The sequence below is a fragment of the Zalophus californianus genome, chromosome 6 (genome assembly GCF_009762305.2).
Source record: "Zalophus californianus isolate mZalCal1 chromosome 6, mZalCal1.pri.v2, whole genome shotgun sequence".
Classification (NCBI taxonomy): domain Eukaryota; kingdom Metazoa; phylum Chordata; class Mammalia; order Carnivora; family Otariidae; genus Zalophus; species Zalophus californianus.
This window is the reverse complement of record NC_045600.1, coordinates 63,185,829-64,083,577: the sequence shown is the minus strand read 5'-3', so window position 1 is coordinate 64,083,577 and position 897,749 is coordinate 63,185,829. Positions and strand designations below refer to the sequence as shown.

The 897,749-nt window shown below is 38.8% G+C and overlaps 5 protein-coding genes, 4 non-coding genes and 1 pseudogene across 19 annotated transcripts in view; 8 read left to right on the top strand and 2 right to left on the bottom strand.

Moving 5' to 3' along the window:
- The first annotated feature begins 56,790 nt into the window (after positions 1 to 56,790).
- LOC118357108 (importin subunit alpha-1) lies at positions 56,791 to 58,741 on the top strand. The gene has a single exon (XM_035728261.1). It carries the CDS (start codon positions 56,908 to 56,910, stop codon positions 58,495 to 58,497), a length of 1,590 nt encoding a protein of 529 aa, XP_035584154.1. The 5' UTR covers positions 56,791 to 56,907; the 3' UTR covers positions 58,498 to 58,741.
- A 12,857-nt stretch (positions 58,742 to 71,598) lies between these two features.
- ARHGAP5 (Rho GTPase activating protein 5) lies at positions 71,599 to 176,877 on the top strand. 7 transcript variants are annotated; one of them, XM_027568974.2, is made up of 7 exons: positions 71,599 to 71,722; positions 115,225 to 119,112; positions 142,192 to 142,339; positions 165,296 to 165,373; positions 167,734 to 167,865; positions 168,594 to 168,699; positions 172,684 to 176,877. In XM_027568974.2, exons 2-7 carry the CDS (start codon positions 115,393 to 115,395, stop codon positions 173,009 to 173,011), a joined length of 4,512 nt encoding a protein of 1,503 aa, XP_027424775.1. In that variant the 5' UTR covers positions 71,599 to 71,722; positions 115,225 to 115,392; the 3' UTR covers positions 173,012 to 176,877. The 7 variants fall into 7 exon arrangements, 6 of the variants coding, with proteins under 6 accessions (XP_027424775.1, XP_027424774.1, XP_027424776.1 ...); XM_027568973.2 differs by lacking the exon at positions 71,599 to 71,722 and adding an exon at positions 102,181 to 102,318; XM_027568975.2 differs by lacking the exon at positions 71,599 to 71,722 and adding an exon at positions 102,566 to 102,700 and having other exon boundaries at positions 142,195 to 142,339.
- A 14,987-nt stretch (positions 176,878 to 191,864) lies between these two features.
- Positions 191,865 to 192,004, top strand: LOC113910790. The gene has a single exon (XR_003516276.1). It is a non-coding gene; the product is annotated as a small nucleolar RNA SNORA7 (small nucleolar RNA).
- Positions 192,005 to 217,416: 25,412 nt separating this feature from the next.
- On the top strand, positions 217,417 to 217,523 carry LOC113910593. Its single transcript, XR_003516106.1, has one exon. It is a non-coding gene; the product is annotated as a U6 spliceosomal RNA (small nuclear RNA).
- Positions 217,524 to 218,609: 1,086 nt separating this feature from the next.
- On the bottom strand, positions 218,610 to 218,716 carry LOC118357117. Its single transcript, XR_004820163.1, has one exon. It is a non-coding gene; the product is annotated as a U6 spliceosomal RNA (small nuclear RNA).
- A 74,753-nt stretch (positions 218,717 to 293,469) lies between these two features.
- On the top strand, positions 293,470 to 797,383 carry AKAP6 (A-kinase anchoring protein 6). Of its 5 annotated transcripts, XM_027570977.2 has the most exons (16): positions 293,470 to 293,609; positions 308,360 to 308,552; positions 407,893 to 407,971; positions 412,604 to 412,961; positions 496,634 to 496,885; positions 506,784 to 508,550; positions 544,917 to 545,039; positions 563,123 to 563,219; positions 564,365 to 564,531; positions 653,469 to 653,617; positions 671,500 to 671,620; positions 705,397 to 705,543; positions 708,626 to 708,850; positions 734,878 to 735,093; positions 783,624 to 787,024; positions 792,236 to 797,383. In XM_027570977.2, exons 4-15 carry the CDS (start codon positions 412,638 to 412,640, stop codon positions 786,981 to 786,983), a joined length of 6,948 nt encoding a protein of 2,315 aa, XP_027426778.1. In that variant the 5' UTR covers positions 293,470 to 293,609; positions 308,360 to 308,552; positions 407,893 to 407,971; positions 412,604 to 412,637; the 3' UTR covers positions 786,984 to 787,024; positions 792,236 to 797,383. The 5 variants fall into 5 exon arrangements, with proteins under 5 accessions (XP_027426778.1, XP_027426776.1, XP_027426781.1 ...); XM_027570975.2 differs by lacking the exon at positions 407,893 to 407,971; XM_027570980.2 differs by lacking the exon at positions 407,893 to 407,971 and having other exon boundaries at positions 564,368 to 564,531; positions 792,236 to 797,382.
- LOC113909616 (40S ribosomal protein S29-like) lies at positions 601,689 to 602,004 on the top strand. The gene has a single exon (XM_035728095.1). It carries the CDS (start codon positions 601,723 to 601,725, stop codon positions 601,891 to 601,893), a length of 171 nt encoding a protein of 56 aa, XP_035583988.1. The 5' UTR covers positions 601,689 to 601,722; the 3' UTR covers positions 601,894 to 602,004.
- Positions 631,861 to 631,978, bottom strand: LOC113910836 (annotated as a pseudogene).
- On the top strand, positions 681,452 to 681,558 carry LOC113910603. The gene has a single exon (XR_003516116.1). It is a non-coding gene; the product is annotated as a U6 spliceosomal RNA (small nuclear RNA).
- Positions 797,384 to 868,995: 71,612 nt separating the features above from the next.
- The window catches only part of NPAS3 (neuronal PAS domain protein 3), an 841,130-nt gene continuing 812,376 nt past the window's right edge, over positions 868,996 to 897,749 (top strand). Inside the window, 1 exon segment of the mRNA XM_035728203.1 lies at positions 868,996 to 869,448. Coding sequence (XP_035584096.1) covers positions 869,291 to 869,448 — 158 coding nt within the window. The 5' untranslated portion in view covers positions 868,996 to 869,290.

Sequence of the window (897,749 nt, the reverse complement as noted above, 5' to 3'; positions counted from 1 at the left end):
AGGCAACATACTTCCTAATGGAGACTAATGAAGCTGGAACTCGGAGAGAGAATGAACTGAAACAGGATTCCTCTCTGAATTGAAGGAGCTGGTTGTAATGAATGCAGTTGTCTCTCTTGAGCCTGGAAGCTCCACTCGGCATGGAATTTTGTGAAATGAGGCCCTCCTTGTTGAACAACAGATTGTGAGGAGAAGAATCTATGTTTAAATTGCTGTTACACGGAGCTAAGAAAGTTAGGCAATAGCCTTCCACCCCAACAGATCGATCCTGCAAGCTAGGTGCTCAGACATCTCAGAGAGGCTTGAAGTCTTCCCAAGTCCTCCAGCAACCTCTGAAAGGAAACAGGTACAAAAATCTTTCTGCCATGTAGGGGCTTAAGCATCTCAAGGGCAACCTAAGAATTGTCCAAGGTTGTTTTTCTGAATGGAAAGTCATCCTCAAATTGGAAGTTTGTGTTATTATGAGGAGAACAAAAGCAGACAGAACCCTCAGGTGCAAGCACTCTGGAAATCTAGAGAGATGTTTTCCTGGGCTGGGGAGTATCAGCAAAATATCCTAGACTCTGGAGCACATTAAAAGAAGGAACTGAAGGAATATTTATCCTATAACAATGTTGGATAATGAGTCTATTGATCCTGAACTTCCAATATAATTCCCAATATCATTAACATTTCTACTGTACTGAATGGAAAAAAGCAGGATCTGGACTTGAGATATTTTACTCTTAAGGTAAGATATTTTATTGATGTTTAAACTGATAGTGATCTGTATAGTATTTGATATTTGCATTGTCATTGACAAATTTTTAACTCATGCCCTACATGACTGCCAATATAGTCTGCACTTCAGAAAAGTTTGTGTAAATTAAATTTTTGGAAATCAATCAATTTTGGTGACTTAAGGAGATAACACCATCCATCTATAAATCGTCTCTGCAGTTTACAAAGTATGTTAGTACATATGGTATCAATTTTCACAATCTCTTTATCAGGAAGTACCGTCATCTCCATTTTCCAGAAGGGGAATTAAGACTGATGCGGATGAAGGGATATGTTCAAGCTTCTGCTGCTTCCTAGCTTGTGTTCAGAAGTCTGTTCTCCCAACTATAAATCTTACATTCTTTTTTCTTTATATTTGGTATTCATTCATTAAATCAATCCCTTCACTGAATAAATGCTCATTCTGAAAGGTTAATTCTTCTGTTTTATATGTATGTCAAAAATACTTTTATTTATTAAATTATTGTTAAATTGGGGTGAAGCCATAGTGGGTCAACACTGAATGGGTGTCAACTAGGAGTGAAATAACAATGAGGTTAAGTGAATTTCCTAAATTCTTGTTGAAATTATGGTATCGGTACTGAGTAGTTCAAGCCTCTGGTTAGCCTATAAAACACCCCTGTATTTTCATTTCTTGCTTTGATAGCCTGGTTATTTGCAATACCCATAAGAACACTTTCAGTGGAAGCATAATACGTGAGCTTACCCAAGACCCAAGGGCAGATCCATGTATCTGTGCGTTGAAGTTTACACAATTTGGCAGAACAGTTTTAAGAAAAAGAATACACAATTAGTGAAGGACTCTGAAGATTAAACTCCATCGGCTTCATGGTAAATCTACTTCTGTCAATAGCTGGCTCCTTCCAGACTCTCACCACGCTCCCCATCCCAGAATTACACTACCCCAATGGGCAGGAATGAGTTGGTTTTTCATCTTCCTTCATCAGCAAGGATACATCCTGGAGAGGTGGGGCGAAGCCCTGGTTGGGGACAAACATATTGAGAGTAGCTGGTCATTTGAAATACATTCAAGTTTGTGAGAACAGATAAATTACTTTCCAGGGAACAAAAATAATTTAAAGATATGCTTGAGGAACAAGTTTTAACAATCTTTGAACAAGGAATGAATATCCACAGATCAGAGGGAGAAGGTTTACCCCACATTTCAGAGGTGGATTCTGGAAACTTCTGACTGGTTAACGTTAACCACCAACAAATTTTTAAGATGCATTATCTAACAAATAGTTTGTTAAAATGTAGAAAGGGGGGGAAGACATGATTACCAGATTCTCACGTGGATTCACTAAAAAGAAATAACACAAATGAAATCCATTTCCATGTGTGTGTGTTTTTTTTTTAAGATTTTATTTGAGAAAGAATGAGTGAAAGAAAGCACAAGCCAGGGGAGAGGCAGAGGAACAGGCAGAGGGAGAAGCAGACTCCCCACTGAGCAGAAAGCCTGATGCGGGACTCGATCCCAGAACCCTGGGATCATGACCTGAGCTGAAGGCAGATGCTTAACCGACTGAGCCACCCAGGTAACCCCATTTCCATGTTTTAAATTGAAGTATTAAACCCAAAGACCAGGGGCATACATTTGGGTTTTAGAAGGCTTCTTGACAGGATCTTTCATGATATCTTTTCAAACAAGTTGGAGAAGTGTGGATTGAACTACGGAAGAGCTAAATAGATTGTTCTGGTTGACTGATAGAGTGAGATGAATTAGTGCTGAAGGGACAGCTAGAAGAGGTGCCCCTTTCTTTTCAACTCTTGCTTGTCAGCGACAATGGAGATGCAAAGATAAATATGACAGGGCTCCTGCCTTCAAGAGTTCGGCAGGAAAAAACAATATAACGTATAAACAACTAGCTATGATCATTCTGGGGAGGGCTGCACTGGGGTACATAAGGGAAATGGGATGACTGAAGTAGAACCCCTGGGGTCAGGGGTGGGAGATCTTTATGGCAGTTGGTGATGTCTGGCTGTTTCGCAAAGCTGTCTTAGAAAGCAGTGAGGATTTCAACTACAGGGGAAATGACTGGTGGAGAAGGACATCAAAACAAATGACTTTCAGGTTCTGTTCAAATGCTGAAGTCCTGAGTTGGCTCATGGTTAAATCCCCGCAGCTGGTCTTGGCACAGCCAAGTCTGCTCCCAAGTTCTGAGGATGCATCTCCACAGCCAGGCTCTGGGTGGGTGTGTCAGGGGACAGAACCGCTGAGATGGGTGACAGAGTCAGCTTGGAGACCACGATCATACTAGGAAGGAAGTTAGCCTGTTAGTAGGGTCCTCGTGAAAGGAAATATGCTTGGCTGTTCAAAAAATTACAAGCTAAAGGGCCCAGGAATTAGAGGAAACTTACGGTCTGGCAAAGGGAAGCTGGCAATATGAGTGGGAGACCCTCCACTCAGAGAGATTGTATTTATATCTACAGAGTGCTAAAAACCTCCATATTCTCCTCATTGCAGTGCTTTTTCATGCCATCAAAAAGACTGATTCTGCTTTTCCAAAGAACAGTGTGGGTTATTTATTATCATTTGTAAGAAATATTTCTGCAATGCTACCTCAGGGTTTGAAACTAGCCTGGCTGGAAGAGGCATATCTAAAGTCTGAAAATCCTAATAATGTCAGCCTTGTTTCCTGTACAGAGCATGGTTTAAAGTGAAAAATTAAGTTATTGAGTCATTTAAGTACCTGGAAACAACTCATATAGACTGGGAAGAATTTATTAGAAAACTACACCTCATTCCCCCAACACAGGAGCCCACAGCTCACTGTGCACAGTTGCCAACAGCCAGATTCCATTAGATTCTATCCCTGGCAAGCATCCTGGCCTAAATCTGAATTCTGACTGGAGATCTCCTCCCCACCTGAAAGTCACCGTAACAAGATAACCAGCCACACATCCTCAAAATTCTTCACCAATGTATCTCCCTAGAGGCTCACCCTTTCTCAGATTAACACCCTCTTCTGAGGACAAAAACTGGGCATGTGGTACGAGTGAAGCCCTTTTCACCAGGCCGGCTAATTACACCCAGCCTTTCTCCAGCCGACTCGGCGTCAAAGACCCGCAAGACAATGAACTCAGGCTGCAGGGCTCCGGATAATACTGGCCATTTAATGTGCTTGAATATCACAGCAAGAGCCTTCCTGTTTCCAAGCCAGTCGATAGAGTTGCAGGGTCCTGGGTGTGTTCCTCAGCCTTTCACCGTAGACAACAAAGAGGAGTTTGAGGTTTGTGCCCTGAATACTTAGCATGAGATGCTGAGGTCCAGCCATTGCTCCACATAGCAACCAAAGGCGGTGGTACTTGGGACAAATGAGGGTAGAGCTCGGTGAGCTAGACGACACCATGCCTCTGTGCTCATAGGTCCCCAGCTAGGATGGTCTCATCGTGACTGGGAGAATATTCGGTCACAAAATATTATCTCTTCTCCTGCATAAACACCCAGCCCTCACACTTCAATTCCTTCAGGAACTTAAAAATATTAGTTGGATTTAACCATTCATTTTTGCACCCTGGAATCCCATGTTTTATTTGTAAAACCACTTGTGTTCTTTAAAATTTAATGAGACAATATTAAATAAGTCATCCAGAAGTGGCATAATAAAATGCCAGTACATCCAGGCTGTGACTCTGTTCTGCGAAATGGGTGATGCGTAAATTTGCTGCCTTTCTGTCCAAGGAACTACCCTGCTGATCTAAACATGTGAAAATGCAGCTGGGATGGGCCTTCGCCCTTTGGATCTCAGTAATAGAAAGGGAATACAGCTTTGTACATAGGCAGTCTCTTCATTTTATCCATAATAGCTTGGCAGTCAGATTATTCCCATGTTTTGGTTGAAAAAGAAATGCTATGAATAGCAATAGGGTGTGTGAGTCCATTCCATCCCTCCTTCCTCCCCCTTCTTCCCCACCCTCTATTTGTAAGCAACTCTATTCCAAACATCTCAGGCAGCTAAGAATGAAAATCTAGAGATGCTATAAAAAACATATCCTCATACTCCCACCTAGACCATGTCTAGCAAGTACTCAGGACTTGTGTACACTTGGCTAAGAATACAGTGGGTGGGTGGATGGATGAATAGATTTAGATCATTACATTATCATTTAATAATTTTTTGGCCTAACGTTCCTTTAAGTAAATAGAGGAAAACCAAGGTATCGAAAATGATCAAGCTACTTTAAATCTTTCAGTTTTTTTAAACTAATCTCCCATTCTCTTTAACACCCTTCACCAGCTAACTCGAGGTCTTATTTTAAGAAACACCAGCCCTGGGAAGCCTTCTGTGATTTCCCAAGACTAGGTTAGTTGGCCTCATTCAGTACCCCCATAGCATGCTATTTGTTCCTATCAGAGCATCATCATGCTAGTCTGTATCATAACTGCTTGTTTAACTGTCTGTCTTTTCCACTCTTCTATAAGTTCCCCTAGGACCATGCCTGTCTTTTTCACATTTTGATCTTCAGCATGACTGTGACACATAGTAGCTATTTGATGGGCATTTATTGAATGAATGAATGACCTCACTGTAATTCAAGGTCACCCCGGACTTTGTAGCGCCAACAAGCATGAATTGTGAACCTCTTATATGTGAACATCGTGGTCTGTTTGGTTCTGTAGGTTCCCACTGAAGGATACAAGCAGTGGCCCTGCTCTCAAATCCCTTGCGCACTAGCTAGACAAATGAGACAATCAGAATCTCATCAAGAGTCACATTGACCCACTGACTTCAGCGGAAATTCAGAGGAGCAGAGATCACGGGGGCCTAAGAAGTCCTGAAGGGCAAGGAATAAATGAAACTGCAGCTGGGTTTGAAGGAGGGGTAGAATTTGATTAGGCAGAGAGGGTGAGGAGGGCACAGCAGGCGGGGGGAATAAGAAATGGGGGCGAGGGCGAGTCTGGCGTGAACGTGGACCAGGGAGGAGCCCAGCTTCACTGGAATGGAAAGGCCAGATTCCCCATGAGCTGTAGAAGCTGGGGCTAGATTATGGAGGGTTTGGAGAGCCAGACAGAGGGGTCTGAGCACCAGACACTGCATCCCGGGATATCAGCATAATATGTAGGGAATTTCATGATTCAAAGTCTTCTGAATAGGAAGAAAGTCTTACGGCCATGGCAAGGAAGACTCGGAAGGGAGATAGCTGTGCCAAGAAGGCCGCCGAGGAGCCGTGGCAGTTATCCCAGAGACACATGACACAGCCTGGGCTAGAAGTGATGTGAGAATGAAGAGAGGAAAAGGAAAACCAGGAAGACATTTTGGAGAAAGAAATGGCAGACTCGCCTCAGGTGGAGATACCCCAGGTTCTTTCAAGGTCTAAGAAGTCTGGTTCCTCCGAAGGTACATGTAGCCGCTCCCTGGGAACCTGCAACCAGGGGCTGCATGGCTCGCGAGGAGGAAGGAGATGGCTTCGGAGGTCTTCGTGCTGTGCTGACTCCCCTCATCCCCGTTTCAGGCCAACCTTCCCTTCCCTGGGGCTGTGTTCCTGTGGAGCCTCTGCTCACGCCCTGAGCACGGCCCGGAGGGTCACCTTCCGGTCACCTCCCGGCACCACAGTTCTGAGTCCCAGCCAGGGCCGGGGCTTCCAGGGACCTATCCCCTTGCTGCCTTGCAAGAGTTTTGAGTCTCTCAGGACAAAGCACCCACAAGGCTGTGCAAGAGGCTTCCCAGAAGGCACGACTACCAGTGGTTGCTAGGGAAGAATGATTTTTTTTTAAACATGTCAGCCTTTGACTGCCTTCTCCAGGGCCTCCCCAGTCCTGCTTTCCTGCTTTGCAGCAATGGCTTTTCATTGCAGTCTGAACAACCATCATGTGAATGTATTTAAAAGAAAGGGTGCCGCTTTTCCAGAATGTGCTCAGGAGGAGTAGCCACCACTCCGGGTTAAGTTCCTGGTCTGGAGAACTTGGGGACTTGTTGCCCTGATTTATCATTCTGGTGTCATTCCCAGACAGTCAGCCTGCTCCCCCAGTTCAGCTTTTCATCATCATTTCAGGGCTGTTTGCTCAGCCTTCACTATTGCTGTTGCAATTGTGTTTTGGACCTGACCTCCTGGCAGGCTGTGGGCTTGGCTGAGGAAGCTGGCAGATGCTGAGCGCCGCAGAGGAAAGCAGACCCGACCCCGTGAGGAAGGGGAGGAGATTGGGAAAGGACTCTGAGATGTGCTCCTGCTGTCTTAACCTGGGAAGGGGATCCGTGGAGCCACTAGCTGAGGTGCCCTTTTGGAGCATCCCCTGGTGACTGGGGTCGCCGTTGAGGTATTGTTCGCTGCTTCAGCTCTCCTTAATTCCGACTCCCCCCTCAGACTTTCTTGCCGTTGTCACCTCCCAACAAAATGATTCTAATTCTCTCCAAATTGTGCTTCATTTGAGATGAACCCAAAAGCTGCCCCAAGGGCAGCACACAGCTGCCTGCCTCTACTTAGGAGCCAGGGCCCCGGAGGCTGCAGGGTCCACTGGGCCCGCTAAGCTGCCGGGTACCTTGTCCCCAATGTCCCCTTCAGCCCCAGCCTGAGCCTGCAGGCTGGTGAGACAGCCTGGAAAGAGCTGGAAATCCAGGGGTCCAGAATCCGCTCGAACGCTGACTTTTCCTGTGCTGCCTACTTTATAGGAGCTGGAAACACCAGCCTCCATCTTTGCCTGGGAGGGATGGATTTAGCATTATTGACCATTTATTATGTGTCACTCTATCTCCATACGCTCTTAATCCTCAGTCCAGCCCTTGAGAAGTGATTAGTTGTGTCCTAAAGGTACAGTTGCTCAGAGAGTAAAAGTAATAACTCAAGGCTGCAGAGCTAGGAAGCGCTCACGCTGGAATCTTAAGTCTTCCTGACCTACTCCGCAGCGCCTCTGAGAAAGGGTGGGCCAGCCCGCACACTTATCCACAGCCAAACAGACAGATTAGAAGGATATTCTCAACATCAAAAACTGTGTATTGAGTCCCTTCCACATAAGGCCAGAAAATGTGTCTACCTTCTCAGGAAAAAGGCTGAAAACTCAGACTAGGTACCTAGCCATTCCTCCCGCCGACCTCTCTTGGGGGTCATTTGATTACCTTAGGATGGGAGCCGTAGGGCATCAGGCCTTCTCTCCTTTCAGCCTACAGGAGTCAGCGCTGCTCAGTGGGAAATGTGGTCTCGAACAAGACCCTAAAGGCTGATCCCAGCTGCCTCGCTGGATGTCATAGACCTCATCATGTAGCCTGTCTGGGGTTTCATTGCTCTGCCTCAAAAGAGGAACTGAAGGCCATGCGCTACAGAGCTAGGCAATGAAGAGAGGCGAAGCATGCCAAACAAAAGGCCATGCTCGAGGTAGTTGTCTCTTGTCCCGTCCTGGGAAAACAGAAGAAAACAGCCATCCTCTAACCGGCTGCCTGGGACTCAGCACCCCTTCACTTCTGAAACAAGTCCTTCCTTCCTTGTTTTCCTGTCACCCCCCAACACGGGCAGATACACTCTGCTCCCTCCAACTGGATAACATTGGGATTTTCCACCCAGACAGGGGAGCTTGGGGTCCAGGCACCCTGTAGCTGAGGCATGTCTCCTGGGCAGGCTCAGTTATTCCCTCAGCCTGGTGCAGAATTCAGTTACTTCAACCCCCTCCTCCAGTAAACTGTTTGCTTCTCTAGACTCAGGCCTGGGGTAACAGACTTTGCCAAGTCACCTCACTTCTTAGCTTAGCTTCTTGGGTTTCTTGGAAAACAGGACCTTTTTTTTCTGTCTGGGTTTCAGACCCAGCCTCAGGGCATTCCTTGAGTTCGGCTGAGACTGTTCGCAGGCACCCACCAACCTGCAGAGAAGGCTTGAGCCAGACCAAGGACCTCTGCTGCCCACTGGGGCTCCGCCCAGGTCCCCTTCTTGTCTTCTGTAAATGACCTCACACTCTTTCACAGCCCTGTCCTTCCTGTGTTCTAGTTCAGCCAGGACTAATGGCTTGTATTATGTCTATCAACACCAACCACCCAGTAATGACTGTATGAAATACAGTGTTGGCAAGAATTCTAAAGTTAAACCTCAGTTTGGTGGGAAAGAATAGCCTAGCCTTGATTAGCACTGTCTGCCACGGGCATGGGAGGAAAAGGGTCAACACACAGGCAAGGTATCTGCCGTCTCTCCATCAGCATTAAGAGCTCGTTTCTCTGGCTTCACATCAAATGTTGTGTTGTGTTGTGGTTTTTTTTTTTTTTAATCTTTATTCAGCTCACATATCTTCCTCTTGGATGCGCTGTAGCATTTTTTCTCCTGATAAGAGTAGCATATTTTAAAAGCACACATTTACATTTTATCATAATTTTCCCTGCCCAATACAGTGATTTTTGGAGGAAAGGTACTACTTTTGCCAGTGAATTCTGGGGAAAATCTTACACAGTTATTTCCCTCCTATCTCTTTGAGAAGTTAGAAAAAAGAAACAGCATATCTTTTTTTGGAGACAGGTACTAGAAATTTATTTACTCACTAAATAAATCTTTATTGAGTGGTTATAATGTGCCAGACACTGCTAGGCACTTGGGACAGAAAATGAAAATGACGTGGACAACCCCTACAAGAACCTCACATTCTAGCCTGAAAAAGCCATGTTAACCACCGACCGTAGAGAGAATACAGTCTCACCACTTTCTCTAAGGGAAGCTGCCATGATGTTCTTAGAACTGGAGAACTGTTTTCACCAACTTTCATTTTCTAAAGAGGCTAAGCTGTTGAAGGAAGACCAAACTTCCTCCACATTGTTATCCATCAATGATTCTCAGTTCCCAGTGTCAAAGAACCTGTGGTGCCCTTAAAATGCTCCCAGGCAAAAACTGCTGAACTGGGCTAATAAATCTGACTGAGGTAGCAACAAGGTATTTGGCAACAGTCCTTGGAACCACCCTGTTGAGCCTCTACAGATTCCTGTGTTCAGTACTTGGCCGCCCCTCCTAGCTCCTGGACCAAGTCTGCCTTGGGCTTGATCTTCAGGCTAAGCCCCCTGCTCCCAGTGCAAGTTCACATCCCTGGACTTCAGGTTTGAGGCTTCATCCTAAGACAGCACTTGGTGCCTCCTCGTGTGAATTCCCATGGCTGACTCCATTGTCCACCTTCAGTGCTATCTTTTCAGACCAGGCCTGACCTCTCATCACTGACCTGGCATGTTCTTTTCAGACCAGGCCTGACCTCTCATCACTGACCTGGCATGTTCTTTTCACACCAGGCCTGACCTCTCATCACTGACCTGGCATGTCCCAGATTCCATTTTTGCTAAGAGTTAGTGCACAAGAGTGGGTCACCCATGTAGTGGCTAAATGGTGCTAAAGCACGGGGACATGCCTGAATTACTTTGGCGATGTCCAGGTATTTCACATTTGCTTTCATTGTGATTCTGGGCTGAATTTCAGTGCTCATCAACATGTTTGGCAATACAGAGACTCAGCCTTGGCCTGGAGGAGGCTGAAGCCATCTGTTCTTTTAAGTGATAGAAAGAATGAGACTGGATTAGCTAGAACCAGGATAGCACAAGGAATGCTTTCTGAAGAGCATGACCCGGGTAGAAATTTTGCTTTGTGTGCTTATGCAGAGGTCCATAAATCTGTTGAATGCACTGGTCAGAAATCTGTGGTCAGAGACAGACTGTAACTTAGTGGTTGCCAGGGGCTAAGGCATCGGGGATAGTGAATGATGGCTACTGGGTACAGAGTCTTTGAGAGAAGTGATAAAAATGTTATAAAATTAGATAGTAGTGATCATTGCACAACTCTGTGAATAGACTAAAGCCCACTGAATTATATACTTTAAAAGGGTGAATTTCATGGTATATGATGTATATCCCAATAAAGCTATTATTTAAAAAAAAAGAAATCTATGATCTATAGCCCCCAAAAGCCCCCAAAGCAAAAAACAACCTGGTGTACATTTAACAAACACTTCTTCAGCATCTACTATGTCCTGGGCTTTGCTGTCTCAGAAATGAGACAGACAAGGAGTCTGTAGCTCAAAGTAGCCCATAGATGCAACTGAAATTCCTCCTCGCCCACATCTAGGGCTCACCCGGAGTGTTTGTCAGCCTAGAGCCAGGTATAGACACCCACCCAGCCGCAGTTGTTACCTTTGGACTTCCTACCAGGGAAAGACTGCCTATCTTGGCAACCTTGAAGCCCTTTCATCTCCAGGGAGTGTTTCGCTGATGAGCTGGCTTATCTCACGTGTTAGTAATCACAGGAACAGAACAGGTTGCAATGAATCTTTCTTTTTCCCTCTACTTGTGGGAGTCATCCAGGACTTTCTCTGGGTCTCCCTAACCATGAGAGCTCTAATACAAGATGTTCTGAGTGGGTGGCCCTCCTGCAAGGTGGGATTGCCTGGCAGTTTCAAGCTTCTTGGTAGACCATAGCACTCAATTTTTGTCTTCACCTCGAGAGGCTAAGTCCATGGAGTGGCAGTCATGATCTGGACACAGATGAGGCTCCTACCTCCACTTCGTCTTTGGGAGACCATATCTGCTTTGGCAAAAGCAGTATGTTATTTATATGAAATTGTTCTCAGCCATGGTACCAAACCACACCTCCATCTATAACCAAAATTCAAAGAGGTTGGAATCAATCTTCTGTCCTCCACAGGCTACGTTTTCTAACATCCCCAAATGCCCAACATCCAACCCTCAACCTTCCCTCCTAACCAGAGCAAGGCCAGGCCCTAACTGACTCCACTAAATACAACCCATCGTCCAACACCCACCTCTCTCCCATAGAACAGAATGAATTGTAACCAGATGAGAAAATCCATATGCACCAAATGAGCCCTCAGCCAGGAAGAACAAAGGGACAGTGTTGGAAAGATGTCATTCAGCATGGAGACAGGCAGGAGTTCATATCCTGGGAGCCCAAGGGCTGTAAACTGAGCCTAGATTTCTGTTCTGAGATACACGTGTATGTCCCTCGGGGAAGTGAAAGCTGTGCAGATCAGCACAACTCTGGTGATGTATGAAGAGACCCCAGGAGCAGTGAGCAGGGGCATGTTGGAGGACAGAAGGACTCAGGGCATCTAGAAACCATCCACTTCCAATTTAGAGGCTGTCTGGGGAGTCAGGTGGGGCTCATGATGCCTTTTGTGAAGACTTGGGCTAGGTGGGGGAGCTTGCTTGGCAGCGGTATGATGGAAATAAGAGTTCATTTTTATTTGCAATGAAGTGAAACTTCAGCTTAAAAAAATTCCATTGTGACCGGAGCCCATGTCGCAGATGAACACAGAAAAGCACTGTTGGCTGTTGCCATCTCCTCTCAGAAACTGGGCCTTCAAAATCACAGTAAGTGGCAGTTTGAAGGTCATGATCAGGTCCTGTCCAGCTTTCTCACAGGAGAAAACAGGCAAGCAGAAGGGGAAGAGTTTAAAATAACAAGGGGGCTCTTTAAATAGAGCTATAAAACTGGGTGGCAAACCTAGTCCAAGGGTTAAAAGCAAGCTTTTCCTCCAAAGTTTCTATGGCAACTAGATAAAATCTACAGCAAGAGTGTAGTTAATGAAATATTTCTTCTAGACCAACATGAAGCAGTAAGTAATGAAGGCTGACTTTGTGTAAAGATCCAGCATAGGTTACATTTTTAGCTGCTGCTTTTTTTTTTTCCTGGCAAGAATTGGCATGGAGTTTGGTGAGATTCCATATATTATACGCCCTGATTTCTCTTCCTCATGGCATAGAGTCTAGAAGACTGGGGCAGAAACGCTGGTGTTGATCCAAAATACTTGGAGTGGAATGATACCTTCTCCCTCCCTCTTTCTGCCCCCGCCCCTCAACAGTTTGGATTCATTTGACACACACTTGCAGTGTTAATTTGGACATTTAGAATAAATGCTTTTGACTAACTAATTTTATCTGTACACAAAGAATAAATACAATCTGGTGAGGTTAGTTCGGAGCTTAGTCTTGTACGTGACTAAGAAGCTCTCAGAATGCTGGGACTTGGAGGCTTTGAAAAGATATTTTAACTTGGTCAGTTACTAGCAGTGGGTCTTTGGGCCCATTATTTGATCTTTCTGTGTCTCAGTTTCCCATAAAATTGGCCTGAGGGTAGTACCCACCCAAAAGTTAGTTTAAGGATTAGAGGAGATTAAAATACATAAATGTGCCTAGCAGTGACTGGTATAGAGTATTATAGGTATTCAATAACTACTTATTGAATCTGATTAAATTTCTTTGGCTACGTATCACTTCAGCATTCTAGAGAAGCTCTGCTATGTTTCTCACCAAGAAGACTGAATCCCAAATCCTTTCTTTTAAGGTGGCTTCTTAGAGAACAATTTAAAAATATGGGATTATTCTTAGTGTGGAACATATAATTAAATGATAATAAAAGTAGATAATGCTATCGACACTTATTTTGTGTCAGGCAATGTTCTAAGCACTTTATATGCATTTGCTCTGTAATCCTCACAGAACCCTTTGTGGTAGGCTATAGTATTATCCATTTAACAGATGAGGAAATGGAGCATAGAGGAGTTAAAACTCTGGATAAACTCGATTGTTTAAGTTACTACCACTATCATCATCAACGCTAATATCTCATGAGCCTGACATGGTGCTAAACACTTTACATGTATTATTTCATCTCATCCTTATACTTGGTATCACCATCTTACAGATGGGGACAATAAGGTTTGTTATACTAAGTAATTAGCCCAAGATCACAAAGCTATTACCACAAAGCAAGTGGTAGAGTCACCATTCAACATAAACAATCATGCCATCTGTAAATAGAGTTGTACTTTTTCTTACAGATCTTTATGTTTGTCATTTCCTTTTCTTGCTTTATTGCACTGGTTATGACCTCTGTGTGCAGTGATGACTGGAAGTGTTAAAAATGGATATTCTTGCCTTATTCCCATTCTTAGGGAGAATGTAGTCAATATTTCACTACTAACAAATTTACTGTCGGTTTTTATAGATGCTCTTTATCACACTCTGGAAAGTTCCCTTGTAGTTCTCATTTACCACAGATGAATGTGGAATGTGGTCATTTTTACCACGGATGAATGTGGAATGTCAAATGCTTTTGCTGCTCCATTAAGATGGTGATATGGCTTTATTCTTTTATTCTGTTAAAGTGATAAAGTTCAGTGATCAATTTTCTAATATTATGCCAACTTTCATTTGGGAATAACCTCTACTTGGTCATGATGTATTGTAATAATTTTTATATTGCTGCATTTGATTTGTTAGCATTCTATTATGAATTTTTGTGTCTGTAATTCTTGAACAGTATCGGTGTATAATTTTCTTTTCTTATATGTTATTGTCAAGTATTGGTATCAGTGTTCTTCTGGATTCAGAAAAGGAGTTGAGCAGTGTATCCATTAGAATTCCACCACGAAAAGACCTAGTTAGATAAATATATGTGTATATACATATAGGAATGTGTGTGTGTGTGTGTGTGTGTGTGTGTGTGGTGATATTGCAAGGTATTGGCTTATAAAATTGTGGGTGCTGGCTGGTCAAGTCCAAAATCTGTACAATAGGTCATCAAGAAGGACAGGTTGGCATTTAGGGGTGCCTGGGTGGTTCAGTTGGCTGAATGGCCGACACGTGGTTTTGGCTCAGGTCATGATCTCAGGGTCATGAGATGGAGCCCTACACTGGGCTCTGTGCTCAGGTGTGGAGCCTGCTAGTTCCTCTCCCTTCCCCAGTCATGCTGTCTGTCTGTCTGTCTCTAAAGTAAAATAAATAAAATCTTTTTTTTTTTTTTTTTTTTTAAATAAAAGGACAGGTTGGAAACATTCAGTCAGGAGTTGAAGCTTTCATTCACAGGCAGAATTTTTTCTTCGGGGAAACCTCAGTTTTGCTCATAAAGTCTTCTAGCTGATTAGGCCAGACCCACCCAGATTATTGAGGATAATCTCCTTTACTACAGTCAGCTGATTGTAGATGTTAATCACATCTACAAAATACCTTCAGAGAAACACCTAGGATTAGTGCTTGATTGAGTAACTGGGGACTATTGCCTAGTAGAATTGACATAAAATTGATGTCACAATCTATCTCTTGACAACTTGGCACCCATACACATTTCCAGAAGTCATACTTAATCTCCAAATAAAGACAATACCAAAGCCATACTGTTGCCTAACATGACACAACTATCCTGTACATAACCAAAAACACACTGACCCATTCTCCAGAAGAGGATGCAAAGGTCTTAAGTAATGTTCACTCCTCTTCTTGATATCCTATAACTTAGATATGATGATATAAAGTTAACTGTTATTAATACATCTTATGTTGGATGATATGGAGATAAGAGGGAAAAAACAAAAATATCAAATTATTAGATTATATATACATAAACATGTTTATATAACACAAGAAGTAAGAAATATAACAGTTACAGTCCTCATGTGTGCAACTGGTCACATGGTCATAGCTGGTATTTATAACTACCTTTTAACATCATTTAAACTACTATTTCCATATTCCTTTGCCTAAAGCAAGCATCCCAGCTTGTTTTGGTTCTTTGCCTGGTGGGGTGACTCAAGCCATCATCCCTGAAGGGTCTGGGACTTTAGCAGTTCAGCTTCAATTGAGTTGCTACAGTTTTCCACTGACTTTAATCACAGGGCGTGGTAGTACTTAGAGACACCCTAAAAGATTCCTGTATTCCAGACCTTACATACATTGTATGTAACTTATATACTTCCTTACATACATTGTATAGTAACAGCCCAGTTTCTCCTTGATAATTAGGATAAAAAAACTCTAGCCTGTACAGACCCTCTTCTTGCCTGTTGACTCAGAGACATGAGCCCAAAGTGGCTGGATCGCAGTCATAACTTCCGGTTCAGTGAAATCATTGTTGTGTCTCCTGGTGGACGCATTCCTCTCTTTGGAACTAAGATCAATAGAGAAGCAAAGTGTAAGGTCAGAGAGATCAAAGCAAAAATTTTACTGGTGGATCAATAGATGTAATAGTGAGTAGTGCTACTCCTATTTCCACCCCTTGATTCTGAGATTCATGAATTCTAGCTGTGGGAGAAACAGTGCCATATATTACATGCTGATATAAAACATACATGACTTCTTGGAGGACATTGCCGCAGCCCTTCAAGGTATTGTCACCTAGATGGCACTGTGACTAAGTTTTTTTAAAAGGCCATTCCACCATTCTTTCAAGGTAGCGGCTTTAGGATGATGAGGGACAGAGTGAGACTAGTGAAATCCATGTGCCTGGGCCCATTGCCACATAGCCCATTGCTGTGAGGTAAGTCCCTTAATCAGAAGCTGTATGGAATACCATGATGATGGATAAGGCATTCTGTAAGTCCATGGATGGTAGTTTTGGCAGAAGCATTGCATTCAGGGAAAGCAAATCTGTATCCAGAGTATTTATTGCTGTAAGAACAAAGCACTGCCCCTTCCATGATAGATGTTGTTCATTGTAATCAACTTGCCACCAGATAGCTGGCTATTCAGCCCAGGGAATGGTGCCATATCAAGGACTCAGTGTTGGTTTCTGCTGCTGGCAGATAGGGTACTCAACAGTAACTGTATCCAGATTGGCCTTGGTGAGTGGAAGTTCATGTTGCTGATCCCGTGCATAATCTCTTTCACTGCTGCCATAGCCACTTTATTCATGACTCTTTGGGAAATGGCAAGAGTGCCTGGGGAAAGAGGCTGACCTGTATCCACAGAAAGCATTATCCTATCTACTTGATTGTTAAAGTCCTCCTCTGCTGGGGTCACTCTTTGCTGAGCATTTACATGGGACACAGATATCTTCGTTTTCTTGCCCATCCAGAGATGTCTATCCATATACCTCTTCCGACTTCCTTGTCATTGATTTTCCACTCATGGTACTTCCAAGTCTGTGCCCATCCAGCCAAACCATTGGCCATAGCACATGAATCACAATAGAGTCATACCTCTGACCATGTTTCCTTCCAAGCAAAATGAGCAACAAGGTGTGTTGCTTGAAGTTTTGCCCACTGGAAGGGTTTCCCTTCACTGCTATCTTTCAGTGATATCCTAGGAAGGGGCTATGGTGCTGCATCTGTCCGCTTTTGGATGGTGTCTGCATATAGTGCAGAGCCATCTATAAACCAGGCACAAGTTTTCTCTTCCTCAGTGAATGTATTGTACGGAACTCCCCATGATGCCTTATCTATGATAGTATTTTTTATTTTGAAGATATCAATAAACCATAGCAATTTTTTTGTGCTTACTGTTTACATGTGCTTACTGTTACATTTTTTGTGCTTACTATTTACATAAAGTTTACATTACTTTAAGCTAATTCTGTCTTTATGTTTCAAGTGGATCTCTTATAGACAGTATTTAGTTGCATTCTTTCTTAATCCCTCCCTTTAATTGGAATATTTAGTTCATTTGCATTTAATATTATTAGTTTTAAGTCTCCCATCTCATTTTTTTTCTAGTTGCCTTTTATGTTTTTATTCCTTTCTTTTTTGACTAATTTTGGGTTAATGGAAGACTTTGTAATATGTTACCTAACATGATTATCCCATAGATTACTGAGATTTGTTCATTTTTTTAACCTATCTCTTATCTCCAGATTGGATAATTTTTATTTATTTTTCTTCAAGTTTACTAATCATTTTTATTTCAGATACTGTACTTCCCAGTTTTAGAATTTTTATCTCTTCTTATCTATATTTTCTATTTCTCTGCTGAGATTTTCCATCTGTGTGCTTATTTGACCATCTTTTACTTTATATCCTTTAACATGTTTATAGTAGCTCCTTCAAAGTACTTATCTAATAATTTCAGCATCTGGAACATCTATTTTTTCTTTATTTCTTTAGCTTGGGTAGTATTTATCTTTTTTCTTTGTACACCTAGTAAATTTTTACTGTAGCCTGGACATTATGGATGATTCATTAAAGAGACCCTGGATTAGGTGTTGAAAGTTGAGTTTAAAGAGTATTGAGTTTCAGGGCACCTGGGTGGCTCAGTCATTAAGCATCTACCTTCGGTTCAGGTTGATCCCAGGGTCCTGGGATCAAGCCCTGCATTGGGCTCCCTGCTCGGCGGGAAGCCTGCTTCTCCCTCTCCCACTCCCCCTGCTTGTGTTCTCTCTCTCACTGTGTCTCTCTCTGTCAAATAAATAAATAAAATCTTTAAAAAAAAATAAAGAGTGTTGAGTTTCATTCTTGTGGGCAATTAAATCATGGGTATAGATTCTTTTTGGTTCTGTTGGGCTCAGTTTTGTTCTTCACTAGGCCTATTTTGGTGTTGAGGTTAGTCTTCGTTGTAGCCTTTACTTTGTGATATGGTCCTTATTCCTGAGGTTCTTATTTCCAAAGTAGGAACTATATTCCTAAAGCAGTCTTTTTTGGGTCTCAACTGGATTCTAGACCAGAACTCCAATATCTGCCAGTGATTATATAACCTCTGACATTACCATTGGTAGTACCATTCAGCTCTCAGCCCTGCAGCAATCAATCTGCTGGGCTTCATGGAGTCTTGCCCTGTGCCGTGCAGCTCCATCCACCCTTGCTCAGGATCCATGGTGAATCCCCACACCGACTTTTGGGAGCTCTTCTCTGCACAGGTTCTTCTCTACTGCCTGATCTCACATACTCCAACTGTTTAAGCAGCCCCAAACCATGTCTGCTTTATCTCCTCACTCTGCTTTGTCTCCATCTCCCTGTTAGGACAGGAATGTGCCCAAGGCAGTTGTGGGCTCATCTCATGCTTCCCTTCTCTCAGGAATTACAGTCCTATGCTGCCTGTTCTTTGCCTGAAAGCAGTTGCCTCATGTGTTTTGTTCCTTGTAATAGTTTATTTCGGTAGGAAGACAAGTCAGGTATCAGTTACTCTGTCATTATGAGACAGTGAAGTCTCTGAATATGTCATCTTAAAACCATCTTGAAATATAGTAAAGAACAAATGCTTGCATGTGATAGTTGCCAATGAGGAGATCAAGCTTCTGTAAAGAAAAATATGACAATTTTCTGTCTTCTTTAATGAATGTTTAACAGATACTGCAATCAGAACATATACCATTATTAATTCACTTATCAAATAGCTAAGAAGTATTTACATTTTGTGCTTAGTATCTACTAAAAAATGATAGAATCAGTTCAACCAATATTTTGATAATTTTCAAGGCCCTGAAAGAGGCAGAAAGAAAATAAAGGAAAGTCCTAATGCCAAGAAGATTTTACTGTACCAGGAAAGGCAAGTCTTATAATAGAAAACAAGTTAAATAGGCAAGGCAGAATACAATTACATGTTAAGACTTGTGGGAACAAATAGATGAGACAAGCCTGACTTAACTTCCCCTTCTAGCTGCAGGAGAACCTCTGCCTCACACATGAGCCATCCCCCACATCCAAGTCACAAAAGTTGGACCAGGATTGGACATCTGACGTAAAGGGTACCAATCTATACATAGGGCTTAGCCAGTGACATTTCCCTCTCAGAATTTGAATTAAAAGACTCAGAGATTGCAGTTCTGATCATAGTGGACGTTTGGTAAGTAAAGTCATATGGAGTTGGCAATGGAGGTGGCACTAAGGCAAGTCACACTCATGGCCAAGTTGTGGATCTGGAGAAGTAAGAACCATTGGTGAACAGTCTTCAGAGAGATGCAAGAGAGAGAAATAGAAATATTCCAGAGGCTGGGAGAAAAATAGATTCCTACCCAACAATTTTCTAGCTAAGTCCTTTTTTGTGATTCTCATATTTAATTTCTATAATAGTCCACTGTATACTTTGAAGAGCTCTCTTTTTTCTTGAGATGGTTTTAGTGGTTGTTTTTCCCCCCCTTACAATGACATATGCTCTAACTAGAACCATGGTTTAGGTGAAAAGTGCTGTAGGAGGTCAGCCAAGATAGAAATTACTCTGAGCTATAGCAATCAAAGATGACTTCATGGAGAAGATGAAATTTAAGTTTCATCTCAAAGGAAAAACTGTATTTGAATGGAGTAGAGCATGGGTGGTCTTCACATGCCTCAAAATTTTCCTTTGTAGTTCACACTATACAATCTTTAAAAATAAACCAGTAGCTTCAACCTTGCACTGTGTTTCCTTTGGTTACCGATGGTTTCTTCTCTACTTGCTTTCTGTGTCAAAGGATAAACCACTTTGTGCGGTCTCAAGGTTCCAATCTCTTGCCTTATTCTCCTTTGGTTTTATATGTTCTACTCTTGGCAAAGAGCCACAGTCAAAAGTTACAGAAATGCTATTAAAACTTTATGGAATTATTTCTATTTTTACTCCATACTTGCTGATACTCATTTATTTATTTTTTGTATTTTGTTTATTTTGTGCCGTAAGATGTAGAATCATTTATAGCAGCACTAGCACCAAATGAGAATCAGAACACTAGCTTTTAATTCCAGCTTAGCTAATTCCCTTATGGCCTCCCAGCACCTTGCTCACTTTCCCTGTCTGTAAAGAGAATGTGTATTGAAGGTCTTGATCGTTGTTTCATATCAGAGTATTATTATGGGAATTAATGAGATCATGTTTATAAGAGGATTTAATATCTACATTGTGGTAAAACATCAGAGATTGCAAATCTGCCCAGCAATTGCTGCCATAATGATTATAGTAAGCAATAGAGAATCTAATGAGAGGTTTTTCTGTAATTGTGAAGATTGCAAAGTGAGAAGGAGGGGGTAGAGACACAAAAGCCAGGTTCTCTTGGACTTAGATGGCATTTGACTTTCCCTTGGAAGTACATGAAGATAAGAATCTCAGAAGGAAGATAGGCATTTCCTGATCCTTTGCTCTGCATCACCAAAGCCTTCTCACTGTCCCCTTTGAGAGAGCACCAGTGAAACCAGCTCTGTCCTTAACTAATGCTTTCCTATTTGTTGGGATAAATGGTGACATTTGGTGTAATGGCAGTGCAGGTCAGGTTGAATAATTGCTTTGCTGTAAAGGGATCCTGGAGTAGAAGACAGAGCTGTAAGTAACACAGACAGGAATAGTATTAAATTTGCATGGTCAGTGAAATAAGGGCCTCATTTTGCATGTTTTGGATGGGTAATGTGCAGGCAGTATTCTGACATGCATTGGCAGAAATATCAGGCAAGACTGCATGAGTGATAATGTTCCCCTTGAAGAGAAAAACTAGGGGCCAGAAGGCAACCAACTATCATAAAAGTAATTAATTGTTTTACTTTTTAATGGTCTGGCAAGATTGCTTTTTTAAAAAAATGAATCATACAAATGGGACTATGATGTCAGACAGACTGTCCATTGAGACTTAAGAGACTAGTTCCTGCTATAAATTATGATAATGAGGTAGTTTTAAAAATGTTTTATGAGGTTGAGAAGAGCAATGTCAAATTATTTTTCTTCCATCTCTCATTGCTTTGAATGCCTCTCAGGATACAGAGGGTAACATTTCCTTTCAAAAATTCCTTCCAAGTTGGCTATTAGATTTACCAATCAGGTCTTTCTCCAAGGATGGTTTTAGTGCATGATTTTCATGACTCAGCTTAAAATGAACAAGACCCCATTGTTGGCTTTCTTGTTTTTGCACCAGCATTATTGACAAGATCTGCATAACTCTTGGGAAAAGGTCTGTTGTCTAACCAAGCTACTATGGAAACCTGATCCAGGCCATTTAGAAGCCTAATGTCTTTTCCTCTTGAATTTGTGAAGAATTTTGAGGCTGGTCAAACTTCACTCAGAAAACATTTACCAGAGCAGAGGGGTACAGCTTGTTCACTACATTTCGTTTTTCATTTTAAATCAGCTTTGCAAATAGACTCACTGGCCCAGGGTGAAGGACAGGTGGTGTTACCCAAGGGGTCATTATAAAGCACATGGATTTCATTTATTTTATCCCTTACTTTCTGACTGGGCAGGAGCAGAGAGAAGCAAGGCTTGACTTCTTTTTTTAAAAAATAAAGCATACCCACAAAATTGATAGTTGGAAAAAAAATTGTAGACATCTATTCTACATTAGCGGATGGCTTTGTGTTCAAGAGAGGAGTTGAAACTATACCTCAAGCCTCCGGGTTCTAAAGAAGAGCTCAGAGATGTAGTCTATACTCTGGTCTCCCATGAGAATTTTCTTCCTCCCACGCCTTTCCTTGAGATATCGACTTGATAATCGAAATAACACTCCTGGAAGGTGAAGTTAGAATCCGTGCTTCACACCGGGAGCCAACACCAAGCGTGCCCCAGACTGTGTGGCTGGTCAAGAACTTTCCTCAATAAATTCTTCAGGGTATTTCCTTTCTTTGTTTATTGCTAAGTATCCTGAGGCCTTAAAAGGGTAGAGGAAGGCTTCATTGCCATTATCTTTAGGTATAAATCTCAGCCCTGTGAAACAAGCGTTGCAGAATTTATAATGTGGTTATTCATCATTATTTATGATTCATATATACCTAAACTTTATGATGACTCTGACCACAGTCATCTCTCCTGGAGCATGGGCCAAAGAGATGGGGCCTTGGGGACATTGACAGGATTCCTTAGTATGCAACAGCTGGGAACTGGGTATCTGTGAGTTGAACGGTCTTCTTCCAGGGGTTTGATATGCAGGATACGCCTGTGGTATGCAGGCAGGGTACAGAAACTGAGCAGATCATAGCCTTTTCATATTCTTCTTTCATCCTCCTCAGAGGTGATGATATAATTGTATCATTATCTGAGATAATTGGGATAACTCAATACACCAACTCTATCCTTAATTCTTGCCAATATTTCAAACTCTTTTCCTGCCAGATCTTTTATGCAAGTTGGAAAACCAGTGTTATTAAGATTTATGTCTCCCCCCACCCCTATGCTCAAGTTATGTAGATTTTGCCAATAATTATGATGCAAAAACAAAGCAAGGGAAAGGAAAAGCAAGAGTTTGAACAGTCTGATGCTGGATTATCTGCCCTCAGAGAGGTCATTCTTGGCCCAGAGCATACAACTGAAGTTGGGGTGTGGTTTGGGCTCCCTCAGATTCCCCTGGGGAGAGGGCAGTTTCTCCCACAGTTTTCTTTATAAAGTCTAACATACCGGCACAGAGGCTTCAGGGATGTGGTCAGATTCCTGGCAGATGCAGTAAGAGGTAGATTCTGAAACTGAGGGAAAGACTATTGGATTAGAAAATATTAGATTATCAGTTGGCTTGGGGCACCTGCGTAGCTCAGTGGGTTGGGTGTCTGACCCTAGATTTCAGCTCGATCAGGGTCTCTGGGTCATGGGATTGAGCCCTGCCCCACCTCGGGCTCTGCAGGGAGTCTGGGATTCTTTCCCTCTGCCCCCACCCCACCTTGCATGTACACGTGTGCTAGCTAGTGTACTCTCTCTCTCTCTCTCAAATGAACAAATAAATCTTTTTTTAAAAAAGAGTATTAATTGGCTCAATCAACAAATTTTACTGAGTACCTGCTATGACCCAGGCACTATTCTAGGTGCTTGGAATACATCACTGAACAAAAAGGACGAAAGTTCCTACCCTGATGAAGCTTACATTCTAGTGGAATTAAAACTAATCAAAATAGAACCAGTAAGTTCATGGTAAAGGTAAGGGGGATTGGGAGTGTTAAAAGTGTGCAGTTCTGATTTTAGACAGTAGTGATGAACCGGGTGCCCAGGATAGATCTCACTGGGAAGTGAGATTTGAGGAAAGAATTGAAGGAGATGAGGGAGTGCGACTTGGGGGTATATAGGAGAAGAGCATCCAGGTGGAAGGCGACATGGAACAAAGGCCCTTCGGCAGGAGGGTGTTGGTGCACTTAAGGACAGCAAAAGGCCCTGTAGCTGGAGCAGAGTGGGGGCGGGGGGGTGCGGGAAGGAATAGGAGAGTAGGTAAAAGGTAACGGGGGTGGACAGAGCAGATAGAGAGTTGTAGGCCGTTGTAAGGACTTTGGCTTTCCCTCTGCATGAGATGGACAGCCCCTGAGCAGAGGAGTGACACGACCTGGCCGACTGAATGCATTCCTGGGCTTCTGTAAGGGTCATTTCCCCATCACTCATGGCTGCCTGCCTTCAGCAGGATGTGGTGGGCAATAATCTCCCAGGCACAGCGTCAGGGTCCATGTTGGGCCTCTGGTCTCCTTGGCTTAGTTAGGGCTCTTAATGGTAAAATCATGAAACGAGAAAGGAAAAGAAAGCCCGGGCTCAAGAGGATACTTAAACAGGACATGTAGAGGGGTTAATCACATACTTGTCACGAGCCTTAGTTTCCAGCATCTGAGCCACACAAAATAATCGTCTCCTGTCAGTCCCTTTGTTTTGAGTTTAGCCATCTCAACATATTCCCTTCCCCAAGCTCGAGCCATTCTCCGACTGACTGGTAAGAGGAGCAAACCCCCTAGATACAGTGTTTCTGGTCAGTTGTGTCTGTGACGGCTTCTCTGCCCAGGAATGGTGCAGGACCTGCCACACCAGCTACAGTTGTCAGATTCCTTCTAGAATCTGCCTCTGACACCCAAAACAAAAAGAATGTTCGTGTGATTTCTGGTTCCACGTGAAGTGTGAGACGTTAAACTAATACATGTCATAATCTTTAAGATGATTTTGGATTAAACTAATTGATTAAAAATGTCAATCAAACAAATAAAAGATGCAATTCACCTCCTGTTGTCTTTAAAAGGTAGGAGATGAAAGAGCATTCTTGGAGAAGGAGGAGGAGAGTATTTGGGAGGTCAATGGCCTGATCTGCATTTGTCCCTTGAGTGACTTCTATTGAATGGGGAGCAGATCACACAGGTTGCCTGTGTCCCATCATAGGTGAGCAGACCTGGGGAGGACACTGGCCCAACTGGTCAAAAAGCTAGAGACTCAGGAAATATTGGCCTGGCTTTAAAGGATGATCTGAGACCATCGCACTCCTCTGTGGGTCGTCTGAGACTGAGAGCTGATGGAGGTGAGCAGTAAGCTCAAAACTGGAGCTGTCAGCACAGTACTCTTGGATATTTTGAGGGCATCTGGAATCCGGGAGAGCAGGAGGGAAGTGTGATAATGATGGAGTGCTGGAGTCATGGTCTTCCCAACCTTGCCATTGCAGTCATGGTGGCTCCCTCTAGTTCTCACCTGTCGGATACCTGCCTTGCCAAGGAACCCTAACACTCCTGTTTTTAGATTTCTGTGCCATTCCTTCTTATTAAGGTAAAGCCCCTTTACTTGAGATGGCATGAGCAAGTGTCTATTCCTATCAGCTAGAGGAGTGCTAACAGAAAAATCTGTTCATTCACTCAATCAATGTTTCTATCTCTGAGGAACCAGCAATGAACAAGACAAAGCCTCTGTTCCTGTGGGGTCCCATGCAAGTGAGGGATCAGGATGACAAATAAGTTATATAAATATAACTTACACACTTTATACGCTGTATCAGATTCTAGTAAGTAGAATGGAAGAATGTGGGGAATAGGGTGGTGGTGGGAGAACTGACAGAAGTCCTCACTGATAAGGCGGCGCTCTTAGAAGGTGTGGGAGCCAGTCCCACAAATACATGGGGGAAGTATTCTAGGCCAAGAGTACAGGAAATGCAGAAGGAGGCAGGTGCTTGGTATGTCTAAGTATTGGCCAGGGACCCGAGTGGCTAGGCTGAATGAGTGAGAGTGCAAACAGCAGAGGATGCATCAGAGAGGCTGTAAGAAGTTTCAGATTATTATCTTTCATTCATTATAATCATCTTTATCGAACTCTACTAAGTGCCAAGTTTCCTGAAAGTCCTGGAATCAAAACTTAGGATACGAGTGTCTTCTGTCTTTAAAGGTGCCAAATTTCAGTTCAGCCATCTCACACTAGAATGATCTGCAGCTTGTATTTTCCATACTTGGAAAATGAAACTAACGTATTAAGAGAGGAAGTGATTGCTTACTTCTTAGGGCCAGTGTATCACCTGGGAAAAGATGCAGAATTGCAGGATTGAAATGAGACTTGAAAGTGGTGTTTATCTGCTTCAGCCCCTGCCTCCATGAGGGAGTACCCCCAAGATGTCCCAGAAATGCAGCCCTCTTTGCTGTGCTTTGAGGAGGTACAAATGCAGAATTTTCACAGCTTTCTTTGGAAATGCCTTCTACAAACCCAACACTGAAAGTGTGCAATTCTGCGTGAAAGCATCAAGGTGTTCCCACCCGCACCCCCACCCCAATATACTGCTACTACCAAAAATGTCACCAGGTGACCCAATTCCTTCATTCAAATGTTATTTTTAGTGAATGTCAGATAAAGAAAGAGTATCATTATGAAGCTGAGCTGGGAACAAATCCCCTGCATACGCCTCCTCTTTTCATCAGCACCACCCATGGAGGACCAGAGTGACACTTGGCCAGTCTCTCTCTCTCTGTGTCTCTCTAGAAGACGATATCTGACTATATCCCAAAATAGTCATGGTTCAGCCAAAAGATGAGTCTGCCTTTTCTCTTCCAAAGAAAATAAAAACTGTCCCCAAATTAAGTTCCTAAATGCATAATAACTCTGCTAATAATGGACTTGAATGTAATTTATCATTCCTCCAGAGACAGAAATAACATTAATAACTATAATTTGGATACAACTGCTCCTCAGATTTACAATCAGTTTAAGAGACTGTATTTGTTTCTGTGCCTTCTGTGAAATCTAAATGTTGACCCGTGATTCTTTAAAGAAAGTGCATGAAAATGAAGTATTATCAAATCTCCCACTCTGCTCTCATAATAGACAAATCACTGGTCACTCTCTCTGCTGTTCTGTTGGTTGCTCTGTGTGTGTGTGTGTGTGTGTGTGTGTGTGTGTGTGTGTGTGTGTCTGTGGGTCTGTGTAGAGTTTGTTTAACATTAGAAATCTGCCTTCTGCTTGTCCCAGTGAGCTTTTATTTTCTATTCCTTTCTTGTTGCAAGCCAGGGGAGGTAAAAAGAAAGTTTGCTCAACTGTCAGAAACTCAGATTCTTGCCATCTGTTTACTAGGCTACAAAAAATAAATTGCTCAAGATAACACTTGGGATTTGATGAGGGCAGTTGGTTTCTTTGGATGGAGTTCGGTGCTTATGTGACCAAGGCACAGATTCAATCCCTTGTAGGCCACCTAGAGTTGTACAGAGATGTGCTCGGACTCCATAGTATTTCTACCACCTGAACCTGGACCAACTGTCCTTTCAGTGTTTGCTGTTAGCCACATTTAGGAAGCCACATGAAGTGAGTCTGGATCCATGAAAATTACTATAGATGAAATGTCTTAAAGGGCTGGCCCTCCCCATGGTAAATACCATCTCTGTGACATAATGACTATTGACAGGATATTGTCAGCACTGGGTACTTATATAAATACAAAGAATTCAACATCTGTACACAGATGTGTGTTTTTCAGGATGACTGGTCTCTCTATATACCTAGTAGAGCCTAGTGGTTAAGCTCTTGAGCGCCAGAGTCAGAGAATTTTTGACTCAAAATCCCACTTCATCTCTTACTTGCTGTGTCAACTTGGACAAATTAACGAACCTCTCTAAACCACGACTTCCAAACTCTTAAATAGAAGTTTCATAGGACCCAGCTCATTGCTACAAGGATTATGAAGATTATATGAGATGATACATGTAAAGCACTTGGTATAATATCCCCCATGGTAAGCATTCAATAACTGTTAACTGTTATTATTCAGTATGATTTGTTTCTACGCATAATAATAGTGCCCACTGTATCAGGTGGTGGCAAGCATTAAATGAGATAATCCAGTAAAAATCGTAGCACAATGCCTAACTCATAGTTAAAGGCTCAGTAAATGCTGGTCATGATAATAGTGATAATAACAATGACCAGAAAGGTGAAGTAACGGTCCCAAATTTACACAGCTGGCTAATGTGTGACTGGGAAATAGAACCTGAATATAATGTCACTTCTATACTGTGCCTCTATATTAAAGGGTGAGCTAAGAACTGTTAATGAAAATTATTCTTTCTGAATCTTAATGTCTTGCATTTGACACCAGCAGACAACTTAGTATTTGAAAAGGTTGCATACTTTGAGAAACTCAGGTTCTTCTAGAACCACACTTCAAACAGAAGTCTGTTCCTTCACATCGTGAATTAACAACCTTTTCAATCTTCAATAAACACATTGGTTATTTTTCATAGAGAAAGAGTTTATCACTTCTAGAAAGCTATTGAGTACCAGAGCGGTAGAGAACAACAAAGCCACATTAAGATGAAGTTCAAAATGACACATTTCTTTTTTTTTTAAGATTTTATTTATTTATTTATTTGAGAGAGTGAGAATGGAGAGAGAGCACATGAGAGGGGGGAGGGTCAGAGGGAGAAGCAGATTCCCCGCTGAGCAGGGAGCCCGATGCGGGACTCGATCCCGGGACTCCAGGATCATGACCTGAACCGAAGGCAGTGGCTTAACCAACTGAGCCACCCAGGTGCCCCCAAAATGACACATTTCTATGCATCGTAGAATTCCACAGTTTCTTACAAATAGCAGAAATCGCAGATTGTAATATGCCAGTGTGAATTTCTCATATGCCAAGTGTCTGCCCTCCCTCATTCATCTCCCAGGATATTGTTCTAGGAGAAATCTTTGGAGAATTTGGGGAAAAGCCCCAAACAATTTTAGAGACCATTAACATTAAGCCATCTCTTGGTATGCAAATTTCCTACAAGTTCAAATTCAATCAAATGTATTTCTTTTGGGGCGCCTGAGTGGCTCAGTTGGTTAAGCGACTGCCTTCGGCTCAGGTCATGATCCTGGAGTCCCGGAATCGAGTCCCGCATCGGGCTCCCTGCTCAGCGGGGAGTCTGCTTCTCCCTCTGACCCTCTCCCCTCTCATGCTCTCTCTCTATCTCATTCTCTCTCAAATAATTAAATAAAATCTTTAAAAAAATGTATTTCTTTTAAGTTTGAATGAAGAAATATGATAAAGGACACCTATTATGATAGTCACCGGTAGAGACAGAGTTACTGTTTTAATCTTGGTAATCCATCATGGTGGTTGAGATGGTTAGAGATGGAAAAGGACATTTCCTTGGTGACATGAAAGATTGTTTTTAACAAATCGCATTTGGAGTTTTAGATTTTATCATAATTTCCTATATTCACTGATTACTTATCACTTTGGATTCAAGATAACAAGCATTTTCCAAAAGCCACTTTACCTATACTAAGCTGGGTCTTACTGAGGGCAATAATAGGTCTCATGGGTGATAATTCCTTGCCCAAATATCTCTGAGACGTAATGGGAATAAACATATTTCTCATTTTGTTGCTTCTTTTCCTCTTCTTAGCAGAACGGTTCTCTCATATTTCATGATAGTGAAAATTATTCAAGGCATCGTAAAAACTGGGAGAGGAAGATAATGGGAAGGGTTGAAAGAAAACAACAGGTCTTGAGCAATATGCAGTACCAATCAAGTAGGTAGCCCAGTGGTGGTTCTTTATCATGTTTAGATGTCACTGGAGATCAAAATGAAACCCATCCTTCATGTGCACCCGTGCACTCAACAAATCCAAGCTCTCCTGGAATTTAGGGAAGGGGAAGAAGGAAGAGGTGGCACCTCTGGCTCTTGATTCCTGTTTCTGGTGAAATGGTGTCTCGATCATCTGACCAGCCATGTGTGCGGTCCCTGCTCACTTGGTACTTTCCCACACATGACACTCAGCACTGTTCACTGATTGCCGCAAAGCAGGTAAAAAAAAATTAAAACCGAGACCTCTGTGTATATAGTGGACTTTATGTAAGTATGTGCAGATGGAGGGATTTTATAACCCTGAAACATAACTTAAAACTGACTTTATTTTTTTTAAGATTTTTTTTATTTTTAAGTAATCTCTACACCCAATGTGGGGCTCAAACTCACAACCTGGAGATCAAGAACCACATGTTCCCCTGGCTGAGCCAGCCAGGTGCCCCAGACTGACTTTAATACACCCTTGAGCTTCAGTATCTTCTGCTCCTGCCTCCTGAACCATTGTTCCACCCTCGCACCGCCCTTTCCCTTACCTCTTAAAAGCCAGTTGCTTCCATTTTCTTCGGCATAACCCTTTGGTTTTTCCTTTGTTCTGCCTTGTCCTTCCAGGTGCTATATTAAGTCTATCTAAATGGTTCATCAGTACGTTTTATCTGTATTCTTTTTCTTTCAACGAATATTTATTGAGCACCTATCCTGTGCCCACCACTGAGCTGGTATTCAAAGAGGAGTGAAAGAGATCCAGTCCCTAACCTGATGGAACTGAGCAGTCAATTCTCTTCACAAAAGAAATTCTGGTAGCAACAATTATGAGATTCTTTCTAAACCTCACTGCATCATAAATTGGCATCTGAACTTCTTAATTCATCATGGCATCTAATATTCTGTCATCATGATAATAATTTTCAAATGTCTTAACCCCCCATGGGACTATAGCAGTGAGCTGTTCATGTCTTAAGTAAGTTTCTGCACAAAAATCCACAGAGGGAGAACCAAATCCAGAGAGAGAGTTAAGATGCTAAATCCAGAGGCGATTATTACCCACACTCCCTGAAGGCCTGGACGTGGGCATAGCTGACCTCAGAGCCACCCGAATGGAGGAGGAGGAGATGGAGCCCCGTTATCACGGCCGGACCGCCTTCTTTGGAAAAGAAAAGTACAAGGGAAGTGCCCAGCATGTTCCTAGGAGTATGGGTCAAAATCAACAGTGCATTGTGCGTGCGTGAAAACAGCATTCTTTAAACATGTTTCCACCTCAAATTAGAGATTCCCCAGGACACACAAGAGTGGAACAAGTGTGAGGGCCAGGGATGTGAATTAGTTCAAAGGGAGCCCTTTCTCTTCTCTTACAAGTGCCATGCAGGTGCGACTGAAAAGCATTCAATCGGGGACAGCTAGAGACATGCAAAATAAGACTCTAAGCCGGGAGACTGTGGGACTTGGGACTGGAAAGAAGGCCAGCAGTCAATGGGCAAATTGTGCTGGCTGCTTATCAGGCCTCACGGGCTAAATAGTACAGGACTTGTCCAATATGCAGATGGGGAAAGAGCAGATTCTTGTTTTTACTAATGGCCTCATAACTACCGTCAAGTGAGAAGCGATAGCAATGAGTAGACAGTGGGGGTTTATTTACAGCAAGAGGAAAGAAATGGCTCATTTGGGCTCTGGCCACGCGCTACCAGCCTGCACAGCAGTGTGCCTGGGTCAGCCCTTTCCAACAGAACGTCTGCTGTGGGCCAGCCTTGGGCCCCTGATGCGGCAGGTAGTCTTTTCTTTGTTAGATACAGCAGGATGTGCTTCCCAAATGATTCTGCCTGGGCACCCTACCTGCAGGAGCAAGGAAATACAACTCCCTGGAAATCCGGCATTTAGCTGAACACTCACAGAAGTTGGAAAAGTTGGTTGCACTCTCTCCCCTTTTATGTAAAAAATACATTAGAATATTATACTCTATGATATATTGCTATTTTACTATTAAATTAAATTACTCATTAAATTGTTTTATATGGGGGTGCCTGGATGGCTCAGTCGGTCCAGTGTCTGCCTTTGGCTCAGGTTGTGATCCTGGGATCCCAGGATCAAGCCCTGCATTGGGCTCCCTGCTCGGCGGTGGGGAGTCTGCTTCTCCCTCTGCCCCTCACCCTGCTCGTGCTCTCTCTCACTCTCTCTCTCTTTCTCAAATAGTCTTTAAAAAATTTGTTTTGTATGTCCTAATCCCCCAAAATAAATAGTCTTTAAAAAATTTGTTTTGTATGTCCTAATCCCCAAATCTTTGGAGAAAAATTCATATTCCAAGAAGTTGGACTTTTTTATCCTCTGTCTACCAGAACTGGGTACATGGCTCCTTATTTCCTGGGATGGAGGAGGTGTGTGTGTTCTGGTTTGAGAAGTAGAACATAATGGAAATGTGTAGCAATACCAGCAGAAACATGACATATGCTGCAAGAGGGGTGAAATTGTTTAATAAGTCATCATTTTGGCACTGCCACCACCGCCCTCTCCTCTTTTCCTTCCTGTGTCATTTGAATGTCAGCTCCTGCCAATTCTCAGTCATTTAAGTATGATAAACACATAGCTACCTCCTTAAGAGATTGAAAAGCTGTGCATTACTTAAACCCACTTGTCTTAGTCTTTCACAGAATCAACACAGCCTCTGTCCGCTCTCGATGGACCTAGAAGGAATGGTCTGAGACAAAAATGATCAAAAATGTTTGGTCATTGAGGTGCCTGAGTGGTTCAGTTGGTTACACATCCAACTCTTGCTTTCGGCTCAGATCATGATCTCAGGGTTGTGAGATCAAGCCCTGAGTCAGGCTCTGAGCTCCCTGTGGAATCTGCTTGAGGTTCCCTCTCTCCCTCTTGCTCTGCCCCCCGCCCTCTGCTCATGCTCACTCTTTCTCTCTCAAATAAGATCTTAAAAAAAAAAAGTTTGGTCATTAACTTCTTCCTTTTTCATTTTGGGCATAAAATGCACATAAAAGAAGATGTATAACTTCTACCTTTCTAAAATAGGATAGAAACCGAGACAAAATTGAAGGAAAAGAACCAAAAATCTAATTCCTGCCCAACTTCATATTACCACATTGGTGCATGTAATCCAGGGGCGAGATGTGTGAGAATCCAGTTTTATCTAAGAAGACAGATCTCCAAAGTAAAACAGAATGTGGAGACAAGTATCTAGGTAGAATTCTAGCCTGTCCCTAAATTAACCTAGATGATTCAGACACAAGTGAGATTTTGCCTGAATGGCCCAGATAATTACCTGATGTCCCACGGCAGTTGAGATGGTGAGAGCTTGCCCCAAATGAGGAATGTGAATACAAGTGTTTGAGACATACCCTGGACAGAAAAATAATTGGCCAATTCCTTGCAAAACTTGGTTGCAGGAGAGCAGAATCATGAGTGTGTTTCTCAATCCGTTATTGTTAAGGGATTAATAATAAATTAATAATACATAATTATATTATTTATTGGATGCAATAATAAGAAGTTAATCTCCCCTTTAGTTGGAAATGTCATTTGAGCCACTTGGCAAAATCTGGGAGGCATTCCACCAAAAGACAGAGGATACATTTCCACGTGGGGGATGTCAGGGAAATCACAACGCCAGGCAAAGCAGAGGAAAACTGGCTGTCCTTTAATCTAGAGGTTTCCTGCAGGCTGAGTGCTGGGAGACTTGCTCTTGGAAATGAAGCGAGAGATCTCATGGCTAGGAATGGGATTACTTTGGTTTAAAATATGCACTAGCAAGGGTGGGGGCTAGCTAATGAAAATGCTGTCATGGACAGCTAGCTTGCCAGGACCTATAGAAAATGAGAATGGGGTGATTAAATTTGAAATCAGTTCTGAAATTCTAGCCTTAAAACCAAGAAAAGAGACATATTTTAGAAGTTGCCAGTGGGACACTGTATGATCAGGAATCTGGGGCTATAAAGGACGCTCCTAGCCCATGCAGCCTGTCCAGGACAGAATGGGTAGGGCCCTCCTAACATTTAACAGGGTAAAGGTAGATTTACCCATACTCACCCAAAATGTAGCTGGGCAGGTATCAACCTTTTTTTCTTTGCTCTTTTTTCTTTTTCTTTTATTTTAAAGATTTTATTTATTCACTTGAGAGAGAGAGAGAGAGAGAGAGCATAAGTATGGGGAGAGGCAGAGGGACAGGGAGAAGCAGACTCTCTGTGGAGCAGGGAGCCCAATGCAGGGCTCGATCCCAGGACCCTGGGATCATGACCTGGCCCGAAGGCAGAAGCTTAACCGACTGAGTCACCCAGGCGCCCCTCTTTGTTCTTTTTTAAAACCAAGCCTTTACTCTCAGAATTGCCAAGGCACCAAAGCCGAGGCTCTGTTGACCTATTTTGACACTAGACCCCAAAAAACTCTGAGCTGAAAACCTAGGGCTCTGGGTCAAGATGGTGAGGTGTGCATTCTAAGAGCAGCAGAGTTCTGAGTGTGTGTGGAAGGTGTGCAAGTCCAGTAAGCCAGGGAGCGGAAACAAGGCATGGAATCTGCCAAACCACTGGCTGGACCAAGGAGAGAAGACTGGGCTGCCCGCTCCCTCTCCTTGCATGGCTCCAGCTTACATATTCTTCCACAGGGCGTGAGCAGTGTTGGGAATGGAGTCGGTTGGCACACCTGGGAACCTCTGCAGTCTCCAGCCCCCCCAGTGAACAAACTCCCACTGGCCTGTTAATGATTCAGTGTGTGGTTTGTGGTCTTCTCCCAGGGGACAAGGGCGCCAATGGAATTTCATAGATTCTCTTGGGCCTGGGAGGGAGTGTTGCCTGGGGATAGGGCCTTTTCATCTCCCCTCCGTCCCCACCACCTTTTCTGACGGCCTTCATGAGAAGCCTGCCCATACTCTTGGTTCCACACTTTCTGCTCTAACATGGGGTTGGCCATCTGCTTCCCTGACCCCAGAGGAAGCCAGCCTTGCCTGGTGCATTTCTGTCCAGTGTGAGGAAAAAGGAATGTGGTGCCTTTTCTGCAGCCACCTGCATGTCCTGGAGCTTAGGGAGTCTGTGCAAAGGTAAACAGTTACATAAGGAAAGACAGGCTCACTGTAGGCCTGGATCTTGTTATGTGGGGCCTGCAAGACCACGTGGGGTATTAAAAAATAATGTGGGGATTAATGGTATCTCTTCGCTGTTTGTTCTTCTGAGTCATGCTCCAGTTTAAGCAGCAAGAAAGATGATGACCTTTCTCTTCACTTGAACTTAAAGAGCAGCTGATGCCTAATGGAAAATTTTGAGAAAGTTATTGTCATGAACCACCTCAGTGGCCAGAGGAGTTCCTGTAAGGCTTTTCTCTGGAGAAAGGGAATCTCAGGGTGAGAAGTCTGGGTGCTGGGGGTGAGTGAATCAGGAGGCCCAGGGAAGAGTTAGAACAACAGGGAGACTGGAAACTAATTCCTGTTCGTGGCTGAGGTTTTCAGAATTTCTTGATATTTTTCTGGACTTTTAACTTGGAGACAAGAAGGACTTTTTAGGCGGTGAGCAAGGCAGGAAAGCTCAAATGCAGACATTGGAGGGTTTCCGAGCTGCGTTGATAACCAGCAGGGAAAAGGCACATTCCAGTTTCTTCCCTCATGTGGACGTGATAATTCCTGGTCTTCATGAATCTTATAAAAATGCTTGGAAGATTAAGTGGTTAATCTTTGTATGATACTTTGGGTAAATGTTAAAGAAATGTGCAGTTAATTCCCAGTCTGAAATGGTTTTATTGTGATTCTCTTCCCCGTGGCTGGTTCATGATACCGGGCACTAGGATGTGTTAGGAAAAGGCAGACAGCAGAATCAGGTCTCATCATCTATTCAGTTATTTTTCAAAGCCTTCCTTGGGGGGGAGATGGCTAATGAATGACCTAACAGTAAAGCGTATGAAGGAATGTTCTGTACAGAACATACACACTAGTTAATCTCGTCTGTTGAGTCTGAACAGAGAAGAAAAAAGGAACTTGTGTTAAAGCAAGAGAGAGAGAAGTTAGACGTAGTGAAGAACTTGTTGATAACGAAGCATTTTAAGTTGCTGAGCAGGGCACATAAAACTGTCATCTGGGCCTTGGCTGATATAGAAAGTGGTAAAATGAGCCAAATTTCTAACAAGGAGAGAAAGAATCTGTACTATCTGAATTAGTTAGCTCTGCTTTCTGGCATAAGCAGGCTCAATTTTCCCACAACCAGCACTCTGACCTGTGAGCCTGACAACTTTAGGATCTCTCTCGAGAAAAGTCTCTTTTGGAAACTAAAGCCTTTCTTATCACTGTGAAAGTGAAGGTTCTAGGGAGACTATAGATTTTTTAAATTGGAGGGCTTCCTTCCTTCCTTCCTGACTCCCTGCCTCCCTGCCTCCCCCGACCTGTCTCTCTCTCTCTCTCTCTCTCTCTCTCTCTCCTTCTTTTAACCTGTTTTATTCAGTCTGTTAAACCATCACAAACCCAGATTCTTCCCAGGGGGCTATTTCTGCCTCCCATTTACTGAGACTACCAGGTCATATCACTTGTTTTCGATTAGCCCCTGGCTATCCAAAGCTGCTATTAGGCCATTAAGTGCCTTACTAGACGCTTGCTCACCCACCTCCCTCCTTTTCCTGCAGCCTGTTACCCTCCATCACCCTCCCTCTCTCCTGTGTTTTCCTCTGTCCCTCCTGCTTCCCCACCCCCCTTTTCTTTCCCTTTTCCCTCACCTTCTCCTGATAGCTCCCCTTCCTTCCTTCCTTTCTTCCTTTTCCTTCTTTCTCCTTCTAAGCCATGGTTGGAAAAGTTACATAATGTCTTGGAGTCTACAATAGAAAGCTTAGCTGAAAAATCACTCCTAGGAGGTCCAGGAAAGACAGAAGAGGCGCTCATATTTGTTTATTCATTCAACAAATATTTACTGAGCAGCTACTATGTGCCAGGCCCCTGAAATTAAACTATTGGCAGTCTTTAAACTGAGAAAAAGATGGTCTTGCCCATCTGACATATAGGCGTAATTGGAGATTAGAGGATGGGCAAAAAGACCTTGTAATTCCCCAGCCCTGTGTTCATAATTGGTGATTATTGCTACAAAAAAAATGAAGCCACAGATCTTTTACAAACACCCCAATAGCCATAGTGGGTTGCCTTAGAATATCAGTAGGATTATGTGTGATAATTAGTTTCCTTTTTTCCTAGCCAAAGACCTCTGCAGCATGGTAGTGTCTGACCCTTTCAAATTCCTTCTGAGCAACTGGTTTCTAGATCATTGTAATCAATTGTTTCCTATGGGCAAACCCTTCTTGATAATGAGCTCATCATTCTATCAGGTGAAAATACAGCAGCACAGTTAATATTTGGGGATGAAAATAAAGTACTGTTTTCAGAATAATGAGCCCCAAGTCCTGTTTTAGAGCTAAATATGCAGAGCAAGACCAAAATTTAATTATTTTCATGAGAACCGATGGACTTTACTTCAAACCAACTACACTTCATTAAAACTCTGATAAGAGTCTGCAAAGCAGCCCAGAAATATTGCAGCTGTGGGCTCTGGGAGAGAAGGAAAGAATCCTTATATTGTTCAAGTATGACACAATGAGTTTGTAATGGAGTAACTCCATTCCAGATATATTCAGATTCAATGCATTTATTCTCCTCGCCTGCCACCCGGGTTCACTTAATGGTGAAAGGGAGGCAGCAACCAACTCTCTTACTTGCTTTAGACTGTACAGGAATTGAGCAAGTGAACTGGGGTGGGGAGGGGGGCAGAATCATAAGAAGGATATACTCCCTCTGAATAAGAGGCTGGTACTGGGACCAACGAGAGTTTGGGCAAGTCATGTTCAGCCAAGATGTGGAGGATGGAAAAGTGGGTGGAAATTCGACAAGCCTCCACAGAGGTGGAGATGGTGCCCATCCTTTGTGACTGCATTAGCTACTCTGTCTTTGGACTACAGATTGCAGATTCTGAGGCCACTCAGAGAACATCTTCTCCGGGAAGCTTTCTGTAATGCCTCAGACTAAGTTAGGTGACTTCTCTGTGCTCCCTAGGTAGCTTATACATCCTCCTTAATATTCTTACCACCTTCTGCTGAAATTGTCTACTTTTTCACAGTGGTTGCATCATGGCCTTTCATTTGACTCTGTCACTAATTAACTGTGTGGCCTTGGGCAAGTTACTTAACCTCTCTGAACCTCAGCTTCCTCATGAATAAAGATTGGAGATAATAATACTTAATAGGGTTGATGTGGGAATGAAGTGAGTCAGCAAAGGGTCTGGCATATACTAATCATTGTCACCATCATCATTAGTGATATCCTCTTTCTCGATCGTAAGTTTCTCATGTGCTTGGTCTATATTACCAAGAGCTCAGTAGATAGGGTGTTCTCAGTAAAAGTCTGTTCAATGGATTTCATAGCATTTGCTGCCAGCATCGAGTAAGAGGCTAGATGTGCCTCTCGTGGGATAATGATTGAGCCTGGAGAAAGCTAAGGGTCAACAGAGATACTGAGGGGGTCATCTTTTCTTCCACTGCCTCTTTGCGTTAGTCAATGAAAAGTAATAGGAACGCCTCTGCTCTGAAGGGTCAGATTTCCTTTTTTTTTTTTTAAGATTTGATTTATTTGCAAGAGAGCGAGAGCGATAGAGCACGAGTGGGGTGAAGGGCTGAGGGAGAAGCAGACTCCCTATAGGGAGCCTGATGCGGGGCTCGATCCCTAGACTCCGGGATCACGACCTGAGCCAAAGGCAGAGACGCTTAACCGACTGAGCCACCCAGGCACCCCAAGGATAAATTTCTCGATAAGGAGATGGTATGATGAATCCAGAGAATCTTGCAGCACATACAAGCTCCCTGCCGTGCCTCAAGTGTGTCCATTTGGAAGAGGTGGCTATTGGGGCATGTATCCCAGAAAAAGCTCCCTGATAAAGAGCCCAGCATAATGCATGTAGAAAATGAAGCTGTGGGTCCCTTTGTAGCCTTCTCTGTCTGCACTGTGGGCCTCCAGGGGCAGTGGGGCTTCTCTGGTTCCTTTGACTCACACACACAGTGCTTGGTGGTGGTGGGTACTTATGTAGGGTTCACTCTTAGTGAGACTTACTAGAAACTGAAGGGCAATTTTGAAGGAAGAGTGCTCTGTACAGTCAACTCTGCTTGTATCTAGGATGCCAGGTTGTGGTCATGTCCAAGAAGAACAATCTAGGTAACTTCTTAAGCTCCTTTGCAGCCTATTGAGTGCAGGAAATAATAGTTGTTGGGGGTTGTGTGTGTGTGTGTGTGAGAGAGAGAGAGAGAGAGAGAGGGATGAGGGTAAGAGGAAGAGAAGCAAAAATTATGGCATTTCTAACCAAATTGTTTCCATAATTTTGTCTTTCTTAAAATTAGCATAGCTAGTGAAATGAAGAGGTGGAGGCTGATTTAGAAACATTTCAGACAGCAGTGTTTCTATCAATTCATCAGAGATGTCACTAAGAAAGAGAATGACTAAAATCTGGTGGTCTAAATACTGTTTTCAGCAGCCTTTCTCAAGGAGCGAGGCTGGATCACCTCAGGCACAGTAGATTTCAAAATTAAAGAGGGAGACGTTCATGTAACATGGTAGTAAAAGGACACCTAAAGGAGAAGGCCTCGTTACCGAGCAGGGCATAGAGGGGGAAATGCCTGCCCAACGGGCATTAGGAATCTGACTGGAGTGCAGGACCTGCTACTAAGTAGTGTGTAGCCTTGGACTACTCACTTTATTTCCTCAGGCCTCAGTTTTAAATCTGCTAGTCGTAGATAGGACTGGTCCTGGTTGTCCTCGGGAACCTCCTGGATAAAGAATTTGAACTGAGTGCTCCAGTGAACTGGAGGAAAGGGATTTGGAAGAGAAAGATGTAGCAAACATGAAAGTCCAAGGTCTGTGCAGCCCCCAGTAGAACACTTATCCTCAGGGAAAGAGAAATTCTGGCCCAGCAAGCTGGGCTTGGCCATAGGACTTCAGGGTCAAAAGGAGTAATGGCGCTTGGTTCTGCATGGAGGCGTGATTTGCAGCCACCCTGGCCCAGCTCTCTGGGTGTTACCCTAGAGAGAAGACCAAAGAAGCCTGGAAAAGCAGTGCCACCACACTTGGTAACACCACAGAGCCCAAGCAACCCCACTGTGGATGAGGCCTCTCCCGCAACAGAGCATAATGCTGGGGCGAACACCATGTCCTTTCTGTGTGGCAATGCACTGGGTGGTCAAGGCAAGGCTCTGCCTTCAGAGCAGAGCAGGGCCATCAGCCTGCAGGGGCAGAGCCTGTCAGCGCTGGGGAGGGGGTGCATGTAGAGATGCACGGTGAGCACAGACCCAGAAGGAGTCTCAAGAACCCTTGAGACATCACCCCAGGGCTCCCGAGAATACCCCCAGGGTGAGAGACTGTTGAGAGAGAGTGATGCAGATGGAGTCCTACAATCCAATAAAACTCTATATTAAGGACAAAATTGCTTCATTGATTCCTAGAGCCTGGAGACAGCTGGGTCACATTTCTTTGGAAATATGCTTTCAAAGGGTGTATCAAACACTTATGCTCTACTTTGGTTATTCTCAGCCTTACCTGTCTTGTTCCAACCGCTGTAACACTTGCAAGTTCCACACGGGCTCTCATGGACTTCCAGTGGCTGACACTGTCTAGCCTCATGACTGCACTGCAAGCCATTCACTTTCTTCCCCGGGGCTTCCCTGTTGACACTCGGGTATATGACCCAACAAGGTGTCCCTGCATGAGCAACAACCTAGAGATATAAGGTAGTCAATCCCGTGGTTAAAACCTTCAACCATTAGGAAACCAGAGTTCCCCCTCAGTGGGGGAGCAATTGGTCCATCTTTCTCTCCCATCCCAATACAATGTACAATCTCCAAGATGTAGTTTATACAGTTTCTTGGAAGATGGTTTCATCATATGGAGCAAGGATGTATAGAGAAGAGACAAGTAGCTTGACCTATGGGACTGGGCATCCAGTGTGCAGATCTCTGTGTCTTCTAGTAATGATCACCGAAGAGCATCCACAACAGAGGAGGATTTTAGCAACCAGGGGAGCAGATGATTTATCCCACAGATGTAAGCCAGTGTCTCTCCCGAGCTGTGTTCATGCAGTGATCCCATAAATAGAGTGACCAAGGTAGCAAGGAGGTGTCTTATGCACGGGCCCAGGAGTATGGGCTCTCCCTTACCAAAGCTGCTCTATCTACTAGCACTGTCAGAAGCAGAGATGGACACCAGTTCCTTGATATGACATCCTTCTTCAGTGAGACCAGCCAGCCACTTCATGGCAGGCCAGTTAAATTGGTCCCTTTTACCCCGGCATGCAGTAATTCATTTTTGCTGCAATTGATACTTACTCTGCGTATGGGCTTGTTTTCCCTTCCTAAAGTGCCTTCACCAGCATAACCATCCGAGGCCTTTCAGACGTATTGATGTGGTAGCTCTCACAACATTACCTAAGACCAAGAGACCCATTTTATGGCAACAACAAAAGAAGTGTGACAATAGGATCTACCATGTGCCTGCTCATCAAGCAGCAGCAAGGCTAATGGAATGGGAGAATGGGCTCTTAAAGCCTCAGCTAAGTCACCATCTTGGGGAAAATACCCTGCAGAACTGAAGCACTCCCCTCTGGGCATGCAATATATGTGCTGAACCATCAGCCAATATATGGCGTTATGTTCCTAATAGTTACAACATGAGAGTGGGTTAGGGAAGGAGCATGGCCTCTCTCATCATCCCTCCCAGCAATCTCCTTATGGAATTTGTATTTTCCATCCCTGCAAACAGGATTTTCCAGGTTGAGAGGCCTTGGTGCCCAGAGGTCACAGTAAGGTTTCCACTGAACTTGAAACTGCAACTGCTACCAAGTTACTTTGGGTTTCTTTGGCTGGTGGATCAGCAAGCAAAGAAAGAGTTGCTGTACTGAAGGCCATGAGGAGCTGTAGTTGCTTTGTGCAATGTGAGCAGAGAAGAGTACCTCTGAAATGCACAGGATTCACGAGGATGTATTTTGGTGCATCTAGAGAAAATGGGTAATGATAGCAATCACAGCCCAAAGGCAAAGCAATAAGGACCTCAGTCCCCTTGGGGACACAGTTCTCAATTATACTACGAGGCAAATGCCATGCCCATCGGTGGCAAACTGCTGGCCAAAGTGATAGAAATCTAAAGTGGGAGGTGGAAGAGGAAGCTGGTGAATGGCAATTATGGCCTTAGGACCCGCTACAACTGGGGGACTGCACTTTATTTCACTAACCCTTCTGCCTTGGATCTTTTTGGAAATTTCAACTGCTACCACCTTGAGGGAGGCTCTGTGATTGACTAGATTCAGATCAGGGAAGACTTGGAAGACTCAGACTTAGACTCAATCCTTCAAGGAAAAAGTGAGGGCCTCTTGTTTTTAGGAAAACAGAGGCTCCAGAGTATATTAAGTGAGCCAGATGACAGAGGGCACAAGCAAGCTGCTTGGTACCAGGGTGGACTGCATTAGACCATTCTTTTTTTTTTTTTTTTAAGACTTATTTATTTTAGAGAGAGCATGTGAGAGAATGAACACGTGGGGAAGGGGGCTGGGGAGACAGAGGGAGAGGGAGAGAGGAACTTAAGCAGACCCCGTGCAGAGCATGGGGCTTGATCTCAAGACCCTGAGATCAGGGACCCGAGCCAAAACCAAGAATTGGATGCTTAACCAACTGTGCCACCCAGACACCCCTGTGTCAGACCATTCTTAGCCACCACTTTCGATCTCTTGGCTTCACTTGTCTATTGCTATGGCTCTTACTACAGCAAGCAGCTTCACAAAGGCATAGCCTAACAGTGCTTTGCCTCACGCCCATGCTGTGCAAAGCTCACCTGTTACTCTGGGACTTCTTTGATACCAAGACATAGGCATAGAATTTCACAGCAACCTTTACACATGCACACCTAGGTGTGCACGAAAATTACTCTATAGAGTGAACTTTTGACCAATGAGATATGGGAGCAAGCGATAAATTCTTCCCCTTTTCTCCCCCAAAGGGACATTCCTGAGACATTGTTTATATGGCTCCATGGAATATGGTCCTGTGATACCAAATAATTAGTTGTATTACATGGTGACCAGCTCAAAACACTTTCTTGCATTGGTTCTATCTCCTTTTCTGTCTCACTTCCCTTGTCCTTCACTCCTGATTCTTGGTGAACCTTTCCTAACAAAATTGTAGCACATGAACCCTTGGCTCAGGTTCTGCTTTCTGAGGAATCCAGGCTAAGAAAAGTGTGTCTCTGATGATAGAAAATAGGCATACAAAAATGAAAATATTCCCCTCCACAAAAAAAAAAAAAAGACAAGTCAAAGTTTAAGCCTAACCATAGATAAACAGTCCATGACTCCAAATGTTCACTATAGGGGTAGGGTTTGCACTTGAGTCTTTGGTGTCAGGTAGTAAGAGCTGTGGAAGAGTAGTTTATAAGCCTTTTTAAATTGCCACAGGGTATCTCCATTGGAGTTCCAGAAAATTTTTATTTAGAATTCAAGAGCAGCAAACACTACTATAAGGATATTTGTTGGCCCAGGGCAGCCTGGTAAGAAGGTGAGGTAGATCTTTAATGCCTCTGCAGACCCTCTTTCAGCATCTTGCACTCTTCCCCTAAAACATTCAGTGTTATGTTCTCTTTTCTGTGTCCTTTATCCAATCTTTTTGGCTACAAGTTATTTGGAAATGGTCACTTAAGATTTGCATTTGAGTATTAATGACTAGTGGAGCCTAATCTGGGAGTCCTCCAAGAACCCCAGGAGTTTTTTATGGAATAACCCCTTAACTCAAAAGACTGTGTTTCTAATGGGGGCATTTCTGACATCAACAGTTGGCTGGTAGAGATAGATTTGAGGGTTCCTTTTAAAAACTCACATATATAATTTTTATTTCTCATTCATTTCTAGAACTTAGTCTAAGCTACTTTTTCTATGTCCTTTCAGATTATGATCTTTAACTATTAGATGAAAGTGTGTGTCTATGTGGTGGGGTAACCTCAGTTTTCCCCCACCATATTATTGTAAAAGTTAAAATAATTTTATGTGAGCAGGCTTATACTTACCACTTAGATTTTTTTCATTACTATTTTATTAGACTTGCTTTCTCACATATCTACATATCTATCCATCCCTGTATCCACCCAGCAATCCATCTTGTTTTTTGAAGCATTTCAAAGTAAATTGCAGGCATCAGTACTCTTTTCCCTAAATACTCCCCTGGCTAGATTTTCCTCCTAGGTAGTCTACATGTCAGGAAAAGGCAAAAAAGAATTCACCTACTGCTACGTAAAAACTCATTCATTACTTTGGGAATCCAGACAAAGCGAAATCCATGGATGGAATAAATGCAGTTCCCTCCTATTGTCTCTCTAGCAAGAAGGTGACTAAAACCATGAACATACGTTTCCTGGAAATGGAAGTCCTAACTCATTAATATCTGTAGGAAGAAGAAGCCATCAAACATTAGTTCCTACGTAGCCACATGCTACGTAGCTAGTAAAACCAGCTCTCAGTTTTGTTCTAAATACTCAAATCATTTTGCAGTATCTTTGTGTTTACTGTCTGAAGCTATAAATCATATCTTAAACTAAGTACGAAGTTTGAGCCAGACCCACGTAAGTTGTCTGATTGCATTCCTGAACCACACAGATAGCCTTTGTGGATAAAAACAAGTTTCTGTATCTTAATCTTTTCTAAATTTATGTTCTCCCTGACAGAGCCCCAGCCATGAGTTTGCAGCCTCTCTCCCAAGTGCCCTTGACATCTTCAGTCCCAGTGCTCTCTCAGGTCCAGCTGACCCCCCACTATCTACACAACCATGCAGTCAAGCCCTTAACTGTTTATTTATTTTGCATAGAATGGTCTTGTCTCCCTCCTGGTGTCTAAGTTCTCGGAACATAAGAACACTTGGCACAGTACGAGGCATACGCCTAAGACTCCACATATCCCAAAGCTTTCTTATATTCTCTCATTTAAAGTTAACGCATAATAATAGTAGACTGCTTGGCCTTCCTGCTTCCAAACCACCGGCTCTGGGTACTTTCAAAGTGTTTCTCCCCAGATACGTGATCATGACAGTTAATATCAGCCGGAATACTTTCCAGTAAGTCCGCAGGCAGTCATCATGAGCGGGGACTTAGAGACAGGGCTTTTCTGTCTCAGAGCCAGAATTCAGAAATGCTCTGCTTTTCTTGGGTAAAAAAGACCCAGGGTTTTTCTTTGCAACACCCATTTTGCACTGACCTCTTTTTCTGGCTTCTCAGTAAAAGGATTAAGGACTCAGGAAGCACTGGGGGGGGGGGGGGACGGCTTGTTTAGCTGGAGAGGGGGCTTGGGCAAGTCGGACATGGTGGGGGTGGAAATGCCATGAAGGAGCTTCTATTGCTCTGTTTCTGGCAGTTCTAGGCACCGAGGTCCCTGGTGAGCCCTGGGCCATCCCCCAGCGATGTGCATGGCAGTATGTCTGTTATGTACATTGAATAAGCACGGCCTGAGAGTTAGTAGGACACAGGGTGCTGAAGAGCTGGGACAATTCATTAATTCATTCACCAACACCTTAATAACCCAAATCATTTATCTTGACTTCCAGAGGGTCCAATCTCTTCTGAGAATGTAGCCCATGGCCATGTGTCGATCCTTACATGTATGTGACACCTTGTGGGTGTTTAGATAAATAATAAATACACCGATGTGCTTAAAAAATGAAAACAGACCCAGGAAATAGATAAATGTGCCTTTCTTTCTTCTAAATTTCCCCAGAGAAACTCCCTCCTCGTTCTGAATTTTATATGACAGAAAAACCATCTACAAACGCACTGGAAATATTGAAAATAATTTCACTGAGGTCTAATGGTCGGTGACAGCAACTGGGTCCCAATGGCTTTTTTCTGACCCGAGCTGGATTTAATTCTAGAACCCAGGTGGGGTACAAAGTAACCTTCTTTTCATTATTCTTGTTTTTACTGTGATTTTACAGTGGTTTCAGTGAAGAACAGACTGGGAGAAATCCTTAGGAGCTTATCATCAAAGTTGGGTATAGAAACATGGATGTAAGGCACCCGGCAAGAAGCCAATTGTCTAGAGAAGAGTGAGTCCCAGAGCTGCTGTTTTCGTGTTTCTTCCTTCCTCTGCCATTCTATAAGATCATTGCCTTCAATATTTTTCAGATCAGTCTTCTCAGGAGTGGTCTGGAAAATGAAAGAGCAGGGAGAACAAACTTTGCTAGAAGAAATTTAAGTGCACTGGGGGAGCAGAGCTGGGGCAGCTCTACCATGATCTTGGCGAAGAAGCATCATGTGATATTCAAGGCACCACTCAATTCTCCTGTCCACATCTATATGTGCCGTGGCCTTGGATTCCCATCAGAACCCACATGCTATGATGCCTGGAGATTGAGGAGATCCCCTACAGCCACCTCAGAGACAGCCTGTAGGTTGCCAGATTGGGACCCCAGCGACTCATGAAAATATTTACAGGCAGGGGCCAGCCCTACAGGAGCAAGGAGGACCTACCTATTTTACAGTTAGATCCTGCTCAGAAGTAGGATGAGGAGTTAATAACTCCCTTGTCCCTCCTTAAACCCTGATTCTCACGCAGGAGGCTGTTATCAAACCCACAGTCTATTTAAGAGAGTTCCCAGAGCAGATTAAAGAAAATCCATTACATACTGTTAGGAGGGAACATCCTAAAAGATTTTCACCAGAGGAGGAAGCGGTACAGGGTAAGCAAAGCCAAGAGAACAGCTGGAGGCCAAGACGGCAGGGCTTAAATGTTGAGTTAATAGTGACAGTATTAGATGGGATTATTCTGCAGATAGCAGCAGAATATCCACTGTTAAGAATATCTATTGTTTACTGAAGAAAACCTTGAGCTAGGCAGGTTTGGGTCAGCATCTTCACAATGAAAGGATAGAATCAGTCTGTGATTCTCTTGATCTTCCCCTCATGGTCACAAAATTGTTGCCATGACTCCAGGCATCATGACCTCATAAAGCCATTTTCAAAGGCAGCTAGCAAAAATATTTATCATAAGCCTTCTACTTTTTATTAATTATAATTGTAACTAAAGTTTTTGAGCATTTACAGTATGTCAGGGGCTACCCTAAGTACTTTATATATGTTGACTCATTTAATTCTACAGCAGATAAGAAAAACCAAAGCCCAGAGAGTATAATTAACTTTATCAGGGATTCACAGACAAGAACTGGAAGAGCTGGGACTCAAACTCTGGCATTTTGCCTCCAGAGCCCTTGCAGTGCCATACCACCTCTCAAATAGAGAAGAAGCGATTTCCCAGAAGCCCCCCACCCCCACCCCCCAACAGACTTTGCCTTAGGCTTTATAGTTTAAACCTGGGTTATGTGACCACTCTGGCTGCAAGGGAGCAGGGAATAGGAACATCTGCCTATTTCAACCTATAGAAAGATGGGGGCTGTGAAGGTCAGTTGAGTAGCCAACCCACAGTGTCTGCCACAGTTACAAAAGAAACAATGGCCTTTGCCATAGGGGAAGGTTCTGGGGCACTAAGGGCTTAGATGAAAGTCTGGGGTCACAGGGCTTTTTGGCTTACTGCCACGGGGTGGAGTGGTGCGGGGGGGGGGGGGGGGGGGGGGGAAGCTTCCGCTCAAGAACAGCCAGAAATAGCGAAAACACCAGCAGCCAACAATCTTCTCTCTCAGCCACTCACTGGAGTGTCTGTGCATAAGCAGTTCTTAATAAATTATTCATCCTAATTTAATGGGGAAGAAATCACATGCAACAGGTGTGGTTCTTCCTGTTTGTTGAATGGCTTTAAAACAAGCTTTCAGACGCTGGTCACCTCGGGGCTAGTAGCAGGAGGACAAATCAGCTAGATTTTAAGCTAATTACCCAAATGCTACAATACCTGTCAAATGGGGACATTTTGTTCCAGGATCAGTGCTCATAGACTAGAACTCTGGAAAGGAGAGGAGAGTATTACATAAGCAATTTGCTTTACATATACACTGAAAAAGCTTCTCGGAAGCAAGACATGGTCACATTCCAAATGTTATTGTACCTATTGTAGAATCTCAGTTTAATAAGCTTGAAGAGACTTCCAAATTGCTACATTAGATCCAAATCTCATTAAACTTGAAGCCTATTGTTACAATATACTAAAATATACTGTATTGTTTCCTGGGTTTAAAATTCACTTGTACAAAGCAAATGTTAGGTGCACAATTTATTTGTAAATGACATGTGTGGGAGGGAGGAAGGGGTGGGTGCCAAAGGATGGGCCTGCCTTGTGCCAACGCATTAGGGCCAGAGAAGGTAAATGATGCTGCATCCTTCTGCAATGACTGTAGTTGAATGTAGCACAATATCTTAATGAAATATGACATGTTTTTCAAATTTGATGTTGCGAAGTTCTGAAATTCTATGATTCTACACACCCTTGATCAGGATTTAACACAATCCCCAAATCTGATAAATATCACTAAGTCACAACCGACACGCTTTCCTTATGCTGTTAAGAATATGTAACAAAGCAGACAAAACACTATATGAAAAGGAAATATCTTCATCCAAAAAAATAGATGATTAAAAGGATAAATATTTCTCAGTGCTTTGTCTGTCTAAGATTTTGTTCTTCCACATCATTTCTACACTGACAATGTTAATATGTAAAGCTCTCTCAAGGCATGGAAATAGCCTTGTTCACTTGGATGTTAAAATGGCATTTTCCCTACATTATGCTTTATGAATGGAAGGTTAATGAAATTGTGCATGTTTCAGTTTTCACTCTGCAGGTTATTTTGTAATAGGGATGAGACTGTTCTGCCTTTAGTTTGGTGTTTTATTAAATTAAATGTATTTCAAAGGAAGGGCCATTTTATTCCATTATTCTGCCTTATATTCACAAGCAAGAGGGCATGCTAACTGCTTCTCTCGTGGATGCTTTTAGAAGTCTCCTGTTTCCAGTGAATGTGATATAAGCCCATATTTTATGCACAGAATAAAAACTGAATTTTCTTTAAATCAAAAGTCTTTAAACTAAGTCAGGAGCTTCCTTTTGGATTCCTATGGTTTGCTCTCATCTCATCTTAAAAACAAAAAAAAAGGCTTCAAGCATATCAATAGTTAACTCAATGGTTTTCAACTAGGGGGCTTAACATATCCCTTAACTCAGTGGTCTCAACTGGAGGTTATTGGCATTGGATGGGACAATGTTCGGTTTCATGACCGACCCATGCATTGCAAGGTGTTTAACATTCGTGGCTCCCACCCACTAAATGCCGAGCACCCTCTGGTCGTCTGACCACTGTGACACATACCAGCCCCACACACGTTTCCAAATGCCAACTTCTCCACAAGAGTCCGAAGTGCAAGTGTCCCTCCGCAAAAAAAAAAAAAAAAAAGGTCTAGTAATAAGAAATTAGTTTTCAAAAACTCAAAGAGGGTCTGTGTCCACATGTGGAGAAACGTGGCTTTTTCCTGTCTTCAGTTAACATACCTTGGTGGCTTCATTACTCCCCTGATGATGACACTTATATTAAGAGAAAACATGTAAGAAAGGACGTTTGAGGATCACATGACTTTTAAAAATAATCTGCTTTTCCTAGATTTTAAATAAGAATGGAAGCTTTCATTAGGTGACTTTATAGAAAACATAGATTTACTTCTCTTTCGTACTATATAGAATAGACTAAGTGTGGTCCACCATAAAATGACCCTTGAGAAGTAAAGATCCTGTGTAAAAGGAAATACACAGGAGAGTGAGTACATTTTGTTTTCATGCTCCAGATTCCTCTGCGGTATCAGGGTTTTGAATTCCAATAGAATTCAACAAACAGGCATTGAGTGCTAAATGAGACAGATGTTCTCTTGGGCCCTGGGAATGTAAAAGATGAGTAAGACATGTTCTCTGCTTTTGAGGCTCACAGCTATGTGCCTGGGAGACGAACTCTTGGATAACCAGGATGTAAAATAATAAACATCACCACAGAGGTATGTTTACATGCTACAGGAATCAGGTAAAGAGATAGCTGGTTTCACCTAGGCCTAGGAGGGTAGGGGGTAGGGAGGAGACAGATGGAGACTGGAGGATCCAGAAAAACACCTTGGAGAGAAGTTGGACCTTGAAGGATAAATCAGTATTTGCTAGGTGCTAACGGGGTAGGGAACGAAATTCTTAGCAGAGAACAGCATATACATGGTCCAAAAGTGTGAAAGAGAATGGAGAAAATCCAGTGTGGTGGGTCACTGGCAGAAGGGTAGTAGAGGGGAAGGTAGAAGATAAGTCATGAGTGGCAGTGTCTAGAGGGCCTGGTATGCCAGGTGAAGAAGTTGGAGCTTACTTACAGATAGAAAGGAATCCATTTAGATTTTTAAGCAGGCAAAGTAGAATAATCAGATTTATATGGGGACAGGAACCCTGATGGCAGTATTGGAGATGGGTAAATGTAGACAAACTTCAACCAGGGATACCAGTTAAGTGAACTGACCTTAAAATGTCGCTTTTAAGCACTCATTTAGGGGCGCCTGGGTGGCTCAGTCAGTTAAGTGTCTGCCTTCAGCTCAGGTCATGATCCTAGAGTCTGAGAATCGAGCCTCGAATCAGGCTCTCTGCTCAACGGGGAGTCTGCTTCTCCTTCTCCCTCTACTCCTCCCCCACTTGTGCTTGCTCTCGCTCTCTCTCTCTCTCTCTCTCGCCCACTCTCTCAAATAAATAAATTTTAAAAATGTCTTTAAGCACTCCTTCATAAGATTTGGGGAGCCAAGTTAATCCATAGCAAATTAAAGGCAGATAATATGTTTGAGGATTTTCACCAGGGGAAAAAAAAATTAATTGAAGTATAATAAAAAAAAAAGTAAAAAAAAAATTCATTTCAGGTAAACAGTGTAATGATTTAACAATTCCACATATTACTCAATGCTGATCACAATAAGTGTATGCTCTTAATCCCCTTCATCTATTTCACTCATCCTCTCACCCATCTCCCCTCTGACAACCACCAGTTTGTTCTCTGTATTTTTGTTTGTCTCTTTTTTCTTTGTTTGTTCATTCTTTTTTTGTTTCTTAAATTCCACATATGAGTGAAATCATATGATATTTGTCCTTCTCTGTCTGATTTATTTCACTTAGCATTATACTCTTTAGGTCCACCGATGTTGTTGCAAATGGCAAGATCGCATTCCTTTTTTATGGCTGAGTAATATTCCATTGTGTATAAGTACCACTTCTTTATCCATTCATCTATGAATGGACACTTGGGCTGCTTCCATGTTCTGGCTATTCTAAATAATACTGCAATAAACATAGAGGCACGTGTGTATTTTCAAATTAATGTCTTCATTTTCTTTGGGTAAATACCCAGTAGTGCAATTGCTGGATTGTAGGGTAGTTCTATTTTTAACTTTTTGAGGAACATCCATACTGTTTTCCAGACTGGCTGCACCAGTTTGCTTTCCCACCAACAGTGTATGAGGGTTCTCCTTTATCCATATCCTCGCCAACACCTGTTGCTTCTTGTGTTGTTGATTTTAGCCATTCTGACAGGTATGAGGTGATATCTTACTGTGATTTGGATTTGCATTTCCCTGATGATGAGTGATGTTGAGCATCTTTTCGTGTATCTGTTGGCCATCTGGATGTCTTCTTTGGAGAAATGTCTATTCGTGTCTTGTGCCCATTTTTAAATTAGGTTATTTGTTTTTTGGTTGTTGAGTTGTATAAGTTCCTTATATATTTTGGGTACTGATCCTTTATTGGATATATCATTTGCAAATATCTGCTTCCATTGCATAGGTTGTCTTTTTGTTTTCTTGATGGCTTCCTTCACTGTGCAAAAGCTTTTTATTTTGGTGTCGTCTCAATAGATTAATTTTGCTTTTGTTTCCCTTGCCTGGAGAGAAATATCTAGAAAATGTTTCTAGGCTGATGTCAAAGAAATTACTATTCACCACTGTAAATTTTAATGCTTTTCCCTATTCCTGATATTCTGAGTGCCAGCTCCAACTACTATTCCTTTCTAAACAAGGAAGCATGAAACATTTTTTTGTACCAGATCACCATGTTTGTATGATATATTCCTACTACCAGAGGCACAGTTGATTGAGCCAGAGATTCACAGTAGGCACAAAATCAGCCATCAAAAGCCTAGGTGGATTGGCTCTGGGTTGTGGCCAGTGACAGGTGCCCTTTATTGGATAAGGACTATCTAACAATCGGATCCTCTCAGGGTGTCTGAGCACAAGACATAGACAGAGACTTACAGAAAATATAATGGCAAAGAAGCCATGATACACAGAGAAAAGCTCAGAGAAGAAACAAGGAGGGGCTGAGATGGGCAGAGTGGTCAGACAGAGCGGCAGAAAAAGAGATGATGAACCAACAAAGAGCTGACTCCTGTGGGTGGGGCAGCCAGTGTTCGTCTTGAGCGGTACTCCTAAGCTTCCAGGTCTATTGTTCCACAAGTGAAGCCCTTCTCTTCACATGTGCAATGTTCCCATGCTAAGAAGCTGGCTGTGTGGTTGCTCAGATTTTTTCCTGCCTTTTTTTATGCCCTGTATCTCTTAGAAAATAAATTCAAATTAAGTGAGATAACTTTTATATGTTTCTGTTTCTTGCAAACTATAGAAAACTCACTGAGTGAGATGGTGGCATTTCTTCATAGTTAATGATAAAAACACCATTTGCTGAGTGCTCATTATGTGCCGGGCACAGTCATTAAGAGTTGTATATACATGATCTCAGTTCAATCCCATGGCGACTCTGAGAGACAGATTCTTCCATTATCCTCATTTTACAGATGAGGAAGAGGTCTCAGAGAAGTGAAATAACATGCCCACATGCACAGCTAGCTAGTGGCAGAACCAGGGTCTGGATCCAGACTCATTGGACCCTAGAACTGGCATTCTTGACAATTGTACTGATGTGGTAGAGATGGCCAGTTGCTCTGCCCAACTCATGCTCCACCTTCCATAGAACAGTTGTTGCTGAGAAGTCACTGCCCTAGTTGGTCACTACATTTCCCAACCTCCTTGCTTCTAGGGGAAGCCATGGGACCAATTTTTGCCAGTGGAATATGAGCTTTGGTTTTCCGTGAGCAGGGTCCCCTCTCCATACTCTTCTTCTGCCAGCTGAATGCAGATGACAGGGACAAGGCTTCAGGGAACAAGAGAGCTACAACGTGGAAGAGCCCATGTCCCTGAGTCATAACACAGAAGAAAATTAATTGCTGAAGAGAACACCTGCACTGTATTATTACATGAGCGGGAAATAAACTGAGATGCTTGGGTCTTTGTTTCCACAGTCTAATACAGCTGTGTTGCCGCCCTATCTTGCCTTGGATATAAAGAGCAGAATGAGAAGCTTAAAGCTTGAACCTCTCATGCCCTGGTAGGTTACCCAATGTTGTTAAAGGACTGTGGTAACTATCTCAATTTCACTCTTTCCCCACACCAACTATAGCTCCCTTGTTTTATTCAGCATAACAGAAAAACCAGAAGGTGTCACAAACACAGAATATGTTTGTAAACACATTGTTCTCATGCCTTCTCAAAATTCTTGAAAATTCAGGAGGAAAAAAACAGCAGAGCTTTGAGCCTAGTAGCACCTCTCATCTGCTAGCGGCCTCCATTCTAGTCCAACTTCTGTTTAGATTTCACTTCCTATTTTACGCCTCCACCTGCTGAATCACAGCCACCTTTGGTGTGAAACCCAGCACCTGTTTAATGGGCTCGTGAGAGATGACACAGCTGTTTTCAGTAGTAAGCAAAAGCGTAACACACCTGGGAAAAGACAGACCGTAAAGGACAAAAGCTAGGAATTTGAAGAGTTGCCTATACTGCTACTCACTTGTGGACTATGCCACTGATGTGGGCAACTGGGGTCCATCCCACAGGGCCCCTAAAGGGAGACACATAGAATGCACCTGGAATTATCTGCCTTAGGGACAGAAGGAGAAAGCATTTACCCAAGAATAACCATTCCTATTGGTCAAGAGTTACCCTGTGGGTGGGTAAGACCCCTACACTTCCAGGTTTCGCATTCATAAGGACCAGTTCTAGGAGGTATACCATGCTCAGGTATCAAAGAGGCCCCATTAAAAGGAGGAGAGGATAGGAGAAGGGGTTCCAGCAGTGTCTGATAGAGACCTCAATGCTGGGAAATGCAGGTGGGTCTTGAATCCATATCTTCTGGTACAATGTCACTGCCCACATGCCCCTGCTCACTTGGCCTGGGGGAAAGAATGCAGGCCTGAGATTTGGAATATTTCCCTCTAATTCTGGAATTGCTGCTACTGGCTACTTGACCCAGGCAAATCATTTAATATCTGGACCTCAGTTTCCTTATTTCTAACATAGGCATACCAGACTAACTCATTATTTCCCGACATGTGTCCATTGGTAATGTTGCAGAATGTTATTTAACAGGTAGAGCTGGGAAGAAAAGGTTTTCTGCTCAAACAAGATGGTAAATGGAACTAATGAAGTTATACAGGTTTCTTCACTAATGGCTATCTCAGAGTCTTTATAATATATATTACACAAGATCCTTTATTTGAAAAAAATATCTCACAGAAGTAGGTTTTTATTCTAATATCTATTGAGCACTTACTGTCTGCCAGGAATCATGCCAAGAATTCATCATGTTTTTTAAAATTCATTTATTTTTTGGAATATTTTATTTATTTGAGAGAGAGAGAGCACAAGCGGCAGGGGGAGGGTGGGCAGAGGGAGAGGGAGAAGTAGGGTCCCAGCTGAGCAACGAGCCCGGTGCAGGACTCAATCCCAAGACCCGACTCAGATCATGACCTGAGCCGAAGGCAGACGCCCAACCGACTAAGCCACCCAGGTGCCCAAAATTCATTCATTCATTTATTTTTTTAAAAGATTTTATTTATTTATTTGACAGAGAGAGACACAGCGAGAGAGGGAACACAAGCAGGGGGAGTGGGAGAGGGAGAAGCAGGCTTCCTCAGGAGCAGGGAGCCTGACGTGGGGCTCGATCCCAGGACCCTGGGATCATGACCTGAGCCGAAGGCAGACGCTTAACGACTGAGCCACCCAGGCGCCCCCATTTATTTTGTAAAAACATTTGTTGAGCTCCTGCTATGTGTACTACATGGTTCCTGGCGCTGGATATACCTCCATGAATAAGACAAAGTCCTGATTTTTACTTGGAGGTAAGACAGAAGAAAGGCAATAAACAAATACATGAACAAAAAAATTGACATGCATCATTTCATCTTATTCTCACAACCACCAGTGAGACAGGAACTTGTAAAAGTATGCCTATCTTATAAATAATAAGACTGAGGATTTGCGAGGGTAACATTTAAAATCATAGAGGTAGAAAGGACAGAACTAGGACTGTATCTGCATTAAAATCTGCTTGAACTATGTTGACATCAGGTGCACAGCATTGAAATACTCGGTGTCCTGGGACTCTTACCTACTTTGCCATGGGTCCATGTTCAGCTCATGCCCATAACTGCTATGATCTCAACCACTCTGCTCTATTGTCTCTTCCACCATCCTGAAGGTCAGTGCCCTGCAAAACACCAGTTTGAGAGACAACACACCAGATAGTCTGGAGGAAGGATCTTCCAGCCCTAATGAGACAAGCGCCAGCAAAAGATTTTGCTCAAACACACGGCAGAGATTCTGAATTCAAATGATTGAGAAGTGACAGTATTGCAAAGTACTGCATAAAGTATTGGGAGTTATGCCTTTCAACAACTCTGAATAGGCTTGCATTATTCTCTTACCATAATAATTAAATTTTTTCTCTATAAAAAGTAAATGATGTTGTGAAAGTTCTTGCAACTTTAATAATCTAAGGAGTGACTTATCAGTGATAAGCTGATTTAAAAAGCATATACTTTATTTTGACAACTTCCTTTGAAGAAAATAAAAAATCCAGGGCCTGATTTTAATGATCCTACGGTCTGTGATATCACTATCAGAAATAATAAAGTAGGGAAAGGAGGATTATACTTTCTGTGTATGGCCTATTGAAATGGTCAGAATGGTTGAATATTAGAAATAAGAAATATCCTTTGAAAGTATGAACTATTTGTATGTAGATAACATTTTCTTAAGTGCTTTGCTATTTTTACCATTGAAAGACTTCTCTTAAAACTTCATCTAGATCTAATCTGACTAAAACTTCCCAGTCGAAAGGAATTTGAGTTACAGTTCACATAAAATCTCCACAGTAGATGGATACATCTCTCTCTCTCTCTCTCTCTCTCTCTCACACACACACACACACACAAGCGCAGACAACAAAGTAATGGGATTTGAAAAATGGAAAAAAACAAAAACAAAACAGATTGCTTTTTTGGTAAATTTTCACAGTAAAGGGTCACAAACAATTACAACAACACAAGGTAATCTTAAAAAGGTGGGATCTCAATCATCTGAAGCCTTTAGAACCACATCCCCACTGGCGTTGGGATCTAGGAAAAAATATCAGAAAATTATAGCAGAATAGTGCCTTTTACTTCCACTGACATTCAGTGGGGTCGTGCTCTTTAGGTGTACACTAGAGAAAGGAAAGAGTAGAGAAAAAGGAGCAAGAGTGTCAATGTGTTGACCATTCACCATAGACCATGTGTTGTTATTGTTTTTAATATGTCCCTTAATAGGGCTGAAGCAAGAATCATGTATCTTTGATTTCTGACTGAGATGCAAGTAAAGGTGACTTGAAATGTGTTGGAAGCTGTGCTAGGATAATATTAAAAGCCCTAACACTTATAGGACTCATCATTAACCCCTAAGGCAAGCCTCAAAAACTTCTCTACAAGAAAATATGGTCACCTGTGAACAACCTCTTTTCAATAACCAAGGTTTCATCAAACATGGAATAATTTTATAATATTCAAGTAGATGATCAAGGGAAATGCATTCTCTGTTCTAAACAAGTCATAACGGAAAACTAATTGCAGATGATTGTAAAAAGAAAAGGGCAGGGCATGTGGATAGTGGGATATAGAAAAACACATTATGAAGCAAAGGCCATCTCATTAGGTCTTTGAAATTATTGATTCAGGATTCCTGGGCCCTGGTTAAGAGGAAGTAAATATTAAGCTATAATTCTCATCGTGCACAAGGAGGAGGCCATTTGCTACCTATACAAGAATTCTTTGGATACTCATGTAAAGGTGGAAGGGAGAGAACAAACGCTTGCAAGAGAAACTTTTCCTGTCCTAGTAGAATAAAATCAGAACTGTAGCTGCTTTTTAGCAATTACTGGCATAGTAAAGGTCTGGTGTTCTATTTCAGAGGGGATTTGGTGCAATTACACCCCCTACACTTTGATCACTTTTATCCTTTCTACCTTGCTGTCACCAAGTTTAGCCCCCACCCCCGCCCCAGGGTCAAAAGCCTACCCCTAGTCTGAGATAGCCTACTCTTTCATCAGGATGACACAAACAGAACACCTCCCACTCTACAAGCCTATAAAGGTGATCATTAAAAGGAACTACCCATAATAGGTACAGGTGGCTAATTTTTCCCTTTATTAATCCATCAAACATATTGAGGAATTCTCATGTCTTTACCAGGCCTTGGGAACACCAAAGTGAATTATACCTTGTCTTCTTTGTAGAGCTTTCAGTCTAAGTAAGTGACAGATAAAATCAGAGTAAACCACAATATGGTAGTTAATGGGGCAGATACAAAGTCAGGGAGCACAGAGAATCGATGTTTAAGAAGACCTTGGGAAGGCACACCGTCTTTGGGGTGATCCGTGGTGGACGTTTTGAGGGCAGCTGTCCTGCGGCTTGCGCGCCCCGGACCGCCTCCTGTGGAAGCCTGAGCCGGCTGTGTAGCTTTCTCCCTTTGTCTCATAACCATGTCCACCAATGAGAATGCTAATTCACCAGCTGCTCGCCTTAACAGATTCAAGAACAAGGGGAAAGACAGTACAGAAATGAGGCGGCGCCGAATAGAAGTTAATGTGGAGCTAAGGAAAGCTAAGAAGGATGACCAGATGCTGAAAAGGAGAAACGTAAGCTCGTTTCCTGATGATGCTACCTCTCCACTACAGGAAAACCGCAACAACCAGGGCACTGTAAATTGGTCTGTTGATGACATTGTCAAAGGCATAAATAGCAACAATTTGGAAAGCCAGCTCCAGGCTACTCAAGCTGCTAGGAAACTGCTTTCTAGGGAAAAACAGCCCCCCATAGACAACATAATCCGGGCTGGTTTGATTCCAAAATTTGTGTCCTTCTTGGGCAGAACTGATTGTAGTCCCATTCAGTTTGAATCTGCTTGGGCTCTCACTAACATTGCTTCTGGGACGTCAGAACAGACCAAGGCTGTGGTAGATGGAGGTGCTATCCCAGCATTCATTTCTCTGTTGGCATCTTCCCATGCCCACATCAGTGAACAAGCTGTATGGGCTCTAGGAAACATTGCAGGTGATGGTTCAGTTTTTCGAGACTTGGTTATCAAGTATGGTGCAGTTGACCCACTATTGGCTCTCCTTGCAGTTCCTGATATGTCATCTTTAGCATGTGGTTACTTACGTAACCTTACTTGGACACTTTCAAACCTTTGTCGCAACAAGAATCCTGCACCCCCATTAGATGCTGTTGAGCAGATTCTTCCTACCTTAGTTCGTCTCCTGCATCATGATGATCCAGAAGTATTGGCAGATACCTGCTGGGCCATTTCCTACCTTACTGATGGTCCAAATGAACGGATTGAAATGGTTGTGAAAACAGGAGTTGTGCCCCAGCTTGTGAAGCTTCTAGGAGCTACTGAATTGCCCATTGTGACTCCTGCACTAAGAGCCATAGGAAATATCGTTACTGGGACGGATGAACAGACTCAGGTTGTAATAGATGCAGGAGCACTTGCTGTTTTTCCCAGCCTCCTAACGAACCCCAAAACTAATATTCAGAAGGAAGCTACGTGGACAATGTCAAACATTACAGCTGGTCGCCAGGACCAGATACAGCAAGTTGTGAATCATGGATTAGTCCCATTCCTCGTTGGTGTTCTCTCTAAGGCAGACTTTAAGACACAAAAGGAAGCTGTCTGGGCTGTGACCAACTATACAAGTGGTGGGACCGTTGAACAGATTGTATACCTCGTTCATTGTGGCATAATAGAACCATTGATGAACCTCTTAACTGCAAAAGACACCAAAATTATTCTGGTTATTCTGGATGCCATTTCAAACATCTTTCAGGCTGCTGAGAAACTAGGTGAAACTGAGAAACTTAGTATAATGATTGAAGAATGTGGAGGTTTGGACAAAATTGAAGCTCTACAAAACCATGAAAATGAGTCTGTGTACAAAGCTTCATTAAACTTGATTGAGAAGTATTTCTCTGTAGAGGAAGAGGAAGATCAGAATGTTGTGCCAGAAACTACCTCTGAAGGCTATACGTTCCAAGTTCAGGATGGCACTCCCGGGACTTTTAACTTTTAGATTGTACAGCTGAGGCAGAAAGTTGTTTGTTGTGTACTCTGTTTGGTAGAAGTTTGTCTTACTGTTTCTCTACTAAGAACTCTTTTTAAATGTGTTTTGTTATTGTAGCACTTTTTACAACAAAACTCTACTTGACCAGTTCCAAACTGTACAACCTGTATGAAGCTCTTCCTCAGTGGGTTTCTTATTTCTATGTAGAATCTCCTCTCTTGCAGTGTCCTGTAAATAAAGATTAAATTCCACTCTTTTCTTTAAAAAAAAAAAAAAAAAAAAAAAAAAAAAAAAGAAGACCTTGGGAAGTCTGAAAGTTTCCCCAAGTTGCCAAGCAATAATGACTATGAAAAGATTTAAGTAAAAAAAATTTTTTTATGTACCTTGTTCTCTTGGTGTCCAAACATACAGATCTCCTTTTGGAAGTCTACTATACTTCTTTTTCCTGAATGCTGCCAGCTCTTGTGGTGGGTTGGATGACTGGCCCTGAGGACCTATATATTGGTGGCTTATTATGGAATGAATGTTTGTGTCTCCTCAAAATTCATATGTTGGAGCCACACCCCACGTTGTGATGGTATTAGGAGGTGGGGCCTTTGGAAGGTTATTTGGTTTAGATGAGGTCATAAGGCTGGAGCCTACAGAAATGGGGTTAGTGCCCTTATATGAGTCACAAGAGAGATTATTTCCTCTCTTAAGTTTTCTGCCATGTGAGGATACCACGAGAAATTAGCAGTCTGCAACACAGAAGAGAGCTTTCAACCGAACCTGCCCATGCTGGCACCTTGATAATTGACTTGCAGCTTCAGAACTATGAGAAATAAATTTCAGTTTTTTACCAGCCAGCCAGTCTATGGTATTTTGTTTTAGGAGCCCGATCTAAGACACGGCCTCTTGCTTACCTTCACTTAGTCTTACAGGTCACATTGGTTACATGCTGTCTGAATCTTTTTCCAGGCTTGTTACAAAGGCACTGCTGGGCACAGATCCAACTGAGGAGCTTGGCCTTCGTTATTGTCTTTTAACCAAAGCACAATGTCAGCTTTGTCTCTTTTATTATGCTGATAGCCAGCACTAATCAAATTTAACATTTTTGTCTTTCTATTCATTTTCTATAGTTATCATTCCTCTGATACTTCATTACCTACTTCCTCAGAAGAAATAGTTTTTATTCAAGGTGGCAGGGGTGGTGGTGGAGAAGAAGCTGATTGCAAAAGATTTATCCAAGCAGAAATTCACAAAAAATCAGTTAATATCAATTCAACAAAAACTGAAGTGTCTATTTTGTGCCAAGTAGAGGCAGTTTAAATTTGGGGTGTATAGGGCGCCTGGGTGGCTCAGTCGGTTAAGCGATTGCCTTCGGCTCAGGTCATGATCCTGGAGTCCCGGGATCAAGTCCCACATCAGGCTCCCTGCTCGGCGGGGAGCCTGCTTCTCCTTCTGACCCTCCCCCCTCTCATGCTCTCTCTCATTCTCTCTCTCAAATAAATAAATAAAATCTTAAAAAAAAATTGGGGGTGTATAAACTGATATATGCAAATAAATGAGTGGATGCAACGCAATCTACAGATTTAATGCAATCCCTATCAAAATGCCAACAGCATTTTTCACAGAACTAGAACAATCCTAAAATTTGTATGAGACCACAAAAGACCCTGAATATCCAAAGCAATCTTGAAAAAGAAAAAACTGAAAGTATCACAATTCCAGACCTCAAGTTATATTACAGAGCTGTAGTAATCAAAACAGTATGGTACCGGCACAAAAATAGACACATAGATCAATGGAATAGAATAGAAAACCCAGAAATAAACCCATGATTATATGGTCAGTTAATCTTTGACAAAGGAGGAAAGAACATACAATGGGAAAAAGTCTCTTGAACAAACGGTGTTGGAAAGATTGGACTGGAACATGCAAAAGAATGAAACTGGACCACTTTCTTACACCACACACAAAAATAAACTCAAAATGGATTAAAGACATAAATGTGAGACCTGAAACCATAAAAATCCTAGAACAGAGCACAGGCAATAATGTTCTGACATCAGCCGTAACAACTATTTTCCTAGATGTGTCTCCTGAGGCAAGGGAAACAAAGACTAAATAACAAACTATTGGGACTACATCAAAATAAAAAGTTTCTGCACAGTGAAGGAAACAAACTTCTCCCTTACAGTAAGATACAACTTACTGTATGGGAGAAGATATTTGCAAATGATATTTCCGATAGTATCCAAAATATATAAAAAACTGATACAACTCAACACTAAAAAAACAAATAATCTGATTAAAAATGGGCAGAAGACATGAACAGATATTTCTCCAAAGAAGACATATAGATGGCCAACAGATTCATGAATAGATGCTCAACGTCACCATCATCGGGGAGATGCAAATCAAAATCACAATGAGGTATCTCACCTCCCACCTGTCAGAATGGCTAAAAATCAACAACACAAGAAGCAACAGGTGTTGGCGAGGATGTGGAGAAAGGGGAACCCTCATACACTGTTGGTGGGAAAGCAAACTGGTGCAGCCACTCTGGAAAACAGTATGGAAGTTCCTCAAAAAGTTAAAAATAGAACCACCCTACAATCCAGCAATCACACTACTAGGTATTTACCCCCAAAATACAAAAATACCAATTCAAAAGGATACATGCACCCCTGTGTTTACAGCAGCATTATTTACAATTGCCAAATTCTGGGGAAGCAGCTCAAGTGTCTATGGATAGATGAATGGATAAAGAAGATGTGGTGTGTGTATGTATATATATATATATATATATATATAATGGATTATTATTCAGCCATAAAAAAGTGAAATCTTGCTATTTGCAACAACATGGATGGAGCTAGAGAGTATAACACTAAGCGAAATAAGTCAGAGAAAGATAAGTATCATATGATTTCACTCATATGTGGAATTTAAGAAACAGAACAAATGAGCAAAGAAAAAAGGGGAGATAAACTAAGAAATAGACTCTTGTTTGTTTGTTTAGAAACACATGAGTTGGGTGAGGAAGATGAGCAGAGGGAGAGGGAGAGAGAGAATCTTAAGCAGGCTCCACTCCCAGCACAGAGCCCCATGCAGGGCCTGATCTCCTGACCCTGAGATCATGACCTGAACCAGAGACTTAACTGACTGAGCCACCCAGATACCTACCCTAGACTCTTAACTACAGAGAAGATTTTCCTTATCATGATGAGCACTGAGTAATGTATAAACTGTTGAATCTGTGAAACTAATATAATACTGTATGTTATATTATACACCTGAGACTAACACTGTACGTTAACTGTGCTGGAATTAGAATTTAAAAGTTAATTAAAATAAAGAAATAAAATAAAGGAATGGAGGGTCAGATGGATGGATGGCTATGGATGGGAGAACAGTCAAACAGATTCGGCAGGAGCCTCTGCCCTCTAGAATCTCACCAATAGGAAAACAGTTCACACCCCTAGTCGGATATATATGCCATAACTACAGTTGCCATGTTGTCTAAACCAAGACTGCCAAGTACTGCCATGCTTATGCGGATAAACTGAGAGAATATTTGAAACTGAGACTGCCGGAGAGCTAGGACTGAAGTTCACTTTGCCTGTAACACAAAATAAAATCATAAAAGAACAAACTAATTCTGACCAGGAAAAGAGGGATGCCTACACAAAGGAATTGGTATGTAGGAGGTCTGTGAACAGTGAGCGGGATTGGTCCATCAAGCAACCAAGAAGGACAAAGGTTTGGGACAGAAAGAATACTGTGAGCAAGGGCACAGAGCTGGTAAGCCCATTATCTAGCTGGAGGGTTGGGATTCTGCCCTGAGGTGCTGGGAGATGAGACTCAAGAGAGGGATCGGGGCTGACAGTGAGGGAGTTTTTGCTCCATAGAAAACGAGGAGCCATAGATGAAGAAGTACTTTAAACCTGACAGGGGAAGGAGGGCGAGGGAGTCTGACAACACATCTTAAGCTCCAGAAGACCGAAAACCATGTCTTCCGGTTCAACTCAGTTCCACAAATAAACGTTAGAGCTTGAAGGAAGATTAGAAGTGATCTAGTGTCTAGTCCAACATCCCTCAGTCCAAATGAGAAAAATTAATGACTTAAATGACTCACGTAACTACTCAAATGACTCATGCACTACTTAGTGATAAAAGCAAATTCTTGCTTTGCCACTTACTATCTCTGGTTTTAGGCAAATTATTAACCTTTCCAACTCTTAGTTTCCTCATCTGTAAGAGGATGGTTGTTATGATGATTCAGTGATAATATACGTAAAATGTTTAGTAACATGCCTGTTATGTAGGAAGAACTCAATATTAACAAAAATTATGGTTAACAACAAAAATAATAACTACGTTATTATCAAAGTTCCCTCATTCTGTCCAAAGCTCTTTTATATATGCCCATAGTGCCCAATCCTGACCAGTCATCTGAATCACCCAGGGGGTTTTAGACAGTTATAAATTTCCTGGCCTACCCCAAACCTCCTGAACGTGAATCTTGAGGTGGTTAGGGAATCTGAACTTTGGAAAAGCTTTCTAGACATTCCTGACAATAAGAACTAGGATTAAAAACAAATGGCCCTATTTACTGCTTTTCAAAGTTTATTTGCTTAGTCTTTGGATAAGAACATGGAATTACTTCCCATGTTTCAGTCCCTTAACTGTAGGAGCTGGGGTTGGGGGAAAGGGTATTGCATATAATGCTGGGATCCCAGGAGGTTAGAAACACACATCTGTGCTCAAAAGAAAGGAGGGGTTGGACGGCAAGATTGGAGATAGGATATCCATCACCGGTGGAAATGATTAATTATGCCCGTTTTGCACATACATTTGCATGCCTCTTAATATAACATATGCAAATACATCTTTAATAGCATGACTTGTTTGCCAATGTTGAATGCTAACTGTAAATAATTTCCTTTTTTTGTAGTGTTTAGGAAACTTCAATATGGCACTTGCTGGCAGACAGTTGCTATCTCCTGGATTTAGCAACATATTAAGTAATCATTTCAGAAACATTTTTCACTTACTACTAACAAAAGATGTCTAGACAATAATTTGTGGGATAGGTAGAGCAGGAATAATTTAAATTTGTGGAAAATTGAAGAAATGTAACCTATAGTTTCCATTTTTTTCTTACTAAGTGTTTGCTAATACAGAGCAAAAATAAGTCATTAGATGTTTTACCCCTTCTTTTAAGATCCCAGTTACTTTTTCTGATGATGTCACCAACAGCCAACAAAATATGGGCAATAGAATAAAGGAGAGAAAATAGCTATGGGCCCTGGCAATCAGTACCTGGAAATACCAATCACTGCATACCCCCTGTTGACATCCCCCTCTCCCTGCCCTCCTTTCCCCCACCCCCAGCCCTCGGTCTATTGTTTTCAGTCTGTAGAAGTTAGCAGAAACACTTGTTCAACCTGCAGATTCCTGGACAGAGTTTCTTCCGAGACACAGCATATTTGGGGTGGGCCCAGAACTCCGCACTAAGGGCAATAACTTCTCTCCCCAGTCAAACCTGAGATTTTGATATGGACGGTCCTCAGGATTCACTTTGAAACACAGTGCCCTGGGTAATGTAGAAATCAGTGTGGCTCCTGGACCAGCGGCACCAGCATCACCTGGGAATTTATCAGAAATGCAGAATCTCAAAACCCTCCAGCCTACTCAGTCAGAATGTGGATTTTTAACAAGACCCCAAGGTGATTCATAGGCACACTCAAGTTTATTTTTTTTATTTTTATTTTTTAAAGATTTTATTTATTTATTTGACAGAGAGACACAGCGAGAGCAAGAACACAAGCAGGGGGAGTGGGGGAGGGAGAAGCAGGCTTCCCGCTGAGCAGGGAGCCCGATGTGGGACTCGATCCCAGGACCCTGGGATCACAACCTGAGCCGAAGGCAGACGCTTAACAACTGAGCCACCCAGGCGCCCATGGCACAAGTTTAAACAGCACTGGTCTAGAGGAGGCATCCTCTTACCTCTTTGTATATGGGAACCTATTTGTTTCCCCCACAGCCTTAGCCTCCTAAATTACCTGGGATTGCTGAGTTCTTTTTTTTTTTTTAAGATTTTTTTAATTTATTTATTTGAGAGAGAGAGAATGAGAGCCAGAGAGCACGAGAGGGAAGAGGGTCAGAGGGAGAAGCAGACTCCCCGCTGAGCAGGGAGCCCGATGTGGGATTCGATCCCGGGACTCCAGGATCATGACCTGAGCCGAAGGCAGTTGCTTAACAACTGAGCCACCCAGGCGCCCTGGGATTGCTGAGTTCTCAAGGTGGGTCCCCAGATGAGTCAGAAACTCTGGGAGGAGGGCCCACCGGTGTGTGTTCTAACAAGCCCTTTCATCCAGGTAATTCTGATACATACTAGAGTTTGAGAACCACCAGCATAGTTAATGTTACTGGCCTGCATTTATAAATGAAGTTCACTGGAATACTCAGCGTCTTCTCCTGTGTGTAACAAATAGGCCAATGTCATGTGATACAAGGCAAAACACACAGACTCTTGCTTCATGTTGTCAATCCTCCAGAATCAGTCAATCCTATAATATCTCCTACCTCCTACTTCACTGGTGAAGAGGATGTTTTGACAAATACAAGTGTCAGAGGTGATCTTCTCTGGTAGTAATTAATGAAATGCCAGGATCTGAGAAGAACCTGAGTAGCTGTGTTGTATAATGGTATCAGGGGATAAGTGGCTCAGACAGTTGAGTTTCAAATGAAAAATAACTTCCTGATCCCAAAACCTTGGAGGTTACAAATTAGTATTCTCTGCTTTCCATCAACTGATCCAACTGGTACAGCCTGAGTGAAAATACCAAGGTTGGATAATGCTCAAAAGAGAGCTCCTGAACATGAACTGGGGTGCAATGTGGTGGAAAGGTCAGGGAAATTATGACTGTGACACTGAGCAAGTCCATTTAAGCTGAGTGCATCCACCTTTGTTTCACTCTTGTTTGGACTTTCCAATAGATTGTTAAACTCAATGCCTAACCTAATACCAACTAGCTCTAACTTAGAGGTTTTTGTTTCCATCTTGCCCTGTTCTCCATGTCATCGGTCTTGGGCTCTCTCTGTCTCTCTGTCTCTGTGTCTCTCTCCCTCCCTGTCTCTGGTCTCTTCCTCTCGATATCTCTTCCTCACACTCTGTGTCCTCTGCCTTTGACTGTCCCTAGCTTCCCATCCCAATCTCTTTAATGAAAAGATTCAGGATACCTCCCAGGGGATGGGGGCAGGGGGAGGAGTGGATTGCAATATGGACGAAGGCAGAGAGGCTGCCAATAAGGTTTTTGTTGGTACTATTGATTACTTTTTCTGCTGTTGGAGACTTGCGTGTTATCCTGTTATCTCTGCTCCCCCCCCCCCGCTTTTTTTTAATTTGTGAGTGTTTGCCATAGATCATTATCATGATAGTTCTCGATGGGACTGGAGTACTAGTTTATCAAAATGTCAGCATAAAGACCAAAAGTCAAGCAAATTTGCTGCAATAAGGAGAGGCTGTAAATTTGCTGTCAGTTAGGAAATCCTCTTGAATTCAAAGTGCAAGCTTAGCTGAAAGCATTTTTTAATAATTGTGACTGAATGAGTGTGAGATTAACCCAGTGTGCGTGCACTTTGATCTTGTGCCTTGTTAAATTTCTCAGTTTTAATAATTGGGGCCATTATTTATGCTATGATTTCAGGAGCTAGGCTATCAGGGACTGCCTAAAATATAAAATCAGTTTCATTTTGCTAATTTCATTTGTTGAAACTCACACTATCCCCCTTTTATTCTTTTCGAATGTTAATGATGATGTACCCTGGAATAACTTTCTTCTTCAAGTCTTAATTATAGTTTGGTTGAAATACTGAACCATTTTAACATTGAAAATATTTGACAAATAAGCCTGATAAGAGAAATTTTACGAAAGTCCTCATTGTGTTTTGGATATAAGCACAAAGAGAAGAAGCATGTGGAGAAAGACCTTTATCTCCTTGGAATTTTATGTCTTTCTGCAATACACAAAACAGTGGAGTCACAGCAGACAAAAAAAAAAAAAAGAAAGAAAGAAAGAGAAAAATTTCCTCAAATCTAATTATCAAAAAGCAATTCATCTTGCTTGAGTATTTCAATCAACCCATCCCTGAAGCCACTTTCTCAATTTGCCTTCCTGTCTGATGTATGGATTTTTGTGCGTGTGTTATCATTTGGAGAAACCTCTTAGCATATGGTGGAAAAAATGCTGTTTTGCTAATTTTATGTTTTATTTCTTAATGACCTACTTCTCTGCAGCAGCTTTAGTGGAATGGTTTAAGCTCAGGCTGACTTTTTTGAGAGTCCTTTACTCTGTGGCAGTGACTCAGCTGGGATAGAGCCAAGATGTTTACATGACTGTGGTGGGGGAAGGGGGTGGTTACATCGCCTCAACTTTTGCCACTTTTGAAGAGAGCTTACAAATTGTAGGCACTCAGAATAAGTGGCATCATAAGTGGGCGTAAAATGCCCTAAAGATATGGAGTGATTTAGAACTCTAGGATTCGGTGAAGAGAGGAAGATAGGGGCTCAGTTGTCTCAGGGAACTGGATCCAATAGTAGTGCTCAACTGTGACCTTGGGTAAATCACTTGACCTTAATTCTTTACCTTTAAATAAGGTGAATATATGCATTTTACTTTTATTGAAATACTGCAAGTTATCAGGACAGTATTGGCCAAACACAAAGAAATCTTTTTACTTTAAGACAATTATTTTAGGTGATGTTTTGCAAAAGACTGCTTAAAACAGGCAGCTTCAACTTAAGATTCTGTGCAAATTGAAGGTGCTGTAAAGGACATTAGCTCCTAACTGAAGGGGTCATTGACAGAATAATTATTTCATTTCCCTATAAAGGAAGATGGGCTGGGCTCTTCGTAAATGTGGTCTTTTGAAACTAAAGTTGAAATTGTATGCATAATTTAATCAGTCAGTATTTTGTAGCCTAGATCAAATGCTCTTGCTTACATTAATTTCCATCAAATGTGAATACTCTTGGTGAATCAATAAAGCAAAACATAAGTACTCAATTGAGTTCTTCCTATGTAATCACTATGTTATGCATGGCTGGGTTTCCAGAACTTTGTGCTCCAAACGTTTATATTTTATTACTTTTTTTAAAGATTTATTTATTTGTTTATTTGACAGAGAGAGAGAGAGACAGCGAGAGAGGGGACACAAGCAGGGGGAGTGGGAGAGGGAGAAGCAGGCTTCCCATGGAGCAGGGAGCCTGATGCAGGGCTCCATCCTAGGACCCCGGGATCATGACCCAAGCCAAAGGCAGACGCTTAACAACTGAGCCACCCAGGCGCCCTGGATGACCATTTTAATAGAAGACAAAAACCAATGCCCATAAAACCATTAGTGACCACCCATAAGGAGGTATATAAAGAAATGTTATCTTGGACAAAGGAGACCTTGAGCTGAACCTATAGGCTAGAGTAAGGCAGAGAGTGGAAGAGAAGAGATGTTCTGGGCTGAGGGAGTAATAAACCAATGACATGAAGGCAAGAAGAGCCTGCTGCTATGTTTGAACAGTTAGGAGATCACCTTGATGGGTGCTGAAGATTCCTGCTAGAGCTGAAGGGGAAAAAAGACTGGCGGTGAGGGAAGGAGGGTGGGGTGAAGGGGAACAGCTATCATGTACCAGGTACTTCACATGTACAATATGACTTAATCCTCACAACCAACTGATGTACGGTTACTATTGTTATCCTTCTTTTGTGTCCAGGAAACAGATTCAGGGAAGTTATGTAATTTCTCCCAAGGCTGTAACCTTGAAAATAGTGAGCCAAGCTTTAGAACCCAGGTAACTTTCCTCCAGATGCCATGGTTCTTAACCATATCACTCCATTGCAGTGGTCAAGAATGCAGATTCTGGTATCATTGCTCTTCTGTCTCTGTTGGCTTATAACTATAGGCATCTATAAATTGAGGACAAGAAAAGTACATCATTTAAGATCATTGTGCTAGGATTATATAAGCTATTGCATGTGGAGCACCTAGCAGTGCCTGGTACATAATAAGGGCTCACTAAATCTTTGCCTAATGTTATTATATCAGAAACAGGCTCAAAAGGCAGCCAAGTAGGTAGGGGTTGCTTGAGTTATATAATAATTGCATTAGGCAATTATTGCAGCTTCTTGAACTGGACATTCTTTTATAAAGGACAAAGAACAGGGGTGCCTGACTGGCTCAGTCTAAAGAGCAGGTGACTCTTGATCTCATGGTCATGAGTTCAAGCCTCACATTGGGTGTAGAGATTACTTAAATAAATATTTTTTTAATTTTTTAAAAAATAAAGGACAAAGGACAGAAGGGGAAAAAGGAAGGAAGACTGGAATCAAGGAGGCCTCCACAAAGCAGACATTCAACAGATGACAAAGTGAGATCTTATTTTTCCCCTAGACACAAAAGTATTAAATATTGATTGGGGATAATTTTTAAATTTCAAAAGAGGACAAGGAAGAAAATGAAAATCTCCCATAATACCATATCTAAGAGATAATCACCATCAGTATTTTGGTATATATCCATACAGGTTTTTATGTTTTGTGTTTGTGTGTGTTAATTCACATTTTGAATTTATCATATTTACCTACAGTAAAAGTCACACATTTGGTGTACTGGTCTATGAATTTTGGCTAACACACACTGTTGTGTGATAACCAGTACAATTAAGGTATAGAACAATTCCATCACCCTACAAATTTCCTTTTGCTGCCCGTACTCCTCCTACTGCCAACCATAGCTCCTGGTGACCACTAATCTGTTTTCTATTCCTATCATTTTGTCTTTTCTGGAATGTCATATAGTAGAATTATACAGGATTTAGCCGCTTGAGTCTGCCTTTCCTCATATTTTAGAAAATGCAATCTAGTTACTCTTCACATCCTCATAAAGAAAACAGCATAAGGCATTTCAGATTTATCCATGTGTGTATAAGTAGTTCATTTCTTTTTATTGCTGAGTAATATTTCACTCTATAGATGTACCAGAGTGTATTTTCATTCACCAAAAGGACATTTGCATTGTCTCCAGTTTTTAGCAATTTGAAGAAAATCGCTGGAAAATAAGTTCATTTCTCTTAGGTAATACCTAGAAATGGGTTTGCTGGATTATATGTTAAGTAAATGTTAACAGGAAAATGCCAAACTCTTTTTCAGAGTGGCTGTATCACATTTGCATGTCCACTAGCAAGTATAAGCGTTCTAGTTGCTCCACATCCTGACCAGCACTCTGATCAGTATGAGGTTTTTTTAAGCCACCTAATAGGTATGTAGTGCTATATAATGGTGGTTTAAATTTCATTTCCTTATACTAATGTTGAGTATCTATAGATGTGTTTTTTTATCTTTCAATAGAGAAAATGCTATTTCTCCTTTTCCAAATATATACATTTTATTTCTTTTTATTGACTTATTGCATTGGCTAGGACCTTAAGTATGATGTTGAATAGGAGTGGTGAGAACAGATGTCCTTACCTCGGTCCTGTTCTTAGGGAGAAAGTATTCATTCTTTTGCCATTGGGTATGATGTTAGCTGTAGGTTTTTTTGTAGATGCCCTTTATTAGTTTAAGGAATTTTCCTTCATTTTCTAACTTGCTAAAAGTATCATGAATAGATGTAGAATTTTTTCAGATGCTTTTTTGTCAACATTGAGAATATCATATGATTTTTCTTCTTTAGTCTATTGACTGATTTTCTAATGTTGAACCAGCCTTGCATTCCCAGGATAAATCCCACCTGGCCATAATATACTATCATATGTTACATATGTTGTATGTAATTTACTTGTGTGCATATGTATGTTTTTGAAAACAAAAACAGAATGGCACCATATATACTCATTTGTAGTCTCTTTCTGAAAACTCTTATTTTCTTTAAATGTAGAGGAAATGTACATGTTTGCAAAGTTCTTTCTGTTTACTTCGAGACGTTCATTTTTTTTCTATTTTCTCTTGGTAGAGGAATAAATAGTTTTTATGTGTATTATCTTTCAGTTTCATTAAATTCAAAACCTGGAATGAGAAATTTCCAACCCACACAAACCAACTCTTAGCTGATAAACTTTGAAAAGAACTATTCACATCTTGACAAAATATGAAGAGAAAACTGCTCTAAGTTTGGAAGGCCATTATAAATGGTGAGAGCAAAGGGATGAACATAGACCCCTGAAATGCAGCTACTCATCAGGGATCTAGGGAGTCCAAAATTTCTGTCGTATTACAGTTACCTTAAATAACCTGAATATACAACTGACAGCTCTGATGTTCCTGAAGTAAGTTATTTTTCTTTTATTAAATAACACTTGTGTAGGTAGGTAGAGATGTAGATATACCTATGCATATACATAGGCTTGAAGAGAGCATCAACAACTTTTTGACAAATTGTATTCTGAAGTGTTTTTGTTTTTGTTTTATTTTGTTTGAGGTATTTCTTCCCTGGACAAATAAGTTTTTAGATTTTTTTAAAAAATAGAAATGTGAATGTTTTCTACTCCAGGAAAAAATGCTTTCAAGACTGATATGCTCTAGGAACCCACTTTAGGCCTACTTTTAGAACTCCAAATCTGGGTTTTTTCCAAGTTTTCTTTTAGAAAATGCAATTTAGTTACTCTTCACATCCTCATAAAGAAAATGGCATTGCTTTATTTTATATGTGAGACAGAGTTCAAGATAATGGTAAATCTTGCCAAAGGCCTCAAGGACACTAAGCATGAACTTTGGGAGGAGCTATTTTTGGGTCTTGTTTTGTTTTAGCGTCTCTCATTCTCAATCTGGGTTAAGATGGGTCTGGGTCTCTCAAAATGTTTGCACGAGAGGATGAACTTCAATGTTTGCATCGTTTCCCCTGTTTTACACTCTCCTCGCATAGACCACAGCTGAGACTTTTAGAGAAAAGGCGCTTTGGGCAAGTGCAAAGTGGTATTGTCATGTTGCTACTGGAGCTGTCTGTGAGAGCCAAGAAAATAGGACAGAATAAAAAGGAAGTAAAATAAGTCAGAGTGAAACTTTCTCCCTCAGAGGAAGGAAAGCAAACATTGAAATATTGCTTTTTCCTGGCTGCTTATTAAAGGGGAAATTTGTCTACTGTGCTGGAAGAGTCTTCTATTCATCGTTTTGTTCATGCAGAGCATCCAAGTCGAGGTTTGTTTTTGTATGCATCACCCATTCTGTTTCTTAAGGTGAACTCTACTGATATGATAGTAAGTATTGAACAGATTCAGCATTTCTCTGGTTGCAAAAGATGTTGATTTGTTTTAATCATTCAACAATTTATACAGACCAATTCCCCTAAACAGTCTAATTTGAACATGTTTTGCTGCAAAGTCTTCCCAGATTTCTGAAATATATGAAGTCATTGTTTATATGAGAGTGGAAGTTTTATTTTTGATATGTGTCAGTTTGTTTGAAGTAAGATACTATTTGGATATTTTATGGAGCTGACATAATTTTGTCACCTTCAGAAATGTTTAGGTACAGGATATTATAAATTAATTAACTAATATGAAAACCTTGAATTTATAGGTATAGAATTGTAGTGCTACATTATGCAATTAAATACCCCACATTCTATTTTCACAAGTATAAGGTCATTGGCCTAAATTGCAATTATATAATTTCTGTTATGATTGTTGGTGATTGGTATAATTTTACTAATTATTGCCTAAACAATGGAAGTTGGCTGGGACTCAAATTGCAACAAATGCTTTTTTATATGAGAAGAGCAAGGAAACTGAATGCTTTTTTTCTTTTGTCATTCATTATGATGGGGCTGCAATTAATCATAAATATTACACTGGGAGGTGTAGAAAGCTTTCTTTACTTTCCAGGATCATCTTTCTTGAACGGGATAGAAGGAAACCCTCCAGAGAAAAATAAATGATCATGTTTAGAGAAACATCACATTGACTGACTAATTGGAAGGATAGTGGAAAAATCCCACAGGAAATAGTCCAGAGCCTGTGACTTTTATAGTCAATACTCTTCTTAGAGCAAACATTCCTTTTAATGGCATAAAAATCCATTTAAATTGAAAGTACCATCTGCCCAACCTTCTTATCTGACCACAAGGTCAGAAATAACCATTGTCAGATAAGGAAATAATAAAAACGTTTTGTAAAACATAGGATAAACTTGTGTCTAAACAGTAAGAGTGCAATTACAAATTTGGACGTGCTGCCTTTTGAAAAGGCACTTGTACTTTTAGGCAACTAAATACTACATAATTTACTAAAACCTTCTTAGACTTTCCAACTTTTTCCAGTAATTTCTTTGTCTGTTTCAACCACAAGCTTTGAATAAATTGGTGATAAGAGAACTTGATTGATCATTGTCATTCCAAAGGCATGAAGAGCTGTGTGAGTGCAGATAACACAGAACCCTACAATTCAAAATAGAAAGTTAGGGAAGAGAATAATGTGCACTATTCAGCTGTACACCCTAACTCATTGAGATTGCACAGGTTCTTAGGATTTCTTAGCATCTCTACTGGGGCTGAGGAACTCACCAGCCCCTAGAGGTGAGTGGGGATGTGTAAAGATCCATTGCCAAGGTGCTGCTGGGACATCCCAGGCTTAGAGTGGTCAACAAGTTCCTTCCAAGGAACTCCTCTAAGCAGTGAGGTTTTCCCAGTCACAGTGACGGGAGTGAGAATTCAATCTCTCTTATGGCCAAATTCTAGCTAAAGAGTTGCCCCATCTTCTCCAACGCCTTGCAAGGAGACTTGTCACTTGGAGTGTGTTCAAAGAAGCCATGCTTCCATGTCCCTAAATGTACTCTCAGTGCCAGTGACATTCCTATTGAAAGAATAACAGATTGTACAGGGCAAGTCTTCCATGCTAGTATCACATTCCCAAATTAATAGTATGGTTTCTGAAGTATTGAATGAAATAAATTCCCTTTAGTACTGCACAATGTAGCATAAATAAAAAGGTAAGTTCCTCATTTAAATCTCATTTGAACATTTTACACTGCTTACCTTAGAGATTGTCTCATTACCTTGGCGACTAATAACAAGTAGGCAGAAATAAGCTAAGCATTATAGAGCTGGACCTTGTGGAAACAAAAGAGGCCTTCTGGGAGGTGGTATATCATATTGTTTAAACATGTCAGATCTGAAACTCTGCTGCCTGGTTAAATTCTTAGCCCGCCATTACCAGCTATGAATCCTTAAGCAAGTTGCTTAACTTCTTTGGACTTCAGTTTCCTCGTTTGTAAAATGAAATATATAATTGTACACACCTCAAAGGATTATTATGAAGATTAACTGAGATCGTTCGTGTCAAATTCTTGATAAATTTTAGCGGCCAGTAAGTATTTATCTACTTTGATATTCCTTCTTCTGGCCTTTCAGACACTGGGATTATTCGGAATTATTATTAGTTGGAAATATTATTGAAAATTATTTAGCCTACCCAGATTCTGAATGCCTAAACAATTCTAGAAAAAACTGTTTACTCCTTAGGTACAAAAGAGACACAGTTCCAGTAAAGGCCTATCTTTGTTTCTGTCAGCATTGACAGGATATTCTTACACCATAATTATACCCAAAGTTACTGATGTAGGCCCAGAGCCTCTAAGAAATTAGGTAAATGCAAACTTTGCAGGCCAACTAGCATTCTGACAATTTCTGAAAATCATGATTGTAGCCATCCCTAGCCCAATAGGGACATACATACTCTTCTCATTTGTCTTGGTAGAGAGAGCTTTGGAGTTCCACTGGTCCCATTCAGGCTCACAGAACTGTTTTCTTCATTTTAGAAGATGTATTGTATGGTGACTAACATAACATAATACAATTTTTAAAAAATTAAAAAAAAAAGAAGAAGTTGTAGTAAAATGTGAAGGGGGAAGATTCTTGAGCACCTACAATAGCCTTGTGCCCACCCGGACTTTGATGGGTTGTCAGTGGTTTGGTTCTAGAGTTCATATTTTGAGTTATGTGTGGATTAGAGGTTATTGGCTGGCACTTTTTTAAAGCCAGGACAAAAAAAGTTACTTTGGTTTTTTTAGGTCATAACATTTATGAATATTATTAAAGATTAGTATGGAATATAAAAAAAAATTGTTTTCCTTAGAATTCTTGACCTAAAAAAGTAACCTTTTCATTTTAACTCCTGAGTTTACCTTACAATACAAGTAAATAGACTGTAGCAATATTATACTCCTTAGCTGCAGTAGAAAACATTCTATCTTTCTTGGATGCTACAAAATCATAAACTGGAGAAGTCAAAGTCAATTTATGAACTCTCCAAGATCTTGCTAAAGAAATAGCTAGAAAATACATAGAAAAGGAGTATTTATCCTTATGATACATGCAAAATAATCTCAGAACACTTCCCTAAGTGACCCTACTATGCTATATAGGCTATGTGAGATTATGAATGCAGTGAGTTTACTTAATATGATGCTTTTGGGAATGTGGTATCATTGAAAGCTTTGGAGATAAAACTAGCATCAATCGAGTTGAAAAGTTCCTTTTTAAAATAAGAGCTGTTAAATTATACTGCAAAATGCTGGGGAAAATATTACACACTATCTAAATGTGAAATTAATGTCTTCCTCAATATTGCTATAAGTAGTGCATCTCAACTTAGTTCATAATTGAACAAATTGTTTCTTTTGTTTCTGGTGATTCAGATTTTTCCTATAATAATATACCTTTTCCTTATCTCTCTGTAATCAAGTTCTGTCACTAGACTAGGCTGAGCTAGCAAATTAATGCCTCCCAGGAAGGTGTTAATAAGTCATGGAACAAGGAGGTAAATATCTACGTGATTTTCTGAAAGTGCCGCAAATTTGTGTCATGATTTTCCTTGGTGAGTTAGAACCATAGCCATTTCACTGGTGCTCCTCTTTCTCTTTTGTAACTTGTGTCTTCATTCATGTGACTCATTTCACTTGTTGAGCTTGTCTCCATGGACACCAACTATCCAATAAGCCACACTTTGGGCATTTTAGAGAGAGAGGGCACATGAGTGGCAGGGGAAGGACAGAAGGAGAGGGAGAGAGAATCTTAAGCAGGCTCCATGCCCAGCGCCAAGCCCCAGTGCGGGGCTCAATCTCACGATCCTGAGATCATGATCTGAGCCGAAATCAAGAGTTGGTCACTTAACTGACTGAGCCCCCCAGGTGCCCCCACGTCTGGGCATTTTAAAACAAGATATAAATCAGCAATTCTCAACCTGTATTTTCAATATCCGCAGGTGTATTGATGTAAATCAAGGGGTGTCTTTAGTTCTTTAAAAATAAGCCCAAAATAGCTCTGAAGTTCAAGATGCTACTGAAAATTAGAATGAATAATGATTGTGTAACAACTTGCTTTCTAAGATTGGAAACACTATATAGTTGAGGAATTCTTAGTACAGATGCAACTGCCTGATTGAAGAAATTGGTTGCTAAGCAAACAACTGAATTGTCTTAAAAACATAAGTAATAGCTGCTTTCATTTTTGGATTCCATTCCCTTCCCCCAAACCCATGATATTTGGAGACACTGTGTTGATACTATAAAATTTATAAAGAAAGTAGACTCTGCTTCTTTCATTTCACCATTGAAATGTTTAGGCTCTATAGATCATTATCATTTTAAAAATTGGCTTCCTTCATCCAAATGAAATCAGAGATGTGTGATTTTAGAAACTCTTCCTTTTACAAATAAGGAAAAGGAGTCCCACAACATTTAAAGGCATTGTTTGAGTTTACCCAACTCGTTAGCAACAGAGTTTTCCACCAAGGCCTCTCTCACCGGTATTGTTTTTGTTTTTGTTTTTTCCCCCCACTATACCAGACGACGACTACTATGGCATGGCTGAATCGATCTTATTTTTTTTTTTAAGATTTTATTTATCTTTTTGACAGAGAGATAGAGAGCCCAAGTAGGCAGAGTGGCAGACAGAGGGAGGGGGAGAAGTGGGCTCCTTGCTAAGCAGAGAACCCGATGTGGGTCTCGATGTGGGGCTCAATCCCAGGACCCTGGGATCATGACCTGAGCCGAAGGCAGACGCTTAACCAACTGAGCCACCCAGGTGCCCCTCCATCTATCTTAGAATAAAGCACGTGACAAGGCAAGGGAATAGTAAACTGAGACTTGGCAATTTGGGGTAAGATTGATGATGTTTCTTAAAGTGTGGTCTAAGGACCACTTGTATTAATTACCTAGTTGCCTGTTAAAAATGCAGACTCTACCCAGGCCTATTGAAAGTCCATCTTCTGGGGATGGGACCCAGGAATATGCGGTTTAAGCAAGCTCTCTAGGTAATGTTTCTGTACGCTTCAAGTTGCATTCCATGCACCAATGATACCCTACATGTTTCACTAGAATCTTATTTAATATGTTTTAATTTGTCATAATAACATAATATATTCCCATGTGAGAAAGGTGGAATGTTTTGCAGTGGATTCTAAGGTGTAGTGCAGAGTCGTGTGGTGAAAGGGAAGAGCTTTGAGTTTAGTTTCCAATCCAGGCTCTACCACCTTGCTGTGTGTCTCTGGGCCAGTTACTTAACTCTCTGAGCCTCCAGTTTTTCCTCTTTCAATAAGAATAATGCAGCCCTCACAGGATTGCTGAGAGATAATGGATATAAAATGCTTGGCAGGCACTGGGCCTAGTGTTTTCCACGCCTCTTCCCTCACCTTGCAAAGTGGCAATATGCTAAATTCTACCTTGTTTCGGACCTAGCTACCATTGTTGATTGTTCCTGTCCTCTGCCCCTCCCCCTCTCCTCTGTGGCTTCCCACCTACCTTCTGGCTGTTTCATTGTTCATTAGTCACCTCCACCAGGAAGAAAGGGAAAATAAGAAATTTGACTGAAAGCATCCATTTTCCTCAGATGTTATTACTTTTAGTAAAAGGTTTGGTTTGAGGGAAAGAGACTGAATCACTGGCCAAAAGAACATTTTTTGGTTTTCCGAGTTTAATTTACCTATTTTTTAGATCGTTTCGGTTCCTGCTCTCATAATGGATAACTTTACATGTCCTCATTAGGAAAAGTGATTTTAATCAACACTGCATGATAAAAGGACATTTCTACATGAATCATTTTGATTTGTTTTTTTAGGGTAACTGAGAAGATTTGGTTTAACAAAACTCATTAAGATCCTACCAAGAGGGAGCCAGAGTGTGAAGTAGGTCAGATTCCATCTTCCTGGTCATGCCCTTCAGGCATTGCTGACAAGAGTTTCTAGCTTGACAGAAGTGGACTGTGTATCAATGGATTCCTAGTTTGCAGAGCTCCTTGGTACAGGCTCGGACCTAACGGTAAGGTGCCTGGCAGAGCCTGTGGCTGGGAGTCTTGATTTTCATGTAAAATACCCTCAGTTTTTTAACTTGTTTAGAGTTTTCCTCATGAAAGGCTCTGTATTGGTGCTTGGTGTTAGGTGCTTAGTATTAAGTGTTAGGTGCTTGGTATTAGGCATCCCCTAGTTGGAAAGGAGAGCATGGCCTCAGCTGTGGGAACTGAGATTCCAGAGCTGGTGACCACCCAGAGCATCACACAAAAGTGAATGTAGCAATAAAGAAAATTTTTCTTAACCATGTTGGTATGTAGTCAGACTCCAGCAGGAGAGAGGGGTGAGGGGCAGGGTGGGGGGAGGGGGGAGTGTCAACTGTCTGGAGGCCTGGTGTTTTCGTCTCCCCATATATATATATATATATATAAAATTTACTTATTTATTTGAGAGAGACAGAGATAGTGAGAGAGAGTACAAGCGGGAAGGAGCGGCAGAAGCAGACTCCCCACTGAGCAGGGAGCCCGATGTGGGGCTCGATCCCACAAAGTTGTATTTTTAGGGTCTACCCCTGGGATCATGACCCAAGCCGAAGGCAGACGCTTAACCATCTGAGCCACCCAGGGGCCCTCATCTCCCCATTCTTTACCCGTTGCCGGGCTTGGGTCCTGACAGGACATCTGATATTGAACCCTGGCTGACAGATGATCTGGTTGAGACGTGTGGCCTGATGGAGCCACTACCATGGCGTCTTCTGGCGGGCAGTATTTTTGTCTGCTTTATCCACTGCTCTAATCCCACACCTGAAACCAGGTCTGGCACAGAGTAGGCACTCAGTATATATTTATTGAATAAATGGATGAATTAATTATGAGGGTTAATAAATGGTTGTTGAAGAAAAGAAAGAAGAAGGGGGGGAAATGGGAGAGGGAACTGGTAAGAGGATGATGGGTTGGTTGAGTCAATCTGATTATCTGAAGAGTACCTTTTTCAGATAAAAGAAGATACTTCTTTGGTCAAAGGTGTATGAGATTCCTACTACTGGCAGACCCTCCAAATAGTTTTAGGGTCTACCCCAGATAGTACTAATGCTGGTGACTGGTTGGGTTGGGAAAATAATAAAAATGATGATGGATAACAACAGCAGTAGCAACTAACATTTATATAGCACTTGCACCATGTGGATTATCTTTTCCAATCTGTTTGTAAAACTTGATGAATGATAAAACAAGTCTAATGGCACTTTGCCACAATGGTGTAAATATTATATAACACATTTTGATATTATATGATAGCAAGGCCATTTAGTCACTGGAGTGTGATGTTACAAACGGGGCCTAAGGGCAGCAGGCAAGTCTGGGTTTTCTAAAAAGATACTCTGTGTGTGTGTGTGTGTGTGTGTACATCTAAATGCCTAAAGCCTACTAAAAGTCATTTTAGTAATAACCTCAGTTCTGGAAGTTGGGTTGCTAGGTAAAGCTAAGTGTCATTTTTACCTTAATACCACATCCTTTTATTCTGATCATAGATTTCTGGGAAGTTTCCAAACCACAAATGCAAATGACACATGCATCTTTAGAAAATTCCCTTTTAGGAGAATGGCAGTATGCCAACAAAGGTGAAGTATATTAAAAAGAGCCCCAACCAGGCTGTATTTTATAGATTTGCTGTGTGACCCTTATTTTGTACTCTCTGCTGCTTTAATACTTTGGCTCTTGAAGGCACTTTATTTAAATTCAGTGAAGGCAAACTGAATGAATGGAACCATTAAATAAATTGTAGTGTCCTTGAGTGTGTCCTCTGTGAAGGGCCATGGGCTTTGGAGGAAGACAAACCTGATTGGTGTGAATTCCACCTCTGCCAGTGATCATCTGTATGACCTTTGATAACTTTCTTAGCAACCAGAATTCTCCACAAAATAAAGAAAGAAATAACTTCTGAGGGTGGTTGTAAGGATCAAGTGGTTAATATACGTAAAAATGCATAGCATATTAACATGGCATATACTTCTCTTATTACCTGGTCTCATTAACCCCCTCAGCATCCTGCACAGTACAGACAGTTTGAATACCTGCACAGCCCAGAACTAGAGAAAATTAAGGGAAAAAATCAGTTGTTCCTTCTGTGTCTTTCTCCTTTACTTTCACACAGAACACTTCACTTCTGATACTCTGGTCACCAAATGTTTGGGTTTTTTTCCCCTACAACAAGCAGTTCTCTGGGACATCAGCTGGGTGTCCTACAATTTAACTCAGTTCTGACACAATCTACTTGGAGACAATATATAGATCCCACAGGTTAAGGGATAACTCCCACAGGACAGCTCCCACTTCAGAAACCAGTCTCAAGTAGTAGGTCCCCAGGTTACCCAAAACTTCTGTCTGACTTGTTTTCAAGTTGGAGCTTCCCACTACCCCCTCCTCGGGTTCAATTAATTTGCTAGAGCAGCTCACAGAACTCAAGGAAACTAATATTTACCACTTTATTAAAGGATATGATAACAGATACGGATGAACGGGGCACTTGGGTGGCTCAGTGGGTTAGGTGCCCAACTCTTGGTTTTGGCTCGGGTCATTGGTTGTGCCCTCAGCTCAGAGTCTGCTTGGGATTCTCTCCCTCTCCATCTGCCCCTCCCTCAGCTCTCTCGCTCCCTCTCTCTCAAATAAAATAAATAAATAGAATCTTCAAAAAAATAAAGGATACAGATGAACAGTCAGGGGAAGAGATACTTAGGGTGAAGTCTGAGAGGATCCCAAATACAGGAGTTTCTGTCACTGTGGACGTGGGGCCCATCACCCTCCTGATGTGGATATGTTCACCATCCTGGAAGCTATTTGAACCCCATACTATTGGGATTGTATGGAGGTTTCCTCATATAGGCATGATCAAATATTAACTCCATTTCCCACCTCTCTCCCCTCTCTAGAGAAGTGGGGGTGGGGAGGGCTGAAACTTCCAAGCTTCTTTTTTTTTTTAAAAGATTTTATTTATTTATTTGACACAGAGAGAGAGAGAGTACAAGCAGGGGGGAGCGTCAGGCAGAGGTAGAGGGAGAAGCAGGCTCCCTGTGAAGCAGAGAGCCTGATGTGGGGCTCAATCCCAGGACCTGGAATCATGACCTGAGCCGAAGGCAGACGCTTAACCAACCGAGCCACCCAGGTGCCCTAACTTCTAAGCTTCTAATCCTGGCTTAGTCTTTCTGGGGATAAGCCCCCAACCAGGAGCCATCTAGGAGCCCACCCAGAGTCACCTCATTAGAACAAGAGATGCTCTCAGTGCACCTGTCACTTAGGAATTTACAGAGGTTTTAGGAGCCCTGTGTCACAAGCCTCAGGGCAGCCCATTCTTTCTCCCATACACTGTTGCAGTTACAGGTAGACATTGTACTCCAGCCTACTCTATGACAAAAGCATTATCTTAAACACACACACACACACACACAATTTTTTATTCCACTCCCTTCTTAGCTTTCTGCTGCCTACAGGATAAAGCCTAAGCTCCTTGTTCATGGATGTGAAACTTCCTCTCTAGCTCTAGGTCTATTGACTCACTTCTTGCTGATCCTGATCTGTTTCTTCAACCTTGCCATGCCCTTTTATACCTCCATGCCTTTGCATATTTTGTTTTTGTTTTTGTTTTTTTTCCAGCCTAGAATGCCCTTCTAGAATGCGTTCTTCTCCACCCAGGGAATATCCACTATTCCTTCTTTCAAGGTAAAGTTCACATGATATCTTCTCTATAAATCATCTCTGGACTGCTTGAAGCCTTGTCATTCACTTCCCTTTATGCCTTCCTGGCTCCCATAGCTCTTTGTTTATATCTCTATTATAACAATGTCATGTAGTAATTAAAAATCAAAGACACATAACAATGCCACTTTCTGGTTGTGTGACCTTGGGCAAGTACTTAACCTCTATTAGCCTTGTTGTCTTCATTTGCAAAATGGAGATATTAGTGCCACCTGATGGAATTATTTCAGATATTAAATGAGATAATCTATGTAAAGCACAGAATACAGTGCCTGGAACATGGTCTTTGTCTTTGTTAGACTGTGAGCCACTTCATTTTTATATCCCCACTACCTAGAACAAAACCTGAAACATAGTAGGTATTTAATGTATGTTTGTTAGAAGAAAAGAAGGAAACAAGCTACCATTCATCCATTAACAAAGAAAACAATGTTAAACTGTATTTATGAAGAAGGCTCATTAACTGTCTTTTCTTTCATACTTTAGTTAATATTGTTGTATCCTGAAATCTTCAGTTTTACCAGCTATAAAATGCATGCTCTCTCCCCTCCCAAAAAAGTTTACTAGATGTAATATATAAAAATGACACAGCCTTGGGGCGCCTGGGTGGCTCAGATGGTTAAGCGTCTGCCTTCGGTTCAGGTCATGATCGCAAGGTCCTGGGATCTAGCTCCGCATCGGACTCCCTGCTTGGCGGGGAACGTGCTTCTCCCTCACCCTCTACTGTTCCCCCAGCTTGTGCTCTCTTGCTCTCTCCATCAGATAAATAAAATCTTTAAAAAAAAGAAAAAAGACACAGCCTTAAGTCCTCTAGGTATTTCTTAGCTATAGAAACTGAGCCAATACTGTCCCCAAAAAGAGAAGAAAAATTATCTCCTATTTTAAGAATACAAATAAACTGAAATTAAAGAAACTTGGTAAAATGGAGGTCAGATAGGCCATTCAATAGCAGTTCTAGAATCTTCCATTTCTGTATATAGTGTCAACACTTTTATTTCCAGGAAAATTCACTTGCCCAATTATCAGTTCTTTTCTAATTAATTGTTAATCAATAATACTATAGTCATCTACTTAAAATTCAATACCCAATTACTAAAAATGAACACTGTGTTTTACTGCAATGATCTATTTCAGCCCACTTCTTTCTGTTCACTTAAAAGTTGAGCTTTGGCAATGGGAAGCAAGATTTTTGAGTTCTGGTGCAGGAGCAGGTATTGACAAATCAATTAATCCAACCAAGTTTATAATTTACCATCTTCATAGCACTGCTGATTATTTCTCAGAAGCTTTGAAATTTTTTAACACTATTTTTTCTGCAATTTGAGTTCCTCATTTGCAAAAGAGAAGGTATAAATACTTATGTGAGAGTATGATTAAATTTGAAGGCTAGATGAAAAATGTATATAAAACATCTAATATGGTGATTTGCATGTAGTAGACACCCAGTAAGTGTTAGTTCTTTCTCATCAGGATTTTGTTTACAACACCATGTTTTTATTCAGATTATCCTGTTTGCATATGGGTCTACCTTACTCTACTATAAACCCAACCAAGGCAGGAATTATGTCATACTGCTCTTTGGATCCTTAACACCCAACACACTGACCCGTTACAGGTGTTTAATACATAATTATGGAAGGCAGAAAGAAAGGATGGGAGGAAGAAAAACAAGAAGAAAGGGAAGAGAAAGGAACTAAATGCCACAAGTACCATGGGACAAAATCCCTGTATAATTATTCAAATTATTGTGTTTTAAGTATTTATGTTTTACTATATTAATTCTAATAACTCTAAATTACCAGCATTATAAAAAGTATAGTTGAATACTCTTTCATACTTTTGAAATGAAAAAGACTGATATATGTCTCCTTTTGTTTTATGCCATTTCATATGAACAAACATTCCTGAATGAAAATTGCTTGTCAAAAATGTGGCAAATGTGAGATGGGGCTGTGATTTTGATGGCATGTGTCATTTATGCCAGCAAAATGAGGAGTGTCACCATGTTTCAGGGCTCTTATGTGGCACTTAGAAAACCCCGCAGTCTGCAATCTACTAGTTCTGTGACCTAGTCAAGGTGATTTATCACAGGTAAAAAGCATATGTTTCATGCCTTTTTAGTGACATGCTTGACACATATTACGAAATGATACAATCTGTATGGTATAAAGTCACAGTGCATACCAATCAGAGATGTTATGCTTTGGGGTTACATAATTCACTGTTTGAAAATACCTTATCTGATATCAAGAAAAGAACAAGAAGCCACTACCAAGATAGTTTTCAGTCTGCTCAAATAGACTTCTAGTACCCTTTCTCTGATGTGTGCTGGGGCTCTTAACGTTCTTCACTTTAGGCTTTTTGTTGCATTGCTGTTCTTTTCTCTTGGTTAGCAGTTGGTGAATAGTGTTCTCTTTTCAATTTTTAAAAAAGTTTTAATCATACCAGGGTCAACAAGAGAAAAGCATAAGTAACAAATTCCTCTTTGCCATCTCCTTACCCCCTTTCCACTCATTCTATCTGCTTTCCTTCGCCGATGGGCATCCTTCCCAAACTTTCCTATGTATCAAATGTGTAGATACAGGTACCTGTACATACACGTACATTTTTGCACCTGAATGGGATCCAGCTATATACATATGCTTTATTAAGTAACATGCTTTTTTCACTTAATTTGTCTTGGAGATCTTTTCATGTTAGTACACGTAAATAGATCTTATTCTTTCTAATAGTTGCATAGTATTCCATACCATTGTTCTAACACAATTGATTTATCCATTCCTCTTTTAATCAGAATAACATTGTTTTCCCTTTTTTATAACATAAATAATACAGCCATGGACGTTCTTGTCTATTTATCTCTCTACAGGACAAGTCCTAGAAGTAGAATTGCCCTGTTAAAGAGCACACTCTTTTTTGAATGCCACTGAGAGCAATCTACTACAACAGTTAGTAACCATTGCTATTTTTTATTCTTCTCTGTTTTACAGGAGGTTGGAATTCTACCCTTTAACTGATCCTTCAAATATATTGAGATGTCAACACAAAGAAGATTTAGTTTCTTAAACAAGGAGGGAAAGAAAAGACTGTGCCACTAATGTTAATTTAATGAGGGAGCTTTAATGATGTGATATTTGGGTTTTCACCATAACAAGATTCATTTTAAAGTTAAATTCAGTTTTAGTTTTTTTAAAAGATTTTATTTATTTATTTGAGAGAGAGAGAGAGAGTGCACAAGCGGGGGTGAGGAGAGAGCGAGGGAGGGGGAGAAGCAGACTCCCCACTGAGCAGGGAGCCCTACACAGGGCTTGATCCCAGGACCCCGAGATCATGACCTGAGCCAAGGCAGATGCTTAGCCTGCTGAGCCACCCAGGCACCCCTCAGCTTAAGGTTTATATTGATTTTATCTTGTGCCACATCTAGGGAGATTTTTAACTATTTGAATGGGTAGTCATGTAAAAAAAATTATCTCACGTCATAGATTTGAGGGGTGGGGCAGACAAATATGGGATGAAGTGCTTCTCAGCATATTAGACAATTGCAATCCATTTCTACTGAAGCCCTACAAAATGATTTCTGCTAAATTTAATGTACATTTTCTGTTTTGTTTTATTTCTTTGTGATGACCCAAATGTTTCCATTATTTCCGTTGAATTGAAGAAAGGGAAGCACCTAAGAATTCTGAACTTTTAAGTGTTAAGAATGAGGAATGTAGGCTACAATTATATGGGTCATGTTTTGAGCTAACTTTTAAAAAGGTAATGGAGATTTCTATGAATGGGGATATATCACAGCCTCTCAAATGGGAGGTTATGAATAATGTTTAAAGAGAATTGAGGAGCTAGGGCTATATTGGATGATGGTTTTTATGGGTTGTTTGACGATGCCTCTTGGACTCCCCCTGTTTTCTCCCAATTCCCTTCCATACCTATCCTGACTGCTATAGTCACAAGCAGAAGTTGACCTTTCTTATCACTTTATTGTTAAGTGTGTGTTGCAGCTTCAAAAATCAGAAACTTTTAAGTGGAAAAGGAGTCCTTGGCCATTGATTCCTTTCTCTTGTCCTGAAGCAATAAAATTCTGAGCTGTAATCTAGTGTAAACACATGTCATCTGTCTTTCCAAAAGATTCCTGCTGAGTTTCTTTCACCTTTTTTCGTAATTAAGAAAAGATGGTTGCTGAGAATGGATTGATCAAATCAAACTCTTCCCTCTCTATGCCCTTTGCACATGTGCCCATTCCTTGGTCCTTTCTGACTCTACCCACCACTGTAGCTCCTTCTCCTCTTTCAAGCTCTGGTTGAAAGCTTTCCTTGCTACATCCTCACTCCAGGGGGGGGCATTCTTCTATCATGCTTATCACTATAATTTGAGAGGGTTCTGTTTGTCTCTCCTATTAACGTGAGAATAGGGGATTTGTCTTTTTCTTCATATCTCTAGTACCAAACATAATATCCAGCACTCAATAAACATCTAGGAGTGAATGAATGAACAAGTGACTGAATAAACCAGCTGGGAAAATAGCCTGTCCTTAGATGTCATAAATGTATTTCGATCTAGAGGAAGAAAGATGGGTTAGCAGTCCCACTCAAGTTTCTTCAGTCCATGTTAAAACAATAATCATCTTACTTAGGATCTTTAAAGTCTTTGTGTAGTGGTGATAACCACTTACTTTGGAAAATGACTACTACATGATTTGGTGTTCGTTAATGTGTCAGAAGCCATCATGACAGCATTTGTCCATCCATCATTTGGTAATCTCCTGGATTATTACTTAGCCAATGGAAGTGATTCCAGAGGTTTGTTGTAGAGACCTCTGATCATTTAGACGGGGCCAAACTAATTTATAAAAATTTTAATTTTCAGGGGCATTTGTACCAATAAATATTCCAAAATTTGTGTGTGATTGTGTTTAGGTTTGATTGTCTTTTTTTTTTTTTAATTTGTAAGTTGAGGGCAAGAATGACAAGACCTGTATCAAAACAAAATATGTTGTGAAAACTGCTAAACAGTGGCGTTTGGTAAACATGGTATGTGCTTTTGTAAAAGTGATTAAACTGAAACAGGATTAGCAAAAATTTAGGGTTCAAGATTAGCATAGAAATTAATTTCTGAACAAGCAGTCGGCCTTGTTTCATTTAATTGCTTCCTGTGTGATTATGTAAAGCTGAAATTAATTTCTGAACTTTTTTTTAGGCTTGAAACTATAGTCGTGTCTCTCAACTTTTTGTCTGTGTCTAGATTCCCGTTTTGTGTCCTCCCATCATCCAGGGGCGAATCAAGAGCCTATTTTTAAAAACCCTTGTGAGTTTCTTTCTTTTTTTTTTTTAAGATTTTATTTACTTAGAGAGATATCAAGAGAGAGAGCTTGAGCAGGGGTAAGGGCAGGAACAGGGCAGAAGGAGAAAGAGAAGCAGACTCCCCACTGAGCAGGGAGCCCTACCCAGGGCTCCATCCGAGGGCCCTGGGATCACGACTTGAGCAACATGAGCAGAAGGCAGCCACTTACCCGACTGAGCTATCCAGGTGCCCCACCCTTTTGCCCTTATTTATCTCCTGCAGCACTTTCCAGACTGTATCTGAACCATTCCTTAATCAGTATATTTTTGAGGAAGATCTTTACCCTGCCAAGCAATCCTGGGAAAGTTTTATGAAGAGACTGCTCAGCAGCCTTGAATTCGCAAGTGCTGAATCAAGAGTGCAAAGCTGGCTCCAGCTTGCAGAGTCAATTTCCCTAAATGCATCCAAATCCACCCAGCAGAGTGACTCTGAATGTGGCCAACCCCTTCAGGGGCCTGCAATGTGGCCCTGTCATTCTACTCCATTCAGGATGAGGAGGAAAAAAGAAGGAAGGGTAGAGCTGACAGAAGTCTCAGGGCTACACTCCCTGGCTCTACAGAAGTTTTCTGGGTTTTAGTTCCTTGTGATTTAGGCTCTACTTTTATCCTTTCCACCTGACAGCTAAACCCCTGCCTCTTTATCATGTTTGTCTTGATGTGACCTCTTAGATTCTTACTCAGAATTTTTTATACCTGGGTGAAATGTAAACATAGTAAACCCTTGTTAGACTGGTACTGGTTTGTTCTGGACGGAGTTCTCTTGCTCCAAATTGAAAGCTACTCTTCTTCCAAGTCCATTAGGTGCTCAGTTGTGCTTAAAACATTGGCTACCCCAAGTTTTTTGAAGGAGAAATCTCTATTTCTAGACTTCTAGTATTCTAAAACAAAATGTTTTCCAGTAATGAAGATTTAAAATGATGGTGCAATTACAAATAAAGTTATTCCTGTGGCTACCTAAAATATCCACTGAGAGTTCTAAGTGATCAAGAAGAGGAAGAGATATGTGCATGGCACTTATATGTGCATGCTTGTATATAAGGGTGTATTAGTTTTGTATACAAACTCACTTCAGGAAAAACATAGAAGGGTAAAATAAATGCTAAAAATAACACTAGAATCATACTACTGAAGAAAAGTAAACATATCGAATAGGTATATAAACACTAAAATGTGACTTGAAAAAAATACATATATTTTAAAAAGTTGGGGGGGGATGCCTTGGTGGCTCAGTCAGTTAAGCATCTGCCTTGGGCTTGGATCATGATCCCAGGGTCCTGGGATAGAGTCCCACATCGGGCTCCTTGCTCGGCAGCGGGGGATCTACTTCTCCCTCTGCCTGCCACTCCCCCTGCTTGTGCTCGAGTTCTCTCTCTCTCTCTGGCAAATAAATAAATAAAATCTGTAAATATATATATATATATATATAAATGTGACTTGATATTTTAAAATTTAAAAGTATATTTATTGAAATTTACTAAGGACGGCTCCTAATAGAATTCCACTAACTCACTCACTCTCAAAATTTTCCTGAAAATGCTATTTACAGAAGCAATAATATTAATATTAATTATTTTAAGGGAGAGTTTAGCTTCAACATTTAAGAAACATATAAACCCAGATATAGCCGTATTATAATCTTTTAATCAATTCCAATCAAATAGCATAAACTAGAAAAATACTGAGTTAATAGTCATCAGTAATTGAGACAGTGATAATTTTGGAGAAGAAAATCACCTACAGTCATTATTTCAATAACTTATTACTGTGAGGGAGCATAAACAGATTCTTTTTGCATTCTTTGCAGAAATAATCTCCTAATGACACCTCCATTGTAAACTATGTCATTGACTTACTAGTGATGCTTTGGACAGACTTCATTGTTTCCATCTATAATATAAGGATAAACATGTTGAAACCTAGTTTTGAAGATCTATTGACTAAATGAAATATGAAAAATAAAGCAGTATTTAAGAATAGGCAAGCTGGATATTTATAATGGGTTCACTAAACATAAACACATAGGAATATTAATAAAGTTTTTATAAGAACAACTTCCCTAGCATGAAAAGCATATTAATAGTGCCACACATTGACATTTACATCCACGTGTGACGTTTAAATCCAGTTGCATATGGTTGTTAAATAAAGGACCTGATATAATCAAGGAAGTTTTAGAGCTCAAAGGATTCTTAAAGAGCAGTTAGTCCAACCTCCTTATTTTATGGATAAGAAAATTAAGTTTCAAAAAAGAGAAGACATTTACTCATGTGTTCAAGGAGGTACTGCAGATCCAGATCTCCTTGGCTAGGGTTGAGTAGTTATTTCTCTTAGAGTCCTTTGAATATGTATGCCAAACATTGTCTGGAAACTTAACACATAGTGTCCCATAGGTACAATTTTTCAAATGTATATATGCCACTGGGATTAACAAAATACATTCATTCAAAAAAATGATAAAGGGTACCTGGGTGGCTCAGTCGTTGGGCGTCTGCCTTCGGCTCAGGTCATGATCCCAGGGTCCTGGGATCGAGCCCCGCATCAGGCTCCCTGCTTGGTGGGAAGCCTGCTTCTCTTTCTCCCACTCTCCCTGCTTGTGTTCCCTCTCTACGTCAAATAAATAAATAAAATCTTTTAAAAAATGATAAAAAAAAATTGATGGTAGTTTTTTTTTTTGGTTGTCATTTTGTATTTGTCTCATCAACAGATTCTCAAAATACAAAATATCACACTGAAATCATTGAAAATTTTTGAAGTGAATATGAAGTTTGGGAACCATGACACAACATCCCTTCTCCTCTCTATTAAAACTTGTAATGATTCAAAATGTCACAAAAATTGGAAAGGGATAATGATTTCTTTATTTGTTACTATTATTAATATGAACTGAGGGAACAGAGGACCAGTAGTACTGATGAAAACATGAGTCTGAGACTAATGAAACAATAGAAGACAATAGTAACTCTGATACTGTTATGTACCCCATGCCACTGGAGCATTAGTTACTATATGCTCATGTCAAGTGAAAGGTAATCTCCTTGTTTTACACACATGTTAAGATACATGGAACATTTTATTTTAATGGCATTTTTACTTGAGAAGAGTAGTATCATAGGAAGATCTACCTAGCCCTTCATCCTGACTTACCAGTGGCACCCCTGACTCTCTCTGTTGTTTTGTTTTTAAAGATTTATTTATTTATTTGAGAGAGAGAGAGAGAGAGAGAATGCATGTGAGTGGGAGCAGGGAAAGGGAGAGAGAGAATCCCCAAGCAGACTCCACTGAGCGTGGAGCCCAACCCAGGGCTTGATCCCACGACCCATGAGATCATGACCTGAGTCGAAACCAAGAGTCAGAAAGTCAACCAACTGAGCCACCCAGGCACCCCCTACTCTCTCTGGTTTTTAAACATCTCTAGAGAAACCCGGAAAACCCTATGAGTACCTAATTTTGACAATCAGCACTGTCAGGTCTTCCTTCTTTTTAACCTTATGGCTGTGTAAGCTCATTTCCTTTTGTTCACTCTTCACTGAATTCTTTATATGCTTCAGAGTAGTTTTCCTTTTCTCAAGCTAAAGAATCCAAGTTACTTCAACTCTTATGGAGCCTATTTCCCACAAAGTAGCACATTCTAAAGTATTTGTATTGAATTGTGCTCTGCGAGTAGACTGTGAGCAGCACATCCCTAGAACAAAACACTCTGCCATGAGTCTGCACAAAGGCAGGGTTTGAGAAAATATGCCAAGCCTTTCCCAGATGAAATGAGGACCCGGAACACAGCCCTTATTACAATTCAACAAACCAACTGCTCATTCACAGTCAGAATGTTCTCAAAGTCTCCTCTGCTATTATATTCTGTGGGTTCCATGCTCGCCTTGATGTATGCGCCTCATCCCCATTAACTTTAATGAGTTTTACCCGCACATCAAAAGAGACTGACCCACGTATATGGGGAGCTGCCTTACGCTTTATTTCTCAGGAAACAAGATGCCACAGGGGTAATCTTACATGGGATAATAGCCAAGGTCTTACTTAAGGTCTCCTTCCCATAGCAGATTCTGTTCCTATTTCTCTTTGCATTTGAAGTGCTTGGAGTCCAAATAAACTTTTGCATTTAAAAGAAAAACTAAGATTTTTAGGCTAAAAATTTGGCAACCCAGGAAAACGTAGTTTTTATTTAAACAATTTGAGAAAAATACACATTGCTAAAGAATTGTGCCTATTATTTGTATTGAATCAACTAATACATGTACAAAATGGCATTTTTAACTCTTGGATTTTCTAGATGTGTTTAAAAGGGTTGGTGTTTTAAGTGTTTATATTATAATTATTTTTCTATACTACTATTACTACTGGTCCTCCTGTTGCTACTATTAATATACTACCAAAAGGATTTGCTGAGTAAGAATTCTGCTTTGCTTATCTTAAAACACCCCCCTTTCTCAAAAAAAAACCCAAAAAACAAAACAAAACAAAACAAAAAACCTCCGTTTCTCACTTTTTTGGGAATGTCCTGCTAAAAGTTTAGTTACATTGAAGGAAATGGAAACAGTATATGAAGGAGGGATGGCTTTTAAGAAATGGAATTTGTGGAATGCCCTTATTTTGGATGAGTTGCAGACTTCCAAATTCCACAGAAACCCAAATAAAAACAGTTATATGCCAGTTAAAACAAGACTTCACTCAGTCTTGGAACAGCCTGTATGTCATTTGGTGGTATGGCACTAACCTAAAGACTGTAAAAAACAAAGCCGCAAGACTACAAAATTGACATTAGAAGAGAAAAATGAGTTGATTCAAAGTGCCTCTAACATTCAGAATGTAAGTCTGAAAAATCCTACACAAAAGTAATTTGAGCAGGTTAGTTAGTTAACTTGATTAAGAAGAAATTATTGCCCATTCAAATTTGTCATTCTGCAGCAGTTTACCTATGTGTTTATCTACCCACATACCCACTTACCTACGTACCTAGCTGTCTATGCTTGTCATGTTTAAAATGAGAAATTGCAAATGACGAAGCTATTATAGAATAATAGAGACTGAAAAACTTATTTGCTCTTTGTTAGAAGATGCAAACTATGGGCCTACTTCTAGGGCATGATACAATCCTGACATGAAAATGAGCTCATTGCAAATAGGAACTATGCCTTTCATGTTTGTATTTCTGATATGAACAATCTTTGGCACATAGTGGGTACAAATTGATGGTTGTTGAATGAGGGGATATATCAAAATAGTATTTCAGAGAGATAGTCTCCCTAAGTTTCAGAACGCCCATTCATTGTATTCTGCCAGTCAGTATAATTTTAAGAAATGTTGTGAATGAGAAGGTATAACTAGTATGTGCAGCATTAAAAAAAAATCCTCTATTTTAAATTCTAAGAAAGTATATAGATATATGAGAAAGTATATATGAGGAAGTATATAGGATGAACATATAAAAAAGTATATATGATGAAAATATTTCTCAGAAAATTACTCAGAGGTAGCTACTGTTAATATTTTTATATATTTTTCCACAGGCTTAATACTTAATACTTAAATATATTCATATGTTTTTTATATTTGAACAAATTTGGGATAATATTGAATCTTCAGAATACATCAAACTCCAAATATATTTCATATACAAAATAATAGGGAATAAACTAAAAATACCCTATAACAAACTTATACTTAATATAATATCACTTTCAAATAATAAGAGTTCTTAGCAAAATTAAACTAAAAGCTAAAACCAAATAAGATTTGGATCAGTGACATAGGGCCAATGAGACTAAGGAGGTTCCTGGATCTCTAGATTGTCAGCATTCTTTGTATGAAGACTCTTCTATTTTTCAAGGAGGACATTTCATCTCAGTAACTTAGGGTATTTATTCTCTATGATTTAGGAGAGGTTGATAGGCAAGTCTTCCCTCTACCCTGCAGGTGTATGTGGTAGCATCTGATCTAAAAGTATCCTTGCAAATACCTATTATTGTGATGATTTAGCTAAAAATACTTACCTGAATGGTGGGCTGTGACAGCAGATCACAGCGACTTAACTGATGAGACGACTGGGGAAGGTGAAGAGTTTTACCCTAAGGTAAATTCAAAGAATTGTCAGCAGCCTGTTCCAATACAAGGTGAACATACAGAACACTGTCAAAGCCAGGGCTCTTTTATTAGAATTAGGATGACATTTGGGATGCGTACCACAATAACATGAACCCACAGGCCATACCGTGGATGTTCACATAGTAAATCAGAAGGCATGATTGGAACTGTAGTAGCCTCTTTTCTTTCTAATCCCTAAATCACTGTGGCACATGATTTCTTTGGGGCCAAGAAGTTGCCTTGCACTGCAAAATATTAAAAGGCATGGCAGTATTTTGAGGTATCAAATGAAAAGTTCACTTTGAAGTGCTCTAAAATTATACTCCTTTGGCTTAAAAGAGTTAACTCACTTTCAAAAATACTTATAACTGAAAATGAATTAGGCATCAAGGAGAAGATTCGTTGTAGTTACTCACTTTTGATTGGAATGACTCAAAAGTCCTGCTCAAGGCTCATGTTATTGAGATCCTAATTGCTCTGGATCAGGAAGCTCACTGTTTAATAATTCTTCACCCAGTTTTTCTGATAGAATGAATATTCTGTTTCTAACGACAAAATCAAATAGGATAACTGGCATGAAGCTATCCTGTTTGAATAAGGAGAAATTGGGAAAGAAAGCCTGAAAAACAATGTATTGCCAAATAAATAAACTGGCTGTAAGAATGCCCTAGAAAAAGTATTTTACTCAATGACATTTTATCTTTTCCAACTTTTTGCAAGTTGGGAAAAAGAAGTATTACGATCATGTAAGGAAGTGATTCTTGGGAAGTATTGGGAAATATTAAAATAAAGTCATCATTGCATTAAGAAAAAAATCTTAAAGATTGTTTTTGGAAAATTCAATCCAAGAATTTAAGATCCAATGAGGCTCAACTCAATTATAAGGCTAAGAGCCTAATTAAAAAATGGGCAAGAGCTGAATAGATATCTTATCAAAGAAGAGATACCAAGGGATAATAAGCACATAAGAAATGCTCCACATCATTTGTCATCAGGGAAATGTGAATTCAAACTATAATAAGACATTACTTTGTACCGACTAGAATGGCTATAAAAAAAAACCAGACAATAACAAGTATTGACAATCTAAATGTCAAGATAACTGATGAATGAATAAACAAAATGTGATATATCCGTATAATCGAATACTAGTCAGTAATGAAAAAAGAAGGAATTATTGATGTATGCTAATATATGGATGTGCCTCAAAAATGTAGTAGCATGTAAAAGAAGCCAGATGCACAAGACCACATTGTGTATGATTCCATTTATATTAAATGTCCAGAATAGGCAAATCCTGAGAGAAAGAAGATTAGTTGTTGTCTGGGGCTGAAGATGGAAATAGGATTGACTAAATGGACACAAGGGAGAAAAGACATAGATTGTTGGGACCCAGTACTGGCTACTTGGATGCTCTGGATTATACTGCTTGGGGGGTATGCAAAGTGATGAATACATTGTGGGAGTATAAAGAACTGTGGTCTTAGAAATCACAGGGTGACATTTTGACAAAGAAGGTTAAGAGAAGATGACCTTATAACAAGGATGGGGCAAGTATGCTCTGGGAAATCCAGAGGTTCAAAGCTAATAAAATAGATTTTAGGAAGGAGTTTTAGATGAATGTAAATTAACTTAGTTTCATCAAGATGAAGGTTTTTTTGTTTTTGTTTTTGTTTTTTCTCTTTGTAGGGAGAGACAAAGTAATGGCCCTAGACAGAACCGATAGGGAAGCTGAGAAGTAACAGCTTTGTCCTGGGTGTGATAGTGGGTATGGGTGGGTGTTAAATTAAGTGTGAACCAGGAAAAAGTGAAGCCTGGTTCCTGGGCTAACCCTACAAAATAATTTCAAACTTAATAATGTCGGAGTGGCAAAGGGACAATTTTGTGGATGCAGAAATTTCAGCTCAGGGAGCTTCAATGACTTCTGAAGGTCACAAAATAAGCAAAACCTGAGATACAAATTCAGGTGTCTTGACTCTCAGTTTGGTGGGCTTTCTACTGCAGATGAATTTGTGCCCCAGCATTCCTTTGCACTGTAGTAAGACCATTTGGGCCTCTTCTTTAAACTGGTAATTGATTGTACTGTTTTGAGGAGGATGTAGTGAAGAAGAGTGCTACAAGATAAATGCCCAGACTTAAAACAGCAACCTTCAGTTCCCTGGGGTGACGGAAGCCAAAGGTAACCTAAGTATCAGCAAATCCACATGGGAAACCAACCAAATGGAATACATTTTATCATAATCCTTGTGGTCCAAAGGGAAATACCAGAGCATGTGGAAAGATCAGATCAGCATCATCAGCATTAGAGATACTATCTATTGTCTATACCCGAAAGCTTTTGAACAGAGTCTTAGTGTAGAAACAGGTTAAAAATAGAATCTGTGCCATGAGATCACCAGCAACATAGGCAATACTATTGGCAGATTTACATAATTAAAAATAAAGTCATTAAATATAACAAAATGTATGTTCTTTGATATGTTTTGGTCTGTAAGACCTTAAAAAAAAAAGTCATCAAAGACAGGCTACAATCCAGTGATGGCAATAATATGTTTACCTAGACCATTTCGTTCCATTACATCAGAGATTGCTCAGATGGAACCAGTCAATGCCCAAGGTGGCCTGTAAAAGGCCCAAGAGATAATTAAGAGAGAAGGAAAAGCAGATAGAGATTCAAAAAGTAAAAAAGGAAGAAAGAAGAAACAATCTAAAGTAGGAGTAAGAGGGGAAAAAAGAGAGAAGAAAGGAAATAATAAAAGAGAAAAAAATAGATTTATGTGATAGGCACTTGCTTCCAGACAGTTTACCTCATCCCTGCTTTAAATATTGTATCTCTCCATTTTCAACACCACTATACTCCAAATTTTTATTGCACAAGAAATAATGTTTGTTGTAAAAAATTAGAAAATACAGAAAAGCAAAAGGGAGAAAGTTAATATTAGCTATAATCCGGCCATCTGGCTTAAATCTCTGTTAACATGTTGGTCAGTAATATTGTCATCTTGTTTTCAATACATTTTCTTTCTACAAAAATGGAATCATACTACCTTTATTTCTTTGTAGCCTGATTTTTTTCCCCACAGAAATCAATATATTTTTCTATCTCAAAAATCTATACTTTTAAAATATTTTAAATATTTGCCTGCATTTAAATGTAATTTTACAAGAATTTGATCTATAGGACACATTATGAATTTTTGCTGCTTTACCTTTACTTTATTACCATGTTTGTAAAATCTCAGAATTTCTAATGTAAATACTTTTTGAGGAGAAAATAGAATTACCTGTGGGTACTAAAGCTAGAAATAAATGAAGCATATGCTATAGTCCTGTGCTAGACTGTGCTGAAGAGAGATTGGAAGCCTATTTGGGGAAAGAAGAATATTAATTTTTTAAAATTTTTTTTATTAACATACAATGTATTATTTGTTTCAGGGGTACAGGTCAGTGATTCATCAGTCTTACACAATTTACAGCCCTCACCATAACACATACCCTCCCCAATGTCCATCACCCAACACTCCACCCCCTCCCACGCCCCTCCACTCCAGCAACCCTCAGTTTTTTTCCAGAGATTAAGAGTCTCTTATGGTTTGTCTCCCTCTCCGGTTTCATCTTGTTTCATTTTTCCCTCCCTTCCCCTATGATCCTCTGTCTTGTTTCTCAATATCCTCATATCAGTGAGGTCATATGATACTTGTCTTGTTCTGATTGACTTATTTCGCTTAGCATAATACCCTCTAGTTCCATCCATGTCATTGCAAATGGCAAGATTTCATTTTTTTGATGGCTGCATAATATTTCATAGTATATATATACCAAATAGAAACAAGAGTATTATTATCCATCACTATGTAATAGATATGTTTGAAAGATGTGTGTCCAATTAGAAAAACCACTTTATTATTTGAGAGGCTTTTTGAAGAAAATGCAGAAGCATGGATTGGCAAAGCAAACATTTATCATCTATTGCAGCTTGTAATAATAGGGAAAAATAACAAAGCCTTAATTGTGAAGTGATTAGACAGCTTCTCATTGATTTCAGAAACTCTTAATCTGCACCAGTTCTTTACAATGTTCCCTGATGTTTCAGATCCACAGTTATTTTTGCTAGTCACTCATGTTTACCTTTTAGAGAGATGTGACGTGGAGAACTGTGGGTTGCGCTCAGGGAAGGACATCTAACTTTACTTTCACAGGAGAATTCAGCGATTTCTTCAACTGATTTGTATTTTCCAAAGTGATTATCTCAGCTAGTATTTCAAAATATAATCTAAAGCCTTCTGTTAGTAATATATCCACAGAAATCCATAAAACCTAGAGTGTTTCATATTATTATTATCATCATTCATTGAACTTTCTACTAACCATGTTCTAGTTATTGTATAGGGCCAAACATTCATTTGCAATTCTTACCTAGCAGGGCTCACAATCCAAATGTGGCCTAAAGAGAGCAGGAATGAGGGGTATTCAAAAAATTATGTTCTTGTGGTTAAATAGTCAAGCAATACGAGTTCCTGTTTCCCATTGTAATGATTTACAAATGACAGTGGTAACAATCTCAAAGAGAGAATTCAGTTAGCAACCTCTGCAATTATTTTTTAGCTTTGTGGGGTTAACCTTATTGGGGTTGATTAAATTCAAGCTGTGGTATCTCATAAAAACTCAATGGAAGGTCCAGATGGCCCAATAATACCTCCTTTTGTGAGAGAAAATAACTAAGATTTTTGTCTAACGAAAGTATTTGTGCTAGTGGGACCTGAATGAATTGTTATCCCTTTAAAAGGAGACTGCATTACAAATAATCTTTATAAAATACTAATTATTCAAAAATAGAGTTCTTCTTTCATTATTTCAGTTATGTCCTAGGACCAGAATGGCAAGAACATGACATTTTGAAGCTAGACTCTGATACCATCTTTGGGATTTCAGTCTGAAAATACAATTCTGGAAAATCAACAGAACAAGGCTCTGTGGAACAAAATGCCAGGAAGGTCAATGCATTACTTTCCTACTGTTCCAGTCCCATGCTCACAATTACCTTAAATCTGGTCAAAATATTTTCTACAGTAACAGCCAAAACATAATTAGCACCTTTTCTTCATGCTGAAAATATCATTGGTAGCCATAAAACAAATTTGGAGAAAGTCTTTCAGCACCAAACTCAGTGAGTGGTTACTGGGGTTATTGGGTGTATCACCATTTGCCTACTTGCGGGAATAGCACCCCATCTTACTCCGCCTTCTGTCTACCTGATAGTCCTCACTGTATCAGACAGGGAGAAAGAGAGAATTCTAGGCAGGAGGTGGGGGTTAGGTGGGAGGTAGAAATGAGTTGTGAAATTCAATAGGAAATTACACAATAAACAACTGTTCAGTGCTTGGTTATTTAGCTAATTTGCCTTTGTTATTCTCCAACTTCTTTGTGTATTTTGTCTGTAATCAGGTGACATTCTGAAGTAGTTTGTTGTCCAGAAGCTGTCTTGTATCAGACAGGCAAAAAGTATTGGTCAATTTTATTACGAATGCAAAGGCCCTTTGTTTGGCTTTTCATTTGTTCTTGACTGAGGCTATAAAAGCCAAAGTAGTATCTGTACTTCTGAAACAAATAATGCAATATATGTTAAGAAAAAAAAAAGAAGAAGAAGATAGCAGGAGGGGAAGAATGAAGGGGAGTAAGTCGGAGGGGGAGACAAACCATTAGAGACGATGGACTCTGAAAAACAAACTGAGGGTTCTAGAGGGGAGGGGGGTGGGGGGATGGGTTAGCCTGGTGATGGGTATTAAAGAGGGCACATTCTGCGTGGAGCACTGGGTGTTAGGCACAAACAATGAATCATGGAACACTACATCAAAAACTAATGATGTAATGTATGGTGTTTAACATAACAATAAAAAATTATTAAAAAAAAGAAAAAATAAAATCACACACAAACACAAAAAAGCCAAAGTAGTTATGATTAGAGATTTCCAGCAGGGGGTGCACCTGCTTCTAGAGGGTAAATTCTTCTGAAGCCCAATCGCATCCAACATCTGAAATATTGTAGTGTTATCACTGATGATAGAGCTGGAATTTTGATAACATTTATGGCTGTCATCTCTTTTGATCCTAGAAAGTCCATGCATATTAATACTTTATTAGGATATGTTAAAGAACTAGAAATTTGTGGAGAATATTTAAATTAAAAACTTAAAATGCCTGACCAAAATCTTATTCTGCTAATTTTTTCAAAGTAAATGAGGAACAAAGCTTCGGGTAATTTTAATTACCCAGTGCAGCAGAACAAGTGCTTAAATTTTTTATTTTAGATAAGAAGAGTAGATGATCTGAGAGAGCTTAGTAATAGTTACTCCATCCCTCTCTCTTTCTCTCTCGTGTGTGCGTGTGCATGTGTGTGTGTAAAGAATACATTACTTATTTTTTCAAGATTTCTCCTTTTTGGTGGGGAGGGTGGGTGTTTAAAGCCATTTTTTTTTAATTTTATTTGACACACAGAGAGAGAGAGACAGTGGGAGAGAGAACACAAGCAGGGAGAGTGGGAGAAGGAGAAGCAGGCTTCCCACGGAGCAGGGAGCCCTATGTGGGACTAGATTCCAAGACCCTGGGATCATGACCTGAGCCGAAGGCAGATGCTTAATGACTGAGCCACCCAGGTGCCCCCCATGTTTAAAGCCATTTCTTTGAAGGCATGGTTCCTGATCAACTTTAAAAGATGCCATCTTATTCTTTGGTTTTTGTTTTATTTTTTCCTCTTTACTGCCTTTTATTTGTAGATATCTGAGCATTTTCAAGCACAGGACTTTGGCTCCCGAATCCCATGTTCACATTTTTATTTGTACATAAAAGTGTATGTTTTATTTTTTGAGAAGAGCAAGTAATATAAAAACAATAAAAATCTGTTAATTTTTCTCATACTGGTCAGCAGCTTTAGACTATTAGTATTGATAAGGAGCAAAGTTTTAAAGTTCCAGACCCCTTAAATCAAGATGGATGATGTAGGAGGACTAACAGTAATGTCAGCTACGAAAATTATCCTTTGAAAATCATGGCTTTGTTTGTTACATTTTCTGGGTCTTCATTATGAGAACATGACATTTCAAGTCTTGTTTTTCCTCCAGAATCATGTCTTGCTTCTTTAATATCATGTCCTCTTTTAAAGGAAGCATCATCGTATAAAGCAGGTGTAATTTTCACCTTCTTTATATGATGATGCCTCCTTTAAACGTTACCTAATTTATTTGACTTGGGTTTATGTTGATACATGTCCATGGTTATGAAATTTCTGATTATTTAGGAAGTAATTTTTAAAGTATCTTTAGGGTGGACACTCTATAACACTTAACATTTCAAAGTTGTGACACTAAATCAGCTTACTGTATTTTTAAAGACTCTTAGTACAAAGGTCAAGAAATGCATTTAAATGCATGAGCTTTCCAACCTGCACAGGGGGTATGGGTACTTATGGCATTAGTACCTCACATTTATGGTTCCACTCCCTTTCCCCAATTTCTTCCTCTCCTTTTCTTCCTTCCTCTCTATATTTACTTTGAGTGAAACTTTTCTTTTGCATCCTTCCCTTGCCTATGGGTTGTAACTGAAAGAAAGAAGTGCCTACAGACCTTAACTACTTAACCTATTTGGTACCATTCAGATGCAAGAAAGTGGCTGGAGCAAGGAATTTCAGTGATGCCTTTTTGAAATTAGGGAGGAGTAAGAGACATAAAGAAATTAAACATGTCTCTTCTGCTTTGTCTATTAAGTTTACCTTTGAGAAATATGGACGGTAGAGGGGCAGGAGTGTGGAACAAACTTCTGCTGGAATATTGTGATAGATTTACTGACATATTTTCTGATTTTTACCAAAAGGCAGTTTTTGTTTTTTCTAGTTTACCAACAGACCATAAATGTACTTCTGGTTGGCAGCAGCTGCATCATTATAACACAAAAAAAGCAACCTTGGCTAACTTCAGTACCTTATGTAACATAGAAATAAAGAATAACTGGAACTTAAAAGATTTTTCATATATTAACTTTACTGATGATGAACTGTTTTCAAGGTAATAAACAAATCTTTCCCCAGATTCTCCCCGAAATTGCTTCTTTCTTTTAGACTTAACAAGTTGGGGTAGACTTGTTTCTGCTCATTCTTTTATCTGCTGGCAACTAATTTTAAGACCTCTCTGTAAGACAGATTCTGATGACCTTGGGAAAGTCACAAGTCATCAGTTTCTTCAATGGTAAAAGGAAAGGCATTTTTCTACCGTCCGTCTTTTCTCCACCTTTCAACACCAATGCTCGGAAAAGAAATACACCGAAAGCCCAGTGTACCCCCAAACTTGTAAAATTTCCATGTCTCAAAAAATACTGAATATACTTAAGGTAGGATAATAAAAGCCTGGTTCCTAAGGTTGGGCTGGTGTGAGCCGGCGTCTTTGGGGCCACCCTAAGCCCCTAAATCTTGGTATCTCGCTTAACTTCCATAAGAACAAAATAAACCACGGGCCTGTTAGCAACCGTGCGATGTGGACGGAGAAAGGGATTCTTGCTCCCTTGGAGTTTTGCCTTCTGGGTGAGCATGGCACCAGGTCCCGGGAGGGTGATGTCTGTAGTTGGCGAGCGATCCCCAGGCGGAAAACTGGCTGCATACGTAGGAGTAGACATGAGAGCATGTCCCCGCGAACAAGCTAGGGCAAATATTTTTCTCCCTTGAATTCTTTAATGCTCAGAGACCGTAGGGGGATTTATCGAGAATCTTTCGGTGCCCGTGCGTTGTTGTGCAACGGCTAACACAATACCAGGTTCCTTTGCAGTATTGTGGTTTGCTCTCAGTTTCACCCAGAAACCGGAACAGAAGGAAAGGGAGAAAGCAGGGAAGGTTCGCAAACGACCGCGCTCAGGGTTGCACGGTCTGCAGCTTCTAAAGCGTGGAGGATGGGACGGAGGAGGAGAATACGTAGAAAGGGGAAAGCTGGGGAAAAATACTCACGCCAATGGGTAAAAGGGAAAAGGTGAGAAGGAATGGAGCAGGAGAGGGAACCAATGGGTGGGAGAGGCGGAGGAAGAAGGGGGAGGGGCAGAAGCCAATCGAGGAGCCCGGACGCGAGCGAGGACGCGGCCCCGCGCTTGCTCCCCTCCCTCCGGCTCGAGCGCTCGCGCCTTCCCAGGCTCCCCGGAGACGAGGGCAGGGGCGGGGCCCAGCCGGGTGCGCGGCGCGGGAGGAGTCGCGAGGTGAGGGCGGCGGGGGCGGGGAATTGTGGGGAGGGCGGTGCGGGTGCGCGTGCGCGCGTGCGCGCGCCCCGTCGAGGCTGCGCCGCCGCTCCGCCCCCGGTCGGGTGTGTGGCTGCGCGCGCGCGCGTGCGTTCCGGCGGTGCGCGCCGGGAGAGATGCTGAGGTAAAGTTCGGGAGAGAGGGAGAGAGATCCGTCAGCGCGAGGGAGCCCGAGTGGCCGCCATTACTGAGCCCGGCGCGGCGGCGGGCACAGGGGAAGGGGGGAGGGACGGGGCCGCCGCTGGTGGCGGGAGGGAGGGTGGGAGGGTGGGTTACCCGGCTGCGGGAGCTGTAGGGCTTAAGGTTTCGGGGCGTGTGTGTTGGGGAGGGCGGGCGGAGGTGGCTGAAGGGACGCGGCGCTTGGTGAGCGCGCCGGGGAAGAGAGGCGAGCAGAGAGTGGAGGAGGAGGCGGCGGCGGCGGGAGCGCTCCCCAGGAATGTCGCTGCCGCCGCCACCGCCGGCGCCGCTGCCGTTGAGGAGGAGACGGAGGAGACCGACGGTGTTAGGTAGGACCTTGTGATCCCCGCTCTTCTGGGCCTGCCCGCTCTCCCCCTCCCCGACCGGGACCCTCCCGCCACCGGCTGCCCCGCTCGGTAGCCGCCGCCGGTTGTAACCAGTTCAAGGCGCTGGGGCCCCGCAGCCACGGAGGGGAGCCTGGCGCCGCGCTCCGTCCGCGCAGGCCGAGCGGGGAGCGGCTGGCGCGGGGTGTATACGGTCGGCGTGAAGGGCAGGGAGGCCGGGGGAGGGGGCGCTTTCTCCACAGGTGACGCGGCCGGGGTCGGCGGAGGCCTGGTGGTGGCCGGGGATCGCGCCGGCCCCGCCAGGCGTCCGCTCTCGCCCGCCGCCCTCACTTGCCCTGCTCTCCGATGGTACGTGGGGAGGGAAGGTGGCGGTGTCTATTGGCTGGGTTGCTGCTGTTAACGAGTTCCACCTGGAAGGGGGAGGGGGGTGGGCGCATATTCGCGGAAACACAATCTTCGTTGCAAACTTAAGCGCCTTTCAGGGGGATCGGCCCTTTCACTTTTTCCCGATCTCCCCCACTCCCGCTTGGGTTCTCTTCAATTTCCCATCTGCTGCGAAAGCTCGGGGTAGGGTGTGAGAAGTTGCACTGCGCAACCAAAACCCGGAGTCTTATCGGTTGACTGCGGCTGGTTTGAGGCTTTGATACTGAGTTTTTGCGAGAATAACCTTTAGATTCTCCCTCTGTTCCTACTAAAGAAAAGTATCGGGGTGGGGGTGGGGTACCGCGCGGGAGCGCGCGCGCACTTATCCACACATAAATACTCCCTCACACCCTCCCTCTTCAGGGTTATTAGAAATGCGAGTGAGGTGGAGACTGTGGGTGTAGCTGGCGCCGAAAGGTGCTCGGAAGTAAAGGCAAACTATTAGGACGTTTGGTAAAATTCCGAGAAAGTTGTAGGGAGACGCTTACACTTTTGCCATATGATAGAAATCCAGTTTTGGCTCATGCTTAATAAATGGGAATTTTAAGTGTTTTAAACCTAGACCAAAATAGGCATACATATTGTGTGTACGCCCATTTTTAAGTTTAAATTCCTACCGAAAATTTGCTTTTTTTCCCCCTCTGTGATAGGAAACAATACCATTTTTTAAAATACTCAAGTGTAAAACGGTGGAATACGTCGTATTTACTGATCTTTGCCTTTGCTGCCTTCTACAGGTGTTGGGGAGGGGTGTGGAGGGGAGGGTTTTGCCGTCTTCATTTTAAACATCCAAAACCAATACTCAATTTCAAAGTGGGGGGGGTTATTTGCATTCAGTGCATTTGCATTCACTTCAGGAAGTATTTCTCAAAATCTCCATTTAAAATGGTTCTTTTAGCAAAAATTTGATCCAGATGCAACTGTTTGGAAAAATATTTGGTTAAGATGCGTTAGTAAAATGTGTTTTGGAGATGTTTTACTGTCAATTCCAGTTTATTTGACTTCAGTATGATAAAACCGTATTCTTAATGAGTAGTTTTAGATATACATATTGTATAGGTAACCTACTGGACAGTTTGCAGATTAAGGTTTTATTTCCATTTTAAATTGCTTTCTCACTTTTGGCCTTTTTATCTGTCCTTTTCAAATTGACTCTCGTTTCCCGTATCTGTGGTAGAGCAGAGGAAAAGAGTGTTAAGTATGGATCACCAAAAACTTGCATAGGTCTTAGAGCACTTTATGAATAAACATACATGATTGAAAAGCTGGGTATACCTGGGTATTTAACTCTCAAGAAAGGTGCTATTGGGCTGTTGATCTGATTGACTTAAAGTAGACTAGTTAGAAGGACACAGATGACTAGTTAACAATTGATTTGGTTGTCCTGTGCAGGCTACTTTTTTTTAACCCTCCTCAGCATGTGTTGTTATTTTACCATTCTTTGTGTACGTTCCTTACAAAGGCTTTGGGGAATGGGTGGGTTACACTTCACTATAAGGAAGAATTGTCACAGAAACCTGATTATCTTTGTCATTTTTAAGCACCCCACCCCATTTAAATTACTTTAGCAATTTAAAAAATGTATTGCAAAATTAGTATCTTAAATTCACATCTCCAAAATGCTTTGAAATCCCTCCACACACATACACTTTTTTTCTGTTTGAAAAGCATATTCAGTGCACTTACTCTTTTGGAGAAAATAATTATTTTGACTTTGAAAGTTAAGCTTTTTTTTAAAGGAATAAAATATTGTATTTCCTTTTTTAGAATTGAAGTTGTGGTTAGAAAACAGTTTTGTAACTCAGTTTTTTAATACTGAAGGAAAAGTTCTGTCTCAGAATTCTCCTAAACTTTTTTCAACATTAGCAGGCCTTAAGGTAAGTGTTACCTTATGGTAATGGCATAATAGAAATAGGTTACCTTATGAAATGGCATAATAGAAAATTTCTTGGTGGCTACAGAGTAAGTTTTAAACTAGTTTCTATACAAATTATTATAAAAACTCTGTAGAGCTGTAAGACCGCTGATTTTTTTCTTTGCACACCAAGAAGGTATGCAGGTAACATAATTTACTCAAGAAGTGTTGTATGGTGTTAGGTTTTAATAATATCTGTGTACCTAAAAAATGTTTGTAAAATACATTTCAAGTACACCAGGGGAGCTTGGTTTTCTATAATGAATGGTGAAGAAACCTTGATAAAGTGATCCATCATTTGGTGACTTGAGTAATCAAGCTCCTGTTTGTTTAAATGAAGGCTGTAGTTAATCATTTTTCTCAAACCAGGAACAACTATATTAGAAATTAAGAAAAATAGTTCAGTGCTAAGAATTTTTAAGTGTGAACTTTAATTTAATTGGTTTTAAAACTCTGTTGCTTCAACCACTTACGGATTTTTCCTGGATGGCTTGAGACTTCCTCTGACAACCCAGCAGCTCCTTTTTTGTTTGTTAAATGTGTTGTACTTAAATATAAGAATTCCTTTGAAAAAAGAAATCTGTGCATAAAGGAAACCTAAAGCCTCTGCTTTGTAATTCATTAATTCGTATTACCTTTATTTAGCATTTACTGTGTGCCTGGCTGTGGGGATACCAAGATAAATTAGAGATTGTGTAGCTTGAGCTTTAGTTGAAGAGGTAGTAACTAAAGGAGTGAATAAGTACATACAAGTACTAAAAAATGCAGAAAAATAACTATTTCTATCAGGTGCCCTTTGGGAATTATTTACAGAATAATCATTTGAATTTGGATGTATTAACTGCAAATAGGAGTTTGAATATAAGAGAGATGGTAATCAAGGTTGGTCTTTTTTTTCCACTGTATTTTGGAGGTTGACGGTCCACAATACCTTAGATTTGCAGTAAAAATAGATGTTAATATTTGGTCATGTCTTTGTGTTTGACTCCTTAGAACTATTACTTGGGAATAAGAGTTATGTATAACTTCATAATTTTAGGGTTAAAATATGATGTGTGTGTGTCACTTGGTTAGATTCTCAAGCTTTTTTCATCATGAAGAATTAATGGTAAAAGTAAATTTTCATTTTTCTAGCTTCATACTAGATTTAGCCTATTTTGTTTCTGAACAGTATTTTATTGAGCAGCTAGGGCACTGTGAATAATACAAGGAAATATAAAATATTACTCCCTTAGAAGAGCTTATAGCTTTGGTGGGGAAAGAGTTTGACAATTTAGGAATGGTTAGATGCCAGCTCAAGATAGAGTGGAAGAGCCATATAGAAGGCAGGACATATGATTTTTTAAAATCTGTGTAAAGGAATTTAGATAAAGGAGATAAGATTTAGAAGTTGGGGAAGATTGGGATGAGTAAGAAGAAAGACAAGTGAATGACACTGTGGACCAAAAGCACAGGGAAGTGAAGATAGATTGACTGGTGAGGGGAAAATATAAGGTAAAAATTTAAGAGCATCAGTTTGTACCTTTTGAGTGAAATTGAAAGATTTAGGGAAAAGTATTAACACAAGGTTAATAGAAGGAGTGTTGGTGAAATAAACAATTCTTGTGTTACTCTTTATCTTCTTTGCTGTATTTGGCATTACTAGCAACCTTGGAAAAACTTGTACATTGGTTCTGTTATAGTTTGTTAATTTTCTTCCTGTTGATCATGTATTCTTCCTGATCCAAAATTTTGTTTTCCATACTTACCTTTTCTTACCTTTTCAGAACCAAATAATAATTCTTTTTATTTACTTATTTTTATTTTGGTTGCTTAGAGAACTAGTGGAAAATTAACATTTCTATGATCTGGGGAATTGAAAGATCCAGATTTCTTCTTTATTAAGTAAGTATTCAGATGTTTCTTAAAAGAGTATTAAATGGTCTCTTAAATAATTTTAAGTTTATGATCTTGAAATTTAGGTTACTGATTTTGATGTTGCCTCATTTCATTTCTCTATTTTCATTTTTCTTTAGAAATACTGCCACCTGAAACTCAAGTGACACCACCATCTGTTGCTGAAACTGATTAGTTTTTCGTTAAGAAACATTGATTCATTTGTCTTTATTTCTTAAAATTAGCAGCCAGTCACCAAATTCTTTTTCTTGGATTGTTCTTTTCATTCTGTGGTAGTTCAGGTGCTGTTAAGTCTCCAGGATTTGTCCATCTTTCGGGCTTTGTGCCTCAGCAAATCTAATTTTGTATTCCATTTCTAGCTAATAATGATTTCTTACTGCTTATTATAAGGTCTAACTCCTGCTTGCCCTTGAAGACTTTCTATAGTCATACCTTATATCTTCAGAAATAAACAAAATAGTAAGTCTACTTTTCAGCATGGCAACTGTGCTCAACCATTCCACCCTAATCAAACACCTGGAACGACTTTTTGAAATTCAAATCCTTTCTTCTCACTGAAGCTTAATCTATTCCGGGGGTCTGCAGGTTATGGTCCTTGGACCAGATTAGCCTTCTGTCCTGTTTCTTTATAATGGCTTTTTAGATTTTGAAATGGTTGAGGATACAATTGAAAGAATAATATTTTGCAATATGTTAAAATTATATGAAATTCAAATTTGTGTTCATAAACACAACCATGGTCATTCATTAAGTATCGTGTATGGCTGTTTTTGTGCTGTGACGGCAGAGTTGAATAGTTACTAACATACTGTATGGGATGCAAAGCCTAAAATATTTACTGTTTGGCCATTTTACAGAAAAAGTTTTCCCAAACCCTGATCTATTCCAACTTGCACTGATCTTTCATGTTTTTGAATTCCTATTGCATTTATCAGTTCCATGGTATAGCACATTGCCTTTGTCTTCTCAGTTATGGTGCCATAAAGTTTCTTTAAAAATTTTGGAATTTATTTTGAGCCTTTTTTTTTTTTTCAATCTGTACCTTCTTTTTAGTCTATATGTGTTCCTGAGATTCTTATCCAACCTCTAATGTTCCCGTCATTAAGAAAATTGTTAAGCCTTACCTAATGTATTTTGTATAATGAAAATAATGATTTTCCTCTGTTACAGCATTATAATCTTGAATGTCAAATCATGACATTCCCCTCACTTCTCTGTTCTCCAGTGAAAAGACTTCAAGATTCTGGAAGGGGGGGTGAACATATTCATAGCGCTAGCTTAGTGGACTTCCCTATACTATACCTTTGTACCCTCAAAACCTCTGACATAAAGCTCAGATAGTAGCTAAGCAGAGTAAATACTTAGTGGGTTGTTTACATAGGTTGATATAAATGAAATGACCTTTGGTTCTTCTGTTTTCACCACAGAGTGAGGACATGGTCTAGAGAGTTGAGAATAACTTGGTACCAAGGCTTTGGACATAACATGTTAGAAGAAAGTGTTCATTAAATAATAGGGTAGTTATCTGTTTGGAAATAATTTAGGTCATTGGTTTTCAAATATTTTATGCAGTGAAACTTTTTTTCAAACAATAAATACTTGAAATATCAAAAGATAAAAATGAATAAAAGCAGAATTGTCTTTGTTGAGTAGGGCTTGGGGTGCTCCCAAAGTACTGCCTACTTGGACCCTCCTGGAAGTACTTCCATTGAGCCTTAAGGCTTAACTAATTTGTCTTGACAAGAAGACTTTTGGTCTTGAAAAAAAAACTGGACTTTTATATTAGAATATACTGCTGTACTAATAGTCTTTGGGCCCATAGCATTGTTGTAATTTTTGTTAATTTTGATTACAAATACGACTTCAAGATTACCTAGTGGTTTAGGATCTGAGTATGGAGATTGACCCATTTAGTCGTCAAATATTTGAGTACCCACTGTGTGTCAGGCACTGTTCAGGGTGTTGGTAATATGGTAAAACAAATAAACAACTACAACCAAAAAACAGAACAAAATCTCCATCCTAACATAGTTTAATCCTGAATCCTACCAAGATATGCTTCCAGGTTATTTAGTCACTATGTAAGTTGAAATTTTTAATAGATTCTCTTTTCATTCATTTGATTATAATTTTGTGTAAAGACCAGTTCATAGGAATGATGTCTTTAGCATTCCATTCAACCTTAAGATTATGTGCTTATGTGGTAGAAAACTTGGTCAAAGACAATATAATGGAATATAATTGACTTTTCTACAGGTGTTACATTGTTTTACTCAGTTACTTAGTTATCATGTATGTTAAAATGGCTTTCCTCTTCTAATTTTTCATAGCATTGATGAATTTGTTATTGAGAATGAACAGCATTCAGAAAAGTAATACTATATCAACATTGTACCATATTCATCTTTAGTAATTCAGTTGATACTTTCATTAAGCCAGTCTAGATTGCCTGAAACTGTGAAATATGTGAAATCTTCAGGCTTGGATCTATCTTTTCTCAAATATTTGTTTATATAAGGGATATTTTATTTGACTTAAAGAAGATGGAACGTAACTACAAAGATCCTTCTGTGTAACTAGGTCTTGAAAATGTAATTTCTTATAATTTGTGGTTCTAAAAACTGTTTCAAAAACAAAAACTAGATGGTTATTCTGGCTGAATATATTATAGATCATAGTCTTCATTCTGATGCTTAATTTTTGACTTTTTGGGACCTTGAAATACATGTACATTTCCTCCATTAATAGTTTTTTAAATTTATTTATTTTAGTGAGAGCATGAAGGGGGGTGGGCAGAAGGAGGAAGAGAGAATCTTAAGCATACTCTGTGCTGAGCGCAGAGCCTGACTTGGGGGCTTGATCTCAGTGACCTGAAGTCACTATCTGAGCTGAAACCAGTACGCTCAGCTGACTTGAGTCACCTGCACGCCCTTCCATTAATAGTTTCAGAAAATCTTTTAGATTAATATAGTACAGTGCTTATTTAGAAAACATGATGTGATTTCCTCTTTTTTTTTGGCCAAAGAACTAAGAACATTTTGATTTTAATATTTATTAAGATTCATGCATTTATTGAGTAGCTAGTATATAGGAAGCACTCATGGAGGCTTTTGAAATACATTGGTGAAATAAAGATTTGTGCCTTTGTGGATCTTTATTAAATATGGTCTGGGGTGGGGAGAAGGAAAGAGTTAATGACAAGTAATAAATAAGTTGTATAGTAACTTAGGAATTAAGAGGCAAGGAGGATTTTGGGGGTTATTAGGAAAAGTAAGTGTAAAGGCAGAGACATGCCGAGGAACAGTGTTCCTCAGTGTGACTGGAGCAGAATGAGAATGGGAGAATATATGAGAGTAGGTCAGAGAGCAAGATAGGGTTGGAGAAGATAGATGTTATAGTATCCCATAGAAAGGGTTTGACTTTGACTTTTACGAGCTCCTGGAAGGTTTTGGGCCTAAGAATGGGAAGCTCTGACTTAATGTTTAAAAGAAACTCTGGCTGCTCTGGTAGTAATAGACAGGGGAAGAGGAGCAGGAATGGAAGCAGGGAAACTAGTCTGGAAGCCTTTGGAATAATCTGGGGCCAGATATGATGGTGGATGCGGTCAGAATTAGAGCAATAAATGTAATGAGAAGTGATAAATTCTCCATATATTTTGAAGATGGGACCAACAGGAATTTCCTGACAAAGTATAATAACTTTATAGAATCTTAAAATTAATACCTTTTATTTATGAACGTAAGCTTTGTGAGAAGGTACAAATTTTGGTTTTAAGTCCAGAATTACTAAGAATTGATTCTTCCTAGATTCCCTGTAGAACTTGAAAAATTTTCTTGCAGAAAGTCACTTCATGTTACTAAAACTCCGTTAAAAGGAGCATGTTGTGTTTGAATGGCTTAGTCACATATCTTAGAAAACTCAGTCGTATAGATGTCCTTATTTTTAAGACAATTTTAGGGACCACGGAACAGAATATTGGGCAGATAGTTGCCCTCTCCCTCCAACTCTCATCAACTGTAGTTCTACTCAAATTATACATTGTTGTTAATTTCTGGGAAGGTACTTAATCTAAACATTTCCTTGAAGTGGTTGTAAGATAAACTTAAAGGTAGAATGAGAAACTGCATTGCTGGGGCACCTGGGTGGTTCAGTTGGTTGAGAGTCAGCCTTTGGCTCAGGTCGTGATCCCTGGGGTCCTGGGATTGAGCCCCATATCAGGCTCCCTGCTCGGTGGGAGTTGGCTTCTCCCTCTAGCCCTGTCTCCCCCACTCCTCTCTCTCTACCAAATAAATAAATAAAATCTTAAAAAGAAAAAAAAAACCACATTGCAAACTGTTGAAAAGCAGTACTACTGCTTAAGAAAATAAAGATTGGTTATCCAGAGACTCCTTTTAACTGGATAGCTTTGAATAGATCATTGCTACTTTTGTCATGGTTTCTTCAAGGGTAAAAATAGGAGAAAATGAGAACAAGTTACATAAAAGTAAAGTCACATCAAAAATCGGAAAGTTGTATGGATCAACATAATCAAATATTATCATTAAACAAATTTGAAAGGAATTTTCAAATAAATCGAATAGCCTGCATATAGATATTGGCCATTAGTTTACTACTAGGAGCACACACAAAAAAGAGGGGATTCTTTTTTTTTTATCAGTGCAGAAGGAAAACTAGCTTGGTTAGTTAATGGACAGTAATTTTGACCTGGATGTTGAGGGCCAGTGGATAATTCATGTATGTATAAACTGTCCAGGTGACTGAAATTAAATGCCCTGTTACAGCCAAACTCATGAAAGCTCTCTTTCTCCCATGAGGTGGTAATACCAGACTCACCCAAACAAATAGCAAAATGTTTTTGAGGACAGGTGATGACGGTTTTTTTCCTAGTCTGTTGGTTTCTCAAATTTTTTTAAACTCTGAAAACTTTTTTTTTTTTTAAATACTAAAGCTTTCGGAAAAAATTTTTAAAAGATCTTTGGAGTTAAGTAAACTTGTAAATCAGATAAAGCATGTAGTGCTTTGATGATCAAGTTGGAGGGAGAGAGCAACTATTTGTCCAGTGTTCTTTTTTACCACCTGTAGGTGAAAGAATTTTCCACCACCTTTTGAAAATCACTTTGTAGTGACTCATGACATAAGCTCTGGAGCTGATTTCAAAATAACCAGCAGGTAGCCTTCCTGAAAGAAGAACATGGATGTTCCTCAGTGTCTAATTGGTAGTTTATTGTGAATTTGGTGTGAAAACCATAAATGTCACACAGAGTTACCTCATTTTTAATTTAAAGTTTAATATTCATGATTCAGAACCTGCCACTATCAAATTTATTAGGATGTATGTTGAAACCTCAGTATTAAAATTTATCCTCAATATAATAATTTTATTTCTCATTAGATAAAAAGCCTTCCAGAAAGGGTAATAACTTCATGCCTCCACTCATCTTCATTTAATTTTAAGGCCCTTTTCTTTCTCTAACTTTTAAAATACATTTTATAATAAGAGTGTTTTCATTTCTGCTTATACCCTATAACTTAAAATATTCTGAGGTATATGCTGTAGGAGAGCAGGAATGTTTCTTTTAATGTGTTTGGAATAAGCATATATGAGAAATGAATAAAGAAGTGACTGTTAAGGCAAGGGATTAGGTCTGTAGTTGAGAATTTTCTGTAACACTCAGGTTCATAGGACTTTGTACTGTTAAGCTTTCTATTAACTTCGTGTCTCTTAAACTGGAAGGCAGGGGACAGTCTTATATGTCTTTGAATTGCTTTTAGTTTTCAGAATAGATTTGTGTTTAATAAAGAGCCATATGTAGTGCTAGTGTTTATACTGTTTAACATGAAAATTCCCCAGAGTAATCACTAGGTATGTTTTCTTTTGATGTACATCTTAAAGCTTATTGTCTGCAGTTTTCTGCTTTTCTAGTAAGGAAGGGTAGACCTTGTATTTTACTGTGTTTTCAGTTTTTTTCTTAATTGTAGAATCATTGTGCTGTTTTCATGAACTAATTTCGTTTTGCCTTTTTATCACTGTGTATGATTTTATTATCCAGTTCGTTCACTTTGTTTTCTTATCAGTAAATACAAATATTCTTCCATGCAGTTTAGGTAAAGAAAGTTAAACATGGTGCTAGGTGCAATTACCCAATTTAACCAGATTAAGATTTTTTAGAAGTTCTACTAATGAAAAAGAGTTAATAGGATTGGATGGGACTGCCCTAATTTCTTTTACTTCTGATTATTGTGTATATTGCTGCCAGATAAATATTTTTAAGTCACAAGTCTGATCACGTCATTTTTTACAAAAAAAAGTCGTGACAGCGGGGCACTTGGGTGGCTCAGATGGTTAAGTGTCTGCCTTCAGCTCCTGTCATGATCTCCAGGTCCTGGGATCGAGCCCCACATCCAGCTCTCAGTTCAGCCGGGAGCCTGCTTCTCCCTCTCCTTCTGCCTCTCCCCCTGTTTGTGCTTCCTCTGTCTCTATCTCAAATGAATAAAATCTTAAAAAAAAAATCTTTTGACAGCTTCACTGGTTCTAAGAATCAAACTAATACAGAACTCTAATACTTGTTAAACTCTTTTTGTTTGCTAGGCACCTAACATTTAAAAAGGTGATTCAGTTCTTAAATTTGTATAGATAAGCAGCCCCATTTTATAGATGGGGAAACCATGACACAAGTGGTTTAAATTTTACTGTTGTCAAAAACTCATAAATAATAGATTTGAGATCAGTTCTTTTTATTCATGGTTTTCTACTTGTGTTGCTCCTTCAACATAGGATTATTTTGTTGTGAAAGTGAATCTAATAAATGCTTTGTTTGAATATCATATGGCAGGTATTACTAATATTTGTAGTTGATGCTAATAGAATACACTTCAGAAATACAAAAGTAAATCTGAAATTTTAATTTTTAATATTTTACCAGAAATAATAGTCATAATTTTAAATTATAATAGTTTTTTTAATCATTAGTTGTTAGTATAGTAAATGGATAGTATAATTTGAATAGGTGTTTACTTGCAATTGAGGTCAGTGTAGAAGCCAGGTATTTGGGGGCAAATGATGCTTCCTTTCTTACATCTTTATTTTTTTTTTCTATGTTCTTTATTTTGTCTGGATTGAAGATAATTTTCACATATGTTGATGTACACGACTGGATATTTTCCCTGTCTTGTGAAACTTCGACGTGGTAGAAATGATGAATTACTTTTAATTCAACCTCAAAAGAGTGTGAAGAATCTACAAATAAAAACTTCTATAAAAGACTGATTCATTGCTTCCATGTAAATAACCTAAATTAAATTACATGCAACTCTTCAAGGTTATTTCATGTTGCTGGTATATCAAATAATTCTAAAAGATTGTCTCAAATATACAATCTCAAAATTCTTTAGCTTGGTGCTACTCAAAATGTGGTCCATGAGCTTTTTGTAATTATTCTTTGAGAGGAAATGAATATAGAAATCAAGGACATTTAGAAATAATTGGACAGTAATTTTATGTCTCTTGAATCTAATTGGGGTTTAGATTTTTTAAAAAAAATTTCATTTATTGGGTCTTGCAAATTTGGACTTGCAGATATGAAATAAAAATTGATCCTCCACCTTGATAGTTTGAGAAACATTGGTCTAGTTAAATAGTCTCAGTATTTGTATTAACTGTCCATTTCTGTTTTCCTGTTAAAGTATATGAATATTTTAAATTTGTTTTGGGGCATAAAATGTGATAGATTTCACAGGAGCGTGTTGAAACTTTATGAAAAATTTTATTTAATTGTAAAATCTTCCTAAATTTATATGAGATTCCATTTTAGGGAACAAGCTTTAAGGAACAGTGTAATAGAAAGGTTGTTTTTGAAAGTTGTGAGGGAGTTGTTACGGCAACTAGTACATTTGATTATCACCAACATAGTCTAGTCACAGAAGGCAGGAAAATTGAGGGAGGGGGAAAGACTAGTTTTTTCTTCAGACTTTTCTTCAGACTTTCTTCAGGGAAGGAGTAGAGACAAAATGTACATTTGGTTAGTTGGGGCTTATTTTAAATTTTTTGAGACATTACCTTAAATTATGTGGGTAGTTATTTTAATTGTTAGATTTGTTTAAATTTTGAAGTCATCTTGTGTTTATAACAGTAAATCATGAACAGTCTTTATGGTGGTTTCCTAAAATACATGTAATATTTGTTGTTAATGTCCATAGTTCTTTGTTATGAATATCTTTAGTGTAGTGTAAAGTGTAATTCATGATTAAGTTTTGTCCTTTTTTCTCCTCTTTCTAGGAAGATGATCCATATGATCTTGAAGACCTTTCTGCACAGAAATGAGGGAAATACAAAGAACCAAATATAGTTCTGAACTTTGGGATCTGTATTTTGAGATGATTTTATTTTCAGAATGAGAAGTATATCTGGCTTTCTTTATGAATGTAGAGACATGAGAAGAGAGTTATGATGGCAAAAAACAAAGAGCCTCGCCCCCCATCCTATACTATCAGTGTAGTTGGACTCTCTGGGACTGAAAAAGACAAAGGTAACTGTGGAGTTGGAAAGTCTTGTTTGTGCAATAGATTTGTACGCTCAAAAGCAGATGAATATTACCCAGAGCATACTTCTGTGCTTAGCACCATTGACTTTGGAGGACGAGTAGTAAACAATGATCACTTTTTGTACTGGGGTGACATAACACAAAATGGCGAAGATGGAGTAGAATGCAAAATTCATGTCATTGAACAAACAGAGTTCATTGATGACCAGACTTTCTTGCCTCATCGGAGTACGAATTTGCAACCATATATAAAACGTGCAGCTGCCTCTAAATTGCAGTCAGCAGAAAAACTAATGTACATTTGCACTGATCAGCTGGGCTTGGAGCAAGACTTTGAACAGAAGCAAATGCCTGAAGGGAAGCTCAATGTAGACGGATTTTTACTGTGCATTGATGTGAGTCAGGGATGCAATAGGAAGTTTGATGATCAACTTAAATTTGTGAATAATCTTTTTGTCCAACTATCAAAATCAAAAAAACCTGTAATAATAGCAGCAACTAAATGTGATGAATGCGTGGATCATTATCTTAGAGAAGTTCAGGCATTTGCTTCAAACAAAAAGAACCTTCTCGTAGTGGAAACATCAGCACGATTTAATGTCAACATTGAGACATGTTTCACTGCACTGGTACAAATGTTGGATAAAACTCGTGGCAAGCCTAAAATTATTCCCTATCTGGATGCTTATAAAACACAGCGACAACTTGTTGTCACAGCAACAGATAAGTTTGAAAAACTTGTGCAGACTGTGAGAGATTATCATGCAACTTGGAAAACTGTTAGTAATAAATTAAAAAATCATCCTGATTATGAAGAATACATCAACTTAGAGGGAACAAGAAAGGCCAGAAATACATTTTCAAAACATATAGAACAACTTAAACAGGAACATATAAGAAAAAGGAGAGAAGAATATATAAATACTTTACCAAGAGCTTTTAACACTCTTTTGCCAAACCTAGAAGAGATTGAACATTTGAATTGGTCAGAAGCTTTGAAGTTAATGGAAAAGAGAGCAGATTTTCAGTTATGTTTTGTGGTGCTAGAAAAAACACCTTGGGATGAAACTGACCATATAGATAAAATTAATGATAGACGAATCCCATTTGACCTCCTGAGCACTTTAGAAGCTGAAAAAGTTTATCAGAACCATGTACAACATCTAATATCAGAGAAGAGAAGGGTAGAAATGAAGGAAAAATTCAAAAAGACTTTGGAAAAAATTCAGTTCATTTCACCTGGGCAGCCGTGGGAAGAAGTTATGTGCTTTGTTATGGAGGATGAAGCCTTCAAATATATCACTGAGGCTGATAGCAAAGAGGTGTATGGTAGGCATCAGCGAGAAATTGTTGAAAAAGCCAAAGAAGAGTTTCAGGAAATGCTTTTTGAGCACTCTGAACTTTTTTATGATTTAGATCTTAATGCAACACCTAGTTCAGATAAAATGAGTGAAATTCATACAGTTTTGAGTGAAGAACCTAGATATAAAGCTTTACAGAAACTTGCACCTGATAGGGAATCTCTTCTACTTAAGCACATAGGGTTTGTTTATCATCCCACTAAAGAAACCTGTCTTAGTGGCCAAAATTGTACAGACATTAAAGTGGAGCAGTTACTTGCTAGTAGTCTTTTGCAGTTGGATCATGGCCGCTTACGGTTGTATCATGATAGTACCAGTATAGATAAAGTTAACCTTTTCATTTTAGGGAAGGATGGCCTTGCTCAAGAACTAGCAAATGAGATAAGAACACAATCCACTGATGATGAGTATGCCTTAGATGGAAAAATTTATGAACTTGATCTTCGGCCAGTTGATGCCAAGTCGCCTTACTTCTTAAGTCAATTGTGGACTGCCGCCTTTAAACCACATGGGTGCTTCTGTGTATTTAATTCCATTGAGTCATTGAATTTTATTGGGGAATTTATTGGAAAAATAAGAACTGAAGCTTCTCAGATCAGAAAAGATAAGTACATGGCTAATCTTCCATTTACTTTAATTCTGGCTAATCAGAGAGATTCTATGAGTAAGAATCTACCAATTCTCAGGCACCAAGGGCAACAGTTGGCAAACAAGTTACAATGCCCTTTTGTAGATGTACCTCCTGGTACATATCCTCGTAAATTTAATGAAACCCAAATAAAGCAAGCTCTCAGAGGAGTATTAGAATCAGTTAAGCATAATTTAGATGTGGTGAGTCCAGTTCCCATCAGTAAGGATGTATCAGAAGCTGACCTGAGAATTGTCATGTGTGCCATGTGTGGTGATCCCTTTAGTGTGGATCTTATTCTTTCACCCTTCCTTGATTCTCATTCTTGTAGTGCTGCTCAAGCTGGACAGAATAATTCCCTAATGCTTGATAAAATCATTGGTGAAAAAAGGAGGCGAATACAGATCACAATATTATCATACCATTCTTCAATTGGAGTAAGGAAAGATGAGCTGGTTCATGGGTATATATTAGTTTATTCTGCCAAACGGAAAGCATCAATGGGAATGCTTCGAGCATTTCTATCAGAAGTTCAGGACACCATTCCTGTACAGCTGGTGGCAGTTACTGACAGCCAAGCAGATTTTTTTGAAAATGAGGCTATCAAGGAATTAATGACTGAAGGAGAACACATTGCAACTGAGATCACTGCTAAATTTACAGCCCTGTATTCTTTATCTCAGTATCATCGGCAAACTGAGGTCTTTACACTGTTTTTCAGTGATGTTCTAGAGAAAAAAAATATGATAGAAAATTCCTATTTATCTGATAATACAAGGGAATCAGCCCATCAAAGTGAGGATGTTTTTCTACCATCTCCCAGAGACTGTTTTCCATATAACAACTACCCTGATTCAGATGATGATACAGAAGCACCGCCTCCTTATAGCCCGATTGGAGATGATGTACAGTTGCTTCCAACACCTAGTGACCGTTCTAGATATAGATTAGATTTAGAAGGAAATGAATATCCTATTCATAGCACCCCAAACTGTCATGACCATGAACGCAACCATAAAGTGCCTCCACCTATTAAACCTAAACCAGTTGTACCTAAGACAAATGTGAAAAAACTGGATCCAAACCTTGTAAAAACAATTGAAGCTGGTATTGGTAAAAATCCAAGAAAACAGACTTCCCGGGTGCCTTTGGCACATCCTGAAGATATGGATCCTTCAGATAACTATGCGGAACCCATTGACACAATTTTCAAACAGAAGGGCTATTCTGAAGAGGTATATGTTGTCCCAGATGATAGTCAGACTCGCATTATTAAAATTCGAAACTCATTTGTAAATAACACCCAAGGAGATGAAGAAAATGGATTTTCTGATAGAATGTCGAAAAGTCATGGGGAAAGGAGGCCTTCAAAATACAAATATAAATCTAAAACCCTGTTTAGTAAAGCCAAGTCATACTATAGAAGAACACATTCAGATGCAAGTGATGATGAGGCTTTTACCACGTCTAAAACAAAAAGAAAAGGAAGACATCGTGGAAGTGAAGAAGATCCACTTCTTTCTCCTGTTGAAACTTGGAAAGGTGGTATTGATAATCCTGCAATCACTTCAGACCAGGAGTTAGATGATAAGAAAATGAAGAAGAAAACCCATAAAGTAAAAGAAGATAAAAAGGTAAGTGATGTTTATAAAGATGTTTGTTTTTGCCTTTTAAAATACGTATTTTTTTAAGATAATGAATTTGACATCATTGAGAACTTAGGATACCTTTGTCATTCATTAAATGTAATTAGCAACTCTTTAATTTTCTGAATATTTTGTGAGGGTGAATTATTTTCATCACTTTTTAAATTGCCTTTTTGCTTGTGCCTTATTTAGTGTAGAAGTTTGAATTCATATTCTTCAGTATAATCATTCTAGGTGAATGCTTATTTTCCTAATAGAAACCCAGATATAGAGTGATTTTGCTCTTTTTTGTTTGTAAGCATCCGTTTATCTTTTTGCCTTCTTTGACCTGTCAGTTTTGCAAAATTAATTTGATATACCTGTCTCATTCAAGGATATTAACAATATAGTCAAACTAATAATTTGTAATATTGGAAATTTACTAATAGTTCTAGGAATCTCTTGTGGATGGTGGTGTTTTGCCTAAAGACATGTAGAAAAGTTTCTGAAGTTTGAGTTGTAGCATTCTGACTAAATAGCAATATCTGTTTTCAGTAGATAGTAATTTACCTGATGGTATTAAGCACTAAAAACTTAAATATGTATGCCAAGTTGTGTTTAATAATTTTCATTAGATCTTTATCACAGTGGTACTTTAGCACCTTCACTTCTCGTACTCTGACTTGAGTGTGCGCAAACTTTGTTCCAGATTTTTATGGTTTTAAGATGGCTTTCAGCAGACTTTTATTCTCCATATTGATAGTTTCTTTGTCAGTTATGTTTGTAGTCTTAATACATATTTACTACAGGTACTCTCAACACACATGCTGCTAGCTAAATATCTTTGGCATCTTTCATACTCAACGTATTATCGCTAGTCCTCCCTACACGTTTTATCACTGCCAAAAAATTTTCAGCATTTTTTCTCAGTTTGCTTGTGTTAATACTACTTAATGCTTATTAACAAAGATAAAGCATTGACAGTCATTCCATTTTAAATTGCTTTTGTGTATGTTTTACTTTTCCATTTTTGATTATAAGTCTGCTTAATTGTTTTGGTAACTTTTTGTTAAAATTTCAACTTAGAGAATAGTTGGAGGAAGAGTAAAAGGAGCTTTTGTATACCCTTTACTGAGATTTACCAGCTCTTTACATTTTGACCTTCTTGATCTATTTGGTGTGGGTATTTATTGGGGTTTATTCATTTTGGGCCCTGTGAGATTAAGTTGGAGATGTTGGACTCTTTTTACTGTTAAATACTTTATTTCCTAAGAATAAGAACATTATCTGAAATAGCAACAGTACAGGTACCAAAATCAGGAAATTTGATGATACGATATTATTATTTAATATACAATCTGTGATCAAAATCAGATTTTGAACATGTTGAACATCCTTCTCATTAGTTTTCTTTGTATCTTTTCCCATTTTTTCCTAATTTTTATTTAGTTTGGACAATAGTGTGTGCATATTTTTTATTTTTTCACTTAGTTGTCTTTTTCCATATTGCTCCATAGTATTTTGATTATACTTTTTAGTCATTACATTTTCCATTTAGCAAGTTGTATTAAAACTGGGTGGTTAGGCTTCCAGGTTTTAAATTTTGCTATCATTTTTTTATTGCAGTGGCCAATTTGTGTAAAAGTTTGTTCCTTTTCAGTCATTTCTTTAGGATAAATGTATAGCAATAGAATCACTGGATTGAAGACATGAGTATTCCGATGACTTGGTATTTATTACTTTCCTTCTTTTAGTGTTAATTTCTTAACTAAGAGCACTGTGCAGGAAAGGAATAAGCCAAATTTGTATTTCTATTCTGAAATTTTAGCACAGCCTCTGATTCCGGTTTATTAATAATGTTCCTTGAATTGAACTAAATTTTCTCATACCTGATTTGTCTTATGCAGTCACTTAACTATGCACATGGTTCCTGACTTAGGATTTTTCAACTTTATGATGGTGCAAAAGCAATAACACATTCAGTAGAAACCATACTTAGAATTTTGAATTTTTATCTTTTCCTGGGCTAGGGAGATGTAGTATAATACTCTCTTGTGATGCAGGGCAATGGTGGTAAGCTGTAGCCCCAGTCATCCAGATGATCACAAGGGTAAACAACCATTTTGTTTTTCACTTTCAGTACAGTATTCAGTAAATTATAAGATACTCAATACTTGATTAATAGCATAGGCTCGTGTTAGATGATTTTGTGCACGTGTAGGCTAATGTGTTTTGAGCGCATTTAAGGTAGGCTAGGCTAAAGTGTGATCAGAATGTTAGGTGTATTAAGTGCTTTTTTTATTTAATATTTTCAATTTACAATGGGTTTATTGGGATGTAACCCTGTCATAAGCTCAGGAAGGTAAGTATTTTATTGATTCTAAAATTCAGCAGGTGTTTTTTGCTTTTTTTTTTTTTATTTTATAGCTCCTAAATCTGGATATGTCTAGTAATTGATGACATATCTTAACACGTGATTTTATTCTTTCCTTTTTTTAGAGGTACATAAAGTAATGGTGGTATTTACAATCACCTCATCTTAAAGTTATTGACAAAACAATTTGTCTTTAATTTTTATTACTATTCCACAGAGAAAAATGGGCCTAGATTCTCTTCCTCCACACTTGGAAATGGTTCATATATTTGATTCCACTCAATCTTTTGTTTAAATGTACCTCTTTTCATTTGGTGTCCATCTTTTCCTCACTTCTATCGAAGTGGTGAGTCGGCTTTGAATTGTATTTATAATCTTTCAGTTGCCTTAACTCAGTAGTTTCAGTTGTCTTTTAGAGCTATTTTAGAATTTCCTTGCACTTCTGTATAACATTGCTTTAATTTTTAGATTCATGTATTATATTTGAATTTTAAGAAAATTAGAGAAATTGTATTTTAGAAGCTTTTACATCTGTAATTTTTAAATCGGGTGTCACTTAAGTGTTTGGTTTCTGTACCTGTGGTCTTAAAAAGACATAGGTTACAGTGAAATTTCATAGATACTTACAGTGAAATTTCATAGATACAGTTTTGTGTCACAGTTATATTTTATGGCTTTGTATATATATGTACAGTGAAATGCTTTAGCTCATTCCAAGACTAACTTTATTATTTTAAGTTTTATTTTATTTAAATTAAATTTTTACTTAAATTCATTTAATTTAACATATAGTGTATTATTAGTTTCACAGGTAGAGTTCATTGATTCATCAGTTGTATATAACACCCAGTGCTCATTACATCATGTGCCCTCCTTAATTCCCATCACCCAGTTACCCCATCCCCCCACCCCACCCCTCCAGCAACCCTCAGTTTGTTTCTGTGGTTAAGAGTCTCTTATGGTTTGTCTCCCTCACTGATTTTTGTCTTGTTTTATTTTTATTATATCAGTTACCCATGGTAGTTTTTCTTTTTCTTTTTTTTTTTTTTTTAAAGATTTTATTCATTTGACAGAGACATAGCGAGAGAGGGAACACAAGCAGGGGGAGTGGGAGAGAGAGAAGCAGGCTTCCCGCAGAGCGGGGAGCCCGATGCGGGGCTCGATTCCAGGACACTGGGATCATGACCTGAGCCAAAGGCAGACGCTTAACGACTGAGCCACCCAGGCGCCTCCACCCATGGTAGTTTTTCTTAAGCATTACAGAAAGGCTGGAGCACTTTAGTGCAGCTTAGTTTGCCTAAAACTTATTTTCATTGTGTCATCTGGACTTAAGTAATTGTCATCTCGTGTTTCAGTTCAGTAAGCATTCATTAAAAACCTGCTAAACACTTAAAAGTCTGTACATAAAGCTGTTGAAGGATATGAAAAGTTGAAGACATGCATTCCTTAAAGAGCTTAAATGGTAGTTTGAGAGATCATACCTTGTGCTTGGGGCAGTGTTAAGAAAGTACTACTAGATCAATTTAAGGAAGCATAGTGTAATTGTTAAGACACATGGTCTAGAGCTAGACTTCTAGGATTTGAATTGAGGCTCTGCCAGTTACTAAGTGTTAAGTGCATAACCTCTCTGCACTTCCAACTAGGAAGATAGAGATAATCATACTTCTTAGGACTTCTTTGAGAAATCAGTTCATATTTATTTACAGCAGTGCTTGACACATTGGTAAGTTTGTTAAATAAAAAAGTATATACACTTGTGCAATAGTATTGTTTACATACGAATATTAAAAGACTTTAGACAGATTGCCATAGAGTCTGTAGAGTTAATTTCACAAAACTTCATGAAGAGAAATGTGTAAATCACCACTTTTGGATATTTTAATTGGCTTTGAAGAAGGAGAAAAGATATTTTAGGTCGGGAGAATCATTTGTACAGGGGCATAAAATTGTGACTAAAGTAAGGTGAGAGATGATACGAAACTGCCCTTATTTGGGTATTGAGAAATAGCATTGCATTTATAAAAATCTACTAAACTGAAGAGCTATTTTAAATACAAAAGCAGTTAAGCAAGGCCAGAGGAGCAAGGAAAGTTGTGTTGGACTTCAGGTTGAAGGTAGGGAAGAGATTGGTATCACATTGTCTAGGTGGGAAGCTGATGTACATACACAGGGGTTTTTTTTTTTTTTAATTTTTTTTAAGTGGGCTCCATGCTGAAAACCAAGCTCAGTGTGAGGCTTGAACTCACAACCCTGAGATCAAGACCTGAGCTGAGATCAAGAGTTGGACACTTAACTGACTGAGCCACCCAGGCACCCCCAGTTTATTTTTATTTATTTAAGAATTTATTTTAAAGTAATCTCTATACTATACCCAGTGTGAAGCTCGAACTTAGAACCCCAAAATCAAGAGTCACATGTTCTACCAACCGAGCCAGGTACCCCTACATATTCAGTTTTAAAGTTATAGGGGTACAGGGACCAAATGAGAAATCAGTAAAGCTATAGGTTGATTCTTTACGAAGACTAGAAAAATAGATAAATATCTTGCAAGATTGATCAGAAAAAAAAACATAAATACTGAGAATGAAAAAAGGAACATAATTACAGATCAGATTAAAAAGAATAGAATACTGTCAACAATTTAATGTCAAGACATTAGAAAGTATAAACAAAATTAACTCCTAAAAATATGTAATTTACCTAGACAAGAAAGCTTTGAATAATCTTGTAACTATTAAATAGGTTGCAGTAGTTTTGTCTTGCACAAAAATACCATGCCCAGATCATTTTCCAGAAGACTTTTCAAGGAACAGGTCATTTCAGTTCTACAAACTGTTTCAGCAAACAGAAGGCAGGAGAATACATTCTTTAATTCATTCTCTGAAGTCCTCTAGTCTTAATTTCAGAACCAGACAAGGATGGTATAAGAAAGGAAAATTATAGTCCTGTTTTACTTAGAAGTGTATATGGAAGAATCCTAAATAAAATACAGATCCACAGACTGTTGACTGCAATTTTGAAATCCAACAACTTACAGAAAGCAAGTTGTTTTTGTTTTAACTTTGCAGCATAATCTGATTTGACCTGTTCTTGATGGCAGAATATGATTTGAGGCTATTTTTAATCATTATCTTATATAGAGTAAATATCTGTACAGTTCACTGCAAAAATATTAGTGTATTTAAATACAGGGTACTGACCCACAATTTAATGGGGTTACCTAATTGACATTTTTTATACTGTACGTTATGACTAATATCTAAAAATTTCCAAATTCTAAAACCTGTTTTCCTCAAGGGATTTAGGTAAGGGATTTTGGCCATGTAATAGCAAAAAACTTGCAACAACAATATATGAAAGGCACTTTATAATATAACAGATTAATAGAAAACTATGTTGTGAACAGATGAGAACCTTAACTTGAAAAAAGGTATCTACAAATAAACAAGTGAAATCTGCAACAAATATCCTAAGTGGGGAAATGGATTCCTTTTTCAACCTGGAACGAGATAATGTACACACTGTCACCACTTTATTCAGTATTATGTGGAGATCCTACTCAAAGCAATAAGATAGGAAAAAATTAAAAGCATGAATATTGGAATAGAGGAAACAAAATTGGCCAATGTGATAGTTTATGTAAAAGCTGGAAAGGATCTACAAATAAATTATTAGTAGATAGAAGAGTTAGCAAAATAGCTTGATATATAACAGTAACCAAAAGTCAATTGCATGTCTATATATCAGCAATAAACTAGTAAAAATAGAGAAGGTATCACTTGAAAAAGCATGGTAAATTATCCAGTTCCTGGGGTATTTTAACATGTGCAAACCACTATGTAGAAGGGTAATAAAAGTATTGAAAGACAGTGGAAAAAGATCTGAATAAATGGGGAACTCTAGTGCCTTCCTATCCATGAATATAGTGTGTGATGTAGAAGTCACTGCTCTTCAGACTGATCTCTGGATTCAGTGTTTCATTCAAAGTGTCAGGTTTTCAGGTAATTTCACAACTGATTCTAACCCATATGTGGAAGAGTAAAGAGCCTAGAATAGAACACTGAAGAAAGGCAGAGGTGCAGTGGTGGTGATGGGTATATTTGCTTATTTTATCAGGTAATGTAAACCTTTGGCATGTAAGACTGGTATTGCCACAGAGATAGGCACATTGACCAATGGAATTGAATAGAGCACCTCAAAACATACAATCTTCTGGCTTGGAGCTCTTATTCCAACATGGTACCCATATGGGGGCTATTGGAGTGTGGCTAATCTGAATTGGGATACGCTGGTCTAGAGAGTAAGGAATGGCCTCCCTGAGAAGTATCATTTTAAGTCAGATCTGATGGGTTAATTATACTTAACTAGGGCATAGTTGGGTGGATGGAAGAATATTTAGTGCTGAATGAATAGTGTTCATGTTGTAAAAGGGAATGTGATAATGTTCTTTAAAGAGGCCACTCTGGGTGGTCATTAATCTAATGAAGGTGCTGGCATACTTTCTGTAATGAGCCAGGTAGTAAGTATTTTAGGCTTTGCAGGTAATACAGCCTCTGTTATAACTGCTCATGTCTGCTCTTGTAGTACCAAAGAAGCCATTGACAATATGTAAACAGATGAGTATGGCTGTTTTCAACAACAGGCAGCAGGCTGGATTGGGTCCCTGGGCATAGTTTGTTGATACTTGTTCTGTGGGAGAGAGTAGTTCAAGGAGAGACTTAAGAGTTGGGACTAGACTTGGACCTTTTTAGCACTGTTAGACATTTTTGTTATTTAGCTTTAGTTTGCAACTAGACAGTGGATGGATTTGAAATCACTTCGTTTCAGTGTAGAGAATGGGTTGAGTGATGGAAGACTAATTGGCATACTAGAGTAGTCTAAATAAACCGTGATGAAGGCTTTGAGTAGTTGTAGTGGGAGGGAGAATGGTGGCAGTGGAGAAGATGAGATGGATTTGAGAGTACTTAAAATCCCTAAGACTTGATGATGTATTGTGTGGGGGAAGAGTGAGGATGGTGAATGAGATATGAAATATACCTTCTTGGTTTTAGCTTAGGCAGCTTCAACAGTGATGATGTTGTATATGATGTAGACCATTAGAAATTTACCAGATTTGGATTTGGGGAGTGGGAATTAAAACTTGGGCTTTAGAGTTCAAGTGGAGATGTCAGTGTGGCAGTTAGATACACCATTCCTCACAGGAGAGGTCTGAGTTGGAGATACATATTTAGGAGACAATGAAGTAGAGACGGCAATAGATGAAATTGACTTGGTGGAAGAGTACAGAGGAGTGCCTGCGAGCCTTGAACTGCCAGTGTTTAATGGCCATGTAGTAGAGATGATCCTTGAGAACAGTAGGTAAAGAGTAATAGTAACACGTAACTCATTCTGAGCTGATGTCTTCACTTGTAAATGAGTGATTATAGTATTTGAAATTGTGGTAGAAATCAGAACTGTGTTTCAAATGCTTGGCATGTAAGCAGTACTTAATAAATGCTACTACTATAGTATGTATCAGGCCTGAAATATCCCTGTATACTCTGGCTGTATTTCACAACTGTCCTTTGTCCCATTATGCTGGATTAGTTTCTGGACTTATTTTTAAATTAAATACTCTTAAGAATTCTGAACCTGACTTTATGCATTTTCTTCGCTGAGAGGAAAGGTCATTCTGTTTACCTTCATTCTTTGATTCGAAGATGGGAGCTATAGTCTGGGAATCTTTACTCAGATTTCTTAATACCTGGAAAATCTTAACTTTGGGGCCCTAGTGGCATCCAACGAAGGAATGCTCAGAGATCTGTTTCTCTTAAACTGGGCTTGTCATTCAAAGAAGGCTTTACACTTGATTGTCCTTTATATTTCAAAATGAGTTTAGTGTTAGTTATGAGATCCAAACCTCGTATGACATTTCTTGATTGCAACCATAGGAATTGTTTTAAACCATACACATAAATATTTCTGCACAAATGAGATCTCAAAAAATAATACTTGCTGCTACTGTATATGTTATTGATGTTCTAGTCCATTACAGTGAAATGAGGGGATGCTGGTTGTGACCTGCTGAATTGATTTCATAACCTACAGGTGTTTGAAAGTGCTTTAAGAGGAAGAACTGAATGAGAAATTTGAGTTGTATTGATAAAATTGCCGGTTTTTAACACACATTCGATGAAATGAGGTATAAATGTGTTTAATCCAGTTTGGTTTCTCTTCCAGTATCTATTTCAGTGCTCTTAGCTTGATTCAGACAGGAAATAGTAAAATACCTGGTGAATTTTATGGTGCATTAGAGTAAATTGGTATTATGATGATTTTTCATTTTTAGCTTCTTTTAAAATTGTTTTCCTATCTTCTAGGTCCTGAATCTTTTCATTCTCTTATTTATATTCGTGACTACCAATTCCTATTTTATTTTCAAACGTTGCTTCCAGTCCATATTCTTTTCTCTGTTTTACTGCTTCCTTCTTACTAAACCTGACTCTCAGATAATGTCTTAGAAGATTCTACTGCTGTAGCCATTGTAACAGGGCTTGGGGAAAAATACCAAAATAGGTGTGTTACCTTCAAAACAAACCGTGTAGAGATAGATGTCTGTATGTATATATTGAGTCACAAAATGTTAATTTGATATTAGTAAATAGTGAATTGATACCCTAATATTATGGTAGATCATTTAGAATGTCATAAATCTTAGGTTTAGAATTATTTGACTTCTGACTTCTAGAATCTTAGTCTTTATTAAGTAAAATACCTTTTAAAAAATCCTTACCAAAGAGTGGTGACCAAAATTTTCTCTTGATTGTTCATTCCAGATATAAAAGTAATGAGATATGTGTCTGTATTGAACTGTTGTTTGTCTGTATCAGAATGCATAAGTTACAGGGTAAGTTTGGTTTTCATTTTTAGCGTATATCATTTAACCTCTTGACAGTTATTTGATGGACTGTCAGTGTTCACATCTGAGAGAAAATCTTTATAATTAAGGCTAAATAAAAGTTGGATGTTAAAAAGCTTACTGTAGAAAGAACAATACTTGCAGATCAGATACAAATAGGGGATAAAGGTAGACTTTGTTTAGTGAGCAAGGTCATTAAAGAGTCTTGAACTGCTTGAAAGTTTCAGATTTTCTGTTTTTTACCTATTCTGGGAGAGTACCTTGGTTATATTTCTTGTCAGTTGACAGAGTATCCATTAGATCCATCATTGTCTTGCAGAATTTCCTTGGGGAAGAGTGTGGGTCACTCTTGTAAAAGCAGTATGTTCAGAAGAATGAGAAGGTTGCTTTCCCATGCTCCTCAATCAGCATCTTTCCCAGCCTATTTACCTTGAGTTGGGTCCTGTATCCATTCTTAACCAGTAAACTCTGGCCAGGGGAGTAGAATTTATGATACTGAATGTAGACCTGAACCTTTATCCCTAGAGCTCTGGGTGAAGTTGCCTTTCCCCCAAATTGGGGTACTTTCTAAGGGATGAAAACCATTATATCTGTTACAAGCAAGATTTATAATTAATCTTTATGGCCTGGTACATTATGTTGACTGTTGTCAGTTGAAGTCAGTATGAGTATGTAGCTTTTGTTGTGGTGACAAAAGAACCGTTTATGTGGGTGGTTTTGTTTGTTTGTTTGTTTTTAGGAATTACCATTTATTTTAACTTAAGGAAACTATCATTTTATTCAGCGAGCATCTTACTGAATGTCTGCTATGCCTGAGCACTGTTTGAAGCTAAGAATACAGAAATGAATTGGTTGTGGGCTCTGCTCTCAAGGAATTCAATCTAGTAAAATACGATTTTGTTGAAAATTAAACATTTTATATTTTCAACAAGATTTAGCAAAACTGGTTCTTTCATATCTTTAATCTCATTTGGAAAGCATTTGGTGAGGTGTTTAGTAACCATTTCACTTGCTTTCTTACTAATTGGCTAAATTGGTCTATGCCTGATTGATTAGTTACAGCGTTCCTAAAATTTCTCATAAAGTTGGTGACATTTCTGATGTTGGGTACATGAATTTACGGTGTTATATGGGTGTGGATGTATAAGGTAAGTATTTCTGTTTATATTTTATTATTTCTTTGAACTTGTTCCGTGCTGTCCATTTGACCATGATTTAGTACTTTTCAAATTCAGATTGAAATGTAACTAGATGGTCAGTTTTTAAAGTATATTTATTTTACTCCTTTGTTCTAATGGGGCTTAATTTAAATGGTGTGCTTGTTTTCACTAACTTAAAAGCAAATGTAAATTTTTTCGGTATGGCTTTCTATTCACACTTTTTTTCTTAGCTTTCATAGCAGCATAGTTTAGCAAAAACTGACATACCACAAATATTGAAATTACTCTTCTGCAGCACATTAATTATAATTGTTAGAATATATTAATATATCAAGGAGTCACTATCCTGTAACTTAGAATATTCTTATTATAATTTTATATCAATGGACAATTGTTACTATTCCAAGACTTACGGGTAATTTTATAGGGTTGTCAATTTTATGTACTCCAAAATTTGGCATACTACAAATTGTCCCACTTAGTCCTAGAAGAGTTATTTCTACAATAGGTATAGTTTTATGATTTCTAACTCCATAATGTTTTCTTGTCATCTCAGCTGATGTTGTAAAAGAGTCCTCAAGTAAATAGGGCTTAATCTATGACTGTGAAAAGAGAAACCCCAAAAGTACTGCTTTTTAAAAGTAGTAATTTTGGTTATTTCCAATTTTTAGAACAAAATATAAGTGTGTGACAAAAGTGATCTTGTGATTGTATCTAACTTTGTCCAAATGGAAGGTACACCTTGAATATTTTGTACAAAGTAATTGTTTTGAGCTTCAGGGGAAGTGTACTTAGCCTTTGAAAATTTGAAGAAAGGTTCGGGTATTTTCCCTGGAAAAATGCACATGCACAAAATTTTACTGGAGTTTTAAGGGTTTCATATACTTGCTAAAGCTGTGGACTCTGTCTTAAGAATCTCTGTTGATAATGAGGAAGGAGGAAGAGACGCTGAAAATTTTTTTCTTTCTCTTGATCCTTTGATTGGCAATCATTAGAGTAACAGAAAGTACTTAACAGATTAGTTGTGAAGCAAAGGGAAGATCAGTGGTTTTAAGAATGAAGTGCTGGGTGTAATAGAAAAGCCATTTTCATGTTGAATATACTTAAAAATATATATCTGGGGAGACTGGGAGTAAATCCACCCATTATTCATTTCAATAGCTAGATGTTTTGCTAGAACCCTCTCTAGATGATTACATGTTTATTTTTTGGTTGGTGAAGTTGATAATGACGTTAATAAAATACCTGTCAGGTAGATAATTTATGTTGAAACGCTTTATAGGGAGATGGCATCTTAGAGATGAATCAGTGCTAGAACCAGTTTGTCTGTTAGTATTTACAAGAACCCAGACCACATTTATTTACCCTCAGTTACTGTCTCTTTCCTCTTTTCACCTAGTGTTAGCTTAAAGGGCGTGAAAACCTTCATAACATCCCTGATTTCCAAAGTGTGGAGTCTCAGTCAGTACCTGTAGCTTTTATAGACTTTTTATGGAGTCCTGGCTCCCATTAAAGGCTTCTTTCTTATACAGATATAAGTGTGTGCTCTGATGTAATACTTACTCCTCTCATCTAAAGTAATTGCTTTGTAGTAGTTTTATCACTTTGTAGTTTAATAAGTTTTTTCTTACTACACTATTAGGTTTTTGAGGGCAGTTAAAATTATCATTCATCTTTGTGTTCCCTACAGTAATGTTTCTCAGTCTTGAGTTATGTATTGACGTTTTTTAAAGTTAAAATTATCAGACTTCCCAGAAATCTATCTGTAGCTATCTCCCAAACTTGAGTTCTTTATCCTTGTTTTTATTAGCCTAGCACAATCGTTCTCAACCAGGGTCAATTTTGCCCTCCAGGGAACATCTGGCAATGTCTGGAAACATTTTTGGCTGTCACAACTGGGGTAGGAAGTAGCTACTGGTAGCTCTTGGGTAGAAGCCAGGGTTTCTGCTAAACATCTTAGCAATTCATAGGTGATCTCCCACAACAAAGGCTTATACAGCCCAAAATGTCAATAATACTGAAGTTGAGAAACCCTGTGTAACAGAATGTGGTCTTTAGGGAAATTCCTGTGAGATTCTAGAAGTCAATCATATAAGACATGTTTGTACCTGCTCATTATGAAAGACAGGATTTTCCTCATAGGTCATAGAATTTACTTCCCTCTCCTTATCATGATTGGATGAGAATGTATTTTCAGGAAGGAACTACTGTGGGCCAAAGCTACATGCTATTGCTGTTTATCTTACTTGGCTGATCTTTATTCTGCTCTAAAATACGTTGATACATTTCATTGTCACAGTCTTTAGTTAAAGTTGTCATAACTTCTTACTTGGATTATTGTGATGATTTTTTAAATTTATTTATTTATTTTTAAAAAGATTTTATTTATTTGAGAGAGAGAATGAGATAGGATAGAGCGAGAGGGGGGAGTCAGAGGGAGGAGCAGACTCCCTGCTGAGCAGGGAGCCCAATGCGGGACTCGATCCCGGGACTCCAGGATCATGACCTGAGCCGAAGGCAGTTGCTTAACCAACTGAGCCACCCAGGCTCCCTGTGATGATTTTTTTTAAATAGTAATTTTAATATGAGATAATTGTAGATTGACGTGCTCTTGTCAAATAATGCGAAAAGATCCCATATGCCCTTTGCCCGGTTACCCACAAATGTAACATCTTGCAAAACTGTAGTACAATATCATAACCAGGGTATTGACATTAACACGATTCACAGATCTAACTTAGATTTCCCCAGTTTTACGTGTGTGTGTGTGTGTGTGTGTGTGTGTGTGTGTAGTTCTATGCAGTTAATCACATGGGTAGGTTTGTGTATTGACCACTACAAGATGCAAAACAGTTCTGACTAACATAGCTCTTCTGTTGTCTTTATAACCACACCCTCCCCTTTCTTACTATTATTCATAACCCCTGGCAACCACTAACTTGTTTTCCATTTTGTCATTTCATAATTTTGCCAGTTCTAGAATGTGATATAAATGGGATCATACCATACGCAACTTTGAGATTGACTTTTTTTCCCCCAGCACAATTTCCTTGAGATTCAATCAAGTTATTGCCATAAATCATTAGTTTGTCCCCTGTTTTTGCTGAGTAATATTTCATGGTGTGGATATACCACAGTTATTTAACCTGTTGAAGGGCATCTGTTGTTTCTAGTTTGGGGCTATTATGAATGAAGTAGCTCTGAACCATAAAGTACATATTTTTATATAAATACAAGTTTTCATTTCTCTGGAATAAATGCTCAAGAGTGCAATTACTGGGTCATTTGGTATTTGCATATTTAGTGTTATGAGAAACTGCCAAACTGTTTTCCAGAGTGTGTATACCATTTTAGATTCCCACTAGGAATGTGTGATGGGTCGTTTCTCCACAGCTTCACTAGCATAGGTGGTGCAATAACTTAAGTTTTTGTGTCTCCTGTTTACCCTTGCTTCATACTATTCTTTTATGTTGCTTTCTGAGGGATACTAAAATAAAGTGCCTAATCTCTGTTCCTGTAAAATATATTTTGTAGCCCCTGTATAGAGTTCAAATTTCTTAGGGACCTACCCTAACCCATTGGCAATATGGCCTTTACATACCTCTCTACCCACATTATTAATTCCTGTACATTACAGGTATATGGAAATAGATATAAAATAGATGCAGAATAGTAGCAGTCTCAGAACTGTTGTGACAGTTAAGATTTACACATAATATTACCAAGTACCTAATATACAGTAAGCAGTAAATGCAGTTTCTAGTGATTTCTGAGTGCTTATGCTGTCATATGGTAGGCACCTAAATGTTTAGATACAGACCAGATTCTTTCTAAATTCTGAAATATCCCTGACCTCCTCTCTTCGTTTTTAAGTTCTAACTTTTGAAGTCTGGATTTAAGCCTCGCATCCAATTATTTTGACACTTAATCACGTACTATTTTTATATGTGCTGTTAATTCAATGACAGGTAGTTTTTTTCCTCCATAGTATATTTGAGAACATTAACGTTACTTCCACTGATTTTTGATCATGCACAATACCTAGCATGATGCTATGCACAATACCTAGCATGATGCTATGCACATAGTGCACTCCTACAGGAGTAGGAGACCTTAGTTTCGTCTGGTACCAGGAATTCAGCTAGATAGCTATCAAATCATTCTGAACACAACCAGAGACCTAAGAAAAGAATAACTGCAACTCTACAAGAAAAATGACCACTTAATGTAAGAATGACAAGACGGAAAAACTCAAAGAGAACAAGAGGCAGTACTGACTGCCAGGGACGTAATCAGTATGGATGTAAGTAAGATGTCAGAACTAGAGTTCAGAGTAACAATTATAAAGATACTAGCTGGGCTTGAAAAAAGCGGAGAAGACATTGGAGAATCCCTTTCTGGAGAAATAAAAGAACTGAAATCTAATCAAGTCGAAATAAAAAAGGCGATTAATGAGATACAGTAAAAAATGGAGGCTCTAACTGCTAGGATAAATGAGACAGAAGAGAGAATTAGTGATACAGAAGACAAAACGATGGACAATAAAGAAGCTGAGAAAAAGATAACTACTAGATCACAGGAGGAGAATTCAAGAGATAAGTGATACTATAAGGTGAAACATGATTAGAATAATTGGGATCCCAGAAGAAGAGGAAAGAGAGAGGGGGGTCAGAAGGTAGTTGGAGCAAATTATAGCAGAGAACTTACCTAGTCTAGGGAAGGAAACAGGCATTTAAGTCCAGGAGGCAGAGAGAACCCCCCCCAAATCAATAAAAATAGGTCAACACTGACATAGACATTATATTATAGTGAATCTTGCAAATCCCAGAGACAAAGAAAATCCTGAGAGCAGCTCGGGACAAGAGGTCCATAACCTACAAGGGTAGAAACATTAGACTGGCAGAAGACCTATCCACAGAGACCTGGCAGGCCAGAAGGGACTGGCATAATATAATCAGAGTGCTAAATGAGAATATGCAGCCAAGAATACTATATCCAGCTAGGATGTCATTCAAAATAGGAGAGTTCAAAAGCTTCTGGGACAAACAGAAACTAAAAGAATTTGTGATCATTAAACCAGCCCTGTAAGAAATACTAAAAAGGGATCCTTTAAGCAAAGAGAGAGCCCAAAAGTAACATAGACCAAAAAGAAACAGAGACAAAATACAGAAACAGTCACTTTACAGGTAATACAATGGCACTAAATTCATATCTTTCAATAATTACTCTGAATGTAAATGGGCTAAATGCCCCAATCAAAGACACACGGTATCATATTGGACAGAAAAGCAAGATATGCTGTCTCCCAAGAGACTCATTTTAGAACCAAAGACACCTCCAGATTGAAAGTGATGGGGGTGGAAAACCATTTATTGTGCCAGTGGACGTCAAAAGAAAGCTGGCGCCTGGGTGGCTCGGTTGAGCGACTGCCTTCAGCTCAGTTCATGATCCTGCAGTCCGGGATCGAGTCCCACATCGGGCTCCCTGCTCAGTGGGGAGTCTGCTTCTCCTTCTGACCCTCTTCCCTCTCGTGCTCTCTCTCTCTCTCATTCTCTCTCTCTCTCAAATAAATAAGTAAAATCTGAAAAAAAAACTGGGGTGGCGATCCTTATATCAGACAAACTAGATTTTAAATCAAAAACACTAATAAGAGATGAAGAAGGACACTATATCATAATTAAAGGGTCTTTCCAACAAGAAGATCTAACAGGTGTAAATATTTATTCCCCTAGCAGCCAATTACATAAGCCAATTAATAACAAAATTAAACACATCAATAATAATACAGTACTAGTAGGGGACTATAACACTCCCCTCACTGCAATGGACAGATCATCTAAACAGAAGATCGACAAGGAAACAAGGGCTTTGAATGACACACTAGACCAGATGGACTTCACAGATGTATTCACAACATTCCATCCCAAAGCAACAGAATACACATTCTTCTCTAGTGCCCATGGAACATTCTCCAGAATGGATCACATCCTGGGTCACAAATTAGGTCTCAGCCAGTACCAAAAGATTGGGGTCATTCCCTGCATATTTTCGGGCCACAGTGCTTTGAAACTAGAACTCACTCACAAGAGGAAAGTTGGAAAGAACTCAAATACATGGATGCTAAAGAGCATCCTCCTAAAGAATGAGTGGGTCAACCAGGAAATTAAAGAAGAATTTTAAAAATTTATGGAAACAAATGAAAATGAAAGCAAAACTGTTCAAAATCTTTGGGATGCAGCAAAGGCAGTCCTAAGAGGAAAGTATGTAGCAACAGAAGCCTTTCTCAAGAAACAAGAAAGGTCTCAAATACACAACCTAACCTTATACCTAAAGAGGCTGGAGAAAGAACAGCAAATAAAACCTAAACCCAGCAGGAGAACAGAGATAAGATTAGAGCAGAAATCAGTGAAATACATGGAAGAAATACAAACAATAATAACATATTATGAGCAACTATATGCCAACAAATTAGGCAATCTGGAAGAAACGGATGCATTCCTAGAAACGTATAAACTACCAAAACTGAAACAGAAATAGAAAACCTGAACAGACCCATGACCAGCAAGGAAATTGAAGCAGTAATCAAAAATCTCCCAACAAACGAGTCCAGGGCCAGATGGTTTCCCAGGGGAATTCTACCAAACATTTAAAGAATTAATACCTATTCTTCTAAAGCTTTTTCAAAAAAATCAAAATGGAAGGAAAACTTATAAACTCTTTCTATGAGGCCAGCATTACCTTGATCCCAAAACCAAAGACCCCACCAAAAAGAATTACAGACCAATATCCCCGATGAACATGGATTCAAAAATTCTCACCAAGATACTAGCCAATAGGATCCAACAGTACATGAAAAGGATTATTCACCATGACCAAGTGGAATTTATTTCTGGCCTGTAAGAGTGGTTCAACATCCACAAATCTATCAATATGATATCCTACTTTAATAAAAGAAAGGACAAGAACAACACAATCCTCTCAATAGATGCAGAAAAAGCATTTGACAAAGTACTGCATCCTTTTCTGATTAGAACTCTTCACAGTGTAAGGATAGAGGGAACATACCTTAATATCATAAAAGCCATATACAAAAGCCCAGAGCGAATATCATACTCAATGGGGAAAAACAGAGATTTTCTCCAGGAACATGGCAGGGATGTCCACTCTCACCACTGTTCTTCAACATAGTACTAGAAGTCCTAGCCTCAGCAATCAGACAACAAAAAGAAAGAAATAAAAGGCATCTGAATCGGCAAAGACGAGGTTAAACTCTTTACTCTTTGCAGATGACATGATACTCTGTGGAAAACCCAAAAGACTCCACCCCAAAATTGCTAGAACTCATACAGGAATTCAGCAAAGTGGCAGGATGCACAGAAACCAATGCACAGAAATCAGTTGCATTTCTATACACTAACAATGAGACAGAAGAAAGAATATGAGGGGTTGATCCCATGTACAATTGCACCCAAAACCATAAGATACCTAGGAGAAGTAAACCTAACCAAAGAGGCAAAAGATCTGTACTCAGAAAACTATAGAACATTCATGAAAGAAATTGAGGAAGACACAAATGGAAAAACGTTCCATGCTGATGGATCGGAAGAAAAAATAGTGTTATAATGTCTATGCTACCTAGAGCAATCTATATATTCAGTGCAATCCCTATCAAAATACCATCAACTTTTTTCAGAGCCAGAACAAATAATACTAAAATTTGTATAGAACCAGAAAAGACCCCAAATAGCCAAAGGAATGTTGAAAAAGAAAACCAAAGCTGGTGGCATCACAGTTACACACTTCAAGCTCTATTACAAAGCTGTAATCATCAAGATAGTATGGTACTGGCACAAAAACAGACACATAGATCAGTGGCACAGAATAGAGAGCCCAGAAGTGGACCCTTAACTCTATGGTCAACTAATCTTGGACAAAGCAGGAGAAAATACCCAGTGGAAAAAAAGACAGTCTCTTCAACAAATGGTGTTGGGAAAATTGGACAGCCACATGCAGAAGAATGAAACTGGACCATTTCCTTACACCATACACAAAAATAGACTCAAAATGGTTGAAAGACCTAAATGTGAGATAGGAATCCATCAGAGTCCTAGAGGAGAACACAGTCAGCAACCTGACCTTGGCTGCAACAACTTCTTTTTTTTTTTTTTTTAAAGATTTTATTTATTTGAGAGAGAATGAGAGATAGAGAGCATGAGAGGGAAGAGGGTCAGAGGGAGAAGCAGACTCCCCGCTGAGCAGGGAACCCAATGCAGGACTCGATCCCGGGACTCCAGGATCATGACCTGAGCCGAAGGCAGTAGCTCAACCAACTGAGCCACCCAGGCGCCCGGCTGCAACAACTTCTTGCTAGACACATCTCCAGAGGCAAGGGAAACAGGCAAAAATGAACTATTGGGACTTCATAAAGATAAAAGGCTTTTGCACAGCAGAGAAAACAGTCGACAAAACCAAGACAGCCGACAGAATGGGAGAATATCTCTATAGATGAATCTTCTGACTTTCCAGTTTTCCTGAGAACTTTAAAGCTACCCTGATACTTTCCCTCTACTGTTTGTTCTTGATTTCTTCTGCCTGGATGCTTCTAAGATTGTTTGAAGCTTACTGAGTTGAATATGATAGGTCTGTAACTTGATGGTTCATTCCTGTTCGTTATCTTTTCTAGTACATGAGATCATTTAATCTACATATTGGCGTTCGTTATTTCAAGAGACCTCAAATACTTTTGTTCTTTGCTCTTTTTTACAGGCAGTGTTCCAGATCTTTGGCATATGTTGATGAACAAAGCAGATAAAAATCCCTGCCCTTGTGTGGAGCTTAAATTGTAGTAGGAGACACCAAGTAATAATAACAAAAATAATAATAATAATACATAAGTAAAGAATGTGGTGTTGTAGGTAGAAACAGCAGTAAAAGGTATTGGGAATACTGGACAGGAGCTAGAAGACAGGGATTAAGATTACAGTTGTTAACAGGGTAGTGATCTTTTTCACTTTATTCTGATCTTTACAGTTATATGGAATCTTACTGAAGAGATTTTGATTTCTTTAATGGATTTTTTTCCTCCAGTTTCTTTACATTTTGCTTCTTGTTGTCTCATTTCTTTGAGAGAATACCAAATTTTCTTGTTTCCTGGATTGGCTCTTTGAAAGTCTCCTTAACTGCTCTTTTTCTTCAATTTGTTCGATACGAAAGAAGCAGTTGAGGTATGTTTTTTCAGTGTTACTGATTACAGTATTTTATTTGAGGATGTTGCTTAGATGCCCTCCCTTGTATTGCTGATATTACTGGATTGGGAGGGCAGTTTCTAGAAAGCTATTTACATACCTTTTCCTGATCCTGTTTTCTTATACTAATAGTAGTTTTTTAATGTCTGCTGAACACTTAAGTGATAACACTGTATACATTATTTGTGAACGGGATGCTTATTTTACTGTGGATATTCATTTGCAGCTGACATGACATGAGATTTGCCTGAACAGCCAGAAAAATAAGACTGGGCATTTGCATTTAAGCAGAAATAAAGATAGTGTGACTGAAGTATGAATCAAAAGTTGGGTTATCATAAATCAGATGTTGTCCTGCTGGCATAATTATTTAATTGGGGGCTGTCATTTCTGACAATGCTTCTTCAAAAGTTATGGAAATAATTACCAAATAACCATACTCCTCATCCTTTCTTGCATTTCAGAGGATCTTGATGGTATTTTATAGCAGTTGTAATCATCTAATCTTAGTTTAACTTAAAAAATTCATTTTGAATTGGTATAAATGTATAGCTATAGACCAGCAACTCCTAAATAAGGGATGTATATCAGAATTATGTAGAGTTTTTCAAAAATCCACATATTTTAAAAGAACTCCCTGAATTCTGATGATTAAGAACTGTCACTATTAGAAAAAAGAGATTATATACATTTTATTCATCATAAAAGCTAATACAGGAATGTCTAATCCAAAACTTCCTCTGCATAGAATATTCTTTTATAGGGGCACCTGGGTGGCTCAGTTAAGTGTCTGCCTTTGGCTCAGGTCATGATCCTTGGGTCCTGGGATAGAGCCCCACACCGGGCTCCCTGCTCCTCAGGAAGCCTGCTTCTCCCTATCCACTCCTCTTGCTTGTGTTCCCTCTCTTGTTGTCTCTGTCAAATAAATAAATAAAATCTTTAAAAAAAAAATATTCTTTCATATCAGTGCCAGTTAGTAGAAAAATTAATAAAATCACAGAACTTTTTTTTTTCTCCTCCAAATATATATGAATTATAACTTGAGCTTTCAGGGCAGTTCTTGGTTAGTAAATTATCCCTTTAGAGTTTGCCAGAAATTCCATACTACAAGGCACTTAGCCTTTCATTACCTTAGATTGCTAGCCCTGAATCTTGGTATAACCACAGAATTAAATAATTTGCCCTTGTAATTTTATAGACCTTGGGAGATGTTCCCTGAGCATAAGCCAGAGAATCTTTCTTATTTTATTTCCTTGTCTTCACCCTCCCAATTTTAGTCAGGTATTCAGTGCTTACTAGATAAAAGGTTACACATCTTTTTTTCCTCTTTCCTATGATCCCAAGGATAAGGGTGGGATGTTTTCAGAGTCATCTGAGAGTTTAGATTGATTCCTAAAAGGCAGTATTAAAAAAACATTTCTTAAGAGTTAAAAGAAGATAGTAGGAAGGGAAAAATGAAGGGAGGGTGGGAATCGGAGGGGGAGACGAACCATGAGAGACTGTGGACTCTGAGGAACAAACTGAGGGTTCTAGAGGGGAGGGGTTCGCCTGGTGATGGGTTTTAAAGAGGGCACGGATTGAATGGAACACTGGGTGTTATGCGCAAACAATGAATCATGGAACACTACATCAAAAACTAATGATGTATGGTGATTAACATAACATAATAAAATAAAATTTTAAAAAAGTTGACTGGAACATTTAGGACCAGCTAGCTTACTTTTCTTGTAACTATGTTCTTTAGGTGGCAAAGATCTATTAAGATCTTTTTATCATTTCATTCCTGTTGCTTCTTCTGTCATAGGCCAGGCATTGCTCTTTTCATTAATCTATCTAAGTGTAATCTTTTTCATTGCTGTATTATCTCTTTAACAAAACAACATCCATCTTTGCCTCAGTTTTCAGTTTTCTAATCAAATTTTGCAGCTGGTAGTTTGCAGGCTAGAAAGCACCTTAATGTTCCTGAGAAAGAGGACTCAGCCACTATCCTACCTAAGTGTCTTCATTTCCACTTCCTTGCATATTCCGGTTTGGTGGTGGTGGTGGTGGTAGTGGAAGGATTATTTAAGGAGTAAGGATCCACACTACTTGACTTGGTGGGTTTAGGTCTTGAGCCAGATCAAACATTCTAGTGCTTTGTTGGCAACGTTCCAGAGACCTAGTTGTGTTATATGTGATCTGTACATATCAGGGTTGTATATAATCCATATCATTGAGAGCATTTAGAAGTTGGATTTCATGAGCTCTGGAAGTTTGCTAGGTGGAGCATCCTGAAATTGAAATGAAGAAAGGATTTAGTTAATTATTCAAGATAGCCGAGACTTGGAAGAATACATTGGGGGATCTATCCAAAGGAGAGACTCCTCCAGAAAGAATGGGAAATTAAGATGAGTATTACTTTAGGCATAGGAAGCTCTCCTGTCCTCCCTCTCCTATTCCCCCCCTTTTCTGAAAAGAAATGGTATACTTTTATCCTATTTACAAGTCAGTAATGATACTCAGTGACAAATTTGAATAACTTTGTGATTTATCAGAGAAAATAAATTTGTAGATAAACTGAAAAGGGAACAATAAAAATGCTTAACATCTTTGAATTTTTGAATATTTACTCATCTTCCTATATTGCAGAGATTCTCAACTAGGAATGCATAATAGAATTATCTTTGGAAATGCTTAAAATATCCTACTCCAGAAAAATTGACTCAGAATCTCCTCAGCAGTTGAATTCAGTACCTCCTTAGGTTTTTGAGATGTTCACTCCCTGGTTAAGAACCCATTTTCTCCCAGTGCTAGATTGAAGTTAAACTCTGAAAATTAGTATTTCATTTTGTTTTTACTGTTGTGAAACTGTTTTATCTATTACATAAGAAACCTATCTTAACATTTAAGGAATAGAGTCAGTAGATAGGAAGAAATTGGGAAAATAAGGGACAAATGATGGGACTGAATTCGTGAAGTTACATAGTTTCATTGTATAATCAATAATTAAAGCTATATTATGTTCTTATAAATATAGCTGTGCACAAAAACCTCACTTGGACCTGCCCCAAAGACCAAATAGAATTAGTAGACTACACATAAACTGAATTGAGCATTGCTTACTCCCAGCTTTTCCTTTGAGTTGGCATTGAAAAATGATCTTTTCTACTTCCCCTATCTATCTAGTTTCCTATTATTTTCCAAAAGGAACATTTTAGTCCGTTTTTTTCTCTGTTCACAGTTTGTTTCTTTCCATTGCTCAAGTTGTTGTTTCTAGCAGAATTTAATGGGATTCCCATATTGGTGGTCATTTAGGTTGGATGTGGCTTTTAAATACTTCTTTTGATGCAAAATATGTGTATTTACATTGCTGAGTACTAATGTTATTCTGAAGAAAATTAATAGTTTTAACTTGAATATGTTTTCTTATAGCAGAAAAAGAAAACTAAGAACTTCAATCCACCAACACGTAGAAATTGGGAAAGTAATTACTTTGGGATGCCCCTCCAGGATCTGGTTACAGCTGAGAAGCCCATACCACTATTTGTTGAAAAATGTGTGGAATTTATTGAAGATACAGGTAGGATAGAAGTATTATTGCAAGAGATTTAATTTAAAAGTTCACTTTTGCTATACCAACAGTTTGTCAAATGTTCATGATTCATAAAAGCTAAGTTTTGAAAGAGGTGTATAGTTCTCCTTAGGATTGATTGTCTTGAGTATTAACTCTAGACATAACTATCAGATATTTGATAAGCTTTGTTGTTAGCCATTAATGCTTTTGTTGGACTTCTCTTTGATAAATGGATATGTCGAATGCTAAAATGTTACTTCCTTTATTCTGGAATTAGAATAACTTGATTATTAAATTATGCTACTATTTAACCATAGCTATGATTTTAAATAGATAATTTGAAAGTTTTCAATTTTTTAAGTCTAGTACCTTTTTATTACCCATTTTACGCATGAATTTTTAAATTCCATAGCAGTATTTATAAATGTATGAAAGGCTGCTTGTTTGAGATGTTACTGTTTATTCAGCAGCACTATCTTGATGTGTTTTATATGGTTTGAGTTGTATTTTTAAGGAGTGTGCAGATAGCCTCATTATTTTGAAAACCAGCCTATGTTATGTTTACTTTGTCCAATGTAAACTATTATCTGAGGGCTGGACTAGTAAAAATTGAGGAATAAAGGTAGAATATTATCATGTTTATGTGCATTTAAAAACATGAGTTAATCATGAAACCTCAGTAATTGAATGGACTACAAAATGTAATGGTTTGAAAACATGAACTAATTCCATCTTAACTTTATTTGTTCATGATCTTCTGTGGTAAATAAACATTGTTTAAAAGACAAAACTAGGATATCTGTCCTCTCTAAAATGTCTAGCTCACTTTTACTTGGATGTACAGTTCTATACCTATTGGGTTGTCTTTTTGGTGAGAAGTACCGACTTTAAATTTTAATAAAGGAGTAGAATATGGGACAATTAACTATTATCCACTAGTATTATAGTTGAAATAGCCTATATCTTCCCTGTTCTGTTAATAAGTGTTGATTTATAGAGCCTACATTTGGATATACTCTTCTTTTTTTTTTTTTAAGATTTTATTTATTTGCCAGAGAGAGACACAGTGAGAGAGGGAACGCAAGCAGAGGGAGTGAGTGGGTGAGGGAGAAGCAGGCTTCCCGCCGAGCAGGGAGCCTGATGTGGGGCCCGATGCCAGGACCCTGGGATCGTGACCTGAGCTGAAGGCAGACACTTAACGACTGAGCCACCCAGGCACCTCTGGATATACTCTTAATCGTTTGTTTTTTTCCTTCAGGAAAGTGTGTTTTAGCCAGATTTCTTGTCTATATTTCTATCCGTCTTTAGCATAGAAGTGCAAAGGTCCTTAAAATATTACCTTTCTGCTTTGAGCTTAAAGAATTCTCATTTGCTTTAGTAAAATAATTTGGCTTTATGGATATGACTGAGAAATCAGGAAGTATTTTTCTTTAGTTATTAGAAAATAATAAAGTAATGTGTTTTGTACATTTATTTTTATAATTAAAATTCCCATTTCCTGAATATTTTCATGTTGAGTGATTTAGTATGAGGAAAATGAATTCCAAGTGTAAGGTAAAATGAAATTCTACCCCAATTCTTAGCATAATTTGAATTAATTCAGTTAACTGACAGGTAATTTATACATTTAAGTGCTTTGTTAGAAGTGTACTGAGGTACCATAAGACCATAAGAACATACAGAAGATTAAAGCCCAGTTCTTTTGTGGTGGTAGTGGTAGTGTATTTGATTTTACTCATTAATGCTGATGAGTTTTAGCAGAAAATTCTCAGTTGCTTGAGTTCAGTATTGAATTCTCAATATACACTAGTAGCACAACCATCTTTTGAAGGTTTTACTTATAATGTAAATATATATCAGATACTTACTATCTAAGAGTCATACTTTGTTGTTTCGAGATCCATAGACATAGTGGTGTAAATGAACAGTACTTTTACTGTTATAATCAGTCAACAGGCCTTAAAGGACTAAACTTTTTAAACAACCTTGAAGAAGCCATTATGGTAGTTTTAAAATTCAACTTCATTGATGATTTACATAAAGTGAAACTCACCAATTTTAATTGTGCAGTGAGTTTTGATAACTAGTCATTTAAACACCACCACAGTCAAGATAACATTTTCATCACCCAAAAAGCATCCAGTGTTTCATCATGAAGTATAATGATAGCTAGCTGTTGGGGGTTTTTGTAGATGCTGTTTATCAGGTTGAGAAATTCCCTTCTATTCTTGTTTCCTTGTATCCAAAATGGATGTCAGTTTTGTCATGTGATTTTTTTCTTCATCTGTTGAGGTGATCATATGGTTCTTTTTAAAGTCTGTTTATATAGTAAATTAATTGATCTTCAAATGTTAAACTAAACTTGCATCCCTGTGATAAATACCACTTGGGCATAATGTTTTGTCTTTTTTATATATTGCTGCATTCAGTTTATTGAAATGTTAAGGATTTCTGCTTCCTGAGGGATATTGGTCTATAGTTTTCTTTCCTTGCAGTGTCTCTGTCTGGTTTTGGTATCAGTAAAACTGGCATCACAGACTTGAGTCTATTTTCTAAAAAGTTTGTACAGAATTGGTAATATTTCTTTTCTTGAATTTTAGTACAATTCACCAGTGAAACTGTTTGGACCTGGAGTTTTATTTATGAGGAGGTTTTTAACTATGGATTAAAAATTTTTAAGTAGATACAGGGCTTTACAGATTTTTTATTTCTTGAGTAAGCATTGGTTTTTTGTGTGTCTTTCAAGGAGTTTATCCATTTCATCCAAGGTGGCATAAGCTTGTTTATAAAATTCCTTATCAGTGTTTTAATGCCTATAGCATCTGTAGTGATGTCTTCTCTTTTGATTGTGTATCACTAATTTGTGTCTTTTTTTTCCCTCTCATGAGATATTTATCAATATTATTGATCTTCTCAAAGAACCAACTTTTGGTTTTATTGATTTTTGTTTCCTATATTTTGTCTGATTTTTAATTCACTGAATTCTTTTAATTCCCTTTTTTTCCTGCTTCATTTGGCTTTATAGTGTCTTAAAGTAGAAGCCTAGGTTAATGATTTTGACCAATCTTTACTATAACATTTAATGTTAACTATTTTCCCTTAAGAATTGTTCTAGCTGTATACCACAGATTTTGATATGTTTACATTTGCATTCAGTTTGGAATACTTTGTAATTTCCCTTTTGATTTCTTTTTAATTTAACCCCATTGGTTATTTTAGAAGTATTTTATTTATTTATTTGACAGAGAGAGACAGTGAGAGAGGGAGCACAAGCAAGGGGAGAGGGAGAAGCTGGTTTCCCACAGAGCAGGGAGCCCGATGTGGGGGCTCAATCCCAGGACCCTGGGATCATGACCTGAGCCAAAGGCAGACGCTTAACGACTGAGGCACCCAGGCGCCTCTTTTATTTCTTTTTTTTTTTTAAAGATTTTATTTATTATTTATTAGAGAGCACAAGCAGGGGGAGCAGTAGGCAGAGGGAGAGGAAGAAGCAGGCTCCCCACCAAGCAAGGAGCCCGATGTGGGGCTCGATGACCTGAGCTGAAGGCAGACAGTTCACTGACTGAGCCACAGAGGCTTCCCAGAAGTATTTTATTTCTAAATATTTTCCAGATATCTTTCTGTTAGTCATTTCTAGTTTAATTCTATAGCAGTTGGAAAACAAGCAGTTTGATTTCACTGTAAGTTTATTTAGATTGTTTTATAGCCCAGAATATACTCTGTTTTGAAGAATGTTCCATGGGACCTTGAACAAAATGTTTTATTAAGCTGTTGGGTGAAGGGTTCTGTAAATGGGAGTTAGGTCACATGACATTCTTTAAGAGGTCTCAGATCCTTCCTGATTTTTTTTTGTTGACCTTTTTTTTAAATTACTTATAGAATACTTTTGATATCTGCCATCATGATTATATATGTCTTTCTCCTTTTCAATTCTGTTATGTTTTGCTTCATGTGTTTTGAAATTCTTTTAGTTGCATGTACATTTAGGATTATGTCTGCTTTATAAACTGAGCTATAATTATAAAGCATTCTCTTTATGCTTTATAGTATTCCTTCTTAAGTCTAATTTGTGTAATATTAGCATAGCCAATGGTATTTTCCTTGAGTAATGTTTGTGTGGTATATCTTTTCCATCCTTATAACCTATTTGTATCTTTATATTTAATTTAGCTTCTTGTAAGCAGCATATCATTGGGTTTGATAATTCATTTCTGTTCATTGGAGTGTTTATTAGATCACTGGATTTTTTTTTAAAGATTTTTTTTATTCATTTATTTGACAGAGCACAAGTAGGCAGAGTGGCAGGCAGAGGGAGAGAGAGAAGCAGGCTCTCCACTGAGCAGGGAGCCCAATGCGGGGCTTGATCCCAGGACTCTGGGATCATGACCTGAGCTGAAGTCAGACGTTTAACTGACTGAGCCACCCAGGCACCCCTTAGATCATTGGTTTTTAATTATCAATATGGTAGGTTTTAAATTTCCCATCTTGTTTTTGTTTTTGTCCATGTGATTATTACTCCGTTTTTCTTCTTTTCCTGCCATCTTTTGGATTAATTGAATATTTAAAAAATTATGTTTTAACCCAAATTTGGGTTATCAGTTATATCTGTCTTAGGTCTTTTTAGTGATATGCTAGTATTTGAAATACATATCTTTAATCACAGCTCATTGTCAAATATTACACCACTATAATCTATAATTTAGAACCTAGTAACAGTATATTTAACCTTCCATCCCTTGTTCTGTTGTTGTACATTTTAATACTGCAATTTTTAAAAAATTTCAGTATAGTTAACATACAGCGTTATATTAGTTTCAGGTGTACGATATAGTGATTCAGCCATTCCATACATCACCCAGTGCTCTTCAGGACGAGTGCTGTACTACTTAATCCCCATCACTTATTTTACCCATCCCCCCACCTACCTCCCCTCTGGTAACCATCAATTTGTTTTCTATAGTGAAGAGTTTGTTTCTTGGTTTGTCTCTCTCCCTTTTTTTTTCCCCCTTTGCTCATTTGTTTCTTAAATTCCACATATAAGTGAAATCATATGCTATTTGTCTTTCTCTGACTTATTTTGCCTAACATTTAACTCTGTCCATGTGTTGCATATGGCAAAATTTCATTCTTTTTTATGGCTGAATAATATTCCATTTTACATCTGTATCACTACTTCTTTATGTCAGTGGACGCTTGGGCTGCTTCCATAATTTGGCTATTATAAATAATGCTGCAGTAAGTGTTGGGGTCATGTACCCCTTTGAATTTGTGTTTTTGTATTTTTTGGGTACCCAGTAGTACAGTTGAGGATTATAGGGTAGTAGTACTATTTTTAACTTTTTGAGGAACCTCCATACTGTTCCAGGGTGGCTGTACCAGTTATCATTCCCACCAACAGTGCACATGGGTTCCTTTTTCTCCACATCCTCATGAATACTTTTTGTTTCTTGTGTTTTTGATTTTAGCCATTCTAACAGATACAAGGTAATACCTCATTATAGTTCTGATTTGCATTTCCCTGGTGATTAGTGATGATGAACATCTTTTTGTGTGCCTGTTGGCCATCTGTATGTCTTCTTTAGAGAAATGTCTGTTTATGTCCTCTGCCCATTTTTTAACTGGATTATTTGTTTTTTGGGGTGTTGAGTTGTGTAAGTTCTTTATATATTTTAAATACTAAGCCTTTATCAGATATGTCATTTGCAAATATTTTCTCATATTCTGTAGCTTGCCTTTCAGAACAATTTTGCTGCTGTTTCCTTTACTGTGCAGAAACTTTATTTTTATTTCATTTTATTTATTTATTTTTAAATATTTTATTTATTTATTTGACAGAGAGGCACAGGGAGAGAGGGAACACAAGCAGGGGGAGTGGGAGAGGGAGAAGCAGGCTTCCCGTGGAGCAGGGAGCCCAATGCAGGGCTTGATCCCAGGACCCCGGGATCATGACCTGAGCCGAAGGCAGACGCTTAACGACTGAGCCACCCAGGCGCCCCAGAAACTTTTTATTTTGATGAAGTCCCACTAGTTTATTTTTGCTTTTATTTCCCTTGCCTGAGGAGACATATCTAGAAAAAAGTTGCTACAGCCGATGTCAGAGACATTATTATTACCTGTGCTCTCTCCTAGAATTTTCATGGTTTCAGGTTTCACATTTAGATCTTTAATCCATTTCAAGTTTATTTTTGAATGTGGTATAAGAAAGTGGTCCGGTTTCATTCTTTTGCATGTAGCTGATCAGTTTTTCCAGCACCATTTGAAGAGACTGTTTTTCCCATTTGATATTCCTTCCTGCTTTGTTGAAGTTAAATTGACCATATGATTGTGGGTTTATTTCTGGGTGTTTTGTTCTGTTCCATTGACTTATAATTCTACAGTATGCTTTAAACATCATAATACATGTTTATAATTTTTGCTTTAAACAGATAATTATTTTTGAGAGAGAATTTCTTTCAAAAGAAAGATTTATAAATCTTTTTATATAATGGCTTTACTAAAATATAATTCACATATTCTACAATTCACCAATTTAAAATGTACAATCCAGTGGTGTTTAGTATCTTCACAGAGTTGTGCAGCCATCAGTACAACCTATTTTTGGAGTGTTTTCATTAACCTCAAAGGGACCCCATACTCCTTAAGCTGTCACTTCCTATTACCCACACCCACCCACCCTTAACTCTCTGTCTCTATTGAGTTAACTGTACTGGTATTCTGTGACTGGCTTCTTTAATGTAACATTTTCAAAGCTCATTCATATTATAGCATCTATCAGTACTTCATTTTTATTGCTGAGTAATTTTCCATTGGTGAACACTTGTGTCATTTATACTTTTTGACTATTGTGACTATTGCTTCTGTGAATTCTTGTATAAGTTTTTGTGTGGACGTGTTTTTCACTTGAGTATGTACCTAGGTATGGATTTGATAGATCATATGGTAGACTATGTTTAAATTCTTTAGAAACCACCAGACTGTTGTCCAAAGTACCTGTACCATTTTACATTCCCACCAGCAATATATAGGAGTTCCAGTTTCTCCATATCTTTGCTAATACTTTCCTTTTTTTTTTTTATTATAACCACCCTAGTGGATGTGGAATGATAGCTCATATGGCTTTGATTTCATTTCCTTGAAGACAAATGATGTTACGCATATTTTCCTCAAGCAGACTCCCCACTGAAGATAGACCGCTCGTAGGGCACGATCACAGGACCGATCCCAGGACCGTGAGATCATGACCTGAGCTGAAGTCAGACACGTAACTGACTTAGCGATCCAGGGGCCCCTGCCCATTTTTAAATAGTTATTTATCTTACTGTTAAGTTTAAAGGCTCTTTATATATTCTGAATACAAGTTAAATTTAAGTATGATTTGCAGAAATTTTTTCCTAAAAAACATTCCTTGATGTTTTGTGCTTTTGAAGCACAAAAGTTGGAAATTTTGATGATGCCCAGTTTTTTAAGATTTTTTTTCACTGTGTTCATAGTATCATGTCTAAGAAGGTTTTGCCCAATCCAAGGTCACAAAGATTTATTCCTGTATATTCTTCTAAGAATTTCATGGTCCTAGTGCTCTTACATTTAGGTCTGTGATCCATTTGAGTTTTTTTGTCTGTGGTGCAAGAAAAGGTTACAGCTTGATTCTTTTGCATGTAGCTCTCCATTGTCTAAGCACGATTTATTTATCCTCTGTATGTGATATGTTCTCCTTTCTCCCTCAACTCCCAGATGCTTTTAAAGTTATTCTGTTTTTTAGCAGTTTTGTTTAAAATGTTCCTTAGTGTGTGCTTTTAAAAAAAAAAATGCTTGTGCTTGAGGTTGCTGGAGCTTCTTGCATCTTTTTGGTTTATAATTTTCAAATTTGTAAAATTTGGGGCCATTATTTCTTGAAATATCTTCCCCCCCCCCCCCCTTACTCACCGTACTTCTGCTTGTAGGCTCCAACTACATGTGTGTTAGACATCTTGAATTTATCCCACAGCTCACTAAGGCTGTGTGGTTTGTTAAGCCTTTTTTTTGTGTGTGTACCATTTAGATTACACTGTATATCTATTACTGTATCTTCTATTTCACTGATTTTTTTTTCTATACCATCAAATCCAGAAGTTCCATTTAAGTCTCTTTTATTTGTGTGTCATTTTTCTACGCATAATTTGGTATTTTCCTTTACATCTGTGAGTATACTTAAAAAATTGTAATAACTGTTCTAAAGTCCTTTTTTACTATTCTGCCATATTTCATTTCTAGATCTATTTCTGTTGATCTCCTAATTATGAGTAACTTTTCTGCTTTTTTGATGGTTTTGATTTGATGTCAGACATTTTCAATTTTACATTAGTAGGTGGTGAGTTTTCTAGTGTTCTTTTAAAGAGTGTTCAATTTGTTTTGTCATGTATTAATTATTTGTGAATCACTTTGCTACTTTCTAGGCCTGTATGTAAGTTTGTTTTGGTGGATCCAGAGCAGCTTTTATTCTAAAAGATTTTATTTATTTGACAGAGAGAGATAGAGCAGGAACACAAACAGGGGGAGTGGGAGAGGGAGAAGCAGACTTCCCGTGGAGAAGGGAGCCCGATGCGGGGCCCGATCCCAGGACCCCAGGATCATGACCTGAGCCGAAGGCAGATGGCTCAACGACTGAGCCACCCAGGTGCCCCAGAGCAGCTTTTATTTTATTGTTTATGTAGTACGGACTTGACCCAAAGCCCTGTTATTAAAAGGTCTTTGAGAATAGAATTTGAACTATTCTCTGCCCTGGACCGAGGAAATTTCCTCTCATACACGTGGAGTATTCAACCAAAGATTTCAGGGACGTTTCTGCACATCTCTGAGGCTCTTTTCTCTGTGTAACACTCCCTCCTTTTTGGTATTCCGCCCCACAAATTTTGACCTCATCCTTTCTGAACTCCTATCTCCTACCTTCTCTACTCTGGTAGACCATTGTGCTCTCTTGTGATTCCACCTCTCTGCACTACTGTCTAAAAACTGTTTCCAGGCACTAAATTCTGTAATTCAGACAGTTTAACTTAATTTGCTTCTTTTCCCCCATAGATCACTGTTGTTCAGTGTCTGAAAACTTTTTTATATAATTACTCCAGTTTTTAGTTTTTTACTATAGGAGGGCAGTTTCCATAGCAGTTAAGGCCTTCATGGTGGAATCAGATGTCCGAATAGCAATTTGTATAATAGTACTGTATAATAGTTGTGCTAAGGTAAAGTTGGGAAATGAACCTTCAAGTATTAGTATAAGTTTAAGGTAGGCAAAAAGAGGCAATGTGGAGGAGAGACATTGAAAAGAAGGGGAATGATAGGCTTCTCTCAGGAATTAGTCTGATAAACCTGATAGATAATGAGGTTGAAGGAGGACTCGAAAATGCCCCTCATATTGCTGGTAGGGTAAATGTAGGTATACCATTAATGAAAACAGAAATTGAAGTATGAAAAGCAGAAATGGCATTTTGATAATGGATTCATATTATGTATATGTTAAATCTTTAGGTGCCTGTGGATTATCCATACAAAAGCCCCAAGACTTCATTGAATGTATGGCTATGGATCTTTGGAAAATGGTTAATCTTAAGATTTGGTAATTGTCATTATATAGATATTAATGTAAGCTATGTGTTGATGAAATTGAGGGTGAATATACAGAGTGAGAAGAAAAGTTCAGTGCAAATAGGCTATACAAAAGAGTAGGCTCAAAAACACCAGAGAGGAGAAAAATTTTAATAAGGAAGCATCATTATCAGCACTGAATATGAAGTCAGGTGACTTAGAATGATACTTCTAAAAACATTTTTGTTGAGATAAAATTCATATGATGTAAAATTTAGCCATGTGAAAATGTACAGTTCAGTGACATGTAGTGCATGTACAGTGTTGTGCAACCACCACCTTATCTAGTTCCAAAGATTTTTATCACCGTAAAGGAAACTATACCCATTAAGTAGTTAGTCCTTTCCCTTTTCCTGCCTTGGCCCAAGACTCTGGCAACCACCAGCCTGCTTTTTGTCTCTGTGTATTTACTTATCCTGAATACTTCATATATATGGAATCATACAATACGTAACCTTTTGTCTGGCATCTGTCACTTTGCATAGTGTTCATCTGTGTTGTACCATGTGTAATTGTATGGATTTACAACATTTTGTTTATTCATTGATAAATTGGTGGACATTTAGTTTGTTCCCACCCTTTGGCAGTTGTAAACACTGCTGCTGTGAACATTCATATCCAAACATTTGTTTTGAATACCTGTTTTCAGTTCTTTGGTGTACATACCCAGGAGTTGAATGTTGAGTCGTGTGGTAATTCTGTTTATCTTTTTTTGCGGAGCTGTCAAATTATTTTCTACAGTGGATTCACCATTTCATATTTCCACCAGCAGTGTACAAAAGTTCAAATTTGTCCACATCATTGGCAAATTGGAAGAGCAAAATAAGATTATCAGCAGCAGGAGGTGCACTGCCCACAAAGCAGGAAATTGAAAAACTATAAAATATAGGGGAAAAAATTGCAGAGACTCTAACCCAGGAATGCCTAGATAGATTCTGAAGATAGCACACCTTCAAAACCAGAGAAACCAGGAATTATGAGTTAGTCTCCTAAAGAATTTCTTTAATTTAGTATGTTGTGTCTAGCAGAAATTCCTTGAGGTTTTCTGGTATATTAATAATACTTTTTATGGTTTCTGGCTCTGAAATGTATTTTTATCTGTTAGCAGGAACATTATCTTCTTTAAGTAGCTAGTCATTCAGTCTTAAGTAATGCTTTTTTGTTATTGTTGTCGTCATTTGTTTTTACATCATTGCCTTAGATATAATCTTCATGAGAGTAGGACCCCTAGGTCCTAAAATCCATGGCTGTAGTAAGTCCTTACTTAATAAATGTTTAAACAGTTTTTTCATAATAACTGAATATTTGTCCGTGTGACATTAGTTATACATGAATAATATTTCAGTCTTTATTTTCCAAACTACAGTTAACATTTATTCTTTTTCATACAAACACAAAGACTGCATGATAATTGCAAAAGATGAGAAAACGGAGTCATATGTGCTCCAGTGAGACTTATAATTTAAATGTTTAGCAACTGAATAATTTGCATTATGCTTAGCCGCACTAAGTTATAATATCATAAAAACACAGGTTTTGCATTTTAATAATAATGGATGAAGGTGATACACAATGTGTAAGATGATCTCTGGTTAAGTTAAATTGAAACATGAAACTGTCATTTTTGTGGTTGACAGCCAGATGATGTGTACATAGATCTCTTGTTTAATGATGAAATTCCTGCAGGAAAATAAATGTGCAAGTCTGAAGAGACCCTGGCCCTTAATCTTTTTATTCCTCAGGTGAAATAATATACTTTGCTAATATAATAATCAGCTTTTATGGAATATTTACTATTTGTACAATAATTTTTAGTATAATATAACTTGTATATTCATGTAATTTTCACACCTGTATGAGTTGTATGTACAATTACTGTATCTGTTTTACAGAAGTAGAAACAGGCTCAGAGAAATTAAGTAACAGATCTGAGGTCACACAATTGGATTCTAGCTCCACTTACCATTACTGCTTAGAGGTGACGTTTGATGAGAGTTGTTTTATTGTTGTTAAGGAAAGGAATTGTCTCTTTCATTATAGAAAGAAGAAAGGCGCAAATAAGTCCATAAGAGGTAGAATGAAAAATCAGTTGTGATTTTATTATGATCAAGAGTTAAGGTTTTCTTTTTGTATATATATTTTACTATATATAATACACCTTTAAACATACATAGCTTTTTCAAAAGGGGATAATTAAAAATGGTTTTATAATAATTTTAGTATATGAGCAACATCATTCCATGCAATAAGATAGTTGTCTTTGGAATTACCTTTTATGACTTACCATATTCTAACATCATTATAGTTGTGGTTTATTCGGTTATCTTGTATTTCTGAACATAAGTCTCCAAACATTCAATACTGGCAGTTATCCTTTTATATGTACATTTTTATATGGTTGTATTTTTATTTTTTCAGAAAAGTGTTTAGACGTGAATTTTCTATGCCCAACCCGAAGTGGTAGAACGTATGTACCATAATACAAATAGGCATTGTTGAATGTGACAAACTAATTACCCTAGCTTATTCAATGTGTGACCTTGAGAAAGTCATTTCACTTTTCAAAGCTTGTTTATCTTTTACGTGAGGCCTCTCATCAGTTATTTTGAACATGATGTATGAAAATGATGTATGTAATATGTTTTTATGAACTTCATTTTTTTTATTTATTAAGTAATCTCTATGTCCAACGTGAGGCTCGAACTCATGACCCTGAGATCGAGTCACATGCTGTACCAATTGAGACAGCCAGGCACCCCTTCTTTATGAACTTTTAATCATTATAGTAAGGAAAGTAACAAAATGAAAGATTGGAGAGCTATTGTTCTCTTTCTCAAATATTAAAGATTTTGTGGCTGGGAAATACAGTGACATGTTTTATTTTTATTTTTTTTAAGATTATATTCATTTGAGAGAGAGAGCACAAGCTGGAGGAGGGGCAAAGGGAGAGGGAGAAGCACACTCCTGGCTGAGCAGGGAGCCCGACTTCAGGGCTCTATCTCAGGACCCTGGGATCGTGACCTGAGCCAAAGGCAGCCGCTTAACCGATTGAGCCACCCAGGTGCCCTAGTGACATGTTTTAATTCAGTAAATTTGAATTGTAATAATAACCATTAATCTTTTCCACCCCCAATGAAATTTTAAGATACTGTTTTGATTAAGAAAATACTGAAAATAGAAAAGAAAACACTGCCTTTATCTTTATTATTCCTGTAATAACCTTTGCCTAAAATGTTATTTAACACTGCCAGAAGATTCTTACTGCACTGATGTTAATTCATCCTTTTTTTTTTTTAAAGATCTTATTTATTTGTCAGAGAAAGAGAGATATAGAGCACAGGCAGGGGGAGCGGCAGGCAGAGGGAAAAGTAGGCTCCCCACTGAGCAAGGAGCCGATGCAGAACTTGATCCCAGGATTCTGGGATCATGACCTGAGCTGAAGGCAGACGCTTAACAGACTGAGCCACCCAGGCGTCCCAATGTTAGTTCATCCTTATAAGCTTGATATATAGATAGATTAATTTTTTTAGAGCAATTTTAGGTTTATAACAAAATTGAGAGGAAGGTATATATTCCTTGCTCCCACATTTGAACCCCACCCCCACCCCACATTACCAGCATCACTCACCAGAACACTGCGTTTTTTACCAAAGTTCAGCCTACATTAATGTATCAAAATCACCCAAAGTCCCTAGTGTACTTTAGACTTCACTCTTGGTTTTATACATTCTATGGGTTTGGACAAATGTGTAATGACATATCCATATTATGATAACATACCGGAGTATTTTCACTGCCCTAAAAATTCTCTGTGTTCTGCCTATTCATCTCTCCCCACTCTCCCTTCCTCTACCCCAGCTGATCTTTTTATTCTCCATCTTTTTGCCTTTCCATGGTATCATATAGTTGGAATTATAGAGTTATGTAGGCTTTCCAGATTGGCTTCTTTCACTTAGTAATATGCATTTTAAGATTCTTCCATGTCTTTTCGTGGCTTGGTAACTTACTTCTTTTTGGCACTTAATAACATTCTGTGTTTGGATGTGCTACAGTTTGTTTATCCATACACCTAGTGAAGGACATCTGGGTTGCTTCCAACTTTTAGCAATTATGAATTAAAATGTTATGAACATAGTCTGCAGATTGTTGTGTGGATTAAGTTTTCAACTCATTTGGGTAAATAACAAGGAATACAATTGCTGGATGGTATGGTAAGAATGTGTTTTGTAAGAAACTGCCAAACTGTCTTCCAAAGTGTCTACCATTTTGCATTCTCACCAACAGTGAATGAGAGTTACTGTTTTTCCACATCCTTGCTAGCAGTTGAGTTCGTTAGTGTTATTTTAATAGGTATGTAGTGGTATCTTACTGTTTTAATTTGCAGTTTTCTAGTAACATACTACGTAGAACATATTTTCATACTCTTATTTGCCACCAGTATTATCTTCCTTTATGGTGTCTGTTACGGTCTTTGGCCTGTTTTGTAATGGAGTTGTTTTCTTCTTATTGAGTTTTAAGCATTCTGTGTATATTTTGAATAACAGTCCTTTATCAGATATGTCTTTTGTAAATACTTTGTCCCAGTCTGTGACTTGTCTTCTAATTCTCAAAATACTGTTTTTCACAGAACAGAAATTTTTAGTTTTGATGAAGTCCAGTTTATCAGTATTTCCTTCATGGATTATATCTTGAGTGTTGTATCTAAAAAGGCATCACCATACCCAAGGTTATCTAGGTTTTCTACTGCTATCTTCTACGCATTTTATAGTTCTGTTTTAGATTTTGAGTCATTTAGGTTTTAGATTTATATTCCATTTTGAGTTCATTTTTGTCAAGGGTGTAAGGTTTATATCTAGATTTTTTTTTTTTTAAATGCAGATACATAGCATTTCACCATTTGTTGAAAAGATTATCTTGTATTTATTGCCTTTGCTCCTTGGTTAAAGATTAGTTGACTTTATAGGTGTCTGTTACTAGGTTCTCTATTCTCTTCCCTTGATCTATTTCCCTATGTTTTCCTTAATACCACATCGTCTTGTTTACTGTAGCTCTATAGTAAGTCTTAAAAGTTGGGTAAGTGTCAGTCCTCCAGCTTTGTTCTTCTCTCCGAATATTGTATTTGCTTTGAGTCTTGGCCTTTCTCTATAAAATTTAGAATCAGTTTGTTGATATTTATAATAAAATCATTTGCTGAGAATTTGGATTGCATTGAATCTGTAAGTCAAGTTGGGAAGAACTGACAATGTTGACAATATATTGTGTCTTCCTATCTGTGAACATGGAATATCTCTTCACTTCTTTGATTTGAGTTTTATTCATCAGTTTTGTGGTTTTCCTCATGCAGATCGTATACATGTTTGTTGAATTTATACTTAAGTATTTCATTTTGGGGAGTGCTAATGTAAATGGTATTACGTTTTTAATTTCAAATTCCACTTCTTCACTGGTATATAAGGAAAGTAACTGACTTTCATATGTTAACCTTGTATCCTGCAACCTTGCTATAATCACTTATTAGTTCCAGATTTTTCACCTGTTGATTTTCTACATAGATGACTGTGTGATTTGTTAAAAAAAAAAAAAAATAGTTTTTCTTCCTAATCTTTATGCTTTTGATTTCCTTTTCTTTATTGCTTTGGCAAGGATTTATAGTATACTGTCAAAAGTCATGATTAGATGGGACAACCTTGCCTTGTACCTGATTCAAGTTTCTTACTGTTAAGTATGTTTGCTGTAGGTTTTTTTTTATAGATAGTCTTTATCATATTAAGGAAGTTCCCCTCTATTCCTAGTTTGCTGAGAGTTTTTATCATAAATGAGTGTTGGATTTTGTCAGATGCTTTTTCTGCATATTGGTATGACTGTGTAATTTTTCTTTTTTAGTCTAATGATTTAATGGATTGTTTAATTGGTTTTTGAATATTGGACCAGCCTTGCATACCTCGGATAAATCCCACTTGGTCATAGTATATCATCTTTTTTATACATTTTTTTAATTCACTTTGCTCATACTTTGTTGAGGATTTTTGCATCTGTGTTCATAATAGATACTGGTCTGCACTTTTATTTTCTTATAGTATTTTTGTCTGGATTTATAAGCTTTTACCATATGAAAAATCGCACTATACTCAGCTTGAGATTGATGGACATGTTACTGCATCCATTGTTTCAAGACTCAAAATAACTGGCCTCTTGAACTGCATACTGCTTCATATCAGGGACAGTACATTTTACATCTTTTATCACATGCATATTCTAATACACAGCACATAGTAGGTGTTGTATTAAGAAATATTAAATCCTTCAAATCAAAACACATCATAGTACATCTCCATATGTTCATATCTTTTCTGCATTTGTGAATAAGTACAGTTTTAATTTCAGTAAGATATAGCTGCCTCATTTAGTGTTCATCTTATTTATGCATATAATCTGTTACACATTTTGTTTTAGGTTTGGGACATCACATCTAAGAGAATGACTCCTGGATCTCTTTCTCACACCCCAGTGTTTTCCTTTATTCCTGACTGCCTATTGAACTTTTCTATTTGGATGTGGTATCTTGGGATTTAAGATTAAAATTCAGTTCATTTTCCCCCAAGCTACTTCTCTTGATTTCCTTTTTTCTGATAGTGCCAGTTCCTTTTTCCCAGTTAACCTGGGCAAAGGTATTTCATTAATCTGACTCCTCTTTCACCCTTTGTGCCCACACACCATTAATTCCTAAGCCTTACCCTTTCTTAGTAGTATTTTTCTTCTGTTTTCCAGTGTCACTACCATATCAAGATCTTTTTAAATCACATTTACACTGTTACTGCTTCTAATCCAGTTGTCTCCCTACCCCCAAATGTCTTCTACTTAAAAATATTGAGTGCTTAGAAGAAAAAAAAAATGAATTCCATAGCCTAGGAATTAAGGCTTTTAAAATCTAACTAATTTTGGGGGCGTCTGGGTGGCTCAGTCGTTAAGCGTCTGCCTTCGACTCAGGTCATGATCCCAGGGTCCGGGGACCGAGCCCCGCATCGGGCTCCCTGCTCTGCGGGAGGCCTGCCTCTCCCTCTCCCACTCCCCCTGCTTGTGTTCCCTCTCTCACTGTGTCTCTGTCAGATAAATAAAAAAATCTTTAAAAAAAAAATTAAGTAATTTTGGTTGCAAGAAACCACATGCAAAAAATACGCTTAATTGAAAGGAAAATTATCTCTGGAAGCCAAGAGCATCTGTCCCCGGTGGACTAGAATCCAGGTAGTAGTATTATCTGTTTTTCTGTGTCCTTTTCTCTCTCTGCATTTACCTTGTCTATTTACACATCCTATATTTTTATGTCTTAGTTTGAATTACATGCTGAGCCTAACCAAATATCTTTGAGTCCCCAGTTCCAAATTCTCAGAGAATCTGATGAGTATAACACAGCATACTGTACTGACCAGTTTGTTGATTTAGCATTTCCAAATAATCCAATTTAATTTTTAAATAACTGATTAATATAGAATGTTTTATTTTGTCTAAATGTATATTGCATTGTGCAGTTTTCTTGAAATATGATTTTGCCTTAATACTACTACTTACCCATGTACCTCCCCATGGTTTTTACCTTTCTGTCAAGCAATAAGAATATTTTTAAGATTTTATTTATTTATTTTAGAGAGAAAGAGCGTGTGTAAGTGGGGGAAGGGGCAGAGGGAGTGAGACCATCTCAACCAAACTCTGTGCTGAGTGTGGAGTCCACTTCAGGGCTTGATCTCATGACCCTGATGAGATTGTGACCTGAGCCGAAAGCAAGAGTCCAGACACTAAACCAACTGAGCCACCCACGTGCCCCAATAATGCATTTTTAATTGTGTAACATCTACCTTGAATAAGTTTATATACTACCACCAATTTTGAATTTTTTCCCCACATGACCTTTTGAATTTTTTTGAGGTAAAAATCACATAACCTATAACTTAACCACTTAAAAGTATACAATTCAGTAGCATTTAGTATATTCATAATGTGTAAACCTCACCTCTAATTAATTCCAAAATATTTATCTCTCCAAAGGAAATCCTGTACCCATGATGCAGGCAGTCACTCCTCATATACCACATTTTGTTTGTCCATTCATCCAGTGATGGCTATATGGGTTATTTACATTTTGTGTCTCTTGTGAATAGTGCTTTTATGAAGATTTATATACAAGTATTTCTTTGAAAAGCTCCCGGCATGGAGCCCAATCCGGGTCTGGATCTCACAACCCTGACATCATGACCTGATCCCAAATCAAAAGCTGGACCCTCAACCTACTGAGCCACCCAGGCACCCCTTGGTCGTTATTTCTTCAAATATTTTCCTTTCCGTCTAGGAAAGCCCTTGTGCATATGTTGGTAAACTTGACGGTGCCCCAGAAATCTCTTAGGTTTTGTCCCATTTTTCTGCATTCTCTCAAAATAGATAATCTCAACCCACCAGTCTTTAAGTTCACTATTTCTTCTACCTGAAGATAAAATCTGTTCTTAAACCTCTCTTGTGAATTTTTTTAGGATTGATTGATTTGTGAGAGCACACATGTGCGTGCAGGGAGGGGCAGTGGAGAGAATCTTCAAGCAGACTCCCTGCTGATCAGGACTCAGTGCCATGACCCATGAGATCACGACCTGAGCCAAAACCAAGAGTGAGACGCTCAACTGACTGAGTCACCCAGACGCCCCTCTGTAGTGTATTTTTCATTTTCTTTATTCTAATTTTGAGATCCAGAATTTCTCTCTAGTTCTTTTTGTAATTTTTATCTGTTTATTGATACTCACTATTTTTTGTGATTGTTCTCCTGGTTCCTTTCAGTTCTTTGTTAATACATTTTTCTAAACAGTTGATTTAAAGTTTTTGTGTGATGCAAAGACTGGGTTTCCTCAGGGACAGTTTCTGTTTATTTCTCTTGTTTCTTGAGTGTACCATATTGTTTTGTTTGTTTCTATGTCTCTTAAAATGTTGAAAACATATTTTGGGGTTTTGAATATTGTGGTATCTCTGGAAATCAGATTCTCCTCCTCAGCAGGGTTTCTGTTGTTTATTGGCTATGTTTGCTAGTTTGGTGACTTTCCTTAAAATACTGTTGTAAAGTGTGTATTTTTTGTCATTTGTGGCCACTGACGTCTGTACTCCATTAGATTAGTGGTTAGCTAGTGTTTTGACAGTTTGTTTAAATGCCTGAAAGTCATTGGAAAAAACCCTTTCCAAGTCTTTGCAGATTTTATTGGGGCACTCTTTCAACATTTACCCAAGCCATTTATAACTCTGCCTGAGCCTTCACTTCCAGCTTGAGCAGAGCCTGTGGTCAGCCTAGAGATCAAAGTTTCTAATCTTGTCAGGCATTTTCTGAGGATGTATCTAGCCCTGGGCATGCATGTGGACTTCTTGATTCCCCAGTATTACGTTGAAGCTTTTTAAAAGCTGTAATTCTGCCACTGTCTCCCTTGCCAACATCTTCCATCACAGGCTTTCCCTCCCATTGCTTGTCCTGACTGTTGTCTCTTGCTCCAAATTGCTACAGCCAATACTTGTGCCTTTAAATGCCAGTGAAACCACCTCACCCCTGGGGACATTTCAAGTTGAGTGAAACACAAGCAAGCCCTTGTGCTGTTCATCTGGGAGACTGGTGAAAATGTATCACCACATTTCTTTGAGAATAAGATCTCTATTGCTCCCTCTGGCACTTGCAACCTTTGCCCAGAGCACAGGCTGCATAATAATGGTTGTTGCCAATCTGAAGTGTAGAGGTATGGTAGATGGACAGTTAGAAGCTGCTTTCTTCACCAAGCCTTCTAGATGATAATAAAAAATCATCTTGTGATGATTTTTTTTTTTTTTTACTAGATTTCAGAGTTCTGCAAAAATTGATTCTGATACTTTTTGACAGCTCATTAGTTGCTTTTCTGGGGGAACTAAGCCCTGAAATTCCCATCTTCATCTCTTACTGATGCCATTCCCCATGGACATATTTTTCTAATTTATGAGTTATCTACACTCCTTACTTTGTAATCTCTTTTATGATTTAGGATTATTTCAACCTGAAGGTGTACAGAAACAGTCTGTGAAACTCTTTGTTTTATATCCTGTATTAGCAATTCAGATAGACCATTTTCAGATCCCAAGAACTTTGTACAGCACAAGGGTTAGGTACTTTTCTAATAAAAGGAAAAAAAGAGGATACTTGGTTAAAAGTTATCATTCAAAATTTCTAAACTTCTATATTTAGTTTTGGAATTTTGGAATAGATTTCTAATGCCTTTATTGTTTGAAGGCCCATGATAGATACTTCGGGTGATTTAAGTCCAAGTGAAACTTTGATAATTCACATCTAGATAAGTGAGTTAGGGATGTTTTTTGTTTATTTATTTTACATCATTTAGTTATTAGTGAATGGAAGGCAAGATTTTTAGCATGTATGATTAAATACCTTAAAATTTTTATTTAGTGAGAAATATTAAATGCTTTGCACTATGTCAGTGGTTGTCAACCTCAGCATTATTGACATTTTGGGCCATTTAACTCTATGAGAGGGGCAGTCTAGGATATAATTTAATTTAGGTGCATTGCATTTAGTGTTCTTTTAGTCTTTTAAAACCCCTTTAATTCAAAAGAATTTTTGGAAATTATCATCAGACTCTTAGCCACTAGTTTTAGTCTTCATTGATTTTTAATTTTTTTTTAATTTTTTAAAAAGATTTTATTTATTTATTTGAGAGAGAGAGAAAAAAAGCATGAGAGGGTCAGAGGGAGAAGCAGACTCCCCCCCGAGTCAGGATCCCAATGAGGGACTCGATCCTGGGACTCTGGGATCATGACCTGAGCCGAAGGCAGCTGCTTAACCAACTGAGCCACCAAGTCACCCTTCATTGATTTTTTAAATCTCTATCATTTCTCCTGTGGTTATTGGTTGACATTTCACTATACAAATGAACTACTCTCTCTTCCTCAATTTGAGTTTGTGTGATGTTTCCCATTATTAGATTTGAATTACCCTTTTTTATTAGAAATACCAACAGGGTGATACGTCTTTTTAAGTACATCATATCTGTTCAGACAAAATGTCAGTTTGCCCCAATATAGGTGTTATTAATTTTGATTATTTGGTGCTATATCTACCAGACTTCATCACTGAAGTTAAAACTTTAATTTATTAACTTTTTTTATATTGATATGGATTCATTCATTCTTAATATAGTCAATGGTTTATAATCCATTAATGTTTTTATATATTTTGATATTCAGATCATTGTAACTTAGTCTCCTTCATGGCTTCTGTGTCCTTTTAAGATATGTCCCCATAATTCTTTAAGTACTTTTTCAGTTTTCTGGCACAAGATGTACCAGGCTTGGCTTATACTTTTTCTGATTCAACTTTGGCATCATCAGGCTTTGCTCCAGATTGCTCTGGTTTGTTTTGGTAGAGAATGGTATTTAGAAACCAACATTGGGGCTGTTTATGGACCATCTTAGCAGAAAAGGCTAGGAAAGCTAAGAAATATATGTATGTATGTATCTGTACTTATTTCTGTAGCAGTCTATTAAAAACCATGAGTTTTTGCTGTTACCTTCAATTTCAGTCTAATGCCACAAAGTACATTTAATTCTATACCCTCTTTTCTTAGTAGTAATTTCCTTCTCCAACAGTGGGAATCCTTGCTCCTTCTATTCTCTGCATATTTACTAATTTGCTCAAGTCTGGAATGTGCAAAAGTATACATTACACCCTAGATTTGAAACCTACTAAGTAGAGTTCAGTAAGTGGCTCCCAGTTTGTTTTTTTTTAAGGTCCAGTTACATAGAGTGAAGTGCACCAAACTTAAGGGTACACTTAGATTGAGTTGAGACAAATGCATACCCCTGTTTCATCCACATACCTGTCAAGAGACAGAACATTTTTATCATCCTTTATGTCTCTTCCCAAATTAGTTTTCCAACCACCCAAGATAACCTCTTATCAAATTGAGTTTCTTTTAGAATTGGTTTGAGGAACTTCCTGTTGAACATAGAGAATAGCTATAGACTTTTGGCCAGTGACATATAAATGTTAGATCTTTTGTTATTGTCTACAAGTCCCTGAGGCTTTTCTTTTTTTTCTTTCTTTCTTTCTTTCTTTTGTTTTTTCTTCTCCAGTATAATTTCTTTATGTTGTTTAGACTCTGTAATTTCTGTTGATTTATCTTCAAGGTCTGGTTCTGTTATTTCTTAGTTCTAAAATATCCAGTTCTTACTGTATTTCTGTTTTTTTGCTGAAACTTTCTATTTTTTGTTCCTAGTGTATTTATAATTGCTTGTTGAATTATTTTATGATAGCTGCTTTAAAATCCTTGTCAGATTATTCCACACCTGATGCCTTTGTGTTGGTGTCTGTTAATTGTCTTTTCTTATTCATGTTAAGATTTTCTTCATTTGTGGTATGATAAATGATTTTAGCTTTATTGTAGTATGCCAGGCATTTTGGATAGTATGCTATGAGATTTTGGATCTTCTGTTTTAGCAGGCCTCTTCTGACACTGCATGAGCAGGGAAGGAGAGCTGCTTCATTACTTCAAGTTGGGGATGGAAGTCCAGATGCCTTACTTGGTCTCCATAGGGTTCTACTGACACTGCCATGGTGGGGAGGGTAGTTTCCCTCTTTTGTCAGGATCTAGTCTCCATTCACCTCTAGTGACATTCCAGGGAGGGGAAGGGGTGCATTTCTTACTGCTGGGCAGAAGTGGAATTCTAATCTCCCTACATGTGAGGAGTGGGTTTCATGGTCTTTGGCTAGAGGAGGGCAGTTAAAAAATGTTTTGTTTTACTTGTTTGTTTTGTTTTGTTTTGTTTTGCTTTCTAAGGCCACACCTTTCACTAGAGAAAGCAGGTTTTTCTTGTTGTGGTTGGTTTTCTCTTACTCTTTTTCTTTTTTGCCTGTGCTTAGTGAGTGGTGGTATTTCTGGGTTGCAGGCTTCTGTTGTCCAATCCAGTATATATGAGGCAAAAAGAAAACCCAGAGAACTCACTGTCTTATTGTTCTTCAAGTTCCAGGGTCCTTAGATAGCTCACTTTCTCTCCACTAGTCTTTTGACTTTCTATATATTGTGCTCAGGAATTTTAGCTGTATTTGGTGGGAGAAATAGGGAGAAACTTGTCTTCTTATTTTGCATGGAACCTGGGTGTCCTAAATGATTAAACAGAAAAAGTAGTCCATTGAGAATTTAAAAAGAAATGCTCAAAAAAATTAAATTCTTAACACCTTACCACCATGTTTTTGTAAGTCACTAAGATGTACATAAGCTTAAGTATATTTTTTGTTGTAGATAAGTATGTATTATAAAAGCTTGTATATTTCTTTTCTTTTAGGATTATGTACTGAAGGACTCTATCGTGTTAGTGGGAACAAAACTGATCAAGACAATATTCAAAAGCAGTTTGATCAAGGTATGGCATATAAAATAAAATCATTTTAAAATTATTTTCCTTATTGATATTTCATGGTGGGAAGATTGATTTTCTAAGGATATGGGATTTTGAGGGGAAGGAGTTTTGAAACAGGATTAGAAGTATGTGATAGAATAAATACCACAGTAGGAAATAGAAAACCTATAAATCCATTGCCAGAATTAGAAAAGCAATAATAAATTGACTTATGACATACCAGCATCTTTGTATAGCAGAGATAGTACTTATTTAAAGATGCATTTAAAATTTTATTTCATGCTGTAGGGTCAACTAACCATTAGGAATAAAAACAAAACAGTTCCCTACTCAAAGTAAATTCTGTAAGAAATCAAAGTTTTAAATACGAAAAATGAAAACTGAGCATTATGGAGAAAAAGGAGTGAATATTTTTATAATCTTAGAGTACGGAAAGGCCTAAATTTTATATGAAACCTAGAAAGCATAGACAAGATAATAAATTGGACTACCTAAAAAGGTAAAAATTCTGTGTGAGATAGTGGATAAAATGTAAAATCAGGAGACAAACTATAAACTTGAGGAAGTTATGGAATATTATCTAAGCTAGATTAAGCAATTCACGTCAGAAGAAAGTGACCAAGTTTATGAAAATATGCTCTGTCTCTATGACTTGTAGATAAAAAATTAAAGCAAAAATATTTGGTTTTGTTGTGTTTATTATCAGTGAAAAAGATTGTTGATAGAGTATAGACAAGCCAGGTATGTTGCCTTTTGAGAGGCAATTCATGTATATTTATTAAAATTCAGATATCTTTGCTAGAGAAATTCCACTTACAAATATTTATGTTACAAAAGTCTTAGTGTAAGCTTACCAAGATATACTTGAAAGGGTAATCATTGCAGCATTGTCTGAAATTTTTTAAAAAGGAGGAGGGGGCCTACCCACTGTGCTTATGAGCAGAATACTAGATAACCATGTAAAATAATGTAGATTTGTGTGTGTTGAAATGGTAAAATGTCAGTTGTTGAGTGGTGTGTGTGTTTTCCTTGCTTTAAAAGTATATTGTATATATAGTACTTAATTTTTTAAAAATATTTTGTTGGATAAACTGGAACTTTATAATATCAAATTTGTGCAATTTCACTTAAAATAAGGAACGGGTAGTGGTCAGTACTAGGGCCTCTTTAATTAGACTGCCTGGTTTTATTTTCTGGTCTGCCACTTACTGTCTTTGTGCTGTAGGGAAGTTAGTTTTTCTTAATCCTAACTTTTTCATATTTAATGGGAGTGATTAGAGGAACTATGATGAATAATGAGATAATGAAGAGTTTTCTGTATGACCATATTAAATATTCTTCAGAGAGCTATTGTTACAAGGAATGTAGCCTAAGAAAATAAGCTTTAGTATATAAAAGTGTTTATCATAGTATCTTTAATGTTTTTAAATGAAATCCAAATGTTCAGTAATAAAATATTATGTATATTGTTAAATCTGGGGGAATATTTTGTGGTCATTAAAACTATTTAGGGCAAAAGGTTAATAATGGGTTAAGGATATATGTAGGTTCTTAGTACTATTCTTTTAGCTTTTCAGTTATTACAATTAAATGTTATCTAGCACACAGAAAAGTTTTTAAAAAGTTGTTTGTGAAATTTTAATAATCTTAGGTAATGCCTTGAAAATGAAATCCAGTATAAAATGTATTTATGATTTGTATGATTATTTTATTTTTTTAATAAGTGGAAAAGGGCTGAAAGGAAATATGCTAAAATAAAGTATAAACAGTGATTGTCTCTAGGTATAGGGGTAATTTTTTTCTCTTGTTGGTCTGTGTTTGTCCATTTTCCATCATAAGTATCCATTGTACTTGTAACAGGAAAATATTGATTCTTTTAATAGCAAATTAACCTTATGATACATCTTTAGTATTTTCCATTCTTGTTATTTGTCAGAATTTCACTGATAAATGTTGAAATTAAAAGTATTTCATACAAAAAATGAAGCATAAACTAGAAGGTGTAACTCAGATTTATGTGCTTAATTCCTGTCTTTTGTCTGTTTTCTTACTGCCTTTTTAAATAGCTTGTATAAACAAAATATTTTAAAAGATAGATGTTAGTGAAAGCTAATGTTCTTCAGCATACTAATAAGCCTGACAGCATTTTTTGTTGTAATAGAAGATGCTTCTTTCTTGGTTCTCCCTTTCCTTATGTCAGGCAAACTTAAAACAGTGGGGGAGGGATGTATCAGCCTGTAAAGAAACATGGCTGATGAGAAGATTCTAAAACTTTGGATCTACAAGTACCTGTTGAGCTTACTTCTCTTACAATAAATCAGAATTTTATTTTATAAATTTAAATTTAAATTTTTGTCTTGTAGATCATAATATCAGTCTAGTATCAATGGAAGTAACAGTAAATGCTGTAGCTGGAGCTCTTAAAGCTTTCTTTGCAGATCTGCCAGACCCTTTAATTCCATATTCTCTTCATCCAGAGTTATTGGAAGCAGCAAGTAAGTTACAAGCCTCCTTTTTTGGAGAGGGATGATGATGGTGGGTTTTATATCCTGATTGTTATGTGTTAAAATCAGTCTTGCACTAGAACATGTAGCTAATAAAAATTTAGCTTATAAGACTCTTTCTTAAACATATTTTCCTTCAAGTAAACAAAATCAGAATCTGGGGGGTGTTCCCCAGGAATACTTAGTTTTAGCTGGTCTCTCAGGTGACTCAGTGCTTCTGGAAGTTTGAAGATCACTGTACTAGAAATTTGAGATTTGCATTTTTGATCAAACTCAAAGGCTTTTTAAGAAAATTAAATGAGAAATAAAATAAAATTAAATCAAATCAATGTATCTGTAATGTATTTCAGTAAAATATTAACCTGTTTGTGGTATGTACACATGTGTATTTAAATTTTTTAAAGTCAAAATAACTTTGGCCTCGTGTCTTCATTTTTTGAAAAAGGTAGGAAAATAAGTACTTACTCAGTTTTTTTGGTTTTTTTTTTTTTTTACTGTCTCCGAGTCACTTAGACCTCTGATTAGCTTTATTTGCAGAAAGGCTGTTGTAATAGATGATAATGTATTTAGCAGGTTCTTTAGAATATTTTGTTTTTGTTTACCTATCCTAATGTGCTTCAAAAAGATTTTTCATTGTCTTTTACAATAAGTAAAGCAGGAAGCTTTATCGAATATTTTTAAATGTATGAATTTTAACAGATTTCTATCTAATTTTACAGAAATCCCAGATAAAACAGAACGTCTTCATGCATTGAAAGAAATTGTTAAGAAATTTCATCCTGTAAACTATGATGTATTTAGATATGTAATAACACATCTAAACAGGTATTTTTATTTTTTGTTTTTGCAAATGCACTATAAATTTCATTCAAACTTCAGACTTGATAAATTCTGAGAGAAAAGGAGGCAAACTAATTTAAACATACAGTTCAATTTTGGTTCTATTTTTTTCCGGATTTTTAAAATAGATATTTCAACTTGTTTAAAGAAAGGTGTTGTATGGCTCTTTTAGTACATTTAATGATTACATGAATAGTATAATAGGTACAACCCCCCTGTTTTTTATTATTCTTTAATAGTTCTCTTCTGTAAAATCTTGAAATTATAGGTATGAAATAACTCTTAAATAATTAACCAAATCAACCTATTTGAAGTTGGAAAAATTGAGGTTTAAAGAGGGAAATTATATGCTCAGTGTCACATAATAAGTAACATCTTAAAGTAGAACCTAAGTCTTATTTTAAGATGTTTCATTTGCTTTTTGTATCACACTGTGTTACTTTTGTATATCTTGCCTGTTTTGTTTGGATATAGCCCACACAGTGAAATTTTTATCAGAAACTTAAATTCATCTTATTATCTACACTGTTAACCTGAAATGCAAGACATTAATCCTGTATTAAAAGCCCTAAGTATATTAAGCTTGAAGTTTATTCTTTTTTCTAAAATGATAACTACTCACAATGCCATTTCTTAAGTGAAAGTATTGTATAAGAGCTTAAAGCTCAGACTGTTGAGTCAAACAGGCTTGGTTTTGAAACATTTTTATTCTGTGACTGTAGGCAGATTAGTTACTCTTGCTTTTAAGTCTTCATTTTCTCAACTGTTAAAAATGAGAAAAATAACACCTCAGGGGTGCCTGGGTGGCTCAGTTGGTTAAGCGACTGCCTTCGGCTCAGGTCATGATCCTGGAGTCCCGGGATTGAGTCCCGCGTCGGGCTCCCTGCTCAGCAGGGAGTCTGCTTCTCCCTCTGACCCTCCCCCCTCTCATGCTCTCTCTATCTCATTCTTTCTCTCAAATAAATAAATAAAATCTTTAAAAAAAAAAAAAACACCTCACAGAGTTGTTCTTGGGACTAAACAATTATTAGTATTTGTGCTTATTTTTTCAAAAGTCTCTTCATAGTATTTTTTAGTGACACTTTAATGAACTGAAGTTTGTTGTTTTTTTTTAACTACACCAATGCTAAAACCCAAGTATATTTCAGTTTTTACCTCTTAAAAGAGAATATTAACCAATGTTTAAAGTTTTATTGTTGCACTCAGTGTAGTATAAAATTATATTAACATTTCTAGTAACCGTTCTCTGAAGTCTCCCTCTTTGGGAAAATACCAGCATACTGATATTAACATATAATTAGTGGAATATCATCTTTTGAAAATTACCATACAAGTGGTTTTTGATATGATAACAGATGTGTACATGGTACTATCAGACCTTACCCAATACGGAGTGTAAGGATGGTTTGTGAACATATTATTGTCTGGCCAGATTAAAGTGCTGAAGTAAGAATTGTATTTCATTTAAAAGAATAGGGAAAAAAGACAAAGGCACGTTCAAAGAAACACAGTGCTAGCCCACAATCAGTATTATTTTAGACACTTTCATGCTTGGCTTCAGTAATAACAGCCACGCAACAGAAGCATATATGATGTGTTAGGAATAGCCGAGGACTTCGTGATTCCAGTAGAGAGAAGGATAGACAGGGTTAAGAGGTAAGGTCAGAAAGGGAAGAGACCATGCGAGGTCATATAGGACAGTATTAACACAGAGTGTAGGCTTAACTAGCTTTAATCCTCAAAATGTTTTACTGGTAAGGAAGTTGCTTTATGGGTGTAGGTCACTAAGCACATTGTTGACTTCAACTGACATTTATGGGGATATGGGGAATGACACTTGGTCTCAATGAAAATAGCATTGCATGCCAGTTACTCTTAATGGTAGATGGACCACTGGAGAGTAGAGCAGAGAAATAACATCATCAGACCTAAATTTTAAAAGGACTGTAGTAGGACTCTAATAAGTATAGACTGTAGTGGGAACTCTGTGTGCCAGATATTCTTACAAATCCTAGGGACATAGCATGTGAATAAAGCAGACACTCATTCCATGGAACTTAAATTCTAGTATAGGAAATAAATGACAAATAAATATATAATGGATGATTGACAAATTGCAAAAACTCATCCATAGAGTTACTCTTTTGTTATATTCTCTTTCACCTTCCATATTCAGTGAGTTACTGTGTCAAATCCATTTTTTCCTCATTAATTTTCCTTTTTGTTCCTCTGCCATGGCTTTAGTTTAGCCATTATCATTTCTCATTTAGTTAACTCTAGTTTCTTTGTAATTAAGCTCTCTCCATGCCAGTTTTCCTCTTGATCCTCCTCTGATTGATGTCAGAATGATCTTTCTATAAATATCTCTTCCTGATTGAATAACATCCTATATTCTAAAGAAAAAACTGTTTAAGTAGTCTGGTTCTAACTTCTTCAGTTATACCTTCTTTCCAATTCCCCCAAGCACACATCAGGTAACTGTATTAAACTAATAGCACTTAACCAAAAGTATCAATTTGTGCCTGTCTGTCATTACGTCTTAATGTGGACTGCCTCAGTTCTCAAAATGCAGTCCTCAAACCAGCAGCAGCATCACCTCAGAACTTGTTAGGAATGCAAATTATCAGGTCCCACCCCAGACGTAATTACCACTGTGTTTTAACAAGCCCTCCAGGAGGTTCTGATATACACTGAAGTTGAGAACCACTAGTTTTGACTGAATTACCCTTCCTTCCTACCGTTTTACCAAATGCCCATCACTCTTAACTCATACATCAAACATTACCTCTTCAAAGAACCCTTCCCTGGCCACCCTCATCTCTTATTTGGTACCTTTCTTTTACAATTTTTGACCCAGCAATTAGACCTGATGCCCATACTCTCATGTCTTTCAACTTTTAAGGTTTTTTTTCTTTTCTCAGAATCTATACTTGCTTACTGCATAGAAACACCTGACTAGGCCCACTATATTTTAACAAAAGATTAATTTTATTCTGAATATACTAATTTTGACTCTTAACAGTAATAACTTTTACCATAGAACACATATATTTAAGGCACATATTTTATGTCTGATGAGTAATTCCTATGGTTGGCCAAATTTAATTATGAGATTTTCCCACTACCTTGCATACTGGGCTGTTTCTCTATGTGTGGAATAAGAGGGTCAGATAAAAATACTAAGATTCTTTCCCAATTTAATAATTTTGAGTTATAATTCAAGATTTGCCTCTATGTTTCTTGTTTCTTACAGATAATGATAGAAGTGCTTGCTCACATATTTAAAGAACTATATGTAAATCTGTTAATAACGTATGATTGATCATTTGTAAATTATTAAATCCTAAGAATTTTAAGGTGGAACGTGTTTCTGTGAACTTTTGTCTTTCAAATTAAATTTGGAGCAAGGTACAAATACTTAATGATTGAAAAAATTAGTTTTTGCAGTACTAGAAATTAATGTTTTTGTAAGCTGAAAAGCCTCTTGGTTGGAGCATTATGATAGAGTAATTTTTCTAGTTTGGTTTTTCCAAGGTTCAGAGAGATGGCATACCATAGTTGTCTCTTCATCTCATAATAGTCAAGGAATTTGTATATGCAATTAGAATTTTCTGTTACCAGAAACTCATTAAAATTTGTCACATGTTCTCTTTACTCTGAGAAAAAGGTGTTTTTTTTTTTTCCCCACACACAAATTAAGGAGGCTTCTATAAGTAAATTATAAAACCCCTGGGTACAACAATTTTTTTTTTTTTAAAGACTATCTTTGATTCTCATAAGAAATGGATTTTACTGCTGTCTCCTGTTACTGGAATGTAGTTGAACATCTTAGAATGTATAAGAAGAAAAATGTTTTAAATTTGAAGTTAAGATAAAAGGTTTTAAAACTAAATCATCTGAGATCTAGGATACTTAAATTGTCATGAATTTTGATTGGTTTCTAACTGTTTTTTCCTATCATAATTTCAGGGTTAGTCAGCAGAATAAAATCAACCTAATGACAGCAGACAACTTGTCCATCTGCTTTTGGCCAACTTTGATGAGACCCGATTTTGAAAATCGAGAGTTTCTGTCTACCACTAAGATTCATCAGTCTGTTGTTGAAACGTTCATTCAGCAGTGTCAGTTTTTCTTTTATAATGGAGAAATTGTAGAAACTGTGAACACTGTGGCTCCTCCACCACCTTCAAACCCAGGACAGTTGGTGGAACCAATGGTACCGCTTCAGTTGCCACCACCCTTGCAACCTCAGTTGATTCAACCACAGTTACAGACAGATCCTCTTGGTATTATATAAGTAGGAATTGATTGCAGACAGCCTGAAATTGACAAAAAGCAAATCTAGGCATGCATGTTTCAGGGTTCAGTAGTATACTTGATTTTTCTTACAGGTAATTCACATTAAAAATGATGAAACATTTTCTCTTTGAACTATATGGTGTTCCTTACATTACAAATCTAAGACCATGTGATAAGCATGACTGGAGAGGTTTAATTTTTATAAACAAAAATAGCTATAAAATGCAAAGCTGCTGTTGCATGCAACCTTATTGCAATCAGTATATCATTCCTGTGGCATTTTCTGTCACATTATATTGTGAATAAAATTTTTCTATAGAAATTAAATGATTTAAAAACTCACATATATGAAACATTTAATGCTTTTCAGCCTGCTTTATGGCTGATTTTGTTATTTGATGTGCTAATTTGGGCAACTTAATTTACATTTTAGCAATCTGTGTAGATAACTAAAAGCCCAGTTAAGTATTTTATAATTTCAGGCTACTTATGCCGTGCTTGGGATGTTGTTTGAAAGAAAGAAAAATACACCTAACATTTCTGCACCTTCATCTTCTAAGTAAACCTGTGGATGATTTGATGAGGGGTAAACAAACATATTTCTTGTACACACGTACCAAGGACATACTTGTGGCAAAAGTGAGTTGATAATGTTGTGCAAAGGATAGTTGTCACCAACTCATTTCTTTATGGTCCATAATGAAATAAACATCTTGTATACTGTTAATTCTGTAAACAGATGCATGTTCAAAAGATCTATGATGGTCTTGTAATCTTAATCTAATATATTTTAGATATTTTAATTTTTTCCCTCTTGGGAAATACATTTAGTATAGTGTAGAAAATACTTCATGACATTTTCATATAAGGTTATATAACTTTTCGTACATAAACATGGAATTTGTTGTAGAAAATTCTTTAAACCAAACATTTTAATCTAGGACTTCAATTTAATCTGTTCCTTGAATCTATTTTTATGTGGCCCTTAAAAACATATCCAAAAATCCATTGCTAATATAGCAATAAAAATACTTTGGGTACTGACAGCCTCTTTGGAGTGTGTATATATAAAATTGCAAACTTGTATTCATATTCTTTTCTGCGATATGTTGTACTAAAATCAAAATGCTTTTGCACCATTTTTTAAAACAGTTTTTTCTTCTGACGTTGGTACCAGATTTGCTGTAAATGACTGCTGCTTTGGAGGTTAAACATTTGGTTAGTGAAGATAAAACCAGAACACTAAATTATGGATAAAAATTTCAGAATAGGTGGCATAGGGTAAATATTTTTAGGCTTCATTCAAAATTCGTTTATTATCAAACCATGCCATTTTTTTCTAGAAAGAAAAAAAATGGTGTGTTTTTCATTGTTAGGTTACATTTTTCTGTAGGAAGAGGAAATTCTTTGGTCCATGTTGTAATCCTCATTCATATTGCAATTTTAAGGTTGTCTTATGTGTATTATAGTAAATAGATGATTTTGAGATTTGAGGCTCCTAAGAGTTTGATTTGCTCATTTTTCCCTAAAATAAATACTGTCTTTCCCAACTGTTATGTCCTAGGTATTGTACTTCTAATTTTAACTTCAGAATCAAGATGTCAACATGAACCAGGCTGCTGTTTTGAAGTACATGTATATTATAAATTATCTTACTTGTGTTATACTCTTATGTGTTATTATCTTTTCTAAGAAAACAAAGTCCCTATTATTCCTATTGCAAAGCACACAGGAATTAAGAAAGTACAGTAATTTTTAAAAAGAAAAATCCGGTAAATGTAGTATTCTTAACTTGTTCTATATTACTTAATAACCTATTGTCTATATAGCTTTAATTTATAGCTGTCAGTTTAACATTGGCATGTCTGGCAAAGAAAATTAAACTTTAAGAGTTTTATAAACTGTTTCTAGGTTGCTAAAGAATTTATTTTTCTACTATATATGGTATAGACAAAGCTCAAAACTATGTACAGGAAAAAAGCCTGACTATTTCTTTTGGAAGTAGGCTGAAAAGAGAATTTTCAGAACTGTTCTTGTCTTCAGTTCATTCGGTCATGACTTTGCTATTGTAATATGTGAATCCCAGTTTATTTAAGCTATTCTCTTTTATACTATGTTAATTTAACTTTCATGTACATTTAGTACCATTTTGTTTAGCATTTACCATTTTCCACATTAACTACCTTACACCTTCCCCAAAACTTACCTCCACTTTTCTATGCATTCTATAATTGATTTGAAAACCTTCATAGGGGTCATTTAAAATTCTACATTTGGTTCAATTAACCTGTAGGTTACAGTTAATTGAAAATTAAAGTACAGTTTAAAGCTCAGTCTGTTACACTGAATTGATTGCGTTTGTTTTTGCCAAGGGTTTAGATATGTTTTTAATTATTAGAAAAATAATTCTAAGAACAGAATAATATAAATAAACTTTTTCTCTGGTAAGTTACTGGAAGGTTTCACTGTTTAGGGACATATTATATAATGAGACTTAAAGGATGAAAAGAATATTAGATAGTCTCATAATTATGGGTAAATATTAAGGCATTATATTTTACAATTTTAAATAAAATTCCATCTACACACATGTTGCCATTGTTTCATTTAAGCTTCAGTGCTTATAGTTATTACAGTGTTGTACTTAATAGTGTCTAGATTAGCAATATAAAGAAGCATAGTGGTACTCCTTTTCAAATTTTTAGTAGATTTATTGGAAGACAAATTCTATTCAACAGACAGACACTAGGATACACAATTAATTTTAGAACAAAATTGTAGGCATAATACATTTCCATTTGAAATAGTATTTGTTGAGTAGTGCTCTTCCCCCCCTAAAATTTACACTGTATATACTGTAGGTAACAGCAATCTAACTTAGCCAAAAAGCATCTTTTATTTTCCATACTGTCTGTAAATAATGTAGACCTTTTTTTTGAGGTACTGAAATTTAATTTCTAAAATTTCTTAGATATAAACAAAAGGGAACAATTGGAATAAGAATTTAGGCCTTAGCTTCCATGGTGATTTTTAGTTTTTTATACGGTAATGTGATGCTATTTGTCAACTGGATATAAATATATATATATAGTTTTAAAAAGTCAGAAGTGCTTTGTTTCTTTGTTTATAATTAATGTAATTTTGTGCTTCACCCACAGGATGCTGCAGTAAATTAAATATCAGTGAAGCTTCTGTATAAAGAATGCTATGAATAAAACATTAAGAAGCTATGTAATTTTAAGTTCTAGTTGCCTCTAATTTTACCATTTCATTGGTAAAAGCCTTTTTTCTTGGCGTAAAATAGGAAAATAAAAATAAATTTGTCAATATGATGAAAGTTTTATTAGGGAGGTATATTATTGAGCTTTATTATACCACGAGAGGAGATCCAAAATTCGTTTTGAATGCATACATACTGGTGGAGATTCAGTTTTTAAATGTTCAGGAAAAGATGGATTGCTCAGATATCTGACTCAGCTGTTACCTGAACCTGAATTTTGAACTGTGGCTAGACATTCTTTTGAGCCCCTGGAAAGATTTTGAAGCCTATTCCAGTTTATTAGCAGAGCTGCTGACGTTGAAGAATATACTTTTGTTTTCTCTTCATGGATTATGGATATTAAGCCCAACTTTATGGATGTATGTTCTCGGAATCTATAGATCTGGTAAAGTTTGTTTGACTTTAATCTTTTTGTTTATCTTGAATTCAATCATTTTAATTAATTTTTAGGCTGAACAATTTCTGATTTGTTTCAATGCTTTATAGGTCTTTATTTTTTATTGTATTTGAACTCTTGGAATTCTCAGCAGCCTTTTCAATTTATCTGGAATCAGATACATCTGGAAATAAAATTTTCCAGGATTTAATAGGGGAAGGAATTACTCTTCAAAATTGATTTCTTATGGTAACATCTGTGTGTAGTTGAGCAAACTGTACAGGCATTGATAGCTGATGCCCAGTATCCAGCCATTAGATAGCCAGGTACCATGATCTCTTTAAAGTAGTTAAAATCTAATTAATGAACTTTGGACAAAACATTAACTGTTCAGTGGAACCTTGTCATCATCCTATGAGCGTGATTCCATTTATCCCCCTCACCCCATATTTTATTTCTTTGTAGGTAGGTGGGTCTAGGTGGGGGGAATTCACAGTTCTCGTATCACTTAAATCTTTTAAGTATTTAATATTTGTCTTACAGAAATCTTTCAGGCAATAGGAATGATTTTGAAAAACTAATAGTCAAAGTTAAGATTTCGGTCATTACTAAGTTTAATACATAAAACTATAAAAATGCAGTGCTAGCAGTTTAGGTTTAGTCACTTTACAAATTAGTCTAAGACCTGCAGTATACACACTGAGTAGTTGTCATGGAATTTGTGGGAATAACATTTGTATGTTCCCACAGAGTAGATTTTCTATTCAATTTTATTTGCCTCACATGGTGAAAATGATGAACAACTTAATGGCTCTCCTGAAAGTTTGCCTAATTTTTAGTTAAGATTCTGTTAGTGTTGTGACCTATTTTTTCAGATTTATTTTTATTCTGTATTAAATCTTAACTCCAATACAAGTGATGTAGGGCTTAACAATTGACCTCTTTATTCATTGCTTCACTAAATCATCCAAGTTACTTGTAATTAGGTATCTACTCACAAGATCATTTTTTGTGACCTTGAACTGAATGTTTTGTCCTAATCATTTAATATGTTTTAGGTGCTTGCCAGTTTTTAAAAGATCTTACCCATTTTAAATTTGGAGCTCTCAGTTTTTTTTCCCTTTTCTCTAGATTTTTGGTGTTTCATTTTATCCAAATAAATGTCTTTGTAGTTGTTCAGTGAAGCCACCTTATATTTATTACTCTAAAATGATAAGTAAAATTAGAAGCACTCCATACTATCCTTGCTGTTATTATTAGCATAGGACTTAGGTTATTTTAAATGTGCAGGTGAAAAGATTTTAAAAACAAAATCCCAAGCTATCTGAAAGAACATAACCTTTGGATACCCTCTCAAATTTACTTCTTGGAAATTTCATTTTCAGCTTTTTCATCTTTGTTCGTGCTCAAAGGTACAGTTGCTAAATGTTTTTGGTATGAGAAACCATTACCAGTGATGCCTTTTTCAAGTACAAACTAAAATGCTTTATCCAATTCTTTACAAAATGACAGTTGTGGGGCACCAGTCTGGATTAGTCGGTGAAGCATGCGACTCTTGATCTTAGGGTTGTGAGTTCAAGCCCCACATTGGGTGTAGAAATCACTTAATAAAATCTTTTTTAAAAAATGGCAGTTGTAAATTACTTAAAATCCATTTAAATAATTATTTTCATGGTGTAAATCAAGGTGAGCAAATTTTTTCTGTCAAAGGACAGATGGTAGATATCTTAGACTTAGCAGTCCATATGATCTCAATTCATCGTTGTAGTGCAGAAAGAGCCATAAACAATATAGAAATAAATGAACATGACTGTTCCAGTAAAAGTGTGTCTACAGAAAAGATGCAGCTGACTAGATGATCCCTGGCATAGATTGTTAGTAAAATTCAATCTTCCAAGTTTCCAATTATGTTAAATAATTATGATAGATTAACTCCAAATAATATAGGTCGAAGTAATATTTTACAGAGGGTGATGATAATTGTCCTCTGTTTTAGCACCCTTTTTTCCCAAAGGGTATTACCTTTTTTAGTTGTAATAAAGTAAATGAGCTATGTGGAATAGTTCTTTAAAAGAGAAGTTATTAAAACATTACATCCAGTGTGTAAGTAAGACTGGTGATAATAATTGTATATATCAGAATTGAATTTCACAGCTTTGCTGCTTTTTTTTGAGACTGAGAGCATGAGTAGGGGAGGGGCAGAGGGAGAGAATCCTAAGCGGGCTCCATGCCCAGTGCAGAGCCGGATGCAAGGCTCAGTCCCATGACTCAGATCATGAGCCAAAACCAAGAGTTAAGGGGGAAAAGACATTTTAAGCGGACACTTAAGCAACTGAACCACCCAGGCATGCCCCATCTTCTATTTTTTTTTAATTTTATTTTTTAAATTTTATTTGAGAGAAAGCATGAGAGGGGGGAGGGTCAGAGGGAGAAGCAGACTCCCCGCTCAGCAGGGAGCCCGATGAGGGACTCGATCCTGAGACTCCAGGATCACCTGAGCCGAAGGCAGTGGCCTAATCAACTGAGCCACCCGGGCACCCCCCACCTTCTATTCTTAAAGATGACTTGAAGTAATATATTTTTTAAAAATTTATTTATCTTTAGACAGTGTGAGCAGGGAGAGTGGCATAGGGAGAGGAAGAGTCTCAAGCAGACTCCCTGCTGAGCACAGAACCACAGGGCTCAATCCTATAACCCTGAGATCATGAACTGAAATCAAGAGCTGGAAGCCTAACCAACTGAGCACCCAGGTGCCCCTTACAGTAATATTTTTAGTGGTGGTCATTGCATCTCTACACACTATACATTAATCGTGAGCATATGTTAAATGCTTCAGTAAATTTTGACATTACTGAAATGATTAATATTTTTACTAACCCTAAAATACAAAAATCATGTCTATAATAGATCTGGGAGTATGCAACCACTATTTAATGGATACTCTTCAAAATATAAGTTTCTGCTTCTGAAATCTTTTTGGCTGTTTTTAGTCTATTTAAGTGCCATATGAGGTGTATAGGCAGCAAATCTTAATTCAGACAAATTCAAGTTTCTTCAACTAAGAACCTTAGAAGTTTTAAGAATGTGCTGGCTTTTGAGTATTTTTCTCTTTAAAGCCATGATTTCCAAATACCAGAATCACTAGTGGGAACTAGTTAAGCTACCCAGAAGCCATCCAACTATACAAATCTCTGAGGTGCAAGATTAAGAGATTTATTCCCAGTTATGTGTGTATATATTCCATCTGGGGAAGACAAAATGGAGTTCTGGGAAAAAAAGTTCATATGAGAAGGGTTCATTAAATAGAAAAAGCCTTGACATTCAAATTTAAACTTTGTATCAATATGTAGACTTGATAGTTACTGAGCAATTCTATGACCATAAATTGTAATAAACCAGTCAAAACTAAATATTTTAATGGCAAAGATCTGGGCATATTATTACTAAGGAAGCTTTTACTGTTATTTCTTAGAAAATTCAACTGTTTATTTTTTTAATCTATTTTGGGGGGGTAGTGAGAGCGTAAGAGGGGAGAGGGTCAGAGGGAGAAGCAGACTCCCCACCGAGCAGGGAGCCTGACACGGGACTCGATCCCAGAATTCCGGGATCGAGACCCGAGCTGAAGGCAGTCACCTAACCAACTGAGCTTACCAGGCGCCCTAAATTCAACTGTAGAATGTCTTCTCCCCCTTAACTCTTTGTGAATTTAAAAGGTTCTATCAAAGAAATTGGAAACTGATGATAAAAGGAATTGGAGGATATAGAGTGATTTGCATTGCAGAATGTGTTCAGTGTTGTAAATTTATATATTCCAAGTTTTCCGAAAGTCACCATTTTTTCTACCACTTTTAATTATTTGCATTACCAACACTGTAGAGGTTCAGTTTTTCATATGAGAGGATATAGTTCACTTCAGGTCAATAACAACCATCTAACACCCTATTAGGCAGGATAATTTTCCAAAAGCCGTATTTTTAAAGGCAACAATGTGATGTGGAAAGGAGGTGTACACTAGACAATCCTGTATGGAGGGGAGAAGTCTTCAGAGCTTAGTGGAAGATCACAAACTCTTACACTCCAGGCTTAGTCTGGGCATCTGGATTTGGCCCAGGTAGAGGGCCATGTTAGGGAAGGAGAAATCAGCTATGCTTTTACTGATTGCATAGGGCTGGAGTGGTTGGTTGAGAAACTGGGTGGACCTTTGTTTCTTCAGCCTTGAAAGATTGCAAGGGATTCAGTTTTGCCTTTCAGAAATTTTCAGTTTAGCTTTTTTGCCCAAATTTCGACATTTAACAAATAGAACGTAGAAAAACTGGCTATTCTTTTAAGGCTTTCAAACCTCCCATTTTGTAGGTATGTGAAGCAATGAAATTATATAACAGGTAAGAGGGAGAAATGTATGATGGAATCCAAATTACCTAGATTGTGTAAAACTATGACTTTTTAAATGTGATTTAATGTGAAAGAAAATGGAGAGGGTTGACATGAAATAGTGAAGTTTTTCATCAAGGAATGATTTTTGTTTGAAAGGACCTCTAGAACTGAAAAAAATTAAGAACTTCCTAGGTGAGGGGCCCCTGGGTGGCTCAGTCCGTTAAGCGTCAGCCTCTTGATCTTGGTTTGGGTCTTGATCTCAGGGCTGTGGGTTCAGGCACCTCACTGGGCTCCATGCTGGGTGTGGAGCCTACTTAAGGGGGGAGAGAACTCTGTTTGAGGAGGTAACTGTGCACCAGAAGAAAAGATTAGTGAACCAGAAGACAAGATTTTCACTGGATATTATCAGGATATGTTCAAAATGTCTGACATGTACTTTGGAGTCATGGGTTGGGGGAGAGTGATTAGGGCAGAAACAATGCTTGAGGTTGTGGCTAGCAAGCAGTTTTGCAAAACTGATGAAAACCACAGATTAAAGTTCAGCCAATACCAGTTAAACAGCCAGATATTTGAAACTGCCTAGATACCCATGGCAAAGTGCTGAAAATCCAAGACGGGCCTTATTTTTAAAGCAGCTAGAGAAAAGACACTTTCATTACGTTTAGTGGAGCACCAATAAGACTGACAGTTGATATCTCAATAGAAATCAACAAGGACAGAAGGCAGTGGAATGACATCTTTAAAATGCTGGCAGTATGGGGATGAGGTGGAGCAGTATCTGCCAAAGAAAAGGTCCTTCTGGAGTAAAGATGGATCTAGACAAAAGGTAAGGTACTTCATCACCAGTAGGCCTTCAATAAATAAAAACCGAGGAAAGCAGAAGTAGTCCTTAGTTTACTGTTGTCATTGAGATTTCCAACTGTAGTTCCTGAGAGACTCTGATCAATGAATCAAGTTCCCTCTAAAACTCACAAGGTTTGTAGGTTTTGGTGTCTCAGATAAAAACAAATAGAGCCTGAGAGCTCAGTCCTGAGACTAACCCACCTCTAATAGCAACTCTGATCGGAACTTAAAGACAGCCCAACCTCTTTGAGGCTCCTGTGGAAAATAGAGTTGAGGATATAGGCCAAAATGAAATAAAGTAGGAAAGACCTTGCCCACCAATCAGTATTTAGGTTCCTTTGAAGAATTCATATATAAGAATTACGTGTACAGAATGTGAGCAGGTCTTCATTCGGAAGCCATTTGAACATCAGACCATTCGTACTGGAAAGAAACATGGTAACTGGGAAATTCAAGTCACACAATGGTTGAATATTTGTAACCATTCAGAACAAAAATCAATACATGCATTAAATATGTAGAGACATTTACCAGAAGACATATCTGAGCACTAATGCTCACCCTGGAGAGAAATCCATGAACGTACTGAAATTTGAAAAGGCCTCACCTGTTAAGTCTTGGTTGCACTTCAGAAAATCCACACTGGCAGGAAGCCATTTGAATGCAATGACTGTGAAAAAGCCTTCACTAGAAGTCACAACACTTGTGTACATCAGAATTTCATACTGGAGAGAGACTGTATTAGGTACTGCATTTGAAAGTCCATCAGCCTCAAGTCAAACTGGCTTATTGAGTGATAGCCAGCTCCCGAGATGGCCCCTGATGCCCTGGCTTCTGGTGTTCATGTCTTTGTATGGTCCCCTACATTCTACCAAGATTGGTCTTGTGTGACCAGTCGCAAACAGCAGAAGTGATGGTATGTTATGTCCAAGGCTAGATTATAAAGGACTATGGCTTCCCTTCTTGGGCACCCACTCTGTAATGATGAATGAGCTTGGAAGCTGCTGCTTCTGCCCCCAGCTGACACCTTGAATGAAACCTCACAAGATAACCAGAGCTAGATCTATGCAACCCAGATTCTTGACCCTCAGAAATGTAGTTAAGTGTTTTAAGCTGCTGAGTTTGGGGGGTAATTTACACAGCAAAAGATAACTAATACAATTGCACATTGAAGTTCATACCGGGGAGCTATCTTATGAATGCATGGTGCATTTTCTTTATTTCCAAGTCACAACGCCAAGTGTATCAGAAAATTCAGAGTGAAACCATATATATGCAGTGAGTAGGAAGACACTAAATGCTAGATTAAATTTCAGTATCAGAAAACTGGAGTGGAGAAACTTTCTATGAAATAAGAACACCTTCATGGAGAAAACTTGTTTTAAATACATGTCAGAGAATGTACTGACTATATAGTAACTTCTCTAGAAAATACCACAGCAGCATCAGCAGACTGACAAAGGAGAAAAAGTGCGTGTGTATGTGTGCATAAGGCCTTCCCCAACAGATTGATAGGACCATAGTACCTGAGTCACTGTTGGTGCATTTAGTGGGGGAGAGGCCTTGGCATTAGTTTGCAGTATATATCAGAATTCATAAATGAAAGGAAATCTATATTTAAAGTGAGAAAGCTCACAGAATCCAATGAAATTGCACATTATAGATTTTATGCATCTCAGAAATTATATGGGTATATTTGTGAGAAAAATTCTGAGGAGAACATATGAGAATGTTGAGGAAAGGGCATCTTACTGCACTTTTCTTAAGGAATAATTCATAGGAAAAACTTGCCAGTTTGATTAGGATGTGGACTGGAAAACTATTTTATAAAGGGTCAGATGGTAAATATATTTTTTACTGAAATATAGTTGACAAACAGTGTTACATTAGGAGATGGTAAATATTTTATGCTTTGTAGCCCAGGAGGCTAAAAGCAAGGATATTCCGTAGACATGAAAAAACAAAATTTTCTATTGACAAAAATTTTAAATGTCATTATGGTACAAATTAACAATTTCCAATTAAAGGTTGTGTGGAAATTCTACAATCACATGGTTAAATAGACTTTAAAATTAATTTCCTTTGCAAGTCCATCAAGGTCCAAAAACTGCTAAAATTATAGTGTGAGCTTGGAAAGTAGTACAAATTTGGAATTGAAATTTTTTTTTCATTTTAATTTCTGATAGTACAGAAAATGTATAAAGCAACTTGAGATTTACTTGTGATTCAATGTTATGAAATGACCACTGCAGCACAGATTTTACATGTTATCTATTTGCCTTGTAATTTTAGGTTGAATTCATTGAGAAACATCAAGTCAGCAACAATAAGCTAATTTTGAAAACAATTCAGTGTTCAGTAATGGTGGTTGGGGTGGGTCCTCTAATTCAGAAAAATTTCAAATCCTGGCCCTGACAAATTCATGAAATTTATAATAGATAAGTATAAAAATTGATGAAGTCCACCATTGATACTGCTCATTTAATAACACATGATAGGTTCAAATATTTTCTGTAAAGGGACCTGCTGTTAAATAATACAGTGAATAACCATGAATTTGAAGGCTTTACATTGCAAGAGCTTGATAAATTTGTCCAACAAAGCTTCTTTCTGTTCTATACCTATATTTTACCACCATCAGTTGTAAGAACAGATTCTATTTAAGGTTGTATTGAACATTTTCTCAATTTTCTTTGGCTGTTTCACAAAATATCCATAGAGGTTGTTTAATCAGTTCCAAACTCAGCATTGATTGAGTAGATAGTAACTGAGCAGTATTGGTAAGATCTACGACTCAAGGAAAACCATTTGGAATTCTTTGCATTGTTTTTAAATGGATGTTACCTAGTGTTCTAAACTAAGCAATTGTTCTCACCAAAAAGCTAATAGTCTTCAACGTTTCCTCTGCACACATTCCTTTGGCTGCTGTAAACATGATTTCATTAACTCACCGCATGTTGTTTCTACTGTCTCTTCAAGGAAATTGAAGAGGAGCATTGTGTCATCTAATTCTATAATGCCAGTGTTACTCGAGGGATACCAAAACTATAAAAGAATATTAGAAGAAAACTACAGACCAATATATCTCCTGAATATAGATTAAAAAAAATTCTTACCAACAATTTAGCAAGTTGAAACAAGCAATATACAAAAAGGATAATATGCTATGACCAAAGATTGCAGGATTGCTTTACCATTCGAAAATGAATTATAAAATATTAGTGAAATTGGCACAGTAGATAACTCCAAGGGCCATCCCTCCAAAAAAGAAAGACAAATCAAGCATTTTATGTGAATATAACACATGAAATTTGAAAGGAAAGGAGCCAAACTTAGTTATACAAGTTTATTTTTTTTCCACAGTTCCCACCCTTATGCTACATTTGCCTTACAGAAAGTCAAAATCCTATACAGTTAGAATGCAAGTGGGATTTCATGATAACAAGAAGGGATTTCCGTTTATAATAATGCCAGGTAATATCATTTGGACCAATCCTTTAGCTGAGGACACCTAGGGAAAAAATGGACAAATTTGCTTCAAAACATCAATATGAAGGCCATCAGAAAAACAAACAAGATCAGCATTCCTGGCTGGCTCAGTCAGTAGAGTGTGCAACTCCGGATCTCAGGGTTCTGAGTTTAAGCCCCACATTAGTTGTAGAGGTTACTTAAAAAAAAAAAAAAAAAAAAAAAAGCTAACAAGATAGCGAAGGATTATAGCCAGCAATAGGGGGAGAAAAAAAATGGCAACGTAGATAAACCTGCTTTTGGCCTCCAATTATTTAGGAGGTAACTGAGAATCTGAATAATGCTTTGATGGCCTTGTATAGTTATAGATGGACAGGAATTAGATTTCAAGACCTCAAACTGTTTCTACAGTTTTGCAAATTTGATGTCTTACACAAAATAAGTTGTGTACAGACAGCATGAATTAAAACTAACAACACAGACTATATGCTAAGCCCAAGGAAATAAATGTCAAGAATTTCAGCAGATGACTACAAAAGCCCAGAAAAATACCAAGTGGAAGTTAAAGAACCCAGAAATATATTAGCTGAATTTAAGGACTCAAAGGATTGGCTTACAGATTAGACACAACTGAAAATATAATTCATGAATTCCAGGTGGTTAATAGAAAATATAATAAAAGATTGACAACAGAAAATACTAAAGTATAGTAAGAGGAAAGTTTTTTTTTTTTTTTTTTTTGGAAAGATCTTATTTACTTATTTAACAGAGAGAGACACAGCGAGAGAGGGAACACAAGCAGGGGGAGTGGGAGAGGGAGAAGCAGGCTTCCCGCGAAGTAGGGAGCCTGATGCGGGGCTTGATCCCAGGACCCTGGGATCATGACCTGAGCCGAAGGCAGACGCTTAACGACTGAGCCGCCCAGGTGCCCCAAGATGAAAGTCTTATCATAAATTTAATTGAACTTTCCAGAAAGAGCAGAGACAGTAAGAAGCAATACATGACTAGATAACAGCTGAGATCTTTCCACAACAATCAAGACCACAAACAATTGATTAAAGGGCTGTGAATCAATGGAAAGCAGGAAAATACATACCAAAGCAGATAAAAATAAAACTAAAATTAGACTGAGAATTAGATAAAAGCAACAAGAGAAAAAGGATTGAAAGCGTACCACTTGGACTACAAGTGGCTTTCTCAATCAAAATATTAGAAGCCAAACAACGTGAAATATCTCCCTAAAATTCAATAGCAAAAAAAAAATAGCCTTTAAGAATAAAAGTAAAAGACATTTTCAGATGAAGTAGAAAATGCTCTTAAAGTGAAATACTGAAGACTGTTTTTCAGGCAGAATGAAACTATCCCCCGGTGGAATGTTGATATGTAGGAAAGAATGAAAAGCAACAGCAATGGTAAATATGTGGGTAAATCTAATGTTAAGTAAAAAGTGTAACATTGAAGCCAATGGAAAGGGGGAAAAATGGAATAATAAATGCTTAAAAAGAGAAAAGGAAACAAATAGGACAAAATATATTATGATACATTTAGATCCAAACGTATTAAGTACATTGAATTTGAAAAATTAATGTTCTAAATAAGTGATATGGGAAGTCAGACTGGATTCAGAAAATGACAAAATCACATTTACAAGGGCCACACCAAAAATCATAAGGATGGGGTGCCTGGGTGGCTCAGTCAGTTAAGTGCCTGCCTTCGGCTCAGGTCATGATCCTGGGGTCTTGGGATCAAGCCCCACGTCCAGCTCCCTGCTCAGTGGAGAGCCTGCTTCTCCCTCTCCATCTGCCTGCCACTCTGCCTACTTGTGCTCTCTCTCTCTGTCAAATAAATAAATTAAAAAATCTTAAAAAAAAATCATAAGGATACAGAAAGATTAAAAGGAAAAAGATGGTATTATAAACAAATGAATGTCAATATATTTGAAACTTTGAGTGAAATAGAAAAATTCCCCCAAAGTACAACATATTAAAACTTACATGAAAGGAGTAGGAATCACTAATAGTTTGATATCTACTAAAATGAATTTATAACTTCAAAGTTTACATGCATTCATAGGCCCATATAGTTTTGCTGGTGAATTTTGCTAAATAAGGAAGAAATAGCACAAAATTTTTAGAATGTCTTTAGTAGAATTGAAAAAGGAAACACTTGAATTGATTTTATGGGGCTAACATAATCTTGATAAGTAAATTCAACAATGACATAATTATAGGGCGCTATTATGTATATAAGTGAAAAATCTAAAAATATGTTTAGCAAGATGTTAAAAGGAAAATACAGAATTGGTTTAACTTTCAAAAATCAGTCACTGTAATGTGCATTTATAGAATAAGAGAAAAAGTATATGACTATGTCAATAGATAAGTATAAAGCACTTTATAAAAAAGATATATCATGCAAATACAAAGAGCTGATGTTGCCATACTATTGCCAGACAGTAAAATGTAAGGTAAAAAGCATTACTAAAGATAGAGAACACTTACTAATGATAAAGGTTTAATTCAGCAGGAAGAGATAGCAATTCTAAATTTGTAAGCACCGAGCAGCATAGCATTGAAATACATAAAGCCAGAACAAATGTTAGAAATACAAGGAGCGCTAGATCTCCACCATCCAAGTAGATTAACACATGGAATAAGCAAATTAAATAACAGTAAAGGTATCAAAGATTCAACATGATAAGCAAACATGACATAAAGGGCCCATATTAGATACTGCACCCAATAACTGTAAATAATTATGTGAAACTACTACAAAATTGAATATATGCTGAATCACAAAGGAAATCTCAAATTTCAAAGATCAAAATCATATAGAGTTTGTTCTCTGGTTATATTAAAATTAAGATAAAAGTTAACAGCAAGATAAGAAAATCCCTGAATGTTTGGAAATTAAGCATATACTTGTAAAAAAAGTTCGTGGGTGAAAAAGAAAATAAAAAATGGAAATATTTTGAACTAAAAGATAATGAAAACATCAAATCTTGTGGTATGTTGAATTGTGGAGATTTATGGCTTTGCATACATATAAACAGAATCCATAGTTTGAATTCATGTATTAGGAAGCCTAAATTATCAGCAGGGAGAAAAAAATAAAAACTAATGAAGTAGAAGAAAAATGCACAGGGTAAATCTTTAAGAAGATATGAGTTGTGAGGAGCTTTGAAAAGAAATAAGCAGTTGCCTATATTTTTAGAAAGGCCCTTATGACAGTACATTCAATGGTACTGGAGGAATCCGTGATGGGAAAAGACAACGTGGAGTTTATGGAATTCCCCAACAGGAGAATTGCAACACAGACTCAGGGTTTTGGAGCAATCCACACCGTCTCCTATAGAGTATTATATACAATTCAAGAAGTCCTTTGTATGCTTCTGCACCCTGGAAAAGAGCATGACCATGACTATCAAGTAAACCACGTGGCCAGAACTATCTAAGATGAGTTACGTTCTGTCAGATGGACCCAGCAGCAATCTATCACAAGACGGAAGGGGTACATCTGTGATTGGGCATTAGTGCCAGAGGATCCAATTAAGTTGCACAAGCAAGTAGTCCTCATCCCTCCTATGTCATCAACTACTGTTGCCCTAGTGCCTTTCTCAGTTAAAAATCATGTCCATATGGCAGCCATGGAAGTGCACTGCTCCAATCTTTCAAGAATTGGGGCGCCTGGGTGGCTCAGTCAGTTAAGCAGCTGCCTTGGGCTCAGGTCATGATCCCAGGGTCCTGGGATCGAGCCCCACGTCTGGCTCCCTGCTCAGCAGGGAGCCTGCTGCTTCCCTCCCTCTGCCTTGCCACTCTATTTGTGTTCTCCCTCTATCTCTCTGTCAAATAAATAAAATCTTAAAAAATCAAGAATTGCCTCTAGGATTGCAGTCAACTGATCATTCTCAGCTGATGCACTCCCAGAATTCACTACATTTAAACCCAAGACATACTATTCTTGGGCACCTATAGCCAATGATCAAGTAGTGAGTGGGCATGGACAGATATTAGGAGCCAGACATTTCTGTATTCACCAAGAAAGACCCTGTGGCCTTGCATTTTCTAAGAATGAGGGATGTTTTGTTTGTTTGTGTTTTTTAGATTTTATTTATTAGAGAGAGAGAGAGAGCTGGGAGTACAGAGGGGGAGGGAGAGGGAGAAGGAATCTGAAGCTGACTCCGTGCTAAGGGCTTCAGATCCCACGACCAACCGCGAGATCATGACCTGAGCTGAAAACAAGAGTCAGAGCCCCAACTGACTGAGCCACCCAGGTGCCCCTTGACTGTCGGGAATGTTTTTATGAGAGGGACACCAGTATTACAGGGTGTTTATTGATGGTTCTTCTCATCCACAGGCTGGGAATGATAGTAGGAGAGATGGTCACAGAATTGAGCTCATTCATAGCAATAGGAATAATGGCATCTCAAAGCAGGTAGCACACTCAACTGCCAGAAGCCACAGAGCCCTACTTACCATAATGACCTGCAAGGTTGGAGAGATAGCCATAAGGGCTTAACCAGGAAATTGTGGAGATAGGTAAAGAACATGGCAACCCTCCGGGCAAAAGAGATGAACATTCAATGATGGTGCTACTTAACATCTAAAATACTCTTAAAGAGCAAGTGTGGAGAAGCAAGAGGCCAAGAGCAACCTCTCCAATAAAAGTTAAAATCCCTTGTTCAGTTCCCTGAACTGAGCCAGTATTCAGACCCAGAACCAACTGACTAACAGGTGAACAGATCACTAGGAGGAAAGACCCTACAATATCCCAGCAAGTAAATATTAGAAGATCTCCCTTATAATTTCCTAAAATGGCCTAGGCTATTTAGGTAGGTGATTGACTGTACACTGGGGAAAATGGAGGATCTCACATTTTGAGGAATATTAGACACAAGGTCTGAGTTGATGTTTGATGCCTTAAGACCCCTTTGTTAGGATGGGGGGTACATAGGGGCCAAGTAACAAGAGGAACTCTGTCCAAAGTCCAGCTTATAGCGGATCCACTGTTTCAACAGACCCCCACAGTGGTTATTTGACTGATCCTAAGTGTGTAATTAGGATTGACATACTTTGTGGTTGGACTAACCCTCATGTGGTCCTTGGCTTGTGGAGTAAGATTTCTCATATAGTGAGAAAGCCAAGATATGATCCTATCTTCAACCTTTAGTGAAGATAGTAAAGAAAATACATTATCTCATTCTAGAAATGGGAGTGGCAGGGATTAGTGCCACCTTTAAAAATGCAAAGTGTGGTAGTCTCTATCAAACCTCTATTTAATTCACTAGTCTGGCTCCTGAAAAAACCAGGTGGATCCTGAAGAATGTAGACTTACTAAGCTCAACCAAGTAGTAGCCCTAATAACAGCTTTTATGTTAGACATGATATCATTGTAGAGCAGATTAATAAGTCTTGTGATACATATTATGTGGGCATTGATTTGGCAAGAATGAGACTATATCCAGTTAAGAAAGAGAATCAGAAATATTTTGCATTCATGTACAGCAGACAGTACTCATTTACAGTTCTACTTTAAAACAATGTCAATTCTCTTAACATCTGCTATAATGCATTTTGAAGAGATCTGAGTATCTGGACATCATATGGAACATCACTTTGATCCATTCTATTGATGTCATGCTGTTCGGGCAGGATAACTGAAAGATAGCTAGTATGCTGGAGTCTTTGATAAGATAATATACTCCAGAGGAAAGAGATAAACCCAATAAGGATCAGGGAATTCTCATTTCAGTAGAGTTTTTAGGAGTCTAGTGGTCAGGCTAGATATTCCCTGCAAAATAAGAGAATATTGCTGCATCTTGTATCCCATGGAAGCACAGCACCTGGTAGGCTGCATGCTCTGAAGGCAACGTATTTTACACCAAATTTTCTCAATTTTGGCACTACTGGACCAAATAATTCTTTAGGAGTTGTATTGTGCATTGCAGAATGTTTGGCAGTATTCTTGGCCTCTACCTAAATTGATGCCAGTAGTACTCCTCCTACTCTAGTCATGAAAATAAAAAATTGCTTCATACTGCCAAATGTCCACTGGGGAGCAAAATCATTCCTGGTTTAGAACCATTGTTATATACCTAGAAATTTTGCTTTGACCCACATACCAAGTGATAGGGAAAACTGCCAGATTTCAGAGTGGTCCAAATAGCAAAGAGTTCCATAGAAGGTACAGGCTTTGGTATACACAACTCTGCTACTTGGGCCATACTATCCAGTAGACCCTGTGGTGTTGGAGGTATCAATAATGGGAAAGATACAATGTAGAGTTTATAGAAAAGTCTTAAAGGGATGATTAGAATTCAGGTCCCTGGATTTCTGGAGCAAAGCTATGTCATCTGGAATATAAATTACTATGTCTTTTGAAAAATAGCTCCCAGCATGTTCCTGGGCTCTTGTAGAGAAAGGAACACTCAACCATGGACACCAAGTGACCATGCATCTGGGACTGCCCATAATGAGTGGGTTCTGTCAGACCCTTAATTCATAAACATGGGACCTCCCAGGATCGCGTCTGGAGAGTGGTTAGTATTCTGCCAGCTTCGGAGTCGGGAGGGAAAGCAAGCCTGGCAGAGGTACCCATTCCATTCCCAGTTTGTTCAGTAGCTGGTGATTGGAAGACACTCTGCAACAATTTTCAAAAAAAAAAACAACAAAAAAACAAAATCAAAAAAATCAAAAAAACAAAACAAACAAAATTCATAAAGATGGGCAGGCCCAGCACCAATCTACTGTAAGAGAGAAATACTATATTTGGGATCATACCCGAGCAACTAGAAAGCACAAGTAAGGTTTTAAGCAAGTAGTTCGGATCCTTGTATTACCCATCACAGCTCACATCTGTGGCTGAATTAGGGGCCTCCTATGACCAGCTGAAGGAGAAGAAAAAAAATACACAAGCATGGTTTACAAATGGGATACTTCAGTAAGTGGATACAAATTGATAATAGATGTAGCTATAATATAACCACCCTTGGGAGTGGTCTTGAAAGACAGTGGTATAAGAAAATGTTCCAAATGGGTAGAACTATGAGTGGTGCTCCTGGTCATTCACTTTTTGTAGGAGAAGTAATCTGAAGTGAGAAAATCTATGGACATACAGGCAGTGGTGAATAGCCTGGCAAGCTGCTCAAGGGGCCCTAAAGAGGAAGGACTAGAAAATCAGAGATATGGAGGTCCAGGGTTGATGCATATAGCTGGGATTATGGGATTGGGTATGAAATATGAGTATTTTTTTTGTACTCCATAATAATGCCCATCAGAAAGCATTAACCATGGAAGAAGACTGAACAACCAAATGGATGAAATGACTTGGCCAGTTGACATTAGCCAGCCTTTGTCATCCATTACCCCAGTGGCACAGTGAGCTCATGAGTAGAGTGGTCACTGTGAAGACGTGGGCACAATAGCGTAGCTCCCATTTAAAGCTGAACTGGCTATTGATTCAGCTGACTCAGCTATTCTGAATATCCAATTCGTCAGCGAGAGATAGTAAGGCTGAGCCTCCAGTATGGCACTATTTCTTGAGGAGATAAATCAGCGACTTGGTAGTATATTGATTACATTGGCTCCTTATATACTTATGGTCCTCTGGAAGGGCCCAGCAGTTGATTCTCACAAGAATAGACAGCAATTCCAGGTATGGGTTTTCCTTTTCCTATCCCCAGAACCTACTTAGCATCACAATCTGGGGATTTATAGAGTGCTTGGTCAAGAGTCATGAAATTCCACATAATATAGCATCCAATGCAGAGATTTACTTCACAGTAAAAGAGGTGCAGGAGTGGGCCCATGACCATGGAATACACTAGTTCTATCTAGAAGCTACTGGTCTGACAGGCTTTCTCTGCTTATTCTGGCTCCCTCTTTTTCTCTTTCACAGGATTTACCTCCAATAAATATCTTGCATTTCCAACTCTGTCTTGGTGTCTGCTTCCCCAAGACCCCAAACTAATACAGCCTCTGTAGGAGGGTCACTTATGATCAGCTGATGGAGGAGAAAAAAATCTGGGCTTCTTTCATAAGTGGATAGTCTTGGAATGTGGCTACAAACCAAAAATGGCCTATACCTTACCTCAGCTTCACTTGGGCATGGCCTTAACAAACAGTGATGAGAGGATATCCTCCTGGTGAGCAGAGAGATTCAGTGGTATACCTGATCATCCACTTTCATAGAAAGAGAAGGAACTCAGTCTGCATACATACAGACTCATGGGCAGTGGCACATGATCAGAAGGGAAAGAAGAGAAGATAAAGACTGGACTTTCAGGAATAAGGATGTCTGGGGGAGAGACATTTGGATGGACTTCCTGGAGTGGGCATAAGATGTGAAGATCTTTGTATTGGAGGTTAATTCTCACCAGAGAGCACATACCATGGGAGAGGCACTAAACAACCAATTAGCCAGAATGACTTAACTGGCTAACATCAGCCAGGCTCTATCATCAGCTATCCAATGCTGGCACAATGAGTATACAAACAGAGTTACCAAGATGGTAGGGTGGAGGTTATGCACAGGCCTAACAACATAAGCTCCCACTTCCCAAGTCTGATCTAACTACACCACTTCCAAAAGTCCAACCTGTCCAGATTTCCAGCAACAGAGATCAACAGTGAGTCCCCAGTACCGTCTCTAAAGGAGACAAATCAGCCCCTTGGTGGCATGTTGACTATTTTGCACTCACTTCCGCTCTGGAAGAGGAAGTGACTTATTTTGATTGGAAAAGATACATTTTCTTTTTTTAAAGAAAGAACTTTTTTTTTTTTTAAAGATTTTATTTATTTGTCAGAGAGAAAGCGAGAGAGCAAACACAAGCAGGGGGAGTGGCAGGCAGAGGGAGAAGCAGGCTCCTTGTTGAGCAAGGAGCCCAATGTGGGACTCAATCCCACAACCCTGGGATCATGAGCTGAGCAGAAGGCAGACACTTAACCAACTGAGCCACCCAGGCACCCTGAAGGTGGGCAAATTTTAATTTCATCATCTTTGTTCTTATCCTTGTCTTGTAAACTTCTCAGCTCCTTGCTAACAGAACATTTCAAGTCTTGATGCCTGGCACTTTGATTTGTATTTTCTCAGTCCAGAATGGCAACGTTAGTTAAATACAAGTAAAATTTTAAAATATCACTACCCAAAAGTATTTTATAATATGGCCAAATTGATGATTCTACATATTAGGCAATAGTTTCTTGAGTCAGAAATGTATTTTATATTGGTAATAAAAAAAAAACAACTCAGGATTTTTGTGGGAGAGCAAAGAGTGAAGAGTACTAACTAATGAGAGTAGATATAGGAAGAAACTCATTGCTAATGCCATTGACAACAGTGAAAATGTGCTTCATTTTGAATCTGGGCCATGTTTCAAGAGAAAGCCCTTACAACAGCATTCTCTGTATTAAGCTCTAGTCCCATAAGGACTAAATGATGGCATTCTGTAATCATATAATGGGGTAAGATTAGATTATAAACTGATTTACAACTTGGTAGAAAATAGTAAAGAAAATGTTTAATTAAAATTAGGTTTCTATAAATAGCTATTTATAAAAGCGTTTTATGTATATTTATGATATTAAAGTCTATCCAGTTCAACACAGCGTTTGGCTGCCTTTTATTTGAAGGGCACCATGATAGACCTACAAGGGTAAGGGTAAGCTCCTAAATGAGTATCACTTAGTCCCTGTCCTTAAAGACCTTATTATAAAGTAGACAACAGGTGAAATTGATCCTCAAGCCTGATTCTCCATCCCTTTAAAGGGAATTGGGATTCATTGTTTAACAGATGCAGACTTGATGAAATAAATGTTGTAAGAAGATTAATTTGGTAATGGAACTTTGCTGGAACTTTAGGTGGTAGTGTAGGCATGGGAGTTGTCTAGGTTGCGACCATTACAAAGAATGTGCCCTCCTTCATTACCATATCAACAGCCCACCAGCCCCACTACACCCATCTGGGACTTGCTACCAGCTTTTTATAGGTACTTTTTAGGTACTTGAAGCTTCTTCTTATTCCACATCCTTTTCCTCCTCCAGCATGTATCTTTGATGTGCAATGTCAACCAAATATGCCACCAACAAATGATTTTTCAGACATGTATATAAATGTGATAAGAAAAATAATGGTTTATTATTTATAATTTCTGAAGAGAGTGATTCATGATGACAGGAGCAGTTTATTTGCTTTTTCACTGAGGATGATGTCAAGTGATATAGGTTTAAGTTAATAAAATTGGAGGAACTAAAATGCTTTGTCTCAGAAAAGGAGAGTGGTGAAGAGAGACCCTGGAGAGGTAAAGGCGGCCTTAATGGAGACCAGCGAGGAGAAGGAGACCAAGTGGCCGGTGGTCTTGGTGAAGCTTTCAGAGAACCTGGAAGTCTGCTGGGGACTTTTGTCCTACCAGTAATATGCGCACTGTGAGGTAAACCTCTTTACTTCGCTCCCTCATCTCCCTCACTGAGACCAATAAAAATCTCTGTTGCTCACTGGTGCTTGTGGAGAGGCTGAGTTTGTTTGCTTTTGTTTGTTTTATTTTGTTTGAGGGTGTGGAATGGAGACGACAAATACTCAGTCCTTTGAAAATAGAGGCTGCCATAGAGACCCTCCCCAGCACTGCAGCTAGGATCCTTCCTTCCCTTTCCTGTTTCCACCAAGTCCTCCTTCTACTGCAAGGTTGTCATGGCCCAGACACAGGGGGTGGGGGTGGGGTAGTCCTGAAGGAGGAAAGAGCTGGGGAGGCATCAAGGGCCAGGCCCTGGAGGGATTCCCCTGCAAGCAGGATTCTCCAGCTCCCCTCAGTTCTGCTGGGACAGGCCTCCCCCCGTCCCCCTCTTCCTTCTTTTTTGCTCTTCCCCTCCACCAAGCCCCTTCTCTCACTACAGGGTCACAGCTTGAGCAGAGTTAGGGTGTTGGAGAGCAAAGGTCCATCTCCATAACCTGGCAGGTGGAGAAGAAGAGAAGTAAAGAAGGAAACATTGAGTATTTTATTAGGTGCTTTTACATTTAATCCTTTAGAGATGAAAGTTATTATTTATATTTTACAGATGAGGGAATGGAGGCCAAGAGGGATTTGGTGACATGCTCAATGTCATAGAGCCAGAGACTGGGTAGGTTATTCTTACTGTGAATTTTGTGCTATTCCCTCCACCCACAACTGTTCTGCTGTAGAGACGAAGGTGGGACACTAAGGAAAGTACTGGATCTTCATACTGCAGAGCAAGAAGAAGCCTTAAAGATCCTCCACATTTCACCCCTGTCACAGCTGAATCCAGAGATATAACTACTTTACTCAAAGTCATCATCAGGTTTGTGGCAACCAAGTTAGGTCTCTTTTACTCCATGTGAGTAAGTATCTTTCTTCATAAAATGAAAAGGATTGCATCGTTACACACAATTCTAGGGGTGTTTAGTATACCATGACTGTAGTTATGTACATTACCGGTTAAAGATTTTTCTTTTTTTTTTTTGTTAGGTTTAGAAGGTGCTTTTTTAAAAAAAATATGTTATGTTAATGATTTTCTAGGCTGGTTTGATAAGTCTTTCTCTTACACGATGCATTCTGAGTCCTCAAAAACTGACTTACAAAACAAACTCGAACACTAGGAACTGCCTATTGTGTGGGTATGTGTGTGAGGTATGCCATGCGGTCTCAGATTTTAGAACCAGGAGAGACTCTTACCCTCTGCTCCTGCCCCATATCTTTCTACCAGTTCACATGGGACAGCAGCCTTCATTCTCATTTTGACCAAGATCCAGAGTAAGAAATACTCTTGACAACATGACCCACTGTGTGTGTGTACATCCACACTCACACATTTAACACAGATGTGAAAGTTTCCTAAATATCCCTTACTGTACATAATGCTCTCTAACATTTTCTATATATTTTTTCAGTATTGATCATAACAAATCATCACTGCAGTCCTCCAGAGCAGGTGATTTCACAACACAGTAATAGGTTAGGTCCAAAAATTTAAAAGGAACCAAAATATCGATGCTGAGAAATACCATCCAAGAAATTCTAGACTCTAAATATAGCTTCATATCAATATATAGTCAAAGATTAATTTGTCAAATATGAATATTGGACGTCAGTTGTTTGCATGGAAAATACATTTCCCACTAGGGGAATATATCTCTAAAGGTATAAAGCAAGCCAGTTCACAAAAGTTTATTTTCATATATTTATACACACGAGCAAGACACTAGTAGGGCAGCATATTCAGGTGGGCAGCCAACCACTTCACTATTGACCTTATGTCTTCTGTTGTCTTCTTCCACAGCCATTTCAAAGAAAGATATTTTCTTTTATAATACTAACCCAGACTTTTAAAATGCTAATCAGCCCCCCTGGAAACTATGATAAGTCAAAAATGCAAAATTTCTCAAAACGAACATTTTGGTCCAAACAAAAAGTTTAGGGTGTTTAAAACTTCCTAAGCCACATCCTAGGAGAAGCATTTTCAATGTATATGAGCTATATCCACTGAGAAATTATGTTTTGGGGAGCTTGGGTGGCTCAATTGCTTAAGTGTCTGACTTCAGCTCAGGTCATGATCTCGGGGTCCTGGGATTGAGCCCTGAGTTGGGCTCCCTGCTCAGTGGGGAGTCTGCTTCTCCCTCTCCCTCTGCCCCTCCCCTCCCTCATGCATGCACGCATGCCCTCTCTCTCTCTCTCTCCTCTCTCACTCAAATAAATAAATAAAATCTAAAAAAAAAAAGGAAAAAGAAATATTTTTTGCCCACCAACACTGAGAAGGGGTCCGAGATAAGAACTATATTACAGAGTACCTACAGACTCTGCAGTAAACACTCTCTATAAAAATACTTCCTGTACTGGGCTGAGTACATCTATAAAAAAATCCCACATTTATTTTGCAGATGAGGAAAATGAGATGCAGATATATTAAATGTAATTTTCTTAAGATCATCCTAACTCTGTGGTGGATTTGAACCCTGGTTGTTCTAACTTCAGAGCCCGTGGTTTTGCACAGTCTCATCTGTCCTCAGTCATTTGATTTGTTAATTGGGCAAAGGTGATGGAAACTCTCAATCACCTGAAGTCCATAGTGTTATTAGCTCTTTTTTTTTTAAAGATTTTATTTATTTATTCATGAGAGACAGAGAGAGAGAGAGAGAGAGAGAGAGAGGCAGAGGGAGAAGCAGGCTCCCAAGGAGCAGGGAGCCCGATGCAGGACTCGATCCCAAGACCCTGGGATCATGACCTGAGCCGAAGGCAGACACTTAGCCATCTGAGCCACCCAGGCGCCCAGTGTTATTAGTTCTTACTGAACCAGGGAGCCTGCAACGCTGCTATTACTCCAGTTTTGATCAAGTTGGGAAAAACTCCAACTCCAAAATTAATGCTGTATCACCAGACACTTGAATTTCTGATGCACAAAATAATAAACAAAAATGAGTAGTAGGAGCACTCTTTTAATAAGAACTAATATAATTCCACACTTCATATTACCTTCCACGGTTGCTAGGGTGCTGATATTTAGCCTTTCGCACCCCATTCTCACCTTATTTAAATAATATTTAATTTGTCTTTCACCATACCATCCCAGGCTTAGCATGAAATTCGAGAATTTAGACAATCCCTTTTCTGGTCAGGAGGTATCCAAACAATCTTGGAAGGATCATCTAAAAAAAATCACCCCTGATTGGTATGAACCTGAATTTTCTTAGTGAATTTCCAATTTATACCATTCTGTAATCATATCAGTCTGATGTGACTGATATTTTCCTGAGTTTTTCTTTTCATCTAAACTTTCAAGTCTATCGACACAGTTATTCATATTTTTTAATTGTTATTTTATTTCCTGCTTTATCTGTAATGTCCCTCACTCTCCATTCCAAACATGGCTTGTTTATGCCTCTTCTCTTTATGTCTTGATGAGTCTTGCCTAAAGCTTATCAATTTTATCAGTATTTTCAAAGAAATCAACTTTTTGCTTTACTGGTTCTTTTATGATGTCTTTGTCTTCTATTTCATTTTCTACTTTTAATCTCTATTATTTCCTTCTACTTTCTTTAGGCTTACTGTATTATTTTTCTCATTTCTCCAGTTGGTTGCCTAAATCATTCATTTTCAGTTTTTCTCTTTTCTTTAATATGCATTTAAAGTCACAAGTTTCTCTGTGTGTAGCACATTGCCTGTACTCTACACATTTTGTAATAAACAGAAGCATTTTAAATATTTTATATACAGAATATTTATAGTTATGTTTTTCTATTATTTATAATTTAATTAAATTTTTTAGAGATCATAGTCTCTCTAATAACACTAATGTGAAATTAGTTGAGATCTGTTTTATGGACAGTATGAGTTTTCTTTCTATAGGCATTTGGAAAGAATGGGGAGTCTCTAATTCTTGGGTACAATTCATATTCTATACATATCCATTATACTAAACTGATAAAATTGTGGTTCTTCAATCTTTAATACTTTTACCAATTTTAGGGGGATCTATTGCTCTCAAATACTAAAATAAGTGTGTTAAAATCTTCCATATGACATGGAATTTGGCAGTGTTTCCTTAAAGTTCTATTTTTACTTTACATAATTTAAAGTTCCTTTATTAGGTGCATAAAAGTTCGTAATTGTTAAACTTTCTTCGTGGATAGTGTTATCATCTTATAATGTCTCTCATCTCTTAAATTAAATATTAAATAAATATTAAATTACATTTAATATATCTGCATCTCTTTTTGCCTTAACATCTATTTTATTTATTAATACAGATGTGCTGCTCTCTTTTGGTTAGGATCTACTGGGTATCTCTCTCTCCTTTTTTAAATCTTTTACTGTTTTGGGTTTTTTTTTAAAGATTTTCTTTTAAATAATCTCTATACCCAACGTGGGGCTTGAACTTAAAACCCTGAGACCAAGAGTCACATGTTCTACTGACTGAGCCAGCCAGTCGCTCCTTTAATTTTTTACTTTTAACCTTTGTGTTGAAACTTTATCTCAGACTGTAGATATTTATCATGTAAATGGCATAGAGATGGATTTCTTTTTATCCTAGAGCAGCAGTTTTTGTATTTCAGTTGGAATGTTCTACCATATTTTTTGTAACCATTTATATGTTTGAATTTCTTTTTATCATGTTATTTTGTGTTTTCCATTTGTTCCACTTTCTCTCTCTTTCTCTTTGTCTCTCTTTGTTTCTTGCCTTCTTTTGGCTTTGAGTTTTTTGTTTTATTTCTCCTGCTCTACTAATTGGAAAATTTTGTCTATTTCTATTTTTTCAGTGTTATTCTCAAAATTTTCACATGCTTTTTAAACAAATTCTAAAGTTAACCAATGCAGTTGTCCTTTCCTGGATCGTCACAGGAGCTTATAGAATGTTTGCTTTATAACTCTGATCAGCCCCACCCTACCTATATGTTATTGTTTTCCAGTATTTTGTTTTTAATATATAGCCCTATAGATTAACTCCCAGTATTATTTCATACAGCAAACATTTGGTTTTATTTACCCACATAATTTCTATTTCCTTTGCTTACCATTCCTTCTTTCATCTCAGACCTTTCTGGGTTCATTTTCATTCTTCTGGAATATATTCTGTATGACTTCTTTTTTTTTTTAAGATTTTATTTATTTATGTGTCAGAGAGAGAGAGAGAGAACAAGCAGGGGGAGCCGCAGGCAGAGGGAGAAGCAGGGAGCCCGATGCAGGGCTCCATCCCAGGACCCTGGGATCATGACCTAAGCCAAAGGCAGACATTTAACTGATCATTGAGCCACCCAGCCATCCCTGTATGACTTCTTTTAGTGAGAATTCTCAGTCTTAGTTTTTCAGAAAATATCTTTATTTTGTATTTATTATTTTTAAAAAGATTTCACTAAATATACATTGCTAAGTTCACAGTTGATTTTAAAGATATCATTCCGTTATCTTTCTATGTCATTGATGCTGAGAAATCAGCTGTCAGTTTAATAGAAGTTCCTTTGTAGATGATCTTCTCTATCCACCCTTAACATTATTTTTGCCTTTGGTATTCTGTAGCTTTAGTATGATGTATGAAGCATGTATTCTTGTCATTTATGCTGCTTTGGATTTTTTAAGATTACTGAACATTTGTTCTAAAAGTTCTCAATCATCATGTCTTTGAATATTCTCTTCCCCCTTCCATCTAGTCTTGCCTACTTTTATGGACTACTGTTATGGACTGAATTGTGTCCCACCAACATTCATACATTAAAGCCCTAGTCCCCCGTATGTTTATATTTGGATATAGGGCCTTTGTAGAGGTAATTAAGGTTAAATGAGGTCAAAAGTGTGAGGCCCTAATCCAATAGGACTGGTGTCCTTATAAGAAAAGGAAAAGAGACCGGAACTCACTCTCTCTCTCTGTGCACATAAACAGAGCAAAGGCAGCTATATACAAGCCAGGAAGAGAGACCCCACCAGAAACCAACAGCACCTTCACCTTGGATTTCTAGCCTCCAGAACTTTACATAAGTTTTAATATCTGTATTCATCAGCATTCCAGAGAAACAGAATCAATAAGACCTATCTATCCATCTCTCTATATATAACCAATAAGATACACTTATATCTATATCTATACTGATCAAGAGAGACAATGAGAGAGAAAGAAGAGATTTATTATGAAGAATTGGCTCACGTGACTATGGAGACTGAGAAGTCCCACAGTCTGCCATCTGCAAGCTGGAGATCCAGGAGAGCTGGTGGTGTAATTCTAGTCTGAGTCCAAAGGTCTAAGAACCAGGAGAGTCAATGGTGTAAATCCCAGTTTAAGGGCAGGAGATAATCAATGTCCCATCTCAAAGAGGCAAGCAAGAAGGGGACAAATCCTACCTCTTCAGCTTTTTGTTCTATTCAAGCCCTTACCTGCTTGCGTGATGCCCACACATGTGGGGAGGGCAATCTACTTTACTGAGTCCATTGATTCAAATGCTAATCTCATCCCAAAACACCCTCACAGACACACCCAGAAATAATGTTTAACCTGGATACTCCGTAGCCGAGTCAAATTAACCATTACCATTACTTTGTGCTATATTCTGTGTGATTTTTAATTTTATCTTCCATTTTAGTAATTTTTTCTTTAATTATGGTCAATCTGACATTTAACCTAATTATTGAATTTCTTATCTTAATTACACTTTTCATTTTTACATGTTGCCTTTGGTTTTTTTTTTTTTTTTTTTTTCCCAGATCAGCCTGATGATTTTTTTTCAGCCTCTGGATCTTGTTTTTTAGTCTCTTGTTCTTTGGGCATACTCTTGATAACTTTTTAAACAAGTCACTACAATCTGGCATCACTTTAAACTATAATTTTAGTTTATCTAATGTGAATTCTGGCTTGTACCCAGATGATGGTAGATGTGTGATTAGGAGAAACCTCAAGAGAATGTTTTCCCCACTGTGCTCAGAAATAAAGCTGACACTGGCAAGTTTCCTAATTATCTCCCTTTATGTGGAGGGGTATTGCCCCAAGTTCATCCTTCCAATAGAATGACACTTTTCAGAGTCTGAACTATATGCCAATATCTTTTTTTGATTTGCCACTTTACATAAACCCTCAGTTTTGTCTCCTGTCTCTTGCATGCAGTCAGTTAATGCCAAGAGCTCTACACCACCAGGGACTGTCAGATGCTTCAGGCAGCTATCATCCCCAGTGCTCATTATCTGGAGGTAACTTTCTTGCCAGCTCAGCTCTGCATTGATGGAGACTTAAATGAGATTTAGCCATCTCTCTCTCTCTCTCTCGCTCTCTGTGCATGTGTGTGCGTGAATATGTTTGAAACACTGAGACAGTTCCTCAGGGTATCTGGTTTTCATATTACCAGGAATCATATTATACAATTAATAGTCAATACTCTCTCGTGTTTTGCTTCCAGGATATTCAGTTTAATTGTACTATCAAACTTCTCTCCACAAATTCAGATCTGTGCGTTAATAGTTAATCTCCAGGCATGGCTAAATATTATCAATGAAGCCTTATTTAAGTCGGTAATGTGTATGACAGATTGAGTCAGAAATTAATTCTTTTATTCAAATATGCAATTCTACTATATGTCAGTTTTGTTCAGGTGCTGTGCTAGGAACTAGAGATGAAAAAACGAAAAGAAAAAGACTAAGACACGATCCCCAAAGTTTTCATGATCTAGAGAGGAAGACAGATCAGTAAAGAGACAATTACAGCTTAGTGTTATAAGAACTTTGAAGACAATTTCCCCAGGGAATGTGGGGGCTCAAAAAAGGGCACCTACCCCAGTAAAAGGAGGGAGGACTCCTAGAAAGCAAGATTTGTGCCAAAAAATGGTTGCATGGTTAACAAAACTGAATTTGATCAACCGACTGGGATGAGTTGTTTTTGAGGCCAAACATAAATTCCTTCTTGCAGAAGCTTCTTAACTTATCCCAGCCCTGATCACATTGCCTATAAATGTATGGGCCTAGGCAAGAGGGAGTGAATGGATCCATCAAACTTCTACCTTTACTAGAATAAAAGAGCTTAGAGCAGATGTCTCACAGCTGCCTTATAGATAGAAACATCTTTTAAAATGAAGGATAAAGGGTGTTTATTCTAGTGAACAGAAACTATGGCTTCTCAGTAGAGCATTTGAAGGTAAATTCAATATGCTGACAATTAAAAAATTATTTTGCTGTTGCCTCTGGATTCTGTACATGGACAAACTATATCCATATATTGCACAGCTTTCCTGCCTGGGATACCTCTCCTGCCCTCCACTGCCTCTCAAAAAGTATACATTTTTAATTAAGACCGTGTGGTACTGGCACAAAGGATCAACAGAACCAAAAGAGAGACCCACAACTGTAAGGTCAAAGGCATACACAAAGGTAGCACTGAAGGTCAATAGGAAAGAATGATCTGTTTAATAAATAACGTTGGGTGGATTGTGTGTCTCTGTGTGGAAAACAAATCTTGACTTCTGCCTCATGCCATACACTAAAAAATCATTTTCTGTAGAATGTATATCCAAATATGCAAAGTGAGATAATAAAGTTTCTAGAGAATATCTTAGTGACATTGAGGCGTGGGAAATTTTCTAAAACAGGACCCAAACAGGTATCTTTTTCTGGTAAGGAAAAGACTGACTCCATTAAAATAAGGTATTTATGTTCATCCAAAAAATAAAATCACCATAAAGAAAAGGATGAACAGTCCAACAGAAAAATGGGAAAGATTAGTGAATTCTGTTTGTTTTCTTTTTTTTTGAAGGAATTCTTTTTTTTTTAAAGATTTTATTTATTTATTTGACACACAGAGAGAGCGAGAGCGAGAGCGAGAGAGGGAGAGAGCACAAGCAGGGGGAGCGGCAGGCAGAGGGAGAAGCAGGCTTCCTGCATGAGCAGGGAGCCCGATGTGGGGCTCGATCTCAGGACCCTGGGATCATGGCCTGAGCTGAAGGCAGCGGTTTAACCAACTGAGGCACCCAGGCGCCCCTCTGTTTGTTTTGTTGACACACACACACACATAATCTCATTTTAAACCTTTTCCATCAAAATATGACACATGTATATAAAAGTGCATAGAACCTTAATGTATAGTTTTGTTATCATAAAGTCACACCAGGTAGCCACTACCCTGATCCAGAACACTGCCAGCTCCCAGGAAACCCCTGGGTGCTCTCTACCCTCCAGATATGGTAGTCACTTCTTTGCTTTCTTTTTCAAGGTAGTATTTTCAAGGTAATGTTCTTGATGAAAATTACTGTGAAAACAGTATTTTGAGTCAAAGATCTTTGGAATGTCTGTGGACTCCGAGAGAAGGAGACTGGGGTACTCCTTCCTGCATTGTGTCCTCTCTCCTGAAGGGGAAACCCAGGTTTAGGTTGTGCCTCAGACGGCAACACCAGGCTGCCCAGCTGTGACCACTTCAGCGTATCCTGTGCGGCAGACACTAAGCTGGGCACTGTGTATACTTAGCTCACTTAATCCTCAAAACAGCCCCATGGTCTTGGTCAAAGGGTGAAAGAGAAGAATAAAGGAAAGTTGCCCTTAATTCACAATATTCAAGGACTGTTAATTTACTTACACTTTTTCCCCAAGGTAAAGTGTACAAGGCACGGCCCCGTGTGACTAATTGGAATTTCCCTCTTTAAAGTATTTGTATAATTGGCATTTACTTTATCTGTGGAGAACTTGAAAAAATAAATTTCCTTGGATCAAAGCATTTTTTAAAAGATTTTATTTATTTGACAGAGAGAAAGAGAACACAAGTAGGTAGAGGGAGAGGGAGAAGCAGGCTCCCCGCTGAACAGGGGGGACTCCATCCCAGGGACTTGATCCCAGGATCCTGGGATCATAACCTGAGACCTGAGCCAAAGGAGGACGTTTAACTGACTGAGCCACCCAGGCGCCCCTGGATCAAAGCATTTTTAAAAAACTATTTATTTATTTGATTGAGAGAGAATGAGAAAGAGAGAGCCCAAGATGGGGGAGGGTCAGAGGGAGAAGCAGACTCCCTGCTGAGCAGGGAGACCGGTGCGGGACTCCAGGATCATGACCTGAGCCACAGTCGGTCGCTTAACCAACTGAGCCACCCAGGTGCCCGGATCAAAGCATTTTGAACATGTTTAGGGCGCACTAAAATTCTTATGAGTCATATTAAAAATGTAATATATATTATATATGTTTTATATATTATATATATGTGGCCAGTTGTACTGTACATTGCAGCTATTGGATGTTCAGTTGACAAAAAGTAGAATAGTTTGGTGGATTTATTCCTTGGGCTCGTCCTGTTTCACTGGAAAACTCATCTAACCGGACATGTCACAGACTAATTCAGGACAAAAGCAAAGCCTCAGCTGAATGGTGAAAACAGCCCACCCAACCTAGGAAGACTCTGTCTACCTGAAGTAAAAGGCCATCAGTCTAAGTGAATGCTCCAGAAAGACACATCTAAAAATAAAAGCAGCCAGCCTACTAGAGAGAAGAAACAGCACTAGGCATTTTGACTATGGTTTTATTTCATTAAATTGCTGAGTGTCTGCTGAATTACAGGAAGTGAAATTGAATATATAGTTTCCAAGTGCCTACTCTGTTTAAGGCATTATGTGGTGGGCTCTAGGCGACTCAAAGATGAATGACAGGCCATCCTCCCTAAATAAGGATGTTACAGTCCAAGGAGAGGTAAACAATAAGACATATACAGATAACTGATTATATGAACCATGCGTGATAGGACCTAGGGAAAGAAGCAGAGGAGAAATGAACCAGTAATTATTTGAGTACCTTTCATTAGCCACGCATACTTCATATATCTTTTTTTTTTTCCTCACGACCCTGAGATCATGACCTGAGCTGAGATCAAGAGTTGGATGCTTAACCAACTGAGCCACCCAGGGACCCCTCATATATCATTTCATAATCTTACAATAACATGATGAGGTTGGTATTATTTCCAGTTCAAGGAACTGGGTAAGTTCAACCAAAGAACTAACCCAGGATCACACTAGTAAATGGCACAGCTAAAGTTGAAATCCAGATATGCCTGCCCGGAAGCACGTGTTCCTAACAACCTCACATGTTAAGAGCCATGTGGTCTATAGAAAAGAGGTCCTTACTGACCATGTGCCTCAAATGATGAAAAAGGAACCAGGAGGATGAATCATTTTAGGATGATGTCACATACCATTACATACGCCATCCAAAGGTGATTTGGAATTATTTTCTTAGCCTAGAGTGTAAAACACTTCAACTGGAAGGCATGGTGCAAGATTTAATTAGCAGGCATTCTCCTGTCTCTGCCATCAACCTCAAACCCTGCCTTTAAAAGATAAAATTAATTGAGTTTTATTGTTCCCGTGAGTACCAATGCTGTGCATATATCTTCATAAAACAGAAAAAAACCTCAATTTTTTAAAAAATTTTATTTATTTATTTGAGAGAGAGAGAATGAGAGAGAGCACGAGAGGGAAGAGGGTCAGAGGGAGAAGCAGACTCCCCGCTGAGCAGGGAGCCCGAATAAAACTCAATTTTATTGTATAAATTGTAGGGGTCCATTTTCACTCATTAATATTACGATTTATATAAATGATTATTTTGATTCTTAATTATTCTTTGTTCAGGTGACTATGCAGCCCCAGCTGTCTTTCTCTTTAGTTGCTTGCCTTCACTGGAATACTTGTTCCATGGTTTCTCAAGAGCTGTCATCACTGTTACCATCGTTATTTTGCAAGGTGAATGAACATAAATATAGATTTTCATCATGTGTAAACTCAGCTGACAATCAGAAAAGGTTTTTCTTCCATTTGAATTGTGTGGTAACGAGGGGATGCTAGAAGATTAGCCCAAATGAACAATTCAGCACTCTCTGCTCTGATTTCGGGTCTGCCAGTAAGGTACTGTGCAGAGCACGCTGCCTCCTAGCATGGTCCCTGACTCTAAGCAGGTGACGACTAACGATGCTTGTCACCTGTTGTTTTTCCTAAAGTGCCGAGAGGGTTTGTTTGCTAATGAAAGATAACACCATTTCTCAAAATCGTATAAACCACTGCAGAAACTAGAAGATAGGAAATAGTCTCACCCACATTTTGACTTGCACAGGTCTACCTGGATTTGTGAAAGGTGGCTTTATGACAAGGATTGATCTGCCATAGTTGAGACTATTACAGTTTTAGCTTTTCATCAATGTCAGACAAAGCTAAAACACTAATGGTTAGCATCTCTTTCTGTTCCTCCATTTATGAGAACCAGAATAACTTTAAAAGATCAAAACTACAATACTATTGTATGGTAACATGCTTAAACCAGTGAAATCCTGTAGCTCAACTGCATGACTCTCAAACAATTCCAAGGTACTAGATGCAAATAGACCTTTAGAGTCTTAAACTTTTAGTCTCTTTACCATGCTTGGTGTGATGAATGAGCAGTTGGTATGTAGTCTGATTTTCATGGGTCACTTCAAGCTAGTATGTTAAAAAAAAATTCCAGTTAGGGGCGCCTGGGTGGCTCAGTCATTAAGCATCTGCCTTCAGCTCAGGTTGTGATCCTAGGGTCCTGGGATCAAGCCCTGCATTGGGCTCCCCGCTCTGCAGGAGGCCTGCTTCTCCTACTCCCCCTGCTTGTATTCCTGCTCTTGCTGTGTTTCTGTCAAATAAATAAATAAAATCTTAAAAAAAGTCCCAGTTACTTATTAGTATAATTCCTTAAATATTAAGGCTTTGAGGAAAAAGGGAGTTCCCAGTGAAATTATGATGGTGGATCTTAACAGTGTGGAGTACTTTACTTAAATGCACAGTCCATATGCTCTATTATTTGTGTGTAATGATCTGGTGAATTGTCAATCTGTCCTTTTTAAAAGAGTGTGTGAGGGGGCACCTGGGTGGCTCAGTCGTTAAGCGTCTGCCTTCGGCTCCGGTCGTGATCCCAGGGTCCTGGGATAGAGCCCTGCACCGGGCTTCCTGCTCAGCCAGGAGCCTGCTTCTCCCTCTCCCGCTCCCCCTGCTTGTGTTCCCTCTCTAGCTCTCTCTCTCTCTCTGTGTCAAATAAATAAATAAATAAATCTTTAAAAAAAAAAAAGAGTGTGTGAGAAAATTAAAATGTACATAAATGTACATGGCTGAAATAGGGCTTCATGTTCTCATGTTTGGAAAATGTGTTATCATCACATAGTGGGAACAAAAACATTCAGGAATTGATCTTTGAAATCATACTGGAGCTGAACATGACATGTAATTTGACATGTAAATACGTAATTCACACACGATTTCTCAGAAATGAATGCAATGTGGCCGAATATTTCATTTTCTTCATTGCATTTATCACCACCTGAAGTCACTTCATTTACTTACTTGTGTACTTTGTCATTGTCTGTCTCTTCCACACTCAAGTGAAACTCCATGAAGCAAGGGGTGTAGTGACTTGGATACGATTGTACCCCTGGAGCCCATAACATTGCCTAGAACGTAATAGGTGCTCAATAAATATTTATTGCATGAAGGAATTAATATAAATTGAAAAATATTCAGTGCACTGAAGTGTCGTGAAATATACTGAAGTATATTTATGTATTTCTGAAATCAACTTGATGAAGTCTCCACGGCGGCAACACCCATCAGCTTTACTAAATGCCCTGTTATTAGATGGAATTGATACGTTTAGTAAAGGAGTATAGCTAGAGTGTAAAGTTCCAGGAACCACACTACACTGGTTAGAAGCAGCAAGCCCCTGTACTTCTGAAACAAATAACGCAACATATTTTAAGAAAAAAGAAAAAGAAGAAGATAGCAGGAGAGGAAGAATGAAGGGGAGTAAGTCAGAGGGGGAGATGAACCAGGAGAGATGATGGACTCTGAAAAACAAACAGGTTTCTGGAGGGGAGGAGGGTGGGGGGATGGGTTAGCCTGGTGATGGGTATTGAGGAGGGCACATTCTGCATGGAGCACTGGGTGTTATGAACAAACAATGAATCATGGAACAGTACACCAAAACAAATTATGTAATATATGGTGATTAACATAACAATAAAAAATTTAAAAAAAAAGAAATTCTATGTCAATTTTAGGAATTTTTTTCATTTCTGTAAAAAATGCCACTGGCATTTTGATAGGGATTGCACTGAATCTGTAGATTGCTTTGGGTAATAAGGACATTTTAACAATATTAAATCTTCCCAATTATAAAAAAAAAAAGAAGAAGCAGCAAGCCCATCAGTGTGAGATTTCAGCAACAGTTCTTCTGTTACTGATGCTTTCTTCTTTTTCACTGAAGCATGCTGTCTTGTTGCAGTATACTTTATAAGGGAGATATGCACACATCTCAAGTGTATACTTGATATGTTTTGATAAATGCATATACCTATGTAACCCACACACTGATCAAGATAATAGAACTTTACATCATTCCAGAAAGTTCTTCTATACCATCTTTTAGTCAATCCCCCTTTCCCCTTTCCCCTAAGCAACTTCTGTTCTGATTTCCATCACTATTAAGTTAGCTTTGCTTGTTCTTGAACATCATATGAATGAAATCATTCAATATGTACACTTTCATGTTTGGCTTCTTTTGTACAGTATGCGTGTGAAATGCATCAAGGTTGTTGTGCTTTTTAGTAATGTGTTCTTTTTTTATTGCTGAGTAGTATTCATTTGAAATTTGTAAAATTCATCCATTTTCCTGTTGATGGACATTTGGAATATTTCTAGTTTGGAACTATTATGAATAAAGCAGTTGTAAACTTTCTCAGATGAATCTTTGCGGACACATGCCTTACTTTCTCCTGGACAAATATGTAGAAGTGGAAGTGATGAGTCATAGTGTAAGTGTATGTCTATCTTTGTGAGAAGCTGCCAAACAATTATCTGAAAGTTAAACAAGTTTACACTCGCACCAACAATGTATGAGTTCCAGTTGCTCCACATAATGGCCAGTATTTGGTATTGTCAATCTTTTAAATTTTAGCCATTCTAATAGGTGTGAAATAGTAATAATTGTGTGTTAACTACCAGTTCTCTGATGATTAATGACATTGTGCATCTTTCTATTTGCCTATTAACCATTTATATTTGTGTGTGTGAAGTGTCTGTTCAAGTCTTTTGCCCATATTTTATTTGGGTTTTTGTTCTTTTTATTGTCAAGGTATAAGAGTTCCTGATTTATTAGAGATATACATCCTTTTCCTGATATTTGATTGTGAAATTTTCCTGAGTATTTTCTCCCAGTCTCTGGATTGCCCATTTTTTTTTAAACCTGTATTTTGATGACCAGAAGTTTTCAATTTTGAAGAAGTCCAGTTATCAATTTTTTGATGGCTTCTGCTTTCTGTGTCCTGTCTTTGAAATCTTTGCTAATCCCATAGTTGCAAAATGTTTTCCTGTTTTCTTTTAGAATCTCCATCTCTAAATAGATTTTTTCACATTCTTAAAAAACAACATTCAAGTTTTACCTACCTTTTTAGGAGCTCTCAGAAATGCTAGAACTCTGTGTAACTGCTGGGATTCTTTATTGAAAATTATTTGGCCAATTTTGGTTGATAAAAGATGCATTCAAATAATGAATTATTATTTATTTTTTCCAATTATATTTCAAGAACTACATTTTATTATTTTATTTTATCAGAGAAATGAACACTAAAGACAATTCTGAATCATTTGTTTTAATGGAGGACAACATGGGCACAGAAGCCCTGTCTTGGGTCATTTTATTATTATTATTTTTATGGTTGCAGGTCTTTTTTCCTGTTTTTATTTTCCGATTATAACAATTGTACTACTTTTTATTTCATTAGTAAGCTTTACTAGTCTAAAACAGGTAGCCCACAAGCATTTTGGAAGATGGAAGTGAGCTGGTCTGAGATTGAATTTTTTTCCTTCATAATCTAGGAACAGTAAACCTAGAGCTGACTGAAATATTTCATCTTCTCATGTTCTGTTGTGTTGATTGCCCAAGAATTTCAAAAGAGTTCATAAAGGTTTTCCTGGTTAAAGCTATATTAGGATATCTCTAATGTTAAATCAAATCACAGAATAATAGAAGCAGCATGGATTTGGATTCTGAGGATCCTGAGTTTGAATGCTCTCTCCCCCAATCTATTATTACCCGTATGAATTTAAGCAAGGCACGTAATTCCTTTGAGCATTATTTTCCGCTACAGAATGGGATAATCCTTACCTGTCAGAATAATTTTTAAAAATATTTTATTTATTTATTTGAGAGAGAGAGCATGAGCAGGGGGAGAGGCAGAGGGAGAGAGAGAGGGATAAGTAGCCTCCCCACTGAGCAGGGAGCCTGTTGTGGGGCTAGATCCTAGGATCCTGGGATCATGACCTGAGCCAAAGGCAGATACTTAACCAGCTGAACCACCCAGGGATCCCTCTCAGAATAACTGGAAATATGAAATGTAATCTTTTATGTTTAATGACTGTCAAGTAGTTGGTGTTCAGTAAATATTACTCCCCTCCCACCTTTTCTAATTCTTTTTTTAAACTTCATTTTAATTTCAGTGTAGCTAACATACTGTGTTATATTCATTTCAGGTGTACAATACAGTGACTCAACAATTTCATATATTACTCAGTGCTCATCGAGTAAAGTGTATTTTTAATCCCCTTCACCTACTTCACCCATCTCCTCATCCACCTCTCTTCTAGTAATCATCAGTTTGTTCTCTATAGTTAAGAGTCTATTTTTTGGTTTGTCTCTCTCTTTTTCCCCTTTGCTCGTTTGTTTTGTTTCTTAAATTCCACATATGAGTGAAATCATATGGTGTTTGTCTCTCTCTGACTTATTTCACTTAATGTTATACTCTAGATTTGTTCATGTTGCAAATGGCAAAATCCCATTCTTTTTTATGGCTGAATAATATTCCATTGTGTGTGTGTGTGTATTTTTATATATCTCACATCTTTATACATTCGTCTATTGATGGACACTTGGGCTGCTCCCATAATTTGGCTATTGTAAATTATGCTGCAATGAACATAGGAGTGCATGTATCGTTTGAATTGGGGTGTGTGTGTGTGTGTGTGTGTGTGTGTGTGTGTCTTTAAATAGGCTCCACACCCAGGATAGAGACCAACGCCGGGCCTCAGCTCATGACCCTGAGATCAACACCCAAGTTGAGAATAAGAGTCACACACCCAACCAACTGAGCCACCCAGGCCTCTCTGAGTTAGTGTCTTTATATTTTTTAGGTAAATACCCAGTATTGCAATTGCTGGATCATAGGGAGGTCTATTTTTAACTTTTTGAGGAACCTCCATACTGTCTTCCAGAACAGCTTCACCAGTTTGCATTTCCACCAACAGTGCATGAGGGTTCCTATTTCTCCACATCTTTGCCAACACTTGCTATTTCTTGTGTTTTTGATTTTAGCCATTCTGAGATGTATGAGGCGATATCTCATGGTGGTTTTGATTTGCATTTCCCTGATGATGAGTGATATTGAGCATCTTTTCATGTGTCTGTTGGTCATCTGCATGTTTTCTTGGGAAAAATGTTTATTTATGTCCTCTGCTCATTTTTAAAAAAGATTTTATTTATTTGAGAGAGAGAGAGTGAGTGAGCACACGAGTCGGGGAAGGGACAGAGGGAGAGAGGGAGAAGGAGAAGCAGAATCCCGGCTGAGCATGGAGCCAGATATAGGACTCAATCCTAGAACCCTGAGATCATGACCTGAGCCAAAGTCAGACACTTAACCAACTGAGCAACCCAGGCACCCCCTGCTCATTTTTAAATCAGATTATTTGGGTTTTTTTTAGTGTCGATTTGCATAAGTTCTTTATATACTAACCCTTTATTAGATATGTCATTTGCAAGTATCTTTTCTCATTCAGTAGGTTGTCTTTTAGTTTGTTGGAATCTCTTGGAGTCTCCAGAGAGATTCTTAAGGGTCAAAGGATTTTCTACAGGATTTTTAAAAGAAACATTTTTGGGGGGATAATTGTCTTAAAATATTGAAATAAGCAGAATCTGACACATTGGAATAAGTTGCCATGAGATTCCAAAGTGAATTTGCATTTACATTTGCCATTTCATCTTACTGAGCTAAGGGACCATCAATGTGACAGTGTATATAACTGGCTGGTATTTGGTTGTTGTGTCTTGCTAGTTAAGTGATAGCAACGGCCAGTGCCTGCCACTAGACTTATGTTGTCTATGAAGGCAAAGTTTCTGTTTCCTAGTGATAATATGAATAGCATTTTCAATGACCAAGATTTTAGTTTATGTTTTTAACAAATCAATACTTTGATTTCACATCATGAAAATGACATGCCACTGAGTAATGTACTATTTTGTAGAGGCTAATGGGAAATGAACAGAGGCAGACTAAATAATATAAATGATGTATTTGTACCAAGTGAAAGCCAAAAGCTTTCAGGACATTCTATACAAATAAAGATTTAATGGTAATTTGAATATTCTAAATTGAAAACAGAGTGGAAGCAATAATAATAAAATCTGATTTATGATCAATTTTGAAATGATGTAAATGAGATACTAATTGCCTCTGTGAAACTCTGCATTCTCAAGCCTCATTCATGGCAAACATAGTGCTGAGCCTGTTTGAAAAACCACAAGGCCTGTGATGTCTGTGTCAGACTTGTTTTGTAGGAACCTGTATGCCTTGTTTTGGGGGTGAGAGGGCATTTCTGATTATACAGATTCTCTGTTAATTCTTTTCTATCTTGCCAACAATTGTTGAAATATTAGCCAATATAGTCCCAAGCACATAGACAATAAAACACTATGAGAGGCCTAGTTCTGTCTTTATCTTCAACAGCCTATGAGCTCAGGACTGAAGTAAAACAAACAAAAATGTTAAAAAATATTTCTAAGAATTTAAAACTAACTTTGGATATTCTTTTCTTGTTTCAAATTTCAGCAAAATTTGATTATACATTTCATGCTGATTTCAATTATATTATTATGCTAACTCCATTTATTGAAATAAATAATACAGCTTTAGATTCATCAAGTAACATACTGACATTCAAGGATTTCTCACTAGCAGAGTGTTAAGTGTGAGGGCTGATTTTCTTGAACTGAACCTTATTTCTTAGGCTGTCAGTGCCCATCTCTACTGTATACTGTGTCCTCATTCCATAGATGTTAAAATAAGAAAAAAATGTATGTTCCAGTTTCTGTAAAATTTGTATAATCTGTGTAATTTGGTTGCAAACAAAGGTTGTTTTTTTCAGAGCTTACTTAACATGAATTAGTATTCTCTGCAATTGTCACCACACAGAAAGACTATAGAACTGAACCTGAGGCTACATCTTTCCCCTATCAAAACCAACAATGGTGATTTAGTTTCAGCCAAACACATCATCTACTGCAATAAATTAATGTTTATTTGGCTTGCATTGATTTGTAGTTTTGTATTTAATTTGAAAATTTGCTTTGGTTTTAGAGTTTATAACAGTTGTAAGAGTAAGGAGTTTATGCCCAGTTTTATGTTTATACATATTTAAACAACAACAAAAATAGAATTTCAGCAATACTAGGGGTCTAAAGAGAATTTATTGCTATAAAAGGGGTCAAACATAAGTCGCCTGAGAAATTCTGTTCTAGCTCTTTAATAGCACATTGTTCAGTAGTGCCATGACATCTGATAATTCAAAGCCGTTATAAAGATTTTTTTCTCCCAAAAGATTTGATCTCTTGTGAAGATACAACTTTTTGTTCTGTATATGTCAACACTTTTTTCTTTTTTTAGAATATAAAGTGTTTAAATGTGGTCATCCTGCAGTGTAGCCTGACTGAAGGAGCTTACAACTGGTAGAGACCTCAAGTTCATGACCCTAGAACTCTGACCATCCTTCCAATTATAGATTCCTGTAACCATGTAACCGTTAATAAACTGTTTGGTTGTAAGGTTTCTAAAGAGAGCAAGAACATGAAAGAGTTTTTATATATTTCTTCAAATCTTACAACTGAACATCAATTTACTATTTTTTAATAGCTTTGAAATCAGAACTGGCTTATTGGAGAAAAGCCATTAGAAAAAATATATCAAGCATATTTTATTTGTAATTGAACAATTTAACTCAACAGGCATCTTGTTTCTGCCTAGTTTTTTTTTTTTGAGGAGGAGAAGAACGTAGTGTTTTTATTACTTTCAAAAGCTGTGAAAGAAAAGGACTATAATAAACAAAGGGAAAGATAGGTTTACCAATAATCTCTATAGGCTGTTTCTTCTCTATTTTTGTCTCAGCAATACCAGAAACTTTCACAGCGTTTCACACTACTTTCTTGTAATACATCATAAAATTGGGTACCAATTTAAAAACTTCTCAATATTACTGATCTTTCTCAGGTTTTTATTTCAAAATATTGTGTCATATTTTCGGAGAAAGGGTAGGACGACCACAGACTGAAGAAAAAAGCGAAACTCCATTTATTATACGTAAATATACCATATTACTTATTAAGGATGCCATTTTAACACAATGCCGGCAAACCTATGTCCTTCATTTTATTTCAGTATATAGAGTACTGTAACCACTTCAATATCAGAGGCTTTTACCTGTGGCCGTCATTTCACAATACACAAGGCTGTGACTTGAGCAGTATGGTCTCTGCAGTAGTTAAAATCAAATATTTAACACTAACATTCCAGTATTCCCTGCAAGTAGGTCTGTCCTGCGTGTTTGTGTCGTAACAGAGCTAGGGTTAGGGTGCGGGAAGTGTAAGGAAGTACAAGAATGATTCTCCAGTCCAACTCTCATAGCGTAATTCCTCGAATCCACCTTTCAGGTCAAACAGGTGCGCTTAACCGCGTTCTTCAGTGTTCTAGCGGGTTGCAGGCCGGGTTCCAAGACGGCCTTACAGGAAGACACCTGTGAAGGGCGTGGCCACCCATCCGGGCTCCTCTGCACGCCCTTCCCGGTTCCCTGTGGCGCCTGCGCAGAATGGACTCAGGCACGAGACACGTGCAGGTGCTCACTGAGCCCGGGGCAATCTAAAGGGTGGCGCTCCGTGTTCCGAAAGGAGTGGTCAGATTGTTGGCAGGCATCTCCCGGAGGGTTGGACGCAGAGCTTATTTCAACGAAGTCTTCTGGAACTGGCATAAGGCCCCTGGGTCACGGCTGAAATATCGGTGACGCTACATACCTACTTTGCTTGGAGGACCCGTGCCCGACCCCGCGCCCCGGTGTCTCAGCAAGTCAACCGATTCACAAGCCCTCAGGGAGACTTCAGTCGCGCCAGCCTGTGCCCTCTTCGCACCACGGCGGCCTGACGGCCCCCTCGTCCGCTGCTTGCCCGGCCCTTGAGGCGCCCCGCTCACTGAGGCTTCCGCCGTGCTCGCCACTCCCGGCATGCTCCGCGGGCCCACAGTCCCAGGCCTGGGTCCCGCGAACGGCCCCTTACCCAAGGTGCTCCGGGCGCGGCGCTCATTTGCATATGCCACCCGACAGGGAAACTCGGCAGGCCGTCGCGGCCCAGCCAGCGTAGCGCCAAACATGCGAGCCTCGTGGGTGGCTCCGTGTCACCACAGTTCCCCCAAACATTCCGTGGTCACCGGGGAGGCGCACGCTTCGGTCACCCTAACTAAGAAAGGTGAGAAGCTGCCGTGCCTTATATAGGTGTTGGGCGGGTATAGTAGCGTGCTCGCTTCGGCAGCACATATACTAAAATTGGAACGATACAGAGAAGATTAGCATGGCCCCTGCGCAAGGATGACACGCAAATTCGTGAAGCGTTCCATATTTTATGCAGCTCCCCAGCGAACTGCCAGTCTACGGATTAAGCACCAGAATGGGATTTGGAAAAGTTCTGGCGGTCTGTTTCGACTTTCACTAAGCATTTCCGCTAGCAGCTACTAGCCCAGCACACCTGGGAGGTTCTCCGGGGTTTCCGGGGAATCCTATGTCCTTGGAGATGAGACTTGACCTCCACGGCCCCCGGGCATCTTCATGGCTGCCCGTCACGTCACTATTACTAAGTGACCTAGGCAATCCTAGTATCTGCATCGAACGCTCGTTCTCATTGGTTAAAATCTGTTTTGGGTTTGGGCAATCAACTTTCCTCTTAGTCAAATTTTCCATCACAGAATCCGTCTGATTTAGGCAAACCAGCATTTCTGGGTGCTCCTTAAATGCCAGGTGAAAACAGGCATACAAAAGCGGTCTCAGAAGGACTCGCGAAAGCACATCCGAATGGGCTTGACGCTTCTAGCCAGTTCACTTAGTCCTGGAACTCTAGGATCCACAGGCCACCGCCAACATTGATCTCATCCGGTGTAACCGCTACTCCTTGGTAAAAGTCCCTGCTTTAATGCAACTCGCAGTGACACAGAGCGTTTACACTCAGGTCTAAAACGACCAAAGAATGTCACATCGTAGGCGCAAGAAATGTGCACTAATGTTGCTTCCTTCCTTTAACAAGGATTCATTAATTTAGCCATAATTTAGCAATTTAATAATTTAGAAGTGATTTTGTAAGGATTCATGGACCAATTCATGCGCTAGTGTTCTACTACCCAACAGAGCCAATACTCTTGGCGCCTCGAGTTTATGTTGTTGAGGGAGACGAGATCATACGTTAAGTCTATTTCAGAATTCCTAAATTCTGTAAGGAAACACAAGTTGACATTTTCTCATCTCCGAGATATGTACAAACGACACGTTTGCACATATTTTGCCAGGTGCAATTCAGCTTCTTTCACAGGCCATAGACTGCTCTACAGCAGTATTTTTCTAGTGAAATGTGACAATTTCATTATTCAAGTACTTTAACTGGTACCGACCATTTCCTCAGAGCTACTCGGCGAAGAGAGGCAGTTTACTGGGGAGCTGCATAAAATATGGAACGCTTCACGAATTTGCGTGTCATCCTTGCGCAGGGGCCATGCTAATCTTCTCTGTATCGTTCCAATTTTAGTATATGTGCTGCCGAAGCGAGCACGCTACTATACCCGCCCAACACCTATATAAGGCACGGCAGCTTCTCACCTTTCTTAGTTAGGGTGACCGAAACGTGCGCCTCCCCGGTGACCACGGAATGTTTGGGGGAACTGTGGTGACACGGAGCCACCCACGAGGCTCGCATGTTTGGCGCTACGCTGGCTGGGCCGCGACGGCCTGCCGAGTTTCCCTGTCGGGTGGCATATGCAAATGAGCGCCGCGCCCGGAGCACCTTGGGTAAGGGGCCGTTCGCGGGACCCAGGCCTGGGACTGTGGGCCCTGTGGCCGTCGCACTGGGCCCGCGGAGCATGCCGGGAGTGGCGAACGCGGCGGAAGCGCCAGTGCGCGGGGCGCCTCGAGGGCCGGGCTAGCGGGGTGCGAGCAGGCGGTGAGGCAGCTCTGGTGCGAAGAGGGGCCTGGCCGGGCGGTGCCGCGCTTTTAGAGCACGTTTCCCATTTAAACTATCCCGAGGAATACTTAAAAAAAATAAAGTAATCACCCGCTATTATCACACCTCGAAAAGTTAAGGTAATTCCTTAATATCACCTAATATTCACTCTCCGTTCAAATTTCTGATTGTTTCGAAATTACACTTTGTTGATTTGTCATATGTACCTACAGGAGACCCCGTCCCACATTGTATTTGATCGCGATATCGCTAGGTCTCTGTCATCCTCTTAATAACGCCCATTTCTCTTCATGCCATGGACTCATTGGCGAAACGGGGTATTTTACCCCGTGGACCGTAACAATACTTGCATTTGGCTCATTTCTTACCGATGTTGTTTAACTCGTGTCTCTTTCCTTCGTGTTTCTTGAAAATTTAGTTAGCTACAAAGGCCTAATTAGATCCTGGTCCCATTTTGTTTCGGCATGCGGGCTCTATGGGTAGGTTGTGTTACTTCTTACTGCATCTCAGCGTAAGGCGTGTAACGTCTGGCAGAAGCAGTGGCTTCGGGGGAGGTCATCAGCCTGAGCCCCCGTTAGAGTTTCCCAGAAATCTTTCACTGGATCATTTTAGTGTACAGTGATGAACGTTGTCTGGGTAGAGGGTCTGGCAGTTCGCTTGTGGGGTTGTCTTTCATCCATCGCTCATGAGCTGTAAGGACCTAAACCCAAGGCCCCTCGTGTCCCAAGTTCTGTGCCCCAAGGAAGAAAATTGAGAGAATAACACCGGGACAAGAAATGACTGAAGAGGGTGGATGTTGTTTGAATCTTCGGATCACTCTATCTTTTCCATAATTTAAAGTGCGCTAACAAATTACTTTTAGGCCAGACTGACGTTGTGTTTTTGTTTCCTGACTGCTGAGAGGCTCTTCCGGAGCCATTTAATGTTGTCCTGTGTGCTGGGTCTCCAGGTCCCACCTCCCTCACCACATAACCCTCAGCCACACTTTCTTGTGTACAATCAGTTGGATAAGAAAAATAGCTCCACCCAGCCTCATCCCTGTTTGAAGGTAGACTGATGTGGGTGGGTGTGTGTGTGTGTGTGTGTGTGTGTGTGTGTTTCTGGATATTTCCTGAATGTTGTTTTCTGTCAGGCTATCCCTTTATTGAAAGCCTCATCCGGTAGGACAGTGTGTTAGAGACATTCAAATTTTTAACATCTTAGATTTCCTTACTCTAGTCTTGTTTGTGTCACACAGTTGCCCTTTTCTCCAAACTCTTGTGTTCCCCTACAGTCTTGTTGCTCCTGTTTGTTCTTCCCCTGTACCTCCTCCCATCTACAGTTGGATATGTCGCTAACTGAACAGTTAGCCAGTTCACATACGCATTTATAATTACTCTCATGTCTTCACAGTACAAATTTGCAACATTAACACTATTCTTTTAAGCTAAAAACACTTCTGCTAAGCTAAAAAATTCTTTAAGATCCCATATTTACATTTTGACAAAAGCAATTCTTGCTCTTATCACTGGTTAGGCATATGTAGATCTCCAGTCACTTTCTTGCGGGGAGATAGAATTGTTCATCACATCTTTGGAAGTCATACAGAAAAGTTAAAAAGGAGGTGGTTTTTTATTTAGATAATCTTTTATTTAGATAATCTTTTGTGTCTTCAGTTAAGATTTGACTCTAAAAAAAAGTCTCAGTAGGGATTGTTAATAAATTGACTTTAGGAGAGATTGATTTAAAAGTTTTTACTTTATAAAAACAAATTAAAATATCACTTTGGGTGGCCAGTCAGTGAAGCCTCTGACTCTTGGTTTCAGCTCAAGTCCTGATCTCAGGATCGTGAGAGCGAGCCCTGTATTGGGCTCTGTACTCGGTGGGAGTTTGCTTGAGATTCTGTTTCCCTCTCCCTTTGCACCTCCTGCTTATGCTCTTACCCTCTCTCTATCTAAAATAAATCAATAACTCTTTAAAAAAATAAAAAAATAAAATATAACCGCATCTCCCTTTTGGGGAGATGCATTAGACTATAATAAAATACTTATTTGTTGAGAAAAAGGAAAAGATTTTTCTCACCTCATTGAATTTTTTAATAAGAAAAAAATGAGTTTTATTTTTATATTTTGGAACATTTGAACTTTATTACCAAAAATCTTGTCATAATAATTCCAACCATTTACATTAGCAGGGGAATAAAATAATATCTGTCCTTCTTTAGTGCTATGTAAAACTATGGTGTATCTTACATTCAGTGGAATTTTAGATCCAAAGAGATGTAGTATCTCATTTTTCAAAGAAGGAAACTGAGGCTGAAATAAGTGTGTCATGATTTCCCTGGGCAATACTGTCAGTGGCTCTGTCATCTTCTGAGGCCAAACCCATTGCTCTTTCCACTGTACCACTTGTAGTATTAGTAATAGGTTACAAAAAAAGAGTAAAGACTTTAAGCCTGCTATTTTTACAACCACATTTTTGAATTCTCTTTTGACTGCAACAGTAGTACACACTGATAAGTGGAAAGTCTACCTATTCTTTTTCTCCACAGAAAGTGATATGACACAATTGAAAGAGGCAAAAACCACAAGTCATTTTCTCTTCAGGAATTTTGTTCTAATAAAAAAGAAGAAATTCGACCAAAATCTTCACATTCTCTTGAGTAGGGAACAGATGAATCACTTAGAACCACAGCATCAATGATAGGCTTTACTTGGTGAACTCCAGCTGGGGAACAGTGGTTATCAACGTAGGCTGCAGGTTGTAATCTCCACAAGAATTTATTAAATACCAGTGCCAGGGATGCCGAAGTGGCTTGGTTAATGGTCTGCTTTTGGCTCAGGTCATGATCCCAGGGGATCAAGTCCCGCCTTGGGCTTCTTGCTCAGCGGGGAGCCTGCTTCTCCCTCTGCCTGCAGCTCCCCCTGCTTGCGCTCTTTCTCCAATAGATAAATAAATAATCTTAAAAATATATATATAGTGCCAGAGCCCTCCCCTGAAAGTTCTGATTTAATTGTCCTCTGTTTCTTTCGTCTTTCTCTACTGTGAGCTCTCAGCCTTCACAGATCTGCCTCAGGCTTATCATCTGCCTTCTTTCTTGCTCTTGTCTACTTTCTTTTCCATTGGACACACTGTGCATCAGGTGAAGCTTGTGTGAGTTCCCCACCAGACCCCTTCCTTTGCTACTCCCTTCCTTTTATGCTCTTCCTCCTTCCCTCATGTTGCACTCATTGAGTACCCAGTACTTCTTAGTACTTCTAAATGTCTCACCTAGAAAGAACTCCAAGGATCTTTCAACACTCACCAGTCCTGGGTTTTATTTCTTCAGGGCTCTGCTAGTGAACCCCATAAAGTAAAATACGCTAGCGCCCTGTTTCACAAACTTGCCTAGTGATAGATTCCTAAACCTAACTTCTTACAGTGTCCAGAGGATTAGCCTGTGCCAAGGCATTAAAAGGATGATCCAGCGTATCTCCCAGATGACGTATCTGTGTTTTACAGGCTTTAAATGAAATGAGCAAGTCACTGTGGTAAGGCTGATGTGAGATATTTTTATGCATGGATTCGTTTCACAGCAACCACTTCCTTTAATTTGTAGCAGACAACCTCATGTTCTTTTTCACTGAAGGGAAAGAAAAAAAGACCAGGAGAGACTATCAGAGATGAGTTTCCTTAATTTCTTGTCCTTACTACAAATTTACGTAAGTACACATGCTTCTCTCTTTCCTGTCTTCTGGTTTCAGGGGAGAGGTATCCCTTGTATGGGAAAAACTTGTGCCCAGGTGGACAGCTCCATTGCCTAGACTCCAGAGAATACCCTCCAGGGTTTTCTGATTCCTGTTTGGTGGAAACTCTGTAAATTGTAGATAACTGATAGCAGTGCAAAATAATTCTTGTTAATAGACATGCAAAATTTGTCCAAACATTCATTTGAACATTCCTTTACTTCATACAGATTTGTGATTTGTTATTTCTCCTTTGAGGTGGTTACAACATCTACCTTCATTGATTAATACATTCAATAAAACCTTTAATCCATGTTCATTTTATATCTGTATGAAAGGCATGATTTTTACCTTCCTTTTAAAAAATTGCCTTTCCCACCCTTTTCCTTTTTCCCAGCTGTAATTTCTGGATGCAGTTCTGTGCTCCAGGTATTTTAAGAACCAGTTACCTCAGACCTCATTTTGAACAGTGTCACCCTTTGGGTCCTCTCAATACTGCAGGCTTGTAAAATACGTACCAGGCAGGAACCCTGCCAAGTATAGGCACTTTCTTTGTTTTAAAGTTAAACTCTTCATAAGGACTGAAAAAGGGGCTTCTGGCAAACTCTTCACCATACCGTGGTGGGGTGAGTCTAGAGTGTCATCTGAACAGTGCTTCCTGGGTTCCTCTTTGAATTCTGCCATTTTCAGTATTCTTTTGTCTGAATAGGCCAAGTGATTAAATTGGCTGGTCTTACACACAAATTAGTTACAAAGATGAGCTATTTGTAACACATTTCCAATCATTAAAACTCAGACATAGAACATTCCTTTAAATGGCAGGATTAGAAAACCCACCGTCCACATTATGCACTTTGGGAAGATGTCTATAGTATATGGTGTTGTGAAATTCGGCCTTGCTGGATATCGCTGTTTGTTATTTTGATCTATTTTGAATAAATGTATGTTATATGTATATATGTATATATATTTTTAAATTGTCTTTTAACAGTTTGTACGTCTTCTACTGAGATGCCCAATGGCTTCACCTAACAAAGGTATACTTTTCACCATGTAAGTACAGCTTTGTGGGGTACTTAAAAACTGAGATACATCTTTTTTGGGCTCTCAAAATGACAGTAGAACTTTGCCGAGTCTCCCTTTTTTCCAATTTTAATATTGTTCTCTATTATTTTTTTGGTTTATCTTTGTTTTGCTTACAGCAATAAATCATGGCCCACTGTTGGTAATAGTGGTTGGGAATTTAGTGTTATAGTCTGACCTTTTGGTGAGCTCTCTGTATGGATTAAGGATTTGTAGAGATCTAGTCTCTGTTGATGAGAGACAACAGAGAAACTAGTTTGTTAGTTTTGTTTTCCTATTTATCTGTTTGGGCTCAAATCAGTTAAGAATGTTGTGTTCCACCAGGAAGGGAAAGAGCTCTCTGATAATCTGAACCAGTGAATTTTTTTGTGCTTCTGTGTTTACTTTTGACTGATAACTGGAATTTTGGAATTAAAGCTATAAACTCTGAATCTTTGTGAATGTCATATCTGGTAATTCAGAAAGGTCTTTCCCTCATTGTATGAGTGTGTAATGTTTTCCTAAATCTAGGTGGTATTAATAAATTAGTTTATAAAATCTCCTAAATTAAAGGAGCCCTGTTCTGATTGGCTTGCCAGATAAGTGCTTATGTAAATATATTTCTATAATTCTCAGAAAATAAGGAAATGGAACTTAAAAAGTGCTAAATTTAAAAAGTATTTTAAAAGAAACCAGCTCAGAAAATTTTAAGAATTTAAGTTCGTATAATTTAGGTAAATCTTTGGCAAACTAGTTTAATAATTTGATTTAATAAAAACCATTTTTTTGTGACTTGTCAATGTTATATGTAATGCAAGTGTACATTTTTATTATACTTGGGTATGTTTTTCTAAACATATACATGTTTACTGATCAAATAACATAGTGTTACTTCTACCTAATGCTTATGAAAAATGTAAATTTCCGTTTGACCAAACTGATCCTTATTCTGATTAACTTTATTTCATTAGTAATTATGTTCTGTAGTGTGTCAACCTGAAGATAAATTTCTAAGATCTAAGTAACCTAAAATCTTGAATTGGTACTAAATTGGGTTAATTAATGGAAAATCACTGGATAGCTACATCATTTCTAAATAAGATTTAATACTAAAGTGGTGGGGGGTGGGAGGGATGGAATGGCTGGGTGATAGACATTGGGGAGGGTATGTGCTATGGTGAGAGCTGTGAATTGTGTAAGACTGTTAAATCACAGACCTGTACCTCTGAAACAAATAATACATTATATGTTAAAAAAAAAAAAGGAAGATAGCAGGAGGGGAAAAATGAAGGGGGGGGAATCGGAGGGGGAGACGAACCATGAGAGACTATGGACTCTGAGAAACAAACTGAGGGTTCTAGAGGGGAGGGGGGTGGGGGGATGGGTTAGCCTGGTGATGGGTATTAAGGAGGGCACGTTCTGCATGGAGCACTGGGTGTTATATGCAAACAATGAATCATGGAACACTACATCAAAAACTAATGATGTAATGTATGGTGATTAACATAACATAATAAAAAAAGTTAAAAAAAGTATTAATTATTAAGCATAATTTTAAATTTATATTCCTGAGTGGCTCAGTGGTTAAGTGTCTGCCTTTGGCTCAGGTCATGACCCAGGAGTCCCGGAATTAAGCCCTGCATCGGGCACCCTGCTCAGCGGGTCGTCTGCTTCTCCCTCTGACCCTCCCCCGTCTCATGCTCTCTCTCTCTCTCAAATAAATAAATAAAATCTAAATTTTCATATACCTTTATTATTTCTATATACTATAGAAAGTTGATGTCTTTGGGTCATGTTCATGAGCATGTTCATTTTTGCCACATTTAGAAGTTGTGTAGGGGATATTAGCGATTGTAGAAAGTTGTATTATATGAATTCATGAACTCTGGTAGTCTGATAAAATACTGGGCTGTGACAATTCACATTTTATACCACACTCTCAGTTTTCTCTGCAAAATGGAATTACTTTGGTTGAAAGTTATAATTATTACAAATGGTGTAGACTCAGACTACTCAGACTGACTCCCTCTCAGACTACACTGAGAGGGAACTATTTCAGAGAAATATAACTGTATGTGCTTGTATTTTTCCAAGAAAAATATTAGTTTTGTCCTAAAGGAGCTGCATAAAGTGTTTTATAATATTACCTTATTTTTCTTTTAATCTCTCTAGTATCTGTAATGAGGTCTCCTCTTTCATTCCTGATGTTGATAATTGTGTTTTCAGTCTTATTTTCTTGATCTGTCTGGTTAGAATTTTATCAATTTTATTGTTATTTTATAAAAAACCACAGTTTTAGGTTTCATTTTTTTTTCTATTGCTTGTTCATTTCTATGTCATTGATTTTTGCTCTTTGTTATTTCCTTCCTTCTATTTACTTTAGGTGTAATTTGCTCTTCTTTCCCTAGTTTTTTTTTGTGGAAATTTGGATTATTAACTTTAAACTTTTCTTATTTTCCAATAGAAGCTTAAAGTCATAAATTTGTCTCTAGGCAATGCTAGCTGCTTTAGCTGTACCTCACAAATTTTAATGTGATATTTAATATAAACACGTTTTCAAATATAGTTCAGAATATTTACTTTCCCTTTTACTTTTTTGTCACATGAATTATTTAGATGTTTATTTTTTAGTTTCCAAATATTTGGATTTTCTAGGTATCTCTGTGCTCTTTTTCGGATTCTCTTGTGGTATGATTTCAATTATTTTAAATTTATTAAGACTTGTTTTATAGCCCTAGTGAATGTTCCGTGTGCATAGAAAAAGAATGTGCAGTTGTTGGCTGGAGCGTTCTATAAATGTTAATAGGTCAAGTTAGTTGGTAATGTTCAAATCATGTGTATCTTTACTGACTCTCTGTTCTTCTTCCATCATTTGTTGAGAGAGGACTGATGAAATCTCCAGCTGTAATTGTGGAGTTCTCTCTTTGGCCTTTCGCAGTTCCAACGGGTTTTGCTTCATGTATTGTAAAACTCTGTTGTTAGATATGTATACTTTTAGGACTGTTATGTCTTCTTGAGGAATTGGTGCCGTTATCATTATGAAGTGTTCCTCTACTATCACAACTACTAAAATTAATCAAATGGACTTTTGATGATTTATAAAAACATTTAAAAAAAGAAGCACAACTTGTGTTTCTCCAAAGCCACATCCCCTTTCTCCTGCTTTGATTTTTCCCATGGCAACTGTCTCCACCACACAATTTATTTGTTTTCTATCTTCTCCCACTAGGATAAAACTTCTAAAGAGTAAGAAGACTTAATTTGTTTTGTTCACTGCTGTTTCCCAACTACCTGTCATAACATGTGATCTCAATAAATACTTTCTGAATGAATTAATGTACAAAAAAGCTGCAACAACTGTAAGAACACAGTATTTCCCGACTCTACTCCATTTGCTCCACGGTAAATGGCTTCTGCTCACACAGGGGCTATTTCAGAAATAACTTCTACATCTTTAGCCCAACTAGTGCCACAAAGCAGTGTTGCCTTGGGTTCGCAGGGTCTCAGGAAGATGTTAGTGAGATAATTCTTTGTTTTAACTTTCTCTTTGTATCTCATCCACTTCTGGCTATTCTGAATCATCCCAGAATAGTGAATCTGAAGGACAGACACCCAGACCCTGGCCCCTCACCCTGGACTCCTGTTAGGAGCCTTCACCCCTTCAGGAGGCTCTTTAAGGCCCTCATATACGATGGACTCTTTGGGCCAGCCTCGCTGCTTCTAGGAATGGTTTTTATATCCCTGGATTGTAAGGTGAGTAGGAGCTTGGTTCTGATACCAAGACCCCAGCTACATGAAGCATTTATATTTCCCATGTCCTTATCCACACTGTGGTTTCGTTCCCCCAACCAGTTCTGTTTATTCACACAAGCCAAAGGCTATTATTGTCCCAGGAAATTTAAGCTTCAATTCGACCAGAAAAACTGAGGCTAACTCATTGTAATATTTGACAATGTAAACTGCAAGCAGAACATTTATAAATCAAATTTTCCTCACAGATTTATTTCTAAGGAGGGAAAAAAATATCTTTTTAATTGCTTGTATGTTTAGGATATCACGGAAAGATCCCTGGGTCTGATGGTCAGAGTTAAAATCCCAGCTCCACCCCTTGGACGACCCACACCCTCTGTGAAGCAGATAATAGTAATGTCTGTCCTGCTTGCTTCTGTGGATCAACAGAAGGATCTGTGAGAAATGCTCAGGAAAGTGCCTTGTGTATTGCAAAGCTCTACAAGTGGGTAAACTGCTGTTGTCACCATGAGAAGTTTTTCCAACTTTAAGGTTTGCAGTGATTGTACATTTTTAGTCATTAATTCAAGAAGAGCATTTGGGTATTTGTTGCCTCAGAGGCCTTCACTCATCCTGAGGAGTACCTGCCTACAACTCTTAAACTGGAAGAAATAAAACCCAATATCCATTGCCTGTTACTTTGGAAACTAGGAGCATTTCAAAATACTGGTATGGAGGCAGGAGTCTCTCCTCTGCTCTCTTACCTGCCGCTCCCCTGCAGTGTATTCAGTAAACTCCCATCTCCTTTAAAAACAAAACAAAACAATAATAAAATACTGGAAAGGAAACAATGTAACTGGGAGGAAAAGCACCACTTGGGACCAATCACCCTTCCCCCCCCCCCCCCCCGCAAAGCTTAAAATACTAGGCACCTGTTTAAATATTTCCTAATCAATTTTTTAAACCTAAAAGTTGGATATATTTCAGTTGTGTCTGTTAAATACATGATGAAGATGAGAAAGGTAAGATCTGTTTTCACTTTGGGGAAGTTAATGATAATCATGAGTGATGTTGAGCAATTTTCATGTGCCTGCTGGCTATCTGTATGTCTTCTTTGGAAAAATGTCTATTCAGATCCTTTGCCCATTTTTAAACTGGGGATTGTTTTGTTTTTTTGCTGTTATATTTATGAGTTCTTTATATATTTTGGATATTAACCCCTTATTGGATATATGATTTGCAAGTATTTTCTCTCATTCAGTAGGTCGTCTTTTCATTTTTGTTGATGGTTTCCTTTGCTTTGCAGAAGCTTTTAAGTTTGATGTAGTCACACTTGTTTATTTTTGCCTTTGTTGCCTTTGCTTTTGGAGTCAGATCCAAAAATTCGTCTCTGAGACTGATGTCACGTAGTTTATTGCCTGTGTTTTCTAAGTTTTATGGTTTTGGGTCTTATATTCTAGTCTTTAATCCATTTGAGTTAACTTTTGTATATGGGGTAAGACAGTGGTCTAGTTTCAGTCTTTTGCATGTAGCTGTCCTGTTTTCCCAACACCATTTATTTATTGAAGAGACCGTCCTTTCCTCACTCTACATTCTTGCCTCCTTTGTTGTAAATTAATTGATCATTTATTTCTGGGTTTTCTCTTCTGTTCTATTGATCTATGTGTCTATTTTATGCCAATATCATACTGTTTTGATTACTATACTGTGTAATATAGTTTGAAATGAGGGAGCATGATGCCTCTGAATTTGTTCTTTTCTTTCAAGATTGCTTTGGTAGAATTCACCAGTGAAGTTGTCTGGTCCTATACTTTTGTTTGTTGGGAGGTTTTTGATTACTGACCCAATCTCCTTACTAGTAATTGGTCTGTTCAGATTTTCTGTTTCTTCCCGATTAAGTGTTCGAAGATTATACAATTCTAAGAATGTATGTATTTCTTCTAGGTTGTCCAATTTGTTGACATATAATTGTTCATAATAGTCTCTTCTGATCCTTTGTGTTTCTGTGGTATCAGTTGTAACTTTTATTTCTGATTTTGTTTATTTGAGTCTTCTCTCTTTTTTCTTGCTGAGTCTAGTTAAAGGTCTGTCAATTTTGTTTATCTTTCCAAAGAACTAGCTCTTAGTTTCATTGATCTTTTCTATTGTCTTTTTAATCTTCATTTCATTATTTCTGTTCTGATCTTTATTATTTCCTTCCTTTTACTACCTGTGGGCTTCATTTGTTCTTTTTCTAGTTTCTTTAGGCGTAGAGTTTGGTTATTCATTCGAGATTTTTCTTTTTTTCTTGACATAGGCCTGTATCACTATGCACTTTCCTCTTAAGAACTGCTTTTGTTACATCCCATAGATTTTGCTATGGTATTTTCATTTTTTTCTAGGTATTTTCTTATTTCTCTTTTGATTTTTTCATTGACCCAGTAATTCTTCAGTGGCATGTTGTTTAATCTCCACATATTTGTGATTTTTTTCAGGTTTCTTTTTGTAATTCAAGTTTCATACCACTGTGGTTGGAAAAGATGCTTGATATGATTTCAGTCTTGTTTTATTGAGATTTCTATGGTGGCTTAACATGTGATCTATCCTGGAGAATGTTGCATGTGCACTTGAGAAGAATGTGTATTTTGATGCTTTTGAATGGACTGTTCTGTATATATTAAATCCATCTGATCTAATGTGTCCTTTAAGGCCAATGTTTCCTTATTGGTTTTCTGTCTGGATAATCTATCCATGGATGTGAGTGGAATGCTAAACTCCCTCTACTATTATTGTATTGCTGTCAGTTCTTCCTTTAGGTCTGTTAATGTTTGCTTTGTATATTTTGGTGCTCCTATGTTGGAAGCATATATATTTACAAATGTTTTATCTTCTTGTTAGAATGACTCTCTTACCATTATGTATTGCCCTTCATCTTTTATTACAGTCTTTGTTTTAAAGTCTGTTTTATCTAATTTGAGTATAGCTGCCCAGCTTTCCTTTCATTTCCATTTACATGGAATATCTTTTTCTGTCCCTTCACTTTCCGTCTATGTGTATCCTTACATCTGAAGTGAGTCTCTTGTAGGCAGCATATAGATGGGTCTTATTTTTTATGCATTCAGCCATTCTTTGTCTTTTGATTGGAGCATTTAGTCCATTTACATTTAAAGTAATTATTGATAGGTATGTATTAATTGCCATTTTATTAATTATTTTCTAGCTGTTTTTGTAGTTACTCTATTTTCCTTTTTTTCTTACTCTCTTCCCTTGTGGTTTGATGACTTTCCTTAGTGTTATTTTTAGATTCCTTTCTCATTTTCTTTTTTGTAACCACTGTAGGTTTTCGCTTCATTGTTACCATGAGGTTCACATATAACATCCTATGTATGTAACATTTTATTTTAAGTGGCTGACCACTTAAATTTGAACTCATTCCAAAACTGCATTTTTACTTACCACTCCACATTTTATATTTTTGATGTCACATTTTATATCTTTTTACTCTATGTATCCCTTAACTAATTATTGTAGTGTTAGATAATTTTATTACTTTCGTCTTTTAACTTCATTCTAGCTTTACAAGTGATTAATATACTGTCTTTACTGCATATGTACCTTTGCCAGTGAGATTTTTACTTTCATATACTTTCTTGTTATTAATCAGTGCCACTTCTTTTCAGCTTAGAAATGTCCTTTTAACATTTCTTGTAAGGCCAGTTTAGGGGTGATAAACCCCTTTAGCTTTTGCTTGTCTGGAAAACTCTTTATCTCTCTTTCAATGCTGAATGATAGCATTGACTGGTAAAGTATTCTTGGTTGGAAGATTTTCCTTTCAGCTCTTTGAATATATCATGTGACTTCTCCTCACCTGCGAAGTTTCTGCTGAAAAATCTGCCAATAATCTTAGAGGGGTTCCCTTATATGTAACAAGTTGTTTTTCTCTTGCTGCTTTTAAGATTATTTCTATAACTTTTGACATTTTAATTATACGTGTCTTGGTGTGGCTCTCTTTGGGTTCATCGTATTTGGAATTCTCTGTGCTTCTGGGACCTGGATGTCTGTTTCCTTCTCTAGGTTAGGGAAGTTTTCAGCCATTATTTCTTCAAATACATCTTCTGTCCCTTTCTCTCTGTCTTTTCTTTCTGGAACCCCTATAATGTGAATGTTATTCTCTTTGATGTCATATAGGTCCCTTGAGCTATCTTCACTTTTTTAAAATTTCTTTTTTTCTTGTTGCTGCTATGTTAGGGTGAGTTCCATTGCCCTGTCTTCCAGATTGTTGATATTTTCTTCTGTTTTTGATCTTTTCTAGTCTGCTTTTGACCCCTCTAGTATATTTTCCAGTTCAGTTATTATGTTCTTCAGCTCTGGGACTTCTATTTGGTAGTTTCTTATATTTTCTCTTTGTTGAAGTTCTCATTGTGTTCCTTTATTCTTCTCCTGAGTTAGGTAAGCATTTTTATGACCTTTACTTTGAATTCTTTATCAGGTAGATTACTTATCTCTGTTTCATTAAGGTCTTTTCTGAGGTTTTATTTTATTTTATTTTTTTTATTTGGAACATAATTCTTTTATTTCCTCATTTTGCTTGACTCTCTGTGTTTGTTTCTATGTATTTAGGCAAAACTGCTACCTCTTCCAGTCTTGAAGGAGTGGCCTTGTGTAGGTGATGAAACTTATCGTTCAACCTTGACCTAGCACATGGTTGTCTCTCAAACCTTTGTGACTCTCTGTGTAGCCTGATATATTCTGAATAGGTTCCTGATGTTGAGGGTGGGCCAAGACTTGTCAGGGATCTGAAGGAAGGATCTTATTTAGCACCTAATTTAGCACCTAGTTTGGGGCTGATTGGAAGCCAGACACTCAAGCAGCAACTTTTAAAGTATAAAAATATATGCAGTCCTGTGGAGTCACAATCTTAAACCCTGCTGGCCTTCAGACCAGGAGACCTAGAGGTGTCCCTGGTGACAGTTGTGAAAATCAGGGCTCCAGATGAGTGTATAAGCTCCTTTCTGGGAGGTATCATTGAGCCATGGCGAGGCCAAGGAAGTACACAAGGATGGTGTCTGCCAGAGCACATCTGTAGCCTCTAGATGTGTGGCAAATCTGAAGTCTGTCCCTCAGGCTGAAGCTCTAAGACAAGTAAATAGGCCTTTTTCACAGGGCAGGTTTTTAATCTGTTGTCTCTGAAGTGCCCTGGAGGTAGCAGTCTGCCAAGAACTGTCTTTCTGATTGTTACAGTGCTGTGGAGCCCAGAAATGCAAGCGCCATCAGGGCTAAGCAATCGAGAGGCATCCTCTGTGTGGATTGCAGGTGTCTGCCAGTTTTAGTGAGGCAACTAGAGAGTGTAGGGGGTGAAGCACACTCACTGACTTCAGCAAGGCAGTGGGAAAATGCCTTGACTGCATGTGCAAGCAGCTTCAGTTATAGAATGGGAGAATACTTTGTCTATGTGTACCTGCCAGCTCTAGCGAGGGAGTGGGAGAATGCCCAGCACACTTGCATTGGTTGGCCCTAGCCAGGAAGCAAGGGTGTGTTGCAACACCCTTGGCTTGCCAGCTTTAGTAAGGGAGCATGACAATGCTGTGACTGCTTATGCTTGCCAGCCCCAGCCAGGGAACAGGGAACAGGAGTGCTGAAACCTCTTACCCCAGTGGACTTAGCAAGGCAGTGGGATGGTGCTGCATCTGTATGCACCTACTGTGCTAGGAGGATAGAGAGTACAAAAATGGCATCTACCGGAGAGTCCCAGTTGTCTCCTGTCCCTCCAGCAGATGCCTTAAGATTTGCAAATGAATCTCCTCACATGTGGTCAGGCACTATTCAAACTACTGCTTTTATAGTGAGTCCTGGGGTAAGACTGCATGCAAGTCATTCATTCATTCATTCATTCATTCATTCATTCATTCATTTTTAAGTAGGCTCCATACCCAGTGTGGAGCCCATTGTGGGGCCTTAACTCACAACCCTGAGATCAAGACCCTGAGATCAAGACCTGAACTGATATCAAGAGTTAGACCCTTGACTGACTGAACCACCTAGGCACCCCTGCATGCAAGTCCTTTAAAAGAAGAATCTCAGTTACCTATAGTCCTTTTGGTCCCTTAAATGAAAGCCCTGACAGATTCTTTGGGGGATTGGCTCTCTGGTGTAGGTCCCATGGGTACCTGATGTGGACACAAACCAGCTCTGTATTTTTGAGACCTCTCCCCATCGTGGCTTGCTGCAGAGAAGGTAGGGGTTTTGGCAAGACTGCATCTCTGCTTCTCCCACCCCACTTGATTGGTCCTTTTATCATTTGTTGTGGAGGAGCTGTTCAGCTAGTTTTCAGTTCTTTTTCAGAAGGACTTGTTTCATATGTAGTTGTAGATTTGGTGTGTCTATGGAAGGAGATGAGTTCAGAATCTTCCTACACTACTGTCTTGGACTGCCCCCACCCCCAACTCATTTAATCCAGATTCCTGGATTGTGATTCAGTAGGTCTGGAGAGGAGCCCTAGAACCTGCATTTTAATAGGCACCTAAGGGATTATGATGCAGGGTTCTGTGGGCTACTGGGAATCCCTCTGTCTTCCAACTGCTGACCTGATTTTTCTCTTTTATCTTAGGTTCAATGAGCCTTAAACTAACCTTCCATGAATAGATAGAGATTTCTCTTCCCTGTCATCATTCCCAGACCAGTTTTATAAATGTAATCATTGTCGGGGCCCCTGGGTGGCTGTTGGTTAGGTGTCTGCCTTCAGTTTGGGTCATGGTCTCAGGGTCCTGGGATCAAGCCCAGCATTTGGCTCCCTGCTCAGTGGGGAGTCTGCTTGTCCCTCTCCCTCTGTCCCTCACCCCCACTCATGCACATGCTCGCTCTCTCTCTCGCTCTCTCTCACTCTGCTCTCTCTCAAATAAAATCTTTTAAAATGTAATCATTGTCATCTTTGTTCTTCCATCTTTCTTCTCTTTCCTTCTTCTTCTTCCTCCTCCTTCCTTCTTTTTCTTCTCTCTTATCTAGTCATTCATTAAGTCCTATTGTCTCCTTCTCAGTCTTCATTTATGTCACATTTCATCGTTATGGCCCCTCCTCCAAAACCCCCACCCTCACCAACTCACACCTGGACTATCCAAAAGGCTTCTAGCTTCTCTCTTCCTTCTTTAATCCTTCTTTTACATAGTAGACTATTATCTTGTACAAACATCATTTTTATCATGCCACTCACCTACTCAAGAGTAAGTAGTGATTTTCTGTCTTCCTTATCAGAACTGAACTTCTCTCCCTAAATTTTTTTTTTTTTAAGGGGAGGGGAGGGGAAAAAGGAGATGGACAGAGAGAATCTTAAGCAGACTCCACACCCAGCATGGAGCCCAACGCGGGGCTCGATCTCACAAACCTGAGATCATGATTTGAGCCGAAATCAAGAGTCAGACGCTTAACTGACGAGCCACTCTGGTGCCTCTCCCTAATATTTTATATTATTTATCAACTACATTCCTCACTATTCCAAAATTATGTATTTTTAGTCTCTGAAATAGTGCCTGTAGTCCACAATTTTTTTACTCTTGCCTTTGAGTATATATTCTCCAAATATATTTATTATAAACTTCCACGGACAGAGAACCACTTTGTTGAAGGGGACTGTTGATATATTGACTACATTATTATCAATCCCTTCCCAGAGAGAAGGGCTGGGGAGGAAACCAAGTGGACTAATGGACTGATTGGATGAGGACTCTACACATTGTATTTTATCACAGATATAAACTTCCCTTTGGTGGTTGCCCCTTGCTCAGTGAACTTTTAGAGGAGGTAGAGTACCTTTTAATATACTACCTACTGGTGAAAGACCCCTAAAGCTAAATGGCCAAAATTTTAAGTCAATATATAGATTGTTTTGAACACCTTAAAAATATTTCCTGTTTTGAGCAGTTTGTATATTTAGTGAAACTGAATCTACTAAGGCAAAGTTTTGACATGTTTTAATATTAGAAACCATGATCTAGAAATTCTGGAGGGATAGCTGGTCACTCTCATAACAGATCTTTTGCTCTTTGTATTCCGGTCCTTTGGTGTCTCTTGTAGCCATAGAGAAGCTCATGTTAGAGATGGTTTAAGTACTTGACAAGTCAACATATGTTTCTTTTCAGAGCATGTATCACTGAGGTTGGCCCCTGTCATTCCCCTTGAGAAAGACTTACAGTTCTCAACTTCTTTTCACCATAGCATTACACCCCTAAGGGAGACCCCTCTTTCTGACAGTAACAGAGATGTACTAAATCAGTTCTCAAAATAGCTCTCCCTTTTCTCCTCTCTGGGTAGATGGTATTATTTGAAAAAGTTCCTCAGGTGGTTCTGAAACCCCCACCCATTCTCCATTGGGAATCACAGCTTTTATATATCCTTATTGCACCTTCCTTAATATACAAAAATTTATTGGCTTGATCTATCAGTTTCTGAAAGATTTGTGGTACAATTTACCTCTGTATGTATAGTTCTGAAAAAGTATTCTTTGTATTCTGTCACTTGTTTTATATAATTATGTGCTTATGAGTTCAAGATTGTTACATCTTTTCAGGATGGTATTTTTAATCCTTATGTAGTATACTTCTTTATCTCTCTTAATGCCGCTGCATTAATTTTTATATTGTGTGATATTAATATTGCTAAGTATGCTTTCTTTTGGTTAATATGCTTTCTTTTGGCATATCTTTATCTCTTCATTTTCATATGTTTGATGTGATTTTTTTTAAATTACGTTTTTTGGGGGCGCCTGGGTGGCTCAGATGGTTAAGCATCTGCCTTCGGCTCAGGTCATGATCCCAGGGTCCTGGGATCGAGCCCCGCCTCAGGCTCCTGGCTCAGTGAGGAGCCTGCTTCTCCCTCTCCCTCTGCCTCTCTCCCTGCTCATGCTCTCTCTCTCTCTCTGTCTCTGTATCTCTGTCTCGGATGAATAAACAAAATCTTTAAAAAAATTAAAATTATGTTTTCTTATAAATAGCATTATTTGGATCTTAAAAAACTGATCTACACTCTTATCCCATTTTCTAATAAGTGGTTTTAATCCAGGGATTGGTAACATTTTACTATAAAAGACCAGATAGTAAATACTTTTGGCTGTGTGGGCCATATATATATATCTCTGTTATAACTACTCAAAAATAGTCACTGACAGGACATAAATGAATGCACATGGCTGTAATTGGCCTGCTAGGCATAGTTTGCCAGGCTCTGGGCTTAGTCCATTTACAGTTTTGTGATTGATAATATATCTGGACTTCTTTCTGTCATCTTATTTTGTGTTTTTTGTTTGCCATCTATTTATTACCTAGGGCAGTGCTACCTGAGGTTACAGATGAACCAAAAATAATTCTTATTTTTATGGTTAAGGATTAAGTATAACCTTATTATATTTTTGTCAGTTTCTATATTTGTTGTCCTGGATTCTTTCTTGCTGAAGTGCATTCTTTAGTTTTTTGTTTGTTTGTTTTTTCAGTGAGAGTCTCTGGGTGGTAAGCTCCCTTAGTCTATTATACCTAAATAGCTCGGTATAGAATTCAAGGTAGGTAATTATTTTCTCTTAGTATGTGGAAGATATTACTCCATATTCTTCTGGGATTGATTATTGCTGATGATACATCAGCAATTTTAAAACTGTGGGCTTTTTTCTTGAGTTCCCCAAAATTATTAGCCAGTAACCATTTGAATATTGCTTGTCTCCCATTAACTCTCTGCTCTTGTAGAACTGACTAGATGTATTTTAAAACTTCTCAATGTATTCTCCAGGTCTCCTAACTACCCTTTCATAATCTTTTTCTCTTTCTCTGTGGTTTGTTCCCAGTGCAATTTTTCAATTTCCTAATCCTCTTTTGAATGTGTACAGACTTGAGGTGATCTCATCTATTAAGTTTTTCAGTTCCTTTATTTTTCATTTATTATATGTTTCCTCCACCTCCTCTAATTTCATTTGTGCCTATTTTTGTTTGAGTTTTTAAATGAATGTTATTCCTTCCTTTATCTCTGAGGATTCTGAAAATACATAAACACTTTTTAGATTGTTCTGTTATTTTCGTTTGCAGTGTTGGCTGACTTTCATTAGTTGTCTTTTTTTATTGAGAGATTCTCGCTTTGTCTTTCCCTATTTCTTCACTCATCCCTCCCTGAATGGTTGTCTCTACCCCAAATCCCTTGGGACCCCTGTTCAGAACCAGGTTTGGTATGGGTGGTTGGAGAGTTCTGCCCTGTGTGCTACCGAATCGGTCACAGGTCCAGTCCCTGCATTCATGGGCAACCTTGGTCAGGTCCTCACTCACGTCAGCTTGATTTCAGGATTGTGCTGGCTTCCTCCTATCTCCTTAGGTTTGTAGCTTTGAGGGAGGCTTAACCTCAGGCAGCAGCTGCAGAACCTCTCCTGTCATGGGTAGGGGGGGCGGGGGACACTGGTCCAGCCCTGATTTCCCACAGTGAGCCTGGCTCAGGGCACCTGCATTGTGCGGAGCATCTCTAGTCATCCTGAATCCCCAAGAACTAAAATCAGTTGGGTCCAAGGAGATCATTATCTTGCTTCAGAGCACACCTTTTAAATATCTTCTTTTTACATTTTACCTATTTATATTTGGAGCAGTGGTAGGAGTGGTATGGTTCCATTCCTTTTCTTTTAGGAACCATTCCACCCTGATCTGAGAGCTTTCTCCTATTCCTTTTGATTCTTTCATTGGTGACCGTACTGCTCAGCCCATTTTTCACACCTCATATCATTGTTGAATCCTCACACTCCTCTTGCACTCAGAGGAAGTAAGCATGAATTGTTCTTGGTAATTTTTCTCAGAGACAGATGGTGATGACTGAGCCTGCTAATAGGAGTGAGTTGGGTCTCAGGGGCTGTGTCTAAGTGAGGGTAGGACATGACTGGCTTGAGTGTGAATTCTGGCAGGGCTACCATGTTCCTTCCACCCTTGCTCCTCCCAACATCTCTGTCCTCAGCTAGCCTGGCACAGACTGATGTCCCAGTACACAGAGGGGTGTGAGAAGGCTGTCTTTGGTTTGGGCTGACCCAGACTTGATACCTGCCACCTTTTCTGACACTCTATCTTGAACCTAATTAGTTTTAGCCCCTGAGCTATTGCGATGGGGAAGCTTTGTATGGCTATGTGTGGTGCACTATGCCTGAGCACAGGAAGCGGTGGGGGCAGAAATCATGCCCACATTCCAGCCAAGCTGTGCATCCACAGGGCTGCATTCACTCAGAGTGAGGGCCTTCCAATTTATACATAGACGGTGCTGGCCATACATGGATGCATCTGTAGGTTTCTCATCACCTTGGATAAGATGGTCATGCTGTAAACCCCTTGATTGCCACCCTTTTACACAGAGTGTTGTTGAACCCCATACTGGGGATCCTTTTCCACCGGGCATGATGAAGGGAGGGTTAGGGCCTGGTGCCAGGTTGTTGTACCACCCAACTGGCTGCTGGAAGAAGCTCCACAGGCTGGACTTCCTTATTTCAGTGTAGAGCTGGCAGATGAGGCACCAGGCTTCCCCTTTTATATGGGTTAGGCCTCAGATATTTTCTCCAACTAGTGACACCCTCAAACTGCCAAGTGGCCAGAGCAGGTCCCAGCCTTTCTTCCCTCCATGGGCCAGCTTTTTGTGCACAGTGCCACTGACACCTTGGGCATGGATCTAATTCCCCCCTCCCCACCCTGCCATCTTGCCAAGTTATGCAGCTATTTCTGGCCATAAAGCTATAAGATGTTGGCCCCAGGAAAGGAGTTGCTGGAAATCCAGCCCTCGGTATGGGAAAGTCATGGTAAATGTCACCTTGCTGTGCTGCCGATATACTCAATATTAAGTAATCTTATAGCTTGACTCCTCAAGGGACACTTCTGCGCTGGTGCCTAAGATGGCATAGAAGCAGTGGTTTCTAGAACCAAATGCATATTTCCTTTAGTTTCTTAATTTTTTTTTTGTTTGCTTGTTTGTTTGATTTTGTTTGACTGATCTTCAGCATCCTTTTTACTTTTTATAATTGCCAAAACTTGCCAGAGAATTCCTTCAGAGAAGCTTAGGAGATGACAGAAGGAAGCTCATCTGTAATAGGAAGAAAAGCAGCAATGATGGAAAGGATGGAGGAAGTGAGAGAAAGAAAACCAAGGAAAAGAGACTGGGAACAAGTTCAGTCCAAGGGTTTCATATGTTTGGTAGATTTGGGTTAGAAGTCACATTCTCAAGAATGTCTTGTGCTAGCCACTGTCTCTTTTTTTTTTTTTTTTTTTTTTTTTTTTTTTAAATTTTATTTTATTTATTTATTCATGAGAGTCAGAGAGAGAGGCAGAGGCAGAGGTTCGAAGCAGGCTCCCCGCTGAGCAGGGAGCCCGATGCGGGACTCGACCCCAGGACTCTGGGATCATGACCTGAGCCGAAGGCAGACGCTTAACCATCTGAGCCACCCAGGCGCCCTAGCCACTGTCTCTGAACCCAGTTAGTAGGGACAAGGGGATGAGATTCAGGAACCATTAGGAATCTGTCTTATAGCCGGGGTTTGGGAGTCAGGGAGTCAGCCTAGCAAAGCTAAGACTTAGAATTGTGGAGGCTTTTGATGAACTGCTCTCCTAGGAAGCATTTTACTAGGCAAGGCAGTTTACCAATGTGGGGGGGTTTGGGGGGTGGGCAGGAGGGCAGCATTGATGTTTGGAACAGGGCAGTTCTTCCTTGTGTGGGAAGCTCTTTTCATGTAGGCACTGAGAGCATTTGGAAGTCTGTATATGCCTTCATGATTGCTATGAAAAAATATCAACCATGGGCCCTTGGACATGGTAGAGCAGCAGTAGACAAAATTCCTAGAGAATTAAAGGGGTATGGATTCCAACATCATGAAACTTATCAAATTATCTATAAAATAGAATCTCTGGTGGCCGTTTCCACTCAGACCAGAGAAATCAAATGCAGGGATATGACTGTCATTGGCACCATGGGAGAGATGTAGGAATTACACTTAAAAACGAGGGAGCAGAGAGTATGCTCTTATGATTGCAGCATTCAGAGAGCAGGAGCGGAAGTCTGTAGGTGGATTATGTACTGTGTAATGAGGATGGAACTTGAGACCCACCAGAAAAGCAGGTTTCCATGAGTGTGGCCATTTGGGATGCTGGGAAACCAGGGTCTGGGAGAACTTTCCTACATTGTGCCCCTGGTTTATTACACATCTGTTTCACTTTTTCTGTTTACTTGTGCATCCACTCCTCCTCTCTTACCCCTACCATTTTACCACTTACAGTAATCCTTCCCTCTATCATCTTGCAATGCTGCTTGCTCTGAGGTATTTTTCTCACCCATTGGAAAAAAAACAGAGTTCCTATCATGTTGTGGGCTTTGTGCATTTCACATGTATCATCTCATTTCCTGGTTCCAGCAGTTCCATGAGGTAATTATGAGGGAGCTTTCAGGAGATATCCAAATGGGGTTTAAGGTCCCTGGATCTGACTATGTAAGGGTGTTTTCATTTCATAGGAACAGAGGGTACTGGTGAATTGTGACCACTATTTTTTTTTTTAAAGATTTCATTTATTTAGGGCGCCTGGGTGGCTCAGTCGTTAAGCGTCTGCCTTCGGCTCAGGTCATGATCCCAGGGTCCTGGGATCGAGCCCTGCATCGGGCGCCCTGCTCCACGGGAAGCCTGCTTCTCCCTCTCCCACTCCCCCTGCTTGTGTTCCCTGTCTTGCTGTGTCTCTCTCTGTCAAATAAATAAAATCTTAAAAAAAAATTTATTTATTTGAGAGAGAGAGTATGAGCAGGGGGAGGGGCAAAAGGAGAGGGAGAGGGACAAGCAGACTCCCTGTTGACTGGGAAGCCCGACACGGGGCCTGATCCCAGGACCCTGAGATCATGACCTGAGCTGAAGTCAGACACTCAAACCGACTGAGCCACCCAGGCGCCCCGTGGCCACTATTTTTAAATGATTTTGACAAGGGTCACTACAAGAAGATCCTGCAAACTCTTCTTTCAATAAGGGAAAATAACTAACAGATGCTTTGTTTAGGTTCTTTTAAGTAAGCAAACATGTCTGGAGTCAGGTTTGAATCAGTGAGTATCAGTAGCAAGTCAGGGAATGTTGGTACCTTTCTAGGCAGGTGTAATGAAATAACATTCTTTGCCAAGGAGGATCAAGGGTTGAAATTGTTGTATTGTTGAATCCCCGGAACCCACCCTGGTTCAGGAGAGACATGGAAGGCTGAGTAATTTATTTTTCAGTGGTGACCCTCAGCTGGCCAAGTTGTAGCAAACTTAGTTATTCATATTCTATTTTCCAGCTAAAGACAGATGGATCCTTTGATCTGAGATATTTTGCTGTGGTCAGGGAGCTCACAGTCAAAGCACAGCCATGTACCGTGAGCAGAGGCAGTCTTTTGTTTGCCAGAAATCCCCCCGATGAAGTTATGTAATCCAGAGCATCTGATTCAGTGAAAGATGGGAGCAGTGAGGTAGCATAGCGATCCAAGGGGCTTCTGTTTGGGGTGTTAGAAGATAAGTAGTGGGACATGGGAATAGGAGAGAGATTGAACGTTTGATACCATTCATGTGGGGCTGATGGGAGAAAGAAATTCTCCCTGACCACATGATCAAATCATAGAGTTTGAGGGAGAGGTAGAACTTAAACACATGAGCCCCTCATTGTACGGAGAAACTGAGGCCCCAAGAGATTTTCCAAGGCCATACAGCTGGGAATGGTTAGAACGGGATTCCAATCTGTGTCTTCAGACTCTAACTTCACACTATGTGGAGTTGAGTTTATTTTTATAAGGGTCCTAATTTAGTCCCGCATCTGATATGGCCAAATGAGTCTCTTGTTTCCTTTTACGAAGACACAGGCTATAGATATGCTATTATTTCCTTATTAGTAATGGTGCCTGAAGCTCATAAGTTTACACACCAGGTAATAAACCCCCACTCATGGTCTGAGAGAAAGGTTGAAAAAAATTTACATAAAAAATATCAGGATCCCAAACTCATTAATGGATCCAATTCTTACTAACATTCCTTTTTCCTCCTACTTGTCTTCATTTTTGTGATGGTTTTGGGCTTCCTGAAGTGAATGATGATTTATCTTGAAAAAAATAGAATTTGTTCTTGAATCCTGCTGGAGTAAGCACCATGTAAAATTAAAAGAAGTAGATACAAGTCCCAGGAATAAATCAGATGCCTTGCTTAAAAAGCAAGCACATAGTTCAGTTATTTCTTTCTGGAAGACAAGAAAAATCCACAAGGCTAAGAGTCCATCTCCTTTGCCCATGTGTAGGACCTCATTCAAGTTATTTGTTGATTTATTTATTTGTAGTAAGATAGGGTTTTTTTTCCTCCCTTGCTTCCTTCTCTTCATTATCACTCATTCTTAGAGGGGTCTCTGGTAAGTCAGGAAAAAAGAGACTTTGTCAGCACCAAAGTATATTAAAGTCAGGCTATGAAAGGTGGTGAATATTAGCAAGGAAAGGTGCATTAGAAGTGATGGCCCTCTGAGACTCTGAAGGAATTAAAATAATCAGGATTCACAGGACACAGAGAGGCTGATTCACCAAAACCCCCCATCCCCCTGCCCCCGGGGTTTAGACAGGACTTGAGGGAAACAGAGGGATGGAAGAATAATGGAGACATAGGCAGAGAGATAGAAAGGGAGACTAGAGAGAAAAGGGCCTCACGGAGTCCCACAAGGATAGGTTCTGCAAGGACTGAGGAGTTACTTGATGGAAAAAGTGAGAGGCCCCCTGTGTGTTCGGGATCATCTAATCAGTGGAAAACATTCATTTTGGTGATAGACTGTATACCTAAGGTAAAATATAATTTGCTGTCCAAACTGATACCTTTTTGCAAGTGAAAGGGGCAGTATGGATTATGCTGATCCAAGGGTAGACTGGGACTATCTGGCAAATCTGGACATACATAATCACCTAATGCAGCTATAACCCCTCTAGACTCATGGATATAACTAAGAGGTTAGACTCAATCAAAGCACAGTTATTAAGCACTGATCTGTCCAGCACTGTGCTTGGCATGGAGGATACAAAACTGAGCTCTTCTGTTTCTATCCCAGATAAGTTGTTGTTTCTGTGGCCAAGACTTTCATGACATTAAAGAGCAAGGCAAAACCTTCACAGTCCAGTTCCCCAATTATGACGCTTCTTAGCAGCGATCGTGTCTATGGCTTCCTCCTGGTCTCGCCTGCATGGTGGTGGCTGCACACCCTGAAGCAGGATGAGTCAGAGTGGTGTCACTTTGTTCTGCTTCTGCCCCACATATGCTGGTTTTAATCAAATGAACGCCTAATCCTGTAGTGAATTTTATTAAGCCCTTTGCCCTTCCCCATTCCATCTGTTACAAGTCTCATTCTCTATGCTCCAATGGAATAAGCCGTATTTTTTCTCAGACTTTTTCCCCTCCGTGTTTGATGTCTTTCAGAACTAGGCCTGGAGTCAAGAATTATAATCAAGCTGAAGTGGGTCTGACTGAGGATTTGCAGTCTCCTGAGTTACTTTGTCTAATGCAACACTTCTCTTATTAGCAAAATCTTCAGTTTTGATGGTGTTTGATGCAGTGTGCTGGGGAGCTCTGCAGTTGGTTTCACAGACCTTCGTGGTAGGCCTGCAATTACTGTCTCCCCAGGCTGTAAAAGGCCCTAGGGACACATGGTTCTGGGGCATCCACTTGGATCAGCAGCTCTATGCTGCAGAGCCCAGATACCTGCCGGTGGATGCATCATAATCTTGCCTCAGTGGGCCTTCCTAATTCTTTTGATTTATTTGGGTATTTTACTGTCTTATTGGCCATATCTTCGTACACATCAAAACTCAGCTCACCTTGAAAATAGGCTTCAGGGCCTGTGTCTTGGGAATAGCAAAAGAATATAAACAAATCTTCCCCCAAGGAGCATATTTCTGTTTATTATAGTTTCTCTCCTTGGCAGGTATGATAAGGTTTTTGTCTAGAGGAATGAAAAACATTTAAGAGGTGTTGATGGTATGGCCAGTTACACATTTCGTTCTCTTTGAGCAAGCATAACCCTAGATACCTGGGTTCTGCCCCTCTTTTGTATTATTTATTTCATGTCTGTGTCATTTTCCCCATTTTAAAGTTCCTGTGAGGGGAAGCTTCCTGTGCCTCTCCTCTTTCAAGCTGTTCTTCACCCTATCCTACCACACCCTAATGCTAAACCCATTGTTTCCCACAGAGAAGGTAATTTATAAATGCTTCCAAACTCAATAAATATCTTTGGCTGGTTTACAAACCAGTAATTCCCTTATTTGATGCTGTCTGAAAGACTCACTGACAGATTCTTAGAGGGAATGCAGGGGTTAATGTCCTTTGAGGAACAAGGCCATGCCAAAGGTGTGGAAGATATGAAGGTCACTCCATGTACAGTCCTGTGGGGAGGTTTTGCTACTACAGCGGCTGACTCTTCAGGCCTCTAGGGATGTTGGTGAAGCAGGGTTGATACCACGTCCAATCTTTTAACTCTGTTGCTTACTACTGTTGCTCTTTGACATATACTCACAAACCTCCTTTGTGATAGGGGGAGGAAAGGTGTCATAAACCCGGGAACACTCAGCTAAACTAAAGCCCAGGGCATGCCTTGAAAGAAGCACCCAGAATCCTCAGTTGCTTCCCAAACCAGATTCAAGTAGGATGTGCCCTACCTTGAAATAGACAGGAATCAAACCAGCCTAAAAAACCAGGAGGAGGAAGACATAGGAGAAATGGCCACTTGATTCTCTACATCCTGTTCCTTATGTTTTTAGTGTTTCAACCCAGCTGTAGCATGCTCTCTACCCTATTTGACACTTTCATGTTGCTTCTCTCTATTGGTAGTCAGTGGGCTTCTCTGGTCAGCTGGGGATGATAATGCTTTATTACTACTTCTGGGTAAAACTCTGATTGCCAGGAATTCTATCTGTGTGTGAGAATAATCCAAATTTCTGCCTCATTGAGGGTGGGGTAGGTGGGTCAGGATTGGCTATTATGGACAGATGGTGAAAGTTCGAGGCGTTAGGAAACCTCACACGAGTTTCCAATAGAGAGGAAGTATGCAAAGTATATTATAATAACTTTCTCTGTTTGGAAAGTAGATGCCCTCTTGTTCAGGGCTAAGTGGTGAGAAGCATGAGAAATTGTCTTCCATTTATGTTGTGATAGCCATGACTTTAGAAGGCATTGAGGTGTCCACAGGGCCAACTATATGGGGACATGCAGCACATGCTCTGTACAAAGTCTGCCTCCAGTTAGGAGGAAGGGGTGATGTTTGGTCATTTGTCTGCCCAGAGGGGATACCTTTCTGTAATTCTAGTAATATGAAGCCTTATAGTCATCTTCCTACCAAGAAGAGGGAAAACTATCACTGAGATCATGTCTCCATCATCAAATCACATTCCTAACTCAGCAAAGACATAGAATATAGTCTTTTGATTCTAGATAGGTGTTCTTTGCCTAGCTCCATCATTTTGCTGTGTGTGTGACCAGGGGCAATCAGAAATGCTGGGTATTTTTTTTTCCAAGATTTTATTTATTTATTTGACAGAGAAATAGAGAGCACAAGTAGGCAGAGAGACAGGCAGAGGGAGAGGGAGAAGCAGGCTCTCCGCCGAGCCAGGAGCCTGATGCAGGACTCGATCCCAGGACCCTGAGATCATGACCTGAGCCAAAGGCAGCCACTTAACTGACTGAGCCACCCAGGCGCCCCAAAATGCTGGGTATTAAATTTCTTCAGGATGGCTCTTCCCCCTACTCCTTTTCTGAACCCCAGTCTTTTAAACTTAAAAATCTAATACCCCACATAGCTACTAAATGCAGGGTTTCTGGCTCCTGGGAATACTGGGTGATCAATACCAGTTGGAGTGACTTAAGCAACAGCTGAAAAAGCCAACAGAAACTTAGAGTTTTGTAATCTAGGCATTAACAACCAGTTGGGACTTCTGTGAAGTGTAGAGATAGGGAGAAGATATGTTGGCCCTGGCTTGGTAGAGAAGAGGGTGAAACATTCTGGTGAAAGTGAATACAGGCACAAGCCAAGTGTGTTGGCGTCAGATAGTTTCTTTGTGTGGCTTGAACTTAAGTTTGAGGAAAGGAACTAAAGTTCAGAGACTTGACCTTTTAAACTCAGGTCTAAGAGAAGCAACGATATTGCAAGCTCCAAAGGCATGGAATATGTCTTATACATTGTGTCTTTGCAGCTGGCAAGGTAGTGTTTTTCCTTTGGTGGGCACTCAATAAATGTTCACTGAATTGGATTGAATTTCCCAAAGATAAGGATGAAGTTGGTGGAAAGCCCTGATTTGGGTATTTTTCAGTCTGTTTTGTCTATATAATTTTGTGATTCCAGGAAGGCTAGGAGGCAGGAGAGAAAAACATCAGGTTTGAAGATCAAAGAGATTCACTGTGGCTGGAACATGAAACATGAAGGAATTCTGGTGAGAGATGAGGCTGGAAAGGTATATGGAAGCCAAGTCATGCAGAGTCTCCTCAGTTGGTTAAGGCATTTGGACTTCACCCTAAAAGCAGAGTGGAGCCACAGAAGGATTTTAGTGAGAGGTATGACATGCTTAGATATAAATATTAGAAAGCTCACTGGGTATATCATAAAAAATGAATTAGAAGCACTCAAGTAGGAACAGGAGAACCAGTTGGTAGATATCTCAAATTTGGGAAATGATGATTTTAACCTGTACTAGGCTAATAGCAGTGAGAGTGGAGAAAAGTGGTTGGATTCAAGAGAGGGAATTGACAGTTCTTGAAATTGATTGGATGTGAGGGACCTTGGGTGAGGAGGAGCAAAGAGTGAAGGAGGATTCCAAGGTCTCCGATTGGGCAATGATAGAAGGTTGTGCCTTCAACAAGACAGAGAACAGAGCAGAAGAACAGGGTATGGGGAGGTGATAGAGAAGATGATGAGTTCAATTTTTTACATGTTGAGTCTGAGGAGCTTGTGGGACATCCTAGAGATGTGTAGTTGGCAGTTGGATGAATGGTCTGATGTTTTTTGTTTTGTTTTGTTTTGTTTTTTTTGAGGGAGAGCGAGTGAGCGAGTGAGCGAGCAAGCACACATGAGTGGTAGGGGCAGAGGGAGAGGGAGAAGCAGACTCCCTGTTGAGCAGGGAGCCTGATGCAGGGCTCAATTCCAGGACCCCTAGATCACCACCTGAGCTGAAAGCAGACACTTAAACCGACTGAGCCACCCAGGCTCTCTGGGTCTGAAGTTCTGAAGAGATATCAGTTGAAGTACAGATTTGAGAATGATGTAGACATGGGAGTAGATGAATTTGTTCAAGGAAATACCAACATGTAAGGGCTTGCCAGAGTTAGAAGGGTGCATAAAGAAACCTAACCATGAGTGGTTAGAGGGATAGGAGGCAAACACAGAGGTGTGCTTGGGGAAAGAGAGAATTTAAAAAAAGAAGGAATGGTCCAACTTCTTCACCTTTAAGTCATCCAATCTCTAGATTCCTAATACTTCACATTTCTTTGGTCAATAAATCCTAGATTGGGGGGGGAAGCATATCCAACCACGGCTGTGTAAATGATATAGCCCAAGGTCGTTTGTCTGTTTTATTTAAACATGTCTAGGTTCTGCTCCCTCTAAGGATTTTACTTATACCAGAGAGAATGAGAAGAAATCCTCTTTACACACTGTACAGCTGCACTAAAAGTAGCCAGCAGGGAAAGTGACCTATAAATACTATGAGCACATTAAGGTAAGTACATTTTTAAAAAGTTATGTCTTTTGGCTATGGTCTAATGTGATGATTGGTGGAAATGGAACTGAAGAGTGACAGGGAAATATTAATGGAAGGTAACACGCAGGCCTTTGGCCTTAGAAAGAGCAATGGGCTATATCTGTTCCCAGAGGGAAAGTTTGATGAATAATGATCTTGATATACATTTTAAACATTCTGACAGTGATGTAATGGGTGCTACTTTTACTCTTTGGATAGCAGTTTCTCTTTTGCTCTGGTTAGGTCTACTACTTCAAGGCTGGGTAGAGGGCCACCTAAGGGAAAAATGGCAGAAGCATCACGACTCCTCTGTTCCGATTATAGGCTGTGGGCGCTGTAAAAGGCATGCTGTAAGAAGCGGTAGGTGGGTGCTATAACATCAGGGCCTGCTTTTCCTGCAGAGGAAAGAGAGCAAATCCAAGGTCTCAAGAAGGCGTACTTTCCCAAAACATCGCACTCCCCAGGTTGCTGAGTAAGAGCTGATGATTCACATTTAGATGCCCCTCCACCCGTACCCCCATCCTAACAACACAAAAGTTGAGTCAAGCTTGAACTTTGCTAAGAAAACAGTTTTGCTCTTTTTAGTCTTAGCAGCACCGGCATCTAAAGACAGACTCTGTGGGAAGGCAGAACCCTAGTTACCTCCTCTCCAAGCTGTTGCAGGAATTTCCAACCTCCACTTGCCAAAGCACTTTTATGGAGCTTGGGGTTTTTCTGTTTTGTTTTGTTGTTTTGTTTGTGGTGGGGTGAGGGAATGCCTTTAGCCACTCCCTCCCCTTCCTTCTCTGGGTCTCCATTTTTTTCCCTCCTAACTGTTGGGTCTGAATTAGGGGATCCTTGAGGTCCCCCAGGCCTAGTTTGTGTCTCCACCAGGGGGCCCCAACAGCAGAGAGCTTGTCCTTAGCCAGGCCCTTCCCTGGCGAGCTCAGCTGGCTCTAGAGGCCTGCTCTATATTTGGAGAAGGCAAGTCATGATATGTCAGTCTATAGAAAGGGAGCTTGTTTGGAGTGGGAACACACAGGAAGATGCTTCGACACTGAAAAAGCACATACCCCCCGGGGGCTGGGAGGAAGATAAAGAGACCCAGTTGCTCTATGTGGTCTAGAAATCAGAATGGTTAGATGCTGCCTGGCCCTGCTGGTGCTTTGCCTGATTCCTTGGCCTTATAAGTTCGTGTTCACCTGTGTGAAGTGGCTCCTGGTTTAGAGAAGGGGTATCGGAAGCAGAGAAACCTAGCTCTGTTCGTTGGCCGATGTGTGACTGAGTGAGTTGTTGGACTCTCTACACCTCATTTTCTTTATCTGTTAAATGAGGATGTCTTATGGGCCTGCCATGAGGGTTAAATGAGAAAATGAATACATAAAACAGCGGTAGAGAGTCTGGCTTTGTGTGTGGGGGGGTCCTTCCCTTCTGCCCAGTCCTCCTCCTTATTTTTACCTTTGCTCACATTATTCCCCCTTCCTGGATCATTCTCTCCACCTCTAAATTCAACTCACTTGCAGTGCTCAGGTCTTCCTGCCTGTCATAGTGCTCCAGTCCTTTTGCTGTCCCAAGCAGGCAATACCTGGCTTCACATTCTGGTAATGACCTTTCTTAACATTGTTTTGCTGATTCTGCCCACATAGACTGCTGCCCTCTGAGGAAAGGAAACTGTCAAATACTGGTTCTCTTTCTGTGATACCTGGCAAGATGTCAAGTGCATAAAAGAGGCCTAAGTAACATTTGAATGAATGAATGCAGAAAGTTACAGGGAAAATGAGGGGGTGGTGTGTGCTGTGGTTAAGGCCTGAATGCTTACTAGCCTGCCTGGATTTGAATCCTGGTGCTACTAATTATGAACTTTGAAACTTTAAGAATTGTTGAATCTCACTGTTCTTCAGTTTTCTCATCTGCATAATAATGGCAGTGGTAAAAATAGTACCTCTCTCCTAGGTTTGTTGTGAGGATTAAATAAGTTAGTTTTGAAGAGTGTTTAGATCAGTGTTTAGATCAGTGTTTAGATCAATGTAAGGACCCCTCCATTATTATTTTAAAGAACATGAGTTTAGGATTAGACAAACCTGAGTTCAGAGCCTGCTCTACTGCTTACTAATTGTGTGACCTTGGACAGAAGTTATTGTTTCTTTGTGCTCTCATTTCCTCATCTGTAAGATAGGGATAATACATCTGCCTTATAAATTGTTGTGAAGACGAAATTGAGATAAGAGCCTAGAACACAGTATGTGCTTGATAACTGGTTGGTTACTAGAAGCCTGCTTCAGTCTTCCAGAAGCAAGAATTTGAGATGACTGCGTGAAAAATCATTGTGGTGGCCCAGGACCCATTTAGGAAACTGAAAACTGGGGTTTGCCCTGACTGGAAGGGTTGAGAAAAGAGTGGAAACAGGGGTTGTGGGTGTATTGCAGGAAGGGCTAGAGAAGTTACTTTGTGCCGGTTGCTAAGCTGTATCACCAAAATCCTGACCTAATTAGGTCATTAAAAATACATTTGGAAGGAGCTAGAGACTTTTGCCGGTGTGGAATTCCAACACAGGTCCATGCAAGTCACCTGTGTGTCTTTGATTATGTAAGGTGTTTCTTATGTTTTGTCCTTACGTAGCCAGCTGTGTTACTGTCATGATGACGCTGTAGGTGTGAATGGAGACGTGCCATCCTCTGCCAGCCAAGCGGGTCTGTGGTTCTCAGTTTCCGAGAAGGTGAAATTTGCAAGCTCAGAACTTGTGTATCTGAAGGGGGCCACTTGGCCTCTTCTTCTGAAACCAAGTTGGGACTGAGAGAGTCCTAATTTCTAGGGTTTAATGTATTGATTCTCTACCAGGATCTCGTTTGGTGCTGAGTGATGTTTTAGGCCGCACCAGGATCTACATGCCCTTATAACCTCTGCCAGCACTGAGGGGCTGTCTGCTCTCTACTGTTCAGGGCAGAGGGGATCTGAGTGGTTTCGGTCAGGAGCCTCACTAGGTCCATTGGCTGTGCAGGGAGGAGTGGGGCTGGCCCTGGGGGAAGCGAAGGAGAGGCAGGCAGGGTGGCCTTGACACTGATTACTTCTTTCACAGGTGTCTTTGCTTTGTTTGAACCACAGGACTAGGGATTTAAACCTCTCCTCTACCATCTGGATCTGCATTTAGATTTCATGATGTAACCTCACATCCCTTCTTGTCTCTGTCTCTCTGCTGCCTCTTCATTTGAATTTAATGCTAACTTCTGCAATGCAATAAATTCTTTGGAAAAGAGATGTAATATAAATCTACCTCAAATTATAAATTTGTTGCATATTTGGAGTATCATCCCACCACCTCATCAACATCTTGGGGCTTTGTCAGCGGTGCCAACAATTGGTTTCAAATATCAAGATCAAAGGACCTACTTTCTTTTTTCATTACCAAAAAGTTCTTTATGATTCTAGCTTTATTTTCCCTTTATTCAGATGGGAGAACTCTTGATTAACTTCATTTTGCAGAATAAAATTCAGATATGGGAAAGTTCAAAGAAGGCAGTGAATTACATTCCGGTGGTGGGCCTGGCTACAGCAGTTCAGTGGTATCAACCTGGCTCTACACCTGAGGAATTTAAAGAAGTATGATGCCCAGGTCTCACCCGAGCCAATGAAAAACGGCAGTCCATTAAAGAGGTGTTAAGGCAAGGACATTTCAGTCTTTTCAGGTGAATCTTATGGGCAAACATGGTTGAAATCACTGCTGAATTTACTAAGAAGGCAAGATGTCATTTTCACAGTTGGCATTAGGAAATCACGGGAATGATGGTAAAACACAGTTCAAAAAAATGTAACTGATAATGTTAAATGAAAACTTGCTTCATGCTATTACTTTTCAAACCAACTAGCATTTTGTTTATGAAAGTTTTTGGATAGCAACAGGTAAAAGGGTTTGTCTTTGTGTTTTTCATTTTAAAGAATAAAACTTCAGGGGATTAGGACCAGAAATGCTCAACCATTGTTTCTCAGGACCTTACTGAATGTATTGGTGTGTCTCATGCTGACCTGCCCTCCTTGTGTGCTGTCATCTGGCATATAACTGTGCTAACCTTGGTGATTTCCAATGAGGTGGAGCAGAGTGCCCCGAGGGGACAATTCAGAGTGGCTTTCTCAGAGTAAGGCTTTTTCAAACTCTATCCCATATCACATCCCCCAACCTCCCCATTCTGATCTGTTCCTTAAGGGTCCTAGTTAAGTAATACTGCAGTAGTCAGCCTTGGTAATTGATGGGAGTGTGTCTTTTGGCTACATGAGAGCAGAAATTAGGTTGAGAGCCACTTTTCTTAAAAGTTTCCCTGAAATGTCAGGCTAGTTGTTGCAAAAATCTGGGATTAGAAATTTTTTGCATTTTGTCTGAAAGTCTGATGCATCTGTAGTTGGGATTCTGTCCCTTTTAGGAATAGAGTTCAGAGCAAAAAGGAAACCATTCTGTTTGCTCTAAATTGGTACCTCAGACTGGCTGAATCCCTCTTGAACCACTTTGGGATTCTTCAAGTTTCTAGCTTGGCTGGGTTGTTTTTGGAGCCAAAGAGAGTTCTAGTCATTAGCATTGGTGAGTTGTTGCTCATTAGCATTTGTGTGAACCAACAAAGGGTGTGAAACCCTAGTTTGGGGTGGGGGGAGGGTGAGACGGATTGTTTCTCCTTGGATTAATACCAGAGTTATTTCCCTTGGTGCAGATCCATTCTTCTCTGTGTGGGAATGTTTAATGTTCATACTGTTAGGTGTGAGTCTCATTCAGAGAACTTCTTTCAAATATACATTTTTCTCATTTATAAAAATACATTTATATTAAAAAACCCACAAACCCTGCAAAATACTCTTTATCATGATGGTTTGCTCAGAAGTTTGAAAAGGCATTCTGCTGAGAGAGTTTTTCCTGCAGTGCAGGTCCGCCGTCATTCAAGCAAAGAGTTAACTGAGGCCAGAGAAGCTTCTCTGGCAGCCTGCAAGCTTTGTGCAAGAGCCAAGCTGGGGGCTGGGAGAGGCTGATATTCATTTGTTTGTGTATGAAGCTTTCATTCCCAAAGTCTTAGACATCACATACCAGGAAGGATGATTGTGAAAAGCAGGGACAAACTCAAGTGTTTCCCGGCTGTTCTGGTTGCCTCTGATACATTAAATTCTGCCTGACAGTGTTTGCCACTTGGTTGTCTAAACAGAATTTTCCTCTCCAGTGGTAAGTGAGGGTTAATTATGAGTGTCCAGCAGTTGTCATAAATACTGTTATGTGAGCCTGTGTGTTAAATGAGTCATAGAGTAAAACCTTTAGTTTGGACATCTTCAGCCCTCCCTTTCTATCGTACCATGTGTAAGCTTTACCCTGGAATTATGTAGCTCAAGGGGGTATAATGGTCTTTGATTCTGAGGAACTTTGCAGAAGGGCCGTTCAAGAGGCCCAGCTAGAAATGTCTCCCAGGACCCTGAAAGCTCTGTCACTTCCTTCTCCTTGTTTCAAGCTCCTGGGATCTGTGTATAGCAACAGCACCCCCTAGTGTGTGACAGGGTGGGGCGGGGCTCCTGGTTAATGCACTGAAGTGTTCTGTCTTCACAGAGTGAGCTGTGGGAAACAGGCGGCTTGCATTTATTTAACAGTACCGCTGAGCCTAAATATGCAACAGCAGCGTGTCTTCTAGGTTTTGATAGCTGAGCAAGGAAGAGAGGGGTTTAGATTATATTACGAAGATGTGAAAGCTAAGGGGAGCCACAGGAGTGTATCAGGTCACTAGGGAAGGGAGCTGTTCCTATGAATAATATGCCGTTCTTGGAAAGAATTCAAAGCTTGGCCTCCTGCGTGGAGAGGAGGATGGATGGGGCCTGGCCACAAAGGCTTTCCATTGCTGACTGAGCCTGGGCCTGCAGAGGGGCCAAAGCCTTCTTTTAGAGTAAAACTGAAATTCCAAACACTCCAAGCAGCAGCTTAAAGGCTACTAGCATATGAATGATTGATAGGTATTACCTGACAACAGAGTTTTGATCAAAGAAACTAGACTTAAGTACAACAGGGAGCAAAAGCAGGGTAGAGATGGACTACAGAGAGAAGGGAGGAAGGATGCTTCCTTCCTTCATTTTGTTCATCTAACAAATATTTATTGTTGAGCTATGTTCAGTGCCAGTTTCTGTTTCAGGTTTTAGGGATACAGATGTGAATAAAACAGAGTCCCTGCCCTTGTGAAGCTTACCTGCTTTACATTTGCCAAGGGTCAGGTCACCACAGCTCAGTTCTCTATGTTTACATTTTAAAGTGTGATTTATTTCCAGGCAGAATGTGACTTGAGGATGTGGAAAGTACCTACTGCTCAAAACTGTGTCTGCCCCAACCAGTCGTTTCTGAAGTTTCTAAACTCGAACCCCTCGTTCATTAAAGATGTGCTTTCTGAGAGAACTAATAACGAAGCCAGCTGCTGTGGTCCCATGCTTATTGTCTGGTGAAAATGAACAACGTAACAAGACTTCAAGGGACGAGGCTATTGGGGGGTAGAGTTGTAAGTCTGGCACTGGCAAGGCGTGGTCTTGGGGAGTCCATTTGTCAGGGCTGAGGTTTCCTCATCTGTACGCACAGCCGTATTAATGCCTCTGTCAGATCCTTTGTGACTCGAACATCCTATTTTGCATGGCAGATAGCATCCAGGAGGAGCATGAAGCACCCCTGAGAACACTGGATAATTATTTGGGGGTGGGAGCAGGACCAGATTAGACACGGAAAAAAGAGAGGGAGCGTGGAGAAGGAGTGTGGTTTGACAACCAAATCTGGGCTATTTAAAGAGTGTTTCTGGGGCATTTATTCCTGGGTCCAGTTTCTGACTAGAAAATGCCTAAAAGGGAGGGTGGTGGTGTGGATGTGGTTGTTGCAGATTTTGGGGGAAGCACGATTCCTTATACTTTCATAGGTCAGTTAAGTTTTGAAAATTATCTACGGAACTCCTGGTCATAGATCATACACTTGAGCTGCAGCTGCTGCTGTAAAGAGCTTTGTGGGTTGGATTTTCTTGTTTTGTAGTGTTTTCCCTTTGACTCTCCTGTTCAGGATAGAATTGGAGTTCCACGGGCTGATATTCTTTGAATCCTAGAGAGCAAGTGACCTACTTACTATTGTGCCTGAAATATTCAGTTAGAGTGCATTTTAGGAAATACTTTTTCAGCTTGAAATATGATTTTGCTTTTGTGAAAACACACTGCAGTAGAGAGATACCCTTTTGGTTTTCTTGGCTGTTCTGACCTACTGTATAATACCTTTGGGTCACTTACGTGACTTCTGTCCTTGGAACAAGGCAATATAAAAGCCATTGGCGTATTTAGAAAAGATAATTCATAACTATTATCTACCTGTGTAAACACATGTGATGATGAATGAAAACTTTGATTGGGTTTAGGAATTTTAAAAAATGCATGAGTTGTATGCAGGGCTCTCTAACAGCTAGAACATGTTGATCCTGATATTTGCAGTTTATTGGTCAGGCTTTCTTGACTTTGTGGTCCTTGTCTTTGCAAAGAGTTCCAGCCTCTCCATGAAGAGCAGAGCCCTGTGTAAACAGGATTCAGGGATGGAATGTGGGTGGGGCTTTTTATCTGCAAAATTTCTTCTCATTTATGGCCAGCTTTTAAAGAAATAAGACCGAGAACCAAATAAGAGGCAGAAACCTTGGGTGGCTTTGGAGTTTTCTATGTGTGTGTTCTGCCATCTGCTGGAAAAGGATCACCAAGCTTGGAAAGCTGACTGGCAAAACCGAGGCGTGCGTGCATTCCTGGCTCCTCCAGGCTCTCTCCCAGGGCTGGGCAGAGAACAGCAAAGCTCATAAATTGCCGTGATGCACTTGGATTTCTGTTGGATAACCTTAATTCACAACTAGAGTTGTCCCACAGGGATTTCCCCACCAGTTGCTGAGCTCAGGGCCAGTTGCCTCAGACTCAGGCTGCTTTGGGAGCCCGTATCTGAGCATCCTCTGGCCTCATTCCTCTGGATACCCCGTGTGTTGACTAGGATTGCCTTGAAGTACTTTTCCCTGGTTAAGTGGAAACAAAACAAAATTTTAAATTCAAAATAGGGACCAGGGTGGCTCATTTCATTGTGATGTCGGTACAAGAGGGCCAGCTGACCTACTGAGGAAAGGAATGCCCTTTTTTCCTGAGATTATAATCTCTTTACTTTCTGGTGTTTTACAAAATGATGGTAATAGTTGAGAGTTATCACTTTAAACATATATTTGCTTGGCAAAAGAAAAAGCAACTATAGGTCAGTTCCCTAATTCTTTAAAAACATTTTCTTGTCTATGAAATCCCAATGTCTGGGCAAATGTGGTTTTGTTACTCCCTGTGGTCTCACCTTTCCCTTCATGTGACAGTTTGAGTGGAAAAGTGGGGTCAACAATCCTCAATTATAACTTCCATATTTTCCCTGGCAAATTCCCTGTGGATTTTTCTGTGCTATGACCCACATAGAAACGCAAAAAATAATAGTGTGGTAGAATGAGGATAATGTCTCTTCATTAACTGGGTCGCTACTTTATAGATGGATTTTCGTCTGTAGTGAATGTTTGGCCTGGTTTCGCACCCCTTTGGATCATTTTCTTCCTCTGGAGTTCTGAGTGGAATGTGACCTTCCTGGCTGGATATGTATGTGGCACTCCCATGGGGAAGACTTAGATTTTTGGCAGTCAGACCCTCCAGGCAACTGGGACAGGATGTGGAGGTCTCGCCTCCCTGTTTCTTACAGTTTCTCAGAGGCAATATAATACTTATGAAGGATTTTTAAATGGGAATATGACATTTTAAATCTATGATTACTTAAAAGATTCTAGTAACTGAAGTAATGGAAATTTCTTCTTCATTAAAGGTTATAATTACAGAAAAGTAAATTATTTTCCCAAAGTGTTTTAAAGTTTTAATTCAAATAAAATAATAAAGCTTAAAGAAAACAATAAAAGTGGAGCTACTCTGATTGAGGTGGGCTTGGTACTTGACTCCATGGAACCTGAACTGAAAATTGCTAGTGTACAAAAACTGAATTGAAATTTATTTCTGAGAAGATATTTTGTTAAGAGGGCAGATAGTTGAGATCTGATTAAGTAGAGGCTGAGAAAATAAGTTTGTGCTGAAGCCAGAACACGTGGTGTCTTCATTGGAAAGAGATATTCCCAGAGAATAAACTTTCTGGATATTTATCTGTTGATAACAGCTGCTTCTGAATGAGCAAGGACATTCAGGATTGCAGGGTGTGAGTTTCATTTGGATACACACAGAGGCTTATGAACTAAAGGCCATGCGAAGAAGGTGGAAAAATCCTCCCCGGTTAAATTATCATGGGCCAGATTGTTAGAAATATGTCCAAGAAGTGATTTCAGAAAACTTTGGAAACTTGGCTGAAAACACTGGTAGATCTTTATCATCTGGTAAATATTTAGGACTTTGTGTATATTATCTTCAAGGAAAAGCAATACACTGTAGAAATTATTTTTTTCAACAAAAACAACAAAACACTGCAAGATTGTTAGCTTTTTAATGAGAATTTTGATAAGAGAGTAAGTTTTTTCAGGGGGGATGAGATCTTATTTCTGATAAAATTAGATTGAAGGTGACTAGATTGAAGTTTGCTATGATTTTGCTTGTTAGCAAGGTCTGGACATATGGTAGCTTCATTTTTCATCACCTGGTAGGTTTTTTTTGTTTTGTTTTTTAAAAATTTTCTTGACTAAAAGAGCTTATGAGATTTCATCATTACCTGCATCTTAAAATGTCAGTATGTAATTGAATGGTGGTTGAAAATGTGAATTCTCTGATGTCTTAGGAGACTTGGAAAGCAAAAAGGTAGAGTTAAAGGAATAATACTCCCAAAAGGGAGCAATCAAATGTCAAGGCCATAACCTGGTTTCCTCAAGTCATAGCCTTCTCTCTCTCTCTCTTTTTTTTAAAGGTGATTTTTTTTTTTTTAAGATTTTATTTATTTGTCAGAGAGAGAGCACGAGCACAAGCAGGGGGAGAGGCAGAGGTAGAGGAAGCAGGCTCCCCACTGAGCAAGGAGCCCAACGTGGGACTTGATCCCTGGACCCTGGGATCATGACCTGAGCCGAAGGCAGATGCTTAACCAACTGAGCCATCCAGGCACCCCTCATAGGCCTCTCTTAATGATACTATATTGAGGCGCCTGGGTGGCTCAGTAGGTTAAGCATCTGATTCTTGATTTCAGCTCAGATCATGATCTCAGGGTCATGAGTTTGAGCCCCTCGTTGGGCTGGGTGTGAAGCCTGCTTGAGATTCTCTCTCTTCCTCTCCCTCTGCCCTTCCCTGCCCCACCCACCTCTCTTTCTCTCTCCCTTCTCTAAAATAAATAAATAAATTGTGTGTGTGTGTGTGTGTGTGTGTGTGTGTGTGTGTGTATAAAATGTCTTTTTTTTTAAAGATTTTATTTATTTATTTGACAGAGAGAGACAGTGAGAACAGGAACACAAGCAGGGGGAGTGGGAGAGGGAGAAGCAGGCTTCCTGCTGAGCAGGGAGCCCGATGTGGGACTTGATCCCAGGACTCCGGGATCATGACCTGAGCCGAAGGCAGACGCTTAACGACTGAGCCACCCAGGCGCCCTATATAAAATGTCTTGTATTTCATTCCCAATGGGGTTCACACCTGTCATCTCATTTGTCTTTCAAATATGCATTAAGGTAAATGGATATAGTAATCATGCACCTGTGATACAACTTGGGAAACAGAATCATAGATGAGGAGTTACCTTCCTGCCTCCCTTTTCTGCAATTCATTGTTCTGTTGGTAATAAGGATAATACAGATGTCAACCACTAACTATATGCCGAGCACTTTACATATATCATCTCATTTCTTTTTTGTTTTTTAAAGATTTTATTTATTTATTTGACAGAAACACAGCGAGAGAGGGAACATAAGCAGAGGGAGTAGGAGAGGGAGAAGCAGGCTTCCCGCGGAGCAGGGAGCGCAATGCGGGGCTCGATCCCAGGACCCTGGGATAATGACCTGAGCCGAAGGCAGATGCTTAACGACTGAGCCACCCAGGTGCTCCTATCATCTCATTTCTTGTGAGGTACATATTTCCCTATTTTTTTTCAGATGAGGAAATGGTGGCTTATAGAGATTAAAAAACTTGCTGGAATTTATATAGCTAGTAAGTGGCAGAACTGGAACTGACCCAGCTCTGACTTCATGACCCGGGTCTGAAACCATTACACCGTACTACCTCTCCAGTAATATGCTACTGAGAAAGCTGCTTCTGCAAGCCATTTGAACCCAGCTGTCTATGCCTGGGCTCCCAGCCCAGTTACCCTCCTTGATGTCCAGCATACAGAGAAGTGAAGGAGTTGATTTAGACCTCCCAGGAAAGCGTTCTGCAACAGGGTCCTGCTCTATAGCTAGGGTCTACTGTCCCTGGTAAGACCCTCTCTAAGATTTTTTTTTTTTAAGATTTTATTTATTTATTTGAGAGAGAGAATGAGATAGAGAGAGAGAGAGAGCATGAGATGGGGGAGAGTCCGAGGGAGAAGCAGACTCATCGCTGAGCAGGGAGCCCGATGCGGGACTCGATCCCGGGACTCCAGGATCATGACCTGAGCCGAAGGCAGTCGCTTAACCAACTGAGCCACCCAGGCACCCTCTAAGATGTTTTAAAACAATATGACAGAGACACTGTACGTGAATATGTGGTCTTTGTAAAGCCCCAATAAACAGTAACTCAGTAATGGCTCAAAGTCTAAACAGGCAAGCCAGAGGCCTCAAACTGGACATGCCTACCCAGTGTGTAGGCAGGCATCATCTCAGTCTTTATTCCCATCCCGGCCTCTTCCCCTTTCTGTTGACTTGGGCAGAGTCCCAACTTCTTACAAAAGATCAAAACTAAGACTTCTTGGCTGCCCAAATCAGATCGTCACTAAGGTTTGGCCGTCTCTCAGAAAAGACAGGCGGGGCTGGGCTGAACTTTCCTCCCTTGTATTTCAGGAAATTAAAACTCCACTGAAGGACCTTAAAACCAACAGCTGTCTCCTTCATACCATACTTATGGCTTTGACTTAAAAACTGAATGTACCTGATTGCCAAGTAAATGGCAACTTTGGGGGTACTGTCCAGACTCCCCAGCTTTGAAAGCATTTATCTTTAAAAACCTAATCCTTCTCTTTCCGACCCTAAGCCTATGTAAATGAAATTGTTTGGGGTACAGTTTATGCTAAAATAACTTTTTGGATTGCTATTGTTTGTTCCCCCCCAATTTTTATTTAAATTCTAGTTAGTTAACATATAGTGTAATATTAGTTTTAGTAGAATTTAGTGGTTCATCACTTACATATAACATCCAGTGCTCATCAAAACAAGTGCCCTCCTTAATGCCCATTACCCATTTCGCCCATCCCTGTGCCCACCTCCTTCCATCAACCCTTAGTTTTTGTTCTCTTTCATTAGAAGTCTCTTATGGTTTGCTTCCCTCTCTCTCTCTCCTCTCCACCCCCCAACCCCTGACTGCTACTGTTTTTAAATCCTTTGTTATTTTTGTTATTTTGTTGATTATGAATTTTCCAGAAGAAATGTTTCTGTAGAACACATGTACTTTGGATCGTGTTTGTGTGAAATTTACTTTAAGGAAGGTGCCTTAAATGCCTGACTGTACTATTGCTTTGGAAGGAGAAAAGATATCTAAGCTCTTCATTTCTCTTTCTTTTTGGTTCTGTGAGCTAGTGAGAATTAACTTTAATTTCTCCTATTCCTCAAAAATTCAAGTATTTCAGCTACCCAGCACAACAAACTATCACAGAATTTTAGAGGAGAAAGGGTGTGGTCAGAATCCTGTCTTCTTTCTCCTAAACACAGTCAAACAGCATTTATTTACTTTATAATTCACCACAGAAAAAGTGACCTTCATTTTAGCCACTGCGTATTAACAATATGATTTCTGATATTCCATTCATTACAGCAAACAGTCATTATTTTAAATGTCTAGTCTCCAATGTTCATTATTGTGCCGTTTCCTCTTCTCTTTCCCAAGAGGGAAGTAGTGTCACTCACATCTGGCAAATGGGGAAGAGTTAAATAGATAAACTATGACTCATTAACCAACTCAGCCCTAGCCCCAGGCAGCAGGTGGTTCTTTTGATCTCTCCCTTACCTGGGAGTTTTACAGAAAGACTGTAAAAAGTTTTACAGTTTTACTTCCTTGAGGAAGGCAGTTTAAGTGATTTGGTAATTTTGTAAGCAGCATACAGGTAAACCATAGGATAATCCTTTTGCATCCCAAGACCTTATTAAGTAGTGCTGGGACCACATGTACAGGGGACCCCAAGCATGCAATTTCTGTAATGCACATTGTCCATTCATGAGCCATAGAAGTGTAGTTGGTGATGTCCTATGTCTTAAATCCCAAACTAAAAGAGAATGGTGGACTCTGCACTTCGCAGGTTTTCATATAATATCAAAAAAGCTGTGTCCCTTGGCAGAATGCACTTCCTTTTGGAACAGGACTTCTAACCCTGCAGAGCCTAGAGTAATGACCCCCTGGGGGGGAGGGTCATTGGAAATGATAGTAAGTGGGGCCACTCCTGCTTTTGCTTCTTGGTTCCCAGACTCATGAATTCTTCCAACTGAAATACAGCGCCATATGGATTTATTACCTATATTGCGTCTTGGACGATGGCACCCCATCCTTGCAGAGAATTGCTTCCAAGCTGGTATTTCAGCTGTACCTTCAACCAGGACATTCCAATGCTCTATCAGGCCAGTGGCTTCTGGCTGGTGCAGTATGTGATATAACCAGTGTATTCCATGGTCATGGATCAACACCACATGTCCTTCATTTTGAAATGCATTCCTGGGGGCGCCTGGGTGGCTCAGTCATTGGGCGTCTGCCTTTGGCTGGGGTCGTGATCCCGGGGTCCTGGGATGGAGCCCCACATTGGGCTCCCTGCTCCGCGGGAAGCCTGCTTCTCCCTCTCCCACTCCCCCTGCTTGTGTTCCCTCTCTCGCTGTGTCTCTCTTGTTGTATCTTTTCCTTCTAGTCCCTGACCGGCCAACTGCCCCTCTAGCCTTTCCAGTCGTTGTAGTAATTTTGTTCTTCCAGCTTCTGTGCTGCCACCTGTTCTCTAGGTGAGGACCCATCAGCCCTATCACTATCAATAAGCCAAGTCTTGTGACTGCCTCTGGTACCCTAGGCTCTGACCTCCAGAGGAGAGCCAGCACTAAAGTTCTTAGTGATGCTGGTTCCTTTCCCACTAGCAAATCCCTGCCAGCCTTTGTAAATGAAGTGTCCTCTTGGCTGCTCCATGAAAGAGAATCCTCTGGTGGGCCATTTGGCATCAGAGAATGCCAAATGTGATGCTGAGATGACCTAGTGCTCCTTGTTAGGAGCAGGCACATCTGCCATGCAGGGAGATGCTACAGAGGGTCTCTCTGCCATAGGTAGCCAAGGCCACCTTCAGGAGTCGTGCTGCTTCCCTCCAGTATGCCTGCTTCCCTTAGCCTCTGTATCCCACCTTCTGTTGCCTGCTGTGGTAACTCATGCATTTCTGCTTGCCTTGGCATAGGCTAAAGTTTTCTTCCCAGGCTTCTGAGGCCTAATAGCAAGTTTGCTCTTCCCTGGGGTCCTTGCCGGAGTGTTAAATCTCATGTCCCAGGAGAGTGCCCCCAAGTCAATTTATTCTTGCTTATACAGTCTCCTATTCCTCCTCCCTTGATCAAGCACCCTCAAAATCCAGCCATAGAGGTTCTCTTCTGGGCTGTCAGGATATGCTGGCTAATTCTTACAGCATATCTCTGACCAGTCCTAGCTTGTCACCACCGATCATGCAGGAATTTATCCCTGGTTATCCGTTTGGCAGCCAGGGGACAAGGTGGGGCCACTCGTGCAGGTGGCCTGTGCTGCCTGTGGCAGAGAGGCCTCTGCAGAATCTGCGTGGGGCATGTGCTCACTCCTAACGCGGGCAGTGGGCCATCTCTGTAGGGGAGTCTGGAGAGCCATAATCCTCAGGGGCTGTAACCCAGCTGTCCCCATATGGGTCCCAGGTTTTTCCAGCTAGAACTTTTGCATAATAGACCCATCGTAACTAAGCATTTAATTGTTTTTGAGGTTTTGCAACTATTTAGTCCTCGGTTTTCTCCTCAGTTGTATCTGCCCTTCTAGTTTGGGAGAAAAGGGCCTCTTTGTAAACCACCAAAAAGATTTTCTGATTTTTATATTTAATCTTTAACTATTATTGGGTGCTGTCAGGTTGTTCATTATCCCCCTGCAGGGCAGTGCAACTTAATAATAACCAACCAACTCTACGTCCTTTTTATGCATTGTTCCCTCCTTACCTTTCACATGTCTCAGTCTTACTGACAAGGGCATTCCCCTCCATTGGGATGTGTTCCCATATCACTACCAGTAAACTCTTTAGTAGCTTTTCCGCCACCTTGTGCCAGGGACTATCCATGCCCCACAACCACTCGGGATGTGTTCTTCTTTGTCAGATGAGAAGTGGATGGTGCAGTTCAAAAATCCTATCTTACTGCCTGCCTTCTCAGCCCATTCTTGCTACTGATTATGTCAGTTCATGTTCTCTGGATGTAAGATACCAAGAAGGAATTGGGAGTGCAAAGGACTTAAAGGGAGAGATACTTGTGAAGGATAAAGGGTAGTGAGAGCAGGAGTAGAAGGGAGAGCCTTTGGATGGCACCATCAATCTGAAACCTGTGAAAAGAGAGGAGGAAGAAAGGAGGGAAGGGTAGGAAGAGCCTGAGACTCAGCATAGCTCTAAGAAGATCTCAGTAGGCAGATAAGGAACCAGAGTAAAGATTGCCCTTAGAGGCGTCCTGCCCTAGCAGGAATGTCCCCACTCTGGAACCCCTGCTGTGCACAGTCACCGGCTGAGCATGGTGCTGGGAGCTCATGGCCTTGGCCTGAATGATGTCTCGAAGCCTGGAGGTGTGTCTGCTGGAGACTGGCAGCTAACTACAGGCTGTGCAGCAGGGAGATCTGAGTGGCACCTCTCCGTGGCTGCCACCCTACTTCTCTGTCACTAGTCTTCCCTATCTTAATGGCAGCAACTCCTATTCTTAGGTCAAAATCATGGACTCCTTGTTTATTCTTTTCTTGTTTATGCTCCCCATATTCAATCTGTCAGCATAGCCTGTGGCCAAACCTTCAAATTCTATCTAGAATCGGACTACATCTCTTTACTTTCACCACTTTCCTTGATGTGAAGAGACACAGGGGAAGATGGCCATGTCCGAGTCCTAGAACACCTGAAGCTACTAGAAGCCAAGAGAGAGACCTAGAACAGACCCCTGCCTAGGGCCTTCAGAGGGAGCATGGCCCTGCTGACCCCTTGATCCCAGACCTCTGGCCTCCAGAACGATGAGACAATAAGTTCCTTTTAGTTAAGCCATCCAGTTTGTGGTTTCTTGTTACGGCAGCCCTAGCAAATGAATACAGATATCATCTCTCACTTGGATTACTACAGGAGCCTCCCTGTTGATCTGTTTGCTTCAGCCTCTTTCAACAGAGCAGGAAGAAGGATCTTGTTTAATGTGAGTCAGATTATGTCACTCCTCGGATCAAAAGTCATCCAGAGGATTTCTATTTTAGAGTAAAAGCCAGAGCATTTACATAGGCCCAGATGACACGTGTTCCAACCCCTACCCCTTCCTCTGACCTCCTTTCCTCTTGTGCATCCTGCTCTAGCTGCCTACCTTTAATTCTCAAGCAGCCAGCCTCCTGCCCCAAAGGGCCTTTGCATAAGCTGTTGCCTTCGACTACCCTTCCTCCAAATGCCCACCTAGCTCATTCTCTCACTTTTCTCAAGTCTTTGTTTGGGTGTTACCTTCTTAAGGAAGCCTATTCTGACCACCCTGCTTAAAATCACAGTCATTTCCCCCCGTGTACCTGATTCCTTTTAACCTACTCTATTTTGTTCTTTTCCATAGTACTTATTACTTGCTATAGGATATGGATTATTATAATTATTTCTTATTATCTGTCTCCTTCCACTAGACTGTTAGGCTGTGAGGGAAGGGATTTTTGTTTTACTCTCTGATGTATCTCAAGAAATATAACAGTGCTGGGGTCCTAGAAGATGCTTAGTGTTTGCTGGGTGAAGGAATTGGCTTTCCAGGATAGGAAACAGAATAGAATATTAAACTCCGTAGCCTGGTAGCACAATAAATCCCTCCACAATTTAATATCTGGTTTGAATCTTGTACCCACAACTACCAATCTTCATTCACTTAAGAAATATCAAAAACATTCTGTGTCAGGCACCGTATCAAAGAGGAATCATGTTTGGTCTCTGCCTTCAAGGACTCTGAGTCTTGTGGCTAGAGGCAGACAAATTCATGTCATAGATTATCTTCTTTTTCATCCTTCCCCCCCTTTTTTATATAGAAGTAAAGCAAGGGGTGCTTGGGGGTGGTGACAGGGCCAGGTACATTTATTGTGCTTCATTTAATCTAAGCAGGCTTTTTTTGAGGGGAAGTTGAACCCTATGTCAGGTATCATATGTAGATTTAAAATCTTCCCTCCCCTGCCTTGTATCTAATCAAACAATATAGACTTCTCATGAAAAAGATGTCATTATCTGGAATATAATGACTAACTTATTTTAAAATGCAGTGATGTTTCTATTAATGAAAAATTAGGGTCATTATGCATGTTTCTGACTAATCCTAACTACCTCCAGGCCAATTTCATGAAAACTTGTAAATAAAAAGTGCTGCTGGCAGATTTATGCAAAAAGAAGCCTTTAAATAGGATTCATCTAAGGCTGGTGAATGCAGTGAAAAAAAAACTAAATTAGTAGTAACCTATTCATAGTCTTACGAAGTAAGATAATAGGTATTTGTAGTTTTATTTAACTTAATTCTCTGAAGTTTCTTTTATGATCTGTCAAAAGATGTAACATTTAAAAGTAGATCTGTGACTGAGAGGCTTTGAGTTTTATTTAATTGAGTATTTAAAAAATAGTTCTTGCTTTTTTATCTTTGTTGTGATCTAGAAATCTTGAGTGCTGTCTCAAGAGAAAAACAGTATTTTGGGCGCATGTCTGTATTTCTATTGTCATTTCCTCATTTATTCAATGTTTTTGAGTGTCTACTGCATACTAGTCTAGATTGTGAAGATGAGTATTCTCTCCATTTTATGGAGATCACAGTTCTCAGATATCTCCTGAATAGGACAGAAATATAAGGAATTGTCTACCTTGTATTAATTGCAGTGACTTTGAGGGAAATTGTTTTATACCTCTTTTGGCTAAAAATTCTTCTGCAAGAGGGGAAAAAGCCTTGTACATAATTGAATGAGGAAAAGAATAAACATTGTCAAGAGTTCAGGGTTTAAGAAAAACACCTATATTTCCAGCTGTAAATGACAAATATTACTTGCTTTAAAGTATCAGTTTCTCCATTTTAATTAATTTCTATTTTTTTCCTCAAAAGAACTGCTACTTTCTTCCTTAATGTGATGATTTCATTGATATTCTTTCCCTCTCTTCTCCAAGATAATCTTTTAAAATGTTTTCTTCATATGATATTTCCTTCTGTTATCATTTTGTGAAATTTCCAGATTTATTTTCTATTTTCTAACTAGATGTTATTTAATTTTTAAAAGAGTTTATTTATTTGTCAGAGAGAGAAAGAGCACAAGCAGGGGGAGTGGCAGGCAGAGGGAGAAGCAGGTTCCTTGCTGAGCAAGAAGCTTGGTGCAGGACTTGATCCCAGGACCCTGGGATCATGACCTACGCACACCGAAGACAGATGCTTAACCAACTGAGCCACCCAGGCATCCCTCTAACTAGCTTTTAAAAAGCACTAAAAGCTCACCTCAACATTTCTTTGAGTAAATCAAGTTTTTCTCAGATTATACACCAATTCCCTAGGCTTTTTTCTTTTCTTTGGCCTTTCTCTTCAAAGATATCATCATGTTACTTTTCTTTCTTCTCTCTGAAATACAGTTAACTTACCTCTTTTTAAAGATTTTTTGTGGTCTCATTGATTTTCTGTATTTGAGAAATCTTTCAATAGATTTCAAAGAGCTGTTCAGTTCATATTATATTCCTCAGGAGGATTCTTTATTCAGAAAACTTCTTTCACATTTCTGGATATTTATTTCAGTTCTATCTTGTTCTCCTTTGACCTTTTTGTCTTCTTCCTGGAAGACACAAAACGTTTTTTTCCTTCTTTGTTTTTTTTTGTTTAAGATTTATTTATTTATTTGAGAGAGAGGAAGAGAGCTTGTATGGGGGGAGGGGCAGAGAGAGAGGGAGAGAGACTCTCAAGCAGACTCCACGCTGAGCATGGAGCCCGATGTGGAGCTCAATCCCAGCACCCATGAGATCATGACCTGAGCCGAAATCACAAGTCGGAGGCTTAACCGACTGAGACACCCAGGTGACCCCAAACCTTCTTCTTTCTGAATTATCATTGGTGTATTAATAGAGTGATTCCAAGCAGAATGTCAGAGATTTTTCCTTTTGCTCTAGGAGGATGCTCCCAATATCCTTTCTCTCAGGGCCTCTAGTAGGTTCATTTTTGTAAGTTCTATTTTCTAATTTTCCTTCGAGAGTATATAAACACTTACTTCTGTGATTTTCCAATGTTTGCTTCCTCTTTTGGGGGGCTCTAGATGGCTTAGTCCATATTCTCATGTTAGACAGACAGCCTCACTTATTTAAGTACCACATTCATGGGGTACCTGGCTGACTTGGTTGATAGAGCATGTGACTCGATCTTGGGGTCATGAGCTCAAGCCCACAATGGGCATAGAGATTACTTAAAAATTAAGTACCCCATTCTGGATGAAACTAGAGTGTATTATGCTAAGCAAAATAAGTTAGTAAGAAAAAGACAAATACCATATGATTTCACTCATATATGGAATTTAAGAAACAAAACATGAACATAGGGGAAGAGAAGGAAAAATAAAATAAGATAAAAACAGAGAGGGAGGAAACCATAAGAGACTCTATAGTTAAGAAAACAAACTAATGGTTGAGGGGAGGTGGGTGGGGGGGATGGGCTAAATGGGTGATGGGCATTAAGGAGGGCACTTGTTGTGATGAGCACTGGGTGTTATATGTAAGTGATGAATCACTAAATTCTATGCCTGAAACTAATGCTACACTGTATGTTAACTAACTTGAATTTAAATAAAAACTTGGAAGAAAAAATAATAAAAACCCCCAAAACAACAACAACAAAACTCCATAGAACTATCCAATAAAAATTCTTTTTTTTCCTATCCAATAAAAATTCTTAATTTGAAAAAAAAATTAAGTACCACATTCAAAATGTTAAAATCAGGTGGTCTTGGGTTGTTTACTTTTGTTCCATTTATTTATCTGAATTAGACAACTTACCTCTTCCAGTTAAACTCAATCTCTTAGGCTTTCCCAAATTTTAATATTTTTTAAGTTTTTATTCAAACCCAGTTAGTTAACATATAGTGTAATATTAGTTTTAAGTGTACAATATAGTGATTCAGCACTTCCGTACATCACCTGGTGCTCAATACAACAAGTGCCCTCCTTAATCCCCATCACCTGTTTCACCCATCCTCCCACCCACCTCCCCTCTGGTAACCATCAGATTGTTCTCTATAATTAAGAGTCTGTTTCTTGGTTTGTGTCTCTTTTTTTACCCTTTGCTCATTTGTTTTTTCTTAAGTTCCGTAGATGAGTGAAATCATATGGCATTTATCTTTATCTGACTGACTGATTTCACTTTGGATAATACTCTCTGGCTCTATCCACGTCATTGCAAATGGCAAGGTTTCATTCTTTTTTATGGTTGAATAATATTCCATTGTATGTATACACCACATCTTCCTTATCCATTCATCAGTTGATGGACACTTGGTTTGTTTCCATAATGTAGCTACTGGTGATAATGCTACTATAAACATCGGGGTGCATGTATCTCTTTGATTTAGTATTTTTGTATTCTTTGGGTAAATACTTAGTAGTGCAATAGCTGGATTGTAGGGTAGTTCTATTTTTAACATTTTGAGTAACCTCAAACCTATTGTTTTTCCAAATGTTTAATTAAAAATTTCTCTCCAGATCCTTTTATCCTTTTCCAATTTTTTAGCATACCAAGACATTACAATTATGTCTTTAGAATGCCCTTCTCTAGCCAAGTTGAGGGTTTGGGTGGTGTCTCCTTTCCATGATAGGCTAGTCAGTTTCAATTCTAATAAAAAATGTTTCAAAACACAAATTCCATCTTCCTTCCTCCATTCTTTTTTTTTTTTATTGGTTGGTTAAATTCAGGAGTTTTCTGCTCATTCTGACATGGTCTAGTTGAAAAAACAGTTCCTGGGACTAAAAGGTTTTATTCAACATAATGCTTAGTGTCAAATTATCAGTCAAAATATGACCAAAAAATATAACTGCCCCATCTTCTTATGCTCTTTGCCTTTTCTTTATAGGATTTATCTTTAATATGCTTTTTATTCCTGAAAACTGGCTTGACTGTCCCCTCACAAAAAAGCATCCATCTTACTGTTTTCTGAAGTATAAACAACTGGTCCTCATTTCAAAAGGATCTTCTCTCCCTACTTTGAGCAATAAAGGTTCAGTAAAAATGATTTCTCTGGACACTAAAAAGTCATCTTTAGATATGTAAATCAAAACCACAGTGAGATATAACTTCATACGCCCTGAAATGGCTAGCATAAAAAAGACAGATATTAACAAGTATTAGTGTGGATAGGGAGAAATTGTAATTCTGCACCCTGCGGGTAGGAATGTAAAATGGTGCAGCCATTTGGAAAAACAGTCTCCTAGTTCCTCAAAAGTTTAAACATAGTTTTCATATAATCCAGCAGTTCCACACTTAGGCATATACCCAAGAGAAGAGAAAACATATAACCATGCAGATGTTCATAGCAACACTATTCATAAGAACCAAAAGGTAGAAACAGTGCCAATGCCTGTCAGTTGATGAATAGATAAATAAAATGTGTTATATCTATAAATGGAATATTATTTGGCAATAAAAGGAATAACGTACTGACAATCATGGATGAACCATGAAAGAAAACGGTGAAAGAAACCAGACACAGAAGAGCATATATTGTATCATTCCATTTATAGTAAATGTTCACAATAGGTAAATCCAGAGAACAGAAAGCAGATTAGTGGTTGCCTGGAGTGGGGGTGGCAGGAGGGTTGGCATGCAGATGGGCAATAACTGCTAATGGGTACAGAACTTCTTTGTGGGGTGATGAGAATGTTTTAAAAACTGACTGTGATAATAGTTGAACATGTTTGAATACACTAAAAACCAATGAATTGTGCGTTTTAAATGGGTGAATTGTGTGGTATGTGAATTATATCTCAAACCTGTTATTAAAATAAAAATAATTTTATAAAAACGCATTTACTTTCCAGTGATCAATACCATTTCATGAAATGTTTATTTATAAGAAACATTCTTGTGTCCTCGTAACCTACAGGTTTTCCCTTCTCAGAACTTAGGCTTATTTCTCTAACTGATAATTGCATTTTATCATGATAGATTCTGTTCTGTTTCCTATAAGTTTCAAAATAAATCCAGATTGTGCTTCCTCCTTATGAGGGATAAAGCGAAACCTTTATCATTTTTGAAACAGTAAACCTTGTATGTTTAGGTGGTTATGTTTTATAGTACACAGTTAAATTTATGATTTTTAACTACATGTTTCAAATATATGCAAAAAATAGTTTAATGAAGTCGGCATTCTCATCACCTAGCTTCAATAATTATCAACTCATGGACAATCTTGTTTCACATAGACCCTACCTATTTCCATCCCTACCCTCTCAGTAATTATTTTGAAGCAAATCTTTCTCTTTCTTTCTTTCTTTCTTTCTTTCTTTTTCTTTCTTTCTTCCTTTCTTCCTTTCTTCCTTTCTTCCTTTCTTCCTTTCTTCCTTTCTTCCTTTCTTCCTTTCTTCCTTTCTTCCTTTCTTCCTTTCTTCCTTTCTTCCTTTCTTCCTTTCTTCCTTCCTTCCTTCCTTCCTTCCTTCCTTCCTTCCTTCCTTCCTTCCTTCCTTCCTTTCTTTTTCCTCCCTCCCTCCCTCCCTCCCTCCCTCCCTCCTTCCTTTCTTTCTTTCTTTCTTTCTTTCTTTCTTTCTTTCTTTCTTTCTTTCTTTCTTTCTTTCTTTCTTTCTTTCTCTCTTTCTCTCTTTCTCTCTTTCTCTCTTTCTCTCTTTCTCTCTTTCTCTCTTTCTCTCTTTCTCTCTTTCTCTCTTTCTCTCTTTCTCTCTTTCTCTCTTTCTCTCTTTCTCTCTTTCTCTCTTTCTCTCTTTCTCTCTTTCTCTCTTTCTCTCTTTCTCTCTCTCTTTCTCTCTCTCTTTCTCTCTCTCTTTCTCTCTCTCTTTCTCTCTCTCTTTCTCTCTCTCTTTCTCTCTCTCTTTCTCTCTCTCTTTCTCTCTCTCTTTCTCTCTCTCTTTCTCTCTCTCTTTCTCTCTCTCTTTCTCTCTCTCTTTCTCTCTCTCTTTCTCTCTCTCTTTCTCTCTCTCTTTCTCTCTCTCTCTCTCTCTCTCTTTCTTTCTTTCTTTCTTTCTTTCTTTCTTTCACACAGAGAGGAGAGAATACAAGCAGGGGAAGTGGTAGAGGGAGAGGGAGAAGCAGGCTCTGCACTGAGCAGGGAGTCTGACTGGGGCTGGATCCCAGGACCCTGGGGTCATGACCTGAGCTTAAGGCAGACAGATGCTTAACCGACTGAGCCACTCAGGCGTCCCATTGAAGCAAATGTTAAATACGCATTTCATCTGTAAAGACATGTTAAGCTTTCCTCTTTTTAAATAAATGTAACGCCAGTATCACCAGAGCCTAAAAATTAATTATATTAATAATTAAACAATAAGACTAAAAATAGTAGTCAATACCATCTAATATCTCACGTTTACACATTTCCTTGACTGGTTATATATAGCACTGTGTTAGAATCAGGATCCAAATAAGGTGTTTGTTTTTTTTTTAAGATTTTATTTATTTATTTGAGAGAGAGATAGTGAGAGCAGGAACACAAACAGGGGGAATGGGAGAGGGAGAAGCAGGCTTCCCGCCGAGCAGGGAGCCCAATGTGGGGCTCGATCCCAGGACCCCGGGATCATGACCTGAGCTGAAGGCAGATGCTTAATGACTGAGCCACCCAGGCGCCCCGTTTTTTTTTTTTAAGATTTTATTTATTTTGTGTGTGAGAGAGAGTGAGCACGTGAGCTGGGGGAGGGGCAGAGGGAGAGGGAAAGAGACTCTCAAGCAGGTTCCATGCCCAGCATGGAGCCAAATGCGGGGCTTGACCTCACAACTGGGAGATCATGACCCAGGCTGAAATCAAGAGTTGGATGCTCAATTGACTGAGACACCCAGGCACCCCCCCAAATAAATAAGGTTTAATTACTGCAGCTACATTTCTTAAATTTCCCTTTTAATCTATGGCTTCACTTCCAACTTTTCTTTTTCCCTTGCAGTCTCTTTTTTGTTGTTGAAGTAATCAGGAGTTTCCCACAGTCTTTATTTTGCTGATTGCCTTTTCATGGTGTTGATGAGTGTGCCTCTCTGCACTCTGTTATTCCTATAAATTTGGGGTTAAATTTAGTGGTTGATCAGATTAAATACTTGATAAGTTGTTGTGTTGGGTACTCCGGTAGGAGCTACATAATGGCTGGTATTTTCCCTTTGGTGAGGTTAGCAACCACTGACAATTATTTTCCAGATACATTTATTCATAAAGCATTCCAAAGGGGGATATTCTATTTTTACTTCTTCCTTTATTAGCTGGAATACTTCCAGCTTACAGAAACTCTTCCCCTCAGCAACCACTAGGGTTCTCTGAGGTATGGTTCATAAAGGAAAGGCAGGAAAGGTGCTTGATTTTTTTTTTCCCCTTTATTTATCAGTTTTAAAGATAGGAAGTGGTTCCCTAGCATGCTCCAGTGATGACTCGTGCTTTTTAGTATCATTGTGAACTTACGGATTTAAACACGTGATATATTTAATCCATTGCAGGTATTATCCTTATGGCACCTAAATTTTCCCATTATTTGGCCAGTGGGAGCATTCAGGCTGGCTCTTTGGTCCTCTAGATGCAACTCTAGTAGTGTTTGACTTCTTTTTGGTGTTAACAAATTGTTCTGGGCTCATCTTTTGCATTTCCTGCTCCAGAACTGAATCTGCCATTTCTCCAAGCAGCCTTGAGGTATTTTAGAGATAACTACCAGAGTACTACAGGTGCAGATCATTTCCACTTTGGTCATTATTTCTAGATCTTTTCAGTGGACAGAATAGGAAATATTTAAGATAAATGATGAATCCATACTGATACTTCAAATTCCAAAAAAATTGTTTTTTTTATTTAATTTCATTGATCTTCCATCCATGTCTCCTTTCTCCTACATTGAGATTTCTGTCCTTAACACCAGTTTAATGACTCTTTTTCCTTATTCCATATTAAACACATACTAAAAAATATTTAGTTGAAAAAGGTAAAAAGTGTTTGCCATTCTTTTTATAAGGAGGGCATATTGCCAAAAGAAAGACCAGGTGCATTACTGTGTTTTAAAGTCACTTGGAATGATTTGTTGTGGTGGTTAGACCCTCAACTGGACCATACAGTCAAGTGTTTTGGTTTTTTATTATTAAGGATTTTTAAAAATATTTCTTTTTATTAAAGTATAATTTACATACCATAAAGTTCATTCTTTTTTAAAAAATGTATAGTTCTGCAAGTTTTGACAAAAGCATAAAATCATGTACTCTGCATTAAAACAGAGAACAGTTCCATCACACCCCACAATTGCCCTGAGCCCCTGTGTAGTCAGCCCCCACTCCAGTTGCTAGCAACCACAGATTTGTTTTCTGTCTTTGTAGTTTTGCTTTTATCCAGAATGGCATATAAATGGAATCATACAGTATACAGCTTTTTGAGTAGGGATTCTTAGCTTAAAAGGATTGCTTTTTAAAATGTAATTTTGTTTTATAATGATATAAAATATTTACATGATTCTACAGTCAAATCAATAAGATATATGAAAAGAAATCTAGCTTTTATCTTTGTCCTCTCCACATTATTCCTTTCCTCCCTCTATAGGTAGCTGTTTTCTATTTTTTTTTAAGATTTTATTTTTAAGTAATCTCTACACCCAATGTGGGCTTGAACTCACAACCCTGAGATCAAGAGTCACATGCTTCACCGACTGAACCAGCCAGATGCTCCCCACCTTGATATCTATCTACCTATCTCATATCTTCCTTTCCCTTTTTTTTAAGAATTTTTTATTTATTCATTTGAGAGAGAGCAGGAACAGTGGGTAGAGGAAGAGGGAGAAGCAGACTCCCTGCTGAGCAGGGAGCCCCACGTGGAGCCCAATCCCAGGACCTGGAGATCATGACCTGAGCCAAAGGCAGATGCTTAGCCATCTGAGCCACCCAGGCGCCCCCCTTTCTCCCCCTTTTTTAAAAATTTTATTTATGTGACAGAGCACAAGCAGGGGAAGTGGCAGGCAGAAGGAGAAGCAGGCTCCCTGCTGAGTAGGGAGCCCAGTGTGGGACTCCATCTCAGGACCCTGAGATCAGGACCTGAGCTGAAGGCAGATGCTTAACCGACTGAGCCACCCAGGTGCCCTCTTCTGTTCCCTTCTTAAACAGTTAACATACTATGCATACTTTCTCAGGTGGTACATTTTAGTTTTTTGTTTTTTTTTTTAAAGATTTTATTTATTTATTCATGAGAGACAGAGGGAGATAGAGAGAGAGAGAGAGAGAGAGAAGCAGAGGGAGAAGCAGGCTCCCAAGGAGCAGGGAGCCCGATGCAGGACTCGATCCCAGGACCCTGGGATCACGACCTGAGCCGAAGGCAGACGCTTAACCATCTGAGCCACCCAGGCGCCCCTGGTGGTACATTTTAGTTTAAATTACTTTCAGGAACTCAGAATTAAAAGGGCTTAAGTATAATATATTTGATTAACCTATAGTTTTAAATTGTAACTGTAGGTTTGATAAACAGGAGTAAGTCACCCCCCTTCTTTTTCTTCCCTCCCTTTCTTATTCTCCAATGTTGTTATGAATCAATGGCAGCAGTGTGTCCACTGTTAAGGACTTGCAGGGTGGTGTTTATCCTGCAGTTTAGGGTTGGCTAGGATTTCCTGAGTCCTCAGTGTCACAGTGGACCTCATGCAAGTTTATGTTGCAAAGAACAGCGATTATCATCCAGTAACTACTTGTCCTGGGCATATGCGAGATATGGGGGAGAAGACTGGGAACAAGTCAGACACTTCCCCTGACCTCACAATCTTGTAGTTCTCTGAGAAAGGAAGAGAAAAGGGTGAGGAATGTCTGCTGTGTGTAAGAGATGGGAGAAGGTGGAGTTTCCTATTTCCTGGTGCAGCGGCCAAAGATTTCTGCAAGAGTAGCCAGACGAGGCAGCCACTTACATTAAGGCCCCCTTGACCTTAAAATTTCTTCTTCCCAAGCCTGATCTGAGGACTGAAGTGTTCATTTCTGCAAAATTCATTCCTTTGGGCTACCATTGTTTTCAGACATACTTGTTTAAATGTATAGGGTAGGGGCAGCACATTAATATATTAGATCTCATTCCATTCTTACCCAATGCCTTTAATAGATTTCTAGAAGATAGAAGGGCCCCAAGGAGTATTATGAAAAAAGGTATGGGAAGGACAGCCAGGGGTCTGATTGTAGCTACAATGAAGCTTAGGTAGCCAATGTACAGAATGACAGATAATCAAAGTGATCTCCACAGGTTCGGAAGATGGGCCTGTTATCACCAGGATGAAATAATATATGGATAAAAGTAATGTTTAGAATTCTTCATCACAGAACTAAACACACACATCTGGCCCAGGAGTTGGAGAAGCGAAAAGGAAGATCCAGGGGAAGGTAGAGCAAGTTTTAGGCTTAGCCGCTGCTTAATGATAATGGGGTGAGCCAGCAAAGATAAACAGCAGCCTGTGGGAGCTACAGATTGCTGCTGCATCATTTCTGCCCACCAAATCTCCCACAGGAATCTTTCTTATGGCCAGTTATCATCAGAAATATACAGGAAAGCAAATTCTAGAAAATGTAGTTCAGCTTAGCCAAGTTGACACATTAAAATAGTACACCGGTGTGTACTATTGTGATTCTTTGGTGGCAAGTAAGATTCCAATTAAAATTAGCTAAGGAGGGGTGCCTGGGTGGCTCTGTCGGTTAAGCGTCTGACTCTTGATTGCAGCTTGGGTCATGATCTCAGGATTGTGAGATCAAGCCCTGTGTAGGGGGTTCCTTGCTAGGCACAGAGCTTGCTTAAGATTCTCTCTTTCCCTCTCCCCTTCCCCCTTCACCCCCTCTGTCCAGCTCTCTCTAAAAAAACAAAACAAAACAAAACAAAACTAAGGAAAAGGGCACCTGGGTGGCTCACTCAGCTGAGCATCTGCCTTCAGCCCAGGTCATGATCCCAGGGTCCTGGAATCAAGTCTTACCTCGGACTTCCTGCTCAACAGGAGTCTGCTTCTCCCTTTCCCTCTGCCCTCCCCCACTGCTCGTGTACGTGCACGCTCTCTCTCTCTCTTTCAAATAAATAAATAAAATCTTAAAAAAAAAAAGCTAGGGAAAAAATAACTTTCAAGATAACATGGGTTACTCAAGTAACTTGGAGCAAGAGTGTAGCCAGGCCTCTAGAGGGCCTATAATCAGTCATGGCAAACCATCCTGACACTTTCATTGCTGCCCCTTGGCAGCATGGCTGCTTCATTCTGTCCATAGGCCTATTTCCTCTGCCCCTTTGATCTACATGGCAAGTACAAGATGGCCAGCCCACATGTCCAAAGTTTGTATTCATTGTAACTGGATGTGGCATCCCAAGAGACTAAGCCATTCTGTCTTTCCCTTCTTCCTTTGTCACTATTTCAGTTCAGATATTAGCAAATGAACTCTAATTGGTCCAGCTTAGCCCTCGTGTCTGTTCTTGGTTCAATCAGGGGAACAGAGTCACACTGTGTAGAATGGTTCTGGGACCAAGACCTGCCAGTATGAGGGAAGCCAACAGCTAAGGAGAGTTCATTCATTGAATTCCTAGAATTTGTTCATTAGCTAAATTTGTTCTAAAGTTTGTTCCTCAGCAAGCTGTGACACCACAGGAGATGCCTTGAGCTCCCTGTGGTTCTCAATAGTGCAGGGTGTCTTTGTTTTCCTACTTTTCAGTCTTTTCTCCATTTCTCCTTGCGGTGCTCAGAGCTCTGATGCCCCAGTACCTCCAAGCCGCGGTGCTCAGAGCTCTGATGCCCCAGTACCTCCAAGCCTCAGGAAAGTGGTCCATGTATGACCTCTTCACCCCTGCTCTGAACTAGACTATCTGCATTTTTAAAGAAAAATAGGAAAGTACAATGTAGTATTTAATCTAAGGGAGTTAAGGGTAATGTCTGAACCCAAAACAACAACAACAAAACCCAGCCAACCAATGAACCAACCCCCGGAAGCCTTTGTTGTAAGTAACTACTTATTTTGATTCTGAGTCAGACAAGCCTTGGATTTTAGAGAAACCAAAAGGGCATAACAAGCTTGGAGACTGAGCCAGCCAAGAAACCAGCATTGTCATTTGGTTTAGGCCAGATGGCAGTCTTGAAAAGGTTCCTAACATTGGGGAAAATACAAAGATACTATTCAACCTCATCACCACCAAGGACTACTTGTTAGGCAACTCATTGTTTTGTCTCAGAGGTTTGCACAGAATGAATAGCTAGAAGTGATGTACCACTGGTCTGAAACCACCTGAGGAGTAACAAAATAAATTCTGTTGCTTTCTGTAGGTTGTGGAAAGACTAGAGTGAGAAGAATTCATTGTATTGCCTGGATATTAAGTATTTATTAGTGATAATTGGGCTGATAGTGTTTTCAGGCCTGTTTCTAAAGGCCAGAAATACCTACCAAAGCATCATCAACATAGGGAAGCTGTGAAGTGGATGAATTTTGCAGTCTGTGACCTATGCCTCCAAGCCCACCTCACTCAACCATTCAACAAATATTTATTGAGTGCCTACTATATGGTAGGCACCATGCTACTCTCCAAAAAACTCTCACTTAAAAAATCAACAGAGCCTTAGATGGGATTTTAGAAAAGAATTGAGACCCACCCTATCTACGAATGCCTTTCAGTGACATCAAGTGCTCTACATTCAAAGGCCGCACCCTCCAACAGTTTTCATCTCTCAATGACAAAAACTCTTCCATATATTGTAATGAAACTTCATTCCTCTATTTCTCCCGATGGGTATAATCTGTCCCATGGAGAACACAGTCTAGTGTGATGTCAGAGGGTGTGCTATCAAAGGCTTATGAGTGATTTGCAAACAAACTCCTGAGACATTTGTTTCTCTTCAATAAACAGGAGCCGTATATTATCCTGTAATAATCCTACTTGCCGTCCATTTTAGGTTTGGCATTGCTTTTTGGTTACTATATTTAATTTTTTTTTTTTTTTTTATAAAGTCTCCCACCACCATGGGGCTTGAACTCACAACCCTGAGATCCAGAGTCACATGCTGTACTGACTGAGCCAGCCAGGTGCCGCTTTGGTCACTAGACTGGAAGCTTATAGTTAGGATATCAAAACTCCTTCTGTCTAAATTCTCTTGGTTGATAAATGCCAGTTACAGTGTTTAAGGCTAAGTGGCTATATCCTTAACTCAGATTGATGGTCTCATAAGACAAATATTAGCAAAAAATGTTTAAATTATACTTTTGGGCATTATTAACTGTAGTCATTTGTTTATTAACAGTACCATGAATAGCTTAGAAGCATTTTTGCATAGATCACTCATGTTCGAATTAAAAGGAAGGGAATCAAATTTACTGAATGCCTAAGATTTGTCTGTTGCACGCTAGGTATCCTCATCTCACTAATTGACATTATAACCCCATGGGGAGTAGCTTTCCAGTTTACAGTGGAGAAAAACATGCCTTAGAGTGGTCACTCATTTGTCTTCTGAACTACAAATGGTGGAGCCAGGATTTGAACATGGTTCTGTGTGGTTCCAAAGCCCATTTTTTTGGGTTGCTATTTAATTAAAAAAAAAATTAAGACAGATTCTAGTAAGTTTGGGTTTCCTTGGTAGTGTTTAGTAGTGTTTGTTATAGATCTATAAGATAATGTGCTTTAGTATATTGATTTGAAATGAAATAAGATGGTAGGGTGTGTTTGTGTGTATATGCACATGCACACCCACACTCACACATTTTCCTCTTAGGGAGAGGGATTATCTAATCTGACTCTACGTTAAAAATATTAATTCTACATTAAAAGGGCATGTTGATAGAACAGTACCTTTTTCTTTTTGTTTTTCTTTTATTTTAAAGCGAATTATTGGTAAGGTGTGTATTTATATACATAAACTATAATATTAGCATTTTTATGCTAATATTGATGTCTGTTGATGACATTCAAAATACCCTTCTCTTTATTAATCCCCATATTAAACTTAGCTATTTCAACAAACCACGATTATCGGAATTCTTATATTATTCTTATATCACCTCCAAGAAGTTACTTAATTCTTTGTATCGTATTTCTAATTTGAAAATGAAGAAAAGAAATGACTCCCCAAATAATCTTATTCAAAACCAGTCTACCCACTCTTGGAAGTTTCCTTTCCTTCTCCTTCTCTTTGACTCTTTGTTCTATTATTTTCAATTAATACAGAGCTTTAATATATTTAGACATCATTAATTTTGAACCACACTTAAAAAAATTTAACTTGTGAGTAGAAGTAAATATTTAAGGCTACATAAATTCCTGTTGCTGTTTTCCACACATGTTCATAAAACATTTCCCTATTCTGTTGCCCTGTTGTTCAAACACCAGCTACCACTTTTTATGGTCTACAAAGACTGAAACATGCTTGGATGAGAATGAACACAATGATTTCTTCTTCCATGTTGACACTTGTCAAAAGCTACCATGCCAACCTCTGCTACCCACACATACCAGTTTAGAATTGGTTCCAGGCTAACGTATATGGGGGAATGGAACTCAATAGGAATGTGAGGATAGAGACCTGTTCCATTGCTTATGGAGTGAGGGAAGTTGGGGAGGGAAGAAGAGTTGAACTTTGTGTGAGTTGCAGAATTTTGGCCCCTAGAAGCAACAGCTCTGGGTTTCTCTTTTTCGTATGTTTCATGCAAGGACAGAGACACTGCTGACACCCCTGTCCAGTGCCCAGGGCAGAGACATCTAGTATCTGCATAAGAGAAGTGTTGTCAGGGCAGGGACCTTCCTCATTCCCACCAGTTCATGCTATGAAGACTGTGGCACTGAATATTAGCTTCTTTCTGTATAGATTCTGTTCCATTTCTAGTTTCTGAATCACCTACGACTGAATTTCTTATAGAAACATGGAGAGAAAGGATTTTTACTTTAAAAGAAGTTAGTATTTTGTTAATTGTGAAGAATTTCCAGGATTAGAAATTGAATGTAAAATTGTGCAAATGATTTGTCTGTTCATGGCTTTTTCTCTTTTTGGGTGGATTCTTGGCTTATGGTCATGCCTGCTATTTCCATAGCCACATACCACATACCTAGATTTTGAAAACAGTTAACTTACCTAGCCAGAAACTTCTATAGTGGTTTTATTTCATGGCCAAATCATTCAAATAACTTGCCCTAAATTTGTTTTGGAAGCATATTGGTTAAATAAAAGCATAAACTTACAATGATATACTATTTAGCTATTAAAGTGAATGAGATCAATCACTAGAGCAACTAGGAAGAAGCAAGTGGCAAAAGAGTATATAATAAGTTTTTGTCTTAAATATCTACATATATGTACAAATAACACATAGAGATCTCTTTGTATGTCTGTTAAAAAAAAAGCTAAATAAAAACACTGAATTCCTATCTTCTGGAGACGTAGGTTTATGGGGGCATGTTTTCTTTCTCTGTTAATGTACTTCAAAAATGTCTCAGTTTTTAATAATTATCATGTGTTTGTTTTGAAATAAAAGACATGCTCTAAAAATACCCTATTCTTTTCCTCTTTGCTCCTTCAAAACAATAAAGTCAAGAGGCCCAATCAGGGCAACTATTGGTTTTGAGATCCTGAGGGATATGAAGAATTGAGCATAGGGCATCCCTCCTCGGTATGATATTTTATCTGAAAAGGCTTATCCTGACCAAACCATCAAGCCTAATTAAAAATGGAAAATTCGGGGAAGGAGAGGCCTCTGCATGCCCCAGGGGAGCCATTCTTTCCTGGCTCCCTCCTGGTTCTTCCAGTTCATTAGCTAAAAAGGAGTTAGAGTAGTTGTCTCTGGCCACAGCTGCTGCCTTCTCGAGTGTCGCTCTGATCTGGTCAGCAAAACCCCTGGTGGAAAGCAGCAGTCTCAGTGTTCTGCCAGCCCTGTCTGCTGGCTGTCTCTAAAACAGGCCTGCTGGCTGGGTTCGCCCTCCCGCAGTCTCCCTCTCTTCCTTCTCCAAGCCATTGTGCTATGGATAATCATTAGGAAACATGAGAATTGAAGGGCTTTATTCTTCAGGACAAGCTGTGCCAGGAGTGAGGCATTCAGAACTTGGGGCCTTACTAGGGATATCCCAGACCTGAGATCTTAGAGATGACCAGGGCCAGTGACCTTATTTGGGTGAGGAACATCATGTACCCCCTGGCAACTGTGCTCTATACTCTGGGGTGTTTAGATTGTAAAAGAGACTGCTCTTCTTTGCTGTGAACCTCAGCCCCTCTTTGTGGTGATGCTTGCCCTCACCATAGCACATGGGAAGCCCAAGGAAGGACACAAGATTGAGAACAAGGATCTTACTCTTTTGACAATGGCAGTTAGAGTATGGTCACATAACAATCCCATAATGTACACATGGATCAGGTTCTGCTTTGGTGGCAGTGTGCCTGAGAATAGGAATGGAGGAGGAGGATTGGGAGAGTCCAGCAAAAGACAGAAAGTTTAGCTTTTCAAAAGGGTCCTTCTTGCTCCTTAACTCCAGAACTGTGCTCCCATAGATCACATTCCAACAGTTAGAAAATTGCAGTTTACTTTGGTGATTTCTTGAGCACTACACTAGAGTTTCTGCAGTCTTGATTCTCTGGCCTTCACAGAGAGGAAGGCCAGAGAATCAAGCCTTTTACCGATCTGATTATATTGAAGGGCTGCCCCAAAAGACACGGGGCAGGCAAAACCAAACTCGTTTTGTGAAAATCGCCCCTTTCTTCATTTAAGGCCTAATCATTCAACTTCCTTTATATCCTAGTAAAATCTTTAGCTTTCCTTCTTAATAAACAAATCTTGCATGTCTGGATTACTAAGATAATTTTAGTGCTCTTCTTGTGTTATTGTAAAACGAAGTATTTTATTTTTTTAGAGAGGGAATATATGCGTGCACGAGCAGTGGGTGGGTGGTGGGTGGCGTGCTTGCATGTACTTGACTGGGGGGAGCAGAGGGAGAGGGAGAGAGAGAAACTTAAGCAGGCTCCATGCCCAGCATGGAGCCCAATGCAGGGCTCAGTCCCACGATCCTGAGATCATTACCTGAGCTGAAATCATGCTTAACCGACTGAGCCACCCAAGTTCCTCTAAAACAAAGTATTTAAAAAAAACACACTGGGGGTAGCTAATTTAAGTAGGGTAATCTCTGTATTTAGGTAGAAGTAAATTTCACTAAAGAAGTTAATCTCAGATTTCTCTTTCTTTCAAGTCAAGGAATTTGCTGCTTGTGGTAGAGGCCACTGGAGGCCCAAAACCAGACCTTATTTTTCAGCTTCTCTTGCAGCTAGGTGTGGCCTTCCTTACCTGAGGGATATGAATGAAAGTGACTACTCCTCTTCCAGGCCTGACCTGTAAACGTCTCCCATGGGCAAGCCCCATTCTCTTCTCCGTTTTTCTGCTAAATGGAGAGATTCAAAGACTTGAAAGAGATCAGAGTTACAAGGTAAAGAAACCTGAGTCCTGAATAACTTTGTGGAGCAGAGTCCTTCTCATGACCCTCATTGGACTGTGATGTGAACAAGAAGAAAACTTTTAATGTACTAAGCCCCTGAAACTTGTGGATTTTTAGCTATAGCAGTGAGTCTCTCCTAATTTAAATGAGCTACTCTAAGTTCAAAGGTGGTTTGTTTGTACTTTAATTCTTTTCAGTCATAGAAAATACTATGGAAATATTAATGTTCTATAGTTAGGTCTTCATTTAGAGAGAGAGCTAGTTCATGGCATCAATAACTCTTTAAGGCAAGCTCTTTTCTTAAATAGCAATATCTTGTGGAATATTTATGGGCAAACCCTCAGAGACTGTTTACACTAGAGTGCTGTTACTATCAAGGGCAAAAAATTGACTCTCCATGTAGCAAGACTAAGCACAAATTAAAATGCTCACTTTCTTTTTTTTTTTTTAAAGATTTTATTTATTTATTTGAGACAGAGAATGAGGAGAGAGAGAGAGAGAGAGAGAGCACATGAGAAGCGGGAGGGTCAGAGGGAGAAGCAGACTCCCCGCCAAGCAGGGAGCCCGACGCGGGACTCGATCCAGGGATTCCAGGATCATGACCTGAGCCGAAGGCAGTTGCTTAACCAACTGAGCCACCCAGGCGCCCTAAAATGCTCACTTTCTTCACTTGCAATGCGATGGTCAGGGGTAAAGGAACATTGTTACTAGATCATTTCTAAGATGCCTTCCAGATACACTGTTCTGAACCTGTAAGTTTGCTTGTAACAGAAGCTGACTATTATGAAAAGAAAAAAAAAAAGTTTACTGAATAGATCTGTGTAGTTCACACAGTAACAGGAAATAAGTTCTCACAAGTATAGAAGCTATGGTAGCTCCAGGCATCTCAGTCCGAGGAGCTCGTGAAAGTCTCTTTAGCTTCCATCAGAATGACTCAGCTCCACTTATTTTCAATCTGTTCCTCTCTTGCCCAATATTCCATCTCCTGGGGGAGAGGGTCAGATGTAGACTGTTGACGTGCCTACCCTTCGGCCAGGATAGGGTGTCAAAGCTGAGAGACCCAGGAGTGCCATAAGGAGGTAAAAAGAGAATATTCCCAACAGAAAGGCAGGATTCTAAAACATGCCTTTGAAAACACAGAAGGTGGTAGCAGGAAAAGGAGAAGCAAAGTTATATATATGGTTGTCACTCTCTTGTTCAGTTGTGTCCTCTGAAGGATCTGTGTCCTCTTTTCAGTCCAATAAATGTCTGAAATGATTAAGGTAGGTCAACACATAGAACTTATATATTGAAAGGCTTCATTTATAACTAAATGTGTTGCAATTATTAGAATAGAAGTAGGCATTATCATCAAAAGCTTAAAATATTTTACTATTTCAGTTTCTCATAATATGTATGAGATTTCTGGGCATATATTCCAAAGAGGTAAGCTGTAATTATTATAAGAATGTGGCATTGTGGGTAATTGCAGTTTTTAATATTGTTGAAATTAACAACCTTAACAGGTTTAGCTGAGAAGGATCTTTGGATCAACAGCAATTTTTAAAGTCATTAGTTCATTTTAGTAAGAAGCAATGTTTAGACTCATTAGCATCTGAGGTGAAAAGGACAGTGAGTAAATCATATGAAGCCTGTTTATTGATCCTTGAGTCACTGGATATACACTTCACCCAGCTTCCTCTAATGTTAACATTTTATGTATGCACAGTTACAATCATTTTTTAGTGGTTGAACATGAACACAGTCATTTAGACTTAAGAGATACAGACTGATGCATTTAAAACAATGGGGTTTTGGATTCTGACAAACTTGGATTCAGGTACTATATTCCAGCCCTCCAATGCTGGCATTTTCTTATGCTGGGGGAGGAGATGGCCTTCTTGACCTCAGTACAAAATGTTTCCATATCACAAGCAAGGACATGGAGAAAAATGAATGAAAAAAATGAAACCAACTATAGGTTGCAAAATATGAGTGGGTGTGTGTGTAGGGGTATAATCAGATAAAAATACGAACTATGAATAACAACTCAAGCTCCCCTGTACTTTAGCCTTGGAAAGGATTCCTAGTACATAAAGTTCAACTTTAACCTTGGAAGGGATTCCTAGTACATAAAGTTCAGGACTCTGGATCCAAATAATCTGTTTTAACCAGGTGGGACTCAGATCCTTGATGGGTTAATCTACTCTCATAATTTATTCTGATGAATGTATACCCATGGGGAAGGGTAACAGTACAATACTGGCACCATTTCACCTCTCAACAAAAATCTGCTTAAAACCAGATGCCTGGTAGCCATATGACAGACGCTCCACCCAGAAGAGGGGGCTCCCCTCAGGGATCCAGGAGAGGCATGGATGATTATGCTGCATGCCTGCTTCTAAGCCTAATGGGCAGGCTGGGAGGGAGAGATGGAGCCCTGAACATCTTGGAGGTGACACCCTCTGGGCGATAAGTGCTCCAAACAGGATTTAGCTTCAGCTTAGCAGCTGTCCCATGGCAGCAGACCTTTTTGCCATATGGGGGAGCCATATTTTGGCATAGAATTGGGATTCTCAGGCTGGTAGAAACCCCATCCACATGAGAGTGTGGGTCAGAGACCTAATTTGGGAGTCAGGGAGAGAGAGAGATGAGAAAAGACACTGTCAGTCTCCAATTGCCTCTTTTTAAAAATTATTTTATGTTAATTCAAGGACTGTTATTCTGGTCTCCAAGCCACAGTAGGAGCAGGGAATGAGTGTTTGTCACCATCAGAAGCTGTAATAAGGAGAAGACGATAATCAGGTTTGGGCTGGTAAAGAGTTTTACCAAGAGGAAATGCTTGCCCACGGTAAGTTTATTTGGAAGTCCATCAGTGGTCACTGGAAGTGTCACAAAGTGAAAACATGACCATTCAGTAAAGATGTAAGACAAGTGGCATTTCGATAACTGCTATACACCCAGGTTTATAATGGGGCAGGAAGCACAGAGGCTGAGGCCTGGCAGTGTTCTTGCTTTGGTGGCTATAGTGGGACACAGGACCAGAGGGCGCCTTCTTTGCCTGAGTGATGTGGGAGGGGTGGGCAGAAGAGGGATGATCAGGGACTTAATTTGTTATGGTTAAAGACTGAGTCATTAGCATTAAAACATATTGGATATTTGAGCTCAACAGAGGTAACAGAAATATAATCATTTTGACTAAGCTTAGTTTAGGAATATTCATGTTTGTGGAGATATTATATGTAGTCTTATTTTATTTTACTTATTTATTTATTTATTTTAAACATTTTATTTATTAGAGAGAGAGAGAGAGAGCATGAATGGGGAGGGGCAGAGGGAAAGGGACAAGCAGACTCACCACTGAGTGCAGGGCCCAGCATGGGGCTCGATCCCAGGGCCCTGAGACCATGACCTGAGCCAAAGTCTGACACTTAACTGACTGAGTCACCCAGGCGCCCCTGTAGTCCCTTATTTTAGAAGAGAAGTGTTGACATGTCGTATCAATACCAGTATATGATCTAGTGGAGAAATGGTTGAGGAAGAAGGAACTTGATAGATAACATAGGTTCTTTGACTATTTACCTCAGTTTCTTTTTTCTTTATTTTTTGTCTCAGTTTCTTCTTCTTCTTTTTTTTAAAGATTTAATTTATTTATTTGATAGAGACAGACACAGCGAGAGAGGGAACACAAGCAGGGGGAGTGGGAGAGGGAGAAGCAGGCTCCCCGCCGAGCAGGGAGCCCGATGTGGGGCTCGATCCCAGGACCCTGGGATCATGACCTGAGCCGAAGGCAGATGCTTAACGACTGAGCCAGCCAAGGCGCCTCTCTCAGTTTCTTCTTTATTTTTAAAGATTTTATTTATTCATTTGATAGAGAGAGAGAGAGAGAGAGAGAGAGAGAAAGTGCATAAGCAGGGGGAGCAGCAGAGGGAGAGGACAAAGCAGGACCCAAGCAGAAGGCAGATGCTTGACCAACTGAGCCACCCAGGTGCCTCTTGCCTCAGTTTCTTTATTCATCAATGCGAATGAGAATAATAGTTAACACTTCATTACTGTTAGCCTTATGCTAGGTACTTTCTGTGTAGAGGTACTATTATCAACCTTTTCATTCTATAATGGAGGAGCTGAGACCTGGGTTCAGTAATTTACTGAATGTCAGGGCTAGTAAATGACAGAGCTACCATTTGACCTTAGGTTGCCTGACTCCAGAGCCTATATATTCAACTCCCACATGATACTGTCTATTCTGTTTTTGTTTTTGTTTTTTAAGTAGGCTCCATGCCTGGCGTGGAGCCCAACACAGGGCTTGAACTCAGGACCCTGAGATCAAGACCTGACCTGAAATCAAGAGTTAGATGCTTAACTGACTGAGCCACCCAGGTGTCCCGAGGCTACTCTATTTACTCACAGGCTGTGGCAAAGATGAAATTAGGTAATAAAAAGGAACAGACTGGTGTTGAGATGGCAGTTAGAATGAAAAGAGCCTACTCCCCTTTGGAGCCTGACAAAGGTGGATTTGAATTCTCCTGTCACCTTATAACTAGCTGCAAATTACTTGTTCTTATAATTTTGGCTTCTATCATTTTAAATAGGAACGGTAATGCCTCTTTTGCTGGTTGCTAGAAGATTAGAGATGATGTATCTAAAGTGTTCAATTTGTACTAGGAACTGAAAGATTGGTAGCTATCATTGCTTGCTCCTTCTTTCATTTATTAGTCTTGAGGACCAGAGCCATGCATATATTTTTGTATCCTGCTTTAGTTGTAATAATACTGAGCACAAAGTTGTCACTCAGCTATTAATAACAATGGTTAGCATTTACTGGCTTACCATGGGCTGTGTGCTGTTCTAGGTTCTTTATATATATGAACTCATTTAACCACCATAAGTTGAACAAGACACTCTTAGTGCCCTTATTTTACAGATGAGGAAGTAACCTGTTCACAGTCACACAGTTTGTGACAGAGCTGGGATTTGAAACAAATAGCCTGGTTCCTAATTATTATCTATTAGTCATAGATTCATGAGATCATAAAGTTGGAAGAAGAAATAGAAGTTGTATAGCTCAACCTTATGCCCCACAATGAGAATTACTTGTTTGATATTTCTTTTTTTTTTCTTTTTAAGATTTTATTTATTTATTTGACAGAGAGAGAGAGAGCACAAGCAGGGGGAGCAGCAGGCAGAGGGAGAAGGAGAAGCAGGCTCGCTGCGGAGCCCAATGTGGGGCTCTATCTTAGGACCCTGGGATCATGACCCGAGCTGAAGGCAGACGCTTAACCGACTGAGCCACCCAGGTGCCCCTTGTTTGATAATTCCAAGAGATGCTTATTCAGCTTCTGCTTGTCTAGCTTCAATAATAAGGTGCTTGATGGCACAATGAGGCAACCCTTTCAATTGTTGGGTGACCCTTTGTGGGAGCTTTCGAATATTAACCTGAAACCAGCTTTACCTTTTCCTTCTCCATTGATCTTCTAGTTTTTGAGGTAATCGGAACAAGGTTAGCTTGATCTTCAGCATTGCACCTGTTTGCTTTTGAAAACCACTATTTCCTCTTTTCTAAGCAAGCAACTTTACTTTCCCTCAGCAGTGACTCATCATCCTGGTTGGCCCTCAGACTATCTCTTTTTACATGGGGTAGAGTAAGACAGGACAGTTATTGTCCATCATCAGTCCCATTGGATTAGGACCACCCTATGACCTCACTTAACCTTTATTACCTTCTTTTAGGCCCTGTTTCCTAATACAGTCAAATTGGGGATTAGGGTTTCAATATATTAATTTTGGAGGACATGATTCAGCTCAGAGCATCCTAAGGCCATAGGTTTGTGGCTGGGTGCTGGAGATTTGTGATGGGAAACCAAAGCAAAGAGCCATGGCTGCCAAATCTTGGGCTGCAGGGCAGTGTGGGAAGAGTCAGAACTGCCCCTCTGCCCTATCTCTATAATCCCACCGAGCTCCTGAGGTTCCCCATTCTTGGTTTTGAGTAGCTGTTACACTGATGAGATGGGGACAAAAAGGGACACAGCTGAAATATGTTATTGCATCAATAACTCTGAGCTTCACACCAGGGATTTTCCTATCTATCTCACATTGGGCATTTTGCCTTCCTGCCGTAGAAACAGATGCAGGGAGGGCAGGTTGTAAGCTGCAGCCCTTAATCATAAGGGCAAAGGGAACTCTCCCAGGACCTTCACTGCTGCCAGGATGACTGGGGCGACCTGCCAGAGAAACCCCAGCAGCCTTTGTGGAGAAGCTTAAGGTGAGGAGACCCACTGGTCCTGTGACCCAATCTGCTGCAGCCCAGAAGAGAGTTAGGACAGGGAAAGCAGGGCATCTGTCCATTGGGATTCTCTAGATTACAAGTGCTAGTAAAAACAAACTAAAGTGCCTTCAGTAAGATGGGAATGTCCTGATTCACATATAGTCCACAGGCAGGCTGAGCTTCCAGTGTGGTTGGGTCCAGTGCTCAAATATTGTCACAGGGATCTGTCTCCAGCCTTTCTTTGTCTGGGTGTCAGCTTTACCAGCTCACTTTGTGGGTTCATATCCTCACACTATTAACTCCAGAGGTAGAGTGAACATGTTTTCTTGGCTTTGACTAGTTTATGTGCCATTCTGGAACTAATCGGTGTAGCCACACGGATGGGATACGTTGTTATTCTAAGCCAATTAGGACCCCCTCCCCTGCCCCGGCACTAGGGTTGGAGTCAATCCCATGGAAACCACATGACTGGAGAATAGTGGAGGGTGGTTTCCCAAAGGAAATTTTGGATCCTCTTTCTCAAAGGAAACTTTGGATCTCTTGGAACTTTTGGAAATGGCTGTTGGACAAAAACAACAGATATTTATTACAGAGCATTTCTGACATGGTCCCCAAAACAAATGTTTAGTCACTGTTCCTAGAATGTCTTTGAGAATTGTAATAATGTGTCACTTTCTCTTCTTTTTTTTAATATTTTATTTATTTGTCAGAGAGAGAGAGAGAGAGAGAGAGAGCACAAGCAGGGGGAGGGGCAGGTAGAGGGAGAAGCTTCCTTGCTCAGCAAGGAGCCCCATGTGGGACTCGATCCCAGGACACTGGGATCACGATCTGAGCTGAAGGCAGACGCTTAACCGACTGAGCCACCCAGGCGTCCCCGTGTCACTTTCTATTTATACTCTTATTACAACAATATGTTTATATACTGGAGTATAGAACTGTAGTCCACTGAGATTATCCCCCTATTTGTTTCTGAGATTTCCCCTATGGTCTTGTCACTTGTGTCCATCCATCCAAAAACAAATACTAATTAAGTGTCTCCTGTGTACCAAGGTATGCTAGATTCTGGGGATGTTGCTGCAAACAAGAGAGAGATGGTCACTCCCCTCATGGGACTTTGAGTCTAGTGTTCCAGTCTCCTTAGCAAGCTTCTGTGCTAGTGCTTGTCCCATCTTGTCACGTGGCTCAGGCATCTCTGGTCTTTCTCAGGCTATGGCTGTCCCCATTACCACACTGATCTTGGTCTGTTCTGTAGTACGCTGTGCCACTTGGAGAGCAGGATCTCCCTTTAGTTCTGCACAGCATGGCAGAGACTGCCTTATGCTCTCATATATGCAAGATAGAGCTTGTCACAACTGTCATGAATTTTCCATAGTTATTTGTTTATTGTCTTTCTCTCTAGACCACTCATAAGGGTAGTGACTATGTCTATCTTATTCATCATTGTTTTCCTTTGCCTAGCACAGTGCCTGGAGTATACTAGGCATTCAAATACTAGAAAGATCTGCTAGACTGTCAGGCTTAACAGGACTATTTCAGGTAGAAGAATAATGAAAGAAAAATGCAATGCCAGAAGAATGCTGAAATAGTTACTATCTGTGTATCTTGGTTGACTCAGACTGCCATAATCAAATACCATAGATTAGGTGGCTTAAACAACAGATTTATTTTCTCACCGTTCTGGAGGCTGGGAAGTCCAAGATTAAGGTGCTGACCAATTGTGTTCCTGGTGAGAGCTCTCTTCCTGATTTACACATAGCTTCCTTCTTGTATGTACTCACGTGGGTGAGAGAGAGCAAGCAAGCTTTCTGGTATTTCTTCTTATGAGTACATTAATCCTGTCCAATAAGCACTCCCCCCGATTTCTTTTAACCTTAATTACCTCCTTATAGGCTCTATTTCCAAATATAGTCACATTGAGGATTATGGCTTCAATATATGAATTGTGGGGGGACACAATTCAGTCCACAGCAGTGTTGCTAACTTCAGAATCTGTAGCTCTGTGGTACCTTCAGGGGCCTTTCTATTGTCCATCTTCCTAGTTTCCTGCATACTTCTGTATGGCAGAGGCCAGCTAACCATACCCTAAAGTGCTCAGAGTATGTCTACTCATAAGAATCTAAGCATACCTCCCCCAAGACCTGGAAAGCGAATGAAATTCCTCTGCTCCCAGTCTAAGGCTTTCTCAGTCCCTATTTTTTTTTTTTTTTTTTTGTCCAAGTCTCTGTCTCATCCAAGGATTGGGACTATCCACTCCCTTTAGGGGAACCTTATCCTTAGATAGCTCCTGTCTGAAAAAAAAGATAAAAGTGTTTCTAAAGACTATTTCAAGCTCAACCCAAAATGAAAATCTTCTCCACCAAACAGATACTTATATTTTAAATTTGAAAGATTTACATCATTTCACATTATTCTTCAAAAAAAGTTGGTAGGTGTAACCAAGGATGCATTTGGATTTTTTTTTTTTTTTTCAAAACAAAGGATCTGCCGGTACCCCGAAGGGAATTCAATTCCTTGTATCTGGGCAGATAGAATTGCTTTCAGCACTTAAATGGCAGCCTCCCTCCCACTATCCCCTCCCTTCAGATTTTACCCATCAAGGCTTGGAAAATCTTAGGAATGGCCAGAACTCACCTTATACTTACACCGCCTGAGTCTGGTACTGAATCACATACTGCAATACTTTTAGTCTCTGAGGCTAGACCTCTGTATTTATGAACCATGATGGTTAAAGGAATAAAGGAAAAAACTAAAAGTATCCTAAAACTGCCAGAAATGTGTTTTCTGTGTACGTATGAGTGGAAGCAGGAATAATATTTGGAGGATAGTTTTTCTTTGTTCAGATAGCCCTCCAGGTCATATAGCTGTAATGAAAAAACTGACTCCTAGTTGCTTGGAATAGCCTTGAATATTGGTAAAGTCAGCCAAATATAAATACCTCAAGCTGGGTGGTAATTGTTTTCTTTAGTAATGGAAAGTATGTTTCTTGAAGAGAAAGACAAATTTTTATGTGTTTTTTTCTCCTGCCATCCTCTTTTATTGATTGGTCTAGAATTTCTATGGAGAATATTTGACATGACTAATAAGTGTTTTAAAGTTCAATGAAGAAACTGCCTGGACCATTAATAGCTTAAAAACAACAAATAAGAGTAAAATATAATTTCCAAATGGTTGAGTCTGGGTATTATCTTTTTGGTAATAATAGTAAAGATAACAAGGAACATTTATATAGTGTTTCAGAATGTTTGGTGGGTTACCATTAGGTCTGTTTTAGGGGTGAGCACTCTGCTGGAGCCCAAGCTAGTAAGTAACTGCAAATCTCATCATTCAGATAACTAGTGGATATTCGTGGTGGGGGTGGGGCAGTGTTCTCCCTCTTCCCACCCACTGTGTTGCTTCTGCTTCCGCTTCTGCTAGGTTCCTCCATTTTGTCTGCCCTGCCACTACCTGCCCCCAGCATTTCTGGGGGCTTCTGCTGCCTTTGAGACCAAAGGGATGAGGAAGTCTCTGCCACCAATGAAGCTGACTGACATGTTAGTAGATCGAACACAAAACTACTAACTCAGATTCTTATACTTATGTATTCATTCTGGCTCACCCTCAGCCCCATTTGATGGATATTTGCTAGTACACAACCTTTGGATGTCACCAGATTCTGTATTTTTCCATTACCTAGCTGAGGCCCCCTGTTGGCAAATACTGAACTTGGTGAAGTTAGGAATCTAGAATCAGGAAATCCGTTCCTGGAGGAGCCCAGGGAAGTTTTAAGACCTGTGAGTCCTGACTGACCTTGGGGACCTGGTAACGAGATAATGATGACAGAGTTTGCTTTGAGGACACTTTCTTCCAGCACCATTCCCAAGATCCCTACCCATGTGTGTTGCCTGCAGAGTGGGAGAGACCCAAGCTTTCTAGCCATTGTCTTGTCTGCTCAGAGAGCTCTGAGTAGAACTGCTCCTCCCCTTGAGGTTCAGCCAAATGGAACCTTCTTTGTGACCTCTGAATTCCTATTGCTGAGGAAAGAGGAAAACGCTGGGTTGTGGGGAGCTCATCGGGCCTGTACAGAAGACAGGATTTCTGACTGTTCTCAGAGGGCAGATTTTTGTCCCTCATCTGCACATTAATAAAAATACTATCCAGTTGTGGTAAGTCAGAGTCTTCTTTATTATATCTTATTTTAATTCCTTTAAGTTATTCCATTAGGATGTTTACTTTACTGTGTGTTGTCATTTTGGTGTGCTGTGTTTCTTTGGCTGTTCTGAGTTTTGTATGTATGTTATTTGGATGGGGGTGGTAGTATTTTCATACATATATTTGCTAACTAGTGGATATGTCTTTCTCCTTTGGAACTGCTCTTATTGAGAGAATGTTTCTTTATGTGTGGTTCATGGTTAAGCTTTACCCATGTTTGGCTCTATGTGATTGTTTTCTTTTTAAACATATACCCATGTACATATTATTAAATGAACTTTCTACTCCATGTTCCCCAAGAGAAGCCATGCACAAAAAAAGGAATGTAGTAGAAGAGGAAATTCCAGCCCATCTGTGCTCTTGGTTACTTTCTCAGACAAAGGTTAAAATCTTTACCACAGAAAGAAACTCTTGCTTGTGAGGATGGGTAGAGGAACCCATCAGGTGTTTTAAGTTTATTTTCTTGGCTTCCCTCTGGTCACTCTCCCAATCTCAGGGTACCCAAGACCAATGTGGACCTCTCTTCCAGCTAGTTATCTGGGCCTTTGTGTTCTCTGCCTGACTCCTGAAGCATGACATTGAAACTGGAGGATTGTAATCTCTTAAGATTTGGGAGTTTTGAGGGGCAGAGAAGAAAGTTCTGACCTAGGTTAAAGTTTGAGATCATAAGTGCCCAGAATTCTTTTCTTTTCAAGTACTGAATGAATCAGTGTCACTGCTCTGTTCAAACTTCTACTAGCTTCTTTCGTTAGTATCTTCTCCTTTTGATAGTGTCATAAAGCTGCTGCATCTAATACCAATGGAGATGACCACTTACAGGGCTAGTATGGAGAAACGAGTATGGAGAATTTAACATCCCTTAGCATTTGAGCTTCCTCAGCTAGCAGGGTTTGCTCAATTTCTTACTGACCCAATGCCTATAGAGCAGTGCTTATTTGCATGGGAGACTTTATCTTCTTGGTAGAGGGATGGGTAATCCATAATACAAGAAACAACAGGTGAGGAAAGCATTGAACTTGTCGCTGCTGTTATTGCTGCTGCCCTCCTCCCCCTTCTCCTCCTCCCCTGCCTTCATCTCCCCCTCCTCTTCCCCTCCTCCTCCTCCTCCTCCCCCATCTTTATCTCCCCTTCCTCCTCCTCCCCCTCCCCCTCCCCGTTCTCCTCCTCCTCCCCTTCCCCTCCTCCTCCTCTCCTGCCTTCATCTGCCCCTCCTCTTCCCCCTCCTCTTCCCCTCCCCCTCCCCCATACTTCTTCTTTTCTTCTTCTGTTGCTGTTATTGTTGCCCGCTACCTGATGCTCTGACAGTAATTGCCACTGATGCTGCTGTGGCCGGTCCTGCTCCTAGTACTAGTACTTGTGTTGCTGTTGCTAGTCACCATTCACATGGTCAGTTCTTGTGTTAGATGCTGTAGGAATTAAAAAAAAATCATTGTCAAAGACTTCAAGATGTTTCTAATTTATATAAGACTACCCTGAGAAATAATGGCTGGGAAGCAAGCACAATAATTACCATTTATTTAGCACCAATATGTGCCAGATGCTTTACATAATTAGCTCATTTAGTTATCTGACCATCTTAAGAGACAGGGCTTACTATTAACCCTTTTCAGTAGATCTAGAAACTATGTTCAGGGAGGGCAAGTACTGTGCCCGTGATCACACAGCTAGTGAGTGACAGAACTGGGATTTAAACTTAGGTCTGTCAGGCTCTAAAACTTACACTGTTTTCACTAGGCTGTCCTGTAGTCTTTATTATTTTGGGACGATTTTATTTATTTATTTATTTATTTTAAGATTTTATTTATTTATTTGAGAGAGAGAGAATGAGAGATAGAGAGCACGAGAGGGAAGAGGGTCAGAGGGAGAAGCAGACTCCCCGCTGAGCAGGGAGCCCGATGTGGGACTCGATCCCGGGACTCCAGGATCATGACCTGAGCCGAAGACAGTCGCTTAACCAACTGAGCCACCCAGGCGCCCTTTGGGACGATTTTATAACAGTGTCCGGAAACAGCAGGGCCTGTGTCATGAGAAAACTGAAACACAGAGACTGTGAATGACCATCAGAGCTAGTTACCAGGACTGAGACTCAGGACTCCCAATTCCCAGGCAATGTTCTGCTTCCCTATGGGAGCAACAGTGTTTTACTGATTCTGTATTTATAAAGCAACCATGCAAATTACCACAGGCCCAGAGACTGAAAATTAGGCCAGGGGGACAGGAGGTCTAGCAATTATGAAGATTGTGTACTTCCTTGTATACTTGCCATGCCATGTACTTTGTGCAGCTGTATTCACTTTGATCAGCAGCATTGTCTTCATAGCACCTTTGCCCCCTGAGCAGCATTGGCGTCGTAGTACGGAAATAAATGTCAGGTCTGGTGGCTGAATAGTTGGGAGATGTATGTATTGCTTTGTTCAATGAGAATTTATTGAAAATTTAGTCTGTGCCCACCAGTGTCAGATTGTACCAAGTTTTCTTAGGCAAGGTGTTTGTAGTTGGTGGCCTCTAAACTGCAAGGAGTTGTTAGAAGCTCTTCAAGGCACAGTTTCTTCTCCATGATCTGTACGTGGCTCACATATTGTGGATTATTGGAGTGAGCACTTCCTCTTTTTTCCTTTGCTGGCTGAATTCTGGGCTGCTACTGGGGAACCAAAGTGGCAAAGGTAGGATGCCTGAAAAGGTGTGTTAATGAGGGAGGGTCTGTGTTCCAGATGTAAATATAAACATTTTGAGGATTATATGTTATGCCTTGGAGGTTAAGAGTATAGGCTCTGTAGTGAGTCTGCGTACTTAGGTTTGAATCCTGGCTCTGCCACTTAAAGCAGCAAGATCTTAGGCAACTCTGGGTACCTCTGTTCCTTATCTGTAAAATGAGAATGAGTACTTGTCTCCCAGGATTCCTTTTTTTTTCCCTCCCAGTGTTCTTTAAAGATTAAATGAGTTAATACATATTCCAACAGTGCCTGTCACATAATTAGCTATTATAAGCGTAATTATTTTACTTTTTTCCTCATTTCTCAAAAGTAGCTCACATTTGACTAAAATATTTGAATGCCTTACTCTATGTACCTTTTCTGTATATGCCTCCTTAGTAATTTAGGTTGAGACTGTATTTTTATTTTTATTTTTATTTTTTAAAGATTTATTTATTTATTTTAGAGAGAGAGAGAGAGAGCATGTGCGTACAAGTTGGGGGGACGGACAGAGGGAGAGAAGCTTCGGGCAGATGCCCCACTGAGTCTGGAACCCAATGCGGGGCTCAATGTGGGGCTCAATGCAGGGCTCAATCTCACTACCCATGAGACTTGACCTGAGCCCAAACCAAGAGTGGGCTATTTAACTGACTGAGCCACCCAGGCGCCCCTTAGGCTGAGAGTGTATTTTTAAAAGGTAGCTTTTAGATACAATGAAAAATGGGAGAAATATAAAAATTTATAGATTAATAGAAGAGCTTGGCTTCTAGGAAGCCAAAAAAGAAGGAAATATTTGGAAACTCTGTTAGAAGACTAGCACTTAGAGTATGCCTTTTCCTAGTTTAAATTCTGAGTGGCTCCATATCCCTCTTCCTTCCCAGACGGAGACTTCTTTAAGGCACATTCAAGATCCTTTCCTTCTGTTTCCCTGTCCAGCCTTATCTTGCACACTCCCCTCACCTTTTGGAGGTCAAGTGAACAAGGAGAGTGTAAATCACTACAAATATGTCATTCTTAGTAGAAAAACCTCAAAAGTTCCTCTTTTAGCCATAGCAAGTTTGTAGTGATTTTCGATGTACATTTATATACACTTATACTTCACATAGTGCAAAAAAATTTACTCTCCATTATCACATGTGAATTATTTAGTTCAATGGTTCTCAATTCTGACTGATCACTAGAATAATTTGGGAGGCTTTGAAAAATAAATGTAATAGTTCAGATATTATGGTGGCTTATTTCTTTTCATTTAATAGTCCACTGTGGATATTTCTGGCTGAAGAGCAATTCTCTTCCACTGATGATGCAGGGTTGTCTACCTTGGGGACTTAGGGATTCCGTCTCTGTCTTCTGGGTATCGTCTGGTTTGCTAGGCCTTTCTTCCCTTCCCCTTCAGAGTTTACTTCTTCCAGGAAGTGACAACATAGATGGACCTTGAAGGTGTTATGCTAAGTGAAATAAGTCAGAGAAAGACAAATATTGTATGATCTCACATGTATGTGGAATCTTAAAAAATAAACAAATGAAACTCTTAGATACAGAGGACAGATTGGTGATTGCCGGAGGTGGGGGGAGAGAGGTGGACAAAGAAGTGAAGGGGGTCAAAAGGAAACTTGGATAAATGCTTTGCTCAAGGACATACGCTGAGGTGAGTGCAGAGCCTACAGAGGAATTTAGGCTCCAGAGCATTCATTCTTTTACAACTTCATACCTTTGCTCTTGCACCTTTCCTTCTCTCTGCTTCTCCCCTTCTGCTTTCCCTCCTTTTCTTTCCAATTTTTCCCTCCTCCCTTCCTTTTCCCTGCCTTTTTTTCTCTCCCTCTTTCTCCTATCCCTTACTCCCCTTTCCCCCACTTTTTCCTCTTTTCTTTTCGCTTCCTTCTTTTTCCTTCTCCCTTCCCCTTTATGCATTCCTCCTTTCCCTCTTAAGGCACTTACAAATGTGGCATTTTACTTCTTAGACACTCATAACGGTATTAGGTAAGCAGAACAGTTATTCCTCATTTTGCAGATGAGGAACCTGAGAGACGTTAAGTGACTTGGCCAATTTCTCATGGCTAGATCATGTTTGGGCTTCAATCTAATTGTCTTGCCACTAGTCTGATTAGTGCCTGTCTCACAGCGGGCACCACCTCGCAGGTATCAATGGTTGCTGATGGCAGATGGTGATACTTCTCCTCCAAAACATTCATTAGCTTCCAGCTGAGTGGAGTGAATCCTGAGGTAATTTAGGAACCAGAGCATGTTTGTGAGGGAGACCATGGGGCAGGTGGGACTTGGATTCTCCTCAAATTCCACCATCTGAGTAACATATACTCATCAAGCTGTCTCCTGCAAAAGAGGACTCCAAATGGATTTCAGAACCCACCAATGCCTGGGAGCCCTACCCAGCGATCAGAAGCAGCACCTCAGAGTGGAGCTTCTTTTGCGGGTGGGTGAGTGTTGGTATTTACCTTTTTCAAAATCACCACTTGAAGTCCCACATAGATAAATGGTGCTGGCTCATTTTTCCTTGGGGCATCATCTTTTTCTTCAGTGTCACTCATCTGGTGTAGCGTATTCGTGGCATTCTACAGCAAGTGACTAACAATTCAAAACGTTAACCACACATTATTATAGTGCTGACTGACCACAGCGGTCACTGTCTACAGTTACACCACACTTCTTGGGTGTTTAAAACATTGAGCCAAGAGCCAACACAGCAAGTAAAACAGGACTTGAAGTATTTTCATTTTATATTAGTTAGGAAAAAGGTTTATTTCTTGGCCAAATTCCATACAAGATCTGGATGTCTTTTTGTTGTTGTCATTACTGTTTTCTTTTCTCCCTCCAGTTTTACTGAGGTATAACTGACAACATTGTAAGATATGGAAGTATACAATGTGATGATTTGATGTATGTATACTTGGTGAAATGATTACCACAGTCAAGTTAATTAACACACCTATTACCTCACATAAATTACTTTTGTGTGTGTGTGTGTGTGTGTGAGAGAATGCTTAAGATCTGCACTCTTAGCAGATTTCAAGTGTACAGTACTGAAAATTTTTACTCTTTGAGTAAGATCTCCCTCCAAGTCCTGGGCAACTGCCATTCCACTCTCTGTTTCTTTGAGTTTGGCTTTTTTTTTTTTTTTTAGATTCCACATATAAGGGATACCATACAGTATTTTTCTTTGGCTTTTTCTACTTATCATAACCTTCTAGGTCCATCCATGTTGTCACAAATGGCAGGATTTCTTTCTCTTTTATGGCTGAATAATAATAATAATAATGATAATGATAATAAAATATGCACACACACATATATATGTATATGTATATCTCCCACATTTCTTTATGCCTTCATCTGTTAATGGACATTTAGGTTGTTTCCGTATCTTGGCTATTGTGAATATTGCTGCAGTGATCATGAGAGTGCAGCTATCTTTGAGAGACTGATTTAATTTCCTTTGGATATATACCCAGTAGTGGGGTTCCTGCACCATATGGTAACTCTATTTTAATTTTTTGAGGAACCTCCATACTGCTTTCCATAATGGTCGTACCAGTTTACATTCCCACCAACAGTGTATAAGAGTATAAGGATTCCTTTTTCTCCACATCCTCACCATTTTTTCTCTCTCATTTTTTTTGATAATAGACATCCTAACAGGTAGGAGGTGATATCTCTTTGTGGTTTTTTTTGTTTATTTCAAAGATTTATTAATTTACGTGTGTGTGTGTGTGTGTGTGAGAGAGAGAGAGAGAGAGAGAGAGAGAGAGAGAGAAGGCTGGGGGGAGGGGCAGAGGGTGAGAGAGAGAATCTCAAGCACTCTGTGCTGAACTTGGAGCCTTATGTGGGGCTCAATCCCAAGACCGTGAGATCACCTGAGCTAAAACCAAGAGTCAGATGCTTAACTGACCGTACCACCCAGGTGCCCCTCATTGTGGTTTTGATTTGCATTTCCCTGATTAATGATATTGAATATCTTTTTATATTTTGCTATTTGCTATATGTATATCTTCTTTGGAAAAATGTCTATTCAGGTCCTTTGCCCATTTAAGAATCTGATTATTTTTTTGCTATTGAGTTGTAAGAGTTGCTTATATATTTGGGATATTAACCCTTTATTGGATATATGTCTTGCAAACATTTTCTCCTTTATTATTTCCGTTGCTGTGCAGAAACTTTAGTTTGGTGTAGTCCTACTTGCTTATTTTTGCTTTTGTTGCCCATGCTTTGGTGTCATATAAAAAAACATTGACAAGAACAATATCAAGGAAATTTTCCCCTATATTTTCTTCTAAGACTTTTATGGTTTTAGGTCTTAATTCTTAAGTCTTCAATCCATTTTGAGTTAATTTTTGTAAATGGTGTAAGATAAGGGCCCAGTTTCATTCTATTAAATGTTGATATCCAGTTTTCCCAACACCATTTATTGAAGAGGTTATTTTTCCCCATTTTGTATTCTTGGTGACCTTGTTGCAAATTAGTTGACCATATATGCATGGGTTTATTTCTCTATTCTGTTCCATTGATCTATGTGTCTATTTTTAAGACAACACCATACTGTTCTGATTACTATATTAAGATAGTTTGAAATCAGGAAGTGTTATGCCTCTTTTTGCTTTGCACTTCTTGCTCAAGATTGCTTTAGCTATTTGTAGTATTTTGTGGTTCCATGAAAATTTTAGTATTGTTTTTTCTATTTCTGTAAATACATTGGAGTTTTGATAAGAGTTGAATTGTATCTGAAGATTACTTTGTGTAATGGACATTTTAACAATATTAATTATTCTAATCCATAAACATGGGCTGTCTTTCTATTTATTAGTGTCTTCTCTAATTTCTCTCATCAGTGTTTTGTAGTTTTCAGTGTATAAGCCTCTCACCTCCTTGGTTAAATTTATTTCTAAGTATTTTATTCTTTTGGATGCTATTGTGAATGGGATTGTTTTCTACTTTCTTTTTGGGGTACTTTGTTGTTAGTATATAGAAACATAACTGATTTTTGAAGAGCTGGGTATCTTAATCTGTTTGGGCTACCGAACAGAAATACCATAGACTGGGTAACTTATTAACAACAGACAGTGATTTCTCATAGTTGTGGAGTCTGGGAAGTCCAAGATCAAGGGGCTGGTAGATTCAATGTGCGGTGAGAATCCATTCTTAGACAGGTTCTTCATTCATGAATGCAAAATGGACAAGATTAAGACCTATGAAAAAATTAAATTCTAAAACAAGAAAGCCCCAGAAATACAATGCTTCATATGTTGCTCCCTAATGTTTTCCTTTCCCTACATAAAGCGGCACAACTGTGCTTCCGCCCACATATTAAAGCCATTTGGTTTCATGTCAAAGGTTTGTGTTTGGAGTTAAATCTAAGTGAAGCAGCAAACCATACTAACTCTGTAAGTCAGGCAAGATAAAATCTTAAATTCAGAAGGATGGCAGGGAAATCTCTGAACTGGTTGGGGCCAGTTTCTTTGGACAAAATCACCCCAAGGTCTCCAAATCTAGATGTTCATTTGGGATCTAATTTACCTTCCCTGGGCTTTTTAAAAAACTTGTTATTCATTTATTTTGAGAGGGGAGGAGCAGAGGGAAAGGGAGAGAGAATCTCAAGTAGACTAGACACTGAGCATAGAGCCCGACACGGGACTTGATGGCCACGACTGTGAGATCACGACCTGGGCCAAAATGAAGAGTCGACTGCCCAACCAACTGAGCCACCCAGGCGCCCACTTTCCCTGGACTTTATGAGGCTTTTTGGCCTTTACCAATGGAAATTTTCCCTGGGAAAGGACAGAGGAATGGGGCTCAGGCTGACTGAGGTGTGAGATCACTGTCGTAAACCTGGGAATGTCCAGGAGATAAGATAATGCTTTGCATCTTCCTTGTGGTGAGATCTTGCCAGTTCAGGCCCTGATCCTACCACTTTTAGGGGTCTCATTGCTAAGGTTCAACACTTTAGAACACAACCTTTTCTTTCCCTTCCAAGGAAGCTGCATGCTAATGGCGCCAACTTGCACCTTCCACAGCGTCTCTAATGGCTCTGCAGATCAGTTAGGTCTCTCTGTTATTGTGACTGATATCCCAAAAGTTACTGGCTAAAGCAGAAAAGTGGACCTTTTGGCTCTTACAATCTACAGAGCCAGAGTAGGGCTGATTTCTGGCTCAAACAGTCTCACCAACTCAACTCAGCTCAGCTCTGCTCTTTGTCTTGTTGGCTTTATTCTTAGACAGGTTCTTCATTCATGAATGCAAAATGGGCAAGCAGCTTCAAATTTGACATCCTTTTACTTTCAGACCAGGAGCCAACAGTAATTTTTATTAATACGTCTCATTGCATCTCATCGGCTTCAGTGGGGTCCCATACTCTAACTAATGTCTGTAGGTCAAGGGAATGTAACAAACTGGTTGGCTTAAGACTGAGTCACATGCTCCATTCCTTTAATTGGATTCCCACCTAAAGCGTATAACCTAGTATGTGGAAGAGGTGATGTCTGGAAATAATAAATCCAGACTTCAGGTAACAACAATAATAACTGAGCTTCTATATCATTATTATGTAAGCAAGTTCTCTTCTGAACACCAATGATTAATAATCTTTAGATAAGAATTTTTGCTTTGCCTGGTTATCTAAAGAAAGTAGAAGCTATGCTGAGCCTCCAACAATAAGAGCCACAAATGTCCACTGTAGTTTGGTGTCCAAATATTTTTGGCCTCCAGATAGAAAGTATATAAAATATAGTGATTGAAGCAGCATCCACAGGCAGCATGGGTGTATGGTCATATAAGCATGTGGTTGCAGTGTTTGAATACTTGTATGTTTTGGGAACGAAGGTCAGTTCTGAAGTAGAATTGAGCATTTTTAGTAGAGGATTAGCCAAACACTTTATCTTTGTGAGAGAATTTGGCCTTTGGTTAACTCTGTAGCTCTGTTCCCCTGGAAACCTGAAAATGATAAAATGTCAATAATATTTCTAGGCAACATTGCTTAGGGTAAAAATGGCCCTTGCTTAGTAAAAATGACTACCTGAGGTAGGAGAATTTCCCTGGTCTGGCCCTGACTGTGCTCTCTAAGAGGGGCTATTTGTCCATTCTGCCTATGACCCTAGCTCTGGGGGATCTCTAAGAGGTCCCCTCCCCACCATCCATTGTATCCTCCAGCTACCTCTAAAGTGAGTGATCAGGGTAAGCCCTTGTTGGTCTGGATTGAGATAACTATAGATCCTGAGAGGAAGCCATCATTTGGGGCTCTTCTGAGCGCAGTGACTCTTATAATTGGGCATAACTTTTGGGGGAACCCTGGGAATTACATTGTGAAATTGTTACAAAGATACAGGCTCCTGTGAGGAATAATGCTTTTAAGGCTGGTTGCTCTTGAACTTGCTTGTGTTCTACACATTGTTCTTGAGCTGTCACCTCGGGGCCAGATATAATAGCTCCTGGATACTGTGTGGATTGCCACAAGATTCCGACAGAAGAGTAGTACCTGATGCTGCCCTGATGACAAACTCTGAGCTGACCAGTTGGCTGTGATAGTCTTGTGTGTCTGGATGTTCACTGGGACTTAAGAATATCCATGGGTGGTATTGCAGACACATACGTAAAATGCAGCCTGAAATGAGGCTCATGATATGGCAGAGATTGGATAACTGTTTATTATGCATTTCCTTTTCTTCCTGGGCACAAAGCTAGATTCCATTTCCCAGTCTCTCTTGCAGCATGTGTGGTCATTTGAGTTCTAACCAATGGAATGTGGATTGAAGTGAAGAAGCATACTTCCAGATCTGGCCCATAATAACTTTACCTGTGCCATCTCTGTCTGCCCAATGAATGCCCAGGTCTCTAAGGCTCTAGAGGAAGGTGAAACCTCAAGACAGAGACACTGAATCACCACACAGAAGGTCACCTGCCATCGGGCACATCCATTTAGACTACAAAAGAAACACACCGTTATTATATTTAGCCAGGGTAATTCAGAGGCTCACCTGTGAAATCAACTAGTAGTTCCCCAGTTAACAGTTGCTAACTAACAACTAACAGTCCTCAGATCCAGAAATGTTAACATGATACATTAAGGGATGCAGGCTTGCCACATTTCCAGGAATAGCTTTAGGGTTTTTTAAACCCCTAAAATACAAACACAAGATGTATGTTTACATCATGAGCTGATAGTTTGGAAATAAGATTCATTTACTACTCCTGAAATGGTAAGACTTTGGGACACAACTCCTAATTATAAGTAGGGGAAAATGGCTAGGAGGAAACATTTGTATAAATGTTGCTCTCTCTGTAATACCACCACCAATCTCTGCCTTGCCAGTTCAGAATGGCAGAGAAAGACTACAAATAGACTGTTGTACTGGAGATGAGAGAAGTTTCACTTTTTCCTCTTCTGTAGCCTCCAGACTAAATCAGGGGTTAAGGGGGGTTCTAGCCCATTGTTGTTTACAGTCCTGTTTCCTATACTATGGATGGACAGCCAGTGGAACTTTTGTCCATGAAAAAAGGATTCTATGGCCAAATAAGTTAGGGAAATAGTACATAGAATATTTTCCCCATGAGAGGATCTCAGTGCATATCAGCATATTAAAGGCTCTGAGAAGCTCTGTAATAAGGAAACGTATTTTTAACATTGTAAGTTTATAATCAATAACAATATATAATGTTATAATTTTAATATATTTTATGAAATTATTTAATTTCTATTTTATTAAATTGATACAATTAAAAAAATTTATTTTAAGTAGGCTCCCTGCCCAACATGGGGCTTGAACTCAGGACCCTGAGATCAAGAGTTGCATGCTTTACCGACTGAGCCAGCCAGGAGCCCCTAAATTGTTATATATTTATTTATAAATAGATAATTCGTGTGTAGTAAACGACCCCCAAATCTCTTTACTATAGTAAAAGTTTATTTCTCACTCATTGCAGTTCCATGTGGGTCAGTGGGTGGTTGGGAGAGCATGGTTCTACCCCATTGTCATTCAGGGACCTAGGCCCCATCCACTGCGTGGGGCTTCAGAATTTTCCACTAGATACTTTGCATCCAGCTAGCAGGGAGGGAAGTATGGCGAAGGCACACATGCTCTTAACTACCTTTGGAGGTGTTTCTTTTCACTTCTACTCACATTCCATTGGTAAGAACCAATCCCAAGGTCCACCTACAGGTAAGGGCACTGGGGATGTACCTAGGAGGAAGAGGAAAAACATGGATATTGGTGAGCAATCACAGTAGCTGTCACAAGTTGTTCTGCTGAATCCCAAATATTTATTTTCTCCCTTTTGCCCTACAGCAAACATGTATTCACATCCCAAGGAAGCTACCTAAAGTCCCACATAGTCACTATATCAGTTGAAAATCCAGGATTTTTCAGTGATGCAGAGTCGTTTCTGTCAGAGGCAAGACGGGAGACACATGGTAGTCCCTAACCCACAGCAGTTCTGAAATCCTTCTAGTCATTCAGGTCTGAAGCTCCCTGACTCATTTCACTGTTCTGGCCTTGATTCTGCTCTCCAGGAGAAACTCATTTGTTCTTTGTTGCCTGTGGCCCTGGCTCTGTCCACTGAGAGTATCCCTGGTCCATTACCTTTCCTGATCTCATCTGAAGTGAGTGGTGAGGAGTAAGCCCTCCTTGGTAGCTGTGTAGACTTTGTAAGCCATTTCCTAACCATCTTAGTCCACAGTGCAGAATCTGGCTGGATGTGCAGTTGAGCCTTCATTGATTGGGGTGAGTGGGCTAGTAATGACAACAGTAACAAGGTTTGACATTTCTATGGTGCTTCTGGTTTCCAAATGCTTTTATATACATTATTGCATGCAATCCTCAAAACAACCCGTGATGTGGGGATATGTAACAGTGAAAAAAAAAACACTGGGAAGTCTAAAGTGAACTATTATAGGTCCATTCAGAAGGCAAGAAAACACTTTATGATTTGCTTCTGCTTTATGGGTCCCCCCCCCCTTTTTTTAACCTGATCTGGGCCATTTTGTGGGCTAATGATTCAACCTGTTCAGGTTGTTAAAAGTCTGGTCTGGCCTCAGATTTGATGAGCCATCCATCTCTTCCCAGCAAACAAATGATTTGCTTTTGGTGAAGGAGACTGACAAGATTCTTCGCATTCTGAGAAACTGTATTCAAGTCTGAAATACCTGATTCCACCCTGCTCTCTCCTCTTTACAGAATCATGGGATTTCAGCTCTGGAAAGGCCAGTAATATTGTTCTAGACCCATGACTCATTCCATCTTTCTCAGAGGCTGAGGGGTTCTTCAGAGGTACCTTCCTGGGTCAGTTCAGAGCAGATGACGTAAGGGGTGGGGGTTGAGAAGAGTTCACCAGTTTTGGCTCTGGGCTTCTTATCACCCCTCAATCAGGGCAGCCTGGCTTTGGACTATATCATTAGAATAAGGGGTTCAACCACTAACAAAACTTGCAAACCATGGTTATTAAATACGTTCTCTCTCCATATGAAAAACTTGTCCAGAGAGGTTAATTGACTAGCCTGAATGCACACAGATGCTTACTGGAGGAACTGGCATTAACACTGTGTTCCCTGGAATGGTTGCCTGTTACTTCTCTTGGTGTAGCATGTGGTCTAAGATAAAGGGTGGATGTCAGTGACTGAGAGCATGGGTAACTTGGGCAGGCAGCTTCAACCTCTTGCACTTGGTCTCCCAAGTCCTCATTAGGTGAAACAGGAACAGTCCTAGCTTCCTTTCCAGGGTAGGGTTGCTCTGTGAATGGCTGATGGTGCACCCTGCTAGGATCTTGGCACCTCTCAGGCAATTTCTTCAGCCCCTATTTACCAGGGCACTGCCTGAATTCCTTCTGCCATTCTATCTCCTCGTCCCGCATGCAGTTAGCTAACAGTGCCGTTTAAAATCTCAGGTTGGCGAGGACAACATAATTGCCATGTTAGATTTTGGGCTTTTAGAATGTTGTTCTTCCCCAGAATTTGAAGATAGAGTGAGTGGAGTTCAGCTTGATTCTATCTCAATCCATGGTCTAAGAGTATTAAATATGCAAGAAATGGCTGCTCTGTCCATCTCCACCCCCCACCCCCAGCTCCATTCTTACCACATAATATTTGTTTCTGCACAGGACTAGAAAAAGAGTGATTGCTTTAAATTCACTTTTCTTTTATCCATTGGGGAAATACCTCACTGTGTCTTGTTTAAATGTGGCTTTTCACACAGTTGCAGCTTTTGTGGGGGAGGGGTGTGAGGAATTTCCTCCTGTGTGTCTTATTGCCCTGAAGGGAGGAAAACAGAGCCCCAGTGTTCGGAATGTCAGTGTCTTCAGAAGTTCTAGCAGGTTGGTTACTTGTTCCAGCCACCAGGTTTGGTCCCCCCAAAGACTTGCATTTTGGCTATGAGTAGGAGAGGTTCTCTGCAGGCCAAGGGATGGGCCCCTGGAAATTGAGAGTGGTGTGGTGTGTGCCCTAGATCCTCCTTGCATGCGCCCATCCGTGCTCAAGTGAGAGCTGGTGTTCTGCTGCACAAGAAAGGTCCTGTGGGTCAGTGTCCATCAGGGGAAATGATCACGGCAGACTTTATTGGTGGGAGTTTGCCCATGTTTTCAGAATTAAAGCTTATTTACTTTAGAGTTAGAGTCACTTTCTTAGCTGTTTATATTCCATTTTTAATTCTTTTCCTGCCCACTGCTTTGTTCTTTCGGTTTTTGACAAGTGAACAAAAATTCTTTTTATTAACTTTTAAAAAGCTATCATAATGCTGTCCAGAGAGGAAGAAGTGATCAAATTGCCCAACAGAAAAACATTATGCATTTGTTTTTTTTTTGCTCAGTACTAAATCTCTATCTCCCCCCCCACCCCCACCAACCTTATTCTCTCCTAAATGTGTAACAACAAAGTAGGAGGTAATTTTTATTTTTCCCCCGTATGCCTTCAGGAAAATCCCTTTTTAAATCTATGGATTTTAGTCCAATGAGGGATCCTCTTCCTTTGGTCTACATTTTGCATATCGTCTGTTTCTTACAAGGCTTCCGTATTGTCTCAGGCTCCACTGGAAATGCAGCAAGGATTCCTAGCACATCCCAGTTGCCATAGCAACAGCAGTCTTTCCCATAATGAGCTGCATCATCTGAACTGATGTCACAGCATCATGCAGCAGGTCAAACAAGGCATCTCCTAGTATTGCATCCTACAGATGTGCTGTAAACATCAAAAGGAGACGGTGGGAGCAGGAGATGGTGAGTGTTGAATGTCCGGGCCTTAATTGCATGGCTGTTTTTTTGGTTAGTCGGTGTCTGCTAAGGCAGAGATGGGGGGGATGTTGTCTGCTTAAAATGGACTAGAGAAAAGGCTGTTTTACCTAAATCTGTTTTTCAGGCTGCTGGGTTAAGACAAAGGCCTGTAAGAGTCATAGAGGAATCATAATACATAGAATTATTCTTGCTCTATCTCTGCCTGTTATTTTTGGTGTTCTCATAGAATTTTTCATAAACATAAGATAATTTTCTATTGCAAAATCCCAAGTAGGCTCTAAAATGAGTAGCTCATGGTATTTCAGCATTGTAAAGATAGAGATTTCTTTTTTTATGGGACAGAGCTAATTGGTCCCCTATTTGCTCTTGTGATTTTTGAAATATTTAGTGATTTACAGTATGAAATTTAGTATTTACCTCATTTGGGTTTCAGTTTCTTCATGGCAAGGAACAAATGCTGAATAAGCATTTGACATAACCCTGATGTGAAAGGGGATCTCTTGCATGTTTAACACAGAATTTATTAAAAGCACGAAGACCCAAACCAAATGAAATTACTTGAGCCTTTTGATTTATATGATAGTCCTTCAACCCATGTCCTTCATAGTTAGTTGAAAGCCTGCCACGATATTTTCCCATCTCCACCTAGTCTCTAAAATAGCCGGAGTTGTTTGCAGGTGGACTTGTAACAAGTCTGCTCTCTGCGGCAGTTGCAGTGAAGGGTAACGCTGAGGAGAGCCCCTGGAAGTGCCCGTGGTGCTGCTCTTAACTTTAGCCAGAATCCGGTAAGATGAATAAATAACAGGGTTCTCAGTGACTGGGGGGAATACAGATCTCTGGGCTTAGTCATAACCTCAACTCAATTCTGAAACTCCAGATAAACATGTATCATGTTCATTTCAACTCTTAGCTATTTCTTCGTCATCTCCGTTTTGTGTGTGTGTGTGTGTGTGTGTGTGTGTATTTTTCCCCCTAAAAACTGTGGCCTGACAGTGTCAGATAAGAAGCGGTGTGTTGCCTTTTGTTTTGGGAAATGAAATGGATTTTCCTGGTGCAGCTGATTGCTACAGAGAGAGAGGAGGAGGCACATGTCAGTTCAGTTGATCAATATGTCCACTTGGAATCAGGGAGTGGTCTTTTGGCTCACTGCTGCTGAGTTGATAGTTTTTATTTGAGAAGTCTTATAGGAAAGAATGGAAACCCCCAAGTTCCTCTTCTTTTAGGCTGTTTATTGAGCCTAAAAGAGATGTATCCTAGAAGCAGGGAGAGCAATACCTCTCGCCAGCTTGGAGTGATTCTTTTTTTTTTTTTTTTTGATCATATTGGTCCCATTAGGCACTAGCTGGAATGAGAGACGTTAGATTTTAATTAGTTTGTTTATACACATCACATATATACTACTCTCGGTCCTTTAAGCTTATGTGACTGACATGCAGCCATTTGGGATGGGAGAGGTCAGCTCAGCCTGTTTTATTGCAAGCACTTAGGAGCATGAATTGTTCATTGCCTGCTTTTTTGTTGTATAATGTGAACAGAAAGCTTTGCTGGGACTGCTGGGTGTGAACGCCGCTAAGTCAGAAGCTCTAAGGTGACAGGGAGGAGTCCTAGATGGAGATGGGGGAGGGGGAAGTGTTCTAGTTGCTGGATTATGAGTCTGGAGAAAATCACTCAGTGCCCATTAGAATTCTTTTAAAGTATTACTTCCAAGGAAGAGCAACGAAGAAAGACTTGTTTGGTAACATGAATTGTTAGGAGCAAAAATAACCAAAGGCAGCATTTTAATGAGTTTTCTATTTGCTTAATTTTTGTTTCTTTTGTCTAACAGTATGTTTAGCTGCCTCATCATGGGTGATTTGTACAATTACTGGAAGTCGCAGAAGCCAGATTCCTTAAGGGCAGTGTTAGAAAAAGTGGAGTCATGCTTTGAGGGTGGGGAAGGCGCTGGTGGGTGTGGGCTGACGCAGTTATCTGGTGGACTATCCTCTCTGTTTGGAGGAACCTGTGACTCCCCCCTAACCCCCTGCAACTATTCCAAATGCAGTTACAGTTCTCCAACTTTATGCTTTTGTGCGCTTTTTGCTCCAGGAGAACAAAGCCCTAGTAATGGGAGCTGTCATCCTGGTGCTCGGTTTCTTTGCATAGGGCCACAGCCCGTGCTGCTCTCTGATTAGCCGTGTGTCTTAATTACTGGCTAAGGCTATTCACTTGCCTTAGTTTTAATATATCCCCAAGGGTTGGATGGGGGAGGGGTGTATGGGGGAAGGGAGAGATTGCTCTATGGCTGCATTTAGTGGTGTTTCACTGAAAGTTTCTAGAATTTAGAGAATTTTGTTTCTCAGTGATGAGTGAAAGATCATCAAGACCATATTTACTATGTGGCCAAGTTTCCACCATGGAAACCTCACAAAGAGTTAACCTCCTCCATGCTTTTGGTTATGGCTTTTTTTTTTTTTCCCCCTGAATTACAGAGTTGCAAAGGAGTTATTTGTGGGAGTGATAAAAATAGTAATCAAAATAACAGTCACAGCTATCATTTATTTAGTTCTTATTATGTATCAGGCACTGGACCTAACATTGTGTATATATCTTATTTAGCCCTTATAATGACACTATGAGATAGAGAATGATAATTTCACTTTACAAGATTAAGTGATACTCATGTTTCGCAGAAACCAAGTCTCTGCCAGGTTAACAAATTTGGCTAAGGTCATATAGTTAATAAGTGATTGGATCAGGATTCCAAACCAATGTGATTTGACTGTGATGTCCACATGCTTACTCACACACGTCTTAGTTTTACTACATCTTAACTGTGTATACCATACAAATCAGTCATCTTTACTCTATCACACTCACCCCACCCTTCTCATTCTAATTGGAAAATCAGATTTCACATTTTCTCATGTGGAATGAAATCCCATTTATGACACCAACTACAATTTTACTGCAGGGAAGAGCTTGAATTTTGATGAGGTCCTTGTCTGATCCTAGAGATTTAAGTAATGCAGAATTGATGCTCAGAACTTTTGCCACTACCCTTGCTCGACACATCTTTCTAGCAGAATCTGCATATGGGAAATGCTACATGAATGAGTGTGAACATGATGGAATTGTACTAAAAGCAGGTTTTACCTAGGTCAGTAATGAATCAAGTTTGTTGTACCTGTCTTATCAGCTACATATATAGTACACTGCTAACTTTAAGACATTTGCATTCCCTGGTAATACCAGGTGAGGAATAGAAGAGTTCTCTCACAGCCAGGAGGTGTACTCCAAATCCATCTCTTGGGTCAAGAAGATCAAAAGAGAGTTATTTTACTGAAGATCTCAGTGACTGAATCCAAATGCTGCCTATCTCTGACAAAGTACCAGAATGGCGGGATTGTGCAACATCCTGGAAGCCTTGTGTTTGAGGAGAGCTGATACAGTCATCTCTGCATCATCTTGCCCATCCCCAGCTCTCCATGCCCAGCATCATTAGTGGGCTCTGAGGGCTGTTCTTTGTTTGACTATGGGGCTAATGCATACACTGACAGCACATTGATATTGATTCTGGTATGGTGAATACTTAGAAATATCATTCCACGGAGCTCATTAGACTTTTCTAGATTCTGGGAAGAACTTAACCTTTGTCCCAGCTTGCTCCAAGGAGGGCCAAGCTTGTGTCTGCATGAGCTAGAGAAATGAGAGGCTGATATGAAAGCAGTAGAGTTACTGGCTACAGTGACTACATGAGTTAGATTATTAATTAGGGAATAAAAAAGCCAGTGGAAGTTAGGGAAGTTGAAGACCTGCTACGTGTGTCTGATTTCCTCCTATTTCCATTTCTAGAATCAGTGAATTATAATTTGTTTTGATCCTATGGATTCAGTTCAATTCAACAAGTATAATTGAGTATCTACTATGTGTCAGGCAGTGTCAGGGAACATAGCAGTAAATAAGACAGATGCAAATCTCTTCCCCCATTACATTCTAGAAGGGGAGACAAAGATAAACAATAAATTTATACTGGAATAATTTATTCTCTCTGATACTATAATACTACTATTTCTATTTAGTTCTAATAGAACTTTTATCTATCTTCCTAATAGATAAACCCATTATTTCTACACATATGTATAGGTGTATATGCATATATGGTCTACATGTAGAGGTGAAATCACTGCATCAAATAATAACTTTTTTTTTCCTGTTTGGGTTTGGATTGGAATAGTGCTGGGTATAGACAAAACATGTATGGCAATTGGCATTTTGTTGGTATAAGCTGTTTTGGGAAGTATAATTGTAATCAACCAAAAAATACATGTATCTCTCAATTGACATAAACCTGACATATGGAAATATGAAATGTATATGACAGATCAGTTAAGGAGAGATTTTTTTTATTTTTATAAAAGATACTTCTCACTTTTTTAAAAAAAAGTTTTGTTTATTTAGAGAAAGAGTACATGCAGGGGGCAGGGCAAAGGGAGAGGAAGAGAGAGAATCTCAAGCGGACTCCCCCTGAGCGTGGAGCCCGATGCAAGGCTCAGTCTTACGACCCTGAGATCATGACCTGAGCTAAAATCATGAGTGGGACGCTTAACCAACTGAGCCACCCAGGCGCCCCTAAAAGATATTTCTCACTTTTAAACACTGTCCAGAGAGCCCTCTAAATTGAATGTTTTAGGCTGCGTGCCAGTGGAGGTATGTGCACATGGGCACAAGCACCAGTCACCTCTTGCCATGAGCAGCCTGTCCATGCCTCCTAGAATGCCTTACAAACATCACTTTAAATGGGAAACATTTCTTTAAACAATTATACTATCTCATGTATTTAAAACTATGATTGTGATTTCATAAACCTTCCTGAAAATTTTCAGGTGCATATTCATACATATATAAGGTGTGTCTGATTTGTGACCATCACTTGGAGATTGACTACTATTGTTTGATGGCAATTGCAGATACTAACTCTGTAAGTGGGCCATGAGTGGGAAGGCTTTTCAGGGGAATATCACTTTTTTTACAGGACTTTGGTCATTGCAATAGACTTTTAGGTATTTTTGGATACATAAGGAAAAATATTTTTTCTCTGTAAGCATATACCTATCAGTAGGTGGATCCCCCAGCTGGTTTTAAGGCTTGGTGAGGACAAAGGAGAGCCTTTGTTTCCCTCGTAAGCCATCAGCAATGTTTTTGTCTGTTTTTCAGCAAGAGGTCATGCCTCAAACTCTTCCAGCCATCTTGAAGCTGGGTGCTTTGAGTCACAAAAAGAAATGGGGAGAGAACGTGGAATCTTTAGAACAGGGTCTTAAGCTGGATAATTCATGGGCAGAATGTGGCTTGCAGCTTGTTTTGTATACTTCCAAGTCAGGCTTCCTGGCCTTGCAACCTGTGCTTACATAGGGCCTGTGCTAAGAAGGGTCCATACTCGATTTAATGTTCTGCTGTCATCATCTTGAAATTCTTTTCTTTTTTTTTCTTTTTTTTGGGGGGAGGGGCATCTTGAAATCCTTTTTTTTTTAAATATTTTTTAATCTTTTTTTTAAGATTTATTTATTTATTAGAGAGAGAGAGAGAATCCTCAAGCAGACTCCCCTACGAGCATGACGCCTGACAAGGGGCTCAATCCCAGAATCCAAAGATCATGACCTGAGCCAAAATCAAGAGTTGGCTGCTTAACCAACTGAGCTACCTAGGTGCCCCCTTAATAATTTTTGAGCAAGGGGTTCTGTGTTTTCAGTTTACACTGGACCCTGAAAATTATGTAGCCAGTCCTGTATGGCCATTCTGATATAAAAAAATTGACATACAAATTTGAATTTCAAGCTTCTCTTTAAGAATTAGGTGATGTGGCTCACTTGGCAAGTGTTGATGTAGCAGTATTCTCCTGTTCATCAGGGTCTGCCCACCATTTACCTCCAGTTGCTACTGCCTGAGCCCTGGGGATACTTGAGTTTGAGACCTCTGCTCTGGAATAATTCAAACAGAAATTGTAGAGCTTAAAATAACTAAAGTACCATTGTCAAAACAACCCAGAGCAAAGACCCCATACATTGTAACTTAGAGGCATCCATGGTAAATTCAGTGCCATGCACAGTAATTCAGTGGCGTTTCTTTTATAGGCAGTGGGGGACATATTACATTATACCTGAAGATATTTGGTAGGTCAGGCTTATTTGTCATTACCATTGCTTTCAAGGGAGAAATCAAATCTTCAAAGCAAGCTAATTAACCATGCTGTGGTTCATTGTTTATATTTATTCTCTCGCCCTTTGTTTACTCCTTGATTACTTTTATCACTTCTTTGTTTAACTCTTATTTGAATTACACAACATTTTTATACTGGCTGGGTTTTTTTTTTTTTAACATTATCCTTTTTTAATGTTCCCTCTCCAGGAGACTGGGGGCCCATAATTTGAGGTTATACTACTGCAGGAAGAGTTCACATTTTTTTTTTAATTAAAAAGGGAATTACAGTCAATATTTATAATGAACCCTTCCCTAACAAGGCAGTTCTAGCCATGCTAATGTTTGTAAGTCTAGATCCACCATTACTTCGTAATAATGAGATGCTGGTGACAGACTCTTGAACCTTATAGTATGTGAAGCCTTCTGACCCTTCATGTTATGGTGCGAAGTGGCTGCATTAATCTACAGATGTGCAGAGAATTGTTAGAGAATTAATACGAATGAAGGATGGCACTTGCTGCACAGGAAAAGGATAACTTTCTTTCTTTTTTTTTTTTTTTTTTTTTGGCTGGAGGAGAGTAAATTAGAACCTGACAGATACATAAGGGGCTCTTGCCTTTGCTTAGAGGACTGGGGGTGTTGGAGTCTTCTCTAAGGATCAAGCCCCAAGGACTCATGGCCTTACCATGTACCCTGTAACAATCCTAGCTGTTAGATAATTTCGCTCTTCAGCTATCAACAAACACATCAGATATCTACCCTGCATAAGATCATGTGCTGAAATTAGGACAACCAAAGGCATGCACGTGTCTATTACTTGGAGAGCTTGTTATAGATTTTTTTTTTTTAAAGATTTTATTTATTTATTTGAGAGAGAGAGAGAACGAGAGATAGAAAGCACGAGAGGGAAGAGGGTCAGAGGGAGAAGCAGACTCCCTGCTGAGCAGGAAGCCCGATGTGGGACTCGATCCTGGGACTCCAGGATCATGACCTGAGCCGAAGGCAGTCGCCTAACCAACTGAGCCACCCAGGCGCCCTTTTTCTTTTCTTTTTTTTTTTTTTTTAAAGATTTTATTTATTTATTTGAGAGAGAGAGAGAGAACGAGAGATAGAAAGCACGAGAGGGAAGAGGGGAGAGCTTGTTATAGATTTAACATCCTGTTGTCAGGGCTCTGCTTGCAGACACTCCTGACTAGTTCTTCCCTTGTGTGGGAGGTACCCTGAGATGGAGCTCCAGGGATGTCCGAGGCTGCCCTCATTTTTTGTTCTTTTCATTCAATTCCTTGATTTAATTTTTTTCTTTTTCTTTTTAAGACTTTATTTATTTATTAGAGAGAGAGAGAGCAGGTGCTCAGTGTGTGCACACAACTTGGGGGAGGGGCAGAGGGAGAGGGAGAAGCAGACTGCCCGCTGAGCAGGGAGCTCGAGGCCGGCCTCCATCCCAGGACTCTGAGATCGTGAACTCAGCCGAAGGCAGACGCTTAACCGACTGAGCCACCCAGGTGCCCTTAAATGTTTTTTCTTAAATAACTCCTTACTTTAGCCCACTCAAAATCATTGTTTTGTACCTCTCTCAGCTCTTTCAATTCTTTTTTTTCTTTACTTTTTCATTTTAATTCAGCTCTTTCAATTCTTAGTGCTCATAGTTTGTTTCTATCCCACCAGTCTCTCTCACCACTGTCACCTTCTGGGATAGCTCTGGACCCACCATAATCCTCTCTACCAGCAGCCCCCCCCAGGCTGTAGCTCCCTGCCACAGCGTATTCCCATTACATTAGCATAAAAATAGCCCTTCTAACATCAAGTGACACTGCAGCTCCCCTTGTGAGGTAATCTGCTTACATTTAGCTTTAGTAGTTAATTCACATATTGCACTCCATTTAACCTGTTTTTTGTTTTTTGTGTGTGTGTGAAGTAAAAGGGAATGACTCTTTAAAATTTATATTAGCCACCCTTGTAGGCAGTCTGTGTGGCATCAACGGGAAATAGCCGAAATAGCAGGCCCTTGTGTCGTAGAAGACTATATGCAAAAATGAAAACAGGTGTGCAGATGTAGTTTTAAAAACATTTGTTCGTTAGTGTTATTCTTACATTGCATTTTCGATTGAAAATAAAGGAAAATAAGGAGGGAGGGGCTGGTGAGAAAGAAGGCGGACACCACAGCAAGTTCCCACAGCAATGCATCTTTTCTCGGCCTCGACCTGGAGGGGCATATAGCTTCTCGGACACTCTAGGGGAAGACCTGTCTCAGTGGAGCACCTGCTTGAAGAGAAAGGACAGATCTGAAAATACAGGCAACAAATAAAAACAACCTCTAAAAATGGCTCAGAGAAGTAATGATTGCTTCGAGAACTAACAAAGAATTAGATTGGTAAATTAAGGTATATGGTTTTCACTAACTTAGTAATAAATAATTGATAATATGGCTTGTAAACATTTGAATTTTGGCTAATTAACCTGAAAAGGAAATAGGCTAAAAGGGAGAGGACCAAGAAAAAGGTAACATAACCAGCTTAAGAAGAGACATGTTTCACCATGTTATTTGTTATTTAGAGGGTTTTTCCATTTGTTCTTTGCTCTGGTTAATATTATTAGGCTTACTGTGAATAAGCCCGCATTTTATTTTCATTTTTTTTATTATTCTTTAAGAATATGACAAAAATCATGATCTTTGGTTTGCTGTTTTTCTCTGGTTCTTACATGTTAGATTTAACACCATCCTTTTGTAAACACCACATAGGATTAAAAAACCTAAACAAGTAGTAAAATGAGTGCTGTCAACCAGCTTGAGGAGAAAACAAAATGTTCCCTTTCAAAGATAGTCTAGAACTTCAGATGGTGATGGAAATGTCATATTACCAAACCTAAAGTGATTTTTTACAATAATTTGCACCAAATGAGGGTTTCCATTTTGGGTTTTGGAATCCGAAAATCCGATAATTTACACATATATATATAGACTGATACTCTCTGTGCAGGAGATTAGTGGTAGGGGAGGTGGACAGGGGCAGTTGGTCCCATGGAAGCAATAGCCAGGTCTCCCTTCTTGAATCATGCTATCTGCTGACACCCTAAACCTAATCACTAAATGAGAACAGAGCCCAGGAGGGTGGATTTTGGAGCTAGGTGTATTTACCTTTGAATTTTAGCTCTAACATAAAATTATTAGACCTGTGATCTTGAGTTTTCTAGAGTGTCATTTTCCCCATATATAAAATGGGGAGAATATCCATTTTATAGGATGAAATGAAGTACTTTTATGTAATGTTATTGGCACAAAGTATTTGATAAGTGAAATTTATTATTTAACTTCTCAGGAGTAGTGGGATAAGATTAATATTCTCCCAAGAAATATAATTTCTCAACTCCAATCCTGAAACCAAGGAAATAATTTTCAGAGCTTTCATAAATGGAAAGGAAAACCCTTTAATATACTTTAAATGCTTATACTGTGCTATGCACATATATTATTTCACTTAATTTCCTTTCCCTGCTTAATTTTTCTCCATAGCACTTATTACCATCTGCAAATATTTTTCTCGTTATTTCCCCTTAGTATAAAGCAAGTTACAAAAGAGCAGAGATTTTTGTCTGTTTTGTTCATTGATGTTTCCTTAGCTCCTAGAATAGTGCCTGGCATATGGTAGGTGCTCAATAAATATTTGTTTCAGGAATGAATGAATCTGGGGTGCCTGGGTGGCTCAGTCCGTTAAGTGGCTGCCTTTGGCTGGGGTCATGATCCCAGGGTGCTGGGATCAAGCCCCATGTTGGTCTCCTTGCTCAGTGGGGAGTCTGCTTCTCCCTCTGCCCCTCCCCCTGTTTGTTCTCTCTTTTTCTCAATCTCTCTCATAAATAAATAAAAAAAAAAAAAAAGAGTGAATGAGTCTACATAACCCTATGAGGGAGGCAATATGATTGTACTGGATAGGTGGTAAATCAATTATCTTTTGCAGTGATGCTTTTCAAGGTTCTAAACCTCCTTGAGTGATTCTTACTATTCTAGCTCCGCATGCCAAGAAGCCCTTGTGGCTGATTGTTAGGCCATTATGCACCATCCAATTATTCTAAATTTTCCATTGAAAGCACAGATATTGCCTAGGCAGTTCTTATGGGCTCCTCCACTTTACAGGTTTCTACAAGGGACCCAGGGTTTCATAGGTCATTTGAAAGATGCATCGATTCTTCTATTGGTGGTTGTTTCTGTCTATCTCTCTTTAGTGAACTCGAGTCTCCTTCAGAAACAGTTATTTATTCTTCTTTAAACCATGAATCCTTAGCTATAAATCTCAGATTGATGGATTGGTGGATATTGAAAGAATCGCCAGGGAAAAGACCAGAAAGGGGGAATGATAAGCCATAGCAGTCAGTCCTTCCCTTTTGCTTTTTAAAATACTCTAATGAGGGCGCCTAAGTGGCTCAGTCATTGGGCGTCTGCCTTCAGCTCAGGTCATGATCCCAGGGTTCTGGTATCGAGGCCCGCATCAGGCTCCCTGCTCCGTGGGGGGCCTGCTTCTCCCTCTCCCACTCCCCTTGCTTGTGTTCCCTCTCTCGCTGTGTCTCTCTCTGTAAAATGAATAAAAAATAAAAAATCTTAAAAAAAAAAAAATAAAATGCTCTAATGAGAAGTAAAGCAAAGCACAGGCACATAGCAATATAGTTGTTAGGCCAGAACATACAGCCTCATAAATGAAGGGAATAATTAAGATAGCTGATTTCTGCCATTTATGTTGAATTAGAAACAAACTGTCTTTTAGCAGTGGATATCTATAGCTGAATTTTATACTAAAAACATAGTCTAAATGTCATGCTTTTGAACTGAGTATTTCTCAGAGAGCAGGTGTGAGATTTTTTTTTTTTCTTGAAATTCAAACCATTTTGACAGCATCCTATTTTTAGAATGCCTTTCTCTGTAAAAAGGCAAAACAATATCCAAAAGTAATTAGAAAAACATCCTGGGAGAAGGCTGTGTTCTGGTTGTACCATAATAATAACAGGCAGAATAAGAAAATGTAATGCTGTTAAAATTTAAAACTCATAGTGTTTTTATTTTATGGTTATGAAACAGATTGAATATGTTTACTTTAGCAACCTCATCAAGCTACAGGATAAAAATTATACCTCACGAAAATATTTTTCATCTGCAATACATGCCATGGCCAGTTGAAATACAACAAGGATATTATTGTGTTCAAATAGAATCTTATTCTGACCTATTTTTAAGAGCCCTGGGCTGGAAATAAGGAACTCGAATTTTAGTATCTGCTGACATAATCTTCCTAAACATTAGTTTCCTCTACAATCAAACAAAAGGATTAAATTTAAATTATTTTTTGTTTTCTTTTAGCTCTAATATTTTATGCCTCACTGACAGGGTTCTCCATACCTTTCAATTGTTCAGTCGTGTGATTTTTCCAAAACAGTGTTCATAGAATATTTTAAATTTGCTTAGTGCCCTCATGTAGGTGAAAATATATTTTAATTTATACACTATTTAAATTTCACACTTGTGTATTTCATTAGCTTGTGTTTCACAGTAGTCTTGGTGGTTAATCTGTGGTCAATGCATACGTTTTCACTTACATAAGCAAATTATTGTCTTTTACTACCCACTTCTTAACAGTTTCCTTATCTTACAAATAATGTATTTTATATTTGTTCTTTCTCTTGTTTGCCATAACATGTATTTTCTGTTACTGAGATGAGTGAAATGTTTGGTTCTCCTCTACCCCTCCTACTGGATGTGGAATCTTTTTAGAAAGTCACACTGCTGTACCAGACATTCATAAAAAATACCAGTGTTTGTGCTTTTATAAGGTCAAATCATACGGAATTTCCATTTTTGTAAGTCAAAAATGGCCAAACATTGGTAGTTTCATGTGGTTCAACCCACTAACCTGTTAATTATCATAGCAGTGTACGTCTTTACTATTTTTATAATTCAGTAACCAAAGTTAGTCCTTAAGTGAGTAAGTGAAATAGTGCAAAGAATACACAGAGGTTTTGGTGAAAGACCGATCTGGGATCGAATTTTGCTTTTCTGCCGCTAGAATGTTCCTTGGGCAAGTTGCTCAACCTCGCTGAGTTTCAATTTCTTTGTAAAATGGAATTGCTGACACCTGCCTCATAGACTTACTGAGAATGTCCATGAGTCTCAGAATGATGCCTGTTACATGCTTTCTACTTAGTCATTGGTTATGATACTGTTACAGTGTAACCATCATAGTACTCCTTCAATCATAAATATCTAAATGTTCAGCTATTAAAACAAACAAGTGGACCTAAAGAGACTAAGTGAGAAATGGTCACAAGAAGGGGCAAATTTCTGGAATCTTATCCTCTAGGACAGTGTAGGCTTTTGACAAGGTTACTAAGGGACATTTTGAGGGAGAACAGGAAAGCTGTCTTTCATGTCATCCTCAGATGACTATCTCTGGAGTAATAATTCCATAATTTATCTGGCATCTGCAAATTTACTTCAACTGTTTTCCTTTTTATGTTTTGTTTTTTTGAGAGGAACAGTAATAAACTGCTTTTTTTTTTTTAAAGATTTTATTTATTTATTTTGAGAGAGAGAATGAGAGAGAGCACATGGGGGGGGGGCGGTCAGAGGGAGAAGCAGACTCCCTGCCGAGCAGGGAACCCGATGCGGGACTCGATCCAGGGACTCCAGGATCATGACCTGAGCCGAAGGCAGCCGCCCAACCAACTGAGACATTCAGGCGCCCCAATATAGCAAATAGATTTTAAATTTCACTCTGTAAAATTGTTTGAGCTAAAAAAAATGTCATAGAGATTAAATGTTCACAAGTGCTCTATATGTTTAATGCCTACTACATAAATAAGTTAAATATTTTACTTAGTCTAAAGTGACTCCCATGAGACCTGAGTCTAGACCTAGACTGGAAGGGACAAATCTTTAGCTCTCCTCCTTTTCTCTGGATGCTCCTGTGCTTGTTGATCCTGTAGCTATGTACTGATGACTCATGAATTCAGATTTTTAGGCTTGGTTATTTTTTTGTCTGAGATTCAGACTTCTATTTCTCCTGCCTCCTGTATGTCTTCTCCTGAATCTTCCACGAGCACTCTCACTCTGCATACCTACAGTGATCTCAGCCTCTTCCCCATTCCAAACTCGTTCCTCTTTCTGAACTCTCTGTCGGGAATAAAGCCTTGGCTGCAATCTGTCCCTCAGGTAGAGACGGGGCATCATCCTCAGCTTCCTGTTCCATCTCTCTTCTCCCAGACCCAAGTCCTGTAGGATTTCTAATTCTTTGGGCTTTGGTGAAAATGGGCTTAGAGGAAACCCCAAATAATTGTTTTATTTTGTGATAGGTTTAGGTCATGCTCCCTGACCACTTGGCTTCCCCCCCACCTTTTTTTTTAAAGATTTTATTTATTTTTTGACAGAGAGACAGTGAGAGAGGAAATACAAGCAGGGGGAGTGGGAGAGGGAGAAGCAGGCTTCCCGCGGAGCAGGGAGCTCGATGTGGGGCTTGATCCCAGGACCCTGGGACCATGATCCAAGTGGAAGGCAGATGCTTAATGACTGAGCCACCCAGGCGCCCCGGCTTTCCCTTTTTTTAAACCAGAGACCTGATATTATTAGACATTCTGTCATGGAAGCCCCTTCCATCCCCATGATCTTTCTAACTGTGCTCTGAACTTTCTGAGCTCTGTTGAAACCTGTGTCCAGGGCAACCTCAGGTATCCCTTATGGCTGGTGTACTGTGGTGAAGAGGGGAGAAGATGCACCGTGGATAGGGACTCTAATAAACAACAGTGTTATTCTAGATGGAAAGAGTTTGCTATTTTTTTTTCACTTTGAAATTAAAGTTTATCTGATCAGAGACCTCCAAAAGTTGATATATAAAGTTACTACATCCTGACTCAAGAGGATTACATACTGCTGACTTCAGCATCAGAATTTCTTTTTTGCAGGCATGATTCTCATTTGTCTTCTGAATTAATTCCAATGGACAGGAGCCAGTTTTAACTCTGTGACCTACGACACTGGCATTGTTTACAGTAATGTTCACATGAGAACAAAGCAGCGACCTTTTTTTTTTTTTTCCCCTTGAAAGATTCAGACAACTAGTTCCCATGAGGAAGGCAGGTGGCATGTTGGTGAACTAGGCTTGGGGTCTGTTAGAACTTCTGAGTTCAGATCTCAGTTACATACTAGCTCTGTGCTTAGGGAAAGTTTCCTAGCCTTTCGGGGGTCTGCTTTTTTCATAGTACCTGCCTTGTCAAGTATTGTGTAGTTTAGATGTGTGTACAGAGCACCTAGCGCAGGGCCTAGGATACAGGAAATTCTGAGGAGTGGTAAGTAGAGGCTACGGCTCTTCTTAATGCAAGGGGAGGAGGACTAACTGATGAGCAGCCTCACTGCCAGGACTTGTTACAGGAGAATTTATGTTCCTGGGATTTCAGTGGTCAAATACGTCTGCTACCAGAATCTTGTCCCAACAACGCTATTTCTCCCCTAAATTGGACAGGAGCAGTCACGTTACATGACCAATATTTATATATCAAATTTTATTTTCCTTGTGCTTCTTTAATTTGTGGAGACTGTTCTATACAAAAATGTTTTGGGGCCCCATGAAATAATAAAATTTACCATTAAAACTCTTAATCTCGTTAGGGGAAATTCCACATTTTAAGTGTGCATTTACTTCTCTAATACAGATTCAATTCACACAGTCTGCTACATACTCATTATTAAAATACTCTATACAGTTAATTTCCACATTTTCCCCACAGATGTTGAATATGCCAAGCAGACACAAGGTTTATGCATCCTCTGTCAGGGAACAAAATTGCCTAGAGGGGTTTTCTGGGTACAGGTAAAGCTTTGCCTTGGAAATGATTATGTGATTTAGCAACAAAGGGTTAATATTCCTTACCCTGTCAGCTGTGGTATAGCCTGGAGCCTCTCCACTTGAATTGCCTCCATCATTGCATTCCAGATAGGTCTGTGTATGTCCATGGAATGTCTGGCCTATGTCTGTGATGAGTTGATAGTTTGCCATATCAGTGAGCAGACTATATTGGCACCGAAGTCAGAAGAGATTTCTGAAGAGAATTCATCCTAGGAGAGGAGGAGTCCCCTACAACAAGCTTTACTCACCAGAAGGTGGAGTGATTCTGAGCCCAGTTTGATGTGGGTCATGAGGTATATCCTTTCTCCATCACTCCCTGGACAGGGCTGAGTCCTATAAAGACTGAGGAGGAGCAAGTGGGCTGGACATAAATGCTATTTCACTAGAGAATGTGCACCTCATTTGAGCATAAGACCACTGCTTCAGCAGCCTTCAGCAAAATACATAGTGCAAGAGGCAGAAAGGTGTGTTCCTCTCTTTTCATGGATGCTCTAACGGGAGGTTTCTAAATTCTTTTGATCAACATCCATATCTATTAAAAAATATCTAAGCCCTCTCATATTAATATAGCATATATTTTATGAAACATACACAAAAGTGAAAATTAAAAAGGATGAAACAAAAATTGAACAGAAAACCCAATATTTTCTTCACACTCCTAAAGGTCTGCCTTGTGTGTTCCATGGAGTGAGCCCCTGTCCTTGCAGACCGCTGTTCAGAGCATCAGTGGGAAAGGCCTGTTGATATAGCTCTTCCTGGCAAAGGTGCCCATGCTATAATGAGTGTGCACACATGTGAGACCTGTTGCTAAAACTTCATGAAATTCTACATATACTGAGTAAAATTTTACTGCATCATTTAGTAAGTATCATGCAGTCAGAAATTCTTTTAAACCAATGGTTATGGCCAAGGACACATTAGGGATTGAACCTCGGACAGCATTAAAGGGGTGTACCCGAGGATTCTTATCCTTTCTCTTTGCAAGTGTTTCTGCAGTATTTTAGCTAATTTGTATGCCTTGAATACCCTTCATTTCACTAAGGAAAATCTACTTCTAACTTTCAACTTGCTAAATGGTAAGACTGGTTATTGAGGTAGTACTGAGGCTATCCCCTTTCTGATATAATGCTGGCTGGCACATACCCCTGGACTGTATATTCCAGATACCACTTTAGCTGACTACACCTAGAAATGAAGCTTAAATTGTCATACAATTATACTGAAGTGCATTAAAGTACATGACAGATCTTGTAACATTGTGTTACCATTTTACACTGAAGCTTATGGTCTTTGATTTGCTCCAAAGTCTCTTAGTTGGTGAGGGGTGGATCAAACACTGAACTCAGGTGTAAATGACTTTCAATCCCATGTTCCCTTTGTAACACCAGTGCACTGGCTACATGTACTTCTGGTGCTGACCTCCTGGGATTGAAGCCCTTTGCCCCTTGGCCACTTTTTAATAAAGTCTAAAATTTAGTTAATAGTAATATACCAATAGTAGAAAATAAGGAATCCACCTCTTCTGCTGACCTGGTCCTTCCTATAACTCTTTTAGGAAAGACAATCCCTACCAGAATTTTGAGGTTTTGCTTACATTCCCAAAAGGTGGCTTTGTTTGCTTTGACCCTTACAACTCTTTGCCTCAAGGAAATTGGGAATATGTTTTTCCAGGGCCTGGAGGACATTTGTGTGAAGCCTCCTGGCCTCTGAGGGCCATGACCCAAAGGCAAGGGCTGGTCTGGACAACAAGGTGGAGTTGAAGGGCTAGAGGATACGCCTGGGTGGGACAGTGCCAACAGCAGAAGTGAGGAGTTCAGGGGCACCTGGGGGGCTCAGTCATTAAGCATCGGCCTTTGGCTCAGGTCATGATCCTGGGGTCCTGGGATCAAGCCCCACATTGGGCTTCCCCCCTCCACTGGAAGCCTCTTCTGCTCCCCCTGCTTGTGTTCCCCTCTCTCGCTGTGTCTCTTCTGTCAAATAAATAATAAAATCTTTAAAAAAAAAGTGAGGAGTTCAAGGTGGTCCAGACCAGAAATAGGCTAGACAGGCACTAGGGGATTTTAGATGGTGCAGCCTATGGTAGGGGTCAACTAGCCTTGGCCAGAAGAACATAGGCCTGGGACAGAGAAAGAATAACCCAAAATGAAAAAACAGTTATCCAAAACCAAATAGAAACCCAGACTGTTTAATAAGAAGAACGTGGATACTGAAAAACTTTTGTTTGTCAGATTGGGGAATTTCTGCTTCCTTTTATCTCCTAGCATTGCTACTGCAGTGCTTTTCCCCTGGAGACCCTATGAAGCTTCTGATATGTCCTAAACCAGAGTGAGTTTTCCACAGTGTTCCCCACCTAGCAACTCTGTAGGGCCCAGGTAATTCCAGAAAGGTATGAATGGCTCCATGTCTTTTGCTATTCTTGTGTACTCATGTCCTGAGCTTACTCACTGATCCCAGGGTCCTCCTCACAGACCCTCCCAGGACATTTCTCTGATTCTCACACCCCGAGGGTTGCTGGGGGCCACTCTGGCCAGAGTACTTGAGGTAGAGGTCCCCTTTAAGGCACCGCCTTTGAACCCTTGCTATTGGTTATCTGGTTCATAAAAGGAACTCTCTCATACCTATTACTCAATAAGAACAATGTCATTGGTATTTGACAGAACAGGAATTGTTTGAAGGGGCTTTTACAGATCTATCGGACAATAGCCATTTCCATACCGATGACATTGCAATATTTCAAAACAAGAGCTATTTTGGGCAGGACTTCAAAATTGTACTCAACAGATCCAAAGTGAGTTTTACTTGTATATGGGACTTGTATATGTATATGTATTTGACTTATATATGATTGTTTCTTAAATGCCCTTGAAAGGTTTCATTTAACTTAAAAACTTAAAAATCAAGGGTTATCTTTTTCCACAGAAGTCCTTTGATTTTATGGCTCTGTGTAGATTCTAGGAAAGGAAGAAAAATGTTTTATGGCCAGAAGATGCCAAATCCTGGGCCAGGGGTGGAGGAGTGTCTATTTCTTGGCCTTATATAGTCCTGAGCCTCAGAAATATAGAAAGATCTGTGGGCCTATTAGGGCTTTATATAATGACTTAAAGGGATACAATTTTGGTTTAGGAGTTAGAAGTTCCAAATTTATTAGAAATGTGCATCAATCATCATCACTGTCCTCATTATTATAACAATAGTAATGGTTTTTATATTCCAATTTTGAGTGCTTTCTTCTCCGTGTCAGCCTCCATGTTAAGAAGTGCTTCACTACAGTAACTTATTTAATCCTCTGTAAATTTATTAAAAGGGAGTGGAGGACATACTCAGTGCCCAGATCTTGGTTTCTAAACACCCTTCCTCAACAGAAGTATTCAGAACTCTTTGGAGACATGGCTAATGCTAGGGTTAGGGCAGAGAAAAATTTAAGATGAGTGTGAACATCGTGTGATGTGAGAAAGTAAGGAAGTGCCCCAAAAGCAAAAGGGTGGGGTATGTCAAAGGAGCCAAGCCAAAAGAACACCTAAAGGCCAGATTTGGAATACTGAGCGATAAAGTAAATAATGTAGTATTGAGTTATAATCCAACATATAAAATAAATATACATGAATGCATATTAATATAAATAAATAATTTAATAAATTAATAAACAGTGAAGAAGAGACACATTTTCCTTACAGAAGAATTCCAAATAATGTGTGTAAGTACTCCTATGTCTAGGAGTAAGAGCTTAACCCACTCCTCCACCCCACTTAGGGTGGGCTAGGCTTAGTGACTCACTTCCAAGGAACAGAGAATGGAAAGAGAACAATAGTAATTTACAGGGGAGGAATCTGGCAAATACCACCTTAGGCAAGTGATGAAGGTGACCATTATTTAGTGATATTGTGCCAGTGTCACCCGTCCCTTATATGATGTGATGATAAGAGATCTTCATCTCCAGGGTACTCTTTCCCAAAACCCACAAGCTCATTCTAATTTTGGTAGGAACATGAGAGAAACATCAGATAAGCCCAGATTGGGGGTCTACAGAGTAGCCAGCCTCTCTTCCTCAGGACTGTCAAGGTCCTAAGGAAAAGCCTAAGAAACTGTTACAGGCCAGAGGAGACCAAGGAGGTATGTCAACTGAATGCAATGTGGCACCCTAGATTGGGTCCTGGAACAAAAGAGGACATTAATGGAAAAACTGGCAAAATCCAAATAAAGTGTGGATTTTAATTAATAGTTGTGTGCCAAGATCAACTTTATGGGTTTATTTTTTTTAAGATTTATTTATTTATTTGAGAGAGAGAGAGCAAACAAGCAGGGGGAGGGGCAGAAGGAAAGGAAGAGAGAGAATCTCAAGCAGACTCCCCTCTGAGCAGGGTTCCATGTGGAATTCAGTTCCACAACCCATGAGGTCATGACCTGAGCCAAACCCAGGAGTGGGACGTTCAACCAACTGAGCTACCCAGGTGCCCCATCAGTTTTATAGTTTTACACATGCACTTTTATAATATGAGACATTAAAACAGTGGAGGAAGCGAGGTTATTATGGGACACTCTGTACTATCTTTGCAGCTTTTCTGTGAATCTAAAATTATTTCATATTTCAAAATAAAAAGTTTATTGAAATAGATAAATGAATAAGTAAACAAAATAGTTGAAAAAAATTTAAAAAGTAATACAGACTTATTTTTAAAAAATCAGAGTATTGTAGAAAATGAAAAGCAAAAGTTCCTTTCTTCTCTAAGTAGGAACTCCAAACCCACCGCATTCCAATCCCAGAAGTGAATATAGTTTAATAATTTTGGCATAACTTTTCCCTGATATTTTCTATGATCTATACATACATGCTTTAAAAATGTATAACTGGAATCTTGCTTTTCATCCTATCCTGTGACTTATTTCTTCTCTACTAAATACTAAATCATGGACTTGGTTTCAAGACAGAATGTAATGATTTTCCAGGTGCTTTTTTAAATGTTCATGAGAGTATTGCTTCCATAGAGGCATTAACTATCAAGTCTATCTTATTTTATTTTTATGTATTTATTTTTAAATATTTTATTTATTGATTAGAGAGAGAAGGAGAATGCACAAGTGGGAGGAGGGGCAGAGGGAGAGGGAGAAGCAGGCTCCCCCACTTGAGCAGGAAGCCCGATGTGGGGCTTGATCCCAGGACCCTGAGTTCATGACCTGAGCCGAAGGCAGATGCTTAACCAACTGAGTCACCCAGTTGCCCCTCTTATTTTTAAGCCTTTTAGATGTATCCTCTAGATCAGTCTTAGGCATTTCTAAATTTTTGTCATATTACCCAAGATTATTACCTGCTCTGCTCTAAAAAATAGTATTTGGTAATCATGGATTTTTAAGAAACAAAGATCAAGAAAATAAAGCTGTTCATCATTAAAAAAAATAGAAGTAAGAAAGCTGTTGCTCGTTGATCACATTTAGGTCATAACTTTGTAGGTGGATTAGCATCTATAACTGAAGCTGTCAGTGTATGTGTATGTATCTGTGTCTGTTTGTCTGTGTGTGTGTATGTATATATGTACACATATGGAAAATTTAAAAGCATTATTTTACTGCTGGCTCAGGTAGGGTGAAATAGTAACCTGATTATCTGAGCTTGGAGCCAGAGAAATTACTAATTTGAATAAGGTTTTCTTTATTTTCACCCCTCTTGTAACACAATCCAAGTTGGGACTTCACTGTGGTTCTGTCGTAAGCGTCATGATGCAGTGCCTCCTACCCATGCCGGATAGCCCTGCTGTAGAAGCTGAAGAGAGTTACACATCCGTGGGCACTGTTCCCTGTGCAGCCCTGGGGGACTGTGTGCATGTTTGAGTGTGTGGGGGTCTGCAGCGTGCTGCTCAGGCCTTTTCTCCCACCCTATTTCTCTCCCATTCTCAGCCCATGTTTTAATGGTCCTTCACTGGTCAGACTCACTGTGCCATTCCTAACCTCCTGTTTCTCCACCAATGGCTGGCATCTCCTGCAGAGAAAAGCGAAGCTAAATGTTAGGAATTATTCCCATGTCCTACCTCCCTGACACAAATCTACAAGCTGATATACTCCCCCTTAACCTACTTTCTCTGGGTTTTATAGGAAAAGGCATAATACTATTCAAAGCATGGGTTTTGGAATCAGGAAGAAATGTACCTGTTTCGTGTTCTGCCACTGTAGCTTGTGTGACCTTGAACAATGTACTTAAAATCTAATTTTCAATTCCCCAGTCTGCTGAGTGTGCATGATTATAGTACCTACCTGGTAGTATTAGAAGATAATGCAGGGTCTGTCAGCTTAGCGTGGTATCTGGTACAGTAAGTGCCTGACATGCTGAGTGACCATAGTTACTTCTTTTTGTTCCAGATTAAATCCACCCTCTGGGTCTCACTCAGCTAGTAAACTTTTCCTATTGCTTTGGCTTTGTCTTCTGTCTATAAATTGCTCACATCTCCTCTGGGTTAAAAGTAAATAAGAACCAAAAAACCCTCCCTTGATTCTACTTTATTTCCTACTGATGTTCCATTTCTCTTTTCTCATAGTCAAGCTCTTTAACAGGGTACGGTATCCTGCTTCACTTCACATTAGCTCTTAGCCTAAAGCAATCTGGATTCCATGCCTCTGACACCAAAACTGTTCTTGCTCAGGTTGCCAGAGAGACCCCCCCCCCCCCGCCCCCAAAGCAGACATCTGCTTTTTGCTTACCTCTCATCCTTTCCCCTTCTTGGGAGCTGCCCTTCCTCTGTGGATCTTGATGTAAATGTCAGTTCAGGTGCCCTGCTCTGGAGTTCAGCCCCAGGAGTGGACACAGAATCCCAAGTCAGGCCAAGCAAACAAGCAAGTCAGGGGAGTGGCAGATGGTGGCATTATCTTCCTGCTACCCTGACCCCCCTGGACATTCTCTTTTCCTCTCTTTTCTGGGGGTGAATTCTTCAGTTTTTCCTTGGAGTGTGTGATCTGCCTCATATTCCTTCAATGTAGTTCTTTTTGCTTATGTGGGACAATTGGTTCTGTTGCTTACAGCAAAAGGACCCAAACTGATACAAATTCTTGGAAGCTTCTTTGATGCCTCACATATAGTTGACCCCTCCCTCCTCCTTTCATCCTTGAACCTAGTATATGTCTCTAGTTCTATGTCTGTTCTATGTCTCTGTCAACTGTACTAGTTCATAATGCATGAATTATAATCATGTATCCATATATTTCTTTTTTCCACTAAAATGTGAATTTTTTGAGGAAAAGGACCATATTTTATTCATTTATGTATTTCTAGCTCCTAGCATATAGGAGTAGGAGCTCTTACCATATAGTAATTGTTCCCAACAAATATTTGTTGACATATTTAGTGTTACTAAAAAACCCCAGAACACTACCATGCGATTCACACAGAGAATGTTTGTCTTAGGGTATGTTTAATGAGTCTCTTCCATTATAAATTTAGGACAAAATTTTAGCCTCACTGTGTAACATAATTGGACCTTTTTAGTGGAGAAACTAGGTCAAGGAACTGGTGTAGTGCAGGGAAAGCAAAACTGTAGACATTTTAAAAGCTAGTGTGAGTTTCTGTATATAAAAGCTCAGTCAACATGTCTGTTTGAGGAACTGTTTTAGATAGATATATTACGATTTTATATGAACCTGTTCTTGTCCCCCCCATATTTACAAGTGTTTGTCTGAATTCAGGTTAGATTTACTGCAAGTGGAAATTCATAGATAAATAGCCAAAAAGTCAGGAATATTTGTGGGTTCTTATTTGTGGACTGACATTTAAGAGTTTAGACAGGATTACTGAATGGAAAGCAGTCCTACAGCATGCAGTAAGATCATGGCCGCTGCTCGTCCATATGGCATGTATATGCAATTTAGGACAAGACATCCCTTCCTTAAAACACTTTACTTCCACCTTTAGGAAATTGTCAACATAGACTGATTTTATTAGAACAGGGTGCTTTCCTGCCATCTTCTGGAAAACTGCACTAATAGATATCCACACCTAGGAAATCTGTGATGTGCTCACCCCAACCCCACCCTCTGGCCCAGAAGTGGCATCCTTGTTCAGTGGACAGCCTGCATTGTGGTGTATGTGGCAGCCTGAGCTATAGGATTGTATTTAGCATTCTCTTCTGGTATGTGGATTTGCTACCAATTACCAATTACCCAAGTGATTCTCAGGCCACATCCAGACCATTGTCTTCTATAGAATTGAAATAGGATACCCAAAGTGCTGAGTTTAGGCTGTTGCCTACCTTCCTTGAAAAGTATAACCTCAAGGATTCTGAAGCACTAACTGTGGCTTCACAAGGATCCACCTTCTGTTCCCACCTTCCTTCTGGGACAAGATTTCTAAGTACAAATTTTAGGTTTATGGTAAAGTACCAAAAGCTATGGCCAGTATTTCACCTTTGTCATTTTTTACACTTCCTTAGTCTAGAATTTGAAATCCCTGTTCCCGTACAAATCCTGTTGTTGATGCTTAACATATGTAGCCAGGAAACTGTTTTGTTCCCTGAATACAAATGAACCTGTGCTTATTTTCTCATAAATAATGAAGTTTTGGATCTCAAAGAATTTGGATATAGTTTGTTTCCCTTGTTTTTTCCCTCTAGGTTTGCTCTCTGACCTGTGTGTTCGGTGGGGGCCTGGTATGCAGTGAGCCAGAGCAATTTACTCTAGGCATATTTTAGTTTTTAACCTTTCGGGAGGACCAGCATGGCAGGAGAGCTATGATCCCAGTAAAGTTGGGAGGTGAGTAGAACATTCTGAGGATAGGTACAGGCTGTAGGGGAACTTGTTTACTTCAGAGCTGGAGTGGCGAATGGGGTTCCCCAGGGGGCAGTGGAAAGGGAGAGAAGCTGTGAGGTATAAGTTAGATGGGAAGATGCCTGGGCCAGTACAAAACGAGCACTAGGTAAGGATCGATGATCATACAGGGTGTATTTTCAGTAGTGACCAGGATGGTAGAGATTTACATTGTCCTGCTACTGATTGGTCTGAGAGTTCTGGTAACATTGCATCAGAACAGACACCTCCTGAGGCCCCAGGTGCAGAGGAGTTCTGGAGAAACAGCTGCTGGCAGGCTGGTCTCTAAGCTACAGTTGGCTCAGGAACTGGCCTTGGATGGATGGAGGCTTCTGGCCATGACAGTAACTCAGCTGACACTCATTGGATTTTAAGTGTTCGGTGGAATTAAAAGGCCTCTTGCCTCCTTAGAGCTGCCAAAAAGAGACACATTAACAACTATAAAATAAAATAGGATGAACTGAGTGCTACAACAGAGTTTCAGAATGAATAAAATCCTGCGGGAGTGCAACAGAAGGAGCATTTTACCATCTTGAAAGGAGCCTTTTCCAAGAAGGTGGTCTTTAGAAATGAATGTGTTTCTGTGTGTTCTTGATTTTTTTAAGGAAAACATCATTACTTTAGAAAAATGGAAGCTATAGAATATATGTAAGAATCAGAAAAAAGCATACTTTTAAAATGTTTTTATTTTGAAATAATTATAGATTTGTAAAAGAGTTGCAGAGATAATACAGAATGTCCCCATATGCCTTTTGCCCAGCTTCCTCTAATGTTAACATCTAAACTAACCACGGTAATTTATCAAAAATTAAGACATTAGGCATGGGTACACTAGTATTAACTAAACTATAGACTTTTTCTCCCTGGATTTTTCTATCTGTTCCCTTAGTGCCCCTTTTCTGTTCCAGAATCTAGTCGAAGATCCCACATTGTGTTTAGTCCTCATCTTTTTAGTCTGCTCTGGTCTGTGACAGTTCATAGTTTCACTGTCTTTCCTTGTCTTTTATGACCTGGATACTTTTGAGGAGTAGGGGTCAGGTATTTTCTTAAAATTTGTCGCTCAATTTGAGTCTGTCTTGTGTTTTCTCCTGCATTACAGATTATGGATTTTGGGGGAGGATACCGCAAAAGTGATGTGCCCTTCTCATTACATAAATTAGAGGGCTCATATATCCACACAGCTGATTCCTGGTGATTTTAACCTTGCTCACATGGTTAAGGTGGTGGTTGCCAGTAAAGTTATTGTTTTTCTCTTCCCATACTCTATTCCTTAGAAGCAAGTCACTGAGTTCAGCCGCGCTCAAGGTGAGGGGACTTGAGCTTCACCTCTTGGAGGGAGGTCTATCACAAAAATCTGTGGGCATATGTTAAAAGGATCACAGTCATTAGTAAATTTGGGAGATGGCATTTTGAAGCCATGCAAATATCCTCCTTCTCCTGAACATTTTCCACATTGATTTCAGTGTTTATCAATGAATCTTGCCTGTAGCAATTATTACTATGGTGTCATAATGATGATTTCCTATTTCCCTCATTCCTATACATTTATTAATTGGAATTAATAATTGAATTCCTTTTGATAAGGAATGTCACTCTTACATTTATCTATTTGTTCAGTCGTTTGTTTACATCAGTATAACTCATGGATGTTTATTTTATGCTTTAGGTTATAACTCAGCATTGTAGTTATTTATTACATTGATCAAATTGTTTCAGCCTTGGCCACTGAATATATATTTTTGAGAAGCTGGAGAAGGTCATCATAGGCTGAGAACACAGGCTGAGTAATGGTCTGGTAGGGGAGGAACCCGTTGGGATCAGGGACTCCAGGGTGGGTCTTGCTCTAAAGGGCTGAGGATGAAGGGACTGGGGTGACAGGCACTGGCCAGGACGCCAGCGAGGCCAGCACTGAAGAGAAAGCAGCAAAACAGCTGAGTTGGCAGCTGTTTCAAAGCACAGTAACTAATGAATCACTGGACCATTTACAGGGACGCCATCTAGAGTTTTGTTTTGGATTCTGCTGAGTAAAGTGTGATGTGAGGGACTAATTAGAGTTTTCCTCATTGGCTCTGAGATTTTTTTCCTTCCAGTAGGGGATATTTCCAGCTACAGTTTTTAATAAGGATTGAATTCTTACTGGTTTTTATTAAGCTTTACACTTTATATGGCTCAATCTCAACAGAGACCAGAGCTCGCTTGACTACTGGGAAAATCATTTGGTTTCTGTCGTTTATGTATTATCCTTTGATTGCTCTTTCCCGCTCACTGGGGCCAGTGGGGTGTTGCTATGCTTCAGTGCTTAAAGAAGGCTCACTTCCGGTTGTGCAGACTTATCTTTGAATTGCACACCAGAAGGGGTCCCTGCTGCTGGCTGACTGGCAACAGGAACTTGGGTAAGTCTTTTCTCCTCTCTGAGCTTCTCTTTCTCCAGCACTGGAAAGGAGATAATTTGCCTGCCTTACAGGTCTGTTGTGAGAAATAAATAAGATGAATGATTTAAAAGATCACCTAACACAGTGCTTGGCCTATTGTACTCAATAAACGCTGTGAGAATCTGACTAGAACGGAGAGCATCCTTAACAGATTATCCAGTCTATTCCTCTGTCTGTGGACCAGAGAGCGCCCCCAACATTCAGGCTAAATGTTTTGTATTTTTTTTCTAATGTTTCCAAACATGTGGACTCCATAGTCATCTTCAGCAATGATGAAAACATTTATTTAGAACCTTTTATATCTTGGCATTATATGGCTGTGTGTATTACAAAGATAAATAAAATATGTCTTGGGTTCCAACAAGTTTACAATATTGTAGGGGACACAGTTACATAGACGGAATTAAAATACAGTACATTAAGTGCTATAACTGGGGGTATGAGCATAGTAATATGAATGCAGTATGAGAAATAAATGAATTTTTCCAGACTCAGGAAAACTTCAGAGAGAAGTTGACATTTGAGCTGGGCTTTTATCCCAAATCAGAATTTGCTAGGAAAAGGTTGTGAGTGTGTGTGTGTGTGTGTTTGGGGAGGAGAGGGAACATACTGGTGTTGGTGGCATTCCAGGTAGGGTGACCAGCACATGCAAAAGCTTGGAAACTGGAACAAGCATGGCATGTACCAGTTTTATGTGACTTGAGTGTCAAGTACGTAGATGGCTAGTTGGGGCAGGTAAGTCCACGGGACTGGAGAAGTGAGTTGGAGCCATGCTAAGGAGTTAAGACTTTATCCTAGTAAATAGAGAAGTCACATAATTAGACCTGTGTTTTAGAAAATCACTTTTGTAACAACTTGAAAGATCAGTCAGTAGTGGGAGGGCTGAAAGTGGTGAGCAGGTTATTGTCATAGGCCAAGTAAGAAAAGACGAAGGCTGGCATGAAGCTATGACAGTGGGATTGGAGAGCGGGAAAGAGAGTCAGTAATTTGGAGGTATGTATGTCAAGACTTTGATGGAGTCAGGGAAGAGAAAAGGATAAACCAAAGATGCCTCTGAGGTTTGTAGTGTGAATGACTGAAGGGATGGAATGTTATTAGCTGAGATATAGACTAGATAGAACTCTTTTTTTTAGTTTGCTGTTGGATGCCATGCTTTTCTGGGCACTGGAGCTACAGAGAGAAAACACATCATCTCCTCTCTCAAAGAATTTACCATCTTAGTGAATAGACAGAAGCACAAAACTTGACCAATGAACCAACCAACCAAACCCCTGTCAATAACACATTGATTATATACTAAATGCTATAGGAACATGGGAAAACAAGCATTTAAGTCCAACCAGTACAGTAGAGAAAGGTTTCACAGAGGAGGTACCATCTGAGCTTCTACTGAAAAGATGGATGGTTACTAGGGAGATAAGAGGGCAGTGGCTAGTCCATGGTGAGGAAGTAACCTTTGATAGGTTAAAAAAAAGAATGAAAGAGGAGGAATTGTAAGTGAAATGGCTGGTTAGCCCATTCGATTGTAAGTGGGGTGAGGGCAGGGTCCATGTCTCTTTTGCTCAGCATCGTATCTCTGGGGTGAGTGGTAGGAGAAAGAACAGGAGAAGCGGGAAGTGTGGTAGTGGGAAACTGCTCTACACTGGGGTGAGGATATAGAGATAATAAATCTGAATTGTTTTTTATAAAAGTTGAGTAGGAAAAGGAAAGTGTGAGAACATGGCAGGTTTTGAGGGAAATAAACTGATAAAGAGAAATGAAGTGGCTCAGTAGTCTCAAAGATTCTTCTAGAAGTGGATGCAGAGAGGTCTCCATCGAAGCCCTCCCTTTATATTTTAACACAAGTAGAGCCCTTGGAAATTCTGGCTGGGCTGTAGACTGTAGAGTCTGCCTGGTGGGCAAGCAGAGTGGTTTACCCAACTTTATGTCTGTAACTGTAAAATCAGTGCCCCTCCATGACCCTTCCCCCATCTATTGAAGGGTGATGGTGGTGATGGTAGGGGAGAGTGGGATTATTTAAGCAAATGTCTAAGTAACTACTTATCCCATTGGCTAAGGTGAATAGCCATAATTGCTTTCAATCTTTCACACTGGCAGTATTTCAAACCTTTTATTTATTTGGACCCTACTCCCCTCTCCACTCTAATACTCCCCATTTCTATCTCTCCCCAATCCCCCATTGAAGTATTGATATTTCAAGGGAAAAGAGATAAGATTTTCATTCCAAAGGAAAAGTGAAGAGGGGGCTCTTTGAATCATTTCCCACAATTTATATTCTGGAAGTCCCAACTGCGAAAAGTACTTTTTGAGATGATAATACAATAAGCAAATCATGACAGTCGCACTGGGGACCCAATCAGAATGTTTTTGTTTTGTTCGTTGCTAAGTGGTAAATTTAGTTTGCCAGAGATGGTTGGACTCTGGAATCAGGCATTTAAGTTATAAATAGAATTAACGTTGGGGGCGCCTGGGTGGTGCAGTTAGTTAAGTGTCCGACTCTTGGTTTCGGGTCAGGTCATGATCTCAGGATCATGGGATCAAGCCCCTTGTCAGGTTCCATGCTCAGCAGGGAGTCTGCTTGAGTTTCTCTCCCTCTGCCCCCTCCCATGTCGCCCCCACCCCCCGCTCACGTGTGTGCACAGTCTCTCAAATAAGTAAATAAATCTTTGAAAAATTAAAGTGAAATTATAAAGAATGATAGAATCAGGGAACAGCTTAGAAAATCATCTCGATTCTAGGGCAAATGCCATACTTCACAAATGCGGAAGTTGCTCCTCAAAGAGTCTAAATCATATGCCCAGGTTAGCACAGGGAACCAAGCTAGGCTTATTCCCAGTGCCCGGGCCTGTCTCTCTGACTGACTGGCATTAGGCTGTGCTACTGATGACAGGACACAGCACCACACTCCCATTCCATAATTGCTTCTGGCCTGCTTTTATCTCTCTCAATTGCATAAGTTATATGGTGGCCGTACCTGTGTCAAGTGAATCATCTCCGGACAATGAAGTTACTTATCTAATGGTAAAGTAATGGGACAGTAGGGAGAGAGATTCTCTAGGCAGAAGTTTTCTGCAGCTCAATAGTCATTTCCATGCTGCTTCTTGATGCTGGGACTTAGCTCACTCTTTCTTTTGCAGAGCACTCATGGGGGCACCTGCCATTAAGAGTGTCTGAGGTCTCACCAGAACTTACTGACAATCCTAGGATCCATCGAGCCTTCCTTTGGAACTGACCATATAATGTATGCCTTTTATGGTCAGTTAACCCTCTTGACTACTGATTCCAATCCTTTACCTGAACAGCTTCCTCCAGCTTCTCTGGCTCTCAGAGACCCCACTCTCTCCTGTGATCTCCTGTGGGTGCTACTCCAAGAGCACCTGTACCCAGGCTGAGTGTCAGGAGGGACTCTGGCCCATCTGGCAGTCTTGCGGGGCAGCCTTTCCCCTGTCTTCTCAGCAGCCAGTCCACACTTTTACCTCAAGCCCCTCTTTGCTACCTTACCTCCTCATTCTCAGGGGAATACCATGCCCCTGCCTTCACCAAGACACTGTTGATCATAGACTAGGAACTCCTCAGCTTTCCATACCACCATTTGCACTCATAGTTTCCTCCTTCCGTAGGGGAGAGGTGTCCCGGTCTTGTCCTCAGTAAGTCTATCCCACTTGCCCTTCCTGGGGCCTTTGCCCACTAGTCAGCCCCTCTCTATTCCCTGTATCTTTAAACCTCTCTTTCTTCACTGACTCTTCTCCTCACATATAAACACCCTCAGAATCCCCCCCATGAAAATAGGTAAATGTAAAGAAAACCACACACATCAAACAGCCATGTGTTGGTCCTGGTCTTTCCCTGTCAACTTAAGCTTCCTTGTTTGCCCCTCTCCACGAAGAGCCACCTCTGCTCAGTCTCATGTCATCACTCCCAGTTCTGCTCCTGCCCGTTTGCAGTGGCCTGATGTTTGATCTCCAGCCTTCATTCTTTTGTTTGCTAACAAGTCTTCTTTCACTTAGAAAGTAGCACTTGAACTAAACTTGATGCCAGGGACCCCCCCAGGAGTTAATTCTTTGTGGGGCAGCGCCTTCTGAGGTCACAGTTGCCTCTGAATGCTGATAGCCTCTCTCCCACACCACAGTGACTGTGGGTGGGGTGGGGGAATGGCTGTGATCCTTGGCACATACTCTCTGACTTCAGTCCAAGATCTTTAGAAAACCACTGTGAGATCAAGACAGTGTGTCCTGACAACCAAGCCCTTTCACTTTCAGAATGTTGACTTTAACTGTCATTGCATATTTTATCTCTTGCTGTGTTTCTTTTCTAACTAGAGAGTGACATCTTCTGCTCTCTACATTTGGATTAGAAGATGCTGTGTGAAATAATGAATCATTGAACATTATATCAGAAACTAATGATGTACTATACATTGGCTAATTGAATTTAAATAAAATAAAATTAAAAAAATGTGTGTGTGTGTGTGTGTGTATGTGTGTGTGTTTGGGGAGTAGTGGTGGAAAAGTGGTGTTGGTCATCAAAGCTGCAACAAGCATTTCCATCTCTGTGTGGTCTGTTTAATCAAAATGTTAATTATGAAAATTGAGGTGTTCAAATCTCAAATTTGTCCCCTAAGAGAAACAACGGTTTGTGTGAGGTCGTAGCGCAGCTCAGAGGAGGCTGGGGGAAAGAAGTTCCAAGACACACCACACTGGGCTGCTTTACAAACAAGCCTGACCTCCCTCTTGACGAAGCTCCCAGAGTAGGTTCTTGAAAGGAGCCTGCATGGTGGCCAAACATAAGGGCATTCTAAAATTCCCTGCAGTGGGCTGCTCCAATCAAACCATGAATTATTCAGAAGATCTTTTGGAAGCCCTCCTAGGAACAGTGGCCCCACTCCTCTGGGACGGGCTCTTTTGAACCAGAGTCCCAGCTACTTCTTCAGACTTTTTGGCAGGAATTTCTTCCCTGCCCCACTAAGTCTGCAAAACAACAGGGCCTTCTAAACAGAGATCAATGTTACCAGTTTGTCACCTGGAATCTTAACTCAGAGCCTGATAAGACATGCGCTTTCATACCAGTAACCAGAAGCTTGGGTTAAGAATATGAAATTGTCAGTAGTGTTCACATTGATGGAATTAAGTGGTCAAAAACTCCATCTCTTTGCTGGTTGTTTTTAAAACTATTAATTGCTCAGGAGTTAAGATTATGAAAAGTGTTATAGATATTTATTATGAAAAAGATCAGGTCTCTCTTTCTTTTCATCTTGGATTAAAGTGAACAGATTTTTCTTTTTGTTTGTTTTTATTAAAAGTTGACTAGTGATTCCAGTATTTGTATGTATTATTTATTTTATTTTATTTTTAAAAGATTTTATCTATTCGACAGAGAGAGAGACAGTGAGAGAGGGAACACAAGCAGGGGGAGCGGGAGAGGGAGAAGCAGGCTTCCCGCAGAGCAGGGAGCCCGATGAGGGGCTCGATCCCAGGACCCTGGGATCATGACCTGAGCCGAAGGCAGGCGCTTAACGACTGAGCCACCCAGGCGCCCCTATTTATTGTAAACAGGAAGGGATTGCCATCAACCATATTTTTATGATTTTAACTTTCTCCTCAGCGGTTGTATGACCATTAGTATCCTGCTCATCTTCCTTCTTGTCCCACCTGACCAAGCCTATTTTTCTTCACAGGCATGATGCGTGGGGACAGGGATGAATTCCCAGCTAGCTCAGTGAGGTCTGCATAGGAGTCTTTTCTGGACTTGCCTTCTAATTTGACCAAGCTGCTTAACTGCTTCAATTTCTACTCTTTTTCTTCTTTGCTACTTCTGACTCAAAATAATGTAGCCCAACTTCATATCCCCACCAGGTCACAATCTCCCTATCATGGAATGCTGCTGGAGACAGGAAACTCACTGCCTCACAGACAGCACATTTATTTTCAGGTAGCTCTGACTGCTAAAAAGCCCAAATCTGTTGCCCTCTAACTTCCTCTCTCTGATCTCACCAGGGCCCTCGGAAACATGTTTAATCTTCTAGAAATTTGAAGGCACTTCTCACGTCCTTTGTTTCCTCCTTCCCTGCCTCCCTCCATGTCTCTTTTCTAGGCTGAACTACCTCAGTTTCCATTTTACCGTCTATTAACCCTCCTGATCATTTTTCCCTGAGCAGACAGGGACTTTGCTTCCATTAGTATATGGTACACGGGCCTGAACATAATCCGCTGCAGGACTGTCATACCGTTTCATCTTTATACTGTACCTTTAAGATCACATTCACATTAGTTTATCTTAACTAATTAAACCGTAATTTATTAATTGCTTCCCAGGCACTAGGAATTGTAGTAGGTGCCTGGGTGCTGGGACTATGTGTAAGTGCTGTCATGGAACAAACAGGCTAGGAAATTGGAAGAGAGAAAGTGAGCGAGCGAGTGAGTGTAAAAATAGTTAAGTGGAAAGTATGAGGAGGATTAGCCTGGGAAAAGCATGAGTGGTGTGTACACAAATAGTTGGGGGATATTTCTTAGCAGGCTGGGGAAGGCCTCCCAGAGGAAGTGACTTTAAAGCTGGACTTCACAGGAATTGGGTGGGAGATGATGGGGTTGAGAGATGTTGAGGTGGTTGAAGGAGGAGAATGTACCAGGCAGAAGGAAGAATATTTGCAAAGGCCTAGAGGTAAGAAAGGAACTGAAAGTAGGAAAATCCAACTGAAGATTAGCCTGTGAAGAAAAGGCAGAGATGCATGCAGTAGGAGACAGAGGCACTGCCCAGACTGTGGGCCCATTAAAAGCTTTCAACATTCAAAACATTCAACACACGTTTGAGCATCTGCTATGTGCCAGCCACTGTTCTGGGTTATGGCAGTTAATGAAATAGACAACAACAACAAAAAATCCCCACTTTCATGGTACTTATAGTTTAGTGGGTATTAAGAAGTCAAAAAGCCTGGTTGAAGAAGTGTGGGCTTTACCCTAAGGGCAAGGGGAAGCCACTGTGAACGAGTTAATCAAGGGAGTGATGTAGTTAGAAGTATACTGTTCAAAGTTAGGTATATGATTTCACCCATTGGGATGGGCACTCTTGAGAATCAAAGTATTAATAATAATCATGCTGGAACAATAGGTGTAAATGGGCAAAATAGAAAAGATGGGCACTCTTTTAAAATGTGGGAAAAAGACTGGAGGGGAGAAAGAATGGAGGCAGATGTTGGCCATTGCAGGGACCTGGGTGGGAGATAGCCAGGACTGGTGCCAAGGTGTGGAGTGAGGTAGAAGGAAGTGGATGGATCTGAGAAACACTTAGATGGACAGATCTGTTGTCCAAACAGGCAAGGGACAGTGAATGCAGTATGGTGCCAAAAACCTTCTTCCAGACTGATAAGGACCCAGAAGCCAGGAATTGTTAGACAAAGTCATTAGATCTGTTACTGATTGCCTATTGTCCTATTACCTCATCCACATGATGACCAACTTAGTCAAAATTCTTGATGGAATCTAAATAAGTGTATACATCTATTAAATTTTTCTGAACTGCTTGTCCAGTAAACACATGTAAAAACAAAAAAGTGGGGGGACGTTTGTCGGATAAGACTTCTTCATAATAAATGTCATCTTGATCCTGAGATTGTTGTTTCCTTTCCTTTCAAGTGCTGGCTTATGGTTATTGTACTATGTTAGGGTTTTCCAGAGAAAAAGAACTGGATATGTGTAAATAAAAATGTGGATATGTGTAAATAAAAATATGCATATTTAGAAAGAGAGAGAGAGAGAGAGAAATTTCTTATAGGAATTGGCTCACACAGTTATAGAAGCTGAAAACTCACACAATCTGCTGTCTCCAAGCTGGAGAACCAGGAAAGCTGAGGGTATAATTCAGTGCAAGTTTGAAGGCCTGAGAATCGGGGCGCTGAGGGTATAGGTGCCAGTCTGAGTTAAAATGTCCCGAAGCAGCAGCACTGATGTTTGAGGGCAGGAGAAGATGGATATTCCAGCTCAGGTAGAGCGTGAATCTGCCCTTCCTCCACCTTTTTGTTCTATTCAGGCCCTCAGCAAATTGGCTGATGCCCACCTGTATTGGCAAGGGCAATCTTTTTTTTGTTGTTCGGTCTAATTCAGATGCTGATATCTTCCATAGATACCCTGACAGCCACACCCAGAATAATGTTTTACCAGCTCTCTCTGGGCATCTCTTAGCTCAGTCAAGTTGACACATAAAATTAACCATCACCTGCACAATATGTGTATTGAATTTTGAATTAAAGAATCTTTTCTTGCATAAGTAAAGGAGAGAACAATCCATTTTAAGCATTGACTTACTCCGAATATAAATAACAATTCTTTGTTGTTTTCACTGTTTTTTTTTTTTTTCTTTTTCGTTAAGTAAGTTCCCCTTAAATCATAACCCCCTAGAGCGGCTTACCCTCAGGCCATTGCATGACCATTATTTTTAAGCCAGTATGTTTTGTTCTACTTTGGCCACAGAACATATGATACATGGCATATTCAATATTCAGGACAGGGTCAGAGATTCTGAAATATCTGCTATCCATCAAGAGGGGACCTAGTAAAAGACTGAAAGACTGTGGACAAATCAGCACAAACCAGAAACTGCTGTTGGAGAAACAACTTGGTGCTTGCCCTCAGAGGAGGGGCATTGCCTCCACATGGAAGGGGAAGACTTTCTTGGGCCCTGGCCACCATCATTTTTTGTTATAAAGATGATGCTGTTGATCTGATGGTGTTGTTCCAGGTTCTTATGAGGAATGCTTAAAAAATCGTTGCTGAACATGCTAGATATGCAAAGTGCTGTTTAATTGTGTAATTACCAGAAGTGAACCCAAATAATGACTGAGTTTGATTTCCTGCAGAGTAGAATTGTTCCTGATGCATGACATTAGCAGAGTTCTGCAGTGTCTCTAATTGCACAGTCTGGAGGCTTAGCCATAAATAACTTACTGATTGATCAGGGAGGAAACCAGTGGCTCTATTAATGCTGGTGAAATGGAAGAAGGACTGAGTAACTTGCATAAAATAAATCTTTTACTTCACTGTTAAATGATGGGGGAAAGGGAAGATAATCTCTTAAAGCTAAATATATTTATATCTTAAATATATTACTCTTATAAAGGCTCTCAAACTATAAACGGATGAGTAAGTGGTTAGGGATATGTTTGGGGTTTGTATTTTCTGGGTTAACTGGCATGAAGATACTTGGGCAAGTTTGTTTTAGTACTGGAGGGGATTTGCCTCATTCTTCATGTCTTCTATTCTGTGATGTTCCATGATAGCATCCTCTTTCCTTGTGTAAGGAAGGAAAGTGTAAGGAAGGAGTGACTCATGATGACTCCTGGTTTGAGTTTCAGTCAACTCCTGAAGGTGCAAAACTGAGTCAACAAATCATCTTATTTAAACTCACTCTGGTTGATTTCTTTTGAGGGGAGCTATTTGCTAGTTTAAACAGTAATATTGAGAAGTCGAAGATTATATATTAAACGATAGCAAGGGAACTTCAGAAACATGGAAATTAACTACTGAATTCCTAAAAATAAATGCTGATCTTGTTTTCTGTGACCTAAAAGACATGATAAGCAGTAAAAAAAGCTATAACCCCTACCTCTTCTTCCTTCCTTTCTTCCTTCTTTCCTTTTGTACCTGCTTTGTTCCTGGCACTGTACTATCTCCTGGGGATATAGAATTGCTGCCACCCCCACTGTTGAAGAGGGGATAAACAGACAGATTGCCACACAGAAGGATCCATGTGGTTCTGAGGAGGCTAGCATGCCAAGGGAGTGGCTAACAGGCCAAGAGCCAGGGAACACTTGCTATACAAATGAAAACTGTAACCATTTTATAAATGTTGTTAACATTTTTCTTTTACTTTTGATGGGTCCTTTGTGGATTTCTGTGACTGTAGAGGAATTCTGAGTCACTACTGAAGATTTTTGTAAAGACATACACCATTGGCAGACAGAGGAGGGGATGTTTTAGTCCACTGAACCGTGGACCAATGCAAATTTAGTGGATCAGATGTAGTGTTTGTAATAGATAAGAAATATTAGTCATCCGAATGAAATGCCATCACAGTGAACCTGGATATAGTCATATCTTTTTTCACGATAGTAAAACTTCTTTTAATAAATGCAGTTGTTAAAAATCACATTTTTGGTTTTTGGATGCTAGAGACAAAGTAAAGGGAATGAATGGCAAGTCTCAGGGTTTTGGAATTAAGCATTGACTCACTAACTGACAATAATTTTTCTGAACACAGTGGAAGGAGGGATTAGGAACTCCAAAAGCGAGATTTTTTTGTGGTTTGGAGACTGTTTCTTATGAGAACACAGAATGATTAGGGAAGTGAAGTAAGAGGTTGAAGTGGTGTTGCTAATCATTGCCTGTCAAGTTTTAGGGAAAGATGAGAAGGTTAGATACAAACTTGAGTAAAAATTCTGAGGAACTTCTTAATCTTTCAGAGTCTGATGGTTCTGGTTCTTTATGACATAAAATTCCATTTCAAAACTTATTTTGTGTGTGTGTGTGTGTGTGTGTGTGTGTGTGTGTGTGTGTAAGGTCATGGTTAGCCCTTCTAGGAATAGGCCAAGTATCAACTAGTTTTAAGTGAGCTTTCCCTCACTTATATATTGATGTAAAAGTCTTTAAAGAAGAAATAATTACTACATAATTATAGAAAATAGACTTGAAATGTGTGCATCCCATTTGGATTAAAATATAGCAGCTGTACATCCTGATGACCATAGTTATCTCTGGTTAGAGATGAGGGGTAATGAGGATAACTGTTATATGGAACAGAGGACAAAGAAATCGCTACTGAGTGAAGGAAAAGGCCAGAGACAGCAACTGACAACTTTGTATATAAGAAATAGCACACTTCTTAGTCTGGTATTCAGTTTAATTCAGAGACATGTTTTGAGGGCCTAGAATGTGTTGGGGACTATGCTGGGTATCATATATATAAGACTGAGACATAGTCTATCAAGAAGCTTTTAGTGCATTTCAGAAAAATACATACATGACCACCAACCACAGCTTGACAATAACTGATAGATATATCAGTAAGTTAATTTTTTCTAAGACGTCATCCCAGAGGAGATGCTGCTGTTAAGAACACTTACACATTTGCCAGATAGTGAAATAAAGGAAGGGTCTTCCATTGACAAAGAAAAAAGGATGACAAAGGTAACGAAGGATGACAAAGCCTTGGCCACAGGAGAGTATATAAGACATTAGGAGATGCTGATTCATTCCATTTGGCTAGAACATAGGATGCAAATTGCAGGGAGAATGAGAGGCTGGTGTGGTTGCTTGGAGCCAGATTGTGAAGGGCCCACCTAAGATGTTTGGATGCTATCCTCTAGATGATAGGGAGACTTCATAGTTCCTCCCACCAACGTTTTATTATGAACAGTTTTTAAACATATAGCAAAGTTGAGTGGATAGAATTAGAGGGTATTATGCTAAGCGAAATAAGTCAATCAGAGAAAGACAAGTATCATATGATCTCACTGATATGAGGATTTTGAGAAACAAGACAGAGGATCATAGGGGAAGGGGGGAAAACGAAACAAGATGAAACCAGAGAGGGAGACAAACCATAAGAGACTCTTAATCTCAGGAAACAAACTGAGGGTTGCTGGAGTGGAGGGGGGTGGGGGAGATGGGGGGGCTGGGTGATGGACATTGGGGAGGGTATGTGCTATGGTGAGTGCTGTGAATTGTGCAAGACTGATGAATCACAGACCTGTACCCCTGAAACAAATAATACATTATATGTTAATAAAAAAATTTTAAAAAAACATAGCAAAGTCAAAATAATTCTATAATGAGTGCTTGAATAACTAACCATCAGATTATACTATTAACATTTTACTGTCCTTTTTTTTTTTAAAGATTTTATTTATTTATTTGAGAGAGAGAGAGAATGAGAGATAGAGAGCACAAGAGGGAAGAGGGTCAGAGGGAGAAGCAGACTCCCTGCTGAGCAGGGAACCCGATGTGGGACTTGATCCCGGGACTCCAGGATCATGACCTGAGCTGAAGGCAGTTGCTTAACCAACTGAGCCACCCAGGCGCCCCTTTACTGTCCTTTTTGATCACCTATGTGGTACCATGAGAGATGGTAAGAATGTGATGAGAGCCTGAGTGATGAGAGGTACCGATTAATTCAGGAGATTATCCAGAAATGGAATCAGTGGATCAGTTGACCAACTGAATATAGGGAGGGGAAGAGTGGAGAGCAAAGGCAGGGTTGGGAGAGTATAAAAAGTGAAAAAAATGACCACAAAAGACCCCCAATAGCCAAAGCAATCTTGAAAAAGAAAAGCAGAGCTGGAGGCATCACAATTCTGGACTTCAAGTTATATTACAAAGCTATAGTAATCAAAACAGTATGGATTGGCACAAAAATAGACACATAGATCTATGGAATAGAATAGAAAATCCAGAAATAAAACCCACAATTATATGGTTGGTTAATCTTCGACAAAGCAGGAAAGAATATCCAATAGGAAAAAGACAGTCTCTTCAAATGGGATTGGGAAGACTGCATAGCTGCATGCAAAAGAGAGAAACTGGATGATTTTCTTGCACTATACACAAAAATAAACTCAAAATGGAGTAAAGATCTAAACATGAGAACTGAAATCATAAAAATCCAAGAAGGGAACACAGGCGTAACTTCTTTGATATCAACTGTAGCAACTTTTTTTCTAGATAGGTCCCACGAGGCAAGGGACACTATTTAGACTACATCAAAATAAAAATCTTTGGCACCATGAAGGAAACAATCAACAAAACTTAAAGGCATCCTATAGAATGGGAGAAGGTATTTGCAAATGACATATCCCATAACAGGTTAGTGTCCAAAATATATAAAGAACTTACACAACTCGACACCCCAAAATAATCCAATTAAAAAATAGGCAGAAGTTATGAACAGACATTTCTCTAAAGAAGACATCCAGATGGCCAACAGACACATGAAAAAATGCTCATCATCACTTATCATCAGGGAAATGCAAATCAAAACTACAGTGAAATATCATCACACACCTGTCAGAATGGCCAAAATCAACAACACAAGAAACAGCAGGTGTTGTCAAGGATGTGGAGGAAGGGGAACCCTCTTACACTGTTGGTGGGAATGCACATCATTATTCATGCCCTGCACCCCTCCCATGGCTCGAGAGAATGGAGCCCATAACAATTTTATTTTGAGGTTTTACGTGGGACCTACCGCAGTGCCTCTCATACAGTAATTATTCTGTCAGAGTCTATTTGTGGATAAATAAAATGTACAAAATACAGAGGAACTTAGTACTGTTTCTTTTTAAATGAAAGTTTTCTATTATATGGACTTATCTGTTCCAACAAAACATGAATGCAAATAGACTCAAACCAAACTTTTATTTGAGAATAAGGAGAATGTGTATTTTCAGTTTTTGTTTTTATTTTAACTGTTTGCTTTTGGGTTTAGTTGAGTAAACTGAGGAAGGTAACATTTTTGGTTATTCCTCTCCTAACTGCCTATGGGATATACCATGAGATCTTGGAAATATCACTTTTCTTGAGCAGTGTCTGGTCTTATAATTTAAAGTCAGACTTGGATTTCTTAGCTAGATCAGTGTATACCTATGTCCTTTGAACTTCCTTACTGGTTTGATACAATTATTTCTTTTGCTCATTCTGACTTACTGTTGACAGTAGTCCCACTGGTTTTGTTATTTCATTTGTGAGTCCTTATATGGACTTTAATCAAATGTGATGTTGTGTCTCATCTTTCTCTCCTTTGAATTATATAGCACATTCAGCTATGTCATCCCCTGTGTTCCCTATGAGACCAGAGTAGAGATTTCTCTGACTCCCTCCCACACTCTTTTCTGCATCATGTGGCTCACAACTCCCACATGTGGTTAAATCATATAGAAGTGTGTGTGTGTGTGTGTGTGTGTGTGTGTGCTCTAGAGAGAGAGAGAGAGAGAGAGAGAAAGAATGTGTCTACAAGTCATGGTGAGTCATACTGAGCGACACAGGCGTGGTTAAATCATATACGTGTGTGTGTGTGTGTGTGTGTGTGTGTGTGTGTGTGTGTGTGTGTTTGAGAGAGAGAGAGAATGTGTCTACAAGTCATGGTGAGTCATACTGAGGGAACAGGCCGGTCATGAGCACAGGCAGTCACAGGAGCCTGGAGATACCTAGCAAAGACCTGAGCGTTTGGGTGAAATGGCCACTTTCCTCCTACATATTAATTCCGGCTGCATTCAAGTTTTGTTTGTTTTTTAGCTGGCTGTCCTACCTCTGGAGCAGAACACCAGAATCCTTGTGAGTTTAGAGGGCTCTGTAGGAGTTTTATTAGCTCACAATACTTGTTTAAGAGACCCTGATTAATCATAATTATTGTTTCAGAATGAATCTCAGATTTTTTTATGGAGAAAGCAAACCCTACTTGGTATATTTTTTATTTTCAGAGTCTCTTCAATGCCATGAAGAGTGAATTATTTTAATTTGCATATGTTAATGTGGTGGTAGGATATTAATAATCATCATTCAGAGAGACAGCAGCCCTGGTGGCCACTTATATATAAAGTTCTAAATTTAGTCTATTAAATGATTTGCAATTTGGGAGGGAGGAGAGACCCAAGAATCAGATCTGGCTGTGTATAATAAAAAAGCATTATGCTATCAAGAATAGTTCTCATCATTTTCCATAGTAACATTATGGTATACAATTAAAATGACAATATTGTATTGTGACAAAATTGTATTGTCATGGCCACCATATCATATAGGGAGAAAACATTATCATCCCTGTAATAATACTGAAATATTGGGGCACCTGGTGACTCTGTCAGTTAAGCATCTGCCTTTGGCTCAGGTCATGATCCCAGGGTCCTGGGATCGAGCCCCGCATCAGGCTCCCTGCTCAGTGGGGAGCCTGCTTCTCCCCCTCCCTCTCTCTCTCCTCCTGCTCATGCTTTCTCTCTCTCTCTTACTCACTCTTTCTCTCAAATAAATAAATTTGCTGGGAATCTTTTAAAAAATACTGAAATATTTAGAGCAAGCATTAGATTTTTTTTTTTTTTTTTTTTAGAGTGAACAACTATTGTGATGTCATCAAATTGGAAAGTGTTGCAAAGGGCAGAAAACACACTTTTGGCTGAATGTACAGGGAATGCTGATGGTATTCATTAAGCATGAAATAGTAAGAGGAACAAAATTTCCATCCCCGTCCCCTCCCCTATGAAATATCTTGTGTTTTCATCGCTCCTTTTGAAGTCAATATATGATCTTTGCTTTAATCCATTTTTAAAGCTTCCTTTGAAGTCAGTGGGAGCTCGTGCCTGGAAGAGAGGAAAGTGGCTGAGGATTGGGCGCCTGCTGGGGAAGAGGGACCAGCCTAACCATCACCAAAAAAGAGTATTTATCGGTTGTCCTCCTATACATGGTCTGTTAGGCTCCATAACAATGTGATTTTTTAAAATGGTTTGATTCATTTTCTAGTATTATAAAGATATTAAGATGACCCAAACCAGTTCCTTTTTTTTTAAGATGGTGTTTTCATTTAACATGATTGGAGAAAAATGAATATTTATAAATGAAAATAATTCTTTTATCTTGATACTCTCACAAACGCTGTTTTACCTAAGTGAATTTTCCAGTTAACAAAACTAATAATTATCTAATCGAGTAATTCCTTCAAGGACAATTGAAGAGTGAAGGATTATTTTCTCCTGTATGAAATTACTTCAAACTGCTTAGCTTTTTTTTTTTCCTCCTATCATTAAATACTTTGGAGCAAGATAGGGAAGTAATTGATTAGTCATTCTTCCTGTCTCTTCCTTGCTGCTTCCCATTGTCCTCTGAGAAGCAGATCATGTGTTCTGTTTCTATTCTGCTCTCCTATTTTACACATAGTTACTTGAGGAAGATTGGGGAGGCCTGAGGTAGGTTTATGCCTTTCCTACGGGGTAAAACGCAAAGACTGCCCCTTTTCTCATGTCCCTGTTCTCTCCCCTCATCTTGTCCTGTTCCTCACTTCCTGTGTCTCCTCTCCTCAGCCTGCTTCTTTTCTTTTCCCCTGTCTGTGGCCCCCTCTGACAATGCCAGCCCCTCCTAGGAGCAGCGGGCGCCTGCGTCGATGACTTGGGTGCAGGCTTGAGCTCTGCATCTCTGATTGGATCTTGACCTGGACCCCTCTCTGGGCCTCAGACTCAACACCTCAAAGCTGAGCTCAGCAACTCCCACCAAGATTTTTATTTTTAATCTCTGTGAGTGGCATCTAGTGGTATCTAGTCTGAAAATCTGTGAATTGCCCTTGACAATGTCTCCTCCTTGTCACTCTGCCTTTAATCATTTAACAAATCCTGTCCTGTCCACCTTGGAAATCCATGATCTGCCTACCTTCTTCACTCCTCTCTGCCACCGTCTGGTCTAGTCCTTATTACATCTTGCTGATGACTACAGCTGCCTCCTCTCTGGTCGCTTCCTGTACAAACTTGTCTTCACACTGTTGCAAGTTATCTTCCTAGAATTTGATGCTGACCCGTCATTCTCAGACTTAAGAACCTCCCCCGTTTTCCTCAACTGAGCATCTAAAGCCTTTTATAATCTGAGCTGCCTCTCCAGCTCCTTTTCTATGCAGTAAATCCATCGCTCCTGCTACTGAAAATGCTGCTTGATTCACTTGGCAAATGCCTATGTATCCTTCCAGATTAGGTGGAGTGTCTTTTCCGTGAAGCCTTCCTTACTGTCTTCAGGCAGTCACCTGCCCCTTGTCTGGGTCCCACCCTCTGTTCTTTCCTCACTTACAGTGCTTGGCGGGGTGACCTGCAATGATCTCTTTTTATGTGTGTCTCCCTGCACGAGTATGAATGTTCTTGGAGGGTGCAGTTTATAGTTTATTTCTCTCTCCAGCTGCATCCCAATGCCTGCCTGACATCAGGTACAGATCAGTAAACATCTGGTAAAGGAATGAAGGAATGAAGATTTTGAGAGGTCTTTTTCACTTACATTTGGGCTTGAAGTTGTTTTATGTTATTGAAAATGCTGGTTCAGACATTAAAATAATAAAACATTTTAACAGATTCTCCCTTCAAGAGGCATACAGTTAGAAAAGGTATACAATTTTTTTTCACTTATAAGGGAAAACAGTGCCTGCAAACCAAGGATGATCTAGCAGGAGGACAGAAAGTTCTGGTCCTTAGTGATGTCCTCAAACCCTTGCATCACCCCCAGAATCATCTGCTGCTAGAGTCCTTGGTACATAAGAAAAGTAACTCCTGATCATTATAACCACTTTTAGGGGGTACAGAGAGCAGACCCTGCTCTCAGACCCTCCACTTCTCAAGATTTCTGGGAGGATCTCAGTTAAGAGCCTCCTACAGAAGAGTTTTTCTTAGTGTTTTTGGCAGGACCTATAAATCAAACAAACAAATCCCCAAAGTTTTAGTTTAAAAAATAATAATAGGGTGGAAGAAACATGCAGCCAAAATACCTAATCTATGATAGGAATGAGAAACCTTTTTTCTTTTAAAGAAATGTAGAAAATGTCAATGAGATATACTTACTTACAAAGAGAAACTTGGTTTTAATTTTAGTGATGTTTCTGGGCAATGATAGAGATAGAAAATTATCCATTTAACTAATTTAAAAATTGAGTGACAGCATCTGACTATATTCAATAAATATATATAAAAAAAAGGTATGCTTCAGGTGCACCTGGGTGGCTCAGTCATTAAACGTCAGCCTTCGGCTCAGGTCATGATCCCAGGGTCCTGGAATCAAGCCCTGCATAAGCGTCTACCTTTGGCTCAGGTTGTGATGCCAGGGTCCTGGGATTGAGCCCCGTATCGGGCTCCCTGCTCCGCAGGAAGTCTGCTTCTCCCTCTCCCACTCCCCCTGCTTGTGTTCCCTCTCTCGCTGTGTCTCTCTCTCTGTCAAATAAAGAAATAAAATCTTTAAAAAATAAAATAAAAGTATGCTTCAGTTCCATTGGTTGAACAATTAAAGGAGAAGAAAAAAAAAGACAGATCTGGAGGCAGAGCAATGGGGGAAGTAGAAGGCAGAGCACAGTTTGCTTTAGAGGGAAGGCTGGGGAGGTAGAGCTTCATTGTCCCTCCCTCCTTTCCTTTCTAACTTACCTCATCTGGCCCAAACCATCCTCCAGTGGTGTGTCTACCCAAGCGACTTCAAGTTCTTCTCTCAGTTTTTAATCATTCTGCATCCCCAGACTCTGCCCCCAGATCCTCACTTGTGCAGGGCCCAAAATGCCATGAGCTGTGGGGTCTTATCTCTTCCCTTTCCCCAGATGGGTGAAGCTCCTACCTGCTCATCTGCAGCTCAGTGGGGTCCTAACTAACCTTTCGTTTTTAACCCTCTGGACCTTAGTGTCTTTGTATGTGAAAAGAGGATTTGTAATACACACCCCACAAGGCTGGGAGTCACCCAGCAGGTCCTCCACAAACATTTGTTTCCTTTCTCTCTGCTTTTTGCTACTGTTCCAGTTGCCTCACTTCTGCTGATACCAACGCTCTCAAGTCCTCCCCCCAGCTACGTCATTGGCTGGGAATTTGCTTCTGCAGTTCTGTGACACCAGGCTCTAGCCCAAGAGTCTACCCCTGTGTCCGAGGGTGGGGTTTCATGGGGAGGTTTTGAGGTGAGGACATCTTTGCACCTGCTGCAGAGTCAAACATCAAAGCTTAGGTCCTAGTTCTATCATGTCCTTGCTGTGAGAACTTTGGACAGGTTACATTTTCCTTTTGGTGGTCTCATTTCCACTTCGGTAATTTGGGGATAATAGTTATTTCAACTTCTAGGATTGTAGGAAGGATTACATGAGTTACTTCATGCTTTAGAAAGATCATGTGCCACTCCGAGATAGAATTTTGAGATTCTACACAGGAGAGCAGGGTTTTACATTTTTCTTTTCTCAGTGAAGAGTAGCCAGAGAAGCTGAAGATAAAACTCCTTTCAAGGATCGGCAAAATATTTGGGTGTGCTGAAAAAAAGAATTGTCCTAAACCAACTTTAAAAGGATATCTGTTATTGAACTGTTTGTCAAAAATACTATTATCTAGCATTCTGGCCACAGGACTGGAGTACTTTTTAATAGGAAACAAGAGTTTGTGTGTCTGAGTGTGTCAGTGTACATCGAGGTACTATGTCATTTCTTATTCTAGACTGAAAAAATGAATGAGTTATCTTTCAAGGGCCTGTATCATTTTCGAGAATGACTGTAGTTTCTGAAACCTATCATTTATCACATATTCTGAGGCAGTGACAGACTATCTGAATTTGGCCAGTCCCAGAAAATCCAGTGTGCCTGCCTGGTGACAGTATAGAGTGGATTTACATCATGTGTAATTTAACGTATGCAAATTCAACCCAGAGCATTTGGAAAGAAATTTAAATATTGTGACTCATTCTACATTCTAATTCACTCAATAAGCTTCGGCCTGCTGGAGAGCTCTCTTGAGATGGGAGACGTGCTTTTCTTTTCCTCAGTTGATCTCAGCTCCCTCATTCCCCCCAGGGTGGAGCATCTCCCTGACCTAAGGGCAATTCTGGGTTTAAACCCCACTCCTGAATGCAAGCCAACTTTTTCATCTCTTGCATAACCCAACAAAAAGAACTCTTCCAACCATGGAGAAAAACAGTGTTATTGAGTGGCCAAGTATCATTCTGTAATGTGGTGCCTTCCTAATGGATTTTCAAGAATGATTTTCAAAATGAGTATCTTTCGCTGTATCTGCTGCCTTGAGAATTGGAGCTCTGCTGAAATGCAGCTCCTCACCCCACCACCAGTTGCCTGTCTCATTTGCCATTCCACACCTCCCCCACCTCATGTTCTCTTCCTTTACCATTGTGCATATAAGTGACCAGCGGTAGGCTGTAGAGGGGCTAGTTCATGACCAGCAAGCGGCCACCAGTACTGTGTTCAGTGCTGGAATTAGGAGCATCTGAATCGCAGCTAGCACCCTGCAAACTAAAGGCTTAGGTTTGGAGAAACGCTACGGAGGAGCAAAATCCCTTAACTTGTGACACCAGGCTCTAGCCCAGAGGAATCTAGTCATTGTGTTCATTCTTGCTAGAATAAAGAGAGGAGGACTTTCTTTCTAGACTATGTTAATTCTCACAATACCAGAGCAATAGGTAGAGTCTCTAGGGTACAGATTCTGTGTCTTGCATTGCCCTCATCTGCAGAGTATTTAGGATATTTTTAACACCTCTAGACGAATCCTCATGGGGGAGTGGGAAGGAAAACTGAGAAATTCTAAGGTTGTCACCTCACGTTTTGTTACTGTTGCTTAGTGATATGGGGAGGAGAGAAGCAAGGAGTAGCTGATAATGCCTACCTATAAGAAGTCATAGAATCATAGGATTTTTGGTAATGGAGAGAATCTCAACCCCACTTCTTGAATTTTAGAGGGGTGAAATGATTTGTTTGAGGTCAAAATATGTGATAGAACTAGGAGCAGGACCTCTGTTTCCTGGCCCCAGGCTGGTGTTCCTTATGCTATTAACAATACATCTGATGAACTGGTTTAATAAGAACTGGTTTAGCTTGTTTTGTGGTTGTATAACCCTACCCTTTAATGAGCTCCCTGAAAGGGGAGAACAAAGTTCACATTATTCTTACTTGTTTGGGTTTTAGGGTGCATGATTGTCACTGGCAAAGTGCCACATGTGCCTAAACTCTAAAAACTTTTGATTGTATATGCAGGGAGTGGGGATGGATGAGAACGGGTGGGTTAGGATGGGTGAAGGGGTATGGTTTATGCTAATAATGAAAGTCACAATTGCAAAAATGGATTCCACTTATAGTAATGGATGCTTATGGAATTAATGGGGGTTTTATGAATATTTCATGCTGTGGTTTATTTGGCATTAGGCAAGGAGTAAGTTTGAAATGAGAAATAGCTTTGGACTACTTTCTTGGAACTTCACCTGTCATGGGGCTCACTAGGACTTCATCTTCAATAAGAAATCCCCTGTATCCTCCTGATACCGGGGAAAGAAGGTGGGGCCTGAGAAACTGCAGGGCAAAAGCAGCCATTATGCAGATTGAAGACATTTACTTAAATGTTTACTCTGAATCAAGCTTTGAAGCCCAGGATGTCAGGTCATGTGACCATAGAAGGAAAGGAATTCTTTTTGACCTTTATGTTTTGATGGCATTGGTTTGAATGGAACTTCCATTTCACTAAGATTATTATTATTCTTTTACCTGGTACTAGTGGCCTCTATCTTTTTATTTATTATTTATTTTTTTCATCAATCTCATACCATTTATTTATTTATTTATTAGCATATGTATTATTTGTTTCAGGGGTACAGGTCTGTGATTCATCAGTCTTACACAATTCACAGCGATCACCATAACACATACCCTCCCCAAGGTCCATCACCCAGCCACCCCATCCCTCCCACCCCCCTCCAGTCCAGCAACCCTCAGTTTGTTTCCTGAGATTAAGAGTCTCTTATGGTTTGTCTCCCTCTCTGGTTTCATCTTGTTTCATTTTTCCCTCCTTTCCCCTATGATCCTCTGTCTTGTTTCTCAAATTCCTCGTATCAGTGAGATCATATGATACTTGTCTTTCTCTGATTGACTTGTTTCACTTAGCATAATACCCTCTAGTTCCATCCACGTCAAATGGCAAGATTTATTTTTCTGATGGCTGCATAATATTCCATTGTGTGTGTATATATATACACATACATACACACCACATCTTCTTTATCCATTCATCTGTTGATGGACATGTGGGCTCCTTCCATAGTTTGGCTATTGTGGACATTGTTGCTATAAACATTGGGGTGCATGTGCCCCTTCGGATCACTACATTTATATCTCTGGGGTAAATACCCAGTAGAGCAATTGTTGGGTCATAGGGTAGCTCTATTTTCAACTTTTTGAGGAACCTCCACACTGTTTTCCAGAGTGGCTACACCAGTTTGCATTCCTACCAACAGTGTAGGAGGGTTCCCCTTTTTCCACATCCTCGCCAACATCTGTCATTTCCTGACTTGTTAATTTTAGCCATTCTGACTGGTGTGAGGTGGTATCTCATTGAGGTTTTGATTTGGATTTCCCTGATGCCAAGTGATGTTGAGACCTTTTTCATGTGTCTGTTGGCCATCTGGAAGTCTTCTTAGCAGAAATGTCTGTTCATGTCTTCTGCCCATTTCTTGATTGGATTATTTGTTCTCTGGGTGTTGAGTTTGATAAGTTCTTTATAGATTTTTGGATACTAGCCCTTTATCTGATATGTCATTTGCAAATATCTTCTCCCATTCTGTCGGTTTTTTCTTGGTTTTGTTGACTGTTTCCTTTGCTGTGCAAGAGCTTTTTATTTTGATGAAGTCCCAATAGTTCATTTTTGCCCTTGCTTCCCTTGATTTTAGTGATGTTTCTAGGAAGAAGTTGCTGCAGCTGAGGTCAAAGAGGTTGCTGCCTGTGTTCTCCTCAAGGATTTTGATGGATTCCTGTCTCACATTTAGGTCTTTCATCCATTTTGAGTGTATTTTTGTGTGTGATGTAAGGAAATGGTCCAGTTTCATTCTTCTGCATGTGGCTATCCAATTTTCCCAACACCATTTGTTGAAGAGACTGTCTTTTTTCCATTGGACATTCTTTCCTGCTTTGTTGAAGATCAGTTGACCATAGAGTTGAGGGTCAATTTCTGGGCTCTCTATTCTCTTCCATTGATCTATGTGTCTGTTTTTGTGCCAGTACATACTGTCTTGATGAATTACAGCTTTGTAATAGAGCTTTGAACTCTGGAATTGTGATGCCACTGGCTTTGCTTTTATTTTTCAATATTCCTTTGGCTATTCGGGGTCTTTTCCAGTTCCATACAAATTTTAGGATTATTTGTTCCATTTCTTTGAAAAAAGTTGATGGTAATTTGATAAGGATTGCCTTAAATGTGTAGATTGCTCTAGGTAGCATAGACGTTTTCACAATATGGCCTCTATCTTTTTAAACATTGCATTTTCTGCAGTACAGAACGTGTCACACCCAGCAGAGACTAGATCTTATGTAGTACCAGTGTAGAAGGGGTTGCTTCTTTGCACTATGGGTCTAGGTTCTACAGTTGTTCTCTGGGACCAACTCTACCCAGATATCTTTCCTCAATGACACATGACCAGGCTCTTTCCTGGGAACTTTGTGAAAGCAGCTAAGGGATTAAGTGCAAAGGACTTCAGATTGCTAACTGTTAATTTAAAGCAAATGACAATATGAGCCATCATTCTCATAGTCGATTTCCACTGCCTCCTGATTAGGAAGTTGGCACAACTCCTTGACTCAAGTATCTCTGCTCTTGTCTTAGTCAGATCTTCTCTGATGTCTTGCTCTTGGGTCTATAGCTTTTCTTTCTCTGAATTGGAGAGTTTATTTCCTTCTTCCTAGGCTTTTATTACCAAGTGGGAAAAACTTGCAGGGTCTTTACCAGCAGTGGTTGGAAGTTTATATATATATATGGTGTGTGTGTGTGTGTGTGTGTGTGTGTGTGTGTGTTGTGTATATAGTGTGTGTGTATATACATATATATATATATACATACATATATATGCTCTAGGTATTTCTGTTCCTACAGGTTTCTGTACAAATATGTGAAAAATCTAGCTTAGTAAGAGGTTTGCTTTCTTCCAAAGCATGTTCTTTGGAACCAGTTTCTCTCTGACCTTTGCGTAGGTGAGACAGAGGTTGTCTGATCCACCTGGACTCTGGGAAGAAAGCAACTTCTCAGTGGATTCTGATCTAAAGCTTCCTCCTCTACAAAGAAGTCACTGACTCTGTATGACACCCCTGGGCCTACACCCACAAGTGTCCACATGGGGATTGCTCTTAACTCAATTCTGAGTGAGCTAAATCAGCATAAATTAGTATTCATGCATGAATGACTTTGTCATGAATCTTATATGCAAGTATATCTCAGCAAGTTTACTAGCTTTCTGATCGTTGGCTGTGCTACTCTACTCATGCTGTCTATGAGTGAGAAAAGAGAGACGGAGAGAGGGAGGAAGAGGTAGACAGAAGGAAAAGCATGGGGGTGGGCAGAATGAGGGCAAGGGGATGGGCATAGGAGAGATTGAGAGAAACAGAATTTATTGGAAGGCTTCACCTTCTGCTGGATTACGTTAATTTCTGATTTGAGAATTGGCCCCATTATTCAACAGTGTCCCTGAAAGTGAAGAGGATACATTTCAACTGCATTTTAAAGACAGAAATATATATATACTATATTTTAGGATATGCCACAGGAGGAATTTGGCTGTATTCCAGAATGTCATGAAAGAGCAGAAAATAAGTCTAGAATTCTAGCATAGAGCTGGAAAAGATCCCAATTTAGCTTTTCATTTCCCAGAATCAGAAACTGAAGTACAGTGATGCTAATAAGTAACTTTGCCAGAGCTCACCAGCTGATCAGTGGCAAAAAAGGGATGGGACACAGTTTCTTCTGCCTTATATTCTGTGGGTTTGCTACTGAACCCGGGACATGTGTGCATACATCACATATGCCAGAAAACTGACAATATCTGAGAGACTCCAGAAGAAAGGGCTTGGTTGAAATTGAATTTGAAGGTGAAGGCCAGGAGAGGCTGACCTGTTCTGCAGTGGGAACAAGGTTGAGGTAAAGATTTTGAGGAAGGTGGTTTCCTCAGGCCGTCTGTGATGGGACAGGATGGGGTCCTAGTCCTGGAAGAGAATTCTGGTGAGAAGAGACACTGTCATCTGCAGCAATAGACCTTTAGTCTGGACTTTTGCTTGTGGTGACCAAAGGAATAAGTTTATATGGCTGGTATCTTTCATGTCTTGACTCATCTGGCTAAGAGAAGAGAGCGAGCAGGAGAGCGCAAGGCATCTTGATGAAGGCAGTTGAGAACTGCAGAGAGAGGCAACGTTGATAGTGTCTGAGATTTATCATATTGACTCTCCAGTCTTATCTAGTGTTGGTCTTTTGCCTGTCAGCTGTGTGCAGATAAGTAGATTTTTAGGACAAGTATATTGGTAGGGCAGCCGTTCCCATACAGAGACCTTCATAGGGATGTTGTCATTGACTGACACTAACAAAAGTCTAATTTGCAATTCACCCCTGTTTTAGACCTGAGGAAAAACCATTTAAATATTTGGGGAACTTCCTTCTTAGCATCTGTCTGGGCATATTTACATGTGAATGCACACACGTTTATTTTTATACGAATGTGATCACACTATACATCTTATTTTGTAGTCTGCTTTAAGTTTTAAATCACTTTTATTGAATCCAAGAATTGAAGAGGCAGGTAGCAACTTAATCATACCTCCAACTTAAGCTTTTCTTTTTTTAAAAAAAAAATCAACTTTATTGGAGTATAATTTAGCTAAATAAAATACACCTATTTTAAATGTACAGTTCAATGAGTTTTGGAAAATATAAAGAACTCTTAACAATTCAGGAATAAGAAAAAAATTACCCAATAAAAATGGGCAAAAGATTTGAAAAGACTCTATGAAAGAAGGTATTTCTCCATTTGGTTCCATCAGTTTTTGCTTCTTGTATTTTGAAACTGTTAGGAGTTTGAAAATCTGTAGGATTGTTACATCCTTTTGATGAATTGACTCCTTTATTATTATCATATGTCCATTTTACTCTTTGATGTTATTCCTTGTTCTGAAGTTCACTTTGTTTGATGTTGAAATAGATCCTTTAGATTTCTCATGGTATATCTTTTTCCATTCTTATAATTTTAAACTATCTTTGTCTCTGTATTTAAAGAGAATTTCTTGTAGACAGCATGAAGTTGGGTCTTAGTTTTTAATCCCTGCCTTTTATTTTATTTATTATGTTTAGATTTTTCTAAATTTATTCTAGAGAGACAGAGAGAAAGCACGAGAGGAGGGAGGGTCAGAGGGAGAAGCAGACTCCTTGTTGAGCAGGGAGCCCTATGTGGGTCTTCGTCTCAGGACCTGGAGATCATGGAGATCATGACCTGAGCCAATGGCAGACATTTAACTGACTGAGCCACCCAGGTGCCCCTTTGCTCTGACTACTTTTAAGATTATTCTTTAACTTTTTTTTTTTTTTGCAATTTGATTATGGTTTTCTTTGTTTTTATTCTGCTTAGAGGTATTGACTATCTGGGATTTGTAGGTGTATATTTTCTGTAAGAGAGAAAATTTTCTGTTACTATTTTTGATTAGATGCCAGCCAGTGAGTTTTACGTTGTGTGTGTTGGATTTTGTCATATTTCTTTAAAGTTTTCAGGCTTTCTCTAGAAGCAGTTAGATGGTTTGCAAACCATTTCAACGTTTTAGAGTTTTATTTATAAGCTATAGTACTAGTCTGGAGCAGTCTACTGTTACTTTATGGGTACAATTACTTTGTGGGTATTTTAGCCATACTATTAGGGTATGACTCTTCTGGAGTCTCTATGAATGCCCTATATATTGAAGGAATTTCTCTACTGTGCCTAGTGGGAGGCAGAATGATTCCCAATTCGGTGTGAGCTTTAGGAATTGTTCAGCTTGCAACTCTCTTTAATTGTTATTTCCTAGGAAGTTGGCTGGCCTTGCAGGGTTTTATCCTGTGCATGCCAGATTATATTCAGCCAAAAACTCAAGGAGATTTCTGTTCTTTTCTGGAGCTCTTTCTCTTTCTAGCTTCCTCTTTTCTGTATTCTTTCTTGTCAATTTAAGGTACTGTGCCCTCTCCAAACTCCAGTTTCTGTCTCCTTAACTCAGTGAGACCACCAGCTCTTTTAGGGTTTCTTCTCCCTGCAATATGGTCTGGAATATGACTCCAGGCAGAAATGTGGGCCTACTATAGTGTTGATTTCATTTAACTTCCTTTTTCCAGGAATCATAGTCATGCTGCTGTCTGTGGTCCAATGGCTAAAAAACAGGGCTTTGACCAGGTTTAGAAGAGGTACCAAAGGCACGAAATTTAAGAGGCACTCACTCTCAGGCTCATGCAAGTGTTCGACTGGACTTTAAAAAGGAGTGCCTTCTTAAATTTTGCACCCTAAGCACCTGTCTGGCCTCACCTTAGTCCCAGCCCTGTTGAAAACAATTGTCATATATTTTATCCAGTTTTCTTATTGTTTATGGTGGGAAGGTAATTCTGGATTCTGCTAATCCCTCATTGCCCAAAGTGCAAGTCTCTTGTCATCTGCATATTTAACTCAACAATATGTCATAGACATTATTCTACATCAGAGAATTTAGATAATTTACTACCATATAAAATGATTGCTTTGTATTTCATTGTGTGGAATGGATCTGAGGAATTATAGAAAGTAAAACTCATTTCTTAAAAAGTCTCCTCATTCTCAGATGTGACATTAATGTATGGTTGAAAATGAAATATGTGGATGTTAAACATTTCATTTAGAAATATGCTTTGTACTGAGTGTGTTAACTAAGAAGCAATGCTTATTCTTGGCAGATGGTTTTTTAGTACACTTCTTGATTTGTTACCTGGATGTGTTTATTAATCCAGAATAGTGGCCTGGGAATAAAACTTGTCATTGTGGCAGTATTCAGCATTACATTCTGGAGCATGGGGTAACCTTAGTGATGAATCAAAACCAAGTTTTGAAAGAGTGACAAAGCACATAAAAATTACTATCTTTGGAATGTTACTCAGCTGTTTTTCTTTCTCACTTAAGATTTTTTCAATAGAGGTAAAGGTGAAATAAGAACATTAAGATCTATTTAGTGTTTAAAACAAATCTAAGTGGAGAGTAGATTGACATAAGTTGTCCAATTTTTCAGTTTAACAACAAACTAGGTATCTAAAAAGCATAGTCTGTTATAATGATACTTTTTTTAAACTTTTTATTTATTTATTTAAGTAATCTCTACACCCAATGTGGGACTCAAACTCCACCCCGAAATCAAGAGTTGTATGTTCTTCTGACTGAGCCAGCCAGGTGCCCCAGCAATACATACCACATGATCATATCAGTAGATGCAGACAAAATACAACACTGATTCATGATAAAGATTCTCAGCAAACTAGGAATAGAGGAGAACTTCCTCAGTTTGATAAAGAACATCTACAAAAAAATAAATCCCTATACCCACATCATGCTTAATGGTGATAAACTAGAAACTTTCTCAATAAGATCAGGAACAGGCAAAGATGTTCGCCTCTTACCACTCCTTTTCAACATTGTACTGGTAGTCCTAGCTAATGCAATCATATAAGAAAAGGATATGAGAGGTAGGCTGAATGGGAAGGAAGAAATAAAACTGTCTTTGTGTATAATATTATTATCTTCTGTTTATGTAGAAAATCCCAAATAGAGTCTTGGAGCTAATAGGTGATTGTAGCAAGGTTGCAAAATACAGGGTTAGTATACAAATTCAGTAAATTTTCTATATACCAGCAATGAATAATCTGAAACTAGGAAAGCAATACTATTTACATTAAGCATACCCAAAATGAAATACTTACATATAAATCTAACAAAATATGTACAAGATCTATAAGAGAAAAAGTACAAAATTCTGATGAAAGAAACCAAAAAAGAGTTAAACAAATGGAGAGGTATTCCATGTTCATGAATAGGAAGACCCGATATTGTCAACACGTCAGTTCTTTCCAACTTCACCTGTAGATTAAATCCAGTTACAGTCAAAATCCCAGCAAGTTGTTTTGTAGATGTTGATAAACTGAATCTTAAGTTTATATGGAGAGGAAAAAGATGCAGAATAGCCAAAACAATATTGAAGGAGAAGAACAAAAGAGGACTGACACTGAGGAATTGATAGAAGAATAGACAAATCAATGGAATAGAATAGAGAGTCCAGAAATAGACCTACACAAGTATATTCAACTGATCTTTGGCAAAGGAGCGCAGGCAATACAATGGAGCAAAGACATTCTTTTCAACAAATGATGGTGAAATGACTGGATATCCACATGAAAAACAAAAAAGAATCTAGACACAGACCTTATACTCTTGACAAACATTAACTCAAAATGGATCATAGACCTAAATGTAAAATGCAAAACTATAAAACTCCTAGAAGATAACATAAGAGAAAACCTAGATGACCTTGAGTATGTGGTGATTAATTAGATACAACACCAAAGGCACAATTCATGAAAGAAAGCACTGATGAGCTGGGCTTTATTAAAACTTCTGCTCTGCAAAAGACACTTTTAAGACAATAACACTGGGAGAAATATTTGCAAAGACATATCTGATAAAGGACTATTATCTGAAGTATACAGAGAACTCTTAAAACTCAACAATAAGAAAATAAACAACCTAATTAAAAAATGGACCAAAAAATAAGCAGACGCATCATGAAAGAAGATATACAGATGGCAAATAAGTATATGAAAAAATGCCAAACTTCATATGTAACTAGGGATTTGTAAACTAAAACAACAATGAGATACTACTACTTACCTATTAGAATGACCAGACTCCAGAATACTGACAACATTAAATGCTGATGAGGTTGTAGAGCAATAGGAACTCTTATTATTTACTGCTGGTGTGAATGCAAAATGTACAACCACTTTGGCAGACAGTTTGGCAGTTTGTTACAAAGCTAAATATACTCTTACCATATGATCCAGCAATTGCACTCCTTAGTATTTACTTAAACAAACTGAAAACTTATGTCTACACAAAACCTGCACATGGATGTATATAGCAGCTTTATTCATAAGTGCCCAAACTTGGAAGCAAGATGGTTTTTAGTAGGTAAATGGAAAAACCATGATACAACCAGCAGGGAAATATTGTTCCATGCTAAAAAGAAAGGAGCTATCAAGCCATGGAAAGATAAAAGGATATTACTGAGTAAAAGAAGTCAATCTGAGGTGGCTACATCCTATATGATTCCAATTATATGACATTCTGGAAAAGGCAAAACTATAGAGACAATAAAAGGAACTGTGGTTGCCGTGGGTTATTGGGGAGGGAAGGATGCATAGGTGGAACATAGAGGATTTTTAGTATTGTAAAACTGTACTGTATAATACATGTCATTATACATTTGTCAAAGCCCACAGAGTATGTCACATCAAGAGTGAACCCTAATGGAAACTATGGATTTTGGGTGATAATTATGTGACAGTGTAGATTCACTGATGATAATAAATGTACCACTCTGGTGTAAGATTTTGTTAGTGGGAGAGATTGGGCATATGGGGGACAGGGAGTAGATGGGAAATTTCTGTACCTTTAGCTCAGTTTTGCTCTGAACCTAAACTGCTCCAAAATAAAGTCTATTTAAAAAAATTCAATGTAACACTGAATAAAAATACTAAATATAAGAGTCTTTGCTTAGTTTCTCTAGAAAGCAGAGCCCAAGATAAGAATTCAGGTGCTTTACTTGAAGGTGAAAACCCAGGTAGTGAGGACAGAGTAAAAGGGAAATGAAGCAAGGAAAAATGCCAAGTTATGTGATGCAAAGCATTATTGTACTGACTAGCACTTGACAATGAGGAACCAGCAGGCACATGTCCTTAGAGACTCCTCCAGAAGAATTGCAAGAAAGACCTGATCCTTCAGGTATTTCATAGAATCTGAAAGTGGAGGAGCAACCCAGTCCAGTCGGATACTAACCAGAGAAAGAAAAAAGGAGGTGATGAGGGGAATATCAAGATATGCAGGTTTTGTGTACTATGTATTAAGGAAGAAAGAATGAGGAGAATGTAGGAAGAAATGGCATTAGAAAGTAAAAAAAGGCAGTAGGTGACTATGTCAAGGTCCTGGACTCATGATGTTCTAGAACAAGAAGTTATATACCTGGGGATCTAAATCCATGTTCCATAATGTAGCTGTGTGTGACCCTAGGGGAGGTTAAGTTACCTTTCTAAGCCATATTTTCCTCATCTCTGAAAATGCAGTGAAATATAATTTCACTGGTAGGGAAGTTTTGAGAAATAAATATATGAGCTTAATGAAATTGCTTGGCATTTAATGAACATGGCTTCTCTCTGTTCCAATTCTGTTCTTATTTTAATTTCACAAATCCTATCATGCCAGTTCTTCCTCAGCATTTGTTTCTAGGGAGATGGGAACAGTAGGAAGGGAAAGGCTCAGTGTTGTTCCCCAACTTTATTGGGAAATGACCCCCCAAATTTGAATTCCCCATAGCTTTTTCTATACTCAGGCTGGCTGAGTATAGAAATCTCTTAATTTTACCATTTCATAGAAAAAGACCAACATGCCTCCTCTTGAAAAGTGAGTTCTTCATTCTCAGATTACTTTCTGTAGGTCCAATCTTAAAATATCTGGCAAAAGGTTTTTTTGTTTTGTCTTGTTTGTTAACTTTTCTCTGATAGTAAGGCTATGAGTAACATAGCTAAATATGATTCAAAGCTGGAACATTTGGTATTTTTTTGCCCTTGGAAAGTGCAACTGCAGTTTTATCATTAGTGAAGATAGTTTTCTTTAATAGTTGAGCATGGGTTTGGCTGGGTGGCTCAGTCGGTTAAGTGTCTGCCTTTGGCTCAGGGCATGATCCCAGGGTTCTGGGATTGAGTCCTGCATCAGGCTCCCTGCTCAGTGGGGAGTCTGCTTCTCCCTCTGCCTGCCGCTCCCCTGGCTTGTGCGTGCTCTCTTTGTGACAAATAAATAAAATCTTAAAAAAAAAAAGTTGAGCATGATGTTTAGCATTATCAAAGACAGCTAACTTTCCTAGGTAGCCATTTCCAACTGCTATGGAGTCTTATTAATTCATAAAAGGTATTCTTGTTTATTCTTGATTTATTCTTGAATTATAGTTTATTCATTATTTTCAGTGGTTAGCTATTTGTGTTCCTTTTACTTTTCCTTATTTGTCGTTCAGCATTTTGACACTCATTTCATTCTCATGTCTTTTCATTTTGAAGATGGAAAGCCTTTATTTATTTATTTATTTATAAGATTTATTTTTTTGAGAGAGAGAGAGAGAAGCATGAGTGGGAGGAAGGACAGAAGGAGAGGGAGAGACGGAGAGAATCTCAAGCAGATTCCCTGCTGAGCAGGGAGCCCGATATGGGGCTCGATCTCACCACCCTGAGATCATGACCTGAGCCGAAATCAAGAGTCAGATGCTTAACCAGCTGAGCCACCCAGACGCCCCAAGGAGATGCAAAGCTTTTAAACAGGAAAATGGCATCACGGAGAATATCTGGAGTCTACATTCTCAAAAGGAGCAGGTGAAATGGGTGAAAATTGGTTCTTGTGGGGTAAGAAAAAAAAATACAAATATACATATAGTACATGTAGAGTACATCTGTGATGGTAAAATTTTGTGAGGTGCGGCAACAAAAATAGGTCTAAAACAGCACTTGAGGGGCACTGATATGTAAAAAAGTTTGATAAACACTGGTTGAGAGCCAAGAAAGATAATTTCTAAAAGATAACATTGTGATAGGGACTGAGGGATTCAGGATAACTGCCTCTGTGAACAATGTGTTGTCTATGTTAATGATCATCAGGCCACAGAAAGTGCTGACTATGTGGAAGTCAAATTGTCATTTATGTCCTTTCGTTTGCTTTCCAGCAATGTTTCTGTTTCTTTTGTTTTTGTTTTCTTTGTAGTTTGTTGGTTCTTGGGGCTCTTTTTCACAGTTTTCTAGTGATGATGAAATTATATATTGACAAGATCAGAGTCAGGGTTGTTAGAATAGAGTTAGGACTTTAGAATCATCTGTTATGTTAAATTCCACCACAAATAAGTGCTTTCTCCTTTTACCTTATTTCTCAGGTCTATACTTCATTAGCCAAAAAAAAAAAAAAAAAAAAAAAATCAGAACCATTGGTTCAATAATAAACAAAATTTTCTGATGTCTGTAATCATTTCATTGGATAGGACTCTGTCCTTTTGAATTTCCAGGGCATTTTTTACACTACCTTCCTGTCATGTAGCCTTGCTTTATAATCTCTTCCTTAGTTCTGTTTTACTATATTCCTTTTTTTAAAAAATGTTCAGTTAGCCAACGTATAGTACATCATTAGTTTTTGAGGAAGTGTTCAATAATTCATTAGTTGTTTATAACACCCAGTGCTCATCACGACATGTGCCCTCCTTATTTACTGTATTCCTTATCTTTCTACCTACAGAGTGTCTTAGCTCCATAGTTACTGGCATTCAGAAGGTGCTCAATAAATACTCATTAATATTTAATATAGTGTAAATATAGCACAAAAGAGAGAGACCAGAAATGGTTAAAGTAATTTAAAATCTTTGTGGAGTATTTTTCTAGCTAAGATGCTGTCCTGTAGATGAGTGAGGAGCTGTTTGTACAATCAAGGTGGAATCCTGCCAGGCTTAGGCATGCTTGTCTGTGAAACAGGTGTTTTTAGAAACATTGTTCTCCAGGAAATATTGTTGAAATATTCCAGAATTTGAACAAGCTGTCATATCATTTTCCTCCATCCTTCTGGAGAAAATTTCATCCCCCAAACAAAAGACTTAAAGATAAATTATAATCTCTATGAACTGACATGGAATGATTTCATTGGTATATTATTAAGTGAAAAAACCTAAATGTAAATGATTATAGTATGGTACATTTTGTGTATGAAAGACAGGCAAATAAGAAAAGATTCATTTGTGATAAAAGAAATACAGGAAGGATAAACCAGAAACAAGTGAGATTGGTTATGTGGAGAAGGCAGGAGGGAAAAATGTGTGTGTGTGTGTGTGTGTGTGTGTGTGTGAGGGGGCAGAATAGAAATGGAATAAAAGAGATGAAGGGAGATATATATATATATATATATATATATATATATATATATATATATATTTGTATAGTTCTGACTTTTAGAACCATGTTAATGCTTCACTTACTCAAAAAAAATCATCCCTGATGTGGAGAAACACCAAACAGAATACAGTGGTAACAAATGAACCTAACTGTTACACATGAATAACTTAACCACAGTAAATGGGATGGAGAAGGAAAGAATTAACCTAAGTAACTTTGGGAAACAGTTTTTGACTTTATATTACAAGGCCAAAAACCAGAAGAACTACACACAAATAATGTTCTCTGGTTAATAGCTTATTTTTTCACAGGGATGTGGGTTAGCAATTTTGAAATGATTTCATGTGTATTCTAGAGCAAATAAATAAACACATTGTAGATAATGAAAACCAAGTCTCTTGCTGTCAGAGAAAGGAAATGTAAATAGAGGGAGGGAATGACCCTGTGATGAATTGGAATTGGATGTATCAATATGAACCCATGTTTTGTGGGTTTTTTTAAGACGTATTTCTTTATTTTGGTGAGGGTGGGGCAAGGGCAGAGGGAGAGGGAGAGAGAATATCTCAAGCAGAGTCCCCGCTGAGTGTGGAGCCTGATGAGGGGGTGGATCTCAGGACTCTGAGATCATGACCTGAGCAGAAATCAAGAGTTGGACACTTAACCGACTGAGCCACCCAGGTGCCCTGTGAACACGTGGTTTTTAATATATACATGAAGATATATAGAAATAGCTATAATTTTGTATGCATGGCCTAGTATATGTATATTTCCTAGTTCTGTCCACTGAAAGGGCCTAGAAGCAATAAAAACCTAGTGGCCATGAGCACTACCAGCCTGGACCTTGGTTTCTAAATACCTTTCTCAAATAAAGGGAACTTCAGTTCCTCAGAGACATGGCTGATTCAAGGCTGAGGCAGAGAAAATACAAGATGAGCCTAGAGCATCCTACTATGTCAGAAAATAAAGACATGCTCAAGAAATGATTGGGACATGACAAGAGGGTATAGGAACCAACTTGAAGGAGCTACCACTAGCCAAATAGAAAACAATTTGGGAGCAACAAGTAATTGATAATAGTAGTGGATTATAATTCATAGAATAAAGTAAATATCCATGATTTTATCGTATTAAATTTAATAAATAAATGGGGAGAAGGGAAATCTCTTTTTATGGTAGAATTCTAATTAATAAATATAAAAGAAATAATGGAAATAGAAAAACTATCATTTGTTAAATACTACAATAATCACTATAAGCAAGAATCATCAATGGATGTTAAAACTAGTAGACAGAAGTATTTGCATAGTCTCAAAGTATCTCTCCATGAAATACTTACTAATTTCAATAGGAAAATACTAACTTTACAATGGAGAAAGCTATTAGATACTTCTTTTTTTTAAATAATTTTTTATTGTTATGTTAATCACCATACATTACATCATTAGTTTTTGATGCTATTAGATACTTCTTAACCTAATGATCAAAGTTAACATCATCAGTAATTAGACATATTAACATCATGTGTCTCCTGCTGGGGTACACTGAGAAAGGTGCAATATCAGTTCTGTGGTATTCTTGTCATAAATGCATAAACTGACTTTAATAATGAGCAAACATCAAACAAATCCAAATTGAGGGACATTCTACAAAACAACAGGCCAATAGTCTTCAAAATTGTCATAGTCATAAAAGACAAAGAAAGACTTAAGAACTGTCTGTCCCGGATTGGAGGAGACCAAGGAGACATGACAAATCAATGCATTGTGTAATTCTGAACTGGACCCCAGACTGGACATTAGTGGGACAAATGGCAAAATTTGAATCAGGTTTATAGCTTAGTTAATAGTATTGTATCAATATTTATTTTCTGGCTTTGACAATTGTACTGTGGTTGTATAAGAGGTTAACATTTGGGGAAGGTAGGTGAAGAGTGTACTGGAATTCCTTGTACTACTTTGCACCTCTTTTGTAAATTAAAATGAAAAGTTAAAATCGTTTTGAAATTGAAATTTAAAAAAACTGAAAAGAAGAATTGTAGCAGGGGGAGATTTAAGGACAAATATGGTTTCTAGTCCTCTTCTTGGCTATTATTTCTGGATATGACTGATAATGATAAAAAAGGAAGAAAGTGCTCTTTCTCTAAAGAAATAGATATATTCATAAACACTTGAGATTTGTCATGTATTTTAAGTTCTTTGTTTTAACTGTAACTCACAAAATTGAATGTATGAGTGAATAATAGGATAGGAGTGTGGAAATCAAGTGGGTGGGAAGGAAAGAAAATTTTTTAAAGAGAAAAGAAATCATGTAGAAAATATCTACCTTCAATTGGGTTCCCCAGGCTTCAATTACTACATATTTAAAATCAATAATGACCATCAAGTACTCTCATCTACAGAGTCATGTTAAATGATTATACTTAACACAGGTGCATGAATTTTGGTTTTTCAAGTATGGAATTGACAACTAGTAGTATAACATTCATTAAGATGATCTTTGAGCAGTAAATAAAATTGAGAGCCATTTGATATTTCAAGAGGAATTTTTCTGATGCTCCTCCAAGGTCATTTTCTACTTTCTTGACTGAGCATTCATCATGTGTTGAGTGTCACCCACAGGGGATATACTCTCTGCTTGCTTGAGGCAAATGTTTTAAAATTCCAAAGATTTAGGATTCCAAAGGAGTCTGTCAAGTATGTGTTATACCATTAGGGAGATAAAGGTCCAAAAACTAGGACCATGGGCAGGGGAATAGATAGAGTATGACCTTTGGTCTTGTACTTCTACAGGATGAGATGGAACATCAGAGTCAGAGTCTGGAAAAGGGTAAAATAAAAAATCTTGGAGCACAGCAAATGTGGGTCATAAGCATGTTGGCAAACAGAGCAAACAGCAACCAAGTTCACCTACTCTTCGAGAAATTTATATTCACGTCACATACTAGTTCTCTCTCCCTCTCTCTTCTCTGCATCTGAATGCAAAAGCACATACGCAGAGATCGCTGGACTCGGCTGCACCACATTTATTTATTGCATGTGTCTTTTTTGGGGTTGGCCTTTGGTTCTTTTCCTAGTCAACTGAAACATAGTTGGTTTTTTTTTTTTTTTTTAATTTGGATTCTGTCATTTAGTCAGAGAAGCAGTTCCTGACCTGTAGACACAGTTTTATTTTGTATTAAAGGTTTTGTATTTGCCATTCTTAGAAACTAAAGGAAAAGGAGAAAAAAGACCATAGTCTCTGGAAAATTGTGGGGCAAAACAAATTTTCATGCAAAAAATCAAGTGTCTGATAAATAGCATCATTCATTATAGAGTAGATCCTTGTGCAAGTCATGGTCACCTTGGTTTCCTTTCCAGGGGCCTTCTTACCACAAGTTAGGAGTTGACCTCAGAAATTAACAGCATTAACCTAGAGTCATTTTCCTCACCTTTTCCCACCAGGCACTCAGAACAGATCCTGTTCATGCCCACTATAGACAATCATGGGAATCTCAGGGATGCATCCTATCCCAGCAGGCTAAATATAAACTCTATCCTCTTTCTCCTCCACTTCTGAAAGCACATGAGAATGCAGATGATAGTAATAGGAGTATAGTGATAACCTTGAACCTGCTTTCACTTATTAAGTAGTAAGTTATTTGCATAGTCTGGTACTTTATTATTAATAGCAAGTTACTTTCAAGATATCTCAAAAACAGATAGATACAGCCCTTGAACCCCCCACTGAAGTGGAACTTTCTATCCAGGAAGAGGTCTGCTGCTTTGTTATACATAGGAAATGCTCTGTTATGCTGTGTTATCTGTGTTGACTTCTGAAGATTGTCCAGAAGCTTGTACTTCTCCCCCTATTTATCTTTCAAAACCTTCCCAGGGTATCACCTCCATCCCTCATATCTCAGATGGAGTTCATTGCTTTGGTGTCTCTAGTACATTTATAGTGTGGGCATACGTCTGTTACTGCCCACTGCACCTGTATTGTGTTCATTTGTTCACTTGTCTGTCCGTTTCACTGTGGGTTCTAGAAATGAGGATCCACTCTTATTTATCATTGTACCCCCTTTGCTTAACACTGTGCCTGGCTTAGAGTTGCTGTTCTAATTGATGTCTGGTAAGCCATGGAAATAGCTCCAGGATACATTATTTGTGAGTGAAATATGTCATTCATTATCTATAATGGGTATTCATAGCACTGGGGAAATGGCCAAAGATCTCACTATTCAATAGATAATTATTATATTTTGGGGGATGGAAGAAGAGGGAAAATGATGGGAGAAGAAACAAAAAGGAAATAGTTTTCTTTTTTTACTTAACTCCTGAGTTTGCCCGTGAGATTTGATAAATTTCATTCCAGACTAATTGCCATCCAATGCGAAGGGGTGGAGTTTATGGTTTTGGCTTGCCAGCTTCATGATGTTTCGCTTTAACTGCCATGTCAAGAACAGATGATTTTCCTTCCTAACAGCATGTTCTTGGAAATGAGCTGACTTGGAGTGGTCTACCTATCAATCATTTTTCCTTTCTTCCTCCCTAGCTGAAGCCTGATTTCCTTTTGGCATCCACCCTCCCTCTTCATGGCCAGATGTCTGGGCAAGGGGTGGTTGGCAGGGAAGCTGACTCCACCTCAGCTACAGGAATAGGCTTGATTGGTCAGTCCCATCCTTCTGCCAGTAACTGGTTCAGGAATGACTCCGTATTAATTGGACCCATGATAAAAGAGGAAAGGTGTGCTAATGATTTCTGGGAAGGTTTTCCTTCATTCTTTGGTGAGAGTTTCCAGAACTGAGCTCTCTCTCTTGCACTAGACGCTTTTGTGGGCAGCTGTGAGGTTGAAGTGCTCCTGTCCTCTCCTTGGCAGCCCGAAGATGACATTCACCCTTAGAGGATGGCAGAATAATAGCATTCTGGGGAAACCAAGCCAGGGATGGTGGATTAGGTCAACTATGGAACCTGCCCTCATGCTACTTTTCCAGTTACATGGGCCAATAAATGTTCTCATTGTTTAAGCTAGTTGATAAATGTCTGTTGTGATTCAGTGAAAGTGTCATAACGCGTTAAAACAACAAAACTTAACCCAGTGTTGAATAGGTGGAAAGTGGAAACAATGCAAGATAGTTTGGAAGGTAGGAGAGTCTTTAAAAAGTAGTTCCCTTAGACCAGTACTTCTCAGTCTTGAGCATACATTAGAATCGTCTGAAGAACTTGTTAAAACACAAACTGCTGAGACTTAGTCCCAGAGCTTCTGGTTCTGAAGCTCTGGGTGGAACCTGAGAATTTGCATGTTTAATAAGTTCCCTGATGGTGTTGATGCTGCTGGCCCCAGGGACCACACTTTGAGAACCACTACTTCAGACTTCCAAGCTTTTGCTTTTTCTGCCAGGATAGTCAAGGGAGGTAGGCAAGACCATGGTGCCAGAAAAGGTGCTTTATCTGTTCCTGGGGCAGCCACTGAGCTCTTCAAAACAGGTTGGCCAGATAAACCCACAAAATGGGACAAGTGATTAAAACATGATTTTTTTTTTAAGATTTTATTTATTTATTTGACAGAGAGAGAGAGACACAGCGAGAGAGGGAACACAAGCAGAAGGAGTGGAAGAGGGAGAAGCAGGCTTCCTGCTGAGCAGGGAGCCTGATGCGGAGCTCCATCCCAGGACCCTGGAATCATGACCTGAGCCGAAGGCAGACCCTTAACGACTGAGCCACCCAGGCGCCCAAACATGATTTTCTTCTTAAACAAACTGTATACTTCATGAAGAGGTTATCTATGACATAAATATCTTTGTTCCCTGTAGGATTTAACACACAGATCTAAGCACACTGTAGGCACTCAATAACACTGGATTAAGTTACCAGAAGGAAAGTGCTACCTGCCAGGCTCTTTTGGTTGGATGTTTTAAGGCAAGTGTAGTATGATATAGATGAGGAAGTCTAAAGCTAACCCAGGAAGGTGATCACGTAAATAAGAGCTCCCCTAGGTGCTAGGAAAATCCAGCAACGTGTTCTTTAGGGAAATGGCAGCACTGAGGTCTTTGCTTTGAAGCTTCAGGCTTGTGAATAGGAAAACTATAATCAACTATCACCTTCTACTTTTCATACTAGCCACAAAATAAATCTTTGATGCTGCTTGTTGCTTTTGCCCTCAAGTATTTACTCCCTCTGTAGATAACATCAACTCCAGGTTTATAATAAAGCAGACCTATGTGTTACAGACAGGTAACACTCTCACCTTCTAAGAGAAGAGAACTTTTCTACCCTTTAGGTAGCTTGCAATCAGATAAGTAACTGTTTCTTAAGGCAGGAACATAATTAATGTTGATGCACGGGCTGGGAGTGCGTCCACCTGGTGGTCCCAAATGCAGTGAGGCTCTGCCTCTGAAATGTGATGGAAGGTAATCGGCAGTCAGCAGACATGAGGCCTTCTCCCTGGCAGGCAGTTGCTACTTCCTCCAAGCCTTTGTTCAAACCAGGTGTTTGTTTACCCTGAGGCACGCACGATCAGGCAAGGGCTTCTTGGCTTAGATAGTCCTTTGCGTTTCTTTTGGCGGCAAGTTTTGCCAAGTGATTCACACATGCTGGAAATGTGGAGAGGAACCTGAAGGAGTAGCCAGGAATGGATTAAGACAGGAACGTCAAATTTGATGAGCAATCCCTGTGCTTTTCAACCATCCATGGATGGATGCAGGCCTCTCCCATGGTTTTGGGCTTCTGCTGGGTCTAGCCAGAAGAAGGAGTGGGGTAGTCTCTGTGAATAAGTAAATTTGTGATGATTACCAAACTTGCAGGCCTTCACAGTGACATTTTTCCAACACTGGAATTGAATTTTTATTTGGTGCAAATTGATGGTACTCTGCACATTTGTATTCTTCCCTTTGTACTTCCACAAGTTACTAGAAATAAAATTTCAAGGAAATACTCATTTAGGGAGTCAGAGCAAAAAGCTGGAATAAGTTTGACAGAGAAGACTCACTTAGATAATTAGAGGTTTGAGTTTAATCTAGTATTTTCTGCAATGTTGGCCTTTGTTGGGAAATAACCATAAAATATAAATATTAAGCCCCCAAAGTTAAAATATGATAAAGCAGTTCTACAGGGCAAGGATTTTACAAAGCTTTTCATCAAATGTTCCCTCATTCTCAAAAATATCCTCGCCAGTCATTTAACTGTTGTCCGATTTTCACCGTGTTGTATCAGGGGACAGGGACAAATCTCTCCATGTCATGGTAGGGGTGGGCATTGAATACCATTTAAAGTTGGACATTTTGGGAACTCCCTGCTTAGATACCCAAATTACAAAATGCTTTATGGAGCAATAAGCTTCCATAGCTCCTTTGTTCCACCCGAGGCTGATTTCTCAGTGAGGTCATACATTTCTTGTTGAGAACGACAGAAGTTGGAAATTTCCCTGTTGTGTCTTTTTCAAAACTTCTTGGTTCTTTTTTTTTTTTATATTCCTTTTTCATATTTTTATTCCTTCTTTTACTTTTAAAAATAATTTAAAACCTACTTGTCTTCTAGCCTGTTCTGATAATCCTGTTATGTGAAGTTCATACTTGTTGTTTCTGCTGACTCTTGGCCATGGTGACACGTTTGTTCAGGTATTGTGCTTTAGGGTTGTGAGCTCTTGTTACCTGTGAGAACCCCTCAAGGCCTGAGTTGTAAATATGTCTTTACAAAGAGACTTCCTGTTTGTTCCTTCAGCCAGGACCTCAGGGACTGTGACATCTGGAAACAATTTTGATGTTAATTTCTCTGAGATTTACCTGCCCTTGTAAGTAATGTAAATGTGTATTTCAGACCCAGATGAAGGCAGGCCTGGGCTTACAAATTACCAGGGGAGGTTTGTTTTTCCCTCAGAGTTCAGCCTGAGATAGAGAAGATCCCTTGTTTCCTTCCTCTGTGGGTAGATTTTTTTTCTGGTTTACCTGTCCTCCTAGAATAAAGTCCTTCAAGGGTCCTGGTTCAACACAAGAATCTCAGTTCTATTGCCCCACCTTGTTGGTCACCTTTGTGTTATTTACACAGAAGGCCCTTTGTTACTGAGAGTGGCAATGACCTCTGGAGTAACAGAAACTTGAGTACCTGTTTTTCAGATTTCTCTTTGTTTGAGCCATTTTGGGGTTTCCCTTCCATTCCTGAGAAAGAAAAAAGTCTCTGTTGTATTTCTGGACCATTTCTTGAGGCCTTGTTGACTCTGGACCCTAAGGAGCAAGGAGGCCTCACAACCTGGAATTTCCTTAAAATTCCAGGACCCAAAAAAGACTGTAGACTTGAGGATAGTTCTCTAGTCATTCTTTATTTAAATATGAATATCAAGGAATTTAGAACCACTCTAAAATACGGATATAGGCTGGGGTAACATATACCTGTGAGTTCTGGCATAATAGAATGAAAACTAGATTGACAATCAGAAGACCTAAGTTCAGATCTTGACTTTGCTATGTAAAATTGGACAAGTTAAATTATCTGGGCTTCCATTTCCTCATTAGTAAAATGGAGACAAAAATACCTGACAGAATTGCTGTGGAAAGTGAAAGATATAGTGTGGGTTAAAAAAAAAAAAAAAATTAGAATGGAGCAAGCATTCAAAAAATGCTAGTTGAATATAACTTTTCAGTCATCTTAATGGTTATGATCTGCCTCATTTGCTGATTCTGGTGTCCTGGTCATGGTGGCTGATAATCCAGTACTCTTTCTACGCTAAACCAGTGATTTACAAACTTGAGTGTATCCTAATCACTTGGAATTCTTGTGAAACACAGATGCTGTGTCTGAACTCTGGAGATTTTGATTCAGGAAGTTTGGAGCTGGTCTTAATAGTTTGCATTGTTCCCAGGTACTGCTGATAGTCTGGGGACCACACGTTGACAACTAGTCATGGTAATCCTATTCTTCCCACTGGTAATTGGTTTAGGAATGGGCGTGTGATCTAAATCTGAGATGTGAGGGGAAGTCAGCTGAGAGCTTTTAGAAGAGGTTAATATCAATCCTGAGGAAAGACAGGAAAAGCTGGTCATGCTTTTCCTTTGGACATTGCATCAGGTCATGATGCCTAGAACTGCCACAGGCATCTTGCCTTCATCCTGGGGATGAAGCAGAACCAAGAGACTCCCAGGGCAGTAGAGCTGGAATCCTGATTGCTCCTCCTTGGCTAGGTACTGCTCTACCTCTGTTATTTCATGATATGAGACATTGTGTAAATGCAAAAATTAAAAAAAAAAAACAACTTTTAAATACAGTTTGAGTCAGAGTTTCCTCATTATTGATGGCTCCAAATATTCTAAGTGATGCAACTATCACATGGGTATGTTGTCTTATTCTCTGCCATACCCAGCTATAGCATGCTAAAGTGTTTGAGTTCATTTTAAATTATGCCTTCATTTCTTTTCTTGAATTATTAATTTTCTGTGAAACTTTCTTCTCCACTTTACTCACCCCCCCCCACCACCTAGTCCTCTGGGGATGTGCTGTAACACTGTCCAAATTGTGAATCCCTCAAAAGGAGATGACTGCTCCAAACTTGCCTCTCATTTGCACATGTGGGACTGCAGGATCCATTTCTGGTTGAATGCATGATGACAGTTTTACTGGATGTCTACTTGCTTGTGTTCTATTTCTATACATTTTTATTTTCTGGAAACCTTAGCTAGTTAGGAACTTAATCTGTCTTCTTTGAGGCTTTAATTCCAGTTTCTAGAATTTCTCAATCAAGTCCACATTGATTCTACCAGAATTTCAAATACACCCTGTCCTTCTGCGTTGCGTTTTTGCTGGAAAGAATTGTAGCAGGAATCAAGGCCGCATGATGCAAGTGCCTGAATCCTGAATCGTGACCAGCATTATAAAGAAAATAATAAGAGAGCTCTCTAGAGAGTTGAGCCAGCTCAGCACCTCCACATGGAGTCTGAAAAAAGGAACAGTGATTCCCACCCCCCCACCTTTAATCCCAGTTTCAGCAGCTTCTTTATTCAGAACATCAAGGACTGTTGACAGTTGGATGAAAAGAGTAGGGGCTCACGGGATTGCTAATGAGATACAAAGCCACCTTGGAATCAAAATAAATTTTTATCTTTTGGCTCCCCTTGCCACAGGGAAATGAGTTGAAAGCCTCAAGCTAATTTCTATTGACAGGTATCCTTATCACAGTTAACAGTGTGATGCACGTCCTGGTTGGCTTCTGAGCTGGAAGGCCAAGGATTTCCACTTGTGGGCTTCCTTCCCAGCAGAGAGCTGGGCCGAGGTGAGCAAATTGGTACTGATGTGGCATGAAACACACTATCTGGTAGGAAAATAAGGTTCTTCATAATTATAGCTAATATATGATACTTCACGTTAAATTACATTTTTAAGCCCACAGATCTAGGCAGGTGTTAAAATGGAGAATTCTCATTTCCTGATTGAAATGCCTTTCCATTTCCTCTCCAACTGTAATCATGTCTGTAGGCTAGATCATATGCCAAGTCTTCTTTTGAAGCCTGGCCTAACAACCCAAGCAAGAAGTAATATTTCTTTCTTCTGAGCACTCAGAGAAGTTAATCACCCCACTCTTATCCTATCTTGCTTTGCAAACTCTGCAGCTCTTTGAAGGCAGGGACTGTGTAATTTCTTTTCTTACACTCTCCACACAAGATTCGGCACCATGTTTTTCATGTAGTAGACACTCAATAAGTATTAGTTCATTGGTTGATTTTTTTTTCTTATGAAATATACAGCACTGTAGACTCAGAAATCATCCAAGAAGAGAGTTTTCTCACAGAGGGCTTGTGGATGGGCATTAGGGCTTCTGCAGACTCCCTGAAATTAAATGCAAAGTAAATATTTTCTGAGGCGAGAGATCAAAGTTGTCCAGATTCACAAAGAAGTTTTTGACTTCCTCCTAAATGATGAGAATTACTGAATTTATTTACTCATTTTCTTCTCTTCCTGGTCCTAGGTCCTAATGCCATGTCCATGACCTCACAGATGCCTAGGAGTTCTCTTGGGATGCCTCAGTTCCCAGTTTTAGTTGTTCCTGAAAGAGAAGCAGAGATTAAATGGAAGTCATGTGCTGTGATAAGCTGATTGTATTTTTTTTTAATTGCATAACACTGAAAGGACTGTGTCCCTAAGTTCTAGTAGAGAGTGTTTATCTTGGTGGTTAGATGTAAGGGCTCTAAGCCAGGTGGCCTGCACTTGAATCCCAGTTCTGTCATTTACTCGTTGTGTGACCTTGGGCAAATTATTGAAACTCTCTGAATCTCAGTTTCTTTATCTGTAAAATGGGAATAGTAATAGTGATCTCATATGTGGGGGGTTCCCTGAGGATTAAATGAGTCAATGCCTATAAAGTATTTAAAACAGTACCTTGCACACATACTAAGCATGATGTCTTCACTATTATTATAGCTCTTATTGTTCAACTTTACCTCATCGTCATCAGTACAGATAAGCCATGGTAATTGTGTCTTCTTCCGTGGCCCTTTCCACCACCAAATTCTCTCCAGGGAATCACTTTAGGATCAGAACAGAATGATGAATTGCTTTGCAGAAATTATGTAGTTTTACTCTGTGCCAGGTATAATTCTGTGTTTTCTTGCTGGAGTTTGCCTGGCACTCTGAGGTCCAGTTCTCACACTATGAAAGTATTTCGGCCATTTTAAACATTAAGGGGGGAGAATATCAAGATCCTTTGAGATTTATAAATATGCCTTCCCCTCCATAAAATATTAACAAAATATTAACAAAAATATTCTTCATTCTAAGAAAAACTTTTAGTAGTGTCTTTTCCATCATTTTAGTTGCTGTTAACTGGGAAATAGATAAAATGAAGGGCAAAGGATGCAGACAGATTGAAATCAGTACTGCCTGGAATTAATCCTTTCTATTAGCTTTAAGGTTAACCTTTTTAAAATGATAAAAGGTTTTGATTAATCCCAGAATATATACATTTAGTTGTAGAGATTGTATGACTGGTGAGTTCTTAGTTACCATTTTTGAGAGAAGCAGAAAAATAATGAAGTGATTTTTGTGGAGATAGGGGTTGTACTAAATGAGACAGTTTTCCAGTGTTATTTTTATGAGGTGACTAGTAAACATTTGAGAAGGAAGGGCTATATAGAGGCTGTGCTGCAGAGATTCCTCAGCTTAGTGCCCATTCTGTGATATTTCCCCTACTATTCCCTGAACTCTGAAACTGTAATTAAACAACTAATATCAACTACTCCATTCCTAGGATCCTGGGAGCAGGTGGAATTAGAATATGCATATTTAAGGAGGAGAAAACTTTCCATTTGAGGTCTAGGATAATGATGGAAATGGGGGTTATGAGGAGTAAGAATATATATTAGTCAGGGTCTTAGCAGGAAATAGTTGATACATACAAATTGGGTAACTTCAGAATTTAAAACTAAATTTATAAAGGTGTCGACAGGATATAGAGAAATGACAAGAGATAGTGCAATATCCTTAGGCTACTGAGGGGTGAGGGTGGTGCCTGTCTACCCCTGGGTGTGAACTGGGAAAAGGAATAAGCAGTAATGTAATCTAGAAACAGAGAGGGAGTGGGAGAGGAATAGGGAGAGGGACAGGGACAGGGAGAGAACGTTGAGGACCAGCTTTGTAGAAAGAGTTTCTGATAGGAGCTCTGAAATCTGGCCATAGTCAGAGGATGGTGAGAATGTAAAATGGTACAGCCATTCTGGAGAACAGTATGGAGATTCCTCAAGAAAACTAAAAAATAGAACCGATGTTCTATTTGATCAAGAAATCCCACTTCTGGGTATATCCAAAGGAAACAACATCACTATCTTGTAGAGATATATACACTGCATGTTCACGGCAGCCTTATTCACAGTAGCCAAGTTATGGAAGCAAGCTAAATGTCCATCTACAGATAAATGGATAAAGAAAATGTGATATGGCAAAATAATATACAGTGGAAAATTATTCAGCCATAAAAAAAAAGGAAATCCAGTCATTTGCAACTTGGATGGTCCCAGAAGACATTATGCTAATTAAAATAAGCCAGACAAAGACAAATACTATACAACCTTGCTTATATGTGGAATCTAAAAAAACTGAACTCATTGAAAAAGAGAGTCGAGCAATGGTTGCCAGAGGCAAGGAGGTAGGGGAAATGGGGAGATATTGGTCAAAGGGTAAAAAGTTTCAGTAATATACATGGCAACTGTAGTTAATAATACTGGATTATATACTTGAAAGTTGCTAGGAGAATAGATCTTAAGTGTTCTTAGCACACACATACAAAAAAAGGTAAATATATGTGGTGATGGATAGGTTAATTAGCCTGATTGAGGGAATCATTTCACAATGTATATATATATATATCAAAACATCACATATACGATGTTTGTCAATCATACCTCAATTAATCTGGGGAAAAAAGTCAAAGGATAGTGCCAGACTGGGGCAAGCCTACAAGGAAGGAAGACATGAACACCCCAATCTGGTTCTTCTTTCCTGATTTACACTAGTGGTCCTTTGTGAACCCGATTGGAAGCCAGAGGGCACCTCTGTGTGCTCCATAGACGTAATGGCATACCTAGCATTTTAGACACCTGGAACAGATAATTTTTAATACTCCTTCTCCTCCCATATAGGACAGAATTATTTTTAATAATAATCATGTAAATAATCCATCATAATCATTGTTTTCTTGATTTCATTCTTAAGCTTTATAAGAAATATAATTAACAGTTAAAAAGAGCAATGTGTACAATGTTATTAATTGTTATAAAGTTATTCAAATTCAGTAAAATATTTTGTGTATGCTTCTGGACCCTTAGAACTTGGTCTGGAAAGGAATGTCTATAGCTAGGTCTCCGTGTGTCAGGGCTGACAGTATAACTGGAAACTTTTTGAATGAACTTCCATGTAGAAAATAATGTTAATTAAAAGTAAAAGAGATAGAGAATGAGAATTTGAGGCCTACCCACATATTATTAAAACTGCAGCAATTCTTCATTTTAGAAGTTAGCCATAGTGTTAATATAAAGCAGATTGACTTTTGGTTGGTTCATTATTATTTTCAAATTATCCACGAATAATTCCCCCCTGATTGCCTATGCCAGGGGTTGGGTAGGGAATGGATCCTGAGGGACAAGCACAAGGCATCTTGCCTGGGTCATTCAGGGATGGATTGAGAGTTTTCTAAGCCAGAGGTGGTGAGCTCCTACATCCTTGCTGTTTCCTTCCCATTGTTTTTCTACTCTTTGTTTGTCTGCATGAGGTTGTCAGGAACATTAGCCTCCTATTACAGATTTTGCAACAGCTGTGTACTTGACATGAGTGGCTGAGTGGAGTGATGATAACAAAATGGAAGGGACCCATAATTCTTTTTTTAAATTTAATTTTATTATATTATGTTAATCACCATACATTACATCATTAGTTTTTGATGTAGTGTTCCATGATTCATTGTTTGCGTATAACACCCAGTGCTCCATTCAGTACATGCCCTCTTTAATACCCATCACCAGGCTAACCCATCCACCTGCCCCCTCCCCTCTAGAACCCTCAGTTTGTTTTTCAGAGTCCATCGTCTCTCATGGTTTGTCTCCCCCTCCGATTTCCCATAATTCTATATAACAAATGAAAGCCTTAGAAGCTCTTCTCTTGCCACAAGACTGCTTCCTAGAGCTTTCAGGAAATGCCATTTGGGGGATAATTTTGTACCTATATGCATATTCTCCTTTTTTTGGGAGTCTCCACATACCGAAGTGCCCCTCATTTATCTGCTTTCCTCTTCTTCCTGCTTCCACATGTCTTGAGGATCTGCTGGCTCATTTTGCTCTCTTGGTTTTCTTCTCCCCAACCCCCTTCTTGGCTACTTCTGTTTCCTTCTTTCTTCACTGGACCAGACATGAATTTGTTCTGGGAACTTTTAGTAATCTATGGAAAAGGTTGTTAAAGGCTTCATGTCAGATGTTCAGTTGCTTGGTAACTCAAAGAACCTCCTGCCAAGTTTATGTTCAGAGAATTAGAAAAACGGTTCAGTCCCCACTGTTTTCAGGTCTGGGCAGCATCAGTTCACCAGCTCTGCTGTGTCTAAGGAGATCCCCACACAGACACAGAGAAGAGCCTCAGCCTTCACAGAGCCTCGAGGGTGAGGACAGCAGCAGTGCCCACCTGGCCAGGCCTGAGGAAGCACCTGGGGAGGCTGACATGCACAGAGGAGTGCGTCCTTTTGCAGAGCAACAAAAACTGACTAGTCACTGTATGTTGGTGAGGTGGTTTGAGATTCTCTCAGTTTTTCTACTTCTTGATGATTTCTCTCACATTCTCATTTCACTTCCTAGTATCTTTCAGGAAACCCAGAATTTGAGACTTAAAGACTCTAACAAATGCTACCAGGTAACCTCAGAGCAATGGCACAGAACCCACTCTTGTTGCCAACCTCCACAAACAAACAAAACCAAACACAATCCCCTAGGATTATGGATTGGGAGATACCAACCTGGAGGAGAGGAGGCTTCCATAGTGGTAGGTAGGATGAATCTGGGTAAAATATTTGGTTTTAATGCCGGTTAATTGCCAAGGTACCAGAAGCAGCCCAAGGTCCTGCAAAGAGTTCCTCGCTGGCCTGTAGATGATATTTACTGCCTGATGGTGTGCAGAAAAGTGCCAGAGGAGTAGGCTCCTTCTGAATGGTATCAGGATCCTCTATTACTTGCACAAATCATTGGCCTTGTAACCCCCTTAAACTGTAACACAGAGGAGGTAGAAAAACTAAGAAGAAAGGAACTGCCGCAGCATGAATAAAAATTAGTGTTTGGCACACCCTGGTTAGGGATGGGGAGTAGGAGGGGGAGCAGGATCTTCTCCAAGACGGGCTGACTGGGAGCCAGGATTATTCAAGTGGAAATGAATAGGGAAGGAAGGGGAAAGAACAGAGGTCTATTGAAGGGTACAACAAACATTTTAGTGAGTCTTCAAATGTTGCATTGTCTTGTAAACGTAGTCATTGTATCAGTTGCAAATTAACTTTGAAATGATTGAATTGAATTGGGATAAAAACCTAAAAATGATTACAAGAAAGGAAAGGATCTCAAATATTAGCAATAATATTTATACTAAAAAGTTTTCAGTGTTCAGAGTAATAGATTTTGGTGATGGTTTTAACTGTTGGGAACTCATTTGATTTTCATTTGAATGGACGAGGAGCGTGTCTAAAAATAAGAATGAGAACTAGGGCATCTGCTGCGGTTTTTCCTGAGAATACAAGTAAATTGAGTATAACTTGATTTTAGCCTCTTTTCATAATTAGGGCTATTAATTGGGGCACCTGGGTGGCTCAGTCGTTAAGCATCTGCCTTAGGCTCAGGTCATGATCCCAGGGTCTTGGGAGTGAGCCCCGCATCGGGCTCCCTGCTCAGTGGGAAGCCTGCTTCTCCTTCTCCCACTCCCCCCTGCTTGTGTTCTCTCTCTCGCTCTGTCTCTCTCTGTCAAATAAATAAATAAAACTCTTAAAAAAAAAAAGACTTCTCTTTGGAAAATGCTAACTACCTAGATGACTCTGGGTGTGTTTGAAAAGAGTTAGGAAAAGTAGGAAGGTTTTTGGTGGCATGGATGCTCTGTCAGATGGCTTAGGAAGCTTGTTCTGCTTCCTCATTTCTTGATGTTGCTGAGGTTTAGGAATATTTTGGGGGTGCAAGGCTACATGGATAAGGGAGAAACCCAGAAATCTTGAGCCAAAAATGATGGATTAGAGAGAAAAATACTTTTTTTTCTTTAAACGCTAGACCAATGTGTCAAAGTTATAAAAGTAACTTGGATAGCTTTCTAGTTGATTCAAAACTGAACCATCTTTTTCAAAAAATAGCAGCCCTTTATCCTTGAACATGTGGCAGGAACCTCGAAGTGCTGATTTCTTCCTTGGATGGGAGGTTGACAGATGGCTCCTGAGGTTCCTTTCTACTGAGAAATTGTTTGGTTCTCATAAAAAGGTTTTATATGCAAAATGTACTTCACATATTGACACAGCATAATAACAAAGGTTTTCTTCCTCCTCTGATTTGAAACTGACATTAAAACTAGTAAATAGTATGAAAGGTAATAAAATTCTAATGTTCAAACTGATGTTAGATGCTCATCTCTTATAAGAAGACCAGAACTTTAGAGATATCCTCAGGAGAATCTACCTGACTTACTTCTCTTGATCAGGTATGGTGAGATTTTCAAAAGGTGATGATGGTGATGATGATTATGGTAATAAATGTTCCTTGAGTGAGAAAGAGGAAACTATTTAGAATTTTGGGAAGTAAAGCCCAATTCATTTCTCATAGGTAGACAATGTTAATAGTTCCTTGTTTTACTTTTTCATTCTTTTAGGATACTTTTAACTTTAGACGGTGTTTTTTAGGAAGTTTTGTTTAAAGTTTATTATTTTTTAAAGATTTTATTTATTTGAGAGAGAGAGAGAGGGAGTGAATGCTCAAATGAGCAGGGGGAGGATCAGAAGAGGAGGGAGAGGGAGAGAATCCCAAGCAGATTCCACACTGAGTGCAGATCATGACCCTGAGATCATGACATGAGCCAAAGTCAAGAGTCAGACATTTAACCAACAACTGAGCCACCCAGGAGCCCCAGTTTTGTTTAAAGTTTAGATATTTAAAGAATAAAATAATTTTAGTTGAGAAGAGCTAAACCATACTAAATTATTAGATAATTTAATCATAAATTACGAGTGTATCTATATTCATCCATACGTAATTTCATGTAATATTAAGAAGCTGATTTGAAGCCCTGAGTATGTGGGAGGGGCATGTCAAATGTTAGCCTCATTGTAAGGCCGTGGTTCTCAACCAGAAGTGATTTTGCCACAACACTCCCCCCCCCCACCAACCCTGGGGACATTTATCAATATCTGAAGACATTTCTGATTGTCACAACTGGAAAGGTGGGAGTACTATTGGTATCTAGTGGGTAGAGGCCACAGATGTTGCTACACATCCTGTAATACACAGGGCAGCTTCTTACAACAAAGAATTATCAGGCCCAAAATGTCAATAATCCTGCTATGGGTGTGATATGGGCTGTTTACTGATAGAATACCACCTCCCAACAATATCTGTAGGGCTTTCCTTCAGATCTAATCAGGTTCCAACCTCTTGACTAGAGGGTTAAGGTCATGCTGAGTGGGACCTGAGTGGAAGAACAGATGAGATCTAAATATTCTATAGGTATATGTTGACTTAATTCCTCAGTTTAGGGTAAGGTACCCTTGCCTTCAATTGTATTTGGTATCTTCTAGTCTAGAGACTCCATTTTACTCTCTCCAGAGAGGCAGACTTCCAAGGGAGGGTATCTGGGATTCTAGCAGCTTTTTAAATTGGCTTTCAGGCAAATATCCTGTTTTGAGGCCCATCACACCCCACTGCCAGGGGAATGAGATATCATCAATTCTGGGACATTTTGGGGGCTCCACATATAAATTGGGTTGACCCTGTTTCCCCACTGCCAGGTTTCGCTTTTTCAGATCTGGTGAATCAGTTACTTTTTTCCCAGTTTTCTGGTTTCTAAAATTCTTTGTCATTATTATCGCTCTCACTCTCTTTGTTTTGAAAAAATTCCTTTAGTGATATTTTTGCAGGATTTTAAGAGGGAACAGAGGCTAATGAGAGCATGTGACTTTCTGTCTTTACCAGAAGTATAAAATCATTTTTCTTCTCCAATATGTTTTCTGTAGTACTGGCTTCTCCATTTGTCTGCTAATACCAGGAAATGGGCCCCCCCCCCAGCCACTAGTAAGAGAAGGGGTTTACTGAGTATTGGTTTTTGTGAGATAAGGTCCAGATTGAGTGCTACCTCAATAGTTGCCCTGTTACTAAAAACAAAACAAAATAAAACATTTCTCAGTATTACTTTTAGCCTTTCTAGATTTTTTTGTCTTTATTTCAGAGCCCCTTATTTTTATTTATTTATTTATTTTAAAGATTTTATTTATTTGAGAGAGAGAGCAGAGAAAGAGAGAGCACACGAGAGGTGGGGAGAGGCAAGCAGAATCTGACTCCCCGCTGAGCAGGGAGCCCAATGCAGGGCTCGATTCCAGGACCCTGAGATCATGACAAGAGCCGAAGGCAGATGCTTAACCGACTGAGCCACCCAGGAACCTGCCACTTACTTAATATGTAGCATACAATTGTCTACCAGCTTATTCATATAAAGCCTTTATTTTCCCACTAATTGAATCCTTCATGCACTCACACTCACTCACTCCTTGACCCATATATTCAGTACGTGTTTATCAGGTGCCTGCTATGCAGAAGGGTCTGAGTAAGACAATACGTAGGATGCAAAATTGTGTCCCATAGTTCCTGCTTTTAAGGAGTTTATAATCTTCTTTGCATCTTTTTAGAAGTAAATTAAATGACACGGCATATTTCCTTGACAATGTGACATACATACCTCATAGTTTTTATACATAGTATTGACACACTACCATTCTCCCCTGTCATATCATCAACTTGGAAGGGCATCTTTGGGTAAGGCTATGTCTGCATAAATATGGGTTATAAATATGCAGGGACTCCACTTTTATCAGATGTCATAACCAAAGGAAAATTACTCTTCACTTCCCTTTGTGTCTCTAATGAGTCCTTAGGAGGTGAAGCTAAAAACTCATTGCTCAGTATTCCAAAGGAGCTTCCAGTAGTCATTCTTCAAGTCACCAGGAAATGATCTCCCTAAAATGAATTAATATATGCCAAAGTGCTCAGGTGCATGATAGATTGTCAGGGATACATGCCAGGGATGATGGTGTTTGTAACCTGCCTTGGTCTAGTCCTACATTTCTTAACATTTTAAATACAAATGCCTTTGAATAAAGAAATGGTAGGATGGCTGAGAGTAGGTGTAGATGATGCACTTTTATTTGTCCTAATCTTGACTTTGGAGGTTTTCCTTGTAAATAGGGCAATCAGTCCTATACTTGCCATTTTATGTGCACTGTCTCCTGGATTCCTACTGAGCAGGCTATCTAGAGGTCCTTAAGAGTAGATATACTGCTTTAAATTGCCTATCTTTCTTTTTAACAGCTTCTTGCCCTGATCACCCAAAAATACCATATAAGGATATCATTAAACAAGTAAGAGATAGTCACAGGGACCAAAGAAAATGTTTTCAAGGCAAATCATTTTTAAATCCTTGTAATATACAGCCATGGGATGGGGGAAGCTCACAGTTATTCAACCACCAATTTCCCCCTTGCTTTCTGCTCCAACTCATCCCTGAAACATAACTCAAAGTGAAGTGCCCTGTCATTGTGCTTTCTCCTGCCATCACCACAGCTTTTAGCACTGTGTCTTTTTTTTTTTTTTTAAAAGATTTTATTTATTTATTTGACAGAGAGAGAGACAGCGAAAGAGGGAACACAAGCAGGGGGAGTGGGAGAGGGAGAAGCAGGCTTCCCGCAGAGCAGGGAGCCCGATGTGGGGCTTGATCCCAGGACCCTGGGACCATGACCTGAGCTGAAGGCAGATGCTCAACGACTGAGCCAGCCAGGCACCCCTTAGCACTGTGTCTTGATGAGAGAAGCAGCTCTTCAGGTTTTTCTTCATTGACCAATGGGTGAATCCAAGCTGCAAGAAACAGTGTTGGATTTCTATTTCTCTATGGAGCACATCCTCATCCTCCCAGTTTGGGGTTTGCCTTTAATGATTTTGTCACAGGCAGAAGGATGAAGGATGAGCCCAAAGTAGAGACCTAAATTGACAGCCTATGCAGAAGATCAAAAGGAAAACCTGGACACTGAGCACAGGCGATGCCAGTGTCAGAAGTTAATCATAGATTTAGCTAGCCAGAATCTAGAATGCCAGATGAAGGGTTCCAGTGTGAAAATGGGAACCTCCTGAAAGGGATATAAGCTTAACGAAGGACAAATGAGAGATTCAGAGTTGAGATTAAAAGGTAAATAAAATGGGAAGCTAAGTATGACTTCCACTTTTTTCCTCCTTTTAATACTGGTAGATTGAGGTTGGGTCTGCCTGGGCACAGAAGAGCAGGGACTGTGGAAGTCAGAGGGCCAGGAGGCAGGGAAGGAAAGCCTTCTTGCTTTTGACTCCCTAAAGTCTGGAATCCATACTCTTTTTGTATACAAATGATACTTGGAGTTTTCTAGAGCAGAATTCCCCAAAGTGTTCTCAAAGGAGCACTAGTTCTGTTAATGCAGAAAAATATTTGGATAACACTGAATTAAACAAAATTAAGAAATTTCTTTCTGAAGATTCCTAGGAGCAAATGTGTGCTGTGTATCTCCCAGAGGAGCAGTAGGTAAATAGTGTTTCCCAGATGTGTTCAACCTCCAAACCTTTTCTCATAAGAACTTCACAGGACCAGTATTATGGGGACCACATTTTGGGAAATGATGTTCTGGCTGCTATCTGGATGTGCATGTGGAATTTTCATGTCTTCTACTCAGAACATTTTGTTCTGCTGACTGTCAGAGCTCACCTTGTGAAATTGTGCAGCTGAATGAATATTGATGTATTTTTATCCTTATTTTCAAGGAACTGTTTATTAAGATGACATAATGAATTGAGGAAAAACTTGAAGCCTTTTCACTTTACAGCCACTTTACAAAGAAAGAATGACCACAGTAAAACTTCTGGGCAGTTCAGATCTCTAATTTAGTCTTACCCTAGGGAGAAAATGACCTGGAATAACTTACCAGATTAATCCATTTACTGAGCTGAACTTGCCTTTGTTCAGATAACTAAATTTGGATGTATGTTTAGTGTGAAGCAGAAGTAATTATTTCATGTATTTTTTAAACTCCTCCTCTCAGTTCAGTTTTAAATAGAAGATGGCTTCTTGGCCTTTTGGCTAAGATCAAGGATAGTTTCAAATAGAGGTGATTGATTCAATTATAACCTAAGAATAAGATTTTGGATATTTTTCTCCTTAAATATTTCATAGACACAGAAATAACCAGTGATACTGGAAAAAGTAAAAGACAAGAAGAAGAGGTCTTCTATGATCATCTTCTATGACCATCACCTATGATGGTGATGAATTCTTTCAGAGGTATAATGTAGTATATGGGTATAGAAGACCCTCTGTTAGCCGTTGGATGATTTCATCCTACAGTGTTATTGTATGTAATACCCATGCATTTCTGGAGGTTTTTAGGATAATGATTTGTGTGTGTGTGTGTGTGTGTGTGTGCCTATCTCAGTCCCTTAACTGAGCATAAACTCAGTAACTATCTAAGAATTGCCTTTGTTATTTTAAGACTTTTGGCTACTTTTTGAATAATAAAAACCAGTGTTATTTAATTCAAGTGACTGCTTCATAGTCTCACCCAAGATACTATTTTAAAATGTTTTGCCCTTATAAAGATAAATATTTTAAATTCTGTAGTAAAAGTACATTGTTTTACTTGGGTTTTCCTGGACACTGAGATCCTGTTGTAATATAAACCTTGTTATATTTAAGTGTGTGTGTGTGTGTGTGTATGGTTTAATATATAAATGTGAATGTACGGTTGTAAGAACCCTGTGAAGTGATAGCCAGATACCTTTCTTTTTTGTAATGTAGACTGATAAATGTGGTTTAAAGTATAGAGACTTGACCCAGCAGGAGATACTCCCATCTTGCCCCTAGAGATCCTGAAAAGGCCTTATACCAGGCATTAACCACTTGCTAGCCACAATCTGTTGGCACAGGGACCGGAAAGGAGAAACTCTTATCTGTATCCCCAGAGACCCTCAGAGGGCCCTGTTATACATGGCTCCAGCTTCCTCATAGCCATAGACTGCCAGTCTTCCACAGTCTGGGGGCCAGGGTCCCAGTAGGAGACACTCCTGTCTATATCCTGGGAGATCCTGAAAGGACCCTGTATTCCAGCCCCCCTCACAGACTCAGTATGTCAGTAGTTCTGATGGCACAGAAACCAGGAGCAGATTCTTTTGTACACTTTCAAAGTATCCTGAAAGGGCCCTAAACTTGGCTCTAGGCGCTTCTAGGTACAATCTTTGAGTAGTCCAGCTGGCACTGGGACAGGTGGGAGAGCCCCATGTCTGCCTCTCAGGAGATCCTGAAAAGGCATTGCACTTGGCTCTAGCTCCTCTAGTTAGTCAGAGGCCAATCCAGCCTACTCAGGGACCTGGTGGGAGTCATACCTATTTATGCTTCCAGAGGAAGGGGCAGACCTCAATCTTAGCTGTGGAACCTGAAACAGCCCTGTGGATTGAGTTTCAGCCATGATCTAGAGCCAGTCCTGTCCACTCAGGACTCATCCAGTGACCAGGCAGTAGTCTTCCCAGGGTCCTGGCAGGAGCCACAACTGCCACAGACATGGGAATACACCCCCTCTCAGGACCCAAATGTGAACCTTGAAGTGGACATTTGTCCTAGCACCACCTTACTGAACAAGATACTAGAGGCAGTCCCATCTGCCCAGGGACCAGGCACAATACACACCTACCCAAGACTCTGGTAACAAGCCTAACAACCATGGATCTTACTGCATACCCGGTCACAGCCTCATAACCAGTTCTAATCCAGCACAACTGTGATTCTGGAAGTAATCTCATCAACCCAAGGAGCAAACAACAGAAGGTGTTTACTTGCTAAAACCAGTCTGTAATGACCAGAAAAAGTTGTTGGTTCTTTCAAATGCACATACGTCTGTGTGGGACTATATGGATCATAAAGAATCACGTAAATATGACACCACCAAAGGAAGCTAATAAAGCTGTAGTAACTAACCCCAAAGAAGTGGCTATCTACAAGTTGCCTGACAAAGAATTAAAAAAAATCATCTTGAATGAAATGCAAGAGAATACAGATAGACAACTAAATGAAATCATGGAAACAATGCAGGAACAAAATGAGTTTAATAAGTAAATAGACACGATAAAAAAGAACCAAACAGAAATCCTGGAGCTGAAGAATACAATGATAGAACTGAAAAATTTAAGATTGTGTCTCAACAACAGACTTGGTCATGCAGAAGAAAAAAAAATCAGTGACCTCAAAGACAGATCTTTAGAAATTAGCCAGTGAGAGGAACAAAAAGAAAAAAGAAAGAGAGTGAAGAAAGCCTATATGAGTTATGGGCACCATCAAGCAAATAAACATTATATCATGGGAGTCCCAGAAAGAGAAGAAAGAGAAAGGAGCAGAAATATTATAGAAAGAAATAATAGCTGATAATTCTGCAAATCTTGGAAGAGATATGGACATTCAGTTACAGGAAGCTCAGAGGACCCCAGGCAAGATCAACCCAAAGATTACTCTGAGACACATTATAATCAAATGTTAAAAGTCAAAGAAAGGAGAGAATTTTGAAAGCAGCAAGTAGAAAATGACTTATCACATGCAAGGTAAACCGCAAAAGGCCATCAGTGGAGTTCTCTGCAGAAATCTTACAGGTCAGAAAGGCATGGGATGATATATTCAAAGTGGTGAAAGAAAAACTATCAACCAAGAATACTGTACCCTTATGCCGTGAAGCAAAACTGTCCTTCAGAAATGAAAAAGAGAAAAACATTCCCAAACAAAAGCTAAAGTGGTTCATTACCACTAGACCTGCCTTACAAGAAATGCTAAAGGGAGTACTTCAAGTTGAAATGAAAAGACACTAAGTAACAACATGAAAACCTAAAATTCACTGGTAAAGGTAAACATATAGTTGAATTTAGTATACTCAAATATTGTGATGCTGGTGTGTAAGTCACTTTTATCTCTAGAATAAAAGTGAGTTTTATTTATTTATTTTAGGATGGCCTGATTCAATTTTATTTATTTATTTATATTGGGAGGGTTGCTGTTTTTTTTTCGTTTTTCTTTTTTAAAATTTAAATTCAATTAGTCAATGTATAGTACATCATTAGTTTTTGATATAATATTCAATGATTCATTATTTGCATATAACACCCAATGTCTAGAATAAAAGTTAAAAAAATAATATTAAAAATAGCTATAGATACAATAATTTGGTAATGGATATACAGTATAAAAGATGTAAAGTGTGACATCAAGAGCATAAAATATCGGGGGAGAAGTGAAAGTGTAGCTTTTTGATGAGGTTGAAGGTAAGTGGTTATCAGCTTAAAATAGACTGTTATATTTATAAGATGTTTTATGTAACCCTCATGGTAACCACAAAGAAAAAAAACCTTTAGTAGTTACATAAAAGACAAAGAAAAAGGAAATAAAGCATAGCACTGCAAAAAAAATCATAAAGGAAGACAGAGGAGAAGAAAGGAACAAAGGAACTAAAAAATGGTCAGAAAATAATCAATGACAATATTAAGGCTTTACTTACTAATAATTATATATAAATAGACTAAATTCTCCTATCAAAAGGCACAGAGTGTTTGAATGGATAAAAAAATAAGATCAGCAATATGCTGCATACAAGAGCCTCACTTTAGCTTTAAGTACAAATGTAGGTAGAAAGTGAAGACTTGGAGAAAGATACTCCATGCAAATGGTAACCAAAATGGAGTAGGAGTGGCTATACTTATATCAGATAATAGGGACTTTCAGTCAAAATCTGTCACAGGAGATAAAGATGGTCACTCTATAGTGATAAAGGACTCAATTCATCAAGAAGATATAACAATTATAAATATATATGTACCTAACATTGGAATGCCTAAATATTTAAAGTAAATATTAATCAAATTGAAGGGAGAAATAGATAGCAAACAATACAGTAATAGTAGGGGACTGCAATATTCCACTTTCAACATTGGATCTAGACAGAAAATTAGTAAGGAATCAACAGACCTGAATAACACTATGGACCAAAGGAGCTTAATAGACATATACAGACCATTCCATATAATAGCACTAGAATACACATCCTTCTCAAATGCATACAGAACATTCTCCAGGATGGATCATACAATGGACTGCAAACCAAGCCTTAACAAATTTGAGAAAATAGAATTGTATCTAGTATCTTTTCTAACCGCAGTGGTATAAAAATAGAAATCATTAGCAGGAGGAAAACTGAGAAATTCACAAAATATGTGGAAATTAAACACATTCCTGAACAACCAGTGGATCAAATTTCAGAAATCAAAAAGGAAATCAAGAAAGTATCTTGAGACAAATGAAAATGTTTGGGATGCAACAAAAACAGTTCTAAGAGGAAAGTTTATAGTGATAAATGACTACATTGAGAAAAAAGATCTCAAAAAAATAGCTTAACTTTATACCTCAAGGAATTAGAAAAAGAACAAATGAAGCCCCAAATTAGCAGAAGGAAGGAAATAATAAAGATTAAAGCAGAAATAAATGAAATAGAGACTAGAAAGACAATAGAAAAAATCGATGAAACTAAAAGTCAGTTTTTGAAAAATTAACAAAATTGGCAAACCTTTAGCTAGACTAAATTAAAGAGAAAGAGCAAGAGAGGGTACTCAAAATTAGAAATGGAAGAGGAGACATTGCAGCTAATGCTACAGGAAAAAAAAGTATCATGAGGCTACTATGGGACTATTATGCGAATGAATTGGATAACCTAGAGGAAATGGATAAATTCCTAGAAACATACAACCTACCAAGACTGAATCAGGAAAGAGAAAATTTGAGACCAATAATGACTTAGGAGATTGAAGCAATAGTCAAAAAATTCTCAGCAAAGAAAAGTCCAGGACCAGATGGCTTTAATGGTGAATTCTACTAAACATTTAAAGAAGAATTAACATCAATCCTCAAATGCTTCTAAAAAAAAAAAAAAAGGAAGACGAAGGAACACTTCCAAATTCATTTAATGAGGCCAGCATTACCCTGATACTAATGCCAGATAAGGACACTACAAGAAAAGAAAACTTAAGGCCAATATTCCTGATGAGTGTAGATGCAAAAACAGACACATAAACTATGTGGAATAGAATAGAGTGCTCAGAAATAAAACCATGCAGGGCACCTGGGTGGGTCAGTCGGTTAAGTGACTGCCTTCGGCTCAGGTCATGATCCTGGAGTCCCTGGATCGAGTCCCGCATTGGGCTCCCTGCTCAGCGGGGAGCCTGCTTCTCCCTCTAACCCTCTCCCCTCTCATTGTACTTTTTCTCTCTCATTCTCACTCTCTCAAAATAAATAAATAAATCTTAAAAAAAAAATAAAACCATGCATATATAGTCAACTAATATTTGACCAGAAATCCAAGAATATTCCGTGGGGAAAAGGTAGTCTTTGCAACGTATGGTTTGGGAGAAAATATTTGCAAACTATGTATCAAATAAGGAGTTAATATTCAAAATCTGTAAGGAACTCCTACAACTGAGCAGTAAGCAAACAAACAAATAATCCAATTGGAAATGGGCAGAGGACTTGACTATACATTTTTTCCAAAGAAGATAGGGTGCCTGGGTGGCTTAGTCGGTTGAGCAATAGGTCTCTTGATTTTGGCTCAGGTCATGATCTCAGGGTCATGAGATCAAGCCTCACGTCAGGCTTGCTGTTCAGTGTGGAGTCTGCTTATCCCTCCCCCTCTGCTCCTCTTGTGCTCTCTCTCTCTCTCAAATAAATAAATGAATAAAAAAAAAAAGGGGATTTCATTTCCTTTGGATATGTACCCAGAAGTGGGATTGCTGGGTCATATGGTAGTTTTATTTTTAAATTTTTTTAAAAGTTTTTATTTATTTGTTAAGTAATCTCTACACCCAATGTGGGGCTCAAACTCACAACACCAAGATCAAGAGTCACATGCTCCTCTGACTAAGACAGCCAGGTACCTCTATTTTTAATTTTGAGGAACCTCCATACTGTTTTCAATAGTGGCTGCACCAATTTACATTCCTGCCAACAGTGCACATGAGTTCTGAAAAATCACTATCTTGAGGATATGTCTGAACCCCCATGTTTGTTGCAGTATTATTCACAGTAGCCACAACATGGAAAAACCTAAGTGTTCATCAACAGATGAATGGATAAGGAAAATGTGATATGCATATAATACATCCATAAAAAGGAAGGAAATTCTGCCATTTGTGACGACATGGATGCACCTTATAGTTTAAGTGAAATGAGTCAGACGGAGAAGACAATTACCATATGGTATCACTCATATATGGAATCTAAAATAAAGCCAAATTCATAGAAACAAAGTAGAATGGTGGTTGCCATGGGCTAAGGCTAGGGAAAATAAGGAGATGTTGGTCAGAGGGTACAAACTTCTAGTTACAAGATGAATAAGCTCTGGGGAGCTAATGTACAGCATAGTGACTACAGTTAACAATATTGTACATTTAAAAGTTGCTAAGAGAGTAAATATTAAATGTTCTCACCACATACAAAAAATTGTAATTACATAAGCTGATGGATATGTCAACTAACCTTATTGTGGTAATCATTTCATAATATATATGTGTGTCAGATCAGCATGTACACCTTAATCATACAAAATGTCGCATGTCAATTATATCTCAGTGGAGCTGGGGAAACGAAAAAAAATGGAAAAAAAAAGTATAGAGACTTACTCTTTGTAGTCAAGATCAACTTTCTCCAGCCTATTTCTCCTTATAGTTCAATTAAGAATTAAGTACACATAGAAGCTGCTAGTTCTTCCTTTCTTGGACCTGAAGTTCCTGGAGGGGAAAGGGTCAGCAAGTGTTGACTAACTTGTTTTCCAGCCTACCCAGGAAAGTGTCAAACAAAGTGAGATGCTCATTAAATACATTTTTTTCCCTTAAACTGTAGTGTACATAAAACTGTCAGGCTAATATATTCTTCTAACTCCTTATAAATCTGTCTAAATCTCTTTTCTTTTAAATTTGCATATTATTTTGCACATTATGGTAGAAGAAGAAAACCATATTCTGTCAGCTGTTTCTGTTTTTACATTATGTTAAAAAAATGAAATAAAACAAAACTCACCTTTCAGACTGCAGCTGAATTAAAGGGCCATTCTAAATGCTCTTATTTTAAAAATTGAGTCAGCTGCATGTTAATAAAATATTCTGGATTGTTCATTTTCAGGCATAAGTAACATTTCTTACTGAAGAAACTCATTCAAAGGACCTTGAGTATCCAAATCAGTGTTTGAATCATATAGAACTATTAACAATGACAGGATCAGGGCAAAGGCCACAGTGAATAGAAGCTATGACAAGCAGAATTTGTCTGAGATTCATTTGTATTTGGTTGCAGATGACTAAGTAAGACCAAAAGTAGCTGTGTCATGTGATGTATGATATGATTCTGAGGCATTAATTGAAAAATTATAAATGGATGATTTCTAGAGCCTATTGGAGAAGGACCAGTGGTTTCTGTCACATCAGTTGTAACTGTTGCTAACAAAGGATATAAAAAATAAGAATAAAAAGCCGAGGAGACAGCTTTTAAGCGTCCGAATCACTCTTGGATGAAAGCAAGGTGCTCATGCGCGTGGATTATAGAGCTTATTGAAGACTCATCTAAGTAGGGCCAGAAGTGAAAGGCTCGAAAATGATGACGTGTCTGGGAACCTGCTCCTCCTTTTCTTCCGCACCACTGCTAGACTTGGTTAGTGGTGAGTGATAAAATCAAATGGCCGGAGGGTTTAGCTTTTAGCTTAGACTTTAGCACTCTCATGGCAGAGAGGCGAGTGTATGGGTTAGTCTGTTAACAATGTTCGGCATTTTGGGCTTTGTACTCCTGTGGTTTAGAGGGGTGCCTAAATTAAAAAAAAAACAAACACTTTTTTTCTGTCTTTGCTGAAAGGAAGATCTGGCAAGGCATCTAGCAATATTTAGTTTATAACTAATTTTCTAGAGTTGATGAAGGATCTGCTGGGTTCTTTTTAGAGGCCTTTAAGTCATTAACCCTTACTTAGCATTTTCTGTTATTGCTATTTATTTCATTAAGCAAGAGAATAAATAATTTATTAGGAAAAAGACAAAAATTCAATGAAGGTGAATTTATGCTTAAGCTAGTCTGTGCCCTATCCTTTTATCATCTACCAGAATACACAGCACAAAAATATTTATGAGCTTATACTCTTACTTTTCACTAGAAAATATGTATTTTTTTCTTTGAAAGTCCATGATATGTAACTTTTATTCTAGGGATTATTTTTCAAAACACTAATTCATGTCAGAGCAAGTTGTATTTTATCAGTCACTCACTTTCAATTTAGATGGCTGGTTGGGGAGAAATGTTTGCCAGTACTTAATGAATGTGATGCATTTTAAGCAAAACTATTGTAATATATTTAAAGAAAATAAGATTCTGCCTGCTGAAAGTGTTTCTTTGAAAAGCAGACATGGTGCCAGACCTTTAATTATTCTTTCTGTAATAAAGGACATTCAGAAGGAAGATCTCTGATCACGTCAGATCTTTGGGTATGAAGAGTCTTTGCCATCCCCCATTAGTATTTTTTAATCTGACATCAGAATTTTGTAAAGAAAATCCCTTTTGCATGTCTGGGAGGTTAGGGTGAGTAGGAAATAATAGTGAATAGGAAATAATGCTTTTGAAAATCCTGGTCTTTATGAGAGTTCATCACCCGTAAAATGCCTTCTGTTTATGGAAGAACAGCAGTATGGGTAGTTATTTGATGTGTTCTCATGTTGCAGCACGAACAGCAAAAACAAATGTAATATTAGTTGAAAGATTTGGCTTAAGTCGTTATTTGGTATTTCACTCTGATTCAGTTGTCTTCAAAAATAAAAGTCATTCACTTCAGAGTATATCTACTTGTGGAACAAATAATAAAATAATCTCACCTTCAACTTGATCACTTAATCACCTATGGCTTTTATCCTGAGATCAGATTTCGTTCATAGGAAGCAGCTCTTTCTTAAAGGGATTATTTGAATGAAAACCTATTGAACTGAGTCACAGTAAGCACTTTGGATTAAAAACTATGGTGTTTTAGGAGATGGGTAGGCACAATTTTAAACTTAGTATTTTGATCAAGTGCCCCCCCCAATCTTGTGACATTCTCTACCAAAATAGAAAAAATAATAATTTTCCTACTCAAATGAGTTTGGGAGTTAATGCACCCCTATGTAGAGATGCTCAGTGTATTTGAAAGTATTAAAGCCTCGTCCTGCAATTAAGAAACTGTTTTATTTTTTAATCTAGATATTTTTAAGTGTTATATTTGTAAACAAATATTTAAGAGTCTAGTAATTCAGAGGTTTAAGACAAACAGCAGTCTCCAGACCCTCTTATTTTCCATGTCCTGTTCTCCAGAGGCAACCACTTTTCATCTTTTAACTGTTTTTTGGTATCGACCTCTGTCTCCAAACAATAGAATGGTATGGCTACTTCCTGAGTATTTTCTTTTTTATATGCAAGCATAGTTAACATACAGTGTTATATTAGTTTCAGATGTACAATATAATGATTCAACAATTCTGTTCATTTCTCAGTGCTCGCAAGGTAAGTGTACTCTCAATCCCCTTTATCTATTTCACCCATCCCCCCACCCACCTCCTCTCTGTTTGTTCTCTGTATTTAAGAGTCTGCTTTTAGGGATGCCTGAGTGGCTCAGTCAGCTAAGCGTCTCACTCTTGGTTTTGGCTCAGGTCATGATCTCAGGGTTGAGACTGAGCCTGGAGTCAGGCTCCATGCTGGGGGTGGAAACTGCTTAAGATTGTCTCTCTCCCTCCCTCTCCCTCTGCTTCTCCCTCCCCCTCTCTCTAAAAAAAAAAAAAAAAAGAGTCTGCTTTTTTGTTTTTGTTTCCTCGTTTGTTTTGTTTCTTAAATTCCACATATGAGTGAAATCATATGGTACTTTTCTTTCTCTGACTTTTTCATGTAGCATTATACCCTCTAGGTCCATCCATGTTGTTGCAAATGGCAACATTTCATTTTTTTTTATGGCTGAGTAATATTCTATTATATACACAGGCACATGTGTGCGCGCACACACGCACATACCCCACTTCTTTATCCATTCATCCATGGTTGGAGACTTGGGTTTGGGTTGCTTTTATATCTTGACTATTGTAAATAATGCTGCAATGAACAGGGGGTGCATCTTTTTGAATTAATGTTTTTGTTTTCTTTGGGTTACTGCTCAGTAGTGGAATTACATGGATCATATGATAATTCTGTTTTTTAATTTAACCTCCATACTGTTTTCCACAGTGGCTGCACCAGTTTGCATTTGCAGCAACAGTGCATGAAGGTTCCTTTTTCTCTACATCCTCACCAACAGTTGTTATTTCTTGTGTTTTTTATTTTGGCCATTGTAACAGGTGTGAGGTAATATCTCATTGTGGTTTTAATTTGCATTTCCTTAATGATTAGTGATGTTGAGCATCTGTGTCTTCTTTGCAAAAATGTCCGTTCAGGTCCTCTGCCGAGTTTTTAATTGGATTATTTGGGTTTTTTTGGTGTTGAGTTGTATAAGTTCTTAATATGTTTTGGATATTAACTCCTTATCAGATATATCATTTGCAAATATAGTCTCCTATTCTTTAGGTCACCTTTTTTTGTTGATGGTTTCCTTTGATGTACAAAACCTTTTTATTTCAGTGTAGTCCCAGTAGTTTCCTAGAGCTAGTCACAGAATGTAGGAAGACAGTTTATTTACGAGATTACCAGCTTAATACAAAAAGATATTAAAGGAGGGGCACCTGGGTGGCTCAGTCAGTTAAGCATCTGCCTTCAGCTCAGATCATGATCCCAGAGTCCTGGGATTGAGTCCCAGGATCGAGCCCTGAGTTGGGCTCCCTGCTCAGCAGGGAGTCTGCTTCTCCCTCTATCCCTCACCCTGCTCATGCTCTCTCTCAAATAAATAAATAAAATCTTAAAAAATAATAATAAAAAAAGAATTATAGGATATGAATGAATAGCCAGATGAAGAGATACATAGGGCGACGTCCCCAAGGGTCCTGAGTACAGGAGCTTCTGTCCCTGTGGATGTGTTTTTGTTCACCAATCTGGAGGCTCTCTGAACCCCATCCTTTTGGGTTTTTATGGAGCCTTCATACCTGGAATAATTGATTAAATTACTGATCATTAGTGGTTGATTCAACTTCCAGCCCATATCTTCTTTCCTGAAATTGAGAGCTGGGACTGAAAGTTCAAACCCTTTAATCATGGTTGATTCCTCTGGCAAGCAGCCCCATCCTTAAGGGCTTGCTAGAAGTCACCTCATTAACATAAACTCAGGTGTGGTTGAAAGGGTTGTTATGAACAGTGCACTCTTTTCACCTTTATGGCTCTGGTGCTATTTTGGGAACCAAAGACAAAAGGCCAAATGCTATAACAAAAGATGCTCCTGTTGCTTTATGCTTAGGAAATTCCAAGTCTTAGGAGTTCTCTGCCAGAAATGAGGACATAGACCAAAAATATATTTCTTATTATAAATCACAATATCAGAGTTGCTGTTGAGAAATCCAAAGCAATATAATTTATGATTCTTTGTATATGCCTCTACCTTTAACCCAAATTTCATTTTCCCTAATATTCTGAGATTCCAAATAAAGTGCCTTAGTGTTTGTCTATTTTCATACACTAGGTCGGTCTTTTTAATCTAGAAACTCATGTCCTTCTATTTCTTAAAAGATTTCATTGATGATTATTTTCCTTTCTCTTTCCTTTTGCATTCAGGAACTCCTGTTCTCCAAATGTTGGGCCTCCTACATTGGTTGCTAATTATCTTACCTTTTCTTTCCTAATTTCTGTCTATTTATCTTTTTGCTTTACTTTCTGTGAGATTTTCTCAACTTTATTTTCAGCGATCATATTGAGATTTCCCTTTTGCTATCATGTTTTTATTTTTCCAAAGTTCTTTTTTGTTCCAAAAATATTTCTTTTAAAAATAACATTCTATTCTTGTTTTATGGATACAGTATCTTATCTCTGATAATTTTTTAAACATTTTTATTTTTTTTAAAGATTTTATTTATTTATTTGAGAGAGAAAGAGCACAGAGGGAGAGGGAGAAGTAGACTCTCTGCTGAGCAGGGAGCCCGACGTGGGGCTCCATCCCAGGACCCTGGGATCATGACCTGAGCCGAAGGCAGATGCTTAACTGACTGAAACACCCAGGCACCCCTTATCTCTGATAATCTTTCTTTTTCAGTCAAGTCATCTTCAGCTTGCATAACCTATTTCCTCCAGGTTGAGGTTTTTTGTTGCTTACTTTGGGCTTGTTATCCATATTAGACCTTTCCCTAAATCTGTGCTAATCCTTGAGTGTCTGATCATATTTAGAAGTAGGAGACTAGGATACTGAATGAATGCTCTGAATATGTGGACAGGACTTTTGACTGTGAATGTCACTGTAGGGTGATCTGGATGTGCTAATTTTATTATCTTGTCTTCTTGGACTGATCAGATATCTTGGAAGGGGTATCTCTAGTCCCTTGACTGGAGGGTAAAGGCTTTGGAGAATCAAGTTAGGAGAGAGGACTGGCAGGAAGGGGGGTATTGGCACTCAGAATGGTATGTTAACTCACTCCACCATTTTCAAGGTACTTCTGTCTTCAACTGATCACTGTCCCCAAGTCCACAGACCTTTTGATTGATCCTTTTTGGAGAATAAACCTCCAGTCTTCTTCCAGAATTGGGCGTGGGAGCAACCACCCAGCAACACAAAGTAAGGAAAGATTTAGAGTTCTAACTTATTTTTAAACATTGTTCAATCAAAATTAATCTCAATGTGTTATTGCCTCTTTACCCAGAGTTAGGCTAAACTCAAGGTAAAGGGCACAGTCCTCCAAGGCTGCCAAGTATGCCCAAGACTTCTGATACCAGCTGCAAGTTCAGGGGTCCTCAGGGCTATCCTTACTTCAGACCAGCTGGTTATAAATTTGGAGGGCCTCATAGACTCCTTCAGATTTGATAATTTGATAGATCAACTCACAGAACTCAGGAAAGCACTATACTTGTGATTTCAGTTTAATATAGCAGAAGAATACAAATCAGAACCAGCCAAAGGAGGAAACATATAGGGTGGAATCTGGGACTGAGAAGATTCCAACCACAAAATGTCCACATCCTCAGGGATGCATTGCCCTCTTGTCATTGATGTGTGACAATACTCGTGGAGTATTGCCAACTTGGGAAGTTTGCTTGAGTTTCAGTGTCCATAGTTTTTACTGGGGCTTCCTTACTTAGGTATGATTGATAAATGATTGTGCTGGTGGTTGCTTAAAGCCCAAGCCCTCTAATTACATGGTTGGTCTTTCTGTCTGGCTAGTCTCCATCCTGAGTAACCTTGTTAGCATAAACTGTCAGGAGTGGTCTGAGGGGCCCACAATAAATAACAAAAAAATACTCCTGCCATTCTGGAAATTCTAAGATATAGAGATTACCTCCTTGGAGTTGGGACAAAGGTCAGACTTTTCTTTTTGTAAATTTAATTCTTCACTCTACAGTCTTCCATCTCCATTTCCAGAGGTACCTGATTCTACCAATTCCAAAATGCTTAAAGGATTCTGAAGTAAAAGCAGGTTGGTTCTTTGTTCTCTGCTCTGCTGGTTTAGGATTTATTTATTTATTTTTTCCTTCTTAAAGATTTTATTCATTTGAGAGAGAGAAAGAGCAGGAGCTGGGGCAGGGGGGCAAAGGGAGAGGGGGAGAAGCAGACTCCCCACTTAGCAGGGGCTCGATCCCAGGACCCCAAGATCATGACCTGAGCTGAAGGCAGCCGCTTAACCGACTGAGCCACCCAGGTGCCCCTGGATTTAGCTTTCTTGAGTCAGCTAAGGCATTTATCATTTGTTCATCTAATTTTCAGTTTCCAAAACTGTTTTTTCTCCCATTTTGGAGTGTTTATATAAAAATAAGAAAAAATCCCACATAAAAAAACCCTCTTCAGTGGTGTTAGTGGGATTTCTAGAGGAAGCAAAATTAGATACATATATTCAGTTTGCTATCTCTACCAGAAATCACACAACACTCTCAATTTATTTGTCAGTAGCAACTTCTTGTAGAATACCTATTAGCACCAGGTAAATAAATACCGAGTTAGCAAACACTTATATACTGCTGCATTAATACAGACCATCTAATTTAGGCTTCAGAATCTTTAAAGATAAACAGTGCTTGGGCTCATTTCCTTTCTACTTTACATAATGAGGTCACAAAAGAAAAATAGCCTCTTATCACTTATTGACTGGGGTTGAAAATATAGGAATAGAAGAGAACCTTTTAACTTCAACGTTACCTATTTTTACAATGTTTGAATTAATATGCATTAGTTTTTAATTAATTTAAAAATAATTTTAGAACAGGAGAAAAGTAACAACATTGCATAAAATAATCCCTAAAAATTTTCCACTTCAAATTTATGATACTAGGGTTAATGGAGAACTAAAAATGGAGAATTCCTTTTATATTTAATGGAGTAGGTAGGACAGAGCACAGAACTCCTTTAATCACTCTGATCTGAAAGTCAGATTTGTAGGCTCCCTGTCCCTCTATCTCTTTCCTTCTCTTCTCTTTTTTTTTTTTTTGGTCTAGAAAGAGGTTTTTAAGGTTACATTTTATATTAATGAAATCTACTTGGAAAAGAGGATGTTGATCCTTTCCTAATGCTGATTTCTCCTTTCGTTTTCTTGGTAAATAAGAGTACGGGCATTGATTTTCTTGTTCCATTTTATTTTATTTTTATTTTTTTTTTAAGATTTTATTTATTTATTTGAGAGAGAGAGAATGAGAGATAGAGAGCACGAGAGGGAAGAGGGTCAGAGGGAGAAGCAGACTCCCTGCTGAGCAGGGAGCCCGATGCGGGACTCGATCCCGGGACTCTAGGATCATGACCTGAGCCGAAGGCAGTCGCTTAACCAACTGAGCCACCCAGGCACCCTTCCTGTTCCATTTTAGAATACAACTGTCATCCTATATCTCTTCATTTACATTCTTTTTGGAGTTTCTGCTCCTTGTGAGGTTCATTCCAAACTCCATAGTATGGTCTTCGCAGTACTCTTATGTCCACAACTTACCTTGGAGCATTATCTGTTTCTGGTCCCCAGCAAGCTCTCATTTCCTCTCATTGCTGAATTATTTGATGATTCTTCCAACTTCTTGGTGTTGAGATGTCCCCCCCAGGCTGGAATTCTTTACCCATTTCCCTTTTATCCCTGCCCATCTAAATCATACCTGTTTTTACAAGCCTATCTCAAATGTTACTGTATCAGAAAATATTCCTCCTTATCTTTCCTTCATTCAGGATGAACCCCAATCCACTGGAGCCTCACAGGGCTTTTTTGGCTCATATCCTGCTTGTGTAATAGGTATGAGTGGGTGAGTGTGTGTGCCTGCGTGCATGCGGGGGCGAGGGGAGTTGGAGGGAGGGAAACTGTCCCTATTATAATTTCCTTGAGGGCAAACATAATGAGTCATATATACCCATAACACCTTATATAAAATTGATTCTCAGTAATGTCAGTTGATTTGAAGTGAATCTTGTTTCATTTTCTTTGTGTTAATAGCATTGACAAGAGCAACAATTGTGTAGGTTATGGATTAGAGTTTTACAGTCCATTTCCTCTCAAGACATTTTCTTGAATAACAGAAAGGTAGTTGCCTAATGCTTAAAGATGATCATTAGCAACTTGGGGTGGGAGTAAGAAATATGAACACTCATCATTGAATCCAGGTCTGCATGCTCATGACCATGGGTACCATTTGCAGCTGACTGGTTGATGTAGCCAAATGAATCTCTGAGTGACAGGAACCGACTGCTGTGGTGGGGGAAAGAAAACATGGGAGGTATGGTGACTAGAGGAGTCAATCTGGGTGTCTGTGCCACAGGAGAAGGATTTAAATAATCCGGGATGGGGGTGGGGTGGGGGGAAGGAGGAGAGGCTGAGGAAGGAAGATGATTGATGAAGTGTGTTACGGCTGACAGAAGACCCTATGCTCTGGATGAGGGAGTTAGCGATGATTGAAGGGAGACTGGGAGAGGTCTCTGTGTGATTAGCAGGATATAATCAACCATCTGCCTGGGGACACAGCCATGCACAAAGGACATATTAAAGGGGAAAAAAGAGAGAGAGGAAACATCAGTGATAACACCAAGAAAATCTTTTTAATTGCAGAAATCTGTCAGGGCCCCACTATTTATATGTTGGCCCCTCCCCACCACCCCATCACTTGAAGTCCTTCTCATGAAAATCTGCTTGCAGGCTGCTCTGTTGTGGCAGGAGGATTAGAAAGTGAGACTAATCTGGGGTTATGGCAGTGATCTCGCTAAACCTTGTTACTCCAGGTGAATGCTGGAGGCCTTGGGGCCAGGAGTAGAGGGCTGAGGAGAAGGAGGAATCAGACAGTGTTTATGGAAACTTCCTTAGGAGCATCTTACAAAAAACCACTCTCTCTTCCCCCTCCAAGTAAAAATCTAACAACACTTGGCAGGAACTCTTGGGCTCCCCTCTTTTAAAAAGCTTAGAGCTATTTAAAGTTTCCCAATGTTTGACCTTGCAAGAGACCAGGGAGATACACAGGCCGCAAGATTTAAAACCAGATGATGAATTAGAGCCTCATTCATCTAGGTAGGCCATGACATTTAATTCAGCAATTTATTAGACTTGTTTTTATGTTTTCTTTGCAGAGCCCAATTCTAGAATGCTGGAATCAGATACAGGGTACACCTCTTAAGTTTATTTATTTTTTCTTAATGCAGTCAAAGCATGGGAGCTAACCTTAGACAAAAATGAAAACATTCCAGTGGAACTTTTTTTCCCTTTCAGAATTCATTGTCTCTATGAATAGGTTCTGTGAATAATGATTATGAGAATATAAAAGAAATGAAGATGGAGGAAAAAAGGACACTTAGTGATGCCTAACAATTTTCTCTATCTCAGTTTTGTAACATGTGCTTTGTAGCAAGCAGATCTGTTAACTTGGCTAGAATTATGCTTTAGTCTCTCACTTGTTTTTTGGGGAGTAAGCAGAGCATAGAAAGATTGAGAGTAAGTACTTAGGTTTGGGGTTATTTAACATGGTTGGTAAAACTGCCTCTCAAACTATACACATGATGATGTTCTTACTTGGAAAGAACAGTTTCTTCCTAAGAAAGGAGAGGGAACTTGAACCTATTTCCTTCAGATTGGCTTTGTCAGCTGGTTATGTTAATGTAGTGCTATTTGTTTATTTATAAATTTATTAATTTATTCTGTTTTAGGATTGCTCTGTTTTTTAGATACATAGTCTTGGTTCTTCTGGACCGTGACTGGATGTGCTCTGTCCACCCAGACACTCTTTTCCATAGTGATCCTTGTCTTGGCAACTGTCTCCTTTTTCTCTGCTCACTTATCGCGGCTTGTTTGCAAAAGACCTAACTATTAACTGCACAGGCCTGGAGCTTATACATAAGCTTCCAAATAGGGACAGCAGAGTAGCCTTCTCTGTGTAAGAGATTTAGGCTCCGGAGGGCATAGGAAGCCGGTGCCCTACAGACTCGCCCGTGTCCTGCTGGAGTGGAGCAGCCCTGATACCAGCCTTTATCTTATTTGGCCACAGGAAGAGAACCCGAGGGGGGTGGAGAAGGAGGAGGCAGACGCTTAATCCTGAAGGACCTTTAGGGACAAGAGCATTTACAGTGAGTACATGCGGCAGAGTTCCGGCTTTTCTATTCTTTTATTTAAGAGGGAAAAACGACAAGAGAAGGGAAAAAGAGGTCGCAGCTTTGATGGGTGTGTAGCTGCATGTTTTGTCTCCTAGCTTGGTCAAAGAACACTCTCTGATTTAAATGTGACTTAGTCAAATGCGTTCTGCTCACATCAGGTTTCAACTAAAAATCTGTGGACTGTCAGGAAGATAGCAGAACCAATCCTTGTTAGTAAGCAATTCATGGTATGTTTCTTCTGTTTGTATAGGATGAGAAATAGAGTATTCTGGGAAAAGCCCTCCCACAAATTAAAAAAAAAAGCTTTAAAATCTTTACTGCTTGCATGTTTTGTACTTTAAATGTTGAATCTTCTTTGGATTTGTGGAAAGGAAAGGATTTGACTTATGTATTTTTAACAGCCGCTGGGATAAAGGTGGTATTATCTCTAATGCTGGAGAGGTGGCCACAGCTAAGCGTTTGATGGGGGAGGGGAAGGGGAGGTCACTGGGTTCCAAAAAGCTGGTTGATCACCCCTGTCACACACCTTTGGAACCTGAGGAAGTGGTTGGGCACCTGTATACATCTGGGTCACTGCTTTCATTTGCATCATCAGAAGTTGTCTGCTGGCTTTAAAAGAAAGTTTCGCTCTGACTGGGAAGGAATCTTTTCGCAAGATGCCTTATAAAGGAAGAATACAAAACTTAATGGTATTTAGAAGAACATATAATAGACTTGTGTTGAATTTCCTGCTATTTGCATTCAAATGGAGTAATTAATTTGATGGGAAAGCAAGCTTGAGTAGTCCTTATAGGGGCAGGAACATATACACAAAGATTGTTACTATAGGTCTCTAAAATATGAAGCAGTTTTCCTTTAAATTATAAATTTATCTCTGACATCAGATGTGATTTTGTGAAAATCAAAAATAGAGATTGGTTATCCATGGATGGTACATTAAATGTGTGCTACTAGAATTGAAAATTAAATGTTTATAGTAATTACTTTCCATGAAAATAGATAATTAACCAATTTTATGCCACTTTCCAGGCTTGCTACGCTGTTATGACACATATGATATTCCTTTCCCAGTGGCAAAGGTCTACTAGAGGGAAAATAGACAGAAATTGAAGTAAAACCTCAGTAGGGCACTGCTTTGCTTTACTTCTCTGAGATACGGGAATTCTCTTGTTTCCAGTCTGGTCAGTTAAATATGGAAACCTCATGTTCATGTTGAAATTTTATAGATGCAGGAAAATTTTGCTTTGCAGCTTGATTGTAAGTTTTCCTTACCCTTTACTCATGTGTGATGAACCCCAGCTACATTTTTAATATTTTTATCTTGTTCTGTGTGTCCTCTACATATATAACCACATCTCTATCATCAGTCTTTAATTTCAAACTATAAGGGGAGAAGATCTCATGTATTTGTTTCTCTGGGAGGAATTAGCAACACATAACATGTAAATAATAATTGACAAAAGGCATTTGCATGGTACTACTTTATTTCCATTAAGTAGGATAAATCTATTGATAACGTTCATGTGCTTTGGTAAAATGGAAGGCCAGCACTTAGTGTCTGCACAGTTCTCAGTATAGGCAGGATGCTTCCAATGGCTTTGAAATCTCTGGATAAATAACCCTAGGTAATCACAGATTCTTACGGTCAGATGGGATCTCACTCATCATCTAGTCCAGTTTTGTCATTTTACCTATGGGGAAACTGAGACCCCAAAATGTGGAGCCTCTTGCCCCACACAGAACTGCCCTGTGCCTGTTTAGTGCACAGCCTGATGGTATATATGGAAATGTTGTATGTTGGGACATAAATTGCTTTGAGCCAATTTTTTAGTATGTTCTTTAGTTTACAGTAGGATGTATATTCCAGAGAAGGCCCTATGCTGATTTAGGAGTTTCAGAGAAAACATAATGACCAAGCATCATTTTTCAGTTGTGCAGGGAGCTTGGGAGGGATCTGGGGTTGGGTGTCTGAGTGGGTGAGTGGTTTTGGCTGAAACAGTTCACTGTACATTACCCTGGCATTTAGTTTTCTGACTTTGGGTGAGTCTGGTTTCTTAGAAGAGGTAACCACTGTGACACCAGCGTCATCTTCATTTATCACCAATTCTATGACCTTCTGCGGGAAACCTTTATTAACCTTTGTGTATCAGATTCCTTCTCTGGGATTGTGATTCTAAACAGATCCCCCAGAGAGCAGCGGATTGATTAAAACTTTAAAAGCGCTTTGGGAAATCAGAACCAGAGCCTGTCTGAGGCTAGGGTATGAATAAATAGTGTGGTAGCTCACTCTTCTTGGAGTTTTATCGCTCCTGGAGTTCTGATCTCTTAACGGGTTTTTTTTTTTTTTTAAATGGCCAGGTTTAGTATTATTTAAAAAAACTGTATGGAAGTGTCGTTAAAAATGTGGGGTATGGGCGCCTGGGTGGCTCAGTTGGTTAAGCGACTGCCTTCGGCTCAGGTCATGATCCTGGAGTCCCAGGATCGAGTCCCGCATCGGGCTCCCTGCTCAGCGGGGAGTCTGCTTCTCCCTCTGACCCTCTTCCCTCTCGTGCTCTCTATCTCTCATTCTCTCTCTCTCAAATAAATAAATAAAATCTTTAAAAAAAAATGTGGGGTATGGATTTGTCCCTCTTGCAATCAGGTGGAGAAAGCTGTTGAGTTGAAGCCTAAAACCATTCTCTAAGGCAGGTACCAAAGTGATAAACCTACTTTATGACATTTTAGTTTTGCAAATAACTTTGCTTTCAAAAATTCGTCCATAAAGCTGCTTATCATTTAATTTAAAAATTAAATGTACAAGAAATCAGGAGGGGGCAGTACACTGCAGCATTGGAAGGCTTCTGAAATAATATATCATAGGAATAACTTATTCTTAAGGTTTTTGTCAATTCAGTAAGTCTTTTTATTCTCTGTACCCATTTCTGTATGGAAAGTTACATGTTCCTGGTAAAATTAGGAGCTTCCCCCAATCTCTATTTTTGTAGGTAAAATAATTTTGCTATTGTTACTAAGTGAATATTAAGAATCTCAAGAAATACAGGCTACTTTCTGATAATCACATTTAATTTCATATTTTGTTCAGTCACCTTTCATCTTTGGGGAAGGGAGCTAGAATGTGTAGAACCAGAAAAATCTAATAAAAGAAAAAGAAACCCATTACCTCGAGTAGAAGAACCTGCTCCTGAAACTAAAAATAATGTTTCTATAAAATGTTTAAAGTACAAGATCCTAAAAGTTGTTATTTTATATTAAACTGTTCTAGAAGAAAGATAAATTATATAGCTTAGATCATTACATTAGTAAATGAGCTTACTCTTAAGCTTACCAACTTTATTATTACTTACACTTATGTTGTTTTAAATATATTTAATTAACATTTTATTTACTAGATTTCATTTATGTATTTGAGAGAGAGAGCACAAGTGGGGGAAGGGGGGGCAGAAGGAGAGGGAGAAGCAGACTCCCCACTGAGCAGGGAGCCCGCCTGGGGCTGCCTCGTGGATCCTAGGACTGTGGGATCATGACCTAAGCCCTGAGCCAAAGGCAGCTGCTTAACCAACTGAGCCACCCAGGTGCCTCTTAGTTAACATTTTAATGTTACATGTTTCACAGCAATTTATTACTCTTGAAATCCCAGAAGCCCCTCAAAATTTCAACATAACCAAATAATGTAATTTAAGTTAAGAGTTAATTAGATATACTGTATATACTAACCCACATGATTTATACTTTTTGGCAAACTTTATGTTTGGAATTACTACATGATATATATTTACATAACATATCGTAGAAAGGAGCAACCTCCCCTGAATTCAGCTCAGTGTTTTTGTTAATTAGAACATGTTCCCTCTCTGCTTATCCCATGTATTCAATATATTAGTTATAATGGCCAAAATGATGCTTAGGTGCTTGTAGTAGAAAAGCCCTAAGTAATAGTGGCTATAACCAGATATTGTTTTTCTCTCAATAAAAGAAGTTCAGGGCAGAGGCTAGGACTGATACAATAGCTCCTTGTTATCCTGTGGGATCCATGTTCCCACCACCTTGCTCTACCTTCCTCTACTAGCATACCCCAGAGCATCTCCTGGTCCAAGATAGCAACTGGAGCTCTAGCCATCAAGCCCACATTACAGGCTAGAAGAAGGGGGGGCACAGAAGGGCAGAAAGAAGGCACCTCCTTAATTAAGTCAGCTCCCTTTATGCAGCTCTACAAGCATTCTGTACAAAAGTTCCACTTACATCCCCTTGGTCAGAAATTAGTCACATGGCCATACCTGGAAGCCATGGAGATAGGAAATATAGTTTTAAATTCTTGGCAGAAATATGCACAGCTGAAAATCGGGATTTTATTAGTAAGGAATGAGGAGAGAATGGATGGTGAGGTAGGCAATACCACATGGTTTTGCATTCCTATTATATGCTGGGTCTTGGGGCTACTATGTAGAAACTCACAACACCTCCTTCTGTTTTTGCTATGAGCTATGGTTTCTTAATTTAGAAATCTGGCTTAATTTAGAAATCCTGTTTCTTCTGCGAAGTATCATTTCTTTATTTGGCAATCTTGTCTGACTCTTTCCTGCTTTCTTCTTTCCTCTTGCCTTTCAGCTGTTTTGGAAAGAAGTGAGGTTTAGACTTCTCCATGTTAACCATGAGCGTGACACTTTCCCCACTGAGGTCACAGGACCTGGATCCCATGGCTACTGATGCTTCACCCATGGCCATCAACTTGACACCCACTGTGGAGGAGGGTGAGGGAGGAGAGGCAATGAAGGACATGGATTCTGACCAGCAGTATGAAAAGCCCCCTCCACTGCATACCGGGGCTGACTGGAAGATTGTCCTCCACTTACCTGAAATCGAGACCTGGCTCCGGATGACCTCCGAGAGGGTCCGGGACCTAACCTATTCAGTCCAGCAGGACTCAGACAGCAAGCATGTGGATGTGCATCTAGTTCAACTAAAGGTAAGGAAGGTCTCTGGACTTAGGTCCATGCTAGACAGAAGTCTGAAAAAGGTTGTAGCACCTGGAGCCTGCATTCTGTAACTTGCAATGAGGAAACCTCCAGGAAGGAAAACAGAATAGGAGATTTGATACACAGGGACAGAATTCATTCTTTCCTGATTTTACTTCATGGGTTGATCATCTAGAATCAAATTGACCTTAGGGGATAATGTGGAGAAGTGGGGAAAGAGAAGGGCATTTTGGTGCAGTGTCATAGAAATCAGTTTTGAGAATAAAGTATTATAAAAAGGCTTAATGAAAAGACTCTCATATCATACTGAGCTGTGATTGTGAGTATGGTGTATGATTATTATCTTCTGTTGCAGTTGATGCCGCCTTTGTGGCAAAGAGTGGATTCTGGCATGATGGGGGAAGGGCGGTGTTCTCCTTTTAGAATGAGTCCTTTCATCCAGGTATAATGCATCATGCAGAACAAAGGTGCTTTTCTAACAACTCATTCAGAGTTCAGATGTAAAAAAATATCTGTGGCTTCTAGAGCCCTTGAAAAGCCTGACTTTTGTTAATAGTGAAATGGAGGTGCTAGTAAAGAGTGCTATTACTAAAGATTTTGGCCTAGGGACCCCAAAGTACAGTGAATCTTGTTCTGTAGTAGTCATTCCTCTCTTCCAGGTCCCTGAGGCAAACACACACTCAGGTTAATGACCAGCAAAGCAAGGCAGATTTATAGCCAGTCTGGGCATTGGCCCCAAACCCTAAGGGGAATTTCTAGTGAGTTAGATGAGATCCTAAGGAGAATTCTTTTACCTAAGCTCATTCATCCTAAATGATCTGAAACCAAAGACCAAACAGATTCTTGGATCTTAACACTTAAATGGTTTGTAGTCTGCAGCCATCAGTGTGAGAAGAGAGGATGGGCAGTTAAGGCAAGAGAGCATGTTCCCCAAAGCCTAGAGCATGGCTGGCTCAGCCTTCTCAGGCTGGTTCAACAGGTCCTGAGCCCAGCTGCCGCATTGGAGAGAGTGTCCAAGAGAGGGAAAGAGGGAATTGGGGGAGAGAGAGAGAAAACAAAAAAAGCCAGAATGGCAAGGTGGTTGGGCTTCTCCCAGCTTAAGCAGGCCTGTGTGGTCTTTCCACAGGATCTTGGGAAGAAGTTGCAAAATGGTAACAGAGAGATGGCTAGGAACCAGCTTCAGTGCAAGCTGAGCTGTTTCTTCACTGTGGCAACAGGAAATGGTGTGTCTCAGTCCTTGATATAGGGTTCCTTTAATCGAAGGAGCAGCTCTCCCACTCCCCGAGGCTGGAGTGAAATGGAAGTAAGGGTGCTCCACCTCACCACTCCTTTCCTCTGTTCCCTCTAAGTGCACTTACATGTCAATAAGTAAGTAAGTAAATACAGGGTTTGGGGTTGTAAGGAAAGTTGACTATTGCTCCCCCAAATCTTACCAGAAAAGATGGTAAAAGATTAAAGGAGAATTTGGGGGGCAGGAAATGGAAATATCTTGAGAAGACTCCACTAAAAATGCTGCTAAGGGCTCCTAAAAACATGAATGTGTCTGTTAATTTAATCACATCAGTAATACATGCAAATTTAAATTTAAATTTCAAACTGGCATGTAAAGTTTTGATATCATTAACCAGGGTTATGTTTAGTGTTTGAGAAATCACCTCTAGGGTGATTTGCTTGTCTTTTTCTCCTTGGAACTGTCTGTCATCCTCTCTCCTTAGTCCAAAAGCATTTTGCCCCTGCCTCCATCCTGCCCTGTTCCACAGTGTGGTCTGTCTCCCCTGCTGAAAGAGGAGCCCCAGAAGGGCAGGAATTCACCATAGTAATCACATAATAGTTCATTAATGGCTGCTAAGGGGATGAATTGAAATTGTTTTATGTTAATTTCATTTTAGGGATTCTATCATTACTTTTTTTTTTTTGCAATTTATTTCATCAAATGACTTAACCAGCGTTTTCCATTATGTTCTCAAATATTCTGTAATAATTGAGCTCTTCCGCATTGAGCCCAAAGTCAATGAACTCTGGTCAGTGAACTGAGGCCTAATCTATACAAGGATTTAGTTTTGGTCTCCTAATCTGCTTGGTTTAATTTCCCCCTTTTTTTGTGTAATATTTCTTTATTCAATCAAGCACCTCGATGCATTTAAAAGATTTTTAAATAGATGTCAGTTTCTTAGATCTCCACATTGATCCACAAAATAGAAGGGGAACTTGGGCATAATGTTTTATATGTGAAAACACAACAAAACAACTGTGTAGAAGCTGCTCTCAATTAAGGGATGTGGCAAAGCAGAGGGGAAGGCCCAGCCTGGGCAAGGCCAGCCATCTGCTATGGGGTATCCCACCTTGGCTCCTACCGCCTTGGTGCATAACTCAGTTTATTAATTTCCATGAAAAGTAACCATCACAGGGATGGGAATGCCATGGCTTTAAGGACCAATACAGGTACGGATAATTCCTAAATTTATATATCTATCCCAGTGTTCTCCCAGGAACCCCAGCTGCCTAACTGACATCTCTAATTGTGTCTTTAAGTGAGCATCTCAAACCAAATATGCCTATTGAAAAGCTCTTAATTCCTCCTGCCCCCATATCTTTCTAATTTCAGTGGAAGGCACGGCACCTTGCCAAGCCCAAATATGACTCCCCAGCCCACGCATATGTCTATCCAGAAGTCCTGTGGCTCCATCTCCAAAATATGACCTAAAGCCATTCACTTCTCCCCAGCGCTACTGCTGTCACCCTAGACAGGCCACGTGACTGCTTGCCTGGGTTACTTTTAGAGCCTCCTCTACCACCCTGCACTTTATTCTCCACACAGGAGCCAAAGGAATCTTTTAAAATTTAAATCAGGTCATGTTACTCCCTTGCTTCCTATTGGCCATAACAAACCCCAAATCTCTTCCTGTGGCTCTGCACCTGTTTGGTTCTCTGGCCATATCTCCTGTTGTTTCCTTCTTGTTCATAAAGCTCCAGGCACATTGGAAGTTCCAAAGGAATGTTAGGCTAGTTCTTGGCCTCAGCGCTTTTCCTGTTCCCTCTGCCTAGCAACTTTCTTCCTCTATCTTTGCCTGGCAGAGTCTGAATCATCATCAAGCAGTCAGGCAGAGGCGCAGCCAAGTTCTAACATCTGGAGGTGCAAGCCTAGGAGAGAGTTGGGCAGGGGTTGTGCTGTGTTTGGTGAAGGGCAAACATACAAAAAAAGGAGCTACCTGCACCTAACTTGTCTTTGTGCCTCACACTCCCTTTCACATTGCTTGCTCTATGTCTTGTCATTGTGGTTTTCTCTATCATCGTGTGGACATAGAACTTAAAAAATCAGTTGACCCCAAAGATACAAATGTAGTGATCCGAAGGGGCACCTGTACCCCAATGTTTATAGCAACAATGTCCACAATAGCCAAACTGTGGAAAGAGCCAAGATGTCCACCGACAGATGAAATGTTAAAGAAGATGCGGTGTAAACACACACATACACACACACACACACACACACACACACACACACACAGAGTGGAATATTATGCAGCCATCAAAAAATAAATCTTGCTATTTGCAATGACGTGGTTGGAACTAGAGGGTATTATGCTAAGTGAAACAAGTCAATCAGAGAAAGACAAGTATCATATGATCTCACTGATATGAGGAATTTGAGAAACAAGACAGAGGATCATAGGGGAAGGGAGGGAAAAATGAAACAAGATGAAACCAGAGAGGGAGACAAACCATAAGAGACTCTTAATCTCAGGAAACAAACTGAGGGTTGCTGGAGTGGAGGGGGGTGGGAGGGATGGGGTGGCTGGGTGATGGACATTGGGGAAGGTATGTGCTATGGTGAGTGCGGTGAATTGTGTAAGACTGTACCTCTGAAACAAATATATATTATATTTTAATAAAAAAATAAAAATAAACATAAGGTTAGATCCTTAAAAAAAAAAAATCAGTTGAAAAGTGCTTTTGAAAAATGCTCAGGACAGGCTCAGCCTCTGTTTTCGTTTGTTTGCTTGTTTGTTTTTTAGATTCAACATATAAGTGAAATCATATGGTATTTGTCTTTCTTTATCTGACTTATTTTGCTCAGCATAATGCCTTCTGGGTCCATCCATGTTGTCACAAATGGCAAGATTTCATTCTTTTTTATGGCTGAGTAATATTCCATTGTGTATATATACCACATCTTCTTTATCCATTCATCTATGGATGGATACTTGGATTTCTTCTCTATCTTGGCTATTGTGTATAATGCTGCAGTAAACATAGGGATATATATACCTTTTGAATTAGTGTTTTTGTTTTCTTTGGGTAAAGACCCAAAGAATAGAAATGGCATTTCTATTTTTAATTTTTTAAGGAACCTTCATACTGTTTTCTACAGTATGTTCCCACCATCAGTGCATGACAGATTCCTTTTATCCTTATCAACATTTGTTATTTCTTATGTTTTTGATATTAGCCATTCTGACAGATGTAAGGTGGTATCTCATTGTGGTTTTGATTTGCATTTCCCTGATGATTAGTGATGTTGAGCATCTTTTCATGTGTCTGTTGGCTATCTGTAGGTCTTCTTTGGAAAAATGTCTATTCAGATCCTTTGCCCATTTTTAATTGTATTATTATTATTATTATTATTATTGGAGTTGAGTTGTATATATTCTTTATATATTTTGGATACAAACCCCTTATCAGATAGATAATTTGCAAATATCTTCTCCTGTTCAGTAAGTTGCCTTTTTGTTTTGTTGAAGTCCTGTGGCTCCATCTCCAAAATATGACCTAAAGCCATTCACTTCTCCCCAGCGCTACTGCTGTCACCCTAGACAGGCCACGTGACTGCTTGCCTGGGTTACTTTTAAAGCCTCCTCTACCACCCTGCACTTTATTCTCCACACAGGAGCCAAAGGAATCTTTTAAAATTTAAATCAGGTCATGTTACTCCCTTGCTTCTTATTGGCCATAATAAACCCGAAATCTCTTCCTGTGGCTCTGCACCTGTTTGGTTCTCTGGCCATATCTCCTGTTGTTTTCTTCTTGTTCATAAAGCTCCAGGCACATTGGAAGTTCCAAAGGAATTTAGGCTCTGCTGTGCAAGAGCTTTTTATTTTGGTGTAGTTCAAATACCTTAATTTTGCTTTTCTTTCCCTTGTCTGAGGAGACATATCCATAAATATGTTGCTAAGGCTGATGTGCAGAGATTACTGCCTATGTTTTCTTTTAGGAGTTTTATGGTTTCAGATCTCACATTTAGGTCATTAATCCATTTTGAGTTTATTTTTTGTAAGGTATAAGAAAGTGGTCCAGTTTTATCCTTTTGCATGTAGCTGTCCAGTTTTCCTAACACCATTTATTGAAAAGACTGTCTTTTTCCCACTGCATAATCTTGTCTCCTTAGTTGTGGATTAATTGACCATATAAGCATGGGTTTATTTCTGGGCTCTCTAGTATGTTCCATTGAGCTATGTGTCTGTTTTTGTGCCAGAACCATACCGTTTGATTACTATAGCTTTGTGGTATATCCTGAAGTCTGCATTATGATACCACCAACCATGTTCTTCTTTCTCAAGATTGCTTTGGCTCTTTGGGATCTTTTGTGGTTCCATACAAATTTTAGGATTATTTGTTCTAATTCTGTAAAAAATACTACTGGTATTTTGATAGGGATTGCATTGAATCTCTAGATTCCTTCAGGTAATAGGGACATTTTAACAATTACATTAAATGTCACTTTCTCAAAGAAGCTATTCCTGACCCCTGTTCTTGAAATACCCATCCCCTTTCCCAGCAATTATCTAGTTCATTATTCAGTTAATTAATTAGTTAATTAATCGTTCTTATAACTATGAGTATCTTATTTATTTGTTTACTAGACAGTGTTAGCCCAGTGACCTCAAATGTCTAATTCTCCACTCTATCCCTGTTGCCCAAGACAAGAGCCAGGCATTTGATAGGGGCTCAGTTCACATTTGTGGTTAAGTCCAAGTCTGTATGGTCAGTGCCTTCTCTCCTCATAGATGGGCTTACACTGGAAGTCACATAAGGAAGGCTGCTTGTTGGGGATTGAATTAGGACAGAGGCATTGGATGAATCAAGGCCCAAGTACTTTTGGGGTGTTACTTTCTCATCAGGGAGAATCTGAGCAGCTCAGCAATCTTGGAGATCTTGCGTAGGAGAATCTGCATGGGGTGGGGACTGGGGGGTCTAGGTGACTTCTTTCTGTAGGTGGCTGTGCCTGGTCCTCCTCCTCCTCCCCACTTTTCTGTCTGACTCCTTCTTTGGTAATGATTTTCTTCAGTATGCATATGCTTAGGTCTTTGAGACTCGAAGCCACTCTTTTTCTTTAAAGGTAATTTTGCTTATCTTCTGGTCATTGTGTTGATCTTAAAGTTTATTCATCAGAGACTACACTTACTAACCTTATTTCCAGGTTCTTAGGGGAAGTTTATTGTAACCCCCAGGATGAACTACAAAGCACTATTATTAAAGTTCCCATGCTGGGGGGTGGAGAAGTGATTGTTCTAGAGAGTGAATAAAAACATTTAACCTTAAGATTAAAATATGGAAATGATGCAATGTATTATACTATGTAGTTTTCCCATTTAAAAAAAATATTTTATTTATTTATTTGACAGAGAGAGAGAGACAGCAAGAGAGGGAACACAAGCAGGGGGAGTGGGAGAGGGAGAAGCAGGCTTCCCGCAGAGCAGGGAACCTGATGCGGGGCTCGATCCCAGGACCCTGGGATCACGACCTGAGCCGAAGGCAGATGCTTAACGACTGAGCCACCCAGGCGTGCCTCCAATTTGTTTTTAAGCTGAAAATGTCATCCACATATTTTACTTCTTAGTCTCCAGATATTCTTTAGTAAGAACTATGAGAAGCCAGCTGAACCATTTTTAGAAACTCCCCCTCTCCTCCTCCTCTTTTGGATTCAGAAGCTGTGCTGTGTATGAAAACCAGACTGAAAACCTTACAAGATTTTGACTTTAACTGAGACTTCTCGTCTGGATAAATTCATTTGGATACTAAATAGGCAAATTTGGCACCTCTGCTTCCTGATTAACAGTCTTCTTAGAATATTATTTGTGTTCCTGGAAACATGACAGGGAAGAGGCAAGGCTTAGACTAACTAGCATAGGCTAAATTATATGGCTACATGACAAATAGAAGTTTTAATGTGACTTAGCTGGAATCAGCTCCCCAAATAACCCACTTTAGATAAATTGTACTCTCAGCCACCTCCAGAAAAAGTTTGTGTCTGTTTCTTCAATTTGGGCCTGGTTCTCAAAGTTAGAACATTAAACAGAGACTTTGTTTACAAGATGTTCCGACTGGGCTGTATCCAGACTGAGATGTGCCTGACATCTGGAGTGGATCCAGATACCCAGTGACTTACATGGGGTCTGCAGGGCTTGCTGGAAAAACGGCTTGAATCCTCTCTATAGCTGAGGCTGGCATATCAGATGGGCCTGATGGACTGAAAGTGATGGGAGTCCTGGGATGATGGGGCTCTTGGGAGAGAATTCACCCTCATCATGGGGCAAGGAGTTTGTCCCAGTGCAGGAGGGAGAATGGGTGAGGAGGGGCGTGGTAGTTTGTGGTAAAGTGTGTTTCTGGCCCCGGAGCCCATCCTGAGCAGCCAGCCAGGCAGCATGGGGACTCAGTGAGGGGAGGAGGTTGTGAGTGTGACTTGGAGCACCCATCTTAGTTGACTCTCTGCCTGGAGTTCTTCCCTCCCCTTGTACAGCAGATTTAGAGGAAAGAGTGTTTCTTCTTCCACTGCTGGAGCATAACTAGCTGAGCTCTGCTTGAGGTGGCAGAGGTCTACCAAAGTGGCAGCTGTGGAGTCCGGGGATTGCTGGCCAGGACAGTGAGCAACAGCCAGAGTTGATTCTTGGGCACATCTAAAATATGCCCGAGGATTCTCAGAAAATCTCGATAAAGGGAACTCTGAATGAAACTAAAATTCTGACATCAACAGTTTGGAGCTTGGAGGATTCTGGTCTTAATATGACCAAGGGCTACAGCCTAAAACACTCAATTTTACCATCTTTGGGCAGTTTCTGATTTCTAACACATCTTAAGTTAAAGTTAAGTGAGTACCAATTTAAGATTGAAGGCCAAATATCTTTCTTTGGGAGGAAGAGTAGATATTTTTTTCTTTTTGCCCTTTAGACCGCTGTTTTCCAAGAACAGCACTGTTTTCTCAATTCATTAGTATGTTGTAAAATCAATTTAAGGAATTAAAGAGCTAAAACAATGAAATAAAATTACTTGAAGTAAGGATAAATACTGTTTGTGCAACTTGGTTAGGTATATACATATATTACATATATATGTTGGATCATGGGATAAAATTTATGTCTTTCTCCAAATCAAGGCCAGGACAGGGTGGTAGTTACTGCTTTAGACCACTGTCAACTTTTCTCAGTATCTTTGATATATTTTAATTTTGGAATATACCATGCAAGTAAATGTAACCTGGTACTAATTTTTCCATCATTTTTTTTGTACTTATATGGGAACAGAACTCACATGAAATGCCCATTAAATTGGCAACCCCAAAGCATGTTCCAAATCCCAGGAAACTGGAAAATAAAGCTTAGTTTTCTGTTGATAGATATGAAGATGTTAATTTGTTTTTATTTTCCCAAAGCCCAGATTTGTAACTGGAATCTCTTTTTTGGTTGATGTGAATTCTTTAGAGGGTATTTTCTCAGGGAAACTGGATGCTCATTGTCAAGTGTTTTGGGAGTGTGGCTTCAGTATGGTGCTTATTGGTGAAAAAGTTTTTTCACCAAAAAGTGTGCTAAATAAATACTTTTTGATTGTTGAATGGTTAATATATTTTCATCATGATTTTGGGAGGTGATCTAAAAGTCTCAGATCTAGCACATGTTTTATGCATGTGAATACTCATGGTTAAGACATGGGAAAATTAACCTTGGTAGCTTCTGACACATATTACTATGGAAAATCTTTGGGTATGCATGTATCTTAGCTACATGCACTGATGTATTTAGAGCTCAGGATGGGCACATTAACTGTCAATGTATCCCAATAAGTCTATCAGATTGCCCAGCTGTGTAATCTTTTTTTTTTAAGAGTGGAAGAGTGGGAAGGGGCAGAGAGAGAGAGAGAGAATTTTAAACAGACTTCATACCCAACATGGAGCTGGATGCAGGGCTGTATCTCACAATCCTGAGATCATGACCTGAGCCGAAATTAAGAGTCAGATGCTCAACTGACTGAGCCACCTGGGCACCCCATCTATATAATTTTTAATTAGCAATAGTAGCTTGGAAAATGAGGATTATCATAGACTTCACAATTTGAAAGAAACCATGAAAACAGAGTTTAGAGAGATGTAATAAATATCATAAAAGATTTGAAAGTGAGTCTAGTGAGAAAAGTCTGAAGAAATGCATTATTTTGATTAGAGAAGTCTGACTGAGATTTGTTACTTAAAAAAATGGGTTTAATGTCAGCATGGTATAGTCTAGTTATGGAAAGAGTAAGTCATGGGGATGAAAGGTATGGCATAGTGAATATAGTCAATGGTATTGTAATAGCATTGTATGGTGACAGATGGTAGCTACACTTGTGGTGAGCAGAGCATAGCACATAGAGATGTGGAATCACTGTGTCATACACTTGAAACTAATATAACATTGTGTGTCAACCATACTTCAATTAAAAAAAATAAAATAATGTCAGCATGAACTATCAGTGAGCAACAATTGTCATCAGTTTCCGTGGTCTCAAGAGGTTAGATGTATGTAGGAGCAGTCCACCAGAGGCAGGACGCAAGTTAATTCTCTTCCCTTGCCTAGAGAGTTTTCAGTTCTGTAGCATTCCCTGAATGGCTGATATGTACCAGGAGTTTTTATTTACAATATGGTATTTAATCCTTACCATAATTCACTATCATAGATGAGGAAGTTGAGTCTTAGGTTAATAGCTGATCAGCTTGGGAGTCAAACCATGCTTTTTGAGTCTTAAGTTGAATATTTTTTCTATTTCAGTGCAGTGGACTCACGCCCTTCTAGAGGTGTGAGAAATTTTGGTGGCTATAAGGTATAAGACAATAAGTTCTGGTTTTCTTGTGTTAGATGTTTAAAATGAATGGATTTGAGGGTGGGGGCTCATTGTTTTTTTCTTTTTTTTTTTTCTTTTAATTAAGAAGAAGATCCAACCTATGTGTATTTAAATTCATCACCAGTAGGAATGTGAGAGTTTTGAAATCCTGGGGTCCCCTTTTCATAGCTATTCTGAACTAGGGAGAGAACTTGTTTTGTTTTTGTTTTTTTGTTTTTTGTTTCTCTTCATTATTTGCTCCTATCTTGCCCCTTCAAAATTTTATATCTCAAAGAGGGAAACATGTAATCTCACTAAAGTGAAATGATATCAAGGTGTGAATTGCTAGTATCCTAACATGGAAGTGGGTGGAACAAGAGATGGACATCTTTAATAAGAAATGTTGGGGGTGCCTGGGTGGCTCAGTCGTTAAGCATCTGCCTTCGGCTCAGGTCATGATCCCAGGGTCCTGGGATCAAATTCCGTGTTGGGCTCCCTGCTAGGCCAGGGGCCTGCTTCGCCCTCTCTCGCTCCCCACTGCTTGTGCTAGCGTTCTCTCTCTCTCTGTCAAATAAATAAATGAAATCTTAAAAAAAAAAAAAGGAAATGTTAAGAAATCAAATGATTTCTAGGTATGGCATGTATAGAGATAGTGGTTCTTATGCTTGGCTGCACAGTAGAATCTCCTTGAAAGCTTTAAAAAAATCCACTTCCCAGGCCCTGTTCTAGACAGCTACATTAGAATCTGGGTTTAGACCTAGGCATCAGTCATTTTAAAGATTCCTCAGGTGATTCCAATGCAGGCTAGAGCTGACAACCCCTGGAAGATGATTTTGAGCAAAGGGTTTTTGGATACATTTCACTCGGTCAATGCATTCCTCCCATTCCTCCCAAAAAGACAGCCAGAGATTTAAAGTAACTGATTTAGGAGCAAAGACTCCTACATGACTTTTTTGAACTTTTTCAGTTTCTCAAGTGACCTCATAAAGTTAGTAAAAACAGTGAGAGGGAAGGGAATACATCCATACCAGATACCAGCCCGTATGTTTTAAATGTATCAATGTTACTCTCTTAAATTTTTTATAAACAAAAGAAAACTGAATACAGATAAAGTAAATGTTTCTCTCTCATGTAATTCATACAGCTTTTTGAATTAGAAATTATTTTACAGAGAAGTCTAGGCACAGGGCTGCCCACCTATAATTGTGCTGCCCACCTATAAATGTCACCTTTTGAAGTTGTGCTGTGCACCACCTACACAACTTTCCGTGGTTGCCTTGTATAGGCACAGGAGATAGCTTGAGCAAAGGTTGCTTTGAATATGAAAGACAGAGGGCTTCTTTCCCTGGAGCCAAGGAATGATGAATGATATATATTATTGGAGTTAGTGGAGACACATTTTGAAGGACCATAAATACTTCGAATGCCTCAGAGGAGTCTGGGCTTGGTTCAGTGGTCATAAAGACATCTACAAAGAAATAACATGGTAAAAACTTGTGTCTTAGGATGAGTTTGCGGTATGTGCCTGGTGGTCTGGGAAGGGGAGAGATGGGAGACAGCTATGAGGCCATTTGGTAAATGACAAATGGTGGCTGGCTTGGGTGGTAGAAGGTGGAAACAAGAAAAAGTCCATCAGACCAGGTGGCTGATGCAAGGCCAGAGAGGCCGTGGGGGGAGTTAGAGGTGACTGGGATTCTGTGGCTGAATCTGCCCTTATCAGACTCAAATTGAACTGCTGTGTCTATTATCACTTTGTGTTAGGGCTAAGGGCTGTATTTCTTTGTATAAATGTGAATAGAATAAAAAGGAACAATAGAAATCTCTCCTCTGTTCATTTTAGCCGTGTGGCTGTTATTAGTGGGTTTTTTTGTGTAGCTGCTTCCATTGTTCTGTGATAACTTAATGCACCAATTTTCTTCATTATTTGAATGAGGCAGATTTGCCAAATACATCATTAAATGGAAAAGAAATGTATGAAATGGAAGTGGAAAGTGATCTGCTCTTCTCCTGAGGAGGAGGGAAGGGTTATAACAATTACTGGAGAATTGGTTCACAAGGAGGGAAACTGACCTTAGGCAAATTGTGAAGAAAGTCGTTAGTGCTTTCTTGCAGTTTCCCCTCTTCCAGAAACCTACTTTCTATTAAAAGACCCTATAAAGTAATAAACCACAGTATTAACAGTGACTACAGCTCAGACTTTTGCTTCTGCAAAGGAATATTATCACACTGGCCAAAGGCATCCATCGCTGTAATTGTTGGAGTCAGGTGTTAGTGACAAGGCGGGGAGAGATTTCTTCAAATAACACCACATAGAAGACTACCTCCTTTATGCGTGCTCTGGGCCCCCAACCTGGAAATAACTAGGATTGAAATGTTTGAAAAAATATGTTAAGTGCAGTATTTACCTCCCTTAGCTTTCAGCTGCCCTCCCAGATAAAGTCCAAATGCCTGGGCATCACTTATAGTTGCTTCCAAGTCTGGACCCAGCTGGCCTATTGTGTCTTCTGACGTTTCCTTTCCAGCACCTCTAAAAAGCCAGGCCCTTTCAGAAATCCATGAATGGAACATGGTTTCTTTCTTCCTGGGAAATCACCTCACTCTTTACCCCAAAATTCTGTGTCTGGGAAAATAGTTGCATATCCTTTGAATCTCAGCTAAAAGGTTACCTATGTGGTGAAACCATTTTGAAGGTCAATCTGATCAATCCTTCTGTAGATTCTCCCCATATTTTCATATGGTGCCCACTGTAGCATGGTGGTAGACACGGTCTTCAATTTGAGTTATGAGGAATCCTGTTTTCTCTACTTGTCCAAGCTTAATATATAGCTTATGTTAGCATGAAATACATTTCCTTTGATTATTTTGTTGATCTAATGGAAATCAATTTACTTAGACCTGTGAATAATTAGCAGATCTTACTGAGGGAGAGTTAGTTCCCACATCTATGATGGAAATCTGAGGGCATGCATGTTTTCATTTTGTTTGACCTTTGACAGAACATCCCAGACACTTTGCACTTTAGGGATATAACTTAGGGGAAAGAGCCTCACCTCAAAACACTATTTGCAATTCTAAAAGTCATGCATCAATGAACATTTAGAGGTAAATCACGTTGGTAATGAAAACTTGATATCATTAAAGAATAGTTACTGCAAGGAGACATTCAAAGTTGAGATATTTTAGCTTCTTTGGGGGTTTTTTTCTACTGTATTTTGTAGACAAATGTAGGATTTATCTAAGTGGGTTATCTTGTCACTGTTACAGCAAAAAACTATTAAACAGCTGTGTAGACTTGATGATTTGCTGGGTTCTTCTTTAAATGTGTTAACTCAAGTAGTTCTCCCTGGGGTATATATACCTATCTGTTGGATTCTGGTGTTCTACAATGAGTAATGAGCTAGATAAACCAAAATGAATCTAAACTCTGCATGATCAATACAGTAACTGGCATTGATTATGTGCTTTCCTTTCCTTTTTCTTTTTTCTGCTTCTTGTGATTTATATGTATCTCTTCTTAATTAGTTATAAACCTTAGGTATCTATATTTTTTTAAATAGTATTTCTTTTTAAACTTTTATAAATTAAGTTGTGGGTATGTAAAATGTATTATATTAGAAAAACCAGTGAATTTTCTTCTCAGAACTGGTGGATCTTTGTTTTGTTTAAAACCTAAAATAATTTTAGGTTTTAAATTTATTTTAGGTTTTAAAATAATTGGACTTAGTTTTTCCTACAGATCTACAAGCAATTATAATTTTTGTCTGCCACTGGACCATAAATAAGAACGAATATTTCAGAACTGTTTAATGTGGTTATTCTAAAATTCAGTACATATTTTAAAATGCAGTCCCATAAATGTGTTGCCGGTTTCCAGAACAAATTTTCTAATTGCTTAAGGCACAAGGCTTTATAGAGACTGTGCATTTATTTACTATAATTTTATGGTCTCCACTTTTATTTTAAAAAGTGAATGTAGTATATTTTATTTCTCATTAAATTTAAGTTATTTTGTTTCACTTGGTCTGTTATTGATACTTTTGTAGATTTATTAGTCAAAGATAGTAAAAAAAATCAGGTGATTGTGTTTCCCTTAGATCATGACCCCAGCTGGACATTGCCACACAAATTCTAGACTCACAGCCATTCTCCTCCACATCAAACTTAAAATCAGTGATCCAAGGCCTAGCACACAACTCTTCTCTCCACTGTAAAGCCTTTCTGGGTGCTCTCAGTCCATGCTGCTCAGAATTTATTCCCTTGATCCATAATTTAGCGCCAGTGTTTGTTATCTTGCTTTTTTATTTGCTTTTTCATATTTTGTTTTCTAATTTCCTCAAACAAGTCTAGAAGTTTTTTAAGGGAAGATTCTCCCATTTCCTTTGTGTAAAATTGAAGGCATTTTTGGTCAGCCAACTGACTGAATCCTCACATTATCATTTTTAACTTTCCTTTCTGCTCTAAGTGGCATTAGCATGCCAGGGAAATCATAACCTCCCAAGGATATTTCAGTGAAATAATAAAATGTATTCATAAGCATTTTTAAGTTAGTATAATTATTCAGAGAAATTTTGGGGTTAAGGCTTGGTCAAAACAAGCAGAATTTTGCCGGAATTAACTCAGGGAAGAATTTGACGTTTTTCCTAATAAGAATGAAGTGATGAGTAACCTTAATTAAGTTCCTTCAAAGACAAGACACTCTAGTTAATATAACCCAAAGTTTGGGCCAAATTAAATCTTTGAGTCCTATGCAAGTCTTTTATCAGTTCAATTCTAATAAATCTCCAGTGTAACACATATTCATGTTTGAGAGGAAGTGGCATTATGAATCTCTCCATCTCAGACTACTTGTCGAAGCTTAATCTACAGCTTAATATTCATTCACCTCCATTCTCTGTCCACGTAAGAGCTGGTATGGGAGTGTGCTTCCTCATGACATTCACTTTAATACCTCCTAGAATGGGAGTCTTGGTTTCAGAGGTTAAAACAGGTACACTGACATAAATCAGTCCGATATCTACTCATACCCTGCTTTTCCTGTAGTAAGGAGAGCACAGGGGGAGGAACTAGAAATGAAATACACGGACATCTTGATTTATGACGCCTAGGACCAAAGGTCCTCTTGCAAGGGAGGTAAAGTGCCTATAAATCAGGCTAGGCTGAATGGCTTTTGTTTGTAGTGGGATAACAACCATGCCTCAGTGGCAGCTTCTCTTTGTTTTCACCTGCCTGGACTAGACCCCAAATCTGGTGCCCACGTTCTGTCACTAACCTTATGCTGTGACAGTGCTTGCCTTTTGGGGTCTCAGCTTCCTCATGTGTAAAAGGAGGGAACTACAGGGCTTCTTCCAGTCCTAACATTTTGTACACCCAAAGCAAGCTGTAAATTCTGCCAAGTTTGTGGGTCTGCTCCTCCATTCTTCTCTTGCAATATCTGGACAGGGACTCTTGTTTGCTCTTGAAGCTCCTCAAGTCCTTTACTCTGCTAATAATAATACTAATCAGCCACCTGGCATTTATGCTTTGCTTTCCTCAGAGTGCTTTGCATACATTATCTCAGTTCATCTTTACAATAGCACCTAGACCTCTGGTGAAGACCTGAGGCACAGAGAGTTTAATTGACTTGCCTAAGGTGGCAATGCTTGAAAATGGTAAAGCTAGGAATAAAAATTAAATCTTTATAACCCTGAAGTCTGTTAACCCATTTTTAGATTAGCCATTTCTTTCAAAACGATAAAAACTGTAAACTGTCTTCTCAAGACATTGCACACACATGCCCATCATATTCTGCATACTATTTCAAGAGACCCTTTGAAACCCATTCATGGGCACTCCAAGTTAACTCCTGTAGTATATATCATACTGCTTTTTCAGTTCACTCTTCCTTGATTTCAGAATGGGAAGATTCAGAGGGAGAAGGAAAGATGGAAAACACATAATTGATTCCACAGTCATAGTTAGTAGAAAATAGCCTCCTGGATTCTTGTTTGCTTAGTTTTTTTTTTTCACATGCATGAACATCAAGGGCTTTAGGGGAACCTCCCAGTCCCAGAAAGATGGTGGGATGGCAGGAAAGATCTTTACCTGGAAAAATTTACTTCCCAGCCTGCTCTGTAATAACTGAATTTGCCCACCACAAACGCTTTCTTTCCATAATTACAGATAAAGCATTAAATATAAGTGTCAGTGGGATAAGAAATGTATTGGTTTACATTTGCATCGAGAACACATACCAGAGGCTTTCTCAGAAAATGGTTTTTGGTGGAGGAAAAGGCTCTGGGTTCATAAAAGACTAGAGGGAAGGGAAAGACTTCAGACAGAGACCTTGCTGGTGAATGGACAATCTTTACCTTGAGTCATATGGCTTCAGGGTTACTAATCTCATCCAAGCAGAAGCAGCTAGATTCTAAGCACATGGGTAGTAACTGCTTAGACAGTTGAAGGTATTCTGAAAACTGGGTTGAGGCTATCTTCTAGAATTTAGAGGGCAAATTGGGATATGCTGGTCCCTTTTTTTGATGGTGGCCCATTTAGTTCAAGCTGCCTCAGAGATTTCAGAAGCACACTGGAAACAATGAACACTTATTGCCTCATTAGTATCAACCAGCTGACTAATGCTGGGATGGGACTTTCTCAAATCCGTGACAATCACTTGTCACCGCGGCCCTCATGCCTTCCCCCTTCCTGCTGGCCCAGTGCTGAGAGTGAGGCAGAGTGGAAAGCCCCCAGAGTTTGGAGATGGCAGGCCTGGTTCTGCTCCTATCTCTGCGACCCTCTAGAAGTTAGATTCCAAGAAATTCAGTGATTTCTACGAGCCTTAATTTCCTTAACCTGTAAATACCTACCTCTGAAGGCTATTGTAAAAATCAAGTAAGATCATTCTTTGGAAGAACTTGGAGGTCCCTCAGGTGCTACTTAAATGTCAGTAGTTCCAGTTATGATTATTCCCCAGTCCAAACACTGCTTGCTGCATTTGTGACTCTGGCAGGGGGGGTTGGCAAAAGTGTATATGTTTCTGTGTGTTAGAGTTGTGGGAACTGTATATACTTCCAATTATAATACACTTTTCTATAATTTGCTTTTGGCCATTAAAACACAATAAAATATAGCTTTAATAAACAAGGGGCAGGACATATTTCATTTAACATTTTTAGTTAACAGAATGAAATAAAAAACAAATTTGATTTTATATTATGCTAAAAAATGTTCTATGGTATATTAGCATGCTTCCTTCCCAAATTTCAAGTGTGTAATACAGAACATTACCTAAATCTTTTTCAGGATTAAAGATATTGCAGCTTTTGAGGTTATCACTTGGAACATCATTTTTATAAAGTAATGTAGTTTTAGATGTAGTAAGAGATTTATGCTTAAGTTTTCTTCTTCCTTCAATGTCCTTTTTGGGGATTTTTCTTCTCCTAAAATGTGGAATATGGGGAGGATCCAGTTAATTGAGGACCTAGGTTAATTATAGTTTTACTATTAAGACTGCTACAATTTGGGGTGCCTGGGTGACTCAGTTGGTTAAGTGCCCAGCTGTTGATTTTGGCTCAGGTCATGATCTCAGGGTTGTGAGATCGAGCCCCGAGTCGGGCTCCACACTCCGTGGGCGTCTGCTTGGGATTCTCTTTCTCCCTCTCCTTCTGCCCCTCCCACCTGCGCTCTTGTGCTCGCATGAGCTTTCTCTCTCTCTCTCTGGAATAAATAAATCAATCTTAAAAAAGAATGCTACAGTCTGGGCCAGTTTGGTCTTTTAGAAGGCATCTTTAAATTCCAAATACAGGGAAAAAAGCCTTCTATATAAATATGTTTACATATCTTGTTTATAATAGCACGGTGTTAAGAAAAACACAAATGAGGAAAGTGATGTTTTATGTGTCTCATAATCCAGGAGTGGAAAAAAAATAGTTGACTCGGGGAAAAATGTTGCTTTAGATTTGCAAATAGATTGGAGTCTGGAAATACCTGTGAACTAACAAACAAGCATCCCTTCTTTAGCCTTTAGCTAGTTTGCCTGATATATCTAAGACTAAATTTTATACTGGCTGGTATATAAAAAAATAAGGTATTTTGTTGCTGCAGTACATATTGATGTAATCAATATTCATAAGTAGAAAACATGAACTTCCTAATCACTACAAATCCATTCAATTAGTTGAATAATTTATCATCCTTTCAAAAAAATCTGGCGCAGCTTTCAATGCTCCAGCTTCTATTTTCTGCTTCCTTCCATTTATCACTCTTTCTTTCTGGTCTGTTCTACAGGACCAGCACAAAGGGCATAGCATTCTTGGCATAAAGCTCTTTATTTGCTCATATGTGAACCACTATCTAGGAAACTTGCCAAATTAGCAGAATCATGCTCAGGTATGGAAAACACGCATATAAAACACAGACTGTGCTCTCATGCTGCAGGCACAGCAGCTCCTGAGATAAACCTGTTGTGGAGTAATTTACTCCTGTGTCTTCTAATTGTCTTCTAGGTGCAGGTTTGGTGTTTAAACACAAGATTTTCTATTTTTTTTTTCTGGTTATAAAGTAACACATAGTCATAAATTAAACATCGCTGTCTACAGTGCTGTCCAACATGGTAGCATTAGCCACAGTGGCTATTTAAACTTAGTTAAAATTAAATGAAACTTAAAAAAAAAATTCAGTTCCTTAGCCTCACTAGCCACATCTTAAGTGTGGTTAGTGGCAACTATATTTGACAGCACAGAACATTTCCATAATCACAGAAGTTCTATTGGACAGTGCTGATTGATGTTTTAGCCTGTACTTTCTTCACCCCTTTTTCTTAATTTAAGGGTAAGTTGTGGCCATATTTCCATTTAATTAACTGTAGCTACATGCTATCATTTTTAATGCTGCCTAGTAATCTACTGCCTGGATGTAAATGAATTGATTTGTCTAGTCTCTTAATGATGGATGTATAGCTTGCTTCTTTTTTTTCTCCATAACAGAAAGTGTTGTGTTTATTATCCTTGAGCATGTATCTTTCTGTACTTGTCTAAAACATTTAAAATTTGAATTGCTTGTTTAAGGCTCTTCCTGTTTTATATTTTGGTACATATTGCAGAAACTGCCCAGCAGACGCTATATCAGTAAACATTCTCTTGGGTGATTGTGAGGGAGACATTCAGATCTACTCGGGCAAGTCACTTAACCTAAGTCACATTAATTTTTCTATTCACAGTAGAAAGAATAATAACACTTGTCTTACTGAGTAGTTACTAGGAATGAAATAATGTGTGAATACTTTAAACAAATAAAAGGAAAGTGCTACTGTATGATATTTACATTATTAAATTACCTGTTGACTGTAAAGATGGAAGTCAGCGACCCTTAATCCTCTGCAATCTAGTTTAATGCCCCAAATAAGGAATAATGGTGGTGGTAACAGTTGAGAGAACATGCCTTTGAAGACCACATCATGGGAAAGGGACCTCTGGCCTCAGAAACATCATTTATTATTGTACATATAAGTATATCAGTATAAAGGTAGGATTTTCCCTACAGAGACATTTAGAGAAGTGAGATAATTTTTGTTAATGTTAGAGTGGGGTGAAACCTGAGAGATCATCCTACACCACTCCTCATTCTACAAATGAGAAAGGAGAGGCCTAGAGAAGTTAAATGAGTTCTCGGATTCACACAGCTAACGATGGCAGAATCTAGGTTAGACTCCAGTCTTCTGATCCTCCATGCAGAGTCCTTTCCCCTACAGCCTGCAGGTCTAAATGATATAGGCAGGAGGCAGCAGGATTTGTGCTGTCCCTCAGATGAAGTGTTAAGTCAGTTGCAATCTAGTTTGATAACGAATATTTATCTAGAAATTTATTCTTGAAATAAATGCTTGTATAGGCGAACTGGGCTATTTGAGAGTCAGGCTGCCAAATGCTTATTAGCTATTTGAAAAATAAAAAAGCTATTGAAATTAATTTAGTTGATAATAGAATTTTTCCAACAGACTCAGTAAGCCAAATTACAAATCAAATCTGTCTCATGAATGGCATCTAAGTTAGACAGCATTTCTTAGAAACAAATTGTTTGAGGAAGCTCTCAGAGTCTCTGTCTTTGCTCATCTCTGAAATTTAAACTGAATACCTTCATTTACTTTATGACTTCACATAAGAAACCATAAGTACAGAGAGCTTCAAGTTATGTGGAAGATTTTGATCAGCCTGCAAAACCAGCCATATGGCCGGTGCTCCCCACACTGTCTAAACATGCCTTCTGAGTCCTTTCCCTCAGTGTGTATGCCTGGTTGCCTCCCTCAGCATTTCTCTTCTGACATTTTTTTGACTGTCCCGTAGCTGCTAGCAATAAATAACAGAGAAATTAAGGTTGATGGCTCTCTTCCTATTTGTATCTGGGTCTTCTAAGAAACAGTAAGAACTCTTAAATTTAGAAAGGGCAGACCCCGCTCAGTGAGTCCTGTGCTGGGTTGCAACTCAGTGAGAATGCTTGTCCTTCTGCAGGAACCAAAGACTGGCAAGTTTTCTGGGCAAAGCATGCCTTCTCATGTGGCCATGCCTGACTCCCACATTGCAGGGCTTTCCATACAAGCCAATACTTGGTCTTGTGCTTGCTAATATAAAGCAGGAGAAGATGAGATGACACAGTGCAACAACTAATGGTTTGCTGGAACAGACCAATAGGGAGATAAAGTACAGTGAAAACTTGATTTTTTTACATGAGATGAAAAGATGCAGATAATACACATTTTTAGGTACTTAAAGAGCTGTTTTTATTTTACATTTCTTTTTGCTATAGTTAAAAAGGCCTATAATTATAGATCTGGAATGGATTAGGTTATTTTTCCCAACATAAATGCTTCCTTATGTTCAATTACTTTCCTTTTTTTTCCATTTAAATGTTTGTGTTTTTCTTGAATATAGAGCAAGTGAATAGTGTTTTTCTTGAACATGCAGCAATTGAATGATGTGGATACGAGAATTATCCATTGGAATAATGTCTCGGTGTACTTGCCAAGTAGTCATCAAACATGGTTTACTAAAATTCCCAGGAAGTTTTCTTGAAAATAAATTTGCTTGCCCTCTCCTTTTTATTGAAGCAAAACTGGTTCACTCCAAAATTTTCCTTTGTGATGTTGATACTAGGGAAAAGCAGGATGAGCTTTATAATCTCTGTTCCCTTTATCTCCTTCAAGAGACTCTGATCTGTTTTTGTCAGGGCTGTCCTATTTTTTAATTACATAACATTTGTAACCTGTCCCAACCTACTTTGGAAATACTTGAAGTATAAATCCCAAACAAATGATTGAGTTTGCTGACTGTCCATCTACCTACATAAAATGGATGGTGGGGGAGGGTGATGAGTGAAAGCAGGACATTCTGGAGTGGCTCATTTCGTGAGAGTAAGGGACAGAGGAAGGGATTTTACCTCATCATTTTTTTTTAAAGATTATTTATTTTAGAGAGAGAGAGAGAGTGCAGGGGGAGGGGCAGATGGAGAGGGAGGGAAAGAATCTCAAGCAGACTTCTCACTGAACGGGGAGCTGGGCTCAACCTCATGACCCTGAGATCATGACCTGAGCCGAAACCAAGAGTTGGACGCTCAACTGACTGAGCTACCCAGACACCTCTACCTCATCATTTTTTAAGGGTAAAACTTTGGGGTTTTTTGTTTTGTTTTGTTTCCACTTTTTTAGTGGTGGAGAAGCATATGTAGAGAAGAGTGATATACATGAATTTCAAAAATTTAAAAGTGATTAAGGATTAACTTTTTTTATGATGTGATAAATGAATGAGAATATTTTACTATAAAATAGATACAATAATATAAAGTAGATATAAAGTAACTAAAACTGTTGGGATCTGTGGAAATTGGTCTAAATATTTATCATAGTGCTTTATACGAAAAGCCATATTCACCATGGTTTAATTTTAATGATGAGCAGTCTTTGATGCCATATAGTGCCATAGTATTTAATTTGGCAAATCCTTGAAAATGAAGAACAAAATGGAAATATTGTCTTTACTTCCCAGAAATGTAGTTCAATTTTAACTTTAAAAAGAACAAAAAGTAGAGATTAAAATTCTTCTTTTTTTACAAAAACCAAAAACCAAAATACAGAGTAAAAAGCTATAATATATAATATTATGTAAAAAAAAAAATCAGCAAATACAACTTTTTTCAGAAGTAAACATGCAAGATTTTTTTTGTTTTAATATCAAATAACAAAAATACAGAGCTGATAGCAGCCTTTCAAAATGAATTATGTTCTCATATTGAAACAAATAACATCGGTGGCTATGAAATCTAAATTAACCAAGCTTATATTGTGGTTTAATAATGTTTGTAAATGGCTGGGTCAGCCTATCTGTTCAAAAATAAGTACCTCAAATTGTCACGTGTCTGTAGGTGGCAAACAGGGCTGGTCATGACAAGAGTCAGAGAATTGGATCATGTCCATGGACCTCAAGTATAACTCTTTAATGGACTTGCTACTTCCTTAGTGCTGATAGTTATATGCATTTTAATCAAAGATATCTTATCGAAGAGAAGGGAGTAACACATTAAGAGAAATAATTTTAATATGAAGAAAATCAGTGATCTTCAACCTGTGATTTCCAAATAAATGATACTCTTTAAACTACTTGGAAAACTTCAAAAAGCCTAATGGAAATTGTACATTTATATATAGTTGTACATTATATGGTTTTACAGACTGACATTTGTTATTGCCTTCTATCTAAAATGTTATCAAGCCAATGAGGTAACAAACACGTTTTATCTCATTTTGGTCAGGGAGCTCTGAGAAGCAGTTGTATTTGTCATTGAGTGAATGGAAAAATGGAAAATAATAATTTCTAAATATAGTTAGCTTGTCCAACAAGCACAGTCTTTCAAAACATGGGGTTTATGGTGGGAAAGGATAAGATATAATGAGAGTTAACAAGAGAGGTTTCTTGATGAAGATAAGGTTGAAGAACCACTGAATTAATCTACTGAGTAGGGCTTGAGGAAATTCCCTATGGAAGAGATAGGTATTGATCAAGTGGGGGAGGGGAAGGAATGAAGTTCCCCTGGTAATGGGCATTTTTAGCAGTATCAGGTGAGGTCATGAGGATTCTGAACCCTATTTTACCTGCTTCTTGGTTTGGCCCTCAAATGGCCCCTGTGTGGAGTGAAGGCCGCTCAGAACTAGAAACTTGCCATGGCTAATTGAAAATTTTCTATATAGCACATATGGTGAGAACACCTCCCTCCCCCTCACTCTCAGCACTGGGTTGGGGCAGGCAAAATTCAGAAATCCCAAGCTTCCTGTTAATCTAGGATCAACTTCAGGATCTCAACACAGTGGTAGACAAGAGAGTGAAACTAAACGGAGAGATATTTGTGTGATGACCACACTGGAAATTGTTCCCTGTGTGCTGCTGGGGCTGACATTCTGATAAAGTTCAGGTGTCTGGTGAAGCTGCACAGAGAGAGCCTGGTCTCAAGACCACATGCTTCTTACCTACGTCATAAACATGAAATTTCGGAATTATTCCCTGTTGGCATTTTCTTCTCTGTTCAGAGGCCACAGTCCTTAATTACATAATCGGGACCCAAGTTATGCCAAAATAGAAAATTAAAGCTTTTCTCTTCCATTCATTTGCCTGAAACCTCCCCCCCCCGCCCCTCCCCCCAGGCAACTTTGCAAGGCTGACCTGGTCATCATTTTAGCAACTCACAAATATTTACTTTGTGATTTAGGGATTCCACCAGTTTTGCTACAGATATTCTCTAGTGATCAAAGTCACATCTTCTTCGATTTGCCTGCTTGATAGCAAGTGTAGTGTGAATGAAAAGCCTTGACAATACGTGGAAGTATATAAAAGAAAGTTAACTTATTCAAGATGGTAATTCTTTTCCTACCCAAAAGCTGTATTACCAATCAGAAATATATCAAATTTGCTTTCATTTTTTAAAGAAACCCTAAGCAGAGAAAAATCTACCTAGAAAAAGCCAATTCTTCAGGGTAGAATAATGAATTTTCATTCTAACTATGTATATCTTCTTATATAGTCTGGTAATTAGGAGCCTAGAATTATAATATTGCCCTACCATTAACGTGAACCTTTTAAATTTCTGCTGTATCAGTTTCTTCTTGAGTAAAATAAGGATAAATACTGACTTTATAAACTTCAAGGACAGTAATAATGCTACCTACATTCCACAGAAAACAAAAGCTGTATAAATTATATGTTGATGCTATACTTCGTTTATATATTCTTTTCTAAGTAAGTTTTCTTATATTACTTGTGATTGCAAATGTCTTTAAAAGTATTATTATCAGCAATAATAGTAATACAGAAAATGAACAACAGAGAAGATTGATTACTATGCAAAATTACTATTTTTTAAAAAGAGTAAGGAGCAGAATAACATCTTTACAGACAAAGCATGCCAGAAAGAAATATCCACAAAATATATGAAGATGATACTTAATATTTCCAGTTGAGCCAAAAGCAATTGACTAAAATAAGAGCATAAAATATAAGCATGGATCATAATTAGAAAACCAGTGGAACAGAACCAATATTAACATCTCTACTTCATGAAAGCTTTCTAGAAATAAATTTTTAAATGATTTAAAATTGCGTGTTGGAAAGGCACTATGCATATGAGAAAAAAATCAACTCAGAAAACTAAAAACTACTGGAGGGAAAAAATGAAAGAAGAAAAAAAATCCTATGGTCAGTCAGGCTAAACAACCAAGTCATTGATAAGGGAAAGAATATCAGATTGTCACTAGATTTTTGTCAGCTGATTTTTTTTTTTTTTTTTGCCAGAGGACAATGGAGTAACATATTTAGGATACTTGGGAAAGAAAATGAGAACTAAGTATTTAGCCAAATAGCACTTCAAGTGTAAAGGTCACAGACAAACTTGTAAGAACCCAGGATATGTTGTTTCCTGAGTGGTTACTGAGGAATCTACTGGAGAATGTGTTAGTTTATCAGAATAACGTGAGAAACATCTGTGTGAGGACTGCTGGCCGTGATTTTCATTAGCTGATAAAAATCACAGAACGAAAGACAACCATATGCAACTCTTGACGAAACTGTAGAATACCATCCATGAGTTAGTCTTGCCAAGAAAAAAAAAAAAGAAAAAGCCTGGAATCTGATCAAGATTAATTAACTATTAATTTCCAAGAAACATACAGGGTAGCGGGAAGTGTTAAATAATACCATGAGGCTGCAATCAGCAAAACCCAGACTGTGTGAAATGTCAAACTCAACAGGACAACTCTGCTTCTACAACGAAGTTTCCAAGTGGAAGAGAGGGGGGCGGGGAAGAGAAAACATATAGACTGAAGGACCTATTAGAGTCATACTAACCAATCATTGTGTGGACCTTGTTTGGATCCTGATTCAAAATGCAAGCTATTCAAACAGGATGTTTATAGGACAACTGAGGAAATACGGACACTGGATATTTGATAATATCAAGGAATTACATTTTGTAGGGGTATAATAATGGTATCGTGGTTGTGTTTAACAAAAGGAGTCTTTGTCTTTTGGCAATATGTACTTGAAATCTTATTTAGATGAAATGACAGCATGTCTAGGATTTGCTTCAAAATAACGTGAGATCAGCAGGAGTAGGTGGGAATGTAGGTGAAACAAGATTGGCCAGGGTTGGTAACTGTTATTGCTGGGTGATGGGTACATGGGGGGATTCATTATCCTGTTTTCTCTCCTTTTGAATGTCTGAAAATGTCCATAGTTAAGTTTAAAATATAGAATGAGGAACATTTCTGTAAGATTTTTCACAGACCTGTAGCAGAAGCGTTATCATTCTCTAGGAGAAGAAACGGAGACAAAGGGGTGATCATTTCGCCCAGGATGTGTGACTAGAGTGTCAGAATCAGGAATCCAATCCTGATCCTCTGACACCGCGACTTGTCTCTGCTCCTCTAAACCATGCTGTCTTAAGAGCAGAGGTGGCTCTTTTGTTTGGTTATTTGGGCTACTCTGGCCAGCACTCTGATCTGAAGTGAGGGAGAGGTGAGAATCCCAAGAAGTTGGTCTGTGATTCCTGCAATGTCACACTTTTTACTTCTCGGTGAGAACTCCAGTCTTTCCTCAGCTTCCCTTCAGGCACTGCACCTTTGTGTTGGGTTCACCGCTCCATTTCTTTCCTTCTCTCATTACGTGTGAAATTTTCTCTGTTTTATTTGCTTCCAGTTTCTATTTTCTTTTCCTTTTTTTTCTTCTGCTGTTTTCTAACCCCCCCCCGCCCCGCCCCGAGTCTTTCTCCGTCAGGTGACTTTTCAGCCGCTGATTGCAGTCCTTTTCTTCCTGGCTCTGCTGTCAATATTATTCTTTCTTCCTCATTCTCACCCTAATGATCACCTACCTCCCTTTCAAAGAGTTTTCAGGTGAGTTTGAGAAACTGAACCACAAAAGGAGCTCTCATAACACAGTCCTCAGGAGATAAGAACCTAAAAGATAGCATTTAGAATCTAGAAAGACTTAATGATTTTTCTCTTCAAATATTACTAAGAGAGGAAACCTGGCACCTTGAACAAAGTAGATGCCCCATTAATATTTACGGATGACATCAATGAAGAGGAAATGAAATGACATACTTAGAAGAGCTAGTTTCATGAGAAAAATATTCCTTACTCTATGCCGTTTGACTTTTTGGGCTCCGTTTTCATCCCTGTATGCCTTGCTTTCTATATCCAGGAAATGAATACACCATAGCCTTGTGGGACGATGTGTTGCCCTTTCATGGAGTGAAAGTCAGCCCACCTGGTCAGTGGAGCCCAGAAACACTTGAGGGCAGGGACCTCGTCCATTCAAGTTCACATCTCTGTGCATAGGCACCCTGTAATTGTGGGATGTGCAGGATGTCATCTCTTGTCCATTTCAAGTGTTAGGAAGGGTCTCTGCTAAGGCTGTCATGGGCTGTCATGACCAAAGGTAAAACTGTGAAACAGGACTTTCATTTATGATAGAGTTTACTGTCCTCCCATTTCCCATCTTTATCTCCCCCTTCTTTCTCCCTGATACTCCACACCCTCATGTTTTCTCTTGATCAAAACTCTCCTCCCACCACAACAAAGTCCAGAGACTTGCCAAACACCAAATGTCCTGTATTCTAATTGGACTTGCCCCCTTTGTCCTAACAATCTTATCCCACCTTTATCAACATCATTATTTCTGAAGTACTGCTCTAAGAGCATTTGTTTAAAGTGTTTCTTTCTTTCTTTCTTTTTTTTTTTTAAAGATTTTATTTATTTATTTGACAGAGAGACACAGCCAGAGAGGGAACACAAGCAGGGGGAGTGGGAGAGGGAGAAGCAGGCTTCCCTGCCGAGCAGGGAGCCCGATGCGGGGCTCTATCCCAGGACCCTGGGATCATGACCTAAGCCGAAGGCAGACGCTTAACGACTGAGCCACCCAGGCGCCTCTGAAGTGTTTCTTAATAAGATATGAATAATAGGTTTAGTCCAAATTAATCTTTGCTTAGGGGAATGTGTAAAACAGATTGTCCAAAACTTATAGTGATGCTTTTGGAAGAGGCATTCCAACTAGAAAACTTGCTGAGCCTTCCTCTGCTTTGTCACTCCTCCCTGACTCATGGGATTTGCAGTGAGTACTCATGCAGCTTTGGGGAAGTGCTTTCCTGTCCTGCCAGGAGACCTTGTGCCAGGAAATAATTTCTAGGCATTGTTTGATGAAGTTCAACAACTTGCTTCAGCAGCCTTATGAAACTAATCCAGGAAATCAATAGAGGGTTTTGTGTTGCTATTAAAGATCTCCAAGGAAAGAGATTTTCACAACCTTCTTTGTATGCCAATATATCACAAACTTTGTGACCATTAAGATCCTCCTGTGTAACTTAAGAACTGGAAAATACATGCACACAAATGTTCATACATTGAAAAAACTATTAGGTTCTGTGACATATTAAGCTTCCAGTAGATTCCTAGAGCATTTCCTAGAAGCAGAAAACTTTTAAAACATGTCCAGTCGTCTGTAGAATCAACTGAAGATCAATTTTAACCTTAATCTGTAAGAAAGTAGACAAGGTTGAGTGATCAAGTCATTAAGAGTTGTATCCTGGCAAGGGAAGAGTTTGGCGCTACATTTACTGTTTACTTGTACTTTAGCGCCACCTAGTGTTGATAGAGAAACAGACTCTTTCCAGCTTTCCTAGCTTCTTGCCTGGCTAGAGAAACAGAAACCCAAAGCATCCTCTTAGCCTGAGAGCCAAAGAAGTGCTGCTCAGAGATGTTTCTAAGTTATGGAATACAGATTATGTTTTGTTTTCAAAATGAAGGATCATACCTTCAGTTACCTAAAGATCAGAGTGACATTTATTGACAGGCATATTTGACATATTTTGTCATTTTTAAGCCTAATAGTGTCTATTCCTCTTTTTACTTCCTAATGAAATAGCCTGTAGATGTTGGGAAATTACTGATTTGCTTTAATGTCAGTTGCTCTTTGAACAAACAAATCTTTAAGTGGTGAAACATCAATTCCTTCAAATATAGTGATGCCATATTAGGTTCATCACTCTCACCACTGACAGGGAATCTTCATGCTAAAAAAGCCACAAAATGTCAGTGGCGGTATTGACCTTTAGAATTTTGTTACTCACAGTGTGCTCTATGGACTGGAAACTTAGGCAGCACCTGGGAACCTGTTAGGAATGCAGGATCCCCACCCCCGCCCCAGACCTACAGAGTTGGAGCCTGTAGCTTAACGAGGTCCCCAGGTGATTCATGTGCCATTAAAATTTGAGAAGCACTGTTTCAGAAACACCCCCCTCACCAAAGACTGAATGGCTATCAAACCAAGACTAAGGACTTTAATTATAATTTTGTATTTATAATATTTTATTCTTGGAAAAAGTTATGTGATTGTCTTGCCTGACTTATGACTTATTTCAAATAAATTGTATCCCTGCTGTTGTGACTCACATCAGGTGGCACAGTCCTTTCCTACCAGATCCATCAGCTTCATCTCTTGGGAAACGGAAGCAGGGAGCCATTTCAAGCAGCTGAGAGGAAAACTGCCAACTCTGAAATTTTAGAGCATGAAATGCTAACAAAATATTTAAATTAAAGTTTGCTGTGCTCGAAAGATTCATAGTCTGAACAGACACCAAGGGGGTGAGGCTTAAATAATTCCTGACAATTGAGGTAGGAAGAAACACTTAAGAATTGTATTATTATTAGAGTGGAAAATTTTAAAGCTTGATTTTTCTTAAGCATGAATTTACTTTCTCTTTCTTCTATTGATACATCTAGTAAATTTAGTATAAAAACAAGAGCAGTCACTGCCATTTGTTTTTTGATAATGTTCAGTTAGCTCATAAGCTTAACAAATTAGTGTCATTCACAAATTTAGTTACATTCCTAAAACATTTTAACTTTTCTAATAATCTCAAACACCTTAGATGAATTGGATAGACCTAGAAACCTAACTAATTTTTCTATCATGTAGACAAATTAGAAAATGTAATAAACCAAACTTACAACTATGATAAAGTAGATTCTTTTATATTAAAAATTTAATCAAATTTTTATTAAAATCACATCTGATATCTATTAAACATTTCAAATTAATATTTCAAGGCAGGGGCACCTGGCTGGCTCAGTTGGTGGAGCATGTGACTCTTGATCCCAGGGTTGTGAGTTCAAACCCATTAGGTGTAGAGATTACTTTAAAAAAAAAAACAAAAAAACTTCAAGGCCATATTATATTTCAGATTCTTTAAAACATTTCAAAAACTTTAAATAATAAACACAGATTACCTCTGTAATTACAAAATTTACTACTGAATTTAGCCCAAAGTATCATGGCTTATGCCATCATCTGTATACTTATTTCTACGTTTCCTAGTATTTTATGTTCATTTACATAACTAAAGAAAGCAGAAGTTATTTGATTCTTGACCAGTTCTTTAATCCAGTTATGGACTGGTGTAGTAAGACACTGTGGACCAGGATGGAAGACCTGGGTGCTACTTCTGAAACTGTAGATTACCATGCTGAACCTTTTTACATATAGTCGAAGTCTTCCCTGCCAGTGGGACAATCCAAGTCTCTGGCTATTAGCTGGGACTTGGTTTCACAACCCAGTGCATTACTTGTGTCCAGGATGTATTCTACCTTTATTCAGTTTTTATTGTAAGCTCTTTCAACATTCTCTCACCCAGTTTGAGTAGATGAAATTCTGTACCCCCTAACGGGGCTGCAGCTAATATCTTCATTGCACAATTTGCATTGATTGAAACCTGCACCCCCATCCAGGGTATAAACTGTCTTTATTCATCTACCTCATTTTACAGTCATTCTTTTGACTTTGCCCCCTGACTGGGGTTTGGCTGAGAATGAAACACTGGACATTGTGTCACTGGACTCCTCTGAGTTAGCACAGATATTGCAGTGTCTCAGTCATCCTGGGTTACAACTTCCGTGCTGGTGCAATTATTGTGTGTAAGCCAGGAAAAATAGTCCTTATGAGATTTCGTTCAGATTTCAATATATAGAAGCCTATTAGACTGTTCCTTAAAAGAAACTGGAGGTTTGATAATGTACTTGTCATCAGTTGCATTCCTAGGAAGCAGATTCTGAGGCTCTGGCATGTTTGATAGAACACCTGTGAGAGGTGTGGGGCAGCAGATCAAGCACGGGGAGGAATTGAACCCCAGGGCAGCTGTGATACAGACCTCCGTCATTCCGTCTGGGAGACTCCATGGAGCGGTGTCCCTACCCCTTCCCTGCTAGGCTTTATACTCCCCCCCTCCCCCCCAAGCAGGTATTGGCTATAAGGAAAACTGCCAGGGAAGGACATGACCTTGGGTGAGGCAGCTGAGGGCAGTTCCCAGAGAGAGCAGTAAGCAACCAACACTCCTGGAAGTTGGGAGAATAAGTACCTCCATCAGAAGTGTTGGGGGAGTATAAATGCTTCCCATGGCATTCACTAGAGTGTTTTCTCTATTAATGTTGTTGTTATATTATTATTATTGTTTGTTATTGTTATTGAAGGGCTTGGTTCAGAAAAGATCATGGTCTTTAGCCATGGAGCTGAACTCCAGCAGAGGCAGTGTAATAGCAGACAGACCCCTGCGATGCAAATGCAAATGCCTCTCTGCTGAGGGCCCTTGTGGAGAAGGCATGAAAACATGGCAGTAAGGTTGGCAGGGAGATGGCAGTGAGGTTCTCTGAACCAACTGTCTCCTGCAGCTGTGTGAAAAGACACACAGCCTGGCTGCCAACTGCCGGGCTCATTGTGCTTCGGCTGAATTTAGTTCTCTCTTATGTCAACTTGCAATTCTGTGTTGAACAAAATTGGTCTGGTCTGCCACCATCTCCATCTCCTAGCAACTGAGAGAGATTGAAACAACAGCTGGGTAATTTGATATTGGGAATTTGAAGGTCGTGAAAATGGAATATAATGGCTATTTGTATTAAAGGGGGAAAAAAAGAGAGAGAAAATGATGTAACTCTAATGCTTAGAAATGTTTGGAATGCTGCATGGGTTACAGAGTGAAGAGCTAGTTTAAACTGGTTGGACTATTCCTCTCTCGAATGATTAAAGTTGAGGCCAGAAGCACTCTCAAACACATGTTTTTGCCTAAATATAAATTCCTGTGGAACATTGGAATTGTAACATAGGAAATAGTTTCTATCTTCTGCATTTATTTTCTCTAAGATTAACCGACTGCTTATTAGTACAAGTTTTGTAACAATAATTCCAATATAATATAGATGACAGCTTAGAATGGTATTTTATTTTGCTTCTGGTGGCCAGTGGGCATGGGGAGCAGAGGTGAAGATGGGAGGAAATGAGGGGTGGTCCTCAGAGGCAGTGATGTTCTGGGAGCCTGCTTTATAGGCTGCTCACACTGTCTCTAGGGTGCACGTGCCATAGGTAGCAATGGGATTGCGTGTTTGAAAATTAGAAAATGGAAAGCCAAGTGAAATTGTTGATAACAAGTTGTTTTCCCTCTTCCCTGGGGCCAGTAAAGAGGCCATCTGGTTTTCAAATTAGGAAAGCCAGAAAATAGAGTGTTTGCTCTCAGAATGAGTCAAATGTCATACTCTCCTGAAAATTCCAAGGCAGCCAGAAAGAAGGCAAGAAAGAGGAGGGTGGGGGAAGGAGAGCTTGAAATGCTTAATCAGTGGGGTGAGCAGCTTGCTGCTTGTGTTCCTGTAGGATCGTAATGCAGGCATTTTGCAACTGTTTAGTAAGCCTGCCTGGACAAGGTTCATTTGAAGGGATGTGGATTACAGGGGAGGGGACTGGAAATCTAGGTGCTTTACATGGTGGGTAGCTGCCTGATCTTGTTTCTCAGAACAGCTGGTTCATCCGCCACATAGGCAGCTTTCATCCCAGCACAGTGGGCAGGAAGCTGTTGTTTTCTTAGCATCCTTAGTGATGCACTTCCTTGCCACCTTCTCACACGGTTGGGCGATGGGTCTACTGCAGCAGTCCATGTTGAGCTTCTCTGTCATTTTTCATTAATGGTAAGAGAACCCACACAAAGTAGTGCCAGTTCCTCAACAAAGTGTTTGGGCTGATGACACAGCAACTTTCAAGAGGTGAAGTCAAAATTAATTGAGAAATATCTTGCTTCTTCTTACCCCTCTACTTTCTTACCTCCCAACTCCCCCAAGACAACATCCATGCCATCTGGGACAACTGAAATGGAGCTGTATAAAATTGCGTTTTTTGTAGGTCAGAGGCAGTTAAAAATAGGTAATTTCACACGATTCGACTTCTGCATATATACACAAGTTTTCTGATTTAAAACAAACAACCTAGTGCTTTGGAGTGATTCTAAGGACAACTGTCCTTGGAATTCTCTGAGGAGAGAGAAAAGCTTTCAAGGTAAACAAACTGACAGACATACTTATTTGTAACCAAACTAAATTCCAGATGGGGCTAACTTAATGGTTTACATACAGAAAAGAAATAGGGATTGCATCTTGCAGGAAACTAGCACTTCTTCCTGAGGGAGATGAGGATTTAAGTTTTCTTTGTGGAAAATGTTTCCAGCTTACTTGGTCATAGACTTCTCTTAAAAATTCTGTTTAATATTTGTAGTTCACTCATTTTCCAAATTTTTGTTCTGATTCCAGATCTCTGTGTTACATTAGAAAAATTTGTTTTTATGCTCCTTGCTTTAGGAAGTATATTAACTTTTTAATTTTTTTTAAGATTTTATTTATTTATTTGGCAGAGAGAGCGAGAGAGTACAAGAAGGGGGAACAGCAGAGGGAGAGGGAGAAGCAGGCTCCCCAGTGAGCAGGGAGGCTCCATCCCAGGACCCCGGGATCATGACCTGAGCCGAAGGCAGACGCTTAACCATCTGAGCCACCCAGGTGCCCCATATATTAACTTTTTAGATAAAAACTCTGTTTCCATTCATTTGGGAAAGAAGTATGCATTTGTTCACTTCCTCAGCTCTAGAACATTTATTCTCAATTTTATGTTTTTGAGACATAGGAAGTATTATGTTTGTTTACATTATCTCTCTGAGAATGAACCCAGAGCTACAACCTGATGACCATAATACAAAGGAATGGAAATCTTAGTATAGTACTGTTTTCTATTTTATTTTTAGTGGTTTATGAATGTATAATGACCATAGTGAACCTTTATCCAACACTTACTACGTGTCAGGCACTATGCATGTACTATCACATTTAACCCTCATCCTGTGCCATCGGTCCTTGTCCTAACTCACTTAACAAATGAGGAAATTGAGGCACAAAGATTGCTTCTCTTCCAAGGAATCAAAGTTGTTAACAGCAGTGCTGAGACTAACTTTCAGGCTGTCTCCAGACTCGCTCTTTTAATTTCCTACATCATTCTGCCTTCATACTGACTGTAACCAATTGAGACATTCCCCCAATTTATCATTTTTAGTGAATGTTTTGTTATCAGTTCTTATTTGGAAGGTGGCATTTGGGCAAGGTGTCTTGAAGGACTGAAGGCAGGTATGCTGACTATTCTATGAAGAGTGAAACTTCAAAAGAAGCATCCTAATGAATTTTCTGCATGAGGAGATGCAAGCCCAACCAGCTGTGTTTTGCAGCACTAGCATGCAACCAGCCTGCTCCCCCGAATCCTTGCATTTTAATCCGGTGAGTCAAGTCTGCAGCCAGAAATTGTTATTAGCTCTTTGCACGCCCCATAAAAATGTTTTAAGCCCACATGTAACTATGCAACAGTATAATTATTAGCTACCTAGTGCTTTCCCTGTTTATGTGCTGAAACAGAAGTTCAATATATTGTTTTTGAACATATTTATATGCTATATTTTCTAGTATCTTATGTGATATTATCAGTTCAGCAAATATTTATTGAGAGCCTGCCATTTGTCAGACATTCTTCTTAGCATAGCAGTGAACAAAACTGGCAAAAATTCTGACCTCGAGCACTTAACATTCTTGTAGTGATTAGTTTTTAAAGGGTTATCAACAGAAGGCCAGGGAAGGAGGGTGGATCTAGAGAAGCAACTCCTTAGAAATGATTGAGAGGCCTGGGGCGGTGGGGGGTGGGGGGGGAATGTGTGGTGCCCCCCCCCTTTTTTAAGATTTTATTTGTGAGAGAGAGAGAGCACAAATTGGGGGTGGGGATCAGAGGGAGAGGGAAAAGCAGACTCCCCAGTGAGCAGGGAACCCGATGATGACAACTTGGGGCTCAATCCCAGGACCTTGAGATCATGACCCGAGCCAAAGGCAGACACTCAACCAACTGAGCCACCAGGCGCCCCTGTGGGGTGCCGTCTTATTCAGGAGGACCCAGAGCTGGCTCACACTCTACTCACATAAGAGCAAACAGCAAAATGGGGGCTGTAAGAGGTTTCAGTTGAGCTTTGCTTATGTGAATCACTTCAAAAATATATTGTATTAAGATATTTGTATAACAATGTAGGTCTCATCCTGGATGTTAGCCTTATTTCTCATAGACAGAATTTTTTCTAGCCATATTTTAATTGTGTCGCATGAAGGTGAAACCCTTAGATGTGGGGCAACGAGTTGAGGATCTTTCTGAATCCCAGAGTTAAAAATAATGGAGAGAAAAATTCCCTAAGTAGAAGCAGCTGAAGAGGGAAGCTGAGGGTGGGGTTAACAGTTCTCCCAAGGAGTGGCTGAGGCTGGCTGGTCGGAGCTCAGCTCCGAGGCAACTTGGCTTCCATTTGTGTTAAATGTCTGTCCTGACAAACTAATTTAGCGCCACAATTCCAACACTAGTATGTATCACAGACTTGCAGAAATACCTTGTGGTATATTTACTACTTTGGTCACCCAAATCAATTGAGCCAGATCTTTTCAGTAACAAAGCAGTTTTATTTATAGAGATTTTGCTACAAATGAGAGGCAATTTAGAGTAGTGGCTAAGGAATTTGATTCTTGGAGCCCAACTGTCGGGGTCCAGATTCCAGCCCCGCCTCTTACATGGCTACGCAAAGCAGCTCACTGCGTCTCATCTTCCTTTTCTGTAAAATGATGGCCATAATAATAGCATCTATCTCATAGGATTGTAATGAGCATTAAATTCAGTAGTATCTGTGAAATGCTTAGAATGATGCCTAGCCATAGTAAGCACTATATAAATGTACCTCATATGAGAGTCTTAGATTCTCCTAAGCCATTGCCTGGTTGGGATTTAGCATCCACAGTGAATCTTTGACATAGCTTGCAGACCTACTGGGCATCACCCCTAAATGCCAAAAGCAAACTCTAAGACTAGTTAGGAGTGAAGGCGTATCTTGACCATAGCCATGTATGAGTTTTGAGATTTCATTCAATGACTAAGAGCCAACATCAGTGAATGTTGTTGCCAAGGAGCACTGCACGCACGCACCCACGCACACACGAGTGTATGTGCAACCTCAAGTCAAGTCCCTGTGTGATTGCCATCAAGAAGACATCACACTCAGATCTATGAAATCAAGGGATAGATGTCAGGGAGATGAAGGTCCTTCTGCTAACCAGATGACTGAAAGATAAGTCAACAGTGAGGAGGAAAATTCCAAGCTCCAACTGGAGTCAAGATGTGAGACAGCAACAGCTAAGCTACCAGGCTGTGGTGACGAGGATTAACCGAATGTTGCAGGGTGAAAGCCAAATGAGATAGACACATCAGAGGAGATCTCTGCCATCAAAAAACACAAAAATGTAATTTGATGCCATGAAGAGATAATTAGCATGTGGAAAACTAGATTTAGCCTGAGCTATGTTTGCTGAAGGTGCAGGTCAGGGAAAGAAGTTGAACACCAGGGTACATTTTATGGGGAGCTCCCAGAACACACACACTACATTGTGATGACTCTATATGAAGAAAGATGACTTTGGCTTTTAGGCAGGAGATGGGGATGTATAGAGCCTGGCCACACAGGTTAGAGGAGAGAGAATGGTTGGATTAAGGTAGGAAATAGAAGAGAAGCATAAACAAGCCTCCTTAGTGTAATGGAATTCACCATTCACCACAAGAATTCCTGATTTCTACTATGTTGCTCTCTTTGGCTCAGAATAAAATTAGTTTCTAGGAAGAAGGAGCTAGGCTCAAGTTAGAAGGGGTTGAGGAAAATATATTGGGAGAAGAGAGGGGAGAATGGAGCTGCTCAATCCTAATTCTATGAGAATTTGATATGTTAAAGGACCTCCAGGGATATGGGGAGAATGCTTCCTGAGAAAGAATTCCATCTGGTTTAGACTTAGGAACATGTGACTTACACCAAGTAAACACCTACTTCTCATTTTCATTGATTTTTATCATTGCATACAATTGCTTTTACAAATAACTTCTATTATTTCCCCCAAGATTATATGGATAATATATATTCTTATAAAAATGAGGAGCAAATAAAAATAATCTATGGCCCACTAGAGATAGGCATTATTACCATTTTTGATGTATTTCCTTTTTCCAGTTTTTATTTACATGTGTAAAAAATTGGACTCAGACTCCATCACAATTTTATACTGTTTCTTTTGTTTTAAAGATTTATTTATTTATTTTAGAGAGGGGGAGGGGCAGAGGGAGAGAGAGAATCTCAAGCAGACTCCTTGCGAAGTGCAGAGCAAACATGGGCTTAATCCCATGACCCTGAGATTTGACCTGAGCCGGAACCAAGAGTCCATGCTTAACTAGCTGAGCCACCCAGGTGCCCCTATACTGTTTCTTTTTTTAAAATTCAATTTATTTAAACTAAAAAGAAAAAATAGAAAAAGTTCATCCATCCCCTCATCCCCTGCCTCTGGCAACCACCAATCTATTCTCTGTAACTATGAGCTTAGTTATATATATGTATATATATTTTTATGTATATATGTGTCTATACAATATATTTATGTATATATGTATATATATGATTCCACACATAAGAAAGATCATATGATATTTGTCTTACTATGTCTAACTTATTGCACTTAGCGTAATGCCCTTGAAATCCACCCATGTTGTTGCAAATGGCAAGATTTCATTCTTTTTCATAGTTGAATAATACTTTGTTGTGTGTGTGTATATACATATATATATACACCACGATTTCTTTATCTATCCCTATATCCATGGAACCTTAGGTTGTTTCCATGTCTTGGTTATTGTAAATAATGTTGAAATGAACATGAGGCTGTGTATGTCTTTTTGAATTAGTGTCTTCATTTTCTTTGGATAAATGCCTGGAAGTGGAATTGCTGTATCACATGGTTTTATTTTTAATTTTTTGAAGAACCTCCATACTGTTTTCCATAGTGGCTGCAAAATTTTACATTCACATGAACAGTGCACAAGGGTTCTTTTTTCTCCACATCCTCACCAACATTTGTTATTTCTAGTCTTTTTATTAATAGCTAATCTGACAGGTGTCAGGCAATATTTCATTGTGGCTTTGGTTTGCATTTCTGTGATGATTAATGATGTAGAGCATCTTTTCATATACCTATTGGCCATCTGTTTGTCTTCTTTGGAAAAATGTCTATTCAGATCTTCTCATTTTTTTATTGGATTATTTTTTTGTTTTTGCTATTGAATTGGTGTTTTTTGTTTTTGCTATTGTTCTTTATATATTTTGAATAGTAGCCCCTTATCAGATATGATTTGCAAATATATTCTCCCATTCAGTAGGTTGCCTTTTCATTTTGGTGATAGTTTCCTTTGCTGTGCAGAAGCTTTTTAGTTTGATGTAATCCCATTTGTTTATTTTTGCTTTTGGTGTCAGCTTCAAAAAATTATCACCAAGATCTGTGTCAATGAGCTTACCACTTACGAATTCTTCTAGGTGTATTATGGTGTCAGTTCTTACATTCAAGTCTTTAAATCCATTTTGAGCTAGTTTTTGTGTATGATGTAGGGTAGTGGTCCAGTTTCATTGTTTTGCATGTGACTGTTCCATTTTCCAAACATCATTTATTGAAGAGACTGTTCTTTCCCCATTGTATATTCTTAGCACCTTTGTTGTAAATTAATTGACTATACACTTATTTATTTCTGGGCCCTCTACTCTCTTTCATTGATCTGTGTGTCTGTTTTTGTGCCAAAACCATACTGTTTTAATTACTATAGCTTTTATATATAGTTTGAAATGAGGGAGCATGATGCCTCTAGCTTTGTTCTTTCTTAAGATTGCTTTGGCTACTTGGTGTCTTTTATGGTTCCATACAAATTTTAGGATTTTTGTCCTATTTCTGTGAAAAATACAGTTGAAATTTTGGTAGGGATTGCATTGAATTAGTATATTGTTTTGGGTAGTATGGACATTGTAATAATATTAATTCTTCTAATTCATGAGCAAGGACTATCTTTCCCTTTATTTGTGTCTTCTTCAATTTCTTTCATTAATGTCTTATAGATATACAGGTATTTTCCCTCCTTGGTTAAATTTATTCCTAATGATGTAAATGTAAATGGAATTGTTTCCTTAATTTCTCTTTCAATAATTTATTATTAGTGTATAGAGATACAACAGATTTTTGTGTATTTATTTTTTTAGATTTTATTTATTTATTTGACAGAGAAAGACACAGCGAGAGAGGACACAAGTAGGGGGAGTGGGAGAGGGAGAAGCAGTCTTCCCATGGAGCAGGGAGCCCGATGTGGAGCTTGATCCCAGGACCTGGGATCATGACCTGAGCTGAAGGCAGACGCTTAACGACTGAGCCACCCAAGCGCCCCTGTGTATTGATTTTTGTATCCTGAAACGTTACTGAATTTGTTTATTAGTTCTAAAAGTTTTTTGATGGATAGGTTTTTTATATGTATCACCCGCAAATTGTGACAGTTTTACTTCTTCCTGTCCAGTTTGGATGTCTTTTACTTCTTTCTCTTGACTAATTGCTCTGGCTAGGACTTACTGTACTATGTTGAATAAAAAGTGGTGAGAATAGACATTTGTCTTGTTCCTGATTTTAGAGGGAAAGTTTCCAGCTTTTTACCATTAAGTATGATGTTAGCTGTGGGCTTGTCATGCATGGCCTTTATTATGTTGAAATACATTGCTTCTATACCCATTTGTTTGTATTATGAATGGATATTGAATTTCATCAAATGATTTTTTTGCATCTAGTAAGATGATTTTTATATTTCATTTTGTTACTGTGATGTATCACATTGATTGACTGGCAGATGTTGAACCATCCTGCATCCTGGAATAAGTCTCAGTTGATCATGGTGTATGATCCTTTTAATGTATTGTTGAATTTGGTTTGCTAATATTTTGTTGAGGATTGTTGAATCTATGTTTATCAGGCATATTGGCCTATAATTTTCTTTTCTTGTGGTATCCTTGTCTGGTTTCAGTTTCAGGGTAATCAAGGTATGCATTGTTTCTTTAACTTAGTATTGTATCCTAAACATTTTTCTGTATTATATAGATGGGATCATATATTTATCTTTTCTCACAACTCTTGTGCTTTGGAAATCTCTAGTAAGTTAATTACTAAGAGGTTTGTAGAGTTCTTTACCTACCTTATGCTGGTACTGTGATGGTTTATGCTTTGTGAGGCCAATTTGGGATTTGCAGGTTTCCTTGAACTGTGAGAGGAAAAACACAGTGTTTCTGCAAATGTAAGAGAATTGGAGCTTAGTGTTGGAGTTTGTCTCTCTCTCTTTTTTAAAAAGATTTTATTTATTTATTTGACAGAGAGCACAAGCAGGGAGAACAGCAGAGGGAGAGGGATAAGCAGGCTCTCCGCGGAGCAGGGAGCCTCGAGGGGATCCATCCCAGGACACTGGGATCATGACCTGAGCCGAAGGCAGACACTTAACCGACTGAGTCACCCAGCACCCCCCCCCCCCCCCCGGAGTTTGTCTCTTAATAGTCTTTCTTTGAGGAGTGCATTGTGAATAAATTTGCATTTCTTTTTTTTTTTTTAAAGATTTTATTTATTTATTTGAGAGAGAATGAGAGATAGAGAGCACGAGAGGGAAGAGGGTCAGAGGGAGAAGCAGACTCCCTGCTGAGCAGGGAGCCCGATGTGCGACTCGATCCCGGGACTCCAGGATCATGACCTGAGCCGAAGGCAGTTGCTTAACCAACTGAGCCACCCAGGCGCCCTAAATTTGCATTTCTTAATTCAAACAAATGATAGGCAGCTGCTTGGATGAGAGAGAAAGAATGGCTACTCTGTTAGATATTTAGAAGAAAGAAGGAGTTGAACTATATTCTTCCAGGTTGAGTGAAAAAAAATCATAGCTCCAAAGCAAGAGAATGTTGGAGTCATCTTTGAAGATGAAGAAATTCACAATTGACCTAAATAGTGAATTCTCTTATGTGGCTCTTGCATTAATGAAAGATCTGTGTTAAGCCCTGACATCTTATGATTGAAATAATAGTACTATTTGCAGTATTCAAAGGGCTTTCTTCTTAAACATTTGTATCCTATTCATAGTCAAGGTGCCCATTCATAGTCAGTCATACTTTCTGATGTTGGATTTCTTTCCATGATTCGTACTTATTTGTGTAAAGTGACTCACATAGCTATTTTGAAGGAAGGAAGAAACGGTTTTGTGATTTAGTATAAACTAGCGTGGAGCCCGAAGATTTTTAAAAATCTATTTTCATTTACCATTTGTTTGAATTTTCATGTCAGTAATAGTAGGTAAGGTTTGGTATGTAAAGCAATGCCAGACATATTCTCAGGAACCAGAGTTCAATACACTTTTACTTGATCAGCCCAGGTCTGATTCTTCTTCTTCTTCTTCAGCCCCCGCCCCCATCTGCTTATGCCTGAAGATCCCAGGGGCCCAAGAAAATATTTAGTTGATTTCCTGGTTGCTTTAACACAAAGAGAATTAGTTCATCTTTACAGATTCATGTAGAGTAAAAGTACTTTTAAAATATGATATATATATATTTTTTTTCTGATATACAAGATTGTTGTAAAAAAATCAGACAGACAAGTGAAAATTCTCCTTTTATATTTTTAGAGATTACCCCTGTTGACAACTTGACATATATTCTTCTAGACTTTTAGTCTGTATTTATATTCATATTTATGTAACTTTAAAAACATCTTGGTTACTGTTATTTAACCAACTCTCTTACTTCACATTACATTTTAGGATCCCTTTCTGTGTCACTGTGCTAAAGATCTGCTTTATCTGTCCCACTTGGTTGATTGACTGTGATTAGAGAATGCATGCAAAGATACAAAATGGTGAACACTAAAAAGGACGTCTCTCTCCTGCCCTTATTCTCTTGCCTCTCAGTTCCCCTCTCCAGAGGCAATCATTGCTCCCAATTTCACATAAATACTTCCAGAACAAATACAAGCCTCACCATTCCCTTCAGTACACAGACAAGCTGTACAACCTCCCAGTCTGAGGAAGAACTCTTCCTCAAGTTGTATATTCCCTTCCAGCTACCACCTCATTTCTCTGCTCGCCTTACAGCAGCGATCCTTAGAAAATTGTCTCTGATTATGGTTTCCAATTCCTCTTCTCCCACCTTTTGATGAACTCACAGCAATCTTGATTTTTAGGGTCTATTTAGGAACTTATTGTGGGGCTATAATGCTCTGGCTTGCTTATTCTTACATGGGGCAGTCTGAAGAGCAGTCTCTGTTTCAGAATTCCGCGTGAGGTAGGCTGATACATTCTTTGAAACTGCATTGTGCTCAGCTTTCCCCAACCCTGCTTGTGTCCTTCGTCTTCCTCAAGAGTTCATCCCTGGGGCGCCTGGGTGGCTCAGTCAGTTAAGCTTCTGCCTTCGGCTCAGGTCATTATCTCAGGGTCCTGGAATTGAGCCCTGCATTGGGCTCCCTGCTCAGTGGAGCATCTGCTTCCTCCTCTCCCTCTGCCCCTCCCCCTGCTCATGCTCACTCTCTCTGTCTCAAATGAATAAATAAAATCTTAAAAAAAAAAGGGTTCATCCCAAGAGCAGTCCCCGAGAAACTTCCTGCACACTAATCTGCACTCTAGAGTCTGCTTCCCTGGAAGCCATAGTGACATCCTCTAGTGGTTTCCCATCTCAGAATAAAAGCCTGAAGTCTTGCAATGGCTTTCTGTGTCCCTCCTTCTCCCACTGCCAACTTTTCTGGCTACATCTCCTACACTCTCCCCTTTCTTCATTTCTATTTAATGGTTCCTTAAGTACACTAAGCATGCTCCCACTCCTGAGATTTTGCGCTGGCTCTTTGGACTTCCTGGGGTGTACTTCCCCCAGATACCCTCCTGTCTCAGTCCTCATTTCTTTGAAATCTCTGTTCAAATATCACTTTAATCAGAGATTCTTTCTTGACCACTCTGTATAAAGCAGCATCCCCACTATCACCCTAGCATTCTTTAGTCCCCTTATTCTGCTTTTCAATTTCTTCATAGCACCTACTATTATCTCACATATGCTATATTTTATTTACTTATCTGTCTTTTTTTCTCTTTTGTTCTCTGCTGTATCCCAAAGGCCTAGAAAAGTAGTTGCCATAGAAAATATACTCAGGTTCTATTTATGGATGAATGATTATTCATTTTTCTTTTTCATGCAAATGTTGCAGACTTTATATAAGTGCATTACATATTGTTGGGTTTTTTTTCCATTTAATAATGTCTCTTGGAGAACATTCCATATCAGAATTTAAGAACTGTCTTACTCTTTTTTAACAGCTGTATAGTTTTCCACTATACATATAATTTATTTAATTGGTCCTCTATTAATGGGCATTTATGTCATTTCTAATACTGCAATGAATAATTTTGTCTTCTATTGTCTTCTATTATATGAGTATACCTGCAGGAGAAGAATTTTTAAAATCATAATTTGCTGCTCAAAGGGTATATGACTTATATGGGTAATTTTGATAGATATCGCCAAATTGTTTTCCATAAATCTTGTACTAACTTACATTCTCACCAGCAAGATATGAGTATGCCTCTTTCAACATGAATACTCACTAATTCTTTGTTATTGCTAATCTGATAAATAAAAATGGTGTTTCAATGTAGTTTTAATTTTCAATTCTCTTATTCTGAGTGAGGTTGAATTATGAGTACTTGCATTAGGGATATGGCTGCTGGCTGGCCTGAGTAGAGAGCTGAGTCATCCAAGAAATGTTCCATTGGTGAGGGAGGAGGTGCCAGGAGAGGTGGAGCATTCCTTGTACTTCTGGCAGCAGTGGATAGTCACAGAAGGAGTTGGGGAGCAGTGTGAGTAAGTTCTGGGGCAGCCCCTTTCTTATTCCTTTATGCCCCTCTCCTCCTCCATGGCCTATTTCTAAAGTTGCCTTTTCTGTCAGATGAACCTTAAAACTTTTAATTTTGTTTGAGATTTTTGTTTTGTTTTGTTTTGCTTTGCTTTTAAGAGGAGAATTGAACAATATTTGAATTGACTTTATATTTTATATAAATAACTTCACTGTAACAAAGTTGTGTTAGTCAAACATTTGGAACTGTTATAGTTGGGGACTCTTTTCCCCATGGCAGTTTTCCCCTGGTATAAAATGTACTAGATTGATTTTATTGTTGAAGGTGAGGTGGATGGGGGAGTGAAATCTCCATGTTCCTGCTTTGTGTTCCTCTCCCAGGTCCATCTCTTTCCCTAGGGACCAGGCACTCTTAAGGTGAGGTGGAGTCCTAGCCTCAGTTTGAAGAAGTTGGTGCTCAAGGAGGGCTAGGGGGAGAGCATGATCGAGGGTGCCATTTCTCATGTTTCTTTCCTCATCTTCACTGCCTCTTGGGCTAGGTGGATTTTCTCTTCTTGACAAATGAATATTCAATAGGGAAGGCAGGTTGAAAAATGATAAAACCCACTCTTTCCCCCTTTGTTTCCCCTTCCTCCATTGGTCTGGTTACAGGAAGAAACCACACTATCAACACCAACAAGTTTCAGTGTTCCTCGTACAACAAAAGGGACTTGACTTTTTTTTTAAGATTTTATTTATTTATTTATTTGAGAGAGAGAGTGAGAGAGAGCATGAGAGGGGAGAGGGTCAGAGGGAGAAGCAGACTCCCTGCTGAGCAGGGAACACAATGTGGGACTTGATCCCAGAACTCTGCGATTATGACCTGAGCCTAACTAAGGCAGTCGCTTAACCAACTGGGCCACCCAGGCACCCAACTTGACTTTTTATATAACCAAATGTGTTTCAGTGACTTTTTGATAATGTACAGTTTTTTGTTGTTTTTTTTGTGTGTGTATGAATTTTAATTTCTTTCCTTTTATATTTTTAGGACCAATCTCATTTTTAATAAGGTTTAAAAAAGAAAAAAAAGGTCTAGAGAAAAAAACTGTTTTTGCCACATGATGTTCTACAGGTGCAACTGTAGAAAAGTGCTTATCAGTTGAATAAAAACCACATTTGATAGAGGAAAAAAAGACAATTGTATTCCCTTTTATATAATCTTTACTAATACCTTTTTAATAAACTTCGTTGGGGTCATTGCTCTTTTATTTACAGAAAATACTGTAAATATTTGAATACTTTTTTAATCTGCCTTTTATATTTTTAATTTTGTTTATATTTTATTTTTCATTGAGAAGTATAATTTTTTTGCAGTGGAGTTTATCAATTTTTTCTCTATAGGTTTTGTGTCATGCTTTAGTCTTCCTCAATTTGAGATTATAAATATTTTTATGTATTTTCCTCCAGTACTTTTAAGTTTTGATTTTTTTACATTTTAAATCTTTTTTCTTGGAGAATTTATCCTGATGTACATCTTAAAAACATGGGCATGTAAGTTTTTTTTATAAATCAAAGATTAAAGTGTCTTTAAGCATCTGTTGGATAAATCGTCTTTTCCCTACTGATGCCAATTCCATCACATTTCTATTTCTAGTTTTATATTCTATTCCATTTGTCTATTTATTCATGTATAAGTACCACTGGCTTTATATATTATAGTTTTATAATATGTTTCATTAGTTATCTGATTGGTTTTATAACTACCCCCAACTAAAAGTTCTGAAAATAATGATATTTGCAAATTTTTCTGCCTTTATGGCTTATTTTTCCACTTAAATTTTATAATCAACTTGTCTAGTACCAAATAAAATTCTGTTGGGTTGTTTTAGGGTTTTGTTGTATTTAGAGAAGAATTTAGGAAAAACTAACATCTTCATAACCTTGAGTCTTCTTATCTAAGAACATAGTATTTTTCTTTATCTGTTCAAGTCTTCCTGTATTCCTATCGGTATATATTTCCTTTTTCATGTTTTTAAATTGTTGTGAGTGTGCTTTTATTCTGAATGTACTGAGATCATCATATGATTTTTAAAAATTTCTTTTTCAAACTCTAAACCAACATTTCTTTCCTGGGATGAATCCAACTTGTCATGATTATTATCCTTTTCTATGTATTGCTGTCTTCATCTGTGAGGACTGGTCCATTTCTGGTTTACCTGTACTCCTCTGGAGTGGTCCTCTAGAAGTCCTCCCTGAAAGACTGGATTTTTACCAGTGCTCCTTCTCTTTAGTAGATTCTGAGCTCCAGTTTTTGTCTCTCTAGCACTGAAAGCTGCTAAAGTTCAGCTCAGCTTTCAACTTCTTAGCTCTGCTTACAAATCTGCAAAGGCCTTGAGGGGGAAGATGGTGCCAACTATCATCATTGCTTTGAACTTCCATTCTCTGTGGGATGTTAGACTCTCAAATCCTGGCTGCCATGGTAAATCTGTGATGCCTTCAAACTGATTCTTTCTTGTTCAGTGTGTCTAGTTGTTCTCAGTGACATGGTTTTTCTGCATAGGCTCATCTGCCATAACCAGAAATGGAAATCAAGAAATGATATAAAAGAGAAGTTTAAGGTACTATTAAAATATAGTGGTATTAGGGATTATAATTTGGGTCCAGGCCTCAGGGAGCAACAAAGGTAGCACAAACTACCTCAAATACCAAGAATGTCATTTAGCACCCCATGGGATGTACAGGTGATCTGGCTGTGACATCTGTCACTCCACGGACCTCAGGTTAATTCTGCTCATCTCAAGGCCAGGTGGCATCTCCTTTCTCCACAAACACTTCATGTGCATCCCACCATACACCTCCTCCAGGATTCTCAGTTACCCATACCTGGAAATGAGGAGTTACTCATGCTCAGCATCTCTGTTTCTTCACCCACCATGTCCATCTGGTTACCAGATCATGTTTGTTATATCCCCCTATTATTTCTACAATATGTTCACTCTTTTCCATCCCCACTGCCTTTGCGTAGCTCCAACTGTCATCATTCTTTTTTCTGAGTTATTCCCACTCTCCTATCAAAACAAGGAATGATCCTTCTAAAATACAAATTTCACTCAAGCTTTTGCTGGTGTGCTTCAAATCCAGCAATAGCTCCCTATAGGCCATAGGATAAAATTGTAAGTTGTATGTATTATACTTATCTGCCCTGTCCTCCCCCACCAGCAAACGCTAAGAGCAGGCACCATGTGCTATAGGATACTCAGAGGGCTCTGTCCTTGTACAGGGGCTGTCCCTTCCTAGCACATGACTGGAGCAAATGACAAGCTCTCTGCACCTATGTTTCCTCCTCTACAATAAGAGGAAATTGAACCAGAAGATTTCCAACTCCTACGACTTCGTGATTCTGAATCATTGCCTTAAGATGTGTCATGTTTCCCTTTCAAAATGAAGCTTATGTTTAAATAACATCTATATTTCCATTGTGAATACTACTTGGAGAGTAATATCAAACATTAATTATGTAATTTTTTTGTGACAACAATTGATTTTATCCACATGGATTCATGACTCAAATGGGAAGCGAAATCATGACTTAATTCAGTTGTTTTCATTTCGGTCCTCTACCACTGAAGGCCCACAGAAGCACCTTAGGATTAAGGTGTACTGTAAACTACGATCCTAGCCATCCTTTCCTGTGGGCTGGCTTGAAGTATGATGTGCTATCTTATTTTCTGGTTCCATTTCTTGCCTCTCTGCTCACTCTCTCCCTTGCATGCTGGGTTCTTCTTGTGCTGAGGTGTGTTCAGCTCCCTCATCAAAACTGCCTCATACTCTCCAGCTTCCAGGTCCTCCCTGGAATGCTTTTCTCTCAAATCCAGGTCCGCCTCTCCTTTGCTTGTTCATAGAATTCGGTTTTGCCTCCCCTCCTCTGACTAGCTTTCTTATTCTGAATGAGGTACCCCTCCTCTCCTTCCTGTTTTCATGATACCCTTTGCAGATACCATCACTGTGCTTCTCAAACAACACTGTGATTATTTACTTTTTATTATCTGTCTAGATTGTAAGATCCTTGAGAACAGGGGCCATGTGTTGTTTTGTTTTTTGTTTTTTTTTTAATTTTTAAAATTCTAAGAGCTGAGCACAGAACTTAATATATAATGGATATTTAACAACACACTAATTTATATTTAAATAAATAAATACGTTTCACAATGAGAGCCATTAACAAAATACATTTCCCTTATAGGAATCTTAGAAGAATCCCTCTTACAGCTAACTTTGTCAAATGCTTCTCTGCCTGTATTCTTGTCTGCATGTACAAGAATCAGTCTGAAGGCATCAGAGATTTACCAAGGCATGTCTATATACACATACATATTTATACATATAAACTTTTGGTGTGTGGCAGACTTATGGAAAATTATGTTTAAATGCTTCTTAAATTCTCTGAAGAACATGTAAATTTTCACAAAAACATAGCTTTCCAGACTGTTAATACTTGGTTCTGATCAGAAAAACCTTGATTTTATCATCTTTCTTCTTTTGTGCTGGCAAGAGCTGACAGCTAGTTAAATGAGAATTAAAAATAGGACCCTGTGAAGTACATGTTTCTTTTTTTTTTTTCCTGCCAAGATATAACTGACCACAGAACTAGGGTTATGTAGATCTCTCTCTTTAAAAAAAAAAAAAAAAAATTGCCACAAGTTATACTATCAAATTCTAGATAAAAACCAGTAGTGAAAATACTAACTCCTAAGACATATTCTAGTGGTCTAAATAACTTTCATCACTTCTAGTAGGAAATATGCTTTTTTCCTTATTCTGAAAGATGTTCAAAGAATTTAAAGGTTCAGTGCCACCAATTTGTAGCCATAGTCTGTGATTTCTCCATATTGTGAGTTGGCTTGAACTGCTGGATGTGTCTTCCCTTAAAGGGGGAAGGTTCCCCCTTTCCCATAAAGGAAAGAACCTCAGCTGCAAGGAAGTGGGAGCAAGGGTGTTAGAGAAATAGAGTAATGGCATGTCTGAGAGGGAACTGTGTGAAAGCCTTTTGCCTTTGGGAAGGTGGATTCTCACTTCTCATTGGAACTGACTGACTCCAGCAGGCCTGGCTTAAGTTTGGAGCTGGCAATGGACTCTAAGTACATTCTTACCAAGGATTTGACATGCAGCTCTTCATTCATTTGCTCCCTCATCAGTCGCTGAGTTTTCTAATGAAGAAGTCTCTATGACGTCCATTGTGCCAACTTTGAACTACTGGTCATCCTGACTTAACAGTATCTCAGGAGAGTGGGAGTAGGGCAGGAGGAGCCTGTTGAACCCAGCAGCAGGCCTTGGGTATTCCAGTGATTCTGTAACATCCCAGAATTCATTTATTGAGCAAATATTCATTGCCTCTGGTAAGGGCCCAGTGGTGTTTCAAGCCAGCTCTGCAAAGATGTGCCTGAGGCAATAGCCGCCAACTAGAGTTCCCCGTTTGAGGACCCAGGAAGGAGGGAATGAGACCATTAAGATATTAGGCAGTAGCAGAGCCTGGGAGCATGGGGGAGGGGGCATGAAGCCAGCTAAGGGGAGTCATGAGACTTCTGGAGGTAACCACTGAGCCGGCTGTCAGGAAGTTAAGAGAGTGGTAGCGAAGGCAAGAGGAGAGACTCAGACTTCATCTGATCTGGTGCTCTCTTTAGGGAGACTGTGGCTAACCCTTCCTCATAGATTTATCAACCCTTTTACTTAAGCTTCTCTCAGAATGAAGTTTGGCGAATTCGATCTCTAAGTGATTCTCAGCAGATCTCGAACCCAGGAAATTCTTTCTGTTATCTAATTTTTATCCACCCTCCTCCTGGGAATTCAAGCCCTCTCCTTTAGTTCTGACTTTTGTGGAAACGATGAGAAGGGTGCTGATGAGGAAGTTGAAAGTTTTGTGAGTTTATCCCATGTAGCCTCTGGGAGTCAGAATGCTCAGAGCTTCATGGAGGAACTCACCGGTAAGGAAGCACAATGCAATTTCCTTCTACCGTTTCTTTTTTGGTTATTTCTCCCATGAGATATGTGTCTACAGGACAGTCATATTAACCAGTAGGTGGAGTAGTTTATTAGAAATACAAGGCCTTAGTAGATCTGTATCAGTTTCTAAAGGGGAACTAACTTTCGTAGTTATGAAAAATGTTCAGAGCATTTTTGTATTTATAGCTTTCGTTATGTGAGCCTGGAAGGGAATGAATAATCTTGATAAGATTCTGGGCAGTTAGTTTACTTTTATTGGGGCTTCTTGTGGACCGGTGTACTATGTGACTAGATACTGCCAGTCAGAACTTATGTTTTCTAAAACTGCCCAAGTCACTTGCATGCTTCTATTGAATTATCATTGTTCATGATGGGCCTAAGCTCTCTGTGGGTATTAAAAGATAGATGTATCATTTCTGTGTTTCTCCTTTGCTAAAGTAAAAACCTGTGTGGTGGGATATCAAGGAAGTGCTGCACACAGATTGTAAGCCTCTCGAATGAGCTTTCTGTTACAACCAAGCAACTGACACATTAGACACCCCTTTGCCATCAGCTTACATTCTCTGAGAACTTAGGTCAGTGCCTAAAATAACCCTGCTAATTGTGAGGGGGCACATGTGGACTGGAATTCCAGTTAGCAGTCTGGGAACTAAGGGACTGAGGATTTGAAACCTTACTATAATTATACAGTTCATAACTTCCAGGCAGTTAGGCCTAAAGCCTGTCAGTGTTCAGGTTAAGGAAAGAAAGTTCTATTTTGTGTTTTATGTTCTCTGTCCATAAAGCTGGTTTACCAGGGACAGCTGGTTACAAACCAAATCTGCTTGAGTTACAAGATCTGGACTATCTGTGCTCTGCTTTAACCTGCCGGTGGGTTATGGAGTAACTGACAGCAGTGGATGGCTTGGCTGAGGGACATGAAATTTCGGCCTTCTGTGTAGGACCCCACGGTACTTTGGACCTCTTCTTGCCTCACAGTTCAGGTAGGCTGTTGTTTACATGGAATTCTTTATAAGATGGACAGAGATCATAAAACTGTTCAATTCCAGAGTTGGACATGAGAGTCTCAAGTGTCTCTCCTGCACGCAGCTTGCCTTTGTTGGTGGGCACTGTTTTACTCCCTACCTTGACATTATGCCAAATGAAAGTCTTCATGTTCCTACTCAAATGCACTAAAATTCTAGGGGAAACTAATGGGGTTCATACAAAGTATCATTTATCTGGCATGTGGAAAAACACCTCTTTAAAATTTATCTTCCTCTTTTCTGTTTTGCTTCCCTGATTCTAGCTCCAAAAGGCAGGCTTTTATATTTGTGAGAAATGATGGTAGAAAATGTTAAGCCTCTGAGTGTAGTTTTCATGTATTTTAAGAGCATTTAATAAGATCTGGGTTTTATCTTTAGACTAAGATGAAAATCAACACGACTCTTTCCAAATAAGCTCACTTAGCCTTCTGTTTGTGCCCCATATTCGTTTAATTAACATAAAATGCTGCTGGTATTGTTGCTCATCTTGCTCCAATGTTGACCTACCTTATAATGTATCAGATTTAGTTTTGGCTTCAAAGTATCTAGCATATAAAATAAGTCTATAAATTCTGTAAATGATGCTTTGTAACTTCCACCTAGTGGGTTATTTAATCCAGCATTTTTTTTTTCAAATTTATACATATATACCTCATATCATATGACAGACATATTTCTGAAACATGTGGAAATGGGGTTTTGTAATTGGAATGATTTAATACGTACTTGGAAAGCTGATCAGTTTGAAGGAATCCATGTATAAAATGAAGAGGAAGTCACAACTTAATTTATGCTTTGATTGTTCTTTTTGCCCATCAGGTTCTATATTGAGGTACATTGACATTGCATAAACTAGGATACACTTCTCAGGAGCAAAACCTGCCTTTTCATTATCAAGGAATATATATGTATATGTATATGATCACATGAAGACTTTTGGGTGGTAGGATTTGGGAGTGGCCTACTGGATATATTGGATTTTAAATTGTGCCTTTGCTAGAAAAAGATTTTTCTGGAGATAAGGATCATAGTCTGAAACTTAAAAAATTAAAAAATTAAAATTGAAAAGAATATTATCCTAGTCTTTGTGCATTATGTCAATTTAATAATCATGAAAGCTGTGATATTGTGGCTTTTCTAGCACATCTATTACAATCTCAGGAATTACTAGTTTGACCAATAAAAAATTGCCAATATTTGACAGTCTTGGACATAAAAATGGCAGTTTTGTGTGGTTCGTTCTAATTGTTTAATGAACATAAACTCATTTTAATGAAAGTTTAACCTTAACCCCCAAAACAATAGTAGCAAGAGTCAAATATTCTCATCAAGTAGGAGAGCTATCTTGTTAAAAACATGATCATCAAAGGTCACTTCCTGTGAAGAAATCTGGTAGTATGTGTTATATCCTTTTTTTTTTTTCCCCCTCTATCCTTAGCTTCTTTGTTTGGTCTTTTAAATGGAACTTACTGTCTCTGCCAAGTGCTGCCTACGGTGTTTATCAGATCCGGTGACTGTGGGCATACATCCTCAATGCCTGAGGGTTGATATTTAGCAGGGTTTGGGATGTCTTTGAGAAGGTTCATCCTGTAGTAGCTTGGCAATGACCAAGTGTATGTTAGAAAATTAGGGTTTCTCTGTGTGCTGTCTCAGTGCTCTTCTTTTTCTAATTTCTAATTTCCTGAGGTCATGTTTGAGGCTTTATTTTTTATGTAGGTGTTCAGTGCTATAAGGTTACTCCTAAAGACTGCCTTAACAGCAGCATAAGAATTTTTATATGCTGTGTATTTATTTTTATTCATTTAAAAATGTCTTCTAATTTACTTTTTTGATTTCTTCTCTGACTCATGGATTATTTAGAAGTGTATTACTTATTTTCCACCTGTTTAGGGATTTTCCAGAGATCTTTTTGTCATCATTTTTATCATTCTAACTTAATTTCACTGTAAACAAAGAGCATACTTCTTATGACTTGAATCTTTTAAAATTTATTGAGACTTGTTTTTTGATTATGATCTATCTTGGTAAATGCTCGTAGGCATTTGCTTGGTTTGATAGAGAATTCTAAAATGTCAATTAGGTTAAGTTGGTTGCTAGTGTTCAAATATTCTCTCTCTATAGTTACTTACTGATTTTATGTCTATTCGTTCTATCAATTGAAATATCCACCTCTAATTTTGAATTTGTCTAATTCTCCTTGCAGTCCTATCAGTTTTTGCTTTATGTATTTTGAAGCTCTCTCATAAAATACATTGACGTTTAGGGTTATAATGTCCCCTTGATGAACTTACCCATTTATCACTATGAAATGATTGTCTTTATCCCTGGTAATATTCTTAGCTTTGAAATTTACTTTTTCTGATATTAATATAGTCACTCCAGCTTTATTTAAAAGGCTTTTCTCTGTTAGGAAGTTTCCAAAGTATTTATGTAAAAATAAACTGAATAACTATTTTACTTATTAATATGTTAAGCTTATTAATTAAGGTATAAGTAGAATTCACTGATAATTTTCAGATGTTTTTCTACAATTCCATCTTCCCAGTGGCAGGGTTTCTACAGTCATCCTATCTTCACTGTTATGTGATTGTCATATTTTATAGTAAGGAGCCTTCTTTCTGTATAATGCATGATATTTATATATTTAACATGTAGCATGAAATGGGCACTGGCCAGTCAGAATGGATGCCAGCAAGCAACAGGTGTGGCTTTACCGCTGCATGCTGGCTAAATATCTGTCCTTGAATATATAACAGCAGATGACCCCTGAGTTAGGTATGGGAACCATTTTTCCAGTCATGCATGTAATGCTCTACCTTTTGTAGATACTTTTTTTTTTTTTTTAAGAATGTTTTTCTGGTTAGAATCCCTAGAGCTATTCAACAATCAAGTTAATGTATATATCAACTTCTTAAGGCATGGCTTCTTTTTATATGAAGGGAAAACTCCATAAGGGAACTTATCTTTAACCTTTTATTTTAAGTTTTGGCTGAGGCTGATGTTTCAGGTAGTAAATACTTACTCATTAGTTTACTAGTTATTTATTGAGGGCCACCCCTCTCATATGTCACCCATTGGGAATTTGAGAATGAACAACACTTGCCCTTAAAGAGCTACTGTACTCAGGGAAGGAGGCTATTGTGGGTTTTTGCACACCTATGATGAAGAGCAGGGGTGTGTGGGTGGTGTGTAAGAGGGTACCCTTCGACCTCACAGGATCTCTCAGGATGTAAGAGCCCAAAATAAATTAATTAACTTATTTCCCAAAGGGTAGCAACTCTTTTGTAATGTATATCCTATTTTATTCTTCCAGAGATTTTCACCATGTACTTTTTCATCAGTGTGTCTTCAGTGACTAATTTTTTTGCCCATGACTGGGTTTTTACTAGAACTTTCACTCTACTTACCATACTCCATGCACCACGTATTACCTCCTGGCATTCCTTACACACTCTTGGAGCTCAATAAATATTTGTTAAATGAATATTTACCTCTGTGTATGGAGGATATAGGAAGAAATGGGAGCTGTCCTTCAGCCCTGTCATGAGCTGGATATCACCCAAAGTAAGTGCCTGTCACCAGAAGACGCTCTGTGGCAAAACTGGGGGGAGGCATCTTAAGGGAGCAGGAATGAACTATTGTGATATGTTTATAGGACTGAAACCAGAGCAGCAAAATAATTTTGTGTGTACAGCCTTTTGTGTACTGAGAACAGAGTTCATCGAAAAGCAACTTCCATCATCTCAGGCCCTGGGTGGGATTTATGCATGCCTTGTTCCTTCACATACAGTGTAGCCTCAGCAGCTTGGCCACAGGAATAAATTAGCTTCAGTTGCCAGCTAGGGCAGGGCAGCTTCAAGGGACAGCATAGGCAGGTCAGGCTGGCTTGGTTGTACTCCTGGTAAAGACAATCAGAGGATTTGAACTACCAAGTCAGTAATAGTTGGTAAATAGTTGGTAAATTTTCTTTTTCTTGTCAAAGCATGTTAGAAACTGTTAGGTAAACCCAGATTAGAAATAAGGGAAATTTCTAGAACTGGGTGATGGGTACATGAGTGCTCATTTTATTATTCTTCATACTTTATGTATAAATTGTATATTCTTCTGTGTATTAGAAGAATTTCTCATGATAGACAAGACACAGGATATGAAAAAATCTCTCAAACATAATGTTAAGTGAAAGAAACAAGAGAATACATACTATATGATTTCACTTATATAAAGATCAGAAAAAGGAAAACTAAACTATTTTATTTAGGTCTGTGTACTAACTAGCTAAAACAGTAACAAAGAAACAAGAAGTGATTACCATAAAGTAATAGGCTTGATCACCTCTAGGCAAAAGGACATATGGGCAACATCTTGGCTGTCAGCAAAGTTCAGTTTCTTCAGCACAGTGGTCATTACATATGTGTTCACTTTATGATTATTTGTTAAGATGGGCATTTATGATTTATAAACTTGTATCTCTGCAAACCGTATTTCACAACACAAAAATTAAATTTGGTGTAAAAAAAGAGAGAGAAAGAAGGAATTTCCATTCTTATTCACCCATTTAGGACTATCATTCTTTATACAATTAGGAAAGCTGCTCCTTGCTTCAGGTTTTAGGGTTGTTGATTTGGGGCTTACATAGATAGGTCTCTATGTATTATAATATGACTTGTTCAGAAGATGAATGTGGTTGATAATACATAGCCTTGATATTGATGCTTAGAATAGAACTTGGATCACAGTTTTTGACACAGTAGTAGAAATATTAAATAAATATCACTAATATATGATGTTTGAGATATTACATAAATTTACTATCAGATTTGTATTATTATATATTTGATATTATTACATATTTATTATCAAACTAAAAATGATCAGTATTTTACCTTTGACATGCTTAATTTTTTGAAGCATTAATCACTTAAAATGAAAGACATAGACCCACACAATTTTCATTTGTTACATGGTTTTTAACTTTAAAAATCTGACAGTTACAGTTGATAAATCCTCATTTATACCAAGTACCTATTATTAAAAGTAGAACTTGTTCAGGAAGTATATATGTTTCTGATAAAATAATTAAAGCTTTTCAGTAAGATTTAGTGTTTGTATGAACTTGAACAATATATCTATATTTAGCTATTATCTATAAAAGTTTAACTGTAATGGACATATCCAAGAAATACCTGAGACTTAGATTTTTGCTTCTTTTAGTATCTTTGTGTTTGACCCACTTAGATGAGGTCTTCCAAGAAAAAAGAGATGAGAAGAAGAGGTAGGGAAACTCACTAACATGTTTCATCAGCCTGATCCATGGAATTATCAACAGGAAAAATAAACAGATTATTCTTAGCAGTGATCATGCTTGCAGAAACCTGAGCAATTTTTGTGGAGAATTGGGCACCCCCACACATCCCATGACTTGATAATTTGGCAGATTGCTACACAGTATTTCCTTGATAAGATTATTAATTAATATTTTGTGAACATGAATATTGCAACATGTATGAAGGATTCTTCCTATAAGGAAAGAGGGAAAATATAATATTCAACCAATTACCATTTCCTATGCTTTTATTACTCTGGAACACTGCATATTCTCCTCTTGAGTCCCTGGTTGTAAGGAAGGCACACATACCACCCAGGTTGGACAGGTGCCAATGGTTAAAATTGCATCCATATAATGTGTCTACCCAGGATTGGTAAGTCGTTGTCAGTGTGAGTGCTAGTGCTAGCTAGAATGATAAAAGATTTGGATGGGAGAATAGGACTGATCAGTGCTAATCACCACATGTGGGGAAATGTCTCTATATCCTCCAATGTTTATCTTTTTTTTTTTTTTTACCAGTTTTGCCAAATGTTTCTGGAATCTAAAGTTATGAGGATCATAGCCACCATCATGTCATAAGATACACCTCCCCCATCCTGTTTACCCTTGGTGTGATCAAATCTTTTTTTTCTTTGTCTCAACTGGAACAGGTATGCATACAGGGACCACTGGGATGCACTCCCAAAGGAGCAAGGGGTGAGCCTCACAGTTTGTCCTTGCAAGTATAGTCTGGAGTGGTGATGACACAGCACTGTAGCAGGGCAGTTCTGCTCTATGCAGTCATTTAGGGATCAAGGTTCCTTACATCTTGAGCAGTGTTGTCCGATAAATTATAGTATGAACTGTGAATGTGAATTATATGTGATTTCAAATGTTTTGATAGCCATATAAAAAAATAGAAATAAACAGGTAAAATAAATTTTAATAATTATTTTATGTAACCAATTTGTCAAAAATAGTATCTTTTCAACATGCAGTCAATATAAAATTATTAATAAGTTACTTTAAATTCTTCTTTTATATTAAGTCTTGAAGATCCAGTGTGTGTTTTATACTTAAGTATATTTCAATTTGGACTAGCTACATTTCAAGTGCTATCATAGAGAACAATGCATATCTAGAGGCTCTGCCATTTTTCTAGGACTTCAGATTCCTCTATTGAATATTTTGAATCCAGCCAGCAGAAGGGGAAGAGAGTGCATAGAGGATCCTCAAGGAAATTTTTGGGTTATAAGCAATGAAATATATAACTTCCACCCACATTCCATTGGCCAGTACTCAGTCATGTGACCCCCCACCTAAACTGCCTGAGGCACCTGGGAAATGTAGTTCAACCTTATGCCCAGGAGGAAAAGGAAGTGGGTTTGGTGAGCACATGGCAGAGTCTATACCACAGCAGCTAAGGTATTATTAACCACACTTTGCAATCCAGGAGATTGATGCCCAGTCAGATTAAATGCTGGGCTAGTTAAGGGGAAAACATAAGTAGAATGCATCCTTCGCTCCCTAGAGTGATGTTTCTTCCATCAGATTGCCCTGCCTCTTCCCCTGTGTTTGTTTCTCAGCCTCCCATTTTTTTTGTTGTTGGTCCTTTGCTTGCTTACTTGCTTGCTTTATTTATTTATTTATTTATTTCAAGTTTTTATTTAAATTCTAGTTAGTTAACATATACTGTAATATTCATTTCAGGGGTAGAATTTAGTGATTCATCACTTAAATCTAACACCCCATGCTCATCACACCAAGTGCCCTTCTTAATACCCTTAGCCCATCCCCTGCCCACTTCCCCTCCAGCAACCCTTAGTTTGTTCTTTTCAGTTAAGAGTCTCTTAAGGTTTGTCTCCCTTATTTTTCTTTTTTTCATTCCTCTATGTTTCTCAGCCTCCTATTTAATTCTGTCCATATAAATATAGTTCTTCGAGAAAACCTGGTGGTTGTAATATTTTATTTCATTGGCTCTCCTACGCTGCTCTGTGACTTAATGACAGTATCCTGTTACTGCTATTTTGGAAAATGACAGGCAGTCCAGTATAATGAAGCAAATATGCCTTGTTACTGAATGGTTCAAGTAATAGTACTATTCTGAGCACTGCATTATCATTTTGAGTGGGCCTTTTCCTTCCGTGTACTGAAACTCCTCATTCAAAGCAAGGGATTACTAAGGTTCTCATCAAGCCATTTCAATCAATGTATAAATTGCATTTTATGTTATAATGAGCAGTCTGTTCAATTGAAGTTTTCAGCTTTTTAAAAGTGCTTAGAAGAATAGTGACAGCAGTGTTCTTAATGGTGAAATTATTGAATTGAAGTGCTTGGATAAGCTGCTTTACTTTTTAGATCGAGAAATGAGATAATATTCCTTGAAGCAGACTAGTGGTAAAGAATGATGGTTCTCTATGGACTACTGATTATAACATGATTATAAATGTCTATCAAGGGCAGGTTTTATTGAAGACAATATCATTAGACCACCGCCCTTTAGCTTTAAATCACCCACAGCAAACTGGTTTAGGGTTTTTGTTGTCTTAAACTTTTGAATATTTTGAATACATTCACAAAGTTCAAAAATTTAAAAATATTATAAGATATACAATGCAAGATCCTCATTCCATCCTCTAATACAGACGGTTAGCCCTTCTACCTAGCTCCTCCCTTCCCTCTGCCAACCAGGTGTGCACTGATTCTTACTGGCTTTTGGAATGATCTTTCCAGAGTTTGTGTATGCATTTATAATGAAACATGAATATATATTCTTATTTTCTTCCTGTATTATTCTATATACACTGTTCCACATCTTGTTTTTTAAACTTAATAGGGATCTTTCTATGTCAGAATATAGAACCTTTTTATCATCATCATTCTTTCTTATAACCTTGTAGTATTCTACTGAATGAGTATACCATAATTTACTTAACTAGTCCCCTACTGATGGACATTTAGTCTGTTTCCAGTCTTTGGATATTACAAATTGTATTGGAGTAAGTAGGCTTGAACATAAGTCATTCCACAAAAAGTGCAAATGTATTTGAGCCATAAATTCTCAGAAGTAAGATTGCAAGTCAATGTGTATATACATTTGGAATTTGATAGAAATGACCAAATTTCTCTCCCAGTGGTTGCACTAATTTACCCTGCAACCAGGAATGCATGAGTGTCTATATCTTACACTTTTGCCAATAGTTTTTGTTGCCAATGTTTGAATTTTATCCTGTAGCTGAAAAATGGTATTTTGGTATCGTTTAAATTTATATTTACCTTACTATGAGAAAGATTGAGCGGCTTTTCACATGTTTAAGGACTGTTTCTATTACTTTTTCTGTGAACTGTTTTCATTTCCTTTGCCTGTTTTTCAGTTGTGTTGTTGGTCTTTTCTTTATTGATTTGTAGGAGCTTGGTGTTGAGTGGGGGGATAAGCCCAGGGATATGAGCTGCAATATTTTTTTTTTTCTGGCTTTTGTCTTTTGATTTTGTTTAAGGTATATTTCTTCATCACTATGTGGAAGTTTTCTTTTTCCAGTGTGGTCAAGGTTATCTTTCTTTTAATGACTCTGGAATTTGAATCCAAAAGGTCTTCTCTACTCTAAGCTTATAAATCATTTACTTATTTTTCTTAGTAATTTTTACATTTTCATTTTTTATATTTAAATCCTTGATCTATTTACAATTTATCCAGGTACACAGGGGTCTCAACTTAATTTTTTTTTTCCAAATACTTACCTGGTTATTACTTTTTTCTCCCCCTAATTTGAGGTGCCTCCTTTCTCACATGCTCAGATACCCATGTGTATTTGAGTCTATTTCTGGACTTATTCTTTCTAATCGTCTGTCTGCATTTATGTGCCAGCATAACACCATTTTAATTACTGAGACTTTTATTATAATATTTGCTAGACTAGTCTGCTTTCATTGCTCATTTTGTTGTTGTTTTCTCTGGATGCTCTTGTTTGTCCATTTATATATTAGAATTAGACTTCCATCCCCTTTCTCCCTCCCCCCACCTTTCCCAATAAAAACTTGTTATTTGTATTAGGAATTGCATTACCTTTGTAAAATAACTTAGGGAAGGTTGCTATTTTAGTGGTGTGGAGTCTTCCTATTCAAGAACATCCTTTGTTATCATATTTGTTCATTTTTAAAAAAACATTTTCAGTAGTATTTTAAAGTTTTCTTCCTTTAGGTTTCCTGCGTTTCTCTTAGGTTTATTCCAAGGTACTTTATCTTTGTTGTTGTTCTATCGTTAATGGAATCTTCAGTTAAAGCTCCCAAGAGCTTATTATTTGTACATATGCGAAGTATTGACTTCTAGGTATTAATTTTACTCTACTATCTGATTAAATTTTCTTATTTGTTGGAGATTTTAAGCACACAGTCCTATCATCTTTGAGTAGTGGTAGGCTTACTTTTTCCTTCCCAATAGTTACTTTTCTGGTGCATTTGGCTTTCACTAAGTTATTTTGTGGCAACTAACAACTTGTAGATCATCCTGGCCTACAACAAGGTACATTTGTTGCTCACATTACATGCCTATCACAGGCCAACACTTAGCTCTGCTCGATGTCTGTCATCTGGGACCAGGCTGAAGGAGAATCTCCATCTGGGAGATACTGGTCTCCTGAAGTCAAAAAGGAAAGAGTGATGACAGAGCCACTCCATAGCTCTTAAAATTCCAGCTGCTTTATTTTGGCTCACATTTCATTGGCCAAAGCAAGTCATGTGGCCAAGCCTGATATCAGTGGGATGAGGAAGTGTAATCTTTTTAAAGAGAGGAGGATTGATTATTAGAGATCAATACTATAATCTACTATAATTAATTTTTCCAGAAAAACAGCAAAATCTGAATAACATAGTCATAGCTCTTACATTCCACTATCCCCCAATACTTAATTTGTATGGACTTATATTTGTTACTGTTCTATCAGTTAACTCTTGCTGCATAACATCCACTCCACAATTCAGTGGCATATAGCAGTAAGCATTTATTTATCTCACATGTCTGTCGATTGGCTGGTGGTGGCCTGACTTAGCATGGGAGGTTTTGCTTCACATCTCTGATCTTTCTCACACCAGTGGATTAGCCAAAGCAGGCTGAGATTAGGTTGAAGCAAGTGAGGACTTGCCTCAGGAACAAAGTTTAAGAGGGTGACAAAAAATTTAGTAATCAAAAAAATAATATTTTAATGTAGTATTTTCGTAAAAGATTTTATTTACTTATTTGAGAAAGAGAGCAAGCGAGAAAGCGAGCATGTGCCGTGGGGAGGGACAGAGGGAGAGGGAGAAGCATACTCCCTGCTGAGCAGGGAACATGATGTGGGGCTTGACTGATCCCAGGACTCTAGGATCATGACCTGAGCCGAAGACAGATGCTTAACCAACTGAGCCACCCAGGTGTCCTTTAATGTAGTAGTTTTAAAAACTAAAATTAAAGCAGACAAATCCATGGTGAACAAAATATCAAAATTTTAAATAAAGAGAGAATCAATAACAGTGCTGTATCAAGCCGTATTAGAGCCTGAGGCAAAAAGAAAAATCAATAATATTGATCCTGTCTTTATGAATGATTAGAGAAAAAGTATATTTATTGAGTATTATATATAAGGCATTATGTTACATGCATAATGTATATGTATATCTTGTTTATGAGATGTATAAATATGAATTTTTCCATTGATCAGTCATAAGGTATTTGTAACAAATATACTCCTTTTCATAATCAGAGTCCAACAATATACACAGTAGTTTAAAAATTGATTTTTGAAATCTCCAGAGACTTCTTCATACTCTTTGAAAGTCCCATTTATGCCTTAATTTTCAGACATTACATAGGTAAAAATCATCTTTGAAAACAGGCAAATATTATTTAGGCCTAAGTATTTGGTAAGTAAGCAGGGTTATCAAACTGGGTGTTAATCTTTGGCCAAAAATAAGAAATAAATGTGAAGATATGATATTCATTTTATTATGCAACTTGTTAACGACCTACAAGCAGTTCCTAAAATGGAATTCTAGAAATTTGGTGAACAGAAGGGACTATAACTGTCAGAAACTTAATAGAACCATCCTAAGAACTTTGAATCAGCTCTGTAGAGTGCAAAACAAAAGTCATAGTTCTTTTTGTTCTGCCATGGTGTAGAAATTGAAAATAAAAAGGGACTACAAAGTCTATGGTAAATGTTCCATTATGGAGAGATAGGCCCCTACCATTTCCACATAAAGTGTATCCCTCCAGGCCAAATCTCAGTCATGCCGTGGCTATAAATCTGGCCTTGATTTTGTGAGCATATGTATGTATCTAGACACATGTTGACTTGCTGGCCAGTAGGCAGAGATGCTCTATTCATGCATCAATGCATTTGCAAATCTACCAATTACCCAGCCCCTGATTCAGAAATACATACATTCAAACCCAAACCTATGTGTCAATGTAACAAAATAACAGTTTTATGGCATTTCCAACTGTCTTTCATATGTAGATCTCACTGTAGTTATTTTACCTTAAAGAAATTCCCTCTGTGTGTGCATATGTAATCACACACACACATACACACACACACACACCCTTCTTAGGAAGACCTTAAGAAAAATAAAGAAATATTTAGTCATATGACTAAAAAGCAGTGTTTCTCCAGAGTTGGGGAATAGGAAGAGACCTTGGGGGCTATCATAAGGTAAATTCACTGTATTAGAGGATTTTTGTTTGTTTTTTGGCAAAGTTATTAAGTAAAATTCTTAATCATCTTTCTAGCTTGGTCAGTATTGTCTGTTGATTCAACAATTGCTTGTTATTTGTCAACAGTATCAGTCATTTAGGGGATGACAGCAGGGCAAACCTCAGGCATTTGTAGAATTATTTATAGAAAACTAACCAGACTTGTTCAAAAATGTGTAGTCTTGTAGGAATACTAAAATAAGTAAAGTGCAGTCCTTCCCCTCAAAGGCCTTGCTTTTAAGGTGGAAGGCTTTAAAAATAGCAAACCAGAAACACTGGCCTCAAATTAAGGTCTACATTTAAGACAAGAAAAGGTTAAAGAAAACATAAAGATGCAACGCCTGGATGGTGGTGCTCATTAAGTGGTGTGTTCCAGTATCAGAATGTAATTGGCTGGCTCAGCACACTGTAGTGTTTTTTCCATTTCTCCCCTTCTTTTCCTTCTCACACATGCGGCAAGCTATTTCGCTCAGCTGTGAAATATGTACCATTGCAAGGCAATGTATAATCAAGTGCTGGAATGAGTGGGGCAGGCAAATGCTGTTGGAGATCAGAGGACAAATAATTCAGCTTGGCTGGTGCAAGGCATTGTAGAGGAGGCAGGGCTTGAATGGGGCCTTGAAACAAATTCTATTGCATGCAGAGGCAGGACAGAAGGACAGTTTAGGCAACAGTAATGCTGTGAGCAAAAGACAAGAGCCAGAATGAGTCGGGCTTATTTTAGGGAGAGCCTGACACTGTCTCCTGTCAATCTGGATGGGAGATGAAACAGGCAAGGAAGACTGGGAGCTAGCTGGTACGGCCTGAAGGAAAGGCCATGGCCCATAGGCCAGAGATCTGGGCTCTGCCACCCGCTAGCTATGTGTCCTTAGCAAGTCACGCAACCTTCGAAGCTTCAATGACCTCAAATGTGAAATGGTGATTTCAGACTGAAAACTCTCAAAGGCAGCTTCCTATTTGAAAGTCCCAGGATTCTTTTATGGTTGTCCTTGATGAACTAGAATAAAGACTTTTTGGGGGGCACCTGGGTGGCACAGTTGGTTGAGCTTCCAACTCTTGGTTTCAGCTCAGGTTGTGATCTCAGGGTCATGGGATCAAGCCCCATGTTGGGTTCTGTGCTCAGCACTGAGTCTGCTTAAGACTTTCTCCCTCTCCCCCTGCTCTCTCTCTCTCTAAAATAAGTAAATAAATCTTAAAAAAAAAAAGGACTTTAGAATTTATCCCAACATTGCAGAGCCTTTAAGGTTGTTCTGAAGGGAATCATGTAACAAAAGGGGAAATTTATCACATAATTAAAGGGGCATTTATTAGTATAAAATTCAGCAAGGGATGATTGCCTTGGGAAAGGCAGTTAGACATTCTGGAGGAAGGAAACCAGCTCAGAGGCTACGCCGATAGTTCAGATGGGAGCAGGGTATTTGAAATAGGAATCAAAAGAAGGGGAAAGGCAAGAGTTATTATTCATTCATTCTTTATTGGTAATAAAAAACTGTACTAGGTTCTGGGGATCCAGTGACAAGTAAGACAGAAAAGGTCTCTATTCTTTATTCTTAGTGTTCTAACAAAAGGAAAAATCAGCAGAATTTCACAGTTGACCAATAGGGTATTTGTGCCTTGAAGAGAGTAATGTTTACTCCAAGGCCAAACATCCAGCTACAGAATATTGGTTTAAAAAATATAGTATTTTTTTCTAATTGTATTTTGATAAAATGGAATACTATGCAGCTATAAAGAATTGTGAAACATATTTATTAATATGAAAGAGTATCAATGATACGCTGTCGAGGGAAAAACAACACAAATATAGAATATGAAATAGAAAGCTCTCTGTCACCTTGTATAAAGAGTAGGATTATTGGTGATTTATTTAATTACTCTTTATTCAGTGATTATTTATGGATTATTTATCATACTATGTATGAAGCAATGTTTTGGGCTTTTGGGATAAATAATACAGACATGGTCCCTGATTAATTTTTTGTCTTTTCTAAGAGATCAGGATATGTTCAGGGTGGTATGGCCATAGACGCCTGTGGTTAATTTTTTGTCTTTTCTAACTTTTTTGCAATGAACTGCTTATACTACCTCTTGTTGAGAACTAGTTTCTAAATGAGGTTTAAAAAATTCCCCAGTGGCTATGCAAGCGAAGTGGAGGTTGCACAGTTACGCATGACACTGTCCTGGCCAATGTTTCCTCCAGGTGTTTACCCAAGAGGGAGGTGGTTCTGGGACACCAGCCTCCTGCTTAGGGTAGATCAGGGCACTGCCTGCTGGCTGGCAACCAGAGTGGTCAGAACTCCCAGACACAGTCTGGCTCCAAGGCAAACAGAGTCCTGCTGATGAGACTTGCCACTGTGCTGGCTTTTTATAGTCCTTCTGAGGGCTGGTCATTCCAGCCTGGTGTCGATTTACATTTGCTGTATGTTACTTGACACTCCTTTATTCCCGTTGAAGTTGCCTCTCCCGGAAATCTCTGTCATTCCATAAACACTGGCAACTGCCCCGCAGTGCAGCTGACCTCCCACAGTTTGAAAAACAAAATGTATTCTGGCTACATTTAAAGGAAGTTTTGGGGTGAGTCCGTGGGTGAGGATTTGGCTGTAAGATCTTTGTGGGCAGAGCACCTAAACGAGGATCTGGAGCTAGTTACTTAGGTTCCAGGGCCCATAGACAAAAGTCTTTGTGTTATTTCTCCCTCCTTCCGAACAGCTCTTCTCCCATGGTTAGTCCTAACTGTGTCTTTCTGCTAGAATGCACTAATCACTGCCTCCTCTTTTTAAAAGGCAAATTCTTTGTGTATATGCCAAAGAACAAACAAGCCAGCAGAAAACCACCAAATTATTATTTTTTGAAAAAGTATTTCCTGTTCCTTATAATAAATTGTAATAGATAAATAAACATATGGGTACATATATGAAGAAAAAATTATCGGCAAACCTATTCCCCAGAGATGTTCTGGTGTACTTTTTGTGCACTTATTTTGCTTTCTACTCACATAGTTGTTTTCAGCCTTTGTTCTATCACTTATATAGCCTATTTATAGATCTGAAGCTATGTCCGTACCAATATTTTCCATTAAATAGGTCTATTCTTTCTATAGCAAATGAATGCTATTATAACTAGGTGCTTAACTGCTTTTTCCAATTGTCAAGATGGCCTCAAGTCCCTGAACATATAATGACAGAATGTCCATTTCAAAGAAGCATCCATTTATTTTTTTCATGTCGGCTCTGGCTGAGGGAAACCACTAGAGTCAAGCTAGCCAATCAAGTCCTCACTCTTTGTTGCTCTGTGATGAACTGCCAGGGTCATTTTGATGCTGAAGACTCCTCAGGGTCGCTGATGGTCTTGACCTATGCACCAACCTGAGGGAGAAAGGAGGAAAAGAGGTCCCTCTGGACCATATCATCCTACACATACCTTCAACCCTCTGCTTGGAGTGTGAGAACCTTCCTGACAATTGTATGAGCAGTCCTGGAACACAGATCCTCTGTGTAGTGTAAGTGGACAAGCAAAAAGGGTAAAGTTTAATTAGAGTCCACTTTTCACTAGTTCCAGAGCTAAATTTCCTTAGGAATTTCCTTGTCAGTGTTCCCTCTCCGATTTGAATTCAGCCCTTTCCAGCCTGGGTGTCTCTGCACCAGGCTCTCTCAATTGCTTTTGCCTGCCATGCTCAAAGTCTGATTTATTTTCATTTAATGTCATGATGCAATTCTCAAGAAGCAAGATCTTCCTAGTTTGGGTGTTCCAGGTCTTAGTTCACTCTACTTACAAAAATCATCTACTGTTACTCTCATGTATTAACTATTGATAATTCCTTTATGTCTCTCATTTCCCACAGCAGGTCTTTTTCTTCAGCCATCCACTTATGGCCATGCATTTTTCTCCTCCTTCCATAGTGCTTAACTGAATGCTTAAGTGCAGCAACTATCTAATTCTAAGTGTCTTGTTCATCTTTCTCCCTCCTGCTTTTTTTTGTTTACCTTTAATAGTATGCCTTATTATTTGTAAGCCACCCTCAATTTCTCCTTTTTTTAGAAAGTAGATAAAGTCTAAATCATAAAGAAACAATATAAATTATGTTATCCTTGTAAATCTCTCTTGTAGTCTTTTCTTATTCATATTTTCTATATCACCAGCTCATTTGCCCCTTTGTTTTGTTTCCTTAATTTTATTATTCATTATTAACTTAACTTGTACACATCTGATTTTTCACTAGACATTCATAAGATGGTTTCTGCCTACAGTTTAATTGGGGTAGAGGAGCATAAAACTTAGGATACTATAGGCAGGAGATTATTAATCATGGATTAAATGTTGAAAGGAATGACCTGAGGTTCAGTTGATATTTGTGCTTGCTCTGAGCTCATTTATTGTCCTGCTTTTCCATTTGTGTGCTTTCTGAAACCCTGCTCATTGTTAGGTATGAATAGAATTCTGTGTGTGTAATCAGAAAGTTCTTCCTCACTAAGTTTATAGTCAATCCAAGTAAGCAATGAAGTTAAAAATGATTTTATAGGTAAAATTAATCTGGATGTTTGGAAAGTGCATTGAAATCAAATTTATTTCTTAGCTGGTTGCTGATTTCCAGTGTAAAGTCCTTTGAGGAGGCTGAGTTGGTGTTATAGGACTGTGTGAATGGATCCTTCGTCCTCCATTTTGATGTGTCATTGGGACATTAATAATGGATGGTTGCTGCACTTGGTGGTCAGATATGTTATTTTGATCCATTTTTATTTCCCAAAGGGGCCTCTGGAAAAGGGCAATGAGAGTAGATTTAAAACCACATTATTGGAATTCAATAACTTTTGTCTTGCTTTGTATGTCTGGTGCTTGCTGAAGAGGGGTTCTAATATGGAGAGTCAGTCAAGCATGGAGCAGGCGAAATACCAAAATGGATTTTTTAAACTAAGATATAAGCTGAATTTTGTGTTTTAATTTGGGCTGTGATGCTCAGCATTAAATTTCCCATAAACGTGTTAGATGTGTATACATTTTGCTCTTTTTGATTCTGTGGATGAAGGGATGAGCATAGGAACAAAACAAATCCACCAAGACAAATTATTTGGGTTGATGGAGGTAAACATTTATATAAATCAATTAGCAAGAATTATTTATTTCAATAATTCCTAGCATTTGTGAAGGACTGAACTTTTACTTATTTACATAAAGTATGCCCCCAAGGGAGCACTGAATTCCCTTTAAATGTCTTCACTTCTCTGGTAATTACTCATAGGCTGGAGTAGCTTGAAAGTGGAAGATTCTGAGTCCTAGGGAATGGGGGTCACTCCTGGAGATAAACAAGATCTTACTTTATCAATTGGTAGAATTTGTCTTCAGAAACATCCCCTGCTTGTGGGTTTATATGAAAATGTAGAAGAGGGTTTATGGTCTATCCAGCCATACTCTGGGACAAATCAATCAAATTAAGAGGAAGAGATGATGAGTAATTTATGTTCCCACTCATTTCATGTTGAATGTCTTTCCCTCACCCATGTTTTTATTTCAAGTCTGCTAAGCTTAAAAAAAGTAATCAAGCAAAAATAGAGTTAAAAGTCTTAATAACAGTGATTAATGTTAGTACCTAAGAGAATGATGGGTATGGATGAAGTGAAGGTTTCTCTACACAAAAAGGATACTGGGAGTCTGAGGATCCTGTTCCTTTGACATTGATCTTCTTCAGTCACCTTGATATTGTACTTCATATTACTTTGCATAGTTTGCCTGTACTCCTTGAATGTTGTTTTGCTACGGACACTGTTGTTGTTTCACTTCTACTTTTTTTCTTTTATACAAAAGAAATGAATCTATAGTAGAGAAAATTTAAAACATACAGGCAAACAGTACATTAAGAATCATTTGTAATGCTGCCACCTACAGAAAATACTATCAACAGCTTTGACATCTTTTTTAGTTCTTTCTCTCTGAGTGTACATAGCTATCATTTCTTATAGAACTCTTTTATAACTTATTTTTCTCAGTTAACAATGTGTCTTGAACATCCGATGCTAAGAAATATATTGTGCAATGTCATTTTTGGCATCTGTGTACTTTTTCATTCTATGAAACATCACATCGTGTTAAACTAATTGCCTTTTTTTTTAAAATTCAAGTATAATGAACGTACAATGTTATATTAGTTTCAGGTGTACAGTACAGTGATTCAAAAACCGATCTCCTTTCTTTTGATTTTTTTTTTGGTTGGTAGAATTTTTCATCATTATCAACAACTCTGTGATAACATTTCAATAGGTAAATCCATTCTTGCCTTAGGAGAGATTCCTAGGAATGAAATTACTGGGTCAATGGGAGGCAATGGGAGCTATCCAGGAGGTTAATTGATGACTTGCATTACCATCTGCCCTACATGAAAGGATAGCATTGGTGCTTTAGAATTTGGATTTATTTTACCTCATTTGCAGGATCTTACTCATGGCCCCTAAAATTAGTTCTTCACAGGACTCTGATCCTATAAGGTTTCGTTTCCTATTCTAGACTCTCAAATGTGAGATCTAAAAACTTGTGTCTATAATGTTAGCTCCCAATAGTCATGTTGTGGGAGTTTAAATACAAATCAACGGCCAAGGTAGCTGCTGTGGATATTTATATGGGGGAGGAAGACATAGAAACGCATCCTTAGAAGCTGTGCCATGGTCTTAGTGATCTAAATATATAAAGAGTGCATCTAAGAAAGAGGTTGACCAGCTCAAGGTCACATCATGAGTCAGCAATGAAATCCCAAATAGGGCTTTCATTGCCTTCACCTTTTAATCCCAGTATAAAGAGTACTTATGAATAGGTGAAGAGAAAGCATTTATAAATGAACCTATAAGATCACTTATAACTTGAAATGCTTAATGATTTCAAGAGAGTTAATAGAAAATTCCCACCTCAGGTAATCAAATCTAGGTTGCTAAAAGGTATTGATAGATTTTTTAGAAAATGAAATATTAAATGACTGAAATGAAGAGAGAGTAATGGTGGTTTAGACAGATGGAAATGAGCCTCAAGGGAGTGTGTGTGTGTGTGTGTGTGTGTGTGTGTGTGGTGTTTGCCAGAGGCAGGGTTGGGGTGGGAGGGACACAGGATGGGGAAGAGTAATAGCCTGAGCCTACTATGGTGACTAAGGACAACACAACCAAAGGGGTCCTCAGGACATTAACCCTGGAGTGAAGGTGGAGGTCTTGGCCCTCATTATGAACAAACCATAGATCTTTCCTCCTCTGCCTGGTATGTGGATCTGCACTGTTATTTCAGAACCTGTGGCAGGGTCACTGGTAAGAGCTGTAGAGATACCTCCCACTGTCCGCAGGAGTGGGACTCAGGTATCCTGATTCCCAATCTAGTGCTCATTCTGCTACTCTTAGGAAATAGCAGTCATTTTACCAGAATTTTCAGAGATACACAGAAGTTTCTGGGTAACTAAAGCTCAGACTCTGCATTGTGGGAGGGGTACACAAAATAAAAGAGAAAGAAAACAAAAGAAAATCTTGGAGCTTGAAAGTAGAGTTCATCCATCCAGCACTGTCTTTATAGATAAGGAAGCTGAGACTCAGTGATCTACTGGGACACAGGAAGTCAGGACACACCAGGACCAAGAACTCAGACTTTCTGACACTCAGCTTGCTACAAAATGATCTAGATACATCTTGTGATTCATTTATTCTTTCTCATGATCATCTTCAAGCTTCTATTTCATGGTTTGTGAATTCAATATCACTAATATCAGCATGTATTAAGAATCTATTTGCATGTGGTGCTGTACTCTAGAAAGCAAATAGACAAATGAAGCTCTTGACACATAGGAATTTCCTAAGGAAGACAGATCTTATAGAAATAGACAGAAATGACATATAGACCACTGAACAAACAAAGCAAATCCATAAATTGTACAACTTTGGCCATGTGAGATGGTAAGTAAAAAGAGCCTCACAGCCCATTGCTTAAAGAGAAGACCTATTATCACTGGATAGCTTTAAACTAATAATGAGTAAGAATCACCCTATGCCCTGTAGTTGTTATACTGGAAAGAAAAAAAGAGTACATAACCTGGCATGCTTAGTACTAGAGTGCATGTAATGGTGCAGTTTCTTTGGTGTGTTGTTGATTACTTCCTTCACTGATTTTTGTCTTATGCGTATTCTCTGATGGTCTGCAGAGACTGGATAGACTAGAAGGGTCTGCCAAGGCAAGAAGGCTCTCAAGGAATGCCTTCTAAAACCAAAACATTTTTCCTTCCCCAGAGAACCAGTGGTCGTGTGGTTATTAGTCATATTTTTATTGGGGCTTTTTTTCCCCTTTAGAAGACCTTGAAGATCATAAAGGAACTTAGAAAACCCTCAGACGTTTCATCTATATAATGTGAACTGTGGTGAATGTGAGACTAGGGTATATTTTCCCTTCTCTCAAAGAATAGTTAAAGACAAACCAAAGGTAACCCTGCTCTCTTCTACAGTAACAAATACCTTTGGACAGGTATCTTCATAAATGCCTGACCTAGTCATTTGTTTCAGGGCCAGTATTAATAGTAGTATTAGGATAGTATTAGTATTATTATCCTGAAACTATCCTATGTGTGATATGAGATAAAACAAATGAGTAATTATGGGGTCTTCTAATTCTATCCCCACTGGTTCTTGAGAACCAGGATTCTTGGTGTGGAAGAAAGGAGAAACTGATGTAGTATAGAAGATATTAGATAAAACCACTGTAGTCATGAATTTGAATTGGAAATACCATTATGATCTCACAAGTTGTTTTATTTTTAAATATTAATATTTTCTGTCTCTGTTAATTAAAAAAACCTACAATGACTAATCCAGTAGTAATGAGCATCCTTATTACCCAGATGGTAGTCTGAAAAAAAAACTCTTCCCACTAAAGGAAACCAAGGCTTTTTAGAAGAATGCCTAATTTTAAGTCTGGAAATATACAGGATGAGTGAGGAAGCTCTCAAAAACAACTAGAATAATCAACTTGAAGTCAAATTGAAGGGGATCCCACCGGCTAATGATGGACAGTCTGAGGTTCAATAAGATTAAGCATTATAATGAATCAAAACTCATCACATATGTCTAAGTCAATGAGTATTTGATATTAAGTAAACCAAATGGTTGCTTACCTTCTGATTTGACAGAAGAGCAATTCGTTATCTTGAAAACTGGGTTAAGAATCAAGCATTTATCTTGACTTTCCTTTGTGAATCGTATCACTGTAAATAAATAGTTGATAAAGGGAAGCATCTTCTAATAAAGTTATTCCAGCTATTAAATGAAAACAAAATGATATAATATCATCATTCTGCAATCTCCAATGCATTAATAGACTTAGGCACAGAGCACCAACTACCAGAACAGTGGATATCATCAACTATCAAAAAAGAACAAAACCAAAGGTAAAAGCTTCTTGCTGAAAGAACACAATAGTACTTAAAGAAATTGAACCTGAAACTAATAAGACCTCAAGATTCAACTGCCAGTTTGTAGGAAGTAAAGAGGACAGAGGAACCAACATGGTGACTGCAATCAACAAATCCCAATTATGGGAAACTCTGCAGATATAATGCCCCAGGATCTTCAACAGATAAATTATATGAAAAAGGAATATAGATGGAATCTGTAGATCTAAAAAGACTTAAAGGTCATAGCAAATGAAAAACTGGGCAAAAGGAAGTTGTAGTATCCAAGAGTGCATACTTGGGTAATAAAACCAGAAAGAGATGCAAGAAAGTGATTGCTATGCAAGTCAGGATAGTGGTTACTTTTGCAGGGAAAGAGGGTTTTATGATGGGAAGGGGGGGCATATGGCTGGAAAATTTTTGATCCAGATATTTGTTACAAGGATGTTTGTCTTATAATAATTTAGTAAGCTATATATTTTTGTGTGATTTCCCATATCTGTTTCATTCTATAATATAAGTGTAAAAAAAACAGGGGGAAAAAAGCATGTTAAGTCCACAAACCTAACTCTGTCCTCAAGATTAGCACAGTGTGGTCAGCAGTGGGTAAATAAAGTTGTGGAAAATCATATCCCGGGGCAAAAAGAATATAAGTTCTGCCGTAGATACATCTGGATAATGTCAGAAGTGGGCTACCTTTCAAGGTGCTGGGAGGTTTATTTTTTTATAGTTCTGCACAGAGTCAGCCTAGCCAGATGATCCATATGTGGCTCAGTGTTTTTCAGTGTGTGGTGCCGAGAACACTGGCATCATGGCCACTATGTGCTTAAGAAAGTGAAGATCTCTTGGTCCCATCTCTCTTCAAAGGAGCAGCCCCAGAATCTACACGATTAACAAGCACACTACACTGTAAGAACCACCACTGACTTTTCAGTCCATTTCTACCTGAAATCACTTCTTTTTTTTTTTAATTAAGATTATTTATTTATTTATTTATTTGACAGAGAGAGACACAGCAAGAGGGGGAACACAAGCAGGGGGAATGGGAGAGGGAGAAGCAGGCTTCCTGCAGAACAGGGAGCCTGATGCAGCGCTCCATCCCAGGACCATGGGATCAGCTGACCTGAAGACAGATGTTTAACGACTGAGCCACCCAGGCACCCCTACCTGAAATTACTTCTATAAAGATGTGGGAAGTATAGATCTTCTAAGCAATTTCCAAATGGGCAGTTTAGAGTCAATACCATAGCTGTGATTTTTGTTAGTGAATGCACTTAGATGTTGAACCTTTATCTAGCTGAGCCATGTAGAGCACTGTGTGTGAGTGTGTCTAAGCAAATAGCCCAGTTAGAAAACAGTTTTCTCTGAGGTGCCTGGGTGGCTCAGTCACTTAAGTGACCGACTCTTGATTTCAGCTCAAGTCATAATCTCAGGGTCATGTTCCCAGAGTCATGAAATCAAGTCCCGCGTTGGGCTCTGCACTCAGCAGGGAATCTGCTTGAGATTCTTTCCCTCTGCCCCTACCCCGCTTGCACTCTCTCTCTCTCTCTCAAATAAATAAATCTTTACAAACAAAAAACCCATTTTCTCTAATGTGCAATAGCAATTGTCAATTTTTTTCTCATCGTTTTCACTCAGAATTTTTTCCCTCTCATATAAGAGAGAGCCTGGGATTAGGAATTTAATGTGATATTTCAATCAATGAATCCTCTGAAGTTTTTAAGCAACAGTTCTAACAACAACAACAAGAAAATTCAAATCATGAGAAGAAGAACAGTCTAGATTTGGATATGGGTAGGTATGGCCAGACAGAACTTTCTGCTGGTCCTTTCTCACTCGAAGGCAAAGTAGACTTTGAGAGTGTGAAAGTGGAAGTGTGAAGGCTTCCAAGTCTGTATTTAGCATCTTCATCCTCTCCTTTCTATAACCCTCTCTTCTTTCCCAAACCTACATGATTTTTCAGCAGCTCTACTAATCAGAACAATTGGCATCCAATGTCAGCTGCTTTCTTTTGCCAAATGAGTGCCAATTGGTGTGGATGCACTTAAGGAAGGAACCTAGACTAGTACTTGCTTTATAGAGATTTCAATTTGATTTGTGAAAAACAGTATTTTATTTAATTGAGTCTAATTCTACAAACATCCTTTGAACACTGACCAAATGTGTGGCAGTATCCTAGCAGTGTGGCATTATAGATACAGAGACAATTAAGGCAAGTTTCCTGCATCCACACAGGTGGATGAGTCTGGTCAGGGAAATGGATGAGTTATAGCTAATGATAACAGCAAAATCATTTGCACATAAATAATCTCATTTCAGTCCTCACACTTTCCAGATTTTAGCAATTAAAACGATAACCACTATTTGTAACCATAGAGTTCTTAAAACTTTGGAGAGAGGTATGTACTGTGATGATCAAAGAAAGTCTCAGCATCCCTCCTAACCTCCCATTACGGTCATTTTCAATATGACAAAGAAGCAATTAGGACCATTAGGACAGTATATTTTCTCAAGGAAGGAAAAAAATGAGGGAGCAGTGTAATCTGGGGGAAATAAAATGCCTTGTCATAGGAACATCTGTGTGTCTTTTGGAGAAAGTACAGTTTTGAACATCAACTGAAGATGACTCTGCAGTAGGAAGTTTTTACATAAAGTTGCAAGTTTTAGTTCAAATGGCTCACTTGTGAGGTTTTTTAACTAAGTAACTGTGATGTTCCCTTGATCTGTATTTTAAAATATAAAGTCCATGTATTAGGTAAGAATTTCTTCTCAGCTTTTTCTAGTGAACACACACACATATGGTGAGCATATGGGTAAAGGATACTTTAATCATTTATTTCTAAAATTCCTAGTAAACAAAATGAACAGTCATGATGATATGGTGTTTTATATTAAGACTTTAAATATGTACAGAAAATTTAGTTCTCTTCTTACCGACTTTAGATCATGACAACTTTTCGTAAATGTTATTTATATTTTTCTAAATATAATGGTGTGCCCTGGTTAAGCTAAGGGTTTGAGATTTTTGAAACTGTGATAGGGAAACAATGGAAGTAAAGGAGGCCTGACTGTCCTTTAAAAAGCAGGCTTTAATTCATAGTTTCTTAGAAAAACCATTTGAATGTGTCCTGCAGTTACACAAATATAAGTCAGGAATGTTTTGAGAGAAACATTAAAATTATTTTTAGGAGAAGAAAAAAAGAAACATTATTTGGGGTTTTAGATGAATGGAGAAATGCCTGCCAGTTACTGGGTTTTTGTTTTTGTTTTTGTTTTTTCCCATGGAGAAGCAACTTGTAGGTATCGGGGGGATTTTCTGTGTTTTCTCATTTGGGGATTGCATATGGGGAAGCAAGAAACAGAGAGAAGGGGAAGGACTGTATTTATGGGACTTCATGAAACTGAGGTGCCAAGTATTGCTTTAGTACCCAGGCGAGGAAGTTGCAGGAAGAGTGGGCTTCCCTCCAAATACGCACAGCCTGGAGATTGGCAGTTTGGGCCACTTTGGAAGGATGTTGATCCATGGATACTTGTCATTTCACAAGAAAACCTTCCAGATGTTTTGAGAATGGTTGAGAATGGGCATGGGCAAGGTGGCCTTATGATGAGACAGCAAATAGATCCTCTCCCAGGGACAAGTTGCAGGAACTGAAGCATTAGAGCACTCACAGGAAGGGTGCCCTCATCCCTATCACATGCTGGTGAAAACTGAACATACTGGTTAAATACATAAAAGCACTGTATCTGTGGAGAAAAAATAAGTTACAACTGGAAAATATACAACAATCCTACAAAAAAAAAAAAAAAGAAAAAAAGAAAAGAAAAGTCACCTCTCTCACATAAACACAACTAAATTAAAAGAAAAATGCCCAACCAGCTAGAGTTTATTTGTAAACAGTCTCAGGTCAGTCAGTGTTTGTATGAGCAGCCTCAGTAACCATAGAAGATTCCTGTTTCAAAGATAGGCGGCAGCAGCTGCAGTTTTGAGGCCACAGTGTATCAGAAAGGTTGAGCGAAGTGGGCAGTTGGCAACATAATGTTTTTGGTGCATTTTATGCTGTGAGTGATTGTGAAGCCGCAGAGGCTACTGTGCTGGATGTGAATTAAGCAAAATGGACAAGATATACTTTCCCACATGAACACAGTAATGTCTAAGGAAAAAATCTTATGCAACTTTGAAGATATGTTAACCACTGCCCTTTGCTTTAATTCACTTTGAGATGGACTCAAAATTACCCTCATTTTCTTTTATACTTGCCAGAAAATAATGTGGAAGTTGTCGCATCAGGGATAATGGTAGTAGTGCCATGACCTTATGACTATGCTCTTGTTAATTTCCAAGAATCTGAGGGGAATATGTGACCCAAAACTAATTTTTTAAAAGATTTTATTTATTTGACACACAGAGAGAGAGAGAGAGACAGCGAGAGAGGGAACACAAGCAGGGGGAGAGGGAGAGGGAGAAGCAGGCTTCCCGCTGAGCAGGGAGCCTGATGCGGGGCTTAATCCCAGGACCCTGAGATCATGACCAGAGCGGAAGGCAGACGCTTAACAACTGAGCCACCCAGGCGCCCCCCAAAACTAATTTTTATATGCATTTTACCAAAAGACTATAAACTGGTTTTCTTTTATCTTTAAAATTATCATCCAGAAAAATTGACTTTCTTCTTTGGTGTACAGTGCTACAAATTTTAACCCATATGTGGATTTGTCTGTCTCCACACTCAGGATACAGAACAATTCCATCACCCCAAAAAACCTCCCTTGTGCTATCAGTCTATAGTTATGCCCTCCCTACCCCAGTGCTTGTCAACTACTGATCTATTGTTCATCACTATAGTTTTCTTTTGAGAATGTCATATAAGTGGAATTATATAGCATTTAACCTTTTGAGCCTGGCTTCTTTCACTTAGCATAATGCCTTTGAGATTCGACAAATTGTGACAGGTATCGGTAGATTTTCCCCCCATTTGTTGTGTATTATGTAGATGTACTATAGTCTGTTTATCCATTTACTCACTGAAGGGCATTTAGGTTTTGGTGATTATGAGTAGCTTCTTTTCATTTGTGAATGTGCCTAAGCTTTTAATTCTCTAAGGTAAACACTCAGGAGTGGGATTGCTGGGCCCTATGGTAGTGTATCTCTAACTTCATAAGAAACTGCTAAACTGTTTTCCAGAGTGACTATACCATTTTGCATTCCACTAGCAGGGTAGGAGAGTTCCAGTTGTTCTGGAACTACTCAGCACTTGGTATTATTGCAAATTTTTTATTCTAGCCATTTTAATAGGTATATACAGGTATCTCATTGTGGTTGTAATTTGCATTTCTCTAGTGGCTAATGAGGCTGAAAGTTTTTTCATGTGCTCTTTTACCATCATTATACCCATTTAGGTAAAGTGTTTAAGTGTTTTGCCCGTTATATAATTAGATCAGTTGTTTTCTTACTGTTGAGTTTTGAAAATTCTTTATATACAGTAGTTCCTCCTTATCTGTGATCATTTGCAGTCTGGAAGCAGATGATCCTCCTTCTGATGTATCGTCAAGAGGTCAGTAGTAGCCTGACACTACATCACACTGCCTATGTCATTCACCTCACTTCATCTCATCACCTGGGTGTCTTTTCATCTCACATCATAGGAGGAAGAAGGGTGAGAGCCATACAGTAAGATATTTTGAGAAAGAGAGAGACCATATTCATATAACTTTTATTACAGCATGTTGTTTAAAATTGTTCTATTTTATTATTGTCGTTAATTTCTTACTGTGCCTAATTTATAAATTAAACTCTATCAAAGGAATGTATGTATAGGAAAAAGCATAATATATATATATATAGAGTTTGGTACTATCTGTTGTTTTAAGCATCCATTGGGGTTCTTGGAACGTATCTCCCATAGATCAGAGGGAGCTATGATATTCTGGATATAAATCCTTTATTGGATAGGTGATTTGCAAATATTTTCCTGGTAACTTATCTTTTCCCTAAAAATATCTTTAATTTCAGTTAAATTTTGATGAAATCAATTTTTTTCCCTTTATGGGTTGTATATAATAGGGCATGACTAAGGAAAATCAGTGCCAAACCCCAGGTCCATATTTAGGGAGACCACATTGACACCTGCTACTCCCTGGAATGCTCTTCTCTGCCTCATCCTCCTGGTTGTCTCCTTCAAGACCCAAACTTTACTTCCTTAGGAAAGCTTTCTTGCTCCTTTCCTGTTTGCCTCCATGGGCACAGTCATTACCTCCTCATTTGTGTACTCTCTCTGAACACTTACCTTCCCAATTATGATTTCTGGTTACATGACCCTTCCTACCTGGCAGGGGGCTCCACAATGGCAGGGTCAAGCACTGGCATTATTCAACTTTGTGTCCCCAGTGCATGGATTAGCACATAGTGGGTGCTCCACATATTCACTGAGAAAACAGAAGTGACTAATTTCTAAAGACATTATCCTTCTATCCTTAATAATTATGGGTTGTACCAGGGACAATTTGAGGATCTATAAAAAATGTTATTGCTTGAAGAACATTTAAAAACTATCCTCAACTTAAAATTAAAAGTTTATTATTCTTTGAGAAGTCTGTTGATTTAGTCAGCTAAATGCGCTTGCTGGAGAACATCTTTTCTCAGAGAAAAAGACATAAGGGAATGAATGAAATTCATGTAGAATCATGGGAGATTTTAAGTAGCTAAAGTAATTGATACCAACTGATGATATTGAAAAGTAAAACTAAATAATTCTATCTGCAAAAGTTAAGTTTTTGTTCATTGTTAGTATGTTAAAGTAAGATCCATATCAGAATTCTTGAGTGTCCAACTTATTGATAGCCACTAACTATATGAAGAGGCACTGAGGAACCAACCCTCTAGTTGGGGAGAACACTCACATACCAAAATATAAACTCTGGGAATGAAGCTACATTCTGACGATGATGATGAAATCTTCATAATTATAGGAAACAGCATTTTGTTGCCATATTTATAGGAAGTTAGATGTATTTGCTTTCATGTATTCGTAATAGAATAGGACAACAGGGCCAACTCCAGGCTTCTGAAGGACAACAGTTTGTCTTGGTATCCGTGGTTGCCCCTCTCTGGATCTGCCTTCCCCAACCTCCACACAGTCCCAGAGTCCTCTAGCTCTCTGTTTGTGGACATGGCATACAAGAGATGAGAGCTGCCTTTAAGGGCAAGAGACTGAATTTGGGGTTTTAAGAACGAGAAAAGTCTGGACTGGTGGATCTGTCCATCATCACTTTGTCCCAGTTAAGGCATACTTGGGAGTCAGGAGAGGAATCTGAAGGTCAGAAAAGAAAGGTCTGGTAGAGATAACAATGGGGAGAAGGGCTGAAATTGATAAGAATACTGACCAGAATTAGGTATGAACAGGAGAAATGGGATAATTTCAGGCTAATATTATGAAAGATGAATTTCCAGGAATAACTTGCTTTATAGAAGATATACTGGTGGACCAAGCCATCTCTCCCCTTGATGCTGGAAGGGTTCCACGCTGTCACTCATACAATCTTCAACATCCTCATCCCTTTCTTGATCTTATCTCCCTTATAGACACTCAGGTTTCTGCAGGTCTTGTTCTACAATTTGTGTGTGCATGTAATTTTGTCAAACCAGACACCTGGTAGCAGAGTAGAGGGCATAAAAATAATTAAATAAATGTATAGACTCCAGAAAGTTATTTAGTTTCAGAATTTCAGCAGATACTGCACATGCACATTGCCAAAATACTCCATAGAGGGAGGTCAGCTCTTGTGCGGACAGTGTTTCTTTCTCCTTAGGGCCCATCTGCTTCTGTAGGTACAGGGCCAATTTATATTTCACAGATATGTTAGGAGGAGGGTGTGAAAACCTTAACTGGCACTGTTGATGCTTTAGTGCCCCTGGATAGTTGCCTGGCCATCTTGACCCATGACCTGGCTCTAAGTTCCTACATTCATCATGGAGGAGCCAAATTATGTGTAAGAAGAGTGATGGCATGTAGTTTTCATGGTGCCAAGATTATATATAACATATTGTATGGGAGGGTGGGAATGGTGTGGTTGAGAAATGCCTATTTGGGTATTCAGAGCAGGTGGCATAAAAGTTACTCAAACCTTTTCCTCTCCTAGGTATATAATGTATTCTGCATCTGCAGGATCATAGGGGGACCCAGGAGATTGATACTAACAAATCCAAATTATGAAATCAAGAGTTTGAGGAAGTGGAGAACACTGCCAAGGGAGTGGTTGAAGTGATCATTGTAGAGGCTGTGCTAGGAGGGGGCTGGTATGTCAGAAAAATGGGGCTGGTGGCCCCAGTGGGGTTGAAGAGCACCTGTACTGGGAGAATGGGAGTGAAAAAGTCAGACAAAGAGAGGTTAGTGGCATAGGGGACTTTCTGATATTGTTCCACAGGTGGAGTGATGACAAGGTTCAAAGTAGAGCTATGGCAGAGTTATCCCAGGGGATTAGGTATGAAGGTCTTAAGGGTTGTGGAGTAAAGGGCATTTGAGGCTAGGGTGTTGGTTGGTTCATCAGTGTGAATATTGAAGTACCTAAGATAATGGTCTTCTGGGTATGGAGAGGAAAACTGAGCCACTGCAGTCTTCAGTGTGGAGGAGTGAAAGAGAAGACTAGTCATGAAGAAGGAAGTTGGGAAGGCTTAGCGGACAGCAGGCACCTAGTGAAAACAAAGGCTGTTAGTATGAGGGCAAAAGAAAAATGATCAGAAAGTGGTAAAGAAGCAGTGAGGCTTGCCCCTCCCTTATCAGCCTTCTGCTTCCCATCTCTCAGGTGAGGGCTAGGAGAATGAACAGCCTTCACTGGAAGGGCAGTGGGGGAAGCAGGAACCTTGGACAGAGTCAGGTTTGGGTAAGAGCCAGAGATGGATGTACTCTTCCATGAAAAAGTTAAGTAGTGTGTTTGTTTGTTTGTTTTACAATGGAATCAAAATATTAGCCAGGAAAGTACAGAGAATTTGGAAGAGATCAGCAGTGGGAGGAAGAGAGTTTCCCAAGGTAACACAGTACTACCTAGAAATGAGCATCCTAAAAGGGCAAAAGATACAGGACATTTGCTTTGGGATGGTGGTCGAGGTATCAAGAATAAGAGGTGTAGGGGACAAATAGAGTAGATGCTCCAAGCAGGCATCCATTGAGACTCAGGCAATGTGGATATTTGATGATAGCAGTAGACACCTGCTGTCATGTGCGGAAGGGCAGCAGAGACTGGCTAATCTAGCTGTGAGTGGTTCCCATGTACTGGTTAATAAGGTGATGTGATTTTTGCCCCACTTCTCTTTTGGACTGCATGTGCTCATGGGCCACATTTGTAAGAACTTTACCTAATTAGGACTCCAACATCTCTTTAAACTTTTAATCTATATCAAATTATTACCACCAATTTATGTAACTATCACCAATTAGTTCTTGGATTTTAAGAAATAATACTGGAACATTTATTGGAATTATACATTATTACTAAAAATTCAGCACAACTTTCCATCATTCTTCAAGAGATTTTTTTTAGCCTACTATTACACAGTAAATACAGATTCCATTTTAGTTTTTCTTTAGAAATAAATAATTGAATTATATAAAATTGAAAGGTTATGTTTCCAGCACAGAATGACTGGATACTCATGATAGGACTCAGACCTCAAATGTTATCCTAAAATTTTAGCCTTAACAAAAATCATAAATAAAAGCCCCGTTTAAAAAAAAATCACTGATGCATAACTAAAAATGAATCACTGAGTACTTTTAGCTGACATGTACATCCTTTTGATGCTTAATGGACTCAAATTGCTCAAGTAAATACTACCACTGATGCTACCCATTTCATGCTGGGGCCTCTGACAGCACAATGAAAGTTTGGGAAATTGTAAGGACAAGTGACATATCAAACACCAAGTCTGCCTACCTAATAGTATGTGTGGAAAAGATTGAAACTTTGATTTAATAATGTTTTTGTTTAAAATGTCCAGGTCTTAAAAACTAAACTGTATTTTTATCTTTCTTTGTCCTTGGGTTTTTTCTGGCTTTCTTTCTTTTTTTTTAAATTTATTTCATTTTTTTATTATTATGTTATGTTAATCACCATACATTACATCATTAGTTTTTGATGTAGTGTTCCATGATTCATTGTTTGCATATAACACGCAGTGCTCCACGCAGAACGTGCTCTAATACCCATCACCAGGCTAACCCATCCCCCCACCCTCCTCCCCTCTAGAACCCTCAGTTTGTTTTTCAGAGTCCATCATCTCTCATGGTTCATCTCCCCCTCCGATTTACCCCCCTTCATTCTTCCCCTCCTGCTATCTTCTTCTTTTTTTTTTTAACATATAATACATTATTTGTTTCAGAGGTACAGATCTGTGATTCAACAGTCTTGCACAATTCATAGCGCTCACCATAGTACATACCCTGCCAGTGTCTATTACCCACCCACCCCATTCCTCCTACCCACCACTCCAGCAACCCTCAGTTTGTTTCCTGAGATTAAGAAATCTTCGTATCAGTGAGGTCATATGATACATGTCTTTCTCTGATTGACTTATTTCGCTCTGGCTTGCTTTCTTAAGAGTAATTCTGTCAGACCTATAAATATAGAGAACAAATTGATGGTTTCTGGAGGGAAGTGGGGGAGGGAGGATATGTAAAATGGGGGATGGGTAGTGGGAAATACAGACTTCCAGTTATGCAGTGAATAAGTATCACAGGGATAAAAGGCATAGCATAGGGAACATAGTCAATGATATTGTAATAGCACTGTATGGTGACAGATCATACCTACACTGGTGGTGAGCATAGCATAACATTTAGGAAGTTGAATCGCTATGTCGTGCGCCTGAAACTTATGTAACATTGTGTGTCGACTATACTCAAATAGAAAGGTTTAAGAAAAGAGTGATTCTGATTACAAAGTGTGGGTTGAAATTTAGATATTTCTTTTGAATTTAAATATTAAAACCTGTTATTGTGAAAATGTGGCAATTGTCTCTTACACCAAAGGCGACCCTCTGGCTCATTGAGAATGGTTGGGAGTTCCCATGAAGCACACATTCTAGCCCATCTTTCTTCCTGCTCAGTATCTGGATGATGCATGTATCCTGAAATATTGTGCACTCAGAGGGGCTCACCACTAGCCCAGAAAATAGCTGTTGGCTCCCTTGCCAGGATCCCAAACAAACAGTAAATAAAGAGGATAGAGTGGATTTGTGAGATGACCTCTCACCTTGGCTAAACTTTCAAAGTGAAATAATTAAATCGGAAAGAATAGTAGCACCTTTCTGTTTTACAAAAAGATCGACTTAGCTGCGTGCACTGAAGGGCCAGTGCCCAAGAATACGGCCTGCCACTATGTATCTGATCTAAAACAAAGGCAAGTCAGTCATCCAACATGTGGTTTACCTGATTGGGGGCCCTGACAATTGGTGTCAAGTGAAGGAGTGACTCACCCCCCAACCCCTGTCCCTAGAATAAGGCTAAATAGTCTTCATATATTTTGCTTTTCTTTACTGCAGGACATTTGTGAAGATATTTCAGATCATGTGGAGCAAATCCATGCGCTCCTCGAAACGGAGTTCTCCCTGAAGCTGCTGTCCTACTCCGTCAATGTGATTGTAGACATCCATGCCGTACAGCTCCTCTGGCACCAGCTCCGAGTCTCCGTGCTTGTTCTGCGGGAGCGGATTCTGCAGGGTCTGCAGGACGCCAATGGCAACTACACCAGGCAGACGGACATTCTGCAAGCTTTCTCCGAAGAGACAAAGGAGGTGGGTATTTGAAGCCAAGTAATGCACTATCAAGTGTGACCATTGGAGAATGTTTTCAGTTCAGAGATGTGGGATAGGAATTCTTTGTAGGTAAAAAAATCAGGTCCTGAGCTGGGCTTTGAATCTAGGTATAGTGACTGGAGGCTAGGGCCCTTCTAATGTGAATAAAACTTTAGACCAGAGTTAATTCACACCTGATAGTTTGCACAGATACCACCCATCGTGGTTGGTGCTAACCTGGCTTCTTGTTCCCCATTCAATTATTTGATAAATATTTATTGAGCACTTACTATGGCTAGGCACTAGGTGCTAAAAATATAATAGTGATCAAAATGTGGTCTAGTACATTTGCCTTCAAGGAGTCTAGTACCCAATAAAGACAAAAGGACAGACATTAAGGGCAGCTTGTGATAAGTCCACATGATGCCACCGGAGGACAGAGAAGGGGCACCTAACTCAGACAGGAAAGCTTTTCTAGAAGAAGTGAGTCCAATCTGTGACCTGAAGGAGAAGCAGGATTAGACTAACAGAGGTTCTAGACAGAAGGGACGGCTTCATCAAAGATCCAGAAATAAGAGAATAACAAGCTCAGAGAGCTATAGACAACACTGGAGCAAAAAGTTCAAGGCACCAGGATTTGAACTAATAGGGAAGCAGAGGTCAGATTATGAAGATGAAAAGTCACATTAGAAGATTTGGACTTCAGGGACAACAGGAGAGTTTATTAGGGGAATTGACATGATTAAATTCATGCTTTGAAAAAATTATTCTGGATGCAATGAGTCAAATGAGCTTCAGGATTTTACACAACCAATGTATTTGGATTTTTTGTACTCATATTAAGAGTAGTTTAAAGAGTTTGTTGTTGTCACTTTTGATGCATGGCTGAAGAATGAATACTGTGGGGGCACCTGGGTGTCTTAGTCGATTAAGCATCAGACTCTTGATTTCAGCTCAGGTCATGATCTTGGGGTTGTGAGACTGAGCCTTGTGTCGGGCTCCACACTCAGCATGGAGTCTGCTTGTCCCTCTTCCTCTCACTCTGCACCTCTTTCCCACTCCTGCTTGCACTCTCTCTCTCAAATAAATAAATAAATAAAATCTTAAAAGAAAAAAGAATGAACACAGTGAATTTGAATCCATATGAACTCTCCTAATCCCACATAAAATTGACATTATAGGAGCAAAGCATTGTGCTAATTAAGCAAGAGCTGTGTGTGTGTGTGTGTGTGTGTGTGTGTGTGTGTGTGTGTGTAGATAGCTAGATAGATATGGTATATAGAATCATAGAGTGTGTGTGTATATATAGTCCCTTGGCTCTTGATATCCACATTCATGCCCTACCCTTGGTTTTGTGGAAAATATATATTGTAGAAGTTTATAAAATATATATTGTAGAAGTTTACAATATATATTTTGGAAGTTTATTTATATAAATAAATAAGATTAAAAGGCCTTACAATGAGTGTTGCATAATTCAGTATTAATTAATGTTTCAGTGGCTCCAACATTTTCAGCAACACGAAATAAATCTGTGCCTATTCTCATAAATGATTTATACTTGTTAATTATTGTTTTCATAATAATGATGCTCTTGCTTCAGCAAATTCCCCATAGGCCCTGGAAGTTTATGAGAATCAAAAGCTACTGGGCTCACTTCTAGCTTTATGTTCTTTGTTTTCATTTGGCTTTTCCTGTTACTGTGGCAGTGAGGGAGGTGATACAGACTTTGGTAGAGTCCTTTTTTTAATCATAGAATGAATACGTAGGTGTGTGTATGTTAGTGCCCAGATGCCATTCCTGCCAGATGGGATCCTTAGAGGGGCCCTGACTGGGGCTCTTGTGGTCCTGGGAGACTACAAAGAATCCCAAACTGTCCAACTCTATCCTAAATGTGGTATTCCTGAGGTGTACACCGATGAGGTAGAGATGAGAACTGGGAAAGATAGATCTAAATTCTGAAGAGCTCCTTCTTTAGATATCTACCTGCCATCCCCAATCTATACATATTTTTGTTGTTGTTAGTGTTCCTCCTTATGTGTCCTGCTGGCTCTGTCCAACATCCAGTATTGATCAGTCATCAGATCTGACCACTTTCTACTCCTAGAGGGGGGCATAAGAAATCACTGGAGAAAACCAGTTCATTTTACATATTTATTCATTAAATAACCATTTGCTGATCACCAACTCTTTGTTGTAGAGCAGGAGATATAGCAATATGCTAGGGTTTATTGTTATCATTGTTGTTGTTTTGTGGAATACGTTCATCATGCACTCATTTGAACTTGTGTTATTCAAGATATGGTAGCCCAGGTAACGATGAAAAGCCATTGAGGCTAACTGTCATTGGCCACTGCTCTATGTTTCGAGTTTATATTAAGTAGTGTCCATGATGGTTCTTACAATGTGAGCTCAACAGTTATTTACAGATTGGATTGGAAACAATTTTGTGCATTTTCATATTTGAAATTGTTTAGTTCTGTCATAAATATGTAAGAATATGTTGAATGAAGGGTAAAAGAACAGTGGATTCTTAGCCATCTGCTTTGTGGATATTTTTCTATGAATTAAAACAGTTGTTTCCATTACCATCCTTCCTAAAGCTATGGAAACCTTATCCTATTTGTGCCCCTAGTGTGACTCCATGAGAACATTTCAAAGACTGCTTGGTTGTATTTGTTTTTGCCAGTAAGCACATGGGATTGTGGAAAACAGGAAGGGAATTAGGATAAAATTCTAAGCTTTATCAGAATACATTAAGCTATTAAAAATTTATAGAATGAAGAGGGAAATGGCGTAAAACAGGCTGATAAACTGAAATCGTAGATGTCCTTCCAGTGAAAGTGAATTCATTTTCTCTTTTTGTAAGTTAGTTGAGTTCCTGAGCACATTAAAGAATGAGTTGGAAAGTTGAAAAAAGGGCAAGTTCTCTCTCTCTCTTTGCAAAAACAAAATGCATGTTTAGTTCTTTTATTTAAATATGACGCAGACCATATTTTGTAAGCAAATTAGGAAATGTTTTGCTAAAGCAAAACCAACCAACTAAACAAATAAAAAAATAGGGCAAAGCTCAACATTGTGTAAAAAATGTGTTGTACTGAAATTTTTCATATTTCAGATACTTTGATAAACACTTTATATTTATTGTTTCATTTAGTAAGGAGCGTAAGAGATATTAAAAATAGTTCCATTTTATAGATGGAAAAACTGAATCTGAGAGAGGTTAAGTGACTACCTAAGGACATAAATCTAGGAATAATTAAATAGAACAAACAAACCCAGCTCTTAATCGAGCTCTATTATAATAATAGTAGTTCTTTCCGCCTCTCCTCTGCCCCTCCCTTCCTTCCTGCTTTCCTTTCTATCTCCCCTAAATATTTACTGATTTCCTACTATATATATTAGACACTAGGCATTCAAAGATGAATAATAATACATCTTAGGAATCACCTTCATATTTTTGTTAGATCCTCAAAACAGTTCTGGGAGATAGGCAGGGAAGGTGCTGGTATTCTTATTTCACAGATGATATTGGTAATAGGACTGAGGTTGAGAGAGGTAAAATCACACAGGTAGTGATAACTATTAATAATATGAACACAATAGCAAACAGTGATTAAAAACTTACCATATGCCAGATGGTATGGTAAGTAAGCACTTTGCCCACATGATACTTACCCTCTCTGTGGGAATGCATTTGTCTTTCTAGAGCACGTACCCGAAGCACTTTGTGTGTTCTTCTACTAGCCCTTGTCATAGGTCCATTTATATCATGACAGAGTACATGCTAGATTCGAACTGCATGAGTCTTGGTACCAGATTAGAATCATCTCTATCTCCCATAGCACCTTGTTTGTATCACTGTAAATTAAAATCTCATGAGTTGAATTGAATTAAATAATGCAGATAATCAGTGCTTTAGGGATAGAAGAGGGAGATACAATTTCAGGTTGGTGGACTAGGATTTATCTTGGAAATTATACATTTGACTTATAATTTTCGCCTGTAGAAAATGGAGATTCTTAAAAATAATGACTATAGTATAAATAAAACATATCAAAATATTTTTGTGTATTTTCCCCTTGCCTATCAGAAAGTAAACTTTGCTTTGCTTTCCATTTTCCTATCATTACTTGCTCCTCTCAGTCTATTGCTGCTCTCCAGAACATATTCAGAACCATAGAATCCCAAGATGGTAGGCCTAAAAGGAATCTGATCAAGAATCTAGTTCATGTGGTCTGAAGACTCGGGGGGGGGGTGGCATTCTGGTAAGAGGTCTGTGAATGTATATGTTAGTGGTTGAAATGTAACAAACACCATGTAGTGAGATTAGGGGAGGAAGGGGTGGGGGGGCATACAAAATTTTTTACTGTACCCATGATTAAAACAGTAAAATTCTATTTCCAACTCTCTTCTCAGTAAGAACACTAAGTCAGTGTACAAAACTGACCTTGAAGTAACAGTGAACACCAATAGAACTTTGGGGGCATTTTAATAGGGAGATCTTCAAGTCTCTGAATTATGAATATTATCTCATATTCGTTGGTAGCAAAATGTAGTGTTAAAAAAAGAAAGATCTAAGAAGACATTTGGAACTAGAGCTTCAGTTAACTTAATTATGGGTGAGGAACAAAGCAAAACTTTTGTTTCAAATTGGGGGGGGGAAGAGTTTCCTTGATGTCTCAGAGAAAATTGAAGCCAACAATAAAGTGAATAAATTACCATCTCCATAAAACGTAAGCTTCATCTGAGAAACTGCTTCATAACATATTAAATTGAGGTACATTTGAGTTGAGACATTGCTAGGCAGCCATGACACAGCTAATGGCACTACACAATTAAATGTGATATTTCTGAAGTTAAAAAGGACTGTAAAAACAATGTGCACTCTTCCTCACCTCTCTACCCACCTGAGACTATTACTTACATGCATTAGAAAACTGTCTGGGACAGTGGTCCAGAACAAAGCCACGGGGCTAAAAATATTAGTATTACCAAGCAATATTTTAAGAAATGAAACTCATTATTCATCTCCTCTGAGATACTTCAGGGAACTTTCTTTTTTAAAAATTGCATGGTGAAATCTAGAAAAAGTACTTTTGAAGAATGTTCTTAATAACAAACTGTTAAAAACAATGCATGGGTAGATGCTTATCATTTGGTCTTTAGGATATGAAATGGATATGCTGTGTGCTCTTCTTTGTTTTGTTTTTCAGGGAGGGATTTTTTCCACATTAAAAATGCAGTCTTATTAAAAATAGTTACCCCTGAGTGACAGTCAGCCATGTACAGAAATAGTTGGCCTGGTTGGGAACAGGATGGGAGAGGGGTCCCTTTGGGGCACCAAGTGTTTTTGAGTATGGTATTTTCTTTCCCAAACAAAGGACTGGCTAGGGAAGGGATCTTCAGGGGAAGACTTAGCCATACCCTATTATCTGAAATGTAGTCTCACACCATGTATTCATCTAATATCTTTTATTGAGTACCAGTTATTTTCAAGCCTAACAGTATTCCCGATCTTAGGAGTCTGTGACCATCACAGTGGACACCAAATACTTTCCCAGGGCTAAAGAAACAGGTGACTGACACTTGTAGGGGTCTAATTTTTACCTGAACTCTCAAATTTCTTTTTCTCTACCCATCATAGAAACACTTTTACTTAAAACCTCTTTCACCTTACCTAAGTAGCTGCAGTGCTGTACTTTTATGATAAAAATGATAGAAAATAATGCAAATTTCAACTAGCTAGTAATTTATTTATTTATTTATTGTTTTGTTTTTCTTTTCTTTTTTTATTATTATGTTCAGTTAGCCAACATACAGTACATCATTAGTTTTTGATGTAGTGTTCAACAATTCATTAGTTGCGTATATCACCCAGTGTTCATCACATCACATGCCCTCCTTAATGCCCTAGTTAGTAATTTAAATACCAACTTAAGGGATAGCTTGGGAACTTAACCATCATTTATAATAGTGGTTGTGTGAAGGAATAGGTTCTGAGTACTGAACAACCAAATTTAAAAATTTTAAATAAATACAACCTGCTTTTAAATAAGAGGTTCCATATTACTCTCTTAAAAATTGCATAAAGTGTGGCTTTTGTTTGGCTGGCTCATTCCTTGGTGGTTTGGGCTTCTGACTTTGTTATTTAAAGGGTTTGGTCCAGGTATGAAGCATAAAAGCCACACAATTCCATTTAGATAATTTTTATTGAGATTGGCAGTTAATATTAGTTTCCCATTTTTGTGACGTGTAATTTAGCATAGGGATACCTCTCATTTTGATGAAACTTGCCCCCTCAATATACTTGATTAGTAAAAATAATAATATAATAAGTGATAAGAGTGAACATTCATTGAGCACCTATTCATGTTATTAACTCCTTTAAGACTCACAACAGCCCTTGACATGGCTTGTCATTTGCTTTTTACAAATGAAGGAAATGAGGTTTAGTGACATCAGGCTACTGGCTCATGGCCACATTGGACTCTGAAACTTGGGCTTTTAATCACTAGAGTCAACTAAAACTACATAATCAGAGGAAGAAATTACATGAAGTCATAGAGTTACATTCCAAAACATCCTCATTCATGCATTCATTCATTTATTCAACAGATACATCTGTGATTGCCTACTCTGTGCATACCACCATGCTAAGTGTTGCAAGTGTTCTGTTGAGTCAACCATTTTCTATGTGATTCATACTCCTGTGGTGCTTAAAACCAATGGGAGAAACAAATATCAAGTAATCACAATAGTATTTATTTACAGATTGAGGTAAATGCTAAGAGTAAAAACAACATAGTTTTATTTTTTTTATTTTATTATGTTATGATAATTACCATACATTACATCATTAGTTTTTGATGTAGTGTTCCATGATTCATTGTTTGCATATAATAGCCGGTGCTCCATTCAGTAATGCCCTCTTTAATACCCATCCCCAGGCTAACCCATCCCCCCACCCCCTCCCCTCTAGAACCCTCAGTTTGTTTCTCAGAGTCCATAGTCTCTCATGGTTCGTCTCCCCCTCCAATTTCCCCCCCTTCATTTTTCCCTTTCTGCTATCTTCTTCTTCTTCTTTTTTTTTTTTTTAACATATAATGTATTATTTGTTTCAGAGGTACAGGTCTGTGATTCAACAGTCTGACACAATTCACAGCGCTTACCATAGCACATACCCTTCCCAATGTCTTATCACCTAGCCACCCCATCCCTCCCACCCCCCATCACTCCAGCAACCTTCAGTTTGTTCCTGAGATTAAGAATTCCTCATATCAGTGAGATCATTTTTCTTATAAGCTCTCATAAAACTATGTTGGTCCAATGAACAACATAGTTTTATGAGAGCTTATAAGAAAAAAATTCTGACTTAGGTGGGAGTTTGGAATGTTGAAGAAGTTAAGTTTGATCTGAGGCCTGAGGGGTAAGTAAGAGTAAACTCGTTAAGGGATGTTGTAAGTGGGAAGCTTTCTTGACAGAGGGGAAATAGCATGTGCAAAAGCCCTGAGGCAGAAGGAACTCGTTATGTTCAAAAACTGTAAGGAGAACACTGTGGCTGGGTGTAGCCAGGGAGGAGAGAATGGCTTGAGAGAGGCCTCTACATGTTCTTGGAAGGGTTGGGGTTTTTAACCTAGCAGCAGGAAGTTAATAAAGGACTTTAAGTATCATGTTTGTAATTTGTAAAGGGGCAGAGGGAGAAGGAGAGAGAGAGAATCCCAAGCAGACTCCTCACTGAGCATGGAGCCCAACACGGGGCTCGATCTTACCACCCTGAGCCGAAACTAAGATTTGGATGCTTAACTGATTGTGCCACCCAGGCACCCCAAAGTTACTTTTTACAATGTGGCAATATGGAGAACAAACTGGAGGAGGGGGTATGTCTGTTCAAAATCATAATCAGTGCATCAGAGAAATTTATTATACAAAGGTCAGAGTGTAGACTCTGGGTCAGAAAGCCTCCATTTAAGGCCTACTTTGGCCCCTAGACGCGAGGCCATATGCTAGTTATGTACGTTCTTTTGGCTTAGGCTCCTCTAATATGTCCCCTATAAAACAGAGACAATAGTGTAGACCCCAGAAGAAAGTTATTGTGAAGATTAAATGAAAAAGTAATGATAATGGGGTGCCTGGGTGGCTCAGTCATTAAGCGTCTGCCTTCAGCTCAGGTCATGATCCCAGGGTCCTGGGATTGAGCCCCGCACTGGGCTCCAGCCCCCCATTGGGCTCCCTGCTTGGCGGGAAGCCTGCTTCTCCCTCTCCCACTCCCCCTGCTTGTGTTCCTGTTCTTGCTATCTCTCTCTGTCAAATAAATAAATAAAATCTTAAAAAAAATTAATAGTAGTAATCAACCATCCCCATTTATACATGAGGAAACTGAGGTTTAGAAAAGTTAAATGAAGCTTATTATTATTATTCTTTATCTGGATATTGTGGATTACCAGTGAGGGAAGTAGGAGATAAAGGCAAGGTGAAGGTGTAAAGGGAGAGAAAATTTCCAAAAGCAAAATGAACAAATGAACAAAAACCCAGTGTGAGGTCCCAGAGTGGCCAGATCTTGGGATAACCTGGCTGAAAGACACAGGGTTCAGCAACCACATGCCTTCTGGCTTCAGTTTGCTCACCCACTTCCTCCTCCAGTAGAAGAGAGGTCTGGGGATATAACGACCCTGCACTTTTCACTTTCCTTCCTTCATCTCCTAAGGGGCTAGATCAGATCAGGATCTCCTTAGCTGGTAGGCATAAAAGGATTCCAGGGCCCTTCTGTCTTAAACAAATCGTCAATCAAAAATCTCCCCATCTGTTGTGTGATACTAGAAACTGCATTAGTGATGAGCGCCTGAGAGTCTCAGTCAGTTAAGCAGCCAACTCTTGATTTCGGCTCAGGTCATGATCTCAGAGTCCTGGGATCCAGCCCTGAGTCGGGCTCCAGCCCTGAGTCGGGCTCCATGCTCAGTGGGGAGTCAGCTTGAGGGTTCTCTCTCTCTCCCTCTGCCTCCTCCTCTCAAATAAATAAATCTTAAAAAAAGAAACTGCATTAGTGATGAGACAAAAGCCTTCATCACATAATCAAAGATTAAAAATTAAAAATACTTACTTGTAAAGCTATTTTTTAGCACAGGGGGATTTCAAATCAAACTGACCTATCTTGAATTATAAATAACAAGGGAGGGAGGCAGTTGGTATGTAATATACACAAATGGAAGTGGGGGAGAAAAATGCGTGCAAAGAGAGGGGACAGGGACTAAGATGGTAAGTTTTGATATTCATTACTTTTCTCCAGGGTTACCTGTGTTTATCTTCAAAAGGGTGGGTACAAAGAGAAGCTGGTTCTGAACTGTTTCTGTGAGGTATGCAAATTCTGTAGTTCACCTTCCTGTGATTTGTGAATAAAAAGTTAACATGACAGACTTAGTGTAATTAATTATACCACTTAAACGTGTTTATTGAGCATCTTCTATAAGCTAGCCACTGTGGTCGGTGCTGGAGTGATAGCAATATGCAAAGCAGATGTTCATGGAGATTTTACTTTTATATTACTTTGTTCACAGAATTTTATTACTTAAGGCATCACACTAGAAATGCTTATTAAATGAACTATGGGCTATTTTAAAATGGAAAGTTAAGGCAAGAATGGATATTTCTGGCTCAACCTTGACCATTTCTATCAAGCCTCTATTCTCCAGGTTAAAGAAAAATCCCAAAATGTTTAAGAACAGGACACTATAGAAAGCAATATAATTGATTAATATGCCTTTCTGTATGTTAAACCAGAAGCAATTGAGACTGCTGCATTTTTGCCCTTTACGGTGGCCTCTGCTGAGATTTCATTTGAATAGCAGTTGAGTGTAATTGATGTTGCATTTACTGAAACTGTTGCCCTTGTCTGTTTCAGGGCCGGCTTGATTCTCTAACAGAAGTGGATGACTCAGGACAGTTAACTATCAAATGCTCTCAAAATTACTTGTCTCTGGATTGTGGTATTACTGCTTTCGAACTGTCTGACTACAGTCCAAGTGAGGATTTGCTTGGTGGTCTGGGTGACATGACCTCTAGCCAGGTCAAGACCAAACCCTTTGACTCTTGGAGCTACAGTGAGATGGAAAAGGAGTTCCCCGAGCTCATCCGAAGTGTTGGGTTACTCACGGTGGTGACCGACCCCATCCCTTCCAACTGCAGCGAAGCAGTTAGTGAGGAGATATCTGAAGTACCCCTTTCAGCAGATGACAAAGGTGGATGTGAAGAAGACAGTGCTTTGACAGTCGAGGAGCCACCGGGCTTAATGCCCGGGACGTCATCTTCAGGGGAAGCTCTGACAAATGCCGATCAACTCCCTCCTGAGCCTGTGAAGCAAGAATCCAGTTCCTCCTTCCAACTTGGGACAAAGAACCAACAGCCTCTGCCTTGTGAAAATGCAACTCCTAAGCGATCCATCCGAGATTGCTTTAATTACAATGAGGACTCTCCCACGCAGCCCACATTGCCAAAAAGAGGGCTTTTCCTTAAAGAGGAAACTTTTAAGAATGATCTGAAAGGCACTGACGGAAAGAAGCAGATGGCTGATCTCAAGCCTGAGATGAGCAGAAGCACCCCCTCTCTGGTGGATCCTCCCGACAGATCCAAGCTTTGTCTGGTGTTACAGTCTTCCTACCCCAACAGCCCTTCTGCTGCCAGCCAGTCGTATGAGTGTTTGCACAAGGTGGGGGAGGGGAATCTTGAAAACACCGTCAAAAGTCACGTGAAGGAAATATCCTCCAGCCTGGGAAGGCTTAGTGACTGCCATAAAGAGAAACCTCGACTTAAAAAGCCACACAAGGCTCCAGAAGAGGTGCCTCTGTGCCGAACACCAAAACGCGGAGCGGGTTCAGGCAAGCAGGCTGAAAGCATGAGGAGCTCAGTCGTGCCCAATGGAATTCCTTCAGGTACTCCCAAGGCCGTAGAGGGGCCAGAAACAGATTCCATTTCCACATCCTCACTCGAGCCATGTCATAAGAGGAGTTGGAAGGCCAAATTGCCAGTGCAATCAGAAACATCCAGTTCACCACCTTTTACTCAAAGTAGCGAATCCTCTGTTGGCTCAGACAACGTCATGTCTCCAGTACCCCTTCTTTCAAAAAACAAAAGCAAAAAAAGTTACTCCTCCTCCCCAAGTCACGTCACCAGGAATGGTCAGGTGGTGGAGGCCTGGTATGGCTCTGACGAATACCTAGCACTGCCCTCTCATCTGAAGCAGACCGAAGTCTTAGCGTTGAAGTTGGAGAACCTAACAAAGCTTCTGCCTCAGAAACCCAGAGGGGAAACCATCCAAAATATTGATGACTGGGAACTGTCTGAAATGAACTCGGATTCTGAGATCTATCCAACGTACCATGTCAAGAAGAAGCATACGAGGCTAGGCAGAGTGTCTCCGAGCTCATCCAGTGACATAGCCTCTTCCCTGGGGGAGAGCATGGAGTCTGGGCCCCTGAGTGAGATTCTTTCTGACGAGGAGTTGTGCATGCCTCTCTCTGGTATGAAAAAATACATCGATGAGAAGTCAGAGGGAGCTGCATCCTCTGAGAAAAATGAGAGCCATTCTGCCACAAAGTCTGCTTTAATTCAGAAACTGATGCAAGATATTCAACACCAAGACAACTATGAAGCCATATGGGAAAAAATAGAGGTAAGATGTTCTTCTTAACTTGTAAGATTTCTTACCTGATCTTTGGAAGTGATGCTGGGAAAAGGTCAGTCCCTCCCTATCGTCATTATAAAAAGTGTTGCCATGTTTGATAAGCCTGATTCCTTAAAGGAAGAAAAGAAAAAACAATAATGATCACTGCATTGTGGCAGATTATGCATCATTAGGAACTACCCTTGTCAGTGCATTAGCTTGATGTGTCCCTGATTGGTGTAGGAATCTCTGTTGATATTGCTCACACCTAACATGGCTCCCGACGAATGGTGGGCCCCTTTGAGTGGAATGCAAAATACAGTAGAACAGTAGCCGCGCACACACCAGTACCTCAGGAATACATGAATAGAATATTGTCATCCTCACGGAGTTTTTATTTGTTTGTTCTAACCCCAGAATAGCTTTCCATTCCCAATGTTAATTCCCTATAGAAATAGACCAGATATTTCTAATTTTGGGGGGGAAATCTTTATTTTTCTCCAATCTTTCTCTTTTTTGAGGCCCCTGGCTAATAACCATGCTTCCTATACTGTATACTGCCCATGGGCTCTGAGATGGGGAGTTGATATTTGGGATAAATCTGTACTTTTATCTTATTTATTTATTTTTTGAGAGAGTGAGAGTGGGGGAATAGGATTGGGGGGCAGGGGGTAGGGGCAGAGGGAGAGGGAGAGAAAGACTCTTAAGCAGGCTACACGCCTAGCGCAGAGCCCAGCGTGGGGCTTGATCATGACCTGGGCCTAAATCAAGAGTCAGTTTGCTTAAGTGACTGAGCCACCCAGGCGCCCCAAATCTGTACTTTTAGAATGGATTATTAGATGAAATCCTTGAGGACAGCCATCAAAATTCTCAGGACTGAGTCCATAATTTAAGCTGTGATTTTAAGACACTAGGTTAAGTATTGTACACATAGACAGGCTAACCTGTAAGGAAGAAAACGAAGGTGTGTAAAACCAAGGAAAAGTTAATATCAGTATGTAATGGTAACATATATTAGTGATTATTTTTACTAAGAACTTATGTATCCAATTCTCACAACAACCCTAAAATTAACCCCATTGTATGGATAAGGAGACTGAGGCTGAGAGAGACCAGGTAGCCTGCTCTAGAGCCCATACTATTAACTAAATGTTCCCATGCCTTAGTAAGAAAGTGATCAATATATACTACATGTAAATACTGTAGTATTGTAAAAATATATATATATATCAGTGGAGTCAGGATTTGCCTGGGAAGTTCTTGTGAAGTGCCATAACTTTGGTGGAGTTTTGAAGGGAATGCCAGGATTAAGACAGAAGAACAGTGGGTATTTCAGGCAGGAAGAGCATAAACCAAAACACAGAGGTGGGATCTGGGAATGATCATGTTTATGGGGGTGGGGGGTACAGAGAACTGTCCAGACTGGAAAGTCTGTGAGCAGAGAGCAGTGAAAGTTCCCATACATATAATAGACCTGGTGGCTACAAGGCCCTGAAGGCCAGTACAAGGCAGTTAGAATGTGTTCACCCGGCACCCATGGCAACTTCTCTGCAAGTGACTGAGACTAGTAATAAAACCCACAATAACTAATGCTTCTTGGGCTCTAATTTCATGCTTGGCTCTATGATAAGAGCTTCACAGGCCTTATTCTATTTAAGTCCTGGGGGGAGGTAGGACTTTTTCAGATGAAGAGGCGAAGGCAGAACAGGGTTAAGAAACTTGCTTTAGGCCTCACAGCTAGTAATCACAGAGTAAGAGTTTGAACCCAGAGCCAGGACACTGAAAGCAGAGTAGGTCATGGCTGCCGGTAACCTTTCTGGAAGATTTAGTTGACAGTAACAGGAAGGAGGTCATGACAGTTGTAATGGTGACCAGGGCAGAGAGAACTGGCCTGTGACAGCCAGTCTGAGGGACCGTGTGGTGTGGGACAGGCATGGGTTGGGAGGGCTGTTGAAGGAAGCAGGATCCAGAAAACTGGGTCCAAGCATTGCTCAGTCATTAAAGCCTGGAGAAGCCCATGGCTAATCATGTTTTGTTCTGGGCCTTGTTTCTTCTTTTGTAAATAGAGATGTTTTAAGCAGAGGGTGGCCACAATACCAGCTTCCAGTGGTAGCATGTTTTGTTTCCATTATTATGCAAGGATGAAGCCAACTGTCCAGCCTCTGGGGACTGGTGTATCTTTAATAGAAGAAAACGTTTGGATGGGTAGCTGGCTAGAGGTGGAGGGGAGGCGGGTAATTAAAAAAATTGATACATTGATATTGATCATATGATAGAACTGTTAAGAGGAAGTGTCTTGTAGGCAGTTGGAAACACCGTCCTGGAGTTGGGATATGAAATAAAGGCTAAATGAAGATTAAGCCCCTTGGTCAGTCCAACCTCCCTTTATCACTTCAGTGGGGCAGCTGCCAACCCCCAGGTCAGCTGACCTTGGATATCACACTCTAGCTTTGATCTACCTGTAGTGACCCAGAGAACCTATTCTACCTGCAAATAGAACATAATAAGAGAAGGTGTTATTTAACATCTTCTTTGCATCAGGCATCTACTAGGCACTTTACCTGCAGGAATTTTCTCATAGGATTCTCAAACAGTGCTACAAGGTAGGTTTTATTATCCAAAATGGACGACTTCTCTCCCCCCTCCAGTGTTCCCACTCTGGTGCTAGCCTCCTGACTGGTCTCTCTGCTCCCATCCTGCTCCTGTTACAGTCTATTTCTAACACAGCAGCCAGAATGATCCTTTTGAGACACAAATCAGATCATATCACCCCTCTGCTCAAAACCCTGCAACAGCTCCTGTTGCATTCAGAGGCCCTACAAAGACTGTTCCCTTGACTTCCTCTTTGACCTGATTTCTACCTGCTCTTCCTCATGCTCACCTCACCCCATTCCCACCAGCCTCTGCTGTTTCTAGAACAAGCTGGGCATGCCCATGCCTTTAGGATCTTTGTCAGTTCTCTCTGCCTGCACTCTTTCCAACAGATGCTCTTATTTCTAATTTTTTTAACCTCTTTTGAGCCTGCTGAAATATTAACTTCTTAGGGAAGCCTACTCTGACCACCTTTTAAAAGAAATAACCCATGGGGCGTCTGGGTGGCTCAGTCATTTAGGTGTCTGACCCTTGGTTTCCACTCAGGTCATGATCTCAGGGTTGTAAGATCAGCATTCTCTCTCTCTCTCTCCCTCTCTGCCCCATCTCTCTAAAATAAATACATGTATCTTTAAAAAAAATAAAAGGTATAACCTGAACCCTTTTTGTTTTTTCTACAGCTCTCACTGTATTCTGTCATTTTATATAATTCTATTGAGTATGCTTATTGTTTTAGTATGTTTACTATTTCCCCCTGCGAGAATGGGAGCTCTGTGAGGGAATGAATGTTTATCTGTTTAGTTTGCTAATGAATCTAATGTACCTCTAATGGTGCCTGGCACATAATAAGTGTTCAGGAAAGACTGTTGAATGAATGAATGAATCCCCATTTTAGAATAGATGAAACTGAGTGCAGAGAGATGAAATCACTTTTCCTAGGCTGCCCAGCTAATAAGTCACGTGCTCCATGTGCTTTACCCTTTGCACTAGGTAAAGTTTTGAGAATAGATGAATTCCTTGAGAGAATGAGGAAAGATGGAGAAAAGAGGGGTGGGAACTGAGACTTAAGTTGTAGCCCAGTTATGAGGCAGGAACAAGGAAGAGGTCCACTCAACAGAGAGGATTCTTGGGTGTTAAGTAAATGGGGGGAGAAGAGATGTAAGATGGACATTAGCTTTGTTCTCTGCAAAAGGGAGATGGAGAAGAATAAGAACAAGGAAAAGAAGCAAGCTTTAGATTTGGTTGAGACAGTCAATGAGAGCCGTAGAGAAAAATGGACTCAATGAAAGAGGTGGAGGTAGAAGCTGGATTATAGATGATTAAGAATTGAGAGAATCATTCATAGCTCAAGGAATTGGGTTGAGAGAGCAATATGAGGCAAAGGGTGATAGTTGAAAGTAAAGTCCAGTGAAAGTGTCATTTAGAAAAGATTAGAGAGTCTGAGGTGGCTGGGAAGAGTGTATACATGTGGCACACGCTAAGACAAGAAGGGTGGGAGTGTGGATCTCCATGGGAAGAATGTTGGCCTGATATGAAGAAGTTATAAAATACTGAAGAATACATCCTGCTTTCTGGATGTATCTCCAAATGGAGAGTGGTGTGTTTCCTCCTCCCTTCATGTACCAAGTTCTCCCCTCTTCTCTGAGTCACACAGAATACAAGGTAGAAGGTATGTAAAAGCCCACTATCACATTAGGGACTTTATGGGGCTGTGATAGAATCCCTGGGATTACACCTGAGTGACAAGTGTCTTAGACACCTTTTAGGTTCCCATCATTCCCCACCCCTCACATTGGAGTCTTTCTTACAGTGGGCTGGTTTTGTGAATGTGAAAAGATTTCTGTATAATTTTTTTTATTCTGTAGGAAAATTAATTTCTTTGAATATATAATATATTCACAAGGCTTAAAAACATATATGTTTAAAAATATCCAGGGGTACCTGGGTGGCTCAGTTGGTTAAGTGTCTGCCTTCGGCTCAGGTCATGATTCCAGGGTCCTGGGATTAAGCCTCGTGTCAGGCTCCTTGCTCTGTGGGGAGCCTGCTTCTCCCTCTCCCTATGCTGCTCCCCCTGCTTGCGTTCTCTCTCTCTCTCCTGTCAAAGAAATAAGTAAAATCTTTAGAAAAAATAAAATAAAGATTTGATTTATTTTGGAGAGAGAGAGCATGTGCGGGGGGGGAGGGGCAGAGGGAGAGGGAGACTCTCACACTTGCTCTCTCTCAAGTAAATAAATAAAATATTTAAAAAATATCCAGTAAAAACCTTTGTCTCCTCCTTATTCCCCATGTTGGGGTCCCACCGCATTGAAGGTGATCACTGTTGTTTTAGTTTATATGTCCTGTAGGAAGTTCTTTACATATACACAAGCAAATGCAAACATATTTATTGAGCAATATTTTTAAACCTGAGAAACAAGTCACAGCCTATTCTTCTCTACAAATAAAAATTCCTCCATTAACTCTGTGAATTCCTAGGGGATGTTCCTTTCCCAATCTCTCAGTGGGAATTGAGGGGATTTTGCTCAAATATGGTTGATTTCTCAGAACCTGTTGTGTGGATGAAGTAATTGAGCATCTCAAATCTGAGTGTTCACCTCCAGTGGGGGCTTCTCAAGGCCTAAAATTAAAAGCAAAAATAGTCAAACCATTGAACTAGATCCATTTGTTGTGGAACAGTGAAGAAATGGGGTAAAAGCAATGAAGAGAAGGGAGGAGAGGGCATGTCTGGAGCAGATGAAATCAAACAGAATGATGAAAGATTAACTTAGTGCGTGGTGTCTTATGTGCTGTAATAGGGATCGGCAAACTATAGCTTGCCCAGTGCCTAATTTTTTAAAATAACATTTTCTTGAAACACAACTGTACTCATCATCACTGGCTGCTTTTGGCCCCAGTGACAGAAATGAGTCATTGTGACAGAGATTGATGGTTTGCAAATATTTACTATCTGTTACAGAAAAAAATTTGCTGACCCCTGCTCTAGAGTATGAAAGAAGGAAGGGAAATGATTTCTCATCACCATCTACTATGTGCCAGGTTCTGATATAGGTTCTTTCATTTAATTTATATGACAGCCCTATGAAAGAACTATTATTGGTCTTGTTTTACCAATGACAAATCTGGGGCTCCAATGCTAATGACTTGCCCAGGGTCACACTGCTGCTAGTGTAAGAGCTGGAATTCCAACTGAGATACCAGAACAGACTTGGTTTTCTCCTAAAGATATATTCCAATGCCAGGGAAGTTAGACCATAATCACACATGCAGATCAAATCTATTTAGAAAGCCTACAAACCATTACTAGATTAGTAAATGAAGAGTGTGACTTCTTCCTCACGACCTGAATAGAAATGAACTGCCTAGCGAGTAGCCACCTGTCCAAGGTGAGTAATTACTGATGCCAGATTAATAGCTGTGTGATTCCTAGGGGGGCTGGCAGAATGCGTGCAGCCTGGTGCCACCTCAGTGAAGCATCTCAGGAGATCTGTCCTTTGGGATATAGTGCAATGTCTACTTCTCACATCACAGGCTTCCTGCCCACACTAAGTTCTCAAAGCTCAGCCTGGAAGACATTACTCCATTAGGTTGGACTCATTGGTACTAAGTTGATGGATACATGACATAGCTGATTCCCTTTCTCTCCAGCAACCAATGTCTTCAAATGCCAGATTATGGCATCTCAACTATAGTTCAGTGACTCAGCTCTTGTTAGCATTTTGTCTTCAGGGCATCTATAACCTGATTTTAAAAACTTTTTTGGTGCCAGCTAAGGATGTCTTTGCACATAAGTTATTTCAAATTCACTGCAGCAGATACTTAGCTGAGTGCTTGCTCTTTGTAACTAAACTATGTAAAATCACAGTCAAGTCTGTGGTAGCAGCACAAAGGCGGCTACCATTGCTGCTGGTAACTGGTTGATACCATCACGAGTAATGTGATTGTAGAGAGATTTGGTCCTGGGATTAACTTGGCACCGATTTCTTTTTCCAAGAGATAAAATGGGTCCAGAGAGAAGCTGTCCTATCTTTTACCCTCATTTTGACTTGGTATGTTGACTTGGTGTGTTGACACACCAATGATACCACACTGATGATGATAATCATTGAAGAAGTAGCATGTTGTCCTGAGTTCTCTGCTTTTCCTTTTCTTTTTTTCATTGTAGTGTAAAATTTGCCATTTTAACTGTTTTTAAGTGTCAATTCATTAGTGCTAAGTATATTCACATTGTTGGGGGTGCCAGGGTGGCTCAGTTGGTTAAGTGTCCGACTCTTGATTTCAGCTCAGGTCGTGATCTCAGGTTTGTGAGATTGAGCCCTGCATCAGGCTCCATTCTGGGCATGGAGCCTGCTTAAGATTCTCTCTCTTTCCCTCTGCCCCTCCCACACCCCACTTGAGTGCACATGCTCTCTCTCTCTCTCTCTCAAAAAAAAACCCAGTATATTCACATTGTTGTGAAACAGATCTCCCAAACTTTTCCAATCTGAAACTCTGTACCCACTAAACAGAAACTGCCCTTTCCTCCCTCTCCCCCAGTCCTGGTAACCACCAATCTACTCTCTGTTTTTATGAATTTGACTACTTTAGGTACCTCATGTAAGTAGAATTATACAGTATTTGTCTTTTTGTGACTGGTTTATTTCACATAGCGTAATGTCCTCAAGGTTCATCCATGTTGTAGCATGTGACAGGCTTCCTTTTTAAGGCTAAATAATAATCCATTGTGTGTCTATACCATATTTTGTTTTTCCGTTCATCTGTGGTTGGATATTTGGCTTGCTTCCGCCTCTTGGCTATTGTGAATAGCCCTGTTATGAACATAGGTGTGCAGATAATCTCTTTGAAACTTTTGAAACTCAGCTCTCAATTCTTTTGAGTATATATCCGGAAATGGGATTGCTGGATCACATAGTAGTTCTATTTTTAATGTTTTGAGGAACCTCCATACCATTTCCCATAGCAGTTGCTCCATTTATAATCACACCAATAGTGTACAAGAGTTCCAATTTCTCCACATCCTTGCTGACGTTTTTTTTTAAATAGTAACCATCCTAATGGGTGTGGGATAATATCTCATTGTGGTTTTGATTTACATTTCTCTGATGATTAGTATTGTTGAGGCATCTTTTCATTTGTTGGCCATCTGTATATCATCTCCGGAGGAATATTCAAGTTCTTTGTCCATTTTTAATTGGGCTATTCGATGTTTTGTTGTTCAGCTATAGGAGTTCTTTGTATATTCTTTGTATATCCCTTTATTATATATATGATTTGAAAAGATTTTCTCCCATTCTGTAGGTTGCCTTTCCACTCTCTTGGATGGGTCCTTTGATGCACAAAAGTTTTTAAGTGTGATAGAGTCCTGTTTGTCTATTTTTGCTTTTGTTTCCTGTGGTTTTGGTGTTATATCTAAGAAATCATTGCCAAGTTCAAAGACATGAAGATTTTCCTGTATGTTTTTTGTAGAAGTTTTACAGTTTTAGGTCTTTGAGTTCTCCTTTATTTTATCTCAATGTGATTCCTTCTCATCTTTTAAGGATCTCACCCCAGGCTTTCTCATAAGATAGGACACAGCTTCATAGCTTGAGCCAAGTCATCTTCTGGGATCTGTCCTTAAAAAAAAAAAAAACAAAAAAAAAAAACACTTGGAGTCATTCTTTTTAAAAAAGTCTCATCTGGGCATTATTTATTTGATTTGAGATTTGAGTAGGTCTCATTTGAAATACAGCTTTATCTTTCTTTATTCAGCCCCAGAGTAACTTACCGTCAACTATATAGTCAAGGTCTGCCATAAATTCAATCCTCACTCACTTTTGATATTTTTATTATACCACCCATGTACCAGTTTTCCCAGAGTTGGTAGAGTAGTAGTTTGCTCTTAGGTGTTGATAATCATCTCCTAAGAGCATCTGATCAGATAGGAAGTATTTAAGGTTATTGGATCCACTGTTTATCACTGCCATTTCATTTTGTACGTGCCTTTCCCATATGATAACTTTTTGCTTCAGTTGCTAGTCTTCCTCTTGTCCCTGCCTTCCTTCTCTTCCTTACATCTTCTCTCCCGTTCCTTTTTCTTTAATTTTTTCTGGACCAGATAGTTTTCACTTTCTGGCTCTGTTTTCCCTTTTTCTTTCCCCAAGAGCATCTTCTACTTTCTCCTTCTAATATTGTCCTAGAGATTCTCAGATTCCAAGTATGAGAGCACTATTAGGTGACTCTTCACCACCATTCACGCTTGAACTTGTTCCTTTTAGTGCACTGCTTAGTCTTAAAAATACATATGTAGAGAGTTGAGGAATTTTTTTTTAATTTTATTTATTTATTCATGAGAGACAGAGGGAGAGAGAGAGAGAAGCAGAAGGAGAAGCAGGCTCCCAAGGAGCAGGGAGCCCGATGCAGGACTCGATCCCAGGACCCTGGGATCATGACCTGAGCCGAAGGCAGATGCTTAACCATCTGAGCCACCCAGGCACCTGAGGAATTGTTTAGATGCAAGAATAAAGAAAGGGGACGCCTGGGTGGCTCAGTCGTTAAGCATCTGCCTTCAGCTCAGGTCATGATCCCAGGGTCCTGGGATCAAGCCCCACATCGGGCTCCCTGCTCGGTGGGAAGCCTGTTTCTCCCTCTCCCACTTCCCCTGCTTGTGTTCCCTCTCTTGCTGTGTCTCTCTGTCAAATAAATAAATAAAATATTAAAAAAAAAGAATAAAGAAAGAATTTAAATATTAAGGAAAAAAACAAATTCTTAAACAGTTGGAAGACTCAGCTTTGTAATTAAAATTGGGAGATTTAGAAGTCCAAAAGGATCACAAATTGAACATGTGTTGATAATACAGATGATTATTCAACAAAAGGTTAATATAATAGGATGGTGTGGGAACTCTGTATGCTCTTCCTTATTTATACCATGCACAATCTAAATTTTTGTCTTAGATTCTGGACTTAGAATTTGAGAGAGCTGTGACAACATTAATTCAAGGCTCTGTGCTTGTTACATAGGATAATATTTGGTAAATACCAAGTGGAAAGTCATACACTGGCAGAGTAGAGGAAGGCAGGTGATAACAAGTATAGCTAGACCAAGCATCACAGAAGAGGGACTACTTGAGCTGGATCTTGAATGGCGAGTAAAATTTAGACAGAGATGAGGTGGAAAGTTAATGACAGAAGCTTTGGCATAAACCAAGGTTGAGGGCAAGAATATTTAAGGTATATTTGGGAAAGAGTAAAGAGAGATGCTTGGTGTTTGGGGGTATATGCTAAACTACTATAAACAAAGAGACCCCAAAATATAATAAGATGGAAGTAATTTTTTTTTTTTTTAAATAACAACAGATAGGTAGACAGTCCAGGAAAGAGGCCATCTAGGGATCCAGGAGCCTTTTCTTTTATTCTTTTTTTTTTAAGATTTTATTTATTTATTTGACAGAGAGAGACACAGCAAGAGAGGGAACACAAGCAGGGGGAGTGGGAGAAGGAGAAGCAGACTTCCTGCAGAGCAGGGAGCCCAATGTGGGGCTCGATCCCAGGACCCTGGGATCATGACCTGAGCTGAAGGCAGATGCTTAACGACTGAGCCACCCAGGTGCCCCCAGGAGCCTTTTCACTGTTGCTTTTCTGTGGCTCACCCATTCCGTCAGCATTCCAGCTCATCAGAGAAGGGAAGTGGAGAGCAGCCAGCTTTCTTCTCACAGATCTGACCTGGAAGTTGCACATACTAACTGCAGAGGAGTTTGGGAAATGAGCCTCTATAGTAGGAACATTGGGAGGCAGACGTCTGCTTTGAATAATTTGTTGTAGGGCCAAAGTATGATGGACTTTGAATTCCAAGGGCTTGCATAGTACAAACACAAAATAAATACCTGCCCAATGAATCCGTGAATAAATGAATGAGTGAGCGAGGGAGGGAGTGAACTTATTGTTCAATTTGAGCTTTATCCCCTAGACCAGGAGGTACAAACTAAAATGCCTTTAAGAGTTCAGACAGATCACATGAATGAGTCACCCAGCCAGGAGCAAATGGGGAGGGACGGGAACTGAACAACTGGGGGGTAAATACCGTGTCTAAAGGCAAGTGATTGTTGTGCTATAATGTGGACCTGTGTGGCAATATCTTACAAGTCTTAAAAAAGTAGGAAATCCAGGTTTTATGTCATATCTCCCAGTTTTTAAAATGTTGGGTCTAAACAGTTTTAAAACAGGCCAAATAAAACACATATGTAGGATAGATTTGGCCTGCAAGTCACCAATTTGTAGTCTTTGTGAAGATGAGAAACTACTTAAAATTTTTGGCCCAGAGAGTTGGTGTAGTTTAAGAAGGTTAATCTGATTGTGGTGCACTTGCCTGGATATACCATTTGCAAAGTGGTTCTCTGTTGTGGCTGCTTATTATCATTACTGGAGAGATTTGAAAAAAATCCCAACCTCAGGCTCCACCCCAGACTAACTAAATCAGATCTCAACAGGCAGGTAATTTTAAGAGCTCTTCAAACAATTACGATGTGCAGTCAAGGTTGGAAGCTAGTGCTCTGAGGCTAATTTGGAAGGTTATTGCAAATAGCCTGGACATGTAAAAGGGTCCGAACTGTGAGTTTAGAAGCCAGCTGAGGAAATAAAAGAGACAGAGGTGGGAGATGTTATAAAGGACAAATCAGTAAAAATGTTTGGCTAAAAATAAGGGAGTTGGAGGAAAGGGGTCAGAAGAGTTGAGATTTCAAGCTGAGGTTGGGGGCTGAGAGATGTAAAGGAGTTTAACAAATGGTCCCAAGGGACATATGAAATTAAGATACACAGTGGGACAAATAATACATTATATGTTAAAAAAAGAAGAAGATAGCAGGAAGGGAAGAATGAAGGGGGGGAATCAGAGGGGGAGACGAACCATGAGAGACGATGGACTCTGAGAAACAAACTGAGGGTTCTAGAGGGGAGGGGGTGGGGGGATGGGTTAGCCTGGGGATGGGTATTAAAGAGGGCACGTACTGCATGGAGCACTGGGTGTTATACGCAAACAATGAATCATGGAACACTGCATCAAAAACTAATGATGTAATGTATGGTGATTAACGTAACATAGTAAAAGAAAAATTAAAAAAAAAATCCCTAAAAAAAAAAAAAGATACACAGTGGGTGAATGGGGCAAAGGTAAATGTTATCTTATATGCAAACTCTGTTGCCCAAATCCAAATTGAGACTTCTAAATGAACATAACATTTTTAAAGCTCAGGCTACACTTTTTTAAGGATAATAATCTTTTGTGTATATTTTGTTTGTCTCAATGCCAGGAGAAACCTGTGAGTTAACATTGCTAATGGATTCGTTGAGACAGTATGCCAAGGTCGTTGCTCAAGGTTGGTAGAAAAGAACTGTGGGGATCCAGAGCAAATTCCTTCCTGGTTCATACATTAGGAATGTTTCAGTCCTGTCACTTTGGTTTCCCCAGAGCCTTAGATGGGTCCTGAGGCTTTATCACGATGATTTAGCACCACCATGAGGCTACATCCAGTCACTGCATCTGGTTTTTGGCCTCTGAAATGCGTATGCGTAAGGAAGAGGTGAAGTTTTTTTGTTTATAATTTCACATATTAAATGAAAATAGTTCTTTGTTATTTTCTTAGTAAGGAAAGGTTATTATTAAATAATACCTTGTAGCATCAAGATAATTGAAAGTGCCTAACTACATTTGGCAGGAAGTATTTCTGTGATGATGAAAATAAAGAGTGTTGCTTTTGTTTTTTAAAATCAACTAAAAAAATTCCTAGAATATTAATGAATTCTTCTTCATCCTTAGCCTAAAGTCATGCCCCTGTATTGCTGAGGAAAGGTAACAATTAACAAAACAAAAAATCTTGGTATTTATGGCCCACTTACAAACGTTCAGTCAAGGTACTAAGAGATTCATTCATTCAACACATCATTGCATGTTAATTCTCAAGAAAAAAAAAATCCCTCTTTGAAACAGACACTTTTCTATTGTATCTGATTTTACCAGTGAGGACGGAGAGGCATAAAGAAATTGGTCATTTACTCAAGGGTATAGGACTTGAAGGCAGGAAATTTGGGCTCAGTTCACACCCCCCCACATTTTTAATTATGAAAACTTGGATAAGTCTTTAAAAGTTTAGTGTTTAAGTCTCTTAATCTTTAAAATGGAATATTAATTTGTTAGTTAATTATCATGCTGTTGCATAGATTATTATTTGAAATTACAAAGAACACAGGCTCACTGTAAACTCTAAAAGCTATATAAATACTAGTCTTATCATTAGTGTGACTTCGTCTATGAATCCAGGTAATCAGCATCAGCTTTAGTAGAAAGAACTAGAATAAGAATCTTCATTCTGCCACTAAGTAGCATTGTTTCCTTGGAAATTTAACTTCTCAAGCCTCAGTTTTGAAAAGTAAACATTCATGAAGAAGGTGAGGTGGTGGATGACCTCTGAGATACTTCTTAGTTTGGAAATTGTATGGGATTGACTATGAGGCAATGACTAAGTTGCCATTTCTCAGTAAAATACACAGTGGAGGATATCCCTTCCTCATGGCTGGCTTTCTGTTCCTCGGGATGCTAGGTGACTGCCCCTTAGAAGATCCTAATGGTAAGTGAAGGTGAGGCTGTGATATCAGTGAGCCTGAAGGTAGGACATTGTTCATGCTGCATTCCTAGCACTGTAATATGACAAGAACCAGACATCCTAGAGGAATATGGGGCCTGGTTAGAGTTTGTAAGATACCAAGAGACCAGGGACAATGGTGACAGTAAACAAACGAGTAACCCAGTAAGAATTAGATACGGATTAGCCTGAAATTATAGCAAATAAGGTCAGCTAAATGAAGCAGATAGGAAACACTCACCTTGGCAGACTTACCATTGTGATTTCTTAAAATTACCTGTAGGAATGCTTTTGTTCTCTGTTCAATGTGGGGGGGAAATCATTCCAAGAGTGTGGGTTCTGTGTCAAGGTCACTCATGATGTCAGACTGTGGCTGAGGCTGTAGATATTACTGTATAAAGATGATTGGCCTGAGTTTTGCATAGCAAATAAACAACTCTATCCAGGAAAGATGCTGCCTGTAAGCTCAAGCCCATGTGCTTTCCGTCTCTCATTTTGATTCAGTCTTGTGCACTATGTTTTAGGAAGCCAATGGCTTTACCATTTACCTTCATTATTTATCTAGGAATAGAGGAAGCTGTTGATATTTTCTTTTTTAATGTTTTGAAGATAATCAAACTGGAGAGGTGCCACTTAGAGGTGGTGCTCTGATATTTCTGATTTGTCTGGAGACTTTATTCAACACTACTCACTTGAAAGGTATGTGTGTGTGTGTGTGTGTAAGAGAGAGCAGGAGAGACATGGGCAGACAGAGAGAGAAGGGCATATGACACACCTGACAATCTAGTACTCTTCCCTTTCTTCCTACTGGAGCCCATTACCTTATAGAAATAAAGCTGATTAGTTGAATTAACAAAAGTATTTTTTTTTTTTTATTCTCTATAGCATAGAGAAGACTGTTTGTACCCTTGTAATATAAAGTCTCATTAAAGCCCTTTTCCTTATCCTATCTTTACTACATCTTTGCTTTTATATTGTTTGGTGCATACCCTTGTATTCAAGAGACTGTTGACCAGGGCCTTCTCCATGGGATATGGGACTCATGAAAAATTATATTGTGCCCATTCCTCTTTCTAGAGCCACATTTGTATGAGGGAAATATAGCTGGAAAGAACTCCAAGAGTAGTAGTAACCTTGCTCAAGGTGCCAAAAAGAGGAATAGTCAGCAAATAGAACCCTATGGCAAAGGAAAATGTGCATTTGGTGGGAAGAGAGTTCTGGAGCCATCTGTATTAACAGGTGAGGGAGCTTCTGTGGTGCTAGATGGCAGCAGAGTAGGGTGGCTAAGAATATTATGTTGTCTCCACCAAGTGACTTGGCCTTGTCCCAGTTTCCTCCTCCTAGGGTTAAAAGTGTTATCTACCACATAAGAGTTGTGACTATTAAATGTGTTAAAATGTGTAAAGAGCTGAGATTAACACCTGCTCTGTAGTATGCATTCAAAAAATGTTAGCTCTTGTGACTGTTGTTATTATTATTGATGTGGGAGGGGAGGGGATCAGGCCTTAGCAGCTTCCCCTCTATAGGTCACTCTGATGGTAACCTCGCACGTTTCCTCCAGGTCCCCTGGGGCTGCCTCCGTCCAGCCCTCACCAGCAACTACTTTGACAACTTCCTGGTGTACTGTAGCAGCCTTTTAACTGGTTTCTCTGGTCTCAGCCCTACACTTAGCCTTTTGGGATCAAATGTCACCACCCTGTTTTCTCCTCTTACCCTCAGCTGTCTTGGTCATTATGACACTTCAGACCCCCACCCACGATGATTAAGGCCTTTTCTCCCTCTTCCTGGGAACCATGCTGGTTGCCCTAGATTTTTACACCTCTCTTATCTGTGAGACTCTGGGCCTCCCATCTTGACAGATGATTCTTATATTGTATTAGAGATAATTCTTCTCTAATTGGCCCAATAATTTTAGTTAATGCACTTCTTGACATTTTAGGAAGTTTGTGTAGGGGAATTTATGCTGTGTATGTGTGTTCAGACAAATACAAACAAGCTTCTAGTTTATAATATTGTCACACAGCAACCTTATAAATAACATGTACTTATTTATTTATAATTTATATTTATACATATTTACACTATTTATTTATAATTATGTGCTTATAAATAATAATTCCCACAACACTCTTTAACCAGAGGGAGGGTCATTACAATATATTACAGGAAGAAAAAGGAAGGGCCTCCAGTAGGTTTAGAATTATCCCCCAAAGCCCTGATTGCTGAAGATGGAAAGATTAAGAAAGTGTCTTGGAAAGGCAGTAATAGATTGGGGTGATTTGTTGGGAAGGGGACATTTGAGCTCGATCTTGAAGGGGAGACATGGTGAGTGGAGCGGGAGACATTGGGAGAGTGCGTGAAGGTCACCAAGATCAGTTTCCTGTCTAACTAGAAGAGAGAAGGTGAATTATCTGAACATGTATAGCTTTGAAGGAGGTTCTGTATGCAAGAGCCACAGATGTGAGCAGTCAGAAAGGCGTGAGAAATTGTTTAGCTCGGTAGCCTCATTTTGCAACCAGGACCTGCGTCCCCCAGTCCAGTCCCCCAGTCCAGAGTACTTCCTATGAGAACATCCTGCCTCCTGGTTATACCAGATCTTGCAAGCTTGTCACAAAGGGGCAGCAAGTACTTTTTTCAGTGATCAACATTAAAACATACCTAGTGCCCCACAGCTGTTGTAGCGCTTTTATCGTTGTAGCCCTCAGAGGCTTTGAAGCAGATTCTCCTTCTCTGAATTTGGTGTATGTGTAAAGCGTTTCACAGTTGATTTTAAGGCACGGCCAGGGTCAAGAATCACTAAGACAGACACAGTATAAGGGACTGGAGTGAAGCCTGTTGAGTGCACTGCACTCTGGGGCCTCATTAGGTGGAAGGCACAGTGGATATGCCCCTATCCCCTGTCCCTGAGTTATCTTATCAATGCTTATGGGGCCTCCAAGACCACCTGTATGTTGCTTTCTCTCTTGTTCCACACCTCAGCTGAGTTCAGAAAGCAAACTCATAATATCTAATACCATGCTCATCATCTGCCTGCAAGCTGTTTCCTCCTTCTGAATTTCTTACTGCTTCTTTTAGAGAACGGTACCTCCAACTAACATATAGTTGGCAGTCATTTCAGATTCTAACAAATTCCTCTTCCCTCACATCCAGTTGGTCCTGTCCATTTTAACTTGTCTCTCTCTGTGGCCTGACATGTTTCCTCCATGTCCCACTGCTACTGCCTGAGTCCAACCCTCACCGACTACTTCAGGGTGTAGTGTAACAGCCTTTTAACTGGCTTCTCTGGTCTCAGCCCTGCACTCAGCCATCCACTCTCTACACTGCTTCAGAAATCCAGTGACCACCACCTTGTCCTCAGGATAGTCTCAACACCAGAGTGTGTTATGTGTGGTCTGGCTCCTTGTCAGACCCTCCAATCTCATTTCTCAGTTTTTCCCTACTTGCCTCTAGAGTGTGAGCCATGCTCAGCTATTTAGAGTTCTCAGAATGAGCTGTTTTCTCTCAGACTTTATCTGCCAGGAATGTCTTTCTCTGTTCCTCCCAGTGCTCTTTTATTTATTTATTTTCTGAATCATTTACACGTATCTTTCAAGGCTCAGATTAGTTGTGATTTCCTCCCAGAAGCCCTCCCTGATGCCCCAAGACTGAGTCAAATGCCTTTCCATTGACTCCTGAACATTGGGATCATCTACAGCAGAGGTCCCCAGACATCTTGGGCACCTCTAGGGTTCCCAAGATCCTTTCAGCGGGCCCACAAGGTCAACTATTTTCATATTAATGCTAAAATGATGTTTGCCTTTTCCACTCTCCTTCTGTGTATTATAGAGTTTTCCAGAGGCTATATGACATATGATATTTCAGTAGATTAAATGCAGAAGTAGAAATGGGGATCCAGCCGTCTTCTGTCAAGCCAGACGTTAACCAGATTTGCATACAGCTAACATTTTGAAAACAGTTATTTTTCATAACAATGTGTTATGTTAACATGCGTGTAATAGATTATTATTGTTATTTTAAGTGAATTAATAAATATTTTTAAAATTTCTGAAGTGAATATTTATCGTTATAAACCCACAGAAACAAAAGCTTTTTGGGGCCCTTAATAATCCATAATAGTCTAAAGGAGTTCTAAAAGTTTGAGAACTGCTGGGCGCCTGGGTGGCTCAGTTGGTTAAGCGACTGCCTTCGGCTCAGGTCATGATCCTGGAGTCCCGGGATCGAGTCCCGCATTGGGCTCCCTGCTCAGCAGGGAGTCTGCTTCTCCCTCTGACCCTCTTCCCTCTTGTGCTCTCTATCTCTCATTCTCTCTCTCTCAAATAAATAAATAAATTCTTTAAAAAAAAAGTTTGAGAACTGCTGATCTATGTTATCACAGATTTCACACTCTGTATTACTGTGCTCTGAATTCTGTAAGAGAGAAGTCTGTGTCATTTATGTGTGAGTTCCAGGCGCTAATAGTTTCTGATACATAGTAAGCTCTCAATATTTTTTGAATTAAGAACCTAATATATACATGTGCTTGTGTATGTACATACACTTGGAGTTTGAAAAAAAAAAAGGCAATTTAGTCTTTACTTGACCTGGCCTAATGCTACCCAATTTAGATAGTATACACAATTAACTAAACCAATAGTACTCTGAAATTTTGTATTAGTTTTAAAAGCTCTATTTCTGTCCTTTTTTTTTTTTGAGCTCTAGGAATTTTGCCCAAAAGATGTCTCTGAAAACTTTAAAATTCAAGCTCTATATTGAATACACAACCCCTGAGTTTTTTTTTTAATTTTTTATTGTTATGTTAATCACCATATATTACATCATTAGTTTTGGATGTAGTGTTCCATGATTCATTGTTTGTGCATAACACCCAGTGCTCCACGCAGAACGTGCCCTCTTTGATACCCATCACCAGGCTAACCCATCCCCCCACCTCCCTCCCCTCTAGAACCCTTTTTTCAGGGTCCATCGTCTCTCATGGTTGGTCTCTGCCTCCGATTTCCCCCCCTTCATTCTTCCCCTCCTGCTATCTTCTTTTTTTTTTCTTAACATATATTGCATTATTCGTTTCAGAGGTACAGATCTGTGATTTAACAGTCTTGCACAATTCACAGCACTCGTCATAGCACATACCCTCCCCAATGTCTGTCACCCAGCCACCCCATCCCTCCCACCCCCCACCACTCCAGCAACCCTCAGTTTGTTTCCTGAGATTAAGAATTCCTCATATCAGTGAGATCATATGATACATGTCTTTCTCTGATTGACTTATTTCACTCAGCATAACACCCTCCAGTTCCATCCACGTTGTTGCAAATGGCAAGATCTCCTTCCTTTTGATGGCTGCATAATATTCCGTTGTGTATATGTACCACCCCTTCTTTATCCATTCATCTGTCGATGGACATCTTGGCTCTCTCCACAGTTTGGCTATTGTGGACATTGCTGCTATAAACATCGGGGTGCACGTACCCCTTCGGATCCCTACATTTGTATCTTTGTGGTAAATACTCAGTAGTGCAATTGCTGGATCGTATGGTAGCTCTGTTTTCAACTGTTTGAGGAACCTCCATACTGTTTTCCAGAGTGGTTGCACCAACTTGCAACCCAACAACAGTGTAGGAGGGTTCCCCTTTCTCCGCATCCCCGCCAACATCTGTCATTTCCTGACTTGTTAATTTTAGCCTTTCTGACTGGTGTGAGGTGGTCTCTCATTGAGGTTTTGATTTGGATTTCCCTGATGCTGAGCGATGTTGAGCACTTTTTCATGTGTCTGTTGGCCATTTGGATGTCTTCTTTGGAAAAGTGTCTGTTCATGTCTTCTGCCCATTTCTTGACTGGATCATTTGTTCTTTGGGTGTTGAGTTTGATAAGTTCTTTATAGATTTTGGATACCAGCCCTTTATCTGATATGTCATTTGCAAATATTTTCTCCCAGTCTGTCAGTTGTCTTTTGGTTTTGTGGACTGTTTCTTTTGCTGTGCAAAAGTTTTTTATCTTGATGAAGTCCCAGTAGTTCATTTTTGCCCTTGCTTCCCTTGCCTTTGGCGATGTTTCTAGGAAGAAGTTAGTGCCGCTGAGGTCGAAGAGGTTGCTGCCTGTGTTCTCCTTTAGGATTTTGATGGACTCCTGTCTCATGTTTAGGTCTTTGAACCATTTGGAGTCTATTTTTGTGTGTGGTGTAAGGAGAGGGTCCAGTTTCATTCTTCTGCATGTGGCTGTCCAATTTTCCCAACACCATTTGTTGAAGAGACTGTCTTTTTTCCATTGGACATTCTTTCCTGCTTTGTCAAAGATGAGTTGACCATAGAGTTGAGGGTCCATTTCTGGGCTCTCTATTCTGTTCCATTGATCTATGTGTCTGTTTTTGTGCCAGTACCATACTGTCTTGATGATGACAGCGTTGTAATAGAGCTTCAAGTCTGGAATTGTGATGCCGCCAGCTTTGCTTTTCTTTTTCAACATTCCTCTGGCTATTCGGGGTCTCTTCTGGTTCCATATAAGTTTTAGGATTATTTGTTCCATTTCTTTGAAAAAAGTGGATGGTATTTTGATGGGGATTGCATTGAATGTGTAGATTGCTCTAGGTAGCATTGACATCTTCACAATGTTCGTTCTTCCAATCCATGAGCATGGAACGTTTTTCCATTTTTTGTGTTTTCCTCAATTTCTTTCATGAGTATTTTATAGTTTTCTGAGTACAGATTCTTTGCCTCTTTGGTTAGATTTATTCCTAGGTATCTTATGGTTTTGGATGCAATTGTAAATGGGATCGACTCCTTAATTTGTCTCTCTTCTGTCTTATTGTTTGTGTATAGGAATGCCACTGATTTCTGTGCATTGATTTTATATCCTGCCACTTTACTGAATTCCTGTATGAGTGCTAGTAGTTTTGGGGTGGAGTCTTTTGGGTTTTCCACATAAAGTATATCATCTACAAAGAGTGAGAGTTTGACTTCCTCTTTGGTGATTTGGATGCCTTTGATTTCTTTTTGTTGTCTGATTGCTGTGGCTAGGATTTCTAATACTATGTTGAATAGCAGTGGTGATAGTGGACATCCCTGCCGCATTCCTGACCTTAGGGAGAAAGCTTTCAGCTTTTCCCCATTGAGAATGATATTTGCTGTAGGTTTTTCATAGATGGCTTTTATGATATTGAGGTATGTACCCTCTATCCCTATACTCTGAAGAGTTTTGATCAAGAATGGATGCTGTACTTTGTCAAATGCTTTTTCTGCATCTATTGAGAGGATCATATGATTCTTGTTCTTTCTTTTGTTAATATATTGTATCACGTTGATTAATTTGCGGATGTTGAACCAACCCTGCAGCCCAGGGATAAATCCCACTTGGTCATGGTGAATAATCCTTTTAATGTACTGTTGGATCCTATTGGCTGGTATTTTGGTGAGAATTTTTGCATCCATGTTCATCAAGGATATTGGTCTGTAATTCTCCTTTTTGATGGGGTCTTTGTCTGGTTTGGGGATCAAGGTAATGCTGGCCTCATAAAATGAGTTTGGAAGTTTTCCTTCCATTTCTATTTTTTGGAACAGTTTCAGGAGAATAGGTATTAATTCTTCTTTAAATGTTTGGTAGAATTCCCCTGGGAAGCCATCTGGCCCTGGGCTTTTGTTTGTTGGGAGATTTTTGATGACTGCTTCAATTTCCTTAGTGGTTATAGGTCTGTTTAGGTTTTCTATTTCTTCCTGGTTCAATTTTGGTAGTTGATACATCTCTAGGAATGCATCCATTTCTTCCAGGTTATCTAATTTGCTGGCGTATAGTTGCTTATAATATGTTCTTATAATTGTTTGTATGTCTTTGGTGTTGGTTGTGATCTCTCCTCTTTCATTCATGATTTTGTTGATTTGGGTCCTTTCTCTTTTCTTTTTGATAAGTCTGGCCAGGGGTTTATCAATCTTGTTAATTCTTTCAAAGAACCAGCTCCTAGTTTTGTTGATCTGTTCTACTGTTCTTTTGGTTTCTATTTCTTTGATTTTTGCTCTGATCTTTATTATTTCTCTTCTCCTGCTGGGTTTAGGCTTTATTTGCTGTTCTTTCTCCAGCTCCTTTAGGTGTAGGGTTAGGTTGTGTATTTGAGACCTTTCTTGTTTCTTGAGAAAGGCTTGTATGCTATATACTTTCCTCTTAGGACTGCCTTTGCTGTATCCCAAAGATTTTGAACAGTTGTGTTTTCATTTTCATTGGTTTCCATGGATTTTTTTTAATTCTTCTTTAATTTCCTGGTTGACCCATTCATTCTTTAGTAGGATGCTCTTTAGCCTCCATGTATTTGAGTTCTTTCCAACTTTCGTCTTGTGATTGAGTTCTAGTTTCAAAGCACTATGGTCTGAAAATATGCAGGGAATAATCTCAATCTTTTGGTACTGGTTGAGACCTGGTTTGTGACCTAGGATGTAATCAATTCTGGAGAATGTTCCATGGGCACTAGAGAGGAATGTGTATTCCATTGCTTTGGGATGGAATGTTCTGAATATGTCTGTGAAATCCATTTGGTCCAGTGTGTCATTTAAAGTCTTTATTTCCTTTTTGATCTTTTGCCTAGATGATCTGTCCATTTCAGTCAGGGGGGTGTTAAAGTCCCCCACTATTACTGTATTGTTGTCATTGTGTTTCTTTGCTTTTGTTATTAATTGCCTTATATAATTGGCTGCTCCCATGTTAGGGGCATAGATATTTACAATTGTTAGATCTTCTTGCTGGACAGATCCTTTAAGTAGGATATAGTGTCCTTCCTCATCTCTTATTACAGTCTTTGTTTTTAAAATCTAATTTGTCTGATATAAGGATTGCCACCCCAGCTTTCTTTTGGTATCCATTAGCATGGTAAATGGTTTTCCACCCCCTCACTTTCAATCTGGGAGTGTCTTTGGGTCTAAAATGAGTCTCTTGCAGACAGCATATCATGGGTCTTGTTTTTTTATCCAATCTGATAGCCTGTGTCTTTTGATTGGGGCATTTAGCCCATTTACATTCAGGGTAACTATTGAAAGATATGAATTTAGTGCCATTGTATTGCCTGTGAGGTGACTGTTACTGTATATTGTCTGTGTTCCTTTCTGGTCTATGTTGCTTTTAGGCTCTCTCTTTGCTTAGAGGACCCCTTTCAATATTTCTTATAGGGCTGGTTTCGTGTTTGCAAATTCCTTTAGTTTTTGTTTCTCCTGGGAGATTTTTATCTCTCCTTCAATTTTCAAATGACAGCCTAGCTGGATATAGTATTCTTGGCTGCATATTTTTCTCGTTTAGTGCTCTGAAGATAACATGCCAGTCCTTTCTGGCCTGCCAGGTCTCTGTGGATAGGTCTGTTGCCAGTCTAACGTTGCTACCATTATAGTTTACATATCTCTTCTCCCGAGCTGCTTTCAAGATTTTCTCTTTGTCTCTGAGACTCGTAAGTTTTACTATTAGATGTTGGGGTGTTGACCTATTTTTATTGATTTTGAGAGGGATTCTCTGTGCCTCCTGGATTTTGATGCCTGTTTCCTTACCCACATTAGGGAAGTTTTCTGCTATAATTTGCTCCAATATACCTTCTGCCCCACTCTCTCTTTCTTCTTCCTCTGGTATCCCAATTATTCTAATGTTGTTTCGTCTTATCGTATTGCTTATCTCTCGAATTCTGCCTTTGTGATTCAGTAGTTGTTTATCTCTCTTTTTCTCAGCTTCTTTATTTTCCATCATTTGGTCTCTATATCGCTGATTCTTTCTTCTGCCTCATTTATCCTCGCAGTTAGTGTCCCCATTTTTGATTGCACCTCATTAATAGCCTTTTTGATTTTGATTTGGTTAGATTTTAGTTCTTTTATTTCTCCAGGAAGGGTTTCTCTAATAACTTCCATGCTTTTTTCAAGCCCAGCTAGTATCTTTAAAATCATGATTCTGAACTCTAGGTCTGACATCATACTAATGTCCGTATTGAGTAGGCCCCTGGGAGACAGTACTACCTCTTGTTCTTTTTGCTGAGGTGATTTTTTTTGTCACTCCTTTGTGCAGAGGAGAATAGATGAATGAGAGAACAAAATACTAACAGGTTAACAACGTCCCCAGCAAATATACTCTTAAACAAATCAGAAAAGACCTGAAACCAGGGGAAAAGAAAGGGAAAGAAAGAAAAAAGAAAGAAAAAAAAAGAAAAAGATAAAAACAAACAAAAACAGAACAAAATAAAAAAACAGAATATGATCAAATATGATCAGGCTAGTGCATAGATCAGTGCCACACACTAGATTTTGGGTGTATTTTGGTCTGTTAGAAAAAAGCGCCTCCTAAAATTTTAAAGAAACAAAGACTTATATATGTACAAAATAAGGGTTGATACAATGAAGGGATGGAAGATGATTGTAAAGATGGAAATTATAAAAGATTTTATAAAAGGAATTGATAAGAAGTTGAAAAAAGAAAGATTTAAAAAAAAAGAAAAAGAAAAGGGAGAGAATGTGATCAAGCAGGAGACTAGAAAAAAGCCATACACTAGTGATTTAGGGCATATTTTGATCTGTTAGAAGAAATTATATCTCAAAATTTTAAAGAGAGAACAACTTATATATATATATCTGCCAAAAATAAGGGTATCTACTATGAAGGGATAGAATATGACTCTAAAAATGAAAAAAAAATGTTTTTTTTCAAAAAGGGATTGATAAGATGTTGGTTGTAAAAGGGAAAAAGAAAAATAAAAAAAAAACAGTTAAAAAATTAACTTTGAAAAACTAATGAATCATGGTAAAAAAGCCATGAATTCTTTGTGCAGTATTTCCCTCTCGCTGGAGTTCTCCCGTTCTCCTTGATCGGTAAACTTGGTCTTGGCTGGCTGTTCGCGCTGATCTTCTGGGGGAGGGACCTGTTGCCGTGGTTCCCAAATGTCTTTGCCGGAGGCGGAATTGCCCAGCCCTTGCCGGTCCGGGCTAAGCGATCTGCTCGGGTTTGCTCTCGGGAACTTTTATTCCCTGCAAGCTTTCCGTACAGTTTTGGAGGACAAGAGTGAAAATGGCGGCCTCCCAATCTCTGTCCGGAGGAGCCGAGAACTTGGGACCCTGCTCCTCAGTGCACCCCCAGAGAAAAGCAGTCAGTCACTCCTGTCTCCCTGGTCTCTGGCCGCACTCCATGCTCACCCGGCCTGTGACCGGGCATTTCTATCTCTGGCACATGACCCTGTGTGGAGTCTCCAAACCCAGCACATCCCTGCGGTGTGCTCCTGCGCCGCCCCTCCCGGGGGAGGAAGGGGAGTCTCCCCGGCTCTGCCGCTTGTTGGGTCCCTGCTGGAGGAGCAGTGGCCCGACTGGGCCACAGATCACAGTTTATGGCAACCCCGAGCTGAGAGCCCATGACTCAGCTCCATCTCTGCAGCCAGCTTCCCCGCTCCGATACCTGGGAGCTTTGGCACACTCAGGCACCCCCGGTTTCTGTGACCCCGAAGGTCCTGAGACCACACTGTCCTGCGAGGGTTCCACCCCCCGCTTAGCCACTGGAGCGACGTCCCTCAGCGGAGCCAACTTCTAAAAGTTCTGATTTGTGCTCCGCGGCTCTATCACTTGCCTGAAGCGGTCAACGGAGGCCCCCTCCCCCGCCATCTATCCTCCCGAATATCGCCTTGGATTCACTTCTCCGCACGTCCTACCTTCCAGTATATGGTCGCTTTTCTGTTCAGAGAGTTGTTGCTATTCTTCTCTTCGATCTCCTGTTGAGTTCGTAGGTGTTCAGAATGGTTTGATCCCTATTCAGCTGAATTCCTGAGACCAGACGAAATCCAGGTCTCCTACTCCTCCGCCATCTTGCTCCGCCCAGCACAAACTCCCCTGAGTTTTTCTGACTTGGCTACGTACTGGGTGTGTGTTATCAGTCAAGTACTTAACCTTGCCGAGCCTCAGTTTCCTCACCTGTAAAATGGGGAGCATTGAACTAGATGGGTCCTAAGGGTCTTCTGTAGACTTGTTTATGAAAACCTTTCTCCTTTCCAAGCACATGCATTTAGATAATACTATTTTCTGCCTTCTTGGCTCTAATGATAGTGCAGTGGTTGAATTTCTGTTCTTTACTGACTCACCAACCTGAAGTTCTTTGGGTAGAAAGGTGGCAATTTTCTTCTTTTTAAAACTTTATTATTGATATATATAAGTGACATACAATGTTATATTAGTTTCAGGTGTACAACATAGTGATTCAGCAATTCTGTACATTACTGCTCAGTGCTCACCAAGATAAATATAGTCACCATTGTCACCATACGTTGTTACAATATTATTGACTGTATTCCCTGTGCTGTACTTTTTGTCTCCATGACTTATTTTTTTTTAACTGAAGTATAGTTGACACACAATGTTACATTAGTTTCAGGTGTACAACATAGTGATTCAACCATTCTATACCTAATTACGCTCTGCTTACCACAAGTGTAACGCCCATCTGTCACCATGCAAGGCTATTACAATACTATTGACTGTATTCCCTGTGCTATACCTTTCATCCCTGTGACTTATTAATTCCATAACTGGAAGCCATAAATGGCATCTCCCACTCCCCTTCACACATTTTGCCCATGCCCCCACCCCCTTCCTCTGGCAACCACCAGTTTGTTCTCTGTATTTATGCGTCTGTTTTTGCTTTGTTTTGCTCTTTTATTTTACATATGAGTGAAATCATATGGTGTTTGTCTTTCTCTGTCTGACTTATTTCACTTAGCATAATGCCCCCTACATCCATCCATGTTGTCACAAATGGCAAGATCTCATTCTTTTTTATGGCTGAGGGATATTCCTAAATACATGTATACATACCATATCTTCTTTAACTGTTCATCTATCAATGAGCACTTGGGTTGTTTCCCACCTTGACTATTGTAAATAATGCTGCAATAAACAAATAAACAGAGGTACATATATCTTTTTAAATTAGTGTTTTTGTTTTCTTTGGGTAAATACCCAGTAATGGGGAATTACTGGATCATATGGTATTTCGAATTTTAATTTTTTGAGAGGAAACTTCATTGTTTCCCACAGTGGTTGCACCAATTTGCATTCCTACCAAAAGGGTTCCCTTTTCTTCACATCTTCACCAACACTTGTTATTTCTTGTCTTTTTGATACTAGGCATTCTGACTAGTTCGAAGTGATATCTCATTGTGGTTTTGATTTGCATTTCTCTGATTAGTAATGTTGAGCATCTTTTCATGTCTCTTGACCATATGTATGTCTTCTTTGGGAAAATGTCTATTTAGGTCCTCTGCCCATTTTTTAATCAGATTGTTTGGTTTTTTGGTGTTGAGTTGTATAAATTCTTTATATATTTTGGATATTAACCCTTTGTTGGATATATCATTTGAAAATTTCTTATCCCTTTCACTAAAGCTGGCTGTTTTCTTTTTCACTCATTATGATAAACTCTCCATGTGGAATTCTAATTTTTCCCTAAAAATAATAACTTTATTATTACTTTAAAGAGCTATCTGTTCCCTAAAGAAAGTTGAGAATATTTAGATAAATAACAACTCAACAATCACAGGTAATCTTTTGAATAATCTTAGCATTTTATAAACACCCCCGTCTAGCCAGATGTGTTCTTGTTCCAGATATTTGATTTGCAAGGAGGTCTTACTAATCAGGAAGGTATTTAGAGCTAATCTAAATACAGGATTATAACAGCATTTTCAGCTCTGTACTTCAGTGTCAAGGAGCAGCCCCTTTTTTGAGCAGCCTCAAAACTTTATGGACATGTCGGGAAATGTTTATTAAAAGTGATTAATTAGCTCCAGCTGATTAGGTCAGGGGAGACCAAAAGATGTAGAACAGAGAGAGAAGGAGTGAACAGGAAGAGAGGAGGAGAGGAAGGGAGGGGAGCAAAAGAATGGGAAGAGGAGTGGAGACTGAGAGAAGGGAGGGACTAGGAGAAGAGGAAAGAGAAGAAAAAGGCAAAAGACAAACAGTGGTCAAGAAAGGAGGAGAAAAAGGGGGACTGAAAAGAGAGAGCACAGAGTGTGGGGACTTGGCTGTGACGGGACTGGGTGAAGCTGGGTGGCATGGGCTGGGGTTCTCACGAAGGCTTGGGAAACAAGAATGTGCCATAGTGGATGTTACTGTCCTTTGTTTTTCTCCCTGGGAACCTCAAGGGAATAAGTCTGGTGAGAAAGGCAGGTGACCTGATGTGCTCATTCAGTGCCTCTGGAGGACTGGGGTATTTGAGGCTAGGTCTCCCTCAGAGTAAGTGAGCAAAGCTTTGGGGTAGCCCGACTCCCCGGGAGGATCCCCAGCTTCAGTCCTGTGAAAGTGTTCACAGTTGTATAAGTACTCGAGCTCGTCTGTACTTCAGTTTTCCCTTCTATAAAACAGACAGTGTGGGAATCTTGTAGCATAGTGTTGTTGTAAGAATTGAGTAAGTGCCTGACACATAAGTGCTCCATAAATATTGACCTGCTATTTGTTCCAGTTTATTCCCAATTCTTTTATTCATTCCTTTTTTTATTAGACTTTGATGATATGCATTTTGATCTTGTTTTGCCCTTAAATTTGTTGATCACTTCTTTTTATAAACCAATAGGGAGCAACTGAACCTAAACTCTGGATTTGTTGGAGGACCCTCTTTCCCATTGTGAGAATCAGGGATCTTTCTGGGCTTTTCTTTTCCCAGTTTAAACTAGTGTCAACAGTATTTGAAGATGATGAATCAGCTCAATTTATCCTTTCTACATGATACTGAGTTCAGAATAGAACTTCCCACCTGGTCAGTTTCAGATAATACCACTCCATGCCTTTTTCTTTTTCTTTTTTCTTTTTTCTTTTTTTTTTTTTTTTTTTGCCCTCTCTTTTCAACTGACAGCCTTTTATTTTTATTCTGGGATAATTTTATCAGGAATATTTTTATATTCTAAAGTCATCCCATTCAACCCTTAGAAAAGAAGCTTAAATATTTCATAAAACATTTCAGTGTTTCAGTTTTCTTGTGGCATCAGAGTTAAAACTGCCTTAAACCATTTCATTTTCTCTTCAATCTTTTTCCTAAAAGCACACACCATATCCTCCCTTCTGTCAATTACTTGCACTGTGTTAGATTTTGTGGGTAGGAACATGGGTAAATGTGTGAGGTGGTAGAATCCAAAGCACCTCTTTTAACTCCTTGGCCTTTTATCTTGAGCCTCTGGGTCTTGAGTGGCACATTAAGTACATAGATAGGTGGTTAGGAAAGGTAAATTGCATTTGACTACTCTTGTGTAAAAATCTAAATTAGGCATTTCATATAAGAACTATGTGTATATGGAAGACTAAATATATATGTTGGTAAATACACATATAAAATTACAATGCATACTTTTGCTTCTAAATGGAGTTCTAATTCTTCCAGTTATCAGAGCCTAAATAAAGCTTCCTTGTGCATAGGCTAAGAGGATTGCGATTACTCTTTGGTAGCCATTGTTAGTGTAAAGATCGGCTCCAAAGCATGTGGCCTGTTTTGAAAAGCCAGATTATTCTTAAACTTTTGGCTATTAGTAGAGAAATGTGATCCCCCTCAGACTTTCTGGTGGAATAAGGAGATCCGGAAATCCCTGCTGGCCTGCAGGCTTAGGTGCTGCCCCCGCTGTGTTGTTTCATCTGATGACCTGAGACAGAAGTCACGACTCCTTCCTCTGCATGCCCCTCTCACCTTGTGGCTGTGTGGGGACTTCTCTGATCCTTCTCCCCTGTGGCCTAGCACAGTGCTGTGTGCTTAGTGAATAATCAAAACTTTCTGAGTGAATGAGATAAAAGATCAAATTGGAGCTTGTTAAATAGGAATGATTTTTAAGAATCATTTATCAAGGGGCGCCTGGGTGGTAAGTGCCATCCAACTCTTGGTTTCAGCTCAGGTTGTGATGTCAGGGTCATGGGCTCGAGCCCTGTGTCAGGCTCCACGCTCAGCGGGGAGTCTGATTCTCTCTTTCCTTCTCCCTCTGCTCCTCCCCTGACTCACAGGTGCACACTCTTTCTCTCTCTCAAATAAATAAACAAAATCTTTTTAAAAATCACTTATCAAGCCCTCATTTTACATCAGGCTTTAAAACATGTATTTTTCTTGAAATCCTCATGTAAACCCAAGATGGATATTATAGTCCCTCTCTTACAGATGAAGAAAATGAGGTTCAGAGACATTAAGTAGCTCATTTGCTTTATGCTGTTAGTAAGAGGTGGATGGAGCCTGGAATCAAATTCAGTTTGTCAGGTTGCAGCAACTGTTTTCTTAATAACATCCATATTGGTTCATGATGGGAATTTTTTTTTCTCTTTTAATATAACCTCTCCTGCCCCCCACAGTTAATCCTCATTTAAATGTTTTTCAACTTCTAATTTCTGCTAGGGACTTAGATAAATTGTTAAATCAGTAGGCCTTTCATGATTTCATGTGTTGCCAATGAGGCTGTCCGGATTCACGTTCTTAGTCCACTACCTTCTAGCCATATGGTACTGGACAGGTCTCCTCAGCTCTCAGAGCCTCAGTCTTCTCACTTGTAAAACAGGTCACAATACTACCTACCTCACATGAAGTTCGGTATGAAGCTCAAATGATCTGTTGTATATAAAATACTTTTAAAAGGTCCTGGCACACAGTGAGTATAGTTTGTTTCAGCCAGCATTGTTCAGATGAGATCATTCAGTGAATCTTTGAATCTTGGAATACTAAGAAAGGGGTAAACACATTTTAATGAAGGTTTAAAACATTCAACAGCAGAGGCTGAACAATTTTTCCATAAATATAGTGAACATAGTTCACTTTTTTGATGCCCTTCAGTAGATCCCTGTCTGAAGGCAGCTAATTTGATCTAGATGAGGTCAGACATCATGCTTGATTTCTTTGTCCAGTGAGAAATGAGAATCCTTCTGAGGGTGTACACACACACACACACACACACACACACACACATTCTAACAACAAAAAGAAATTAGCAGTTGAGGTCCTTGGCTGAACTCCTGAGAACTAAGGGTCATCTTCTCTGTGATTAAACTGAGTCAGATTCATCTGTAATTGAAGCACTGCTAGAATTGGCTAATTCCTGCATGTAACTTCTTTACATTTTGGATTGAAATTTTCCATGAGTTACAAGTGAAGTTTACAGTGATTTTTGCTTGGGGACAAAAAAAAGGTGTGTGTTCCTTGCTAAGCATCTAGCTTCATCAAAGATCTCCTTTCAGAAAAATGAACAGAAAATAGTGAAGGGGAAGGACTGAGAACTTAGAGAATTTTGCCTCAGTGCCAAGACTGTAGGGCTGGGAAGAATTGTTGCTTTTCTTTCATCTGGATCCAATGGCATGTCTCTGAGAATACTATTTCTAGAGGTCAGTGTGGTGCACTGAGAGAAACTGACTGTGGGGTGAGATGTGGGTTTGAGCCCAACTCCGCCAACTCTTACCATAGGCAAGTCACTCACTTTCGTTGACCCTCAGTTTCCTCATCTGTACAATGATCAGAATCAGCACCATTCCACACACTTGTGACAACATGGCATCTACTTCCTGTTGTAGACGTCCCCCTTTACCCTCTTAGAGAAATAGGTTTCGTTTTCAGTGTGGTCTAAAAATCATGGAATTCTATACAAAATGACCCCCTAGGCTTTCAATACTGTAAGGCAGAGACCATGTCCCATTTCCTACTGTAATGCTGGCTTCTGGTCCCATCCCTGACACAAGGAAGGCGCTCCCTTCTTAGTCGTGCTCCACACGACAGCCTTGCCGGAGGAGGGCAACCTCCAGTTTGTGTTTAACCAAATCAGGTTTGTTGTAGAGAGAAATAGGTGGGAAAATAAAAGAAGTAACGGGCATTCTTAACCTGTCATGAGAGGATAGCTATTTGCAAGACTCAGGGGTAAATTTTCCCTGTGAATAGAATCTTCAAATATATGTTAACCAGGTGAGAGCTCTAGCAAATCATTTTTTACAAACCTGAAAGTGTGCATTTGCATGCACTTTGACTGTCCTGCTTAGTCTTTAAAGAGACTGACGCTTTAGAAAGTTTAAAAGTAAGATTGATTGGTTGATTTTGGTGTGGTGTTCCATGATTCACTGTTTGCATATAACACCCAGTGCTCCATGCAGAGCGTGCCCTCTTTAATACCCATCACCGGGCTAGCCCATCCCCCTACCCCCCTCCCCTCTGGAACCCTCAGTTTGTTTCTCAGAGTCCATAGTCTCTCATGGTTCGTCTCCACCTCCGATTTCCGCCCCCTTCATTTTTCCCTTCCTGCTATCTTCTTCTTTTTCTTCTTCTTTTTTTTTTTTAACATATAATGTATTATTTGTTTCAGAGGTACAGGTCTGTGATTCAACAGCCTTGCACAATTCACAGCGCTCACCATAGCACCTACCCTCCCCAATGTCTATCACCCAGCCACCCCATCCCTCCCACCCCCCACCACTCCAGTAACACTCAGTTTGTTTCCTGAGATTAAGAATTCCTCATATCAGTGAGATCATATGATACATGTCTTTCTCTGATTGACAAAAGTAAGATTTTTAAAAAGCACTTTATTAAGGAATTTTTAAAATGCAAATGATTTGAAAGTGGGAAGTGTGCACTCAGTGGGTGGTATCAAGGCTGCCTGGGCAGTTCTCTCTCAGATGGTGGATGGCAAGGGTTTCTTCTGGGTGTCTAATCCTGGCTTGGCTCCAGTGAAGAGTTTGCAGACTCTCAAAACCTGTGTCAGATATGAATATGTCAGGGACCCATTCCGAAGGATACTATTAAGCGGGTGGCCTGGGAGGACAGGGGCCTGTGGACTGAGTCCCACTCAGTGTGCCCCTGGAGAGCTTGGCGGGAGGCAGAGAAGGGTAATGGAAGAATGGGTGGAAAGGGACAGCCAGAAAACTGGTGATCGAAAAATGACAGGAGAGAGACTAAGCAGGTAAGATACTTTGGCAGGAGTTTGATCAGTGAAGGCTAGAATGTGGCCTTTCAGAGATGTGCAGTTCAGCCTGTAGTGGTGAGTTGAACGTGCATGAAATGTGCTTTTATGTAGTGCGATGGCAGTGTTGGATTGTGTCATGAAGGAAATCTGAGTTTTATAGTCATCCTGGAATCTCCAACGTAAGTAAGTGTAAACTCAAAATATTAGAGAAACAAACGCAGGTGGGTCAAATACTAAAAATAAGAACAGGGGCGCCTGGGTGGTTCAGTCATTAAGTGTCTGCCTTCGGCTCCGGTCGTGATCCCAGGGTCCTGGGATCGAGCCTCACATCGGGCTCCCTGCTCCGCAGGGAAGCCTGCTTCCCCCTCTCCATCTCCCCCTGCTTGTGTTTCCTCTCTCGCTATGTCTCTCTCTGTCAAATAAATAAATAAAATCTTTAAAAAAAAATAAAAATAACAAATTTGGATACAGACAGAATTCTGATGCAGGCAGAATACATTTCACAGAAAAATCCAGGAGAATATTCCAACTCTTTTATTGACTGTCAAAATTTTTCGACTATCAAAATTACTTGAATTGCGTAGGCCAGTGTTAAGACATGCTTTATGTTCTGCTAAAATTTTTGCTGCAGTGATATTTATCTTTTTATTCCCAATAATTCCCAGCAGTATGCTTTACACAGAGTAGGCACTTAATAAATATTGGTTAAAAAAGTGAATGAGTGCCCAGTATTTGTTATGCTAGGTCTTGACCTGTATTATAAAATAAATAAAAATTTGTATTTCCCCCCATTTTCCTATGTTGTTAACATATGTCACCTCATTTTCCTTCATTCACACCACAAGGACTCTTGCAGAGTTTCTAAAAATTAGCATCAAATATTGGTTGTATGCATCCAAATGTGAGTTCTCCTGCACGTTGTATGGTTCGGTATATTGAGTGGCACTTAGCTGGTCTTTCTAAGGAGAGCATCTCCTGATATGGGACTAGTACACTGTCCACAACACAGAAGGCTGGTGCCAGTGCACACATCAAGGGACTGGGAAAAGTGGAGAAACAACAGATAACAAAGGTATCAAGAATTGGATGGACTCCAGTGTCATTTGCCTTTATGATTTCTGTCTATATTTTGTGGCTACACGTATGAACAGGAGGGGAGGTGGAAGCTAAGCGCTCCCTAAGAGGGAGGTGTGTTTAGCTTTTTATTATAAGATTACAAGGATTTTCCAGGTTTCTATTGTGATGCATGAAACTTTTTAGCACTGGCAAGAAAAGAGTTGAGAAAAGGTGCAACAGATGAAAATTGGTGAGGTAGGGATATAATTCAGAGGAGACCCAGAGGGAAGCCCGGACTGGACCGCTGTTTCCTCTGTGTCAGACAGCCGTGGTTCTGCTGTCTGGCTAGGCTATGCAGAGAGACCATCCGGAAAGGTTCACCTGGGTCCCGTGAGTTTGCCTAGTCTGCATCTCCTGGATTTCAGCTAACTCCGTAATCATGGTTCCGTTAGGAAGGTTGTCACACATTGTTTAATACTCTTTGGCTGAGACCAACCTTTTGTCATGAGGTGCCCATGCAATCACATTGTTTGGTTTGCTTGTTTTTTTGGAGGAAGAGAGGATAATAAATAGTATATAACTGGTTATATTTCAAACGACATCTTTTACTATTTGTCTTCTTGGATTTAATCAGTTGTCTCCAAAATAATTTACTTCCTGACTTAATTTTCTCCTCAAACCAATTTACAGATAAAAACCACTGAAGTCCAAATTCAATAGTAAATACTATTTAATAATGTAAAATACCATTTCATCTCACAATTATCAACCATCTAGACTCTGATATTCTCATGAGGTTCTGTAGATGATATTTCTGTAAGTCCATTTGGCCAACAAAGAATATCTTAATTTTTCACTGAACTTAATTATGAGAGAATCAAGAATCAAGAATTAGGACACACTCTACCCTTGTTTCTGCTCATAGATTTACTGTATACATCTGTAGGGATCTATGGTAAACCTTGAGTCAGGTAAGAATTTCTTATGTGTTCTGAATCGTGGGCAGTCTTCCAGAAAGAGGGACTTGGGGAGTGGTGTTTTAAACAGGTGGGAGGCTTGACTAAAAAAAGTGAAACTGACATAACATCTGTGTTAAAAGACTCAAGTATTTGGAGGAAATGAAAAACAAAGCAACTCTCAGATTTATGGAAATGCAGAAAAGGAGAAAGAGCAGACCAACCAATACCCTAAATATATGAGAAAGGGCAAAAAGAATTACTTGGCATGGATCCCTAGCATTTAGAACAAAATACAATATGAGAAAATTAGAGAAAAGGGTGATTTGGGAGGATCATCAGAAAAACGCATTTGGTAGGGAAATGTGTCGTGTGAAATTCATGAAACCATCCCTGTTGGGTATGTTTTTCACCTCACCTGGAAGAAACACTTCTGAGTGATGACTAAAGGAACCTCAGTGATGTCATTAGCTTGGTGTTGGAGGCTAGGACTTGAGGCATGTTAAACTACTTCGTGGTTCTCAGACAAGCCATTTGCAAATGCATAGGCCTTAGCTTCTTCTTCTTCTTCTTCTTCTTCTTCTTCTTCTTCTTCTTTTTTTAAAAATATTTTATGTATTTATTTGACAGAGAGAGAGAGCAAGAGAGGGGACACAAGCAGGGGGAGTGGGAGAGGGAGAAGCAGGTTTCCCACGCAGCAGGGAGCCCGATGCAGGGCTCGATCCCAGGACCCAGGGATCATGACCTGAGCCAAAGGCAGATGCTTAACGACTGAGCCACCCCAGGCCTTAGCTTCTAATTAAGATGACCCTAACTTGATATTTCTTACTGGCTTTACCAAAACAACCTGATTAGGGTAGGTTTTCAAAAGGATGTGTGTGATTATCCTCTGATCTTGGCACAATGGGGTTAAAATAGGGAAAGCTTTGGGTGACATTTAGCAACGTGGGAAAACAGAGGATACTCTACCAGGTGGGATGATTGGCTGAGCTCCATGTGGGTCGGCGACATCCCAGAGCGTGGTGGGACAGTCTGATGGACTCCTTGGGCCTCCATGCCCACATCTCTGCTCTATCTCCCTTTGACAGACAGGAATGTGTTTCTGAGTGTTATTTGTCTGCCTTTATCTTTACCACCCTTCTCAGTCCCATTTTCTCTTTTTTTAAATAATCATTTTGAGGCCAATCAACTGTGGGGATTAAAGGGTTATAAATCTTAAACTATTATTTAGGAGAAAACTGAGTAACAGAAGCCTAGCTTCTGAGAAGCACGATAAAGAAAATGAATTTTCACCTATTCTCAATTCGGTCTCAGGATATCCTCAGTTAAGCATTAAAAATATTAATCAAAATTAATCAAAAGGCAAATCTGAAGAACGGGTTAAGTGTGATAGAGAAATAGCATCCCAAGCCATTTCAGCGAGCACAAATGTAGAAACCGGTTCTTGCTCCTTTTGACCTCCAGGTGGTGCTGTTTACCTAGACACAGAAATCAAGCGCCCAGCCCTATTTCTTTCCTTTAGATTCATAGCTGGGCTTTCATTTTTTTCCAAATATTTTCCGTTTCTACAGATGTGTTCTTTTAAATGGTCAATAAATTTTTATAACCACTATTTGAAAAATTGCAAGATTATTGTTATTTGTGCTTCCTAGCCAAGAATATTTCTTTATGTGCGGGACACACCCAGAGTCAGGTGTTTACATTTTTGTTCATTGATCCCACCTCGTCTGCCGTTCCTTGCTTCTTAGAACCCAGGCTCAGCCACAGACAGTTGGGCTGTCAGTAGAACCCATCCAAATCTCTTTAAACACTTATGTGATTTAAAAATAGATTTGTAGTTCAGTTAAGGCAACTCAATTCCATTGGCTTCTGAGTAAAGAACACCATCTTCATGGGAATGCTTTTATTCCCCAAAGCCAGGGAGTGCTCCTCATAGGCCTGACCTGATTTTTTGGTGAGGGGGCACTTGTCAGACACCAGAAATGTTTTGATGATCGGAGGACACCTTTATAAAGACACCCGACAATCCAAATTCTTCAGAAAAACATGTTCCTAGGGAAAAACTCAGAGGGAGTCATGCACAATGTCTTTCTATTTTGATAGATTTCAGTGTCAGGAATAGTGGAAATTCCATTCCACAGTGTGGAACTAGAAGGGGAAGGCAGTGGTATCAATTTTATCCTCCATGAGGTTTGGAATTTTTCAGATTGGCTTTAAAGAAATGATCAACTAACATGTTTTTCTTGTCCTTTTTCCCCTTTCTCTTTTCTGTCACAAAGGGGTTTGTAAACAAGCTGGATGAATTCATTCAGTGGTTAAATGAAGCCATGGAAACCACTGAGAATTGGACACCCCCTAAAGCAGAGACGGATGGCCTTAAGCTGTACCTGGAGACACACTTGGTAGGCAAGACTGTATTACTTCTGCTGTTTGTAATGGAAGTATTTTAATGCACGGCTTGTTTGTTTATGGGGAATATCAATTTTATTTATCAGAAGTCATTATATGCTAATGAAACCAAGTTTTAATGGGGTAAACTGCAGAAGCTGAACATTTACAGGCATTTCAAGTAATATACTATGAAATTTAAATCCTTCGTATTTCAAGCTATTTTTTTCAAAACTTTTCCCAGAAAGGTAAGTAATTAACTTAAAAATACCTTAGAAATTTTGCTCGACTCTTGTTCTCTAAAGCTGTGATTGAAGGTTTTTCCTCTTCTGAAAAAACAAATAAATGAAAGAGATAATTTTGATGACCATTCTAAGCTTTCTAGAATTCTTGTAAAATTAATGAACCTCTCATTATCAAGAGGGTCTACATTATCTGTTCTACACTGGGTTATTTTAATAAAATATTTAAAATGATGATCTCCATCATTTTTGCTGCTATGTGATTTTTTCAGCATATAATTAATACAACTGTCATTACACTCGTCCCTGTGCACAGGGAAAACCATGGAGGGGAAGTGGAAAATACTTGGATGAATATGCTTCTGAATATGTTAGCAGCAAGAATTATAGACTGGGGGACATTTGATGAACCTCATGAGGTTTTTACTGAATGCTTCAAATGGCCGATATCAATTATGAAGGGGTGGAAACCAAGTAGTGGAGTGTGATAAAGCATGAAGAAAAAGCACGTTGTCATAGGAAATGAAAATTCAGGCTTTAAGGATCTCATCTTTATTCCTTTCACCAATAGCATAAAATTGACAAAGGCAATGAACACGAATCCTTGGGTACCCAACTGTGGGGGTGATTTTCTGCCCCTCTTACACACTCAGAATTTGGATTGAATAAACATTGTGTGGGAGTCCTACATGTGTGCAAATTCACGGGGTTCCTGACGGTTCCCTGTGATGTTAAATGAGAGAATGAGAGAGAACGAGAGAGAGGGGAAGGAGAGCGAGGTTGTGTTAGGCTTTTGGTGTTTGCGGTTTGCACTATGTTTTATATCATTGCAGGTAAAACAGCCTCAAAATCCTATTGCTGCATGAAAATAGCTTTGTGGATGATAAAAGATGACAAAACTATGTGTAAGAGAATGAGTGTATTGCTTCCCTTTTTAGAGACCTGGGTTGATGGTGTGTAAAAATGCCAGTGACCCTAACCACCTCTCTTGTACATGGGTTTTTAAATATTGCCCTTGGTACTCAATTCCCTATTCAGTGGAGCCTTGATATTTTTTTTTTAAAGAGGGCATTTCATAATAGCAAGATAAAGATATTCAGTGCTTTATAATGTAAATTGTATTAATTAGAATGTCAACTTTTCACTGGTATTGTTCTGACAGAAATTCTAATCTGTGTTTAAACAGGAGTATATGAACTTTATTTCACATTAAGTGTGCTGTCTTAATTTCTCCTGATTTAATATTTTTTGGAAAATACACATTTAGTTTTCGAGGTCCCAGAGGACATGGGGACATAAAGAGTGCTTTAACTCTAGGCTGTTTGTTGAAAGCCAGACTAAGACAGTATGAACCAGGGTCTCGCTCCTCTTTGGGAGTTGAGCAACATGGCCTCTTTGTAAACAGTTGTACACTCGTCGTTCTCAAGTCCCTGTTACAGAGTTCCTTCCTTAGCATCCCTGTGTTGGCCTCTGCCTCATTCTAGCCCACCCTCATTCACTAGAACTTTCTGTGGGAAAGGAATATTCAAGGTTGCACTGTCCAACATGGGAGCCACTCACCACATGCATCTGCTGAGCACTTGAAATGTGGCTAAAGCAAGTGAAGAAATGAATTTTTAATTCTAATTAACTTACATTTAAATGTAAATTGCCACATGTAGCCTGTGACTACTGTATTCTATCCTTAATAAATTGCCAAACTCTTTACAGTTGCCCATAATGAATTGCATGTATGTATACCTGCCTCATTGTGACAGTCTCATCCAAAACGTGGACCCCACCATCCCCTTTGCTGTGAGTCTCTATGCTACATCCGTAGCTAAGAGTCCTTCTTAAAATATTTATCTCTTAAAGAATAACCTTGTTGTTGCCTAATGATCAACACTTTCTTGAAATGAGTTTTCTCTATTATCGTGTCTAATTGTATTGGTTGGAAGAGAGATAACATAGGAATATCTTTATCTCTGCTTTGCAAAGAGTGAGGTATTCTCCTCTCCAGACCTGCTCAGTGAATGTTAAGTTGCAATCGCAACTTTGACTTCTGAAATTATAAATAATACTGGCTACCAGTTAGTGAAGATGTAGTGTGCATGGATCAGCAGTGATACTTATGGACAATTACTGAGTCACTGCTGAGCTGCATGCAGTGTCTGTTACTCTAGATATAGCCTGTTGTTTAAACGTCTCTCAAACAAACTGAGTTACTCTGTGTCTCTGAGGACGATGTCTACATTGTCCTCTTGATTGATACTGTCATTTATATTTTTTATTGTATTTCCTTACTGTGGTGCTGAGTTAATATTAAGTTATTCTTCTCAAAAGAAGGCAAAAGAATGTCTGCCTTCCCATAAAGAAAGTATACAACTAAGCCCAGAGATTTATATCCTTGAATTCAACTTGCATAAGTCATTACTGCTCCTTACTGAGTGGGCAAGTGGTATGTACAAGATTTCCAGTATGTAGAGATAGCTATACGAGTTTCTTTAAACACCTCTGTAGATTCTATAATTTAACATTAAATCAACACACATGCTAGCCCCCGAGTTCAGTGTCTTCCCTGGTCTAACAACGGGTTAGAAGAGTTGGCACCCTGCAGTGATTATTGTAAAGAAAAACAAACATAAAAACAATAACAAAAGTTGTACATTTATGTTTTGATACTTAATTCAATTATTTTCCATGATGGTAACCAAGGGTTTTTACCAACACAAATCAATTAAAGCTTCACAATACCTTTATGAGAGATACGAAGGAGCTTTATTTTAACTGTAAGAAATACTGTGAAATTGCGATGATACATCAATGATTTTCCATGATAATTAATCATCTGCTTGCAACCCGGCTGCTCCTTTCAAAAATACAATTCTTGTCTTCCTAGAAAATGACATTCTCAGGAAAATGTCATTCTGGAAAGGTATTTTGTGAGTACTGAGCATCCCTCTTCTTTGAAAACCATAAAACAGTATCGTATACATATATTCTCGGACATTTTTCCTCACCTCTGTCTGCTTTTTTTCTTAAAACAGCTTTATTGGGGTATAATTGGCATACAATAAATTGTATATATTTAAAATATATACATCTACAAGTTTCGACAAATTGGCAGATGGATACACCCATAAAACCATCTTCACAGTCAAGATAGTGAATGTATCCATCACCTCCAAAGGCTTCCTCATGACTCTTTTGTAATTCTTTCCTCCCTTCCCTCCTGGCCTTTCCCTAGCCCTTAAGCAATCACTGATGTGCTTTCTGTTACTATGAAGATTATTTTGTGCTTTCTAGAATGTTACATAAATGGAGTCAAACAAAATTTGTCCCCTGTCTCTCTCTCTCTCTCTTTCATCTCCTCCCAGTCCCCGGTTTCTTTCACCTATTTTGATGTTGCATGTTTCAACTGCTTATTCATTTGGATTGCTGAGTAAGAGTCCATTGTACAGATTTATCACAATTTGTTTATCCTTTCACCTGTTGACGGACATTTAGGTTGTTTCTCTCATCACCTTTCTTAGTGGCTAAAGAGACAGAAGTCACCAAAAGCTGCATTTGACTAGATGCATCATAAATAGAAGCATCATAAATAGTTCTGGGCAGACTATTTAGATGTTTTCCTTTAAGAGAATTCATAATATCTTCAGAGTGAGAGTACTTAAGAGTAAAGCAGCAGAGCAGGACAGCAAGTTCTCCCTCTAGAGATTTCATTCCACATCCATATTTGTTTCTGAAAAGATAACTCTGACCTCCCAAGTAGTTTTTATGCATGCCTAACTCACCAAATGGGCGCCACATCATATAAAACCACTTGCAGGAAAACAAACCAGCAGGGTTTTTTTCAAATCTATTGCCACTCAGATATCTAGTAGGAGAAAGCAAAGTCTAGCTGACTCCAGACAGTTGTGCAAGAGTTGGGAAGAAGAACTAAGCACAGGGGCCTGGCTTAAACTTGGGAGATAAATTTGCATAGGTAGTACCATGTCATATTGGGCAAACGTTAACCAGTCACATAGAAATAGCGTTGGAGGAAAAATACTCTTAATTCAGTTTGATGAATGAGAAAACATGGGGAGAAATGGTGATGAGGAGTTCATATATATCAAGCACCTGTGGATGCCAGGCAATTATGTAGGCACTAGGAATACATGATGAATGTGTTTGGCTTCTTTCTTCCAGGGATTTGCAATCTAAGGGAGATGACCATAGATTAAATGTAGTCATCTATAGAGCCATACATGATAAATGTAATATAATTTTGAGCAGTAAACTTCTTGTAGGATAAGCCAAGTACTGTTAGGAGCACAGAGAGAAGTTTTATTGGTTCTTCCTGAGAGTAAAGAAGGCTCAAAGAAATAATTGGATGTAGACCTCACAGGCCATATATAATTTTTTGGATAGAGAGGGGAGGAGAGGAGATGGGAGGAAATTTTATGGGCAGGTAAGGGAGATGTGGTGAGCCGTCTGGTGTGGCTGAGACCAGGTTGGGGTCTTGCAGGTTGGGGCTGATGGTGAAGGAGATTGAATGTCTTTTTAACGGGTTGAACATTTCTCCAGGAACAAAGGGATTCTCTGAGGGTTTGATTTTATTTTAAAACAGGAGAATGACATGAATCCACTGTAAATTCCATTGGGGTAGGGTCAGTTTGACACCGATTAACCGGATGGAGGTCCATGGGCTTAGAGAAAGAATGACTATGAGCATAATGGAAAATGGGTTTGAGTATAACATTTGAAAGATATGCTGGTACAGACAACATTATCTGTTTTTTAAGATGTGGTGGTTGTTGTTGTTGTTGACTCACAAATATATGGATGTTACACAAAATTCTAATGGTAAATAAAGGAAGGTAGTAAAAAGGTAGAAACTCAAAAGCAAGCCTCCTACCTTTGTCCCCCCAGTTACCGATTCTCTTCCTCTGAGTCAACCAGTGTTCCTTGGTTCTTTATATTCTTTCAGAGTTATTCAAGGTATTTGAAAACAAATGCATATGTGTACTTAACTTTGTTCCCTTGACTTATGTTACCAGTAATTCAAAATCAGTAAATGTAGAACTACTTTATCCTTTTGAATGGCTGCACAGTGTTCCATTTATGAATATGCCATAATTCACTTAACTAGTTCTTTACTGATGAAAACTTAGGTTGTTTGCAGTCTTTTTAAAAATTATGAACAGTGCCTCAGTGAATATCCTTGGGTATTCATCATATTGCATCATTGTGAGTATATCCTTGGAGTAAATACCTTACATGTGAAATTTCTGGGTCAAAGTTATACACATTTACAATTTTTATGTATTGCCAAATGGTCCTTGATAGCAGTTGTACCAGTTTATACTTAGCAGGGCATGAGAATGCCTCCATCTACACATCCTTGCTATGAAGTATGTTATCACATTGGTGATCTTTGTCCCTTTGATAGTTACAAATAACATCTCGTTTTAGTTTGGTTTGTATTTATTATATTTTAAGTGGAGTCAAGTACCTCTTCATATTTTTAGAAGTCATTTGTATTTCTTTTCTGAGAACTGTCTGCTCATATTCTTAGCCTTTTTTTTTCTGTTGGGTCACTGGCTTTTTGGTTCAAGATTTATGGGAGTTTTGTATATATTAAGGAGATGAGTCCCTGTGATGTGAATAGAAAGTGTGTTAAGAGGGGGATTCTGTTCCAAAAGAACATGGATATCTCAACAGTTTGAGGAACCCAGGGTTCAACAGACATCAAGGCCAGGCTGATAAGCAGGCAACAGGTCTCTGCCTGTGTCAAAAGTATGTTCAGATTCTAGTCTAGAAAGACCAGTGTGTTCCAGGGAGCTTGCTTACCTAGGCATGGGTGGAACAAGCTTAAGATCAGGGAGGTTGTTGTTGAATGCATGGATGATGTGATGTCTAACCATGAGAAAACTGGAGAGGATGTGGGTCAGGATCAGGTAGAAGGTAGGTAAGAACAGAGGAGAGTGGATAGATTAGCGAGAGGGGGATGGATCAGAGTTCTCTTTTTGATGTTCTCTCTTGAATGGTCAGAAACCTCATTGCCAATGTCTATTTCATCTTCCCTACTCTCCCCTGAGGCTACTAACCTCATGGACAATAGCACAGCAAGGCCTGCCACCCCACAGCTGACACAGATCTGACCGAGACTTGAATGTATTGAAGAGTGTGAAAATTGGCAGAAAGCTTGTCTGTGTAGAGTGGGACTGAAGCTCTAGGACCACCTGGGGGTGTGTGGAACTAGGGAATGTGAACATCACAAGGAGTATTTACATGGGAAAGAGGGGGCAGATGTTACAAAAGCTCAGTGACCATGGGGGGCATGTGCTGAAGGTGAAGGAAACTTCATCTTTCATGCAGCTGCTGATGTTATGGAACTAGTTAAAGGAAAACATTATATTCACTGGAAAAAAATTAAAACCGTATAAAAGAGGGTAAAAATAAAAGTGAAAAGTCTTACCATCCCTTTGATAACTTGCATAAATAGTTTGTTCTCTATCCTTTTGGACATCTTTATGTAAAAGTGCATACATTTTAAGAATTTTTAAATGTTCAATGACTTGCTTTTTCTATCTAAAGATATCTCAGACATCCTTCTGCCAGTACATGAAGATCTACTACCCATTTTACTTTTAGCAACTCCTTAATATTTTATTGTGTGGATGCGCCACAATTTATGTAATCGTTCCCACGATGACGGCCATTTAAGCCACGTCCTTATTTATGCTTTTGCAAATAATACTGCAGTGAGCATTCGGGTTTTTTTTTTTTTTTAACATTAGTCGAAAGTCTCCTGGTCTCATTTGTGTCTGTTGTTATAAGCAGCTCAGGGACCCCATGTAATGAAAGTCCGTCATACTCTAGGGACAGCTTTTGCTACAGGTCTGGAAAAGTTAGTAGCGTCCATGTTTATGTGTGCGCAGAGGTTTAGTATGTGTTTATAAGGGTAGCTTTTAAAGCCCACCTTCTAGAACTTCGTTGTTCTTTTTAGGATTGGTACCTGCAATTTGAGGGGGCTACCACAAGGTGGCAGAGAAGCACTTAAATCCTGCAGACAGTTTTCATGATCTTGGTACCCTTGAAGGGTTTGAAAATTTTTCCTTAATGTGTCATTACCCTAAGTACTTATAAAGACAGACTGGATTAAACTGGTAATGTTCCTAGCTAAAATAAATCGCCATACAGATACTTTCATGCATTTATCATCTATATTTAGAACTTTGTGTTATATCGTATTTTTATTAAATAGCTTTCATTTGTTTCATTAAAAAACAAAACAATATACTTCTCACAGAGTTTTTAGCCATACAAGAAAGTTTCCGCAAATACGCTCAGCTGGTTTTCTTTTGCTTGCCCTCCTATCTCCACCTCTGCTCCATTTTTCATTGCTTAAAGTTAAGAGATGATGGGCTTTCCTTTTTCCCTCTTCCTGGCGCCCACCTCTCCCCGGCTACCTTTCTCTGCTGAGATGATAGGCAGCCCTGGCCCAAGAAGGCAGAGCTTCACAAGACCAGCGGCTGCCACCGTACAGCAGCGACTGTATCGCTCAGCTAATGGGAGGCAGTCGGTTAGACTTCAAAAGCCTGAGCTGTGTGAGTTTGGCAGCCACTTCCGTCAGCCGTGCTGAGCAGAGCTGGTGGCCTCGTAGGAGCTTTGAAGTTCCATTTGCTTGTTCCCCTTGATTCCCATCAGCTTAAGGTGAATAGCTCAGAGTTTCGTAGGGAGCAGCATTACTTCTCTTTGGGGGATTTAAAATACTCAACTCCCAGCCTTGAGTTACTTCCTCTGGTGGCTTGGGAATGGAAAGCTCTGCGGGGACTTCATCAGCATGCAAGCATTTTGATGTTGATGTATGGGGACAGGAGGCTCGTTTTGGCCATGTAGAAGTCCTGGACCCTGTTCCTTGGCTCCTGGAACTAATTCTGTACAACTAGGAGACAAATAGTATTGTCTTCCATTTTCAGTTTAAAAGGATTCCTGAACTGTTCAAAGCACCTGGGAATATACTTTTGGCCTGACTCAGTTTGAGGATGTGAGCCGTGACACCCAGCAGTTCTCATCATTGTTTGAAAATTGAAAATTGCTAAACATTTTACCAATTTATTATTTTGTTTATTGCTGTTTGGGGGATGGAATGGTTGTTTTAAATTAGGGTGCCAGGGAAACACTACATTTATTAAGCACTTCCTACTTAGGGCAGTGATAGGCTAAGTGCTGAAGAGAATGTTTGCAGACTGGCTTTGTGCCATGAAACTTCCAGCACAGGCTACAGGACCCTGTATGGACAGAAGCCAGTGCATGACCTAACTCACCTGAGCCAGGGTGCTGTCACTTCCTGCCTCTCTTCCTGTGTAGACCCATGTGCAGATCCAACTTACCTACTGTGTCACATGGAATTTTGGAATCTTGAAGCAGTTCACTCAATATAAGTGGTATTAAGGTAAGAGTTTCAGCCTTGAAACAGATCTGACACAGAAAGGTGCCTGTTATAGCTACTGACGATTGTTGTGAAGATCAAATAAACACGTTGTAGGTGAGGACACTTGGTTCATTTGGGGGGGAATCGTGAGCATTTTCCTGGGAGACCTGAGAAGAATATGTGGTTTGAGAAGCTCAGGTGTCCCTAGAGAGGTTGGATTTCTGCCTATCCACCCAGACTGTCACCTACTTGAGGGGATGGCTTGTGTGTCTCTTTGTTGTCTCCTCTGACACCCAGCTTTGCAAGTGCATAATAGGTACTAAAAATAGCTGCTAGATGAATGAATGAGCATTTGTAGGAACAATGTTGCAACCATTACAGGCAGCAAATTATAACTAGTATTGTAAATCAGCAAACAATAACTGGGAATGTCTGCGAGTTAAATTATTTCCTCTACTATTTCCAAACCAAAATGGACTCTGGTCACAGAGCTTTCGGAGTATTGTCTGGTATATTTGTGACAAGAGAAACGCCTATCGAGGGAAAAAATTGGAATGTTTTCTCCTGTTTTCAGGATGTAATTCATTCCCTTTGGCAGAAAACCCAAGGAAAATAAAAACGTTAACTCTGATATTAGAAAGGTTTCCAAAAAATTCCACAGGTTAATGTTGCTCTTTCAAAATATGAAGATGATATGACTAGACAGGATGTTAATGATTTGACATTACAAAATTTATTAAATTTATTTTTAAAGCAGTTTGGTCCCCCCCTCTCAAATGCACGAAGCATGTGGGAGTTGGAATAGATCTGCCCCAGGCTGCCAAACAAATTTTTAATGGCAGTGGAATCCTTTAGGGATTGTCCTAAATCCACATAATATTCTTAAGTCTTGGTGTTTGCACTGGGACCTGTATATTAGCAGATGTACATGTGAATAATATACTTCTATCCATCTATCACCTCGGTGACTCCACATCTGGAGGGGCTGCTGTGCATCAATTATTCCACTGCAGGGGGTAGAGTGATATTTGGGCCAACATTGACCTCTTTTTCAATCAGAGCCTCAGAACACTGTGTTCTGGAAGTCAAATGGTCCCTTTAGACAGAACCTCTGTTTGAAAATCCGTTTGGCCTAATGTGGCCATGCTGGGAAGTCAATGTGATTACCTGTGCCAGGTGGGGAGGTGGCATCCAGAAAAGCAAGTGAAAATGTTGTCACTAAGAGGCACTGTCAACATGTAGGGTCTCTCCCATGTATCTAATTCTTGCATGAAGTATTAGCAAGTCAGTCAGGAAAGAATGTCAACCATAGTAAAATACATTTGCTTTCCACACACAGGGAAAATGTAACTGTTTATTTGAAAGAAATTGTGATTTGTTTGAAGAGCAAAACTCACCTTCAAATGCTTGGAGATGTTTTTATTATCTGAGGTTTCAGGAAGAAAGTCTCCTTAGGAGGAACGAGGATTTTTTGTCTTTATATCTTAGTGCCACAGCCGCCGCCGCCATTGTCGTCGTATTCTTCTTCTTCTTCTTCTTCTTCTTCTTCTTCTTCTTCTTCTTCTTCTTCTTCTTCTTCTTCTTCTTCTTCTTCTTCTTCTTCTTCTTCTTCTTCTTCTTCTTCTTCTTCTTCTTCTTCTTCTTCTTCTTCTTCTTCTTCTTCTTCTTCTTCTTCTTCTTCTTCTTCTTCTTCTTCTTCTTCTTCTTCTTCTTCTTCTTTCTTCTTCTTCTTTCTTCTTTCTTCTTTCTTCTTTCTTCTTTCTTCTTTCTTCTTTCTTCTTCTTCGAAAACAAAGTTTTTATAATGCTTCTCCTTTTGATCATAAACTTGGAATCTCTTTCTCAAGAGTACATAGTGCTTTTAAATTTTTTAAGCTTCTGATATTATAGCTGGAGGTGTGTTGCATGTTGTCATAACTGATAAATTAGTGACAAATGTAGCCACTTCATTTTGTTGGGGATATATTCAATTGTGGTGGTGGCTGACCATTTATTTAATTATGTGGTAAGTACCATATGATGAGAGGGTAAAGTTAAATTGATGATTTGGGCTATCTCGGCCAGAGTACAGTTTACATGGCAATTACACTGGGATCATCTAAGTGTAATTGGCAAGTAATTTTGTAAGTGAAGGAACATGACAGCTCATTTACATGGTGTTCACTGAATAAAATTTGGGGAATTTATCAACCACTTTCAAGCGAAGAGTGACTGCACCAACATCTCCCAAAGTGCCATGTGCAGTTTGAAAGCTACATGGAAGGTTTTTGGTATGAATCTTTATTTGTTCCCTGCACATTTGTTAGGCATGTTATGTGTGCCAGGCACTGTCTGAGGCACTGTGGATTCAAAAATGAGTGAGAAGGAACTCAAGGAGCTCATGGCTAGGAAGCACACACATCACCAGTTAGTTATCCAACATGGTAGCAAGTAATGGTTTGAGCTCTGCACAGGTACTGGGGATACTTAGGAAAATGTGCAAACTGGGAGGATTGGAGAAAGTCAGGGAAAACTTACTAGAGAGATTGACCTCTGAGATGAATCTTAAAGAATGAGCAGGGGTTAGTCAGGGGAAGGGGAGGACTGTCCATACCAGTCCTTACCAGAGGTACCAGCAAGAGCAGAATCTCGGAGGAGCGAGATGGCTGGCATAAACCGGACACTTAAAGCAATTCAGGTGCATTTCAAGGCAGACATGAGACCTGAGAAGCGACCTTGGTTGGGGTTTTAGAGGACTCTGTAGGTCATGCCAGAGGCTGGACCTTATCCTACACTGCTGGGAAGCTATTGGAGGACTTTAAGAGAAGGAGAATCTTTTTCAGAGTTGTTTTGGAGGCAGGCCTTTCTGTGTGATACAGTGTTTGTTATTGAGCTATTATGATATGCCAGGCTGTGTTCTACTGGTAAAAAGGCATTTCTTCCTCACAATAATCTCATGAAGTGGGCGTTAACAGTTCTTCCTTTTTACAGTTGAACAAACTGAGTCTCCAGAGGTTCCCCACAGTTACACGGTGGGTGGGTGATGGAGGAGCTGAGATCTGAACCCAGGCCGTCCAGCTCCAGAGTCCATGCTGTCCCCAGCACCCACACGATGTCATGGCCTCCTTGACACAGTCAATTGCAACTGCCTCTTTATAAGATGCACATCCTCCACCCGCCATTCGACTGTGAGCTCTGTGAGGTCAGGGGCTATATTTACCTTGTTCACAGCCACATCCCACATGCTTAGGACAATGCCTGCGCCTTCACAGGCATGCCACAAATAAGGAATAAATGCAGTTTTGAGGGGCTATGACCAAAAGCTGTCGAAGTCAACCTGGCAAGGGATGATGATGAGGGCCTGACTCAAAGGCAGTGTTAGTCAATATGGAAGGGTTGAGGATGGAGAAATTAATTGGCAGGGCTTGATGATTGATTGGACGTGTGGATTTTGTTGGCATATTCTCACAGTGTTTCTGATTTCCAACTCCCACACTGGAGAGATGACTTGGCAAAAGAATCTGAAGCAGAGGAAAGCTCATGCTGCAAATTCCTGAGATGTTGCAGACTCAGGATGAGAAGTTAGAAGAAACTTCCCTGGAGACAGTTAAAAATAGAATGACCACATCTGCCTGGGATGGTTGAGGGACAGAGCTACCCTGGGGTAGATGAATGGTTAGATGGCCTTTGGGATTCTTCCCCCTTTGAAAATTTCCTAGTTTAGAATGAATAAAAAGTCTCTCAAGCCACCTATCCTGAACTGTCTGGCTGAAAGATAAAATCAACGTGTCCAAGGACTGGAAAATATTGAGTCCAAATGCCTGGACGGTAGATAAAGAAACAGAAGCCCAGAAGGGTTAGATGCTTCGCCCAAAAGCACGCACCTGAGGCAAGAGGAAGCGCCAAATCGTTGGCCTCTCTGTCCTTGCAGCCTCTGCTCCAAATCTCAGATAGCAGCATCTACGTTTGGGCGCCCCCTGTGGGCAGGCCTGTGCTGGGCGGTGACATTGAAACAAAGATGATGCGGTCTCTGCACCTGCAGAGTTCAGAGAGCCTCAACAGTAAGTGCTCCTTGTTGCCTGAAGTCGCCATAAAGTACCATTTCCTACAGAACACGTTTGGAAAAGAGAGAAAATGAACTTAAAAGTCGTAATGATTTTTCTTTGGCCCCACTTATTTCCGGGCTCTGCTTCAGTGCTTTACAATCATTATCTCTAATTCTCACAATAACCTAGAAGTTAGTATTATTTTCATCTTCTGTTGTAGAAAGCCGAAGCACTGAGAACTCATTCCATGAGACCAGACTATGTTAACTCCAAGTCCTACCCTGCGCAAATGATGTTAACATTTTGCTGTGTTTCCCCGTGGTCTTCTGTTTCCGTGCCCTGGGACTATTCATTTACATAGCTGTAGTGCCATCACGGACGCAATCCTGAATCTTCATTTTTTGGGCTTGTAATACGTTCTGTGTGTTTTTCATGTGATTTCATAATCTTCACTTGAATGGCTGTATAATGCCTTGTCAAGTTTTTAGGAGGTTCTTAAACAAAGAACTGTTTACTCATAAAAATCTTTCAATTCTTGGCACATATGGCATTGCAAGGTATATTTTATATTTTGAGGACCAGATGATCATCCTCTGTCGATGGCATTGGGGAGAGGAGAAGAGGACCTGCCAGGTGCGACCCAGGGGCTCGGGGCTTTCTTCCTCACCAAGAGCCCCTGCGGGAACACAGGATGGTGTAAGCATGGCTCAGAGTGGAGCCCGGGTGCAGATGGCCCGAGGCAGGTAGCAGGTGACTTTTTAAGCCTCTGCTTTTCTGACTGAACACACATTCTTCCTCCTGCCCTTGTAAAAAAAGCAAGTTTTCATTTTCTTAGGGTAGTAAAAACCTTTTGTGTGAAGAAAAAGTGTCATCAAGTGCCTTATTCATCAGCATATATACCATCTCTTTAAAATGACAGTGGGAGTAAAAGTTCATCAGTTCAATATGTCTTTCACATTGGGAGACTCCTGACTAATAACCTCTGGTATTTATCATCAGAACAGCCAAAGAACTAAATTCTGGCACACACTGCTCTCACACACTGAGAAAAACTTAAAAAGACAGAAGATTTTCTCCATTTTTTTCTTCTTCCATTCATTTAAAAGAAAAGCATACCTTTTATAATTAAAAAAATTGTGAGCATGCAGAAACATCTGGCCTGTATTACCATAGCAGCCTCCTAAATGGCCTGCTTGTCTCCAGTCTGCCCTTTTAAAATCAACTCTGCACAACAACCAGAGGGAGCTTTCTAGAACACAGAACTGTACCCGTCCCTCTCCAATGTTGCTGGCATCTTCTTCCCTGACTCTTTCATGGCCCTTAGAGTTAATGACCACATATAGCCACAGCTTCCACCTCTCCTGCTAATACCCTGTCCCAACCACACCAAGCTGCTTGTGGCTTCCCACTTCCTGCTACAATAAATGCTATCTTCAGGCCTGCACACAAATTAGTCCTTTCTCCACAAGCTCCCTGCAAGGCTCTGTAGAACCTGGCACCCAACTTGGGATCCCACAGCACCTACCCAGCATTTACCACACACATACAGAATAGAGCCCACAGTCTTGGTTTTACTTGGCCAGTGTGATACTTTAATTAAAAAAAAAAATCTCGTTGGGTAGGGCATATTACTCTTCAGTTTGCTTAAGGTCCCACCACTCTCTATTAGACACCAAATCCTAATTCCACATTTATGCTATGCTGGGTCATATAAGGCTACTGGCTTTTTTTTTTTTTTTTAATCTCTTTAACTCAAAAGACTATTTGCTGCTTGTGCCAGGATTGTGTATTGTGTATTGTTACCTTTTGTTATCTCTAAGCCTGGCAAAGACTGCCCAGTAAATATCTATTAATTTACGCCATTAAAAAAACTGAAATTGGCCAGAAAAGATGCAATAACTCTTTCTCATCCTCTTTGATTGTTCACCAACATCCCAAAACTCATGGACCTCAATGGACCTGGCAGACATTAACAGTATTTCATTGGATGATTGAAAGTCTGTGTTGACGATACAATGCCGCTAAGGCTGAGCCACTTTGGATCCTTAAGCCTCTGAATGGAGTATGGTATGGTCTTTCCCACTATTCCCTGTACCAGGAGATCCATATCTGTTCTTATGAGTCCTCATGAGTAATCATTCTTCACCTTTGTCATAGTTTTGTCCACCAAGGCATACATTTCCTTCATTCCATTTTGTGTCCACATGACTGCCATACTCCCATCAAATGGGGCTCTTCAGAAATTTGAATAGAATAGGATTAGATGTAGTATTTTATCTGTTTTGTAAAGTCAGATCATGATCAAAGTACAATCGGTATGCTTACCCAAATTTCAGTCCTGCCAAGGAGTAATGCACCCAGATCTATCTAAGCTGGTGAAGCTAGAGATTGCAGGTATGGAAATACCCATTGGTCAGCCTCTGATATATCATCTCTTTGATAATCTAGTCCTTTGTCTCAGTCACTGTATTTTCCATTTCCTTAGTTTTTCTCTTCTAGATGTTTAATTGCATGCTGCTTTAAAGACACTAAAGAAGATCTGGTGTCTCATAGAACCCAGATTACTCATATTTAAGGAATTTCACATAATCAGTGACATAAGAATGTGGTACCCACCTATGGCAATGTTGTTACCATAAATTATATCTTCAGAGGATGCCGTGCATTTTCAGGGAATGCTGTGGATGTTGCAGAGGGATATAAGGCATCGCTGAGGGAATGTGTTAGGAGCACAAGAATGGAAATGTGTCCAAGTATCAGGTGCAAGGAAAAAGAAAAAGAAAGGAAATAAAACCCTTTCATCTAAGCTTCCTTCCCTAAGGAAGAGGTGGGGAAAGAATGGGGAGAGCTTATTACAGAATCCTTTAGCAGCCAGAAATTTCATTGACAATTTTGTTAATGTGCCTGTTTGGCTGCCTTTTCAGAGGCCCATTGTGAATTTCTTAGTTGATATTATTAATGGTTAATAGGTGCACCTGAAAATCAAGCAATATTGTACCATTTGGATAACAGATATATTAAATGGGTCTTTTCTACAGCATCGAGCTTATCAGCTTATCTTTTTCCTAATAATGAATACCTCATCTTTTCCACTTTCCTAATCAAATGCTTCCACATCATCTTGAGGCAGAACCAGACCCAGCTGCATCTATTCTATACTCTTGGCTTCAATTATGTCAAATTATCCAACCTACTCACAGGTCCTTAGGTTCTCTTTTGCTCTGAGACATAGGCCTGATGCACCTCTTCAGAAGCTCATGATTACTAACCATTCAGCACAAGTCTGTTGTAAGTAAACAGAGAATCAGAGAGAGCACTAGGCTAAATTTACAGTTGTAATGAAATCTCTAGAACAGGTTTCTTCCTAAATTGTGGCACTCTCACATTGATCTCAAGTGTTTTTCTTTTCCTTGTCCCTTCTCCCTGAAACATACATGAACCTTATTCCACATGGCATTGCTTCAGAGTTGAGGATTTCTACTGCAGGGGCAAAAAGTACATGTAGCCATATTTTGGCTATAAAATAATAAATATTTAATTTTTCATAGATCTCATAGTGTTTGTATTGACCAAAAGCATTAGGCTTCCCATACTTTGCCATACTTTATTTTTTCTAACCATATACCTGTAGCTGAAAGAGGACAATACAAGAAAGAGTGAACAGCCTGTGGGGAAACTTAATATTGTTTTCTTTCTGTCATATTTGGCTAAAACTTTACTGTCTCTTATGCCTCTAGTCAGATGAAATGGTTTATCATTTTGGAGTCAAAATTTTTTTTTAGTCAAAATTCTTATCTTTATACTTCATGGTCTGCTCTGTCTATCCCTATCTCCTTCATATCCAGTTTCTTTTAATCTGCTTTTTCTTCTCAGCTTTAAGAAGACCCCCTTTCCTCCACTAAGAAAAAGACAGCCCAGATTTAGTACTGAAAATCCAAGATGACTCAGCCTGTACTTTGTTTTCCTAGTAACATGTTTAGTTGCTCTTTGATGCCAGAGACCATTTTTAAACCCCTTAAGTCAGTAATACTCAGTCCAGTGTACAGAACAGGCACAATGCATGGTTTCTAAATGAATGAATGAATGAATGATACCTAATTTCACAATTTTTTGTGGTTTAACCTCTTTCATCCAAATTACATTCTAACTGGGTCTGTAGCATGAACTTCTGTTAAATATTCTTAACACCAAGCTTAGTGCTGTGCATACAGCCATTGCTCAATGAGTGTTCAGTGATAGCAAAATATGTTATATATTTTGGAGCTCTGTCATGGGGAAGCCAACATTTGGTGCACAGTATTTCAAATTTGTGTTCTAATTAGTCAACTGAAGGAATCGATTTTCGCCCTGAAGACTAGCCATTGACTCAACAGATTGGTTACTATGATTACTCTCCACTGGACCTCCTATGGTTGGAATGCCTTCTAACATTCCAGAGGTGGGGAATCTGGAAAACCACCCGTGTTTCTTGAAATACCTAAATGGAAGGCTCCCCCTTCAGAGAGTGCTATTGATCCATTTTGACGGATATCTATTATTTCTGCAAATTTATTGAACAACTTGTGTGTGACATGAGTTGGAGATGAATGTGAAACTGACATTTCTTTAAAATTGCTTATAATTTGGTAGCCAAGTATAGAAATAAAGCAGCATACAGATGATAAATTCTACAGTAGAAACACATGTAAGGAGCAGGGAGAAGGGAGTATGTAACTCCATGTAAAGCAATCGAGAAGGCTTCCTGAAAGAAATGGCTCTGAGTTGGGATTCAGTCATACCAGCAAGTCTTTGGTTTCTGGATGACTGTCATGAGTGAAAAATGCCCCTGATGTGCTTGATGTATTCATTTTTCAAGCAGAGTCACATTGGTAAGAAATAAGCTTTTAAAAATCAGAGATTTAGGAAGCATTTGACTCCTCAGTACAGCACCTCAATCCACCTTGATATTCTCTGGTTTGTGTGATATCTGAGAAACAGATGAATCCAAACCTTGCTCTATTAATGGATTTATATATATGCACATAAGGCTAATATGTTTTGTGCTGCCAATTTTTTTTATCATTTCATAAATAGTCCTATCACTAACATTTTTAAAAAGTGAAGAAAAGAGCTCATATGTGCTGGTAGAAATTCAGTGTATTTTATAGAACACTGCTACTCCTGATATAGCCTATGGGATGTGACTTTTCATAAAAACCTAATGAATTTCTAGATTTGTCAGCTGTTTCCAAACAGATGCACTCTGCTAATCTAATGGAAACATTTTGAGCCCAGATCCCAAATATCAATAGCTTTTAGTATTGCAAATTAGTTTGTCTATTGGGTAAATTGGGCTGTGTGGTTCTTGATAAAAAGTAGCAAGTCATTTTGTATGGATATTTTATGTTTAACTGCCTTGCCAGGGTTTGATGCTCATATTTTTCCTTGCAGAGTTTTAAGTTGAATGTAGACAGTCATTGTGCTCTCAAGGAAGCTGTGGAGGAGGAAGGACACCAACTTCTCGAGCTTATTGCATCTCACAAAGCAGGTAAATCCTCCTGAAATATTGCAAGCCTTTATGTCTCCAGACTATTAAGAATGAAGAAGCATTGCTGTAAATTACTGCATATATTCACTTCCTTATGTATTATTAATATTTACATTATCAGATTGACCTTCAAGATTTATAAATGTTTCATATACTGCATACAATGCTGTGATACTTATAAGATGAAATACTGCCTCCAAATGGTCTGTTCATTTTATTTTGGGCTTGCTGTTCGCCTGAGTTTCAATAGAAATCACATTCCTGAAAACTTCACATTGACATGCTTTTTGATGTAGGTGCTCTGGAAATAACATTAAGATAATGAATGAGAATTGTGCAAATAGTTATAATGCATATGCATTAGGGTACTTATAGATATCATTACAGATATAAGGCAGGCGGTCTAGATATATCCCATTATTTCCCTGACAATTCGCACACATTAACATTTTGCATATTTTTTTGCTGGTCATTGCATTAGCAGAGTTTTGGCCTTAAACCAACACTTACCCAGTATTAATGTATTTATGAGGAACAGATTATAAATAAAAAATAGTTTTGTCATTTGGTTATACTTATCCTGGTAGTAAAAGACCATAAGACAGGATGAATTATAATTTGGCTCTTGCTCTGAGCTTACCACAGCTAAATAAGGAAAGAGCGGCATTAATCGGACATGCTAATGCAAAAGACTGCTGTCTTAATTCTGGCCCATTTACTATATTCCTCATCGAGTTCACTTCACCTATTTCTGTATATCTTTCTGATCACTGTAGAGTCTCCATACAGATACACACAGGGCCTTTTCTGTGAAATGTGAAGCTTTAGTGTTAGTAATTTTTACATATCTTGATTTTTGTTCAACATGCATTTTTTTTTTAGTCAATATACTGAAGCTAAGTCGATTCCCCAAACATGCATCTATGTGGTGATCCCATTTTTTGTGTGTCCTTATGCCTTATGTGAAGGCAAAAATTCCCAGCCCCTCTCCTCGGGGACAAATGCTTATATGGCAGCTGATGATAAGGGTTGTTTAAAATTAAGCTTACTATTTGAAATATTCATCTAATTTACTGGCTAAAAGACAATACTGGGTAAAAAAATGCAGTCAAGTCTGTAACTTGTGCTTTCCCCTCCTTTTGGAGAAGGGCTGAAGGACATGCTGCGGATGATTGCAAGCCAGTGGAAAGAGTTGCAGAGGCAAATCAAACGACAACACAGCTGGATTCTCAGGGCTCTGGATACCATCAAAGCTGAGATTCTGGCTACTGATGTGTCTGTGGAGGGCGAGGAAGGGACTGGAAGCCCCAAGGTAAGTGGCTTGAAGTTTGCCTGATTTCCTCTCATTTCTGCCTTCTTTTGAACTAGGCACCACTGAAGTTTTCTTCCTACCCCTAAGGCTTTTTGTTTCTACTGGGTAAACTTTGTATATCTATTTCTATATCCATCTATCTATCTATATCTATATATCTCTTTGGATATATAGATATATATAGAGAAAAAATAAACAAAATGAAATGGCTTAGTTTAAAACAATAGAAAAAAGCCTACAACTTTCAAGTTTTCCAGGAAGAGGTTTTTTTTTTGTCAAAAGTGGCAAAGTAGGAGGGGTACAATACTTTAGGGGTAGGAGAAAGGGGGACATAAAACATTTAGTAAACAAAACATAAAGCATCTTTAACATGAATAATCAGAATGGTTTTAAATTGTTTTGTTGCAACTATAAATCACTATAATCAGTGCAATCACTCAGCTCTGACATCCATTAGCCGCTTGGTTACAGCAAATTAACAAAGAAGAGAGAAAGTGATTCATTATCTCATTCCTGTTAATGACTATCAGATGCATTGCCTAATTAGGGGATGGTCATTGTAGTGGGAAGAAGGTCATATGCTTTGCTACAAATCTTTTTGCTCTGAGTGTAAGTTCTCCGTAATGGTGCATGCACCGAATACAACAAGTACTTTAAAAATGAGTATTGACATGTTTTGGTTATCTATTTTAGATTTACAAAATAACCCGTAAAGCATATGCAGTTAAACTTTAAATGAAGCACTGATAGAATGCACTGCTGTTCTAAAGGTATCTTTGGACTCATGATGTGGAAAATAATTTTATTAATTTGATATTTTCATGTAATTTCTCTTTCTTTTGTATTTATCCTTTTTTGAAAGTGCATGCAGAAAACCAGTCTCATAATAGACTTAGCATCGAAACACATTGCAATGTGGGGGGAAACAGATTTAAGAGTTCATGGTTTCTATTCCTGGCATGGACAAAGTAATTAAATCATCATCAAGTCACATTTATTCAGCATCCATGTGGATTGGCATTGTGTGAAATGTATACAGAGCAAGTTAAACAAACCCTTTACCTTCTTAGACTCACATTCTTTAGGAGAAACCCTACCTGCGCTGCAATGGTGAGACCATGCAGCCAGGGAAAAGCTCAGAAGATTTGTAGCTTTGGAACCTCAAACAACAACCTTTAACTTATTTGTTGGAAACAGAGAATGGAATGATGAGCTCAGTTCCACTTAAAGAAGGCTCCTCGGAGGAGGTCACATTTCAGGAAATACTCAAAGGAAGGAAGAGCAGGGGCTTGGCACATGAGCACACATTTTAGGAAGTGACGTGACGAAAGGATCAAAGCTGGAACTAATAATATGGAAGGGAGAATGTATTCAGCAGATTTCTCAGGGCAGAAGTAGAGCCCTCTCAAGGAACGGGCTGCAGGGAGAAGTTGTTGGGGCTAATGCTTTGGCTGGGGTGCGGGGCAGTGATGATGTGAAAAGATGCAACTCAAAAGTCTGTTGTGTTCTATTTATTTAACAAAGCATACTGATTGCTTCCTTTTAGAAAGCTATCCTGTATTGGGTGCATTCTACATACCAGATGTGGTTCTAAGCACTTCTGTGGATTCTTTCATGTAATTCTCGCAAAAAACCTATCCAGTGGTCCCATATAATCCCCAGTGGAGAAAATGGAGGCACAGAGAAGTTAAGTAACTTGCCTAAGGTCACACAGGTCCTAAGTAGCAGAACTCAGATTTGAATTTTAGCCCTTTGACCTCAGAGCCCATGTAGGTTGCCACCTGGAGTACTGCCTCTTACTGGTGCTGCTCAGAGCCAGATATGCTGGTGATGAATAATTAGTCTCAGGGCCTGTCTCATGGATCTAGTGGTGAAGTGGGGATACAGACTTAAATCTACTAATAGTGCCTTTATAGATGGTGATGTGCTGTGAAAGAAAAGAAAAGGGAGCAGCCAGAGGTTGGGCTGGGAGAAGTGGTTTAGATTGGGGCATCACGGAGGGCTTCTCTGAGGAGGCAGCATTCTATGAGCAGGCCAGCACAGCTGGAGAGAGAGAGAGAGAGAAAGGAGGGTGTGAGGGAAGCTGGGAGGCCTGTGGTCATACAGGGGAGGGTTTTGTAGTGAGGAGGGAAATGACATCATTGAATGGCAGCATAAAAAGCTGTTCCTGGCTGTGGTGTGGACCCTGGGTGGGTGGAGGTGGGGTAAGTGGGAGTCAGGGTGGGGAGGTGCCAATGAGGAACTGCAGAGATGGAGCAGTCACCTAAATTAATAAAAGACTGAGGCTAAAAATGAGTAGCTCTCTTCACCAGGGCCAGTTTGAATTTGGTGCTTTGAAATCAGCTCATTTTGTGAGTGGGGGGTTAATATTGAGAAGGGAGTAAGGAAGTAACCAGATGAAGAGAAAGTATTATCCACGGAGAGACAGTATCAGCATTTCTCAAAAAGAGGAGCACCTACCCAGGCCCAGCCTTGAGAGATCAGAACCTCCTGGCTGGGGCCCCAGAATCTGCATTCCACCAGCTCCCAGAGAACCACTGTCATATAGTCTCTAAGAAGGCCTTTTTCCTGCAGGACTATGCAATTCTCATACAACCAGGGTGCTCACACAACATGAAAGAAAGTCTGTCGCATTGTTGCTTATAATAGCAAACAATTGATATCAACCAAAATGTTTAAAACAGGGACTGTTTAATTAAATCATGCTTCATCTTATCCTAATGAAACATTATACAGCCATTTAAAATAACGTTTTAGGAGAGAATTTTAGAACATTGGGACAGTCCTATAATATGCAATTAGATATTTTTACATACCTCTGAATTTTCCAAATCTCTACAAATTTTAATCAGAAAAATACAGAATATATATAAAATATAAGAATTAAAAAGTGATTTAAATGGTAAAATGGGTGACAATCATCTGTGGGGACTTGAGATATAAATTTAAAGGTCGGAAGGAAGAATAAATACATCTGGTTCTTAATGATTTGGGTGCCTCGCTTCTAAAGAAACAATGACAAAAACCTCTCTGTTTGAATCATCCCCTAAGTAAAAGTGTCTTCCTCGAGTCTCATCAGTTTACAGAGAATAACCTAAGTGTTTTTCATTAATACTATTTCTATGTCAAGCATTCTGTGTTACGCTGTGTGCGCAAAGTCATACACCTACAAACAGCTCCTGGAGAGGCTTCTGTAGGTTTTGGCAGCCGTGGAAGCTGAGGGAGGTGCAGAGAGTTTGACTCTGACCTGGCAGAGCCAGCAAAACCGCAGGCCTTCTACCTTTCAGCTAGCTCTCTCTTCCCCAGTCTGGGCTGGATTTTCTCTGGACACATGAACTCCTCCGTAGTCAAGGGTGAAGGTGAAATCCATTTAAGACAAAGGTAATATATTTCTCATTTAAGCTTAGGGAACTATGGAGAAATCGGTATGATTATTCTTTGTATCTGTTTAATATCTATGACCTGCCTGCCTTCGCCTGTGGGGCAAACACAAAGGATATCAGGGAAGGCTCAGACTCAGACTGACGTCAGACTGCCGGAGTTCAACTCCAGGCGCTCACTAGCTGTGTGTCCTTGGGAGAACAACGTCACCTCTCTGTGTCTCAGCTTCCTCATTGTAAAATGGAGGCAGTGATAATATCCCCTGCAAAAGGACTGGGGTACAGATTAAAGAGCTGTCATATCTAAAGTGCTTAAAACAGTGCCTGGCACATGAGAAATCCTAGATAAGGGTATATGTACAGGTTTTCATTTCTGGTGATGAAGACAGTAAACAAATAATTATAATAGAGTCTGATAGATACTCTACTTAAGATAGGTATGCAGCACTGTGAGTACACAGAGAAGGAAATAATGAACCCTGTTTGGGGGTATCAAAAGAAAGATTTACAGGGGAGTTGATGTTTTAAATGAGGGGTGGGAAGGATTTTTGCCAGCATGAAACATGGGCAGAGACCTCGAGGTGTAAAAGGTGTGGCGTGGCTGGAACATGGTATCTTATTGTGGACAAGTGTTAGGCTGGCTTGCCACAGTCTGCACCAAGGCTCACGATGTGACCAAAATAATAATAATAATAATAATAATAATAATAACCCTTAACAATCAGTGATTTGAGAAATAATTCTTCATATATCTGTAACTGACACTATCCAAACCAGAGGGAGAGCCCTATACAGACTATATACCTACTATGTACTCTTTAAAAAGAAACTTTTCTTGCCGTATTGCATGAAATAGAGCAAGCTTAAATAGGTTACCCTGAAGTTGTCCAAGACTAAAAGCTTGGATTCGACTTGTTATCTATCATGTCAGTTCTCTTTCCATGACGTGACCTTGCATAGGTCATGTACAAATTGTGCCATGAAATGCATCTCCAAGCATAGCAGTTATGATCATCTATTTCATCTTAGACCTGAAAGGAACTAAAATTAAAACATAATAAAAAAAATAACTCTAGAATTCATCTTAAGTTTACTTCAGAAGCTACTGAGAACTTGAGAAGCATAATAGAAAATCTAAAGAATATATCTAGGGGGTATTTTTCTTTTTTACCTTGTTTGAGAGACTGTAGAAAAGGACTTGGTCTTAGAAATCTTGTAAAGAAGGATAGGAGGAAATTCAAAGACTCTGGGAAACTTCTCCCCCAGGACTCGGCAGCATACCTTATTTGTTGTATTTCATTTTTTAAAAAAGTGTTTTCCCAGGACCGTGAGATCTTTTATACATGGAAATAGAGAACAGAATTCACCAGTTCTAGAAATAGAGCTTCAGCACTCACTTCCAAGAATTGAAAATATGCTTGTAATTATGTATTTTATTTTAAGATAGATTGGTTAAAGTTTATCAGCTAAAACTAGGCTTTCAGTATGTTAAATTTTTGAATGGTATATAGCTGGAGGGATTTCAAAACATTAAACATCCCACACCTAAGAAAGGCTGCATCCCCCCCTTTTTTTTGACCTTTCAAGGCAAAAAACAAAAATTGTGAAAGCAAGAAAGCATTCTTAAACTTTGCACATTGCCTCCTTTAAGATATTCTTAGTCTCTGTTTCTTTACTTTTCACCTATTCAGCCATCATTAACAGCTGTCTTAGAATCAAGGCCAGGATGTCCCAAATGTGATATCTCAAACTTTGCATCACAGTGGTTCCTTTGTCCTCTTTAAAGAAACAGATGAGTTTCTCGGGGCACCTTGGTGGCTCAGTCGGTTAAGCATCCGACTCCTGATTTCGGCTTGGGTCGTGATTTCAGCCTCCTGAGACTGAGCTCAGTGTTGGTTCCATGCTCAGCAGGGAATCTGTTTGAGATTCTCTCCCTCGCCACCCTCCCCCAAAGCTTTCTCTTTCTCTCTCTGTCAAATAAATAAATAAATCTTAAAAAAAAAAGAAACATAAATTTCCAGCACAAAGAATATATGAAGATTTTATCGTAAATTCAGAAAGCTTTACAGCTACCAGAAGGGTGACCTACCCTGGGTTCCATCGAACATCTTCATTTCCTTAGTGAAAGGAGACAGAGGGTTGGGTGCTTTGAACTCCAGGGTTGTGCTTATTTATCTGCCTTCTTTGAGGTTCTTAGATTGACATCTTAGATTGTCATCCCTTTGGAAATGGATCTCAGACTATGAAGGTCATCAATGTTATCTGTTCAACAATAGCAGTTAGAGCAAGCTTAAGAACATATCTTAAATACGTTTGCTCAGCCCTACAAATGACAGTTTTAGATAGTGGCTAAGAAGGGACATACGTGTGGCCTCTGACCTGGTTATGTCGCAGACTACCTGGACTTTATTCAGCCCTCTAGGGAGGGCAAGTCCAATATTAGCACACATTTTTTGTGTATCAGACACCTGAGTGTTAACCTGGTATTATGTTAATAAATTATGGGTAACTTTCTGTGGTGTCTGGGTGGCTCAGTTGGTTAAGTATCTGCCTTTGGGTCAGGTCATGATCGCAGGGTCCTGAGATCAAGCCCCACGTTGGGCTCCCTGATCAGTGGGGAGCCTGCTTCTCCCTCTGCCTCTGCTGCTCCCCCTCACCCCACTGCTTGTGCTCTCTCTCTCTCTCTCCCAAATAAATAAATAAATAAATAAATAAAATATTTAAAAATAATTAATTATGGGTAACTTTCTTTAACTGAAGCAGGGAGGAAGAAGCTGATTTGGAGAGTATTTTCTCTGTATTCTGTAGTGCCTCTTGGGTAATACTGCAGCTGGATATTATTATCCTGGAATGGAATTTGATCCTGATGCTTCCAAGGCACTGTCTTTGTATTCTTCCCTTTTCTGGCTCAAAAGCTTATGTAGGTAACATGTTCCTTAATACAAGATCTTCAGAAACAACATTGAAGTAATGAATGGGAATTGCATTTATGTGTTGGTAGTCCCATATACATGGATGCATGCATGTAGAATTACTTGAGAGACTTAACTGCCTTCCTCATGCAAAAAGGAGCACAGCTGTATGTGTCAAAAGGAACCAGAAATGATGTGGTCAGATTAAATTGTGCCTGAAGTGGTAGAGAGAAAGACAACAGGCAAAGGCTTGGCCATTATTTATTGAGTGCTGACAGAACTCTGCCCAGTGCCGGGCCAGGCATGAGGGAAGACATGCTCAGTGGGTCTTATCATCTCAGTGTAAGCACGCAATCTAACATCTTGTCTAATGTAAATTGGGCTATCTCAGATCTAGAATAATAGATCACCCAAGATTCCGATCATCTTAATTAGGATGTTGGCAGATTGAAATGGAATGTGGTTCTTGATGCAAGCAAATGAGTAGTCAATGCATTACCAATTCCATTGCTTTCATGCCGAATTCTTCCTCAAAGCCAGTATCTGATCCAGTTCCTTTTCTGCTCAATTATATAAACATAGTCCTGATATGCAGTACCTAGGGAGAGCCCTTTCTTCAACTGTGGATTCTTCAGTGGTGCTTTTTTTGTTATCAGAAGGGCAACTTTTCTTCAAAAGTGTTTTTGAAAGACAGAAACAAAAGTGAGTTATTTCTTTGAAGATCAGTTGTAGGTACTAAATTTATGATAGAATCGAATAAAAGATAGTTCCTCTAATCTTCTTGAGGCACTTAAATTTGCATATTATCAGATGTATGGGTGGAACCAAGATGAGGAATTTTTTTATGATCTGCCACTCTAATGAGGTGACTGAAAAAATGATTTGAGATGATAAAAATATATAGTAAGTCAAAGGACAGCTAATGGGCATCACTGTCATGGTCTATATGATATGTAAGACCACAGCTTATCTTAATTTTTTACACTATATCTCCATTGCTGGTGGTGGCCTTGAGGGTAGAAGTGTTTGGCTCAGCAAAAATCGGAGTGAAATTCTTCGGTGTCTCTAGTCAACAGAGACAAATGTCATTGACGTGAGGAGGTAGTCTTTTTTTTTTCCCCCTATTTAGTCAAGGAGGTACCTAATCTCAGAATCTATAGTACCTAGAGTTGCAAAGATGCATGGGATTGTATACAAAGTTACATTCAATGTAAAGCAGCCCTCTTGTATGGGCAGAACTCACATTTCCTAACTCAGCCTTATTGATTTTAAAGATAATATATAATAAATACATTAAGAGAGACTTTTTGATCCATAGTGGAGGTCAACATTTAAAAAAAAATCCGTAAGTATTTAAGCGCAAATCGGAAGGCAAGATACAGAATTGCTTCTAAAAACACTTTAAATTAATAAGTAAATTCTTTGAAGGTGTGGAACAATTACCTCAGTGTGTGATTTACCTTTTTTCCCAGAATGTGTTGTTTCTGGCAGGGGAGCGGTCTGAGCTGAGAGCCCTGCTAACGGGATTACTCTGCTCTGGCTCTTGTGTTTATTGAGTCACCTAGGACTTCTTTATAAAACAGCAGCTTTCAAATGTACACACACCTGCACTCGCCACCCTGAATCCTCCAAACGTTTGTTTAACTGTTCTCACACTGAGAGTATCTCTCCCATCCAGTGAGGTCAAAAAGCACCGAGATGTCCACATGCTGCTTTTTTCTTCTCCTTGGAAATCTGCTGGAGTGTAGCCATCTGTGTGGTGCCGGTGCTAACAGAAATGGAGATCTTTTCTCGGTAACAAATGTAGTGCTCTTTGCCACCAGGACTCACAGAACATTCCCCGTCTTACCTCCCACTGTGCCTAAATGAGGGTTAATGTTTCTCAGGAAACGTTAACTAGATTGGAGGTCCTGCTGGGCTGGAGCCCAGGGAGCCATCTTACGGCAGCTTCTAAGCCGTTTTTGCACAAGGTTGGGGCGGTGGCTTCCCATCTTTCTAGTTAGTTTGCAGAGGCCAACACTTGTTTAGTATTGCCCCCTGCAGGGTGAAGCCAGGCCCTGGATCTTGCTGAGTGAATAACAGGAGAGAGAAAAAGGAAAGCCTAAAGCAAGAGACCAAGACAAAGGAAAAGAGAGGGGAGAAAAGGAAAAAGAAGGAATAGAAAGAGAAAGATAAAAGAAGGAAGTATGTGTCCAGTGAAATATAGTAGAAGATAACTGCCCAAGTCTGTTTCTTGGACATTTATGCTTGCATGCCTGTGTCCCTGTCTCTGTTTCTCTCATTCTGTCCTTTCTCTAACTCTGGAAATCAAAGTCAGAAAAGCTTTCTTTACTTTTGACATCTTAGATGTTATTGTATAGACGTGTGTGTGTGTGTGTGTGTGTGTGTGTGTGTGTATAACAGACTCTTTTAATGGGGTTAACACTTAGAGTGGGCTTACTATGCTCTAGGTTTGTGTCAAGCCTTTTACCTGGATAGCCTCATTTATTCTTCCCAACAGAACTAGCATTTGTTACTCCTAGAATCATTTTCACTTTACTGATGGGAGAACTTAGGCTCCAAACATATATAAGATACTCAGTCTTATTCATTCTTTTTAAAAACCTTACATGGCAGGGTAAAGGCCAAACCCCTTACCCTGTCATTTGACTCCACCTGCCTAGTGAAGATTTATGCTACTGTTTCATTTCATAAATCTTCTAGTTAGTTCACCATCTTCCAAATGCATTTTCCCCTTTCTTTTCTTTTCTTCTTTTTACCCAGGGCTTTTCCTATTCTCTATATCTATACTGCTCTTATCCATCCTTAAAATCAATAAATATTGAATATGTAACTACACTGTGATGTCATAGCTCTGGACAGGACACTGTACCTCTCCTTACTCACTGCCCATCAGTGGAGACAGATTTGCACATATGTAATTCTAAATTAAGGCAGGCTGTGTGATAAATCCTATAATAAGGCACATAGAGACAGCGAATTTGGGGGAGGGGACACTAGTTCAATCTGATGGGGTCTGGGAAGGCTCTGCCCACCCCTAAGAGAAAATGGATTTTGTGAAGCCCTCTAATATTCTGATAAATTGTTAGTAGGAAGATATTAGAGGGAGAGCATTCCAGACAGAGGAACTAACATGGTCAAAAGTACGGAAAAGGGAATATATGAGGGACATCTAGAGAGTGGTGAACAGTGAATAGTTTGGCTCTTTCAAGCATAGGGTGTCTATGTGTTTACGGGAAGGAATGAAGATGTAGTGGGAAATAAAGCCTGGTAAGTTTTGAGCTATATATATATATATGTAATGGAGAACTTTGAATATCAGCTGAAGACTTTGTATTTTACTAGTGTGCCATGAGTGTTTTTAATGATTGGATTTAGCCACAGAAAACAGATGGCAAAAGTAGGATGAGAGAGAAAGGACTGAATTAGGAATCTACTACAATAACTAGAGGCAGCTGAAGTAAAGCAATGGCTGTGATAATATAAAGAAAAAATAGAAGTGATATTATAGAAGAAGAAATATTAGGATTTGGTATCTGGAGAATGGGGGGCTGCTGAGGGAAGAGTTAATGGTGACTCAAAGGAATTGAGCATGAGCAGTTAGGAGAATCATGTTAGTGTTTATGGAGGTTGGGCACATTTTGATAAGGAGCAGTTTTGAAAGCTAAGTATAATGGCCTTGGTATCCAATTAATAAGAATATCTGGGTGTATAACTTGGGCACAGGTATTTTTGTAACTTCTGCAGGTGATTCCAAGGTGCAAAAAACACAACAATGATTTAGAAATAGGAGAAGCCTGAAAATCATCTATATATTATGTGCAATATTCAGTCAAAAATGCGAGCCTGAAGCTTGGAGTAGGGGTTCAATGCTAAGGACAGAACTTTGGCAGTCAAAATAGAAATAATAGCTGTAGCCTTGGAAGTTGATAGTGACAAGAAAGGACTATTGTATGAGAATGAAGGAGAAATATGATAGAACCTTGAGGAATGTCTGGAATAACTGAGAGCAAGGATGCCATATTAAAACTGGGGATTAAGTGGAAATCTACAAGCTCAACAGTGAAACTTCCAGAATGCTGGCAGCCAGATGAGAGTAAGGATGTAGGTCAAAGGGACTTTTTTTTTATTAATTTATTTATTTTTTTGTTATGTTATGTTAATCTCCATACATTACATCATTAGTTTTTAATGTAGTGTTCCATGATTCATTGTTTGTGTATAACACCCAGTGCTCCATGCAGTACGTGCCCTCTTTAATACCCATCACCAGGCTAACCCATCTCCCCACCCTCCCCTCTAGAACCCTCAGTTTGTTTCTCAGAGTCCAGAGTCTTTCATGGTTCATCTCCCCCTCTGATTTTACCCCCTTCATTCTTCCCTTCCTGCTATCTTCTTTTTTTTTTTAGCATATAATGTATTATTTGTTTCAAAGGTACAGGTCTGTGATTCATTAGTCTTACACAATTCACAGCACTCACCATAGCACATACCTTCCCCAAAGTCTATCACCCAGCCACCCCATCCCTCCCACCCCCCACCACTCCAGCAACCCTCAGTTTGTTTCCTGAGATTAAGAATTCCTCATATCAGTGAGATCATATGATACATGTCTTTCTCTGATTGACTTATTTCGCTCAGCATAATACCCTCTAGTTCCATCCACATTGTTGCAAATGGCAAGATTTCATTCCTTTTGATGGCTGCATAATATTCCATTGTATATATATATACCACTTCTTCTTTATCCATTCATCTGTTGATGGACATCTTGTTGGCTCTTTCCATAGTTTAGCTCTTGTGGACATTGCTGCTATAAACATTGGGGTGCATGTACCCCTTTGGACCCCTACATTTGTATCTCTGGGGTAAATACCCAGTAGTGCAATTGCTGGGTCGTATGGTAGCTCTATTTTCAACTGTTTGAGGAACCTCCATACTGTTTTCCAGAGTGGCTACATCAGCTTGCATTCCCACCAACAGTGTAGGAGGGTTCCCCTTTCTCCACATCCCTGCCAACATCTCTCATTTCCTGACTTGTTAATTTTAACCATTCTGACTGGTGTGAGGTGGTATCTCATTGAGGTTTTGATTTGGATTTCCCTGAGGCCAAGCGATGTTGAGAACTTTTTCATGTGTCTGTTGGCCATTTGGATGTCTTCTTTGCAAAAATGTCTGTTCATGTCTTCTGCCCATTTCTTGATTGGATCATTTGTTGTTTGGGCGTTGAGTTTGATAAGTTGTTTATAGATTTTGGATACCAGCCCTTTATCTGATATGTCATTTGCAAATATCTTCTCCCATTCTGTCAGTTGTCTTTTGGTTTTGTGGACTGTTTCTTTTGCTGTGCAAAAGCTTTTTATCTTGATGAAGTCCCAGTAGTTCATTTTTGCCCTTGCTTCCCTTGCCTTTGGGGATGTTGCTAGGAAGAAGCTGCTTTAGCTGAGGTCGAAGAGATTGCTGCTTGTGTTCTCCTTTAGGATTTTGATGGACTCCTGTCTCATGTTTAGGTCTTTGAACCATTTGGAGTCTATTTTTGTGTGTGGTGTAAGGAGAGGGTCCAGTTTCATTCTTCTGCATGTGGCTGTCCAATTTTCCCAACACCATTTGTTGAAGAGACTGTCGTTTTTCCATTGGACATTCTTTCCTGCTTTGTCGAAGATGAGTTGACCATAGAGTTGAGGGTCCATTTCTGGGCTCTCTATTCTGTTCCATTGATCTATATGTCTGTTTTTGTGCCAGTACCATACTGTCTTGATGATGACAGCTTTGTAATAGAGCTTCAAGTCCGGAATTGCGATGCCACCAGCTTTGCTTTTCTTTTTCAACATTCCTCTGGCTATTCAGGGACTTTTCTGGTTCCATACAAATTTTAGGATTATTTGTTCCATTTCTTTGAAAAAAGTGGATGGTATTTTGATGGGGATTGCATTGAATGTGTAGATTGCTCTAGGTAGCATTGACATCTTCACAATATTTGTTCTTCCAATCCATGAGCATGGAACATTTTTCCATTTCTTTGTGTCTTCTTCAATTTCTTTCATGAGTATTTTATAGTTTTCTGAGTACAGATTCTTTGCCTCTTTGGTTAGATTTATTCCTAGGTATCTTATGGGTTTGGGTGCACTTGTAAATGGGATGAACTCTTTAATTTCTCTTTCTTCTATCTTGTTGGTGGATAGGAATGCCACTGATTTCTGTGCATTGATTTTATATCCTGCCACTTTACTGAATTCCTGTATGAGTTCTAGCAGTTTTGGGGTGGAGTCTTTTGGGTTTTCCACATAAAGTATCATATCATCTGCAAAGAGTGAGAGTTTGACTTCTTTTTTGCCGATTCAGGTGCCTTTGATTTCTTTTTGTTGTCTGATTGCTGTGGCTAGGACTTCTAATACTATGTTGAATAGCAGTGGTGATAGTGGACATCCCTGCCATGTTCCTGACCTTAGGGGGAAAGCTCTCAGTTTTTCCCCATTGAGAATGATATTCACTATGGGTTTTTCATAGATGGCCTTTATGATATTGAGGTATGTACCCTCTATCCCTATACTCTGAAGAATTTTGATCAAGAAAGGATGCTGTACTTTGTCAAATGCTTTTTCTGCATCTATTGAGAGGATCATATGATTCTTGTTCTTTCCTTTATTAATGTATTGTATCACATTGATTGATTTGTGGATGTTGAACCAGCCTTGCAGCCCAGGGATAAATCCCACTTGGTCATGGTGAATAATCCTTTTAATGTACTGTTGGATCCTACTGGCTAGTATTTTGGTGAGAATTTTTGCATCTCTGTTCATCAAGGATATTGGTCTGTAATTCTCCTTTTTGATGGGGTCTTTGTCTGGTTTGGGGATCAAGGTAATGATGGCCTCATAAAATGAGTTTGGAAGTTTTCCTTCCATTTCTATTTTTTGGAACAGTTTCTGAAGAATAGGTATTAATTCTTCTTTAAATGTTTGGAAGAATTCCCCTGGGAAGCTGTCTGGCCCTGGGCTTTTGTTTGTTGGGAGATTTTTGATGACTGCTTCAATTTCCTTAGTGGTTATAGGTCTGTTCAGGTTTTCTATTTCTTCCTGGTTCAGTTTTGGTAGCTGATACATCTCTAGGAATGCATCCATTTCTTCCAGATTATCTAATTTGCTGGTGTATAATTGCTCATAATATGTTCTTATAATTGTTTGTATTTCTTTGGTGTTGGTTATGATCGCTTCTCTTTCATTCATAATTTTGTTTATTTGGTTCCTTTCTCTTTTCTTTTTGATAAGTCTGGCCAGGAGTTTATCAATCTTGTTAATTCTTTCAAAGAAACAGCTCCTAGTTTCGTTGATGTGTTCTACTGTTTTTTTGGTTTCTATTTCATTGATTTCTGCTCTGATCCTTATTATTTCTCTTCTCCTGCTGGGTTTAGGCTTTATTTGCTGTTTTTTCTCTAGCTCCTTTAGGTGCAGGGTTAGGTTGTGTATTTGAGACCTTTCTTGTTTCTTGAGAAAGGCTTGTATTGCTATATACTTTCCTCTTAGGACTGCCTTTGCTGCATCCCAAAGATTTTGAACAGTTGTGTTTTCATTTTCACTTGTTTCCATGATTTTTTTTAGTTCTTCTTTAATTTCCTGATTGAGCCATTCATTCTTTAGTAGGATGCTCTTTAGCCTCCATGTATTTGAGTTCTTTCCGACTTTCTTCTTGTGATTGAGTTCTAGTTTCAAAGCATTTGGTCTGAAAATATGCAGGGAATGATCCCAATCTTTTGGTACCAGTTGAGACCTGATTTGTGACCTAGGATGTGATCTATTCTGGAGAATGTTCCATGGGCACTAGAGAAGAATGTGTATTCCGTTGCTTTGGGATGGAATGTTCTGAATATCTCTGTGAAGTCCATTTGGTCCAGTGTGTCATTTAAAGTCTTTATTTCTTTGTTGATCTTTTGCTTAGATGATATGTCCATTTCAGTGAGGGGGGTGTTAAAGTCCCCCACTATTATTGTATTGTTGTCATTGTGTTTCTTTGCTTTTGTTATTAATTGCCTTATATAATTGGCTGCTCCCATGTTAGGGGCATAGATATTTACAATTGTTAGATCTTCTTGTTGGATATACCCTTTAAGTAGGATATAGTGTCCTTCCTCATCTATTATTATAGTCTTTGGTTTAAAATCTAATTTGACTGATATAAGGATTGCCACTCCAGCTTTCTTTTGGTGTCCAGTGCCATGGTAAATGGTTTTCCACCCCCTCAGTTTCAATCTGGGAGTGTCTTTGGGTCTAAAATGAGTCTCTTGCAGACAGCATATCATGGGTCTTGTTTTTTTATCCAATCTGATAGCCTGTGTCTTTTGATTGGGGCATTTAGCCCATTTACATTCAGGGTAACTATTGAAAGATATGAATTTAGTGCCATTGTATTGCCTATAAGGTGACTGTTACTGTATATTGTCTGTGTTCCTTTCTGGTCTATGCTGCTTTTAGGCTCTCTCTTTGCTTAGAGGACCCCTTTCAATATTTCTTGTAGGGCTGGTTTCGTGTTTGAAAATTCCTTTAGTTTTTGTTTGTCCTGGAAGCTTTTTATCTCTCCTATTTTCAATGACAGCCTAGCTGGATATAGTATTCTTGGCTGCATATTTTTTTCCTTTAGTGCTCTGAATATATCATGCCAGTCCTTTCTGGCCTGCCAGCTCTCTGTGGGTAGGTCTGTTGCCAATCTAATGTTTCTACCAATCTAATGTTTCTACCATTGTAGGTTACAGATCTCTTCTTCCGAGCTGCTTTCAGGATTTTCTCTTTGTCTCTGAGACAAAGAGAAATAGTAAAATAGTAAGTTTTACTCTTAGATGTCAGGGTGTTGGCCCTTTTTTATTGATTTTTGAGGGGGGTTCTCTGTGCCTCCTGGATTTTGATGCCTGTTTCCTTCCCCACATTAGGGAAGTTCTTTGCTATAATTTGTTCCAATATACCTTCTGTCCCTCTCTCTCTTTCTTCTTCTGGGATCCCAAGTATTCTAATATTGTTTCGTCTTATGGTATCACTTATCTCTTGAATTCTGCCCTCGTGATCCAGTAGTTGTTTATCTCTCTTTTTCTCAGCTTCTTTATTTTCCATCATTTGGTCTGTATGTCACTAATTCTCTCTTCTGCCTCATTTATCCTAGCAGTTAGAGCCTCCATTTTTGATTGCACCTCATTAATAGCCTTTTTGATTTCGACTTGGTTAGATTTTAGTTCTTTTATTTCTCCAGAAAGGGTTTCTCTAATATCTTCCATGCTTTTTTCAAGCCCAGCTAGTATCTCTAAAATCATTATTCTGAACTCTAGTTCCGACATCTTACTAATGTTCATATTGATTAGGTCCTTGGCAGTTGGTACTGCCTCTTGTTCTTCTTTTTGAGGTGATTTTTTTCTGTCTTGTCATTTTGTCCAGAGGAGAATAGATGAATGAGAGAAGAAAATGCTAACAGGGTAACAACATCCCCAGAAAAATATACACTAAACAAATCAGAAGAGACCTGAAACTGGGGGAAAAGAAAGGGAAAGAAAGAAAAAAGAAAAAAAAAAGAAAAAGATAAAAACAAACAAACATAAAAAACAGAAAATGATCAAATATGATCAGGCTGGTGCATAGATAGTACCACACACTAAATTTGGGGCGTATTTTGGTCTGTTAGAAGAAAGTGCCTCCCAAAATTTTAAAGAAAGAAAAACTTATATATGTATAAAAATAAGGGTTAATACCATGAAGGGATGGAATATGAGTGTAAAGATGAAAATTATAAAAGATTTTATAAGAGGAATTGATAAGATAAGAAGTTGGTTGAAAAAAGAAAGAAGAGGATTAAAAAAAAAAGGGAGAGAATGTGATCAGGCAGGAGACTAGAACAAAGCCATACACTAGAGATTTAGGGTATATTTTAATCTGTTAGAAGAAGCTGTAACCCAAAATTTTAAAGTGAGAACAACTTATATATATATATACCAAAAATAAGGTTAACTACTATGAAGGGATAGAATATGACTCTAAAAATGAAAAATAAAAAAGATTTTTTAAAAAAGGGATTGGTAAGATGTTGGTTGAATAAGGGGGTGGGGGAAGAAAGTTAAAAAAAATTAACTTTGAAAGACTAAAGAATCATGGGAAAAAAGCCATGAATTCTATGTGCAGTATTCCCCTAGCGCTGGAGGTCTGCCGTAAACTTGGTCTTGGCTGGCTGTTCTTGCTGATCTTCTGGGGGGCAGGGGGGAGCTGTTGCCGTCGTTCCCAAATGTCTTTGCTGGAGGTGGAATTGCCCCGCGCTTGCCGGGTCCGGGCTAAATAATCTGCTCGGGTTTGCTCTCGGGAGCTTTTGTTCCCTGCAAGCTTTCCTATAGCTTTGGAGGACAAGTGAAATGGTGGCCTCCCAATCTCCGCCCCAGAGGAGCCGAGAACTTGGGGCCCCACTCCTCAGTGTGCCCCCAGAGAAAAGCCCTCAATCATTCCCATCTTCCCGGTCTCTGGCTGCACTCCGTGGTCACCCGGCCTGTGACTGAGCATTTCTATCTCTGGCACACAACCCTGTTTGTAGTCTGCAAACCCAGCAGATCCCTGCAGTGCGCTCCCATGCTGCTCCTCCCCGGGGGAGGAAGGGGAGTCTCCCCGGCTCTGCCGCTTGTTGGGTCCCTGCTGGAGGACCAGTGGCCCGACTGTGCCGCGGATCACAGTTTATGGCAACCCCGAGTTGAGAGCCCACTCCTCGGCTCTGTCTCTGCAGCAGGCTTCCGCGCCCCGATACCCGGGAGCTCTGCTGCACTCAGGCACCCCTGGTCTTTCTGTGACCCCTAAGGTCCTGAGACCACACTGTCCCAGGGGGACTTTTCATGGAATAAGTGGGACACTGTCATGTTTATAGGTCAAAGAATAGAACTAGTTAAAAAGGGACAGTTGAAGAAGATAGTTTGAAGAAAGACAAGAAGGAGGGTGAATTGGCACAATGATTCAAATGAGGGAGAAGTGAATCAGGTGGGGCTGTGAGTTTCAGGAAGGGAGGATGTATCTTCTGAGATAGGAGAGAAAGAAGAAATATTGGGTGGTCGGAGGGTAGGAAGCGGAAGGATTTAGAATGAAGGACAATTCAGTGTGGTTAGTCAGTGGGACAGTTGTTGCCTAGAGGGAGGGTTTAGGATGAGGAGGGACTGGAGAACAAGATTGAGATTCAAACCCCACCGTCCCAGTAGAGATTCCCTATCATTTTCCAGTCCTAAGTGATTGCTATCCCCTCTAAACTGTGTTGCGTTTACTATTTGTAGAACATGTTTGGTGATTAATCACACACAGCCTTGTGACACCATTTCCACTGTTGTCTTGAACTTCCATTTATATCTTTTATAGTTAACTTTTAAGGTGATTACGCTCCATGACTATAAACTCCTCAGGGCAGCATTTACACCCTAAATTTCTTTGTTGTATGCACTTTAAACATTATTTGGGCTAAAAATATACTTTATTCTTAATTGGTTGATATAGAATATTCTTATTAAAGCTAAGGACAGAATTATACTTTCTGTTCTCATCTTTCACGATACTTTATCTTACTGTATAAATAATGGCACAGTTCTATCTTACCACCTTCTCTTTTTTTTCCTACAATTCTCTCCTATTTGCTTTGCCTCTTGCTTTTTATTATGAATAAGACAATCTTTAAAAGAGCCATTTCGCCTATTTCTCCTAAAATAACTAGTAATTTATGCCACAAAAAAGAAAAAAAACATGATTTTATTATTATTTTTGTACTTTCTTGATTCAGGTCTAGTTGGTTAATTGTTATAATAGGTTGTTAGATTTTTTAAAAAATCTATTTAAACAGACTTGCTGAGAGAATATACTCTCAGTTGCTTCCTTCAAAGTGTCTAATGTAACTTACCAGCTGACCAGCACACTGGTTGATGAAATTTGTAGTCTTTGCTCTAAAGCTCTCTAACAAGATTAGGTGAGATTGAACCCGAGAAGGTAAAGGTCTCTCAATTGACATAAACTGGGAGGGCAGAACTGGATCATACCACTATTTGAATCGCTAACAAAGTCTAATCTCTGACATATTATATTTGGTGCACTATAATCTGTGTACATACACATGCTTCTAGTAAATGATGAATGAGGTTTAGCTAACATAATATAGTTTATACTCTTCTGGACCTTTGGAGGAAACATAGGGTTGAGGAGCTCTGCTCTGTAAAATGACCTGGATCACTTCTCTGGAACGAACAGAGTCTCCATAAAACACACACTCATGCATTTTTCCAAACCAGCTTGGTCAAATTTATTTTCCTGCTGTCATTCATTTGATGCCTCTTCTGGCTTTCATTAGATAGATGGAGGGAAATACTGAATTTCACTGGATAGTTCCATCTGGCTAAAACCAGTTAAATAATTTCTGATGGGAATTGTTGGTCCAGTTGTGGGACTAGAAAGAAATTAATATATATGAACATCAGTACTTATTTGAACCTTCTAAAGTTCATCCATAATTTGAGGGCAATGCATTTTGAATTATGAGGAATTTTGAAAAACTCCTCTTTGTCTCAGCTCTTTTCTCTTTTTCAGACCCTCATGCCCAAAGCTTTTCTTTCTTTCCTAGCTGAAAGTAAGCGAATAACCACATGATGTAAACTCATGATTCCAATGCTAAGGAGGCTCAGTAATATCAGTGATACTGACTATTGTAGGATGCCAACTGCTTAATGTGTTGGAATTTTTCCCATTATTCAAGACTTTGGAGAGTCCACAACCTGACCTGTTGTATATTTAGCAAGGGCTTTACACTCACTACCCCTGCTTTTGACTTATTGTTTCTCTACTTCACAAACTTTTTTAAGAATTACATATTTATTTATAAAATGGTGACTTTCTGGGCCCACTACCCATTATCATTAATGAAGTTCTTATGTCATGATGTTTTTTCTCTCAAGTAAATTAGAGTAATATGATGCAATGGAAAACAAAATGTATTTTTTAAAATTATCCTTAAATAGTGTTACTATTGATTTTTGTTGCATTTTAGAGTGAAATGAAATCATTTCATTTCCTGATAGGTGAGAACTTTGTAACTGACTTCAGTAACTATTACTGTTAATCAGTAATTGCAAATTTCCCCACCCCCTTTTTTGGTTGAAGGCTAAGAATTATTAATGGTGTAACAAAGGACAAAGAGAACAGCGATGTGAACAAAGATATCATTGGATAAAGGTAAATTTGATGCTCTGAGTGGTATTCTTCCTTTGTAATTACTTTTGTGTTCTCTCCAATTGTGTCGTAGTTTTCAGTTGTATTTCTGCTCCAGACCTTTCACAAATAGCATCTTCTATCGTTATCTGCAGATTCTTTTAGTGTCAGTTGTACACAAAAAGCTTAATGACTATTCTCTTTTGGCGAATATGCAAAAGGAGAATCAGGTAACAGAGTCTGAAGATAGGATCTCTTTGGAAATCCTGCATTTTAAGCAGATGTTGTCTCACAGTGGCTTCTTTCATTGAATCCCTTAAAATAGAAACTCTTGTTGTGCATACTTTTCCTAGGTAATCGATAGTTCTCTTTCTTCCCATAAGTGATAAAATTGGATATTGGGAAGTATAGGCACACTTCTCCTCCTAGGAAGGAAATGGGTTGGGGATGATGCACTATTGACATAATCATCAACAGCAGCATCAGACAATGCTTATTAGGCTTCATTTGCAGGCAAGTGGACTGCCTTACCAACAGCCATTACCGTCCTCCTTCTGTACTGTGTGGTTCAGGGCGGTGGAATGTATTCTCCAGCCCAGGCAGTGACTCACAGTCTGTCAGACAACCAAGAGGGCCCCCCTTCCGTGTTACTGATTCATTTGGGCACAACCAACTGATGTCCTTCTGCAGTGAGATATGAAGAAAAGTCTCTGCAGGGCTTTTGGAAAAGTTTTTTTTTTTCTTGTAGAAAGAGACGAATAAGAAGAAACACTGGATGCTTTCACAAGGACATGACGCTGAGCTGCTGTAACCATTTTGTCGCATTACGCATAGAGCTCTCTTGAAGTCAAGGCTGATATGCCAAAGATAGCAGAGGAGAAATGTGGATTTTTTATATCATTGAAGAGCTGAATTAACCAACCCTGGAGCCATCCTACCTTCAGCATTTTTGACAGTTTCCTTCTTTGTTTAGTCTTCTTCTCTTAGTGGAGTTGGATTTTCTGTTACTGGGGGCACACAAATTGTAAGCAACAGATTCACTGTTTTAATGAATCGTTATCAGCTGCTGAGTATTCTACACTTTGAATCTTTCTCTACCTGCTAATGTTCAAAGTACTTTTACTTCTTTTTTTTCCTCACTGCCAAACCATCCTCTCTTTTTTTTAAAACCGCTTCTCAACTCATGGCTACATTGGTGTCTTTGGCCACGGGTACTCTAGTGAAACTATCCTCATCAGTGTTCACTCATGACCTCTTGGTTACCAAATCAAACAGTTTCTGAGTCTCAGCTCCCCAGTCCGTAAATAAAACATGTGATTTTGATTGGTGGTTTTCATTAAAAAAGTATTAACCAATTAATTTATTTCAAACTAAATCTTACTCATAGCCACAACATATAAAACAAACCAACATGTAAAAATAAAAGATGCTTTTCTCACACACACACACACACACACACACACACACACACACACACACACAGAGAAAACCAAAGTGGAATTTCTTGGTTGACCCAGAACCCCAAGGCTTTTCACCCTGCTTATTGCCCCTTGAGCCTTGTCCAGCCCTCCCTGCCCCGACCTCTGCAGAACTCAGAGTTCACACAGGGCACAGGTCTACAACTAGATTCCCAACTGACCTTGTCAGTGACTCTCTTGCCTCTTTTCCATTTGCACTGTAATTCTTCCACCTAGAATGCTTCGGTGGTTCTCCATAGCCTACCTATCAAATTCCCTCCTTCCTAACTTTGTCCCTTTGAGTCTCCTTTGTTTTCATTTGCTATAGCCACATGTCTTTTCTCTTTGCTCTTCTCATTCTACTCCTCAGATCTTTGCCCATCTGCCCCTATTCTGTCCTTTCCACTCCCACCCGGGACCCATCTGAGTAAGAGTGACTGTCAATTTCCTGAATGTGCCTATAGCTTTTCTACCTCAGCTGTAGCACTCAGCACATTCTGTCTTTGAATCTTGTATTACAGATCTTCCTTGGGCGCCTGGGTGGCTCAGTCGGTTGAGCATCTGCCTTCGGCTCAGGTCATGGTCCCAGGGTCCTGGGATCGAACCCCACATCGGGCTCCCTGCTCAGTGGGGAGTCTGCTTCTCCCTCTCCCTCTGCCCCTCCTTCCTCCCCCTGCTCATGCTCTCTTTCTTAAATAAATAAGTAAAATCTTTAAAAAAAAAAAAAAAGAGATTCCTCAAGCTGAATGCTCTCTGAAGGTGGGAAACTATTTCTTTTTCATTGTTCTGAACACTGTAGTACTCAGCATATGTCCCTCAAAGACTACTCTCAAAAAATGCTGCTTAATGAATAAAAAATTTACAACATAAATCAAAATCCTCATCTTATGTGGGGATTCTTTAGGTTATTTATTTGTTAGTCCTCTAAATATTTGTATCAGTTTTGTAAATTGATCTACACTCTGAAGTTATGTAGATTCAGTTGATTTAATTGATATGATGGAATCTAGGCCAGTTGTATAAAACTATGGTGAAGTATCTTTTTAATGCAAAATCTTTTATAGCTTTGCAATTCACAATTTAAAAAAAAGAAAAAGCAGCCTACTAGGCCCATACTTGGAAATTTGCCTTTTTTGACATCTTAAGCAGGGTTATTTATGAGTTGGTTAGCTCACTGACATCCTAGGCATATAAGTTGTGAATTAATGAAAAGTGTGGCAGCTATACAATACTATAATTTTCAAACACTTAATTTTAAGCAATTGTTATTGAGTTCTCAGGAAGGACAATCAAGTGTATGATTTCAATAAAATGTATCTCTTTTTTTGTTTATTTTCCTGTTTCCCATAATCACTATAAGATTATCATATCTTAATAAAATGTGCTTGGCAATTCCATTAAGTTTAATAAAAATTATGAAAGTTGTTGAAGGAAAGTATATACCACTGTACAACTACTTAGTTTCTACTATTTCATTTTAACTACTTAGTGCTTCATAATTTTATCAATATCTTAAAATAGTTCTGATGAAAAGGAAAAGGTATGTTGATTTGGTAAAGTTAATATTTCAAACAAACTATAATAAGAATATATCATGTAATATAGTAGTGATAGCATAGTGATTGATATGCTTTGGAGGGGAAAAATGAATAAATTAGGAAGTTTTTTCCAAGACTGATTTTATCAATAATTTTCAGAATTGGGAAGGAACTGACTTTGGGACTTAAAATAATGATCGGGACAAAGAGATATATTTCAGAATTTGATCACTGAGAGCTTGAAATAAGTCCCTATATCAATAAGCAGTAGCCAAATGGAAGGTACCATCCCCAAGGATTATCAAGAGAATCCTTTTTCTGCACCTGCAAACAAAGAATGATACATATGAATGTATTGTCAGAGTTGAATGGTTAACTAATTCATCCATGGTTGCTAAGAAGATCAGAGATATTTCATACATAAACTCCTATAGTTGTTGCCAGGGTAGGCTTCTGACTCCCTGTTCTCATGCTTGGTGAGTGGGGGGCTGGAGCCATGGTCTGCACTAAAGTGAGGAGTTTGTTTTTTTTTTTAAAGATTTTATTTGTTTATTTGACAGACAGAGCGAGAGAGCACAAGCGGGGGAACAGGAGAGGGAGAGGGAGAAGCAGGCTCCCCACCAAGCAGGTAGCCCGATTCAGGGCTTGATCCCAGGACCCTGAGATCATGACCTGAGCCCAAGGCAGACGCTTAACCATCTGAGCCACCCAGGTGCCCCTAAAGTGAGGAGCTTTGAGTGGGACATGCAGTGAAGGAGAATCACAGCATCCAGGGAGAAGGTGGGCATGAGAACCAAAAACACAGCTGGAAGCAAGGACTGAGCCCACAACTGGAGGGGATGGATATGAAAAGGAAAATGGAAAGTTGAATCTAGAAAGAGCCACTTTGAGGCAACTGTACTCAGCACCATATGCTTACAACACAGGGACCTTGGGTGGTCACAGAGGTGGTAGCAGTAGGAGCTGTTAAGGTGCCAGAAAAATCAGCTATAGGCCATGTCTTCCACACAGCATCCTGGGATGCCTGAGGTTCCTCCTCAGTGCAAAAATACTTGCCTTGTAGACCCCACAGATTCAGTGTGTGATGTCTTCATACTTTTTGAACTCTAGCATTGTACCCTAAGGTGACCAGCTTCTGAGAAATAAAAGGTACAGGATCTGAACTCTTTAATTATGATTTTAATGTTTGTTATTGTTATTGGAAATAATTATTATACCTTGTCAAAGGTCTTTGAGGTTAAGATTTTAACACATATCTAGAGATCTACAGTAAATTGCTTCTATGACTCTGTGTTCAGTAGTTAATTCTTGGTAGGTCTAGTATTCATAGGGCAACATTTGAAACATGCCAGTTGGCTGCTGATTCAACACTAACTTGGCTGCTGATCCCTTTCTTACTTCGCACATTCCCCCATTCCTTGCCCATTAATTCTGTAAGACTCAGTTTAAATCAGGAAAGGAAAATGGGCTGCTGAAAATGAATATAGTCAGGGAAAGGCTCTGGCTCTTATGGCCTTGCCCATAGGAGCCTCAGTAAATTTCTTTCTGCAAAGTATTTGATGCTTGCCGCTTACCTGCCAGCAATACCTCTGTGGGGTCCGTCCCTAGGGGTGAGAGACCTACGGCTACAGTCACAGATGGAGAAGACTCCGAAGAGGGTAAGCTAAGGAGCTTTTTCTAAGTAGCTTTACCTATTTCAGCATATATGGCCTGGTCTTTAAACTCCCAGCTCATAAAGCAGTATTTCCGAGCATTTTCCACATCTTGGTCTCCTAAGGAGCACTGAGCACTAAGTGGGCTCCACTCTCTGTCTGCATCCGACCGCCCCAGCTGTGTTAATCATCATCTGCCCACAGAAGCCTGGAAACCCTGGGGACTTTAGTGTTTGGCAGAGTCAGTAAATTGGTTGGTTTGTGCAAAATTTGGGGAGAAGAGAATAGAGTGGCGAAGTGAGTTAATAGTGGCAAAGTTAGCAAAAGTAGTGGTGAAGATGCAGAGGATGGCCTCCTATCTCATTGTGTTGTGATTTTGATTAAAAAGATCTTTGTTAAGTGCAGGCTGAAGGTAGTTGTTTTTGGTGCTAGTAGGAAGCTATTTGTCTAGCATGAATGAAAAGCGAGTCTGGGTTTACGAGTCCAGGGCCCCACACAACTGTGGGGAGCATTGGAAGATACTTGTTGTATTAGGTGGCTGTAAATGACGACCAAGCGCGGGACTAAGAGGACAGATGAAAATACGCTGTTCAAGAAAAATAGTTTCCTTTTCATAAAACACATGACAGTCCTGCATCCTGCATCTGCCATGATATAATGACCCTATTAACACACAAGAAATGAAAAATAAGGAGTCAGCCTGGTTGTTACCTAAGCCCATCATAACACTTTAAATTGCTTAAAGTTGCAATCCCCTCAAAAGAAATTACAGTTGTTGAGTGGCCCTTTTGGCTGCTTGGCAAGATCTGTAATTCAAATGGTTTAGGAATGAACTCTTAGGGAATTTTGTCTCAGCTTTTCTATGTAAAAGGGTCACAGCATTTTATATATTACAGAAAAATATGAGATGATTAAGGCCAGAAAAAACAGACAGGGGAAAAAGAAGAAAACATACCTCTTTCCCTGTTTCATAAAACTGTGGTAGAGTACTAAGTAAGACAAACAACCTTATAATTAGAAAGAAAATTACGAGAAGTTATTTTTATTCTAAAAATCACATTAATGGCTTTGTCTGCAGCACAGTTATTACCAGTTGCCATTAACTTGTTGACACAAACAAGCTTAAAATTTACTTCATCTTCTGTAGTTCTAATAATTTTTTGAAAAAGTGTGGCATTCAAATGATGTAATTAAAACAAGTAGAATAATAAACATATTTATGAAGGGTTGTATATATATTTGTTTTAAGTTAAACAGATAATTTCTAGTGGTTTTGTGAGTCATGCAGTGAATAATTAAAATAAATTTAAATTCAAATATTAACAATTCAATTTCCAGTTTGGTGAACATAAGCAAATTATTGTAAGTTTGTTTTCAATTCCTGCAAAGCATATTAAAATTAACTTTTCCTCCATTTAAGTAATGTGTATAACTAAACTTCCTTCCTACTGTGAAACGGTTTCATTTATTGCTATTTGTAAACTGCCTAGGATAGATGCAGAGTGGATTGGGCTCGAAACTCCTTGAACGGTTTCTTTTGAAATAACACTACATACGTTAAGCTCAATTACACATCCAAACAGCCACAGCTCACTTTTGGTAATTTATTCATTGATTTAACATAGTACCCAGAAGAGCCATGCCTGCTGTCATTTTTGTAATATATTATGTTTTAAATATACTCATGCTCACCCATGCACACCATTAAGGTGTGCATAAACCTGTGTTTTTCTCTCTTGACAGCTATAAATGTTTGTTATTATTACACAAAACATATGTTCATGTTGTTTTTGTCTAAATTATTCTATCTGGGGCTATAAAGTTTTAATGTTATTAGTTGCCCTTAGAATTTTAATGTTTCACTGCTGTAACCTTCTTAGGATTTCTGTGCAATTAAATAGAAACTATTTCACTGCAGCCTGGAAGAACAATATATTTTATACAAATAAAAAAAAAAAAACCTTCTTGCTCCATTTTCTTTCAGTGTAGTAAAAATGTTTGCTTGACAGTTTTTCTTTTTGGTCTATGGAAGCCTCACCTGTGGTCATACCTGAGCACCAGCTGCATGGGAAACATTGCTCTTTCTGCTTCTGGCATCTACTGGAAAGACTTGAGTCAAGCACCATTTCAACCATTTCAGCCAAAAGGAGGCCATTTTACCAGCCTTTCAGGGGTCATTCCGGATGCTATTTAGTTGACTGTACTTGGGCCTGGCTTTGGTCTAATATGTATAGAGACCAGTAGGGACTAAACAGCAAGCCCATTATAATGCCAAATAAATGTCTAATTTGGTTTGTTTTCCCAGCTTGGGTCAAGGATGATTGGTCAAGAATGCCTTTATTTACACGTCAGTGGAACACTAGCAGTTGGTTGAGCCATAGGGGTGCTTTTCTCTTATGTCTCATCTCCTTTCTACACTCACTCACTCACTCACTTGGTCTAGGCCTTATCATTCCAGCCAGATAAGATCAGGCTGAGACCAGTCTGGAAATCTGATTTCCCACAGATAGAATCAGGGAGTTGCAAAATAGTTTGTATTTTACAGATGAGGTTCTAAGGGGGTTCTGACTTGTTTGCCTCTAACCCTGTAGTGAATGTGGGCAGTGCCCACCCTACCCTGAGTCTCTCAGTGTTCAGCCACAGTGCCAAGGCTGAGTAATCTCAAGGACTTTGATTGGCTCTCAGCTTCAATTTTACCTCTGGATACTGATCACTCCACTTGCATCATCATCTTCCTAAAATACATGTTGGATCACATCATCCACCTCAAAAGCCTTGGCACAAATAAATCTGAACTCCTTAATGAAGTATTCAAAATTTTCCTTTATCCAGCATCAAATCACTTCTCTGGGCTCATTGGCCCTTAGACCTGTCGCACAGCCCATCCCCGCAGCCCCACTTCTCCAGGGCCATCCTCGACCACAGGTCCAAGCCTGTTTCCTCAGGCTGGGTGCTCTTCTCTTCTCTCTATCCATCCTAAATGAATTTCTTCAGAGTCCTTCTCAGATCTTACTTCACCCGTTAGGGTCGTCCTAATTCTCCCTCAGTCAGAATTAATCACATCTGTTACATCCCTTCAGCATGTTGCTTCTCGGTGAAGCAACACCTATTTCTCATATATTTCATTCTGTCTTATTGTTGTTTGCTAGATTATAAACTCTGTGAGGGCAAGAACTAGACCGCTTTCCTCTTTGTTTTTGTACCAATACCTTACACAGGATTTAGTAGGTACTGTTTTATTGGTGAATGAGTGAATGATATTTCTTCTTTTCTTTTTTAACCTTGAAAGGATTGGGAATCACTGGACCTTTAGGCTGATACCAGCTGAAGTTTTTATTCAGTCTCCTGGCTTTGTTCAGAGCTTATGGACATGTATATAGACCTAAAGCAATATAGACCTAAAGTCTGACAGACTTATAGAAAAAGAGATTATATGACTCCTCAGAGCAACACATTAAATTAGTGGAAAAATCCTGAGCACAAATTCTTTTGCTTACATCTGAAAGTACCATCAAATGCTCAGTTCATCTTGTCTGTCCTCTGAGGAATCGAAGACTATCTGGTCTTCATTCTTTGCATAATCTCCTACTGCAATAAAAAACTCATGGTGAAAATCAAAGAAATAAAATAAATGAACTTTGAACTAGGGGTATCTCATATATCAGTACTGCCTAACTTCCGTTTGCAGCCCAGTTTCACTTGTAAGAAAATTAGTTATTTATTCATCAGCATTTGGAATTATATTGTTTTTCTGGATTATGAGATGAGTTGCCACAAAAATCGGAATTATTTTCTATCAACATGATTTGTTCTTAATTAAAATATAAAGTTTCAGAGCAGTGTAAGTTTAATTTTTTTCCTTAAACAGTGCTCTAAAATAAGATACGTTATGAAATGAGAATTTCCCAATGTTTTCAGGAACTGAGCCTACTAGGATGTTATTTTAACAGAAAATTGGGTTAGTGTCCCTTTCCTTTCTTCTCTGGCCCTACCCCCAGTTAATGGCAGTCTCCAGGAAAGGGAAAACAGGAAATGAAGTTCTTAAAGGATTTGTGGAAGTCTCTCCTGTTGAAATCATCCTTTTGGAAGTCTTTTTGTCTTCCATATTTTCCAGTTTAGCACCATATGCAAAGTCCAGTTGGAAAGAGATTTAGAAAGCCTCATTTAACATCTTTTTTAAGCATTCATTTTTCCCCCCTCTTTTTCGTAGAGTGGTCTCAAATGGTGGAGATTAAGGTCCTTAATAGAAGCAGTCACTACACATAACAGTAGACCTTCTCTATGCCATTTTAATTACATTTAAGACTTTTAACAATTATCTGATAAACCCCTCCAGGGCAAAGGGTGGGAGGAGTTGATATGGAGCCGGACCAGCTTTCTCTTTTAGAAACAGAAAAACTTGTAATGGAAAACTGCAACATTTGTCGAAGAATGGAGAAGACTGAGAACGGTAAGTCAAGGTGCTTGGTTACACAATAATCTCCCATCAAGTGCTCGTTACTGCTAAATAATTGTGTTACAAGGTGTCTCAGTCAGGAAAGGGTCAAGGAGGTCAGTTATCTGGTGGTAATGACCATAGCGGTCATTAGAGGGTATTAATGCTATTAAGAATAGAACTTTAACTTTTTATTGAAGTTTTTATTTAAATGTTATTAACTTCAATTCAACTTTTAATTGAGGTGCAACCATCCAAATTCTACAGCTAGGCACCAAGAAGTAATGAACATAAAATTACATGTTCTTCTGATAGGTTGATGGTTCTTTATTAGAATTTCAAGGGCCTCCACAGAGCTGTTATTAGACACAAACTGCTCTGAAGTCTTCTATTAGAATTAGGGCTGGGTGAATGATTTCCGGAAAGAATTTCACTGTGGACCACTGCAAGGGAAAAAAGGAAGGAATAATAGAAGGAAGTTTTTTGGTTTTTTGCTTTTTTAATTTCCAAATTGAAAGGGTTCATTTATATGGCTAGGTTTGGGTACATACGCCAGGCCCTTGAAACACAGTATACATCTCCCTTCTTTCCTCTTTTCCTTTCTTCCTTTCTGTTTTTTTCCTTGGTGTCCAACTAAAGGGGGAAAAAATAGAAAAAGTTTCCCCCAAAATAGGAGAGTTATTTTTTTGTTTCCTTTCTAAATTGTAAGGAAGCTCATCTCTCTTGATAATTACACACGTCTGTGTGTCACTGTTTTTTGTTTGTTTGTTTGTTTTTTACAGTGGCAGTACCTGTGAGAAGTCAGAATACAATAAACATTTATTAAAATTATATAAGTTGAGCCACCCAAAAGGGAGAATCAGTGCCAGATTATAGCCATCCGTGATTTATAAATAAGTTTTTTCTAAATAAAAACATCTAACCACCTGCAATTCAGATCTCTTAAAGAGGGAGGGATGTGCAGTTTGAGGAGGGAATCTTCTATTGCTCCTTCTCTAGGAACAAAGGGGAGATAAAGCAATTTCAAGGTTCATAATTTTACCTCTTCGAGCCAAGAAGGAAGAAGCTGTGGGTAGTGAACAATTTCATAAACAAAATCGTCCATACCTAAAACTCTTTGTTTCTTTGTACTTTGTGAAGATTTGGTATTAAGTTGGTTGGCTGCCATTTTACATAAAGAAATTTGCTGAAGAAATTAATAATGGACTTTTTTCCTTTGGAAAAATATTTAAACTACTTTACATTTTTGGTAGATAGCCAGTGTTTTGTCATTTAGACATGTCACATTACTATGAAAACACCATGCATCATAACACAGTGTAACTATGTGATTTGCTGAAGTACTAGTTTCTCAAAAAATTAAAAAAGGAAAAAAAGGGAGAGAAATGAAAAAAAGCAGGCATACATTTTTTTCAATATGAAAGCCATTCAGCAATTTTCCCACCACGATCCAGTAGAAGTATGCTCTTAAGCTAGCCCCACATCTCTGGATTTCCAGGTATTATAAGTGGGATTTTTCTGTAAATGTAAGAGGATAACCCTAAGCTTTGTTCCTAATCAGAGAACATACATGTAAGGTCATGACGTGTTCTAGTGAGCTAGTTGCATGCAAACATTCATTTGTTAGGCAGCTGTAAGGATTAGATCCTAGATTTCTTCTTTTTTTTTTTTGAAGATTTTATTTATTTGACAGAGAGAGACAGAGTGAGAGGGAACACAAGCAGGGAGAGTGGGAGAGGGAGAAGCAGGCCTCCCGCTGAGCAGGGAGCCCAACGTGGGGCTCAATCCCAGGACCCTGGGACCATGACCCGAGCCAAAGGCAGTTGCCCGACGACTGAGCCATTCAGGCGCCCCTAGATCCTAGATTTCTAAACATGACCAAACTTCTTCAGTAACTTGAAATGATATCTTTAGTAAGTATGACAATCCTCAGCCATATTACATTGACTAAACGAAGTAATTAGTTTGGAATGACCTTGATGTGAAAGGAAAAGAAAAGTGCTTTCCAATTGCTAGGTGAATATGGGCCATTTCTTTGTAATAGCCAGAAATTTATTTTTCTAATATGTGGATTTCTCTTTTCCTGTATGCAAACTGAGGCTGCAGTTCTCAGCTGCCTCTTCCTGTCACCATTAAATAATGTTGTCACAATATAATATGTAAAATTCTTAATTGAAGATCTCATCTCATTTTAAACTTGGGTTTTGAGAAGATCTTGTTTCATAGGCCCGTTTAATTTACTTCAAACCATCTTTAAATTGAAATTAGAAATAAGGTCCCAGATGAGAATATAAGCAAGCAGCTTATTGTATTGTTCAACATTTAGAAAATGAAGGATTTTTTTTTTCCAACTATAAAAAGAGTATAATGGAAATTACCTCATGTTGCTGTTTTGGAAAAGACAAGCAATATAATGCATTACTTGTAGAATTTGATGAAAAAACCTGTTAATGCAGTGGAGTTAGGTATCAACATTGATTTTATTTTCCAAGACATTTTTGTAATAATTTTTACAATAGTTCAGGGAAAAAGGCAAGACGCTTTTGGATTAGAGAGAAAATATCCCTATCACAGCTAATGTCTCCTGCTAGAATTTATATGCAAGCAATAACTCCAGCAGAGTGAAATTATAACCTGATAATGTGAGCCTTCAGTGTTCTTTGAAATCTGAGGTAAAAAGTAAGCCTTCCCACATAGAATGCATAAGGTCTGCTTAACAGTGTAACCCTTTCCTGATTCAAAGGGGTTAGTTCCTCATATTCTAAATGATGCATTGTTCTTTGTAATAATAATAATGGATGTTCATTGAGGAACACCAAGAAGCTACAGACAACAGTAAAAATGAAATAAAGTCACAATTCTCTTCACTGAATGGTAAAATAGCTAACATTCTTCTGTGTAATATTTCCTTCTAGTCTTTCTTCTACTGTCAATAATTTTGGTGAATTTTTCAAAATTCACTGATTATACCTAGAGAGGTTTAAATTAAATCAAGATATTTTATACTTCATATTTTCTATTAAGAAAAATGCTTCCCATGCCTCATTTTCCAAAATAGTATTTCATTTTGTTAGGGAGCTTTGTTCTCATGTTTATATTACTAAAATCTCACATTGTGCTTGAAATATCCCATCTATTGTTTACCGTGTTATTTTTAGAAAATTATTCTTTAAGTATCCTATGTTTGTGTATAAGATTAAGATTAGCACCACTTCTGTGCTTATGCAAATAAGCTCATGATGTTATAATGACAGGTTTTATATTTACCAATTTTCCACTTTTCGGAATGCTTTCTTGGATAGTTTATGATTTCATGATTGGATTTCATGATTGAATAGTTTATGATTTTTTAAGATTGAGATTGGTTAGATTTTAAATAGGTTTTATAAATGTAGCAAAACAGAGTTAGTAAACACTATATATTACAGTTGTGCAGTTGTACAAAAGTGGGAGAAATACATTTATTGATCTCCTGAGAGCCGTAATTGCAGCATGAAAAGATGGTATTCTATTCACATTCTTCTAGTGCTTCAAAGTTTGTTGCTATGATTGAACCCAGCGCTCCAGCATTTCACCAATAAGATGTAGCTCATAAGACGATTTGAGTTACTCTGTTGAAAGTAGCCTTAGAATAAGCTTTTGAATTTGCCACATAAATGAGATGTTTAAAATGATTTAAAAATTTACAGCAGCATTTCGATTGTCAATTTGGGTAAAGGTCTTTAGAAAGCAAATGCAATATACTGTAGATGTGGTTATGCTGTGGGTTGTCAGTGTTCTTTTATAAATATGGTTATATGTACTAGATCATTATAATACAAAAGAAGCCTTCTTAGACCTTGATGACATTCTGATAGCATTCTATAGTGTTTAGGAAATGGCATTGTAGGTGATGGAGTGTGAGGCAACTTTCTCTTCCTAGAGGTAGAATTTTCATTATTATATTCATTCCTTTTCCCCAGAGCTTATAAATGCTTGTTTTATTTTAAAAAATGGGGAGGTGGGAGATGATGTGATTGGACATCTTTTCTGCTATGAACCATTGACCATACTTTCTCCTCCTTGCCAGCTAAATGACAAATATTTATTGAGTATCTTATATGAAAAACATACTGTATTCTCTTTAAATGTCTTTGAATGAAAGTTTAGGAGCTTTTGCTATGTAGGAAGGGCATAACTGCTACAATGATCAGTCAATATATCCATTTGTCAATTTATTCTACAAATACCTATCAAGTACTTAATATCTACCCCACATCCCAGTATGTCATCTTCCCCAAACTTTCAAGTTTTGTTTTCTGGGAAAACTTGGGCTTCCCCTAAAAGATTTGGTAGGATTGCAAGAAAGGAGAGAGACAGACCATTTTCTAATTGAAAATCAGACAAGACTGATCTTTAATGGGAATGTTCTGGATTTGGCAAACTTTGTGCTCAGATAAAATGGTAAATTTCCAGAGATATACATCCGTGTGTAAGAATCCAAACAGGAGTGCTTGATGGGGGAGCTGGGAAGGGGATCAAAGAACCAGACTTTGGACCAGAGAAAACAGTGACCTTTTGGAAAAACCTTGGGAGCTATAAAGGACTCGTAGGGACAACAAATTTGAGCAAGAAAACCAAACAGACAGTGTAAAGCTAAGATTCAGACTGCAGTTTTGTAGGTTTCAAAACTTCCAAAGAAAGTCTTGGAGACAACTCATTCTAAGAATACCATTACATTGTTTATATTTGCATTAATGATTTGCATTCTTGGGGGCAACTTCTTTAGCACCAAAATGTATTTAGATTAGGTCATTCTTAACTATCACTCATTTGTACCACATATATTTTGTATGCAACTAGAATATTTTATTAGGTCAGCAGCCACAAAGAGTCAGCAGGTAAAGTCATCTTAATTGTAATGCCATCTACAATAGAAAATCAAGGAGGTATGACACATGTTAACTGGGTCCTTTCTGTTTATTTTTCTGATTTAATTTCATTTTAATTGTAATGAAACAGAACATAAAGGATTCATATCCACCCCATCAATTCATATAAACTATATTTGACTCATTTTTCAGTCTTTGACAGATTTTAGGCACAAGATGATAAAATCATACACCATAAGGCTTTTACACCAGAAAATATGGAAATAGAACAGCAGTTGTTCTCCTCAAGACAGAGCCCTCTATGTGGGGAGAACAAGAGATTTCACCCCCTTCTATAAAGTTTACTCATTTCGGTCTGCTGCTTTAATTTATAGTGACAGCATCTTTAAAGAGCACAGGCTTCCTCTGGTAGATGGCATTATTGTTCCCACGATTCATTCCCCTTTCCTGTAAGAGGATTATACACCCTTGCCTACTCCCATGTGACTTGCAGGCCTCCTGTGGAGCAGGATGCACCCTTGCCCCATCCATCTTGAGCCCAAGCTTGGCCACGTGACTTGCTTTTGACAGTGGTAAGTGAGCAGATGTTTTAAGAGCCATTGCGTGTCTCTCTGTCAGCTCTCTCACTCTTTTCTTCTGCCACAATACTTGCATGTCCAAATAAGGGCTGCTCCTTCATCCTGGATTCAGAAATGAAGAAGACAGATGGAGAAAACTCACAACTCACTCACAGCCGTCCTTAGCAGACATGTAATGTAAGTGAGAAGTAAACATTTGTTTTTGTAAGCCCCCAACATTTGGAGGTTGTTACTGCAGCAAAGCTCACCAAATACAGTTACCAAAGGCCTGACTAAGTATTTCCCCAACTTTGCCAAACCAGTTTGTGCCTCTGCATGTCTCTCCAGCTCTGTCTTTCTCTAATGCTGCTCTCTTGCTCCTTATTTCAAATTCAAATTTCAATTTTCTAGTTCTAAGGCAGCCTACAGTCTAATTCATATGGCAAAATTTCTTTCTGTTTTTACTTCATATAGCTTCCATTACTAGTTGGACCAGTTTCCTCGTTGCCCCCAAAGCTCTTCACATGTGTTTCAGGCAGTAGAGTATAGTGATGAAGAATGGCTCCTGGAGTGAGACAGCATAGGAGGAAACCCTGCTCCTACCACCAAGTAGCTGGGTGACCTTGAACAAGTTACATAGGCTATTTAAGCTTCAATTTTCTTATCTGCAAAATGGGGATAACAAAAGTACCCAAATCACAGGGCTGTAGTATTCTTAGCCAATGTTAAGCATGTACAGTGCTCAGTGTGGTACCTGCCACATAGTAAATGATCAGTAAATGGTAACTGGTATTATGTTGTTGCTTTCATGTGGAATGATTTTCTTCTTCTGATTATCTCAGTTTTTTTTTTTTTAAAGATCTTTTATTTATTTATTTGTCAGAGAGAGAGAGAGACAGAGAGCACAAGCAGGGGGAGCGACAGTGGGAGAGGGAGAAGCAGACTCTCCGCCAAGCAGGGAGCCCAATGCAGGACTCGATCCCAGGCCCCAGGGATCATGACCTGAGCTGAAGGCAGACGCTTAACCGGCTGAGCCACCCAGGCATCCCTGATTTATCTTAGTTTTAAACAAACTTCAAGTTTGAGTTCAAAGCTCACTTTCTCTTTGAAGTCTTCCCTTAGAATTTTTTGGCACTGTCTTTACTTATGCATTACTGTTTCCTCCTAGTTTTAAGCTTTTTTGAAAACAGTGATGAGTTAAGCTTACTCTGTATCTTTCTATAGGCTGAAGACATCATGACTATCCAACCTAATTTATTAATAGTAATTCTCTCGTTGAGGTTATTCTTTTTAAGAGCTAGGCATTTAGGAGTGGTGAAGGTGTAGGGATAGATTCAGTGTAGAAATGGCCATAGTTTTAACAGAATATGATTTGATTTTCAGACCACTCTGTAAATGATTGACATCTGCCATATCATCCAGTTTCCTAAATACACCCCATGCTTGAAAGAATCATGTAGCCATACCAATTGGTTAGGGTCCATTTTCAGTGGGGCTCAAGAGTGACCTCAATATTACTGAGTTTAGTCAGGGAGGTTTTGAAAGGGAAAATCATTCCTAGCCCAATGAAGTGTATGTTCTGCCAAGGTCAAGTTGTCTTGTATTATTTGGGACTCACCGCTGAGTACTTTATTAATTGTTTTCAGATTGGAAAATAAAGTTACAGCCTTTCTAGGAAACTCTGGGAATCAATTTATTTTAGTGAAGGGATGGGGCATGGAAAGGCAGTTTGCCAATTCTATACAACTGTGAATAACAGGGAATTATAAAAAGCTTGATGTATGAGTCATGGTCAGAGTAAAAAGTCTTTGCTTCAAGCCTTAAAGTGTATGTAAGTTATGTACAACGTAAGTAATGAGGGCCCTATGATTGATGTTTTATTGTCTATTTTAATTTGTATCATTCACTAAAAAAAAAAAAAGGAATCACATGAAGCAAACACATCACGGATCCATGTGTAATTATTAAATTGAAAGTAATTTTAGAAAGTACTACCATCAACAGAGAACTCCATTATTAATTAGGCTGTGGCTAGGAAGCTGTCTTAGAGTGAGGAGCTAAGATAGATGAATGAATGGGAACAAAATCTGATTGAAGAATACCCATAGAAATAGACAATGGCTACATTCAACGTATTGATAAGTATAGTGGGGGGAAAAGAACGTCAAATATTCTTATATGAAAATGATTGTGTTTCTCTGGACATATTTTGCTACACACATAAAGAATGTTGAAAATGGGTGATTAATTACAGTACTTAATTTTTAAAAGTATGAATACATATGTGAAAGTTGTAGGAATATATATGTTAAGCCAAATAATGGTAGAAGAGGCGATTACTTCAAAGAACAGGGTGCTATAAAGCCATGTTGATTAGCTTTTGTGAGAACAATGTGGTACCATTCAATTTATTTGTTGCTTTATGTTAGATAGTTCTCCAGAGACCTGAAATCCGCCATTAAGCTTACTGATTTACATGCAAATAGTTGTCTTCTTGCTCAGTTGTATATAGACTAGTATTTGTAAGGACTTTGTATTTTGCCCAGAAATGTTTTATACTTATTTAAAAAATTCTTTAAAATAAAGGTGTCCCTGTATCTGTTAGACATTTTAAACTAAAAATCTATATACCTTTAAATATAGCAGACTTTGAAATGCAGCAAATGGTACATGTGCAGAAATATCTATACACATATAACATAATTGCTGGCAATCAAATGACTTGCCCATCAAAACAAGCAAATGGATTGTTTTACTCTAATTCATGGATGCCATCTTCATTAGGAATGTTAACTTATCAAAACATCATTTGTTTTGCCCTTGGAAAATTATAAAAACATTTCTTTAGGTGTATGATAGAATTTGGAAAACATTCTTTCGGTGTGTGTGTTCAAATCAGGACAGCTAAATTAGAAGAGATCGAGAAGTAACTATCTGAGTTCTTCTATATTGACGGGCACTATGGGTAGAACTGATGGTTCAAAGTTCAGAAAACCACAGTCCTGTCAGCCCCACAGGAACTCCTAGTTGAGCGTGAAAAAGTGGCACGTAACTCCATGCTGTGAGTGCAATGTGGTAAGTCACAATGGTGGAGAAAGGTGTCTACACTACGTGTCGCAAAGCTTCCCAGGCAGGGACTTGTTAAAGACTGAATAAAAATACATTGGATGCGCTTTTGCCTCGTTGCATCCGAGAGAGCAAGATGGGTCACCAGCAGCTGTACTGGAGCCATCCGAGGAAATTTGGCCAGGGTTCTTGTTCTTGCCGCGTCTGCTCAAACCGGCACGGTCTGATCCGGAAATACGGCCTCAGTATGTGCCGCCAGTGTTTCCGTCAGTACGCAAAGGATATAGGCTTCATTAAGTTGGATTAAGTGAACTTCCTTGAATTGGTCATCCAAGATAACCTACGTTAACTGCAGATAACCAGGATACCTACTTCAATGTCAACTCATTGTACATAAAATAAAAAATGCTCCAATTATAAAAAAAAAAAAATACATTGGATGCAAGTATACTTTGTGCAGCAACCACAGTGTGACACTGTTAGGGAGCAGTAAGTAATTCCATTTGGGTGTGGAGGAGGAAGAAAATGGCATGAGTTGAGGACAGGGGGGCAGGCCTTGAACGGATTTGTGTGGTAAGTATGACCACTGAGCTCTACTGTAACGGTTAAAGGGCACCTGTGGAAATGTTTAAGCCATGAAATTTAGAAGAGTCTCTGACAGCAGTGGAGAGCACAGATGGGGAACATGGAACAGAGCAAGGAGAAGCAGTGAGGAAGGGAGCCTCTCGTTGAGCTGCTACAAGGCAGTGACAGTGGGAAAATAGAGGAGAGGACGGGTCCAAGAGATGGTTAGGAGGTAGAAGGATCTTGGCCTAGTTTTCATCTCTAGTTACACTTTTTGTATGTATAAAATCGGAATAAGAGGACTGTGTACTCCACAGGGTTGTTGTGAGGATGAAATATAAAGCACTTAGCACGGGGCCTGGAACATAACATAAGTGCAATGGATGTTAACTTATGATACATCATAATAAATAAGTGGAACTTGGTAACTGGTGGTGGGGGGGAAGGGAGAACAGAGACAACTGCTGGCTTTGGACGAGGCAGTGGGTGAAAAGCAGTGTATTCTGAGGTAGGTGGTTGTGGAGGAAGGACTGGGATCCTGGAGGATGGAAGCCAGACTGTAGTGGGTCTAAGAACAATTCAGAGTGAAGAATTGCAGAAAAGACAGTTTACTCTAACAAGATATTTGATTGTGAAAGGGTAGGGCAAAAAGATCATAGCCAAAGGGCGATGTTACATAAAGGTTTTCTTTTATTGCTTTGGGGTTTTTGGGGGGTTATTTGTAACATATATGAGACTATGTTCAATTGAGTCAAGAGTCAGGGAATAGTGGCAAGGAGGTGGTTGGTATAATGAACCCTGAGATCTAGGATGGAAAAAACAGGAAGACTAAAGATTGCTGATATATGGGCAGGGATTATAATTACTCTAGACATGTCTGGGAAGAGTAAATGCATTAACAATGAGAGACAGAAAGTGGTCAGGGAAGTGGGACATGGGAGTTTACATTCTAGATATGGCAAGAATGTGGTTATGGGAGTGGATTACAGAGTGGTTAGTTTATCAAAATTGAAGAAATCAAGGAACTGGAATGTGGGAAGAGTCAGCCTCATGTAAAATGGAATTTTCCAAAGCAGACTGGGGTGGGGGAGAGAGAAAGATCCTGAGCCAGGTGCCATAATCTTCAACTAATGAATGGGAAAAATCCAAGAGTAATGGGCCATACACAGAGATTCAAGATAAGTCTCAAGGGACATGTTTTTATTTTTATTTTTTAAAAGATTTTGTTTATTTATTTGACAGAGACACAGCAAGAGAGGGAACACAAACAGGGGGAGTGGTAGAGGGAGAAGCAGGCTTCCCGCCGAGCAGGGAGCCCGATGTGGGGCTCAATCCCAGGACCCTGGGATCATGACCTGAGCCGAAGGCAGATGCTTAAGGATGGAGCCACCCAGGGGCCCCTAAAGGACATGTTTTTAAATTAGGTTAAAGGTGCAATAGTTAGGAAAAGGCTATGGGGAACACAAAGACTGTCTCTCTTCACATTATGGAGAGTGTAGAGGGGAAGAATGAGCAGCCCCTACTTTTGGGGAAAGGGATAGTGAAGGTAAGCAGAAAAGGAAGTGGAAGTAGTAATGTTGGAGGGTAGGTGAAAAGACAGAAAAAGGGGTTTCTTTCCTGAGTAGTTGTGAAGCATAACAAGGGTGAGAAGCGTGGTAGAATTAACGGGTCCCGAACTTCCATTCTGATACAGGCAGATATCAGATGCACTGGAGGGTGGCAGCAGCCTGTGGCCTAATAGACAATGTATTTAACTCTGTGTTTTATATGTTTCTGTTTTGTTTCCTTTTCTCTTCTGCATCCAACATTTTGCTTATTTCACTGTAAATTAGCATTTCAGCCAGATAATTGAGGGGAGAGAGATAGTGAGAAGGAATGAAAATCGAATCAGTAGGTGATTGTATATTGTAGTGAAATCTTAAAAATTGTTGAGTTTATGCAAAACAACTCCAGCAAATAGTATTATCTAATGGCTTGATCCAAGCAAAATGGTATCATTAATGGAAAGACCAGTTTTTCTATCTACCTCCCTTTTTTTTTTCTTGCTTCCTCCTTCGCTCTCTCTTACTTTATTTTTTTCCTCCCCTCTATTTAAAACACATATGTTGTGTTTTAACTACCAAAGCACTGTGCATGGTTGTTGGTGTGATAGAGTATTGGAGGTGGTATTCAATGAACAGAACTTGGTTCCTATTCCTAAGGTGGTTATAGATAAGGAAAAATTAATGATACACATAATTATAACTATAATGCCAACCAAAAACATTGGCTAAAGTGAAGGAGTAAATGATCTCTTCTGGAAATATAGAGGAAGGAGAAGTTAAAGAATATGAAATGCTTTATGAATTTCTGTGCTTCAGTGGGAATTTTGGTCCTAATATGGCAATAGCAGTCTCTAAATTTCAAAGTCTAGATGGCTTATATATATTGGATTTACTTTGCTTCCCTGCCATCATCTATGAGAACTAACATCTGTGCAATATATAATGTTTAAATGCTATTGAATAGTTCACAATATGTCAATGTTATGATGTATCGATGCTTACAGATAAGACCCGAAGATGATTAAAGGAATTGTAAGTGATCCAGAAATACCTAAGTTGTTTTTGCCTGAATGTACATGAAATTATGGTTTGTGGTTAATCATTGATGTGCTCAAAGAACTGAGATATTTACTTTTGGAGAAGAGGTTTCACGTATGCATCAAATTTCTACAGAGAGGATGCTACAGTCATCCTCATCTATCTCATGACTAGAACCAATGATTGTTTGTATCCATACAATGCCAACCATTTTGATACAAAGTGAAGATCATGTATTTGTTCATTCATTCATTCAGTTGTCAAATGTTTATCGGGTGCCTTCCATGAGCTAGGAACCACACTAAGCTTTTGGGGAAGCAGTAGTGAGCAAAACCAGATGGGGACTTGTCCCCTCATGAGGCTTGAGGAAGATGGAATGTAATCAAATAATTGCCCAAATAAAAATAAAATTGCACCTATGAAAAATACCACAAGAGAGAAGTCCAGAGTCTTAGGAGAACTTGTAGTTGATTTGATCTAGTCAGGGAAGTCAAGCCAGTGTTCACTAAGGAATGAGAACGGACCAGAGATCTAAATAATGACTAGGTACTAAATAGACAAAGGTGGAAAGGGAATGAGGGACTGAAAATCTTTTTCTAGAAGGGCCCTGGTGTGGGGTGAGATCTTGGAGGGAAGGAGCAGCCAGACTGCTTGGGGCCTTGTTGTACTTCTTTGCCATGAAGGCATAATACACAGCAAGTAAATTCAATTTTTATTCATATCTTTTACCCTAATATAGATATATCTCAAGGCAAATGCCTTTCCCAAAAATAAAGTGGAAAAGACATTATCGTCATGATGGAGTATTTTAACAAAATGTAAAAATGGTAATATTCTTTATTTTTTCCTTCCAATAAGGTGTGGTAGCATACCTCTTCTTTACTCACAAAATAAATATATAAATAAGAGGAAAAATAAGATCTCTAGCTCCTATCTTGTTTATCCTAATCAGGATTAGCTTTATCCTAATCAACAATCTTATATTCAACCTTAATGATATTTCATTAGCTTCTCAGAACCACCTTTCCTGTCTAGGTCTAATTATATCTAATGTAATGTATCTCAACTCACTATATTAAATCATTTTTAAAAAAACATTTAAAAACATTTAAAAATACTGCAGAGCTTTGATATAGGCCTTAGAGAGGATTGAGCCCTCTTACTTCTTTTTGGGGTCCATGTCTTTCCAGTTTTCTCTGCAACATTTCTTTTTTATTTTCCTCATAACTAAATTAGGGAGATGAAAAGAAATAATTTTCTTTTTCTAACAATTTATAAATATCTACATATGTAAAATGCAAGCATAAGCATCTATTCTAATCAATCCTTAAAATAAGTTAGTTATTCAATATGCTTCACATTGTGAATAGAGACCAACTCTCTCTTGTCTGTGTTCACATCAGCCCTCACAGATAGCCCTCAATTGATTGAGAGTCTTAGGCACATCTCGTGGTATATTTTAATATCCTATTATCCCCCCAAGAGACCAAGGTTCTAAACCTTATGAATGCTGAGCTTCAAAGAATGTGACTTAGAAATGACACCAAAATACTACTTCAGAAAATTTATTGTAGTAACGGCATGGGACTCTTACATAAATGTACGGTCAAAAAATGTACAAACAAAAGTGTATGAACAAATGTACAAACAAAAATCTAAAGCTGTGAAATAGTAAGGAATCATTAGCTGCTGATATTTCCCTTTGATGACTATGTTTTCATAAACTATTGTCACTGGATGAACTACCCACAGAATCCTCAGATTTCGTTCAAGGCACATCACGGATACCATATTTAGGGGAGATGCAGAAGAAATAGTTTTACTCTTCTCCTACTCCCTGGAAGATTCTTGTGAATTTTCACTAAAAATAATGTTTTGGGACTAATAAAGAAAAAATATGCCCATCTCCTCTCTATGGTGGTAGTGAATAATCAGGTATGCATTCGATTAAATCTGGCATGCTCAGTGTACAGAAGGGTAGGTCTGAAGGAAAGGGAAGAATACAAAGTAGGTAAGTGGACAAAGTGGAATATACAATAATATACAATACAATAAAGAAAACCAGAAAGCTAGGACTTTCCAGGCAAAGAGGAGAACTTTTACTATCTTTGGGTTGAAAACCTGAAGGACATATGTTAACCAAACATATTGGAGTTGAACTTGGGAGTTACTTCTAAGATTAACTGACAAAAATGATGGCCTTCTGAGGACAAACTTTGAAGACCATCCATTGGTTGAATTCAGTGTGGTGCCTATCTTCCACTCAGTGAGAAATAAACAGAGAGCTACAATTAGAACTTGGGTAAAGGAGAAGTTATTTGAGGAGACTAAAAAGGATGCAATCTATAGGTACATCCTTGATAAAATTGCAAATAACAGTGCAGAGTCTCCATTAAAGAAAGTGCGGAACATTTTGTTTTTAGGGTATTACATTTTAGCCTGGCGAGAGGGGGGAAAAAGAAGCTAACATTCTTATGCAAAAAGTTGTTTTTTGAAAATATTCTTAGTAGTTGGAGATTTGGAGATGGCAAATCAGCAAATAAATGAAGGTATCTTTAAGGAAAAATGTTGTTAACATTATTTTTCCAGAAATGCAATATCATTTACTTGGAGGAACAGAAATGATTAATATAGTCTTTTTGTTCAGGGAAGCTATTCCACAAGATAAAAGGCTAGTAATCTAATAACTAGCATATCAGTATTATTTTATTTGCTTTTTCCTGTTTGCAAAATAACTTCAGTGCTATCTTGTTATTGTTGTTATACTTGGCTAGTTATACATCTACGATAAGAGAACATAATTAATGTGAAAAATTATACTGAAATGGTTGTGTTTATTTTGTGTCACTTCAGCAATGCCCCTTCAGGAGTGCTATTCTTATTTTCCACTTGCATTCAATAATAGGCTTGCAGCCAGTGGCATTGTATTTACACAGTTTTTGTCAAAACAATTTTATCTCTAATAGATTTTTATCTACATCGACTGAAAACTTCTGTTTCTGTTTAAAACTTTAATGTAATTTCTTGCATCTCTATTTCAGGCGATAGAAAAACTTTTGAACTTATATATACTTGGCAGCTATATATTTTTTCTTCCACAAAGTTGATTTGTTTTTTAAAATAGGAGGAAAATGTCCTTAAAATTAGGCATCTTGTTTTGAAATGGGCTTTGAAGAAAGCAACAAATCTGAACATAGTCTGTTCCATTCATTCACCACAGAAAGGAGCATTTAAAAAATGTTCCAATTTCTGTGACCTTCAGATGATTAGAACTGGTTACAAATATATATGAATTCCTCACAAACATTAAATGAACCCCCAAGAAACCTTATTTGAGAATATGTAGGATATATTTTCATTTCGATGCACAAGGATTTACATGTGTGGCTCCCTATTAGCATTACTCAGGTAAATCCCATTAAAAAATGCATATGCCTCTGTGTGGATAAATTTATACATGAAGCACAGTTAAAGTATATCAGTGTTAATACTCTACCGTGGGAATACAGTATGACAAGGAAATTGGCAATACAATTAAAGTTCACATAGTATTAGAATTTTTTTCATTAAGATAAAGTTTTCATGACAAAATAAGAGGATAAATTGAGACTTACTAGTGCAACTAGAACAAATGTGCACATTTCAGTATAGCTCTGAAACAAATATAATAAGGAAGATTAATGCTCTGGATCTCTTGAAAGGGACTGTCTTACCATTGTGTTGTCCTAATGAGTGTTTGAAATCAGAAAGTAGAAAGTAGGAATCAATGGTAAAACCCATCTACAAGGATGCATATTATGTCAAGAAAAGTGTTTCCTGCTTGCCTCTCTCTGCTTTTCTTTTTCTTGCCTTCTTCATTTTCTACCTGCATTCTCTTATCTCCTGCTTTTCTTTGCACCCCCCCAATTGTTTTCCTCCCTCCTGATTCATAAGCATGTTTCCTTTTTTTTTTTTTTAACCCAGACATTTGTGTTGTTGAAGAAGGGTTATAGTGTGGCCTTATGCCAACTATGTGTCATTGGGGGAAACGTAAAAATAAGACATAGCCTTTACATAAATGGACATTTGAGCTGTAATGCACTTGGTACTTAGTCTTCATTCTTTGCCCATCCAAAGCCATCTGAAATAGAAATGAAAAATGCATGGTTCTTCACCTTCACATAGGATTCAATTCATAGCCTTGAATTTCTCATAATGCTGACTTTGGTTATTTGCCTCTTTCCCCTGTTTCTCATAGATATATTCACCTGACATTCTGAAATACTAATGAATCCTACATTAATAGATGCTCCTATATATGTATACACATAGAGAGAGCTCATAATTTTCACTTATGAAAGCTACTCAGTTGCAGACCTTTGAGGATGAGACATTCCCTGGAGTAGACCATTTCTGACAGATCATTTGATGTTAAGTGGTCTGATTTTGTTTGGCGATCTTCTCTTTACCACAGAATGATACGGAGGCATTGTAAGCCCAACCATCTACATAGATTTCAGTTCAGATGGAGTTGGGATTGCACTTCAGGGACTTGAAGAGGTGGTAGGGATGGGAAGTTGCTACCCTCCAAAGGCTGTCAAATAATGTCCAGAGAAGTGGCTCTTTCTGTGAAGGTCATTTCTCTCTCCTCTCAAGTGTTTCCAGGCCAGCGTCAGAGAGGAGAGCTGTCAGGAATTTCTAAGCTGGCTGGGTTTCATCTGGTGACCTTGGAGCAAAGGAAGTCTAACACAGTGCTGGTTTCTTGAGACATTCCCTTGATCTCTCTGTAAATACTGCCCAAGGGGTTTTGTTTCCAAGATGTTCCCGAGAGTTCTACTGGCCTAGGAAGTAAAAAGGGTTTTAAGTACTTGAAATTTTTTTCTAGTTTACTTTAAAATGGCACAAAGTCTATATAACAAGTCCTTGGATTGTTTTAGTTCTTTATTGTATTGTGGGGACCAAGATTTTTTTTTTTAATCCCACAGCTTCTCTGTTTCTCTCTGCCTGTTTTCTTTTCTCTCTTCTCTCTACTGAGCAACTTTCACATCCTGAAACATTTGTGTCTCTAAATATATAAATTATTTTTTAGCCTTTTCACTTAATCTCCCTAATTCATTACACAGAGTGCTCAAGTTCTTCATATGATACCCCAATAAAATTCGCTTCTGTCTTTGTTAAGAGAGGCTCTTCTTTCCTAAAAAGCTGCCATGCCATGATGCTTCTGGTCTTTGACAGACGAACAGGTGTGTTTACTGTAATCAATGGATCATTCAAGCACAAAAGTTACAAACCAGTCACCTCTCAGTTACGGATTCATTTCAGTGACAGTCCTAAATCTTTTGTTATCATCTTTGCTGTAAAGCATGCGTCACTCCATTGCTTGGGGTGGTACTATGATCTAGCTAAAGAAAAAGAATATTTTATTACTTATATTACTTTAGAGAGTGACCTGATCTTGAAAGGTTAAATTTTACTTAAATTCTGACTCTGTGTACAAGGAGAGCCAGGTCACTAAATTAAAAACCCAATTATTTATCCCTATGCATAGTAACAAGAAAAACTGTTTCATCCTATGGGGTGTACTGTTAAAAGAGCAAGGTGGCATTAAGGAAATTTTCAACCTGGAGTATTTTTTTTTAAAGATTTTATTTGTTTGACACAGAGAGAGAGAGATAGTGAGAGAGAGAGAGAGAGAGCACAACAGGGGGAGCAGCAGGCAGAGGGAGAGGGAGAAGTAGGCTCCCCGCTGAGCAAGGAGCCCAATGTGGGGCTCGATCCCAGGACCCTGGGATCATGACCTGAGCCGAAGGCAGCCGCTTAACCGACTGAGCCACCCAGGTGCCCCTCAACCTTGAATATCTTATTTAAATGCCATTAAGCTATCAGTAATGTTTGCTGCACTTCCTTTCCCATCATTGCTGATTGACAATATACTTGTGGGTAAACAATCTCCTTTATAAATGGCCTTGTACACTCCCTGATGGCACTTTCTGGTGTGGGTGACAGAGTTGCTCACTCATGTTGAGCCTCAAACAAGGCTGTGTTGAATTCAAGGAAGTCTGGCGAGAGGAGCAAGATGATGGTAAGGGAGGCAGACACTCTTTATATACAATTCTTGGGAACCTGGCAGGAGGATCCGAGCATGGCAGGGAGAAGGAGTCTTCAAAAAATATCACACAAGGCTGAATAGCACTTTTTAATGGGAAATTCTTGTTTTGACTCTAATTTTATGCTTAGATGCTTTTAATTTGATCCACATTTAATTTGCCATTCCTTGGAGAAGGGATTGATTATGTGAAAAACTATCTGCTCTATTGCTAACAAAACAGGATTGGTTTCAGGGGCTACCATGATGGCATTGTATTTTAATGGTGCCCACCTGGAAACATTGAAGCACACACGGCTGGAGTCATCACTTTCATTTCTACTCCCACTCTTCTGATTGTGATTACCTAAAAGCTTTGTTAAAGTCATAGTTCTGAAGAAAAATGGGTCCAGACTGGGTCTTAAAAAAGCAGGGAAGAAGCCAAGTTTGGACATTTGAGTTACACAGCATCATCAAGGACATTTAAAGAGCTAAATGACAGTGGTACATCTGAAAACACATAATAATATATAGTAGGTTTATTTATATATATTTGGATTTCCCAAAGCCCCATCACTTTGATACTGTAATGAAAAATAATGGCATTCAACACTGGTGTGACAAGTTTCAGAGAGGCACTGAGTTTAGGCTAAGCACCTGCATGGTTAACAATTATTTTAGTTAGACATCTTAAGCTGCATACAGAGAATTCACATCTTCTATGTTTTCAAAATTAGGCTTCCATTATTTCTGAAATTCTAATGGCTAAACTAGCAACAGTAAAGATGTCCAGGTTTCAATGAAATATATTTCATAAATTAGCTTATCATTGCACTGATTTAGCATGCCTAGCAGGTAAGAGACAAAAACATGTGTTATCTTCCCTAGGGAACCTTCAATGAATGTCATTCTGGCTTCATATGTCTTTCTTCTCTCCCCTTCTTGAACTGATATAAAATTCTAATGTGTGCCCTCTAGTTCCATCTTCATTGAAATCTAGCAAAACTGCTGAAGGTAAGAGAGTGGCAATGGTGCATGAAAAAAGGGAAAAGGAATACAGTGATTCATAGCATACTTGAAGAAAGTTGCAATTGTTAACAGCGCTACTTTTGTATGTAGACAGGTTAAAATATGTCATATATCCGTGATAAAAATAAAGTTCTTCAGCCTGGCTAGTTTCTTAAAGTTCATGGGAAAGGTGCTAAGACCAAATTAGTAACTTGAAAATATTTCCATATGCATCTGAGGGCGTACCAAGTCACTAGCTCCCAAAACCGTAGTCAAGAAAGTAGGGGTATGTGCTAAGACTATTAGCAATCTTGACAAGTGGTTGTTGTTTAAATACCGGAAACGATAGATATTATGAAAAACACTGCTTCTATTATTATGAAAATGAAACCTGACATTTTTAAAGTGTAGTAGCTCAGGCCATTTTCTCTTATCTCTGCGTCTTTGTTCTTCTGTGCAAATTTGAACTGCTGATTCAAATATCATTTTGTGAATGGTGTTCATTGGTCTTCACTTCCAGTGAAGCAGATGCCAATGCTTTCAGAAAGGAATGATCCTTCTCCCTTGGCATTATTCCCATTTGCTAGATGAGAAAACTGAGGTGTATGACCAAGTATGTTTCCTTTTTACTGGTAAGAAAACTAAGCTTTGGAATCCTGTTCACTTTTGTTTTTCTATTCCTCTTTTTTGCTGATGGCAGCCCTTTTTCCTTACCTTTTCTTAGGAAGTCTGAGCTGACTTTAAATGGCCTCCTCACTTTTTGAATGAAGCTGTCTGGTAAAAGCTTTGGCCAGAATTTTCTTCTCATGACAGGAGAAAGATGTATCGATGACTTATAACAATCTTTGAGTAAAGCCACACAGTTGAAATTACACTGCTAAAATCTAGCCAATAAATGTTGGCACTACTAGGTTAATTTAGGGATATGAGTGCTGAAAGTTAGGTATTCATTTTAGCAACTGAAGCTCAGAACTTGATGTCTATGGAGCGTTGGGCCACCACGAATCCACTCTGCCCAACTCTACAAAATATACCTTTTTATTCAGAGCACAAACATATTCAAGAACCCTTCTGGAGTTACTTGAAGAATTAAAAGAATTATATTATCAGCATGACTACACTTGCCTTTCTCCATCAAAAGAGAAAGTGCGTCAGTGCATCCTTGAAATTAGGTTATTAAAAACAAACAGATACCCAAAGCATGAGATATGAAAGTGCACCAAAACAGGAATTTGGATCAGTATTTCTCCCCCTTTATTGTCTTCCCATTTGAAATAATACAAATGCCTCCCATCACTTCTTGCAGCCTCGTCATAAGCATGAGAATTGCATGTGTTCCCATTTCTGTGTCTTCAGCAAACCAGAAATATATAAGAAGTCACAAACTTAGCTAGAGAAGAATTTGGAAGGAGCTACTCAAAAAAACAGACATTTTAGAAAATGTGTTGATTTGAGCTGGATTTGGGTTTTAAAGCTACAACAAAATATCTCATTGTTGAGTCAGATTTGGTTTCCATTAGTTACCTCTCAGGTTGTCCTTTTTTTTTTTTATGAAATACTCTTCACTTCTGGAGAAATTAGTTTTTTAGCACTGTTTTATAAATAATAATGGTGATCATTTTTAGAATTGCCTCTTTGAGGAACACATATGAGCACATTCCCTTTTGGTCAATTGCCTTAAGCAAGAAGGATCAGGTCTTCCTTTCCTGTTTATTACACTTCCCACTCTGTCATGATCAGGTCTGATGTTGAGCAAAAATGCTTTCCAGTTGCCTGTATGTGCTTTGACAGAACTGACATAGAAACTGTATCTTAACTTACTTGAATCAGTGCTGTAGAAAAGCACCCAGGCATGGTGAAGACAGCTTTTATGAGGTACATTTTGTCAGTGTAAACACTATGAAATCCAACGCATTTGGAAGAGCATACCCTGTATTTGTTAGAATGAGTGAATCACTAATGGATTAAAGAGCACAGCCAGATAAACCTACACTAGTCGTAAGCATATGTGGCCTAATATGCAAATGTAGGAAATCCAATTAAGCTCCAGCTCTCCTTAGTTTTTCATTCATGAGGCAGTAGCTCTACCGAAAAAGCAAATAACTAAAAAGTTTCTTTTACCAAAAAAAAAGGCATTGCATTTTTAAAATATAAGTTTGAAGTTAGTCTTCCACAGATAGCCAATTTAATTATGCTAAAAATGACATTTTTAATTAAACACCAAGGTAAGCATAAATGGATTTCAAAATAATTAATCAAACATCAAAAAATTGAAACCTTTTTCTGCTTGAGCAGCAGAAATGAAAGAACCAGTCTTCGGGTCTCATAGAGATTCAATCTAATTTAATTCTCTGTCTTCTCTAAATAAACATTCCTAAAACCTTTTTTTCATCTGGGGGAATAAGGATGAGAGGGGTAATCAATATTTCTAGCATTTTAATTAAAACCGTTAGTGGAATAAATCCATTTAATTATCAGTTAATGAAATACAAGGTCATTTACCTGACAGGAACTTTGAGGGTGGATTACTAGCTGGAATAAAGCAGAAGAACCCAATGTCACAGCCATTTAACTTCTGTCAAATTTAAGGTTAAAATCCTTTTAGACTGTTTAACCTATTCTCTACCATTTTCTATTATGTGTGCCAATTGGCAGGAGAAATGCATGTGAAAACTTATTTTACATTTAATTGTGCTGCAAAGTTTTCATTAAATTTCTGCAAATATCTTTATGTTTCTAAGGCATGAACTGAAAGGCTACAATAGATTCCAGTGTAATTTTATTTTTATTTTATGTTTATCACTTATAAAGAGACATTTGGACTTCTTTTACAGCAAGTCTTATGCATTATTTCTTCTTTTTTTATAAATAGGAATTAATTAAATATAAATTTCAGCAGTCTGAAAATTTAATATGCAAATATGGAACAAATATGCAGTCGTAAACAAATCACTTTAAATAATTTATGGTTAATTTTATATAACCCCTTTTTGAAGTGACCTGGATTTCATAAAAATAATATTAAAAAGTAAGAGCTGGTTGGTCACTAAGCTAGGTTTGCAGATTGATTTGGTAAATGATTTTAAGTCGGTTTAACAAATGAAGAGAGGGTAGAAAGCGAGTTGCAGAAAAAAGTTCCTTGTCTTTGTTGGAGACACCGAGTTTCTCTAAGCAGCTCACCCGGCTCACATTTTGTATAGATCAGTTCTAAAAATGGAACCTAAGAAGGGCTCTTGTTCTTTCTTTCTTTAACACAGATGTTGAATTAATTATCTAGGGTTTGGGGTTTTATTATAATTTTGTAGATTTGGGTTTGTCTCATAGCCATAAATGTCAGAGTTTAAAAGGTAGCTTGTTATTGGGGTCTTATTCTTCTTTTCTGAATTGAAACTCCATTAATGTTAGTCATGTACAATGCAGACAAGTATATGCAGTTTACTCTGCAGTACTTCATCTTGCAGCACCTTAGCTTTGTACTGTGCAAGGAGCCCAGTACACCTTACAGTAGTTTGCCTTTACAAATATATATATATAAATTATAAATATATGTACATTTATTTATTTATTTATTTATTTATTTATTTATTTATTTATAGAGGCACCTGGGTGACTCAGTTCGTTAAGTGGCTGCCTTCAGCTCAGGTCATGATCCCAGCGTCCTGGGATTGAGTCCCGCATCGGGCTCCCTGCTCCAGGAGGAGCCTGCTTCTCCCTCTCCTTCTGCCGACTGCTCTCCCTACTGTGCTCTCTCTCTCTCTCTGTTAAATAAATAAATAAAATCTTTAAAAAATATATTTATTCATTTATTTTAGAGAGCAGGAGTGGGAGAGAGAGAGCCCACAAACAGGGGAATGAGGGGCAGAGGGAGAGGGAGAGACCAGACTCCACACTAAGCGCAGAGCATGATGTGGAGCTCGATCTCATGACCTGAGATCCTGACTTGAGCCAAAATCAAGAGTCAGACACTTAACCAAATGAGCCATCCAGGCGCCCCTGCCTTTTTCTTTTTTTTTTAAGTTTATTTGTTTTTCTTAGTAATCTGTACATCCAACATGAGGCTCGAACTCATGACCCTGAGATCAAGAGCTGTATGTTCCTCCAACTGCACCAGCCAGGTGCCCCAGAAGTTTGCCTTTTAAAGAAGTACCGGTGATCCAGTCTAACTTCTAAATGCTAAGTACAATTAATTTACAAAAATCTGTGTCACCTAAAACAGAAATCCATTACCAGCTCAAATATGTCTTAATCGGACGAGTGTTCCCCATGAAGATGCAGTAATAACAAAAGCAGCATTGTTGGGCCTGTTTTACATTCACCTAGACTGTTCATAGATTTTTTTTAATACTTTAAGAAAATAACAAAAACTATTAGGAAGGCTGGTTTAGTCTGGGTAGTTCCAAGAGCTCTCTTTCTTCTATTTCATATTCTTTAAAATGTAATCCTTATGACTTACCAAAGAGGATTGTAAATTTTGCTTGTTCTAAGCCATAAAGTGAGACATATTAAAGAAAAAATTATCCATGATGCCTAATTATTTTAACTTTGATTGGAATACATAGAAACAACTAGGGATAGCCCTATGAGGACACAGAAAGGCTCGGCTCTTGCATAGGTTATGTGATGCTTGTCATACTGACCAGTCATGGGAATTTGCCCCTGTAGCTCCTCTCTGTCCTTTCACATATTTTAATGGCCCTGACCTTGGGTGCCCAGTGCCCACATTTCTGCTTTGTCTGCCTTGTCCATTCCTCCACATTTCCAACCACTTTCTGTATCTTAAACAAGGTGCCCATGCCTGTTCGATTGTGTGTCTCATGGCAGCCAAGGATCATGGGTTTAACAGATTCATCACTCTTTCTCAGTTGTTTGAATGGTGGTGATGTGGTATCTAAATGTTACAGAGAGTATAGTCAGTCTGTGTGGGGTCACTTGTAGCTTCATGTACTGTGGAAGATCTTCCTACAGAGATTATAAACAACAAATAGTTGCAATTTCCTTTCGGTCCCTTATATCTTAGATTCGTTGTTTTTTGACTACGCTTTATCGTCCCACCTCTGACTATCTTCAAAGTCCATTCTGAATCTTTCTATGTAAATATTCTCTTAGGAGTCATCATTTATGATGAATTCAATCACTACCACTACCATAAGCGGTGGTGTTCAGATGTAGCTCTTCAGTTCAGTCTTCACCCACTTTTCATGCTACAGTTCCATCTTCAATTGCCTGTAGAAGATTGCCAGTTTTATATGGTGTTGACGCCTAAAACTTTCCATAATAACTAAATGTAGCTCTTAACCTTTTCTACTTTTTCTGTCATTACCCTGCCAGTACCCTGCCAGTCCTGCCTTTAGCAATAGATACCAGAGGCCATTTTCACTCTTCTTCTCTGTTTATTTCCCAAATGGGAACCATCAGCCACCAACTTGTACTGAATCTTCTTTGACAAGGCCTTTTGGAATCATACTTTTCTATTTTCCCAGCTGTCCCAGTAGCCTAGGCCTTAATCTATTTATGTCTAGATGACTCCACCAGCTTCTTACCTGATTGTCTTTCCTTCTCTTAGAAACCCAGAATATCATGGAGCTGGATTACTTTTAAGCATTCTTTTGCCTTCTGATCCTTATAAAACACAGGAAGTTTTCCTAGAAGGAAATTCCATGCATTATAATCATTCCCTGTTGCATCAAATCCAAGTTATTTTGCCTTTTCTTTAAAGATACTTCCAGGCATCACACCAAATTAATTTTTCATTTCCAGTCAGGAAAACTACTCTCCATTCAAGCTAAAACTCAACTGCTCTGCTCTGAATTTGTTCAACCTTTCTCCTCACTTGATATTTTCTCCCCATTCCTCTTTCTGAATGCACATCTCTCAAACTTTTAAATCCTTTACTGATTTTCTCCCATGCAACTTTATGTGTTCTAACATTTAAAGTGCAGAAGAGTCACTGTATTAATTGGTACATATCTGGCTTCCATTTAGGTATTCTACCATTGAAGGTTTAGTTATCCTGTTTGGCCCTTTTTCTTTCCTTTTCCTTTTATTAATCTATAAATACGATTTGTGTACCAACTTCCTCATCTATAAAATGGGTATAGTTATATTTATCTCAAAGAACATGAAGAAATTGTTAAGTATTAAGTAACAAGTTTGTATTTGTTTGTTTGCTTTCTGTGGTCTTTGTGTTAGCAAACTAGACTAAACAAAAGATTGCCTCATTTTGTTTATAGTCATGAATTAGCATGTTCAACAGAAAACCATAATAATTAATTTCTACCATTTCATGTTCATGCAAGTTGAATGATTGGCAATATCCAGTTTCTGCCTATTAAAAACCTGTGCAGACTCATAGTAGCAAATCAGAAGACCCCTGTCTTGGGCCATTTGGGTTCTTCTGCCATGTGCACAAGTCTAATCTGAAACCATTGTACCTTAAACTCTTACTAATTGCTCAAACTTAAAAGTCATTATTTTAGATCATTATTAAAAATCAGACTTTGCCCTATAAAATGCCCATAATTTTTAGCAGCTATATATCTGCTATGTAATTTCCTCTTTCAAAAAATGTCATGCTCAATTTAATATTGGTATGTCATTTGCAAGTGGCTAGGGGACTTTGTGAGGCCATTACAAACCCTAGTTTCACAAGAGTTGGGCTCTGAAGCCTGCACCACTGAGATTCGGGAGTTTCTTTTCCTGCCACAGTCCCATATTTTTCATACCCTACGGGCTTCCCTAGGGGATATTCTGTCATGGAATGAAGTGGCATTGACTAAAATGAGAATTTTCTCCTCTATGAGAAAGTGAACGGAGAGGAACCCAATCACAAATGCAACAAACCAATTAAATTAACGCAAAACCCAATTCTGTGGGCTTATGAGTTAAGAACAAGATATACTCCACTGATAGTCTTCTAGGAAGATACCTGTACACAATTAAAAATATTAAACAGCTATTTTTATAAAATATGTAAAGGATACAGAAAAGTCATATTCTAAGCACTTCTATAAATTCACAAAATGATGTATGTAGGATTTGCAATCTCAATCTTGTTTAACACTTAACTTTTGGTTGTAAAATACTTTGGTGAGGAAAATACAAACTGAGGAGTTGAATTCAGAAAAATTCATCAATAGAAACACTGTGTCATTGGGTAAAATTGATTATTGAAAGAGAAATAACTATCAGGAAAAGCATGAATATGCAGCAGATTAAGAAATAGTTGACTGTAGCAGAGATTACTTTCTCATCAGAAAAATGAGTTTTATTTGAATAATTTAATTTGAATTAAGATATAAGACCGTTTTGTAATAAAATATTTTATGAATTGATAAGCATAAAAATCACTATGCTTTCACCATAAAACTTACTATTTAATGTTCAATTAAGAACAGAATTCAAGTTTCAATTTATATCATGCATTGTATACCACTCACGTATGGTTCTGCTTGATTTTTAGAAGATCCCTACAACTTCCTTGATGGGCCAAAGTATCCCACTGATTCTGCCATGTTTTGCCACAAGATCCTGTACTCTTTATCTGAACAATGTTAGATTCAGTCTCTGAGGAGAGAGAGAGAATGGGACAGAGTGAAAGAGTGAATTGGTTGCAATTGGGGGAGATTATCACCCTTTCTTTTCTATTACCTTCTACCCTGATTATACCAAACTGATTATACCAAACAATATACCCTGATTATACCAAACTGAATATGATTCAATTCAATAGGTAACTCCTATTCATCCAAATATTGTTCATTTTTGAGAGGAAGGGAAAATACAGGGGAGAAGAAGAAAGATAAGGGGAAGGAAAATAAAAAGCCATCAGAAAAATTATTCCCCAAAGTAATTTTCAATCATTCAGAAGTGTGTGTGGGATAAATACAAGGTAATGTATAATTTTAAAAGCCATATAGCATTATTTGCACATTTCATTACTGGATCTTTTAGTAAATCTTTTATTGATTGGTTTGATTTTTAAGCTATACTTTTTTTCCAGTTTTTTTTAAAGATTTTATTTATTTATTTGAGAGAGAGAGAATGAGAGACAGAGAGCACGAGAGGGAAGAGGGTCAGCAGGAGAAGCAGACTCCCTGCTGAGCAGGGAACCCGATGTGGGACTTGATCCCGGGACTCCAGGATCATGACCTGAGCCGAAGGCAGTCGCTTAACCAACTGAGCCACCCAGGCACCCCTTCCAGTTTTATTGAGATGTAATTGGCATGTAACATTGTGTAGGTTTAAGGCATACAACATAAATTTATATATGTGTGCGCACGTGTGCACGTGTGCAAAATGATTACTATAGTAAGATTAGTTAACATCCATCACCTCACATAGTTATAAGTTTTTTTCTTTGTAATGAGAATTTTTCAGACCTACTTCTTTAGCAACTTTCGGATATACAACAGAGCAGTGTTAGCTACAGTCATCATGTTGTACATTATATCCCTGGGACTTATATATCTTATAACTCAAGTTTGTACCTTTTGACCACCTTCAGCCAATTCACTCCCCACTCCACCCTCTCCCCCTCTCACCACCCCCCACCCCGTCGTTGTAAATCTTTTAAAATGTTGATAACAAGTTTTCGAGTAACTCTGATGTGTGAGGCAGAGTTTTAAGGACTCTGGGATATTGACTTTAAAGAGATCATGATTTCGTTAGGAAAATAAGGCTCACATGCCTGAACAGTTAGGTCATTACCAGTGCAAAGTGGTCTATGATACATAGTGGAAGAATAGAAGCATAAGAGTTAGAACTGGGGAACTAGTGTTTATGGTGTCTTAGAGGACTTTTTGGGTTTATGTAAGTAAGAGAGCAGACTGGAGACGGTGTTTCATGCAGAGAAATGTTGCTTACAAAGACACAGGGGTAAGAAGCTCCTATTTTGGAACCAGTAATGAGTAGACAATGGTCTAGGGAAGAGGGTTGTGTGGAAAGTAATGGAATATAAGATTGGAAAGGGAGACTGGAATCAGACTGAAGAAAACCTTTTCTGCTAACCTAACCTTTTTGTGTAGGTAGGTGAGTTGGACTGTATTTTCCCAGATTTATGGTGATTGTGTTAGGGGGAATACAATCAGAATCTAAAGAAAGCCAATATATCTTAAATTTGTCTTTTTTAAGATAAATCTGTCTGTTTCTCTCAAGACAAGTCTCTCTTTCTTAGTTATTTCAGTAAAAATCATAAAGAGTTGGTTGACATGAAACATGATAAAGATTAGCCGTCTATTGGTGAAGTAAAAGTAATAAAAGTAGAGTATTCTACCAGCAGAGCTAACTTTGATTTTTGGTTTTGGTTTTGGTTTTGTTTGGTTTTTTAAGTCGACTTTTTTTAAGAAATGTGTTTGAAAACTCCATACTTAAAATGCATCTATGAAGCAATATTTACAGCAGAGATGACTATAAAAATATATTCAAAGTGAACATAAATCTTTCTATTTTTATGTGACTTTTATTATCTGCCCATCAAATTTTGCTAATTATCAAAAGTGACTCTATTTTAATAAATCTTTCTCCCCTTCAAAATTTATTTTTTTCTCTCATATTAATCTGCGTGGAAGCTATGAGATTAGGTGTGGAATATTTTGCTTATTTTTATGACTATTTCCTATAATATGATAAATAGAAAAAGGAACTGGTTTCTTTTTCTTAGAAGTTCTTCTGATTTACTTTGAGTAAACATCACCTGGGAGTGCTGGTTAAAGCTGACCCACCTCCAGAAACTAGGATTCAGCTGAGGCTAATTGGGCCTTGGAATCTGCATTTTAGTGAATCCACAGCTGATTGTAAAGCTGGTGGTCTGAGAAACATTATCTAGAGTGAAGGAGAATAAATCAATTTAATGGAGAGCACACTCACTTGTCTTAAATATTTATATGCAGTTAAACAAATGGCTCAGTGCCTGTGCTATGGGTCTACTCTGACATCTCTGAAGGCTTCTCTAAAGAAGATCCTTGGAACTTAGCACCAGAGGGGATATTTGTGAGGGTTGGTCACACATTTCTAAGTCAGCGTTTGCGGCTTCAGTTTCTCCTCCTTGAACTTCCCTAACAGCCCAAGTAAATTTAGTGGGCCCGATGTGGATAATACTGATATGGCAACCCCATAGAAGGAATTTTATCATAATATAATCTCTAAAATAGAGGAATAACTTCAGAAAGCCTCACATGCATTTCAACAAAATTGAGAGGTGCCCTTGCATCAGTTTCCAGGGCACTGCCCTCAGCACTGATCCACGAAGAATGTTCCCACATGGTCTCTCAGGAGCCCAGGCCCTGATTTGCCACAGGAGAAAGGGCCAAGGAATTCACTGTAACAGCTTGGAGAATGGCTTTGCAAACCCAAGAAATACTCATTTCCTAATTTGCCAGCTGAAAAGGAGTTCAGAGAGTAAAGATACTGATTCATGCCGATCCTGTGGTAGGCTATGGTGAAGGGGTCAATGGTGGGAACAGGAGAGAAGCCCAACTCTCTTTAAAGTCACCAGGAGCAAGCAGTTTCAATGGTAGTATCTGCTTACCACAGCAAATGAGCCTACAAATCTATGAATGCAACCTGCTAGCTCTTTTCTCATTGCACCCACATTTACCACAATGGCTGTGGTGTCTGGTATTTTCAGTTTCCAATTTAAATGTAAACTCATGAGGGACACTTTTTATCATGGTCACTTGGGTTTCTCTCTGTCTAAAATACTGCCTTATACATAGTAAGGGATAAGTGGGGACTTAATTTTGTGCAATCTTATGGATGTTTTTCTTAATGCTTAATCAGAATATCACTTTTTCTGTAAGTGTGTATTTTGAAAGGCTTGCAGTGTTTTTTTGCTATAATTTTAACATGTCTTGGGACAAAAGAATACAGTGGTGTGTTACATGGGTACCATTTATTCCATGTATTTTCATTAAAATTATTTTTAAAAAAGGTAGGGCTCAGTATTAGTAGTACTTGAAAATTGGCTCATCCAGCTGATTATACTAAGCAAAGACCACGAAAGTCAGTTTTGTATTTAACAAAAATGCATTTTTAATAATTAATTGTTGGTTGTCCAGCCCATGGAAGGACGACAATAAACTATTCTAACACGTTTGGATCTTTAAGATAAAGCAAGGCAACATAGATTGTTTTAAAAATGACATGCCCACAAAAACAATGGATCATGGCTCACCATATCAAAAACTAATGATGTATTGTATGGTGACTAACATAACATAATAAAATTAAATAAATAAAAAAAATGACATGGCTGCTACATTGAGACTGCAAGTATTAAATGGCATTGTAGCAGATGCTTTCTTTGGTCTCTGGGAAGTGTAAGAAGAGGTTAGGTGATGAGTAGTCACATTGATAATGTTAACTGTATTACAATCATTTGTTTATTATGTATAAGAAAGGTGACAGGGGCGCCTGGGTGGCTCAGTCAGTTAAGCGTCCAACTCTTGATATCTGCTTAGGTCATGATCTTGGGGTCCTCAGATGGAGCCCCAAGTCAGGCTCTGTGCTCAGCGCAGGGGCTGCTTGAGAGTCCCTCTCCCTTTGCCCCTCCCCACCTTGTGCATGTACGTGCTCTCTCTCACTCTCTGAAAGAAAGAAAGAAAGGAAGAAAGAAAAAGAAAGAAAGAAGAAAAAGGAAGGAAGGAAGGAAGGAAGGAAGGAAGGAAGGAAGGAAGGAAGGAAGGAAGGAAGGAAGAAAAGAAAGAAAAAGAAAGGAAGAAAGAAAGAAGAAAGAAAAAGAAAAGTAGAAAGGTGACAATCTATGGGTTTTTTTTTTCAAGTTGAAGTCTGCCCTCCAAATGATCATTGAAAGATTGTAATGTAATTCATCTTTAAAATGTGAAAACTTTTGGCTCCATATTTTCTAAAGAACATTCTTTTTCATTTTGACAGAGATTTCACTCATATTATATGTATCTCCCTGTTAAATATTTTAAATTTGGTGTGTACTTCAAAACTGATCGCTGTTTTGTGATTTACAACCTTGGAGAAAAATAACATAGTAGTCATAACTTTGCAGTTTTTTGTGATGCATGAAGATCAGATTTTTTAATGTTGGTTAATGCTTTGCTAATTAAAGTGTGCATGTTAATTAAAGCAGAGGCTAATGTTAATTACCTATATTAATGGAATCTCATGTAGCACCTGCCTGAAGCAATGGGTTCAATTTTCAAAATATCTCAATTAAGGCTGAACCTTTTGATTTGCATCTAGTAGGGTTTCAATTAACTGCATTGAAAACTTAAATAACACTCTTAGGGGTGCAAAATATCAGTGATTATATGAAGTATGGTGGAGCTTGGTAGGTGAATTTATAGAGACTCTTTTTCCAACCTAACTATATTTATTTCTTGTCTACTGGTCAAATTCTGTTCATCCACCAGGGCCCAGTGAAAACAACACCTCTTCCACAAAGTATTTTCCAATTCCCAGGATACGATCAGCTCCTGTATGTTGCTCTTCTTTTACCCCATTCTGCCTTGTATTATACTTACTTGTTACAGTCTGTGTCCCTTGCTAACTAGTAGTTCCTTAAAGGCCTTGTCTTCCTCCCTTACAAGGGCCAGCGTACCTGAGAAGAAGCCAGCCTGTTTTGATAAGTTGAAGACACTCTTTGCTTGTTTGCAAAGCAACTAATACGTTTACTGAGAAGATGGAAATGAGCGAACTTTTTACTTTTAGCACATGATAGTTGCACCACTGCTGCGTTTATGACTGCTTTAAGTAAAGCATGAAGGTGCTGTTTGGGATTTTTTTTTGCTTTATCAAAGTAAAGATGGATGTTTTTGTTAATTTCAGTTAACTGTGAGCTGGAATGGGGAAGAGGCTACTTGTTCAAGACAAAATGGTCGGTGTTATGAGACCAGGGGATGTGTGTTTATGCTGGCAGGGATGATGTTAATATCCTCTCTCAGCCCCAGGTTTAGAATCTGACTGGCCATTTCGCATGCAACGTTAGCTTGTGATCATAAGCACAAGTACTTCAAATAAGCTATTCATTTAAGAGAGCCATAGGTTTGTTTTATCTTGGAAGATAACACATGGGGTTGTCAAGTAGTGAACCCAGATCTTTAAAAAAATGAATTAAAAATATAAATAGATGGCTGGAGACAGTTACATTGTAATTAGTATGCTTATCAGTTCTCCTGAACTTACTCTTATGTTTGCTGAAGACCCAATAACAATTATTTCTATTGGGTCTTTGGAAAGGATTATGAGCTAATGGTGCTAACCTTTTTGACATCTAGTATAATCATAGTTTCAGAAAAAATATTATTTTTTCTAATAAAAAATATTATTTTTTCTAATAAAAAATATTATTTTTTCTAATAAAAAATATTATTCTACATAATAGGGGAAGCAATAATCTCCCCCATAAGTATACACAAATAGATCACACACTGATTTGCAGCTCCTGGCCTGGAAATAAGTACCAGTTACTGGTGTTCCTTGGCAAACTTTGACTCTGACTGTTGATCTCAGCGGGCCCAGATTTGTCTTCATTCAACTGTGGAGAATATCAAATGAGCATAAGATTTCCATGTGCAAGGTATAACTGACAAGGTGATATAAAAGGAACCGTTTACTATCCTGATGTGCTATTGGCATGCTGATGTAAAAAAAAATTATTTTTAAGGTAAATAGGAATAGTATTGATGGAGCAAGAATATGTCAGCCGTCGTCCTGATGGCAGGACATATTATTACTAGAAATGAGATGTGAATGTGTCAGTTAACGAAGAGCAATGCAGGCTTAGATGTGATCGTGAGAGCTCCCGTACTTCACGTCACAACTGGTTCCATGTTGGGTAGTTAGTAGGTGGAATAAATGCAACAACTAGCTGGAGGAACATGACAAATATGCAGATCAGATTTTCCCAGGATGAGGCAATGGGCCAGGTCTTTACAACTCAGAGAACATAGTCACCAAAGCATCCATTCCCCACTGTGGCACCATTAAGGTGGCAGATGGAGAGAATTAGCAGAAAGATACTGGGAACAGCTGAAAAACATCTGGTAAGAAGTGACAACCTAACGGGTGTGCTGGGCTTTTCCTAATTGTGAGGCAATCACTCAAAAAGCCTGGAAAGAAACTTCAATGTTTTGGTGGTGGGAGAAAGGAGTTGGCTGGAGCACTACATTCGAGTTCAGGGATTTAAGGGAATTCTGAAAATAAGTGACTGTAGAGCCTGGTGAAAAAATTACAGAAAAAAACTATAGAAAATTAATTTGCTTTTCCCCAAGTGTCAAATAAGAACCCACTTTTTAAAGGTGTCTGTGAGCCGCTCAGTGGGCCTGGAATCCACTTTAGGAAGAAATTTAATTCATCACCAAATTATGAATAATATTTAAAATGTAGGATTTTGAGGGTATATGGAAAGGTTAGGTGTTCATAGAGAATATGGAAACACTAATTAAACCGGAGTGAGGAAGGTGGACTACTTAATGACTCAATTCGCCATTCCTCTTTCTTGATTTACTATCTCGTGACTTTTCTGGAACCTAGATGAAATATAAAAGGCTTTTTGGCTATTTCTGTCTCTATATTTCTTCATTTTTTTTTCCCACTCCAGCCATTTGTCCTTGACTGTCTGTGTCTCCTTGCTTGCTCCCCCACTTTCTGACAGGGATCACCGAACTTTTCATAACCTCTCTGTCAGGACTCACTGTATAGAGAGTGACATTTCATTTTGGGAACATATTATTTCCGATAGAACAGGAACAGTGAGGACAATGTTCCCTAGGGGGCTGCTAGGTAGAATTTGGGGAGACAAAGGCCATTGATGCCTGCTACATGATTAGGGCAGATTATCTCACAGGTTACCAGACAACCCCTTAGTTGCCACATGAAGCCTGTGTTGGAATATGCAAGCCTATACGTGTTGGAAAGGAAAGAGAAATCTGAGTAAGTGCCAGGGAATCCATGAATTCACCAGTTGCTGTCCAGATCACGTAGAGGATTAAACCAGACTGTTCAAAGTACAGCCTTTCAGTAAATGTTAGGTCCATCTTCCCTTGTCTGGCTTCCTCCTTATCCATTGGATTATATGTTTGTCCTGCCCTTGGGACCCAGGCTCAAACAAGTAAATAAATGAAAACAAGGAATGGAACAATTTACTATAAGCAGGGTCTGACCACCTTACTCTCCAAACATCTAGGGCGCAATGTCCTCTTTAGAAAAGGCAGGTTGCTGTGAGCAGAGGGTCAGGTGGAATCCAGCTACAGAGGGAGAGGTGGGAGGTGGGAGGGGATGAGGGAGTGAGGAGCCAGAAATGGGAGGGGGAAGAGTTGAGCAAGTCTAGTTGAGTCGGGATGGCACATAAACAAGGGCTCAACATGTACTAGAACCCCAGCCTGAAATTTCTGTTACCACAGGACCCCTATAAACCCTGCATATTAGTACATTATGATAATGGTAACAAATTATTATTGACTGGGAACCAGCCACAGAGTGGCCAAGAAAAAGATCCTTACAGTGAGGCGGCATTGCTTATCACACCTTGGACATGTGAAGGGAAGGAGTGACAAGATGGTAGAGCGGTGAGCTGTACCAGGGCAAGGTGACAGAGTATGCAGAGAAGGAGCACATGGTGGTGGTACCTAGCCACAAAAGTTTCACAATCTGTCATTTCTAGAGGTGAAGGAGTAGAGAGGGTTTTGTTGTTGTTGTTTTTGTTTTGTTTTGTTTTTGATTGAGTCCAAGAATCACAGGACAAGGTATATTGAGCCTTGCAGGAAAGTGACGGATGTGTATACCTTACACAGGGACTTTGAGCCACAGCCCAGCTATTTTAGCTGCCTTAGTCAGGGACCGGTTGGGGATTGGACATCATGGTTGCAAGACTGTGGCTAGAGAGGATACTTGAGATGGGTAGTAGAGGGGGCACTGGACTTGGAGCCAGAAACCCCTGGATCTTCCTTTCATTACCTATGTGACTTTGGACAAACTTAATTTATTTGATCTCTGGCTTCTGCATCTGTTCAGTGGGGATAATAATACCAGATCTACCCAAGCACAGCATAAGATTGTTATAAAATCAAATGAGAAAATGTATGTGAAATCGCATAAGCCGTAAAGGTATAAATGTAATTTATTATCAAAAAGTATCAATATCCCATTCTCACTGATAATTGAAGCATTTACTCGGGTACCCAGTGAATTGTGAGCTAACACAGGTGAAAGATAGTGAACCACCACATCCACTTAACCTGTTACTATGCAGACAGAGTCAGATAACACAACAAAATCAATACTTGTTTCAAGGAAAATAGATTATTTGGGATAGAACTATAAAATACAAATATATAATTATGTAAATATAAAATCTTATAGTTCTTTTTACATGTCCAATAAAATGGTGGAGAGTTTCTTTTGGGGTATGGAATTCTGACTAAAAGCAAGATATTTATCATTTAAAAAAATACGGTTCCCTCTTAAGGCCAGTCCTCAAGCTGCAAAGTAAGATATTGAAGACAGCAGTGCATTTAATGCCAATATAAAAGTGACTTTGTTCTTTCTGTCATCTTTTATTCCCACATGTTTCTTTCTGTCTCAGAAATCTACTCAAACTGAAGTCCCAGCAGTCTTTAAATACCAAAGTGAAGACACAGGTGAATCGTCACGTGAAATGTTTTATGTTCTAGATTTGTCTGATTGTTTCCTCATAGTGTCTTGTAACTTTCTCCGCTAGCTCCTATTTCCTGTAAACTATAAATTCTCTCCAGAATCTTGCTCAGAATAAGGTTAAACATTTTTGGCAAGTGTACTTCCTGTGGCATCTCATCAGGTTGTCCATTATTCGTGATGATAAAGTGGTGACAGCTTACATACCTTCATGGAGAGATTTCCCTTGTAATTAGCAGGCAATCTGGGGGGCAGTGCTTTGACATCGTGTGAATATTCAGTTCACCATTAAAAGTTTGCTTAATGGTTTTAGAATCCATGGATGATTCTTTCTGGAATCAATTATTTATTTGGGGGTTGTAAGATGGTATTTTTCTAATTCTAATATTTCTTTCACATTTTTACCTGGTATTTAATTCTTTTATAAAGCTTCCTCTTCGACTTCAGATGAACTACAGTTCCTCTTTTATATTTATCTTTTATATTTTTAATTTATTTTTAAAGATTTTATTTTTTTATTTGAGAGAGAGCATGAGCAGGGCAGGGGAGGCAGAGGGAGTGGGAGAAGCAGACTCCCCGCTGAGCAGGCTCTATCCCAGGACCCTGGGATCGTGACCTGAGCTGAAGGCAGACGCTTAGCCAACTGAGCCACCCAGGTGCCCCTACAATTCTTCTTTTAAAAAGCAAGTGAAATGCCTTGTTTTTCCTCTTTACTTACCAAGTTTTGCGGTAAGGAATTGCTGTAATAGTCACCTTCAGTAGGGAGACTTTTTTTCATTCTCTCTCTTGAGTATAATTACAGATTGATTGATTTTATTTATTCAATATGCTACAATCAATTAGAATAGTTCTTCTTAGGATGCTTAGATTGTCCCAAATTTGCCAAATAGGAGCCTCATCTTGATGGCTCTTAGGTCCTTTTGACAGATCTCATTAGTCAGTGAATGCTTCTTTGCTTTCTGGCACAAGATGTCCCAGGCTCACTTTATTCTTTTCCTGCTCCAGATTTGTAAAGGGGTTTTTAAAGTGATATGTTCAGCTATTTTTATAAAGAAACAAGCTGTACCAGACTGTCTCTTTGCCTCATTCATTCATTTAGCAAGTACTTACTAAGTATCTGCCATGTGTCAGGAACCTGGGATATCAAAATAAATCTGGCTCACATCCTCTTCTTGGGGAGTTTAAAACCTAATAGGATGGAGGAATCATGAATATCTAAAGGTGGGAAAAGATACATGTTTTACCATAGAGGGGCACATCATATTGTTGAGGAAATTCAGAGGAGTGGAAGGTTATTGGACCAGTTGGATTGTGTGGGATGTGGAGTTGCAGAGTTGGAGTAAAGCTTGGGAAGCAGAGGTGGAAAGGCTGTGTACCTGTGAGACATGGCTTTGTCCAATGTGAATATAAGTGGGATTTGCTATTTGTCAGAAAAGGAAGTCAAAGAGGGTATGGGGACAGTTGGACTCCCCCCCACCCCCATAGAGGGGATCCACTTATGAACAGTGTTTCAGTACTGTTATAAGACATTTGAATTCTGTTCTAAAGAAAATGGCAACCATGAAAAGGCTTTTGTTCTTTGTTGTTATTATTTGAATTTTAAACCAGAACAGTGATAGGACAGAAGATGTGCCACAGAAGCTTCACAGAGAGGCCTTTTGTCATGTAGGCCATCATAGGGGAAAGGTAATCATACGGGCAGTTGAATGTTGAACAGTCTGGCTAGTAAGAAGGTATAATGACTCAAATACAAGGGCACTAGCTACTCCTGTGATATGTCTTACATGGCAACAGCAGATCACCAAAATAGTTTTAATGTCACTTCATAATAAAAATTGGTTCAATTGCCCATGACTATGAAAAACCACATGCAGCTCACATATCTTTCTCCCAAGCACAGAACTCCTTCCTTCTTGGTTCTTTCTAAAAATCTTGATCGTTATACCTCCAGATGTTAACTTACATGGTCAGCTTTTTTATTATATAAGCTATAGCACCTAAGCGAAATACCTGAACAACCAAACACTGGTGAAAATTCAAAGCCTCAAAGCTCCTACTGAAATGAGACTTCTTATACTCTTACTTTGAGGCTACATAACTGTTGTTTTTGGTACTTATAACAACTTTCATGATGTAGTTTCTCAGCTTAATTTAATGTATCATGTGAAAGATAAGACAAGCTACTAGAGGCTGTCACGTCAAGAATCGTGAAGATACAGTAGAGGGCATATATTGTTAAATGAGAAACAAGAACGTCAAAATCACTGGGCCTAAAGCTATTCTATGTGATGAAGAGCAGCTCCAACACTACCTGCAAGTATAATTGCATTATAATTGGTGTTTATATCTTGACATTCATCCACAGAATCTGTTCTGGATATGAAATATTTCAGACTTCCATCCTAAATGAAAGAAATGAAATTCAAAAAAAAAAATTCTTGGCACTTCAAGGGGTAAATTGCTCCATCCCTCTCCTCTTTGATAATTGACAGCCTAATTAGATCTGGGTTTTGGATTTGTAAACTCATCTTAGCAAGTTTGACCATTTATTAAGCATTTTCATTTTCTCTTGGTTCCTTGTGATTTGAACTTTCCTATCCTGTTATATGTTGTTCAACTATTCTTCCCTCTTATGACTTCAAAAATTCTGCTTCTCACTGTGGCCTAGAATGTGATTTTTTTTCCCCATGTCTGAGCTCAACTGAGTCTTTTATCTCCAGGGTTAAAGTGTCATAGAGACCTGCTAAAATTAAACATCATCACTTTAAAATGTTTTTTAAATATTTTATTTCTTTATTTGACAGAGAGAGAGATAGTGAGAGCAGGAACACAAGCAGGGGGAGTGGGAGAAGGAGAAGCAGGCTTCCCGCCGAGCAGGGAACCCGATGTGGGGCTCGATCCCAGGACCCTGAGATCATGACCTGAGCCGAAGGCAGACACTTAACGACTGAGCCACCCAGGCACCCCAAACATCATCACTTTAAATTAAAATGTGTAGCATGGAGCTATTAAGCCACCAGAAATTTTCCTCTTTGAAATTCATGGACAATCCCAATCTATGTCTTAAGCTGAAGGAATCTCAGGAGACTTTAATCAAAGCATCCCTTTTCAGGGTATTTATCCTGCCACAGCTCAGAAAGTCTTTTGAATGCCACCATTCATATCTTACCTCTCAGATTGGCAACTTGGGGTGTTTGCCAGCACTTGCCAAAGATCTCTGCTTCCTACTAGGACATCACCTCTTTTTCAGGTCTCCTACTGAGATTGTTCGTCACCCTATGCTCAACAACCCGTTCATTCACTCATTTGTTCAGTATACAATTTTCTGGGCATTGGGTATACAATTATGAATAAAAACAATGAGGTCCCTGCCTTTGTGGAATTTACATTTCAGTGGGATATGGATCAGAAAAAGCAAGAGTGCAAATAAGCAAAAAGAAGTTATTCAGTCAAATAAATATAATTTTAAGATATAGTAAATATTAGGGAGAAAATAGCAATAATCGCGCCTCGGATAAACCTCATTGGCTACGATCCTGCCACTGCGCAAAGCTTATTAGGGAGAAAATAAATAAGACCTGAGAGAAAGAATAATAGGAGGCACCTGATTTGGATGAGATGATCAGGAAAGGAAATACATTTAAACTGAGACCTAAAGGAGATATGAAGGTGACAGCCATATGAAAAAGAAACGAGGAACGTTTTAGGCAGAGGGAATGGTGTGTTCATGGTGAGAAGACACTAGGCTCATTCAAGGAATTGAAAGAAGCCTAGCATAGCTAGAGTAAGTGGGCAAGGATGAGAGCAGCTCAGGAGTGATGGACAGTGAAGACTAGATAAGGCAGGCCCCTGAAGACTCTGGTATTCAAGGGGAGCTATGTCTGCAATACACCATTTGAGGCTGAGGTCAGATCTTTCCCTTAAACAGATTTTGAGCATAGTATCTAACACCTCCTATTATGTTGTCAATACAAGGGGGAAATATAGAATAATGGAAATATTAAATAATAATGGAGCAATTTGTTGAAATTTGCTCTTTCACTCTTGGATATATACCCAACAGAAATGCGTGCATATTCTCCCCAAGAGACATGTATAAGAATTATCAGAGCAGCATTACTTATAATAACCAAAAGATAGAATCAACCCAAATCTCCAACAACAGCTGAGAAGATGAATCGTGATCTATTCATGCAATGAGAATTAATGAATTACAGCTACATACAACATAATGAGAGAATCTTGAGTGAAAACACCAAGCACACAAGAGCATATTCTGTGTGATTCCACTTACATAAATACAAAAAACAGGCAAAACTAATCCGTGGTGGTAAGTGGTTAAGACCATGGTTACCTTTGGGAGCTGTGGGGGGAAGGGAGTGTTGGGGCTGTGGGATTCTAGCCGTGTCTGGTTCTTGACTGGGTGTTGGTTTCATGGGTGTGTGCAGTTTATAAAAATTCATCAAACTATACACTTAAGATTTGGGGACTTTTCTATATGTATTTTATAATTCAGTAAAAAGTTTGCACACCATGCACAGCATGGTGACTACAGTTAATTATACTATGTTTTATATTTGAAAGTTGCTAAGAGAGTAGATCTTAAAAGTTCTGATCACAAGGAAAAAATTGTATCTATGTGTGGTGACAGATGTCAATTAAATTTATTGTGGTGATCATTTCTCAGTATATACAAATATCAAATCATTATGTTGTATGCCTGAAACTAATATAATGTATGTCAATTATATCTCAGTATAAACAAACAAACAAAAAGAAATTTGCTGTGGATAGAGCAATGTTTAGGAATCCTTCTATAACTGTCTTTTGGCTTGGGAGATAACAGTAGTTAATTTTTTCACTCTGATCCTAAAATAAAGAGCAGGAAAAGACATAATTGAGGTAAGCAAAAGTGAGGAGAAAGCAGGAGGATATGATTTTGTTTCACCTATCCCTAACTTAGAATAGTACTATGCTTGAGGTGTACATACCAAGTCATTGGATAGGAAAAAAATATGTATTTGTATTTTTTTTTCAGTCTCCTCCAGATATAATAGCAATGAACTAGTGAGCATTTTCAGAAACAACTAAGCAACAAGCCAACCTTTATGAGCTCTAAGCAGCAGTGATAATGATCAATCTATGTAGTCATAAAGATGATATGAATGTATGGGAACTACTGTAACAGAGTTTTGTGCCTGTGTGTGTGTGTGTGTGTGTGTGTGTGTGTGTGTGTGTGTGTCAGATTCACCAGAAAATAACCCCAGTAGCTCCTTAATATTTGGAGAGCTTGTAGAAAGAAGGGAAGAATTACTGGATATTATCTTATTTGGTTTGGGTTTCTATAACAGAATACCATAGACTGGGTGGCTTATAAACAACAGACATTTATTTCTCACAGTTCTGGAGGCTGGGAGTTCCAAGATCAAGATGGTGGTGGATTCAGTGTCTGTTGAGAATCCACTTCCTGGTTCACTGTGACCTTACATGGCAGCAGGGGAAGGGAGTTCTGTGGAGTCTTTATAAGGGCACTAGTCCCATTCATGAAAGCTCATGACCTAATCACCTGCCAAAGACCCCCACCTCCTAATACCATCACATTGAGGATCAGGTTTCAACATATGAATTTTGGGGGGGACACAAATATTCAGTCTATAGCAAATATGTTTTGAATTTTAGTTTGAGTTCTAGAGTTTCATTTTTGAGGATATTGCAACTTCAGCCTACAAAAGAATTTTATTGAAGTTAAGATTTTATTTAAGAACATTTCATTTCGGGTTCTGTAGGCACTATTGTGATTACCATTTTTCATACTCATATACATGCCTGTTTTTTATCCTTGCTCTTCCCTGTCTTTATTCTTCTCATTCCACTTTCCTCCTATTGGTTCTCCCTTTTGGTTGCCATGCATAAGCTAACTTCTAAGGCTCTGTGATCTTCCCTGGCTGTGCAGATTGGGACCCAATAGGAAATTCCATCTTCGCATGATCTCTTCCTGCCTGATACCCAGATCCCTAGGAACAGAACCAGGGTAAGCTTTAGGCATAGATGAGGGAGGTGACATTCAAGACTCGGAGGTCTTTTTCAGGCTCTCCTCATCCATGCTGTGAAAACAGATTTCATCTATAGCTTTTCTTAAAGTTATCTTAAAGTTAACTTTCTTAAAGTTATCTTGTAGATTTATGCAAAGAAATGAAGAATATTGAAATCTATGAGCTTAGAGATGACTAGCATGTTAAGATGTTAATGCCTGTGAATATTTACAATGAATTAATATATTGATATCCTTTTAATTCAATAGCTAACAAAAGGGGATGGGAGGATGGGCAAAGATAATGGGAGCTTTATTCAAGGTTTATTTATTTATTTGAGAGAGCGCGTTAGAGCATATGTGCACGTGAGTGGGTAGAGGGAGGGGCAGAGGAAGAGAATCTTCACGCAGACTTCCTGCTAGCCAAGTCAGGGATCAGTCCCAAAACCCATGAGATCATCACCCGAGCTGAAACTAAGAGCTGGATGCCTAACTGACTGAGCCACCCAGGCGCCCCAATAGTGGGAGCTTTTCTGTGGAGGCTGTTACATATGGCTTTGAAATGTAATGGAATATTCTCATCCAGTATTTGGATCCTTGTCTTACTCAGAGTAAGCATCTTGGCTTCCATTAGAATTTCTTAACTAAACACAATTATCTACCTTTACATTTTAATTATAACTTTAATAAATTGATTAATAACCAATATATTGAAAAGCACAGGGTTTTTCCTGGAAAAATATTTTGATATTCCCTAAAAATATGGTTTTAAATAAAATATTTATTATGTTTTAAAATTCTCTTTCTTTTCTTCATCTTTAAATATTTTTCATTTATCAGTGAATCATATCTCAATATAATATCTAGATACAATGTATTTTCCCTCCTTTTAAATACTTTTATATTCTCATCTGTTTTTATGGCATGTTACTGCATGTCTCCAGAGACACACAGCATTTTTATTTTCAAGTAAATTTATATTAGTTACAGTCTCCAGCTGTTTTAGATATAGGATCATTTCCTGTCGGTACTGTTTCCAGGACAATTCTTTTTTCCCCTCACAAAAATGAAAAATGTAATTTAACAAAGACATCCTATAATTGCCTTCATATATAGCAAGGTATCTAGCAATCTAAATACTTATTTTATTTAAAACATCTGTCTACATAATGTCTAGTGATTGTCCAGGGCTTTATCATCCTTGGGAGAGGCAGCTCTGCCATTTTTATTTAATTTATAAGGAACCATCAAAAATGTTTCCTTAATATTGAATATTCTGCCATTATGTCATATGTGAGTTTTTCTTTTTTTTTTTAATATATGTGCTGCCGAAGTGAACACCCTTTTTCTTTTTTTTTAAATGAGACTAGCTTACCTTTTTGGTGCTTGCAATTAGTTTTTTTCAAATTGGGAAAGACCATTCTTTTAAAAATCACAATGGAAACATTCTGCAAGAATAGTAAGCTTTTGTTATATATGTATCAAAGTATCATAATAAAATGGTGGCATGCTGCTCTACTCATATAAGTAGGCTTACACTGGAATCACGTTTTAATTGTCACATTCTTTTAGAGTCATTTGTCTGTAGTGTATTTTTGTTTCATTTATAAATAAAAGTGTGAAATCTTCATTGTGCAGTCATTCTGCTGATTAGAGCAATCAGTTGATATTTTCTTGTTATTTTTCAGAAAACATAGGGAGGAAGATGGAAGCTTCTATAAAAGCTCTTTGTCTTGGAGGTGATACTGAATGTTGCTTATAGAGGAATACATTTGTAAACTCTATTTACTGTGCACAACCCTTGGAGCCTAAGATAAAGTGTTTAACTTTTAATAGATTGTATCAATTTAAGCTCAGCTGAACCCCAAAAACAACAGACACCCAGGCTTACAATACTGTGTCTAAATGAGAAAGTTTACCTTTTCCAGGAAAGTAATGAATATATTCCTTTTTGGAACACTAAGAGTATGAAAGGGAAATGATTATGGTTCCCTACTGACATACAGTTATGATTGACAGGAAAAACCAACATGCGTGCCACCTGAGACATCTTGTTCAGGAACTTTCTGGAGGGTAGTAAATTGGTGTTGGCACCAACACAAAAAAATAAAATGACTTGATTCAGCACTTTTCAATTCTAAATCCCCAAACACTAAAGAAAGAAGTAAATATTCATCAAATGATCAAAATTTATATTGATTTTTATTCTACATTAGCAGCTCAAAGTCGAGATTCTTGACAGGGTAGATGTCGGTTTGAATGATTCTCTTTGAAATGAGGATATAGGCACTGAGCTGGGTGCTACTGTGCATTCCTGAGCCATGGGCCCTGATTATTAGAACCATAGGAGGCTCAATTTTTAAAAGAGCAGTATAAAGACGCACTTGTTCAGTTCTGTTTTGATAACTAAATTGTTATTATTAGTATGTAAAATAAGTCTTGTTGTTCCTGCTTCATTCCTTCCTTTCTATCACCATGTCAGGACAACTATTTTATAGAATTTCAAAGGAACTGGAGTGCACGTTGTAGTCACAGAGTTAATAGCAGCATTTGCCAGCATAATTGTACTTGGAAAGGAACTGCCAGTCCTGCAGGGCAAGAGAAGCTAAGATTGTATCTTCACATTATACATCTTTAATTTTTAGTTTCTGCCAGAAAGTAAATAAAGATTTGCTGTAGTGGAATTTGGAAGATGGGAACAAGGGCGCAGCCGTAGAATATAAACACAGACTTGATGCCCGTGTCATTGTGCAGAGATTTGCTAAGGAAACAGTAATGGAGAGACATCGAAATTCTAATCATCCCCTCCAGTCCACACAGTGTAATCACACTCCCTTCCGACTGTAGCTCATGACATAAAATGCTGAATTCTTAATGATTTTAACTACTTGCATTATAAAGAGGAGGATGGTGGTGGATAAGGCTCTCCACAAATGCGGTTGTGTAATGTATTTATTCTTTAGGTTTGTTAGGTGGAGGTGTGATTGTTTTTAGTAAGCATCTCATCTTTCATTAAAATGGAGGAAGGAGACATTTTTCTTTACACCCAAACAAATGCAGAATACATAATGAAATTAGCGTTCATGTTAATTTTTCCACTTTGTTTAAATGCTTACCATTTAACAAATATCATTAAGGACATAGCTTTAAAATGCAATTTCCTAAACATTATCATGAATTATATTTTTAAAGGATTTTATTTATTTGAGAGAGAGAGAGAACAAGCGGGGTGGGGGGCAGAGGGAGAGGAAGAAGCAGACTCCCCACTGAGCAGGGAGCCAGACTTGCAGGGGCTCGGTCCCAGGACCCTGAGATCATAACCTGAGCCGAAGGCAGATGCTTAACTGACTGAGCCACCAAGGTGCCCCATCGTGAATGTTTTTAATGACTTGCAAACAGCATCAAGTCAGTAGAAATAAAGATGACCTTTTAAAGATATAACATTTTTCACTTAAATCAGTTATCTTTTGCAGTTGTCTGATTTGATTTTCCATGTATCCATGAATGTAAATATAAATAAACCTTGGGAACCTAAGGCTAGGTTTTCTGGAGCTGCCAATATGGTCATAGGAGTTTTCTATCCTAATGTACAAAGATTAGTATATACAGTAGTCTTTGCTGAGTATAATATTGAAGTAGCTTTGAGACACTTGTTAAATATTTGATGTATATTTAATTTTTAACAATGGGAAAATATTTATATTTTTAAATACTTTTATAACTCTCTTATCCAATGATAAAAAGAACATTCTAACAAACTTACTGTTTCTTTGTCAACATTTTTGAAGTGTAATATTAGTTTTATCCTTAGGTGAATATTTTAGCTCCTATTATTTAGTGTAATTTTTCTGTAATTCTAAGTTATAGGTTCCCTGAAGGCAGGCACCATGTCTGACCGAGATTTGTAACTTGCACGGTATCTTACACATAAACCCTGTCAAGATATATTTGTCAAATGAATAAATGAAGGCCCTTAATCAATTTTACTATAAAAAATACATTGTTCCTTAGTCCTGTGACTCCCTGCTCCAATTCTGTAAGAGAAGGAGGCTTTGCTATTCCACTTAGTCATGCACACAGGACTGAAAAACAACGTGAGACTCTCATCTGCTGTAATGCCAAATGTTATTTGTGTTTAGCCAGAATGTAGCTAATAATAAATATCTTTAAAGAGTTCATTTCTGCACAAGGGAAATGCACTTTAATTGAGGTGAAATTGGTATATAACATTAGGTAAGTTTCAGGTACACAGCATTATACTTTAATATTTGTATATACTACAAAGTGATCACCACCGTAAGTCTACTTACTATCCAAAGTTGTGCCCCTTTGTCCATTTCCCCTTTCCCTTCCCCTCTGGTAACCATCAGGCTGTTCTCTCTATCTATGGGTCTGCTTTTGTTTTGTTTTGTTTTGTTTTGTTTGTTCATTTGTTCTTTAGATTCCACATATAAATGAAATCATATAGTATTTGTCTTTTTCTGTCTGACTCATTTCCCTTGCAAAGTACCCTCAAGGTCCATCCATGTTGTCTCAAGAGGCAAGATTTCATTGTTTTTGATGGCTGAGTAGTATTCTGTTGTATATATATATTCCATATCATCTTTATCCATTCACCTATTGGTGAGCACTTAGGTTGTTTCCAGATCTTGGCTGTTGTAAATAATGCTACAGTGAACACAGTCGTCATGCATGTATCTTTTCAAATAAGTATTTTTGTGTTCTTTGGATAAATACCCAGAAGCAGAATTGCTGGATCATATGGTAGTTTTATTATTAATTTTTTGAGACATCTCCATACTGTTTTCCATAATGGGTGTACCAGTTTAAGTTCTCACCAAGCGTGTGAGGGTTCCCTTTTCTCCACATCCTAACACTTGTTATTTCTTGTCTGGTCCATCCGAACAAGTATAAGCTGAGGTCTCATTGTGGTTTTGATTCGCATTTTCTTAATAATCACTGATGTTGAACATCTTTTCATATGACTGTTGGCTGTCTGTATGTCCCCTTTGGGAAAATGTCTGTTCAGATCCTCTGACCATTTTTTAATTGGGTTTTTTGTTTTTGTTGTTGAGTTGTGTGAGTTCTTTATCCATTTTGGATATAAACCCCTTATTGGATATACGATTTGAAAATAACTTCTCCCATTCAGTAGGTTGCCTTCTCATTTTCATTTGTTGCTTTTCTTGGCTGTGCAGAAGCTTTTTATTTTGATGTAGACCATTTCTTTAGTTTTGCTTTTTTCCCTTGCCTTTGGAGTTATATCCAAAAAACAAAAACAAAAAGGACCCACATTGCTAAGACTAGTGTCAGGGAGCTTACCACCTATGTTTTCTTCTGAGAGTTTTATGGTTTCAGGTCTTACATTCAAGTCTTTAATTCATTTGAGTTAATTTTTGTAAATGGTCTACTATAAATAAATGGTCTACTGTAAAATAATGGTCTGCTTTCATTCTTTTACATGTGACTACAGTTTTCCCAAAACCATTTATTAAAGAGACTGTCTTTTCCCCCATTGTATATTCTTGCCTCCTTTGTCAATAATGAATTGATCATATATGTGTGGGTTTATTTCTGGGATCTCTGTTCTGTTCCATTAATCTATGTGTCTGTTTTTATGCTGGCACCATACTGTTTTGATTACTGTAACTTTATTGTATAGTTTGAAACCAGAAAGTATGATACCTCCAGGGATTGATTGATTTTTTTTTATTTGTAATCTTCTTCAGTTTCTTTTATCAGTGTCTTACAATGTTCACCTCTTTCACTTCTTTGGTTAAATTTATTCCTAGATATTTTATTCTTTTTGATACAATTGTAACTGGGATTGTTTTCTTTTTTTTTTTTTTTTTTGAGGATTTTATTTATTTATTTGAGAGAGAGAATGAGATAGAGAGAGAACATGAGAGGGGAGAGGGTCAGAGGGAGAAGCAGACTCCCTGCAGGGAGCCTGATGTGGGACTCGATCCCAGGACTCCAGGATCATGACCTGAGCCAAAAGCAGTCGCTTAACCAACTGAGCCACCCAGGTGCCCTGGGATTGTTTTCTTAATTTCTCTTTCTTACAGTTCATTATTAGGATGTTGAAACACAACATATTTTTGTATATTGACTGTGTATCCTGCACCTTTACTAAATTTATTTATTGGTTCTAATAGTTTTTTTTGGTAAAGTCCCTAGGCTTTTCTATATCTAGTATTATGTCATCTGCAAATTGTGAGTTTTACTTCTCCCCTTTCGATTTGGATGCCTTCTATTTTTTATTTTTATTTTTATTTATTTGTTTATTTTTTTGCCTCCTTGCTGTGGCTAGGACTTCCAATACTAATTGAATGAAAGTGGGGAGACTAGGCATCCTTATAGTGTTCCTGATCTTAGAAGGAAATCTTTCAGCTTTTATCCATTGACTATGATGTTACCTATAGGTTTGCCATATATGGCCTTTATTATAGTGAGATGTGTTCCCTGTATACTCACTTTGTTGAAAATTTTTATCATAAATGGATGCTAAATTTGTCAAATGTTTTTCCTATTGAGATCTGTTGGGATGATCATATGATTATTACCCTTCATTTTGTTAATGTGCCATATCACATTGATTGATCTGTGAATGTTGAACTATCTTGCATCCCTGGAATAAATCCCACTTGATCATCTTGTATGATCCTTTTAATGTATTGTTGAATTCAATTTGCTAACATTTTGCTTAAGATTTTTGTATTAATGCTCATTAGGGATATTTGCCTATAATTTTCTTTTTTGTGTGTGGTTTCCTTACCTGGTTTTGGTATCAGGATAATGCTGGCCTTGTAAAATGATTTTGGGAGCTTTCCATCCTCTTTAACTTTTTTGGAAGAGTTTGAGAAGAATAGGTATTAAATCTTCTTTGAATGTTTGGAAGAATTCACTAGTGAAGCCCATTGGTCCTAGACTTTCGTTTGTTGGGAAGTTTTGATTACTGAGGTAATCTCCTTTCTAGTAATTGGTCTATCCAGATTTTCTATTTTTTCATGATTCAGTCTTGGAAAATTGTATGTTTCTAGCAATTCATCCATCCCTTCTAGGTTGTCCAATTTGTTGTTGTATAGTTGTTTATAGTAATCTCTTATAATTCTTTGTGTTTCTGTAGTATCAGATGTAAATTTTCCTATTTCATGTCTGATTTTATTTATTTGAGCCCTCTTTTTTTCTTGGTGAGTCTAGCTAAAGGTTTGTCATTTTTGTTTATCTTTTCCAAGAACCATCTCTTAGTTTCATTGATCTTTTCTACTGACTTTTTAGTCTCTATTTCATTTATTTCCAATCTGATCTTTATTATTTCCTTCCTTCTATTAACTTCAATTTTTGATTGTTCTTCTTTTTCTAGTTCCTTCAGATGTAGAGTTACATTGTTTTTTTGAGAGTCTTTTTATTTGTTTCTTGAGGTAGGCCTGTATTGCTATAAACTTCCCTCTTAAAGCTGCTTTTGCTGCATCCCATAGATCTTGGTATGTTGTATTTCCATTTTCATTTGTCTCCAGGTATTTTTTGACTTCTTTGATTTTTTTGTTGACCCATTGGTTGTTCAGTAGAATGTTGCTTAATCTTTATATATTTGTGATTTTTCTAGTTTTCTTTCCTGTAATTGATTTCTACTTTCATAACATTATGGTCAGAAAAGGTGCTTGATAGGATTTCAGTTTTCTTAAATTTGTTGAGAGTTGTTTTGTGGCCTAACATATGATCTATCCTGGAGAATATTTCTTGCACACTCGAAAAGCATGTGTATTCTACTTTTGGATGGAATATTCTGTATATATCTATTAAGTCCATCTAGTCTAATGTGTCATTTAAGGCTGATATTTCCATATTGATTTTCTGTCTGGATGATCTGTCCATTGCTGTAAGTGGTATTAAAAGTCCCCTACTATTATCTTATTGTTGTCAATTTCTTTCTTTAGGTCTTTTAATATTTGCTTTATATATTTAGGAGCTCCTATGTTGGGTGCATAAATATTTACAAATGTTATATCCTCTTGTTGGATTGACCCCTTCTTTGCCTTTTATTACAGTCTTTGCCTTAAAATCTATTTTTTCTGATATAGGTATAGTGGCACCATATTTCTTTTTATTTTTATTTGCATGGAATATCTTTTTTCAGCTTTTTACTTTCTGTGTGTATCCTTAGATCGGAAGTGAGTGTCTTATATGCAACATGTAGGTTGATCTTTTTCTTTTTATTCATTCAACCACTCTTTGTCTTTTCATTGGAAAATTTAATCCACTTATATTTATCAATAGGTATGTATGTATTGCCATTTTGTTGATTTTGTAGTTCCTCTCTGTTCCTTTCTTCTATTGTGGTTTGGTGATTTTCTTTAATGTTATGTTTAGATTCTTTTCTCATTATATTTTGTGTATCTATTGTAGGTTTTGGCTTTGTGGATATCATGAGATTCACATGTAATATCCTATGTATATAACAGTCTATTTTATGTTGATAGCATCTTAAGTTTAAGCACATTCTGACAAGTCTACATTTTTACTCCCCTCCCCAATGTGTTCTGTTTTTGATATACTAGTTTACATTTTTTTATTTTGTGTATCCCTTAACTAATTATTATGGTTATAATTAATTTTACTACCTTTGTATTTTAACCTGCTTATAGCTTTCTAAGTGGTAATCTACTACCTTTACAATATATGTGCTTTTGCCAGTGAGGGTCTTTCTTGCACATGTTTTCTTGTTACTAGTTAGTGCCTTTTCTTTTCACCTTAAAGAAGTCCCTTTAATATTACTTATTAGGCCAATCTAGTGGTAATAAACTACTTTAGTTTTGCTTGTCTGAAAAACTCCTTATTTTTCCTTTAATTCTGAATGATAGCCTTGCCAGGTAGAGTATTTTTGGTTTGAAGTTTTTTCCTTTTAGCCATTTGAATATATCATGCCACTCCCTTCTGGCCTGCAAAGCTTTGGCTGAAAAATCAGCTGATAGCCTTATGGGGGGCTCCCTTATATGTAGCAAGTTGTTTTTCTCCTATTGCTTTTAACTATTGTCTCTTTATCTTTAACCTTTGGCATTTTTAATTTCAGTCTGTCTTGGTGTAAATCTTTTTGGTTCACCTTATTTGGAACTCTCTATGCTTTCTGGACCTGAATGTCTATTTCCTTCTCTAAGTTAGGGAAGTTTTTAGCCATTATTTCTTCAAATAACTTTTCTACCCTCTTCTCTCTCTCTCTCTTCTCCATCTATAATGCTAATGCTATTCCTTTTGATGTTGTTGCACAGGTCCCTTAAGCTATCTTCACTTTTTAAAGTTCTTTTTTTTTTTCTTTTTCTGTTCTATTTGGGTGAGTTCCACTGCCCTGTCTTCCAGGTCACTGATCCTCTCTTCTAGTTCTTCTAGTCTGATGTTGAACTCGTCTAGTGTATTTTTTAGTTCAGCTATTGTATTATTCAGCTCTGTGAGTTCTGTTTGGTACTTTCTTATGTTTTCTATCTCTGTGAAAGTTCTTATTGTGTTCATCCATTCTCCCAAGTTCATTAAACATCTTTATGACCATTATTTTGAATTCTTTATCAGGTAGATTACTTATCTCCATTTCATTAAGGTCTTTTTCTGAGGTTTGTCTTGGTCTTTAATTTGGAACATATTCTTGTGTCTCTTCATTTTGCTTGACTCTCTGTGTTTGTTTCTGTGTACTAGATGAAACAGCCACCTCTCCAAGTCTTGAAGGAATGGCCCTGTATAGGTGATGGAACTTATTGTTCAACTTTGCTCTAGCTTTTAGTTGTTTCTCAGACTTTTATGATTATCTAAGTAGCCTGATTTGTTGTTGATAGTTCTCTGCTATTAAGAGTGTGCAAAAACCTCTCAGTGTTCCAAAGGGAGGGATCTAAGACAGTGCCTAGTTTTAGGGTAATTGTAAGCCAGAACTTCAGGCAGCATCTTTTAAGATATTTAAATATCTACAGTCTTGTGGGTCTGCAATCATAAACTCTGCTGATTTCTAGACCAGGAGATCTGGAGGTATCCTTTGGGCAAAGTTGCAAGTATCATGGCTTTAGATATGTGTATAAGCACCTTTCTGGGAGGTATCAGCAAGCTTTGGTGAGACCAAAGGAGGATGCAATTATTGTATCTTCCCACCCATGTTCCCTGGGGGTACCTCTGTAGCTTCTGGATATATGGCATACCTAAAATCTGCCCCTCAGGCCTGAAGCTCCAGGACAAGAAGGTAGGCCTTTGCTACATGAAGACTGAAGGTGTATTGTAGTCTTATGTTTGTGTAGTGCCCTCGGGGTGGTAGCCTGCCAAAGACTATCTCTTCAATTGTTTCGGATGTGTGGGAACCAGAAATACATTTCCCTTGGCCACCAGAGCCAGATGCTCAAGGAACATCCCCTGTGTGTGTTTCATGTTCCCACCAGATATGGTGGGGTGGAGTGAGGCTTGGAAACATGGGGGAGAGCACTCAGCCAGCCCTGCTATGGTGCCTGAGGGCTCATGGCTGTGGTGTATGGGGACAGTGTGTTCAGCCAGGCTGGCCATGGCTGCAGCTGCTGGGGGTGGGCGCTCCCACCAGAGCTAGCAGGCTAGCAGGTGATATGAAAATGTCCCTCCACAGGGCCAACACCAATAAGACAAAAGCAGAATGCAAAAATGGTGCCCACTAGTGCTTTTGTCCTCAGAGAGAATTCCAACAGCATCCTGCCTTTCTGGAAGAGACTTTAATATTAACAAATGAATTTCCTTCCTTATGGTTGAGGTGCCTTTCAAAGTGTTGCTTTTGTGCTAGGTCCCTAGGCTACTGGGTCTGTCCATGGGCCCTTTAAGGGTAGATTTTACATTCCCTATAGGCCTATAGTTCTCCTAGAAGTAAGTCCCATTGGTTTTTAAGATGAGACACTTTAGGGGCTCATGTCTCCATTGCAGTTCCCAATGGCTGGGGTGTCAAAACCCCTTGCTCCTCGGGGATAAGCTTCATATTATGAGATCCCTCTTGACTGTGGGTCATGGTGTTACAGGATTTTTCCTCTATTGGTGCCTGCTGTTTCTGGTCACACCACTTTGAAGAACGAAGAGGAAGACGAGACACAGTGGTGGGCAGCAAAACAAGGTTTATTGAATGATAGCAAAGTGATAGTACATAGCTACCAAGGAGGAAGGGAACCCAAGAGGTTTTATGGGCTTTAGGGGTTTTTGTGGGTTTGTGGGCAGGCTGTTTTAATCTGACTAACCCTCCCTGTGCCTGTCATCTAAGCAGGTTGTTGTCATCTATCTATCACATGGGAAAGGGTGGAGGGTTCCTTCCAGGGTGGTGTAAAATCCTTGTGAGGGTTGTTTCCTCTCAGGGCAGGGGCCTCCTGTCTCTGCTTGCCTGCCTTCCAACTCTCCTTCATCAGTGGCACCTGAGATGAGATTTCTTTCTAGACTGTGTCTCTGCCCATCCCACCCCTCTCAATGTGGCCCTTTTATCCTTTGCCGTGGAAGTGCTGCTCAGTTAGCTTTCAGGTCCTTTTCAGATGAAATTGTTCCATATGTAACTGTATATTTGTTGTGTTCATGGGAGGAAGTGAGTTCAGGATTCTTCTATACTGTTATGTCAAACCCTCCTCAAAGGAGATGCACTTTGAATTCAGTCCCAAAGCTGAGTTATTTAAGGAAACTATGAACCACCTACTATGATGACAAAGGCAAAAATGTACCAAATAACCAGGATCTTGGGTGGGGGGAGAAAAAAACAGTAGCACTGTAAAGGTGATAGCTCTAAATCCAGGAGTATCGGGAGCTCTACCAAACAAAATCATGGAGAGTCACAAATGTAGATTCTCACCAACCCTGGAAGTCCTTGTCAGGGCCCATGGGGTCTTGAGACCTGTAGGTGCTTCCAGAAGAAGGGGCAATCTGGGCCAGTTGCATGAGCGGGATACAAGGCAGGGAAGAGGGGCGGGGAGAGAAGTCATAGTAAATATATAAGGAAGAGAAAAAGGAGTGTGCTTAAAGATACTACATCAAAGGTTAAGAAAAGTCTGTGTAGTAAAAGTAGGAATATATTTCCAAATGACAAAGTTATTGCCAGAAAAATACAGTCTTCTCTCTCTCTCACCCCCTCATTGTATAAAGGATTTTCCTAACTGTGTACTCTTCCAAAAACAAACTGTGGCATTGTTCATGTCTCCTCCAAAAGCTTAAATTACTCCTCCTTTTCTTTAATGAGAAATCAAATTTTATTAAGCTAAAACAAGTTCCTACCCAGAAGACTTAAAACTTGTTTTGAAACACATTGTGAAGATTACCACATGAAGACAATAGCTGAAGTTTTCATTCTATATGTGTGTGACTGTTCTGGTTAGTTTCCAATATAATATATGACATATAAGATCACTCTGTTAGCTGAATAAAACATTATCAAGTGATTCTTGAATTAAAGAAGATTTTCTCCTTTTTTTTTTCCTAGAGAAAAGAAAACAAGATACATATTTCAATAATTTTCTTTTGTCAAAGAAAAAAATAGCCTCCTTTCTAAGTGAGAATAAAGCCCATGGTTTCAGAAATCAAGCTGAGGCTGCTGCAGCCTTCAAGCAATCTGTTTTATTTCTCTGTACGTTTTAAACCATTTCAGATTTTCAAACTCAGTAGAATTTATTCAACCAATTTTTAGAGAGTGACTGTCCTATACCTTGTGCTGTGCTGGGTGCTCTTGATACAGCAACACACACATAGACAAAAGTCCCTGCCCTCATGAGGCTTCTAATCCACTGGGGGAAGATGAACAATACAAAATAAGTAACATGTTTTGGCTAGATACAGCAAATATGTTTGAAGGAGTATAAGGATTGCAGGGGGAGGTGGGTGTGAGTTGAATTTTTAAGCAGGAGATCAGAGAAGACCTGAATGAGGAGATGACATTTCTGTGGAGACCTGAGGGAGGTTAGGGCCTGAGCTGTCTTGCACACAGGGTCAAGTGCTCCTAGAGCATGCCTGCTAGCCCTGCTGGACCAGGTCAGGATAGGTTGAGGACTGAGGGCTGACCATTGGCATGGGGAATGTGGACAAAAGCCTGATTAGAGTGTATTCAAGAGAAAATCGGAGAGGAATTGGACACGGTGAATATAGAGAGTGTATGTAAAAGTGGTTTTGCTATAACAGAGAGCAGAGGTATGGGGCTTTGGCAAGAGGATAGATTAGTGTCAGTTGATGTCTAGGGATTATTTATTACCTATCCTTTTTTTTTTTTTTTTTTTCCTCACCAAGGGAAAAGCAACGGCATTTTTCTGGCTGATGTGCTTGTGCTGATGAGAATAATACAGAGGAGAGAAAAAACAATGCAGGAAAGAAGGGCAATTTACTGCAGAGGTGATCATCTTTATGTAGATAAGAGGAGGTCTGGTTCACAGGTGAAGGAATTGGTCTTAGATAGAAATATGGAAAGTTTCCACAGAAACAGGAGGGAAGGAAGGCGATGTGGACCCAGATGCAAAGAGGCAGGTAGCTGTGGTGGGAAGCTATGAAGCACAGTGTGAATGAGAAGACAGACCTCCAACAGCATGAGTTAAGAAAGAGTGAAATTAATTTTAATGTTCTCAGGATACTTAACCCAGAAAAGGATGCTGGAACATGCAGTGATGATGAAATAATTGACATTTCTTAAATAAATTAGTGCTTTTTAGGACCAGGGTAAGGGATATGTCTGTATGTGATTATAAAAGTAATTATGTGTTTAATCCCTCAAGATTGTTAGGGAATTTAACCCCCCAAATTTATCATGGGTTAGCTATTTTGTTATTAGATACAATATCAGGGGGAAGTATATGGGTGAGTAATTATTCAGGCCCCAAAGAAGGTTATTGAATTTGGATCACCACATACAAAGCCAAATTTAAATGAAATATTTTAGCACACTGTGTCTTATGTTCTGATTAAGTTATTAATTTGTAGTCTGAATCTAAAGAGGAGTATCCCTAGTGACTTAGGCTCTAGGTGCTTATAAAACAAAGGGGGAAGCATGCTATTAATGATAAGCAGTGGAGGAATAATACTCAACCTCAGATGAGAAGGCAGTGTTTCTAACTTTATTATGAGTATTAGTCTGCTAGGATGGCAATAACAAAATACCACAGACTGGGTGGCTTAAACAACAGAAATTTATTTCTCACAGTTCTGGAGGCTGAGAATCCCAGATCAAGATGTTGGCAGGTTTGGTTTCTGGTGAGGCATCACTCCTTGACTTGGAGATGTCCACCTTCTCGATGTGACCTCACATGGCCTTTTCTTTGTGTGATACTCTTCATCTTCTTATAAGGACACCATTCCTATTGGATTAGGGCCCCACCCTTGTGATGTCATTTAATCTTAATTCCCTCCTTAAAGACCCTATCTCGAAATATGGTCATATTGAGGGTTAGGGCTTCAACATATGAATTGGGAGGGAGGGGGGGACGCAGTCAATAACATTATATTAAAAGTTTACTAGAGGTTCAAGTTACTAGAACCTCTTAGGCATTTATTTGGGACACTGGCCTGATGGAAATTTGATTCCCTTCTCAATGCAGGGTCCTCAAAGTATATCAGGAGGTAGGTGCATTATGAGCATATTTGGACTAACCCATCAGATGAGTCTCTTGCCATGACAGAAAAAGGGAGATGGAAAAAGATGAAGGTCATCACAGAAATAATGACATCTTCTGCTGGCATGTTGTTGCATAGCATCCCAAATTTCCTAACCTGACATCCTCTGCAGACTGTCCCCTTCACTGTTAGACTCTTCATCCAAATGCCCCAGAGTTCCAGCCACCATTCTCTGAACATGCCACGTCCTTTCATGACTCTAGGCCTTTGAACAGACAAGTTACTCTGCCTATAAAGGTATCTATCTGCTTCTTCACTTGACAAAATCATACCCATACTCCCAGATCTGGTTCAGATGCCACCTCTCTCAAGCTTTTATTGCCCATTCCTTACTTTCAGACAATCGTTTTTTTAATTCCCATCCTCCCCCACATTCATTTCACTTGGCATGCTTGTAGCTCTCTATTGGCATAACTCTTTCCTCCACTCGACTGTAGTCCCTTGGGAAAAGTAGTCCCTTCTTGTTTTGTTCCTCTTTGTACCCACAGTCCCTGGTGCAGTTCCTGACACATGATAAAGGCTCAATGAACATATGAGTAATAAATGGATGGAGGTGTGGATGTACAATTCAGTTGCTCAACAATTATTTCCTGAGCCCTTCTTATGTTCCAGATGCTGCCAAGGTGTGGGAATACAAAATAGCAAAGGAGATAGACAGACACAGCCTCATTATGGAGCTTGGAGTCGGGAGTCAGAGACAGAAAAAGCATAAACCAGTAAATACAAGAATTTTAAATTGTGTTACGTTCTGGGAAGGAAATTAACCCTGTTCCAAAACAGAAAAAAAGTAGAGTGAATCTACCTTTGATAGGGTAGTCAGGGAAGGCCTCTCTGAGAGATAAAATGTCAACTGAGAGCTGAAAGACGAAAAGACATTAGTAAGAGAATGTTCCAGAGAAAGGGAACAATATGTGCAAAGGTTCTGAGACAGGAAAGAGCTGTTTAAAGAACTGAAAATAAGCAGGGATTACAGGGGCATGGTGAATCAAGAGAGAGACAAGTAGAAAATGACATCTGAGGTAGGCAAGAACCAAATCTCTTGGGGCATGGAAGTTTTGGGGTTTTGTTTTGGTTTTTTGGTTTTGTCTGAATGCAGTATGAAACCAACTTATGTTTTATAAAAACAGTGGCCACTATAAAGGAGCGTTGGAGGGGCAGGAATGGATGAGGAGAGATGCACGTTAGAAGATCATTGTTGTACTGCAGGGGAAAGGGGATGAAGGCTTGGACGAGGCTGGCAGGAATGCAGATTGGGCAGACAGATTGGAGAGACATTTTGGGAGAGGAATCAATGAAATTTAGAGAGTAAATGGCTGTGGGAAATAAGAAAAGGAGAAGTTAAGGATGGCTTTCAGGTTTCTGACCTGAGCAACACATGGTACCATTTGCTTAAAAGGAAAGACCTAAGTACAGAAAGTCCTGGGGGGTGTGGTGACGATGAGAATGGAGAGTTCTGTTTTGAATTCTTCTGCCTAAAATAAATCCAAGTAGCAATGTCAGGTGGTTAGGTTAGATATGTAAGCATGGAGCTCAGAGGAGAAGATTGGAAGCCATTACTACATAGACTGCATTGAAAGCCATGGAAAATAGTATAAATAAAGAAAAGCAGTCCAGAATTAAGCCCTGAAGCTACAACAACCAGCGATCTCAGCTATGATTCAGAAATCAATCAATGAACCATCTGTAAAACAGATTTGGGGATGGTGGAGAAGGAAAGAGGGAGAATGGCAGAGAATCCATCACATTAGGTCAGCCAAGGGGTAATGCAGACCTCGAGTAGAATAAGTGAGAGCTGATCCTCTTTCTGTCATCATTTGTGCTCTCCCATGGCATTCTCATTTCATCTCCTAATGTCAACTGTTGCTTCTAAGTTTATATATCAGGCTTAATATTTCCACTTGCTTACTGAATATCTCATTTTAGTATTCCAACAGTCCCTCGAACCAAAAGACTCAAATCCAGCTCATCTGTTTCACTCATCCACAGTGCTCTTCTTATATACCTACTCCCATTGATGGCACCCTGGGCCTCTCTGAACAGGAAGTAACAGATTGATCTGTCACTGAATCTATTCTCTTTTATTCCTTTTTATTGTCCTTAATGAGTAAGTTGCCAATTCTGCTGATAACTCAGCAGGAATGTCATTTAATCAACTGAGCTACCATTTGTAAAATATAGTCCAGAAGTGTCCACTACTATCATAAGTGCTAATAAGTAAAATTCTTTTAGTCAGAGATCCAGTATTACTATTTTTTTAAGAAGTGTATTTTCTTCAAATCTTCCTCCTAAAAATTTATCATAGACTAAGATATAATGTATGAGAAAAATTTAACCAGTCTGCAGAGATATTTAGACTGGCAAAGCCATTCAACCTTAGCAGAAGGAGCTACTTTGGTTCTATTTTTATCATCACGTTTAGGAATGAATCACTGAAAGCAGAGAGAGAAATCGAGATGGATAGGAAAGACTTGGGCCATCTAATTTATCTCTTTGTTAGTGCAGGGAAGTTTCCTATGTCAAATGCCTGTGAGATATTGTGCAATAAAAGTCTTATATTGCAACATTTCAATCATTTTCATAAGGTGACTAATTATCTTTCAAGTTGCTCTCAGCATTGTTCTCTGGACTCTTTTCCATGAATCTCTATCATATGAGAGGTGTGTCCTTTTCTACACAGAAATGGCCTAGGATCTCAAAGGGATGAGTTCCAATTATTTTTCCCTCGTAGAGATGTCTACATTAAGTTGACCTCACTCTTGATGACTCTTCTTGTGACCAGTGGCACACGTTTGTGAGATCATTCTCCAGAACAAGGAGTGGTCCAGCTTGTTGCCTTAGGAGAGTTAAAAACTAATGAGAACCTCTAGGGATCAAAAATGGCTTTTGGCACCTAATGGTGGAGATACACTATTCGAATGGGGTTTTCAATTGAATACTTGATGTGGGATGATCTCCACATTATCCATACAGTCTTGAGGGGAAGGATAGAAAAGGGCTAGCATTTGGGAGGATTATTGTTTTTCAGTTCTTTGACTATGAGTTACCAATTAGTTTGGGCAAGAAAAATTCACATGAACCAAATACAGATTACAGTTTTTAACTGATTTCTGAAACTTCAATGATAAGAATATAGTAATTTTCGCATTTTTTGAAAATTCTTTCTCCATAGTCTACAGAATTCGCAATTAGCTGCTTGTAGAAGGCAACAACATAGGAACTCCAGAATGGCTTGAGATCTTACATTTCATAAATCACCCTTTTCATTTACAGAGTCCTGATTTGCTCTTTTAAGCAGCTGCCACTTTATAACACTGTTTTTTGGGTTTTTTTTTTCTTCCATGGTCAAGTCTATAAAGCCAGAGATCAGGCAAAAGGCCTTGGGTGGCTCACAAAAAGCAGAAGGTCATGTCTGACTTGGCTTTTCTTCAACATTATAGAGTTCTGGCAACTATCCAACAGCTGACCCAGAACTGTTTTTAACACAATATGTAATTAAATTAGAAAGAAGTAGCAGTTTTAAGGCTTATCAGAAATGTGAACAGACGTGCTTGGATTTAGTGAAGTAGGGCCAAAAGAAAGAAGAGTTCCTTTGGTCCACAGTGCATGCAAACTCAGCGTTTCTCCCTCCCCATTACCATGGGCAAGCATTCCTGGTCTCATCTGGTGTTCTGGGGAACCCTAAAGCCACAGGGATCATAACAGCTGCAATAAATAAAGCATTTATTCAATACATTTCCATGCCAAATATTATTCAGCATTCTTTTGGCCTTGGTTTGATAGAAAACAGCATGGTGAACTTACTACCTCTCTTTACTACAGTAAGCCCCAACTAACTCTAAAAGGTGTAACAATTCAAACCAACATATAAGCAAAATCACTATTCCTTCTGTTTTAAAATTAAGATAATAATACAGGAATAAAGGTAGTCTGTTGTCACTACTGAAGATCTATTACAATTGGTAGTAGGCTTTTTTTATTCTTCTCAGGGAAGATAATGAGAAACGTTCAGAATATGTGCCCATGCAAATGTATGGGTAGGAGGGAGATCTTTAAAAAATAAATGTTACATATGTGGCAATACGAGGAAGAATATTATTAAGGAATTTCACAGAATTTTTATGTAAAATCTCATCATACAGTATTATGATCTCAGGGATATTTGGTGATATTTACTGAGTCTTCTGAGAGTTCATTTATTCAGGTCGTATTTTAAGGAGGAACTTAAAAGATTCAGATCTAAAATATAATTCTGTAATATGCCCAGCTGATCCCATTAAATCCAACCCAAAAAGGAGCAGTGTAATGATGTGACCAATTCCCATTCTTTGAGTTGTTACACATCACTTGAAATGCATTCCTTCTGGATTAACACAGCAGTTCCTCTTTGTTTCTCTCTCCAGGCTGAGGTTCAACTATGCTACCTGGAAGCACAAAGAGATGCTGTTGAGCAGATGTCCCTCAAGCTCTACAGTGAGCACTACACCAGCAGCAGTAAGAGGAAAGAAGAGTTTGCCGATATGTCAAAAGTTCATTCAGTGGGAGGCAATGGGTAGGGAGCTATTTTTTGTTGTTTGACTGTCACTAATCTCTACTTTTTCGATGATTCTCCACTGGTCGGTGTGTGGCACGCATTTCCTCCTTAGCGAACAGACCAGGAGAAGCTCAGGAGAGTAGGCATGTATGTTCTGTGTGAGAATGGAAGACTGTGGATTTTATCAGTCCCTGTTATCTAACCCAGAACATCCTAACTTGGTGGTTCTTTTTTTTCAAAACAGCCTTTTTACAAGTTTCAAATCTCTGTTTCAAAGCAGAGTTGGTAGGAGTGTTTGTGGGACTACACTGTGCCCATGGTGTTGGTCTTTCTTCTTCATAAATCTTTTTTTCTGTGTTTTTCCCCTTTTTTAAACTTTACCATTTATTTTATTTTTTTCTTAAGATTTTATTTATTTATTTGAGAGAGAGAATGAGAGAGAGAGAGAGCACATGAGAGGGGATAGGGTCAGAGGGAGAAGCAGACTCCCCGCCAAGCAGGGAGCCTGATGCGGGTCTCGATCCTGGGACTCCAGGATCATGACCTGAGCCGAAGGCAGTCGCCTAACCAACTGAGCCACCCAGGCGCCCTTTACCATTTATTTTAAAGTCTATCCAAGGAACTTTTAGAATATCAAAAGCTCACTGGAAATTTGATAGAACATAATTTTCCTGACAACGTAGATATTTAATAATTCTTTAGAGACCCTGGGTTAGCCAGTTGGCTTCACATAAAGTCAATTAGAATTACAGACTAGCACCAGCATTGCCTATGGTACGAGAAAGGACTGAACAACTTTGGTGACCCACCAGTTTCATTCAGCCCAAGACATATGGCTGTATTTACCTTATACTAACTCCCCATACTATGAAATAATTACCTCATGCATTCAGATATTTCCATATGGCTTTAAAGTTATGCAAATATTGTGCATGTATATATATATAGTTTTTCCTTTTTCTGTCTTTTCTGGTTCAATTCTATTATTTTATAGGTAATTATGAAAGAGTAATTTAATTATTTCATTATTTTAATGACTTAATAATAGTATACTCATGAAAATGGAAACAGTAACCTATTTCACTTTTATACATGAGCCAGACAACAAGGGGGAGAAACTGTTCCCCCAAGTTCCATTACATCTTAATAAGCATCATATAAACCTATGGGGTGTGACTGTAGCCAAAAAATTCCCTGAAAAGTCAGGAGGAAAGAAATATTTTCATGCACTTGTTTGCATTTGTATTTTAAGTGCTTATAGTTACAGATATTTGGGGATAAATTAAGTACCGATTATAAATTCTGTCTTGTGATATAACCCAGGGTCTGAGAATCCAGGGAAAGGATAAGAGTCATAATTCTATTTAGGAAATGGCAATGGACTTTTTAAATTTCAAATTTTTAAATCTATATAATTTGCTGCTCTAGCAGGATTATTTTATACATAGACACGTTATGTATATATTTGATTTATCTTAGGTGATTCAGCAGACATTCCTAAGTACTCATAAGAAGAAAAGCATAGCAGCAAATAAGAAAGAAAAGGTTAAATCTTGGAGCATGAACAATAAGCTGTTTTGAGGCTTTAATGTGCTTTAATTTCTCTCAATGCCTAAATAGTCTTTGGTGTAGATGCAAGCACAAACTTTAGGTCACATTCTCATGTTTTCTAAAAGCCCTGGGGACTGAGCAGGCACCACGTGCTTCTGACCTCAGATTCCAAGGACCCAACCTGAGTGCTTACTCTGGGCTCCACACATCATACATTTGCCCTGGGAATTGCTTAGTTAATAACAAGCATTGTTCTGTGATGTGGGAGTAGGTGAACTTGCCTGATATCCTTTGTTTATGCTCCTTGGGGTGCTGAAGGCTGTGCATTGTGCAGAAATTTAAGAGTGTGCTGAAGAAAAGGCAGCTATTTAATACTAAGGACAAAAACCATATACTCCTTTCTATTTTCTGTTTACATACAGAAAAGCATTGTTGGAGGAATGCATGTGGGTGAGGTTATCTGGGGTGTCCTGCCCCCAAGACTCCCTGCTCCCACAGTCAAATCCTTAATTCCGGAGCCTTAAGAACACAGCCTTGTAAAATTATCTGCTCCAATGATACATAAACTTCATTAACCGTTCCTTTTGTTGCATAGAATGAGCATTGTTTCCAATAAGTAACTGAGGGAATAGTGTGGGCTTTCTAGGTTCTTCATTCCATATACACACATCCAATCCACTAAAGAGAAAATTAAGCTGGTGATACAATTCATATATTTTTATTTCCTCCCCATGTCTACATGCATACTAAGAGTATGTGGCTGAAAAAATGTATAAGCTACTCCAGGGAAGACTCAGCTGTTAGATAGAATGTGATTTTAAATTTCTAGGAAGTTTACATAACCACAGTATTGCTTAGAAGTGAATTTTAACCTCTCTGGCTTGATGAAAATTTGGGTACCAAGGTGATAGAACAGAGCTTATATACAACTACGAACTGTGTGTTTAACAGTCATGAATATGTGTGGTAGAAAGATCTCCCTGAGTGTATGTGAGGCTGTGTGAGTACTAGTAACAGAGTTGTTTGCCTATGGGAGACATTTGGCCCTGGCTCCAGCATGGCAAAGCAGGGAAACTGGCTTCCAGGAGGGACATGCAATGCATGAGTCACTGATGATTCTCTGTGGGAGCAGATTGGTGCTTTTCATGTCTGCCAATTTAAATGAAATACTTACAGATTGTTTTGTTTCTTTAACCCAGTAAATATTCCCTGAAGGCCTACTGTGTGAGTGGCACAATGGCCTGGGCAGAGTTTGTCAAGAATACTTTCCTTTTGTATATTTTGTAACGTGTAACCATCTCTTTTCCTGACACCTCTTTCTATCAAGAGGTTGTCTGATTTCATTTTTTAAGTGAATTTCAAAGATGCTGTTTAATTCATTAAGTAGCATCCTACTTGCTGTCAAGACTTACTGTCGATCACAAACCATGTCTTTTGTTCAGTTTATAAATGATAGAACTGGGAGGCAAAAAGTCTGGGTGACTGGCATGCCCAGGATGATGGTTTAAGTTGGAGCTAAGACCTCAATGCTGAGCCCTGGGTCCGAATGCAGTGGACAGTTCATCAAAGCATGCTGGCCTTCTCTCTGAGGATTTCATTCAGACTCTTGATAAACATTTTGTCCTCTGAATCCTATGTTGTGCATATTCCATAGTGTATGCAATTAAATTATGATATTTTTCTACTCTGGAGAAATTGAAGAGTCTTAAGGAGATTTCATTAAAGCCACAAGGAAGTTTGGGCAAAAACATTGGGAAGTAAGCTTAAGTGAAAACAAAATCAACTTCATTAATTTGCCAAATATTACTAATAAGAATATAGAGATTAAAGGCCAAAAGGAGAGGCTCACAGTTTGGTAGGAGGAGCCAGTTTGTAAGCAACATAGACTAAAGGATCCCAAATGCTAAGTTAGAAGTCTTTATGGGGTAGGGGCTGTGGCTCATGGAAGGCAGAGCTCAATTCTGACTGTGGTGGGGGGAGTTGGAGCAGATCAGGAAAAACAGCAGAGAGAAGACTGTGGAGACAATTTTTGAAAGAAGGCTTGATCAGTGATGTTGAGCATCTTTTTATGTGTCTGTTGGGCATCTGTATGTCTTCTTTGGAAGAGTGTCTATTTAAGTGCTCTGCCCATTTTTTAAAATTGGATAATTTTGTTTTCTGGTGTTGAGTTATATAAGTTCCTTATATAATTTAGGTATTAACTTTTTATCAGATAGATCATTTGCAAGTATCTTCTCCTACTCAGTAGGTTGACTTTTTGTTTCACTGATGGTTTCCTTTGCTCTGCAAAAGCTTTTTATTTTGATGTAGTCCCAGTAGTTTATTTTTGCTTTTGTTTCCCTTGCCTTAGGAGATGTGTCTAGAAATATGTTGCTACGGCTGATGTCAGAGAAATTACTGCCTGCCTGTGTTCTCTTCTAGGATTTTTATGGTTTCAGGTCTCACATATAGGTCTTTAATCCATTTTGAATTCATTTTTGTATATGCTGTTGGAAAGTAGTCCAGTTTTGGGGCACCTGGGTGGCTCAGTTGGTTAAACATCTGACTCTTGATTTTGGCTTAGATCATGATCTCAGGGTTGTGAGATCAAGCCCCGTGTTGGGCTCTGCACTGGGCATGGAGCCTGCTTAAGATTCTCTCTCTTCCTCTCCCCCCATACCCTCCCCCCACTCTCTCTCTCTCAAAAAAAAAAATGTAGTCCAGTTTTATTTTTTTACATGTAGCTTTCCAGTTTTCCTGGCACCATTTATTGAGAAGACTGTCTTTTCCCATTTTATATTCTTGCCTATGTGTATTGCAAGCATTATTTACAATAGCCAAGGCACAGAAGTAACCTAAATGTCCATCGGTAGATGAATGGATAAAGAAAATGTGGCACGTATACACAATGGAATATTATACAGCCATAGAAAAGGATGAGATCATACCATTTGAAGCAACATGGGTAGACATAGAGGGTATTAGCTAAGTGAAATAAATCAGACTGAGAAAGACAAATACCATAAGATTCCACTCATAAATGGAATCTAAAAAAAATGTACAAACAAAAAGCAGAATCAGAATAACTACAGAGAACAAACTGATGACTGACAGAGGGGAGGGGGGGAGGGAGTGAGCAAAATGGGTGAAGGAGAAAGAGAGATACAGGCCTCCAGTTATGGAATAAATCCCAGGAATAAAAAGCAGAACATAGGAATGCAGTCAATGATATTGTAATAGTGATGTAATGGGACAGATGGTAGCATACTTATGGTGAACGTAGCATAACATATAAAGCTGTCAAATCACTAAGTTGTATGCCTGAAACTAATGTAAGGTAGTGTGTCAACTATACTCAAAGAAAAAAGAAAGAAGGAAGGCTGGGTCAGGGGAAGAGCTTTTCAGTTTAATCTCAACAAATGTTTATTGGGCACCTCCAAAGACAGACCATGGTCCCTGCCTTCATGAAATTTACAGTCTAGCAAGGAAGTGTGACTGTAAGCCAGTATTTACCTGGGAAATGAGAGAGAAGGGGAAGCAGAGGGTGCTAGAGGAGCTTAGAGCAACAGGGTGGGCTCCATGAGGCCAAGTTACATGTGTCATGCTCACCACACTCTGCCCTGCATCTGGTGGTTGGTGTGTGCTAGATGCTCAGTGAATGAATGGATGCATAAATGAGTAGCTAAAAGTGATCTGGGGCTCAGAAAGAGGGAGCAAAGGTCTGGAATCATCAGGCTGCCTTCTGGTTCCATCTGACTGGAAAGCAGAATGGAAAGTTGGGTGTGTGTGAAAAATAAGGCTTGTGAAGAAGGTGAAGTCCTATTCCTGGAGTTAATCATTGAATTCATGGTTCTTGGGGCGCCTGGGTGGCTCAGTCAGTTAAGCAGCTGCCTCCAGCTTGGGTAATGATCCCAGGGTCCTGGGATCGAGTCCCGCATCGGGCTCCCTGCTCAGCGGGAAGCCTGCTTCTCCCTCTCCCACTCCCCCTGCTTGTGTTCCCTCTCTCACTGCATCTCTCTCTCTCTGTCAAATAAATAAATAAAATCTTAAAAAAAAATTCATGGTTCTTAACCAGGATAGTGCATCAGAATCACCCGAGGAGGCTTTAAGCTGAGAAATGCCTGCCTGCCCCACCCCACTGAAAATTCTGAATCAGTTGGCAGGCCTGAGCCAAGATATAAATATGTCCTGATGCCCACTTCCAGTTGAGAACCTTTGCACTAGTGGTTTTCAAAGTGTGTTCTCTGAACCAGCAGCATCAGTATCTCCTGGGAATTTGTTAGAAATGCCAATTCTTAGTTCCACTCCAGACCTACTAAATTGGAAAGTCTAGATCTGGGGACCAGCAACCTTTGTTTAATGAGCCCTCCAGGTGGTTCTGATGCTGCTATTTGAGAAACACTGCCTTAGTCAGTGAAGATTTTAGTTGAGAAATTAATTGAGAATGTGGAGACTGAATTGGAGACTAAAGCCAGAAAGAATCGATGATGACCCATCAGATGAGGGGAATGAGGAAGAGAGGGAAAGGAGTCACTCTGATGTTCTAATTGCTAGTTTAGGGAGGAGAAAGAAAATAGGAGGATTTGGATTCAAATGACTTCTGTGTCATTTAACATTGAATATTTGTTGAACAACTTTTAGGTGCAGGCTGTACTGGGGATGTACAGACAATGGGACACAGTGTGTGGCAGATGGATGTAAATCAGGAAAATCTTCCAGAAGTGTCATGGAATATGCCTCAGGGCCAGAAGTGACAATGAGAATGCTTCCCACGGACACAGCAGTATGTACAAACCTCTAGTACCAGTAAAGACTGCCCAGCGTGTCAGTTTTGAAATGATATGCTGGCAGTGGTGTGGAGAATAGATTGCCATGGGCAAGAATAGGCAGTGCTCCATCAAGATGCTATTCTAGTCATCCATGTGACAAATAGGGCCTGAGCTAGGACCATAGCAATGGAAGCTCAAAGTTTCCAATGGAAACTGAAAGAAGGAAGTTGAAGACAGGCCTTGGACACCAACTGGGTAGGGGGCATTAGAGGAGGGGGATTTGAAGAATGGACTTCTATGGTTCAGGCTTGTGCACTCTGGCAGATGAACATGTCACTCACTGAGGTGGGGAAGAAAGGGGAGGAGCAGGAGTGGGGGAAAGAAGCTGAGTGTTGGAGACATAGCTCTTTAGAAGGTCTGTAGAACATCCAAGCGGAAATGCCCAGGGAGCAGGTCTGGAGTTCAGGAATGTTTGGGGCTCCTCAACCATGAACAAGGACAGTGTGATAACTCTGGGATAGCAGAGGCTGAAAGAGGTAGGAACTTACTTTATGGTAAACTACTCCCCCATCCAGATGGACATGACATTATCTTTAAGGAATGTTTGTTTGAAAAAAGTATGGATAATCTGAATATTTTGCTTTCAGTTGGAATCTTTCCTGCTATATTAAACAAGTCTTCCAAAACAAAAAACTCCCATCACTGAGAATTCCATTGATTGGCAGGAATTTAGGGTTACAGTCACCTATTATTTTCTGTCTCAAAGCTGCAGGTAAGGGGCACCTGGGTGGCTCAGTTGTTAGGGGCGTCTGCCTTTGGCTCAGGTCATGATCCCAGGGCTCCGGGATCGAGCCCCGCATCAGGCTCCCTGCTTGGTGGGAAGCCCGCTTCTCCCTCTCCCAATCCCCCTGCTTGTATTCCCTCTCTCGCTGTCTCTCTCTCTTTGTCAAATAAATAAATAAAATCTTTTAAAAAAATTTTAAAAAAAGCTGCAGGTAAAACTTCTGATCCTAGATATTAGAGTGAATTAGAAGAAGATTGCTTCCAATGACACAAATAATATTTACCTTTAGGGATAGTCATGAATTCTCTCTAGCCTGATTTTTTTAAAGGAGGAGAGAGTGTCTCCTAGATTAAAAATTAGAGACCGGAGTTCAAGTTGGCATTCTGATGCTTTTTCACTATGTGACCTTGATTGGGACACTTAACTTCCTCAAGAGGCAATATCTCTGTCTGTAAAATGGGAATAGTTATCCCGGTGTACTTCATATTCTTGAATTTTTTATTTATTTTTTATTACCAGAGTATAGTTAACATACAATGCTATATTAGTTTTGGGTGCACAACATAGTGATTCAGCAATTCTATACATTAAGCTGTGCTCACCGTAATAAGTGTAGTTACAACCTATCACCATACAATGTTATTACAATATTATATTCCATATGCTGTACTTCTCATCTCCGTGACTTATTTATTTTATAACTGGAAGCTTGTATCACTTAATCCCCTTCACCTATTTTTCTCATCCCCCTACCCCTCCTACTCCATATACTTTTTGTAGCACAGAAATAAAATAATCGATAAGAAAATATCTAAAATATTTATAATGTAATAGATATATAAAAATTAGTTAATGAAATATGCATTGAGGAACTACTATGTTGCAGGGAGTGGTATGAGGTACTAGGAATAGAAAAGATGCAAAAAACTTATATAGTCTTCAATCTAGTGAGGGAGAAAGACAAAGACAGATAGATACATCCTTATGAAACGCAGGTAAAATTCGAGATAGAGTGTATTATGGGGGTACTTAGGAGGTCTGCCTAATCAGGGAGATGTATGGGGGGAGGGAATATCTTAGCTTTCATAAAAGGTGCATAGATATTAGCTATTAGAAAAAGGTTGGGTAGAGGGAAGGTAAGGATTTCAGCCACAAGACAGTAACTGTGTAGGGAGGGTGTGTGTGTATGCGTGCGAGTGTGTGTGTATTGAGAGTTACTATAAATAATAATTTGATGTCGTTGAAGCAGAAGGGCATGGAGCTCTTTCTTGACTCTGCTTGCTGGGATCAGGAGGGAATACTAAGCGAGTTCTCAGGGACTTCTACTCCTGTGGTAAAGTTCTAGAAGAGAGTCTCATTGGCCATATGCCAGGCTTCCTCTGGCGATGGGGAAATTTGGGCAATGTCTACAGATGTAGACATAATCAAGGTTTATGCCCTGTATCTAAGAATATGCAAGTAATTCACTCCTCACCATGCAAGGTTTTGGTGTAAATTTTACTCCCAAATACAAACAGGATATATAAGTAATTCCCAAGCACAATAGGCTGAACTAAATGAACTTTTAAATAGACAAAAGATTAAGTTTGGCAGGAAAGATGAGTCCATTTTCCTTCAGGAAAAGAAGCATCTCTGTATTGGTATGAAAAAACACACACAGATATGTATAAAGCATTGCCAAAGGGAAATGATTTTGACAAATGAAAACAAATATATCACTATTTAAACTATTGTTTGATTAAAGATCAAATTTGATTCTCTAAATTAATTAAGCAATAAGATACATTGAATGATTTTAACCGCCTGAGAAGGGTTATAATCACCCTGGATTTTACTGCTGCAGGATGATCTTCCTGGTTTTCTGTTGAGCACCATGCCAACAATATCGCTGTCACAGGCAGATGAACATAGATGCTTACTCATATTCTCTCTCTCTCTCTCTCTCTCTCTCTCACACACACACACACACACACACACACACACACACACACGCACACAATGACCATTTTGAATTTGCGCTCAATGGGTGTTTTTGGAATGTTGCTACATAAAATGTCTTCTTTTTGGTATACACCAGCCATAAAATGAAGTGCTATCTCTCATTTGTGCTAACGTTGAGAATGCTCTCACAGATAAATCACTAGGCAACCCAAAGAAACTTTATTTTCACCAAGAATTTCTACTTTCTTCCTCTGACTCTTGTCCTGTCTCAATCTAATGAATAGCTGATCGGTGTGCATTTCATGTTGTTTTTGCTTCGTCTTTGGTACTCTGATGTTATTATATACTAAGATCACAACACAACATGCAATCAAAAAGAGCAAGAAGTACGTGGCTACCTTCTGGATGACTGATATTCTGGGTACTATGCAATCATTAAAATAGGTCTTTCTGGGCTAAAAAAAAAAATCAAACCAGTAGAAATGTATTCACTGGAGTCACGATATTATACCCTTTTAATGTGCAAATACATTAAACTAATTTTAGACCTGGACAACCTTCCACTTGAGTGATCTAATGCTATCCATGCCAGTATCTAACAAAGGGCAAACCAGAGAGGCAGAAGCATACTTTCTGGGGAACTATTACTTCAAAGTTAACAATAAAGTCAACTAATAAAGATATGTATATGTGTATCTCCCTTCCATCTTAATTTTTGTACTGCTTTGGAGAGTTGATGAGGCCCGTTGAAGAGACAGAGAGTTGCTAGCAGGGACAATGGGAGGGTACCAAAGACAAATCTAATCTACTTCATTGTAATGGGCAGAGCTTAATACTTCTCTTTTAAAATTTATTCCTTTCTTCCTTTCTCCATCAACTTAACAAAGGATTTGAGTCAACTTACAAAAATATGTACAATAAATTAAGATAAATATTTGACTGAAGTAAGTTAAGCAAAAGTAAAATATGTGTAAGAAAACAAATGCAGGGGCACCTGGGTGGCTCTGTTGTTAAGCGTCTGCCTTCGGCTCAGGTCATGATCCCAGGGTCCTGGGATGGAGCCCCGTATCGGGCTCCCTGCTCCATGGGAAACCTGCTTCTCCCTCTCCCACTCCCCCTGCTTATGTTCCCTCTCTCGCTGTGTCTCTCTGTCAAATAAATAAATAAAATCTTTAAAAAAAAAAAAAAAGAAAACAAATGCATATTCTCTGCATGTCCTCAAGAGGGGTTGTGATTTGGCTCTCAATTTTCCATACCAAAGAAAAGAATAAAAATCTCCTCTATCAGAAAATTCATGGTGTCCTAAGATTAAAAATAATATAAATCGAGGGAAACACAACTTCTTATGCCATTGAGGCCTGAGGAATTTCTCCTGTAGTTCTTTAAGGAGAAGACTGGCATCTGTGATACTACATCCCTACAAGAGAAATGAAATTCCCAAGGCAGTTTTTAAATGTAGGCTGAAGAAGTGATGTCAAAGCATAATTCAGTAAGAGCATTTCTACAAGTAACTAAAACCTTGTAGTCTGAGCACAGCACTCTGTGGGCAGGCTCGGCCTTGATGGAGGAGACAAACAAAATCATTCTAGGTGGGCTCTCTATGTTAATTCTGCTACCAGGCTTTTGTTAGGGATTAGGAGGCAGAGAGTAATTTCCAAATTATTTACTTCCTGCCTTAACCCTAAGAGTAAATATTCTCTATTGCCTATTAAATCTTTGAGAACCAGTGAGGCCTAGGGTGGGGTAGTCCTTTGACAAAAGGGTAAGTTGCCCAACTCACCCCACTGTGCCAACAGATTGTGTAGATCCAGTTCCCTCTAACACACAACTGATGACATAGGAAGATTTATTCTTTTCTTTTTTTAAAATGACATCATCTCTTGCTTTGTATCCTCCATTTGTGTAAGAATCACTACTGAATGGTGAGCGCTGTGAATTGTGCAAGACTGTTGAATCACAGATCTGTACTTCTGAAACAAGTAATGCAACATATGTTAAGAAAAAAGAAAAAGAAGAAGATAGCAGGAGGGGAAGAATGAAGGGGACTAAGTCGGAGAGGGAGACGAACCATGAGAGACGATGGACTCTGAAAAACAAACAGGGTTCTAGAGGGGAGGAGGGTAGGGGGATGGGTTAGCCTGGTGATGGGTATTAAAGAGGGCACATTCTGCGTGGAGCACTGGGTGTTATGCACAAACAATGAATCATGGAACACTACATCAAAAACTAATGATGTAATGTATGGTGATTAACATAACAATAAAAAATTTAAAAAAAAAGAATCATTAGTGATTCTAAATTCTTCAGAATGTTTTCCAGCTCTTTGGCTAGAACTTAGTCCAGTGTATTATCTGGAAATTTAGATAAGGGTTTGACTAGGGCGCCTGGGTGGCTCAGTTGGTTAAGCGACTGCCTTCGGCTCAGGTCATGATCCTGGAGTCCCGGGATCGAGTCCCACATCGGGCTCCCTGCTCGGCAGGGAGTCTGCTTCTCCCTCTGACCCTCTTCCCTCTTGTGCTCTCTATCTCTCATTCTCTCTCTCTCAAATAAATAAATAAAATCTTTAAAAAAAAAAAAAAGAAGGTATATCCTGAGTTTTAGATAAGGGTTTGACTTCCTGACAGCCTAACAGAATCCTCCAAATACATCCAGAAATCTACATTGATATTTCTAATTGATATTTTCTAACCTTGGAGATTAGAATTTTGTTTTGCCCTATGGCTTTTGTTATAGTAACCACTGTTTATGGACAGGCCACCCATGAGTCCATGAGAAAGTAAGGCCAATCATTAACAAATTTGTAGAGTTGATTTTCTTTTTCTCAGGCATTTTCACATGTATGTGGGCGTAAATGAGAGTTGAGAAAATTACTGCTGGAAAGAACTCCATATTCCTTTTTATTTATTAATGGCAAAGGCAGGCTGCTTTTCTCATGAGGAAGTCGCTCATGAATTTTCATTCAAAATAGTAAATTAGTGTCCACACTTTAATATGTTTAGAGTGGAAAGGGATTCTACATGCAACTGGGCGTAGCAGATTCCATGTCTAGAAAGCTAAATTTTATTCTTTAATGATATTATGATTGGGGCAGGTGCCCCTGTTCCATCTCCCTTCTGGGCTTACATGCCACATGGAGTGAAGGGTGATGGGAAATTCGGATCTATGATTAGTCTTTTACTTCAGTAACATTCTTAAACCATATTTGTACAAGATTTTGTTACCACTCCCTTTAGTGTCTTTTTTGAAAAGCAGAGGCAAACTTCCTTGAGCAAATAATGTGAACAGTGAACGCTTAGTGAATATTTGGGGAAAGAATCAATATGCTAAAGAAGCTAGGAAAATTGGATCATTTCATAGAAGTCCCACTATAGACAAGCTGGTATTTCAGGAACCCGTCTTGTGTTTTTGGATGTGTTGGTGTGAAATAAACCATAAAGCATATGAAAGATGGAGTCTTAAATGCTCCCAAATATATGTTACTCAGACTTAGGTAGAAAAACTGCCAGGACTTTTTAGTGTTATCTTTTCTTCAACCAATAATTACTCTGTTTTGATGATTTCTTCATTTGGTTGTCTGTTTTAATCAAAATTCCTCAGTGGGCCAAGTTGAAACCTCATATATTCACACACACCTCCCATTGATTTCACTTGGGTGAAACTTTATCTTTTAAGCAAAGTTTAAGTTGAAATGTTGAGTTAATGATGCTCACTTTAAATACCAAAGGCTGAATGCATTTATGTATTCAAACACTTAGCTAGTCAAACATAACTCCCATCAGGGTTTAGAGGAAGGATTATTTCTTAAACTATGCTAGCCTTACAAATAATGTATTGCTATCCAATCTGCAGAAAAAGATACTGAATAAGCTTGTTAGTATTTTATTTCTGCAGTGAAGAGCCCTGGAATCTTTTTGTAACCTTGAAAAGATGGAGTAAAATGGTGGACAGGATGTTGGGAAATATTTTTGTCAATTACCGGGAGTAGTTAACCCAAACTTAGAAACAAACACTAAAGAAAAAGTTGCACATTTATTTCTCCATAGCTTTGTCTGCATCTCTATTAAATTCTCTGTGAAATAAACATTCATAATTCTGTACTTGTCTAACGAAGATGGACTTTGAGTTAGAAGGCTGTTTCTCCTCATTACATGCATAAGCTTTTCAACCTCCTAAAATGGGAATATTATACCTACAGCAGAATGTCCAACTCTTTTATTGTGACACATTTAAGATCGAGTATATGGCAATTTAAAAGAGAAGTATCCAAATGAGTACCATTTTGGTGATGTGTTTGCTTTATAACACTTTCCTAGAGTACATATGAGTTTGCTTTGTAATATTTTCAGAGAATATACCAGATTCATAGGTTACTGAAAAGATACGCTTTGAGATCTTTGAACATCGAACAGATTACATATTTGAGTGGATGAGTTAACACAAACTGAAACACAACCAACAGAGAAAATTTTATGAGGAAAATCCTTCCAAAAGAGTAGTTCCCATATTTATATCCCTTATAAGATTGTGAGCCACTTGCCACAATTTCAGTTGCCCCTCTCTCTCTTCTAAAAAGAAAGACTACTAGGGCCTTTGTCACCAAGAATTCAAAAAACAACCTCGTTCTGAATTCCGCTGATAGAATCAGCATATTCTTCAAAGGGATATAAAACTGTTAACTAGTTCTGTGCTACCCTTGATAAATTCACTCATCTATGATCCTCTCTGTTTTCCTGTATAGTAGCTGGCGCTTTGCCTGGAAGACTCTGTCTTTCACAAAATCACTTTAAAAACACTTCACACACCTTTGCAGGTAATGTAAGCATAAGAAAGTAAACTACTTTCTTACCTAAGAATTTTCCTGAAATAATGAGCACATTTAATTGCATTCATTTCAGAAGCTTTCGAAGAACCAACAAAGAAAGTCTAGTAATTTGTTTGTGATTAGCTATGAAGTTACATATTTGATTTTTCTAAATTTGGAAAGTTCTGAGGTCTTTTCTAAGCTGGGAATTAACACGTGGCCAAGAATCTGAAATCAGGCACAAATGCTTAAAATAAGTGTTTTTGTCTTCAGTATTAGGACCTTATGAGAATTGTTGTTTGGAAAATACTGCTGTCGATTCTATACTAATGAAGCAAAATATGAAACCAAAGCATTTACTGTAGCTAACAAACTCAAGCCTACATATTCTCAGCTAAAATGAAAAATAGACCAGACTGAAGAAAGAGTGAGTATCTATGTTAGGTTCATTTGCCTCTTGTGGGTCTTCTCTGTAGACTCCCTATAAAGAAAGCTGAGGTGCATTTAATTAGAAGAAATGGGTTTTTGTTCCAAGTCCCTTGCTAAGGGGAGTCATAGGAGGGAACAGCTCCGTAGATTTAAAGGAATGGTGAGGAGCCAGTGAAAAAATGTCCAGGGTTCTGAACATTTTACCATCCTGTATATATGTTTGGTTTATTTCAGTCTCCTTTAATTTTCAGTGTAGAAAAGGGGAAGAGGTGGAAGGAATGGGGGGGTGGGGCAACTCACCTTAATCAAGAAGCTACTGCACATAATCTTGAAGTAAACAAATGCACCATTATTGTGGACTCGAAGGCAACCCCCCACCCCTTCAGAGCCTATCCGTGTGGCACTGGTTGTGCTGGTGTTGGCATTTGGGGAGGAGACACTATTATCTCTACTGCGTGCTGCTCTTCTGAAGTCACTCCTGCCCGACTAAAGGTTTGTGGCTTCATGATCTACATTCACTCATCATCATTCACCAGGAGCTATGCTGAGCACTAGAGGTGCAAAGATAAGTTCACCTCTTACCCTTGACTTGTTTGCTCCAAATCAAAATTTCTTTTCTTCATACGCATATGGAAAAGAAAACAGGCCCCTTTATTTTCCTTGCTGATTGGTAATTTTTATGAAACACTGTAAACACATAATTTCCTGGTAAAGCAAGGGAAAAACCTTGCTTTAAGATCAGAGGCCAGGCTCTTCAACACAATGCTTGTAGCCTCCCCTAGTAAATGAATATCGTCATTGGGGAGCTACCTCTTGGGGTAAATGCTGTTTTTCAGATTTATTTCTCTCCCTTCTTTTTTCTAAGTTAGCATCTGGGTTTACATGACCTTGTGATTCTGGGGTGTGGTGAGTTCCCCTGGCTCACCGTGGCCCTTGGGTAGGGGCTGGCTGCGTTCGTTGAAATGGATCTTGCCCTTAATATTCCAAGGTTGTCTCCCACAGAGGGCTGTGGCCGTGTTGTTATCTCTTGGCTTGGTCAGGAGGTATTTCCTGCTGACTAAGCCTCAACCCAACCCTCACTGACTCTGCCAGCGTTCTGAGGTCTGGCTTCAGAGGTCCCCCTGCCTCTCCTTGGGGTCAGTGTGCCTTTGCTGCCATGGCAACACCTCTGTCAGGTTCACCAGGTGAACTCCCAGAAACCTCTTGGGGGGTGGGGAGCAAGAGAACAGTGTCCTCATCAAGGGGATAAAAGAACAGGTAGCAAAGGGAGTCCTGACCAAAGTTCTCTCTGACCGTAACATTCCCACTCCAGGTTACCGTGAAGTCTCTTCCCAGACTTCCTAGCAGGAAATGGAGCTGATATCCTGGTGCTTTTGACTTTCCTTTCAACCTGTCTCATGTACCTCCCCTCTGGGTCTTAGTTTAAGAGAGGGAAGGGTCCACAGCTTAGCATGAGCTCCTCTTGCCTTTATTTCTTCCTTATTTAAATCCACTGATATGGAAAGGGTGAGCTTTTCCCTTTATTTCTCCTTTGCTATTTCTACTATTCCCCAGAATCATACTTCCCTAATTTGGGGGGTGCGTTCCCCCTCTCCCCTGTCTTTTTTTTTAAGATTTTACTTATTTATTTGACAGAGAGATAGGGAGAGCCAGAGAGTACAAGCAGCAGGAGTGGCAGAGGGAGAGGGAGAAGGAGGCTCCCCGTGGAGCAGGGAGCCTGAGGCGGGGCTCCATCCCAGGACCCTGGGATCATGACCTGAGCCGAAGGCAGATGCTCAATGACTGAGCCACCCAGGTGCGCGTCCCCCCCCCCCCCCCGTCTTTATGGCTAAAATGTGGGAGGGTGCAAGGAGAGAGAAATGACCATAATTCAGGCAGTATTTCTAAACGATTGTCCCTGTCGTGTGAGCAAAGGCTTGTTAGTCATTCCTTATTAGTCGCTCACAGAGTTAATAAAGAAAACTTGGTGGTTTCTCTGTCCCTGTTATGGTGGTTTTTGTTTTTTAGTATTTTGAAATGGGATACTATTTCAGATTTCTCGTGTATGCTGGAATACTTTTCTATTTAAAGTGAGGCCTGTGACCAGCAGCGTTGCCCATTGCCAAGAATGCAGAATCTCAGGCCCCACCCTAAAATTACTGAATCAGAGCCTGCATTTCAACAAAATCCTCATCCCTGTCACATGCACATTAAATCTGAGAAACCCTGCTCTGGGCCACCATAGCCTTGCTGAAGTTTTTGGTCACATCACTGGTGCCCAGCATCAGCATTCAGTTAAACGTCAGTTCTGTGTGTCAGTCAATGGCGATCCTTGCCCCTGGATCCTTATGGTGTTAATCAATAATCTTTATAATTATGGTAAGGTAATTAAAATAAAACAGACAGTCCTAGATCTAGTCTCTTCTATCACCAGACACACCTTAAGTTTTCTTTGACAGATCAATTAAGATTAAATTGTAAATTATGACAAGTGGATGTTCATTTTCGCGGAAAGTAGCCATTTAATGTATAGAGACAGGAACAAGGTAATAATAAGATACTCACTTGATAAATCCAGATTCATTCTTGAGCCTGCTGCTTCATTGGCACTGATAGGGTTTTGCTCAGTTACAGTTTGACAAGGATGTGGGTTCCTTTTAGGGAGATGATTTTTTTAGGGGGAGGGACAAAGTCATAGTTTTTCATCCTGCACTTTCATTTTCTGATCACAGTGTTTTAGAAGAATCTGGGCTTTACTTATTCACCAGGCTTTCAATAGAGAATCACATTAATCCTTTTAAGCTCCTTATTCTAATGATTTATTTTGTTGAAAACCATAGTGATCCTCCTTTGAATTTTAATGATTGCTGGCTATTCAAAGATTCATTGTTTTGACTTCCTGTCCTTACCTTTGTTTCCTACACGTCTGTGGGGAACACCTGTCTAATACTGGATCTGCCCCTGGTTCTCCCCGGCTTACCAGAGTCACTCAAGCCTATCTCTGAGTGTTAAGCTGAAATGCTGGCTACTCATCCATGACAATAAATGTAGGATATATGTTTGCAGAGATAGGCAGATAGACAGCAGAGGGACAAATAAATGATTGAGTCATTTCCCAGTGAAAATGATATTTCAGATCTGATAATAAATTGTGTTCATTGTAGAGAAATTAGTTGAATTAGTATTCTTAATCATAAATGTATTTCAGATGCGACATCTGTGAAAATCTAGTGGACAAGAAAGAGGTTTGAATTTTGAAGGTGCTATTCTGACCCCAATTCTGGACCCATGTACCTTTCACAAGGCGCTGACCCTCCATTTCTTAGTCTGTTAAATATGGCGGTGCTCTCCGTCAAGGACAGAGTAGTAGTCATTTTGCTCAAGTGCTGCAAATCCTCAGAAAGGGTTAGTGAATGGAAATAGTCACGATATGTCTCAGGTATGAGCACTGGAATAACATGTTATGTTTTCAAAATCTAAGAAATGCTGTGTCACAGGCTTGAATTTCTATTTTGTCCACCGTGGAACCGCACAGAGAATTTTTGCCTTCTCTTTTTACAGGTATCACCTAGGAACATCATGGGTTTTCAAGAATATATTATTCTAATATGAGATTTTAACAACTACACTGTATTTATGCATAATACATTTTGTGCCTTATCTTCAGGCTTCTGGACTTTGATTCCGAATATCAGGAGCTCTGGGATTGGCTGATTGACATGGAGTCCCTCGTGATGGACAGCCACGACCTGATGATGTCAGAGGAGCAGCTGCAGCATCTTTACAAGGTTAGAGCTACCCTTCTTGCCTTTACCTTGCTGTGGAAGATCTGATTAGCCTGACAAGTCTCTCTCCCTCTCAGGATATCTTTGCGTTCATTGTATGTATCATGGTGTCTATTAGAATTCCCTTCCCTGTCCCCAAACTCATTTCCATCCCTTGTGTGCTGACAGGCTGCACCGACATCATAATTGCAAGAAAGTTCCCTTTATCACATTCTATTTGGTGTAATTCTATAGAAGGACAAAGATTTATCTCCAAGATGAATAGCAATAAATGAAACTGCATTAATAAATAGACTGAAACAAAATGAAGGATAAATGGACTGGTAACATTTAACAAAATGTGTTTTCATTGGGGCACTCAGGTGGATTCTGTCCACCCCTCAGATCTTTCCAGAGAAAAAAGAAATTTGCCTTCAGTTTGGCTTGCTTCTTCCAGGGTACAGGGCTCGTTCAATTTAATGTTTATTAGTGATACACAGAACAGACGTTGTCATATCAAGTCAGTACATTTGCGTGTAATTTAAGAAAACTCGCTTGGAACTCATATATTGATTGCAGGCAATCCATCTAATAACTATCTATATTGTTTTCCCGTGTCTGCTAATTCACCCTTAGCCTAATATGTTTTACCAATTCTACTTAAATAGTCTTAGAAGTTCTTTCAAAACAGCTATGTGATTTTGACTGAAAAAATGGTTGCAAGATTCACAGTGTCTGAAAAAGCTGTTGGGGAGGGTAGAGGGACTTTCCACTGAAATATCAGATTGCAGTAAATCTTCCTCATTTAGGCAATTTTTATTGGAGTAATTCTGACAGTTGTCATCCTTGAATTGCTTTGAGCATATGGCATATTTCAAAGAGCAGATTGTGAATCATAAAAAATAAAATTAATAACTAACCACAGAATCAGCAACAGTATAATGACAAGAAACAACTACCCTCTAGCTTTTAAAAATTTCTTATAGAATAAGAAGTACATTCAAGGTCAAATAAAAGTTGTCTTCTTTCTTCCTCATTTTTTTATCGTTTTAAGTTACCTTTCCTAAATATGTTATTTTAATTTTTACTTTCTCCAAAGAGAGATCTTTATTTATAATTTTAAGGGTCTGGTTGACTTTAATTAGTGTCCACTGAGAATCATCTTGGTTAAGAGAAGATATAAACTCCCCAGGGAGTCAGCAAATGGTAATATTTTATTCCCTAAAGAATTCTGTCCAACATTAATCGAGTTTGTTGACGATTAGCTATTTCCTGTATGGATAGCCGTCCACATTAACAACAGAACTATGCAGTATATCTTCTGGCATAACATGTCTGGAATAACAGTCTTCACCTAATGTAAACAAAGCGAGGTGATTTCACATTTCATGTCAGGATCAAGAATTATGTATGAAAAATGCCCATTAATCTTTATTAACTGATTGACATAAAAATACTAGTTTCATTCCTAATAAGTATTAAAAATCAAATGAAACAGAAAAAAAAAATACAAAAGTTAACTAACCATAAGCCGTTATCTCAGATTTTATTGCACTCATGATGCCAAATAACATTTCTTTTCTTCTTGATGCATTTTGCATTTTGCACATAAACCACTATTTTTTTTTCAGTAACAGTGCTATTCTTTGTCAAAATCACATCCATATAATTTACATCACAATTAATAGGAAATCAGTCTTCTTTTTCTTGTGGTTTCCTTATAAGTGCTCTGCCTAAGAATTCCCATTCTGTCATATTGAAGGCCATTATTCCACCCACTCAGTACTCCTGGATTATAGTATTTTCCCAAACATTTTCCATACTGGGGTTCTTCATTTGTGACTCATGTCCTGTCATCATCTTTCTGCTCTGAGGTACTCAACCCAGCTAAGTTCATGAGACTGGCCCTAACTTTGCATTTGGCTTATAAGCAAAATTGAAGATTGAGCTACACACCAAGGGCAAAAGCTACAGGTCTGTAGAATCTTTCTTTACACAAGCCCCCACATTATTTCAGAGGTTTAGAAACCTCCAAAGGAATCCTGAGGATATTGACTGAGGACTCATTTAGAACTTGGGGTGGCTCCCAAATTAGAAAAATTGATGGAAGAAAATTAATGTCAGGTCTTTGTCTAGAATCCTCAGGGATTCTCAGGTTAGGTCAACATTTTCCATGTCTCATTCCTCTGTTCTAATGTGCCTTTTCAGGAATCAACTGAACTGATGACCTGGGGCAGGGACGTTTGGAGCCTACTGATCACAAAGAACCCTGAGTAATAGCACTTCTCAGTTGGTCCCCAAGCCTTCCTCGGCTTTCAATACCATTTGAGACTTTAATCTTTAAATTTGTTGTCCCTGGAAGATACCAGTGCTCTGTCAGCATTTATCATCAAGGGCACCACTGACATTTGGGACAAAACCATTTTTTGTTGGCCAGTGGGACTCCCCCTTTCCCTGCAATGCCCCTGCGGGGCATTTACTACTCACATTCCCTAGTCATCGAGACCATTCAACAGGATGCCCAACCCATTTCACAGCATTCCCAGTCCAGCTCAACCTATGTACATCATCTTCCTTTCTTAAAATACTTCTATAACACTAAGAAAAATGCCTTGCTCTTGGATTTTATACGTTGTTAAGCAAAACACCTTACATAGCTGATACTGAATTAACAGTCATTGAGTTCAAAAATTAAGGATGAGTGCTCGCTTTGGCAGCACATATACTTAAAAATTAAGGGTGAGAATGAAGTTCATGATCGCCGGTATTAGTGTAAAGAATGAAGGTGAAACCTTTCAGAGAGACCTGCAGCTGAGTGATGGTAAAATCCCAGGGGCTGCAGACCAGAACGGAAGCATAATTCCTGTTACGGTAGAACTCAAAACCTTTTCTCTTCTCTCTTTGGGGGACTCCCTATATTTCATCACTCACCTCCTTTCCTGGAATAGATAGTCATGTCCAGATCCTGACTCATGACATGCATTACACATACTTAGGTTGATCCCCAAAGTCCACATTTGGAAATGTTGGTTTAGAGAAAGTATAATAAGATGCTAGTCAATGTGGGTGGGTGAAGATTTTTTTAGCCCTTTCCACATCAGGCACTACTTGCCTGACTTTACCTATTTATTTTATATTCTAGTCTCTGCTAGAAAATCATCTGGCCTTAACTCCTAGCTATGCAACTATAGATAAATACCTTAGACTATTCACTCAGCAGACCTCCTGAGTTGAGCACCTATTGTGATATGTTGGTTACCCCAAACCAGCAAAATACCACAGGGACTTCTTAAAGGAAAAGAGTTAGATTTAACAGGCAAAGAGTACATTGACACCACCTGACATAATTTAGAACCTTAACATTGCGATGGGCTACAAAGTAGATTTTCTGTGTAAACCATTTCTTGTTATTTTCTGATCATTAGGAATTTAAGACCATTTTCTTTCTAATTAATTTTCAACAGCAGGGTCTTAAGAGCAACCTGATTCGTAGTTAAAAATGACCACTTCCTTAAAAATATTTTCTCCTTGTTTTGAGATAGTGAGCCATCCTGCCAGTGTCTTTCCTTCGCCCGTCTTTGCCTGGCCCACTTGCCCAACATCTGAGCAGGGACCTTCTGTAGCTCTTTTCTAATACACACTGGCAGTATTGTCAGCCTAGAAAACACAAACGTAGTTCTTTCTTGTTTTTTCTTCCTCAATCTGAGAATCACCTCCAAGGAGAATCTGCTCCCACTCTCTCACTTTCTTTTTCTTCATGCCTCCTACCTTCCTAAGTAGGACAATTTAATTTGTCAGAAGTAACCACCATGATTTTGAAAGTTCAGCTCCTATTTGGACTGGCGTTACGAAGCCAGAATTCATAATCACAGGGAGCTGTCACTCTCCTGGTCTGCATGTGCATTAACTATTAATGGAGAAATATTTAAAACCCACTTGCAAAGGAAAAGCTCCATTTTTTTTCAATTCTACAGATCAAAGGTGGCATTATTCTTGGGCTCAGGGAAGCTCAAGACACCTCCTCCCCCGTCCTATGAATTTCATAGACTGAGTGACCTAGAAGCACCTCCAGGATCAGGGAGACTGTTGCTGAGGCTGCTGCTGCTCCTGTCCCGCCCTGGGCGCCAGACACAGCTGACTGCAGACTGCTGTGAGGCTGTGCCCGGTCAGGGGCTCCTTCCCTTTCTGCAGAGCCCTTGCCCTTCCCGTGCCCATTCTCTGCCACCTACACAGCACAGATGACAGAGCCCCTAGTGATCCTGGATTGGTGTGGGGTTCCAGAGTCCAAGGGTTAATTTCGAGGGCCAAATTCAAAAGTTGCAGTCTGGTGATTACTGTTATACTTGAATAAGAGCTGTTTTCAGAGAGTGTGAAGCTCACGAAAACACCACATTTATAGATTTGTTCCTTGAGAGGATAGCTTAGCTGCTCCTCATCAATAAAATATTAGCTTATTTGATTTCTAAGGGGTTAAAATAACGCAGCTGAAAAATTATATAACATTAGTACCCATTTTAACTAAGACCCTTAATTTACACCGAAGATTTTATATTTCATTGTGAGGGTTAGTTCCTCTCATATAGTTCTGCTTTTATGGGAAAAATGCAAGTGTCCTCTATCTTTCTCTGTTGGTATAAGTATTAAACAAATATGTCCGGTGTGCAAATGGAAAAGGACCGTTCATTTTTGCATAACACAATGCTCACTAAACAGACTAATTCGATTTTTTACTCTGCTCTGGATTTGAGGTCGCTTATAAGAATTCACAGGAAACATTTAAAAATATTTTTAATACATGAATACAAATCAGAATTGGGGAAAATATACATAAACTAGTCTCTTTCAGTGAGAAGAGTTAATATGCAGGCGTATAGACTGTATGGACCTATGCACTTACTAAAGATGCTAAAATTACACGTTGGGTTTCCTGGTAGTAAAAGCAAAGAAGGAAATGTGCTCAGTTGCAAAATTTACATTTACCATGAGAAAAAAATTACACTTTATTTTGATACTTAGATATGAAAACACTTTCTATTAGGTTTTTTTTTTTAATGTAAGGGATTAGAACGGCATGGTAGAGAAATGTCTAACCACAATATTTCTTTTTTTAAATTTTTTTTATTTTATTATGTTATGTTAATAACCTTACATCATTAGTTTTTGATGTAGTGTTCCATGATTCATTGTTTGCGTATAACACCCAGTGCTCCGTGCAGTACGTGCTCTAATACCCATCACCAGGCTAACCCATCCCTCCACCCCCCTCCCCTCTAGAACCCTCAGTTTGTTTCTCAGAGTCCATAGTCTCTCATGGTTCGTCTCCCCCTTCGATTCCCCCCCCTTCATTTTTCCCTTCCTGCTATCTTCTTCTTCTTCCTTTTTTTTTTTTTTTAACATATAATGAATTGTTTGTTTCAGAGAGGTACAGGTCTGTGATTGTATCATATGACCTCACTGATACGAGGAATTCTTAATCTCAGGAAACAAACTGAGGGTTGCTGGAGTGGTGGGGGGTGGGAGGGATGGGGTGGCTGGGTGATAGACATTGGGGAGGGTATGTGCTATGGTGAGCGCTGTGAATTGTGTGAGACTGTTGAATCACAGACCTGTACCCCTGAAACAAATAACCACAATATTTCTTACAAGTAAGTTTCTAATCATAATACTTTTAACAAGTGAATTAATTATTTTCCTCTAACTCAATTTGCCAGCTAATGTTTACAGACTTTGAGCACAGCTCTCACCCATCCAGAGGTGGTTCCTTTCAATGACAGTTTGGCCAGGTAGGATTAATAAGAGAAGACATCAATATTATGTATTTGAAAAGAAGAGGATATTAGGAAATTGAGGGAGAAATACAAGCCTTGAAGAGAAAGAAAAACAGTTGAAATTAGTTAATATACAACTAACCAAACAAAAATGAGTAACCTAAAACAATTAAAAACAAAAAGAGTAAATTAAAATCATGGGTGGATGAATGAATAAGAAAATGCTAAAAAACAAATATAAACAAATAAAAAGAGAACTAAACACTGAAAGAATTGTTTTAGAAAAAAACAGGTAAGAGAAAGGGATACATTTTAAAGGAGAAAATGTCACTGTTAGAGAATTTGGGTACATATTAAAAAATAAGGATTATGACTTTTTAAAAGAAACGAGTATGGAATAGGATTAGAAATTCTGGGGAATAAGAAACAGTGTAAAAGAAGAAAAATGGGGCATAGTTGTTATTTTATAACTATTGATGCCAAAATGATGTTGTCATGGCTATGAACTGATCACAGAAAACAGATTAATCCCACTACCCCTATATTTTATAAATTCACAAATTTCAACCCTCTACAATAGTTCTCTTTCATTTTGTTCTGGACCAGATTGATCTAAATAATTACAGATGTGGCCTGATACCTTTATGACTAAACTTAAGCTCCTAAAAATGTAATACTAGGCTGGTTCATAATCCAGGTTGTAGTAGCTGGGCTTAAAATAGAAGAAAATCCATTACCTTTTTAAAAAAATTTTTTTTAAAAAATTTACATGTTGGTGTACAGAATAGAAGTATGTGTCAAAAAATTAAATTCTGGGGGTGCCAGGGTGGCTTGGTCAGTTAAGCATCTGACTCTTGATTTCGGCTCAGGCCATGATCTCAGGGTCCTGGGATCGAGCCCCATGTCTGGCTCCATGCTCAGCAGAGAGTCTGCTTGAGGATTTCTCTCCCTCTCCCTCCACCCCTCCCCCTGCCTGTGTTCTTTCTGTCTGTCTGTGTCTCTCTCTTAAATAAATTAATCTTTTTAAAAAATTAAATTCTGTTAATTAGGCCTTAGGTTGGAATTTCAGTACCAAAATGAAGCAAATTACTAGTTATTGAAGCAGTCAAGGTAAAAATGTACCAGATATATCAGGCATAAGAACCTAATGATAATTTTTTACCTCTTTCTCAGTAGATTAATTGTAGAGCTTAATTGTATGTTAGATTAAAACTCCATTAAGATAAGAAGAATATGCTTAAAATCATTATAATATTTCAAATAACATTATCTAGTCCTTTTAAAAGTGATCAGAATAGGAAAATCTAGGCTGCCTCCACTGCTCTGTGGAAATGAATTTGTTGTTCTGTTTTTATTAGAGCTACAAAGTCCTAGATTAACTGTCATCCTAATGTGAGCTTTGATGAATCCATGTTTGCTTATGAAGACAACTACATATATTTTTCTTTTCTTTCTTGAGAGAGGACAAAACTCACCCTGAAAATGCTTAGAAGAAAAAGTAGCTGGATGTGGTTTCTGAACAGTATAGGAAACGCCGTTTTTGCTGGAGCTTATAATGCCTATTTGAATCTCTTTTTTAAGAGGGGAAAAAAAAAAAGAGAGAAGGATGTTAAGAGAATAGTATGCCAAGAAATAGTTGGCTGTGTGTGCAGAGGGGCAAGGAAGGGAAGGCCCTCCAGCAGTTTTTGTGAGCTACTGTCCGGAAGGTGCGTTGGCTCTCTGGGCCGCCCCTGCTGTATTGTGCGGCTCCCTCTCTCCCTGGCCTGGCCTGCTCTGGCCTAGAGTGGATCAAACAAGCCGTGGGGAAAGTTCCCCTCATTTGCATCACTTCTAGACAGCCCTGTCGTACTCTTTGCTGACAGGAAATCACTGTCTTTGTCACCTTTTCTCAGGGCCCTCCTTTTGGCAGAGATGGGCCATGTGACCACGCTTAATCACAACAACAGGGCTGGCTCAGGACTCAATGACATGTTTTCCTCAGCACTTCAATAAATGGGGTAGAGGAGTCAGGAGGAAATGACTACATTAATTTTAAAGTGAAAAGATAATTAACACTTGAAGGACTAATGCTACAACCTATGGAATTATTATTCAAATTGAAGTTAATTTATCAAAAACTCGTGAAAACTATCTCCCCTAATGCAACTGTTTAAAAAAATAAACCTTGAATAGTAAGAGTTGGGCGTGTTGGAGGGAGAGTGGGAAGAAGGCGGGGAGAGAGAGGGGCTTTGGTTGGAGAGGGAGAGAGAAAAGGGGGGAGAGAAAGAGGCAAATCATAGCAGGCAGAAGCTGTGTTTGAAAAAGCAACTTAAATGGGCTAAAACTTCAACATTTGGGACTGAAGGCTGGAGCATGTAAAACGCTTACTTAGATGATATGAATAGGACACTGGCAAACAAAAGCAGCAGTGTGCTCCTAGAAAACTGTGCTTAAAGGAGTTTCCTTGGCAACAGAAATGCAGTTCCAAAAGTAGACAGAACTTTCCTCAGAAAACATACTATTAATAACAACCTTCCGGAACAACTTGGAACAATTTGACGACTTGGCAATAATAATGCCAAGTGTTCTGCAAATTAATCTAACACATAACAGTTATGTTTCCCTTGCCCGTAATTCTGCTGGACCCCACCAAGAACTCCTTGCTTTTCGGTGGCACAAATGTGAAAAATATTTCTAAATGTTGTCATGGAAAAAGAAAACCCAAAGAAATGCTAGTGGCCAGCAGTGGCCAGGGATTGTGTTCAGCCTTTTGGAACCCACAAGAGAATTTAATGAGATGAGTTTATTCCAATTAAAGCCACTGCGTTTAGTATCTCATCCCAGCAAAGATGTTTCCATGAACAAAACTTGTTCAAGGGTTAACAGCCTGAGAGTTGCTGCAATGTGAAGCACATCTTGAGGCCACTGGTTATATAAATGCAACACTTCACTAAATACGTGCTGGGTGTTATTTTTAAAAGCGTCATCATTTCTTGTCAGCCCAGCGAATAAACTAATCTTGGATCTACTTGGCCAATAGGAATCATTTGAATTCTCCTGAAGGCAATACGTTTGCCAGCCAAGAAAGGTATAGTGTTCCCCTCCTCTGACCTTTCTTGAATCCTTGGATCTAAAGGTTACAAGTAATCAATATCTCATTGCGCGGCTTGGTTTCGGGGTAACAAGTAATAACCATCATGTTAAAATCCAAATGATTACAGATAGCACTTTAATGAGTTGACCTGTTTGGGAGCTTTTATTAATTGCAATCAGGATATAATCATTTGAGTTTGCTAATAAAATTTTGGATTAAATTGCAAAAATTTCAGCCTTTAACTTTTGAAAAATGACTTTTGGTTAATTAGATGTGAATGTGCAGTGTTTCCCTCCTGTGTTAAGCTGAGAGATTTGGCTTTTACCCCACATATTTAGAGATTTCTTTCTGGTTTTTATAACATAAATTAGAGGAACACTTAAACTACTTATAAGAAAGGGTGTTTGTTAGGTTCACTACCACCTTTGGCTCCAGATCTGCTCGATACTCTGTGGTATGTTTTAGGTCAGTGAGTCCATGGAAATGTCCCTCACCTACTTTTTAGCATTGCCTATTTTTAAATTACTTATCTTTAGTGGTTATATTCATATTTGGGCTAATGTGCTTTGTAGCTAGAAAAAAAAGACATAGGATGTGTGATTACACTTTACATGGTATGAACTGGGAGTTATTTTGTTGGAAAAAAAAAGGACTACCAAAGTTTAAAGATGAAAACCAAGTATTATCATTGACAAAAGGGTCTTGATATAAAAAGGATAAATGTTAGGTTTAATGTTCCATGTAATTACATCAGGAGGGTACTGGTGGTCATAACTATAACTGCCTGTATGGGGAAGGCATTGGTTATCCTAACTACATCATAATTACGACACTAAATCACATGACTTACAACATAAGTTATATCATAACATAACCAAGTATGTAAGATATACTATTGAATCCATATATTTTGTCCTTATGATTATTCTAGTTTTTACAATTTATTCCTAAAACAGGAAGGTAGGGCTAGAAGAGTACCTAGATAGTATTTTGTTTATTTCCAAAAAATTCCTGGTGCTCTCGTTGGCAGCACATATACTAAAATTGGAATGACAGAGAGAAAATTAGCATGGCCCCTGCGCAAGGATGAAATGCAAATTCATGAAGCGTTCCATATTTTAAAAAAAGAAAAAAAAGCAGCCCTGGTACCTGTTCAGAATAGTCTGGAAAACCCTGGGTGGGAAAAGCTCAACCATAATACTTTCTCAGATGAACCCATTTACCTCCTTTTTTCTTGTCCTTATCTCACTACCATGTCTAACTTTAGAATGAGGTAGATTTGTGGTTGTCCAAGGGACATCATTTTTAGAGTATTAGGAATTCCCCAACCCAGCTGTTTCCATCACTAAATGTCCATACTGCCTTAAATCCCATCCTTAAGATTCATTTCTTTGAGATAAAAAGAACGCACTCTACTGGAGGCAGATATTCTCAGGGGCTAGGAGAATAATACTGAATTAAATGCCAATTTTAACATTTCGTTCAAATGAAAGGGCACTAGGAAGGGAAGATGGAATTGGTAGAGAGAAGGAATCTAGAAAAGGGAAGTGTGTGTGTGGGTGGGGTATGAGGTAGAAGTAGGATGGAGGGAGATAAGAACTAAATTGGTCAAATCTTACTGTTTGATTGTGTTACACATGATCTTATTTAATGCTCTCACAATGATCCTGAATTATTTTCCCCATTTCATTGATACGAGCCTGAAACACAGAGAGGTTAAGTGACTGGCCTCAAAGAACCAGTTTCTCAGGTTAGGCTAAGGTTTGCCGAGATTCCAAACAACCCCTAAATCTCCAAGATTTAAAGTTACAAAGATTTATTGCTCACACATACTACACATCCATCACAGGTTGGCTATGGGCTCTGCTTGGCATTGTTCTTACTCGAGGACTCAGACTAATGAACCAGCCACCCTCTTAAATATTCCCTCAATGTGGCAAAGGGAGAAGAGAGTTCTGGAGGGTCACCCTCTTCACATTAAACCTTCTACTTGGAAGGGTAACACATAACTTCCTCTCCAAATCATTGACCAGAACTAATCACATGGCCCCACCTAACTCCAAAGCTGATGGGGAAATGCATCCCTACTATATGCCAGAAAGGCAGAAAGCTAGAAATAGTTGTTGCTATTACCAGTAGCTACCACAAGAAATAAGTCAATAAATCAGAGTTTGAACCCAATCTGGTTGACTTTAATGCCCACAATCTTTCACATGCTACTTGCCTACTCACTATTGCCCCATATCTTCTTCTCTACAATCGGCACAATTCTTGCAAGTGCATTTTCCTCCCTCTGCATGAGCTTCTTGTGCCAGAGAGAAAGAAGTTCCTATATATTAAATGGAACATCAGCAGAGAAAACATGATGGACTTGGGTTTGCTCTTTAGCCAATCATCAGGCTGTTCTGTGAAAACCTTCAAACTTTCTTAAGCACCTCAGCACCCTAAGAGAGTGTTGCCATGTGGAGCCTCACAGGAATCTCCTGTGTTTTGTCAGATTCAGGAAAGCTAAGGCTGAAAATATTTATGTATTTTTTGGGTGGGGGGAGATGCACTAAAGACAGCATTGCCCTAAGGAAGATTCAACCTCATGGATCCTGTTATTGCCAAAGGAAGTTACTGAAGAAGGGTCCCCATGGAGAGATACTCTAGAGGAATATCATTTGCAGAAAAACCATTTTCCAGTCCTGTCAAGGAGGCAATTTCAGTTCTCAGAAACAAGGGCATTCCCAAGCATATTTTTAATAAAGTTGGCATTTGCGAAGCTCATACATTCTTAAACTAGGCACTTCTGCGACACTCTGTACCTAATGAGGCACACTGGGGTAAGCTAAGAGGGAAGCAGTGGTCTTCCTGCTGAACCTTCGTTCATTTACATAAGACACAAAACATAAACATACACACACACACACGCATGCTCATGCACACACACACATACATACACTCACCCACATACGCATTTTCTTTTACTGAAGCCAGGAAAGAGTCAAGCTGGCTAATGCTTCTGGGGTTGAGTCTAATTTTTCTTCTAAACTTTTTTAGACCACAGTGCCTTTCTCCAGAAGGACATCTGTATGTCCCTGTAACTCCTCTGAACTTACTATTTCAGCTGCTTTCCTAAGTAATTGATTCTACATGCTCATTGACATTGGCTTAAAGAAAATTTGTGATTCGTGATATTTCCCTTGTCATCTCATTTTATCCATTGAAAACTAGGAAGTTTGTGGAAGGGATACATGTACACACGTGATTATGCACACACATTGATGTGTGTTGACACATATATACACATATACAAAGTATTAACTCATTTAGTTAAAAAAATCTTTCATAAGGATTGAATTTGGATGAAACCAGATTCCTTGGACCAAATATGCTGGTAGTCCCAAGACATTTAAATCATGCATATGTAAATAACTCTACAAACTTCCTTCATATATGCCAAGTTTCAGTTTGGAGCTCATTTCTATGTTATAAGTCTTGGCATATTCAATCTTGCTACCTTCATTATAATAGTTTTACTCTGTCAGGATTCATAGGTGCCTCCCTAAGAGAGCCCTCCTTGAGAATAATTTAGCCATGAGTACTTCGTTATAATTAAATGCATACTTTTTGATAGTGATGGTAGGTTTGGACTTTGTGGACCAAATGTGAGAATGAATGATTATAATTTTTGTTAGACTCCACACTCCAGGAGGGCAAGTTTCGTGTCTGTGTTGTTTATTGCCATATTTCCACCGCCTAGTGCCATACCTGGCACATAATAGAAACCCAATAAATACATATTGAGAAACACTTTTCAAATAGATTTATTTAATCAGCTATTAATTAAATCCTACTGATCAGAACTATGCTATCAATTCATTACTTTTGCAAGAAAACAACCCTATTTTCATGCTGTGGTCATTCAGTCTGAAACTTCATGGCCTTCTCTTATATTGGATATAAAAACAAAACCAACAATCTCTCTCCTTTAAAAATGGAAGTGTGTTAAGTGCAGTTCTTAATACTCAGGGTATTCAGACTTGGCCAGGTTGGTGTCAGGGAGAAAGAGAGGAAAAGAAAGAGGGAGGGAGGAAGGGAAGGATCATGATGCCCGTGTCTGAGACAAATGGTACAAAAATGTTTAACGAATCACCATAATTCTGTGGCTAATCTGCAAAACCTCTCAAACTGTTCTATTTGTTGGTGCATTCTCGATTATGTGGACAGTATAATTACTTATACATATAACTAATAACATGTACCCTGCAAATGTAAAACCTAAAAATAGAACAATACATGCAGGTGAACGTGGACAGTCTTTAGACATGGTAGGACTATCAGCACATTTTTTTTTCTTGTACCATAGTGAATGGGAGAGTTTATTGACATATTTGTTGTAGAAAATTAGGTTTGACCTCAGAGGAGTATGTATGTCTAAAAAAGTAGTCATGAGAGAGGTGAGAAAAAAAATAAGAAGAAATCCAAGTCCATCGTGATGAGGGTGGATGGATGGTGTATAAAAGACTGACTCCTCTTTCCAAAGCTACAGCTAGCTAATTCAGAATATGCAACTTAAAAAATTAAGGCTGACCGCTGTAAGGTCAGGAGAAAGCCAAATGTAATTTTGAAACTTTCTCCCACTCTTTCATTTAAAAAAAAAGTCACCCTTTGTTCATAGTTTTTAAAAATAATCCTCATATATGGTCATTTATATTTTTAACTTAGCCATTAATTGTGAGCTTCAATGATTTTATGCAATTAAGACAAAGCTAAAAGATGTACCATTTTTAAAATTAGAATTTGATAAAGATTTGTGATGAATTCACCTCTTGCCCCTATTTAGGTCCTTGACATCCATTTGGGTTCACTGTCTTCCCATTGAACTTTGTCCTTCCTCCTCAGCTTTCCTTGGCTGGGACATGTTGAGATTTGAAAATATGTGTGAAGAACATTCCTCTCTGTGTGCTTTTTCTCTCTTCTTCCTCAGTCTCTTCTGCCTGCTGATGCTAAAGATCCATTCGGTGAATCACTGGATTTCGTACAAGCCATGAACAAAAATCCTCATGTTCATTAAAACTTAAGTATAAATGAATCTCTAGAGTTGAGCTAATTGAATTCTTTTTCTGCAGCATGGGAATATAGCAAAATAACTCAAAGTTGGCTAGCATTTTATAATCCATGTTTTGATGATAGTTTAAGAGGCTCCGTCCGTCCAAGTTTGGGTTAGAAAAAGAGATGAAGTATGGAAACACTGTCAGAAGCCTTTTCTGTTTACAAAAAGATCCAGGGATACCATGAGTAATGCCAGAAATCTCATGTGACAGCCAGCTCTTGTGGGATTTTTTGAGCTCACCAAGTTCAGGAAATAGACAGTTCCAGAAAGCTGATTGGAGTTCAAAGATTTTTTTAAAAAAATTAACTGAAGTGAATAATTGTGTTCTCTGTCCATTGTCCAACACTGCTGCTCAGACCTGTGCTCTGCTGGGGGTGTACATCTCCCTGGGGCTAGGTAATATCTATCAGGCACTCAAATACTTTCTGATTTAAATTGCCTGCTTAATGAGTGTTTTCTCCTGAATCTTCCAGAGTGAATCTCTTAGAGATTTTATACAGTTATTTATTTCCATGGGAAGTGAGAATTTTACCTGGAGTTTCAGGACTGCAAGTGACCTCATAAGGACCTTCATTTCATTTCCTCTCTTTCAAGGATTGTTTTTATCCATTCCAGATAGGAGAGAATTTGTCCTCCATTAAAGATCTTTCCAGGGGGAATTCCACAGCCTCCCATTAAACTGTTTAACAACTCTCCCTTCCCTGAAAGTCTTCCTCTATCTAGTGTAAATCCCTTCTGTTGTTAGATTTAATTGTCATATCGGCCAGAATCCATGCTCGGTAATTAAACCTCTTCTCTCTGTTTTCTATATAGTCACATTTCTCAGGCTTTTGCAGGTTTCTTTTCAAGTTAAAAAATCTTTTAAAAGTCCTTTATATCAGTTTTGTCTATACTCTAACTGAAACCACTTCTATCCTCTGTTGTAGGAGAAAATATGCTAATACTGAGATAGTGCTGGTAAATCCATATATTTGAGGGGCTTTACCAAGCTCCACGGATTTCTCCATCAGGTTTTTCAACTGTCTCTTATTAACAGTTAATAAAATAGTTCATGGATGGTTTGGAAGAGGAATATGGCTTATCTGAGATAGCATGACTTACATCATATACCTAAAAAAAAAAGTTTGAAAAGGAAGAGAAAATGATATAAAATGGGCTAAAAAAAATCTTCCTCCCATTTAGGGACAGAACTGCTTCTTCTCCCAGTGGATGCGTAATATATTATTTATGTAAGAGTGAGCATCATGTTTTTGGCTCATATTCTATTTGGAGCATATACAGTATGACAGTTTCCTTGGCTTATTGTTGTATATATGGCTATCTATTTTTAATACATTGCTTTTGTCTTTTTTCATGCTTGCTTACATCTGTTGTTATGAAAACTGACATAAAGTTTTTAAACATAAAAGAAGTGATGGAGAAAGAGATGGTAAGAGACAAACAACATTTCAAAGGAACGCAAGATGGAGAAACAGGAGCAAAGTCTCCATGGAGAGAACCAAAAGCAGCCTCTGCAGGATAAATGGGAGGGAGAGTCAGAACAGAATTCTGTAATCACAGAGGAAAAATGGTCATGAGTCTACATAAAGCGTTTCTATGTTAGAAGGAACATAATACATTTTCCACCAAATTGTTTAAACTTTTTAGGCTGTAGTTTTCAAACCTGTGAAATGGGGATAACACCCACTTTGAAAGGTTGTCAGGATTCCATGAGTAATGTATATAAGGGGTTCAGCCTTGTGCTTGGTAAATAGCTCCAGACATAATACAGACTCAGGGGTTAACAAACTATAGCCTGAAGGTCGAATGCAGCCCATGGCCTGTTTGTTTTTTTTTTTAAATAAAGTTTTATTGGAACATAGCCAAGCACATTCATTTATGTATTGTTTGTGGCTGTTTTTATACTTCAATAACAGAATTGAGTAGTTTCAACAGTGACCGTATGGCCAGCATGCCTAAATTATCTGACTGATGAAAAAGTTCACCAGTCCCTTGTATAAATAACTATTATGACAACTCTTCAGTAATATACATTATTCTACAGACTTGAATGATTTTCCAATTCAATTTTCTGGCTGTTGTATCACAGTAATACCTGATGACTATCATTTTTTTGCCCAAGGTTCTAGTTTTCCTCTTGTAACAACCCAAAGTCTTCCCAGTTGCCTTGCTCTTCAATGTAGCATTAAATGGTTAATTGGTTCATTTCACCACCAGGTGGCCTCCTATACTCTATTGTGCTTGTGGGACCCAAAGGAAAACAGAAAATGGATCTAATGCACTTCTTTCAACTTTGGCTGTGATTCTGCTCTTATTAGCACTTCTCCAGTGGCTCTGCTGCTCTGAAATCACTCTCTATTTTATGTTTGGTCCTGAAACATAAATTCACACTGATCTTTTTAGAAAATGAATTCTAAATCAGGGTTAGGACCAGTTAAAACAGTAAAAACAAAATAAAATATTTAAATGCATACTCACACCTACATCAAAGTAGTTTTTTTAAAAAAGAAGTTTGGCTATCACGTAAGAGGATTGCCATGACTCAGTATTATTCTCAGCTGTGTCCTAGCAGGATTAATTAATCTTGAAGCTTCCACAGGAAAGACAAGGGCCACTGCCCCTCAGATCTCCATATGTTAATTTCTCTTGAGCGTAGGTGGACTTCAGATCAGTACCCCAGTTTCTTTATGTTTTTTAATTCTCTAGATTCTCTTTTTGAATTTTCATTTATCTTATTTTTGAGCTTTGCTAAACACTGGTGCCATGTAAGGAAGATTAGAAAGCTGTGTGATAAAGTGCTGGAGAAGGAGGCTGGATTCTCCTTGGGCAATGACTCTTACCTTTCAGATTCCATTTTCTTCATCTATAAAGCCAGGGGGATGGACTGGGTGGCTTAAAGGTCCATTCCAACTTCAAGAGTCTCTCACTGGTGAAAAATTAAAGATTATTCCAATTAGTAATTGGTTTGGCTAGGAACCATCTGGCAAAAACCAGAATTTTAAGAACTCGATTTCAAAGGCTATGGAAACAAACTCATGGGTAAATATAATTTTGTGGCAAGCTACCATAAAAAGCGTATAGTTTCTAAATGCCACATTATTTTTAGTTCATTTCAGGTGGTAGTCGTAAATGCAAATTTTATGAGCCCTCTTAGACCCTTTCCTTTACATTTTACTTTTATTCAGTAGTAGATAACTATTCAGTTGGATTCTGAACAGTGTCTTGCTAAATCTGTCATGGAAGTTTAGCTTTCTCTTTGACATCTTATTTTCTACACATTTTAATCTTCCTACCTTTTTCTTTGGGCAGAATGATCGAATCCTCTTCAGATTTCTTTGCAGCATAGAACAGATATATTCACTTATATTTCCATTGAAAACAGGTCATTTTATGTGGTACAAACAACCTGTTCTTACCTTCTGCTTGAGTTGTGATATGCACATCACTGGTTTGTATTTGAATTGTCACATTGGATGTCATGGCAAATACTGCTAAAGGCATTTAGCTGTCTATGAGGAAAGGACCAGAATTGTCCCTAGGGCATTTTGGTAAAGAACAGGCTCACGTTTGAATTCAGAGTTACCCTGGGAGACCTAGTGACAGGCAATCTCTCTAATTCCAAATTCCCTACTGGGGCTACTTCTCTGGAGAGCTATCTGGTTAAAGGCAGATTCATACTTGCTTGGGGAAAAATTGATTACAAGTTTTTTCCCACTTTGCAAACTGCACTAATTAGTATCAAGCTCAACTAATAATTTATGAAATTTGCATTGCTTTCTGTTTGCCTAAGCACAAACATTTCCTACCATATATATTTTTAAATATATGTTCATATGTCTCATGTTCATGTCTAATACATATTAGGAATTAACAGTCTAATAATTTCACATTTAAAAGTCAGGAAAAGTGAGAAGAAATGATGCTGTCTGTTATTAGCTACTGTAAAGATGTGGCAGTAAGCATCTGTTAGGGATTACTATATGCTCTGAAAAACAAAATAAAAGGAAGATTATCCTTTTCCTTCAGTAATTTATAACCCATTTGGAAAAGCAAAACCAAAAAATATGAAGTAATAGCAAAGATAGCAAATATGTGTGGTACCAAAAAAAAAAATAAGTGCTGGTTTTCTTAGAATGTCTTCATAAGAAGAAATGATATTTGAACTGGACCTCGCTGCATAGAATTTAAATAAGTGGAATGAAGATACGGAGGTAGATACATTGCAGAAGACAACATGGTAGGGGGGGATGCACTAAAGACAGCAGCACCCCCTAATAGCTTTCATCCATGTGTTCAGTGAAAGTCAACACAAGGCAAGATTGTTTTCCACTGAACATTGAATCCTCGATACAGTGTTTCATGTAGGGAAGGGAAATTATATACATAAATATGCAAACTAATGGTATAAAAGAGATGAGAAAAGTTATGCCAAAGGTCATATTTTCTTAGCAGGCAACCTTTGGATCAAGTTTGAACAAACACTTGTATCTAGTGCTTATTATGTAACAGAGTTGTTCTAGGATCTTTGCATATATTAGCGCATCCAATCCTCACAGCAACCTTGTGAAAGAAGTATTAGTATTATCCCCAGATGAGCAACTAAGGCACAAGGACGTGCACAGCTAGTAAGGAATGCAAGCAAAGTTTAACAATGGGCAATCTGATTCCAGGCATATATTTTATTTTCATTTATTTATTTATTTTTGCCAAACTCCTTGAATCTCATTGACTCACAAATTAAAATGCTTGGCATGGGTCCTTCTGTCACCGTGTTTATAGAACCTAGTGATCAAATGGTTATGTATGTGTAGGTTTTGAGAAGTAGTATTACTGGGTAATACCAGCATGTTCCCTCCTCCCTTTATTAAGGGGAGAGAAAAATAGTAACACTTTGTTGATATATTTTCTAAAAGATGAGGACTATATATACATAGTTAATATATATGTATTATATATAAATATGTATATGTAATATGTGTTGTATATAAATATTGTTTACCTTTTCAATGACTGCTCCCCAATGTGACCTATTTTATTCTCTAATGTGGACAGTAGTTCCAATACATTATTTCTAAAACAGGTAATAAAAAGGAATGGGAAATATGAGGTCTTAACTTGAAAATGGGCCACAGACCACATTATCTTATTACAAGTCATATGTATTAAAATCAAAGACTTTGTTTTAAAATCGCACATTTTACGTAGAGATCTGAAATTTCACTCAAACAAGATCTGTTTATTTCTTAAAACGTCTGTGGTGGGTAAGTGGTGAGGATATCATTGTCCCTGTTTTACAGATGGGATGACCACGAAAATATGAAATAACTTCCCTCAATAGAGCAAGCCACCAATAGAGCAAAGGCAGAAGGAACAGTCACAGAGAAAGTAGTACCCAGTGAAGGGACTCCCTATTGATGTGCTTAGAGAAAATCCTCAAAATCACAAGTTTTGCACCTATTTCTTCTTGAGCAGTTATCTGTTGTTATGGCTATAAGTTGCACTAAATGGCCACATCCTGGTACTTCTGGGTTTTTTTGTTTCAGTCTCCATTTACTGAATTTTTGCAGCCCTTATGCTAATTTTTAAGTCATCAGTATCATATTCCTTCATCCAATTATTTCAGGGGAACCAGTCACTGAAAACCTTCTCTCTCTAGCTGTGATTTCCTTCCTCTTCTGCAACATTCTCTAGTTTTATGTAGTTTTTATGATTTATTCTCTGTGGACTAGTTATTGTTGACCCTATCTGGTGAAACTTTTGTAACTTCCCCTATTTTCTTATTACTTTCTCTCCCTCCATCTGTGTATTTCCTTCATTTTGTTCTCTAAATTTTTACTCCTTCCTCTTTCTTACGTTTATCACTCTTGTGATTGGACAAACACACACACACACATACAAACACACTGTGTTTCTCTTTGATGGAGCTATTCTAATAAACGTCCTTGAATGTTTATGGCAGACTCCCTTACATAGCTGGAAAAATGCTCAAAAGCACTTATCATAACCAGCATTTGCTCTTTATAGTCTTAGTTTATGCTAATAAATTTTCACCTGTACCCTAGAGCTTCTTTAAACTGGGAGCCATCATTCTTCTGAACAACAGGTATGACTGTCAGTGAGAGCCTGTCTGCCCTTTTAGCCTCAACTTCATGCTACTAAAAAATCTGTGGAGGTCTGGAGGATGAACTTAACACCAAAATGAATCTGGCCATAGACGCTCCAAGGGTGGGGTTCTCAAGTGTGTTTTGACCACTCCAAAGTCAGTTTGAATGACATTCTTGACCGTATTTATTTACATTATACTCCCAGGGCCTACCATTTTTCTCAGAATTCTGGACTGATATCTAAAGATGCATTTTCAAAAATGACAGCATGACCTAGCAAACTAAACTGAAATTCCTCCTGGAAGTTCTGTTTCTGGGTTTTAGTGATATCTTACTGACCGTGGGCAAGTCACTTAGCTTCTATGTATCAATTTCCAATCTGTAAGACAGAAGTGATATTACTAACTTTCCCCATGGGCTTGCCATTGGAGAACAAAAAAGAAAACAATCCATTGAAATGACAGTCAAACTTTCTGATGCTGGAGCAACAGTGCTTAAAGCCTGAAATCTCTAAAATTTATTTTCTTAAGATCTCTCTCTAGTACCTATGGACATGTATCCCCAAAGACACCAAAGAAAAAGAGGCTAGAACAGAAAGGTTTTTAAATCTATAGCAGATTGGTGTTGGAACTGGAAATTAGACCCACCTCTTGCATCCTGGTCAAATGTCATTGCTCCGAGAAAACCCTGAATTCCTAAAAGGTGTCCTTAAATATTTAAAAGGTTTCTGTCTTCTTTTTCTTTGATACATTTTATAGAAGCTTTTCTTAGGTTAACCATTCCTGGCCATGGGAAACAATTAACTATGTTCACAGTTTCTGTCTAAAAACTGAGAATGATATTTTTGTGTTGGGGGTTCTGATCAAATAGTTTTTCACTGAGCATGAAGTTCAAAGATAAATGGAGGCAATCACATGCCACTCATTTCTGTGTACTAATACTGTACCTGACATATATTTCAACCACGGATATAGGCTCACTTGGTCTTTTGTTTGGGAGAAATTCAAATGAATAAATATTTTCCAACTTCTACATATAATCCATAATGCTAAGCGTTAACTGTGGATAAAGATTGAACAGCACATGATCCCTGACCATATACACTTCATGTAGGAACTTATAATCTAATTCTGAAACTACATTCATCCCTATCTGAAGTGAAGGTACCAGAGTACCCTCAAAAAGTGGCCTAAGGCATCACATATTTTACAATTCAGGGATTTGGGCATTCACCAAGAAAAACACCATGACATTTTGGCTCTATTAAGATTATAGATGTAAAACCCCTTTAAAAAGTCAAAAATACACTACAAAGGAAAAAAATCTTGATGTGAATATATAATGGTATGATGGCATTTCCATTGTGTTTTGGTAGCAGACAACTCTGGAAATGCTTTGATTGGCTCTGTCTTAAAACCTAAAACATGGTGAGTTCTGGATAATTATGGTGAGTTTCTCAGTGCTGGTGTCCATAGTCCCTGAGGAATGCCCATGTGCACTAAACTTGAAAAGATACCTTTTGATAATGACACTATGCGGGAGGGGGTGGTGCTTTCAGCCTTCATTTAGGCCACTGATTCTCATAGATTTCTGAAGTCACAGTGTGCTGCAGCAATATCTTTTTGATAGACTCCAATGGCTACAGTGTTCTAGCTCTCATTTTTTCTTGTCATCCTCAAAGAGAAAGCAAGATATTCTCTTTGAAGAAACATTATCAACAGCATTAACATGAGAAATATATCGTCTCTTCCTTATGAAATTAATTTGGCATTATTTTTGAGGTGCGCAACATCTTGGCAACTGCTCTGGTTTAAAACTCTGTGATTTGGGAAAAGCACGTTTCAGAATGTTTAATTCAGCGATACAAAAGGCACTAATGAAATATGCATGTATGAATTTTATATCATATTAGTTCCCTCTTTCTTGAAATCTGAATAAAAGCCAAACATCTGGATTACGTTTGAAAAGCCTGAATTTCCAATTTTCAGAGAGATTCAATCTATTTTGACATTGCACACTTAGCCTTAACATTTACAGTGTGCTATTAACATTACTTGCAATTGTAAAAAAAAAAAAAAAAGTCCAGATTTAAACAAACTTGGTGCCTCCTAATGCTAAAAATATATCTATATTTGAAATGGCTGTTGCTGCACAACTGTATACGTCCATGGTTTGGGCTTCATCAGCATTTCTATTATAAATACTTGCATTGAACAAGCCTATAATTCTGCTATAGAGATATGGGGTAAGTTTTGATATATAAATTCTCCCATGGTTGTATATTAAAACAACAAACAGCAATTCATGTATCACTTAGGCTTAGTTTGAAAAAGTATTCATTGATTCAGTGTTTACTGAAGACCTCAGATATTCAAGGTACTCCATGATTGGCCAAAAAAGGAATAGCCCTCATCCTTGGGTTTATTCTTCAAATATAAGATAGATAATACGATTTCTGTTTTTATACATATTTGGGCATATTTTGGCAGCTAGGCTAAAGGCAAGTGTTTCTTTATGGTCATAATTTAGGGAAGTAAATATGGATATCAATGCTTTGTCTCACTTCATGATCATAGTTTATTTAAGATATAGCTGGTCAACTTTTAAGGGGTAAAGTAAGAAGTTCTATGTCTACATAAGATATCAAGGAAGATAGAAGAATGTGACACTGTATTTGAAGTTTGCATAATAGTAAGCCTTCAGTGGACTTTAATTTACTACACTCAAATTTTTACTGGATTTCTTGTAGTATATAGTAGGTAAATCTCACTCTTCTGTGACATGTGGAGAACAGCTAAAGTCAGGAATTTCCGTTTTCTCATCTTATTTGCTTTATTTAAAAAAAATCCATTAGATTATAAAGTAGTACCCAATGAAACAAAAATAGATGTGTTTCAAGGCATCTGTTTAGATCAGAGGATGGAAAGCAGAAGAAATAATACTTTTAAATTGGAAACTTTTTTAAAGGAGAAAACTGAGTTTCCATTACATTAATTGCTGCTCCTCGTGTCTTTTTTCCATCCTACACTATGTACTCTAACAGATATTACATAATTGCATAACTATTCTTACTATGTGCTGACATGACATTACGACAGCCCTGATATGGTGCATCATAATGAAACCGTAATTAGAACAGTCATGATGTATTATGGCAATGATCCACATCGTCACTGAAGTGCATTGGAATGCACAGAAAACCCATTGAGATGTGCAGATTTTCAACATAATATAGCACAACCATGAAGTTTCATAGCATGGAGGAGAAATTGCCATTATGCCCACACTGCTGGCAGCAAGGGTTATAACACATTTTTTCAATCTGTTAGAGAAAGTTCTGTATTGATAGAAGACATTTTTTGAGAGTGCCATTTGTGAAGTTTATGTCTTTAAAACAAATCTGCAGGAAAGACCTTGTTGAAATATGGACTTAACTGCATAAATTCTGTAGAGGTTTCCCATAAAATATTTACCAAAAAAAAGGACCCAAAGGTTTCATTTAATATCTCAAATTCAATGAAATACTTTCCTAAAGTAGTACAGATTGAAGATGATTTGAGGATTTTCATTTAAAGTTGCCTTTTCTTCTCATTTTTAGTGTCCTATCTTGAGCTCTGATTGTATAGCTTACATTTTATGTGGTTGTATCTCTGCTCCCTTGTGGTTCTCCTAGGTTTCTCTACATGAGAATCTTCTATGTGAGTCTTGTTCCAGTAAGTGGTGGCTTCTCCTTGACTTGGTGTGTTTTGGTCTTGACATTCCTCCTATACACAGAATAATATGATTGTTATGGCTGATTTGGTGATGTGAGCCCAAAGAAGCTCAACTTTCTAAAACAGAGAGGAACTTTAGACTTTATTTTCTAGGCCAGTCCTCATTCAGGGCCTCATTATCTCATAAAATCTCCCAACCACATACACTTCTGGTCTCTACCTGAATACCTGTGGTAAGTGGGAGCTCCCTGTTGCCCAAGCTCTGCTCCTACTTGTTCTTCAGCCTTTGATCCCATTGCCTGACCTCTGAGACCAGATGAAAGAAATTAATATTTTCTGTTGAAAGCCCTCCAATTTTCTAAGTCTGCTAACATGTCCTTCCCTCTCTTCTCTCATCTTCAACTCTTACTTACCCTTGGCTGAATATCTTCAGCTCCTTCAACAGCTTGCTCCTTGGGGAAGCATTGAATATTCTGCCTTCCTTGAGTGCTCTCCTTTGGACATTTTAGACATTGTCTAAGCCCCACTTGGAAAATGGAACCCAACCAGAACCAGGACTGCAGGTTTGGGCTTAGTAAGTCACAATCAAACTGATCTGTTGCTTTTCTTATTTATAACCCTATGTCTGTCTCAATCCAGCCCCAAATCATATTTCGTTTTCTATATTTACCTTCCACTGTCTGTTGACTCATTGAACCTAAAGACAGTTGAAGTCTACTTACTTCTGTTATTTATGCAGTTTTTGTATTTTTATTTTTTTAATTGGTGGGAAATGATTATCTCAGGCTTGACATATATCATATCTCCTGTTTAGATTAATCTACTCTGCTAGCATCTTGTGTTCCCTTTGGAGTATAGTATCATCATAAACAGACATTGTGAAGCAGTTGCCTATGAATCAGATCCAACTCAGAAACATAGTTTGGCTTGTACAGTGTTAAAAAAGTTTTAATTCAACATATAAAAATTAGATTTCACATGAAAATATGTATTTCTGGCTTCTCTTAAACATATATCCCTGTTCATATAGAAGCCATCTTGAAGCCATATTCTCAACATAGGAACAGTTGGCAGAGCTGAGTAGTGGTTGCCCCTTGTAGATGGAACTTGTGTTCTCCTACCCTCCATAATCCACACTACTTCTTCCTTTCCCCCTTCACTGGGATTGAGTGTTAGTAATCCTCACATTTTTGCATTGTTTTTCTTTTAGTAGAGAAAACAGTTCTCTTTTTCCAAGACACTAGCAACAGTTAGAGCATGAAAAAGGATGACTGATCTGTGCTCAACTCAACTTCTTTCCATTAGCTGCCAGGCAGTAGGGTCCTGGGGCTGGCTAGTACCGGCTCAGAAGAACTAGTTATTCAGTACTCAGGAATTTTGCTGGCAGTAGCAACCTTTGGTAGTTTGGAATCTGCCATGGTTGGAGTATTTATATCAGGGAAATCAGCAAACACTATAAATCAGGGCTTTATTTTTTTTCTTTTTCCCCCAGAGAGCCAGTTTGCTAGTATACCGCTACCTTGTATGTATTTGAATTCCTGATCTCTGAACTAAAATATTTATTATTCTTTATTGATCATTGAGATTAGTATAACCTGGCAATCCAGTCAACATGCTATATACATATTTTACTTTTATGTATCATTAATAAAAATATCGAATAAGACTAGACCAAAAAAGAGCCCTGTGGTATAACATATCCATGAAACCGTGATCTTTACATATGTTGTTCGACAGGTTCTCAGGAAAACTCCTTGTACTTCTGTGCTTCTAAATGATTGCATCCTTCTGCTCACTTTATGCTTATGAAAATCTAATATACCTGATCTAGGAATTCACATCCTTGCTGTAGGGATTTAAGTCATTAGATTTTGGGTGTATGTTCTTAGCAATTTAATTATGTTTAAAATCTGGTTAGTAGTGTAGTAAATAACTGGTATTGCTACAAAATTGCATTGAGAAGGTAATAGGATTGAATTTCTACACAAGTTGACAGTCAATTAAAATTTCCATATATCCAGTGAGTTAGCCAGTTCTTGGCCGGGGACCTAGAACAAATGCCTTCCTCCTAAGCCGATCACTTCAAAACAGGCAAAATTTATAATAAAGTCAAATCAAGACTCAATGCATTAACTAAAATGTGAGCCTGGCTTATCAAATACAGATCAAAAGCAAGAGATAGACTAGAGAGCACCCACGCTATTTCTTCCTTAAATTCCTCTATTTTTTATTGTCACTGGAGGAAAAATAACACATTAAAACCTCCTTACTGAATTACTGTCCTAAACCAATAGATCCATGGGGCTTGTTCAGCTAAAACCCACAACAGACTTTGTAATGCAGTGATGTAATCTTGGCTTTGTGTCATTTATATTCAACCTAAAAAAAAAAAAAAAAAAAAAAAAACAATTTTCCTGAATAGACAGGCTGACAACAATATTGTTCGGTGTGGGTTTTTATTTGGATTCTTTCCAAATGGTTCACATGCCTTCACAGTAACACATCATGCTTGCTTACGTTTTTTGCCTGAATTCCAAAGTTTGCCCCTTTTACTAGCTTTCTATTTTTCTTTTAAGGTCTCAGTTATGTTTGTAAAACTAACCAGCTCCACCACAAAATTAGGATGTATCTTGCAGAGTGCATTCATTTTACTTTTTGCATATTTTTCCCGAGGTCATGTCAAGGTTAGTTTGAATTCCATCCTACATTAAGACTTCTTTCACAGCTATTTAGCTCGGCAGCCTACTCCCCGCTGGGGTCTGCCCCTTGGGCACGTCAAAGCTTCAGACCTGACAAATCACACACAGATGAAGCTGTACAGTTTTTTAAACAGTTTCATCAGTAACTTTTTTTTCTTTTTCACTATCCTCCTTCATATTGAGATTTTTTTCCCTCTGAATTACCATTTAAGGAATTTTAAATTCTATTTGAAACACTTTTTTTTCCATCAGAATTGCAAACCAGCAATATCATTTATTTTCTAGTAAATCATACTAATAGCCTCCTCGTCACCAAGACTACAGACTGAAAGACCCGCAGACCGTTCCTGACAAGTATAACTGTAATTCCATTGTTAAAATCTATTTGTAGCAGGAAGCTTAGTGTTAGAAAGGTGGCTACATCTACCGGAATCAGAAAAAAAAAAGTCAACCATAAAAATGCATCGAGTTTATGACATATTATGGGTTGAGCCTGGAAATGTTTCTCAAATCGTTCGTAATATGCTCTTATCAGTATTTTAGCAAATTGTAAAACTAATGGTGCAACTCCATTTCCTGTTTAATTGATGAAGTTAAAATGCTTGGTTGCTAATGAGTGTATTAGCAAACAATGTCCCCTCGACAGGCTTAAGTAGATCAGGATTTTTTTTAAAGCAGCTTACAGTCCTTATTTTTATAACAAAAAAAATTGGCTGCCACAAAATTGCTAGATCAACTGAAGAAATGGTGTAATTATTGCTGTATAGTCATTTTGGCAATGTCAAATGGCCAGATTATAGTTTTCTAGTTTCTCACACTAGAAAATAGTTATTTTCTTTTACAAACCATAGGCTTTTCATACATTTTCATTCAGAACAAACAATACCTGAAGATCTTAACTGCAGACTAAGCAGAAAACTTAGAAGTGAGAAGAAAAAATAGTATTCGAATGATTCTCCTCTCCTTGGTCCTCTTTTACAGTTAGCTCAGTATAAAAGTACCAAGCGAAGGGGTCCATAAAGGTTGCCTGGTTGAAACTAATTAAAGACAGGTCTAAATAGAAAAAGAAAAGAAAAGGGGATCAAAGGAATTAGATTAGGTGTCAGGACGTTGTTTGGGGACATTTTATTTAGGTTTTTATAATTCTGTTCCAGGAAAAAGCTAAATTCTAAAAATGTCCATTTTTTGCCATAATTCCACATTTGTGTTATTTTTGCAATAAGATATGTGTCAACAGGCAAACATCTTGAAGAAATCATTTCGGCATTGGCGCATTAACACATTATGGTGAAAAGAGAGGCTTGTGCTTTTCACGCAGTGCATTTCAGTCTTCAATTAATGTGAAAGCACTACAATGCCCATGCAACTTCTCTTGCCTAGTGGTGCACCATTTATCATTGCAGTTTTACATTGACCTTGACACCCACTTCATTAGAATAAAGATTGTCTACCATTTAGGTTACATTGTTCCTCTGCACAGAGACCCCATGCAAATTTCTGTTCAGATAGAAGAGCTGCGAGGCTGTCAGAGGTCATCTGCATTAAATGATTGCTGCTATTTTCCAACTGCTTCTTTTCATTCTACTCAATTCAGGCTAGGAGGATCAATCAAGTCCTCTGCCTAAAACAGTGGGACTGCTGGGAATATAACTGTTTTGGGTAGTAGTGGATATGCCCTAAACAGTATTAAATATTTAATATAAACTCATTAAAGGCCATGCAAAGGCTTCAGAAAGATAGCAGATTTATAGGGAAAGATAAGGGCTAGAGAACCTTTTAAAAAATAAATAGAAGCATAATAATCAATTTTATAATTTTAGAGAGTAAGATTACAATAGTTCTGGAACTTAGCTAAATCTTTTCTGTGGAGACTTCTTTCTCACCCTTGACGTGGGTAGGGAAGGGATGAGACAGGCAGGCTTGGTGTTCCTATGCCGTATTTTACATGCAATCAGAATGAAAAGTTTTCAGTTCTTCGTGTTTTTATTTTTCTTCTCTATAACAGTGAATTCTGCCCTGGGTCTTTATTTTCAAAGGCTTAGGTATTTGTTATGTAAAAGAAATGATTGGAGAAATAAGTTGCCAGGTTTCCTACTTAAGTTTTCTGAGTGATATAATTGGAATTAAATTATTAATGGGAGATACTTTAAAAAAGATTGTTTTATGATCTTCTATTAGGGAATTTGCAATTCATTTTAATATTTGTAGTTTGATTTATATTAAAGATAATGCAATCTATGTCCAATTAACAATACATGGCCAATGTAATGTGATTTCCAGATCATGCAAATGGAATAAGCTAGAAGAGGGGGTAAAACTCAATTCTTAACCTCAGATGTAATTTGCTGTGTGAGTTCTGGCAATTTTAAATGACATTGCACTTTTTAATTTTTCCAAAGGCTCAGCAGCAAATTTATCCCAATCAAGAAAGCCTATTATTAATTTACAAGGACAATTGTAGGAGTCTTTATAATTTCTCTGTGCAATTATTCGCCATAAATTGCTAATGGCAAAATACAAAGAGTTTGTAAGAAATAACGACTATTATTTGTCTTGGGCATGAGCCTCCTTCCATCTTGCACATCTTCCTGAAGTGTTGGTGATATTGGCTCCATGTGAAACATCACGCGCGTTGTGAGAGGCTAGACACTCGTGTCCTGGAACGGCGGGTGGCGTAAAGTTTCTGTAGAGATGGCGCTGGCCTCTAGCAGATTCCTGCACTCGGGGGCATGTACAGCTGAGCCGTGGACCCTGGACTTTCGTATAAAAAGACTCTTTGTTCACCACTGAATGGCATTAGGCATGGACTTGCTGAGGGGCCACCATGAAGCCTCGCACGAGGAGGGCAAACACTAGCCAGGAAGCACAATACGGGAGTCACAGACAGACACATCTCTGCAGTTTTGTGCAAAAATGCATATTTTCATGTATAGTTTTCCAGTAGTTTGGTGTTTGGGTGTATTCCTAGCATATGCTTTCTTGTAAATAGGCTAAAATACATTTTTTTCCTTGCCATATTTTCTCTTTCTGTTGTGAGTTTTCAGGAAAGGGGGATTATGCCTGCTACACAGGTGTTTGTGGTATTACTTTGCACTGGGAAAGATACTCACACTTGTTATTCTAATAACTAGATCATTTTCCTTGCTTTAACTCTTCCTAATAGAAAGTCACGTAAAGCCCAGTTAAAATATGGCATAAGATGTAAATACTCCAACCCTGAAGACACAGAATCGGACAGCCCTATTCTAATAATCAAGAAAATTCTTTGGTTTAATTCTTATGTTTCTCGTAGCCCAAACTTCACTCTCTGCTCAGCAATGTCTGGTCTCTTTTCAGCATAACCAACAGAAGCACCATACAAAAGTCTTACAATGGATGTCTTAATCTCTCTGTGTGCTTTTAGAGCATTATTTTGAATTCCATCATGCTGCCTTTTTTCTTTCCTCTTCTGAAGTTTTATTACAACAGCAGAATTCCCAGGGAGCTTTGGGGGCAAGGTTCACATAATATAGCCCTGAAGTTTTGCTTAGGTGGAATCCATCCCCCCATCCTCGCCATCTTTTGATGATCTTTCTATTTCAAAAAGATTCACTGGGTAGAGTCTTATAGCATTAGCTGTATGTAGTTTATTTTCTATTTTTTTATTTACTAGACAGTGAGCATCTACAACCCTTTCATGATGCTTTCTTTCTCTGACCTCACAGTGACAAGGCATCTTGTTCTTTAACATTGAGGGAGGCAGAAAAATGCTTGAGTTGCTCAATGTGTGCCTTCTATACCAGTTTCAAAATGGCTTATTCTTCTGGTTTCCATGGTGACAATTAACACTGTTTCAAGGCATTGTTCCAGTCTCCATTTGGGCAGAATTTTTGGTGTGATTTTTAACAAAAAAAAAAAAAAGATTTTAGGAGGGAAAAGAGCCTTTAGCATAACTGTCAAAAAAGTTATCTCAATCAAGTCTTTATGCGTTTCTAGTTATATTTATTTCAGAAATCCCTGTTTTTACTGGCTTTGTTTTATAATTCAATTTCAGCACTTGTCTTTTTAAAAAGTAAGCACTGAATAAGAATTTCTAAAAACTTCTTTAATTTTTGGTTAAAATAGCAAGCTAGTGTTTGTGGTTATTTTTAACTCTGTTTTTAAAGTGTTCTTACATACCTTCTGTACACATAGGAGTGGCATTTAGGATAGGAGTGGCCTGTGTCTTTAATTTAGATCATTCACGTATCTATTAGGAGGCTTCATTAGTCAAAATTGAATTGACCAAGCAAATACACTTAATAATGTAAATATGCCCTTTCAATAGAGTATATTTTATTTTTGACTAGACAGAGAGGCCCACAGCAGGTGCTGTGGGGAAATTAAATACTGGATGCTTATTTACCTTAACACTCAAGAAAAGCCATCTGACTTTAACTTTGTTAATCTCATTTTGGGCTATTGAAGAGTAGTCTCTATCATAATAACCCCAGACTATAGGACACAATGGGGCAGCCTCTGCTCACTTACTGCTGTGGGTGAAATGAATATGAAGATTAAATTATCTTCTCACCACAGGACAAAGTAGCCCTACTTGATAGGATGACTGAGAACTGATAGAGCTGGTGGTTGATTCTCCCTGTCTAAGGCTTCTGGAAAGATGTTGAAGAGAAGAGCAAAACACCTTGAGCCTCAACAAAAACAACCCTCTGGCATCGCTACATACATATACAACTTGAGGTCCCTAAATCGTATCAGATTCAACCTTCGGAGTGCCTCAAAAATTAAAATAAATATTTTTGCCTTAAATTACATGACATTCGAGTACCTCTCATGCACATACCAACACACCTAACAATTAGCTGGATTCTCTTAGCTTTTATAGTTTGAAGGCACTGTCCATCAATCACATCTTTAATCAAGCTATTTATACAGTAGGTTACACGGTGACATGACAGGGAGCATACCTAGAGACAAGGTTTTTTTAGCGTAATAACCTTTTATAATAGCCGTTGCAGTGACTATTTGTACCGCATTTCATAGGGAAAATTATTTTATTATGTCTAAAATTAAATTAATTGCTTTTTATATTTTTTTATTATTACAAGACTCTCATTTTTATGGGACAAATCTAAACTGTTCTCTGTCTTGACTGATCTGCTGTGTGGGAGCCATTAAAAGTTGGGGTAAAGAGAGGGGATGAGCTTGTCATAAGTGACAGTGATAACTGGTGGAGGCTGCTCACAGGCGGCACAGCCGGAGGACTCCTTCTGTCAGTGCACGTGGCATGAGCAAAAAATTTGAATAAGATTCTTCTGCCTGCCTGAAATGCCGGTTTCCCCAATATTATGTCAAAGAAGTCTTACCAAATTAATTATGTAAATCTTTGTCAGCAGCATCATCTTTAGATGGGAATCTGATTACATAAAGCAGATTGGCCTCTCCTCAGTCATCACTCTGATAAATAAAACACTATCGAGGTTTCTAGAATACTTGTTGAGTGTTTTGTCCAGAAAACTTGAGTGGCCAGTGTGTTTTTTAAGTATTGGAGTGACAGGGTCCTGGTAATTGCCTGACGTTGGAAAATGCAATCAGAATCTCCCATGTATCACAGGTCAAATTCTGGAGGAGCTCTAAAACAACCCTTGATTTTTTTCATGATGCATATTCATGTAATTTTGGATATTTCGACACCCTGATCAACATTCATTAATACTATGAAATGCTTTAAATCACCTCATTTAAAACATTTTGTTCTGTGATCCACAAATGACTAACATTTGGAGAAGTTTACATAATACAAATGATGTGCATGTTTAGTGTAAATGAAAGATTAAAATCTGAAACTAAAAGTATGCAAACATATGCACGTAAATACTGAGGATCTATTACCCAAAATAAGAATCTCATACCTTCTTTTCCTTTAAGCTGCTTCCAATTGTATTTTAGTTTGGGATCTTAGATAATACCATGTTTTCAGGGTGAATAACATCCTTGGGCATGTTTTGAACTTGGCTGATTTGCTGCTTTGCCCAGACAAAAGCTTTTCTGATTAGATCTGATAAGGTCCTGTCTTAGCTCACTTAGAGCAAAGAAGCCATACTACCAAAGGTCTCAGTGGCCCAACTTACGCACCTCAAAGAAAAAATTGGGGGATTGCCATTATATTTTGGAAACATGCTAAAGATGTAAAATATGTGTAATATTTTAACCAGAGTCTAGTTTTCTACTCAGAGGTGTTTTTATGTGTAGTACATTTTAAAAATATAGCCAGAGTCATTTATAGCTGTTCGTAATGTTAGGCTTTCTAACTATGAAGTTATCCAAATAGAGTTATTTGAAGAGAATCACTATAGTAACTGCCATATTAAATGGCACTTAGATTATCTCTAGCAAAACATCTTTTAGCAGAGACTCACTCGGCAGTTCATTAGAATACAGTGTATATTGGGGGAGAAGTGTCTGTAGTCAGTTGTGATGTTTGGGGACATTTTATCATAATCAATAAAGAAGCATAGATTTGTAAACATTTCCAAAGCACTGGTTTGCTCTTTTTTCTCTATATGTACCTCTTCTCAAGCCCATGCAGTTTTTAAGTAAAAGAAAAATGGGGGTGGGGGGAGTGTTAACTGAGAATTCAGGAGACTTACAGGATAAGGAGGAAGGTCACACAATCTTTAGGGATCATTTTATTTGTACAACCCTGTACCACCTTGTGGGGCAGAGATGAGAGATGGGCAGCACTCTGGAGCCAAGTGTTGACCGAAATCAACTGTAATATTAAATCTCCCTGGACCAGGTATTTTCCTATTTGGAATATTTTAAATTAAAGATCAAATGTGTGTGTGTAAACTTTACTTTAAAATGACATAAATCGGGGAGCCTGGGTGGCTCAGTCAGTTAAGCATCTGACTCTTTCGGTTTGCATTGTGATCTCGTGGGTCGTGGGATCAAGCCCTTAGTTGGACTCCTCGCTCACCTGGGAGTCTGCTTGAAAGATTCTCTCCCTCTGCCCTTCCCCCCTGCTTGCTTTCTCTCCCTCCTGCTCTCTCTCTCTCTCTCTCTGTCTCTGTAAAAATAAAATAAATAAATCTTCAGATCTTAACGAAAAATAAAATAAAATGACATAAATCTTAGTCAACTAAATGGAATACCTTGGATGTTTATGTATGTGTGAGTAATATATATTTGGACTGATTTCAGCAATATCCCTCAACTTCTGAAGGTCCTTAGGCTTAGCCTTCCCAGACATTTTATTGGAAACAAAAACTTTTAACACCCATGAGCATCACTAACTCTGTGCTCAAAGATTTTCTATGAACACCTGTCTCCCTAATGATACCTCTCCTCTCTCTTCTTGTTTTAGCGATACAGTGTGGAAATGTCCATCAGGGACCTGAAAAAGACGGAGCTGCTTAGTAAGGTTGAAGCTCTGAAGAAAGGTGGCGTTTTACTACCAAACGATCTCCTTGAAAAAGTGGATTCAATTAATGAAAAATGGGAACTGCTTGGGGTATTTGCATTTTTATTACTGTTTGTAGGTTATGTGTACATTTTTTGTGTAGTGAAGTACTCTATCTGTCTGATTTCTAATTTGAAGCACAAATATCTCTCTCTTTCAATTCACTACCTACATTTCAAACAAGCTATTTATGCTATTATGAGGGAAAAACACTGCTTTTCCTCTTATGCTGATTTTTTTTTTTTTACTCTGAGCTTGTCTCCTCTCAGATTTTAATAATTTTGGTTCTTTAATACATAAAAAAGTAAGTAAAATATGCCATGTATTATGGGTATGCACCAAGTCAACTATAATACAGTATATCTGATATACACTGACTTGTCATGCTTGAATGAGTGTTAATAGAATTTATTCTGAAGGTACATGTTAGAGCCGTCCACTGTTTAACTATTTACTGTACCCTTCAGATGAAAAGTGGAGTTGTTGCTACAGCTTTCAAGTCACACTAAAGCCACCAAAACAAAAATGCAAATCTGACCCAAATCTGAATTGCAGAATGAAATCGGCCTCTGTTTTGTGCCTCAACTTCCAGCTCACTTTTAACAAAAGCCCCCCCCTCCTGCAAAAAAAAAGTTTCATGTAATTCATTTCACGCAATGATGGGCTGGGTCTCAGCCAAAGACTGAGATGCAAGAACCTGGCAAAAAGGCAATATAGAAATTCTGTTAACCAGAGACCAGGATGGCACTGTGCAGGAGACAGACTGTCCTTTTGTTGGAAGAGAGCTGAGAGAGAGAGAGGTTAAACTGTATTTTTTCATCAACTTCTCTCCTAAATTGCCTTCACTTCAAATCAAGGGTAAGCTAAATTTGTCAATTACTTAAATGATTAATTATAACAGCGAAGTATGGGTGGTGTCAGTTATGGAGTATAATTTTGCATGCCTTCCATTTCCTGCCTTTTTTTTAATTTTAAAGAAATAATACTCCAAAAATATTTTGAATAAAAAGCTCTCCGTGTACCTTGATGACTTGGAGGAATGCCAGTGTTCAGTTTATGCCATACTTAATCTAGGTGATTAAAAAACTGCAAGTTTAAATCCTTGCTTTCTCATCTAAATTCACTACACTCTACCCTTGTGCAAAGTAACTTAGAACACTGAAAGTTTTTCCTCTGGCCTACTGGTACATTGCTTTTTAATAGTAATTAATGGCTTCTGCTTTATAATATGGTGATTTCAATTGGAACCTAGTAAATTCCACAGAATTCACTGATCTCCTGCAGGAGAAATGTGGTTAGTGTAGACATTTTTAAAGGGTTGTTTCACCAAACAGATGAGATCAGCAACTTTATGTGCTTGACAGAAAGAGCAGTAGTTTATGTTGTATTTTAACATATCTATTTCTAATTTGATAAGTAACTGACAGTCATCTTTTCTGAAAATTGCTTGATGTTGTGTATGTTGCTTCCTCAACAAAAATTTTAAATCAACATAATATCCAAAAAAAAAAAGAGACAGAATATTTAGCTATCCATCGTGAGTCAGACACCTGAAAAAGGGTTGCCATTTTGACAAAAAATACCATTTGAGGACAATATGCAGAGTTCTGTAATGATTTAGGGGGAGAGAAGGGTAGAGGGAAGATTTTAACAGAACCTATGCCACACTACCACCATCAGGCATCCTGCTTTAATTGGCATGATTACATTTTAATTGGCATGAAAAAAATTTAAAGACAAGGATTTTAACTTCTAACAATAGTAAAATAGAGGGATATGGTTTTTAATATTACTTTCATCTAAGGTGAACAGTGTGGAATGGAAATACATTAGAATGAAATGTCAGTGGTGCGTACAGTTTAATCTGTGAAATTTTGTCCCCTGTGCTGCATATTACTCTGTCTCAATTGCATATTAAACAACCCTATCAAGGCAGGCATTGGCATCTGCTGTGCTGACACAAATTGTGAATTAAATGAAATTGATGTCCTCTGTCGTATATTTATGAAGACGGACCATTCTCTGAAGTATTCTGTTTATGAAGAATTTATGATTGCAAACTGTTCCAGAACAAAAAAGTGGCAATAAATTCTTTTTTGTGACCCTACCCTCCAAGGGCATTGATTTCACCTCCTGCTGCTACTTTTGTTACAGCATAAAAACAATAGCTAAATCTGGATTCCACGGAGGGTCTTCAAATTATCAATATTTGCACCATGAAAATACAAGGGTGTTGCCAAGAAAGGCTATTTTTCTGTTAGGATCTCCTAAAGATACTATTTATAGAACACTACTCAGCAAATGAATGTTTGTTGACTTAATTTTATTTGTGTTTTAAAGCTTATTTCTGTAGGTTTAATTCATCATTATAGATTAACTCCTACTGATTCTCCAGAGTGTTTTCCACCAAAAAAAAACCCTCTCAGCTGCACATTCATGCCATAGTGGTTAATCTAAGAAGGCTTCTCCCATAGTGGATTGGGACTGACTTTGACACATATATTAGAAAGTCTAGCATCCAGAAATGCAAAGTGGGAAGAATTGTGGGGTTGAACAATTTCTAAGTCAGGTAAAATGCAACAACAGCACCAAGGAGGCTACCCCTTCTGAACAGCCCTCAGTCATATGGTTGGGGAAATTGTACTTTATGAAACCAAAAAAAAAAAAAAAAAAGGAATTTAATTCTCCATGTACAATCTACTCTTGGCCTCTTTAGTATATTGATTAAACTCAGACTTCTATCTCCTGGAAACGTTATGCAGAGAATATTTTCTTGTAAACTCCTGTCATGAGAATTCAAGTGAATTTTCATCAGTGACCATGGTGAACCTTTCCTTCCTGTTAAAGGAAATTATAAGTGAATGAGGTCTTCTTAAGCCTCTAGCGGTAGTCAGAACAATACACGCTGCTCAAGAATTCAAAAATCCTAAATGGAACAATGAGCTAATCTGAACTGAATGTCCACGGTGAGGGGGCAGGTGCAGCTGGACACCTTCCAGGAGGCTCCTGTTACTAACCAAACTGTGGAATGTTTTTGGTACTGAAGCTAATCTATGTTTTTGTTTTTTTGTTGTTGGTGGTTTTTTGTTTGTTTGTTTTTGTTTTTGTTTTTGTTTTTCATCGGATGCGTTAGAAAACCCTAGGACAGAAGATCCAGGACACAATGGCAGGACACAGTGGGTCTGGTCCACGTGACCTGCTCTCTCCCGAAAGCGGAAACCTGGTAAGGCAGCTGGAGGTCAGGATCAAAGAACTGAAAGGGTGGCTAAGAGATACAGAGCTTTTCATCTTCAATTCCTGCCTGAGACAAGAAAAGGAAGGAACAATGAATGCTGAGAAACAACTGCAATACTTTAAGGTAATAAAAAAACAATCAAAGTTGATAAAAAGCTTTCTTTATGGTAGGGATGAAATATTTATCAAGTACATGAAGTATGATACCCATGTATCTATGTATCACTGTGCACTTAAATGTTTCCTTGGATTTATAGACACCCTCTACATTTCTTGTATGCTAACGTCTGTGTGTGTATAAAGATGAACATTAAGCCTCTCAAATACACATTGTATAGGGGAAATCACTGCTGCTTGTGTGTTTTGTGCAGTGCCTGTGGAGGGAGGGCTTTGATAAATTAAAAGCAGACCAGCAAACACTACAGATTACTGAGGACTTTGAAAGGCAGACCTAAATGTTCCATAAATAATGTGGCTAAAAATACTTCCATAAATTGATATGATAAAAGCATGTGATTTAATTGAAGACCATTAATGCTAACAAAAGGAAACATAATTTTTACATACGAGAGAATCAACTATTTATGGAGGGAAGAAAGAGGTTCCTCCATTATAGGCATATTCCATCGTAGAAAAATGCCAGCCTTAGCCACACAGCTGTGTGCGTGTTCACTGTGTGTCCATGAAAAAGAAGCATTTACCCCATTGGTTTCTGTGATTTATGCAGTATCTACTCAAAAACAGTTTAGAATCCAAATATTTTCTTTTATTGCCTATGCTCATCTGTACTACTTGAATCCTCCTGTAAATGCTGTGATTATTTGGACTCTGAGGTCGGTCTGAGGCTTTGGGGTTATAGGATATGAACTTGGTGGCAAGAAACCTTCTGGCATGAATGGTCTCAAAGAGGAGAAAGGGGAAAACCAAGAAGGAAAGAACTTCTTAGGCCCAAGCAACTGTTTCTTTGCAAAACCTTACAGGACCAGGTTTTATTCAACCCCCCCACACCCCACCCCGTGCCCCGCCATCCCCTCGCAGCCCTGCAATCTTCCAGCAGTCGATCAGAGAATTTAGTCCCATGTGGTTCACCTTCCATCTGCCAGACAAGCAGGATTACCTTGCTCACCTGCACAGCCTAGGAGGAGCCCTCAAAGGTAAGACCACAATACTTCCCAATGAACTGCCTGCATCACACACCTACAGATTGTTTTGGAAACCTCCTCTTCTGCCATTGAATTGACAGGACCAAACTGGAAATTAAATGAAAGCCTCTTCCCAAGGCAAATGGGTTTTCCTGCCTAATATCTGATATCCAGAAGATTTCTTATTTCATCTCTACTTGTCTTGCCCTCACCCCCATTGCAGGGAGATGGCATCTTCAGATATTTGAACGCTGTGTTATTTGAACAAAACATGCACCTTATAAAGCATCCTGGTCATCAGTAGGCTGGATGATGTGAAATATATTTTTTCTTTATAGTATCTATATCACAGCTTTAGTGAACCAGTTAATGGCCCCAGATAGCTGTGTGACCTTGGTCATGTTTCTTGTATTATCCCTTGGTGCCTCAATTTCTTCATCTATAAAATGGGATAGTGATAGTATTTATCTCACACAGTTATGAGTTTACATACATAAATTATTATTTCTACTTTTTGTAATGGTGCATTTAAGGGATAGAAATCTCTTAATACTATAAACTCCAAAATGTTACATAATAATTGGAAACAATAACAGGAAGTTTGTTATTACAATTATTTATATACCTGCCTACCCCCATATCTCATATTTAAAAGCAACCTCCCTCCCACTTTTGTTATTATTATAAATGGAAGAACAAGCAGTTCTGCATTAATTTTGCTGACGCTTCCAAAAGACATTAGTTTTATGCTTAAGCTTTGTATAGGGTCATCAACATGATTTTCAGCTATCCTAGAAACAAATACAAGAGTCTCTGAAACAGAGAAACAGGGAGAGACAGAGAGAAGTCTCTAGACTTTCAGATCATGAGATAATTCCTAGGTGTCCTAGTCATTTGCTAATACTTTCTAGCCACTGTGGAAATATCCACTACACCTAATTCATGTGCATTTTAGTGCCTGAAAATAATCCTAGAATTTTCATTTCAAAACTACCAGGGACTGTCACATGCTTTTTGCTATTTTATTTCTTTTTTTCGAAGACTGTTTTTCTTAGGGCATTTTTATGTTTTTGGGGTCACTATTCATTAATTAACTGCTTTTATACCCTACTCTTGTGTAGTTAATTGTTTTTAAAATAATATAATAAATACAGAGAATTTTCTACCCCTCCCCCAAAAAGGTAGGACCTTGATGATAATGTTCACCTCCTCATATGGTTTCCCAGCCCTCTTCCATCCCCTCCTCTCCTAAGATAATCGTGAACCCAATATTCTTTGTGCCCTTTCTTTCCTTTGATAGGAAAGAATATTTTTTATTTGAGAGAGAGAGTGCACACAAGCAGAGGGAGAGGGAGAAGCAGACTCCCCACTGAGCAGGGAGCCTGACCCAGGGCTTGATCCCAGGACCCTGGGATCGTGACCCGAGCTGAAGGCAGACACTTAACCGACTGAGCCACCCAGGTGCCCCAGGAAAGAATATTTTTTATTTTAGTTGTTTTTAACTTTTTTAAAAGGTAATCATGCTGCATGTTATCTTTTAAGACTTCCTTTTTCATTTAATATTATAATGCCAAGATTCATTCATGTCATTGAGGATGGCTGTAATTCACTTACTTTGCAATTGTATGATATTCCATTGTGAGTATATACATGTATCTCATTTAATTCTAATAGCAACCTATGAAGTTGGTATTAGGATCTTGATTTTGCAGGATGTGTCTATGGGAACAGGTACATGGAGGTTAAGTTTTGTGTGTCTAAGGCCACATATAATGAGTGGTAGATTTAGGTTTTAAATCCAGGGCTGTCTGACTCTAAAGCCTCTGAACTACTATGCAAAATTGATATTTATTGATATTTACTGAATGCCCTTCAGTGCTAGATGACTCAAAGGGAAAAACGGGACAATTAAATGTCACTATTTCTTTGTGGTTGGTTTATCAGTCACAGTCTTAAGCAATTTGGCCAGAATACAAATAGTTTCGGCTACTGAAGATCTTGGGAGGTGAAAATATTTGTGTTTTTATTTTATGTTTTTATACTGTATCAGTGTAAACTTCTTTGCCATGTGTCAGTTTTTAAATTGAAACGTTCCAACTTTTTTTGAGCTTATGGAGCCCTGGTAATTTTTCTCTACCACTTGAAACTTCAGTCCCTTCTAAAGTTTTGACCTTGAGGAGTTTGATTAGATAAGCTAAGGGGGTCTAGCATGATGGCACTTCTTTTTTGTTTTGTAAGAAAGCTGTATGCTTGTCTGTTGGAATAAATGTCTTTCCTCGCCAGAATTTTAAATGTTTCTGAACTGTTTACTCTTCAGCACTTAGTTTATGATTAATCAAGTGTTCTGTATATTACCACATTCATTGGATGAATTAAACCAAATGTTTGTAATATAATAATAATGTAACATAATGTTTATAACCTGCCAAAATCATAATTGATAATAAGCATATGCAGAATAAAAACTTTTTGCTTACCACAAATCCAAAGACCAGATCCCCTCTGCCTTTCTAAGTGATAAAACCTCTCAGGTAAGAGTTATTAGAGAACCTGTACGTGTGGAACTCTTTGCCACATTGCTCCTCTTCTTGTGTGTTTCCAAAGGTCTTCTGCTGTCATTGGTCATACTGCAGACAAGCTCTACCCACAGGACTTAGCTTTATGATTCTCCATTCTCTAAAATCTCAGGCTTTTAACAGAATGAATTCCTTTATATGCCCCCAGAGTAGTGATAGATAAGCCACCGTGCACTACCCAGGAGAAAGGGGTGGGAGGGTGCTGCCTCTAAAAAGGAAAACCCATCACTTTGTAGGCACAACTGTTTCCTTCTTAGAGTTTAGTCTGGGATGAAAGAAAGGATCAGGATCTCAAGTATTCAGAAGAAGAGGAAAAGCAATTGTGGAATGTATTCTTTTTCTTGAAGGAGAGTAAGTGTGATAAACGTGGGATTAGACACAAGGCAAAATTCTACCTAAGAAAGAAAGAGTAAAAGCCCAGCATGGGGAGACACGCAAAGGTGTGAACCTAAGACCCCTGGCACAGAAATGCAAAATCGTCAAGGAGTGAACACACCATTGCAATCAAATGTGGAGAGCATGTCAGAGATTTAATGAGGTCAGCTGGAAAAGGGCCCGCTAGAGCTATGTGTGTGCAGCTTCAAGGCCATTGGCTGGAAAGCACTACTCTTTAATGATGGCCCTTCAAAGAAAAAATAATTGCTTAATCATATGTTCCTTGTATTCCATAACCAAATTCATTATTCTAAAGACTCAAATTGGGGAGAAATTATTCAATACTAGCTCAAAGAGTCTGCGACACTGGACTAGGCCCAGAACCAGCCCGGGAAGGACAAGTTTAGAGCTGCCAAGAGGCTTTGTCTTCAAGAAGGTGAATGAGAAGAATAGATTTGGTGAGCTCGGCAATGATTAATACCCTGCATTTGCTTAGCAATTTAAATTGGACCAAGCATTTTTGTCCAAGCTAGTCTACTTAAACCTTATAAGGTGAAAATTATGATCACTTTCTTACGGGTGTTTTTATTTATTTTTATGAATGATGAACATGAGAGGTGGAAAAGTCAACATGACTTCTTTGAATCCATGCAGCAACTAGCAGCAGAGACAGAGCAAAAGCCATGGTCTGCGGGTTCAAATTCCAGTATTCTCCCAACCGGTCATTCACCGATCCTTCAAAATAAACATTGAAACCTTGTTGTCCTCTAAATCAAGGGTTGGCGAACATTTTCTGTAAAAGGCCAGATAATACAGTCTGCCACAGTTACTCAACTCTGCTGCTGTTGTGGAAAAAGCGGCCACCAGTAATATGTCAATGAATTAATATAGTCTGTTCAATAAAACTAATTTACAAAACTATTTACAAAAGCAGGCAGTGGGCCAGATTTGGCTCTCAGGCCTTTGGTTCCTGACCCTGCTCTAGATTACAAAAATTATCATAAACATGGGAATGGCTACCATCTGCATCTCCTTTTGTGAAAGGAGGCCATGCTGGAACTACAGTAGGAGGAGCGAAACGATCTTTAACAATTTGAACAATGACAACTAACACTTACCCATTGTTCATAGGATGTCAGTCACAGTTTCTAAATGTTTTACCTGCATTTGTTTATTTAGTCCTTACCACCATCCTGAGGCAGGTATTTTATTATGCCGTATCTCTAGAAGAGAAAATGGAGGCAGGGAAAATTGAAGTAATTTGCTTGAGGTCATTCAGGGAGTTAATGACAGAGCCAATAGTCAGGCCTAGTATGTCTATTCCAGAATTGGCCTCTACTTTGTAGACTCAACAGTCCCTAGGTCAAAGATCTATTTCTGAAAAGAGAAAAAACACATTAACTGGTAGCCTACTTTGTTCCTCCTCCCATTTCTGAATACTTGACAGCCAGCTGAAGGAAGTCAGTAAGTCAATGTTTTAAATCTTAGAAATCAAAATTTTGGGGGTAGAGTCTTTAAAAGGATGTCAAATTAACTATTAAATGTGCAGCATTACTAAGTAATTACTCTGAAAAGGAATATCACTAATTTACTTTAAAAAAAAAAAAGAAGATAAATAAAGGAGCTAAACACAGTTCACATGCTGGAAGAAATATTTTCCCAAATCGCACTGTGTAATTTCCAGAAGTAAAAAATTGGACCAGTCTAGCCAAGACATTTAGAGGGAATCTCCCGTGTCCACTATAACCAATCTCAAATGCCACCATATATAATCACACTTCCTATGTCCCCTACTACCCATATTTTTAAGACAGAAGAGAATATTTTAGAAGTTTTGAAATAAGTGAAAGGAAGCCATGGTTCCTACAGGTCTGGGATCATCCCTGTTGCTCTGTCCTGGAGCCATTACAAACTTTGTAATGATGTTGTTGGCAAAGCTGCAAAGAATTATAGTGATTCAATCTGGCTGTGACAAAAGCATGTGAATGCTTTCAAAATCAACAAACATCAGACAGGACTTAATCTTTTCTATATGTCTTAGATAAATTTTTTTGAAAAAAGCTATTATATTAACCAAGTAAGTTCATCAAAAGAAAGTACTGAATTCAGCTTTAATCAGATATTTTTTTCCCACCGTGTATAAAAAATCCATCATCTAACACTTTAGTAATTTTAAGTAACTGGATACAATCCAGAACTGCCTTTAAAAAAATTTGGCTGGGTTAAGGTTTAAATTCAAATATAGATTTAAATAAATGTTATATACACTACCATCTGGGGGTGGTGGGAAGACCCACAGGAAATTTTTACAGGCAGTCCCAGTGCAGCCTTTTAAAGTAAATAAAAAGGAACAACAGTGGCCTAATTCTTTCTGAGCATACCTTTTACTAGAAGAAGATGCTGCATGATTTCTATGAAGGGGAATGAGTTGAGGATACAAAGATACAGCTGTGTACTCAGTTCATATGTGTCATTTGTATTACTGCTATCAGGTAAACCAGATTCATGGACATTAAAGGCTGCAATGCTAATCTAGAAAGATGAGAGAAGTCTTACCCATCTTTATGGCTACTTAGGAAATCAACAGAACTGCATTTAGGCTCTGAAACCAGTGTGATTAATGTTTCTATTCCTAATTCTTCATTGATTTCTTAACATTACTTAATGTTATTTTTATTGTTAATAAACTCAGGTTAGGAAGCTACTGGGAGAACAGAATTGCAAACTTGTCTCCATGCTCTCCACTTATCGAAGTGTAGGATGGGAGCAGTGCATCTGACCCATAATAGTGAAGAGGCTTACACCAATGGGTTCAAGATGCGTGGATTTATAGCAGCTCTACCTATTTCTAATCCATGATCTTCCTTAAAGCCCTAGGTTTCTCATCTTAAAAATGGGGATAACAGGGGCGCCTGGGTGGTGTCCGACTCTTGATTTATGGACCAGATCATGATCTCAGGGTCATGAGACAGACCCATGTCAGTCCTCTTCTCTAACTTTAGTACATTATTCTTTTACAGTTTACCAATGAATGGTATTTATTGAGTACCCTCACTAGGTCATGTTGGTTGGCACCATTACGATCCAGGATTTCCAGCTATGTGATCTTGGTAAATAATTTCTTTTTGCCTGATATTCTTTTCTTGTAAACTTGGTTTTTGGTTTGAAAGGATTCCCTTCACCTCTAGCATTCTGTGACTCTGTAGTAGGCATCTTTTTCCTTTGATAAATTTATTCAATTATAGATGACATTTAATTCCTCTACACAACACTTTCGGTCTGGCACAAAACTTCCAAAACATAGCCCATTTTGTGTACCAGGAGTCGTGTTTTACTTCATTGAGAATGATGCTTCAGAAGGACAAAGGCGTCTTTTAAACCAGAGTTTATTGCCTTTGGCGCTACAGTAGCCAACTTTGTCTTTGTACCCATTTCCTTTCTAACATTATATCTTTATAATTTGAATAGAGATGCTGGTCTAAACGGGAAAGAAAAGGTCTTCCTAATTATGAATTTCAATCGGAATGGTGGCACAGGTAACATGAATAGATATGATTTTGTTGTTTTATACATCATCGGGACTTGGTTGATTTAAAAGTAGAACGAACTGGGGCGCCTGGGTGGCTCAGTCGTTAGGCGTCTGCCTTCGGCTCAGGTGATGATCCCAGGGTCCTGGGATTGAGCCCCGCATTGGGCTCCCTGCTCCGCGGGAAGCCTGCTTCTCCCCCTCCCACTGCCTCTGCTTGTGTTCCCTCTCTCACTGTGTTTCTCTCTGTCAAATAAATAAATAAATAAATCTTTTAAAAAAATAAATAAAAGTAGAAAGAACTATACCAATAAATTGTTGGTACAGTGATGACAAGGTCTGTGAGAAGCAGAATACAGAAAACTCTTGGTTAAAATTAATGACCAGTGGGGCGCCTGGGTGGCTCAGATGGTTAAGCATTTGCCTTCAGTTCAGGTCATGAACTCCAGGTCCTCGGATCTGGGATCGAGCCCCGCATCAGGCTCCCTGCTCAGTGGGGGTTCCGCTTCTCCCTCTCCCTCTGTCTCTCTCCCCTGCTAGTGCTCTCTCTCTCCCTCAAATGAATAAATAAAATCTTAAAATATATACACACACACACACACACACACACACACACACACACACACACACACACACACACACACATATATAATTAATGACCAGGGTGAAGAGATGGAGGATTTGAATCTAAGACAATGAACCAGAGACCCTACAATCAGAGACCCTGCCCTCGCTTTATTCCTTTCTCATCTATTAGGTGCCTTGAAGTCCTTCATGATGTATCTAAAGGCATAATATATCCTTGCCTGTCGTTTTGTTGTCAATTTTTTACCATATTGTTTTAGGTGAATTTTTTATAAATTGTATTCTAATCAAATCTGAAGATCTATATCTTTTAATAAAAACACTAAGCCCATCACATTTAGTTTCTTGATTAGGATCGCCGATCTTTTGTTTCATCATGTTCATTCATTTATTCATTCAATAAATATTTCTTGGACACCTACCATGTGGCAGGCACTGGGCTGAGTGTTAGCGACGCGTGAAGCCTACACTGTGGTCTTGTTTAAATATTTTGCTGTAAGACATGTTGTTTTGTTCCTTTTTACCCTAGTAAATTGGAATTTTTAAAACATATCCTTTATATCCAATAACAATGGATTGACTTCTTACTGATGCCACTTTTAAAATGAGAAATAGACTTCTCTGCAACTTTACCCTATTTATCCATTTTTGTTGATATAATCTTGGATTTAGTTATTAGCTATTATTATTACTTTACTAATATAATTACATTCTTTCTCATACTTGCAATAATTTCTTTTGATGTTTGCATTATATTTCATAAGAATATGAAAAATAATTCAGAATTAATTCTTCATAATACTCATTTCATTGCTCAACATCAGTTTTTTTAATACCATGGTTTTCTATTTTCTTAAAAAAAATTACTTTTAGTACTGTTATATTGTCTTCTAATAATTTTTATAAGAAAAGTACATTCTTAGTATATTCTCCAAACATGCAAGGGCATGTCTGAAAATGTATTTTGCTTAAACTTATATATAAACAACAGCTTGGCCAAATATAAAATTTTGCCACAGGGAATATAACCTTTGACCATCAAAACTGCTAATGATTCTTTTGGCATTTATAGTTATAAAGGAGAAGTCTGATTTTTGTTGCTACATAGTAACCTTGTTTTTCCACTTGTATATGACTGGGTGTTGGTCTTTTTTTATTTCTTTTGCTGGGGACTTGGTGAGTCCTAATTGCTTTTGAAAATTGAAATTCTACTTTAGATCAGAGAATTTTACCTATTGTTTATCACAAGTTCTCCATACATTTAGTTCCCTCCTTTTGGAAATCCTATTCTGTGCATTTTGAGTCCCCTGGATCTTTCTTTCACTTAAAGAAATGTATTTTTATTTCCACTTCTTTAACAGGGACTTTTGGTGGAATTTTCAAGGCTGTTTTGCAGTATCTAATTTTGTAGTTTGTCTTCATTGCAATCTTTAATTCACCAAAAGTTCTTTTCATCTTTGTACAATCTTTGCCGATCTTAATTTGTTTCATTTTCAGAAGTGCCTACCTTGGTGCCATGGATGCAATATCTTTGTGCATATTTTTGAGAAATGGATTAAAATTTTCTAAGGTTTTCTCTTCTCTTGTATTAATTCTGTTTCAAAAGGAGTCTATTAGTCTTTTGCTTTGAGTGTTCAGATTGGACTCTCCTTTGAACTACAGTGTCTGTTAGTGTATGTGTTGGTTTTTCTATGTCTCTTTATTCTTAAGGAGGGAGTTTCGTTTTCTGGGACTGAGTGTTAAGATAGGTCCTCTGAGAGATTCTGTAAGTAGCTTCCTATACAAATATTTCAGGCCCAGATAAAAAGGAAACAAAATTTCGATCCCCCTTAGTTTTATTTAAATTCCAGAATGAGAAAAATATAGACCATATACAAGGGATAGCAAATTGTCTATTGATACTGAAGCATGGGGTATCTACATATCTAATATTAGGTGAGGTTGAAAGCAAGCTAAGTGGGCATCTTCAGTGTCCCAGAGTAGGAGAGTAGTCTTGCAGAGTTGTGTGTTCATCAGCTTTGAGAGAAAAAGCCCCATTGGAAGGTAGCTCTTCTGTAACTTAGGTGATAAGTCCTGGGGACTTGAAATAGTGCAATTATAGTGAAAGATAGGAGGCTTAGAGATGACAGGATTTGGGAACTGCTATGCTGGTAGGGATGCAAAAGTAGAAGGCCTTCTCAAGACTCTCTCCCACTAAGAGCCCCTCTCTTCCTGGAATGCTGTTGCTTCTGTCTTCAGGTCCCCTTTAAATAAGGAAAAGAATTGTCAACAAAAAGCATCGGAAGTAATAGAACATGTGTAAGGATAGAGGGATTCTGGTAACTAAAAAGAGAAGCCAGTTCAAGATTATTTGGGAGTGTGGATAAGGATATTTTAAATGTATTCAGTACTTTTCTCTTATGCAAATACCTGTGTCAAGTGTTGTGCTGGGTACTGGGGTGAACCATCCTTTGTCCTCTTCCAAGGAACACATAGGCTAAAGGGGATAGTAACAAGTCAACAGGCAAATAGAATAGAATGTGGTAGTAATTAACATAGTGTCCTGGGGAGGGGCAAGGAAATTCCTAGAATGAGTGACTCTAAATTGAGATCTGAAGTGAAGGAGGGGAAGAGTGAACAGAATAGTGTGTGCATGTGCCTCAAGGCCGGTGCTTATTTAAATGTTATTCTAGTGTGTATAGGTAGGAATCTATGTGTCTTTGCAACAAACTAGAGTGTAAACTTTTTTTTATTTTCTATTTCTTTTAGAGCAATTTGAAGTTCATAGGAATATTGAGGGAAAGGTATAGAGATGTCCCATTATACTCCCTGCCCCCACACATGCACAGCTTCCCCCATTATCAACTTTCCCCACCAGAGTGGTACGTTTGTCACAACTGATGAATCTGCAATGATGTATCATGATCACCCAAAGTTCATAGTTTGTATTACAGTTCACTTGATTCTTACATTCTGTGGGTCTAAACAGCTATATAATGACATGTATCTGTCATTATGGTTTATCATACCAAGTATTTTCACTGCCCTAAAAATCTGTGCTCTGCAAATTCATTCCTCGCCCCTAGCCCCCTGCCCCAAACGCTGGCAGTCTTTTTACTCTTTTTACTCTGCGTAGTTTTGCCTTTTCCAGAATGTTGTATAGTTGGAATCATACAGTATGTAGCCTTTTCAGATTGACCTCTTCCACTTAGTAATATGCATTTAAAATTCTTCTATGTCTTTTTCATGGCTTGATAGCTCATTTCTTTTTAGCACTGGATAATATCCTATTGTCTGATTATAACATAGTTTATTAATCCACTCACCTACTGAAGGACATTTTGGTTGCTTCTAAGTTTTGGCAGTTATGAATAAAGCTACTATAAATATCCATATGCAGGTTCTTATGTGGACATGAGTTTTCGGCTCCTTTGGGTAAATACCAAGGAGCATGATTGCTGGATTGTATGGTTAAGAGTATGTTTAGTTTTTCACTGTATCTGTATCTTTGGGGTAAATACTTAGTAGTGCAATTGCTGGGTTATAGGATAGCTCTATTTTTAACTTTTTGAGGAACCTCCATACTGTTTTCCAAAGTGGCTGTACCAGCTTGCATTCCCACCAATAGTGTAAGAGGGTTCCCCTTTCTCCGCATCCTTGCCAACATTTGTTGTTTCCTGCCTTGTTAATTTTTCCATTCTAACTGGGGTAAGGAGGTATCTCAATGTGGCTTTGATTTGAATTTTCAGAGAGGAGGGGGGTGAGGGGATGGGGTAGCCCAGTGATGGGTATTAAGGAGGGCACCTCTTGTAAGGAGCACTGGGTGTTATACGCAAATAATGAATCATTGAACACTACATCAAAAACTAATGATGTACTATATGGTGACTAACATAACATAATAATAATAAAAAAAGAGTATGTTTAGTTTTGTAAGAAACTACCAAACTGTCTTCCAAAGTGCTCATACCATTTTGCATTCCCACCAGCATTGAATAAGAGTCCTTTTTCCACATCCTCTTCTGCATTTTGTGTTGTCAGTGTTTTGAATTTTGACCATTCTAATAGATATGTAGTGATATGTCATTGTTGTTTTGAGTACAAACTTTTTAAAAGTAGGACTATCTTAAAATATTTGTTTTGCATACCCTTCATAGTACCATAGACAATGTACCTTAGAGTCACTAGATACTCAAGAAGTACTTAGCCGATTGCAGACTTTATCACAAGACGGGACTTGAGATCACTTAGCTAGCTCAACCTTCTTATTCCAAAGGGGGAAAAAAAAACAAGTCTCTGATATATTAAATGACCACACAACCAGAGCCAGATTGCAGCCCACATCTCCTGAATCCTAATCCAGGCCATAGTCTGATAATACCAAACCAATGATTTCATATGAGTTAATACCAATGTCTTTGCAATTTCTCACAACTCAATTTTAAGCCTATCTCATTTGGTGAGTAGAAATAAAAAATGATCATTACAAGGGACATTGTGATTAATAGGAAATGTAGAAATGCTTATTAATACTATGAAGTTTTATTTTAAAGATTATTAAAAATACATATGACAATAAACCAAGGCTCCTTTGGTATTGGAATTCAGAGACTTACCATCTTGACCTGCAACAGCTTCTCATTTCCAGGGGCTTTACTCTCAGGAGTTCAACTCAGTGTTGAGTTTGCTCTCATTTTCACCTTCTGTTTGTGTTGTACCTCCATATGAGGAGCTTAAAGAGCTTTAGACACATTAGCTCATAATCCTCCCAAAACCTCTCTAAGATAGGATGGAGGCATAAATCATTATTCCCATCTGGAAAAAAAAAATAGCCTAACTTATCTCTCTTAAATTCACTGATGCTCTAAACTGTTGATTAAATCCTAACTTATATCCTGTATATTTAGAATATTTCATTCTCTTCCCCAAGGATATTTTTCTTTCATTTTGAATTTAATGTCATGAAGATAAGTGTAAACATGGATCAGCAGATCTGGTTTTAGAAGTTCCTTTAAGAAGTGCAGGATAGGTGGTAAACCAGGTTCTTCCTTCCCCTCATGCTCTCCTCCTTTTCTCAAAATGTTCTTCTCCATTGCCCTTCCATCATGACAGGAGAAATGACTTTTAGGAATTGGAAGGATGTTTCAAGACCCATTCATTCCTTTATCTGACAGCCAAGACTACCAGCAAAAGAGCCAATGGATATCCATTCAACCATACCATCCTAACTCTCAATAAAACATTGGTGCAATGGACTTCACAGCTTTATGAAAGCAACAATGGAAGTCAACTTTTCAATTTTGTGTGCTTTACTTAGGCATGTGGTTCTCACTATAATGATTTTTGGAGTTAAGTTTTGAAGATGTTAGAACATGAACAGAATATATGAGCAGAATCTGAGGCCAAGCAAGGTTGATTCATACAAATGACTGCCACAAAACACTTGTCCAATTAAAGTAGTTTCCTACAGTTCAGGACAGTAAAGGGAAAATAAATAAAAATGATAGACAAAATGAAATTACTCTCTCACCACTAGAATTTCACCAGAGAAAATGAGAGTCAACTTGCAACTGATTTGAGAGATACTCAGAGTCGTATTTTACTATTTTTTTACAAGTCCATTGTAGACCACCACATGATCTTTTTCCTATCTCTTAACAGAATAAGCTTATGTAATTTAAAAAAATAAAAATAAACAGCACCATAAAGAAAAAAAAAGAATAAGCTTATGTAATAATCTGATGCCAGAAGATCTTAAAAGCTAAAGGATCATTGCATTGTAGAGAAAGCGTATTGAGGGCACATAAAAGTTACATGATTTACTTGAGATCACACAACTAGTTATTGCCAAACTAGGAGAAGACTCTAAGTTGTGTTTTTTTCCCTCAATCCAAGTTGCTTCTCAGATGTTCAACTGGAACACCTTCATGCTCAGATGACGTATATTCTGCCTTGCTGCCAAAATATTAGATGGGATGAATGAAGGCACTACCCCCCAATATATTCGGTCATCTTTTAGGGAGCAAACAAGAGAGAGATGTGGTGTCTCAGAAGTAATGAAAACAGAATCCTCTAAAATGAGAATTAACTTTATTCAAGAAAATGCTCTCAGAAAATTCTCCTGGAGTCTGCTTCATATTTTAGCTATGGGAATGTTTAAAGAATGAAGTTCTTATTATATTTCCTTTTCACAAGATTCTGGAATATTGCTTTGAGCTAAGTAATCATTATAGCAATTTACCAGTTGGCTAATATTTAGTCAGCATCTCTCTACTACCTAATATAATGGTTGAAGAGTGTTTTGCTGTTATATGTTAGTTAAACTTCTAAACGACCCTGAGAGTGTGGTTAGTATTACTGCACATCTGGGAATACTGAAAAGGAGTAGAGTTGCCCTGGGTTTCCACCACAAAAGCAAAGGAAAGAGCTAAGAAGCAAATTCCTAGTGATCCAAACTCACAAGAAAATGCCCTATTTGGATGCTATAAAAATAAAGTCAGAAATACGAAGTTTTAGAGCTGTCTATACCTCAGTCTCTTCCAGGTCAGGGAGAAGTAAATGAGTCAACAGAAGGGTCTTTCCAGTGTTGACTTTTTGTCCCTAGTATCATTTTCCTCCTTTTTAGTGGTGTTATTCCGCAAAGCCTAACTCTCTTCCTGCATTCTTATTGTGTCCCAAGTGTTCTTGAATTCATTTATTTCCCACCTGTAGGATTCTGGAATAACAGGAATATTTCCCTAAAATACCAATTCCTAGTTGTTATACTTCAAGTAACACTCTGAGCTTTTTAACAAGTTCCAAGAGTGGCTTCATAGGAAATAAACAGTATGTTACTCAGAGATAAATTTGGGAATATAGGGTCTGATAGAGGAGGGGGTAAGGAATAGTCAGCTGTGTATAGACAAGAGAGCTAGAAAAATACCATGCAACAGAGCTGAGTGAGTCATGAGACCACTTAGTTCAATAGTCTCTCCTCTCCTATTTGTTCCACACTATCCCTGGAAACTCCTCTTAGGCCATCCTTGCTTCTGTGTTCTCTCACTTTCTTTTTCCTTGCTTTTTCTTGCTATTTCATTCTCTGGGTACGATCTTTACGATGATCCTTCTTTTATGGATTTAGCCTAATAGGTGTATTGTGCTGTACCTTGTCACATAGAATTCTTTTCTTTCTTTCCTCAAGACTGTCCTGATTCCTTTGACCTGGCCGGTGAATACCCAACATTCATTAAACGCGCAGATGAGTTCAGGTAGCTGGGATCAGCAGATAATCTAGAGGAGGAAAATCACCTTTATTCATTCCCCAGAATTACTTTGAAATGATTCCCATGGAATCTAATAAGAGATAAAAAGCACAGTGGGTGTTGTAAATAGATTTCAAAATATAATAATGTAAAAATAAATGGCAATTAATGCCTTATCTGCTTATGAAAAGAGTGATTGTGGAATTTTAAGAAAAGGTATTTTGTAGTATAATGGCTAAGTTGCATTTATATCCAGCACCCTTTCCCCCTTATTGCTAAAAGTTACCTTCCTATAATTGCAGACTAGTTTAGCATCTTAACAATAATGGACATGTTTTTAAAAGATTATTGCCAAAAGTGCATTCTTTATTCCAGGGAGACTCTGTAATAGATACCAGAATTTTAGTAATGATACAAGCAATCTGTAAGCTATTACAGTTTTCTTTAGAGTAACTTAATCTTCATATTGTTTTGTATGTCTGGAATTTTAATAGTGTTTTTAATTTAGAAAAGGAAGTATATAACAAATTACTAATTACATGTGAATATGAACTAAGCACATGACCACTGAGCTTGATTCTTAAAAACAAACATATTTAAAAGTACTTACCTAATGGGGGGAAAGTCACAAAAAAAATTAAAGAATACCACACAGGGATAACAATAGCTTTCATGGAATAACACAGTGAGGGTCTGCAATTTTAGAATGGTTATTATATTTTAGTCCACAGCTAAAAAACATAGCTAATAGAAATAGAAATATTCCTTTCCAAATATAATTAAAAATTCTCAACACATGAAAGTACAAACAATTAAAACATCAAATGAGTGTTTGTAAAAGAATGATTAGCTTTTCCCTTGATGACACCATTCATCCAAGAATTGGCAGTATTAACTAATAGTCCTGGTGGCCCTTAATGATTCAGCTTCATTGGTGAGGATGCTAGACTGAAAGAAGAAGTTAGATTTTTTTCTGGGTCAAAGGTCAGGTTATTTAGGCTATGGAGGTTAAGGTGACTGGTCTTTGGACCTCAATTGTCTGTTGCCCAGATGAACAGAGGGGAGATGATTTTTCTTAAAAAATAGAAGTATTCACTGGAAATATTTTGATTTTAAATGGTTATAAGAAATTGTTTGGTGTTAGAATCTAGACTTATATTGTCATGTACAGTTTTGAAACTATTTTGGCACACATCCCAGACCTTCTTCAAGAAGCTGATAGAGTTGTGCTTGGTAAACCAATTCAGGAGTCTTTAATGCTATTTTTAAAATCCAGCTTTTACATTAAATAAACCAGCTTGTTATTTTGAAAGAAGTTATAATCTACTTAAAACTGTCATTCTCTGTTTCTAACTTGCAATTAGATGGTATTTCCAAAATGTCAGACCTAGATTCTGCTTCTACCATCACCATAATAAAATGTGACAGCCAAGATATTATATCAATACCTTTTCCATAATTAGCAATAAGGATCCTGCCAAGGGTTAACTAGAAAAGTTTCATAAACGTTTTTCTACAAATGGTTCTGAAGGCAGTATTATGCTTTTGAAATCTGCTAATGTAGCAAAGACTCATGACAACCAGGAGACAAATCTATGAGCAAAACTGTTTGGAGAGAATAGTTTTGTAGTGTATGATGTATGTTATGTAAATGAGCTTATTAGGACTCTCATCTATTTTATTATTGGTGACCAATTTAATAGAGGCATTTAAAAAACAATATTTCTGCCTGACTCCCAGAAATGAAGAAGATACATTGATATAATTGAGAGCAAATGATTGCATGTCGTGCCATTTAATCATGTCATTTTTCAATTGCTATTTTTTGCACTTCGCTGCATGCTTATAGAATATTTAGCTTCAATATAGATTAAGTCCCAGGGTTTGCAACTGAGCTGAGTTCCTATATCAGTTGATGTTGTCTTTTAAGTTTGGAATCAGTTGAAATATGCAGATGTCATCATTCATACCTCACTTGAGGTATTTTAATTTTTTTGCTGTTTTAAAGAATTACCTCTTTACAATTCCTGGATGGAAAGTCTTATTTGCAATACTTATATACTAGATATAGTTAAGGTAAGCACATAATTGGCTTAAGAATGGAGCCATCAGGACCAAAAGATCTGCTGACCCTCTGCTGGAAACTTGGATGATCATTTGCCTAATGAATGTTTCCTACTTTTGTTCAATCTCTTTTTGATTATTTATATAACTTACATTTTTCTCAGAAGAGAGATTATCCTCCACTGTCTGGTGGACTGTGAGGTCCTTGTGGGTAGAAAGTTTGTCTCTTTTGTTCACAGATGCATCTCAAACACTCAGAACAGTGCCCATTATAATAGGTGTTCAATAAATACTTGTTCAGTGAATGAATTAGTATTTTTTCCATCTCTGCTATCACAACCACCCTGGGTTTAAGAATTACATAGATTACTAATTTTTAACAATGGCCTAGAAATGGGTATAAGATAGACCCCTGAAAGGTATACTGAAGAACTTGTTGGCTGTGTTTTCAAACAGTAACTTTATGGCTATGGCCACATCTGGTTGGAAATCAGGGACCAGAATAGTCTGAAAATGGAGAAATTTTACAAGCCTCTTCAGCTCTCTTATGAAAGGAAATGTAGATAATGCTTTTATGAATTGGCTCGGGATTCAGGTTGCGTGGGTTAGCATCCTGCCTTTGCTGCTTATTGGCTGCATTAGCTCTGGTCAGTTACTTAGCCTCTCTGTCTCTATTTCCTCGTTTGTAAAATAGGCACATGGCAATAATATATATCTCATAGTACTGTTGTGAGGATTAAATGAGCCAATACATATAAAATACCTAACAAAATACATAGCAGACAGAAATACACAAATATTGTTTGTCATTAATGTATGAGATTAGTGAAAAATAACTAAGAAAATACTCAGAATAGTACACTAACAATTTAATAAGCTTCAATGGTTGTTGGTTATTATTTTGCAGTCAGGTAAATCCTTGACTAAATATTCGAGGAGAACATAATGTTTTAAAAATTTTGTGTTGGTTCATATACATATAGCCAACTTAGAATGATCTTTGGTGAAGTACATGAAGTACATTGATAGGTCATGTTTCTCATTTTTCTACTGACACCAACAACACAATAGATTACAATTTCATAAGATGTATATGATGGTAAATGAAACTCACCACTGCAGTAATTAGACTTAACTAACATTCTTTAATTTCCACATTTTCTTCAACTCCTTTTCCACATCCATGCTCTTCTATGTATACTTTTCTGTTTATGTTTTATGACATTTCTAGAAGTAGGACAGCTATATTAAAAACAGCACTGTATTATTTTTATCATATAGCAGAATGTCTTATCTGTTGACTGAGATTTATAGGTTTGTAGTTATGACTCCATCTTAGGGAATTTTATAGCCATTACTTTTTTTTTAAGACATTTCTTTATTTGAGAGAGAGAGAGCACAGGGGGAAGGGCAGAGGAAGAGGGAGAGAATCCCAAGCAGACTCCCCGCTGAGCCAGAGCCCAACACAAGGCTCAATCTCACAGCTCATTACCCTGAGATCAAGAGTCACATGCTGCACTGACTGAACCAGGCAGGCACCCCTTTTATTTCTTTTTATTGCCAAATAATATTCCATTGTATGGATATACTACATTTTTTTATCCATTCATCCATTGATAGATACTTGGGTTGTTTCTACTTTTTGGCTATTATGAATAATGTGGTTATGGATATTTGTATGGTTGTATGTTTTCAATTCTTCTGGGCATTTACCTAGAAGAGAAATTGCTGGACCATATGGTAGTTCTATGTTTAACTTTTTGAGGAAATGTCATACTATTTTCCAAAGTGAATGGCACTACTTTGCAATCCCACCAACAGTGCATGAGGATTCCAATTTCCTTATATTCTTGCCAATATTGTGATTTCTGTCTTTTTATTTTAGCCTAGTGCTAAAATCATACTGCAGGTGAAGTGGTATGTAGTTGTGGTTTAGATTTACATTTCCCTGATGTCTAATGATGATGAATATTTTTCTATATGTTTATTGGCCAGTTGTATGTTTTCCTTGAAGAAATTTCTATTTAATACTTTGCCCATTTTAAAAATGGAGTTACTTATCTTTATATTATTGAACTTTAAGTGTTCTTTATATATTCTGGATACAAGTCCTTTATCAGATATATGACTTTCAGATATAGTTTCCCATTTTGTGGGTTGTCTTTTCATTTTTTCTTATGGTGTCATTTGAAGACCAAAAGTTTTTAATTTTGATTAAGTTGTCCAAAAGTCACTTGTACTCTTGGTGTCATATCTAAGAAATGACTGCCTAAGAAGTCAGAAGTCACTTCTACGTTAGATGTCCTATCTAAAAAACCATTGCCTATCCACAAGTAATGAAGATTTACTCCTATGTTTACTTCATTTAAAACTTACAACAACCTGATGGGTTAGGTCTTATCAAAAACCTTTGCCTTTTTTTTTTTTTTTTTTTTTTTTACTTTGAAGAGGCAGAGTCTTCTCTTGACAGTCAAATCACAGGCACTTAAAAACAGGTACCACATCTTATTATATTCCTCTTATTTACCAATTCCAATCCTATAATGAAAAGTATGGAGTTTGGTACCTAATTGATACTTAATAAATATTTATTACTATGAGAAATACTATCCATATGATCTCTGTCAACCTTGCCCCAAAATAATAATCCCGAATCAACTAGGTAAAAGCGTCTTTTGAAGACTCACAGAGGTACCAGTCTTGCCTCTCATTTTTCCCATCTGCTGTATGTTCTTCTTAGACCATGGCTGCAGCATTAACATTCCCTGCATCTGATGCCTTGTACCTTCCAAATAATCATCATGGTTTTGTTTCACTATATACACTTTCTGAGAGAAGCTTCTATTTAATTTAGCACAATGCCATATGTATTAGTCATTCATTACTAAGTGACTAATTTGATAAAATTAATAAAAGGATTAATTAATAAATTAATAAAATTAATAAAAATTAATAAAAATAATAAAAAATACCAAATAGGAATTCAAAGAACCTAATATATCATCATTCTTTTTTTTATGATTTATTTATTTATTTATTTTAGAGAGAGAATGCAGTGGGGAGGGGCAGAGGGAGAGGGAAAGAGAGTCTTAAGCAGACGCTGTGCTCAGCACGGAGCCTCAGCATGGGGCTTGATCTCAAGACCCTGAGATCACGACCTGAGCTGAAACCAAGAGTCCAACGTTTAACCAACTGTGCCACCCAGGCACCCCCATTATTATCATTCTTAATAATTATATTTAAAATTCCTGAAGATCATCAAGCAAGTACTAATAATATAAAGATACCTCTAGTCAAAAAAATCTATTCATTGATTCATTCATTCATTCATTTTCTTTCAGTAATTCAGTAACAAAAAAATAACTGATCACCAAATGGGCATGGTCTCTGGGCTCTTGGCTAACAGTGTGACTTCAGAATTAGAACTTGTAGCTTCCATTTTATACTTCTAAAAAAAAAACTGCTCAACTGGATTAATTCTCTTATCTGTAAAACAAAGTTCCTCCATTTCCTGTAGGCCAGTGTTTTCAAACAAACACCTGTGGTGTCTGTTAAACTGTAGCTCACTGGGGCCTATCCCCAAGTTGCAGATTCAGAAGATGTGGAGAAGCACTAGGGAATTGGCATTTCCCAGTTCATGGGTGATGCTGATGCTGCTTGGCCCGGGAACACTCCCTGAGAACCTTTGCTCCACACATCTAGTCACAGGTAGCAGATGAAGAGAAAACCACTGCCCACCTCATGAAATTAAAATGGTACAATACAGAAAGTGCAAAAAAGAAGAAAAACACTTGAAAAAGTGTGGGAAACCCTTGCCACAGGAGATGGAGCTATTTACTTGTGAATATTTAAACCAGAAGAACTTGCCTGTCTTTTTCACTTTTTTCCCTTCTGTTATTTTCTTACTCTAACTAGATCGAAGGCAGGTATGTATCCATATATGCAGGTTGAAATTTCTGTACTGTGCTTGCCACAGAGAGGGCATACTCAATAGATATTGTTAAACAATTGATCAATCTAGAAAATAAAGTTATGTTTAGGGGTACCTGGGTGGCTCAGTTGTTAAGCATCTGCCTTCGGCTCAGGTCATGATCCCAGGGTCCTGGGATCGAGCCCCGCATTGAGCCCCGCATCGGGCTCCCTGCTCTGCAGGAAGCCTGCTTCTCCCTCTCCCGCTGCTTGTTTCCCCTCTCTCGCTGTGTCTCTCTCTGTCAAATAAATAAACAAAATCTTTAAAAAAAATAGAAAATAAAGTTAGGTTTGACTTTAAAGATGGAATTGCTTTGTAAATGGTTTTTAGTTGACAGATCACCTGAGGTCCTATCACTTTGTTCAGATTGACCTACCTAATGATGTTACATTAACCTGCTGAATATAATTATGTAAGATATATAGAAATAAATTGCTTTGGAGTTTTCTCAGCTAGAGTTTTTCTCTCTCTGTTTTTAACATATGCTTAGTTTTGGTAGTTTTAAAATTGTATTTTCTTCCTCATCTCTCTTTTCTCTATTTGGTTCTTACATTTTACTTATTGTGCAGTTGGGTTTTGGTCTAATTATAGTTCTTTGTAAGCTTATTTATATCCTTTTGTGATAGTAGATGACACTGTTGTTTAATGTCAAGAATATGGGTATGCAAGAAAATTATAATCATGTTGTACAATATGTATGTGTGTGTGTGTATATATATATGTTTATGTTTAATATATAATGAAAAATAAAATACCAATATTGGAAGTCTTACCTTTAATAGTGTTAAACTGAAGCCAGTGTCAAAAGTGATGTTACATCACATTTGGCTTAATAATAGAGTGCTTTAAATAGTCAAAAAGGTTGACAGAGAAAGGAAAGGAAAAAGAAAAACCCCCATTAAAAAAAAAAAAGGAAAGAAAACCCCCCAGATAAACCAAAAACACTCCTTTGCATGACCATTGATGAATTGAAAACCAGATTGACAGTTTATAAGTGTGATATAAAATCCTCCCGCCTGTTGGCAACGCTATTGCAGCATGTCCAAAAAGATGTTTAGAGGGTTGGAGATCCGATTATTGTAAAGGGAAAAAAATTGACTTAGAAATTTAAATTTTTACTTTTCTAGAACATTTCTCATAGCAAGCCTGCCTTTTTAATAACATGAAGCAATTGAGTAGAAATGTAAAATAAAGCAAATAAAAAGTTCATCAGAAATTTAAATGCAGCACACCTAAACCATATTCCAACAACTGAATTCTGAAGTGATACAAGACAAAGACCTCTGTACGAACAGAGGTAGTCTTGTGAGAAGAAATTGCCTAACAATTACCAAATAATAGGACAACTACATACAAAAGCATTTGGAATCTCTTTCTTAGACATATTGATCATTAGTGGAGGTTTTCTCTTTCTTTTTAGATTTCCTTTGACTGTTCTTATCTCTGTACTTTTCTGTGAATGCGATATGACTATGCTTGGGAACCCACATGATCTCATGAGATATCAAGGAAAATGCTTCCAAACTGACAATAATGAAAAGCATTCCAAACTTTTCTGTTCCTTACTTCCCATCCAGCTGCTTCATTGTCTCTTCTCCCTGACACACTAGGTGCCCCCACAGCCCCAGGACACTTGCTTCCCGACCCTTCTGTCTTGAGAACTGCAACCATTCAGCTTAGACCATCTGCCTCAACGTTGTTTCCCTGAAGATTTCACCAACTCCTCCAATAGCAACTTGCACGAACTTCTGTTAAACCGTCTCTCTCTACGTCACTCTCATTACCACACTTACTTGTGTAGTGCACCTTCCACAGACCCTCAGCTGCTGGAGAGAAGGAGCAGTAACTTGCTCCTTTTTGAAGCCTCAGTGCCTGAAACAGTGCCTAGCAGTTGGAAGGTGTAATGTACATTTGAGGAGGTCTGAGAGACAGGGATGAGTTTATCTTATTTCAGTGCCTGTCTTAGATTGTTTAGTTTGGGTTTCTGTTTTAAAGTACTTTCCTCTGAAAATGTAAGCTAGAAATAGTTACAATACTTATTTGTTCCTGTATAGTTATATTCAACATTTCTCTGTGCATAGTTTATCATAGAAATAATGTAAGCTACTGATTCTAAGAAACATTGCCAGCAAATGCATTGGTGTTATTTAGTATGTGTTTGTGATTATAAATAAATATGTATATTTTAATGGTTGTCATGGAAACCCATTTATGTAGAAGAATGTTATTTTATCAGTTATATCTCCTAGATATAAAAAAGTGTCAAAAAATATGTTGACCATTTAAAATTCTCTATTTTCACCTCCTTTTTAAAGTAGTGTTATTTCCCCGTGTGCATATAGGATAAATTATCAATCCAGGATATAGACTAAGTTCTTTGGATATTTAAAGTAAAAAAGAAAATCGTAAGATTGTGAAGATCTAAAAATTAGATAGTGAATGCTAACAGTCCATCAAATCTGATATTGAATGTCAAAAACAGCTTTCATGGTTTTTAAACTACCTGGACTTACTCACATTAAGATATGAGTTGGGGATCATCTGGTTACTTAAATACTGGATACATTCTAGATACTCATAAAAACATTATGGCCAATGACCTTTATGAAAATTTCCCCTGGTGATCTCACATGTCCTGTTTCAGAACTTTGAAAGTGTCTGTGAGGTGAATGAAGCCCATTTGGGCTACTTTGTAAATGTTACCAGTGAGGCCGTTCTAACCCCACACATACTGTTAGTGCTGTCCCTGGCAAATTTTCACTTGGCTAAGAAACACTGGGACTTTTTGCTGGCTTGAGGAATGCAGTTATTAGTCTAGTCAACTGCAAAGAGAGTTTTGCAAGATCCCATTTTTTGGCATGGAAATAACACTTTTGATTTTCCTAACCCTGTATTTTAAACAAATTTATAGCAACACAAAAATGAAAAATGGAATCCTCAATATTCCTATTCACAGGACTCACTTCAACCAATTTCAGTTGGCTACATTATTATCTTGAAGTGTTAATATGGGACCGAAATTTGGCAGGAATTAATTTGGCTTGATAGTTTGACTTGCTCAAGTTCTAGAGCAAGAGAGGAAATTGAAGGGGATGTGTGTGAGAGAGAGGGAGAGAGAGACAGAGAGACACAGAGAGAAAGAGAGAGAATGCATTTAGGGCTGTATTGGAGGAGGGGGTGGAAACAATGCTTTTTGCTTTAGTCGGCCCTCGTTTTATCTTCGAATATCCAGAGGTTTCCTCCTCATTCAGCACTGAACAAATGAATAGCATCAGTAAAGAAATTTGTCAGACATAGTGGTTATATCAGGAGTTATGTAGGAAAATAATAATGAATGCTAGGAAAATAAATAAGGGTAAGTTCAGGAAACATAACTAAAAATGCTGCACTGGTATAAATTGAATAATAAAATTCCTAGTCATATTTTGCCATAAATAGAGGTTTGGGAATTTGTCATTCACCTTATTTAAAATTCAGAAATATTAAAGGTACAGTGTTCTCTCATTACAGAAATAATAGAATTTCAGCTATTACTGAGTTAGGGTCATTTAAATGGCTATAGCATGTATTATATCAATAAGCAGAACATCTGTATGAAATGTCCACCTGCTGATCTACTACCGCTCTGTGCACATTTCAATGAACCGCACTTAATCATTTTAAGACTTCTTCTAATGAAGCCTTATCTAGATTAACATTTTAAGCACAGATACTTTTAGGCATTAAAACTCTCGCACTAAATGAAATTGCATTGTCTTGTTTACCCTTGTTGATTAATACGCAATCTGTTAACTGTTAGAGCAGTCCAATTGTAGCAGTTGAAGGAGATTAGTAATTCAGTGATGTTTGTGGATATAATCATCATTTCTCCTGAAGGCTTCGAATTAAAATATCACTTACATACTATCCGCAGGCAAAGAAAAGATATAATATTTTTAGACATGTGTACCCACTATTTTGCTTGAATCGTTCAGCTTAGGGTCACTGCAGCAATACAAATTCTTCTGGGAGCAAAATGCTATTTTGATGCCTGCATATCCTTCTTAAATTGTGTGAATGTCTATTAAAGGAAACAGCAACCAACAAATAGTGCAGTAATAATTCGGTATCCTAATTTCTGTTTTCAGAACATTATTGCTTTGTTAATCAAGCTTTGGAAGAGAAATGTTGCTTATCCCTCTTTCCCCCAATAATAGATGTTATGTATCAAAATTCTTGGCAATCTTATTTAACTTTTTCCCAGCCAGTAGAAAACTGAACTTTTGGCTCCAAAAAATCTAGGAGTAAATTTGGGAAAATTCCATGTCCTTTCGGAGCACTTTTCTATCTTTTGTGTTTCCTGTGACCTGGAGTCAAAGCATGTCAATCTGTTTGGCATTCCCATGACCTACATGATTTATTTCATTAAGTTATAAATTGTTAATCACCTAGGTGTCAAGGTGGGACCCAGCATTTTAGATGGACAAATCAGTGAAAAAAGGGAAGAGGAATGGGATGCAGCTAAATTCTTTGGCATGAGTTGGGTATCAATAGGAGGTCTCCAATCTAAAGACAACTCCAGAGCCCTTCTTGTCTTATTGTTCATTGCCAAGTATATCACTACAATTTGAAATTATGGTGGAAGAAGGCGTTTCATGTTTTAGGGAATTCCATTCTATAAACACCCATGGATCAATCCCTCTCTTTGTTGCAGTCCCTCTGTGGTGAAATCAAGCAGCGACGTCGTGGAGTGGCCTCCGTCCTGCGGTTATGCCAGCATCTTCTAGATGACCGGGAGACTTGCAATCTGAACGCAGACCACCAGCCCATGCAACTGATCATTGTAAATCTTGAAAGAAGGTGGGAAGCCATTGTCATGCAAGCTGTCCAGTGGCAAACACGGCTACGAAAGAAGATGGGAAAGGAGTCTGTGAGTGATTTTTTTTTTCTTTTAAGCATAATGGTCTCTTATTTTTCTCAGAAAAAAATATTTCAGGGCTTGGAAAATGTATTCATCTTACAAGTGGTTTTGCAAACTAAAGGGATAGGTATCTTCAACCACTCAACGAAATTTCCTTTGTTATAGCACAATGATTTATTTGCCTACTAATAAGAAGTGTTTCAGTGTATCTCATTGTCTTTCAAAAAAAATCACATGAAGATTTCTTTTAATCTTACCAAACTAAGTCATTAATTCCTTCAATCATTCCTTCACCAATGATATTCTGTAATCATACAATACCCCATGAAGATTTTGTTTCAAGGTGGCTTTCCACTCTCAAAGCATATGTAGCAATGTGTATGCTCTACAGATAAGGTAATGACATAAAGTATACTGCTTACCTTTTCATTACATGATGAGTCAACACTATTTATTCAACAGACTCCACTGTTCCTTCTTGGAGCTCCTTCTAATAGAGGTGTGTTGCTGAGAGGTAGCAAGTTTCCTCTTTGAATTTTAACGCAGTGTTCAAGGTAGGGGTAGGGATCCCTTTTAAGAATTTTCCAAGTTAATTGTAAGTTCAAGCTGTTGCTACATGAAAGAAATAAATGTGACTAGACTTGTTTAATAATAATATAGAACAAGGCCTTGTCCAGAAAACCTCTATATCCTTAAGGGAAAGGTTTTATTGAGAAAATGATTGCATTCCTCAAATGACCTTGAAGTCAATGTCCATTAATTGTAGGCCTAAGTCTCATGTTTGACTTACATAAATGAAGTACATACATACATACATACATGGAATGGAAAGTTTTTCTTATGTGTTTATGTTATCAGTTCTATGTCTTTGAAAAGTCCGAGATTCAAAATTGAAAAATCAAATGTAACAATCTTGCTACAGAAAAAAAGAGGACAAAAAAAACCAGCCTTCTCCTATGAATTCTGATTTTAAGAAAGCATTAATATTTGCTATCTGATTCATTTGGCGTTGGGGACTGGCAACAGAAGGGACAATGGATCAGTAAAGCCTTCCTACTCTTTCTGCAGCTGTAGCTATGTTGAGTCTAGGGGGTGATTTTATCCTTAACAGTTCAGTTTAATTGTTTTGAGCTGAAGTTGTTAAATTTCTTAAAACTTCCAAGTTATTACCAGTAATCAGAGTCTGTATAATTGGATGTCTTTTCTTGAAATGACCTGTTTGTTTTGAAGCTATTTAGCTGGAGTGTTTTCTTTTTCCTCTTTCTTTCTTTTTCTTTCTTTCTTTTTCTTTCTTTCTTTCTTTCTTTCTTTCTTTCTTTCTTTCTTTCTTTCTTTCTTTCTTTCTTTCTCTTTCTTTCTTTCTTTCTTTCTTTCTTTCTTTCTTTCTTTCTTTCTTTCTTTCTTTCTTTCTTTCTCTCTCTCTCTCTCTCTCTCTCTCTCACTCTTTCTTTCTTTTTGAGTGTTGGGAAGGGCAAAAGAGGTTATTTTTTATTCTGTGGTTTGAAGCCTTTAAGCACCGTAGTAACCATAATAAAACTTGTACAAAAACCATCTGCACCTGGAGAAGCTTTGACATTTGGGAAGCATTCAAACTCCTTTGGAGGAGACAAAAATGGCTTTCTTTGGGGATTTATTTGAAATCATATGATCAGGGATACAGGACTAGATCTCTGTGGACTAGATGTAGACATTTTCTGTGGTAAAGGTAAGCTCTCACTTTAAAACCCTGGCTACTTCTTAGAGGCTCAAGATAATACATAGAAGTAGATATAAATTGCAGATAGAGAAAAGTCTCCCCTTTTCTTTAAGTTAGCTGCTGAATGTGTAGGTTGTTTAGAATGACGGAAGTAGCAAATACGGTCTTCTGTGCTAAACAAGGTTAAAAATAACTGTCAAGAAAAGAATAGAAGAGAATGGGACTAACACCAACAATACAGTAAGCACAGCGTACCTCATTAAGTTGGAGATATTTCTTGCTTCTGATCTCTGTTGGTTAGATAAAGAGTCCAAGTTGCTTTGATGGGCAGGCAAGTATTTGACCACTGTGGGAGGTTGCCAATACAGAGAATCAGAAGTGTCTAAGTAGTCTGTTTGCTTTCTATCATATGTCTCTCCACCCTCATGCCACCCCCTTCGTGTGCACAGGGACTATCACTGCTAGGTTTCCAAGGCCTGGGACATACTTGCACATGGTAGATGTTTGATGGATATTTGGTAAATGAATGAGTACATGCTTTATGTCATAAATTTTGTTTTATTCTGGCATTTAGTTTAGAGTTATATCTATATTCATTATTGGTGTTCATGTTCCCACAAAATGGCTTTGAGTACTGTTACATTTCCATAAGAATATTCACCTTCATGAGACCGTGAAGAAACCTTCTGACTATTCTTTTTGTCTGATAGAGAGAATGCTTCCAAGTTCTAAAACATGATGTGAAGTACCCTGTGGTATCTTTTCTTTAAAAGTTATTTCTTATGGAAATTCTGTATGAGGTATTGGATAAAGTGGGTTCTAAAAATGTGGACTAGGTTCTGATACTGAGAATTAGAAGCTCTGATTCAATCACCACATTATAGAATTTTCTTCATTAGTCACTTTGGAAATAGCTTATATAAGCAATGTCACTTAATCATACATGCAGTGCTCCTTATTGTTCAATTTATATTTGTTTGTGTGATGATTTGATTACTATTAGTCTTCTCCAGTGATCTGCCAAAAGCAGCCACAGAGCCAATTTCTGCTCACCTTTGCATTCCTAAAGTCCCACGTGGTACCTAGGATTTAATAGGTACTTCATAGTATTTGTTAAATAAGTGAACTTCCTCTATGTGATGCTCTATAGTAGTCAATATTAGATATTCAGAAGTGAATAAGATCCCTTCCCCCTTCTGAAAAAGCATAGCTAGAAAGATAATACAAATGTACAAATAACTAGAGACGAGGTAATATTCACAGGTAATTACTGCCTTCCCTCTTATAGTTAACACTGACAAAAATATGGAAAACCTTCCCATAATATTCAGAAAAATTCAGGTAAGTGTATAAATGTCAAACAGACTTCTCTATTACCCCTAACTAGGTAAATAATGAATATATTTATTTCTTTTTTAAAAGTTGCAAGAAAGCAAGAGATCTTGTATTAAATTCCCAAAAACATCTTTCTCTCTTATCAAGATTTTGAAATTTCATAATTATTTGACATTATACTTGTTCTTCATATATTTAAATTCTTTGCCCAGACTTACTTTTGTGTGTTTATGTGTGTGTGTTACCTGTAAAATTGATCTCTGTCCATACTTTTGAAGCTTTAATTCTAATTTTCATTTGATTTGTATGTTGTTGTTTTTTTTCCTAGTCTCCTCCCTTCTTTCTTTGTGAGCCAAAGAAACTTGAACTTTGTTCCTTTTACACCTTTCATTGACTCCGGCCTATTTCCTGACTGACAATACTACCCATTTGTATTACGTTAAGTCATCCCATCTGCCAAAATAGCATTCCAAATTTATTATGTATGTATTGTAGAGAACCAAAATTTTTATTACTTTAACAGTTTAAATATCACTTCCTACAATAGATGAAAATTAAAATGTGTAAGACAGTCCATACTAACAACAAGAATCCCTACCCATAATCTATAAATCCACTCAGAACAGTGTTTCCTGATTTTTGGTGAAAAGACCATAACTCCCTGATGAAGGCTGTAGGCCTTCTTCCGCTTAAAATAATACATTGGCAGACTTCCACTTTCAGCCAAGATAAAGTAAGGGACCAGATTCACCCTCATATGTGAAACAACTAAAAAACTGGTCAATATGACAATTTTTAACCTTGACTATGAGGCAATGAAGAGATGTGAAATGAATGAAGTGATTCAGTGGTTACCCACATTTCTGTCTAGTGTTTCCAGGGCACAGTGTACAGAAAGGAAGTCTATGCAGAACCTGGCAATGTCGCTGAGCGGAAGAGACGGGTCTGGGAGTCTGAGGAGGCCAAGGCAGCTAAAGTTGCTATAGGGCAGAGTACTAGAGAGGAGGGAGCTACAGAGAGAGAGCTGTAGACATCTGCAGAGGGATCCTCTCAGGTCTTAAGCAGAAGGAACCATCCAAAAAAATTACAGGGAACAATTCCTGGAGCTCACACATAGCTGGCAATAGTTCCTTTTCCCATCAGCCTCAGGAGAAACCCTCATATTCACAGGGCATGTGCCAGAGTATGGTTTGCCTTAGTAATGGAGTAAAATTAAGACTAAATGAATGCCATTCTAGTCTTGCCCCAAAACTGTAAAAGCAAGAACTGAAAGAATCAAACTCTTTCAGGGCACCTGGGTAGCTCAGTTGGTTCAGCGTCCGACTCTTGATTTTGGCTCAGGTCATGATCTCAGGGTTGTAAGATCGAGCCATACCTCAGGCTCCATACTGGGGAATCTGCTTGAGATTCTCTATGTCCCTCTCCCTCTGCCCTCTTCCTCTTCCCCCCCCCACACTCCCTCTCGCTCTCAAATAAATAAGTAAACCTTAAAAAAAAAAGGAATGAAACTCTTTCAAAATCATTAACCTGCATCCTGATACAAAACTCAAAAATACTTATAGGCATACAAGTACCCAGGATCCAACAAAGTAAAATTTTTAGTATCTAACATCTAGTCAAAAGCGATTAGCATGCAAAAAAGAAGTAAAATATATTTGATAAGAAGGAAGAAAAAATTAAGCAATAGAAGCAGATCCAGTAATGACACAGACTATAGAATTAATAGACAAGAACATTAAAAGTTATTTTACTTGCATTCCATATGTTTAAGAAGCTAGAAAAAAATATTGCGCTTATTAGAGACATTGAAGATATCTATCTGCCTAAAATCAAACTTTTACACATGAAAACTATAATAACTGAGATGAAAAATACATGGAATGGTATTAATACCCAATTATACATTGAAAAAGAAAAAATTCATAAACCTGAAAACAACAGTAGAAACTGTCTAAAATGAAACAGAAAAACAAGACAAAATAGAAAACATGGCATCAGTGAGCTGTGAGACAAGTTTAAGCAGCCTAATATATATATGTAATTGGAACCCCTAAAAGAAAGGACATAAGGACAAACAATTTTTGAAGAAATAATGGCCCAAAATTTCTAAATTTGATGAAAACTATAAACTATAGATCCATAGTGTCAACAAACCTTAGGCACAATAAATATGAAAAAAAACTACAACAAGGGACATCAGAATCAAATTGATTAAAACCAGTTCTGAGAATGTCTTCAAAGCATCCAGGGAAAACAGAAACATTATTAAGAGTTATAGCAGACTTCTTTTTCAGAAACAGTGCGTATCAGGAGACAGTGGAGCAACATCTTTATAAAGAATTGAAAGAAAATAACAACGAAGAATTCTATATACAGAGAAAATACTCAAAGAGGAAGATAAAAATGGTTTTCAGACAGCAAAAGATGAAAAAAATTATCACCAGTAGAACTGCATTACAAGAAATGTTAAGAGAAATACTTCAGGCAAAAGAAAAATGATATCAGCAGGAAACTTGAATCTGTGCAAAGAAATGTTAAGCACTGGAAGTGGTTACTATGTGGGTTAATATGAAATATTTTTTGTATTATTTAAATCTCTTTAATTGGTAATTAGGTTGTTTAAAGGCAGTAACCATGTATTGTGGGATTTATAACACATGGAGAGGTAAAACATAAGACAACAATATCACAAAGGCCAGGAAATGGAACTGTACAGTTGAATGGTTCTTATACTACATGTGGTAATATAATATCACTTAAAAATAGACTTTGAAAAGATAAAATATATACTGTGACTCTCTAAAAACAGAAGAAACTGTAACTAATACTCCAACAAGGGAAGCAAGATGAAATCATTAAAAACCCATATACACAATGCAGGAAAAGAGGAAAAATGGGAATAAAGAACAGGTGTTACAAAGAGAAACAAGCAAGATGGAAGAGTAAATCAACCACATCAGTAATTCTATTAAATATAAATGGACTAAAAACCCCAATTAAAATGCAGTAATTGTCAGATTGGATTAAAAGAAAAAAGCAAGATTGAACTATATGTTGCCTATAATAAACCCACCTTAAGTATAAAGACAAAATAGGTTAAAAGTATGGAAAAATATACTTTAAGCTAACACAATTGTTAATACTTAACAAATTATATTTCAGAGCAAAGATATTACAAGATATAAAGAATGACATTTTTTAATGATAAAGATGCTAATTAATCAAGAGGATACACCACTACTAAATATTTATGTTCTAATAACAGACTTTACACAAGTCAAAAATTGATACAAATGGAAGAAGACAGGAATACTGAGTTTTGGACAGAGATTCCAACAGCTTTCCTCAATAATTGATAGTGCATGCAGACAGAAAAATCAGTAAGAATATAAAAACCATAAACACCCCATAAACCAACTTGTTCTGACATTTAAAACAACCCATCCTACAACAAAAGAATATAGATTCTTTTCAAATGTACACAGAACATCTACCAAAAATGACTCTTTTGTGAGCCACAAAATAAGTCTTAAATTTAAAAGGGTTCATATCATACAAAGTATTCTCTCTAATTATAATGGAATTAGTTTAGAAATAAATAAAAGACATATATTGATAAAATCCTCAAATATATGGAAACTAAATAGCACACTTATATACAATTCGTGGAACAAGGAAGAAATGGAAAAGGGAAATTATAAAGTGCTTGTACTGAATAGAAATAGAAAACAATATTAAAATTTGTGCCACAAAAATTTGCCATTAAAATAATGATCTTAGCTTTCATCTTATACAACTAGAAAAAGAAGAGCAAATTAAATACAAATTATGTAGAAGAAAGGAAATAAAGATTGGAGCAGAAGTCACTGAAATTGAAAACAGAAAAATAATAGAGAAAAAAATCAATAAAACAAAAAGCTGTTTTTTGAGAACTCTATCAAGACTGATCAGGAAGAAAGGAAAAAAGAAACAAATTACCAACATCAGGAATACCAAATAGACATAACTACATATCCTACTAATATTAAAAGAATATGAAGGGAATATTATGAATAATTTTATGCCATTAAATTCAACTGTTTAGATAAAAAGGAGAAAAACTTGAAAGTTCCAAGCTACCAACATTTATTCAAGAAGAAATACACAACCTGAATAGCTCCATATCTGCTAAGTAAATTGAACATCAGTCAAAAACCTCCCTACAAGAAAAATCTAGGCCTCATTGGCTTTATGGGTGAATTCTTCCTAATAGTTAGGGAAGAAATAGTACTAATTTTATGCAAAATCTTCCAGGAAAATTTAATAAGAATACTTCCCAATTCATTTTCTGAGACAGTATTACCCAGACAAAGACATTATAAGAAAACTACAGACCAATATCCCTCATGAATAGAGATAGAGATTCCTAACAAAATTTTATCAAAGGAAATCAGCAATTTATAAAATAGATAATACATCATGACAGTGTGAGGTTTAGAAATGCCAAATTTGTTTAACATTTGAAAAAACTCAGTGTAACTCACCATATTTATGGAATAAGAAAGGAAAACTCTAAGATTATAACAGTGGTTGCAGGAAAAGCACTTATCAGATCTAACATTTTTCCTTATAAAAACTCAGAACCTAAGAATAAAGTAGAAACTTTCTCAGTTTAATAAAGGGCATATGCAAATAATCTAGAGCTAACATATTTAATGGTAAAAGACTGAATGCTTTTCTTCTATTATCAGGTACAAGGCAAGGGTGTCCATTTTCACCATTTCTATTCAACATTGCACTGGAAGTTTTAGCCAGTGCAATAAAGCAAGAAAAAAAAAAGAATTAAAGACATGCGACTTGGAAGTTAAGGAGCCAAATTAACTTTACTCACAGACTCCATGATCATCTATGTAGAAAATGCTGTAGAATCTCCAAAAAAATATCCTAGGCCTAGTAAAGGACTTTAACAGACTATAGTATACAAGACCAATATACAATTGTATTTATGTCAATGAACAACCAGAAATTGAAATTAAAAAACAGTATCATATATAATAGCAGCAAAAACATGAAATACTTAGGGATATATCTAACAAAATACATGAAGACCTATACTCTGAAAACTACAAAATATTCCTGACAGAAATTAAATGACTAGATGAGTAATGAACTATCCTGTGTTCATGGATCAGAAGGCACAATATTGTTCAGATATAAATTCACCCCAGATTTATCTATAGGGTCAATGTAATTCAAATGCAATTTTTAGTCATGTTTTGGTAGAAGTTTATAAGCTGAAGTCTAAAATTTATATAGAAATGCAAAGGCACTAGAATAGCCAAAACAATTTTTAAAAAGATGAATAAAGTTGAAGGACCTACACAGCCTGACTTCAAGACTTATAATAAAACTATGGTAGTCAGGAGAGTACGGCATTAGTGTCAAGGCCAAGAAATACATCAATGGAATAGGATAGATATTTCAGAAATAGAGATGCACATAAATGGTCAATTGATTTTTGACAAAAGTGCAAATGCAATTACAAGGGTAATATCTCAACAAATGATTCTGGGACAATTAAATATATGCACAAATATGAAATTGAATTCTGCATTGCACCATACTCAAAAAATGAATTCAAAATGGATCGTACACCCAACTGTAAAATGTAAAAAAAAAAAAAAAAAAAGGAAAGAATTATAGGGTAAAATCTTTGTTACCACTGGAGGAATTATGAAGGGTAAGAGGAAGCTTTTGTGGATGATGAATATAGTCATTATCTTAATTGTAGTGATAGTTTTATGGGTATATTCAAATGTCAAAATGTATAAAATGGTACATTTTAAGCATGCAGTTATTTTATGTCAATTATATCTCAATAAAACTTTAAAAAATACATGGGCATATACAGAATTTTACATGTAATTACAAATGGGTTGACAGATTACCCTGAAGCCTGTCAGTGAGTATCCTTACTTTGAAGTAAGTAAAAAAAAAGGGGGGGGGCATTACTTTTCTGAAGGACCAAATAACAACAACAAGAATAATAATAATAGCTAACATAATAACACTTAATAGGTATCAGGGCCTTTTCTGTTACATGTTAAATCATTTTAAGACTTTTTTAAAGATTCATTTATTTAGAGAGAGAGAGAGCATGCACATGAGTACAGGCAGGGAGGGACAGAGGGAAAAAGTCCTAACTGGACTCCACTCTGAGCATGAGCCTGACCTGAGGCTTGATCTCAAGATCCTGAGATCAGTCTTTTAAGGGTTTTATTTACTTATTTATTTTAAAGATTTTTACTTATTTATTTGACAGAGAAAGAGAGAGAGCACAAGTAGGCAGAGCAGCAGGCAGAGGGAGAAGGAGAAGCAGGCTCTCCACTGAGCAGAGAGCCCAATGTGGGGCTTGATCCCAGGACCCTGGGATCATTACCCAAGCTGAAGGCAGATGCTTAACAGACTGAACCACCCAGGCACCCCCATTTAAGACTTTTAATAACCATAAGATATATGTACTATTATCTTCTCAATTTTGCAGAAGAAAAAATTGAGGCAAAGGAAGTTTCAGCGACTTTTCCAAAGTTACCCAGCTAGTTTGTAACTGATCTGACATTCAAACCTATGCATTTTGGCTCCAGAGTCAGTGTCCTGAATCAGCATTCTAAATTCTCTCCTTAAGATGAAGCCTTTTTTAATGATATGAATGTTGCATATGCATCCACTATTGCTTTAATTAAGTAAATTAGCAGGAGTTTTATAAATACAAATCAAGTCTATTGGATTTTGAAATTAGGTCATCCCACTTTTCCAATACATTGTAGGAAATTATGGATCAAATTTCTTCATTATCACAGGTGATATACGAAAAAGTTGGGTTTTTTTTTTATTTTATTTACTTACGAGAGAGAGAGAGAGAGGGAGCTTATGAGTCCTGGGGAGGAGTAAAGGGAAGAACAGACTCTCTGCTGAACAGGGAGCCTCGGCACAGGACTCGATCCCAGGACCCCAGGATCATGACCTGAGCCGAAGGCAGATGTTTAACCAATTGAGCCACTCAGGTACCTCTGAAGAAGTTTTAATTGCCAAGTATTAACCATATCTAACTGGTCTAGGAAAAGCAGTAATATTTTATGGAGAATCTCAAAAAAGAGAACTAAGTAAGCATTTTCCCTTTCAAAATACTAGGAGAAAAATAAAGAAGAGAGAATTTGGGCTTCCATGTGAGTTAGTTGACCACTGATATTTCATTGATACTTATTTAAACATTTGCTATAAGTACTTGAGGGTACATGCCTCAAAGAAACTCCTGACTTACATGAAATTTGTACTAAGAAGGCCAGTTTTCCAGTGGTGTATGGTAATTGATCTGGCATTCAAACCTAGGTATTTTGGCTCCAGAGTCAATGTCGTATTTCTTTTTTCAAATGTCATCTCAATAAACCTTTACCAGACAGGTTCAGTCTAGTATAGACCAATTCTTTCAGGGAAACCCAATGTTGCTAAAACAAGGTGTCATACATTGTGAGGAAATGTGTTTCTCAGTTTATTTTATTTTCTTATGTTAATTTTTCTGATGGTCTGTCAAATATCCCTCTAAAAAGCTAAGTGGTATAAGTGTCAGTCACTTAAAGGATGGGGCTGTTATGTTATGTGCTAGCAATATGGAACCTTGTCTTAGTCACTGAGTTACCATTTCTCATCCATTGTCTCATTTAATCTTTGTAACAACTGTAGATGAAGAAACTAACTTTTTGAAAGATGAAGTAAATTACCCAAGGTCATAGAACTAGTAAGCGGAGGAAAAAGATCTGGATCCTTGCATATGTGACTCCAGGACTTTAAGCTCTTTCACAGCTCTTAAAAAGTTTATTGATATAATTTCTTGCCTCACCTTCCCCCCCCAATAGTCTTATTTTTCCTTTATATTGGATACTTCCTGGAATTCTTTTTTGAATTGAATACGAGAAGAATCATATAAACAATGACAACACGGTAATTTCTGCTAATATACTATTTTTTATTAGTTGGTCAGTCCTAAGAATTTTTTTTAAATTTTTTATTGTTATGTTAATCACCATATATTACATCATTTGTTTTGGTGTACTGTTCCATTATTCATTGTTTGTTCATAACACCCAGTGCTCCATGCAGAATGTGCCCTCTTTAATACCCATCACCAGGCTAACCCATCCCCCTAACCTCCTCCCCTCTAGAAACCTCAGTTTGTTTTTCAGAGTCCATCATCTCTCCTGGTTCGTCTCCCCCTCTAACTTACTCCCCTTCATTCTTCCTCTCCTGCTATCTTCTTCTTTTTCTTTTTTCTTAAAATATGTTGCGTTATTTGTTTCAGAAGTACAGATCTGTGATTCAACAGTCTTACACAATTCACAGCGCTCACCGTAGCACATACCCTCCCCAATGTCTATCACCCAGCCACCCCCTCCCTCCCAACCCCGACCACTCCAGCAACCATCAGTTTGTTCCTGAGATTAAGAATTCCTCATATCAGTGAGGTCATATGATACATGTCTTTCTGTGATTGACTTATTTCACTCAGCCTAACACCCTCCAGTTCCATCCACGTCGTTGCAAATGGCAAGACCTCATTCCTTTTGATGGCTGCATAATATTCCATTGTGTATATATACCACCTCTTCTTTATCCATTCATCTGTCGATGGACATCTTGGCTCTTTCCACAGTTTGGCTATTGTGGACATTGCTGCTATAAACATTGGGGTGCACGTACCCCTTCGGATCCCTACATTTGCATCTTTGTGGTAAATACCCAGTAGTGCAATTGCTGGATCGAATGGTAGCTCTAATTTCAACTGTTTGAGGAACCTCCATACTGTTTTCCAGAGTGGCTGCACCAGCTTGCATTCCCACCAACAGGGTAGGAGGGTTCTCCTTTCTCCACATCCCCACCAACATCTGTTGTTCCCTGACTTGTTAATTTTAGCCATTCTGACGGGTGTGAGGTGGTATCTCATTGAGGTTTTGATTTGGATTTCCCTGATGCCGAGCGATGTTGAGCACTTTTTCATGTGCCTGTTGTCCATTTGGATGTCTTCTTTGCAAAAATGTCTGTTCATGTCTTCTGCCCATTTCTTGATTGGATTATTTGTTCTTTGGGTGTTGAGTTTGATAAGTTCTTTATAGATTTTGGATACTAGCCCTTTATCTGATATGTCATTTGCAAATATTTTCTCCCATTCTGTCAGTTGTCTTTTGGTTTTGTGGACTGTTTCTTTTGCTGTGCAAAAGCTTTTTATCTTGATGAAATCCCAATAGTTCATTTTTGCCCTGGCTTCCCGTGCCTTTGGTGATGTTTCTAGGAAGAAGTTGCTGCGGCTGAGGTCGAAGAGGTTACTGCCTGTGTTCTCCTTTAGGATTTTGTTGGACTCCTGTCTCACATTGAGGTCTTTCAACCATTTGGAGTCTATTTTTGTGTGTGGTGTAAGGAAATGGTCCAGTTTCATTCTTCTCCATGTGGCTGTCCAATTTTCCCAACACCATTTGTTGAAGAGACTGTCTTTTTTCCATTGGACATTCTTTCCTGCTTTGTCAAAGATAAGTTGACCATAGAGTTGAGGGTCCATTTCTGGGCTCTCTATTCTGTTCCATTGATCTTTGTGTCTGTTTTTGTGCCAGTACCATACTGTCTTGATGATGACAGCTTTGTAATAGAGCTGGAAGTCCGGAATTGTGATGCCGCCAGCTTTGCTTTTCTTTTTCAAGATTCCTCTGGCTATTCGGGGTCTCTTCTGGTTCCATACAAATTTTAGGATTATTTGTTCCATTTCTTTGAAAAAAGTGGATGGTATTTTGATGGGGATTGCATTGAATGTGTAGATTACTCTAGGTAGCATTGACATCTTCACAATGTTGGTTCTCCCAATCCATGAGCATGGAACGTTTTTCCATTTCTTTGTGTCTTCTTCAATTTCTTTCCTGAGTATTTTATAGTTTTCTGAGTACAGATCCTTTGCCTCTTTGGTTAAATTTATTCCTAGGTATCTTATGGTTTCGGGTGCAATTGTGAATGGGATCGACTCCTTGATTTGTCTCTCTTCTGTCTTGTTGTTGGTGTATAGGAATGCCACTGATTTCTGTGCATTGATTTTATATCCTGCTACTTGACTGAATTCCTGTATGAGTTCTAGCAGTTTTGGGGTGGAGTCTTTTGGGTTTTCCACATAAAGTATCATATCATCTGCAAAGAGTGAGAGTTTGACTTCCTCTTTGCCGATTTGGATGCCTTTGATTTCTTTTTGTTGTCTGATTGCTGTGGCTAGGACTTCTAATACTATGTTGAATAGCAGTGGTGAGAGTGGACATCCCTGCCGCGTTCCTGACCTTAGGGGAAAAGCTCTCAGCTTTTCCCCATTGAGAATGATATTCGCTGTAGGTTTTTCGTAGATGGCTTTTATGATATTGAGGTATGTACCCTCTATCCCTATACTCTGAAGAGTTTTGATCAAGAAAGGATGCTGTACTTTGTCAAATGCTTTTTCTGCATCTATTGAGAGGATCATATGATTCTTGTTCTTTCTTTTGTTAATGTATTGTATCACGTTGATTGATTTGCGGATGTTGAACCAGCCTTGCAGCCCAGGGATAAATCCCACTTGGTCATGGTGAATAATCCTTTTAATGTACTGTTGGATCCTATTGGCTAGTATTTTGGTGAGAATTTTTGCATCCATGTTCATCAAGGATATTGGTCTGTAATTCTCCTTTTTGATGGGGTCTTTGTCTGGTTTTGGGATCAAGGTAATGGTGGCCTCATAAAATGAGTTTGGAAGTTTTCCTTCCATTTCTATTTTTTGGAACAGTTTCAGGAGAATAGGTATTAATTCTTCTTTAAATGTCTGATAGAATTCCCCTGGGAAGCCATCTGGCCCTGGGCTTTTGTTTCTTGGGAGATTTTTGATGACTGCTTCAATTTCCTTAGTGGTTATAGGTCTGTTCAGGTTTTCTATTTCTTCCTGGTTCAGTTTTGGTAGTTGATACATCTCTAGGAATGCACCCATTTCTTCCAGGTTATCTAATTTGCTGGCATAGAGTTGCTCATAATATGTTCTTATAATTGTTTGTATTTCTTTGGTGTTGGTTGTGATCTCTCCTCTTTCATTCATGATTTTGTTGATTTGGGTCATTTCTCTTTTCTTTTTGATCAGTCTGGCCAGGGGTTTATCAATCTTGTTAATTCTTTCAAAGAACCAGCTCCTAGTTTTGTTGATCTGTTCTACTGTTCTTTTGGTTTCTATTTCATTGATTTCTGCTCTGATCTTTATTATTTCTCTTCTCCTGCTGGGTTTAGGCTTTATTTGCTGTTCTTTCTCCAGCTCCTTTAGGTGTAGGGTTAGGTTGTGTATTTGAGACCTTTCTTATTTCTTGAGAAAGGCTTGTATTGCTATATACATTCCTCTCAGGACTGCCTTTGGTGTATCCCAAAGATTTTGGACAGTTGTGTTTTCATTTTCATTGGTTTCAATGAATTTTTTTAATTCTTCTTTAATTTCCTGGTTGACCCATTCATTCTTTAGTAGGATGCTCTTTAGCCTCCATGTATTTGAGTTCTTTCCAACTTTCGTCTTGTGATTGAGTTCTAGTTTCAAAGCATTGTGGTCTGAAACTATGCAGGGAATGATCCCAATCTTTTGGTACTGGTTGAGACCTGTGTTGTGACCTAGGATGTGATCAATTCAGGAGAATGTTCCATGGGCACTAGAGAAGAGTGTGTATTCCGTCGCTTTGGGATGGAATGTTCTGAATATGTCTGTGAAGTCCATTTGGTCCAGTGTGTCATTTAAAGTCTTTATTTCCTTGTTGATCTTTTGCTTAGATGATCTGTCCATTTCAGTCAGGGGGGTGTTAAAGTCCCCCACTATTATTGTATTGTTGTCAATGTGTTTCTTTGCTTTTGTTATTAATTGCCTTATATAATTGGCTGCTCCCATGTTTGGGGCATAGATATTTACAATTGTTAGATCTTCTTGTTGGATAGACCCTTTAAGTAGGATATAGTGTCCTTCCTCATCTCTTATTACAGTCTTTGTTTTAAAATCTAGTTTGTCTGATATAAGGATTGCCACCCCAGCTTTCTTTTGGTGTCCATTACCATGGTAAATGGTTTTCCACCCCCTCACTTTCAATCTGGGGGTGTCTTTGGGTCTAAAATGAGTCTCTTGCAGACAGCATATGGATGGGTCTTGTTTTTTAATCCAATCTGATAGCCTGTGTCTTTTGATTGAGGCATTTAGCCCATTTACATTCAGGGTAACTATTGAAAGGTATGAATTTAGTGCCATTGTATTGCCTGTAAGGGGACTGTTACTGTATGTTGTCTGTGTTCCTTTCTGATCTTTGCTGCTTTTAGGCTCTCTCTTTGCTTAGAGGACCCCTTTCAATATTTCTTGGAGGGCTGGTTTCGTGTTTGCAAATTCCTTTAGTTTTTGTTTGTTCTGGAAGCTTTTTATCTCTCCTTCTATTTTCAATGACAGCCTAGCTGGATATAGTATTCTTGGCTGCATATTTTTCTCGTTTAGTGCTCTGAAGATATCTTGCCAGTCCTTTCTGGCCTGCCAGGTCTCTGTGGATAGGTCTGTTGCCAAATCTAATATTTTTACCATTGTAGGTTACATATCTCTTCTCCCGAGCTGCTTTCAAGATTTCTCTTTGTCTCTGAGACTCGTAAGTTTTACTATTAGATGTCGGGGTGTTGACCTATTATTATTGATTTTGAGAGGGGTTCTCTGTGCCTCCTGGATTTTGATGCCTGTTTCCTTCCTCACATTAGGGAAGTTCTCTGCTATTATTTGCTCCAATATACCTTCTGCCCCTCTCTCTCTTTCTTCTTCTTCTGGGATCCCAATTATTCTAATGTTGTTTCGTCTTATTGTATCACTTATCTCTCGAATTCTGCCCTCGTGATCCTGTAGTTGTTTCTCCCTCTTTTTCTCAGCCTCTTTATTTTCCATCATTTGGTCTTCTATATCACTGATTCTCTCTTCTGCCTCATTTATCCTAACAATTAGTGCCCCCATTTTTTATTGTACCTCATCAATAGCCTTTTTGATTTCGACTTGGTTAGATTTTAGTTCTTTTATTTCTCCAGAAAGGGTTCCTCTAATAACTTCCACGCTTTTTTCAAGCCCAGCTAGTATCTTTAAAGTCATGATTCTGAACTCTAGGTCCGACATCGTACTAATGTCTGTATTGAGTAGGTCCCTGGCTGACGGCACTACCTCTTGTTCTTTTTGCTGAGGTGATTTTTTTCTTCTTATCATTTTGTCCAGAGGAGAACAGATGAATGAGAGAACAAAATGCTAACAGGTTTACAACGTCCCCAGCAAATATACTGTATACAAATCAGAAAAGACCTGAAACCAGGGGAAAAGAAAGGGAAAGAAAGAAAAAAGAAAGAGAAAAAAAAAAGATAAAAACAAAAACAGAACAATACAAAAAAAGCAGAATGTGATCAAATATGATCAGGCTAGTGCATAGATCAGTGCCACACACTAGATTTTGGGCGTATTTTGGTCTGTTAGAAAAAATGCGTCCTAAAATTTTAAAGGAAGAAAGACATATATGTACAAAATAAGGGTTGATACAATGAAGGGATAGAAGATGACTGTAAAGATGAAAATTATAAAAGATTTTATAAAAGGACTTGATAAGAAGTTGTTTGAAAAAAGAAAGAAGATTTAAAAAAAAAAAAAAGAAAAAAGGGAGAGAATGTGATCAGGCAGGAGACTAGAACAGAGCCATACACTAGTGATTTAGGGTATATTTTTATCTGTTAGAAGAAACTGTATCTCAAAATTTTAAAGAGAGAACAACTTATATATATATGCCAAAAATAAGGGTAACTAATATGAAGGGATAAAATATGACTCTAAAAATGAAAAATAAAAAATGTTTTTTTTTTTAAAAAGAGATTGATAAGATGTTGGTTGAAAAAGTGAAAAAGAAAAAAAAACAGTTAACAAAAATTAACTTTGATGAACTAATGAATCATGGTAAAAAAAAAGCCATGAATTCTATGTGCAGTATTCCCCTAGCGTTGGAGTTCTCCCGTTCTCCTTGATTGGTCAACTTGGTCTTGGCTTGCTGGCTGTTCGTGCTGATATTCTGGGGGAGGGGCCTGTTGCTGTGGTTTCCAAATGTCTTTGCCGGAGGCTGAATTGCCCCGCCCTTGTCAGTCCGGGCTAAGCAAGCTGCTCAGGTTTGATCTCAGGAGCTTTTGTTCCCTGCAAGCTCTCCGTACAGCCTTGGAGGACCAGGGCAAAAATGGTGGCCTCCCAATCTCCACCCGGAGGAGCCGAGAACTCGGGGCCCCGCTCCTCAGTGCGCCCCCAGAGAAAAGCAGTCACTCCCTTGTCCCCGGTCTCCAGCCGCTCTCCATGCTCACCCGGCCTGTGACCAAGCGTTGCTATCTCTGGCACCCGACCCCGTGTGGAGTCTCCAAACCCAGCAGATCCCTGCGGTGCGCTCCTGCACCACTCCTCCCAGGGGAGAGAGGGGAGTCTCCCTGGATCTGCCACTTGTTGGGTCCCTGCTGCAGGAGCAGTGGCCCGACGGGGCCGCGGATCACAGTTTATGGCAACCCCAAGCTGAGAGCCCGAGCCTCAGCTCCGTCTCTGCAGCTGGCTTCCCCGCTCCAATACTTGGGAGCTCTGGCGCACTCAGGCTCCCCCAGTCTTTCTGTGACCCCAAGGGTCCTGAGACCACACTGTCCCGGGGGGACTCCACCCCCTGCTTAGCCACTGCAGCGACATCCCTCAGTGGAGCCGACTTCTAACAGTTCCGATTTTGTGCTCCGCGACTCTATCACTCGCCAGAAGCGGCCGGCGGAGGCCCCTCCCCCGCCGTCTATCCTCCCGAATATCGCCTCGGATTCACTTCTCCGCACATCCTACCTTCCAGAAAGTGGTGGCTTCTCTGTTCAGAGAGTTGTTGCTACTCTCTTCTTCGGACTCCTGTTGAGTTCGTAGGTGTTCAGAATGGTTTGATCCCTATTCAGCTGAATTCCTGAGACCAGACGAAATCTAGGTCTCCTACTCCTCCGCCATCTTGCCAGTCCTAAGAATTTTTGAATGATATGTTAGAGATCTAAGACTCAAGCTAAATTAGATTTAGTTAGAGCATTCCATTTGAAGGTAAACCCAATGCTTCCCTGCATTCTTATCCTTTGGCTCTTATGTAAAGAAAGAGTTGGATTCACTGGAAGGAATACATGGATAGAGTTAAGTATTGGGATTATATGGAAAAAATAATGAAAAATCACTGAATAAAAAAAGAAAAAACATGAGAGGAAAATAGTTTCTTTTGAAAAATTGAAAAGTTTGAATAATAAAGTTTAGATTTCAGCGTGTATTTTTATGAATGAAATGCTTTGGATAAGGTCATCATATATCATCATTCCATATTTTTTACTCCGAAAGTATTTCTAAAAGTAATAGGATAAATTCTTTGTAAAACTTTCTTGAGTTTGCTGTTGAATCCAAAGACAAAAATAAAGGGGAAAAATGACCTAACAGTTAATATATGCATGACTTTAGATGGAAAAGGACTTTTAAAATCAAGGCTTTCTGGGTGTAGATTTGGAAATAAAGTCTGGGATTCTGTCATAAATATCCCTGCTCTGACAGTCTTTAAAAGCTGTAGTAATTAAAACAGTATGGTACTGGCACAAAAGAAAACACATAGATCAAGAGAATAGAATAGAATAGAAAGCCCAGAAATGAACCCATGATTATATGGTCAATTAATCTTTGACAAAGGGGACAAGAATGTGCAATGGGAAAAAGACAGTTTCTTCAACATTTGGTGTTGGGAAAACTGGACAGCTACATGCAGAAGAATGAAACTGGACCACTTTTTTACACCATACCCAAAAACCAACTGAAAATGAATTAAGGACCTAAATGAAACCATAATAATCCTAGAAGAGACCACACGCAGTAATTTCTCTGACAGTGGCTGAAACAATATTTTTCAAGATGTATCTCCTGAGACAAGGGAAACAAAAGCAAAAATAAACTGGATTTCATCAAAATGAAAAACTTCTGCACAGCAAAGGGAACAACTATCTCTTATTCTAAGAGATAGCCTATTGAGATAGCTAAGAGATAGCCTATTGAATGGGAGAAGATATTTGTAAATGACATATCCAATAAAGGATTAGTATCCAAAATATATAAAGAATATACACAACCCAACACCAAAATAATATCTGGTTTTATAATGGGTAGAAGATATGAACAGACATTTTTCCAAAGAAGACATCCATATGGCCAACAGACACATGATAAGATGCTCAACATCACTTATCGTCAGGGAAATGAAAATCAAAACCAAATTGAGATACCACCTCATACCTATCAGAATGGCTAAAATCAAAAACTCAAGAAACAGCAGGGTTTGGCAAGGATGTGGAGAAAAAGGAACCCTTTTGCACTGTTGGTGGAAATATAAACTGGTGCAGCCACTGGGAAAGACAGTATGGAAGTTCCTCATAAAATTAAAAATAGAACTACCCTATGATCCAACAATCACACTACTGGCTATTTACCCAAAGAATACAAAAAAAAAAAAAAAAAAACTAATTCAAAGGGATATATGCCCCCTTATGTTTATTGCAACGTTATTTACAATAGCCAAATTATGGAAGCAGACTAAGTGTCAATCAATAGATGAATGGATAGGGTCGCCTGGGTGGCTCAGTGGTTAAGTGTCTGCCTTCAGCTCAGGTCATGATCCCAGGGTCCTGGGATCAAGTCCCACATTGGGCTCCCTGCTCAGTGGGGAGCCTGCTTCTCCCTCTGCTGCTCCCCTTGCACACACAGCTCACATAGGAGATTCCCTTTGAGCACCTGCATCTGGTGATCGGTGGAGGATTGTGCTTCTGATCTCTATGGGACATTGACACAGGGTCACTCCTTCAAGGCTGAGAGAGGTAGCTGATTTGCCTAATACATAGAAACGAACACAGAGAGTCAGGCAAAATGAGGAGACAGGGGACTATATTTCAAATGAAAGAATAATGCAAAACCTCAGAAAAAGACCTTGATGAAACAGAGCTAAGTAATCTACCTAATAAATAGTTCAAAGCAATGGTCATACGGATGCTAACCAAACTCAGGAAGAGAATGGATGAACACAGTGAGAACTTCAACAAGGAGATAGAAAGTACCAGTTAAAGATGAAGACTACCATAACTAAAATGAAAAAGGCACTGGAGGGAATCAGCAACAGATTAGATGATACAGAAGAACAGATCAGTGACTTGGAAAACAAAGTAATAGAAATCACAGAGTCAAAACAACAGAAAGGAACAAGAATTTTTAAAAATGAGACTAGTTTAAGGGACCTCTAGGACAGCATCAAGTACACTAACGTTAGCATTACAGGGGTCCAGGAAGGAGAGAGGAAAGAGAAAGGGGATGGAAACTTCCCTAACCTAGGAAACAGACATCCGGGTTCCGGAGCCACCCAGAGTCTCAAGCAAGAGGAACCCAAAGAGATCCAGATCAAGACACATTATAATTAAAATGTCAAATGTTAAAAATAAAAAACAAGAATCTTAAAAGCCACAAGAGAAAAACAAATAGATAAAAGGGAACCCTCATCAGGCCATCAGTTGGCTTTTCAACAGAAATTTTGCAGTACAGAAGAAAGTGACCTGGTATATTCAAAGCGATGAAAAGGAAAAACTTACACCACAGACTATTCCCCCTGGCAAAGTTATCATTCAGAATTGAAGGAGTGATAAAGAGTTTCGTAGCCAAGCAAAGTAAAGGAGTTTATCACCGTTTAACCAGCCTTACTAGAAATGTTAAAGGGACCTTTTCTTTCCTTTTTTTAAAGGATTTTCTTAGTAAGAGAGCATGCACAAGCAGGGGGAAGGACAGAGGGAGAGGGAAAGTATCTCAAGCAGACTCCCCACTGAACACAGAATCTGACACAGGGCTTGACCTCACAATCCTGAGATCATGACCCGAGCTGAAACCACAAATCATACACTCAACCAACTGAGCCATCCAGGTACCCCTAAAGGGACTTCTTTAAGCAAAAAGAAAAGGCCATAACTGAAAGACAAAATTCTCACTGGTCAAGGCAATTATATAATAAAGGTAGTGGATCAACCACTTACAAAACTAATGTGAAGGTTAAAAGACAAAAGTAAAATCAACTTTACAATAATTAGTCATTTTTGTAATACACACAATAAAAATATATGAAGTATGATGACAAAAACATAAAACATGGGGAGGGGTTGAGTAAAAGTATAGTATTTTAGAATGTGTTCGGATTTAAGCAACCATCAGCCTAAAATATACTGCTATATATACAGATTGTTATATATGAACTACCTGGTAACCACAAACCAAAAACCTATAATAGATTTCCAGAAACAAGGTGAAAGGAATCCAAACCTAACACTAAAGAAAAGCACCAAACCACAAGGGAAGAAAAGCAACAGAAGATAAAAGGAATAAAGAAGAACTACAAAAACAGTCAGAAAACAATTAACAAATGGCAGTAAGTACAAACCTATCAATTATTTTAATGTAAATGGACTAAATTCTCCAATCAAAAGGCATAGGGTGGCTGAATGGATTAAAAAAAAAAAAAAGCAAAACCCATCTAGATGTTGCCTATAAGAGACATATTTCTTATCTAAAGATACACAAAGACCACAAATGAAGGTATGGAAAAAGATATTCTGTGCAAATAGAAATAAAAAGAAAGCTAGGGTAACAATACTTATATTAAACAATAGACTTTAAAACAAAGACCATAGTAAAAGATAAAGGCTATCACATAATGGTAAATGGTCAATCCAACAAGAGGATATAACATTTGTAAATATTTATGCACTCAACATAGGAGCACCTAAACATATAAAGCAACTATTAACAGACATAAAGGGAGAAATTGACAGCAATACAATAACAGTTGGGGACTTTAATACCTCACTTACATCAATGGATAGATCACTTAGATAGAAAATCAACAAGGAAACATTGGCTTTAAGTGACACATTCGACCAGATAGACTTAATAGATACACACAAAACATTCTACCTAAAAACATGAGAATATATTCTTTTAAGGTACACATGGAACATTCTCCAGGATAGACCACATGTTAGGGCACAAAACAAGTCTCAATAAATTTAAGAAGATTAAAATCATATCAAGCATCTTTTCTGACCACAATGCTATGAAAGTAGAAAGCAATTACAAGAAGAAAACCACAAAGCAAAAACAAACACATGGAGACTAAACAACATACTATTAAATAACCAATAGGTCAATGAAGAACTAAAAGAGGAAATCAAAAAATACCTTGAGACAAATGAAAATGGAAACACAGTACTCCAAAATCTATGAAACATAGCAAAAGCTGTTCTAAGAGGGAAGTTCATAGCAATATAGGCTTACCTAAAATATCAAGAAATTTTTCAAATAAACAATCTAACTTTACACCTAAAGGAATTCGTAAAAGTAAAAACAAAGCCCAAAGTTAATAGAGAGAAAAGAATAAAGATTAGAATGGAAATAAATGAAATAGAGAAGTGATCCAAAAAAAGAAAGGGTCAGTAAACCAAGAGCTGGTTCTTTGAAAAGATAAACAAAAATGATAAACCTATAACCAGACTCATCAAGGTAAAAAGAGAGAGGCCCAAAATAAATAAAATAAAAAATGAAGGAGGAAAATTTCAACCACAGAAATACAAAGGATCTTAGGAGACTACTACCGACAATTATACACTAACAAAGTAAACCTAGAAGAAATGGATAAATTCCTAAAAACACACAATCTTCTAAGACTGAATCATGAAGAAATAGAAAATCTGAATAGACCAATTACTAGCAAGCAGATTGAATCAGTAATCAAAAACCTCCCAACAAAAAAAAAAGTCCAGGCTTCACAGGTGAATTCTACCAAACATTAAGAAGTGTTATTATCTATACTTCTCAAATTGTTCCAAAAAAATTGAAGAGGAAGGAATGTTTCCAAACTCATTTACTGTGGCCAGCGTCACCCTGATACAAAAAACAGACAAAGATGCTACAAAAAAAAAAAAAAGAAAAGAAAAGAAAAGAAATTACCAGCCAATATTCTTGATGAACAGATACAAAAATCCTCAACAAAATATTAGCAAACTGAATTCAACAGTGCATTAAATGGATCATAAATCATGATCAAATGGGATTTATTCCATGGGTACAAGGATGATTTAACATCTGCAAATTAATCAATGTGACATACCACATTAACACAATGAAGGGAAGAAAATCATATGATAATATCAGTAGATGCAGAAAAAGCATTTGACAAAATTCAACATCCATTTATGATAAAAAGTCTCAACAAAGTAAGTATAGAGAGAACAAAACTGAACCTGATAAATGCCATAAATGACAAACCCACAGGTACCATCACAGTCTTTTCCTCGGGAAAGATAGGAACAAAAAAGAATGCCCATTCTCAGCACTGTTATTGAACAATGTATTGGAATTGCCACCACAGTTAGGCAAGAAAAAGAAAGAAAAGGCATCCAAGTTGGAAAGGAAGTAGTAAAACTGTCACTGTTTGCAGATGGCATAATACTATCTATAGAAAATCCTAACAATTACACCAAAAAACTATTAGAACTAATAAATGATTTCAGTAAAATTGCAGGATACAAAATTCATTTTCAGAAATCTGTTAGGTTCCTTTGCACTAATAAACTATCAGAAAGATAAATTAAGAAAACTATGCCACTTAGAATTATATCAAAAAGTATAAAAAATCTAGAAATAAATTTAATGAAGGAGATGAAAGACCTTTACTGTGAACACTTTAAGACATTGATGAAAGAAATTGAAAATGACACACATAAATGGAAAGATTAATGTGTTTATGGATTGGAAGAATTAATATTGTTAAAATGTCCATACTATCCAAAGCAATGTAAAGATCTGTAATCTCCTATCAAAATCTCAATGGCATTTTTCACGGAACTAGAACAAATAATCCTAAAATTTGTATGGAACCACAAAAGACCCTGAATAGTCAAAGCTGTCTTGAGAAAGAAGAACAAAGCTGGCAGTATCATCCTCCTGGATTTCAAACTATACTCCAAAACAATAGTAATCAAAACAGTATGGAACTGGCACAAAAACGGACACAGATCAATGGAACATTCCAAAGAACCCAGAAATAAACCCACACTTAAATGGTCAATTAATTTACAGCAAAGGAGGCAAGAACATACAATGGGAAAATACACTCTCTTCAATAAATGATATTGGGAAAACTGGACCACTACATGCAAAACAATGAAATTGGAGCATTTTCTTATACTATATACAAACAACAACAACAACAACAAACAAACCTCAGAATGGATTAAAGTCCTAAATGTGAGACTTGAAACCATGAAACTCCTAGAAGAAAACATAGGTGGTAAGTAATCTATTATCAAATAGCTATTGGCTATTTCAGTCTTAGTGATATTTTCTTACCTCTATCTCCTCAGGCACATACAACAAAAGCCATAAAACAAATATGGCTACATCAAATTAAAAAGCTTTTTCGCACGGTGAAGGAAACCATCAACAGAACAAAAAGGCAGTCTGCTGGATGGGAGAAGACATATCTGATAAGAGGTTAACATGCAAAATAGATATATAAAGAACTCACACAATTCAATATTGAAAAAAATCCAATTAAAAATGAGCAGAAGAACGAGACATTTTCTAAAGAAGACATACAGATGGGCCAAGAGGCACATGACAAGATGTTCAGCAGCACTAATCATCAGGGAAATGCTAATCAAAACCATAATGAGATATCACCTCACACCTGTCTGAATGACTGTTATCAAAAAGACAAGAAATAAATGTTAGCAAGGATGTGGAGAAAAGGGAACCCTCATGCACTGTTGGTCAGAATTTAAACTGGTACAGTCACTGTGAAAATCAGTATGGAGTTTCCTCAAAAAATTAAAAATAGTACTACCACATGATTCAGCAATTTCATTTATGGTTATTTATTTGGAAAAAATATATACTAATTGGGAAGACATATGCACCCCTAGGCTCATTGCAGAATTATTTACAATAGCCAAGATATGGAAGCAACCTAAGTGTCCATCAATAGATGAATAGACAAAGGTGTGTGTGTGTGTGTGTGTGTGTGTGTGTACCCACAAATATATATGGAATGGAATATTACTCAGCCATAAAAAAGAATGAAATCTGGCCATTTGTGACAACATGTATGGACCTAGATTGAAGGTATTATGCTATGTGAAATAAATTAGACAAAGACAAATACCATATCATTTCACTTATATGTGGAATCTGAAAAGCAAAACAAATGAACAAACAAAACAAAATGCAAACAGACTCATAGAAAGAGAGAACAAACTGGTGGTTGCCAGAGGAAAGGGAAGTGGGGGATAGGAAAATTGGTGAAGGCAATTAAGAAGTATAATCTTCTAGGTATAAAATGAAATAAGACCATGGGGGTGTAATGTACAGCGTAGGGAATACAATCAACAGTATTCTAAAAACCTTGTATGGTGGCAGATGGTAACTAGACTTATTATGGTGATTATTTTAATGTATATAAATGTCATTCACTGTTGTAAACCTGAAAATAATATAGTATTGTATGTCTATTATACTTCAATTAAAAAATAAAAATTTTGAAAAATCAAGTAAGAGGTCTTTGGGCAGTACAATTCCTCCTTTCTCTTACAACTTTCCCAGTTTAGTTTCCTCTGTCACCTGCAACATTTGAACAAATTTTGTACCAGTTTGGAAACACTCAAAGGAAATCAAGATATAAACTAATAAGTAAAAGGACAGAAGATTTTCTTCAGTTTTTGGAAATCTGAGAGTGTGATTTTTAAAAAAAATAAAACCTTGTGAAGACACGGGAATCATACTCAGGAACTGAAACTGGTTTGACATAGTGTCAAATTATATTTATCGATGATGTCCCCAAATAATTTCCTAATTCACTCCTAGAGTTTTGTGGAGAAATGTCCAGGAGTCATTCCTGCAGACACCACTAGCACTGAATGGATGCACATGGGGGACAACAACAGTGCATTGAACAAACAATGGCTTTTTACCCACAAACACCCCCATGGGGCAACACTGTATACTATCACCATTTCAGATTGATCCTGCCTTCACGTTCATGCTGGGACCCATCTCTGTAAAATACTATAATGCTTGTAATACAAGCCTGTACAGTACTCAGTGCAGTTCTGCTTAGCCCTTTTCAAAACCCAAACCTTTAAAATTTATCTTTTCTATCTCAGTTTCTTCCCCTGTCTAACTCCTCATATAAGGTCTCTGAATGGTCCCATCACTATTTTCCTTGTTAGGAGGAGTAGTTATCAGTAGCAAATAAATCATTCTTGCTTTTCAGATGTTTTAAACAGAAAAATCTGTATTCTTTTGAAATACCTTTATTTTAGCAAGTGTACCTTCAACTCCTTAGTGGATGTAGGATTTTACATTCTTATTCTTCACAAAATATTTCTATTTTTTTCTTTTTGCCCTGGCATTCCAGAGCTCTAGCACTGAAAACAGAACCTGGAGTTCAGAAAACCCCTGCACATTTATTGGCCTTGAAAGTATGCAACCATCTAGCCACATAATTGAAAATAATAAGGCCACAATAAATGGGATGGCCCCAGGGTAAAACACCCAAGGGACTCAATTGGTGTCACTTTGCATCAATGTCCATGCATCGTGGTAATTGAGGTAACATAACCAATTACCACATTTTAATTAGAGTTCTAAGAACTTGAGAAAATTTGCAAAGATGAGACAGCTCACTTTTAAAAAGAAAAGGAGGGAAGGAAGGAAAGAAGGAAGGAAGGAAGGGAAGGAAGGGAGGCTTGTCTACATAATAGGTTACTCAAAGCTTGTTTCTTGTAAGCGAGGTTGCATAAAATGATGTTTTGTGAGTCTTTATTTTTAATGCTTTTTCTATCTCTCAATCTTATTATTTGGTGATGTGCTTTGAGAAACCAAGTATTTTAAAATGCTCTTTTGTGACTAAAGTAATAGCACTCTTACCCAAATATGACTGATGGTTTTAGAAATTTATGACCAAAGAAATTCTCTAGAAAGTGGCCTTGGCTTATAATTTCATTTCCTATCTAAGTGTTTCTCACCATTGTAACTTGGAGATTCATTCTAAGTTTTAAGTCAGTGTCTGAACACAGTGACACATTATTAAATTATATATTTCTCTGGCTCTGGTTGCTAAACAAAAATAGACTTAGATTCCACCCACCCCCCTCAAAAAATTAAAGGCAGAAAGAATTACTGCATTTAGAAAATAATTTTGACTTGGGGCAATTATTTTTATAAGGCTAGAGTTTAAGTGAAAAACCTCCTGTAAAATTTTAGTGCTGCTACATAATCAAGTAATTATGTAATTACTTGTACTTAATTACTTACAAGAGAGATGGTTGTTAAAAGATCTTTATACATGTCAAAAACAGCTTTCTTCTTTAGAGTATTTCTAGCCAAGCTTCAAATACCAAAAAGCTCTTTTAAAAGTAATTTCCAAGAAGTTTCTTTTTCTTTCATAAATTCCTTACCATTTTTTTCAAATATATGAAAGTGCTTTATACACAGCTCTCCATTCCCTCTCTCCTATTTCCACTCAGTGAGAACAAAAAAGGAAGGGAGAGGGGAAGGAAGGAATAAAGAAGGAAAGTTGAAGGGGTTGATGTTAAATGTAAGATACATGTCCTTAGTGTAAGGATGTCTAGTAGACAAGAGTAGATTTTCAAGGGAAGTTGAGTAATTTCCTTTCCTTGAGTATTGCAGTAGAATGCCGTGACCAAGAGCTTAGCCCAGACTTTGCCACTTAGCAGCACTGTGATCATGGCAAATTTTCTAGCTTTTCTGTGCTTCAGTTTCTTCATCTATAAGATAGAGGTAGACAATAATATCCACCTCAGTTTATGTGATGTTTAATGAATTAATAGTTGCAAAGTTCTTTGAACAACTGCTGCCTCAGAGTAAATAAATGTTAGCTGCTATTATTATTTATTACAGGAACCGAGTCTTATTTATCTTTGTAATTGTCTAGAAATCAATACATTGCCTGGCATACTGGGCAATGAATATATTTTTGCTTAATAAACACATGAGCAAATGGAAGAGAAGTGAGTAGTAGCTGAGGAAATCTTGTGCAATAGATTCCATGGTTGACATAACTTCTCCATTCCAGCCAGAATTGGCCAAACCTAAACCAGTTAAATTAATTCTAGACACACCCCTCTCAGGTTGATTTTATTTTCTCTATTTTTCTCTTATTTTTACTTTAATTGATGTCTTCTGTTTTAGGCTGATAGATCTTTTCCCCTCAGTTTTCTAAGATAGGAGCTTAGTTTATTAATTTTTAGATCTCTCTCCTTTCCCTAATATATGTATTTAATGCTATAAATTTCCCTCTAAACACTACTTTTGCTGCATCTCACAATCTTGATGAATTGTATTTTAATTTTTATTTAGTTTACAGTGTTTATAAATTTCTCTTGATACTTCTTTAACCCATGTCTTATTTAGAAATGTGTTTTCTAAACTCCATATATTTGAGGATTTTTCAGCTGACTTTCTGTTACAGAAATTCAGCTGATTTCTAGTTCAATTCCATTGTGGTCTGAGAGCATACATTGTAGGTATGATCTCTGTTTTCTAAAATTTGTTAAAATGTATATTGTGGCTCAGAATATGGTCTGCCCTGGTGAATGTTCCATGTAAGTTTGAGAAGAATGTGTATTCTGTTGTTTTTGAGTGAAATTTACATAAATGTTTATTAGATCCAGTTGCTTGATAGTGATATTCAGGTCAGCTGTATCCTTACTGGTTTTCTGCCTGATTGATATATCAATTATTGAAAGAATAGAGCTAAAGTGGAGTCCTCAGCCCTGGTTGAAATCCAGCTATTAGAATGAATTTTCTGTTTCTCCATGCAGTTCTATCAGTTTTTGCCTCACACATTTTGATGTCCTCTTGTTAGATGCATACATGTTTAGGATTGTTGCTTCTTCTTGGGGTATTGATCCCTTAATTATTATGTAATGCCCCTCTTTATCTCTGATAATTTTCCTTGTTTTCTGAGTCTGCTTTGTCTGAAATTTATAAAGTTAGTCCAGCTTTCTTTTGATTGATGTTAGCATAGTATATCTTTTGGCATTCTTTTAACCTTTCTGAATTTTTGTATTTAAAGTCGAGTTCTGTAGACAACATATAGTTGGATCTTCTTTTATCTACTCTGAAAATATCTTTTAATTGCAGTACTTAGACCATTCACACTTAAAGTGATTATTAATATAATTGGATTAATATCATGTTTGTAACTATTTTCTATTCATTGCATTTGTTCTTGATTTCTTTTCCTTGTTTTCCTGCTTTTTAAAGTTTAAATGGCACATTTTGTATCGTTTCATGTTGTCTTCTCTTTTAGCAAATCAAAAATTATAGTGGTTGTGCTAGAACTTTCAAGACACATGTTAAACTAATCCAAGCCTGCCTTCAAGTGTAGTGCAAGTGACTTATAGCAAGAGATTTCTCTATTCTTTCCTGCTATTCCTTATAACACCACTGCCATTCATTTCCCAAAACATTGTTTCTATTACTACTTTAGATAAACAGTATCTTTTAGCTCAATTAACAATAGGAAAAATGATTTTATTTTACATTCATTTATTCCTTCTCCATTGCTTTTTCCTTTATAGAGATCCAAGTTTCTGATCTATGTGATTTTCCTTCTTCCTGAAGAACTTTTAACATTTCTTGCAGGGAAAATCTGATGACAATGAATCTCCTCAGTTTTTGTTTGTTTCATTCCAGTCTCTTCTTGTTTGCATGGTTTCTGATGAGAAGTTCACTGTAATTCTTGTCATTATTCTTCCATAGGTCAGGTACTTTTCCCCTCTGACTCTTCCAAGATTTTCTCTTTGTCTTTGGTTTTCTACAGTTTGAGAATATGATAGGCCAGTTTGGTGTTTATCTTGATTCCTGGCTCTGTGTTTGGTGCCTGTCATTAATTTTGGAATATTCTCATTCATTCCACTTCAAATATTTCTTGTCCTCCATTCTCTCTTTCTGCTCTTTATGGTATTCCAATTACACATCTGTTGTATCCTTTGAAATTATCCCAAAGTTCTTGGACATTCCATTCTTTTTTATCACTTTTTTTCTCTTTGCATTTAGGTTTGGAATTCTTTGTAGACTTATCTTCAAGTTCATCAATTATTTCCTTGGCTGTATTCAGTCTAATGATAAGTCCATCAAAGGCATTCTTCATTTCTTTTACAGTTTTTTTTATCTAACATTTCCTATTGATTCATTCTTAGAGTTTCCATCTCCGTGCTTATACTACCTGTCTATTCTTGCATGTTGTCTACTTTTTTCATTATAGCCCTTAATATGTTCATCATAGTTATTTAAAGTTTTCTGACTGCTAATCCCCAAATCTCTGTCATAGCTGGGTCTGATTCTGATCCTTGCTTTGTCTCTTTAGACTGTTTTATTTTTTTTCTTGCCTTTTAGCATGTCTTATAATATTTTTGTGAAAACTGGACAGAGTATATCAGGTAATAGGAATTCAGGTAAAAAGGACATTAGTGTAAGGTTTTATGTTAATCTGGCTAGGAGTTAGGCTGCATTTCATGTTTGCCATAGCTGTAATTCTTTTGTGATGAACTTTAAACTTCTTTAGTGTCCTTGTGTTTATCTCCTCTGTTGCTTTTGAGGTTTCCTAAGAATTCTTCAGATACTTTGCCACTCTTTTAACTGCAATCCACTCTCTACTGGCTCTCTATGTGGTGTAGATAATGAGTGGGGGAGGAGAAGTGTTTTATAATTTTAAGATTAACTCTCAGTTTGGGGCAGCTGGGTGGTGCAGTCACTTGAGCATCTGACTCTTGGTTTTAGTTCAGGTTGTGATCTCAGGCTCATGAGATCAAGCCCCGCATTGGGTTCCCTGCTCAGTGTGGAGTCTGCTTCGGATTCTCTCTTCCTTTCCCTCTGCCTTTCCCACTCGTGCACACTCTCTCTCTCTCCAAATAAATAAATAAATCCTTAAAAAAAAAAAGATTAACTCTCAGTTTTAGTCGGCGTGTGCCCTTGGGCTGTGTCCTTCATAAATGTTTCTTAGCTTTTCTACCCTTAGGGGAGACAGGAAAGCTAGGAGTTCCAACCAGTTTATGGCTCTAGTAGCTTCTGCTTTCAGTAAGTAGATCTCATTTGTGATTATTTGGACTTGCCTGCTTCTAAGATTTCAGAATGTCAGTTTTCCTGGCAACCTCAGTGCTTGGATGGGTCCAAAAAAAGTCATTGACTTTCACTTTGTTTAGCTTTTCCTTCTTTTGAAGACAGGAGTGACAACATCTAAAGCTCTTTACCTATCAGAGCTAAAATCAAAAGTTCTCAGCACTAGTTGAAATGAAGTATTCTAGGGCGTGCCTGGGTGGCTCAGTAGGTTACTCATCTGCCTTAGGCTTGGGTCATGATCTCAGGGTCCTGGGATCGAGCCCCACATCGGGCTCCTTGCCCAGGGAGGGTGTCTGCTTTTCCCTCTCTGCTCTGTCCCTCCCCTTGTTATGCTCTCTCTCACTCTCTCTCAGATAAATAAATAAAAAATCTTTGAAAGAAAAATAAGAAATGAAGTGTTCTAACCCAAACTAGGGCTCCAGAGTTTAGTCCTAGGTGCAGGAGAAAGGCAAACCCGATCCAAGGCTGCAGGCTGTAAATCCAGGAGAAATCTAAAATGTAGGATAGGATCAAGCAGAGGAGTTTCAAACCTAGATTGAAGCAGAATGCTTATGAACAGTAAGCCCGAAGCAGTGAGAGTGATTCCCAAAGGAGTGTGGACCTTTTTGATAGAGAATCTGTAGAAATGGAACTATTGATGGTATAAGTGGTTTGGGGCTGGATGTAGGGTTCCATTTCCCTGAGTAGTTTGGGAGTGACAAGTTGATGAAAAGTCACACTCTCCTTTTTCTGTTTTCACCATCTTAATTTTAGTCCACTCCTGGCACAGCTTAATGGCTAGAGTAGACTCCTTGTCAGTGTGTTGATTTCTCACTAGCCTCTTTAGTCATGCAGCATACCACTGTCTGGCTTTACTGACAGAAATACTGTTGGAATGATGTTATCCCACTGAACAAGGATATGTTGTAGCTCCATTTTGCTTGCAAATTTGAGTTCATAAACTTCCAAGCCACCATAGACTAGCCCCACTCTGACTACTATCAACCTAAGTAAGGAAGTAAACTGAGGTAACCTCGAATGACTAGAAATTGAGTTTATTCAGGAATAGCAGAGGAATTGCAATTCAGGAAATGCATGCTGTAGCAAGCTACAGGTGAGTCCATGGAGGGTTTGGGGTGAGCTGTATTTATAGGCAAAGAGTGCAAAGGTTGGGAAATCCAGCCAGAGTCCAAGCAATAAGTTCATTGGCTTGAGGATGGGGAGAAATTCTTGGCAGATCATTGATCAGGAGATAAGTGTCAATCTTGTGTAAGTCAGGAATTTAAGATAAATCAGTTTCTCAGTTCCTAAGTTATGTTCTTCTGAGGGAGAATGTGTGAGATTCTCCAGGCTCTATCTTCCAGTTCCATTTTGTATTAAAATCCTTTCACACTACATAAACCATTTGCCCTAATAATTGCCCATCCAGTTAGTTCTAAATTCTCAAAAAATGAGCAAAGGGTATGATCAAATGATAAATAAATACAAAGTAATAAATACAAATGGTAACTAATCCCATGAATAAATATCCAATCCAATTAGTAATGAAAAAAATGCAAAGTAACATAGTTTGTCAATTGCTATTTCTTACCCATCAAAAGGAGGGAAAATTAATAACATATTCCCATGTTAAAGAGGAGCGAATGGGTTGCAAGCTGGCATAATTATGTGTTTAGGTACTTATCAATATCCTAAAAATTGTCACACCCTTTGGCCTAGTATTTATTCTTCTCAAATTTACTCTCAGAAAATAATCTGAGCCATTTATATGAATATGTCTATCATGTCTTATTTAAAAAATCAAGCATAAATGAAAACAATGGGGATTTATAATATGTATTTAAGTAAACTGTAAGTTGTTGGAATATTTAAACTCATTAAAATCATGTTTTTTAGGGCACCTGGGTGGCTCAGTTGGTTAAGCAACTGCCTTCGGCTCAGGTCATGATCCTGGAGTCCCAGGATCGAGTCCCACATCAGGCTCCCTGCTCAGCAGGGAGTCTCCTTCTCCCTCTGACGCTCTTCCCTCTCGTGCTTTCTGGCTCTCATTCTCTCTCTCTCAAATAAATAAATAAAAATCTTTAAAAAAAATCATGTTTTTTAGAAATGTCTTTCAAGTCCTATTAGTTTTACTTTCTTTTTTTTTAAGGTTTTATTTATTTTTTGACAGAGAGAGACACAGTGAGAGAGGGAACACAAGCAAGGAGAGTGGGAGAGGGAGAAGCAGACTCCCTGCTGAGCAGGGAGCCCAATGCGGGACTCGATCCCGGGACTCCGGGATCATGACCTGAGCTGAAGGCAGACGCTTAACAACTGAGCCACCCAGGCGCCCCATTAGTTTTACTTTCAAAAGAGCTCTGAAGTCCATCCAGTTTTCCCTAATATTACGCCACCTTAGTCAGAGCTACTGGCATCTCTCATAAAGTGTTTTGGATATTACCTGACACAGAGAAAGTGCTCAGTAAAAATTAGTTATTCCGTTTACCTGTACCACTGCAGTAACGTCTGAAGTTGTCTTCCTCCCATCAAGTTTTGCCCCCCTTCCAGTCTGATCTCTACCCTGCATCCCACGTAATTTTTTAAAAAACACTCATCTCATCACTCCACTTTGCCTGCTTCTCCAGACTTACTTCCAGACACATATCCTGTCTCTGCAGGCCAGACCCACTACCTGCTCTCAGGCCCCCACATGCAGCATGTTCCCTCCTGCCTGAGAGCCTTGTTCCTTCTGCCTTCTCCACTCACCATGCTGTGAGTTGCCTCCCAGAAAATTCTTATTATCCTTCACAAATCAGCTGAAGAACCACTTCCTCAGGCAAGCTTTTCTTGACCTCTTGGAGTAGATCAAGTTCTCTTCTTATATCTTATCACAGATTGTAATCTTACCCACTAGGTAAATCTTACCCACTAAAACTTGTCTGTTTTATTCAGGACAGGGCATTCAATAAATATGTGCTGAATGAATTTGCTGAATATATTTCGTTGAATGAATGACATTTTCTTCAAAGTTCATATTAACTTTCTTTAGTCTACTTATTTATTTTTTCTTCCTGTATCAAACTGCCATTAATTCAGTCTTCATTGACCCACTTCTCCACCTTCTCATATATTCATGGTTTTCCCAACCAAAGAAACCTCTAATTTATGTCAAGTATAGCTTCCCATCCATGTACCTTGAATTAGTTAGAAGTGAGCTAAGATATTGAAACCCTCATCCCGCCTGGTGTGGGGGTGAGGGGTGATGCTGGACAGGGCCTGGGAGGAGTCCAGGCCATTTGCCTCCTCAAGTGAGTCACCTCTTCCTTCCTTCCTGGTAAGCAAGGCTGTATTAGCATTTTCCATATGTCATAACTTGAAAAAGATTGTGAAGCACTGGTCTAGAAATAATAGGTATTAAGCCTCAATACCAAACCGCTGATCTTGAAGCAATAGTCACATTTAAATTTTGATTGAAGAGAAAACATTTAATTGAAAATGCCACTAGGGTCAAATAATTTTCTTATCCTGCTATAGGAAGATCAGATTTACTCTAATTTTCTTTTTTATTCAGGTCTAATATTATAGGTCTGTTGTTTCATTTGAGTTTTGTGTTTATGATTTTTTAACATATAAATGACTAAGTTTGCTGAATGTCAAAAAAAGATTTTTTTTTTTGTCATCGAGGGGGTTAAAATTGAAATACCAATATTGAAAAAGCAAATTTTTTCATAAAAGAGTATGGTAAAGCAAGACAGTAAAGGCAGATCCATAGGCCCTAAGTCTGAAAAACCAAAAGTATTTTAACTTAGGTTAAATATTTTTCCCATAGTCATAATACCATCAGTATATCATTGCTGATTATGCAAGAGTTGGATTTTGAATATTTAACCTATTTGCAAGGAAGGTTTGTTGTCTGATTGCATTGGATCGTGGAATTGGAAGGGACTGAACCTATAGGTACATAATCAAGAGTACCTTAAGTACCTGCTATATGCTCAGCATTGTTCAGAGATTTATCTACACAGAAGTACAACAGGACATGATCTTCACTCTGAAGAAATTGGCAAGCTATATGGAGCGATAGTAAGATAATATTGACATAAATGAGACAATAATTATTCCAGTCTGTGTTTGAGCTGAAAATGACAGCACCAATTACAAAACTAAATACAAAGCTGCAAGATACTTGAGAGGTGAGTCTGTGCTCAGTTCACCTTTCTATCTGCTCAGTGATTGGGCCGTACTATGTAGTAAGTGTTCAGTGAACATTTGTTGAATGATTAAACAAATGTCAGTACTAAATTGTATGATTCTATCACTGGTGTATGAATCAAATGAGAGAGAAACTGCTGAGGGCAGAGTATCCAGATAAATCTTTATAGAGGAGTTTAAGACTGAATTTTGGGAGACTTGGTGAGGGCAATAGAAACTACATTCATTCATTCATTCATTCATTCAGAAAATATTTATTGAATAGTTGCTATGAACAGAGCATGGCGACATGAGTGAGCAGGGAATATTCATGAGGCAGTTACTGTGGTGAAGGTCAGCTTTGGAAGCATTAAATTAAATTTTGGTCATTTTTATATGACCAGATTATGGACTGCCTTAAAAGGCAGTCAGAATAATTTAGAAGAGAAAAAGCCACTGAAAGTTGTTGGTGTTTGGTTTGGTTTGGTTTGTTTTTAATGACAGGAGTAAGACCATGAAAGGATTTATTTTAGGAAGCTTGGTTTGAGAAGTGGTATGTAGGATTATCCTGAACCACACTGTTCTCCCTTCTGTCTTTAAAAAAGTCTAGCGATAGATTTTTCACAAACTTTCATGGGAATCTATGAGAGTGTCTATTTGCCCTTTCAATAGCAAATCCTTCTGGTGAATCTCACCTTCTTTTTCTTGCTGCAGTGTAATTAAATTTCTTGAGTTTGGAGTTTGGAGTTTTGGAAAGAGAGAACTTTTTCATTGTTCTAGTCATGGTAACCTTCCAAATGCTGTGGAAAATAAGTCCCTGTATAGCCTTTTCCCCACCACGTAAAAGAACTCCCAACTCCCTTGACCTTTCTCAAATGGTTTGTTTCTTCAATGTTAAAGAACATTCCTTGACTATTAAACTTTAACGATATCTAACTAACTAGATTCTCCCACATGGCCCTGATTTCTCCCCTTGTTTTTACACCTAAGCGAAAGTATCATGACAATTACTTCTAAATATTAAAGTACTGGAAGCTCCTAAGATAATCCCATTTCAAGAGCAGTTTTTGCATATAAGAAAAGTCAACCTTGTCCAATGTGGGATAAAGAATTTTTAATTTGGTGGAAGCTAAAAATATCTGGCATTCTCTTTATTCCTCACCTTGTCACCATCATCACTTGTTGTTACCTTCTTAGCTCTTCATATAGCTCTTGCCATCCCCAAGAACTGGAAAGGATGCCATATTATTATGGCAATAACTATCTAGAGAGTTGTCCCTTCCTCCCTAGGATGCCCATACATCTAGCCATGGACAAGAAGGGTCAACTCATTTGAAGCAAGCAAGCCATCAGCATGTGCAGGAATGAGGAGAGAAGAGAAGTTAGCTAAGGACTCTAGGCAAGTTCTGTCCACTCTGTGGTGTTCCCAGCTAGAGCTTTAATGGGCCCAGTTGGCCTACCTGACCTGCCTACCCAAGGATCCCATTCAGGGGACTTAAATTCTCAGTTAAAGAGCAATGCGCTCAGCCAGAATTGTCAAGGGCAGCACAAGGGCAAGGTAGGGATTCAGGTGTCTGTATATTAAAGGTCATTCCTGTAAGATGACTAACCCATGTCATTCAAATCGAGGCATAATTGCAATCCGTTGAACTCACAAGACAAAAGCACAGAATATGAAGGGATCCAAAGGATCCAGGCCTTTTTGCTCTTTTTCTTGTTTCACGGTCTGAAAGAAGCCACTTCAAATGAGGGAAGGGAATCCAATTTTCCAAAAGCAATTCCTATTTTTTTCTTTCTGAGCGGCCCTCATGCAGTAGCAGTGGTAAAATAAACAACGATGTGTTGGATTTTGTTTCTCTTTATCTATATGACATTTGTGTCATCACCGGCGCTCTAATCCATATTCAGGTCTTCATGTTTGGTGTGCAGTAATATGTAAATTATCTTACCAGCTGCATGGAGCAGTGTTTGTTTATTCTATTTCTTTGGGCACTTCACAGAACTGAATTTCTGCCAAAATGGGGCTGCTTTGGGAGCACTAATGCTCCAGGAGGAAGTTTTGAAAGGAAACGCACATCATAAGTCTTCACTCTGTGAAGCAGCAAAATCAAAACAAACTTTCTGTTTACTAAAATATCGGTATTATGAATGTAAAATAATGTGTTTGTTAAAATATAATGAGCGTGCTGCCCATCTCCGGGATGCTCGGCGTACGTGGGTTTTGGAAATGAGGACACAATGCTGAGAGAGCTGGTGCATTTTTATTCTTGGAGAGAAAGTAGGTGAAATGAAACAGACAGAGACAACATCTCGAAGTTTAAGGGGAAAAGAAATATTTCAACATGCATATTAATCTCTGGAAACACATGGCATTTACATGCATTTAAATGTGGACAGCTGTGGCGTTTAAGTGTTAAAAAATTTCATTAATGATGCATAGAGCTATCTACTTCTGTTGGCAGGCCTTTCAGTCTTCAATCTGACACTTCCTTTTTTATCCAGCAAGCTAATTTCCCCTCTTTTGTGAGTAGTAACTGTTTTCACACTACTGCTTACCCGGCAAGCCTCCTTATTGTTTCATGGTTAATTATCTTCTCCAGCTTCACCTTCCCCAGCGTAGGGAGCAGGACTGTTCCTCCCCAGCACTAATGAAAGCTGGGTTTTATGGGTACACTGTGTAAATAAATGCAAGGTCTGATCAGGCAACATAATAAATGAGTTCCTAAAGTTTATGGAGTCACAGCTCATCTAGTGATTTTACTAAATAACGAGAGAACATGATTAATTTGGTGGGAGGAGGGACTTTAAATTTGGAGAAAAAAATCACACTTTGTTACCTTGGTATGGAGCCTATCTGCAGATAAACATAAGGGATCTCTAGCTCTCCATGTGTTCCCCACACTTCCTAATAGCAGCGGTGATGTTTGCCAGGAGAATGTCTTGTGTAAAGTAGACCTTTGAAAAATATTGTTGATTTGGTAAGAGGTGGAGGTCACCTATATTATATTACCCTGATTACTTGCTATTTATTAAGGAAAAAAAAAGCAGTCAAGGTTTATGTAGTCAACATATGCAACGCCATGCATGGACTGCAAACAAAGCAGGGATAAGTCACAAATGCTACCATTGTCGAGTGCCTAGAGTAGAAAATTCAGCAGGTCGTGCCCAGGTAATTACCTCCACTGGCCGGTTGGTGTCTTGCCTCCCTGGACTATAAACTCAGCATATTCTCTAAAATTGCCATCTTAAGGACCCCTATCTGAAGGGTTTGGGGCTTAGAGTTATTTTTGGTTATTTTTGCCTTTGCCTTGCAAAAGGATTTTAAGGGATTAAGGTGACCTTAAACCTCTAATATTGCTTTCTTTTTTTTTTTAATTTACAAAATGAATTCACATTTTGAGATCATTTTTCCTCTAGAAAGAGATTTACATGTCTTTGACTTGGGAACCTTTGATTTGGGTTACAGTTTGAATTAATGTCCTGACATTCAAAACTCTCAAGTGCCTCCTCCATGAGAGACCAGGACCAGAGCTCCTATTGCAATTAAGACAGAGTTTTTAAATCTAATCGGATCTTAGGATCCTTAGTATTTCTTGAGATCGCAAAAAGAAAATCCCCCCAGGGATTCTGCATTTTTAACGTGTCTAAGGATTCTAGGAATCAAAAGTATAAAAGCTCTTGGAAACTTACTTCCAAGATGTTTATTACCTTATAGGAAAATTCATCCTGAAATTTCAAGCAGCTTTTCCAGCATCAAGTGTAACTTGTATACTCTCTCATCACTTTTATGGAGGGAATAGTGACAATACCAGGGAGGTGTTCTAGCAATCCTGAGAATGTTTAGCTCTCCCTAAGTCTGAAAGCAGTTACCTTTAAAGAAGTCTGTTAAAGGTATAAATCAAATGAAATAAAATCAGATAATAGAAACAAGGGTTAAGCCATCATAAGAAAGTGAATCATAGATGAGCTGCCTGTTAATCATCTTAAACCTTGGGCCAATCAGATGATAAACTCAGAAAAGCAAGGTAAGGTTGATTGATTGGGAGGGAGAAGAGACTAAAATTATATGCACCATTTTTGATAATCTGGTTTATCAAAATTGGCCAACATTTTAGTCTTAGTTTTTTTCTCTGAACACTGCATTGTAATCACAGTCTTAGAATTAAAAAAATAACCAAAACAAAACCACCCACACCCTATTTATCTGAGAGGAGCAAACAATTAAGAACAATAATAACACCGTGTTAGCTCTTAATATGTACCTTGTTGAGAATGAAAAGACACACAATTCTCTCAACTAATACGTGCTTTGTAAAGGGCATTATCCAATGTTTGGCTTTCCAGGCAGATCTCAGCATGTTGGCAAGCCTCTCCTTATACATTAGGCTACCTCAGGAGCATGCCACAAATCTTGTGTTCTTAAAATTCAGTCTGAAGTTGGAAACCCAAGTCTGTATCACAGAAAAGCGTGTGTGCTAGGAAACTTCATTTGTTGACAGCACCCTTCAACTCCTCTTTACTACGAACATGCTCTGTAGGTTTTAAAAAATGCAGGTTTTTATTAATGGGAGATCCTTATCATAAAAGAGGGACAAGAGTCTACTTTTCACTAAGGCAAAGGTGAGGCAAAATGACATTCAGAGGCACAAAACTCAAATGTTATGTCAGTCCTGACAGTCAAAAGACAAACACCAAACATCAAACAGCTAAAACAATGCCAGAAAAATGAGGCCCGATGTTATCATTAGGGGGAAGAAAGTTGTTTACGAGACTTGACATGTGGTTCCAGTCATTGTCATCCCAGTAGGTTTACCACGTGCTAGAGTGTAGAAAATGCCACCATTTTATTATGGTTGGGTTTTTACAACTTTACTGAAGTTATGTTTCTTCTGTACTTCCTTTTATTTGTTTCAGTTCTTTCTAATACTGAAGAGGTCAGATAAAGACATTCTGTTGTTTAAAAATCTGTTCCTAAATTCTCTTTTTGATTCATTTTTAAGCATTTCTGAGTTTAGTTACTTTCTTGAAACTCTGGGGAAAAATTTTCAGGGAAACAAAATAGGGATGAAGAAGAGAAAAATAAGTAATTTTCCTATTTAGTCTGTTGTGAATATGATGAAAGTGTCAATATGTTCGCATATAATGCAACAGTCAAGACAGAATAATTTATTTACCAATGATAGTAGATGGTTTTTCTAATTACTTCTAGTAAAACACTCAGAGTTGGGTGGGAAGGTACCTTTTTTTCTACAGTGGATGCCTAAGAGATAACGAGTAATGATTTATACAATAATTAATGTGTTTAAGGACAACATAGCTTGAAGCAAGGCATCTGACTATTGCTACATAGTTTTAGTACTACCAACGCTGAGGCGACTGCACCTACGTGTTATTTAGTGATTGTGACAATATCTAAATGTCCTTAATTGATTGGTGCAAACATATTGCTTCTTAGTCTAAATAGCACCCCTGTGGGGCGGCTCTCCAGTGAAACTGAAGTTGTAGAAAGGGAAGAAAGCAGTGCTTATATTTTATGGATCCTTCTTTCTTCTGTGGAATTCCTTCCTACAGCCTCTTGATCACCTTGTTTATTGAACCTTGTACATTCTTTGGCTTCCGTGGTTGCTCCACTTCTATTCTCCTTCCAAGACTGATGCTGGAGGATAAGAAAGGTGGTGAAGAGCACCTGGTAGGACAGGGCTCCCAATTTCAACAGCAGTTTTACTGTGGATCCGGGGTTCCTTCAGGCTGGCACATCCGATGCTCATTTCCTCACCGCCCAGCCTCTAGGACCTGCCCTCTCTAAGGTTACAAATGACTTTCTTCTTGCTAATTCGGTGGCTTTCCCTCACCTCCCATTCTTCTTATCTTTTCTGCTCTTCTAACACTCTTAACCACCCACTGCTTTAAATGTCCCCTTCTCTCAGCTCCCAGAATATTATACCAGTCCTACTTGGATTTTCCTGCTGTTTGTTTCCTTTGCTGGTTGCTCTTCCCTCCTATGAAAGTACCCATAAATCTCTATCCCATCTGCCTTTTCTTCTTACTGTTCCCTCTTCTTGCAATGTCCCCCTCCCCCCCATACTTTCTCTTGAGTTCCTTTCTCTTCAGCGTAGCCTATATACCCTTCAAAATAATAGACAACAGCAATGTGGCTAAACTCAAGGCAGGGGAGTCTGTAGGGTGAAAAGAGGCAAGACAGAACTGTGAGACATACTGTCATCTAAAAGGCAGCTAAAATGGATTTTATGAGGAGGCTTAGCATCAAAGTAATCAAAAGAGGAAAAAATTCAAGAAAAATTGAGTCAAATACTACAGAGGAATCCAGTAAAATAAGGTCAAAGGAGATTGGACTACCCCAGCAAATAAGGGCTCTATTAATCCCACTCGTCTCTCCTCAAAAGAGACTGCTGCATCAAAACAAATGAAGTTGAACTAAGAGAAGTAGTATACACAGGATGCTCTTTTCTTCAGCGTCTCTGAGAATGATGAGCATTTGCACAGACCAAACAAAGGAGTCTGCAATAAAAAATTATCTTTATTTGATAATATATGCACCAAGATATAAATGAATTCAGAAATATTATCTGTTGTAATATTTTTATAAGTAAGTTCCTCGATATAGTGATGAAGTCCTGTTATGTTTGAAGGTGTTACAGGCTCTGAAACTCAAAAGGACTGAAGACTCCTATTAGATTGTTTGTTTATTTTATTTTACTTTTATTTTTTAAAGATTTTATTAATTTGAAAGAGAGAGCGCACGCACATGCACAAGTCGGGGGAGAGGCAGAGGGAGAGGGAGAAGCAGATTCGAATGCGGGACTCGATCCCAATGCTCCGGGATCATGACCTGAGCCAAAGGCAGATGCTTAAGTGACTGAGCCACACAGGTGCCTGTTCTGTTTTTTTTTAATTGGGGTGAAATTAGCATAACATAAAATTAATCATTTTAAAGTGAGCAATTCACTGGCATGGAGTACATTCGTGTGTTGTGTAACCATCACGTCTTTTTTTTTTAAGATTTTATTTATTTATTTGAGAGAATGAGAGAGAGAGAGAGAGAGCACAAGAGCGGGGAGGGTCAGAGGGAGAAGCAGACTCCCTGCTAAGCAGGGAGCCCGATGTGGGACTCGATCCCGGGACTCCAGGATGATGACCTGAGCCAAAGGCAGTCGCCCAACCAGCTGAGCCACCCAGGCGCCCCTGTAACCATCACTTCTATCTAGGTTCTTTGCCCCAAAAGGAAACCCCAGAAATGTTAAGCAATTGCCTCCCTTTTCTTTCCCCCAGGCCCCTGGTGACCACCAATTTTTATTCTGTCTCTATGGACTTACCTAGTCTGAAATTTCATATGAATGAAGCCATACAACATATGACTTTTTCTCTATGGCTTTCACTGAGCATAATGTTTTTAAGGATACTAGCTTTTATAATTGAGAGGTGGCACCAGCTAGAAAGTCAGAAATTTTCTAGGTAGTTTCACCATGGCAGAATGTAACTTCGGGACCTTTCCCCAGATCTCTTCAGTAGTTCATGAGACCACAGCCAAGTCTTTCTTCATGCAGTTACCTCAGTAAAGGTTTTTGAGAACCTGCTTTCTGGGTCAGGCACTGATTCAGGTTTGGGGGCTCTAGTGGAGACAAGACAGACAGAGCCCCTGCCCTCATGGAGTTTACATCGGGAGGAAAGCCCCTGATTCTTAATATTGGACTCTGTTTTGTCCCAGTGCCCTGTTGAGAACTAAGGCAATTTTTGCTACTATTAAACTCACTTTAAAACAACATTTAATGGATTTTTCATTTTCAACTATTTCAGAAATGTCTGTATCGTCAAGACTAGGAAATATGTCCATGTCAGTACTCATCTTAGTGAGATTTGTGAGATGACTTTGGGTTTTACTTGTCTGTTTTGAGTTTCTGATCAGCTTTGTTATGGAAAAAGAGCATTCGCTAGAACAGTTTTTGATCATTAGTGTGAGATAGACTTTCAAAGCATTTTCTGAGCTGAGACAAGTTACTTTAACATTATTGTCAATCTGATAGATAGTGAGCAGGATTTGATTGCTCTCATGTGTCAGTTGTGATAGAAATTCACAGACAATGGACCTGCCTTTTTTTAAAAAAAAAAAAAAGATTATTTTCAGGAAATAGAAAGTGCTTGAGTTATGGGCCTTGCTGAAGACTGGGCAGGTGTCTTTTCTCATCTGGTTATTCCTAAGGGATAAGCCCAGTCAGGACAGACAAAGACAAACCCACACCCCATTTACAGCAGTGAGAGTGAGTAAGGGGTCTAATTGATGTTTATTTCATTAAATTCCATGCATGTGGTTGTACTAAAGAGATTCGTCAACCAACCACCGGTCTTCATGCAAACAGAGTTATGGTTATTTAATTGTCTATCCTGTCCCACTTCAGCAAAGGGAATCTATGCTGATAGCTGCCAGTCATTAGTGCCTTACTGTGTGCCAACCCCCTGACTCCCCCCCCCCATAGGACTTGACATAGATGTTCTCGTTTGAAGGTCCCAACACTCCCTAAGGTAGACCCAATGTGCTGTGGTTATCTTGCATATACAATTGATGGAACTAAGGCCTACTAAATAGTTGAACTAAGTAACTACTAACTGTTAAATAACTTGCCCAGGACCACAGAGCTAACATGTGAGAGAGGGGATCCAGGATTTACACTCAGATCTATTTGAGTTTCTGCCCTAAATCCCCAAATGGTTGATAAACATTTAGTGAACATTTTTGCTTTTCATCCCATTTCCTTTTCATCTATATTTTTTCATCTAACTCTGAATCTATCTCTGCCCCTAAAAGAGGCAGATTACGACAAACTCCGCGTTCTCTTAAAAGCTGTCTTTCCATTTTCTGAGAACTAGCAATTTGTTATGGTTGTTGATGTTGTTTTTGTTTTTAAAAAATTTCCACCTAAGTCAAATTTAGGAAAACAATTTCGCATCTGATGCTCAGTAACTCTTGTTTTAGATTTGGAGGGGGAGGCAAGAGAAAATAATTGCATCAGAAAAACAGAGCAAATAGATGAAAGTTGGAATTTCCCCTTGTTTAATTTGATTCCCCCACCCTGATCTATATGTATTATTTCTCCCTCCTGTCCACCATCTCAAACTTCCATGTGGTCTGCTTTTTGCTCTAAGGTAAATACGCAGATCTTTACTCAATTACAGTTAATGATGTTTCTGTTTTTATCATTTTTATTTATTTGTATGTTTTTGTTATATTCCACTTTTCTATAGATAAATCTCTATTCCCAGGACTTTGCAAGTGGTGTTGCTTAATGAACTCCTAGATCTGGAATAAATAGGAGGAACACAAATTACAAGACCTCCTAATGGTTTTGCCCATTTAGAGCACCAGAAACTTGACTGACATTCAGTTCATGCTGATCTTTTTGACCTCCTTTAGTTTTTTCAAAAGATGCAAATTTTTAAAGGAAATTAAAGGAATCTAGAGGTAGCTTTATCATATCTCTGTTGGGTTGTTTTATACAATGTCAGGTTCCTTCATCCCCACACTTTAGCTGGTAATGGTTTCTCATCTCTTATAAAAACCCATTTTTTTAACCTATAATTTTAAGAAAATCCTAGAAATGCAGTCCTGGGAGACCTAATTCAATTAAAGCCATACAAGTACAGAAGGAAGTTAATTCTGATGTATGTTACTTGCTACAATTGGAACCTTGATTCTTTCATCATCATCATCTTTTCTCCAGCCTCTTTTACTTTCTCTGTATATATTGTGCTGAAATAAATAACTTGCTTCCAAGAATTAAAACAAAAAACCCAGCACCAATTAATTCCACTTGTTTCTTGAGCAGATCTTGAAGGGGTGTGTGTATGTGTGTGCAATTATTTATATAGACTTTAGGTTTAGGCCAAATTCTGCACCAATGAAGCAAGTTTATGAATGAAAGAGCCTCACATAAATTAATTTAATTCAGAATTATCTCTAGAATTGCAGTCTCTCTATTGGAACCTCATGGACTACTCAGCATCCTTTTGGTTTTTGTCAAATATTCTTAGATTTTGTCTAAATCCATTTTTGATTTATCACTTTATCAAAGACAAGAACATTTGTGCCTTTTAAAAAAGCACCAGTTTCTCTAGGAAAACAACAACAACAAATGGTTAATTAGCTTGAGCATTACTGGCTGCTGAGCTATCATCAAAGAGAGCATTCGACCAAATAATTTTCCTGCAAGTTACATCACTCTATATACATATCATTTCTTTCAAAGATAACTTTTTAGTTATATAAATATCCAAATGCCCTTCCTCTTGGAAACTTTCCGTACTTTCTTGCCCCCAGGAGTTATTTTATGTTTGAGGTTAAATCTTGAGGAAATGGAGATTTTATTGAAAATATTGACAGAATTTAATCCACAACAGAAGGGAGTGAATGAGGGCAGAACAAATAGCACTTCTTTAATATGTAAAACTTAAAGTCCGAAGTGAATGATTTTCTAAAAGATCTTGTCAGATAGTCCCAGGAATTGACATACAAAAAATTTCAGCAATTACAATAAATTTAAGAGATGTATGGGAAGAGAGAGTTAAGGAGGGGAAAAGACACTATTACATCTAAAAGTCTCCCCTTTTCCTATGGAAAATCTCCACTACAACTACTAATTGAGCAAAGGATTTGTTCTTTTAGGAGCTGCTGTAAGTTTTCTACTTCCTGAGGCTTGCATTTGTAAAGCCACAAAGGACAGCATTTGGTCAGAAAATGACTGTGTCCTGGAAGACAAGTCCAAGTGATAGGCGTCAGTTGGGCTAAGCTCCTGATGCACACCCAGACGGCACAATTCCTGCGTCTAGTGTGAGCCCCTGGGTTTGGGACTCGCAGAGAAAATCCGTGCCGCTAAATGTTGAAGTCAACCAGAGAGTTACAAAGAGAGCTTCTCTGAAAGACCAGTTCAATTATTTATTAGCGCTCTCAGAGTCTGGTATCAGGCAAGATAGTATTTGAAATTAATACACTATTTGATTAGACTGATTGATTGTTTCTACAGCTGAAGATTTTAACATTCATTAGCTATACTAACCGGTCATTAGTACTTCCTTTATCAGCAAGCAAAGAATAAACAGAAATCCTAATAAAAATTCATCACAGTGAATGTACTCCATACCTAAGTGAGTATGATGACTGCCAGTGTTCTAGATTAACTGCTGTAACATTGGCAGCATGAAAGATTTCTGTCATAAAATTTAAAAATATCCCTTAATTAATGTTTACTTTGTAACTGGACTCTTTTAAATTTTAGTAGGCTATACAGATAATCTCTTACATATCCAGTATAATAAAGTGCTAATGGGTATTTTACCCTTAATGAGGTTGTGTGGTATCTTTTAACTACCAGTTCCAGGAAGGACTGAGGGCTTCTTGGGAAAGTTTTGTGAATGTATTGCTGGTGAAGCCTTTTCCCCACTTCTGAGGAATAAAAACATCATGGCCTGTTTTTCAACCAGGCTGTTAAAATAATTCTGAATTGTAATGCATATATGCTGACCTATTCATATTGTGTGATATCTCTCTCTACCTACCATGTCATGAATCCATTATGGTTTTTAGGACAAATTGAAAGAAATGATAAGAAGAAGAGAAGGTAGGCAGAGAGAACCCTTTATGAATCGACTCAAGGCCTTGAGAATTATAGCTACCTTATACTGACTGCCTCCTCAGCCCTTCACAAGCATTAGCTTATTAATATTCAGAATTATCTCAAAAGATGGGTAGTGCTAGCCCCCTTCACAAGTGATGCGAAGAGATCGGTACTCAGAAAGGTTAAGCAACTTGCCCAAAGCCCCGCAGCTGGTAGGTAGCAAAGTCAGCATTTCAACCACTTTGCATAGTTCTAGAGCCACGCTTATCTGCCTGACTACCCTGCATAAACATAAGCTGAGCTGCAGAGTTCTATTTGAGTTTCTGTCTGTAGGTGAGCCTGTCAGGGCCTGCATATCTATATCACCTCTCTTGGCTCTAGCATGAATCCGGACAGCTGGGCAGCAAGTGAGGATGGTGAGGGAATCTGGACAGAGTCCAGGAATCCATTCAACCACTGTGTCCCAGAATAACGTGTCAAGCTCTACCTAAACCAAGTTAAAACCAGGATGTCCAAGGAAAGATCAAGGATCCCAAGTATGCAGTGTGCAGTGTAAGAGAAGCTGGGCTGAGTCAAACTTGAGAGTCAGGAAAGTCTTCAGATAGTTGTTATTCTAGGGCTGGAGGTGGGCTGGAGGGAAGGGTTCCTGCTTATAATAAATAGGGGCAGGACTGACAAGAGTGAGGCACGTTAACAAGATCAAAGTAGAATCTCTGTCATAGGAAGAGACTGGGGAAGCGAGAGAGACACTGAGAGAACCGGGGCCTAAGACTCAGGGTCCAGTAAGATGTAGGTGAGGAAACTAGTCAAGTGTTGTTTATCTTGGGTCTACTGGGAGAGGGCCAAATTCCGAAAGGGAAGGCAGACAAAAAGATAGACAAGCAAGGGTCTCTGACTGTGAATTGCTCTACAGGTGGCTATAAGTCCATTCTACTTCCCCAAGGCAAAGGCTGTGTCAAGTGGAAAGCCCAGGCATAGAAGCGTGTATGGGGGTCTGCCATTTATGGCTGCAGATGGTATTCCCCTGTGGACTGCAGAACTAAGAGTATCAGAGTCAATGTGCCTTAAAGATGTCACAGGCTCTTTTTACCTTCATTTACCTGACAGTTTTATCTTCACCCAATCCCAGGTTAAAAATGTTAAAGAATCAATAGGAAATCATTAATTCCAAAAATTACAACTTGACTGTAATAATCTTACATTTTAATCTACATTATTGCCTTCAGTGACAAATTACTATTGATAGAAAAACCCATTTCAATAATTTTGGATGCTATTCCAGAGAAGAATAGAGCTGATAATTATGCTATCTTTCAAATCCATGCTTGGGGGCAAATTTCTTCCTGACTCTTCCAAGAGATTTTGAATGGACGAAATGTTCATGCTTGTGTTCCCTAATTCTTTTTTTTTCCTTCCTCCTACACAGGAGACTTTGAATGTGATTGATCCTGGCTTAATGGATCTAAATGGGACGAGTGAGGATGCCCTGGAATGGGATGAAACTGACATAAGTAACAAGTTAATTAGTTTGAATGAAGACTCAAATGACCTTGATCAAGAACCCCAACCTGTCATGCCTTCCTTAAAGCTTGAAGAGATAGGTAGCGAGGACCCCGGTTATGAAGAAGAGGCAGGTGACCATGGGGGATCTCAGTATGCCTCGAGTATCACTGCCCCCTCCAGTCCACACATTTACCAAGTGTACAGCCTCCACAATGTTGAACTCTATGAGGACAACCACATGCCATTTCTGAAGAACAATCCAAAGTTCACCAGCGTGACACAGCCTAGTGTTTTAACGAAGAGTCTCAGTAAAGACTCTTCGTTTTCATCCACCAAATCTTTGCCGGACCTCGTAGGAGGTTCCAATTTGGTAAAGCCTTGCCCGTGCCATGGAGGCGACATGAGCCAGAATTCAGGCAGTGAGAGTGGAATCGTGAGTGAAGGAGACACTGAAACCACTACCAACTCTGAAATGTGCTTGCTAAATGCAGTAGATGGGTCCCCAAGTAACCCTGAAACTGAACATCTGGACCCACAAATGGGAGATGCTGCTAACGTGTTAAAGCAAAAATTTAAAGATGAGGAGGAACACATTAAGCTTCCAAATAGCTCTCAGTCATCCATTTCACCAGTGGGTTGTGTAAATGGAAAAGTTGGAGATTTAAACAGTGTTACCAAATATACCCCTGATCGTTTGGGAGAAGAATTACAAGGAAAACATGATGTGTTTACATTTTATGATTACTCTTACCTCCAAGGCTCAAAACTCAAATTACCAATGATAATGAAACAGTCACAAAGTGAAAAAGCACATGTGGAGGATCCCCTGCTTCATGGTTTTTATTTTGATAAAAAGTCCTGCAAATCTAAACATCAGGCTACAGAGTTACAACCAGATGCACTTCCCCATGAAAGGCTTTTGGCAAGTACGTCCCATGAAATGGATCGAACTTCACAAAGAAGTAGTGATGTAGAGAAGACATTCACTGGCATGCAGAATGGCAGACAGCTCTCCCTGTTATCCCACAGTTCATCTATCGAGTCCCTTTCTCCAGGGGGTGATTTATTTGGATTGGGCATCCTTAAAAATGGTGGTGACAGCCTCCAGCGAAGCACTTCCTTAGAAAGTTGGTTGACATCCTATAAAAGCAATGAGGATCTTTTTAGCTGTCACAGCTCTGGGGACATAAGTGTGAGCAGTGGCTCAGTTGGTGAACTGAGTAAAAGGACACTAGATCTCCTGAATCGTTTGGAGAATATCCAGAGCCCTTCAGAGCAAAAGATAAAGCGGAGTGTTTCTGATATGACTCTCCAAAGCAGTTCCCAAAAGATGTCCTTTACTGGCCAGCTATCACTGGACTTAGCATCTTCTATCAATGAAGACTCGCCAGCGTCTCTTACAGAACTTAGCAGCAGTGATGAGCTCTCTCTTTGCTCAGAGGATATTGTATTACACAAGAGCAAGATCCCGGAATCAAATGCATCATTCAGGAAGCGCCTGACTCGGTCGGTGGCTGATGAAAGCGACGTCAATGTCAGCATGATTGTTAATGTCTCTTGCACCTCTGCTTGCACTGATGATGAAGATGACAGTGACCTCCTTTCTAGCTCTACCCTCACCTTGACAGAAGAAGAGCTATGCATCAAAGATGAGGATGACGACTCCAGTATTGCAACAGATGATGAAATTTATGAAGAATGCAACTTGATGTCAGGGCTGGACTATATAAAGAATGAACTGCAGACGTGGATCAGACCAAAGTTTTCCTTGACAAAAGATAAGAGAAGGTGCAATCTCAGTGATGAAATAAAGGGCAGTAAGGATGTAAGTAGTAGTGAGATGACCAATCCCTCTGATACCCTGAACATTGAGGCTCTACTAAACAGCTCCATAAAATGTCTCTCTGAAAGTAATGGAAATGGTAAGAGTTTATCCCACACCCATGAGTTAGGGACAAAGGGTGAAAATAAGAAAAATATTTTCAAAGTTAATAAAGACCCATATGTAGCTGACATGGAAAATGGCAATATTGAAAGCACTCCAGAAAGGCAGAAAGACAAACAGAATGGGATTTTGAAGGAATCAGAAAATCTTGGTACAACGGGGAAGAAGAATTCAGACAGTGAGCATTGTAAGTGTAAAGTATTTATGGATAGCTCAGATGATGCAAATATTGCTGGAAATGAATTTGTTCCCCAGACTGTTAGACATCGTCCAAAGAAATGTCAAGGCCACCACCATTTTGAAAATCCAACAACTGCTTCTACTCCCACTGAGAAGTCTTGCCCAGAGCTGCCTTCAGAAACCAGAGTTATCAACAGACAGGATTTGGATGTACTGAAGTCTTCATCTAATGATGCACCAAGCATGGCTGGAAAATCCGCTCATTGCTGCCTAGCACTTGAACAAAATGAAACAGAGGAGAATGTTGCTGTCAGTGATAACATTTCCTGTTGTGACTGTGAGCCAGATGTTTTCCATCAAAAAGATGCTGAGGATTGTTCCGTACACGACTTTGTTAAGGAAATCATCGACATGGCTTCAACGGCCCTAAAAAGTAAGTCTCAACCTGAAAATGAGGCAGCCGCTCCTGCCTCGTTAAGTCAGATCAAGGAGAAGGTGTTGGAACATTCTCACCGGCCCATCCAGCTGAGAAAAGGGGACTTTTATTCCTACTTATCTCTCTCCTCTCATGACAGTGATTGTGGCGAGGTCACCAGTTACGTGGAAGAAAAGAGCAACACTCCATTGCCACCAGACATTACCGACTCTGGCTTAGAAGACAAGGAGGACCCTGAATGCTTCTTTGAGGCCTGTGTTGAGGATGACCCAGAGGGAGACGAGCCCTGCCTCTCTGGCCCTCCTCCAAATGAACCTTCTGTTTCTGGCGAGGCTGCTGTGCCCCAACAAGCAGCAGCAGGCTCCCCTAAGTCCAGTGATACTTCTCTCCTAGCTGAGGAGGCAGACATAGTGGCTCTTGCAAGTCCTCCCCATCAGGAAGAATCTGATGTCGGAAAGGAAGCGGATAGTTTACCCCAAGCTGCGATCTGTGGGGAAAGCTCAGAGCTAACCACTTCAAGGCTGGGCAGTGAAAACACAGGTGAATCAGGAATGCCAGAAGAACGTAACACTGCTTCAGCCAAATCTGGAGTTCCAGAACTCTCCTCGAAGGCAAAGCAGCCAAAAGACAAGGCTGCATTGCTTCCCAACCCCAAAACTTTAACCTGTGAAGAAAATCTTCTAAATCTTCATGAAGAACAACATAAAAATATGCATAGGTAGAATGCAACCCTCTCCACGCATGAAAATCATCTCATTGAAAGGTATTTATGTTCCTCGGGTTTTAATATATATTCTTAATATATTTTTAACATACATTTCATATATATCCATATGTACTTCAACGATGAGTTTGAGTCAACAGTGCCATGATAGGAGAGAAGACTAGTCAGAATGGTCACGGCAGACATTTATCTGAATAAGACATTTAGGTGGAAGAAACATTCCCAACAACGTAAGTAACTGTGAGGCAAAAGGGAGAGAGACCAGCACAAGCGACATTTTTAGTGACAGTATCCTTATTACATCATTCTGGCAAGAAGGATACAAAATTTGAGGAAGTAGCCGAATAATTTAGGACCTCACATTCTTCCAGTGAGGGAGGAAAAAAGGTTCTCCCAATTGCAATTATACCCTCTGATCAAAATGCACACACAGTGACAATGCTCCCCACTTCAGTTTCCTGCACACAGAGATGCCCACTCCCTCCAGTGCCTGGAAATGAACAGTGATTAGGTTAAAGCTGCATCTCCTGATCTGGGCCTTCCTTTTATGCTTCTGTCTAATGTAACTATCATCACATTTGCTTCCCCAGTGGAAGGCTGTGCTGTCACAGCTCCTAATCATGGCCAAGGCTGAGGATTCAAACAGGAGGGGAAAGTTGATGTTGAAGAAGAGGCTCTTACTTATCCACACACAGACCGAGAAGAGGCCCAGAAAGCAAATGCAGAGAGAATACATGACAAGTTAATGGCATTTTGATAAAAACAGAATTTTTGAATTTTGCCTGAAGGTGACAGGCTGATTTCCATCAAAATTTTTAAGGAAGTCATTCCACTCTTCATATTTAATGAGACAGCTATTGATTGATAATTCTGAGATGATGATATAGCTCAAAAAGTGACACAAAAATTCTGTTATATTCCGTTTCTAAGCCCCAGTGATGAATATACTTTCTCAATCAGGTCTAAAGAAGAAAATTTGAGCTTTTGAATGTGAGAGTTGTATTTCACCCAAGTGTGAGGTGCCGAATGCCATCTCCACCCCCCACTCCAGAAGCTTAATGCTGTAACCTAAACTCGTGCTATAGGAAATGAATTACAGAAGCAATCTACCCTAATTTGTTAACTTATTCAAATAACAGTTATTATACTTAACTATGCTAAAGATTATCTTTTTTGTGGCAGATTGTTTATTTTTTGATGAGCCTAATTACTGATTTTCTAAAAGTAATTTACATTTATTACAAATACATCTTTTAAAATGTGACAGATAAATGTTGTTCCCATAATGTATTATGAAAAAAGTTACTATTTAAAAACACATTATTTAATTTGAAAGATGAATGGCAAACATCATTATTTTTTTTCCTGCAACACCTGTGCCCTAAGCTCATTAAAATGTGTGATTCTGTGTAGAGCTGCTAGAAATGGGGAGGGGGGAGATATATACCATATATATACCCTAAAAATAAACTCAGTATGCAAAATTGAAGAAAGACATCATACTTACTAATATAGCTCAACTAATTTTCTATGTTTCAGACTCAATTTACAATTGGCCACAAGCGAGAACAAAAGTAGGAGAGAGAGAAATGTATTTTCTGTGAAATATGTCCAACCTATAATCACATTCTCCATCAGTATGCAGTAAAGCTGACCATTAAGGGAGAGGAACTGCAATTCCATAAGCTGCTCCTAGACAAGTTCTATTAGTACCGATTGTACTGCTGGCTCATCCAAGCTCCGCAGAAGGGCTCGTGGAGGCTGGCTGATTTCTGTTTTCCACAAGGGGATAAAGACTTGAAAGCAACACCCCTCGGAGCATGATATTGTGTGACTGGGACCCTCAAGTCACCGGTCATGCTGAGATCCGGAGCTCCAGAAGCGCTGGCACGGATGAGGCCCCTGGGTCCCGCACCCTTCCCTTTTAGATACTGTGGGAGTTTCTTCTGTCCATGACATAGCTAGAGAATCAAAATGTAAACGATAAGCAGCTCCATCTTTGGACTTGGGCAAGTCAAGGTGCTGTGCTGTTGGATCGGTGCAGCACTCACATTTCACAGGCACGACAATGCAAAACTATCCGCTAGCCCAGCTGCCAGTCAGCGATATTTTGTTGAGCCCCCGATAGGTGGTTCCTGGCCCTACCTCAGGCAATGGGAGATGCAGCCAGATTTTACTTCCGCAGAACTCACATCGCCCCCAAGTGACTTGTGATCAGCCAAGGGCCATTTAAATAGCCGTATTCACTGGTCCTATTCAGTTTTTTCCATATCATGCACACCAAATATCTGGATGCCTAAATTTTTCACCTGCCAGTAGCATTGGGTACCTGGGCATAGATATTTACGTTTTGTTAAAATACTACCAACCAGGATAAGTTATTTAATCTCAAAACGTTGACATGCCTTTGGTGTTAAATATCAGGAATACATAGTAAAGTTATTTGGTAAATATGAGACTTTGTGTCTCTAAAAGCTTAACTGTTGTCGTTGTTCTTCCTACAAGATTCAAAAGAGGGGGAAAAAGCCTCTACTTTTTATTTTTTTTAAAGATTTTATTTATTCATGAAAGACAGAGAGAGAGGGAGAGAGAGAGAGGCAGAGGCAGAGGGAGAAGCAGAGACTTCTCGAGTCCCGATGCAGGACTCGATCCCAGGACCCTCGGATCATGACCTGAGCCGAATGCAAACACTTAACTGACTGAGCCACCCAGGCACCCAAAAGCTCTACTTTTTAAAGCGATCTCAAAACTGTCAGTTGGGGTGCTCTTTCAGAATAATACAATACACTGCATTCAGTTTGCTGGGCTTTTTTTTTTTTTTTTCCAGAAATAAGTTCTCAGATAATGAAGTTATGTCATCTGGAAGAGCTACAACTTAGAACACCAGCTGTATACAGTCTGCAACCACACCAAGAATTTTTTTCAAAAAAGTTTTGAGGTTTTTCATTTACTGTTCTAATTAAAAACCCACTGAAACTGTTGAAGTTTTAAACATGGTCTGACGCAGGATGCATTTGCACGGATTTCTAGGCACACTGCTGTGCTTTTCACTATTTTCATTTATGTGCCATGTTTCTACCAAAATAGAGAGGTCAGTTATAGCAAATCACATCAAAGGAAAGGTAACTGGATAGATCCGGATATTTCTGCTTAATTTGGAGGAAGCACATAATGTATGTCTGGAGTGCCTCCTAGGACCTGCCTAAGAGATGTACTTTGCACTAATCTTTTTGCTGTATTCTGACAGTTATTTCTTCATAATCCTCATCATAAGCCTCTGATCTTTGGTGAATGATTTAACCGTAAACTTCAGGCTGGATAAATCCTATGGTATAAAAATTTAACTCATCACATGCAGCCAGTGTGTACTTTTTTTTTTTTCCTTTTTGGTTTACTCTGGTTTTCAGTTTTGTTTTACTGTGTATGGGGTATGTGTGTGTGTGTGTGTGTGTGTTGGAGGGGCTGTATTAGGATGCATATGTTTCCTTCAGAACTTTTAAGCTCCATTGCTTTTCCTGTTATATTGGTCTGCAAATGTGATTGTTGGTAGCTCATAGATTTTAGATTTTCAGCAATTACTTGTATTTTTTGCATGCTCAAGTATACGCATACACAGTAAAATTGCTCCTACTCAATCATTACAAACTGAGAAAACTTTAAGAGCAAACATTTCTCATGTATACAACATAAATTCTTATTCTGTTTTAGTTGGATTGACACAAAATGTTTAATATGATCCAAAGCTGGCCAAGCAGGTTTAAGAAACTACTCTTGGTGATAGTGTATTAAATTTTCGCTAAACAATGCAAGTGTAATCTTATCACATTTACCTTTAAAATCACTTTAGTAAGTCAAGGTTCTGGTGGATGTGAAATGTTTTTTAATTATCCAGCAGTTCTAAATAACTAGCTCTGCCATGCTAAATAACAAAGATTTTATTGGTCATCACCCATCGTGCACGCACACACACACACACACACACACACACACACACACCCCAGATCTGTGCTTCAATCAATTTTGCCTGCCCCTTTCCAAGTGGGCCAAGTTGAAGTAATTGATTAGCCAGAGAGAATTTAAATACTGGCATTTAGTAAGACCAGCTTTGCCTCATCTAAGGATTCCTTACTCAGTGTCCATGTTTCAAGTGAGTCAAGTCCTCAGCATTTGAACAATGCACCATGCTCGTTTTTGAGTTACTGCAGTATTTGAGCGTACCAAATTTTGTCCCATCTCTTCTATCTCTCCGTGTTCTTGAGAACCTGCCTTCTCTCCCCAACTTCCTATGACTTCAGCCAAACCACATTTGCTGAAGTTTTTCTGGCTTGTAAACAGGTTACAAGATTATAGAGAAAGAGAAAGATGGAGAATGAGATTATTTAGTTCTAGAAAGACAATAAAGCAACTTGACATCAGACATCAGAACTCGGGTTTAAACCCAGACAAGCAAACGCCTGCTTTATTTGAGAGCTGGTCAGAAGACCTAAAGTAACTGCATCCTGTACTGCCTGTCGCTGGAATTTAGCTGTTCTTCACATCCAACTTGTTGGATTTCTAACTGCCTTAGAAATAGACAGAACTGACTGAGTTTGGAACAAATTTGCATCTGAGCCATCAAGATGTACAGAAATAATTGAGTCATTCTTATTTGCACAGGGCGTCTATGCCTTAAATGAAATGCATTCATATTCAAGCTAGAAGCCCAGGTTATATCCTTTTACCGGCAAGGGGCTGAAACATTTGGAATGATAAAGCTATGAATATTTCACCACTATATAATAGTGGAATTGTTCAGTTCCACTGACACACACACAGTCCCTGAGGGAAAGGTTAAAACCACCTGAGGGTTCAGGTTCCCAGGCTGTGAATCACTGCGGATCCCCGGCTGTGTTGCTTGGCACCAGCAGCTTCACATTTTCATAGTGATTTGAAGCTATCCTGAGTGTTCAAAACTGAGTTCACAAGCAAAAGAGTAGATGATATCCAGAGAAAAGGTCAAACTTGATGATTTTTTTTGTTTTCTTTAAAACCATGTCTTTTTTTAAAAAAAATGTATTTTTCAATTGATTCTGAAACATTTTTGTCAGTAATGTGAACCTTGGGCTATTAAAATCACTATGTTTATGTATCCTTTTATTTCAGAATATCAGCAGGTAGTTCCAAAATGGTAGGCTTCCTCAAAGGGCTCAGTTCTACAAATGAAACAGACATTTCTGATACCGTTTCCTATCTCTTTTTTGTGTCTTGTAGATAAGCCTGGCTGTAACTCAGGGGTGGCCTCCTAGTCCCACCCTGGGCTAGTCTGTGGTTTCATCACGTCACTGCCATTTGTTGCATTGACCTCTCCCAAGATGAATCTTCCCTCCGAATGCGATTTGTCCACATGAGCCTTGTGATCTGGATTGTGCACTGGTTTTCTTTAGGTGATCGTCTTTGAAGTTCGGCCAAGCTGCTCGTTTTCCCACGGATTCCTATCCCAAGCTACCTCTACCAACCCCGCCTCTCCAGCGAGACTTTTCCGTTTGCCTCCTCCCTCCCCATCTACTCTTTAAAGTTCTGCAGTCCGCCAAATCGATGGTCCATTACATTCCCCTGTCTGGAATGACCCCCTGCCGGTACTTGACCAATTTCATGTTTCAATCTGGATTTTTTTTTTTTTATGGTATGATGCCTATGTTTATCGAAAGAGGTTTACCTAAAAGGCCAACATTTGATCTGATTGCAGCATACAGAAGAAACACTGGTCCTTCTTTCAAAATTAAGCAACTTTTAAAAGCGCCATTTTATTTATTTTATTTTAAAAATAATTATCTATGCAGCACTTCAAGAAACAACTATATGGTGTTGTATATTATAAACTGGTGACATTCTACTGTTAAATTATGTACAACATTTTTGTTTTTTATGCTTCTTGAGGTGGTAATGAGAAAAAAGTTTTTTAAAAATGTGTGCCTTGCTGTATTTCTTATACCATTTATTAAAAAGCTGCTTTCACGGTAAAATTATGTTGGTTTGAAAGGAGGAAATAGCAAGGTTAAGATGTGTGAATAATTTCTGTATATATGTATAACCAAGTACAAACATTGATGTATAATGACAGTATAAAATGCTTTCATGTTTATGATGTCTAGTGATGTGGAAAATATAAGCCTTAAACCATTAGATTGCATGGTAATTAAAATTGGCATAATAAACATAGTTTATTGGGGGAAAAGGAAAATCAGTGATCTCTTCTACCTGTGTTCTTTACCAAATTATTACGTCTGATTCTGGAAAAACTATAACACGTAGTAGCTTCCAAAATATCGATATTGCATAAGAAGCTTAAAATTACTTAAACTACACATGAAGCGTTCACAATTTTCAAAATCTTTCTGATCACTATAAAGATCTTGGAACACAAATGATTAAATGCCAGTTCCCCTAAGCCAATAAGAATCTATCCTAGATTTTTTATTTCTACTTCTCATTAATGGTTTAATATTGGACTTCAGGCTACCTAGTCAGTCTCATATTTATTTTATGTAATTCTTTTGAATGGGTTTGCTAGAAAGATGATAGTAAAGTCTAGAAAATTTGACTATTTTGACTTAGACTGTAGATTTCAGGTGTATTTATTTTGTGTTAAAAGAAATTAGCTGAGAAATAGTCCATCTGGTCTTTATTGCTCTTCTTAAATGCAGTTTTTAATTTATATCCTAACACCTACTAAAGTGCCTGATACACAGTAGGTATTCAATAAAAATTTACTGAATTTAAGTATTGAATTAGGCAGTATGGGTGCCACGTACCTTTTCATTTTGAGAGACATACACTAAAACATAAACAACTAGGAAAATAGGTAATGCAATCATTCATTCACCTGATAGTTAACTAACACATTTTATCTGCAAGGACTATTCTAGATGTGGGGGATGCATAGATGGACAAAGGCTCTGCCCTCAGGAGGCTTACCTACAACATGGATGTGGTGAACACACAAATGAGATAGTGTCCTGCAGGCAAGGAAGAGAGCAAAGTGGTTAAAGAGGCAAAGACAGAAGTAGCAAAGAGGGATAAGGCAGAACAGGAGGGCTAGAAGGGAACAGCAAGTTAGACTATAGAAAATGAGTGAAGTTTTATTGCAGGGATAGTGGGCGAAGGTAAACTGGGAGACTGAATGAAGAGTCTTTAAAAAAGTTAAGTTGGAGCTTTTGTATGTAATACGGTAGGTAGTAAGGAAAGTCTTTCTTTTGCACCTGATTTTATTTATCGTTAGAACATTTGTACAACACCAAGAACGTTTAAAAAAATACTAGCCTATAATTTTACCATTCTAATAACTATTTGTATTGTTATGTGTCTTCTAATCTTTTCCGTACATATTTCTAAATTGATTAATCATTCTAGGCTTTTGAATAGGTAGTAATAGTTCAAAAGTTCTAGGCAGACATCTAGGAGGGATGGTCAAGATGATTACAGGGGGAAGAGATTAGAGATAAATGGCTCATTAGGAGGCAGCTGTAGGAAATTAGCTGGGCTTGAAATAAGAGAGGACACAGGGATAGTGGCCCGAGATGTAGAGAAAGAACAAATCCTAGAGTCTTTGAAACACCTAAGAGCATTTGGGATCTCTGTTAAGGTATGGTATTATTTTACATATTGAGACAACCTCAGTTTTCCTTGGGTAATGCCAAGGTCTACATCTACTGGAACAAACTGACCATGATGTTCCATTTACGTGTTATATGCTCACTGAAGACCTTGAGGTATTACACATATTTGTTTAATTACCTACTTAATATTAACACCAAATTTGTAAAATGACTTATGTTGAACTGTACTTTTTCTGGTTGGAAGGGATGGGATAGCTTCAATCTCTTGCTGATGTGTGGGCACTACCTCCCTAGTCATCCTTGAAAATGGTCACACCAACTCTGCCTACACCTTCCACTGAGTGATTCATTATTTGTTAAGGCAAGCTGTCCCATGGTTGGGTGTGTGTCTTTGTTAGAAGGTTCTTTCTTCGGTTGCTGAAAACTGCATAGTGCCATAGTGCTCCCTTCCCTCTGCCTTTAATTTTGCTCCCAGTTCTGGTTCTGTCCTGATGAGCTGCTCAGAGTATTTTTACCCCTTCTTTCTCATGGCATACTTGAAGATAACTGAGGCCAGTCACTTGTCTTCTCCCAGCTGCTGTGATTTCTGTTCTTCATTCCCTGAACTGCCCTTCACTTGTCATGGTTTTCAGATCCATTTCAACCTGAGTGAATGTTAGCAGACAGAATCCTTGAAATTGAGGAACTGTCCTTACCATCATACATGTAGAAAAATATCTGAATATTTAAGTGGTTTTCTCTAAAAATATATTCAAGATATATGTTTATTCTATTATTGTAAATTTCAATAAATAAATAAATAAATAATCCATCATGTCCTTTAGTGGCCCAGTCTAGTGCCGGAGTCATCTTGAATCTTTTCCTTATATCACATCCAAACCTAACCTGTTTCCATATATAGCAGGGTCCCCTCTTCATTTATTTATTCATTAATTCAGTCATTCAACAAACATTCATTGAGTGGCTACTTGTGTGAGGCACTGTGTTTGGCATTAGAGATACAAAGGCAACTAGAACATAGTCTCTGCCTACAAAGGGTTTACAGTTTTTCTTGTGAAAGTGCCTTTCATGTCCTTGAATAGAGTGATCTCTCCAAATTAAATGATGACCCATTTGTTTTCCATCTAGTTTCTCTACATTTTCAAAAATGTAACGAGCATAAATAGTATGCAGAATTATCTGGGTCTGACTACTAGAAGTGAAATGTTTTTTGTATCTGAAAATTTTAATTACAGAAAACGTTTTCAGATTTCTGGTCACTGAATAAATACGCATCTTACACAACAACAATCTAAATTCAGGGCTTTTGAGAATCTGAGTTTGATGATTTTGTTGTGTTTGGGTCATCCAGCTTAGGTTTTACCCACGCTAAAATTCCTGGGAACAAATTAGATGTAACTATCAAAACACACTGAAATAATCCAGCTATTTCTTATGAGTCAAATTATTTTAATCTCCAAAAGAGTTTAGTATTATTTTAGAATTTTGATGAATACCTGATTTTTCAAGCATCGTATAATTCTTATATTTCAAATTTTTTTACTTGAAACAACTAAATTTATAACTTTTTTCTATACATTTTTTCAATTTTTATTTTGAATAATTTCAGACCTATATAAAAGCTGAATGAATAGTACATTTGCATACTCATCACTCAGATTTGTATATTGTTAATATTTTACCCCATTAGTTTCATCTCGCTCTCTCTACACACACACACACACACACACACACACACACACCTTTGTGTTGAACCATTTCAAATTAAATTTCAGATCCTAAGACTTCATCTAAATGCTTCAGCCTACATCATCTGAGAACAAAAGTATTATTCTACAAGTCTACAATACACCCAAAGAATGTAACATTGATAGAATATCTGGTAATCTATATCAAATCTATATTCAGATTTCTCCAAATGCCCTAATAATGTCCATTTGCAGTTGTTTTTGTTTTAATTCCAGATCCAAACAAAAATCATGCATTGCTTTTAGTTTTTGTGTCTTTTTCATTTTGAACAGTTTCCCTATGCTCTTATTCTTTCTTTCTTTGGTCTTTCATAACTGACATTTCTGGAAAGTCCAGGCCAGTTTTATAGAATGACCCACAATCTGGATGTGTCTAGTTGTTGTTTTCATTATTCAACTCAGGGTGAACATTTTTGTCAAGTATAGTGCATAGGTGATGTGTTCAATAGCTACTCTTTAATGAAGAATGAATGAATCACTGACATTCTCGATGTGTCTTGAAGTTCACAAGTTATTCTTATAGCGCATGCTTTAGTAGTTGAAGGCAGGTGTCAACAAACTACAGTTTGGACTAAATCTGGCACACTGCCTTTTCTTGTTTGGCCTATGAGCTAAGAATGGTTTTTGCATTTTTAAATGGTTGAAAAAAAAACAAGAGTATTTCATGACATGTGAAAATTATTTGAAATTCAAATTTTGGTGTCCATGAATAAAGTTTTATTGGAACATAGCCACACACATTTGTTTACATATTGTCTATGGCTGCTTTTGCACTGTAACTGCAGAGTTAAGTAGTTGAGGCAGGGACCATGTGGCATACAAAGCCTAAAATATTTACAAAAATATTTTTGGTCCATTACGGAAAAAGCTTTCCTATTTCTGGTCTACAGTGTTCTAAATTCTGACACCATTTTGTTAGAGGTTGATGGACTCCCATTTGCAAAATCAATGTAACATATTAGCACCTGCCATCGTTATTTTTTGCTTTCTAGATTTTGTTGAGTTCTCAATTTTAGTTTCATATTACCTTTAGTAAAATAAAGTATGCCTTGTTTCATACACTTAAAGATTTTTCCACATCCACCCTCAGTTTAAGGACTTAAATTTAGTTCACTTATTACAGCCTGGCTTTGATTGATTTAGAGGGTTAGTCAATTACAGACTAAGTCATTAGTTCAATCAGAACCATCAGGAAAATTGACATAACCTAAACTCACTTCAATTCACTGATAAACTGGAATCCTTTCTCTAAATGTTTTTCTAAAGCATTTTTAAATCCGGGCCATTTCAAAGAGTCCGATTTTTTTTCAAATTTATTTTTCATCCCAAACAAAGGTAAAAACCATGGTCATTGATTGTGTAAGATACACTTTCATTTCCCACATGCTGGTCATAATTAACAATCTGAATTTGTCAAGGAAATAAGTATTCACTACAGACCTTGCTGTGGCCACAGGTGGGCATTCTTATTGAATGGAAGATGTTCAAAAGGTAATCATCCTTAGTACTTTTTTCCCTTAATTCACCATCAAGAGCACTACCACCTCCCACTGCCACATGCTTGCCACATGCTTATGGAGGGGACACTCAAGGAAGTTTTTTTAGCCACTCCCTCTTCCTTAAAAAGCAACCACATACCTTTCATATAGCAATGGCCCCTAAACATGAGACTTGCTATGTAGTTGCATTTTCAGAGTAAAATAACACAAAGATGTGTGCAAGTCAGGCCCACATTATTATTGTTATTTTAAAGATTTTATTTACTTGACAGGAGAGACACAGTGAGAGTGGGAACACAAGCAGGGGGAGTGGCAGAGGGAGAAGCAGGCTTCCTGCTGAGCAGGGAGCCGGATGCGGGGCTCGATCCCAGGACCCTGGGATCATGACCTGAGCCGAAGGCAGCCGCTTAACTGACTGAGCCACCCAGGCGCCCATTCAGGCCCAAATTATTATGGTTTCTTGTAGCAAAGGCATTTTGGCCAATGCCTTGAGACTGTTCTGTTCCTTGATTGATGGGCCCTCACCAAAGCAGAAAATATGCAAAGATTATTTGTACTTGTGTTTTAAAGTAAAACAGGGCCTACATAAAGCAACTTTTCTCCTTCTCTATTCTTTTGTAACACACACAAGTTGGAAGATACTCACGTGTGTGAGACCCTTCCAGGCCTTTACCAAGGATTCATAATTTCCAGTGAGGAAAGACTCCTCTCCCCCTCCGCCCCCAACACTTCTTTCCCACTCATAAAAGGGATCATAATGCAGCTGAATGGAGTGACATTACTCTCTACATAACTTTGGAGCAAACCTAATTTGTACTTTAAAAATTTATTTTTTTAAACATTTTTATTTTATTTATTTGAGAGAGAGAGAGTACGTGAGCATAAGCTGGGAGAGGGAGAAGCAGGCTGATTAGCAGGGAGCCTGATGTGGGGCTGAAACCCAGGACCCTGGGATCATGACCTGAGTCAAAGGCAGATGCTTAATGGACTAAGCCACCCAGACACCCTAAAAATTATTTTTAAATATTGGTACCTTATTATTGGTTATAAATCCCTTATGACATCATATTTAAGAGTCACTGAGGCCTGTGCTCTCTTGGTTGAAAAGAAGTGCCCCAAAACCTGGGAAAGGACTTCCAAAGAAAAGAGAATCGACACCCCTGTGCATGGATGTACAGCCCTGGATGCTCCACAATGATGAAGAACTGAAGCTTTCTGGTGAGTCTGTTCTTTAAAAAACTGAATTTAAGGGAAGCAAATGTAAAATGCAACAAAATTTGGCCTCACATTTACATTGGAGAAATGGCCAATTCTATGGAGTTAGCCCAGGTAACTTCACCCCTGGTTAACTACGGAAGCATCAGATATGGAACATCAATGTCTCCCAGATGTACACAAAACCTTTTGTGTCTCTACCATGGAAGCCGCCGTGTTCGTCAACTTTATTAGACTGTGACATTACTCTCTCTCCCTTCTACATTCATTTTATGTGGAAATTTGAAAAAAGATTACCCATGTGTAATTTGGTGTTTCTTCCACACCATCAAGACAAACAATAATAGATTTTGTCAATTTAATAAAAATTAATAAATACATGATTTAATAAGAAATGCTAAAATTATTAAAATATTTCTTTGTCCTTACACTTAACCTGCCATTAAAAACCCATCCCAACTCCCTGTAAACAAATGCACCATTACAGGCATAAAACAAACACTATTCAGCGAAATTTATTCAAGGACTAAAATGACGGAAGGTATTAGGAACATAAAAACACAAAAGATCCTCTCTAAATCCCAATATTCCCTAACCACTGGTTTATAAAAAATACTCTAAGGTTTATAGAATTAGTCTTGTTCTATTAGTTGATCAAGTTACTTACACTGTCAGCAATTCAAAACAAGTAATTCCCTCTGTGTGTGTGTTTGCTTGCTTGCAAATATGTTTCATTTATTTTAAAGTGTTTTTTATATAGAAATCCAAGCTGCTGAAAATTTATCTTATTAAAGTGGTGTAAAAATCAAATCAGTCTTCATATAGGTTCTCTTATCCCTGCTGATCTCAAATGACTAATGATGCTTATGGCAAGGTTTTATAAAATGAAAGCTCCTTAACTTTTCAGGAAAGAGTTCTTTTTTTACATGTACACCCATTTTGGCTCTCTCCTAAATACTTCTAGAACTTTCTAAGTTCAGGATCACTATCTCGCCAGTAATGTCTTTCCTTGCAGGCTGTATGTAGAAACATTTTTTTAGAAAGTAAAATTACTAATTATTTAAAGACTAAGAGGCATTTTCAATAGGAATGAAATAATTTTCAATAGGTATATTTTTTAAAAAGAAAAAACAGATTCTGATTGATTTGGAATGATTGTAAACCAGAATATTCTTGTTAACTGAAGGGTTTGCTTATTTAAGTCACCTGTGACTTACTGGCAACTCAGACATTTTTTTTTTAAAGATTTTATTTATTTGACAGAGAGAGAGACAGAGAGAGAGGGAACACAAGCAGGAAGAGTGGGAGAGGGAGAAGCAGGCTTCCCGCGGAGCAGGGAGCCTGACACAGGGCTTGACCCCAGGACCCTGGGATCATGACCCGAGCTGAAGGCAGATGCTTAATGACTGAGCCACCCAGGTACCCCCAACTCAAACATTTTTAAACAAAATTTAATCTTTGATGATTTGGCATCACCATAGCGATTACCAATTACTGCTTGTTATAGAAGTGAATAAGTTATAGGAAATCTGGCTAGGTCAGTAAGCATACTCTGGATATTATTTTTTAAATCAATCTAAATCATAATAAAATAACTCCTTATCACCCAAGTGCTTACTATGTACCAGGCCAGTGCTAATTGGTGATACCCATTTTATAATAAGGAAACTGAGGAGGAAGAGAGCTAGGCTAGTTATTCTTGGCTTCCTTTTCGTAAGAGCAGAGTGTGGAGGGAAAAAACCTGTTTCAGAAACTCGTTTTCCATCTAGATAAATAAGGAGTTATTTTATAGAGTTCACCTAACATTCACACACACTTTGCTAAATTTCCTGTCTTTATTACTTATTAAACATATAATTCATGCCCAAACTGAAGAAAATACTTTCACTTTAAAAAAAATTCTTATAAAAATTCTATAGGAAGAAATGATAGCTAAATTAGCACTTGAAAAAGGCCAAAGAAAATTATACATTGTATATAATTATGCCTCATTATGACCTCTGTACATTTTCCAGAAAAGTTAGGCATTAAAAACACACACAACAGGAACACCTTAAAGGTCAGAGCCTGATGAAAGAAAAGCGCAATAGTTAATCATGAAGGACGAGATTAATGTTCTGGTAGACACATTTTTATCATCACATTTTGCTTAATAAATACTTCAAAAGATGCAATTTCCCTTCCATGTGTTTTGTTCATATCTGAGAGAGGTGGTGGAGAGAGACAATTCTATAAAATAAAACTTAAATTTTAATTTAATGAAATGAAAATGTGGGATTTGCTGATTCCTAGCATTCTTTATGTGATTTTTCTTCACATGGGTCTTTTTTGCCCAGAGGTACTCTTGCTTTAAGAGTAAATACTGAAGTCTCAGTTTCCAAAAAACTTATCTCAAAATTTCTCATTATCTTTCAAGAGATATTTACTAAGATAGCAGAGTTCCTGGATCATATTTGTTGGATTTCACCCTAACAACACCCTTAATTATAAACATTTAAAATAACAATTTCAACTGTTTTTTACTCTTTATAATAAAATAACTTCAGATTTACAAACTAAATAAAAAATAAAAATAGTACACTTTAGCCAGGTTTACCTATTATTAATATCTTACTGTTTTATCATTTTTTTATTTTTGAAGTATAATTAACATAAAACGTTATATTAGTTTCAGTAGCATAATATACTGATTCGACAATCCTATGCATTACTCAGTGCTCACCATGATGAATGTAGTCACCATCTGTCACCATACAACATTATTGCAATATTATTCACTATGTTCCCTATACTGTACTTTTCATCTTCATGACTTATTTATAGCTGGAAGTTCATACTTCTTAATCCCCTTTATCTCTTTCACCCATCCTCCCATTCACCTCCCCTCTGGCAACCACCTGTTTGTTCTCTGTATTTAAGAGTCTTGGGGTTTTTTTTGTTCACTTTTGTTTGTTTAAATTCCACATGTAAGTGAAATAGTACAGTGTTTGTCTTTCTCAGCCTGACTTATTTCGCTTAGCATAATACCCTCTAGGTCCATCCATGTTGTCACAAATGGCAAGATCTCATTCTTTTTTTATGGCCAAATAATATTCTATTGTATGTATATACCACATCTTCCTTATCTATTCATTTATCGAGGGACACTGGGTTTCTTCCATATTTTGGCTATTGTAAATAATGCTGCAGTAAACATAGCAGTGCATCTATCTTTTCAAATTAGTGTTTTTACTTTCTTTGAAGATAAGTTACATACATCATGGCCTTTTATCCCTAAATATTTCATTGTATATTTCTTAATACGGATATAGGTCTATTCTCTTATATAACCATAGTACAATTATCAACTTCAAAAGTTTATATTGAATTGATATCATTTCACATTCCAATTTTGTCAGTTTCCTTAATAATATCCCTTATAGCATTTTTTCCTTCTTCAGCATGCGAAGTAGGTATTGAATTTATTGGTCATATCTCTTCAGCTTCCTTTAATCTGGAAACATTTCCCCAGCCTTTCTTTCTTTCTTTTTTTTTTTTTTATGACATTGATAATTACGAAGAATAGATCTCTCCCAACCCCTTTTAAAAATACACTATTACTCATTTTGTGTTTATCTTATCTTTCCTCATGATTAGATTGAAGCCATGCATTCTCAATAAGAATATTGGAGTTCTGTCCTTCTTGGGGTATCATATCGGGAGACACACAGTGCATCTGTCCCCCATTAGTAAGGGTAATTTTGATCATTTTGTGGAGAAACACTTTAAAGCCAGTGAATATCCTGCTCGTTAATATAATAAAAGGTTCGAGCCAAGAAATAAAAACAGTGAAGAAATGATTATTTGAAAATTCAGACTAAAGGAAAGTACTGAAACTAAAACATAAAAACTCACTCCGAGCTACTCGGCAATCAAGGTAAAGAAGAAAACATGACCAGCAAGAGTATTCTTTATCTCATAAAAAGAAGTAACTTTCTACTGCACCTGAGCTTTGAGAGGAATTTACCCAATGGTTCTTTATTTGGGGACCATTGACTAACAAAATAGATAATATAATTTAAATCTCTCTCTCTCTTTTTTTTTTTATAAAGAAGCCTGCATAGAGCTACTTCTTTACAATAAGCTTAGATGAAAACTGAGGGCATAATACAGGGCATTTTGGAGAATCTTGAAGATGAGTGAATGGTGGATTCCTTCGATAATCTCTTCTAAGTATCAATAGTTTCAGCCAGGCTTTTGACAGAAGATGAATAATAGATGATTCAAAATCGGAAATGCTATCCTGTTCACAGGCAGTCCACATTTCTGATTGAAAAAAGATCTGATGTGTGGATGGCCAAGATGCTGTTTACCTGTGAAGATAAAAGGACTTGCCTGATATTTTCATCTTAATGGAGAGTCATTTTACCTCTGGACAACAGTGAGCTAACTGAGTACTTTCAAACAGATCAAGGTCAATTGTCACCAAACATTTTAATGTCTGCACAAATTGATGGCAATGCCAGACTTCTCTACCATAAAGCCCAAAAGAAATGGCCCATCTTGGAAGGTTTTGAGGATAAGAAGTGCCAAAGACCTGTCTTGACCATAGGGGATCCTTAACATGACCCCTGTAAAATGTTTAATTTTGAGACCAATTGCATACCAAGGGTTAACCAGGTAAATCACACATTGTGATCCTGAGGCACTACATATGGCAATCAGTTGAGCAGATCAGGTTAATATTATCCATTTAGATGTCAAAGTGTGCCTGCCAAAATGGATCATTTGGTCTTAGGAGAATTAATATTTAGCGGCTTTTCCTGACATAAGTTGGCCAATAGTTTGAACTGCTTGTCAAAACCACTTCTGTGACCAAATAGGAAGGCATGTCATCAACACATGAGAGGTACTTGTCTTGCTGTGGCTAGGTCATCTAAAAACAACCAATTTGTTTAGTTATAAAATTAAAAGGGGGGCACTTGGGATCCAGCCCCGTTTTATGCCATTTAAAATAGACATTTCATCTGTCAAAAAGAAGGCCTTTTCTATCCATGTTAATTTTTGCCATGTTGTTCAGCGGTAATGGCTTTGAGAGAGAATTATAAGCATTGAATCTCTGTTGAGATCATACACTTAGGCCTCTTTATGGATTCAATGTCCAATGATAAATCAATAAGTTCCATGAAAAGTCTTAAAATGCTTCTAACTGATTGAAAGACTGCATTCTATCTTCAGAAATATATTCTGCATGCTGATTTCTCCCTTTCAATTATCCATACCTATTTCTCAATCTATCCTCATGCCTCTTCTTATATACTCTTATAGTTATCTTAACATATATCTTATAGGCCCAATTAGCTTTCTTTTATATTGGATCATCCAAAGCTTTGAACAGTCATTCTATAAATATATGAGTGCTGCTCTTAAATTTTTGTTCAAAAAAAGAATGAATAAATAATAAACAGTGGGTAAATGAATAAACAGGTGAATAATATTTCCTACTTCGGTTGTGTTCAAAAATAAAGTTCCTAACCATACTGTTTGGACATTCAGAAGAAAGAAGCAAAAAGTCAAAGACGTGATGAATGTGATCTGTGTCTTTTAACTCAAGAGGTGATTTTGGCCTTCAGTCAAGAAAATTTGGAATCCTATCACTCTGGATTGCCAAGGTACAGATTTTGAAAATGGATGGGCTCCATCAGCACTTGAAATGAAGTTACAGACCTTGTCACATTGGCCAAGCCATTGTAATGTGCCAGTTGGATTCCTCTAATCTAAGTTCCTCTAAAATCTAAAGAACTCCTAGAGTCTGAATCATGAAGACTGTAAATTCCTTAATTTTTTTCATTTTTGTTGTGGCTTCCATGTGTGTATTGGGGAGTTGTATTTAGCCTCCAAAAAGTTTTCAGTTGATTGATAATATATTTGTATGTAGATACCAGCTGTTTTTCAGTACATTACACAACCTAGTCAAGGATTTCCTGTATTTTTCACCTCATGACCTACGTAAGAAGTGATCGTCTCATACTCTGGAGTAAATGAAGGAAGCTGGGCATGGTGATAGGCCCTCTGGGCCACCGTGGGGGCTGAGAAGATCCAACCTTAGCACAACAGTAGCACCGTATCCTGGTGTCTGTCAGAACCAAATTCGGGCAGCCCTGGTCTTAAGTTTATAAACTCAAATCTTAGAGTAGAAAGTGGTTATCAGGTCCAGTTTTGCATTCCCAGGCCTTAGATTAAATTACTCTGAAATATCCAAGATAGTGATTGTTTACGGTATGTTTGAAGATTTCTCAAGTCTGTTCAAGACTGTTCTGCTGCAGGAACATCGTTCCTGCACAGTCTCTATGTCAGCCACCTTACTCTCTGCTGCTTATAGTCATCCCCTTTATCTTCTCATAAGTGAAAGTCAACATTCTCATAAAAACTATCCTTCAAAACCTTGAGTAAGTCACTTGTCAGTCTCTTTGGGTAAATAAGGTCAATGTTTTCTAACTCTCTTCACAGGGCCGGTTTCCTATTTCCTCAATATTTTATTTTATCTCCTTTTTAAATTTTTGGTTCTTTAAATTCACTGTGATTTCGCCACATTTTTTAAAAAATACAGAAATAAAAAATTGGCAAATTATTCCAGAAACGTCTGGCCATCACTGCCTATATGCATATTGGCTACTCACCTCTCACTGTGGTCCACTGACATTCTCATGTTTTATTTCACTGTTAGTGTAGTCAGTTGATGCCATTTACATTTACTCTTAAACAGGTGAGAAACTGTGAACAAGGGACTCAAATAATCAAATTATAAATTATAGCTGCCATTGAGTAAAGCACTATACTTAATAGGTCTTTTTTTTAACAAAAGATTTTTATTTATTATTTATTTATTTAGAGAGAGTGTGAGAGGGATGGGGGGAGGGAGGGGCAGAGGGAGAGAGAGAATCCTCAAGCAGACTCCCCACTGAGCATGGAGCCCCACTTGGGGCTCGATCCCAGGACCCTGAGATCCTGACCTGAGCCAAGATCCTGACTTAAGCCAAAATCAAGAGTCAGACACTCAACTGACCAAGCCACCCAGATGCCACAATACTTAATAGGTCTTGACAAATTTTATCCCATCTGATTCCCACAACAGCCTGACAGGTAGATATTAGTATTTCCATTTTAGAAATGAAGACACTGAGGCTCAGGGACATTAGATAACTTGTCCAGGGTTGGTCTTGGATTCAAGCAGATTAATTCTTTGACCACTGCTACTTACTGTTTCTGAGAACAGTAGTTCAGAATAATAATGGTCAGACCAATTTGCACTATGTCCATTATTCTGGTTCTTTCTGTAGTCACCCTTATGTGGAAGCCAATTCACATTAAAGTTGACTTCTACTTCAAATTGTATTGATTATCTCCTTCAAAGGACCAAGTATAACTTCAAAAGAGTTAATGCTTCTCAAAATATGCTTCTAAGCATATTTTTTCTAATCCATTACCGTCATGTGTTTTTTTATTGAGGTGTACTTGACATATAACATATTAGGTGTATAACATAATGATTCGGTGTTTGTGTATATTGTCAAATGATCACCGCAATAAGTCCAGTTAATATCCATCACCATACATAGTTACAAATTTTTTTCTTGTGAGAACTTTTAAGATTTGCTCTTTTAGCAACTTTCAAATATACAATAGAGTATTATTAACTATAGTCACCATGCTATACATCACATCCCCATGGTTTACTTATTTTGTAACTGAAAATTTGTACCTTTTGACTCCCATTCAATCCACCCCCTACCCCCAATTTCTGCCTCTGGCAACCACCAGTTTGTTTTCTATATGAGTTTGTTTTTGTTTCTTAGATTCTACAAATAAGTGAGATCATACAGCACTTGTCTTTCTCTGTCTTACTTCACTTAGTATAATGTCATCAGGGTCCATCCATGTTGCCACAAATAGTAGGGTTTCCTTCTTTTTTAAGGCTGGATAGTATTCTGTTATATGCACACATTTTCAAGTCAGTGCTTTTGTTTTCTTTAGATAAATATCCAGAAGTGGATCATTATGGATCATATGGTAGTTCTATTTTTAATTTTTTGAGGAACCTTCATACTGTTTTCCAGAGTGGCTACACCAGTTTGTATTCCCACCAACAGTGTACAAGCATTCCCTTTTCTATGCATCCTTGCCAACATTTGTTACTTCTCTTTTTGATGATAGCCATTCTAACAGGTGGGAGGTGATACATAATCATGTAGCTTCTTGGAAAAACCTTATTTATTAAGCAAATAGCACTCACCATGTGTCTAAATACTCTTCTAGGTGCTTTATAACTATGAACTCATATAGACTATGAAATAGGCACTATTTAAATATGGAAAAACTGAGGGAGAAGTTAAATAATTTCCCAAAGTCCCAAAAGTAGTATGGAAATAGAGCTGGGATCTGAACCTATGCATCAGAGATGAAGCACTTCACTGCTCTCCAAGCCTCTTATTGTTTGCTGAGCAATGTGTTGTTTATAGAAAGTGGGATGACTATTTTAATTCTGTTACTGAATTTCAAAACCATAAAGTGCGTGTTTGTTGATAGGTGTGTGTAAGCAGACATATGCATACAGACACACCTTTTAAAACTTTAGAAAGAGGGCTCCTGTGTGGCTCAGTCGGTTAGGCGACTGCCTTCAGCTTAGGCCATGATCTTGGGCCCCTGGGATTGAGCCCCGCATCGGCTCCCTGCTCAGGGGGAGCCTGCTTCTCCCTCTCCCTCTGCCCCTGCCCTCCACCCACTGCTCATGCACGCATGCTCTCTCTCTCTCTCTCTCTCAAGTATTTAAATAAATAAAATCTTTAAAAAAATTTAAACGGATGGACACGAGCCCTCTTACTCAGAGATGGTTTTATTCATAGTAACATAAACCAAGAAACCTATGGTCAAATAAAAATACAAACCTCAAGTTCAAAACTTCCAGTGCAGTAACATATATCAGAAGCCACCACAGCCTTTCTCTTAGTTTGAGGTACCTAAGTTCTCAAGCGGGTCCAAAAATTGGTGTCTTGACTCCATTCCAACCAGCAGAGCTGAGACAGGGCTAAGAGCTCTGAAAATTATCCTAGATTTATCCGTCCTCAAAGTGAACGGAAAGACCTTGAAAATCTTTCAACCTCAGATCTCCATGATGTCAAGTCTGCCTCTGCTTTCATCATTGGAGAGGAGGTTATTCAGTTATGACATATCAGTCAGTTTTTAATGGCAACTGCATAAATACATCACAATTATTTTACACTCTCAAATGCTGGTCACTGTATCTCATAAGAAGGTTGTTCAATTTATCTATCATCTATCTATCTATCTTTTATGGCTGTTCAATTTAAACAAGGAATTCTATCACATAATACCCTCTATCTAGTTAATTTTAAATAATGTGATTTGGAAGGTATTTGGGAGTCCCCTTGTATTTCCCTCTAAGAGGCCTGGGACAGTTTGACTTTTCTTGAAATCAGCATATATTTCAATGGGTGAAAGAAAATAAATGTTCTTTCTGTCTTACAGCTTTTGTTTGATATGCACAACTCCTCCTAAAACAAGACCTTAAGTGAAAAAGCAAGTAGAATTTTAACAGATACTATATATAAATATAGGTATTGCCCAGGCAAGCAGTAAAACCCGTAGGAATAACTGCTAAAAAGGGGGTAAGCTTGATATGTTTTGGACATATACACAGTAGAAGAAGAGCTCTGGGCATTGGAGTCACAGGGCTTCTGGTCAAATGCCTACTCTTGCCATTCACCATTTGTATGTCTTTAGGCAAATCACCTATCTTCTCAAAGCCGTAGATCACTTGATTATATAAAAAGGATGCAAATAATTTGTAAAATTGCTTTGAATATGATAGATAATGTAGTAATTAGCCCAGTTGCTATCCCCCTTGTAGGGGTGTGTGTGTGTGTGTGTGTGTGTGTGTATAAAACTATAAACATATATATAGAGAGAGATATAAATGGTTTTCTTTATTCTGAAGATCCTGTTTTCTTATTTAGAATTTGATATAGGAAGTTAACAAAGAAAAAAGGAAATGCTTTGGGCATCATCAAAATGGCAAAAAAAAAAAAAAAAACTAAAAATAAAAAAGGACCTGGCTCCCTTTAGGTACTCAAAAGCTAGATGCTCTGTTGTAAAATGTCTAATATTGGCTGAGCAACACATACTAATCCAAATACGACATGCAGTAATGTTGAGCCAAGTGTTTGCTCTATTATCCTGGTTCATTGTGAAATATTTTATTTGAAACAAAAACAAAAGTACACAATTTCAATTACTAGATAGGTTTCCATGATGCAGACCAACTTATCCCAAGTAGGATCACCTTCCACAGGCTTAGAGCTAGACAAAGAGCGGTAGGCAGCCATGGATAGGCTATGTACATAACTTGCTCAGATGTAGCACACTGTGATAAATTCTATCTCGACAAAGCAACTACACTTATTCAAAGCAAGTTTGGAAACACTATTTCAGGAGTCTAACCCTTCTTTAATCATATACTTTGATGGAAGAATGTTCTTATGCACATCAGCTCAGTTCAATTCCTTCCAGAAGGACTGACATCTTAAACTGCACTAAACAATGAATCACCTTGTCAAATAAAGTGCAAAATGGAAAACCTGTTACCAAACTCATCTGATATAATGACATTTACAACAACATGTTTGAAGTGATAAACCGACAATAATAATTATATTTCCTTTAGACTTTGATTGTACTTTGAAAGTTTGATGCAATCATACTTTCTTCCTTCAAGAAAATTTTACACCCGACATTTAATTTCTGAAACTTCAAACCTTCTATGAACATGCAAATCACAGTTGGCATTAAAGGAAGCACTCTCGGCTCTCTTTCAGGGGCCTGGAATAATGATGACGATGATGATGCAAACAATGGCTAAGAATAGGAGACTTTTCCTGTAATTCAACGTTGATGGAAGCATTTCAGTTCAGAAATGACAAATAGAGCACTTTTCTTTCCCTAACAACGCGATCCTGCTGGTGGCCTCTCTTGAGGAGAATAAAAGCAGAATTAAGGCCGTGTGAAATGCCCACATGCATAGAGTTTTTGCACATGGTAGGCACTTAATTATTATTGAATAAATAACCATGGGATGGTCCATATAGTATTCTGAGCATTCAGAAGACTGGGTCCCTCCTCTCAGGATGGGCTTTTTTTTTTAAAGATTTTATTTATTTATTTGACAGAAAGAGACATAGCGAGAGCAGGAACACAAGCAGGGGGAGTGGGAGAGGGAGAGGCAGGCTTCCCACAGAGCAGGGAGCCCGATGTGGGGCTCGATCCCAGGACCCTGGGATCATGACCCGAGCTGAATGCAGACGCTTAACGACTGAGCCACCCAGGGGCCCAGGATGGGCTTTTAATTACCCTTAGATCCCAGAGCAGGCTGGATATTTCCCTGCCATGAGTTTAGGCCTTGCACACACTCCTGGCCCTATAATCCTGCCCTGTGAACCTGCTGGGTCAACAGGCTCTCCAAACCTGCTTCTGGGCAAACACCCCGCTTCCCCCAGGAGGCCAAGCATTGGACCCTCTGCTACATTCCTAAATTCTCACTGCTCCAGCGGTTGTGCTCAAAGCCTGTGGGCTCCCACTCACTGGCATTCTCCATCTATGTTTTCAGTAGCTCTGGCTGAAAGTTCAGTGGGGAAAAATATAATTTTTGACTAAAATGAGATTTTATATACCATTTGAAGGTACCAGTTATCCATGCACTATCATGTGAAAATGGACATTTATTTCTTAACTGTTTTAGGCACTCTACTTAACATAAAAATGGTATATTTTTATGTCTAGAGTTGTAATCTTACACAAGTGAAGGACATGCTATATACATATATTTTTCTTTATGATTCCTCAAGTCTTATATGGCCTCCCGCAAGAGATAGTAAACTGTAATACTCCAGACCTAAATTATGAATGTGTTTATTAAATCACTTGTTTGAACTACTGCACATACAACTGCCTCGACTATCAGATTGCAAATCCTAGCAGTCTCTACGCCGTTCTGTCAGTGCTACCACCAGGCCTTCCAAAGGGGTCGCACTCCACAAATGGGTTAATATTGAAATGAATATACCTATTTAAATAGAGGATATCCTGGACTTAAAGACAAAATGCCAAAGGGCAGTTTGACACGGTCTTCCAAAAGGCGGGGAGATTTCCAAAGCAGCTTGACTCCTGTCAGACCTGGCCCATAATCATCCCACAGTTCATACTTGTTAAATGAATGAACAAGGAACAGCAGGGAGATGTGTGATCTATGGAATGGGAGCCAGTCTCACGGTGTGAAACTCAAAGGAAGGTGGTCCTGTTGACAAATGCACAACTCGGGGTGCCGTGAGGCCACAGCGACCAGTGCGATCACTCATGGTGTGGCCGCAACTTCATACGTACCTCTAATGCACACACTGCCTGATACGTCGCCCAGTGTTGATTACGAAGCCCATTCTGCAGATGAAGACGAGCCTCTTTCCCCGGGGGAACAGCAATCATGGGGCTGAGCCGAGACGGGAAGTCAGGCTGGTCCCTTAAGAGCCTGTCATCTTCCCACCACCCTTGCTGCCCTGCTTGTACCCGAAGTCCATGAAAACCGCTGAGAGCCAGGCAGGGAGGGTGGGGAAGGAGAGCAGGCTTGCCGCAGCTCAGGCTCATTTCAGGCAGTGCGCATTTGAAGCCGTGAGGTCAGTTAGGAGAGGGGATGACGATTTTGTGGATTCTAAAAATGAAACTTTTCTACATACGCGTGCATAGGACTCCAGCCAATTTTTAAAAAATTCTTTTGACCCAAAGTGTAGAATAACGTTTGCCCATTCTTTGAAAACAATAAGAGATGATTGGTGGCCACATGCTGAAGTGGTTATCTTCCCCGTGCTCTCCACATCATTATTTGTAAAATCATCGACAGGGGGAAAGTGATAAAGACTCCATATTGTGCAGGATACTGCTGCATTCAAATAGCTTTGTCCCTTTCTCAAAAAATCAGGCAGGAAAACTGGCTAATTGGAGGGCCAGCAAGCCCATGAAGCCTACATAATGAACTTCAGGGACAAGGACACATCGGGGTTCACATTCTAGTAAATGATTTTCATAGCAAAGAAATTGGGAGGTTGTCTCCCCACGTGTGGCGTCCACAGGAACAAGAGCTTTGTGTAGCCTGCCAACATACGCATAGAGCCCGGGCTAATGTCTGTATTAATTTAACTTTTCGCTGGAATTGCTGCTCAACTTTTTTCTTTTAAATGATTCACTGCTTTACAAAATGAAAAATCTATAAAACATAACAAGGACTCTATGACAATTAATGCCGTATGCTCTTTTTTAATCCTCTTTTGGAAACCGAATTTTTCATGGTTCAGATACTGTTCCAATAATTAATTTGAAAATTTGCCATATTTTTCTGAATTAGCGTTCTTCATTTTTCTCCAGGAAAGAAGGTGAGGAACGGCAAACCACTTACCTTTATAGCAACCTGGTTGAAGCCACAAGTTAAATGATAGCAATGGCAACCATACTTCTGTGTCTCTCTCCAGATCAGTAATGTTCAGCAGTTACCATTCAGCAGCCGTAGCCTGCGTAGTTCAGCCACTGAGAAAAGAATGTGTGCATCAAGCATCAGTGGTCTGCACAGATTTGGGGAAATTTTGTCCAGAATGCCCATAGGTACTTCTCAATATCACAACTACTGATTGAATCTGTTCAAGTCCAAGCTCAAGTCAATACATTAATTTAACAAAAATTTCTAAGGCACCTGCTATGTGTTATGCTGGATGCTAAACACTGAAGATACAAAAGTTTCTCAGTCTATAGTCATGGAAACCAACCCTGATAATTTGCTCTTATCTCCTGCATTTGATCCCTTAGCTAGTGCCGTTGATTCTGTGTGCAAAACAAATCTATTACTTTCCCCATTTCTTTTGCAAGAGTCCAAGCCACGATCATTTCTTGCCTGTACTACCATAGTATTCATTCATCCATCCATCTCCCAATCTACTCGGCAAACATTTATTGGGCACCCACTATACGCCAGGTGCTTTTCTGGGCTCAGGAGACACTGCTGAACAAGACAAACAGCGTCCCTATTCCCATGAAGCAGCATTCTAAAGAAGGAATACAGAAAATTTTAAAAAGAAGGAAAAACCAGCCAGGGACTGGTATACTAATGATAACAAAACAGGCGTCCATTGTCAGAAACAATGGCAGTAGGTAGAGATTCCTTAAATTTTTCTTTGGGTCTTCATATTCAGACAAAATATGCTATTTGTCTTTGACTTCAGACTTCGGAAGGCAAAATAGCTGAGTGCCTACTTCAAGGTCATTTTTGGCCTCCTAAACTTGTCAGTAATCATGTAGGGTAATCATGTAGGTTTCCAACATTACTAATCCAAGTAACAACATCAATGATACAAACAAGGCGCAGATCTCAGGACTGTCTCTCTCTCCTTCACTCATTGACTTCCAGCCCCTTCTCTCTGCCCATTCACGCACAAAGCTCTGTTAAACCTGGCCTGTAGCCCAGACTCTGCCTTTACTCGGACCTCTTCCCCTTCAGCTCTTTGCATGATAACTAACTCTTTTCTCAGGTCTCAACCTCACCTCTTAGAGGTCTTCTTTGATGAAAACAGCTACCAAATTTAGGTCTCCCTTCCCACTACTCCATGCCAATATCCCCCATCAGCTATTTTCCCCTTGAATTTCTTATTTATTGACTCTCTTCCCCACTAGGCTGAGAGCTACCTAAGCGCTCGTGCTATGTTCATTTTGTTTACCGCTGTAGCCTCAGCACCCAGCATGATGTCGGCGTTGATAGGTCTTTAATAAATATCCATTCACTAGACGATAGAAAAATAAAAATAAATACAACCGTGATCCTTTAAGTTACAACCCAGTAGGGGAATAAACAAACAAATAAAATCATAATAACACAAAAAATGAATAGCTTCCATTATTAAACAGTCCACTATATGCCACACATATTGTGTGCTCAATATTCTATTTCATTTATTTCCCACAACAAATCTATGACCGAGACATTACTTTCCCTGTGTATTTTTTAGGAACAACTAAGAAACTCAAAGCTCAGACAGAAAATGTACCTTGCCCAAAGTCATTGTTGGTTAAGTTATGGAACCAGGGATTGGTCATAGAAAGCCTTGGCTTCCACACACAGAACGAAGACTCTAATCTAGTTGACATCTGGGAGGTAGTGAAGGTGTTTTGAGCAAAGTAAGACAATTCTTAAAATGTTTTATTAGTAAGAGTATTCATTCCTTGGTACTTTTAACTCTGTGAAACCTAACTGGAGCTGCTATTCAATTTCCCTCCCAACCTCTGCCCCGGGACTCCATTTCTGATTCTACTCCCTCAATTAAAGAAAACTGGGTTAACTTTTAGGATGTGGAATGCTCCTGTGACACACAAATAACCATAAGGACAATTAAAATGATAAAAATCTTAGGCCAAATGTGAAATAAAGTCATATATGGCTTCTCCTGAATGTTTATAATTATTTTGGAGATAAAATCATGTACTGTGCAAAAATTCATGAACTCTAATTTTCAAGAAAGAAAATAGCACAATTACAATAAGCCTTACCTAAATGTGTCTTTAACACATTATTATTTATACCAAATTTTTAATATTTAGTATTTTCAGTGTGCCTGGTTTGGTTCAATCCTGTTAAACAAGATAACACCTGCAAAATGTATTTCTTCATGTGGCTAGATCTATTCCCAGGTTGTGAAGGAGCAAATTATGTACTTGTGTTCTTCTTTCTTCTCAATTATGAATATAAAGTCAGGGACTTTATATTTTATATTATATATTATACAGACAAAATGTATCCTTGAGCAACATAATAATTTGCACAAAGGCTATACAATTACACAAACATTCTGCCAAGATTTTTAAAAAATTATAAGGGAGAAGGGAAGCACAAAAGAAATTGACTTTCAAGCTATGAGGGCTGATTTGAAAATTTTAAAGAGAGACACAATTCACATATAGTTCTGTGACACTCTTCCCTTAAAAATCCATTTTGATCATTTTCATATGTCATTAGATATTCTTCACCATTCTTTTTACTCTATTCCCCATACTGTGCATGACATCCCCATGTCTAATTTATTTTATAACTGGAAGACTGACTACTAATCCCCTCCACTTGTTCCATCCATCCTCCCCAACACCCTTCCCTCTGGGAACCACCAGTTGGTTCTCCACGAATTTCTATCTCTTTTGTTTTGTTTTGTTTGTCCATTCACTTGTTTTTTTAGATTCCACATGTAAGTGAAATCACGTTTTGTGTAATAAGTACATAATTCTTCAAAGTGAGGTTATGTCCTTATTTCTTTAGCAAAGCTTCCTTTTGTATAGTGAAACTTTTTTTGAGATACTTTTTAGTTTTTTAGTTTTAATAATGTAAAAAAGTCCTATTGGGTCAAAATCTTTTAAGACAATCAGCTTCATTAAGGTATAATTTACTTAAAATAAAATACACCCATTTTAAATTTACATTTCAAGGAATTTTTAAAAAATTATATGTCCTACCTCCACTATTACAATTAAGATATAGGATCTTCCAGGGGAAGTGTGTGTCCCTTTGTGTCTCCCACTTCCCTGGCCTATGTAACAACGATATGTCAATATAGATGGGTTGTGCCTGTTCTAGAATGTCATATAAATAGAATTACACAGTATGTATGCTTTTGGATGTGGATTTTTTTCACTAATCATAATCTTTTTGATATCTATCCATGTTGTTATGTGTGAGGGAAGTTCATTGCTTTTTATCGCTGAGGAGTATTCTGTTGTATGAATTTACCACAGTTTGTTTATTCTTTTTTCCCCACTGAGATATTTGGGTTATTTTAAGGTTGGCTATTTTAAAGAAAGTTGCTATGAACATTTGTGTACAAGTTTTCCTGTGAAGATGCTTTCTTTTGTCCAAATACCTAGAAGTGGGTTTTCTGGGTTATATGGTAAGTGAATGCTTAACTTTACAAAAACCCACCAAACCATTTCCCCAAAGTGATATTCCATTGAACATTCCCACCAACAGTGTATCAGAGTTCCACTTGCTTCAAATCCTTGCCAACACTTGGGATGGCCAATCTTTTAATATTAGCCATACCAATATGTTATAGTGGAATCTCACTGTGACGTTAATTTGCATTTCCCTAATGACTCATGATGTTGTGCTTTCTCATGTGATTATTTGCCATCTGTGTATCTTCTTTGCTGATGGAACCATTGGGTAAACGTGCCTGCCTTCACCTCTGTCCCCCAGGACTGTATGGGATTAATGAAGGAATTGCACATAGGCTTTCTAGCTGGGTCTCTGCTTTCTGGGGAACCCAGGCTAAGACACGATTCTATAGATGTTTTCCTAGTATTATTATCCATAAGAGATAGTCTTAAACTGCTCTGCTACTACGTGCAGATATGAAGGAGCTAGAACATGGCATACTCTCCAATCACATCTCTCTGGCTACATGGGGATGGGGGGAATCTATAAAAGGAGGCATGAAGGCAAGTATCTGGTAAAATCTGATGCTGGCATCATCTCTCCTTAGTTGGCATAACCTTCCAGGTGTGACCAACATTATGTGGATATTTTCTTCCTTCTTGTCTTCTTTTTTATCTCCTTTTCATAAAACAAACAAACAAAAAACTAAACTAAAACTAAAATGCTTTCATCACATCATAGTGGGATCTTCCTCAATGTCTTAGTATGCCACAAAACTTCACATCTTCAGATCACTGTATTTGGCCTCTTCTCTTCTGATGCCTAAAGGACGTGGAAAACATGTGAGGATTAAAATTGTTCCACCACAGCTGTGTATGTATGAGAAATTAGCACAAACACTAGTCTCCAGAAACAACAAACCTAACAATGTGGTGTCACATCAAGCTTATAGACAAACCTTCATCTTCCCTGGAGTTGGCCAGACTAAAACTCTAAGAATACATCATAATTCAGCACCAACATCCTCCAAATGTTGGAAGGTCCCTGCATGCTGCGACTGGAGTCATGCAAAATCTGTCTTTCCTCCCAAAGCTATTTCATTAGCTTGCTAAGTTTCTTGAAATTCTTTGGAGTTGCTTCTTTAGTTTAATATATATCTGTCAGCAGATCTTGTTAAATTGTAATATGTTATCTTGTAGCTCTCAAACCTTAATACAGGCCCACTTGTTGGACCTATTAGAACAGATTTGTTTACCAGTTTATGAGAGAACTTAACTTTCAAGAAATAGTACATAGGAAAGGAAAATTTTCAGGGAAAACGATTTGATAAAGTTTCCAGAAAGGGTCTGGAAGGCACTGAGTAGATTAGAATAGGCTAGGTAGGTGTAACAAATAGAGATGCCCAAAGCTTTGTGGTATCAAAACGAAGGTCATTTCTTGTTTACAAAACAGTCCACGTTGCTCCACATAGTCTTTCAGAGACTTGGCATGACAGTGGCAAGGCCATCTTCACACAGAACTTAAAAGGTCACTCTGAGAGTTGCATCCCAATCAGGCATAAAGGAAAAATAGCATGGGGGAGCACATTAGTGAAGTTTTATGAGCCAGGTTTTCAGTTATACTCCATTGGCCAGAACATAATCACATGGCCCCACCTAACCTCTAACAAGGCTGGAGGATCTAGTCTAGCTGTGTACTCAGGAAGTTGAAGAAAGTAGACTTTGGCAAATAGTTAGCAAACCACAAGTAGGCAAGGCCTGAGTGGGTCTTGGGTTCCAAGGTTAGGTATTTTTGAGGCAACTAGAGTAACCTAGAGAGATCAGATGGGAGATGAAGTTCAATGTTAGCTGTCTACTTCTCTGTAACGAATGACTACAAAGCTTAATTCCTTGAAACAATTTTTTATTTGTTTCTGTGAATCAGGAATTCTGGACTCACTTGGCTAGGCAGTTCTGGCTCAGGGTGTCCCATGAGATTAATTCAGTTAGTGTCTGGGGCTTTGGTTGTCTGAAGGTTGGTCTGATCTTGGAGGATACACTTCCAAGGTGGCTCACATGGCTGACAAATTGGTGCTGGCCATTGGACCAATTCTTCTTCATATGGACCTTTCCCTAGGGCCCCCTGTGTGTCTTCAAGACATTGTCATGGGCTTTGTCCAGAAAGAATGATCTAAGAGAACAGGGTAGAAACTTCATTATCCTTTATGACCTAGCCTAGGAAGTCACCTCTACCATATCCTTTTTTTTTTTAATATTTTTATTTATTTGACAGAGAGAGAGACACAGTGAAAGAGGGAACACAAGCAGAGGGGGAGGGAGTGGGAGAGGGAGAAGCAGGCCTCCCGCCGAGTAGGGAGCCCGATGCGGGGCTCGATCCCAGGACCCTGGGATCACGACCTGAGCCGAAGGCAGACACTTAACGACTGAGCCACGCAGGCACCCCACCTCTGCCATATTCCATAGGTCACCTAGGCCAGCCATACTTCAATGTGGGAGGATACTACATAAAGGCCTGAATACAAGGAGGCAAAGATCACAGGAGACCATCTTACAGGCTGGCAACCAAGGATTTCAAAGATCAACCAGAACTAACCTACAATCAACTGTTCTATCCATCATTTAGAGCTTTATCGATGAACTGTACAAATTAGCTGTACACACTAAAAGCAAACAAACTCCATCTTTTCAAAGCCTATATATCCATCTACCTACCTTGGGTATGAATCACTCAACACCTGAAACAAATTGCTGAACAATCTTTGAAGTAAGCATCAGGAAATATTTCCTTACTCTTTGAGTTCTTATTCTCGCTCTCCAGGGAGCCCACTCCACCATCAGAGCTGTCTCACCTGTCCCTGACCACCTGCCCAAGAACACACGTCTTAGATTTTAATCCGAGAGCCTCATATTTGTAATTCTTAGCATTCTTTTCCCTGTAATGCCCATATCTCACTAAGAACTTAAAATACGAGACAGAGAAAATAGGAATGAGTCCTCGTCTTCCTGTCTTCTCCCTGCGGTTCTTCATTGTGAATAATCTGGAGTTTCTAACAGGAAAACTGACACCTGAGGAGCCTGGTTATGATCAGGTGCTAGACTTCCTAACAATACGGCTATTGTTGTGTGTAGTGTTTGTTCGACTTCTTGCATATAGAAGAGTTAACTAGGAATCAAGAAAGATCCAATATTGGCATGGTGCCCAGTGGCAGTAACTCCAAATCTAATACCATAGAGGATATATCCAGTCACAGGCATGCTCCAACAGTCTGCCAAAAACCAAAACAGCTTTATACATCTAAACATCCTAATTTGTAGCCGCTGATCTGAACTTTCTGAAATTTTGGTTGCTCTGAAATTTTTTAATCTCTGGAATGCTTGAACCTACATATGGGGTTGCTATAAAACCAGTGTCACCTGGATATTTTAATAAGGCAGAAGTTTTCTCCTCTATCCACCAACTGGTTCACCTTAGCAAGATGGCGTCTCCCAGAACTCAGTAAGACAAAGTTATGGAAGTGTAATTCTGTGACATCAAAAGAGTAATCCTTGGTAAACAAAACATGGAGAGTGGGAGAAGCCACTTTGACACCAAATCTGACAGCTTCAGCTGCCAGGCAGGCCATGGACGCCTTCCTAGAAACTTCCTTTCCTGTTCCTTTCTGACAGGCATGTGGACATGAATGTCTTTGGGTGGCATCTCCTGAGAGTCCCTCAGATATTTGATAGTGGCAAATTATTTTCATTGCCATAAATATCCATTTCACAGTGGAAAACTCTATCAGTGTTATTCATATTGCCTGGGCAGAAAAAAAGGGAATATTTCAGAAACTTTTCTAAAACTGTAAGCGATGACCACGCACCATGACGGTGATGAATGCACAATGGAGAGAGAGATGCTTCTCTCAGAGGACTCTGCAGCCTGAGCTCCAGAAATGGAAGCTGCCTAAAGAGAAACTCAGACTGTCATTATTTATGTATTTATGTATTTATTAATTTATCTCTGCTGATAAGAAGAAAAACATTCATCAAATCTGGATCAAATTAAAGTTGTTGCTTCTTCAAAGAAAACACTGAGTAAATATATTTAGTCCTCCCTTACGAATTTAGGATTATTTCCTGAGAATAATGTCTTCATTATAGCCTTTCCTTCATGTATAAAAATGTTTCCTGAAAGCTCCATGTTCTTTTCTTTTGTGTTTACCTCCAGCACAATTTATTTATCTGGCCATTTCTCAATAAATAGAACTCAAATACATATTTCTTCAAAATTTCCTAGCATTGTTCATTTACAAATATATGCAAATTTGATTTAAATGCTCTCTCAAATATATTTAGCAGATGGTAAAGAAAACCATATTTTGAGGTATCAGGTTCCTCCTCACCCTTAAGATTGAGACTTACCTTCCCCTGACTAACTGGACCATAGCAGTGTTGAACTGTCCAAATGTCACTATTACAACTTTTCTAGAAGAATTTCTCTAGAATTTCTGTGTGCATGTGAAAAATGACAGGATGAACAATAATAAATGTAGATTTGATGCTCTCCTTGGAAAGTAGTTTTTTAACCCAACATTTAGCCATCAATATTCTGCTTAAAAGAAATGCTAGAATAATTCCGCATTCCAGGGTAATTGCAGGATGTCCGTCTGATTCCTTCTGATCCTAACTACTGGGGTAAGAGGATGGGGGTAGCTTCCTCGATGTCCTCAGGATAAAGTGCCAAACCAAAGAGCAACAGAATCTATCAGAAAGCATTGGCTCTCTTACCCCTGTGGACTAGAAAAGATGCCTACGGCAGACTTTACACAGCAAGAGCTCCCTTCCTGCTCCAAACATGCCACGCCATCTCAAACCCTTCTAATTTTCTCTTTTGCACATGCCTTCCCTTGCCTAGAACACAGAGGCCCCTGCTGGCTCCCATGGCAGGCCCACTGCTCATCCTAGCGAACTAGCTGGAACTACATGGTATCCCTCCTAAGTAGTCTGTAGAAGTCTTACACCTCAATCTGCAGTTGTCCTAAAAGGTGTTGTTTGTTTGCATGAGAGTCCTCCCCACTAGACTGTAAAATCATTGAAAACAGGGATGGTTGGCAGTGAACTCTTTCAGTGCCCAAGCTCAGCTCAGCACAGCACATAGCACATACTCAATAACTATCTGATAAAGAAATAGACAAATTTGGGGGCGCCTGGGTGGTTCAGTCAGTTAAGCAACCAACTCTGGGTTTTAGCTCAGGTCATGATCTCAGGGTCATGAGAGGGAGTCCCGCATCGGGGCCTGGTACTTAGCTCGGAGTCTGCTTGTGTTTCTCTCTCCCTCTCCCTCTGCCCCTCCTCCCTGCTCACATACACTCTCTCTCTCTCCCCCTCGAAAATAAATAAATAAATCTTAAAAAAAATAGACAAATTTTATATTCTCCAAGTCTTTTCATATCCTTTAATAGGTTATCTCTTTTAAGATAAAAGACCTTTTTTTGGGATTTTAAAAAATTTTCTTCATATACTTCTATGGGAAATTTTGCTCTTTGCAAAGTTGGATGCCTTAATTTGCTTTCTATCAAAATTTCAAGCTATATAATTTTTTTCAAGTTACATACTTTTAAATTTATAATATAAAGTGCAATCATCAGCCTAAAATATTTAGGCATGCAACAGATATTTCAGTTCAGGCACTTGGTACACAAATACATTATGTAGCCATACACACACAGTGGTAAATAGTATTATTCCATTGGAAGGTGGGCTCTCTGCTCTTCCCTGGAATCTGAGTGGGCCTGTAACTGCTTCAAAAAAAGAAAAGAAACAAAATGAATCTTAACTTGAAATGTATCATAGAAGCAATTAGTCATCAAAAAGTGAAATCTTGCCATTTGCAATGACGTGGATAGAACTAGAGCGTAGTATGCTAAGCGAAATAAGTCAGTCAGAGAAAGACAAAAACCATATGATTTCATTCATATGTGGAATTTAAGAAACAAAACAGATGGACATAGAAGAAGGGAACGAGAAATAAAATAAGATGAAAACAGAGGGAGGCAAACCATAAGAGACTCCTAAGTTTAAGAAACAAACTGAGGGTTGCTGGAGGGTAGGTGGGTGGAGGGTTTAGGGTAACTGGGTGATGGACATTAAGAAGGGCACTTGATGTAAGGAGAACTGGGTGTTATATCCAACTGATGAATTACTAAATTGTACTCCTGAAACTAATAATACACTATATGTGAACTAACTTGAATTTAAATAAAATCTAAAAAAAAAAAAGAAGGAGAAAATATAGGTGCTAACAATAGAACGTCTACAAGAAAACACAGGTAAAAAATATTAGTGGCCCTGGCTTATGCAAAGATCTCTGCAATAAGACATGATGAGCAAGAACCATAAAGGAAAAAATTGAACTTCACCAAAATTAAAACCCTTTGCTCTTCAAGAGGTAGTTAAGAAAATTAAAGATAAGTCATAGACTGGGAGAATATATTTGCAATATATATTTGATAAAAGATTTATATTCAGAATATATAAGAACTCTGAAGACTCAAAAATAAGAAAACAACCAATCTAATTTTGAAAGGAGAGGGTGGTGGCACAAAAGACTTCAATAGATGCTTCACAAGAGAAAATATACAAATGGCAAATAAGCACATAAGAATGTTTATTAGACATCAGGAAAGTGCAAATTAAAACTACCGAGAGATGCCATTCATGACCAGTATGACTTAAATGAAAGGGTCTGCCAATGCCAAATACTGGCAAAGGGGTGGGGCAACTAGAACTCTCATACCTGACAGGTGAAAATGTACAATGTTTGGCAATTTCTTAAACGTACGCCTATGTCATGACCCAGTATTTCTACTTCTAGGTCTTTGCCCAAGACAAATAAATATATTTGTTCACAAAAAGACTTGTTTATAGTGGCTTTATTCATAATAGCCGACTCTGAACACCACCCAAATGTTCTACAGGAAAATGGAAAAACCAACTGTAGTATATGAATACAATAGAATAGCACGCATTAAAAAGAAATGAACTACTCACACACACCACACGGATGAAACTCAAAAACATTATGTTTAGTGAAAGAGGTCGGGCAAAAAAGAGAACAGATCTTACAATTCCCTTTATGTGCAGTTTAAAGATTAACCAAAACTAATTCATGGTGATAAATATCTACAATAGCCATTGCCTCAGCGGGGTTGAGAATTGACATCAGGGGACTTACTCAAGATGATGGAAATATTCTCCCAATGGACACAGAGATAGGCTCCCCCTTCAAGGCCCCATTGTCTCAGCCACTGGGAGTGCCCTCCGTGAAGAGCGTTCAGGGGTCAGCCCATTCTAAAGCTTTTCATCGTTTTCCCATTGCCCAAACTCAGGTTCCCTACCTCGGGCCCTACACGATCTGACTCTAACCCTCTAAAAGGGTACCTCCTGTTGTTCTTCTCTGTGCTTGTTAAAGAACAGCCAGCATGGCTGGCCAGATGCTTTCAACTCCAGTTCCTTTCATCGCCCTCTTTTCTGGACCCTTCTGGCTCCTTTAGCTCAGATATCCTTCTTGTGCAGCCACCTTGGACCACTCTGTATCACTGAGCTCCCTGCACATTCACCATCCCTGCGGATTTCTCCCCAGTGCTTCTCTTTACAGAATGATTAACTGTAGACGTTGTCTGTCTTCATCGCTGTGCTGGAAGCTCTAAGCAGGGACTAGTCTGCTCACTACTCTATTCCTGGCCTCTAGCATGATGACCGCCACATACATGTGCTCACCATGTATGGTCCAACGAAATAGAGAGATTGGGAAGTGGCAACCATAACTGCAGTATCTTCCATATGGCACATGTCTTCATTTTCTTTAAATCAAATTAAACTCAATCAACCTTAGGCCCAGATCCTGCATGGATGGTGGGAAATAATGAGGTTCATTAGCACTGACTCTTGGAGGGGGGGAGGTATGCTCACTGACTCTTCAGCACCCCCACGTCCTCAGCCGGGGGCCTCCCAAATCACCACCTATGACCCCATTCCACTCTCACATGAGGTCTTCCATGTCTTCTGGCCCCCGCCGACACTGATCCTTGCAGACACTGCATCTCTTCGCTTCCACTTTAGGACTGCTAAAATAATCTCTTCAATGCTAAGAAACTTGTGCAAAAGAGTAAGAGCATTTACCTCAAATTCTTTTCTGAGCCAAGGGAGGTTACCCTATAGAAATGGTGAGGGAGACAGAAATGCAGGAGGGAAAAATACAAATTAATATCTCAATCAACTGTTTTTTCCACAGGGAAAGATAAGATGACTAAATGAATGAGTAAATGTATCCAGGTCACTAAAGCTGTTAGTTTGTGCTTATTGGAGCCATGGGTTGTGTTAGCCGCCATTACATTGGCAGAGCCACTTGTCACAGGATCTTGCAAAGGCTTACCACTGCTCTTAGAATAAAGACCAAAAGCCTTAACAAGGCATGCAAATGTTCTGACGAGTCCTAATCCCAGACTTTTTCTCCAGCCGTGCTCCCCCTAGGCAGTAGTTCTGAATTTTCACTATGCATTAGAATCACCTGGGAGAACTTAAAAAAAAAAAAAAAGACAAAAACAAGAAAAGAACAGTCAATCCCATCCCAGAATTAATATAGCTGAATCCTAGAGATGGGGCCTGGGCCCTGGTATTTTTTTTAAAGCTCCCCAAGTGGGGTCAGGGTTGAGAACCATTCCTTCAAAGTCTCTAGCTATGAGGGCCTTTTTTCCTACTTACTGCAAAGTGGAATGATTCTTCTCAATTTTTCAGACTAGGCCAACCAATTGGCATTCACTTCTAGCTTTTTCCATTGTGAATGACCAGTAATCTTCATGCCTCAGTCTAGCTATCTTCCTCAGAGAAGTCTTTCCTGAGCAACCAAACAAGGTCAGGTCCCCTGGTTCATGCTCTCAATGCACCCAGTGCATCTTCTCTAGATCACTTGTCATAGTTTGCAGTGATTCTCTTGTGTGACTTTTAAAAAATTAATGTCTGTCTCTCATATTAGATTGTTAAGACGCACGAGGGCAGGAAGTATTGTGGAATTTGTACATAATTATATCCAGAGCTTAGGGCTTTTTCAGAAACAACAAAAATTTGTAGAATTTTTAAATAAACAAATAAACATTCCTAAACAAATGAAAGAATGGATGAATGTGGGAACCTATGAACATTACACTTAGAGTATACAATAAAGTACATAGTATCTGATAAAGACAAGACAGAATACCCTTTTTATTTAATGAAGTTTGAAAGACCTTGAAAATACTTTCATAGATGGTAAATTGATGAACTTAGTTTTCAAATATTTGTGATTTTAACATTTTAACATTTATGCCAAATAATGTCCATGAATATTTGACATTTTAATAATTTAAATTTAATTTTCCAACTAGAATAAACAAAACAGTCTTGTGGAAAAAGAAAATCGTGGCTTGTCACTGAACGAAGATACAAATAATTTCCAAAGTCTTACAAACTTAGTATTAAAGGACTATAGTTTATCACTTAAACTCTAAGTATGAAAAATATTTCTATTTCCCAACAACTCCAAGTTTAAGAAACCGCCGAGATGATAAAATTATAATGTGCAGGTTGAGTCATTATTTAGTTCTTACGGTGCTTTTTTTTTTTAAGATTTTATTTATTTATTCATGAGAAACAGAGAGAGAGAGACAGAGGCAGAGGGAGAAGCAGGCTCCCCGTGGAGCAGGGTGTCCTATGTGGGACTCGATCCTAGGACCCTAGGATCATGACCTGAGCCGAAGGCAGACGCTTAACCTACTGAGCCACCCAGGCGTCCCCTTAGGGTGCTTTTTTATCATTAGCCTCATGAGAGCTTTCGTATATGACTTCCCTAATCATAATGCCTGTGGTAGTTACATTAGAAAATATCAGATACTTACTCTGTTCCTTTTAAAGATTGCGCCTGGGTGTCTCTGTTCTGTACTTTGCAGTAGGAGTGTATATACCACTATCTGACATTTAAGGAGAAGTGATATTTGCAAAGTCCTTGAGCAGCTGTTTCTAATGTTCTGCTCTGTGTGTTGTGTTGATTAGTGGCACGTGCCAGGCGATCACACCCCATTCAGAGGGACACAGTCAGAGGCTCTCCCCGAGCCCCGGAACACTTGCCTCAACCAATGATATTCGCTGATGACATTTCTTAAGCTATTCTGATGGCCTCCCCCACTGCCCCCCGGCCTCCTGCCCAGGCTGACCGTTGAAATGGTTGACTGATTTGCATTTATAGAGGACATCCTACACAATATTTATGAAGCAAACATTACTGTATGTCTTCCGTGTGCCAGACACCAAGTGGAGCCCTGGGAAGACAAAGGTAAGTGCAATTTTCTATCTTTTCTGTCAAGGCATTTTTCTTCTTAGTCGAAGGAGGCTAACAAAGTCGGCCACCTGTTAAGGGCCAGGTCTCTCATTCATGTGAACAAACCCAATTCTGTGCCTCAAAACAACCCTCTGGGATAAGAATTATTTTCATTTCATTTTGCAGATGGGAAAACTGAGGCTCAGAAAGCTTGTTCACTTGCCCATGAGTGAGTGGCAGACCGTCACCGGGCTTTCTGGGAAAAAAAGTCCCCGGAAACTAAGAACTCAGAAGAAATGGCAGGAGCATTGCTCATTAGAGGATCAAAGCCAAATACCACTAAGAATATTAGGGGGAGAGGGCTGGTAACAGTGGCGCAGGGGGGAGAGACAGATGCTTTTGAAAATGGCAGAAGGGTCAGCGTGAAAATGAGAATGCCTTCCCAAGCGCTCGACATTAATAAATTGCTCACCGCTCTTGCCCGTGAGCCTGTGAGTTTTAACACGAGCATTTCTTTTGTATTACAAAAGCGACACCCATTTTTCTGCTACTTGTACAGAGTCACTTAACAATGAAACGATGCAAATATTTGTCTCCGGGTGCTAGGCACACTGTATTTCAATCTGAGACCGGCGACTAGTAGCTTGTGAGCCACCTCTAATGGTACTGAGCATTTTTCCTCAATCTATATTCACATCAGCCCCATTTTCAAATGAGTCAAATGGGAAGCTGAAGTTAGCCAGTCAGAGCTTAACACCTCTGATTTATGGTCAGAAGTATCTTAATAGGATCATTCATTTTCCTTCGCTCGTTCAGAACATCTGATGTTACAAGTTTCTAGAAATGTTCGTGTATCCTCTGGTTCTGCAAAAATATAATCTTTATCTCCAAAAGTGACCTTCAAATGAGCAGGAAATGAAAGCCGGCCGTTCTTTCTCAGTCACCTTGCCTTGCTTTATTGATGTGTCATAATGGAAATCTTGAGAGCCAGAAATCTCAGAATTATTATGATATTTTAATCTTTTTAGGTTAAGTGTAAATGTGAAGGTGTAGGGCAAAAAGCATTAGTTTAGGCCTGGTTTTATGAAGTATCTCTTTCTTGCCCTTTTTCTCCTTGTTCAATTGCTTTAGAGAGGCTGTCTCTTCTACAAATCTGCAATTTCTGGGATATTTGTGAACTTGGTCTTCTACTTCTTCAACTTTTATAAGTGCCTCGATTTAGGAAATCGGCTGGAACAACTCTAAGCACCCACCCCAACCCCCATCCAACCCCCTTTGCTCTACTGTCCCCCTTCCCCTTCCCTTACCTGAGCACCTCAGCACTGGGTCCCTTGTTTCTACAACATATTTTTAAAACATTTGCAAACAAACCTAACTGCAGTCTGGTTACGGTCTCCATTCTCACAAAAAAAACCCCATGTCTCTTTAACCACAGGCTTTGTTCAGTTTGACACTGCATGTGTCAGGATACAGAGTTCTATGCCCAGAGCATTCTAACCTTCTAAGTTGCATAGAATTGCCCATGATCTCGCTGAAAAGCTCAAATCTTGCTGTTATTCTACTTTTTGAGCATTAACTCCCAATTCCAAGCCATCAGAGTATGTATTTATAACATGCAACCCAGAGTTGATACTCTCAAATGTTCTGTTGTTGGGATGAACTCTTAGTAATGGATCAGTTGCTTACCTGGAATAATCATTTATTTTCCTGAAGCAGAAATAATTGCTGACTGCTTGATTCTAAATGCATCTCAAGGGCAATAAAAAATTAGGATGAATTAGTGAATGTACAGAGCTGCTCTGGTAAATATAAAAATAACCCTCCTAACATCGTGATTTCTGTTTTAGCCTCAAGATCACCCCCAAAATTGGTTTTAACTGTGCACTGAAACTGAGACTATCAGATATTTTTTAAATGTCTCCTCTTGCTTATACATACTTTAGAAAAGAGACTGTATTGACTTTATTTTTAATTGCTAAATTTCACCAATAAATCCTCCTTGGGAAAAAAAAATGAAATACAGTAGCGGTAATGGACAATATGAAAAGTAAAAGCTGCCTCTTACAAATCTCAGTCTCCATAGATAACCACTTAAGACTTTGATTTGTATCCTTCCAAGCCTCTTCTAGAAAAGTAGATATATAGATATGATATTCAAATATGTTTAATAAATATACACCGACAATATATTTCTATCTTAATATTTGTATTATGTCCTCAGCTTTATAGTTTCCATCCTTTTCTGAATGCTGTAGATTGTGACAATAACACCAGAAGGACTGTCTAGAAACTGGGGCACTGACACCTTAGCTAGGCAGCTGGCCCATACTGAAAGGATTGAACATCCGACACATTACATTTTAAGGTCTCAAGGAGATATTTTATGATCAGATTTAACAGACCACATACTCTTTCCTTTAGGGAGGCCATAAAATTCCCAGATTAGGGGAGTAGATCTTGTGTTCGAGTATTCAATTCTCTATTTTAAGCCTGATTTTTCTTTTATTAAGGTCTGTTAATGGCACTTTGGTTAAGTTCCCTTCTGTGGCCGAAGACTCCTTTTCTGCATATTTGTTTTTATAAGCCTGTGGTTTTTAAGAAGATGTACTTCTCATCTAAACAAATGTAATAAGGAGCATTCTTTTGTTACTGAAAAGATCTACCTGAGTTAATGAGGTTGTTAATATAAATCCACGAGTCCAAAATGTGATAGCTCAATAGTAGCCATAAAACCAAAAGGGAAGTTTCCAGAGTAGAAAAGTACCTCTTCTACCTTAAAATAAACTGGAAAAAAAAAAAAGAAAGAAAGAAAAGAAGAGTCTGGTTTAAGGTCCTTTTTATTGACAAAGAGGGGAGTAAGGTAGAGGTGGGATCCCTCACACATTAATATGAGCTGAAAGTCAAGTCCAAGCAGAAGAGGCAAAACCTGGGTTTTGTTTCTTCAGATAAATTTTACCAACTGAAGGACAAGCCATGAATAAAAGCATGTTTGAGTTTTATTTTCCACTGGTAGCCGCTTTAGGATCGATGTTTCATCATTCCACCAAGTAGGATTTCAAAGTCTTTGTTCCCCTGAGTATACAACTGTCCCGTCTAACTCACTCTCAGTCCCTTTCAATGGTTGGAAACCTTCAGTGCAAAATAGCCACACAAGAGCTTTTTATTTTGTTTTATTGTCTCTTTTCCATTTTATTTCTATTGACTATAATCTTAAGGCATCTGAATCAGTTGCTTGCCCTCTCTTTGTTAATGTCCAATAGAATCAGTCAAGTTTCTCACTGTCCCATAAATAGGGACATAACGAGAATCGGTCTAGTTTTGCTTTCTCTTTTCTCTTCTCTTCAAAATCAGAGTCAATAGTCAGCAGTTTGTTCTCCCATAAATCTTGTTATTGTTTATACCAACTCACCCTTTCTTGTGCTATTAGAACCACGGTGGCCATAGACCCCAGAGATTTGCTCATCTTAAAGCTCTAAAACTGCTCCACTTTTATGACAACAGTAAAGCCTTGAGCTGTCACTTTCCCCCTATGACTGTTATTCACTGTGATTACTGGCATTTCTTTCTGGCTCATTCTACCCTGCTCCCGTTCCCCATTTGATCATTTGAAAAAAATATTTGGAACAAATAAGGTAACGACTAACAATTAGCAATTCTTAGTTGAGCTGCATAAAATTCTTTGGCCGCCTCCACAGAATCTGCATTCTATTTGTGTACACAAACACAAACATACACGCATGTGCGCGTGCACATATATCCCAGCCTGAGAACTCCTCCTCCCAGTGATCTGGTGGGCTTTAAGGGGGCTCTGAGAACAAGAGGGATAAAGAAAAGCATGGCCTTCTCCCTGATGAGGAACCAGCTGTGTGCCACCATGATCCTTCATGGGCTACCTGACAGTCGACCCGCAGACCTAGGTTCAGGGCGGAACTCTGCTGCTTCCTGCTTGTGAGATTCAGGCAAGATGTCAGCTTCTTCATCCATGAGTTTTCTCACTGGAAACCACGATCTACCTCACAGGGCTGCTGTAAGGATCAAATCAAATGATGTACATGGAAGGGTATTATAAACTTGTGATCACACTCTAAATGGTAGAACTTAACAAGTTTGTAGATTAAAAGAAAGGGATGGGGGGGAAGGTTCGGACGTGCAAAAGAAATAGAGCTCACCTACTCAGGCATTTAAAAGTCATAGTCAAATGGTCCAGTGGGGTTTGAATTAAAAGACTGAGATGTTAGAGTGTACCTCTACAAAATTGGAACTTTAAAAATTTTTTTTCGTTTTCACTGTGTTGTAGAACAGGAAGATATTGTTACTCTCATTTTACAAATGAGGACAACGGTATAAAAAAAATTATGTCCTTTGCCCCAGGCCCCTTATTACTCGGAATCAAAAGCTTTCCAATTTTGACAGCCTAGATATTTGTCTCACAGCCTCCAGAGAAAGGAGAGGATTTATGTGGGAAGTTCATCCTGGGAAAGGTTACATGTTCTCTAACGTATGTTCATTTTGCATTAACACTTTGCTCTATCCCAGAAAGGTGTTAACTATATCTTAAATTTCATTCTGTACTTCCCTATTAAAATAAACCTGTTTTTAAAAATCTCATGGTAAAAATGCATTGAGAAGCCGGGTTAATAAATAGAGAAAATAGGGCAGAGAAACTTCCCAAGGGCCTAAATCAGCCATGCATCTTCAGGTTGAAAGAACCCTTTTTCCCTTTTCTTTTTCTTCTCTACCTTACTAGGCATAAAAACATGCAAAACGTAGTTTTTAAAATGAGGTTTATTTGAACACTGTGGGATGGTGAAGGTGGTATTAGAACTGATCTTTCCATTGAGTCGTGAAAGAATGGAGAGTTAAAATCTACTGCGTTGCCTGCCCAAAAGGACTTTTAAAAAATGTTCGCACTGAAAATTTCACTTGGAACAATGCTTTGGCTCATTTTTTGACAAGTCAGTTTATATATGAACAAAATAACAACGTGCAGGTTGAATGAGATGAATAATGTGCCGAGTAGACATGTCTGGGAATTTCCAGTCATTTTGGTCTCCGAATCTCTTGAGGAAATTATTTCGCCTAACTTCAGTTTTTCAGCCAATACAGCAAATAATTGACCTCGGAAGAATAATCCCAGGAAGCTGCCAATTTATGAGTGGAGTCTAAGAGTTGGTATAAAAGTCAATTGACTGAAATTTGAAATTTTTTTTTTCCCCCTCTGGAAGTATTTTTAAAAACACAGACTGGCTCTGCAACTAGTCCGCAAAAACTTCGCCCACTGCGAATCAGGAACTCCAGTGTTATTCCAGCAGAAACAGGCACTCCAGCTTCTCATCCATCTCTCCGCCCTGTGGCATCAATGCCAGAAGGAACAGAGTCAGAGGACAATGACTCCATCGAAGAACAGCTGGATAGATATTTCTGAGGACTCGTGACTTCTCTCTCATGTGTTTGTCAGATGAAGCGTTCCTCTAAATAAGTCACTCCCCATGTCTGAATGGGGAGCAAAGCGATGGTGCCCATAGGAACTAGGGGCTTGGGGTTTGCTTCCTCCACTAAGTTTTCTGCATGTAGGTTGTTCTTTGGTCAGGCATTTATTTATTTGGGGAATGACTGTCAGGATGCCTAATTCCTATGGACAAAGGGCATGTGTATGCAAGTGGATGTGTTGAGAGACTGACCTACACAAAACCAGAGTTTTGGAGATTTGGTTTCTTACAAGCAGTTACTATTTTCAAAACATCTGTCCTAAATGCCTTTTAAGTGGACATTAAAAAATCTGTTTGTAATCTATACAACCTAACAAGCATCAAATTTGAGTTGAGAAATAAACTTTAACCTTTCTTTTTAGATAGAGAAATGATATTTGTTTAGAATCTTGTAGAAACTTCTTTGGGTTTCAAGAAAATATATTTACAATTTAACTTAGATGCTATGAAAACTTACTCTCAGCAGATGCCTCCAAAAAGAGGACAAATTAAAATTTACTGGTCTCCAAATGGATATGGTAAACATTGGTTTTATGTAACCTTTCAGGGAAAAAAGGAAAACTTGAAGGATTAGCCCAAATATTTGAGTGAAAATGGAGCCTTACATTCAACCCCAACCACCTGTCTTTATCAAGGATACCACGGGTATGACATCCTACACTTAAAAAAAAAAAAAAAGATTCCTGTGGCAATAATAGCAGAATAAGTGAATCCTATTATTGGATGATTATGCTATGGTAGATTTGGAATATATGCCATTATAGCCATGTTCTCTTCCCTCTTCACCAGCATGTGCAAGCTGGGTTCTTCTCAGTGTCTGGGATGACTTCCAAAGGGGCTGGGGGAGATAGGGCACATGGCCGCATATGAAGTAGTATTATCCCAACATTCGGATCTTTGTGTTTCAGAGTATTAACCAGATTACAGGTCATAATCTGTAAGAGCTCCCCTGCTAGTGCCCTGCTTGACTTCTTTCCAGATGAAATCTCTTCAAACAAATCCTGGATCACAAAGATACTCTGTTTTGTGTCTGGAGCCAAAGAGAAAAAAAAAATATATGCATAAAGAAAGACAAGTATCCGCCAAGGGTAAAGAGCTAGATTGATGAGGTTCTGCGTTTATCACCTCTGGAAAAAAAAATTGTTCCTGTAAAAGGAGCCAATTGCAACATTTAGGATGAAGTAATTCATCTAGTGATTCTTCTTCCATTTGAACTTTTCATTTCCTTGTGCTTTTTTATGGATGCCCAGTTTGAATGTGTCTAGATAAGGACATGACTTATTTATTGGCACTAAGAGCTTTTTATAAATTTAATGTAATTTATGGATTTTTAATAATCCCTCTAATAGTTTCTTTAGATGAGTTACCACTTTTTTTAAAAGCCAAATTTCATTTGCTTTATCACAGCAAATGAGTAAAAGAGAAAATTAGAGTTTAAATAGAAAGTTACCCACTTGGCAGCCCAAACCTATCCTTTGGCTCATAAAACACTACTGATGGGGGCACCCTATTATTTTTAAGGGGTAATGAAATGGACAGAATTCAATTGTTCTCATTTGTTCCCTCAGCATGCAGACAGGATATTTATGGGAAAGCACTCTCAAAAAAGAAGAAAGAAAGAAAGAAAGAAAGAAAGAAAGAAAGAAAGAAAGAAAGAAAGAAAGAAAGAAAGAAAGAAAGAAAGAAAGAAAGAAAGAGAAAGAAAGAAAAAGAAAGAAAGAAAGAAAGAAAGAAAGAAAAAGAAAGAAAGAAAGAAAGAAAGAAAGAAAGAAAGAAAGAAAGAAAGAAAGAAAGAAAGAAAGAAAGAAAGAAAGAAAGAAAAAGAAAGAAAGAGAGAAAGAAAAAGAAAGAAGGAAAGAAAAAGAAAGCCTTCCATTCTCAATGGGAAGGTCTGAGGTAAAGTGGTTGTAATCAAGCTTGCTTGCTAAACGCCCTCAATTTTTCAGAAGCAATTTTCCCTATTTTTTACAAAGCTTTTTTTTTCCTCTCCAGCGGTTAACTTTCTAATTCAATGGGTGTTTACTAGTGTCCTTTAGTTTTTTACTCGTAAATTGTTTAGAACTTGTGTCTTGGGTGAATAACCTAGGGACATCTTTCAAATAATTCCAAGGGGACTATACTGCAACAAAAGGTTGCTGGTCTCTGGATGAACATTCCCCAGACAAGGAAATGTTCTTTTCCTTCCCAAGTACATTTGTTAGCTGCACACCACTGGGATGGCTCTCTCTGTGTTACGTTCATCTATTATAGCCCTTCTTGGTCCTTACCTTCTAGGTTGATATTCTCTTACGAGTGAGCTAATTCAAAAGGCCTCATTCCTCCCATGATCACCTTTAGATAGAACTATTTAGATAGAGCCTTCTCAGGCTCTGATCACTTGTGGCCCTGAATCCAGTAGGCAACATAAACAGGAGTGAGTGAAGAATAGAGAATAAGAGACTCCCTCCCCTCCCCATGAGACCTCCAAGGTCCTTCCTCTGCTGGGACCTGACTACTTCTCCAGGCCATGGACAGTCTTCCTGGACTTCAGCCCATGCCTCCCCATGGCTGTCTTTGGGTCCTACTTCACCCATCCTGATAAATTTGGTTCCCATTCCATGTAAAGTTCAGTTTTTCATAATAGTTTTAGTGGGGAATATTTGCATACAGTTCACTCATTTGAGGTACACAGTTGTTAAATTTTGGTAATTATACACACTAATGTAACCTCCACCACAGGCAAAACATAGAGCAATTCCATGACCCCCAAAAGTTCTCTTGAGCCTCACTGTCGTAGATGCCTTTCTGATTCCCAGCCCTAGGCAACCACTGACTACTTTCTCTCACTGTGGTTTTATCTTTTCTAGAATTTCATATAGAAGTCATATAATATGCACTCTGCTTGTATTTGAACTATTTTACTTAGCCTAATGTTTTTAGATTCATCAGTAAGTAATTCAAACATTAAGTAAATGAATGTTTCTTTCCACCTTTTTTTGCTGAGTGTATACCACAATATGCTTATCAATGGATCAGTTGACAGATTCATATTGATTTTTTTCCACATCTTCCATCTTTTCCCCCCACATCTTTGAAACTGATTTGGAAGTGAATCTCTTAAGTTTCAACATGTCTGCTTCAAAAATTTAACTAATTAGACACATGTGCATTTTAATGTAATAGAAAAGGTGCAAAGAAGCAGAGGGATTCATAGGTTCCTTAGAAATGAAAACCACATTTCAGTGAACTAATGCTCTCTGGGAAGTGAGGAATTATCCAAGTGTGGGGAATTAGTGCCATACTGGGGAGGTGTGAAGTTCATTCAACATCTGACAGAGAGGAGACTTTGAATAGTTGGGTCTCTGCTACGGTCTGCTCCGATTCCTGTATCTCTTTAAGGTAAAGTTACTTAGTTTTCCCCTCCTCCCTTATCTGTTTCTTCTAATGGCCAGTTAGATTACAGGTGAAATGTGATAAGGAACTTCTGCAGTTATTTAAACATGTAAGTCCTGTGACAGTTCCTTCACACGTGCCCTGAAGTATTTACTCTTTTTTTCTATCTACATCAGTGTTGACATTTTAAAATCTGATGATTAATTATTTGAAAAGAATTGCTATTTGACTGAAGTTACCAGTCAATTTGATAAAAACTGGTTGATCTGTGCTGATAAAATTGAAATTTATGACTTCAGTAGTGTTTTTCAAAATCTAATGTGCATAAAATCACCAGAGGGAGCTTGGCAAACACGACGCTTATCTAAGCCTCCTTTTATAGGTTTTGATTAAGAAGTTTGGGATAGAGTCTAGGAATCCGCATTTTGTAAGCATTCCAGGTGATTCTGAAGCAAATGGCATACAGATTTTTCTTTAACAAGTGCTAGAACGCAAAAGATATGATATAAATATCTGGTCAAGGGGTGCCATCTGGTTGACTCAGTCTGTAGAGCATGCAACTTTTGATCTTGGGGTCATGAGTTCAAGCCCCATGTTGGGCATAGAGATTACTAAAAAAAAAAAAAAGGGAAGAAGAAAAGAAAAAAGTCTGGTCAAACTGGTTATTTAGCAAACTGCATACATGAGTAAGGACCATTTCGGCTGCAAATGACAGAAACCCAAACCAAACTGGCTTAAAGCTGATATATATTGACGCACGTAATTGGAAAGTATGGGATTAGAACTGGCTTCAGTAAAAATCTGACCATGTGTTGGCTTTCCAAGGACGTCACCCAGACTTGATTTCTCACTCCATCTTTTGGATTTGTTCTCCTCTATGTTGCTTCCTTCAGGAAGACTCTTTGTAAGAGTTGGCAAGATGGCCACCAACAGTTCTATGCTTATATGCCATCTTCTCAGCAACTTCACTGGGAGACAAAGGTCCCAGGACTGAGTCTCATTGGACCGAGTTTTATCACAGTCCCATTGCCAAAACATTCAGAATGTTCTGAATGGCCAGGCCAGAGTCAGGTGTCCTCTACCTCCAATGTGAGTGAGTCTGTGTGTGTGTGTGTGTGTGTGTGTGTGTGTGTGTGTGTGTGTGTAAGCATATATTTGTGTGTGTTGGGAGATGGAGGGCATGGATCAGCTCCAATTAAATCCCATGGATTGGCCATAGGGTAGGGGGGGATTCCCTCTTCCACAATAAGACAAATCAATGTGTTAGTTATGGAAAATAGCCCAAGCCTACTATGTAACACAGTTCATACCAATAGATGCTAGTAAAATACTACATTTTCCTCCAACTAGCTGTACATATGGATGGTCTTAGATTTCAAACTCCTAGTGACAGAGCACCAAAAGTAATTTGTTTTATATGGAGCTTAGTAAGCGCCTGCCAATGCATGCTTAATAAATACATTTTAATCTCGGTCATTAGCACTGCTATGACCAAGTAGCTTTTGGAAAGCTTACTCAAGAAAGGAAGAAGGGTACCTAATAAGACAGTTTCTGTGGATTAGAGTCTGTTGGATGGTGAGGATTATGCTTTTTGAATTGTGCTTCTAAATCCATAACTTAAAGTGCCATCACTAACTCTGATGAGGGGGTGATGAATTATATTTAAGAAAAAAAAATCAGCTTAAACTCCCTCATCATTGTAAGGTGAGAGGTAAAGTAGGAGGAATTAAAAAACAAATAGCAGAAATCATTGAAAGAGCCTGGATAAAGAAGAAAAAGTCTACACGCTGTGGATAGGACTGAAGCCAGGACTATGGGAGTGAGAGGGTCCTGATGTGCACATGTGGGCAGGTGGGAGGGGTGCGTCTGGGAACAGGACAAGCAAAGCTTTTCTGGGCATTAGAAAGACCAGATCTAGAATTGTTGTTGGCAAGAGACCTACAAAGGAGTTTGATCCATAATGTTACACTGTGAAATAATTTCATAAAGGGTCATCAGTGAAGAGATTTAAGGTGAGGGTGAAGGGTACACAAAACAAAAAACAGAACAGGGCATAAAAGACTGGCAGGAAATGGGGAGCCCATGACCTGAAAGGTGTCTTTTGATCTCCGTTTTTCTATGATTCCAAAACAAATGTGACTCCTTTGTGAACTCTTTCTAAGCAACAGCAATTCAAGCTTCAGGTCAATGTCAAATATGCCGGCCCTTCTCCCAGGCCTGCTATCCCGTACAGGTCTGGTGAGTCTTCGTGGCTCATGACTCAGCAGGTTCAGGAAGTAACAACAGATGTCTTTTTTCTGTTTGTTCTAACTCCTGACCAATGCCTCTTATAACCTAAAATTTTAAACCAAGGATGTCCAAAAATGACAAATGTCAGTTCAGAAGAGACTCACACTATTTTGAGATTTATTGGTTCAAATTTCAAAAGCTCAGGGAATATGGCAAAGGTTCATGGTGATATTACAAAAAAAAAATTCTCTGGAAATCTAATGATCTGTCAGAACTATGTGCTTTTATGTATATATTTTTAAATTACTGTATATGCATACGTATTTTTAAGACTTTCCCCAGTGATCACTACATGGTATCGTGTATACATCTAGTTTGTTTCTTGACATTTTCTCTTAGATGAATTGACCATGTATCCTACTTAGGGAAAAGCAAGTTCAATGAAACTATAGTAAATTAGACACCAAGAAAAAGACAAAAGATGTGAATGTGAATTGAAATGACTTTAAGGGCTGGATAGAGGATGACATCAGCATGTTGGCAAGAAATAGAAATATACAGCAGGCTAGACTGTCTGATGTTCTGTCCAGGGTGGAACAAATGAAGATAAAGGCAAATGCAAAGCTATAGCAATAAATAGGATTGTCTAAAACGTGACCTTCATGGTTATTACCATATTTATTTTCTAGCATGGAGGAAACTATTTAACATATATGATTCATATTTCACCTCCCTCTTTTCTCCTCCATGCTCTCATCTCTATCAGTTCTGCTCTAGCTCTGATCTGCCACCCATCCATTCACCCAGAAGATTCTTTTGAAACTCATGTTCTATAATAATTTCTCTCATGCCTTTCAGGGCTCCTTCCTCCTCAACCTAACTGAAAACTGACTTTTACTTGACCATGAAACCTTCCTTATTGCTCACTTAGTGGCTTCTCCTTACAGATAAGCATTCTAGATTCCTCCAGCAGAGCAGGTCTGCCACAAGGGCTTGCATTGAGTTGGTATATTTTTTTAATTATTTTTTTAAGATTTTATTTATTTATTTTAGAGGGAGAGCACGCGAGAGTGAGCGTGCATGTGAGCAGGGGAGGGGCAGAAGGGGAGAAAATCTGAAGCAGGCTCCATGCCCAGTGTGGAGCCAGATGTGGGGCTCAGTCCCACAACCGTGAAATCACCACCTGAGCCGAAACCAAGAGTCAGAGACTTAACCAACTGAGCCACCCAGTTGCCCGAACTGGTATACTTTAAGAAGCAGTCCCAGGGAAGAGGGTGGGGACCTGGGATAGGTGACCCCAGGAAGGAGGGAGAGCCAGTACAAAGATGCCTTATCAAACTGATCATTGCTATAGACGAGAGGAGAGCAGTCCATGTGGGACATCTTATAGTTAGCACCTCAGAATTGTTTGCCCCATGGATGGGAGAGGGGAGCATGTATCCGCCAGCTAAGTGTTGGACAAATATTGTCCTAACTGGAGTTAACTCCCTCTGTTTTTGGATTGCGTATAAGTGAGGGCCATATTTTCCTGTCAGAAAGGCCCTGGGGTAGGAGGTAAGGGCTGTGTGGTGTGCTTGAGCTGGGGTGCCGTCAGCTTACATCTGTGTGAAGGTGATTGCTGCAACAATTTCTGAAGTAAGCTGTGGCCGAAAGGGATAGGAAGAGGGGCACAGGGAGTGTTCTAAATAAGGGGCGATCACTTCTTTAAACACTGCTGTACCTGGAGCACTGTTCTAGCTTTACCCAGTCACTAATTTTCTGGAATCCATCACTTCTCCTCCCTAAACTACTCTTTCCCTTCCCTTCTTTTCAACTTCCAGCCACCAGGATGCTGTTCCAACCTCCTTAATGGCATTAAAGCCTCGTCTTCCTCTACAGTCTGTGTCCATCACCATTTTCCATGGCTCCAGTACAGATGGGGATGACCCTATAACTTCTTGGTCTCAAAACTCCTCATCTTTAGGCATCATGCAACTTTGAGCTAGCCGTGGCTCAGCTGTGACCACACTATCACCTAGGCCTGCCACCCCTGTACATCTTGAACACAGGAATTTTGTTTGTTTGTTTTTGATACATAATCCATTTGTTTCCTCATTCCTTCTGCTCTTCACTTTGTTCTCCCTATGCCCTCAATACTTCCCTTTTTCTGATTTTATTTGCTTCCTTACCTAGGCTCGACTTCTTGAAATGACCAATCATGTCAATAACAAACAAGATGCTACCACAAAATCTTATGACTTTTTCACTTACAGTCCACTTTCTTGGTTCTGTATCCTTGGTTCTTATCAAAGGATGCTAGAGAAAAATCTCAAAGCCATGATATCAGTCTCGGCTGCCAATTCGTACTATTTCATCTCTGCTTAAATAGCAATCTTATTTCATTTGTGTATTTTTGAATTTCTAGATGAGTGCGTTCCTTACATGCCTTTTCCACATTCTCCATGCTTCCACCCTAGTCCTATGACTCGTTCTCCGTAGATGGCCTTGCTTCCTACTTCACCGAGGAAACAAAAAAAGAGCGAGAGACTGATGTTATAGCCTAAGACCTCTCAACCTGTCTTACTTCCACCCCCAAGTTTGTACCTTTAGCCAATCTCTTTCTTTGGTTCTGTCTCTGAATAAAAACCAACCCACCTCCCTGTAGGCTAATTCCACCCTTTGGGGCAATAATATCAAAAGAAATGCAAGAGGCTCTAATATGAGTTCATCCAACCGTTTGTGTCAGCACACCCACATGCTCCAAGTCTTCCAAGTTTTCCATGGCATTTCTCTTTGATTTGTCACCATCCTGCTACCCCAATCCATGACTAAATGCGGTGCATTCATCTTTTGAAATAAATTGTAATTTCCTTTCTGTTGCCTCCTGGAGGAGTCCTCTTTACACACCACCTAGACCAGAGCACTCATCTCCTGGCCGGTCTTCAGGATGCTGTCACAGTCATTACCTCATGCAATCCCTTTCATTGATAACTAATGGAATGCTTATTGTTTCAACCTTAAGTGGTATTTAGGACCTCTGTGATCCAGCTTCTCACATACCCACACATGCCTCAAACTTTTCTTTAATGTGGGAGGATGTTCCTTAGCACATCCTGTGTCTGTTACTTAGAATATCGCTCCCCTCCTTTGGACCATCCACACTCTACTCATTCTCCACAAATTACATCAGTGCGGATTAGTGTTTCCCTTCCTCAAATGTCTATTGTATAAGCAGTCTTTAGTATATTTGGTTATAAACTGCTTTTATTATTTTTATTTATTTCTTCTGTTTAGGACATGTCTTTCAAGAGGGAGTATGCTCCTTAGGAGCGAGGACATTATCTTACACATCTTTTGTCCTGACAATGATGGCCATTCATTAAGTACTTACTACAAATACCCGTTGACTTCATTTCAATGAGTCAGAGCTTTTCATTTGAAAAAGGGACCTACGAATGGGCACCTGAATACCAAACAGTATAAACCAGCTCTTGAAAATTCATGATTGGAATAAATTGGCATAATTAGGATCATCTTGTTTTTTTCTGAATGTTGGTTGTGAATGACCTAGCTTCATGGGAATCTTGGACCATGGGAATCACCCTAAAATTTAGTTTCAACTAAACTGAGTGCCTAAATGTTGATCTAAAACTATGTTGATGGTGAAATATAAATATAGTCTGTGTCCACACATCATAAACACTCAAATTAAAGTATGAAAATATAAAAATCTGGAAACACAAAAGTTTGACTGTTTTTTAAGGTTTTTATGTAGATGTTTGACAGCAATAATTTTTGGAATTTAATGTAAATGCTTGTTTGGAGGCATCTGGGTGGCTCAGTCAGTCAAGCGTCCGACTCTTTATTTAGGCTCAGGTTATGGTCTCAGGGTCATGGGATCGAGCCCCGTGTTAGGCTCCATGCTCAGTGTGGAGTCTGTTTGCAATTCTCTCCCTCTCCTTCTGCCCCTCCCCCCACTCTCATGCTCTTTCTCTTTCTCTCTCTAAGGAAAAAAATAAGTAAAATCTTTAAAAATAAGTAAATATTTGTTTGGAATTTATATAAATTAGAGATAAAACACAAGAACTTAACTCACAAATTTTATGTCTGTGGATGCTTGAGTCATTAGAATAAAGATAATTTAAGTAAACGACATTGCAGAGCTCTTTTTTTAAAAAAAGGAATTTGTTAAATATTGGTCTAGCCTAACCTCCAGCCCCATACAAGAATTCTCACTGTAACGTTCATGCCAACCTGTTTCAACAATGCTGCCTTCCATGATAGGAAGCTTAACTTCTCTAACCCACTCTAACCCACCAAATCTAACCCACTAGATTTGGGTACAGATTGTGTTTTTAAAGAATTTCTTCATCATTTTATTTTGCAGGAGTTATGTAAGTTCCAACACCTGTACATACACATGAGTGCAGCAGGCCAGCTGTGACCCAGTAGGGAGTGGTGGGGAGTGTGGTGCCTGGTGGGTGCTACTCTGCTCCAGCTGAATACGCCAGCCAAGGGAGGGGACAGTGTTGCCAAGTCTTCCTGTGACTCAAGAGATGCCAAAAATCTAGATAGTTCTGTGAAATCTGTGGTTTTTTAACATGATAACTAATTCCAAAATGTTAGAGAAAACACTGTGGACAAGGGCAGTAGCTTAAATAAACACATCTGTGGGGTAAACCTGGCTGCAAGCCCTTCAGTTTTTTAACTTCTGAGGTAAATCCTGCCTTACATTTTCACCTCTGGGGGAAAAAAAGCATGTATTAAATTTATATTCTTTTATTTTAAAAAGGGGGGAAAAGTCAAATATTTAAGGACAACTATTGTTCTCCATATTTACCTCAGTCTTCTTAAAATTCCTTGAGTCTTTTGAACCCAAAGTACATTTAGGTTCAAAAATCAGTTATGCACATTGATATTGAAAGAGTCATGATTTAGAGAGTTTCTTAGTGCAAAAGAGCAATTTCTATTATGATTGTTTTGCTTAGGTTTAGTCCTTGGTAAACTGCTCATTTGGAAACCACGTCTATTATCCTCCAGGCCTCCCAGCTTTACGTCATTAGCAAATTTCATAAGGATTCTTTGTCCTCCTTTAGATCACTGATTCAAACTAAGCTGAGCTTTCCTGGTGGACCAGATGACTGTCAAATGGTAGGCCACTATTCCTGCAGCAAAGACCCCCAACCAGCTGGCATATTTCTGGAAAAAATAACTAACCTTTGCAGATTATTCTTTTACTACCTAAACTTTGTTTCTCTTTCTTCATAGGAAGTTATCAAGATGGAGTTTATAAAAAATTCCATCAAAATAGAAATACATTGTGTAAATTATTTTCCTTATTACCAAGTTAAATTCCACTGAAAAAGGAGCTTGGGTCAGTACCATTGTGTTGCACAACTCAGGGGGCTTCATTCATACTGTCTTTTGCTCACAAGCCCAGCCCTAAACATAACTCATAGAATACAATGTGGCTGGTGTCCCCTGGAGTAGGGCAACCACCACAGCCCTGAATGAGGTTAATTTGGCAATAATACAATAATACTCTTCTTTTTTTTTTTTTTTTTTTTTAAGTAGGCTCCACACCCAATGCAGGGCTTGAACTCACAACCCTGAGATCAAGACCTGGATGCTCTACCAACTGAGCCACCCAGGCACCCCTACCTTGACAATACTCTTGACACATCTATGTACATATGCTAGTTCCTGATGATCATGTTCATAGGCCAGGCTTAAAAAAAATAGCAAAAACAACAACCAAAAAACCTGACTCAACATGGCATGAGACATAATTCAGAATATGTTTTTTTGATAAATATTTTGGTGACATTTGAATTTATACAAGAAATTATAATTTGGTTATATAATAATTTTTAATCTTAGTAAATGCTATGTAACCCTAGAGAAAAATCTAAATATTTCTAGCATTCCATATATATTACTCACGCTTAATAAACCTTGTCTATTGTAGTTAAGATGATCTATTTGAGTAAGGATTGATGAATACTTTTGTAAAGGGCCAGATAGTAAATATTTTAGGATTTGCAGGCCACATATGGTCTTTGTCACATATTCTTTGTATTTTTGTTTCTAGCAGTTACCAATGTTTCAATGGCTGGTAATTTAATAAGCAGTAAGTATTGTTTCATTTTTGTATTTTGGTTTTTTTCTCTTTATTTTTGGTACTACATGCATGCACCATCCTAAGCAGTTTTCAGTACTTAGCAGGGTTTAGATTCTCACAATAACCCAGGGAAATAGGTTGTCCCGTTGTCTCTGTGGTTTAGCCTGGAAAACTAAAGCATGGCAGGGGTTAAGTAACTTGCTCAAGTCTTCATGATGATGTTACTCTTACAAATAATTTCTTAAAATTGTAACTTATGTACATTAAAGGGTGAAAATGAGTGCAAAGTGGATACAAGGCATTGTTATTTATTTCTATATAAGGTAAAATGGCCTTAGCCTTTTCCATTTTTCTCCTTTATACCACAGAATACAACTGCAGATGTGTGTGTTTTCACTGTATTTTGGAATGATAAACTGATATGAAAATATTTTAAATAGCATGCCAAAAATGTCTTCACTGAGCACAAAATGGGCAAAGTCCAAATGTTAGTTTAAATTTCATATTATCTACCAATCTTCCAGCAGAATCTGAAAGATGTTATTGTTTAAGTCACGTAGTTCTTCTGAATAATCTTTTCTTTGTAAACAGTTGGCAATCCAAACTCTGGATTTTTCCATTTAATGTTCAAAAGAAACTCATTTTTAAGATCATTTTTAATCAGCATATCTGTCACCTTCTTTTTTGACCTTTATTTTTCCCTTGGGCTTCACTTTTTGGTACTGGTGATTTTTTGACTTTAAACTTTGTTCATTTCTTCCTTAACACTGCAATTTCCTATTCGCCCAGGCTTGCATTCCCCAATTTCCTCTAAAACTGAAAATTAGTGGTCGGTTTTCCAAAAGCTATAATTTTTACAGTAACCTTGTTTCTTCTTTTAATTGATATTTTTCTGCTAGACAATGGTGGGAGGCTGGTGGTGGGTGTTATTTGAGAATCCTGTTTCAATGAGGCTTTTGTGAAATAAAGGCTGGAAAGGAAAATACTCCTTAAGGCTTCTGCCCATGGGGTGAATAAGAAGGAAGAAGGGGAAGGGGATGGGGTATGGGAAGGAGCAGGGGTAGCACTGGAATGTCCTCATCAACTCAGAAATTAGAGGCCCACCAGAAGCCGTAACCAAAGGGTTTCTTCACGTTTAGATATGAAGCCATGTCTAGGTCCCCATAAAACCAAGTTGCTAAAAAGGTACCGCCCCCCTCCCCCAGCCCTGACCAGCCTTTTGGCCACTGAATCTGAGGACAGCTAAAGAGAATTTTCCTTCAACACATGCATGATACCCATTCCAGAGGAGAACCGATGGCTGAGAGAAAGTGACTGTATAAAATTTAAAAAGAGTAAGTTTCTGCATTTCTTATCTTTTGTTGGTTTCCCTCTCTGTGGGCTACTGTGGGACTTCCTCTGTCAGCATTGTCTCCTCTTTCTCAATGTATTGTAGTTAAACGATTTGTCTCTTGAAAGAAACTTAAAATAAAGCTTCTGAGGAGGGTTCTCCTCAACTAGAGATGGTTTGGAAATAGAAAGTAGCATAAAGGAATAAATCCTACGGGATTTCAAACCTAAACCCTTTTTTATTTTAATTTGGACAACGAAAACGGGCTAGAGAATTAGAAGACTTAGGTACTGTTATAGCTGATCTTCAAACTTTAATTTACTTAACAAATTTTAAGCATTCTTTCAAGTATGACAAACAGTTGTTCCCATCTTGGTTCTCTCATTTTATACAAACTATGGTTGAAAGAAAATATCCTAAATTTCTCTAAAACCTTCAATGAAAAAAACCTGGATTTTTTTTTTTTTTTATATATATACCATCACAGTATTTGAAACTCGGAGTTTTTTCACCCCTTTTCTCCCTAGTTTCCATGGCTTTATACCTCTCGTGGGTGTTACATTTAAAGATTATCTAATTTTAAGTATTGGTTTTCCTGCCTGTCTTTTAATTAATAAAACTCTGTTATTTTTAGCATGGTGATCTAATCAATAGGACATACTTCTACCAGATGGAAATCATTAGAAGGCATCATTTACAGGAAAGTCAACAGTCTATCTAGAAGTAAATATTTATTTAGAGAGAATGATAATAATTGTTCGATACTGAGAAGAGTTTTTAAACTTTCGTTGAAGTATAAGGTACATGCAAGAATGGTAGGTGTAGAACTCTGAATTTTTACAAACTATACTTACATAATCAGCACTCAGATCCAGAAGCAGAATATTACCAGCATTCCTAAAGCTACTCATTCTTCCACCTCAAGGAGTAACTTCTTCCTGTCTTCCGACAGCATGGAATAGTTTTGTTTCTTTTGGAACTTTCTATAAATTGAAACATTCTGTATGTACTATTTTGTGTCTGACTTCTTTTGCTCAACCTTTGCTGGTCACATTTAGTCATGTTGTACATTATTGTTCTTTCATTTCCCTTCTGTCTTGAATATGCCTTGATTTATATATCCATTCTGTTGTTGATGAATTTGGGGACAACTTCTAGTTTGGGGTTTTGTTTTGGAAAAACCTACAGTTCTCCTCCTGTATCTTTCTCTTTTACTTTCACAAAGAACACTTCACTTCTGGTCCCCATATGTGTGGGATTTTTTCCCCACACCAAGCAATTCTGTGACACCAGCTGGATGCCCTACAATTTAACTCAATTCTGACACTATCTACTTGGGTATAGCATTGGATACCACAGGTTAATGGCTCAGTCTCATGAGGCTTCACACTTCAGATGCCCCCACAACACACACTTCAGATGCCAATCGCAAGTAGTGGGTCCCCAGGTTACCCACAACTTCTGTCCAAATTGGCTACAAATTGGAGGTTCCAGTGACTTCCCACTGGATTTGAGTATTTGCTAGGACAGCTCACAGAACTCAGGGAAACACATTTATCAGTTTACTAAAGAATATGACTAAGGATACAGATGAAGAGCTAGATGAAGAGATAAATAGGACCAGCTTAAGAAAGATTCCAAAGCACAGGAGCTTCTGTCCCCATGGAGTTGGGGTGTATCGCCCTCCATGTATGTAAATGTATTCACCAACCTGGAAACTCTCCACAGCCTGCACAATTGGGATTTTATGGAGGCTTTGTCATGTAGGCCTGACCAGTCATCAACTGTTTTCAGCTCCTCTTCCCTCTCTGGAGAAGTTAGGGAGAGGCAGAGCTGAAAATTCCAAGAAAATTCCATTTCTAATCAGGGCTTTGTTATTTCTGGTGACCAGCCTCCTATTCAGAAGCCTACCCAGGGGCCCACCCAGAGCTGCTTCATTAGAAGTATAGATGCTCCTTGTGCAAATTTACTTAGGAATTTGCAAGGGTTTTAGGAGCCTGTGTTTGGGTCTGGGGACAAAGACCAAGTATTACAAGAGATGTTCTGAGGGCTCTTATCATTTAGGAAATTACAAGGGTTTTAGGAGCATTTTCCCAGGAACTATGGGCAGAGATTAATATATATATATATTTCTATTATTTCACAGGTCCATACAAATCATGTTGCATGAACATTCTAGTATATGCCTTTTGGTTAATAGGTTGATGTATTTCTGTTGGCTACTTCCTTAAGGAGGAGATGTTGGGTCACAGCGCACGCACATTGTGTGGATATGACACACTGCTAGTTCCGTCCCATGGTTGTACCAGTCTACAACCCCACCGGCAGTAACTGAGAATTGAGCCACAGGGCGGCTGGCACTTGGTCTTTGCTGTCCTTTACATTTTAGTCACGCTAGACAATGTCTAGTGGCCTCATGCTGTTTTAATTTGCATTTTCCTAAAGACCACTGTGATAAATGTAAAAGCACATGGCCACAATCATCAAATCCTCCTAACAATTTGTACTAATGACAAAACTGGGCTTCAGTGGATTTGTGATTTCTTCAGATTCACTCAGCTTGGATGTGATACACCAGAATGAGGTTTTGCTCACGAATGGGGCACATAATAATGAAACTGTAGCGTCAAAAGGGGTTTTGAGACCATGTCATCCAAAAGTTTCTTGCAGATGAAGAAGGTAAGGCCCAGAGAGTTGGACACATGAGTTACTTCAGACATCACGGTTCTTTTGGTTTTGTCTGGTAACATACACTGGCCTAGAGGTCTGGGTTTGATTCTGGGTTCTACCACCTAGCAGCTGTTTGGTTGAGTCATGTCACCTGCTTTCTCTGGGCATCTATTCTTTAATGAGAGCTATATGAACGCAACAATGTTTTGTTGTGTGTTTATGGCCATGCAGAAGACAATTATGATAAAAACTTCCTGTGGTTTATAGCTGTGAAAGACTTGAGTGGTCTTCAACTGCCCGTCTTCCCCTCTGTACCATGTATGTTGGTCGTCAGCTAGGCCCAGCAACTGATATTCCAATGTTCTACCAGGTAGCCCCACCTCAATATCCGTAGGCACCTTAATTTAACATGTCCCAATCCCAACACGTCTTTCCTCTCCAGTTCACCATGTTTCCTACCTTAGTTAACATCACTGATCTTCACCCCTTGTCCAACCTACACTCCTGTCTCCTCGACGCCACTGCATTCCTCCAGGCCAGGCGTTTATTACCACATCACTTTCTTTTTTTTTTATTAACATATATTATTTGTTTCAGGGGTACAGATCTGTGATTCATCAGTTACATAGTTCACAGCACTCCCCATAGCACATATGCTCCCCAGTGTCCATCACCCAGCCACCCCATCCCTCCCACCCCCCTCCACTCCAGCAACCCTCAGTTTGTTTCCTGAGATTAAGTCTCTTATGGTTTGTCTCCCTCTCTGGTTTCATCTTTTTTCATTTTTCCCTCCCTTCCCCTATGATCCTCTGTCTTGTTTCTCAAATTCCTCATATCAGTGAGATCATATGATACTTGTCTTTCTCTGATTGACTTATTTCACTTAGCATAATACCCTCTAGTTCCATCCACATCATTGCAAATGGCAAGATTTCATTTTTTTTTGATTGGCTGCATTATATTCCATTGTGTGTGTGTGTGTGTGTGTGTGTGTGTGTGTGTGTATACACATCTTCTTTATCCATTCATCTGTCAATGGACATCTAGGCTCTTTCCATAGTTTGGCTATTGTGGACATTGCTGCTATAAACACTGGGGTGCATGTGCCCATTTGGATCACTACATTTGTATCTTTGGAGTAAATACCCAGTAGTGCAATTGCTGGGTCATAGGGTAACTCTATTTTCAACTTTTTGAGGAACCTCCATACTGTTTCCCAGAGTACCGCACCACTTTCTATTGGAACAGTTTTCCAAGATGGTCTGTGGTTCCAGTCTCTTTCCCCACTAATCTATCCTCTGCAATCTTGCAGACTTTATCTTTCTACCTTATAAATCATGCCATAATCTTGATATAATAAAATAAAAACATCTTTTATGACTTTCCATGGACAATGAGATGAAATTCAGATCCATAGCTTGGCATTCAAGGTTTTCACTAGCTGACACCTGCCCATCTTGTACACCTGAGTTTCTCTCCTGTTGCTCATTTTGCTTTGCTGCTTCCCCTCCACGTCCCATCACAGACCCTGCCTGCTCTCTGCCTATGTTCCACCCCCTGCATGAGACATACATTCTCTCATCTGTCTGCAAGAACCTGCTGACCCGGAATGTCCTTTTCTTCTACACTTGTTAAGTTCCTACTGATCTCCTCATCCATGAAGTCTTTTCCTATCCTCCCTTCTATTTGTCTAGGTCATCTTCACATTCTCATCTCTGTTTCCCCGTCTATCATCACAAAGTTCTACTGCAACATTTCTCACATGGCACCCTACCCATTTGTTCGTGCATCTAGCTTTCCTGCTTCTTTAAGCTCCTTGGGCATCAGGATTGGTTCCATCCATCTCCATAACTCCTGTGCTGGATGAACAGAGATGCTCAGTGAGAATTTCTTGGATGTCCAAACGAATTTATCAAATCTGAGGAGGCAAAAAAAAAAAAAAAATCAGGCTTTCCTTAGTAGCAAAATACCGAGATACAACTTTCCTCCTTTCTTATTAATATGCTCAATTTTCATTTCTTTGCTTTTCTTGTCATCAATATATTTTTTTAACTAGATGTTTGCAATGATGGCACTTTCACGTACAATTCAAGTGCATCCAGTTGCAATTATGGCATCTTGAATCTAAAGATTTGCATGGGACTACTTGAGGCTTTAAATTGAATATTATAGATGAATTTCCTGAAATCGAATTTATCTTTAAAAAAATAGAAGCTGAGAGAGTTGCCAAGTGGAGTGCATTTAATGGAGTACACTCTCTTTGTTGCCTTGTTTAATTTTGGTCTGTTCCTCTCTGTTTCCATTTTGCAGTGTGTAAAACTGATACATTAAGCTAATTATGTAAATAGTCAGCATGTGATTGATCATAATGTTGCTTTTAGAAAAACCTGGAAAACATTAAAAAAATCTGGCATATGAAAAAACCCAAAATATATTTTACAATTAAAATAATATAATGCCCAGGTGAAACAAATGAAAACCTACAAATAAATCTTCTCTGAAATAGAAATCCCCAGATGGCTTATGAGCCCTTTTCTACAAAATAAAAAAATTATAAAAGAATCAATTACTCATAAATGTATAAATGTTTCACTTTTTCCTTAAGGTGTTTTATGTGGACACAGTCATCACTCAAAAATTTAGCTTTTAATTTAACCTTTAAAACCTAAGATTGCTGATTTTTAAAAATGCTGCTCCAAGAATACATTATAACAACAAGGCAGTGGCCCTCTGAAACTGGCAAAGTCTCCCTGAAGTTTTTTACAATAACTAAGTAAACAACAATGCACTAGAAAAAGTTCATGTTAATTTTCCAAAATGGTTTTCATCTTACAACATTCCAGGTCTTACATGGAAGTTCTAAAGAATAGAAATATGCCAAACAAAGAAAAGGAACATTTTGAGGCAAGTCACAAAAAGAAAAATTAATAAGGATTAAACATTTTTCACACTTTGTTCAAAAGTGCATATTTTGATTTTGTTCCCACTTAAGTAATGCTAAATTATAGTATGAAGCCCACGTTAGTAACTACTCTTCAATAGCCACATTATCCAGGATTACTGGCATTAAATACTAAATTAGCATTAGCTGACTGCTATTGTTTATAAATTAATTTCTTTTCCTGTTTCTGGGAGTTCTATGAATTACATTGTGTAATCTCCTGTCTCTCAGGGGACAGAGTGTTTCAGTGAACAGAGCTGTGGCCTAGAAACTGAAGACAGAATCAAAATGTGATTTGCCATCAAGTGGCTCTGTGACCTTAGGTAAGTCACTCAGCTTGTGTCACCTCCTTTTGGAAGGCATCGGATTGGAACTGGATGCTGTGTGAGTTCTGTGCTAATTCTAACATTAAAGGACTCTTTTTGAGCCCATACAAAGGAGGTTGATGGCTTACGCCACTGTGCGGTCCTTTCTCTAACATTTCTGTATGGAGGCTCTTCTAGCCGAAAGTGACTAAATCCAGCTCAAACAGCCCAAAGCCAAAAAGATACTCGATTGGCTCCTAAAACCAAAAAGTCCCAGAGTAGGTCTAGGTCTCAAAGTCTGGAGGGTTCCAAGGGCTCCACATGTATCATTAAAATCCAGTTTCTCGGGTTCTTTTTCTCAGCTCTGCACTCCCATGATTGGCTTCATTCCCAGGCAGGCTCTCCGCAGGGGGCATTCCCTGCTACCTCTAGCACACCTCATCTTTACAGCAAGTGACACCCGTGGGGGAAAAAACTTTTATTTCCAGCAGAAGTCCTGAGTGGCCAGGTCTGAGTCATGCCCTCTCTTGGGGGTGTTAGGGGTGAGTGGAGGTGGGGATGGTGGGGCATTTCCACATGAACAGAGAGCAGTGGTTCTTCCAAGGAAACCAAGGTCCAGTTTGCAGAGCAGGGGAAGTGGATGCCGAACAGACAAGAATAACAGGTGTCCCTCTGCAGCTTTGCAGTTTGGGTCACTTCTCATCTGGAAGCTTTCCCTGCCCATTCCTGCTTTCTTCCCTTTTACCTCTCACAGGTGTTAGCTCTCCCAGTGAACCGTTCTTACCTCTGTCTCAACAGCTGCCAACCTGAAAGGCCCAAGCTAAGGATAAGATGGGGTTCGGGCCTGGATTATTCAGTACTTAATCTGGCAATGAGAACCCCCACCTTGGTCGGTAAGCAAGGCACACATAGACCTTGGCACAAGGTGGTACTCCATTTCTGAAACCTTCACGGGGAGGGGGGTGGACTTGGCACGGTAGGGCAGTAGAGGGCAACACCCTGATTGCAATAATGATTCAGGACTTCGAAAAATATTGAGTAGGAGATGGGTGGGGAGTAAGTCCTATACGGACAGTGCGTTTGGCTTGCGGTCATTGGGCTGAATTGAAACACTAGAGAAGAATGATGAAAAGCTAAGGGCAATTACCAAACAGAAAATTAAGGGAGAAGTCCTGGGGACCTCTTTGGCAGCTTCAAAAGCAGCCTTTTACCTTCTGTGGGAAGAAAGCAGAAAAAGTAAAAAAGCAAACAAAACAAAACAAACAAGACCCCCAAAACTCTGGAGTTAGAATCACTGAGCTTTGGATGATTCACTGCTCAGTGGAGGCAAGTCTCATGATCAGAGCACTTGCTGGGAAAATCAGGAAGCTTGACATATGATGTGGGGGCATCAGAATAGATCCCCCTAAAGATTTTGGTTCCCCAAACCTCTGAACCTTCAGAGACTGCATAGGGGCTGGCCCATCCTTATTAAGAACTAGAACTCTCCCCATGTGCAAAGACACAGCAGAATCTTCTTCCTAGCAAGGCAATGGGGGGTGGGGGGTGGGGTGCGGGGCTTCCCCTGAAATCTGCCACTTGCACTTCTGGCTGTCCTGCTGATGACTGGGATCAAGCCTTAGCATAATCCAGCCAGAGATGTGCTGAGCCTGACAATAGAGAAAGCAATCATATCCTAAATGTGCTACAAAATCTAGTAAGCGTATTCCAGCGGAAGCTGGGGAAGTACCCTGGGATTGAATTTTGAAGGTGCTGGACCAAGGGAACCAGAATATAAGACTGGATAAAGGAGATTTAATTGACTTAGGGGTACTCTGTTGGAATATAGAATTTCACCTTAGTGAGAACCTCAAGACATGATATGCAGCTTTTGATTTGGCAAATGTGTTTGTTACTTTCTATCCTAATCAAGAAAGATGAACAAGTTCACCTTGGTCTACCTGGGATGGACAACAATATCCATTCACAGTTTTGCCCCAGGGCTATATAAATGATGTCATAATATAGTCCTAAGAGATCTGGACCATCCAGTATCCTTCAGAATATCACTTTATCCATTGCATTGAGGATATTATGCAGATCAGGGAGATTGAATAAGAGGTGGCTAGCATACTGAAAGTCTTGGTAAGGCACATGTACTCCAGAGTATAGGAAATAGCCACATGAAGATAGAGGATCTCATCCTATCAGTAAAATTTTAGGAACTCAGTAGTCAGAGACATGCTAGGACATCCCATACAAAGCAGAAAAGAACTACAAGTTACTGCCTCTTATATACCCTACAGCAAAGAAAGAAGCACAATGCCTGGTAAGTTTCTTTGGGTTCTGGAGGCAATACATTCCGTACTTAGGAATACTGCTTCAGCCCAAATATGAGGGGGCAGGGCTCTAGAGCAGGTCCAGAGTACATGTGCAAGTCGCCCTGCTGCTTGGACCATATGATCAGGCCGACTCCATAATTTTGAAGATGTTAGTGGTGGAAAAGATACAGTGGAGTTCACGGCAAATCCTATTTGGAGAATCTCAACACAGGACCCTGGGGTTCTAAAGTCCAAGCTATCTGCAGCAGAGAAATAGACACTTTTGAAAAACCAGCAAGACCAGAGAAGTGATAACTGAGGACAACTTAAATGAAGAGTACAGAAGGGCAATGATGAACACCAGTTGCAAAAAGGATGGTAGTTTTATGTTAGGAAGAGAGACCCACAGGAGTCCTGGGGGGCTGTAAAAACATGGAGAAGTGGATCCATATGGCACAAGGGTGGTCTATGGCCGCCATAGAAATGTACTGCTTGGATCTCCCCTCAGAAAGAACTTGCCATTCATTTCAAGGAATGAAGATGGTTGACAGACTCCAGGACAGTGCCTTTGGAATATGGCACAACTTTTGAACCAAGACCACACTCTTCCCCGGTGGTCCTCAGTAACTGAGCAATGTGGGTCTACCAGGGCCTGACCACTTCTGCCCAACGTGGGGTTCCTCTGACTCATGATCTAACTCTCCATTTTTCACAGTCTAAGACTCTCCCTGACTGGGTGCGTGGGTGGCTCAGTTGGTTAAGTGACTGCCTTCGGCTCAGGTCATGATCCTGGAGTCCCGGGATCGAGTCCCGCATCGGGCTCCTTGCTCAGCAGGGAGTCTGCTTCTCCCTCTGACCCTCCCTACTCTCATGTGCTCTCTCTCTCTCAAATAAATAAATAAAATCTTAAAAGAAAAAAAAAAAAACCTGTCCCTGACCAGGCCCCCTCACCCCCACTTTCCTTTCACAAATCTCAGATTTATATCCTCCTGGTCTAGGGGCTTTCCTTACCAAATCCTGTCTCTTGATTTTTCATGGGCATTATTACCATCCCCATCCCACACACCCCTTAAAACCTCTTGCAATTCCTATCTTCATCTTAGCATTTAATTCCCAGTGAGTAATAACTAACGAAATAGGTTGGTAAAATCCTGATTTGGGCTAAAGTCTACATTGCCCACCTGCTTCAAGATCACTTGGCCTTTCCTCCAGCTTAGTTCACGGAACATGTTCAGCAGCACCCCGGGGAAGCTAACTCTGGGAACTTTGCTTCGGTGCCTTTCACCATAGCCTCATTTTCTAGAACTCTACTGCAAAGCCAAAGCTCTGCGGTAAACAGACTGGGCGGTAATTTCAGCTCCTGCAACACTTTCTTTACTATTTTTGACGTTTGTAGGAAAATACAGTTTAGTCTTCTTTGCTCCCTTTCTATTATATTTTGCAACAGGTCTCTGCCCAAGGAGTTGCTAAGGAGATGATGAGAAGGGCATCCATACCACACAAGGGCAGGTGTATGTGTGAGAACTAAGGCTACTTTGTCAAGCATTGTTTTGCATTACGTCCTGTGTTTCCCACCATATCCTGAAGTTCAAGTCTCCAAATATTATTTTGAATTATTTTTTAGTTTCTTCCTCTGTCTCAACAGTACTGCTGTAGAACTTTGAAGGTTTTTTTTTTTTTTTTCCACCGATACTGAGAAGGAACACTGATTGTAAGAGGGATCTGGTTTCCTTTTTCCTACCGTCTCATTTTTTCCCACTCGTTTTAGACTTTTCTGTAACTTTTATTAAGCTATCTTTGAGTTCAGAAGGCTGAGAGAATTTTTCTTTTTAAAAAAGAAGGCTTGCCTACCAGCCAGTTTTATATTTTTCCCCAAGCACTCAACAGCCTAATCTTTTTCCCATTTAAAATGAGAAAGAGTTTAGCAAGAAATTGACTTGATGTTAGGACAGGAGCTTCGGGAAGCTCTAATCTCAGTGACAGCTTTAACAAACCAATCCCGCTTTCCGGCCTCCTCCTACATATGGAACAGGACCTGCTCCTTCTGGTCCTCCAGGTAGGAAAGGAAGTCTCTAAAGCACGTTTGTGAGGGCTCTGTATTCTCTCTTTTTGTGGGTTTTCCCTTCTGTGCTTTCAGGATCTTAAGTCTTTGCAATATATTCCCTACTCTTTTGGAAGCAGAAGAATTTAGAAAGGGAATTGGTCTTCAGTTGTCTGAAATATTTGCTCCCGTTTTACTATCGGCGCAGCTCCCAAATTGGTGATATTTGGAAATGTATTGAAATTTGGAGTCTATAAAGGAATGTCTTGTTTTCTACTTTCTTCTTTCAAGGCAAGAAGCTAACGACATAAATTTTTTAGGCTAAGAAGAGAGACTCTTGCCTCAGGAAAAAAAAATAGTATTGTAATTATCCTTGACGTCGTCTAGTGGTCACCACTAGTAATCATCAGACTTTAGGGTACATCACAATAATTTGGAAGACATGCTAAAACACAGCTTGACGGGCCCCACTCTCAGCGGGTTTTATTCGATAGGTGGGGCTTGAGGATTTGCCTTTCTAACCAGTTTCTATGATGATGATGATTGTCTCGGAATGCACCTAGAGAATTCTCAATCTATACCATCTTTATATTACCCAATAGAAAAAAAAAACTCTTAAAATACCTATGAGCATTCCTAGTTGAATTGAAATGTTATAACTGTTTTAAATTATAACTAAGTGAATTTAATAGGAAAAGGAAAAAATCCTGGTATATTTTAGGACAATGAATTAGTAACATAAAAATTGTCATTTATTTTCTCAGTCTCCTTGGTGACAATACGTTCCTTTGTGTCTTACAGGAAAAATGCTTGTGGCCAATTATTTGTAAGATAACTGGCAACTGAAAACCATAAGCTATTTTCGTTGCCCTTTCCTTTAGCTGTCTCAAGTATTTACTGGAGTTTGTTGAAATTTAGAAGTTTCTCCATCTATAAACCTGGGGCTAATAAGAGGTACTTTATAGGATTGTTGCACGGGTTCAAAGAAAGTGTGTGTGTGGAATGTCAAACAGTGTCCAACTAGCAGCACATAATCAAGAAATATTCATTTTTCATTTTCATTTCTTTATCCATTTTAACACATTTAACACAAAAAACATTTAGTTTTTTGGTGGTAATTTTTTAAAAAATACATTTTACTCTGACCAATCAAAGAAATAAAAAAGGAGGGGTACAAAATATTTTAATTTGGGGTTATTTTTCATTAGCTATTACAGAAATATTTTTAACCAAATAAAAATGAGAAAATAGGATCAATACCTTCCTAAGATTGATTGATTTGAGAGAGAGAAGCAGGGAGAACACGCACAGAGGGGCAGAGGGAGAGAGAGAGAATCTCCAGCAGACTGTCCACTGAGAAGGGAGCCCAAGACAGGGCTGAATCCCTGTACCCTAGGATCGTGATGTGAGCTGAAATCAAGAGTCAGTTGCTTAACCGACTATGTCACCCAGGCGCCCCAAGAATAACACCTTCAAAGCAGACTAGGCATGTTATTTATTTATTTATTTATTTATTTATTTAATTTATTAAAAACAATTTTTTAAAAGATTTTATTTATTTGTATGACAGAGAGAGAGCACGAGCGCACAAGCAGGGGGAGCAGCAGAGGGAGAGGGAGAGGCAGGCTTCCCACGGAGCAGGGAGCCCGATGTGGGACTCTATCCCAGGACCCTGGGATCATGACCTGAGCTGAAGGCAGATGCTTAACTGACTGAGCCACCCAGGCGCCCCTCGGCATGTTATTTTATTTATTTACTTACTTACTTATTTTTTTTTAAGATTTTATTCATTTATTTGACAGAGAGAGACAGCGAGAGAGGGAACACAAGCAGGGGGAGTGGGAGAGGGAGAAGCAGACTTCCCGCCGAGCAGGGAGCCCGATGCAGGGCTCGATCCCAGGACCTTGGGATCATGACCTGAGCCGAAGGCAGATGCTTAATGACTGAGCCACTTAGGCGCCCTACTAGGCATGTTATTTTAGACTATTACTGCAAACTCAAATTTTTTGATTCATGCTATTCCCAAATCCATGTGATATCATCAATAATAGTTCCCACTTAGAAGTATGTTTGCATGCCAGGAGCTAGGCTAACCACTTTATTGTTGGCCTTAATTCATCCTTATAACAGTCCCATGAAGTTGGGTCTTCCGGTTGTTACAGATGCCCATGTATTGCTATCTCCTCTTACCTATAATGAAAGCTCCATTAGCAGCAGCTCTGTTTTATATCCTGCTGTAGGCCCACTGTTTAAAAGAATACTCAGCATATAGTAGGCGCTCAAGGAGTATTGAAATAAATTTATGCATCAATGAGAGGAAATGAATGAAAGCAACTCTTCCCTGAGAGGTTAAGTAATTTCCCTCCAATCCTTGGCCATGTTAAAATCCAGGTGCTCTGACTCAGGTTTTTCCTCTCCTGCCCCTTAGCATATACTCCAGAATATGGACCTTTCTAAACCATTTTTAATTATCTGAGTTTCTCTATAACTTTTAAATGGTAACAATGAAAAAGAAACTTGAAATTTAGAGAAAAGTTCAAAATAAGCTTGAGTTGGAAGTTAGAGAGTCTTAGTAGGGAATGGTTGGGGGGAGCAAGTTATTCTACAGCCGTATCTTGCCTTTGCGTAGAACCAGATGGTAAGAATATCTGAGATCACCAAAAGCAGATTCTCCCATTCTTAAAATTGTTGAGTGCCTGCAGCTGTTCCCTCAATGAAAGGTACGGGTGAAACTCCCTAAAGTCCTTGTTCCCTCTAAATCCTACAAAGTATGAAGTCCCTCATGGTGATGGGATAATCTCAATCCTTGATACCCCTCCCTCATATTCTGAATATGGGTCAAAAGAACAATAGTTGATCACGTTGCTATTGAAAAAACAATATTTGCACATTTGTCTAGGTTTTATTAAGCCATGGATCAAATGAAAATTACACCTCACAATACAAAATTTCTTATTATACTGGAATTCTTAAAAATGTGTCATCTTCCCATGAAAAAAAGAAAAAATGTAATCACATTTTATTCCTATATCCCTTTCTCTTTGGCTTCAATGGCAATCAGAATGCATTTCAGCTTCCTTGGTGAATACTTCAGAATGTGGTTAAGTAGGTTTCAAATAAATACTGTTCGAAACTAATCCTCATAAACTGCAAACAAGAGTTACTTCTCTGGATTTGTCTCCTAATGTCAAGTGGATTTCTGCGTTGGACTGTCTCCTTCTTCTGCAGTAATGGAACTCTTGATTTTTATCTGGCCACACGACTCTATAATATAGACTTCATTTCCCAATTTATCTCGCAGGCATTCATGGCCATGTGAGTAAATTTTGCTGAGATGTAAGGGTAGTATGTGTCACTTCTAAAGCATGTTCTTAAGAGGAAGATCCATACCCTTCTCTCCTTTAATTCCAGTACTTCTGTCCTGCTGTATACAATGTAGATTTGGTAACTGATCATCTTGGACAGCACTGGCATGGTAGAGAAACAAGATGGAAGGAGCCCAGGTCCCTGCATGACAATTCGGGTACATCTATCTTGGACTACCTACTTCCAAATGTTTACGTGAGAGAGAAATACTTCTACCTGATATAAGCAATTATTAACTTTAGTTTTTGTTGTACAAACTGAAGTGTTTTCATATACAGTTTATTTTACTTCTGTAATGTTCATTTTTTTTTTTTAGAAAAAAAGATGAGGAAATCATAATATGCCAAGATCTTTGGCAACAAGGCAATTTCCATGTGAAAATACTTTGTATCATTCTCCAAAATAAAACTAAATAAGATTGGCAAAACTTTCAAATTTGAACAATTGGCTTAGATGTTTTCCCTCATATAAACTGTTAGTGAATCTTCCTCAAATCTGTAGTTTTCTTTGGCTTTGACCACACAAATCACTTTTTAGGAGGGATGATATCTCAGTCAAAATAAGTAAAATTAAAGCAGAGTTTTAAGTGTTTTAGCTTTGGGCAGAGATACACAGATAACATTTCTGGTAACATCCTTTCTTGATTCCTCTGAGGCACAAACACTGGGAAGTTGTCTCTGTAAATAAGTCAGCCACACAATGGAATATTATGCAGCCATCAAAAGGAATGAGATCTTGCCATTTGCAACGACGTGGATGGAACTGGAGGGTGTTATGCTGAGTGAAATAAGTCAATCAGAGAAAGACATGTATCACATGACCTCACTGATATGAGGAATTCTTAATCTCAGGAAACAAACTGAGTGTTACTGGAGTGGTCGGGGGTGGGAGGGATGGGGTGGCTGGGTGATAGATATTGGGGAGGGTATGTGCTACGGTGAGCGCTGTGAATTGTGCAAGACTGTTGAATCACAGATCTGTACTTCTGAAACAAATAACGCAACATATTTTAAGAAAAAAGAAAAAGAAGAAGATAACAGAAGAGGAAGAAAAGGGGAGTATGTCAGAGGGGGAGACGAACCATGAGAGATGATGGACTCTGAAAAAGAAACTGAGGGTTCTAGAGGGGAGGGGGGTAGGGGGATGGGTTAGCCTGGTGATGGGTATTGAGGAGGGCACGTTCTGCATGGAGCACTGGGTGTTATGAACAAACAATGAATCATGGAACACTGCACCAAAAACTAATGATGTAATATATGGTGATTAACATAACAATAAAAATTAAAAAAAAAAAAAAAGAAGCTACTTCTTCTGGAACTTTCATCAAATATATATCTGACAGTGGAGATACAATTCTTGAACAAGATTATTTTAAATTATATATTAAATGATTAATTCTTCAGTAGTTTATCATCTCTTTGAGATATACCTTTGATTATGAATCACTAATAACAAGTAGTGATTTAACTTCCAAAAGTTCAGTTACCTCCTCCCACTTGGTCTGTATCTTGAGCAGCTGTCCAGGGTACTTAAACAAAATTAATTACTGTAAATACTTAAATTACAGATTTTTTTTCCTTTTGTTTTCTGGATTGGGGGTTTTGATAAAATGAAGCTGATTTTCACAATAACTCAGTTTTTTCATTTTGAAGAAGACTTTGAATAATGATAAAGAATAAAGAATAATGATAAACAATAAATAAAATATTTGTGATTGCCTGTGTAAACCATGTTAGAAAGATTGTACAACACTCAGAAAACAGTATTATGATGTTTTGCTTATGGTATAGAGATAATATAATTAAAGATTATATCTATAAAAATTATGAAATTAAGGGACATTGACTCCAACAGACCCCTAGTGAAAAATTTCTTCATCTGAATTCTTAGAAGGTGGTCATCTTGTTCTGCTAAAATACTTCCAAGTAAGGGAAGCTTAGTACCTCCACAAGTGGTCCTTTTCAGTTTCTGTATAATGGAAAACATCTTTCTGCTATGGAACTTCATCTAGCTCCTTTTGTTTTTCATCTTTCCATCCTTCTGGAGTGTCATTCTGGTTTTTGTTTTCTCATTCTTTTTTTTTTTTTTTTTTTGGAGGATAGAGGAAGAATTAATTTCCTGGTCCCAGATCTTCATCATTAAGTATTTGAATTGCTTTGCTCCAAACTGTGCCCGCTTCCTGGATGACAGTATAAGAAAACAGAGTACCTATTTCTGAGTTCTATTCAAAATCAAAATTCTAATATATTCATAATAATCCATTCATGATTTGATAGCAAAGCAACACATAACTGCAAAGTGTATTTTCTCTTAAAAAAAAATACAGCAAATGGAGAGTTTAATCTTTTCCTTTTATTTATCGGTCATAATAACTACAACTTGAGACCTGCTTACTATTAAGGCAGTTGTCCTCAAAGTGTAGGTTGAGGACCTTTTTGGGGTATCCATGAGGTCACACTATTTTACAATAATACTAAGACGCTATTTGCCTTCTTCACTGTGGGCATCTGAATTGATGGTGCAAAGCAATGGTGAGTAAAATGGTGTTAGCATGAATCAAGACCACTGCACCAAGCTGTACTAGTAGTCATTGTGTTCTTCTGTGCCACACGTTTACAGTCAAATGCTGCCAGTATCATTGAAGAATGTCCTTGATGAAGCAGTAAGAATCATTAACTTTATTCAGTCTGCACCCTTAAACACATATCTTTAAAACATTCTTTCCAATGAAATGGGAAGTACACATAAAGCACTTCTGCTGCAAATTTATGTCTCTCTCAAAAAAAAAAAATTTGTGCCATTCCTTGAGTTACGAGCTGAACTAGCTATTTTTTTCATGGAGCACAATTTATACTTGAAAGAATAAGTGACACACAATGGTTATTCAGATGTGGTATTTAGCAGACATTTTCTTGAAAATGAATAAAATGCCATCTATCACTTTGAAGGTACAACTGATGGTATTTGGTTGCCAATAATAATATTTGATATTCCAAGTGAAAATTAGTATTTAGGAAACTTGTATTTGCTATTGTGAGCTTGACAGCTTCCCAGTATGTAAACACTTTACCGATCAGTTTGGTAGTGATCTTAATAAATGTGATTTTTTTGATATTGTGCAATGAAATGTGTTAACACTTGGAAGATTTGCATAATACAGTTGAAGTGTTTTAAAAATTATCAGTGCTTGATGATACAGTCATGCATGTGCCAAAAAAATTTGTAGTCCAATGGATTTCAATGATTAGAGTATAAAAAACTTCTTAATATAATTCCAGATTCAACATTACAGCTAAATTTTAAGAAATTACTACTTGAGTGTTGGTGTAATAAGAAAGAAGACTATCCATAATTATTAATTCTTTAGTAATCACACACATCTCTGTGTGAACTGAATTTTCTTCACATACTTTAATCAAAACCACGTACTATAATAGATTGAATGCAGACGAGATATGGGACTCTGACTGTCTTACACTAAGCCAGATATTTGAAAAAAAACCAAAAATATAAAATAGTATCACTCTTTTTTTTGTTATTTTGGAAGAAATAGTTAATTTTTAATTAAAAATGTTATTTACATTAACATGTAATGGGTTTATCTTTTTTTAAATCATTTTTAAATGACCTGATGGGTCACCTGGCTGGTTTAGTTGGTTAAGCCTCTGACTCTTGATTTTGGCTCAGGTCATGATCTCAGTGATTCAGCCCCGGTGGCTGAGCGTGGAGTCTGCTTGAGATTCTTTCCTCTCCCTCTCCCTCTATACCCACCCTGCTGGCGTGAGCTCTCTCTCTCTCAAATAAATAGATAAATCTTCAATAGTATTGGATTTACACCTTGTGAAACTATTTTATTTTATGCCTCTACGTATCTTGCACATGATTAATGCCAGAACTCTACTGTCCTTTATGTAAAGCAGAACATTAAGTTTTATCAAAAGTGTACCAAACTCTGGGGAACACTTGAAGTATTTTTATGTTCCTTTCTTGATTTTGATAAAAAAAGTTTAACCACTCATAATTGCAGGTATATTGTCTGTCCTAGAGTTTAAAATAAATAACGCTTTAGACTTGTCAGCATTCAAAAAAATTTAATCACTCATAATTGCAGGTATAGTGTCTGTCCTAGAGTTTAAAATAAATAACGCTTTAGATTTGTCAGCATTCATAAATAGAACATGTAAATATTGCATAACTTACGTGGGTAATTAGCAGGACATTTCCCGCCTCCAAGGAAGAGATCTTGGAAGATAATTTAGAGATTGTTCTTATGTTGATGACTACTTTTCACTGAATAATTAACATAAGTCAGGCACTGTCCTAAGTATTTTACACACTTTATATCAATTAATCCCTATAACAATCCTTTGAGAACCATATCACTAGTTTTCCAAAAGAAGCACCTGAGGTTTGGGAGAAATAAACAAATTGCCTAACGTCACTCAGCTTGTAAAAGGTAGAGTTGTATTCAAACCCAGAGTGCCTGATTCTCACCCCAAGCTCCTGACCATGTTTTATTATTCTTTCATTTGGTTCAGCTCCTAACCCTCCATGCCACTTTTGTGCTTTTCACAGGAATCTAGTGTTGCCTTTAAGATACTTTGTTGCAATTTATTTCTTTATATATTTACTTCTGCTAATAAACTTCTGCTCTCTCAGGAAGGAACTGTGTCTGAATTCCCACCACACAGGATAAATGCATTTTTGCTGGGCTGAATTAATACCAGGTTAGGTTGTGGAAGCTCAAAGTTTAAATAACTTGCCCTTGACCATTCAATCAGTGTGTAGCATCAGAATCAGAATCTAGATCTCCCGTCCCAACCTTCTATGATAAACATTGCAGGTAAGTGCTTCTCAAATATGATGCATGGACCAACTACATCAGTATGACCTAGGAATTTGTTAGAAATGCAAATATTTAGCAGCACCACCCTCCCTTATTGGATAAGATCCTGTAAAGGTAAGGCCCAGAAATCTGTGTTTTAATAAGCCCTTCTTGTGATTCTGATGCATGCTAAAGTTTGAGAATCACTCCTCTAAGTGAAGAGACATAACAGTTTAATAGAAACAGTATGGTTGACTCAGCATGGAGCATAATAAAACCATTCCTATGATTTGCTGTGTGATTAGGTTTATAAAATGTCCTATCCTGCAGAAAATGAAAAATTCAAGCAAAAACTCATCTGGAATGGTTGTTTTCATCTTGAAAAAAAAATTAATCCAAAACAATTAGTCACTCCTTCAAACAACCAGTCACTGAGTTAATAATTTTAAAATTCACCAAAAAAAAATTCAGTGAAGAAAAGACTCCATTGGCTATATATATATATGCCTACCTGAAGGAACCAAGTCAAACAGAAATGAAATTTCCAGTTGGCACTAGGTATAATTTTCACTGGAATAAAAAAAGTGCATGGGTCACTGGATCTGTGGTACAAGTACCAACTCACACTTTGTGACTTTGTGAAAGTTCTAATCATGCTGAAAGTAATAGAAACAACTAGAACCAACATTTGTAACTCCTGTATGATCACTGGTTTTTAAATTTTAAATTGTCTCCTAAAAATTAGAAATATTTCAACTCCAAAATCAAACGCACAATCATAAAAAAAAATAAAAGTAAATTTTAAGATTGTTGTCTAAAGACAAATTAGGCTTTTGTATATGTTGAGAGTACCTGGTTATTTTGCATTTAAGTCTAAATTTAGCTTTAGTTAGAGTCAATTGATTGGCAGATGCTTTGGAATAATAGGTGCCACGATGTGTGAATATTGTAACTAAAAAAAAAAATACGGATTTGAGACCCTTTCTCTCACTAATTTTTTTAAAAAGATTTTATTTGATGAAGAGAGGCACATCAAGGAGGGAGGGAACACAAGCAGAGGGTGTAGGAGAGAGAGAGGCAGGCTTCCCGTGGAGCCGGGAGCCTGATGCGGGGCTGATGCGGGGCCTGATGCGGGGCTCGATCCCAGGACTCTGGGATCATGATCTGAGCTGAAGGCTTAACGACTGAGCCACCCAGGCGCCCCTATTTAAAAACAAAAAACAAAAAACAATTCCTCCTCCCCTATTGCCTGCTGCTGACTTTAAAAAATAGCTAAAGGATTTCCTCTAACTAAATCTCTTCTCTTTCTAGCTATATATTTATAAAGTCCTCTGAGAATTAGTTTAGCATAATAGCATGAGATATTCAGTATTTGATATAGGTAGTATTAATGTGAAAAATCCTCAGTACTCTCCGTATATATTATATATGAACATATATATATTATAAATAATGATTTATTAGATATTCTCTCTTAATTCCTTAGTTTCTCTTCTGGAATATCAAGAAAGTATATATTGCTAAGTTTATGTTACTTTTTTTCTCCCCTGACATTATGGTCTTCCTTTTGAACGGACTAGGGGACATATTAATAACATGGCAAATTTAGCAGTAAGAGCTTGAATTCAGTTTGGATTGAGGAGCAAAGACGGAAAATTGTTTAAATCAAATATTTAACCCCTCTACAGAATGTAAAATCTCTTTCCCACAGTATGGAGGGATCTTAATTTTAGCGCATGGCTCTTCCTACAATGAAGACACATCTCACAGATTGTTGTAAATTATCACATGAGGGTTTTCTTTTTTTAATAGAAAAAATCTCTCATTGCAACATGATCACTTTCATAAAACACTCAACCTTGCATAGTAAAACATCTCTTACCTTATTCATTACATATAGTATTTCCATTCTGTTTATTTTGTTTTGCTTTATATTATCCTGATCTCTACGTACTGTTTTATTTTCCTCTTAAATATCTGGCCAAAGTAAAGCAAAAATGAGATACAATCAAGCTCTGTAGTTCCTCTTTCCTACCTGTCATTGGTAGCTTCTAACAGCCAGTAGTGAAAATTCAAAGTCAAACCATTTAAGTATATGGAAATGAATTTCCAGACAATATATATTTTTATCATATGAGCAAAAGTCATAGTTGTACACTGACAACAAGGATGAAGATGTAAATATGTAATTGTGGTAGCTGTATGTATATCATATGCATGTATTGAGGGTTAAAACATCATAAAATTCTTTCTAGATCTCTCCATACACTAATATGTAGATTTTCGTGGGGAGAATACAGGATGAGGAAGTGTACAAGTTAATGCTAACTGGCGCCCTTTTTATTGGATGAGTGCCAAAGCAACTTTCAAAATATTTCAAAACAGCTGCCAGCATGTAAAGATTTTAACTGAAAGAGTAAGGAAATCTGAATTACTAATGAGCCAATAAACTTATATTTTGCTTAAGGTCCTTAATGAACATGCAGATAAGTGGATCCAATAAGGACTTTGTCTCTCATGCATGCAAACCAAACTTCTGGAATTACATGTAAGGACAAAATACTGAAACATGTTTATAGTCATTCTAAGGTAACCTACGGTGTAAGTCTTCTTTGAGTATTCTGTGTATTTCTATTTTAGGAAAAAAGTTTCTGGAGGGCAGGAGCTATATTAAATCTCTTAAATATGGGGTTGACAGCTTGGAACTTTGAAGTTGAATGTGCTCATTAAACTCTCTTTTAATAATATAAAGTATAATTGAAAGAGCTTCAGCATATCTAGTCTTAATGTCTAACAACAGATCTCACATATTCTTTCTATTGGGACAATTTTGCCCTTTAAGCTTCCAAGAAAAACTTGCCCTCCAGAAGGGAAGCAAAGCAGGGCCACGTGTTTCCAGACCAATTATTCTGTAAAATAAGTAGTCAATAAAATATAATCGCTGGTCTTTTTTATCCATAGAATTGTACTGAAACAAAGAACTGTGATATTGTCTACAAATATAACTCCCTGTTGGTTGTGCAGAAAGGCTTTAAAAGGGAAAGTAATTTTCTAAAAATTCTGCTCTTTTGGCCAAAGAGAGTTTCCCCTCTTTGGCATCATTTGGCACATTGGAACTCCCTCTGGATCAACCGGACCTAGCTTGGAATATTGCATTATGCTACTGGAGTCAAAGTACATATGGAAGCTGGAGCCGTTTGCTGGAAGCCTCCATCAACAGTTTGACCTAGATATCAGGTGGCAAGCACAGCACCACCCCACAATGGGCCAAAAATTCAGACAAATGCTGTTTTATAGAAAGCCACTGCCTGGATCTGGGTTCATTTTTAGCCTCATTCATCAGCCATTTACTTGGCTTCCTTTGGCCTATAGTACTGCCGGCCTTGATATATGCAGTCAGAGGAGAACTTTTCCAAACCCCTAAAACACATTCCTGACCTCTCGAGAATTGCCATGCAACTATTTATTTCAACTGGAAAGCCAGCTTTAGAGTCAACGGATGGTATTTGAGATCTCTCTCTTCAGATCGGCCCTGTGGATGAGAGGTGGGGAGGAGAGGGCGCAGAGACCCAAGTCAACCCGCATCGCCTGGCGGCGGTGCTCTGTGTGGGACAGGGACCCCCATCTGTGACCAGATCCTTACAAGGCGGCTTTCCATCTACTCAGACCCTCCACTCTCTCAACAGCCACCCCTCACCCCGTTCTAAGACCTTGAGTTTGGCCTTTGAAAAATAAGTATCTCCGAATGAAACGCCGCTAAACTAGAAAATGACTCCTTCCCAGGAGAGAAGGAGTCAGGACCTCGGTTAGGTCTTCAACTAACTCGTGGGATCCCTAGCACACGCCACAGATGCTCATTACGATTCTTTTTACGTGCAACATGTGGGGGACGAAGCAGTTTCATATCTCCTGGTATTATCTGCCGTCCAAAGCATTTTCTTTGAGAGGAAAATGGAAACGCAGCTGCGCCGTGGGCCCGGCCAGCGAGAGCTGGGGCTCCCTCCCTCTGTCTCCCTGCGGCTGCCGGGCGCGGGAGGCTCCTCCGGAAACTGACTCGGGTTAGGGGAGTGCAGAGATTGCCTAGGCAGGCGCGGGACGCAGCCCCGGCGCGGACCGGCCTTTGTGCCGCTCGGCTGCTTCCCGAGAGGCAGGAGGGTGGAAGGGGGCGTCCAGCTCTGCCGCGAGGGCAGGCGTCTGGCCCCTAGACCTCGTGCGGGAACGCTAGGCTGAGCGGTCTCTGCCGCTCACGGCCTTGGCAACTTCTGGCCAATCGGCCCTGCCCCTCTGGGTCCCCGCCGGCCGGTTGCGCCCCAGGCTCAAAGGGTTAAGCAGGTGTCTCGCCCGCCGAGGCGCTATTGGCCGAGGGCCGGGGCGGCGCGGCCGCGGTCACCACGCTCCGCCGAGCCCAACTTGGGTTCGTGCGGCGGGCGCGGCGGCTACTCGTCACCCGGCTGCCGGGCCAGGGCCTCGGCGCGCGGGGAGAGGAAAGGAGAGAACGAGCTGGGGAAATCCACATCAGCAACAGCATAGTGGGTCGCGGGTGGGAGCGTGCAAGAGGAGGGGAGCCCTACGGAGCCCCGCGTCGCTCAGGGGCTGCGCCTCTGCCCCGCAACTCCCGTCCCGGCTCGCAAGCCGGAAGAAAGAGGGAGGAAGTGGGGCAACAGGGGGTCCTGGGCAGGGGGTGGGGGAAACGATCCACTCCCGCCGCCCCCACCCACGAGTAGGGCGAGAAGAAGTGCAAGTTGTCATTAAAAAGGCGCGCCCAAATCGTAAGCATCCCTCATCATCCCCTAAAGAAATACCAATGTAACAATGCAAAGAAGTAACTGGGAGACACGAGGAAATAAATGCACGTGTTTTCTCTTTTTGTTTCCCTGGTGGTTGGAATTTGCAGAGTTCGCCTCAGCTGTGGCTGCTAATTTATTCGTTTCAACGTTTGAAAAGGGGGTATAGAGATGGGTCATCGGGGGGCACACCCGGATCTCTCTGCATGGACCTACAGTCTCCAGTTCACAAGTTTGTCCAAGACTAACCTGCCCGCCCACCAGGAGCGAGGAGAGTCCCTTCTTATAAAGGGAACAAACTCTCCATTGCACAAAAGCGCCTTCTCCGCCCGACCCCCCTCCCCCCCATTCTCCTTTGCACACCATCCCTTCTCAAAAGCATCAAGTTCTCCAGTAGTCCAACTTGCAGTTGGCAACCCCCGCACTGCCTGGTGTGCAGAAGACTGGCAGAGAGGGGTCCCGGGTGGGAGGGGAAGCTCTGAGCCCCCATTCCTGCACACGCGGGCTGAAGTCCAGGTTGCTGGAAGCCGCGGGAGGCGCGAGCCTGCTTGTATGGTGGTTATTTCTCTAGAGAAAAGAAGGGAGAGCGCGCGCCTCAGTCTTGCACTTTGGGTCGGAAGTGCGCGGTGTGTGTGTGTGTGTGTGTGTGTGTGTGTGTGTGTGTGTGTGTGTGTAGAGGGGGCGGGAAGAAAGGCACCCTCCGCTGCCCGTCATTCCCTTGCACCGGCCAAGTCCTCGCCAAGCCTCCCGGTGCATCCTTCCTCCGCCACCCCTCCCCTTCTTCTCTCAGCTGGGCTCGCGCCGCGCAGCCGGAGCAGCCAGTGAGAGCAACATCCTGGAAAGAGGGGGGAGCACCGCCGCCCCCCAAAAGGGAAAAAAGGCCCCACCCTGACACGTTTTGCTGTTTGCAAGTCCCTCGCACGCCCCCCGCACCTCCTCCTAGCGCTTGCGGTCCCCCCACCCCAGCCCGCTGCGCGCACATCAAAGCGCCTCTCCGCCGCGCACAGTGGCCGCGGCTCACTAATGGGATTGCAGGCTGGTGCCTGGCTCCGCTGCTGCCGCCGCCGCTGCTCGCCCTGCTGCTGCTGCCGCCGCCGGAGCCCAAACCCGAGCCCCCGCCAGCTCTCGCCCAGAGCCGCCGCGCCTGGGGGCCGAAGCCGCCGCGATGATCCGAATCTTTCCGGATTTCAGCGTGCAGGTGACGGCCGCGGCGGCCGGCGGGGCGGCCGCGGGGGTGCCGGCCGGCGCGGGCATGGGGAGGGCCGGCGCCGCGGCCAACGGCACCCCGCAGAACGTCCAGGGCATCACCTCCTACCAGCAGCGGTGAGTAGTCCCGCCTGGGCTGGGATAGTGTCCCCTGCCCCGGGGTGCTGGGGTGGGACTCACTTTGCCTCCTGTTTTATGCGTTACAACACACATGCACATCGTCAGGGCTCACTTTGCTGGCTCCTCGTTCTACAGATGAGAAAGAAAAACAAATTCACAATTCGGATTGAAAGGCACTCCAGTGTACTGGCGAAGTGAAATCATCCTTTGCCCTCCGCCTGGCCCCAAATCCAGAACCCCAGCCCCGCGTAGCCTAGGAGTTGCTGCGAAGTCTTAGACACAGCACAAGGTGCTTTTGCAAAGTTTGGGTTCCCCGTCCCCTTCCGCGGAATTTTCTCCCTGCCTCTACCGGGTGCGAACCCGAGCTGACGGGCAGCCTGGGGCGGGGGGGGGGGGGGGGGGTGAGCGATTGATCACTGGAGGCTGATTGATCATTTGTTTCCAAACAGAATAGGAACGATTTTCACGTGTAGCTGTAGACTTGGATTCTACATAATAGTGTTATCATGTCACCTGTTACTACAGGGAAATACAGCATGAAATCCGAGTCTCCTCGGCGCTGTTAAGTATTCATCTTAAATGCATTATAATGCAAATGCGTAAGATTTCAGAGATGCGAGTTAGGAAGCAAATTTTACAAAGTTAGGCTAGGTGGGTGAGAAGGAAGTTTTGAAGTATTACTTGTTTGCATTTCTCTCAAACATCTATAGATTTTTAATAAAATATAGTTGTGATATTGAATTAGTAGACATTCTTTGATTCAATTAGGAAAGGGATGGGGGGAGGATACTACCACCAACAGCCCTAGAACCCTAAAGTTTTTCCTTAAGGACAAGTTGTGATCTACCAAGAGTTTATGAAAAAATGTAATCCACGAAAATGTGCTGAGAAAAACTGACAATGTAGTATGAGAGGTAAGCTTCCCATTTGTGGGGCTCAGTTTTATAGAAGATGGAAGAAAAAAAGAACACATGAAAGTGTGAAATTAAATATTTGTGTTTCCCAGATTGCACACGATTAAATATCTGAGAGATTTGCCAATGGCATTTAACTTAAAATATACACAATGCATAATTCAAATAACAGTTCCTATTTTTACCTTGTATTTCAAACTTCATTGATTTGAGAACCTTTGATTTGAACCAACAGTGTTTAAACTGAAAAGGTTAAGATAATCTATCACTGCCATATTTTGTGCTTTCTAACCAATGGCCCAGCGACCAGAGCAGATTTTGCATAACACACTGAGTGTTTTCCAAGTTGATGCCCAGTATTGCAAATATTCTGTAGAAGACTTCATTATATGCTTTGAGTACTGTCGGAAGTTTTAAAAAGAGAGTCTTGAAAATAACTCAAAAACAGGCTATTTCTGGTCAAAGAGATTTTTTAATTTAAATTATTTTAGTCTTGTTTTCAGTGATTACAAGAACCTTTAATACAAAAGATCTGGGAATCTTTCAAACATAAAGGACTAGAAAAGAATTAGATTTTTTCCTTTTCATGGTTCAGGTAAGGTTTTTTTTGTCACCTACAAAACATTTAATGACAATATAATCTGGTGGTCACTTTAACTAGGAAGTGCAGGCTATAGTTACAATAGTATGGTCTGTGAAGTAGGGAGTCAAGGGTCAGAAATGTCAGATGGCCTTTGGACAATTTCAGAGACCTCCGACTAATCCATAACATATGAATCGGGCATAAGACGTGGTCCTGAAATTTCAGCCTTTACATTTGCTCTCAGAGTGCTGGTGTCCTTCACCACAAAGATCTTCCCAGGGCCAATTTCCCCCATAGGTCAGGAGCCTTCAGGGGTAATCCTTCATATCTTCCCCCTCCAGCACTGAAAAGTCCAGATGCCTTCCACCGTCATCTTTGAATTTGGGCTACTTTATCAAGTCTCTGAATCTCACTGTGGTTCTAAAGACTAAAGCTTTAAAAATAACCAACTCTAAACTTTAGCCTTTGGGATATATTGTTTCCTTCCTCTCTATGTTCAGTCATACTGACCCAAGAGAAGGTGCTGGCTGTGAAAAAATGGAGCTTTCTTTGGTTTCATTAGTCAGATATGATGACACCTGTTACTGCCTTTAATTTTTGTTAATTTGGGGACTGGAGAGTGAGCCATGCTTAAGGGAGGGTTTGAGGGCAAATGCTTAAGGGAGGATTTGAGTCATGAGTACCCTGTCCTCTGGCCCTACATCACCAGGCCACTAGCATGTGAGGCTTTAGAGGCTATGAGGGGCAGACTTAGTTTCCACTTCAAAACCTGGATATGTTTGCTAAAGTGAATGGTGACACATCATTTTACTGAAATACCTTTTTGCATTAAGTGCTTTTGGGGAGTCTGATGAAGGAGTGACAGGAGTTGGGTGCTCTTCAAGCAAGAGTGGCCTGTTGGGAGAACACAGCTTCTCTCATTTGTCATCTTTGGGCAGAAACGCCGCAGGCTGGCTGTCCTGGAGCCAAAACTTCCAACTGGCAACTTTCCCCCCCCTCCCTGCCAGCCCATGTGTATCTTGTATTCAATACTCTCCACTTCATTTTTCAATCATTCTCATCTTCTACCTGTAGAGTGTACTCCAAAGAGAACTCAAACACCATCACACAGATTAAACACCTCTGCCACGAAAAACACTTGTGTTTTCAAAGTTTCCAACTCTCAGCCCCACTTTACTGGAACGGTAGGACCGGAGGGGACCCCTTTTCAGGTCTATTTTTTTCTTAAGTTGAAAGTAAAATGCAAAGCCTCACATAGGACTGATGCTTTCTGTGTGGCTCTTTCATTTATTCAAAGTGGAAATGCGTTGGGAGTCCTTTCTGCTTTCCTGGTTGACACATGACTGACCCAGGTCTCTGCCTGAAAAGCTGCCCACACCCGGCAGAGTGGTTTAGTGGAGAGGGGCGCTCAGACCAGGGTCTACCCGGGTAATGGGATTCCAGCACTGGCCCTTCATTGAGTGGCCCTTTCTCTAGGCCTCGCTGAGCTGTAAAATGGGGGAAACGACAGAGCTTGATCCCAGAGTCCGTAGTCCTCCGGTCCCAGGTCCCAGGAGCCAAGTGGGGACAGGCGTTCATACCTAACTGCGTTGAAACTCCTGGGGATTCACCTGTGAACCCTGGGGTCTGCAGATGTATGTATGCGCGTGAATAATGCAGATGTTCCAGCTCGGGAAGTGTTGGTGAGAGCGCCGGAGCCCTAAGGTGCCTGTGCAGCCGCTGCGCCCGCCCATCGGGCTCTCGCGGCTCGCTGGCTTGGCCAGCGCACTCCCACCCGCGTTTATTTCCGCTGTCTCGGAAGGCGCTCCCGGGACGGCGTCCTGTCCGAGGCCGCTCCCGTGGCCTCCCGGTTCCTGACTCTTTCTCCCTGGTTGCGATACTCCTGAGAAGGGAAATGTTCGAAACTGCAACTGAGTGGCGTTGTTGTGCTGGCAGCCGAGCTTCCCAGTCCCCCAACGAGAGAGAGAGATGAGAGAGAGAGAGAGAGAGAGAGAGAGAGAGAGAGAGAGAGAGAGAGAGAGAGAGAGAGAGAGAGAGAGAGAGACGGGGAGAGAGAAGGGGGGGGTGTGTCTGCGTGCGAGAGAGCGCTCTGGAGCAAAGCAGCTGGAAAATGCCCAGAAATACTTTCACAGCGGTCAAGCTGGGAACCCCCTGCGTGTCTTCCCCCTCCCCGCCCCTCCTGGCCTAGGCCCCGATCGCCCCCCGCCGAGAGGGTGTGTGCCCCACCTGCCACCAGGCCAGCTCCGGGTGGTGGCGGTGGGGGGCGACAGTGGGGGGTGTGGCGGCGCGCGAGGGCGAGAACCCGGAGGCGGCGGGGCCCTGGGCCGGGCTGCCCGCGGGGCCGCGCGGCAGCCTCCCCCCCGCCGCCGCCTCCCCCTCCTCCTCCTCCGCCGCCGCCGCCGCCGCCGGTCGCCTGTCTCCGCGCTGGGCATGTCTCGGGAGCCGAAGCGGCCCGGGCCGCGGGGGCTCTGCGGCGCATGGACGGCGGCGGCGCCGGGCGAGCAGGGGGAGGAGAAGGCGCAGGCGGCGGAGGAGGCGGCGACCTGCGGCGAGAGGCACCGGCGGCGCGAGGGGACGGCCGGCCGCCGGCGAGGCTCCGGCCCCACTACTTTTCCGTAGCCTCCCAGCCTCAGCAGCACGGCCGCCGCCGCCGCCGCCGCCGCCGCCACGGCCAGGGCCACGGCCGCCGCCCGCCGGGCCGCCACTGAGCGCCGCGCACGCCCGCACTCACTCCCGCCACCCCACGCACACGCACACCCCCCGCCCTCCCCACGCCCCCCACCCCGGGAGGGGGGAGAGAGGCAAAAAGTAAGAGAGGAAAAAAAATAGCAGGAAGATGGCGCCCACCAAGCCCAGCTTTCAGCAGGATCCTTCCAGGCGAGAACGGTAACACTTTTCTGTTTATTGAACCTGCCGCCGGGGCGGCTGCTCCCACCGCCGCCGCCGCCTCCGCCGCCGCCGCCGAGGTGGCGGGGCCCGCTCCGCAGTCCGCCTCCTGGGCCGCGAGCCCACGGGGACCTTGTCTGCGGGCTTGCGGCTCAGCGCTCGCCCGCGGTCCCCGCGCGCATTGTCCGCCCGCGGCGGCTGCGGCAGCGAGCGGGCTCCGGCGGTGGCGGCGGCGGCGGCGCCAGGCTCTCCGAGCAGTCGCACCTCCTCGGCTCGGCGAATGGAGTGACTCGCTGACAAAAAAAAAAAAAAAAAAAAGAAAGAAAGAAAGAAAAAGAAAAAAAAAGAAAAAAGAAAAAGAGAAACAAACAAAAAAGAGAAGGGGCTGCTGTGTGACGAGGAACAGCAGTGAGGGTGGGGGGCCGGGGGATCCCCGAGGCCGCCGCAGGTCCCTTGGCAGCTGCTCTCTAGGAAGGAATGAGGCTGGGGAGGGGGAGGGAAGGCAGGCGAGAAGGGGGAGGAGGAGAGGAGGAGGAGGAGGAGGAGGAGGAGGAGGAGGAGGAGGAGGAGGAGGAGGCCGGGGGCGGGGAACGGAGCTCGCGCCAGGCCCGGAATGTGTCGCGGAGGGGCTGTCTCCGCGCGGAGCGGCTAGGCCGGGCCGGGAGGACAGAGGCGCGCGGCCGCCACCTCCCCGCCGCCCAGGCTGCGCCCTTAGCCTTGGCAACTTGTGGGTCTCTTGCTTTGCCCTGCTTTGCTCTCATCTTGCCCTCCTTTCCACTCCTCCGCTCCCCGAAGAAAAAAAAGAAAAAGCAAGAAGAAAACCCTCAAATCCAAATTAGCGAGTAAACAGCGAGATTCAAAATGTGCCAACAGTTGGAACGGTCTATGCCCCGTTAGTTACTGTTTGGGGATCTGTGTTTTAAAAAGTTCCTGGTGAGAATTGCATATCCAGGCCGAGCACGTCTGTTTGAAGTTAGTTAAACTAAAGCCAAAGGGAAAGGGAGTTTGTATTCAAAATATCCTTAACCGTCCTCCGAGAATGGCATTGTTAGATTGCATAGTAACTAAGCATCCCCCCCCCACCGCCCCACGTGGTTTTCCCTCCTGCTGTCCACCCAGCCTACTTTGTTTGGAATCCTATTTGCTATTAATTGGCAGCGTTAATGACATTAATTGCATATAGCATATTGGTTTGTGCAAAGTATCTTTTTCTGTCTCCAAAGAGGAAATGCTCAGTAGGAAGTATGAAATGTTACTCATTGCTTCAAGAGGAAAACAAATGCTCTTAGATATATGCCCCCCCCAACTTCCCTCATAGGTCTAAGTGAACTTGAGAAAAAAGATGAGAGAAGTCCATGGTAGTTGCAAGATTTAATTATTATTACATGGGAGGTTTTATTTTTTGATACAACATAGCATTTAACCTATAGTTTACATCAAGTAGAGGGTAGACAAACAGATTTAAGACATACTCATTAGAAAGCTTCAGTTACGCTATTGCTTGTTTCCTTCAGCAGAATTGTCAGGATTAAGAGAAAAATTTTGTTAGGTAGGTGCATAATTGACAAATTCTAAACTCTGGATAATTTCTATATAAATCCTATACCTAAAATAAATCAGGCATGATCCAGTTTTTAAAGATGTTGAATGTGTATAGCCTTAACTGTCTGAAAACTCATACTAGCTAAAAGGCATATTCGGTGTTTTATGAAGAATTCACATATTAAGTACATTGCTCTTGTAGATAAGAAAAAATTTTTTCAGAGCACTGCGCAGGTCTTTTATAATTATTTTTTATTTAACATGGTAATGAATACCTTTTCAGATCAGAAGTTTATAATTGATTTCCTTCCTCCCTTCCACCCGTCCTCCTTCCCCAGTTCTGTTGGTAGTAAATGTATTTACTGGGATGGCCCCAGTAATCTCTCTAGCAGAGGCCTATTTGTGTGCCATTTTGGGAATTTTTCTGAGATAGGAATCTTGAAGATAGAATTAATTTCTAGAGGAAACTTCATAGCCTCTGCCTGAGCGCGTTCTTTATCACCTGTCTCCATTTGGCATTCGAAGAAGGTAAATCAAAGTGCGCGATTTGTTATTCTGCTTCACTTGAGAGCTGAACTAAATAACACTTGGTCTGAAATTCTGATTGAAGTTGTAGGAGGATATACTGTATTTAATGCCCTTTAATAGCATCTTCTTGTTCAGCTCGGATGCTGTCATTTTAAAGGTTGGATCTGAGAAGGTTTAACCTGTAGGGAGAGGGAGGAGTAATAACCAGGTAGGGTGCCAAAGGAGCGATATACAGGAAGGGAGTTATAAACTAAATGTTTCACACAGGAATAAACCACAAACTTGGCCCGTTACCCGAACAGTTGGTTTATGTCCCGAGGGTTCACTTTGTTATTAGGGCTTTAAATGCTCTTAACACTTTAAGGGTAAACATGACACATGTTAGTTGATTTGGTTTTGGAATGAGAAATGGAAAGTCAGATGGTTTGTTCAGAAGGGGGTTGTTTTTCATAGTTACTTGCTTGAAGTAAGTAATTTCACCTTTATGTGAATTTTTTGCCTGGAACTTGTTGGTTAGTAGTAGTATTTCTCTGTAACAGTTGAACACATATGTTTATAAAACATGACTTTCTGTGGGCAGGCTTTAGGTGATATCCTCCCCTTTATTTACAAAATGGTTTCCAAATCATTGATTTCATGAAGGAGTATATGGACACTACTTTCTACTGCTTTTCTCAAATACACCAGTAATCACAAACTTATACAGAAAAAGAGATATTTTTACAGTGGTCTTGTTGTTAATTTATAAAATGTCTGACCTGAGTTTAGTAGTACAGTACAAAAGTTATTTCCTTCTTATAATGTTTACAGAGTAAATTTTGGAAAAAAAAGAAGCTTTTTCTTACTGATGTCTTTGGTTACTATTTAGTACTGCTTAAATTATTTCTCTGACTCTTACACACAGAAAGAGCCTGAGAGCCTTACAGAACAAGTTGAAAACCTTGTGTATTTAAACTTGCTTGATTTTTCTTTAAACTCCAATAGGCTGCAAATTATGTAGCACTACCACAGAGTTTTTCCACTATGTGGATGTATAACCAAGAAAATTAGACAGAAGTGTCAAGCATGTGATGTGCCCATGCTGGTTTGCAAAGCATATTCCCATAGTACAGGGCTTTTGGTTTAAGAGTGAAGGTGGTGGTGGAGACTATTTTTGGAGATATTTCTTTATACACTGTAAGCTTAAACACGGTGATAAATGATGATATGCGTTGTCTAACACTTGCTTATATATAAATAGCTCCACAAGATTGCTTAAATGATAATCGAAAATATGAAATAGGATGGCCTTCGTATCACAAGGCCAAGGGTCTACAAATGGAAAAACTGAAATAATGAAATATTTCCAAGGCAACAGACTGTCAAGAAGAACTGTAATGCATGGGCATATCATCGAACTACCAGAGAGGATATTAGATCGTATAGCTCTGGAGCCAGGAGTTATAATGACCTTTATTATGTAGGACCCTCCCACATTACAACATCTTTCCATATTCCCAGTCTTTGGTTTATGAATTGAGAGACAAATAGCTACTCCAAATCTGTAATATGCCAGTCACTAGATTTGATTTGTTACAAGAAGCAAACTTGACATCAGCACTACTTGATGCTTTTGGTTAAAAAAAAAAAAAAGGTACTAGTGGTATTATGAGTAGTTTTGGTCCCTGTATCTTTGCATGTTCTTAAAAATATGACTTTTACTTGACTCAAAGTGATGTGAGATGAATTGATAAGCATTGCATTGTGATTTAAATATAATCTACTCATTGGAATGGTTTTTAGTGATATGAAGTTTGATTTTCCCCTGAAATTCTGCACCATGGTTGCCCCTACCTACAACAGAGCTATTTTATGGGAATGCTGGTGTTTCCATGAACCCCTCAGTACTTTTACTGTGTCCCAGATCTTAGTCTGGATGGAATCCAGGGGCATGTGAAAATTGTGTCTGTTTGAAATGGGCCCTGATGTCCAGGATCTCCTGCTCGGTGGTGAGGTTTTCTATGATAAGATGTATAGATATGTGCTTTTGTAAAGCAGCACTGTTGGGGGAGGATTTAGGCAGTGTAGCTTTCATTTAGTTATTTTTAAAGCTGTAGAGCCTTATATTTTGTGAGATATTTGTGGGGGATATGTCACAAATATTTCTAAATCTCTCCTGGTAATGTTTTTCCCTATGAACTTTCTTAAGTGCTTTACTATTAAATGTAAACCTTAGATATTCTATTTCTCTTTTCTTATTTTTCCTGCATTCCTGTAATCCTCTTTCCTCTGCAGAATGCTGCTTGCTAAATTTAAAGAAAATTAAGAGCACATGAGAGGAGAACTGGCCCCTCCTATTATGTTTACATGGCCACTCTTTCTATCGGGTAACATTTCATCTTTTGAGTTAAATTTTTTAAAAATTTTGCATTGCAGAGGCTAAGATTCTAACTTCAGGTGTTTTACAGACATTCCTTAATTGTTTACACTAGAAAAGGCTGAAAGTTAGTGAAAGAGCTGGTATGTTGAAAATTTAGTTGATTAGTTGATTAAATATTAATTTTAAAATTTGAATGCTACCAAAGCTGCACATAATGGAATATATGAAACTTGAAATATTTAAATCTGTACTAATATTTAAATCTTTACTTCTAGAACTTATGTAAAAATTCAGTTACATTGCTTTGCGTTTAATGATGTTAGTACTTTCACAGTAAATAGTGCCCCCCCCCCCATTTTTTCCTCATTGGGCAGTGTAATAAACCAACTGTAACTGAATGGTATTTTTACTGCTCTGGGCCCCATTAGTGTGAATAGGATGTTTGCACTATTAAGTTTGATAGAACCTTACATAGTTAGAATAATTTGTAGTAATTTTAGTAATACTACAATGCATAAGCAGGACGTAGCTTGGTAAGAGTAAAGTGATTACTACTGTATCTGAAATGACTAGGGTAGTGACAAGATTAAACAGCAGTTGAAGTTGTTGTCTGTATACATTTCTAGAGCATAATGTTTTGGTAAATTAATTGGAATATTTGTGGTCTTGTGTATAAAATCATGAGACACAAGATGAAAATCGCATATTACTATGGCCCAAAGTGCTCATGGCCTTCGAGTATAATTATTGATTGGTTCACTCACTAAGCCTTATTTATTGAACCTCTACTATGGACAATCATGACTTGTGCCAGAGAAGGTAGTTAAAAATACTCTGTAAGAGCAGTTGCTCTGGTCATAGACTTGTTCTTATACTGGACAGGCAAAATATTATAGAGAGTCAGAAAACGCCCTTTTCTGCAAGAGGAGGAAGTGCAGAATTCATAGAAATATAAATAAGGCTCTCTATCTGTTTGGACTTCTGTTAGTTTAGTGTTGGGGGGGAGGGGGAGTGTAGGTATCCAGGTTGTAAAATATTGTAACTAATGACTGTAAACTGATTAGAGGTTCTTGGAGGAAAGCAAGAAAAGATGCCATATAAATGTAAGTGAAATTATAGACGATTTTTAGAAACAATCTCTGGTGGGATTCAGAAAATAAAAATAGATCACACATGATAATAATCAGTGGTTATAGGGCACTACCGTGTTTCGGGCCCTGTATTAAAGACCTCACAGTAGTGTTCTCAGTGGCTCCCCCCTGCCCTGGGAGGCCAGTGCTGATATCCCCACTTTTGGTCAAGAAGAGACGCTAATCATCCCAAGGAAGGTAGTAGAGTTAGGGACTGAATTTGGGTTTGTCTTTGTAGGAATGTACCTTTAACAGCAGTGTGCACGTGTTCTGTTTTTGGACTTTGTGGAGCCAGGGATTTCTGCGCTGATGCCAGAGAACTCTTGTAGCAGGAAGACCCCGAGCACTACGGATAGTGACCTAGATCTCTGCTTCTTGGTTGTTCGTCAGATGTTTGGAGAACTTCAGAAATGCAGTGTTCATAAAGTTAGAAGAATAATTCATATTTAAATGACTTTCCCTCTACTCTTTCACATTCCCATAGTTTTGTGGGCAAGCTCCACAGCTATGTGTACTTTGGGGAAGATTTGTTACGGCATGGTTTTAGAAGAATCGGTTTGCAGGGTGCCTGGGTGGCTCAGATGGTTAAGCATCTGCCTTGGGCTCATGTCATGATGCAGGGTCCTGGGATTGAGCACCACGTCAGGCTCCCAGCTCAGTGGGGAGTCTGCTTCTCCCTCTCCCTCTGCCTCTCACCCTGCTTGTGCTCTCTCTGTCTCTCTTAAAAAAAAAAAAAAACAAAAAACGGTTTGCCGCATACACACACCTCTTTGGATATAGACCATGAAGTACTCCAGGACCTCCTCCGTTCCTGTTATCCGTGCCTCAGAGTGCGACAGTTTGTCTAAAGATTACAGTTGAGACATTCTTATTTTATGATAGTTTTGCCACTGAGTGGGTGGAAACAGCCTCACAGACTTTCTGAGTCTTTTGAAATATATAAGGACTCATACATGTTAGCCTCCTGCCAAATCATCTGGCATTATAATAATGACAGCAAGCATTTATATGGCACTGTGTGCCAGGTACTAGTTCTAAGGGCTTTACATATATTAACTCATTTAATTAAAAACTTGTTAAAAATGGACCACAATAAATACACAAATGGTAAGTTCTCATTATTTAGTCCCTCTTCCCTTGTGGGCACACAAGACACTTGTAGCATCTTCAGGAAGGGAGAGTCTTTGGTAACATTTTAATTTCTCTAAGGCCAGGAATCCTAGGGGTTGGTCTGGCATGTAACAGTTTTTTGACAAAAGCTGTACTGTGGGAAACTTTGTAACATCTGACATCATGACGGCTCATTGTAGAATGTCTGCTAGATTTGAGGTAGTAGAGGAGCATGCTGCATTTATCTTTATGTTTTTGGATGTAATAGTGTCAACCAAATAGCTTAAAAAAAAAAAAGGTATAGTAGGAATTCCAGACCTTGAAAGGACTAGATAAGCAGTGCTTAAGTATTTGTGCTTGAAAGAACTGAGTATTTTGCTTCTGTATTTTAATAAAATATTTACTTTTACATTCAGAAAATCTCTTGTTTACATAAAGAATAGGTTGCCTTATAAAATGTTGGAAAGGGCTCATTTAGAGAGATGTTTTGCTAAAATATTGAAGATAAAAAGCAGCAGTCAGTGGGAAGCATAAGTGAAAAATAAGCTGCAAAATTTAAAATAGCATTCAGATCACCTTAAAAGAAATTACTTCTGATTACAGTATTTTATTATCATCAATATGCTAATGCAGATTTAAAAGGCTCTGACTTGGGTACCTAGGTTATATATAACATTAAAGCTTAAATCTTTATCTCATATTTTTGAAAGTAGTGCCACATAGCATTTTAAGACCACTTTATGAAATCATAGGTCATTTCAGTTATATCCCATTACTTCTGATAGACAGGGGCTTTTTCATTTGTAAGATTTACAAGAAGAATTTTATTATAAAGAAAAATGTAATATTGGATTAAGGGTCATCTTTATGTGAATATAGCTCAAATTGGCACCCTCTTACCCTCCAATCTATGAATTTTCCTTTCCACCATGGTAACACTATGGGAAAGGATACTAGTTCTAAACTTCTTTCAGGAGCACTTTACACAGAAAAAGTGTGGTGTTTTGGTAGGGGCAGATGGAATGATTGAAACTGTTTGCAGAACCTGTCTCTCTGGTCCTAGAAAATGGAGACATCAAAGGATAAGGGTACTTTAGTAACTAATATGTATTGCACTGATTGAGGGAGTATTTTTCCTATACAAAGAATTTGTTCCTCAGAATTTATTTCTGAAAAACATATATATTCTATTCATATATGAATGGGATGATTTTTTTTTATTGTACAAGATTCTGTATGCCCTGCATGATTTGTATGTAAAACCTACATGTATACTGTTTACAACATAACTTATGTATAAAATATAAATTAGATCTACCATGCTTGTATTATATCTACCTAAAATTCAAAAATGTTACAAAGATATCTTGAACATATTATAAATGTCTTACTTTAGATCGAGTTAAATTTACATATATGCAGTGAATTGGTGACTTTTTTGTTTTCCTAATGCTGTAAGGAAAAGTAGGCTCATCATTTTTTTTACACATTTTTATTGTTCTCTGTAAATGTAATTTGTTAATCCTGTGAAATTTGTCATAGATAAATTTGCTTGGATTATCTTGTCACCACCGTATCTGCATTCTTTTGTTCATTGCTTATTCATAATTTAACAGTCTGGCAGTGAGCCTTTTTGGGATGCTCACAAAAGATATATGACCTCTACCAGCTGCTACTATAACCTGCAGAATGCACAGCAAGACATTAGAAACGTGAGGATTCCTCTACTGATTAAAGTGCTCTTCATTTAAACAGTCTGTTCATAAGAATCTCAGGAATCTCTTGCTACCAGCAGTTTTGATTTTTTTTTCTTCCTAACAAAATTAATTCTAACAATTGAATCTTCATTTGGTATGATTTTTTTTTTAGGTGAGCTAAAGGAAATTAATTTCTTGATTGCTGTTGCTTCTTTATAACTAAATACTCAAACATTTTACATTTGGGCATGTTAAAGTTATCCAGAAACAGTTTTACTGGCCAAGGAAGAATAGGGAGAGAGTAGAGTGGCTATATCACATCTTAATCTTAGAAGAAATGGTTGGTTTAAACCTACTTGAATCTAAGCACTTTACAGTTTATATTCTAAACACCCTATATTATGTGGTAGGTGGCAGACATTAAAAATAGAATGTTACTTGAAGTGTAACCACATCTTTAGGTTTTCATTATTCTGAATTAGTTTAGCATATGAATTTATTCTCATTCCCTCCCCCCCCCCCCGAAGAAATCAGCAGATCAGTTTATGAGTAATGGCTAGTTTTTGCCTCTCTTCTGTGCAGGCATATGATTACGGTTCAAAATAATTCATTGCTAATCCATGCAGTATTGGTTCATCTCCATCACTCTGTTCTGTGATTAGAGCCTCAGGCCTGCTGCCTTGCTTTCCGCCCTGATTTTCTTTAACTGCAACCCTTGTTTTAATATAGTTCTGTAGTCACCACTGTCCTGCTAGCCCCTCTCCATCCCTCATATATATCGATTGCAGTAGATTAATATTTATTTGAAGCTATTTTTCAGACTTTGTGAAAAATGTATTCATTTCTTACTGTGAATCTTCATCTAAAGGGAGGGGGAGAGGGTAGATGTAGGACTCAGGTAGGCAACTCTTCTTACAAAGTGAAGCTATTGCTTTTCCAACCTTCAGTCTTTGCTATAGTCACTGTTTGTTCTTTTTACACACATCAGGAAGTTTAATTTCCTTGAAAAAAAATTTAGATTAAGCTATAATGTTAACAGTTTAACTCTTGTTGGTAACAGTTCTAAAATGGCTTTCTTCATTTTCTGAATATATACTGTAGTCCGTACAATCACCGTAATATACATTGACCAGCTTGCATTGAATATTTCCAGACAGGGACGCAAAGCTATCATTTTCCTTAACATCAAAATTTGCCAATTTCACCAGAAGGTCATCTAACAGATTTTTTTAAAGACTTTGTTTCAGATCTCAGTAGTCCAGTGTTCCTTTTAATAATTACTTTCGTCTCATTGTAGCCGTGTGTTTGAAAGTGTAGGTCAATGAGGATGATTGCATTCAGAATTTCATGATCTGTGTAGTGGAACAAATTGAAAGCAAAGCCTGTATCAATCACTGTGAAGGGAGGGTTAATTGTTACCGCTTCTCAAGCCTCTGGACAGATAAACCAGTAATGAAATACTTATTGCTCTGATATGTGAATGCTGAAGGATGAAACAATGGAAACAGAAGCAGTCTTCAGAGATAACCAAAAAGGCAAAGAAAAAAAAAAAAAATAAACCGGATGAAAGTATGGAACTATGTGCTGCATTACCTCTCTTAAAAGTAATATTGTTTTTAGTTTCCTACCCATCTTTTTCTGGCAGGTTAGGGCAGTCTCCTATATCAGGTTGCTAAAGCCAAAAAGGAATATAAATGGAGAACTCTTTTTATGTAAAATAAAAGAACTGAAAAAAAAAAGTACAGTCCTAGGCTTTATATGAACTCTGCATATTTTATAAAAATAATGTTTGAGTTACTATTTAAGGTTTTCTCTCAAAAAACTAGTGATGCTACATATGTTAAATATTATACATGCATAAATGGCTTAAATTCCAGAATGTTTTAAAGGATTGTTTTGTTATCTTTGAAGAGATTTTGGAATTATTGGCCCATGGTAGACCAAAGCATAGAGGAAATTGTGAAATACATAAAGAAATAGTCAAATAAGAATTAGTGTTGCAAAGAAATCATGAGATTAAACACATTTAACCATTTCTTCCATATGAACTTAACACTTAAACATCTGTTAGTTACTTATATGTTGAAATATATGCAAAAATATTTAGCCAAATTGAAGTCTTAGGCCCATGACAATCATCTCAACACAGTGGGTAGTTCTGAAAATTAATGAGAATGATAATACTGTAAAGACTGTTCCAGAGTTTGCCCAAATTCATTATCTAAGACTCTTGTTAAGAACATCTCAAAGAATTTTAACCAGGAAAATATATTAATGGTTCAAAAGCATTTTCAAAACCCTGAATTATAAAAGTATAATGGAATTATATATGCAAGAATTATAGTTAGCAACACAGATAGCAGAAGACATTATGGTGGCATATTTTTCCACAACCTATACTCCTTTTGTACATGGTTTCATACGTAGGGTTTAATCTCATATGTTATTTTTTTTGTTTGTTTTTAGGGCAAGAAAATCAGAATCATTTAAAAAATAAAATGGGTTCCTTCCCATTCATGTGGGGAAGCTGATAGCTGTAAAAAGTTAGATGTGTCTTTTGGCAGTCATTTCGGATTTGACACAAACAACCACTAACAAGCTAGAACATTTTTACCAAAAAGAAAGAACTGTTGCACATCTTTTTATTTGTCTTCAGAAATTAAGAGTTTCCCAAGGCCTGTTTTTGCACAATATTGGTGTAGCTGCATAGAAACTTAAACAAATGATTGGGGCATAGCCTTTTTTATGATAGTAGCACCATCCTCCAGCTAATGTGGTTTTGTATATTGTAAGAATTAACTGTAATAGTAATACTGTAACCTCCCTGGATCAGGATATTAGACTGCTGCTAAAATACCTTAGAGTGTAAGTCACTAAGAGCTCTAAAGTACAGCTGTACCAAAGGGTATGGACTTTGGTCTACAACAAATGGCAGGCAGAAAGCAAGGAGAATTCCTTTCCTTGGTAATAGATATATACTTAACACAAGGGCCCATGGAGATCGAGATTGTCAGGGCGGTACGTTATGAAGTACCATTGGTCACTTGCTGGTTGGGTGCTAGTAGAACAACAGGTAATGGCCTAAATCCTGGTCACTGGTTTCATTATCTTTAAAGGAAGGTGTTCTCTACACAGGTCCTTTAACCATTTAGAGCCTTAGTTTCTTAGTATATTCAGTTGCTAACATTTCCTTCCAGCTACAAAAATCTGTGACTACATGATTTGAATTATTTGGATATATGATACAAAATAATGAGTTGAGGTCTATGTTTTTTTTTTTCTTTCTCCCCAGTGGTGGTAGTACTTAAAAATATTCCTCATTTATGAAACTATTACAGTTTTTAGATCAAATGCAATGCTTGTCATGTAGGTTTCAATCAATAAAATATTGGATATTGAAATATTTTTCTTCCACAAAAACATCTTTGAACGGAAACTTTTTATTGCAAGAATATCCAGAGAGAGATTGCAGTGGAAGCTATAGGCTCTATTAAGTTATATTTTAAAGTGACATATTATGCACATGACTCAAGGTAGCACTAAAGAAAAACACTAAAAGTGTTTAGCGATAAATACATTTGTTGGTTAAATTCAATTGAGACGGTAGAACAACTCTGGAAATATTTGAAAACCAGATGATATACCACAAAGAAGGAAGCTAACAATGTAATGTTTGGTGGACAGGCGAGCACTTAGGGGAATAACTAATCTCTGAAAATTTCGTGTGTTCCTAAAACATTTATAAAGAAATAAATTTCTGTAGTGAGTTATTTGCCCAAATGACAACAATTATTTCTTTCTTTCTAGCCTTGTTTTTCTTTTTTTCTTTAAGTTTTTTTAAAGATTTTATTTATTTGAGAGAGAGCAAGAGAGACAGCATGAGCATGAGCAGGGGGACGGGCAGAGGGAGAAGCAGACTCTGAGCTGAGCAGGGAGCCTGACGTGGGGCTGGATCCCAGGATCCTGGGATCGTGACCTGAGCTGAAGGCAGATGCATAACTTAACAGACTGAGCCACCCAGGCAGGGAGCTTTCTTCTAATTCTCTCTTACTTATAAAGGTGAACTGATTTGGTGTTTGTAGTATAGAAAGATTTAAATATTTATGATTTTAGGATAAGATTTCTTCTAATAAATTAAAGACTTTTTAAATTCATGTATCATTTCATCATTTATTATTGCCTTTTAAAAGTTTCTAATTAGTGACATAAATAGATACTGCAAGTATATTCTTCTGAGATAATTAACCTTTTTGCCTAATTGCTCTATGTATAATACCTATATTTTATGTATTATCTGTAGATTTAAGAGCATTTTATCCCCTAAACCTATTTATACTTAGTGATAATTTAACACCACTGATAAAAATATTTTTCCTAAAAACACTCTGTTCCTCACAAGATAATTTTCCATTTTTCTCTTATGAAAACACCCAGTAAAATTAACAAAAAAAGCATAGCATGGTAGACACTCTTCTGTAACTCCTATCTTTCCGTCTTCTTGCATCAAGATTGTACTTTCTCAGAGCTAATGCTGGCTGAGTGCTAGCAGATAATCTGATTAGAACAATTTACATTTAGGAATGAAGCTGTTTTCATTTTTTTAAAAGGAGGCAATAATACCAAATTTCAATTTATTAGAACATGGAGAATCTTCAGTGTGCCCTTGCCTGTCTCTCCACATCACACATATATACCCCTTCCCAAGAGATACCTTCGTCAACACTTTGAAATACCTCTTCTGACAATTTTCTATCTTCTGGTGACGGTGTTTTAGAAATGATACATTAGTTTTCTCACATGATTGGGTATGAAAATGGGCAGATTTCATGAGCTGGGTTAAACACATGTGCTGTACATATTTTCATTGGTAACATTTAAAAAAAAATCTAGTTAAAAGTCTCTCACTGTGGTGAGAAGAGCTACTACCAAGTAAAGAAATTGAGAATTGGGTGGTATGTTGTGACACTAAGGTTTGAAGGGTCCGCTCAGTGCCGAAGTAGGATTTAAATGTGGAATTTATAGATGGCCGTAGAGGTCTTTGTAGAAAGGAATCCGCATCAAGTCTTTAGAGTTGGGTTGAACCAAACCACAACAGACTTCACAAGAGCCAGTCCCTGTCCTGCTTCTTTCGTAGTCAGGCTCACTTACCGAGTCCTGTTCCAAGGGCACACGTTACCATCTAGCTGTATTTTGCTGTTATTCATTTGCTGGCAGCATCTGTTCCTTACATGGTCATGCAGACTTTTGATAAGCCCTGACTATAGCCTCTCCTGACTTATACAGGGATTTTTAAACCCATGGTCCAAGAACATTATAGCAGTCAGTTAAATGGGCTTCAGGGGATCTGAAGAGTCTCCTGAAATGGCATATTCATATATTTTTATCAGTTACTTAAGGGGGTATATTTTCCCTGAAAAATTTGTGTTGAGAATTGTGAAGAGCCTGAGATTTTACCCTACTTGCAAACTAGTGAGTTAGCCTGCCACAATTTAATGGATATTGGTAGGAGATGCATTATCCTTGGATTGGAGACAGAAAAGTTTATTACAGCCTTAGCAGCAGCCAGTGTGTCAGAATGTAAGGCAATTCTCTGATCTTCAGTTCTTACAAAGAGGGCCACGTAATACCTGTATACGTAATAGGTTGTGTTACAAGAGGAACGCTGAACTTAGGGAACCTTAATTTTTTAGAATGGACAGTAAATATGTCTTCCCTTTGCTCTGGAGGGAGAAACACCAGCTCTACCCTCCAAGGCTGTCCTCTATACAAATAAACTTGAATAAATAGTCTGGTACAAAGGGTAGTTATAGTGCCTTGCCTACAAAATGTGCAGAAATGCAAGAGACTTATCTCTCAGCAGTCTGCACCATTGTTATGGTGATTATGTAGAAGGATGAGAGGATGTAGTGATGTAATTGTCCTGTAGTTTCACGTTTCTTTGAGCTTAATGCAACATGAAGTCAACTATTTGAGAGAAAATGACAGATTCCAAATATATAAGCTTTCCAAAATGGCATATGATGTAGTACATCAATCTTACATAGGTTTGGTTGATTCAGTAGTGGATAGGTCCTTTTAATGTTAATATATTAACATTCCCATGACTTATATTTTATCACAGTTGATTTTTGTCCTGTTTTGTAAGTATGCTCTCTTCCTGGTTTGCTCTATTTATCCATAAATTTTAACTTGTTGATAGTTCACTTTGTGTCTTTGCATTATATCATTTAAGTTTCTCCATAGCTCAGTAAGATAGGTTCTGTCAATATCTCCACTGTATAGTTAAGGTCACAGTAAGGATTTGGAACTGGGCTCAAGCCTCAGTCTGTTGACTTACTACATGATATAGATGACATTCTTTGATCATACCAGCTTCCTTCTGACTCTTGAAGAATTGTTTTCTATTTTTCTTCTTTCTTCTGGGGCTTTTCTATTTTCCCACATCACCTTCTTGCCTCATAATGTTTTCCCCTTACCTGTCCCCAAGTCCTTACCCCATATGGGCCCAGCTGATGCTATAGGTCCCTTCTTACACATTGCCCTTTAATACCTGCCATGGACATGTAGGTATTGAATCTTTTTGCACCCCCACATTATACTAAATCATCACCTTATCTTCTGACTTTGTAGTGACCATCTCTGTAAAGCTAATGATTACAATGACAACATAAACAAGTCAACCAAAGGTTTACAGGTCATACCTAGCTTTGTGGTAAGGTAGTACATTGAAGATTGTTATAAGGAGATTATGATCTTATTTAGCAAGTTATAATCTCTCCTTCTATTTCCTCCATAGTTTTTATAACATTCAGTTGTGAATAGATTTACATGTTGTGAGTTATGGTGGCATGGGTCATAATGTATCCCTATCTTTTGCATAGCACTGCACTTTTGTATATACCATAATTTGTTGATATAGCTTGCTTAAAAGTTTTGGTTAAAATGACGATGGTTTCTGGTCAATTCTGATCCAGTTATAAATTAGAAGGTCACCTCCAATCAATGCCCAGTCACTTGGCACTTTGCTTTCCCATTTTCCAGTCTTTTAGCCTCCTTTTTTCCCCATAGGATTTAACAGTACCATGATATTATAATTTAATGACCAAAACATGATCTAATAGCTCACAAGACCACTTTGGCCCAAATAGTCTCTGTTGGATACATTCTATACTTATTCTCTGCAATGGAGATGTTTACATAAATGTCAGTAAAATATCTGAAGATCATGCTAAAATATCAAACCGGAAGATTCTCTTGAGGAAGTGACAATGGAATATAGAAATCGTCTTTCTGTTAAGAGCAGATTCATCATCAGAATCTATTGTTAAAATTCTAAATATCCATAACCAGTATAAAGGACCATTAACCAAAATGATGGATGATGAAGAAATAAATTATAGTTTCTTGTGTACTTGTCTTTCTACATAGATTGTGACCTCTTTGAAAGGGAAGAAATCATTGTCCCCCATTGTGCATGCCCAGGGGTGGAACTCTGGAACAGAGTTAATGAATGAAGGAATGAATGCCAGTTCTAATTATGTCTACTTCATATTTACATTTCATCCCAGGTAGTCCCCATATCTGTCAAAAACCTACAATTATACTTTGCATACCTCATGATCTCTGATCTAAAAAAGAAATTAATAGGGAAAATTAGGTATTTTACATTTATAAATATTTTACCAATGCTTAGAAATTTCTAGTGTATTCTAAAATTTCAAAGCTGAATTATTTGCATTGTTTGGTCTGGATTACCTGAAGATTATACTAAAACTATAACTCTATAACTCTACAGAGAATGATTTTAAGATGTGTCACAACTCTCCATTAACCAAGGAACCAAGAAATTTTAATTAGAACCAAATATACCACTGATAGTTTCTTTACCACCAAATGATACTACCAAATAGATGAATTCTGGAACAATGGAATATTTCTAATTAGAATGATATTAAACTGTTTAATCACAGACCTGTACCTCTGAAACAAATAATACATTATATGTTAAAAAAAAAAAAAAGATAGGAAGGGAAAAATGAAGGGGGGGAAATCGGAGGGGGAGACGAACCATGAGAGACTATGGACTCTGAGAAACAAACTGAGGGTTCTAGAGGGGAGGGGGTGGGGGGGTGAGTTAGCCTGGTGATGGGTATTAAAGAGGGCAGGTACTGCATGGAGCACTGGGTGTTATACGCAAACAATGAATCATGGAACACTACATCAAAAACTAATGATGTAATGTATGGTGATTAACATAATAAAATAAAAAAATAGATATTGAAAAAAAGAATGAGATTAAACCCATTTTATAGTTATAATCTCATAAAATTTGAATTCCGTTATTTCTATATTTCACAAAATTGTACCTATAATAACCTAAGTTGATTAGACCAAAGTTTAAAAATCCAATCATGTAAAAGAGAACAGATTACAAAAAGAATTGACATTTTTCTAGGGATCTCTCCTCTCATAGCCTGGTTCAGTCATCACGTGGCCTTGTGTACATAGTATCTATAACAAAAATCTTTGCACAGAAGATCCCCTGTAAGGATACACTGAATAACCATGATTAATTTAGCTCTTTACCATGATGGAGTAATAGTAGTGAACACTGTTACTTTCCTACAAACCAGTAGAGGGATAAAACTTGATAAACTTGCTTGAACTTAATATATATAAAGAAATGAAATAATTAATGACTCTAGGGAAAGAATGGATCAGTAGTTCAAATATACTTATTCCTTTCTCTCTTTACTCTGAACATTGCTCACTTTCTCCAAAGTTTACCTGTAGTCACTAAATTTTGTCTTTGATGCATATGATCCATATTCAGATATACTGATGTATGTCTTAAATAATTTTTGGGATGAAATTTAACTACAAATTTATTAATGTACCAGTAAAGAAACACATCCAGTTCTCTGAAACGAAAATAACATCTGACATGTTGATGCATATACTTAAATGTTCAAACACATGCACACACACATGCATGCACACACACACCCTGTGCAAATAGAAACAGAGCCCTACCCTATAACCCCAGTTAGAAATTCTGTTCAGTGTTAATAATGAAACGTCAGTGTAATGGGCAAAAGCTTTCCACTGAGTTGCAGAAACACATATAACCATCCACGTCTATTTGGTGTGGTGTCCTGGCATGATGATGATTTTATTTATTTTGTCCAGATCCACTCTGGCTTCCCAGCTCTAAATGAAGTTGGTCTTCTACATCCAGTATCTATTTAGGAAGATTGCTCTCTTCCGAATAAAACAGACTATCTCTGGATTGGGCTCTTCTACCTGGAAAATTTGAGCAACTACATATATGCCTTATAGTTTTAATAGTAATATCTTAACAGTTGCTGCTTATTGCATTATTTTTATGTGTCAGACACATACTAATAATAAGCTCTTTGACATGTTATCTTAATTTTCTAAACATTTGAATTTGTTGCTTTGCTGATTTCATCTTTGGTATCTTTCAGGGTTGTTCATTATAAGCCTTCATTTTCTCTTCCAGGTATTTATATTACATTTGTCTCTTGTAGAAATTTTGAAAGCCGCAGAAATTTCAGTTTTGTTTCACCAAGTCACTCCCTCATCCTTTGGACTGACTTCTGTCTGTCAGTTTGGGGAATGTGCACTTCTTAATCCCGGATTTGGTGGTAACATCACGGTAAGCGTTATAGGCTTAGGGAAGTTCTCATTTTCTCTGATTTTATAGGTTAGGACGTTTTGTTGCCTAAATGTGGTACCCGTAGTTTTTGAGTCATTGTGGTTACACTCCTGCTCCCCACCCCTGGCTCAGCACAGGGGTGTTTGGTTTAGCTGTCACATACTGGCCACTCTTCTTGCTCTACTCCCTTATCTCAGACTCACTCAGCATTTCCTTAACCATGACTTCAGTTCCCTTAAAGTTGAGCTGAGACTTTTTCCATTTTCAGAGGTTTATTTCTCTTTTTGAAAAAAACCTGTGCCCCCTCTTCTTCTCTACTTTGATTTTTATTTCTTGTTATCTTATAAACTCTTTAAAATGACAGTTCTCCCCCCGCCCCCATAACTGAATGCTTCCAGAAACGTTAATACATTCTTTCTTACACCACGGACCTACCATTATCTTCGGTTTTTCTTAGCCAACTATATTCTGCTTCCTTGTATACCTCCAAACCTGAGGTGAGCTTCTACCAATAGATACTTTCAGTCTTTATCTCCATAATCTCTTGACAGCATTTGATACCACTGGTCACCCCTTCCTTTTGGAGACACTCTGTTCCCTTGACATCTGTGATGCTGGGCTTTTCTGATATTTCTCCCATCTCTGTTTGTTGTTCAGGGTTCTGGCCTTGTTGTCTACTCATCTCATTCTGTACTCCCTACAGGAATCTGCCTTACATGCCCATGGCCTCGTAAAAGGAGACAGAGATGCTGACAACACAACATTTATTCATGTTCAACTGGGATCTCTCCTGATCGCTAAGCCCGTATACACAGCTGTGTATTGGGCACAGCCATTCAGTTGTTGCTTGGGCACCTCAAGCTCAGAGGGACCTGAAACTTAACTGTGCGGTGCTTGGCACATAGTATGTGTTCAATATATATTATATTTCCAGATAAGTGACTGGTAAATAAATAAATACATGGGTAGGAAAGGTAGCCCCAGAAGCGGCTCATGATAATATGTTGATGGTGATACTGTTATCTTGCTTGTCAAACTTGTCAAACTACTGACACAGAGACTCTTGACTGCCTTGATCATTGAAATTTGTTCTGATTTTCTGATCTCTCTTTTGACCTTCTGGTTTCCAGACACACTGCTTATTTTGACTGATTCTTGGACACCTCATATTTTTATGTTCCTAAACTTTTGCTTCTTATGCCCCAGAAACCACAGATCCTTTATTCCTAGACTTGGCCTGATTTTTGACAGGGGATGCATGCTGTTTAATGTGCGTGTGTGTGTGTGCTTTAACTGTAGTTCACATAAAGTCTCCAAAGATGAGTGATGACCTTGAACCTAGTGTTAAGGTTGTACAATTGCAATAAGCTAACCCTTTAGAAAACTATGTTTACATTTACATGAGCAAATATTTTATGTACTTTGATTCTATTGTCATTTGCCATTTTTAGACTTCTTCCATGAAATCTGTAGTTTGCATGAATCATGTTCAGGTTTCTGGTAGACAGACTGAATTATGACTGTTACAGTAAAAGGGAAACCCATTTAGGGAGAGCCCCATGAAGATGCACATAGTGCTGGTTTCGAAGTGTTGAGCATGCTTCAGTCCCTCAATTACAGCATCACCTCTTTGTGTGAAATTCCCAAATATTTTCAGGTTTACTGAGGAAAAGATCCTCTTTTCTGGATTTATCAAGTAGTAACTATAATGCAGTGTTGCAATCTATAGTCTTTCTAAGCTCAAGTGTACACCACAAAAAGAGGATATGTGGATTGAAGTCAGATAGCTTATGGAAACCAGCATAAGCATTTTATGACTATTACTTAAGGAACTTAAAGGACATACCATGTATGATGTTTTATGTGAGTTTTCATTTACATCTTTTGTGAGTAATGGTTAATTGTTGAATTAGGCAGAGTCTATAGCTTTTCCTATCCTTCTATATATGTGTCAGGGGGCTTTGGAAAGGAAGGGAATATTTTGGTTTTAAGGCAGTCCTCAAACACATGGAAAAACTTTAAAAGGAAGATCATCCAAGAAGTTTTTCTTACTTTCATGCTTTTTTTGTATTTACATAGGTTTTTTATTCATTGACTTAAATGTTCTTTACAGTCATTACCAAACTCATATAATGAGTTTAGGAGAGAAGCAGGAAAGACAGTATTTATTGGAGAAGACAGAGCTTATTATATGTTTATAGCCTTATATATTTCTTGGAACATGAGAAAAATAAAAGTAAAATTCTGCATTAATAGAAGAAGAATCAGTTCAAATACAAATGGAAACTAAAGCGACATATCTCTTCTTGTGCCCTAATGGTGGCTGGCTGAGAGATCTTCTTAGGCAAATCACCAGGAACACCACAATGGAATATCAAGTTATAGACTTTTGGGGGGGGGGCAGTTACTCTATGCACTATTATAGCTTTTATTAATTCCAAAATAATAAAAATGGCTTTTCCTCATTACTCTATCAGTCAAATGTAGTCATACATTGTTTGGGTCTTAAAACATAATTCGGGCTCCTTACTATGGAATAAAATCCGTTCTTACCCATAAATTTTATTCATACAACATGTATACTTATGTGTTTAATGTGGAATTAGGAAAAAGGAAAGTTACATAAAACTTAATAATGATTCTTTAAGACATAGTAGGAGATGAAAACCTGCAATAAGACAGCTTAATTTAATCCTAAGAACCACAACTGCAGTGTCTTGTGTTTTGATTTATTGTGTTTTCCCAGCATATGTGTTTAAACATGTTCACCAACCTCTGGAATTATTTAGGGAAATGTTTGTGCTGCTTAATTCCCCACATAAATGGTAATTTCATGGCAATTCTTGAAATAAATATTTTTAAACTTGAAAATATTTTGTGTCTATTTCCATTATAGAAACAAACATTTAAAACCCAAAGTAATATTTTACCAGTAATTTGAGACCTAATAACATTTCTCTGAAAAATGTGACTTCATATCTGATTGTAGTGCTGCCATCTTATATTGGTTCTGCTCTCTTTCATACTCAATCTGTATAACATGTTGTGATAAATTGCTCCATATCTCAAATTGAGGATGCCTCTCAGTTATTCACAGTGTGGGTGTTGTCTGATATCTTATGTGGCCCCACCCCCCATTCTCACCATCACTGTCATCATCATCATCATGATGAAGGCAAATGCCTTGAATTCTTTCTGTATCTCAGTCAATGTGCTAAGATCTTTACACACATTATCTCATTTAAGTCCCTCAGAAACCCTCTGAGGAAGAGATCATAAATCCATTTTATGGGTGAGGAGCCAAGTCTTCTCCTCGAATCAGTCGTGGTCTTACTTAAATTATTTTAGAAAGCTACATTTCAGTGGTGAATAAAAAGTGAAAGAGTTGAGAATGGTTCAGAAGTTTAGATACAGAACAGCATATGATATTCAGTTGCCTGCATAGAACATAAGCTAAAATCCTCCTTAGGCAGATAATCAAACACAAATATAAAACCCCTCAAATAATTTTCATTTGTGGTTATGGAGTCAAAAGGAGCAATTAGAAAAAAAGAAAGCTTCTTTCTTTTTTAAACAAATATTTTGGTATAGTGGTATGTTGCTGTGGGAAACTGTGTATGTGTGTGTGTCTGAGTTTAGGGCCTTAGTTGGATTAAAGGGAGGAGAAGCCATGATGGTGAGGAGATATTTTGAAAAGTGCCCTCCTACCTGTAGAGGAGGGTGCCCAAAACGATGAGTTGGCTGATTAATATTAGTTTGAATTGAAAAATATAAAGCCTGGATTTTTATGGTTTGAGTTATTAAAACTGGATTTTGAAACTATTAAGCACTACTGATTTATCTCAGACTGCAAGGAATAACATCATCATAAAGGTAGAACTAGGCAAACCATTTAACAACACATTAATAAATGATGAAAATGTTATCTTAATGAGAAGAGTTTGTGCTTATAAATGGAAACTTTTAAGTGCAAGCATTAACAAGAAATAGATTACTAACATTACAGGAAGTCTAAGAATATACTAAAGTTTAGGAATTTATACCACAATTTTAAAGTACGTATTTCTTTCTAATTCAAGACCCCTTCATCTCCTTTCCTTCTAGAGCTATTTATTGTTGAAATGGGGAGTACCCAGTGGCGTTTCTCATTGTTAGTGGTGATAGATGATGATCCTGAAGAAAGTCTAGATAGAATTTAGTGATAAAAATGACACTTTCTGGGCCAAAGAAGTTGCTTTAAACACACAAGCAGTTCTGAACGCAAATAAATAATGGCAAAACAGGTCTTTTCTCCTTGCTGTAATAAGCCCCATATTAGCTAACTTCCAGATTTTAAATACAGAGTAACATTTGATAAGAGGAGCTTTGCCAAGTGGAAAGAAGACAGCAGATGAGGGCATTAAATTGAAATAATGGGCGCTGAAAAAGATAATGGATCAGGCTGCTGCAGAGCAATTTGTGGGGAGAAGAAACTTTGCAACTGGGTTCTCCAGCTTTTTCAACGAATGATCGCCTCCCACCTCAGTGATGTGCTAGCTGCAAGGGGAGGGCGTGAAGTGGGTGTGACTTATATACTTGACACTGAGCAGATGACTTGAATCATACTTGTTGACTTGGTGGCCTACAGCTTCCAGCCAGCTCATCTCTCTCTTCCCCTAGAAGAATCGTTTAAGAGACAGAAACAGTCATTAGTGCTGTGATCAACTTTGAAGCTAGATAGGATTGGGCTCTCCATTTTAATGTTTGAATTAATTTTACATTTGAAATTAATATTCAGTATTCAACTAGAACGTAGTAAATGATTCAGTGAGATAATGCATGGGGAAATGCTTTATAGATTCTAAAGTTCCCTATAAATACCAAGTAATATGACAATTGCATGGCATAAATAATCCCAACGCTCAGTATTTGGGACTCTTGTTGCTGTTACAGAAAAAAAGAAAAATAGACTGGGGAGAAGCTATGGTTTGAGAGGTCTGAGATGCCAGTCATTAACAGAAGATTCCATTTTTCACTGTCTGTTCCTCCTTGATATACCTGAAAATTATATTCAAAGAATAATTACTTTGCCTTCACTAAAACACATATTCCAACGTGATCACACATTATAAAAATAATGATTGAATATGGACTAAATGACTGATAATATTCAAAACAATATTGTCCCCAACTGGGAAATTTTCTTCAGCTCTTCGTTTCACTTTTTAACCACACTAAAACAATGACAAACGGCCATTGATTTAGTGCTTGCTATATGCTAGGCTCTGTGCTAAGAGTGTATTATGCATTATTCATTCCCTATTCAACCCTATGGGATAGGTGTTACTGTTGCCATCTTATAAATGAGGATGCAACAGTACAGAGAGGTTAAGTAAATTGCCTGAGGTCGCACAGCTAGTAAATTTTATAGTCAGGATTCTATCCCAGGGTTCCTGGGCTCCAGATCCAAGGTTCTTATCTGATATACCATATATATTATGGGAAATGGGCCGAATTTTTCCCATTACTCTGACTATTTCTTTAAGTTAAAAAAAGCCAATTGTTACATATGTACTTGTAGCGTGCTATAAATAGAAGTGAAAAAAGTATCTCAGTGAAGACATTTAAAATTCTATATGAGTAGAAGAAATGCTAAAGATTTAATAGAAGCCTCTATTGTAAATCAGGGAGCCTGTTTATTCGGCCAGAGGATGAGTTTGTATATTTTAAAAGGTAGAATTAGAGAAGCATAAAGAAATGGTAGTTGTGAAAGTCTAACAAAAACAGTATTTAAAAAATTCTTAATATATGTGTCATATAATGTAAATGTACATAAAATGCTTTGATTTGGACCATTGGTCTTAAAATTCTCAAGGTGACCCAGGCTGGTG

What these genes read in the sequence shown, in the direction of transcription:
- LOC118357108 (XM_035728261.1), top strand. Translation starts at nt 56,908, where the DNA reads ATGTCCACCAATGAGAATGCTAATTCACCAGCTGCTCGCCTTAACAGA.
- ARHGAP5 (XM_027568974.2), top strand. Translation starts at nt 115,393, where the DNA reads ATGATGGCAAAAAACAAAGAGCCTCGCCCCCCATCCTATACTATCAGT. An exon ending in GGAATTTATTGAAGATACAG is followed by an intron (nt 142,340 to 165,295) that starts GTAGGATAGAAG and finishes CTTTTCTTTTAG; the next exon opens with GATTATGTACTGAAGGACTC. An exon ending in AGAGTTATTGGAAGCAGCAA is followed by an intron (nt 167,866 to 168,593) that starts GTAAGTTACAAG and finishes CTAATTTTACAG; the next exon opens with AAATCCCAGATAAAACAGAA.
- AKAP6 (XM_027570975.2), top strand. Translation starts at nt 412,638, where the DNA reads ATGTTAACCATGAGCGTGACACTTTCCCCACTGAGGTCACAGGACCTG. An exon ending in TGTACCTGGAGACACACTTG is followed by an intron (nt 545,040 to 563,122) that starts GTAGGCAAGACT and finishes TTTTCCTTGCAG; the next exon opens with AGTTTTAAGTTGAATGTAGA. An exon ending in AGAAGATGGGAAAGGAGTCT is followed by an intron (nt 735,094 to 783,623) that starts GTGAGTGATTTT and finishes CCTCCTACACAG; the next exon opens with GAGACTTTGAATGTGATTGA.
- LOC113909616 (XM_035728095.1), top strand. Translation starts at nt 601,723, where the DNA reads ATGGGTCACCAGCAGCTGTACTGGAGCCATCCGAGGAAATTTGGCCAG.